Source organism: Nycticebus coucang, chromosome 17 (assembly GCF_027406575.1).
Source record: "Nycticebus coucang isolate mNycCou1 chromosome 17, mNycCou1.pri, whole genome shotgun sequence".
Lineage (NCBI taxonomy): Eukaryota > Metazoa > Chordata > Mammalia > Primates > Lorisidae > Nycticebus > Nycticebus coucang.
Genome location: NC_069796.1, coordinates 41,576,705 through 42,730,137, shown reverse-complemented (window position 1 = coordinate 42,730,137; position 1,153,433 = coordinate 41,576,705). Strand labels below are relative to the sequence as shown.

Below are 1,153,433 nucleotides of genomic sequence, written 5' to 3'. Positions count from 1 at the left end.
CGGCCTGCGCTCTCCGGGAGAGAGATCTATTTAAAGCGGTAGATGGACTGGGAAACAGTTAACCGTGACAGTGTGCTGGGAGATGCAGTAGAGAAACCAGCTAAGGACATGGGAGTTGGACTCTATCTGGAAGGTCAGGGTAAGGCTCAGGTTGGGCAAAAGAGAAAACTGGGGAAAAGTACCATTGACTGATCCACTAAGCCACAGCTGTCCTAAAAGAACACAGATGCCAGTGAGCATGAAAGATGACATTGTAAACACTTGGAAGGTTGTTTCAGAGAAGCTTTGAAAAAGTAGGAGGTACATCATTCTTTCTTTTCACCAAGTTTTAACTGCGGGGTCTCACGCAATCCTTGTTTTCAGAAATTTAACTTAGCTAAGAATGTTTGGGCTCCAAGCTTAGAATTTCCAGTTCCACTCTGCATATCTGTATTAGGCAAGATTTTTTTTTCTCTTTTGGCAAGTGACAAAAACCTACTCAAACAGCCTTAAGCAAAAGAGAAAATTGATTATCTCACTCAACTGGAAATCCAGGGGTGTTTCTAGTTTAAGGCCAATCTAGGGCTTCCAACTAGCCACCCACGCACTCATGCTCACTCCTCAAGTTTCAGCTCAGCTTGTCTTCCTGTTGGCTTTTTTTTAGACAGGCTTTCCAGTTTAGCAACCTTCTCTCAGCCCCCAGAAAGTCACTCTTTGCCAATAGTTCCTGCAAAACTTGCCATTCATTATATTTTCACCCACTGTAACCAGGGAAATGGAGTGTCTCATTGGTCATGCCTGGCCATCCATAGACTGGAAGCCACTGGGTAAGGTCAGTGATTCCCAAACTGAAAGAGCTGTGAGTTGGAAGGAGAGGTTCTGCAAAAGGATTATGGGCTCGGAAAGACTTCTGTCTGCTACAGTACTCTCTAAAGAAGTCAGGAAGAAGAAAGTAAGGCGATGGAAGGGAAACAAGGATCAAACTGCAAAACCAGTATTTTTACATCAGTCAATGCAAGGATGGATCTGCAGTCAGTCTTATCATGGATTGAACTCTCTTGAACTTAAAGCTACTTTATTTCTCATTTTCTTTACTCCCATACTTTTAATATATTCATATACATCTTGTCCTTAATTTTCACAGACAGTTTCATAGTCAGAAAAGAAAATTTCATAAAGAAGTTTCCACTGTGCCCCAAATAGGAGAAGCCATGTGTGATTTGGGCTCCTCAGTAAATCACCCTGCCCCTCCTGGGATATTTATGCCTAAGGGTAATCACAGTGGATTATTGAGGTGTTGAACATTAAAGACATTGACCTGAGGTCTCTCTCTCTTTCTCTGCCTTTAGACAAAGATGGATGTACACTGAGGCAAAGAATCTTCCTCCAAAGAGACTCAAAGATTCTGGGATGCATGGACTTTTAGGCCATTTGAAAGAGATGAAATATTTGTGATTTTTACTCAGCACACCTGTTCAAAGCTAGACACTATGGAAAACTTCAAAAGAGGAGCAGCACACCGTAACCTTTATTTCCACTTCATTATCATCGTTCTTTAAAGAGCTTCAGGTCCCTAGACAGGAGCCACTTAGGTGTCATCATGGCCACCTTCACCCTACTTGCACATTTGGTATGAATTTAAGATGCCCTCAAGTCTCAAAGTCTCATTTTTCACCCATTCAAGACTCCCTCCTTCATGATCCTAAACTTTAAGAGTTTAGATTTAATAATTGAAGAGGATAAGTACCTTTCCCACATGACTCCACAAAGAGAAGAATCTACAACCCACAGCCTCTGACCCATAGGATTAATAAGCAGAGTCATTCCTGGAAATCTCACTTGAATGTGTTTTGCCCTGTGTAAGTTTTGAAGCTACTTTCAGTTTGTAGAGTAAGATTTATTACAGCTACTCTATGGCCACAGGTGACCCTACCAGACTTACACATGTGAATTCAGGTAATTCTATGAGCACCATATTGAATAAGCCCTCTAAGAAGCTGTGCTCAAGACTGATTTCTCCTGAATTGCATCATTGCAGTTCTCAGTAAGGTGGCTGCAGAGAAAAGAGAAGCAGAACTCAAGCAACAGCCTACAGGAAAAAACCCTACAAGACCCCATTTCGAGAGGTTAGGAGTTGCCCAGAGAGCTTATCATGTGGTCAGGCGGCTGATGGGCTCTCAAGATGCAAGTCCATAATAAATAATGTTCTTTAATACACATGGTGCTTCCCACAGTTCTCCAGGCTCTAAATGGCTTAATGGTATCACCTGGTTACCAAATTTCCCAGGTGAAGAGAGGGGAGCACATAGTCTTGTTTGGGAAGACTGCAGCTGTGCAAATACAGTCTGCCTAAATGTTAATCCATTTGCCAGGTGAGATTTCCTTATTAAATAGCAAGGATTCCAAGTAGGGTGAATTAGTTTCAACACTAAAAAAATTCTCCCCTGGGAATTTGGATTCTGATATTGATAGGAAATAATGGAAAATCCTCTGTAAACCACCTGGCCCAAGATCGACAGCATCACGTTTAATTCTGGCCTATTCAGTGAAGGATCTCTTAATGATTCTGGCCCTGGATCACTTATTAAAAAACACTAGGTATTTATTCTGTTCCAACCGTGCTGAATGATAGGGAAACAAAGATGAATAAGAATCAACACCTGCCTTCAAGGAGCTTGACATCTAAGTGAAAAGCAGAAATGATTTTGGAATGTGCTGTTATGAAAGACAGAATGATATGCAAAAAGGGAAATGGGGATTGTATATGAAACCAGCACATTGTACCCCTTGATTGCACTAATGTACACAGCTATGATTTAACAATAATAAAATAAAATAAATGCCTGATTTTTTATCAGGAGGCATTCTTCAGGGAGGCTTCTCAGAAAAGGAGATACTTGAGCCTGGGGGTGGAGGAATAAGTAGAAAGGTGAGGGGGTGGGAATTCCTGGCATAGGACCAAAGGTGCTAAGATAGAAAAGAAAGATGAAATGGAGAACTCTGAGTAGTTTAGGAGAGCCAAGAAGAGGAAGCATGTGGCAGGCTTGATGGGAGTCAAATCACGCAGCATCTTTCAGATCTTCCAAAGGGTAGAGTCATCAGAGTCACCCGAGCTGGTCTTTCTCTGCAATAACTTACTTCTGGCTGCAGTATGGATGATGGAAAATCACATTATATTTATTTTCTATGTCAAAAATTAGTAATTTTTGTCTCTTCTTTTTTAGTCTATTCCAGAGATGGCAAATCTATGCTACGAAGCCGTCTTCCTACAGCTGTGACAGATGTCACTCATTGGCTTTAGCATCTTTCACACTGAATCCAGATGCAGAACAAGTCCCCTTCTTCAGCTGTACTGTTTAGACATTCACCACCATGTAACTGGAGTTGGCATTGAGTTGGATCGCGTTCTCCATCCCCTGCTACTTACATTGTGTGTGCCATTCTGGTCTCTGTCTTTCTAAAGCACTTGCCCTGTCCTCAGTGGAAGGCAATTTCACCAGAAGTGGAAGGCAAGAGGACTCCTCCTTCTCTCCCATTTTTCTCTGTGAGCTTTGTTGCTTCTGGTTCTTTACTTTCTCTGGCACCAGGGACTTGATGTTTCCTAAATCCAGGAGACATGTATGAAGCTCCCCAGTGAGTCTCTTAGAGACACCACGTGCTTGGCTTATGGTGAGGGGAAAGTGCCTTCCTCCCATCACAGATTGTACTTCCCAGGAAGCTGACTCTGAGACAGGGTTTATCATGGAGGATGAGTCTCGAGGAGCACCTATGGGATCAGCACCTGTGGAAGGAGAGCAATGGAAGTAGGTGGGTAGAACAGCTGTGGGACCAGTGAGAGCCTCGGCTCAACCGGCAGGGGGTGCCAGAGCTCCAGGAGCGCCCAGAGTGGTACCAGGACGGACACTCCTTTTTATACCCTCATGGGTTAGTCACTGGACATGGGCCACTCAGGAGGCAGGAGTGACCTTGCGTGAGGCTCTTCTCTGCAGCTGAGACAATATCAAAGAAATTTTCTCTGCCTGCCCCCGTCTCTCCAACCTCAGCTGCTTTCAGAAGTAGAGGAGAGTTATCAGAATGCAGGTGGATCTGGCTTTAGGACTGCTTAGCCTTCCTCACAGAAGGGCTTTAATTATAACTCTCATTAATTTATAATTTCTATTTTCAGGTTTTGAGGTCTCAGCTGCAACTAATACACAGAGTCTCATTTTACCACCCTGCTACATACAGTAAGTTGTTAAACTACCTATATTTCAATATCTGGGTGTTAAATATCATGACTTTATTTCTATGATACTCTAAGACTTGGCAATTATAAAATGGCACAAATTCCAATTTTCAGCAGTGACAGGACACACCCTAGCTTTGGGTTTGGAAATATGGTGACTGTATACAAAGGCTTAGCATAAAGCTGGGCACATAAGTGGTTCCTCTAGGCCTTTTGGTGCCGTCTCTGGCTACTTGCCTTAGAAACTGTCATTGAGTCTGACAAGGCTGAAGCTTCCTGAATAGTTTTAGGAAGAACTTCATCACAGGTATCTTTAGCTGTTTCCCTGTGCCAATTATAATTACCCCAATTTTTAGGAGAGTCTGCTACCACTCTGTGTTCTTGGTATAAGGGAGACTATTCCCTTTAGCATTTCCTGTTGACTTCCTCAGATATAGTCCTACCTAGCACATATGAGTACCACTGGGGTCAGAAAAGGCATAGTTCAAAATTGGGTTTATTTTGTGGTCCTGCTATCACCAAGCCAAAAGGAAAAGATGAGTGAATAAAAGAAACAGACCAGGAAGTTGGTAGACAACTCATCTTTATCAAGATCTGGATTTTAGGTCAAAAAATTATTTCAGGTTCAGGCTCTAAGATCTTTATCACATTAACTTCCTTATTATCTCTGCCTTGTTTTCATTATCAATAAAAGTGAAGAGATTGGATAAATTCTCATTTTATCCAAAAGATCCTCTAATTCTAGGTAGGGCATTTTTTTGAGGCATGGTCACCCTACATAGTACAGAGCACTGATGTTGACAGGCAGGTAAAGGGATAATGTCTAGTAACAAATATTGGGAAGGAATGTCTAATATGGTGGGAAAAAAAACCCAGAAAAGTAGAAGATCATAAAAAGGAAGAAGAGAGAGATTCTTAAGGAAAAATTAATTAACAGCGTCAAATATTCCTTCAAGTTCAAAAAAATATAAGGACCGAAAGAAGTGATATTCATTTAGTGACCAATAAGAAGGCTAAAGAGTGATTAGATATAAAAGGTAAAGAAAGAGGTAGAAGGAAATATCCCAAGGTATTAATTATCATTAGTACTTTTCAGGAGAAAAAGGGGGAATTGGAGAGGATGGTTACAAAAAACATTAACTTAAAAAAATTCATATATTATTTGATCTTGTATTACTTTTTCAATTAAAAAAAATCCAAATAAAAGAATGAATGAGGGGTGGAAAAGTAGAGACAACAATTATAAAGTTTATCTTCAAGAAGGTTGAAGATTTTATAGCCAAACAAAAGAAAAAAAACAAAACATGAACATCGACAGGCAATGTTTCACATTTGAGTCACATTTTACCCTTCCATTACCATAGCTCTTCTCCAAAAATCTTTTCACTAATAGAAAAGGAAGAGCAGGTTGCAAAAAGAAAATAGGACCCGAGCTATAACAAACTTCTCACCCGATTCTCAGAAATCACTCTGGAGGCTGTATTTGGCACTACTTAGATATTTCTCTCTACCAGTTTGTCATTTCAAGGATGGTTTTTGAAATTCTAATCTGATTTTGCATAATTGTGATAGCCCTGAAATATAGTATGAATGAGGAACACCCCCAAAGACCCTGTGACACGAGTGACCTGTCAGCATCTCTTTAGCCAATCATCTTAAACCCCCTATTCACCTCAAGAATAGCCTCTCAATGAGATGGCAGCTCTCACTGAGGCCTAAACAGGGGACTTCATCCCTAAGTCCAAGTGGGGAAGGAAGATGGAAAAATAAGCAGGGAGAAACTACTATCTTAAAGCCATGTTTTAGAAGGGTCTTTGGCATAGTTGTCACCAATTGGTATATTGTCAATCTCCTAGGACAACTTGAAAAAAACGTTTTGCTGTATGCATGTTTGGAAGGGGAAAAAAAAGAAAAACAAACAAAAAACCCTTTGAGATCAGGAATGAAGGAGAGTATTGTAAACTTGGCAACTGCTGGATCTTTTAAAAAAAAAGGGAGACAAAAAGAGTGGGGGAGGGGGGGCAGTGCTGGGAGGAAGTTCAATTACTTAATAGTAGACTTTTTTTCTTGGTCTTTCAGTGAAATGCTGGGAAGTCTTACCCTCTAAAACTCCATTCAGTGAAATATGAAGTAAAATGTTCTCTCTGGCTATAGCAGTTCATCCATCTGAGACACTTCTTTTCCATGAGAAACTTTCCTCTATCTATAACCAACCCACATACTTTGGCTGAAATTTCCAGTGTTCCAAGTGAGGCAGAGAGAGGTTTTTAAGGACACACACATTCAAACAATAATACAACAAACGAGAATCACTATAGTCAGGAAAAATAAAGAGTGGAGAATAAGTAGTGAGTAGCTATGAATAAGGCCATTCCTCTCAGCTATTATCCCATTGCCTGGGTCATATAAGAGAAATAGTTGTCAAGGAGGAGCTGCCTTAGCTTTCCCGACGGCTACCTCTCAATTCATACCTACCCCAGAACATCCTCCTTTCCTCCTGTCCCATAAGAAGGGGTGCTATCCCTCTGTTCAAAGCTTGCTGCTAGGTCCTCCAGGCATTTTATTCAAACTCCTTCAAAGACTTCTCCTTGTCTCTGCTTCCTCTATCTTCTTGTCTCTTTTCCCTCCTCTTCTACTCTCTTTGATGCTAAAATACTCAAGTTCTCTTCAACTCCTTTTTTTCCAGCCCAACCCTGGAGTGGTCCTACCCTGCCACACCGCCGAGCTTTCTCCCTATCCTCCTCCGCTTCATTACTGGGCTCTTTCTGGGGCATGTTCTCGCCTGTCCAGTACCCTTCTGCCATTCCATTATTGCTGACTTCTATCTCTAATGTCTGCTCAGGTCACCAGACATCCCCTGATTGTCAACTATGATGAGCAGTTTTCAGTTCTTATTAATATCTCCATGTCATTAGAGGCTAATCATAATTCTCTCTTTAAAGTCTTCCCTTCTTTGGATTCTGTACTATTAAAACCCTGCTTTGTCTCTTATCCCTCTGATGCTTGCTGGCTCCTTTGCAGACTTTTCTTTTTCCATCAGCATCATCCTGGCCCCTGTGCACCCTTTTCCCCTGTGCACCCTCTCTCTGAGTGGTCTCTTCACCCATTCTAAGGACTGGGCCTAGGTATTCCTACCCGATGGACATCTCCATTGGAATGTCTTACAGATGGTTCAGAGGTGGTATGTGCACACCCAACTCTGTTCTCTCCCCAATTGAACAGGCATGAGCTCCAGAACTGCTTTCCTGTCTCATTAAATGGCACCATTATTCCCCAAGTTGTCTTATCCAGGAACCTGGGAGGCATGCAGTGATCTCCTTTTCTGTTAGACAATTTCATCTGAGGACCTATACTCTGCGAAGTGCATGCATTCACAGCCCACAGCATCCTTGAGCCCTTCTCTCTCGCCTCCCTCTCTGGTAATGCTTTACTCTTAACAGATATTCCAGCTGCCTCTAACTCATAAGTAGCTTTCCTCTACCCACGCTGCCACCATTCCTCATATTTTTCCTGGACAATGACAGCAGTCTCCCTGCTTCTGGACTTGCTCCTCAGTAATTCATCATACTACACCCCATGTCATAGCTAACAGCCCTTTAAATTCTTTACCCTGACCAGACACCCATCCTAAACTTCTTCTACTCTCTTCCTCTATTCAACAAGATTTTGAAGTTGCCCCTGTTCTGTGGCTCTTGAAGAATCCTAGATTTTCTCTATACCAAGATTTTTGCCTCTTATTGGTCCTCAGAGCCCCTTCCTCCAGGACACCTCCCCCTGGTCCCTTGTGGGAGGTCAACCCAGGGCTGTGTCTCCCTGCTCACCTCTGTGTGGTGTTTGCCTTATTCTCATCATATGTACCGTCATAATCCAATTGTATCTTTGCTGCTAGAATGGAAGCTGAAAATATAATATTTAACTTGTTTTCTATAGTACGCTCTGAGTTTAAAATAGTGACATATTCATCAAAGTTGTTCAATTTGTTTAATAATGGATAAAGAAATGAATAAATGTACTAAAAAACCATTTGCTTGTGAACAATGGTTTTGGTCCAAATCATTCTGCAACTAAAATGAAATGTGGAAATATTTTCTCATTTTAAAGAAAAACTTACATCTAGCATTATCATATGTTCAAACAAACATGTCATAAGCCTTTCTTAATCTGCTACTAGACAGATGTCTACCACATTCTACCAGGGCCAGTGAGGTCTGAAATAGGTGTGAGCATCCTGCTTTATACTCATTTCTTTACTTTTCCTCTCTATCTAGAATATCTTCTCTTTCTGCCTAGAACCCAACTCCTACGTCATAGTGCTCAGAGAGTTCCAGCCAGCAGGGCCAGTGAGGGCAGAAATATAGCCTTAAGTCCTGGCCCTGGTGCAAGGCTGCAGAGAACCCAGCGAAGCCTTTTTATAATTTGTGTGATTGGGGCAGCACTGGTGGCTCAGTGACTAGGGCCCCAGCCCCATATGTGGCAGGTTCAAACCCGGCCCTCACCAAACTGCAACAAAAGTAGCCAGGTGTTGTGGCGGGCGCCTGTAGTCCCAGCTACTCGGGAGGCTGAGGCAAGAGAATCGCCTAAGCCCAAGAGCTGGAGGTTGCTGTAAGCTGTGACAGCACAGCACTCTACCAAGGGTGACAAAGTGACTCTGTGTCTACAAAAAAAAAAAAAAAGAAAGAAAGAAAGAAGAAAAAGAAAATGCAGCTGGGGGCCCAGAAATGGTAGGGGCCATGGGATAGGTTGGTGTTCATCCGTTTGCAGAGGAAGACTAGGTACTTTAACTTGTTTCTGTAAAAATTGCCAGAGATGTTGATGCCCTCGCAACGCACAACCACTACCTTCCGGCCCAGCAGTACCTGTTTGGCCACAGTGGCCACCAGGTGGTCCAAGAGATGGCCTCTGCCATCTAGCACCAGGGCCTGACCCTCCGCCGTCTTTGGCATCTGCCTGGGAAAGAAGGAAGCATTGGTGCAGGGTTTCTTATGCCTTGAAACAGGGGAGACAGAAGTGACCATATTTTCAGTCTTTAATTGTTTAAATGCATTTTCTAAATTTTGCTTCTTGAATGTTAATGTGCGTTGCATGGGGGGGAAATGGTGAATAGCAGATTTGTGAAATGCTAGATTAAACACAATTGAATAGGCTTCTTTGCAGCAGGATTTACTGAAGACTTTGTTATTCAAAAATAAATTATGAATACTTCCAACATACTCAGTCTTACTATGAAACCAATTTATAGCTTTCTTATGAAAGCTTTAACCCAATTATAGCCCAAGAAAAAGGGGAAAGGGGAAAGGGGAAAAGGAGGGGAGGGGAGGGGAGAGGATGGGTGGAGGGAGGGTAGTTGGTGGGACCACACCTACGGTGCATCTTACAAGGGTACATGTGAAATTTACTAGGTGTAGAATATAAATGTCTTAACACAATAACTAACAAAATGCCGTGAAGGCTATGTTAACCAGTTTGATGAAAACATTTCAAATTGTATATAAAACCAGCACATTGTACCCCATGATTGCCTTAATGTACATAGCTCTGATTTAATTTAAAAAAATTATAAATCTCTAAGAATAGAAGGGTTGTAACTGGCCATGTTTCCAAGCACATCTGGCCAAGAAAATTCCTTCAAAGTACAGTTGTGCAAGGGCTGATGTTCCACAGAACCCTCTCAAGAAAGCCTCGTTTGAGGCACAGCCATCCAGAGTCACCTCTGTGGCATTCCCTCACGCCCCTGGAGAACCAGCGTATCTGTCATAATATTTTCTTCATAATTATTTTGCATACCTTTCATAGTATGGAATCAACCCATATGACATCTTGAAGGTTTCATCTCACTGAAAGGTAGTAATTAATTTTATGTGATGGATAGCAACACTTAGTTTCAGCTACTCAGGCATGATAGAATTTAAAATCTACCTGGAACCAAGAGGATTATGAGCTAGGCACCAAATTTGGAGTTAAAATTTCATACCTGGTTTAGGTAGGACACTCGAGGGCCCTCATTCAGAAGTTCTGGAAGCCCGGACTTGAGACTGGTGTGGGGATGGAGCAGTCTTGGGGACTAGGCCTCACCCCGTGACATCTGACGCTGTCTCCATGTGGATAGTGTCAGAACTGAATTAAAGGACCACTAGCTGGGGTCTGCTGCTCTGCGTGTGAAACCCACACATACTTGGCCACAGAAGCCTTCTGTGTTGATGAGTGCTGTGACATGAGAGCCAAGGAAAAAACACAGATTCGAGTTTTTCCAAAGCAGTGTCTGGGATGGACAAATTTTTGTGTCACCTTGTGTAGGCGGTGGTACCCAACTTTTGATGAATCACCAGTCTAGATGTTGCTGTGAAGGTGAGTTTTTGCAGATGTTGTTGGGGGCCTGGGGTCTCAGTTCCCAAACCCAGTTGACCTGGTGTGCTTACTGGGCTGAGCTGGAAAGTTCAACTGAGGCACGGCAGTAATCTAAAGCAAAAGTGGAGAAGAAACTGAAAATAAAACTGGACCTGCACCGGCAGTATGGGCAGAGAGCGAAAGTAACCCACACAAGTTTCAGGGTAACGAAGAGAATGTTTAGAGCACTTCCAAAGAGACTTTGAAGCAGCTTCCTCTCAGGAAGGAGAAACGGTGAGAGAGACAGAGGCAAAGGCGGGTGTGGGGCTATAAATACTCTCTGTTCAAAATTGGCTGCAAGTCTTTCATTGGCTTCTGCACCTGCAGGCATTACTGTCCTTTCTACCAGTCATTGATGGTCTCTTTCTATTGGTCATTGGTTACCTAGGTTACATCATACCCACCCTCTTATGGACCCTCCAGACTTCCTGGTTCAGAAAGCCAGGTTTTCCCCCAACCTCAGTGAAGTCCCTTTCTTAGCGTTCCTTCTCAGATGTGATTAACGTTCATATCAGTAGACTTTGAGTAAAGCAGATTTCTCTCCATAGTGTAGTATGAAAAGGTCTAATCAGATGAAGGTCATAAGAGCTGAAGTCCCCAGTGGAAGAAAGAACTCTGCCTTCTGACTGCTTGGTTCCCAGCTCCAAAATGACCTCTTCCCTGGTCCTCCAGCCTGCTGAGCTGCCCTGCACATTTCAGACTTTCCAGTCCCCACAATCATGAGAACCAACTCTTTAAAATAAGTCTCTTGATTGACTGATAGATACATACATATATCCATACCTCCTCTTGATCCTTTTGGTTCTATTTCTCTAGAAAACCCCAAGAAATACAGTCATAGAATCAATCATTTTACCTACCTTGCCCCTCTAGCTTTCTGTTGCATCCATATTTTTCTTTATAACTCTGTTTTTACAAAGTAACATGCCAAATTCAAGCACTAAAAATCCTTTATATTTGGGAAAGGAGAACAATACATCTTACTTGACCAAATTAGTTCTTTGATTAGCCTTGCTCTTGTAGTTCAATGCCTCATGTTCATCTTGAACATTTTTAATAAGTAGATTTATATTAGAGACCAAGTGTTAAAATTGTTTAAACTCGAAAGGCCCAGTTTGCAATAAAATGAAACAGATTCTGGGGGATGTAACTGAGCTGCCAATGAAGATTAATTGAAACTCAAATGTTCTTTATTGTTCGTTAACTATGTCATTGTTATTCATCTAACCTTCTTGATTTTTCATGTTAAGTGATCATGCTCTTATTTCACCCCAGCCTCTCTGTTTAGTCAGGCAATTAATTAAGGAAGAGGATATTCTGCATTTATTAGCATTCTAATGGTCAGGTTGATTCCCTGTGGTCCAAACATCTACATGTGTTCAGTTTTTCAGCTCAGCTTTGTCCCCCTTTAAGTAATTACCATTTTTAATTGCATAGACTAGAAAGGGAAAACCATTCCCTTAAACCCTTGGTCCAGTCCACCTCATTAAACCTGCACTGAAGATGAGGTTCAAGTGTTGATACAAACACTACAAAGGAATCACATATGATTGTGGCTAGAAATTGGTTAGAAATCATCAGTGGCCAGGGATTCCTGCACTCTTGGTAGTTTCTGTTTTTGAGAGACCAAAGGTTTGTACCAGCAAATTTGTAGACGTATCCACTATCCTGAAGGTCATGCAAATCCCACCTCACACCTTTTTTTAAAAAAGCTTATAATCTGAAGCCATTATCAACATTCATTGGGTTGAATTGCATAAAATAGTAAAAATTAGGACATTTTCTCTGTCAAAAGACAAAATGACAACATATTCAGCTTAAAAATATAATTGGCTCTTATAGTAATTCATGGATTTAGGGAGCATCTCAACTAATGATTTAGAAAAGGTGCTCCACTGGGCATTGCAGAACAGTTGGTTTTTACAAGGTGAGAATAAAGAAACAGAATAATAACAATTTTAAAAAGTGGGTTTGTTAATATCAGGTTATTTCTGGTTACTTTCCTTGCGAAGGTTAATGCAGAAGGGACCTTCTCATGGTGCTGGCTCAGGTCCACTAGACATTCTTCTTCAATGGTTGCTATGAATCTCCTGTTTTTAAGAAAATGGTCTGTGTGGGGTTTTCCCTGCTTCTTTACAGTTTCAGTTTGCTTAGTGGCGCTTAGCAGAGGTGACCCCATTTTAGTTGGGTCTTTTGGGGCCTAGTGCAGCAGCTCAACCGAAAATAATGGTCCCCTATACATTTTATTGAATATGTCTCAACCAAAGACATATTGTTTATGTTTTAAAGACCCTTTCAGCATGGACTACAAGGCATTGTATTATATTTAATTAACCAGGGCAAATCAAAGAGAACTCTCTGGTTCCCTATGGGGGAAAGCCATTTTAATCAATTGACGTACAGTGGGTAGAAGGATGGTTAATTACTAGTAATGCAGCCTACTTTTCATTTAGTAAGAGGGCAGGACCAGCGACATAATTTGTGTGGATAGCAGACACACTTATCTCCTCTGCTTACAATAATATTCCCTTGTCTTATCAGTCTTCACTTAGAAAACACAAGCTCAAGACTAAATCATTAAGAAGGTCAAGGTAGTAACAGCAGAGCATTAAGCCAAGGGTGAGTCCTTCTGAGTGTGAGGCCCTGTGACTGCTCAGATCACATACCCATGATGCTGGCACTGAAAGGGGGTGAATTTCTTTACTCCCTTATCAGGTCAGACAATTCAGTTTGCAAACGCACCCTAGAAAAAGTGCTATGTACCTCACTGCTGAATATCACTACAGTTATGGGTACTTTGGACGTACTGCCCTGGGGAAGTTATGTACCAATGCCAGTGCCTAGTCCACCCTTCAAAGCAATTTTGAAACTTTTTCTAAATGGCCATCAGAGCTGTCATCATATGGGGTCTGACAATTAAGTTCACAAACTCATCCCGGAAAAAAGTGCTGTTCATATTCACCAACTTGGATTGCAATTCTGCCTCCAACTCAGGAGAAAAGAAAAGAAAACCTCAAACAGCCTCCCTTGTTTTCTTCTTACTCAGATTCAGGCTTCCTTTTGTTCCCCTCTCTCTTTTGAGCTATATCCAGCCCTTTAGCTGTACCCAACTTGCCCTTTATAAGGTTTTTCCTAAACAAAGATTTTTTTTTCTCACAAAGTTTACCATAGTACTATTTTATAGATGAAGAGACTGAATTTAACTATTTTGTTCAAGATTATATAGCTTGGAATCGGTGAAATTAGGACTCAAACCCACACTTTTCTGAATAGGGAGTTTAAGTACTTGGTTACCAGGATGTGCTTATTTTCTAATTTGAGGATATTCATTGAATACTCATTATATATGAGTCCCTGTGCTAAGAGCTTCATGTAATATGTAACCCTCACAACAACCTTGCTAGGTATTATTATTGCCACTTGACAATGAGCTGTCCAAGACACAGTGAGATTAAGTAACTTGCACATCTAATAATAGTAGATTTGGATCTGAAATCTAGTTTTCCTGGATGTGAGCTCCTATCAATTGCTAAGCCAGTGCAGCACTCTGGGGTGTTCATCCCTTATTTGGATTGAATGTATGTTAGGAGAGAAATAAGTTTAAAATATGGGATTTTAAATATATTTGAGAGTGCTTTAGTTTAACAAGTTTAGCTTATTTATTTGGTGATATTTGAAAATTACCTACACATTTATGTAGGTTAGTTATAAGGATAAGAAGAAAAAGATATAAAACCACTAGAGGAAGGAGAATGGTTCGATTTCTTTCTTTGGTTTCTGGAAATGCACAATAGGAAGTGAAACCCAAAACCCAAACCTTGTGTCACATGAACATTTTCACCTTGCATAAAATGCCTGTTGTGTCTCAAGGAACATAATTTGCTCAATAATCTAGTAAGATATGTGCATGTATTAAGATACACTTTAGATTTAGGATATCTTCTCAAAAGACCTCAGACTCATCTTTCTAAAAGAAGTGGATTAATACATATCACTCTTTTTTAGTTTGCAACTGTCTGTACTTCGGCTTGGCATCCTCACTACTCAGTCCTTCATTCAAGCACTCTTATAGGCTCAGGGAATATAGCTCAAATGAGGCATTTGCTCTTTTGGAATATATTTTCTATTGGTGACGACTTTTAAGTTGGAATCTACAAGAACAAACAAATAAAAAAGGTCACAGATCTAGGAAGAACTTTGCAGACAGCAAGTAACATGTACTTAGCACAGAAGAGGTAACACTCAAGAGTTTCTTTCTTCCTTTATGTAATTTTTCACCCACAGGTCTGGGACAGTCACTTAAGTCTTGATAGACACCTTTGAGGGAGTATCTACCTTCATCATTGTTCATATCCTCCCATTGCTGTCATTAGGTCTCTAAAGAGGCCTAATAGACTGAAGATTAAATTATGATAATAAAAATATGGTAATGAATGTTAAAAAGCGATCACAGAACTGGCTTTCCCTTCTCTTTCTATCTTTGTGTCAGTTTTCAAGAACCTTATAGATTAAGGGATTTTAAGTATATTTTCAAAGAATAGAAGCCTCATTTCACAAATACATATTTGAAATCAGCATGGCAGGTGAAACCAAATAGTAAGTAAGGTGTCAATTGCACAGATGTCTATCTTTCCACTTACCCCATCTCAATCTCACTCATTCCCTACTTGTCTCTTTTTAGCATTGTATAAATAAGGAGTAGTGATCTTGGAATCAAAAGATAAGATTGGATGGGTGAGAGAGTAAGGAGAGTTTTCACTGGAAAAATTGATTAGAGACCATTATAATGCATCTAATTATGCTTTGGGAGAAAAATGGCAAGATGTAATGATTCCATGCTCTTTTCCAGATAAAGTGGGTATTAGTAGAAGAGAGTAGAAAACAGAAGAGTTGGGGGTATGTATTCTCTTAGTTCCTTTTCTGCCTGAGCCACAGCACCTGTCCAAAAGAACTTCTCTTCCAGTTGGGGGGAGAGTCAGTGCAACTGGCAGTATCAAATGGATGAATCGCATTAGAATGCCCCAAACCAATGCCAACCTCAGGTCTGCCCACTGCCTGTGCAAATGCCTCCTGCTGCCGCAGGAATAGCTTTCTCCTCTCATCCACCTTCTGCATCTCACACCGTGCTTCGATTTGGCAAGATATCACCTGTAATCCTGCTTTTTCAAGGGATTTGGAAGAATTTATCACTTCCCAGAGCTTCCTCCATGCAATGCCGGGAGTACAGATGGGGAGGTTGAGCTGCCAATAAAGAATCCACATAATAAACACTCAATAAATTTTAAATCCACCTTGGAAAACTTCTCTAATCTCCTGGTACTTCAGTTTTCTCTTCCATAAAATGGGCAATAGTAGCAGGAAGTAGTACTCAACATTCAGATTAAATGATAAATACATATAAAATATAGTAGAACCTCCATAGTTGACCATCTCCCTACACTGACCACCTCCTTAAGTTGACCTAATTGTCATAGACCAGACTTATACCATGTGTACATATCAGTACAGTAAGCCTAGTTCCTAATGTTGACCACTTCAGTATGGGGGAACTAGTTTGTTACAGTCCCTTGGGTGGTTGAATTAATAGAGGTTCTACTGTATTTCTAAATGAGCTATAAGAAGTAGGTGTTCTTAATTTTTTGTGTGTGCGCCACTGACCCCTTTGGTTGTCTGGTGAAGCCTATCAATCTCTTTCTAGAAAAAAATAATGCTTTCAGGTGGGTGTGGTGTCTCATGCCTATGTAATCCTTGAACTTTGAGAGGCTGAGGTGGGTAGATTGCTTGAGCTCAGGAGTTCGAGACTAGCCTAAACAAAAGCAAGACCCCATCTCTCCTAAAAATAGAAAAACTAGTTGGGGGTTGTGGTGAGCACCTATAATCCCAGCTATTTGAGAGGCTGAGGAAGGAGGATTGACTGAACCCAGGAGTTTGAGGTTGCTGTGAGCTAGGGTGATGCCATGGGACTCCACGTAGGGCAACAGAGTGAAATTCTGTCTCTGAATAAAAAATAAATAAGAAAAAAGGCATAATGTTTGTAATATACTCTCAAATGGTTCAAGGAAATTTTAAAAGTATTAAATATATTTAAAAGACAGACAAACCATTTCAATATTAAAGATAATAAAGGGGATTCCAAGGAAATCAATTATATGTAAATATGTTTATCAAAATATATATATATATTTTTGTAGAGACAGAGTCTCACTTTATCGCCCTGGGTAGAGTGCCATGGCATCACAGCTCACAGCAACCTCCAACTCCTGGGCTTAGGCCATTCTCTTGCCTCAGCCTTCCGAGTAGCTGGGACTACAGGTGTCCGCCATAATGCCCAGCTATTTTTTTGTTGCAGTTTGGCCAGGGCCGTGTTTAAACCTGCCACCCTTGGTATGGGGGGCCAGCGCCCTACTCACTGAGCCACAGGTGCTGCCCTATCAAAGTATTTTTAATTGTGATATAGTAATGCAATACACATTCATTAAATAACAAAATCTAGCAGCAGGTTTAATGGCTATCATCATTTGGAAGTAATGTTTGGTATAAATGATATTCTAAACCATCTATGACAATTGAAATATGGGATAATAATGTCTGAATTTTGTTGATGACAAAAATCACAGGTTCTGTATTTACTACTGTGATTTCTTATCTACATCTATAATTAAACAGAATGCTAAATTTCAAAAAGGTGAAGGCAGAAATAGCATCAACTTTTTTCCATCTATATTCACCAGTCGAGACCTCAGAATTAGAGAAATCAATGCCCCAGTAGAAATGATGGGACTTCTTTATAGAGCTGAGCACGTGGGCCCTGGCCGCCACAGGAAGCATAGAACAATGCCCACTGACCTCTCCCTCTCTTTAGGGCCCCTGAGCCCAGTTGTCCTAAAAGGACAGGAAATCAGCCATCCTTCTTTTTCTACTTCTACCAATTTTCTAACCCCCAAAGAGTAGCTTCCCACAAGTCTTCACTTGAAGACTCTAAATGACCTAGCTACCACATGGCAAAAACTTCTGAGTTGCATGAACATGACACCAAAACATTTGGAAACACATGAGAACAACATGACCCAACAATAAACACTGAGGCGAAAGACTGAAACAATCAGAGCAGAATCGGATCCAAGGATTCCCAACATCTTAGTTGGGAATGTGGGATCTCCCATAACAAGGATGGTGGGATCTCACGGAGAAGAGTGCAGGCTGGAGCAGGGGACACATTTGGGTTCACAGTTCTGGCTCTGTCACTTGCTAACTCTGCCTCAAGACAGCTACATATATCTCTAAGCCTTGGGTTCCCCACCTGCAAAACAGAGCTAATTATAGTACCAACCACACAGGGTTACCATGAGGATTAAATGAACCGAGCATACAAAAAGATTGAGCACAGTGACTGACAAAGAGTAAATGTTCAGCTCACTCCTACATAAATCCTTCTTTTCTGTATGTTTTGTTTGTTTTATGTTACATGGGTAGAGCATCAGATAAAGCATATCACCTGCATAAACATGCTGCTAAAATTCAATCCTCTCTGTACTGAAGGGAATCAAACAATAGTTTCATGCTATCTCAAATGCCATGATATGAAAGGAGAGCCAGTGGGGTATCCCCTCTATAAAAGGTTTCTAACTAAAGTAATGGCCCTTTGCAAAACTTTAGTTGCTGAGCTGAGCTGACTCCATTTTTGCTCTGCATTGGACCCGTAAAATCCTGTCATAGCTGTCTGCTTTGCAAATAGAGCCTGGTACGCTGCCAGACTCCGAAATAAGATGCTCCGTAACTTTACCCAGCTGTTCACTTGAGTTAGCACATGTCAATACAAGCGAGGTCTATTATGGTTCAGTGATTTTCCATCACTTGTCAGTCAGCACAGCCTTCTCCTGGTTCCCCTCCCTTGCGGCTCCTAGACTTCTTAAAGAATTTCTTACCATTTTGTTCTGTTTCTGTTTCCCTGGTGCCTGTCTTCTCATTTTTCTTCTATATGTTTTATGAAAACTGGCAACAATCTGAACACTGGCCAGAAGATGAAAGGCACACGGACTTGGGAACAGAGGAATACACAAGGTCCCTCCCAAAAAACAGAGTCTCAAGCCTAAAACTTTAATCCCTGAGAAATTGTGGTTTACTTACCCAATATGAATTAAGCTAATAAATTTACCAGCTTCCCAGATAACCATTTGTAGGCCGAGACATAGTCCAAATTCCTAGATGAGGCAAGACAGTTTCCAAGTCATGCCACGGCCCCACTGAGTGGCTGGTCTCACGTAGTACCCAGAGCTTCCACCTGACATGCACGCTGAGGCTTAGAGCCCACTTTAAAATGACGTCAGTGATGGCTGGGGGAGGTAAGGGGTCACCGGATAGCACCCAAAAGTTGTCTAAGATGGAAAAAATTCAGGATACATAGGAAGCAAAATGGTCTGGAGGTTCTGACAAAGAACAATACACGTGTATAATTATGTAGGTTTCGATTCGATGTGTTTATTTCATCCCTTAATAATCTTAGGCAGTTTAAAATTATTTGAAACATTTTAGAGTGGAGAGAACTAAAGCTTGGTGAGGTTATGCTCTGTCCATAGTCACATGCTAAATATGAGAGCACCATCTGCATTTTTTTACTATTGCACCACTGAGAAAGTGAAAATCCTGTTTCACTGGGTAGTTGTGTAATTCTATTAAAGCACTCTCCCGGAGGGTCTATCTACAGCACTTTGTTTTTATGTGACAAGAGGCAATCATGGGAATTGGAAAGTTTTGGAACTCGTTATCACATGGCCACTTCCCAAACAGAGCCAGAGCAGACATCGCAAATTTGGATTTATTCTTGAGATATCTGTAGGTGCTCCAGGGAGCTATCACCTCTCAATTCAAACTGGCCCATACGGTATAAATCTTTTTGTTATTTCTAACTAATCCAGTGTTTTTTCTACCATATGCTACTCATACGTCCAAATATAAAGGAACAAAAATATTCCAAGAAAGGACTATTTGAAGCTCTGCATAAAATTTTCCTATCACTGTTCCAGAAACAAATGGTACTTAAGGTCAGAGATACAGTAAGGAGCTAACTAGCCCGTCTGTCTGTCAGCTCTGTGCTGATGCCATTACGATTATATAATCTAGACTATAAACTAGAGGGCCTTCTGTTCTCTTTTTCCATATGACTTTGACCTCTCTGCCTATGATTCTGTGGTAGGTCACTCTGAAAGTTTTGAGACAGACCATTAGGGCCCAATATTTCACTTCCGAGAAATACAGTGAACCAGCATCCTATCTGATTCTTGGCTTATTGGTGTTGCTGAGACAACTTCATTTGTTTTCACCTGCACACATTTTACATTTCTTGATTTTTGTGTATCTCAAAACTTTCATAATGATCCATGTATAAGGCACTCAGGGGATGTAGTAAATGGCTATTTACTGAGCACCTACTATATGCCAGGTAATCTTATAGGAGTTGAGGATGTAGCAGTGAGCAAGATGATATGGGTGTTTTCACTGAGCCTATATTCAGTGGCACAAGCCACTGAGATGTGCTACAGAAGAAATCAAATAGGGTAGAAGTGATAGATTGTGTCTTAAAGACCTCTCAGAGGAGATATTTGAATTGAGACCTGAATGGTAAGAAGGAATCATTATTTGGAGTCCTTAGAGCAAGGTGTGCCGGGCATGCAGGGGCACTGGGCAGCTTAGTGTGGTAGAAGGCAAGGAAGAAGCCTGCAGTGGCCAGAACAAGTGAAAGGGAGGACAGAGTAAGGTAAGCCAGAGAACAGGCAGGATCAGACGATTTTAGCCCCTCATAGACCACGGTAAGGTGGTCTTTTATTTTACATTTATTTCAAAGTCATGGGAGGGCTTTCAGGGGAAGAGGAACCTGCAGTGATGGACATATTTGGAAATTCAGTAGGGATAAAGTATAGTGGCTGCTCTTAAGAAGTTGATGAATTATACCACTAATTATAATACAGGGTAGTAGTTGAAGGATGAGTTGCAAATGCAGAATATAGTTTTGCATACGTTGTTCACCAGCCTCAGGGGGCGAGCTGGTAAACGGCACTCTTATCTGGCCACATTTACAGTCTAATACCAGGAGTTCAGCAGCAAAGCATAAAATCATTGGTGTCTTTGAACTCAAGGGGAAATATTTATCACTTTTATTTTCTTTTTGAAATGCAATTACTAACTTTCAGAGAATACAATAAAATCTTTTCAGTCCCCTCAGAAAGGGCTTGTGTGGTGCAAGTCCTGACATTTAATCTTTTAGTTCTTTGCTTTGTAGAATAAAGAAAGCAGAATCCCCTGAGCATTTTGTATTCAAGGCAACCCCTCTTCTCTTGTGTTTGCTGATGGCAACATTTGAAAAAGAATGTTTTAAAAAATTAAATCTAGTTAATGAAAAGTAAAGTCATTATTGCTGTAACATCCTATATCTGAGAGCTTCTCACATCCACAAGGAGCAGAGTTTCTGGGGTCAGGATGTCTGGGTTCTAACAGTTGCTCTGTAACCATGAGCAAATGTGTTTACTTTGTAGGGTTGCTGTGGTTACTCAAAGCCAAGGTGAGGGAACTGATTTAGACCATCCCTAAGATCCTCCACTTTTACTTCCAATGATCTTCCAATCCCTCTGCATTTGGGTTGATTTCAAAGTCCACCATGTTGGCAATGATCCTATGCATTGAGAAATGAAATAGAGGCAGATGAATTGGGAAAAGTTTAGATATCTAGGACTGTAATGGAGGAATTAAGTAATATTCTCAGCGGGTGACCCTCGCAAAGGGGAGGCAGACTGTTTGTACCAACTATTTGTGGTCTCCATGAATGTTGTCATTAACTTATTTTGTTTGATTGAGTACTGGGAGGCTTATAAAGGAATATGAGACTTGCTGCAGAGAACTCATGATCCATCTTACATAAGACATAAATAGATGAAAAGTTAAATAATACCCTGGAAAGTCAGTAATGTGATCTGCCACGAGGTGTTACATGATTAATTATTAAATAGAAAAAGTATGGAGCAAAATAAATGGAGAAAAAAACAGAGCTCATAACTGGTGAGAGATGAGTTCATTTATTTATTCAATTCACTCAATCACTTAACAAGTCTTTATGGCATGCTCACTTTGCCAAGAGCTCTGCTAGGTGCTGGGGAAGAGGTGGTGAGCCAGCACAGACGTGCTTTTGGATCCATAGGTCAATGATGGGTCTTTGGGAGGTACTTATTGCTGATAAAGTGTCAGATTTCTCTCCTCTCTCATACTTGACACCAGAAAGATGTCTATAGCTCAAACTATGAATTTAGGATATCAGAATTTCCTGTGATTTGTCTCAAGATTTGCTAGAATTAGAGAACTATCTATCCAATTATCAGTGACTCATTACCTTTCTTTTTGCTGGTGTTCCCTGCAAAAAGAGCATATCCACAATGCAATTTGAAAGCCTCTGAGGACAAAGAGCTCCTCACTTTCTGAGATGTCCATTTCCACTAACAGATGGCTATAGAACTTACACTTACTTTCTTAGTACCGTGACACTTCTCTCTGCCCGTTTCTTGCAGTCATCTGCCAATTGATAGAGAAATTTGTGGGCTCCTGCCCCAAAGGAGAACATGAAGACCTCCTCTGCTGGGAGAAAAGACACGTTTGATCTGAGTGCAAACAAAGAAATAATAGTATTTTATTTTATTTTTTATTATTATTTTTTTTGAAATAATAGTATTTTAAACAGGCATTTTAGAAATGTGGATTAAGCTACTTCATTCATGCAGGATTGTCTAGCAGATACTTCAAACTCCTATTTGTTGCTTCAGCAAAGGTTGCCCCCTAGTTCTTCCTGTAGCACACAGGGTGCATTGCAATTTAATAAAGAAAACATATACTTATACATAAGCCAAATTCCTAAGTCTAAAAGTTGATTTGAATTTCAGAAGCTATTTCCTGGGTGTTTATCTTAGACCCTGCTTTCATTAGCTTAATTGGGATGACTCTTCGAGTCAAGGAATGTGATTATTTGCGTAGTGGTTTCCTAGTTCTCAGTGATGTCTGGGGCCCAAAATTGTATCTAGAAACAAAGAAGATCATTTCTATATTCTCAGATGCTCATCATCTTTCCACTATTAGATTGACATATTATAATGACTTCTATTTATTAACTCAGTGTCTGTTATGGGGCAGGCATTCTGCTATGCACTAGGAATCTAGTGGTGAACCATCTTCATTGTTGCTTGGGGCAGACACATCGGCGGGCTCAGGGACACTACTGGCTCTCAGTTATTGTCATAACCGCAGCATCCAGGCTGCAGGCCCTGCTGCTCTTATCCTCAAGAGTTGGTCTCACTCTCTTCCTTTCTCAGCACTGGGTTGTTCTGCTCTCAGGGAGGTTTCCCTCAGGGGGGCCTGGTGATTACCAGCAGCTCCACATCTAATTCCTCCTCACATCAGTTCCAGAGGAGAGAACCACAATCCTCAAAAGTCCACAAAAGTTCTGTAATCAAATCCCATTAGCCTAGTTTGGGACACATGCCCATTTCTAGGCCAGGGAGGTAAAATATACTGATTGGCCAGTTCTGAGTCATGAGGTAGCCCTGGGGCAGGGGTAGTGGGTGAGGTGGAGTGAGAAGAAAGAAATATTTGGGAAGTGAATGCTTAGCAGTCAAAACCAGCCAGAAACCCTTTACTTAAACAGGGTTACAAAATTTTGAGCTAGAAGAGAGGCTCTTCCAGGTAGAAAGATAATGGAACACAGATTGCTATATTTAGCTGGTTGCAGCTGACCCAGGGGCAGAACTCAGGTTTTCTGACTTCTTGTCCAATTGACCCTTCACAAATGTCTTCTTTTTAAAAGTCAGTCACATAATTTGTGAGGCCAGTGTGAAATAAAAATGTAGGACCCCTTGTTAAAAATTATTAGGAATTTCAAGATGGTCATAGCAGGGCATTAAACCAAGGGCAAAGATCCCCTACAAAGCCAGCCATGGTCAGCCAACATCGTTTTCCTTGTGTGCATAGGCCAGTATTTGTCTGAGTATTGGAATGGAAAGAATTAGAAGACATTACCTTCACTGTCAGCCAGCTTTCAATGTAGTATAATGATGGAAGAGTTATACAGACTCTGACAACAATACAGTGGCTTTGCAGAAACACTTAGAGCTGGGGTCTCTTTTATGTTAACAGATTTCTACAAGAGTGAATGTTATCTTGGGCTAAATAAATATGGATATAAATTCTATGAAGGAACAGAGGTAGTGTTAACTCCACTCAGGGTTTTACCCAAGGCCTGCCACTAATATTGGATTAGTTTTTGGCTGCCATGTGCTTTGAAGACATTTTTAAAAGTTTGAAATTATGTCATTTGTGTATTGGGCCAGGGTTTTCTTTTTCTTTCTTTCTTTCTTTTTTTTTTTTTATTTATTTTTTTAATTGTTGGGGATTTATTGAGGGTACAATAAGCCAGGTTACACTGATTGCAATTGTTAGGTAAAGTCCCTCTTGCAATCAAGTGTGGCACACATCAAGGCCCCACCCCCCTCACCCTCCCGTCCCTCTTTCTGCTTTTCCTCCTTCCTCACCCTCGGTAGAGTGCCGTAGTGTCACAGCTCACAGCAACCTCCAGCTCTTGGGCTTAGGTGATTCTCTTGCCTCAGCAGCTGAGACTACAGGTGCCCACCATAACACCCAGCTACTTTTTTGTTGCAATTTGGCCAGGGCCAGGTTCAAACCCGCCACCCTCGGTATGGTATATGAGGCCGGTGTCCTACTCACTGAGCCACAGGCACCACCCAAGGGGCCAGAGTTTTCTTCCTGCTATTTGCCTACAAATCTTTTATGGTCTGAATTGTATCCCCTCTAAATTCCTCTGCTGAGGAGCTAATCCCCAATGTGACTTCATTTGGAGATAGAGCCTTTAAGGAGATAATTAAAGTTACATGGAATCCTAAAGGTGGGGTCCTAAGCCAATAGGATTGGTGTTTCCATAGAGGAGGAAAGGGACCCCAGGAATATGCACACACGGAAAAGGCCATGTGAGACACAGCAAGAAGGCAGCTACCTGCAAGCCCAGGAGAGAGACCTCCAGAAAAAACAACCCTTCCGGCACCTTAATGCTGGACTTTCAGTCTCCAGAGTTGTGAAAAAATAAATTTCTACCATTTAAGCCACCTAGTCTGTGGTATTTTGTTATGGTAGCCCAGCAGATTGACACAATACCCAGCAAACACCTATTTAATGAATAACAGGAATTACTTAGAGGAACGAGAGAACCCAGAGAAGTGAAGATTTAGAGTAGGTGTTAGAATGATCTGTGGCCAGGGTGTCTTCTGTACATTACCGGGGGGCGACCCAAGGCCCTACAGAAAAGTAGACAGTGGCGCAACATAAGAAATACTGTCAACAATGACATGATCACAGTTCCTCCAGGGAGAGCATTATCACAGAATAGATAGAATTCTGCTAGCATTTAAGATCAGCTCAGAGGGTGTCCAGCAGCAGTGAGGAAGGTAGCATGTGGAGACTGCTCAGGAAAAAACGCAGTGTGCAAGGCTGCTTTGGAAACAAAATGCAGGGCAAGATCGGCCTCACCAGGATGGTTACTGTGAGATTCTCTAGACTCACAGCTGTGTCCAACCTTTTCTTTTCTCTTCCAAACATTGAAAAAAGAAGAGTTGTCCTGAGCCACATGTTAAATACACAAACACTAGCAAAAGCTGATGAGCAACAACAACAACAAAAGGACGGTGCATAATTTTCGTGATATCCTTGACCACAGATAAGCAAGAAGTCCTCGCCTAAACCTCATGTACTCTGCAGGCCACAAGTTAGATACCTCTGCCCAATAAGCACCCTTTCTGAAATTTGGGAAGAAAAATGAAGATTGTATACTTCTTACCGGAACAGTAGGTAATCAAGCAATTTTCAAAGGAAATGATCAGAGCTACGACTAGACGATGCAAAATCATGGCTTAAGCTAATTATACATTTTTACAAAGCATATTTCTAGTGCTTGGCAGAATTTACCTTTTACGTTGCTTTACATTGGATACAGTTTTATTAGTAGTTAATAAAGAGAGTTCACTACGTTTCATCAGTGTAAATGTCCACAAACACACACATGCTATTGGGGCATTTCTCTGAGGGTCCTTCCCAAGTCTAAGCTGCTACGTTATCAGATCAAATACTATCGGTTCATCTGGTGCCGGTGAACAGAACAGAGGGTACAGTACAAAGGGAAAGTCAGTTTGTCTCTTTAGAATTTGCTGCCACCAATGATGAGATTAACATTATCATACTAACCACCATAGATGAGAAAGAAAAAAACTACAAGAACACGAAGCATAGCAAATCATTTCAAGTGAGGGCACGTCTTACCAACAATTCACTTGGATTAATTCCATCTTTGCTTGATCCGGAAAGTACAACTAACCTGCCTTTCTGCTTTGTTCTAACACTCTGCCAAAACCTCAAAGGTAACACCATCCAATAGATAGGTAATATGAACCGCATGGGACATTTTACTGTTTTAGTAGCCATATGAAGAAACAGATGCCATCAATTTTGGCCCTATAATTTAATTAGCCCAAGATACCCAAAATATTGTCATTTCAACATGTAATCAATATAAAAAATTTTCAATGTGGTATTTTACATTTTTTTAACTGAGCCTTTGGAAGCTGGTGAGTATTTTATACTTGTATCACTTCTCATTTTTGACCAGCAATTTTTATACTTACATCACTTCTCATTTTGAACTTACATCACTTAACATTTTATAGTCATTCTCTGACACAAGCCTATAAAGAAAAAAAATAAAGAAAAAACTGACCATGTATCCCAGCACAATGTAAAATGTGAATTGTACACATGGATTATGTTACACATATATTTCACATATTCTCTAAATATTAAAAAATACAAATCAAATAAGAAGAGATACAGATAAAATAAATACATTCTTAAATTTTTCATGTATGGGTTACTTCAAAAATTTTCTCACTAGGGTGGCGCCTGTGGTTCAAGGAGTAGGGCGCCGGTCCCATATGTGGAGGTGGTGGGTTCAAACCCAGCCGCGGCCAAAAACCACAACAAAAAAAAATTTTTTTCTCACTAACATAACTACAGTATAATTAGAAAACACAATGTGATAAAATGAGCATCATTATATTTGAAAATGTTGATTTCACGCTTGTATTACATGGAATCTAGCAATTCAAAGGCCTGTCACTAAGTTCAGTTTATTTTGATGCTTAGTTTTAATAGCTGTCAAAGCTAAAAAAAAAAAAAAAAAAACCTCCTAACGATAAATAGATCTAAATTAAAGAGAACATTATTATCTGCACTTGAAATCTTAATACCCATTTTTAAACCCATCCACCAATTATGCAAAAGCCTTTGTAATAATTCAGCAAGTAAATTTCCACTTCCCTGATGTCAGTAGTTCTTTCTGTTTCATTCTCATATTTTTTTTTTTTTTTTTTGTAGAGACAGAGTCTCACTGTACCGCCCTTGGGTAGAGTGCCGTGGCGTCACACGGCTCACAGCAACCTCCAACTCCTGGGCTTACGCGATTCTCTTGCCTCAGCCTCCCGAGCAGCTGGGACTACAGGCGCCCGCCACAACGCCCGGCTATTTTTTTGTTGCAGTTTGGCCGGGGCTGGGTTTGAACCCGCCACCCTCGGCATATGGGGCTGGCGCCCTACTCATTGAGCCACAGGTGCCGCCCTCATTCTCATATTTTTAACAAATGTATTCAAAGCCTGCTGAACTGTTTATTATGAAGATTTGCAAAGTGATTGGAAAATTCTGTGTCAGACAGACCCTAAGGGGCCCTTTCTCAACAAAGATCAGGTCTTTGCCTTTGTACAATCCCCTTCCCTTGAGTGTGGGCATCACATGTGACTTGCTTCCAACCAACAGAATATGGTAGAAATATGGGATTTTACTTTCACGATTATGTTTGGTTACATAAGACTCTGTCTTCACGTGATGGAATGAGAGACTTCTCAAGACCTGGAGGAAGTAAGCAGCCATGTAGAAAAGCTCAGATAGTCAGGAACTCTGGGCAACTCCAGGAACTGAGGGCAGCTTCTAGGACACGCAGGTGGCTTCTAGCCAGCAGCCAGACAAAAGCCTGGGCCCTCAGTCATACATTCACAAGGAAATGAATTCTGCCAACAACCTGCATGTATTTGGAAGCAGATTATTCCCAGTAGAGCCTCAGATGAAAATATAATCTAGCCAAGACCTTAATTGCAGCCTTATGAGACCCTATACAGTAGACACTCAATCATGCCAACACCTGTCCACATGAGATAATGTGTGTGTCATCTTAACATGCTAAATTTCTGCTTATAGCAATAGAAAACCAGTATATCCTGCTTCTAATTTTTTTAGTGTGCACATATGAAAGTTTTAATTGGTAGCATATAATGGTGTTTAGCTACAGAATCAGAAAACAACAGAAACATTTCCAAATAGCTATTCTTACAAATGCCCTATCTAAAGTAAGAATTTGTCTAAATAGATTCTTCTTCACATGCCATTAAAATATCAATTTTACGGGCAGCGCCTGTGGCTCAAAGGAGCAGGGCGCCAGCCCCATATGCTGGAGGTAGTGGGTTCAAACCCAGCCCCGGCCAAAAACTGCAAAAAAAAAAAAAAAATATATATATATATATATATATTTTTTTTTTTTTTTTACAATGAAAGGTTAGACTCAGTGTGCTTATATGCAAAATGTCCTCCAGGTAAACTTAAGCTAGTGTCATTTGTCACTACAGAAAAGATCAGAAAATTTTGTTTCTTTGTATTTTTGTAAAAGGAAAATGTATGTCTTTAAGTGTCACAACTCTTTTAGTGATCCTCTAAGTGGTTAAAAAGAAATGTTTGTCTCTTCATCTTATTACAAAATGATATACAGTTTCTACTATGTTTCCTTAAAGTCTTAATTTTTAAATCTTTAAAAATTTAATTTTTAAATCAATCATATCAATGTAGCCATTTGTACATTTGTGGTTTTGATTTTCTTTTTTTCGTCTATATTACCTTACCTATGAATAATGTAATGAATGAATTCCAAGTTTGGTGTTACCTATATAACATTACCCAAGAAACTTAAAAAAACTTCTAGTCAGAGTCAATCTTTAAGTGAATATACTTAAATATGTCCTCTAGAATATTGTTTTAATTATGTAAGTTACTCATTCTCAAAAATATATCTTCTTTGGTTACCTTTAATTTAATGAAATTTTTTATGTTGTTTATTTTTGGAAACTAATCTAGCTAATAGCATGCATTAAGATATGCTAGAAACAGCTGCCTTTTCATCTGGCCAGAGAAGAAAGCCCCTATCCTATATTATCTACCCTAAAAGTTATTTCTTCCAATCTTCATCAGTATATTCTATGTCTATTCCAAAAGTATTTTGGTTCAAAGAAATGTTTTCTATTAATAGCTTGTCCCATACTACTTTTATTGTATTATTTCAGTGGTATCTACTACATCAGGAAAACAAGTTTTGTCCCAATGGCATATGGATTTGTGTCTTTGACGATAAACTACATAAGAATAGGATTGTCAGCATGTAACAGTAAAACCCCAAGTCACGGGGCTTAAGTGAGGGGGAAGTTTATTTCTCTCTTAGATAAAAGAAGTTCATAAATAGCCCAGAGAGGTAGGTAGCTTGAGGTCTTCTGTCCTTGCTCCCTGCCAGTTCTAGCACACCTTCTCCAATTCCTATAGGGCTGCTCGAGGTCCTACCTACTTATTCAAATTCTAGCTGGGATAGGCAATCGCTGATATGTGGTGATCGCTGCCTCTTGCTATTCACATCCTTGTGCCATTCCTTCTCCTTGAGAGTAGGCTGGGCCTAGTGGCTTGCTTCTTCCTAAGGAATAGAATTCAGCAAACGTGATAACGTCACATCCATGATTTGGTTACAAAAGCTTGTGACTTTCACCTTGCTGGCACTCCCTCTCTTGTCTCCAGCTTGCTCTGAGCAAGCCGCCAGGTGAGACCTGCCCCAGGGAGAGTTTCAGGTGGCAATGAATTGAAGGTGGCCTCTAGCTAACAGCCAATGAGGACCAGAAGCCCATAGCCCAACAACCCACGTAGAACTGAATCCTGCTGACAACAATGTGAGTGAATTTGGGAATCAGATCTCTACTGAGTTTTGAGATGACTATATCCTAGTCAACATTTTGACTATAGCCTTCTCAGAGACTCAGAGGTAGGGAATTTAGATAAACCATGTTCAGATTACTGGCCAACAGAAATTTTGAAATAATATTGTTTTTTTAAGCCACTAAATTTTCAGGGTAATTTGTTATGAAACAATAGATAACAAATATATCTACCCTACATGGGCGAAAAGTATATTTTCTTCCCTTTTCAGGGGACTTTGTAGAGGTCCAAAAGCATTTATGACTCATTAAGTAGAATTTATTCACAAGGACATATACAAGTTCTGAAATTAACTTAAAGAACTCATCCTATAAAAAGTGCTATTACCTCATTGCTGAATATTACTATGATCACCTTCAAAGTACTCCCTTTGGGAAGTTATTCACTGATACCAGTATCTAGTCTACCCTTCAAAGCAATTCTGGAACTCTTTTTCTGAAATGGCCATCACAGTTGTCATCATATTACCCTTGTTGTCCTGAATGTCAAAAATGTCTTTCTTTCAATAGTTCCTTTATCTTCAGGTAAAGAGAAAAAGTCATCAGGGGCCAGATCAGGTGAGTAGGGAAGGTGTTCCAACGCATTTATTTGCTTTCTGCCTAATAACTTCCTCACAGACGGTGCCATGTGAACTAGTGCATTGTCATGATGCCAGAGCCATGAGTTGTTGGCAAAAAAGTTCAGATCATTTTCATCTAACTTTTTCATGCAGACTTTTCAGAACTTCCAAAGAATAAACTTAGTTAACTGTCTGGTTGGTACAGATTCATAATGAACAATCCCTTTGATACAAAAAAAAATGGTTAGTACCATTGTGTTGACTCAATTTGGACTGATAGAACATTTTTGGTCATGGAGAATTGGCTGACTTCCATTGTGCACTTTGATGCTTTTGTTCAGAGTTGTATTTGTACACCCATATTTCATCACAAGTGATAACCTGGCCCAAAACATCATCTTGCCTCTCCAGAAAGTCTTGGCAAACTTTAGCTCTCCTTTGTTTTTGTTCATCAGTGAACTCCTTTAGGACCATTTTTGCACGCACCCTACTCATGCCAAGATTTTCAGTTAAGATTTTCCAGTTTCTGTATCATTTCCAGTTTCTGTATCAATGTTTACTCGGTCCACTATGCTTCTCATGGTCAGCCAATGACTTTGATGCATAATTCAATGAATTTTTGCATTACTGATCACCCTGACTGCTCTTCATCAGTGATGCTTTCTCTCCCCTCAGAAAAACATTTAACCCATTTGTACACTGCCATTGTCTTCATGGCATTATCCCCATAAACTTGGATTAACAGGTCCCTTATTTCACTTCTAATCTTGCCAAATTAATAAGAAATTTAATGTATGATCATCACTCTAATTCAAACCCAAATATTCTCATGACAGCACACAAAAACATGCAACAACAATAATGTCACATATCAACATGAACACAGCTGTGAGACACTGATATACCAAGGTTATGAACCTTTACCAAGTTGTTTGTATAGTTCCACCAACATAAGTGCACATTGGCAAGTTTGCAAACTTGTCAGACCTTGTATATCTGCAAGAGAGGCTAGGGAATACTATTTTTTATCTAGACACCAATATTGCCTGCTAAGTATTGGGGTTTTGTTACTAAAAGGAAGACCAAAAAGGGAAAACACTTACTGGCATAAGCAATTACCAATCTCTGTCAAAGCCATTAACTAAGAATCTTCTGACCAAGAGGCCTCTAAACATTAAACTCAGGAAAATTTTATAAATTTTCAGATTTAGAAGGATATGGCTATGAACATTGTGAAAACATTATACTTTTTGTCTTTATATTTTTATGCATAATTTTAGTGGTCCTATTTGTCATAATAACCTGATACTATCTAAAGCTAATTTCTTTCTTTTTTTTTTTTTTTGGCCGGGGCTAGGTTTGAACCCGCCACCTCCGGCGTATGGGACCGGCGCCCTACTCCTTGAGCCACAGGCGCTGCCCTAAAGCTAATTTCTTAAGGCACAATTTAAGTATTTTCATTAGGGCCAAAATAATAGTTAATAATGTTGTTTATAAATTCATATGTGAAATTATCTTCTTGATTATTTTGAAAGGTAAGGGAAGTAATTTTATATTAGAACTGACTAGGTAATTATATTAATTTTTGTGGGCTGCCATTACAGATACCATAGATGTAGGCTTAAACAACAGAAATTCATTTCCTTATAGTTCTTCCAGCAGAAGTCTGAGGTCAGGGTAACATCATGGTCAGGTTCTGGTGAGGGCTCTTCTCCTGCAGACAGCTGCCTTCTCACTGTATCCTTATGTGGCCAAGAGAAGAGAGGTTGCTCCTTTCCACTTCTTTTAAGGGTGTGGTCCTCTTGGATTAGGGCCCACCCTTACAATTTTATTTAAATATAATTATCTCCTAAAGACCTTTACTCTACATACAGTTACATCATGGGTTAGGGCTTCAATAGATGAATTTTGAGGGAACATAATTTGGATTATAGCAATGATAATCGTTCTGAATTCATGATGTTGATAAAGAGTTTGTACCAGAAGTAAGAGAAGTAACAAATAGCCACTTTCTTGTTTGCTTGTGTTTTCATTAAGTACTGTCTTCAATTAATATTTTTTGAGGAGTCTGTTGAAGATATTCATCTTTACTGAAGATGAGCAAAAACTGAAATCTCTGCTGCTCAGTCCGCATCAGACCCTGCTTGCCCCATGTTATGAAGCACCTTCTCTTCTTTCATAACCTTCTCTTCTTTCATAACCTTCTCTTCTTTCATAAGTTGAGGTTCATGTAAGACTTCAAACCATGTCAATCTGTATAATAAAATTATCAAAGCTTAATATATTTTATTTATAAATAGATGGATAAATAAAATTTATTTAATATTTTCTTTGTGTACCTCAATGAAGTAGGAGCACTCCACTTTGGAGAACACAAGTAGGGCCTGGTTTCTACTAGAGAGTCTACGTGTTTTAAGAAGGTCTATAAGCCACCTGAGATTATGTAGAGATTTTGCATATGTGCCTAAGATAATAATTAATAGTACCTGTCACATGAGATTATTTTAACTTTTAGCTGAGAAAATATGTTTACAATACTTAGCCCAGTTCCTAACACGAATGCTAGATCAAAATGGGTAAACATATTCCTCAGTATCATTCAACAGGTACTGAGTAAGATAATTGGGCAATTTGACATTTTGCTAAAACTGAAATTAGAGTCATGATGGGGCCTGCTTCACTAATAATAATGTGTCCTGGGTGTGAAAAAACATAAGAAGTTTCTTTCCCTGTAGATGCCACTATCTGTATGAGTTAGGTTCCTCAAACTCTTCTTCATGCAATTAAAAAATATATTATTAGGCAACTATTTTGTTCTTGGCCTTTGCAAGTTGCTGATTAAAAATAGACAACAGAAAAAATATGGTCCTTGTTGTTCTGGACCCTTCTTTATCTTATTCTCACCAGTGTTAACAAATGAAGGGCTGACCTAGAGAAAGATTGGTATTTGTTTTAGAGTGGGTGGCCTTGAATGTCTTCTTTGGGGAGTGAGCATTTAAACTGAGACCTAAGAAAGGAAATGACTAAGTGATGCAAAAATTCAGGGACATTGGGGGCCAAGCCATGTGGTTGGAAAGAGCTTGAAATCATTTGAAATCATTATATAACATGGCTGTGGCATAGTAAATGAGAAAGAGAGTTTTGTAGGATGAGATTGGAAGGAGAAAGCTAGGAGTATATTATTCAGAGCCTTTGCACTTTATTTTATGTGTAGTTGGAAGCCATGGAGGTCTAATTTTTTTTTCAAAGATTCCTTTTGATGCTACATAGACGTTGTCTGAGACAGGGGCGTGAACAAAGTCATCCAAGTGAGACTTTGGTTTAAATCGGGGCAATGCCAATTGAGGTGGCAAGGCTGGCTGGATGGGTCTTATTCTTAGAGATGAAATTGATAAGACTTGCTGGTGGATTTGAAAGGGAAGAGAAGGAAAGCAAGAATCAAAGAGAATCATCAGAATTCTGCTTGAATAACAATGTGGATGTGATACAATTTTTGGATATGGAGAGTGAGGGTAGAAACAGAGTTTTATTTTTCTTAGATTAAGTTTGAGATATCCATGAGACACACAAGTAGACAAGAGTGGTAAAGTTTAAATGAATATATGACTGAACTTAGAGGAAAGGCTTGAATTAGAGATAAAAATTTGAAGGCCATTAGCCTAAACATGGTGTTGAAATCCATGGGAATCTATGACTGCCCAAAGCCCAGAGAGAGGGTAACAGAGAGAAGGAAACAGGACTGAGCCTTGAAGACCACAAGATACTGAGCTCCATCGAGGAAGTGAAGGAACCAGCAGCAGTTCTGAGCAAGACTAATTTATGAAGTAGAAGGCAAACCCAGAGATGAAGGCATAATGACAGCCGAAAGAGGAGAACATATCCAAAAGGAGAAAATGTTAAGGTGAATATTACTCAGGCTTCAGTTAGAATGAGGACATTGCTGGGGCTTAATAGAAGTCACCAGAGACCTTGAAAAGCACATAGCTTTAGTGGAGTAAATGGGAAGAAAATAAACAGGAGCAAAGTAAAGGTTAGAAAGTGGTGTCAGCTCATGTAAACAACTCTTTTGAGAAGTCTCATATAAAAGGGAACAGAATTAGAGCTGTATCTAGAATAGGGGGGAGGTCAAGGGGAAGTTTTGGTTATGTTATCTGTTAATTTTATGATGGGAGCTATTTAGAGCGAGTTTGTTCTCTGAGGCAAATGAACTAGTACAAAGGAAAGAGGGAGACTCATGGAAGGGAGGAGGGTGGAGCCCCAAGACAGAAGTTGGCTTTGAGAGGAAGAAGGCCTCAGGCCCCACCATGATTAGAAGGAAATAGGAGGGGAATTCCAGGCTGCTAGTGCAGACCAGTGAGTTCTTTTGTTGTGGAAAAATAAGAAAGTTTTCTCTTGTGGTGTCTAATGTCTAAGTGAGTTGTAAGGTAGTTTGTTGCATGACCGGAGACGCGAACGAACAGCAGCTTTGCCGTGGGTGTAAACTTGCTCCTGTAATTACTAAGTCAAGAAACAGACTACGTGCAGTTAGATGAGATGAAATGGCATGTAGCAAAAATCTTTATTCTAAGTTTTAGTTTTATACTTTTCCAGTCACGTACACACTTAATCTATTATCTATTAGTTTCATCATTATCTCATTTTACCTATCTGAAATTTAACTTGAAAGGAAATATTTTGTTATCATATTTATACAATCACCTTTGTAGTAAACCTCTTCTTCTAAATATTGACTAATTTCTGAGCAGGTATCTAAAGGAAGATCACAAAGAAGAAAGTAGCCATAGGGGAACAGAGTTAATAGAAGAATATCTTCAAGCATTCACTCAGTTTACTGAGTATGAAGTAATGACTGTGTCTTTCCCTCAGGGCAGAGCACCTATAGACCTCTGACAATATGTTGTTAACATATGTCAACCCTCTGGCCCATATCTCTGAAAAGGGCAGCATGCTTCATGGGGTGTACAGCTTCAGAGTAAAGGCCTAAGGAATTTTACAACTCCAAAAAAGCCTAACTCTGCGTGTAACCCAGTGGGGTCAAAGTCCCTTAAGCCTCTGGAAGAAAAGCAAGTCATTTTAAACTCACACTGAATTCACTTTGTGTGCTTGAGGTAGGATATGTTTATTTCTAAATATTATCCTATATAGTTCATCAGCAATAGAGGAATAAGTAGGAAGAGATGGGAGAAGGCAGAAGAAGTGTTCTCAGCAAATGGGAAACCAAACAGTAGAGTTATTGGAGTGCCTCAATGCATGATGGAGGCATACTGTGAATTGAAGGGAAAATATCTCGGCTTGTGAATTTATCTGGTAATATTCATCTGTGCAGCTGTAAGCCTGGAGAAGGCAGGTGATATTCATCTGGGTTGATATTTTTCCAGGAGAAGACAGAGAAGGGAATGATGGACAGTGGAAGTAAGTGGATTTGTAAGGGGGTTATTATAATGATGGATGATAGAATCAAGACTAAATAAGAAAGTAAATGAAGCCAGGAGGGGCTATTCTGGGGGTCAGGGGAGCAGGGTGAAGAGGAAAATATGCCCTAAAAAGTTCCTGAAATATGAAAGGACTTATCTTAACCAGACAACAAGCCATAAGCTTAGATGACAAAATGGTAGGTTTTCCTGTCCATGGTTTGAATTTTTCTTTTCTCCACCATGATTAGCTTGAACCTTTGTTATCATCTCACATAATCATATTGGCACTTGCTTAACAATTTGGCATTGGGTTTCTTTAGCCACTTGCAGGTAAAGCCTTCACTTTGTTATGTGAGCGATACCTTGGAAGGAAGACTTCTTTACTTTGCTTACAGAGAGCATTTAAACCAAGATTATCTCAAAGTCAGTCATTTTTCAGCTTTTCCACTTAATATTTAATGTGGAAAACCAACAGAACCAGAACCAGGTGGAGGAAAGCAGCCCTGTCTTATTTCTTTTACTCCACCTCATCCTTAACCTGTTTACATTCTCTGTTGGCAAATAAAGTGCTTGAGGAATTCCAATGAAAATGCACACCTGTGACTAGCACCCAAATTAAACCCTCCAAGGCCACATGGCTTGCTCCTAGCATAAATCATGCCTAACCATGCACATGCTATAAAGGTCAAAAATTTAGACTCTGCTTGTTTTGCAGGATAATCTAAAAATAAGATTTGGTAATCAACTGTTGTCTCAGAAATTTTGTTTTCACAACCCCCTAGAACTGAATTTGGACCTCATTTAAATGAGAGGCCCAAAGCTCACTGAAAAGCATAGATGTCAATTGAATCTGGTCCTTTTGAGTCACTTTAAGTCAAAAGGCCCACTCTTACACCATGCTGTGGTGTCACATGGAGATCAGGTTCAGATCCACATTGACCATGGTCTTTATCCCGCCCTGACCCAGCTTGCACTTTGCTCCCCACATGTCCTCACTTCACACTTCTCTCCTTTGCATGACATCTGATACTACCTACCTGGCTCCACCATTTTTTTCTTTACTTTTCTTTTTTTTTTTTTTTTTGTGAGCCCCCGAGTCTCCTTCTGGCTAAGTCGTACCCTCTCTGGTTTGGAGTGGCCTCTTAAACCATAGATGGAAGTGAAAGACCTTCAGAAATACTATAATCCCTTGACTTCAAATGTTCTTTGTCAATACTTTTATCCAGTTGCTGAAATGACAGGTAGACAGTCTTACATGACTACCAGAAGCCAACCGTCTAGGCCCATCTGGCCTATCACACAGAAAGACTATTAGAATTGATCATCATTATAGATGATACAAATAGACTGTTTACTGTATGATAGTCATACTTGTGACTAGCATCGTTGTGTGATTTAAGTAATTTGACCTCCAAAACAGCCCTAAGAGAGAGGTACTGTTCTACCCTCAATCATTTTGTTAATACAATATAGGGAAAGTTCTGACTCAACCTCCTCCTGCATCCCACATTTGGTCAGTGAGGACATGGAGTTTTTCGACAGCTCTCTATCCCATGATTATAATCATAGCACCTCCTGCAATGCTTCCATTCCTGGTTCTGACTAGTGGAGCAAGCACTAGACTCTGAGGTCAGAACAAGGAACTGGGAACCTATGACACAACACAGATAGCTAATGCACACCGAGAACTCTGTGTAAGCCAGGACCTGTGCTGGCATTTTACGTGCATCATCTCCTTTACTCCTCCTAAGAACAAAGTATTGTTCTTCCCATTTTTAAATGACTCAAGGGAGGTTCTAAGAGGTAAGTGACTCATCCAAAGTTACCCAGCCAGTAGGAGTTGGAGCTAGACGCTAATCTGAGTCAGCCCGGCTCTGATGCTATTGCTCTGATTTTATATTGCAAGGTTATGTATCAGGACTTCTTCCTCCTGAACTTGTACAAAAGCTCAGTTGTCTAAATGTCTACCTGGGATTCTGCTTCATCACATCTTCTAGTTGAGTCAAAGTTGAAGAATTGATTTAGAAATTATTTCACCAGCTCACAGCTCCCTTTCCTCTCCTAAATGTTGTCAATTCTGAGAAAAAGAGGAATAAGGTTTTTCACATGCCAAGTCATCCTTCTTTGGATTGCAAGTGGGGCCATTGTTTGGTCCCACTCATTGATTTGTGTGAACTTCTCTTCCCCTCCAAAGTGAGTTGTGTTTGGGAACTGAGATGACTGAAGCATACTCTGAACCTGTGTTGATAAAAGAAAAGGAAAACATCAATTAAGGTCTTCAGCCTCGGGTGGAAGGGCTTCCTGTGGAGTGAGTGGGCTCCCCGACGTCCAGTCTCCGTAGGTTGGCCTCCTCTGCCTGGAATTCACAGCTGTCAGAACCCACTCTTGTCAGTCTGTCTGGTTTCTTAACAGTCCAACAGGTTAATCTCCCCTTCTCTGCCTCCACTCATGTTGTTGCCTTTTTGTATTCATTCTGCCCACTAACCAAAATTCAGCTGCCAGTTTGTCTTGCCCCCAGCTCCCATGAATCCACCTTCTCAATAAGACTTTATCTGATTGGTGTAGTGTAGGATAATATTTAGAATTAAACATATCCTGCATTAGGCACACAAAGTGAATTCAGTGTGAGTTTAAAATGACTTGCTTTTCTTCCTACTAAGGGCACAAACTCTGGGCTTCACAAGGTCTGAGTTCAAATCTCAGAGGCTGTACTGACTTGTACCTTTGAGTAAATTCCTTACCTTCTTTGATCAGCAGTTTCTTCATGTGTAGTATTGTAAATAATCGACTACCTCGGGGGCTGTTACAAGAGTTCAATGAAATCATGCATGTAGAACACTAAGCTGAGGGTCTGGCATGTAGCAGGGGATTAGCACATGGTAGTTACCTTTCTGCTTTCCAACAGAGGCCGTTAATCTCTGCTGTTCTCTAAAAGAATGTGAGGGGTTCACAATACTCATTTTGTTACCAGACGGAGAGGGTCTGGTCACCTGTCACCGTCAGCCAACATGCAGAGAGGGGGATAGGTCCACCAAACTTTGTCAGAAGGCCAGCATTCTGGAGAATAGTGAGAGTAGCCTCTCCAAGATTGTTCTTATCTTCCATTTCCAACATTACAGTTTTATACATTTGAGTTCAAAGTGAAGACCATGCTAACCCTTATCTTACACAATAATTGGAAAACAACATTCTAATTCCAAAGTTAATTTCCTAAATCAAGCCACCTAAACTACTCAAGATGGGCATCTTTAGGGTGGGAACTAAAATTTCAAAACAGTAAGAATGGGAGACAGGAGGTGAAGGTCAGGCAGGACTAAACAGACCAGACCAGCTGTATCATGTCTGTCCTCACCTGACAGACTCCATCTTATTCTCACTATATGTGCTTTCAATTTGGGTATTTGCTGGTGAGAGTGGATAGTTTTATGGAAATAGTTTATGATAGCTTATCTCCAAGAGGGTCACCACCAATCCTTTCTTTCTTACATTCATGTGCCATTTCACTGCCTAGATGTTAAGTCCATTCCTTTCCCTAACTTTGAACCTGAGCTTCCTTAGTGACTGACTTGACCAAAATTACACCAAAATTTTTCAAAAGTGACCCTATCACTCCTAAGGGGAGGTCATAGGAAGCTTTGGAGCTTCTTCCCAGGTTTCTTGGAACACTTGCTTTTGGAGCAGGAGCTCTGTGAGAAGTCGGCCACCACGCAGGAAGTCCATCTATATCCTAAGATCACCATGATGTGAGAGGCCTGAGCCTCACGGAGAGACCTGGACAGTAAGTCAATCTGAGAAAATGCAATGAAAGATAGAAACCCCAATGATCACAGAGGCTCCATTCCGGTGAGTAAAGATGCCATCTGCGAGTAGTTCCTCTAGACCCAGGTGTCCTAAACTGATACTCTGCGGATCAGAAACAAACCGTCCAGCTAAACTCTTCCCAAATTTCTGACTCACAAAACCATTAGCAAATTAAAATGATTGTGTAAGCCACTATATGTGAGGGTAGCTTGTTATGCAGCAAGAGACTCCAGAGCATGATCTTAGCCTTTTCAGGTCAATGTGACAGAACATTGATAAGGCAGAGTCAGGATCACGCCTTCCTTGGAGTCTAACGGGGCAACAGCACAGGATTGGGTGCCCTCTGAGAATGTCCTAGTGTCTAGCTTTTCTCCTCTTCTTTAAGAATGACATGGGAGTTATCTTTTCCTGATATAGGACATTTCAATATATCGAGTAGTAGAATGTAAAATACAGGTTTAAAACTTGGCGATGCCACTTATCAGCTACGTGACCTTGGATGAACCACCTAACATTTCTGAGTTTCTGTTCCTTCGTTTGTGAAATAGGATGACAATACCCACCTCTCAGGGTTTTATAAAACTTAAATGAGATAATGGACATAAAGCACTCAAGCAGAAGTCTAGACCAGAGAATACACGCACATGTAGTCTGTCGGAACTGTGACTATTAACATACACATGCTCACCTGACAATTCACCGTATCTCTGTGGTTCCACAATGGAAAGACTGGAACGTAATACCAAATCCTTAGAAAAGCTACACTAACTTTCGCCAATTAATTTGTACCACAGCATCCAGGTAATATTTTCTTATGTGGACAATGTTGCCAGGGATGATGATTTTTCCAATCATAACAAGAATAGCCATGTCATTCAGACAGAGTTCAATTGCTGATGGGCTGAAATCAGCCTGTTCACTTTATCTGATGTCCAGGCTGCCATTTTAAGGGGAATATTTAAATAAGAAATTTCCACCTGTTAATCCTACTCTGTACTAGATTTAGATTAAGAGGATGTATTCCTGTGATTAGTCCATCAAAGTGTGAGCTAGTGTGTGAGGGGTACTTGGTCTATGGTCTTTTGCCCCTTCTTGGCTTGCTGTACCCAGTGAACTAGGCCGCCAGTTCCCGGGTGTTGCAGGGCGATTACACCTATATGCTGGCTGGTAGCCCCCATAAGACTAGGAAAGAAGAAACATGCTTTTCAAAGACTAGGGATCATTTATTAGAATATGGGGAATATAAGCCCCAGAGGTAGTATTCATTCATCATTTATTCATTCATTCTGCAAAGAGTTGCTGAGGTTCTGAAGATACAGCAGTGAACAAACTAAATTTTACACAAATACCACAAATAATTTGTAAGTGTATAAGACAGACATTTCACTCAAATAAGCTTTAAGTAAGTGCTAACAAGGAACTAACTAATTAAGTCTGAGGGTCGGGAGTACATTTCTAGGAAAAGGATATTTAAAGGACAGCCCCAGAGTAGAAATTAAGCAGAGGAAGGAGCTAAGAGGAGTAAGGAGTTCAGAAGCCACAGCATATGCAAAGCCCAAGACCTGCCTCTTAGCTGGGTCTAGGGTAAGAGTGCAAATGGAGGGCCCTGGTTCAAAGCTCACCTCCTTTTTATTTTTTCCCCTCACCAGCCTCCATCCTGGAGCATAAAGGGACTTCCACTTATGTGTGTAGACACCCAACCTAAATGCCCAAGGTTTTAACTCATCCCCCCAAAAAACAGCCACCGGAGATGTATACTCTGATGACATGATGTACCCTCAGCATAGCAAACCCTGGGAAGAGGCCTCTCACAGGCTCTAAAAGCGTGTCTCAGGTCCCCTAGATCTAGGTCTAACACGGATACAGGCATGGGCTCCAGCCAGGCACATCTTGCGCTGTAGACTCTGTGCCCCACTGTGGCCGTAAAACCAAAGAAAGATTAGAGTAGGTCCTTATAAGCAGGGCCCAATTGCCAGGCTTAAGGCAATAGGAGCCCCAGACCCAGCCATGGAGTTTTAGCTTGCAGACTCTACAACTTAGAGGTCTAGAGATGCATCAGTGAGCCCTCCTGGAACCGTATTCAAAATTGCATATGAATATACACATGTGTGTGTTTTTCTGTGAGATGGTTCAGTTTTCTTCAGCTTCATAAAGAAATCCATAGCACTCTGACTTTAAAGAAATCACTGGAGCGATTAGGGGGTTGAAATGGATGACTCCGTGATCTCTTCAAGCTCAGAGTCCATGGGCCCCATGCATGTTCCTTTGCATGAAACGGGCTCTCTGGCCTGGTCCTGTCTATAAAGAACTTGAGGAAAGAGGAGGATAAGGAAATATTTGAACATTGGTTGAACTTCGAATTGCGAGTTCTTCATATTTACAAATGACTTCTATTTCAGAGAAGACACATCCCCCCAATGGTAAATGTTTCCAACCTTCTTCCAAAGCACTAAATTTCTTAGCAGTTAAAAACAAACAAACAAGGGTGGCGCCTGTGGCTCAAGGAGTAGGGCGCTGGTCCCATATGCCGGAGGTGGTGGGTTCAAACCCAGCCCCGGCCAAAAAAAAAAAAAAAACAAACAAACAAACAAAAAAAAAAATACCCTGTCACAAATATTTTAATATATTTTCCAGCTTAGAAATAAGAAAACATTTTCAGAAACAGAAAGATTGCACAGTCAGGGGAGATGGAAGGGAACTTGTTGAAAAGGGATTGTGGAGTCTATGATCAAGATATCTATTCCACTTAAGAAAGAAAATAATTTATTTTTCTGATGAAGTAACTCTTAAAATACCTTTTTGAGTTCCTTTTGCTGATAGTAAACAATGTTTGAGTCCATATCTTCGTTCTTTTATGAACAGGGGCTGCTTTAAAGTTGTTCTCAGTTTTATCTAAAAGTGAAAGTTATTTTGTAAACTTAAGAAATTATGAGATCATTCCAAAGAGCTAAAATGGTTTGGAGGGTTTCCCCTTGGATTATCCTGCTAGGTGTAACACAGCGTGGCTCTATTTAAGGAAAGTTCTCTTTTTCTAGGTTCATATGTTACCAGAAAGAATGATGTCATTACACCTGATTGTAGCTTTTCCAGATACTCAAAGATTGTCATTATTTTTTTAATTTCTAATTCACATGAGCGTACAAATTTGCACTCTTGAGTCCAATAATGTTTATTGAGTGTTCTCATTTCCAGGGTTAAGTTCCAGTTGTAAAAGAGCCTCTCATACCATGGAATACTATTCAGCCATTAGAAAAGATGGAGACTTTACATCTTTTACATTGGATAGAGTTGAAATACATTCTTCTTAGTAAAGTATTGCAAGAATGGAAAAATAAATTCCAACGTACTCCATATGGAGGGAGGGCATGTGGTGGGCTCTCACCTAATATGCACATTGTGAGGGTGTATTACACGCTCCCTAGGTGAAGGGCTCTTTTACAAACAGTATCATTATTATAACAATTTTTTAGTCTGCCCACTAAAGAAGAAGGCTTTATGAAGAAGGCTCTCAGCACAGAGTTAATGTTTATTGAGTGTTTATTATGTGCCAGCCTTTTCCTAAGCCCTTTACACATGTTAACTCCCCATTTCACAAATGAGAAAAGCAAAACTCCAAGAAGTCTACTGATGTTAAAGGGTAGACTGGATATTTGAACCCCAGTCTGATTGACTCCAAAGCCATTGCTCTTAACCTCTGTGGGGATAAGGGAAGAAAGAGTCCCTCTTTGAGATAAAGCAGACTCCTGCATAGAATCATAAGCAAGCATCTATTCATACAGGGCCCACAGCGTATGGGGGCCCTCAAGAGACAGGAAATGGGATGATTAAAACCAGCTGGGGCTTATGCACGAGTTTCATGTGCAGCCTGCAAGGGGTGGCGGTGCGGCTCCATAGAAAGCAGAGTCTGCCTGACTGTACAACCTTGCTCCTCCTGCTCTGCCCTGCATTAAGTCTCCCTCAGGAAGTTTTCACATGGGGGAGGTTAGTGTCTTTTTCCTGCTCAAGGATTATCAGGAAGCAATGGCCACTTGTGTTGTCATGAACACTCCGTGATCTCTGGGTGGATCTACCTGGTGGAACATTAAAGCTAAACTGGAAAATACCAGGCTGTGAAAATCCTGTTATGGCAACACTTAACAACCTCTTACCCTAATAGTCTAAAGAAAAAGGCAGCTTGGGATGGCAGCCAATGATTACAATAATAACGGCGACTAACATTCGTTGAACTCTTACCTTGATGTCCTGTCTCTTAAGGCGCCTTCCGTGCATTCAGGCGGGGACTCTGATAAACAATCCCAGGAGGTGGCTACTGGACTCCCCATTTTACAGATGAGGAAATACAAGCTTAAGGAGGTCATTACATGGCTGCTGGCCCAAGGTCACATACTAGAGAGTAGCAGAGCTGAGATAGGAAGCCAAATCATTTTGATTTTCAGAGCCACACTCCTGAGTACAAATTGCATTATAACACTTATTTCCTGACTATTGTGAAAGAAGTCATTTGTCTTTCCAGATGAAATCACAAGTCAGAATTGCCACTTTGGAAATAGAAGCATGGGCCAGCAAGAGTCTGCTTCCCTAAATTTTACAAGTTTCCTTTTCGAATATTGTCAAAATATACAGGGAAAATAAATAAATCCCTGAAATCTATGTTGTTATTCACAGAGAATGGTGCTGAAGAAATCATTTAATGAGATTGGGAAAATTGTAGGTATTAAAATCGATCATTTGTTCCCTGGTTTTAGGTTTTATAACTACCAATGATGCTACCAGTCTTCGACACCACGATCCTGTAATCATCCCTTAAAGAAGAAAAGAAAGACACCATAACTGAAAAATCTCCCTCCCCCTCCCCCATAGCCTGCCATGTCTTCCCACTGGCATCCCTCCAATGTTATGAAAACATTGTTGCTCAAACTGGCTTAGCACAGTCTTGGCATAGTGGATGCCTGATACATTAGTTGTGGCGAGGCACAGAAATATGTTTTAATGTTTTCACACATACACTTTCCACTTAGTACAATTCAGTACTCACAACAGCCCTTCAAGGTAGTTATTACATGTGACTGCTTTTCCAGAGAAGCTAATTAATGCATTCAGGGTGATAGCTTAGTAAGTGGCAGATCTGAGTGAGTACAGAAACCTAGTCTGTGGGCCTTCAGCAATTGCACTGCTGCTGAATACAGTGAGTGCCAAGAAAAGGTATGCACATTTTAAGCAATGTTATCTGTTACTGTTTAAGGTTGAAGTGAAGGCACCATTACTGGTTGAGTGTACGTAGACATGCTATACATGTCTATTTTACCTGCCATTTGTATACTTTAGGGGAATGGTTGATTTTACTTTCAACAAGATGTCTTACAAGGTGTGTGCACTTTTTTGGTACCCCCAGTACATTCTGGGGTTTACTATGTATGTGTACTCACACACCTGAATGCATTTCATTATACTACTCTAGAATTCTCTGGCTCTTAGATAAGGACAATGAGGCTCAGAGAAGTCACCCAGGGATCGGCTCCTGACCCTAGATGGGTCTGTCTTTCAGCTCTGTGCAATGGAAAATTGTGCCCTTTGCTGCACGCAACTAATCAGGTTGTTTCCAGAAAACATAGAGGAAATTCAATCTGCCCAGTGGCACTTCACCCAAAGGGTGGTTGAACAAGAATGTTTTTTTCTGAAGTCCAGATGTTGATGTGACTTCCTGACTGAGGATAAACATGTTCATTCATTCCTCCTGAAAGTCCAGTGAGCACTAAGCTGGGTCTTCGTGGCTTCATCTCAGTTTGCTACATGGTAAAAATACCAACCATGTTCAACAGACCAAGGCAAGACACAACCAAAGGCAAACATATTTACTTGTGTTTTTGCAATACACAAACAAAAAAGCACTCAGAAAACTGCAGGCCTGACAGCATGCCATTAATCTTAACCTCCTTGAGACAGAACTCATAACATTTTATTGGGCGCTCCCAGACAGGAACCATGCCTGTTTGCTGACTTTTTTTAGGGTCTGGCACAGTGCTTACAACCAAATGCTATTTATTATCCTCACTCTTTTGTGCCTCTGTTGACATCAGAGTAATTATGATCATTCTTAGGGATAGGCTTCTATCATCTGGAGCTAACTCCACAGACACTTGACAAATATCACTATTGTAAAGATACTGTTTGCTGGAGTTCAGTAAAAACAATTTCTGAGACTTAAGGAAGGGACCAAATCTCCCCCTATTTTGACAATAAGACTAAATAAGATGCTGCAGGAGACATTGGAGAGGACAAGGACAAGGGGCTGGACTGGGTGCTCTTAAAATCTCTTAACTCCCAGAGCCTCTGCTTCCTTCCTATTTCACTTAAAATCTGTCCTCCATTCACTGTTCCCCATACTCACTTACTATGTTGTTGAAATGTACCATGAATTAATCATGCTTGAGATCTCTCCTTTAGAATCTCAGTTGAAAAGTGCCAGATATATATATCAAGTATTACAACTTTATGCAAGTGGAATTAAAGGAAATGTTTGTCTAACATTCTATAAGCCCAATGTGCTCAGTTCCTAAAAAGTACATTATTCAAAAACTAGTTTAATCCCCTGAAATCGGTAATATCTTATATATTGCTCTAAGCAGATAGTAAATATTTTCAGTCATATTTCCTAAGTATCCTCTCTTAAATCAGGTGAAATTTTCGTCTTTTTCATCTAGCTATTATAAATAAGTTCCCATTTACAAAGAGGTGGCCAACGTGTAGAGGATATTTTGTACATATTTTGTAAAATTTTTTTAATGACTATCTTATAAATAAAGGTACATGTAGCTACAATTTCCCATTTTCCTATGTGCAGCGACCTTATGGGTAACTTTTGGGACACCCTGTATTTTGTGACATGTGCCTAGGGAGCAGGCATTCCATTTCACTGGTCCCAGCCGGTATCTGCTCTATTAACAACCAACTCCACATTCATGTTCATGAGCAATTAACCAGAGCCTCACAGCGTCCACCTATTTTCTAGGAAAAAAGAAAGCACCAAGTACAACATTAAACATAGAGTAAACATTCAACAACTACTGTCAATTGCTTGCTTAATTGACTGGAAATTGCTTTCTGTCTTTCTGGGAGTGAGGGTGCCCATTAGCACAATGGGCCAGTGAATCACTAAACCTTCCTAATGCTGAATTCACTTTTTATAGTCTTACATGAGGATTTCCCTATTCGCTAGAGATACGCTTGGGAAAACATTATCTTACTTACTCAGTATTAAATTGTAGAGCCAGAATGATGGCTCATACCTATAATCTCAGCATTTTGGGAGGCTGAAGTGGGAGGATTGCTTGAAGTTAGGAAATCGAGACCAGCCTAGGCAACATAGGGAGACTTTGTCTCTACAAAATATTTAAAAGATGAGGCAGACATGGTAGCATGCCTGTAGTCCTAGCTGCTTTGGAGGCCAAGGCAGGAGGATCACTTGAGCCTAAGAGTTCAAGGCAGTAGTGATTCCCCACTCCATTCCTGGACAGCCTGGGCAACAGAGCAAGATCCTGTCTCAAATAAATAAGTAGATAGTAAATCCATAAGTAGCTTTGACACTTAGCAGCTATTTCTTTGTTTTCTGCAAGTGACCATAAAATAAATCAAGTGACCATAAAATAAATGAAGGACTTTATTACATCACAGGACATATGGCCAATTTTTATTTGAGTGGGCTTCAGCTGTCCCAACATATACCAGCACCTAGTCCCGTGCCCAGTGTTGAATGAATCACTTAGCGAATGAACCAACTGATGAGCCAGGCACCAGTTTTCATACTTTCCAACAAATCTTGGGGTTCAGCTTGGTTATTTGTAGTGGCGTCTTCATGAAGTATATGGTAGCTCTTCAGCGTCTACTACATTCGTTGACTTATTTTCCAGCTAAATGACTATGTCCTGACTCACCTAAATTTCCTCCCACCAAAGCAGACAGTATCTGTCATCTACGACCAATGCAGAGTTACCCTGACCATACCTCCAAACGAGGGGGGGAGAAGAGAGTCACAATCGATGAACTTTGCGAACTAAACGTTAGCCAGCTGAAATTATGACAGCGAGGGAGGAAGACTGAATTAATCATTTCTGGGAAAGGACTAATTAGTATTTAAAGTTAGGCTTTTCTCTGGGGTGATATAAAAACAAAAGACAAGAGTCTACAAAACTGGTGGTATAACTCTGTAGACTTTCAGTAAATATTAACATAGTGCTGTGCTTGTCTCTAAGAATGTAACAAAAATCTTCCCTTTCAAATTATGTGAAGTAGAAAATCCATGATAATGATGAAGCTTCTCCATGTGCTGACAAGACAGGCCTGCTGTTTGGATTTGGCTCAGGGGCATCATGTGGATCAGCCAGCTTGCCGTGTTTACCGTGAGGTTCCGAAGATCACAGGGATATTCCACCAGGAAGATTTGATCACTGTAAACATAACTAGGTACATCACAGAGACAGATATTCAGAAGAAGCTGTCTTATTAATCTTTGCAGGAAATTGGTTTCAAAGACCATGGTTGCCCATGTGTAATGAATTAGCTTTGCTGGGAAACTGTTTTTATTTTCAACAGCCAACACGGCTTCTTAATTGTTCTTGTCGTTAATTAGCTAAGGATGCAGCTTAACTGAGATCAAAATATTCAAGAGGCGAGGCAAATTTTAAAGAGGAAAATGCCTAATTAGCTTCCTCTAGCACGTGACTACATGTCTTCCTAGCCAATGAGGATAATATACAGAGCAAAAATCCTCTGTTCTCTCTTATTGCCCAATCCAATCAGAAAGAGGTCAGGAAATGTCCTTGGGTAATGAAATGATACTTACAGAGCTGCGGGATGTATACACGAAAGCACCGAGGTGGGAAAGTTTGTTTGACATGAAATGAGAAAGGATTCTTGAACGAGGGGCCCTCCTTCAGCAAACTGAAGTGGTAATGGAGCAAAATTCTCTCTAGATTCTGAAAGTTTCACTGAATACTCTTTCCCCTCTTTTCAATTAAGAGTTGATGACAATGATAAAAGTCGGTCATTAATACATTAAAGAAGTTTGCTTGGCAGGAGTCTGTGTGTATGTGCTAATTACTAAACCACTGTGCATATCACATTGGCCTGGAGGGAATGTCTGGTAACCACATCCTGGAGCTGGAAGAGCTCGGAAAGCCACTGATGACACCCCCTCCTCTGCGGTCCCCTGGATAGGGTTTCCAGAATTAGCCTCTTCCTTTCTCATATTTCTCACACACTTGGAAATCACAAGCAATCGTTAAAGCTATGACTATTAGTACAGATCTACCTTGTCAGGCTCTGGACAGGTTTGTTGGGCTTTTTTTTTAAGACAGTCTTAACTTTTTCCTTCCTCAGTACAGTGCCATGGCATCATGGCTCACAGCAACCTCAAACTCTTGCCTTAACACAGATGGGTCTCATTATTGCTCAGGCTGGTCTTGAACTCCCGAGCTCAAGCGATCTATCTACCTCCACTTCCAGAGTGTTAAGATTACAGGCATGAGCCTCTGAGCCTGGACTTTTTTGTCTGTTTTAAAGGAGATTGATGAAGAGTTGTGGTTTTAAACCAAATACACACCCCTGTGGACTACGGTCTCTACGTGCCTTCTGTCTGGACACACACCGTCCACTGGGTGGAGCACCCATTCAAATGGTTCACTCCTGGGGGCAGGGCTGTATCTGAGTCTCCAGCTCCCAGCCAAATGTGGAACATGAAATAAAATGTCTATAATTCTGCCAAACGGATATACATTTTATGAATAAATGAATGATAAAGTAATTTGGGGTTTTAAGTAAAAAATTCAAATCTCTCCTTTTTTTGATGATGAAACCTAGCAGGCAAGGCTACCATTTGGTGATCAAATGCCATGCTCCAGGCTCTGGAACATGCTAGAAGCTTCGCTTGCATCATCTCCAGGGTGGGCGTGGTAAACTCTTGGCTTAATTTGACCTGGAACTCCTTAGCTGCGAGACTATAAACCCCACAGTTCAGAAAGAACGGACAACAGGAGCTGAAGAAAGGGGAGCTGAAGTGTGAGTGAAGGGTGGTAACGGGCAATGGTGGAAATCCAACAGGGTTCTCGGACACCAGCACTCACTCCCCCATCCCCACCGCTGCAGCCACCTCCCCTGAGTCCCCACTGCTGCTCTCCCCTTGATAGATCCCCAGAGTTTAACGAACCCTAGGAAGCAAAATCGCCGATTCATATATGCTTGATTTCACTCATTTGTAAGTCAGTAAGATGCATTTTCTAATTCATTTGACACAAAACAAACCAACAAACAAATGCATTTAATGCTTACCATACGCCAGACATGGGACTAGAGATTCAATTGTAAACTCAGAAGGACCCGGTTTCTGTCTGTCTATGTTTCCGTCCTTACAGAGCTTCTGATGTATAGGAGAGATCACAAAGTTTATAAATTGTTTAGAAACAGTGAAACTACCACAGTAATCAAGATAATGAGGTATTGATGAAGGGGTAGGCCCTGGAGATCAATCGAACAGGATGGAGAGTCCAGAAAGAGTCCATACAAATATGGCAAATTGATTTTTTAAAATAAAGTTTATATTTTGTAATATGTAGTAACTGGAAATTTATAGAAAACTTGCAAGGATAATGCAGAGAGCTCCCATATACCTATACCTCATCCAGTTTCCCCTAATTTTAACACCTTACATTGCCATGATATTTGGGCACAACTAAGATATTAATATTGGTGCAATACTATTAACTCAACTCTCAACTTTATTTGGATTTTACTGGTTGTTCCACTAATGTCCTTTTTCTGTTCCTGGATCTAACCTAGCATACCACATTGCAAAAGTGGTATTTTTGACAAAGGTATGAAGGCAAATAACTGCGTGTGTGCATATACCCACACACAAATAGCCTTTTCAACAAGTGATGCTGGAACAATTGGGCATATACATTTAAAAGAATAAATTTTAACTGGAACCTCATACTTACGGGGGAAAAAACAATATGGGTCATAGATCTTAATGTAAAATGTAATGTTACAAAACTCTTAGAAGAAAACATAGGAGAAAATCTTGACTTGGAGGTAGGTAAAAAGATCTTAGAAATAAAACCAAAAGCATGATTGGTAAAAGAAAGCATTGATAAATTCAATATCTTCTAAATCAAAAATGTTTATTTGCAAAAGACACTGTTAAGAGAGTGAAAAAAGAGATAGACTGGGAGAAAATATTTGCCACTTACTTACCCCCAAATGGACTTATATCCAAAATATGTGAAGAAATCTCAAAATTTAAAAGACAACTAACTACCCAATTAAAAAGTAGACAAAACAGTTGGTCAGCCATGTCACCAAAGAAAATATAGGGATGGAAAATAATCACATAATAAAGAGATTTGACATCATTAGCCATTAAGGAAATGCAAATTAATGTGACTGCATGCCTATTAGGACGGCTGAAATTAATGACACTGAGGATACCAAGTGCTGGTAAGGATATAAACATAAACTCATAAGCAGTGTTGGGGGTGATGCAAGATAGATACAGCCACTCTGAAAAATGACTTGGCGTCTTATTACACAGTTAAAAATATATAACCCAGCAGTCCCAATCAGGGCTATTTATAACAGAGCAGGGATTGGAAAACTACGGCCAATAGGCCTAATCCAGCCCACTATCTGTTTTGGTAAATAAAATTTTATTGGGACACAGCCACGCTTGTCACACTTCTTCCTGTATGTATTACCTGTGGCTAATTCACACTAGTTGCAACAGAAACTATAGAGCCCCCCAAAGCTAAAATATTTACTATCTGGCCCTATACAAAAACATGTTGACTGTCCCATGCTCTAACTGAAACGAAAGATACATCCGCACGAAAAACCACACACAAATATTTTCATAGTAGCTTGATCATAATTGCCAAAAATTTAAAGCAACCCAAATGTCCTTAAACAGATATATGGCTAAACACATTGTGGTACATCTGTACAATAGAAGTATTTAAAAGAATGGTATTTAACAAAAACACACTATAAAGGCAGGCAAAAACTTGGGAGAATCTCAAAGGCATTATGCTGAGTGAAGAAAGATAGTTTTAGAAAGCCACATTTATGTTTTTCCATTATATGACTTATTTGGAAAGGCAAAGCTCTAGTAATGAAGAAGAGCCCTGTGGTCACATGGTTCACGTGTGACGGGAAGACATGATTACAAAGGGAAAGTGTGCGATGGTTTTAGGACTTGCCTGAATTGTTCTAACTGTAGTGGTGGCTTCATGAATCTGTACAGGTGTTAAAACGTAACAGTGCACCAAAAAAAAAAAAAAGTCAAGTTCACTGCATGTTAATTCAAAACATAAAAACATGTAAGGTGAAGCTACTTGTCCAAGGCCAACCAACTAGCTAGGAGTAGACATGAGATTTTAATCCAAGTCTGTGCTACTCCATTGCCACTTGGCCCCAAATCCTTGTTGTCTGTAAGAGTAAACAGGCTCAGAGGGGCTAAATTGCTTGACTTCTGTCATGTTCTGAAAAATTCACCATTGCTAAGTTGAAAATTGGATGACCTTTGTTCTCTCAAGCTTGGGTATCTACCAAACAGTACAACTGGGGCCAGAAACCCTTGCCAATTATCTAGTGACATGCAGTGTCCAGATGCCCCAGCATACGCCTTTCTGTGATTTGGGGCAGGGGATGGAGTGTGCACGCCAGTGGGCGCTGGTCCTGTACTGGTCGTGTGGTATCTCACATATGGAAAGCCTTTAGAGTTTTCGCAGCTCTCAGCTTCACTCGCCAACTAGAGAAATGGATCAGGCAAGAAGTGTTTATTTGCATTTTATAATCAAGCAAATGGAGGCTTAGCCAGATTAAATAGTTATCCCAGAGTTTCTGGGTAGTCCAGGACAGAGGAGTGGCTAGAATCTAAGAAGTCTGACTACTTGAATACACTTCTCTTTTCATTATGTCATCGTTTACACAGACTTTCTTTGGCCTTTGCTGAAACTGGTTCTGGTTGCAAATTGCTGAGCTGTGGCAGTGAAGGCCTTCACAATGCTCTTGTGCAGAATGTGGCTTACAGGGAAACCTCATCGACAGGTGGGTGCTTTCCTGAGTATCTCAATGCATCTGCCTGTTCTCTGACCTCTGCGGGGGCCCGAGGTCCTGGGCTTCCCCCATCAACTGAACTCAGAGCTTCATCATCTGAAACTGAGCTCATCTTCCCTCCCGTAAACACAGACCACAGAAAACAAACCCTTGATGCCCCCTCATTCTAGAAGACGAAAGTGGGGTCATCCAAATAACTGTCTCTGGCTTGCCAGGTGTATATTTTGACAAAAATCTTTTTTTCAAATTCCTCACTCTTAAGCAAATGTAGTCATCTCCTTAGGTCATGGGATTACTCACCTTTGATTTGCCTTTTTAGTTCCTCCTCCCTCCCAAATATGTCTTTGAAACAGGTTGACCTAGAATATTCAAGTCTTAAATTAGATAGCATGTATTCCTCATGTAGGGATAACAGCCATTTAAATGAAAACCTAGTCAAAATTATTTGCGGACAAACAAATTATTTTTAAAACATTTTTATCAATACATAATTGTGCACATTGATTTGGTCCAGGTGGTATTTTGATACAAGCATGGAGGGGGAATGATTACACCTGGGTAATCAGGACGCTCATCCCCTCAGACATTTATCATTTTTTTGTGATGGAAGCATTCCAAATCTTCTCTTCAAAATATACAATGAATTCTATCAAACTCTAGAATTTATCTTCCTATCTATTTATTTTTTTAAAAGCAGCAGACTGAAATGGCTTTTTACCCTGAGTAGTTAATATGGTGTCAGAGATGAAAGCTGAGTGTAATAAAGAGGCAAAATAGGAAGACTAATAAACAAGTTAAGGAGAATCTATTAATCCCCACTCCTTCCCCTCTCAACTCACCTTCCCTCCATTTCACATGAGCTAAATCGAGAAAGAGGTTCACAGACAGGAGATGTTCACAGAGATAAGGGAAATGGTACCTGGAGTGTAAACTGAGGTGTGCATTTGAGAAAGCAGCTTTGCTCCAAAGAGAGGTTGGCTCAGTCAAGTGATGTGTGCTTAGTGAGCCAGACTGTAATTCTATTAGTTTATTGCTGTCGTTGGAAGTGCTAAACGGCTGCAGCTTCCCCTGGGCAGGTGATTCAGCACCGCTCCATCAAGGGCCAGATAAGATGAACATTTCACTCCTATGTGACCAGGTTATTGTTGCTGAGCCGAAAAGAGCCACGATGCTGTGCAAATGCACCAATGTGGTTCTGTGTATCTCTTTATTGGGATATTTATTTTTTCACATGCATGTATCTTCCCACTTACCCTTCTTTCTGTCTTGACATATACTGTAGAGTTTCTGCAAGCTATTGCTTCATTATTTCTGACTCTTGTGACATTCATTCTTATTACTCGTCCTTAAGGACCTGTTTCCAGTCATTGCTGGAGGTGGAACCAGAGAAAAATAACACACACAAAATGATTTCTGGGTTTAATTTTAATGGCAACCACAGTCTCTTTCCCTAGTCAATTATTTTTCTTGGAAATAATTCCTGGGTGTCTAGTTTTGGGGAGAAACCATCGCCAAATAAACATAAAATCAAGTTTGTATGAACGTGATAGAGTGGCATTTAGTTCTATTAAATCTTGATACTATGAATTACAGCAATGAATAAGAAAAGGAATTCAAATTCACTGTTATAGGTTACAAGGAGGAAGAAATGTGATTTTGTGGACATAAAGTTTGTCAATGCACATATAAACAGCCACATGGGGCAGGCTATAGAGAAAATGAACACCCTTATCTGTGCTCATTCAATCAGTCAGCCAACATAAAGCACAATCTGATCAGGACGGTTCCACGTGGTTGGACATGATGGGAGCAGCTACAGATGGAGCCAGATCCTGAAAAATTAGCCAGTGCCACAAGATGTAAAATGCTGTTCTTCTCCCCAACAAGTGGTCTTTCGAGCCTCCATTAGCTACCAGACACTGAGACTTCAGCAGTGGGAAAGCAAAATTTCTGCCCTCCTGGGAATTACATTCTAACGGAAAACATATGTTAGAGAAAGAAACAGGATAATGACAGGTAGTGGTTACTGCTGTGAAGGAAATTAATAGGAAGATACAATCAAGAATTACCATGTGGGGGAAGGAGAATGTTGAACAAGTAGCTGTTTTAGGTGGGGTGAGGTCAGCAGGCCTCGCTAAGAGGGGACATCTTTACTGAGAGGAAGGAAGAGGAAGAGTCAGGCGTGAGAAGTGTGCAGGGAAGCGTGTTCCATCAGAAAGCAGGGCAAGCACACCAAAGGCTGGCCGTGTGGGAGGGAGGTGTGGGAGAGGGAGCAGGTAGAGGGAGTGCGAAGAGCCAAGGGGGCACGGGTGTGCAAGGAGATTGGGTCACATTGTGACAGACAGACCACGCTGAAACACTGGTTTCTCATAAGGGATGAGTTTTTTTGTTTGTTTGTTTGTTTTTTTGGTTTTTGGCCAGGGCTGGGTTTGAACCTGCCACCTCCGGCATATGGGACCGGCGCCCTACTCCTTGAACCACAGGCGCCGCCCAAGGGATGAGTTTTAAACGGGACCGCTGGCAGTTCATTCTGGCAGCTGAGAGGAGAGGGGATCACGAAGGAGATGAGGGGACAGAAAGCAGAGAAGAGAGAGAGAATGCTGCTAGGTCGTAGCAGATCAGATGGATCACAGTGGACAATTATTTGACATGGAAAACCAGGGGGCCTGCTTATTTATTGGAGGTGCAGGATGAGGACAAGCAAAGACATAAAGATGGCTCCTGGTTCTGCTGTGGGCATTTAGATTCCTTTCAGTTGAGGAAATGCAGAGGCCTTCCTGGAATAATTTGCATTTTATGGTGAACCCTACAACTTGTTCTTTACAGAAGGAAATTGGTCTGCAGGTGGTTATCATACAAATCTTGTAGGTCATAGTTTAATTGCGCAATCTTAGACTGACCCTGCCCCTCTCAGAGCTCCTGAATCACCTTGACTGAGCCCCAGGATCCCTTGGAGATAGTAGTTTTTCATTATTGCAGAAATAGCTATTCCCTGGGTGGAAGTGGGAGCATGGAACTGAGGAACTGAGCCAAACAAAACAAATGATGCAGTTTGGCCCTCCCTGTATTCTCCAAAGAATCTTCTCATTAGTGCTCTTTCTTTCTTTTTTTTTTTTTTTAACATAGCTTTCCTGGCATTTTCTTAGTTATTGTGTTAAGACATTTACATTCTACATTACTAAGTTTCACATGTACCCTTGTAAGATGCACTGCAGGTGTGCTCTTTCTATAGTCACATCTTTGCCCATTAAGGTCAGCACAACAAAAGTCCAATGCAGGGAAGGGGCGGCACAAAATACCACCACCAGAGGGCAGCATAGAACTTTGCGCACCTGGAACAGCCCCTGAGGTCTTGCCCCCATCCCACCCTAGGGAGTGCCCAGATACCTTCTCCCAGAGAATAGCAAAGTTGGGGCTTGCAATCACTGCTGCTGAAGCAAACCAGAAGAGGAAATGTTCCTCTGGGCCAAAGTACCGAGAAGTGTATTGCTGCCAACAAGGATAAACTTTAAATGCAACGGCAATTACACTCTCCAAATAATAAACAAAACATTGTGTTTTCTGTCTTCAGCTCTTATATATATTATGGACGGAATGCTATGTGCCTGGCACTAATACATGGTTATGTACCTACATTATCGCACTATGCCATATCCTGGCTTTAGTCCCTATTTTACAGATGAGGAAACTGTAAAGATTAGTGATAAGGGCAATTTTATCTGCTGCAAAAGTCTGTTTAACAATAAGACCACCACCACCACCACCCCCGAGGCTGCTACACATCTGCTTATTAATTTCTCAGCATTATGCTGGATGCTCTGGGGATAGAAAGGAAGTATTGTATGAAACTTGGCTTTTGCCTTTGAAGTGCATATACTCAGCGTGTAGAGAACAACTAAAATTGTGTATAATTTATAAAACTACAAACAATTGTGTATAATCCAAAGCTTAACAGCTTGGTAAATCTACATCTTCACTGTTCTCCAGTGTCAAATGTTTTTCCCCTCATATCACAGGACTGCTATAAACGGTCCCCTTCAAATTTAAAAGGATGAATGAGAGGCAGAGAAGGGTAGTCACACATTCATTCATTCACTGGCCTCCTCATTCATTCATTCATTTTTTTCTACAAATACTTAATGAGCATCTCTGATTTTGCAGACCCTGAATATCCCACAGAGACACATGTGGTGCCTGCCCTTGAGGAGATGATCATTTAATTTGAGGTGGTAAAAAGTAGCAGACAGTAGCCAATAAACAGATGCACAAATATGTCCAGCCACCATAAAAGGGTCCAATGGTTAGCTATTATCCTCAGTGACCCGGGCTCCTGGCTCCACAGTACTCACCCCTGCCTCTTGTGACCCCTCCTCCACTCCAGCCATCTAGAAACCCTGCCTCAAGTGCTCTTCTCTTCTGTGATCTTGACCTTTCCAAAGCCCCTCTGGGATGACAGTTTCACAAACACAGCCCCTCACGCTCCCTGGGTTACAGCCGGCTGTCCCTTTGCCCTCAGTCTGTAATCCCTCCTCTGAGTTCTCTTGCCCAGGCGGGACTCCTGGGCAGGTGACTTCAGCGACACCTTGTTCCTGCCCATGCCAGCGGTCCTGGGTTGACTTAGACCTCTGCTGTCTCCTCCCGCAGCACCACCCTGACCTCTGCCCACTCTTCCTCCCTGGCCACCCCTCAGAGCCCCTCCACAGACCTGCCGGGAGGGCTGGACTCTGCTTCCTGTTTCATTCTCCACGGGCCTTTTCTATTTCCCTCAAATCCCAAATGTACTAAGTGTACATTTTAATAAATGTACTAACAAATGCGAACATTCCCCAGATCCTCCGTCTTCCCCTGAGAATCTTTCTCCGTCTGCAGCCTTCTGTCTTTTGCCCCCCAGGCAGCATGGAGAGCCCCTGGGCTATGCAGGCATTCCGTGGGAAGGCCCGGGGCACAGGGGAAGACTCAGGCAGGCCCTCTGTTTACTCCCTCCTGCATCCTGCGCCTCCTGCCTCATTCCCAGCTGCGAACTGACCACCTGCTACTTTCCAGCATTACAACTGCATGGGGGACACTGCATAGCAGTCTTGGGCTGGGGTAGATGGAGCATAACGGGAGAAAGAGAGTGTCTTGGTATCAGGTGAAACTGAGCAGTGTGGAGTTGGGAGGTCATGTGAAAATTTTGAACTTATCCTAAAAAAAGAAGGAAACCAAGGAAAGATTCTGAGCACAAGACTGCTGGGATCTGACTTGCAGCTTTCCAAGGACCACTGTGGCTGCGTGTAGAACAGACTAGTGAGGCCGGAGCAGGGTGGGAGACGAGGGCTGAAAGCTGCTGCAGACCTGGGTGGGAGGTGGCAGCTCCCTCAGGGACCATGGAGCGGAGCTCCTGTCACTCCAGCAGCCCTGAGACTCTGCCCTCCCACACCACCCCCACCCTCTGATGTGATTCCTCACAAGTGCCCCAAGGTTCTGGCCCCACTCTTGCTCCCCTAATGTGTGTCACGCAGAGAGCCTTGTGTCCCACACTGTACGCTACGCTCTAGATGAAATGAGCCACTCTCGGTGTCCTGCACAGCCGGCTGGGCACATTCTGTCCTTCAGGCCTCTGCAGGCAATTCTCTCAACCTGAATACACCTCCTTTCTCTGGGTCTGTTCCCGAGTTCCACTCTTTTTATAGAGGCTACTCCAGCAACCACAGACAGAATGAATCCGGTCCTGGTAAATTCATGTTGTGTATGTCACCATTACAGTATGACCCGCATTTCAATCATCCCTGCTGTCCCCTCAGTGGTGAGTCTTATCAGAGAAGGAACATATTCTACTAGTATTTTTATTCTTTTCTTCAAACCCTTGCTCTCTTGCACAGTGAGATATCTTAGTGGGTAATAAATGCTGTTGTATTGAATCACAAAGCATCCAGTCCAATGTAACCCAATACAATCCAGTTCTGTCCAATCCAATTCAATACCTATGTATTAGTTATTTCTTTTATAGGTTGCAAGGTTAAAGTTAAACAGTTGTGTTATGGTACATACAGTAGGCACTTTATAAATGTTTATTCATTGACGTATTTAAAATTAAAGACACTCCTTGATAGTAGAAGTGTAAGTTGGCCTTGAACTCTTGGTTCCATCTTATAGAAACCAGTCAAATATGACATGTATAAGCTTGAATGTTACAATTATGTATAATTAAAGGGTCAAAAATGTAATAGGGACACTTAAGGAATTCCGGCACATGTCTAACAAGATAAATAGGTTTGGGTAGCTGATATAAAGGCATCAACATATCACATTACTTTTTGCAGGCTCAGCTTTATGTGGGGAAAAAAAAACAAAAACATGTTATTACTGAGGAAGGGGACCTGGGTAATGGTGATGGGACTTGAGCCATCACAAAGAACCTCCCTCCAAATATCTGCTCCACCAAAGGGAAGCCTCTCATGGAGGTCACGGCTAAAGACACCTTTGGCTTACCCAGACTACCTGAGGACATTATGTGTCACTCTAGGGGCTGTGTGAGATCTAAATCATTGGTATTGCACTCAGGTGCTGCCCATCTAGTCCACGCCCCCTTACCTATGTCCTTGTTAAGCTACACACACTGCCCACTTCTTATATCATGAAAATACCCTGTGAAAGGCACCATATTTTTTTATTGTGATAAAATGTGAATCACATAATATTTAATATTTACTATTTTAATAATTTTAAGTGTAAGCTCAGTGGCCTTAAGTATATTCACATTGTTGTGAGGCCATCACCATGAGCCATCTCCAGAACTTTTCGTTATCTCAGAGTGAAATTCTGTACCCAGACATATTTATATTCTTAATTACAAAATCACATCTCACAATGGTAGGAAATTCAAATGATCTCAAAATGCATGAACTAAAAAGTGTACGTTCTTCTATTGTCTGTTTCATACCCATGTTTTGCTATGACTAGTTTGTTGGGTATCCTTTATCTTTCTTATGGCGTGTATAAAACACACACATACACACAAATCCAGAGAAAGGTATTATTTTCTTCGCCTGTGGCTCAGTGAGTAGGGCGCCAGCCCCATATACCGAGGGTGGCGGGTTCAAACCCAGCCCCGGCCAAACGGCAACAACAAAAAAAAATAGCCGGGCATTGTGGCGGGCGCCTGTAGTCCCAGCTGCTCGGGAGGCTGAGGCAGGAGAATCGCTTAAGCCCAGGAGTTGGAGGTTGCTGTGAGCTGTGTGACTTCACGGCACTCTACCCGAGGGCGATACAGTGAGACTCTGTCTCTACAAAAAAAAAAAAAAAAAACTGGAATCATAGTATTTGTAGTGCTTTGCTTCTGTCATTTGAGCAGGTAGCATGAGCACTTCCCCACGTTCTAACATAGGCCGCTTTCCTTTCCTTTTATGGTCCTCTTACCATTCCATAGAATGCATGGACTGCAGTTTATTTAGTTATCACCCTAATGATAGACACTTAGCTTTGTTTCAACAAGTTTTTCTTTTTTTTTTTTTTGTAGAGACAGAGTCTCACTTTATGTCCCTCGGTAGAGTGCCGTGGCCTCACACAGCTCACAGCAACCTCCAACTCCCGGGCTTAAGCGACTCTCCTGCCTCAGCCTCCCGAGTAGCTGGGACTACAGGTCCCCGCCACAATGCCCGGCTAAGGTTTTTCTTTTCTTTTAGAAACAGTGCTACCATAAAAATCCTGGTACACTCAAGCAAGCATTCCTGTGGAACACATTTCTAAAGGTCAACTTCTAAATATAAATGTTTGCACATTCAGAAACATTGATGTGTACTATCACATTACTCTCTGCAAATGTTGTAACTGCTTGTTTCCCAGTAGTGTGCTGGGGCAAGAGGGCCTTCTGCTTGGTAGCCATGACCACCTCATGTCTTAGAGTAGATTTGCTTGAAGTCACTTCCTCTTTGATAAGACTCTAGATCAGTGGTTCTCAACCTTCCTAATGCTGTGACCCTTTAATACAGTTCTTCATGTTGTGGTGACCCCCCAACCATAAAATTATTTTCATTGCTACTCCATAACTATAATTTTACTACTGGTATGAATCATAATGTAAATATCTGATATGCAGGATGTATTTTCATTGTTACAAAGGGGTTGCGACCCACAGATTGAGAACCACTGCTCAAGGGAGAGCAGTCAGTTTATAGCTGATGGTGGCTTGACCTTGGTTGGGAAAATGAGAGATACAGACAAGCTCAAAAGTGGACTTTTCACTTCACTAAGCAGAACAGAGACAATACATATTAACACAGAGGTCATTACAAAAGTTTTCAGACACATGATATTCAAGAAATGTAACATCTGCATGGATGGGAACAAAATGAAGCCCTTCTGAAAACACTCATAAGCTGAGCAAGTTGAAACTTTCACAGGGAAATCAGAAAGGGGAGGCTGTCGGCTGTTTCTTGGAAGTGAAATAATGGACCACATAAAGTACTCTGTCTTAAAACTTTCATAGTGACCCACCAACGTGTTCCACTTGCTTGATTTCACTCTTTCTCACATTCGGCTCTTTATCCACATCAAAACTCCCGACTTTCAAGTTAACCTGAACAGCTGTGTCAATACACGTAAGTGAGGGAAGAGCTTGCCTTGGAGACACATCGCCTTCAACTTCTGTCAGTTCAGACATCCAGACACGCAGAGAGCCTGTAAGAAAGAGCAGCCTGGGGAGAAATGAGCATGAAACTCCTCAGCTATATTTCCTCCTTAGCATTAGTAAACCCCCATGAAGAGGCAAAGGAGACTGCTGCTAAGTTTTTGTTGTTGTTTGTTTGTTTTTTAACTGGTGATGAACTGGGATAGCACTGGTAGTGGTGGCTTTGGTATTTGTATAGCATAATCTTAGATTCATTTGAAAAGCATGTCCTTTGTTTTCTCACAAAAATCAGTTATTTCAATTAAGAAGAAAATTAATGAAATTCTTTTTTTTTTAATAGACAGTTTCATTCTGTCACCCTCAGTGGTGTACCATGGCCTCATTAAAGCTCACAGCAACCTCAAACTCTTGTGCTCAAGCAATCTTCTTGCCTCGGCTTCCCAAGTAGCTGGGACTACAGGTACCCGCCTGTAGGCTAGTATTTCTATTTTAGTAGAGACAGAATCTGGCTCTTGCTCAGGCTGGTTTCAAACCCCTAAGCTTAAAAGATCTACTTGCCTTGGCCTCCCAGAGTAGTAGTATTACAAGCCTGGCCAAAATTCATTTTTTTAAATAAAGGACTACAGTAAGTCCTACAAAAAAAAAAACAAATTCTCTATAATTATTTCATAGGTAATTCCTTCATTAGAAAGGCAAGCACACAAGGGTTCTCTAGAAAGTATCCAGCCATTGTTAATGCTATCTTTCATAGTATGTGTCTTGATATTTTCTGGACAATCCTCATACATACAAGCAGAAAACCAGACTGTTGAACTAGAGAGTTTCTAATCACTGGACTCTGAGAATAACTGTCAAATAGTAGAAAAACATTAGCCAATATTTTTCTGACATAGTATATTTTATGACAGATTTCCATAGCAGCACCACTTAAATGGCCTCTCATTTTTGAGCCAAGCCTATCTGAAATGATATGGTTTCCTTGGAACAGTTTTTCTATAAGCCCATGTTTTAAGGGCAAGATTATTTGATCTTACTCTCCTCATGACAAAGCCAAGGAAAGACACTTGAGAAAACCTGTCTGGAACTGGACAAAATCTAAAAGCTCAATGTATGAACTCTGGGGTGTGGGGTATTGCCACTGTGCCCCATTTTAAAACTGTACGTTAAGCTGGAAGCTTTTCAAACATGGGCAAGAATTTTTCTCAGATACCCACAGAGTACTTGCCAGCACATTGTATTAACTGTAGATTTTTAGGATACTATGCCCAACTCACAAGGACCCCTATAATTGTTCTTTTCAGCTTGAGTGGTGGATCACTGGCAGCATTTTATATGACTCCACGGGCCCTTCCCTACCATTAGCTAATCTGATTATCTTTCCTGGGAATTTGAGTTAGGGCTTAAAATATAATGATTGAGTCTGGGCTAGTCAATGGAAGAAATATGTCAGGGATTGGTCAATGCCCATCTTCTAACACCATAAATGTGGAGAAGCAGAGAAAGGAGATATGAAAGTAGAGAGAGAAGAATCGGGGAATAGATGCAGAGAAGCAATTAGGCACGAGAGATAGGAAGGCAGGTCTGTTTTATGATTTCTGGTTCAGATATTTCCTGAAGCCTGGCTGGATTCTTGCCAATGAGGTCCTCCTGGTACGCCCTATCCTTCTAAATGACCCCCCTCCCAAAAAAACCAAAAACTTATGCTTATGTTAGCTTGAGTAGAATTCTGTTACTCGCAACAAAAATTCTAACCAATGCACATGTTGAACTATATATTTAAGGAGATATCATCTAGGTATAGAGAGACAGGAAAAGAGGGGAAAAAAATTATCAATTACCCTCGATGTGTCAAGCAAGTTATCAAACACTTTGAAAATTATCTTATTACTCCTTAAAGTATCTTTAAAAATAGGTATTATTTCTCCCCATACATTCAGGTAAGAGATAAGAATTTCAGAGACTTTTACCTTGAGTTGACTGGCTAGCTGGGATTCATATTCAAATTTGGGCCATTAGGGCTAAGTTCTGGTCTCACTGAAATAAATAACAATCCCTTTGATACTTGTGTAATCTTAAGCAAATCACTTCATCCCATTTAGACCTTGAGAAAGATAATATTCTCTATGTTTCCTTCCAAATTTAGCAGTAAAGTATGACTTAAATGATTCATTTGGAACAGTGTTTCTCTACCAAGGTAGTTGGGGTGGATTGGTGGGTTCTATCCACCCCCTCCCGGATGCCATTTCAAATTACATCTATTCTTCTTTCCTGTGCTACCCTACCCCTAGATTCTGATAAGCTCTGGTGGACAGGAGGAGATTGTGGACCACAGACCTGGGGTTTGAACCTAGAGCTGTCTCCTCACTTTATTAGGCTGCTGCTCCCTCTTTTACTATGTCTATGGGAACATACAGAAGAGCAGTAATTATTTCAATTGATTTGCATTAATATTGACCACAAATGACGGCCTTATTTTAAGTGCTTCATATATTGTAGAATCAACTTGTCAATTTCTAACAAAAATCCTGCTGATATTTTTACTGGAATTGCGTATGACTTTATTGATCAGGTTGAGGATATTGCTATTCTAACCATATTGACACTGTGACCATGAACATAGTATACTCTTTTTTTTTTTTGAGACAGGGTCTCACTGTGTTGCCCTCAGTAGAGTGCGGTAGCATCACGGTTCACAGCAACCTCAAATTCTTGGGCTTAAGCGATTCTCTTGCCTCAGCCTCTCAAGTAGCTGGGACTATAGGAGGCTGCCACAGTGTCCTGGCTATTTTTTGTTGCAGTTGTCATAGTTGTTTTAGCTGTCCTGCCTGGGCTGGATTCGAACCTGCCAGCCTTGGTGTATGTGCCTGGCGCTATAATCATTGTACTATAGGTGCCGAGCCAATATATTCCATTTTTTAAAAGGACTTTTTACTTTCTCTCAACACTGCTTAGTAGTTTTCACTGTAGAATTTTTGTGTGTCATTTCTTAATTTATTTCTTGGTATTTAACATCCATTGATGCTATTGCAAAGCATATTATGTCAAGTTCACTTTCCAATTGTGTGTTCCAGTATAGAAAAATCTAATTTATTTTCATATATTAACTTTATTTCCTGTGACCATACTATAACATTAATTTGTTAATTAATAACAAAAGAGAGTTTTGGACATGAAAAATCCTGCTTTGAGGTCCAAGTGACAAGGTATACTTGTTAGGCAGAATAATACTCTCTCCTAGGCCAGACATGGTGGCTCACACCTGTAATCCTAGCACTCTGGGAGGACAAGGTGGGTGGCTTGCCTGAGCTCATAGCCTGAGCAAGAGCAAGACCCTGTCCCTAAAATTAGCCAGGGGTTGTGGCAGATGCCTTTAGTCCCAGCTACTTGGGGACTGAAGTAGGATTACTTGGGGACTACAAGAGGATTACTTGATTCCAGGAATTTGAGATTGCTGTGAGCTATGATGCCATGGCACTCTATCAAGGGCAATAAAGTGAGACTCTGTCTCAAAAGACAAAAGAAAAGAAAAGAATAATACTCTCTCCTAAGATGTCCATGTCCTTCAGAACCTGTGACTACGTTGGATTACATAGCAAAGAAGAATTAAAGTCACAGATGGAATTAAGATTGTTAATCAGCTAATCTTAAAATAGGTAGGTTATTGTAGATTATCTGGGTAGGCTTAATCTAATAAAAGGCCCTTAAAAGTGGAAGAGAGAAGAGGAGGGGGGAGGGGGGTGAAGGGAGGGTGATTGGTGGGATTACATCTATGGTGCATCTTACAAGGGTACATGTGAAACTTAGTAAATGTAGAACATAAATGTCTTAACACAATAACTAAGAAAATGCCAGGAAGGCTGCATTAACCAGTTTGATGAAAATGTGTCAAATTGCATATAAAACCAGTGCATGGTGCCCCATGATCGCATTAATGTACACAGCTATGATTTAATTAAAAAAACAAAAGTGGAAGAGGGAGTTAGAAAAAGAGTTAGACAGACACACGACAATGGAAAAAGATTAGAGATGTGACATAGCTGATGGGGGACAGAACCATGAGCAAATGAGTGTAAGCAGTATTGGAAGCTGGAACAGTTGGGGAGATGAATTTTCCCTTAGACCCTGCACATGAAACCGCAGCTTTGCTGACACAGTGGCTTTAGCCCATGAAAAGCCCTGTTGGTCTTTTGACATCTGGAACCAGAGAATGAACTGTGTTGGGTTAAGCCCTTGAATTTGCAGCGATCTGTTACAGCAGCTACTATAGGAAACTAAGACAGAATTAGGGGAAGGTTCAGCATGAAGGAGAAGGCGACTCACTCCTTGCCCCAGTTCCTCCATTCAAGAAGTGTGTGCCATGAATTACCCTGCAAACTGCCAGCTTTGGGAGCAGTATCAGACAGAAACAACAACTGTATTTTTGGCACCACCTGTGATGCAAAGCTGAGCCCTGCAGGAAAGTCTGGTAGCAGGTAACAGATACCAACAAATGAGAGCTGGATCCGCAGAAGAAACTCGGTGGATGTCACACAGTAACTGCAGTAGCAAGGGCTATGTAGCCACACAGGGAGGCACCACTTTGGAGGGTGACTTTTAGAGGGACCAAATTCCATTTGGGGAAAGTATGAGGCCAAAAGATGATGTTTAAAAATATGATTTTGTAAATGAGGTCAATGTGGGTTATATAAATAATAACAAATGAACACTAATACTTGTTAACTGCTGAAGTTTATGAATCGAATGCTTTTAAATATGTTCAGAGGACATTGAAGATTGCCCCTATAATGCATGTTTGTTTTTCAATACCGTCAGTGAGAGAAAAGAGGAAAGTTTGAGAGGTGGTGCTGGGAATTGCACACAGCCCTCAGACTGTGCTCTCTGCCCTCTCACTACGGAGTGAGCGTCTACAGAAGGTGTGTCACTGGCAGGTGCCACGGTTACAAATTGATGTCACATGTCCCAGTTGTGATTTAAGTATGCTTCTTTCTAGTTCCTTCTTATTTTGCCATCGGCTATAGTTTTAATAAGGAACAAGGCAAGCATAGATAAGGAAAATCAGTAAGAAGGATGCTATGACGTTTCAGTCAATAATGAGATTGGAGCTACAAAGACCAAATCATAGATACAAATGGATTTGCAAAAACGTTATCCATAGTAACACATAATAATACGACAATACCATGTGCCATATAACATTTGCCTCTGAAGTTAATTACAGCTATGCTTATGCTTCAGCACTATAATTAGTCATCTCATTTCTATTTCCTGTGGGGCAAAAGTCTAAAATAAAATAAAAAAGATCAAAATTAAATATATATATATAGAGAGAGAGAGAGAGAGATTTACTAATACGTTTTTTCCTTGCTGAATGACAATTTGGAGGTTAAAAAAATTCAATTTTATAACTTCTATTCCTATAAATTATTTTCATTATGCTCCAAAAGGAAATCCAAAAGCTATTTATCCTTCACCAATAGAAAAAATATGGATATACTTATGGGATTGACAATGTCTTCCTTCATTTGAATTTCTGAATTAAGCAAGCAGGTTTGAGATAGTTGACTTATACTGGCCTCAGCAAATGCCCTTTCCATTTTATGGTTTTGTTTTGTTTTGTTTTGTTTTGTTTTGTTTTGGTTTGTTTTGTTTTAGTCCAGTTAACATTTATTGACTGCTTTTGAGTGTGCCAGGCACTGTGGTAAGTGCCAAGAATATAGTAATGATTAAAACACAGCCCCTTTCCTCAGGAAGCCCGTCCTCTGCTAGAGGAGGCAAACCAGTGGGTCCAACCAAAATGCAAAACTGTGAGGGCATCAAGGAGGGAGTGGTTTATCTTGCTTAGAAAGAAACGAAAACTTCATAGAAGGGGTGACATTTGAAAGGGGGCTTGAAGGAAAAGGAGTTCAACTGTTACACATACTAAACAAAGAAAAAGCATAAAAATCTAAAAGAAAGTTCTGTTTGAATTCTGTGAACTGCCCATGCAATTGGCGCTGGGCCTTCTGGGGAACCTAAACGGGAGGCCTGTCGGCCAGATAGACAGCACAAGGCCCCTGTTGGCTTCCTCAGCCCAGGCCAAGAAGAGAGAAATCACGTGGAGATGGCCCCAGCAGTGCACATCACCAACACCTCTTGCAGAGTCTGTCCAGAGAGGGGAGAAAAAAAGACAAAACAAAACAAAATCAACAGAATGACAGCAGATTCTTTCTGCCACTGTCTGGCCTTCCTTTCTTTACCTGTAAACCAGGGAAAACGTAAGTGTTTTTGTGAAGATGAAAGGGACAAATGCTCATAAATCTCCCAGCACTTGCTCTGGAGGAACGGTAGCGTGATGATGGTGACGATGGTGAGGACAGGGATGGGCCGGCGCTCTGGGCTGCCTTAGGAAAGCCCAGCATCCCGAGAAGTGAGCGAGAACAACGTGACCTCGGCTAGCCGGCTCCGACGCAGGGGGACTTCGGGCTGTGTGCACTTCCCCTGCCGTTGTTCCTGTGGCTCAGGTGGCGCAGGCAGCTGCTCCAACTGCTGCTTCTGGTGCCCCGACAGCTGCAGTGAACCTGCCATGGTCCGTTCCACAAACCTCAGCAGCAAACCAACAGCCCTGACTAATCCCAGCAGCAGAATCTGCTTCCTGCCTGCTCCATCCTTCATTTCAGCTCTGTTGCTTCCTCCGCTTCCACCTTGATTCCTTTCCATTTTCTTTGACCTTTTGCTGCCTCTCTCCCTGCGTCCTCCCTCCCTCCTCCGTCCTCCCTGGCCTTGCTGTTTTCCTCTTTGCATTCCTGCTCCTCCCCCAGTCCTGGCTTCTGGTGTGGCAGAGTGTGCGAGGCCGGAAGGCTCAGAGGCTGGGGGAGCCACCTCGCCCTCCTGGGATGTGGTTTTCTCATCTGCAGAATTGGAGGAAGAATAATTTTGGAGTGTTCTTTCCACTCAACTCCAGGTCTGTTACCTTTTGTTACATTCGCCTTCTTGGCTGTTTTTCCCATGTCATCTGACTCCTCTCCCCACCTGCCTTTCTCACCTGCATCCCCGCCCCTGGCCACGGGTCCGAGCCACCATCACCTCTCACAGGTGCGCTGTAGCAGCCTCCTGCTGCCCTAGGTCTGCCTGCACCCATTCTAATCTCTGTCTACTGTGTGACCCACACAGAAGCCAAAGTGACCTTTTAAAAATAGAGACTCGGATTCCTCCAAACTCCTTCACAGTCATCATCCAGCATAGGACCCTGTTTATTTCTTCAGGGCTATCATTGTTGCCTGAAACTGGCTTTCTTGACTCATTCCCTGCCTTATGCCTCTGAGCTTGTCCATGCCCATCTCCCTCCCCGCAGTGCAGGCTGCAGGAGGGATGGACCCCGCTGTCTAGTTCCCTCTGTGCTCTCATCCTCTCATTGAATGGGCCACGGCCTGGCTTAAGCGTTCTCTCAACACATGCTGAGTAAGAGGACTGCCTCCGCCATAGACTCCATCTCTGCCCTTCTTGAGTCTGTGCTGTCCTAGCTACACAATTTCTTACTCGGAAAGATCTATGCCTGCCAGAAATTCTCCCCATCCTTTTCCGTGAATCCTGAGGCAGTTCCCCTCTCAGTCATCCAGGTCCCCTGTGAGAACAACGGCATCCCCATGGTAGGGTACAATGGCAACTGGAAAGCTAGTTCTTCTCTCACTTTAATTTCAGTCTGTGCTATTCAATGCCATAGGGAAAAAGAGCGTAACAACGTTTAGACTCTAATCCAGATGGCTGTCTTACAACTTCTTTTTTTTTTTATTAAATCATAGCTGTGTACATTAATATGATCATGGGGCACCATACACTTAGTTCATAGACCGTTTGACACATTTTCATCACACTGGTTAACATAGGTTTCCTGGCATTTTCTTAGTTATTGTGCTAAGACATTTACGTTCCACATTTACTAAGTTTCACATATACCCTTGTAAGATGCACCGCAGGTGTAATCCCACCAATCCCCTTCCTTCTACCCCTCCCACCCTTTCCCCCTTCCCCCTATTCTACAACTTCTTTAAGAAAACATATTAAACCCTTCAATTCTGTGCGTGGTTCTTTGGGAGGTGTTAGGAATGTTAGGAGTGACCAGTTTCCCTTCTTCTTTCCCTCCTTTCCTCTTTGTTTCTTTCTTTCTTTCCTTCTTCCTTCTTCCCTTCCTTTCCTCCTTCCTTCTTTCTTTTTCCTTTCTTTCTTCCTTCCTCCATCCCTTTCTCTCTTTTTTCCTCCTTCCTACTCTTCCTCCCTTCCTTCCTTCCTTCCTTTTTTTTTTCTTTTGAAATACTCTGTCACCCTGGCTAGGTCCAGTGGTATCATCATAGCTCACTACAGCCTCAAGCCCCTGGGCTCAACTGATTCTCCTGTCTCAGTTTCCTGAGTAGCTGGGACTACAGGAATGTGCCAAAATGCCCAGTTAATTTTTTCTGTTTTTGGAAATAGAAGTGACAAGGGTCTCACTCTTGCTCAGGCTGGTCTCAAACTCCTGACCTCAAACAATCCACCTGCCTGTGCCTCCCAGAGTGCTAGGATTATAGGAATGAGCCATCACACCAGTCTGCATGTTTCTTTAATATATCCACATTCTAGATGACAAAATGGGGGTTTAGAGAGAGTGCACAGCTGAACAGGCTCAAAGAGCCAGTGGGCATGGAGCCAGGATTTGAACGGAAGAAGGGCAATGCCAGAGCCAGGCACCTAGGCACTGTATTATTCCTTCACTCTTTAGAGTATCACTCTGCTTCATTTTTATCATAGCACTTCTAAATTTATATCTGATGTCTGGTTTCTTTATTTCTTAACGTTTTTGTGGCTGTTTGCTTCCATCACAACATAAGTTTCACCCAGGCAGGTACTAAGTCTATTCTTCTCATTTAACTTTACCCAGGGCATACAATAGTGCCTCATATATAATAGACATCTACTAAATATTTGCAAAAGGAATGAATTATTTGCATTTTAGAAGTTGAGATATAATAGAAGGCCTGATCAATCTGTGCATAAAACTCCAGCTTTGTTGATGAAACTTTCTCACAAGTCGCTCCAGTACTGGAATATCTTTGTCCTTTGAGAGTATATTTGATTTTTGCAATTACCCAAAATTGTCAAAGACTGCCTTTTTTTATCAAAAAGAACATATGGTCATAAAGCTTTATCACTGTTTTTCTTGCCCTGGAGTTAGATCTATTTGAAGGGATGCCTGACTTTCGATGCTTTGGGAACCCTCGGCACCCTGGAAGGCCCCTGGTCTCCATCTCAGAGTAATGTTTTTATGAGCACAAAATAAAATATATAGGATTGTAAAAGAATTAATTATATTGACTACAATGATGAAAACATAAAAAATTGTGGTGTAGTAATAGATTTGCTTCTTTGAGTGCATTAAATAACAAGCTCTAAAAATGTCAGCTAGATATCAACCGAGAAATGATATTTTATAGATATCTGTAAAAACTGAAATGTGATATGAAAATAATGGAATAAAAAAGGATTCAGGATTTCTACTGGTGACAAAATCATAGGCATTATGAATGCTTTTATAATTAAAGGAAGTGTATTAAATATCATAAAGAGATTAATAAAAATGAATATATATATTTTTTCTCATTCAGATTTACAGCAAGTCCCTGGATTGTGAATGAGATAGATTATGTAGCTTTGTTTGTAAGTTGAATTTGTATGTGAATTGGAGCAGGTACATTTACAAATTACTTCTCAATGATTTGCATTATGACAAAAAGTGTCATGTAGATGGGCATTTTGTCACAGACAGCCACATATGTGGGAATTAGAATCAGAACCTGAATACAAGCAGGCAGCAAGGGATTTCTGCTATACACAGGTTAACGGATTGAGAATTACAGTAGAAGACACAGTCCACCTGAGAAGTTGGAGGAAGCATGGAAATGTCGTCAGCTCTCTTAGCAGCCTAAGAGGTTTAGTGTTTTTCAGGACTTAACATGGAATAACCGAGGACAGGGAAGACATTTCCAGTTTGAGATCCCCTTCAGAGAAAGCTTAAAAGTCCCAGCTAAGCAGATCCATTGTGTTTTTGCATATCATGGCTCTCAGGAATAGAGGCTTGAGTTAATAATTAATGCCCTTGGCTCATGGCACAATGTCATCTTTGGTCCATGGACGACTCCTCAACTCTCATTGCCCTCACCTGCCGGGTCCTCCAGCAGTCGCAGTTGAGTGAAGATCGGGGCCAGCCTGATTTCGTCCCAGGGGCTGAGCGGGATGGCGAGTGTCCGTGGCTCGAACAGGGACACACGGAGCCGGGAGTCTGTCGAAGCAGGAACTTAACTTTATTGTAACATGCTGCAATTTTTATACACTTCGGCTAGGGGGCAAGAGGTGGGAGCAGAAGGAGGGGGTACGTAAAATGGGGTGACAGGCTTCAAGCCAATAAAATCTAACCCCATCACCTGCATCCAGGTAGAGGCCCTTTCAGGTCAGGTCTTGCCGAGTCACTCCTATGCGGAAGTGCGCAGATAGCACCAACTTGACTCAGGCTTAGGAAGTTCCTCTAGGCCTCCAGTAGGCCTTGCCCACGCGAGAAGGCCCAACACTCACCCATTCCCCTCTTCCCAACAGCACTCGCCAAATGTGTTTAGTATGTGGACTTGTCTTTATCTGCAAAGTGGGTGTAATGATGTTTTGTGCGTGTGTGTGAGTGTGTGTGTTAGATCTATATAAACCACACTGAGTTGTAGCTGATCCTATTTCTTCTTTCGTCACCACCAGGTTTTGTGGCCCCTCCAGGTTGTTACATGAACATCTAACCCACTCCTAACTGCTGCAGCCACGTCCATCCCATCGTATCTACCTGCCGTCTCAGGGAGGGACGGCCAAGTTGCCTTCACTGCTGCCACCACCAATGAGGTTGCCGTTCACATTCTTGCACACGGCCCCCTGTGGACCTGCGTGAGAATTTATGTGGTGTACAACCTGGAATGGAATTGCTGGGTTGAAAAATTACATGCACTTAGTTCGGCTGATTACTGCTAGATTATACCCCCCAGTGACTTCTCAGTCAGCACCACAAGAACACCTGAGACTTTCCCACCCTCTTATGTTTGTCAGCCCTTAAAAAAATCCTGCATCCTAATTTTTTTCCAGTCAAATGATACATAGCACTGATTTCCGTTTGCATTTGTCTATTTACAAATGATTCTGAGAATCTTTTCAGCGTCCTTGTCTACAGACTACTTGTTCATACCCAGTGTCCATTCCTCTGGGGGGGTCTGTCTTTTCCTTAATGGTATATAAGAATTACCAAAAAGTATTACTAACTCAAGCCTCTATTCTTGAGCGTCATAATAACCAAAACTAAAATAAATTTACTTCAAATTAAAATCTCTTTGTCAATTTTAGATATGACAAATACCTTTTTCAATTTTGTTATCTTCCTATTAACTTTACCCTTCCTTGAGCAGAAATCCTTGCTTGGAAAGTAATCATATTAATCTTTTTAAAAAGTTATAGTTGTGCTTTTGATGTTTTAGTCAATAAATCCTTTCCCACCCTACATAAAGAAGATACTATCCTACATTTTCTTCTATTACATTTTTAAATTTTACCTTTTACATTTAACTACATATGGAGTTCAACTCTATGTATCATGTTAGGAAGGGAAGCAGTTTTACTCTTGTCCAGAGGTGGTGGGAACTTTGGACTCAGATGCATTAAAGAAGCAGAAGACACAGGCTGGAAGAGAAGGAAGGAAAGAGACAAATTACCCGAGATCCACAGAGAAAGGTCAGAGAAGCAGAAGCCAGAGATTCCGCACGGCCTTCCCCGGGAGGGGTTCCTCCATCTGGGGTCTGTATGAAGTACTGACAGAGAAAGTGAGGTGTACTTCTCTCACAATTTAAGCCATTTGAAGGAGGAATTTCCCAGTAGTGCTGAAGTTCCGGTACATGTCTTTAAAAATATACCCTGCACCCAACCGAAGGGCTTTCCCAAGTGGGAGGGAGAGCTGGGTGAGTGGGAGGAAAGGAAGCCCCAGAGAGAGATGGGCCAGAACACACCCAAGCAAGGAGCTAAAAGGGATTGTGCTAACGCCGAGCCGGATGCCAGGAAAATCCAGGAATCATTTCCGGCTTTCCAAAATGAAAATCTACCCTTTTAGGAAGGGCAAGTGATTCCTGTCCAGCGTGTGAGTCTTGAGCATTTTCTCCTTCAATTAATTATCAACTGCCTGTGTTTAGACCAAGTGCTTATCAGACAAATTTTAAAAAGTCAAAGAAAAACCCATGCAAAATGATCTAGCCAAATTATAGGCAATTGTTCGATACTTCTGGGTTTGTGATATGTGTTTGTTACAACAAACCCAATGACATATCGTTTTAAATTTTCTTCTCTGCACGTGGACCCAGCGTCCAGCCTTTCATTATTCTGTGACTTTCCTATTGTTGAGGGTCCCCATCATAGCTGCAGGGAGGCTGTGAAAATGTCCTAAGACCACAACTTAAGGAGGATAAGCAAAAAAGAAAACTTCAGGGGAAAGGAAAAAAAGGAAAACTAAACAAAAATTTCCCTTTTCAAATCTATAAAAAAGTCTCTTAAAAGCTGGCATTTTCCTGACCAGCTAAAAGCAATGATTACACTGTGGGAGGAAAGAGCAGAAGGGAAATAAAAGGTCACACAGAGCATTTTTGTTATTGTTGTTTTTCTTTTTGTTTTTGCCCAGAATACTTTTTTTCATGCAAAAGAAAATTTAAATTGCTGTCTTCAATCTATCTGCTAGGCCCTGTCTTACAAGCTCCCCCCCCCAAAAAAAACATTCTCAATTGAAGGCATCTTTCAACTTCTTCACAAAACAGAGTTAAAGTATTCCCAACTTTAAAAACCTCAGCAAGGTGTGCTAAAGCATATGACTTACAAGTGAGAGTCACATATGAAGACATGTTTGTCAAACACCATAGACCCTCCGTGGTTGACCACCTTTTTAAGTTGACCCAGTTTTCATAAACTGGACATGCTCCACGTGTACTCAATGGACCTTCATTATTTTGACCACCCCGTATGTTGACCAGTTTCTTACAGCCCTTTAGGTGGTCAACTTTCAGGGGTTCTACTGGAGATTGTTCCTATATCACCATGCTGAATATCTCTGGGATTTGGAGGGTAAGTCCTGAGAGTCCTCTGACCCTTATATAATGTGAGATCTATGATGATTTAGTTGGACTCCCTGACCTTGGTTTCTTCCCTCATAAAACCAACAAAGTGATAGTGTCTACTGCAGAGCCTTATTAGAAGACTATAAGCCACAGACCTATTAAGTGACTAAAAAATACTGACAATACTTAAGTATTAAGAATGATGTGCAGCAGTTAATACATGCAGAGTTCTAAATTAGCTAGGCACACAGTTGAATCTCATGAGAGCTTTGATTTTGTTTTTGCTTGTATTTTAGTTGACAAGTTGTAATTGTACATATTTATGGGATACAGAGTGATATTTTGATGTATGTATGTACAGTGTATATTGATCAAATCAGGACAATTAGCATATCCATCACCTCACACCTTTATCCTTTTTTTGTGTTACAGACACTCAAAATCCTCTTTTCTTAGCTTTTTGAAAATATGTAATAAATTATTAGGGATCTTTGTGGTCTATAATTGACTTGAAAAACCTTCATCAGAGACAATGTATTGTAGATACAGATGTGCTGATATACATCCTAGATCAGAAAGACACAGCGCAGAGTGGCCAGCGGCACTTAGTCACTGGAGTCATATCCCAGAGGCGCTGCCGGAGGGTTTCAGCTCCCTTTATCTCTAGTGCACATCAGGTTTTGTTTATTAGCATAATGGATGATAGAAAGGCATTTTCATTAGTGAAATTAGTGTGTTCAAGATGTAGATTGGCTAAAAATATGTCTAGACAATGCCATCCTTGTATGACTGGGTATGAGAAACTTCAGGCCTCTGGAGTCTTTGTATCTGGTTGAATGTGCATGTGAGATCCTGGGGGCCGACAACCAAATCTTCCACCAGAAGACGGATGACCTTCTCCTCTGCCACACACATAGTTTGGGAGGCGGGAAACACCTTACCCACGCCTGGTACATTTTGGGTTTGCTCGTGTTTCCAGAATAGGATCCTCCTTCTCACTGAGAGCCTAGAGTACTGGCCAGAGCCTCAGCCCCTAGGAGATCCTTCACTGCTCAGTGCTAACAGAATACAGGAATCCTCACTGTGGTTTGCAGAGGTTTTTGTTTTTAGTCTCTTACTACTCCATTCAGCTTCAGAATTCTGCAAATTTCTTGAAGGGAAACCAGCTGTTTGCTGGAGACCCCTCAAAATCTCTGATTTTTCTCCATCCAGCCTCACACGAATGCCACAGCTCCTGGGTTCCTCTCTTCCAGCAGTGGCCCTCTGTTGGGCCAAGCCAGATGCCAAGCCCTGGCCACTCCTGAAATTACCAAGTGCAGCCAGGGGAAAGGCCGCTGCACACAGGTCAGCTCCCTGCAGCCCCAATGCCCTGTGAACGGGAGTTCCCCCGCAGCATAGTGATGTCACCTATAGGAAAATTCTGCTCTGCTTTTCAGAGATTTTTAACTTGGTTTCTAAGTCTCCCACCCCACACAGCTTCAGAAATTAGCAAATGTCTTCAAAGAGAAACTAGCTGTGTGTTGAGGCCGTTCAAATCACCAGTTTGGGCCGCCTAGCACAGTCTCTGCTGCTTTCTCCATTCCCCAGCAGGGGCCTTTTGCTGGAGCCAAGAAAGCCGCCTCAGCCTCTCGGCCACACCCAGAACTGGCAAGGGTCCCCTAGGAAAAAACTGCTGAACATCCTTCACTCACTCCTCTGGGACTTATTCATCTGGAATTTTAGCCCATTTAGTCCTCATTGTTTTTACAGCTTTCTGATGCCTTAAAACAGTTGTGTTTTGTGAATTTGATTAAGCTTTATTCACTGGTGCTCAACTGAGTGTTTTAAGCTGCCATAAACCACTCTGTTCTAAGCACATAGCCCTATCTGTACCTTTTGAAATCAGCCAGTGCTGGGCCCAGGCCTCTGATGGAGAGGACCCTGTTTGCATGATGCCAGCCATTGGGCCGACCATATCTTGCCCTGGAATATTATCAGCAAAACTGTCCCGCAAAGTCTGATAGTGAAAGGGCAGAATTTGGATTCAAGAAGAATAACAAACAGGTTTTAGACTGGTGCCGGCTTTTAAATAAATTCTGAATGGGCAGAAGATTTGGGCTTGAGAGTTACTTTCATTATAACCTGGTAGAAGAGTTGCACAGAAAGTGATCCCAAACTGTAAACTAACTCTAAACTTTTCAAAGTTATCAGTTATACAAAGAACCCGCAAATAGTGAATGACCAAGTTGGCTTAGGTCCATTCTCAACTTGGTCTTTATGTGGACCAATTTATATCTTTTTGCCCTCTTATCGCTCCTTAAGTAGTAAGCACTATAAATTAACAAATCAGCATTATTTCCATTTTTTTCTTTTTTGCCCTAAAAATAACTTCCTTTTCACTGATCAACTTAATTTAGTTGGCTCTTGAGGCCTACAAGCTTGTAAACACCTTTTTCCTGCCTGCTTCTCAGTCCCCTTGGTTGTTTTAAAAACCTCAATTCTGGGTCTTTTTCAGTCTTGGAGTCTTGATATTTTTTTACTTGAGTGTTTATTTTTCCATTTTTGATTTTACCAAAATTACTAATTTGGAGTTATTTTTTTAACTTATATTTTAAGAGACTGCTACTCCTCTCTATATTCATTTCTTTGTTTATTCAATACAGATCCACTAAACATTACAACATCAAGAGCTGTGTACTGTGTATAGTTACAGCTTGGTTTTATAGCTGGCACAAGACAATGATATTTGATTCCAGACACTTGAAGGTAATTGATGATTTGATTGTACAACTACCCTTTTATCCGAAACAGAGAGTCTGCAGCACTCCCTACCTGTACATCACTTTATCACAAATCCTTAGCATACTTTTCTTAATTTAATTAAATTATTTTTTTCTTAGCATATTGCACATATATATTATTGAACATTATAGTCAATTAATGAATATATTACATTAGTGTATCAACCAGTGAAAACTATATTAAATTCATCCAGGGAGAAAGCAAAAAATACAATTTGGAGTCTCTTCCATGTTCTTCTCTTGAATCTCGTCTAAAATTAGAAACTATATTATAGAATCAGAGATCTATTTGGTGCTTCAGGTCAAAAAAAAGCAAAAGGGATGCAGGAAAAATTTTTTATTCAACCTTTGCTTTCAAAAGAACAGGAAAGTGAGGATAGAAGTTTTATTAGAAGAGACGTGCCCACCTTTGAAAGGGAAAATAAACAAGGTTCACTTGAAGGTTTGCATTCAAATCAAGAATGATAGAAGGGTGAAAAGGCAAGACCATAGAAGTGTTGAAAGCCCATTTGGATGGAACAGGAGGGTAGGTTGAATTGACTTTCTACAAGAAAAGGTGATATTGAGGAATCCCGGATAGCGCCTTTTACTAACTTCTCCTCCAGACCCGAACGCATCACCTGTACCATGCAGTCTATACACTGAGGGAATTAACCCCTGGGCTGTAAGAGTGAAGAGAGAGAAAACGTGCGCACCTCCATGTTTATGAAGACCTTTCAGAGATCACCCCTGTGCTGAAGCAACCATTTATTTTGTTTGTGCCTTTTTTCCTTCCTTTGTTCTTCGTTTAAACAGGAAGAAAAGGAAGAAAGAAACGATTTCTGAAAACCTTTTCTCTCCTTGAAGTACTTGCTTCTTTCCTCATCTTCATTCTAGTCCCCAGGGAGAACTTTGCCCAAGTCAATATAACGATATCACGCATCAGGAGCATATTAATGTAATAGTGGCACACACAAGACCCAGAAGGGTATATGATATTGGTAAATTGGAGGATGGTTCCAAATTCCTTTGTGGATCATTTCAGAAGATGAAGTCTAAGGCCAAGTCCAGAATAGACTTTTGATGCCCCGTTTCCCCGAAAATAAGACATCCTCCGAAAATAAGACCTACTTACAGGAAAGATAAGGCGTCCCCTGAAAATAAGACCTAGCACATCTTTGGGAGCACACCTTAAAATAAGACACTGTCTTATTTTCGGGGAAACAGGGTAAATACAGCCAAATGAACAAATCGGTGAATGCACATAACCCACATTGAGCTGTGTGTATGGGAAAGCGGCGATTTTCCAACCAGCGTGCCGCAGCACGTTGGTGTGCTGTGGAGGATCTTAGGTGTGCCCTGAAAAGCTTAAAGATCATTCATTAAATTATTTTTGAAAGAAGTTCGAAACACTATATTTCTTTCTCTATTCTTTTCTTTGATCAATATAACTTAAGTACACGGTAGAAGTTTAACTGTAGATTCAGGGGTGCTGTGAGATAAAAAACATCTACACTGCTATAGAGAAAACAGTAGGTCTTTTCATTTGTTAAGAATTTTCTATTTAGTACCCTCTTTCCTCTTGGAGTGTGTTCACTAATGTTCTCGTAGCTTCTGACTACAAAGTAACGTGCTCATGCTATTTTCCAAGAGAAAGTGGAATTTATTAGATTGATCAAAAAGCAAGCAGTAAGAATACCAAAAAATATTCTTCTTTTCTGTTCACTGTTCTTATTTTCTTTGGCTATTCCATCTCCATATCCACTCCACATACACCATAGATCCACTTGCAAGAGTCTTCTGGAACATAGATGGAGAAAGGGATATAACCCAACAAAAGTTTGACCCTTTTTGACTTAGGCTGCTTCTGTCTTTCCCCTAGCTGTTATGCCAACAGCCCAGAAACTTCTCTCTGGCTTACTGTGTATTGATCTCTATATGTACACTTTCAGTGTTCAATTCCAGAACACTGAAATTCCTTTGCTCATGTGGATTAAGACAGCTATATCTATAAACTCTTCACTCTTTTGGGGCAGAGAGTCTTGGGTAGCCTTAAAATAAGGGTAAGAGATCATAGACCACAGAGAACAATTGTGGCTGACCCAACTTGCATAATATCACAGGCATGACGTTTGTCCCATCTGCACCCCAATTCACCCTCATGTGTTCTTACCATGGTTGCTTAATACTTACGTACTGTTCTTTTAAATCACCTCCCACTTTTCTCCAAAAATTATTTAAAAGGAAACTTTATATTATTCCTTTGTTTTTAAAAAAATATTCCATAAAAAAGAAATTTAAAAAAACCACAAATTCTAGCTAGAAAGTGGTCTGCCTCAAGTTCTGAGCTTGTGACCCACTTTTTAGTTAAAGACAGAGGTTATGAAGTATGAAGGATGAGACTCCAAACTGAGACTTTCTGTTTGAGAAAATCAGCACTGAGAAAGAATTTAAAAGAGAATCATTTCTGTTTTGTTGTTGTTGTTGTTGTTGTTGTTTTATTAAATCGTAGCTGTGTACATTAATGCAATCACACTGGTGCGTCTTACAAGAGAATCATTTCTGGCTCGGCACCTGTAGCACAGTGGTTACAGCACTAGCCACATGCACCAAGGCTGGCGGGTTCAAACCCAGCCCAGGCCAGCTAAACAAAAATGACAACTGCAACAAGAAAATAGCCAGGCATTGTGGCAGGTGCCTGTAGTCCCAGCTACTCGGGAGGCTGTGGCAAGAGAATCGCTTAAGCCCAAGAGTTTGAGATTGCTGTGAGCTATGATGCCAAGGCACTCTACCCAGGGTGAAAGAGTGAGACTCTGTCTCAAAAAGAGAGAGAGAGAGAATCATTTCTTCACCCTGTGAGTCATGGAGATTTAATGCTTTATGTGAAGACTATTGCATCAGTAACAAGGAAGAGTATGCCACAGGTGGGATGCTAAGGGCAACTCCATTTCTCTGGTTCTGGGGACCTGCAAACCCAGGAGGGCCCATGGAAATTACATTGGTGACATGATCAGCATATGCAGAGAGGGTACATACCTTTTGGGTGAAACTACTGGCACAAAGACATTTCACAAATACTGGTTACCTAGAAGCCCTACCCACAGTCTCTCTTATCCTTATAAGTTCCCCTCTGGGTCTCACCTTAGTATAAATAACAACCAGTTCTTACGGAGGACTCTGTGTGCCAACCAGTTCTGTGCATTATTTCATTCAGTCTTCATAATACTGTAATAATTTTATAATGAAGTAAACTTAATTTATAACTGAAGCGACTTGCCCCAAATCAACCCAGGGCAGGAATATCTTATGGTTTGGGGTTCCAAAACTAAGATATAATTAGAAATAAGGATATTATTTAGCTAGTTGAGTCAAACAGACAAAACAAACCTCGTTTACTTCAATTATCTGAATTCTGGCTCACCATTATTAAAGTTATACTCAGAAATTATACTCTTCTTTTTTCTAGGCACTGTTTTGTTTTTGTTTTTGGCTTGGGTTATCTGGCTTACTGCCTTGGTTCTCTCCTCTGTAACTACCACAGTATTGTTCATAGAGGGATTTCATAAGTACGGACTGAGAGAGGAAGAAAAGGAGTAGGAAGAGGGAGGGAAAGGAGGCAGGGAGTGGAGAGGGAGGAGGCTGCCCCTCTGTAAGCAGCCCCGCTGGACAGACGTGCCTGGCGGTGATGTCTCGCCACTTGCTGTTCCTTTTCCACATTTGACGCTCACTGTGCTTCTCCTCCCAGCCCTGAGGTGGAGTTTGCAGCCCTGTCCCCACCCTCCAAACCGTGACGCTCTAAAGAGCCAGGTTCCCAGAAGTACTCTACCCGTGAACACATAGCTTCAGATGCGGTTTTCCTCATTACTGGACACCTACCTAGGGCCACAGTTAGCCATGGCTTTAGGAATGAAACTAAATACACTCTTGATCTTGTCTAAATCCTGCAAGCCTTGTCTTTGCAAATGTGGAAATCCAGAAATGCCATTCCCAGCCTCTGTGGTCTATTAATAATACTCTTTCAGCTCCATAACGATTCAGTCACTCTAAATGATTTAAGAGACTTTGCTCCATTATTCAAATTTAACATTTCCCTAAACAAAAGTAACAAGGAATTTTTTGATCCCTCCAAAAATTTTACCTGAAATTACTGATTTGACTTTTATGCAGTAATGATTAGGTGAATGACTGCCTTCTTCATTTTATGTATTTAGGTGAACCTCTACCACATAGTTTTATATATATATGTGTGTGTGTGTGTATACACTGCGTGTATATAAATGTTGTGTGTGTGTGTGTACACTGTATGTATATATATATAGTGTGTACACTGTACATAAGCATGCGTGTATACAGTATATATATGTAATATGTGTGTACACTATATATATGTAGCGTGTACACTGTATGTACTTGTGTACATTGTAAATATGTGTGTACACTGTCTATATAGGTAGTGTGTGTGTACACTGTCTATATATGTAGTGTGTGTGTACACTGTCTATATATGTGTGTAGTGTGTGTACACAGTATATATATATATGTAGTGAGTGTGTGCACTATATATACGTGTGTGTGCACTGTATATATGTGTGTACACTGTGTATATATATGTGTACACTATATATGTGTGTATACACTGTAAATATGTGTGCACACTGTCTATATATGTAGTGTGTGTACACTGTATATGTAGTGAGTGTGTATACTATATATACATGTGTGTGTACACTGTATATATGTGTGTACACTGTGTATAGATATGTGTACATTATATATGTGTGTATACACTATAAATATGTGTGTACACTGTCTATATATGTAGTGTGTGTGTATACTGTATATATATATGTATGTAGTGTGTGTACACAGTATATATATATATGTAGTGAGTGTGTGTACTATATATACGTGTGTGTATGCACTGTATATATGTGTGTACACTGTGTATATATATGTGTACACTATATATATGTGTGTATACACTGTAAATATGTGTGTGTACACTGTCTATATATGTAGTGTGTGTACACTGTATATATATATGTAGTCAGTGTGTACACTATATATATGGAGTGTGTATACTGTATATACATATATGTGTGTGCACTGTATATATATGTGTGTACACTATATATATGTAGTGTGTACATGGTATAAACATGTGTATGTACATTGTCATAGTGTGTGTGTACACTATATATGTGTGTACACTGTATATATGTGTGTATGTACACTGTCTATATATGTAGTATGTGTGTATACTGCATATATATGTAGTGTGTGTGCACTGAATATATATTTAGTGTGTGTATACTGTATATATATATATGTAGTGAATGTGTATACTGCATATATATGTAGTGTGTGTGCACTGAATATATATTTAGTGTGTGTATACTGTATATATATATGTAGTGAATGTGTATACTGCATATATATGTAGTGTGTGTGCACTGAATATATATTTAGTGTGTGTATACTGTATAAATATGTATGTAGTGAATGTGTATACTGTGTATACATATGTGTGTGTACAGTATATATGCATGTGTATATATATATATGTATCTATAAAACTATGGAGATTTTTCTCCTATATCTGAATTTTTAAAATCTAGTACCTGATGAAATTCCAAATATTTGCAAATAAGAAAGTTTGGCCCCTAGTGCCCTTTTATATACTTTAAAAAATCTCATGTGTGGCTTAAGAAATATTGTGTCTGTGTGGTTCTCATATGTTTACAGGCATATTATCACAATGTGACCTTTATTTCTTTGTTCTAGAATTGTTTGAAGTTGCCCTTTGAACGACCACATAGCTCATGGGAATTACAACAGTTTTTTATTTTGTTTTGTTTTGTTGTACTTTATTTGCAAACTGAAGCACGAGCTACAAAAAGTCCTGGGCTTGCCAAATTTAGGATTTTCTCAACTCCTGTTGTCAATGTCAAGTAACCTCTACCGGTTCGCCAAGATGCTTAGTCCCACTGCCTGCAGGATAGTTATTACATGTGTGCAAAGTCATCAACACCCTGGGCAATCTACACTTGTAAGAAACAACAGCCCCTCACTTTCCCATCAGGAGTACTTGAAACTGAAGAGTGAAAAGCATATTCCTTCGGGACCTTGGACTATTTTATTGTACAAGACTAGGTAAATTTTTCACACGTGACTGCACGTGACTACCCTCCTGTACCCTTGACCATCTCCAGGGTTATCCTTCCCAGAGGGCAGCAATAGTCTCCTAGCTCGTCTCCCCACACTACCCCTGCCCACCTACATTCCAGGGTCTACACAGCAGCAAAAGTAACCTTTGGAAATCCAGATATAACCATGTCACTTCCCTAGTTTTGGAAAGAAAAGATAGTGATTTCTCAAAACCCTTGGCAGTAAAGCCAAAGACCTCAGCACAGCCCCTTTCAACCCAGCAGGATCCGGCACCCCACTGCCCTCTGTGTTCTGTGCTTCATCAGCTCTGCCCTGCTCAGGACCACTTCCCTGCTGTTTCTTACCTCCTGGGACACAGGAGCATTTGGCGAAGAGCACAGGGCCTGGGAATAATAGGGCTGGAATGAGGATCCACTCAGTTACTACATGGAAAGTGCTTAGAACGAGACTGGCCCTGGTCCTCAGGCAGTTTGTGAGGACCGAGCACTAGACATGCCCCAACCTCCCGCCCCCAGTGAGAACCTGGCACTGGAGATGCCCCAACCTCCCGCCCAGCACACTTGCCCTGAGATGGCTTCCACAACCCCAGGCCAAATCAGGACCACTTACTACATGTGCTATCAACTCCCCACCCTTCTTCCTGGGGTGTGTTACATGTCTGATTTCTGTCTCCCCTGCTAGACTGCAAACTCTGTGAGATTAGGAACCATGGATATCTCATTCCCCCATTTATTGTGTTCTGATCATAACGCAGTCTCTGTGATCTACTGGGTGATGGATGTATAGTCATCGGGGGCTACAGGAACGATGAAAGGGTAGATGGATAGACAGATATATATATCTGGGAAAGTGTTAGACTTGTTCAGATAAAGCCCTAAAAAGAATATTAGAGATCCTAGTACAACAGGGAAGCCGTGGAACCAGACAAATGCAGCATGGTAACATATCGCCAATTATTTACAAGAAGAGTTATCAGAGATTTATTTAACAGATACTCTTAACAGGAGGGAGCGCTCCAGCTGAACCTTGCAGGACAAGCAGGAGAACGATTTAGGTGAAATCTTGCAGCGTGAGGCTGGAGAACACCTGGTTCCAATTCCAGCCCCACCGCTCCCGAGCTGTCCACAGAGAGCACGCCACTTCACATCCCTCAGCTCCGTTTATCCTTTGGTAAAACTGGGCAATAATAATGCCCCTTGTCAGGGATTTTAGGAGGCTTAAGTGAATTTGGGGTACAAAGTGATCCACTCAGTACCTGGAGCATGGTAATAAAACTGCCACGCTGGGCCCAATCTTCAAATATTCAAGGAAGTGTGGGGATTACAAGTGAGTCACAGTCTTACAGAACAGGACACAAGTCAGCCATAACTTACAGGCACATGTTGCTCCCTCCTTCCACCCCCCTCTCCCGAATCCCTGTCCTCAGGGTCTCGGCTGGTATTTTCCCTGTTGACAAAACTAACTTCCTAATTACTTGAATTATTGTAATTTGAATTTTTTTCAAACACATATAATTCCCTAGAGACTACTAATTTTCTCTTAATAAAATAAAGTCCTAAAATAATCCAGTTGTACTCTTTCCCTGTGGGCCCTGCCCAGAAAGAATGTGGAATATGTACTTTTGAAATTACCTCATGTCCCCTTGATTTCCTCATTCACCAGCAGAAAATTTAATAATGGGCCCAACACAATTCACAGGGAGCTGAGAAAAATCTCCCATGCCCGTCCTCAGGGGAAGAGACAAGAGGCTGATTGCAGAGTGTAAATCTAATCGCTGCCTGGGGCTCTGAAGAAAAGAAGGTGCGAGCAGTTTGCACAGTTGGGTACTTAAGAACTGTACAATTGTGTTATCCGGCTGAGAAAGGACAGCCAGCCAGGTTTTCACTCTTGTGTTCAACATATGGGGGACTGCAAGGACCACACAGATGACAGATGACAGAATAATTTCGCCTTCTTCATGAAGCGAAGGGTGAACTTCTGCCTGGTGATGCTACAGATTGGGTGATCATGGCGGGCGGATGCAATTAGGTGTGAACCTGATAGCATCGGGGCGTGAGAGGCCCAACAGAGACTACCACAATATAGACAATCCTTAAATGTCACTAGCAATCTTCCTAAATCTGATGAGAATGTTCATATTTGTGAACACAGACTTCCCTCCACAAAATGTAGGTAATTTCAGATTCTTAGTGATTCTGTGCAGGAAAAACTAACATTCTTCATGAAACTGCTTTTCTCTCGCTAAGAACACTTTTTCAGTTCCTTTTCACTTTCTCTTTCCTTTATTCACTGGTACTAACAATTGACTTTCATTCAGGAGCGATTTTCTGCAAGAAAATAGAATTCTTGTTTATTGTTTCCCAAGAGCCATTGCTCGTGTGAGGAGGAAGGTAGTGTAAGGCCAGTGCTGAGAGGTGGATCTGGGTGGTGGGCGGGAGGTGAGGCGCACGCACCTGCAAAACAAACGGCATGCACGTCTGGAGAAGACAAGGAAATAAACCTTACTGCTGCCCACTCTGTGCCTGACCTGATGAGAGCTCATCTCACATGATACAGCTTCACTCCAGAGCCCAGACTCGTCATGGTCCACTAGCCATGTGAGCTGGGTTTGACCTCATGCCCATGTAAAGACATCAGAACAGGAAAACAGAGGCTTGGGAAGTTAACAAGGAGCCTCTCTTAGCAGTAAGCAGGACTTCTGTGGTGCTGTTCTGTAGACAAGAAAGTGTGAGTACATCCTGCTGTATGGAAGCAGGTCTCACCCAGGGGTCTGGAGCAGAATTACTCAGAACTTCCCAAAGGGAAGTGGCCCAAGTGCTGTTCCAGACCCATGGAGTCAGAATCCGCACCTTGTGTGGCCCAGGCCTCGGTACAGAGAAAGTGACTGTGACAAACCCGGTTTGGGGAACGCTCGTGATTTCATTCCGTACGCAGTTCCCACTGGTTGTGGGGCACACTTCGTTCATCTCATTTGATTTTGCTCCTTTGTAAAGGAGCTGCTCGGTGGATTCCTGTTTCAATAATGAGGAAGCAGAGGCGCAGAGGGGGCTAGGATCTTGCTGCGTGCTACGTAATTAGCAGGGGTGGGGCAGGTTCTGGCCCAGCTTTCTGATGCCTGAATCTTCCCACCACACTATTGTCCTCCTAACATTCGGGACACTTCAAAGGGGGCAAAGGCCTTTGGTGCCCAGAAGTTTCTACCATTTTCCAAAAATCTATTAAAAGTGGGAACCCATCTATGGATGTAATTAATACCTGGTATTTCCTCAGCGATTTTTAATTTAAGAGGATCATATATCTATTATGCTATTTAATCCTCATAACGACAGCCTAGGAGGTCAATGTTATTTTCCTCGTTTTACACATAGTAAGCTGAAGCAGGGAGGAAGCAGGGAACCTGCCTCAGATCCCGGCCAGTGAGCGATGGACCCTGGATTCAAACTCAGCTTCTCTGCCTCCAGAGTCCTCCCCGCCTTGCCAACGGGCCTACCAATGGTCCTCAGACCGCAGAGGAACAGCTGCTTTATTTTCTCTTTCTGGTGTTCCTTTGTGCTTCCTTCATCAAGAGCAAGTAGGCAAGAGCTTGACGCTGTAAGCCTGTGAGTCGGGACAATCTGATGCAATCATCTTTCTCCCAGTGTCCTCAAGGAACCATTCATAGGAGAGAGAGCTGCTGGGCTTTTTTGTTTTGTTTTAAACAATAATAGGTGTACAAGATTCTATCACTGTTTGAGGTTTCTAATCAGCCAAAACTGTCTCCGCTATAATATATGCTGACCTTCCAGACCGATGAACCTGCATAATTACTGACTTCTGCAAAAGTTCGTGTTTGCATATTACATTGGGGACATGGTTCTGACAACATCAGGAACAGCAAGTATGATAAATTCATTACAGGGCAGGCTAGCTGGGAGAATGGTACTTTCAATTGTACCGGGCAAATGGCAAACAAATGAGTTTATATCAAGGCTACAAGTAAATTTAGGTTTTCTGTACACATTCAGCTTCCAGATCAAACCAGAACAGCAATTTTTGTTTCTCTCTATCAATTAGAGGAGATAGTCTCTTAGGGGTCATATTTGGCATGTCTGCGACAGCAATTGTACCAACAAAAGCCAATGTACGTCACCCTTTTAAATGAGAGTGTATAGTCTTGGTTTTATTTGTGAGACCTGTCGTCAAACTAAAAATGTAAACATCAATCCACTGTTTCTTTTTGTATGTCATGGCAAACCAAATTGCCCTCCTACTTTTTGTCAGAATTATTCAATCTGTAAGTTGACCTCTACCTAATGTTTTATTGATTTTAGTTTGTGCATTTAAAAATATTTATTGAGCACCTACTATGTATAAAATATTGTGTTAACACTGGAGTTACAAGGTTGGCACCCGTAGCTCAGTGGTTACAGTGCCAGCCACATACATTTGGGCTGGCGGGTTTGAACCCCACCCAGGCCTGCCAAACAACAATGACAACTGCAACAAAAAAATAGTTGGGCATTGTGGCGGGTGCCTGTAGTCCCAGCTACTCGGGAGGCTGAGGTAGGAGAATCGCTTAAGCCCTAGAGTTTGAGGTTGCTGTGAGCTGTGATGTCACAGCACTCTTCTGAAGGCAATATAGTGGAACTCTATCTCAAAAAAACAAAAATCCACTGGAGTTACAGTTAAGAAGAACGTGATACCTCTGTCTTTGTAAAGCTTACTTTAATGAGAGAGAGAAATTAGACAAGTAAAATATTTCCTTAGATGTTCATAAAGGCCTCTCTGAAGAGGCGATAGCTGATCCTGCGCTTAAGGATAAAACATTCCTGGCTATGTGAGCGTCTAGGGAAGGGCACACAGTGGCCCCCAAGCAGGAGGCCCCTGTCTGAGGCACAGGAGGTTGAAAGAGCTGCAAGATGGTTAACACGGCTATGAGGGCAGTAGGGGTAGCTACTGTGAGAGAGAAGGGGAGTGGTGAGTTTGGAAAGGTAGACAGACCAAATCGTTTCAGGGATTGCATGTTTCAATAAAAGGTTAGGTCGGTAACAATGACATCCGTCCTCTAACACCACTCCTCTGCTGAGCCCATTAAGCTGTGCGCACTTCTTTCTTTCTCCACTTCCCCCGATTGTGCAGAGACTCTCTGTTGGGCTGTGGTGCCTCCTCATGTCTTCTCCCTGGAGGTGATCAGTGTTCTGTGGGGTCAAACATCAGAGTCCTGGTGTAGGAAGGCCTCAGGAATCCCTGGATGTTGAAAGAAAATCTGACTCTAGGGCGGCGCCTGTGGCTCAGTCTGTAAGGCGCCAGCCCCATATACCAAGGGTGATGGGTTCAAACCCAGCCCCGGCCAAACTGCAACCAAAAAACAGCCGGGCGTTGTGGCGGGCGCCTGTAGTCCCAGCTACTCGGGAGGCTGAGGCAGGAGAATCGCTTGGGCCCAGGAGTTGGAGGTTGCTGTGAGCTGTGTGAGGCCACAGCACTCTACCGAGGGCCATAAAGTGAGACTCTGTCTCTACAAAATAATAGATAAAAAAAAAAAAAGAAAATCTGACTGTATTCTCTCATTTTTTCTCTTGGGGGAAATGCTTACAGCAGTGTTTTCTCTCTATCAAACTCGATGGAGACACGACCCTTCCGTGTGAGTAATGTGACTGACAGGCAGATAGATATGACACAGCTTGCATACGTATTGTTTGAGGGGATGATACAGGGATGATGGCTCTTCTAACATGAGAAAATTTACACATAATTTATATTGGATTTGATAATATTGAATTATATGTAATCCTGTAGTTGAAGATGGTCAAAATCCGAGGAACTCTGGGACAGAGGTGAGCATTGGCTCTGACCCCCCAGCTGTTCTTCTGGCCAACTCTAGTCTTTCTTCAGATTCATGCTCAATCTGCAGTCACTCCTCAGAGAAATCCAACTGACAGCCAAGGGCTAGGTTAATTTCACATGTTCTCTTTCCTCCGATGTTACGGTTTGCCTTGGAAACATTTATCACACTTCCATTTATGGGAGTGCCTTTATTATTACCTTTCTCTTTAGGTAGAGGAGTCAAGACCGTGTCTTCACTCAACAATGTACTTACTTTGTGCAGTCTTGCTGATGGGGTACACGTGAGGTCCCTGTTCTTGTGGAGCTCATGTTCTAGTCAGGAAGCTGAACTTCCCCTTGAACTACATCCCTTCACCATTATTCTTTTCTTCCTGATCTCTTCCTTCCTTTCTCTTTTCCTTGCTTCCCTTCTTCTATAAATATTTATGGAATACCTGCTCTTCCCTCAGCACTTACTTAGCTTCTGGGGATGCAGTGAGGAGCAAGACCATCCACCAATCCATGGCTTAATTTATTAAAGTCTGATATCAATGACCTTCACTCTACCTTAAGATTCTAGAAAAGAACATAAAGTAAGCAGTGGGAAGAGAGAAAATAAAAATCAGAGCAGAAACTAGTGAAATAGAAAACAGACAAATCTGTGGAACTAAAAGTTGGTCTTGGAGATCAATGTAAAAAATTATTAAATTTCCTGCCAGAATTATCTGGAAATTGAACAGAAAATATTTAGCAACTCACTTTCTGAAAGCAACATTACAGTGATACCAAAACCAAAGGCATCACAATAAGAGAAAACCAGAAATGAACAAACCTTGAAAACACGGCTGCAAACATTCAAAACAAAATTTTAGCAATCAAATTCAAAATGTGTCAAAAAGAATAATGCCTTGTGACCAATGGGAGTTATCCTAGGATTAAAGGTTATGTTTAATGTTTGAAATTCAATGTAATTGACCATATTAACAAACTAAAAATGAAAAACCATTGGTAACAAATAATCAAAATTGAAAATTAAAAACAATACTATATACATCAAAATGTTAAATACTTAGGATAAATATGGCTAAATATATGTATGATGTGTACACTGAAAACCACAAAACAAGATTTATTGAAAGGAATTAAAAGAGACTTCACATCTTTTATGTTTACCTGAATGGAGCTGGAACCTATTCTCCTTAGTAAAGTATCTCAAGAATGGGAAAAAAAGTGTCTAATGTACTCAGTACTACTATGAAATATATAATCACCTACACATTCACATGAATGGCAAAACATAACTATAGTCCAGAAAGTAGAAGGGAAGAGGAGAGAGAGGGGAGGGGTGGAGGGAGGGTATTCCAGGGGACCTCACCTAATGTGCATGACGCAATGGTACATTTCAAAACTATTAAGAAATGAGTATAAGTGTGATGGATGTGTTACTTAGTTCAATGTAAGCATTTCACATTGTATATCAAAGCAGTACACTGAACCCCATAAATGCATCAATGTACAAAGTTATGATTTAATAAAAAATAATAATTAAAACAAACAAACAAACCAAAAAACAAATTGAGAGAGAGAAATGCTTCTCATGCATCAGAAGATTTAATATTGTTCAAAAGTCAGTTCTCCTTTAAATGAGTTGTGGACAATGGAATTGAAAAGAAATCCCAGCATGTCTTTTTATGGACACTGACTGGCTGAGTCTAAAATTTAAAGTTACAAGAAAAAGACCTCCAGAATAGCCAACACAACTTTGAAAAGAATAGTGTTAGAGGCTCGGCACCGGTAGCACAGTAGTTACGGCTCCAGCCACATACACCGAAATTGGCGGGTTCGAACCGGGCACAGGCCAGCTAACCAACAATGACAACAGCAATCACAACAAAACAATAGCTGGGCGTTGTGGCAAATGCCTGTGGTCCCCGCTTGGGAAGCTGAGGCAAGAGAATCACTTGAGCCCACGAGTTTGAGGTTGCTGTCAGCTGTAACGCCATGGCACTCTACTGAGGGTGACATAGTGAGACTCTGTCTAAAGAAAAAAAAAAAAAGCAGAAAAAGAAGAAGCAGTTCTGCTCTGGCTCAGCGCCTGTAGCTCAGCACCTAGGGTGCCAGCCACATACACCAGGGCTGGCAGGCTCAAACCTGACCGGGGCCTGCCAAACAACAATGACAACTACACCAAAAAAAAAAAAAAATTGCAGGTCCCTGTAGTCCCAGCTGCTTGGAAGGCTGAGGCAAAGAGAATCGCTTAAGCCCAGGAGTTTGAGGTTGCTGTGAGCTGTGATGCCACGGAGCTCTACCAAGAGTGACATAGGGAGACTCTGTCTCAAAAAAAAAACAATAGCATTGGAGTGGAGACTACCAGTTCTTGATATCCACATTTATTCTGAAAGTTTGGGAATCAAGATAGTGTGGTAACAGCATAAAGACAGATATATAGATCACTAGAATAGAGTCCAGAAATATACCTACATATATATGGACAATGGGTTTTAGGCAAAGGTGTAAATCCATACATCACACTATAAACAAAAATTAATTCAAAAGAGATCATTGACCCAAATTCAAACCAAACACTATAAAACTTTTAGAAGAAAACATAGGAGAAAATCTTTGTGACCTTGAGTTAGGCAAAGATTTCTCTCATAAGGTACAAAATCACATATGAAAGAAACACAATTAAAAAATTAAATTTGTCAAAATTTAGAATTATTTTCTCAAAAATCCTTGTTAAGAAAATGAAAAGACAAACCAAATACTGGGAGAAAATATTTGAAAATATATATCTGATAAAATATTTATGTCCAGCATAAATAAAGAGCTCTCAAAACTCTATGAGACAAACAACCCAATTTTGAAAACTGGCAAAATATTTGAACAGACATCTCACCAAAGAGGGTAAACAGATGGCAAATTGGGTGTTCAAAGATGCTCAAAATCATTAGTCATTAATGAAGTGCAATTTAAAACTAAAATGAGAAATGACTATAAACGTTTTAGAATGGCTAAAATTAAAAATCCTGACCCTAAGAAGCGCTGAGGAGGATGTGAAAGAACGGCACAGTCATCCTCTTCTGCTATGAAGGTAAAATGGTACAACCACTTCAAAAACCAGATTGTCAGTTTCTTAAAATGTTAGGCATGCACCTACCATCTGATTCAGCCATTTTGCTCCTGGCTATTTACCGAGGAAAAATGAAAGTGCATGTCCTTACAAAGACTTGAACATGAATATTCATGGTGGTAGCTTTATTTGCAATAGCCCCAACCTGGAAACAGCCCAAATGTTCATCAATAGGTAAATAGATAAATGAAGTATAACGTATTTGGATAACAGAATACAGCTTAGATACACCCAATAATGGAGATGAATGCCAAAATAAATATACTACGTGAAAGTAGACACCCCCCAAAGAAAGAGTACACACTGTATTATTTCGCTTATGTAAAAGCAAAAACGCACACCAGTCTGTTGTGACAGAAAGATCAGTGGCTGCCTGGGGATGGAACAGAGACGGGCGAGGAAAGAGGAGTCACAGTGGTTACAAAAAGCTTTTGGGGTACAGTATTTATTGTCTTGGTTATGGCAATGATTTTATAAGTGTATACATAAAGCACACTTCAGATTGTACACTTTTAACACATTAAGGTTGTTTTATGTCAGTTATACCTGAATAAAACTGTTAAAAAATATTCTGTTGCCTGACTGAGGCCTTCCCACAGTAAAAGGCAGATGATTTCAGGTTAGAAAGTGCTAGACCTCCCATTTGATCGTGCAATCCCATTACTGGGCATCTACCCAGAAGGAAAAAAATCCTTTTATCATAAGGACACTGTACTAGACTGTTTATTGCAGCTCAATTTACAATCGCCAAAATGTGGAAACAGCCTAAATGCCCACCAACCCAGGAATGGATTACCAAGCTGTGGTATATGTATACCATGGAATACTATTCAGCCATTAAAAAAAATGGAGACTTTACATCCTTCGTATTAACCTGGATGGACATGGAAGACATTATTCTTAGTAAAGCATCACAAGAATGGAGAAGCATGAATCCTATGTACTCAATTTTGATATGAGGACAATTAATGACAAGGTTATGGGGGGGGAAGCAGAAAGAGGGATGGAGGGAGGGGGTGGGGCCTTGGTGTGTGTCACACTTTATGGGGGCAAGACATGATTGCAAGAGGGACTTTACCTAACAAATGCAATCAGTGTAACCTGGCTTATTGTACCCTCAATGAATCCCCAACAATAAAAAAAAAAAAAAGAAAGTGCTAAAGGCATACTAGCACAGAGAGTTTAAACTTGATAGCACAAAGAGGTATTGAAAGAGAAACCAAAAAGGAGTAACTTTTGCCCTCCATCATTCAATGCTATGGAATGCCCTGTCCACGAACCCCTTTGAACCGCCTCAAAGGCCAGCAGCTTAAACACACATGCATTCCCTACTATGGGAGGCATTAAATTAGGAGAAATCGTGTAAGAATACAGAATATATTGACAGGTAGCTTTACTTAATAAATCTTGAGTCTGTAATTTTGCTTAATTTGGGAGCAACAATGATTATAGACCAACATTGAGGAACCCAAGATATCCTTCCAGGTTCCTACTGAGCCATCCTGAGTGATTATGGTTTCTTACAGTTTCTTTGTATCCTAAACTTCTGCAGATTTTAATAATCTTTTGATGTTCTGTCCTCTTCTACAAACCAGGGCAGACACAATGCCTGGTTTCAAAGTAAGATCTACAGTAAATGAGGAAATACGACTTTCTGAAAGGAGGTAAGAGTGAGATTCTGTTAGTGCTCTAACCAACTCATGAGAGCCAAATCTTCTCCTAGTGTTGCTGCCTTCACAGTGTCTGGAAGGTACCAGATCATGGTCTAGGCCTGCAGGCTTCCTTCCAGCTATAGGAAGCAGGTAGTCTCCCCAAGCAAAGAAAGCCAGCACTCTTTAGAAGCTGGCTTGAAAGCAGGAATCACAAGGTAGTGGACTAACACAGATCACCATGAGTGAGGAGATTGACTGAGACTGAATTCAGCACTAACAAATTTATTTGAGAAAAGGTATTCTGAATTGCTTGCCCTTAAACAAAAAGAAAATCTCAAAGGTCATTGTATTCATTTTCTCTTGCTACTGTAACAGTTGACTACGAACTTAAAACAGTATTACTTTATAGTTCTGGAGATCAAAAGTCAGATGGAGGTCTCACTGGTCTAAAACTGTGGACTAGTAGGGCTGTATCCTTTGCTGGAGGTTATAGAAACAAATCTGTTTCTTTGGCTGTCCAGCTTCCAAAGATGGCCTGCACTCTGGGGCTGTGGCCCTCTCTCCATCTTGGAAGCCAGCAATGGCAAGCCGAGTTCTCATATTGCCCTGTCATCTTCTCCTTTGTCACCCAATATCCCTTTGCCTCTTTCTTCTGCCTCCCCCTTCCTCTTTTAAGGACTGTTGTGATAACACTGAGCTCTCACAGATACTCCAGGATGACATCCCATCTTAAAATCCTTAACTTTATCAGGCAGACAAGTCTTTCTGCCATGTGAGCTAGTTACAGGTTCCTGGGAGGGTCATTATTCTGTCTCCCATAGTCACTGAGTCACTGGTGTAGGTAAATCTCTGTCTGCATGGGGTAGAGAACAGTCCCAGAATTCCATACAAGGGTTCCTAGGGCAGGAGGGAAAGCAAGCCTTTTTTGGTATCCTACAGAAAGGATAAGGCAAATGAGAGAGCAATCTGGGAGAGCAATCTTGAGAGGCGGGGCTCACATTTTAATTAGAAAATCATAAAGGCGATGGGTATGGAGTTTAGCAATGAGGAAGAGAAAGCCCAAAAGGCCACCTTGGGGTACACACTTTTCCAAGATCTTTCATCACAAATATAAACGTGGTGGCTGCTCCACAGGCCTGTAGTATAAAGGTTGTGAAAGCCAGGTTCATGCAATAGGAGGTTGTTTCCATGCTTCTAGACAAAGACAGCAGGTCAAGGGGCTGCCTTCCAGCTAATTTAGGAATGGACTCAGGCCAGCCTGTTCACACAGGTCTGTGCTGGAACTCACCCCCTCCCCAACTCGCCCCCTCCCTAACCCAAGGCAATGATGCAGGCACCTAGTTAACAGGCAGGCTTCAGGTCTTTGAGAACTCGTGTCCCCTTTGGACAGCACCTTGGGCTATCAGCATGGTAGGGGAAGGAGCTCTTTCTCCTGCTTCTCATTCCCTGTTTGATTTCCACTAGCCCCAGGCCCCAGGCCCCAGGTAGGGGGTTGTTTTCCAAATCTTTCAGATTCCAGGACACCACTGATTTCCAAGGTCATATACCTGATGAACAATGCTCCTCCTTCTATGCAGAGTTTGTAAGCTAAGCCAGACCTCTTCAGAGCCTGCTTACTGTGTTCTGTCTTCTGACTTCCTCAAAGGAACTGAAACATACCCTCCCTTCCAATTCCAGTGCCCAGAGAGCCAATGCCTGTAGAATGTGATAAGATCCAAAGATCTGGGCCACATGTTCAGCTTAGCTTGACCAAGTAACTATCATCCCACTTGTGGTTTCTCACGTGTTACTCTGTTCTTTTCCACACTCCTTCATTCTTTGAGACTCTTCGAAGAAGACAACTCTAAACATGCACATGCGCACACCCACACACACACTGCTGGCTCTCCCTCCCTACCAAGCAGCTATGAGAACTTGGATGAGGGGCAAATTACTCAACCTCTCTGTGATTCAGTTTCCCCACCTCTAATATGGAGGTACTGTGATACACATCTTATGGGATGGTCATGAGGAATTGAAGGAGTTTACACCTGAATGGCAACTCGCACAGTTCTTAGCACATAGTAAACACACAATAAATGTTTGATTTAAAAAAAAAAATATGTCAGGAACCCTTCCTTTTAGCCTCATTAACTCCTTTCTCTATCACTGTGCTGTAGTTTCTTTGAAGCCAGGACCTAGACCATGTCTATCTTTTATCACTAGCATTGGATCAGTGACTGCCACCAGGCATTTGATGAATGTTAAATAAATAAGTCACTAACTGAGAAGTGGAAGACATGCTGCATCTCAACTGGGAGATGTCTGTGCTGATGGCCATGTGGAAAGGCTCAGTGTAGCCTTTGTTGCTATATTAAAAAAGCAGATTGGCAGGAAATACATTGGATTAGGAATACTTATTCCTGACAGTTGATGTGATAGGTAACATTTCTTTTCTTCTTTCCACTTTTTATTTTTCCTATAATTAGGAGATGGATAGCGACAGTAGGGCCAATAGTGTGTGCCATGGACTGAGCCCTGCTGTAATCAGAGAGATTCAGGAATTATCCGATTTTGCCATATATAATTCACACTTTTTTGCCCAACTTTTTGATAGAAAAGTAAGGATGTGCATTAATCACCAGTGGTATGACACCAGCATGGGGGAGCCCAGGAGCCTTGCAAGGCCACCCTACTCTGATGCTGGGGCCCACCACGCACATGGAGTGCCAGTTCAGGAGGAACAAGGATCTGCTGGGAGCAGCCCCCATGGAGCACTGCAATCAGAGGAGCAGTGACAGAGGGTTGGTGAGGGAAGACAGCCTGTCAGGGCAAGAGCCAAGGCCTGGCCACATGGAGGGGATGGGGAGCCTCCTGCAGGCCCCAGTGACCCACTGGCTGACTGTGGGTCAAGCAGCCTTAGAAACTCCAACCCCACTGGCCATTTGTGTGGCCATCTCAGTTATGCTTCCAACATGGCAGGGAGGCAAGGGCTCCCAGGAGAGAGGGAAGGGCCAGTCTTCACAGAGCTGCAGCTATGGGAGGGCTCTGATATCTGCATGTTTATCAGGGAAGCCTTAGCCCTCCCTGGACATGTATCTCCAGGCCAAGAGTCAGCCACATTCTTGAGGGGTGTTTTCCAAAAAGTCTGGGGCAATAATGTGGATGCACATTATACACAGGAGTGCATTATATACAACAAACGTGGTATATTGGTGAAGACGATCCTAGCCGCATTAACAGATGAGCTTGGGAATTTCAGGCTATTAACATGGTATTTATTGCACATGCGTTTAGACGAGTGTGTTTGTATGCATCTCCGCAGTCATCCAGGGACCCCGCCCTGTGGAGGCTCTGCCATCAACTGTAACTTCCAGGCCACCTTGATGTCAGGCTAGTGGAGGAGGAAGAGCAGGCACGTGACGGTCACAGGAGAGGCAGTACACGGTGTGCGCCTCTCTCCTGCCACATTGGCCTGTCTGAACTCAGAAACACAGCCACACCCAGTGAGGAAGTTTGGGAAAATATTTCAGCTGTCTCTCCTGATAAAAAGGGAAATGGACTTGGTGAACAGGCAGGTGGTGAGTCAGCTTTCCTCCCCCGCATCCCTCCAGCGCAGGTGGCGAGTCGGTTTTCCACCCCCGCATCCCTCCAGCGCAGGTGGCGAGTCGGTTTTCCACCCCTGCATCCCTCCAGCACATGTGGTGAGTCGGCTTTCCTCTCCTGCATCCCTCCAATGCAATCTTGTTGAGTCAACAGCTATCCCCAACTGGTCTTTATTCCTCAAGTCTCTCCATGCTCAATCCACCTTCCACCCTGCTGCCAAAGCGACTTTTCTAAAATAAATATTTGGCATGTCATTTGCCTTGCTTAGCTCCCAATCACGTAGTACATAAAGTTCAAATCTCTCAAAGATCAATCTCTTGGTCCATAAACTCAAGTGCACAGATAATATCTCTGTCTATGAGTAAATTTAACTCAATTTGAGCTCCTACTGAGCTCCTACCCTGCCGGTGGTAGAAATGCAACTTACTTCAGAATTCACCCTTCCCTGTGGACCGGAGCAGGTAGGTCTGAGTTTTGAGGGATATCACACCATGCCAAGGGCTTGGGCAGGCCTGCGATTCTCAGTAGTTGTCTTAGAGGGATTATCTGAAGAAACCAAAGCACATCTTGCCCTTAGAACACTCCAGGAAACCACAGCTTGAGAATTTCATTCAAACCGTCAATGGAAGGAGGCAAACCAAGCCCAGCAGCACTAAAAAAAAACATTAAAACAAAATGACAAAACAAGAAAATGAGATGTCACTGTGGTTTCAAGGGTTGGGGAACCATTAAAAAAGAATTTATGGTAGAAGGTAAAATTTTTTGCAGACATATCTTTGTAAAGGAACTGAAGAACAACCTAAATAAGAGTCTGTTATTATAGCCAGTGTGCCAGTATACAGTGTGAAAACACGTGGCAGCATGTTTTAATTATTTTTATTGGTATATTTAAGCAATCCTAATGTCTATCTGAGCACCATATTTATGTAGTTCCAGAATACAACTTACACTTTAATTTTTTCTGGTAAGGAAAACAATTTTAATAAACAATGTGGGGATATTTCTGCTTTCCTGGATTATAGTAAAATGTATAAAGCAAAAGGATGTGTCCTGATGTAGAAATGATGAAATATTATATCTAGAAGGAGCTTTCATTTTATATGTGGGGAATCTTGGATCTACAGAAGCAATGGCCCACCCAAGATCACACGACTGAGTTACAAACTGGGGGCTGGGTCCAGTTGTAGCCAGTTCACCCAGTGATGACACCCTGAAGAGATTAGACTGTTCATCACTGCCTGATTCCAATATAATCTGTGCTTCCCTCATCCCCATCTTTCTGAGACATGGCTATTTAGCTATTTTTTCAGTATAGTTTAGAATCTCAGACCCTTGCAATACACTCCTTTCTTTGCCTAAGTTTAAAGAGTTGCTTTTATTTACCTACAATCAATCCAAACTAATAAAACATTCAGTTAGCAATCTCACTGATCACTTCTCTTAATTGATTTTTTTTTATTAGCCAAGTACTAACTAGTCCTAATAGCATGCTGATCCCTAACATCTAATATGTCTGACCCCCCTATCTCTGTGCACTCTCCTGGAGAGCAAATCCCAAATCTGTTAATGATGATTGTACAGATTACAGCACTGATGTGTCATAATCAAATATTAACTAGCCAAAGAAATTCAGAGGCAAAGATATCAGACTTGAAGTCTTGATAAAGATAAGCAAGTAAAAATTGCTATTGTATAGTAGGGTTGTGTGTGAGAGAAAGGTTTATCAGATAATGATACAAAATAATAAAACTCTTAGCTAGCAGTATTTTTTTAAAATCTGATTGCTTCTCAACAGATATTAAGGTCTTGCTGTTCTTCAAACAAATCAAAACTAGAAATCACAGAGTTCCTAATGGGTGGTGCCAATCAGTAGACCCCCCCAAAGCAAAGGCTTTTAGTTCTGTGCAAAAAAATAAATGAACATTTATGTGTGGTAGGTTAGAATATTTAAGGTATATATCATTTATTACTACGTATTGGTTTAAGTATTTTTTTTTTTAATTTTACTCGAATGATCAAATTCAATAGAAGGACTTCATAGAAAGACATCGAAAGGAAACTATTATATCTATTCATCTTTGAGTTCTCCATGGTACTAACCCACCTTGAATTGAAGGACATCCCCCACCCCAGATTCTTTGTGCTTCAAAATATAAGAGTTGCAAAATATCTGAAGGGTCATCCACTTTACATCTTTTCTTTCCAAATTGAAAATTGAGGCCCAGAGAGAGGGAATGATGGTGCTGAGTCACACAGCAGTTTCTGCTGGAGCAGGGACTGTCACCCAGATCTCCTTAAGATATGACCTCATCCTGCAATGCAGGGGTCCATTTACTTATTCCTCTGTACACATAGCTTTAATGCCAAAAAGTTATTATAATAAGGCAGTGTAAAATAATTTAAAAGACCATTTTAGGAATAGTATCCAGTCAAAAAATATGAAGCTCGTTATTGAGCAGGAAAGGAAATAGGCCTGAATTGCTCTGGAAATCCTGAATAAATCACAGTTACCCCTTTACCTGTGAGCCTTTTACCTGCCTGAACACTGATGGTGGACCCTCCCATCCCTGGTTTGCTTTCTCCCGTGTCTCAGAGATTTGTCACATCCCCAACTAACTTTACCTGATGCAACATTAGGAATGAAGCAAGAGACTACATTTCACAGCCAATGACAAAACCAGCAAAATCTTTTCTTTAATTATCCCAGAATAAAGATGTCTTCTTTGCCAAAGTGGATGGGAGCACAAATTTTTATGATCAAGTACATCAAAAAAACATGTTTTGGAGATCTACTTTTCACTGACTGATTTATTTTCTTCGTAGAATTGGCTGTGTTTGTTGGCAGAACCGGCAAGGTACAATGACAGTTTGTTGTTGAGAGCCCAAGGCAAACAGTGATTTAGTCACCTTGCCAGGCACCATGTTGGAATGGTGGGAGTCTCCAATCTCCCATCCCTTCTTCTGCATCTCCTCAGAGGATAGTTAACATATTTTGTTTTATTCCTTTCTCAAAAGAGGAACAGTGCTGCTCAAAACCAAAGACTTGGGTAGGCCAGTCTTCTGGAGTTGAGGTGCAAAGGTCTCTGTTTTCTTGCTGGGCTTTATTTCAGGAAGTCTCAAGTCATCTAGCTCAGACAAGGGTCAGGAAGTCAAATGCAGTAGGGCCAGGTAAGTAATACAGGTGGGGAGGTGGATGGAGCTGAGAGGGTCTGCATAAATGGGGGAGTCCTTGCCTCATTTATAGTACAGGGACAGCCAGGATGTAGCTCAAGCCCCAGGGAAGAACAAGAGCCCCATCAGCCAGGTCTCTTAACTTTTAAACAATCAAAATCCAATTATTTCATATATAACAGTCTTTTTTTTTAAATGAATGAAAAAAATTCATTTATTTATTTATTTATTTTATTATTTTATTTTTTTATTGTAAATCATAGCTATGTACATTTGTGCAATCAAGGGGTACAATGTGCTGGTTTCATATATAATCTGAAATATTCTCATCAAACTGTTCAATGTAGCCTTCATGGCATTTTCTTAGTTATTGTATGTAGACATTTGTATTCTGCATTCAGTAGATTTCGCCTGTACCCATTCTAAGATGCACTGTAGGTGTGGCCACACTCATTACCCTCCCTCCACCCTGACTTCCCCCCTCCTTTCCCCACCCTTGGCCCTTTCCCCATATTCTTGTGCTATAGTTTGGTTACAGCCTTCATATAAATGCTATAAATTAGCTTCATAGTAGGGCTGAGTACATCGGATACTTTTTCTTCCATTCTTGAGATACTTCGCTAAGAAGAATATGTTCTACCTCCATCCATGTAAGCATGAAAGAGGTGAAGTCTCCATCTTTCTTTAAGGCTGCATAATATTCCATGGTATACATGCACCACAATTTGCTAGTCCATTCGTGGGTCGATGGGCATTTGGGCTTCTTCCAGCAATTATGAATTGGGCTGCAATAAACATTCTGGTACAGATGTCTTTGTTATATTGTGATTTTTGGTCTTCTGGGTATAAACCTAGTAAAGGAATTATAGGATCGAATGGCAGGTCTATTTTTAGGTCTCTAAGTAGTCTCCAAAAATCCTTCCAAAAGGAACGTATTAGTGTGCATTCCCACCAGTAGTGTAGAAGTGTGCCTTTTTCTCCACATCCACACCAACATCTCTGGTTTTGGGATTTTGTTATGTGGGCTACCCTTACTGGGGTTAGGTGATATCTCAAAGTAGTTTTGATTTGCATTTCTCTGATGATTAAGGATGATGAGCTTTTTTTTCAACTGTTTGTAGATCGTGTGTCTGTCTTCTTTAGAGAAGTTTCTCTTCAAGTCCTTTGCCCACCCTGAGATGGGATCACTTGTTCTTTTCTTGCTAATACGTTTGAGTTTTCAGTGGATTCTGGTTATTAAAACTTTATTGAAGGTATAACTTGCAAATATTTTCTCCCATTCTGAGGGCTTGCTTTACTTACGATGTTCTTGGCTGTGCAGAAGTTTTTTAGTTTGATCAGGTCCCAGTAGTGTATTTTTGATACCACTTCAATTGCCTGGGGAGTCCTCCTCATAAAATATTCACCCAGGACAATTCCTTCAAAAGTTTTCCCTGCACTTTCTTCAAGTATTTTTATAGTTTCATGTCTTAAATCTTTTATCCAGTGAGAGTCTATCTTAGTTAATGGTGAAAGGTGTGGGTCCAGTTTCTTTTTTTTTTTTTTGTGGTTTTTGGCCAGGGCTGTGTTTGAACCCACCACCTCCAGCATATAGGACTGGTGCCCTATCCCTTTGAGCCACAGGCACTGCCCTAGGGTCCAGTTTCAGTCTTTTATAGACTGCCAGCCAGTTCACCTACTACCATTTGTTAAATAGGGAATCTTTTCCCACTGAATGTTTTTAATTGGCTTGTCAAAGATCAAATAATGGTAAGTAGCTGGATTGATCTCTTGGTTCTCTATTCTGTTTCAGATATCTACTTCTCTGTTTTTGTGCCAGTACCATGCTGTTTTGATCACTGTCGATTTATAGTACAGTCTCAAGTCTGATAGTGTGACTCACCCTGCTTTGTTTTTATTTCTGAGTAATGTTTTGGCTATTTGAGTTTTTTTCTGATTCCATATAAAATGAAGTATTGTTTTTTCAAGATCTTTAAAATATGACAATGGAGCATTGATAGGAATTGCATTAAAATTATATATTGTTTTGGGTAGTATAGACATTTTAACGATGTTGATTCTTCCCAGCCATGAGCATGGTATGTTTTTCCATTTGTTAACATCTTCAGCTATTTCTTTTCTTAAAGTTTCATAGTTCTCTTTATAGAGATCTATCACATCCTTTGTTAGATAAACTCCCAAATATTTCATATTCTTTGGCACTACTGTGAAAGGAATAGAGTCCTTGACTGTTTTTTCGGGTTGCCTATTGTTGGTATATATAAAGGCTACAGATTTATGGGTGTCAATTTTGTAGCCTGAGACATTGCTGTATTCCTTGATCACTCTAAAATTTTGTAGTAGAATCCCTAGTGTTTTCTAGATATACTATCATGTCATCTGCAAAGAGTGAAAGTTTGATCTCTTCTGACCCTATGTGGACACCCTTGATCGCCTTTTCTTCCCTATTTGCAATGTATAAAACTTCCATTACAATGTTAAAGAGCAATGGAGATAATGGGCAACCTTGCCTGGTTCCTGATCTAAGTGGAAATGATTTCAATTTAACTCCATTCAATACAATATTAGCTGTGGGTTTGCTGTAGATGGCTTCTATTAGTTTAAGAAATGTCCCTTCTATACCAATTTTCTTAAGTGTTCTGATCATGAAGGGATGCTGGATATTATCAAAAGCTTTTTTCTGCATCAATTGAGAGAATCATATGGTCTTTATTTTTTTAGTTTGTTTATGTGCTGTATTACATTTATAGATTTATGTATATTGAACCAGCCTTGAGAGCCTGGGATAAATCCCACTTGGTCACGGCGTATAATTTTTTTGATGTGTTGTTGGAGTCTGTTTGTTAGGATCTTATTGAATATTTTTGCTTCAATATTCATTAGTGGTATTGGTCTATAATTTTCTTTTCTTGTTGGATCTTTCCCTGGTTTAAGGATCAAGGTAATGTTTGCTTCATAGAATGTGTTGGGTAGTATTCCTTCTTTTTCTATATTTTGGAAGAGGTTTAGTAATATAGGTACTAGTTCTTCTTTAAAGGTTTGGTAGAATTCTGACATAAAGCCATCTGCTCCTGGGCTTTTCTTTTTATGGAGATTTTGTATAGTTGATGCTATTTCTGAACTTGATATAGGCCTGTTCAACATTTCCACTTCATTCTGGCTAAGTCTTGGTCTGTGGCGTACTTCCGAGTATTGGTCGATTTCTTTCAGATTTTCATATTTCTGAGAGTAAAGTTTCTTGTAGTATTCATTAAGGATTTTTTTGAATTTCTGAGGGGTCTGTTGTTATTTCATTTTTACCTTTACCATTTCTGACTGATGAAATTAAAGATTTTACTCTTTTTTTCCCGGGTAGGTTGGCCAAAGGTTTTTCTTTTTTATTGACCTTTTCAAAAAACCAACTTTTGGATTTATTGATCTGTTGTATAATTCTTTTGTTTTCAATTTCATTTAATTCTGCTCTGATTTTGGTTATTTCTTTTCTTCTGCTGAGTTTGGTGTTGGAATGTTCTTCCTTCTCCAGTTGCTTGATATGTCCCATTAAATTATTAACTTCCTCTCTTTCTGTTTTCTTGAGAAGGCTTGCAGTGCTATAAATTTCCCTCTTAGGACTGCTTTTACTGTATCCCAGAGGTTCTGATAATTCATGTCTTCATTGTTGTTTTGTTCCAAAAATTTGGTGATTTCCTTCTTAATCTCATCTATAACCCATCTGTCCTTCAGCATAAGGTTATTTAGCTTCCATGTTCTTGTATGGGTATGCAGATTTCTGTTGTTATTAAGTTCCACTTTCATTCCATGATGGTCTGAGAAGATGCAAGGGATAATTTCTATTTTTTAAATTTGAGGTTAGATTTGAGGCCGAGGATGTGGTCGATTTTGGATTATGTTCCATGTGCTGATGAGAAAAATGTGTATTCAGTTTTTTTGGGATGAAATGTTCTGTAGATGTCTGTTAAGTCCAGATGTTGAATGGTTAAGTTTAAATCTAAGATTTCTTTCCTTAGCTTCTTTTTGGGGGATCTATCCAGCACTGCTAAAAGAGTGTTAAAATCTCCAACTACTATGGAACTGGAGGAAATCAAGTTGCTCATGTCTGTTAGAGTTTCTCTTACAAATTGAGGTATGTTCTGGTTGGATGCATAAATATTAATAATTGAAATCTCATTGTATTGGGTATTACCTTTAACAAATATGAAGTGTCCATCCTTATCCTTCCTTATTTTCATTGGTTTAAAGCCTATTGCATCTGCAAATAGGATTGCAATGCCTGCTTTTTTCTGCTTTCCATTTGGCTAAAGTATAGAGGACCATCCCTTCACCTTGAGTCTATATTTGTCTTTTAATGTAAGATGTGATTCTTGTATGCAGCAGATATCTGGCTTGAGTTTCTGTATCCAGTCAGCCAACCTGTGCCTCTTTAGAGGACAGTTTAAACCATTCACATTAATTGAGAATATTGATAAGCCTTTTGAGAGTCTGGTGGACATTTTGAATCCTTTTGCGAATGTGGAAGTTGGAATTTGATTAAAATTTTCTTGGTAGGTTTATTTTTGTGGTGGAGGATTATGCTGGTCTTTATGGAGGATAGGTCTGAGAATATCCTGGAGAGCTGGTTTAGTTATGGCAGATTTCTTCAACATGTGAATGTCATTGAAGTATTTAATTTCTCCATCATAAATGAAACTCAGTTTAGCTAGGTACAGGATCCTGGATTGAAGGTTATTTTGTTTTATGAGATTAAAAGTTGATGCCTATCCTCTTCTAGCTTGAAAGGTTTAAGCAGAGAGATCTGTAGTTATTCTAATTTTCTTGCCCTTGTAGGTGATGGTTTTCTTTTGTCTGGCTGCTTTCAGAATTTTCTCCTTCATATTAACTTTAGTGAAATTGATTATGAGGTGTCTGGGAGATGTCTTATTCGGGCTGAGTCGTGCTGGAGTTCTGAAACTGTCTGCTATCTGAATTTCAGAATCTCTTGGCATGTCTGGAAAGTTCTCATTCATAATCTCATGGAGAAGAGACTCTGTGCCTTTTGGAGCCACTTCATCACTTTTGGGGATCCCTATAAGACGAATATTAGTTTACTTCGAATTATCCCAGAGCTCTCTGAGAGAGTGATCTGTTTTTTCCCTCCATTTCTCTTCCTCTCTGAGAGTTTGGGAGCACTCAAAAGCTTTGTCTTCAATGTCAGAAATCCTTTCTTCTGCTTGCTTCATTCTGTTACTGAGGGATTCTACTGTGTTTCTCAGATCTTTGAGGGCTGCAACTTCTTGTTTCAACATGTCAAAATATTTGTTCATTTGGTCTTTGAATTGTTGAATTCTTGAGACATCTTTTGGGTTACTGTTTGGAATTTTAATTTGATCTTATTTGCTATTCAGATTCTGGATTCGATTTCTGACATCTCAGCTATTTGTTTGTGCATGGGATTTTGTGCTGTGTCTGCTCCATTGATCCTTGGGGGGAGTTGATCTACTCTGATTATTCATATTGCCAGAGTATTTCCTTTGATTTCATCTCATGATTGTTTTTCAACATTGCCTCTGGCCGTCCTCAGAGTTGGAGTGTTGTCTCTCTGAGATTAGACCTGGGGGTATCACTCTATTGTTGCTGGATCTTTGTAGCTCTTCTGGGGCTGCCCCAACCTGGGAGTTCTGGTTGTGGAAGCAGCTCCGGAGTGTGACACACCCGGATCCAGCAACAGGGCGGGAGGTGGTGTACACGGTTCTGGGAGTGCCTGGCGCCCAGTGACTTTGGCACAGACAGCCCAAGGCTCCAGCAGTCTCTGGCCAGGAGAAGGGCTCCACGCAGAGGCAGGGTGGAGGCAGGGAGCATACTGGAGGGAGGACGCGGGGCTGTGCGGCTCCCCGAGTTCCTGGTCAGGGCATGGGGAGGCCTGGCAGGCAGGGTAGTGGTTCCCTGCGCAGCTCTTACCAGGGTCCGAGAGGGCGCAGCTCTTCCAGATGTCTGGGAGGCTGCCAATCACGGGTCCCAGCACATCTCGTCAAAAATGGACCCCAGCTGATATTCTCCCTGTATAACAGTCTTGATTCTAAAATTAGTTAAAAATTTAAACATGGTATAAACCAAATAAAATATATCTTTGGTCCAGCCACAGTCCCTGGGCCCACCATGGGTGAAACTCTGACTTCCCCAACACCCCCCGCACTACACACACACTGGCAAGTGTGCTCCAAACCAGCCAACCCCACATAGACATAATACAATTTTCGATAGGGCCTTGAGAATTGGAGGAAAAGGCAAAGCTTCTGCTTATTTTAGTGCTAGATCACTTGAACCTTCCCCAGGCTCAGCACAGAGAATCCTTCTTGATGTCCAGCCTCGCCTGATGAAGTTCAATATCAGGACTTGGGTCTGAAATCTCAGCATTATAGCATGTTTTTTCCAGAGCAATTTTGTTGTGGTTTTGTTCTGTATTAATCAATCTCCCTCGTTGTCCTCTGGGAAAGCTATACACAAGAATCCCATATCCTGGACACTTTCTTTCTTTCAATTACCTGCAGGTAGCCCTGTTATGCCCCACACCCCACACGCCACAATGCTTCCTGTGCATGTCTGAAGGTGAGGGGAGTGAGCAGAAGACATACCTGATGTCTCCGTGAACCCTAGCTGACTCTTATCTCCCACTTCATCGACTCTGCATATACACACCAAAAATTTTAGAAGACCCTGCTGTAGTTCACTGTTAAACCTGCATTAATCTTATTTAATGAAAACCTTCTATTTTGTTGCCACCTCTAATACTTCAGGGATCACAGTATTCCTGTAAGTAATTAGAATTCAGTAGGACTAATTATCCATTATGAGGTAATCAAAATACTTTACATAGTCTTTGGTTCCAAAGACTTCTTCAGGTAATTAAAGAATGTCACATTTTAGCAATTGGTCTTTCTTATTATCTTCATACTCAGTTAATAAGTTTTTAATTGAAAATCATCTTAATGAGTGAAACTACAGTGTGTTAACTGGACAAACCAAGTATCTGATAGTCATCATTAATAATATGAGAAGCCATCGGCTCTCTTATGCAATTTATTGAGCACTTATCATGTGTAATCTTACTTACTAATAAGAAACTAATGGGTTATTTCTTCAGGAAAGTACTCCATAAACCCATCATTAGAAAGAATCTTTGAGTAAGATCAACTACATTTTATATGTGAGCACAATCACACTTCCTGTTTTCTAGACCTTGCTGTGTGTGTGTGTGTTGGGGGGGGTTAGATGGAATCTTTTCTAGTGGTCTTTTATAGTCCTGGCCTCTAGTTCTTGGCTGTGAGTGCTTGCTCTGCCACTCACTTGCTGAGTGACCCTGGGCAAGTTCCTCTTTAAGTATCAATTTTGTCATCTGTTAAATTAGAATACTAGTATCACCAATCTCATTGTGATTGTAAGAATTAAATGGGATAATACATGAGCTTAGAATAATGCTTGTCATGTGGAAAACACCTGCCTCACTCCCAAGAAGTATTAGCTACCAATATTCCAGCACCAAAGTAAATGCCAGTTCCTTAAAAGGAGGCCTTGCCCACTGAGAAGGAGCCCTACCTACTGGCTGGTCCTAGCTCTGCAATTAGCTAACCCTGACCCTGAGCAAGTGGGTTTTACAAAGCCCTTGGTTTTGAATCTATAAAGGAGGAGATTGGATTGGCATTGTTGATTCTCAACAGCTGCTGATTTATAACCTCCCAGAGTGAGAGCGGAGTGTTCCTGGCAATTATGAAATGTTTATTTCTATCTATCTAGGTTAACTAACCTAAGCCTGAGGCTATGGGTTAAAATGAACAGATCTATCACATTGTCCAGGATGGAGTATTTTATAGCCAAGTACAGACAATATAACTTTTTTATTTTTGTATTTTTATAGAAGGAAACATTCCCTTAGGCAAGAAACACTGAGAGCTCTCTCTTTCTCTCTCTCTCTCTTTTAATTTCAGGGTACAAACAACCAGGTCTCAATATTTGAATTTGTTAGGTAGAGTCCCTCCTGTAGTTGTGTCCTGCACACAAAAGGTGTGCCATATACCCCTACATTGTGCCCGTTCACTGGGAGAATCCCAACTCCTACTCCCCCCTCCCCTCTCCTCCCCCTCCCCCCAACTTGAATTGGAATGAGTTTTTCTCTTTCTTCTCTTTCTCTTGAGTTGGTGTGAATTAGATCATCTACTGGCTTCATATTAGTATTGAGTACATTGAATATTTGCTTTTCCATTCTTGTATACTTTACTGAAAAGAATGTGTTTCAACTCCACTCATGTTAATATGAAAGATGTGAAGTCACCATCTTTTTATGGCTGAATAGTATTCCATGGTATAGATATACCACAATTTCTTAATCCCTTCCTGAATTGATGGAAGGTTAGGTTGTTTCCTCATCTTGGGGACTGTAAATTGAGCCGTAATAAACAAACTAGGGCATATGTCCTTATGAAGATTTTATGAAGACGTCTGTGGCAATTGCAACAACAAAATAATTAACAAATGGGACTTAATTAAACTGAAAAGCTTCTGTACAACAAAGGACACAATAATCAAAGCACATAGACAAACTTTGGAATGGGAAAAAATATTTGTATATTACAAATCTGACAAAGGCTCGATAACTAGGATCTATAGAGAACCCAAATTAATCATCAAAAAGGACCCAACAATCCCATCTATCACTGGGCAAGAGACATGAACAGAACCTTTTCTGAGGAAGACAGATGAGTGGCTAACAAACATATGAAAAAATATTCATGATCGCCTAGCCCAGCCTGTAGTGTGCATAAAGTTGCAGGTGCTGCTAGTAAAAAAAAAAAAAAAAAAAAAATACTCATCATCCCTAATCATTAGAGAAATGGAAATCAAAACCACCATGAGATATCACCTAACCCCAGTAAGATTAGCCCACATCACAAAATCCCAGAGTTGCTGATGCTGGCGTGGATATAGAGAGAGGGGAACACTTTTACACTGTTGTTGGGACTGCAGATTAATACAGCCTCTTTGGAAAGAAATATGGACAATCCTTAAAGTACTCAAATTAGTTCTCCCATTTGACCTGTAATCCCATTACTAGGCATCTACCTAGAAGAGGCCTCTCTCTTCCTGCTCCATTTCTCCTCCCTGAGAGTTGGAGGGAAGAGACTAGATAGCTCAGCATCCTTTCTGCAAGAGCAGCCTCATGCCTAGAACACAGCTGAGTGGCTTGCCCTGTAAGACCAACAGCTGCACCCCTCTGCTGTAGCTGGTAGGTGGGTTTAATTCACAGAGAAAACGTGGGAAGCTGCATATCCAAACTATGTTGCAACTCAGCTTCATCAGTACATGCTGAGATTTTGATCTTTAGTTATCTCATTTCTAGTGATTTATTTCTTAGTGAAGTCTAAATCCAGAGGTAGGGGTTGTGAGCTGATTTTTATTTGGCCCCCAGAGTTCCAGTAAATTTCTTAGGGTTGATTTGGACTGCTTAGAAGAAAAATGCTTGAACCCAGTATGACTTGTTTATCCTACGATACAATTTCCTGACCAAGCCAGACCACAAGGATCCAAAATTTCCAAGGACCTATAAACAGATTTTCCTGGTTAAAGGTGAGAGCCTTCAGACTCCAGCTTCCCAGCCGCCTCTTTCTGAGCCAAACCTCCTTGGTTGAGGGATTTTTTCCTTGGAATGTGACTGCCTCCATGGTTCCACCCTGCCTCAGCTAAAGGGTTCTCTGTTCCAGCTCTGAAATCCTGAGGAACTATCCATGTTGTTCTTATTTAAACATTCTAGGCCAGAAATAACTTGCAAGATGAAAGGGGTCTTATTTCAGCTCTACTTGTGCTGTTTGACATGGGTACAAGCATTTTCTATGTGCTTTTATTCAGCACTCCCGACACAGCACTAATCAGGAAAATGTTCTCTTCTTTCCAACTTCACATTAGCTGCTTGAACATCCTAAAGTATTCCAGCAGCTCAGGTGATTGCACACATCATTGCCAGGATAATTATGTTTTATGTCCTTCCATTCTTTTTGCTGGTTCTTGCAAGTGGGTCAAGATAGATTTGAAATTTTCTCATAAGGAACATATTAAGTTGTCTAGATAATAAAAATAAAATCAGCACTTGTTTCCCTATAAGGTAAATTAATACCAAGCTTCCCTTTGCATATAATATTTGTGTCTAAAACCAGTGTGATTCACTTTCCTGAGATGATGCACTGGGCTGTAGAATTTAAGCCCTTTCTAACCGCCCCACGGAGGCCTGTATCTGATACAGTAATGAACATACAGTGTAAGTTTGAGCTGCATTTGATAGCTCTGCCAGGCATCCATTGATTCCACAAATGGTTTCTTTTCCAGATTGTAAAAGGAGCTGATAAGCCATTTACTCTTATCTCTATAACTTCTCTTCCATATTGATCCACTCTTTTCACTCCTAGCCCTCACTGCAGCCCTAGCAAAGGCAGAATTTCCATTAGAACACTACAAAACCCTCCAAATAATTTCAGTGAGGTTTTAAAAAGTGCAATTCTTCTTACTATTCAAAACACTGTAAAAGTTGATCACACAAATTGTGTCATCCTTGTTGTCATACCCAACTAAAATAGAGTCAAAAAGCCAAGGGAGAAAAAAGGACTCCGGACACACAACGTTGCTCCAGAAATGTAATTCTCTGCAAGCCTGACTGCTGAAACTGCCTGCTGTAACCTGAAACAGGTTTACCTAATGGCTTCTGAATCGACCTGTTGCAACTCTAAGACTAGTTTTACCCACCACCCATTGCTCACCAATCAGAACTTGCCACCTCTTCAAAACTACTAGTGGCAATGAACTTTCCCAAAGAGCAATACCTAACATTTCTTCTTTTAAAATTTTTTTTAATTGTTTAATTTCAGATTAATATGAGGGCACAAATGGTTAGGTTACAATGTTTGCATTTGTTAGGTAAATTCCCTGTTATAGTTGCCATACACCTTTACATTGTTCCTATTAGTTGGGGGCACACCAATCTCCTTACCTCCTCCTCTCTCTCCTCCCTCTCCTCCCCCTAACTTGAATTAAATTAAGTTTTTCTTTTGTGTGGGTGTGTATTAGTTTGTTTACTGTCTTCATATTAGTGTTGAGTACATTGGATACTTTCTTTTCCATTCTTATGACACTTTACTAAAGAGAATGTTCTCCAATTCTAGGTTAATACAAAAGATGTAAAGTCTCCATCTTTTTATGGCTGAATAGTATTCCATGGTATACATGACCACAGTTTTTTAATCCATTCATGGGTTAATGGGCACTTGGGTTGTTTCCACATATTGGCAATTATAAATTGAGCTGTGACAAACATTTTAGTGCAAATGTCCTTAGGATAAAATGATTTTTGTTTCTTCTGGGTAGATGCCTAGTAATGGGTTTACAGGATCAAACAGAGGATCTATTTTGAATTCTTTGAGAATTCTTCATATTTCTTTTCAAAGAGACTGTATTTGTTTGCAATCCCACCAATAGTGTAAAAGTATTCCATTCTCTCCACAACTGCAACTTTGGAACTTTGTGATATGGGGTATTCTCATTGGAGTTAGGTGATATCTCAGGGTGATTTTGATTTGCATTTCACTGATGATCAGGGATGATGAACATTTTTCATGATTGTTACCCATTCATCTGTCTTCCTCAGAAAAGGTTCTGTTGATGTGTTTTGTCCAGTGGTAAGATGAGATTGTTTGCTCTTTTTTGAGTTCTCTGTAGATAATAATTATCAACCCTTTGTCAGATTTTTACCAAGCAAATATCTTTTCCCATTCTAAAGGTTGTCTATTTGCTTTAATTGTTGTATCCTTGGCTGTGCAAAAGCTTTTCAGCTTAATTAAGTCCAATTCATTTATTTTGGTTGTTGTTGCAATTACCAATAAAGTCTTCTTCATAAAAATCTTTCTCCAGGCCAACATCATCAAGAGTTTTTCCCATGCTTTCTTCTAGAATTTTTATCATTTCATGTCTTAGATTTAAATCTTGAGTCAATTTTTGTAAGTGGTGAAAGGTATATGTCAAGTTTAAGTCTTGGTTATCCAGTTCTCTCAGTACCGTTTATTGAATAGGGATCCTTTTGTTTGGTTTATTGAGGATCAGATGGTGATAAGAGGCTGGTTTCATCTCTAGGTTTTCTATTCTGCTCCAGATGTCTATGTCTCTATTTTTGTGCCAATATCATGCTGTTTTGTTCACTGTGGACTTGTAAGGTAACCTCAAGTCTGATAAAGTGATGTCTCTAGATTTGTTTTTATTATGAGGAATTGCCTTGGCTATACAGGTTTTTTTTTTTTTCTGGTTTGATATAAAATAAAGAGCTGTTTTTTCAAGATCATCAAAGTATAATGCTGATATATTAATCATCACCCTGATACCAAAACCAAGAAAGGACCCAACTAAAAAGGAGAGCAGAACTACTGACCAATTTCACTAATAAATATAAATCAAAAAAAATTCATTAAAATCCCAGCAAATAGAATACAGCTACACATTAAAAAAATCATATATCACAATCAAGTAGGCTTTATCAAAGGGACGCAAGGTTGGTTTAACATATGAAAATCTATGAATGTGATTCACCATATCAATAGAAGCAAAAACAAAGACCATATGATCCTCTAAATAGATGAAGAAAAAGCATTCAACAAAATTCAGCATCCTTTTCTAACAAGAACACTTAAGAAAATAGGCACAGATGGCACATTTCTTAAACTCATATAAGCCATCTAAGACAATCTCACAGCCAATATAATACTGAATGGAGTAAAACTGAAGACATTTCCACTTAGAACTGGAATCAGACAAGGAGGTCCACTATCACCACTACCATTCAACATAGTGCTGGAAGTTCTAGCCAATGCAATCAGGCAAAAGAAGGATATTAAGGACATCCAAATGGGGACAGAGGAGGTCAAACTCTCGCTCTCTGCCAATGATATAATCTCATACTTAGAAACCCCAAAGAGCCAACCAAAACACTCCTGGAAGTGATCAAGAAATGCAGTAACATCTCAGGGTATAAAATCAATGTCCACACATTGGTAGCCCTTGTATACACCATTAGCAAGGTCATAATACCCTTTATAGTAGCTTCAAAGAAAGTGAAATACCTGGGCTTATATCTATCAAAGGAAGTGAAGAATCTCTACAAAGAAAATTATGAAACCCTAAGAAAAGAAACAACAGAAGACATTAACAAATGGAAGAATACAGCATGCTCTTGTCTGGGAAGAACCAACATTATTAAAAAAAAAAAAAACTGTAAAAATGTCTATACTTCCCCCAAACAATCTATATTTCTCCTTTTTATAAAACTTCTAACCTTTTCTTTATTCTTCTGACACACTAAAGACCACCTGCTCTGTGTATGTGGCCTGAATTTCTATATTCCATATAGTTTAATATTGTATTAAACTATATTAATATATATTGGGGATATAGGAACTATAGAGATTCATCTTTACTTTTTTATTTGCTTTAGCAAGACTCAGGATCCAGCATTGGCTATTGCAAAGGAGCTTTATGAAATAGGGGAAGCCAGAGAAACAGGTGTCCACCTCTCATGTGGCTTAAAACAGGGAGATCACAATGTGCTTTTCAAGAATTACATTCTCTTGAGAATAAGCATACCAGCTAAAGTTGCTGATAAGCAAATAGGAATAGTGTCTGAGTACAGAAATACCTTGTTTGGGTTGTTTTCTATTTTGATTGATAGTATTCTAACAGGTAACTTTAAATATTAAAAAATAATAAATCACTGCATATGAATCACAGTTTTAAAATAGTTCTTCATCTGAACCTGGACTGGTACTGCCTTTTCTGGGTATTTCACATGTATACACAGTGAAATCTCTGCTTGTTATTTTCTGCCTCTTCTGTACGGTTGTCTGTCCTTATCTTGTTGACTCGGAAGTTCCTTATCTAGGCTGTTTGCTAATGCTTTTCTCTTTTTTATTTTTCAAACACGTATTGCATCTAGAAGCTCCTCTGTGCCTTGAAAAATAGTTAAGCATTGCAGAGTGACATATGCAGGCACTTTTTGGAACATGAAAGTTTAATCTAAAGAATGTATGGAATATTGATATTAAGATGTCTCTTGATCTGGGCATAGGAGTGCTCAGGAGGACCAATAGGTGATGGGGAAAAGAGTAGAAACCAGAGATTTGATTTTAAAAAATTCTTACATGTACAATTCTGTCATGATCTCAGGAGTTGTGCCTTAAGTGGAAAGGTTTTCTCAAAAAATGATCAGAAGTTTGACTCAAAGCATTTCTAAGCCATGCTCTAAGGGTTCCTGAAGCTTTGTAACAGGATACTGATCATTTGTTTCCAATATTGACAAGAGTAGCTTTCCAGACTAAGGGAAGGGAGGCCTGCATTGACCTACAACAATGATACGTTAAGGGACAACCCGCCTGAAAGTTGGGGCTTCCCCTAAACATTGTTGTCTTTGAAGTTGTTAGACTGATGGTCATCAGTGTTACTTTGTAAAAAGCGTGGTCCTAGCCCGGCCAAAAACAAACAAACAAACAAAAATAATAATTAAAAAAAAAAAAAAGTGTGGTCCTAGGCATTTTCTATGGTCTTTTTTTTTTTTCTTCGAAAGGAGGGATTATTCTACTCAAAATTGTAAGAAGGCAATTAAAAAACAATTAAATTTGAGGAATATTTATTAAGTAAACTGACAGAACCCACCCACACCTCCTAAATGGAGGAGGGGGGTTGGATTGGATTTTTTTCTCCTTCACAATGGTGGGAAGAAGGAATAGGAAACTTGCCATGAGGAACCATTTCATCACCATGGATGAAGGAATTAGGAACCATTTCATCACCATGGGTGATAAACTTACCAAGCAGCACTTTTGGGGAGGTCAATGATAAGTATGAACCTCTTAAGGAAAATGCTCAGAATGACAAGCATCTCCTGAAGGTGGTGGAGCTCTTTCAAGACAATAGACTATAGCAGAGAATGCACACACAGACCCTTGGGGTACAGGGAGCAAAACTGGGAAAAAGACATTGTGGGGGTGGCTCCTGGACCCACTTCCTTTTTCAAAACAGTGAAGAGATGGTCCAGAGATAAAGTGGTTTTTCCAGACCTGCCAGTCTTCCTAAATCTTTCTCCATTCACAACTACCCAGTTTCCCCGAAAATAAGACAGTGTCTTAATATTAAGGTGTGCTCCCAAAGATGCGCTAGGTCTTATTTTCAGGGGACGTCTTATCTTTCCTGTAAGTAGGTTTTATTTTCGGAGGATGTCTTATTTTTGGGGAAACAGGGTAGTTGGGAGAATCACTGACCTAATCATGGAAACTTGCACCAGCTAACCCTCCAAGTTACATGGGTTAGATGTCATGAGTATCCCCACCAGTTAGACTTAATATCAGACCTAAATCAATCTCACATTCATGTCAAGGATCAATAAACAACACAGAGTGTATAAAAAAAAAATAAAGGTAGATACATTCTTATCAAGAAATAAAGAGCATCCACCTGAAATGGAAATACTATAGTACTAAAACAGAAATAAAGTGCAGACGGCACCTGCTTTGTGGTCATAATAAAATTCAATGAAACAGTCTCTGAGTCAAAGAACAAGGAGTTGGTGAGCTTCGTATACTCAAAAATAAGTGGGTAGATAATGAAACAAGTGAGGAAACTCATTACTAGATAACTAAGATTTTAAATTACCTTCTAATCAATAAAGAGTAGAAACACTACTGTAGAAAATAGTTATGTAAAGGAAAAGGTTGAATCATTCTCCCGTATTTAAGACTGCCAAAAATAAGGGAGAAGCACACAAAATAAAAATGACAATTAGACACAAACGAAGAATGTCTCCTTGTCTGCATTTGCAGAATGAAACTTCATCATGTGGTAAGAAAATTTGTTAAAATGAAATCAGCATTTAGCCATATCACAGTCAAATATTTGAATTTAAAAAGTAAAGTTAATTTCCTGCAACTAATCAGGCAAAGAGGACAGGGTTTTACAGAGGGAGAAAGATTTCTTCACAAAAGAAAAATTAGCCTGTTGGCCTTAGAGGTCTTCTATATACACTAAAAGTTAAGTAATAAAAAATAAAATTTCAAAATAGCATATGTAAGACAAAATAATAAATAAAAATCATATTGTAAAAACCCACATCAGGCTTCTAAAGTCAGAAGTTTTCAAGACCAAAAATGAACCCAAGAATGAGAAAGTCTTTTAACAAAAAAGTTAATAATGAAAACTAATGCCATTTTAATATAAAATTGTTTATGTAATCATTTTATAAATGTTAACATAAAGTAGGATGAAAATTTGATAATTCTTGAAAAGGGAAAATATTTGATAATTAAAAAATAGTGTACAGTAATAAATTAGTAATTAATACAAAGTTTATGCTTTATCTAAAGCCCCAAAATACACAAAGAATTATAGGATGTTGAGGTAACTAGAGAAAACAGTGGACTTCTGAATTTTTGTAAGGAAACACAATAAATAAGGTCAATAACTACAACTTTTTAAAAATGTAGTGATAACAACTAGGGAAATGTAAACAAAATGTAGCCATTCAAGTTATTAGAAGAACAAATGTCAATGTGAATAATGCTTCTTGTCCAGCCTGACCACTGGCCAGTCACAAAGCCTAATAATGTTCCTGAGAGCATTAAGTTACACTTAATGGTTTAACAGATCCAGGAGAAGATACACAACAAATTAATAGCCATGCTGAATACATTCCACAGGAAATACTACTAAGCTATGGTGTGGACTAAGAAAAATCCTTTGATATTGATGAGCAAATAGCAAAATTATTCCTAGTGCTCTTTTCTGTATTGAGATTTAAGGCTTATAAGTTTACCTGGGTCGTACCAATACTTCCAAGTATTTATATTCTTTTTGAAAACTCTTCATAAGACTTTGAATTTTATATATTCAGAATTTATTAGCAAAACTTCTCTTTTTTGTAAAGGCCTAAAATTTTATTGAAGTCTTGAGAGTCATAATAATTACAGAAGAGGTAATAAATGAACACTCAAGTTAAATGAATTTTAATTAACACACTGTAGAGTAATTACAGACTCAACCTCCACACCCTTGGATTCACTATACTCGATGTATTTTGCTCATAAAGATGTTCTGAGATGTCCTCTTTTTTTGTTGTTGTTTTTGTTTTTGATCAGTGAGTAATCTTTAAAGACTGTCTCCCAACTAAGCAAGGTGAAATAGGAAGCAATTATTCAGATTTTGATATATATTACATTAATATATTTTTTCTGAAATAGATTTATGTGTAATATAAGGAGGAAACAATTGTATACACAGAGAAATTTTTTAAAAATCTAAAAAAGAAGGAGTAAAGAGGTAATTTTTGTATCACTGCTGAATTTATAACCTAGGTTGGTAGTTTCAAATAAGATAATGCAAAGATAGAGTTTAAAGACACGGAATTAAACCTGAGAAATTTCAAAATGGTATACCTCCTCTATGTTTCTTCTATTGGGGGGGACACAGTGACCTTAAATGCATTTGCCATCCAGACCCAAGGTAGAGAAACATAATGTTGAAACCAACAATCTACTTTTGATGCATAAAAGCGTAATCTTTCTCTCTATGTATATGGAGCACAAACTATTTCAGAAAGTTTAAAGAAATAGGAAACTGGAAAGATAAACACATGTTTTTAAATCTATTATTGGTTAATTTGCTTCAGTCTTCTTTTGTTAAAAAAGGAAATGTTGGTAGCATAACTAAAATAGCATAACTGAAAATTGTAAAAAATGTATTTACAGTAACTATAAAATATAGAATGGCTTTTAATCATGTTTTTCTACTTCAACAATGAGCATATCTTCAACCTAAGAATTTGTGGATTGTAATAATAATTTTGCCAACCTTAACACGCCAGCTATGCACAACTATTATCAGCCTTTTCTTCCTTATAATTTATAATTTTAAAGAATAGCAGCTGTCAGTAAACAGGAAACCTTATTCAGCTAATGAATAATAATCCTTCACATTATAATTATAATCATGCTAATTATTAACATATTTGCTAATTATTATTTCCTATTATGGACATTAACACTGTTTTACAAGCATCGTGATATCAAATTAGGGAGATTTTTTGTCTGTTGTATAAGCAGTGATGGGTATGAAGGAGTGAAGAATTAGCTCCGTGTCCAACTTCTGGTCCGCAGTAGAAGATAAACTCAGTTGAATGACTGGGATTCACGTTTATTGAGTGTCTACTATATGCCATGCAGGGCTAGATCCTTTATGTCATTATCACATCTAATCCCAGTCCCTGTAGTTGTGGGCATGACTATTCTCACTTTTTCAATAAGAAGCAAAGGTTTAGAGAAATTAACACACTTGCCTACGGCTTGGCTGTGCTAAAATTTGAATCCAGATTCATTCAACTGTAAATCCCAGCTAAGCTGTGCACTGACACCAGCTCCTACTCCACCTTTCAAAGCAATTTTGGAACTCTTTCTGGAAAGACCATAAGAGCTGTCATCAATGTGAGGTCTGAAAATGAAGGTGACGAGCTCATCCCAGAAAAAATGCTACCTCCCTCTTTACTGAATATCACTGTGGTCACCAGATGGCCAAGGGGAGCACATCAAAGGGGACTGTAGTGATACTGGGCAATGAGGGATGTAGCACTTTTGCTAGGATGAGTTTACAAAATTAATTGTCCAACCTCATATTTGGGTGCAGTTGAATTTTGGAGACTGAAGGGTAGACTCTCAAACAGGTCCTTGCCCTAATCCCCAGAATCTATGAATGTTAACTTGAATGGGAAAAGGGATTTGGCATGTGTGATTGCATTAAGGATTGGAAGATTATCCCGGATTATCCATGTGGGTTTAATGTAAATGCAACAGTCCTTAAAAGAAGAACATAGGAAGAGTTGGAGCCGGAGTAGGTGGTGTAATGACGCAGGCAGGCTGAAGCACGGCCCACTGAGGGTGGAGGGAGGGGCACCAGAAGCCAAGGAATAGGGGTGGCTACTAGAGGCTGAAAAAGGCCAGAAATACAGCTCCTCCCCTGGGAGTCTCCTGAAGGGACCACCCTGCAGACACCCTGACTTCAGCCCAGGGAAACTGGTTTGGATTTCAAACCTCTGAAACTGTGAGAGAATAAACTGGTATTGCTATGACCATTAAATGGAAAGGGCTCCCTGAGCATATTTTCTTCAGAATAATATTTAAAGAACAATGAAATTTCAAAGCAAGTCACAGCATTAACATGATGCACATAAAGCAGCAGAAATCCTGACCTCCCTGGTGCCACGGTGGCTCCAGGTAGTTTGCCTATTTGAATCCTTATGTGGACAGTAGGGCTGGTCTTTAACCCCCCCTCTCTCCTGACCTCCAGACCCACACTTCTGATTCCCTGCCAGGCTTCTCCCATTGGGTGTTCTACCACAGCCCAGGGTTAACAAACTGCATCCAATCTCAGCATCTTCCTAGACAAGTACATGATCAATATTCTGGGGTCTTTTCTGATCACGTGGGATCTGCTTGCAAAAGTCATGCCTTTATGCCCTGGTCCTCTTCATCTCCCTTCCGACTGCATACCATCACCCAAACCTAGAGTGCCATGTCACCTTTGGCAGCCCTGCCTGGGCTCTTCTCTTATTTAGTGAATCATCAAGCACTTTGCTGTCTGCTTTCTACTCTCCCTGCTCTGTTCAAGGTGAGCTCTTGGCAATCTATTGCAAAGTCACGGAATGATCTTGGATTTCAGTCTCTACTCCACATTTCCAGATAAGTATTTCCAAAGGAATGCCACTGTTTCAGTTTGTCTGCCATTGCAAGAAAAAAACCAAGTTCGCTCTCTTCCACTCTTATTTCTCCACTCTTCCCTTTCCCTCTATCCTTCCTCCACCTTCTAATCTAGGATACTTGCCACTGTCCAGATAATCCTATTTCTCTGTGTCCTCAATCTATATTTGTTCCCTGCCTCAAAAATTCATGCACGAGCCCCATGCCTGCATGCTGAAATATTTCCTATGTAAAATAAAGTTAGAAGATATGGTGATTTTAAAATGTGCCCACACATTCTTTAATATGTGCCTCTCCCAAAGAGGGAGTCTCTCTCTCCTTGCCTCTTCAGTGTAGGTTGGACTGAGACTTGCTTAGAATGAACAGAAAATGGTGGACGGGATGCTGTGTGACTAGGTCATCAGAAGCATAATGCCCCTCCCCATCCTCCTCTGGAGAAGCTATGCACCATGTTGTGAGATTATTCTAGAAAGCAATGCTAGGGAGAGGGCCATAGGCAAGGGTTCCTACCCTGTGAGTGGGCTGTCTTGGAAATGAATCCTACAGCCCCAGAAAGCATTCAGATGACCGTAGCCCCAGATGATACCATGACTCAATTTTATGAGAGACCTGAGCCAGAAGCATCTAACTAAGCCACTCTCAAAATCCTAACCCACAGAAACTGTGAAATAGTAAGTGTTCATTATTTAAAGCCACTAAATGTTGGGATAATTTGTTATGCAGTAATACATAATTAATATAATAGTCAATCTTTTTTTATTTCAATAAGAATTTCTCGAATGCATTCATTGTGCTGGATTTCTTGAATGCATTAGACCCAGGGATGCAAGGGTGAACTTATAAACCTTGTGTCTTCTCTTAGTTAATTATAGTATTTCAGGGGTAACACACATTGAATAAGTAATCACTTAAGTAATTATCTAATTGCCATTGTGATAAGGTCTATGAAATTAAAGACAGTTGAGCCATGATAGCATTAACTAATCTGCTCTAGCAGAATTGGGAAGACTTATGAGCGCTAAGGAACGAGGAGTCCCCGTGTGACTGTCCAGGGCTCTGAAGAGGTCTCTGGGCAGCAGTGTAGTCCAGTAGCTGGGACGGTTAACTCTAGATCCAGCTGCTTGGATTTGAATAGTCTCTGTCTCTTAGTAATTGCATGACCTCAGGCAACTTTCTTACCCCTCTGACTCTCAGTTTTCACAACTGAAAATGGCCATAAATGGATTAAATGAGCTACTAGGTGTGAGGTATCTAGAACACTGGATGTGCTCAAGAGAAATTAGCTGCTATGTTCTGAGTTTCTCTGACTGTTCCATTATTAGATTCTAAATCAATGGAGTCAGCCTATCACTCTTAATTCCTAGATGCATCTCTTTGTAAAGGAGAGTCAGGAGTCCTGTTTCATTAATCCCAAACTGTAGCCAACCACCTTCTCAGAATGTAATGTGAATGTAACACACCATGTTCACAGCTGGAACTGAAGGTTTTAGGGGATAGGAACTGCAGGACATCTAGGAAGTCCCTAGAGAAGCTCCTCTATGAACCACATGGGCTCAGAAACCAACCTACGCAAACACCACAGATTCTTTGCCAAAACTATACGGTTTGTATAGTTTTTCTTCTTATACGACTTAGGTTTCTAATTCAGCAGGAGCCTCCCATTCAGATCCAATTAAAGGCTCTTTTCTGTCATTGCTTTTCCTCTAAATGCTTTTTAAAAATGCTTGTCATGGAATAAAATGTAATAGGGCATAGAAGGGAAAGAAATCAGTTGCAAACACTTTGGCCTATACATATGAATTAACTTGTATTTTAAATCAATATACCCACGGAAGATTAAATTTCAGGATACTCTGGACATGTGGCCTGAGTCAGCACCATGCAAATAGCATCTCCTAACACACAAACCCAAAGTACCTGGAAAATACTCTGAACTAACAATTGGTGTGTGTGGCTGTAGCTACAAAAGTAAAACATACAGAAAACATTAGACGAGGATAAAACATTACGTTAGGCATATCGTGTTGTGCTGATTGAATGTTTGGTTTTAGTTGATCTTAAATTTCTTTTCTCTGTCTCCTCCCATCATGGTTTATGGCTACCCTGAAATTTAGACAAGTCTTCATCAGAAAAGCATTAAGATAACCAAGGAAAATAAAAACTCAGCTATGCTGCTAATTTGCTGATTTCCCCACACACACGTTGTTTGCTGGTTTCTCTTCCCATTACCTCATTTAGCACCAGATTTTGGGTTGAACAGAAAATCTTGTATTATATATTACCCAGAGTATGTGTTCTTAATGGGATGCAAAAACATCCTTTTTCTACTCAAAACAATTTCCAGATAAATTGCATGACCTGACTGCAGTGTATACAGCAGCCATTTCCAGGCACGTTTGGCACCAGAGAGAGTCCATAGTATTGACGCTGAGACCCTTAGATGCATTGAAATATTCACTGAAATGAGCCACACTGCGAAACTGACATGCAAAATTAACATACAGTAGAACCTTGATAGTCGACCACCTCCTTAAGTTGACCTCATTTTCATAGACCGACATGCACCACATGTACAAATCAGTACAACAGGCCTAGTTCCTTATGTTGACCACCTCCGTATGGGGACCAGTTTATTACAGTCACTTGGGTGTTCAACTTACAGACATTCTACTATATTTTGTTAGCTTGTTCATTTCAGGAGAGCCGAAATTCTTCATATGAAATTAAGAGATTTCCTTTGACCAGCCCTAAAAATATGAGGTAGAACTAAAGGTCATCAAGAGTCATTCTTTCCAAATTGCTTCAGCCAATCTGCTTAGGTTTACGTGTGTGGCCACACTCAGAAACAGTGAGAATAATCCTGAAAGTATGAAGCTGTTTCAATGGATCCTAATAAAGTATGCAGACAGTATCAGGGGTCAGATCCGAATTTATATAGGCAAAACTTTTACCCATGTTCCCTGAGCTAATCGTCACATATAGTGTGGATTTTAAACGTAGGTGTCCATGGTCCTATGGAGGTTGATGTTCTAGCAGAAAGTATGCTGCATTCAGACAAGATGTTATTTTGATCCTCTGAGTCATGAAATTTGTAATGGTTAAGACATTTCTCCCCAAGTAACAGAGATTCTAGTTGACTTAAATAAGAATGGGGGATTTATTTTAAGAACACAGGGTCGACTTGAAACTCAGGTAAAGATGAGGCCAGTCCTTGAAAGCGCTAGACCCAAGAAGGCAGGTAGCACTGTTTCTCTCCACCTCCTGCGAATGTGGCTCCAGCTTTTTTTTCTGGATTAATATGAGGGTATAATTAGGTTACACGGTGTGCATTTGTTAGGTAAAGCCCAAGTTGCAGTTGTGCCCTTCAACCAGGAGGTGTGCCATGCACCCTTACATCATACCTATTAGGTAAGAGCACCCCAATCCCACTCCCTGCTCCTATCTCCCGGCTCTCACCTTCCCTCTTCTCCCAACTTGAGTTTAACAGTGTTTTTCTCTCATGTAGGCATGTACTTACTCATCTACTAGTTTCACATTATTATTGAGTACATTGGATACTTGCTTTTCCATTCTTGTGATACTTTACTAAGGAGAATGTTCTTCAACTCCATCCAAGCAAATACAAAAAAATATAGTCTCCATCTTTTTATGGCTGAATAGTATTCCACAGTATACATATGCCACAGTTTATTAATCCATTTATGGGTTGATGGGCACTTGGGACAAAGTAATATAGCCTCTGTGGAAAAAAGTATGGAAAATACTCAAAAAGCTAAAAATAGATCATCCATTTGATCCCGCAACCCCATTAAAAGGTATCTACCCCAGCTTCCAGTGGAGGTTCCTTCAGGTTCTTGGTTATCTTCATGGAAAGGAATTTCAGGACACTTCACAGGGACTCTGGTGGTGGCTAAATGGAGCTGGAAGAGTAATCTGTAGTTAGGGAACATAAGAATTTACTGCCCAAATTTAAGTAGGATATTAAGTGTGCATTTAATATAATAATAGTTATGTTGAGAGGCGGAGCAAGATGGCGGCCGAGTAACAGCTTCCTTGCATCTGGGCACCGTGAATCTGGGGAGATAGGACTCCAGGCATCTCTGGCTGGTGGGATCTGCCTATCATCACTCCTATGAGGATACAGGGAGTCAGCGAGAGACTTCTGGACCCCAAGAGGAGGACTAAAACAGTGGAAAACTGGCAAGTGGTCGCGTGTGTTCAATCCATCTAAACCCGCCCACAACTTCCACAGGCACAAGAACTTAAAGAGCAAGAGGAAGTGAAAGGAAAATTAGGGCAAGGAAACAGATAAAAGAAATCACTCATGAGGAAGAATCAGCAGAAAACTCCAGGCAACATGAAGAACCAGTCTAGAACAACCCCACCAAGGGACCATGAGGTAGCTACTGCAGATGATTCCACCTGTAAAGAAATGTTAGGAATGACAGAAAGGGAATTTAGAATACACATGATGAAAACAATGAAAGAAATGATGGAAACAATGAAGGAAACTGCTAATAAAGTGGAAAATAACCAAAAAGAAATCCAAAAACAGAATCAAATAAGAGATGAACGATATGAAGAATATAAAAAGGATATAGCAGACCTGAAGGAACTGAAACAGTCAATTAGGGAACTTAAAGATGCAATGGAAAGTATCAGCAACAGGTTAGACCATGCAGAAGAAAGAATTTCAGAGGTAGAAGACAAAGTTCTTGAGATAACTCAGACAGTAAAAGAGGCAGAAAAGAAGAGAGAGAAAGCAGAACATTCACTGTCAGAATTATGGGACTTTATGAAGCATTCCAACATACGAGTTATAGGAATTCCAGAAGGGGAAGAAGAATGCCCCAGAGGAATGGAAGTCATACTAGAGAATATTATAAAAGAAAATTTCCCAAATATCACCAAAGATTCTGACGCACCGCTTTCAGAGGGCTATCGGACCCCAGGTCGCCTTAACTCTAACCGAGTTTCTCCAAGACACATTGTGATGAACCTGTCCAAAGTCAAGACAAAAGAAAAGATTCTGCAAGCTGCCAGGAGTAAGCGCCAGTTGACCTACAGGGGCAAATCCATCAGAGTGACTGCAGACTTCTCTAATGAAACTTTCCAAGCAAGAAGACAATGGTCATCTACCTTTAATCTACTTAAACAGAACAATTTTCAGCCCAGAATTCTGTACCCTGCTAAGCTAAGCTTAAAAATTGATGGAGAAATCGAATCATTTACGGATATACAAACATTGAGGAAATTCGCCACAACAAGACCAGCTCTACAGGAACTACTTCAACCTGTTCTGCACACTGACCACCACAATGGATCAGCAGCAAAGTAAGAACTCAGAAATCAAAGGACAGAACCTAAACACCACACTGATGCAAAAGATAAAACTAAGCAATGGACTCTCACAAAATAAGATGAATAGAATACTACCACACTTATCAATTATCTCAATAAATGTTAATGGCTTGAATTCCCCACTGAAGAGACATAGATTGGCTGACTGGATTAAAAAACACAAGCCATCCATTTGCTGTCTGCAAGAAACACACCTGGCTTCAAAAGACAAATTAAAGCTCCGAGTCAAGGGTTGGAAGACAATTTTTCAGGCAAATGGAATTCAGAAGAAAAGAGGAGTTGCAATCTTATTTTCAGATACATGTGGATTTAAAGCAACTAAAGTCAAAAAAGACAAAGATGGTCACTTTATATTGGTCAAGGGAAAACTACAACAAGAAGACATTTCAATTCTAAATATTTATGCACCCAATTTAAATGCTCCCAGATTCTTGAAGCAGACCTTACTCAGTCTGAGTAATATGATATCTGATAATACCATCATAACAGGGGACTTTAACACTCCTCTTACAGAGCTGGATAGATCCTCTAAACATAAATTAAACAAAGATATAAGAGATTTAAATGAGACCCTAGAACAACTATGCTTGATAGACGCATACAGAACACTCCACCCCAAAGATAAAGAATATACATTCTTCTCATCACCCCATGGAACATTCTCCAAAATTGATCATATCCTGGGACACAAAACAAATATCAACAGAATCAAAAGAATTGAAATTTTACCTTGTATCTTTTCAGACCATAAGGCACTAAAGGTGGAACTCAACTCTAACAAAAATGCTCGACCCCACCCAAAGGCATGGAAATTAAACAATCTTCTGTTGAATAACAGATGGGTGCAGGAAGAAATAAAACAGGAAATCATTAACTTCCTTGAGCATAACAACAATGAAGACACAAGCTACCAAAACCTGTGGGATACTGCAAAAGCAGTTTTGAGAGGAAAATTCATCACTTTAGATGCCTACATTCGAAAAACAGAAAGAGAGCACGTCAACAATCTCACAAGAGATCTTATGGAATTGGAAAAAGAAGAACAATCTAAGCCTAAACTCAGTAGAAGAAAAGAAATTTCCAAAATCAAATCAGAGATCAATGAAATTGAAAACAAAAGAATCATTCAGAAAATTAATGAAACAAGGAGTTGGTTTTTTGAAAAAATAAATAAAATAGATAAACCATTGGCCAGACTAACGAGAAATAGAAAAGTAAAATCTCTAGTAACCTCAATCAGAAACGATTAAAGGGGAAATAACAACTGATCCCACAGAGATACAAGAGATCATCTCTGAATACTACCAGAAATTCTATGCCCAGAAATTTGACAATGTGAAGGAAATGGATCAATATTTGGAATCACACCCTCTCCCTAGACTTAGCCAGGAAGAAATAGAGCTCCTGAACAGACCAATTTCAAGCACTGAGATCAAAGAAATAATAAAAAAGCTTCCAACCAAAAAATGCCCTGGTCCAGATGGCTTCACTCCAGAATTCTATCAAACCTTCAAGGAAGAGCTTATTCCTGTACTGCAGAAATTATTCCAAAAAACTGAGGAAGAAGGAATCTTCCCCAACACATTTTATGAAGCAAACATCACCCTGATACCAAAACCAGGAAAAGACCCAAACAAAAACGAGAATTTCAGACCAATCTCACTCATGAATATAGATGGAAAAATTCTCAACAAAATCCTAACCAATAGATTACAGCTTATCATCAAAAAAGTCATTCATCATGATCAAGTAGGCTTCATCCCAGGGATGCAAGGCTGGTTTAACATACGCAAGTCCATAAACGTTATCCACCATATTAACAGAGGCAAAAATAAAGATCACATGATCCTCTCAATAGATGCAGAAAAAGCATTTGATAAAATCCAGCATCCTTTTCTAATTAGAACACCGAAGAGTATAGGCGTAGGTGGCACATTTCTAAAACTGATTGAAGCTATCTATGACAAACCCACAGCCAATATTTTACTGAATGGAGTAAAACTGAAAGCTTTTCCTCTTAGAACTGGAACCAGACAAGGTTGTCCTCTGTCACCTTTACTGTTCAACATGGTGCTGGAAGTTCTAGCCAATACAATTAAGCAAGACAAGGAAATAAAGGGAATCCAAATGGGAGCAGAGGAGGTCAAACTCTCCCTCTTTGCTGACGACATGATCTTATACTTAGAGAACCCCAAAGACTCAACCACAAGACTCCTAGAAGTCATCAAAAAATACAGTAATGTTTCAGGATACAAAATCAATGTCCACAAGTCAGTAGCCTTTCTATACACCAATAACAGTCAAGATGAGAAGCTAATTAAGGACACAACTCCCTTCACCATAGTTTCAAAGTAAATGAAATACCTAAGAATATACCTAACGAAGGAAGTGAAGGACCTCTATAAAGAAAACTATGAAATCCTCAGAAAGGAAATAGCAGAGGATATTAACAAATGGAAGAACATACCATGCTCATGGATGGGAAGAATCAACATTGTTAAAATGTCTATACTTCCCAAAGCAATCTACCTATTCAATGCCATTCCTATCAAAGTACCTACATCGTACTTTCAAGATTTGGAAAAAAACATTCTGCGTTTTGTATGGAACCAGAAAAAACCCCGTATAGCTAAGGCAGTTCTTAGTAATAAAAATAAAGCTGGGGGCATCAGCATACCAGATTTCAGTCTGTACTACAAAGCCATAGTGGTCAAGACAGCATGGTACTGGCACAAAAACAGAGACATAGACACTTGGAATCGAATTGAAAACCAAGAAATGAAACTAACATCCTACAACCACCTAATCTTTGATAAACCAAACAAGAAATTACCTTGGGGGAAAGACTCCCTATTCAATAAATGGTGTTGGGAGAACTGGATGTCTACATGTAAAAGACTGAAACTGGACCCACACCTTTCCCCACTCACAAAAATTGATTCAAGATGGATAAAGGACTTAAATTTAAGGCATGAAACAATAAAAATCCTCAAAGAAAGCATAGGAAAAACACTGGAAGATATTGGCCTGGGGGAAGACTTCATGAAGAAGACTGCCATGGCAATTGCAACAACAACAAAAATAAACAAATGGGACTTCATTAAACTGAAAAGCTTCTGTACAGCTAAGGAGACAATAACCAAAGCAAAGAGACAACCTACACAATGGGAAAGGATATTTGCATATTTTCAATCAGACAAAAGCTTGATAACTAGGATCTATAGAGAACTCAAATTAATCCACATGAAAAAAGCCAACAATCCCATATATCAATGGGCAAGAGACATGAATAGAACTTTCTCTAAAGACGACAGACGAATGGCTAACAAACACATGAAAAAATGTTCATCATCTCTATATATTAGAGAAATGCAAATCAAAACAACCCTGAGATATCATCTAACCCCGGTGAGAATGGCCCACATCACAAAATCTCAAAACTGCAGATGCTGGCATGGATGTGGAGAGAAGGGAACACTTTTACACTGCTGGTGGGACTACAAACTAGTACAACCTTTCTGGAAGTATGGAGAAACCTCAAAGCACTCAAGCTAGACCTCCCATTTGATCCTGCAATCCCATTACTGGGCATCTACCCAGAAGGAAAAAAATCCTTTTATCATAAGGACACTTGTACTAGACTGTTTATTGCAGCTCAATTTACAATCGCCAAAATGTGGAAACAGCCTAAATGCCCACCAACCCAGGAATGGAATAATAAGCTGTGGTATATGTATACCATGGAATACTATTCAGCCATTAAAAAAAATGGAGACTTTACATCCTTCGTATTAACCTGGATGGAAGTGGAAGACATTATTCTTAGTAAAGCATCACAAGAGTGGAGAAGCATGAATCCTATGTACTCAATCTTGATATAAGGACAATTAATGATAATTAAGGTTATGGTGGGGGGAAGCAGAAAGAGGGATGGAGGGAGGGGGGTGGGACCTTAGTGTGTGTCACACTTTATGGGGGCAAGACATGATTGCAAGAGGGACTTTACCTAATAATTGCAATCAGTGTAACTGGCTTATTGTACCCTCAATGAATCCCCAACAATAAAAAGAAAAAAAAAAAAAAAAGATATCTACCCCAAAGCAGTGTCAGGCCTCCAACAGCAGCAGCTGAATTCAATATGCAGTTTTTCCAACATATGTAGAATGAGTTTCATTGCACCCCATCAGTGCACTAGCCCAAGAACCACCAGCCAATGTCTCCTCCTTAGAAGTTGAAAACCATCCTTATGGAGCCTTTCCTTGGAGCTCAGAGAGGACTGACTGATGAGTCTCCTCCTTTGAGGTCTGTCAGCTCTGCGCTCTCTCCTCTAAGCTTTTAAGTTTTAATCATTCTAGTCTCTTTCTTTTGGGCCTTCATCCCTAAGGGTGATAAATGCTTCCTGCAGTTGCAACCTTCCGTTTTTTTCTTTTTGTCATTTTGGTCGACAGCTTTAGACCCAGTTAACAATTTTTTATATCATTTTTTTTGTTTGTTTAAGTAACTGGTAGGTTTTCTGTCTCATTGGGCCCTGGCTGATAGAGGTATCTGTTACTGAACTACTTGATTTCTGCAGTCCTACCAGCTTTCAAGTTTTCTAAAACATCAATGTACTTTGATAAATCACAACTATTACATAATTATAATAAGATTCATTGAGCATAAATGGCAAATGCCTATGTCCTAAGCACCAGGATAAGAAGTTTAGGTCATCTCATTGAGTCCTCACAATCATGCAGTAAGGCATATGAGACGAGTATCCTGGTCTTACAGAGGAGGAAACTGAGGTTTGGGGAAATTGCACAGCCTATGTAAGTAAGTGATAGAGCACAACATTCAAGTGTGTTTACTGGGTGACCTCTGCCTTCTTTTGAACTGGCTCTCCTAGCACTTAAGCATGATGCAGAAATCATTCAAATTTCAAGGCCATTCCCTTCAGAGGGTAAGAGTAAGAGAGCAGGGTTTAATCTAGATTTACACATCTAATATAGTCACTAGTATAGAACAGTCACAGTAGATGTTGGTTGAGCCGAAGTTTGCAACTTGAAGGAACTGATTCAGAGGATTTGAAAGACAGAGTGAGTCATGAAGAGAAGTCCTAGAGCTATTTGAAACAGCCAATTGAAACGTGTTTCTAAGCAGATGCAGCAGGCCTTGGCATTTAAACAACACGATTGTGTGCCTGGGAAAGGAGAATTTGAAGCAGGATCCAAGTCAGTTTTCAGTAACTGGTGTCAACCCAAGAAGGATGGATCTAATTCCAGAGAGAAAAGTCACTCCACTGTGACCAGAAAGCTACAAGAGACAAGTTTTGAACTAAAACCTGGAAATGATACTTATTGGTCCACTTTTGCATGGTCATACAGGGAACCCAGCGCACCACTGTTATGGAGAAATAAACCCTAATTCCTAGAAAGTAATTGCAGTTAGCTAAACTATGGTGGCATTGACAGAAACCCTTTCAATTAGGGATCACCAAGAGGCTTCACCCAGTTAAGATGCAGCATTTCCTCTTGAGAAAAGTGTAACAATTTTTCTATAAATTGGACAGCTTTGTTATTACCACAATGGTTAGTTATATAGTTGGGAATTTAAACACTTTACATTCAAAACACCAGAATGACCTAAAGTATCAATTAATTTGTTCTGCTTTTCAGTGAAAACGTCCTATAATTCCAAGTGTACCAAAATGTTCATTGACTAAAGAAAGAAAAAGAATTCGTTCAAAAAATTTGAGAACCTTTCATATTGCAACAAAATTTTTACATTTCCTTTCTGAATGCACCCATTTGTTTGGGATTAATAAATGCTCAGGCACTCAGCTGCTCACATATTTTTTGCAGCTGTTTACTAAGAGACCCTGAGAATGTTTCAAAGTTCAAGTTGATGTCAAGCTATTAGAAGTTTCCAAATTCAACTTCTAGGCAGAAGGGGTCAGAGTCTGTCAAATCTGTTGTAATGGAATTTTTTGATCTTTCAATGCAAGAAATCCACTTTTTCTTTTGCTTTGTTTTACATCACAAATAGATCATATTTTATTGTCCATTAATCTATGACTCTTTAAGAAAAGTTGAATGGTCATGAAAGTATGAATTCTTCCATTTGCATTACAGTGAACATTTTTTTCCTGTGGAAATATAAAACTCACTAAACTTACAAAAATTAAGCCTGTGATAAAATACCCAGAATTTGCCCAGACTCAAGCAAACTGAAAATTTTAATGAATTTTTCTCAAGAGCCTAGGGCTCAGTTTTCTCATAGACATAGAATAATGAAATAAATAAAATAAACTACAATTTTGATGGTTGTCTCTCCAAATGCCGAGTGGTAAAGAAGCAGTCTCTAACTAAAGATTGGAAATCTGCATATTTGAAAATTGCAAATCAGAATATGAGAATTTAGAAACATCTGAGATCCAAACAGCTGGCAAAATTGACATTAGCCTACATATTACTTTCTTTTTAAGTAATAAAAAAAATGAGAATTTGGTTAAACATTATTGTAGAAAATCTTAAGCACTTTAGCTAATATTTAGACATTATTGGCTATTAAAATGCTTCTTGGACTTTTAGCTGGTTTCAAACAACATCTGTGATCCATATTCCTAAAGTCCGCAGAAACATAAAATCCACACATTATTTAGTTTCACAGCTGAACATTTTGACATTTGGCTATATTACATTAATGAGCTCAATTATTAAAATCATCTTAAACAGTTTTCTCAGAAAAAAGAATGCATCGTGTTAGCCAGCCCTTCGTTTTTCTGCCAACCATCTTAAACACTAGCCTGTTAGAAATTAACACAGGCCCTTCTAGATTTCAGCACCAAATTATCTGCAAACTTCCCTAAAATACCTATTTTACAATAACCATCAAGTATACCCGTTGATTAACACACACACACTTCAAAGGAACACTTTGCCAATTTTAACCAACTAAAGAAAAAAGCTAGAAATTACTAACAACAAATAAAAGATTTATTTTTTCCTTTTGTTCTTGCCCATAGCAACTAATGAGCTAGAGACATTTTGAAATATCAAAATCTCAAATTTTAAGTAATAAAAGGAAATGAGAATTTAGTTAAACATTATGGCAGAAAATTTTAAGAGCTTAATATTTTACATTGGTTAATTTCAGATTCCTGAAATTGCTCAAATTATTAAAATGGCCTTTAACAGTGTAATAAAGTGCATTAGAATACTGTTTGTATGTATATCTACAAAGTGAAGAATACCAGTATTAACAAGGGTGGGGGAGAAATGATCATTTGGTAGCCTTCTAATTCTAATAGCTTATGATTATTCAGTATTGTGCTATCATTGACAAATCGCAAATTTGTTCTGAAATTATCAACTAAAAGTATGGCACAATTAGGTAAACAAATTATTTCCCAGTAGGATTCTGGATCCCTAAACCACTTGTTATGTGAATAATCCCACATTGCCAGTTTCATAATTTGATGATCACTGAGTTTCTACTTTACAAAGATTCAATTTCCTGACTTAGGCCTGCCAGGGTCCTGCCCCGGGGGAAGGGTCCTTTTAGACCCAAGGAACTGGTGGCTATTGAATAAAGAAAATTAAAGTTAAAAGCAGTGATAGATAGAGACAAGACATGCAGAATAGAGTTTTCGAAGGTGGGAACATAAGGGACTACCACTAGCTTGTGGAGTTCCTGTGAGTGGCCCTAAGTGTTTGTTTCACTCAGCTTTTATTAAAGGCTGTTTTCTCATTTAGTCAAGAGGGTAAGCTGGGAAAGGGAATAAAAATGTTAGCCATTTCTCTGGGTAAGCATGTCAGTTCTTATTCTATCTATAATCATTAACTTTAAGGGTCTGCCATAGCCTTGAGAAATCTGAAACCTGAGCCTTGTGTTGGGGTTACCTCCCATCTGTGGTCACACACACAGATTCTTGGGGGAGATTAGAACCCTCTAGTTTCTCTGTGGAGCAGACACTATGGCATCAGGCACCTCTGAAGAATCAGTGGAAAAGAGGAATTTTCCACTCATCTCCACCCAGAGGTGTTTCCCTCTGTCATTAGGGTCCAAGTTCTCCTGCCCATATCTCAGGGCTCAAGCTGTTCTCTTGATCTCTGCCTCAGCCATAATACAAATCCCCTCAATAGGTATTTGTTTTGACTATTGACTGGACAGGGGTCGGCCTAGTTAATGTTCCTTCCCAGGCTTTGCACATACTTCTGTTAGGGCATTGTTCTTCAGAGTGTTTACAGAGCCAGGGAGGGTATTTGCAAGCTATATCCCTTACAGACCAGGCTTCTGGTAAAAGCAGAACTGCTCAGACAAGTAATTTAGCTGCTGGTTTAGAAGTAAACTAGCTAAACTGTTTTTATTCTACCGTGCTCAGCTTATTTCTCTGTTTTTCCCTTTTTCTGGAGGTGTTTTCCCTTGCCAATGGGGACTGAAGACCCCATTCTCCCTGCATCAGCCAAATTGTACATGGATGTATCCATTCCCCACCCTCCAACCCCTCACTACCCTCCACACACACACACATCTACACACACAAATTAAAAGCACAGACCTCTCACATGTGAGGGGTCTTTTCTTCAAGTTGGACACTCTCAGTGGCCCACTCAGAAGTTCATTGTGTGACTAAAATGAAAGAAAAAGAAAACTTAACATTGGCTGGGACCACCATGAGGGACGTATGGAAGGGGCTTCCACATGTGCTCTCATTTGACACATTCTCCAATAATCCTTTGAGATTGAAATTTTATAACATGCCAGTTTTATAAATAAACAAACCAAGACTCAGAGAAACTAAATGCTCATTAAGATTGATGGTAAGTGGGCTGGATCTTAGTCCAAGACAGATTAGGTATGTTTAAGAAAAATTTAATCTAATTCCTGGGCCAGTGATCTGCTGGGAAGATACAAAAATGTTCCCCAGACAGGAAGTGGGAAGTGGGTATTTTGTAATATCTAACAGAACCTGCAATTTAACAGGTATTTTAGTTATCATTTCTTTAATATTTATCCTTCCAGTTTCCTTATAATCTCCATGAGAAGATGTCATTTGTTTTGCCTGCTGCTTTTTTTCCAGTATGTAGCATGAAGAAGGTGTTCAGTAAATATTTTTTTTACTGGCTAATGTGCTCTGCCTCTCCTGCTAACTTTCTCAGAGACATCTTCCCAGCAGGTTGGCACAAAGGCAGAATAATCCTGGATACGCCCAACAAATCCCTATCAGTTTAATCCTGTGCCTAACCAGTGGTCCTCATTGTTTAGAAGCCAGTGATAGCTAATTGTTTTCAAAGTGTTTCCAAGTAGAATAATGATGTATTTAACAGTTATTGGACCCTTAATACATGCCAGGTACTTAAGTACTTTGCATGCCTCATCTTAATTCTTACCGTAGATGTTGTCACTTCCCTACTTTTATGGGTAAAGAAGAAGTGCTTTAGAGAAGTTAAGTTACTTTTCCTAAAAGGAAGAATTATGATGGAGGGAGGCAGAACCACAGAACAGCTGCTGTGGGGAAGCAGGACAGCCCAATAACACAGAGATTCAGATTTCTCAGACCCGCAGCCACACAACACTCTGGCTGCTTCTCCAGCCTGCACAGCCGTCTCGGGCATCCTTGGGGTGCAGCATGTGTGCTCCTGTGCCAGCCACTCACCACCCTTCATTCTGCCCTCCTTGAAAGTTCAGCAGCCTTAGAAGTTGATGCCTCAGCACTTGCTCTCTGAAGTAAGTCCTGATCCCACAGAGTGACATTCGGGAGTGCCTAAAGCTGTAGAATTCTCGAGACACTGCCACATGGGTCACACTTTCCCATTGGTCCCCACTGCTCAGGGCCCCTGCCCTGAGCTCCAGGCAGATGTGGAGACAGTAGCCTGTGAGTGCAGGACTCGAACCCGCGCTGTGAGGTCTATTCCCTTCACCATTGGATCTATCTCTATTTAGCACATGCACATAAAATTTTCTCTCCCAAACTCTCCCTTTCCCCATGAAATACATGTCTGGGAGGGCACATAGTGGAGACACTGACATTCCTGGTTTAGGCTCAGCAAGGGCTCTGCCATGCGCAGATCACTATTAACATAACAGAGGCCATCACTTTTGCATTATTTATCACCTTGTAACAAACTGCTCCAAATATAGTGGCTTAAAATATGCCTGCTTGCTTTATTATTGCTCGTGAGTCTGTGGGTTGACTGGCGCTAGGCTCTATGGCTTTTCTGTTATTCTTGCTTTGGTTCTCTTATGCATCTGTGATCAGACGGGAGCTGGGGCAGAACATTCAGGACAGCGTCGCACATTTCCTTCCCTCTCTCCTTCTCCCTTCACACTAACTTTCTACATATCCTCCAGTCTCTGCAGAAGTGTCCCTTCCTTCTAGAAGACATCCTTGACCCCCAGGGACCTTTATGCCCTGAACTTCTCCATAACCTTCATCACCCTTGCAGGGTGGGTTTATGACAAGAGTTCAATGAACATAATGACCACCTTGAAGCCATCTTTGACTGTTCAGTTGTCATGTCTCCTGAATCCCAAACATATTCCATTTTTGCTAGGTTCAATAAAACAGGTCTGCGCTGCATAGTATTCCATGGTATACATGTACCACAATTTGCTAGTCCATTTGTGGGTCGATGGGCACTTGGGCTTCTTCCATGACTTAGCAATTATGAATTGGGCTGCAATAAACATTCTGGTACAGATGTCTTTGTTATATTGTGACTTTTGGTCTTCTGGGTATAAACCTAGTAAAGGAATTATAGGATCGAATGGCAGGTCTATTTTTAGGTCTCTAAGCGTTCTCCAAACATCCTTCCAGAAGGAACGTATTAATGTGCATTCCCACCAGCAGTGTAGAAGTGTGCCCTTTCCTCCACATCCACGCCAACATTTCTGGTTTTGGGATTTTGTTATGTGGGCTACTCTTACTGGGGTTAGGTGATATCTCAGAGTAGTTTTGATTTGCATTTCTCTGATGATTAAGGATGATGAGCTTTTTTTCATGTGTTTGTAGATCTTGCGTCAGTCTTCTTTAGAGAAGTTTCTCTTCAAGTCCCTTGCCCACCCTACATGGATGGAGCTGGAACATATTCTTCTTAGCAAAGTATCTCAGGAATGGAAAAAAATGTATCCAATGTACTCAGCCCTACTATGAAGCTAAATTATAGCTTTCACATGAAGACTATAACCCAACTATAGCACAAGACTATGGGGAAAGGGCCAAGGAAGGGGAAGGGAGGGGGGAGGTTTTGGTGAAGGGAGGGTAATGGGTGGGGCCACATCTATGGTGCATCTTAGAACAGGTACAGGCGATTGCACTAATGTACACAGCTATGATTTAACAATAAAAAAAAGAAGAAAAAAACAGGTCTGTGCATACTAACTGAAACAGGAGATGAAGTACTATCTGAATTATCCCAACAATTACACAAAGCCCTCCATCCTTAATCACTTATAAATTTCAAGTGAAATTGGTTTGTGAATGTGACAGGTCTATCTGGACAATTCCTTCAATTAATGATCTGTTAATTTGATTATATGTCTAAATAGAAAAATAAAATCCCTTATCCTTCATAAATTCGGGTTTTTAAATATCTACTTGCCCCACCCATTAGTACACAGACTTTTAGCACAGCAAGAAAAGCTGTAGTCAAAACTATTTCTTTGTCAGCTGGTGGAAATGTTTTTCAATTCTTAAAAAAACAAAAAATAAAATTTCCTAGTTTGTTGGCTTTTGCAGTTTCAGGCTTTGCCTCCAGAAAAACACAGGAACTGTTTAATTTGATGTTTATTGAGACAAATGCTATCATCTGCCTTGAGAGAGCCAGCTCATAGGGAAGCTTGACTTGTAAAACAATTTTACTTGATGATCTGACCCGAACTATTGATTTTTGTGTCAAGAGTTTTATTCAGAAAAAGCATAAATTAAAGGATAAAGTCAAGCAAGGCAAAAATTATTTAAGCACAATAGAACCTGGGTTTGCAGAGTTTCTTTTGCTGGAGCCATTGAGATAAGCACATATCATCTTAATTTTAATCTGTGTTTACTTTGTCAGAGTCTTGTTTTGGGTCCTTACTCCTCTTAAAACTAAACTACGATTATCACTGGACATTTTTACTGGCTTATTCATTCCAGTTGGGATTTTCCTTAAACTCTGCCTGGGAAATCCAATTGCCAGTGCAAGTACACAGTGAACCATGAGCTCAGCTTCCACTAAAGGAACCATATTTGCTTATCAGTTTCTAATTTGTGAAATGCAGAGCTTAGAACTGGAGGTGCATGAATGATGGAATCTCTTACTACCTGATGCAGGGACTACCCGTGCTCACCTCCGTCCGCAGGTGTTGGTGTTTCAGTTTCACCATCTTCACTACTGTCCTTTCTTCATTGTCCACTCTTTCCCTCTCTGGGCTGCTTTCCCCTGCTTCTCCAGGGTGGCTCCAACCTTCTCCTCTATCATTTGAGAATAGAATAGTCTGGTGTTTTGTACTGGCTTTGCACAATACACATTTTTAGATTTCCGCTTTCAGTGCTCAGGTATATTGTAAACAGCATCAAATGTACTATTGTCCTTGCGTATACTTGATTTATATTGACAGGAATCATGGGAATTTGTCTGATTTAGACTCCCCTCTATTCCCAGCAGCTACAATGGCATCCGGGACATTATAGGCACTTCATGCATGTTGTTGCATGTAGAGATGTTTAGGATGCTAGCAAGCAGGACATGTGGAAGTTGTCGTTTTAAACAGCTTTGCAAATCTGTTACCAAATAATTTTTCTGTCATAGAAATGAGAGAAAACATTCCAGGGTCAAGTGTTTGTCTTCTGCTAGCTGAACAGATTGACCCCATAGGTTCTGTTGGCCTCATGAAACACTCCGTGTTAAACACTGGGCACCTTGTGCTACACTGAGAAGTCTAGATAAAAGGAATGGAAAGAGGATGGGTTTCAGTTTAGAATTCACTTTGAAAGGAAGGGTTGATAAAGCCTTACAATTGCTCCTTTGAGGATCCATTTCAATTCTCTCCAATCTAGTTCCATTTCTATCAAGATTGGCCAAAAACTTTAACAAGGGCAGGAAGTGATTTCTGGTTTCCAGAAGTGAACACTTGAGCCACAGCCAAAGCTATCACCTCAGATGAAAATAATATGCTTTACCACAAGAGAAGAGTTCCTGTCTCCTTTCACTCTATTATTTCAACCCGTGTTAGAAATAGGGGCCATGTGTGACAAGTTTATCTAGGATGTTAATGACTGCCATCCAGATTCTAAGTCGCAGGATGCAAACTAATGATCTGAAGACAAAATCTGGCCCACAGATGTATTTTATTTTATCCACACTGGTTTTTTATTGAATTAAAAATACAGAAGGTTGCCAATATAGAAAGCCAGAAGAACCACATAAAACCTTGGCTTTTCTCTTGAAAAATAAAAACAAAAGATATGGCAATACTAGGCCTACAATACCAAATTATAGCAAAAATTGTGTGGTCTTGAAGGACAAGTCACCACCGCCCACCGCTGCCTGTTTTCACGCTGATGCCACATGTGGTTTCAGTTGCTCTCCCTCACCGGCCTGCATCGCTCTCTTCCCAAGGCCTTTTGTCCCAGGCATTGACTCTCTTGGTCCAAAGCTTGCCTGCAGCTACTGTCCTAGGCTGTCCTACAGAGGGTGGCAAATCTTCTTGCTGAAATCTTCTTACCCCAGTTTTCTCTGAATACCTGAGTGCTTTGATTGAGACTCGGCCAATATTATTCTCTACCAACTGATTAATTTCATCAGTTCCTCTCAATTTCATTAGAACCTCTGCACACATATGGTCAGGGTAGAATCCGCAAAAAGACTACTTGACTGTTGGAATCAGTCTTCTCTGTGACTGTGGGTATGGGCATTTTCTAATGAACACAGCTGAGAGTCTCATAATAACATGTGATAACCCATTTAACTTGGGAAGACTCAATAGTCTCTTAGCAAAAGAAAAATGACCGAGCTTGTTAAGAGAAGATGATGACTAAGCTTTTGAATTTATGCCATCCCCATCTTTATTACAGCATACATTATATACTTACATATACATCTGTACACACACACTTAATCCTGCACACAACTATATTGTCTTCTTTGGGGCCATTTGGGAGGTGTTTTTGAAATTAATTTTAACTATACAATCATTACCTTTTTGCTTCATCTCCTTAATTCTTTATCTACTTAGATTACCTTTATTATAGCAGTATTTAAATAGTATAAACATAAAAATAAAGTTAATATGAAATATATTTATGTCCAAAACATAATTCCAATTAAATGCAAACAAAACAGCAAAAACAGAACAATTCAAATGACTAATACATTGATGTGCTTTGCCAAAATAAAAACATTAAGCAACGTAAGGACACTCACTATGGGATACAGGGTCTTTGGAGGAAATTATACTATGCAATTCTTCTATGAAGTTTTTGGGACAAGAAGCACTATAGAAGTCAGAATTTTTTATATTTAAAAAGGGGCAATATCCTGGGGAGCACCTGTGGCTCAAGGAGTAGGGCGCCAGCCCCATATCTGGAGATGGTGGGTTCAAACCCGGCCCCATCCAAAAACTGCAAAAAAAAAAGAGGGGGGCAATACCCAATAATCAAATGCGCTAATATTCCTACAGTGTAATATAATCTAAATATACGAATGCTCACAGTATTCACATACTATTTTTAATTAAAAATATAAATACCTCCGTGTCAATGCAGGTCACATTTTTCCCCTAATGAGTTTGTTCTAAACTTATAAAAAATTTTTGGTTTTCAAAGCTTTGGATTTTCAATTATAGATAAAGGTCTATGAGCTACACCTCAGTCATTTTCAGTATCTTCCTAAACAATCAAGTCTTAGGAAGAGAGGGGGAAGGAAGAGAAATGTAATAATAATAATTGGCTGATGTCCTGGATTTTATGTTTTTATTATTTACTACAACCCCACAAGATAAGTCTGATTATACTCACTTTTCAACAAAAATCCAAGGCTGGTAGTGATAAGAGAGACTACAAAGTGCTGTTGTGCTCTTTTGACCTCAATAAGAAAAAGGAATAAGGCTCAATTAATAACACTGTGCACCCCAAACAATCATAATAGATAGGCACGGTCAGGTTATGTGTGTTTGAGTAATGCTGGTATGGATCATATGTGACGTGCAAACATTCTAAATTTGGATCCAAATAATTCAGAATCAGGCAGATATTCAGTTTTATCCTACAAAGGAAAGAACTTTATAGGAAAGTCAGTAGTACAAACAAGACAGTTGTTATCTTGGTGGGAAGAACTACAAAATCTGCACAGGAAAAGACCTATAGATTTGGGAACATAAAAATAAAAGTGTTCCATGTGTCAAAATTCACCATCTTCACACATTGAGAGACTAACAACAAACCAGATAATTATTTGCCACACAAAAGTGAAATATCCTTAACACATAAGGAATACCTCTAAGTTAGCAAAAAAAAAAAAAAAAATACAAAGATGCTAATAAAAACATGGTGTCAAGACAGAATAGCCAGATTCAAAGCCAAGGGGTTAGTATATAAAAGCATTTTCAACCTCGCCAGTAAATATAAATTAAATAAACAAAACAATGCCACCTAACAGATTTCAAAAGATGAACATAATTGACATGCCCAGTGTTGGCAAAAATACAGAGAAGTAGCACATTAAAACACATTTGTTTGAAGTGTAAATTAATATAAAACTTCTATAATAAGATGGAGGATTATGCTATCTGAAAAGTAAAGACCTCTAAACCAGTAATCCCACTCTTATGAATATGTCATAAAGGTAGAATTAAACAAAGTATACAAAAAAAAAAGTTATATGGGCACTGCTGTAGCAGTAGTATAATAGTGAAAATTTGAAAATGACCCGTAAATCTAAACAAGGAGGGTTGGTTAAACATGTTCATTTCCTGGGAAGGAATATAATGCAGCCATTAAAAAAAAGCCATGAATAACAAGGAAGGATTTTTACATTTATTGCATTACAAGGGCAGTTTATGGACAATAAGGCATAGTGTGATTTCATTTCTGTGTTTATAGGAGTGCTGAAATCAGCAGGGCATGAGTAGGAAACATCTATTTTTTTCCCTCCCTTCAAACATGTTTGGTTTAATCTCACTTCTCTTAAAAAGGGTCTCAAGTTAGATTCCCCAGGAACGTGACTCAGACAGAGCCTAGTTACAAGATGTTTATTAGGCAGAGTCCTTGTGAGCAGCACCTGTCAAAGAGGGACAGAAGTAGGTTGGGCCACATGAGAAGATGGGCTGTGATGTGGGCCAGGTGATGCCTTGGCCAAACTTAAGGATATCTGGATTCAAAATGCTCTCATAGTGAACTGAAACTGCAGAGCCTCTGCACCCTCCCCCTCAATGCCTGCATCTTCCCCCGGGGGTGCGGCGAACTTAGGATGGCAGCTCTCTCCAGCCAAGGCCACCTCAGAGTCAAGAGATTTGCTCTTGGCTGAACTCCCAATGGCTGGATCTGGGCAGAGTTTCACTGCAACCATGTTTTGGTGTATCTCATTGTCTTTCGGGTGTGTTCAGGTTAAAAACATACCTCAATTTTAAATCTCACACCTTAAGTAACATTTCTGCCCTGTTCCTGCCCCCACCTCATGTTCAACCTAAGGCTGGGATCCCAGTGAGAGATGAACAAGATGAGTAATCCATTAACCCAAGGGTTCATCTAAGCTAATTCTTCTGCTCCCTCTGCTGTTCCCCCTACCTCCATGGACAGCCATGGCAGGGCTCCTTACAAGGTGACTGCAGCATGGCCGTTCTGCAGACATCCACATGACTCCATCTTGGCTCATGAATGGAAACTCTCCTCCTGCTGCAATTTTTTCTCTCTCTGAAGGAGACTTGGGGACTGTACCAGCAAGAGGCCCAAGTCTCTGTGTCTCCAGAACCTCAGGCTTTCTTTAGTTCTCCTGAGAATCTCCCATATTTCATCCAGGGAGCAGACCAGGACAAGTTTCTATGTTTTCTTCTACAAGGCAAGCTTCCCCGGTGGAAGTGAGGTGTCATCTTCTGCTTCTGGCAGGGACCTCATCCTCTCTCTGATCTCTGCCTTAGCTTTAAGGAGCGAGGACATGGCACGGTATTGCTTCCTCCTGTGATTTTCCTTATGTCAAATTATTCTCTCCTGGATGTAACCATTCACTACATACGGGATGGAGGTGGGTGCTGGGTGTCAATAGTGGACAGCCAGTCGGGCCCCTTTCAGCCAGATCTTCGGGATATTCCATCCCCCCTCTCTGGAATGTGTGGATGCTGGTCTTCTATTTGTCCTGAGCTTTGGAAAGCTCAACTGAAACTCTAAAACAACTCAAAGAGCCCCATTTAATAGCTGATTGCATGTGTAAAAGTATATACATGTACACACATTTCACATGGACAAACGTGATGGAAGGGATATTTGCCAAAATGCTGTTGTAGCTTGTGCCTAGCTGGTTGAATTTGGGAGGAATTTTCTTTGATCTCTAAACATACACTGTTCTTTTGGAAGGCACAAATGGAAAGGTAAAAGAAAGAGCCACAGACTTGGACTCCTGTGTCCTTGGATACCTGTGTCCTACTCCACCTTGGGCCAATCAACAAGTTCATACAGCCTCAGGAGAATTACTTAAGCTCAGGATCTCATCCATGAAATAATTTAATTAGATTAGAATAACCCATGACCTGCAGCCAGAAGGAAAACAAGGATGTTTATTCATAGCCACAAAAAGTTGCATAATAAATGTTGCACTTATGATAAGTCTGTTTCTTTAATAAGCAGATATATACCAAACAATGGCGGTATGCCAAATGCCGGGTTAAAACATGGATCCAGAGATAAATGAAGCCAAGACTCAAGAACCTCCCTGTCCAGTAGAAAAGACAGAGCTGCAAATGAAGCCATGAAGGTCAGCGTGACAGCAATGACACTGCATGTGGTAGGTGCAGACTAATTCCAAGAGTGGTGTGGAGGGAGGCAGGTTACGGGTCACTATCCTGCTCAGTGATGCTCATAGCTAAGTGGGTTTTGAAGGACGAGTAGGAATTCAGAAGATAGACAGCAGGATACTATTAAAATCACCCTAATATTTTGGGGACAAATTAAATAATACTCAGGTCAATTGAGGAGAAATCAATTCTCCTTTAATATTTTCCAACTTAATCATTTATAGTGTCTTCTGAAGCTCTGCCCAACTCAATCTCAATGCTTTTCTGCACCCATTGTGGAGTCTGAGCACACATGGGCTTTTTAGAATCTCTGTAGGGAAGAACACACAGTTCTCAAGGGCCATTTCAGTCCTGTTTGCATATTGAAAATGCTACGTGAGCCAGATTCTTGCCTATCCTTTAAGACATTCACAGGATTCTCTAAGACATACGACCCCTTCCTCCTCCTAACCCCTCAATGAGTTCCTGTCAGTGGAAACTTGAAACTAAAGAAACCTAATCTTTAAGGCTCTTCTAACTTGGAACTTTTCACTGATTGGCCTGCCTCCATCTGAGTAGATTAATTAGTTCTTTCAGCGGAACCACTGCATGTAGCTGGCACACATAGAGGGCTCTATATTGTGGTCCAGGTCCATGATGAGATAGGGACACATGTGGACACCACAGAAGAATTGATAATTAGCACACATTTAAATAAAGACTCTCTAAAGGTATGTTTAGCACTTATTCAGCAGAGATGCAGGAAACTACATGAAGACTGGGAAGAAAATAGGGACATTGGGGGCAGCCTTCAACCTCTTTGTTAACATTTCAAGTGATTTAACTGCCCCTGCCCTTGCCCTCTCCCTACTGCAAAAGTGAGGCTCTGCAGAGAAATGAGATCATGCTCCTTAGGCCACTTGGTGACCATCTAATGTGAATGCCCATGTCCCTTAGAAGTCTTACCCACTTCTTCCCCAAGTGTCACATTAAAATATCCATCCAACTATATCCTCCTGAATCCAAAGAAAGTCCCTGAGAGCATGGTGCCTTCATATAGTTATACATGCAGGGCCATTTGGGTGATCTGTTTAGTGAGCAGCACACAGTCATCTGGTCTATGCAGATCAACCCGAATGTCTCTCTGAATTCCGTGAAAAGGTTTCCCAAAAAGATAAAGAACCACACATTCACATTTCTTTTTTGAACCAAACCAGATTCATTCCCAAATCCCAGTAAATCCCTCCTAAATTGGGAATTGTGTAGCTGATGTGCTGCATGATTGATGTCTTTCAGGCTGGATATTTTGCTCAGTGCTAGTGGCACAAAAATGAGGACAAGGCGTACAGGGTCAAGAGATCAAACTTTCGCTCTTCACAGATGACATGATTGTCTATCTGGAAAACACCAGGATTCTACTACAAAACTCTTAGAAGTGATCAAGGAATACAGCAGCGTCTCAGGTTACAAAATCAACATCCATAAATGGGTAGCCTTTATATATACCAACAATAGTCAAGGTGAAAAAACAGTTAAGGACTCTATTCCATTTACAGTAATGCCAAAGAATATGAAATATTTGGGAGTGTATCTAACAAATGATGCGAAAGATCTCTATAAAGAGAACTATGAAACTCTAAGAAAAGAAATAGCTGAAAATGTTAACAAATGGAAAAACATACCATGCTCATGGCTGGGAAGAATCAACATTGTTAAAAGTCCATACTACCCAAAGCAATATATAATTTTAATGCAATCCCTATTAAAGCTCCACTGTCATACTTTAAAGATCTTGAAAAAATAATACTTCGTTTTATATGGAATCAGATAAAACCTTGAATAGCCAAGACATTACTCAGAAATAAAAACAAAGCAAGAGGAAGCACACTACCAGACCTGAGACTATAATATAAATCGGTAGTGATCAAAACAGCATGGTACTGGCACAAAAACAGAGAGGTAGATGTATGGAACAGAATAGAGAACCAAGAGATGAATCCAGCTACTTACCATTATTTGATCTTTGACAAGCCAATTAAAAACATTCAGTGGAGAAAAGATTCCCTATTTAACAAATGGTGCTGTGTGAACTGGCTGGCAACCTGTAGAAGACTGAAACTGGACCCACACCTTTCACCATTAACTAAGATAGACTTACTGGATTAAAGATTTAAACTTAAGACATGAAACTATAAAAATGCTTGAAGAAAGTGCAGGGAAAACTTTTGAAGAAATTGATCTGGGCGAGTATTTTATGAGGAGGCCCCCCCGGGAAATTGAAGCAGCTTCAAAAATATACTACTGGGACCTGATCAAACTAAAAAGCTTCTGCACAGCCGAGAACACAGTAAGTAAGCAAGCAAACAGCCCTCAGAATGGGAGAAGATATTTGCAGGGTATATCTCCGACAAAGGTTTAATAACCAGAATCCATTGAGAACTCAAACGTATAAGCAAGAAAAGAACAAGTGATCCCATCTCAGGCTGGGCAAGGGATTTGAAGAGAAACTTCTCTGAAGAAGACAGATGCACGGCCTACAGACATATAAAAAAATGCTCATCATCCTTAATCATCAGAGAAATGCAAATCAAAACTACTTTGAGATATCATCTAACTCCAGTAAGATTAGCCTATATCACAAAATCCCAAGACCAGAGATGTTGCCGTGGATGTTGAGAAAAGGGAACACTTCTACACTCCTAGTGGGAATGCAAATTAATACATTCCTTTTGGAAAGATGTTTGGAGAACACTTAGAGATCTAAAAATAGACCTGCCATTCAATACTATAATTTCTCTACTAGTTATATACCCAGAAGACCAAAAATCACATTATAACAAAGATATTTGTACCAGAATGTTTATTGCAGCCCAATTTATAATTACTAAGTCATGGAAGAAGCCCAAGTACCCATCGAGCCACGAATGGATTAATAAATTGTGATATATGTACACCATGGAATATTATGCAGCCTTGAAGAAAGATGGAGACTTTACCTCTTTCATGTTTACATGGATGGAGCTGGAACGTATTATTCTTAGTAAAGTATCCCAAGAATGGAGGAAAAATTATCCAATGTACTCAGCCCCACTATGAAACTAATTTATGGCTTTCACATGAAAGCTATAACCCAGTTATAACCTAAGAATAGGGGGAAGGGGGAAAGAGAGGGGAGGGAGGGGGGAGGTGAGCAGAGGGAGGGTGACTGATGGGATTACACATGTGGTGCATCTTACAAGGGTATATGTGAAACTTAGTAAATGTAGAATGTAAATATCTTAACACAATAACTAAGAAAATGCCAGGAAGGCTATGTTAACCAGTGTGATGAAAATGTGTCAAACAGTCTATAAAACCAGTGTATGGTGCCCCATGATTGCATTAATGTATACAACTATGATTTAATAATAATAATAATGAAAAGAAAATGCCAGGAAGGCTATGTTAACCAATGTGATGAAAATATGTCAAATGGTATATAAAACCAGTGTATGGTGCCCCATGATCACATTAATGTACACAGCTATGATTTAATAAAAAAAAGAAAAATAAATAAAAATAAAAGGGACAATTGTGAGGGTTAACAAATGAAACAATGTTTGTACATCTGTTAGCACAATGCCTGATGGAAAATGCTCAGCCTGTTAAGATTAGCCATTGTTATTCATTTAATAAATTAATTCTACCATTCAAAAAAAAATGAGGACAAGGTCCCAGATTCACACCCTAGATTTATCACTGGCTAGTTACAGTCAAATTGATTTGACCGAATACCCAATGCCCAAATGGCAGTAGCACTGTGGTCCTTCCCATGTTCACTTTAAGAAGAGCAGCATCAAGTGTGATTAGTTGAGTATCAGTCCTGCTCCAAGAGTGTGGTTTAGAGGGCTCAAAGGATTCTGAGAGCGTGAGGGGGGCTTCCCTTGGTGAAGCATCATTCGTAGCCTTCAGAGGGCTTGAAGAGTTTGTGTGGAATCTAGAATTTCATGTAAGTCTGTATTTCAGCATCGTACTTGGTGATCGTATGCTGTTCTCTCTACAGTTGGTGGTGTGGTTCCCCTCACCACGCTCACACCTGCCTGTGCAGCGGCCTGCACAATGTGAATGTGGTTTGAGATTTGTGCAGACTTCATCCAGGCCCTCAGCCTTGCCCCTCGTCTTTGATCTCAAAGCCAGCCAAGGAGGAAACCCATGGCTATTTCTAAGTGTAGCAGGAGGTGATCATTACAAAACAACGCTCAAAAAAGAAAGAAAAAGAGAAAAACAAACTTTCTTTAAAGAACCCAGGAATGGATTAACAAGCTGTGGTATATGTACACCATGGAATACTATTCAGCTATTAAAAAAAATGGAGACTTCACATCCTTCGTATTAACCTGGATGGAAGGGGAAGACATTATTCTCAGTAAAGCAAAATCACAAGAATGGAGAAGCATGAATCCTATGTACTCAATTTTGATATGAGGACAATTAATGACAATTAAGGTTATGGGGGGGCAGAAAGAGGGACGGAGGGAAGGGGGTGGGGCCTTGGTGTGTGTCACAATTTATGGGGGCAAGACATGATTGCAAGAGGGACTTTACCTAATAATTGCAATCAGTGTAACCTGGCTTATTGTACCCTCAATGAATCCCCAACAATAAAAATTAAAAAAAAAAAAAAGAACTTGGGGCTCAAATTGTCTCCATTTCAGAGATGTCCTAGGCCAGAGCAGTGTAAAGGAAGGAGGCGGGGGTGGGGGTGAGGGTGAAAACTCCCCTGGGTCACATTCTTTCACGTTTAGTGGAGAAGCTGAACTGTTTCTCAGGGTTCTGGAGAAGCTGGGTGGGAATGAGGCAGGGTAAGGAGCGGTTGGAGGAGGACAGAGGAAAAGATGCTTCTGGAAATGTAGATCAGGCCAGTCAGCAGAGAAGCTTCTGTGCACCCACCCATCTGAAGAAGTTCATTTTTCCCTGTAGGTAGTGGGAAAATATTGGAGGGTTTAATTAGAAGAGGGACACTTTTCTTTCTTTTTTAAACACAGCTGTTATTGTAAATACATACAATTTTTCCCCTTTCAATGTGACAATGTTTTATAAATTATTTTAGGTTAATACAAAAGCATTAAATGTAAACTTTAATGCTAGCCCACTAAGAAAACTTAATTCCTCAATTGCTTGGAAGTTCATATTCTTTTATCATATATGTTGAATCATCCATTTACTCCTCTCTGCCCTTCCAGACTATGATGTCTTTGGAGTCAAGAACTGAATCTTCTTTTTACTTAAGCTTTATCATCTAGGATAGAGCTTGAAATAAATAGAAACTAAACCAGACATCTTCCCACCAGTCTCTTCCCAGGGTTTTTAGAGGATTCTCTTTGGAATATTTCAACCTTGGAAGGAGGCCTTTCCTCTCTGCTCCTTTAAAGTAGTCTGTCACTGTGGGATCCTCAGCCCGGCATATATTCAAGCAACCAGTTAACAGGTTCAAATCAACTCAAGAAATAGTTTTGACTTCTAAGTATATGACACCCACTGAGCTGAGGACTAAGGTATAGAAAGAAGGCACTTCCTCTCCTCCTCCCACAGCACACAAACTGTGAGATGAGAATCTGTACATGTGATTGAACAGCAGGCTGAACGGGCCAGTGACTCGGTTTTGCCTTCTGAATATATTCATCCAACTTCACAAGGCAAAGACCTTTCTTTCATTTTCTTATGCCACGTGGGGCTAATGCGGAGAGAGTGTAATTGTGTGTGAAGCTGAAATCATGCTCCTTTCTCCTGAAAAACAGGAAGTTGTCCACGGCTCCTCACCTTCTGCTTCCTTTTTCCTCTGTGTAATTCACCAAGCTTGCTCCATCTGGGCTACCCCACTACCTCACAGGGGATCCAATCTGTGAGGACCAATCCTGACTCTCCCAGAGCCCCCGGAAGAGATCTACCAAGGGAAAAAAAAAAGACTCTCACGCTTAACATTTTTAATCTCAACTAAAGCTGACTCATTCCCAAACCCCAGTAAATTCTTTCCTAAAAGGGAAAGGTCACACAACTTTTCCCTATTTATAAATTTGTTACTTTTAAAAGTATTACAACTTACAGGATGTGAAGAGATGACCACTCTCTGTATAAAAAAAATCTGTCACAGGGATGAATGACATCCAAAGAAGGGCAGCACACAGATTAATTTTTGCGCCATCTGAGGAAAGGTGAAGTTAATAGAGGGAAGAGAATCTCAGACAGGGAAATTAAAGCCAATATGCTTCCCTTCTTGAGGCTGCACCCCCTGAGATCATTAATCACCTGCGAGAGAATTACGAAATGGGTTGTGAACGTCTCTTACTTCTCGCACAAAAAAGGAAGAACCACAGTGTGAATCTATTTTAAGGGCAGAAATTGGCTTGGAGAAAATTGCTGAGATGCTGGGAATGAAAGAAAACAGAAGGATGAAAACCTTCTCAGCAGTATTAAGTAGGAGGGTAACTACTTGCAATAACAATCCCGGAGTTGGCTAATGCAATCGCAATCTGAACCCAGGATAAAGCGAGGGATTCCTTTCCTCCCTCTCTCCCTTCCTCTCTCACCAGTGGGTAAACATGTATTATATGGCAGGTACAGTTCCAGGAATGGGTAACATAGAATGAGATCCGTAGTCAAAAGCGATATTAATTCCTAAAGAGTAAGAGGGGAGAACTGGAGGAAGGGAAGAAGTAAAAACTATTTGAAGAAAAAAATTCTCAATAAATGGATGGTCTAGAAAGTGATGCCTTAACAGGCCTAGATCTGGCTAAGGACTAGACAGGAATGAGGCAAAGGGAGAAATTCATTTGATGTGCCAGAGAGGAAGAGAGGAGGTGGGACAGAGCAATCAAGATGGTGAAATGCTACACTTCACAGTGGGACTCTTTACCCAAGTCACAAAATGTTCCGTGTAAATGTCTTGTGAAAACCATAAAGGAGCTGAGTTCTATGCACAGATATCAAGGAACATACCAGAAACAGCATGCGAAGGGCCGCAGAGACCAGAGAGGAACCACAGAGGAAGAGCAGGACGAGGCCTCGGGGACACATGGGAAAAGCTTTGCCTATCACAGGCCATGTAATTGGGGTGCAGGCTGAGTGTGGCCAGATATGCAAGAGCCAGAACTTCTAGGCTGCATTGGGATTTTACTTTCGATCAGTCATAGGGGTACATTGGAAACTCCATAAACCCATCATGTAAGGACAGAAGAAAGAAGTACACTTCAAAGCCCAACACGCCTGATGGTCGATCAATATGGAAAACGCTTTATATCATGTATAATCAGGGTCCTGGGATCCCCAGCGTCTTTAGACAGTCATTAAGGAAATCCATAAACTCCATGAAATATATGCAAATATTGTGCACATTTCAAAGTTATTACTCTGCATACTCCACTGCCTCCCAGCAACATGCACTTGGAACTTTAGTGAATACAGAGTCTGATTTTGTTGCCATTTCAAATACTGTTTGTTCCCAAAGATTAGAGAAGTGAAGTTAGGTTCTTCATTGGAATCAGATTCTACTAATAAATTCTGAGATTCCAAACATTCCCATTCCATCCGCTCATTCCATCTCAGGCAGTTTGGAGCACTGACTTCACAGCGATTCAGTCTCACTGCTTTGGGTAAGTGGCATAGTGGGTTGCATCTAGGTCTTGTTCTCCATTCCTCCATTATCCTGTCCCAAAGGAGAAGTGGGAGGCTCTCCAAGAAGCCAAGGATTTTTTTTTCCATGCTTCTGTTTGAAGCAGCTTCATCCAGGAGGTCAGTTGAATTGTTATTGCAATATCCATCAAATCATATTGCAGTTCAAGTCCTGCAGAGGAAGGCACCTCAGATCATGGCTTTACTGCTGGGAACACAGATCAGCAGAATGCATACAACACACCAGAAAGAACAGACAAAGTCACAGGGCACTTTTGAGGTTGCCCACTTGGTTCTCCCGAGAAAAGTAACATCACACCTTTCTGAAACCTCACAGGGTCATCTGCTTTCTTGTCTCTGATTGGTGTTCTTTCCATTTGCTGTGGAAATAGCCATAGATGAAATTCCTCAGGAAGAATGAAAAGAGCTTCAGCATTCAGAAATATGCCCTCCTTATGGATGGTCTGTGCTTGTGCCTAGCATGGTGTGGGTGCCCCCTGTGGAGAACAAACCCTGGAGACAACCTCAGGACCACTAACATAAAGGGAAGACCTATCTAGACCCCAGTTGGAATTCCATCATCAAACTGAGGATGAAGACATGTTGGCTGGAGTATTTCCTCAGCACCTGGTTGGACAGAGTTGATTAGAATGACATTTTGCTAATCATTGCTTGGAACACAGACACAGTTCAATAGTTTAGCATTTTTAAGGCAAGGAAAGAAGAGATAGAACAAAAGAATTATGAAAGAACCACTGCAAAGGGAGAATTGTTCTTTCTGCTTGAAGAGAGAGGATGACATAGCAAAGCTTCAAGACCCACAGAAGGGACACCTGAAGACATTTAAGAACTGGCTTAATGGCAACTTGATTGACCATTTGTCATGGACTTATAATCTACGCGACAGCTGAAGGAAAAGAAAGCTTTTCTAAATTGCCCTGTGGGAGTAGCTAGAACTATTAAAGAAACACAGCATCCTAAATGAACAGGACTCAGCAGCTAGCTCTATGGACTTCTCAAGCAGCATTAGTATTAGCTGGGGAGTTGTTAGAAATGCAGATTCTTGGGCCCCCCCGCAGACCTACTGAATCAGGTAGGGCAGGACCCAGCAATCTATTTTAACAATTTTTCCAGGAAATTCTAATGTATGCTACAGTTTGAGAATTCTGCTTTAAAGCACAATAGAAAAGTCTGTCAGATTCAGAGTCAGGCACTGACTGGGATCCTACCTTTGACACTAACTCATGGTTCAACTTTGGCCAAGGTTGCCCTTTGAGCCACAACTTCATTCTACTCTATAAGGATGATAATGGGAATAACAGGGTTTTGGAAAGGAAATAAACATGAAGTTCCTGTACCTGGTAACTGCTGACTCAGTAAATGAGAGCTTTCACTGGGATTGTTCAAGACAATGTGATTTAATCACTTCACATTACGGTTTTGGCAGCTGTTCCTGTTAAACTAGTCCCATATTTGTGCATAATTCCTTTCAAACTTCTGAAGAAGCTTACTTTCTCAGAGAAGGAAGCACCTTATCAGGATTACCTGGGTGTCAGTTTTAAAAACAGAAATTTCTTGTCTTCAAATCAAACCTACTGAGTCAGCGTCTTGTGAAGTGTGGTCTCCATGTCTACAAGTTGAAAAATTCTATATGGCACACCTCCAGGGTGAAGGGCTCAACTACAACTTGGGTTTTTACAAACATCAGTAATGTAACCTAATTGTTTATACCCACATAGTCATATGAAATTCTTTTTGAAAGTTCTCCCAAGTGATTCCTCAGAAGTCTAAAGTATTAGAGTAATTGATCAAAATGGGGATGACACTCGATGGGCCCTAGCTTAGTGATGGCAGCCACCCTCCTGCCAGGCAGATGCATTGTCTCAGCATCACCCCAGTCAGCAGAGCCAAGAAGTGGGACATTCTGTGAACTTTGTTCACCTGTTCAGCACCCTCACCAATGGTGGCTAATAGGCTGCTGGCTGGAGTCCTTTTAGCTGGCCAATCTGAAACTGAAGTGATTTTATTGATTGCTGAGGGGAAATATTTTGGGTGGTAGCAAAAGGGAACTGAATTAATGGAAGCCTGTTATTGTAGATGTTTGAAGTAGAAAATTCTAGAGTTTTTTTTCATGGAAGAGATAGGGTCTCTTTATGTAGTTCATACGCTGTCAGCATGGCATGCAGTTCAAAATCTTGATGTTTTCTGTCCTGTTACTCTCTAGTTCACCATAAGTGTGCCCAATTTGATAATGAGATAATTAAAGCAGAAAGAGATTCGGATCCAGACTCACAGCCAGGAAAGTGGAGAGATAATTTTGAACCTAGGAAGTATGACTGACGGCCACATCAGACTTCTAAAGCCTTGCTACTCCAAGAACAGTTTCTGGACTAGTACCTTTCCTGCACTTTCAAGAAATGCACAATCTCCCTGATTAGAGACGATGAGTGTTTCTTCATGTGTTTATTGACCATTATTCTATCTTCTTTCAGAAAACTTCTGTTCATAAAACTCCACTTTTTTATGAGGTTATTTGATTTTTTTTTTCTTGCTGATTTACTTGAGTTCTTTATAGACTCTGGCAAATCAAAACCACAATGAAGTGTTACCTAAAACCCCAAAACAACAGATGCTGGTGTGGATGTGCAGAGAAAGAAACTCATACACTCTTTGTGGGACTGCAAACTAGTACAACCTCTATGAAAGTCACATGGAGATACTTTAGGGAATTAAAAGTAGACCTACTATTTGATCCAGCAATCCCACTATTGGATATTTACCCAAAAGGCAGGGGGGAGTGCATTTTATCAAAGACACATGAACTTGAATGTTTATTGCAGCACAATTCACAATAATAAAGATGTGTATCAGCCAAGTGTCCATCAATACATGAGTGGATCAATAAAATGTGGTATAAGTATACAGTGGAGTACTACTCAGCCATAAAAAATGAATCTTTTGTAACAATCTGGATGGAACTGAAGACTATTTTACTAAGTGAAGTACTATGAGAATGGTAGAACAAATACCACATGCACTCACTAGATCAACCCCCATGTGCACATTTGGTAGTTAAACTCAATGGAAAGCAAGCAGGTGGGATGGGCCTGGAGGGGAGGGATAAATTCACACCTAATGGGTATCACGCACACTTTCCAGATGATGGGCACACTTATAACTTTGACTTAAACTGTACAAGTCATTCATGTAACCAAAACATTTGTACCCCATAATATTCTAAAAATTTTTTGAAAGATATGTATAATCTCAAACCCCACACCAGAACTATTTACCAGACTTTGCATTTTAACAGATGTTTATGAGCACACTGAAGTTTGAAAGGCACTGCTTCAAAGCACAAAGCATTTCTCCAAGTGTGTTTGTTCACTGTATCACTGGCACCAAAAACCTGTGGGTGCTCGTTAAACTGCATAGATTTCAGGCCTACCAGAAATCTCTGCAGCTGGGTTCAAAGACACAGATTATTAACAAGTTCCCCAGGTGATTGTTACATACACCTAATTTTTTTCTTTCTTTCTTTTTTTGGGGGGTGGGGTGGGGTGGAGGGAGACAGAGTCTCACTCTGTCTCCATGGGTAGAGTGCTATGGCATCAGTCTAGCTCATAGCAACCTCAAACTCCTGGGTTCAAGTGATTCTCCTGCCTCAGCATCCTGAGTTGTGGTGACTACAGACTCCCACCAAAGGCCTGGCTAATTTTTCTATTTTTGGTAGAGCTGGGTGTCGGTCTTGCTCAGGATTGTCTCCAACTCCTGAGGTCAAGCAGTCCACCCAGCTTGGCCTCCCAGAGTTCTGGGATTACAGGTATGAGCCACATATGCATAATTGGGACAATCACTGCTTTTGGTTCTCCTGCTGTGTCCTTGGCTTGGCAGTGAAGAGTTAAAATAAGAAGGCCAAGCTGGAGTAGGTGAGTGCTCCCCCTGTAATGAAAAGAATTTGGAGAATAACAGGGGCAAATGGGGGGGGGGCGAGGCCAAGGATAAACTTTATCTACCCTGACATTAATGTGCTTCAAACCCAGATTGTGCCGTGGGCTTTTTATTCAAAGTTTAATTTTGTTTTCATTTTTTCTTTTTTTAAAGGATGCCTTCGTGAAAACCTATACCATTTCTGTTGCTAACTCCAAGGCCAATGTTTGAGTTCTTTCTTTTACCTTGGAGTTGTTTACACAATAATTCCTCCTCCACAAACCAAATATGGGCACTGATGTCTCAACACATTTCAAAACACTCCAGAGGAAGGTACCATATTGAGAAAGGGACGGAGCGTGCCTGAAAGACTTATTTGGATGACTTTGATATTTGTATCCTTAAGACAACATAGAGAACAAGGCCAGTGATGCAAGTGAGCAAGTGCGTGTCTGAGTTCTATGATGGCACCATGAGAGTCCCCCTAAAGGGGAGGCAGCCTACAGAGGGAGCCAGCAGCCATGAGTTGTAGTCCTATTTCAGCTCTAGCTAGCGGCACTAGCTATTGGCATGACCCCAGGAGATTACTTAATTTCTTCAAGCCATGGTTTCCCCATTTGTTAAAGGAGCAGTCTCTTCAGGTACTGCAATCCCAGAAAACTAGAGGAACCTGTCAGGAAATGTATATGAGTGAAGTCAGCTGCCCGTTAGAAGGAAGAAGAATCTGCTGAGGGCATGGCCCCCTGAGGATAGGCAAGTGCAGGTCCTTTCACTGAAACAAAACACATCTTCAGCTGACTTTAACCCACGGTAGACTATCCCTAGGGGGCCTTCTAGTGCACAGCCATAACTTTTAATTTAGAGTTTGGAGCCATTGGAGATCAACATATCTATTCCCTACTGGTATTGGATAGAATCAGGAGGAGATTAGGGAAACCCAATAAAAAAGGCTGATGATCTCATTCCCATTATTTGAAGTGGGGGCAAGCAGCAAATTGCTGAGCGTCCCACGGACTAGCTGAGGACACAGTGCCAAAGAGGAACCTTCTTTTCTTTCCTAACTGTAACACACTATAAAAAGATTATTAATATATAAAGTTATTTTTATCAAACTTCCAAGGAGGCTGTGATGCAAAGGCATGACGGGGGGTTGAATCACTTTTTCTGTTTATTTTATCAATGGGGGGGTAATATTTTAAGTAAATGTAGATATGATGGGTGCCAATAAGAAAGCACATAGTCTGAGGTAACAACTCTAACCCTTTAAGGGCAAAATTCATTTATTCTCTGTTTCCTGGAGGACCTTCAATCACATGTTTGATTATAATTTAAAGTATTGGTTCTCAAAGGGGGGTCCTTGGGCCAATAGTATCAGCAATACCTGTGACCATATTCAAAATGCAAGTTCTAGGACTATACACCCCAACTCAACAGAATCAGAAACTCTGGGAATAAAATCCAGCAATGTTTGTTTCAATAAACCACCCAGATGATTCTGATGTTCTCTAAAGTTCGAGAATCACTGATTTCAGATTGCTAATTGGAACTCCTGGTGAGGCCATGGGTCCAAGCAGTGCTTCAGTATTTACAAGTATTAAACTAGTTCATTTCCAAATATAATAGGCCCCATAAACCGAAGACTTCAGTGATATAGATGCCGACGTCAGGGAGATACAGTGGACTGAAATCGTCATGGAATAGAATCCATACACATTCTACAGGTAAGTGAAGGATCATTCTGATTATTCATTCATTTTCAGTGCTCACTGATTATACATGTTTTATTCCATAGTACCAGGTTAAATGTTTATAAACTTCCTGTTTAGATGGTGATTTGATGTAACATGACTTAACTATATAATCCTTTATTGAACATCATCAGTCCATCATGGGGGGAAGGGAAACTGTGCCCTCCCAAATAAAAGGGACCTGTCACTTAATTTTTACCCTGAGCATAGCAGAGGAAATGATTTCAGGGGTTTCGTTGGCATGCAGGAATAATCCATCTCTGTAGCATTCTGGTTTTCTAATGCCTTATATTTCGGGATAATTATATATATTTTTTTGCTTGTTAATGCACAGTTGTTCTCTCGTGATCTTAAGAATATAGCCATTAGTCATCATTGTTCTCATATTGTACCTGAAAGAATTAACCATATCTCCAGAGCATCCACATCAGTGTTTCTCCCTGGGACAAGTAGAAATGCTTAGAATTAGAACACAGTGTGGGCTATTGCCTAGCAGTGATTGATTTGTGAGGGCTTGTGAATTGGTTGCTAGGCTTTCCAAGTGACATGCAATAGTAAGGTCCTTCAAGGGAAACTCAAAACACAGGGAATATTTTCTTCCCATTTGTTCCGGAGTGCTTTGTACTCAGCTCTTGAATTTGGGCTTTGTTGGTTCATTACATGAGTAAATGTTTAACATGTCTTCTGTTTGTTCTCCAAAAACCACATAAAACCAATTACTTTTTCTTTCTCCATATATACCCATGCAAATAGCTTTATTAATCAAATATAAGTCTATGTGTATATAAAGTGACCATTTAGAAAGTTAACACTGCAACAATTTTTCAGTGAATTGCTATAAATTGTCCTTGATTTTAACATTCTCAACAAAATGATCAAAGTTCATGAGCATTCATGGGATCTGCTGAGTCCCCTCTTGGTTTTTTAGCAGATTGGCCAAGCTATGAGAAGTAAGACTTGCTTAAAGCTGTTGATGTCCACCCTAGGCTCAATCTCTCTTTATTTTTCACGGAACACTAAGCACACACCCAGCTGGCCAGTGTGTGAGGCATTGCATTGAGTACCGGCAGTCCCTGCGGTGTGAACAAGATAGATTCTGTAGGTTTGTTCTGAAATTGAATTTTGATGTAAGTTAGAATAGGTATATTTACTTATTACTTGTAACAGCCTCTGTTCATAAGTGGGAACATCTGTACAAGAGTCGGATGTTCTTAACTCAGGCACAGCCTGAGTGAGGTTCTGGCAGTGACGAGGTTGAGCGTGCCCTGCCTCTCCCCATCGGTGGTACACTGGAGCCCACTAACTGGTCCCCAGCATTCAGTCCCTCTTCTTCCTGGGCTTACGTTTTGTAGCCTCCATTACTGCTGGGTGCAGCTGTGGCATGTGGCCGAGAGGATGATGAGTGCAAATGGTGTGTGTCATTCTGCTCTTCACTAGAACCCTCCCAGGTACCCATCTCCACATGAGCTTCATGCTGTCTAGGCTTCCCTGGTACACTGGGAAGAAAGACCCAGAAAGAGCATTGAAAGTGTTTGAGAGATGGGAAGGTAAACTATTAGATACAACCTTGTATAGGGGGAATGAAAGAAAACAAACTGTGTTTTTCACTTGCCTTGGTTATTTATTGTTAACAGTTACTAGTTTAACGTAAATGATGGGAGACTTCAAAAGAGATTCAGCTGGGTATAGTGGAAACCAACTTAACAAATTAAGAAGTGTGAGATTACATGGTCTCTAAGAAAGTGGTTAATTTCTTTAATTCATTTGTATTGACACAGAAGGAATAGGGTAGGGCGCGAAAGCCAATGCAAGTGTGGTTTGTCAATCAGACTCCACGTAAGGATAACGGCAATCACTCATGTCCACAGTGCTCAGCTCTTTTTCCTATGGTCTTCAAAATCTTTGACAAGGTTGGGTGAAGTGTATGCTTTAGTAAGGAGCATCATTCAGAAGTGCCTTGTCCCCAGATAGATTTTGGTCTTTTGGGTGTTGCTTTGAACAGTGATATATAAAGGCAGGTGAGGTAACAGCAGCCTGCCAAGGGTGGTTTATGATAAGAGGGCTCATTGTCCATGGAGAACTTAAACAGTAATGAAATCAGCCAAAAGTCAATCTGTTTTTTATTACCGTGTTCCAATAATTGTTCTAAACAATGCCAGTGACAAAATATTCCTTCCACCCAGCAATACCTGGCAGAAAGGGGTTTTCAGACAACCCTGTACCTTCACGCCTGCCCCAACCCAGCCAGATACACTACTGCACGCACTAAGTAACTATTAGGGACAGTTTTTCAGGGGCTTTCAGTGTAACAGGAGAGGTTCCATGCCAGGAAATACCACAGAATGTTTAAGGGTGCATTGCCCAGGAATGGGAATCAGAGGCCATTATTTCTGGCCTGAAAAATGGAACCAATGACTCTAGGAAGGCTTCCTGCAAGAGCTTGTTCTTGAGATTTTCCTGAGCAAGGTAATGTCACAGAGAAGAGGATGTGCTGGTTAAGGGGGAGAGCAAGCAGCAAGGCCTGTGGGATGGACCAAGAGTAGAGATGACTTCAGGTAGAGTCTAGTGGAATATGGCAACAGCACGGATGGGCATCGCTGGTCCAAGGCTCAGGTGGCCATATTCAGAATTTTCTTTTGTGTTTGAAAGGAAGTTATCAGGTCCCTATGAGTGTTCATTTCACATGGTCAAAGCTGTGGTTTTAGGAATACCACCAATCAGATGTGATAATTAGCACTATGGCTTAGGGCAAGGGGAAAAAATGGATATACCCTATTGTAATTCATATAGAACACAGGATCAGTGTCACAGTTGCAGGTTTGTAGGGAGTGACTGTGGAGCCCACATACACACTGTGTCTGGCCATCCACTTTGCATCTATGTGAAGCAATCTTAACTCTGCTAACTGACCTGCCTACAGCAGTTCTGCGCTCAGCGAGACTGGCATCAAGTGGGATTCCACATGCTAGATACCAAGCCTCAGACCGTCAGTCTGACCTCTGCCTTTACTGGCTTAGTATTCCACGAGGTCCTGGCTTTGCCATCTCTGTCACCATCATTGGACTTAATTGAAATGAAGTGTCATTGGACACTGATGCTTCTTTTGTGTGCTCACTTAAGCAGGGCAAAGCTCTTACAAAGAGCTATTTGAGAGGGGTGTGACTGCCAGGATCAGACAGACACAAGTGGAGGAAATGAGATGGGATTGAGAAAAATGACCAGTCAGCATCACTTTAAAGTATTCCACTTTAAATAATGGAAACTATGTTACTATGTAAAGCAACCTTCTTTGTCATGGCACAAATAATAATTATCAAACCTCAACAAGAACAGAGAAAAAGGTTACTCTGCTTCTCATCCTTGAACACTGATCACCATCAGTCCTCAGCGAGCTAAAATCCTACAGATAATACTATCAGGAATTGAGCCCTGGCATCATTATATGGCCAATTCCAAAATAGAAAATTTCAATAATGAAAGCATGGTTCCTTTGAATGTGGTCCTTCCCCTGCTGCAAATATATCTAGTAATTTTTTAGAGTCGGTGTAGAATGGCGTGAATACACACAGTCATCTAATCTGTTGTTACCTTCCTTCATCCTCTCTTTATTGGCCAGGAGTTAAGAGAAACTTACCCAGAAAAAGCTCTGTGCAAATTCCCATCCCTTTTTTGCCAACCAAATAGAGTCATGTATGTAGAAACCTTTTCTTTCATTTTTTTTTTTTCAGTCTGTCTTCCAAAAGTAGAAGCAGAGATGACGAACCACCCAGGGAGGACACTTAGGAAAGCGATGAGGGACAGCACTCATCACTGTTAGTAAGGGGAAGCGAGGGTCTAGAGGGCTCTGATAGGAGCCAGAATTGTGGCTCTATTGAAATCCCCCACTGGTTGGTCCAATCCCAAAATCCAAGGTTGAAGCTTTTTGCACCAAGAAACAACAAAGCTCTTACCACTCAAACTCCCCAGGCGGCCACACTTGTAAGCAGAATTTTAAACACACTTTTAGCAAGTTTCCAAAACCCTTATTTTTATTTTAAAAAAGTCCATTAAATTAAATCCTTTCAGAAAACCAGCATTTCTTTTAGCATTTCTGAATTTTTTAATGTGTCTCTCAGAGGCATAAACAATCAATGCAGCCATTAATATGGAGGCCTTTCTCTCTGGCAGTGGTGCAAATTGAAAACTAATCGTTTGAAAGACATTCTGACTATTCAGGTCAGGAGGAAAAATGAGTAATGTTCCTCATAGCCCAGCCAGAGGCTTTGTTTTGCTGTTAGTTTTAATTTAAGGGGAAAAAAAGTGGGAGGAGGAAAAAAGAACTGAAAATGTCAGTACTGATTTTTCCAAAGACACGTTGATAAACTTTCCCCAAATACAATATTTTTATTAGTTTTAACTATCTGTGGGCCCTTTTGATTTATTGTAGCCCATTTTCCTGTTGTTTTCTTTTGTATTACTATATGTGTGTATATACTTTTTTTTTTAAAGAAAGTTTTATTAATTTCCAGCCCTTGGGACTTATTCATGTAAGTGCTTTTTTTAATGTTTGACGCTATCTCACTACATTGACTAAATGGTGATTGTTAAGTTTGCTGGTTATCATTCAGATTTTCGGCCCCTCAGTAAATCAAGTTATAGTCAAGGAATTCTCTTGTACCGGGAGTAGTTGAAGAATGTTTTTTTACTTTCTCTAATAGAACTAAGGCCTTCCATCCCAACTCTGAGTGTCTCCTTTTGGGTAGTGGCCAATGGCCAAAAGAAAGGGGAAAAGGGGTCTTAATAACACTTTATAGGAAGTTAACTGTGTGAAATAAAGTCCACAAGCTAGAAATTGGAGACATATAAAACATTTACCCATTAATGTGTCATTGACTTGAAACCTTAGACTGCATTCACGAGCATCAATCAAATCACAGTATCCCCCGGTCTTTTGTACTACATATTCAGGAAATGCCTGGTAGAGTCATAACTTCCCTTTTTCAACAAAAAGTAGGGGAAAGGGAAAAGCATAGGAACTGCTACAATTTATAGTCCAGTGGCCCACTGAGGGCTCAGACCAACAATTGAGAAACATAGAAATTAATGTTGATTTCTAAGACATTATTCAGCCATCAAATCTTAAAATTATTATCACTTGTAAAATTGGCCTTTTGGTTTTTTTTGCAGTTTTTGTCCGGGGCTGGGTTTGAACCCGCCACCTCCAGCATATGGGGCCGGTTCCCTACTCTTCGAGCCACAGGTGCCACCCAAAATTGGCCTTTATTTTTTACGTTTGAAATATCTTCAGAGCATAGGATTTGTAGATATGTCTAAGAATTTGCTATGGCTCTTCATTCCCAGTTATCAGGAGAGTTTATTTCCTAGTCCCTCTTTAACATGTCACGGTCACCAGTGCAGAACTCTTGTTTACAGCTTGAGGTCAAGCCTTTGGTCTTGTTGACGTCTTTGAGACTGTCCATCACAGGTTAAGAAGCTGCCATGGTTAATCACAATTCTCCTAGTGTAACCTATTGAGGACATGTAAGTCTTTACAAAGTACATGTACCACCTGTTTGATGCTTCTGTTGCCTTAGAGTGGTAATTTTGTTACTTAGCCTCATTGATGATGAGGAAGACGCAGGTTCAGTGACTCACAGTGATGGAAGTGGTCTGCAGGAGTGACTGGCCCCCTTCAGTATCACTTTGGCTCACAGTGACTTCCATGTCTAGAACATGCAGCCAGCTTCCTAGACAGACTCCACCTCATATGGAGCACTGCCCACTCTCTTTGTTCACCTAGAATTCCTAGAAGATAGTTTATTAGCTTGGTTACCATTCAACACTGGGCACTACTGTTAGGTGGAGTTTATACTCAAAAATTTTAGAAGTACCTAACTTCCCTAAGTGTTCAGAATGAACATATAATTAATCATCCAAACCATGACATTTTTAAAATGGAAAGGATATAGTATTAATAATTATACTGGCACAGTAGTCTAGGACTTTGATGGGAAACCCAAAATATATTGTTCCCCTTTCTTACAACCTAAGTATGGTACTGCATGCTGTACTTCACTCCCCAAACCAATCAGCTGTCGCCAATAGCAGGCTGGTTCACTGGAAACTTACCAGTATTATGAATTTATGGAGGAAGGAGACTTTTGGGGAAATTCACTATCAAGGAGGAAACTCGGAAACCAGCCCTAAGATCACCCACATCCTATCAACTGTCAAGTCTTAAAAAAAAAAACAAAACTGTCAAGTCTTGCTGATCTCCTAAAGCTGTCTCTCATTCATTCAGATTTCTACATCCTGTTACCTTCACCTTGGTTGCTGCCACCATCATCCTTCCCCTCCTACATGTCTCCCCATTCCAGCTTTGCTCTCCTTCATTCAGTTCTCTAGATGGAAGATAGTGATTTTTCTGAAACCAAAGCCAGGCACTGATCACAGGGGATCCAGAATTGTGAATGAGCAAGTCAGGGTCACTCCAAGGTATTTGCTTTCCTGTAGCAGAGATAACTTCAGACTTTGGTGAGAGCCATGGAGGTGAGCAACAGACTGAATGATAGAGAGGCTGTTACTAACTTTAGGGTGCTAAGGGAAGCCTCTTCAGGAAGGTGACATTGCGTTAGATTTGAAGGATGAGAAAAGATGGTCATGCTTCGTGAGTCGGGGAAAGGGCATTGCAGGTGGTGGGCTTGAGAATACCAAGCACGCAAGGAAGGATGCAGTCAGGTGTTTGTAAGGAGCACACAGTGCTCGAGGGCAGAGTGGTTTGCAGCCAAGTCCAGGGGTAGGCAAGGGCCAGGCTACCTGGGGTCTTATAGACCAAGAAGTTTGGATTTTTATTCTAAGAGCAATGCAAAGCCAGCAAGAAGTATTAAGCAAAGGTGATGATGGAACCAGTTACCTTTTTTTTTTTTTTAACTGACTCCTGCTTGTACATAAAGAACAGATTCTGAGTAAAAGTGACACTGGTTAGAAGCCTAGAATTCTCATCTAGGCCAGAGGATGGGGGCTGTGAAAATGGAGTGAAGCTTTCTGAATTTATCATATTTGTGTCATTCATAATGGCTTAGATAACCCTCTACAATTAAAGTTGCATCATTCAAATATATCCCACCCTCCTTTTTTTTATTCCCTTGAATGTATAATTTCTGCCATGCTTCTGTTGATGTCAATTAGTATTCATTCAAAAGCATTATTCTTTGAGAAACAGATTGATTTGTGCTTTTTTGTAAACCTTTTTATGGTAGCCAACCATGAGGTATTTAATTTTAGAGAATGAGTATTGAAATTCCAGAAATGCCTAGGAATGTCTAGAAAATAGCTAGAAGATCTCTCGTAGTGATGGTGAAACGCAGCTCCTGACATTGATGTTAATGGAGTGTGTTTAAAATTACGATGAGTATTGGAACTCATGGCTCTCTTAACGTTTAATCTTCTCTAGTGGCACTTGTAGTGGCTTTCTGATTTCCAATACAATAAAGGATGTATTAAATTTTATTTTTTTACTTAATTTTTATTAAATCATAACTGTACACATTTATGGGGTACAATGTGATGATTTGATAAACAATGTGGAATGCTTAAATCAAACTAATTATCATAACCATCACCTCACTTACTTATTTTTAGGGTACAAAATTTATAATATACTCTTAGTTGTTTCGAAATGTACCTTTACATTGTGAACATTAGGTGAGATCCCACCAAAGACCCTCCCTCCACTCACCCTTCTCCATCCTCTCCCTCCTCTGCTCTTTCTTTCTAGACTGTCTTCGTATTTTATCATTTGTATAAATGTGTAAGTATTAATATCTTGTTTTCATAATAGTATTGAGTACATTGGATACTTTTTATTCCATTCTTTTTTTTATAATTTTATTTTTTTATTAAGTCTTTTGTACATAAATCACAAATACATTTATGCCCATTTCAGTGTGTTGATTATTTGTAAAAATTGGAGTGCTTAAATCATACTAATCAGCATAGCTTTCATCTCATTTACCCAATTATAGCATTAGGACATTTGTGTTCTACACATGATAGAACCAAGTTGTACTTGCAATGTGCTCCATAGTTGTGGTCCCCCTACTATCCCCTACTATCCCTCCCACCCCCTCCCCATCCCTCTTGAGATACTTTACTAAGAAGAATATGTTCCAGCTCTATCCAGGTAAACATAAAAGATATAAAGTCTCCCTCTTTTATGGCTGCATAATATTCCATGGTATACATATAGCACAATTTGTTTATCCATTCATGGGTATATGGGAATTTAGGCTGCTTCCACAACTTGGCTATTGTGAATTGGGCTGCAATAAACATTCTAGTGCAAATGTTTTTATTGTAAAATGATTTTTGTTCTTCTGGGTAGATACCTAGTAATAGAATCGCAGGATCAAACAGTAGGTCCACTTTTAGTTCCTTAAGAATTCTCCATACCTCTTTCCAAAAAGGTTTAGTTTGCAGTCCCACCAGCAGTGTAGAAATGTTCCTTTCTCTCCATACCAACACCTACAGTTTGGGGATTTGGGGATGTGGGCTAATCTTACTGGAGTTAGGTGATATCTCAAAGTGGTTTTGACCTCCATCTCTCTGATGACTAAAGATGATGAGCATATTTTTATGTGTTTGTGGGCCATGCATCTGTCTTCTTCAGAGAAGTTTCTGTTCAAGTCTTTTACCCACAAAAAAAAAATGGGGTTGTTTGTTCTTTTTTTCCCAATTAGTTTGAGTTCTCTGTGGATTCTAGTTATCAGACTTTTCTCAGAAGCATAACCTGCAAAAATCTTCTCTCATTCGGAAGGCTGTCTGTTTCTTTTACTTAAAGTTCCCTTTGCTGTGCAGAAGCTTTTTAGCTTGATCATATCCTAGTAATATGTTTTTGGTATTGCTTCAATTGCCAGGGGTTCACCCTCATAAAATATTTTCTCAGGCCAATATCTTCAAGTATTTTCCTTGCATTCTCTTATAATATTTGTATAGTTTCATGTCTTAAATTTAAATTTTTTATCCAGTGAGAATCAATTTTTGTTAGTGGTAAAAGGTGAGGATCCAGTTTCAGTCTTCTACAGGTCACTAGCCAGTTCACCCAGCACCATTTGTTAAACAGGGAGTCTTTTCCACAGTGTGTGTTTTTGTTAGGCTTATCACAGATCAAATGACGATATGTGCTTGGGTTCATCTCTTTGTTCTCTATTCTGTTTCATATATCTACATCTCTATTTTTGTGTCAGTTCCATGCAGTTTTGATCATGTATTGGCTATTTGAGGTTTTTTCTGATTTCATATATAATGAAGTAGTAATTTTTCAAGTTATGTGAAGTTTGACATTGATGCTTTGATGGGGATTGCATTAAATCTGTAGATTTCTTTGGGTAGCATGGACATTTTAACAATGTTAATTCTTCAAAGCCATGAGCATGGTAAGTTTTTCCATTTGTTAACATCTTCAGCTATTTCTTTTCTCAGGGTTTTGTACTTCTCATTATAGAGAGCTTTCATTTCCTTTGTTAGATAAATTCCTGGGTATTTCATCTTCTTTGGCAACACTGTAAAAGGGATAAGAGTCCTTGACTATGTTTTTTGTTTGACTACTGTTGGTATATATGAAAAGTTACTGATTTGTACGTGTTGATTCTGTATCCTGAGACCCTGCTATATTCCTTGATCACTTCTAAGAGCTTTATACCTGGGTATAAGGTATAAGATCGTGTCATCCACAAAGAGTGAGAGTTTGACCTCCTCTGACCCCATTTATCCCCTTCTCTTGCCTGATTGCAATGGCTAGGACTTTTGTTACTATTTTAAATAGCAGTGGAGACAGTGGGCATCCTTGTCTAGTTCCAGATCTGAGTGGAAATGTTTTAAATTTCACTCTGTTCAATATGATACTGGCTGTGGGGTTGCTGTAGATGGCCTCAGTTTAAGAAATGTCCCATCTAAGCCTATTTTATTAAGTATTCTAATAATGAAAGGATGCTAGATATTATCAAAAGCTTTTTATGCATCTATTGATAGAATCATATGGTCTTTTTTTTTTAATGTGGTGTATTACATTTATAGATTTATAAATGTCGAACCAACCTTATAACCCTGGGATAAAACCAACTTGATCATGGTGTATAATTTTTTTGATGTATCATTGAATTCTGTTTGCTAGAACCTTATTGACTATTTTTGCATCAATATTTATTGATGATATTGGTCTATAGTTTTCTTTCTTTGTTGGGTCCTTTCCTGGTTTAGGGATTAAGGTGATATTTGCTTCATAGAATGTGTTGGAAAGGATTCCTTTATTTTCTATGTTTTGGAAAAGGTTATGTAATATGGGTACTAGTTCTTCTTTGAAGGTTTGGTAGAATTCTGATGTGAAGCCCTCTGGTCCTGGATTTTTCTTTCTTGGGAGATTTTGTATAGTTGCTGCTATTTCAGTGCTTGATATGGGTCTATTCAAAATTTCTAATTCTTTCTGGTTGAGTCTAGGAGGATGGCATGCTTCAAGGTAATGGTCCTTTTCTTCCAGATTATCATATTTCTAAGAATAGAGGTTTTTGTAGTAATCATTGAGGATTTTGTGAATTTCTGTGGTATCTATTGTTGTTTCTCCTTTATTGTTTCTGATTGACGTTATTAAAGATTTTACTTTCCTGTTTCTGGTTAGGCTAGCCAAAGGTTTATCAATTTTGTTAATCTTTTCAAAGAACCAACTTTTTGTTTTGTTGATCTTCTGAATAATTCTTTTGTTTTTAATTTCATTTAGTTCTGCTCTAACTTTGGTTATTTCTTTTCTTCTGCTGGGTTTGGGGTTGGATTGTTCTTCCTTTTCCAGTTGCTTGAGATGTCCCATTAGGTTGTTGACTGCCTCTCATTATGTTTTCTTGACGTCCAATGCTATAAAACTCCCTCTTAGGACTGACTGCCTTTGCAGTATCCCACAGGTTTTGATAGTTTGTGTCTTCATTATCATTTTGTTCCAAAATTTTGATGATTTCATTTTTAATCTTGTTTTTGACCCAGCTATCACTCAGCCTAAGGTTATTTAGTTTCCATGACTGAGTATGAAGCTTTCTGTTGCTGTTGAATTTAATTTGTATTCCATGATGGTCCGAGAAGATATAAAGAACAATTTATTTTTATTTTTATTTCTTTTTAGAGACAGAGTCTTACTTTGTCACCCTCAGTAGAGTGCCATGGCATCACAGCTCACAGCAACCTCCAGCTCTTGGGCTTAGGCAATTCTCTTGCCTCCGCCTCCCAAGTAGCTGGAATTACAGGCACCCGCCACAATGCCCGGTTATTTTTTTGTTGCAGTTTGGCTGGGGCTGGGTTCAAACCTGCCACCCTTATTATATGGGGCCAGAACTCTACTCAGTCAGCCACAGGTGCTGCCCAAGGAATAATTTCTATTCTTTTAAATTTGTTGAGACTAGATTTATGTCCTAAGATATGATCAATTTGGGAAGATGATCCATGGGCTGATGAGAAGAATGTGTATTCAGTTTTATTAAGATGAAATGTTCTAAAGATGTCCATTAAGTCCATTTGTTCTAGGGTCAAATTTAAGTCTCTGATTTCTTTGTTTAGTTTCTTCTTGGAGGATCTATCCAGTACTACAAAGGGATGTTAAAATCTCCAACTATTATAGTGCAGGGAGATATTACATTGTTCGTATCTGTGAGGGGTTTCCTTATAAATTGAGAAGCATTTAGGTAGGGTGCATAAATGTTAATTATTAAAATCTCTTCATGTTGAGTGTTTCCCTTGTTCTTCCTTATCTTTGTTGGCTTAAATCCTATTGTATTTACAAATAAAATTGCAACCCCTGCCTTTATTCTGATTTCCATTTGCCTGAATTATAGATATCTGTCCCTTAACCCTGAGTCTTTTTTTATATTTTGAGGTAAGATAAGTCTCTTGCAGGCCTGACTTTTTGTATCCAGTAAGCCAACCATTCTGTGCCTTTTTACAGAACAATTTAAGCCGTTCACATTGAGAAAATTGATAAGCATGATAGTGTTTTGGCCATAATGTTTTTCAAAGGTCCAGTGGATATTATTAATTTTTCACCGTTGTGGAGGTTAGGTTTTGTTTAATAAATTCTGGGTGAGTTTACTTTGGTGATAGACCATTGTGCTGGTCATTATGGAAAATGGGTTTGAGTATTTCCTTGAGAGGTTGTTTAGTTGTGGTAAATTTCCTCAACATGTGTATGTCTGTAAAGTATTTGATTTCTCCATCACAAATAAAACTAAGTTTAGCTGGATACAGGATCCTGGGATGAAAGTTGTTTTAGGAGATTGAAGATCGAGGACCTCCTTTTCCAGCTTGAAAAGTTTCAGCTGAAGGATTTGCAGTCATTCTAATATTTCTCCCTTTTTCTTAAATATGGCTACTTGCAGAATTTTTCTCCTTCATATTAACTTTGGCAAAGTTAATTAAAATGTGTATAGAGATGCTTTATTTGGATTTAATCTTGATGGGATTCTAAAACTGTCTACTATCTGAATTTCTATATCTCTTGCAATGTTTGGAAATTCTCCTCCATAATATCTTGGAGTAGAGCATCTGTGCCTTTAGGACCATCATCTTCTCTTTCAGGAATTCCTATAGGTCACGTGTTTCATCTTTTGGAGTGGTCCCACAACTAAAAACAGTAACCTACATACCCATACAAAAACATGGAAGCTAAACAACCTTATGCTGAAGGATAGATGGGTTATATACAAGATTAAGAAGGAAATTACCAAATTTTTGGAACAAAACACCAATTAAGACACGAATTATCAGAACCTCCAGGATAAAGCAAAAGCAGTCCTAAGAGGGAAATTTAAAGCACTACAAGCCTTCCTCAAGAAAATGGAAAGAGGGGATGTTAATAACTTAATGGGACATCTCAAGCAACTGGAAAAGGAAGAACACTCCAAACCCAACCCCAGCAGAAGAAAAGAAATAACCACAATCAGAGCAGAATTAAATGAAATTGAAAACAAAAGAATTATATAACAGATCAATAAATCCAAAAGTTCATTTTTTGAAAAGATCAATAAAATAGGTAAAACTTTGGCCAACCCAACCAGGAAAAAAAGAGTAAAATCTCTAATTTCATCAATCAGAAATGGTAATGATGCAATAACAACAGACCCCTTAGAAATTCAAAAAATCCTTAACGAATACTACAAGAAACTCCACTCTCAGAAATATGAAAATCTGAAAGATATCAACCAATACCTGGAAGTACACCACCTACCAAGACTTAGCCAGAATGAAGTAGAAATGTTGAACAGGCCTATATCAAGTTCTGAAATAGCATCAACTATACAAAATCTCCCTAAAAAGAAAAGCCTAAGACCAGATGGCTTTACGTCAGAATTCTACCAAACCTTTAAAGAACTAGTACCTATATTACTAAACCTCTTCCAAAATACAGAAAAAGAAGGAGTATTTGTGTGTGTGTGTGTGTGTGTGGTTTTTCTATTTTTGGCCAGGGCTGGATTTGAACCCACCACCTCCAGCATATGGGACCCGTGCCCTACTCCTTGAGCCACAGGCACCGCCCAGAAAAAGAAGGAATATTATCCAACACATTCTATGAAGCAAACATCAACTTGATCCCCAAACCAGGGAAAGACCCAACAAGAAAAAAAAATTATAGACCAATATCACTAATAAATATTGAAGCAAAAATAATAAGATCCTAACAAACAGAATCCAACAACACATCAAAAAAATTATACACCATGACCAAGTAGGATTTATCCCAGGCTCTCAAGGCTGGTTCAATATACGTAAATCTATAAATGTAATTCAGCACATAAACAAACTAAAAAATAAAGATTATATGATTCTCTCAATTGTTGCAGAAAAAGCTTTTGATAATATCCAGCATGACCTTGATCATCATAACACTTAAGAAATTGGTATAGAAGGGACATTTCTTAAATGAATAGAGGCCATCTACAGCAAACCCACAGCCAATATCGTATTGAATGAAGTTAAATTGAAATCATTTCCACGGAGATCAGGAACCAAGCAAGGTTGCCCATTGTCTCCATTGCTCTTTAACATTGTAATGGAAGTTTTAGATATTGCAATTAGGGAGGAAACGGCGATCAAGGGTATCTGCATAGGTATCCGATCTGACCAGAAGAGATCAAACTTTCACTATTCACAGATGATATGAACGTGTATCTGGAAAACACTAGGGATTCTACTACAAAACTTTTAGAAGTGATCAAGGAATACACCAATGTCTCAGGCTATAAAATCAACACCCATAAATCTGTAGCCTTTATATATACCAAGAATAGCCAAGCCAAAAAAACAGTCAAGGGCTCTATTCCTTTCACAGTAGTGCCAAAGAAGATGAAATATACCTAAGAAAGGATGTGAAAGAACTCTACAAAGAGAACTATGAAACTTTAAGAAAATAAATAGCTAAAGATGTTAACAAATCGAAAAACATACCATGCTCATGGCTGGGAAGAATCAGCATTGTTAAAATGTCTATACTACCCAAAGCAATATATAATTTTAATGCAATTCCTATTAAAGCTCATTGTCATATTTCAAGCATTGTTAAAATGTCTATACTACCCAAAGCAATATATAATTTTAATGCAATTCCTATTAAAGCTCATTGACATATTTCAAAGATCTTGAAAAAATAATACTTGATTTTATATGGAATCAGAAAAAAACTCAAATAGCCAAAACATTGCTCAGCAATAAAAACACAGCAGGAGGAATCACACTACCAACCTGAGACTGTACTATAAATTGATAGTGATCAAAACAGCATGGTACTGGCACAAAAACAGAGAAGTAGATGCCTGGAACAGAATAGAGAACCAAGAGATGAATCCAGCTACTAAGTGTTATTTAATCTTTGACAAGCCAATTAAAAACATTCAGTGGGGAAAAGATTCCCTATTTAACAAATGGTGCTGGGTGAACTGGCTGGTGATCATTAAAAGACAGAAACTGGACCCACACCTTTCACCATTAACTAAGATAGACTCTCACTGGATAAAATATTTAAACTTAAGACATGAAACTATAAAAATAATTGAAGAAAGTGTAGGTAAAACTCTTGAAGGAATTGGCCTGGGTGAATATTTTATGAGGAGGACTCCCCAGGCAATTGAAGCAGTATCAAAAATACACTACTGGGATCTGATCAAACTAAAAAGCTTCTGCACAGCCAAGAACATAGTAATTAAAGCAAGCCGACAGCCTTTAGAATGGGAGAAAATATTTGCAGGTTATACCTCCGATAGAAGTCTAATAACCAGAATCCATAGAGAACTCAAAACTATTGGCAAGAAAAGAACACGTGATCCCATCTCAGGGTGGGTAAGGGACTTGGAGAGAAACTGCTCTAAAGAAGACAGATGCACGATCTACAAACACATGAAAAAAAGCTCATCGTCCTTAATCATCAGAGAAATGCAAATCAAAAGTACTTTGAGATATCACCTAACCCCAGTAAGAGTAGTCCACATAACAAAATCCCCAAACCAGAGATGTTGGTGTGGATGCAGAGAAAAGGGCACACTTCTACACTGCTGGTAGGAATGCACACTAATACGTTCCTTCTGGAAGGATATTTGGAGAATACTTAGAGATCTAAAAATAGACCTGCCATTTGATCCTATAATTCCTTCACTAGGTCTATACCCAGAAGACCAAAAATCACAATATAACACAGACATCTGTACCAGAATGTTTATTGCAGCCCAATTCATAATTGCAAAGTCATGGAAGAAGCCCAAATGCCCATCAACCCACGAATGGACTAGCAAATTGTGGTACATGTATACCATGGAATATTATTCAGCCTTAAAGAAAGATGGAGACTTTATCTCTTTCATGTTTACATGGATGGAGCTGGAACATATCCTTCTTAGCAAACTATCTCAGGAATGGAAGAAAAAGTATCCAATGTACTCAGCCCTACTATGAAGCTAAATTATAGCTTTCACATGAAGGCTATAACCCAACTATACCACAATACTATAGGGAAAGGGCCAAGGAAGGGGAAGGCAAGGGGGAGGTTAGGGTGCCGGGAGGGTAAAGGGTGGGGCCACAATACGGTGCATCTTAGAATTGGTACAGGTGAAACTTACTAAATGCAGAATACAAATGTCTACATACAATAACTAAGAAAATGTCATGATGGCTACGTTGAATAGTTTGATGAGAATATTTCAGATTGTATATGAAACCAGGACATTGTACCCCTTGATTGCACTAATATACACAGCTATGATTTAACAATAAAAAAAAATTAAAAAAATACGAAATCTCCAACTACTATGGAACTGGAGGAAATCAAGTTGCTCATGTCTTAGAGTTTCTCTTACAAATTGAGGTGCATTCTGGTTGGATGCATAAATATTAATAATTGAAATTTCATCATATTGAGTATTACCTTTAACAAATAGGAAGTGTCCATCCTTATCCTTCCTTATTTTGGTTGGTTTAAAGCTTATTGCATCTGCGAATAGGATTGCAATGCCTGCTTTTTTCTGCTTTCCATTTGGCTGGAGTATAGATGACCATCCTTTCACTTTGAGTCTATATTTGTCTTTTAAGGTAAGATGGCATTCTTGTACGCAGCAGATATCTGGCTTGAGTTTTTGTATCCAGTCAGCCAACCTGTGCCTCTTTAGAGGACATTTTAAACCATTCACATTAATTAAGCATATTGATAAGCCTTTCAAGAGTCCGGTGGACATTTTTAATCATTTTGCGACTGTGAAAGTTGGAATTTGATCAAAATTTTCTGGGTGGGTTTACTTTTGTGGTGGAGGATTATGCTGTCTTTATGGAAGATAGGTCTGAGAATATCCTAGAGAGCTGGCTTAGTTGTGGCAAATTTCTTCAACATGTGAATGTCATTAAAGTATTTAATTTCTCCATCATAAATGAAACTCAGTTTAGCTGGGTACAGGATCCTGGGTTGAAAGTTATTTTGTTTTAGGAGATTAAAAGTCGATGACCATCCTTTTCTAGCTTGAAAGGTTTCAGCAGAGAGATCTGTAGTTATTCTAATATTCTTGCCCTTGTAGGTGATGGTTTTCTTTCATCCGGCTGCTTTCAGAATTTTCTCCTTCATATTAACTTTAGTAAAATTGATTATGATGTGTCTGGGAGATGTCTTATTCAGGTTGAGTCGTGCTGGAGTTCTGAAACTGTCTGCTATCTGAATTTCAGAATCTCTTGGCATGTCTGGAAAGTTCTCCTTCATAATCTCATGGAGAAGAGACTCTGTGCCTTTTGAAGCCACTTCATCACTTTTGGGGATCCCTATAAGACGAATATTAGTTTTCTTCAGATTATCCCAGAGCTCTCTGAGAGAGTGATCTGTTTTCCCCTCCATTTCTCTTCCTCTCTGAGAGTTTGGTAGCGTTCGAATACTTTGTCTTCAATGTCAGAAATCCTTTCTTCTGCTTGCTCCATTCTGTTACTGAGGGATTCTCTGTGTTTCTCAGATCTTTGAGGGCTGCAACTTCTTGTCTCAATGTGTCAAAATCTTTGGTCATTTGGTCTTTGAATTTGTTGAATTCTTGAGACATCTTTTGGGTTACTGCTTGGAATTCTAATTCGATCTTATTTGCTATTCAGATTCTAAATTCGATTTCTGACATCTCAGCTATTTGTTTGTGCGTGGGATCTTGTGCTGTGTCTGTCCCATTGATCCTTGGGGGAGTTGATCTACTCTGATTATTCATATTGCCAGAGTATTTCCCTTGATTTCATCTCAGGATTGTTTTTCACCATTGCCTCTGGCCTTCCTCAGAGCTGGAGTGTTGTCTCTCCGAGATTAGACCAGGGGGGATCACTCTGTTGTTGCTGGATGTTTGTAGGGAGTGACTCTGTGTAGCTCTTCTGGGGCTGCCCCAGCCCGGGAGTTCTGGTTGTGGGAACAGCTACAGAGTGTGACACCCCCGGATCCAGCAACAGGGCAGGGGGTGGTGCACATGGTTCTGGGGATGCCTGGCACCCAGTGACTTTGCACAGAGGGCCCAAGGCTCTAGCAGTCTCTGGCCAGGAGACAGGTCCACGCAGAGTCAAGGTGGAGGCAGGGAAGGTGGAGGCAGGGAGGGTACAGGAGGGAGGACATGGGATCACGTGGCTCCCTGAGTTCCTGGTCAGGGAGTGGGGAGGCCTGGCAAGTGGTGTAGCGGGTCCCTGTGCAGCTCTTACCTGGGTCTTGGAGGGCGCAGCTCTTACCAGGGTTCTGGCGCAGCACTTCCAGTGGTCCAGAAGGGTGCTGATTGCGGGTCCTGGTGCAGCTCTTTCAGAGGTCTGTGAGGGTGCCGATCACGGGTCCCTGCGAAGGTCTTCTGGAGGTGGGAGGGTGCCAATCACGGGTCCTGGCACAGCTCTTCCTGCGAATTCATTAATTTCTTGAGAAAACTTTTGAATGACTCTGGATTTCAATTTCCATCTTTTCCTCCATTCTATTCATTTTATTTGCCATCCATATTCTGAATTCTATTTCTGACAATTCAGCCATTCGTCTATGAATGGCATCTTCTGATGTATCTCCCATCTCCCTGGTCATTCCTTGTGGGAGTTATCTACTCTGGTTATTCATGTTGCCAGAGTTCTTCAGCTGGTTCCACCCCATGATTATTTTTTGCAGTTTGGCTAGTAAAACTGGCAGGGTGAGATTGAATTGAGAGGCCCAGGAAGTGGAGTTAACCAGCTCTTTACCAATAAGCTGGGGCTGGTGATCGTGGCTTTACCCCTACAGCTTTACAAAGGTCCCTTTGATAGCTGCAGCCCGAGACTCTGAGGACCTGCTTGGTATGATAGCACTAGCTAGCTCTCTCTGTAATCAGCCAGCCTCTATCCAATCCTAATGAATTGTGGCATTAGGCTGAAATCTCAGCTGGGGAGAGATATAAGCAACTAAGCACCCTTCCCCCTCTAGCAACAGCTAGAAGAGAAGATTCAGTCCCTCTCACTACAAAGCAAGCACTGCTCAACCTTGGAGGGTCCCCAGCTATACAGCCAAGGTCAAGAGTTCTAATCTGATTGTGCCAGGCAGTATAATCATTGTTCAACATGGAGAGTTCAAAGAGTCTCCAGGGGCACAATAGTAGGGATCCACAGGCAGTTTCATCCCGAAAACCGAGGGGGAGGATTCTGGTTCCCTCTGGTGAGTGATGGGGTCAGGAAGGTGCACTCTGCCAAAGAGTCAATCCAGAGGTAGCAACACTTCCACCCCCTGACCCCACTCCCATGCACTGCTGCTGGCAACCCCTCTGGGCTACAGCCTGATTCCCTCCAGTGAGCAACAAAGTCAGGAGGGTATACCCAGCAGAGTCAGAGAGGAGACAGCATCTCCTCCCCCACCTCACACTGTCCTTCGCAACCTCGAGGAGCTGAAGCCTAGTTCCCTCCAGTGGGCAATGGGATCAGGGAACTGTACCTCCAAATCAAACCAGAGGCATCAGGGCTTCTGCCCACCTGTGCACAGAGGTGACTTTCTGTCTCCCAGGAAGTCAGCCCCTCACCCCTGCCACTCACTGCCACTGGCAACCTGAAAGGGCTGAATCCCAGTTCCCTTTGGTGGGAAACTGGCTCAGGAGAATGCCCAGCCAAAGTCTGACCCAGGGCATGAGCACCTCCACAGCAGAGTATGCCTCTCTCCTGCATGTCCCTCTTTCCTTGAGCCCCCTAACTTCTACTCGAGTCACAGTTTTCACACTGCTGTCCAATGGCCCACATTATGCCCGGGCTTCTCACGGAATTGCCAAACACTTGGGCTCTGCAGGTGTCAGGCCTACAGTCCACCAGGCAAGGGTGGATGGGTGGACTGGAAGTTCAGAGTTGCAGGGAAAATATTTGTTCAATTTTATGTCAGGCAGGATGATGCCTAGGCTCACTAGTGGGATCTCCTGGAGAAGGCAACTGAGTGTTTAGTGGCTCTCTCCCATGGGATAAAATAAGAGGTCCTTTGCTCCTTGCTCACTTGCAGAGACCACACAGCAAGTCACTCTCTTTGAGGAGGGGTCTCTTGTCCTCTTAGCAATGGGTTTTGTACCTGAAATTTGTTTTCTTAGAGTCAAAGCTTGCCTCTGCAGAGATGATGTGCAATGAGATTATCTATCTTCTTTCTTCACTCAGCTTCCCACCTTCAGCTTCATTGGGTCCATTCTGTCCATTATCACTCCCTCTGCCAGGAGCCTCTGTTGAAAGCTGCCTCTAGTCAGCCATCTTACTTCTGTCCCCTGATGTGTAAATTTTAGAGTAAAATGTCTAGTGTTCTAAAATGAAGGAACTGTGCTCTTCAGTATCTGGTGAAATGAGGTATAATTGTGTCAGATGGAAGGATGTGGGTATGGACAGAGATGTGGGTATAGACTTCTATTTTTGTTCATCCATCCAGGTATATACTCAAATATACAAACCCCTGACACAGGGATGGATGTGTATTGCCTTTAGAGACTGTGAAACAACATGGGCACCTGCTTGCCTTCCATTCTTTATATGCTTTGTATCTTTGATCTCTTTGAGGAGCAGCGGCAGTTAATACTTGGTTGATTGAACCCTAGTTTTGACCTGTTGAAGAATTGGGCATTTACTTGTTTGTATGGCAGCAAAAATACTTTTCTGAGCTGTCTAGATTTGTCACTGAGTGCCAGGAAGACACATGCAGTACAGATGTGTCTTGGCCCATTTCAGCATGTGGACTGTCAAAGTCTACCAGAGGAAATACCTTCTTGATTAAATTCTACAAGGCTGACATTTTTTTGCTGCTCAGCCGCTGAATGATTTCACATGTGTTTTTGCAGAGTCAGAATTCTTTAGTGATGTACAGGAGAGTTATTTTTTTGGAAGCATGAAGTTCTTTTGGCCACCAGGGAAGGGAAGTTATTTTAATTAGGTGAATAAGGGGCACTTTCAGTTAGAAAAAGAGATGTGTTACCTCTTGGTCATTTAAAATACACTTCTAGGTCAAATAAGCATGAGGAAAAGATTGCATCATCATTTAATGAATTTCAGATTTTTACAAGGGTTCTGTTCCCACCCCCATTTTCCTTCCTAATAACTCTAGAACAGAATTTTGAAAGATTTTAACTTTTATACCCAGAAGGCCCTTAGATTTTTGCCTTTTGGGGTGCATTATATTGACCTTACCTGCACATTATTTCTTTGCCCTGTGTTTTCATTAGACATGGCCCTGGGGGAGGCGGGGGGATTTTCAAAACAAACAAACAAAAATAGTCTTTTCCTAGACCCACCCAGAATGACATAATATTAAGTGTTTTCCATATTCAACAGTGATACTGTTTTGAGAACTCACAGCCGGTTTGAGTTTAGTTAAATCCAATGTTTTCTTTCTCTTTTGGTTCATAATTTCCCTGGGGCACACTATTTCTGTGCTTAGCTTGAAACATAGCACATTCTTCCAGTAGAGAATGCTATCTGGTATGTTTAAATCAATTACAGCCTCTGAATGAGAAGTTCCATTAGAGATAAAGATAATGTCACATTTTTATTAGCTATGGAAATCTTGAGTTGTTTTTTAAACTGAAGACAAGATTTAAAAAAATCTCTTGTATGGCCACTATATCTCATCTTTAGCTACATCATTTCATTTCCTCAGTAACATTGAGTTGCATATTTTTATCCCTCTGACAGTTGTTTGTGGCTCTGCTATAAATAGAGTGACCAACCCAACCAGGACTGAGGGTTCTTCTGGGACGTGGGACTTTCAGCGCTAAAACCAGGGACGTTTCTGGTAAATTGGGACAAGTTGGTCACTCTAGAAATCATCCTATTCGTGGCCTAAGATGAAATGGTCATTTCTCAGTATTTTGTGGGGTCCAGGAGGCCTCACTTGGGCTCCTTGTGTACTGATTGGTGGGACCTGGATGGGTTGAGATGTCTGGACCTCAGCAAAGTGGACTGGACCTCTCTCTCTAGACTTCTCACAGCATGGGGTCCTCAGGGTTACAAGAAGGCAAGAACAGAAGCTGCAGGGTCTCTTGCAACTGTGCTCAGAAGTTGTACAGTGTCACTTCCACTTCACTTAGTGGGTCAAGACAGAGGAGCAGCCTAACTCAAGGCATTGACAAACAGAGGTCACCTTTCAATGGTAGCAGCCAAAGATAATGGACATTTTTAATCACTCACAATCCCCATCATACAATTAGCATTCAGTGATTCAGAGAACTTAAATAACTTTCCCAAGACTGCATAGCTCCTAAGTGGAAGATCAAAGATTTGAACCTAGACCTATATGCCTAAAAAATCCGTAGTCTGAGTTACCATGTTCTGATGCTTCCAGAAAAGGTATAACTATATCATCCTAACATCCCATAACAACAGGGGCCAACTGGGCATGTTCCTGCCCTTCTGAGGTGAGATAGAAGAGACGAGGGTGGAGAAGGAAAAGACAGAGAAGTAATGATCTGTGACATCTGGATAGCCCCAAATCACAGGAATTTGTCCAATTTGTTCTGAGAATCTAATTCATACTTGCCCGATTCCGTAAGATATGTTTGGGCTCCTGCTGTCCTCCCACCCCTCCTGGAGAACTAGCTCACTTCCAGATGGAAATTCCTCAAAGGGATTTATGATGCTCCTGGTCCTGCTGCTTATCTCAAACTCTCAGGCTCTGCTCTCATTCTTTTGCTGCAAAGGCATTTGGATCACAGCTGAGAGAGTCTGAGAGACAATTGTGCTACGTCCATTGTTTTCAAAGTGGGGGAGTCCCTAAGATGCTTTCAGGGAGTGCGTGAGGTCAAAACTATTTTTATAATACTGAGGTATCATTTGTTTTTCCTGTTCTCATTCTCTGGAGTGCGAAGTAGAGTTTTACAGAAGCTACATGATGTGTGATATTGCCACAGATTGTAGCAGAAGCAGATATGAGAATTCCACTATTTTCTGTTGAGACAGACGTTAAAGAGATTTGAAAAAATACGTACTGTAAGCATACAAAAGATTTGTTATAATTTTAAATGAATGAATAATTTTAAAGTTCCTCAGTTCATTTCTATTATGTTAAATATCAATCAGTGAAATGCACAGAAATGAAAGTTCTTCGGCGTGCTCAAAAGTTTTAGAATTCTGAGAGCAAGAAGGGGGCAAGTGATTTTCCTCATCATTTTACCAGATGACAGTTTCTGAGCACTTATATTTTTCACACATTCCCATATTATTCTCACAGTAACTTTGTTGGGAAGGTGTCCCTTTAACCTCCAACCCCCAGAGGCATGGGCTGGGTGTATAAAATCATTATTATGTGGGGCAGAGACAAGATGGCTGACTGAAGCCAGCTTTCCACAGAGGCTCCCGTCCAGAAGGAGAGTTAAAGGACAGAAATTTAGCAAGTAACCTGGTGGATTAGAGCTGCACCAAGGGTGAAGGCTGAAGAACACACATCAACCCTGCTGAGGCGAGCTGTGACCCCAAGGATACAAACAAAATGTACAAAATCCATCACCAAGTGGACGGGAGTCCCCTCACCCATGAGAATGGCTAAGAGTGCCCACAAACAAATGAGCAGAGTTCAAAGATCCTCCCACTACACTCCACGGGTGAGACCCTCCAAAAACTGAAGATACCTCCCCTAATAGGGTGCCACAGTGTTCTCCTGCCAGTCATAAAACTGTATATATTCTCTACCTGCAATTCTGAGCTCCCAGCACTCCCTTCCACTCTCACCCTGAGGTCTGGAGGCCTGTCCCCCAGGAGTCAAGATTCTTGGGTGATTTCTCGAGGAGTGTGGACAGGGCATAGACTGCAGCTGGTCAGTGCTGATTCCGTGGCACAGGAGTGAGGAAAGGATGGTTGGCTGAGAGGGAACCACGCAGGAGCGGCGATGCCCCAAGGTGCAAAGCAGCAGCCATTTTTGGCAACAATAGGGCTGACTCCAAGATATTCCGAAGCCACACACCCTGTCTCCCTGGGAAACCAGAGGAGGCTGGGCATCTTCTCAGGTGGCAACCACCGCGGAACAGATCTGGGACTAAAACGCAGGCCCCGTGAGTAAAGGGTTTGCCTGAGGCAGCACCAGCCTGGGTGGAGAATGGGGACTAGAAAATGCAGGTGAAGAGCCAGAAATTCCCAGGGTGGGGCTGACCCAGAGGACCACTTTACTGAGCCTAAGAAGCACCCAGCCCTCAGGGGATCATCAGCCTATAGACAAAGGAAGGCAGAAAGCTAGAACTGACAGCTAACTGAATACAAACCTGCAGGAGCAAAGACAGGGCCTGAGGTACAGGTTCTGGGAACTCAAAACAGCTTCTCTTCTGCAGGGGAATTTAGCAGGGACAGAAACAAATTCCTGCAAAGTTGTTCTTTTCTGTCAGTAACATCAATCACGGGTGGGGCTGGAACTAAGTGAACACCCTCCAGCCTCAATCAAGCGCCCAAGGTTGTCAGACCTCACCTCTCCCTGCTAAATAGAGGCAGAGAGCAGCGACCTGGCTGAGCAGGTATAGATTTTCTTGTGATTCAGGCCGGTCAAACCCCTGGAGAATCTACTCACTGGAGGCAACTGGGTCACAGCCCTGCGGGGCTATCAGTGACTTGGTGTGACAGAGGTACAAGGTGGGGAAGGAGACATCAACCTTCTAAGACTGATCTATTTGCTGGGTGGGTCCTCCTGACTTCACGGAGCACCGGAGCAAGTCATATTTGAGTTGTCACCAGAACCCTGCAATCCAGTTGCCAGAGATATTTTAAACTCTCCCACCTGAGACAGGTGCTGACTGAGACAATTGATTTGGACCTTTTGAACTGAGCCAATCGCCTGAGGACTATTCAAGTGGTGTCCTGGGTGTGTAGTTGTAGGAAGGTTTGATTTTCCTTTTCCAATTGTTGCCTGTGGGGGTGTGGTGACTTAATTGCTGGTATTTGTCCACAGCTTAGACTTCAACCCAGAGTAACTGTTTCATTAGCGTCGAACAGAGACCAGCTGAAAATAAGACAGAACCACTAGCCCCACCACACCAAACAGGTCCCCAGTTTCTCAGGCCATAGCACTGTACGGGTCCTTGAAAAAGCTCCAGGGTTAAAATCAAATGGTGTAAAATAATCATGGGGCAGAATCAGCGGAAAAACTCTGGTAACATGAATAACCAGAATAGATCAATCCCCCCAAGGAAAGATATGGCAGATGTAACTGAAGATCCCATTCCTAAACAGCTGGCCGAGATGTCAGAAATCAAACTCAGAATTTGGATTGCAAACAAGATTAATAGAATGGACGAAAATTTGGAATTAGAAATTCGAGAAGCAATTCAAAAGTCGGAATTAGAAATTCGAGGAGAAATTCAAAAGTTGTCTCAAGAATTTAACGAATTTAAAGACAAAACCATCACAGATTTTGATGCACTGAAGCAAGAATTTGCAGCCCTCAAAGATCTGAAAAATACAGTAGATCCTTCAGTAACAGAGTGGAGCAAGCAGAAGAAAGGATTTCTGACATTGAAGACAAAGCTTTTGAATGCTCCCAAACACTAAGAGGAAGAAAAATGGAGAGCAAAAATAGATCATTCTCTCAGAGAGCTCTGGGATAATTCGAAGAAGGCTAATATCTGCCTCATTGGAATCCCTGAAAGTGATGAAGTGGCCTCGCAAGGCACAGAGGCCGTTCTCCAGGAAATTATGAAAGAGAATTTTCCAGACATGCCAGGAGATTCTGAAATTCAGATAGCAGACAGGTTCAGAACTCCAGCATGACTCAATCCCAATAAGACATACCCCAGGCATATCATAATTGACTTCACTAAAGTTAATATAAAGGAAAAATTCTGAAAGCAGCCAGATGTAAGAAATCCATTACCTACAAATGGAAGAATATTAGAATGACTGCAGATCTCTCTGCTGAAACTTTTCAAGCCAGAATAGGGTGGTCATTGACTATTAATCTCTTAAAGCAAAATAATTTTCAATCCCGGATCCTGTATCAAGCTAAACTGAGTTTCATTTATGATGGAGAAATTAAATACTTTAATGGCATTCATATGTTGAAGAAATTTGCCATAACTAAAGGGGCTCTTCAGGATATTCTCAGACCTATCCTCCATAATGACCAGCCCAATCCTCTACTACAAAAGTAAACTCACTCAGAAACTGTTGATCAAACTGCAACTTCCACAGTGGCAAAAGGATTAAAAATATCCACTGTACTTTTGAAAAACTCGATACCCCAAATTTTACCAGACTTATCAATATTCTCCATTAAAGTGAATGGCTTAAACTGTCCTCTAAAGAGGCACAGGTTAGCTGACTGGATACAAAAACTCAGGCCAGATATTTGCTACATACAAGAGTCATATCTTACCTAAAAAGATAAATATAGACTCAGAGTGAAAGGATGGTTGTCCATATTTCAGGTAAATGGTAATCAGAAAAAAGCAGGTGTTGCAATTGTATTTGCAGACACATTAGGTTTTAAAACAACAAAAGTAAGGAAGGATAAGAATGGTCATTTCATATTTGTTAAGGGTAATACTCAATATAATAAGATTTTAATTGTCGACATCTATGCCCCCAACCAGAATGCACCTCAATTTATAAGAGAAACTCTAACAGACATGAGCAAATTGATTTCCTCCAGCTCTATAATAGTCAGAGATTTTAACACTCCTTTTGCAGTGTTGGATCAATCCTCCAAAAAGAAGCTGAGCAAAGAAATTTTTTATTTAAAGCTAACCATCCAACATTTGGCTTTAGCAGACATCTACAGAACATTTCATCCCAACAAAACTGAATACACATACTTCTCATCAGCCCATGGAACTTACTCCAAAATCGATCACATCTTAGGTCACAAGTCTAACCTTAAGTAATTTTAAGTAAATTTAAAGGAATAGAAATTATTCCATGCATCTTCTCGGACCACCATGGAATAAAACTTGAGCTGAGTAACAACAGGAATCTGCATACTCGTACAAAAACATGGAAGTTAAATAACCTTATGCTGAATGATAGCTGGGTCAGAGATGAGATTAAGAAGGAAATTGCCAAATTTTTGGAACAAAACGACAATGAAGACACAAATTATCAGAACTTCTGTGATACCGCAAAGCCGGTCCTAAAAGGGAAATTTATAGCACTGCAAGCCTTCCTCAAAAGAACAGAAAGAGAGGAAGTTAACTTAATGGGACATCTCAAGCAACTGGAAAAGGAAGAACATTCCAACCCCAAACCCAGTAGAAGAAAAGAAATTACCAAAATTAGAGCAGAATTAAATGAAACTGAAAACAAAAGAATTATACAACAGATCAATAAATAAAAAAGTTGGTTTTTTGAAAAGGTCAATAAAATAGATAAACCTTTGGCTAACCTAACCAGGAAAAAAAGAGTAAAATTTCTAATCTCATCAATCAGAAACGACAAAGACGAAATAACAACAGACTCCTCAGCAATTCAAAAAAATCCTTAATGAATATTACAAGAAAATTTGTTCTCAGAAAGATGAAAATCTAAAGGAAATTGACCAATACTTGGAAGCATGTCACCTTCCAAGACTTAGCCAGAATCAAGTGGAAATGTTGAACAGGCCCATATCAAGTTCTGAAATAGCATCAACCATACAAAATCTCCCTAAAAAGAAAAGCCTGGGACCAGATGGCTTCACGTCAGAATTCTACCAAACCTTTGAAGAGGAACTAGTACCTATATTACTCAACCTATTCCAAAATGTAGAAAAAGAAGGAAGACTACCCAACACGTTCTAGGAAGCAAACATCACCCTGATCCCCAAATCAGGAAAAGACCCAACAAGAAAAGAAAATAATAGACCAATATCACTAATGAATATAGATGCAAAAATATTCAACAAGATCCTAACAAACTGAATCCAGCAACACATCAAACAAATTATACATCATGACCAAGTTGGTTTTATCCCAGGGTCTCAAGGCTGGTTCAATATATGTAAATCAATAAGTATAATTCAGCACATAAACAAATTAAAAAACAAAGACCATGTGATTCAGTTGATGCAGAAAAGACTTTTGATAATATCCAGCATCTCATGATCAGAACACTCAAGAAAATTGGTATAGAAGGGACATTTCTTAAACTAATAGAGGCCATCTACAGCAAACTCACAGCCGATATCATATTGAATGGAGTTAAATTGAAATCATTTCCACTCAGATCAGGAACCAGACAAGGCTGCCCATTGTCTCCACTACTCTTTAACATTGTAATGGAAGTTTTAGCCATCGCAATTAGGGAAGAAAAGGCGACCAAGGGTATCCATATAGGGTCAGAGGAGATCAAACTTTTGTTCTTTGCAGATGATACGACTGTATATCTGGAAAACACCAGGGATCCTACTACAAAACTCTTAGAAGTGATCAAGGAATACAACAGCATCTCAGGTTACAAAATCAACATTCATAAATTGGTAGCCTTTACAAAACAACAATAGTCAAGCTGAGAAAACATTCAAGGACTCCATTCTGTTCACAGTAGTGCCAAAGAAGATGAAATATTTGGGAGTTTATCTAACAAAGGACATGAAAGATCTCTATAAAGAGAACTATAAAACTCTAAGAAAAGAAATAGCTGAAAATGTTAACAAATGGAAAAACATACCATGCTCGTGGCTGGGAAGAATCAACATTGTTAAAATGTCCATACTACCCAAAGTAATATACAATTTTAATGCAATCCCTATTAAAGCTCCACTGTCATACTTTAAAGATCTTGAAAAAATAATACTTCATTTTATATCGAATCAGAAAAAACCTCGAATAGCCAAGACATTACTCAGAAATAAAAACAAAGCAGGAGGAAATCACGCAACCAGACCTCAGACTATATTATAAATCAATAGTGATCAAAACAGCATGGTACTGGCACAGAAACAAGAAGTAGATGTCTGGAATGGAATAGAGAACCAAGAGATGAATCCAGCTACTTACCATTATTTGATCTTTGACAAGCCAATTAAAAACATTCAGTGGGGAAAAGATTCCCTATTTAACAAATAGTGCTGGATGAACTGACTGGCAACCTGTAGAAGACTGAAACTGGACCCCACACCTTTCACCATTAACTAAGGTAGACTCTCACTGGATTAAAGATTTAAACTTAAGACATGAAACTATAAAAATACAAGAAGAGAGTGCAGGGAAAACCCTTGAAGAAATTGGTCTAGGCAAGTATTTTATGAGGAAGACCCCCCGGGCAATAGAAGCAGCTTCAAAAATACACTACTGGGCCTGATCAAACTAAAAAACTTCTGCACAGCCAAAAACACAGTAAAGCAAGCACACAGCCCTCAGAATGGGAGAAGATATTTGCAGGTTATGTCTCCGACAAAGGTTTATTAACCAGAATCCACAGAAAACTCAAACATGTAAGCAAGAAAAGAACAAGTGATCCCATTGCAGGCTGGACAAGGGACTTGAAGAGAAACTTTTCTGAAGAAGACAGATGCACGGCCTACAGACATATGAAAAAATGCTCATCAACTTTAATCATCAGAGAAATGCAAATCAAAACTACTTTGAGATATCATCTAACTCCAGTAAGATTAGCCTATATCACAAAATCCCAAGACCAGAGATGTTGGCATGGATGTGGAGAAAAGGGAACACTTCTACACTGCTGGTGAGAATGCAAATTAATACATTCCTTTTGGAAAGATGTTTGGAGAACCCTTAGAGATCTAAAAATAGATCTGCCATTCAATCCCTCTACTAAGTATATACCCAGAAGACTAAAAATCACATTATAACAAAGATATTTGTACCAGAATGTTTATTGCAGCCCAATTCATAATTGCTAAGACATGGAAAAAGCCCAAGTACCCATCGATCCACAAATGGATTAATAAATTGTGGTATATTTACACCATGGAATATTATGCAGCCTTAAAGAAAGATGGAGACTTTACCTCTTTCATATGTACATGGATGCAGCTGGAACATATTCTTCTTAGTAAAGTATCTCAAGAATGGAAGAAAAAGTATCCAATATACTCAGCCGTACTATGAAACTAATTTATGGCTTTCACATGAAAGCTATAACCCAGTTATAACCTAAGAATAGGGGGGAGAGGGAGAGGAAGGAGGGAGGAGGGTGGGCAGAGGGAGGGGGATTGGTGGGATTACACCTGCGGTGCATCTTAGAAGGGTACATGTGAAACTTAGTAAATGTAGGATGTAAATGTCTTAACACAATAACTAAGAAAATGCCAGGAAGGCTATGTTAACCAGTGTGATGAAAATGTGTCAAACGGTCTATAAAACCAGTGTATGGTGCCCCATGATTGCATTAATGTACACAGCTATGTTTAATAATAAAAAAATCATTATTATGATTTTAATAATAACCAGTTACACAGTTAGTATGTTGTGGAACTAGAATCTAGTCCTTCTGACTCAAGAGCTAAACTTTGAGAGATATATGACCTTGTGCTTTGCAATATAACAATCACTTTTCTAAACAGAAAGAGAATCAGAGGTCAAGAGGATGTGGATGAATTACTTGAGGAGACTCACTGAGCCAGAAACGGTGGCTTTCTGCAGGTCTGTCCCAGGAATAGTTCCCTAGTCATAGCAACTTACCTTTCAAGTTGCAGTTTGGTGAGAAAGAATTTTTTTCAAATTCAAGTGCTATTCTGAATCTATTGGGGTTTTGTTCTTCTTATAAAAAGCATTTCTAATCATTCTTTATGCAAACTCTACTGTGTATTCCAACAGGAAGAAACATTTGTTTGTCCAATTATCATGTTTTAAACTGCAGAAATAAAAGTTTATTGCCTTCTACAAATTTCCTAATTACTGTACAGATCAGCCTGTGTATTTTGTTTGTTTGGGTCTCATTTGCAATAGTAAAACAACAATTGCTTCCACTTAGCACTTATGTGTCAGGCCCTGATAGACTTACAGACTTTGTAACCACCATCTTTCTGCAACCTCAAAAGAACCGTTTACAGCAGGCACCATCGCCTTCCCTGCCTTGCAGATGAGATGAGCCTTGTAGAAGTAAAACTACTTGCCTGAGACTACTCAGAACTAGTGAGCGGGTGAGTCAGGGATTGATGTTAAGTCTGGGTCATTCTCAACCTTATGTTCTATTCATTTTACTCTGCCAGGCCTCTAAAAAGCTATGTCAATTTGTCTATGTTGGAAAGGAATTCTCCAAAACAGACTTGAAATATCTCAGGGAAATTAGAGAAGGGACACTATTTTATCTTAGGATATTTTAAGGAAAAACCAAGAAACATACCTAACCCAGATAATGAGAAAAACAAATTTCTTTAATTTTGTACTTCACCCTTCACGCATACCATCAATTCAAAGAATATAGAGAAAGGCGAAAGGTTGTTCATCTCTATCTGGTATTACCCAGGGAAATTTTTAAGGTGGCTAACAATGCCAATGGAATTTCAATTGCAGTATTTAATTGTTCCAGGCACATCTTCCTTCTGCCTAGAGGCACTGTCCTTCTTTCACTTTAAAATGTCATGATTGCATCATAGTGTCAAAGGTGATGGGAAAGCTGAACCTCCAAACGTGTCAACAACAGATGCGCAGAGTCCCCTGGAACACTGGAAAAAGAGAGTAGATAGGATTTCCCTTAGGGCTCCACTCCAGATGTGCTAGGAGCGGGTGAGGACAAAAGCTTCTCCTAACTGACACTGGGTGCTGAGCTAGCCAGGGGTTTTCATCAGGTGTTTGGGCTTTAACAACCTTGACAACAACTTTCTAACTTCTGATAAAGATATAGGTTACTAACTGCTTTTGTAAAAGCTTAAAGTCTTGGCCAACAAGGGCTCACCTCTAGTCCAGCCTCCCACCTAATTTGAATAGCATTTGTAAATTGTGTTTGGGCAGCGATGCAAAGGAATTCAATATACTGTTAGACGTATCTGACTGCAGCAGCTCATTGTTGCTTAGAAACCTAATGTCACAGGAACAAAACCATCAACGTTAGCCATTCTAAATCCACGCACTTAATTATCTCCACCCTAAGTTAGCTCCAGAAACAAAAACGAATAAATGCGTACAGATCTGGATAACAGAAACAGATGAAACAACTCTCGCCAGAAGGGGGAGAGTTGTGTGTGTGAACTTCTCCTCTGCAGCCTCCTGCCCTCTCTCTGATCCGCCCCAGGAAGGCAATTAATAACGACAGCTTTCTGGCTGTTGTTTTTAAAACAATGACACGTATGAGTATCTCTGTGGCCTTCTGTTATTTGAGCAATTTTATTGAACCCCATTATTCTTTGTAACTTTTATGAGACTTCAGTGCACACACTTGGCCTCTGTTTGCAGTTTTATCTGGCTCTCCCACGGAATTATGAGATCAGAGTTGGGTTCTTGTCTCTGTCACTTTAATGCCCTTGCTCCAAGTGCCTTGCAAATGGGAAATAAGTAAATAATATTCTAAATAGTAACAGCTGTGGGGTTCTTAACCACGTGCCAGCTAGTACGCCAAGGGCTTTTCCTGGCTCCCCTAAGAGGTACGTGCTATTAACATCTTCATTTTGCAAACTGAGGAGTATATTCTAAGGCCCGGTCTCTTGTCTGGTAAATAGCGGACCCTGTGCATTCACCATTGGCTATGCTGCTCCCAAATGCTTGCTAAGTATTTTGTAATTCATCTCTTCTCTGCTCTCCCTCTTTTTGTCCTTCCGTCTCTGTTTCCCAATGAATCTCAGCTGTCTGCCTGCCTTTTTTCCTTGAATTCACTTACCGGCTTAGAATAGCACAGGGGAATTGGGGGTTTTTGTTTTGTTTTTTTGTTATTGTTGTTCACCTCTGAAGTCTGCAGTCTCTTTCAGTTTGTCAGTTGATGTAGAATCATTATTTTACGCACAGCAACTCGTCTGAGCTCTAAAGTACATGCTCATTTCTTTACCGGCCTCCACATCCAAGCCCATAATACCCAGGGACATTTCAGCTCTCTCCATTTTTATTATGTCTGCTCTGCCAGGCCCAAGTCAAGACGTAGCAGCCTTGTTTATTCACCTTCCAGAATCCCTTCCCAGGTGGAAGGAGCCTGGGGGGAGCCAGGCTCTTTATTTTTTTTTTTTTGTTTGTTTTTTTAAGTTTTGTTTTGGTTTGGTTTTAGAGCCATGAGTCGCATTTTTCAAATTCTGTTTGCTAATTTCAAATCTACTTAAATTCTTAAGCGTTAGCAAAGCAAACATTGCTCAGACCCATGCAATGGCTTTTGGGAAGGAGTTCAGGAGCAGTCAGGGTGGTGGCACTGGAAGGCAGGCAGTGCGGGAGACACGGAGACTGTAACCTGTATGCTGCAGGTCAAGGAGAGCCTGGGGTTGGGCCAGTTGTTCTCAAAAATAAAAAGGAAACTTCCATCTGGATTCATGCTTGCTCTGCACTGCGCAGCGCCATGAGTGCAGGTGCCGTGAGTATAATTCACGGGGATCTCTAACCCTAGAAACCTCACTTGGGAAGAATGGAGGACAATCCTACTGACAGGGAGAGCCATGTATCTCCATCAGTTACTTAATATGCCCAACCTCGGCTCTCTAACCTGTAGAAAGGAAGCAGGGGAGCTCTAGCTCACAAATTTGCTGTGGGGATTAAATTTAATAACATGCAAAGCACTTAGCATGTTACCAGGTCCACAGCTCACAACAAAAGGTAGGGACTTTTTCTCCCACTAGCCTGCTCTACTATTTGCTTTTCCTAACATTAGAAAACTACTTCTCTGGGTTTAAGCATCTGTACTGTTACATCTGTACAGTTTTAAGATGGTCTTCCCAAGAATATTTTTAAAATATTCCTTTAACACACTGCACATTAATTTATCACCATTAGAAGAGTAAGTCTCCCCAGGAATAGGAAATAATAATAGTGACTATCATTTATCAAGCACATACTGTGTCCCAGGCAAGCAGCTAAACATTCCATGTTCAATATCTCATTAAATCCTCTCAACCACCCTATGAGGTGCTATTAAAAGGCTGAGTGACTTATCCAAGGTCACTGGACTGGACGTGAGAACTGAGAGTCTCGTCCAGGACTGTTTGGCACCATAGCCAATGCCCATGTTACTGTGCTCTGTGACTCCCAATGTGCTAGAATGGTACAGAATAGGTCCAGACACTGCAGAGATAGGCTGAGCCTCTTTAAAGTGCCAAAACAAAAAGCACAGGGTCCTTTGGTAGGAGCAAAATGTAAGGGCTCCAGCAATAGAATGGCAGTGGGAGATAAGGAAGAGCAGGTTGGGGACCTGCTTCCAAACTGCAATTCCTTAGATAGCCTTGCCTCGGCTTCCAACTCCGACCTACTGTTTCTCTGCTGCCTCTCTCTCTCCCTCTTCCTACACCTCTGCCCTTCTCCCTCCGTCTACCACATCCCTCTGGGTCTTTGCAAACACTGTCTGTCTGCCAATACTTTTTCAAATAGGGACTTGTGTGGCATTGATCCCCAACATCAGTCCTGATTCCTGTTAAATAGTAACTGATCTATTTATCTGAGTGGACAAATGGTTGATGAATGAGACTTGGGACTTTATCTTGTACAAATTCTAACCAGCTTCTCTATCCAAGATCTGCAATTTGTTATTCTTCTTCTTGTTGTGTCTTATGACTTCCTTAAAACACACTCATATGTTTTTGTTATTTGAGCATCTGTTCCAGCCTCGTCAGTTGGACAAAAGGAGGAAGCCAAAACAAGCTCCTTTCCTGCCTCCACCAGGGCAACTTGCAGAGGTAGTGAGAGCTGGGCTGCCTCAGCTTCTGTCTGCTGACCTCCTGCTGTCTTAATTTTTCTGAATTGGAGTCTGCACCTCACAAGAGGCATGCTGAGGCTCTTCAGGAATCAGGGAGACGAAGTGCTTTGAATTCCTTGGGAGAAGCAATTGCTCTATAAAGAGAAAGTCCAGCTAACTCTGGGTTCCAGAAGAATTGTAGAAGGTGACTCCACATCATCCCAAATGCATATTAGATGGTACAAAACAGACGTTTATTCCAGCACGTATCTGAACACAGAGAAATACAAAGAAAACACATTCCTCCTACCTAGATAACTTTTGCTAATAGGGGGAAGGGGGAAAGAGAGGGGAGGGAGAGAGGAGGTGGGTAGAGGGAAGGGGATTGGTGGGATTACACCAGCGGTGCATCTTACAAGGGTATTTGTGAAACTTGGTAAACGGTCTGTGAAGCTAGTGAATGATGCCCCATGATCATATCAATGTACACAGCTATGATTTAATAAAAAAAAAATTGCGTAAGGTTAGAAATTTTTCATTCTGATTTTTGACTAACACATTTTTGCAACTATATCATATAAGAGCATCTTTTGTTAGGAGAAATTACAATTAGTTTGATGATAATTGTTCATGAAAGGGCAGCGTAAGGTTAGGAGGGTGGAGAAGAAGGTCACTCACATCTGTACAGCACAGATGAATGTTGTATAAACCAGTTGTAGTTTTTCATAAGGATAGCTTATACATGTATTCGGCTGCCAAATGTGTGGTACTGATTCATTCTTTTTCCCAGAACTATGGTCATATAATATCTAGAATTAGTCAAAAGTCATGTATTAATTATCTTTGGCTGCATAGCAATATTGCCACAAATTTAGCAACTTAACACACTTTTACTGTCTCATGATTTTTGTGGATCAGGGATAGGAAAACTGAAGAAAAAAGAAGGAAAGTCAGTGCAAGAATACTTTGCCCAAGCTGTGCCTAGAATGGACGACTGGGGTTCAATTCTGCCGACCCTCCTGTGGAGCTTTGCAAAATGCATTTCCAAAAATGAGGAGAAACAGGCATCCACATCGTCTATTGCCTTGTTCAGTGGTGGCTCTGCAGGCATGAACTCACCAGCTGCCATAGAATTCTGAGTTGCACACAGTGGGTCCCCCAGATACCCTCTGCCAAAGCAATAAGGCAGCCTTGAGGCTTAGCTCAGTCCTCTGCCACCATCAAAGTATTGACCAGGGATGGCAGGGAGGGAAGGTTTCGTCAGAGATTAAACTAGGGAAGGATTTGATTCTAAGCTTACATGATTGTTGGCAGAATACAGTTGCCTTTTTTTTGTTTTAGAGAGGGTCTCACTCTGTCACCTGGACTAGTGTACAATGGCATTGTCACAGCTCATGGCAACCTCAGATTCCTAGGCACAAGTGACCCTCCTGCCTCAGCCTCCTGAGTAGCTGGGGCTTCAGGTGCCCATCACTCATGGCTAATGGTTCTATATTGGTTAGAGACAAGGTCTTGCTTTGGTTCAGACTAATCTTGAACTCCCGGCCTCAAGCAATCTTCTCACTTCAGCCTCCTACAGTGCTGGAATTGTAGGTCTGAGCCACCATGCTCAGCCAAGAATTCAGTTCTCTGTAAGCTGTCAGAACAAGGGCCTCAGGTTTTGCTGGATGTCAATTGGAGGCTTTGCTTCGCCCCTTGCCACATGGCCCTCTGTGTAGGCAGCTCATAGCATAGCAGCTTGCTGCTTCAAAATCTACAAGGGAGAAATTCCTTGCAAGATGGGCATTACTAGTATTATAATCATATACATTCTGCAACCTTTGCCTTATTCTATTGGTTAGAAGTAAGTCATGGGTCCTGTCCCCATTCCATGATAGAGCATTACCCCATGGCATGAACACAAGGTAGAGATGAGGGTCACACGGCCACCTTACAGTCTGTCTGCCATGGTGGCTGAGAGGAGGCAGAGATATTAAGTCAATGGCAGCAGTTCTTAGTGACCCACCTGAGCTAGCATACATTCAATTACATGAATTCAACTTTATGTAAACATCTTTGACTTCAAGAAAGCAGTCAAGTTTTCATAAACTTAACATATTCTTAATTTATCAAATACTCACATCTGCTCTTAACCAATTTTTTTTAATCTGAAAGACATATACATCCCCAGTGCTAATTAAGCTTTTAATTAAGCTTCTCTGCTCCCCATAAAATTGTTCCATGGCATTTTCCTTAACATGTCACTGTGTGGCTCTTTAGCATAGCTTTAATTAGGACATTAACAAATTACACAAATACCCTACTTAGGTCAAACCATTGTAACCCAAAAAATCCCCTAAAATCAATTTCCTGTGTCTGGTTTTCCCTTTCATTAGAACTGAGAGGAGCATAACGTACTTATTTGTAATGCCACTTGTTTGCAGGAGCATGTTTATTTTTTCCCTGTGACACTTAGTGAGGTTCATTTTACAGATGTCTGAGAGAATACTTCAGGACATCTTGAAGGGACAATGAGAGACTGTGGTTTAGCAACAAAGCCTCTCTCCGCACTGAGGCCGGTTAGGAGTGGCTGTGTTGTTGAAGCGTAAGACCCTCGGTTGGTTTTCAGAAGGCCTGTGCTCCTGGAGGGGAGAGCTGCATGTGTGGGCGGCTTCTGTGTCCTTTATGGCCCATTTTCCCAAGGCTGGTTGTGCATCATTTGTTTTTATTTGTGAGCGTGTTTTAGAAGCCTCAGAATGGTTATAGAGGCATTGCCGTTTCTGGCTGCAAAATGGTTACGAATGCCCGTGGAAATTGTGTTGAAGGCAAACAAAAATAAGTAAAAGTTCCTCTTCTGTGCCTTTCCTCTTCATCTGCACTTCCAGCCACTCCGTGCTGGGGCACCCAGTGGTGTGGGATCACACAGGGCCCAGGTTCCACACACACATCACAGCTCATTCTGAGGTATGACCAGTTCATCTCCTAAGAAGGGCTCCATAGACTTTTGGAAGAGAACTACAGCATTAAAAACTAAAGCTGGCATATTGATTTTGAAGGGCACAGTGAAGCTAATGGCCCTATAAAATTGCTGACACATAAGTTTTTTGTTTGTTTGTTTGTTTGTTTTTTCCCATCTGTCAGATGAGGTAACAACTCACTCTTATATCCAGTCCTGGGGAAACCAATGCTTCTATACCCAAAGCCAGGAGATGGGTAATCCACCCAAGCACCAGAAAAGCATTCTGTCTTAGGAAAATACAAATCATCACTCTCCTGGGTCCTATCAGTTAAGCACCCAAATTATTTTTTAATGTGCTTAATTTCCATTTCTAATACCGAATAGAGCCCAAAAGAGAAGTCTTGTTCTCTTGTTATTCAAAAGCTGTATTTTTTTTTTTTTTTTTTTGTAGAGACAGAGTCTCACTGTACCACCCTCGGGTAGAGTGCCGTGGCGTCACACGGCTCACAGCAACCTCTAACTCTTGGGCTTACGCGATTCTCTTGCCTCAGCCTCCTGAATAGCTGGGACTACAGGCGCGCGCCACAACGCCCGGCTATTTTTTTGTTGCAGTTTGGCCGGGGCTGGGTTTGAACCCACCACCCTTGGCATATGGGGCCGGCGCCCTACTCACTGAGCCACAGGCGCCGCCCCTCAAAAGCTGTATTTTTTATAATATGGAAAAAGCACTGATGGTATCTCCTCTAGTCAGTAGAGTGTATGTTGTTTGGTGCATATAGCATGGGAAAGCTATTATTAGTTGTGTTTCCATTCATATTTTTGTTGTCATTTATTGTCAATTAAATATCCGTTGAGTACAGTTAGCCCTACATATCCGTGGGTTCCACAGCATGGATCAAAAATGAAAATGAAAACAAAGTATGGTTGCTTCTATACTGAACACGTGAAGACTTTTTTCCTTTGCTATTATTCTCTAAACAATTCAGTATAGCAACTATTTGCATAGCATTTACACTGTGTTAGATATTATAAGTAATTTAGAGATGATTACAGGAGGATGTACGTAGGTTATGTGCAAATATCCATTTTATATCAGGGACTAGGGCATCTGTGGATTTTGGTATCCTTAGAATCTCCTGGAACCAATTTCCCAGGGATACAAAGGGATGACCATCTGAGGTATTGGAGCAGGCACCATGAAGAAACAGAAACAAACTTCTCAGAGAGCTTCCAGTCTGGACAAACTCGTGACATTGATCTTCTTAAATCCCCCAGTGGATCCCATTGCCCTTGAAATGAGATTAGTCTCTTAGCCAAAGCTCATGAGGTTCTAGAATGATCCAGCCACTACCTGCCTCTACATTAGATGCCTCAGTAATTCATTCCAGTGCTATAGTCCCATTTTGCAGGTGCAAAAATTGAGACCTGAAGAGAATGAGGAAGATTGCAGATAATTCCCTAGGTAATATAGGAAGATTCAAGGCCAGAGCTATTATCTCCTAAATCTTTGATCTTCTTTTTTTTCTCCTTATATTGGTTATAATACCATAACCAATTGATTCTTGAGGTAAAACATGATTTATCAAAAATAAATATTTTATGCAACCACAATTATAGAGCAGACTTATCTGGAAAACACTAGGTTCCAAATGAGATGAGCTAAGCCTTCTTCCTGGCTCTGCCAATAATTAGCTATATGATCTTGGACAAGTCTCTTTACCTCATTTCTTCTCTTACAAAGTAATGAAAATCGACGAGTAGTTTCTAAACAATGCTTCATACATCTACTCCAGATACTCAGGGGTTGCTGCAAGTTATGGGTCCATGCTTGGAAATTTGTAATGTGTATTAGCATGTTAAAGATACCATGTGATCCTGCATGGAGCAGCCCATTAGCCCAGCCCTTTCTAAATTTACTGGACTCTGGCATACTTAGTTATGTCTCACTGTTCATGTTCCCTAGAAAATAATTTGGGAAATAATTTTTCAAATTCTCTTTTGGCTCTAAAGTTTGATAGTTGGCATTTTCATTTATGAAATGTTCCATACCTTCTACCCATGTGTTCTCTTTCAATTGTGACTTTCCACCCCTCTTCAGGAACTGAACACAGCAGGCAACAAATAAATGCTATTGATTGATTTATTCAGCTCTTAAAGTTAATGTATTCCAAACGGTACTTATTTAATAAGTTTGGGGAAATTTAGTCTAACACAGAACAGTTCTGGGGTGGGAAGGATTGTGCTCTGGGAACTGGATGAAAACCACCAGCTCTCCCCAGAGGCAGCCAGAGAGATGCCTCATGACATTTTAGCACTATTTAGCTATCAGAGTTTCATTCAAATGCAAAAACACAAATTTTGTCTCTGGTTAACAGACTTAGGATCTAGACACTGTGAGTCTGGTCTATAGGAAATCAAAGCATTTGGTAGGAAGCGTCACTGGGCAGTCACTCTGATGTGACAGCCACTTTTTTCATCCTCCCTCTAGTAGTTTATGAGAGATGTTGGCTCTGCCAGTTTCTCCCCAGGAGAAAATCCTCCTTTTCTTCCTTCAAATGCCACGTGCTGTCTACTTCAGTAGTAAATCACCACACACCACCCTCATGGTTTGAAAGAGCTTATTCACAATGAAAGTGCTGAAGTTTCCCAGGATTTAACTTGAATGTGTGACATTTCTCATTTGTTTTGCCCAAGAAAACAAAGTAACTTTAACACTCAATAGAATAAGTACACACAAAATGGACTTTTAAAAGGGACAGTTGTTTTTAATAAGAGATCTTAAAATAGTATTGTTTTTCGTCTTTGGAAAGCATGTATGTCCAAGTAATTTAATATCATAATAAAACTTTTTACAATGTACCAAGAAGCATAACGATGCCTAACACATATATCCTTAAGATCTACCTGCACTTTTAAAATAAAAATTATTTCTTTTATCTTTGTGTTTAAAAAAAAATAACAAAGGTCCTGTATAGACTGTAGAATGAGAGGATATTTTTAATACTAACAGTTCATAACTAAGACCACCAAAAAAGATGTTTTTGTTTCTTCCAACTCTTCTTGTGACAATTGATTTTACAAATAAACTTAGGAAACAACGGCCTCTCCCTTGGGACATATTGTACAGTGTCAAGTGTACTGTGTCAGTAGGTGGTCAAAAGCTTCAGTATAGGATAATGATCAAGAGTAGAGAACTGATTTTGAGATAGAACCAGGATGTTCATAGTTCTGCCCTTTACTAACTATAAGCTTTTTTTTTTTAATCATTGAGCCTCAGTTTCCTTGTCTTTACATGGGAAGTATTAACTTTTCATAGGCTGTTTTAAAGATAAAACAAGATACAATTAATAAAACTCTTATGCCTGTCACATAACAAGCAGGTGATAATTATTATTTTATGGAGACATTATTAGTTCATTTGATGGAAGGACTAGAGGAACAGTCAGCCCAGAAGCGCCATTCTCAGTGATCCTTTTAGCCCCAACCCTCTATTTTTGGCTTCATCTGAAACAAGTCTGGGCCTCTTTTTCATGCATCATGAAATCCATATGAAAGCTCTTGGCCAGAAGTTTCTAGAAAACTTCATTGTGTTATCATTAACTTGAGTTGGTCACTGCCCCAGCTGGGTCACATGATCTTTCTTGAACATGTGACTAGCAAGGAAAATGCAAGTACCATCAGGACAATCAGGCCATGTCTACAGGTGGAGTCAGTTTTCCCAGCCGAGTGAGCTGTGTTGAAGAGAGACAGAGCATCTTCACGAAACCAGTCTTCTGCTAGGAAGGAGGAACCATGGTAAGATACTAGCTAGACACTACCAATGCCCATTCTTTTTTTTTTTTTTTTGCAGTTTTGGCCAGGGCCAGGCTTGAACCCACCACCTCTGATGTATGGGGCTGGCGCCCTACTCCTTGAGCCCCTCCCCCAATGACCATTCTTTTAGTGCTCCTCCAACTTCAATGTGCATGCAGATCATCTGGGGATCTTGTTAAGATGCAAATTCTGATTCACAGTTTCCAGAGTAGGGCCTAAGATTATGCATTTCTAACAGGTACTATACCCAGGTGCTGCTATCTGCTGTCCTTACTTTGAGTAACAAGATACAACACTAACAAATAGCACCCTAGAAAAATGCAAGATGGGTCCAACAACTTAACTGCAAGATGGCTAAGATCAGTGGTTAAAGAACTAAGGGAATGTAACTGATCAATGCAGAAATCAAACACATTGTCCCTTAGATTCCTAAGTGGCCTCTAAGTAGGCTCCATTTTAGTTGAAAGACCAAGTTAGCCATATCTTTTCCTAAATAAATTAGGTGAGATGGTGCCTACCAACCTACAGTCAATATTGTGAATTCTCAGTAATTCAATCCAACAAATATTTAGTTCACCCTAATGCCTATATCAGGTGTTGGGCTAGGCTTTGAAGTTAAAATGACAATCTACACCAAGAATTCAGCAAACTACTTCCTAAAGGATCAAATAATAATTATTTTAGGCTTTGCAGGCCAAGAGGCAAAATCAAAGCTATTTTGTGGTGACTTAACATCCACGTAAAATATTACCACTTAAAACCGTTCTTAGCTTGCCGATCGTACAAAAGCATGTGGCTTGGGCCACAGGCCATAGTTTGCACACCCCAGTGTATACATCTGTGGTCTCTATCCTCGTGGAGCTTACAGATTATCCAAAAGATGATAAGACACGTTGTCATTTTTTACAAACCCTCCCTCCCAACCCACCATCATGTAAATGAAACCAAGGCTGTCACTACAATTGTCCAGTTTGGGCTACTTATGCACCCTAATCTCGGAACCATTGGTCAAGAAATGTACACCGAACAGCAGCTATTGAAATGGTCTTCTGGTATTTAAGATCTTCGCACAGAAATATACAAGCACCAGATCAAAGATTCATAAGAGCTCAGGATGAAGGGAGCAAACCTTAACCCTGAAGTTGTCTTTTCAAATACTCATCTTTAAATGATCATCACAGACACATGGAGAAAAAGTTAAACAGCACCATGTGTGTATAATCAGGTCACCACACCTACACTCACATGAGCTCCTGCATGTATGAAGTGAACACCCACTTAGCCACAGATGTTTCCCAAAGGGCTCTGCAACTACACACTCAAGCTGTATTTCATACCTTGGAAACCACAACGTAAACTTCTCCCAGACTCTCAATTTCAGCTGGAAACAAAGCTGCTCCTTGACAAGTAAAGGTCCTAGAAAGTGGAAGGTAGTATGCTAGCACTTCCCAAAGGCCCAATTAACAGACATACACACTGAGTCACAGAAGAAGCAGTTTGCTCTGAGGACAAGGCTTAGCCATGTACTTGCCGGTAATTCTGTGACTTCTGCAGGGAACAACTTTAAGCCATGCACTGCCTCACCCTGTTGTATTTGCTTTCACAGCTTTATCCAGTAACCTTCAATTTTTTGGTAGCTGTTGGCCTTTTGTGTTTAAAATGTCATTTGAAATCTGCAAAAGAGTCATTTTGCTATCATTTTTTTACTTCAAAGGGAAAGCGATGGCTTGGCAGGACTGGTACTATGAGTCAGTTAGAAAGTTGCCTCTCCTTTTTGCAGTAATGAATAATCATTAAATCAAATTTAAAAAAATAATTTCCTGTCTCGAGAATGATATTCAAAATGTACAAGCAACTCTTGCTAATTCTAAATGACTGGTGGAAATCATATCTCATAGATCTTTATGGTTAAAAACAGGAAAAATAAATCCTAGAATCATGAACCCATTATCTGCTTGCTATTGTAAATGTCTTCTTTTTTTCTGATAGTCCACAGCCCTTAGGATCCATGAGTTAATAGTTGTGTGTAATTATTTCAGTGGGCCAACCAGCATTTATCTGTTTGTTATTCGTTCGTTGTATGCATTAGACTATACAGGCTCTTAAAGGGCTGGAGAAAGCAAAATAAATAGATAAGTCTGTCTTCAGTTCAATCATCAAACTTTTTTTAAAAATAAAGTCTAAGGTCTAAATAAAGACTAAATGTTCAAGCCCCCAAAACCTTCCACAGCACACCCCATAGCTGTCGCATCTTGAAAGTCCTATTTTCTAATTTTCTATAGCCCTTGGATACATGTGGGCTAAATAATGGACCAGTTGTAATTTTTTCTAACTGATTTTCACATGAAGTCTTACCGTCCCCCTAGAATGTACATTTTCTGAAGGTGGAAAATTTAGATTTCTGTAATGCTTGCATTTGCTAATATTGTGCTAAGTAAATAGTGGGCGTATCCATTTGCCTTATATCAAGGTGCATGTCCAGGTGGTGGAGTCGTATACAGTGGCTTTGGAATGAAATCCCAAATGTACAATGTGAGATTATCCTTGTGAGGATTGCGGGTGTGCACGTGATAGATGGGACATGCTCATTACATGCCAAGCACAAAGTAACTGCACCCCACCAAAAGATAAAAATCCTCTTAAAAACTGAGCTACAATCTGAGGGTGAGACAACTTGGAATAAGCAACACAGTCAAACCTGATACTAATCCTAGGAACAAGCCTAAGGACAGGCAGTTTTTCCTCATTATCAGAAAACCGGTCAGAGGATAGTATCGTGTGGTTTTAAGAATAAAAATTATGGAAAATTACTCACTTTTCAAAGGAACGAAGTATGTAGTTTCTGCAAACTGTTTGCTCCCTGGGTACAAAGTCTGATTCACAGACTACTTTCCAGGGACAGTGTCTAGCTTGAGCCAGCACCCAGGCAGGTCCATGAATTGCCACTCTCTGTGGATCATCCCCAGGAAGGATCACGTCTATGCCTGGACATATGGGGACAGAAATGGGGACACAGAAGCAGGTCACTGACTGGCCCCAGGTCCTGATTTCTAATTGGTAGAAGAGGCTTTGCCAGTGATGCTTTTGTCCCCACCCACCTCCCCAAACACTCACACCCCGCATGAGCTGCACAGAGCTTGGGGATGTTTTTCTGCTGTATTCTGCAAAGTTTTGTCAGCTAAGAAGTTTAGACCTATTGGGAGCCCAATAAAGTGCTTCTCACCAATTTCTGCAAGTCTCAAACACCGTCTTTGAGTGCATGAGGATCCTGCTGGTTCCTAGAGACAAAAAGCTGATGCAAAACCAGCTTCAACAGAGAGGTGAATTATTGGGTCCTATAAATGAAAACACCATGGTTTGGGAGGAGGTCTCAAGGGCTGAAGTCATTTCCCCATATCTTGTTTTTCTTCTCTCCCCTCTGCCTTTCACTGAGTCAGGCACACTGTGGTACTGGAAGCAGCAGGCCTACTTCCTTCCAGGGTGAAACACGACCCGAAAGAAGGAGCCAGAATGCCCAGCCTGACTGTCCCTGGCTGAATCCAGTAGATGCCTCTCCCTAATCCCACCACCAGGGCTAGCAGAAGGTGATCCCCAGGTGGGCTTAGCACCCGGCCAGGCGTGCACCCCAGTGAGCTGCTTACAGTGGGGTCAACTCTGTTGAAGTCCTTAAATGGAGAAGAGAAAGAGAGTTATACCCTAAAAGAAAAATAATGACGATGCAGTGTCTTAAAGAGCCCTGGGTTGCCAAGAAGCGCGGTATGGAGTACTGTTTGCTCAAACAGCCTAACCCCCAGCCATGAGGGTTTAGAAAGCACAGAAGCATCTGCAGGTTTCCCATGTCATTCTGTTCATAAGTCATTTGTTTCTTTATACCCATTTCCTCAAATTCCTGCCCGAGCATGGAGGTATCCACAAACTACAAGTAAGAGTTGTGTGGGTGAGCTGGACTTAGGGGGATGGGAAGGAGGATATTAGTGGTCAGTGTGGAGTCAAATTCTCACTTCAGTGCTTTGGAAGTCGTCCTCCACAACTTGAGTAGAAAACTTGCAGGAAAGTTTGGTTATTTAGGAGGGAGGGAGGGAGACAGGAGTCTGAATTTGTCACGCCCAGTACCATGCGATGAAAATACAGCGGCAGCAATTCTCAGATTTTCCATAATTTAGTGTTCTCTCCAAACTACACAAACAAGATGCCATGGCGTCACTATCCAGAAAACAGGTGCGGCATTGTTTTCTCAGTCATGAAGGCTGATGGTTTTGACCTCTGCCCCTGGCAGCCAAGAACACATATTTACAAGAGTCACCTTCTCTGGCAAAGGATTTCTGGTCCCATTGATTGTTTTCATAACTGCGACAGTTATATTAATACAGTTGACATTTATTGAGCTTACACATGGAGCTCAAGATGCCAAAGGCTTTATGTGTATTACATCATTTAAATCTTACAAGTCTATGAAGTAGGTATTATCTCCATTTTATAAGCAGACACGTGAGGCCCAGGGAAGTTAAGTAATTTGCCCAAGGTCATAGAACAATAAGTGATACAATCTGGTTTCCAAGCCACTTATATACATGACTATTCTATCTGGCAACACTTGCCCCTATTGTAACACATAACAATAGCTAGCAGTTATTGAACGCTTGCCATGTACCAAGTTTTATGCTAGCACTTCATTTTAGAGGCATTATCTCCTTTGTCACCCTAGCAGTATCCCCACTTTCCAAATAGGAATCTGAGACTTGCAAAAGCTCAGTTACTCACTCAAAGTCACACAGTTTTAGTTCAAAACCTGGCACTCAAGTTCTTGCTCTTAACTATGAGCCAAACTGCCTCTGCCTTTTAAACTTTATCTCACTGTGTTACAGTTACTTGTTTAGATGCCAGTTTTCCCCCATTAAACTGTGAGATCCTGGAAAGCCGGGATTGGGCAACACCTGGATCATAACAGGTGCTTAATAAATGTCATATTTATTTGTTTCCTCAGTGCTGAACAGCACTTAATATATAAATGGTGTTCTCATTATGGAGGAAGTGAATGAATGAAAGAATGAAGAATGGAAAGGACATGCCAGTGATGGCTACTGAGGTTAAAAAAAAAAAAATACCCTATCTCAACCCAAATGGAGATCATATAATCAAGGAGCTTGAACTCACAGTCTTGTGCTTTGCCAAAGTCAGTTTAATCCAGGTGACTTAATTTTGAAATTGATATGCCTTGGCCTTGGCCAGTCCTCCATAAATACAGTACTTTACTCACTTTCCTGCTACTGTCATAGCACCTCTTAAAAATGAAATCAAACAAAACAAAAACTCGGGCATTATATAAATTCCTCTGATGTGCAAGATTCAGTCCTCAAGACTGTTATTTCTGGTCTAGTCTTTGCTGAGTTCCATCTTCCTTGACCTTGAATGTTTCTTGCTACAAGAACTTCACAGATGTCACAGAAGATTCCATCAACACAGCAACTAATTCAGCCTCCTGAGAGGCTGCCTTTAAGACTTTAAGCTTCACCAGGGCCAGGGACTGTGTGGAATAGACATAAAACCAAGAAACAAACCTTTCCCCAAGGGTGGCGAGCCCCTTCCATAACAAAATAATAAACCCTGCTGCAGACAAATAAAGGAGTTTGTGGTTTCTTGCCAATTGGAAGGTGAAACATGCAAATAATTATAGATGTGCTTGGGAAGAACCTGTTTAGAAACTTGAGGTGAGCCCAATATGGTATCAAGTCACGACTTGCAAAGCTCAATTGAAACAGGTCTATGTTCAAATAAGTGAGGTTTCTTCGAGCTCAGGAGAGAGCTGTCAGGAAAAATGACTCACTAGAGAGGCCAAATATATTGTAAATGTTGCCTTGAGAGCATTTCTCCACATGTGGGAATGAATTACTCAACCTGTTGTAAGAGCGTTTGATGATATTTACATCCAGTCAAATGAACAACTATGTAAGCAACTAACCACTCACATGCCAATGAGCGGGTTTGCTCAGTTGCTATTTCTCTGCTGACCTCCGCCTTTCACATTTACTCTGAGTATCCTGGGACAGACATGGAATCATTTTACAAAGACCTCAGCCTGTGGCCTACACCCTGGGCGGCCCTGCTCACTGCCTTTTCTGCCTGTTCCCGGGGCTGGCAGAGTCCTGACTTTACTGGAGTGTTCATGCCCTGGCCCCATTCTCCTTACCAGACATTGGCATAAACACAGGCTAATCTAACCAAGGAGATATAAGCAAATGACAGCTACCGGCCATAAAGGATATTTCTTTCCTAATAAAACGAAACTGGGAAGAAATGTCCAGCCTACGCTGCCGTTGGACACCTTCCATCTTGTCTTCATTAACTCTTACAGCCCTGGCAACCATCTTGCTACCATGAGCTCTGACTTCTCCTGCACTGAGGGCCACGGAGCATAAATACAACAAGTACCTTCATGACACGGTCGTACCACTGAAATAATCTGTTGTGGATCGGGGGCCGGGTTCCTCCAACCCAGTTGACCTGGTTCCATTACTTGGCTGATCTAGAAAGTTCAACCGAGGCACATAAAACTGGAGCAGCACAGGCAGCATGGATAGAGAGCAAAAGTAACCTGCACACGTTTCAGTGTAACAGAGAAATGTTATTTAAAGACAAAGGGAAAATTTAGAGCACTTCCAAAGAGAGCTGGAAGTGAGTCCCTCTCAGGAAGGAGCAGAGATGGGAGACACAAAGCCCTGCAGGGTATAGATACCTTCTGCATTTGAAACTGGAGGCGAGCATTTCGGTCCCCCTCTCTGCGCCTCCAGGGAGTGTTGCCCTTCTATTGGTCATTGATGGTCTCTTTCTATTGGTCCCTGGTTACCTAGGTTACCTGATGCCCGCCTTCTCACACGCCCTCCAGACTTCCTGGTTGACAGGCCTAGTTTCCCTCCTGCCCCACTGACAGCCCCTTAGTGTCCTGTCTTATAATCAAACTTGTTTACAAACTTGTTGCTGTATAAGATACCTTATTGCTGTGATTAAGCAATCTTTGGCTGGGTAACTAACTTGCTCACCTGCTGAAGCTGAGTCTGATCTCTCTTTCAAGGTAAATGTTTATTTTTGTTAGTTTTCTTGTTCCATCCATCATGCGTAGTGTCTTTTGAGAAAAGGAAGCTACAATGAAGAACGTATCTGCATAAACCAAATGCAACATCCCCAAACCCACCAAGGACAAATGATCTAACTTAATGGTTGGTAAATCTGTTCTGTAAAGGGCCAGACAGTAAATATGTTCAGCTTTGTGGGCCATATGGTCTCTGTTACAACCACAAAACTCTGTCATTGGAGTGCAAAAGCAAAAATGCAGCAATACATAAATGTGTTCCAGTAAAACTTTATCTGCAAAATAGGCAGGAGGGCAGATTGAGCTTGCAGGCTGGAGTTTGCCAGCTCTGGTCTAGAGTTCCCAAAGGTGCTTCCTTTTCCTATGAAAAGCCTTCAGATGGTTTCCTTATATGACTTGGGCCCTCTTTAACTCCTGACTTTATCTTGTTCCACACTTCTTGCCAGCTACTCTGGCCTTCTTTTTGTTTGTCTACCAAATTCCTTTCCACTTCAGGGCCTTTGCAGTTGATGCTCTCCTTTCCCAGCCCTTGGCATGGCTGGCTTTTCCTCATCATCCAGGATTAAACACAAAGGTCTTCTTCCAGATGGTTTTCCTCAGTACTTCATCTAAGCACCCTGCTTGCTCTCAGTCACTTCCCTGTCCACTTGTCTTCTTTGTATTTGTCAGGATCTTTCTCTATGTCCCCACCATTAATTCCTGCATCCACTAGAAGCTCAGCTTTGTAAGAGCAAAGATCTTGACCCTCTTGGTCACAACAGTAGTCTCCCTGTCCAGAAATAAAGTCGATAGTAAAAATGTGTTGATTATTGAATGAACGAAACTCTTGTGGCCTATTGCTGGCTGAAGGAAATGTTTTCCAGAGATTTCAAATGTGTTCCATGATAAAAACATGATCTCTACAAGATACTTCATTCATGCGTTCCTTCAGAGAGAAATTTTATTTACCAATAGATAATATATTATCCTTAAACATGTAACTAGATGACCAGTATAAATGCTATTATTGGCTATTTGCCACTCTGAATATGGCAAGAAGTTAAAAAAGGGAGGGACCTTCTTATTTACTTACTCATTAATTCTCCTAGAAAAATTTAAAAAGGCCTGCTGTGTGCTCATGAGGAATTTCCTTTCCATGAAGAATCAAAGTAGGTAGCTCTGGCCCAGATGCAGGTCAAGTCTGAACCCACATCTGCTCAAAGCTAGAACTACATTTTCGGAGACAGGAAATGTCTGCCTTATTGAATAATACGAATAAAGGAAAGGAGATCCCAAGCTTAGATGAATCATTTGCTTTATAAAGTTCTCATGCATGGTGGTGCAGCCAGGAGTCGGACCATACTTTGAAGTATGGTAAAGGAGACCTTTACTCTGCTAATTCATAAGCTACTTAGAAAGCCCTAAATAGAGCTCTGAGAGAGAACTGAGCACAACTGGGGTGGAGGGAGGAGGGCTGGGGTGGGGTTGTGCATTTGTTTGGGGCTGTTTCCTATGGTGGGTTCATACTAGATTCTCCTAAGTTTGGGATCATCTTCTCCCTACTGCTCAGTACACAAGTCATCCCCACCCTTGACAACCGCCTGGGTCATTTGCTGGCTCTGGGTCACTTGCTGGGCCTATTTTAGACCAGGAAATCTGGTTAAAATACAATCTCTGGCACTTGAGTTAAGTTAAAAAGAAAAGACAAAGTCCTCTCATTAAAACCTATGACTTTCCCATGAAATTTCCTCCCAAATAACTCCCTTTACAAACCCCCAAGGAATACAATGAAATACAAAAAATGTTCTTTAAAAAGGGAAGAATCACACAGAATAAAACGAGAATGACACATTTCTCAATGCTTTTCGTTGATCGAAAAATTATTCTCTCACCGAAGGGTCATTCTCAAGTGTTTTTAAAGTCTGTTCTCTCAGCTTTCTGAGTGAAAGCAGTAAATGTGTTTCTTGCTCACAAAACAGAGATCCAGTCGATGACATTTACATGAACTTTGGTCATTTCAGCTGGCCACAGCTAAGTCTTCTCTGTTTATGTAACAGCCATTGTGAGCCACAGTGAGAAAAGCTGCCTTGTTAGCCCAAGCCCTAACTCCAGCACAGGGAGCAAACAAAAGTACCTACCAGCTAATTGGTTGAAAGAACGCAGGGTTCAGGTGGGGATTGCCTTCTACCAGGGTAGCTACTGCTAGCTCCTGCCAAGTATGACCACATAAGAATGTAAGCCCAGAACTGCCAGATCTTTCAGTTAAAAAAGAAAATATCCAGAAACCCAGATTACACTTCCAATTTTTAAACATTGGCACCATTAAAAAAAAAAAAAAAAAGAGTGAATCAAGCCAAATGTGTCCACTGGCCAGATTGAGCTTATGAGCTGCACATCTCAGGCCACAGTATAACAGTTGCACAAGTTCATATCACACAGCCAGTGATCTGGGATGTCCTCAGACAACAGAACTAATGTGCAGGTTTAGAGTCAGGTGAGCGTCCAAAGCAGTAGACACTACTACTTCCAAGCCTTCTTGACCATCACCAGGGAAGTTCTCTGCTTTGCTCATTTCCCAAGGTTTGTGGCACATAGAGTGAGAGAGCAATAAAAAAAAGTGGGGTTCACTATGTGAGATTTTCAGCCTATTTGCTATCATGGTTAGCACCCTGGGGTTGGGAAGGATAAACACCTGATTTTTGTCAATGAAGTTTTTTTTCCCCTCTGTATTGCAATAGTGAGGCTTCTTTGTCTAAATTTAGATTTAAGCTCAAATCTCTTGCATTTTTTTAAACTTAGATCCTAGCCAAACATGAGCTTCAAGCTGCTGTATATTTTGTTTTTCCAATTTTATTCTTGGGGCACTCCCAGAACCAGAGGCAAAATGTAAAATAAAAATGAAGACACAAGAATATCTATTGTTTGCATAGCACAAGCTTTCAGTTAGTTAGAAAAACGTGTTTTCTTTCATTAAATTTCCTTTAAAGAGTTATGGTTCAAGTTAAGAACATATGAGTTTTGTTAAACCAAAGACTTATATTTAAAATATTTTGGCTCATGTCATGAAACTAGAGGGTGTCCAAGTTCTTTGTTGGTAAGCTTCTTTCTCCAGCTTGTATCCCTCTGGCAATACCCTGTCTCAAGTTTCCTTTCTTTATGGAGAATGGGATTCCCTGAAGCAAAGACCCTTAAGAAAGTAGTATTTGCCATGGGAGGGCACTCTGTAGAGGCAGCAATTCCTGGAGGTGTGAATCAGGTCTGGATAGAGCACAGGGTCCTTTGTGTGCTGCCTTTGACCTTGATGTCCTTTCTCTAACCACCAGAGTTCCACGTGCCAGATCTGGGACTCTCTCAGATCTATTTGGTAATCCTTCAATGCTCAATGATTTACTATTGGTTAAAAGTTGCTTACAGGGACATAACCTTGCTTTTGTTGTGATTTACATATCACCTTCTAGACATATTTTGAGAGCTTCTATCATATATTCTCATTGTTAAAAATAAAGAAAACCATACAGTGGCAAACTGATTCCCAGATTTTAATCCACGATCACAGGTGACCACTGTGGATATTTGGCTTATGTCTTTAAGACATGTTTTTTCTCTTGCATCTCTGACAGCATCCCTTGTAAAACACACCACTCATTTAAGCCATGCTCCTCAAACTTAAGGAGACTTGTTCCTTCTTGTCATTTTGTCTTAAGTTAAATGTCACTACCTCAGATTAAACATCCTTGATCACCTTTTCTATAGTAATCCTTGTCCCCTCCCCCACTGTCACACCCCACTGGTCTGTTTTATTCTTAGGACTTACTACTATCTGAGATCATCTAGTATCTCCCCTTTTTTATATTTATATATTAACTACTCCACTGAAACATAAGCTCAGGGGTTTAAAAGACCCTGTCTTGGCCATTGCTTTGTCACAGAGCCCAGAGCAGTGCCTGTGTTCTCTTCTGAAACCCTGCTAAAATGATGGTACATTTTAAAAAGCTGTGAACTTGCAAAGATGAGAAGAAGGGAAGGGAAGAAAAGTGTAGTAGAGATGAGGGTTGGCACTAGAAAAACAGTGAATTTAGTGCTGATGTGTTCCTGTTTGGTATCTCTCTTCCAGTCCTACAGGGTCCTGGTAAATCCATCTCCCTACAGTCTACACCCCAACTTGGATAGTGCCCTTTTATATGAATGGTGCTGATCCTGGCTTAGTAAAGAGGTGAAAACATCAACTCCTTCCTTTAATCCCATATATTCAGAGATAATTGCTATTAACATTTCAACAAACTTCTAATCTTGTTTCTATACATTTTTTACATAAAGATTGCACTAATCTAAATAGATACTGAAGTCTCTGGCAAGCTAATAAACAGACTGTATGCTGTAGTTGCCTGGTAATTGCCTGTTTGACCCAGCAAAGTACATGCTTAACAGAAAAGTCAAGTCAATAATGTTCAAAGAAATACAGAGGCCAAATGGAAAACTGGTAAAGCTTCTGCTAATTTATATGTTTAATATTTCTTATCCTTTGTGTCTTATTACAAATGACATTTATGTGATTCAAAACAGGTTATTTCCCAGTAGCCCATCTCCTCTTGTTATATATTTTTCATCTGAATGTATTACTTCTCTTGGCTTGTGACACACAAGTTAGCAGCTGTGGAAATAATTATAATGTAATTGAAGATTGTGGCTTTAGGGGGGAAGTAGCCATCAGCCATAGACCTTCAGCCATGAAGTTCTAGTGTTCCTATAAATCTCATTAAGGTGAAAGGGGGGCAGTGTAGAGTAAGAGCTAAAACTGAACCCATAATATGAACTAGTTTAAGGCCTCTTTCATGCACATCTCTGAAACTACAGGCTGGACACCCCTAGGGAAACAGAATTAGGAGATGCAAAGAAAATCAGGGACGATTTTGGGAAATGGGCTAGTAAACCAGGTGAATTTCTGAGAACCAAACCCTGCCAGTTTAGAATAACATTTCTTTTACAACTTTGAGACTAGTAAGGATAAAATAAGTCACTTTTAAATTTTTATGCTGCTTGCTCAGTGAAGAGAAAAATGTTAATTTATGTGTTTTAAGAGAATGGCTCAGATTTAAAGCAATTCTTATGTGAATTCTCAGTTTCTTCTCAATAATGGGGTTTCCTGAAGTATTGCAGCTTTCCACACTCATCTTGAGTAGTAAAATGTCTTTTGCATCTGGGAATAATGGGAAAAGACCCAACTGGATGACTTTCCCCACACAAAACAACTTTAAATCTAGACATAACATAAAAATCAGGTGATAATGGAGAGTCAGCAGGAGAAGGCAGACTTGAGCAGGGAGTGGACAATTGGGATAGGCCATAGGGGAGACGTGGCCCATCTTCATAGCTTCTAGCTTGAGACTAAGCACAGTTGGTGCTAGGTAGTCAACCCAGCAGGGGTGCTTATGAATAAACTCACTCTGGACAGAGAAATCAAGACAAATGGACAACAGTGGGGAAATTGCCAAAAGGAAAGATCTAGAGAGAGTGTCCCCAAATGTTGTCTTTCAGTTATCTCAGGCTGGTAAATTGTGCATGCATGGTGAAGACTCCAGGCAAGAAATTCAAGACAAAAGAGTTCCCCTAAGATGATAGCTGCCACCCAAGAAACAGCTCAGAACTTAATTCCCCACATTAATTACCAGCTAAAATGAAAGAAACAACATTTGGCAGAGGAAAATAACAGGATTTAGGATCTCCACTGTTTAATAGTCACAATGTTTAGAATATATCCCCAAATTTCCCAACATTAACAAAACTGAGGAAATGAGACATGTTCTCAAGCAAAAAGAAAGCCCGTTGATTATGACCCCAGATTGAACCAGATGTTGAAATTAAAATACAAAGATTTTAATGTGATTGCTTTATCCTAAATAATGTACGTTATGAATGGAAAGATAGGAAATATCCTCAGAGAAGAAGAAACTATTTTAAAAAGAATCAAATGAAAAGTCTAGACCTGAAAAATACAATATGTGAAATAAAAAATTCACAAGATGGACTTAAGAGCTTAAGCTCTTACCCACCAATATATTTTATTTCATCAACTTCATATTAATGCCCACATACCAATAGCAGGGGTTGGGGGGAGTCAAAGCATTATGGTCTCCATACCACCGATTGGCCTGCAAACGTTGAAAGTAATTCTCCTAAAGTATTCCTTTAATTCTTTTTTTTTTTTTTTAACTTTTTGCTGGAGCGTTTAAAAAGAATTTCACACAAGTATGCAAACACACAATTTATCTATACTCATGCATAGGAATTCCTATACTTTAACATCAGGTTTTTCAAAAATAGTTCTTTTAGCTTTAAATTTGTGAAGTTGAAAGTCTATGAAACAAAAATATTTGGTGATCTGGAGAATAAATATCCATAAAAAGGGTTCTAGGGCCCAGAGTTTCTTCTCATTTTATTTGATTTGTGGTTCAAATTGCAATGAAGTTTATTTGCCTTGTTTAATTTGGATATATTTTCTTAGCCATAGAGGTAAACTATATTAGACCTGCATATTCTCCAAATATTTTCCATCCTCCACCCAGTACATTTCTCTTTGGTTTAGGAAATCAGTATGTTTACTTTCTTTATCCTCTAGCCAAGTATCTAAAAAGAAAAAATATTTTATTAATATAGTAACATATTAATATATTAAAAATGTGGAGATCATAGTTAATAATCACTTTTGGTAGGTCAGACATTATATAAATTGGTTCATGTATAATATTTCATCTTAGCCAAATAGCAGGCATTTTCCGCCTACTTTGCAGATGAAAGAACTGAGAATCAGAGATTCATTAACCAGCTGACAACTACACTGGTCATTACAGCCAGGATTTCAATCAGAATACGTTTGACTCTATAAAGCTTAAGCTCTTAACCACAAATATGCTTTATTTCATGTACTTAATATTCAAGGCCTTATACCAATGGGAGAGTGTGGATCAGAGCCCATTAGTTACTCTGCCTCCCACCCCCCCATTGTTATGCACCTGTTGAAAGTAATTCTTCCAAAGTTTACTTTACATTTTTCTTTTTACTGGAGCATTTAAAAATAATTGCACACATGTACGCTGAGTACATTCTCTGGCCCTCAAAACACAGTTGAGCACTGGTTATGGGAAGAAATAGCCTGTTCAATTTGAAAAGCTAGTAGTTATTTTAGAATACACAATGTTTATCAAAGCTGATCAGCACTGTAGATGTTACAGATTTAGAAGGAGGTCCTACAAATGTTAGAAAAAAATATTCTTCTTGCTGATGAAAGTTGCAGTTGTGAACAGCTACATCCTTTATTCATTAGGTAAGAAGAGCAGAGAAAACGTGCAGACACATCTTTCTTACAGGAGAAATATCATCACTAAGCTTGTGAGAATGTGAGGAACAGAAATTCAAAAAAAGGGGGAGACCATCATCTCCTGATGCTGAGGAAAGCCTAACTGGGAAGATACATTTTACAATGCAAAATGAAACAGAAAATCAACGAAGGATTGTATGGTTTGCAGCAAAAGAAATGAGGAAGGTGGAAGGAAAGAAACCATTTTCTACTGTGAGACATGTGAGAGAAGCCTGTGGACTTCATCCTGGAGATTGCTTCAAGAAGTATCACGCTCAAAAATATTATAAACATAAAGGCTTTAATTATTGAATTATTTTATATAACCTCACATCTGGAGAATGCTTCAAGAAGTATCACGCTCAAAAATATTATAAACATAAACACTTTAATTATTTATATAACCTAAAACAGATCACAAAATCATCAGGCGAGTTCATATTTAGGTTTTTCTCTTTTAAAACTTTACTGAATTACGAGTTATTCACCAACATTTTTCCTTCTCAAAATAAGCGCTGGTGAGTATGTGGCTGGCAGAAAAATTGGATGGGAAAGGGTTAATTACTCAAAAGAGGTGGCTTAGAGGTCAAGCTATGTAGGAGGCAGGAGGTTACATTATGTAGGCCTGTCCTGTCCCAGGAAAGCCACTTTTGCCCACACATTCAATGCCATTTACTACCCATCTCTTTGGGTGGCCTTTGAGCAATCTTTAAAGAATTTTGCCATAAATGATTTTGTATTTCTGGCAAAGAATAAATATATTTCTCCTATTTCATGCCTTAGTATTTTAAGCTAGAATATATAGAGGATTGGGGGGAGGGGACAGTCTATATAGCAATTGAGCCTACAACATGCTGAATACAAAGATTGTAAAAGAGAAATCTCTGACAATAGATGTTATACCTGAGCTGACTACCCATTTTGCTTAAAATGACTCAAGTGATTGTTTTAGGCAGGGGGAATGGAGTTGGTTGCAGATGAGAGGAGTTTATCATAATTTTCAATAAAATTCAACTGTTTTCATATTTTGCTATGACCCTTAAGTTATTCGGGTCACCAAATTAGAATTAATTACCACTGATTAAGAGAGAAAATAAATGAGAGCAATATGGGCTTGAAGTTTTTTATTCATAATCTATAGAAAAGGACTTACATGGTCTAAGACTACATGATGACTAGATGATTTCAAAGGTCACCCTCAATTCTCAGGTACTAGGATTCATCTGAGAGTTCCACAGGAAAGGGGGATACTGTTGATAAATGCATTTTATTTGGCCCTTTTTGTGCGCCAAGTATTCTACTTGAGGACTTTATATTTGTGATCTCATTTAATCTTCAACTCAAAGAAGCAAATGTTAGTATGCCCATTTTACAGAGGAGGAAGTTGAGCCTTCCCCAGGTCAGACAGCTAGTAAGTGGTAGAGCCAAGATGTAAACTCAGATCTGACCAACTCTAAAGCCTGTCCTCCTCCCCACTCTGGGTCCCCTTCTCTTTTAGAATATGTAGTCCTTATTGGCCACCTTAAATGATTTAGAGAACCCCAGCATTGCATTATAACCGGCTTGATGATGTCGTAAGAAAGGTTCGGAGGCATTTTGAAATTTTAATCAAAGGAAACATCATTTGATGCACTGATTGTCGAGGCTGTGAATGCCAAGTTTGTGAAACACACCATCTTTATGCAGGTTGCCCTCCAAGAGAGGGCAGTCTATGCTTCTAGATGGTCAGGAGCCTGAGAGTTTTTTAATCCCCATGATATCCAGCAAAGTGACAGGATCTGGAAGCTTCTCAAATATCAGAATGAAAATAAGCTAGCCGTAGAAGAGAATGCCTGATTGGTGGGTGATTAAATTAAAGTCCTATGAAATAGAACACCTTTTCCAGGCTTTCTGTCACAAAACTTAAGTTGAAAGTCTTGGCCCACTGTTGTCTTCTAGGCACAGAGGAAATCGCTTCTATTTGTGCCAATGGAAAATTATGTTTCTGTCTGAATAGTAGACAGATGGTGCTTTGTGCCAATGGTTCTCTTCTCTATAAAACTCAAATCTCTTTTTTTATATAAAAAAACAGCTTTTTTACAATCTGATATAAAAATCCACAGATTGTATAATCCATATAAAATTTTTAAAATATATATAATCTATACACAATATAGAAAAGAGAAAATAACACATCTCATTAGTAAAAGTCTCAGGCATAATGAGACTTTTTTAAAAAAGATACTATGTATTACTATGAGTATTGCCATTACTAATACTGGTAGTGTTAACATGATGCAGCAGCTACCATCCTGACAGATACCGCCCTGTTACCCTGGCCACTCAAAGACCACTCACTGCATTACCGTCAGGGATATTATTTTTCCCCCAAACGATGAAAACTTCTTGGTAAAGTCTCAAACACATCAAGTACAATCTTCTTTGATTTATATAGTAGTTTCATTCCTGGAAAATTCAGGCTATATTAAAACTACAAAATATTTTGAGATAGTGTCTAAAAGAGTTAGGTTTTGGGATGAGTTAGGGTGTCAGCTGAGATAGTTTTTTGTTGTATAAGTCCATCTTATCCAGCCTCCCTGGGCCCGAATCACAAAATGCCAATAACATCACCTTAATCCTTGGAATAGGCAGAAATGCTGCCACAAGTTTCCAAAGCCTCTCTGAGGAGGTGGTGTCACCCTCCTTGAAAATCACTGCTCCATGCAGCCAATGGAGTCTCTGAAAGGTTAACTCAATTTACATACCTGAATCTGAATTTTTAGATGTTAAATTTTCTGTAAACAAAGTACATTATTGAAAAAAAGACAGACTGGTTTTTGTGGCATGAACAAAGGTGTCTCTGATTCATTATAGATATGAATATTCTTGGATCACCCTAGGTGGTGACAAAACACAGACACTGTTCACTGGTGCAACTCAAGTAAGAAGAACACAGAGCTAACGTGCATGCGTGCAGAAGCTGGTAAACAAAGAGCAGGTGGACTGCAAATATGACAAAGACGCACGGGCACAGGCACAGGCATCTGTGTGTTCAGCTGACTCAAAGATTGGGCAAAAGTCTTGGCCGAATCACGGGTTGATGCAGTCAATTCAGGTAAAAGGTGAGCTGGGGAGAGGCTAATGTCAATAGTTGCTAGGAGGCTAAAGGTTTGTGAAGGAAACAAAGGATGTGAGTCAGGGTAGAGTGCAAATGGATAAATGCGCAAAAGGGTTAAGGATAGTAGTGTTGTCAACATCAGCCCAGGTGAAGGTGAGGGAGGCTCTGAGAGCTACCTGTAAATACTGCTTCTTGAGTAACATGCTCTGGGATCTGGACCTTGAACTAGTGGAACCACTGATGGATGGCAGAGAACCACATATCCCTCCCTATCCTGGAGGGAATAGGGAATTCACTTGGCGAATGGTTTATAACTTGCCTTCTGCACTGCTCCCAAGATACCTTCTGCTACCTTTACATCTCTGAAAAGCCAACTCGCTTTGGCTGTGTGAGTCAAACATCTGTGGACCATTTTGCATTGGTCACAGAAGCCTGTTCTTCTATCCCTTTGGGGAAAAGACTGGTGGGTGTGACTCCATACTGAAATTCTGGCAGGCTGATAAAGACCACCTTCTGAGTTCTCCATGCTGGAGACTTCCCTCAAGCTAACCATGTACAGCTTAGTCTTGCTGCAGTTTGCATGCCCACAGCAGATTCTCATCTTTAAGTAGGCTCTGCAAATGAGGCCCAGACAGACTCCAACGCCCATTCATCTAAAGTTCACTAGACAATGTGCCTGGTGTCATTTCAGCAACCTACTTGGCAGCCAATTTTTTTTTTAATGTCATAATTGACATGCTTTCAAATCCTATTATGAAACTCTTTATCCTTTATTCAGAGCTTGTTTTTTTCTTAATCTGTAACTTTTAGTTTGATGGAAAGAGATGTTGAAGAGAAATATTTGGAAAACTGTGTTCTACGGGCTAGTTGACATAGTGAGTCACAATCACTGAACATAGCCGTGGGAGCAGGAGTCTGCAGTTGTCTTCATTCTTCCCTGTCTTAGGTCTTTTAACCGTTGGGAGTCACTAGGTACTAGGGAAATCAACCCTACTGTAAGCAGGAAGAGGGTAGGACTAACTCCCAGGGAAGGTTGGAGATTTATTAGAAGTGCTAAAGGGGATGTTTCCACATCTTGAAAATTGTAAATTGAGCTGCGATCAACAATATAGTGCAAATGTCCTTAGTATAAAATAATTTTTTCCCCCCTCTGGGTAGATGCCTAGTAATAGGATCACATGATCAGATGGAAGGTCTATTTTGAGTTCTTTGAAGGTTCTCCATACTTCTTTTCAAAGAGGCTGTATTAGTTTGCAATCCTATCAACAGTGTGAAAGTGTCCCCTTCTCAGCAGGGACCTTACCTAACAAACCCAAACATTGTAACCTAATTGTTTGTACTCTCATATTAATCTAAAATTAACAAAAAAAAGAAGAGCTATAGGCAAGAGGCCCTGCCTTTGAGCCCCCTTCACTCTCATGACAGAAATCAAAGAGGTCCCTGGCTGTGTCCTGCTATGCATTTCAAAACCGTACATGGGTGCAGCCCACTGTTATTAGAAACAGTAACCAGCCAACAGCAGAGTGTTGTGCCCGCTGCCTCGCTATGGTTACACATAACTTCAGGGCTACAGCATGGTCCACTTCACACAGAGGAAGCCAACATACAGTCTATGGCACATACCCTACATCAAAATAGGGGTCTCAGAATTGGCTCTAAGAGTAACAGTTATATATTTTCACGAACATTCTCTTAGCTATTCTTAGTGTTGGGGAGTTCTCTCATATCAGCTTATCTATAAAAGCTACAAATGAAGAGACAGCTTGGCACCCAAATCCCCTCTAGATGTCACACACACATTCAATTTACTGGGAGAAATCATTGCAGGCTTCTGGGCACTTACCCCATGAGAACAAGAAAGTATTTATCTTCACAGCTATGGTCTAGCATCCAGTGTGGCACCTGGTACACAGTAGGACTGAATGGACATGGAAAACATAAAATCACTGAATGAATGGGCATCCCTGCCTCGCCCATCTCTCTATCTCCCTCATCCCATTCTACCCACCCCCATTTCTTTAGAAAAGATGGGACAAACATCAGAGTATAAAATCTTTCTGTCATGAAACAGAGAGGTTCAACAGAAGAGATAGAAGCAATGTCTGCCTTAGGAAAAAATGTCAACTTGAGAGTCAGAAACACTTAAATTTAACTTGTACCCTTTGATACTTGATAGTTGGATGATCCTGGACAAATTATTTAATATCTCTAAACCTATTTCCTCATCTAAAAAGTGGAGATAATATCTGTCTCTTAAGTTTATTATGAGGATTAGACGTGATGTATGTAAAGCACTTGATGCACTGCTTAGGATTTAATAATTCAGTAAATGTTAGCTGCTTATGTTCATTAGCACTATGCAAGAAGCAACCCAGCTAAGAGACCACAGTCAGAATGATACTTCTCTGAGGAAAATTGCTCTCTCACCCATCTCTGAAACAACTGGGATCTCTAGAATTATTCTTGGTACCAACATGACCATTGCTTGGCTTGGTTTCCATGGTTATATTACCTAACCTTTGGGGCTGGAGCTTCTTCTTCTTCTTCTTTTTTTTTTTTTTTTTTGATACAGATCTCACTGTGTCATCCTCAGTAGAGTGCTGTGGTGTCACAGCTCACAGCAACCTCAAACTGGAGCTTCTTTATTGTGAACAAAGATGGTTGCTCTATCCACACCCAATGGTAATCACACATAAAAATGACTAGTTTATGCTAATTGTCACGCTAGCTAATATTTTAGAATAGGTTAGAGATATGAAAGTCTAAGGGCACTGTGTAATGTACATTCAAAGGCATTTGTCCAAAATTCGCTGACTCACAGGCGTCAGTGAGTTGAAGGATTCATGACTCATAACAATTATGCCAACCATTCTAGCTGTGTATACGTGGGTAAACATGTTCTCTTTGGAAAGCTAATGGTGTCACGTGGCCTCCATTTTCATTCCATGGTGTTTTAAAAGAATTTTTTTAGGTTTAGATAATTGTAAACAAAACTTCAGGCCAGTAGACAGTCCTTTCACTCATACACAGTGAAGCAGTTTAGATATAAAGCAAAATCACAAGAATGAAAATGAAATAGAAAAGAAGGGAAAAGAAAATAGTGGCTACAATCACCTTCATGATTATGTTCTTAGAGCATGCCATGCTAAGCACTTTAAATATGTTATCTCAAATCCAGCCTGCAAGGAGATACCATTATCTCCAGGCAAGAAGAAATTTAGGCTTATAGAGGTTTAATAATTTGGCTAAGGTCACAGGGCAATGAGATGCAGAGTAGTGCCCCTTTTTCTAAATGTCTACTTTTCTTGTTTTGTTTCTTTAAGCACGGTTGAGTAGAATTAGCCATGCTAGATCCTCCCCTCATGCTGACACATTATGATGTAGAGAAACATGGAGAGCAGTTGCTGCCAGTCTCTTCTCCTAAAATTCAAGAATGACCTTGTGCCATGGACCTTCACAGTCTGAAGAGTCCCAAATGTTTACCTCCCTACCTGTAAGTCAGGGTAACTCTGCAGTGACAGGGCATTCTATTCCCCTTTACCATCAGTTGCTTAATCCCCGAGATGATGAGTTATGAAGCCTTTCGTCAATTAGCCTGCTGTTCAAGTTCCTTCACTGTCATTTATGAAGCATGTGCTATAAGTAAAGCACATTCACACTGGTCCTTTGGGGGACAGAAAAGTGAGAAAAAATGTTACTGCTCCCCTAGAGTAAGTGACTAACTACTCTAGTGGACTTGATATGAATAGGTAGATAGGGAGGTAGGCAAATAGGTATGTAGAGATGGGTGGATAAGGAGATGGTGACAAATATAAGAATAATGTGTTCTGTGAGCAAAGAAAGTGGGTGTCTAATTCTAGCTTAAGGCTGGTAATCTGAAGAGATACCTTAGAAGAGGTAGCATTTGATCTGGGCTTTGAAAGAAGGATGAGAGGTGAATCTTGGAGGAGTCAGGTTATCAGGCAGAGAAGACTGACTGTCAAACCCATACATGGCCATCTTGTCCCTCGTGTTTAATGAGCCCAGGACTCATACAAATTCCTTTCTATACAACAGCCTAAGGGAGCACCATCAATTCAACATAATTGATTAATATATGGAAGAAACCTTCTTGACCATTGTTGACTTGCCCCATTAAGTGGCTCTATTAAGCCGAGTTACTAGCAGAATGTCTATACCCAGGGACCCAAGTAGATGGCCATTTGGATTCACAGATTCACTTTATTCCAATTAAAATAAAGGCCACAACACTTATAAGTACCTATTTATAGAGATGTCCTTGGGACCTCTTATATCATTCCTTACTTCTCTCTTGTCTATACTTCTCATGATGCTTTACCTAACAGAGACATTAGTTGTTCACCTAATTTGTGCAAGGCTCATACAAAGATGCATAAGAGAAAGTTTCTGTTCTCAAGGAGTAGTCAACTTGTGGGAATAATAAGACCAATGTTTAGAAAATCATATAGTCCATATGATGGATTTTCTAAACTCGTGTAGTTTAGAACACTTACATAGTTCATATAATCAGGTACGTGGGCATTTTGAAATTTTTCACTCCTATCCACCACAAAGTAAATTGGCTTGGAAAAACAAAATCTTCCTCCAAAATGTAGTCTGGTTTCAGGAAAATATAATTCACACGAGAAGGTGATGATTTTTTTTATCCTTAAGCTTTCTCCACATTTTTCTATCTATATAATCCCACATTTAAATCAGAGTTTTGAGATGTATCCACAATTTCTGTTTGGTTTGGGCAGTATTTTATGCTAATAATCCCAACTGATCATCTTATCTGAATAATGAGCTTCTAATGAAGAAAAAACATGACAAGACAAAAATTCCTCTCAAATATTAGTGTTAGCAGCCTAATGGAATAAATGAGTTTTATATCTGACCCTGAACAGGTAGAAGAACAATACAGACCATGTATTTTCAAATAATTTAAATAAAAGATGAAATTGAAACATAAAGTCAATAACCAAATTAATCATCTTATTATAAAGAAAGTGTAGCCTTCGTTATTATAATAAAAAACATCAATGGAGTAGAAAATTGAGCAGTCTTCTTATATTAGGAAAAAAATTTGGTGCCTGGTTGCCAAGGAAGCTCTGCTCATATTAGCTTTTATTACATCCTCTGTAATGGATTAGAGCCTCTTAAGTCTCATTAGTACATTACTAATATAAATTTTTAAAAGCCATATTAAATAATATAAAATATTTCAGTATGGTTGAGGCTGAGTGTTTAAAAGATCAAATTTATGTTCTGCTGTTTTGAAAGTAAATCCATTTGGACTTTTGGGGGGAATCTTTCTTTATTTGTTTTGAAGATATTTGACAGTGAATGCAAAATAATGGAGAACTAGATCCAAAACTAAAGAGAAAATTGGAACATAAGGGATGTAAGTAAGTGTATACAATGGCTTTCCAGATAACTCACCTGACTAATCAAATCATGGGACCAGAAGTATGATCCTAGCTTCATCAAACTGGATTATAATTAAGGCTCTGATATGTAAAAATTATATTTTGAAATGGTTTTCTTTTTTTTATAATATCCTATCATCATAGTCACTTGCTATGATTTTAAGATGTTAGAGTGGTATAAATTAAAGATAATAGAAAAAGTAAAGAAAAAACCACAGCATGGAGCAAAAGAGCACTCAATAATAAGAATGTGTATGAGGGTAAACACATAGAGTACGCTTACTCAGGGCTTCCCTGCTAAGAGGGCATGGGCCTCCACAGCATTCCAGCCTCTTTTCTACCCTATAATTAATGTGTGTCTCATTTGTGGCATAAAACTAAAAATGTTCTGAGAGTTGAGTTACAGGCATTTCCGAGTATGGCAGAGGCAGCAGTATTGTGAAAATAGGAGAATGCTACCTCAATACCATCATTTTCCTCTCCACAAAATGCTGTAAGCAGAGTCACCTCCCCATTGGCAGGTATTAGAGAGTACGAAGGTGCCTTTGGGTAAAGGTGCTGTGTGTATGTATGTATGGTAGATGTGGAGTAGCACGTGTTACTGTCTCTTCTTTTAATTTGTTTCAGCCCTTGAATGTTTTATTATAATTAATGTGTTAATTTTCTGTACTCATGCCCAGGAGCACATTGCAATAGGCATAATTTCAAAAACTGGTGAAAGCCATTAAATAAATAATTAGTTTAAGGTGATAAAATACATTAATTTAAGTGATTGAGAACACCTAGTGCTAGCTCTGACTAAAACAATTCTTTAAGAAAAAAAAGTCACACTTTTAAAACTCCAGAGTGCCACTCTACTAGTCTAATATATAAGATTGGCACCAAGCCCCAAAGGTGGTAAGTGGCACTTTGATAGACCAAGACAAGACAAGACAGGGATTCCAGAGTAAAAGATGCCTCCCCACCCCCTCAACCCCCGGTAAATATGCTCCACCTCCAGTTGTCCAGGGTCTAAATTGGGGGTCTATTAGCAAGGACCCACAGAGCATTTCAGCGTCCACCATTTGTGTATACAGACAGAGATTAATTTTAACCAGGAGGATGATTTAGTACCTAAGGTTTTCAACAGGTTGGGATTTTAGATAGAGTTCATGTGGAGGGGAGAAGTGAAAGAATGACTTTTTGTTGGGAAGGGTAAATGTGTGCGTGAGTGAGTAATACCATAGTTATCATTCACTAGTACTAAAAGCTTGAGGGATTGGTTTCTCGTAGACGTGAGTCATATACAGAATGTTGAAGTGTGCATATCACTTATCGATCTATAACCAAGTGGGCCTAATTTTTACCAGCAACTAATTGTAGATAACTATCCCATTCATTTGATAAGCTTTGTCTATATACCTAAGTAGGTCTCCTACACATCTCTGCCCATATACTGAATTAGATAACAAGGGCCTTTTGTAATCTAGCTCCATCTTGGTCCTATTTTTTTTTTCTGTCCAGAAGTCTCATTTCATGAAAGAAGATTGGCAGTCACACACACACACACACGTCAAATAGAATAGACTATTACTTGTGAAAGTATGTATAAGTACATCATAAATGTTAATTGTTTTATGCATATCAAAATTGGTATATTAATCTAAAAGTACAAAAAATGTATCTCACTACTTAAGTCTTATGAATTGGTACTGTGAGATTTCAGTATTGGCTGATTGCATGTTTTTCATCTTCAGGTTCTGATGACTACAGTTACATGTCATTCATTTCAAGGGACAGAAATGGCCTTTTATCTTCTTCCACTGATCTGTTTTTCCTTTTTTTCTTTTCTGGATTGAACTTAAGATAGCAACCAGTTTATAAAAACAATTTTCTAGAATAGCCCTAATTGCCACAGAGAGGGTGGCATTATTCGTCATATGACTTTGGCCCCTGAGATTGTTTTCTTATCCATAAATTGGGATAGAAATGACCTCCCTGTTTTCTTTTCACAAATAATTTGAGATTCAGTCTTTTATTGGTCATAAATTTTTTTAACTATGCAGAGTGCTCTATGAACATAAGAATTAGAACCATCGCTAATCTTGTTTTGATGTCTTTCGTGTGTTCAAGGGTTTCAGTGAGTCTTAGCATGTCATATTTTCTAAATGGCTTTACTGCAATACAAAAAAAGCAGCAGGGCCAGGCATGGTGGCTCACATCTTTAATCCCAGCACGTTGGGAGTCTGAGGCAGGTGGATGGCTTGAGCTCAGGAATTTGAGAGCAGCCTGAGCAAAAGGAGACCCCAAAATCTTGTCCCTATTATAAATAGAAAAATTGGCAAGGCATCGTAGCAGGCCCTATAGTCCCAGCTACTCAGGAGGCTGAGGTAGGAGGATCTCTTGAGACCAAGCATATGAGGTTGCTGTGAGCCATGATGCCACGGCTCTCTAGCCTGGGCAACTGTGTGAGGCTCTATCTCAAAAAAACACCCACAGATATAAAGGTAACTAAATTAAATAAAACTTAGTTTCTGCTGGTCCGTGGAATAGAATTTACCTATATTGCATCTTCATGTGCTTGTTCTCTGTGTCTGGTCCCTTTTCCATTTGCTTCATGTCCCTTGGACTTAGGAATGAATGGAAGTAACAAAAAGAGGCCATAGTCAAGTTTTCTGTTTCTGGGGAGGGTAGCAGAAGGAACAAATCTCTCAAATCTCCAGTTCTGTGTTTCAATTTTGCTTACACATATCTGGGGGAAATTCACAGTCCTATTTACGTAAGGGCAAAGTTGATCAACTGAGCTTCTGGCCCTCCAGCAATAGGGGAAACCCCAGAGGAGAGGTACAACTAGACAGTGGTCAAGTCTGGCTGCTTTGTCTTAACCAGGAGGGCTTGTGTTTTTCCATGTTGTTGAGTATGGGGGTCATAAAATGCTTACCTTTGCTGCATACAGTAAGAGCAACTGGCCTGAACACAGGTTGAAGAATTGGAGTTTAAACTTTGCTGAGCTATTTCTAACAACACCTTCTTCCTAATGATGCCTTTCTTCATATGGCTTCCTAGAGTTCATAGATCTCTTCCCAGAGTCCACTTCAAAGGTAGTCCCAGACAGGAATGGGCAGCTGCTGTTACTGCAAAGCCTGCCCAGACCTGGCCATGTCAAGGTGAGATGTTTTTCTGGGAGATACTTGTCTCTGCTCAGGTTCTAAAAGTGGAAGGAAAAGTAACCATTTAAAGCAGAAACTTGAGCCCCTTCTTTTTCAGGCTAATGGAAGGCAGAATCCACCACAGGGAAGACAGCATTTTATTCAGGAAAATACCTTGCCAGGAGGGACTCTGTTACGTGTGCAATGTGAGCCACTGCCCACTTGCCAGGAGTCATAATTCCAAAAGAGAAACAAAAAAGAAGCAAAATCAGCAGCATCTCACAGGAGTGAAATTTGGGAATAAGGACCCTGGGAAAGAGGAAAGAGGAGATGAGGAAAAAAAGGCGGGAAAGTAACAGGAGACAGAGCCCTGGGAGAAGAGCTGGTGGAGAGGAGCCTCCAGGGGCAGGTGGTGGAAGAAGCACCAGCTGCAGGTTGCCCTCCGTCCTTCCATCACTCACGACAGCCGAGGGCAGTGGAAGGAACCGGGGCAGGTTTGAGGAAAGAAAGGATGGCTTTAACATGTTACCTTTCTACTCTCACAGAAATATAAAGTACTGTAGAAGCATCCTGAGCCAATCAGCCAGCCTTGCTTGGGAAGTCTGGGCTCATCTGAGAGAGAAAAGGGTGAGAGGGCACTTGCCTAACTTGGTCAGGAATGGCAGGCAGTGCATTCCTTGCAGGCGTCTTCAAACTTTTTAAACAGGGGGCCAGTTCATTGTCCCTCAGACCGCTGGAGGGCCGGACTATAGTTTAAAAAAAAAAAAAAACTATGAACAAATTCCTATGCACACTGCACATATCTTATTTTGAAGTAAAAAACAAAACGGGAACAATTACAATCACACTGCCTCATGTGGCCCATGGGCTGCAGTTTGAGGACCCCTGCCTTAGAGGATACAGCATGTGCAAAGGCCCAGAGGTCTGAAAGTCCCTGAGCAGCTTGGAGAAAAACCAAGTCATGGGGGTTCATAATTAGACTAATTTTTTTTCTTTACTGTTAAAAAATGAGTAACTAAAGAAGGAATTTGAGTAGGAGAAAGACATAAGCAGAATTGTGTCATAAAAAGAGAGCCCCTTTAGCTATTGTATTTATTCAACAAAATATTCACCAAGCTCTTATGTGCTAGGTGCCAGAGTTACAGTGATGAATGAACACACTATTTCTTATTCTCATGGCTCTTACAGCATGATTAGGAAATAGATGTTATGAAACAGTCACAAAAATTAAAGTTTAATTAGAAATAGTGGAAAATGCTTTACAAAGTGTGTTTTGACTGAGAATTAGAAGGAAGACCAGACTTTGGTTGGGAGTCGTGAAGGAGTCAGGTCAAGTAAGGCCACCCACCTGAAACCCAGCAAGTGAGAGCGTGCACTTGCCAGTTCCAGCTGGAGAGCCGCTGGGTGGCACTTTGGGAGCTGGAAGATCAGCAGCCATCAAGGAGGCTACTCCAAAGGTCCAGGCAGGTCCTTATTCCTCATCTACAATGCTGTTGGTCTCTAAAGCCACCGGCAGCTCTGACTTAATAAGCATCCACTAAGTGTTTGACATTGTGCTAGATGTGGACTAAAATGGAAATAGAAGATTATTATATAAGGTAGAGTCCTCATTAGAGTGACTGTCCAACCAATCAGGCATTTGGTGCAGGGTCAGAGAGTTTGGCTCCAGGTATGCATTGAGTTTTAGAGAACCTTGACAGAACTTTTATAGCATTTTCCCCTATTTCTTGTTGCAGTGATAGAATCATTCACCACTTCCCAGAGCCCAAATTCTGTTCAAGTTTCTTCTCTTGGATCACTTGCTCTTTGGGGTTCTCCAGTCACAAAGCAGATCGATGTAGGTAAATATAGATAGATATAGATATTTGAAGCTTACAATGTCTAATACAGAACACACACATACATATGCATATGTGTGTGTGTGTATTACATGTACATATATATAACTATCATCTTTACAATGGGGATAAAGGTGTTATTAACCAGCTGAAGGACTGCTATGTCGTTGGTAACTTGCACTAACTTACAGGGACAGTGCCCTTCACCTAAAAGGCATTCAGAAATATTTGTATGGGTAAATAAATGCACCAATGAACTCTGCTTCAAAGTGTTCAACTGAGAAACAGAGTCAGATGCCTGCCACAAACCCCAGAGCTGAAGTATCTGTGCAATCTGCTCGTGGGGCTGTCCTTAAGTGCCTTTGCTACTGTGCTAGATAAAAGACAGGATGTGTTCCCACTCTCCCTACCCACTCACAAGGATTGGCGCTCTGCCCACTCGCTTGCTCCGCCCATGCACTGATAAGCTTCAAAAAGCTTTTATTGCTGGTTTGGGGGCTTTTATATTCAGAAATGGGAGGAAATTGAGCAAACGAAGTGAAAAGATGTTTGAGGTAGGGTTGAAGGGAGAATGGTTTGGATCTATTTTTTTTTTTCCTTCTTTATATACTTCTAGTAATTCTCATACTTTTTCATAAATAGGACCACAGCATAAATTCTATTTCCATTGTTGGCATGTTATGTTTACTGAGCCCTTCAAAAAGAATTCTCTTTTATTTCAAAATATTATGGGAGTACAAATGTTTTGGGTTACATGAACTGCTCTTGTAACCAGTTCCCAGATCATGTTCCTTGTACCCATTAGGAAGTGTGTGAAGCCTTCCTCTCCTTCTGTATCCACACCAGCATCTGTTGTTTATGGACGTTTTAATAAAAGCCATTCTAACTGGGGTAAGGTGATGAACTCATTGTGGTTTTGATTTACATTTCCCTGATGATTAGTGACATTGTGCATTTTTTCATATATTTATTGGCCATTTATCTTCTTTTTAAAAGCTTCTGTTTGTGTCTTTTGTCCACAGTTTTAGAGGATTTTTTTTTCTTTTTCCTTGCTGATTTGCTTGAGCTCTTTGTAGATTCTGATTATTAGCCCTTTATTAGATGTACAGCTCGTGAATATTTTCTCCCATTCTATAGGTTGTCTATTTGCTCTGTTGCTCTCACCCATTTAGTTATTTCTCTTATTGCTGCAATTGCCATTGGTGTCATTTTCATAAATTCTTTGCCTAGGTTGATATCTAGAACAGTTTGTCATACATTTTCTTCTAAAATTCTTATGGTTTCATGTCTTGTATCTATCCTGCATTAATTTTTATGAGTGGTGGAAGAGATGGATTTTGTTTTATTCTTCTGAACGTGGTGATCCAATTTCCCCATCACCACATGTTGAATAGGGCTTCTTTTCCCTAATGCAGTGGTTCTCAATCTGTGGGTTGCGACCCACAGGAACTATATTAAAACAGTGCATCATTAGGAAGGTTGAGAACCACTGCCATAGTGTATATTATTATCTGTTTTGTCAAAGATCAGTTGGGCGCATGCAGATGGTATTTATGTGGATCCTCCATTCTGTTCCATTGGTCTATGTCTCTACTTTTGTGTCAATGCCATACTATTTGGGTTACTATAGCCTTGTAGTATAGTTTAAAGTTTGGTAATGTGATACCTCCAGATTTGTTCTTTTTGCTTAAGGTTGCTTTGGGTGTTCAGACTCTCTTCTGGTTCCAAATGAAGTACTGTATAGTTATTTTATCTAGACCTGTGAAATATAATATTGTTTTTGATAGGGATTGCCACTGAATGTATAAATCGCTTCAGGTAGTATGGACATTTTAACAGTGTTTGATTCTACTGATCCATGAGCATGATATGTTTTTTTCATTTGTTTGTGTCATCTGCCAATTTTTTCCTCTGTGTTTTATAGTTCTCTTGGTGGAGATCTTTCACCTCTTTGGTTAAGTATATTCCCAGGTATTCTATTTTCTTTGTAGCTATTATAAATGGTAGTAAGTCTTTGATTTGACTCTCAGCTTGACTATCTTTAGTGTATAGGAATGCTACTAATTTATGTACATTGATTTTCTAACCTGAGACTTTGCTGAATTACTTACCTCACATCCCCTGGAAGAATTTTTGGTCTGTTTCCTATTTTCCTTTTGGGAAAGCAAGTTATCAAAGAAGCTACAGTAGGCAGGGGAAGAGGACTGGGGAGAAAGGAGGAATTTTAAGCAATTCTAATACATGAATCCTCTTTCCAGTGTCCAAGAAAAGCAAGCAAAGGAGATGAGCTATAATGAAATTACATATTGGCTGCTGAACCCTTTGAATTACCAGGACACAGCTCAAAAACAGGTTTAGAAGGGGACTGCTCTGTTCCTCTAGGCCAGTAATTTCCAATCAGTGTGCCGGTATGCCATGAGAGGATTTTAGTGTGCCCCCCAAACTTTTAAAGATCATTAATTATTTTTGAAAGAAGTTCAAAGCACAGCAAGTATATATATATATATATAACTGGTTTTTAATCAATATAATTTAAGTGTGCCGAGGATATTTAATTATAGGTTCAAGTGTGCCATGAGATAAAAGAAGTTGAAAAACACTACTCTAGGCAGTGACCACTTTCTACTTAGTAAGGGCAGATTCTAATTTCAGAAGTGTAGACATAGGGACTGAGACAGATACAGGACTAGAGTCACGGGTGATGTTATCAGGGGGCACATTTAAGTTCAACATTGATGCAATAGATCTCATCCTGCCTAAATAACACCTAAGGCCCTCTCCTTCATTAAAATACCACTAATTTAGATATTCACTAAGTGTACATGGCGTGGCGATATGAACAACCATCATGAAAACCCAAGGTGGAGCCCTTGGCCCCACCTTGGATCTCAAGAACCCCAAGTAACCTGGATTTTCTTCAAGCTGGTTTCTCAGCAATTATGATGGAAAGAATGTACTTTTCAAAGTTCCAATTTTCCCCCTATATCCCAAAAAATGTAGTCTATCCTGTCAGTCTGCAAATAACACCAAATTCAGCTTCAAAGTTTATCTTCAATTTTTTTTTTCAGTTTAACATTTTATTATTTATTTACATATACATGTGTTGATTAGGTTTCCATTTTTTGCCTTCACAAAATTAAAAAGGCTTAAAATTTAATAACAATAGCAATGTTTAAGATAAGGACTAGAAACAAAAACCTCGTAAAGAATGAACGAACACGAATACATTCAGAAAAGAAATCAGACGATTGCTGTATTGAAATATTAAGCAATAATAATACAAAGAAAGTAACATTCACATTGTCAAATAAGAGTATGTCTATTATAGAATGCTTTGACTCTGAGATTCAGAGTCATCAGTTAACTTATTTTTTTAAGTCTCAAAAAATAGACAACTAATATTTATAAATAAAAGTAAAAGATAATTTCAAAAAACAGATCATGCCAAATCTTATAGACAATAGAAAAAGAAGAAATACTTCAAAATAATTCTATTTGATCTGGGTACACCTGATATTAAAATTAGAGAGAATATATTATTATAAAGGGGAAATTACAAACATATTTTACTTATAAATGAAGATGCAATATCCTAAACAACATATTAACAAGTTGAATTAAAAATTAATGCTTAAGTAACGCACTTTGGTCAAAATGAAATCCAATTTATGTGAGAATTAGTCACTATTTTCTTTCCTTTTTTTTTTTTTTTAAATACAGTAATAAACCAGATCTGAAATGCTTTGGCAAAGTAGTGACTCCAGTGCCTCCCCAAGTCAATGGACACAGCGAAGTTCATTATTAAAAAATAAAAAAGAAGAAAAAAGAAAAGAAATTAAATTTTCTTTTTTTAAAACAAAGACTTGTGAAATTCAAGTACAGTGCAAATAAAATTGGTTAGGGGAGTTGAAAATATTTGCAAAAGCCCTCATTATAATCCAGAGAGACAGAAGGTCTGTCTGCGACCACAAATTGAGCTTGTATTTCTCCAATACTTTGAGCCTGGAAGAAAAACATTAAAATGCAAGATTCGATTGGGAACATTCTGCTCTGATGCAGTTAATAACTAAAGTTAATCGAACACTTACTTCGTGTCCTGTGCTTTGCTTTCCAGGCACTGTCCCCTATAATTCTCACAGTGGCCCTCTAAAGAAGGTGCTGTAATTCTCCCCTCACAGATGAGCTTTGTTTTTTCTGGTATCTGGCCTTGGATCCCCAAGCATCCTTTGCTATCTCTGAAATGGGTATAGTGGGATATGACCTCCCGAAAGGCCTTCTGGTCAAGGAAGTTTGAGAGCTAAGGGTTGTTTTGAAGTCTTTTGATTTTTATACAGATACAACTTTCTCAAAAATTCAGTAGACTTTCCATAGATTTTTCTTACAGTCAGTCATAGGTGCCAGTAACCACATCTATAGTTCTCGTTTAGACACGGGTTTCAAAATTGCTTTATTTCTTTGTTGATTCCTTTCAACTTAATAGCCACACTCTAAATTTGATCTTTGCTCTAAGTCATTTGGATCACCTGTGTGTCTGGGCATTTGTTATTCATGGCCTTGTTATGTTACATTTCTCACAGTTTATGGTCTACATGCAGTGGGTGTTTCCGTAGGTCAAGGCCTCACATTTGGGGGCTCTGTTGCCTTTCATGTCTGCTGGCTCTCTCTTCCCCCTCGTCCCTACCCTTTCCCTTTCCTCTCTTACCCCTCTCCTTCTTCTCCTGCCCTCTCTCCCTCTGTCCCTCTCTCCATTTCCCTTTCCCTAATAGTACTTTGCTTAACTATAGCCAACAGTGGCCCAGACTACAATGTTCTATCTTCTAATACATTCTCCTACAGCTGCCATCTCAGTACTCCCGTGGGCACCCTAAGTTATCATAGGCAAGAGTTCTAACAACTTTCATCAATGTCTTCACTGCCTGCCACCTGCCTACTAAACCATAGACTTTAGAGTCTGTTCTGGAAGGACCCCACTTCTGGTATTGAGGGAAAGGAGAATATTGTACCCTAAAATACATTCCTTTGACATCTTTTGAAATGGTTGCCACAGTTCTAACAGATAGAAGTAACCCTGTAAAGCTGTCTTTTGTTGGGCGGGGAGGGAGATTTGCCTCTATAGAGAAAGAATCTGCATGGATGCTGTCAGGCGTTCCCTTGTCCAAGCCAGGAAAGATTATTTGAGAGTCTGACACCATTCAGGTCCCAAAAGAAACATTTACATCCGTTCTGTCTAAGGGCTTCTACCTCCGAAGTTCTGTCTACATGATAAGACCACTTTGCCTAGCCTAGCCCGTTACTTTCTCCCTTCCATAACCTGTTTTGCCACTGGAACCTACTTTTTGTCATGCTCTAAGCCTGCATTTTCCAGCAAACTCAAGATGCTGTATATTTCTGTGCCCCACTGGGGTTGGGTCTTCCTTCTGAATGGCCTTGTGTATACACATTAAATAAAATTTGAGCACTTGTTCTCCTAGTAATCAATTTGCCTGGTGTCAGTGATTTTTTAGCAAACCACTGGGGGCTGGGGGGTGGGGGCAAGGGCCTCCCTATAGTTGTATATTTGGGTTTGTCTTAAGCTAGTTTATGCTATAGAAACAAGGCACCCGACCTGATTCACATTTAAAAGTTTATTTTGTACTCAAAGTCCACCAAAGTTGTAATGACTCTGTATGATATCTCCCTTCCAAGCGGTGATTCAGGGATGCAGGCTGTTTCATCTTGTCAGTGTGCAACTGGAACACAGGGCTTGCAGGGTCACGTGGCAGAGGGAAAAGAGAAAGTAGACAGTAATAAACCAGGTCTGTGCTTTGGCAAAGTAGTGACACCAGTGCCTCCCCAAGTCAATGGACACAGCCAAGTTCATTATAACAACAGGTTTTCTATTACTAGGTACCAGTAAAGAGCACTTTGGGGATAGCTCCCAAAGTTGGTATGTCCCCAAATAAGAGGGCTGGGATGATCTTATAAGCATAGGGTAATGAGGTGTGAACAATCATCTGATTGGATCTTGCAGCGAGGTGATACCAGAAGGCATGATCTGATTGGATCCTGGATTCTGCCATGCAAATATCTGCTTCTTAGTTCCATCTACTTTCTTTGGACCAAGCACTTACCTTCTACCCATGGTTGCACACTGGGTTCATCTGAGCATGTTCGGGTTAAGTGACCTTCAACCTGGGGATCCATGACAACTGAAAAACAACTCATGACTTTGTTACATAAAAGTTGAGCAGATTGTTCCTGTGCAGTTACAACACACGTGTCACTTCTGCTCATAGCCCTGGGCCTTGCCTCACAGCACTTGCCTGTTAATAAACAGTAAATGTCTGGCACGCGTACCAACTCACACTCTCAGGGTAGAGTATGGAATCTTCATTATGACACATGTCCTGGTGTTTGAGAGTATTTGTTCTAGCATAGATCATGCTATTCATAATAAAAGAGAAGCTTAAATGTTTCAAGTTACCCAAGATCGCAACATTTAGTGGCAAGGCTGTTTGTACCTCCTACTTCAGATCAATTCCAAACCACTGAAATACAAAACCCCATAACAAGGCAAGACATGATCTTTATTTAAGATCACAGAAGGAGGAACCATGTTTTACTTTTCTTTTGCTAAGGCCCAGAGTCAAAAGAAAACAGAGTTAAAGTGATATGTTAACAAAACCAAAAGGACAGAGACAGAGGAGGGAGAAACATGTTCCCACAGAAGAGGAAACAACTCGGTCAAGTGTAAATTTGCTAATGCTTCACACCCATAAGCTTTAAACAAGTGAAACCTCTGATTAGATCTCCCTAGTCCTTAGCAGGACCAAATGACAGGGTTTGAAAGATCCGTGATGTACACAGATAGCCACACGGTAATTAGGAGGACTTGGCAGTGTACTTGGTGCTTCTACAGAGCTGGCATCAACTGTGAGCTCCATTCTCAAACAAAACCTCCTTCCATACCTCTGCAACAAATGTTCACATTCCCTGGGAGTAAAATATACTCTGTCAAGGTGAAGGAATCACCCTCAGAACTCAGAGAATTTGCTTGGAACTTGCAAATTTTATCCATGGATCATACCAAAAAAGAGCAAAATAAATGCAGATGAAGAAGAGGGCAATTCTTGCTTGCTAAGAAGACAGAAATAGCTTCAGCTAATTATATTAACCTAAAAAAGTAAGCGAACATTAATGAGAAATAAGAATCTCAACTCTGGAAATAGCCTTGCTCCTGTGCTATTGAAATCCTACACCCCTTAGTAGAATGAGCTCAGGTCAGGAGCTAAACTGCCAAAAAGAAATTCTAGAAATAGGGAATGCTTTAAGCATCTCGAGTCCAGCTAAGGATCTTGCAGTATTTTCCCAAACTTTTTGGGTTCAGTAAAATATGATTCCAATTTTACCTCAGGCCTTACTTTTGGAAAACCATATGTATTTTCGAACAAATTCAATTTAGGTGTTTCTTATTTTCTTACCCTTTAACTCATAAGATTGTTGTTGTTTTTTTTTTTTTTTTTTTTTTTTTTGCAGTAGTTTGTTTGGGAAGCAATCTGACTCTTTTGGAAAATCTTTGAAAGCTTTTATTTTGGGGATGATAAACAAAATTTTACCTGTTCTTAAGTCTATACATTCAAAGTGAGCTGGAAAATGACGGAAATTTTCTGAATGGGGGTTCTTAAAGTGTGGTCTCATGGCCAGCAGCAGCATCACTGGACACAGCACCCTCTCCTTCATCAGGGCTTCATAGTTGGTGCAATGCTGTTACCATCTTGAAATTCTTAATAGTTTGTTCTTTGTAAGTGAAGTTCAGCGGGACCCTGGGATATAGAGGGCACTCAGTGCAACACGAGTGAGTGTGAGCAGGGTCAGATGGAGCATGTGTACCGGAAGTTCTTGCTGCCTCACTCACAGATAGTGTTTATCAAGCCCCAAAAGCACAGAATTCCGGTGACCCCATATAGATGGAGTTCAGTGAGATTCAAAGCAGGTATAAGGTAAGCGTGTTACCTCTACAACAGAATAAACTGGGGTGAGAGGGAACCTGACAGTCCCCTGACAGTCCCGAGAGGTCACACTTTCCATTTGAACCAGAGTTTTCTTTCAATACAGAAAGAAATGGCGTTCTAAGAAACACGCAGCACCACAGGACCCTGGCACATCCTTTCAAACTTGTATGAGAGCCGGCTGCTGACACTGAGGGAAGGGAAGATAGGACCAGCCACGCTGCCCTGTCGTTTCAGCACTTCCTTACGCATCAGGTGGTGAGAGGTAGAGAAATTTGACAGGATGTGTGCACATCACAAAGTGAAATAAAAACAATTGGGTCAGTTTTGTGCAGCAATTATACTTTTCTGATAAGAACGGAACCCCTATATATGCACAGCTATAAAAGAGGAATTGTATCATTTTAGCAACTCCTTAGACACGTTAATTGCTCTTTAAAACTGGAATTGTATGATTACAGATGAATGGGGAAATTCTTGGTAATCACTTACTATTTTAATGTTTATTAGAACATTAAATAGCAAATAAACATGACTAGCTGAGAGAAACCATGGAAAATAGGAGACGGTTTTTAATTTCTAAGTATCTTATACTTTTTGCCTGCTTTTTGAATAAGGGATCCTTCATCTTCATTTTGCTCTGGATCCCACCAATTAGGTAGTCCTGCCTGGAGACTTGTCAGAAATTCACATTCTTGAGCCCAGGTTCATGTTTGAGAAGTGCTGGTCTGAAATATTCTGGCTGGCAAATTCCATGCCTGCATTCATCTTGGCATTTTAGGTTGGTCTGATCGCTTTATTTCTTTTATCTATTCTATGAAACCAATTCTCATAAGAGGTAGTAAGAAGCATCACTGCCTTGAGAGTCTCTAAATGCCATCACACGGTGCTCATGAGCCTGCCCTGCTGTGGATGCAGCCAGGCTGCTGAGGGCAGGATCCTCAACCTCTCTGATCCTCAGTGTTCTCAGCTGCAAAGTGGAGGCATTCAGGCCTGCCTCATAGCGTGTTTAGAGGAATTAAACGAGCTGATACATGTGAAACGTTTAACGCAGTGTCCGGCACACGGCAAACACACAAGGAAAGGGATGTGACGCTTCAATTATGGACAATCATTATTACCTGTGTTCCTAATCGGTGGCGCCATTAGCTGCATCCTAGACAAACCTCTGAGATGTCACCTTCACTTAACTTTTCTCTGGTTTCCTCCCTCTGCCTCAGGTTGAGGCATAAAACAAAAAGAATAGAACCTTTTTTTCTTTTTACTAATAGAGGGGACAGAATGAGAGGCGATAGGCTTTTTCATAGTCTTCCTTGAGCATTTAAGTAATTGTGCTTTGTAATGCTAACGTACACAAGAAAGTTCCTGTCCCCTCGGCTTGATCTTGAAAGAGAATTCATAACAGCTAAGAGCCAGGGCTTTGGGGTCAGACCCCTCTGTCTGCTGACTGCCCCTCACTGGCTAAAATGATCACAGGCCAGTCACAGTCCGGCTCTGGGTTTTGTTTCTTCAAATGCAAAAGTATTTACTTCACAGTGGGCAGAATCAAATGAAGTCAAGTTCTAGGTGCTCTGTACATGATACTGAGATGTTGGGCCCGGGCTGGTCTGAACTTCGGTTCATGACAATCATTGCATTGTTTTAGCAACAACAATGATTGTCATGAACCGAAGTTCAGACCAGCTCTGGCTCAACATCTTAGTATCATGTATTTCAACAAATAACTCCCCGACTCCCTTTCCTTGCTGCACAATTATAATCTCTCCTGCCCATCCCTAAGTACAAGCTCAGAAAACTCTGCCAAAGCACTCTGCAGCTTCCCAGAACATGAGGAAGCTTTGTTCTTAATGTTGTCTTCAGAACAAAGACGATATGACCCTGAGAATTCACAGAGAAATTGTGGGAACAACATCCTATTTATTTCTGTGTGTTTATTGCAATGGGAGAAAACACCTGTTTAACACCCAACTGAAAATTGGTCTATAAAAAGGCCATTGTTGAGTGCTGAATGTCCTCCTACTTTGGCTGAGATCTTTAGGAGAAAGAAGCACTCAGAGCAGAGAAGGACTATTAAAACTGGGATCCAACAGGCCTGCGGCTTCTTAGTGCCAACAGCAGCACGCAGGTCTGCAGGGAGCAAGGCTCTCAGACGGGCTCCTTGGAGGAACCACCTGCTGCCTCCTGCTCTGGTCTACCCTGACTCTGCAGTGGACCTTACTGAGGATAAATCTTGCCACCTTAAGTGAGTTGTGATTCACAGCAGCCCTTCTTAGACTCTAATGTGCATGTGAATCACCCAGGAATCTTCGTGAAGTTTGGATTCTGATTGTGTAGGACTGCTTGGGGTTGCAGAGTCTGCATTTCTAAAAAGATGTTGCCGAAGCCACCGCTGCATAGACCCCCATGAGCTTTGAGCAGGGAAGGTTTGCACCTTGAGCCCCACTGGGCATTTGCAGGGCCTACAGGTGAGGGCTCAGGGTTGGAGGTACACTGCACAGTATAAAAACTGCGGCTGAGTGCATGGTGGGTGGTTCCTGTGCCCAGCTGGGGGGAGAGCAGGGGACAGGGGTCCTGAGGGATAACCCAAAGTGTGACATCAGAGGTGCCAGCATGGGCTCATGAGCTGCAAGAACAGACTTGACTTCTGACCAGATTCCTATAAACTGGACACCAAAGCAGTTTCAGGCAGAGATCTCTGGCTCATATTTTGCCTGGAAAAACATTGCAGCAAAGGGCACACCCTGAAACTTCTCGCATGATTCCATTACTGCTCAGCACATTCTCCCGACACTCAGCACGTGTCCTCAGCCTGACTCCTTCTGCTCTTTTCAAGGCTAGATTTCGGGAATCCAACCACAGTGTTAGGAACAGTTGCTGTGGTGGGAATGATGGCTGTAGGAGCAGCAGCAATTAATGTTTGAGAACGTAAAATGCAAAAGACTCCATGCTAAGGGCCTCGGATGTGTCCCATTTAATCCTCACAACAACCCAACGAGGTGGTTATTATTATCACCATGTTACAGGCAAAGAAAATGGAAGAAGAGTTTTAAGGTTATACAGCTCCTTAGTGGCTGTCCCCACCCTTCCCCACCCCCTGTCCTCTTGGCTTTCCTGCTATCTGTGGTCAGTAGGGGAGTCCCCATGGGGGGGGGGGGCGGCGGGAAGTGTCCCTCAGCCCTTTTCTCTTTGACCATGAGCAGAAGAAGTTGTAGAGACGGTAGAAAACCTCATGGTTTTGGCAGCAACCACTATGCCACCTGAACTCATCACTAAATCTTCCCCATTTAAGGGGCAAAACCTAAAAATGCAAATACCTGCTGAACAATGAGTATACAGTTTCAGTTACACAAGGTGAAGTTCCAGAGATCTGCTATACAAGTAGCACCTCTAGTTAACAATACTATATTATGCACTTAAAAATCTGTTAAGAGAGTAGGTCTCAAGTATACTTACCACAAAAGGAGGGTGGAGGTGGTGCTAGAAGAAAATTTAGGAGGTGATGTGGTTAGTAAATGTTTACCCCCAGACGGTGGTGATTTGATAGGTATGTTTGTATCTATCAAATGCTGTACATTAAATATGTGCAGTTTTATATAACAATTATACCTCAACAAAGCTGTTAAAAATAAATTGAAAAACCATAGATAAATAAAAATAAATGAGAACTTTCATATGAATCCAATGGAAGAGGGTTTGATAGGAGGCCACCAGGTAAACTGTCTGAAATCTCATATCTGCTACTCAGTCACCCTGCTGGATTCTAAAGGCCAGAAAGATATTTCTGATATTTCAGATATTCAGGGATTCATCTCTAGCCTGTGAGCTCCTACGTGACTATATTTCAGCCTGGCATAGAGCCTGGATCGTGGGATATGCCCATCATATACTATTAATAGATTAATTAATCCATCTACTAGCCATGGCCCTCCCTCCACTGAGTAAAGCTAACGATTGTGTTTAGATTGGGAGGGAAACCAAATATCTTTCCCTAAACAGAGGAATACAGTTGGGGGTCATAGGAAAGAAATGTAATCAACTTATTCCACAAACATTGCCAGGCACTGCCCTCAGCACCTGGGTAACCATGACAAACAGGGAGATATTGTGGCTGGACAGCATGGGGCCTGTGATTTTCAACTGGAGGCAGTGAGACCTGGATTGGAATCCCATATTTATAAATTGCTACCCATGTGACTTCAGGAAAAGTTCTCAATGTCTCTTTTCCTCAGTTTCCTCATCTGTAAATGGAAACAATAGTAGGGCCTCCCTCACAGAGGTGTTGGAGATTCAATGAAATAGTGCATATAAATTGCTCAGCACATTGTCATGGTAAATGTCAGCTTCGTGACCGTGACATGGTTATCCCCGCCCAAAAAGTAGATGCTGACAATTTTTCTTATACAGGGTCTGATGATAAATACCGTATGCTTTGCAGACTGTGTATTGTTTCTATCACAGCAATTCAGCTCTGCCCTTGTCGCTCAAAAGTAACCACAGAGGGTATGGAACTGAATCTCTTACCATTTTAACATGTCATAAAATTTTATTCCCATTTTTTTTGTTTTCTTTTCCCCCCAACCATTTAAAAATGTAAAAACTATCCTTAATTCACAGACTATATAAAATAGGCAGCAGGCCAGATTTGGCCCGTGGGCTGCTGTTTGCTGACCCCTGGTCCAGAGGCGATATCAGAAAACATACAAGCTGTTACAATACAATCTGTTCAAAGTGCAGAGAAGGGAGGGATTTATTCTGCCAGGTAGTGAGAGAAAGAAGATTTAGAATGGCTCCATAAGGGTGGCACCTGTGGTTCAGTGAGTAGGGCGCCGTCCCCATATACTGAGGGTCGCGGGTTCGAACCCAGCCCCGGCCAAACTGCAACAACAACAACAACAACAACAACAACAACAAAAATAGCCAGGCGTTGTGGCAGGCACCTATAGTCCCAGCTACTCGGGAGGCTGAGGCAAGAGAATCGCCTAAGCCCAAGAGCTGGAGGTTGCTGTGAGCTGTGATGTCACAGCACTACCAAGGGCAACAGAGTGAGACTCTGTCTCTAAAAAAAACCCCAAAAACAACAAGAAAGAAAGAAAGAAAAAGAATGGCTCCATAAATAAGGCAACATTGGAAACATTTGAGCTGGGCTTTTAAGAGTGAGTAGGAGTTCACCAGTTGGGACTGGTAAGAAAACAACCATGAGAGAAAAAGAATGAGCAAAGGAGGGGAAAGGCTTTCAAGAAATGAACCTGAAAACCACAATCCTGTCATAAGTCTGTCTCGTCTGTCTGTGTGCGGTTTTTAGCCCCCTCTTGTAAGACCCCTCCCCATAGCTCTAACTTTGCAGATATTAGCCTCTGTAAAATTCTGTTTACGCTAGGGCTTCCCATCCCCTGCTTGAAATGCCATATAAAAACCTTGCACCCCTGCTTCAAGGGCGGTTAAGAGACTTTATGGCATGAGCCTGCTCTTGACTGGCCAGCCCCGTAAAGGATCCTTGCTTAATTTGAACTCAGTGTACTGGCGTTTCTGTATAATTGCACTTGCAGCAGGTACAACAAACCAAAGTTCATTGCCATACAGAAAACCAAATCACGTGGATGATAACAAGAAAGAATTCTTATCATGTGTTCGTTTTTATCAACCACTCATTTATTTATTTTCTGGGGCCATTGTTTGATTTGGGATATTACAAAGACCCTCAAAGTAGACATTAATTTGTGATCAATTATCATGTTTCCACACCCACCCCCAGCCACCATCACCTCTACCCAGGAGACCCCAACAATCTCCTGACGAGCTCCCTACAGTTCACTAAAGGAGCATCGGTCACAGAGAATACAGCCTTTCTTTTGGACAATTTTATCATTCAAGTCAAATAAAATGTGAACATTTTGAAATAATAAGGTCATTTCACTTCTCTTTATTTACTAAGTTAATTGATTGCCTTTCCCAGTGTTTATTGAAAAATGCATTTTTAATACTATTCTTTGTTATCTTTGGTAATCTCACCAATGACAAGTGGCCAAGTAGGCAAAATTAGCACTCTGAAGTTTCTTTTTAAATCCAGATATACAACAAATTAACTTAAGCAAGATGGAGATTATTTAGAATTTGTTTTAATCTCAGCTGCTTAGAACCCAAAAGTGTATTCTTTTAAATATTTTTAATGTAGACTCACTAGAGTTTGTCCAATGATTCCATATTGAAAAGCTTTAAAAATAGGTGGTCAATTTTTAAAATTGTATCAAACAACTTTTATTTTTCAGCCCTTTGACCATGAGAGGCTCAGGAAACTTCAGAAAATAAATTAGAATATATCTTCCAGGCACCTTGTAGGACAGTGAGCCTACAGACTGAGGCACCGTCTCTGCCCTCCAGGCTATGAGGGAAGACTTCACAGTGTATTGTAACTGGCCCTTGCACAAAAGGGATAAATTTCTTCCAAAGTCATTAGTAGAATTTTATGAGAAGCTCGTATTTTCAGCCAGAGCATTTCTTGTGTACTCTCCATTTTGTAATAATTTTGTCTAATGTCTGGGGAAAAATGAAAAACACAATACTGATGTATAAACAAGTGTCCTTATACATACAACCATGTAAAAATGCTGAAGGAGAGGAAGAGGTTGGGTGGGCTTGGGTGGGCCATTTCTGACCATTTCAGTGGTTGCCTGCCTCTGTTGCTTCTGAACCCATTCCAAGGCAATTAAGAGCATTAAAAAGCAATGCTTACCTTATTACGCCTGCAAGTGGAAACACTTTGCTGCTATCACCCATAACTGACTAGCTGAGATTAACAATCCAACACAAGTGAGTCTAGCAGGATGTTGTTGATCAATACTCCAAGGCAAGAGATAGGCAACTCAAAAAGAAGGTGGTCCACAGGCTGGAACCCCAAAAGTGGAAGAGTAAAGGAAGCTAGTGAATGACAAGATAGGTCATCTGTGCCTTCAAACACGTGGACTCCCAACACAGCTCCCACAGCTAGAATACCTTTGCCAACAGGCGGTCTTCACTGCTCTCCCTCCAGATTAAGCCATCATTACAGAGAACACGAGGATGATGGGAGTGGGGGAGCCGCGTTGTTTTGCTCTGTGGAACAGGTCCTGGTTTGTGCCTCTCACTGATAAGCCACTCAAGAATCGCCCTTCCCCTGGCAGAGGGACCACAATACAACAGTTAATTTCTCTGATTAAGTTTACTCGCCTGCAGATCAGTAAAGTAAGTATCCCATAAGGCAGTGTTTTCAACCTTGTTCATGTCACAGCACACTTGAACCTATATCTAAACTTCCATGGCACACTTAAATCATGTTGATCCCAAAAAAGAGCATACTTACTGTGCTTTGAACTTCTTTCAAGAATAATTTAAGTAATGGTCTTTAAAAATGTTTGCAGCACACCTAAGATCCTCTCACGGCACAGCACAGCAGTCGAAAATCACTACCATAAGAGAGGAAGAGAACATTCTCTTTTTATTTTTAATATTAGCTCTGAAAAGTTTTATTACCAACAACTTGGACAAGCAATACTAAATGAAAATAATAATCAAGTCCAAAGCAGACTCATTTGTCACAGAAACATATCTGATCCCAGGGCCTGGTCAGGAAGAATAATAATTTATAGGAAAGAAGGCCAAGAACCACCAAGATATTAAGAACATGTATTTTATATAAAGAAGCATTTCTATTCTCTTCATTCACTTGTATACTCAATAGAAACTGTTCAACAATCTGATGTTATTTTTGAGGATATTTTAGGAGAAAGGAACTTGTAATTTTTATTACAAGGTAAAGATACAGCTGCGCGGCTACTGCCCTGACCCAGTTCACCATCATCTCTACCCACACAACAGTAACAGCCTCCCCACTGCCCCTCCTTCCCCTTTAAACACTAGCTCTTGATTTCTCCCATGACTAAACTTCTTTTATATCTCTTGATAATAGTGTGTTGCTGAAATATAATGTGATTTACTCTACCTCCATTTCATAACAGAGATCCGTGAGCCCTCATATCTTCATCTATGCAAAGCCCATCGGGTGATATAAATAAAGGAGTGCCATGATGCCACTGGCGGTACACAAAATGATTTATGTAGAACACTCCTGCATGGTGATCAGAAGCTAGCAGAGGAACTGTCTTAGAATCATTCTGTTCCATCAGAGTGGAACCAGTCTCAGGCTGTAGGAACCAAAATTTCAATGTATGTATTTATATGTTTACCTTATTTATGGCAAATGATATTAGTTTTTCTTATATTACAGTAATATTTGGTTTCCTTTGGGGTGGATATGTTTAAAGAGAAATAGGTCAATTGTGAGCATGTTACATAAATGATTGTATAAGTGTAATAATTGTAAAAGTTTTGCAAGTTTGTACCAATGACTGATGGGGAAGAACAGGTCTGGGAGTCAGAGTCTACCACTTCATAACTGAGTTCACTTTAGGAAGTTGCTTAACCCCATTTTAAAACAGCAGCAGCATCCTTCAGAGCTTTCGTCTGTTTAAATGGGAGATCTATCAAGTGGAACATAGCAGATGCTTAATAAATGACCTTTGTAATGATAATAACTACCTTTATTACTATTAACTACTGTTAATGAAACGGTATGAATATGCCTTCCAGAAGCACAGCACTGAGCCTGTGGAGTAGACGCTCAGCAAGTACGGATTAACACTCCCATTTCAAGACAGCTTCCTTCACAGCAGACCTAGAAACAGAAGTGTGACTCATGGCTTGGTTTTAGCTGGTACCTGTCTAAGATGTAAATGGCATGTGGTGTATTTTAAAATGTGAGCTTAAAGACTATGCTTTGTGGTTGGTATGGTATATAGAATTTTATTTATTTTTTTTTTTGAGACAGAGTCTCACTTTGCCCCCCCTTGGTAGACTGTTGTGGTGTCACAGCTCACAGTGACCTCAAACTCTTGGGCTCAAGCGATTCTCTTGCCTCAGCCTTCCCAGTAGCTGGGACTACAGGCACCTGCCACAACGCCCGGCTGTTGTTAAAGATGGGATTTCTCTCTTGCTCAAGTTAATCTCGCACCCAGCCTGGCATATGGGATTTTAAATGAACAGTGAACAGCATCACCATATCAGCAACATCTAGGAGGAACAGACACCACAAAAACAAAAATGTCTGTAGACAGCAGCTTTCTATAATGCGGAGCACTCTATTTGTACTGTGACAAAATGGGTTAAATATTAACCATCTCTCAGCTTAGGCTTGTAAACACAAAGATTTAAACTATGTCTTAAAAGCATTTCTGAAGTCTTGTTCTAGACAGAATTTTATGTCATAACATTCAACCACACATCTTTCACTAACTGAAAATGCTTCTTAGGAAGAAAAATAAGATGAGCAACCTGAGATGATTAAGAAAATAGACATGGGGTCTTATGATCTATAGGGGCATGAGAAAATGGTGATATTTATCAACTCCCAACTCAAGCCCCCACAAGAACAAGAGGAGATGAATGGAGTCAGAAATGTGCTGGCTTGCCAAGAGTGGTGGCTCATGACTATAATCCTAGCACTTTAGGAGGCCAAGGCGAGTGTATCACTTCAGCTCATGAGTTCAAGACCAGCCAGAGCAAGAGTGAGACACTGTCTCTAAAAATAGCCGGGCGTTGTGGTGGGCACCTGTAGTCCCAGCTACTGGGGAGGCTGAGGCAAGAGAATCACTGGAGCCCAAGAATTTGAGGTTGCTGTGAGCTATGACATCACAGCACTCTACCAAGGACTGCAAAGTGAGACTCTGTCTAAAAAAAAAAAAAGACATGTTCTTGCTTAAAGGAAAACTAGTTAATCAAGAAGAAAATGAGAACTTAGCAAGCCAGATGCCGCTCTGAGGAAGAAGAGCACGAGAGAGAGAAAGAGAGGAGGGGGTGAAGCTTGCCTGAATACAGACATAACAAGTCTTTCTCTAAAAGTGATCAAAATTCTTCCTGTCTTATTTTATTTAGTCTCATGTCTGATTTGGGGAGGTAGGGAGAATGGGGCTGGATCATTTAAAGCAAATCTCAGACACTGCATTACCTACAATGACATAAATGCTTTAGTATGCATTTGTAAATGATAAAAAAAGATTGTACATAATACCATGCTATTTTTCAATCTTACAAGAATGAACAGGCATTCCTTAATACTATCTAATACCTCATTTCCCAACTTACTTCAAAGACGTCTCTACTGAAGGTTGGTCTACAACAGAATTAAAACATGCTCCTCTTGCATTTGACTATTTTTCCCTCCTAAGTTTGTTCTGTGGCAGCTCCCTTTTTGTACCACTGAATTGTTAGAGAAATTAAGTCATCTGTCCTATAGAATATTACACATTCTGTATTTGTCTAATTGCTTCATTATGATGTAATTTGACTCGTTCCTTTCCCATCAATTATATATTTATTATAAATGGTAGTTAGATCTATATTCTTGATTACATTCTAGTTCGCAGCTTTTAGGCAAGAAAGCTTCATAGATGGCACTGTATACTTTCTACTGTACTGTTTCCTGAGGCAGTAATGTCTGTCTGTTTTATTTTTAGGGTTTGATCGATTGGTTCATATGCTTTCCACCTGGTCCCTCTTTGATAAGCTTCCCCTATTAACTTTTCACATAGTTTTAGAATTGCCGATATTCATTACTGTATTAGAATTACAAAAGGGTGATTGCTTCAATCTAGCATTCCTTATTTGCTGGAAATCTTCTGTGAAGAACAACTTCTTCTTGCCAACCATTTGGTTTCCCTGAAATATAGTCTATACAAGTACTAAAAGATACAGTTTTCATTCTTTTCCTTTATCAGTTTTCAGAGCAATATGTTGATACCCTAGAAACAGTGGGGGTTTTGCTTTTGCATATCGTTATGTATTTGATGGATTTTGATTCATGGTAATCATCCTTTCTGGTATTCAAATTGTCCTCTTTTAGCAGAGGGAATCACTCATAGTTAGATCCTCTGTCTCTTGATCTTTATGGCTTCTTTGTTTTCTGGCCCAATAATATTTCCCAGGATTCGTTCATTCATTTCTCGCCCCAGACATGGAATCATGTCTACTTGTCTAAAAACTCCCATTCCTTATAGAGAGAAATAGATCTTAGAAACCACGATCAGGGTGCTAGGATAGCTTGTTCCTCCTGGATTATAATTGCTGCTAAGCCTTCTTGATAGACAAGGTAGGAAGAAACATTTTTACAGGGAAAAAAAAATCATGATTTCAGCTCATCGCCTGTGGCTCAAGCGGCTGAGGTGCCAGCCACATACACCTGAGCTGGAGGGTTCAAATCCAGCCCAGGCCGCCAAATAACAATGATGGCTGCAACCAAAAAATAGCCTGGCATTATGGTAGGTGCCTGTAGTCCCAGGGGAGGAGGAGGCAGGAGAATCACTTAAGCCCAGGAGTTTAAGGTTGCTGTGAGCTGTGACAGCACAGTACTCTATCCAGTGCAACAGCCTGAGGCTCTGTCTCAAAAAAAAAAATCATGATTTCATATTGATATTTCCAATTAACATTTAAAAGAAAAAGTTTGACATTTTATTTTTACTTCTTTGATTTTATACTTGTATCTTTTTTGCTGAAAATCTAAGTTCTTAACCACATTAATGTAATGACTTGCTTTATTTTACAATATGCCTTATAATAATTTCAAAATAAGATTACAATATTACTACTAGAAATAAGACTCCTGAATATAAAAATTGTGTCCTTTATTTTGTTTTATTTTTACTGAAAAGGAAATCATAGTAACATACATGGATGAATTTTAAAAGTTATTCATGTATACAAGCTAGCCACGTCACATTAATGTGAAGTATATCAGTTTTAAGGTCTGAGTGCTTGGGATACTACCCTGTTTCCCCGAAAATAAGACAGCGTCTTATTTTAAGGTGTGCTCCCAAAGATGCGCTAGGTCTTATCTTATCAGGGGACAGGGGACATCTTCTCTCTCCTGTAAGTAGGTCTTATTTTTGGAGGATGTCTTATTTTCGGGGAAATAGGGTAGTTTTTAGGACATTAGCAAAGTGTCTGAAGCTAGAATTTGATGACGCAACTAAGGTATCCTAACTGCTAGTACTCAGTCACTCACTGCTTTCTAGCCCCGTCTGACAACACTACAGCATGAGCTCCACCAGGGTAGGAGTCTTGTCTTTTATTCACCAACATATTGTGCAGCACCCAGTGTGGTGCTTGTGGAAGGTTTGCACATGTGCACACGTCAATCAATCATCCTACACATCTGAAGGAGTCACTGAAAGGGAAAATGTCTCCCTAGATGTGCTGAAATAGTCACAAGTGACAACTGAGTGACCACCTATCTCCTCAGATTCTCTAATGTTGTATTAATATATTTTTTCCAGAAAAGGATCACAACAAACGTTATTTATAAACCAAAACCAAGAGCTAAAAAGGCTCTTAGAAGCCTAATTCAATCCTTTCATTTCTCAAATAAGAAACTGATTTACCCAGAGATTCAGTACTTGACCCTGAATCACCCAGATAACTTCCTGCAGAACCAGAATTAGGACGTAGAGCCCCTCTTTTCAGGTCTAGAATGATTTCTACTTGGTTACAGTGTGGCAAACTATCTCAGCTATCCAGAAAATCCTCTCTGAGCTAGTACTGATAGGAGAGCAGATGGAAGCAAGACAGTTTAGTGTATTCCCTTTCAGAAGGTCTGGCTGCATTCTCTCTCATGGGGCTCGGACGAATGATAAATTCTACCTAATAGGGTCTTGTTCTAAAAGTGACCTAGCAAGTGGCCATAGACAGTTTTGTTCTTTCTAACTTCTGCTTCTATTAGAATGCAAAATCCAACAGTGCTAGAAACAGTAATAAATTATTGTTTTATCTACCAAAGAAAATCCAATGAACTAAAAAAAATCACTTGATCAATATCTGCAGACTTCATATGGAATTCAGTTTCTCATGTTATACTTAGATAAAAATTGAGGTTTGTTTATTAATCTTTATTCTTGATTACCAATTGTCATCTGATTTTATAGCATAATGGAAGGCTGACTGTTCTCCCTCTTCCTTCCCGAAGTCCACGTTGAAATATCTGATCATTATGAGGAGGCCATATTGGCATAATGGCTCCATAGAGAGGTTCTGTGCTCAAAACTCCTCTTCAATCATAAGATTTTGAACAGCATGATGACTGTATTTTGATACTGCCCCTATTTTGCATCTGAATTTTTATATTGTTTTGTTAGAATTCTAAGTGCAGAAAAAAATGCCAACATTTTAAACCACTTTTAAACCAACATTACAGAGTATTTACATGCTAATTAGATGGTAGTATTATTTGAATGATGGTGAAAGTGGCCATAGTATATAAAAAATATGGACTATACTGTAAAAATCGAATTCTGTCTGTAATACTTTACAGGCTTGCTTTTCTTTCCACTCCCTATAAAAATCTCAATATCTTAACCGTTTCTAGTTAGGTTCTACAGGTTCGTTCTTAAGCTGGATTTGTATATAAGCTGGAACAGACATATTTCCCTATTACCTGTAATAGCCTCTGCTCATAGTGAGAGTTGTCTATCAGTCCAATGTTTGTAACTCGGGGACTTACTGTAAAAGCCTCTATGCATAAGTGCAAATGGTACATAAGCCAGATGTTTGTAACTCACGAACTGCCTGTAAATCCTTTTGAAACGAGTCTTTAAATGCGAGCTTACCATGCCATGCTAAGGTATTTTAGGAAGTTTGGAGGTTGTTATATCCGTATAAGCAAGGGTTTAGACATTGTTATCAAGGCAGCCTTTTTCTAAAACAATGCAATCCTTGTTGAGAAATGCAGTGCAGCAAAGAAGGAAAAGCTCTTCTTGTTATCATAAAAGTAATAACTATATGTAGCCTCCCCCCCAAATCTCAATGTATAAATAAAGATGCAAAATGAACGGCAACCCTCAGATGCCCCATTTCTCAGAAATAACTATGGTAAACAACTGACATGTCCTTACAGACATGCTGTGTCTATATACACGTGTAGATATTTTTTATTTTTAAGATATAGAATGCTAATTTATTTTTGCTTTTTAAACTTTATAATATATCTTGGATATCATCCTATGTTAACACATCTAAAGGTGGTATGTCTATTTGTCTCCTACTGATGAATATTTAGGTTGTTTCTATTTGGGCTGGAATGTTGAAGTAAAATACAGGGTGTCCCAAAAATTGCTCCCAAAATCGCCATACATAGGGACAATGGGAAATTGTAGCTAAATATACCTTCATTTACAAAATATTCATTACAAAATTTTACCAAAAAATGTAAAAAGTATTTACAAAATATCCTCTATGTGTGTTGGCTATCTCTTTGTAAAACTGTTTTTTATATTACAGGATGTCCATAAAGTTCATGTGCAATTTACAATGTAAACCTATTTTAAATTGCACTCAAACTTTATGGACACTCTGTATAAACTGAAAGTTAATATTTTCCCATTCCCATTTTTCTTTATATTATTAGTGTTCATCTTCTTTAATTATAAAAGCTCTTTTCGGGCAGCGCCTATGGCTCAGTGAGTAGGGCGCCGGCCCCACATACGGAGGGTGCCGGGTTCAAACCCAGCCCCAGCCAGACTGCACAAAAAAATAGCCGGACGCTGTGGCAGGCGCCTGTAGTCCCAGCTGCTCAGGAGGCTGAGGCAAGAGAATAATGTAAGCCTAAGAGCTGGAGGTTGCTGTGAGCCGTGTGATACCACGGCACCCTACCGAGGGCAATAAAGTGAGATTCTGTCTCTACCAAAAAATAAATAAATAAATAAAAGCTCTTTTCATATTAGCTAACTTTAATTATGTGTGTTGAAAATATATTTCCCAGTTTCTAGATGTTTCCACTTCTAGAAGTTTCTACCATACAACATTTTTCAATTTTTATGGTTTTAAATTTATTATTTCTTTTCTGTCTGGCTTTTATCTTCAGTGTCTTGAGTAGAAAGAATTTCACTATTCTAGATTTTTTTTTCGAGTTCTTTATAAGCTTCACTCTAAATATATATGTATTTAGAAAGGAATGATTTGACCTCATTCTTTTTCAAATATTTAATTGTTTGTAAATCATTTATTTCATTAATTGTTTTCCTCGCTAGCTTGAAAAGTTTTCCTTTCTTATACACCCATATGAGTCTTGTTGGATATTTAAGTTTATTTCTTACAGTGTCCTATTTCTTATTTTGTCTATCTATTTTGGAACAAAACTGTATAATTGCTATAGTTTTAAATTTTAATCTTTGTAGGAAGTAGTCCACTCATCACAACTCTTATTTGCTTTTAATTTTCAGTTTAGCCTTTATAATTTATTTGTATTTTATCTTTTATTTCACTTAGTTTTTTTTTTTATATGGACTTTTTTTTTTTTTTTGAGACAGAGTCTAACTTTGTCACCCTTAGTAGAGTGCTATGGCATCACAGCTCACAGCAACCTCCAACTCTAGGGCTCAAGTGATTCTCTTGCCTCAGCCTCCCAAGTAGCTGGGACTACAGGCACCTGCCACAATGCCCAGCTATTTATAGAGACAGAGTCTCACTCTTGCTCAGGCTGGTCTTGAACCTGTGAGCTCAGGGCAATCCATCTGCCTCGGCCTCCCAGAGTGCTGGGATTACAGGTGGGAGCCACCATGTTCGGCCATATGGACGTTTTCTAAGCAGCTTTTCAAGTTCTGAAAAAGGGAAAGAAAGAGAGGGAGGGAATGGGGATAACCTTATCATGTGATTAAGATCATTTTATTTGATAGCTCAATTTAGGGTGAATTGATATCTATAAAGTATTAAATATTTCTACCCAAGCTATTTTCCACTTATTAAAGTTTTATTTTTAGATGTAAGGTTTTAAAGTTTTTTCTATGAATCCTACATATTTTTTGCTAAGCTTATTTCAGGTATTTTATATTTTTTATGATTTTTATAAGTGGGATATGTCTAATTGTTACATATTTATAGGACTGTTGTATTTGCAATTTTTATTGGATACTTAAGTCTGTTGCATGGATCATTGGCATCTGTAAAAAAAATGATCAAGCAGTTTTTCTCTTTTGATCTATTACTATGGTTAATTATATTACATGTAATAGATTTGCTGTTATTGAGCTATCCTTGCATTACTTGAATATATTTGACTGTATTAGCATGTATCATGCTATAAATATCCTGCTTAATTCTATTTGCTAATGTTTTAGATAAAAGTAATCCCCATTTTTCAAAACAAGTAAAAGCCATATCTGTTTTATTCACTTTATATCCAGCACATAATACCTAGTTCCATGCCTAAGGCAGAAAAATTCTCAATGGCTCTTTGTAAAAAATCAGGGTGGTTCCATGAGTCACTTAATTTGGTCTTCTCTTAACTCCTCTGATCTATTCTAGAAAGAGAATTTGTGACTAAGAGTAGTATAAAGGTCAAGGCCTTGGTCACATGAGGATGCATCGAGGTCTTTTGAAAAATTCTTCGTGCTTTCACATGGTCTTCTTGATTACTCATAAACTTTTTGGGTCCTTCCTCCCCTGTTTTGACTAGACATGTTTTTCTCCTTGAGCAATCTTCCAGACATCAGCCAAGACATCTGACATGAGCAAGCCTAAGTTTTCAGAACAAGATGTTTTGCATTACTATGAGGCATAGCGAGGGTGTCTGGTCTGAACCAAACCTATTTGGAGCTTAGTGAAGAGCTTGAGCCTGACCTGGCAGATGCCTGGAGTTGGCTCAGTGGCTACAGCTTAATTGGCACAGCTAAATTACCAGGCAGCCACCCAGGAGCCCCCCAACATGAATCATGTGGGCACCTTTCTTGCCCTCTCACTCTGAAGCCTCTTACAGGGTGAATGAGATCCCCGAGCATCTCCATTAACGTCTTCCAAAAGCTCAACATCTGAGTAAGTAGGCCAGTTCTCTAAAACCAAGGGTGAAAGAAAAATATGACCAAAGGTTACTTTGTGTCAAAAAAAGAAAAAGAAAGAAATACTGGGATGACAGATGTACAAATGAACGGTGACTAATTATATCCGCTCCACTCGCCCACTCTCTCAGTTTCTTGCACACAGTTGTGATTCCTTCCCCAGGTTTTCCCCATGGCCCCTGTCTTGAGGTTGCATCATTAGCTCAAAATCTGCAAAAACCTCCACATAGCTCTTCTTCCTCTTCCTAGTGTTTTCATGTGTATTTCTATCTAATTAGCCTCTTTGGGCTTTTCTTGTGGCAAGTTATATCTACTATTTGATTTTAGGCAATCCCTGTGGGGGGCCATGTCCTCGAATGTGTGATATGTCGTACTTCACTTACCCTGACTCTTCAGTTGAAAATTCTATTCCCAATTACATCTAATACATGGTTTGGTATTCCTGATTTAGTAAATAGGAGCACATTTATGGAAATCAGATCAAAACACTGGTTTATTGAGTTTCACATCAACTCCCTTTCCCCTAAAGAGGAAATTGATACTGCTGATTAAATGTACAGGCTATTTGATAGCCTAATACAATGCTAATTTCCTTCCTAGGTAAAAAACCATCTAAACTCTTGTGAAAGTACCTTTATAATCTAAAATATTCTGAAGTATAACTATATTAACATCAATTTAGGGACTGTGGCAGCTACGTCTTTCTCTGCATGGGCAGAGTTAAATGCATTATTGTTTATAAGAACAACTAAAACTATAGATGACCTTTTTGCAAGGAACATGTGATAAACTGGTGAATGTACAGCCATAGACAGTTATTCAGCCTAAAATTATATTTTTGGACAAGAATTATTTCTTGTGGACTCTTCTTGTGGATCATGTTAGGGAAAGATTCCCAGATTTTTGCTTCACCTTGTGGTGTAGAGACTTGGCATGGGACCACTTTGCTTGCTTCCTTCAACATCTTCAACTTAAGAGGGAACCACAACCCGCTGATGATCCTTCCTATTGAATCACTCCTGCTTCAAAGACGAACGCTTGCTATGCAGTGCCAGCTCTCACTTTTTCCACATTACATAATCCTCTTCTGTTACCCGACATTTCCATGCAGCCATTGTGTAAGTGGAACCAGGAGTGTGGTTTGCTTCATGCTTGGTGTTGATATTGATGGGCTACAGAATAGCAGGTCTATTGTTGCCTAGCAACAAGCTAGATGCCTCAGCCCCCTGACCTCAGTATGGATGCCACTTGCACAAATGCAGCTCCGTGATCGTGTGGATTGTTGCCTCATTCCTGATGATTCCCAGCCAGTTTGAATGACTTCAGCCCCTCTGATGAGGCTTCTGTTTAAATGCAATGCTTGTGATATTCCCCCCCCCCTTTTTAATCACAAAACAAGTTCCATACACTAATCCCAATGCCCTTATTTACTAACTCTGTTGTCACTGACTCTGGGACCAGGCAGCTTGATAGATGAAGAATGAAAATTGAGCCATTTGCTCATCATCCTGAATGGAGGCATTAAAATTTACTTGGTTCAATTTTTCTTTCTTTTGTTACTAGCTCTGATTTGCAATTTTCATCAAAGTTAAGTTTCTTTTTTTTTTTTTTTTTTTTTGTGGTTTTTGGCCGGGGCTGGGTTTGAACCCGCCTCCTTTGGCATATGGGACCGGCCCCCTACTCCTTGAGCCAAGTTTCAACAGCAAGAACAGTTATCTGGCATTCTACATGCCAGGCACTTGATACATACTATCCCTTTTCTTTTTCTTTTTTTTTTGTAGAGACAGAGTCTCATTTAACCGCCCTCAGTAGAGTGCCATGATGTCCCAGGACTCACAGCAACCTCCAGCTCTTGGGCTTCCGCGATTCTCCTGCCTCAGCCTCCCAAGCAGCTGGGACTACAGGCGCCTGCCACAACACCCAGCTATTTTTTTGTTGCAGTTCGGCTGGGGCTGGGTTTGAACCCACCACCCTCGGTATATGGGGCCAGCGCCCTACTCACTGAGCCACAGGCGCCACCCCATACTATCACTTTTCAATCATCACAACAACACTGTGGGGAAGATATCATTACCATTTTTACATAGGCAAGCTGAAGTTTAGTGAAATTTTGCTGTTGAGACAAGACTACCAACCTAGTTAAGTAAAGATGTAGTTCAACCCAGGTCTACCTGATTCCAAAGAACATGTACGTTATAATGATGCCACAATAGATTAAGATCCAATGCCAAAAATTCTATAATTATTCTTAAAAGCTCATCCCATTGCCCAAATTGAAAGTGTTGATGTTAACAGCTTTCAAAATTCTCAACTAGCAATGACAACTCGCAATCACAAAATATTGAAATATATCAGGTCTGGAATTAATCTACAAGCAGATAGGGGGTGGCTGGTAGGGTGTTGTTAGCCTCAAGACTCAATCTAAGAAAACTAATAGGAATTTAATTTATTTAACAATAGTTATTAGTACCATTTCCTGGGTGTTTATTGAGCACCCACCACATCAAAACTAGTGTCTGACCTGAGTACTTTGTTATTCATATTTAAGCTGAATTCACTGAGAGTTTACTTGGAGGAAACGGAGACTCAGAAAGCAGCTCTTCCTAAGTTACACTGTTAAACAAGAAAATCAAGATTTAAGTCCAAGATTGTCAAATTCCAAAGATTATCTTTGGATTGCTAGGGTGAGACTCTATCTCTAAAAAAAAAGGAAGAAAGAAAAGAAAACAAACTATTGCAAAATACTTTAACATCGTTCAAAGACAGAACATTGTTAACACTCTTACCGTGTAGATACAAGGTATCATGATAATCGTAACAATTATAATAACAATAATTGTAGGGGCTAAAATTCGCTGAGTGTCTGGACACCTGAGCACAGCTAAGCACTTTCCCAATTATCTCAATGGAGCCTTGAATCTACCCTGGACTATAAGTGCTAGTAATGTCCCCATTTTGTACCCAAGGAAAACCAAAATGGTGTGGGTTCATAGACAATGGAGTTGAGATTTGCATTTAAATCAATCTAACCCAAATCCCAGCTTTCAACCTTGATAATCACTGCCCCTGAGTGTCAGCAGATCCACAGGGAACCGCTCCCCCTGTGGAATTACGAGAGTATTTTTGGCTCTTTCTACTATTAAAAAGTCTCTGCTCTCTCATAAGAATAGTTTGTTCATGTGTATCCCCTTTGGTGCTCAGCACAGTATTGGAAAAGAGTCCCTCTTTGGGTAGGAAACACCCAGAGAGAAACAGTGCATACTGGTTTGAATTAACCAAGGAGGGAGAGAGATTCCCCTTGGGCAATACTATGACATTCACCCATAGAGATGAGAGAGACCAAGAGCCAAGGAGACTGGGAGTTAGACACTGTCCTGTCTACCCAACCCATCTACAAAACACAAACCAGCAGGCACTCCCCTGATCCAGTTCAGTAGTGCCAAATAAAACACCCAAACTGCACAGCACCAACTGAGCATGCTTGCAGCTCTTGCAAACCATTACAGCTTAAAGTGGAATGAAAATTATCCTGGGAACACTGGCTCTGTTACTGGGAAATCATTTGTGCTTGACTTGCTTGAAGGACACTTAAAGGTCCCAGAACGACATGACCAAGATTTATGTTCCCTATCTTTCTTTCTGTCCCTGCTAACTGGAGGTGAGAGAGTAGAGCAGAAAACAGCAACATTATATCCCAGCAGCCAGAAGATGCCCTTTGTTACTTTGGTTGGCTTGTGACTAGGTAACTGGATAGCCAAACTTATTAGGATTGTTTGAAACAAAACCAAAAATAGTTTCTGGGTGAGATCTAAGGAACTCCCTTGTTAAGTGTACAAGTTTCACTGCTTGGACTTGGTAACATCTGTTTTCTTGCTCAAGGAATATTCATGCTTATTGCTGAGTCCTCCTCACTGGTCAAGATCAGCACCTTCCATGGTTCTTAGGGGTTCCAGAGAGATGTTTAAAGCCTTTCTTTGGGGTCATGTGTGCAGAGGTTATGTGTCCAAAGCAGCTCTTCTGTCTATGTCTGCTGGGGACACCTGTTGTTTCAACACCTTTCTTCTGGTAAGAGAACCTGGTTTTCTTCTAGAAATCTACCACTCCATGCATTTCAGGTGGTATAGACTTATCCAACAGATGCCTGGATGGTGCACGAGAGACACACGTCTAACCAACCAGGCCCTCCAACCATCCGAATTCCAGAGGCAGTTCAGGGAAGGGCACTTGACCCAGCCTCGCCCCTTCTCTTGCTAGGTCTATGATATGGTCAGAGCCTCCATTTCCTCATCTATAAATTTGCAATGATACTATGTATGCTTAGAATGGAGCCTGGTATGTAGCAAACATTTTATATAATATGAGCTACGATTTGTGAATTGATGAGGACAATTCATTGCTCCATGCTATTAGAATCATTCTGATTTTTTCATTTAACAATTACCTGAAATGGCCTTTATAGCATCCCCTCCCTCTCAAACATAAATAGAAGCACTTCCTCATTTTTAAGCCAGCCACCTTTTCTACCCACTCACATCCCTGCCCAATTTGTTTTCATTCCTATTCTAACCCTTCTCACCCCCGGTTCTTCACATTGCCTGCTTGAGGGAACTAGAGAAAGTTTGCCTCCTGCTGGGCATGTGACGCTTACAACCACACTGCCCAGGGTGGTGACTTTCTGCCTTGTCATCCACCTCTGCTTTCAGGACAAACTACTCCATTTGCTTGTGGTTCTGAGTAAGGTTATGTATAAGGCCTCCTCCTTCCCCGGCTGAAACCCCACCTCTTTCTCATATTACCTTAATCCACTTCAGTTTCCTTCCCGGTTTTGTCTCTGACCATTCTCCAAATTCCACCCCTCTCTCCTTTTTTAATTTCAAGCAGGTCAGTAGCCCTTAGTATGTCCTTGCCTAAAAGCAGCTTACTGGGTGGAACAGACAGACGCTTTTCTAAGAACAGGAGCTCATCTTGCCTTGTCCAAGTTGAAGTGTTCTGAGGATGTGTTAGGTGTCCGGAGATGAGAAGCCATGGGCAGTCAGGGAAATCCCTTTGCAGATGAAACAAGAGAAAGGAGACCTGTCTTTGAGCCTGGAAGGGGGAAAGTCAGCCAGCCCCTGACAAGCCAAGTTCGGTGCTACTCACAGGTCCCACCCCCAAAGGATGGCAGGATTTGGAAGAGGAAACCCACCTTATACACTGAAAGATGTAAGACCTGGGGACAAGTTTCTCAGCTTTGAGTGGAGCACAAAAGCCAAGAAACTTCAGGGCTTTAAGAGAACTCAAGGCCTGGATAATGAGGACGTCAGCGGCAGCCATGATTAATTTGTGACCAGGTATGATTTGAACCCTCTGTGTTGCCCAGGGAGGAGAGGCCCCACCAGTGACTGAGGTCGGCCTTCCTGCTGTCCTGGCCGGTAGACTGGGCACTGAGAGTCTGACTTCAATCACAATAAAACATAGTACAGGGATGAGATCATCTTGTACCCTGAAGTATTCATTCAGATGGACCAGCAGCCACAGCTGGTCAAACACCAATATGCGGGAACATTTCAGTCAAGCACTGCAGCATAAAAGGGCCCGGTACCCCCAGTACATCTGTAAAGTCCAACATCTTCATCTGAGGCCACGGGACGAGCTGTCAATATGAATAGGGAAGCCAATAGCCAAAATACAGCCTTAAAAAAAATCACTTCCTTAACCCCAGGAAATACATCCCACATCATCCATCTGGAATTTCTGAAGCCAAACCCACCAATCAATGTCAAAACCAGAATGAGAGGAAACTTTTTGAAGAAGCAGCCTCCCATCCTCTCACGTCACAGGTGAAAAATGGCTGGCTTTGTTTTCTTTGCTTGTGAAGGGGGAAAAAAAAAAAATCAAGGCAGATCATGATGTTTAGTATCCTCAAGCATCCTTGTTTCCAGATTCCTTGATACTTCCCAAGTTGACCCATCAAACTGAGTTACGACCCCATTAAAACGTCACACTTAATATTTTTTGTCTAATCCCCTAATACTCCAATCCCTAGCTGTCAGCAGAGAGTAAGGAAAGTTCCCCATCCGAAGGATTTGGTCTGGGTTTGTTTTGGCCGGGGAAGGAAAGAAGAGAAGAGGAGAGACCCAGAATGAACACAAATGCTTGGCAATGGGGGATCACGAGCCTTGTTAATTCAGGCACTCTCTGCAGCAGCCCTTCAGGTAGCCAGCACAGCAGGCCCAGCAAAGTGCCATTTTTTTTTTGTTTTGTTTTGTTTCATTTATTTTTTTTATTAATATTAAATCATAGCCGTTTTGAAGGAGAGCAGTGACAGACTGAAGGAGCCCCACCCTCAGGCACTGAGCAAGGAAGAGGCATCTATTAACCATTCAGCCGAGGAGGCTCATTCCTGGGGAGAGGAGGAGCTCGACCCAGCAGAGCCTGCCCAAAGACAGTCATGGAATGCAAATATTTAGAGACTGTGTGGTTGTTTAGCTCCCATCAGAGCATTGAACACACAAGCTGCATCCCCGAACCAAGAGGAAGGAGTCCTGCCTCTGACATTCCCTGACACGCAGGGATAAAAGCAAAGAATGTGTCAGATGAGGGTCTTTTGGGCCCATTTTGTGTCTATAAACCTTGGTCAACAGGCATTGTTTTCTAGCTGCAGACACCTTCTTAATGGAGGCGAGTGAGTGGCTTTGGGCAAGAGGAGTTGTCTGGGTTCTGGTCACTCTCAGCGTGGCTTTCCTTTTCCGTGGCTTTTAAGGAGGAGCAAGAGAAGAAGGGAAAGATCAGAAATTTTCCACTTGGTATTCTGGCCTCCTATTCACTGCACAACTCTACAAGCACAGGACAGGCTTTGGCCCTCTGCATGTCCAGAAAAGGGCCTGGTATATGTGAGCTGGGTGTCCGCCAAAGCTCCACGCAGCAGGGGGCACAGGACAGGGTTAGTGTAGAGGCCAGATTGCAGCCTCTGTGGGAAAAGGCAGCTGCCCTCTTTAAGGCCACCTACTTTCCTCTGAGCACTGTGATTTTTTTTTTAAAGGAAATAAAGAATATTAAAACTCCAAATGATTAAGAATTTACTAAAGAACCAAATGAGATCAAGGTATAGCTAAAAGTGACAGCAATTAATAACACAGCTAGCCAATTCTCTGGAGTTACAAGGAGATTCTGGTTAAAGTGGAATGGGGAAGAAATTGGAAAATCAATCAGAAGCCTTGAGTAAAAATCTTGAACTTGTACCAATTTGCACCTCGGGCCAGGAGCTCGCCTCTTTGCTTTGCTCCTAAGTACAAAGGAGAGAAAATGAAAGCAGAGGAAATTACTACTGGAACACCTGACCACACCATGCTGGACAACATCACAAACTTGTGGCTAGAGGAACCGTGACCCTCCTCAAAGTGACAGGACTAAAATATTAAGTGTTGAAACTAAACGAAATCCATTCATGAGCTCACTAACAAGGTTCAGGGCGGGTAGGGTCATGCACGGAATTGTAATAAATGCTCTGGCAATGAGGCCTCTATACCCTGCCTTGCCTGTTCCCACCCGCCTAAGGTCTCTGACAGTGAGGCGCTCCCTTTAGCCTAATCAGTAACTCATTGTTCCTCCACTGAGGTCCCCTGGGCACTATGAACCATGTAACCATAAAATTCAAGAGGTTTAGATCATTGAGAAGCAGTGTCCAGGGCACAATGTGAGTGTGCCACACTGCTTTATTTAAAAAAAAAAAAAAAAAAAGTCTTAGAACTGACAACCAAGGGATTATCTGACTTTATGGAATGACTTAGATTTGACTAAAGCACAATTCAAAGCGTGGTCCTGGGACAACACCATCAGCATCACCTGGGAAATCGGTAGAAATGCAGATTACCAGGCTCTGCCCGAGATGCACTGACTCAGATACTCTGGGGATGGGCCCAGAAATCTCTGCTGTTAAGAACATGTCTGACAGGTGAACCTGATGCGGGCTGGAGTTTGAGAGCCAAGGGCTAAGAATTGAGGCTGATCACTTAAAGAATGTAAGGTAACTTCACGTCTCAGAAAGGGCAGCCTTCCCGGTAGGAGGTTGCCACAGCCGTGTTCCTGCCTCTGCCCTTTGAAATTGTCTTCAGAGACCAGGACAGAGTGAATCTTGTTTGTTTGTGTGTTTCCTTATGTGGATGGTTTTTTATATAAAGCCAAATCACACAGTTTGATGTCTCAATGACTTTTGTTGGATTTTCAAACTCAGATTCTGACTCGTGGGACAAAGGTTTCTGTATTCGGGGTGTTCAATAGAATGTTAATTGGGGTGATTGTGTGCAGGCCTATTTACTGTCACTTTGAGCTCCTGTTAGACCCTGTGTTTTCTTGGCGTTTGTTAATTATAGCACCGATCTGGAACAGTCTGAGAATGTGGCTCTTCTAGGTAGGAATGGGGCCCAATTATAAAATAACAAAGGATAACCTGATATACTCCAGTAGACACCAGGTTGTGGGTCAGAGGCCAGATGGCACCAAGAAAATAGATAAGCGAAGTTTCCGGGGCTGCACAGCTTGCACCATTAGGAGTCAAAGGGTGTATCTGACCATGCTGGGCCATGAAGCAGTTGCCTATTCTGACAGAGATAGAGCAGGGACGTGTTGGGAAAATATCACATCAAACTTATGGAGTTGTTTGGGACACAAGACATTACACAGGCTGATACAGCAGAATTCCTCTCCATTTTCCATTTATTATGGCTGTCAACACCCAGTTTCTCCAATTGGCCAGCACAGTGTTTCCCAGCGAGATATACCTTGTGCATAACTGAGGTTTTGGAAATCCTGAGAGATTGTAATGACCCAAAGCATCTCCATGTTGTGGGGGTCAGACAGTGACTGGAGTTAAATCCAACTCAGGGAGAGATGTTTGCACAAAGCTCCTGGAAAGCAGTAACTGGCATGTTTTTTAAAAACTCCCTCATGTGGTTGCCCCACATTCCATTTCAGGAGCAGACACAATATCAAGAAGGGTGATAATGACCAGAAACTTTGACTAATTTCTTTGCTAGTCTAATATTTCTTTACACCTTCACCAAAACTTTCAACAAGATAGACTGAAGCAGCAACTTCATCCAAATTTTATACATCTCATGAACCTAGCTCCCCTCAGGGGGATATTGGGAGTGAATGTTACTATCAATCAATTACTTGGAGAAATAGAACAACAAAAAAAGGGAACAAAGAGCTATTGTTCTAAAACCCTATCATATCACACCTCAGCAAGGATTAGTAAAGGTAGTGAATTCAAATTGGTTCAGCCCATCAGATAACTGTGTTGGTCAGAAAGTCATCTGGCTTAATTAACAGCAAACTGACATTACCTTAAATGCGTAAAGACCAACTTGTCTCACGTAAGAAGTCTACAGACAGCCAGGTGCTGCGCTGGCTCACGCCTATAATCACAGCACTCTGGGAGGTCAAGGCGAGTGCTTTGAACTCAGGAGTTCAAGACTAGCCTGAGCAATAGTGAGACCTGGTCTCTACTAAACATAGAAAAACTGAGGCAAGATGATCACTTGGGCCCAAGAGTTTGAGGTTGCTGTGAGCTATGACGCCATGGCGCTCTAGTTAGGGTGCTAGAGTGAGACTCACTCTCTCTCAAAAAAAAAAAAAAAAAGTCTACAAAGAAGTAGTTTGGGTTGGAAAGATGCCTTCAAGGCTCCAGGGTGTTTTCTCTTTTTAGTCTGCCATCCTTGGCTTGTCCCTTTTGGCTTCCGGTAGCAACAGAGCTCTACCTCCACCACTGTATTCATATGCTAAAGAAGAGAAAGGTTTGCTCTTCTAGCAAACCACTCTTTGTATGTCATTGGCAGAAATGTCCCTGCAAGGCCATATGTGGCTGTTAGGGAAACTAGAAAATTTTAGCTTTTGAAACCTCTGAAGGAAAGGAGGGTATTGGGTCAACTAATAGAGTTATATTTTTACAAACATCATAATAAATAGCAGACCTCTCAACTAATATGTCCTGATATGTTTCAGCAAACATTGTCAAGGGCCCACTCTTGTTACAGGTCTACATGATACCACATGATAGAGACTACAGTAACACCAAGTGTGTGAGCAGAGCTTTTTGTTTTTCTGGAGGGGTGAAGGTGGTCTTTACAGGCAAGGCCAGTGCCTCTCACACATAACCTGTGAAACACCTTGAGTTTTGTTAAAATGTAGATGCTAATTGGGGTAGGGCTGAGAGTCTGCATCTGTAAGAGGCTCTAAGGCAGTATTTTTCAACTTTTTTTTATCTCAGGGTACACTTGAACCTGTAGTTAAACTGCCACTTAAATTATGTTGATCAGAAAAAGAGTAAAAAAAAAGAATGTACTTCTTTTTGAAGTACAAAAAGAATGTACTTCATAATGTAAATTATGTTGATCAGAAAAAGAGTAAAAAAAAAGAATGTACTTACTGTACTTGGAACTTCTTTCAAAAATAGTTTAATTAATGATCTTTAAAATTTTTCACAGCACACCTAAGATCCTCTCATGGCATGCCAGTGCTCCGAGGCACACCGGCTGAAAATCACTGTGAGATCCTGGGCTCAGGAGCGTTCCCTGAATAGTAAGGGCTTAGTGGGAATTTAAACAGGGCCCAAAGCATGAGCAGGAATTTGCTTCGTGGAGAAAGGGAGGATGACACCTGAGGCTGAGGGAGCAGCATGACTGGGCCTTGGGATGATCGACCAATTGCGTGAACTCTGACCTACAAGAAACCATGTCAGAGGGATGTTGTGACTTTAGATGATTTGAGGAAACGAGAAGAACTGTCACTAAAGCATGACACCAGGGACAGCTGTCTGGGGAGAGCGCACTGCCATGACCCCACAGGTGGTTGGTTGGCAGCACAGTGCTAAATGAGCGGTGCCTGCCTGGGCACATTTAGAAACTAGCAAGGAGTCTGATCTTCCAGAGCACAGGGCAGGAGAGGAGGGGTGCTAGCAGATGCTCCTGGAAAGTTAGGTGGGTGTAGCCATGCTGAAGCCCACCTTACCCCATGGGCAATGGAGAACTATTGACATTCATGAATGAGGGAAGGACATAATCTCTCTCAGGCTGTAGGAGGACAACTTTGTGGATGGATATGGGAGAAGGGTAGTGGCTAAACTGGAGTTAGAGAGGCCAGGTAAGAGAAGATAAGAGCCTGAATGAAAGCAGCCGTGATAGGAAGGGAGCGAATGAGCAAGACTCAATAGTTATGAACCTTCTTAAAATGTAGGCTCACCTGGCAGAGGAATTGTAAGCTATACGGTAGCAAGAAAAAGAGAAGGTGAGAAGGACTCTAAGGTCAGGAGAACAGTTTTGATGAGGTTGGTGTGTTTATGGGTTTTTTTTAAAATTTACATTTGAAGTCCCTCCCTGGTTCACAGGCTCTCCACACCCATTGGCCTTCTTCTTGGGCCCTTCATAGATCTGTGACAACTGCCAGAGTCTGAAGCTATTGAGCTTGAATGCAAGAGTTCCAGCTTGGCTGAAAGGCTGGATAATAGCGCCTCTAAGTGACAGGGTGAATACAGGAGGGGATCAAGTCTGCAGGAAGAAGATAATTCAGGAAAGGGCTTTACCAATAAAGAAAAGAAAGTGGTTTGGCATTCATGGGTCGAGGACTAGCATGGACCTTGATTCATTTTTTCTGTGACCTTGAGCCAGTTCCCTTCCCCTTCCAGTAGCTATAAAGCAGAAGAAAACATCCACCACCCTGTGAAAAACTCCCCAAAGCCACGAGGCTCATAATATTGATCCTGGCCCAGGACACATTAATCAGTGTCATCTCTTCCTCTTTATAGGCAACTTTATGAGCCCTCGTTTCTCTGGCACCCAGCTTGCTAGACTGAGAAGGTATCTGCTGATAACCCATACTCCCACTGCTTCCCCCAGCAGGGCTGCCCTGCGAAATCAAAACAGATGGGGGAGAAAAGTCAAGTCTGGGTGGATTATGTTTCTCGGGGACCCACCATCCAATTCTCAGTATGCAAGAATTTTTAGAAACAGTCTAATGTTTATTTTCATGCACTAAAGACCTCTGGAAATACCATAGATAACCACAGCACCAATAACTATTTAATTTATTACATTTGCACATGCAGATGGAAAGAAACCAATCTTGGCCTAAAGACAACTATAAACAAATGTAAATTATAAATCAGACAGTCAAATTAGAAATTGAAGAAGAAACAACTCAAAATCCATCCGGTGTTTTTTCCATTTACATGTAGCATTAAGTTATCAAATCCTTTTATATTTTAGTTCTACTAATCTGATGTCCCTCTTCAGTAAATGAGTTTTTCTTTCTCCTCCTTATGCATTCAATTAAAAAATCAAACACTGGGGGTTGGCCCAGGGAATTTGCAAAGATCAAATAAGGCTCTGCAGTGGTTCTCAACCTTCCTAATGCTGCAATGTATTTTCATTGTTACAAAGAGGTCGTGACCCACAGGTTGGGAACCGCTGCCCTAGATAAATCACAGATTAATCCTATGCCTTGTGCAAAGTTTAGGTCTAAAACTTTTAATGGATGCATTCAGCCTACTAAATATCTCGAAGCCCTTTTTTTAAGAAAAGAAGTTTACTCTTTTTAATGAGGATATGTGAATAAACTACAGCTGAAGGTAGAAAGGCATGTCTTTTTGGCATGATCCTGCCTTTCAGTCCCTGTTTATCCATTCATTTAATCCATTCATTTCCTCAAGCTGAAACATTTGGATTTGATCAAATGCATATGTATAAGTAAGTACCCTGGAAGCCAACAGGTGATATTTTTCTTCCAAGTGGCACAGCTATAGTTTCCCTCCATCTGCAAATGAACAGTCCCTGTAGGTCTAGCTGAACTCATAGACCTCTATTTGAAATCAGAACGGTGAAACGAGTTTATATCCCACTTCTTGACACCCTAAACCTGGTCCACATTACTATCTGCTTTCACTCAGACAAATGCAAAAACTAATTTGTGTCCTTAGAGTCTCTCTTGCCCCCTCCATCTCATTCTCTATGCTATAAGCAAAGTGGTCTTTTGAAAGCACAATCTAATTACATTAACTCAGTGCTTACAACTTTCTGTGAGTCTTGGAGTAAATAACAGAACCTGTAACATGATCGGACACCCAACAAGATCTACCTACCCTACATCTCCACACTCGGCTTATCCCCTGCTTCTCTTTCCCATGCTGATTGCTCTCATAGCTCCATATAGCTCTCTGTGAAGCACTTATCACAAGCATAATTTTAGTTAAGATTATATACTCGATGACCCTCATTTGATAATAAACAACAAGAGAGTGGAGATTAGGTCTGCTTTGGCTCATAATTATATTCTTAATGGCTAGCTAAAGCCTTGCATACAAAAGGCATTCAATATACAGTAGAACCTCCAAAGATGACCACCTCCCCATTGACCATCTCCTTAAGTTGACCTAATTTTCACCACATATATGTATCAGTATACTAGGCCTAGTTCCTTATGTTGGCCACCTCAGTATGTGGACCAGTTTGTTACAGTCCCTTGGTGGTCAACTTACAGAGGTTCTACTGTGTACATAATCAGGTGAATGAAGGAATACGTGAATAAATGGTCAATTGTTTTCTCAATCACCAAGTCCTGTTTTTATTTATTTAAGACAGAGTCTCAAGCCATCACCCTGGGCAGAGTGCTGTGGCATCACTCTAGGGCTTAAGAGATACTCTTGTCTCAGCCTCCCAAGTAGCTGGGACTACAGACACCCGCCACACACCTGGCTATGTTTTGGTTGTAGTTGTCATTGTTATTTGGCGGGCCTGGGCTGGATTTGAACTTGCCAGCTCTGGTGTATGTGGCTGGTGCCCTAGCCATTTGAGCTATAGGCACTGAGCCCAGATACTGATTTTAATAGTCAGAAAACTTATTTGATGGATGAAAACTCTGTCAATTAGGTTCAACTCTACAATAAATACTGTAGTTAATATTCAATAAATGTTGAAGATAATAAATATTACCTTCTAAATATCAACTTGATGATAAGTTATCAAGGTGGTGTGTGAAAGAATTTGCATTTCTACCTTTCCAGAATAATGGAGAGAGAGCGGAAACACAGTAATGGTCTACTGTCTCAGAAATTCTCTGTGATTGTCTACTTTTACCAGATGTTAAATGAATCTTTGTCTCCCTAGGAAAATACTGGGTGTTTTGTTTGTAGAAATAATGAATTTTGTGGGGTTTTTTTTTAATTTGGTCAGTCATTTTACAAATGTAGGAAACATTTTCTTCTTGCTTCAATTTCATTTATGCATTGGCCCACCTTTCATAGCCCACTAGTCATGACTTAAACACTGGACCACAAAAAGGAATAAGATACACCCAATGTTCTTGAAAACATCTGAGCTCAGCAGAGAATGATTGACTCTTAAACAATACAAAGTAATAAAAATCATAATGGAAATGTGCACACATCCTAAATGAGGAAGACTTGGTATGGCAGGAGTGTCTAGAAATTTATTTTGAGGTTTTATGATCAATATATCCAAGAAGTTTATAATACTTGGCCATATGCTATGGATTCCAAGTGAAAAAGAATGTTCTTTCTTTTGTGTGTGTAGTTAACTCTTACTTATTTCCAGTCAAAATTTTCCCTGAACAAAATCTTATTTAACCATCGCTTCTGCATAACTTCCATTGCCCTGAATGGTTTTCTTCATCTCTGGCCCGTGACTCTTGGTTCCATATCTGTCCTTGTCAGTTTCCTTCACGTGATCTCCAAATAATCAACCTTGACTACACTAACAACTCTGCTTCCTGGATCATGGATGGAACCAATACAGGGAATCCTTAGAAGATCTATAATCCAGCCATCCCTTCAACCTAGGCATGATCCATTCATGTCTATCATTTAGAGAAGGAGACAGATGTGAACACAAACTATGACACCAGCAAAAGCAAAGAGCCTTGTGGTATGAGAGGCCATAGTGCATGTACTTGAGAGCATGTGTTCCAGGGCGGGAGGACTGGGTTCAAATCCTGATGCCATCTCATATTAGCTAGATGAAATGAAGGAAGTTACTCGGTTTCATCAGTAAATGAGAACAATATTCTATAACTCATACATCTATAGGAAGTGTTAAATGAAGGAGTTTATGTCATATGCTTAACATAGTGCCTGGCACACAGTGGACACACCATAAACAGTAGGCATAACAATGATAAACAAAGGAATTATAAAGACATTTTTAAAATGCTGCAGGAAACCCAATCACGCCTTGGATGACACTGCTTAAGAAGAGGTTCATGAAAAAAGAGACATTTGAGCTAAATCCTGAAAGGTAGAAAAAAGCCAGGAGCGAAATTGAGAAAAAGACATTTCAGAGAAAGGAGACATCATAAACTAAAAATCAATGGTAGATTTGAGGCTTAAGAGGCTACAGAAAAAAAAAAATGATAAGCTAGTTTGAATCAGGGGCTCGGCTACAAACAGAGAAGAAACTGAACAAAATCTTGGGGATTTTTTCTAGAATGAGTTTCAAACTGATGGCATAAACTAAAGTATTTTGCATGTAAAGTATATGTGATCAACAGCTTTGACAACACAATCCAGAGCTGTTATTAAAGGCTCATTCTTTTTGCAGACATTTATATGGAATGTGTGTGATATATTCGCGTTTCTCAGCCACTTCTGTTGTTGAAAACTCCTCTTACTCTTCTGTTAATCAAAGTGCACATTTTCAGGGTCAGACTACAAATTCAAAGATACAGGCCATGATTTTTCTCTTTACTGAGAGGCAACATTGTTCATCTGGGCTCTAGGGAAAGAAATTCTTCCAAACTCTTCCAAAAAAATATTTTTGGTCATTACGTTCAAATAGCGCATGCTCCCTAAAGCTTGCTTTCTTGTGTCAATATCCATCTCTGTCTCCCCACTCCCCCCCACTCTGGCCCTTATCTTTCTGTCAGTCCAAGCTTTTTCAGGATTGACACCCTCACTTGTGAGACTCTGAGCAATTCGGTATTTTGCTTCTCTTTGTTTTTAGCCTCACACATTCTATGAATCACCTAATACTTTCTACTGCGTTACTACCAAGCTGACATTTAAGAAACACAGTTTGCTATTTTATTTTTCTCTCCCATTATTCATCCAGCCCCTCCAAATGTATTTTTTTTTTTACACATGAACCCAGTACTAAAAATACACAACAGTTGGAGGTTCTGCCAAAATACTTAGTGAATGAGTAGTCCAACTCATCCATGACCAAAAGAAATATGGGGGTCCTTGAAAATGAATGAACCAATTTGTCTGAAACCTGACTTCGTAAAGACATTAGAAGTGTGTGGCTATCTGGGATACAAAGTCACTGAGTCCGTCTGACATTCAATGTAGGCCCCATGTCAGCCTTCAGCAATCAACATCCTTTCCCAAATATCATAGTTTAGCCAATGTTCTTACTCAAGCACAAACATGTTGCAACCTGTTTTCTTTTTTAAATGTCTAAATAGCTCTAATCTTTGTCTAAAGGTATCTTTTTTTTCTTGTCTACTTGTTTATTGCCTGTATCTTTTGTGTACAATGTAATTTCTTAAAGGCAGAAGGAACTTTTTTAGCTGTTTTCTAATGTGTTCCCAGCACTAAATCAGTGCCTTAGACTCTCAGATGTGTTGAGTCAGTTGTCCACCCCAAATTCTAATAAAGCCAAACTATTAACTTTCTTTTTTAACATATATTACTCCTAAGAATAAAATAATAATGATGGCTGTAATATATGAGTCCTTGCTACATGGCTAGAACTGCACTAGATACTAATAGAGACACTGCATTGTCCTGTGTGATCCCCACAGGTGCCCTGAGTGACCTATACTTGTATGTCCTTCCATAAGAGACTACTGAAGCTCAGAGAGGTTAGGTCACTCACCCAAGGTCACACAGCATGGAAGCAAATGTCTCGGGGCTTAAAGGTAGGGCTGTTTTACCAGCTTATCACACTGCTACTCCTTACCATTAGGCGCCACGTATCTTCTTCAAATTAATAGGGTTTTTATCGATTCTGGGTTGGAGCCCAAGAAGGGAGTAGTCAGTGCTGCCCCTTTTCTCATGGTTGCAGAGGATTAGGGATGATTATTCATGCTCCGGCTTCTTATCCCTTCTGGCTACTTCAGTCCACCACACCCTTTGGGAAGAGCAAACTAAAACTAACCCCTTTTCCAAAACTCATCAATCTTTTCCAGTTGTATTTCTAAGCAAATCTAGGGGGAAGGAGGGACTCAGGCCTCACAGTTAAGTTTCCTCCATCAAACCCGTCTAGGTGCTCCCCCAGCTCATAAAGGACTTCACAGTCCGCCTGAAGTGCGTAACCAACCACATCAAGAGTGGCAAACTCTCCATACAAAAGCAAACCAGAGCTCCTTGTATGCAATTTGACAGCCAGCTGGCTTTTTTTCTTCTGGATGCAATTCCAAGCGTCTGCCTGGGACGTTTGAAGAGCCCTGGCCCTGTTTATTCTCCCCTCTGCACCCAGTGAGCCTGCTGTTACAGCTACCATCCAGCTGGTCCTGCAACCGCTTCTTTCTTTACTTATGCCTTTCTTTAAAAAAAAAGGCGGGGGGAGGTCCTCTGAGGTCACACAGGTACTTTAAATGTGTCTGATCCCTTTAGATCGCCATTGTAAATGTCTTGCCTTTATAGGATGGAGTAAATTCTTAAGATTTTGGAGACTTTATAACTCACGGAATTTCCCCTTTGTGGATATTTTACTTTTTGGAAATACAAACTCCAAATCCGTACTCAAGATCCAGTAAATATAACTTCCACACAATACTTTCTGATTATCCAAAGCAGAATGAATGTCTCCCTAAAAGTTTACACAAACTCTACAATATCACTTACTGCACAGAATAAATAGCTATTTACCTGTTAGATTTCAAACACCTTGTGGTCAGCGATTACAAGCACGAATCTTTATACTCCCCACCAACCACCAGGCATTTAGTAGATTCTCCAGTGAGTGTCAAATGAATTTTGTGTGTACTCAGGTTCCAACTTTCTTCCTCTGTTGGAGCATTTCTAATGATAACTCACTACTTCAGGATCTAGCCTCTTTTATTGTTGACAGATATTATTATTATAAAGTCAAAGTTTTTCTTACATTGGGCTGAACCTTAAAGTGTCTCTGACTCTTTCACCTTTGAAAGTGGGCTCTTGGGGCCCACCCAGATGAAGCCGGCTCCTCTAAGTATCTAAAAGCAGGTAAACGCCCTCGCTGACTCCTCCCTCCCTCAGGCTAAATACTCCTCCCGCCTCTATCTATCAAGGGCCTTTATGTGACAGGTTATAAATCTCGGCCATCCTGGTTCCTCTTCCCAATTTTCTAATTACCAATATTCCTCCAAAAGAGGGTTACCGTCCCAGGTCCCTAGCATGGAAGCAACTCTGGGTACTATGTGAGTGTACTAAACCATTATACAAATAACTTTAATAACATTACATTTTTAGTATTTTTGTATCAGTTCTTTTTCTGGCCTTTTTTTAACTCTGAGAAAATAACATTTCTAATTAATCCTGCTATAATTAATTTCATAACCTTTCATTGAAGGAGTGAATGACTGCATAGCATCTGTCAACATTACAGCACCACATCCTGCCAGGTTTACTACTTTTTTTTTTTTTTTACCAATACATTTTAACTATACACTGCAGAAAGTAACTTCTTACTGTCATGCCATGATCCATTCGTGACTAGGGAGGGTGTAAGTCCAACCTTGGATAATTGGCCTTGCTCTTGACCAAGGTCTACAAATGCTCTGTTATCTTCATCACAGCCTTGTCTCACCTCCTTCCACAGCCTTCTGCTGGGTCCAGGGCTGGGGCCAAAAGAGAGGCCTATCTGATTCCTGCAGGAACAGGGCTTCCCAGAGCATCAGAAAGCATTTATCAGCCATTGGTGGTACCTGTGATGATTTCAAGTTACACAACTCTTTTTATGCTGTTGTGTTCATTTTATGGTTACTTTCTATTTATGGCAAATAATTCTTGTTTTCAATTTGCAGTAATAATTTACCTTTTGTTTCACACTTTTTAAACTAAGCTTTGTTGGTAATAGCCAAGAAGTGGAAATAATTCAAATGTTCATCCATACGTGAATGGATAAACCAACTGCGGACTATCTACACAATGGAAGATTACACACATATATTAATAAGTTAAATAGAGAAAAGAACTATCAATACATGCAATAATACGGATGAATTTCAGAATCATTATATGAGTTAAAGTAGGCAGGCAAAAAAAGTACATATATTTACAGAAAATTCTGGAAAATGCAAACCAATATATAGTGACAGAAAGGAAATCTATGGTTCCTTGGGGCGATGGGTGATGTGAGACGTGGATTAAAAAGGAGCATAACGAAATTTCAGGGAGTAATGTTTTTTACTTATTATCTTGATCATGGTAATGGTTTCATGGATTAAATGCATATCAAAACTGATCAAATTGAATAACTATATAGAGGTTATTTCAATATTTTAGTATTTACTCAAAGTTATTAGAAAAATGAGCCAGATCGTGTAGACCATTGGGAGCCATTGGCCCAAAGTTTCAATTAAATTGTAAGTATAAGAGGAAGCTATTAATGAGTTCCAAACAAAGGAAAGACATAATTTTGTTAAAATATTTGTGACAAATATACTTATAACATGTTTTGATAAAGTCTCTCAAAATCTCCCTAAATAGACACACATGCTCAGTTAATGCTTGCTTATACTAATTTCTAGCATGTTGGGCTGGTTAGAATATTCCCCACCCCACCCCCAATGTATAGGAAAGTCAGAGATGCACTATTTGTTTTAGTGCAAGCTGAGTAAGCACCAAGAGGAAAATTCAAACCAAACTTCCCTATTCCTGCAGTAGATTGAAGAAGAAATGTCACCAAAGGCGCAGAGCTCTTCCACTGGGGTGTTTCCCACATAAAGTTCACAGGATAGCATCTGTTCCTTCTAATAGTTCTTTGAAAAGAGCCAAAGAGTCCAGGAGGCTTGAAGAAGCAAACATATGTTCTATTCCTTCCATAAGAGGATAAGAAAGGAGCCAGGACAGAGTAGGAGGGGACGTTTGACTTTGACGGTGAGTGAGAATCACAAAAGATGAATCAGAGGTGAGATCACACCCCATGTGGTCCAGGCTTGGCAGGACCCCTGGAGAGCGCACAGCCTGCCTATGAGCCTCAACATCTATTTTCATAGGAGATAAAGCATGAAAAGAAGTCCTATAACATAGAAGGTAATAGAAATCTGGGATTTAAAAGCTACTCAAACCTCAAGACACTGTCTTAAAATTCATAGGCCTTGAATTTAACGATTCATGGCTGAGGATTAAGGAGAAAGGAGGGGAAAACTCTCATCAACCATAGCTTGTTTCTAAGGCACTTTGAAGTACTCAAGGAAGCACTTTTGAATTATCTTGAACCTATTAAGTTGTTCCTGACAGAACCTTTTTCTAACACCTCAAAGCTAGGAGATCGTTCTGGTCAAGGTAGAACTTTTATGCATTATTTTATCACTCACTTCATCAGGACACTGTGTAAACAACTTGACCAAACCAAATGTAATATGTTGTCAATGCTGGGAAATGCCTCTCACCTCCAGCTCTGACAGGAAGTCACAGCTGTTGATTTACCTAATAGAATGTCTTAAAAGTTCCTTTGACACACAGTGCTAGAAGTTAGGCTTTGTTCTCCTCTTTTTTGAAAGAGTGAGGCTTTTTTTCAAATGCTCACATTCAACATATGTTTACATAGTACCTACCGTGTGCTGGATCGGAAGCCCATCAGCAGGGTGTGCTTTTGGGGTGGGAGAGCCAGGCTGTGCATGCCTCGACAGAGCGTCTGCTTGTGGATGACAGGTGATTTTGATTAACCACAAAGCAAGTGAAATTGCATTTGCATCTGTGCCTGAATAATAGAAGTAAAAGAGGCACTTTTAAGAGAAGCCTTGCTTTAAGTAAAACACACATCAGGTGAAAGAGTAGACTGTTTGAGGACCTACTTCAAGCAAATGAAATAAAAAGTAAAGCATAGCTGCTTCTGACGTTTCCAGACCCAGAAATTGTGACCTATGCTAGTGCCACCTCCCTAAGATGGTAAGTTTCTAAAGAAGAAGGGAGATGATGGTGAAGTTAATCAGTCTGATTTAAGCATTCCACATTGTATATCAAATCAGCACATTGTACCCCCAAATTGTACACAGTTATGATTTAATTTAAAAAAAATTTTTAAAAGCCAAAAAAGTAACCAAAGGAAAGATAAACCTTTTTTTTTCATTTATTTTATTGGAGGGGAGAAGATGTGAAATAAAACCAAAACCTATACAGACAAACATTACTGAATTAAGCTAAGTAGAATTATACTGCTGGTCTAGGAAAAAAGTCTCTGTGGTACAAACATAAACCATAAACAAAGCATTTGCCACGTGAGGATTTAAGATACTGAGGGATGGGTAGGCTATCTACATGACAGAAAAAAAAATCAATCATTTCCTTGTATTCAAGTAGCTTTTACAAATCAATAAGAAATAGACTCAGAATTAAAATGAGCAATGAAAGTGGTAAAAATATAAATGACTAACGAACATAAAGAGATACTATCAGTCATCTTTAAAGAAATGAAAACTAAAAGCAAACTATCAATTTGGCCAAGAACATAAAATACAAAATCTCAATCCACAATGTTAACGAATGTGTTGAGATAGACACTCCACATAAATTGTTGGTGAAAAAGTAATTTGGCACTTATTTTGTGGAGGACAACACTTTGGAGGGTAGTTTAGACATACCTTTGGGTTAGTAATTTTGCCTCTGAGATATATGCCATGGGCATACCTTCAAAAGGGTGCCAATTGGTATGTACAAAGGATATCCGATTATAGTGTGGTTGCTGCAAAATTTTGCAAGCAAACTATCAATAAAAATTGATTTTAGAAAGTCTGATACATCTGCACCATGCATTACCATAAATCTGGTAAAAACAATGTAGTAGGTTAAATATACCAATAAAAGTAGCCCAGGATATAATGTTGAAAAAGAAAGTTGCAATGTTTCATCATATGCAAAACCAAAGTCAGATCTTTTTTTTTTCTAGCGTCATCTTCCATTGCTCTCCCTTCACTCACTCTGCTCAGCCACACTGGTTTCCCTGCTATTCTTCAAACATGCCAAGTATCTGCTGCTTGAAGACCTTTGAATTGGATCCTTCTCCCTGCCCAGAACATTTTTCTTCTTTGCTCCCTCCCTTACATTCTTCAAGCATTTGCTGAAATGTCATCCTTTTTGGAGGGGCCTTCCCTAACAACTTTATTGAAAATCCTGAGACTCTAACACTCTCCATTCCCCTTCTCTCCTTTCTAATTCTCCCTCGCACCCATCTCTTGCTAAAATGCTGTATAGACTATGTAGGTCGCTGAGAAGGCTACGTTATGGTCCATTATTACACTTCCAAGACACACAGTCAACAGCGTCCTTTCTGATTCACCCTGCAAGTTTCAACCTGCTTGGCTTATCAGTGGTGTTGGGAAAGCTTCATTTATTTACATCTGTGAGGATTTTGTGTTACTTAATTTTTGCATATCTCAAAACTTTTGTAATGACCCAAGTATTTATTTGCTACATTTTTGTCTTTCCCCACTGGAACCTGGATTCTGTGTAATAGCAGGGATCTATATGTATTATTTCCTCTTATAGCCCCAGTGCCTGGCACTTAGTAGGTGCTCAGCAAATACTTACGAATGAATTCAAGAGAATATATGTTTCTGCTTTTATGAAAACAAATATGGGCGCTGAAAATTTCTAGAGGGATGTATAAGGAACAGTAATTATTTCTGGGAAGAAGGGGTAGGAGGGAAGGATTTTATTTTATATCCTTTTTAATGTTTAAACTTTTTATTATGAGCCTGAATCATTTTCATTAATTATGATGAAAGACTAGTCAAAAATAAATAACTCCGGGGCTTTAACGGAAGCGCAGAAGGCCTTTCCTTTGGCTTGAACAGCAGCCCTGCAGATGGCCCTCCAGGGCCTTGGTTCAGAGCTATTGTGAGGCAGACAGGGTATTTGTGTCAAGATTTATGGTTCCTGATCCCAGACAAAACACTGAGGAAAGCTACTTTCAGGGACATTTCAAATTTGTACAAATGTATCTATTAAGGAGACCAAATAAAAACTTAGCCAGGGGTCCTCAAACTTTTTAAACAGAGGGCCAGTTCACTGTCCCTCAAACTGATGGAGGGCTGGACTATAGTTTAAAAAAAAAAACCTATGAACAAATTCCTATGCACACTGCACATATCTTATTTTGAAGTAAAAAAACAAAATGGGAACAAATACAATCACACCACCTCATGTGGCCCGCGGGCCATAGTTTGAGGACCCTTGGAGGCAAACTGCCGAAGTTTAAGCCTTGCCTCTCCACTTACGAGCTGTGCAGTTAATCTTGATCAATTATCTTGTTATGCCTCACTTTCCTCATCTGTAAAATAGGGGTAATAATACTTTCTAAAATTGCTGTGTGGATGGAATGAGTCAGCACTTTATAACACCTAGAGGATGTCGGGTGTCATCCCACAGTGAGTGTGCGTTAGCGTTGAGTACTATAGAGGACCCCAGCAGAGCTCTGTTCGTGTTGGTGTAAATTCACACGCATCAGCCTGTCTGGATTCTTTTGTATGATTACAACAATCTGACATAACTTTTATTTGCTCCCTTTTGTGCACATTAAATTGTTCTCAATGTTGACCCATGTGCAATTTCATTTTTTAACTGGTAGATAAGGACAGGCCTAAAGGCGAAAAATTAAAAATCTTCTTACATAAATTACTATGGACGTATCTTCTCCTTTTTACTTCAAAACACATACATTTAAGAGGAAAGCCAGGAAAGCAAAACTCCAACCTTAAATAATGACTGTGCTCGCATGGTACAGATGACTTGGGCAGTGTTCTGTGAACACGCCTATGTTTGTTCACTAAAAGACAGATAATAACACAGATTTCAAAAGGAACTGCAGGGCTTGCTCTGAACACGGGTGGCTGAGTCGATTTTAGAGCATAAAGCTTCAGTTCTATGATCTGCCCACTCAGAGTAATTTGAAGTCCTAGCCTAATTTCCCAGCTGCTATGCTAAAGGAAGTAACCAAAGACCAGACAGGTTCCTTCATTCCTCGTCCTCAGCAAACTGGCTTCCCCGAGAAGTGTTCTCTGGTTTTCTTCTATTAAATGTATTTTCTCTGCCTGCTCTCCCCCCCAACCCCCATGGGCAACATGCTGCTGACATATCTTTGATTCAGCCTTCTGCTCACTTCCCTACAAAAAGCAGCTACTTGATCCAAAGTAAAATAGAGATTATGGTCAAATCAATTGCAGTGACTTAAAAATCAAGCTCCCCCCACTCCCCAAAAAAATCTTTATTAGATTTTTTTGCTTTTTGCTTTGGCATTTTCACTGGGTGCTATCAGAAACACAATTCTACTGTTGGTTAGTCTTAGAGGGAACTGTTTTTTAATCCTACATTTGTCTCTATATCTCTGATGTTCTTTTCTTTTTTATGATAAGACTTGGCTTTTTATTATTTTTTTTATGCCTTCCACATAGAGACATTTCTACTGTGGTCCATGCCACGTGGAATAATTAAGCTTATCTGGTAGATCTATGCCCCATCTCTTTCCCACCCTCCCTAGCACATATACACAGCCAGGATGACCCCAATTAACCACACGAGTTGATTTACCTGTGACAGGCTCCTCCTACACCCCACTGTGTATCCATTTAAAAGCTGCACCAGAGAGGAAAGGAAAGGAAGGCTGTCTATCTGTGTAGTAAAAGCTGGTCAGAGGGACACAGTTGGTACCCAGTTTGAAAAGGTCTCTTGTTCCCAGAATTGTTCTTTGTTCCTCAGTGAAACTGTCAGAAGATCCCTTAAATGAAACAAAAGACTCTTGGACTTGTGGCCTTAAAAGGACTGAAGAGGGGCCATCACCTGCAGCTTGAGCATTTTTTGCAAACCAGGCGCACTCTAAACTCTTTACATGGATCATACATCTAGTCCTCACATTAGCCCTACGAGGTAGAGGTAGATGTCATTATTATTGCCTTTTTGCAGATGAGGAAAGGGGCTTAGAGACATTGAGTAACCTGCCCGAGGTCATGCAGCCAGTGAGCAGAGAAGCCTGCCTTCTTTACCACTAACTTACCGGCCTCCACCTCCCCTTCCCATCATTTTGGAGATGAGGAAGCTGAAGCCTTGGGAAAGTAAGTAACTTGTCCATGAGCAGAAAATAATCCATCCCTCTGTGGAGTCTTTCTGTGTCGACCACCATGTCACTGTGATCCCCCCTGTAATAAAACTGGCACTTGTGCTTCCACAGTTCCCTACACTCAGGTCCCCTGTGTGTCTTTAGTAGCTCTTACCTGTTCGTGCTTGGCCTCTCCCTGCTGGCCCTCCATGGTGGGGCTGGGTCTTACTGATGGTTCTGTTCCCAGTGTCTGCCATATACCTGGCACTTAATCCCACTGTTCTGTCTTCTGTGCCTTTGAATATATGGTACTTTTTAAGCTCTCTTGCATTTGGTTGAGACCAACTTGTGCTTAAAGCCAGGGAAATCACTAGCCTTAGAATGACTTAGATGCTAATCCTAAACTAAAGTTGGGCCATTCCATAGAGGCTGAAATTTAAGTTGTATACGTGGAAAGTCTCAGGAATGGTCGGTCTAGGGCTGACAAATGGTTTTCTTCTCTTCTATTAATTCCAACTGATTAATTGGTAATTACCAGGAATGCTGTGTTGAAGACTCTTCTGAGGAATATTCTGCAATCTCTGAGAAAGGGTGACAGGAGAGATGAGCCACGGGAGGTAGAAGAGCAGTACTCCCCATGCTCATTCACTTCCCTGGTTTCAGAGTAGTACACACTCAGTCCATTTGGTTACACTGGAGAATGAGTATCTTGAGTTTGTTCCAGTGTCCTACAGACTCGAGAATGTTTCACCCATAAATTCCATAATTATGAAATTATGCTTACATTGAACTGATTTGTTCCATCAGTTACATCCATCACAATTGTACTCTTTCCTTAATAGTTTTGAAAGGTACCACTGCATTTCAAATAGTTTCAATAGCCATTTCCTTAATAGTTTTGAAATGTACCCCTCAAAAAAATCTCTTACTGGTCTGAATTTGAATCAACCACTATAGTGATTGCTGAGTTTTAATAATATATATGTAAGATGTATATTAGCAGACTTTTATTTCCTATCTTTTAATAAATATTATACATGGACAGAGAATCCCCAGCAATATGATTGCTACACATTTGTTGTGAGTGTAAGCTTGCAGTAGTTTGAAATTGAGTGCGGTAAGGATCAGTGTATCTCCAAACCTTCGACATCACATATTCCTGTGTTTAAACACAATACCTAAAATTTCAAATGTGGCGTGGACGTGGAGAGAAGGGAACACTTCTGCACTGCTGGTGGAACTGCAAGCTAATATGACTTTTGGCAAAGAAGTTTGGTGAATACTCAAGGAACTAAAAGTAGACCTACTGTTCCATCCTGCAATTCCTCTGCTAGGTGTATACCTAGTAAATGATCAAAAATTATTTTACAACTAAGACATTTGCACCAGAATGTTTATTGCAGCCCAATTCACAATTGCCAAGACATGGAAACAGCCCAAGTGCCCACTGACCCATGAATGGATTAACAAATTGTGGTCCCACCCATTACCCTCCAGAATACAAATGCTACATACAATAACTAAGAAAATGCCATGAAGGCTACTTTGAACAGTTTGATGAGAATATTTCAGATATATGAAACCCGCACAATGTATCCCTTGATTGCGCTAATGTACACAGCTATGACTTAACAATAAAAATAAATAAATTAAAAATAATTGTGGTATATGTACATCATGGGATACTATGCAACCATAAAAAAAATGGAGACTTCATATCATTCATGTTTACCTGGATGGAGCTGGAACATATTCTCCTTAGTTAAGTATCTCAAGAATGAAAAAGTAACCAATGAACTCAATACTACTATGAAATCAATATATAATCACCTACAAATTCATACAAATCATAAAACATAACTATAGTCCAGAAAGTAGAAGGGAAGAGAAGAGAGAGGGAAGGTGGGGGGGAGGTAGGAGGAGGGAGGGCATTTGAGGGGACCTCATCTAATGTGTATGATGCAGTGGTACATTTAAAAACTATTAAGGAAGGAGTACAATTGTGATGGATGTAACTGATGGAACAAATCATTCACCATAAGCATTTCACATTGTACATCAAATCAGTACACTGAACCCCATAAATGTATCAATGTACATAGTTATGATTTAATAAAACCAAAAATATATAAAAAATAATAAAAATAATAACAGAGATTGCATAGATGAAAAACCACAACTTGAGTTATTTTAACTCTGTCATTTTCTATAAACACATGTATCTTTTATTCATATTTAAAAGATTTTGACTGCAGAGCCATTTGAAAGTTGCTGGAATTGATCTGAAATAAACAAAGACATGCTTTATTGCAATTTGGAAAATTTTTTCCAAAGTGGGATTTTTATGAATTTCTTCCAAGACTTCCTCTCAGATTTCAGACTTTTCCATTATACCTATTACTTTATGTGAAAGTTTTCAAAATTATTTTTAAATGTATTTTTAATCAACCATAGTGAAAAAAGATAGATGAGAAATCTTATTCATCTATTGCACATGAAGATGTAAAACAAATAATTTTGATGAAGTCATTGGCAAATGTGCATTAAGTCAAGGAAATAGAAATCTTAATGCTGCCATTCATTTCTGTGGCAGATCAATCAGTAGGTATGAGCTTTATTCCTTTAGTCCAAAAAATGCAGTGATATAATTAAAACACCTTAATCTATTTTCTGTGATGTATATTATAATATTATCTTTTTTATATTTTTAAGCCGACATGACATATACATGCAACCCAATAGCAGAAAATTGCTATCTTCTGCATTTCTCTTCCGGCCACTATTATTCATTTCATTTCATCATGACTTGATAGAGGAATTATTAGCCAGTTGTAAGAGTTTAGGGATATTTCAGGTCCACGCTTTCTGGAAAATGATGAGGTTAGAAAGGCAGGATTGCTGAGTGGGAAAGGATGCACTTTCTTTTACTTATGAGCTGGGGGCCTTAGACAAATTAGGTAATGTCCCTTGCCTTCAAACATAAAATCAAAACCAAGAGTAATAATAGTACCTGTTGTATTAGACCATTGTGAGAATTAAATGAGAATAGCCCTTAGAATGTTGTCTGAGCCACAAAAGCCACGTTTAAATAATAGTTATGTGACAACCTTGGAGTTGTTTCAGGGATGCTAGGCTATAAAAGGTAAAGGCATGAGTGGGTAGCAGGGATTTGGGTTCTAGTAGATTCAGCTACCCTCTTGGAAGTTTAGCCCTGAGTTAATAGACAAGGTATCAAGGGTTGAAGATGAGGGAAGTGGGCAGACTTTGTGGGTCTCATCATAGTTCTACACCAAGTTCTGGGCTAATCTAGACTGTCTCCCCCATGACCCATCCGTCACTATCATTTTCTACATAGTCCTTAACACTGTTTAACATTGCCTTGATCAATTATTAGTTTGTTGTCTTCTGCACCATCAGTCCCCTCTACTCTAAAATGTAAATTTTCTGAGAACAGCAGTCTTGATTGTCTTGTCCACCCGTATATTTGCAAAGCCCAGAAAGTGTCCCTGATTGAAACTCCATAAGTATTTGTTAAATTCATTGCTAAATTAATGCTATATAGCCTTGATGTCATTTAAAGGGGTGATTTGAGCTCGGTTTTTAGCAGAGCCAAAGAATCCAGGAGTGGGGGAAAGTCTGGTAATAGTGGAGAGCAAGAGTTATTAGGAGCCAAGGATCAAAAGCACAGGTGGAGCCATGAGAGTGGAAAGGACAGAGAAGAGTTCTTGCCCGGATATCAGTTTTCATCTAGAGCTGACTAACATCCCTCTCGCTTTCACTCCCAGAGCTGGGCTCTGATATTCCTGAGAGTAGGCACATGCTGCCATTAATCATCTTTGTAAAATAGCTCAGAGAATATTACATCCAGCAAGTAGCCATCCAACCTTGTCGTGGTCCTCACTGTCTTTCCTTTATGTGTTGGTCTGCTCTCTAAAATTAGGCAGACCTTACCTCACTCTTTCAGTAACCCTAAAGGATGCAGGAGTAGTTTATCTGAATCCTATTTAGAAAGTTCCACATACATGGAAAGACACCTTTGGCTGAGATAAAACAACTCATCTAAATGTAATCAATAAGTAAGTACTCAAATCTCCAGAAAATGTTTAACTAGAAAGAAATCTCCACCTATGGATAAGAAGTTATAGCTAGAGAAAGACTAGCAAAATGAGAAGACTTTCCCTAATGTCTAAGCTTTAGCATAAATAAATCACCATGACATATAGCATTGTGCTTAAAATAAAGACTGCACAGTTCACTCTGTATTTTAGTGCATGAACATAGTCATAAAACCTTTCTGGTGACATTTGTCCTTAATATAGTTATCTTTGGAAAGGATTCTCATTGGAACACTTGGCAAAGGTAAAACTCAGTCCTTTCTGACCATTGACACAAAAGAGCATGTAATTCTGGGGTCCATAACAAGTGCATGCTAAGCACTGAAGTAGGAACCACAAACGTTATCAGAAGATATTTCTATAGGCTTTTGTGATGGTAAAGAATATAAGTTGAATTTGCTTTTCACTGTAATTATTATTAATAGTGAAAATCAGATAATCTGAAAAGCAATAAAGTATCATGAGTGTATTCTCAGAAAAGTTAGTAAAATAGGATACCTGACTGAAATAAAAAGATCTCTAAAGACCTCCCAACCACACTAGGAGTGTTATTGAGTCATATCTAATATAGAGGAGCTACATTTCTCTTCTTTGCATTGTGATATTCTAGTTTTTAAATTCTACATTTGTATGGAACCAGAAAAGAGCCTAAACAGACAAACCAAACTTAAGCAAAAATGACAAATTCGGAGGCATCACGTTATCAGTATTTAAGCTATACTATAAGCCTATAATCACCAAAACAGCATGGTACTGACACAAGAACAGAGATATAGACTAGTGTGTTGGAACAGAAAACCCAGATATAAAACCATCCTTATATTCCCATCTGATCTTTGGCAAAGCAGACAACAACATATACTGGGGAAAAGAAGCCCTGTTCAATAAATGGTGCCAGGAAAATTGGATAGCTACATGTAGAAGATTGAAACAGAAACTGCACCTATGACCACTCATGAAAATTAATTCATGATGAATAACAGACTTAAACCTAAGGCATGAAACTATAATAATTCTAGAAGAAAATGTTGAAGAAACTCAGAGACATTGGCCTAGGAAAAGAGGATGACCCCAAAGGCAATCATAGCAACAAGAAAAATTAACAAATGGGTCCTGATTAAATTAATAAGCTTCTGCACAGCCAAGAAAACAATCAACAGATCAAATAGACAACCTACAGAATGGGAGAAAATTTCTGCGTGGTATACATCTGTTAAAGTGCTTATAACCAGAATCTATAAAGAACTCAAGCAAAACAGCAAGAAAAGATCAAACAACCCCATTAAACAAAGTGGAGAAAGGCATGAACAGAAGCTTTTCAAAAGAAAATAGATTAATGGCCAAGAAACATACAAAAGCATGTTCTAATCATCAGAGAAATGCGAATCAAAAGCACAATGACATATCACCTAACTCCAGTGAGAATGGCCTTTATCAAAAAGTAAGGAAGACTTATGCACTGTTAATGAGACTGTGAACTGGTGCAATCTCTGTGGAGAACTAAAAAATAGACCTACATTTGATCCAGCAATTCCACTATTGAGTACCCAAAGAACAAAAAGTCTTTCATCAAAAAGACATGAGCACACAAACGTTTATTACAGCACAATTCACAATCACAAAGACGCAGAATCAAGTTCCCATGAATGGATTAATAAAATTTGGTATATGGACACCATGGAGTACTACTCAGCCATAAAAAATAATGAACTGATGCCTTTTGGAACAACCTGGATGGAACTGGAGACCCTTCTTCTACATGAAGTAATGCAAGAAAGAAAAACAAACACTGCACGTACTCACTATTAAGTTGAAACTATTTGATCAACACCCATGTGCACATTTAGTAGTAAAACTCAATGGAAAGCAAGAAAGCAGAAAGGACAAAAGGGTAGGGATAAAATCACGTTAATTGGTACAATGCCCACTATTTGGGTGATGGACACACTTATAACTTTGACTCAAACTATGCAAAAGCAATTCATGTAACCGAAATATTTGTATCCCATAATATTCTGAAATAAAAATAAATTAAAAATTAAAATATTTTAAACCAGCATGACCATGATTAGGTCATATATAGAAACACAACAACAGAATACCACCACAATGCCTGGGTATTTTCTGGTTGTGGTTGTCATTGTTGTTTTAGCAGTCCCTGGCTGGGTTCAAACCCACCAGCTCCAATGTATGTGGCTGGTGCCTTAGCTGCTGAGCTATGGGCGCTGAGCCCCTAGTATATATGTTTTAAGTTAATTAATTTTTGAATTAATGCCACAGATCTTCAATTTCCTTTAAAGAGCTCATTCACCAGCACAAAGAAAGAATCAAGGAGTGGGGAAATCTTGATAATACCAAATAGCAAGAATTCCTTGGGAAGCCTTCCTCCCAATATTTACGCTCACTCATTCAACCAACATTCATCAAACTCCTACTGTGCACTGGGCGTTTTTTAAAGACACTGGACATAGAGGGGTGAATATCATACAGACTGCCTTCCTAGAGCTAAATTCTGGAAGGGATAGACAGATAATAGAATACTAACTAAATAAAAAGTGAAATCCAAGTGACAAGTGATACACAGAGAACTAAGCAGAGGCTGTGGTAGTGAGTGTCTTGTGGCCACTTTCAACAGGTTGTCATGAAAAGCCTCTCAGAGACAGTAGTATTTAAGCTGAGGCCCAGATATTAATGTAGAGCCAACGATGCATGCATCTGGACAAAGAGACTCCTAGGCAGACAGAATCCATACAAAGGTCCTAAAGAAGGAAAAGAGCTTGTGGTTTTCTAGGAATAGAAAGAAGGCTGGTGTGGTCAGTGCATGGTAGATAAAGTGGTATGAACCCAGTTACATAAGGCTTTTTTAAATTTCAGGATAGAGCATTTGGATACTGCTACTGTCTGTGTCTACCCAAAATTCCTGTGTTGAAACCTAATTCCCAATGTAATAGTGTTAAGAGGTGGGGCCTTCAGGAGGTGATTAGGTCAATGAGGGTAGAGCCCTGGCAAATGGGATTAGTGCCCTTGAGGCCTAAGGGAACTTGTTTTCCTCTTTCAGTATGTGAGGATGTAGCAAGAAGAAACCATCTATGAAACAGATAAGCCCTCACCAGAGGTTGAATCTGCTTCCACCTTAATTTCAGACTTCTCAGCCCCTAGAACTATTAACAATAAATTTCCTTTGTTTTAACATTACCTAATCTAAAATATTTTGTTAAAGTATCCCAAATACACTAAGACAAATGCTAAGGGTAATGGTTAGCTAATGCAAAGTTTTTTTACTATGATATGAATTTGTAAACTATTCTGGCACCTGCACAGATGATGGACCATGTGGAGGCAAAACAGAAGAAGTGGGACCAATTGGGAGGCGAGAGAGACTGCTTAAGATGAGGATTCAGGCAGTAGAGGTGGTGAGAAGTATTTAGGGAGCAGGAAGGGCCACAACACTGGTGAAAACTTTGACCAGATGTTTAATAGGCAAATACGAGTAAAAGATGATTTCCAGGTTTTTGACTTGAGCTCAGGTGGATGGTGATCCTGTTTACTGAATTAGAGAAGGTAAGAGGGCAGGTTGGGGAGGGACATCAAAAGTCCTGCTACGGACAGGTTTTGTTTGAGATACCTATTAGACATCCATATGAAGATGCCTAGGAAGCAGCTAGATTTTCAGATCTGGATAGAATTCAGGAGCAAGGTTAAAACGGGGAGATACAGATTTAGGAAACATCAGTGGTTGATATTTAAAGCAATGAAACTAGATAAGAAGATAGAGAAGAGAGAAAAGAAAAGGAGGAAAAGAAACCAAGGAGGTATTTGCATGATAAAAAGGAAACAAGGGGACTGTGGCATCATGAAAGTTTTTTTTGTTTGTTTTTGTTTTTTCTTTGCATTTTTTGGCCAGGGCTGGGTTTGAACCCACCACCTCCGGCATAGGGGGCCGGCACCCTACTCCATTGAGCCACAAGCGCCGCCCCATCATGGAAGTTTTTAAGATTAAGTTTTCAAGAAAGAAGGAATGGTCAGCCTTGGTCTACTATACCAAGAGATCCGGTAGAACACAGACAAAGAATTACCAAATATTTGGCAAGATCTCAGTCAGCAAAGACTTTGAAAAGAGCAGATTCATTGGAAAGGGATTAGGAAAAAATAATAGGTGATAAGATGGAAACATTTTTCTTAAATAACTCTTTTAAGGGGTTTTGGTATAAAGGGAATTTTAAAGGAATGGAGCTAGGCTGGGAATTAAATTCAAGTTCAAGAGAAAAGAAGATACAAAGACAGTAATAAAACCAGAGCCCCAGCACACCTCTGCTCAAGACAGCTTCAGCCAATTGTGGCCACAGAGAGAGTGTATCCCCATGTCTCTGATTTCAGATTTTTTCAAGAAAACCTAGAAGGGTGTATTTTTATTTAAAATCTCTCAATTTTTCCATGTTGACTCTATTTTGAAAAAATAATGGTGACAATCAAATAAATCCATCTGGAGGCCAGATGTTTTAACAAATGAAAACCCCTGGCCTAGTGATTAGAACTGGTTCGGAAGAAGGATTCCAGTCTTCCGCCCTCTGTAATATCAGTTTTTGTTCTAAGTAATATCCACCTCACAAACTTAATTTTCTATATTCTGTTACAAGAATGTTAACCACTTTTATTTTTTTTTACCAAGTTCTACCACCTCTCAATTGATTTGATGAGTTTTTAAATTATTTTCACAGATGGGGGTAAAAGTGCAGTTTTATTACATGGAGGCAATTCATGGTGGTGAAGTCTGTGCTGTCAGTGTAACCATCACCTAAATAGAGTATATTGTACCCATTATGTTAAGTTTTCACCCCTCACCCTCTCACCCTCCTGAGTCTCCTGGTCTATGATTCCACTTTCTGTGTCCATGTGTATACATTGGTTAGCTCTTACTTGTGAGAACATGCAACATTGCACTTTCTGTCTCCGAGTTGTTTCACTCAAGATAATGGTCTCCAGTTCCATCCATGTCACTGCAAAAGACATGCTTTCATTATTTTCTGTGGCTGAGAAATATTCCATGGTGTGTATATATTACCTTTTCTTTGTCGACTCATCTCTTGATGAACACAGTGGTTAATTCCGTACCCTCACTATTGTGAATAGGACTGCCATAAACACACAAGTGCAGGTATCTGTTTGATGTAATTATATCTTCCCCTTTGGGTAGATATCCAACAGTGGGATTGCTGGATCAAATGGTGATTCTCTGAGAAATCTCCATACTGTTTCCTATAGAGGTTGTACTGATATATGTTCCCGCCAAAAAAGCGTTACGTGTTCCTTTTTCTCTGCACCCTTGCCATACATCTGTCAGGTTTTGACTTTTTAATAATAGTCATTCTGACTGATGTAAGATAGTATCTCATTGTGGTTTCAATTTACATTTCTTTCACGTTTAGTAGTGTTGAGTATTTTTATAGGTCATTTGGCCATTTGAATGTCTTCTTTTGAAAAATATCTGGGCATGTTCTTTGCCCATATTTCAGTGGGGTTGTTTTGTTATTGTTGAGCTGTTTGAGTTCCTTGTAGATTCTGGATATTACTCCTTTTTTAGATGATAGTTTGCAGGTATTTTCTTCTGTTAAGTTGTTTGCTCATATCGTTGATCATTTCTTTTGCTGTGCAGCAGTTTTTATAAGTTTAATTAAGTTCCATTTGTCTATTTTTGGTTTTGTTCATTTGCTTCTGAAGTTTTAATCAGGAATTATTTGCCTAAGCTAATTTGCAGAAGAGTTTTTCCTAAGCTTTCTTCAAGAATTTTTAGTTTCAGGTTATACATTTAATTCTTTAATTCATCTTGAGTTAATTTTTGCATATGCTGAGAGATAGAGGTCCAGTTTCATTCTTTTGCTCATGACTCTTTAATTTTCTTAGCACCATTTATTGAAAATGATATCCTTTACCCAGTTAATTTTTCTGTTGACTTTGTCAAAGATTAGTTGGTTGTATGTATGTGGCTTTTTTTCTGGATACTCTATTCTGTTCCATTAATATGTGTGTCTATTTTTATACCATTACCATTACCATACTATTTTGATATGGTATACTATAGCTTTTTAGTACAATTTGAAGTCAGGTAATGTGATGCTTCCAGCTTTGTTCCTTTTACTTAGGATCACTTTGGCCTATTCAGGGTCTTTTTATGGTTCCATATAAATTTTATAATTTTTTTTTCTAATTCTGTGAAAAGTAACATTGGTATTTTAATAGAAATTGCATTGAATCTGTAGATTGCTTTGGACAGTATGGTCATTTTAATATTTATTCTTCCTATTTATGAGCATAGGATGTTTTCCAGTTTGTGTGAACTATGATTTCCTTCATTAATATTTTGTGGTTTTCCTTATAGACATCTTCACCTTCTTGGTTAAACGTATTCCTAGTTTTTTTTGTTTGTTTATTTGTTTTCGTAGCTGTTATAAATGGAATGCAATTCTTGATTTGATTCTCACCATGACTGTTATTGATATATAGAAATGCTACTTATTTTTATGTATTTATAATGTATCCTGAAACTTTACTAGATTTATCTATTAAATCTACAAGTTTGGGGCAGAGTCTTTGAAGTTTTGTTTTTTTTTTTTTAGGGATGTGATAATACCATTGGCAAATAGAGAAAATTATACTTCCTTTTTTCAAATTTAGATATCTTTTATTTCTTTCTCTTGCCTGATTGCTCTGTCTAGGACTTCCAGTTCTGTGCTGAATAGAAGTGGTGAGAGTATCCTTATCTTGTTCTAGTTCTTAAGGGAAATACTTTCAATTTTACAACATTCAATAGAAAGCTGGAAGTGGGTTTGTGATATATGGCTTCAATATTTTGGATAGTTTGTTGAGGATTTTTATCATAAAGAGATGTTTAATTTTATGATTTTCTTGAGATGATCATATGGTTTTCATTTTTAATTCTATTGTGTGGTGGATCGTAATTATTGATTTCCATATGTTGAACCATTTTTGAATCCCTGGAATAAAAGCCACTTGAGTATTAGTGTATTTTCCTTTTGATATGATACTGGATTTGGTCTGCTCATACTTTGTTGAGGATTTTTGCATCTGTGTTCCTCAGGGATATGGGTCTATAATTTCCTTTTTTGTTGTGTCCTTGCCGGGATTTGGTATCAGGGTGACACTGGTTTTATAAAATGAGTCAGGAGGGATTTCCTCCCCCTGGATTCTTTTGCAACAGTTTCCATAGTACTATGGCCAGTTCTTTGTATGTCTGGTAGAATTCAGCTGTGAATCCATGTGTTCCTGAGCACTTTTTTTCCTTGCAAGATATTTTATTACTAACTCAATCTCATTACTCATTATTAATCTGTTCAGAATTTCTGTTTCTTCCTTATTCAATTTTAGAAGGTTATATGTTTCCAGAAATTTATCCATTTCCTCTAGATTATCTAGTTTGTGAGCATAAACTCATTGATAATTATTTCTGATGACCTTTTGTGTTTCTGTAGTATCAGTTGTAATGTCTCATTTTTCATTTCTGATTCTGTTTAATCGAATATTCTCTCTTTTTTTTCCTGGTTAGCCTCGCCTACCAGTCTATCGATTTTTCTTTTATCTTTTCAAAGAACCAACTTTTGTTTTTGTCGGTCCTTTGTATTGCTTTTATGATCTCATTTTATTCTGTTCTGATCTTTGTTATTCCTTCTGCTAATTTTAGGTTTGGTTTGTTCTTGTTTTTCTAATTCCTCGAAGTATGATGTTAGGTTGTTAACTACTGGTCTATTTTTTTTAATGTAGGCATTTAATGTTATAAACTGCTTTCTTAGCACTGTTGTGTCTGTATACCAGAGGTTTTGGTATGTTGTGTCTCCTTTTTATTCACTTCAAAAATTATTTTATTTCTATTTTGTTGTGACTCAAAGGTAATTGTTTAATTTCCCTGTATTTTGTATAGTTTTGAGGGTGCCACTTGCAATTGATTTCTTCTTTTCTTCCACTATGATCTGAGAAGATACTTAATATGATTTAAGTTTTTTTAAATTTATTGAGATTTGTTTTGCAATCTAATATATAGTCTATCTTGGAAAATGTTCCAGGTACTGAAGAGAAGAATGTGTGTCCTGCAGTTGTTGGATAGAATGTTATGTAAATATCTTCTAGGTCCATTTTATCTAAAGTCCAATTTAACTTAAGTATTTTTTGTTTGTTTTTTTTTGACTCAACAATCTGTCTAGTTCTGTCAGTAGGGTGCTAAAGTCACCAACTATGATTGTATTATTTATCTCTCTTCTTAGGTCTCCTAACACTACATTTTTTTTTTTTTTTTATGAACCTGTGTCCTCCTGTATTGGGTATATACATATTTAGAATTGTTATAACTTCTTGTTGAATTGATACTTTTATCATTACATAATGACCTCTTTTGGCTACTTTTATTGTTGTTAGTTTTATCTGACATAAGTAAAGCAAATCCTGCTTGGTTTGGGTTTCCATTTGCATGGAAATTTTTTCATCCCCTTCCTTTTGGTACACAAGTGTCCTTATATTTTATATTTTATTTTTTTGCCCTGTTAGTGATTTTTATTTATTTTTTTAACAATGTGCTGGTTTTATATACAATTTGAAATATTTTCATCAAACAGGTTAACATAGCCTTTACGGCATTTTCTTAGTTATTGTTTTAAGACATTCGTATTCTACAATTAGTAAATTTCACATGTACACTTTTAAGATGCACTGTAGCTGTTGTCCTACCAATCACCCTCCCTCCACCCATCCTGTCTCCTCCTCTCCCCTCCCTATCTCCTTTCCCTATATTTTTGGGCTATAATTGGGTTATAACTTGGTTTCATAGTAGGGCTGAGTACATTGGATACTTTTTCTTCCATTCTTGAGATACTTTGCTAAGAAAAATATGTTCTAGCTCCATCCATGCAAGCATGAAAGAAGTAAAATCTCCATATTTTTTAAGGCTGCATAATATTCCATGGTGTACATATACCACAATTTATTAATCCATTCATGAGTCCATGGGCACTTGGGCTTTTTCCATGACTTAGCAATTAAGAATTGGGCTGCAATAAACACTCTGGTACAAATTCCTTTGTTATAATATGATTTTTGGTCTTCTGGATATATACCTAGTAGAGGTATTGTAGGATCAAATGGCAGATCTATTTTTAGATCTCTTAAGTGTTCTTCAAACATCTTTCCAAAAGGAATGTATTAGTTTGCCTTCCCACCAGCAGTGTAAAAGTGTTCCCTTTTCTCCACATCCACACCAACATCTCTGGTTTGGGGATTTTGTGATATGGGCTAATCTTACTGGAGTTAGATGATATCTCAAAGTAGTTTTAATTTGCATTTCTCTGATGATTTCTCAGATGATTCACCTATCTTCTTCAGAGAAGTTTCTCTTCAAGTCCCTTGCCCACCTTGAGATGGGATCACTTGTTTTTTTCTTGCTAATACACTTAAGTTCTCTGTAGATTCTGGTTATTAAACCGTTGTCGGAGACATAACCTGAAAATATCCTCTCCCATTTTGATGGCTATCTGCTTGCTTTACTTACTGTGTTATTGCAGTGCAGAAGCTTTTTAGTTGATGAGGTCATAATAATGTGTTTTTGGTGTTGCTTCAATTGCCCACGGGGACCTCCTTATAAAATATTTGCCCAGGCCGATTTCTTCACGTGTTTTCCCTGCACTTTCTTCTAGTATTTTTATAGTTTCATATACCAACAATAGTCATGCTGAAAAAACAGTCAAAGACTCTATTCCTTTCACAGTAGTGCCAAAGAAGATGAAATATTTGAGAGTTTACCTAACAAAGGATATGAAAGATCTCTATAAAGAAAACTATGAAACTCTAAGAAAAGAAACAGCTGAAGATGTTAACAAATGGAAAAACATACCATGCTAATGGCTGGGAAGAATCAACATTGTTAAAATGCCCATACTACCCAAAGCAAAATACAATTTTAATGCAATCCCTATTAAAGCTCCACTGTCATACTTTAAGATCTCGAAAAAATAATACTTCGTTTTATATGGAATCAGAAAAGAAAACCTCAAATAGCCAAGACATTACTCAGAAATAAAAACAAAGCAGGAGGAATCACTATCAGACCTCCCCAGATTATACTATAAATCAATAGTGATCAAAACAGCATGGTACTGGCACAAAAACCGAGAGGTAGATGTATGGAACAGCATAGAGAACCAAGAGATGACCCCAGTGATGAATAACTTACCGTTATTTGCTCTTTGAGAAGCCAATTAAAAACATTCAGTGGAGAAAAGATTCCCTATTTAACAAATGGTGCTGGGTGAACTGGCTGGTGACCTGTAGAAGACTGAAATTTAACCCACACCTTTTACAATTAACTAAGATAGACTCTCACTGGATTAAAGATTTAAACTTAAGACACAAGTATCTTCAATAGTGAGGTGAGGCCAGGAACAGTGGCTCACACCTGTAATCCTACCACTGTGAGAAGGACGAGGTGAGTGAATTGCTTAAGCTCAGGAGTTCAAGATTACCCTGACTATGTGTGAGACTCCATCTCTACTAAAAATAGAAAAACTAGCTAGGTATGTGGCAGGTGCCTATAGTCCCAGCTACTTGGGAAGCTGAGGCAAGAGGATCACACAAGCCCAGGAGCTTGAGGTTGCTGTGAGCTATGATGATGCCACAGCACTCTACCCAGAGCAAGAGAGTGAGATTCTGTCTCCAAAAAAAAAAGGTAAGGCAAGTTTCTTATAAACAGCATATATCACTCTTAGATGGAGCATTTAATCCATTTATCGTCACATTATTATAGATATGTGAAGTTTTATTCCTGCCATAATGTTATCTACTTGCTTTGTGGCCTCATTGATGTAATTATTTTGTAATACTTGTGAATTTTATACTTGCAAGTGTTTTTATGAAGGTAAAAATAAGCCTTTTGATTCCATGACTAGAACTCTTTTGAGCATTTCTTGTAGGGTGGTCTAATGGTGATGAATTCCCTTAGCACTTGTTTGCCTAGGAAAGACTTTTTCTTTCTCCTTCACTTATGAAGTATACTCTAGCTGGATACAAAATTTGTAGTTAACAGAATTTTTCTTTAAGAATTCTGAATATAGAACCCCAATCTCTTCTAGCTTATAAGGTTTCTGCTGAGAAGTGCATGGTTAGTCTGATGGGATTTTCTTTATAGGTAATTAGATGCTATTCTCTTGCTGATTTTAGGAGTTTTTTAATTCACATTGACTTTAGTCCAATGAGTATGTCTTAATGAAATCCTTCTTGCAGTGTGTTTTCCTGGGTTCTCTGAGCCTCTTGTACCTGGATATCTAAATCCTGAGTAAGACTAGGGAAGTTTTTAAACAAGACACATAAATTAAAGCACCATAAAAGAAATGATTGATTAATTGGATGACATTAAAATAAGAACTTCTCTTTATCAAAATGCTCCATAAAGAAAGCAAAAAAGCAAGCCATAGAATGGGAAAATATGTTTGCAAAATATGTTTGCAAAATATGTTTACCTATAGCTGACAAAGGACTTACATAAAAAATGTTATGTGGAACAATCTCAAATCAAAGAGAAAAGAACTAATAACCCAATTAAAAGGTAAAATGGATAAAATATTTAAATGACACTTCAGAAGAGAATATTTAAATTTACCAAAAACATATTAATAGGAGCTCAACATGATTATTCATCAGAGGAATCCAAATTAAAGCCACAATGAGACACTACTACAGCTCTACAAGAATGACTACATTTTAAAGGACTAATAATTCTAACTTGCTGGCAAGCATGAGGAGTAATTGAAATGCTTATGTACTGCTGAGAGGAATATAAATTGGTATAACCACTTTGAAAAACTGGCAGTTGTTTTTTTTTTTGTTGTTGTTGTTTTGGCCAGGGCTGGGTTTGAACCTACCGCCTCTGGCAAATGGGCCTGGTGCCCTACTCCTTTGAGCCACAGGTGCCACCCCAAACTGACAGTTTTTACTAATGTCAAACACATGCATAGCAATTTATCCATGACTCAGTAATTCCATTTCTAAGTATGTTCCCAACAGAAATTTGTACATGTGTGTACCAAAAGACATATTCAAGAATATTCATAGCAGCATTACTTTTAGGAACCCCCAAACTTGTGTCCATTAACAGAAAAATCAACAAATTGTAGTACATTCATATAACGAGATGTTGAATGGCAAGAGAATGAATAAACCCAAACTGGGTACAAGGATGTGGATGGATCTTTCAAGCATAATGTTCTTCAAAAGAATGGAATTCTGTACCATTCCATTTATATAAGTCCAAAATCTGACAAAATTAATCAACAGTGATAAAAGTCAGGATGGTGCTTGCCCTTTTAGGGGTAGTAACTGGGAGGGGACCTGAGGGTCTTTGGGGGTACTATACCTGGAAGATACTATTCCTTGATCTTGGTGGTGGTATTCACTTCATGAAAATTTATCCTATGGTACAGTTATGGTCTATGTAATTTAATGGATATTTGTTTCCATTTGGTAAATAAATTCCTTTTAAAAATACTCTCTGAGCACCTATGATGACCAGGCATGGTGCAGGTGTAGTGACGTGGCAATAAATGAGAGGACATGGCATCACCCCCATGAAACTGAGCTGAATGAGGGATTAAATGGGCTAGGTATTTTTGATTTGTGAAGAAATATGAGACCATCTTGTAGCTCATTCATTTGGGTGTAAGACATTATAACCTTCACTTTTTCTGCTTTACCACTTCCTCCTCACCCCTTCTCAAAGATCCAACAAGCCTTATTTACCCTGTCTAAAGCTCTATCTTCCTACATGTATCTCTCTCTATTAACTCTTTACATTGTAATTTTCCATTTACATGTCACTTCCACTCATCTGTGAACTTCTTGAGAACACATGCTATTAGCATCCCTTAATTCTTATGCCTAGCAAAGTGCTTAACCTATGGGAGATACTTTATAAACATTAGCTGGATCATTAACAATAAGTTAGGGTATACTTTAAAATAAGTAAAAGGATGTAACTGGAATGTTCCCAACACAAATGAATGTTAAATGCCTGAGGTAATGGATGCCCTAATTACCCTGATTTAATTAATTCGCATTGTATGTCTGCATCAAAATGTCACATGTACCCTGTAATGACATACAACTATTATGTACCCATAATAATTAAAAATTTGAAATATTAAATAGAAGGATAGATGGATACAAATGCATAATTTCTATGTAGGATCCTTACAGCCTTTCATTTTTCTTATATCTTAAAAATATATTTGAACAATAATCCTTCAATCAATTTCTGGTATATAAATTGATTGAAGAATGAAGATCATCAATCTGGTGACATGAAGTGCTCCTTTCTCATAGTTTCAACATGTTAATAGTTGTCCCAGTTTTACCAAGAGGCAGTCCAACTTATATAAATTGTTTAGCTATTAGCACATTCAGACCACTACATATATCTAAAGCAAGTACTTGATAGCCCTCATAATGTTCTTTTTATAACCAGTATTTTTTTGCCATAAGTTCCTCGATGTGAAATTTTATAGCAAATTATAAATCAATGACATGACAAAAAAAGAGTGAAGTAGTGACTTGGTAATTAAATATAGCATCTTCTGCAACCTAGCAATCCAGTCCCTTAAGTTTGTCAAAAGCATCGGTAGTCTTGGTTTTGATGCCTTTTGGAGTGTCTTCCCACAATAACTTTCCTTACCATCAGCCTGAATGGACCTCAGCTGTCAATAGCTACTACAAGACTCCATCTCACTAGCCACTGTTGATTGAGCTAATCAGAGACTGTCCTAAGAAAATTTGAAATTAGGATCAATGGGAAGATACTTCATGTCTCTACTTGACTAGATTTGTAATATTTGGATCTGGGAGACATGGCATGCCAGGATCTGCCATGAAGGCTGAGGAGCAGGAAAAAAAAGTAAGTTCGTAGAATAAGAATCAGACAGAAATATGGACTGAAACAGACAAGAGATAGAGGGTGTGCCCTGAGGTCACAATAGCTTTCCATTTCCAAATGTTTCTGAGGCCATTAGATCCCCCTGTTATTTTATTAAAAATGATTCCTTTATATGTAACTTGAGTTGATTTTCATTACTGACAACCAGGAACTCCTTAATGATATAGGTTCTCATTCTGCTGTCTTACAAAGAAGAATTAGTAGTTTCCGAATCTTCCATGAGGATAGTCTAGTTTTAACTAATTTGGACTTCTATATGTAAAAAGTAACCTATGATCATGGCATAAGTATGTAAAATGAAAGTAAAAATCTTCTACCATCAGTCCCTAAGTAACAGATGTATTTATGTTTTGTTTTACACAAATGTAATTATTTTATAAATGTCCTGCAGTTTGTTTTTTTATGCAGTAATACACCAAGGATATGTCCCCATGTCAGAAAGTATATATTTACTTTGTTATGTATGAAGTATGTATAATATTCCATTGTGTAGGAATACTATAATTTATTTAATAGATCCCACAGGACTTACATTGTTTTCAGTTTTTTAGGACCTTGATCAATGCTGCAATGTCTTGCCCATATGTCTTTGAGTGCTTTTGTAAGTCTATTTGTAGGAAAAATTGCTAAATTGTCATCACTGAGACTCATGATTTATGCATTTTAAATTCAATACAGTGTTTAATTGACTCTTTCCATGAATCTAACATTGAAGAAAGAGACATAATATCTCCCATAAGAGAAGCCAGAAAGGGTATGAAATGAGTCAGATAATACACAGAACAATGAAGTAGGAAAGCCAAAAGATGGTCAATGCTTCCTCATCTGATAGAACTAAAGCCGACGAGTTCTTAATGGACCATACTGAATCACCACGATGTAAATTTATATTCACCCACATCCTGCCTGGTAGAGTGAGATGTAACTAGCAAAGCCCAGTTCCTCTGTGGTCAAGAATTCACAAACTCAGGAGAATCTCAGAGATGGAATTCTTCAATTCTCTCCTCCCTCCCAGAAGTTCATCTGAACAAAGTGGAAAAATGACAAGGCTTTCTCTGCCACCCAGAGGTTTGTTGGGCACTTAGTGGTTTAGAGAGCAACATTTTGCTCGCTACAGAACTCTTGGGTGGCTATGACAATAATATCATCTTACAGATGATGAAGCTACAGACCGAAAGTGTTCAGTGACTTTCCCACAATAAAACCAGGAAGTTTTAAAATTTGAATCCTGGGCAGTGCTACTTAGCGGAAATCACCCCCAAATAAACCATTTATTTGTAGCTAGTACAAGTCATTTGTTCAGAAATAATTAGCTTTCCAATTGGGCATTTGGGGACCACGTACATGCTGCCAGGGTTTGAAGCTTCAAGGTTCCTCTCTCAGGTTATTGGGTCAAAACCCAGCACATGTTCGAAAAGAATCAACTCCACTTATAGAGATCTTAGGAAAGAGATGAGTAAATACTTCTGATAATTAGTCAAAGAGTCCTAAATTAGCAAAGTTTTCTGAGAAATTTTGACCTGTTAGGTAATCTGTAGCATTATAGAACTGGTTTTCTGCAACCGCTTACCGCCTGTCTCCACACACCCACCCACCCTACCCACCCCACCCACCCAGCAACAAAAGGTCATTCTTAAATGTCCATGCGGTTTGAGTTCTGTTGCCAAATCAGCAGCAGTAAATGTTGGCACACTCAGCTCCACTCTCTGTGTCGGGTTGCCTTGGGTCTCCATTGGGAAACACAGTTCCCTCAAGTGACAAGAGCTTTGCCTTATAATCATGGCTGTTAAAAATATCTTTGTACGTGCAAGAGGAACAACCATGGGAAGTGGTTTTTGGCATTTCCTGTGGCCATATGTGCATCTGTTACCCGCCAACTGATTTCTAGAATGAGATTACAGATAGCTTACAGTGACAATTTTTATGCCAAATACCTAATTAATAAAAACATATATATGACTCTACAGAAGTACAAGGGTAAAGCATGGTGAGGAACCAAAGAAACCAGCAGAATGATTCAGACTCTGAAACAAAATAAATCAGCGTAGATTCCACGCTCACATGTTCAAGACATCCTCCTCCCTTCCTTGCACTCATCTTCATGTGCATTTTTCCATCAGTGATCTGATTAAGAACTGTGGAGTGAAACACGATCACCACACTGATGGCACTCTGCTCCATCTCCGGTTCTTGACCTCTCCCCTGAACTTGAAACGTGTGCAGCCAGCTCCTCCTTAACATCCTCAAATGATTATCAAATAAGCTTCTTATGCTTAACATAGGCAAAATAGGACTTTGTAAGGTTCCCTCCCCGCCCGCCCCCCCCCAAACCTATTTCTTTCCTACTCTTCCCCAAATAAGTAAATGGTACCATCATTCAACTGGACCACCCAGAGGTTTATTGGGCACTTTGTCGTTTAAAGAACACATCTGGGAATCATTGCTGATCCCATTTTCTCCCTCACATTCGATCTATTAGCAGGTCAACCCACATCTCCATATCCACAGCTATTCTTCTGGTCCAAGCCACCTTCATCTCTCGCTTATGTGATCAAAATAAGCCTGCTTTTACTCATGATTCCTGGCAACCCATTGCCCCTTGCTAAAACCCACCATCTTCTATCTCACCCAGCATAAAGAAGTGCCTTGACAAGGCCTGTAGTGCCTGCCATACAGAATGTTTCCTAACATCTGACTTACCTCATCCCAATACACCAACATTCAATATGCCTTGTTTCTGTTCCTCAAATACATTGATACTAAGCTTATCACTGAAGGCAGCAGCCTCCAACCTTTTTGGGACCAGGGACAGGTTTCGTGGAAGACAGTTTTTTCATAGAATGAGATAGGGAGAGATGGCTTTGATATGAGTCTGCAAGCAATGGATTTATTATGGTCTCTGTGCAGTCAACCCCCTCTGCTAATGATGACCTGTATTGGCAGCTGCTCCCCAGCACCAGCATCACCACCTCAGCTCCACCTCAGATCATCAGGTATTCTATTCTCATGAGGAGCAGGCAGCCTAGACCCCTCGCACGCACAGCTTTCAGTAGGGTTCACACTCCTGTGAGAATCGAATGCCACTGCAGATCTGATGGTAAGTGGAGCTCAGGCAATGATGCCAGTGATGGGGAGTGGCTGTAAATATAGATGAAGCTTTGCTCACTCACCTGCCACTCACCTCCTTCTGTGCAACCTGGTTCCAAACAGATCCCAGACTGGTACTGGCCTGAGGCCCAGGGCTTCATGGTCTAAGGCAGCGGTTCTCAACCTGTGGGTCGCGACCCCTTTGTAACAAGGAAAATATATCGCAGCATTAGGATGTTGAGAACCACTGGTCTAAGGGCATTTGCCTCTTGCTCTTCCTGCCGTGCTCTCACCTAGATCTTCATGTAGCCGCCTCCTTGTCATTCAGGCCTCAGTTCAACCATCTCCTAGGCCTTCCCTGACCATCCAAACCTATATTATTCTTTCCACCCTTCGATCATTGTCACATACATCACATTACCAGGTATTATTTTCAACAAGTTTTCCATCACTACCTGAAATTCTTTTCCTCTTCTTAATTTTCAGTCTCTTCCGTTAGAACATAAAAACTCTTTTTGAAGATCAGGGGCCTTGTCTATCCAGCTCTTCACTGAATTCCTAAAGCCTGGCCCATGGTTTGTTGAATGAATTATTGACTAGCTTACTAGATATGAGCGAAGCCTGCATTCCTCCAAGACAGAAGCATCATTGTGTCTTTTATCTCTGCCTCATCTGGGGATTTCCTCTGAAGAAAGAAATGAAGAGTCCACCCAGGACTACCAGAGCATTAACTACTTCTAATACAATAAGTAGGGGCAGTTTTTTCCCAGGCTTGATCCTATTTGCTTCTTCATGTTCCCAGATATAAAGAAACAGAAATCCCATGACAGAGGCACCTTCTCATATTTTCTGCAGATGTTTATTGAGAGCCTACGACACACAGGGACTGTGGTAGGTGGTAAGAATTCAGTTGAGAATGAAGGTAGACACGGTTCTGCTCTTGTGGAACTCAGAGACTGATGGAGGATGTATATAGTTAATAAGTAGTGACACAAATAAATGTTTGATTATTTTGTGATGAGAGGATCAAACCGTAGAATGCTGTGACAAGGAGACCTGTGTGTTCTGGAAATTTGGTAAAGGGCTTCCTAAAAAATTGCCATGCTGAGTTGGCTCTGATGCCATCACAAGGCCAACCTTGGTCCTGTCCCGTTTCCCTTTCCCCTTTCTTCTCCAGCCATTCCCTTTACTAGAATGGAGGTAATTTTATCTACACAGGCAGCACAAGGCCAGGGAACCCACTGAATCTAACAGTTGGTCTTGCAGGAGTTGCCTGAGGTAGCCTAGGGGAAAGCAGGTGACCCGTTTGAGCCCAATTCCCTGTGATAGGCTTGCTTTGCTGTCATTCTAGCTGCCAGCTAAAATCAACAAATAGCCGAGAACGTGTGTCCGGTTCTTGTGTGTCAGGAACGATGCCTCCATGACCACTAGTTCTACTGTTTCACTCTCGTCCTCACTAGTTAGCCCTGACTTCCAACCTCACAGGTACCAGCCGGTGCCCTAAGCATTTACTCCCTCCAAGTCCTGCCACGCTTACCACTGTTGTGGTCACAGCAACCATGCATGCCTCTCGGCAGATGACATACACGGAGAATTTAAGTAACTTCCCGAAGGTCACCCAAGAAAGTGACAACCCAGATCAGCCTAATCTTAACCCCCACACTAGGCCTCTTCTCCTTGGTAGAAATCAACAACTAGAAACTTCTCTAGAGCAATCTTGTTTGCTTGTGATGTTAAACTAGTTATGCCTGTGGCTCTGTGATACTTGAGATAATTCATGATGGGAGGGGATGCCTCATGTATAGTCAAGGTTTTGTGTTGCTTGATATTACCGGATGTGAACCCTCCAGGGTAACATGTTCACTAATCACATTTTGTACTTTAAGGCACAGTGTACTTTGAAGATAAGACCTATTCCTTCTCAGAACATTTGTTTGAGTCAGAAACCATCACGATCACTTTGCAGATAAAGGCAACTGAGGCATGGGACTGACAACCCAATATGGCCCAGGTTTCATAAGTTACACCAGAGGATGATAAACTGCAGTTCCCATCTCTCACATCCCACGTGGGTTACCTAACATCTCTCAGCTTCAGCCTTTTTGTCTGCAGCATGAGGGACCTAGGCCGGGACTTCTCTAAGTACTTTCCTTTTCCCCAAATTCATATCAGTCAGTGTTGGCTGTAGTGGTCCCCAAATGTGCCTGCTCCACAAATGGGCTCTTTTCTTTTGGTGCCTCTTGTCTGTTTTCTTGTGGGGTCACCCTCCCACGCTGGCCCACGTTCAGCTTTCTGGCCAGGGGAGAGCAGGACCCACTGATTGACACTGTCCTGCATTCAAAGGAGGAGCAGTGGGTTCCCAAAGGAGAATCAAAGTGTCACTAACCTAAACAAGGAGCGCAGGTGCTCACCATGTAAGACAAGCCCCTCAGCTATGTGCACCACAAGGGGCTCCTCGGTGTGCCAGAGAACTTAAGCTTTCTGCACACCCAAATGCAAGAGGCCCCAGGCCCAGGTTCAGTAAGAGCAGAACCTTCTGGAAGACAGGAAGGTCATCCTAGGGGAACAGAGAATAAATGTGGAGTTGAGCAACTTTTACAAGGTCACTTGAGGCTCTGAGGAGGGAAAACAGGCCCCCTAGTTGTTATTCAACATTTTCTTCTGTCCCCTCTGCTCCTGAGCTCCAGGCTGCACCATGTAGCGATGTTCTCCCATCGCAAAAGGAGGTTTTGCTTTTGATTTAACTTTCCAAACAACAGTTATTAATAAGGAAGATCTCTAATATTTCCTCCTCCACTAAGAAATGAAGGAAGAAAGTCCTAACTAATGTAGAGCCATTTAGATGAACGAAAGGAAATATATAAAACAAATGTGGTATCAGTAATAAAGAACAAATGGGATTATGGAAGAAAATAGCAGTGATATCACTGCAGATGGGAGGTAGCAAAGGTGGCCTGAGGACTGCCTTGGGCCCTCCGGCATGTTTTATTCAGCTAATAGAACAGGAGGTTTTTAGTGCTGAATTATTTGCCAACATTCATATAAAAAGATTTCACATGTGAGCAATCGGCTAGAACCGAGGAGCAGGCATTCCCCTGGATGCCATAAGAATTCTTTGCCCACCCTGTCTCTCAGAGGTTTCTCTTCCTTTATATCACCTGCAAGCCCCCCCATAGCCCTCTAAATTTCGCTTTTTGTTTTTTTCTTTTTTTATTACAAATTAATATGAGGGTACATATTTTTAGATTACACTATGTCACTTGCAGGGTAAAGTTCCAGCTGTAAAAGAGCCCCTCACCCACACAGCGTTCGTTATACACCCTCACAATGTGCACAGTAGGCGAGATCCTGCCTCCTGCCCTCCCTCCTTCCGCCCCCTCCCACTTCCCTCTTTTCCCCTCTCTCCTCCCTCTACCCCCATACTAGACTAGATTTGTGCTTCATTGTTCATATGAGCATGTAATTGTTTATACATTGGTTTCATATTTGTATGGAGTACATTGGATACTTATTTTTCCATTCTTGCAATACTTTACTAAGAAGAATGCATTTCAACTCCATCCAGGTAACTGTAAAAGCTGTAAAGTCTCCATCTTTTTTCATGGCTGAATAGTATTCCATGGTCTACATAGACCACAGTTTGTTGATCCATTCAAGGATGATGGGCATTTAGGTTGCTTCCATGACTTGGCAACTATGAATTGAGCCGCATTAAACATGTAAATTTGGCAACCTCTGATCTGGGTAGTTCTCCAACAGCAGCAGCGGCAGCTTCTGCCAGGAGCTAATGCAGACATTTCCCTGAGCTTTCATGCCCACCCCCAAGACTGAGCTCTCCCAAAAAACATTGCAGGAACCAATGCTATTTATCTTGTGCTTTGTCAGCCCCAGCTTTGAGGAAGAGAATCCGAATCAATACCCAGACTAGTTGGTGAAAATGAGAATCATCCTGGGTGGGTTTACATTTCACTTAGGCTGCTGCTGTCAGAATCGGGAGTTTAACGTGAATGGCTGGAGGGAAGGTGAGTCAGTGACATTGGGATGGGATGAAGGAGCTACACGCCTGCAGAAGATCTGCCAAGCAGGGGACCCAGGAAGCTTCTAGAAACTGTCAAACCAAGAAGGGGCAACGTGGAAGAAAACGACCTGGTGAAAATGATGACTCTCACCCAGGAACCGGAGAATAATACAGAGAAACAACAAAGAATGTAGGTTCTGAAATATCCAGTCAAGTGAAGAGTTAGCTATTCATTGTTAGTGCACTTAACAATTTTAGACAATTAGTCAATAAATGTTAGGCCATAGAATTAATTTTATTTTTCATTAAATGAACTCTTCCTTTATCCATGTATTTATTCAACAAATATTTGTTGAATACCCCTAAGTGTCAGGCACTGTCCTAAGCATTGGAAAGGTTGAGTAGCAGAGACGAGAAGATATTTAGTCTTAACTTATTTCATTGAATTAATTTGTTTTAATTTATGGCTACAAATTGGACTAAGTCTTCCCTAAATCTCTTGTTATATATGATAATAAAATCCAGGGGTTGAGTCAGAGTAGCCTTTAACACAAATAATAGACTGATAGCATGGAAAGAAAAGGCACTCCATCATTAAAAAGCTTTTTAGCACTACTTCATATTGCTGGCTTATAAATTATATACATAACATATTTTGTACATTGCAAAATACACTAAGAAAAATGGACAATTTGGAAAGAATGACATTTTTAATTTACTTGTTATGTTTAAAAATACACATTCTGATCTTTCTCTGCCACCCCGCAATGAATTGCTTTGTGCTCTCTCTGGAGTGTGTTACTCCACAGAAGTAACCACTGGATTAGGCTGCCAGCTCCTAAAATTGTTGTGTGGCTCTATGTTGATCAGATGTTAGCATCCACAGGAATGTTAACCACCTTCACTGGCCTACTTGTGTGCTGAGGACTTCCCCAGGCTTCTGACCCACTGTCCTCACGGAGGACAGGCTGATCTTTCTAAAATGTAGACCTGCTTGTGGATACCACTGTTTGCAGCCCTTGAAAGGCTGTCTTTGCATATGACCATGAAGCACAGAGTTCTTCCGGTGTTCCCCAAGGCCTTCATGTGGCCTGTTCTGAGGCTGCACCCCTGCACCAGCCCACCCCCATGGCCTCTCTCCACTCCTCACCTCCCTCAGGGGCTCCCTCCATTCCTCTCTGGCCCAGAGGGTTCTTCCTGCATTCTTCACTTAGGTTATCATTTCTTCAGAGATGTTTCTCAGACCCTCCCATTCTAAATCCAGTTACCTGTTAATATTCTGTCATCTCATTTTTTAAAATGTTTCCTTTGTAGCACTTATTATAATTTAGAATCACAAAGTTACTTGTGTACTTTCTCTTACAATACCTGTCTCCCCAGTAGACTCTTACCCTGAAGAGAGGGTACTTGGGAGCTTTCTATTGCTGTGTCCCTGTAGCCCACCATGTGGATGGCATTTAGCATGTGCTTAATAAAGATTTATTAGTAAGAGCAAAGGAAACAGAGGAAAGATAAAATTGATACTTCTATGGCTATACAGGCACATATATACATATTTTCAGAGTATTAAGGAAGAAAGAAAAATTTCCTGGGAAACAGATGATGGCAAAAATGTTAGCAAGATTTCCTACGGATAACTACCGACGACAAGACAGACCTCTAAACAGGTCTGTAATTGCAGGAAAAGGAAAAATAATATATCAACTGAGCTAGGCCAACATTTAAAAAAAATGAAGTACTCAAAGGAACTAATTCCTGTGTTCTCATGTTCTTATCTTGTGATAAATACTTAGAAAGTGTTTATTTACTGCAAAGCTGAACCAATGAACAAATAATTTTTTTTAAATATAAAAGGTCAGAAAATAGGAACTATCAAGCCATGAACAGACATGAAGGAAACATAAATGCATATTCCTAAGTGAAAGAGGTGGACCTGAAAAGTCTACATCACGTGACTCCAAGTACGTGACATTCTGAAAAAGGCAAAATTATAAAGATGGTTAAAAGATCAGTGCTTGCAAGGGTTTGGGGAAGGAGAAATGAATAGATGGGCCATAGAGGATTCTCAGCGCAGTAAAACTGCCCTGTAATGGTGGATACATGGCAACATACATTTGTCCAGACTCGTAGAACATCCCACGCCAAGGATGAACCCTAACATAAACGATGGCCCCCAGGCAATAATGATATGTTAATGTAGGTTCATCAATCGTAACTAATGTACCTGGGGGGGAGGTTGATAATGGGGGCAGCTGTGCATGTTTGGGGGCAGTGGGATATGTAGGAACTCTGTACTTTCTATTCAATTTTGCTGTGAATCTAGAAGTACTCTGGAAAAATAAACTCTAAGTAAAAGAAAATATTGAATAGTAAAAGTAATGTTCAGTGATGATAAACGAGCTAAATAAAAATAGTAAAATAAAAGTGATACCACAAAATAGTAACACATGAGAAATATAATAGTATAATAGTTAATATTTATGGAACAGTTACTTTGTGCCAGGCACCATTTCAGAAACTTTATATCTATTAATTCATTTAATTCTCATAACCAACCTTAAGCAGGGTGTCCCAAAGGTCACCTCTAAAGTCTCCATACACAGTGAAAATGGGAAATTATACTTAAATGTACCTTTCTTTACAAAATAGTCATTACAAAAGTTTACAAAGAGGTGTCCAACATGTACAGAATATTTTCTAAGTGTTTTATAAAATTTTATTATTATCGCCATTTTGTGGACGAGGAAACTGAGGCACATTGAATTCGTAACAAGCCTGCTGTCTCACAGATAAGTGACAGACTCAGAATTCCAGCCCAAGGGAACGAGCTTCAGCCTGAGATCCAACCACTCTGCATGGTACCACCATGTTTGATAAAAATGAAAATATCAGCACATATTGTGACATCTGTTGTTTCAAACAGTAAATTCTTTCTCACACGTAATCCATAAGGAGATTCGTTTCCCAAATTTTGGCTTTTATGATATTGGCAAAAGGCTTTTAACCTTTGAGGCTAAAAGGATATCTTAAAAAGAGATGAATGTCCTAATTTTCAGAGGTGTGTGGACGAATACTCCCCAAACATTACAAATCTTCATAAAAGGGGATTCACTTACTCAGCAAATTTGTATTTTGTCTGCTGAGTATGAGGCCCTGGTAGGGCCTGGGGATTCAGCAGTGATCCAAAGAAGCATAGTTCCTACCCTCAGGAGGCTTACAACAGGGTAGAGAAGAGAGATGATAAACAACTTCTCATTAATAACCGTCAGGAGAGGGTTAAGGAAGAAAGGTGGAGGTGCTGTGAGCAAAGAAATAGGGACGCCTCCTGCCCTCCCCTGGGAGCAGCTCAGAGTACAGTCTGCAGACGTGGGGAACCTGAGGCCTCTGATGTCAAGATTCTTCTTTGTTAAGCACCAAAGGAAGAGAGTTAAACCTTCATACTTCTCTGCTGCACCCCTCCCTTTTATTTCTTCTTTTGAGACAGAGTCTCACTATGTGTTGCTCTTGGTAGAGTGACGTGGAGTCACAGCTCCCAGCAACCTCCAACTCTTGGGCTCAAGTGATTCTCTTGCCTCAGCCTCCCACGCAGCTGGGACTACAGGCACCTACCGTAACACCCAGCTATTTTCTGTTGCAGTTGTCATTGTTGTTTTAGCTGGCTCTGGCAGGGTTCGAACCTGCCACCCTTGGTGTATATGGCTGGCGCCGTAACCACTGTGCTACGGGCTCCCTTTTAAGAAAAGGACTTGTTCTGCTAAATTTGGCTTTAGTGAAAAGGCCCCACTTAAGGACCTACACAGCCATGTTTTGCCTTAAGGCTACAGGTTTCCCACTTAAAGTTTGCTTACTAGTCCTCAGCCTGTGTTTGCCCCACTGGCTAGAGAAGAGATTTCTTTTGATCAAATCCTGCCAGCCCACAACAGCTATGTGACCGTGAATGAGTTACAGCACCACCCAGTGCCTCTGTTTTCACATCCGTGACTGTGGAGAATATTACTTATAACCCATCTCATGAGTGTATCATGATGATTAAATGCGAAAATAATTGAGTAGTTCTTCAAGCTATACCTAAAGTCAACTCTAAATAAGTATTAGCCACTATCGTTATTAGAAGTAGTATAAAAATATTATCTCAAAACTAGAGATCTGAATCTAATAAAATTGAAAAGACATGAAAGAAGGTGTCTCAGGATGCGGGATTATTTTCAGCTCACAACTAAAATGAATTTTCATACCAAATCACTAAGGTATTTGCTGAATCCAGAAAGTCTCTCCTGAAAATGTTTCTGTATCTCTTTAGGTTTAGAATTAGAGGTTCAGAATTCTCAGAGTCAGAGGGGAAAAGAGTCAATTTTGGCTTTTCCCTGGAATTTAGTTGAGTGTAGCTGGTATCATAGACATTGTATTAACTCTAAAATATTTAGATTTTAATAATGTTATTTAATGTTATTTAATAATGTTATAGGAAGGATCATGGATTCCCCTCTGCCTTTCGCCATTTTTTTGATGTATTTTTATTAGGTGATGGTAAACCATAATTATAATCCTATCTCTTTATAAGCAAATTTAAATTATTTTTAACTTTAGCCCTAATTTAAAACAGAGCAAAACCATGTACAAACCTCTTCATTTTATTTCAGATTCCTCTTGCCTTGAATTTTACCTTTCACTGGCCAGGTTTCTGGAATTTCCAGTATCAGAAAATTAATTAGAGGTTCATAATTTCTATATAAAATAGAAAAAGTCACACCATGAAGTGAAACTTTTTGGGAGAGTCACCCCTCCTGCCAGTGTGGTTTCTGGGCAAGTTCCCAGGCCTGTCACAGGGTGGGGAAGATGAGGAAATACCCACCTAGGGCACTTGCAAGGAGATAAGGCTGGGAATGTATGGGGAGTTGGTCACCAGGCCTGAGCAAAAGGAGAGAAATATTTACACCTCTCATGAGTCATCCAGAAAAGTCTCCAACATGCTCAGGGGGCCTCCCGAACTTTAAAACTTGGAGTCAGTCCAGACATGAAATGTGGAAAGGCAGCCTGCGCAATGCTTTCATCACCACCTCTGCTTCGCTGCTCTTTCATCTTGGCTCAGAGATACAAGAAAGGTTTTTGTAACCTCTGCCTGTAATTGCCATACTAACAAAACTGTTTACATGGAAATTAGAAAGATTTTGGAATCAAAGAGCATGTGGACATTGTAATCAAGAAAATGTCTTTATAACCACAAGCCCGTATCCATATGATAATGATTCCATCTAGATGCTAATTCAAATTCCATTCATTCAGGCTCTGTTTAATCGTGTTCAATGTTGCTGACTGTTCAGAGAGCAATAGAATTAGACCTCCATTTATATGAGGCCATAGCCTTGGTCCTAGGAGTGATCAAGAAGATCAGTTACAGTGATTCTAGAAAATAGGAGTACACATTCATAAGGACATATGCATACAATAGGTACTTGTGGGATAACTTTACAAATTACTTTAGTTCCTGAAAAGGGACTGGAATCCTAACTAATACTCCTGAGCTCCCCACCTGGACAAATGTCTCCTTAGCAGCTGGGCTCATGCCATCCTTACCGAAGAAAAAGGGGCTGAACGCCACAAAAAGCAGATTTGGGATAAACTCTAGTCCCTAAACCCCAGAAACTAGAGTTTATCCTCCCAAGGTTCTTTTCCCTTTAAGCAAACCCTCTCCACCAAGGAAAAAAAAAAAAGATATGTTTATTTGTATTTTCAGTTAAGTTGACTATTTATCCACATTTCCTGCCGATGAGTCATTTATGCAGTTGACCGAAAAAAATAAATAAATTGAGAACCAAAGCACTGCAAAATTAAGGATCAAAGACGCAAAACTGACGCAAGCCTCACTTAGGTATGGGTTAAGAATTTAATCAGCAAACAGATCGGTCAGCACACCGGGAGAGTACTGTCAAAAAGGCGGAGTTTTGTTTTCTTTCTTTCTTTTTTTTTTTTCCTGAGGCTCAGCACAGCCAGATGGTCTGGAGCACCTCTGTTGGTTTTGTTCATCAGATACCTGTAAACAGAGCAAGCACTGATACTTGGTTAAGAGCACAAACCACACTTGCCTGGAGCTTGTGCGAGGAGAGATTGTGGGCAGGCTCCACCTGATGCCCGTGCAAAAGGTATATATGTTTGTCTCTGTAAATAAAGGGCCCAAGTTGAGCCCAAGACAATAGAAAAACCAAGCAAATGCCCATGTTTACAACATGCAGAGGTGGGGGAGGCAGCAGTCCTTAGCATGAGGCTGGTAGCTGTGTGTCTGGGGAAGGAGCCGGGTCTGCATTCCACTCACACACTCATCTGTTCTCCTCTACTCAAGGACTCATTTGGCTGCAAGGCTGGAAGAGGAGCATTATTTTCTTTTCTTCTTCTGGATACATTTTTAACCTACATTTAAAAAAATCAACCAGAGGGCTGGATAGCCACATACACATATGGCTTCACAAAAATATCTAGGAAGGTGGAACACATCAGCAGGGAGCTTGGAAATGGATACTAGTAACGTGTATTTAGTGAGCATGTGCTACGTACCACACATATAACCTGTGTTAATTAATTAACAACCTGATGGAAGAAGTACCATTACTCATCTCAATCTCACTTGTCAAAGAAAATGAAACATAACAGGCCAATGTCCACAGCAAATAAAGAGCAGCCATCTTGACTGCAAGCTCAAGTTTTCAGCCACTACTGTGCTGTCTTCCTTTGAAGAGGAATAGAGTGGAGGGAGACAAGATGGCGGACTGAAGCCAGCTTTCAACAGAGGCTCCCGTCCAGAAGGAGAGTTAAGGGACAGGAATTTAGTAGGTGTCCTGGTGGACTTGAGCCTCACCAAGAGAGAAGGTTGAAGAACGTACATCAACACCGCTGAGGCAAGCTGTGATCACAAGGATGCAAACAAAAGGTACAAAATCCACCACCAGGCGGACGGCAGTCCCCCTCCCCCATGAGACCAGCTCAAGAGCCCCACAATTGAACAAGCGGGCAGAAATTAAAGGCCCTCCCACTACACTCCAGGGAGAGACCTTCTAAAAACTGGACCTACCTCCCCTACTGGGGTGCCGTGGCGTTCTCCTGCCGGACATAGGGCTGAATAAAACTTTGGGAATCCTTTGCCGGCAACCCTGAATCCCCGGCGCTCCCCTCCCGCACACTGAGGTCTGGAGGCCTGTCCCCTAGGAATTCGGATCCTTGGGTGATTTCTCAAGGGGAGTGGACAGTCCCCGAGTTGCGACTGGTCAGCATTGACTCTGAGGCGCGCGAGTGAGGAGAGGGCACCGGGCTGAAGGGGAATCACGCCTTGGCGGCACTTCCCTGCGGTGCAGTGCACCAACCCTCCCCGGGCAACACGGGGCACAAGACTGAATAAGACTCTAGCTTCCCCGCTGAGAGCTGAGAGCCCCTACTCTCACTCGGGGTCTGAGGGTCTATCCCCCTGGAGTTCGGATCCTTGGGTGATTTCTCAAGGGGAGTGCACAGTGCCTGAGCTGCGTCAGGTCAGCGCTGACTCTGGGACACGTGAGCGAGGAGAGGGCACTCTGCTGAGGGGAAATCAAGCCTTGACGGCACTTCCCTGCGGTGCAGTGCAGGAGCCCTCCCCGGGCCGTAGTGTTGCGTAAAACTGAATGAAACTCTAGCTTCCCCCCGCCCCACTCCCAATCAGGGTCTGGGGGCCCATCCCCCAAGAGTTCTGATTATTGGGGGATCTCTTAAGGGGTGTGGACCCAGCACAAACTGCGGCCGCTCAGTGCTGACTCTGGGGCGCGGGACAGAGGAGAAAAGGGTCGCCTGAGTGCCCACACCAGAGCAGCAGTTCCCTGGAGGTAGATCAACAGCCGTTTTTTCTTTAACGGCAGAACGCTCACTTCTGGATATTCTGAGGCCACACCCCCTGTCTCCCTGGGCAACCAGAGGAGGCCACCAGTGAGCGGGGGATTTCCTGACATGGCTCACAAACCCGGGAAGTTTCCAGGGCGGGGCCAACCCAGAGAGGTGTTCGAACGCAAATCTCCAGCAGCAAAGACGTTTGAACTCAAAACAGCCCGTCTTCTGTAGGCGATTTCAACAGGAACAGAGACAGAACCCCGCAAAGTTGTCTGTTCTGTTCTGTTCTGTTCTGTTAGCAGCATCCATCAGGGACGGGGCTAAGCCTGAGTGAACACCTCCTTCCCATCACCTGCATCGAACACTCAAAGATGTCAGGCCCCATCTCCTCCTGCTAGATAGCGGCAGTCTGCGGGGGCCTGGCAGACTTCCTTGTGATTCAGGCAGGTGCAAACCCCTGGAGTGTCTGTTCACTGCAGGCAACTGGGTTGGCCATCTGCAGAGATACCAGTGACTGGGTCCGACGGAGGGGCAAAGTGGGGAAGGAGACGTCAACCTTCCTAGACTGCTCTGTTTGCTGGGTGGCTCCTCCTGACTCCATGCTGCACTGGGGTGAACCGTGTCAGAGGAGTCACCAGGCCCCTGTGATCCAGTTCCCAGAGACCTCTTGAACTCTCCCACCCGAGACAAGTGCCGATTGAGACAGCTGATTTGGACCATTTGAACCAGGCTAATAGACTGAGGACTTTTCAGGAGGTGCCCTGGGAGTGCGATTGTAGGAAGGTTTGATTCTCCTTTTCCAACTGGGGCCAGAGGTGGGCAGGCGGGGTGACTTAATTGCTGATTTTTCCACACAGCTGAGACTTCAAGCCAGAGTAGAAGTTGCAATAGGATCGAACAGAAACCAGCTGAAAGCAAGACAGAACCACTTTGCTTCACCACACCTGACAGGGCCCCAGTTTCTCAGGCCACAACACTGTACGGGCCCTCAATAAAACCCCAGGGGAAAAACCAAAGGGAGTAAAATAACCATGGGGCGGAATCAGCGGAAAAACTCTGGTAACATGAATAACCAGAATAGATCAACCCCCCCCAAGAAAAGATACGGCAGATGTGATTGAAGATCCCATTCATAAACAACTGGCTGAGATGTCAGAAATCGAATTCAGAATTTGGATTGCAGACAAGATTAATAAAATGGAATTAGGAATTCGAGGAGAAATTCAAAAATTGTCTCAAGAATTTAACGAATTTAAAGACAAAACCACCAAAGACTTAGACACACTGAAGCAAGAATTTACAGCCCTCAAAGACATGAAAAATACAGTAGAATCCCTCAGTAACAGAATGGAGCAAGCAGAAGAAAGGATTTCTGACATTGAAGATAAAGTCTTCGAACACTCCCAGTCTCTCAAAGAGGAAGAGAAATGGAGAGCAAAAACGGATCACTCACTCAGAGAACTCTCAGATAATTCGAAAAAAAGCAACATAAGATTATAGGAATTTCTGAGAATGATGAAGTCGCCTCCAAGGGCACAGAGGCCCTTCTGCATGAAATTATGAAAGAAAATTTTCCAGACATGCCTAGAGAATCTGAAATTCAGATAGCAGACAGCTTCAGAACCCCAGCATGATTCAACCCCAATAAGTCATCCCCCAGACATATCATAATTAGCTTCACTAAAGTTAACATGAAAGAGAAGATTCTCAAAGCAGCCCGGCGAAAGAAAACTATAACGTACAAAGGTAAGAATATTAGAATAACTGCAGATCTCTCTGCTGAAACTTTTCAAGCCAGAAGAGGCTGGTCATCAACTTTTAATCTCCTAAAGCAAAAAAACTTTCAACCCAGGATCTCGTATCCAGCTAAACTGAGTTTCATCTATGATGGAGAAATTAAATACTTCAATGACATTCATATGTTGAAAAAATTTGCCATAAATAAACCAGCTCTTCAGGATGTTCTCAGACCTATCCTCCACAATGACCAACCCAATCCTATACCACAAAAGTAAACTCACTCAGAAACTTCGGATCAAACTCCAACTTCCACACTGGCGAAAGGATTAAAAATGTCTACTGGACCTTTGAAAAACTCGATACCCAAAATTCCACCAGACTTATCAATACTCTCCATCAATGTAAATGGCTTAAACTGTCCTCTAAAGAGGCATAGGTTAGCTGACTGGATACAAAAACTCAAGCCAGATATTTGTTGCATACAAGAGTCACATCTCAACTTAAAAGACAAATACAGACTCAGGGTGAAAGGATGGTCATCCATATTTCAGGCAAATGGTAATCAGAAAAAAGCAGGTGTTGCAATTTTATTTGCAGATACAGTAGGCTTTAAACCATCAAAAGTAAGGAAGGACAAGAATGGTCACTTCATATTTGTTAAGGGTAATACTCAATATGATGAGATCTCAATTATTAATATCTATGCACCCAACCAGAATGCACCTCAATTTATAAGAGAAACTCTAACAGACATGAGCAACTTGATTTCCTCCAGCTCCATAATCGTCGGAGATTTCAACACTCCTTTGGCAGTGTTGGATCAATCCTCCAGAAAGAAGCTGAGCAAAGAAATCTTAGATTTAAACCTAACCATCCAATATTTAGATTTAGCAGACATCTACAGAACATTTCATCCCAACAAAACTGAATACACATACTTCTCATCAGCCCACGGAACTTACTCCAAAATTGACCACATTTTAGGTCACAAGTCTAACCTCAGTAAATTTAAAGGAATAGAAATTATTCCATGCATCTTCTCGGACCATCATGGAATAAAACTTGAATTGAGTAACAACAGGAATCTGCATACCCATACAAAAACATGGAAGTTAAATAACCTTATGCTGAATGATAGCTGGGTCAGAGATGAGATTAAGAAAGAAATCGCCAATTTTTTGGAACAAAACGACAATGAAGACACAAACTATCAGAACCTCTGGGACACTGCAAAGGCAGTTCTAAGAGGGAAATTTATAGCACTGCAAGCCTTCCTCAAGAGAACAGAAAGAGAGGAAGTTAACAACTTAATGGGACATCTCACACAACTGGAAAAGGAAGAACATTCCAACCCCAAACCCGGTAGAAGAAAAGAAATAACCAAAATTAGAGCAGAATTAAATGAAATTGAAAACAAAAGAATAATACAACAGATCAATAAATCAAAAAGCTGGTTTTTTGAAAAGGTCAATAAAATAGATAAACCTCTGGCCAATCTAATCAGGAAAAAAAGAGTAAAATCTCTAATATCATCAATCAGAAACAACAAAGATGAAATAACAACAGACTCATCAGAAATCCAAAAAATCCTTAATGAATATTACAAGAAACTTTATTCTCAGAAATATGAAAATCTGAAGGAAATAGACCAATACTTGGAAGCACGCCACCTTCCAAAACTTAACCAGAATCAAGTGGAAATGTTGAACAGACCCATATCAAGTTCAGAAATAGCATCAACTATACAAAACCTCCCTAAAAAGAAAAGCCCGGGACCAGATGGTTTCACGTCAGAATTCTACCAAACCTTTAAAGAGGAATTAGTACCTATATTACTCAACCTGTTCCAAAATGTAGAAAAAGAAGGAAGACTACCCAACATGTTCTATGAAGCAAACATCACCCTGATCCCCAAACCAGGAAAAGACCCAACAAGAAAAGAAAATTATAGACCAATATCACTAATGAATATAGATGCAAAAATATTCAACAAGATCCTAACAAACAGAATCCAGCAACACATCAAAGAAATTATACATCATGACCAAGTTGTTTTTATCCCAGGGTCTCAAGGCTGGTTCAATATACGTAAATCTATAAATGTAATTCAGCACATAAACAAATTAAAAAACAAAGACCATATGATTCTCTCAATTGATGCAGAAAAAGCTTTTGATAATATCCAGCATCCCTTCATGATCAGAACACTCAAGAAAATTGGTCTAGAAGGGACTTTTCTTAAACTGATAGAGGCTATTTACAGCAAACCCACAGCCAATATCATATTGAATGGAGTTAAATTGGAATCATTTCCACTCAGATCAGGAACCAGACAAGGCTGCCCATTGTCTCCATTGCTTTTCAACATTGTAATGGAAGTTTTAGCCGCCGCAATTAGGGAAGAGAAGGCGATCAAGGGTATCCATATAGGGTCAGAAGAGATCAAACTCTCGCTCTTCGCAGATGATATGATTGTGTATCTGGAAAACACTAGGGACTCTACTACAAAACTCCTAGAAGTGATCAAGGAATACAGCAGCGTCTCAGGTTACAAAATCAACATTCATAAATCGGTAGCCTTTATATACACCAACAACTGTCAAATTGAAAAAGCAGTTACGGACTCTATCCCATTCACAGTAGAGCCAAAGAAGATGAAATATTGGGAATTTACCTAACAAAAGACGTGAAAGATCTCTATAAAGAGAACTATGAAACTCTAAGAAAAGAAATAGCTGAAAATGTTAACAAATGGAAAAACATACCATGCTCATGGCTGGGAAGAATCAACATTATCAAAATGTCCATACTACCCAAAGCAATATATAATTTCAACGCACTCCCTATTAAAGCTCCACTGTCATATTTTAAAGATCTTGAAAAAACATTACTTCGTTTTATATGGAATCAGAAAAAACTTCGAATAGCCAAGACATTACTCAGAAATAAAAACAAAACAGGAGGAATCACACTACCAGACCTCAGACTTTACTACAAATCAATAGTGATCAAAACAGCATGGTATTGGCACAAAAATAGAGAAGTAGATGTCTGGAACAGAATAGAGAACCAAGAGATGAATCCAGCTACTTACCGCTATTTGATTTTTGACAAGCCAATTAAAAACATTCAGTGGGGAAAAGATTCCCTATTTAACAAATGGTGCTGGGTGAACTGGCTGGCAACCTGCAGAAGACTGAAATTGGACCCACACCTTTCACCATTAACTAAGATAGACTCTCATTGGATTAAAGATTTAAACTTAAAACATGAAACTATAAAAATACTAGAGGAGAATGCAGGGAAAACCCTTGAAGAAACTGGTCTGGGTGAGTATTTCATGAGGAGAACACCCTGGGCAATTGAAGCAGCTTCAAAAATACACTACTGGGACTTGATCAAACTAAAAAGCTTCTGCACAGCTAAGAACACAGTAAGCAGAGCAAGCAGACAGCCCTCAGAATGGGAGAAGATATTTGCAGGGTATATCTCTGACAAAGGTTTAATAACCATAATCCACAGAGAACTCAAACGCATCAGCAAGAAAAAAACAAGGGATCCCATTGCAGGCTGGGCAAGGGATTTGAAGAGAAACTTCTCTGAAGAAGACAGGCGCACGGCCTTCAGACATATGAAAAAATGCTCATCATCTTTAATCATCAGAGAAATGCAAATCAAAACTACTTTGAGATATCATCTAACTCCAATGAGACTAGCCTATATCACAAAATCTCAAGACCAGAGATGTTGGCGTGGATGCGGAGAAAAGGGAACACTTCTGCACTGCTGTTGGGAATGCAAATTAATACATTCCTTTTGGAAAGATATATGGAGAACACTCAGAGATCTAAAAATAGATCTGCCATTCAATCCTGTAATTCCTCTGCTGGGCATATACCCAGAAGACCAAAAATCAAAACATAACAAAGATATTTGTACCAGAATGTTTATTGCAGCCCAATTCATAATAGCTAAGTCATGGAAAAAGCCCAAGTGCCCATCGATCCATGAATGGATTAATAAATTGTGGTATATGTATACCATGGAATACTATGCAGCCTTAAAGAAAGATGGAGACTTTACGTCTTTCATGTTTACATGGATGGAGCTGGAACATATTCTTCTTAGTAAAGTATCCCAAGAATGGAAGAAAAAGTACCCAATGTACACAGCCCTACTATGAAACTAATTTGGGACTCTCACATGAAAGCTATAACCCAGCTACAACTTAACAATAGGGGGAAGTGGGAAGGGAGGGTGGGTAGAGGGAGGGGGATCGGTGGGATCACACCTGTGGTGCAGCTTACAGGGGTATTTGTGAAACTTGGTAAATGTAGAATGTAAATGTTTTGGCACAGTAACTGAGATAACGCCAGAAAGGCTATGTTAACCACTGTGATAAAAATGTGTCAAATGGTTTATGAAGCGAGTGTATGATGCCCCATGATCATATCAATGTATACAGTTATGATTTAATAAAAAAAAAAAAAGGAAGAGGAATAGAGTGTCTGCACCATATCCAGATGATTGTATTATCATATAAATCCTTCTAATTTTACAAAGAACCAATTCTCCAAATTTCCAGGGTCTTAATACCACCCTAAATCTGCAATTCATAGAGCACACCCTTGAATTATCATATAATATTTTCTTGATGATGAAGAAAGAAAACTTTGAACTGTTCATTCAGCCAATGGAAACACTGACAACCTCCATGTGTTGCCTAACCTAACAGACAAAGTTACGCAATCATTTTACAGCCCCAGTCCTTTCTCTGCTATTACAGCTCCCACCCTGCAAAGGACTGTCCCGATATAAAGCTCGGGAGGTTCTCTGGCACTCACACAGTTGTGTCTACCAAGCATGGGGCCGTGTTGATTGGATGTGTTGTCAGTGGTCTCAGGTATCCCAGGTGGTTTGTCTTCTGGGCAGAGAAGGGACATTCCTGCTTCATTCTCTTTCTTCTTTTACAAAAACTACTTTCCACTCCCCCTTATGACCCGCCCTTATGACCTCATTCTTCTCAGACCCGCGTGCTTCAACAAGTGCTACCCTGTTGAACTGAAGTGAAAATTTCAGTTTTCCCTGGTCAGGTTGGTCAACTTCACCAAGGCCAAAAAAATGGATCCACTTTAAAAGTCAGACTCTGCGTTTTCTTCCCTTCTTGGTGTCTGCTTGGGCCTCCCCTGTTCTCCCACTGTCTATAAGTGATGACTGATCTTGAAAGTGAGATAGTAGAATGACCCACATCAGCCTTTATTTTATAAAGCTCAACTTAGAGTATCTGGAATGGAATCAGTTAAATGTGAACTTCTTGTCTGCAATCCCACAACCCACTCTTTTTAATGTATACTCACTCAAAGTCATCCCTCCTCAGCAGAACATTTGTTGAATCACTCATGGGATCATCCTCTTCTATTCACTGAGACCCAATTTGCCCATCTAGAAAATAACAAAGTGGATCAAATCATTTCTGAGAATACTTTCAGTTCTAAGGTTCTTTGATTCTAATATAGGTTTCCATCCATTTATCTATCCACCCATTCATTCATTCATTGAAAAAATATATAAATAGAGTAACTGCTATGTGCCAGGTATCATTCTAAGCAGAGACATTAGGTAATAACCAGGATGAATAACATCCTTACCCCTTCACAGTTTGTAATCTTCTCTTTCCTCTCCTCCAAATAATTTGATGGTGAAAATATGTTGATAATAGAGTTAATCCAACAATGAGGCATAACAAAGCAAAACCTGAATCTAAATCCACTTACAATATACATACAACCATATATAAGTCTTGTGAGCATTCTACACCTTTCTTTATTCAGAAAAATAGAGACCAAAACCCACATCATGGAGTTGTCATAAAGAATAGAGATGTGTGCAAAGTGGTTAACATATGTTAAGTGTTCAGTCATGGTAGGTGATATCCTTATCATCAGTAATAAGAACTATTAATATACCAAATATGTTCCCCCTTAGGCCACTCTCCTTATTTAATTGATAATATTTTTGCTATAAAAGACATCTACATTAATTTAATCAGGATTTCCTTGCCCTACCATGCTTGCTGAAGCATGTGAAATTGCAATATGACGACCCAATGGGTTGTTCTCTTGCAGTGGTTTTCTATTGCTGCCTTAACAAATTAATACAAACTTAGTGGCTTAAAACAGCAAACATTTTTATTTTATCCTACAGTTCTGGAGGTCAGAAGTCTGCAGTGGGTCTCACTAGGCCTAAAGCAAGGTGTCAGCAGAGCTGCATTCTCTCTGGGGGCTCCAGGGCAGAATCTGTTATCTACCTTTTCCAGCTTCAAGAGGCCACTGGCATTCCTTGGCTCATGTCCCCTTCCTCTATCCTTATAGCCAGCTGTTCAGCATCTTCAAATCTCTAACTTTCACTCATCTTCTGTCTCCTCCACTTTGGAGAACTCTTGAACTTACATTGGGCCACCAGGGTGATCTATGTCGCGACCCCTGTGGCCCTAGTCTTGGTTGCCACACAAAGGAACCAGGCATAACACGGATTAGAAGTATAAGCTTGCGTGAGGTGGGGTAACCTTGATTACAGAGTAGCCCCAAGCAACCTCCGCAGTAGCCTTTTATTGAGAAGGTACATGAGAGGTGAGAGGCATATTAGACAAGGACTGCATGCTTAAGGATTGCCACGGGCTCAGGCTTTTTCTCCACAAGGAACACCTGCAAATGAGTTGCCTGACAGTCCGTTGCTAAGCAATAAAAATAAGTTTTATGGTTGGGGGTCACCACATGAGGAACGGTATTAAAGGGTCGCGGCATTAGGAAGGTTGAGAACCACTGGTTCCACCCACACATAATCCTTTCACACTCACAAACCCCACATTGCTTTCAGACTAAAGTTTGAGCATCTCATCCTGGCCTGAGAGGACCTGCCTTCACATCTGGCCACCTGGACAGGTTGTATGCAATACTTGTCACATACTACAATTATTGCATTTACATGGCTGGTATCCTGAAACTCCATTGTAAAGATATTAAAAAGCCAGGTTGTTAACATTAGACAATTTAAGTTCAAATCTCAGTTCTACAATTTATTTGGCAATGGTATTTAACCTCCTGAATCTCTATGTTCTATCTATGAAATGGGGGTAATGCCTTTCTCAAAGGGTGGCTATAAGGAACAAATGACTTTATGCATGTGAATCTCCAGCCCAGGAATTGTGTATTATAAGTATTTAATAAAATGGAAGCTACTCGGCAAACTTTTTCTGTAAAGAGCCAGAGAGTAAATATTTTAGCTTTTGTGGACTCTACAGTCTCTGTTGCAAGAATGTAACTCTGCCACTGTAGTGTGAAAGCAGCTAAAATAATAAACAAATGGACATATCCGTGTTCCAATAAAACTTTATTTACAGAAACAAGGAGAGGGCCAGATTTTGTCTATATGCCATTGTTTGACCTGCTATATAGAGGTGCCCTATTAATATCTGATGCCAGAGTAAATTAAACCATATAAATGTTAAATGTTCCAAACTCTTCCTTAACTCTGTACCTGGCTTTGAACTCAGAAAGGTAGAGTCCTTGACTTACCTTGGAGACCTTTTTAATATTGTATATTAACTCTTTGCTCTTCCTCCTGTTGAGAGGTGGAATCTAATCTCCCTTGATTTGAATCTGCATTGGCCTTAGTGGTTTGCTTTACCACTAAACAGTAGCAGAAGTGACATTTTGGGACTCCTGGGCCTAGATCACAAGAAGCCCAAACCTTATGGGCAGCCCCAGCTGAACCTCCAGCCAGCAGCCCATCATTCCCCATCCCAGCACATCCCCCTCAAGTGAGTGAGGAAGTGGACCCTCCAGCCCCAGATGCCTCAGATGATACCATCTAAAGTAGAGATGAACTAGCCAATAAAATCCTTCCCAATTTCCTGACACACATCATTGAGAACAGGATAAAATAATTTCTTTAAGCCCCAAGTGTTTAGATTATTGGTTACATAGCAAAAGATAAACAAGAATAACTAGGAATTTAACTCTTTTAGCACAGCAAATTCTGTCGGATTTGCTCACTAGTGTTTCTTTTTAGAAAAGTGCCCCCCAAATAGGAAGTAGTCAATAATATATTGCTGAATAAATAAATGAATATGGCATGGGTAAGCACATGAAAATGTCCTTCCTTTCATCCTATCCCTCTTTGCTTGGCCAACTTCCCACAAATTTCAAGGCTCAGCTCAAATGCCACTTTTCCCCAAAAGGCTTTATCTGACTACCCCACCTACCAAATTAAATCAAATTCTTCCATTCTTTGTCTTTTCCTTTAGTATGCTAATCCTATTACAATTCATACAATCATTATCTTAAGTGCTCTTGTAAGGTTGCTCTCCAGTCTAGAACACGAACTCCCTGAGGGCAGGGGTGGGGCCTGCCGTGTTCCCTGCTCTATCCTGGACCCAGCAGGTGCCCAACATCAATTAGGCAGTTGGTAAATAAAGTCGAATAAATGTCAGAGGCTGCACTATGCACACAACAAAGATTTCACCTAAAAAGTTCTATGGACTTGTACGGGCCTAGTCCAGATAGGAGCACGTGGCATCATGTGCAAGAAATACCAAAAAGTTGTAAAATCTCTTGCAGAGGCTTTTCTTCTTCATCGTTCTTTCCTGTTATTTTTCCTTTTTTTTTTCTTTTGTACTACCTGAAGGTCTCTGTTTTCCTCATGCCCTAAAAGTGCACAGAGTTCCAGGCTGCTGAGCACACTCATTCAGAGGCAGCTTCCAGTCATGAGGGAGACTTCACATCTGCAGACCAGAAGGGCCCATGCCCACCTCTGCTGATCCACAGGTTCAGCCTGGTCACCCAGCAGCCCTCTGTGTTGTGGAAAGGACCCAGTGGTTCTCCACATGGCTGCTGCCGGGAACAGGCTGAAGAAGGCAGCCTAGCAGGGCTGGACAGGGGCCCCAGTCTGGGAGCTGGGATAGGCCCGGTGTGCTGGTGAAGCACCGGAGAGGGCACGTAACAAGCCCACTTCTGGATAAAAAGGAAAAGAAGCACTTCATCTGTCCAGTTCCATTTCTCTTGTCATCTACTAATACCCAGCTTCTTCCCTCCACCCCAGGGAAAGCTGTATCACTGAGAGGGAGAAGCTAACTTGATCGCATCAGGCCAGAGGCCTTAACTCTGCCACTAACTGGCTTTCTCTTTGGGATAAGTCTTCTTCGCATCCCTGAGCCTCAGTTTCCTCACTGAGAAATGGCAATAATGCCTACCTGTGGATGCCATGGTAGGGATCCCAGATTCATAGACAACAACAATAATAAATAACAATGTGTGAGCATTTCCTGTGTGCCAGGCATTGTGCTATAAGCTCACGACTCACTTCTGAGGGACAGCCTCTTATTATGCCCATTTTCACAGATGAGGGAATGGAGGTGGCAGAGAGGTTGAGCTACTTGTGTGAGGTCACCTGGCTGGTCCTCTGAGACAGGATTCGTGTGGCCACGCATTACCTCAGAGGTTCAGACTCTGAAGTCCAACAGAGTAGATTCAAATCCAGTTCCTCAGCACACGGCCTTCCTTCGGGCCACCTTCCTAAGTTCCCTCCATACTGCGCCAACCTGGCCAAGAAGATCTGTGAATGATCTCGGAAGAAGAGTTCTGCTCCTCTTGATGGTGGCCCAGCCAGATGACTGGGGAGTAACATTCGAGAACTCAGTTCTCTGGGAAGACAGCCACATTCACAATCCCTTCATCACCCCTCCTTGACACGTGCAGCCCTGCTTTAAGTCAGCCTTTTCCTATGGGCCCCTCTGCCTCTACACCTCAGGTCAATCTTCCAGATACAAGAAGCTAAATACGCTTTTTAGACCTGCCCTTTTTTAATCTGCCCCTCTAGAGGAGAGCAAGAAGGTAAGTAGATCTTGCTATAACCCACACAACTGCTACCTTTTCCTGCCATGGCAGAATTGGGAGCGCTACAGAGAGAAAGTGAAATTGTCCCTAAGAATCAGACCACATGGTTAGTGTCTACCTGAGCCATCTCCCTAGTAAACAGTCTGAAATCCTGCTTCCCCTGGAATTACCCACTCTTTGACATTTGCTTTCAGTATTTACCAGATATTTTGAAGCCATGGATACACTGTAGCAAACAGAATCCCACTAGGACACCCCTGTAAGGGCCTTGTTCTACCTGAAAACCAAACTTCCCTTCGACCTAAAACACAGGGCATTTCCTAAGCCAGAAGAGAGGCCTTCCCCGAATTTAAAAAGGCAACTGAGTAGAAAAGCGCAAGACCAAATGATCATTTCAGAAGGATTCTGTTTTGAAAACAAACACAAAAATGTTTTTCTTCGATATGCTTACAATAATACAGGGATTACATGGCTGGCTGGCACAGTGCTAGGCGCTTCCTAAGTCACATTTAATGCTGACAGCAGACAATTGAATTACAGAATATTAATATTCTCCTCATCTGCATATAAGGAAAATAAGGCTGAAAGTGGTTGAGGAACTGGCCCATAGTCACAGAGCCAATGAGGGACAAAGACAGGACTCAGATCTGAGTGTGTCGGACCCCAAAGTCTAGATTTCCTGTCTGCCTCCCTGAAAACTAGATTGATGCTGTCTCTTGGACGGAGAAGTCCTGGGGTCTGCCCCCATGTTCCTGCTAAGAAATGGCTTCAAAGATTGAACAGAGGAGAAGCCAACCATTTAAGTTAATAGCAGGAAAATGCTGTGTCCATTTTCAGCTTTGTCACAAGAGGGGGGGCTTCAGGTAGAAAAGGGAACATGTCAAAGAATTGGGTTCATTGTCTGAATGATAACTAGTATAACTGGTTTGACTGATGTTGTCAAGGAGCTGTACCTGGGAGGAATCGGCCCCTTTTGGCAGCTGAAGCAACTAGTTAAAAACCCTAACTTTTCACACTTTCACTGTGGCACCACAAAGCAAGACGCTCAGCCTAGAGGTGTCACACACACACATAAGCACTGCTGTGTGGCTCCTTCACTCCCTAGAATCCTCAGTTTGACTTTTACAAATCAAGTTTGAGGCCTTCTCCCTTAAGGGAAAGTTCAGAAAGTCAAAGGGCATTTCTGTGCAGCTGAAATTTGCCTGCCATTCCCCACTTCCCTGGAGTTTATATTCCTGCCTTATGACCAAGGTAGCATTTCAGATACGGTAGGAATGGAAAATGTAGCTTTTATGTCTTTGCGAGTGTGATATTTGATTATAGAGTCAGTGTTAGGAAACACCCTAGCGAGAAAGCAACACATAAAATGTAAGTTAATGCCCCTTCGCCCACCCTATTCCCCACTCCCAACCTTATTCCCCTTCCCCAAAATAGCTGTTGTTAACAGTTGTTTGCATATCTTCAGCGCTTTTTACTATATTTTTAGAAAGATGGGTAGGAAGGCAGGGTAGATAGGTAAAGGTGGGTAGATAATATATATGTGTGTTGCATTTCATAAAATCATAATTGTTATCAGACTATATCAATGATTCTGCAATGTTCTTTTCCCTTTCCATTCAGTCTCTAGAGCTCTATGTTCTTTTTTAAACTGCTGTATAGCATTCCATAGTATACCATAATTTATTTAATAATTCCTTATAATTAGACATCTAGTTTATTTATAATTTTTCAAGGTTACAAACAATGTTGTAATGGATAAGCTTGTATATTCTTCAGGATATATCTGAGCAGATTCCTAGAAATAGAATTACAGAGTCCAAGGATGTATGTGTGTGTGTTATTGTTGGGGAATCATTGAGGGTACAATGAGCCAGGTTATACTACTTGCGTTTGCTGGGTGAAGTCCCTCTATTAAAGTGCCTCATCCCCAAGAGGTGTGTCACACACTGTGGCCCCACACCTCTCTCCCTCCTTCCCTCCTCTCCTCCATGTGTGTTTTTATATATATCTTTAATTTTTATAAAAAATCTGCCAATGATCCCCTCCCCAGAAAAGGGGGAGAAAAAAGATGATTTCCTCTCTAACCTACAAGCTGTAAAAGAAAATGTGGAAGTTGTGTAACATGAGCTCCTCAAACCAATGCATGAGATTATTTCTTTGCCACCAGAAATGTTATCCTTGGTATAAGAACTCCCTGAGAGCTGGTAAACGCTGGCACCTGGCTCTCTGGAGGCATGTGGTAAGCTGCCCCCATCCCATCTTAACTGGGAAGGTATCAACAGCCCCTGCCAGGGAGCTCCGACTGGGGGTCAGGCTCTCACAGCTCTGGATTCTTTGCGATGCTCAGTTTTCCCTACCGTAACTTACTTATTCCTGTTCAGGCGCCTCAACGAGGGCCCTCCTCTAGGGTAGGAAGCATGCCTTAGCCATCTTTGCTGTCCCAACACCTATCACAGTGTCTGACACCTGTCCCTGTTCTCCGGCCACTGTTTAAATGAAGGGTGGGAGGGTGGGAAGGAAGGCATGTCAGTTTCCTGACAAAGGCTGGATACAAACTTGGAAAAGCCTAGCATGAAGTGGACAGATTCAAGGTTACTAGTCTTGCCAGACCCTAGAAATCTGAGCGTCTGGAACCCGACAGAGAAAGTATTTTGTTTCTAAGACATTACCCAACCCCACAGCAAACATGGGTAACACTGCCCATCTCGAGTCTGAGAACTACAAAATAAAATACAGGACTTTTGAGACAGAAATGCCACATTTTGAGTTTTCCAAATACACTTCACCCTTTCCTTTTCCTGAAGCTGTCTTAGATACTACCAAAATTGTGTTTGGAAAAATGCGAGTCAGAGGTGTTTCTGGTTTATCTTGAGCCTTACCTCTTTCCCAGAATCTGTCCACTTACACCTCACAGGACTTCCTACCACCATACTTTCTTTCCCATTTAATTTTCCAGACATCCTGTGAGCTGCCTGCCCACTCCATCCTGCCTTAACTTGCTTTCCTACGCAGAAGAACCCCCTGAAGGGAGCCCTGTGCTCTTTATTGAAACAGCTGAGAAATGGCTTGTCTTTTCTCTGCCCACATGTAGCACTCAGAACTTACAGGATATGTTTTATCACTGAGTCGCAAGCTGACTCAGGCAATTTCCAGGAAGTATTCAAAATTTCCTAAATGCAGTCAAGTTCAAGGAACTGCCTATAACCACTCAGGCTGAACTCGCATAGACTACCTCTGAAGCCACCAGCAAGAATGATCTCAACATAAAAGATGATCTGTACACAAATGCCAGCATCGACACACAAGAGAAAAGGAAGAAAAAAAAAAAAAGGGAGAACAGAGAGGGAGGGAGGAGAAACAATCTTAAAACGAAGACACAGACATCATAGTCAAAGGACATGGAAAAAAATGGTATTTTTATTTTATTTGCATCAGCAACAATGATGGATTCCTGGCCGCTGCTGTCTCTGGAGGCTGCTCTCACACGCTGGCTTAAATATTCTGCATTCACACCAACTAGCTTTCTGGAACTCTTGTTTTTCTGTTGATGATCAAATATTTATTGCATCTACCAATTACTTTAATACTTCAGGCTTCTGAGATTTTTGTAATATATAAGCAACTTTGGACATGAGTTCATTTGTTAGTCCAGCTATATTTTATCATTTCTGGTCCAAACCTACCCCCTAATATCAACAGGGGCCTTTTCTTCTCGCAATACCACTACCGTTATTGTTTCTGAATTTAGAGCTTTGTGTTTAGAAACCCTCTCTAGTAACTGTACATATTTTAAAGCCAATTAGGAAATATAAGTATTTCCTTATCTAGCATTTTCTTTTCCTGTTTCCTGTCTCCTTTGCTGCGCACACAACTACTACCATCGCCCTGACCCAAGGAAGTCTCTCTAAACGCTGTTACTCGCTTTCAGGTTTTATATTATCATTATTGTTAACCACTTCATTTGTCAAACTAGTAACTTATTTAAACTTCCTCTAAACCAGAGGTGCTTAGCCACAGAGTTGAACAGCTGTTTATATGGATCAGCACTCTGGGTGGCAAGTTCCCAAAAGGCGACTCAGCCTGGGTTAAACAATCAACAGCTCCAGTGTTAGCTCCTGATACCAAAGTACGTAAGTAGACAGAACTCCACCTGGACACACACACACACACACACACACACACACACACACACTCTGCATTATATGGACTCCAGGCGTACTTCTCTTTGGCTCTAGGCTCCTTTGATCTGCGATTCTCATGGCTCTGCGGGTTTATCTCAAGCTGACTTCACTCATGACAGCACAACAGCAGCAGCAGTTCCAGGTTTCACATCCACATGCAGCACGTCTAGGGGAAAGAGCTTCTCTTTCCCGCCCCTCCACCCCCAACTGTCAAACCACCATCCTGGTTTTCCCTCCAAAGAAACACAGGTCACATGCCTTCCCTGAACCAAAAAAGATAGGATAACTGGCTTGTTTAAGTCAGTCAGAGGTCACTCCTCAAGCTCGGGACAGGTCATTATTACCCCGAAACACATGCCAACTGTTGCCTGGGGGAGGGGAGAAACAGAGCCAGAAAGCTCCGCAGCAACGTGCACAGAGGAGGGAAGGGAGGGGGTACAGCTCCTGAGCTCGGAATCGCTCATGCTCTGCAGAGAATCAGATCTGCCATAGTCAGAGTCCAGAGGTGTTCTTACTAATAATGTGAGTGAATTGAACATATGAAATATTATCTATCAGTCATGACTCAAAAGGTTGAGAGCCTCTGCTCTAAACCATAAGCTATCCAAGAGCAGAAATTGTGTGCTTCTTATCTACGCTGCTGTAGCCCATAGTAGGTGCGAACTGAACTTCTGCCCTCACCGCCCAGCTGTCTGCCCCTGTTCTTTCTCCTTCTGTTAATATCCTGATATTTGCCCTTCTCTTTCCTATACCTGCTTTCCATCTCCTCAAAAGTCTACCATAAGAAAAAGACAAGACTACACCTCACAGTCACTATGATCTTTTCTGAAGAATGTAATTTGGAAGAAAGACTATGTGCTTGAACATGTGATTAAGGGAAGTGACTTCCTTGAGAGAGTTGACTTGAGAATGATATTTCCTGTGTGAACAGCAAGAAAAGCACCCATTCCTGGACTTACACGCCATTTGCCTGTGGAGCAATGTGGGACAGAGCTGGGGTTGCACAAGGGCTTTGGAGCAACCGCATTTCATAAAATAAAGGCTTTATGCCATTTGTCATGTGGAGACTCTGGCCTGTGCGAGCAGGGTGTGCATTTCCTGTATGATTCCCTGAGAGATGATGGGTTAAACTGAGCTGCAGAAGCGCTTCGTCAGTCTCCCTTGGGACAGCCACTTATAAGAGATCTGTTTGTGTGGTCGGAGTATAATCTCCACAGATCAAGACTACTTCTGCTCCAAGGAAAATGGTTTAAAAAGAGCTGGATTATGATTTTAGAAAACATAAGCATTGACAAATGATGCTGCTCTCCCTTCTGCAACTGAAGACAAAACCACGCCTAACCGTAAGACACAAAATTTACGTACACGCAGAAATCGCAATATTGTCATTTGGCTTTACAGATGTCAAAATTCTGAATACCTTTCATTGAATTCTTTCTCTCTTCTCCCTTGCATCTCTCTCTTACTGTTTTGTAGGTGGGATTTTTAGTACATACCTATTCTATCTTAAGAATAATTCAGCCCTGGGTTTCGAAGACATTAAATAGCTACCTTTATCCAGCGAGCTATTCTAACCCGCGAGCGAATTTACCTGTCAAAAAAACAAACAGTAGAACGCTTTAGGGAAACTTGGTACTGGCAAAAGCAACGTGAGATCAAGTAAAGAATCTACTCCCCAGACGCTGAAAGCTCCAGCTGCTGGAGCAGAGGCACACGAGGAGAGAAGCACCTCTCTCTCGCCGGGAGGTGTATGGCGACTCAGTGCATTGCCCTAAGCTGATGGGCAGCACTCATATATCCCTGGCCCCCACCTGCGGCCTTCCTTCCTCTTGTGTTCTCTTGACCCAAACCCCTCTCAACCATTGAGGACACTGGAGCCATTCTGCCTCCCCCTCCCACATCATCAGAACTTTCCCCCTCCTCCCTGGATCATTCCCTTCAGCAAACAATCACGATGCAATTTCTTTTATCTTAAATATAATAATAATAATAATAAGCTCCCACTCCTTCCCACCCGTGGTTATACCCTCTTTCTCTGCTCCCCTTCTCAATACTCAAAACTACACTCAGAGACTCCATTTCCCAAACCCAGTCCAGCCAGCTTTCCCTGGAGATCTCCTGTGCCTGCAGGTCACTAAATGCCACGGTCAGTCCTCAGCTTCACGCTGGTTCTCCCCACGTTGCTCCCTCCTGGTTTCGCTCCTGCCGCCCGGCTGTCTTCCGCAGTCTCCCTTGCTTGCTCCTCCTCTGCACAGGTGAGCGCCCCAGGGACCCCATCATGCGGTACTCATTTTGCACTCACTCCCTGGGTGGTCTCATGGACCTCCTGGCTTTAACTTTATGTTAACAACCACATTATTCTATCTCCAGCTCAGACCACTCTCCTGAACCCCATATTCAGAACCTGGAGACTATGACAAATATCCATTTACCCACCATCCAGACTGAACAAATGTAAATAGTTTTCCATCTTGGACTCAGATCTTTTCATCTTTTAATAAAAACAAAAGTGTCCCAGACATGCCATAGTCCTGCCTGTGTCTGGACAGCACTTCCTCACAGGCGACCACAATGTCCGAGTGGTGTGAGTCCCTCTTCTCGGGGGTATTCCACATGTACAGACGTGACTAGCATGACATACTGGTGTTTCCCCTTACACAATGGCAGCCTACCTGTCATCCTGCAGCTCACCTTTTCTGCTCCACATTATGTTTTTGGTATTTATCCACATGGCTATAGGGAGATCTGAATTATTTGTTTTAACTGCTAAAAAGCATTCTGTTGAATGAATAAACTATAGTGTATTTGCCCACTTATGTGTAGATGAACATTTAGCATGGTTCTAAGTTTTTGCTTATTACAGAGACTGCTACAATGAGCTCCCTTGTACATGGATCATTATAGATACATGGAGATTTTTTCTAGAATATACATATGTGTGTATATATATAATACATGTATATATCATATACACTTTATATGTAATATATTTTATATCTGTATTAAATATATACCTAGGAGAGAATTGCTGCCCACAGGGGTGATGCACATCTGGGACGTTCCACGTCTCAGCATTGCCAATTACTCAGCACAGAGCTTAGATCAGTTTTCAGACTCACCAAGAGCACAGAAGAATTTCCCCACATCCTCATGCAGTTATCATCATACTTTTTCAAACATTTGCCTATATGATATGTCTGAAATTGTTCTTTCTATTATAATTTCCTGATTACTAGTCAGGTTGACCATCTTATCTTCACTGGGCAGTTCCCTCTCCTGGAAATTGCACATATATATCTATATGTGTGTATATATATACATATATATATATATATATCTTTTGTCCTTTTTAATAATTTAAAAATTATATATTTTAAAGTTCAACTTATTATAATTTTTCCAGAAATTGCCTGTTCAATGAGACGCACCTCCCACATACCAAAGAGAACAAATCCTAAGGACTGAATGTGATTCTTCCCCATATGAACACACCCGGGTAACCATGACCCAAATGAAGGCAGAGAACATATCTTGCCCCCAACTGGGCCTTCTGTGTCCCCTCAAAGTCAGTCCTCCCTCCCTAAAGATTATTAATCACCGGCTTCCAGTACCACTGATTTTGCCTCCTCTTGATGTAATATCCAATGCTCTCTTTTGGGTCTGATGCCTTTTGCTCAGTGTACGAGATTTGCCCCTGTTGTTGCGTGTAGCTGTGACTCATCTTTGCTCCATCACTATGCAATACTCCATGGTATGAATGTGCCACAGTTTACTTATCCATTCTCTCGGGGAAGCGTATTTGAGTTATTCCCAGTTTTTAGCTGTTACGGCCGTTCTTGTGCATGTTTTGGGTGGTTACAGGCTCTCGTTTCTTTTGGGTATCTACTCAGGAGACAGATATTTATTTTGAACTTTTGCAGCCATTCCTGAAGTGAGTAAACCAATAAACTCTACCATATATGCTCTTAACATAAGTTGATTCAAACTTGTGAGCTGCAAAAAAGGGGGTGCAAAAATAATCAAATAGTATGGGTGACTCTTGCACACTTCACGTGGTGAGCTCCCCGAGGGCAGGGCCAAGCAGGGCCCTGCCGTGATTGAGCCGTGGGTTCCAGCCCAGTTGCCCTCCTGCCCACCTTAAACCATCTCCCTCAGCAGATTTTCTGGAGCATTTGAAGGGGCTGTGGGATTGGTCTTCACTTCTGCAGGTCGTTACTCGCTGGTCACCTTCTCAAAGTGACTGTTCCTGGCATTGGAATTTGCAAACTTCTCCTTCTGCCCCAACCTGAGACTCTCTGTTACATTAATATTTTTGTCTTTAGCGCTTCTTCTCACCTTGAAATCTCTATTTATATATTTATTGTCTGTCTCCTTGTACTGGAATGTCACTTACATGAGAGCAGGGACGAGTCTATTCCCTGCTACATCCTAAAGGGCCCTCCCAGTGCCTGGCACATAGTAGGTGCTCAGCAAATGCTTGCTGAATGGGAGAGAAACTCCTCATTTGTATTCATTTTACTGGGTTTGATTTTTGAATGTGTCTTCTTTACAATTTAAAACATGCACTTGTTAAAAAAAAGAAAAAGGAAAAAGAGGAGTGAGGAGTGTTCCCTTTTTTTTTTTTTTAATTAGAAGTTATACCTTTTTCTGGTTCATTTGCAAAATTTATTGTATAACCCAGAAACAAATTCTTCTCTTTGTTATAAGAATTGTAAATATTTTTTCCCAATTGATTGCCCACTTATTACATTTCACTTAGGGTGTCTTTTTTAAAAATACAGAAACTGATTTAACATAGTCAAATGTATCAGTCTTTTCTTTCATGGTATGTGGTTTCTGGGTCTTGTTTGAGAAGACCTCCCTACCCTAGGAGGGTTCTTAGAGGGGACATAGAGCCCACTACAGAAAGTAGGCCGTGAGAAGGAGCCAGACCTATAGGGCTTTCCTACTCTACTCTGCTCAGAATTATCACCTTGTATAGCTGTTCACTCCTGCATAGGATTTGCATTAAAGAAAAAGTCTTTACTAAGAAAAACGTGTTCCACCTCCATCCAGGTTAATGCAAAAGATATAAAGTCTTCATCATTTTCAATGGCTGAATAGAATTCCAGGGTATGCATATACCCCAGCTTATCCATTCTTCTTAGTAAAGAATCACAAGAATGGAGAAGCAAGAATCCAACATACTCAATTCTAATATGAACTCAGTAGATGAGCTAATACAAGGGGTGAGGTAGGGGAATGAGGTAGTGAGGAGAGGGGAAGAGGGTATGCGATGGCGGTCACAGTGTATGGCACACCTCTTGGGGACAGGACACGAGTATAAGAGGGACTTTCTTTATCTAACAAATGCAATCTGTGTAACCTAATTCTTTGTACCCTCAATGAATCCCAAACAATAAAAAGAAAGAAAAAGTCTTGCTATTAAAGAAAAAAAAATACTTTGAATTTTTTTTATTAAATTTACTGTGAGGGTCCTGTCTACCAAGACAAAAAAAGAAACATGATGAATTACCTTAACTCATCAGAGAAAATAAAGAATAAACATAATGCATCACAAAGCTTTTGTTTGCCGGTATTAAAAAATGTCTGCCAGTCTGCTGGGAGAGGAAAACTGCTGGGTGCTAAGTCCCAGGCACATGGACACTCTATAAGGAGGGACACAGCAAGCTGTTACAGGTCAGAAGATTCAGAAAGATTCTCAAATGGCCTTGCTGGAACTAGGAGGAGACAAGGAGTTCATCTCAGGATACACCACCGTTTGGGGGCTCTATTGAAAGTATATGTAGGCTGGCTGGGTGTCTGCAGCTCAGTGGTTAGGGTGCCGGCCACATGCTCCAGGGCTGGTGGGTTCCAACCGGGCCTGGGCCTGGGGAAGGGGAAGGGGAGGGGGAGGGGGGAGGGGGAGGGGAAGGGGAAGGGAAGGGAGTGCACGCAGGCTGGCCAGGCCCCAAGTCACAGATCTCCCGTGAGCTGCGTCTAGGAGCTCTATTGGTGCCTCAGCATCAGCAGACTGAGGATCTGGCTGTGAGGCGAGTCCACCCTCCCCGGCCTTCCTCCCAGTTCTCAGCCTCTGCTCTCACCCTTCTCCTCTCTCTAGCACAGTGGGTCTCAACCTTCCTAATGCCCCGCCTTTAATACAGTTCCTCATGTTGTGGTGACCCCCAACCATAACATGATTTTAGCTGCTGTATTTGTACCAGGTGTATGTGATGGGGTTGGCACCATGATGTCACCACTCCAGGTATTCGTATATGGGCCGACCTGCCTGGAGACGGAGAGTGGAGCGGTATCTCGGTTCCTAAGACCATGGGAAATAGGTGTTTTCCCATGGTCTTAGGCGACCCCTGTGAAATGGTCGTTCCACCCCCAAAGGGGTTGCGACCCACAGACTGAGAAGCGCTGATGGCTGATGTAGCAGGAGTCAGAGCGCTCACAGTTCAGGGTGCTCCGATCCTTCCAGCTTTGAAGAATGCACATGTTCAGCGTCCCACAAAGGTGCAATAAACATACACAAATCGCTGCTGCCTTCCGCTGTAAAACCTGTCCCATCTACAGCCCCCCATCTGTGAATTTAGTGCCTTTCACAGTGTGTGGGTGTCTCACTCATTCTTCATCGCAATGATGGCTACATTGCCCAGATTAACTGAAATACTCTCTTTTGAAACACATATTATCTTCAGAGATATGTGTCTATTCCTAGCAAAAGTACAAAGGTAAAGAAAATATTTTACTTTATTATTAATGTGGCTTTTTCTTCAACTCTTCTGCCCCTCCCAACATATTTATTTTCTTTCCTTTTTTTCTCTTTTCTTTCTTTTTATTTTTTTTTTTTTGTTTGTTTTTCTCTCAGTTTGTATTATGGTTTCATTTTACATTCCCTCTGCTAGGAACCCAGGGTCATGCTTCAATTCATTTTTTATGTAATTTGCTTGAGTTTAAAATGATCTGTTTTCTTAAACAGGGTTAGCACACATGATGATATGTTTCCTGGCGCTCTGCCACTACCTTGTCACCCAGCAATCTGGATTTAAGGTTTGTTTCTTCAGGAATGTGAAGAACTGTTCTGAATAAAGATAAAGTGAAGAATTTAAAACTCTTCTCTCAAAGAAAGGCAAGCAGAGTGAGTTTTCTTCCCTGTACCATACAGAGGATGAGTAAAGTATTTCCTTTGGGCAGTAAGAATGTTAAAATTAACTGACATCCAGCCAGATATTTCTACCCCCACTCTGCAGTAGGTATCCATGGAGCTTCCACTACCAGTTAATCCATGCAAGTTTCCCCCGGAAAGAGCTCGCTCATTTCTCCCCAGTTGTGAACGATCTCTAGGCCCAGTTCTAAACACAGATCTGGTTGACACACACGCAGGCTCAAGGGTTCACTCGGAAATCCTTGCCTACTCCACCTCACACTCAGGCTCAAGCGTTCACTCGGGAATCCTTGACCAGTCCACCTCACACGCAGGCGCAAGCGTTCACTCGGGAATCCTTGACCAGTCCACCTCACACGCAGGCGCAAGCGTTCACTCGGGATCCTGGCCTACTCCACCTCACACGCAGGCGCAAGCGTTCACTCGGGATCCTTGCCTACTCCACCTCACACGCGGGCTCAAGCGTTCACTCGGGATCCTTGCCTACTCCACCTCACACGCAGGCGCAAGCGTTCACTCGGGAATCCTTGACCAGTCCACCTCACACGCAGGCGCAAGCGTTCACTCGGGATCCTTGCCTACTCCACCTCACACGCGGGCTCAAGCGTTCACTCGGGATCCTTGCCTACTCCACCTCACACGCGGGCTCAAGCGTTCACTCGGGATCCTTGCCTACTCCACCTCACACGCAGGCGCAAGCGTTCACTCGGGATCCTTGCCTACTCCACCTCACACGCGGGCTCAAGCATTCACTCGGGATCCTTGCCTACTCCACCTCACATGCGGGCTCAAGCGTTCACTCGGGAATCCTTGACCAGTCCACCTCACACGCAGGCGCAAGCGTTCACTCGGGATCCTTGCCTACTCCACCTCACACACGGGCTCAAGCGTTCACTCGGGATCCTTGCCTACTCCACCTCACACGCGGGCTCAAGCGTTCACTCGGGATCCTTGCCTACTCCACCTCACACGCAGGCGCAAGCGTTCACTCGGGATCCTTGCCTACTCCACCTCACACGCGGGCTCAAGCGTTCACTCGGGATCCTTGCCTACTCCACCTCACACGCGGGCTCAAGCGTTCACTCGGGATCCTTGCCTACTCCACCTCACACGCGGGCTCAAGCGTTCACTCGGGATCCTTGCCTACTCCACCTCACACGCGGGCTCAAGCGTTCACTCGGGATCCTTGCCTACTCCACCTCACACGCGGGCTCAAGCGTTCACTCGGGATCCTTGCCTACTCCACCTCATATGCCTGTCAGCACACAGAGAAACAGACTCACTGTCTGCTGTCATTGCTGGGTAGGCGGAGAACAGAATGCCACTCCCAGGGTTTAACTGGAGTGACATTAATGAAGGAATTGTGGACAAGGTAAATGGAGCTCATGAGGACTTTAGGGGCTACAGCCCTGAGCCAGTAGGAAAGCGGAGTGGCGTGTGTGAGAGCCCTGTGGGGGCTGGAGCGAAGAAGCGAGGCTGTGTGGCTGGGGCGGGTCTCGGACTGTGGCCAGATGGCAGCAGTAAGGCAGAGTGGGATGGGAACACTCTCCAGTCCTCTCTGTTCCTACCTCTCATGTCCTGCTTCCATTGGCCAGACCCAGCCAGGAAGCTGGAAGGCGAGGAAGCCCAGGTGAAGCCATCGGAGATCAGCCTCCGGAGGGGCAGGGAATTGTGTGGGGTGGATGGGTCAGGAAAGAGGGTGATGGAACACGGCCTGCACTTGTGAGCAGGTTTGACGTTTACTCAAGACTGTCATTTGAAAGACAATCTGATTCTGTCCATGAGACTTTGGATGTTGGCAGGGGTGGCAAACGGTTTACTTTACTGTGAAGAAACACTCGGGCTCCCGAGTGAGCTGGCCTTGCTCAGAGATGCGCGCTGAGACCAGTGCATGAGAATTCAACTGACCTGGTGGAGTTATAAAATCTTTAAGCTACAAAGGACCTTTGACAGAGCATCTAGTCAGCCACTGCTCTTTAAGGAATAGTGAAGCTGGTGACAAGTCTTCCTTCCTTCATTTATTCATTCACAAGAAGACGATGTTTATTCAATTGAATTAGGCACCAGGCACTGTTATGATGATGAGAATGCTGGAAACGAACAAACAAAATCCTGCTCTGGTGGAGCTTACATTCTAGTAGGGGAGAGAGGCAATAAACAGCGATAACAAAAATGTAGGGTCGGTCAGAGGGGCATACGTGCTATGGGAACAGAGGAAGGTGGGCTAATGAGCGGGAGAGCAGAGGAGGACAGGCTGGGCTGTCCTTACGTGGTACACGTGGAGCCCTCTCTGGCCCCATGTGAGCCAGACCTGAGGGAGATGAGGCTGAGCCAGTGGACGTCCAGGGCAAGGCCATTCCAGGCCAAAGGGATAGGAAGGGGAAGGCCCGGGAGGGAGCATCTTTGGTGCCCAGCTCAGGGGGAGAGGGTCGGGTGACAGGCGGGGGCTCAGTGGGCCCAGGCAGGAGGAGCCTTGCAGGCTTTGTGAAGTGGCGTTTCTCTCTCAGGGTGATAGGAAGCACTGGGGGCCCTGAGCAGAGCAGCAACAGATCTGACTTACATTTCAACAGACCACTGTGTGCAAGTGTGCTGATTGGGGCAAGGGCGGATGCAGGGAGGCTGGGGAGGAGAGGGAGGGCTGGGCCAGGCAGGGGCGAGGGAGGAGATGAGAAGGCAGCAGATCCTGGATGTGTTTCAACACGGAGGAGCAGGATCTGCTGAGGGAAGACAGGGAGGGAGATGAGACTGAGGAGTCAAGGCTGACTCCAAACCTTGGGCTTGAGGATCAGGAAAAGATGGAGCCGACATTACCAAGCTGAGAAAGAAGAAGGTTGAGTGGAGCAGGGGGATAAACAGGAATGAGTGAGGGACTTGTAGGGTTTTAAAGGCCGATTAACCGTCTATGCAAAAAAAAAACATACAAAAATACATAAAGTCAGCAATGTTCAGAGATCCACATAACGTGTGTGATGAAGCTCAGGAGAGGAGTGGACACCTGAGGCGCAAAGTTGGCAATGGTATTTAGAGTCATGAGAGAAAGAGGTCATCTACAGAGTTAGTGTAGCTATTAAAGAGAGTGAGACCCAGCACTGAGGCTGAAACCCCCTAATAATACAATTACTAACATTTACAAAATTTTAATATTATTTTTATAGCCAACATTTATTCAGCACTATGTGCCAGACACAGTCTTAAGCATTTTATACACATTTATCTTATTTACATTCTTATAAAAAAATCTGTGAGAAAGTTACTATTATCCCCATTTTGCAGATAACAAAACCGAGGCCCAGAGGAATTTACCAGACGGCTTGAGTCACACAGTTAGTGTGTGGTCAGGCTGGGAAGTGAGCCCAGACTATGTGACTTGAGGTGAAGCAGCAAGCCCAAGCTCACATGGCAAGTCTGTGGCAGACAATCGCTGATAAGCTTCTCTCTGTGCTATGCTGCCTCAACCTACCTTTTTGAAGTCACACAAGTACTTCCTAGCTCTATCTGTGACACACTGGCCTGTCTAGGAGAATTAACTACAACATTGGACATGCACTGGAAGGTGGCCAGCATCCACTCCAGAGGTTGTGTTTATATTGACCTCTCTTGGGGCATGGGGATCTCTGCCCCCGCCAAGGCCTTCTCCCGAAGATCAGCATGTTGCTGTGTGTCATGGCTAAGCAGGCAGCACAGATACCTGGCTTTGGCTTTCCATCACTACCCTTCAGAGATGTGGCACAACCATAATTGGAACCTTTCAAAGAGCTATTTGGGTAAACAGACTGTCAGTTCTCAGTTATAAATAAACTGCTATCAGCCATCTGAAAAAGACAAATGTACCAAAATGCACTGGGACGCACACCTCAGAATGCAAAGCTAGCCAAGACAGTTGCATAATCTATAATGTCCACCGCCTCCATCACCCAGATCACTCAGGAGCACAGTGTAAGGGGGACAAAGCAGGCTCTGTGCTCAGGAGGTCGGGGGATAGACCCTGTTTCCAATGTTCTTTAGTGGTGGCCTTGGACGAGGTCCCCATCATCCTCATTCATCAAGTGAGGAGAGAAGGGAATAATTCCTAGTTCACAGGGATGCCCTGCAACATAAACAGAACAGATGTGGACCCAACACAGGAATTGGGACATAATGGTGCCTGGTAAATGATATGATGACAGGAATGGGGATAGGCCTGGTGACAATGTCAATGGCGATGGTGGCAAATGTCATCATCCAGCTTTGGACACCTGCACTAGGCCCAGGACTCTGGAATACATATTAGAAGTTTGAGAGAGAATTGCTGCTTTCAAGATGAATGTTGAGTGAGATTAAATGAAAATGCTTTTAGAATTAACTACTCAACTGCTATTAACAACAATGAGAATATTTAACATTTATTCAGTGTTTGCCATGTGCTTGGCATGGCCACAAGGAGTTTATATATATTTCACTTAATCCTCACAATACCTCCTTTAAAGAACAAAGTATAATTAACTCTTTGTCAGATCAGAAACCCAGGGCTCAGAAAGGCTAAGCGTCTGATTCAGGATCATGTAGCTGGGAACAGTGAAAGCAGGGATTCGAGCCCAGGGCGGTCTAACTCGAGAGCACACACTCAGAATCACTGCGCCTTATGGCCTGTGTCCCAACAGATGCACAGTAGTTACCCTCAGAGGACCAGGCCAGGATGCTCTAAAACAGTGAAGACGTGGGGTTTGTGCTTATAGTTCCTATGAGAAATTCCCACAAATTAATAAAAGTGAGGCTGAGATACATATGAGGGTTTACTTAATCCAGAGATGGCAAACAAGTAAATCAAGGAGATATTTCACTGGCTGCTTAAAATCTAATATTTAAGATTAGGAAGTTTCACTTTAAAAATCTAGATTTCTTCCTGGCCTTCAAAAGTTCACTATCTGAAAAAACTGAATCAAATAACAGATGGATTTAATTAACAGGAGCCGCTGCTGCCCTGAGCTCAGGTGTGTGGTTTTGACTTTGCGCAGTTCCCAGAACTCCTTTTCTCTGCCCTTGTTTATACACCTGGCCTGACCCCTGCAGATCTTTGAAGAGTGACCTCCTGTGGAGGTGGCCAGACTCAGTTCAGGTTGCAGTTAGCAGAGCAGGGGCTTTGCCGGTAAATGCCAGCACCGAAGCAAGGGGGGAGAACCTGGACCTGTGTGGCCCGGCCATCTCCACACAGGGTCAGTCTGTGGCTGCATCAGTGGGTCTTGCTCTAATCAGCTCCCACCCTCCTGACCGCCCTTCACCTGTTCTCCCTCCTATCCTCTTCACTGCCCATTGGTCAGTAGTTCTTTTGTCTGCCTCTTACAATATTCTTATTCACCTCTTTTCCCCATTGTTTGTACTGTGGGCTTCCTGATAAAGGTGCTCATAAAGGTGCTTTTTTTAACCTTGTTTTTTTATTAGATCATAGCTGTGTACATTACTGCATTTATGGGGTACAATGTGCTGATTTTATATACCATTTGGAATGTTTACATCAAACTGCTTAACATAGCATTCACCTCACTGATTTAAATGTTGTTTTGACATTGATACTCTACTATTAATATATTTGACACATACCCTGGCAATATGCACAGTAGGTGAGGTCCCACCCCCTCCCCTCACCCTCCTCTTCTCTCCTCCTTTCTGGGCTATAATTGTGATATATCTTTCCCCTGAAAGTGTGGGTGATTATATATTGATTTCATAATAGTATTGAGTACATTGGGTATTTTTTTTTCCTATTCTGGAGATACTTTACTAAGAAGAATATGATCTAGCTCCATCCATGTAAACATAAAAGAGGTAAAGTCTCCATGTTTGTATGGCTGTATAATATTCCATGGTATACATATACCACAATATGTTAATCCATTCATGAGTCTTTGGGCACTTGGGCTGCTTCCGTGACTTGTTGATTATGAATTAGGCTGCAATAAATATTCTTGAGCAAATGTCTTTGTTGTAAAGTTTTTTTGTTTGTTTTATTTATTTATTTTTTTATTGTTGGGGATTCATTGAGGGTACAATAAGCCAGGTTACACTGATTGCATTTGTTAGGTAAAGTCCCTCTTGCAATCATGTCTACTGTGGAAAGTTAAAAACTTTACAACGAAAGGTGCCTTCGTTGTAAAGTTTTTAACTTTCCACAGTAGATCCCCAAGTTCATGAGAGACTAGCAGAATCCTAACAATCCTTCCAAATAAGAATGACCCATTTTAAGCCTTTTGCTGGGAAGTTTTGTGTTAGATGGGTGTACATAAAAATAGAGGGTAATAGCTTTTCTCTGTTGCACTTCACAATTTTCAAGGCAGAGCCACAGCTACTATCTAGTCTAGTCTGATCCTCAGAACAGCCCAGTGAAGTGGGCAGAGTACAGGAATTGTGTCTGTTTTTCAGAGGGAACTTCAGCTCAGAAACAAAATCCTCTTTCAAGAATCAGTGGTCAGTAGGCAAGAGAACGTGGGTTAGTGCCCAGCCTGACCTAGAATGAAGCACCACGGCCACAGGTCAGCTCCTGCCTAACCACGGCAGTTCACTGCCCTCCCGGAAGACCCAAACCCAAAACACAGGTGCCAAGGATCTACTCCTGAGACTGCCCTTCCTCCCTCCACAAATGGCTCCTGAGAACCCCTCTGTGCCAAGCACTGTGCTAACCCCTGGCCACACGGTAATGTCCTTGTGAATAATGCCAGGAGAAGGCAGCTCAAAACCAAGAGAATGGCACCTGGTACTTGCACAGCTTTTTAGGATTCTCAAAGCCATTTTGTAGCAACCCCATGTGCTGTGTGCACACCCATTTAACAGATGGAATTTAAGTTCTGTAAAGCAAAGCGACACACAGCTGAGAAGCCACAGAGCTAGGCAGGACTCCAAGTCTTAACACATTGGGTCCAGTGCTCTTTTCACAGTGCCTGGCACACAGTAGGTGCTCAAGAAATGCTTGCTGAACATAAATTAACTTCTCCTTGCCTCTTAAAATCACTAGAACCATCTAACTTAATATCTGTCTTTCAAGGACGGGAAAATAGGCCTCTGAGGAATATTTCAAAGCTATTGCTCAGTAAAAGCCAACAATGCCTGAAATTAATCACTATTATTTTCACTTGAAGTAACATAAGAAGCTAGAAAGATATAAAAACAAACACCTCTGCAGAGGCAGATAACTGCAGATAAAGCTTTTTTCTTAGGTTTGTTGACATTCTTCTTTGCCCAAGGACAATCTGTTAAGAAGGAAATATTTTTCTCTGTCTACTTTAAACCGAATTCCAGACCTGAAGTCCCATATTGGTTAGTAAGTAGCAAATTGCTTAACATTCTCAGGCTCCCTTTCCCCAGGTGAGTTTCCAAGTCTACCACGGCAAGTTCCAAAGAGTCTCCTCTTCAGTTTTTCTTCTGTTTTGCAATCAGGTGAAGGTAGAGAGGTGCGCGGGGAGCTGTTTGATAGGAAAATTTTGGCTTGACTGGCTTAAAATATCAGTGCAGAAACACGAGTGATTCAAGAGCCAGTTCTGTGGTTTGAGCCTTCCCTGTTAGAGGCCTGGCTGTCCACACCACTCACTGTAGAAATTCCAACAGGGCACCTGCCACCTGCCATGGCTCTAATCTTATCCACCCCTCCCTGCTGGGGACCATACCAGAGTCTGTTCTTTCTCTGGAAAGGGTGACCTGGATGCTGGCAGGGAAAAGAGCTGCTGTCTGACTCATCCAGTTCATAGCTGCCGCATTCCTTCTCCACCACTTGGCCCTCCTTGCCCATGCCCTGGCCAGCTACAGAACCAGTGCTCAGAATCAAGGGGCACATTGGGGTGGTGATGGGCATGACAGGCCAGAGCACATGGATCCCGTAAAACACAGTGTATGGGGCTGTAGGAGGGCAGAGCTCTCCCTGCTGCTGCTCAACGCTCTGACCCATTGTCTTTCCCACCCTGGTGTCCTCCTGTTTCTTTCAGTCTCCTGTTTAAATTAGCCAGTGTTTCTCCAAGTGTAACCTCTGGACCAGTAACATCAGCCTCTGCTGTGAATTTGTCAGCAATGCAAATTCTCAGGCCCCACCCCCAGACCCTCCCCCTCCCTGTCTCCCTCCCCTTCCCCTCTCTAGCCCTCTTCCTCTGTCTCTCAGGTGGGGCCCAGCAAAATGTGGCCAGCCCTCGGCATGAATCCGACGCAGACTCAAGTCTGAGAGCCACTGGTTTAAATACCTCCTTTCCTGTTCGGTCTCGTTGTTCTGGACCTCCTCACAGCTCTCTGTCTCCTCACCTTTGTATCAGTGGACAAAGATTTTGTGATCATGCTAACAGGTACAGAATCTTCAAACTATGATCTTTGAGATGAGGTCAGAAGAAATCCCAACCTCTGAAGATTCAGCTACAAGTAGCCAGTAAGGAAGGTGACGTGGAGGGAACATGGGGGACGGGGCTTGGGCTAGTTATTTTACCTTCTAGATATTGTCCATAATGTTTGGATACAAATATCAAGGTTACAGGGCTGTTATGAAAACGAAGTGAGATGGCCTGTGACGTGCCTGTGACATACAAGAGCCACTCAGGAGGTTTTTACATCTTCCTCTTCACCTCCTCTCAGTAAAATGACAATAAAAACATACACGCCTGCAGCTTGGTGCTCCTCCTGGCCTATCCCAAGGCTTGTCAAATCCTCTGTTAGTCTGTTACCTAAGCAAGATGACCAGCCTCTATCCTCAGAGTTAAAACATGACCAATACAAATGTTGGAACCTAACCCTTTTACTTTATCTAATGACAGCGAATAGTTTTAGAAGATGCTGGACATGTGCATTAAATTCAAAGAACAGAGATTGGGTGTTTATGACTTTGTTAACATTCATTCAAAACTATCTGACAGAAAGTGATAGATACTATAAAAGTGACAAAACCTGATGATTTTGCCATCTAAGAAGCAGGATGTTCAAAGCTTTTTCCATAATCCAGACAAAACATCCCTTAAAAGTATCCTATTCTTTTTGTGCTGAGTCTATATAATAATTTAACTTTTATGGGCCGTTTGCTGTGTGCCTGATTCTAAGCTGGTAAATGGTGTGTATGCATTAGTGCACTGAATCCTCAGAAGTAATTACTGTTAGCCCTCCCCCAATATAAAGATGGGAAAACTATGATTCTATGATTTAGAAGTGGAAGGCAAGTGACCTGAGATCATCTGGATTCTGAGGTGCTACTCCAGACGGTATACTCTGAACCACTAAACCTCCCATTGCTAATTCAGTTTTGCAGATAGCTCTATGCAGGAGTGAATCTCTTGGGTAGTAAAAACCAGTTTCTACCCTTTGGAAAGTTTTATGCCTCTGCTACACATCAGGCAATTGACATTCTGATTTATTTATCTTTCTCTTGTTAGTTTCCTTATGAGTCAGTGCCCGGGAGCTTGATAAACTCAGGGACAGCTGATTGAATGAAGCTTTATAAGCTGCAAAGGTGAGGTCTAGGTCCTGTCCTGAGATTACCTCACAAAGGAATTGCCTACCCAAATAGGCTTGCTGGAGGCAGCCAGCCAGTTGTCGTTTTTGATACCACTTTAAATGCAGTATAATTCAATCACAGCTCACATGATGTAGATAATTCAGAGAAAAAATTGGGATGATTATGTTAGAAGCAGAAAGAGTCTAGGAGCTTTAAGGACATATATAGTGGAGGTAAATGCAGCCAGAAATTCCAAGTTAACAGTGGCAAATAGGTTTCATTTTACGTGACAAATCTAATTAATTGTTGATATTGATAGCTTAGGGCCCTACACTGAGAAGGATTCTGAGACCACTTCTGGGACATATGGTAGAGAATGTCATGATTGATTAGCAATGTCTTCCATGATCCCAGAAGATGGCCATGGGGCCTATATGTCATGTATTTCCCATCCCATCTCTAAGTTCTAGAATCTCAGTTGATACTGATGATTATATTGAACAAAGTATCCAGTCACATTTGGATAGGAAATAACTTTTTTTTTTTTTGAGACAGAGTCTCACTATGTCCCCTGGGTAGAGTGCTGTGGCATCCCAGCTCACAGCAACCTCAAACTCTTGGGCTTAAAAAGATTCTCTTGCCTCAGCCTCCCAAGTAGCTGAGACTACAGGTGCCCACCACATCACCCGGCTATTTTTTGGTTGTAGTTATCAATGTTGTTTGGCAGGCCCAGGCCGGGTTTGAACCCACCAGCTCCAGCGTATGTGGCTAGCACCCTAGCCGCTGAGCTATAGGCACTGAGCCAGAAAATAACATGTTTTGAAAAATATTTACCAATTAAAATTTATATGAAATCATTGCACTGTGGGCAGATTCCTTGCTGGTACATGTGCAAACTTACAATTACTCTTTCAGTACATCTGCCCTCCCTTGAAGATTAGGTTCTACCTCAGCATGGTAAAAGGACAAAGAAAAAATTCTTTCAGTGTAAGAAATTTGGGGGTTCATTTGGAATCTGAATTTTCTTATAAAAAGAAGTAGGTGTTGCTTTGAGGACATGGATCTGTTTACATAAAATCACAAGTTAAACATTTTAAGGTAGTAAAAATCATAATTTGTTTTATTATAAATGCTGTAATAAGAGACATGTCTATTCCAGAGATTTGAAATGTAAATAATTTTTCTCCCAGCACTGCACTTGAACTGTTATTATTTGCAGATGATTTGATTGTATGTACAGAATTTTTAAATTTATATACAAACTATTAAAATTAATAACTGAATTAATTTAGTAAGATTAATGGATACAATGTCAATGTATAAAACCAATTATATTTTTGTATGTCAGTTACAATCATATAATTGAATTTTTTAAATAACATGTATAATAATATCAAACAAGCATAAAATAGGTAGGGGCAAAGCTAGTGAAAGATGTATATGTTAGACTTCTACACAGAAGACCACAAAGCATTACTTTAAAATTAGAGAAGAGCTAAATAAAAGAGGGGTTCTATCATGTTCATTGATTAAAAGACTTAATATTCTTCCAAGAAAAATTGGTCCATAGGTTCAATGTAGCCTAAATTGAAATCTCAAGAGGGGTGTGTGGGAGTGTGTATAAAAATTAGCAAGTTGTTAGTGAGGACAACCTCAAAGAAGGGGAAATCTGGAAGACTTGCACTACCAAATCTAAAGATTTATTATAAAGCTACAGTAATTAAGAAAATGCAATGATGATGTGAGAGCAGACAAACCGATGAATTAAAATCCAGAGAAGACCCCCACATACACGGTCACCAGATTTCTGACAATAACATGGTTACTCTACAACGTGGAACGTAGGCCTTTATAGCAAATGGAGCTCGGTCAATTGGATTCTTATATGAGAAAAAGAAAAGAAAAAAGAATCGTGACTCCCTACCTCACTATTTACAAAACTCAACTGCAGATGTGAAAAAGTAAACAATAACCTTTTAGAAAAAAGGAAATATAGGCATGTACCTTCAAGACATTGGGATAAGCAATGATTTCTTAAACAGGACCTTTAAAGTACCAACCACGTAACAAACAATGATATTAAACTCTATCAAAATTTAAAACTTCTCTTTAGCAAACAACAGTGTCAAGAGAATGAAAAAGTAAACTGTACAGTGGAAAAAGATATTTTCATACGTATATCTAATATAGGATTATGTATCATAATTGTTTTTTAAAAAACTCAGCTAAATCAGTAAGAAAAATACAGATGATTCAATAGAAAAATGGACAAAAAGACTTGAGAAGACAATTTATAAAAGAGGATGTGAAAATGACCAATAAAAGAACTCAGCATCTTACTCATCAGGCAAATGCAAATGAAAGCTACAAGGAGCTGCCACTCCGTACCCAGTATGAATGTCACCCTAACTTGTGACAAGGAACTTGTCGTCAGAAGTGCTGAGGCCACCATGGAGCAGGGTGGAACTCTTCTGTACTGCTCTCACAGAAACTGGTCCAATGTGAAAACCCCTGGGTATTATGTACTAAAACTAACACATGTGGACCCTGTGAGATAGCCAATTTCGCACTTAAATATATAGAACAACAGAAAGGGGCCTAGATAAACACCAAAACACATGCACAATAATGTTCCTAGCAGCATGACATGTGATAGCAAAAGTCTGGGAAAAACCCAAGTATTTATTAAAAATAAAATAGACAAATCTATTATGGAGTGTTCATACAATGCAACACTTAACAGCAAAGAGCAGAAATGAGCGTCTGCTCCGCACAACAACGTGGACAAATCTGACCAGCAGATGGTTGCGTACGAGAAGCCGAACACACAAAGCACACACTATTTCACGCCTACAATTCCGCCTGCAGAAACTCAGAAACAAACTAAGTCAAATGAGCAGTTCTCTTTGGATGGGGATCAAACCGAGCTGCTGGAAATGTTCTATGTCTTTATTTGGGTGGGGATTGGGGCAATGATTTCATTTAAAAAATTAATCTATAGGAAGAGAAGCCAGAACAGTGGCAATCATGAACGAGCAGGGGCTTGTGTGATGTTGGCGCTGGTTTCGTGGTGGCACTCACTCTGTACAATTCGTCGAGCTGCTCCCTCATTTATGGTTTCTGCCCTGTTCAGTGTAAATTTTTTTACTTCAAGAAAGCTTTTACCTAAAAAAAAAAAATAAAAGTAAGTATTGTATTTGAGGGAGAGCTGGCACTAAAAGCCCTAAATAATATGGACTGGCTGTCTTAATTGGTGATGAGAGGCCTCTATCGAGCATAATGTGCAGCAAGCACCGTGCTGGGCGCCTCGCGTGGATGCTCCTGGTCCCCACATGTCCCGTGGAGAGAAGCTCCTGGGAGGAGCCTCATTTCACAGCTGCAGATTCTGAGGCTCAGGATGCTGAGGGGCCTAGTGAGGAGCAGAGCAGGGGGTTCTGGCCCCAGTACTCTGTCAGGTAAAACACATTGGATTCAAATCATGTTTCTTATAAAAGAAAGAAAGAAAAAGACAGGGGTGTGTGTCCCTGGTGTCTGGCCATTTCTGCTGTCGACCCACCAGATTTACCCTCAGCCTCTTGGACCCAATAGAAGGAAGCCGTGAATGGGCTTGTCCTTCACACACCGTCAGCCTCCAGGACGGAGAGGCCGAGTTGTTTGATTGGATCTCAGGGAAATACTGTGGCTGGAACTCACTGGATTTCCTGTAACTGAAACCGAGTGATGGATGGCATTGAACAAGCATGGAAAGTAGGCCTTGCCGTGAGCGGTGTGTGTGAAGCCACCCTGCGCCCCACGAGGCTCGGGTAGACCTCCAGCCAGCCCCGCCACGTGTCTCTGGGACATAGCCCTCACCTCCTCTCCGAGTCCCCTGGAGACTGCTATCCTCTAAGGCCTCCCTAATGGAATATACCAATGTTTGGATCATTCTAGAGCCCTGCCTTTCTCTGAGAATGTGGGAGAGTTGCTTATCAGCTAGAAACAATTCCCTGGTCTGAGCTAGAAGGAAGGATGGGGTGTTTTGCTTGGAGAAGTTCTACAGACATGTCCAGAGACCTCAAGTTGGGTGATGGGTTTCTGTCATCTCTGTAAGCTATAAAGAACCGCAAGTAAACAACAGGCAATGGAGTTCCAGAACGCAGAGGAGGGTTCTAGCGTGTCTGCACATCACGGGCCTCTTTCTAGGCACACAGAGAAACAGGAGCCAGACTCAGCGATGGAGCCTTCCCCTCCCCTCTGAAAGGCCAGCGTGACATTTGAGCCTCCAGAGGAGACCCAGAGCTCCACCCTCAGTTGACCACCCAGCTGTGAAGGGTTCGGCTCCCTTTCTCCCCCTACATCCCAGAGGGACTCGTGAGTTTCTACTCTCCTGCCCAGAAGGCTGTGAGTGCCTAATGCAAGTGTTACTTGTATTTCTAGAAAAGTCACCAAGACTCAAAGATGCTCCTCAGAAATTTCCCACTGGGTTCCTCTGCATTTGTGCCGCATCGACCCATTCTCATCATTTATCTGCTCGTTCCTGCTTCATTACTTCATTCACTGGTTCGCTCTCTCATTCAACAAGTGTTCACTGTCGACCTACTATGCGGTCTGAATAGCAAACATTCTTCTCTTCTTTCCCAAGTCACACAGTTACATGTTCCCCATTCAATTTTTATACATAATTATACATCTAGGTAGCATTTTTGAGCACTTACTACGCACTGTGCCCTGTTCTAACTATTTTATATGTATTATCACATTAACAGTTACACACCAAAGGTTGGCGGTCAGGAACTGACCCCACTGACAACGTGTTTTCACATATTTGCTTGTCCATCTTAACCACACGTGCAAAAATGCTGACTCGGGGTCAGTTCTTGACCCTGACTTGGTATTTGACTGTTTTAATCCTCCCAATATTCCAAGAATATGTCTATTTTATAGGTGAGGAAACTGGAGGTAGAGAAGCTAAAAGTAATTCTCTCGGGTTCCATGGTTAACAAGCAGCACAACTGGGGTATAAGCCGGGCAGTCTTTTTCCATAGTCCATGCTTTTAACGATTTATTATGTCTAAAGACTAGAGGAATGAAAAAAAAATCTGCACGGCTATAACCAAATGACTGTCAAAGTTATATAATTATTTGGAAGGAGAGAGAGGGTAGAGTGACTAGTGATCTTCATTTTATTCTTTATTCTTGCTATATATTCAGTATCCGCCCCTTGTCCCCCTTCCTATTTTACTTTTTCCATCAGAAAAAGTCAATAAAGTTATAAAAGCATTGGAAGAGTAGGTGTGCATGAGAGAGCCGGTGGAAGGGTCAGTGTGAGCACTAGCTTGGTCCAGGTCAAGGTCTGATAGATAAAGACATCTTTCCCTGGGTAAGCCCCACGTGGAAAGGGGGAGCAGCTTCACCGCAGGATCCATTCAGCATCTCTTCCCAGCCTGTAAGCCTTTTTGTGACATTGCCTGGTATTTACAAATAGGAAGATTCTAAAGCAGGTAGGATTTTTAGTGACCATGCTGGCCGCGTGAGAACAATGTGTGCTCTGGGAACAAACATGTTGCATAATCACCAGCCCAGAGAAGGTTAATAGCACAAAAATACCTGCTTTGGAGCAAGGCTTGGTGTCAGCTCAGTCACCACGACAGGTTACCAATGGCCCACGCTGCAGATGCCTCCTTGCCCCAACCATTACCTCGCTGGGAAGTAAACAATTGCGTTATTTTTGTTTCAGTGACATTCTCTTATTCCCATGACAGTACCGTTTGTTTATTTACAGCAGTAAAGGATGAGTGCTGTTGTATTTTGCTCAAAGGGAAGAACATCTAATTAAACATTGATTTCGTGGTAGTTTTTGTGTCCTTTAGTTCATTTAATCTCCAAAGCAAATGTATGATATAAAACACAACCACCCCCATTTTATAGATGAGAAAACTGAAGCTCAGAGAGCAAATAGCAATTTTCCAGGGGATGGTTTGAAAATTAAAAGGAAACCAACATTTTAAAAATTATTTGAGGGTGGTGCCTGTGGCTCAAAGGAGTAGGGCACCGGCCCCATATGCCAGAGGTAGCGGGTTCAAACCCAGCCACGGCCAAAAACTGCCAAAAAAAAAAAAAATTATTTGAGTACAAAAGGAGAAAAAATGATACAGAACTAAATGCAGCTCAACCATGGCCGATGTTGAAAATGAAGGCCTAAGGAAGACACCCATTCTCTAAAGAGTTTATTTGCTTCTCATAAAGTAGACTTGATACCTTATTTGTTCACATAATATTTTCAAGCCAAAAGACTACCAACCAGAGATGGCAGTGTGGTTAGGGTATGTTTGGAAGATGACTTGTATTCTGAGTGTAATGGGAAGCCATCAGAAGGATTTCAGCAGAGACTAACTTAGTCTGATCTGTGTTTGAAGTTCACTCTGGGTACTGAGGGGGTAAAGAATTGAACGTCTGTCCTCCCCACCAGACAGTAGGCACTATTCTTACTAGCTGCTCATCCACTCGGACCTCTCTGTGCCCATTCAAATGTCAGCTCTGAGAGAGCAGGGACCTTACCTGTTTTGTTTTGTTTTTTTTCAACACAGTGTAAGTAGTGGCTAGAACAGTGTCTGGTCCAGATGAGGCCCCCAATAAATATTTGTTGGATGAATAAGTGAATGAATGGATAAAACAAATGAGTGATGATGGTACTTGTATAAATGAACTTAAAGTGTGGTGTAGTGAGTGAAAATAAAAAGCAGAGAATGCCATAAAAGTAGCTAGGAAGGGATTTTGATGGGAGATGGGGAGGGTGACAGACATTGTAGCTTAGAGGTAAAAGTAAAGAGAAGGGGGGGCGCTTTCTCTTTTATGTCATAAAATTAACGGTTTTGACATAAAATGAACGGGACTCGCTGATGTAGTAGATGTGGAGGCTGGAGGGACGCGTTGGATATAAAGGCGAGCTTCATTTCCTCAGTTCTCCTCATTGAACATCTGATTCAATTCAATTCAATTTAAGATGAGTGAGTGTTTTCCAAGTCAGATATTAGTTATCTGCACTGAAAAGCTGAACAATAGCAAGCATGATTTTCCAAATAGTGAGATTTTTCTCACTGAGAATAGGAAGATAAAAGAGGCTATTTTTAAAGCATCTATGGGAGTCAGTTCGTAGCAGTCTATGATGTTTTCTTCAACTATCAAGCCTTAATCTCCTGATATTTCTATAAGTTTCCATGGCTAGGTTTCCATGACACCACAACAGTTTCATCCACTCAGAAAAAATAACTGGTCAGGACAAAAAATAAAAAAGCTTTTTCCTGCACCTGAATGAATGTACTATTCTCCACCCACCAGCAGGCAAGTGTACACACACACACACACCATTTCTCCTAGCACAGAGTTAGGTACACAGATATTTACAACTATCAATTGACTCGCCTACTTGGGTTAAAACAGCTTTCGTATCTTACGGACATTCGTGGACTAATTGATTAATATTTGTAAAGAGCAATTTCCATGTTAAGTGTTCTTCTATTCTGAACTCTGAAAGAAGTTTTCTTGAGATTAGTTGCTAAAGGCAGGTACTATTGTTCCACGAATTACAAATAAAATTCCCTTCATCTTGTCCACAAAGACATGCTGTTGTTTCAATACCCTGCTTTGAAAAGTTATAGAAGAGGAGATTATTTTCATGTGTGTGTATGAAGCAGTTATTTTCCCTTTCCCTTCATCCTCCTTGTTCAGAATTTGTTTGCTAGCCAGCCCTCCCAAGCTTGGCCTGTGATGGGTTTTATTTGGGATTTCCATTTCTTTGACATGAATGTTTTGGCTGAGCTCACGAAGGGTTCTTTCACAAGGTTTGGAAAGTCTTTGGTCTCTACATCCAAGATGTGCCTTCCTGGGGTACAGTGGGCTATTGAATCCTTGCCACTGTGACTGGCAGATGACTGTCTCGGTCAACATGCTCAAGTCGTGAAGCTATCATGACTGAATAAACAATAGGTGGGCTCGATGGCAGCGGGCTTCCTCCTTTGATTGGAAGATGTTGGCTTTTCTTGGGTGGGTGCACATAATGATAAGCAACTCCAGCAAGGACGAATGAGAGGCTGTGGTACTACATATCCTCTCAGGCCAAATGCTTTCCCCAGGGCGGTATCCACAGGAGACACGTCTTAATCATCAGAATCCTTCAGAAATCAATGCACAGGGGAAACGGGCTCTCTTACACCAAAGATGTTATTCTGAGGGGGTCCCAGAAATGCCCACACTAATCGCCATTGTTCTCACTCACTTTGTAATGCATCCGATTTTCACTGATTTCCCCATTTGTCCCTGCTAAGTGAGATTCCAGTTGCCTTGTACACGGAATGAAAGCCTAGACCAGGCACTGAGCTCAGACAGCTTGATGAGTCCAGCTGGGAATGTCCTGATGTCTGCGGGGCGGTAATACACCTTGAAGTGTCTCAGTTTCATAAAGGAGCTCTATGATGACCAGACCACAAAAATAAATGTTTTATTTTTAAAAAATCTCTTTGGGGGCAGCGCCTGTGGCTCAATGAGTAGGGCACTGGCCCCATATACCGAGGGTGGCGGGTTCAAACCTAGCCCCGGCCAAACTGCAACAACAAAAAAATAGCCGGGCGTTGTGGCAGGCGCCTGTAGTCCCAGCTACTCGGGAGGCTGAGGCAAGAGAATCGCGTAAGCCCAAGAGCTGGAGGTTGATGTGAGCTGTGTGACGCCACGGCACTCTACCGAGGGCAGTAAAGTGAGACTGTCTCTACAAAAAAAAAAAAAAATAAATAAATAAATAAATCTCTTTGGAATCTGCTCTTCTGTGATTGTACACAGGATTCTGAACAAAAATATGTGACAATTTTATTAGACTGGTGTTTGAAATAATCCAAGTTCCCCCAATACGTTCCTTTTGGACGTATACTGTGTGTTAGGGAACGGAGCAGGGGAGTGTATGGGATTATTTTCATCATTCTTCAAAGTTGTCTCATTGTATGTATTTCTTGCCCATCTTCTAATCTCCTGTGTGTTCCAGGCCCTGCTTTTCTTAGTTCTATGCCGAATCACTTGACCCTGTCTATCCCTGGTCCACCCACCTGTCATTTTTTCAACTCCTTCACACTTTGTTGTCTTCTCTCCTACCCCAGAGCTTCATATGTATAATCTTCAGTGTTGGATAACTCAGACCACAATCCCCCCACCACACACACACACACACACTCACACACTGATCAATCACACACCTTCTTCTACCCAGTTCACTACCAATCATCCTTCAGATCTCAATTCAAGTACCACCTCTGCAGGAAAGGCCACGGACCCTCCCAGGTCAGGTCGGGTTCTTGCCTTACACACTTTCAAATAATATTCTTTTCCTTCAGAACACTTGACACATTGGTGTTTGTATAATCATCTGGGTGATTTTGTATTGATGGCATAATCCACCATAGCTTTTCTAACCCTTTAAGAACAGAGACTGGGTCTGTCTTTTTCATCCTGGTGTCCTCAGCCTTACACGTGGAGCCTGGCACATAGATGACTTGCAATGAATATTGGATGGATGGATGGATGCACCCATGAATTAATGAATGAACACGCCTGAGGGTGTGTGTCTTTCAGGAAATGGGAGTGTTACTCATGTAACTTGCAAAGGATATTTTTGGTTTTCTTTAATTCAATCTATTCCAACAAACAGAAAATAGAAATGGCAGTATTCTTCACATGAATCAACTTCCTTGCTAATTCTGCTTAAGGAATCAACATTCATTTAGCCACATAAACACCATGAATGATTCATGTGCCTCTGGTTAGCATTCAAGGAAAAATCTATTTATATGACTTATAAATATCATATAAATACTGTGTCTTGTTAATTATACATCTGCGTTCATTTCAACTTAATCACAGAAACAGCAATTACTCCTCTCTATGACCATTAACAACCTCCTAATGGGACATAGATCAATTACTCAGTAAACAAATGTTTAAATTCATTAGCAGTGACCAACTGAGTGTTACGTTACACACCACGGATGCTCGGCAGCCGTCATCTCCATTTCCCCTTCCCTCTCTACCTCCCCACACTGGAGCAGCCTGTGGAATTTGGGACCACTCCAGATAGAAAGGATGAAGAGTACAAATACATACACTGAAGCTTAAAAGAAATGATACGGGAAGGCTCCGCCACCCACTACTGACTGGTACAATACAGCTAGGAATGCATTTTTGATCATGTACCAGATAATTCAAATAGTTGCAGAATGGAGAAAGGTTGCTAAAAAGCACATGGGGAGTCAGGAGCTTAAAATAGTCAAGATTGCATACCAAGGCCAGATTTGAGTTCCAGCTACTAGTGGTTTATGCCCATCCAAAATATGGCTTAGGGAGAAATGGTCAAAGCATAATTCTGCTAGTAAAGATAAATTCATAATAGAAAAACCAAGGACTTTTAGAATTACCTTATAGTTTGGCTTCCAAGTATACAGTTAAGTCTTGCCTACTGGGTCCAACAACCCATGGAATCATGGGAAAATATGTTTTGTGGTTCATGAGCAATGACCTCTGATAGGAAACGCTCTCTGAGTTCTAAGGCAACAGGCATCAAATACTCATAAAACAGTCCTGCATTGTAGTTTGCTTTTTCTTTAAAATCGGTCAAACTGAGAATAACAAGACTTTGTAGCTTGAATTAATTTGCATAGACTCGCCATTATAGAAATCATTCTCCAAAAATTATTTGACATTTTTTTACTCCTTGGAGTATATACCCATATCTACATATAGATAAGTAGATATCTATATAAACATATAGATAGCTACATTAAATATTATAGATATTTAGAAATTAAAATGTAAAATCCCACATTTTCTTCTTTTCCCATTGCATGTTATGTCCTGTCCCACAGAGATAACCAGTGCTAATGATTTGATATCTTTACTTTTATTTTGATACACATAGGATCCTATCTCATAGACACCATTCGGCAACCTACTTTTACTTCAACATCCAGTGAGTCTATAAATGTTTTTAAAGCAATAACTTTTCACTTAAAAATGATAATTTATAGTATCACTTTAGCATATAACTGTTGAATGAGTTACTAATATTTTATTGTTAGGATATATGATAACTCTTTTAACAAGTCTTCTATTGGCTGGGCGCAGTGGCTCACACTTGTAACCCTAGCACTCTGGGAGGCCAAGGTGGGAGGATTGCGTGAGCTCATGGGTTTGAGACCAGCCCGACCTAGAAGGAGCTCAGCTCTAAAAATAGCTGGGCCTTATGGAGGGCACCTGTAGTCCCAGCTACTCAGGAAGCTGAGGGCCAAGAATTGCTTGAGCTCAGGAGTCTGAGGTCGCTGTGAGCTATAACAGCACAGCACTCTACTGTGGTGATCAAGTGAGACTCTGTTTCAAAAAAAGTCTTCTATTGACAGATGCTTAGCTTGTTTTCCAGTTTTTCAATATTATACTAATGGTGCTGTGGACAACCTTTCGCCTCCAGTTGTTATACAGTTTGACAGGCTGAGCTCTTCACCTATTTCAATTATTCTTATGTAAGAGGCAGGTATCTAAACTATCTTGAATTTCAAGTAGTTACATCAGTAAGGTTTTAGTATTAGAATATTTACATTTGTGTAAGAAACATTGAGGCAGAGCAGACATAAGCAAATTATTGAACGGTTTTGTCCACTCCTCCAAAGTGGCCCCTATGTTTCAGCCATGCCCTCTCTCAGAGGATGCACATGTCACCATATCCCTCCCACGTGCTCAGAAAAGCATCTTTAAGAGGACTGCATGACTGACCAGCCTTCAACCTTGACACAATCAAACAAACAAAACCATCTGCAATTTCAGCAAAAAAGACAGAAGGAACTTCTCAACTTGGTTGAAAACACAAGGAAAAAACAATGAACAAGGAAAAACAACTGCTTGTCACTGTGCAGTAGCTAGGCCTTCTAAATTTGGTGCCTCTTCCTTTTTGACAGTCATTGATAGGCTTCATCAAATCTCAATGTTTCAGCCAGACGTGGTGGCTCACGCCTGTAGTCCTACTTCTTGCCTAAGCCCAGAAGTTCGAGACCATCCTGAGCTGGAGTGAGCCAGAGCGAGACCCCATCTCTACCAAAAAAAAAAAAAAAATGCTAGGCACTGTGGTGGGCCCCTGTGGTCCCAGCTACTTGGGAGGCAAAGGGCAAGAGAATCGCTAAAGGAAAGGAAGAAATTAAAAAAAATTAAAAAAAAAATTTCAAACTAAGATGAGTGAAAGCCAGTGGAAATTGAAAGCAAAATTTAAAAAAAAAAAAAAAAAACTCAATGTTTCAACCCCAGAATGAGGCCAGATTTACTTTAATGTTAATATCTGTCATTACATATTTATGAACATAACACATGCAAGAGCCTTTCCTTTGTACATGGCACAATGACATATTGGGGCATGAATATAAATAAGGCACCCTCTGCACCCCTAGAGAATATCCATCTAGACCAGCAGTTTTAGCCTCTTTTGTAGCCATAGACCCATTTGAGAATCTGATGAAAACTGAAGAACCAGAAAAATATGCATGTGCGTTATGTACCCAAATCTTTATCTTAGCTAGTGCCCTAAACTTGGAAACCAGCTATTAATCCATGGATCTAGGCTAAGACTCCTTGGTCCACTGGAAGTACGAGATGAGCAAATGGAAAAATTAGAGATCATTTCGCTGAAAATGTAGTCCACCATATAGCACTTCTTGTTGTATTGAGTAGTTTCTTACAGCAACTACAGCAAAACTACTCCATTTGTGCCTGATGAGGCAGTATGCTCAGAGAGATGATAGGACTAGCTGAAGGTCACTGAGCTAGAGGTTGGCAGAACTCAGACTAGAATCCAGCTCTATGACTTGTGCTCCATTTTGCCAAATGGGGTAGATGACTAAGATCAAATGCCATTAACAGGGTTAAAAAGAAAATCCTAGCGTCCATAAATTAGAGATGAAAAGTTTGACCAGTCATCAGTCATATGGACATTTTTAAGTTTTTGAAGTCTCCCTAAGACCCTCCATGTATAAACTACACATTTGTTTATACAATTATTATATACATAATATATAAAGTTCCCTTTATTATATATTCTTTGAAGACAGGGACTATAGCAGGTACATTTCTATTTCCTTAATGCCTACCAAAGTGCCTGGCATATAGCAAGCATTCATTGTTGAGTGAGCAAAAGCTCATTATACAAAGGAAAAGATTCAAGGAATACACTGAATGTATTCCTCAGTTTGTGTTCAATCTTCAGGGATTATCTCCAGGCTGGGACATAAGAAGCGTTCATCAGTTCATTAACGTATTCTCACTGTTACACCTGGATTTTTGGTTCTCCCTCCACCCTCTTTTTTATTAACTGTGATATTTGATAAGTGAGATGAAGCTAGTTTAAACATTTGGAGTCTTTCATTTCACATAATAAGACAGTTTTCCATGGCACACGTCAAAATAGAAGAAACCTTAAGTAATTTAATTATTTAAATTAGTTATAAGCTTTGGATGTTTTTCTTTGGAAGCTTCTCGAAAAATAAAATAGAGAAAAGCCAAACTGTAACTTACCACCCAACCCAGGCCAAATGAAAACTTTGGAAAACAGTGTGGTTCCTAAGCAATAAACGAATAATTTAACCCCTCCAGGAAGGAGTAAGGGAATAAGTCTGTATTTCATATGACAGCACCAAAATCCTTGAGGGCAGAGTCTATTCCATTTTTTCTTTTTTTGAGATAGAGTCTTGCTATGGCACTCTACTAAGGGTGACATAGCATCACAGCTCACAGCAACCTCAAACTCTTGGGCTTAAGTGATTCTCTTGCCTCAGCCTCCCAAGTAGCTGGCATCCACCACAATGCCCAGCTATTTTTTTGTTGTAGTTGTCATTGTTGTTTAGCAGGCCCAGGCTGAATTCGAACCTGCCAGCCCTGGTATATGTGGCCGTCACCCTAGCCACTGAACTACAGGGACCAACCCATAGTCTATTCTTCATCCATTTTTGTAATCTAGAAAATTGTATGACATATAGTGGGCACTCAGTAAACTTTTATTAAATTTGATTTTTGAAAAATTTATAAACATCTGTAACATAGGTTGATATATGTGTACACATTGTATAAATATCCTATAAAGCTTATTTCATAGGGAAGGCCATGCCCCATATCTTTCCATTATATAAACCAAAAAAAACCATAGTACACATATGTATGTGACCACAACTAAGGTCATTTGTGTTATAGAATTCTATCTAGTATGTGCTTACTCTGGATGAAGCCACCCTGTATAGCTCCAGTCCTTTATAATACTGTTTCTGTGACATTTTCCTAAATGAACAGATAAAATTATCCACTATGGTGTATAGATTATAACTTACAGCTTATACTTTTAACCTCAAGCCAGGAGCGGAGGCAGACAGTACTCCACAGCTTCCGCCAGGCAGTTCATACACCACACAACCCAACTTCCCAGCCAGAGAGTGCTCCACTGTATCCTGCTGAGCTGAGTATGGTTCTACATTGGTCACTCTACATGAATGGCCTCATTCTGCTATTCATTTTAGCGATGGTGAACAATGCTGATCCACAGTAGCTGATGAAGACGGCAGGTGACCAGAACCTGATGGTTCACTGCTGAATTCTACAAAGCATTCAAATAAGAACTAATACCAATCTTAAATTATTCCAAAAAATCAAAGAGGAGGAGATACTCCCAAACTCATTCTATGAGGCCTGTATCACCCTGATACCAAAACTAGACAAAGATACAACACGAAAAGAAAACTGTAGGCCAATATCTCTGATGAAAATAGATATAAAAAATCCTCAACAAAATACCAGCAAACTGAATTCAGCAACACATTATTCATCACAAGGATGCCAGGATGATTCAACATATGCAAGTCAATCAATGTGATACATCATACCAACAGAACAAAGGACAAAAACTATATGATAATTTCAACTGATGCTGAAAAACCATTTAATAAAATTCAGCATCCCTTCATAATTAAAAAAAAAACTCTCAAAAAACTAGGTATAGAAGGAACTTACCTCAACATGATAAAATCCATATATGACAGACCCACAGCTAGTATCATAATAAATGGAGAAAAATTGAAAGCCTTTACCATATGATCTGAAATAAGACAAAGATGCCCATTTTCTCCATTGCTATTGAACACAGTAGTTCTAGCTAGAGTAATCAGGCAAGAGAAATAAATAAAGGGCATCCTGATTGGAAAGAAAGAAAAATTATTCCTGATGGCAGATAATATGATCTTATATCTAGAGAAACCTAAAGATTCCACCCCAAAACTATTAGAACTGATAAACAAATTTAGCAAAGTTTCAGGATACAAAATCAACAGAAGGAAATTAGTAGCATTTCTATGTGCCACCAGCAAACAATAAGAAAAAGAAACCAAGAAAGTAATCCCATTTGCAATAACTACAAGTAAAATAAAATACTCAGGAATAAACTTTACCAAAGAAGTGAAAGATTCTATAATGATAACTACAAAACATTGATGAAAGAAATTCAAGAAGACACAAAAAAATGGAAAGATATTCCACATTCATGGTTTGGAAGAATCAATATTGTTAAAATGTTCATACTACCCAAAGAAATATACAGATTCACTGCAATCCCCATCAAACTACCAATGACATTCTTCACAGAAATAGAAAAAATAATCCTAAAATTTAAATGGATCCACAAAAGACCCAGAATAGCCAAAGTCAACGTAAGCAAAAAGAACAAAACTAGAGGAATCACACCACCTGACTTCAAATTATACTAAGCTGTAGTAACCAAAACAGCATGGTATTGGTAATAGACACGTAGACCAAAAAGCAGAATAGAGAATCTGGAAACAAATCCACACATCTGTAGTGAACTTCAACAAAAGTGCCAAGAACATATAATGGGGAAAGGACAGTTTCTTCAATAAATGGTGCTGGGAAAACTGGTTATCCACGTGCAGGAAAATAAAATTAGACCCTTATGTCTTGCCATATACCAAAATCAATTCAAAATGGGTAAAAACTTTAAGAGCAGAAACTATGAAACTATTAGAAGAAATCATCATAGAAACACTTCAAGACATTGGTCTTGGCAAGGATTTCTTTTTTTTTTTTTTTGTAGAGGCAGAGTCTCACTTTATGGCCCTTGGTAGAGTGTTGTGGCCTCACACAGCTCACAGCAATCTCCAACTCCTGGGCTTAAGCGATTCTCTTGCCTCAGCCTCCCAAGTAGCTGGGACTACAGGCACCTGCCACAACGCCCGGCTATTTTTTGGTTGCAGTTTGGCCAGGGCCGGGTTTGAACCCACCACCCTCGGTATATGGGGCCGGCGTCTTACCGACTGAGCCACAGGCACCGCCCAGCAAGGATTTCTTGAGTAATACTCCAAAGCACAGGCAACCAAAGCAAATTGGACAAATTGGATCATATCAAGCTAAAAAGCTTCTATACAGCAAAAGAAGCAACATAGTAAAGAGACGACCTACAGAATGGGAGAAAATATTTGTAAGCTACCCATTGACCAGAGATTAATATATAAAATATGTAAAGAATAAATAAATAAAATATGTAAACAACTTAATGGGGGAAAACAATCCAATTTTTAAAAGGGCAAAGAAACGCAATGGAAATTTCTCAAAAGAAGATATCAGTGGCCAATAGGTATATGAAAAAGGTTCAACATCATTCATCATCAAAAAAAATGCAAATCCAAACTACAGTGAAATATCATCAACAGTCAATAACAAATCTTGATGAGAATGTGGAGAAAAGGGATCCTTTGTAAACTGTTGGTAGGAATGTAAATTAATGCAACCACTACGAAAAACAGTATGGAGATTCCTCAAAAAACTAAAAATACAACTACCATATGACTCAGAAATCCCACTACTGGGTATATATGCAAAATAGGAGCATTTAGTATATCAGAAAGACCGCTACAGATATGGAATCAACCTAAATGTCCATCAACAGAGAGTTTGTGGTGCATATTCACAAGGGAATGTAGTTTAGCCATAAAAAAGAATGAAATCCTATCATTTGCAACAACATGGATGGAACTGGAGAGCATTATGTTAAGTGAAATAAGCCAATAATAGAAAGACAAATCTCACATGTTCTCACTCACATGTGAGAGCTAAATATTAAGAAACGAATTGATCTCATGGAGACAAAGAGTAGAATGGTGGTTATCAGAGCCTGGTAGTGGGGAGGGGAGGTAAACTGCGGATGGTTAATGGGTACAAAAACCTAGTTAGATAGAATGAACACTATTTGATAGCACAACAAAGTAACTATAATGAATAATAAGTTAGGGTATACTTTTAAATAACTAAAAAAAATGGAATTAGAATGTTCTTTACACAAATTAATGTTAAATGCCTGAGGTGATGGATACCCCAATTGCCCTGATTTCATTAATTATGTTGTATGCCATATAAAACCATCACATGTACCTTGTAAAGATATACAGCTATTATGCACCTATAATAATTAAATATATATTTTTAAAGGGCAGGTGGTAGAGTTGAATTTGCAAGGAAGCAAAGGATTATACTAAAACACTAGTTTTAGCTAAAACATTTTAGCATGGCTCAGTGTGTGTTTAAAGAAATGGTTGAGAAATTGCTAAGTTCAGCAGGTAATTGGGAATTTATGGAAAAATAGCAGGAGTATAAGAAATGTCAGTGCAAACGGGGACAATGACCTACAGTTAGAGGCAACTAAGGCCCAGCGTGAATCAGCACTTGGAGAAATTACAGGAAGTGGAAGAGCAATTGTTAAAGCACAGTCCTAAGAACATACCTTAACAAGGCCTTATGAAGCTAATTCAGTTAAAATTCCCATTTTTAAGAATGTATGGCTTGCTTATAACATGAAATTCTTAATCTCCTACTACTTAGAAGCACCCAGTCATTTCAGGCACAACAAAGTAATCCAGTAGAAGATCTCCTCCTACCTTAAATTATCTCCACAACAAGAAAAGCTAAATTGGGGGCAATACTTGGAACCATTATAATACTTAACATATAATAATTTCACTGTCTCTAAGATTCCACCTCTGGGGAAGGAAGCCCCAGAGTTCTGAGGAAGGGGACCAGGACAACACCACATGTCTCCTCTTCATGTTCTCTGGACCCAAACACTAGCTGGACTGAAATGTGGTCACTCTCCACCAGCACCTAATTTAGCACACTGGCACTTAATAAATATTTCGCACTATCGAACGTGCTTGCAGGAAACAGCTTGGAAATGAGTTGCCTCATTTTTAAGCAGCTGTTCGAGAATTGCACATTTTGCAAAAACTAAATTGTCTTGTTAATAAAAATAAATGATTCCATGTGTTTCATTGTTTTGGTATCAGTTTCAAAGCCACATGCCCAGAAAATAGCTCCCTTAATAACAGCGAAAAACTCAATTTTTTAATTAAAATGGTGGTGAAATTCATCTATGTGTTCAACAAATATTTGAGCACCTATAATGTTCAATACTCTTGTAAGCACTAGGAATGCACCAGTGAAGGAGACCAACAAGCTTTAATGGTGTGATTACATTTACAAATAAACAAAGGACACATAACATGTGCTATGAAGGAAAAGAAAACAGAGAAAGGGGATAGAGGATGATAAGGGATACAGCTTTCCCAAAGATAGAAGACATCTTATAAGAGGTGACGTTTGAGCAAGAGACCAAAGCAGACTGAGAGTGCGAGGCACACGACTATCTAGAGAGGTAGATGGCAGGGTAAACACAAGATCCTGTGGTACAGCCATGCTTGTTGGACCACAGACAAGGCCCAATAGATCACATTTAGATGAATGAGCAGGAAAATGAGAGAAGATAAGATCTGAGAGGTAGCAGGAAGTCATGTTTTGCCAGGCTTTACAGGCCATGGGGAGAACTTTGGACATCATTCTAAGTGCAACGGAAATTACTGGAGGCTTTGAGGAAGGCATGATCAGGTGAAATTTAGGATGATGTAATACCAAACAACCTTATTAGATAATTTAAGTGCAATAAAATCCACCATTTTAAGCCTACAGTTGGATAAGTTTTGGTAAATGTATTCATTTATGCAGAGAACACTGCAGGATGCTTTTAATACTTTTACCACCTCAAAAGAGTTCTCAGACCCCTTTGTGTTCCATCTGTGCCCCTAGACAACCATATATGTTTTCGGTCCCTATAGTTTCACCTTTTCTAAAATTTAATATAAAAGGAATCATAATATTTAGTTGTTTTTACATAATTCTTTCCGCTAGGGTAATGTTTTCATCCATGTTGTGAATATACACAGCTCAGTTTTCTTTAGCTTAGGAACAGCATTGTGTTGTATGGTATACACATTTTGCCCATCCACTCTTCAGTGGATAGACACTTAGATGGTTTCCGCTATTTATATCATGACTGCTGCGAACACTGCGTACAAATCTTTGTGCAAACAAGTACTTTCACTTCTCTTCGGTAGATACTGAGGAGTGAAATCTCTGTGTTGCATCAAGCAAATCAGTAAGAAAAAAATCAAACCACCCTTAAAAAGTGGGTAAAAGACATGATCAGAAGCTTGCTTTTTTTTTTTTTTGCAGTTTTTGGCCAGGGTCGGGTTTGAACCGGCCACCTCCAGTATATGGAGGTGAGCCACAGGCATTGCCCATGATCAGAAGCTTTTTAAAAGAAGATAGAAAAATGGCCAATAAACGTAAGAAAATCCTCAACATCACTAATCATGACAGAAATGCAAATTACAAGCACAGTAAGATATGACCTTACCCCAGTCAGAATGGCCTTTATTAAAAAGTCCAAAAACAATAAATGCTAGTATGAATACAGAAAGAACAGAACACTTACAAACTGTTGGTGGGACTACAAATTAGTACAACCTTTATGGAAAAAAGTATGGAGATTCCTCAAAGAAGTAAAAGTCAACCTACCACTTAATCCAGCAATCCCAGTATTGGTATTTCCCTAAAAGAAAACAAGCCATTTTATCAAAAAGACACCTGCACTCAAATGTTTATCACTGCACAATTCACAAATTGAAAGATGTAGAATCAGTCCAAATGCCCCTCATTTCAGGAGTAGATTAACGAAATGTGGTTTGCTATGGAATACTACTCAGCCACGAAGAAGGATCACTTAAAGCCTTTTGCAACAATTCATATGAAACTGAAGACCATTATCCTAAGTTTAGCAACAAAAGAATGTTAAAGCAAAAACTGTGAGCACACGTGTGCACAGGGAGAAGTAAAACTCAACAGGAATCAACTGGGGGAAGAGGGAGGAAGGGAAAGATGAAAACCTACCTAACGGTGCAATGAACAACTATTTGGGTGACAGGCATACTTATAACCATGACTCAAGCATTATAAAAGCAATCCATGTAATCAAAAGTATTTGTACCCCCATAATACTTTGAAATAAATAAATAAAAACAAATTATTTTATTATCAATAGAGTAACAACTAAAAATATAAGGTAATGAGGAAAAATTCTACAAAAGATGTGTAAACCATTTTGTAGAATAATATAAAAATGATTTAAACAATGTTTATTAAGTACTGGCAGTGTGCCAGGTACCATGCTAGGTAGCAGAAATACAAAAGCCGATAACCTCATGTTCCTACTTCCTAGCACCAACAGGCTAATAACAGAGACTGGTGCCCAAGCAAATTGTTGCCACACGTGGGACAAGTGCAGTGCAGGTGTGTCCGGATACAATGTCAGAGATGACTCATGTTTGGGAAGGCACGCTAAGATGCTTGTGTTGACTCTTGAGTATTAGTAGGAATTTTCCAGAAGAGGGAGGAGGGAGAGGGAGTAAACAATGCTCACCAGGCAAAGGGACAGGAAGGGGATAGGAAAAGGAGTGAAACATTCAAAGAACCCTGCTCTCCACAACTATACCAACTCCACAGGGATGTGGTAAAAATGCCATCAATTGCCCCACCTCTGACCTCTTGGGCTGTCAACTCCATCCCATCCTGTCCTCTCCCTCCATCTCTGCTGAACTATTTTCTGGACTTGAAGGCCCAACTCAAATCACTTTCCCTGCTCTTCTACCCCAACACACCGCCATCTGTCTCTCCCCTCTGTTCTGAGAGCACCTTACACCTCTAATTTTAATGGAATGCCAACTGCATTCTTCTGTTTACCAAAAGCAATTCACATATTTCTACTAGTTTTGCAAACAAAATAACAACCTGATAACTGAGTGAGCATACAACAAATGTGTTTTATTTTTTTTATTTATTTTTTTATTGTTAAATCATAGCTGTGTACATTTGTGCAATCAAGGGGTACAATGTGCTGGTTTCATATACAATCTGAAATATTCTCATCAAACTCTTCAACGTAGTCTTCATGGCATTTTCTTAGTTATTGTCTGTAGACATTTGTATTCTGCATTTAGTAAGTTTCACCTGTACCCATTCTAAGATGCACCATAGGTGTGGCCCCATCCATTACTCTCCCTCCACCCTAACCTCCCACCTTCCTTCCCCTCCCTTGGCCCTTTCCCCATATTCTTGTGCTATAGTTGAGTTATAACCTTCATGTGAAATCTATAATTTAGCTTCATAGTAGGTCTGAGTACATTGGATACTTTTTCTTCCATTCTTGAGATGCTTTGCTAAGAAGAATATGTTCCAGCTCCATCCATGTAAGCACGAAAAAGGTAGCCTCCATCTTTCTTTAAGGCTGCCTAATATTCCATGGTATACATGTACCACAATTTGCTAGTCTATTCGTGGGTCAATGGGCATTTGGGCTTCTTTCATGACTTAGAAATTATGAATTGGGCTGCAATAAACATTCTGGTACAGATGTCTTTGTTATATTGTGATTTTTGGTCTTCTGGGTATATACCTAGTAAAGGAATTATAGGGTGGAATGGCAGGTCTATTTTTAGATCTCTAAGTATTCTCCAAAAGGAACGTATTAGTGTGCATTCCCACCAGCAGTGTAGAATTTCTCAACGCAACCACGCCAACATCTCTGGTTTGGGGATTTTGTTATGTGGGCTACTCTTACTGGGGTTAGGTGATATCTCAAAGTAGTCTTGATTTGCATTTCTCTGATGATTAGGATGACGAGCTTTTTTTCATGTGTCTGTAGATCGTGCATCTGTCTTCTTTAGAGAAGTTTCTCTTCAAGTCCCTTGCCCACCCTGAGATGGGATCACTTATTCTCTTCTTGCTAATACGTTTGAGTTCTCTGTGGATTCTGGTTATTAAACCTTTATTGGAGATACAACCTGCAAATATTTTCCCCCATTCTGAGGGCTGTCTGCTTGCTTTACTTACTATGTTCTTGGCTGTGCAGAAGCTTTTTAGTTTGATCAGGTCCCAGTAATGTATTTTTGATACTGCTTCAATTGCCTGGGGATCCTCCTCATAAAATATTCACCCAGGCCGATTCCTTCAAGAGTTTTCCCTGCACTTTCGTCAAGTATTTTTATAGTTTCATGTCTTAAGTTTAAATCTTTTATCCAGTGAGAGTCTGTCTTAGTTAATGGTGAAAGGTGTGGGTCCAGTTTCAGTCTTCTACAGGTTGCCAGCCAGTTCACCCAGCACCATTTGTTAAAAAGGGAATCTTTTCCCCACTGAATGTTTTTAATTGGCTTGTCAAAGATCAAATAACGGTAAGTAGCTAGATTCATCTCTTGGTTCTCTATTCTGTTCCAGATATCTACTTCTCTGTTTTTGTGCCAGTACCATGCTGTTTTGATCACTATTGATTTATAGTACAGTCTCAGGTCTGGTAGCGTGATTCCTCCTGCTGTGTTTTTATTGCTGAGTAATGTTTTGGCTATTCGAGGTTTTTTCTGATTCCATATAAAACGAAGTATTATTTTTTCAAGATCTTTAAAATATGACAATGGAGCTTTAATAGGAATTGCATTAAAATTATATATTGCTTTGGGTAGTATAGACATTTTAACAATGTTGATTCTTCCCAGCCATGAGCATGGTATGTTTTTCCATAACAAATGTGTTTTAAAGGGATTGTCATGTGAACAGTTCACTTGAAGGTCTTCTATAGAGCTGTTCCCTGCATCAGATTGTGATCCGAAGGAAATCTGCATTGTCGTCAATTTTGTTTTATTGCGTGACATCATGGTGATGGCCTTTGTCTAACCCACAGAGAGACTAGAGGATAATATCTGTAAACTTGGCCTCTCTATAAATTCTATCCTGTGTACTTCAAAACAATATGGATGCCCCACCCTCTCCCACCTCGCCCTCCTCTCTCATCAAAATTCCCGTGTAGAGAAGAAAACAAGTTATTGACAATAAGGCTGCATTTTACTGGTTAAAACACTAGTTTGAACATCAGCTTGGGTGCAACAAAGCAAGTTCACCTGGACATGCATGAAAATCAGTTCTGATATTTACTACAGCTGTACTCTTTCTACATCATAAAAATTTAATAATTTTGAACAATTCAGAGTAAGTAACACAGTTTCCCTCCCAGTTCAGAGGAAACATGGAGTTGTAGGAAGAGCACTGGACTTAGAGTTCCCAGGAAGATACTACTTTGAACTTGGGGGGAAATCTCCTAGATATTTAGAGCCTTGGTTTCTTTGTCTTCAAAGGTTAATAATGTCACTTACCCATTCTAGCTCTTCTGGCTCTCAGGAGGGGCACCCTGGCCAGTGGCTATACTAGCAGTTTGAGAAATGTAAAGATCTGTTCCAACACCATGTGTTATCACTGTTACTGAGAGTGACCAGCACAAGCTCATAAACATTTCCTTTCTCACCAGCTTGACTCTTTTGAAGCTGTTATCTTCTTGAGGAGAGTTAGCTCTTATGAGAAGTACCCACAAAGTTCATTGAGGACATCCATAAGTTTTAGACTGAGACTAATCTACAAGTGAAATCTATCATCTTTCTTTGCATCTTTCAACAACATCCAAAAGTCTACCTTTTAAAAGACAACCACTGCCTTAAATGAACATAATTGTATTTCTACACATGTTGGTCACATTATCTGGTAGCACTATTTTCAGGATAACAAATTGCCAAAATGCATCCTCTACAAATTTCCAAGGTTCAATGAAGTTGAAAGATTATACAGGAGCTCTTGGTTCCCTCTTTGCTTATAAATTACACGAATCCCTTCTCTACATTATGGCTCTTTTAGAATTTGTTTACCAAGTTTCCTGGTTTTTACCAATAACACCCCCTGGGGGGACATAAAGCAATCCCTCCTCATTTGACAGGTATCTGAAAAAGGTGGTGTTTTCACTGCCTGTTAAAAGTCTGCTCTTTGGAAATAGAATCACCCCCCATTGCTTACATTCTGCCATCATGTATTCAGACAGAAAAACACTAACCAGCCTTTTAAAATGAGGTTCAGGATCTGTGTTTACTGAGGTGAAGGAATTCATTATATGGTTAAATGGGAAAATAGCACATTACGAATCAGTAGTGAGGTTTGTTATCATTCGCATAATGGGAAATGTGAGCTTGTATTATCACACAGCTAAAAGCGCAGGTTTAGGCAAGTAGGGTCATGAGGAAGTGCCTAGACATTAGTGTCAGACTGACATGGGTTCAGATCCATTCTCTTCCTGGCCGTGTGACCTTTGACAGATAATTTTATCTTTGTCAGTCTTACCTCAGTAGATGTTGCCCAGGCTGGATTGAAGTGGTTGCAATTCTCCTGCCCCAGCATCCTTATTAGCTGAGACTACAAGCATACATCACCATGCCTACCTAATTGTTCTTCTTATATATTATGTAGAGAGGGAGCCTGCTAGCTCTATCTCAAACTCCTGGCCTCAAATGATACTTCTAGTCTCAAACTCCTGGCCTCAAATGATACTTCTAACGCAAACTCCTGGCCTCAAATGATACTTCTTCTTTTTATTATTATTATTAAATCATAGCTGTGTACATTAAAGCAATCATGGGGCACCATACACTGGTTTTATAGACCATTTGACACATTTTCATCACACTGGTTAACATAGACTTCCTGGCATTTTCTTAGTTATTGCATTAAAACATTTATATTCTACATTTACTAAGTTTCACATGTACCTCTGTAAGATGCACCACAGGTGTAATCCCACCAATCATCCTCCCTCCAGCCATCCTTCCCCCTCCCTCCTTCCCTCTCCCCCTTCCCCCTATTCTTAGGTTATAACTGGGTTATAGCTTTCATGTGAAAGCCATAAATTAGTTTCATAGTAGGGCTGAGTACATTGGATACTTTTTCTTCCATTCTTGAGATACTTTACTAAGAAGAATATGTTCCAGCTCCATCCATGTAAACATGAAAGAGGTAAAGTCTCCATCTTTCTTTAAGGCTGCATAGTATTCCATGGTGTACATATACCACAATTTATTAATCCATTCGTGGATCGATGGGCACTTGGGCTTTTTCTATGACTTAGCAATTATGAATTGGGCTGCAATAAACATTCTGGTACAAATATCTTTGTTATAATGTGATTTTTCGTCTTCTGGGTATATAGCTAGTAGAGGAATTATAGGCTTGAATGGCAGATCTATTTTAGATCTCTAAGTGTTCTGCAAACATCTTTCCAAATGAAATGTATTAATTTGCATTCCTACCAGCAGTGTAGAAGTGTTCCCTTTTCTCCACATCCATGCCAACATCTCTGGTCTTGGGATTTTGTGATATGGGCTAATCTTATTGGAGTTAGATGATATCTCGAAGTAGTTTTGATTTGCATTTCTCTGATGATTAAAGATGGTGAGCATTTTTTCATGTCTGTAGGCCGTGCGCCTGTCTTTTTTTTTTTTTTAATAGGAATTTTTTTTTTTTTTTTTTTTTTTTTTGTAGAGACAGAGTCTCACTGTACCGCCCTCGGGTAGAGTGCCAAGACATCACACGGCTCACAGTAATCTCTAACTCTTGGGCTTACGCGATTCTCTTGCCTCAGCCTCCCAAGCAGCTGGGACTATAGGCACCCGCCACAACACCCGGCTATTTTTTTGTTGCAGTTTGGCCAGGGCTGGGTTTGAACCCGCTACCCTCAGCATATGGGGCCGGAGCCCTACTCACTGAGCCACAGGGAAGTTTCTCTTCAACTCCCTTGCCCAGCCTGCAATGGGACCACTTGTTCTTTCTTGCTTATACGTTTGAGTTCTCTGTGGATTCTGGTTATTAAACCTTTGTCGGAGACATAACCTGCAAATATCTTCTCCCATTCTGAGGGCTGTCTGCTTGCTTTACTTACTGTGCTCTTGACTGTGCAGAAGCTTTTTAGTTTGATCAGGTCCCAGTAGTGTATTTTTGAAGCTGCTTCAATTGCCTGGGGGGTCCTCCTCACAAAATACTCACCCAGACCAATTTATTCGAGGGTTTTCCCTGCACTCTCTTCTAGTATTTTTATAGTTTCATGTCTTAAGTTTAAATCTTTAATCCAGTGAGAGTCCATCTTAGTTAATGGTGAAAGGTATGGGTCCAGTTTCAATCTTCTACCAGTTGCCAGCCAGTTCACCCAGCACCATTTGTTAAATAGGGACTCTTTTCCCAACTGAATGTTTTTAATTGGCATGTCAAAGATCAAATAATGGTAAGTAGCTGGATTCATCTCTTGGTTCTCTATTCTGTTCCAGACATCTACTTCTCTGTTTTTGTGCCAGTACCATACTGTTTTGATCACTATCTATAGTATAGTCTAAGGTCTGGTAGCATGATTCCTCCTGCTTTGTTTTTATTTCTGAGTAATGTCTTGGCTATTCGAGGTTTTTCTGATTCTATATAAAATGAAGTATTGTTTTTTCAAGATCTTTAAAATATAACAATGGAGCTTTAATAGGGATTGCATTAAAATTGTATATTGCTTTGGGTAGTATGGACATTTTAACAATGTTGATTCTTCCCAGCCATGAGCATGGTATGTTTTTCCATTTGTTAACATTTTCAGCTATTTCTTTTCTTAGAGTTTCATAGTTCTCTTTATAGAGATCTTTCACGTCCTTTGTTAGATAAACTCCCAAATATTTCACCTTCTTTGGCACTACTGTATATGAAATAGAGTCTTTAACTGTTTTTTCAGCTTGACTATTGTTATATATAAAGGCTACTGATTTATGAATGTTGACTTTGTAACCTGAGATGCTGCTGTATTCTTTGATCACTTCTAAGAGTTTTGTAGTAGAATCCCTGGTGTTTTCCAGATATACAATCATATCATCTGTGAAGAGCGAAAGTTTGATCTCTTCTGGCCCTATGTGGATATCCTTGGTCGCCTTTTCTTCCCTAATTGCAATGGATAAAACTTCCATTACAATGTTAAAGAGTAGTGGAGACAGTGGGTAGCCTTGTCTGGTTCCTGATCTGAGTGGAAATGATTTCAATTTAACTCCATTCAATATGATATTGGCTGTGGGTTTGCTGTAGATGGCCTCTATTAGTTTAAGAAATGTCCCTTCTATACCAATTTTCTTAAGTGTTCTGATCATGAAGGGATGCTGGATATTATCAAAAGCTTTTTCTGCATCAATTGAGAGAATCATATGGTCTTTGTTTTTTAATTTGTTTATGTGCTGAATTATACTTATAGATTTACGTATATTGAACCAGCCTTGAGACCGTGGGATAAAACCGACTTGATCATGATGTATAATTTGATGTGTTGCTGGATTCTGTTTGTTAGGATCTTGTTGAATATTTTTGCATCTATATTCATTAGTGATATCAGTCTATAATTTTCTTTTCTTGTTGGGTCCTTTCCTGGTTTGGGGATCAGGGTGATGTTTGCTTCCTAGAACGTGTTGGGTAGTCTTCCTTCTTTTTCTACATTTTGGAACAGGTTGATTAATATAGGTACTAGTTCCTCTTTAAATGTTTGGTAGAATTCTGACATGAAACCATCTGATCCCGGGCTTTTCTTTTTAGGGAGATTTTGTATGGTTGATGCTATTTCAGAACTTGATATTGGCCTGTTCAACATTTCCACTTGATTCTGGCTAAGTCTTGGAAGGTGACCTGCTTCCAAGTATTTGTCAATTTCCTTGAGATTTTCATATTTCTGAGAATAAAGTTTCTTGTAATATTCATTAAGGATTTTTTGAATTGCTGAGGTGTCTGTTGTTATTTCATCTTTGTCATTTCTGATTGATGAGCTTAGAGATTTTACTCTTTTTTCCTGGTTAGTTTAGCCAAAGGTTTATCTGTTTTATTGACATTTTCAGAAAACCAACTTTTTGATTTATTGATCTGTTGTATAATTGTTTTGTTTTCAATTTTGTTTAATTCTACTCTAATTTTGGTTATTTCTTTTCTTCTACTGGGTTTGGGGTTAGAATGTTCTTCCTTTTCCAGTTGCTTGAGATGTCCTATTAAGTTGTTAACTTCCTCTCTTTCCGTTCTCTTGAGGAAGGCTGGCAGTGCTATAAATTTCCCTCTTAGGACTGCCTTTGTGGTATCCCAGAGGTTCTGATAATTCGTGTCTTCATTGTTGTTTTTTTCCAAAAATATGGCAATTTCCTTCTCGATCTCATCTCTGACCCAGCTATCATTCGGCATAAGTTTATTTAACTTCCATGTTTTTGTATGAGTATGCAGATTCCTTTTGTTACTGAGTTCAACTTTTATTCCATAGTGGTCTGAGAAGATACAAGGAATAATTTCTATTCCTTTAAATTTACTGAGCTTAGACTTGTGACCTAAGATGTGATCGATTTTGGAGTATGTTCCATGGGCTGATGAGAAGTATGTGTATTTAGTTTTGTTGGGACGAAATGTTCTGTAGATGTCTGCTAAATCCAAATGTTGATGGTTAGGTTTAAATCTAAAATTTCTTTGCTCAGCTTCTTATTGGAGGATCTATCCAACACTGCTAAAGGAGTATTGAAATCTCTGACTATTATGGAGCTGGAGGTAATCAAGTTGCTCATGTCTGTTAGAGTTTCTCTTATAAATTGAAGTGCATTCTGGTTGGGTGCATAAATATTAATAATTGAATACTGTATTGAGTATTACCCTTAACAAACTTTCAACCCTGGATCCTGTATCCAGCTAAACTGAGTTTCTTTTATGATGGAGAAATTAAATACTTTAATGACATTCATATGTTGAAGAAATTTGCCATAACCAAACCAGCTCTTCAGGATATTCTCAGACCTATCCTCCATAATGACCAGCCCAATCCTCTACCACAAAAGTAAACTCACTCAGAAACTTTTGATCAAACTCCAACTTCCACAGTGGCAAAAGGATTAAAATATCACTGGACTTTCAAAAAACTCAATATCCAAAATTTTACCAGATTTATAAATATTCTCCATTAATGTGAACAGCTTAAACTGTCCTCTAAAGAGGCACAGGTTAGCTGACTGGTTACAAAAACTCAGGCCAGACATTTGCTGCATACAAGAGTCACATCTTACCTTAAATGATAAATATAGACTTAGGGTAAAAGGATGGTTTTCCATATTTCAGGCAAATGTAATTAGAAAAAAGGAGGTGTTGCAATTCTATTTGCAGACACAATAGGCTTTACACCAATACAAGTAAGGAAGGATAAGAATGGTCACTTCAAATGATACTTCTGCCTCAGCCTCCCAAAATGCTGGTATTACAGGCATGTGCCACGGTGCTGATCCCACTTTCTCCTTTAAGGAGAAATGATAATAGAATTTGCTTCCTGAGGTTGTTATGAGGATTAAATGGATAAAGTGTATTTAGTGTCATTCTGGGCCCTCAGTAAGTGATCTGTAAACTAGAGCCATTGTTATCGTGATATATAAGACAAGACAAAGTATTAATAACTATTACTGCTGCATACTGGTTTAAGAACCATTTTTATGTACTTCATTGGTCCTATCCTCACCTTAGTCAACCATTCTAATGTGTTAACATGCTTTTTTGCAAAATAGGTATTATTTTGTTACGGGTTTTTAATTATGTGAAACTATCACATATCTCATCCATCTCACTTTGTTCACTAGGCACTAGGTTTTGAGGATTCACAATTCGCACAGTATTGCTGTGTGTACATAGAATTTATTCCTTCCAAATGCTGTTTAGTACTCCAGAGTGTGCATCCTCAACTTTTTATCATCTGCTCCCTCAATAATTGGGCTCTCAGATGCTCCCAAGTCTCCACCACTACAAGTAACATCATAATAAATATAATCATGCAAACCCCCTTTGGGATCCTTACAAGATTTTCTTTGAAATAGGTATCTAGGGATGGAATTTCTGGGTTATAGATATGTGTATTCTTAATTGAATAAGTAGTGCCAGGGGCTTTCTAGAAAGGTTGCAGTGATGAATCAGCAAGTCCATCAGCAATGATGAGATCCTTCTATCCCCACTTATCCACCAACACTTGGCCTTACGCTGCATCTAATGAGACAACTCACTGTCAATAATATTTCTCAGATTCCTCGTGATTTGGGCACCATGTTTTTCTTCTTCTGTAATTGCCTGTCTGTATCCTTTGTCTATTTTTCCATTGCATTTGCTGCCTTTCTCTTGTTCATTTGAAGCAGCTGCTTGTGTTACTCATTGAACCCTTGTGTGTTTTAGGCATTGCTAATATTTTTTCCATATTGTCATCTGTGTTATAAATTTGGTCATGGTGTCTTCTTCTTTTGAAATTTTGTTTGAAAATATTTTCCCTGATCTTAGGTAACCAAGAAGTCCTCCTACATCATGCTCCATTAACTGTACAGTCTTACCTTTTCCTTTTATGCCTTTAATTCAAGTGGAGTTCACATTTGTATGTTACATAAGGCAAGTAAGCAATTTTCTCTCTGTTTAGTCAGCCAGTTTTCCCAATACAAGCTGCTGGTACTGACAGGTGATAACCTTCTTATTATACTTAACTTTCTGCTTAGACATATGGGTCTCTGTCTGAGCCCTCTGTTGTCTTTTATTAGTATGTTTATCCAAGGTTAGGTTCATTTTTTCTTTCTTTTCTTTTTTGCATCAATACATCCCTATTTTTATGACTGTGCCTTTGTTATATGTTTTAACATCTAATAGGACAAGCTCTCTCTTTCTGTTTTTTGTGCTTGATTTAGCACTTCACAAACTTATTATATTCCTCCAAATAAATTTTAGAGTTTTATCATGTTCATCAAAAATATTTAAGAAGAATTTTTGATGAGATTACATCAAATTTGTAGATTGAATGAGAGAATTTATGTCTCTCTAGTATAATATGATCTCATCCAAAAGCATGGGATTCTTTTATTATGTCCTTTATTAATATTTTTAGGTTTTCTGTGTCCTTTGTTGATTTTTTTTTTACTTATTCCTATATAGCTAATGGATTTCTTGGTACTAGGAATAATATATTATTTATCTTACTTTCTAGTTTGCTATTGCTAGTACTGAAAAAAAAGGATTACTCTTGCGTCAACAATTTTAGCTGGCTTGCTTACTGGTTCTAACACTTTGTCTTTGGAATCTGTTGGTTTTTCTAGATAAATGCAAATCTAGACAGCTTTCTCTCTTACTTTCCACATAAGTCAGCTCTCACTACATTATACTGTAATAACAAACAATTCCCCAAAGGCAGTGACTTACAACCACACACACACAAAAAAAAATTGTTTCTCTCTCATGTAACACTTGAATACATGTTGGCTTCAGGTTTGTGTTGTGTGTTTTCTTATTCTGGGATCCAAGCTATAGAGGCAGCCCTGATTAAGAACACACCATTCATGTGCAAAAGAAAAATGCAAGGAAGACATCACATCTACAGAGTGGCTGTTTGGCTATTTGGAGTTGGTTGGTTTGTTTGTTCTTTAGAGACCACTGTTGCCATGTTTCCCAGGCTAGATTCAAACTCCTGGTTCAAGAGAACTTCCACTTAGCTTTCTAAGTAACTAAAGCTATAGGTGCATGTCACCACACCAAGCTAATGGCTGCTACCTCCTGCTCAGAACTCACACACAGTCAAATCCATTCATATTCATTGGACAAAACAAAACCCAAGGTTAAGTCCTTTGACCAAAGGGTAAAAAGTGTTCTCTTCCCAAAAGACTCTGCAAATCACATGACAATGGGGAGGCAGGTGCAACCCTCTTGCCATGAAATTGGTAATAAATAACTGGAAATAGGAATATAATCTATACTCCTTCTAACCCTCAATCTTGTTTTTCCTTTAGCTTTAGCTAAGACCTCTAGTGGTAATAGTAAGCATCCTTGTCTTACTTTCCTCTCAGAAAAGTTTCTCCATCAAGTATAAATAACACTTACTGTATTAGCAAAAATAACTTTTATCAAGTTAAAGAAAATTTTCTACTCTTCCTATTTCCCTAAGAGTTTTTGACTATAAAGTTCAGTTGAACATTATGAAATACACATTTGGGTCTTGATTGATAGAATTTTTTCTCTCCATTAGTCTGTTAATACTTTAATATACATAAATGGGTTCTCTCTGTTAAGCTATCATTGTATGTCTGGGATAAACCCTATTCAATCTTGAGATATAATTTCTTACCCTTCAGTTCATTTAGCTAATATTTTACTTATAATTTTTGAACACATGTTAGTAAGTTAAAGTAGCCTATTATTTTCTCCAAAGTGTTAACCTCATCTAATTTTGGAATGAGGCTAGGCTTATTACATGTAAAATGATATTTGCAGATTTTGCCTTTTCTATTTTCCAAAACAGCTTGTATGACACTATTCCTTAAAAATTCAGTAGAACTTTCTAATAAATCCATCTGAGCCTGAAGTTCTTTGACAAAGGAAGTTCTTTATCATTTCAAATCATTTAAATCACATTGATAACATTCAAATTTTGCATTTCTTTTCTTTCTTTTTTTTTTTTTTTTTTTACACAGAGTCTTGCTCTGTCACCCTGGGTAGAGTGCCTATATTTCTTATATATACCAGTTTTTGCGTTTTATGTTTTTCTAGGAATCTTTGTATTTTAACTATGTCTTTAATAAATTGTGGTATATGTATACCACAGAATACTATGCAGCCTTAAAAAAGGTGGAGCCTTTACCTCTTTTATGTTTACATGGAGGGATCTGGAACATATTCTTCTAAGTAAAGAATCTCAAGAATGGAGGAAAAAGTATCCAATGTACTCAGTACTTCTATGAAACCTACTTATATTTACTCACACTTTCTTATGAAAGATAGAACACAACTATAGCCCAGGATGAAGGAGAGAAATGGAATGGGAAGGGAGGAGATGGGGGAGGTTTGACAGAGAGGGTAAAAGCTGGGACCACACCTATAGAGCAAATGACAAGGGTACAAGTCAAATCTGTCAAGTGTAGAACATAAATGTCTTAACGCAATAATCAAGTAAATGAGGTGAAAGCTATGTTGATTGGTCTAATCTAACCACTTCTGATTATATAAAAAAAAAAATCAACACATTGTACCCCACATATGCATAAACGTATTCATGATCTATGTGTATTTGACTTAATAAAAAAAAAACTTAGTATTGTATAACTGCTGGGGGTAAACATACCCATATGTGGCCCTGATGCTCTCTTTGCACTTTCAGTATTTTATGAAAAGTAATGATTAACAGGCAGTATCAAGCAGATAGAAATCTACCAAAATGTTAGAAACTATCTCCAAGAAAAGGATTAAGGGCAATTTCTATGTTCTATATTCTTTTCATTATAGCTTGAATGTTTTACACTAATAAAATATTGCCTTTTATACAACTTACGCTATTTCTCTTTTGTACTGAAGTTCATCTGTAAAATTTACCTCTTCCCAGAAGTTACTTTCACACACTGTCTCCCCAGTGAAGTGCAATATTTGGTGAATCCACAGGCAGGTCTGCATTCTTGGGTACTGAATTCGTCTATAAACAAGTAGAGCTTTTCAAGGGGGAAATCATTACCTGTGTACATGGCCCTGAAACTCTCTGTGCACTTCCAATATTTTATAACAAATAAAATTAACAGGCACTATCTGGCCTGCTGGGTTTTAGACCAATTTATTTTATATAAAAGGACATTTTAACATAGCCAGCTACGGGTACTTTTTTTCTATTCGCCATTGAACTCTTGGAACATGAGTCGTTTGTTCTGTTTGTCTTTTTGCCGCCTCTACTCTCTGCTCGAGTATGGGTTTTATTAAGCAGCGTGTATTTCACCTAAGGCCTTGAAAATGTACTTTTGAGATAAAGGCCTTTCTTGGTATTTTGTGGCGAGTGGGGCCTTATTTCTATTTGGTCTTTAATGTGCATTATGTGTGAGCCCCGCGGACTCGATGAAGCTGTTTTCTTTTTGAAAAGCTGTCAGACAACAAAAACTCAATCCAGTAATGAAACAGACACAGCCAAACTACTTCAGCTAGTTCACAGACATTTTAAAATAAAGTAAAGAGCACATATGGAGGGAGAGATTTTTACCACCTGCCCCTTTCTACTAAGTGTTTTCAGGTCTCCAGAGAAAAGTCTAATGTGTACATCAGGTTGTTGTGAGATTCAAATCAGTTAAGAAACACTGGCGCAGTCCCTGGCATAGGACAGGTACTCAGGAAGTACAAGGCATTGTTAGCTGTACACATATGGCTGTGGTTTTTATACACACTGCCCTGCACCATGCCTTCCCGCAGCCACCCGTGCTACCCCTGAGTGAAGTGCTGAGTACTAACTCTCTAGTGATGGGATAACATTCTACAATGGCCCGAGTGCCTCCCATTTACTAAGCCCTTCCTCTATTGGTGGCCTCCTGGCTGATTCCAGGCTTAGCCTACTGTGCAGAAGTGCTGCAACGACATTCTTGTGCCCCACAGAATTTCAGGGCAGCCAGTTCCACACTTCCCCATTTGCTCAGAAACTGCCCCTCCTCCCAGACTCCTCATCACACAGGGCTGTCCCCGCAGGCAGGCCACCTCACATCTCTGCTCCCTTCTTCAGTCCTTCCCCTGTCAGCCTGGCCAAGCTGGAGCAGACGCCCCTCCAAGGAGGACAAGCTGGCGGCTGAGACTCTGAAGCCAAAGCCTCTGAGACACGGTCAGACTGAAGCACGCTGTAGTCTGATTCCGGGTGTAGGAATTAAGACAAGACTGGTGGAAATGTGGCAGAAGCCATTCTGACTGCGCTGAGAAGACAAAAAACACCCAGGCAGTTTGTCTTGATGTTTCAATCTACAGCATCAAGAACAGCTCTGGCAGGGACACCAGGGAGCCACAGATTTGGCCTGTGTTAGGAAATAGCCACTAATAATGCTACCTCCTATTGGCAGAGTGACTTACGTGTTCTCAGAAGGTTCTCTTGGCTCCATTATATTGTTAATGGGCTTTTCTGTTAAGTGACACCCTGGCTCATAGACGCTGAGTTGTGATTTAGCTGTGCCATTCAGGTTAACTGAAATAGTAGATCCAGCCACCTTGCAGCTGAGAGTTTTGTGTTATAAAGGCGGTTTTAAATGCTCCCTTGAAGCTTGCATGAGCTTGTCCCATTCACACTGGATACGGGAACTGTTGTGCCTGACGCTGTTCAAATGTTATCTGACATTTAATCCTCCCCGAAGCCCAAGAATCATTATCCCTATTTTGTAGATGAGACCACCGAGACCCTAAGGGGTAGAGCGTATCGCCTGAGGCCACTTACCTAGTCAGGAGTAAAGCTGGGATTCAAGCCCAGGCACATGAATGCAAACTGCCCTGCTTTCCTTCCTGCCACCATCACACAACCAAAGCCCAACTGTTTTTGAAAATCTCGTCTTGAAACGCTCTAAGGAAAAAGCCACTTTCCCACAGTTCACTAAGATGTGTCTGTGTACTGATCACATTTAACATCCTATCAAACCAGAAGCTCCATTAGGCCTTTGCCTCCATCCCAGCTGTTGATTGTAAGTGTGATAAGGATGACGATGATAACAGCTCTCGTTTACTGAGTACTCAGTCTGTGCCGAGCCCTTGGCTTAGCTCTTTACATTCTTACACTGACCCTTTTCATTCTCACAAGAATCCCATTGAGGAGCTGAATGTGCACGGCTTGGACACAGCGCCCACATGAGATTGGGCCTCAGCCGTAGACTGTACCGCCCACACTCTGAACCCCAGCACTACAGTGCCTTAACAGTGGCATCTCAAACCTGTAGCTTCATCTAACATAGGCTCCTAGTAAAAGAAAAAAGGTATTGGAAATAGTCCACAAGCCTCCACCACACTAACAGCTGTTCTTAGATTTATGTATTTCATTCTGGGAGGCTTGGACCTATTTGGACACTTTAGTTAATCATTGCCTGTCACAGTTTATCCGCACTGTTCCTTGTCAGCAAGCATGTGCAGATGCCGGGACCCAGTTGCCTTCTGCTTTACATCACTTTTTTTATTATACGCCCATGATATTAACAGATGAGCTCTCTTGCTAGAAGAAGGCTGATTATATGAAGTTGAAGGTAATATAGATGCTTGACCTAAATTAACTAGATAATTGCCTCCATCTTCTCAGTAATTTATCATCTCAGGCTCCTGTGCAGTTTAGACAATTTAGACAGACATCATTTATGGCTAAGATGATGCTGTGTCCTCAAAAGAAATCAAGAAAGAGCAGAACTGAATTCTGTGCAAGGTCCACAAACTCTCCAAACCTAAATTTTTTTTATCTTTATCTGTGAATTGCCTGCCCCGACAGACCAGAGATGTCTGCCTGGTTAGCCAACTCCTCGCCTCGCTGTCAAGGTCATCACTGCATTGATGTGTGCTGCTGCGTGCCAGTCCCTTACACAGCCACACTGGCAGTGGCAGTGCATACCAGTGGCGTGGCATCTGCTTCAGTCTCCCTCTCTAGCCTTCGTGTGACTACTGACATTAAAAATCAACAAATACAGCTGACAGCTGCTGACAGAGCACTAGTGTTCCACAGAACCCAGTTGGGGGACTGTTACTTTATGTTATCCACATCTTCTTTAAAGGCAGAAGGTTAAGAATTCTTTGGATATTTTCAATTTAGTTTTAGTACCACAAGTAATATATATCGCTCAATTCCCCTTTTAAAAAATTAGAAAATTATGACCAGTATCCTCAACCCCAGACCCTTCCCTTTCTTCCAGAGGTAATGAGATTTTTCCACTCTTATTTATGTGTACACACAGCACACATGGCCAAAGTGACCCTATGTGACTTCCAAGGTTAGGTGATAAAAAACAATAGAGCTTCTGCCTAGCTCAGCCTCATCCCTGGGACCCATCTGTTACATTGTGAGAAACCAGGTCACAGGGGAGGCCCCACGTCTGTGTGCTGCCACTCAGCCGGCAGCCAGCATCAGCCCCCAGACGAGCAACTCTCGAAAGGTTCTAAGCCTGAGCCTTGGAGTTGTTCAGCTAAGCCCCAGACATTGTGAGACAGAGAAGAGCTGTCTCCACTTTTTACCCTGCCAGAATTCCTAACTCAGGGAATCCATGAGTGTAATAAATTGTTTTATCCCACTACATTCAGGGGTAATTCATTACGTAGCCACAGCAAGCAGAATGAGACTTCAGCTTAAATATCCTCAGGGAGATCTTCCCCCATCACCCCCTCTAAAGTTGCCACCTACTTGTCTCATCACCTTATTTAATTTTAGTTCTCTGCACAGCACTCTCTGATGGTTTCCTTATTTGTTTGTTTGGTTTTCTTATTCTGCCTTACTCTGCTTGAAAGTCAACCCCATAAGTACAAGAACCCCTGTCTGTCTTGTCCAACTCAAAGCCCTTGGCATCTGCAACAGTGTCTGATGCATAGTTGGTGACCAACAAATTCTTGCTGAACTAATGAATGAATGAAGTATTTCTAGGCAATTAGATTCTTCCATTAGAACTTGTTTTTGCCACTTACCATAAGAAACTTTTACTGAGAACTTACTGTATTCTTAAGGGCTCTGTTATAATTTCCTATTCTGTGGCTATGTATACTTCAAAGAGTAACAATGCAATACAAGTAAAAATAAATAATAACCAGGAAGTACATATGACATTTTTATTTATTTTTTATTTTTTATGATGATATTTTTAAAATTTGACTTGGAAATGACAAAGATAGGGAAAAATAAGATAAAGCAAAATAAAGTAACCTTTAGAACATTAAAAAGAGAAAAAAGAGCTTGCCAAGAGAAGTAATGATTTTCAACCACATACGAAACTGAATTCTACTGTTGTGATATGATTTGTAATTTCCTTAAAACAGTATAATCTTCCTTGTTTATTTACAGCAGTGGTTCTCAACCTTCCTAATGCCGCGGCCCTTTAATACAGTTCCTGTGGGTTGCGACCTACAGGTTGAGAACTGCTCATTTACAGAATACCACCATGTTGCTCAGAGAATGATTAGTTAATATGGTAAAAACCAGCTCTTTGAAATACGGCTCTTTATGTTTGGGTTAAACCAAAAACTTTTCCCTCTCCTCTTTGTTTACCACTCTTCGGGCCCAAAGGGGCTGGAATCAGTGACCAAACCAATGGAAGAAAGAGAGAACCCACAATATGTAAACAGAACTTGGGCTTTTTAAAAAGTCCAAACCCAATTGCTCTTTGAAATGGTTCATGAAGTTAGTCTGGTTAGTCAGCCACCTGGGAAGTTTCTTCTTGAGACAGTGAGTTTTAGCACATCTAAATATGTCGTGTTTCCTCCCTTGGATAAGCACCATTTACATTTTTGTTTGGAAAATCAAAACCATCCTTGCTGTTTTGTAAAATGTTGGAGCCAATTTAACAGTTCCGCTGGCCTTAGAGAAAGTGTCGGAATCTTAGAAAGGAGCAAGAACTAGAATATTATAAAGAGTTGCTTGGGTAAATACGCATTCCCATGACATCTTTGGGAAAATAAACACTCAACAGCCATGTACTTGCAACTTGCACGCGCCTGTTATAACTTACAGCTTACAGTGATGATTTCTTGTCACTAAAAAATGTTCTAAGTTCTTTGGCTAGAAAAAGCATAGGAAATGAGGCATGGCCTGTTTGAAGCTAACTATTCCTCTGGAATAATAATATAGTGCCTAACAAATTATGCTTTTCAGAGGCTGCTAGGATAAAGTGAGAGATGCCAAATCCTCTCCTCTTTCCAGCCATTCAACACTTAACCGTTACTCCATGCTCCTTCATTGCACCCACTAAAATACCTGAACTGAGATTATTTGCAAACACCCACACCTTTCCTTTCTGGTTTGGCACCTATTGGTAACTTTCATTTTAAATCTCAGTCTAGCTAAAATTTTTCATGGCCCTTCCCTCAGATCGGAGTTGAAAAAAGTAAATATACTGAAGACTATAATGTGAAATTGTGTAGCCCTTCGAGTCGGAAGACAGTCAGGGCACTGACCTGACCTGGTTAGCAAGAGTCATTAGACCAGGTCTTCATAAGACCAAAATTGTGGGTTCAAATCTGCATCAGGGTTACCTTTACTTACTTATGCAAGATTCCAGAGAATATTTCTTAGTCTTTGTTCCTATCCCTGGTGGGAAGGCAATTAAAGAAGGGCAATGTGAAAAATAATGGTGGAAAAATGGCAAATGCCCACTATAGAGATATTGGAAACTTGTGTTTCAACCTGCATTTAATATATTGGGTTAGGCTGTGTCCTCACTCCCCCTTGTGAATTGGATTCAAACAGCTGGTCCCTGGATGGGGGTTACCAACCAGCTGTGAGTTTCCTAACCCTGGAACTTGCCTTCCTACAAGGAGATGACTCAGCAGGAACGAAGCAGGCGTTAGAAATCTACTCAGAGACTATGTTTTCTGCCTATAAAATTCATCTAAATGCCTTTAGCCCAACTATCCCTGGCTATTTCTGCAGTCATAATTATTAGGAAAAAGTTTGTTTCGGAAACAGTCTGAAAATTATCCATACCCAATCAGTTGAATAACTGTGATCATTATCCTCCTCCTCATCATCATCATCAATTATCACCATCATCATCATGATCCTTAAAAGAGGATGGCAAAGGTCAACCTGGTTTTTAAAGAATGGATTCTACCAAGCTTAAACTTCTTGAGTTCCCCCTACGTTGAGTTCATACTGAAGAATCCACATTCTCTTTATTTCTTTTACCAAACTCCTTATCTTAGCTCAAGAAAATAAGCTTTCGGGAGCTTTTTTGGAACAACTTAAATGGCAAGTCGGAAATCAAATGGTTCTGACACAATAGTGATCTTGATGAGTTAACTGCCAATGAATGTGCCATATGGATGAAATTCCTCCTGGAGTGCATGTGGGTGTGTTTAAGGATAGCACATGTGGGGCAAAACACATTTCAAGCTTTTCAAAAACCCATACATTTGCAAAATCATTTGATGCATTTTTTTCTTTTTTTACTGATTCCAAATCTGGCCTCTTTCAAAAATAAAAAAGTTCCTGTTCTTTTTAAGGTGCCTCCCCCCTTCATTTCTGTAAGGGCACACTCCTTCCTATTCTCAGAGGGAAAAGATATCCAACTCCAGAAACCCAGGGCTTACACAGACAACCAGGTCCACCAGCAAAGCAGCAAACTGGAAGAGACACTTTAAATTCAGTTTCAGGGAATCGGCTGTTGTTGGGCTACTCTGCCAAACTCTAACAGCCCACCATTGTTTTAAGATATTTTGTAGCCACATTATTTTATTGATTCCCATGGAACTTAGGGTCAAGTCTTTTTTCATAAACCACTATCAAGTTTCCTCTTTCCAAAAATGTAACCCTTTCTTGGATTTTGAATTCAAATGCAGGTATAATACAGTTATTTTCATTTTGCTGGTTTTGATTCATCTGTTTAGCTTATTGTTTCCATCAAACACTCAGGAATTTATATCATCCAACAGGATTTGGGTCTAAAGACAGTGATTTTAAGGTTTAAGCTGTTATCAGTGGTGTCCCAAATAAGTTGTAGGAACCTTTCGAATAGTGCTGTAGCTTCTGCCACCACCCATCTGAGTTGGCATTTGAGATTAAATCTATTCATGCTGTCTGCTTTAGATATTCCTTTCTCTTCATTAGAATTATTCCCAAGTGGGCAGTCAGAATTACCATCTTTCGTGCCTAAATTTCTCTCTCAGAGTTTCTTCCCATAATAAGCCTGCCCAAGTCATTTGAAAGTTATCTTCCCAGACCCCAGGACACACATGTAAGTGCCCAGAATCCCCTGGCCTTAGTGGGGAGCCACTGTCTGCCACGTTTCCATTCTTTTCTGATCACTAATTACAGGGAAAACAGTAGTAAGTTCTTGAGGTTTCTTCTATATTCAGGCTGACAAAACTAAGCAAATCAAGAGGGAGGGAGGGAGGAAGGTGGGTGGAGGGAGGGTGATTGGTGGGACCACACCTACAGTGTATCTTACAAGGGTACCTGTGAAATTTACTAGGTGTAGAATATAAATGTCTAAACATAATAACTGAGAAAATGCAGTGAAGGCTGTGTTAACCAGTTTGATGAAAATATTTCAAATTGTATATAAAACCAGCACATTGTACCCCATGATGGCATTAATTTACACAACTACGATTTATCAAAGAAAAAAAGAATTTGTCAAACTATATAGAAAAAAGAAAGGAAAATGGAATAGTAACTGTAGCTGGTAATGATACCAGCCGGGGTGGAAAATATGGAAAATGCTTTCCTGATAACAGATATGTAGCCTAAAGGTGAGCAAATACTGCTGATTTTGTTTTATCTTCCAGCCACGAGTCTCATCCAACCATGTGTTAGCAATACCCATGAGATAGTTCTTGGTTTCTCGTGTTCAGTGCCAAGTTGATGTTGCTCATTACCGCTAAGCATCGATATACATACTCTCAATTTAGTGGGGGTAGAGGTTTTGGCTTCTTACTCCCATCCATCCTCCCAGTGCTGAGTGGGGTACTTAGCATATGTTAGATACTTAATAAGCATTTGATAAATGAAGAAATATGAAATTGAAACAATTAAGGATATCCTATTGTTTCCCCCTGAGAGTCCCCTAAGTTCTCTACCATAGTTCTTATGTAAAAACTATTTGAAAAAAAAAAAAAAAAATGAACAAGGTGCTATGTTCAGAATTTGGTGAATCATAAGAATTTACTCTGAAAGTAAAAATGGGAAATGCTGCTTTCTAACCTGTTTCCTCTCTCCCTCCACTGTTAATCTCACAGCATACACACGTGCGCACACAGGAATGATGGGGGTAGTTTGAAGAACATCTTTGAGTATTTTGTTCAATCACAAGAGTAGATTTGCCTGTAGAGCTATGCACACTGCTGCTGCAGCCAATACCTCCTGTGTCCAAGAATATATTTTGCTGAATGGCTGGTGTGGGGAGCCCTTCCAGTCAGCTCTGGAATCAAAGAAGAGCAAAGTAGAGCCCATAAAAACAAAACTACCAGATTTACCCTGCTGGCAGGGCACCCATCCAGCCACCTAGCCATTGACAATCTCATAGCCTTCTGCCATGCATCCAAAACAAACAAAATCATGCCTGATTTCAAAAGAAAGAAGAGGAAAAATCGAAATATTTTTATCCCATTTATCTTTCAAACAAAAGATAAAATGTAAGCTAGGATGTAATATGCAAAGCATGGGTTTAGTGAGATCATGTGGCAAAGTCACTTTGGGTACAAAGTGTACATTTTTGAGTGTACCTGGTGCTTTCAAATCAGGACATTATAATAACTGAAAATTATAGGGCAGTGATGGAGCCTCATGTTTAAGAGCACAGCCTTTGAAGTCATACAGACCTGAGTTTAAGCTCCTATTTGTCACTTTCTTTCTGCATACCTTGAACAAATGACTTAATCTCTTCATGCCTCAATATCCTCAGCTGCAAAGGGAGGAGGGGTAACTAACCTGGATGGAAGTGGAAGACATTATTCTTAGTAAAGCATCACAAGAATGGAGAAGCATGAATCCTATGTACTCAATTTTGATATGAGGACAATTAATGACAATTAAGGTTATGGGGGGGAGGAAAAGCAGAAAGAGGGACGGAGGGAGGGGGGTGGGGCCTTGGTGTGTGTCACACTTTATGGGGGCAAGACATGATTGCAAGAGGGACTTTGCCTAACAATTGCAATCAGTGTAACCTGCCTTATTGTACCCTCAATGAATCCCCAACAATTAAAAAAAAAAAAAAAGACTTGCTATTTCATAAAGTAGTGGTAAGATTTAAATGAGATGACTTATGTAAAGCACTCACAGAATGCCTGACACAGAAAAGCACTTAATAAATGTTTACTATTACAGCCATGATTCTCACATTAATTTGAGAGGAATTAATTTGACAGGAAGGTTGCTGGATTGCATAGAAATAGCGCAGAAGTGTCTCATCACCAAGAACATATCCTTTCTGAGGAATTTGCCAACCAGAAAGTCCAATAGCTAATTACAGTTCTTTGGGAAGGAAATGGAGACAAATACACCATCATAAGAAGCAGGATAAAGAATTTCTAATGAGGACTGAGACCTCGGCCTGAGGAAGGAAAGGCCTTCCTTTCCTATATCCAGTGTGCTGTGGGGAAAACCTTGGCCAGTGGTCCTAGGAAGGAACAGCCTCAAAAAGTATTCAGGGCTCCATCCAGAAGCCAACTTAGAGGCCTGAAAAGCTGAAGGACAGTCACAAGTTTGACCTTTGGTAGCCAACAAAGAGGTGGTCGGGGACAGAGATGATCTACTTGGGAACTGACTAGGACCCTTTTCAGGACACTTTATGAGGAAATGTCATAAGCAAGACCACGTAAAGGGGTCTCCAAGGTACATAGGATTGAGATCCTTCCGGTAGAAGTCCACACCTCACTCGAGATGCTCCATAGACCGAACTGGGCAGGCCCTGGCCTCGCGGAGCTTACGAGTGAGGGAGTGAGAAAACAAGGCATTGGGTGCACTGACAGGTCTGAGCCGAGCATTTGTGGAGCTCAAGAAAAAGACATTGAACTAAGTCTCCCCCAACGTCACCATCCATAGAGAACATTTTAATAAAATTTTGTAATGAATATTTTGTAAATAAAGGTACAGTTAGCTACAGTTTCCCATTTCCCCATAGATGGTGACTTTTATGGGCAGGGCTTTTGGGACACCCTGTACAATAGGATGTGAAGAACCAATAAGATTTGAAAAACAATGGGAGCCAGAGTGGGGAGAGAGGTCCAGGCAGAGGAAAGAGTATGGGCAAAGGGCCGCAGAAGACTGAGAGGGTGGCATGTCTGAGGGCACAAAGGTGGCAGCTGCAGCAGGAGTCAGGGAGCACGCTCAGTTCTATGATGGGCAGCCAGCCTGAACTTGCACTTGCTCTGCGCCAGGCCCTGTGACAGGCAGGCCCGTTAGGTATATTAATTAGCTCATGAAGTCTGCATAGCAATTCTAGGAGCTTGGGACATCGTTCACCTCATTCTACTAATGGGGAAAGTGAGAATCAGAGGGGTTAGAGTTCCCAATATTAGGTCCCTAGCCCAGGGTTTCCCATATTCTATGTGAGCTGGCATTTCTACCCAGGCCATCTGACTGAGGGCTCACACACTAACCTGCTGAAGGTCCCCAGAGCCACAGGATCCCACAACCACAGGCAGCTCACCCCGTGGGTTTCAACACCTTGGGACTGGAGAGTGCTTTTGTAGAGAGCTTTTTGCTTATGGTTTGCCTGAAGTTAAAGTGAAATAACCTTTCTAAAGGGAAACTCTCTGTGTTCCTGAGTGCTGGAAGGTTCGAAGGTGTGAGCACAGGTTTTGACTTCTACACAATTTTTACACAGGTTTTACTCCTACAGACTCCCAATTCTTACAAAGTACTGGGGCTGTTTTGAAATTCTTTGAGTAGAAAAGCTCCCTCGTCTGAGAAGACTGTTCCATCTGGACTTAGACAACATTTCTGAGTGTGCCCGAAGCTTGAATCCTACCAAAATACTAAAGATAGAAACTTTTTTCTTACCTCAGCTCGGAGCTTCTGTGTGGTGACCTAAGAATATATCACCTCTACATACAAATAGCTAGAATACTCAACACTGTCCAGGAATCTTAGTATCACCAACACAGTATCTTGCACATGGTAGGTAATCGGGGAAATATTGGAAATGAATGCATGTGTAGAGGCATAAATATATAAATGAAAGAAGTTCCTGTACTTAGTTGTTTATTGGCTTTCCTTTCAAGGAGGGGTATGACAGTGTAAGCAGAGACATCTCTGACTATGGTCAGAAGTCAAGTCGTGGAAATGATAGAATTTCTATGGCCTCAAGGAGGTGTCTATATACACATGCTCATGGCAGCATCATTCATCATTGCCAAGAGGAGGAAGCAACCCGTGTGCTCGTTGATGAATGGATAGATGAAATAATAAATTTTAAAAATTAAATATTTGAATGTGGTATATGATACAATGAAATATTATTCAACCTAAAAAAGGAAGGAAATTCTGACATATGATATAACATGAATGAACCCTGAGAACCTTATGCGAAGTGAAATAAGCCAATCTCAGCAGGGCGAATACTGCCTGATCCCACTCACACGGTACGTGGTACCTAGAGTTCACAGTTCATAGAGACAGAAAGCAGAACGGTGGTTGCCAGGGACTGGAGAAGAAATTAATGGGGTGTTATTGTTTAGGGAGTTCAGAGTTTCAGTTTTGCAAGATGAAAGAGAAGCATGGTAGTGATGGCTGCAGAGTAGTATGAATCTAATTCACTCTATTGAACTGCACATTTAAAAATGGTTAAGATAGGGGCGGCATCTGTGGCTCAAAGGAGTAGGGCACCGGCCCCATACACGGGAGGTGTCAGGTTCAAACCTGGCCCTGGCCAAAAGAACAAAAAAAAAAAAATGGTTAAGATAGTAGAGTTTATTTCATATTTTATCACAATTTTTTTAAATGTTTAAGGGAAGGTGGAAAAAAGAAATTTTCAGACAAAAACGTAATGTGAATTATTATAATAAGATAATATAATAGTGTATGATAATTATTATAAAATACTTTATATAACATATGATATACTATAATCACTATCATAGCTAACATCTACTTTATAGACTCTGTTACAAAGTAATGATAATATAACAATAATTGCTACTATTGCTGACAAATCCTGAACACTCACCATGTGCTAAACTGTTTTAACGATTTTATACTTTATATACTTATAACAATACTATGATAGCTATTATTATTTTCTCCTATCTATGGATTAGGAAAGTGAGGTACACAGATATTAATTCTCTAAAGGGATACGGGTAACAAATGAAGCTATGGTTATTCTAAAGGAATAGCTGAAGGGTAGTGCCTGACTTGACACCTTCTGGCTAATCAAGGATATTTGATGGAACTATTAGTCAGACCGAGGTCCCAGTTATTTACAACTCACACCAAAGTTCTACAGCTATATCTGATCTGATCAATAATCATAGTAACATCAATGGGCCCCCAGACACCAGGTACTAGAAAAAGTACTTTGGATTCTTTATCTTGTCTACTCTTTTCAACAACCACAGGAAGTAGGTGCTGCCCTTATCCCTACTTTATAGATGAGGGAACTTCAGCAAAAATGGTTAAGAAACATACCTAAGGCCATGTAACTAGCAGGTGGTGGAGCCAGGAGGAAAATCCAGGCAGTCTGACACTAAACTCTGTACATTGACCACAAAACCAGTATTTCTTAAATTGTGATCTGAGAACTAATTTCTGCTATTCATAATAATTATAATAAGAATTAACATTTATTCAGCACTCACCATATGCTGGCCTAAATGTTTCCAATGTGTTATCTTATGAGTGCCCGTAAAGGACCTTGTAAGGGAGACACTGTCGCTAGCCCATTTTACAGGGTAAGAAGCTTGCCCACGGTCTCCCCACCAGCAAGGTGTACAACCAAGATCCCAGTTCCGGTGGTCTAAATCCTAAGTTGCTCTTAAAGACTCCACCCTTGCTGCTCAGAGCAACAACCTCCAGGAGCATTTCTCAGGAGCTGGTTAGAAATTCAGACCCATGGGCCCTACTCCATGTGGAGAGAGAATCGCATTTCAGCAAGACGCTGGGCGATTAGTGTGTATGTTGAGATTTGACAGATGTGACGTTTCATTCCCTGCCTCCTACAGCAGACAGTCAGCCTTCACACTGGCGCAGGGTGGGCAAACAGACCACCATTAAGTGCTAAGCCTGGGGTGCTTCTGAAGCTGTTTCCTAGTCTTCAGCCTAGACTTACTGCATCTGGGTCTGCAGGGGAAATCTGCATTTAACAAGGTGACTTATATGCCTTCTAAAGTGCAAAAGCCACTGCTCTCCCAGGTCAGGCTCAGGGGAAGAATCAGACAAGAACACCAGCATCTTTCCTTGTTTTCTTTGGGCCAAAGAAGTAGACTACAGGAAACCCCTCCAGTAGACTGGCCAGCTGACAATCGATGCATTGATTTAGAACAGGGAACTTCAGAGAGCCACCTGACGCTACTTAATGTGATATGCAAGGCTGCAGGCACTCTCAATTGACCCTAGAGGCATTAACTGGTCCCCATGGAAACGGTTTCTTGCTTCTGAGCCTGCTTTGCCCATCTACTACACATGAAGGTCATCACCCCTGCACCCTTGGGACAGGTCTAACATGACAGCCCAGCCAGGACGTGAGCAGAAACTAACCTGCGTGAATACCAGCCAGAAGTCAATTGTTACCCAAGAGGTGCAGCGATGCCTGGCTCCTGAGGCATGTCACACACAAATCACTTAATTAGCAACTCAGATGCTGTCCCGTCACTGACAGCTGCTAGCCAGGCTCAAGAGAAGCGACTTGGGAAAGAAATACAGGCAATGTTCCCCCAAGATTTTGAATTTGAAGAGACCAAATCAAAAGAACCAAGAGAAAAGAAATGAGAATTTGCCTTTTGTCAAATAATACAGAGACCCATAACACGTAGTGAGTGCTTACTACATGCCAGGCAGTGAACACGGAATCAACATGGCATTCTCCCATCAATCCTGCAAAGCAAATAATTTAATTGTTCACCCATGGCACAGAAAGGCTGTAACTTTATAGGAAAATATAAGGAAGGGAGGGAAGAAGGAGGAATGGGGGGGAAGAGAAAGGAAGGGAAGGAGAGAGATGGATGGAAGGAAAGTGGGGTGGATGGCGGAATGTGGAAGATTGGAACAAAAGAAATTTCTCTGAAGATGAGGAATAATATGAATGAAACTGACTTTTTACCTTAATTGAGAGCAACTGAAATACTTAAGAGATTGATTTGTTTCATGTCCTGTGAATTCAGACAAAACTAAGTTGACTTAATTTTAACCAGCCCCAAATAAGACAGACAGACACACACACAGTGTTTGTTTTCCCAATTATGACTTCTTCGAAATGAATGGAAAATTGGGCAATCTGATTAACTGTAGCTTATAATAAAATAGCACTAAATGGCATTTTATAAGCCCTTTGTTTTCTCTTCTCCTTGGAAGAATGTTAAGCATTTAATGAAACTAATACTTTGGACTGGAGATCTCTCATAACCAAAAACCAGAGCCTCTCCCACACCAACAACTAAAAGTAACTCAAGTTCTTCGAGCCGGTGGAATGTGCCAGCCCCTTGGCTATGTGCCGTATGTACATTGCCCCAAGGAATTTTCTCAACAACCCTGCGATGAAGGTGTGATTAATGTGTCCATTTTACAGAAGTAACCGCAACTCAAAGAGGTTATGAAACTTGCTCCATGGTAAGTAGAGGACTTCAGAGTCACTGCTCTTCAGCACTGTGTTAAACAGTAAGCTATGGTGATAGTGGCACAAAAAATCTGTTTGTAAATCAATCAAACTGGTTGTTTGCTATTCTGGGGAAATATAAAGATGTAGTTTGGTTAATCGTTGTTAGTGGTTTTATAGACAGTGTTTCAGAAAGACATTATCCCTTACTTATCAGGGTGGTTTGAGCATCATACAGGATGCTGGGGAAATGCCTGTGACTCCAGAATGTTATTAGGGAGTCATTGTGCCCATGCAGTCATTCAACCTTCTCTCCAGTGCCACCATAGGAAGTGGATAGTGGCCACAGGGCTGGTACATTCATTCTTTGATAGATCTGAATTCACTGTCTCCCATGTACCAAACACTAGGAGGGCACGTCACATACTAGTGTGTTCTTTAATTCTCACCTGTGAGGTAGGTGCCATTATTATCCCCATTTTATAGATGAGATTCAGAGTGGTTAAGTATAGCTGGGATTCTTGCCAAATCTGTCTGTTGACTCTGGGGCCTGCTCTCTCAGGCAATACGCAATCACAAGGCAGGAAAAAAAAGACATGGCATCCACCCTGGAGAAGCCATCACAGCAACAGTGGAGATACACATTAAGCCACTAGTTAGTCAACTAATAATTTTATTACCATTAGGTGAAATCAAGGAGGAACTGCCCTGGAAGAATAAGAAATTGTCCCCAAGGAAGTGATGATTCAGGTGAGAGCTGAAATCAGTCAGAGTTAATCAGGAGAGGGGAGTAGAGGAAAAGAGAAAAGCATGTAAGATGGAGGGAAACAGCATGTGTGAAGGCCGTGCCATATGAAGACTGACACTGTGGAGGAGAAGAATGACAGATGTTGCAAGAATCTGCTCAAACAGTCATCTACTGTTCTCAACCCTTCCTTTGGACCTCTTGTGTCATTCTCTTTATGGAAGAAGGAACTGGCCTCAGGTTAAATCCACCCACTATCAAATTCCTTTCTGTGTGCCCAGTGTTACCAAACAGGCATTCAAACGCACCACTGAGAAATTAATGAAACAACTGGACAAATGCAGGAAAACTGATCCAAAGTCGAATGATGTCCTGAGGAAGAAGAAAAATCCACTAAGTCCATTTTTGTTATCACACAGACACATGTTTAATAGCTGATTGTTTTTAATATGTATCTATGATTTTAAAAAATTTATGAGCCAACAGAGAAAGAATTGTCTTTTCAAAAAATGATGCTAGAACATGGCTGTCCACATGCAGAAGAATGGGGTGGTACCTCCCTTACACCATGCACAAAATTAAAGCAAAATATGTTACAGATTTCAATTTAACAGCTAAAACCCTAAAACTCTTAGAAGAAAACCTAGGTACAAGCCTCTATAACATTGGATTAGGCAATGGTTTCCTACATGGCACCCAAAGAACAAGCAATTTAAAAAATAAGCAAATTAAACATCATCATAATTAAAGGCAGTTATACTTCAAAGGACACTATCAAGAAAGTGAAAAAAACCCTCAGAATGAGAGAAAATAGTTGCAAATTATATATATATATTATACACATACAGATATGACAAGGGACTTAGATTCAAAATATATAAAAAACTTTTATAGCTCAACAATTAAAAATATAAATAAATAAATAAGAGCCTAACTCAAAAATGGGCAAAGAATTTAAATAAATATTTCCCCAAGGAAGGTATTCAAATGACCAACAAGTATATGGAAAAATGATCAACATCATTAATCAATAGGAACATGAGAATCAAAACCGTAATGTGAGACCACTTCACACTCGTTAGGATAGCTATAATAAATAAATAAATAAATAAAGGGCAAATAATGACAAATGCTGGGCAAGCATGTGGAGATTAGCATTTTACACTGCCGGTGGGAATGTAAACGGGGGGAGCCACTCTGGAAAACAGTGTGGCAGTTTCTCAAAATGGTAAACATAGAGTTACTATTGGACCAGTAATTCTACTCCAGGGTATCTGCCTAAGAAAAATGAAAACATTTGTCTGCACAAAAACTTGTACATGAATGTTCCTAGCAGCATCACTCATAATACCCAAAGTGGAAACAATCTAAGTGTCATCAGCTGATGAACAGATAAACAAGATATGGTATGTCCATATAAAGGAATATTATTCATCAGTAAACAAAAAGAAGTACTGTTGTATCCTACGATAGCAGTGAGACTCAAAACCAGTCCCAAAAGACCACATTTAAAATGATTTCATGTATGTGAATTTTCCAAAATAGGCAAATCCCTAGAGATAGACAGTAGATCAGTGGTCTCCTGAGGATGAGGCAAGATAGAAGCAAAAGGAGTGGGGAGTGGCTGCTGATAGGTTTGGGGTTTCTTGGTTTCATGAAATTGTTCGGAAATTGACTGAGGTGAGTTTCACAATTCTACGAATTTATGTATGTGACTTATATCTCAGCAAAAATTTGTATGAACTAGAAGCTAGTGTCACAACTTTTGAATTTTCCAGAACTGCATTGTTTTTTGTTTCGGTTTGGTTTTCACTGTCCTGAGGAAAGGCTCTGATATTGTTTTTCCACACCTTCCCCCCCACACCACCACCCCATAAAAAGCACCACTCAAGTTACATACAGTGTACACAGAGATCAAGACAGCTCTTTTCAACTTTCTATGTCTACAAACCTGCCCAGGCATAATCATCTTCTTCCTAATGAGCCCTGAGGTCCTGTAGAATCCTGAATTATTTAAAGAAGGTTGAAATTTTTCTCCTCTACTGTATTTCCAAACTTTCCCTCCACCCAAGCCCCCAAAGAGTGTCTGTGAACAGAAATTTTGAAAGGTATTTTCTTAGTCGAAGCTAAGTAGAACAAAAAAACAGCAACCAAAAAACCAGCCCATTCCCTAAGAATTCCAAGTATGCCATTTTCCTTCTCTAGTCGCAGCAGCATCATTTAGGCAGGATTTGGCTGCGGAGTGAGGAATTTAGGTTACACAAAAGTCAATTTTTTAGGAGCAATTCTAAACAATGGGCTATTGAGCAAACACGTAAGTTTTCCGTCTGTGGACATCTTTTTGTTTTTTTTTAGTTTCTATAAAGATTTTTATCTGTGAACTACAAATTATGGTAGGCTTAGTCTTCCCATAAAGTAAGAAAACTAATGAGATTTCTTAAAAATCCCCCTCATTCCTATTACCTATCATATTTCATGGTTTCCCTTCAACTCTATCAGCCCTTGAAATATCTTCTCTGTTTTACTGTTGTTCATTTTGAGCTTAATAACCACCTCATTCCTTGCATCATCTCTCTGAAAATTTCGGGGAATAGCCGTGTAAGAGAGATGCACTCTTTGAATTTAGAACAGTACATTGTGTGTATACTTTTATATTATGTTTCATTTGTGCTGCTCCGATGGCATTGGCCAAACTCAGGGGCAAACTAAAATGACTGTAATGTTTTCCATTTGGAAAGAACAGCTTACTGAACAGGTACATAATAGCATTTATTTTCTTTACCATTAGGCATAGTTCAGGGTCTTTGCCCCCAAAACCAGTCCTGGGCATCAGCCTACCAAGTTTGAGCTATTTGTCTTGGCCAAGAAAATTATGTAACCTCAATGTTGTTAAAGTCTCTTCTTAACCCTGAAAAACTGATAAACTTATCAGAAAAGCTCTGTCCTTACCAAAGTTTTATAGTATTACTAGTTTTAGTAACAATTACAGCTGAGAGTGATAATAACAGCTAATATTCTTAAACTCTTCCCATGGACCAGCCACTGTTTCAAGGTAGATACAGACATAGATAATTAACTTATTTAACCCCCACAGTGACCCTGTGAGATGGGTGTTATTACTGTGCCTATTTTACAGATGAGGAAATTGAGACACAGAGAAATTAAAAAACTTGCACAAGATCATGAAACATGTAAATGACAGAAATGACATTTTAATCCAGGAATCTGCTTCCCTGTGCTATGTCTCCTGGTAGCAGGAGCTTAGTCCACCTCCTTGAGTGAACAAGTGGGTGATATAAAGACAGTCCATGACAGCAAAAATTCCATCTACTCATCTCCACCCATCCTTTCCAGGCACCTGCCCTCCAGGAAGCCTCCCAAGATCACTAGGATAGAAAGGACATTGTTCTGTTGTCCTCCTCCCTGCTCTTTTTCATTTCCTCCTAGACATGAAGAGACCTTCACAGAGACTGTGTTTATGGAGAGAAATGTGTGCTTGGAAAGCAAGCCAGTTCCCAGGAACCCAGACGTCCCTGTGCAAAGGCAGAAGGCAAATCTAGTCTTTGACTCATTATGACTGTATGAATAAAAGAACTTTCTGGCAAAACAGACATGGGTTTCAAAAATTCTGCAGGAAAAGGGATTGGGAACCAGAGTTCTGACACTGGGTTTTAATTTCATCTGCTATCAAGTGCTTGCTTGAGAACAAGATTACATGATTAAAATTGGACTTTATTAACTACTTCGAAATCTTCTCTTTGGTTCCTTGCTAATTAATCAGACAGATTAACCAGGCTACTCTTTCAGTTTCCAAACAAGAAGTCAATACTTTCAGGTCAAAAACGTATGGCACATCCAAACTTTTGAGCAGTAACAGCCGTTCTTTGTTCCCTGAGTATAGCCTCAGTCATTTGGAAGTGTCAGCAGACCTGTGACAGCGAGAGGTCCTAACATACTAGATGCACCAACGCTTAAAAAAAAAAAAAAAAAAAAAAGTGAAGAGGCGTTAAACTAAAGGTGACTGAGATCATGTGAGAGGAACAAAATCTCAGCAACCTTGCCTCACCTGCTGGAGGCAGGAAATCTCAACTAATCTTGGTTTTGAGCCATATACTCAAAAGGCCAAACATACAAATTTATCTACATTAGCTTGTTTAATCTTCCTACCTGTTAAATTATCTTATTTAACCTCATTAAAAAGAAGGAAAGTAGAGCCAAGATTTGAACCTAGGTCTTTTGTGCTGTAAAATCCTCCTTTTAACCATTACCACTCTTCTACTTTGATATACACCTATGCACAAAGACAGGACCTTTCCAACAAATACAATTCCAGGAAAAATTCAACTTACTTCAATAACCTCCTCAGTAGGATTTTATAAGCAGTGAAAAGCCAAAGAGACAAACATATCTCAAAAACCTAATTTTCCACCAGTCTTTTTTTTTTTTTTTTTTGGAGTAGGTATCATTTCTAGAACAATCCAATTAAATGTAATCTAAATAAAGGATAACACTTGTAGGCAATAACACATTTAAATAGAATAGATGATAAATTATTTTATATTCTTGTTGTATTGTTTTAACTCCTTTGCCCATGTTACACTTGAATAATATATTTGGGTTGTTGATGTTTAAAGTTGCGCAATACATCAGGTTTCAAAATCTTCTCAGCAGCACATTATTTCATTTGATACTTGTAACAACCTCCCGCAGTGAGCAGATGGGAGATTATTATTGTAAGTTTTTTTTGTTGTTGTTGTTGTTGTTGATTCATTGAGGGTACAATAAGCCAGGTTACACTGATTGCATTTGTTAGGTAACGTCCCTCTTGCAATCATGTCTTGCCCCCAGAAGGTGTGGCATGCACCAAGGCCCCACCCCCCTCCCTCCTTCCCTCTCTCTGCTTTTCCTCCCCCCCATAACCTTAATTGTCATTAATTGTCCTCATATCAAAATTGAGTACATAGGATTCATGCTTCTCCATTCTTGTGATGCTTTACTGAGAATAATGTCTTCCACTTCCATCCAGGTTAATATGAAGGATGTAAAGTCTCCATTTTCTTTTTTTTTTTTTTATTGTTGGGGATTCATTGAGGGTACAATAAGCCAGGTTATACTGATTGCAATTGTTAGGTAAAATCCCTCTTGCAATCATGTCTTGCCCCCATAAAGTGTGACACACACTAAGGCCCCACCCCCCTCCCTCCGTCCCTCTTTCTGCTTTTCCTCCCCACCCCCATAACCTTAATTGTCATTAATTGTCCTCATATCAAAATTGAGTACATAGGATTCATGCTTCTCCATTCTTGTGATGCTTTACTAAGAATAATGTCTTCCACTTCCATCCAGGTTAATACGAAGGATGTAAAGTCTCCTTTTTTTTTAATAGCTGAATAGTATTCCATGGTATACATATACCACAGCTTGTTAATCCATTCCTGGGTTGGTGGGCATTTAGGCTGTTTCCACATTTTGGTGATTGTAAATTGAGCTACAATAAACAGTCTAGAACAGAATGAAAACTGAGGCTCTGTATTCCCAGTGTAACATGACTGCTGAAGAGTTGAATGGGTTCTGGGACCCACCTCTGTTTGACTCACCTATCAGTCATTCCACACCATTCCTCACCCATTTTCACACAAGCATAACTTGACATATCCAAAACTTTGTAGAAGTAACAGCATTCTTTGTTCCCTAAATACAGCTGCCTCAGTCATTCAGAAGTGTCGGTAGACCTAGGACAGCACCAGTTCATATGCATAAATTGGGTTATCCCCTATCTCATACGGCTTTCAGAGACACGGAACCAGTCATTTTTGACAGGTGAATAATGAAAAGGTCCAGTATATCGGATGCCACAACATGATCTAAAAGAAAAACATTGTAAGCACAAGGACATTCATGGGATTCACAACAAAAGTTTAGAAAATAACTCATCAACAAGAAAACAGATTAGTAGAGGAGCATCCATACAATGAAATACTACACAACAGTGAAAATAAATGACCTCTAGCTAAATGCAAGAGCCTGAATGGATCATGTAAAGGTCGAAAGAAGAAAGCCAATCAGAAGGATAAATATAATGCTTATATAAATGATAAAAATATGCAAAACAATACTAGAAGTTTGCCCATATGTTTAGGGTAAATATTAAGAAATGTATGGAAATAGTAGTCACCAAATTCAAATTACTGGAACAGAAATATGATCAGAGTGCTAAGTAGGGACTTAAGCTTGTGTTGGTATGATGTTTATCTCTGGATCTGTAGTTGATAGGAGGGGGTTGTAATATGTTTCTTTACATGTTTGTGTTTGTCTCAAATATTTTACAATACCTTTCTTAAAAAGGGAATGGGCCAGATGAAGTGGCTCAACCTGTAATCCTAGCACTTTGGGAGGCCCAGGCAGGAGGATCACTTGAAGCTAGGAGTTTGAACCAGCCTGAGCAATGTGATGAGACCCTCTTTCTACAATGAATTTAAAAAGTAGCCAGGCAATGGTGTGGTCACCTGTAGTCCCAGCTATTCAGGAGGCTGAGGCAGGAGGATCGCTGGAGCCCAGGAGTTTGAGGTTGCAGTGAGGTATGATGCAACTGCACTGTGGTCTGGGTGACAGAGTGAGACCCTGTTGCAAAAAGAAAAAAAGAAAAGAAAATGTAGAAGGAAACCATTCATTCTGCACACATTGACTAAGAGCAAGGAATGTGCCAGGCTTTATGCTGAGGGCTGGGATATAGTAGTGAACAAGATAGACTCAGTTTATACCTGCCCCAAAGATCCTCTCATGTAACAAAGATGGAAGAATGTGTCCCTGTGAGGAAGCACAGGGAGTTGCAGAAATGTGTGATAAAGAGACCTAACATAGTTCAGTTGACCTAGGAAAACGTCCAAGAGAAAGTGAAGCTTATGGCCAAGTGCGGTGGCTCATGCCTGTAATCCCAGCACTCTGAGAGGCTGAGGAAGGAGGATTGCCTGAGTTCAGGAGGTCCAGACCACTCTGAGCAAGAGTGAGCCCCTGTCTCTACTAAAAATAGAAAAAAGAGCCAGGCCTTGTGGCTGACACCTGCAGTCCCAGCTACTCAGGAGGCTGAGGCAAGAGGATCACTTGAGCCCAGGAGTTTGAAGTTATTATGAGCTATGATGCTATGGCACTCTACCCAGGTGATTGAGTGATGAGATTCTGTCACAAAAAAAAAAAAAAAAGAAAGAAAGAAAGAAAAGGAAGTTTAAGCAGATACTGTAAAAGTTGTAGTTATCAGGAAAGGAGAGGACAGCTCAGATTGTTTCTATTCAGCATTTCCGTGTCCAAAACAACATGCTGGAGTAAGGAAGAAAGCGACTAGGCAAGGAGGCAGAGCCAGAAGGCACAGCCTCCCACTCCTGCCTGGACACTCTGCCTGGGCACAGCATCTCCCACTCCTGCCTGGACACTCTGACTCTGCTGTGCACTGCCTGGGCACAGCATCTCCCACTCCTGCCTAGACACTCTGACTCGGCTGTGCACTGCCTGGGCACAGCATCTCCCACTCCTGCCTGGACACTCTGACTCGGCTGTGCACTGCCTGGGCTCCTGCGCTCCTGCAGTGCTACACGCTGGCAGGTGCCAAGGAGCGGAGGGGAACAGTTGAAAACATTGCAGTGACTTCACACTCTTGCCAGATCCCCAACTGTTCCCACAGTCTCTCCTCATACAGAAGTGATTTCAGCAATTGAGGGCAGGAGGCACCGTGTGAGTCTGAGCCAACTCCAGCTTTCCCTTCTGTCCCTATGAAGGAATTATTCTGGCAGACTTCCACACTGCAGGTATCTTACCATTTGTCATAGGCAAGTTACACACAACTCAGTGATTAAATTACCAACAGAATTGCTATTTGAGTGAGGAAAAGTTCAAGGTTGTTTCTTGCTCCCTCGCTTCGGTTTAAATGAAATTGGATTAATTCGCTCTTAATCCCCTTGTTTAGATGAATGAAACCTACAAATTCTGTCGCATCTCAAACAGACAGTGTAAAATGCAGCATTTAAGCGCATTCATCAAGCACTAGGGCCCCTGTATCTAACCTTGGCCCCGTGTTTAGATTTATAAAGTGTGAGATCATTGTCAGTTTCATTTATCTCTGTTATTACATTTACTGAGCCTCCTTCAAATGACATTTTATCTTCTCGTCTAATTCAAATAAATGTCTTACTGATGGCTAGAATGTAAATGGTGAAATCCCACTGTTAACTCAATAATCGGGATAATCTCATTGTTTTGCTTTCCTAACAGAATCTTAAATTGACACTCATGGCTGGAATTCCACTCAGTTTCACCAAACTTTTCTTAAAACTGCTGCTCTTGAGCATTTTCTGTTTGTGTCAGTGTTTCTACATGGAAGGAACATACCTGTCCTCTTCTTTTGCATTTATCTTGGTCTGTTAATCTTACAAAAGCATAAAAGTGATCACTCGGATTTGACATATTTGTTTATCTCCATTACTTATGAGTAAATATGTTGGTGGTGGAGTGGCTAAAGGCACAGGTTTTAGAATATGTCCTAGGTTTGAACCCAAACTCTGTGACCCTATGGTGACTTAACCTTTGTTTTCTTATCTGTAAAATGACAGTAAAAATAGTTACCCTGTAAGGATGTTGTAGGAATCAATTGAGATTATTTTCAGTGTATTACCTGGGCTTAGTGGCCCATAGTACTAAAAGCCCATTCAGATTTTAGTCAAATAAAGTACTGTACTCTGTATTCAGCTTAACTAGAAATGTGGTTTTCTATTTCAAGATTTAAACCAACCTTCTGAATTGTAACTTATGAAAGAGATTTTCCTCTGTCTCATACCGTTCTGGGCTTAGAGTGTTTGCATCTAAATCATTAGTGTTTCCTGTATCACGTATACAAACTAGCTTTGAAATTCATTTCGTGTGATTTGGATTTATTTTCTTGCTAATTTTCCTAGCTGCCAAAAGTGGGCTTCTTGGTCTGGAGGAGCCTGTAGAGGGCCCTTCAGTGCTTGCTTCAGGTGAATATCCCAAAACAGAGCATTTGAATTCCCAGCCAGGGCTGCCTGGTAACCAAGAGCAACAGCCAGTGTGGTTAAAGGAAGCTCAGATAATAGATTGGGATTGTCATCCACCTGAAATAACGACGCTGCCACCCCAAGTCCCAGGCACTTTCATGCATTGGAATACTCTTCCTCTCCCTGGAACAACCTTCCCTATACATCTCCCTTCATAAAAGCAATAACTTCTTATCTATCAAGACTCACCTTATACGTCACCTTCTCCAAAAATCTTTCTCTGACCCCACAGACTGGGTGGGGATCTCTACTAGGTAGCCCCAAGTCATTTTCCAGTTATTTCTATCATGTGCAGCCAGTCCTTGTGCTGTGTCTTGAATGTAGCCCCCAAAGTTCGTGTGTTGGAAACTTACTCCCCTACACAACAGTGTTGGGAGGTGGGGCTTATGGGAGGTGATTAGGTCATGGTAATTATTACTGAAGTGGGTTAGTTCCAGTCAGAATGGGCTTGGTACAAAGTGAGTTCAGCCCCTTCTGGCTGCTCCCTCTCACCCCGTCTTGCTCCTCCACCTCCTGCACAGCCCCAAGGCCTCACCAGATGCTGCCACTATGCTATGGAACTTCCCACCCTCCACAACCCTGGGCCAAATAAATTTCTGTTCCTTATAAATCACCCAGTCTGTGCTATAATAGCATAAAACAGACAAAGGCAACTTGTTTTACACAGTTCTGTCATGCATGATCTTCAATTACCAAAATTTAGTTAAATACTGCTAGTCTTCCAACAACACAGCTCAAATTTCAGTGACCATAACATGTGGACTGTGAGTAATTACATAAACTGTGAGCTGCTCTTCGGTCCACAAATCACTTCTTACATGATAGATTCATATCATGACCAGCAACCAATCACAGCACTTCTTCTACAATCTGGTGGTGACTTGTCACTATGCATTTGTTATTCAGTATACGCGCACGTGCACACACACACACACACACACACAGAGATTAAAGTTAAGTGGTTGTATTGATTCTGTCTCCCAGTAACAAATGCATGTGAGAACGTACAAGTAGGGATTAAGAAAAAAGGGAATTAACCAAAACAGATGAAAATCTAATTAAGTTATAGATAAAGTAGCTGATGATGGAAAGTTGACACCTCTCCCCATTAGATATACTCTAGATACGTAGCCAGAAGAAATTAGTGAACGTGAAATTAGTGACATAAATAAGCAAAGTGGCCATGACAAAAGGATGAAGATGACACCAGCAAACCATTCCACACGAAAGGAACACTCGAAGAGATTTCACATTGACATAGAAAGAGAAAAGGAGAAAATGCTAGAAGCTGATCCAAACTTAGAAAGGGGTAGGACAATTTGCCAAGACATTGAAAACATATTTGCTCTGTCTTGTAAGTTATATGAAGAGACAAGAAGGCAAGGCCTATTCAGACTCCTCCTTGAGTCTGTTTTCTACCAATTGTCAAAGTTTCCAATGCTTTAAACCACCACGTACTAAATAAATAATCGTTTTGCTTATTGTTTATTGCCATATACATTCATAACCAATAGTAAGAGAGTTTTTGAAGTTAATAGAAGAATCATGATTTTTCCCATTGATTCTGGTGACCATTTTGCACTGTTTCAGCCTGCATGATAAAATGTATGGTCCTGCCCCACTGTGCAAAGTCAGGGCTGCCTGTATATTAAGCGTTAACTGTATGCCGAGTGCATTGCAACAAGTTACTAGACATATACACAAGGATATCATTTCAGATTTGGATGAATGAGTAAATGAATGAATGAACAAATTCTAAGTGGGCTTTACATATTTTAAAATCCTAGGAGTGAAATAGAGTTCTCCCTTCCTGGCAGGTGTTCTCCCTTCCTGCAGTCCCTCCTCCTTCTAGATCAGTGATTTTTCAACTGGTGTGCCGTGAGAAGATCTTAGGTGTGCCACGAAAATTTTTAAAGATCATTAATTAAATCATTTTCAAAACACATTCAAAGCACAGTAAGTCTATTCTTTTTTTATTCTTTTTTTGAATCAACATAATTGAAGTGTGCCACAGAAGTTTAACTATAGGATAAAAAGGTTGAAAAACACTGTTGTAGATGCTTGGCCCATTTCCCAAGGAGTAGACCTGCTCAGTGCTCAGATAACCCTAATACCACCTTGAAGGCAGGATCAACTCCCCCACCAGCAGTTCAGTGAGGCAAATCGCAGTTGACACCACCAGGCCCAGCCGGCCACAGCCACGACCACCACTATCTCAATCTGGAGTTGAATTTAGGATTGAGATGTTCCCAGACAATAGTTGTGGGGTATAGGCATACCTTAAATCAACGAACTTTATTAAGGTAAGTTTGACAATATAATCTTTGGCCAATAACTTTTACATCCTCTCCTCTCACATCTTTACAAGAACCATTAATAAATATCTGTATTTCATACTCATTTTTTTCACACTGAAGAATAGTAAAGTAGCTGAGATGTCACCACTGCAGTGACAGCCCTTCAAAGTTCACAAATGTAGTCTCAGGATCATTGACAATCTAACTCTTCTGGCATTTTCTACATACTGTCATCATTATGATCCTGTTGGAAATGCAACTGAAAAGAGACAATATAAAAGGGACAAGGTTCCCACAGCTTTGGGATGTCAGATGGGCCATCTCATTAAGACATTTCCAGGAAATACCACAAACCAAGTTATTTATGTTTTGTTTTGTTTTGTTTTGTTTTTCCTCCCAGGCTTCTTCTCCAAGGATGTTTTAAAAAATCAAATTAACCTCTTTCCAAAGACCTTTAATAATTCTTCATTCCGTGGGTCTATTGAAATTTTTTTACCAATATGTTGCCCGGGGATGGTTGGGCGTTCCATCCTCCCTCTATTGATTTGGTAAACATTGGCTGATCACCTACTCTGTTCCCAGCTCTGTATTTGGCACTGATATTGAAGTTGACAGTCAGACACATGCCCTTCTGGGCCTTACAGACTAATGACAGAAACAGGCAATAGACCAATGAATGAGCGTGGAGACCTGGATGACTCACGCCATGTGCCGTGAGGGAATAAACAGGATGAAGGGGGAGTTAGGGCCACAATCCCAGAAAACACAGTCCCAAAGGCCACTATCCCAAATGTTGAAATCCTGAACGATCAAAACCCCAAAAGTCTAAAATCCTAAAATCACAGCACTGAAAATGTAATTCCAGAGACAATAATTTTTAAAACTTTATAAAGGCATTTATGTGCATTTTTAAAGGTAGATTTATTTAAGAAACATAACTATATGATCGAACACTTTATAGGACACTTTACAGAGTACAAGAGGCAATAATGTATGTATTTTTGCAAGCATAAACACTCAAGACAGTCATGTTCACATAACACTATGAGCAGATGAACAGTATTTATAAACAGGTCAAAAAAGTGAAATGTATGAGTGCTTAGCACTATGGTTGGTAAACATGTGCACCCAACTTCACAATAATAACTGTGGTCCTCTGAGACAGTGTGGTACCGAGACACCTTCTCTTCCTCAACTTTCCCTCAAGCTGTGATGGACGACCTGTGCCTTTTGAGGAGATTAAGAACTGCAGCAGGTCACCACTGCATACACAGTCACCCAGAGACTGAGATCTCGAGAAATTTTACCTTTCACAAATGCAGACAGACAGAAGGGACATCTCTTCATTGACTGGAGAAGATTTAACGTGTTTACACTGAGCACCAGTGAAGCTGATGGTTTAACTCTTGGGGGCTGAAGACTCAGGCCCCAGGAGGTCGGTGGTGTAAATCCTACAGCCCAAAGTCTAGAAAGCCTGGAGTTCTGATGTCCATGGCAGCGGAGGAGAAGTCTATCCTCTCAGAGAAAGACCAGTTTACCTTCTGCCTTTGTTCTCTTGAACCCCTGGCCAATTCGATTTTGTCCTTTCAGGATCTCAACATCCGGGGTGATGGGATTCAGAATTGTGCCTTTGGGGATTATGATTGGTTCCAGAAAGGAGAGAGGATACCAGGAAAGAGCTTCCTCAGAAAAGAGAATCAGTGCAGAACGCTGAGGAGGGGAGACCTGCAATACAAGGAGTTGAGGGAAGAAATTTCCTCACAGAGAAAACATTCCAATGGACCTTGAGACAGGAAGAGCCTGGTGTGTGCAAGGGAACGTCGGGGAGGAAACTGGGGATTGTGTGCATGGTTAGACGTAATTGAAGCCCATTTAAGGCCAGAGTAACGGGTGTGACTCTCTGGAGCTGGCGTCCTGCGGCCCGCTCCATAGCCTGTCTGCTGGGGATGAAGGAGGGTCCGCTGAGGAGACTTGTACAAACAGCCTCGGCTTCGGCCCCATCTGGTTCCTATTTGCAGCAGGCCTGTCCTGACCTACAAGGTTCCCTCCAAGCCTGCGTCTTTAAAACTTGCTGACCTTGACTTGGGAATTGCACTAAGGTTCTTAGCTGCAGTCCAACCTTTCCCCAAGTGCCTTCTCTCTCTGCCGCCTAAGTCCAGCAGTTCTCTTCACTGCCCACAAGCAGGAGGCTGAGCGCTGCCTCGAAACACACCAGCAAAGGAGCCCTCCTGGGAGGAGCCTCCATTGCTGGAGGGGAGAAAGGCCCGGGGCCAGCTTTGCACGGGAGGGAACCTTGTTTGGAAGGGGCACAAGGAGTCATCACATCTATTTACTTGCCCTTGTTTCAGAATTTCAAAGGAAGCACTGCACTAAAGTTTTGAAACTCATTATAGCACATAATTAAGAAAGTCTGTGGTTTCAACTAAGCCAGGAAACCACTTACTACATGTCATCATATCATACAGAAAAACTGTAACTATATGTAAATAATTTTTAAATAATCCATTATAGGACTCACTTGGCTCTTTAGTCCAGCTATTCACAGGAACTTTATAATATTTCTATCTGTTGTTAACATGATTTGGGTGGAAAGGGGACAACAGATAAGCTAACATGTCCGGCAAGTTGCTTCTGTGTCTGAGCTTTAGTTTCTCTGTTAATCAGAAGATGGTAACTAACACCAGGGGCTCTTTGGGATGTTGAGTGGGCTAACTAACCAATGTATGTCAAGTACATGGCCCAGTGCCTGAGTCATAGTGAGGGCTCACGTGTAGTAACTATTATCATCATTTTATAAGGAAACACCATTTCTCTTTAAAAAACAAAGTTCTGTAACTCAGAAGTAACTAAATCTAACTCATGGTTTTTTTTTTACCACTAGGACAAACTCTTCCATCAATTAGGACCAACCAAGGATTTATTCTGTACACTAGGGGTGATTATTTTTGTGAAATTTTCTTATATTTCTTAGTTTTATAAATAATTTACAGATTATAGTTGAGTCCTTACTCCATGGACAATATCATTCAGTCCCAAAGTGGGAAAGTCCAAGAAGTTGCTGGCAAAAATAATTAGTCCATAGCAATAGTCTCAGCTTTAGTAGAACTAATAACATATGGTCTACACCGTATGGGCAAGAGACACTTTGGTACTTAATAATCTAGAAAATATTTACGATTTAGATATAAAGGACTAACCTTAAATATTATGACTATCATTTTTCTAAAAGATTTGTATTTTCTAGGCCTTAATGTATTTCTTGAATGCTGACTGGTTATATGATTACCTCATCTAACTTTTACCACCTCTTGGTGCCTCAGTTTCTTCCCTGGTTGCATGGGAACAATAGTCCCACTTACTTCAGGCAACTGTCATGAGGATTAAATAAAATGATGCACGTAAAGCACAAAGTTAGGAACAACCAACCTCCCCCTTCGCTTTAGGAACCCTGCCTCCCCCGTCTCTACTTAACCAGAAGGAATTTCCCCAGATGATCTGACCTGACAGTCTGTTGTTCATAGCCAAGCTCATGTTCTGTAACTAGCTCCACACTCCTGTTTTGGCTACCTCAAATGGAAGGTCAATTTTTCATACTCATTACAGCTTCCTTAATCAGTACCATTTGACTCTCTGTCTAAGAATTATACATATCCCCATGGTTCTGTTAACATCTAGGCTAAAGGATTTAGCAGACCTCCAGAGTCACATGTTTCTCTGTTCCCAGCTTTCCTCTTCATAGAAATGAAATCTTAAGGAAATCCGCCCAGCCAGCTTGTCCATCCTTAAAGAATGTGCATTGGAGGAAGAAAGATTGGGATCATATCTCTATATCTTTGTTATAGCCACACCACATAATTCGAGGGCTGCACGCTACAATCATATTGTCTCTCTCTTTCACTGTCTCATCTTCTACCACCCACCTGCCTGTCTTCCCATCTAATCCGTGAAATTCCCCTATGAAGAGGTGGTTAAAAGGTAGGGTCTTGAGCCACTCTTCCTGGGGGATAAATCCTGGCTCTACCACCTGCTTTGCTGTGTGACCCTGAGCAAAGGAAATAACCTCTCTGGGCCTCAGGAAACCTCTAGTTTCCTCATCTGTTGGGGGTGGATATTAATAGTACCTACATCATAAGGTTGTTTGAATCTAGCACTTAAATTATACCACGTAAGTAGCTAGTTCAATAAATTATTGTTTTACTTGATAAATGGTAAACTCTGGTTGTGAAAGGTTAAACAACTTGCCCGAGGTCACACAGGCTGTGAGCTGCAGAGCTGAGACTGAGTCAGAGTTGGTGCTCTAACCAGGGTGCTACCCCACCTCTTTTTAGCACATAATGTGTGTTTATTACTCAGCTGAGTATGGCCAGCCTGGTGGTATCCCCAAAAGAGACAAAAATGTCCTTTGAATCAACAGTTTGACTTCCAGGAACTTGACCTCATCTGGCCAAGTGTTTGAAGGCATAGATAGAAGGATGCTTTTTGCAACATGATTTGTAATGGTATAAGACCAGAAACAACAAAAATGTTGATCAACTAGGAGCTCTGTAAATAAGGCAGAGTGCGTGCATACAGTACATACAGCAACATCTATGTTGCTGTTAAACAAATGAAGAAGTGCTGTATGTGTTAATATAAAAGATCCCCAAGTCCTGAAGCTAGAAGGAAAATGAAGCATCAAAAGCATATGCATGTATACATCTGTGATCTCTGGAAGAACTGAAAGAAAATTAGTGGCCAGGTGCAGTGGCTCATGCCTGTAATCCTAGCACTCTGGGAGTCTGAGGCAGGTGAATTGCCTGAGCTTAGGAATTCAAGACCAGCCTGAGCAAGAGCAAGACCTTGATAAATTAGCCATTCTGTCAGGCACCTGTATTCTGAGCCACTCTGGAGGCTGAGGCAAGAGGATTGCTTGAGCCCCAGAGTTTGAGGTTGCTGGGAGCTATGATGATGTCATGGTACTCTACCAGGGAAACAGCAAGACTGTCTCGAAAGAAAGAAAAGAAAGGAGGGAAGGAAAGAAGGGAGGGAGAGAGAGAAAGGGAGAAAGGAAGGAAGGGGAAAGAGGGAGGGGGGAGAGAGAGGGAGAAAGAAAGGAGGGAAGGGAAGGGAAAAAGAAAATAGGAGGAAAAAGGAAAAGAGAAGAGAAGAAAAGAGAAAAGAAAAAAGTAAAGGAAAGAAAAGAAAATTAGCAGCAGTGGGCTCTGGAAAATACTAGGTATTGTGGATAGGACGGAGATTTGTGTTGATGGGTTTATCTTTTTTGGCTCTTTAAATTTTGGGCTGAGATACTTTCCAATTATAAATCCTAGAGTATAAAAATTCTGTTAGTTTTAACACCAACTAAACAAATGAATGTTTCTCTATGTATTCTGAGCACAAATTTTCATGAAAAATATAAAATTGATTTTTTAAATATTTGCAGGAAATAGACTGTGGGAAATATTCACTGACTAGAGGAAAAAGAACCAGGAATATTTTAGAAATTCCTCTACCAGAGCAGTAGTACAGGAAACAGTTTAGGGTGGTAACTTTGGAGTCAGACATGCTCAAGGTCAAATCTTGCATCTCCGCTAACCCACTGTGTGGTCTTTGAGTCTCAGTTTTCTTATCCAAAAAACGGGATAATATTTTCTATCTTGTAGCTTAAAGTGAAGCTCAAAGAGATAAAATACTCACCATAGAGTAAAGCCCATAGTAAGCATTCCATAAATAAACATAGCTATGTACACAGATAGGGAAGTGGGTGGGTAGGTAGACAGCAGATAGATAGATACTGCTAAAAGTTTCCAAGTCACCATTCTGCTTTTGCCATGTCCTGTCTTTCTTCCTTCAGCCCAGAGAACAATAGTCTTACATCTGTTGGCTACATAATATTGTAATAGCCGTGCAGGAAAGCTTTGCAGTCACACAGGCCTGAGTTAAAAAAGAAAAAAAAAAAAAAATAGCCAAATGGGGTGGAGCTCAAGGTTACAGTGAGCTATCGTTGTGCTATTGCACTTCACTTAGGGCAACAGAGTGAAAACCTGCCTCTAAAAGAAAGGATGCCCTGCAAATTATCTAGCATGTGGGATGTGGGTCCTCTGTAAACCTTTATTAATTCGTCACACATATATTTTTACAGGAAAGGCATCTACAAATACCATGATCTTTTTCCAAATTACTCAACTACCATTTTATCAAACAACTCCAGCTTCTATTAACTGTTCAGGCCCGAGCATATGCGTTTGTCTTTAAACTGCATTTGTCACCGCTGCTTCTCATTTCATCAGATGATACCATTGGCTTGCTCTTTCCCTCTCTGGCTTTTTCTCTCTCTCTTGTTCTCACTCACTCTCTTGCTCTCTGCGGCTCTCTATTGATAGTTACCCAACTCAAACTACTGAAGTGCCACTGTATCAGGGTCCACTAGGTTTAGGAACCCAACTCTGTTTCCAAAGGGAATGTTTATTGCAACTCAGTTCACCATTGCCAAGATGTGAAAGCAACCCAAGCACCATCAACCCAGGAATGGATTGACAAACTGGTATGTGTATATCTTTGTTTCAAGCCAAACTGTCCCAGGCATGATCTCTGCCAGGCCCAGCCTGGGACTAGAAGGGTGACAGTGGTAGTGCTGGGTAGCACTCACATAACTACACAAGAAATTGTTGCACTTTAGTCTCCCACCCCCGCTTGGATTTACCATGTGCAAAACAAATATCTGGATAGTCGGGCAAAAGTGTAGGTTTTTTTTTTTTTAATTAAAAAATTGTTGTTCTGCTTAAATTAACACGGTGCACTGTGCACTTCCCTCTGCATGTGCAGACATAGCCCTTTTTAAATCTGTATTAAAAAATAGAATTGGCAATGGCTTTTAGTCCTGCTTGAGCTTGCCAAAAAAAAAGATTGGAAATGAGCGTGCTTCTTCCTGCCTCTCTTGGCTATGCTCCCTATTAGAGGTTGGTGGAGATAGAATCCTTCTCTTCCTCAACTTTCCCTTGAGCTGTAAATCGTCTAAGGAGTAGGGCCCGGGAGAAGGGCCCCCACCTTTCACAACCAAGGAGGTGGGGACATAGAAATATCAGATTCTGGCAACAAAATTTTGAAGCTTCTGATCCAGTTCCCAAGCTGTTGTTTAATCCTTAATCATCTCTCTTGGCACAATTCCCATTGCTACTGCTTGCATAAAATTAGAAGGAGCTAATTGTATCAATCTGTATTTTCTATAAGGCCAAGCTTAATGCAAAACCCACAGGGAGTCCCTGTATGATCATTTTGACCTAATAGGCTATTTTATTTGCTTCCAAGAAGTCTCTGCTATCTTCCCCTTACATGCCAAAATTTTCTCAGTCCCAAGTGACAGTCAGCAACATGGAAGATATTTTAACATTTCCTGTAGAGAAACAAGATGTTAGTTGAATTCCATATCCCTGTCTGATGGCTTTCATTATCAATGGGGGTGGTTGCCATAAACGGGGTCTTTAAGAAGCTTACCTGAACTATTTTGTTTTTCCTAAAGAATACTCCAGTAACAACAAGAACAAAAAAGCATTACTCTTCAAATCTTCCATACCAAAAAATAAAAAGAAAATGTCAGATCCTTTCAGCTAGTTGTAATTGGAATTTGAGGGCTCTTGTAATCTAAAATGTGTCACTCAACTGTAGGCTTTCTCAAAGGAAGCAGCTCCCTGCACTCTTCAGGAAGGAAAGTACTAGATCCACCCAAGTTACTGCATAAACCAAGATGCCACAAGACTAAGCAATGTACATGCATTTACATTGACATGCAAATGTCAAGAAGGCAAAACTGTAGGTGCTGCGCCTTTATTTCCGGAGACCCTTATCCTAAAATCTTTCTCTCTCTGAGGCTTGAATGCTACTGTTCTTGAAAGGTGCCATTCCCAGTATCCCTAGGAGGAAAAATATAATCAGTCCCTAAAAACATGTAATCTACTTGTTTGTTAATCCTTCCGTGCCTTGGTATTCAACAATGTTTTCTTCTCCTTGTTTTCTTTTTATAGATATTACTGTAGAAAGACAGATACATCCACATAAGCATTACCCGGAAAAAAACATCTAATGTGCTGCCCCGCGATGAGGTATGTGGTGGCACACGATTCAAGGGAGGAAGGAAAGAGAATATTAGGTTGACTATGAAAGAGACAAAATGAGGGGATAGAAAAAAGAATAGAGTCCTAATCCATAGTGAGCCAGCGTGGGTCAGGTAAGGCAGCAGCGTCGTAATTTCTTTTTTGTTTTTTAATTTTTTATTTTTAATTATTATGGGTATATACCAGTTATATGTATTGAGAGGGTTCGTGAGATGTTTCGCATATAATGTACATTAATCAAATCAGGAGGCATTCATCACCTCAACTGTTTATCATTGCTTAATGTTAGGAACATTCCAATTCCACTCTTTCAGATATTTTAATACATACCCTAACTTATTATTGATTATAATAACTTTGTTATGCCACCAAACATTGTTCATTCTCACTCACTGTATTTTTATACCCATTAAACGTCCCCACGTTATTGTCCTCCAGCACTTTACCAGCCTCTGGTAACTATCACTCTACTCTCTGTTTCCAAGAGATCAATTGTTTTTAATATTTAGCTCCCACATATGAGTGAGACCATGTGAGATTTCTCTTTCTGTGCTTGGCTTAGTTCACTTAACATAATGCTCTCCAGTTCCATCCAGGTGGTTGCAAATGGAAAGATTCCACTTTTTAGGGCTATATAATATTGCATCGTGTATATGTACTATGATTTCTCTATCCGTTCATCCATTCAGTGTGCTACTATCTGTGGGACTGTCAAACAAGTCTTTTATTGTATATGCTCCTTTTATATCTATTTTTTGAGAGTTTGTATTATAAAGCAATGTTGAATTTTATCAAATCGTTTTTTAATACCAGTTGAAATGATCATCTAGTTTTTGGTCTTTGTTCTGCAGATATGATGTGTCACATGATTGATTCTGATATCCTGAACCATCCTTACATCCCTAGGACACACAGGCTTCAACAAGAGGCATTTTTTACTTTTATCTCTAATGACATACACATGCCAGCTCTATAAGATTAACAGGTTTCTAAAATAATACTGGGACTTTGAGTCTCATTCCATATCCATTGCAGTGATTTTCGTAAAAACCAGAGCCGGTTTCCAATTCTGAAAGCATTGCAGGCAGATAATGCGATTGGCTCAGCCCCAATCAGGTAATACCACACCCAAGCCAATCAGGTAGGACCAAGAATGCAAGCGTGGGTGCACAGGAGCCACTGGGGCCATGAAGAAAAGCTCCCAGAGGAAAGAAAAATCAAAGGCATTCTGTGACTTGTATGGCTTTGGGGAAAATATTTTGGCATCTATGAACCTCTGATTATAAGGAATGGTATACCTACTCACTGGATGGAGCACTGCTAATCCCTAAACTGCCAGTCAAAGCTGCTTGGCCATGGAACAGTAAGTTTAAGATGAGTTATCAGTGTTATGAGGCCAGCAAACATGCAAGCTTGATTTGGAAAAATAGCAATATGAATACACATGGAATATTATATAAAATGGGAACAGTAACAACCTTCCCCTATTTGATAAAAATCTGGTTTGGTAGCAACTTCTGTTTGAGGTACCTAACTAAAAGAGATATTGGCAAACTAAAACAGGATATGGTGGAATTTAATAATACCTCCATACAATATGGCATCATGTCAGTTAGAAAGGATTTTTTTTTTAAACTCTCTAATCCAAGGCTGGGCATAGTGGCTCACACATGCAATCCTAGCACTCTAGGAGGCCAAGGCAGGTACATTGCCTGAACTCACCAGTTTGAGACCAGTCTGAGCCAGAGCAAGACCCCATCTCTAAAAATAGCCAGGCATTGTTGCAGGTACCTGTACTCCCAGCTACTCGGGAGGCTGAGGCAAAAGAATCCCTTGAGTCCAAGAGTTTGAGGTTGCTATGAGCTGTGACACCATGGCACTCTACCAGGGCAACAAGGTGAGACTCTATCTCAAAAAAAAAAAAAAAGAAAGAAAGAAAGAAAGAAAAAGAAACCTCCAATCTAGAGGTCCAAAGGGTCAATTTTTATTTTTATTTTTTATTTTTTATTTTTTTTTTTTTTGGAGACAGAGTCTCACTCTGTCATCCTGGGTAGAGTGCCATGGCATCATAGCTCACAGCAACCTCAAACTCTTGGGCTTGAGTAATCCTCTTGCCTTAGCCTCCCAAGTAGCTGGGAATATAGGCACCTGCCACAATACCCAGTTAGTTTTTCTATTTTTACTAGAGATGGGGTTTCGCTCTTGCTCAGGCTGATCTCGAATTCCTGATTTCAAGCAATCCATATGCCTCAGCTTCCAGGAGTGCTACAGGTGTGAACCACTGTGCCTGGCCTATCCAGAGGGTTTTAAACAGTTGGAAATGTATTTATTTATTTTGACATAGCAAGAGGTCTAGAGGCAGGTATTTTCTGGGGGTTAGTGACCTAAAGATGTTAAGGCTGGCATCTCAGTGATGCTCTCGGCATTTTCTTATTCTCATGGTCTCAAAATTGCTGTCAGAGCTCCAGATATCTCATCTATGTTCAAAGCCGAAAAAAGGAGAGCAGGAGGGCTACTAGCTTGATCTGTCCATATTGTCAGGAAAACCAAAGGTTTCTCTGAACAAAAACTTAAAAAGAAGACTTGTGCTTATTATCTCATTTATTTGAACTGTGTCTCGTGGACAGTTGTGGCTGGAAATAGGAGTATTGGACAGAAGGTGACCAGGAAGAAACGGATCAGTAGTTGCTACATTTCAGCCAAACAGCATTGTCTACCATGGTTGCCCTTATTTCCTTTTCCTTTTTGGAAAAATAAAATTTCCTAAGGAGAGAGAAAATGATTGGTCTAGTTTAATCAGGCGTCCGCCCACTCCTGACTCCATTAATTATGGTTTAGATACAGACATGGCTGTGGATGTTTCATCGCTATAAAAAAAATGTTCAAAATGTATACCCAGACAACCACACAGCTAAAAAATAACATCACAAATCCAGCTGAAGCCTCCCGTATATTCCTACTCAGTTGCATTTCCTTACCCCAGAAGCAATTACGCGCTATCCTGAATTTGGCATGTACCACTCTCACGTATTTCTGTTCTGCATGGTTATTTTCATAACATTGCTGAAACAGTTTTACAATTTTGTGCAAATGGTATCATACTATAACTTATCTCTCTTCAACTAGCTTTTTAAAAATGTAATTATGATTTTAGAGAATTACTCATGTTTAGCAGTTCATTCAGTTTCACTACTAAGTGTCGCTTTCATGACTACAGCACAATTTGTTCATTCATTCTTTCATTAAGGGACAATTAAATTTTTACATTTCTTTTGCTATTAAAATAATAAAATAGTGCTGCAATGAACTTTATATACATGCCCTTATTCTGCATGTGTGAAATAATTTCTCTAAGGCATATATTTGGAGATGAAGTTGTTGGAGCAAATGTTCTACACTTTTTAACTTTATAAAATATTACCAAATGGAAGGGACATTTCTTAAACTGATAGAGACCATCTACAGCAAACCCACAGCCAATATCATATTGAATGGAGTTAAATTGGAATCATTTCCACTCAGATCAGGAACCAGACAAGGCTGCCCATTGTCTCCATTGCTTTTTAACATTGTAATGGAAGTTTTAGCCACTGCAATTAGGGAAGAAAAGGCGATCAAGGGTATCCATATAGGGTCAGAAGAGATCAAACTTTCACTCTTCGCGGATGATATGATAGTATATCTGGAAAACACTAGGGACTCTACTACAAAACTCTTAGAAGTGATCAAGGAATACAGCAGCGTCTCAGGTTACAAAATCAACATTCATAAATCGGTAGCCTTTATATACACCAACAACAGTCAAGTTGAAAAAACAGTTAAGGACTCTATCCCATTCACAGTAATGCCAAAGAAGATGAAATATTTGGGAATTTATCTAACAAAGGACGTGAAAGATCTCTATAAAGAGAACTATGAAACTCTAAGAAAAGAAATAGCTGAAAATATTAACAAATGAAAAAACATACCATGCTCATGGCTGGGAAGAATCAACATAGTTAAAATGTCTATACTACCCAAAGCAATATATAATTTCAATGCAATCCCTATTAAAGCTCCACTGTCATACTTTAAAGATCTGGAAAAAACAATACTTCGTTTTATATGGAATCAGAAAAAACCTCGAATAGCCAAGACATCACTCAGAAATAAAAACAAAGCAGGAGGAATTACGCTACCAGACCTCAGACTATACTACAAATCAATAGTGATCAAAACACAATGGTATTAGCACAAAACAGAGAGGTAGATGTCTGGAATAGAATGGAGAATCAAGAGATGAATCCAGCTACTTACCGTTACTTAATCTTTGACAAGCCAATTAAAAACATTCAGTGGGGAAAAGAGTCCCTATTTAACAAATGGTGCTGGGTGAACTGGCTGGCAACCTGTAAAAGACTGAAAGTGGACACACACCTTTCACCATTAACTAAGATAGACTCTCACTGGATCAAAGATTTAAACTTAAGACATGAAACTATAAAAATACTAGAGGAGAGTGCAGGGAAAACCCTTGAAGAAATTGAGACGGGTGAGTATTTTATGAGGAGGACCCCCCGGGCAATTGAAGCAGCTTCAAAAATACACTACTGGGACTTGATCAAATTAAAAGCTTCTGCACAGCCAAGAACACAGTAAGTAAAGCAAGCAAACAGCCCTCAGAATGGGAGAAGATATTTGCAGGTTATGTCTCCGACAAAGGTTTAATAACCAGAATCCACAGAGAGCTCAAACACATTAGCAAGAATAGAACAAGGGATCCCATCGCAGGCTGGGCAAGGGATTTGAAGAGAAACTTCTCTGAAGAAGACAGGCGTGCGGCCTTCAGACATATGAAAAAATGCTCATCATCTTTAATCATCAGAGAAATGCAAATCAAAACTACTTTGAGATACCATCTAACTCCAGTGAGACTAGCCTATATCACAAAATCCCAAGACCAGAGATGTTGGCATGGATGTGGAGAAAAGAGAACACTTTTGCACTGCTGGTGGGAATGCAAATTAATACATTCCTTTTGGAAAGAGATATGGAGAACACTTAGAGATCTAAAAATAGATCTGCCATTCAATCCTGTAATTTCTCTACTGGGCATATACCCAGAAGACCAAAAATCACATCATAACAAAGATATTTGTGCCAGAATGTTTATTGCAGCCCAATTCATAATTGCTAAGTCATGGAAGAAGCCCAGGTGCCCATCGATCCACGAATGGATTAATAAATTGTGGTATATGTACACCATGGAATATTATGCAGCCTTAAAGAAAGATGGAGACTTTACCTCTTTCATCTTTACATGGATGGAGCTGGAACATATTCTTCTTAGTAAAGTATCTCAAGAATGGAAGAAAAAGTACCCAATGTACTCAGCCCTACTATGAGACTAATTTAGGGTTTTCACATGAAAGCTATAACCCAGTTACAACCTAAGAATAGGGGGGAAGGGGGAAAGGGAGGGGAGGGAGGGGGGAGATGGGTGGAGGGAAGGGGCTTGGTGGGACTACACCAGCGGTGCATCTTACAAGGGTATATGTGAAACTTGGTAAACGGTCTGTGAAGCTAGTGAATGATGCCCCATGATCATATCAATGTACACAGCTATGATTTAATAAAAATATATATATATATAAATATATATATATTACCACATGGATCTCCCAACTGATTTATCAATTATCCACCATTGTGCATGATTATTGTCATTGCTCCAAATTCTTGTCAACTCTTGGTATTGTCAGACTTTACAGTTTTGCCAGTCTCGTAGATGGAAATGGTATGTCAGGGTCATTTTAATTTACATTTCTACAGTTACTATTGAGATTGAACACTATGTTAGATGTTTTTGCTCATTTGACTTTCATCTTCTATTAATTTCCTATGGATATCTTTTGCCCATTTTCTAATGGATTTTTTCTTTTCCTTATCATTCATATTTTTCTATGTCTGCTTGCCTCCAGTAGACCATGAGCATCTCTAGACAAGAATCATGGTCTCTACCATTCATTCAGTGACTATGAATGCCAGAAACCATAGAAGCATTAAAAAATGTAAGACAAAGGCCACAGAGAAGTTATGATGTCTTCAAAATCCTTTAAATATGTCTGACACATATGAACATTTGTTGAATGGATGAACATGAGACCTGAGAGCTGCCCTCTCTGGCCTTTATGTGGACAAGTCCTCAGATTTGTTCTGGGTACTTTAGAGGGCAAATTGAATGTAAGCAGGTAAAAGCTACATGGACAGACTTAGGCCCAAATGTAAGAAATATTTTCTCATTATCAGATGTGTTAAAAAAACAAAGTAGTGAGCACTCCGTTCCTGGGGGTATAAGTACAGCCCTACGACTACCTGACAAGCCTATTGTATAGGGAACAGAGCATTTAGTAAGGGATTAGACTGGTTAAGTCTTCATCTAGTCTCTGAAATTTTATAAAATGCAACATATCATTTTAGTTAACTTAAAAGCCCACTTTTAAAAAATATCTCCTAATTATGTATAAAATTCACATTTGTCCATCTGACGATTTTCATATTAAAAATGACTATAATTGCTCACCCAAATGCCATAAAGCTGACTCTTTCTTATGTCTGTGGTTAGTTCCATAAATTATTTACCTTATAACTCTTTCACCTTACATAACCCTTCCCATTATGACAAAATAGACTCAACCTTTTATTTCACAGAGCTGACCTAATGTGTTGCACCATAACACTTAAAAAAACAATGAAGAAATATTTGCTTCCTGCCCCAATACTACTCAGTAAGGAAACAAATTACCACTCTGCATCCAGCCTTTCCATTACGGCACAATTGCTGAAACCGTTTTAAATTTTGTGCACATAGTATCAAACTAGAACTTAGCTCTCTTCCATTACCACACATCCTTCTGAAAACTTAGAAGCTTAAAGCTTGGAGTTAGAATTTCTATCAGTTTAAAAACACATGCCTTCTCCTAGGGTCATAGATGCAAAAACAGAAAAACACCTGAAAATCCTTTACATTTACCTGAATCGTGCATCTAGGATTAGGCAGCAGTAGGGAATTGAAGGGCACCCCTCTTTTGTTTTCTGAATACCTATGTTGTTTGTTCAGCCTAGATTGCTATGTAGCTACTTATATAGTTAGTGACATTTGAGTGCCATTAGGAATGTGGCACTATGCTAAAGTCAGGATCTAGTAGTGTGTTGTGTAAAAGACAGAGTCTCTGCTTTCTGAGAACTTGCGTTCTCATGGGAAAGAGAGGTCACATGAGGGCGGCGCCTGTGGCTTAGTGGGTAGGGCACTGGCCTCATATACCGAGGGTGGCAGGTTCGATCGTGGCCCTGGTCAAACTACAACAAAAAAATAACCAGGGGCTGCGCCCGTGGCTCAGTGAGTAGGGCACCGGCCCCATATACCGAGGGTGGCAGGTTCAAGCCCGGCCCTGGCCAAACTGCAACAAAAAAAAATAGCCGGGCATTGTGGCGGGCGCCTGTAGTCCCAGCTACTCGGGAGACTGAGGCAAGAGAATCGCCTAAGCCCAGGAGTTAGAGGTTGCTATGAGCTGTGTGATGCCATGGCACTCTACCCAAGGCGACGAAATAAGACTCTGTCTCTAAAAAAAAATAAAAAAAATAACCAGGTGTTGTAGTGGGCGCCTGCAGTCCTGGCTACTCGGGAGGCTGAGGCAAGAGAATCGCCTAAGCCCAGGAGCTGGAGGTTGCTGTGAGCTGTGTGATGCCATGGCACTCTACCCAGGGCAATAAAGTGAGATTCTGTCTCTGGGGGAAAAAAAAAAAAAAAAACACCAAAATAAATAAATAAGTAAAGAGAGGTTACGTGAGAGAGAACTCAGGCAGTATGACACGGGAATGAAGGCCCAGGTCGGGCACGTGGTAGGCATCACAGAGTGCCGCTGTAATAAAGAGGGCCCAGGAGGACTCCCAGAGTTCTGGCTCATGGATGGTGAGCTCTTGGATGGATGGTGATACCATTTACAGAGAGGAGCAGCACTGGGAGTGGCAAGGTTGAAGCTGGGATTAGGGAGAAGGAGGGATGAGAAAGATCATGAAGTCATCTTGGGCATGCAGGGGTGAGGTGCCATGGAGGGTCAGGAGTTGAGTAGCAGAGCTGAGAACGCAGAGGAAATATCTTAAGATGGAGAATGGAGATACAAATGTGGGAGTCATTTACACGTAGAGTAATAAGCAGAGAGAGCCCAGGGCCAGCCTTGTAGAAATATCAATGCTTAATGTCTAGGTAGAGAAGGAGGTATATCTAGGTAGCCACAAAGAAAGTAGAAAAAAACGGGGGTATCACAGACGCTAAGGAGACCAGAGAGGTCAAGGGCAGGGTTGGATGCCACGAGAGGCCGAGCTGATGACGACACTGTTGGCTCTAATGCTTGGTAGCTGGAGAAAGCCTGGTGGAGGGACGGGACTTGCACAATCCCAGAGGAACAGGGTGGAGGTTGGAGAAAGGAGAAAGGCAGCGGACAGGGAACCCCACCACCAAAATCCAAACAGTGAGGTCGTGTGTCAGAGTAGAAATGTCCTGTGTACTAGCCTGCTGGACGGGGGCAATGCAGAGGAAGCCTGGGCTTGAAGGGCCTTGGATGTCAGCAAACAACTTGGATTTTCCTCTAACAAAACAGAGTCATCTGTAGTTTCTGAAACTACAAGGGACTGTGCCAATCTACAAGAGTCGCTCGGTAGCTATGAAAGATGTGATCCTTCCTAGTGACTGGGTTGGGAATACACTCCAGAAATACAATTCAAGCTGAGATTTAGCAGCAAAGGGCAAAAACACTCCTTAGAGTGGACAGATTAATTACCCCCAGATGGGAAACTATCTGAGGAAAGCACTATTTAGAGGTGTTACGATCATGGAATAGCCATCACCTCTCCAAGGTGAAGAGCAGAAAACCAGAGCCTTCAGGCAGAGTGGGGAAATGGTAACTACTTGGTTCCTATAATTTCTGACTTGGGAATTACAGATGAACAAGCTGTGCCAGGATCAAAAACTTGAGTTGATCATGGTCCCAAAGCAGAGCCTTCATCATTTCTGCCCCCGCAACCTGGGTTAATTTTCCTAGTAGGAGGTCTCTGCTTGCTCTGGTCGACTCCTGACCCTCTGCGCCTTGGGGCAGAGATTCACATCTCTGTGATCTAGAAACACTGTGGCCCTGAGCCTTCTTCCTCAAACCTGTCTTTAGCAGAGAAATGGAGGAGGGAAGTGAGGAAAAGAGCTTTGGGAACCCTTGCTGAACAGGGGCATGGGAGTACCGAGGAAGGAAGCAGAGCCAGTAGCAGAAAGAGGGGCAAAAGGAAGGAAAGGATGAGGGGTGAGGTCGAATTCTCCTTGCATGCCTCCCCTCCTTGCCCCTCACCCAAATGACAACAATGACAATATTACTTCTCCCTTCATTCATCCACCGAGACCTCTGTGTGCTCAGCACCGGCCCAGGCACTACCCCTGCCCTCACAGAACTTGCATCATAGCCAGAGAGACGGAGATTCAAGCAATCGCAGGCACTGGCATGCATTTGCCAGTCTGAGTGCAGTGAATGACGAGGTCAAGGAACAAAAACTATGGGACTCCATCTGGACCCGGAAGGCGACCTCCCTGATGAAGTATTGATGGAGAGAGGGCCCTAGGATGACTAAGAGTTTAAGAAGTCAGACAGGATTGGAAAGAGAGTCAGAGAGAGATAGGAAAGGTACAAAGGCCTCACAGAGACCAGCAGTGCTACAGACAAAGGAAAGCACTCGGGCAGCCAGGGCAGATGATGCTGGGGAGTGGGCTGGGGTGGTCCCTGGACACCGGAGCCCCCTTTGATAAGCATTTAGGTGGTTATCCCCAAAACAATAGGCATCCCAGGAGCATTTTTAAGCAAGTATCACGTGGTGAGATCAGATTCATATTTGGATCATCATCAGCAACAACACAAATAATATTGCTGCTAACATTGTCCAGGCAGCCCCTGGGCTATGAGCGAGGTGGGCTCTGTAGGTTTGCTTTGCACCGAATTTGTATGTACGCTGGAACAGGTATATTTGCCTACTAATCTATAATAGTGTCCAATAGTAAGTGCAAGTCACACGTCAGTTAGATGTTTGTTACATGCAGAGAGTTAGGAAAGCACTTCCCCAACCTCCCTTCCCTAGGGTTTGTCCGTGGCCCTGGCCCTGTACTTTTTCCGGGATCAAGAGATCACTTGGCTGCTACAGAAGGAGAAAGAGGCTGCAGGCAGGTGTTCCCTGGAAGAGTGGCCAAGAGAAAACTGCCCGGGAGCAGCTGGCACACACTAAGAAACATGAGAGTCAGATAAGGGCATCAGGGAACTGTGTGGAGGTTAATCCAGCCGATTTAACAGTGATATGCGGATGAGGGAAATGCCCACAATGCACTGTGTGGTGGGAAAGGCCAGGGGCAGAGCAGGGGAGACGGAATCCAGCGCCCTGGTTCTCCGTGCGCGTACACACTCGTGAGTTCACGTGAGTACATTGCAGGGAAGAGAACCCAGAACTCAAAACACAGAAACTGTCAACCGCAGTTAGCTCTACACAAGGGGACGATGGCAACATTTCCATTCTTCTTTCGTTTTCCAAATTTTTCTCTAATAAACCTGGGGTAGTCGCTGACTGGGAAAGAAGACAGCTTCAGTGGCCTTCCTAGAGCTCTTGCTGGTGCTGGTCTTGGTCCTCCTGGGGTTTGTATTCAAAATAGCCCGCTCAGCATCAGTTCATCTGGGATAACCTGAACATGCATAGGAAAACCCAGCCCCGACAGACCCGTTTTCTCTCAGACAACCCCTCTGTGCCTTCGGGTCTCAAACCACAGTACAGAGGTGCCGAGGCAGGAGCTTATTTAGCCATCCCTTTAATCAACCAGAAACTACTGAGGAGGTCCCTCACAACAGCTCTCAGTGTTATGACTCAGATAGGAAGGGAGAGAGGGATCACCACCCACAGAGGAGACTGGGCCACTGGAGTCCCCTAACCCTCGCCCAGTCTGACAAGGAAGCTGGTCGTTTTGCAAGGCTGGTCTTCTAATACATTTATATTGCCTTAGTCAGTTGGTCTTGAGGTCAGGACTGGCTTTCAAGGTTGGCCAAAGTTGAAAACCATAGAAAACGTTTATCTAATATATTCATTGGATATACGTCTGGAGATGTCCTGGCCCACACACTGCCACGGTACTTGGACTCTCCATGGAGAATCTAACTTAAAGCAATGCATGTGACACCAGAAGCATCTGAAATTGTTTCTTAATGGCTTTGTCAGAAATCTTCCAGTAGCAAATGAAACTGGCTTAAGCCTTGACTAACTGAAAAATGCAGAGCAGATCTGAGTCAGATAAGGGCATCTTATCTGGGTCTCATCCCGATCACAGAACAGCCACCTCCCCAAGAGGTTAGAATATATTAACTGGCCAGGTCTGGGTCAGGTACCCACTTCTGGAGCCTCCCCTAGGAAAGCTCAAATTGAGCATGGGATAGAGATGTTTCCGAAAAAGGGACTTGAAGAGATGTTACCATCAGATAAAGGGAGGGATGGTCCCCAGGCAGCAATAGCAGATAGCCACAAAACCAACGGTTTTGTTTAAGGTCTTTTCAAGGCATTGCTTCCACTGGGCCTTGGAAGGAACATGGTGTGGTAGGTGAGACACATGGCTCAGAAGGAAGAGACCTGGTTCTAGACTCATTAGTTCTCCTGCCTTGGGTCTGTCCTCAGGTCCGTTTTCCACAGTATTCCCATAGTGATCCAGCTAAAATGCAAAACTAACCATGTCTCAGCTTGGAATTCTTTTTTATTTTTCTTTTCTTCTCCCCCCTCCCCCTTTTATTAAGACAGACTCTCACTCTATTGCCCTGAGTAGAGTGCTATGGAGTCATCATAGCTCACAGCAACCTCAAACTCTTGGGGTCAAGCGATCCTCTTGCCTCAGCCTCCTGAGTAACTGGGACTACAGGCACCCGCCACAATGACTGGGTAGTTTTTACTATTTTTAGTAGATATGGGGGGCTCACTCTTGCTTACACTGGGCTTGAACTCCTGAGCTCAGGCAAAATCCAGAATATTAGGAGTATAGGCGTGAGCCACGGTGCATGGCCTAGCTTGAAATTCTTCATTGCACCCACCTACCTCTCCCCCACCCCCACTGCCTGTAGGATCAAATCCGGGGCCCCAAGGTAGCATGCAAGGCCCTCTCCCTGCTTTTCAGCCTCATGCCCCTGAGCACCCAGCTTGTGCACACACCAAGCTGAGGCTGCTCTTCAGGCCTTTCCTCCATCACTTTTTACCTTCTCATCTCCCAGCTTATCTTTTACAACTTGGCCTAGACAGCATGTCCAAGAAGACCTCTCCTTTGTCTCGCCCCACTCTCTCCCGGGTTATGACGTTGTGAGGACCATGACACTCCAAGCACACCTCGCTCTATCTCTGCACTTAACGTATCTTAATTACCTACTTGTAATTTCATTCCCACAGAATAATTATGATAAGAATCATGTCTTAATCATATGTGCAGCCCCAGGTGCTACCACACTCTGGCCCCAAGTAGATTCTTATTAAATGTTTATTGAACTGAGCATGTTAGGACTCAGATCGCCCACATATAAAATGAGACTATTGAAATTCCTCCCCATTCTGGAGGTCGTAGCTCAGACTAGCTCTTATCACTAGATTGGAACGTTAGGAAGGAATGAGACACAGAGAAGGTAAGTTTGGATCTGGAGGGCAGAAATTCACAACCAGGCCTAACAAGGGAGATACCCTTGGCCAAGTTGGACAGCCCATAAATTCTGCATACTTAAAATGGAGTACAGTCAGCATGTGTCCAAAAAAATGGTGAGAAATGTTTGCTCTCCCCTGGCATGCTCACCACACAAGCCACGTGAGCGCTCACAGACACAGTGTGCACGTGAGCCGGCCACAGAGTCCATACGCAATGATTATGTCAAGTTGAATGCCAAAAGCTGACTTTATCTGCCTCTCCACTGGCATTTATCTGGTACGGGAGAGTCATGGAAACATGCGTCTGTTTCTTTCTAACAGCCAGATTCTCACCCTGCCAGCAATTCAGCCTGAAAAACCTCTGAAAGGACTTCTGCTAACCACAAGTGAAGGGCAACAATTTGAAGAATAAAAACTAAGTTCCTTAAAACTGTGGTTTCCCAACCCCCAGGGCCACAGACAGGTCCCCGTCCATGGCCAGTAAGGGAACATGACCACACAGCAAGAAGTGAGTGAGGGATGGGGTCGCACAGCAGGAGGGAAGTGGTGAGGGAGAGAAGCTTCACACATGTCACATCACTCCTGTCAGGTCCCCCTCAGCGCCCCTTACCCCATGCTTCCCTCCTCAATGGAAAAATTGTCTTCCCTGAAACTGGTTGCTGGTGCCAAAAAGTTGTGGACTGCTGCCTTAAAATGACCATAGCATAATGGCAATGAAAGAGTCCTGCCAGGCTGTGACCCACTTGAATATTTGCAGGGAAGACTCGCTCATAGAAATGTTATCACTACTTGTTCAGATTCGTTTGCTATTCTTTCAACATCTGGTAGAGATTGAGTTAGAGGCAGATTGAATTTATGGTTAGTGGAAAACACATTCTGAAAGTAGAACAAAAATGTTCAGCATTTCATCGTTGTTAGGCAGAATGACTTTCCCAATAGCTTCTCCACGTTTCAAAAACTGTATGTTAGTTACTGGAGGAGGGAGGAATATAAACTAAATTTGTATGAAAATCACATATTTTAGGATGAAGTCCAATGAGGTGCTTTTGGTATACATTTGCAATAAAATAAAATTAATTTTGTTTGACGGATCTAGCATTGATTTCCAAACTTAAGGGAGTTTATTTTCGGCGTGTTACCTCATCATTCATGTTACTGGTTTTATTTTTTATAAACCCTTATGAGTTTGTGCCAAAAGATGTGTTTTGTGTCATGACAGAGGTTCTGGTACTACAAATGTACTTTGCTTCATTTAATTTATTTGTTTAATTTCTGCTTCAGAGATAGTCGTCTGTCTTTTCCCTTCTTTTAATTCAGACTTCCTGACAATTTTATGTAGAAAATTAAAGTAATAGTCTTTCTGAACCTGAATTGCTTTTGCCCAGGTCTTGTTTCAGAATAAATAGCGAAGAGAAATAATAGACTGGAAGACCTTGAATTTCATAGATTCTTTCTTTGCTGTCTGGCTTGAAGCCATAATATGAAATCATAGGTTTGGGGGGTTTTTTGTTTGTTTGTTTCGTTTTGTTTTTTTCCTTTCTCTCTCCTCTTCATCTCCCTCATTTAAAGAGTAATCACTTGATTTGGGTCCAGGGTTTGTATGACTTTTTTGTTGCCACTAAAAACACACCAGTGCAGAGGCTAGCGGTTGAATTATCTGCTTATAGTTTTTTTAAGCTTTCAAAATCATTCAGACCTAAAAAGCTTCCCCCTCCCCATAGTTCTGTGTGGTAATGTCAAATAGATCTTAGACTATTGGGCTCTTGAGGTTAAAAGGGACCCTCCAGGTTGTGAAGTCTACCTTCACCTCCACCCTTATCTTCAAAAATATATATATTAAAATTCTATTTATTCATTCCCATAGCTGACATTAGGCAGATGATATCTCGGTCTTCACTCTTGATACATAGAGGCAGTCTTAAAATTACTTGTATTTCTCACTAATGTTTCATCTTTAATGTCATTTGGTACCGTGACACAGATCCAAGGCATCTGTGTTAGGATTAGAATTTGGAAAAACAACATTTTAGATCTGGCATCATTTGCACCCAGCAATGTGATTGTTAATGCCCATTAGAGTCTGTGTGCCTCAGTTTCCACACGTATAAATTCAACTTCAAAGTCTTTTCCATCTTTAATATTTTAGAGATCTCCATTAAATACCTTCTCTAAAACCCAATGATTTGTTTATAATCCTTTCTTATATCCACTTAAAATTCTTCTTGAAAGAAAGTACAAGTTGTAGTAAAATAATTCTTTTCACTTAGATCACACACATTCCCTCTATAGTATCCCTGGGAAATATGTGCTAATATTTACTGGCTCTGTCCATTTCCCATTTGGAGATATTCCTACTTTGGGGAAGGTGGTTCCTGCAAAGAAACCAGTCTAGAAGTGGGTTTTCTGCAGTCCTACCTTCACTTGAGCCCCCTCCCCAGCAAATGTGCACAGAAGGAAGGGAGGGACTTGGTTGCCCAAAGTAAGAAGAGCATTTCCCAGCTCATTCCCTTAGCTGCCCCCTGGGGACCTCAGGTGAAATCTACACTGGAGCTGTCCGGTACAGTAGCTACTGTCCTTGTGTGGCTCAGAAGCACTTGCAAAGTGGCCAGTGAGAATTAAGATGTGTCACAAGTATAAAAATGCACACTGGATTTCAAAGACTTAGTATGAAAATATGATTGTAAAATAGCACAGTAGTTTTTATACTGATTATTGAAATGATAATATTTTGGATATATGTGGCTAAATAAAATATGTTATTAAAATGAATTTTGCTTTAAAATTTTAAAACTTTAGTTTTTTAATGTAGCTATTAGGCAATTTTAAATTTTAGATGCGGCTCACGTTGAAACAAGAAGCCACAGAAGTTTCTCCCACTGCTGGTGGGTCATGGCCACCTGCATCGTCCCATTGGCATAGCTGGACTCATGGAGTGAGAGGGCCGTGATCAGATGGAAAACTCTACCATGCACGAGGGGCCAGGCATGACGTCTGAGGCCCATTCTGGGCTTGACTCTAGATGGTCATGTTTCCTTCCACTAGGCAGAAAAGGGAGGCCCAATACCCCAAAAGGAGAAAAGTGTTTCTCCAAGCCAAGTTACATAATTCCTTTTTTTGTTTTTAAGTTTGACAAATTCACACTGATTTCAGCACCAGGAAAACTGCCAGTTTGGCAGTTCTATAGTGAATTTTCTCTCTGATCCAAGTACAAAGTTTCTGCACTGTGTAAGTCTTCCTTCCTGCCATAGTACTTCTGACCCGTTTGGAAAGGTGACAATCAAAGAACTTAAAACTGTAGCAGGGAGACTGCAATATCATGTTGGAGAAAGCCTGTACAAGTGAAAACCAAACAGAACCAAAACAGCTTGATGTTAATGCAAATAGAAAAAAATGTATGAATTTACTTTTGCAAACTTCCTCTTCTCTTAAGCGGAGGACTCTTGTTGACAGCAGATCACAAAACTCTCGAGTCTGACAGATGCTGTATGGTCCCCTTACTCCCTACTATCAGGTGACACTTCTTATACCTGCCCTATTCCTCCCTGGCAACCCTTCTTACTAATCTTCCTTGTACACTGCTGTAGCCACACTAAGCTGCTCAATTTCTCAAGAATATCCTGCTGTTCCCTGTGTCTAAAGTGCCTACCACTAATCCCCTTCCTCAACCTGGAAAAAATCTACACATCTTTCAAAACTCAGTGATTCTCTTTCTGAGACCTTGCCTACACATCGAGCCCTTGAATGGTCTTCTGTCTCCAAGCACCTGAAGCCTGCCCTGTGTATACATGTTTGCCTCCCTCTCCGACCCAGCATTTCATTCATGTTCCCACCAGTAGGGCCTGCATAGCTCCTGGCCCATCATAAGGCAGGTAGTAAGTGCTTATGGGAAGAATGAATGAATGAGTGCATGAGGGAATAAATATTTAGTTCCTATTGTTTTAGTGTAAAAGACTGTAATTGTTTTAATAGCCAAACTAAAATCTTTCATCTTGCAATGCTAAAATAGACTGTGTTCACATTTGAACTTGGAAGCTTCTGCATGAGAACTGTTTAACTCCAAAAGACATACAGAGATGACACGTCTCCACATTTAATTTATGCTTAACTCTATTTTATTAGCAAATGTTCAAAAGGAATGATAAAGAGGCAATCCAGTGGCATTTGATGATAGATGGGCCATCTTGGATACGTTATCAATCACTCCATAGGACACACACTTTGATTTTTTGGCCTAGGAGTTAGGATCGGCATGGATTCATCCATCTACATTCTGTTACTCAGACCCCTTATGATCAATAAAATGCATTTTGCAAAACATTTGGCAGGCAAGAAATATATGTCAGTAACCATGGAAAATCAGAGTGCTACAACTAGCCCAGGCTGAGACAGAGCCCATGACTTTTGCCTCCTTAAAAAGGCCAAAAAAAAAAAAAATCCATTATTTATTTATTTAATCTAAGGCAAATTATGATATGTGTCAGTAAAGGAAATTAAATAAAATTATTCTTCCATTTTTATACTTCCATGATAGACTATAAGCTTTGTAAGAGCAGCAATCTTGCCCCTTTTCATCGCCAAATGCTGATTACCACCATAAGGAAGTATGCCGTAAATATTTGTTGACCAACAAGATGAAAAAAATGACAATTGTGTGTGTGATAGAAAAAGAGGCATGTTATCAAATAACTCCCATAACTAGGGGGTGCTGAGAACAGCTCATAACAGGTGACATGTTCTCTCGTCTATAAAAGATGTTTGATGTGATGATGTTGTTAGACTATAGCTTTCTCCCTACGGCATTCTGACTGTAAAATTAGAGAGACATGCTTATGTCAAGAAGAAGCCAAAATGAATACCGGCAACAGTTTTCATTCCACAAGCACCAAAAATCAAACATGGAAAAACATGTTCCTGCAAAGCAACCACATTGGTGGATTCTTCAAAGAGACCATTAAGTAAGAAAGAAGATTCTGGGATGGACAGGGAGACAAGGAATGCTTGGGTGCTTTATGTGCGACTGGTCTCCTCTCTTCCCATTGAGTCAACAGAGTCCCAGAAAAGGTCCTGCCAAGTTTCTGGGTTTCCAAATTATTTGAACCCTTCAAAAGCTTGTTGAAACCAGAACTTGGAGGAAAAATGTTTCACAGAATGGAAAGTTCCAGCCTTAAGAGGACTTAGTGCCAGAATTATGACTGGTTAAAAATAGTGGATTTGCAAAGAGCAGTTGTTTCTGTCAAAATTAACATATCTTTGCTGAGACTACTCTAAAGTTAGCCTAGTATGGAAGAGACAAGTAGGAGGATAAACACCTTTAGTTAAGTATGAGTTTACAAACTAAAGATTTTTTTAAATTCACTAACGGAGCAAAGAAAGTTGGAGAACACTTTAGACGTTTTATCATCACCATCATCAAGGTGTATCTAGCACCCATATGAGACATCATGATACTGTAGTATAAAGGTTAAAAGCGTGGTCTGTTGTATGTTAGAGTCAAGCCAAGTCTTCCCTTATTAGAACTTTAGGTAGGTTATTTAACCTCTCTGAGAATGGGAATAATAATAATATCTACCAACCTAATAACAATTAAGGTCACGGTGGGGGAAGGGGAGAACAGAGAGAGAAAGAAGGAGGGAGCGGTGGGGAAAGGAAGAGCAGAGAGAGGGAAGGAGGGAGGCGGGTGGGGCCTTGGTGCGTGCCACACCTTCTGGGGGCAAGACACGATTGCAAGAGGGACTTTGCCTAACAAATGCAATGAGTGTAATCTGGTTTCTTGTACCCTCAATGAATCCCCAACAATAAAAAATAACAATAACAATAATATCTACCAACCTCATAGGGTGACAGGAGGGTTGGATAAGATAATGCACATAAAGTGACTAGCATATGGTAAACACTCAAAAACATACTTTTTATTATTGTCATCTTTATCATCACAAAAATTATTATGGTACGTGGTCATTTGGGGCCAAAAAAAAAAAATCACTCTTTTGAGCAAAGTAATAGAATAAACAAAGTTGTGAGTAGAGAGATGTCTTAGTCCATTTTTGTTGCTATAACGGAGTATCACAGACTGGGCAAGTAGTAAACAATAGAAGCTATTTGGCCCACAGTTCTGGAAGCTGGGAAGTGCGAGAGGGAGGCCTGGCATCTGTCGGTGGAAGGCAGAAGGGCAGGTGAAGGCCTGAGACGGAGAGAAAAATGAGGTTCAACCCCCAGGATAACTTACCCACTCCTGTATTAAAAGCATTAATCCATTCATGAGGGCAAAGCTCTTATGACCTAATCACCTCTTAAAGTCTTACTACCATAACAATGCATTTAAAATTTCAATATGAGGGAAGAGGGAGAGAGGCTGAGTAAGCCCCCACCTACGCAATACAATGTAGGGGCATATGGCATTCCTCGACTCAAATACAACTTGGACTTTCCCTAACAAACTCAAACAATGTAACCCAATAGTATGTACCCTTATATTAATCTGAAATGAAAAAATAAATAAATTTCAATATGAGTATTGGAGGAGACATTCAAATCAAAGCAAGGAGTATACTTTTATAAAAAATTAAGACATCAGTAACATTAATTTTAATTAAACAAGAAACACTACATTCAAACTAATTACAAGATGCCTCTACTCTAATGATTGACTTTGAAAAACTTCATCCTATCAGCGTCTTTGTCAAAACGTTTTAGCTTTGTGTCTCTAAACATATTGGACAGCCATAAACTATAATTCTTTTTAATATATTCTAAAATTTGGGATTTACTCTGTTTAACCAATGCACTTAGTTCACATAAATTAGTTTTGTAAGTATAAGAAGGAAGGAAGGAGGAAGGAGGGAGGAAAAAAGAAGGAAAGTCTTTCATAAATTTATTTGTAAAGAAGATGGTTACTAGAAAAACAGGTTTGCTCTAGAACAATCTTTGCTTGTAGAAGATGAACAAGGCTGCATTACTAAGCAAATGTGGCAAGGCTGCAATGCCCGATGGTCCTACCCTGCTCACTGAGCCCTTGTTCTCAGCAGTGTGCTCCTCAGAACCACAGCACAGGATGAGACAGCTTCAAATAAATCTTGAGCATCAAGACTGGATGGACTGCTCAGTTGTGAAACTGAACTGTCACTTTTATACTCAGTTTGGCCCAGATTAACCTTGTAAAGGAGGTTTTAAGGTTATAACACTGAAAAGTCCCCCAAGAGGCTCCTTTGAGGCAGTATCTGTCTTCCGGCTGAAGTTTATATTTTGTAGTTACCCTGTATGTCCTTGGTGGGAGGATCTAGGTTCTAGTACAATTCTTTTTAAATAGTTCAATTATTACAAATTATAATAGATTGGAGAGGCTAACTTTCAGAAAAATTCCAGAATATCAGATTGTGGACTTCCTACTTGGGCTTTAGTGAACTTTCTTTTTTGAAAGGGAGGAAGATGTCATAAATGGATCTTCAGCCCTGTTCTAGGCAGCCGGAAATCAAATTTCTGGAGTGGAGGCTAAGAGAAGGACTCTGTATACTAACAAATTCCCAGCTGATTTTTTTGTTTTTGTTTTTTATTTGTTTGTTTTGGTGTGGTTTCTTTGTTTTGGGGTTTTTTGTTTTGTTTTGTTTTTGAGACAAAGTCTTGCTCCTCTCATCCTGGCTGGAATACAGTGACATCATCAGCACTTCCTGCAGCCTCCAAATTCTAGGTTCAAGCAATCCTCCTGCCTCAGCCTCCTGAGCACCCTTTCTGATTCTAAAGCACAGTCAAGTTTAGGAGCCCTTGTTTAGATGCCCCTGAAAGACCCATGGCCCTGTCTTTTATGCACAATATGATGAATGTTAAGCAAAGGAAAGAGCTATAAATAGGAAGAGGGGAGGGTGGGGTAGAAAGATACCAGGCCTCCTGAGATGCATGTTCTGCACAGCTCAGCTCATTCCTCATGTTCCAGTTCAGACACTGTCTGTACACGTGGAAAAAGTCCAGCAGACATTTACTGAGCACCTACTAAGCATGCTAAATAAGCAGTGTTGGGCAGACAAGAAGGCACATGTTACTAACATGTCACACAGTGATGGGTTCACCTGGTGGGATATGTTGAACATTCTTAATCTCAAAGTCTGAAAAGACTCCAAAATCACTCCTCCAAAATCTGAAACTTTCCAAGCACAGACATGACTCTGCAAGTGGAAAATTCCACCCCTGACCTCGTATGACAGGTCAAAGTCAACACACAGGTGCACCACACACAGTTTATTTGGTGTCCCCAAGGGGGAAGAAAACCCCCCAGAGTCCCCTTCAGCTTTGCTGTGTCTTTGTGCACTCATAACAGAACAAGAAATCGTGTCAGTTTATAAGATCAAAAAGAGACTTCTAAGGCAAAAACCGTTGTGAAACATCCAGCAGAGAGAGTGTCCTCATCCCTGGAGGACCCACTTCCTGCTTCCTCAACTGCTTCTGATTTTTCTTCTCACCTAAAAAAATAAAATAAATTCCAGTGTATGGTGCCCTTTCTTTTCTTTTCTTCTTCTTTTTTTTTTTTTAATTTTTTTTTTTTATTGTTGGGGATTCATTGAGGGTACAATAAGCCAGGTTACACTGATTGCAATTGTTAGGTAAAGTCCCTCTTGCAATCATGTCTTGCCCCCATAAAGTGTGTCACACACCAAGGCCCCACCCCCCTCCCTCCTTCCCTCTTTCTGTTCCCCCCCCATAAACTTAATTGTCATTAATTGTCCTCATATCAAAATTGAGTACATAGGATTCATGCTTCTCCATTCTTGTGATGCTTTACTAAGAATAATGTCTTCCACTTCCATCCAGGTTAATACAAAGGATGTAAAGTCTCCATTTTTTTTAATGGCTGAATAGTATTCCATGGTATACATATACCACAGCTTGTTAATCCATTCCTGGGTTGGTGGGCATTTAGGCTGTTTCCACATTTTGGAGATTGTAAATTGAGCTGCAATAAACAGTCTAGTACAAGTGTCCTTATGATAAAAGGATTTCTTTCCTTCTGGGTAGATGCCCAGTAATGGGATTGCAGGATCAAATGGGAGGTCTAGCTTGAGTGCTTTGAGGTTTCTTCATACTTCCTTCCAGAAAGGTTGTACTAGTTTGCAGTCCCACCAGCAGTGTAAAAGTGTTCCCTTCTCTCCACATCCACGCCAGCATCTGCAGTTTTGAGATTTTGTGATGTGGGCCATTCTCACTGGGGTTAGATGATATCTCAGGGTTGTTTTGATTTGCATTTCTCTAATATATAGAGATGATGAACATTTTTTCATATGTTTGTTAGCCATTCATCTGTCGTCTTTAGAAAAAGTTCTATTCATGTCTCTTGCCCATTGATATATGGGATTGTTGGCTTTTTTCATGTGGATTAATTTGAGTTCTCTATAGATCCTAGTTATCAAGCTTTTGTCTGATTGAAAATATGCAAATATCCTTTCCCATTGTGTAGGTTGTCTCTTTGCTTTGGTTATTGTGTCCTTAGCTGTACAGAAGCTTTTCAGTTTAATGAAGTCCCACTTGTTTATTTTTGTTGTTGTTGCAATTGCCATGGCAGTCTTCTTCATGAAGTCTTTCCCCAGGCCAATATCTTCCAGTGTTTTTCCTATGCTTTCTTTGAGGATTTTTATTGTTTCATGCCTTAAATTTAAGTCCTTTATCCATCTTGAATCAATTTTTGTGAGTGGGGAAAGGTGTGGGTCCAGTTTCAGTCTTTTACATGTAGACATCCAGTTCTCCCAACACCATTTATTGAATAGGGAGTCTTTCCCCCAAGGTATGTTCTTGTTTGGTTTATCGAAGATTAGGTGGTTATAAGATGTTAGTTTCATTTCTTGGTTTTCAATTCGATTCCTAGTGTCTATGTCTCTGTTTTTGTGCCAGTACCATGCTGTCTTGACCACTATGGCTTTGTAGTACAGACTAAAATCTGGTATGCTGATGCCCCCAGCTTTATTTTTGTTACAGAGAACTGCCTTAGCTATACGGGGCTTTTTCCGGTTCCATACAAAATGCAGAATCATTTTTTCCAAATCTTGAAAGTACGATGTTGGTATTTTGATAGGAATGGCATTGAATAGGTAGATTGCTTTGGGAAGTATAGACATTTTAACAATGTTGATTCTTCCCATCCATGAGCATGGTGTGTTCTTCCATTTGTTAATATCCTCTGCTATTTCCTTTCTGAGGATTTCGTAGTTTTCTTTATAGAGGTCCTTCACCTCCTTCGTTAGGTATACTCCTAGGTATTTCATTTTCTTTGAAACTATGGTGAAGGGAGTTGTGTCCTTAATTAGCTTCTCATCTCGACTGTTATTGGTGTACACAAAGGCTACTGACTTGTGGACATTGATTTTATATCCTGAAACATTACTGTATTTTTTGATGACTTCTAGGAGTCTTGTGGTTGAGTCTTTGGGGTTCTCTAACTATAAGATCATGTCGTCAGCAAAGAGGGAGAGTTTGACCTCCTCTGCTCCCATTTGGATTCCCTTTATTTCCTTGTCTTGCCTAATTGTATTGGCTAGAACTTCCAGCACTACGTTGAATAGTAAAAGTGACAGAGGACAACCTTGTCTGGTTCCAGTTCTAAGAGGAAAAGCTTTCAGTTTTACTCCATTCAGTAAAATATTGGCTGTGGGTTTGTCATAGATAGCTTCAATCAGTTTTAGAAATGTGCCAGCTATGCCTATACTCTTCAGTATTCTAATTAGAAAAGGATGCTGGATTTTATCAAATGCTTTTTCTGCATCTATTGAGAGGATCATGTGATCTTTATTTTTGCCTCTGTTAATATGGTGGATAACGTTTATAGACTTGCGTATGTTAAACCAGCCTTGTATCCCTGGGATGAAGCCTACTTGATCATGATGAATGACTTTTTTGATGATAAGCTATAATCTATTGGCTAGGATTTTGTTGAGAATTTTTGCGTCTATATTCATGAGTGAGATTGGTCTGAAATTCTCCTTTTTGTTTGGGTCTTTTCCTGGTTTTGGTATCAGGGTGATGTTTGCTTCATAGAATGTGTTGGGGAAGATTCCTTCTTCCTCAATTTTTTGGAATAATTTCTGCAGTACAGGAATAAGCTCTTCCTTGAAGGTTTGATAGAATTCTGGAGTGAAGCCATCTGGACCAGGGCATTTTTTGGTTGGAAGATTTTTTATTGTTTCTTTGATCTCAGTGCTTGAAATTGGTCTGTTCAGGAGCTCTATTTCTTCCTGGCTGAGTCTAGGGAGAGGGTGTGATTCCAAATATTGATCCATTTCTTTCACATTGTCAAATTTCTGGGCATAGAGTTTCTGGTAGTATTCAGAGATGATCTCTTGTATCTCTGTGGCATCAGTTGTTATTTCCCCTTTATCATTTCTGATTGAGGTTACTAGAGATTTTACTTTTCTATTCCTCATTAGTCTGGCCAATGGTTTATCTATTTTATTTATTTTTTCAAAAAACCAACTCCTTGTTTCATTAATTTTCTGAATGATTCTTTTGTTTTCAATCTCATTGATCTCTGATTTGATTTTGGATATTTCTTTTCTTCTACTGAGTTTAGGCTGAGATTGTTCTTCTTTTTCCAATTCCATAAGATCTCTTGTGAGATTGTTGATGTGCTCTCTGTTTTTCGAATGTAGGCATCTAAAGCGATGAATTTTCCTCTCAAAACTGCTTTTGCAGTATCCCAGAGGTTTGGGTAGCTTGTGTCTTCATTGTTGTTATGCTCAAGGAAGTTAATGATTTCCTGTTTTATTTCTTCCTGCACCCATCTGTTATTCAACAGAAGATTGTTTAATTTCCATGCCTTTGGGTGGGGTCGAGCATTTTTGTTAGAGTTGAGTTCCACCTTTAGTGCCTTATGGTCTGAGAAGATACAAGGTAAAATTTCAATTCTTTTGATTCTGTTGATATTTGTTTTGTGTCCCAGGATATGATCAATTTTGGAGAATGTTCCATGGGGTGATGAGAAGAATGTATATTCTTTATCTTTGGGATGGAGTGTTCCATATGCGTCTATCAAGCACAGTTGTTCTAGGGTCTCATTTAAATCTCTTATATCCTTGTTTAATTTCTGTTTAGAGGATCTGTCCAGCTCTGTAAGAGGAGTGTTAAGGTCCCCTGTTATTATGGTATTATCAGATATCATATTGCTCAGACTGAGTAAGGTCTGTTTCAAGAATCTGGGAGCATTTAAATTGGGTGCATAAACATTTAGAATTGAAATGTCTTCTTGTTGTAGTTTTCCCTTGACCAATATAAAGTGACCATCTTTGTCTTTTTTGACTTTAGTTGCTTTAAATCCACGTGTATCTGAAAATAAGATTGCAACTCCTCTTTTCTTCTGAATTCCATTTGCCTGAAAAATTGTCTTCCAACCCTTGACTCGGAGCTTTAATTTGTCTTATGAAGCCAGGTGTGTTTCCTGCAGACAGCAAATGGATGGCTTGTGTTTTTTAATCCAGTCAACCAATCTATGTCTCTTCAGTGGGGAATTCAAGCCATTAACATTTATTGAGATAATTGATAAGTGTGGTAGTATTCTATTCATCTTATTTGGTGAGAGTCCATTGCTTAGTTTTATCTTTTGCATCAGTGTGGAGGTTAGGTTCTGTCCTTTAATTTCTGAGTTCTTACTTTGCTGCTGATCCATTGTGGTGGTCAGTGTGCAGAACAGGTTGAAGTATTTCCTGTAGAGCTGGTCTTGTTGTGGCGAATTTCCTCAATGTTTGTATATCCGTAAATGATTTGATTTCTCCGTCAATTTTGAAGCTTAGCTTAGCAGGGTACAGAATTCTGGGCTGAAAATTGTTCTGTTTAAGTAGATTAAAGGTAGATGACCATTGTCTTCTTGCTTGGAAAGTTTCATTAGAGAAGTCTGCGGTCACTCTGATGGATTTGCCCCTGTAGGTCAACTGGCGCTTACTCCTGGCAGCTTGCAGAATCTTTTCTTTGGTCTTGACTTTGGACAGGTTTATCACAATGTATCTTGGAGAAGCTCGGTTAGAGTTGAGGCGACCTGGGGTCCGATAGCCCTCTGAAAGCAGTGTGTCAGAATCTTTGGTGATATTTGGGAAATTTTCTTTTATAATATTCTCTAGTATGGCTTCCATTCCTCTGGGGCATTCTTCTTCCCCTTCTGGAATTTTTATAACTTGTATGTTGGAACGCTTCATAAAGTCCCATAATTCTGACAGTGAACGTTCTGCTTTCTCTCTCTTCTTTTCTGCCTCTTTTACTATCTGAGTTATCTCAAAAACTTTGTCTTCTACCTCTGAAATTCTTTCTTCTGCATGGTCTAACCTGTTGCTGATACTTTCCATTGCATCTTTAAGTTCCCTGATTGACTGTTTCATTTCCTTCAGCTCTGCTATATCCTTTTTATATTCTTCATATCGTTTATCTCTTATTTGATTCTGTTTTTGAATTTCCTTTTGGTTAATTTCCACTTTATTAGCAGTTTCCTTCATTGTTTCCATCATTTCTTTCATTGTTTTCAACATATGTATTCTAAATTCCCTTTCTGTCATTCCTAACATTTCTGTATAGGTGGAATCCTCTGCAGTAGCTACCTCATGGTCCCTTGGCGGGGTTGTTCTGGACTGGTTCTTCATGTTGCCTGGAGTTTTCTTCTGATTCTTCCTCATGGGTGATTTCTTTTATCTGTTTCCTTGCCCTAATTTTCCTTTCACTTCCTCTTGCTCTTTAAGTTCTCGTGCCTGTGGACTAAGGGTTACAGGACCAGAAGGGTGAGAAGGTTGAAGAGCAAAAAAGGGATGAAAGAATGGAGGACTGAGTGATAAAAAAAAAAAAAGAAAAATAGAGAAAGGAGAGGGGGTGGGTAAAAGGAATATTGACAAAAAGAAGAGAGGCACAGAAAGAGGGACACAGAGCAATATAGGTGTACAGTAAGGTACTTTGATACAACCTTAAAAAAAAAACCACCTTCTGGGGGTGCCCAGTTGGGTGGTTCTCTTGAGGTCAGCAGCTCTTTGCTAAACTGATCAGACACAGTACCAAACCTCACCTAGTAGAGAGGAAAGACAAAAATGCTATAAATCAAACCAAAACAAGCAAACAGAAAACTTTACGGGATAAAATTGGCTGGAAAAACCAAATAATAGCGGTAGAAACACTAACAAAAATGAAGTTCTAATTATTGAAATAGGCAGCAATGGGAAATTATAATTAAACTAGAAAAATTGAGAGAGAAAAAGGATCTGTATGGAAAAGGTTGAACTTAAAAAACAAAACAACAATCAACAACATCAAAATAAACAAAAAAAAACAACCAAACCAAAAAAAAAAAAAAACACAACCAAAAACAAAGCAGTATGTATATGTTATTGAATATTGTCTGGGCAACACGTGGTCTTCTGGGGTATGAGATGTTAATCACAGTTCTGATACGACTGGAGGCTGCTAGTTTCTCAAACCCCAGCAGGTAGACACCCTAAATCTCTCTTCAGCCCACTTAAAAGGCACTTTGCGCTTGATCACTTGCTGAGCAGAATCTTTCCCAGGGAAGTGCTTGTCGCTGGAATCACTGCTGAAGTGGCTATCCACTTACCCTGTGTGCCAAAACTGGTCTCCCTCTGCCCCCGAGGTTTAGGGCTGCAAGGCGGCTCAGACCCCGCCCTTAGGCTACTTGGTCGCTGGGTTACCAGCTCCCACCCAATTCTAGCTCTGCGACCCCGAGGGTGGAGCTTGCCGGAGCAGATCGCTCACAATGGCTGCCTGTGACCCAGAGCCAAACACTATTAGCTCCGTCTGGCTCAGCAGCTCAGACTGGGGCCCTAGACAAAGGCCAAAGTTCTCCGCACTGCCACTCAGGCTCTCCCCAAGGCAGTTCAGCTGAGTGCCAAGTCCAAAGACACCAAAACAGTTCACAGGTAAGGCCTTTCTGGTTTGCAGTCTCGCTGCTACTGAACTTACAGTTGCGGGCGGGTTTAGACGGGTTGAACACACGCGACCACTTGTCAGTTTTCCACTGTTTTAGTCCTCCTCTTGGGGTCCAGAAGTCTCTCGCTGACTCCCTGTATCCTCTCAGGGGTGATGATAGGCAGATCCCACCAGCCAGAGATGCCTGGAGTCCTATCTCCCCAGACTCACGGTGCCCAGATGCAAGGAAGCTGTTACTCAGCTGCCATCTTGCTCCGCCTTCCTTTTGTTTTTTTTTTTTTTGAGACAAGGTCTCCCTTTGTCACCCTTGGTAGAGTTCCGTAGCATCATAGCTCACAGCAACCTCAAATTCTTGGGCTCAAGTGATTCTTTTGCCTCAGCCTCCCAAGTAGCTGGGACTACAGGTGCCTGCCGCAACACCCGGCTATATTTTAGAGACAGGGTCTCACTCTTGCTCGGGCTGATCCTGAACTCATGAGCTCAAGAAATCCACCTGCCTCGGCCTCCCAGAGCACTAGGATTACAGGCATGAGACCCCACACCCAGCCTACCTTTTAATCAAAACACAGCCGCGCGCTGGAAGCTGGATGCCTGCTGTCTTTTGCTGTTGCTGTTTGCAGCTGACACAGGGATTCCAGTGGTTCTCCTGCACTGCCCAATTACCCTGAATGCATAATTTTTTCTACAGTATTAATGGTATGTTATATTTTTTACTTTTAAGTACTTACATGTGACTAAGTGTGAAAAAATGATTATTTATCTGTAGCATATAAATTCCAAGGCAGGAATCTTCAGTGGTAATGCCCTTCCTGGGCAACCATGCCCCCTCTGCAGGGTGACTGAGATAGTGACATCTTTGCTTGGCGATGCTTCAATGGACACAAACTTCGTTTCATAGACAAAATTATTAAAAATGTTGCTATAAAATTATCTCTGGCTCTTTGTATAAGGTGTATATGAAACATAAATGAATTTTATGTTCAGACTTAGATTCTATCCCCAAGATAGCTCATTATACAAATGCTCAAAAATCTGAAAAAAATTAAAATCCAAAACAGGTCTGGTCCCAAGCACTTCAGATAATGGATGCTCAACCTGTATTAACAAAGCACAGGGGGAATACGGGGAAAAAACATGAAGTCTGATGGACGAGAAGAAGGGCATTTCAAAAGAAAACTTACAAGTGGAACCACAGAAGCTACTTCACTACCCAGAAAAGAGAGGGGGAAATGTTCAAAGGCAGTGAAACTCTTCTAAGTTTTGGTGTCTTCAAGAAATGGTAAGTATCTCCTGGTGCCTCCCCATTCTCATGCACGTAAATTAGGAATGATCAGCTTTTTCTGCTGAGAGAGACTGGGAGCAACAACACCCCAGTAGCAATGACCATACCAAGTGTCCAGCACCATTTCTCCCATAAAGGGGACCAGGGCTTCTTGGAGAATGACTGGTTCTGGAGCAGGAACAAAGAAAACGTAACCTGAGCCTTCCAAAGGAACACACAAGGCAACTGAAAGAGCTCCTAACGGTCGAAGCTGGAACAATTTGAGGAACAAAATAAACAAAGTCATATTGAATTATAACCCAAAGTATAAAACAAATATCTACAAGTCCATACTGGTGTAAATAAACGATGGAATGAACAAACAAATGGGGAAAAGAGACAAATCTCTCAGGCAAAAGAGTTTCAGATAATTTATGTGGATGCTGTTGAGGCAGTGGAGCAGAACTCCTGTCTCTTCATGTGTGACCTCTGCGTAGTGACCTCCTTCCAAAGAGTATAGGGTATGTGGGAAGGAAGGCGGTGAGAAGCCTAATGATCCCTGCCTCCGTGAGGCCCCCAGACAGCACGTGCCCTTGGCATGATTTGATGAGAAAGGAACTTTTCTGGGGTCTTCCTCCCCAAAATGTATAACCCCAGGAAAATCACAAGAAAAACACTGGGGAAAATCCTAACTGGGGGACATCCCCCAATTACCTGGTCAGATCCTGAAAACTTGTAAAGGTCACAAAAATAAGAAAAGTCAAAAAAAAAACTGTCACAGCCAAGAGAAATCCAGCAGGGCATGACAACTAAATGTACTTTGGTTTCCCAGATGGGATCCTGGAACAAAAAACGGACTCCAGGTAAAAACTTAGGAAATACATGAAGTATGGACTTCTGCTAATCCTACTATATCAATCTTAGTTCATTAACGTGTCCAGATGGGCCATTCTAGTGTAAAATGTTAATAATGGGTCGGGGACATTGGGAATTCTGTACTGTCTTTAGACGTTTCTGTAAATCTAAATCTATTCTAAAATTAAAAGTTCATTTTAAAATGTATAGGAGTGCATAATATTCCATGGTATACATGTAGCACAATTTGCTAGTCCATTCGTGGGTCGATGGGCACTTAGGCTTCTTCCATGACTTAGCAATTATGAATTGGGCTGCAATAAACATTCTGGTACTGATGTCTTTGTTATATTGTGATTTTTGGTCTTCTGGAGACTTTACCTCTTTCATGTTTACATGGATGGAGCTGGAACATATTCTTCTTAGCAAAGTATCTCAGGAATGGAAGAAAAAGTATCCAATGTACTCAGCCCTACTATGAAGCTAAATTATAGCTTTCACATGAAGGCTATAACCCAACTATAGCACAAGACTATGGGGAAAGGGCCAAGGAAAGGGAAGGGAGGCGGGAGGTTTTGGTGGAGGGAGGGTAATGGGTGGGGCCACATCTATGGTTCATCTTAGAATGGGTACAGGTGAAACTTACTAAAGGCAGAATACAAATGTCTACACACAATAACTAAGAAAATGCCCTGAAGGCTACATTGAACAGTTTGATGAGAATATTTCAGATTGTATATGAAACCAGCACATTGTACCGCTTGATTGCACTAATGTACACAGCTATGATTTAACAATAAAAATTAATTAATAAAAATGTATTGGAGTGATCCCTTGCTGCTTTGTGTGGTTGTTATGAATATCAAATGACATATGTATATGAATGTACTGTCCTCTCCAGGAGGGATACGGGGATACATTTAAGATCCCCCATGAATGCCTGAAACCACACTTAGTACCAAACCTTATATATATATGCTTTTTTTCCTATAAATGCATAACTATGATAAAGTGTGTAAATCAAGCACAGTAGGAAATGAATGGCAATACTAATAATCAAATAGACAATTGTGACAATATACTGTAATAAAGGTTTGTGACTGTGGTCTCCCACTCTCTCTTTCTCAAAATATTGCGTCGTACTTACCTGTTTTCAGACCGTGGTTGACAATGAGTAACCAAAACCTCAGAAAGCAAAGCTGCAGGGAAGGGGGTACTATTGTACTTTCTGAACTACAAGGCACCCCACAGCTTTAAAAGCGTTTTTAAGTATTATTTTATTAAGTACAACTATTCTATTTTTAAATGTGTTATTAAATTATTCTTAAGTATTTAAAATAATTCTTGGTATGAGACTGAATGGAGACCGATTACATAGGCTGGAACCAGACTATTAAGAGGCCTGGAAGATGTGTTAAGGAGCTTGGATTTCATTCCAAAGAATGAGCCACTAAAGCTTTCTTAACACAAGAGGGGTGGGAGCCAATCTGAGTTTGAGGACTGGCAATGGGAGGAGGCTGGAATTGTGGAAATCACAGACGTCTGGGCAGAGCCGAGGGGGCACAGACAGGAGTAAAGCGACCAAGTCAGATGCACGGCTGGCAGGGGTTAGTCCCTGTGTCCCCCAGATGTTCTGAGGACTGTCCTAGTTTGATATCATTCTAATATTTTCAGTAAATGTGATTCATTAATTGGATAAGTAAGTATATGTGAATTTTTATTCCTTATTAATCATGCTCTTGCAAATGCATAAATCATGCAGAAATCTTTTGTCATCCTACATGTCTACTCGGAAAAGATTTTATCCTCATCATGGCGGCTTAGCACAAGGCAGTGGTTAGTTACTCGGCCTCAGTTTCCTCTGTGACATGGGCATCACGTTGTAGGTTGTCCTGAGAATAAATAAGAAAACCAATGGAAAAGCACACAGCTCCTTCCGGGCAGGTAGCAAGCATGTGGCAAGTGGGAGCTATTATAAAATGGTAGCAGGAGAAGCGACAGTGGGCCTCCGTGGCATTGCTGGGGAGAGTTACTAAACAGCCAAATAAAGTTGCTGCCACTACCCAGCCTGGAGCGCTCCGTGCACTCTCCCGTGGGGAAAGCAGCTGGATCGTTGCCATGAGCAGCCACCCTCAGCGTCTTTCCTTTTGAGGATCATGTGTAAAACCTGTTTTTGTTGTCTGTCCACTTCATCTTCATACACAGCAAGCACTCAACAACCATTAGCTATTCCGAATAGTGTTGCTGTCCCCTGCTTCTCCCAGGTGGCAGTCTCATGGCCCGGTTCTACTCAGCTCCAGCTACTCTGGAGGACAGCTGCCCATCTATTTGAAGTGCGCTCCTAGGATCCTCCAAAGTTCACTTCTGCGAAGAACAGTGTTTTTCACCCTTTTGTATCTTATGGCACACTTGAACCTATAGTTAAACTTGCAGAGCACACTTAAATGATGTTGATTTTTTTTAAAGGTGTTAAAAAAGAAAAGAATATAGTTACTGCGCTTTGAACTTCTTTCGAAAATAATTTAATGAATGGTCTTTAAAATCTTTTACACCACACCAAAATCCTCTCATGGCACACTGGTTGGAAATCACTCCCATAGACCCTAATTTTTAATCCCAAACATACTGTGCAGATTTCACTAAAGTCTATCCAGCTGTTGCCTGTGAGGTGATGACAGGCAAATTGGCAGAACCTTAATTTTGAGAGCTTAAGTTATGAAAGTTTTAGCTTTTCACTAAGCTGTTGGTAGCGAGAGGGCAGGACCCTGTTCCACCCAGCCCCACACAGGGTTGGCCTCTAGCTGGTCCTTGCTAAAAGCAGGTTGTGATAATGACTGTCAGGAGAAACGTCTGGAAGCACCACCTCTAGGAGTCGTTGGGCAGACAGGCACAGCATTCCCAAGGCAAACTTCCTGTCTCCACAGTTTTACCAGGGGTTAACTCTCTTTGTGAAGCCACCTCTATCAGTCCCATTTATCTTTAAAAGAGGTGAGGCTATTTTCTTCTCTTCTCCACAATTCCGGGAATCTATCTGTAGGTTTTATTTTAAAGGCAAGAACTATCTAATACTGAGTAATTTCACTGGCCTATATTTAGCAGCAAGAAAAATTTTTTTAGGTCATTGCAGGGAAGTTCTCAAAAACCATGTAAGTTGGGAAGAGATGGCAAAACCTGAATGTTACAAATTTTTGTCTTTCCAAAACAGAAGGATCCACCCTCAGAAACCAGGCCCGAGAGAGCAGACGGTCGGGACAGTTTCTTCATCAAGAAAATGGACATCATGATACTTAGCCCACAGTGAGGAATACACGCAGGAGTGAGCAGGAAAGCACACAGCTTGATGCTCCTGCATGGTTTGCTGTCCTCCAGCCCAGCACTGTCCATCTGTCAGCCACCTCCCCACCCATGACCTTCATTCCCGCTCTTCTGCTGGACAATTTCATGGCTTGTTCCTCATTCTTAGGCTCCTTCCTCTAACCTTCCAGTTCGCCCTTTGTTCACTCTTTATGAAACCTACACGCATTAGCCACCTCTACCAGTCCCATTTATTTTTAAAGGAAGCGAGGTTGGTAATCCATTAGCCACCTCTACCCTTCCTAAAGCCCAGCTCTGGGGTGTCACTTTCTCCCTTGAAATCTTTCTGGGTTTCCTTCAGCTTTGGACTGGCCAAGCCCCTCTACTGCTACACCGTATCCCACAGTTCCAGAGGTGGTGCCCCTAACTGCCTGGCCAGTGACTGGGGTTCCGCTGGTTCTTTGCTTATGCCATTCTCTCTGCTTGGATGTGGCTTCTGACCCTCACCAAGGCCTCTTGTCAATCTCCACCTATTACTGAGCCTGGACCAAATGGTTTCTCCTCAACCAAACCTTGCCTCGGCACTTCGCTCAGAAAAGAGGCCTTCTTCAACTTAAATCCTATGGTTCTCCCAATCATAAATTGCGAGTTCAACTTATGATTTATTAGAGAGACAATGTAACAGTGATTAAGAGTTAAGAGCACAGGTTCCAGAACCAGATTGCCTGGGGTTGAATCCAGGCTCTGCTATAATTTACCTCATAACAGGAGCAAGTTTCCTGTGTTTTTGTTTCCTGACCTACAAATTACAGACAATGCCACGTGGAAATGCACACTATGGGAAACTTACACGAGTCTTACTAAGTGAAAGAAGTCAACCTGAAAAGGCTAGATATTGTATGATTCCAACCACATGACTCTCTGGAAAAGGTAAAACTATGGAGTCAGTGGAAAGATTGGTGGTGGCCAGGGGCTGAGGTGTGGAGGGATGAATAAGGTAGAACACAGTATTTTTAGAGTAGTAAAAATCTTCTCTGTGATACTCTAATGAATACAAGTCCTTATACATTTGTCCAAACCCATGGAATGTATTACACCAGCAGTGAACCCACCACACTTGTAATGGTGTGTCAGTTGTAACAAATGCACCACTTTGGGGGGGTCATTGATCATGGGGGAGGCTGTGGGTGTGTGGGGATAGCAGGTGTATGGAAAATCTCTGCACCTTCCTCTTAATTTTGCTATGAACCTGAAACTGCTCTACAAAGTAAAGTTTTAAGAAATAAAATAAAATGTATAAGATGATAATTAAAAGCTACATCCACAAATTCTTTGATATGCTTTCCCTCAAAACATGGAAGTTCAATTCTGTTCTCCTTGCGTGTGGGCTATACGCACTCAACTTCTGACAAATAGAATATAACAGAAGTGACACTATGTGACTTTGTCCTCCCTCTTTCCCTTTGACAGTTCAGTCAGCTGCCATGTTTGAAAATACTCAAGCAACCCTGTGGGTGGGCCCAGATAGTGAAGAAGTGAGTCCTCCAATAGATAACGATTACAGACAGATAAAATAAGTTAACTCATGAAAAGTTGTTGAGTAAGTGCCTGGAACGTGATAAATAGTATTATACTGACAGCTGTTGTTGTTATGTTGTAACATTTTAAGCACACAGAGAAGTTGAGTGTACAAAGTATCAAGTATCCCCGCCTCTGACATACACCTTTATCAAATCAGAACATTAAGCAATATTTTTTTCATATTTTTTTTTTTTCTCACTTTATGGCCCTGAGTAGAGTGCCGTGGCCTCAGACAGCTCACAGCAACCTCCAACTCCTGGGCTTAAGAAGCAAAATACTACAGGTAGAGTTGGAGCCCCTGGGTACACTTCTCCTGTCCTCTTCAAAACAATCCAAATTTCATGTTAATTATTTTTTGTGTATGTTTTTATTTGGTATTCTAAAATTTTACTTAAGTGGTATAATACTGTACACAGCCCTTTTCAATTTCTGATTTTGGTCAACATTATGTTTTGAGATTTATCATTGTTGAAATATGGAACTTCAGTTAACTCAATTTCTTTACTGTGTTCTACTTGCAATATGAGAATATTTCTTAAAGTTATTCACTCCACTGTTGAGGGACATTTATATTGCTTCCAATGTTAGAGATAGAAGAAATCTCAGCGATCATCACCCAGAGAAGTAAGTGAAGCTAAAGAAGGGAAGTGATTTTGGCTAGAGACATAGAAAAGATAGTGGAGCCAGGACTTCCAAAGGGATTAGGGTGACCTGGAGTGGCCAATCGTTCTCCGCCCAGCATAATTCTCCACTTACTTTCTTCAGACTCATTTGAGGAATTCTTCACTGCTTCCATGAGATCCTGTCGGGAAGTTCAGTTATTGTTTACCCAACCAGCAAGAAACCCCATGACTCAGTTTTGTCAATCACAGCACAATATTGCTTAGTATGTGATGATTAGCTCAAGGAAGAAGATCACATGACCCAAGCTGAGCCAATCAGAATCCTGTGGTTTTGCTTAGCTAAAGAATAGAGGCCTGTGGTTTCCAGGAAATGCCTCTGGAGAGAAAGGAAGCCAACACACAAAGAGAAGCAGTGATGGACAGAGGTGGAAGAAAAGAGCAAGGAAGATATAGAGAGGCTCAGTAACATTGTCAGAGCTCCTGGATGCAGTACTCCTAAACTTCTCTCTTCTGAAAGCTGCCCTTCTCCTTTGTAGCCTAACCCAGTGTGACCTGCGTTCCTATGACTTTCAGAGTCCTGACTCTGTGTTTACCGTTCTCTCTCCTCTGCCATAACTGTACCTGCTACGTAAGGAATAAGCATTTAGTTGAGGATGATGATCTCAGTGAAACCATAGAAATACCACAAACCTTGAACTTAGGGAACATGAGATTAACTGTGGTCAAAGTTATAATGTGACATTTCCCTTTAGCCTGAGCTGTCATCCATGCAGTCAATAAACACAGGGCGGACATAAAGTTCATGTGTGATTTAAAATAGTTTAACAGGCTCGACACCTGTAGCTCAAGCCGCTAAGGTGCCAGCTACATACACCTGGGTTCAAATCCAGCCCAGGCCCTCCAAACAACAATGACAACTACAACCAAAAAATAGCCAGGCTTTGTGGCGGGTGCCTGTAATCCCTGCTACTTGGGAGGCTGAGGCAGAGAATCGCTTTAGCCCAGGAGTTGGAGGTTGCTGTGAGCTGTGATGCTACGGCACTCTACCCAGGGCGACAGCTTGAGGCTCTGTCTCAAAAAATAAATAAATAAATAAATAATAAAACAGTTTAACCTAGTCAATTGCACACGAACTTTATGTCCACCCTGTATTATATCCCGACTATGTGCCAGGTAGAAGATCTATGACAGAATAGTACCAAGTCCATAGAGGTAATGGAATACTTTTCTAGGTATTTTATATGAAGTGATACAATATTAATTGTAAATAGAATGCCATTAATAGTGCATATTTTAATATCTAGAAAAAAGGTGAAAGGCAATAGAGGAATTAAATGAAATATTAAAAAATATCTGATTGTCCCAAGAGGAAATATGAAAGAACAAATAAAGGAATAAAGAGAGATAAACAGAAAACAAAAAGACAATAGACTTAAACTCAACCTTATCAAAATTGCATTAAAAGTAAATAGGCTAAGCCTCCTGCAAAGAGGCAGAAATTTTCAGAACTGATACAAAAGCAACTCCTAGCTGCTTATTGTCTACAAGATCCATGCTTGAAATATAAAATAATGTTGAAAGTAAAAGTCCAGAAAAAAATGTACCATGCAAACTGTAAACCCAAGAAAACTAATGTGGCTATATTAATATCAAACAAAGATGACAACAAGGAGTAATAAAGAGAAGCATTTCATTATGATAAAAGGGTCATTACATCAGGGAAATGTGGCAATTTTGTGTATTAACCTAAAAACAAAAGTTCAAAACATGAAGCAAAAGCTTCACAATTACCCTTGGAGGTCTCAACCACCCTCTCTCAGTAATTGATAAAACAAGTATAAGAGCAGACAGTAATTGATAGAGGCAGTAATTATATAGGCTATCCAAACACTACCAATCACCTTGACCTAAATGATATTTATAGACCAGAGAAGACCACTGCAGAAATATATTATTTTCAAGTGCACTAGCAGCACTCACCAAAATACACTATATCCTAAGCTCCAAAATAAGTCTCAATAAATTTTATTTTATTTATGTATTTTATTATTTTTCACTTTTTTTTTTTTTTGAGACAGAGTCTCACTACATCACCCTTGGTAGAGTGCTGTGGTGTCACAACTCACAACGACCTCAAACTCCTGGGCTTAAGCGATTCTCTTACCTCAGGCTCCCAGGAGCTGGGACTGGAGGTGCCTGCCTCAATGCCCTGCTATTTATTGTTGCAATTGTTGTTTAGCTGGCCCAGGCTGGGTTCGAACCCACCAGCCTCAGTGTACATGGCTGGTGCTGTAACCACTGTGCTAGGGGTACCAAGCCAAGTCTCAGTAAATTTTTAAAGAGTGAAATCATTGAGAATATCCTCCGAGCGTAACAAAATTAAATTAGAACTCAATAGCAGTAAGATATCTAGAAAATCCCCAGGTATTTTAGAAATAAACAATGCATTTTTATTTTTATTTTTTTTATTGTTAAATCATAGCTGTGTACATTAGTGCAATCAAGGGGTACAATGTGCTGGTTTCATATACAATCTGAAATATTCTCATCAAACTGTTCAACGTAGCCTTCGCGGTATATTCTTAGTTATGTAGACATTTGTATTCTGCCTTTAGTAAGTTTCACCTGTACCCATTCTAAGATGCACCATAGGTGTGGCTCCATCCATTACCCTCCCTCCACCCTAACCTCCCCTATCCCTTCCCCTTCCTTGGCCCTTTCCTCATAGTCTTGTGCTGTAGTTGAGTTATAGCCTTCATGTGAAAGCTATAATTTAGCTTCATAGTAGAGCTGAATACATTGGATACTTTTTCTTCCATTCCTGAGATATTTTGCTAAGAAGAATATGTTCCAGCTCCATCCATGTAAACATGAAAGAGGAAAAGTCTCCATCTTTCTTTAAGGCTGCATAATATTCCATGGTATACATGTACCACAATTTGCTAGTCCATTTGTGGGTCAATGGGCACTTGGGCTTATCCCAAGACTTAGCAATTATGAATTGGGCTGCAATAAACATTCCGGTACAAATATCTTTGTTATAATGTGATTTTTGGTCTTCTGGGTATATACCTAGTAAAGGAATTATAGGATTGAATGGCAGGTCTATTTTTAGATCTCTAAGTATTCTCCAAACATCCTTCCAGAGGGAACGTATTAGTGTGCATTCTCACCAGCAGTATAGAAGTGTGCCCTTTTCTCCGCATCCACACCAACATCTCAGGTTTGGGGATTTTGTTATGTGGGCTACTCTTACTGGGGTTAGGTAATATCTCAAAGTAGTTTTGATTTGCATTTCTCTGATGATTAAGGATTATGAGCTTTTTTTCATGTGTTTGTAGATCATGCATCTGTCTTCTTTAGAGAAGTTTCTCTTTAAGTCCTTTGCCCACCCTGAGATAGGATCGCTTGTTCTCTTCTTGCTAATACGTTTGAGTTCTCTGTGGATTCTGGTTATTAAACCTTTATCAGAGGTATAACCTGCAAATATTTTCTCTTATTCTGAGGGCTGTCTGCTTGCTTTACTATGTTCTTGGCTGTGCAGAAGCGTTTTAGTTTGATCAGGTCCCAGTAGTGTATTTTTGATATTGCTTCAATTGCCTGGGGAGTCCTCCTCATAAAATATTCACCCAGGCTGATTCCTTCAAGAGTTTTCCCTGTACTTTCTTCAAGTATTTTTATAGTTTCATGTCTTAAGTTTAAATCTTTTATCCAGTGAAAGTCTATCTTAGTTAATGGTGAAAGGTGTGGGTCCAGTTTCAGTCTTTTACAGACTGTCAGCCAGTTCACACAGCACCATTTGTTAAATAGGGAATCTTTTCCCCACTGAATGTTTTTAATTGGCTTGTCAAAGATCAAATAGCGGTAAGTAGCTGGATTCATCTCTTGGTTCTTTATTCTGTTCCAGACATCTAGTTCTCTGTTTTTGTGCCAATACCATGTTGTTTGATCACTATTGATTTATAGTGCAGTTTCAGGTCTGGTATCGTGATTCCTCCTGCTTTGTTTTTATTGCTGAGTAATGTTTTGGCTATTCGAGGTTTTTTCTGATTCCATATAAAACGAAGTATTATTTTTTCAAGATCTTCAAAATATGACAATGGAGCTTTAACAGGAATTGCATTAAAATTATATGTTGCTTTGGGTAGTATAGACATTTTAACAATGTTGATTCTTCCCAGCCATGAGCATGGTATGTTTTTCCATTTGTTAACATTTTCAGCTATTTCTTTTCTTAAAGTTTCATAGTTCTCTTTGTAGATATCTTTCACGTCCTTTGTTAGGTATACTCCCAAATATTTTATCTTTTTTTGGCACTACAGTGAAAGGAATAGAGTCCTTGACTGTTTGTTCGGCTTGGTTATTGTTGGTAATATAAAGGCTACAGATTTATGGGTATTGATTTTGTAGCCTGAGACATAGCTGTATTCCTTGATCACTTCTGAAAGTTTTGTAATAGAATCCCTAGTGTTTTTCAGATATACTATCATGTCATCTGTGAAGAGTGAAAGTTTGATCTCTTCTGACCCTATGTGGATACCCTTGATTGCCTTTTCTTCCCTAATTGCAATGGCTAAAACTTCCATTACAATGTTAAAGAGCAATGGAGACAATGAGCAACCTTGCCTGGTTCCTGATCTAAGTGGAAATGATTTCGATTTAACTCCATTCAATACAATATTGGCTGTGGGTTTGCTGTAGATGGCCTCTATTAGTTTAAGAAATGTCCCTTCTATACCAATTTTCTTAAGTGTTCTGATCATGAAGCGATGCTGGATGTTATCAAAAGCTTTTTCTGCATCAATTGAGAGAAACATATGGTCTTTATTTTTTAGTTCACATGCTGAATTACATTTATAGATTTACATATATTGAACCAGCCTTGAGACCCTGGGATAAATCCCACTTGGTCATGGTGTATACTTTTTTTGATGTGTTGTTGGATTCTGTTTGTTAGGATCTTATTGAGTATTTTTGCATCAATATTCATTAGTGATATTGGTCTATAATTTTCTTTTCTTGTTGGGTCTTTCCCTGGTTTGGGGACCAAGGTAATGTTGCTTCATAGAATGTGTTGGGTAATATTCCTTCTTTTTCTATATTTTGTAAGAGGTTTAGTAATATAGGTACTAGTTCTTCTTTAAAGGTTTGGTAGAATCTGGCGTAAAGCCCTCTGGTCCTGGGCTTTTCTTTTTAGGGAGATTTTGTATAGTTGATGCTATTTCAGAACTTGATATAGGCCTGTTCAACATTTCCACTTAGTTCTGGCTAAGTCTTGGTAGGCGGTGTACTTCCAAGTATTGGTCAATTTCTATCAGATTTTCATATTTCTGAGAGTAAATTTTCTTGTAATATTTTTTAAGGATTTTTTGAATTTCTGAGGGATCTGTTGTTATTTCATCTTTACCATTGATGAAATTAGAGATTGATGAAATTAGAGATTTTACTCTTTTTTTCTTGGTTTAAGTTGGCCACAGGTTTATCTATTTTATTGACCTTTTCAAAAAACCAACTTTTGGATTTATCGATCTGTTGTATAATTCTTTTGTTTTCAATTTCATTTAATTCTGCTCTGATTTTGGTTATTTCTTTTCTTCTACTGGGTTTGGGGTTGGAATGTTCTTCCTTCTCCAGTTGCTTGAGATGTCCTCCGGAGTTATTAACTTCCTCTCTTTCCATTTTCTTGAGGAAGGCTTGCAGTGCTATAAATTTCCCTCTTAGGACTGCCTTTGCAGTATCCCAGAGGTTCTGATAATTTGTGTCTTCATTGTTGTTTTGTTCGAAAAATTTGGTGATTTCCTTCTTAATCTCGTCTATAACCCATCTTCAGCATAAGGTTATTTCCTTCTTAATCTCGTCTATAACCTTCAGCATAAGGTTATTTAGCTTCCATGTTCTTGTATGGGTATGCAGATTCCTGTTGTTATTGAGTTCAACTTTTATTCCATGATGCAAGGGATAATTTCTATTTTTTTAAATTTGCTGAGGTTAGATTTGTTAGGATGTGGTCAATTTTGGAGTATGTTCCATGGGCTGATGAGAAGAATGTGTATTCAGTTTTCTTGGGAAGAAATGTTCTGTAGATGTATGTTAAGTCCAGATGTTGAATGGTTAAGTTTAAGTCTAATATTTCTTTGCTTAGCTTCTTTTTGGAGGATCTATCCAGCACTGCTAAAGGGGTGTCAAAATCTTTAACTACTATGGAACTGGAGGAAATCAAGTTGCTCATGTTTGTTGGAGTTTCCCTCATAAATTGAGGTGCGTTCTGGTTGGGTGCATAAATATTAATCATTGAAATCTCATCATATTGAGTATTACCTTTAACAAACATGAAGTGTCCATCCTTACCCTTCCTTATTTTGGTTGTTTTAAAGCCTACTGCATCTGTGAATAGGATTGCAATGCCTGCTTTTTTCTGCTTTCCATTTGCCTGGAATATAGATGACCATCCCTTCACCTTGAGTCTATATTTGTCTTTTAATGTAAGATGAGATACTTGTATGCAGTAGATGTCTGGCTTGAGTTTTTGTATTCAGTCAGCCAACCTGTGCCTCTTTAGAGGACAATTTAAACTATTCACATTAATTGAGAATATTGATAAGCCTTTCGAGGGTCCAATGGAAATTTTTAATCCTTTTGTGACTGTGGAAGTTGGAGTTTGATCAAAATTTTCTGGGTTGGTTTACTTTTGTGGTGGAGGATTATGCTGGTCTTTATGGAGGATAGGTCTGAGAATATCCTGGAGAGCTGGTTTAGTTGTGGCAAATTTCTTCAACATGTGAATGTCATTAAAGTATTTAATTTCTCCATCATAGATGAAACTCAGTTTAGCTGGGTACAGGAGCCTGGGTTAAAGTTATTTTGTTTTAGGAGATTAAAAGTAAATGACCATCCTCTTCTAGCTTGAAAGGTTTCAGCAGAGAGATCTGCAGTTATTCTAATATTCTTCCCCTTGTAGGTAATGGTTTTCTTTTGTCTGGCAGCTTTCAGAATTTTCTCCTTCACATTAACTTTAGCGAAATTGATTATGATGTGTCTGGGGGATGTCTTATTCGAGTTGAGTCATGCTGGAGTTCTGAAACTGTCTGCTATCTGAATTTCAGAATCTCTTGGCATGTCTGGAAAGTTCTTCTTCATAATCTCATGGAGAAGAGACTCTGTGCCTTGTGAAACCACTTCATCACTTTTGGGGATCCGTATAAGACGAATACTGGTTTTCTTTGAATTATCACAGAACTCTCTGAGAGAGTGATCTGTTTTTGCCCTCCATTTCTCTTCCTCTTTGAGTGTTTGGAAGCATTTGAAAGCTTTGTCTTCAATGTCAGAAATCCTTTCTTCTAAAACTGAGGGATTCTACTGTGTGTCTCAGATCTTGGAGGGCTGCAACTTCTTGTCTCAATATGTCAAAATCTTTGATCATTTGGTTTTTTAATTCACTGAATTCTTGAGACATCTTTTGGGTTACTGCTTAGAATTCTAATTCAATCTTATTTGCTATCGAGATTCTGAATTCGATTTCTGACATCTCAGCTATTTGTGCATGGGATCTTGTGCTGCATCTGCCCCATTGTTCCTTGGGGGAGTTGATCTACTCTGATTATTCATATTGCCAGAGTATTTCATTGATTTTGCCTCATGATTGTTTTTCAGTGTTGCCTCTGGCCATCCTCAGAGTTGGGGAGCTCTCTCTCCAAGGTTAGACCCCAATGGGATCACTCTATTGTTGCTGGATCTTTGTAGGAAGTGACCCTGTGTAGCTCCTCTGGGGCTGCCCCATCCAAGGAGTTCTGGTTGTGGGAGCTCCGGAGTGTGACATACTCGGATCCAGCAACAGGGCTGGGAGTGGTGCACACGGTTCTGCAAGTGCCTGGCGCCCAGTGACTTTGGCACAGAGGGCCGAAGGCTCCCGCAGTCTCTGGCCAGGAGAAGGGCTCTGCGCAGAGGCAGGGAGGGCTTTCAGAGGGCACACCACTACCAGAGTCCCTGGCTAGACCACTGGGCCGATGTGGAGGCAGGGAGGGTACAGGAGGCAGGACTGCGGGGTTGCACGGCTCCCAGAGTTCCTGGTCAGGGTGTGCTGAGGCCCAGCAGATGCGGGTCGCGGGTTATGGGTCATGGCGCCACTGGTACGGAAGTCCAGGCAGGCGCGGGTCGCATGTCACGGTACAGATCTTCTGGAAGTCCTGTGGGAGCCGATGAGGTTGTGGCACTGACAATGCATTTTTAAATAACACATGGATGAAGGTAGAAATTGCAGGGAAACTAGAACACATTTCAAAATGAATGATAAAAAATATAGCATATCAAAATTTGTGGGATGCAGCTAAAGCAACATTAGAGAAAATATGAATTTAATTATTTATATTAGGAAACAAAATATGTATACAAATCAGTGATTTATGTTTTCACCTTAAGAAGCTACAAAGAGTATATTAATACCAAAGCAAATAAGCATAAGTGCAAAACTTAGTATAATGAAATGGAAAACAAACAAGGGGAAGTTTAACAAAACAAAAAGTTTATTCTTGAAAATATTAATAAAATTAATAAATCTCCAGTAAGACTAATTAAGGAAGAAAAGACACAAACACTAAATCCCAAAATAAAGAATAAAAGAAGATATGTGATTACAGATCCCACAGACATTAAATTGATAATAGGAAATATTATAAACAATTTTTATTCCAATAAAACTTGACATATGTTAATTGGAAAAATTCCTTGAAAAATACAACTTATAAAACTGAAATTATTGAAATACATAAAAATATTGAAAATATAAATATACCCTGTTATGAATTATTTTATCAGAATCAGGTATAATCAAAATATACCCTATCATAATTTAATTAAAGAAATTAAATTCATTGTCAACCTTACAGGAGAAACTTCAAGGCTAGGTAGTTTCATTGGTGATTGTATAAAATAATAAAGAAAAAATGCTGACACTAAACAAACTCTTTCAGAAAATAGAGTAGAGATTTCAACCCAGCTCATTTGTCAAGGCATAACCCCGGTACCAAAAGCTGGAAAAAAAATTACAAGAAAAGGAAACCAGACAGCAGGATGTTTGATGAACACAGATACAGAAATCCTAAAGAGCATCTTAGCAAATTAGAGAGTAAACAGATCCCTGAAAAGATGGTCAACATCATAAGCCATTAGGAAAATACAATAAAACCCATACCAGCATGGTGGGTCTCATCTATAATCTCAACACTTTGGAAGGCCAAGTCAGGAGGATTTCTTGAGGCCAAGTGTTTGAGACCAGCCTGGACAACACAACAAGTTCCCATCTCTCCAAACAATTTAAAATCTTGCCAAGTATGGAGACACATGTCTGTAGGCCCAGCTTTTGGGAGACTGAGGAAGGTAGACTGCTGAGTCCATGAGTTCAAAGCTGCAAAGAGCTATGATAGAGCCACTGCACTCCAGGATGGGCAACAGAGCAAGACTCCATGTCTAAAAAAAAAAATGTTAAAATAATAAAAAAGTTAAAATGGGGGCTCAGCGCCCATAGTTCAGTGGTTAGGGCGCTGGCCACATACACTAGGGCTGGTGGGTTGGAACCTGGCCTGGCCTTCTAAACAATGACAACTCCAACAACAACAACAAAAATAGCTGGGCATGGTGGCAGGTGCCTGTAGTCCCAGCTACTTGGGAGGCTGAGACAAGAGAATTGCTTAAGCCCAAGAGTTTGACATCGCTGTGAGCTGTGATGCCACAGCACTCTCCCCAGGGTGACATAGTCTTTGAGACAGACTCTGTCTCCAAAAAAAAAAAAAGTTAAAATGAAATATGGCCATCTGCTAGAATAATAAATGTTTTTAAACTGACAATCTCAAACATTGGCAAGATGTGGGTCAACTGGAACTCTCATACATTGCTAAAAGGAATGCAAACTGATACATCTATTTTGTAAAAGTCATTTTCTTATAATATTTCTTATAAAGTTATTGATAGACTTACTAAGTGTCCCAACAATACCACTCCAAAGTAATTTGCCAAGAGAAATTTGAAACATATGTGTGTCCATACAAAAGCCTGTATGGAAATGCTCATAGTAACATTCTGTGTTTGGATGGATTTGTTTGCTGGGAGGTGGGGCCCGGTGGGAAGTGTTCAGGTTGTGGAGGCAGATCCCTCATGACTGGCTTGGCGCTGTCATCCTGGGAAGGGATTAGTTCCCTGAAGAGTAGGTTGCTGTATGTGAAGCCCTTCAGGTTTTTCTCTCTTCACATGTGTTTGCTCCCCTTTGACCTTCTGCGTCTGATTGTGACACAGACAGAAGCCCTCGCCAGAGCACAACCATGCCCTTGAACTTCTCAGACTGCAGAAATGTGAGCTAAATAAACCTCTTTTCTTTACATATGAACTACCCAGTCTTAGAAATTCTTTTATAGCAACACAAAATGGACTGATACACATTATTCATCATCTTCACAACTGAAACAACCCAAATTTCCACCAGCAGGTGAATAGATAAGCAAATTATGGTACATCCATGTAATGAGATATTATTTTTATTGTATTAAATATTTATTTATTTGATTTTTATTGTTGGGGATTCATGGAGGGTACACAGAACCAGGTTACATTGACTGCTTTTGTTAGATAAGGACCCTCTTGCATTTGTGTCCCACCCCCAAAAGGTGAACCACACCCCCTGACCCCTCACCCCCTCCCTCCTTCCCTTCATATTATTGAAAAATAATAAAAAATTGACTACTGATAAGTGCAAAAATATGGATAAATCCTAAAAGTATTATGCTAGGTTAAAGAAGATATTATCTAATTTTAAGATATATTGGATAAGGAAAATCTATAGAAACACAAATCAAATTAGCACCTATCAGTTATCTGGGTTTGGGTGAAGGAGATTGTCTGAAGGAACATCAGAGAACTATTTCTTAATTGTAGTTATGGTCACACAACTGTTTGCTGTTATTCTAAAAATGTGCCTTAAAGGAGTAGATTTTACTATATATAATGTACCTCCATAAACATGAGTTACTATAATAGAAAAAAAAATTACCAAATTGAATCTTTTTTTGTGTGTGTGGTTTTTTGGCCGGGGCTGGGTTTGAACCCGCCACCTCTGGCATATGGGACCAGTGCCCTACTCCTTGAGCCACAGGCGCCGCCCCCAAATTGAATCTTATAAGATAGATTATATACCATGATCAAGTGTAGTATATTCTAGAAATTTAAAGTTGGCTTAAATTTGTAAATCAATAATGCGATTCACCATGTTAGTAACCTATACAAAGAAAAATCATATTATTTCAATAGATACAGACAAAGCATTTTCAAATTTCAGCACTTAATAAATACTCTATGCAAGTAAAGAAAAGAAGGAACTTCTTCACTCAATAAAGGGAATCTACAAAACCTGCAGTTAACGATGTGCAGTTTACCTGCAACTAACGATTCAGCCTGAGACTGGAGATTCTAGCCACTGCAACATAGTAACAAATAAATGAATAGATAAAAGACATAAAGACTTGAAACTTCAGTGAAACTATTCTTTTTCATAGATGATATAGTTGTTTATGTCGAAAACACTAAGGACTCTGTACGAAGTAAATTTCACAAGTGTGTAGTATAGAAGATAAATATATTTTTTAAAGTGATGTGGTTAAATGGACTAATACCTCCATGCAACAGAATATTACTCAGAGGAGAAAAGGAATGAACTATCAAGCCATGAAAAAACATGGATGAATCTTAAATGCATATCGCTGAGTGGCAGAAGTCAGGCTGACAAGATTACATGTAATTTATATGACATTCTGGGAAAGGTAAAACTAGGAAGTAAGCAAACAGATCAGTGATCATCAGAGACTCAGGGAGGGAAGAGGTTTGAACATGTGAAGCACAGGGATTCTTTAGGGAGGTGAAAATTTCCTTTACGACACTATAATGGTAGGTACATGGCACTGTATGTTTGTCAAAATCCGTAGAACTTCACAGCACAAAGAATGAATTTTAATATTAATATTTTGCTGTGTAAAATGTGCTCCCATGTATAATGCACATTCATGTTTTGGGTCCAGACTTTTAGGAAAGCACCCCTTGAGAAAGTGGCCAGCTCCTGGGTGGGAGAGACCCATCTGGGGAGGGCTAATGCTCCCCTGGTACGTGTACAGATCACATGCAGCCACGCAGTCTGTGAAAGATCCCCCTTTCCTCTTTCTGAGGACCCCTTCCCCCCCGCCGCATCTACTGCAACTGAGATGGCCACTTGCATGGCCTGGAGGGGGCCAGGCCGTGTGGGCTGGGAGGCACTTCTAAGGCCACTTGGCCCACAAGCAGCCAGGAGGGTCCCTGGGGCCTGTGAGACTCCCAGTCCCCCAACATGACAGAGCCTTTGGCCTCAGGCTTCACCCCACAGGGTCACAGCAGCCTCACCAGCCCCGCCACCACCCATTCCTCTCGAATGGCTAAGGGTGGCCCAGGCCACTCCAGCATGGTAGTTTCGGCAGACCGTCTGGGCTCCCCCACTCCTGAGACATACTACCTATGTATAAGGCACATCCTTACTTTTCCCTCCAAAATTTGAGCAAATAGCCTCTCCATTCCTCCGCATGGCAGCCCCTGCCATATCCTCTGCCAAGCCTGCCACCACTGCCTCTGAGCAGAAGATGGCTGTGTCTCCCATGTGTGCTGATCTTGCCAAGTCTGCCAGGGATATCTTCATCAAGCTTAATAAAATTTGATTTGAAAACCAAATCTGAGAAAGGAGTGAAATTTACAAGCTCAGGCTTAGCCAACACTGAGATCACCAAAGTGACAGGCAGTCTAAAAACCAAGTACAGGTGGACCGAGCAGGTAGAGTGAGCAAGTGGACCCAGCAGGTGGACCAAGTACAGGTGGACCCAACAGGTGGACCAAGTACAGGTGGACCCAGCAAGTGTACCGAGTACAGGTGGAGTGAATACAGGTGGACCAAGCACAGGTGGACCCAAAAGGTGGACCGAGTACAGGTGGACTGAGTACAGGTGGACCCAGCAGGTGGACCGAATACAGGTGGACCGAGTACAGGTGGACCCAGCAGGTGGGTCCAAAAGGTGGACCGAGGACAGGTGGACCGAATACAGGTGGACCAAGTACAGGTGGACCCAGCAGGTGGACCAAGTACAGGTGGACCCAGCAGGTGGGCCCAAAAGGTGGACCGAGTACAGGTGGACTGAGTACAGGTGGACCGAATACAGGTGGACCAAGTACAGGTAGACCCAGCAGGTGGACCGAATACAGGTGGACCGAGTACAGGTGGACCCAGCAGGTGGGTCCAAAAGGTGGACCGAGGACAGGTGGACCGAATACAGGTGGACCAAGTACAGGTGGACCCAGCAGGTGGACCAAGTACAGGTGGACCCAGCAGGTGGGCCCAAAAGGTGGACCGAGTACAGGTGGACTGAGTATAGGTGTACCCAGCAGGTGGACCGAATACAGGTGGACCAAGTACAGGTAGACCCAGCAGGTGGACCGAATACAGGTGGACCGAGTACAGGTGGACCCAGCAGGTGGGTCCAAAAGGTGGACCGAGGACAGGTGGACCGAATACAGGTGGACCAAGTACAGGTAGACCCAGCAGGTGGACCGAGTACAGGTGGACCCAAAAGGTGGACCGAGCAGGTGGACCAAGTACAGGTGGATCGAGTACAGGTGGACCCAGCAGGTGGACCGAGTACAGGGGGGCCGAGTATGGCCTGATGTTTACGGAGAAACATGACACCGACAACACGCTGGGCACCAAGATTACTGTGGAAGATCATCTTGCACATGGACTGAAGCTAAACTTTGATTCATCCTTCTCACCTACCACTGGTAGAAAAAAATGCTGAAATCAAGACAGGGTACAAGCAGGAGCACATCAACCTGGGCTGTGACAGGGCTTCACCATCACTGGACCCTCGACCAGGTGCTCTGGTGCTGGGTTATGGCTACCAAATGAATTTTGAGACTGCAAAGTCCCATGTGACCCAGAGGGACTTTGAAGTCGGCTACACGACTGATGAATACCAGCTTCATACTAATGTGAATGATGGGACAGAGTTTGATGACTCCCTTTACCAGAAGGTAAACAAGAAGTTGGAGACCACTGTAAATCTCTCCTGAATACCAGAAAACAGTAGCACTCATTTTGGAATAGCAGTCGAGTACCAGATCAACCCTGACACCTGCTTCTTACTAAAGTGAGCAACTCCAGCCTGATAGGTTTAGGATACAGATACCAAAAGTATCAAACTGATGCTGTCAGCTCTGCTGGAGGGCAAGAATGTCAATGCTGACAGCCAGTAGGACAGGAATTTCAAGCATAAATGAATACATTTATTTAGTTTTAGACTATTTTGAAGCATAGATACCTTCATAATTTAGTGTAATCTTTTAATGTTATATGTCTGGGATGCAACATATACATAATGTGCTCAGTATCACGTTAGAACTCCTGGTTAAAGAAGATTCAGCTTTAAGCTGTTACCCTTTCAGAGGTGCAGAGGAAACTCAATTGCAAAAAAGGTTTTTTCAGGTGTAGACTTGGGGATAACTTGGTGGATCCTCTAGAAAAGCCAGGTTTCTTTTTTATCTAGAAATGACTGGAAAGGGAAGCTGGTAATGCATAGGCCACTTTGTAAATTCAGGTTGAGTAAATGAATGAAACTGTGACTTCCTGAGAATTGAACCTTGGTTTCCTAACCCTAATGGATGAGAGGCCCATTGCTTGATGGTGTGTACAACTCAACTGAAGGGACATTTTTAGACAGATTTTTATGACCTATTTCCCACCTCAGTCCATTATCACCTCTTTTACACCAAAAGGTTTGCAGAGTGTGGTAGCCATTTCTTTTGTGCCATTTTGTGGTGGAGAGGGTGGATGTGGTGAAGCCAATATTTCAGGACTTAATTCCTTCTCCTGTTGTGGTTTTTCGCCCTTGCACCAGAGTATGAAATAGCTTCTAGGATCCCCAGCCATAAGCTGGGAAGTCTGTGTGATTGTGATCATGTGGCGGCAACACTCAGAATCTAAATTGGACTTCTGTTGTTTTCTACCACTCCATTTATTTTTTAGCAGTTTAATGGGTATATTTCACAGTCTCCCATTTTGTATCAAATTAGAGTCTCCTCTTCAAATGCTGTAATTAACAGTACTTAAAATAAGACACTTAAAATAAAACTCGAATAAAATATTGAAAAAATATTTAGGCAAAAAGTGCACATTTATACATAGCAAAATATGGTATATACAATTTTTTAAGGACCAGTTAGGAGGTTAGGGCAATCTCAGGGTGAAATGCAGAGTGTGATGAAAGACTAACTTTTAGAGTCACAAAGGTCACAAATGTATGAAGCAGCCTCACTGAGCGGGCATGGGGGAACATACCAGCCTATGTACCTGTGAATATGAGTGAAGGGTGTGAGACTAAAGGCAAAGGGAATGATATATAGGTACCATACTCTTTTGGTAAAGTCATTTCCCATAAGGGTTCAGGTTAACATACCTGAAACCACTAACATGTATATTTGAATTGGACAGTTAAGTAAAGGATGGTGGATCACTTGACACAGGCTTCTCACTATTAGAGGGGGAGGTTATAGACAAGTGAGAGGGGGGATACAATAATCCCTACAGCACTTAGTGGATTCCTGCTGGAGACCTCAGTGTGAAGGCATGTTCAGCTAATATACACAAGGATGTTGCACATAGAAGTATTCTAGGTCTGTGCATACCCTTGGGTTACTACACAGAAGCATATTTCCTTGTTCTGTCATCTGGGAGAGTCTGGAAGCCATGAAGCCAGCAGCGGTGAATATATTGACCAGAACTTTGTTTCTACATCATTCCCCCATAAAAGGAACCAGAGCTCCTTGGAGCAATGGCTGGTTCTAGGACTAGGGGAGAAAATAGTATCAGAAGGTAAGGAAGTGTTAAAAAAATAATAAACCAAACATTGATGGAGCATATAACAGGAGCATGGGAACCAACAGAAAGAGCTAAAACATCGATGAAGCATATCACAGGAGCATGGGAACCAACAGAAAGAGCTAAAACATCGATGAAGCATATCACAGGAGCATGGGAACCAACAGAAAGAGCTAAAACATCGATGGAGCATATCACAGGAGCATGGGAACCAACAGAAAGAGCTAAAACATCGATGGAGCATATCACAGGAGCATGGGAACCAACAGAAAGAGCTAAAATATTGATGGAGCATATCACAGGAGCATGGGAACCAACAGAAAGAGCTAAAACATCGATGGAGCATATCACAGGAGCATGGGAACCAACAGAAAGAGCTAAAATATTGATGGAGCATATCACGGGAGCATGGGAACCAACAGAAAGAGCTAAAATATTTATGGAGCATATCACAGGAGCATGGGAACCAACAGAAAGAGCTAAAATATTGATGGAGCATATCACAGGAGCATGGGAACCAACAGAAAGAGCTAAAACATCGATGGAGCATATCACAGGAGCATGGGAACCAACAGAAAGAGCTAAAATATTGATGGAGCATATCACGGGAGCATGGGAACCAACAGAAAGAGCTAAAACATCGATGGAGCATATCACGGGAGCACGGGAACCAACAGAAAGAGCTAAAACATCGATGGAGCATATCACGGGAGCACGGGAACCAACAGAAAGAGCTAAAACATCGAGGGAGCATATCACGGGAGCATGGGAACCAACAGAAAGAGCTAAAACATCGATGGAGCATATCACGGGAGCACGGGAACCAACAGAAAGAGCTAAAACATCGATGGAGCATATCACGGGAGCATGGGAACCAACAGAAAGAGCTAAAACATCGATGGAGCATATCACGGGAGCACGGGAACCAACAGAAAGAGCTAAAACATCGATGGAGCATATCACGGGAGCATGGGAACCAACAGAAAGAGCTAAAACATCGATGGAGCATATCACGGGAGCATGGGAACCAACAGAAAGAGCTAAAACATCGATGGAGCATATCACGGGAGCATGGGAACCAACAGAAAGAGCTAAAACATCGATGGAGCATATCACGGGAGCATGGGAACCAACAGAAAGAGCTAAAACATCGATGGAGCATATCACAGGAGCATGGGAACCAACAGAAAGAGCTAAAACATCGATGGAGCATATCACAGGAGCATGGGAACCAACAGAAAGAGCTAAAACATCGATGGAGCATATCACGGGAGCATGGGAACCAACAGAAAGAGCTAAAACATCGATGGAGCATATCACGGGAGCATGGGAACCAACAGAAAGAGCTAAAACATCGATGGAGCATATCACAGGAGCATGGGAACCAACAGAAAGAGCTAAAACATCGATGGAGCATATCACGGGAGCATGGGAACCAACAGAAAGAGCTAAAACATCGATGGAGCATATCACGGGAGCATGGGAACCAACAGAAAGAGCTAAAACATCGATGGAGCATATCACGGGAGCATGGGAACCAACAGAAAGAGCTAAAACATCGATGGAGCATATCACGGGAGCATGGGAACCAACAGAAAGAGCTAAAACATCGATGGAGCATATCACGGGAGCATGGGAACCAACAGAAAGAGCTAAAACATCGATGGAGCATATCACGGGAGCATGGGAACCAACAGAAAGAGCTAAAACATCGATGGAGCATATCACGGGAGCATGGGAACCAACAGAAAGAGCTAAAACATCGATGGAGCATATCACGGGAGCATGGGAACCAACAGAAAGAGCTAAAACATCGATGGAGCATATCACGGGAGCATGGGAACCAACAGAAAGAGCTAAAACATCGATGGAGCATATCACGGGAGCATGGGAACCAACAGAAAGAGCTAAAACATCGATGGAGCATATCACGGGAGCATGGGAACCAACAGAAAGAGCTAAAACATCGATGGAGCATATCACGGGAGCATGGGAACCAACAGAAAGAGCTAAAACATCGATGGAGCATATCACGGGAGCATGGGAACCAACAGAAAGAGCTAAAACATCGATGGAGCATATCACGGGAGCATGGGAACCAACAGAAAGAGCTAAAACATCGATGGAGCATATCACGGGAGCATGGGAACCAACAGAAAGAGCTAAAACATCGATGGAGCATATCACGGGAGCATGGGAACCAACAGAAAGAGCTAAAACATCGAGGGAGCATATCACGGGAGCATGGGAACCAACAGAAAGAGCTAAAACATCGATGGAGCATATCACGGGAGCATGGGAACCAACAGAAAGAGCTAAAACATCGATGGAGCATATCACGGGAGCATGGGAACCAACAGAAAGAGCTAAAACATCGATGGAGCATATCACGGGAGCATGGGAACCAACAGAAAGAGCTAAAACATCGAGGGAGCATATCACGGGAGCATGGGAACCAACAGAAAGAGCTAAAACATCGAGGGAGCATATCACGGGAGCATGGGAACCAACAGAAAGAGCTAAAACATCGAGGGAGCATATCACGGGAGCATGGGAACCAACAGAAAGAGCTAAAACATCGATGGAGCATATCACGGGAGCATGGGAACCAACAGAAAGAGCTAAAACACTGATGGAGCATATCACGGGAGCATGGGAACCAACAGAAAGAGCTAAAACATCGATGGAGCATATCACGGGAGCATGGGAACCAACAGAAAGAGCTAAAACATCGATGGAGCATATCACGGGAGCATGGGAACCAACAGAAAGAGCTAAAACATCGATGGAGCATATCACGGGAGCATGGGAACCAACAGAAAGAGCTAAAACATCGATGGAGCATATCACGGGAGCATGGGAACCAACAGAAAGAGCTAAAACATCGATGGAGCATATCACGGGAGCATGGGAACCAACAGAAAGAGCTAAAACATCGATGGAGCATATCACGGGAGCATGGGAACCAACAGAAAGAGCTAAAACATCGATGGAGCATATCACGGGAGCATGGGAACCAACAGAAAGAGCTAAAACATCGATGGAGCATATCACGGGAGCATGGGAACCAACAGAAAGAGCTAAAACATCGATGGAGCATATCACGGGAGCATGGGAACCAACAGAAAGAGCTAAAACATCGATGGAGCATATCACGGGAGCATGGGAACCAACAGAAAGAGCTAAAACATCGAGGGAGCATATCACGGGAGCATGGGAACCAACAGAAAGAGCTAAAACATCGATGGAGCTTATCACGGGAGCATGGGAACCAACAGAAAGAGCTAAAACATCGATGGAGCATATCACGGGAGCATGGGAACCAACAGAAAGAGCTAAAACATCGATGGAGCATATCACAGGAGCATGGGAACCAACAGAAAGAGCTAAAACATCGATGGAGCATATCACAGGAGCATGGGAACCAACAGAAAGAGCTAAAACATCGATGGAGCATATCACAGGAGCATGGGAACCAACAGAAAGAGCTAAAACATCGATGGAGCATATCAATGTTTGAAGCATATCAATGTTTGAAGCATATCAATGTTTGGAGCATATCAATGTTTGAAGCATATCAATGTTTGGAGCATATCACAGGAGAGCTCCCCATGGCCAAAGCCAGAACAACTGGAGCAACAAAGTGCTGTTGAGTTATAACCAAAAGTATAAAATAAACGCCCATCGGTTCATACAGATAGAAGAAAATGATAGAAGAAGTAAATGGGGGAGAATAGACAAGTTTCCTGGGCAGAGGAATTAGAACTCATCTGGATACTCATTCCTCAAGAAGGAGGAGAGTAACTCCTGCCCCTTCAATGAGGTGTGTGCACAGTGACTTCCTTCCTTCCTTCCTGAGTACAGCTAGAAAGAAGGAAAAAGAGGAACTTTACGAGGGAGGAACTTGATAAATACTCCTTTAGCCAGATGGTCAAGGTTAAGGCCAACAGTGATGAGTCATGTTGATGGCCCGACCATACGATACGATGAGGAGGGCAGTTCCTTCTGTGATCTTCCTTCCACCACCTACAATCCAGGTCCAAGTGGAGGGGATAATAACACCTATCTCATGACGGTTTTGGAGAGATTAAAGAATGTGGCTCCTCAGAAGGGCTAGCTTGGTCTCCCTTTCAAAACTGGCCTGGTTCTTTGCATCTTTGTTAATGAATGACGCCCTTCAAAACTCTAGCCCTCACTCACTGCCTTGTCCCAAATCCTGCTCTTGCTCCGCCTGCTCACCTCTCACTTAGATATCCTTCCACTGCTCTCCTGGTTTTCCCTGTGCTTCAATAGGATATCCACAGTCGTTTGCCAACACCTCAAATTAAGAGTGAGCTTTGCTCTTCACAGCCCTCAGAACGTGAGGTTGCCAGATGACACTCTAGAGGTACTTCTGTTTTATTATTTAATCTGTAAATAGCCGATACTATTTTTAAAAGGAATATGAAATGATAAGTTTCACCTTGCTCAAAATAAAAAGTAATAAAAGGTATTCAGTAGACTGTATCCTCCCAATCTCTCTTCCGCCTCCTCCCAAAAAGATGACTCTTGTTACTCCCTGTAGCCCGCTGAAAATACACACATTCTTATTTCTCTCTTTGTTACATAAAAGGAAGCTACCATAACACTGTTGTACACTTCACAGGTTTTTTTTTTTGGCCGGGGCTGGGTTCGAACCCACCACCTCGAGCAGATGGGGCTGGCACCCTACTCGTTGAGCCACAGGCACCGCCCCTTCTTAGGGTTTTTTTTGTTTTTTCAACAAACAGTACAATCTTGAACCTCTTTGCAAATAACTACTTAAAAATCAATCACAGAGTTTTCCACTAATTAATGCACTGTTGGTAATTTCCAAACTTCTGTTACAACAATGCTGTGATGGATGTCTTACGCAGATTATTCACTCATTCACCAGTAAAACTGTAGGATAAATGCTTACATTTGAAATTTGGGGGATAAAAAGTAAATGCATTGGTAATTGAAATTGGGAAACGGTCCTTCCTAAAAGTTTACCAATTTGTCCACATCAGTGAATGATAGTGTCTGTTTCCAAACAGCCTCACCCAGGCTTGTGCTTCTGCCAACATAGTCAGAAGGACATGGCATTTCAACATTGTTTCTCTTATAAAGAGTGAGGTTGACGATTGTATTATGTGTTTAGATGCCATTTGTTTTGCCGTCTTGGTGAATTGTCCGTTTTTGTCCCTTCTTGCCCGTTTTTCTATTACCTTGGTGGTCTCTGTCTTATCCTTTTGAAGGCATTGCTTATATATCAGAGAAGGAAACATTTTGTAGTATGAATAACAATTAAGTTTTCCCAGGTGTCATTTGATTTTGTCTCTACTTGTGAGGCTTCCGCCATGCAAAATTGTTTCGCTTGTTACAAAGTTTAATTTATTAATCTTTTGTTTTATGATTTCCAGACTTTGAGTCATAGTTAGAAAGTCCTTCATGTGGTTAAAAATAAAAAGTTGGCTGTCATACTATATAATAGATCACATTCCACAAAGATTGAAGATTTCAATGAAAAAACTGAAACCTTGGGAATATTAAAAGACAGATGCTTCTTGAATTGAGACTAATTTAACTGACACCTTTTTAATGCCTGGGAAAACGCTAGACACAGAAAGAGTTTGCTTGTCTCGGCAGAGGTCATTATCTTTTCGTTATCTCATTGGCTGAAATATTTATCAGTAAACTCAGCTAGGGGGAAATGTTTCTAACTCTGGACGTGGTCCAGACACCTTTTCTTTTTCTTTTTAAGGTGCTGCTTTAGTTTTTTTTCTGTTGTTTTGTTTCTTTAGGAGGTTTTGTTTTATATTTTCACAAGCCGTTGTCAGCCACAATTATTCAGAGACCCCAATAATTGCCTTTTCTTGTGTATCACTGAAGGACAAGACAAGAAATTAAATCATTCATGGATTCATCCAACAAATATATTAATTAAGCATCTGGTATATATAAGGCAGTCTGCTTAGGGCTAAGCAGACATGATGAAAAAGAAAAAAAAGCTAAGCAGACATGATGAAAAAAAAAAAAAGCTGACAAAATCAGTCCCCTCCTGAACTGATACTGTAGCAGGAAGACAGACCTTAAACACCTAATTGCACAGATTGTCAGTGATTAGACTGAAGTGCCAGGGGGAAGGTTTGGGGTGTTGTGAGAGCTTGTAACAGGGGCCCCTGACCTTCTCTGACAGGTCAGGGATGAATTCCCTGAGGGAGTGTCTTTTGAACTGAACTCTGAAGGATAAGCAGGAACTAACAAGGCAAAGAGCAAAGAGACATTTCCAGACCGAGGGAACAAACAACAAGAGCAATGGCTGAGGCCTGACAAGGGTGCAGGAACTGAGAGAAGAGTGAGGTCACGGGGTTGGAGGGAGACGATGCACAAAGTTAGATAGTGGTGTTACTGCCGAGATTCCCCAGCTCTGGTGACCACCAGCTAGGGGGGAGCAGGGAGATGGTGAGACTAGGCAGAGGGAGATGTGGGCTGTGGCGCAGTCACAGGAAGCCCCAGTCAACGCTGCAGGGAGCTCTGAACTGGGCACTTCAGGGTTGGTTGTTCCAAGTTGAGACAAGGGGGTAGGGCTTTGATATCCCCACAGGGAACATTACTGGACGTGGCTGCTTTCTGACAGCCAGGGCTGGGGGATGAGGGCTGTCAGGCAGCAGCACCCCGAACAGCTGGGAAAATAAGTCCTGCTGTCCCAGAGGGAAACCTGGCAGCACAGCACCCACTATAGAGTCAAAGCATGTGCTGGGCCTTTTAGGTCAGGGTGGGGAATTTGAACTTTATTCCTGTTGCAGGAGAAAGTCAAAGAGAATTTTTTATTTAATTTCAGATTGATATGAGGATGCAAATGTTTAGGTGACATTGCTTTTGTTTCTAAAGTAAAGTTCAAGTTGTAGTTGAGCCCTTCACCCAGGGGGTGTGCTGTATACCCTTACATGGTGCACATCAGGTGGGAACTTGCCACCAGAGGAGAATTTTAAGCGAGACAAATGATCTGATTGACCTTCCTTCATCATTATCCATATTCCCAGTGTTAACAGCGTAGCTAGTTTAAGTTCAAAAATAAATGTTTCTTGAATGATTTAATGAGAAGAACCTTTTATTCTGGGAAGACGTAGGCTTGAGGAAAAGACAGGAAGGAGGGACCTGACTTCCAAGGATGGGTTGGCATCACTGGAGCTGGGAAGATGCCACTGAGTTTCTGAGTGTAGTTAGGACCAAAGCCCCAGCAATGGCAGCTCCCTGGTGTCCCAGCATGTGTGGCACAGGACTGCAGAACAAAAATAAATTCTTGCTTACCCACACACGTCCCCAGAACAAATAGCGGAAAGAAGCACATACCCTGTGCCACGTAAGCGGAATTAGCTCTAAATGAAATGCTTCTCAAAGGCTCGGAAAGGAGTAGGTGCATTCAAGTTTATATTCACCTCATTTCATATTGAGTTTTGTTTACAGGAAATTGTTTTAATTTTCCATGCCCATCGGCTTGACATTTCCATCACTGGCTGCCTTAAAGCTTAGCTGCAGCATCTTCTCTGTGCTAAGTTATTTACGTAGAAAAAGGACCACCACCACCACCACCACCCCTTGATAATCTGTCTGTTGAGGCATAATAATTTGTTTTCAAAATATTGATTTTTTTTTTAAAGTATGGGATACTATACAAGGCTTTCCTATTTAGAAGTGAGAGAATTACTTTTTTACGAATATCAAGTTCAAGTAAATAAATAAGTAAAACATCTCCCTCCTCATCAATGACCCTATACATCTTGTTTTATGTGATTAATTTAGATATTTTGCTTGCTGGGCTGTCTGGGATTCCTATACTTTTTGGAAGAATGAAGTGCTTTTATTTAATGGGCATGGGGGCCAGATAACTCTTCGTTGTAGGCTCCCCTGGGCACAGAAGGGTGTTGAACAGCACCCTGGCCTCTACCCACTAGATAACAGTAGCACCCACCCAGCCCCAGATACAACCACTAAAAAATGTCTCCAGGCACTGATAAATGTCCCAGTGGAGCAAAGTCACCCCAGGTTGAGAACCACTGGTTAAGAAGGAGGGAGAGGCTGGAAGACAGAGACTATTTATCTTCAAGAAAGGCAGATCTGGGTGAGACAAGACCATCCTCAGCCTTGGTGGTCAGACATTTTTCTAATCACTAGACAGTTTTCACCATGGTGAAAACCTAGAACAGAAATGTCTTTCTGAAATCCCTGGAGGTTTAGCTCCCCATGCAGTGGAAAGAATGCTGTATGATGATGGGTCAGAAGCACAGTCTGCCCCTCATTGCCTCCTTGATTGTTGGGGAGCCCTGAGCACCGCATTTGTACAGTAGAGAGACAACATTGACCTGCTTATGCCAATAAATAGTTGGAAAAATGTACCCAACTTTGTTTTCCATAGTGACGGAGTTAGAGCAAGTAATATTTGTTGGCATGTTGCCTTTTACTAACAGAAAAGAACAGGGTTACGGGTCTGGTCTTTGAATTCTAACAGGTGGGAGTGCTAGGTAGTTACCTCCACTTGCCAGCTGTAGATAGATACAACTATGGTACATAACCTCTCTGAGTCTCTCTTTCCTCATCAGTAAAATGATAACACCTTCTGTATAGGGGCGATTGTGAAAAATAAAACAGATGTAAGGCACTAAGTACAGCGTCCAACATAGGGTAAGGATAAGTGTCCACAGATTGTCTATGTCATTGCTGTTATCGTTGCTAATAAATGCAGAAAATACCTCACGCTGTCAGGCTAATAGAGAGACATTTGTGAGCAGAGTTTCCTTTAGGATTCCTAAACCAGATCTTTGATGGGAACTCCTATTTCTATTTATTTGTGTTAAGCCTTAAGAATGACAGGCATGTTGAAAGATCAGTCCTTTAGCCAGGTTTTATAGGCAGACCAGTGTCTCATTCAAATCTAAACTCAAAGAGACTAGTGCAATGCTTGGCCAAAGTAGGGACATCCTTTCATGCGCTTGACAGGTGAAATTATTGAGCATGTACTACGTGGAAGAAATAGTTACAGGGTCTAAAAAAATCAATGATGAGCAAAACAGACACAATTGTGGCCCTCAGGGAATTTATAGTCCTCTTGCAAAGATTGCAAATGAAAAAAACTCAAGGGGAACAGGCAGAGGGCAGAAAAGCCTCACCACCTCATCACAATTTTTCCATTTATGATAGATAAATAGTTCTCAGCTTTAAGAAGAAAACCAACACCGCAAAAATGATAGTAAATGGCAGATGGCATGGTTTCAGTTTGGGGGAGACAGCAGGGAGAGGAGGGAAGTGGTAGGAAGTGGTAGGGAATGGTAGGAAGCTGCAAGAGACCTGGGCAAGGTACAGCCTGCTCCCTAGAAGACTGGCTTGCGGTAGCCAGATTCCCCAAGTCCCTGACCCGCAAGGCTCAGCCGGGTACATAACAGTGAGGTGATACTCACAGATTTGTGACACACAAGTAGATAATGACTGGCTGTGTCCTTTATAAAGAACCTTTAAAAAAATTCCTCCAAATTCTGGAGATGGGGGGACGCCCACCTTTTTCATTTAATTGGCTCCTGAAGATAGTCAGAAAAAGGAAATTCCCCTCTAGCTGATTTTAAGCATCTTGTTCCTACAGGAAGAGGCCAAAGGGATTAAGTATCACTCTGCCTGAATCAAACCATAATCCTTTCAGAGAGGTTGTTAGCAGGCTGGGGACGTCTTGACTTCCCAGGTGCCATCACTCCAGTCTTGACATTTTGTGCCATTACGGGAGGGCCACACGGGATGCTCCAAGAGATTAGGACCAGGCTGTACCCAAATTTCCTTTTCTTTTGCTTTTTTAGGCTGAAGAGTCTACAGAATTCTGGACCAGAGATGACATAAATGTAGTATTGTAGGGAAAGGCAAAAGGAGCTAAAGGGAAATCGAGAAAGAAGTTTCAGAAGAGTTTTGGGGATGCTGTGGCCTTAAAAATAAATACAAAATAACATTCCAAGATGTGCATGATTTACTTCTATGCAGGACAATAGCAGGAACACTTTTAATAAAAGATCTGCAACATTTTAAACATAAGAAAATATATCGTTTTGGGGTCTTTACCACACAGGTTTCAGAGGTGTCTGTTTTTCTCCGGGCACACTTAGAAAAGCAAGCATAAAGTGAATGCTATTTTAATAGCCTCGTGGTCCAGTATTAGCTACTGGACGCAGTTCCTTCTTTCCTACCCCACACTTACTTTCCACAGCATACCACTGCTTTTACATTAGACAGTCTACCCTGTAGGGAGAAAAATGGGTCTAAAATATAAAGCTAGCCCTTTTCTTTTACAGACATCCTGTAATTAGCTCAAGTTCTCACGTCACTTCACAGCAAGATCCTGCTGCACAAAAAACCAGAAAAGTTTTCTTTCCTTGGCATGTTTTTGCCAGATGTTTCCAGAAAAAAAAAAAAAAACAAGATGTAAAGGCAAAGTATTTTGTGTGTACTGGTGTACATGACTTCATCCTTAATGACTGCTTCACAACGCTCCCCCTCCTTAATTAAACTAAGACGTTCTGCCCCAGTTCCTTTGTGAAGAACATTTACCGTCTCTGCCTTCACAGTCTGTCAGCATTTCAGGCCATCTGTGGCTGCCCCGAGTGGCCTCAGGAGGAGTCAAACTTTTAGCTCTATTCACACTCTTTCTATATTTTCTGTACAACAAACCCAAAATAAACACTTTAACATTTTGATCAAAGAAAACTCAATCACTGCCAAATTAACATGTGAAACTCTCGCTCTATTGCCAATTAAGTTCACATTTTTGTCTGATTAAGGAATGGTTTTATGTCTCCGTGCTAGAAATATGATAAATCTGTGTCAATATTAGTGGTCAGGTTTTATCTATTTTCTTTGAGCTATCAGTTCATGCTTTTTGAAAGACTATTTTTATGTTTTTAAAAATATTTTCCTTCCGTACCTCCCCTGTCTCTGTAATTTTGTAATATCAATCCCGGAGATGGCCTTAGGGGATCTGATTCAGCTCCTTATTTGATGTTTGGCTAAATGGAGAGCAAGGGAGTTGCCCTAATCATACATCCTATTAAAGATCTATTTGACCACCATTTCATATGCTACACCTGCTAATAATGATCGGTACTGCTTTCTCATGTGAAAACCCGAAAGAAAATCACAGGGATAAAAACCCCATCGCAGTGACATATGCTGAAAATCATTGACGACAATGCCTATGTTTACTTCCATGAAGTTGCAAGTCAGTATTCTTTGTTTCAGCTATCCATACATTTGGAATATTAAATATTTGTATCTTATAAGTGAAGACCTTGGGCAAGTTACTCAATTTCTCTAAGCATCAGTTTTCTCATTTTAAAAATTGAAATAGTAACAGGGTTTTTAAGGTTGTAAGAAATGAGTAAATGAATTGCTGAGCATAAGGGTGCGTAGCATAATACTTGATGAACAGTAAGAGCCTGACGTGTTAGCACTTTTGTTATAATCCCAAGGCTTAGTGACTGCCTGGGTCAGAAACGTGGGGGAAAGAGGAACAAAAGAAGTGTCACAGATGAATTTGAGGTTTCAGATGGTTTCCATCAGGTTTTCCCGAGGTCCAAGTGACCTCCCCTAGCTCAACACGAACACATGACATTTCCTAACCACCTTTCCGTTAAGCCGGGACCAGGATGACACAAGTGAGGTGCTTAAGGTGAAAAATATAAGGAGCCCTTTTCAACGGGGCCCCATAAGTGCCAACCCTACACCTGCATGACCACAGGGGCAAGCGCCTCCTAAGATTTCATGTTTGGGGAAGGATATCCTTCATGCTGGAAGGACAAGAGATTAACAGGGAGAAATAGAAATCTGGGGTGTTTTCTTGGTTCACTGCTAGCTCATAGCTTTTGCTTTGCAGAAAATTTCTTATAACTTATAAACCAAGACATCTATTACTTAATCAACAAACACCTATTAAATACCAGAAATATGCCAAGACAAAAGGCCCTGGGCATATAGAGATCTCCTGTCCACCAAGCCTCTCAGGGAGAACATTCCTATGTACAACCACGTAGGTTCCGACTCAACCCACACAGGAGTAACCCCACAAGCTCAATAATCACATGAGACCATCCTCACCCTAGTCTCAACCCTGACCAGTGAGCCCAACTGCAAGTGTCATGGAAGGCCAGCTCTCAATCCTCTGTGCTCTCTTCCTCTGCCTTGCTGCTCCACAGTGGCAGTCAGTGTTCCATGGTTACAGGAGGCAGGGTCCCCTGCCTACCTACGTGCACACGAAACATGATCAAGAAATAAACTCGCACTCTCCGTCCAGCCGACCATTACCATGCCACCATCATAGACACCAGCCCTGTGCAGCCAATCAAGCTGGCCAGAGTCCCTCAGGTGCTAGGCAGGACTGGCCACAAGGACAGTGCACACAGGTGCATGTGGAATTTATGGGCGACCCAAGCAGCTCCATCACTCGCAGCATGAAAGACCCCATGCACGAGGGGGGTGTGCTCACCCTGTTAGAGTCAGAGTGAGAAGCTCAGTGACTACATTGAGCCACTAAGATTTGGAGAGTGTTGGCTCCCACAGCAAAACCTCGCCTGTTTATTATTATGATCACCACTATTATTACGGTTAGTGTTTTTATTAGCCTCATCCCAATCAAAATACTTCTGTGTACAGTACACAGCTATGATTTAATGAAAAAAAAGAAGTATAAAAAAATATATAAAAAAAACAAAATTAATCACTCCCTTGGATGGTCTCATGTGACTACTGAGCTTGTGGGGTTACTCCTGTGTGGGTTGAGTTGGAACCTACGTGGTTGTACATAGGAATGTTCTCCCTGAGAGGCTTGGTGGACAGGAGATCTCTATATGCCCAGGGCCTTTTGTCTTGGCATATTTCTGGTATTTAATAGGTGTTTGTTGATTAAGTAATAGATGTCTTGGTTTATAAGTTATAAGAAATTTTCTGCAAAGCAAAAGCTATGAGCTAGCAGTGAACCAAGAAAACACCCCAGATTTTCTATTTCTCCCTGTTAATCTCTTATCCTTCCAGCACTGGCATCAGCCAGGTTGTCAAGGTTACCTCTCATCATCATTGCAATAGTATTAGATCTTGACCCATATTGTATCAAAATTATACACAGACCTTGATGTGTGTTTGCCTCCCCTACTGTTCCGACTGTTGTCACTCTCCTCTGATCTGTTTCCCTTGTTCTGCCGTGATGTAAGTGTGTGAAGGATTTTACAGCGAGCTATCCACCAGCATGAGATATCATTCTGCATTGTACTGACTGCGTGGGGTTTTGAGAGACTTAGACTCAAACCTTGAATAAGTTGCAAAGTGTTTTCTTGGGAATTAAGTGAGACTCTACCTCTTCTTTCTAAAGTTTGTAGCTGCTATTTGCAGTTCTTGTCAGAGTTCTGATGAGTCCTCTTACTTTTTTAAACTTCCATCATCCTTGCCATCATTACCTTGGCAGTTTTCTTATTTTGTCCTGGTTAGATACCATATTTCGTCGTGTAAAATATGCTCCTGTGTATAATGCCCATCCATATTTGTGGACTAAATGTTTGGGAAAACATCCCTCAAGAAAGTGGCTAGCTCTCAGCCTAAAGAGACATGTCTTGGGGAGGGCTAATCTTCCCCTGGTAAAAGTGCAGAACACACTGCGTTTGCACAGCCACATGCTCTGTGAAGTCTGCCCCTTCTCTTTCTCCTGAGATCTCTCCCCTCCATACCACATCAAGGACTGTGGCCAAGATAGCCACGTGTGAGGCCTATGGGACAGGAACTTCTAAGACAGCTAAGCCCATAGGCAGCAGACAGGTCTCTGGAGCCTGTTCAGGGCTCCTGGTACCCTCCATGCGATTAGGCCTCAGGCTTTGGCCCTCTCCCTGCACAGCCATGCCCCCCCTCACCAGTCCCTTCACCACCCTCTGCCCTGATCACAGTACTCACTGGAGGCCACTCTGGCCTGCTCCTACCATATCCCGGATCCTCCTGGAACCCCATGCACCTGGTGGTCCCAGGCAGGAGGGTGGAGCGGTCTCAGAAGGCTCACTGGGCTTTAACTTCCTCATTCCCGAGCTATACTACCTATGAATAAAGTGTACCTTTATTTTTCCCTCAAAAATCTGGGCAAAAAAACAAGCATTATACACAGCAAAATACGGTACCCTGCTGAATGTTTAATGTGTATACTGTAACTTAAGGCTCACAACAATCTGAGGAAAGAGATGGTATTATTAGTCCTATTTTACAAATAAGAAAATTGAGTCTCAAGAGAATAAGGAACTTACCCAAATATACTCACTACCAAATATCAGAGCTAATATCAAGCCTAGGTTACGTTTGACTCCAATCCTTTGCTCTTAGTATACTATTATACTAAGTCGGAGGTAAAAGTGAAAGATACTTTCAAGGGGGCCCAATGTCTTGCAGTTTTAAAACAAATATTTGAATATGGACAATGAAGCTTAATGTTCTGAGCATTTTAGTGGGAATGGTGAATTCGCAAAAGAATAGCAGGTGACCAAGTCTAACAGAATCTGGCTCATATAAAATGTTACTCAGGAGAAAATATCTCCCAATTTCTTCAATATTTAGAGTTTTAAGAGAACTAAGATTGAGGAAGGGATGGATGTTATTTGGCAAAATTGTTTATTGGGAGTCACTATTTCTAAAGTCACTTTTAAGTTGTGAATGGTGAGATTACAAGTTAAAGAAGAGAAAATAGACACTAACATTATTCTTCAGACCAGTTTAACACATTACACTTTATTAAAGATAATAAATTTGTCTTTAACAAAATAAAAGACTCTTTCAAACTGAGTTTCTTTCATTGTCAAAGTTGAACATCTTTGTGTTTGTTGGACATTTTTATTTCCTTGTGTGTGAATTATCTATTCATAAATTTACCCATTTTCCATTGAAATGCACCTATATAATTTGCAGTAACTTTCTGCATATTGTGGAAATTAACGACATGGTTGTCATTATGTTGGAAATACTTTCCCATTTGTTGCATATGCTTTCTTTGATTATGGCATTTTCTGTCTAAAGATATTTCTAATTTTTATTCTTAAAAAGGTAGTTGGTCAGTGTCGGTGTGCATGGGCACACACTTGTGTGTGCTTTTTCTTAAAAGTAGTTTTGGGTGGTGCCTATGGCTCATTGAGTAGGGCACTGGCCCCATATACAAAGATGGCAGGTTCAAACCCAGCCCCGGCCAAACTGCAACAAAAAAATAGCCGGGTGTTTTGGCAAGTGCCTGTCATCCCAGCTACTTGGGAGGCTGAGGCAAGAGAATTCCCTAAGTCCAGGAGTTGGAGGTTGCTATGAGCTGTGATACCACAGCACTCTACCAAGGGCAATAAAGTGAGACCCTGTCTCTTAAAAAAGAATAATAAAAAAATATATATGGGGGAAAGGAAGCACAGAGAGAGGGAAGGTGGGGGGGGGCTTGGTGTGTAACCACATCTTTTTAGGGCAAGACACAATTGTAAAAGGGACTTTACCTAACAAATGCAATCAGTGTAACCTGGTTTCTTGTACCTTTAATGAATCCTCAACAATAAAAAAATATATATATGAAAAATATATTTATAGTGTATATATATATATACATTTTTTTTTTTTTTTTATAAAAAGTAGTTTTGATGCTTTCCATGACAGGAAAAGAGCTGGGATGTCAAAACCTAGTTTCACAAATCTATTTCATGCCAATACCAAGAAGGCAGGGAGCCACTGCATAATTTGTTAGGCAATTTGCAGAAGGCTTCCTGTTAGACTCTGGGCATCATTAAATAATAGCCATGTGCTGATTTGGCTATTTTCCATGCAAAGCTTAACAGCCATCCTATCAGTACTTACATCAGCTTGCAATGCCTGGCTGGTCATAATAGGTGTTAACACCCCCGCCCATAAAACTACTGCTACTTTATAGATTTGTTGAAATGTCAAGTGATTTGCTGCTGGAAGAAAGAGTGAAAAAAAAGTGAAGGAAGAAAGAGGGAAAGGAAAATTGAAGAAAAAATGAAAGAAAAAGAAATACAAATGAAGAAAAAAGGACACACAAAAAGATAAAGAAGTAGGTAAGAAAGTAATTGAATGAAAAGGGAAAGATAAGAAGAAAAGAAAAAGAATAGAAAGAAAAATGAAATAGAGAAGCAAAATATAAGTAAAGAAGGAAGGAGGGAAGAGAGGGAGGGAAAGGGAAGGAAGGAAGGAAGGGAGGGAGGGAGAGAGGGAGGGAAAGGGAAGGAAGGGAGGGAGGGAGAGAGGGAGGGAAAGGGAAGGAAGGGAGGGAGGGAGGGAGAGAGGGAGGGAAAGGGAAGGAAGGAAGGGAGGGAGGGAGGGAGGGAAAGGAAAGGAAGGAAGGGAGGGAGGGAGGGAGGGAAAGGGAAGGAAGGAAGGGAGGGAGGGAGAGAGGGAGGGAAAGGGAAGGAAGGAAGGGAGGGAGGGAGAGAGGGAGGGAAAGGGAAGGAAGGAAGGGAGGGAGGGAGAGAGGGAGGGAAAGGGAAGGAAGGAAGGGAGGGAGGGAGGGAGAGAGGGAGGGAAAGGGAAGGAAGGAAGGGAGGGAGGGAGGGAGGGAGGGAAAGGGAAGGAAGGAAGGGAGGGAGGGAGGGATGGAAAGGGAAGGAAGGAAGGGAGGGAGGGAGAGAGGGAGAGAAAGGGAAGGAAGGAAGGGAGGGAGGGAGGGAGGGAAAGGGAAGGAAGGAAGGGAGGGAGGGAGAGAGGGAGAGAAAGGGAAGGAAGGAAGGGAGGGAGGGAGGGAGGGAAAGGGAAGGAAGGAAGGGAGGGAGGGAGGGAGGGAAAGGGAAGGAAGGAAGGGAGGGAGGGAGAGAGGGAGAGAAAGGGAAGGAAGGAAGGGAGGGAGGGAGGGAGGGAAAGGGAAGGAAGGAAGGGAGGGAGGGAGGGAGGGGAAGGAAGGAAGGGAGGGAGGGAGGGAGGGAAAGGGAAGGAAGGAAGGGAGGGAGGGAGGGAGGGAAAGGGAAGGAAGGAAGGGAGGGAGGGAGGGAGGGAGAGAAAGGGAAGGAAGGAAGGGAGGGAGGGAGGGAGGGAAAGGGAAGGAAGGAAGGGAGGGAGGGAGAGAGGGAGAGAAAGGGAAGGAAGGAAGGGAGGGAGGGAGGGAAAGGGAAGGGAGGGAGGGAGGGAGGGAGAGAGGGAGGGAAAGGGAAGGAAGGAAGGGAGGGAGGGAGAGAGGGAGGGAAAGGGAAGGAAGGAAGGAAGGAAGGAGGGGAGGGAGGGAGGGAAAGGGAAGGAAGGAAGGGAGGGAGGGAGGGAGAGAGGGAGGGAAAGGGAAGGAAGGAAGGGAGGGAGGGAGGGAGGGAGGGAAAGGGAAGGAAGGAAGGGAGGGAGAGAGGGAGGGAAAGGGAAGGAAGGAAGGGAGGGAGGGAGAGAGGGAGGGAAAGGGAAGGAAGGGAGGGAGGGAGAGAGGGAGGGAAAGGGAAGGAAGGAAGGGAGGGAGGGAGGGAGGGAAAGGGAAGGAAGGAAGGGAGGGAGGGAGGGAAAGGGAAGGAAGGAAGGGAGGGAGGGAGAGAGGGAGGGAAAGGGAAGGAAGGAAGGAAGGGAGGGAGGGAGGGAGAGAGGGAGGGAAAGGGAAGGAAGGAAGGGAGGGAGAGAGGGAGGGAAAGGGAAGGAAGGAAGGGAGGGAGGGAGGGAGAGAGGGAGGGAAAGGGAAGGAAGGAAGGGAGGGAGGGAGAGAGGGAGGGAAAGGGAAGGAAGGAAGGGAGGGAGGGAGAGAGGGAGGGAAAGGGAAGGAAGGAAGGGAGGAAGGAAGGAAGGGAGGGAGGGAAAGGGAAGGAAGGGAGGGAGGGAGAGAGGGAGGGAAAGGGAAGGAAGGAAGGGAGGAAGGAAGGAAGGGAGGGAGGGAAAGGGAAGGAAGGGAGGGAGGGAGTGAGGGAGGGAGTGAGGGAGAAAGAAGGAAGGTAGGGGAGAAAAGGAGAAGGGAGGGAAAGAAGGAGGAGCGAGAACATCAAAATCAAGAATTCAGACTAAGTCCATTTCAACTAAGCAAAGAATCATAAATCTTAGGGATGGAGATGAATACAGATCTCCTTATATCTAAAGCTCTCGTTTTATAAAGAAAAACTCAAGCTCAGAAAGGATGAGTAACTTGCCCCAAGCCTATAAGAGGCTTCATTCGATGGGAACCAGATTCCAGCCAGATGTCCTAGCACAGCCTACCTGCTCTCATGCTTTCGCTGGAAACTTGCTATTGACTTAAATGGTTTGAGCTGATGGCAAGCAATAACCAACATAAATAAAATTTTAGCAAAGAAAAGACTTGTCAGACCAGAAAATCTTAACCTATGCAATTTTTCAAACTTTTACACATTGCCATTAACAGAATTTGACCTATAATATATAAACTTTAAAAAGACAAATGAGTTAGCCATTCCTTTCTCCTTAAATTTTTTTTAAAGTTTTATCTAACTTACAATAGAAATATGCACTTGAAAAGAAATTACTTAGGATAACTTAGGAAAAGGCTAAAAAGCCTTCAGAACGTTTTGTAGAATTGGACATGGTAGCTCACGCCTGTAATCCTAGTAATCCTAGCACTCTGGGAGGCTGAGGCCAGTAGACTGGCTGAGCTCATGAGTTTGAGACCAGCCAGAGCAAAAGTGAGATCCCCATCTCTGCTAAAAATAGAAAAACAGAGACAAGAGGATCGCATGAGCCCAAGTTAGAGGTTGCTGTGAGCTGTGACACCACGGTGCTCTACCCAGGGTGACAGCTTGAGACTCTGTCTCAAAATAAAGAAAGAAAGAAAGAATTTTAATTATTTTGCCATTGACACCTGAGGAACATGGCACATATTTTTCCATTCCTGTTTAGGGCCAGATAATCACAGATAAAGAGGACAGGAGGGTGCATGTAATCGCAGTTGACTTTTCATTTCAGTGCATGTGATTTCATGTAGAGATATGACTTTCCGAAGAAGAAAAGTGATGGTGAGTTGTTGAACATCAAAAGAAACTTATGGATGGCTATAAAAACCAAGTGTTCCCTTAAGCACAGGAAAGGTCCTCTTTTACACGGTTTGCATGTGGCCTCTCACTCTGGTGTGGAGGCGGGACTGAGAGCCCAGATCTGCTTTCAGCCCCATGTTTTGATATGATCCTGTAACACAGTAAAATGAAGTCCCTTTGCCCTAATTAGCTGGTTATTGCTCTAATTTTCTACTTGGCTTTAGCCATGAGGACACTACTTCATTCTATTAATTTATTTTGGATGGCACTCTGCTTTATTAGCTTAATTGTTTAGAATTAGTACCCATGAGGCCAGAGGTTTAGTTTCATTCATTCATTCAACAAATCATTATTGAGCTCCCTACACACTAGGCACTGGTTTAGGTGTTTGGCACACAGCATAAACAGCACAGATGAAAGCCCCTGCCCTCATAAAGTTTGTTCTCTGGAGAGGGTAGGAATAGACTATAAACACAATAAATTTAATAATATACAGAGGATGCAAAGAAATGTATACACATTTTGAGAATGCAAAGAAATGTATACATATTTTAAGAAAGGAAAAACTGTATTAACTTGGTAATACCCAAGCCACATTTGATTTCTGCAATTACAAAAGGTGCTCAAATGTGACTCATATTCATCTTTAGTTATCAGTACGTACTATTACAGTTTTAATTGTAATTAAAGTAGGGCCTTAATTTTAAGTCAAATGATCAGGAATCTGAGCAGGTTGGTCTCTCTGATGAGAGAAGGCTTAAGCAAAGACTCAGAGGAGATAAGGAGGGAGACCCAGGGTGGCAGGCCAAGGGACCCTGCCTCAGGAAAGGCACACACAGACATGTGGCCAAGCACGACGGGTGACAGAGAGACACACAGATCCCAGAGATCCTGATTTTGCAGAGGCTGGAAGGCCATTGTAAGGACTTTGGTTTTAACTGTGAATACAAGAAAAGACTTTTCTTTTTCAATGGGGATGTATTTTCACATGATGCAAACAGAATTTGACCTATAATGTACCATTGGCTGCTGGCCCCAGAAGAGCACATTCATTCAAGGATACAGTTGGAGCAGGGCCAGTGCTGCAAGAGGCTGTTCCTAACCTGGGAGGAGAGGATGATGACTTGGGTCAGGCTAGTAGTAGCAAAGTATAGATTTTGAATACCCAGGGTGGCCATAAAGTTCATGTGCAATTTTAAATGGTGTGCCATTTAAAATTGCACATGAACTTTATGGCCACTGTGTCTTGTGGCTACAAATAATAGGGTTTGCTAATGCATGGGATGTGAGGTATGCAAGAAAGAAAGGAGTCAGGATGATTCTAAGACTTTGGGGCAAATCAATTGGAAGGATAGAGTTGGAGTTGCCATAGCACTTCATAAGTGAAAGGGAGAAGGCCCAGGAGAAGCAGGGCCATTTGTGTGAGTGGAGACTAGGAGTTCCACTTGAATACCCTGGAGCTGCCTGCTGGAGACCCAGCTGGACGTGATGAGCAGGCAGCTGGATCTGAGAGTCTGGAGTTCAGACAAGATGTGCAGGTTACTGAGATAAATTTCAGTCGTTATTATAGAAATTCTATTTAAAGCCATTAGGTTAAGTGAGTCAACCAAGGTAAAGGAGTTTGCAGGAAAAAGAAGAGACCCACAACTGAGCCCTGGGGCACCCCAGTATTTCTGCATAGGAGAGAGGAGGAACCAGCAAAGGAGGAGAAGAAATGGCTAGTTCTGGGACAGAGAGAAAGAAAATATGTATATGTAATAACCAAATAATAAATCATGAAATGAGTTAGATAGTAAAGAAAGAAATGCAAGGTCATGGTCACTGGGCCGACAGAGCAGAGAGCATGATGGAGCAGACTAATCAACCCTCCTGGAACTATCAAACAAAGCGACCTTGAGGCACTGGGGTACTCCCCAAGTCGATCACACACAGACCCTAAGGTCATAGTTCACATTGATTTCTTTTGAGGCAAAGGATGCAAAATAGAGAGCAAAGTATTAAAATCTAAGAAGAAAACCTACGTTCAGTAGACGCTAATTTAGAGAGGAATTCAACTGTTTTAAAAAACTTTAAGGGGCGGCGCCTGTGGCCAACAGGGTAGGGCACCAGCCCCATATGCCGGAGGTGGTGGGTTCAAACCCAGCCCTGGCCAAAAACTGCAAAAAAAAAAAAAAACTTTAAGAAGGAAAAAAAAAAAAAAGACGGAGGACATCATTCTAAATGTATTATTCTGAAAAGACAGTGAGATGGGATAAAGAGTACCAGGATGGGGAGGCGCCTATGGCTCAAAGGAGTAGGGCGCCAGCCCCATATGCAGGAGGTGGCGGGTTCAAACCCAGCCCAGGCCAAGAAAAAACTGGAAAAAAAAAAAAGAGAGAGTGCCAGGATGATGAGCATGTTAAGTTTATCACTTTGAGACCAGATTTATTTATGTATGTGTATTCCATCCCCTTCCATGCAACAGCTTTTCAGAATATGTGATAGAAAAGGAGAAAAGAAACAATTGAAAGAATGAAAGTCAAAGAAAATATATTTCTTTAAATAAGAAAATAAAACCAGAGATAAAATGAATGCAACCCCAATCTCTAAAAAACAAAAAAAGGAAAGAAAAAGAAATGTAAGTGTAAAATTCTGTAGAGTCACGAGGGATTGTAAATTGTACTGTAAGCTTCCTACTAACCAAAACAAAGAAGGAAAATATGGTCACTCATAAAAAACTACAGTTTTGGCCCAGTTTGGTGGCTTACACCTGTAATCCTAGCATTTGGGGTGGGGGGGCTGAGGTGGAAGGATTGCCTGAGTGCAGGAGTTGGAGTCCAGCCTGAGCAATGAGCAAGACCAAGCTTCTGCAAAAAATAAAAATAAATGAAAAATTAGCCAGACACAGTGATGCATACCTACAGTCCCAGTTATTCAGAAGACTGAGGTAGGAGGGTCACTTGAGCCCACGCGTTGGAGTTACGATGGCACCACTGCACTCTAGCCCAGGCAACAGTGCTAGACCCTCTCTCAAAAGACAAAAAAATCAGTTTTGGGGAGGCTAACACTATAATTGAAAAAAACTGCGTTCTGTGGAGCTACATAATATGGATAAAGACCTTAGTGATATTCTTTCAACAAATACAGTAACAAGTTTTTACAGCCAATTGCTTACATTCTTAACAAATTTTAAATCTTTTCCACTTCTTAACCCATCACCACTTAATTCTGATAACTTTTCTGTACTAATTTTTTAGAACAACTGGGGCGGCGCCTGTGGCTCAAAGGAGTAAGGTGCCAGCCTCATATACTGGAGGTGGTGGGTTCAAACCTATTCCCAGCCAGAAACTGCAAAAAAAAAAAAAAAAAAAGGAACAATGGCAAAGGTACTATAAAATAATCCTCACTACTGTGGTAACAGTTGGACCTATTACTTTGTATGTACCAGCTATTAAAAAAATAAAAAGGGAACAAGGTCCTAGGTGTAATTTCCAGGGATATTTTATGTGAAACAGCATCTTTGCAACTTCTGCCATTTAGCCTGTCTCAAGCAAGCTTCCTGGGAAGAAATCCATTTGAAAGATTCTTTTGTAATCAGAATTCAGTGCAAGTGAATTCACCAGATGAAAACCTGAGTGGAACCAATAAAGTCAAGTTTATTGGTTCTGCTGTGAATATTCAAGCCTCTGCAGCTCAGATGTCCCAGCATGGAACAGCTCTGGAGGCCACCATCATTAATGTCAACTTGGCCACACAATGCAACTCTCACTTGTTCCACTATGACCCATATGTTTAACGCTGAGCTCATTTGCAATCTAAATGCATGTGTAGGATGGTAATCAGGCCATTGTACCAATTTAGCTTTGTGTTTTAGGGGAAACAAAAGGTATGTTAATATTTTATTCATCTTCAAGTCAGTTATAAATCATGCAGTCTTTATAGATGATGCTCCTCCGGCAAATGAGGAAGTGTCTGTTGTGAAAATTAATGTATAAAATCAAAAATGAATCTTCTTCGTTGGCACCTGCTTGGTGAGAGAGAATTATTATCAATGCCAAAATTGCCTTTGAACCCGAGTTTTCATTTCCTTCCACTGAGTTGTAACAGCTTCTGTGGGGGTTTGCTCCCACCCCCTTCAAAAGGTGCCTCTTCCTCTTCTCCCACTCCCCCCTGCCTTGGCCTGTGCAGACATTTGAGTAGAGGCAAGTCACTTTCACTTCTGCTGGGGAAGTTACAACATGCTTCTTTAAATGGCAGAGAGAAGAAAACTTAGATCTTCTGATTCCAAATCACTGAACCTTGAAGGGTCAATAATCTGTCAAGCCTAGGGAGACCGTAAAACGCCACATGTCTGAGACAAGCACTGGGGTGTAAGTGGGGGTAGGAATAGAAACAAGAGTCAGAAAGAGTCTAGGAGAAGGGGAAAAAAGGGATGTGGTGGAGACAGGGAAAAACTTGTTCACTGTGAACACAAGCCTCCAAATCCTTGCTGAGCATGATGAAGCGCCTGGCACCAGACCTCACTTGTTGGTTTTCATTAGGATCTGACTTGGGGGATATTTGCTGAATCAGGAGGGCTGAGCTAAACCAGGAAATTCACCAAAATTAGGAGAATGGCAGTATCAGTCAGGGTCTCTCTGAGAAAGTTAGACTCAAGAGACAGAGCCTCCACTGATGTGAAATTTTCTTCTTGTGAAACTCTCTGCTTTGTGGTCGGGGCTCACACCAGCGGGTAGCTGGTCCATCATACGCTGTGTAGTTAGCTGCTTTTGGAAAAAGGAATCCTCATCACATCTCAGTCAGACTGTGTTCTTCTTTGCTTAACATCAGAGCAGTTAGCAGAGAATAGGGACCAGCTTCCGTGCTGACTGCAGAGGCAGGTACCATTAATGTCCCACAGATACTAACTTGGATAATCACTCCTCAATGAATCCCTTCTCTGTGCAAGAATGGAGAGGAGCAAAGCACAGCTCCTACCCTCCTGGGGCTTTCATGATGCTTAATTATGAGAATGTTCACCTCTGTGGCTTCTTTCCTGGAGGAACAAAGAAGACTTTTCAGTGGCTGCTCCATTCAAGCCTTTGAGAAGGAAGGTAGGTTGCACTTTTTATTCCCATTCTACAGCTGGGCAAAGTGAGTTCTCATGAAGTTGTTACTTGCTGAAGGTCACCTAGAAGTCAGAGGATCAGGAAAAAAAGAATGGTCACAAGGCTGATGTTGTGTGCTGAAAGCCAAGTTAAAGCCAGTTAAAGCCAAAAAGGAATAAAACATTTTTGTGTGTGTTGGGGAGCGGGGGGGATATCTAAAAAGAAATGCATCACTCTGAGTCTCTGGGTTTCATTTGTTCAGCAAGTATGTGACAGGCACTATTGTAGGCGATAAGGACATAGAAATGAACAAAATGAAACTGACAGGGAGCTTCCATCCCCAGAGCAGAACCAAACAACACATTTTCGAAAAATACAAAATGTGCTAGGTGGCTCCATTGTGCAATGGAGAGTGTAGTGGACTTATAAAATATTTTTTGTGTTAGGTGGACAGTGCTGTAAAGAAAAGGAAAACATCCTGAAGGGACAGTGATTGTGTGGGGAGCTTCTCTGAAGAAGGGATGTTTGAACAGAGAACTGAAAAAAATAAAGGAGCAAGGGCGCCGCCTGTGGCTCAAAGGGGTAGTGCGCCGGCCCCATATGCTGGAGGTGGTGGGTTCAAACCCAGCCCTGGCCAAAAACTGCAAAAAATAAGTAAATAAATAAATAAATAAATAAAATAAAGGAGCAAGTCTCACATAGACCTGCAGGACCCCAGGGAGGTGAGCAGCAAGTAGAAAGACCCAGCGGTAGGAAGGCATATGGCAAGTTTGAGGCCCAGCAAGAAAAACAGTGTGGCTGGAGCAAGAGGACCAGGGGCAGAGACGCGGGCTGAGCCGCGAGGCAGGCGGGGCCAGGGTGCGGAGAACCAGGGGCAGAGACGCGGGCTGAGCCGCGAGGCAGGCGGGGCCAGGGTGCAGACTGAGCTTTGACTCCATGTGAGAAGAGAAGCAACCGAGAGTTTTACACAAAGGACTGCCAGGGCTGGGGGTTTAACAGTATTTCTCCAGTTGGGGTGTGAAAAATGGATTCTATGGAGGCTCAGGCATGGGAACAGAGGAGCAGCCAGGAAGTCCCCGCAGCCATCTCAAGGCAGAGGCGAAGCCTTGGGTAGTGTTGGAGATGGTCCAAAGTGGTCATCTTCAGCAATTATTTTGAATTTGAAGCCAACAGGATTTGCTAAAGCATTAGCTATGGGGAGTGAGAAAAAGAGAGGCTTCCAGATCAGATGATTTAACTGATCTTCAAGTCCATCACAGCTTAATATTATCTCAGGATAACTATCAGAGTCAAGGAAAACGCCGTCTTCTTGCACACTCTGCCATTATTTTCCTATACAGACGACATTCTGTATATAGTGCCAGCTCCACCAGTTACTGGCTCAGGCATTTGGACAAATGAGTTGCCATCTGTAATCCGTGGTGTCTTTGCTGTGAATTAGAGGTGATCATTTCTGCTCTGCCTGCCTGGGAATTTCTTAGTAACATCCTCAGCACCATCTGGGTTAACTTTATGAGTCAGCTGAGTTGCCTTTGGGGTATATCATTAACAGATTCCAGGAAGCTCCCCTGCCCAAGAGTCTCCCTCCAATGGCCTGTCATAGTGAAAGAATTTCACAATTAGCCTGATTCCTTTCCCTTAAGGCATTGTGAACACACACACACATACACACACACACACACACACACACATACCCTCCTTTAGAATAGAAAGTAAACTGAGCTGCTGTCGGTCATTTGTCCTTTTAGGTGAATTTATACATCAGATCGCTTTGCTGCTATTACAGCGAGTGTGAGTAGGAGGAAGGAAAGAATGAATAGGGGGCAGAGAATGCAATAGTCAGAGGGTTACTCAGTATGCCGTGGACAGATGGAAAGGATCCCTGGAGGAGGGGCCTCCACAGATAAACTATGGTGGAATGTCATCCAGATTGGCCTGAAGTCACGGTGATTTTCACACCTAATAAAAATCAAGCCTCCTAAGGGCAGCTCCTTGAAATAGTTATAACAAGTAGCCACAGAAGTCAAGTTGCTTAGAGGAAAACATTGAATGCATGGAGACATATATGCTTTGATAGCCCATTTGGCTCGCTTTGTTTAAACACACTCATCCCAGGCATATCATGTGTCGCCAATTGTGTGTGTCCCTGCTTTACTTCAGCCTTTTAAAGAGCCCCCTTTCCCCTAAATATGTCTGGAAATGCCTCTAGGTGCTGACAGGGGCCAGAAATAGTGGTGTTGGATGTGCCCACCATGACAGGAACCCATGGATCCTGGCTCTAATGCTTCACTGAAGACGCCCATCATCCCTATTGCCACTACATTCACCACCACCTGAGAATCCTGCAGGGCCAGTCCCAGAGAATTTGAATGCCTGCCAGCTGCCTAAGCTGAAAACCCTTGAGACTCCCACTCAGCAGAGTGAGATGAGGACCCTCGGTGCTACGCTCAGTTAGGCACTGCAGCACACATAGGTCCCGTCTAATGTGCTAGTGGCTAACGCGGGGTAGGGCTTCCCCAGCAGAGGCACGGTGAGCCACACCACCATGATCTGATCATGCCACGCGTGTTCTTCCCCACTGCCCACCCACGTTGAAACTCTCCTACGTCATCTTTGCAGCTACCACCACCATCTCGGGGAGAGTCATCTTTGTTCCCAAACCAGTACAACTGTGATTCAAAGCCAGGTGATTTAATGGCTATCATGACTGCTATAGTTCACTCAGCCAGAGGCCCCACTGCAAAGCTGTTTGAGCCCTACAATGTTCCTACTTTTAGAGAAGGTATCATTCTTCCAAATCATACCCACTGTATCTTTCTCCAAGGCTGCCAATGTGAGCACAGAGTAGTTGGGCCTGGAGAAGTTTTAGTATCAGCAGAGAGTCTACCTGTAACCACCACTCTCTGCTAACACCAATTTTTCTTACAGGACTAGCAATGCCAGTTTAGTTCTTCCATTGAGGCCCCTGTTCCTCTCTATATCTCGTTCTCTCTATAAACTGGCAGTACTCTGATTTCTCAGACATAAGTTCGCAGTACATGGGTGGGCAGGGTTTCAGTCTTTTCTCTAGGAATTCCTAAGTCCTGTTGCAAATCAGTAGATCTAAATGAATGCATTGGGGAAGGGTGTGACCCATCTGTGCTCCCCAGAAGTTCCTGAGTCACTGTTCCTGACCAGTCCTGGAATCCCAGTGTCCTAACCCATGTCTGAACTTTTCCCTCTTCTCCCCTGAAGGGGATCAAACAATATATCCTATGAAACCATAAGAGATCAAAACCTTCTCCTCTCTCCTCTCCAAATCTCTATACAAGCGATATGTGCACTTAACAGATGATAGAATTCAAGACATGTCTAGCTGGTACTGATAGTTGACTTGAAGTCCCTCAGTGGAATTCAAAATTACTTACAAAGTAGGGATGTGTTTTTAGTGGTTGCATGTGAAGCTCAACACTCCCAAATGGGAATTGGGGGGGTTGGGGGAGACCTTGCTGAGGAGGCAGGCTGTGGGTAGAGGGTACCTGTGTCTCTTCTTAAACTAGCACATGTCTCAGTCTGTTCAGGCTGCTGTAGCCAAAACACCATAGATTGGGTAGCATAAGCAACAAATATTTAAGTGTCACTGTTCTGGAGGCTGGGAAGTCCAAGATCAAGGTTCTGCCAGATTCAATATCTGGAAAAAGCTTGCTTCCTGGTTCATAGACAGCCATCTTCCCACTGTGTCCTCAAGTGACAAAAAGGGTGATGGAGCTCTTTGGAGACTCCTCATAAGACCAATAATCCCATTCACGAGGGCTCTGATGATCAAATTACCTACCAAAGAAAGGCTCTACCTTCTAAGGCTATTGTATTAGAGATTAAGATTTCAACATATATATTTGGAGAAGGTGGAACACAGACATTCAGTCTATAGCAGCAGTTCTCAACTTATGAGTTGTGACCCACAAGAACTGTGTTAAAGGGCCACGGCATTAGGAAGGTTGAGAACCACTGGTCTATAGCAACACATGCTTGAAACTTTTATCCTCATAAAAGTAATATATCTTCAATGCAGATAAAGTATAGAAAAATATGTAGGAGAAAATAATAACTCATCATCATTCCACTTCCCAGAGATATCCATGATCTTAATACATTACCTGTGAATTAAGTATGTGTATAAATTAATGAGCATAGAAAACATAATTTGATATAAAAGCATGACATTCACAAAGCTACAACAAAAAGTTATTATGTACGTGCATATGTGTATATATACACACACACATTTATTATTTTATTGTGAGCATTTTCCCAGATCATTAGAAAACCAGAATTTTTGAAGGCCAACATTCCATCTTATGTATGCAATGTAATGAATTAGTTTAAATATTATCCTACTAGTTCATATGAAGGTAGTTTCCAGTTTTGATTATTGCTAGGATATATTCCTAGAAGACTTTCTCAAGGGATATAGATAGATATTTTTTTCATTCAATGCCCACCAGGTTCTAGGTAACTTCAGCTTTTTGTTTATGGTAGAAGAAACCCAGAGGTTCTGTTCCTACTATTCTTCTGCGTTAGGAAGACTACGTAAGTTACCAAATAACTTAACCTCTTCACGACCTCGGCTTACTTATCTGGACCATGAGGGCACTCTCATCTGTTTTGTAAGCTGTAAACTACTACACAATGATGAGGTATTAGCCATGTGATGTGATTGGGTCACTAAAATGAATTAATTCATACTGTAGTGTCAGACTACTGGCTTTCAATGCTGGATGCATCACTCATTACTTCTTACTACATAACTTGGGCAGGTTACTTAACTTCCCTTTTCCCTTATTTCCTCATCTATAAAATAAATAACAAAAGTACTCACTTCATAAGTGAGGATTAGTTGGAAATGGAAAAAGCCCAAGTGCCCATCGATCCACGAATGGATTAATAAATTGTGGTATATGTACACCATGGAATATTATGCAGCCTTAAAGAAAGATGGAGACTTTACCTCTTTCATGTTTACATGGTTGGAGCTGGAACATATTCTTCCTAGTAAAGTATCTCAAGAATGGAAGAAAAAGTATCCAATGTACTCAGCCCTACTGTGAAACTAATTTATGGCTTTCATATGAAGGCTATAACCCAGTTATAACCTAAGAATATGGGGAAGTGGGGGGGGGGGAGAGGGGAGGATGGGCAGAGGGAGGGCCATTGGTGGGATTACACCTGCGGTGTGTCTTACAGGGGTACATGTGAAACTTACTACATGTAGAATATAAATGCCTTAACACAATAACTAAGAAAATGCCAGGAAGGCTATGTTAACCAGTGTGATGAAAATATGTCAAATGGTATATAAAACCAGCGTATGGTGCCCCATGATCGCATTAATGTACCCAGCTATGATTTAATTTAAAAAAAAAATAAGTGAGGATTAGATAAGATGGTGATACATGTGGACGGTATGTGTTTGTTATCATTATTATCCTTGTTACTTATTATCAAGCAATAAATTTAGAGTCAATGTGAAATGGTTCAGAAGTTCTGGACTTCTGGCTGAATGTTCTTAAAGCACTGGTGGAATGAGTATGTCTCTATCATATAGTTATAAGTCTAATCAAAATGCCAAATCAAATTAATAAAATCAGTGCTTTTCAAAATGTGTGTCCCTAAGCCATAAGTTCTGCAGAAGGTGCCCCAGAGGCCTTGGTGGGGAGTGGGGTAATAGTCACAATGGCAAAAGCAGTGAAGGATTTCAAGTCTCCCATGCACATAGTTTTGCTTTCATAGCAAAATTTGCTAAATGATGAGCACAATTATTTCTTCTTCTTGGAACCACAACTAGACCTCCTTTCCCAGGTCCCATGCAACCAAGTTTACCATGTGTAAGGGCCACGTGGTGTCTGCTGTATCTACCCAACCCTGCCATTGCAGCATGAAAGCAGCCTCAGGCAATAAACAACGGGTGTGCTGTATTCCAATAAAACTTTACAAACTTTGCTGTAGTTTGCCAATCTCTGAACTACAGTGAGCCAAGGGGGAGTTGTACAATTTGGCTGGGGAGGCAGAAGGAACCAAACAGGAAGGAGCTTGTGGACCCTAGCACCAAGTTTGGGTTTCATCGCAAGAGCAGGAGGGAAGCCTTGGAAAGGTTTCAGAGAGGGGCCTGACCTTCCCAGCCCCAGCAGATCAGCGTTTCAACCTCCTCTGCAGTGTGTCCTCTGCAGGAAGTTCCCAGCAAGCTCCGGACTGAGATGGCATCTTCAGGGAAAGACCCATGGGAGAAACTACAGGGCTTCACAGGTTGCATTGGTAACTTTGGGCAGGATCAGAAACCCAGATCTGTCAGCCGCCTCTCTTCTTGTCAATTTTTTTTTTTTTTTTGAGACAGAGTCTCACTTGGTCACCCTGGGTAGAGTGCTGTGGCATCACAGCTCACAGCAACCTCAAACTCTTGGGCTCAAGTGATCCTCTTGCCTCAGCCTCCTGAGTAGCTGGGACTACAAGTGCCCTCCACAACACCAGCTATGTTTTTTTTAAGAGATGGGGTCTCGCTCTTGCTCAGGCTGGTCTCAAACTTCCGAGCTCAGGCAATCCACCTGCCTTGGCCTCCTAGAGTGCTAGGATTACAGGCATGAGGCACCTCACCCCGCCCTTCCTATCAGATTTACATTAAATTCAAGCCATCAGCATATTCAGTCAAAAGTTAGTAGTCCCAAGTTAGTAATTTTAATTGAAAAACATAATTGCCACGTCAGCAGCCCATTCTAGCCTCAGAAACATACCTATGTTGGAGTAAAAATAGCAAAATGATCATAATGGTTTGCATTTATTAATCATAACATTGTGCCATGCACCACGTAAAGCATTTACATATGATGATCTCATGTAATCCTTACTACAAGTCCATCAGGTAGGAACTGTGGTTATATCTCCTTTATTGATAAAGTCGCAGGTTATGTGATATGCAAAGCTAGTGAGTGCTAGAAATGAGAGGTAAACCCCCATGGTGTGAACCAGAGTCTGGGCATGTCACCACTATAACATGGTGTCTCATAGAAGACGAAACATGTCCAGAAGGTCGCTAGTGCCCTTGATCCAGGGGGAAAGGAAAGCAGGTGAATCCAATGATTCCGTTATCAGGTGACCCTGGCCCGGAGCAGCCATCTCACCTACCAACAGTAGTAACGCCAGCAGGTCCTCTGCTCCTAGAGTCCTCTGGTTGCAACACTGTACCCACCTCCACCCCGGCCGTGGCTTTCCCACCAGCACAGGAATTCCTAAATCCTGTTATCTCCTGGATGGTGGGTGCTGAAAGAGGCATTGCTGAGTTGTGTTTTGCCAGCCCTCATTTTCCCTCTGCAACTTGCCTTCTTTGTTATTCTGCCCCCATTAAGATGACTTTTCACCTCTTTTATGTGAATTTCATAATTGAACTCTCAGGGCAATTCCCTCTTCCCCACTCCACTATCAGAGCCATCCCCCAAATGACTAAGCATCCCCACAAACTAAGGCCACAGGGCACTTCAAAATCTCTATTTACATCTTCTTCACTGTGAAAAGAAAGTTAGCTAAATCCAAACAGTCCGTAAGAACACAGCTTGTCACACAAAATAATGAAAATCCTAACTTCTCCCAGCGTGGACCAAGGTTCTTCCTCTTGAATTATAAAGGTTAGGCTGGCTAAGGTGTGTGGGGAGCTGAACATCTTTCCAACAGAGCTGAAATGAAGAAAAAGATCTGCTTCCATAAACAACACTAAAAGTTTGTATGACATATGAACTGTATTCTCATGAATCCATTCTTCTGGATCCATTCACCTGGGTTTATCCTAAGTAAAAGCACATTTAAGGAAAAGTGAGCAGATGCCGTTGGAGGACTTTTTGCCGTGAATCATGTTGGAGAGGCAAGGAGGCCATTTGGGAGGCTCCCAGGTCAACACCAGATACACAGCTGTTCAGGGTGCACCACAAGAATTTGCACAGATCTCAAAATGACTAATTTGTACCTATGAGACAGGACTTGACCCACTAATTATTGTACCGTAAAGTTTTAATGAAAATTGTTTCTTCTGAGTGATGCCTTGATTAGCAGATGAATTATCATGTGGGAGTTTAAAAATTAGTCAAAAGAGTCTTGACAGCCGAGTCCTCTAAACTTGACCTTCCTTTGGCCTCTGTCTACCCTTGATCATAATCTGAATAAACTTTAAGTTCTTGTCTAAGATGAAAAACATATGTGTTTTTACAAATCAAATATTAATGATATAACTTTTGTTTTATTATTTTAGCTGATTTGCATCAATGTATGAACATTACAAAAAATAGAAAACGTATGTTGGTTCATAATTTTTTTCATTTTTATTATTACTAATTGACAGGTAATTCACATAACATAAGCATTACCATTTTTAAAAGTACAAGTCAATAGCTTCCAGTCTATTCTTAATTTTGTACAGCTATGCCCACTATCTAATTTCAGAGTATCGCCCCAACAATAAACACCATATCTACTAGTAGTTACTCCCAAGTTGCTTCTCCCCAAATTCCCAGCAATCACTGATCCACTTCCTTAAAGAATTTGCCTATTCTGGACATTCCATATAAATGGAATCGTACAATATGTTGTTTTTTGTGTCAGGCTGATTGTACTTAACTGATGTATTAAAGGTTTTTCCATATTGTAGCATGCATCAATCAGTACTTCATCCCTTCTTATGACTGAATGACATTCTATTGTATGAATCTACTGTATTTTGATTATCCATTCATCAGTTGAAGAAATTTAGGTTGTTGCTACTTTTTGGCGGCTATGAATATGCTCTTATGAACATTCATGTACAAGTTTTTGTGTAGACATATGTTATTTCTCCTCTACAGATTCCTAGGAATTGAGTTGCTGGGTCATAGAGCAAATCTATGTTTAACTTTTTGCCGAAACTGCCAAACTGTTTTCCACAGTGACTAAAACATTTTATAAACCCATTAACAATGCGTGAGTTCCAGTTTCTCCACGTCCTCATCAAAACTTGTTATTTTCCTTTAAAACATACATAGTTGTACTGGTGGGCATGAAGTGATGTCTCAAGTGTTTTTGATTTGGATTTCTCTAATGAATAATAATATTAAGCCTCTTTTTTGTGCTTATTGGCCATTTGCATGTCTTTAGATAACTGCCTATTCGTCTGCCTGTAAAAAAAAAAAAAAAAAAAAAAAGTGTTGTTTTTTAACTGTTGAGTTTGAAAGTTCTTTTTATATCCTGAATCTAATCTTTACCAGATAAATGATTTGCAAATATTTCTACCAATTTGTGAGGTTTTTTAAAAGTTTCTTCATAATGTTCTTGCAGCAATAAAGAAAATTAATTTTGATAATCTTCACTTTATCAAAACAGTTTGACCACTTTTTCCTTGATTGTCTGTGCTTTTGGTACGATACCTTACACCTAATTGCCCAATCCAAGATCATGAAGATTTACCTTATGTTTTCTTCTAAGAGTTTTATACTTTCAGCTCTTACATTCGGGTCTTTAATTCATTTTGAGTTAAGTTTCTAAATATGCTTTTGCATTTGGCTATCCAGTTGCCCCAACGCCATTAGCTGAAAAGATTATTCCTTCTCCATTGATTAGTTGTGGAATCCTTGTCAAAATCAGTTAATCATACATAAATGGATTTCTAGACTCTCAGTTCTAGTCATTGATCTAAATTCCTGTCCTCATGCCAGTATCACACTGTCTTAATTACTGTTGCTTTGTAGTAAATCTATTTGTGGAGTACATGTGATAATTTGATGTAAGTATACAATGCCTAGTGATCAAATCAGGGTGATTGATCACCTCAAGCATTTATCATATCTTTGGGTTCAAAACATTGCAATTCTACTTTTAGTTATTTTTAAATATATAAATTATTATTAGCTATAGCCCTGTTATGCTACTAAACATGAGATCTCATTCCTTCTAACCGTATTTTTATATCCATTAACCATCCCCAATCTATCTCCTCCTCCCTGCAACCTTGCCCAGCCTTTCATAATCCTCATTCTATTTTATGTCCATGCGTTCAATTATTTTTTAGCCCCTGCATAGGAGTGAGCATTTGTGATATTTTTCTTTCCATGCTAGGCTTATTTCACTTAACATAATGTCCTCCAGATCCATCCAGGTGGTTGTAAATGACAGGATTTCATGGCTAAATAATGTTCAATTGTGGATATATACTCAATTTTCTTTATCCATTCATCCATTTATGCACACCTATGTAGATTCCATATCTTGGCTAATCTGAATAGTGCTACAATAAACATGAAAGCATAGATATCTCTTTCATATTAAGATTTCCTTTCTTTTGGATATATACCCAGCTGGATCATATGACAATTTTATTTTTTATTTTGATATTATTTTTTTGAAGTTCTATTTTTTGGAAATCCATATTCTTTTCCATAATGACCATACTCATTTTTTTTTTATTTTTTATTAAATCATAGCTGTGTACATTAATGCAATCATGGGGCACCATACACTGGTTTTATGACCATACTAATTTATATTCCCACCATATTATAAAAGAGTTCCTCTTTCTCCACATCCTCAAGAATATCTGCTTTTGCCTTTTTGATAAAAGCCATTTTAACTGAAAAGTAGTGATATCCCATTGTAGTTTTAATTTGCATTTCTCTGATAATTAGTGATGTTGAGTATTTTTCATGTAACTGTTGGCCATTTACATGTCCTCTGTTCAGAGGCTAGGAACTCTCAGATAAGGCACTGACAGATTCAGTGTCTGGTGAGGGCTCTTCCTTGTTTATAGAAGGACAACCTTCTTCTTACTGTCCCCTCACATGGAGGGAAGGGGCAAAGTTCTTTTAGAAGGGCACTAATCCCATTCATGATGACTCCCCCCTCATAGTCTAATCACTGCCCAAGGGTACCACTTCTTATAACCATCACCTTGAGGTTAGTATTTCAACATGAATTTGAGGAGGACACACACTTTTAGACCATAGCACCCCCATTTTACAGATAAGAACAACAGTGAAACACAGAGACTTACATAATTCTCCCAAGGTCATACAACTAGCAAGTAGTCTAGGCATGGTGGTACATGCCTATAATCCAAGTGCCTTAGGAGGGTGAGGCAAGAGGATTGCTTGAGTCCAGGAGTTTGAGGTTGCTGTGAGCTATGACTTCAAGGCCCTCTAGCCTGTGCAACAAAGCAAGACTCTGTCTCAAATAATAATAATAATAAATAGAAAAAGGAAAAACAAAAAAGGAAAAGAAAGAGAAAAAAATTTTTTAAGAAAGGAAAAGGAAAGGAAAGAAAGGGAAAGGAAAAAGAAAAGAAAAGAGAAAAGAAAATCAAAGAAAAGAAAAGGAAAAAAGAAGTGAGTGGGTTACATCCAGGGCAGGGGTTCTTGACCTCAGCACTATGACATTTTGGACTGGGTAATTCTTTGTTGTGGAAGATGTCCTATGCTTTGTAGAATGTTTAGCAGCATCCCTGGCCTTACTAAAAACCAATGAGATTCCCATCTTCCATGTGTGACATCCAAAAATGTCCCCAGGCATTGCCAAATACTATCCTGTGGGGCCAAAATCACCTCCCGTTGAAAACTACAGTCTAGGGAAAACCATTATAATTAATAGCACATCTATTATCTCCTCAGTATTGTACGAAATGTCACTTTACTTTTATCATAGTGCTTCACATACTTGGGTATTATCAAAAATATTTATAAACAAAATATATTTGATAGCAGGATATGAAAATGATTGTCCTTGGAAAACAGAAAGGGGAAAAGAGAACAAGTATAAGAAGTTGTTGGCAAAAATAAATTGTTAAAAATGTAGGTTGAGTAGCCCTTATTCAAAATGCTGAGACCAGAGTGTTGTGGATTTTAGATTTTTAAAGATTTTGGAATTTTTCAGAATACATACAGGTTGAGCATCCATAATCTGAAAATCCAAAATACAAAATGCTCCTATGGGCATTTTCTTTGAACATCATGGTGGCACTCAAAAAGTTTTAGAATTCTTGGCTCAGCGCCCATAGCACAGTGGCCTGGGCTACTAAACCCTGCCTCCTCCAGAAGTCCTCCCCAACCTCTGCCTTCACCTTCTGACCTCCTGTGCCTCCATCACACCCCGTGCTCACCTCCTGTGACCCATCGCACCCCGTGCTCACCTCCTGTGCCCCTGTCACACTGTGTGTTCATCTCCTACCCCCGCTGCACCCTGTGCTACCCTCCTATGCCCCCATCGCACCCCGTGCTCACCTCCTGTGACCCATCGCACCCCGTGCTCACCTCCTGTGCCCCATCACACTGTGTGTTCACCTCCTACCCCAGTTGCACCCTGTGCTCCCCTCCTATGCCCCCATCGCACCCCGTGCTCACCTCCTGTGACCCATCGCACCCCGTGCTCACCTCCTGTGCCCCATCACACTTTGTGTTCACCTCCTACCCCAGTTGCACCCTGTGCTCCCCTCCTATGCCCCCATCGCACCCTGTGCTCACCTCCTGTGCCCCCACACACTGTGTGTTCACCTCCTACCCCCGTTGCACCCTGTGCTCCCCTCCTATGCCCCCATCGCACCCTGTGCTCACCTCCTGTGCCCCCACACACTGTGTGTTCACCTCCTACCCCCGTCGCACCCCGTGCTCACCTCCTGTGCCCCCGTCGCACCCCGTGCTCACCTCCTACCCCCGCCGCACCCCGTGCTCACCTCCTGTGCCCCCGTCACACCCTGTGCTCACCTCCTACCCCCGTTGCACCCTGTGCTCACCTCCTATGCCCCCGTCACAGGAGGAGGCATTTACTCTATGTTTAGTTGCTTGCATAGAGGGATGAAGCAAGATGTCAAGTCTAGTAAAGGCTTTTAGAGGTAATGACAGAAACATAATTACATCAATGGAGGTTGTGGAAAGTGGGAAGTCAAGTGCAGGGACCTAAGCAGAGAAAGGCAAGCAGCCAAAAAGAGGAAAAGTAGCTTACCCAAGATTGTACAGTTGTGGGCGGGGCAGGAAAGGGGCATAAAGCCAAAACCGAAACTCAGTCCCAGCCCCAGTGCCTTGTCACTATGTTATAAAAACTTTGATCATGAGGTTATAGGGTTTTTGATGGCATTGATATAAATAAATAAATTTGTGGGTTGACACACGGACACATAACAAGCAATAAATTCATAAAAGGTAAATATTGACATCTGGTGATTACATATCACTGTGTTTAGTGTGTAGAGAGCTCAGCCAGGAGGTAGGAAAGCTTGCATGTCCATTTCAGTTTCTTGGCAAATCATTGAGACTCCAGACAAGAAATTCCATTTCTCTGTGCTTTTATTTCTTTTGGCTATAGCATTTTGCTGGTTGAAGAGCATGTGATAAACATCTATGCTTTTTAACATTTGTCTGTGTTTGAGCATGCTAAGCTGGATGTGAAAAATCTGTGCTTCTCTCAGGTTTCACAAGAATCAAATCCCACAGTGATATGTAACTTGTGTGGTTTATAGAATTATAGGACCCCAAAGCTGTGAGAGGCCTGATAAATCATGTAGTGGAAGTTTCCAGCTAGTGCCTGGATTTCTTTTACAGAATCCCTGGGCAGGTGCTCAACAAGCCTCACTTCACAATCTATGATGTAAGGAGGGAAGTAGCTCAGGTTGAAAGAATTTAGTGTGGTGTGTGTGTCCTTTCTGCTTGGGCTATGCCTGCTTGGCCATCTCACTTTCTGAAAGAGTAATGATAGCATTTCTTTTACCATCCATTTATTAAATGTCAAAGACTATGCTAAGTGCCTAGTTATTTTTCAGATAAGTAAACTGAGACGCAGAAGTTGAGCAACTTTCTAAAGACACATGTCTACAAAGAGGTAGAGTCTCAAGTCTGTTTCAGATTGAGCTGAAGCTATTAATAAGTAATTTATTTATTGAATCCAACTAATGATGTCCCTATCCACCCCCACTCCTATTCCCTGCTATAGATGGAGAGAAGTATATAGTTTATGTACTTAAAACAGGAGCGGGCTGGATATGGTAGCTCACACCTCTAATCCTATCATTTGGGGAGGCTGAGGCAGGACACTGAAACCAAGGAGTTTGAGGCTGCAGTGAGCTATGAATGTGTTCCTGCACTTTAGCCTGGGCAACAGACAGAGCAATACCCTACCTCACAAAAACGAAAAAACCCAGGAGCAATATTTGTATAAGAATTAGGAATTTAATTCCTCTAAGAGATTGGTTTTTCATATTAATGGAGCTTTTTTTTTTTTTTTGGTTATCAGGCTTCTGTTTCAAGAATACAAATGCTAAGGAGGTATTAAAATATTTCAGTACATCAGCCCACTGGATTATGTTTACAGATACTGTATATAAGTTAATATATTACCAAATTGACTATAAACAAAGCAATAAAATATAAGGCTTGATCAATTTGAAAGCAGAACAATAATTTAGGCTAGCCTAAAGAGAAACCAGACATTTCTCTTGGAGGATTACTTTCTTTTTCTTTTTTTAAAAAAAGATAGCCTAAAATAGAGAAGCAATTTCTATCTTAATAGAAAATGGAATCGTGGGCAGATATTAGGTGAATTAACTGAAGGCTGATATTCTTATTTTTTGTACATGCATTTTAAATAAAAGAGTTCAGGCATCTCATCTAGTTAATCATTAAGAGGAAACTCTAACCAAACTCGTGAGGCAGGTAAAGTTTATTTTTAGGCATTCAACTGGCTTCTCTTTCGGGCTTTCCCTTCTCTTTTAAGGTTACCCTAGATACCTAGTAACCGTAGCCTGCCTCTCTCTCCCAGAAGGAGTAGCACCCCCATGTTTTAGACCTTTACTTTTAATAACAAGATCTTTTCAGAGCCAAGTGTTAGAGAGAGTTAGCTCCAACTGGCTGAAGCAAAATAAAACAAGAAGAAGAACAGAAAAAAGAAGAATTTATTGAAGCATTAAAAGTCAAGGCTGGGGGAGTCATAACCTCAGCATCTAGACATTCAAATTATACACAGTAGAACATCTCTAAGTTGCCCACCCAAGGGATTGTAACAAACTGGTCAACATACAGACATAGTCAACATAAGGAACTAGGCCTACTGTACTGATAAGGTCATGTGGTGCATGTCCAGTCAATGAAAATTAGGTCAACTTAAGGAGGTGGTCAATGTAAGAAGATGGTCAACTAAGGAAGTTCTACTGTAATTGAGAATTTGTCTATCTCTAGATATCTTTGTTTTTTCTTATTTTTGTCAGCTTCATTCCATTGAATGTTCTCTGTGGTAGATTACAGCTGCTCCAAGCTTGCATCTTATCAGCTTAACTATCCCTGCTGGAAAGAAGGCAAGATTCTGAATTGTTTTAGAAAGCCTAGAATTAAGGCCTATTTGTGCCTGTCCTGTGCTCATCTCTGAGCAAATGTTTTGCAGCCAGACCTGGCCCATCAGAGTTGGGGATGGGATTAATACCACCACAAACACATGGACTGAAGTTAGGAAAAGGATAGTTTTCCAAAGGAAATTTTAGGCCCTAGTACCCTAGTACCATATATACAGAATAGATGCTTGGCAGGCAAAACAATACCTATCTACCATGTGGCCTTGACAGAGGTACCCTAATAAGGTGGAATTGGTCATTAAAAACACAATGGAAGAAAAAGTATCCAATGTACTCAGCCCACTATGAAGCTAAATTATAGCTTTCACATGAAGACTATAACCCAACTATAGCACAAGACTATGGGGAAAGGGCCAAGAAAGGGGAAGGGAGGGGGAGGTTTTGGTGGAGGGAGGGTAATGGGTGGGGCCACATCTATGGTGCATCTTAGAATGGGTACAGGCGATTGCACTAATGTACACAGCTATGATTTAACAATAAAGAAAGAAAAAAGAAAAATGTAAAAAAAAAATAAAAACATGATGGTATCCTTAGATGATCCCTTTCCCACGACTATTCCCAGTTGATATGTTCACCAGTCCTCTCGAATTGATTGATAATAAATTTAGCGTTCAGCAAAACTGTGTCAATAGCAGGACACAGGGATCTTCTGGCAGTAGCCTGTCTTGTGTAGCCATCTACGACTCTTGCTCAAAATGAATTTTTCTTGAATGCCTAAAAAAAAGATGAAAGTAGAAAAATAAGTTGGCAATGGACAAAACTGTTTTTAAATAAGCCAAGTAATATGGCAAATTTGAGTGCTTAATGATAGTTGTCAATCACATCTACCTGAGAAATTCCCATTCTGTACTACAGAAATACTTGTAAAATGTTGCAAAGATACAGATGCCAGGATATTCATGGCAGCATGGCTTGCAATAGTGAAAAATTGGAAACTACTTATATAGTCATCAATAAGGGAAAGGTTAAATAAGTTATAACTTGGTGAAACAACAGAATACTATGCTGCTATTACCAGAAAATACTGAAGGGAAAAGATGTCCAATAACCTTTCACTAAGAAAGTTGGAAAATACATGTAGTAAAATACCTTTTTTGTTTAAAAAAACCTGTGTGTGTGTATGCATGCACCCACCCATGCAAAGAAAAAAAGGCCTAAAAATATACAATGAACTATAACTAACTATATTCACCCTATAGTGCTTCAGAACACCAGAACCCATCCCCTCCTATACAGCTATAATTTTGTATCTATTAAATAACCTCTCCTCATTCTCCCTTCTCCCCACCCTCCTAAGCCTCTAATACCCACAATTCCATTTTACATCACATAATAAAGCTTTTTAAAAGGAAAAAGAAAATGGTGGGGTGGTATCTGGAAGTAACCTTTCAACCTTACAAAACAGTTACATCTTTGTAGTCAGTGAAATCCAAAAAAAGAAAAGAAAAGCTAGAAAGAAAAATAGTCAAATCTGAAAAATGGGATTGTATAGAGGAGGGGGGTTTCTACTTTATGCATTTCTCTCTCTTCTGTATGTTTGGGTTTTCATAATAAGAGTATATTTTTCCTGTACTTATTATTTTTAAGGTTTTTTTTTCTTTTTGAGACAGAGTCTCACTGTGTCGTCCTCGGCAGAGTGCTGTGGCGTCACAGCTCACAGCAACCTCAAACTCTTGGGCTCAAGCAATTCTCCTGCCTCAGCCTCCCAAGTATCTGGGACTACAGATGCTCGCAACAATGCCCAACTATTTTGTTGTTGTTTTATTGCAGTTGTCATTGTTGTTTAGCTGGCCCAGGCTGGGTTTGAATCCACCAGCCTTGGTGTATATGGCCGGCACCATAACCACTGTGCTACAGGCACCAAGCCTTAAGTTTTTTGTTTGTCTGTCTGTCTGTTTTTAAGACAGAACCAATATCCAAAGTTTTGTTTCAACAATAAAAAAAAATGTGAAAAAAATAATAAAAATAATAAAGTTTTGTTTCTTCCTTCTAATGCCATCTACACAAAGATAACTGTTTTTCTTAGACTGCCCCAATCTCCCTTCTGTAAAATCTTTCCCCATTTGTCAAAGCCACAACTCAAACCTTCACCCCTCACTGCTCTCCATCTTATCTATAGAGTGGGCCCTGTCAGGACCTTGTCAAGCATTATTTTCAGGAAGAAAGGCCAAGCTGTAAAGCAAATGTGGAATGAATTAATAAATCATCAAGCACAAAATAGCCATTCAATAATCTATTTTATTCCTCTCTTTTTCACAATTTATCCCCTCACTAATTCCAGAGTGAACTTAAACTGGGACATAATAAGTACAAATTTAGATAGATTGATTGATAGAGCTATCTCACAGGTGGAATAAAATTGAGTAATTAGAAGCTCATCACAAAAGGCTCTGTTGGTCTGGTGAACAGAAACACATGTGGTGAAATCACAGAGAGGTAAAATAGAAAATGAAAATCAGGACCAAGGAAAGAGGAATAAAAATATGCTGGACATCATTCAATAACTATTTGCTGATGGTAATTATAGGGATGGAAAACCCATGAGGCCTATGGAGCTAAAATTAATCAGCAAGTATTCAGAGTGCCTCCTGCTTCTATTACTGGTTCTGGCTTCCTGCCTGCCCAGTGCAGAGGCTGGAGACATTTGCGTGACATTCAGCTTGTCAAGAAAGAAGGAGCAAAATGAGCAGACAGAGGCTCCCAGCAGCCGTCTGTCTACACCCCATCATGTTTGCTGGAATCATGGTCAAGTGAGACAAATTTCTTCTGTGGAAGATGATAAAACTAGCTTAAAAGTTGTAAACACCACTTCATCACCTGGAAAGGGCCCAATTAAGTGAAGGTACTATTTCTGCAAAGCAATAGTCAATTCATTTGTGTACCATTTGAAATTTCAAAGTACAAACCCACATTCTATTTCTATTAAAGTCAGGAAGTGAAACCAATAAAACTTGTAACAACTATGCTTAATTTTCAGGGTTCTTTCCATTGCTGACAAACATTTTAAGCCATGTCTAATTCTCTCAAAATGAAAAATATGATCTTTATGTGTCACTGTTAACATTTTGATAAATAACTGTTGTCATAGATATCTGGTTTTATTTTCTACATGCCCAGAATGCCTTTTCTCCTGTCTTAATTGAAAAGCCCCAGTTATTTAGGGAAGCATCTCTCTTGTGCTTGTTCTGTCTTGCTTTCTTTCATTTGTACCCCATTTTTAGGTGTCAGTGATGGGCACTTGTCCTAGGCTTTGCCAATCAGAGGATGCATTCCTTACATCCCCTGGTCACACGTGGGTAGTTGGTGGTCCAGGGACAAGCATGTGTCCCAGCTAGACCAACAGATTCCCCCCATGAACAGCCCATAAAATTATGGAAAGAACTCTTTCCAGTGAATACTAAGCTGTAGGATGTTTTAAATCCAGGTGCCATAAGCCACCAGGTGGAGATAACCTTCCCAGTAATAAAATCAAAACAGAGATAGAATTCAAGCCCTTGCAGCATCATTTGAGCCCCTGAATCCAGTCACGCCTGAAATTAAACTTCCTCTGAACTTGTAAGGGAGCTAACTCTCTTTTTTGCTTTAATGGTTGGATTCAAGTACACCAAAAAATGTCCTATAGAATGCTAATGATAAGCTTCTATTAGAAGTATTATCTCTATCAGTCCTGTTCAACTCTAGGAAACCCTCCTTGACTATCATCTCCATATCCACACCCATCTCCCTCACTTAAACCCCAAATGACTTTTTTCTTATTTTTTGAGACAGGGTTTTACTTTGTCAACCTTGGTAGAGTGCAAGTGCCCTGACATCATAGCTCATAGCAACCTCAAACTCTCCGGCTTGAGAGTTCCTCTTGCCTCAGCCTCTCAAGTAGCTGGGACTCTAGATGCCCACCACAAGGTCCAGCTAATTTTTTCTACTTTTAGTAGAGACATGGTCCCACTCTTGCTCAGGCTTGTCTGGAACTCCTGAGTCAAGCAATCCACCCACCTCAGCCTCCGAGAGTATTAGAGTTACAGGCCTAAGCCACCATCTCAGGCTCCAGACGACTCCTTGATGCATACGTAGTGCCTTATGAATTGATCATATTTCTGTAATTCTGCGTTGTTTGATAATGATTTGTTCCTGATTCTGTCTCCATTTCCTACAGAGTGGGGATTAGATCTTAATCACTGTTATGTTCCTACAGCCTTACACTGGGGCCTAATATACATAATAATTGCTATTTTGTAGAAGGAATTATACTTTTTTGAAGGAATGAATGAATGGGAAAGAAAATTATTTAAGAAAGTCTCTTCCATTAATAGAGATTTCATGATTAATAGAAACCATTAATAAAACAGCTAATTATCAGAAGAGCAAAGTAAACCAAATTGATATATCCAAATGGAATCCTCCAACTCAGTTATTGGTAGAGTTGAGAATTTTTCCTTCCTCTGATCATTAGAGTTAAAATGAGTAGATGAAGGGGGAAAGGTTGTTCTTTTCTTTGCAAAGCATTTACTGTTTTTAAAATCACACAAAATGTAATAACTTCTCTGGCAAAATGTTAAAACCAAGGCAAACAACCTGTAAACTGGAGGATAGGTTTGGAGGTTATATTGGCAGAGGCAAGAGAAGCTAGGAAAACTGTCGTAGCCACAGCTGTGCTGACCACCGGTAGGCAATACAACAGCATTGCTCATGGCAGGGTCCTTCATGGGGCAGCAGAGGAAAAGTGGAAATGAGGTGGCCAGAAGTGTAGCACAGTGTGATCCAGAGTGAGTTTTACAATTAAAATGGCCAAATGCTGGGGCGGGGTGGGGGGGGGACTCCATTGTAAATTGGGATAGAATCAAGGCATAAGGGCAAACAAATAACCCCTCTATGTAAACAAAAATCAACACAATTTCTAGATGAGTAGGAAAATTTCCAAGGATGTGAGTTCTGGCTACACATTACAGGTTGGGCCCTCCCCTCCGCCCCTGCACTTTAAGGCTATCAGGTATTTAATTAAGAATAAGCCTAACTAGCTTCATGAGCTTCACTCCAGAACTGCCAATATCTCCATCCCTCCTGCTCCGCGCCTCTCCAGACCTCCTTTGTGAGGTGCTGCTTTCTACCCCTCACCCCATTCAACCACTGAGCCACTGCTTTCCTCCTCCTCCTCCTCCTCGTCTTCGTTTTTCTTGCAAATCAGATATTTGTATAAAGAAACAAAAATAGGGGTGGGGGAAGAAAGGATATTTTCAAAGGGTACTCACTTTTTAAGTGATGAAGACGTGCACTTGAGGATGGGTAAGCGGGAGTTCTCATGTGTGTTTTGAAATCGCAAATTAACGAGCGTGATGAACCGCTCTTGCTGTCACTGACTTTACCCCAAGTGGCACCGCCTGACTCTACTCGGAGTCCTTGGTGGGTTCCCCAACTTCCCCTGACCCCCACCCTTTCTCTTTCCCTTGACTTGGGACAGCCCTTGTGGACAAGCCAATCCCAGTGGGAAGGGAGGAGAAGCTGGAGGTACCCGTGAAGGTCACAGTGGGCGGAGCAAGGAAGATCACAAAGCCAGTAAGCCAGGTGGTCCCCTCTGCTCCGGGCCGGCTGTCTGCCCGGCGACCTGCGGCGGGCGGGCGACCCGAGGCGGCGATGGTGGCGTCGCAGCATCCTCTCTTGCCTGCATTTATCTGCCCTGTTTGAAGCCTTGTGACCCATCAGGACCCTAAGGCTGTCTGACCACATCATTGGGCTGCCCGCTGTGTTGGGGTTGGGAGATCCTAGTTGTCCTGTCCAGGATGGGCTGCTCCTGCTCCCCCTCCCGGGGGGCGCTGCCGGGGACCCGCCGCAGGCCTGGACCGCGAGGCGCTGCGCTGACCGGCCCGCAAGGCTGGACCTCAAGGCTGGTCTGCGGGCGGAGTCCGGGCTGCTGACCACACCCTGGCTGGGGGCCCCTTGAGGGTGCGGATCTGTGGAGGGGGCCCCCAGGGAAGGCGAACGCCCTGAATCTCACCGGCCCTTGCCGGCTGTCTGCCGCCTCCTCCCAGCTCTCGGCGACCCCCCACCTTCCACCTCGCTCTCCGCTTTCCCACCACTGAGCCTTCTCCGCACTCACCGGATTCAACCACTGAGGCTTCGTCGTCTTTGCCAGAAGCCCCTGAAAGTTTGTCTTCGAAGCATGGACCTGCTGATGACTGCTGTGCCTTTCTCTGGCCTCCAGCGACCTCCTGTATCCAACCAGAGTCCCCACTTGCCCTGCCGCTGCCCGGACGGGGCGTCATCCCCTTTCCTTGGACGGTGGGCCTGACCCTCGCCGGTCACCTTTCCTTGGATGGTGGGCCTGACCCTCGCCGGTCCCCTTTCCTTGGACGGTGGGCCTGCCCCCTCACCGTCCCCTTTCCTTGGACGGTGGGCCTGCCCCCTCGCCGGTCCCCTTTCCTTGGACGGTGGGCCTGCCCCCTCGCCATCCCCTTTCCTTGGACGGTGGGCCTGCCCCCTCGCCATCCCCTTGCTTTCTCTCTTAGCCCCTACAACCCATACTCTCCATCACAGGCAGAATGATCTTTGCAAATAATAAATTAGTTCATATGCATTAGTGTGCTGGTAAATTTTAACATCTGTTGGGGGTTTCAGGGGGAGGGGTGTCTATCGTAGATTTTACTGATATAAAGGATTTATGTAACACAAAATTTACAAAAGTAAGGGGTATTTGCGAAACTTGGTAAATGTAGAATGTAAATGTTTTGGCACAGTAACTGAGATAACGCCAGAAAGGCTATGTTAACCACTGTGATAAAAATGTGTCAAATGGTTTATGAAGCGAGTGTATGATGCCCCATGATCATATCAATGTATACGGTTATGATTTAATAAAAATATATATATGTATAAAAAATAATAATAAACCACAAAAAAAAATTTACAAAAAGTAATGACATATATGACACTTTTTAATAGTGAATTCCACTGGCCACATGGTTTTCACAGAATCATTTTTGCCAAACTTTTCTATCTATATAGCCAACCTGCAATTGCAATTCAATCATATTTGGCAAAATAAGACAACAAATAAATATTTGATTAATATCCAATTCAGTGAACAAGTCACTCATGCGACTGAAGTTCCAACATGAATGTTGGTTTATATAATTATGTTAATGTGTGAGGTCAAAGTTAAACAACAAAAATGCATGCTGGGACTAACCTCCTTGCTCAATAATGCGACCGACTTCTTTTGCTGAAGCAGAGGGTAGTTTTCAAACACTGGAAAAATATTTCCTCAGTTTTTCTTACTATTCACAAACTAACACACTTTAATTTTCATTATCAAAATTTCCTTTGTCATTTCAGTTTAGACAACCAACAAAATAAATCAAGTCATAATGTATAATATTTTTCTATTTTTATAGTATAAATACTCTGCCATGGTTGATTTTAAGCTGTCAAAATAACACTCCTAAATGCAGAGTTGGGAAAAGATATGCTATATCACAACATTATATAATATATACATTGTATAGAACAGATGGAAGTAACTTTTAAGAATATATAAGAGTAAAGTATCATGAAATAATTAGGAAGTGGAGTTTTCAGCACATTTCCTTTGTTGCTGAAATACTGTATTTAATTGCAAGTTTGTAAATCACTTAGCCTTTAATTATGACCATGATTAACAACCCATGGACAAAATTTTTGAAAATTTAGCAGTCCGCTTTTGCAAGCTGATGTAGCTGATTCTAGCACACTGAATTGTCACTCCCCTCCCTAAAATTCTAAACAGTCTGTTACAGTGATTATTTGGGAAATCAGTGAAGAGAGGCAATGATAATTTTCATTTTTGTTGTCGTGAACTAATGATGAAAAAATTCTATAAGCTCCTCTATGTTTTTAGAACAAAGTTTAGTGTTCAAAAACTCCTTTTGAACGCATCGTCCCTTCTGAGCCATACATAGGGGAGATAGGTGGAGTAGATATCATTATCCGTTCTTTACAGAGAGAAAAAAATAAGGCTGAGAAAAACTAAATGCCTGGCCAAGCTCATTCAAGCAGGAAAATGGCAGAACAGCGTTTCAAATGCATGTCTTACTGAAAATTCAACAAGAAACTAGAGAAAATTTAATTGGCTAACACTGACATAATTTTTAAAAATTATAACAAATGTCATTTGTAGCACTTTACAGTTTGATAGGAAGTCCATTCATATCTTGTTAAAGGATCCCTACCCCTACCCCAAAGATGTTTTGGTCTTACAAACTCCAGTATTTTTAAGTCAGTTTGAAACAAAACAAAGCAAAGCCCTGCATGGCCTACTGAATAAATAAGATGTAAGAATCAAAATGGAAATGTAGGTTTTTAAAAAGGAGCCAAGAGATTCCACCCAGAAATGGAGCAGATTGAAACACCCTCGACCAAGGGAACATGGGACAGAAAAGGAGATTAAATCAGAAAAAGGAAGAAAGCTGATGACATAATGGAGAGCCACAAATGCTGCAAATGAAAACAAAGGATGGAGCTCTTACAGTTATTCAGGGTGCTTGGTCTGGTGTCTCCAAACATTAAAAACCTTAGGATCTTGCTTATGACAACATTTACCTCATTTATCTGCTGATATGTAACTCATCTTTGAATCAGATATTGCTTAGCACAGAGAATATGGACCTAACCAGGACATCCACAGGGCATTTCATGCATATGAGCACAAATTGTGATATTTTAGGTTGCTTTTAATGAAATAATTGAAAGCATGAGAAACAACAGAACACCAGGGAGGCTAGTGACAATTTAGCATTTCCCAGTCTGAGTGGGAATGTTAATTCCAATTACAGAGAGAAATACCAAAGAATAAGAATTCATTATGATTAAGAACTTGCTGTACTGGTGTGAATTATTTGTAACAGGCATGTCTAGTGTAAAATACAAATATTGAAGCAGACAGAGATGGGTCGTTCAAAAGCTCAGCTGGTTACCTTGAACCTCTTACATTATAAAGTTAAACAAGAAGAGAAATATTTCCCAAAGTCAAGATAGTATTTTAACTAGCTGTGATAGGTGCAGGAAGTACTTTTTTAAAGTAGACTCTTCTAATCAGCACAAATTGTTTGTGTGGGCTTACTATAAATTAACATATTCAAGATAATACATACACACAATAAAAATGTATTTGATTCCAATTTTCATTTAGTATCATGGATATAACGTTTTCTTTTTTTCTCTTGTTTTTTTTTTTTTATTGAGACAGAGTCTCACTTTGTTGCCCTTGGTAGAGTGCGATGGCATCATAGCTCACAGCAACCTCTAACTTCTAGATGAAAGCAATCCTCCTGCCTCAGCCTCTCAAGTAACTGAGACTACAGGCACCCGCCACAATGCCTGGCTATTTTAGAGACTGGGTGTCACTCTAGCTCAGGCTAGTCTTGAACTCCTGAGCTCAGGAATTCTGCCTGCCTCAGACTCCCAGAGTGCTGGGATTATAGGTGTGAGCCACCGTGCCTAGTCTACATTAAAGTTTGGAGGGTAGAGAAAAAGAATAATTGGAAACTGGACTTATGACAAAGAATCATGGACTCCAGGAAAATAAGTCACTAGGAAGTGTCCTTGTGTAACAGGAAATACATGTGGTAAACAACCATAGAGCTGGGAATGAATGTGGTGTATGATGCAGTGTAACAGAATCTTTCTTGCCATGCACTATTCTGCACTTTTATCCCAGTTAATCCAAGTTCTCCAGTCTCCCTGGAAAACATACAGATTGATGCCCAGGAGGTGCTGAACTCTAAGTTGACCTCCTGTACTACACACAATTCTGCTCCTACCACTTGAGCCACCCACAGTTCCTTGAGCTTTCTTCCCCAGACATGTTTATGCCATTTGTTGCTTGTTATTGTAATTTTTAAATTTAATTAAATATGAAGTACAAAAAATAATTGTTTTATAAAATCTAAGGGGAAAGATGACTTGTAAACAATTGCAGTCAAGTAAGGTGAATGTATTAATAAGACGATTTTAAAAGACTAGGGTTGGGGGCAAAGAGGGAAGCATCATAAAAATTTACAAATCTGTATTCACATTCTTTTGTAAGTATACAATGAAAATTCCTAATTGGAAAATCTAAAATCTTCAATGCTCCAAAACCCCAAACTTCTTAAGCACTGACATAATATCGCAAGTGGAAAATTCCACAATTTAAGTACTTAGCAAAATCTTTTGTTTCACGCCCAAAGGTATTTAAAATACTGATGAAATTACCTTCAGGCTCTATGTAGAAGGAATACGTGGAACACAAATGAACTTCTGGTTTAGACCTGAGTTCCATTCCCAAGACATCTCAATATGTATGCAAATCCTACAAAATCAGAAAAATATCTAAGATCCAAAACCTTCTAGTTCTAAGCATTTCAGATGAGGGATGCCTTGAATTTCTTGCTCCATTTAAAATAAAACCCTAGGGAAAATGGTAATACTACAGATTAATAATAATTGCTAACAATGACTGAACACTTACTATGTTCCAAGAATTAGTCTAAGTATGTCACATATATCAAACTTGTTTCTTTTTCTTTTTTTTTTTTTTGTAGAGACAGAGTCTCACTTTACCGCCCATGGATAGAGTGCCATGATGTCACAGGACTCACAGCAACCTCTAGCTCTTGGGCTTCCGCGATTGTCCTGCCTCAGCCTCCCGAGCAGCTGGGACTACAGGCGCCTGCTATTTTTTGGGTGCAGTTCAGCCTGGGCTGGGTTTGAACGCACCACCCTCAGTATATGGGGCCAGGGCCCTACTCACTGAGCCACAGGTGCCACCCAAACTTGTTTTGTCTTTTCTTTTAGTTTGTCATAATCTAATTATTTTCAGTTATGAGTTTTTTATACTATTCATTGTAGGAACTTGTTTAACCTTTATAATAAGTTACTACCATTATTATTTCCATTTTACAGGTAATGGACACTGAGGGACAGAGAATTAGGGAGATCACCCAAAGTTACATTTCTCTTAGTGGTGGAGACTGTATTTGGCCTGGATAATCTGGCTTTTAACTGCTATGATATGCCAATGCACTATATGTATAATTTATTCATGTGCTAAAAAAGACATGGACTCACAAAAGGGTCAGTCAGACTGTCACCAGAAATCAATAAATAAATGTTTAATTATAGAGTTTAGGTTACAAAAAATGTAAAGTGTACAACTAATCTTTTTTACAATTTCCCTGCTTTAACTGACTTTTTAATTTAACTAAATATTGGACTGATTATATAATAGTGTAGATATTTGCTCCCTTCAAATCACATGTTGAAATTTGGTCCCCTGGGCCGCGCCTGTGGCTGAAAGGGGTAGGGCACTGGTCCCATATGCCAGAGGTGGCAGGTTCAAGCCCAGCCCCGACCGAAAACCACACATACACAAAAAAAAAAAAAGAAAAAAATTTGGTCCCCAATGTTAGAAGTGGGGCCTAGGGAGAGAGGTTTGGGTTATGTGAGCAGACCTCTCATAACGGCTCAGTGTCATCCTTGTGGTAATGAGTGGTTTTCACTTTATTAGTTTTCAAGAGAGCTGTTAGAAAAAGAGCCGGGCACCTCCTTCCCCTGCTTCCCCTCTCACCCTGTGATTTGCACAAGCTGGCTCCCCTTTGCCTTCCACCACTGAATGGAAGCAGCTTGAAGACCTTACCAGAATCATAAGCTGGCACCAGAATTCTTGTACAGCCTGCAGACCCGTGAGCTAAATACACACACTTCTTTTTTTTTTTTTTTTTTTTTGACAAGGTCACACTTCATTACCTAGGCTGGAACAATGGCATGGTCTTAGCTCAAACTAGGTTAGTTTGTAACCTCAAACTCTTGTCTTGTGATTCTCCCACCGTATCCTCCCAAGTAACTATGACTACATGTGTGTGCCATCATGGCTGGCTAATTTCACGATTTTTTTGTAAAGATGGGGCCTCAAACTCCTAGCCTCAAGTGATCCTCCTGCCTTGGCCTCCCAAAGCACTGGGATTACAGGTATGAGCCACTTCACCTGGCCAAATCTCTTTTCTTTATATTTACCCAATCTCAGGTATTCTTTTATAGCAGCATAAATAGTCTAATATACAGTTCAATTATATCAGGTAGGTGGCTTCATCTTCTTACAAGGGGGGCAGGTAAAAGGTGATAGTCTTAAATACATGTGGCAGACTAAAAGTTGGGACCTAGGTAATAGTGGAATATATATATATGTACTCGAATAATTAATCATGGCATGATTTAACTGATGTTTTGCAGGGGCAATCTGGCTGTTTAGCAGCTTGTATCATTTTAGAGAAAATGGAGATTATAAAAGAGATGAACAGATGGAGAAAACTCACTTGGTTAATTCCTTGCTATATAAGTGTTTTTAAAAAGGTGGATTGGTCACTATTCAAGCTCCAAGTTTTCTTGGCCTTAGGACACAGTCCCAAGATTATACCCATTTATTCAACAAACACCACTATGCACTACTGATACAGTGGTGAACAAACAAGCTTAGTACCTGCCTTCACAGAGCTTGTGTTCTAGTGGGGGAGACATAACTTTAAATAAATGCATACTCAAGTAATAAACTATCACTGTAATGTGCTACCCAAGTAACATACTTGTACAGGGTTCTATAGGAACATACAATAATGGATCTGATCTATTAATATTTTCTTAAAGGAGGGTAGAACTCAGATGTTGAAACCCAAGACAATAAAAATGAGGATCCTGAGTAGTATTAGCACACTTTTTATTAATTCATTTGGCCACCACAATGACTTAGTAAAAATATTGTATTTAGTCGACTCATTGACTCAACGTTATTACAACCCTGTAAATATCCGAGTGCCTACTACATAGTAGGCTTTGTTCCAGGAGGTACATAACTGCCATCAACAAGACAGATCAGATTCTTGCCTTGACAGAGTTTGAACACATCACCTTCATTCATTCCCCCCTCAGATGGCGATTCATCTTATTTCTTATCTTGTAATTATAACTTTCCAGAGTTACAGATTAGTAAATCTTACTAAAGACTTCAGACACTGGGCATAAAACACTTTTGGTAGTGCTTGCTGTACAATGGATGCTCAATAAATGTTAACTTTTGTTAGATCTGTGTTATTGTTACAATGAGAATCTCATGTCCTTTCTAGTACACTGGATATCACCTCTTGAATTAAATTCAATTCACCTTACCTCTTTCATGTTTACATGGATGGAGCTGGAACATATTCTTCTTAGTAAAGTATCTCAAGAATGGAAGAAAAAGTACCCAATGTACTCAGCCCTACTATGAAACTAATTTGGGGCTCTCACATGAAAGCTACAACCCAGTTACAACCTAACAATAGGGGGAAGTGGGAAAGGGGGACTGGGTAGAGGGAGGGGGATCGGTGGGATCACACCTGTGGTGCATCTTACAGGGGTATTTGCGAAACTTGGTAAATGTAGAATGTAAATGTTTTGGCACAGTAACTGAGATAATGCCGGAAAGGCTATGTTAACCATTGTGATAAAAATGTATCAAGTGGTCTATGAAGCGAGTGTATGATGCCCCATGATCATATCAATGTATACAGTTATGATTTAATAAAAAAAAAAGAAAAAAATAAATTCAATTCACCTATATTGAATTAAATTCCATAAGCATTTATTGTAAGTCTATCATGGGATTGAGATACTGCTTCATGGAAATTATGTGATCAATGAGGAAAACCTCTTTATTATTGTCTAATTTCATCCTCAATATTTAGGAGCTGTGTTAATTTACACAAGCATTAACCTCTGTAAACCTGTTTTTTCATATTGCAAAATCAAATAACATCTCATTCAACTGTTGGCTGTAAATGTCAAACGTAGGCCATAAATCATAACTATTCTTATTATTCTTAAAAAGAGACATGAGTTAATTAATTTACAGTTTATGGGAAAGACTAAAGAATGAGAACTCTTCTCTATCAAATTCAAAAATTAACAGACATATCACTAAAGAAAACATTTAGAAAAATTGCAATTTTTTTTTTTTTTTTGCAGTTTTGGGCCGGGCTGGGTTTGAACCCACCACCTCCGGTATGTGGGGCCAGTGCTCTACTCCTCTGAGCCACAGGCACCGCCAAGAAAATTGCATATTTTTTCTCAATTGTTTTCAATGACATTTTTAATTTTAAAACTATGAGTATTCCTCCATATTAAGATTTGCTGGATCTGCAGGAAAACATGGGTAGAGAATGTTAATGAGGACTCTTGCAAAATCATAAATTATCTAAAGCAAAGGATACCTATCAATCACTTAGAATTTGGGTGCGTATGAGAGTGAGAAATGAGGTGGATTCTTTTTTCAGAGCAGAATTTCAGCTGTCAAATAGGTTGATGATACAGGAAAAAGGTATCTACTAGATAACTGTAGGTATACCTACATATGTAAACAGAATTCTTAGTTCTTTTAAGCAGATGTACAAAGACAACTATTTGCATAATTATCTAACTCACTTCTAAAACATGTAACAAATTACGGCACGGTTGGGTCTTGATTTTTTTTCCCATGAAACTGCTCGTAGTTTAGGGATCGAATCCATGCGAGACATCTGATTCTAACGCTCGAGAATCAGAAGTCTGAAAAACTTGCAAGTAGACAAAGTAGCATCCCCAGAGTCTCATAGTGTCCACCATTGCAAGAGCTTTCTGGTTGACTCGCGCCAAGAGAGAGAAGTGGAGCCTCTCTTCTGGATCCAGAAGGGAGTTTTGTCAACAGGGAGGTGATCAGCGGCCTTCATAAAAATTCTTCTGGCCTAAGGTTCTACGTTGCTTAGGCTTTGGTACCTTTTTCCTTTGCCAAGATGGCGGCTCCAGAATTTCCCCGGAGGGGGCCGGCTTCCTTTCATATCTGACAATACCTAGGGTAGCGTTTATCCTTCAGACCCTAAAAGGGCAATTTAGGATACCCCGCGACCCAGAACCTCCGTCAAGATGGTGGCCGCCGGGCCGGCCTGGCGTCACCGTCCTCTACCAAGATGGCGGCGGAAGGCTTCCGGCACGCGTTTCCCCAATCGTCTGCTAGATGTCAGGGTGGAGGCGGCTACCGCCAGAGTGCGAGCGCCGCGGGAGGAGCCAGAGTGGCTGCCTCCGAGCCCCGGGGCAGGGACTGGGTGGAGCAGTGGCAGCCCCCGCCCCTGTCAGCAGCTGGCAAGAGCTGTCACCTGTGGGGGCGCAAAAGTTACCTCCCCAAACCCTAAAGCAACACCGCACAACCTTTCCCCGAGTCACAAAAATCATAATATGTGCCGCACAAGGTAGGAGGCTCCGTCCCGGGATCGCCCAAGCCTTCCGGACGCGGCGAGCTGGGGAAGGTGGCTGGGGCGGGGGCAACCGCGCGGTCACCCCTGTCCCCACGCTCCACTCCTCTCTTTGGGGATAGGCCACGTGTTTCCCTCGGACTGGGGGAGGCGCGAAACAAACAGCTGGAGAGAGTTTAACGCTGACATTTTAAAGCTGCGTGTGTTTTGTTTTATTTGGAGGGGCAGGGGTCCGGCGAACGCGATAGGGTGAGCGACGATTTGAGTCCAGGGTTGCAAATGTCAAGATTCGGGGAAGGGGCCTCTCCGGGAACTTGGACGTCCGCTTTGGTGGGGGTGGAAAGGGAGGTCAGGAGTTTGCGGTGAGGGGAGGACACTCTTCGCCAGCAACTTACTGTGTCTCCTGCAACTTGTTTTTAGGCCTGTCATCCCCTGCTTTCTTAATCATAATAAAAAAGTGCAAAGAAATCCAGCTCGCTGGAGGTTTTGCATTTGGCGTGCAACTTCCTTCGAGTGTGAGCGCGCTGGGAGGGAATGAAGGAGGGGTGGGGGTTAAACTTGGCAGGCGGCTCCTCCTTCTGCCGCCGCCGCCGCCGCCGCCTAGCAGACTCGAGGGAAGAGGGTGGGGGACGGTCGGAGCGCGGGGGAGGGTGGGTTCTGCTTTGCAACTTCTCTCCGGGTGCGAGAGCGCGGCGGCAACGGCTGCAGATCCGGCCGCCCAGACGATGCGGGGGTGGGGGACCTGCCAGCACGCGACTCCCCCCGGGCCCAGAGTACGTATGCGCTGACCCCTACCTCTACCCTCCCCTCCCTTAAGCTTCCCCAGAGGGCGTGTCTGGCCGACCAGCCCCCAACATCTGCCGAGACGCTGCGGCACCGTTTCCGTGCAACCCTGTAGTCCCTTTTGAAGTGACACACTTCACGCAACTCGGCCCTGGGGCGGCGGCGCGGACCACCCGGCAGCACTGCTGCGGGCAGCGCCCCTGCTGTCCTAGCCCGCGCGCTGTCACCCGCAGGGGTGCTGGCGGAGGTTACCGCCGAGGGATAGGGCGAGCTCCAGAGCGGGTCCTGAGCCGCGGAGCTGGGCGGGGGCGGGAAGCAGCCAGCTAGAAGAGAAACTAGAGAAACTCGGTCTCCCTCTCCAAAGCGCCCCAAAGAGACCAGGTCGGCGTCCGCCTCAGCCTCACTTTCTTTCTTCTGGGGTGGGGGGCGAGGAGAAGCCCCGCGTGCCTAGCGGGCGGCAATGCCTAGGGTCGCGGGCGTGCGGGCGCCGTCGGGACCCGGGTGGCGGGGCCCGAGCGGGGGGCCAGAGGGCGGGGACTGCGGGCGCCCCTGCAGTTGCCAAGCGTCGCCAACAGGTTGCACCGTTCCCCGCGGCCGCCGCGCGGCCCCTCGGGCGGGGAGCGGCCGGGGGTGGAGTGGGAGCGCGTGTGTGCGAGTGTGTGCGCGCCGTGGCGCCGCCTCCACCCGCCCCCCGCTCGGTCCCGCTCGCTCGCCCAGGCCGGGCTGCCCTTTCGCTGATCCGGGCTCCCTGCCCTCCGCCGCCGCCTCCTCCTCCATTTTGCGAGCTCGTGTCTGTGACTGGAGCCCGAGTCGAGTCACCGCCCGCCCGTCGGGGACGGATTCAGTGGGTGGAAGGAGACGCGGCAACCGGAGCGGCTGAAACGCTGGGACAGGGGACGCGCGCCTGGGAGCCCAGACCTGCGGACCGCGAAGGGAGCGGGGCGGAGGGCTGGCCTGTCAGTTGGGAAATGGGAGACTTTCTTAAATAGGGGCTCTCCCTTCCCCCCATGGAGAAGGGGGCGGCTGTTTACTTCCTTTTTTTAGAAAAAAATATTTCTCTCCTGCTCCTCCTGCTTTCACACGCTAAGTTGTTTATCTCGGCTGCGGTGGGAGCTGCGGACGGTGGCGGGTGAGCCGCGCCGCTGGCAGAGGTAAGAGGCAGGGGATCGCTCCCCCGAGGTGCCGTGGGCCCCGGAGGCCGAGTCGGGGGCCGCGGCGGGAGCCTGCAAACTTTTATTAGCCTCCGGGAGTGGGGGTTGGGGGTGGCGAGGGCCGGGTGACGGTGACGAAAGGGCAGAGCGCGGGTGACAGCACTGGCCTCTTCCTCTCCCTTCGCTGCCGTCCCCCAGCGGAGCCGAGGGGGAGGAACCTGAGCTCGGACTGCCCGGGGAGCCTTCCGAGCAACCCGGGGCGTTTCAAGCCCCTCGTTTCCAGGCGGGAACCCCGGTCTCTTCTTTTCTCCCCAAGTCACCCTTTTTCTCCCCCCGCCCTCGGGGTCCACCCTGACAACCATTTTTCTGGGGAACGCTAAGCCGTGTCTGAAGTCTCTGCGCCCGAAGGGTTCGCTCCGCCCTGGCGCGCCCGAGCGCGCTCGGGGCTGCTGTCGGGGCCGCCGCGCGCCGGGCTCCTGGCAGGCGTGTGGGGTGTGCGAGTGTGCGCACGCGAGGTGACAGCCTGCGACTCGGAGGCTTCGGCCGGGGCTGCGTTCTCTGGTAGAAGTGGGCGTGTCGGAGGGAGAACTCAACAGGTCTGGGCACATTTCTTCTGTAACCTCGCACTTTTTTTCTCCCCCCCCCCCAGGTTTTTTTTTTTTTTTTGTAGCGTTTGGCATCATTTCGAGCTTGACGTTAAGTCGCCCCTTTTAGAAAAAGACACTCCCTGACCATAAGAGTTCGGTGCTGCGATTTTTACCAAGTGCTAGTTTGACGTTGGAGGTTGCAGCCTTGTAATACTACTTAAGACCCCTTGGCATGGTGCATTGGGGCCCATTAGAGTGGCAGGGTTATTTGCTAAACTGGGGGATAATGTCGCCCGAGGGAGCGTTTCATTTTAGGAAGTATTGTTTTGGTTTCGGGTTTGAAGGCAGCTGTCAAAAAAGCGGTGTGGAAATTCATTAGTCTCCATTTGATACCCTGTGTTTAGAGATCGCTGTCAGATAAACAGTGGAGAGTGGGGAGATAAGCAGTTTACCCTCAAGATTCCAGTGATAGTTTCCCCACCCCTCTGTCCACCTTCATCACATTCACCTTTCGGTGCGGGCCAGTGCCATTTATGCTTTGTAGTGTTACCATATAGGAAGAGTTATTGGATGGCATTTGACTATAATATCCCAAATTTGCTTGTCAAAATCTTTGCCAGTCCCTTAAAACATCCCGATTTTTAACGATATACTAGCAACCTAATTCTCTTGAATTAGGATAGGTGAAGAGTTAAGAGTGGGCAGAGAATGATTCTGAGCATTTTACTGGATACTGTTTTACTTTGACTTATGTGAATGTAATTTTACAGTTCTGGGCTTTTCTATGTTTCAGTACTAGCGTATTTGGAAAGGAAAGAACTTATAGTAATAAATAAATAAATAAATAATAGTATTTTATATTGAGGATTTCAGCCAATTAAAAAAATAAATGCAGCTTAATCTAGATGTGAGTTATGCTAAGGATCAGTCAGCGATATTTAAGGTAAATTTAAATAAGCTCAAATTGAGGTGAGAAGTTACTACACAGTTAATTATTTTTTAAACTTAGATTTTAGTTGTCCTATATACAATGCGTCTCATGTCATATATCCAAAATTTGAAGGTAGGCACTGCCTACCTTTCCTGACTGGCATAGCAAAGTCAGGAATATGGGTTAAAAGTAAGAGCGTTTTCCCAGCCTGTTAGGAGATAAGCAGATCAGCATTGTTTATTTTTCAAATAAAATGTGCGTGGTTCACCAATAGGTTGTACTTAAAGGGCTGCCTGTGTGACTAGCTGGTAGGAGGGGAATTTGGAAGTAATTGGGAGTTCAGAATTCTAGTATAGTATTTATAAAATGTTATATGTATTGGTTCTTAGTAAAGCAAACAGCCTCGATTGAAAAGAGGTAGGAATTTTAATGGTCACACTCTTTAAAAAATTAAAAACTTTGACACAACTCGAACCTTTAGAATAATCAGATGTAATGAATTATAATGTCTGTAATTAACAAAGCTGTGGGTTCCGTGAGTGGCAGGATGAATAGCCCAGCTTAGTTGAGACCAATTTCATCCTCAGCTGTGCAAATGGACTACATTGTGCTTTTAAATGTGGCACGCTGAATGCGAGCAGAGGACGTGGCTTTTTATTCTGGAGGATAGAAACTACTCTTCTGATAACAAAGAATTTGATTTGGAATTAACTAAAAGGATTGTTTAACAGGCTGTTTCTTACTAATTGGATCACAGAGATAATGTGACTTTAGAGCTCACTATGTTTCCTCCCCCCTCCCCCTTTTTTTTGTAGCTGATATTAACTTATGGACTCCAAGGAATCATTAACTCCTCCCAGTAGAGAAGAAGTCCCCAGCAGTGTGCTCAGTCAGGAGAGGGGAAATGTGATGGATTTCTATAAAACCCTAAGGGGAGGAGCTACTGTGAAGGTTTCTGCATCCTCATCCTCACTGGCTGTTCCTTCGCAATCAGACTCCAAGCAGCAAAGACTTTTGGTTGATTTTCCAAAGGGCTCAGTAAGCAATGTCCAGCAGCCAGATCTGTCCAAAGCAGTTTCACTCTCAATGGGACTGTATATGGGAGAGCCAGAAACAAAAGTGATGGGAAATGACCTGGGATTTCCACAGCAGGGCCAAATCAGCCTTTCCTCTGGGGAAACAGACTTTCGGCTTCTGGAAGAAAGCATCGCAAACCTCAGTAGGTCGACCAGTGTTCCTGAGGACCCCAAGAGTTCAGCATCTGCTGCTGCTTCTGCCCCCACGGAGAAGGACTGTCAAAAAACTCTCTCTGATACAGCTTCAGAACAGCAAAGTCTGAAGGGCCAGACTGGTACCAATGGTGGCAATGTGAAGTTGTATGCCGCAGACCAAAGCACCTTGGACATTTTGCAGGATTTGGAGTTTTCTTCTGGATCCCCAGGTAAAGAGACGAATGAGAGTCCATGGAGATCAGACCTGTTAATAGATGAAAACTGTTTGCTTTCTCCTTTGGAGGGAGAAGATGATCCATTCCTTTTGGAAGGAAACTCGAATGAGGACTGTAAGCCTCTCATTTTACCAGACACTAAGCCTAAAATTAAGGATACTGGAGATCTGATCTTATCAAGCCCTAGCAGTGTACCAGTGCCCCAAGTGAAAACAGAAAAAGAAGATTTCATTGAACTCTGCACCCCTGGCGTAATTAAGCAGGAGAAATTAGGCCCAGTTTACTGTCAGGCAAACTTTTCTGGGGCAAACATAATTGGTAATAAGACGTCTGCCATTTCGGTTCATGGTGTGAGTACGTCTGGAGGACAGATGTACCACTATGACATGAATACAGCATCCCTTTCTCAACAGCAGGATCAGAAGCCTATTTTTAATGTCATTCCACCAATTCCTGTCAGTTCTGAAAATTGGAATAGGTGCCAAGGATCTGGAGATGACACCTTGACTCCCTTGGGGACTTTGAACTTCCCTGGTCGATCGGCTTTTTCTAACGGCTATTCAAGGTAAGATTAACACTTTTCTGTTTCTTAAAAATGATACATTTAAGATGGGCTAATAGGTATGAAACATTTTTTGTATGTGTTCTCCAAAGATGCATGTGCTTTTTTTATATGAGTAAGTCAAAGGGGTCTTTTGAACGTAGACATTGTAGACAATGTAATTTATACATAATCACTTCGGGTTTTTTCCTTAACTGGTGGCATTCAGTATCCCCTTAGCCAGTAGTGAAGATCTCATTTAAAAACTTTAAAATAATATTGCTCATGAACAGATACCTGAAGTATAAATTGTATACATATTTTTGTGTATTTTCATTTAGCTGTTTTAGGATATGCTCTTACATTATAATAAAAAATAGTTTTAATTACATAATTAGAAGTTGTACTGCTGTATTTGACATCTGTGAAGTGTTGGTTTGAGATTAAAGGGTTAAAAATCAGAAGGTCCGACAAGAAGCCTGTTCTTCAAACTGTACCTTCTGTGGAAGAATTTGAGTTCTGAGATGGCTACAGCAATGTGGTGAACAGTGCACCAGACCTTAGGATTAGACACAGGTCTAGCTCTCAGGGTTCCCAGTTGGAAGCAGATAAGTTGTGCCCTCTGATAAGTCTTTGTAAGAAAGAAATTAGTGGCAACATGGTGCAAAACAAAATTTTACTTTCAGATGTTCCTCTGAGTTCTAAAGTAGATCACTGATGGCCAAAATTATTAAGATTGAATTCTCAGTCGTCGTTTGGTTCCTCTCTTCTTTTTACTCAGTTGTTTGTTAAGTATACTGACATTTCTGTCTGACCTCATCAAGGTCCGTTAAAATGGACTACCAGAAAAAATTCTAAATTAGAATATCTCTGCTGGTAGAGGTTAAGTTCTTTACCTTACTCCCCCCATCCCCAATTCAGATAAGTACTAGACTATATATCCTTTTTAAGTGTGAGGAAAATAGAAAAATGTGGATTGTAGCGAGTGACAAGAGATTACTGTCACTAGTGGTGCTTTTTTTTTTTTTTTTGGAAAAAGAAAATCACACAGTGATTTACTTGTATGTAACCATTTCAGGTTTTTTCTTAAATGTTAGGGATATTTGTCATTGAGATTAAACTCTTTAAAATACTTTTTCTGTGAAAGGTATCCTACACCGAGGTATTTCTTTTTTTTTTCCTCTTTGCATAGAAACCTTTTCTTTTTAGGGAAAAAATTTAGATATGGATTTAGGCTATGTCCTATTCTTCTAAAAGGCTTAGTTATTATCAAAAGAAAAAAAACTCGGTTTTTGTCTTAATGCAAACTTCCTACTAATCCATTATTTAAATAATAATTATCTTAGAAGAACACAATTTTTTATTATTGTCTTTCTGAACTGAAGATTTAAAATGTTTTCAGTAAGGAGATTTGAGATGTTTCTTATTGCATAAGCTGTTGTGTTTTAATATTAAAAGACATGCTGTGTTTTAAATTTTTCAGTCTCAAATTTTTGGCAGTGGAATTCATGTGCTTGTTTTCTTAACAGTTAAGTATGGTCCATTTGATTAAGCTATCTAATAGGATACCTTTACATTCATTTATAAAACAAAACTGGTACAAAGAAAGATACTACGTTTTAGGAAACTCTTAGGGATTATTAATCCATTTTGTTCTGATAGACACCATATTATTGTTTTTATTTTCCTTACTATTAAAAAAAAGCATGGAACAAAACGTATTTTTCATTCACTGTGAACTGTCATTAAGCCCTGTAAAATCTAGGATACGGAGTCGTAGATAAACATAGTTACCCTAAATCATTAAAGATAATTTTAATACTTTAACTTTTGCACTCTCTTATGACAACATATGGCATGCCAACCTTATGGAGGTAGGTGAAGCGATGATATGGCTCTTAGTTCTTTAATGAAATTATTACTTTTATGCCAGTGTGATTTGAAATTATAATCAGTAGTCTGTGTCCTACCTAACTAAAAGGCCTAATACCTTATTACAGGGTCATTTGTTAATGTTTGAAATTTTTTTTACCTTAAGTCATTAACTTAACACTGGAAACTATGATTATCCTGAAGGAAGCTTCACCCACATAAATTGAAAGAATGTTTCTTTTTAAACCATCATTGAATTAGTGTATTTTATTCCAAACAACAGCCTTGATATTGCTAAAAATTGTTTGCTTTCTCTTCTCTGTATGATTCTAGCCAAACAGAAGCTGTGATCAGTGATCCTGAGTGATCAGCTAATAAATCAACACATTGAGACCACAACTTGATTGAATACTGACTTTCTGACTTTAGTTGTAAAATATTAAATGCCACTGATAAACTTAACTTGAATTCTTTTTAAATTAAAAACGTCCATAAATTAAAAAAATAGCATAAATTGTAATTTGACTTTTTAAAATGCAACCTGAAATTGCTTTTTATGAGAATGCTTAAAAAAAAAAAAAAAAAACCCACCTTATTCTCTGGCCAAAGGGGGCGAGGCGTTTCTTCAGATGTGTCAATATGCACCACAACCTAGAGTTGTCCTACTAAATTATAAAATTATGAATATTGTGATGGAGCATGGTAAAGCATTTTTTTTTTTAGGGTTTAAATTTATTGACAGTAAAACAATGGAAAACTTACTGATGCTCGAGTCCATTTTTAAGTACAATTAACTAGACGTTGCTTTTTTTAAATAACTGAAATTCAATAAGGTTAGCATAAACTTATAACATCAAAGAAGACATATTTTTGCATAATTTGATCTTCAACGTTGTTTTACTTTAGCATTTTCTTTAGCCGCAAAGAAATAGAGAAAAGGAAATGGTTTTAAGTGGAATTAGAGATTTTATTAGGATTATATAGAAATGTTAGCATTTAAAAAGTCTTTTTCCTAAAGGGTGGGATTACTGGGGAGAAAGTGACGCAGGATGAACTTGTCAGTTCAGTCTTAGGTGGAGTGTAGGGCTTGGATGATTGGTGCTTAAGGAAGCTACTGAAATTTATGTAGTTTTTAGTGTCTCTCATTAACCACATCTGTGTCTAATTTTTATAAAATTAATGAAATTGAAGACCTGTACAAACACAGAGTGAGGCAAATTCTGTCCCTTTCTTATTTTTCTGACTAACATGTTGAATGTGTTCTCAGAAAAAGGAAACATAAAAAATTTTTTATTTTTGTTTTGACAATGATTTAGCCCCTTTTTAATGGATACTTTCTTTCCATTCTACCTTTTATTTTTCCTTTCCTTCTAAAGGTTTTGGCAATGGATGTTTCCATGTCTTTAAAGCTTACTATTTATTATTTTCACTTAATTCAGTGATTTTTAAAGATTGAAGGAGATTTCCTTTGGGGTCTATATTTATTTACTTATTTTTAGCTTTATGGTCAGAATCTTTTTTAAAATAGCTATCCTTTGTTATGGCTATATGATCAGTACAGGAAAGTTTTAAAACACTGTGTATTCAGGTGTGTCCATGCAGTGTTGAATGACTAATACAGAAATGTGTGACTAGCATGTGGTCAGATTTTATTGAAATCACTTCTTATGATGTTTCTTTGGCTAGTCACCTTATATTTTTATAATTGGCAAGATAATTTAAATTTATAATGCTATTTTGGTTTTGTCTGTTACAGATATTTTAGTCTGACCACTTTCAATATATTATCGAATGCTTCTGCATTTTTATGAAAAGCTTATTCTGAAATATGTAATAACCTTGCATCAAATATAGGTTAAATGCAAATTGTATTAATGGTGAAATTGGTATGTGGGTAGCCATCACTTTAGGGACCTTTTGAGATTTTAGTGAAGGAGCGATTGGATCAAAAGAGTTTATTTTAGTTTGTGCCTAATGCAAAAGACAGAGTATTTGCATTAATTGATTAGTTATGTAAGTCTTAATCTACTCCGGCCTGCTGATGGTTGAAATAGCCCAATTATGTGAGGCAATCTTAATTTACATTAAGTTTAGAATCCGTCTGGGGTAGAGATCTTAAAACATGTATTTTTTTACTTTAAGGATTATACCTAATTGTAATCATCAGTGAGTTCTCATCATGTACTACATTTATCTGAACAAATTAAATAGGTGAAATAGGTTGTGCTGAATATAATGTTTACCCTTCTGGGGACATCCTGGTAACATTTCCATCAAGAGTAATTGTGTAATGTAGTATTTACAGGTATTTGCTAAATTAATGGGCACTTGCTTCCCTTATTTCTGAGTCATGGAAAACATATATATTGGTGAATCTTGTTGCATAAAGAGTTTCTAAGAAATATTTTGTTGAATTAAGCTATAAGTGAAAAAAAAAAATCAATTGCTTATTGACCTTGACAGAAGGGTTTTTAAATCTCATGCACTCTTCATGTCTATAGCTTCAGAAAGCCAAGTGCTCTCATTTTCTTCTGGTATATTCTACTTAGATTTTGTATTTTCCAAGTAAATAAAAATATTCTGATGGAGAACTTCCTCTTTAAAAAAGAAAAGATTCGTTGAGCATTTTTCTTCCCTTCCTATGATTATTTCTATGCTAAACGAGATTACAGTGTGACTTGTGATGATTTTGAAATTTGTACATATTAAGAAAGAAATATAATTGTATAGCATTTCAAAATTAGTTGCTGACAGTTTGCTTCACCCCCAAACACCTAATTTTGCCATGTTGCTTTCTTTATTCCTCAGTACCTCACAAATGTCTCTACATAGATGATTCCGGGCGGTGTCTGAATTAAGGGGCGAGGCAGGAAGGAGGAGAAGCAACAGAGTATGGAATGGTAGCGATTAACTTTTAGACATACTAACAACAGTCTGAAAATCAGCAGTTTGGATCAATTGTCATGAATTCAGAGGTTTAAGAAGAGGGAAGTTTAGGGCTGTGTATGTGTACGTCATATAAGGGACTGAACCACCAGGATTTCAATTTAATTTCTTTCATTTAAGGTAGAAATCTAAAACTCTGTGGTTATGGTATTACAATCCTAATTGTTGATGGAGTTATATCGGCTCTTGCTATTTCGTTGTTTTGTTTTTTTTTTTGAGACAGAGTCTCATGTCACCCTTGGTAGAATGCCATGACATCACAGCTCACAGCAACCTCAAAGTCTTGGGCTTAAGCGATTCTCTAGCCTCAGCCTCCTGACTAGCTGGGACCACAGGTGTCCGCCACAAGGCCCGGCTGTTTTTTAGATGCAGTCGTTATTTAGCAGGCCCAGGCCGGGCCAGCCTCAGTGTATGTGGCTGGTGCCCTATGGGCGCCACCTCTTGCTATGTTTTATTACCAGAAAAAGATGTAATTCACATTTTGCTTCCTTTTTGATTTTAGCTAAGGTGAAGTTCATGCTTGTCACATTTTTATTTAAAATAAAATAAAATTTTAAATAAAAATGGTTATTTAAAAATGGGACAAACCTGAACTTCATTTGAACTAAACATGAAGATAAACTTATGAACTTAAGAAATATGAACTTCTGTTTAATTAATGGAAATCTAATAATGTGAAGGTAGTTGAAGTGATGTCTTCTGATAGAACCCTTTCCTATTTCAGTGCACTTTACCTACCTTGTCAACTAACTGTGGTGAACAACTCTTTTTTTTTTGATAATGTGCTTCCATGGATTATGTATTTTTCTGCTGGAATATTAGGAAAATTAAATTCTTAATTGTATATCTGCAGAATAAATTATGGGGTTCTGCAAGTTCTAGATAGTGATTTAACTATTTATATTGCAATATAGTCCTTAATCCAACTATTTTGAATGAAAATGTGTCATCCCCTAATTTTATCTCTGGGCCAATTTAAATATTAATGACTTATGCTGACAGAGCTGCACACTTAACATACTTTTCTTAGAGTAAAAAGTAACCCTGAATGCTTTAAAATATTTTTTTCTTTTTAGCAAGTTTCAATAAAATTAATGGTGTCTATACTGCAAGTTTAGTGAAAGTACCTCTTATATTAAATATTTTTCATTTATACCAAAGGGCATCAAAAATATGTAAGGGGAGAAAAAGGTTCAATGGTATGATTAGTTTTAGATGGTTTACACAGTATCTTTGAATTTTTATTTTCGAAACTAATAACTTGAGAGTTGAGCTTAACTATGCAGCATTTAAGACATATAGTTTGTTGCTATGTGTTAACTTATTTTTATAACAAAATTAGCCTTTATTCTAGTTGATTTCATAATTGTCCATAATAATATTTTAGCCTTGGCTATTATGAAAGTATATTTGATAGCCAAATTTTGAAATCTGTTGTGAAATGACATACAGTTTAATACATGATTTATTATTTCATGATGATTGGAGCAATGCTATGACTTATGACCTTATGACTGTCACATGTTAAACAGTAAAGCTCTACCAGTTTGTTGTGGACACTGTTTTGCATTATGTTGTTGTTGGGGTTGTTTTAATGTTTTGTAATTATTGGGGCTCCCTTAATTTTAACATGGTTTGAATTGCATGATTTAGTGCTTTGTCTTTTGTCTTTTGTAACCCTCAGCTCCCTTTCAAACAATTTGATGTAATTATCTATAGTAGAAATAGTAGAAAAACACTAAATTATAATAATCCAACATGTGGGTTCTAATGCTGAGGGGAGATGATCTGTAATCTTGGATAATTAGGTATTTTGGAATAAAAAATATTTTCTTTGTATCGATGGCTGAATTGCTCTCAAAATGTGTGTATGTATTCCTGAAATTCTGCAAGCCTGTTAACCTATCAGTTTGATAAGTGAAATAGATTAGGGTAGAGAATGATACACTAAAGTTGGTTCTTTGACATTTTCTTTGTACATTATCAAAAGAAGACAAAGAATAAGCCCAGATTTAGTATTTTTATAAGATAAGGATTTAAAATAATGTAGTTGGTTATACATAAAAAAAGAAAGTGTTAACTATTGCTATTGTTAGAGACTGAGAGGTAGGGTTCTGAGAGCTTGATTTATGTGTTAAGTATAATGATTTTAGATGAGAGCATAAAAGGACTTGAAAGTTCATCTACTTCAGGATGAGAAGTTGAAACCCATAGAAAGTGTTTAGGGAGGGCGGCACCTGTGGCTCAGTCAGTAAGGCGCCGGCCCCAGATACCAAGGGTGGCGGGTTCAAACCCGGCCCTGGCCGAACTGCAAACAAAAAATAGCTGGGCATTGTGGCGGGCGCCTGGTAGTCCCAGCTACTCGGGAGGCTGAGGCAAGAGAATCGCTTAAGCCCAGGAGTTGGAGGTTGCTGTGAGCTGTGTGAGGCCACGGCACTCTACCGAGGGCCATAAAGTGAGACTCTGTCTCTACAAAAAAAAAAAAGAAAGTGTTTAGGGAAAGACTTCAGAATTAATTAGTGATGTAGCCAGGTTGAATATTCTGATTCTCAATTTACCTAAGCTTCCCAGCAGGCTTTTCTTTTTTTATTTTATTTTATTTTTATTTTATTTTATTTTTTTATTGTTGGGGATTCATTGAGGGTACAATAAGCATCATCTAGATTTCTTCTGGAGATATGAAACAAGTAGTCGATTGATAGAATGTAGACTAGTCAGATGTTTTATAAACATAAAAGTTACTTCGACACATTTCTATTTTTAAAGTGTCTATATTCTTCCCTATAAGTTTTGTTACGATTTTTTTCCTAATAATGATTGAGCACTCACTATGTGGTAGCATTGTACTAAGCACTTTGCCTGCATTCATCTCATTTAAATCTCTTTACTCTATGAAAGTTTTTATTCTAGTTTCTGTATTAGGTTTCTGATTCTGTCAACATCCATGTAGGACAGAAGGTAGATGTTATTTACCTTAATTTTACAGGTCGGAAAACTTGAGACATTTAAAAAGGAAAAGAGAAAAAATAGCCAGGAAACCTTAATGCTGATCTGAAGGGAAATATTTAATACTTGGTATTAGAAGTTCCTCATGGTTCTTTTTTTGAGACCATGGTCTTGCTCTATTGCCCAGGCTAGAGGGCAGTGACATCATCCTAGGTAACAGCAACCTCAACTCTTGGACTCAAGTGATCCTCCTGCCTCAGCCTCCCAAGCAGCTGGGACTACAGGGTGTGGCACCATGCCCTGCTAATTTTTCTGTGTTTTGTAGAGACAGGGTCTTGTTCTTGCTCAGGCTTCATGGTTCTTTAATAATGTTTATTTGTCAACACCGAACCTTTAAACCCTATATACAGGAGAAATAGTATCCAGCTTCTCTTTGTATTTGTGTACTGGTTGCTTTTTGTCAGTTTCTACTTCTCTAAAAAAGTGAGAGCATTTTTTCCTGACAGAATTAGTGCATGTGTGTTTACTTTGAAAATTAAAAAGCATTATAAAAATGCAAGGTGGAATTTTTTAAACTCAGCCAAGTACATTCAGCTCAAACCAGCATGACCCTCATTGACTAAGTATATTAGGACATACTTGGTGTTTCCTATTACCAAGCACTAAAAATCTCTTAGTGCCTACTGTGTGCAATCCTTGAAGGGCCACTGGTCTCATTTTCCTAAGGACTACTGTATTAAAAGTCTTTGAAAATGCCAAGATCATTATCTTTATTTTGATTTTTTTGTTTTTCAGTTTTGGCTTTTGGTAGCTCTTTCAACAAAGCTTTTCAATGGATTTTGTTACATATCAGATATACAATCTAATTTTAACAGCCGTATTTGTTAACTTCAACATTGTTATCTTTTTATTAATAAATGTAAATGCTGGAATATCCTTTCTCTGCTGTTTTTTTATTATGCAGTATCCTTATAAAATCTAATGTATAAAGATTCTTTGTCATTAAGAGACTTTTATTTGCCTCAAAAAGAGAATGAAATGATCAGCTTTAAATTGTTTTCACATACCTTCTATTAAGCAAAGATGTGTGGAAAAAGAGCTTTTGAGTATATCGAGTATCAAATTTTATACTAAGTGCATAAATTTGGGAAGATTATGAAACTTACTTAACTACACTCACTCACTTTTTTTTTTTTGTGATTTTTGGCCAGGGCTGGGTTTGAACCCGCCACCTCTGGCATATGGGACAGGCGCCCTACTCCTTGAGCCACAGGCGCCGCTCCCTCACTAACTTTTTTATTGATCACATAGTTATTGATCACATAGTTGAAAAAAACTTTAGTAAAATTAATTTGATGGATTAAACCCAAGTTATAAGTCTGTTTTGGTTTTTTTTTCTCTTTGTTTTTTTGAGATAGAGTCTCACTTTGTCACCCTTGGTAGAGTACTGTGGCATCACAGCTCACAGCAACCTCTAGCTCTTGGGCTTAGGTGATTCTCTTGTCTCAGCCTCCCGAGTAGCTCAGAGTACAGGTGCCTGCCACAACGCCTGGCTATTTTTTTGTTGTTGCTGCCATTTGGCTGGGGCCGGGTTTGTACCTGCCACCCTTGGTACATGGGGCCAGTGCCTTACTCACTGAGCCACAGGCACTGCCCTATAAGTCTGTTTTTTAGGTATAATAGAATCAAGTATAGAAATGAGTTAAATGGCAGTTTAAATTTGTAAACATACCAATGTAAAACATAGCTTGCTTAGACAAAAACTTTAAAAATTTTAATTAGAACATGTGAAATTAGTCATCTGGAATCCAACTGGGTTTATGAAGGACAAAATAAATTGTTGTTGTTGTTGTTTTAAAGAGAAACCTCAAATGGCTTTTGTATTTCTAAGCCTCCACCTTGGGAGGCTGTGTGTATTACTCCTCACGAGAAGCTGCCTTCAGAGCCACCTTGTAAGCCATAAAAGAAAATTGGATTCATTATTCCATAGAAATACCTAAAATGTTCTTGTTTTATAAGAAAATGTATTTATTGCTTAGCTTGATCACTTACCTTATTTGTGTGACTCCAAATGATTTGAGCATTTCCAGATATTTGGAAATTTAATCCTTTCTCAAATTATAACATTTTGTTTTCATTGGGGGTGTTCAAAAGAACTCACATAGGTATTTCTACAGAATTCTGTTATGCCTGGAATAAGTCATAGCTTTCAGGTGACTACTTCTAACTGGATGAGGCTTGGTGGTTAAATTCTAATTTGTGTTTTTGAGGCCCAGTGCAGTGGCTCCTGCCTGTAATCCTAGCACTCTGGGGGACCAAGGTGGGTGGATCACCTGAGCTCATCATGGGAGTTGGAGACCAGCCTGAGCCAGAGAAAGACCTCATCTCTAAAAATAGCTCAGCATTGTAGCAGGTGCCTGTAGTCCTAGCTACTCGGGAGGCTGCAGCAAGAGGATCACTTGAGCCCAGGAGTTTGAGGTTGCTGTGAGCTGTGATGCCATAGCACTCTATGGAGGGTGACAAAGTGAGACTCTGTCTCAAAAAAAAGAAAGAAAAAAATTTGTGTTTTCGTTAAGTTATTAAAGAACTTTAAGGCTAATGCCAGTAATCCTAGCACTTTGAAAAGGCTAACGTGGGAGGATCTCCTGAACTCAAGAGTTCAAGACCATGCTAGCAAGAGGGAGACCCTGTCTCTATTAGCAAGGTGAGGTGGCAGGTGCCTGTGGTCCCAGCTACTCAGGAGGTTGAGGCAGGAGGATTGCTTGAGCCCCAGGAGTTTGAGGCTGCAATTAGATATGATGACACCATGGCACTTTAGTGGGAGCAACAGAAGACCCTCTCTCCATATAAAAAAGGACTTTATGCTAACAGCTTATATGTGTTCTTTTCTTGAGATGGCACAGAAAAAATAGAGATTGCTCTCAATTCTAAGCCCGATTTTTTCCCATTAGTGTGTATTTTATGATTAAGTAAGGTGAGCCTCCTGCCTTGGCCTTTGACTTGTTTGACTTGAAGGACATTTGGTGATAGCAAATATAAAGTAATAAAGTAAATACAATGTGAATTCCTGTAACAATCTCCAAAACAGTTTAATTTCCCATTTCACTTCCTCAGTGTCAGGGAACAAAGTATCAGATAATCATGGCAAGAACAACTCAAGTATACTAAAATGATTTATACCCATAAAATCATTTAACAGAGAGCTACAGCTATAATATAAAATTCATATATTTTATTTTCTACTTTTAGTCCTCATGTCCTAAAAAGAAAATGTCTGCTTTTACTGACAGTACTTTTAAAAATTAAGTGAATTTTAGTTGTTAATACTATTTTCTAAATTTAGTCATGTTTACTATTTATAAAATGCAAGCATTAGAATGGATCCTGGCCTTTGAAATCATGAAGATATGTACAGTGGCATTAAAAATAAGATGTACTTTTTTTTTTTTTCTTTTTTGAGACAGTGTCTCCCTCAATTACTCTGGGTAGAATGCTATGATGTCATAGTTCATAGCATCCTCAAATTCTTGGGCTCCAGTGATCCTCTTGCCTCAGTCTCCTGAGTAGCTGGGACAATAGGTGCCTGCCACAACACATGGCTAGTTTTTCTATTTTTAATAGAGATGGGGTCCACTTCTGCTTGGGCTGGTCTTGAACTCCTAAACTCAAGCAGTCCTTTTGCTTCAGCTTCCCAGATTGCAGGCGTGAGCCACCGCACAGGCCCAGCACTGAAATTCTTAAGAGAAGATTTCTTTGTGAGAACTGCTTAAGAACTTTAGGTTTCTTGCAATTGTGCTAGAAACAAACTTTTTCTTGAATATTTATTATTTTTCCCCAAGAGATAAGTGTTTCATAGCTAAGAAGAGGGGGCAAAGAGTCGCCCTAGTGGGACAGATGTGCTTTTAATTGTCAGCTGGGTTTCCTTGTTTGTTTGTGTGTTTGTTTTTTACTGTGTTTTGTTAGCCTTCACTCTCCTAGTTTCTTTTTGTTAGCTGGGAAGCTAGTAGATTTTTCTATTAGGTAGCAACTAAAGATAGCAGGAAGCTTCTATCCTTAAATGCATATCATGGGCCAATGTTAGTGCAGTTTCTGGTGCTAAATTTTTAATGTAATCTATTAATAAAAAATGCTTTTAAAAGAAAGGAAGAATAGGTGAAGTAATCTCTAATTGAGTATATTAGAGATGGGGGGCCTTATAACTGATAATGTCATTTAACAGAGCTTTACAATGCTGTAGGGACACCACAAACAGGGTAAATCAGGAAGCCAGAGGGAAAAGTTAGAAACACGGGAAAAAGAGAAAATGAACATTCTGAATTTCCATTCTGGTGATTGGGTAAATTTGATTTTTGTATACCTGTGTTTCTGTATGGACACTGGGAAATACGTAAGCAGCTTACATGATTGTGTTTATGGGTGGAAGAGCTACGAAAACATGTTCTAGGAAAGGAATTCTTGAGATGGGTGGAGTGGGAGGTCAACTAGATGATCTCAAAGGTCCTTCCAGTTGCTTACAGCAATACGCATTTATCAAGCTAGGTTCTGGGCATGCAGAGGTGAAGATTATCCCCCACCCCACAGAGAAAGCAGTCTAGTGATCTTTGTACCCCATGTCTCCCTCTTCCCAACATGCATTCTGAAATGTGCACGTGAAGGATCTCAAGTTCATTCTCAGGAAAGCATCACTAAAACTTCCTAGAGGAAAGTGTGTGGATAAAGGGGAAATAAGAATTGATTCAGCTATTTGGAGTAAGAAAAGGGGTAGCAAGGAATCTGAGGCATAGGAAGAAAAAGATGGAAAGAATGAGTTGACTAGATGAGGATTGATTAGTTAGGGAGGAGCCAACTGGAGACCTTTAGTTACTGTGGCAGAAAGTAAATATGTACCTACTGTCCTTCAAGCATTGTATGATACCAGGAGAAAACACTTCACTGTAACCTCCAGTTATGTACCATAGGCATAAATAAGACTTTTTTTTCTTCTTGTGGCTTAAGAATATTGCCTTTCTAGGAGAAATGGTCTCTTTCTAGATATTCCAGTTAATGAGCCCACATCTGAGGACTTTTTGCCTGGAATGTTCTTTCCATAGACATCCATGTGGTTCTCTCTCTCTGTCTCTCTTAAACGTCAGCAGTATGTGAGAGCCTCTAACTACCCTACCTGAAGTCGTAGCCTCTTCCTCTTTCATCCAGGGTTCCCTTCCCCTAGACATCATAGACCTAACTGTTTATATCTTTGTCTGTCGCCTGCTACAGTGTAAGCTCCCTGAGAACAGTGATTCTGTCTGCTTTGCTTACTCCTATATCTTAGCACTAAAAATGTGTCTAGCACACAGTGAGACCTCAAAAAATATATGTGGAATACCCAAATAAATAAAAACTTGACATGCAGACCAAGAGGATGAAAGGAAAATGCCAGCGGATAGTGAATCACACTAAGAGGAATGATAGCTCCTGTTATCTTCCCCAAAGGGGAAGTCTGAGTGAAGACTAACAGGTCTTTATGGGAGACAGAGAGCAAGTTTACGTAAAGAAAATGTGTTTTCAATTGTTATCTCTAAATTTGCTCTAAGACAATGAAATAGATTTCCCTTTCACAGTTTTTTAGAACAATTCTGGGACATTTACCACTTAACAAATTAGGATAGGCAAAGCTTAGAAGTGAAGGGGTTGGAAGGTTTTGTTTGGTTGGTTGGTTAGTTTTTAAAATCTTGCTCAAGATAGCAACGTGTGGCAAATTCTCACTATAGAACCTGTCATTGCAGAAGCTTCCTTCTTTATGTTTTTCACTTACATAAGTATTGAGATTATTCCAGCAGCTGGGTCTAACCATGAGCATTCGTGTTGACTTACCAGAAAGTCAGACCAGAAATCTCTTTGTCAGATAGATGTGTGTGTAATTGCTGAATACTGTGAGAGAGGAGCGGTTGTCTTATTTTTCCCTCAATTTCTAAATTATCTTTCTTCAGCTTCTTTTATGTTTTAGATTTGACTTATTCTATGCATAACTGTGATAGCGGTTCAAAAGGTTAGTAGGATAAGTTTATTTCTTGTACTAAGAGTTTCAGGAGAATTCAACCTAAGATGGCAAAGACAGTCACAGAAAAGAGAAATTGCAAGGTAAGTCAGTATTTGCTAAAGCAAGAAAATCAGATGAGATCATTTAAGAATGAACAGCTCTAGTGTTTGGGGAAAAAAAGAAGGGAAAACCAAGGAGAGGGCTCTAGAAAGCATCCAGAGAGAGCAGCCACCAGATAATAAATAATAGCTGGAGAATTAGGAGCTGATAATCTTAAAGTGGGGTGGGGGAGAGTGGTTTGTATTGTCATGTCAACCAGGGTATTAGAAAGAGACCAGAGTATCATATACATATGACTGGCTGTTGGTGAGTCTGTTCCTTACAAGATAGAAACATCCTCAAACATCAAAGCCAAAGAAATCAGTGAACTTCTAAATGGAACAATGTAACTAGTGTGGATTAGTTTATCATTTAAAAAGAAAGAAACCCTAAATTTGAAATTTAGACTAAAATATTAAAGTAGATAATAAGAAACACACTTCTCAGACCACAGAGACCCTGAGACTGGGTTAAAACTAAAGTACAAAGGCTGGAAGCCGGCAGAGAATTGAGTTTCTGTTCCCTGAGAAGTCAGCACAACAGGAAAAAAACAGCCACACCCTAGTCCAAACTCTTACTATTCTTATCGGTAGTCTCCTAATTGTTTTCCTAGTTTTCCCTTCTCCCTTCTTAATCCGTTCTGCAGACTATTGCCGGATTAATCTTCCTAGCGTACTGATCACAGTCTGTGGTCCTTTTCCTCGTAGTGTAGTGGTCCCCATATTCTTTCTACCACAACTGATAGGCCAGATGAAGTGTGGTCGGTAGCCGCGTGAATTCTCCAGAACCTTGGAGGATTTGGGTTATAGGCAATTTCATACAGCTGTACCCTAGTATAGATTTTTTGTCCAGGAAAGCTTGTCTGAATTCAAGGAAGCATCATAGGCATAGTCTATGAAGTGGGATCTTTTATTGTTATTATTTTCTTTTTTTTTTTTTTTTTGCAAATGCCTCTTGAGAATATACAAAAATAACATGTGCCTTACTTAAAATTATACCCCAAAATGTTAATAAGCTTATTCCCATCACCTGTCCTGTCTTTCCTTTCCCTCCTTCCAGCCTGCCTCCCTCCCTCCCTGTATCCCCTGCTTTTCTCTGTAATCTACACAGCCTATGAGCCCTAGACACACATGAAGCTTTCTGGGTTGTTTGCTTTATATAAGGATGGGACCTTTTTCTTTCTCTTTCTCTCTCTCTCTTTTTTTTTTTCCAAGAGACTGAAGTCTTGCTCTGCCACCCAGGCTAGACTGCAGTGGCACAATTATAACCCACTGTCACCTCAAATTACTGGGCCCAAAAGATCTTCTCACCTTAGCCTCTCAAGTAGCTGGACTGGGTGCACTAGCAGAGACAGGGTTTTGCTGTGTTGCTCAGGCTGGTCTTGAACTCCTGTCCTCAAGAGATCTTCCTGCCTCAGCCTCCCCCAGTGCTGGGATTTATGGGTGTGATCTACTGGGGCTGCCCAAGAATGGGATCAACTTACACCTATTCCAGTGCAGCTTACCTAACAAGTAAACTCTACACATCCTTCCAGATCGACAGATAGGGATCCCATTCTTTTAAACAGTTGTACAAGATTCTGTTCAGGTTGTTTCATGATATTTGCCACTACAAACAAGACTCCAATTAACACCCTTTTCTACGTATCCATACTGATGGCAAGTACAGTTTCTAAGCATAGATTCCCCAAAGAGGAGTTGCTGAGTCCAGGACATGTGTATTTAAAATTTAAACAGATATTTCTAAATTAGTTTTCAAAGGTCACAGTCTTACCTTTCAGTGTTTATACTTTTCTTCTCAATAAAAATGTATACGTCATTATCACTAACAAATTCCTTGCCACAAGTCCCAAAATTGATCACAACATACCAGCATGCCACAGTCTGGAATTTAGGATCCTCCTCTCTGCTTTTAATGACATACAATGTTCTAGACCAGTTTAATGCCATTTATTTTATTTTATTTTAATTTTTTTTTTTTGAGATGGAGTCTCACTATGTCACCCTTGGTAGAATGCTGTGGCATCAAAGCTCACAGCAACTTCAAACTCTTGGGCTTAAGCAATTCTTTTGCTTTAGCCTCCCAAATAGCTGGGACTACAGGTGCCCACCACAACACCTAGCTATTTTGTTGTTGTTGTTATTGTTGTAGTTCTTGTTTAGCCAGCCCAGACTGAGTTCAAACCCGCCAGCCCCGGTGTATGTGGCCGGTGCTCTAGCCACTGAGCTATGGGCACCCAGCCAATGCCATTTATTTCATACATTTTCTTTTATGTTGCCGGTCCATAACAGCCTCTCCTTCATCTGGTAATATCGTCCGGTAATTGCTGACTGCACATAGTTCTTTACAGCTAACTCAGTCACTAGCACATAGTAGGTAGGTACCCAACAAATGTTTGTTGCACTAATACTGTTTTCTTTATATGTTTCTAATGTGACTCTTAAAGTGGACCCAGTCTCTTTAATGACAAGGAATGTTTTCACTATAAGCACCTAGCACTTAAGGTCCTCAATTTAGTTTGGCTATTTGAAGAAAGAACCACAGGGAAGAGAAAACAAATAGTATGACCTTGCCTTTAATACATAGATTTTAGTCATCTTAGGAGAAACTAGAACTTTAGGACTCTAATAAAAATAAGAACAGCACTCACTCTGAGCAGTTACTTTATACAAGGCACAAGTTCAAGCTACAAAGGATATGGCAGTGAACAAAGCCTGTGTTCTCTCTGCCCTTGTGGAGCTTATGGTCTAAGGATATTACATTTAAAATATTTGTAGGACACATTAAAAAAATTCTATCAAGGGTGGTGCCTGTAGCTCAAAGGGTTAGGACACCAGCCCCATATGCCAGAGGTGGCGGGTTCAAACCCAGCCCCGGCCAAAAACTGCAATAATAATAATAGTAATAATAATAATAATTCTATCAATTTTCAGGCTCTGTCCAATAGAGGCTGTGTAGTATTTATTCATTCATCGAACATTTCCTTATAGCCTACTCTACCAGGAGCTGAAGGGAAAACCCAAAGGCACACAGCCCTTTTCTGGGAGGTGGTGAACCACCAGGGACAACTGCTTGGCAGGAGATTTGTTTTCCAAACCAGCCTCACCATTTCTGTATCTGCATATAGAAACAAAAGAACAGCTACAGTGATTAATGTTAGCATATGCCCCAGAGGCACTCCGTTTTTAGGGAAAGGTGCCAGTCCTCAGAGATGTACCCAATACACGAACCACTGCAGAGGATGCTCCTGTCATTGTAATAGAATTTTTGAATTCCAACCACAGGTAGCCTTACACCCAGTTCTCACTTTTCATACCCAGAAGCTAAGGTCAAGTACTATAGGTATGATTAGGATTAGTACTGTAGGTAAGAATTAGGACTCCCCAGTCGGATTCCTTGGTTTAACAACTGTGTAACTATGAACAAATTCATAACTCTATAAACCCTCAGTTTCCTCACGTTAATAGTGGGCACAATGAAATGGTGCATGGAAACGGCATGGAGGGGTTTGGCACTAATAAAACACTCGTGAAATGTTAGCTGTTATTTTTAGTGGTATGGTTTAAGATTAGACAACTCCTTGATGCCAAAGATTCCTGCTTGAGAACTCTGTCCGTTGTGTAATACCACCCTATTCATAAGCCTTTTTCATTAATCGATAGTTCTCAAACTGGCTCCATTATGATCTTAACTTTCAAACTAAGTAATTATAGTTAGGTAATAGAGACTTTAACCCCTAGAGCCATTATCAGATTTATGTTTTGGCTGTAAGTTTAAACTGAAAAATGCATATATGATGGATGTTTTGTTAAAAGAAGTGCTTCCTGCTGGGTGTATGCCTGTAAATCTTAGTGCTTTGGGAGGCCAAGGCACAGGAGGCTTGTTTGAGTTCAGGAGCTGATGAGTTCAAAGACCGGCCTGAGCAAGAGTGAGGCCCTGTCTCTACCAAAAAAAAAAAAGAGAGAGAGAGAGAGAGAAAGGAAAAATTAGTGTGGGAGGTGGTACACACTCTAACTCAGGAACATTTGAAGATGCAGTGAGCTATAATGACACCATTGCACTCTACCTGGGGCAACACAGTGAGATTCCGTCTCACTAAAAAACTAGTGCTTCCTATCTGGTCCTCTTCCCCCACTGTAGCCGCCACATACCCCATATAAGTTCCTCTGTCAGAATTGCTCATTAATCACAAAACCACTTAGGAATCTGGGGTTAAGGTAAATTAGAATAACTGTCTGAAGAAGAATGAGCCTCTCATGTCTTGACAGATTCTTGGATTTGAGAAATAAGTTCATTGCTTCCGTTCTCTCATCTCCATGTATCTTCTTCTTAAAGAAAATACTAACTCTGTAAACGTCATAATACAGTACTAAGGTTCTGCCTCTTCAGAGGACTTCTTTACAAACTTTTCTTTTATGATTCAGTATGAATTAAATCCTACAATTAAAAAAACTTTGCTTTCTTGATATAGATTATTAAATTTAAAATTGTTCGTGTTCCTAAATGTGTTCACACTGAAGCATCTTGAAAATTCTTCTCTGGATCACACGTTGCAGCTTTATTTTGCAAATTTAAGTCAAATAAGGGTTTTTTTGAACGTTGCTTTTAGTATTAACAAGCTTTTCCATGTTGGGGCCCATCTTTTAGAAATTAACTTTTGTTTCATTTTCTCTGCTTGCTCAAAGTAGATTTGTTTGATAGTTGTATTAGTTAGCTTTTGCTCAATAACAAACCACCCCAACACTTAGTGGCTTTAGAATAACAGTCATTGATTATTTCTCAGGAGTCCACAGACAGCTAGGTGGTTCTGCTGATCTGGCCAGGCTCACTGAGCTCAGCTGGGCTCCTCCAGTTTATCTGCATCCAGCTGGCTGATTGGCTGTAGCAATCCAGGGTGCCCTCCAGGTCTCAGAAGGGCTGTCCTGAGCGCTTTCCCACAGTAGCAGCAGAGTTCCAGAAAAACTCTGGTGGAATCATGCATAGCTCTTAAGCTGTGAATACCTTTATTTCCATCACATTCTATTGGTCAAAGAAAGTCACAGACCCAGTCTGTCTTCAGAAGAGTGGAGAAGCAGGAAAATTACATGGTCAAGGGGTGTGACTATTGGGAGGATGGCTTTTACAGTTTGTCGCAGTCATTAGGTAGATTTGAATCAGGTAAATTCGAAAGTCTGAACCTTCAGATTGTGATACTGCAACTATTCACAAAACTGGCCTTCACATAAGGCAGAGTCGTTGTGATTTAAAGGAGAAAAGCTTAGATTTTAGACAGACTAACCGAGGTTCAAATTCCAGCTCTATTGCTTATTTCTGCAATCCTGCATGAGTTAATCTCCTTGTAGGTACTCAGTAATAGTCGATTAACCTAAACCTCAGATTCTTCATGTTTTAAGTATCTAAAAGGGCTACGTATCTGCTAAGTACTTTAAATTGCTTTTACTCTTGCGAACCTGTCTCCCACACTCTATTTAGGGTGTACGACTCAGTGGCTTCTTTGAATTACAAATAAGAGAAAGAAATGTGTTAGGGAATAGAAGAGAAATATTTGACTAATTATGGCCTCAAAATTAAGTGACCACTCACTAGGGTATTTTCCTGTAAGAAAAAAAAATGGCTGAGACTCGCTGTTACCATTCAAATCCAGAGGCCTCCTTCACGTAAGATTCCCTGTGATTCATCGAACAAAAGCTGTAACATTACACACAGTCCAAATCAAGGTTTTTGTTTTTTAAGAATTCTGCCCCACCCCTACCCCCAGACACACTGGGTGCCACACTTACCACTAGATTTGGGTATTATCACTCCTAGAAATCAAGTACATAGTATTATATAAGATAAGCAAAAGAGCAGTGTCATCCTACTCTAACAGCTGAGAGCTGACTGCTTTTTAAAAATTGAAAGGGCCACCTAGAAATAAAGTCACACAAATTTCTTTTCTTTGTGTTAACAACAGTTGTCGTGTTGGGTGGAGACTAAACACTTACAAGCTTTTATCCTCCTATAGGAAGAGAAAAGGTAAAATACATACAGGAAAACTAGATTAATTTAGCTCACACAAAGGACCGGAGGTCTCGGAGTCCAGACAGTCAGAGATGGGAACCGAAGTTTTTAGTTCCTCTCTTCGGCGAGGTACCAGGTAAGTGTTCTCAAAGATCTGGAAGCTGAGACTATGCCCCTGCACCACCTTGGGCATTAGCTATTTGTGTGAACGCAAACAAGTCTGTTGATTTTTCTACACCCTAGTTACCTTCCATGTTTAATGATTACATATTATTTTAAGAAAAGAAAGTACAGTTTGGGTGTAGTTTTTTGATTAATGATAAGATATTTTAGTGTAGACAAAATGTTTTGCATAGGAGCCCTTAGTTGTTTTTTTTCTTAAACTACTAGTCTTTATGATTTTAATCTTTGCTTTTTGATCAATATTTCCCAGTTTCATTCTTTACAAAGACTGCTTTTAACCATAAATCAAAGAAAATACCACTAAAACATTAAGTCCCTTAAATATATTTGGGATCCAAAGATATTTTTGCCAGTCAGGGCTAATTTCATGTCAAACATTTTTTACAAAATCCACACAAATAGACTACTGAAGAAAAGAGTCTTAATTTGGGAAGGACAATTAACTGGAAAGAAGAAAAAACTTGAAAGGCAAGTCGAGGGTCATAAAGAGAGGGCTGTAAACATGTTTCTCCTCACTGTTACCTGCTGATAGGGTGAGCCAATGAGTGTGTCCTGAGGACCTTGAACTTGGTTTGTGCTGCACTAGGTACTTAGGAAGAGGAAAGAGAAATCATGAGTTCTTCCTGCCCTTCAAGGAGCTTCCAGATGCAGATAGATACATGAAATCAATTAAGTAATTAACTGTAGCAGGTGCTGAAGCTATACCAGGGACGTCACAAATGGCAAAGGCTAATGTGGGTGAGAGGACAGTCCAGTGCGTCATCAGATGGTTCCTCCTCATGCAGATTTGCATTTCCTGTGGGCCACATTGGACATAGGATGCACAGTACCTTCATAAGCACTGTCCTGAGGCTAACCTGGGGCGAGTTGCAAAATTCCGCCTACTGAGTCATGGCCTTTTTGTTTTGGTACCCCCTTTTCTTCTGCCAAAGCAAGAGATGCAGTGTCCTCCATAAACCTGCGTTTTTTTAAGAGGACCATTAAAAAGCAGCAAATGAATTTGTGCTTCTTCAGGGAATAGTTACTGTTGGGTATTTCTATTTTTACAAAGGACACAACTCTAAGGAAGGAATGAAATCATAATGATGGAATTTCAGGCATTAGTGAAATGCTAGTGAGAGACACGTTGAGTTAAAAGAGGCTTTGCAGCGTGCCTGGACTCACAGCACCTGCTTCACGTACACAGGAAGCCAGGCCTGCTTGTGGCTCCACAGAGCAGTAGCTGCCTTGTTGTTTTGTCCCTTCCCCATCATTCATTCTGCCTCTCTAGGCCCCCACTGCACCTTGTCCTTACTCTGATATCCTGAAGTCACAAATATTGGATCTGTCAAGACTATTGCTTTAAGAAAAGTTGAAGTTTCTGTACACTGCCTCACCTCCCCACCTTCACCATCTCCTTAAGAGTTGGGGGGCAGAACCCAAGAATCTGAGTGTTTTTTGAAAGCCTTCTGAGAAAATGTGGATGATTACCCACATTTGGAACTACTGCTCTAAGGACAATAAAGATACCAGTAAATTCTATTGCCAAGGAGGCGAATATAGGACTTGAAACCCTGATAACATGAGAAGCAGCCCACAATGGTCAACCACCCCAGTTACAAATGAATAAAGCCAAAAGCCAGCCGGGCAGGTGGGTCTTCACACATGCCCACTGTATCTGGCTTGACTTGTCCTGAGATCTGTCATGAGGCTGGGGAACACAAGCACATAGGAGGTAGGGGAGAAGCAGAAGGGCAGGAGGGGTGTGGAAAGAACCCCGTGGAAGACGTGAAGGGGTTCCCGTATGTCCTAGCTCTGCTGGGGCATCTGGGCCCTCCTCTAACAACTCATCCGAGGTTTTTCCTGCGTTTGTGAGACAGAAGGGCTGTGTTCTAACCCCCTTCAATCATTTAATCCCATCAGTTTATTTCTCTCATTGCTCTTGTGGGTCAGTGTGACACCTTGTTTGGTTTCGTGTAATTATCCAAGTTTAACATTTTTTCTCCACACTTTTCAGCTTTTCTAATGGGTAATTTTTTTTTTAATTTTTCCTTAGAAAAATTGTATTTGGCACAGATCTAATATCAGAGAGCCCCCCCATCCCCACCCCCAGTTAAGTAACATTGAGGGTTTATGGAAGATAGTAGAGCATTATGCCTACTCTAGGGGGAAATAAGAAAAAGTTTTAATATACCAAACCCTGTCTCTTGTTTTGTATTCTCCCAAATATCCACCCGGATTCTCTTAAGAAGTTAACATAGTTATTTGGAAATAAGAATTTTTTCCTGGTTTTTAGAAAAGCACTGTACACTTTAACTGTTCCTCTTTTCATTCATCAATTTCACTAATAGTGCAGCTAGATCAAGGCCTCGGGGAATTAAATTCCTGACACATTGTCAAGTTGCATTGTGCTATTAGGACAGGTGTTAATAGTTTGCTTACTTTTGATATTTTTTATACTTTCTAGAAGCTAACAACTTGTAAATAAAACTTCATCATCTTTTATTTTTAAAAATGATGGCTCTTAAAAAGGTATCATGGCTGTATTTTCACATCAAAACAAATGTATTTCCTTCTTTCTAACAGCTAAATGGATACACTATAATATAATCAACCACACCCCTGTGAAGGGGATTTTGATGAATTCTTTTGTTGTCATTACAATGTTACAGTGCACATCTGTGTAGTACTGTGTGTGTGTGTGTTTGTGAGTTTATATACATGTGTTGTTCCCCTCACTATGTTATGTCTTTCTATAGGTTGAAATCTTAAAATGGAAAAGTTTTGAGATGGTTTTAAGTATCATCAGAAGCATTAAATCACAGCTTTCTTTCATTTTCCTTTAAAAGTTGTATGTCATCTGTATGACTACTGCCTTTCAATAATTTCTTCTGCATCAAATTCCTGAAATCTTCAACTTAAGAATAGGCGAGATGAATAGACTTTCTTCGCTAAAAGAGTAAGGCGGTGTGAAGGAGAAACTGTTTGCCAATGTCAGCCTGGCGTCTGGCTCTGGCATCTGCTTCTACTCCACCATCTCTTTACTGAGATTTGTGGTTTTCATCCCTTCGTGGTAACCATCCCGAGTTACACGATGGTGCCTCTACAAAATGGGTAGAATATGAAGGCCCACGTCACTAGGGGCAAAATAGCATAATGTGGATACTAAATAAAACAGGACTTGAGAATTCCAGTCTCATTTCCTAAATTCAGTGCTCTCCTTTTTGACTCACGGTGTTTTTAAGAAACCCTTGGTTTCATTTACTTCTCTGTAAAATATTCCCTGGGTTGATCTGAGACTGACATAAATTATTAACGATTTAGAAATATGGGAAAATTAAACAACATTGAATAGTAAACATCCTAAAAAAACAATGAATTAGGCAGCAACATAATACTTTATATATTAATAAAGTGGCAAAATAAAGACGGTTGAAGAATAGGAAAGAGTAACTGAACTCATGAATCTTGAAAACATGTTTTTTCTGTTTTACAATAGACAGTATTTTTCTTTCATTTTTTGAGTTATGTCATACCCACAGAAAAAAAGTCTCCATAACTTTTATGTGTGGTTTAGAGAATAACAAACACTTCTTTGTACCTACCACCCAACTTAAGGAACAGATTCATCCAAGTAAGCTGAAGGTTTTTTGTATAGAGATATGTTAAGCCTTTTCATGAATGTAGTACACACGTCTGTCTGTTCCCTGTCAATGAACACTTGGATTGAGTCCAGTTTGTTGGTATTTTGAACAAGGCTACTGTGAAAATATCTCCTGATACATATCTAGAAGAGCCTCCCCACCCCCCAGGAATTATACCTGGAAGTGGAAGAACTAGGTCATAAGGCAAACATCTACAATTTCTAGATGATGCCAGATTGTTTCCAGGCAGTGTTATAAATATTCTTTTTTGCTACATATCCTCACCAACCTGTGGTAGTGCAAGTATTTCACATTTGTGCTAATATAGTATATGCAAAATATTAACATTTAGTTTTCCATGGTACCATTTAAGTAGATTTTAGAAATTGATTTATAAATCAAGGCCTATTTGTTTTTTAGTTTTGAAACAGAGTCTCGCTTTGTCACCCTGGTAGACTGCAACCTCAAACTCTTGAGCTCAAGTGATTCTCTCGCCTCAGCCTCCCAAGTAGCTGGGACTACAGATTGCCCAGCTAGTTTTAGAGATGGGGTTTACTCGTGCTCAGGCTGGTCTGGAATTCTTGAACCTGGGCAATCTACCAGCCTGGGCCTCCCAGAGTTTTAGGATTACAGGCATGAGCCACCAAGCCCAACTTGTTTAGATTTTTGTGGTTGTTTTTTTTCCTAAATGCAGAAATTGAGATTAGAGTTTAGAATACACATTGGTTGCAAAGAATCTAAAAGGAAACTTTTTTGTTATTCTGGAGCTACTCTACCTCAGTGAATAAAACCAGTAAGTTAAATTATGCACATGTGGCTTAGAAATCAGAGCAGTAATGGTGCTGTTGAACAGAAACAGTTAGTAGATTCTGAATGATTGTATTAAACAAGGGACACTTGTTTGTGAGGACAATTGCACTTATTTTATATGTTAAAAGTTGGAGCAAGGGTGGTGCCTGTGTCTCAGTCCGTAAGGCGCCGGCCCCATATACAGAGGGTGGCGGGTTCATACCCGGCCCCGGCTGAACTGCAACCAAAAAATAGCTGGCGTTGTGGCAGGCGCCTGTAGTCCCAGCTACTCAGGAGGCTGAGGCAGGAGACTCCCTTAAGCCCAGGAGTTGGAGGTTGCTGTGAGCTGTGTGATGCCATGGCACGCTACCGAGGGCCATAAAGTGAGACTCTGTCTCTACAAAAAAAAAAAAAAAAGTTGGAGCAAGATTTAAGGATTCGTGTTAGATAAGCTGTGATAACACATAGGCAACCCCTACAAGAATTTCCAAATTTACTACAGAAGTTCTCCTTATGCATGATTTTACTTTCTGAGGTTTCAGTTACTTATAGTCAATCATGGTCTGAAAAAATTATTAAGTGGAAAACTCTAGAAATAAATCCGTAAGTTTTCAATTGCACGTAACACTGCATGGGATGTGAATCGTCCTTTTGTCCAGTGTTTCCACACCGTAGACACTACCTGCCCATTAGTGAGAGTAACCTCCTTAGGTATTAGAACAACTCAGGTGGTATCACAGTGCTTGTGTTCAAGTAATTTACTTAATAATGGCCCCAAAGTACAAGAGTAGTGATGTTGGCAATTTGGATATGCCAAAGAGAAGCTATGAAGTGCTTTCCATAAGTGAAAAGGTGAAAGTTCTAGACTTAATAAGGAAAAAAAATAAATTGTATGCCAAGATTGCTGAGATCTTGGATTAGAACAAATCAGTTCGTGAAATTGTGAAGAGCAAAAAAGAAATCTGTGCTAGTTTTGTTGTCATACCTCAGACTGCAAAAGTTATAGCCACAGTGTGTAGTAAGTGCTCAGTGAAGCCGGAAGCAGACTAAAAGGCGAGCGTTTGTTGTGTTTGGTAGTTACTGTGTGGTTTCCTCTGGGTGCTGGAATGTATCCCCTGAGTATAAGGGAGGAATACTGTAGTTAGCATTAAATGAGAACCGAGGAGCAGAGGCCGGGGAAAGGTTGTAGAAGATCAGTTTAGCAGTTTGAGTACAGGCAAACAATTATTTGGGAAAGAAGAGAAACATGATTACTGTTTTACCTTAGCAACAGTGGCGCAGACAACACTAGGTTCCTGTCTTGCAGAATTCTTCCCATTCAGAGAATGCTCACATTTGCAATCCCATTTAATAATAACTCCAGAAGAAAGGTATCCTCTACCACTGTTTTATCGATAAAGAGACAGAAGGTAGGAGAGGCGAACAGGGTGACCAATGACACCGATCTGGTAAGTGTCAGAGGTGAGGTGGGACCTCAGGGGTCTTGCTAAGCCCATGATCCCTGTGCTTTATCCTCAGGGCCACAGCTGCATTTTCTGCTGTCAGTCGGGTCTGTCAGCAAGCTTTGGTCCTCTGCCTTCTGAGCACTCTTTAGGTCTTAGTGGGGCCTGGAAAGAAGCAGCCAAATTCCTGCCTAGGAGCTTCCAGTCTCCTGGGGTATCAAAAAGACCGATAGCAAACAGGAAGAGACCAAAATGATTTCTAATGAAGTGCTAGACTGTGTAGTAAAAATATGTTTTTCATTATAATTCAAAAGCAAAAGCACTTTTTCAGAATGGAATAAAATTGTGGAAATTGAAAATTAAAGGAATTTTCAAAGTTCAGAGTTTTTTTAAAGATAAACACTTTTCATTCTGATAATTTGTTTAGTAACTTTAGGTTGCCACCTAATGTTATGGAAGATGTACATTTAATGACAAAAACCAAACATTTTATTTTTAAAGACCACTGTCTAACATAAAATAAAATTTTTCCTTTTCTTGTCTTTAGTCAATTAACAACTCATTTAGGCATCACAGTAAGCCTTAGAAAACACTTAGTTTCTTTTACTTATATATTTTTATTATAGTTCTCCATGCCTTGTAGAGGTACTTTTATTGGGCTGTGAGCTAAGTAATCTATAAAAATATAAAAGACAATTTTTAACAGCTTTTTCCAAAATCAACAGATCTTTAGTATGAGATTGCCTTCACTCTCAGGTAACTAAGCTTCCAATAACTTTTAGGTTCCTGATAACTTGCTTTTATACAGACCTAATTTCCCTTTCTACTGCTATTTATTGAAATCTTGAGAGAGAAAACTTCCAAGTGGGAATTTTTGTGTTTCTACCTGTGTTATGAAACTTTTCAGATAAGTAGGCATTTGCGTAGGGCAAGCACAAGCAGTAGGCTGAAGTCAGACCAGTACAGCCTCAGCCAAATGCCAGTCTTGCCAGAGCCTGGGAGGACAGTGTTTTGTTATACAGGGTGCACGTTAGACTGTGTCCTTACTATACTGACTGCATGTCCCCTGGCTCGCTTACATAGATGTGCAGTTTAAGAAGTCAGGTTGTCTTTCTGCCCTCTAGAAGAGATAATCTCAGAACGAATTTATCCTCTTGTTGCTAGTAAAGCTGGCTAAATATTAAGGACATGTTTATAATCAGTTAATTTGAGAAAGATGACGATGGTGCACGTTATTCTTCGGAGTTAACATTTTTCGGGTCCTAAACAAACAAAATGTCCATAGATTGCTTCTGCGTGTAGAACGTGCCTGGCATACCACCTTGTCCTTGGCTCTTGGCTGCTATTCCAAGGTGACATCAAGTCAGCTAAAGACAGCCATCTTACTACATGGATAGTGTCTCTCAAAATGTTTCTGAGCTTTTCAGGAATCTGATTTCTGAAGAGTTAACAGGAAAATATTTCAGGTGGGAGAAGTGGCAAAGGTATTAGAGGGATCATTATTATTATTATTAAGATCCATTGAGCTGCTATTGTATTGTAATATCTTGAAGAGCTAGACTCTAATCTGTTCTTCCACAGATTTCTAGCTTGGTTCATTTAAAACAAAAAATAAATTTAAAAAACTTACTAAAAACAAACAAAAAAATTGCTCCATTGAAATGCATTCTTTGTTAGGCAAGTAGTTATTTATTATAATATCTTTCACAAATTGCATTATTGTTTGATCTTCATAATCTGGTGAAGTTCTTGGAGCAAATATAAAATTACCCTTATTTTTTGGACGAGGAAACAGCTTCAGAGAGATTAAGTGACTTGGATGAGGCTAATGCAGCAGAGCCAGGATTTGAAACTGGGTCATGTCTTCCGATTCTGTGCCTTTCTCAACCGCTGGGCTTTCTGCTTCATGGAGTTATATAAGTGAACGTTACTTCTCATAGTTTTCAGAAGTACATCTTTTGCAAAGTAACGCATTTCTATCCACCTATATGGTTTTTAAACACCTTCCCCCATGAAGAACTCCCCTTGAAAACTTTATTAACACCTTTTGTATCACCTTTTATTCAAAGAAGAGTAAAAAATCTGGTGATTGGTTAGGTGCCAGTTCCAGGGAGAAGAGTAGAAAAGAAGCACAGGCACTGCTGGGTTCAGAAATGTCTCACATGCATTGTTGCATAGAGCCCCTACAGCAAGCGACACACGTGATCGTGTTCCACCAATCCAGCTGTGAAGTCCTGGCTCCAAAACTTCAAACCACCATCTCCTTCAGTGACTAGATGTGAAACATACAAGAGGAAAGAAAGGTCCACAAAAGAGATGTCTTTTAACAAGCCCTGAAACTCCAAGATAGCAGTCCCATTCCTGAGAAAGTCCTGTATCCATGGGAACTCCTTTTAGAAAAAGAAATGAATTTGCATTCCAAGATCTAGAAGACATCTTTAACATAGGCGACCTTCAAGTACACTTTAAATTTGAGACTGATACTTGAACACTCCCTGGTGTTCTGATCTAATATTGTCAAAATGAGCAAGCAGTTAGTACTCTGACAGGTTTGGAGCACTGTGTCACAGATGTCACAGAATGATATTTATATAATTATTTTTTTTTGCTTTAGACACAGGATTTCACTTTTTCGCCCAGGCTAGAGTGCAGTGGTACAACCATAGCAACCTTGAACTCCGGGGCTCAAGCGATCCCCCATTCAACCTCTCAAGTAGCTAGAACAGCAGGTGCGCCATTTCGTGCAGCTAAATTTTTAAATGTTTTGTGTATAGACAGGGTCTTACTGTGTTACCAGGCCAGTGTTGGAATCCTGACCTCAAGCAATCTTCCCACCTGGGCCTCTCAACATGCCAGGATTATAGGTGTGAGCAGCTGTGCCCAGCCTGCAATTTCTCATTATTGATTATTTTTTCCCTTTAAATAGATTAAACTTTACCTTAGGACAGACTTTCTTGACCTCAGGACTGCTGACATTTTGGTCTGGGTAATTCTTTGTTCTGAGGGCTGTTCTGTGCATGGTAGGTGGGTTAGCTCCCAAATCTTACTTTCTGACATTGTGGCTTTGCGTGCTCTGGACCTTTCATATGAATGGAATCGTGTACATGGCCTTTTGGGTTTAACTTCTTTTACTTGGCGTGTTTTCGGGGTTTATCCATAGGACAGCCTTTAACACTACTTCATTTCTCTTTGTGGTTGAGTAAGATTCTGTTATGTGGATATATCATATTTGTTTACCCACTGTCCAGCTGATAGATATTTAGGTTGTTGCTACCTTTTTACTATTATGAATAATGTTGTTCCGAATATTTACATGTAAGTTTTTATGTAGGAGTATGTTTTTGTTGTATAAATAATGTAGGACTATAATCACCAACTCATATGGTACCTCTATATTTAACTTTTTGAGGGACTACCAGAATCTTTTTCATAGTGGCTGTACCATTTTGCAGTCCCACCAGCAAGTGCAGGAGAGTTTCAATTTCTCCATCTACCATGGTTTGAATGCTCGTCCCCTCCAAAACCCATGTTGAAACTGAATCCCCAGTTTGGCAGTGTGGAGAGGTGATGCCTTTAAGAGGCGACTGGGTCTTGAGGTCTCTGACCTCATGAATGGATTAGTCCAGCAGTTCTCAACCTGTGGGTCGCCTGCATATCAGATATTTACATTACAATTCTTAACAGTAGCAAAATTACAGTCATGAAGTAGCAACGAAAATAATTTTATGGTTGGGGGTCACCACAACATGAGGAACTCTATTAAAGGGTCACGGCATTAGGAAGGTTGACAACCACTGGATTACTCCATTCATGAATTAGTGGGTTATCACAAGAATGGTACTGGTGGCTTTATAAGGAAAACAGAGACCTGCTCTAGCATGCTCAGCCCCCTCACCATGTGATGTCTTGTTCCGCCTGGGGACTGTGCAGGGAGTTTCCACCAGAGAGAAGGCTCTCACCAGGTGGCCCCCTTTGACCTTGGAATTCCCAGCCTCCAGAACTGTAAGAAATAATTTTTTTTCTTTATAAATTACCCAGTCTCAGATTTTCAGTTATAACAACAGAAAGCAGACTAAGATATCATTCTATAAGATGTGGGATTTTGTAGCTACATGGGAATTTGTAGCGAAATGTACCTTTATTTATAAAATATTCATTATAAAATTTTACGAAGAGGTGGCCAACAAGTAGAGAATGGTTTGCAAATAAAGGTACATTTAGCTACAATTTCCCATGTCCCTTACAAATGGTGACTTTTAGGGGCAAATTTTGTGCCACCCTGTACTTGGTATAGGTATCCCATTTTGGTTTTGATTTGCATTTCACAAGTGACTAATGATGTTGAGCATCTTTTCATGTGCTTCTTGGCCATTTGTATATCTTCTTTGGATAAATGTCTATTCACATCCTTTGCCCATATTTTAATTAGGTTTTCCTTTCATTGCTGAGTTGTTGGTAAGTTTTAAAAAACAAATTCTAGATATTAGATCCTTATCAAATACATGATTTGCAGACAGTTTCTCCCATTCAGAGTGTTGCCTTTTCACCTTCTTTATGGTGTCATTTGTTTCACAAGTTTCTAATTTTGACAAAGTTCAGCCTATCTATTTTTATTTTGATTGCTTATGTTTTTGGCATCATGTCTTTAAAAAATTGCCCAATCTAAGGTCATATCGATTTTTAGCCCTGTTTCCTTCTAAGAGTTTTGTAGTTTTAGCTCTTACATTAAAACTTTTAATCCATTTTGAATTAATTTTTGTATATAGAGGCAGGGTCTACCTTTATTCTTTGCATGATGATAACCTAGTTGTCCCAGTATCATTTGTTGAAAAGACTATGCTTTTCCCATAGATGGTCTTGGTACCTTGTTGAAATCAATTGACCATAAATGTGTGAGTTTATTTTTGGACTCAAAGTTCTATTCCATTGGCCTGTATGTCTGATCTTATGCCAGTACCATGCTGGTTTGATTACTATGTATTTGTACTAGTTTTAAAATTGGGAAATGTGACTCCTCCAACTATATTGTTTCTCAAAATTCTTTTGCCTATTCTGTGTTTCTTCTAAAACTGTATGACTGTCAGGATCAGCTTGTCCACTTTTGGGGGAAAAAGGGCAGTTGAAATTTTTATAGCTATTACCGTGAACCTGTAGATCAGTTGGAGAATACTGCTATGGTAAACATACTAAGTGATCTAACCCATGAACACAGATGTCATCCCATTTGCGTTAATATTTATTTCAACATATTTTGTAGTTTTCAGCATGTAAGTTTTGCACTTCTTTGGTTAAATTTATGCCTACGTATTTTGTCTTTTTGATGCTATTATAAATTTGTTTCCTTAATTTCATTTTCAGATTGCTTATTGGTGCTATATAGTAATGCAGTTAATTTTTATGTCTTGATTTTTGTATCCTGAAACCATGCTAAACTCATTTATTAGCTCTAATAGAGTTTTGTTTTATTTTTTGTTTGTTTTTTTTTTTTGGTTGATTTGTTAGGATTTTACATATAACAGTATGTCATTTGCAAATACAGATAGCTTTATTTCTTCCTTTTCAATATGAATACTTTTAACTTTTTCTTGCTTTATTGCCTTAACTAAAACCTGTAGTGCAATACTGAATAGATGTGAGAATGGCCATCCTATTAGTCATCTTTATCTTAGAAGAAAAGCTTTGAGTTTAAGTATATTGTTAGTTTTAGAGTTTTCATGAGTGCTCTTTATCAGATTGAGAAATTTTTCTTCTGATTCTTGTTTTTGTTGAATGGTTTTTATCAGAAAAGGTGTTAGATTTTTGTCAAATGCTTTTTCTGACTATTGAAACAATCATATGCATTTTTTACTTTTATTCTATTGTTGTTACGTTTTATCATATATATAAATATACACCCACTTTTTTTGTTGTTGTTTTTGAGACGAAATCTCACCCTGTCACCCTGGGTAGAGTGCCATGGATCACAGCTCACAACAATCTCAAACTCTTGGGCTCAGGTGACCCTCTTGCCTCAGCCTCCCAAGTAGCTGGGACTATAGGCACCTGCCACAATGCCCAACTAGTTTTTCTATTTTTAGCAGAGACAGGGTCTCACTCTTGCTTAGGCTGGTCTCAAACTCCTGAGCTCAAGCAATCTACCCACCTCAGCCTTCCAAAGTGCTAGAATTATAGGCGTGAGTCACTGTGCCTAGCTGGTTCATCATATTAATTGCTTTTCATATGTAGAACTAATCCTGTGTTCCAGGGTTTAATTCCACTTGGTCATGGTTTATAATCCTTTTTATATGCTTGTAGATTCAGTTTGCTAGTATTTTGTTGAAGACTTTTACATTCATATTCATAAAAGATACTGGTCTGTGATAACCATAATATCTGTCTGGCTTTGGTATCAGAGTAATACTTCCCTTATAGACGGAGTTAGAAAGTGCTTTCTATTTTTTGGAAGAGTTTGAGGAGGGTGATTGGTAATTATTTTTTGAACATTTGGTAGAATTCACATGAGGCCGTATGGAGTTTTCTTTGTTGGATTTTTTTTTAATCTTTTATTTATTATAGGTCCACTAATTTAATCTTTTTTTTATTATAGGTCCACTCAAATTTTCTGTGTCTCTGTAGGTCAATTTCAGTAATGTTTTTATTTCTAGGAATTTGTCATTTCATCTAGGTTATCTAACTGGTTAGCATATCATTGGATTCCTTTATAATCCATTTTTATTTCTGTAAGGTCAGTAGTTTACTTTCTTGTTTTTTTTTTTTTTTTGTTTGTTTGTTTTTGTAGAGACAGAGTCTCACTTTACCGCCTTCAGTAGAGTGCCATGACGTCACAGGACTCACAGCAACCTCCTAGCTCTTGGGCTTCCGCGATTCTCTTGCCTCAGCCTCCCGAGCAGCTGGGATTACAGGCGCCCGCCACAACGCCCGGCTATTTTTTGGTTGCAGTTCAGCCGGGTCTGGGTTTGAACCCACCACCCTTGGTATATGGGGCCAGCACCCTACTCACTGAGCCACAGGCACCACCCTTGTTTTTTTTTTGTTGTTGTTTGTTTGTTTTTTTATGAGACAGAGTCTGACTCTGTGGCTCTGGGTAGAGTGTCATGACATCATTTTAGCTCACAGGAACTTCAAACTCTTTGGCTTAAGTGATCCTTTTGCTTCAGCCGCCTGAGTAACTGGGACTGTAGGCACCCACGATAATGAGGTCTTGTTCTTATTCAGGCTGGTCTGGAATTCCCGAGCTCAAGTCATCCTAATGCCTCTGCCTCCCAGAGTGCTACAAGCGTGAGCCACCACATCTGGCCTTACTTTTTCATTTCCGATTCTAGTAATTTGTATTCTCTCTTTTCTTGGTCCATCTTGCTGAAATTTTGTCCATTTTTAATGAAGTGACTTTGGGTTTTGTTGATCTTCTCTATTGTTTTTCTGTTCTCTGTTTTATTTACACATGATGTGTTTTATTCATTCCTTTCTTGTGTTTGCTTTGCATTTAGTTTGTTCTTTTTCTTTTAGCCTTTTAGAATAGAAGATTAAGTTACTGGTTTGAATACTTAATGCTGTGTGGGTTTTTGTTTTGTTTTTTTCTTTTTTTATTATTAAATCATAGCTGCGTACATTAATGTGATCATGGGGCACCATACACTGATTTTATAGATCGTTTGACACATTTTGTGGTGCATCTTACAAGGGTACATGTGAAACTTAGTAAATGTAGACTATAAATGTCTTAACACAATAACTAAGAAAATGCCAGGAAGGCTGTGTTAACCAGTGTGATGAAAATGTGTTTTTTTCTTTTGAGACAGGGTCTCTCTTCATTGCTTAGGCTAGAGTTCAGTGGCATAGTCATAACTTACCATAACTCAGTGCAACCTCAAACTTCTGGGCTCAAGTGATCCTCCTAACTCAGCCTCCTGAGCAGTTGGGACTACGGACATGTGCCACCATGTCAGACATCTGGCTAATTTTTCTATTTTTTATGGAGACAGGGTCTCAAGGTTGCTTAGGCTGGTTTGGAACTCCTGGTCTCAAGCATTCCTTCCACCTTGGCCTCAAGTGCTAGGATTATAGGCATGAGCCACTCTGCCCTACCCTTAAAGCTTCTTTTTAAGGTGATCATTTATAACTGAAACTTCTCTCTCAGAAATTTATATGCTTGCATTGCCTCCCATAAGTTTTTGTATGTTATATTTTTCTTTTCTTTTTTTGTTTTAATTTCAGAGTTTTATGGAGATCCACATGTTTTGGTTACATGATTTGCTTTTGTACATTTTAAGTCAAAGTTGTAAGAGGTATTGTACTTTTATTTTCATTTGTCTCAAGAAATATTTGTGATTTTTTTTCTCTAACTCATTGTTTACTTAGGAATGTGTTGTTTAATTTCCTCAAATCTGTGAATTTTTAAATAAACCGTTACTAATTTCTAACTTAAGTAAATTGTGGTAAGAGAACATACTTTGTATGATTTCAGTCTTTTAAAATTTATTTGGCTTGTTTTATGGTCTGGTGTATTGTCTATCATGGAGAATGTTCCATATGCATTTGAGAAAAATGTATATTGGGTGGAATATTTGATATCTCTTAGGTCTAGTTGGTATATAGTTGTGTTCAATTTTTATATTTCCTTGCAGAATTTCTGTCTGGTTCTATCTGTTATTAAAAGTGGCATATTGAAGTCTCTAACTAATATTATTGAATGTTTATCTTTCTTCAATTCTATAACTTTGCTTCATATGTTTTGAGGCTCAATTGTGACTATTTGGGATATCTTTATCTATCATTTAATCGTACATCTATTTCTGCTTTTGATTATAAGATGAATCTCTGTAGAGATAGCACACAATTGGATCTACTACTCTGCCTTTCAATTAGAGAATTTAAACCATTGACATTTAATATAATTACTGATGAGAAAAGGTACTTCTGGTATTTTGCTATTAGGTTTTTTTTTTTTGAAGACAGAGTCTTACGCTGTCGCCCTGGGTAGAGTGCCATGGCATCACAGCTCACAGCAACCTCAAACTCTTGGGCTTAAACAATTCTCTTGCCTCAGCCTCCCAAGCAGCTAGGACTACAGGCACCTGCCACAGTGCCTGGCTATTTTTTGGTTGCAGTTGTCATTGTTGCTCAGCTGGCCCGGGCTGGGTTCGAACCTCCACCCTAGGTGTATGTGGCCCGCACCCTGCCGACTGAGCTACGGGCACTGCCCAATGCTGTTTGGTTTCTTTATGTCATTTCCTTTTTCTCAAATTCTTCCATGACTACCTTCTTTTGCATTATATATTTTCTAGTGTAACAATTTTAATTGCTTTGTCATTTCTTTTATTATATTTTTAAGTTATTTTCTGAGAGGTTGTCCTGGAGATTATATTAACATCTTTTTTTTTTTTTTTGTAGAGACAGAGTCTTATTTTACTGCCCTCGGTAGAGTGCCGTGGTGTCACACAGCTCACAGCAACCTCCAGCTCTTGGGCTTATGTGATTCTCTTGCCTCAGCCTCCCAAGCAGCTGGGACTACAGGCACCCACCACAACGCCTGGCTAATTTTTTTGTTGCAGTTCGCCCGGGACTGGGTTTGAACCCACCACCCTCGGTATATGGGGCTGGTGCCCTACTCACTGAGCCACAGGCGCCACCCTATATTAACATCTTAATTTAACAGTCTAATTTGCATTAATGTCAACTTAATTTCAATAGTGTACAAAAACTCTGCCTCATATATCTGTCTCTCCTCCACTTTATGCTCACAGTTTTCCTCTTTCTGCATTGTGTTCCTGCAATATAGATTTAAAAGTAATGCTTATATAGTTATCTTTTGAATCAGATGGGGGATCTACCCACAAAAGATGCACTTACACTGTCTTGTGTGTTTACTATTGTAGTTATTTTTTATAATGTTCTTTAATTTTCCTCAAGTATCATTACTGTCCAGTGGCCTTTCTGTTCAGCCTGAAAGGCTCCCTGTAGGATTTGTAGGGGGGAAAGGTCTGCTAGTGACAAACTCCCACAGTTTTGTTATGGGGAATGTTAATTTCTTCTTCATTTTTAAAGAATAAAGTTGCTGAGATATAGAATTCCAGGTTGACTTTTAATTCTTCCAGCACTTTGAATATGCATCATTCTGTCTTCTGGCCTTCATGGTTTTTGATGAGAAATTAGCTATTAATCTTATTAAAGATCACTTGTATGCCATATGTTGCTGCTTTCAAGAGAAAAACAGCAGTTTTGTTGCCTTTATTCTAGTTAGAGTTTGTTGGGCTTTGATGTTTTCATCAAATTTGGCAAGTTTATTTTTCCAAATATTTGGAAATTATATTTCTGTTTCTTTCTGTCCTCTACTTCTGTCACTTGGATTATGTGTACATTGGTATAGTTGATGCTGTCTCGCAAGTCTTTAAAACTGTGTTCGGCTTTTGGTTGTTTTGTTTTTTCATTCTTTCAGTTCCTCAGACTGCGTCATCAGTTCACAGAGTCTCTCTTTCTGGTGCTGACATCTGCTGAGCCTCTCTGGTGAATTTTTGATTTCAGTGATTATAATTGTCTACTCCAAAATTTGTACGGGGTTCACTTTTATCATTTCTATCTTTGTATTGATATTAGCAATTTAATAAACTCTTTTTATCTTTCCTTTAGTTCTTAAGACACAGATTCTTATACATCACTGAATGTATCTAAAATAGACGATTTTAAGTCTTTGTCTAGAAAACAGTGTCTTGGTTTCCTCAGGTACAGTTTCTGTTGGATTTCTCTTTTTCTCTGCGGATGGACTGTGCTTTCTTCTTTCTTTGTATACCTTATAATTTTTGTTGAAAACTGGACATTTTGAATATTACAGTGTAACACCTCTGAAAATCAGATTCTTTGTTGTTTATTAGTAATGTAGACAGTTGTTTGTTTAGTAACTCTTCTCAGCTAATTATGTAAAGTTTGCATTCTTTTTCCACTGTGGACATCCCAAAATCTCTGTTTCCTTAGCTTAGTGGTCAGCTAATGATTAACAAACAAACATTTCATTAAATGCCTAGAAGCAAAGTATCTTCTAGTTTTTGCCCAGGGGCTCTCTATGTGTTTTAGGACTACTCTCATCCAAGGAGTTTTCAACCTGACCTTAGCCTATGCATCCATCTTCTTCAGAGCCTCAGGGTTCATATAAGGGGAATGTTTTAGGGTCTGCTCAGGTCTTTCCTGAGCATGTCACAGGCAACTCATGTTCATGGCATTCCAGATTTCCAGGAATTTGTTGGACCTTTCCAAAACCGTTGGACTTTCCAGCTTTTCCTCCTGAGCTTGTAGGCTAGTCTTTTGTTGGCTACGACTGTTATCTGTCACCTCACACAGCAGCAAACTAATATATTAGCGTAAGTGTTTTCAGCAGCTACTCCTCCCACCCCACCCAGGCACCAAAGCACTTTAGCTCTAAGCCAGTTATGAATTAGGCAAAATAAAGACAATTTTTTTCAGGTAGTCCTTTATGGAACCACCAGATAGGTCAGAGCAAATTAATCTCACAATTCTTTGCAAGTGAAGCCCATTCTGCTGCCTCCTATATTATTTTCATGGCTGTTGGCTGAACTAGGGATCAAAGGCTGGGACTGGATAAATTAAAACACCACGAAGTTTGCTGTTCTTACCAAGAATCAAGTCTGCAAGTCTTTGATTAATGTTTAGAGTACCATAAAAAGTGAGTCTGACCGTTTTTGTCTTTTTTTCTTTGTCTTTATAGATAGGTAAAACTTGGATTTCCTAACTCCACCAATTTTGCTGACATTACTCTAATTGTTTTAAAAGCACTTTTTGTAAAATCCAAATGTTCTCAATTCTGAATAATTAAAAAAAAATACTGTTACTCTCCTTTGGTTTGGAAATGAATTCATGTTGGCCAAAATCCAATCAGAGCTCTTCCAAGCTGTTTTACCATTTGTCTTAACTTCGGAATCTGATGATTCCTATACATTGTGTCAACATTCAGGTGGTCCTCAACTGTCATAAATTCAACTTTGGACCAAAGGAGCTTTTTGTATAGTTGCAGTTGTTTGGAAATTGTATATTCATGCCCCTTTCACTAAACTGTTTTTTATGAGAAATCTGGAAATTTCTTGTATCAGCTGACAGTCATTTCATACTGATTGGAAGATAGTTCCTGCAAGAAACTGATGAAAAGAGTTAGATGGCTCTTAAGTTCAGAATTCTTTGCTAATAATTACACAGTAAAATCTTTCCATAATATTTCATGGTACCAGATATTAGATGATTATAATGGCTGAAGTATTCAAAATCAGAACTCTCATATTCATAACACGTGATCAAAATGACATTAAGTCTCTCCCTCTTCGGAATTAAATCTTTTACTTCTGTGGAATACTTGCCCTTTTTTGGTCTTTTAAACCCTTTCCCTGTTCTAATAGCTGCTTCCTCTCCTTAATTTTTTTTCTTTTTACTTTTAAAAATTTTTAATTATTATGGGTACATAATAGTTGTATTAATATTTGTGGGGTACATGTGATGTTTTGATAAAGGCATACAATGTATAATAATCAAGTCAGAGTAATTTGGGGGTACCCATTACCTGAAGCATTTATCATTTCTTTCTATAAGGAGCATTCCAGTAAACTTACTTTAAATTTTTTTTTTTTTTTGAGACAGAGTCTTGCTGTGTCACTTGGGCTTGAGTGCAGTGGCAAAATGCACCATAACTTACTGTGGACAGCAGTCACTTTGTTGTGCTGTCACTATTGTGCATTCTAACTATATTTTTGTACCCATTAACCACCCCTATTTTATCCCCTCCACTCCCCCCATTCTTCCTAGCCTCTGCTAACTATCATTCTACTCTCTATTTCATTGAGATCATTTTTTTAAATTTTTAACTCCCACATATGAGTGAGAACATGTGAAATTTGTCTTTTTGTGCTTCTTTCACTTAACATAATATTCTCCAGTTTCATCCATGTTGTTGTTATGTGACAGGATTTCAGTCTGTTTTACAGCTAAATAATTTGGAATACCTGCTTTCAATATAAAAGAGGTCCCTTTTACAGAGCCTTTCTTTCTTTTTTTTTTTTTTGAGACAGAGTCTCTCTATGTCACCCTCAGTAGAGTACTGTGGCATCACAGCTCACAGCAACCTCAAACTCTTGGGCTCAAGCGATTCTCTTGCCTCAAGCCTCCCAAGTAGCTGGGACTACAGGTGCCCTCCACAGTGCCTGGGTATTTTTTTGTTGCAGTTGTCATTGTTGTTTAGCAGGCCTGGGCGGGGTTCGAACCCGCCAGCCTCAGTGTATGTGGTCAGCGCCGTACCCACTGAGCTACAAGTGCCGAGCTAAGCCGAGTCTTCTTTTCTTTCTTATTTTCTCTTATGTCTGTCTACTGCTGATCTAATAGCTGTCTCACCGAATATGATTAAGAAAAACACATTTTTGGTGGGGAGTTCTCTATATACTGGTAGGTAGTAATGCCTATTGAAAAATGAAATTATCTAAGAAAGCCCCCTGAACAACTTGGGGAGGTAGAGAAGGAGAAACGCTCAAACAGGAGATGCCGGGCTTCCTGCTACTAAATACACATTGTTTCTGGAATGATTAATTGGCAAAATAAAGGAGATGTGATATATTGCTACTTTAAAAAAAATGCAAAACATTTGAGAAGATGAATAAAGGAGTAGAAAGAACAAAACTGTCAAATATACAAATGTTCTATTTATTTATTTATTTTTTGGCCAGGGCTGGGTTTGAACCCACGACCTCCTATGGGGCCGGTGCCCTACTCCTTTGAGCCACAGGCACCGCCCAAAATGTTCTATTTATTTGAGGTGGTAAATTGGAAGAGTTGCTGGCAAGAGAAGATGGCTACCCAAATTCTAACCTACTTATTGAACATAAGTTTCCTTTTCCATAGCACACAATTACCTAAAGGTCAAGACATCTTAACTTGGCTCTTTTCAGATGAAAGAATTATTCATTTGGTTTCATCAAGTATTTATTCGTTCGAGACAGTGCTAGGTTTTTTTGCTTATCTGTTAGCTATTAACCAAAATCAGAGCTAGTTTTAGTTCTGGAAGTCTAACATGTATTAGCAACGGCAAGCAAGCAACAGAGGAGATGATAGGAAACTGTAGGAATGGATTGTGAACTTCTGGTGGAACCATAACACCTAAAAATAGACAAATTACAATGAAATTTTGCAGATATGTATTTTTCAGAAGACAAACTATTAGCACAAAGTTTTCTTTTGTAGTGAATGTTAGAAATGCTATTTTGGGGGCAGCGCCTGTGGCTCAAAGGAGTAGAGTGCTGGCCCCATATGCTGGAGGTGGCGGGTTCAAACCCAGCCCCAGCCAAAAACTGCAAAAAAAAAAAAAAAGAAAGAAATGCTATTTTGAAGGTAGTGCTTTGCAAAACTAAAAAGAGAGAAAAAAGTGTCAGGGGGTGATTAAAAGGTAGAGAAAGAGCACAGTCTCCCCTATTTACAGTTCATACATTGGGCTTTAAATTGCCTTTTCTTTTTGAATTGTTTACTTATAGAATATAATATTTTTACTTACTGGATAAATGTATATCTTTTCATTTTCTCCAATTTCAGCTTTTTTATGCTGTGATGCTCAGTTTTGAATAGAATAAAATATATAGTTGTTTTGTTAAATTAACAAAGTGGTAGGCTGGGTATGGTGGCTCAACCTGAAGTCCCACACTGGAGGCTGGGGCAGGAGTATCACTTTGAGGTCAGGTGTTTGAGGCCAACTTGGGCAACATAGTGAGACCCTGTCTCCACATAAAGTTAAAAAATAAGCTGGGTGTAGTAGTGCACACCCGTGGTTTTAGCTGCTTTGGAGATTGAGGCAGGAGGGTCACCTGAGCCCAGTAGTTGTAGCTACATTGAGCTATGATTGTGCCATTGCACTCCAGCCTGAATAACAGGCTTTTTTTCTATTTTAAAGAAAAAAAAATTAATAAAGTGATGCTCATTCTTTTTGTCTTTTTCACTGGTTAAAATTGAAAAAGAAAGTGGAAGCTAGGAATTTAAGATATGGAACTAGTCCCATAATTATTATATTTTTCAACTTAAATTTGAACTTTCTTTGTGCATAATCTTATTTCAAGCTATTTATAGTGTGCAAACAAATGAACCTGCCTTCCTATAGCAAATACACTAGCAATCTATTACAAATATATACCTTCCAAACTATTTAATGAATAGTTAATGCTTTTTTAGCCCTTTGGATTTAGAAGTGACTGAGGAGGTGAGGGGAAGTTGACTCGGCATTATTTTGAATTCCTGTTTATAAACTATGTAATTAGCAAGGCTATGAATCTGGCACTTTTACAGGTATTATTAGCTGTTGAGACAAAGATAGAATTTGATGTGACTTATTCACCTTCTAACTGAAGTCTAATTTAAATCTCCCACTGTAGTGAGATCTTAGAAGTGAATAACATATGTGCTCCAACCCCCAGCTGGTCCCCACACTCTGTGTACCCATGTACTGATAGTATATTCCTTCTTGTCTGGGCTCTTAAAAAGAAAATTAACATTAAGTATGATGATCACTAGCACTAAGTATTTTCAGAAAAAAGTAAATGGTTAGGAAACAGTGGAGGATAATTTGCTAATTAAATTAATTTGATAAAATTTCCATGTTATTTTTTTTTCAAGAAATGGAAATTATGAGAAACACAGGAAGTAAAAAAAAAAAAAGTAGCAGAGGAAATGGGATGAAAAGACAGTAGGAATTGAAATTCCAAATTTGGGGGCACAACAGACTAAAAGTTAAGTGTGGGGGGAGGAGGTATGAACAGATTAATCTGAGGTGCTAAATAAATTACATTAAAATCTATAATCCTGTATGGTTAATACAGTGATTAGTTCTGCCTTTGGGGCTTGGGATTTAAGTGAAATTGCTGATACTGATACACGTATTTCTCACAGTTTGCTCAATAATCAGAGTTACTTTTCTTTTCTATTTTTTTTTTTTTTTTATTGTTGTTGTCGTTCTATAGCAGGCCCCGGCCGGGCTCAAACCCACCAGCCCCAGTGTATGTGGCTGGCGCCATAACCACTGAGCTACAGACACCAAACCCAGAGTTTATTTTCTATTTTCTACTTCTTTTGATATTCTATTTCTTACTCTTCTCAGACTTTATGCTAAATATTGCTTATTTAAAGCAATTTAAGTCTAACTGACTTAGGTTTAAATCCATTTCATGATAGACATTGTGGCCTTTAAAATTATATTTAAAAGGGTACATAAAAACATGAGAGCAAACTACTCATTCTATCCATACACTGTTACTGTAAGATTTTCTATTGGGGATGAAAATCTGACTTAAAAATGCTGAGGCTATGGAAAGTGAAATAGTTTGGAGCGATATTAAAAATAATACCTGTAAGGATTTAATAAAGCTTATAAACCCCTCTTTCTCTATGGGTCTGTCTTGGAAAGACACTCTGGCTGTGCCTGTAGGCATTCTCTCTCTGTGGCGTGATTGTTAGACAGGGAGTAAACAACTTACTGTAAATGGGCACCACGCCAGCTGGCTGCCAGCAGGATCAGGCTTGTGACTTGCAGTCAGAGCTAGGAAAATGCCTTTTAACTTGTTCATTTCCGCCTCTTTTAAACACACAAAAAGAGGCACCGCTGTACTGATTGATTAAGTACCTTATAAGGTCTTTTAAGGCTTACCAGATCTTTTAGAAATACACTAGAAGTTATTAGTGCTATTTCATTGGATTTGACTAACCTCTACCTTATCGTGAGAAATTTTATAAGCTAGTTTTAATAAAGGGAAGGGAAATTTCTCAAGTTGACTTATTCCTTATTTAATTTACTTGGAATCCTATTTGGGAGTTTCTATGACTTACTTTCAATGTACAGTATTTAATTTATTCACCAGAACTATTTATGGGGAAAATATGCATATTAAAAAAATAAAAGAATTTTTCCCCCTTCAGATATCTTGGAAAAAAGGAAAAGAGCTTACCAATGTCTTCAAAGACCTGTTACAGGCAAAGCAGTTGTCTGGAAGTAGTGAACCATTTATTCACCTAAATTCTCCGGGTCTGATCCTTGGGTGAAGGCATCGGCTGCAGAATTCTATACAATTGTTTTAATTGAAAAATTAGTGGAAATCTAATGGTCTTCGTGTACATTAAGTCACATTGTTTCTGCAACTTAGGAAATGTAAGTACTTAGTTTTTTTTTTTTTTTTTTTTTTTTTGGTTTTTTTGGCCGGGGCTGGGTTTGAACCCGCCACCTCCGGCATATGGGACCGGCGCCCTACTCCTTGAGCCACAGGCGCCGCCCCAAGTACTTAGTTTTTTATTAAGATTAGAGTAGTTTTATGAAATCAGATTACAAACGGGAAGGCTTCTAAAAGGTCTGCAGATTTTCTTTAAAATAATAGGAAATAAGATTATACATAAATGTTTACTTGTAAATTATATGAAGATGGGAATTTTGTCCACATTAAAACTTATTTTGACCGGGCGCGGTGGCTCACGCCTGTAATCCCAGCACTGTGGGAGGCTGAGGAGGGAGAATCGCTTGAGCTCAGGAGTTCGAGACTCGCCTGAGCGACAGTGAGACCCCGACTCGTGAAAAAAATGGAAAAACCCAGCCGGGCGCCGAGGCGAGCGCCTATAATCCCAGCGGCTTCCGGAGGCTGAGGCAGCGGGGTGCCCGCAGCCCGAGTCTGAGGTTGTGGTGAGCTACCACGCCCACTGCACTCTGCTCAGGGGCATAGGGTGGGACCCTGTCTCAAAAAAAAACTTATTTTGAAAGCTATAAAAATTAAAATCTAAGAAAAATACTCATTTATTTTTCAACAATAAAACATTGTATACTTATTTAAGGTAGTAGTTTACATTGTAGCCCTTTAACCTTTGAACACTTTAAAATCTTTTCCCTATCTAAAAGGAAGCCTTTGAGGGTATGATTTCACTACATGATACAAAATCAGAATTACTAATAGCAAATTAGCATGTTTTCTTTGACTGAAAAAGATATTTATTGGGTTGACATATTTTTCTATTCATAATATCACTTAAATCTGTTCTTCCAGTTAACTCAAAACTAAGATAGTGGCTAGCTGAAAATGGAAGGACATTTGACTTTAGGTAAGCCTTTTCAACCTGCGTTAAAGTATGAAAATAATTTTTTTAGAGTATACGTGTATTTTACTGAACCTTTTATTTCCACTGCTTAAATCAGTATTCTTAAGCTATCTTGGACCGTAAGCCAATTTGAGAATCTAATGAAAGTAATTGACCTTTTGCCCAACAACAATGGCATAAAAGACAGGTACTTACGATATTGTAATTTTTTTTTTTTTTTTTTGAGGCGGAATCTCAAGCTGTTGCCCTGGGTAGAGTTCTATGGTGTCATAGCTCACAGCAACCTCCAATTCTTGGGTTTAAGTAATCCTCTTGCCTCAGTTTTTCTATTTTAGTAGAGACAGAGTCTCACTTTTGCTCAGGCTGGTCTCAGACTCTTGAGCTAAAGCTATCCAGCAGCCTCGGCCTCCCAGAGTGCTAGGATTACAGGCGTGAGCCACTATGATCTAAGACCTGGCTACAGGTCATTCGTGAAACTCAAGTTGCTAAGTCCTCTGGTTCTACCTGCATTCAGAGGGAATAGAACCTAAAAAGTATAGATGTAAACATTTCTGTTGTTACCAATATTTAAGGAACTTAATGTGAATCTCCTTTCTTCTTGAAAACTAGAAAAGCAAATTAAAACTGGGTTAGCATTTGTCAATTTGTACAATGATGCTTTATTTATTTTAAATTACAGCAGTGGACTAAGAATTAGGATAGTTGATGATTTAAACAATACTAAGGAATTGGTCATTTTTTCTAAAAAGTATCTGTGGCAGTTTACCAAGTAAAAAATGTTGATCTTGGTTTGAACTAAACTAAACAATTAGCAATTACAGAGGCACCATGTAGAAATTCTTTTGGTTGTCTGCTGAAAGTACATAACATGTAAATGACGTGCTGTCACCTTTGGATGCAACAAAGACTATGATGAGTAAAAAGTGGATCCCATAGAGAATCACTACATGAGAACCATATGGGAAATTCTAGGCTATATACCAGACTTACCAAATCAGAATTTTGGGGAATGTGAAGCCCTCCAAATGCTTCTGAGAACCATTGATAGCGTAACAGGTGTGGCCACTATAGAAGTATTCTCTCATTTTCACATGTAGTCAAACCTCGTTTTCTTACACGTCTGTGTTTTTTACAAATCAAAGATCTGTGGGACCTTGGCTTTGAGCAAGTCTGTTGGCTCATTTTTCTGACAAGCATGAGCTCACTTCGTGTTCTTCACATCTTGGTATTTCTCCTAATATTTGTTAGAATAATCTGTGATCAGGGATCTTTGATGTTACTATTGTAATTGTTTTGACATACCACAAACTTTACCCATATACAATGGTGAACTTAATCAGTAAATGTGTGTGGTTCTTGTGCTCCACCAACTGACCATTCCCTGTCTCTCTTTCTCATAGGGCCTCCCTAATCTGTGAGACACAACAATATTGAAATTAGGCTAATTAATAACCCTAAATTGGCCTCTAAATGTTCAGGTGACACAAAGGGCCACACATCTCTCGGTTTAAATCAAAAGCTAGAAATGATTAAGCTTAGTGAGAAAGGCATGTTGAAAGCCCCGGTAGGCTGAACGCCAGGCCTCTTGTTCTAGTTAGCCAAGTCGTGAATGTAAAGGAAACGTTCTTAAAGGAAATTAAAAATACTACTCCAGCAAACATGTGAATGATAAGAAAATCAAACAGCCTTATTGTTGATATGGATATTAGTGGTCTAGATCGAAGATCAGACCAGCCACAACATTGCCTTACACCAAAGCTTAATCCAGAGCAAGGCCCTAACTCTCTTCAATTCTGTGGAGATTGAGAGAGATGAGGAAGCTGCAGAAGAAAAGTTGTAAGCTGGCAGAGCTTGGCTCCTGAGGTTTAAGGAAAGATACCATCTCCCTAACATAAAAGTGTGAAAGAGGAAAGCAGTTCTCATCTGCATACCCATTTTCTCCCCCAAACCCCTCTTTTCATTCTCTTCCTCTCCCTGAGTGTTCATCCTTTTCTGTTTAAGTTACCATTTTTCCACATGCAGTGAACTCTGATAATCTTCTAGATTTCTATCTCAGATCTAGTCTCTTCATCTCCAGTCCAACATTTCCAACTACCTACTGGGTATCCTTCTTGAATAAGTTACTGACCTCTCAAACACAACATGTCCAACAGGACTTACAATAAGGCCTTCTTCCTCTTGCTCCTGTATTTCCTGTCTCGGTAGATGCATTGGTACCCTGTCACTCCCACTCCCTAAAGCAAAGAAATTAAGGAAGACTGTATTACTATTCTTTTGCTTTGCAGTGGGTGGGGGAGAGAGCAGAGTCTCACTCTTTTGCCAGGCTAGAGTTGCTATGGCATCAGCCTAACTCATAGTAACCTCGTCCTGGGCTCAAGCGATCTTCCTGCCTCAGCTTCCCAAGCAGCTGGGACTAGAAGTGCCTGCCACAGGCCCGGCTAATTTTTTCTACTTTTAGTAGAGACAGGTTTTCCTTCTTGTTCAGGGTGGTCTTAACATCCTGAACCCAAGAATCCTCCTGCTGTGGCCTCCCAGAGTGCTATGATTTATAAGCATGAGCAACCATACCCAGCCAGTATTACTATTCCTTAAAAACCACCACAGAAAGACAGAATGATCATCTTTGAGCTTCTTTAATCTTTTCTTGGGGACTTGGAAGGCTAAGAAGAGAAAACCCTGTATACGAGGTCTCTTCTACCAACCCCCACCTCAGTTTTACCATACATTCTGGAACATTAGTTAGGGATTTGTATAAAATTTCACTGTGTTGGCATGCATGAAGAGCAAAGTAATTCGGAACTTTTCAACAACAGAAGGAACATTTGTGGGAAAAATATTTATAAAAATATAAGACCCATTCTCTTTCTATATTTATGTAAAATTTTAAAATTGAGCCCTTAGAGCTGCCTTTTTTTTTTGCGATTTTTGGTTGGGGCTGTGTTTGAATCTGCCACCTCTGGCATATGGGGCCAGCGCCCTACTCCTTTGAGCCACAGGTGCCACCCCCATAGAGCTTTTTTAAAAAGGAAAAGCAGTCAGTGTGCTGACAAAAATAAATGTATATAATAATCTTTGTTTGATGCAGGAGTGATTAAATGGATGGATGCATGATTATATGTACAGATAAATGGATGGATTTAATTAAGGGACAAGCTGTACGTAAGTCAAATTTTTCTTTTGGAGATAAGTTTACTATTTCCTTCAAAAGTTTAAAAGAAGAAATTAAATATTAAATATGTAAAGGCCAGGCACAGTGGCTCATACCTCTAATTCTAGCACTTGGGAGGCTGAGGCAGGTGGATCACTTGAGGCCGGGAGTTTCAGACCAGCCTGGGCAACATAAGGAGACCCCATCTTGACAAAAAAGTTCAAGTATTAGTGGAGCATGCTGGCATATGCCTGTAGTCACAGCTCCTCAGGAGGCTGAGGTAGGAGCATCACTGGAGCTCTGGAGTTTAAGGCTACAGTGAACTATGATCACACCACTGCAGGCTAGCCCCAGCAACAGGGTGAAACCCTGTCTCAAAAATAAGTGAAGATTAAATGTAAAAATCCCCCATAAATCAACCACCCCACTATTAGTATTTTGTAAACACTACTAATATTTTGGTCTGTATCTTCGTAGACATTTTTATTTTTCTTCATTCATAAGTACATAATGTACCTGCAAAAATGGAATCATTCTACCCATATGTTTTATTTAATTTTTTTTTATTTTAAAATATGCCCAAAGCTTTTTAATCTGATTTCTTCACTTAATATTTTGTGGAGACTCCTCATGGCAATACATCTTGATCTATATCAGGAGTCAGTAAGCTGTGGCCCACAGGCCAAACCCAGCCTCTCAAGAGCTATGAGCTAAGAATGGTTTTTACATTTTAAAGTGTTATAAAAACAAGTAAACAAAAAGGAATGTGTGACGCATGGCCTACAAAGCCTAAAATATTTACTGTCTGGCCCTTTACTGAAGAAGTTTGCTGATCTACAGCGTACTTTTTAATGGGAACTTAATATTTCATCATACAGATACACAGTTTTCACTATTCACACTAATTATGTTCTAAAATGTCTCAGTGGACACTGAATTTTAGCAAATACTGAACCATTCCTCCTAGGGGAAATACAGGGCCTCCGAAACAATTTCATCAACTCACTATCAATACATAACCTTGTTTTATGTGTGTTTCTATTTCAAGACACCTTGGGTGCCCATTGTTACCACTTCTGTTCAACATAGTACTGGAAGTCCTAGCCGGAGCAGTCAGGCAAGAAAAGAAAATAAACGGTATCCAGATTGGGAAAGAGGAGGTCAGACTATCTCTGTGTGCTGATGATATGATCTTATATCTAGAAATTCTAAAGACTCTACCAAATCCTAAAGACTCCTAGAATTGATAAATAAATTCAGCCAAGTCTCAAGTTAGCAAAATCAATGTACAAAATTTAAAGCATTTCCATATGCTAACAATAGTTGATCTGAGAATAGTCAAATTGAGGACTCAACACCATTTACAAATAGCTGCAAAGAAAATAAAATACCTGGGAGTATACCTAACCAAGGACATGAAAGCTCTCTATCAGGAGAACTACAAAGCTCTGATGAAAAAAGTCCACAGATGATACAAGCAAAACACCCCATACTCATGGATTGGTAGAATCAACATTGTTAAAATGTCCATACTGCCCAAAGTGACTTTACAGGTTCGAAGCAATCCCCATCAAAATACCAACATAATATGTATTTCACAGATCTAGAAAAAATAATTCTACACTTCATTTAGAACCAAGAAAAAGAGCCCGAATACAAAGTAATCTTAAGCAAAAAGAACAATTCTGAAGGCATCATATTACTTGACTTCAAATTATACTGCAAGGCTGTGGTAACCAAAACAGCATAGTACTGGTATAAAAGTAGAGACATAAACCAATGGAACAGAATAGAAAACCCAGAAATAAAAGCATCTACCTACAACCAACGGATCTTCAACAAAGTAGACAGCATACCCTGAGGAAAGAAAGTCCGATTCAATAAATGATGCCGGGAAACCCAGATAGCCACGTGCAGAAAAATGAAAGAAGACCCCTGTCTCTCACTATATAAAGAAACTAATTCAAGATGGATAAAAGACTTTTAGGCATGAAATTATAAAAAGTCTAGAAGAAAACACAGGAAAAACTGCTAGACCTCAGCCTTGGCAAAGAATTTATACGTAAGACCCCAAAAGCAAATATAGCAACAACAAAAATAAATAAATAGGACTTAATTAAATTAAAAACTTCTATACAATAAAGGAAATAATCAACAGAGTTAATAGCCCCCAGAACAGGGGAAAATAGTTGCAAACTATCCATCTGATAAAGAGCTAATATCCAGAATCTACGAAGTACTAAAACAAACAGCAAGAAGAAAACAACCCCATTAAAAAGTGGGCAAAAAACATGGACAGCAGCTTTTCAAAAGAATATAGACGAATAGCCAACAGATATATGAAAAAATGCTCAACGTCACTAATCGGGGAAATGCAAAAGTAAAGTCACAGGGAGATGTGACCATACCCGTGTCAGCATGGCCATTATTTAAAATTCAAAAAGCAGCAGATGCTGGTGTGGATGCAGAGAGGCAGGAATGTTTACACACGATTGGTGGGACTGCAAGTCAGTACAGTCTCTATAGAAAACAGTGTGGACGTTCTTCAAAGAAATAAATGCAGACTTACCGTTTGATCCAGAAGTCCCACTACTAGGTGTCTACCCAAAGAGAAAGAAGTCATTTTGTCAAATAGCCATCTGCATTTGAATGTTTCTTGTAGCATAATTCACAATTGCAAAGATGTGGAATCAACCTAAATGCCTGTCAGTTCAGGCGTGGATAAAGAAACTGTGGTATGCATGTACCATGGATACTACTCAGACTTAAAAAGGAATGAAATAGTGTCTTTGGCAGCAACTTGAATGGAACTGAACATTATCCTCAATAAAGTATCTCAGGAATGGAAACACAAACACCGCATTTGCTCACTAATAATTGGGAGCTAAATCATGGGCACACATGGGCAGAAACAGATGTAAAGGACATGGGAAACCAAGAAGGCGGGTGTGCTGGGAGGGGTAAAGGGGAAAACCTTTTATCTGTTGGGTACAATGAACACTTTTCTGGTGATGGGCACACTAAAAGCCCCAACATAAGCCTTTTACCTGATAGCCATATAACAAAACATTTGTACCCCCTTAATATTTTAGGGAGGAAAGACACCTGATTTTATGTACATCGTTGCTTCATTAGTGTTGAACTCATGGCCAACAGCACTATAAACTATACCTAATCAAAGCTTATGTGATAAGTGTCCTTTCTCCCTACAGTATATTACAGCCATCTTATGCTTGGAAATACTAGATAACATATCATCACTATTCATGGAAGTCGTTTTAAACACCAAAATCACCAGCCAGTGCTGCAGCTTATGCCTGTAGTCCCAGCGACTTGGGAGGTTGGAGTGAGAGCGTTGCTTATGGCCAGCACTTGGAGGCCAGCCTGGGCAAGACAGTGAGGCCATCTCTAAACAAAACAAAACAGAAAAACCCCAGCAAAATAACCAACAAGAAAGGACAAAACTGCAAAAAATATGTGGACTGAATTTACCATGAAAATGACACTTACTTACAGTGTGGGAGATGAGAAAAAAGGCCAAGAGTATAGCCTTGTTTGTCCTCAGTTGAGAATATGCATATCAATCAGAAAAACTCAAATTTTTCACCCTCTCTGTGCTTATCCATGAATGACCAAGAAAGCACTGCAAATATTGATTTGGGGATCACAAATAAATTATTACTGAATAGGTAAACTTGCAAATGTGGAATCCACAAATATTTAAAATCAACGGTACTAGTTTAATGAATTATTACGTGAATTTTTGAAAGTGGTATTACAGGACCTTATAACCTACCCTTATTTTTAGTCATTCACTGAGTATTGTAGTTTATGGTTTCAGCAGCATTTTCAGTAGTTTTACCTGAAGGCACATATGCTACCAGAAAGGTGAATTGATACTTTGAGGCAAAATCAGTAGGTAATCCACCAGCACACTGTGGGCTGGAATGATTAAGAAGCCTTCTTTGGATGCCCAGAGATTTGAGAATCCTGAAGAACTGTAGGAGGCAGGGTGAGTCTGTCACGCTAGCTGTATTTGGAGGGTATAGTCTTCAGACCAAAAAGACACTAACTGATCAACAGGAATTCAGCCAGCCTATCTGGGCGGCAGAGATTGGAAGCTGGCACTGGGTAGGTACCTAAGGGAGTGAGAGCTTATTTTGGAAAGGCAGATGGTGCAAAATATGAAAGCTGTATTTGCTAACTGAAGAAATTTGGACTTTATCCTCCACAAAACAAAGCTATGGGGTTTGGAGGGATTGCATAAAAGTTGTATTTTAGAAGAGCTATTTCATAGAGTTGTATCTTCCTGAAACTATCGGTCATTTCACACACGTAATATTTATTCCTTGGTGTTTGGTTTGGTCTAAATTTCTACAATGGGAATGTGATTACACATTTCTTGATTAGAGGGAAGGGGTGGTTTTTTCAGGCTGAAATTCTTGGGCAGCAAAAATGAACACCTGATTTAGCTGTTGGCAGTCTCCAGATCTATGTATAGTAAAATGGATTTCCCAAAAAGTTACTGTCTGTTCCCTTGGATGGATATCAGAAACAGCACGTGAGACATGTAAGTGGTGAATAAGGCCTTTAACTCTTTACCAGTGTGATAAAAATAATAACTCTAAAAATGATTAACGTGAGACTTGGGCCGAGAAGTAATGGCAGGGGCTTAAGCTATAAGTTTCAGGTCCCAGGTTGTTTTATTTGTTTGTTTGTTTTTTAATAGAAGAGGGAAATGCCACAACTAGGTTATAGATTATATCCTCTGTTGTAACAGATGAGAAGATTTTGAACTTTAGTCTCTACTTTTTACTTTGGTAAGATGATTCAAATAAACTATTAAAATCATAGCAAAAGATTTTTGTATATTTTTTGAGCATGTAGACATTTGGTATATTTTGTTTGAGTGTACATTTTGTTTACTCTGAGATTTAAACATTCAGGAAAAGAGAAAGAGGCAGGAGGAAATTTCTCATTAAGAAGAGTTTGCCCTCTCTGAGAAAGGATTTCCTGTTCACTGCTATTAAAGCCCATATTATAAATCATAAAACCACTGAGCCCTAAATACATAAGATTACCCTCTTATTCCTGCTTTGGTAATACCAGAAATCTGTTTCATTAGCCTTGTAACAGTCACTGTGTTTCTGCCAAGCAATCTTGAATTACAAAAGAATCTTACTTGATTTTCTGATTCTCCTGATTGTTTTCTGCTCCTGAAGAAAATATATCACTCCTAATCCTAAAATGAACAAATGCTTACGATACTTTTAGTTTTTTAAACAGCTAATGTGTAATAAGAAAGTATTGTTGTAACTTTGTGAGGTTTCTAGTTGTTTCCTTTAGGCTGCCATACTCTGTCCACATCTTTTAAGAATGTTTCATTTTAGCAACAACTGGGATCTGAACATTGTTTCCAAGGCTGCCTTTTCCTTACAATCCATAAATCATCCAAATTCGGGAATTTTAATTTGCTATTTTTTTAATTTTTACAGTAACACAAAAATTCAGTTTCCTATATATTTTTCAAGGCCTGCCACACCTTTGTCAAGTTAAAATGTCAATGATAGATGAAAAAACATAAACTTGGTTAACATTGAAATGACGCTGACTTTATTAAACAGCCGGATACAAACTTCGTCTTCTGTCTCGTCTCTTCTTTTCTTCTTGAGACACGCTGTGTGAATTGGAGATCTGAGGTCTGCTGATCTTCACTAACTTTTCAGTTACTTACTTTGATAACTTACATTTAGGATACAGCCTACGGCATGGGCTCCGTAATGGTGTGCTCTTGATTAAAGATACGATGTGGTATATTTAGCACAGTAGTTAAGAGTTTGGCAGTGGAGAGGTCTGCTTCATGTGGAATCCCAGTATACTAAGTCCTCACTTAACCTTGTGGATAGGTTCTTGAAAACTGTGACTGTAAACGTAACAACATCTAATAAAACCGGTTTCACGATAAGCTATTTGACAAAAGCAAACGCTAACATCCCATGTCATATTTCTGGTCACAAAAGCATTACTGAAGTTCTAAGTAAAGACCCAAAACTCTTGGAATATTAAACATTGGAATAAATATGATCTATGTGTACATTTAAGAAAGATTAATAAAAACAAGCTAATGACCCAGTTTTGGGTGAATCAGTGAGTGATAGCAGTCATAGTTGATGGTGAGTGGAATCGAGGAATAAATGTTTGCAAGACAAAAACTGTGAGGAGCGCCTCCTCCCACCATGTGGTTCAAAACCAACACCAAACAGGGTGGGCTTGCTGCGTGCTTTTCTATCACATTGTTTATTGCTGTGCACTTGTATGATTAGCACGGGTTCTATGAACTTTCACTTTACAGTAATTTGTCTTTAGCCACTCATTCCATTTCCAGTGTGCTGATTCCAGTTCAGGGTCATGGGTGTCCAGAGCCTGTCCTGGCAGCACAAGGCTCAAGGCGAGAACCAGCCTTGGACTGGAAGCCGTTCTGTTGCCAGGTACACTCACACCCATGCCCACACCCACTCAAGACTGGGACCATTTGGAAATGCCAATCACCCTAATGCCTGCAGCTTTGGGAGGAAAGTGGAATTCGTGAAGAAATCCCACATAGACTTGGGTAGAACAAGAAAGCTCCACGGGCAGTGGTCCTGGCCGGGATTGATTTTTTTTTCCAAATCAAAATTATGTGACTTTCTATGGGAAAGTTACCTTACCAGAGAAAATGGAGCCAGTCATAAAGCATAAGGTTTTTGTAAGGATGAGAATGAGCTGGTATTTAGTAACGTGATCTCTAGTGCATAGTATAAGTACATAGCGACGTGGGGGTTGGTTTCACGGGTGTGCTAACAGGACACATTGAAATAACATTTAAGAACTGACTTTACAATACGGTAAAGCAAATGTTTATACGATATGGGTGTGGAAGACTGTTGGGGGTCCACTTTCCTCTCTCATCTAATATGTCTTAGTCCTTTCATTTATTTATTTATTTTCTGTTTTTAATTTCAGGTTAATGTGAGAGTACAATTAGGTTACAGTGTTTGCATTTGTTAGGTAGAGTCCCTATTGTACTTATGTCCTGCACCAAAGGGGTGTGCCATGTACCCTGACATTGCACGCATTAAGTAGGAGCACACCAGTCCCCCCTTCGCCCCTTTCTCTCCTTCCCCTAACTTGAATTGAGTGTTTTTCTTGTGTGGACATGTATTAGATCGTCTCCTGGCTTCATATCAGAATTGAGTGCAGCAGACACCTGCTTCTCCATGCTTGTGATGCTTCACTAAGAAGAATGTGTTTCAGCTCCATCAGGTTAATGCAAAAGATGTAAACTCTCCATCTTTTTTGTATCTGAATAATAGTCCATGAGATACATACACCACATTTTATTAATCCATTCCTGGGTCGATGGGCATGTAGGTCGTTTCCACATCTTGGCAAGTGTAAATGGAGCTGTGATAAACAGTCTAGTGCAAATGTCCTTATAATAAAATGATTTTTTTCTTCTGGGTAGACGCCTACTAATGAGATTGCAGAATCAAATGGAAGCTCTAATTTGAGTTCTTTGAGGCTTCTCCATACTTCTTCCCAAAGAGGCCGTATTTGTTTGCAGTCCCACCCACAGTGTAAAGTGTTCTCTTCTCTCCATGTCTTAGTCCTTTTAAAGCTTAGACTCCCCAGACTAGTCTTAGGACACTATAATATTTAAATCCTAAGCTTTATATAGTATGTTAAATAACCTAAAGGTTGTTACATGTTACATAGCCTTATAAGAACATAAATAGTAAAATCCCACAATTTAGGAAAAAAGTTACCTTAAGATGACTCTGATTTATAAAAGTAAAATATCTTTTACTAATTGTCTTTTTACAGATTAAATACAAAAAATTGAGCGAGTGACATTTGTAGTGGAGCTCTCTCCAGTGTTGGTTTATGTAGCCTATGTAACCTGCTACGTTTGGAAGAGCATGGACTCTGTGGCTGGGGCGTCTGAGAGAGAATCTGTCCCCACTAATTGCTGGTTATTTGAAATTAGGCAGGTAACTCCTCTGACTTTGTCCATGTGGTAGGAATGATAGCAGTAGCCATCTCACACACAGTACTAGCTACTATCACTGCTGCTCGGTAAGATAGTGTTGTTATTAATCTTCCCTGGTTCTTTACCATAATGTTTCTCAGTTAGAGAATCTGGATGTTAGATCTGAAAAGATTGCCTGAGAAAACTATGAGGTTGATCATCCCGCCCCCTGCCAGATAAGTATCTTTATCCGTGAGTCACAGAAGAGAGAGGTGAAGTCCAGGGAAGCTAAATGAGGTGCTGATGGTCACCCAGGGAGCTGAGGTGGTGGTGGAAGGTCACCTGGAGCCCTGCTAGTTGCCTGTTGCTTGGCGGCAGGTCTGCTGTGCCGTAGAACACGTGCCATTCTAATCTGAAGATGCAGCGTGGCCATGGTGCTGTGACGGTTTCTGTCTTGTTGCTGTCCCTTCTGTGGATTACATCTTATATTTACACCTTACAAAATTTAACCTTTGACTTCCAGATCACTTATAACCATGGCTGGACAGAATTAGTGTTTTTTAAGTATTTTTGTTAGTTCTTTTGCTTTTGAGTTCCCCCAAAAGAGCTGTATTCTGCGTACTGGGAGACTTCTGCACATGCTGTCCTCTCTCCTTGACCTCCGTCTCTACTTACTTCCAATTCTTAGCAGCGATGCTAAACTTCCCTGATACCAGCCAGGCGTGTCCAACCTCCTGTGGTCCTCCACGGGCCACATGCTGATTATTTGAGGCCTGTTTTGCTTATCTGTGTTGTCAGATACTTAATTAGTATGTACGGACCTTTTATGTTTTGTTCATCAGCTTTTGTTAGTGTTTTGAGTATTTAATCTGTGGCTCAGGACAATTATTACTCTTCCAGTTTGTAGCAGAGAAGAAAAAAGTTTGGATACTCCTGAATTTAAAGGCCCTTCCATACTCTCTCATGGCCATATGACTCACAGTATACTTCAGCCGACCACTTTGTGACATGGCTTCTAGAAGGAGCTGTAGACGCTTCATGAAAACACAATTCATCTTACTCATTACGATTATGACTCTAAGCACGGTTCCTAGCTCCAGTTAAGAACTCGATTTTTTTCCTTGCGTACTTGCTCAGAACTTTCTGATTCCATTTTAAAACATTTCAGGGCGTCTCCTTCTTTGGGTCTTTGGTAACATTTTCTCCTATGGCCTTGAAGCCTTTTTATGACTTTTTTACTTCTCGTAAGAGTCATCAAATGCGTTTCCATAGTAAATTACATCAATGTGTCGTCCAGATGAAGAGCAACAGAACACAGTGAGGAAACTCTTCAGGGGGGTTGAGAATCTAGGTTCTGTAACAGTTCTCACAGAGCCACTGCCCTCGTTACCTTGGACATAGGACCCTCTGAGCCTCACTTTTCCTTCTCCGTAAAGGGGGAGTATTTTTTTCTTTCTTTTTTTTTTTTTTTTTTGTAGAGACAGAGTCTCACTTTATGGCCCTCAGTAGAGTGCCGTGGCATCACACAGCTCACAGCAACCTCCAACTCCTGGGCTTAGGCGATTCTCTTGCCTCAGTCCCCCAAGCAGCTGGGGCTATAGGCGCCCGCCACAGCACCCAGCTATTTTTTTTTTGGCCGGGGCTGAGTTTGAACCTGCCACCGTCGGTATATGGGGCTGGCGCTCTACCCACTGAGCCACAGGCGCCACCCAAAGTGGAAGTATTAATAGAACTTACTCTCGTAATGTTGCCAAGATGAAAATAACCAGGATAATTCCTGTAGATGATCTGGCACATGCCTGCCTCATACTGTGAGAGTGAGAATCAACCTACTTGCATCTGATTATAAAAAATTAACAGACTAAATGAGATAACCAAAAGGAAAGAAATTATTATTCTTGAAATATAATTTATTTGTTAAAAACATTTTTTGTGTGTGAAACACCTGCAAGGCACCTTTCTGTTATTCATACTGTTTTGACTGTTGAAGGGCTGAGAGACCAATTTGTCATTTTGAACATGACGTCAGTGGAGCAGCTTCTGACTCAACAATTGCATCATCCTGGACAAGCACCAAATGGCTGTGAGCCAGGACACGATTCGATGAAAGACGCTCATTCCTCCCACTTCCCTCTCCCTGTTTCCTTTCCTGTAAAAGTACTGATGTCAAGCCCATAGCACTAACATTTCAGTTCAATTCATAATAAAAATTGTGCACACTTGCATATATTATCTGTTGTAAATCAAATAATTCTATAATCTATTTCCATGTAAATTTTATAATCAGCCTGTTGATTCCTACTCACACATACAAAACCTACTGGGATTATGACTGATAGATATTGCATTGAATTTATACATCAGTTTGAGGATAAGTGACACAACTATATTTTCCTATTTATTTTATTTTGGATTTAAAAATAGTTTTTACTATGAAACAACCATATGCATTGTACAAATATCATACAATATCTCCTGCAACCCTGTCGTAGGATAGCCTATTATATAACTAGGCTGTACGGTACAGCTTTTGCATGTAGGCTACAAACCTATAGGGCATGTTACAGTACTAAATACTGTAGACAACTGTAACACAGTAGAAATATTTATATATCTAAACATAGAAATGTTACAGTGAAAATACCATATAAAACATTAAAAATGTTACATCTGTATAGGATACTTACCCTGAATGGAGGCTGTAGGATTGGAAGGTGCTGTGGGTAGTCAGTGAGTGAGTGGTGAGGGATGAGAAGGCCGCAGCATGACTATGCACTAATGTAGACTTTATATACACTGTACACTTGGCCTACGCTAAATTTATTATTAAAATTATTTCTTCAATAAGAAATTCACCTTAGTCTACTGTAACTTTTTTATGTTATGAACTTTTTAATTTGCTTTAAACTTTTGACTCTTAAGTAATAATGCTTAGCTTAAAACACACTTTTGTGCAACTGTACGAAGTATTTTTTCCTATCCTTATTCTAAAGCTTTTGTCTGTTTTTGAAGTTTATTTTTTAAATGTTTTCGCTAAAAACTGAGGCACATAGGCCTACGTAACATCAGAATCGTCGATCATCAATATCCTGTCTTCCACGGCCACATCGTGCCCCACTGGAAGATCTTCAGGGCAGTAAAGTCCGTCGTCTCCTGTGGTAACAGTGCCTTCTGCTGGATACTGCCTAAAGAATTTGCCTGAGGCTGTTTTATAGTTAAAATAAGTTCAAGGAATATATTCTAATGATAAAAAGTATCATCTGGTAAATACGTAAGCCAGTAACATAGTCATTTATCCTTATCAAGTATTATGTACTACACGTAGTTGTAGACATTATCCTTTTATGTTACTGGCAACATGTTAGATTTGTTAACATCAGCATCACCACAAACACGTGAATATTGTGTTGCAATACAAAGTGAGAACAGCTGCAGCATCACCAGGCAATAGGAATGTTTCAGCTCCATTGAAATTTTATGGGAGCATCATCGTAAATGCTGTCTATCACTGACTGAAATGTCGTATGCAGTGTCTGACTGTATATGCAATTTAATGAATGATTATGCACCTAGCATTGTACAACTACCAACCAGGGCAGGAAAAAGAATATAGTCAGCATCTTAGAGGCCTCCAACATGACCTTAGGAGATTACTAGTCCCATTTTGCTCCTTATCCCCAGAGGTAGCCATCCTTAAATAACAGAGTTTGTATGTTTTTGAATCTCATATGAATTTATAAGAAGAGAATATTATACATATTATTTTGAATCTTCTTTCATATTGTATAACTTATCCATATTGTAATATATAAGTAGTTTTTTCATTGCTATACAGAATTGTATCCTCGAATATAGGAAGATATATAAATGGTTATATATTCACTGCACTCTTAGGAACATTTGAGCAGTTTATAGTTTCGTTTTACTGTGGAAGATGCTTCGCCATTCCTATGCACTTTACTGCACATGCACAGCGATTGCTTCACAAGTCTTGATTCATTTAGGAGTCTCCGTCTAGTGGTGGAGTTGCCAATCATAGGATCTGCTTGTCTTCACCGTTACTGGGTAATGCCAAACTGTCTTCTGACGTGACTGGGCCCTGTAAACTTAGACACCCTGTATGGTCAAATGTTTTATTTTTGATGGGAGTGTAATGGCATTTCATGGTGGCTTTATTTGCATTTTTTTAATTACTAATGAAGCTGAATAACTTTTTGTTTATTTATTGGTCGTTTGGAGTTCCTCATCTGTAAAGTGTGTTTCTGTCCACTTTTCTAGTGAATTTCCTGTCCTGTTAGTTGAAACCCAAATTTGCCTAAATCTGTAAGTATTCTTCAAGCACAGGTGGCTGGGTGGTGCTCTTTCCCTCAGCTGTAGTCTGTCCTTTATCATTTTGTCAGCATGCTGGTTCTTTTAAGGAAGAAGGTTTTACCTGACATTTTAGTTTGGGGCAGAACGATTGGCACCCTTAGCCTGACCTGCAGTTTCTATAATGAGAAACCTATCAATGTTCTTAAACAGACTTTGAACTTGTCTTCCTAATGTTGACCTCCTACCTTTACCCCCAATTTTTGAGCCTTTTAGAAGTTGTGTCTAGGTTATTATAACTAGGTTGCTTGTTAGCTTTCCCTAAGGGTAACTTAACAGATCCCAGGAAATCAGCAATCCTTGTCTATCTATTTTCTCCCTTGTAACTGTTGTCAATATTATCCTTTCTCTTGTTACCATTATTCTAAGAGGTTTGTGGCTTTAAAAACAAATGACATTGCTCTTCGTTTTACAGGGTTCTGGTGGGAGCCAAAATAATAACATGTTAAATATACCATCTTTAACCAGAATGCCATTTGGCTGGTCACTTTATTTTCAAGCTCACATACACTTTAAGATAGTGTTATTGTTTTAAAAAGTATCATGTGAGCAACAGTAAGGGCTGTGGACTATGCCATCAGACTTGAAGTATTTTAAATTTTGATTTAAATTTAGGACTTTATAGATATGCCCTCAAAGGACTAAGTGTTGAAGTTCTTAGTATCTAAAACATTCTTACAAATCAAGAAAACCCACTTACAACCTAAGAATAGGGGGAAGGGGGAAAGGGAGGGGAGGGAGGAGGGAGGTGGGTAGAGGGAAGGGGATTGGTGGGATTACACCAGTGGTGCATCTTACAAGGGTATATGTGAAACTTGGTAAACGGTCTGTAAAGCTAGTGAACGATGCCCCATGATCATATCAATGTACATAGCTATGATTTAATAAAAAAATAAATAAATAAATAAATAAAATAAAATATAAAAAAAAAAAAAGAAAAGACAAATACCCCAGTAGAGAAGTAGGCATTGTTCATCACCAGCAGGTCACCAAATTTGTTTTCTTGTAGAAGAAAAGTGGGGAGAGATGCATATGGAAAGCCCTTAAACTATCCCTTGACGTTCCTTCCCTTTTTAGAAATTTAAAAAGAATCAGATGTTTGCAAAGGTGTATGCAGTAGTATTTATAACAGTGAAGAAACCAAGAATAACCAGTAATGGGGGAATAGTAAGTTACAGCTGAGTCCTTCACGACCGTTAAATAATCACGTAATAAAAGATTGTCTACTGAGGCAGTAATTTTTCTCAAAATGTTGAGTAAAAATAAATGAACAGTGCTTCACATATAAAAAACATGGTATAAAATAATCACCTATAGTGTTATCCCCAAAATAAATATATGAATTGTTTCTAATGAAGGCTTTTTATGGCAGTGTTTGGTGGTTTTCTCTGACAAAAGAATGGTGACTTTATTTTCTAATTTAAACTAACTAAATATTTATAACTTTTGTAATTTAAAAAGTTATCCTCCACTTTAGTTGCATTTGACAAATTATTTTTTATTGTATCTAATAAATGAATTTAAAACAATAGTCTTAGTGTAATATGGATTAGATATAAAGAAATGAACTGGGGAAAAGAGTAGTTTGGGCTTTATGGAGTAGGAATGAGTTTTCCTCAGCGTAGGGGTCATGGTTGCATTGAGTTTGTTCAGTTTTCCTTTCCCACCTGAGTGAAAAGTGGGGCAGGCCTGTGACTGGAATTGCCTTGGCCTGTACCCACTCTACTGGAAATGATACTAATTGTTGATACTAACAAGGAGAAACACATTTTCTCCCGTTCACAATGGGCTCCTCTGACCTGTGGCGTGAACCAGTCCTTTCGGCTGCCCACTGCAGGGCCAGCAAAGCCTGGACCCTTCAGATTCTCTGTTAACAAGGCTTCCCCAAGTCACTGTTTCTTTCTCATCCGTGTCAGGTTTGAGGTTCATGCTGCATTTCAGAAATCACAACAACCTATAAAAATATCATTTTATCCTCTCAGGGCTCTGCAAGAAAAAATCAAAATTTCAAACAGATATTTCTCAGAGACTATTTTTATCTTTTTGCCCCCATTTTGAGGGCAGGGATGGACGTAGACTTCCTCCCCAATCTGATGAGGGAAACTTTAACCATTTCTATTATAATTTTAAAAGATTTCCCTCATTCTTCTGTTCTCTATACTCTTAATTTTTATCACTCGGATGTGGTTCTTATAGAAAGTGATGGATAAGTTTAAAAAGAAAAACAAACAAACAAAAAACACCCAGAATGTCCAAACCGTCTTAAAATGATCCTGGTACAGCTAAGGTCATATGTTGACAGTCTACCTATCAGGTAACAGTGTGTGTTGTGACACATTGCTTTAATGTTCTGAACACTTGTCAGCTTTCAGTATTAAAGGTAACGTGGGAGAATCATTTATCAACAGTGAAACATTTTGTCTACGATTGCCAGCTATTTGTGCTACAGATTAAGGATTTATCCTTAAAATATCAACTTTGTGATTTATGTTTTGGCAGGTGATAGATGTTTTGTGTTCTATTTTAAACTATAGATGAAAATTTTATCACAGTCATTGTTTTAGTGGTTCCTCCCCCTCCAAATCTTCTGCCATTCTCTGTTGTATTTGTTTATTTTTAATTATGAAAGTTTTTGAAGTGATGTTTTTATTACTTTGGTAGTATTTATATTTTTACATTGGAAGCCAGGCACAGTGGTTCACCCCTGTAATCCCAGATACTCGGGAGGCTGAGGCAGGAGGATTGGTTGAGCCTAGGGGTTCAAGGTTACAGTGAGCTGTGACTGTACCACTGCATTCCAGCCTGGGCAGCAGACTGGAACCAGTTCCTAAAAATGAATGAATGAATGTTAAAGGGGGGATTTCACTTTCAAAGATTCCTTTCTCTTAGACTTTGAAGCTGCCATTAGATGGGCGTATCCAATCTGTGGTGGTGTTTCAGCAGGTTGTGTTTCCTGCAGGCAGACCTGTTTATGTAAGGATGAAGTTTACAGATGCTTTCTAATGGCTGACTTTCCTATTCTTTTTAAGAAGGGATTTGGTTTGGTTAAAAAACATTTTTGCAATACTTTTATGAAAATTCAAACTTTCACAGAACTTTACAAATAAATTTGAAAGAATACAGTACTAATTTTACTTTTAACTCTCTAAGTTATTTCAGGGAAAAATGAAAAGATGAAAAACAAGTAGAATTAGTATTACTTTGATTACAAATTCTTATCAATTTTAGGACTTCCAGATTGTACACTTCCCACTGAAACACTGGTTACCATTTATTCTTTCTCAAAAAAATGTTGCCGCATTTTTTACATTTTGAAAAGTATCCCTGAAACCTTAAAAGGAAAAGCACATCATCACCTGCTATAAAAGGTTTTTCCTATTACCATATGGTTTCTAAAATGTTAGCAGATACCATTTTAGAAGAAACACATGTACTGTTCTAGTGAGCACTCCACTGTGAACCACAGTAATCTGTACTTACTGGGGTTGTGAAAAAAACAAAACCAAAATTTATTTCTTTTCTATTGCTAAATTTGCAAAAGCGAAACTACACTATAATTTATGTTCCTATCACTCTGTTATGAATGAATTATTTGAAAAAAAAGTGTATGTGGACAAATATCAGAGTGCATCTACATTATGTATGCTTCCATCATATCTATTTTTAAATATAGGGCGTCCATAAAGCTCGTGTGCAATTTTAAATTTTAAGCTATTTTAAATTGCAGATTAGTGATGAGAATTGTAGAATATGTTGATTAAGCACCAAGCACATAAGAAGTGCCAAATAAAAGTTAGCTATTATTATAGAGTGGAGGTGTGTATAAATTATGGTACTTTAGTGCCCTTTAAATTGAATAACTAGAAATCTTTTGGCTTTATCAATCTGTGCAACATCAGGTGACATGCCAATTTACACCCATTTTATCTTCTACTTATAAAAGTGGTAGTATGGTTAATACCTCCCATTTAGTTAAGGCTGTATAATATCAAGTTCATTTTACTCAAATTAACTGTGAAGCGTTTTGCAAAACAGTACAAAAATACTATCATGTCAACCTGATACTTTAGTAGAACAGTATATTTCAGAAAAATTCATCTTACAGAATCCTAGGCTTTAATACATTAGTCAAACATATAATAATGTGCTTCAAAGCATCTCTAAGAGCAACAATAGTGTTATAAATACATAAAACACTCCTACTTTCATATTTTTGATGTATGGCCTCCATGTTCATTTAGTATTGTAATACCTAGCGTGACATCATTTTAATTTAGAATGCCAATATGCTAATTTAAATCAATATAAAAAGGATCTAAAGAAAAAACAGAAGTGACTTAGATACTTCTGTAACTTTAATTATAAATCATTTCTATTCAATTGGGATCCCAAGAATATTCAGGAAAAGGAAAAACAAATCAATTTTGATGTTTAACTTTACCTCAAAACTATCTACTCAATGACCTGTATAATCTTTAAAAATTCTATTAAGCTTAATGGATATCCCCCTGTGAGTCCCTACCAGGCGACAGTCGTAAGGGTGAGTCAGGCAGAGCTGAATTCAAATCCAGGAGTTCTTTATAATGTGACTTTGGGCAAATAGTTTAACTTCTGTATTCTCATTTTCAAAACAGACTTAGGATGATTTGAGATAATATATCTATGTAAATCAACTAACTGTGTAGGTATGGAATTACAAATCACTGATTTCCAATTTGATGATTATTGTGAAAGAGGCATTTGTTTCACTTGCTAACAATCTTTTTAGTCTTAAATATTTCATCCAACTGGCTGTATTACATATGTCCACTAAGTAACTTTTACATCATTCTAAAGACTACCTTCTTATTTCTTTCCTCCTCGATTTTCTAGGGACAAGTTTACCAGTGTATTCACTATTTAATAAATACAGTAGTCCTGCCCCCCCTTAACTGAAGGGGGGTATATTCCAAGACTCCCAGCAGATATCAGAAGACATGGACTGTGCCAAACCCTACGTACAGTACACTATGTTTTTTCCTAGGCATACCGATGATAAAGTTTAATTTATAAATTAGACACCATAACAAGTTAACAGTAACAGCTAATTAAAAAAAAAACCATTATAGCATTTTGCCAGTATGACTACTCTTGTGCTTTGGGGCCATTGTTAAGTAAAATAAGGGTTCCGTGAACACAGGCACTGCAGTGCCAGGACAGTCCATCTGACAGCAGAGATGGCTACCCAGTGACTGGAGGGTGGGGAGCAGCTACGGAATGGATACACTAGCAGCTAGACCCAGAGACGACTCATGTCCCTGGGCATGAGATTTCATTACGCTATTCAGAAAGGCGTACAATTCCAAACTTACGAGTTGTTTATTTCTGGAATTTTCCTTTTAATATTTTCAGACCACAGTTGACTTCAGGTAACTGAAATTGCAGAAAGCAAAACCACAGATAATTAAAATTATTTCTTTACATTGTTTCAGTGGATATTTAGGAACTGAAGTGTGAAGTGAGGAAGAACATCCTCAAAACACAAGGGCAGTTTATATGGCAAAGGAATCTCTCGTAGGCTGGCCTGACGGAGAAACCAGGGAGTTCTCACAGGGATGTCAGAACGGAAGGATGGGCCGGCACGGTGCCGCACGCCTGTAATCCTGGCACTCTGCGAATCCCAGGCGGGTGCATCCCTTGAGCTCAGAAGTTCAAGACCACCCTGCAAGAGCAAGATCCTGCCTTTAAAAAATAGAAAAAATCAGCTGACAAGCACTTATAGGCAGCAGAGGCAATCGGAGCGCCTGGCAAGCTAGCCTGGGGCAACAGAGACTCTGTATTAAAAAAAGAGAGAGAGAACTGAAGAATTAAGCCTTGGCCTTTGACTGAGGGAAGGAAGATTTTGTAGCCTTAACTCAGGTTGAGCTTGGTTCAAAGGTTTTTTCCTTCTGCACTAACATAAGTAGGAATTAGACACAACTGTTCTGCGCTTCCTCTTGTTTCGTCTGCAGGATTTAGGAACTCTGCTTATTGTGTGATATGAGCTATACCTAAGTTTGTAGAGCATTCGGAAATTTAGTAAAACACAGACCGTGACACATTTTTAAGGGAAATGTTTTTACCTATTTGACCCATATTTGGGCAAAATACAATCTTGATTTGTAGGTCGTGATGGAAAGCAGGCGCGGGGATTTGCTGCCTTTGGTTTTTTATGACTGAGACCTGAAACTGCACCCCGCAAAGCAGAAGGCGTTGTTCCTCAGTGTCAGCGGCCTGCTGCGCCTCAGTGTCTGGGTTCTGACACTCTGTCACAGGGGAGAAGGTCAAGGATTCGTTCTGAATGCTGTGTCAGAAGGACCTGGACTTGAATCCTGGCTTTTCTACTTGCTGGATCACGTTAGGCAAGTCAACTCTGAATGTTTCCTCATCTATAAGTATTAACAGTAGAACCATCTCATACGTCTGTGGAGGGGATTAAATGGGATAACACATGTAAAGAACGAACTTGAGTCACAGTGCCGTAGTGTAAGGTGGTACGTACGTTCTGGATGCAGTCTCATAAATATCCACCATGGCAGCTGCCGCAAAGTCTTTTGCAGCACAGATAAACATAGGAAGTACAAATAAGCTAGGTGAAAAATAGCATATATTGAACACTATACAAGATGCTGGTGATATGAAGAGGCCCAAGACATGGGCCCTACCGAAATTACTGTCAGATACATTATATGATAACCCAAAAGGTACCATAGGGCTCATGCCTGGGAGTCCCAGCACTTTGGGAGGCCAAGGCAAAAGGATCACTTGAGCTTAGGAATTAAAGGTTGCAGTGAGCTGTGATCACACCGCCGGACTCTAGCGCAAGTGACAGAGTGAGACCTTGTCTCAAAGAAACAAAAAAGATAACAGGATCATCCATATGAAGAGTTACTTCAGGACGTCTAGAGGCTGTCATGAGTCAGAATTGGCACAGTGGGCACTCCAGGTTAGGAGAACAGATCTTAACAAAAGCTCCCAGGAGAAATGTGGCAAATAGTAAACACTTAATCAGTATTTATAGAATACAGGATCCCTGAAGTGATGAGGAAACCAAATGGTTTGTGTAGGGGCCTGGGAAGACATGTGCTTGGAGAATGGAAGAGGAACAGAATTGTGGATCCCACTGAGCTCGTGTTATACGAGTGTCAATAGAGAGCCTCTGAGATGCTTTATCATGTTGGGAAAAGAGTTTTAGCCATAGGGGGATGGAGTGTGAAGAGAAAAAGCCAGAGTCCGGAGGATGACTTAGGATCAGCCATTGCGGTGGTAACAGCAGGAGGGGAGGGAGGCCAAGCATTGATGTGGCGGTGCTCAGCGTGGGCAGCGTTACAGGGAGGATGACTTAGGATCAGCCATTGCGGTGGTAACAGCAGGAGGAGAGGGAGGCCAAGCATTGACGTGGCGGTGCTCAGCGTGGGCAGTGTTACAAAGAGCGATGAATGAGGTGTGGGGAGAGGGGTTGGACTGGCAGAACCTCCGCAGTAAGTCAGGGTTACTGAACAGGGTAAGAGAAGTTCACATCTCTGTAAGAAAGAAATAAGGTATATTTAGAAATAAGTTACTGTCAAGGCTTGAGGTAGAAGCAAATGGTATTTCAAAGATGTGTGAGATACATTGTTGGAAGAACTCAGTCACTGGCCCATCGTCCTCCACATGTTCTGGCCTTCTTTGAAGACGTCACGTGTTTCGTATGTCCCAAACCAGACTATCCTCACCCTTTCTTTTTTTAATTGTTGGGGATTCATTGTTGGTACACAGACGTAGGTTAACATTAATTGCTTTTGTTAGACAAGGACCCTCTTGTATTTGTGTCCTGCCCCCAAAAGGTGAACCCTATCCCTTGACCCCCACGGGCAGCATCAGATAGAAACAAAATCAAGTCTTCATTCTAGAAACAACCATGTCATGAAAGAGTTGGTACTTTTCTGTTTTTGCCACTCACTCTTGGCCTCAGTATTCTATTTACCGGTCTGTTTACTATCTACCATTGCTCCTCCTTAAAACTCACGTCCTCCAACACAGGCCTGAGCAAATAAAACTGAGCACACACACCCTGAGAAGAGAGTGCCTGGGCTCTAAAGATTTGCTCTGTGTTTCTCCTCCTTGGACACATGGTGTGAAGAGTGAAAGATGACGCAGCTGTTAGGAGCTGAGTTACCAACCACGGCGACCAGACAGGATTTGCTCTTCTAGTGAGAAAGAAATACATTATTTCTTCCACAAAACAGGTTAGACTTTAAGAAGAATAGCTAAGGTGACCATATTCTCTCTTCATGTAAATAAATATATAAGGATCAGGGAAGCCCCTTACAGATCCTAGTGCCTTCCCCATTTCTCCATCACTAAGCCCACCTGGGAACATGTGGCCCATTTGGAGTTTATTGATTCAAGACTCATTTTACAGGCAAGGAAACCAAGCCCAAAGGCATTAAGAGGCAGGACATTAGTGTCTCAGAGGTCTGAGAAAGACAGCTCCTCCTTCACTTACCCTTTACTGAAAATTCTCTTGGTTCTGAGCTTTGTTGCTGTAACCCCTCCTTAAGATGAGTGGTATAAATGATAGTTGGGGGGCATGGTAGCTCGTGCTTGTTGTTCCAGCCACTGGAGAGGCTGAGGCCGGAGAATCCCTTGAGCCCAGGAGTTCGAGGTCAGCCTGACAGTGTGAGCAAGATCTTAACTCTTGGAGGGAGGAGAAAAAAAAAAAAAAGGCAGCAGCATAGTTTAAAGGAACCATCTGAATATGTACCTAAAGTTTAAACTAATAGAAACCTTGCAAAAGCAAAGAGAATAATCAGTCTTTTTCTTTTTTATTTTTAGCTTGCTAAATAAGATAAAATGCTTTCTGCTAAAACCATTTAATAGAATATTGTGAAAGCCTTCCTCTAAAGTATTTTTCTATTTGATTTGAAAACTATTCCATAGCTAATTATATTAAAAAAATCAGTAATCCTTTAGCTAATGCAGAGATAAATGGGCAGTCAAAAAATATGATCACCTGATATATGCAGCTGAGTATTTACCTTTTTCCTAATGAAGAAAGATAAGAAAAGTGCAAGTGACTTTAATGTGTAAAAACCGCCTTTTAGTGCTGGTGCTAGAAGGAAAATAAAAGCAAATTACCGACTCACACTAATCCTGCATTGGTAACTAGGCCTGTCTCATCCCTGGCCTCAGCTCTGTTTTAAATCTCTTGTTGGATTTGTCTTAAATCAAAGACTATTTAGGGCTGCCTCAGTAGAGCATTTGCTCCATTTTTAAAGATAGAAAGTTTTAAAATGTTTCTGGTCTTCGTTGAATTTTTTTCCTTCACTTTATGTCGCTTAAAACCTTATGGCGAGGGTGTCTCAGTCTTGGCACTACTGACATCTGGAGCTGGATGATTCTTTGTCTGGCCTTTGCGTTGTAGCCTGTTCACAGCATCCCTCGTTTCTTCTCATTAGATGCCAGTAGCATTTCCCTAGTTATAACAAAAGTGTCTCCAGACGTTGCCAAATGTCCCCTGGGAAGCAAAATTGCTCTCTATTGAGAACCACTGCCTTATGGTCTTGGGACAAAAATTGACAAGCCGATGAGGATATATTCCATTGTTGTTGTTAAAAACTAATCTGGTTGCACAGTTGTAATTTGAGGATTTTTCCCATATTAGCACTTGCTTTCTGAGCTGATAATATCCCTTTTTTCTCTCCAAATGAATTTCTTATATTACTTTGAAAAATTTTTTATTGAATTCACTTAAACTGAAGGCTATGTCGACCAGGCCACTTGGGATAGTCATAGCTTGTCATCTCTGTCCCTTTATTGGTTGGGGGGGGGGGCCTTCTAATTTAGCAAGCAATACTGTATTCTTTTGCCAAGTACATTACAATTTCTGCTTAGAAATAAGGAATTGCAATTGAGAGAAATTAAAAGGTCCCCAACCTACTCTATTGCAGACTTAGGTTATGAATTGTAGCCTGGGTGACTTAGAGACTTCACTCACTATTCTCTATGGCAATAGTTCTCACAATTTGTTCCATGGAGTCCTGGGGCCTCCAAGATCCTTTTAGAATAATTTTCGTGATAATATGTACTTTTCCATTTCATAGTGTTGACATTTGCGATGGTGGTGCAAAAGCAAACATGAGGAAAATTATTGGGTCTTGATGTATTAGTAATTGTATTCGCTGCCATACACTCATTATTAAAAGAAAGAGAAAGTCTGTTCCACTTAATATCCTTGAGGAAACAAAACTTACTAATTCTGTTCATTCTTGGCCCTTGAATAAACGTGTCCTTTTAAATCTGTGACAAAATGGGAAGTTGCATAAAGCACTCACACTGCCCGTGGCATTTGGTGGTTGTCTCAGAGAAAAGCACGTGTTTAAGATGAAGTTGAACTGAACTAGACACTTCTTTTAATGGAATACCCAGAAAGGTAAACTACAGTTTTTAGCCTTGGGTATTTGACAGATGCTTTCTCAAAAATTACTGAAGTTAATGTAGCACTTTAAGGAAGACAACTGAAAGTACTTGTTGCCAATCGATAAAATATAGGTTTTAAACAAAAATCAGAATTTTGGAGGATTGACATCTGCCACTGTGAGTTGATAGACATGACTCTTTTCTGTTACATAGTGAACTGTGTCAGCATTTGGAAGATCTGCAGACCTTGGGGAAGCAAGGTTTTCCAAATGACTAACAAGAACATTGCTCGGGTGAAAGACCCATTCAAAGTGCAAGATAGACAGTAGATTTTAATATAACAGAGTTATGTTATCCAAAGTTCACTAATACGGTTTCAGAATCTACCTTGCAACACTAAACTTTAAAAAATTAAATTGTTGGAAAGAGAATATAATAAATATCTGAACTTTAGCTTCTAGAGGGCTATTAACCTTCCCCTGGCTGACCAAGAAGGAAATAGCACTCCCATTTCCCTGGGATCCTCCAGGAAGGGGTGGAGGGGTGGGGTAGAAATACAGATAATCCCTCAGGATAGGGTAAAGACCTACTGCTTGACGGTCACCCAGTCTGTACCACTGCCTTATATAACTGAAATATGTGACCCACATAAAACCCTTAAAATGTCATTAATGAGAGAACAAACTCAAAGGGGTTAAGTCAGCTAGCCACGGTCACACACATATTAGAGCACTAGAGCGAGGTTTGAACCCAGAATTGTCTCTCTGCACGGCTGATTCTCTTCCTAGTAGTATTGTAACACACAGGCAGCAAGAAAGGATTCTACGAGTCCTTCCTACGGCAGAGTTTCAAGGTTTACTGTCAGTTCACGGGCGATGACTTCGGCATTGTCACAGTGCCTGGCATTCGGGCTCCGGGGAGTGTCTGCTGAATGAATGAATGAGTGTCATCTACCTACGCATTTTACGTTAACTTTCTTATGCCCATGACTGTTTTATGCATGATCCTTCTTTCTTTTTTTTTTTTTTTTTTTTTATTGTTGGGGATTCATTGAGGGTACAATAAACCAGGTTACACTGATTGCATTTGTTAGGTAAAGTCCCTCTTGCAATCATGTCTTGCCCCCAGAAGGTGTCATCAATTGCATTTTTTGTAAGAGAATTAAATAGAATTATCCAGCTTTGTGCATGTTTCTGCCTCTCTTAACGCCTATGTCAACTCAGTAAGTAGCCTTGGGGATGAGTCCATTTCCAGCACACTCGCCCTTCTCACTGGGAACCAACAGCACTTACCCGGAACAAGCATTTTGTCTTCATGAAAAGAAAGCACCCACGCTATAGACAGTTCATGATGGACGTTCTTAGCGTCTTCAGAATGTTTGGCACAGTTGCGGACATACGTTGAATAGTTGGTTACTGTTACTATGAAAGATAATGATGCCCTTAGAGCCAGACATTTTAGCTTTCCATTCAAAGGGGGCGAATGTGCATAGTATACTTTTGATTTCTTCTGCCATGTATCCTAAATAAAAGATGTCAATTCTCTATGGTTTTCCCTTGAGTTCTGACCATTTTGTTGTACCCTAGCCCTCTTTGCAGTATCATAGGGTCACATTTGCACCTGAATCCTACTCAGCATTCATCCATTTCTTCCAGTGGTGTTCGTTATAGGTCATTATAATCCTCATATTTGTGTGACAGAAACTGGTTTTCCATTGATAACTGTGCTCCACCTGGCTGCTTTCTGTGTACTCGGTTCCCCTCTGACGTAGCCCAGAATGACTGTGTGAAGGGCTGGCAAAGCCTGACTTGGGTTCCAGATTTTAAGCCATCAATCCATTTGTTCACTTAGTTTTTGTTTTCTCTTTTGTTAACTGTAGCTCACAGTTGAATGGCATAAACATGTTTTCCATATGTTTTAATTTATAAGTGAGAATTAGGGAATGTTGTCCTAAGTTTTAGACTTAATACTGCCTTCCACTTACATAATACTTACATAATGCTTATTCATAGAGTCTTCCGTTTTCCAGAAAGTTAAAAGAATGAACATATATCAAGTACCTGGTAGATACAGGAAGTGTATACTTCAGATTACACTTTCTGCGTTAATCTTACTTTCACAACACGTGCACACAGGTGATGTGCTTCCCAGTTTACTGATGTACAAACCGAGGTGCAAAGTGTATTACTAGACACCTAGCCAGAGTCACAGAAGCTGGTAAGTGGGGTCTGAACAGCTGGGATCTGAAACGTGTCAGTTTAACCACAGATAGGCTCCCTCATCAACCACCTGCCACTGCCTGCATGACCTCATGAAAGGTGGTGACGTCCTTGTCACAGGGTTGTTGAGAGCTAAAACTATAAGGTACTGCAAAGCACTATTTGAATTGTAAATACAGTGGGTATGTGTGTGTATATAAAATTGGTTGAGGAAACATTACAGAATGACCTTTCATGTCTTTGACAATGTTCTCATTTTCCATAAACTAAATATGCAAATGACTGGTTGGGCCCTCAATATAGATGTCAGGTGACAGTGATCAGCTGAGCAGGAACAGGAGCATCTTCAGAACAGAAGCCAAGGAAGTTTGCTTCCCCAACACCTTACCATTCTGTTCACTGTTCCTACTTTCTGCAAAACTCAGGCCCAAAGCTGCCTCTCCACCTTCGTGACAAGTTTCCATTCAGCAGTGGTGGCTTGTGCCAGACCCACAGCAGAGTCATTTCAGGTTGTTCTCTTTATTGTAGGCTTTCAATATGTAGTCGATCCACTTGCCCAAATCCAGGACAGAATCAATGCCTCATCATAGGGAAACATCTAGAAATTCTTCTTGACAGTGTTCAGAGAACAATGTGAAGCCCTGGGTCTTCTTCTCAGAATTGGGTGGTGGGAACACTGTGCTGCTGACTGAGCCTCTTGGCTAAGCAGATAGTCAGCGAGGCTCCGGGAGCTTTGGGTGGAGATAGAATTGAGGTGGAGGTGTTGGGGTTACTGGCTTGATTACTTAACATAGCATTTATTAAGTAAAGTTGTTATTCCACAATTATTGCCTTTTAACTTTCATTCCTAAACAGAACAACAACAAGAAGTTGTTACTTTATAATTTCTAAGCAGATTGATAACTAAAATAATACCTTAAGTTAGTTTGCTCTGTGAATTAGTTTAAACATATTTGTCGTTGAGATTTAGTATTGTTATTGGCTGAAATAATCAAAAGTAAATTGTAATAAAGAGAGACAAAAAGACAACTAAAACCCCAATTTAAGTTTATTCCTAAATGCCATCTCTTTTAGAAAATAAATTAAGGGTCCAAGGAGGGAATGGTATGGTTTTTTGTATAGGTGATAAACAACACTTTACTATGCAGAGTTCCCAAATGAACAGGTTGCTGCTATTCGTATTTTTGAAAGCCTGCTTAAGCACACTGAATGGGCTTTAATTATAAGCAAAATGCTAAAAATTCTTTTTAGCTACACAATACAGTTTTTGTTCTAAAGTTAGCGTGAAATTTCCTTAGGTGGCTCAGTGCCCATAGCACAGTGGTTATGGTGCCGGCCACCAGCCACATACACCGAGGCTGGCAGGTTTGAACCAAGCCCGGGCCTGCTAAACAACAATGACAACTGCAACAGAAAAAAGTAGCCTGGTGTTGTGACAGGTGCCTGTGGTCCCAGCAACTTGGGAGGCTGAGGCAAGAGAATCGCTTAAACCCAAGAGTTTGAGGTTGCCGTGAGCTGTGACGCCACTTCACTCTGCCGAGGGTGGCATAAGAAGACTCTGTCTCAAAAAAAAAAGAAAGAAAAAAAGAAATTTCCAACCATACAATGTTGGAAACCACAGTATCATTCAATATGAAATGAAATACTTAATTTAATTTTTCCTCTAGTATTAAAAGGATCGCTGTTCTATTAGTTTTTAAAATACATTTTTATGAGCAAATGTAGCAAAATGTCAAGAATTGGTGAATGTAGGTAAAAAGTATATATCCATTGTACAATTATTTTTATTTATTTTTTTATTTTTTTTGAGACAAATCTCATTATATTGCCCTTGGTAGAGTGCCATGGTGTCACAGCTCACAGCAACCTCAAACTCCTGGGCTTAAGCTATTCTCTTGCCTCAGACTCCCAAGTAGCTGGGTCTACAGGCACCTGCCACAATGCCCGACTATTTTTGTGTTGCAGTTGTTTAGCAGACCTGGGCCGAGTTCGAAACCACCACCCTCAGTGTATGTGGCTGGCGTGTAACCACAGTGGTTACCGGCTACAGGTGCTGAGCCCATTGTACAATTCTTTCAATTTTTCTGGTAGTTGAAAATTTTCACAACAAATATGTATATTTTACAGACTAGTAAACACTAGACATTCTTGTCTAGTATACTCTCGTGGTAAGTTTTCAAAATGAAAAAGTCAGAGAAATAGATTCATATTTTTCATCTTTGCCCTCAAGGTGTATTTTCTTTGAGTGGAGAGGGCAGAGTGGGCTTCACTGTTCTGTCCAGTGTTACTACAAGCCAGACAGGAAAATTACAGAAAGTGGTGTTTCTGGATTAGTCTTTTCTCAGTCATCAGAAATTGTGTTTTCAGCCAGGATGACATTGGGAATGAGAGAAATAGGACCAAATTCTAAGACTGTGGAACAATTTTGACTTTATAGTAGAAGACATGGGTATAATTGTAATGAGACTTGATTGGATTTGGAAAGATGCCTATATAAGATCTTAAAATTAAAAAAAAATGGATATCTTAACCCATTAAATGAGTAAGAGGCATCTTTCAGGGGTGATGGAAATAACCTATCCTATTTAATAAAGCTCGTAAATTATACACTTAGTAAATGTTATTGTACATAAGTGTACAATATAGGGTACTACAAAAATAAAGCCCATGCAACTAAAAACACTAATTGCCCTGTGAACCACATCCTCGCCATTCTATTTTGGGGACACTTCTAAAGAAATGACTTCACTCAGTTTTGCATAAAGGAAGAATAGGACAATATTTGAGTATGTGTAGATAGGATATTTGAGTGCTCGCTGGACCCGGAAGCCAGAGTTCAGTGTGCCCAGGCTCACTGTGGAGTGAGAAGCTGCAGTTCCTTTGTAGTCATGATCATTCAATCCTGACACTGTTTTTCTCCTTCTTTAGTCCTGGACTGAGACCAGACGTCAGCTCTCCCCCCTCGGGCTCGTCCGCAGCAGCAGGACCACCTCCAAAACTCTGCCTGGTGTGCTCTGACGAAGCTTCAGGGTGTCACTATGGAGTCTTGACTTGCGGAAGCTGTAAAGTATTCTTCAAAAGAGCAGTGGAAGGTAGTGTGTGTTTTGAAGAGTTTTATTTTTTCTCTGTTTGGTTCCCACTTCTCAGAGTGAATTGTTAAATTTCCATTACATGCAAAGCCCATTAGGCTAAATATCAAGGGTGAGGAGGAAGGTGGCTTCTGGGCCTCTAGTAGGAAGGAGGGTATTTTAAATACACACACACGTAGAGCTAGAATAAAATAGTAAAGTATAAATTGATGCAAGTGGGTTTGGTCAAGGAGCAGAAGGTAATAGTATAAGACACTGCTATCCCATAAAATGATGGTGCTGAGTTTGGGCAATAACATCCTGGTGATTGTATTAGAATTAGGAAATTTTTAACTCCCACACGTTAATTGGTTTCAAGCCATTAGCTCTACCAGTCCAGCAAAAATTTTGACTGACAGTGAGCAGTGTGTGGGGGGGGAAAGACATTCATTTCATTCATTATTTTTCTATTAAGCCAGGGCACCGTTCTAGGAGATATGAATACTATTAAGACCTGATCCCCACCCTCCTTCTACTAAGTGAAAGAGGTGTTAACAATTACAAGGCACGGAGATTATACTACAAAGGAGGGAGTGATAAACCCTGCTGGGGGAGGTCCAGGGAGAAGGTATTTTAGAGAAGGAGATTCCACTAATTAATACAACCCTTACCCTTGTTATGAATTCAGACTACTGCCAGGGCAGTGGCATTTTCTCCCTAAAGAAGAAGGAATTCATTCTATAGCGAATTATTATTGGAAGGGACTCTGAAATTTTCTGATAATACTAGTGAATCCTCTTGGAGAAAAAGTCATGTGTTTTAGTTATTTATAAAGCAGTTGGAAGACAGTGTGGCCTAAGCAAATTACCTAAAGCTCTGATTATATTAATTTTTGAAGAAATGTAATTATTCATTCACTGTATAAGAGTTATTGTTATTTGGCTAGAGTTGTGTTTGCATATCCTTGAGAGTTAGATGAGTCACTTTCTTTTGTTTGGATTACTTTTTAATACATTAGCAAACTGTAAAATTACTCATGTCAGCTCACATGGACCACAGGGCTGCCAGCTATGGCCAGAGTAGTAGCTGCCACCTAATGAGTCATAAGTAAAACCCACCCCTGCTTGGTGCAGTACCCCTAGCAAAGCGGATGTCATTTAACACAGACACAAAAGGACGAAGCCTCTTCTTGTCCTCACCTTGCTCTACTCAGCACTTTCTCAACTGCGTAAATATTTACATTCTGTACATTCCATGGTAATAGTAGAACAGTACACACGATCCCCCAGTTTATATCTGTCAACTTTACACACATTCATTATGCTCCTGGACTTAATTAACAGTGGGGTTATCTCCAGATAAACCCATCATACACTGAAAATACCTTAGGTTGAAAACACACTTCCAACTTACAGTAGGTTTATTGGGATATAGCACCATCGTTAGTCAAGGAGCATCTGTAATGTACATAAGATTAACAACTTGATTTTTGAAAGTGAAATTCAGAATAAGACAATGGAGGCTTAAAAATATGGGTATTAAAAAAATACTGCAGTAAGCTCTGCTTGCACCATTGCACTCCAGCCTGGACGACAGTGAGACCCTGCCCCTTAAAAAAACAAAGAAGAGCAGGAGTGGCTCAAGCTGCTAACCCCAGGGCTGTGGGAGGCCCATGTGGCCCATGTGGAATGATCACTTGAGGCCAGGAGTTCAAGACAAGTTTAGGCAACATAACAAGACCTTATCTCTACAAAAAAATTTTAAAAATTAGCTGGGCATGACAGCATGTACCTCTAGTCCTAGCTACTCAGAAGGCTAAGAGAAGAGGTACACTTGAGCACAGGAGTTCAAGGCTACAGTGGGTCATGATTGCACCACTGCACTGCAGCCTTGGTGGCAGAGTGAGACCGCTCTCAAAAAGTAAATAAATATAATTTAAAAATACTTTCCACTTTCCTCCATTATAACTAAAATTTATATTTAAAATAGGGTTACAAATTCAGATGCTTACATGGACCAACTCTGTGTCATTCTGGCCAAATATAATACATTTGGGCAAAGAAGGACAGTATTGCTATTAGAATGTGCACACGCCCTACCCCAAAGCCTCCCAATACAATTAAAACAGCAAACAAAAGCTCAGCTTACCTCCCATGTACAAGACCATTATCAGCCATGTGCCCTCTGTGCTTAATCTCTACTTTAAAATTAAATTCTTAATAGCCGGGCGTTGTGGCGGGCACCTGTAGTCCCAGCTACTCGGGAGGCTGAGGCAAGAGAATCGCTTAAGCCCAGGAGTTGGAGGTTGCTGTGAGCTGTGTGAGGCCACGGCACTCTACCCAGGGCCATAAAGTGAGACTCTGTCTCTACAAAAAAAAAAAAAAATTAAATTCTTGTTTTTTAGGTAAAATTTAATTGAATAGTAACTGTACTATTTCCAAGTGTTTACCATTTAAATATTTCAGTGAAATATGGTTAGACTGCATGATTAGGAAGAAAGGGGGTAAGTGTGGAATATGTGAAGTAAATCACTTTGCTTTGTTCCCTCCTTTATTTGGACTTTAATATTCTCCAAGGCTCTTTCCAGCTCTAGAATTCTGTAATCCTTTAATAACCCAACTCATAGCCTGTCTTCTGTGTTTCCTCTCCAGACACAACAGAAACACACTTTCAAGCCTAGATACATGTTTTGGAGCACTTTCTTAACCAACTGCACGAATCACACCAGCTGTATCTTTATCATACACTTAGCACTCCGTTGTGATCACCTGCTGGACACTGTGGGTTATGCCCCCAAATGGGCATAGTGTAGTAAATACCCAAACACTTAGCTGTTCTTAGGGTTTTACTTATTTATTGTCCCTGCGATCCAAATTAAGACTAAATTTTGTTTTCTTTTTAATTCAATATTCCAGGGTCACTTTTCTGCATGCAGAAGGGAATTCTGGGTAGTTCCGTTTCTTTCTATGTAAACTCTACACTCTTTCCCAGTGCCCCCAAGTCTCTTTTTATCATATTCCCTTTATCCAAAAGTACATATAGTCTTTGATGTCATGTCATAATGGAGATAAGTATCAGCTCACCCTTGATTTACCATGTGCCAAGTACTATACCATTTAATGAATGGCTCTGGGAGCTCCTAGATGCTATGATGATCTGTACTTGATGAGTAGGAAACTGAGACTCAGAGACATTTGGGAGCTGAGACTCGAAGGCTGCTGTCCACAAACAAGACCGGGACCTCAGTGCTACACTGACACCCACATCCTGTGCCCTCGGTCTTCTCCTACCCATGCAGACCAGACCCTGAGCTCAGTGCTCCACTGACGCCCACGCCCTGCGCCCTCAGTTTCCTTGTACCCACGCAGACCAGACCCCAGACCCCGACCTCAGTGCTCCAGTGACTCCCACACCCTGCGCCACTCAGTCTGCTCGTACCCAGGCATCAGTGCTCTAGTCACTGCTTATTGTTTTTCTTGGCTGACCTTTTTTTAAAACTTAAACTCACTTTTAGGAAAAACTTCACTGTTCCTACTATATTAGTAATCTGTTGCTGCACAATTAAGTCCCAAAGTTCGGGGCTTAAAGCAAGAAACATGTATCATGTCACACAGTTTCTGAGAGTCGGCAATCGGGAAGCAGCTGAGTCAGTGATCTGGGAGTGTATGTGACCAATGCACAACCAGTAAGGTCTTTTATAACCTCATTGCAGATGTGACACGCCATCACTTCTGTCCTGTTTTATTTGTCGTGCAGACCAATCCTGGTCTAGTACACAAAGGGACTACACAAGAGTGTGACTACGAGGAGGCAGAGACCACTGGGGGCTGCCGTGAACAGAAAACCTGAATCACTTCCCCCAAAGAGATTTTAACATGAAAAATAAATACTATGTAAACTAAACAATGTTAAGATTTTTCAACTAACCTAAAGGTTCTTTATCTGACAACTCTTTATTAATTAGGGATATACCAAGTGGTAGAAGGCATAGGAATTCCAAAATAAGACGTCTCACAATCATACCGCAATGACTCGGAGTAGTACATGACCATGTGTTGTGAAATAGTGAAGACAAATTAAAACTCCTCCTTTCATAGTTACGGAACAGATAGGTCTTGCCCCACTTCATGCTGATAACCACATAGGACTGATTTTCACTTATGAAGGTACAGTGCCTCTGATCAATAGCTTAGAATATTGATCTTGTACTCAATACACAGAGACAAAAAGAAATCAATATTAGCATAATATATACATTCTGCTATTTCAATTGTATATAAATAAAACATTGGAATTTTTGTCTATTGTTTCTTCCAACAACTACAAGGCAGTGATTTAGGAATATTCTTCTGAGGTAAAACTTCTTGGCAACTTGGTAACTGCTTCAGCAATGGATGCATCTGTTCTTTCTACTTTTGCTTTATAAAGGATAGAATTATTAGGTTAGTGCTTTCATTTCATATCCAAGTAAAGAAGCTAGGATACTCTCAGAACATAGAGAGAACTGGCGTGGAAGAGCAGCTCTGGAACAAAGCTAAATTACAGTCCATTAGTCCACTTGGTGGCCTGTGCTTCACAGACAAGGAATTGACCCTGATACAGTTAACCACCTGCCCAAAACTAGTATTTTAACAAGAGCATTGTTATTTATATTAGGAAGAAGTAAACGCAGCTTGTTTTCATCCAAGTCAAGTCCTAGGTTGTCTCAGGCATAAAGGACCTTTTCCTAGAAACCAGAACTGGTACATACATTCAACCTAGCAAATTGATAATTATGGTTTTCCTTTTTCTCTTTTCTTCGAATATGATTTATTCTAGACAAATATCCTGCAGAGTCTTGCAAAGACCATCCCCTCTAGTGTAAGGACGGACCCTTAGTTATCTCGTGTTATCTATGGAGACAGGCTGGTCCTGTGTAAGTGACTTCTTCCAATTTTTGCTGGGCCAGCAGATGCTTAGATAATTTTCTTCAACATTCAATAACTGAGTTAAAAGACTTCAAGAATGTGCCGCTGGGAGGTGGGGAGACTTTTAAATTTTCCTTAAAATTTTTTGCCGTGAAAGAACTCTAATTCTACTTCGTAAAACGTTGTTTAACTCTGGGTGCCGGAAGATTTTAGACAGTAACAGTTTTAAATTATTACTTGAGGTCAGAGGTGAACTCAAAGATCTTTATATTCTAAACACATGTAAAATCATCATCTCTCTAAGATCTATATATAGTAGTTTAGTTTGCCAGGTCTGCGATTCCCCTTGCCAGTTGCTGGTGACCTTACAATTCAAGATTACATGTTGCTGTATACCTCTCATTTCGTTTAAAGCCCCAAGGAGGTCACCTTTATTTGCATATGGGGGTGTAATGTTGAGTTAAAATCATTTTCTCTTTGGGATTCCCACACTGTTTTCAAACTAGTTTCCTCTTTCTTTAGCCCTGTTTAGCATTAGGTCAAAAGAAAGAAGAAACTGGTTTGAACTATTTATAAGGTCATAATAAAATAATGATTACAGATAATACAGATAATTCTTCTGCAGCTTTTAAAGAACCAATGAAGTCGGGCCACGCCTGTGGCTCAAGGAGTAGGGCACCGGTCCCATATGCCGGAGGTGGCGAGTTCAAACCCAGCCCCGGCCAAAAAAAAAAAAAAAGAACCAATGAAGTACAATTTATCAAAAAAGTAATTACCCTTAGTGGGTAGCGACTGGAGCTGGGAAGTTTGCAGGGTACTTTTCTGTGTCTTGGTCTGAGAGTTGATGACATAGAGGAGTGTGTGACTTATGAGAATTTACTAAGTGGTGCACTTATGTGTGGATACCACAGTAAAGTTGTTTCAATGAACTTTTTTCAATTTGTTGAACAGAAAAACAAGTATTTCTCTATTTGTTTTAGTTGACCTCTTAACTCCATCAAGTCAGGGTAGCCAAGAATGCCTCCCTCATCAATACCATGGTCCTTCTGAGAAAAAAACAGAGCCTCTGCATGGAAAATACCCCTTAAGAATGGGGAAATTTTAACAGTTGCATTTATTCCATATAGGACAGCACAACTATCTCTGTGCTGGAAGAAATGATTGCATCATTGATAAAATTCGAAGAAAAAACTGCCCAGCGTGCCGCTACAGAAAGTGTCTCCAAGCTGGGATGAACCTGGAAGGTAATGTAAATGCCTGAAGCAATAATTTGTCTCTGTGTCACATAAATATGTAGCATTTTACCTTTGAGGACATAAATAAGCAGTAATTTAGTCAATTCAGCATATATATTGCTTAACTAGCATACTTTTATAATACTGCCTAACAAAAATAGGAGTGTTTCCATGAAGATGTCCTATGGTGCTTATTTACCAGGCCTCCTCAGGCAGAGAACTCAGCACAGCCAGGCTGTGTACTAAGAAGGGGGTTATGTAACAGCGAGACTTGTGCAACATGAGGCAACTTTTTCTTTCTGATTCCTTTTTCCAGCCTCAGAACTATTGACTAGGGTTGAAATTGTTTCTGTACCTCATAAATTTGCATGTCAATCTTTCTGTCTTTTACCTTTTAAAAACACCTTTTACTTGGACATGTATGTTATTACAGATCTGCAAGGTGGGGGGGACTCAGAGAGGCGGCAGAGGGGTTTTGTTTATCAAGTGAAGAAGAAACCTAAAACTAGTTATGAGTTAGAGTTTCACATCCTTGCTCACATAACAAATCATATAATTAACATTGATCTCATCGTGTAAAAAATGTCCTCTGGAAAAACGTGTGGAATTCTGTTCTGGCTGAAATTGCATGGTGTTTGAGGGTGGTGATCTAATAATCCATGCTTCTCGTATTTGTTGTGATGGACTTTTATTCGGCAAGTGTGCACCAAAAAGCTAGTCACTGGATAGAAAAGGAGTAAAATAGTGACTGTGTTTAAGGACTATTCTGTCTAGTTAGGTTGCAAAGTCAATCACAGAATATCCTGGTACATCATAGAGGGGACAGAAGCACTGGAGCGGGCGGAAGGGAACCTCATTCTATCCTGCAAGTCAGGAAAGAAGTAACTTAAATTTTAAATCTAGGAGCTACTCAAAATTAAATAAAAAATAAGGACAGAGGCATGATCAGATTTGTGCTTTAGAAAGGCTAATCTTAGAGAAACTACTTAAATGAGTAGAGCAGTATTCCAGATGAGAGGTGGTGATATTGAGAAAGAATGGAAACCATGTGGTTCTCGTGATAGAGATACTAATTGTTGGTGCTGTCTGGCACACACGTGTGTGTGTGTGTGTGTGTGTCTCGTTACAGTAGATTTATGGGTGTGACTATAATTCTCCGGACCACACAAACAGCTGTATGTAAGTTTGACCAGGCTATTTAGACTTGATTACAGAGTGCTAATGTGTTAAACATTGATTTAAATAAAATGGTAGCTGTCTACTTTCTTTTAGGTGTTACAAAAGCTGGAGATTAATTACAAATTCACATAGAAATTTGCTTTCAGTGCCACGAGGGTGGGTTTTTTTTGTTATAAAAACAACATAACATTCCCCACTTTATGACATACCAAATGTCTGCCTGGATTATACCAAGTTTCATTTTGCTGCTCTCTAATCTCCTAAGTGTCTAATATATTTTGATCATTTAAATATATATTAAAACACATGAGGTTTTAGTGACTGTTTTATTTATTTTCTCCAGTACCCTCTCTTCCCTTTTTTTGAGACAGCGTCTCCCTCTGTCACCCTGGGCAGAATAGAGAGCCAGCATCCTAACTCTCTCTGCAACCTCAAACTCCTGGGCCCAAGTGATCCACCTGCTTTAGCCTCCCAATAGCTGGGACTGTAGGCACCAGCCATCACACTCATGTAATTTTTTCCTGTTTGGGGCAGAAACAGGCTATTTAGCCCCAATTTTCCTAGTTTTCTCTAATCCTCATGTTTTCACCTCAGCTGTTTTTTATATTTAGAATTTGAATATATTTAGGATTTGAATAAAGCTCAGAAGACAAACCCAAATAAAATTCTGTCACCTCTGTAATGTAGTATGGTTGCTTACCTAGTAACATTTTTAGGTGCGAGGTGCTTTCTCAAGTACAAGGTTTAAGATCTTTGGAGCTTTAAGCGTAGAATGCTTCTCTGGGCAATCCCCCCCATATCTAAAGTATAAGGGAATTCTTTAGTCAAAAGAAATAAGACATATAAACTATAAGTAATGATTGTGGTGGACTAGGTTACTAAGTTTGTCCTTTTTTCCTTCCTCCTGCACACAGTTTAATGACAATTGTCCTTTGCCCTTTCACTAGAAGATGACCAGGGCAGTGACTGACATCTAAGTTTCTCTCTGTTATCAAGTGTGTCATCACTGCCATTTCCAGTTGGGTCTTTTGTTGAAAGTTTGTCAGACTTTTTTATAAAATTTAAACATTTGATTTAATCTGAGATACCATTTCTTAAAATGTTGTATGAAAAATGCAGCCAAAAGTATGCTTTTATAAGCTGTCAGTCTAAGATACCAGAACAGTCCCCACTGTCAGCATCTATCGGGTGCCACCAGCAGGTGCCATGTGCTCTTCCACTCAGAGAGCTGAATTTGGGCCCAAAGGTATTTTTTCTTTTTTTTTTAGAGACAGTCTTACTTTGTTGCCCTCGGTAGAGTGCCATGGCGTCACAGCTCACAGCCAGCTCTTGGGCTTAGTCTATTCTCTTGCCTCAGCCTCCCCTGTAGCTAGACTACAGGCTTCCGCCACAATGCCCAGCTATTTTTTTTGTGGTCGCAGTTTGGCTGGGGCGGGGTTTGAACTGGCCACCCTCGGTATATGGGGCCGGCACCCTACCCACTGAGCTACAGGTGCCGCCCCCCCCCAAAGGTATTTTAAACACTTTTGAGCAGGTCCATGATTAACTTCATATTCACTTTTATAAACTATGGTAGAACAGAGTTCTAGTTTGTCATTTCCTGACGTACTAGATGTTGGGTGGCACTTGTCATGTAGTTGATAATCTAATTCTATTTGTAGACACATGGAAAGAAACGCTTAAGAAAAATCTTAAGTTCCTGGGGTGATGTGTGTGGTTTTAGCGTGAAAGCATCATTTTTGTTTTGGGTTCATCCCAACATAAATAAAACCTTTATTTGAAGGTATTTGTGTGTGCCATAAATATGGGGCAGACCATAATACTTAAGAATGATGTCGATGAGCCACGTGGTCACACCTGATCTTTAGAAATATTTCCTAGTCCATCAGAGCACTCCCCTCAGCCAAGCAATGTGATGATAGCCCCAGAACCTGCACAGGCCATCAATTAGCCGTCTCAGAGCCCAGGTCTCTTCATAACCTGTAACTGAGTACTGTGAATGGTGTATTTGGATACTGTTGCCCCATACCAAGTACATCTTGTTTATTGAAGGCAGTCTCCTTCACTTAAAGTACCTGGCATTTAAGAACAGATGTGTTTTTTTGTAATGGCGATCCTAAATGTTTTATGTTCATTTCATTTCAAAGTATACTATCATTATTCCAAAGCATAACTTTATTTTTAGTATAAACAATCAGATGGAACTTGTAGGCAAGTAGGCTTATGGCATTATCAGATTTCTTACCTAACGTTATTTAAACTAAATTTTAAACTAAATAAGATTTCTTTACCTCTATTAAAATTAAATGATTGCTTACCTAGATTAACCACTCCTTGCTGACGATAACTTTGAAAATTTATTGATGCTATTTCTTGGTCTAGCCGGTACTACATGACTAGGTTACTAGCACTTTTTAAGCTTTATTCTTAAGCATCAATTCTCTCAGTTAGGACTATAGCTTAATAGTAAGAAATTTAATCACAAACTGAGTTAGAGAAAATGATTTTGAAAGGTTCTCCAGTTTGTCACTCTGTGTTCTCTGCTCTTAGGTGGAGTGTAGAAACTTGCATTCTAGGTCATTTAAAGTTACGGTTAACTGAGGTCTTCACAGTTCCATTTCAGCGCTCGGATTTGGGGCATGCGAGTTCTCCTTTACATATCAACAAAGTACATCCCAGGATTTTGGATCTGGGTTTCAGTGAGATACTTTTAGTAATATGTTTCTTTACATATAGGAGCTCTTCCTTTTAAAAATCTTACTGTAGAGTTTTACTGTTTGTATTTAAAATACTCTAAAAATATATTCTACAAGTTGAGAGTCACGATAGTTCTTATATGATACTTCCAACACTGTTGTAAGCATTTTACATATTTAAGAGATTTAATTCTCACAATAACCCTATGAGGCAGGCCCTAATATTATCCTCATTTACAGAAGAGGAAACTAAGGCCCGGGGAGTAATTACATAGACACTCAGCCGCAAAACGGCAGAACCAGGATTTTAATCTAAATGTCCTGGTTTCTGATCTGCGCTCTTTACTACCTTATCATACGGTGCCTCCACGGGAGAGTAGTAAACTAAGTTAGAATAGGTCTGCTGTGATTCTGTTTGTTTGGAAATGGTAACTAAAAATTCTTAAATTTCTCAATACCCCATTCAGCACAGAACACAATGAGAATGGAACCATTCTATTCCATGTAAACGACAGGCTTTTTTCTCTTTCTAACATTGTAACATAGTTCTCACTACTGTGTCTGTCCTCCACAAAACATATATTATGCTGTTTTAGGGATGCAGGATCTAATAATTATTTTAAAAAGTGATTTGCATTTAGATTCCCCTGTCCCCGCAACATGGTTTGTAGCCCTAATAACTGAGGCAGGTGCATTTCATCTTTTAATATCCTGTCTTGGAAGTTCTGAGTACCTTCTCTGTAAAAGAATAATGTAATTCTTATTTAGTCACTGAAATAACTTCAGGAGTATGAATAAGCTTACTAAAAAGTATACATGTTGTAATTTGATCGGACTGTTCCATGCAAAGTCAGAGGTAAAAGATAACTTTATTTACTTTTATGTAATACTAAGATGGATGTTTTCAGTTTATAGAGTCATCAATGTAAATCTTTGTGAAAGATACATTTCCCACTCATAATTTGTATGAAGTAATGTAAAGTTTTTCTTTCATCTCCCAAATGTTTTTAGTTTCAAGCAGTATCTCTCATGTAAAGGTAAAAAGTGGCTTTTTCTGCGGTTAGCACTGATGCTGTTTTTAGCACGCAATCTGCTGTGTCATCTTCCCAAAGGCAGCTTTGTACAAGTGTACAAATAGTGTAGCTCTCTTCGCTATACATACGGCCACACGTTAGATCCTAAACCACGGTTTCTAATCTGTTCTTACAAGCTTCAATGCTGTCAACTAGATAGTAAGAGTAATTTGCCTGACATAACCAATGGAATTTTCACATTTAGAGTGAAAGTGAGACAGAAAATGATTTGTAGCAGTATCAATAGAAGTGATTTATTCAGATTTTTTTAACAGCGTTATAAGAAGGTTATTTTGTATAAGGTATAACTATAATGAAGAAGTTACTGGCTTATTTATAGAGAAAATTAATCTTGGAATAGATTTCTATGCACCTTGCTGTCAGAAAAAAAATGTTTTTTCTCCTCTTTCACGTCAGTATGTTTCCTCTGTCTTAACAGTTTCAGAAAGTAAAAATACCTCTTGAATAAACTGCATAGTCCAGCCCTTCACATTAAAATGCTTCCTATGCATTTTTTAATGCCTACAGCTCGAAAAACAAAGAAAAAAATAAAGGGAATTCAACAAGCTACAACAGGAGTCTCTCCAGAAACTTCTGAAAGTCCTGCTAACAAAACAGTAGTTCCTGCAACATTACAACTCACCCCGACCCTGGTGTCCCTGTTGGAGGTCATTGAACCCGAGGTGTTATATGCAGGATATGACAGCTCTGTTCCAGACTCAACTTGGAGGATCATGACCACGCTGAACATGTTAGGAGGGCGGCAAGTAATCGCAGCAGTGAAATGGGCAAAGGCAATACCAGGTGAGACGCCAAGGACGAGAGCTGCCGCACAGACCTGGGCGTGCTCTTGAACAGAGACACTTTTATTTGTTTCTCTCACTCATTTCTGGGGACTAAGAGGACAGTCAGGTGAATGTGGGCACATGGGGAGTCTATAATAAAACTTAGACACTGCTCCCTGCTTTTCGGACCATTACCCACAGCAGAGTAATTTCAGAGAGGATGATGCAATGTCAGAACTGGAGCCACGAGACTTACTCAGAACTCCTTTTACACTGAAGTCCGGGAGAAGAAAGTGTATGATGTATCTGATGCCATTAGTTTTCCTTCAGTATATTACTTTTAAAAAGCTGGTTGTTTATAACATTGGTAAATATCGGGTATCATCTAAATGTACTGGAGTAGAATGATTTTAACTCTTCTCTAATGAAATGCTATATGCTAAATGTAAATTTTTATTTAAAATTATTGTAAGAATTAAAATTTTCTTATTGGAACCTGGTGTGGCCAGCAGAAGTCAGTGTTCGTATCAACCTTGACTTTACCATCAAGGGAGGAAAGGGCAACTTTTTATTTAAATTTATTGGTTAACATACCAAACCAGGACTTTTTTCTTTCTTTTTTTTTATTAATATGTAATAGTTGTACATTTATGGGGTATATTTTGATACAAGCATATAATCTGTAATAATAAAAGCAGAATCATTGAGATATACACCATCAAACATTTATCATTCCTTTGAGTTGGGAACATTCCAAATCTTATCTTCTTATTTTGAATTATACAATAAATTATTGTTAGTAATAGTCACCCTATTGTGCTATCAAACACTAGAACTTATTCCATTTATCTAACTGTATTTTGGTACTCATTAACCAAGCCCTCTTCATCTCCTCCGCCTCTCCACCCTCGCTAGCCTCTGGTAACAACCCGACACTCTTCAGCTTTCTGTTGTACCGTTTAGTTCATGTTTACTTACATGGCAAAAGTGCCAGAAACTGGCTGCTAGTTTGACTGCTATTAAAAAAACCTAGGGCTTGGGTCCTGAGGTGTCAGCTGACAAAGGAATACTGTAGCTAATTAGTATTTCAGTTCCTTTCCCTGTTAGGGGTCCCCCCAAACAAGGCTAATTGATCTGATTGTTCTGGCAGTTCCCAAAGAGGTATTCTTCTTCCTGGTGGTCAGTGTGGCCTCACTCTTTCTCCTCCTAACTCTAGGTTTCAGGAACTTGCACCTAGATGACCAGATGACCCTCCTGCAGTACTCCTGGATGTTTCTCATGGCGTTCGCCCTGGGGTGGAGGTCATACCGACAGTCCAGCGCAAACATGCTCTGCTTCGCTCCTGATCTGATTATCAATGAGTAAGTTGTAGGCAAATTGTTTTCCCTGAGTTCATAGGTATCTTTAACCAGCTGCTGGTGGACTGCTATTGTTGTAATTCTGGGCAGAATCAATCCTACCAGTATCTAGGAACTGGGCAGACTTGAAATAGAGTTGTTTGCCCGTGTTGGGGGCAGGCCAGGTCTCATGCAGAGCCAACGTACATGTGGTATGATTACTGCCCCAGGACATGTTTAAGGATATTTTTTTAAATAGTGGGGTCAGTAAAGTTTGATGCAAGAAACAAGGAATCTTACTATGATATTGTTTAATTACGTAACCAAGTTTCAGAAAGGAAAAAGACCATGGTAAAAACTCACGTAGGTTCAGCAGGGACAGTGGTGGATGAGGACATCTGGGCCGAGCAGGTGGCAGGTGTGGACCGAGAAACAGGAATATCTCTTTGCGTGGCAGGACTCAATGTCTAAAGCTTAGGAAACACATGGGAACAAGTTTATTCTTTAACTGAGGGAGGACCGACTATGCATTGAGGTTTTACAAATTGGCTGTTGTCTTGTCCTCTAGGCCTAGGCCTCTGTGAGACATTTCAGGTGTCCATTCCCTCTGAACCTGACAGCAGTCCTCACTGGTGTTGGCTGATGTTTTTTTACTTGGCACAGTTCTGATCACATCACGTCTCTCTCCCCCACACGGATGTCTTCCGTATCATCTCACTGAACATCCTCTGCGTGGTTTCAGGGTTTCCAGAACCTGACTTCACCTTCCCTCCCGTTGTTCTCTTCACACATTTTTCTTCCCCACTAAGCCGATCTCTCCTTCAAACAGGCCAGCACACCATTCCCTAATGTTCATATCACCAGATACAACCTCTCTGTTGTGTGTCCATAGACCTTCTCACTTTCCACCTGGCCTTACTGCCTTTTTCCTTATGTATAAAGAGTATAAAATGGAGGGAGGAGAGTTATGTTTGTATATTAAAAAATAAAAAAGGTGGCAGTTTCCTTAATTGTGTGCAAATGAAGCTGTTGATAATGGTTCCAAAAAAATTAATGAAACCTTAAACCACATTAGTTGAATGATAGTCCCACTGTATTCTCCATGAGTAAATTCGTCATTAGTAGTTTTCAGAACTGGGGGCCATGTTAAAAGTCACAGTGGCACCTGAAATGTGTCCAGAGGAGCAAATAGTTAACACTTACTGATGAACATGGTGTGTTTGGAGAAAAAGAAAAGGAGCTTTGAGAGCAATGAGGCCAGCCTAAACAGAGATTCTGTGAAGATGTAGCAAACATGTTCTCTGTTGGGTGTGCCAGATACAAAAATACTGGGTAGGAATTACAGAAAAGCATCCATGTGAGCTGAGCGTTAAACAGGAGGGCCTGCCTTACGATGTAGTAAACTCCCACGCCGTTTTATTAGGGACTGGATACTAGTCCAAGGTATTTTTTTGTGTGTGTGTGTGGTTTTTGGCCGGGGCTGGACTTGAACCCGCCCACCTCTGGCATATGGGACCGGCGCCCTACTCCTTGAGCCACAGGCGCCACCCAGTCCAAGGTATTTTAAAAGTGCTTCTTAGGCAGTGTGCAGTAGCCACAGGTGGCAGAGTGACTCTAGAGCCAGGACACCTTTCCTTTAGTACTGATAGGTAATCCCAAGGCCTCATACCTGGCAGGGTGAGTAAGACCCATCTAAAGATCAGATTTCAGGTTTCCCCTCTACTAGGCTGTGCATTAAGAACTCGTCTGAAAGCCCTGCTGAACTGCTCAGTTAAACTCAGTGTTGTTTCCCCATTGTCAATACCTATTTCCAAGCTCTAGATTCGTTCAGTAGTAGTTGAATACTTACCAAGCACCAGGCACTATTTTAAGAGCTTGGTGTATAATAGTGAACAACATAGACAAGGCCTGTGCTAACATTCTGATAGGGGAACTCAAATAAATGACCAAAATTATTTCATAGAGCCATGATCTAATCCGGTGACTAAGACCAGTGCTGTGGAGTGGACATGCATATTGTTTTAGATTTTGTGACCACAAAAGGCCTTTTGAGTAGCTGAGGAGTAAATGGTTCAAAAGAACATGCTGTCTGAAAGGGCAAGGTGTTCCAGGAAAAAAGGGGCAAGTATGAAGAGTCAGAACAAGTTGGACGTATGTGAGGAGCTGAGGGCAGGCCCCCAGGATACGGTGAATTTAGAGAGGTGAACAGGGGCCAAGGTAAACAGAATCATGTAGGCTATTACATGGAATTTAGATTTCATTCTATGAACAAAAAGAAGCCAGAATGGATTCAAGAGGAAAACAAATACTCTTCATGCTCTTAGTGTGTATCTAGTACAGGACCACAGCAGAGAACAAGACAGACAGGGCCCCTGACCTTTAGCTGCTGACATGTTAGTAGATGGTTCCTGCCAGACTAGTATGTTTCAGATAGGAGTGATGGCTTCCTGGAAGAGGTGTCGTCTGCGCTGAGACCTGAAGGAGGACCAGGCTCCATAGTGAGAACAATACGAAGAAGCATGTGAAATAGACATACTATAATCAATTGCTTTGGGTTTCACCAAGGGCCCACATCTCAGCCTTCAGCTGGGACGCACTTGCACGTGCTTTGCCAGAGCGTACCTCCACGCAGACACGACTCTCAGAGGTCTGTCAGAGAAAGCAAGCCACCATGAGGACTGTCAAATTGCTCCATCACAATGGAACAAGATTAGGTTGTTTGAGCCTATTTTAATTAACTAGTAAATAAATTATGCTTCAATGAAACTCAAGACATTGTTAACACATTTCAGAATCCAACCATTTTTCTTAAAGGAAAAAATCACATTGGCAGTATTTACTGTTTATGGTCACTTCATAATAAGCAAATTGAAGTCATTTAATTGGAATTAAAACTATGAACAGATTTATATGAAACACCAACTTATGCTCATTTATGAAATTAATCTAATTTGGGGGTTTTGTTATCAGGGTACTCAAATTTAGATTTTAAACAGTCACAGCATAACCTGATCATGACATGGATATCCCTCACATAATATGAGAATTATAGAAATTTTTTCCTCAGCAGGTTTACATTAGTGTCATTTTCACCAGGAGTGTTTTAAAGATTTCAGCCGGTTGTTAAAGGATCATTTCTGACTCTGTGCTCAGCCCCTCTGGAGGATCCATGGCTTGTGGGAAATGAAGGGCATTCTCATTCCCATTCCTGGGTTCTTGTGTTGCTGTGCATGAGGTGGGCAGGCGCCTCTTCTTTTTTCCTAGCTCCCAGCTTTCCTTACTGCTCTGATACCTGTGATAGGCAGGTCTGGACAGTCAGAAAGTACACATTCAAGTTCTGACCCTCCCTGTGCCTGTGAAATAGCTTCTCACGGTTGTCTTTAGGTCAGAATATTGTGAAAAACACTTTTTTTTTTTTGTTATAGCCAACAACAATGAGTTTTTACTCTACGACACTGTAACTTTATCAAGCTTTTTAGTTATATGAAGAATATAACCATGGATAAGAGAACTAAATGAGAAAAGAATAACTCCTAGAAAATGAATGCTTTTGGGGGAAGGTGCTGCATTGTAACAGCAGATTTTAAATTGGAAGGGCCGGGCATGGTGGCCCACACCTATAATCCTGGCCCTCTGGGAGGCCTGTGGGAGAATGGCTGAAGGCCAGGAGTTCAAGACCAGCCTGGGCAACATGGCAAGACCTCATTTCTATATAAAATTTAAAAATTCTCCAGACCTTTAATAAATAAATAAATAGCCAGACCTGGTCCCTAGTGCCTATATTCCCAGGTACCAGAGAGACTGAGGATCACGTGAGTCCAGGACTTTGAAGTTGCCATGAGCTATGATGAGGCCACTGCACGCTAGCCAGGCAACAGAGTGAGACCCTGTCTCAGTAACTTAAGAGCCATGGGAGTTTATCCTTGACCATTGGTTAGAATCTTATGAAAAAAATGAACTAGACAGTAAGGCTTTTAGTTTCATTTCAAAAGTCAGGAAACTTTAGAGATCTATTTGAAAATTGTATAGGTGTGGTGGCTGTTGAAAATCATAATCAAGAATTTATTTGGCATCTTTAGTTAAAAGAATATTCATTCAAATACCTGTCAGGAGCAGATTTGGGGCATCAGAAGTCTAGAGTCAAGTTCTAGTTTTGGCCCTCTGTACAACGGTGAACAATGGTTGTCTTTAAGATGGAATGTTATGAAAAAATACATTTTTAAGTGGTTAGGATCCAAAACTGTATTGTCTAATTGACTATATTCAAATGATACATTTTGGTTTAAATGAACAACTGATATTAAATTCTGTAAGAATAAATTCTAAACACCTAAGTAAATAAAACAGTACATAGCATGTATGACAGGATATAATGCCTCCAGGATAAAATTGCATTATTCATTAGTCTCTTTAGATACTCTAGGTGCAGGAACAAGTTTGAGGAATGTTCTCTAGTCTGATCCTATGGGGAATTTGCATCACTGGAAGTAGTTACGTTTTCCTTTATGAGTTCATAGTTTTGCAAAATAATGCAAACAAAAAAGGACTTTTCTTGGAACTACCACTATTTCTTTCTAACTTAAACCCTGGTATTTGTCTTTCACAGGCAGAGAATGACTCTACCCTGCATGTATGACCAGTGTAAACACATGCTGTTTGTCTCCTCCGAGTTACAAAGGCTTCAGGTGTCTTACGAGGAGTATCTCTGCATGAAGACCCTACTGCTCCTCTCCTCAGGTTGGTAGAACACCATTTACTTCTACATACGCCAGAAGCATGAACTAGGAAAGTCTCAAAGCAACGGTTTATTCAGATACCTGGTCCTAATAATTATACCCAGTTTGTAATAATAGATGATTTTCACAAATAGAAAATCCTAGAAAGGAAGGGTCAGTGACACTAAGATCAGTAAGACAGATGGATGTACCAGGCTCAGAGGTGGAGGAGCCTCACGGCATCTCTGCTGCTCAGAATATGTCCACGTTCTTCTCCTTCCTTCCTTTGGTTATACCACTGTATAAAACATGGAGAAAGAAAGCCAACCACACTGGTTTCATTTCTCTGTTTGGTCAAAAATTTTAGTTATATAATGAATACTGCCATGTATGAGAAATTATGGGAGAAAAAGATAACATCCTAGAAAAGGGGTACTTAATTACTATGGAGGCATTGGCTAATGCAGCACGGGGGCTGGACTGTTAGATATACTCTGCTTTAAAAATAGCAGTTAAGAGTTTATGAAGCAATCTTGAAAGTTTAGGCGAAGCTGCTTGTACCTAAATGTTAATGACATTACTTTCAGATAGCAAAGACAAAGATGTTGGTCAGTTAAGGAGATGAATAGGGAAACTGGTCCATCCAGATGATGGGATATTATTCAGTGCTGAAAAGAAATGAGCTATCAAGCCATGTAAAGATGTGGAAGGACCGTAAATGTATGTTACCTGGTGAAAGAAACGAATCTGAAAAAGCTACATACTCTATGATTCCAACTACGTAACATTCTATAAAAGGTAAAGCTGTGGAGACAGTAAAAAGATTCATGGTTTCCAAGTGTTAGGAGAGAGGGAGAGAGAGGCGAATGGGTGGAACAGAGGAGATTTCTAGGGCAATGAAAATCCTCTGTGCGACACTGTAAATGTGTGATATGTGTTGTTATACATCTGTCCAAGGGCAATGAAAATGCTCTGCGTGTGTCGTTGTTCATCTGTCCAAACCCAGACAGTCTCCAGCGCCATGAACGAACCCTAGTGTGAACTACAGACTTTGGGAGATAATGATGTGTTATTGTTGGTTCATAAGTTTAACAAATGGGAGACTTTGATAATGGGAGGCTACTCATGTGTGGGGCAAGAGTTTCCATATGGAAACTCTGTGCTTTCTCCCAATTTTGCTATGAACTTAAAAGTAATTAAAAAAATGAAGTCTTAAGAAAAATAAAGCCTGTGAAACAGTTGGTATTATAAACTCTAAGCCATTCCATTAAAAATTATATCTTAAATTATCAAATTAATGTTTATGAAATACTGTGTCAATGGCTGAATACCTCTTTTATATATAAGTAAGTAAATTTTCAATTTTTTTAAAAAAGCTTTTTATCAGTAACTGGTTTCATAGTTGTCAAATAACTTAAGCTATGGATGTTGTACATTACTCTTATCTACTTAACCATTTCCAAAGCATATATCAGTCTTAATGCTTCTGTACTATTTTTGCTCTGCAAAAGTTAATTTAGTTTGGTGGACATATGGAGTACTAATAATATTTTAATCAAAGCAAAAGAACTCAATAACAAAATGTTAAATACATATAAAGATCATTGCTAGAGATTGGTTTACTATTACCTGTATCAATATACTTGTTAAGTAAGCTTGATATTATTTGAGTAAACCATTACATAAAGTTTTGATCTGAACTTTGATACCATCAAGTTATAGTTCAGTGCCTAAATACTAACAACCTTATTTGTAAAAAAAAAAAAAAAAAAGATATAAATGTTATACATACCTGGACTCACTGAGTTATATGTTATTTTTTTGATTGTAGATAAGAAAAAAATAACTAGTACATATCACAGGTTCTTTTTTATAAAAGAATAGAATCACAGGGATGGAAACATATACCTTAGGATGTAGACTTCTGGTAGACTACTGAAGTTGGCACCATAACCTCCCATTAGTGATGCTAGACTAAAAAAATTGTAACTAAATGAATGAAGGAACCCACAGAGGTGAGATTGATGCACTCCAAAACTAGCTTTCTCTTTGGCATTTTCAGAACCTGGTAAATCAGTAAATGGAAATATAAGTGAAGTTGAAAAAGCAACAAATGCATCTAAAAACAGACACATGTGAAGAGACACTTGAATGAAATTTGTGTCTGAAGAAATTAGCCAGAATACAGTTTTTTAACGTAAATATGTATGTTTGTGTGTATATACCACAAGAATAATTATGGAAACTGAAAATCACAAGAAAATTCCAAACTGAAACCAATGACTTTTCTCAATTCCATCAGAGAGTAGGATCAATCAGAGAATTGAGGTGACAGGGCAAACCACTACCACAAAATCTGGAGAAACAGATAAATACAGAGGAATACAGCCAAGAGCAGTTTGCTAGAAACAGAAGCCATTGGAGCTAAAACCTGATAAGAAGACTATGGTAATTTTAATGAATTATTGGAAGGCTGAGTAGAGGACAACTTGAGAGGTAAAATTTTCCTGCGACCCAATCTTGGGGAAATTCCCCACAATTTCTTTGATTTATTCCAGAAATTTTCTAATCTCCAGAAACTCCACCAATTTCCTCATTTTTCTGGTAGGGGAAACGTAAACTTGGAGAGTGTTCTTCACAACGAAGATCTGCCCTTCTGGGGAAACTGCTTCACCAGGCCTCTGTCTAACCTAGAAGTGAAGGAATAGAGGATTCCGGCCTCTTCTAGCTTCCCTGGGTCACAGTGGGGGAGAGGAGGCCAAGACACATTTCTGAAGGTTACAGCCCAGAGATTCAGGCTCACTAAACTGTCCGAGATTTAATTAAAGATTATAAAAACACATCACCTCCCCCAACACCTTCCCAGAAAGGCTCCAGTGTAACAGCAGTGGATTACAACTGAGACAGCTGAAAGACACAGGCTGCTTAAAGAGTTCTTAGGGAAACCCAAAGACAACAGAGGAGAAAAAAGAAAACGGAGGAAACTGAAGGCTGTTAAATACAGCCCAGCTCCTAGCCAGATTGACATGAAACCCCAGACTAAAAGCCCAATTACCTCAGTTCTGATACATCATGTCCAGCTTTCAAGAAAAATACCACAGTCTGAAGAGACAAAACAAGCATCAGAAGCAGTCCTCACAAATATTAGAATTATCAAATGGGAATTTAAAATAATCAATATGTTTAAAAAGGCTGTAATGGAAAAGGTAAACAGCATGCAAGAACAGATGGGTAACATAAGCAGAGAGGTGGAAACCCTAAAAAAGAGTGCTAAGGAATACTCTAAGGAAATGCTAGAAATTAAAAATACTGTGACGGAATGAAAGGCAATGTTGATGGCCTCATCAGTAGACTGGGCACAGCCAAAGACAGAATCGGTGAGCATGAAGATAGGCCCAAAATCGTGCAAAGAGGAAAAAAGAGTGAAAAATTGGAACCACGTCCAAGACGTCTGTGGACAGTTAGAAAAGGTGTAACATACAAGTAATACTAGGAGGAAAAAGAAAAAAAGAGAAACAGAATAAATGACTTAAATAGTGGTAATAATAGTTGAGAAGTTTCCATAATTAATAACATATAACAAAACATTGGTCAGGAATCTCAGAGAACATCAAGCAAGATAAATACAAAAAAAAGAAAAGAAAAAACCATACTTAAAAATCTTAATCTGTAGAAAACCAAAGATAGGGAGAAAATCCTGAAAGAAGCCAGAGGGAAAAACTAGGTGATAATCTAACTTACACCAGACTTCTCATTAGAAATCCCGTAAACAAAAACGAGTAAAATATTGTGTGTTGAAAAAGAAAAAAAAGACCTATGTAGAATAGTGTATCCAAAAAAATTATCCTTCGCAAATGTAGAAATAAAGATGTTCTCAAACAAAAACTGAAGGCATTTGTCAGCATTTGTCCTGCTTTGCATGTAACTGAAAGAATTCTTTAGAGGGAAGAAAAATGATATGGCCAAAACATGAATCTAAGTAAGAGAAGAGCATTAGAAAAGGAATAAATGAAGGGAAAATAAAATATTTTTCTTCTTAATCTAGTAGATAAATATTTAAAGTAACAGTAATTTCACATAAGCTCAAAGGAGAGTTTGATAAGAAGAGTTTAATATTTAAATTTTAAAGGTGGTAACATAGAAAAAGAATGTGCGAGGTCCCAAACCACAGAGGGAGGGGGAGAATGAGAGAAATAATCCCAAAGAATGAAGGATTTGAGAGGAGGGGAGAAGGCACAAACTAGGCGTGATAAGGTCCAGAGTTATAAATATATCAGTAATTTATATTAGTGATATATTTATATCAGTAAATGGAATGGATCTTCATTATATTCAATGAATATTCAAGGCTCCAAGCTAAATCGAAAGACTGATTAAAAAAATAATGCAACTTTATGCCATTTATAAGAGAGATGGCTAAATAAAGATGGTGCAAGGCTGACGTAAAAGGATCTACTGTGCGTAGTGTAACCCAAAAGGTAGCAAACTCTTTCTATAAAGGGCCAGAGGGTAGATATTTACAGCTTTGCTCTTCAGCTCGGCCTTGTATCATGATGATACTTGAATGGAAGAGGCATGGCAGTGTTCAAATTAAACTTGTACACATATGGGCTTTGGGTAGACTTTGGCCCACCACCCATCATTTGCTGGCCCCTACTTTAACCAGAATAAAACTGAAGCCCCCAAATTATTAGCAAACAAAATAGACTTTAAGGCAAAATACAGTTTTATTTGCATATAAGATACTCACTGTATAAGGCATTCTATTTACCAGGGGAAATTCTAGATTTAGAGTTTCCAACTACATAAAAAAAAAAAATCATAGAACTAAAGGAATTATTTAGATAAATTTTATAAATATAGTGATATTTTGCCATACCTTTTTCACAAATTAATAAATCATGCAGACATAAAAAAATAAATAAGAATATGGACATACACTTCAAAAGCGTGAGATCATTGGCACGTACGTTGAGTGTATGTTTAATGTGTAAAACTGCCATACTTTCCCACGATTGCTATAACATTGACCAGATCATCTTAAGACTTGAGATACGCTCTGTATCCTGAACCCTGGTAGTGTCAGTCTCTTTCTTTGTAGCTATTCTGATGATTAAAGATGTTAAGCAGCTCTTCCCAGGCTTGCCGGCCATCTGTCTTCCCTCGCTGGTGATAGTCCTCTTTGAATCTCTTGCCATTTTTTATTGAATGGCTTATCTTATTGAGATAGAAGATTTCTTCATATTGTCTAGATATTAGCCCTTATCAAATACATGTTCTGCAGGTGTTTTCCTTCAGTCATTGGATTGCAGTTACATTTTCTTATGTCTTTCAGAGAGCAAATGTTCATGATTTTGATGAAGGCCCATGTGTCCATTTTTTTCTTTTATGGGTTTGTGTACCAAGAAATGTTTGGTTAACCTAGTGTTAGAAAAGATTTCCTACTGTATGTTTTCTTCTAGAAATTTTGTACTTCCAGCCCATATGTTTAGGGTGTATGATCCATTTCAACTTCTTTTTTTTATGTGATGTGAGGTAAGGCATGAGGTTAAAATTTTCCAAATCCATATCCAGTTACTTCAGAACTGGACTGTCTTTTCCTTACTAAATTACTTGGCAATATATTTTGTATTTTGTGACTTAACATGCATTTCTCTAATGACTAATCAGACAATGTTTGATTTTCAAATTTGACCAGCTTTGCATTCTGGAATAAACCCTCCTTGCTCTTGGCAGGTTATCCTATTTATTTATAGCTGAATTCAAATGCCAAAGTTTTGCTAGGTATTTTTGCAAGCAAATCCATGAAGGATATGGTTCTATAGGCTTTGTGATAATTTGGTATTATTTCTTCCTTAAATGTCTAGTTATATTCGCCAGTGAAGCCATCTTGGTTTAGAGCCCTTTTTATAGTAAGAGTTTCAAGTACAAGTAATCAGATTTTTACTAGATATTTATTTTTCTTGAATGAACTTTTTTGATTTACATCTTTCAAGGAATTGACTATTTCATCCAAATGTTGAATGTATTGGCATAAAGTTACATATTTCCTTTTGGATCTCTAGTTCTCCCCTTTAATTCCTGACATTGGTACTTCATACGTTCTTGCTTTTTTCCCTTATCAGTCTGGCTAAAGGTTTTTCGATTTTACTGATATTTTCATAGAACCAGCTTTATATTTATTTTCTTTCTTGTACATGCATCTTCTTATTGATTTTTACTGTTTATAACCTTTCCAGTTTTCTTGTGTTTAATTTGCTTACTAGTTTAATTTTCTTGTTTGTTAAGATGGAAGCTTATATGATTGAAATCTTTCTTTTCTAATAAAAGCTTTTAATGCTATAAATTTCCTCCTACGGAAATTTCCTCCACTGTTTTTACTGCATCTCACACATTTAGGTATGTTGTGTTTTTATTTAATATAAAAAGATTTTAAAATTTCTCTTATGATGCCTGTAAGTAATCCATGGATAACTTCAAAGTATGTTGTTAAATTCCAAAACTTGGGGATTTTTTTTTTTTTTTTTTTTTTTGCTGTTGACTTCTATTTTAATTTCATTTTCGTCAAAACATTCTGTGTATGACTTAATCTTAAATTTATTTAGACTTGTTTTATGTCCTAGATTGTGGTATGTTTTGGTAAATGTCCTGTGTACACTTGAAAAGAATGCTGATCTTGGGTAGAATGCATTATAAATGTCGGTTAAGCCGAATTATATGATGGTGTTATGTAAGTCTTAACATTTCTTAAAGATCCTCTAGTTGTTTTGACAAGTAGTGAGAGAGGTGTTCAAATCTCCAACTGTAATTGTAGATTTTTCTGTTTAGTTTCATCAATTTTAATATCATGTATTTGGGGATATTTTCTTTTTTATTTCAAAGTATTAAGGAGGTATAAGTGGTTTTCTTACATGATTATCTCATATAATGCTTAAGTCTGAGATCATCGTGTATTTTCAAGCTGCTATTTAATGATGCAAACACATTTAAGATTATGTCTCCTTGATTAAGACAGTGACAATCAAATATATCTCCAAATATGGCCTAATGCAAAAATCTTACACCCTCACCCCATTTGAGAGCCCCTAATCTAGAGTAGCCTTTGTTCTAGGACTAATTTAGCCTTCCTTCTAAGATGCTGCTCCACTTAGATCTCCACTGAATGCCCTGTGTCAACAAGTTCTTTCCCTTTAACCCAACAAGATTTCTGGACTCTGGGTTCCCCTTTCCTATGTCAAAGTATGATCATTACAATAGAACCCCAATAGTTGACACCTCCCTGCATTGACCACTTCCTTAAGTTGACCTAATTTTCTTTTCTTTTTTTTCTTATTTCAGATTAGTATGAGGGTACAAATAATTAGATTACATTGTTTGCATTTGTTAGGTAAAGTCCCTGTTGTAGTTGTGTCCCTTACCTGGGAGGTGTGCCATGAACCCTTACATTGAGCCTGTTGGGTAAGAACACACGAATCCCTCTCCCTCCTCCTCCCTTCCCCCAACTTGAATTTAACTGAGTATTTCTCTTGTGTGGGCGTCTATTTATTCAGCTACTGGCTTGTGATACTTTACTAATGAGAATGTTCTCTAACTCCACCCAGATTACAGAAGAGGTAAAGCCTCCATCGTTTCATGGCTAAACAGTATTGCATGGTATACATATACCACGGTTTATTAATCTGTTAATGGGTTCATGGACATGTGGGTTGATTCCACCACATCTTGTTGATTATAAACTGAGCTGTGATAAACAATTTAGTGCAAGTGTCCTTATGATAAAATGATTTTTTTCCTCCTGGGTAGATACCTAGTAATGGAATTGCAGGATCAAATGGGAGGTCTAATTTGCGTTCTTTGAGATTTCTCCATACTTATTTCCAAAGCGGCTGTATTAATTTGCAATCCCACCAACAAGATAAAAGCGTTCCCTTCTCTCCACGACCATACCCGCATCTGCAGCTTTGGGACTTTGTGATGTGAGCTGTTCTCACTAGGGTTAGGTGATATCTCATGGTTGTTCTGATTTGCATTTCTGTGACAGTTAGGGACGATGAGCATTTGTTCATGTGTTTCTTGGCCATTTGTCTTCTGAGGAGAAAGTTCTGTTCATGTCTCTTGTCCAGTGATAGATGGGATTGTTTGTTCTTTTTTTGTTGATTAACTTGAGTTCTCTACACTTGACCTAATTTTCATGGACTGGACATGCACACATGTACGTATCAGTACAGCAGGCCTACTTCCTTATGCTGACCACCTCCATATGTTGACAAGTTTGTTAATAGTCCTTTTAGTGGTCAGCCTGCAGAGGTTCTATTGCATTTTCAAGCAAAACAAAAAAGCCTAGAGTTAAGACTTGGTGCTCCTGGACCAGGTACAGCTTGCTTGACTTGTTTCCCTTTTCACACCACTGCTTATTGTCCATCTATGATCTTAGTTATTCAGTTTTCTAGTTTTTATAGCAAGAGGGGAATACTTGGGTGTTATTACTCTGTATTGCCAGAAACAGATATAATTCTAGTGATTTTTTAACATTAAAAATTGAGAAAAAGTTTGTTAACCCAGAAACTTGAGTGGATGAAATTCTTTTAAATGTAGATATTATTAAATAGGGCTTCATCATAATTATTTGTAGAATTAGTACCAACCAGCAGGAAAAAAATTATAAATAAGCAATCACTATTTTAAAAGTTTACATTTTAAAATTAGATTATAAGATAGTAATGTAGAGTTAACCCATTGTTAACATAGTGTGTCCTTGTCATTCCTGGTTAAGTGATGTTTGCTTTTACCTTAATACTGACATCTTAGTATAGAATTAAAATATTTTTGTACACATTCATTGGTCAAATTCTAATCTCAACAGGAAAACAGGTTAGAAAGGTTGTATGCTCAAGTACACACGTGGCACGTGGGAAATACAATACGACTTCTTGCTCCTAAATCCATTGCTTTTCCTCTGTACCAGCATTTTCTAAAATGTCAGTAGCCTTTCAGTTTGGGAATATATTCCCCTCCTTAGTGCACAATAATGTCTCTGAGAGATTCTGATATTCAGAAGTATGCCTAACTTTGCATTAAACATTTAGCATTTCCCTTCCTTCCCCCCTTTTTTTTTTTTTGGAGACAGAGTCTCACTACGTCGCTCTCAGTAGAGGGCTGTAGCGTCACAACTCACAGCAACCCCAAACTCTTGGACTCAAGCGATCCTCTTGCCTCAGCCTCCCAAGTAGCTGGGACTATAAGTGCCCCCACTGATGCCTGGCTAGTTTTTCCATTTTTAGTAGAGATAAGGTCTCACTCTTGCTTAGGCTGGTATCAAACTTCTGAACTCAAGGCATGCAGCCTCTCAGAGTGCTAGGATTTACAGGCTAAGCCACCACACAGGATCTCATTTAGCTCTTCCTAAATAGTGACCACCAAATCCCGTTTCCTCCCCTAACTATTGTGAAACAGAACCAGTATTTCTAGCAGCACACTGAGAAATGTAGCACTCCACAAAAGTCATCGTCTCTGCGAGGCTGAGTAAAACCATAATTAACCCTCTGTTCATTGTTCTTACTAGTACCAAGTTTTGAAGAGCAATATTCCAAAAAATTGATTTTATACCAGAATCCATGAGCTATTTTCAACCCAGAATCCATGAGCTATTTTCAGTATTTCTAAGTACATCAGGAGAAGCAGATACTCCCTAATATCAGAGCAATAGCATAGCAAAGCAATAAACTGTATTTAAAATCACCTTTCTTTTCTTTTTTTTTTTTTATTCAATCATAGCTGTGTACATTAGTGCAATCATGGGGTACAATGAGCTGGTTTTATATACAATTTTGAAATGTTTTCATCAAACTGGTTAACATAGCCTTCACGGCACCCTCTTAGTTATTGCATTAAGACATTTATATTCTACATTTAGTAAATTTCACATATACCCTTGTAAGATGCACCGTAGGTGTGGTCCCACCAATTACCTTCCCTCCACCCATTCTCCCCTCTCCCCTTCCCCATGTTCTTGGGCTATAATTAGATTATAGCTTTCATAAAATTGGTTTCATAGTAGGGCTGGGTACATTGGATACTTTTTCTTCCATTCTTGAGATAATTTGCTAAGAAGAATATGTTCCAGCTCCATCCATGTAAACATGAAAGAGGTAAAGTCTCCATCTTTCTTTAAGGCTGCATAATATTCCATGGTAAAAATAACCTTTCTTTTTAAATTGAAATCATATCAACTCATATGTTAAGACATTAAAAATATGTTGCATGCTGATTTTAAAGTTCTTTATTTAAATTTTTTTATTAAATCATAAACACATAGATCATGTATACATTAATGCATTTATGGGGTACAATGTGCTGATTTCATATAGAATTAGGAGTGTTTACATCACACTGGTTAAGTACAAATGTCTTAACACAATAATAAAGTAAATGAGACGAGGTATATATGATTTTAAAGTTCTAATTAGCTGGTGACATCAGAGTCTAAGATGTACTAACTGGAGGAATAAACCCTATTGGTACAGCCTTGTATCTCAATATAGAACTAAACTCAAGTGCAAAATGACAGCCAAAGGTAACTAATCAATCATTGCACTATTTCATTTGGTCTTCAAAATAGCTTTGTGAACTAGGGAGGAAACACCACCAGCTCTGTTTTATAGATGCGAAAGGTTAAGTCCTCCAGTTCTCTGTTATCCCAGATTCTCTCTTGGCCCTAGTTTCATAATCCTTTGAAAATGCTTATAATTTAGAATATATTAAGAATATATAGACAGTGTAAGTCATAGCACGTGCTGTTAAGTGCCTATTTCTTGCCTGTATAAAAAGAAAGAAACTTTATAGCAAAAAACTTTAACGGACTCCATCTTAACCTTTTAGTTCCTAAGGAAGGTTTGAAGAGCCAAGAGCTTTTTGATGAAATTAGAATGACCTACATCAAAGAGCTAGGAAAAGCCATTGTCAAGCGGGAAGGAAACTCCAGTCAGAACTGGCAGCGGTTTTATCAACTGACAAAACTCTTGGACTCCATGCATGAAGTAAGTGTCAAACATAAGGAATTTTCTGGGACGTAAATTATGTTTTGGTTCCTGTAGGTAATGATATACCGATAGTGTTTTTTTTCCCCCCAGTTGGATGTGGGTGATAGTTACATTTTCCTAAGGCCAATCATGAAATGTCACTTCATCTACTGATGTGCATGTAGAAAAACCATGTCATTACAGAATTTCATAGCTACTATTTTTAAAAAGGTAGAATTCCTTGTTTACGTATGATTAATCCATTAAATTAGGATAATATGTCCATCTTCTATTAAGGAATTGCAGTTCATCATGAAATATTTATATAATTATGCATACAATTAAAGGGATTTAAAATGTCTTTTGTTCTTATTAACTAAGTTCCTTTTTCACCTGGGAAATTCCAGTAGAGATTGGGGTACTCTAGGTCAGATATTTAAAAGAAAAAAACAGAGGCCAGTAAACATGCGCTGTTCCCACTCATCAGTTCTGAAGCCTAATCATTACGTTATCTTCTCTTACAGGTGGTTGAAAATCTCCTTAGCTATTGCTTCCAAACATTTTTGGATAAGACCATGAGTATTGAATTCCCAGAGATGTTAGCTGAGATCATTACCAATCAGATACCAAAATATTCAAATGGAAATATCAAAAAACTTCTGTTTCATCAAAAGTGACTGCCTTAATAAGAAAGGTTGCCTTAAAGAAAGTTAAATTTATAGCTTTTATTGTACAAACTATCAATCTGTCCTATAGAGGTCTTGTTGTTTTATTTTTGTTGTTGTTGTTCGTTTTTGTCTGTTTTGGTTTAAATACGCACTACATGTGGTTTATAGAGGGCCAAGACTTGGCAACAGAAGCAGTTGAGTCATCACTTTTTGGTGATGGGGGAGTAGACAGTGAAATTCACGAGCTGGTCTGTCCCAGAAGACAGACACAGTAACATGGAGGTAATCTCCACTGGCGGAGAAGGATGGCACCCGGACCACCAGTGCCCAAAGTCCGTGTAATGAACTTTCTGCTTATACTTTTCACAGTTGGCTGGATAAAATTTTCTAGACTTTTTTGTTGGTGTATTTTCCCCTGTATAGTTAGGATAGCATTTTTGATTTATGCATGGAAACCTGAAAACGTTTACAAGTGTATATCAGAAAAGGGAAGTTGTGCCTTTTATAGCCATTACTGTCTGGTTTTAACAATTTCCTTTATATTCAGTGAACTACGCTTGCTCATTTTTTTCTTACATAATTTTTGTATTCAAGTTATTGTACAGCTGTTTAAGATGGGCAGCTAGTTCATAGCTTTCCTAAATAAACTCTAAACATTAATCTTCTGTGTGAAAATGGGTTGGTGCTTCTAACCTGATGGCACTGAGCTATCAGAAGACCACAAAAATTGACTCAAATCTCCAGTATTCTTGTCAAAAAGGCTCATACTTTGTATATATCTGCTTCAGTGGAGAATTATATAGGTTGTGCAAATTAACCGTCCTAACTGGTATAGAGCACCTAGTCCAGTGACCTGCTCCGGTAACCTGTGGATGATGGTTGCAAAAGACTAATTTAAAAATTAATAGGAACTACCAAGAGGCCCTGTTTGTACCTAATGCCCTATTTCTGCAATGGTTAGATGGCAAGAAAGTTGGTAAACTAATTGTCTTTCGGGACCTTTTGTAGTAGTTTGTATAACTTCTTAAAAGTTATGATTCCAGATAAGCTGTGACACAGCTGGGAGATTTGTAATCAGAGCAAGTAATTCCTCTCACTAAAATTTACCCCCAAACTAAATCTCTAAGATGACAGAAGTGACTAGACACCCATTTTCACATTCCCACCTGTCACCAATTGGTCAATCTTTCCTGGTGGTACAGGAAAGCTCAGCTACTGATTTTTGTGAGTTAGAACTATATGTCGGACATCCCTGTTTGTAAAACTACACATCCCTACATGTGCCATAGAGTTTAACACAAGTCTTGTGAATTTCTTCACTGTTAAGAATTATCATTTTAAAGAAAATAGAAGCTGTAGTAGCCCTTTCTGTGTGCACCTTACCAACTTTCTGTAAACTCAATATATTTAGTAAGCCACAAGAAATCTGATTTCTATTCGAGGTGGCCAAATTATTTGTGTAATAGAAAACTGAAAATCTAATATTAAAAATATGAAACTTCTAATATATTTTTATATTTAGTTATAGTTTCAGATATATATCATATTGGTATTCACTAATCTGGGAAGGGAAGGGCTACTGCAGCTTTACATGCAATTTATTAAAATGATTGTAAAATAGCTTGTATAGTGTAAAATAAGAATGATTTTTAGATGAGATTGTTTTATCGCGACATGTTATATATTTTTTGTAGGGGTCAAAGAAATGTTGATGGATAACCTATATGATTTATAGTTTGTGCAAGCATTCATACAGGCAGCAGTGGTTTCAGAAACCAAACATTTTATCTAGAGGAAGAGGGAGATGAAGACTGACCCTGGGTGCAGTGAAGGTTGCTGAGGCTCTGACCCAATCAGATCACAGAGGATGTAATCCTTTGCCTCCCGTCCTGACCACCTTCTGTGTTGACACAGGTTTGGTTTTCTAAAGTGTGTAAATGGGACAGAAAGGTAGTCCTGCATATTTATAGGCACCATCTAACAGCGGGATGACTTTCACACGTGGCCTATACAGACAAATGGAAACAGAGGCTTCAGAAGTTTGGCAATAACACACAGAGGTACCAGCAATATGTAAATAGCGCAGAAGCTCATAGGTTGTTGATAATACACTAATTCCTTTCTACCCTATGGCAAGAGTTCATTTCCCCCCCAAAATGAGGACATGTTTTATGTTTTCTTTGAATGCTTTTTGAATGTTCTTTGTTATTTTCAGTATTTTGGAGAAATTATTTAATAAAATACATAATCATTTGCTTTTTGAATGCTCTCTAAAAGGGAATGTAATATTTGGAGATGGTTTGTAACCCAGCTGGACGTGAAATTTATGGTGCCTAAGAAATATTGCTTGAATATTATCAATGACAGTGTTAAGTTTCCAAAAGGGCTTCTAAAAAGTAGATTATTGTGTATTTATAGAATGTCATATGTATACGATTAAAACCAGAAAGCACATCACACAGTCTTATTTTAGTCCCAAAAACGTTGGCATTCAAAAAACAGAGCTCAGTGGAAAAAGATATGTGCACTTTGTTGTCAATAGGAAGTCAACTGACTTTCATCAGATAATGATAGGAGGCTTTTTGTTAAATGGAAAAAGAAGCTGTGCCCTTTTAGAATATGTGGGGAAGAAGGAAGTTATCTTCATCATGTTTGAGTATAAGTATGGATTTTAGTGGAAAAGGATATGGTGCTTTTTGAGAGCACCATTATTTTCTATGTATGTGATATCTTGCCATACCAAACTGCTGAAGTTTATAGCAACTTCAGTGACAGTTGGTGACATGCCTAGGTGACTCAGCAAATCCTGAAGAGTATTTTTAATCAATGGTGGGGAAAAGTGACCCTTTCAGTGCTTTTAGTTATTCTTGTGGGATACTATACAAGCAAAATTGAGGACAACATAATACTTTGGGGGATATATACCCAAGAACCTGAAAGAGTACCTGCCTTCTCTTGAAAAAAAACAACAAAAAAAAATTGCCATTCCAAAATGGAAAACTAATATGATTAGTGAATATGGAATGCTTGATCATTAGCATAAGATGAGCTCTGGGCATGCGCTGTAAGGAAAGCCAGTCTCCCTTCCGAATTTGGAGTGGAGAGATAGGCGATTCCAATTTACTTAAGTCTTACCATTTTAGTTCCCTTTTAAATATTCTGAAACTATATCACCATGGAATGGACATTATCAGACTTTGATCTTTCAAAACTCTAAGAACCATGGCGGCCTTAGGTGAGATCTGATGGTTGGTCACCCCAACAACTATAGCTGTAGATGAGCGTGTTTCTCTATGTGCCTGGTTTCAGTATTGGAAGAGAAGATAGAAATATAAGGAGGATACTTTAAACCATTTTAAATGGAAGCATCATCATTTTCCAGTCTATTCGCAATCAACCTGATCCACCAATGATTAGTGACCAGGGAAAGGATTAGCTTCTCTCTAGAAAATGTCTGAAAGAAGGATTTTATTTTCTAATGAAAGGCTGTATGAAAATACCCTCCTCAAATAACTTGCTTAACTACATATAGATTCAAGTGTGTCAATATTCTATTTTGTATATTAAACAAATGCTCTATAATGGGGACAAATCTATATTATACTGTGTATGGCATTATTAAGAAGCTTTTTCATTATTTTTTATCACAGTAATTTTAAAATGTGTAAAAATTAAAACCAGTGACTCCTGTTTAAAAATAAAAGTTGTAGTTTTTTATTCATGCTGAATAATCTGTAGTAAAAAAAAAAAAAAAAATGTCTTTTTACCTACGCAGTGAAATGTCAGACTTGTGTGGAAATGTTTAACTTTTATTTTTCATTTAAATTTGCTGTTCTGGTCTTACCAAACCACACATTTGTACTGAATTGGCAGTAAATGTTAGTTAGCCATTTACAGCAATGCCAAATATGGAGAAACATCATAATAATAAAAAATCTGCTTTTTCATCATGTGACTCCAACATGGTTTTGTAGAACTCGTACAGTTCCAATTATCCACTTTCCCCACCTGCTTCTTCTACTGCGAATAGAGTTACCCGCGGGGAACCCTAAAACGATAAAGTGGACATTTAAATGTCAGTGGGGGCAATGTTTGCGTGCTAATGTGGTATAATTTCAAAATGAGCTTATTAACCTTGTGGCCAAAGACCCAGTCCCATCCGTGCTTCAAATGGTTGTGTGCCAGTTACTGCAAAGGGTGCGGAGGGAATGAGCAACTTACTCCTGAAGCTGCTTCAAATATAATAGTCTTTATCAGGAAAGGTGGCGTTTTATGTAAACAAATACTATCTGGTCAAAATTCTTAACTTATTTAAAAATTCCCTTCTTTTTCCATGAAAAAGGAGTAAACATTTAATAAGTATCAGGCCAGTACTGCACAATATAGACGATAGAGGCAGTAGGGGAGGGCGGCGGTAAGCCAGCTCCTCTCTACAATCCGTTCAATATATGCAGAACATACTGTGTTCAGGTGAGATCCATGAACTGGATGACCTAACAAACCAACTTCCCTACGAATACTCTTTTCCCACAGGGACCCCCATCACTGAGAAAAAAAGCATTTTACCAAATTTGGCTTCTCTATCATATGTGCAAGTGTTTGCTACGTGCCTAGTACAATAAATACCGAAGATACCACGTACAATTAAGAAAAATACCATTGGTACCCGCAGTAACTTGAGCATGTGCCGGGAAAAGTATGTAAGAAACCTCCTTTCCCAGTGTCTTGAGTTGAATGCAGAGACACCAGCTCAGTCTGCATCGGTACGTACACTGTTCTTACTGTACCATTCACCTCAAGTTTTGCTGTAACACCTTCATGCACAATGTTACGCCGGTTAATCTTCAGCCAATGAACGAATGAAATGAAAACGGGTGATGAGGAAGATATTAACTCCATTTTCTAGAAAAGAGGCTCAACTTAAGCAACTGATTCGTAGCTGCTAACACCCATTTTATTGAAGTTTGAATGGAAAGCCTCTATAATGAGGCCATTTATCTATGAGGTGTCAAAGAGCACCTTCGTGGCCCGTGAGCCTCTCAGGGAGCTAGTTATGTTTTTCTGCTTTCCATTAAAGCAGTGCTTTACTGTTTGTAAGGCAGCGTGTTTCAATAGGTAATCTCATTTCATCTTAGCAACCCTATGAAGTACTGCTGTAAAGGGGTGCCATTATTCTCATTGGATTTATATGAGGAAACTGTGGCTTCAAGAATTGGGTAACTTGTCTGTGGTTACGAAGCATGGAAATGGCTAAACAGGACTTTAAAAAGAACAATGCCAGGCATCTGACTCCAGAGTCCGTGCTCTTCACTACTGAGAAATTATTAATATGAAGCTCCTCAGTAGAACAAGTGAACCCGTATTGAGCATTAGGTGTCCTGCCTTTTGGTATGACCTCATTTAATCTAACCCTAATTTAATCTAATCTAAAGCCAGATCAGTTGTGATTTAGACATTTAATAGTGGTAGAGTGTCCACAGGAAATAAGTTCCAAGACCCTCAGTGTATGCCTAAAACTGCACAGTACTGAGCCCTGTTTCTTCCTGTACATACATACACACACGGATAAAATTTAGTTTATAAATTAGGCACAGAGGTTAATGATAACGAAAAATAAAATAGAAAAATTATAACAATATACTATAAAAGGTTATGTGAATATGGTCTCTCTCAAACTATCTTACTGTGCTGTGCTACAAGTAACTGAGGAAAATGAAACCACAGATTAAGGCACACTACTATAATTCCTTCTCTTAAAAACATGTCCTGCACCCTGGGTAGGCTGATGGGTAGGTTCTGTAATCAGGTGCCCACAGATTACAGAATGCCCTTCAGTTTGTCAGATGTACAAGGAGTGTATCTCATCAATGTTCAGGGAAAATCAGCAGCCTGCTAGGCCCGCCCTAGGGGTCCCAGAATGAATTAGGACGTATGCTGGTCCACCTGGAGCCTCTGCAACATGCGCGGCTGCCGAGAGGAGGCCCAACGCTGCTGAGCCAATGACCCGCGCAGGTGAGAGAACAGACGCCCTTCGGCACCTAGGGAGGTGCTTAGAAGAATCCCAGAACCTGGGGTGCAGGTGTTAGAAACGCAACTCGAAACCGCCTAAGCAATGAGAAAAAGGGAGAAAAAGAGGGAAAGAGGGAAGGGACCGGAGGAAGGAAGGAAGAAAAGTGCTGCCCCACATAACCGGAGAGGCAGGAGGCGAGGACCCAACCCGTAGCCTTCCACTCAAACGGCGACAGCGGCAGGAGGCGGGGCTTCTTCCCTAGAGACCCCAGAGCCTGTGCTCACCTCGCCTGGCCCTGAACTGGCCTGGACCTGCCCACCCCTCGACCAATCAGTGACAAGGGAGAGCAGCTTTCTCATCATTGGCTAAAAGGCTAACCTACAGTATCTGGAAGGAGCTGTCCCACAATGTTCACATGTTAATAGAGTTTCCCTCTCAGTAGTAGAATCTCTAGAGCTTCTAATCCCTTACAATTTCCTAATTTTTTCACAGTGGCGGGGAATTACTGATGTTCTTTTAAAACCGTAATAAAATAATCCATACTGGCTCTTATCCACTTAAGTAATACTAATTTTACTAATGCAGTCATTGTACAATGCTTTTTAGCAGCAGATCCTTTTTTCAAATTCCTATATGATATTCATAATACAAAATCAGGACTATTAGAGTAGTATTTTATTAGTATAGGTCAGGTTTAAATTTATATTTATGTTTCATAACTATAAAAACCTTAAATTATCAATTAAGGCTGATGATTTCTGTTCCATATCAACTTCAGGATCCAACTTATCAAAAATAATCCTGCTGTACACAGATTAAGTGCCTGCAAGTGGCAATCGTTTTTCTTCACTACTCTTCCTCTAAAATGGCTTAGAAGCGTAAAAGAGGGATACCTGAAAGTGATTTAAAAATTGATTTTAAAGAAAGATTAAAGATTGTCATAAAAATACCAAGAATTGAGCAAATCAGAATGAATGTATGAATATTTTACTGCTTACATCCCTTAGCACAAATATAAAAAGCAAAACCAAAGTATCCCAATTATAAACTGAAACTACAATAATAAAATTACTGCTGTTGCTAAACATTCGTTCGTTCTAGTCACTTTACTGAATATCATTGCAAGATAGCCTGTTAAGAGAATATATACTGATTAGCAAGATTTAATCTTGCCTGGAATTTAATAATCATTTAATTGGCTTGGCGCCTGTAGCTCAGTGGTTACCACACTAGCCACAGACACCAGAGCTGGTGGGTTCGAACCCAGCCCAGGCCTGCTAAACAACAATGACAACAACAACAACAACAACAAAAATAACCAGGCGTTATGGAGGGCGCCTATAGTCCCAGCTACTTGGGAGGTTGAGGCCAGAGATTCACTTAAGAGTTTGAGGTTCCTGTGAGCTGTGGTGCCATGGCACTCTACCAAGTATGCTAGGATACATGCTCATATTCAGGTATTAAAAATGAAATGTCTGATTTCTAAACAGAAGCTTAACTTATCTCAAGCAAGGAGTGGTACAATCAATCAAAGGATGCACGCCAACTGATACTGTCTTGCCATCTGAATAGTAGTAGTTTGTGTGCAGCAGCAGCAGAGAAGCTTGGAGAGTGAATGGTGACGAAGTCACAAAAGATGTTTCCACAGCTTGTTGAGAATTGAATATTTTTCCTTGCAAGAAGTGGTCCAAAGCCTGGAAGAAGTGGTAGTTTATGCAAAATGTGGTGAATAAGGTGGATGAACAGCGCTCACAAGTCCAGCTTCCATTCTTTAAGCAGCATTATTTGCACGGCTTGTGGTAGAGCATTGTCTTGCAAGAGGACTGGCCTGTCTCTATCAACCAATCTTGGCTGCTTCACCACAGCATCCTCATCATTTTGTCTGATTGGTTGCAGGAGACATCTACTGTAATTGATCAGGTTTCATGAAGCTAGAGAGGATAATAACAGCATTGAACCACCAAGCAGACACTGTTTGCTTTTTTGATGACTATTTGGTTTTGGACTGTGTTTTGGCACCTCATCTTTATTGTGTCCAACACTTGCAGTTGTCCAAAAGAATCCATTTTTCACCATTTGTAACAATGCTGTGTAGAAATGGTTCACCTTTAGGTCATGACAGAAAAGAAAGACAAGCTTCCAGATGATTTCTGATGCTCATTTAACTCTTGCACAACCCATCTACCCAGGTTCTTTACCTTGCCGATTTGTTTCAAACGGCGCAACCTTGCCAGAATAGTAACGTGAAACTGTGCTGCTAATTCTTGTGTAGGTTTAAGTGGGTTCGCTCCCACTACACCTTTCAGCTCATCATTGTCCACCTTGGTCTTAGGTCGCCCATGTGGCTCATTGTCAAGATTAAAATTACCTGATGGGAACTTCTCAAACCATCCACACACTGCGTGTTCCTTCCCAAACTTTTCATTGATATTTCAAGCTGTCTGAGCTGCATCGTTCCACAACAGAGCTCATCATCAAAAATAACACACATTTCTCACTTATCTATGACTTCACAAAAGTTGCCCTAAAAAAATGTGAAAGATAATCACAAGTCACAACATGCATGCGAAAGACTGAGGCTGTACCTCAGTAACAGTAACAATAAAATAAGAAGTGTCAAAGTGAAATGTCAGAGATACCAGCTGTTCAACTTAGTACTTACGGAAATCAGACATTTCATACTTAATGAGTTAATGCCATTTTAAATGGCATGCACTGCACCCAGACCTCAACTTTTTTAAAGGACCAGGAAAGAATTTCTAATATGTGCACATAACGATAATAGAATTTTAATCCAAGGATCACATGAAAATGAGTTAGCCCGATGGCAAAATTAATATGGTAGTGCTTTCTTATCAAAATTCAGTATATAATACATGAGAGCAGGCATATATTATCCACAATGGTAATCGTTTATACAATATATTGGAAAAAATAACAAAATTGCACACAAGGACTTGGAGTTACTATACCCCACAATTATTAAGATAAAATTATATTAAGATAAAAAGGTAAAATGGAGATTGCAGAGACAGATTCACAATAAGAAGATTTACATGGTTAATTACTATGAAGAGTGGCCACTGCAGGGCTGTGAGGAAAGGATGTTCCTTTAAACCACTTATTGGAACGATTGTGACGGTCAGTTTGTCTAGGCTGTCAGTCCCCAGGTCTTCAAGCACACGTTACTCTGGGTGGTGGTGTGATGATGTGATGTGACGAACACCCAAGGGTGTTCTGGCTTCTCTGCACCACAATGGAAGAATCAGAGTTGTCTTAGGCCACACGTTAAATACACAAACACTAACAAAAGCTGAGGAGCAGAAAGAAAGATGCGTGCATAATTTTCATGACACCTGCACCACAGATAAGCAAAAAGTCCTCCTCACAGAATCTGCGTGTGGCTCCCAGGCCGCAGGTTGGACACATCTGGCAGTGGACTTGCAGTAAAGAAAGGTACGTACCCTTGATAATCTTGGCCGGCCGGATTCAATCATTTAAAAGGCCCGAAGAGCAGAAATGCCACCTGTGGACCGCAGTGTCCGTGCGGACTGCAGCGTCTGCTCAGGCCTGAGAGTTCTAGCCTGCCGTGTCTGTTACAGACTTGTCCACAGGAAAAGCTTCACCCGTGAAATACTAGTTTGCAGCAAGAGGAGAATAGTTAAGTAAACCACAGTGCCTTCTTGATATAGGATCATGCAGCTATTAAAAATGTACTTACAAAGTACTTAACAAGATAGAAAACACTCGAGCTATAGTTTGAAATAAAACAAGCAGCAGAAACACAATGATCACAGCTGTTTCAAGAAGTAGGTATGATTTCCATCAAGTTTCACACCAGGCAGCATTAATCTGTGATGTTCTAAATCTTTCTCCTGAGTCACCAGTACCCTGACTGATCGCCCCATTTCTGTCCAGGCCCATCATTTTGTTTTGCTGAAATGTTACCTCAGACAAGAAGGAAGGGGTAGGATGGGAAGAAAGTCCTGTACTGTGTCAAGTACAGAAGAAAGTCCTGTACTGAGATCTACTTTCTGGTGGGCTATGTGGCCTTAGTCAACTGAGCAAGGGCCAGTATCTGAAAGACGTGGGTTCAAATCCCAGTCCTTCCTGTCTCTCACAGGCTTTGTGACCTTGAGCAAACCCCCCCGTGCCTTCATATACTCAGCTGTACAGTGGAGATCATCACAGCAACCTCTCAGATGCTGACGTGAGGTGACCACAGGTACAGAAGGTCAGATTACTCTTTACAGAGTTCCTTTCCCAAATTTTCACACTTACCAGGCCTGAGTGGCCCTCGCTGTGTCATTTACTTGTTCAGGGATCACGCTGGGCCTCAACTCCAGACATCCTGGGTCCCAGGCCAGTCCTAATGGTTTCAGTGGCTGTGAGTGACACTCAAATTCCAGGAATACATCCATTAAGTAATTATCACAGGCTGAGGCTGAAGAGCACAGTAAAAAAAATTTTAAATCCCCTCCATGGAACACTTACACTGTTGGTGGGACTGCAAACTAATACAGCCTCTTTAGAAGGCTGTAGAAGTATGGAGAAGCCTCAGATAACTCACATTAGATCTCCCATTTGATCCTGCAATCCCATTACTAGCCATCTACCCACAAGAAAAAAAGTCATTTTATCATAAGGACATTTGCTAAGTAGACTGATTATCACGGCTCAATTTACAATTGCCAAAATTTGGAAACAGCCTAAATGCTCACCAACCCAGGAATGGATTAACAAGCTGTGGTATATGTATACCATGGAATACAGTTCAGCCACTAAAAAAGATGGAGACTTTATATCTTTTGTATTAACCTGGATAGAAGTGGAAGACATTAATCTTAGTAAAGCATCACAAGAATGGAGACGCATGAATCCAATGTACTCAATTCTAATATGAAGCCAGTAGATGAGCTAATACACGCTCACACAAGCATCTACTACATGCTTAATTCAATTCAAGTTGGGGGGTGGGGGAATGAGAGAGAAGGTTGGGGGATGGGGAATGAGAGACAAAGGGAGGGGGTGGGTGAGCTCCCACCTAATGGGCACAATGTAAGGGACACCTCTTGGGACATGGGACACAACAACAATAGGGACTCTACCTAACAAATGCAAACATTGTAACCTAGTTGTCTGTACCCTCACATTAACCTGAAATGTTAAATACATAAATAAATAAAAATCCCCTCCATAGCTGCTGTTGTCCTGGCAGAGGCCAATAGGTCCCTCATTCAGCAGGTAAGATGCCTAAAGAACTATCAGTAGTTGGACCCCTCCCTCCCTCCCTCCTTCCCTCGCTTCCTTCCTTAGACAGGTGTTGCTCTGCCACCCAGGCTAGAGCGCAGTGGCCTTGCCATAGCTCACTCCAGCCTTGAACTCCTAGGCTCAAGCCATCCTCCTACCTTAGCCTCCTGAGTAGCTGGGACTGCACGTGCACAACGCCGCACTTGGCTAATTTTTCTTTTGCTCTGTAGAGATGGAGTCTCACTCCGTTACCCAGGTCAGTCTCCAAATCCCTGGTTCAAGCGATCCTCCCACCTTGGCCTCCCAAAGTGCTGAGATTACAGGCGTGAGCTGCCATGCCTGGCCTGCTTTCTTTTTTTAACAGTGAAGTAGAGGCAAGATATTCTAACTGCCCTCCCAGAGGGGAAGCGGGAGCGCTAAATCCTGTAGCAAACAAGACTTTAGTTGTTTTTAAAGAATCTTCTGAACTATTCCTGGGCAGGAAAGTCCCTATCTTGGGCTTCTTCAGTGGGAGGCACCGGCAACCCGCTTCAGAGGGAATGTTCTCCTGCTGGGTGAGGGTAGAGTGATCACTGGGAGGAATAATTTTTATCCTGCTGATCCCAACAGGATGACCCTGGGAAAAGTTCTTCACAGATGGGAACTTCTTTGGGTCACAGCTTAAATTTAACTACATCAATTAAATAATATATCAATTAGGAATACATCAATTAAATAATTACCTTGGAACACCCTCAGACAATCCCCCCAGACCCTACACCCTACACCCCACACCCTCGCGGCACCACGGAAGTCTCCTTCATAACCCTCATATCTTCATTTTTGTTCATTTAATTTATCTGTGCACGTTTTACAAATGCCCATCAGTCCTTTTATAGGAGCCGTCTCTGCCGCAGGACAGCAGTGTTAAGAGTGAGGGGCTGTGGTCTGCCTGAGCCGTAACCGCCCTGGGTGTTCACAAGTGTGTGCTGAATGATTGACACGCACGTCCCCGTGGCTGCAGAATCCAGGCTCTGCTGCGCCCGGCTGTAGGAACTTGAGTCGGCCACTTCACTTCCTTGTGTTGCCTTCAGAAGGACGTGACTTCTGGATTTCCTTACAATGCTACAGTGCTGTGATCCAGTGAGCACAGGGCTAGAGCAAGTTAACGTCCGCGAGTCAGGCTCCGCATGTCAGCAAAAACAAGAGGAGGGTTTCTGGTTTTCTAGCTGGCAAGTTATGTTAAAAAGATAAAATATGCCATGGGTTCCCAGGGGGCAGTTATGCTAAAAAGAAAATAAATCAACCGAGGGCTGACGTCACATGCCCTCACACCCTCAGCAGGCACGGAGCCCTCCTCCAGAAATCCTCAGGGGCTATTCCTGGCCAAAACTCGCTCCCCTAGGAAGGGTGCCAGGGAGAATCAGAATGGCTGGTGTATCCACCTTCAACTGGCCTTGGGTGGAAACATCTTCTCTTTGTTGGGGGCTCTGCCCTCTACTCTCCAAGTCCCCCCACTTGGCTCCCTGCTCACCACCAGCAAGTTCTGCTCTGAACCCTGGGCTCAAGTCTTAAAAAGGTTCTGGATGCGCGGCGCCTGTGGCTCAGTGAGTAGTGCGCTGGCCCCATATGCCGAGGGTGGCGGGTTCAAACCCAGCCCCGGCCAAACTGCAACCAAAAAATAGCTGGGCGTTGTGGCGGGCGCCTGTAGTCCCAGCTGCTCAGGAGGCTGAGGCAAGAGAATCGCATAAGCCCAAGAGTTGAGAGGTTGCTGTGAGCCGTGTGACGCCACGACACTCTACCCGAGGGCAGTACAGTGAGACTCTGTCTCTACAAAAAAAGAAAAGAAGATTCTGGAATTTGGGGCCCCAGCTCAAGTCCATGAGCTCAGAAGTGTAGATTTAGTTTTAAAGCAGACTCAGAGAAATATTGGGTGGCACAGATTCAGCCTGTTATTTCAAATTGGGGGTTCAAAAGCACCAGTCATAAAAAGATCCCCCTACTTCTTTCTCCCTTCCTCTCCCTAGACCTGTATTTTAATCTGAAATAAATCCCGGGTGTCAATTAGCTAATCTGACAAATACATCTCCTCTGCCCTTCCTCTGAGGGAAGTAAGAACAGTTTGTGTGGGTCTCAGAATCAACGTGCACTTACCTATGAACAAGCAATTCCACTTTGAAGAATTTATGTTACATCTATACTTCCACTTGAAGTGTGAAGTGATAAGTTGAAGGACATGCATCAAAACCTGGCTGTAATAACAAAAGATAAAGTGGAGCTTAAATGCCATGACTAGCAGTCTGTTTAAATAAATAATCACATTCTCCTGCGATGCAGTTGTGGTGCTGGGGAGTCTCTAGAAAGAACAAGGCAGGCAGCTCTCTACACACTCATAAAGAAAAATTTCCACAAATATTAAAATGAAAAACAAAAGCCACATGCACAACAGTGTTTGGGGTAGAATTTATATACAAGTTAGCATGTATTTAAATGCCTGTGGCCTATGGGTTACATGATGTCCCCCTAAAATTCACATGTTAAACTTTGAACCCCCAGTACCTTTATAGGGATCACTGAGTTAAAATGAGGTGCTCAGGCTGGACTCTACCCCGGTATGACCAATAACCTTAATAAAAAGGGGAAATTGGAACACACAGAGAGAACGGCTTATGGAGATGAAGGCAGAGATCAAGGTGATGGTTTTACATGGAAGGCCCCAAGTTTGCCAGCGCACCCCAGACACTAAGAAAAAAAAAATATATATATCCAATGTACTCAGTACTACTGTGAAACCAATTTATAATCACTCACACTTGCATATGAAAAATGAAACACAACTATAGCCTAGGATGAAGGAGGGAAGGGGAGGGAGAGGGGAAGGGAGGGGTGGGTCCATACAGGGAGGGTTAGTAGGGGAGCACACCTATGGAGCAGATTGCAAGTGTCAGTTGGATCTGTCAGGTATAGAACACAAATGTCTTAATGCTGTAATTGGGTAAATGAGGGGAAGGCTATGTTGATTAGTAGGATGTAAGCACTCCAATGTGTGCAAATAATCAACCCATCAACTCCCATAATAGCATAAATGTATTTATGATCTATGTACCAATGACTTAATTAAAAAAAAAAAGAAGAAGAAAAAGAAAAGAAAAAGGCACAGGCAGATCCTCACTCGCATCTTCAGAAGGAACCCACCTGGCGCGCAGCTGGGCCTCAGCCTTCCACCCGGCGCTGTGAGATAACGAGAATACATTTTCATTAAGCCCCCCAATTTGTGGCATTTTGCTCCAGCAGCCCTACAAAACAGATACCGTGTTTTCTATATTTGAAAATAGAAACACACATGTGCACAATATGTATTTTTGTGTATATTTTTATATCTCGGTCAATATAAGATAAGGAGCAAATACGCGCAGAAAGCCTGATGATGTTGGTCACCCCTGGTGGGGGGCGAGGGAGCTGACGGAGCAGAGAGAATTTTCACGAGTACTCTTGGAGCTGTGTTGGATTTTGCACCACATGTGGATGTTTTCTTCCTACTCCCCAAACTCCCAAATCAAATAATCAGATGTAGGAGAAAACAAAAGTGAGCCTCTGGAGACCGCTGTACACTCCTGGATATGTTTTGAATTTTGCACCCTGTGTATTATCTTCCTACTCCCCCCCATACTCCCACATCAAATAATTAGATATACAAGAAAATAAAAGTAGCCTTCTGAAAACAGACACATGTCCCCAGGCTAACGCTAGTACATCGGACTGCTTTAACATCTAGCCCCAAGTCTGACCAACTGTGAGAGATCGCTGCTGGAAGTGTCATCTTACCTCCGATGCCAAGGCCTCTGCTGGTCTCAGGGGAGGAAAGTCCCCCAGTCAATTAGAATGTCTGCGGGGTGCAGGGACGGGATGCGGGGGCAGCAGCCACAAGCATCTGTTAACCCTGGCTATCCCATTACTGGCTCAGGGTGGCTTTGGGGTGCAGAGAGTAGTGTGCAAGTGATACCCATCACTATCTAAGAGGGAGCTCTCCACCATCACAGAGCTCTGCTGGAGTCTATGGAGTCAGGCAGGAGGCTCCAAAATGTGATCCAATGACTCACTGTGCGTGAAAAAGTCCTTTTTCCTTTCTGGAGTAAATGGGCAGATGGATAGCCACTGTGTGAGTCATGAAGCCTGAGGCCCAAATGGCTGTGCAGATGGAGAAAAAATGAGATTCCGTGCAGGAGGCTCCTAACTCATCAGACCACGGGGGTCTGACCCCTCCGTGTGCTGCACCTGCCAGAATGCACGGATTCCAAGAGGCCGTCAAAGCCCCAATAGCAGAGCACAGAGACTTGGAGTGCTTGTGGCTACCACCAGGACCCTGGCCACCTTCCAAAGTAGAAATGATCAGAAACTTGGAACAAAACTCAATGCGGCAGAAATTAGAACGAAGGCTGGTAAGTGCCAGGGTCAGTGTAACCCTGCTTCTAAATATCATGTGCAAACATGACCGTGCGTGGGAACAGATCCCTCAGGTGTCAGCATTTTCTGCTGCTCACAGTACTTTTCTATTCCAGGGGTCATTTCTCTAAGGCAGGCATCCTCAAACTGCGGCCCGTGGGCCACATGAAGTGGTGTGAATTGTATTTGTTCCCGTTTTGTTTTTTACTTCAAAATAAGATATGTGCAATGTGCATAGGAATTTGTTAATAGTTTTTTTTTGTTTTTTTTTTTGACTATAGTCCAGCCCTCCAGTGGTCTGAGGGACACTGAACTGGCCCCCTGTTTAAAAAGTTTGAGGACGCCTGCTCTCAGGGATGATAGCTGAAGCCTTTTAACAAGATCAGCTCTCTCTCTATTCTGTAGGGAAGTAAATTTCTCCAGCCAGCAAATCAAAAATACAATTTTCTGTGGCAGACACACATCTCCTATGAGATCAGCTGAGAATGCAGAGATCAACAAGGCAGGCAAAGACAGAGTACAAGTTCAGCTGAAAGACGTTTGGGATAAGGGCAAATTGGGGGCATCAAACTCCACTTTTCATTGAATCAATCTTCTAGTACTTAGGCAGGATTATGAAGCTGTAGCCAGGGGCATTGTTCTAGGGTCCAGTGTGGCTCTGCCACACATACAGGCGTTATACAGACATTCAACTGTCCCTTCCTCAGGAACTACCATGTCCACTCCCGGGGGTACGGAAGTCACCAGGACAGAATCCCTGACCTTGAAAACCACATAGTGTCAATACACAAACTAATGACCACAAGATGGACTAACATTCCACCATAACAAAGGCACTGAAAACCCACCCTGGGAAGAAAGAAGACAGCATAGGGGGCTGCCTTTCTGGGAAAAGTGTCTTTTGAGCTAAGTTTGAAGGGTAAGTAGGAATCTCCCAGGTATGAAAGGAAGAGAAAAGACAGTCTGGAGGGAAGCCCTTGTTCAAAGGCCCACTGCCAAATGAACAAGGGAGCAGTGAGCCATTCACTGTGATGGAGGGAGGGGGGTTCCAGGCAGGATGGAGCTGGAGCAATGGGTTGGGCCTTGCAGGCCAACTCAAGAATCCACACTCTGAGTCACTGGGAGAGCAGACACAGCTTCATGGGGAGGGGGCGCGGGGAGTAATCGCATTTCCTGCCTTGGAGGTGACTTTTCTCCTAATAGGAAGAGTGCACCAAAGAGGGGAGAGTTGGTGGGAGGGAGACACGTAGAAGGCTCCTGCAGCAGACCTTTAGTCAATACGGGAGGGTCTGGGGAGGAAGCATCAGATTGGAGCCCTTTTGTATTTGCAATGGATAGGATCCCCTCACAGTATGGGAACAGATGTGCAAGAAGGACTTCCAGATTTTGAACTTGGATTATGACACTACTCAAGACAGGAAGAGGGAATGAAGTGTCATTTTGGACACGTTTTTTTGGTAAGGACGTGCCTGCAGGTCAGCTAACTGGAGACGTCCAACGGGCAGGCAGAATATGGGCGTGGAACTTGGGAGAGAGGACTCTAATGGAATATTTTTCTTATGACACATTCCTGTTAAGCCTCCATTCCTCGGGTTTGGCTGAGGACGCTGTGGACAGATCGGTGGGGGGAGTGCCACTCTGAGATCCTGGGTGTAGTCTTACAGTCCTAACAGCAAGGCAGCTTTCTCGGCCTGCCTCTGCGTGGGGACCAGAATTTGTGCAGACTCGAGCATGCCTGGCCAGGTCCAACCAAAAACATTTCCACAGCTCTGGGGCCTAGCTCCGAAATTCCATCTTCCGCCACGTGTTTTCCAGGTGGGCTTCTCATGCAGGATGAATTCCTGCAGAATCGCAGAAATCTCAGGAGTCCCAGGGGTCAGCCCCAAATGGGGACCTCAGGGTGGGAGAAAAGCCAGTTTCCTTCCCCAGAAGCCCAGTAGGAACTGGCACCCGGAGAAACCCAGCACTCAGAAGAATGTGTGGCCTGTATTGTCAGAGACAGGCTGGCCAGGGCAGGGAAAGGAGAGGAGAAGTTACAGCGTATCCTAATAGAATTGTTCTGACTCGAGATAATGTCAGGATAACATCCCAGTGAGACTACTTTACACCTGAAGATGTTTTGGGATGCACGCACGTACAGCTTTTGCCATCTGGGCTACCACCTTTACTGAACACCATCCCTATGAGTTTGGTTCCATATACTCGTCATTATCTCCACTTTGTGGATGAGGAACCTGTAGGCAGACAAGCAAATAGCCTGCCCCAAACTCCCTGTTGGACAAGTGGTATCCCTGGATTTTGGAAGCCGTCTGTCTGACTGCAGACGCTGCCCTCTTAACCACATAGCCACGGGCACCTCCAGAACGTCCATGTGATAGATTGATTCCCATGACACTTTGTACTTCTAAAAAAAAAAAAAAATACCAAGGTTATATTTTTCATTCACTTACATGGTCTCTGGACATCTGGAACACTTCTCAAATCTTTCTGTTTCATGAAATTGTCATTTTTGAAGTAAATAACGCAGTTATTTTGTAGAGCATCCCTCAGTTTGGTCTTTCTCGTGGTGAGAGGCAGATGATATACCTTTTCCAGGATTTTTTCAGTGCTTCATAAGAGGGATACACTGTCAATTAGTCCCATTAGCTGGGCGTGGTGGCAGGTGTTGTAGTCCCAGCTATTTGGGAGGCTGAGGCAGGAGGATTGCTTGAGCTCAAAAGTTTGAGCTTGCTGGGAGCTATGATGCCACAGCACTCTACCCAGGGTGACAGAGTGAGATTCTGTCTCAAAAAAAAAAAAACAAAAACTACTTCCATTAAAAGTTACTGTCTGCAAGGTCTCTCTGCTGAAGTTACTATTTTATCCACTGTGCTTCCTAAGAATCTTATGAGAAGATACTTTGAAACTATGTAAATATCTTATATGAATCATTCATTGATGATTCTTCATGACTCAAATACTATTATTATAGTTGCCAAATGGTGAAATTCTAATTCTGTCATTCCTTCTACAGTTAATAGTTGGCTTTAAGCTGTAAGGAAGAACATTTTTGTGTGCCTTATTTATTTCTATCATCATAGACTCATACATCCTTACTTTTTTCAGTTTGTTAAAATTTTTGCTATCTTTATTTTGATGCTTAATTATCATGGATGTTTCCCAGGTACACTGATTTCATTTTAATTCATTTCATTTCATTCTCAAAACCATTGTATGAATCTGGGGATCATTATTGTCTCCGTTTTGAAGACTGAGAAGCTGAAGCTCAGAGTGATTAAATTTTGCATTGTTTAATTGGTAGAGTCTCCAAACCTCCTCTTCCTTTTTTTTGAGACAGAGTCTCAAGCTGTCACCCTGGATAGAGTGCTGTGGCGTCACAGCTCACAGCAACCTCAAACTTTTGGGCTTAAGCGATTCTCTTGCTTCAGCCTCCCAAGTAGCTGGGACTACAGGCACTTGCCACAACGCCCAGCTATCTTTATTTTTTGGTTGTAGTTGTCATTGTTGTTTGGCAGGCCCTGGGCTGAATTCGAACCTGCCAGCTCTGGTGTTTGTGGCTGGTGCCCTCGCCGCTGAGCTATAGGTGCCGAACCTCCAAACTTCTTGTGTTAAATGTTTACCTCTGCACACACATTTTTTTCTTCTAATTCTCCTGATATTCCTGCTACATAGGAATTATCTCTACCTCTCATCCATTTTAAAATGAGAAAGGCTTTGTCAAAACGAGAATTCAAAGGCCCACTTGATATCCCCTGATTTTTTTTTTTTTTTTTTTTTGCAGTTTTTGGCTGGGGCTGGGTTTGAACCCACCACCTCCAGTATATGGGGCCGGCTCCCTACTCCTTTGAGCCACAGGCGCCGCCCTATCCCCTGATTTTTTTTCCAGCAGACTACATTGACCCTTCAAGATATTTTTTCTTTTAGCAGATCTGATGCTTAAGTGTCTAGTCTTTTTTTTTTTTTTTTTCCACTTATTTAATTCTATTCAGGATAGAGGAGGTAACAGGAGAAACTGTGCCTTTGCTCCTGACACCCTGTATTTGTGACAGTTTCTGCTTTGGCCAGAAGCTCCACTGACGCTCGTCAGCATCAAGTCAGGAATCTGCGGTGATTTAGATCATGCCAGGATCCCTGTGTGCTTGGAATAGTTTATGACAATTGAGTTAAATGAAAATTTAATCTCTTAAAGTGAGCGAGTTCATTTCAGTATTTAAAGAGAAAGTTTGGTGAGGACTTGTATCATTTAGTGACCCTCTAATTTGTTATCTATGTAAATATGGATTTTCCCATTAATATGCTGGTGTTTATCCTGGTACAGTGAAGCAACATCTCATTCACAAATCTGTGGGCCAAGAAAGGTTTGCTAATATTATAACTGTGTATAATGAACCAGAAAATCTTGATATTCATTTTCTTTAAAAAAGGAAGTGTATCAGGTGGCGCCTGTGGCTCAGTGAGTAGGGCGCCGGCCCCATATGCCGAGGGTGGCGGGTTCAAACCCAGCCCCGGCCAAACTGCAACCAAAAAATAGCCGGGCGTTGTGGCGGGCGCCTGTAGTCCCAGCTGCTCGGGAGGCTGAGGCAAGAAAATCGCTTAAGCCCAGGAGTTAGAGGTTGCTGTGAGCCGTGTGACGCCATGGCACTCTACCCGAGGGCGGTACAGTGAGACTCGGTCTCTACAAAAAAAAAAAAAAAGGAAGTGTATCTGTTAAAGCATCGATCATGTCTGGCTTTGACCCCAGGTGACCTCAAAATGTGTTTTAGGGACCACCAGCCTCATAGTCACCCCGTTAAACACAAAACTTGGCTGATCTGCAGGTGGTGAGTTACCTCACTTGATCGGTCATAGTTACAGACGGAACTCCTTGCTCTGCCCTTTCCCCTCCTCACTATGCACTTGACTAGTCTTACAACAAAACAAAACAAAAACACAGACCATGCAGCCTCACCCCACACCCACCAAATCAGGATCCTTCGCTTTAAGTGAAGCCCAGGGAAGCCCAGTGAAGCCAGCTGGAACGTGCTGGGTCCCTGACCGAGCCTGGCTCCTATGGCTCACAGTGCTGCCGCTGGCCTACTGTTTCCCAGTGCCATCCCTCGGGCCCCTTGACCTTCGCAGATTCTCCTGTCCACAAGGTACATCACCAAGGGAAGGAGTAATTCTGTAACCCCCAAGTGAGGTGGCCAGGCCTGGAGTGGGCCACAGTAGTTGCAGTGATGTTGGGGACTGAGCCCACGTGTCACTGTAAGAAACAGAGTGGCGGGGGGGATGCCTCACTGCCCAGGGATTCTGATGTGCAGGATCTGTACATAGTTCTTGGCAGCTCTGAACAAAACTTCAAGAACTTTCTTTGAAGCAGATGGGAAACCAAATTCCTTTTTCTAGGTTGAAACCAACACGAAAAACAAAAGCCAGCTCTGATTTACAAGGCCGAGTACTGCCTGAACTTGGGAAAGGTCATTGTATCCCTAAATCAAGATCACTGTGGAGTTACCGACTACTCCAAATGGGGTGTTTGCAGCTGCTCTCTAGTTCTTGACCCCACCTCACCCTCTGACCCCATCCCCACTTCAGTTGAAACCAGTCTAGGCTGTAAATGGAGCCAAATTCAATCCCCCGACCTGGCTCCCAGACTAGGTAGAGGGGTGCTGGTGAAGTGTTAATAACCGGCTCTGGGAGGGGGCTGATTTGTAGCATTTGGTGACTTCAGTGGTGTAAATCACCCCCACCATAGCTGATCTCAAGCTATCAGCAGTTTAACACCCAACTATCAAGATTCCTGGGTCTTTAACAGTCGGCTCTTGTAAGCTGGGATGAGCCAGCTCCAGCACACCAGAGATTTTTAGAATGAAATTCACCAGCTTTCGCTGGGGCTTGCACAGGGCTGGGCTGGGGAAGGGGCAGAACTCACTCTGCAGAGCTGCGTGCTTGGATTAGGCCTCTGGGGAAAGAACTCTCTGTCCTCCCCCCTCAACTTCCCAGCCTCTCTACCCCGGCATCTGAGAGCAGCAACACGGTGGAGGCTGGACAACGTCACAGACCTTGGGGCCCTCAAGTTTGCCATTAATAGAAACCGTCCCAGGTATTAGCAAAGGGAAGAACTTCAAGTGGGCAGAGGAGCGGAAAGCTGTCATTTCTACTTGGCTGTCCATGAAATGCAACTGCTGTGTGGGTTTTAAGAGCAATGGATAATGTTAACAACAAAAAGAAATTAAGTGTATCCCCTAACACTGGAAAGAGGGGTGATGGGATCCACATACACCCCCAAATCCTAGAGTGAAACTTCAGAGTGGGGATCAAGTGTCCGAAGCCCAGGCTGCCCGCTGGACTGCTGCATGACCTTGGGTCAGCCATTTGGCTGCCAGAACCTCTGGTTTTCCCATGGCCAGTTGGGATTCATCACGGTTCTAGAGAGGGCTCTTCTGGGTGAAAGGAACAGAAGCTCAAATTCACCTGAATACAACAAGGTGTTAATTATAAGGATATAGGAAAACAGGAAGTTGTTCAGGGCGGAGGCAGTTTTTCTCTCTTTCTCTGGTCCCACTTGGTCTTTTCTTTCTGCACCAATCTCGTGCCTCTGCAAACAGGCCTCCTTGTGCCTTGAAACTTGTGCCCAGCACAACATGACCACCAATGCTACTTGGACATCAAGAGATCTCACCTCACGTACCCATCTCTAAGGACAGCTTCTCTTGGAGGTCAAATTCACAGGAGCAACAAGTGGCTGGCCCACATCATGTGTGTAAGTCAGGCCACATGAGTTTCAGGACACTGGCATTTTGGCAACCTTTGGCTTGGGTATCTACTCATGTCTTGCTTTTGGCCTTGGCCAGGGACATGGGGAGAAATACGTGATATGTACAGTTGTCCTTTAACAAGTAGAATCCACAGAGCCTCCCAGGATTGGTAGGCTGAATGCACTCATGGTTGTGAAACTAATTAGCAAACATCCAGATATTGCCAACTCTTTGCAACACATTGAAGAAATTTATTTTATGATACTATATTATTGATTCTTAAGGACAGTGAACTTAATTAATGAATGTCCTTTTATTGAATCCAAACAACCTTATAAGGTAGCATTCTAATGCCCATTTTAAAGAAGAAAAAACGGATGCTCAGGGAAGACAGGTGACACCTCAGGTCCCACAGAACCATATCTGAGGTCAGATTTTCTGACTCCGAGTCCAGTGCTCTGTTGTCCTCACAAAGGATCAGACAACCAACCGGGACAGCAAACTGGGCAGAAATCACTCCCTAACTTATGTAGAGCTCAAGACTTCAGTTGTAAGTAAAAGACCCCAACTCAAATTATTTTGAACAAAATGAGAATTTAGTGGCTAATGTGATGGAAAAGCTTGTGGTCATCAGGTATGATGACATGGAAGGCCACTATTTTTGTCTCTCAGGCAGACTCCCTCCTACAGGGTACAAGACGGCCACCAGAAGAGACAGTCTCTCACCATTGCCAGTCTAAAAAATCCAGAAATTGATCCTCCTTGGACTTAATTACATCCTGGGCCCATTCCTGAATCAACCAATCTGTTTGGTTGGGTGGATTTGATGATGTCACAGGCCAGGCTAGAGTCGCATGTTCACCGTTACATCCAGGGTTGGTGCAGTCCACTCAAACCTATGAGAACTGAGAGAAAGAGAGGGGTGGCTCCCAAAGGAAAACAGGTGCTGTCCAGAAGAAAGGGTAATGGATGCCAAACAGGCAAAAACAGCAGATACCTCCAAGGAGTGGGAGAAGCAGAGGGCATTGAAGCCTGAGTTAATTTCAGGGAACAAGTGGGTGACAGCACCTAACACTCAGGTTTGGACATAGTAGGGACTCAACAAATAAATACCCAGTGAATGAATGAATAAAAGTTGGTCCAGACTGTGGTAGAACTACTGTGGTGCCTCTGGGACATGGGATGAACTCTGAAACATTGGAGAAAAGAGGCTGGAGTCATACTGAGAAGAACCTGGAAGGCTGAGGACCACAAATTCCCCTCCTCCCTCCCTCTTTCAGTTCCTCCCTTCTTTTTTCCCTCCTTCCTTTCTTTACCATATGGAACCTCTGAAGGTTTTTTGATCAGGAGTGCGCCATGGTCAAAATTTGGAGCAGAAAAAAATTCTTAAAAATGTTAAAGGAGGGGCAGCACCTGTGGCTCAAAGGGGTAGGGCGCCGGGCCCATATGCTGGAGGTGGCGGGTTCAAACCCAGCCCTGCCCAGAAACTACAAAAAAAAAAAAAAAAAAAGTTAAAGGAATGGGTGAACAAGCTGTGGTATATGTATGCCATGGAATACTATTCAGCCATTAAAAAGATGGAGACTTTACATCTTTTGTATTAACCTGGATGGAAGTAGAACACATTCTTCTTAGTAAAGCATCACAAGAATGGAGAAGCAAGAATCCCATGTACTTAATACTGATATGAGGACAATTAATGACCTAGTGCATGGTAGGGGTGGGGTGGGGAAAGGGGAGGGCTGAGAAAAGAAAGGAGGGAGGAGGGTGGGGGGTCATGGTGTGTGTCACGGTTTTTGGGGATGGGACAGAAATATAAGAGGGACTTTACCCAACAAATGTAATCAGTGTAATGTAGTTCTTTGTACCCTCAATGAACAATAAAAAAAGAAAGAAAGAAAACAAATGTTAAAGTGTTGTGCTTATGTGAAAGTATTACCTTTTGTGGGCCGGGAGTGCCCTCCTTGCCTGCAAAGGTTTTTCCAGTAAGATCTGGTGGTTGGTCCTTGAAACAAGAAAAACGTAGGCACTAACTGGCTTATTGTACCCTCAATGAATCCCCAACAATAAAAAAAAAAAAGAGAGAAATGGAAAAAAAAAAAAGAAGAAAAACGTAGGCACAACCGGAGGGAGAGCAGCAGCAGCAGCGCGTCTGAGTCTGGTTAGCTGGACCTCCCCTCCCAGGGCCTCCAACCAGGTTGCCCCTCCCACATCAAGGTGAAGGTCTGAACTGGGTGCCCTGGAGTTTCTCAGATGGCTGAACAGGTTTGGGTGCAGCCCCCAGGGTGTGTGAGCCCCTTTCTGGACTGAGGAACACGGCATGCCACCCAATTCCATATCGTGATTAGGCGTGATTTATTGCCATTTCTTATTACAGCTCACTGGGGGGAATGTCTCAACACCAACGCACCCCTGGGATAGGCCAAATCAAGTAACAACTTGAACGAAATAGAGCCGGAAAAGTATTTGCAGAGGCCTCTGAATGACACAATTCCTCCCTATTCTTAGGAGATCCAGTCATGGCTCCTCCTGGCCCAGAATGGAGAACAAATGTCAGAATTTTTAAAAATAAGCTTTGCTTGCTGGGTGAAGGGAAGCATCAAGGCTTTTCTTTGGGTGAACTCATTCCAGGATTGCTCAAACCAGGACAGTGTTTGTTCATTTTATATCGCAATGAATATTTCAGATCTTCTGCTTGCTATCTGAGGCTACTTTTCCTAAGAGGTACATTATTAAAATCTCAAAACTAGTCAACATAGAATATGCGTCCCTTGCGTTGGGCCTTCAAATAAAGACAATTGGCAGACAGAGCCCCTGCTGAGAAGCCATGTCAGGGTGGAGCAAACCGCACTTGCTATTCTTTCCTGACATTATGAATTCCTCTGCTGTGCCCCGTAGACTCTGCCCAGGACAAAGCCCTGGCACTGAGGGCTTGACGAGGCCCTGTGCCCATTCCCAAATCAATCAATCCTGTTGGCTGGGGGGATTTGATGATCTCATAGGCCAGCCAGGGCCACAAGCTCACTGTCAGATCAAGGGCTGATGCCGGCCCACCCAAACCCATGAAGCCCCAGGTTAGGGGAGGGATATATCCCAAAGAAAAACTGAGGTGCTGCTATTACAAGAAGGGGTACTGCATGCCAAGCAGACAGAACCAAGACATTCCTGTGGGGTGGGAGAAGTGAGGTGCATTCAGGGGCTGGAGCATCTGAGACCTTCTCCAGAGGTAGGACAGTTTGGGAGTCACGAGGAAGCTCTCCTGTCAGCCCCAGGAGTGTAATCGCTGCTCTGTTCCTTATTAGCTCTGCGATTTTGAGCAAGTTACCCAGTATAGTACTTGACTTCCTCATCTGCAAAACAGGGTAACAACTGTACCTCTTCACAGGGTTGATCTGAGGATTAAAAGAGAAGGCACATATAAAGTAGTCAGCACAGTGCCCGCAAAACAGAGGTGTCCCATAAATGGGGCATCCTTCATCACTGCCATCTCTGCCCCAGTCCAGCCCGGCTCTGGGAATGCCGGAGATCCGCGTGAAGGTCTCAGTCTATAAGCTGACCTTGGGTGACCCCCACTTCTCCTGTGCCCTACAAATCCTCACCCATCATCTGCTTACATTCTCATGCTTTCTCCTCCAGCTCTGACTGTTTCACATCTCATCAGGCTTAAGAGGGGGTTGAATCGCTATGTCAATGATCTATTTTTGAGCATTAGCTGATCATTTTGAGAAACGCTGGTTCTCCCACAAGAAGATGTGTGCTCCTGGGATTTCCTGGCAATCCCATAAGAGCCTCAAGCTCTGTCATCAGCAGCTGCATCAGGGTGGGGAAAAGGGACCGTTTTCAAATTGTTAAAAAGTTTTATATCACATCTTTCCAGCCAGCAAAATGGGCCAGACCTTCTGCAGGGGCGGCCTCCACGCCATGTCCCCACGGATGATGGGACTGGCCAAAACATGCAGCTGGCGTCCCTGGGGCTGCCCGAAGAACCAGGAGTATCCGCACACAGCTCAAGAAACAGGCAACTATTCACCCAAGATAAGTGAGCACAGGGCTCCAAGGAGGAAAGCAAGTTTTTAACCAAAATATATCCTGCTTTTATTCCTGCCACTGCAAAACTGAACCTGAACGTTCGCCAGAGACTGTGCTTTCTAAAGGGTTCACTGCTGAAAAGGGCAAAATGAGGTTGTTGACATCGGTTATGTGGAGGGAGGAGGCTGATGTGGGGGGTGGAAGAGCCAAAGCAAAAACAGAAGGAAAAACTTCCACCAGATTTAAAATTAATCAGGCGTGATGCGATTGTGCCTATGCATTTATGTAAAATCACGTGTACCTATCCATAAAGACGTGTCAAGAGAAGTTTGAAAAGGACATGTGAGCTCTAGAAAGCAGACAGACCTGTGTTGGAATTTTGGGTTCACCAGTTCCTGGCTTGTGTGTCCTCCCTCATCCCCAGTTTCCCGTCTTTTAAAAAATTTTTTTTAATTTTTTTTTTTTTTACATATACATGTGTTTATTAGGTTTCCTTTTTTTGCCTTCACAAAATTAAAAAGGCTTAAAATTTAATAACAATAGCAATGTTTAAGATAAGGACTAGAAACAAAAACCTCGTAAAGAACCAATGAACATAAATGCATTCAGAAAAAGAATCAGAACATAAACACATTTAGAAAAGGAATCAGTTTCCCATCTTTAAAATGGAGGTAATTATAGCACTTCCTATGTCTTGAGGATTCAGTGGCTGATAAGGGCAGTGTCAAGTAGCTAGTAAGAAAATAATAAATGTTAGCTAATTACGTCAGTCATTGAGTGAAAACGGAAGCCGAAAGCCTAAGATGGGGGTAGGGCGAGGGGGAATAGTTTTCAGTTCTGCAGAAAGCCCTATCTCCTCGTGTTCCAGTCATACTGAAATCACACCTAGCCGCCTACCAGTCTCCCTCTCTGCTCCTCTTTCTCCTCATTCCTTGGTCCTGTCCTTGTGGTCTTTCTACTGAAGATGTTTCTCCGTTTGTGGAAGCAGCAAAATCCTCCTTATCTTTCAAGGTCCATCTTGAATATCACCTCTTTAGTGACATTTTTTCTGCTTCCTACCTCCCAAGTAAAAAGAATCCTCTTCCTGGTGCCCCTACTTGCCGCCACACTGCTAGGATGGTGACGCCACGTGGCAGTGTTCCTGGTACACTTCTTGCCTATTGCAGGCTAAGTCTGAGTTCGAGGGCAGAGGTCATGTCTTACGCTTCCTTGTTTCAGCAGCTCCTGGCCCACAAGAGGTGGTCAGGAAGTGCATGCGGATGGAAAGACAAAAACGGAGGGCAACTGCTGTCAAAGGGTGAGGGCCTGATGTTCCCCACTGTAGGGAAAAACGGAGCGGAAATGGACTTGAGCTGCAGCATGGGAAACTTCAGTCAGACACCAAGAATTCCCGTTGTGAGAGTGTTAGATACCAGACCAAGTTCCCAAGGGACAGCGTGGAATTTTCTTGAAGGGTCTTTAAAAAGGGATACTTTTTATGTTTGGGGGTGATTCTGATGTGGTTTTTCTTGAAGACAGCCCCCCCAGCTTGGGCTGAGGTTTATAAAATAACCCGTAAGTGACTTAGATGACCATGAAGAGGCTTTTGGCTTGTGGTCAGCCAGTTATCCAGATGTTTTCTCATGCCCAGCACCACCAAGGAAGCTGGGAAAGAATGTGGCTGTGTGTGCCTGAGTGGAGGGTGTGAAGTCTTCCTCCAACCAGCCTGAATCTCAGTATGGGAGCAAATGGAGTTATTTTGCCAAAGGTCACAGAGTTAGCCTGTGCTGAAGTCTAGGGACACCTGATTTTTCTTTCCAGCATACTGCAGCGTAGAGCAGGAAGGAGGCACCAGGGTCTTGAAGAAGTGCTTCGCCCACTATTTCACCTGCTCAGCCCAGCCAGGGCCTACGAGGCACCTGCTGTGTGGGCGCCAGGTGGAGAGGAACAAGACCGGGTCTCTACCCTAACCACGCTGTTTATTAAGAGGAAGGCAGGCCTCCCACATTTTATGACAAATAATGACCTAATTGTCAGTAGAAAGTACATGAAGTAGCCAACGGGTGTGTGAGGAGAACAGGTGGGAGAAGGTGGCCATCCTTTACTGTCATGCCTTCATCGTATTCAGCTCTGGAGAGGAAAGCATGGCTACCCTGTTTCTTTCTCATAGACAAAGGTTCAGAAAAGGCAGGAAAACATCTAACAAGCTACCTTCCCAAATCCAACAAGGATGGCCAGCCCCTATGTCAGAACAAGTATGTTAACCTTTGGCAGGCCCTGGAGAGTAAGATGTGAGCTGGTACCTAAGAAAAGGGCCCCTGGATTCAGGTCTTCACTGATGTGCTGTTGGCACTGGGAAGACATATGAAGCTACCTGGGTTTCAGCTAATACAGGCTGCAGAGGCCTCCTGGGGCCCATTATAGAAGAGATTTGATAGATTCTGACAGGAGTTACCAAGTACTGTGGGATCTCGTGGGTCTCAGCTCTGATCATTTCAATTTAAAATTTTCCTGCATGGGTCCCCGCTGTCTGATGATACTGGGCACCGCAGGGTGGCATTCTGAAGGATGCGCCCCTGGGGTGGGCATGACCCGCCCATGTGGACGGTCGTTCCAAGCTCTCCCAGGCCAGCAGCCTCACCGTCCTTGAGCAGGTCTGTGTAGGTTACAGCCTCCCTGGGCCACGATGCAGGCCTGAGTCAGCAGCACTGATCAGACACAGCTTAGTTTCATGTTAGTAAAAGCAGAGCAGGCCAATGACATGGACGGGCTAGGGTAGGGGAGAAGTGTGGAATCCGAGTGGAGGGTGAGATAAAAATGGAAAAAAGAAGAAATGAGAGCTGTGATTTAATTCTCAAGAGAGTAAGCAAGCGTGTCTGGGGGTCTGAGAAAAATCATTCATCATACCCACCGTCTAATATTTACGTAATCTGAAGGGTCAATGAAATCCATTTCTAATCAGGGGGCTCGTACGAGTGATCATGCAGTCAGAACTAACGAGTGAAAAACATCGAACAAACCACAGGACGTGACAGTTGGAGCTCTGCTGAGTGGCTGCTAAGAGCAAATGCAAATGAAAATCTCTGACGTGAGGAAGACACGAAAGGTGAGGTGACTGGGAAGTCTGTTGATAGGACGGGAACACACACAGCGCCTCCTTCTCTCCGGCGTGGGACCGGAGACACGGGTGTGCTGCACTCAGCCTCGCCGAAGCACAGAGGGACCCCACACCTGTAGGGAGCTTTGGGTGCTGGGAGTGTTTTCCAGAGGCGGCTGTAAACTTGGTGAGGGCAGCAGGTGCTGTGAGTCTGTGCCATTCCCAGAGGTCGACAAGTGCCTTCAGCAGCAAGTGAGGCCAACACAGGCAGCTTGCGTGTGACCCGCACGTTTAAATAGCCACCCTTAGAACCAGGCACCCAGCGGGCTTTACTGCTACCTCCTCCTCCTCCCCCAGGGCAGGCGTCTGAGGTCAGCAGCCTCACCCACAGCCAGGAGCCCTGGCTCCTCCAGGCTCCCTATTTCTGAGCATACCCGTGAGCCATCTGTGCTCGCAGCAGAAACGGGGAGCACCCTGCAAACCCGGGCCCGGCTGCAACCCGGACAGCATGTGGAAGGGGCAGCTGACAATGAGAAGACTCAGTGACAGGTTGGCCTGGGACCACATGTCACGAGTCCTATACAACCGATTCCCAAGCCAGCTGGGCAGTCGGGTTGCCTGTGTCCTGGCTCTTTATTTTACACTGTCTTCATGAAGTTCCAGAAAACAGTTGATCAGAAATCAAATTTAGGGGTAAAACCATGTGCATTCTAGGAGACAAAGTCAGAAATGTTAAGTGAAATATGGCTCTTGGGGCTCATTGAATATGCCCAATTTGCCCATTCTCAAGTTTATTAGCATTTGACCCCCTTCCTAAACAGAAAGCAAAACTTCGCAGAGCTCATCCAAATCAGCACTGTGATTGTCACCCACAGACTTGTGACCTTTGTCCATGTGCTTTATAGTGAATCAAAACTACCAGAAACTCAAGAAAGAAATATACCACCAAATGGAAAAGTCATTTAATTCAAAAATCATATTTCCACTCATTCATGGGGATTGTCACAAACCAACTAAATATAAGAAAGCCAAGTTTCAGAGGCCACTCGACAGAAACTGTATTTTCTTTATAGATATATTTAGTGACACAAAAGCACATATTTTAAAAAGCCTGGACGTGGCAAAACTGTTTTCTAATTACAGGGAAGGAGTTCTATTCTAGTCACAGATTACTTTTTAATTAGGGAATTGGATTCTATGCACCAGTCAAGAGTCAATACTGAAGTTTAAAACAGTGCATTATTTATGATTTTTTAAAAGAAAACATTAAAGTGCCATTTTAGAAGTACTTTATTGATATATCACACAGCACTTTACAGTATACTCAAAGGTAGCCTAAATTATGAATTAAACATGCAAATATTTTCTTTTCCAAAGTATGGACAAAGTGTCTTTTAGAGTGCTTTTGAACACTAGCCTAGCATTACCTACTAAGCATTTATGGGTTGGATCTTTTTTTTCAACATGACTTTAAATAAGTTAACAGGGAATGTAGTTGCAAATAGTAACCATTGGTAACTATGAACACAGTTTTAAAATGGCACTTAATTTACATCTTTGATCATGTTGATGGCAATCAACAGCCTCTGTCCTCTAATTCTCAACCTCCAAATCCTGAAGGCTATAACTCCCATTGACCAACAGCTCATTTGGGTTTCTGTAAGAGTCTGTGTCTTTATGTAAATATGTGCTGTACACACACATTCATACATATCTACTTTGGAATCATCAGTGTATATTTTCAGATACAAGCTTGGTTCTGCCATCTGGATACAAGAAAGCTGCTTGAAAACGTCTGTTTAGATGACTGTGTAGAAATAGTTTATGTAGAATAGTGTAGAATGTCTTAGCCTCTCTAGGACTGCCCCAGGTAACTTTGACATTTTGGTTATTAATACTCTGGTTCTTATTGACCCCACTAAAGTGAATTTTGACATAACAGCACTTGCTACCATAGGTCTGGGGCTGTGCTGAGTCTTTGCTGTCTAAAGCACTCTACCTTGATGTTTTCCATTTGTTTTCATTTTGTAATGTCCTGCAAAACTTGATTAAAAATGTTAGTTGTGAATTTTTCCTGTGAGTTTTCTCCCTGTTAAGAATATTTATCCCTCTTAAAAAAAAAGAAAAATCCCAAGTTCCTCAATATGGTTGGTTCACCTTCCTTTTCTCTCTGGCCCTGTGTTCTTTACACCTAACACTTTTTCTCCCAGGCATACAGGCGCTTCAGCAAGGGCTGGCTCTGACTGACACGTGGATTCTCTACAGGGCCTTCCCCTCTACTTTGGGAAGCTCTTTAGTTAGACAAGTAATGCAGTCAGCAAAAGGCAAAAAGTTACTTATTACTAGTTGGAGGCTTGTCTCAGACACCCTGCAGGATTGTGCAAGGCTCACTGCTCTGCTGCTGCTGTCATTCTGACGTCACATTTACAGAGAAGGGGTGCAGCACCCAGCAGATGAGTGTGGCTGCCAAATACATTAAGCACGACCAGACGCATTTCTGAAACACCAGCATGGGGTGGGCGAGGGGACATCCTGCTGTCTTTAAAGGGATGTGGGGAGGGTTTCAAGGAAATTGATGGGTGTCAGGTTTGCCAGAGATGAGCGATAACTCCTCAGACAGAGCGCCTAGGACATTCCTTTTAAAGTCAGGCAGCTTAGAGGCTGTTTCCCCGTACTGGTCACCCAAGTTGACTTGGCTGCTCATAAAACATTCTATACCCGGGCAAACTCTGGGTGCCATCGTGGCCACTGCTGCACCTAAAAGTTCTGTTTATAAAACTCAGAGATCCAGACTTGCTTCTGGAAGCAGAAATGAGATGAAAGGTACGAATAGACAGTCGGGAATCCGTCTCTCTTTGGCTGCTTCTTCCTGTCTCTTTACCCTCCTCATTCACAGAAGCTTCGGGAACCTCTGCAGTCAAGACAGAACTTTCAGTGTGAATGGGGCTGCCAGTTTCAGGAGACACAAACTCGCTGATAGAAAGACTTCCCTTCACACCATGGGGATGGCACACACAACCCTGGAGTCTTGGGCGATCGCCTGAAACGACCCTGCCACCAGCAGGGCTCTGTCTGCGAATGGCAGTCTGTCAATACTTGATTGCTCATTTTCTCTTTCTCTTTGCTTCTCGGTCCAAAAAGCACTCAGCAAGAAGAGATGAACTGAAATGATGTTGAAAAGACGGTTTGTTCTGACATAAGAAAACACATATTGGCTGTAGAAACCCTAAAAACACTAAGCTACAAGCTGGCTCCAGTTCTAGGACGTGAAGGAAGGCTACACTGTACAGGGTCCACCCTCTGTGCTCACTTGGAGGCTCAGGAGAGATTGTCTGCAGTCTTGAGCAAGTCACAATTTTACTGCCATGGGGCAAGGATTTGAAACCAGTTATCTCTGCGTGGCATGGCATTCTATAGCTATGGAACTCAGAGAGTAACCCGAAGGACAGAAAAATCTTCATACTCCTAAAAGATTCAGGCTTTGGCTACCTGACCTCTGGGCCTTGCGAAGGAAACATGAGGCTTTCGGGAAAGCCCGGGGATCCTGGTCAATGGTCTTCCATTCTGATACCTACTTCATTCTAATTTTCCCTAAAGTTCCCTGTTAAAGCAGAGAGATGCAGCTGGGGGATTGGATAGTGGAGAGAATAAAGTCTATTTTTACTCTTTAAGTTCCTTCAGACTTGTTGGCTCATATTCAGAACAGTTTCTCCAGTTCTGTAGCTAAAGTGGGAGGAAGGGAGGTTGGCTGAGCAAAGGGAGGCAGAGCCGCCACCCGTCACAGGCCCAGCATGGCCACAGGGAAGCTGCAAAGGGGTCTATCTAAAAGATGCCATTGGTAGCAGCTCTGTTTCCCTCTGGCTTCTAAACAGGGCTAACTCGAGAGGGAGGGGCCCAGTGTTACGGGCACGCTTCAGTGAGGAACCTCCCAAAGCAAGGGTCTTGGCCTTCTGTTCCTCTCCATGAGCTCCAGGTGGGCTTTTGATGGGGCAGATGACAACTTCAAATGTTGAGTATGTTAAAGAAGCATGTTGGCTCTTTCTAATTGGGAAATTCCATGGTAGATGAACACACATGCCCATAGGCCCCTTTCCTAACTTGCTGCTCCCACGCGCAGAGGGACTAAGTCCACTCTATGAATACATGCCCTTTCTTATTAAGTTTTGAACAATAGCTCTTTGGAGTCCTATCCTGGTCTTGCCCATTCTTAATTCTTGTTCCCTGATTTGACAGTAACGTTTTGCTTGCTCCTCAGTGAATTCCTGGGTAACAGCTGTGAAATCCTCAGGCTGACAAGACGGAGCAGTGAATCGCAGTGACGAACCCCTGGTAACTTTAAAGCCATCTTTAAAGCTGTAATGGCACCATGTACATTCCTCTGGGATACTTTTTCTTATTTGGGGGTTTTAGGGACCCTGGAGGTAGAAGGGAAAGGAATAAACAAGTCTAGGAGCAGGGGCAGCAGCAGCACATCAAGAACTGAAGATTATAAAGAGCTGGAATTTTTGTTTTTGTTTTTTTAAGAACTTAGAGATGCACGCAAAGCTTGCAAACTAGCTTGGCCTCATTATAAAGCCTTAGAAGAGGTGAAGCAAAGAAGGAAGTGGCACAGTAATGGTCCCGCCTCCTGTCCTGTATCTTGGGGGTGCCAAGAAATACACCTGAGAAGAAAAACTAAAAATGTAACCCTGGCCCCACCTACCGAAATCCTGAGCTTCATCTTACTAAGTAAAAATTCTTTGAAAAACTCAACGCCTGATGATGCTCTTTCCAGCTCCAAACCCAAAGCCCAAAGAATGATGAAAAGCACGTGTGGGTAAAGACTGAGCACGGAGATGAACCAGCGGAAAGTGAGCACCTGGGAATGTCTCCGCCTCCTGCCAGGCCCCTCACTGCAGCCTCGCCTCCTCTCTCTCCCTTTGAAATCCGCCTGTTCAACAATCAAAGCAACTAGCTTAAAGAATATCAAATATAAAACTTTACCATATAGTATTTCAAATCACTCTATTTACAAGTTTATCTTTTCAAAAAAAATGTAAAAGGTACAGTAATGCAACACAATTCAAGTTTTTCGTTTCTTCTTTGAAGTTCCCCAGTGAGGAATTCCAGAAGCAGGAAACACTCTGGAGCTGCCATCTGAGGGGCTCCTGGGGAGCATGACAGGCTCTCAGTCTGTGCTTTAACCAGAGTCACCCTTGCAAGGACATTCCCTGTGGAAGACACTGATGGTGCTACTCTTTAAAGGACAGGTGGATATAAAGTCCAGGCAGAACTTCCCCATCCGCGGTAGCCTTCCACAACACACAGACCCTTTTGACCAGAAAATTCCCTTTCTCATTAGACACCCATCCCACCCTCCATGCCCCAACCTTCTAGTATCTTCCTGAATCACAACAGCTTAGGATGTTAGTCTCATGCCTCGAAAGACTGAGAATTCCCTTTTTCTGAGTGGCAGTGAACACAGATATCCTTCTAAACTATAGCCCGTAGGGGGTTAGCCCAGGAACTAATCCTTGAAAACCACCAGCATACCCAGCTCTAGTCAGTAGTCCCGCACAGTGCAAGGGGGCTGGGTCAGTGGTGAGTTAGAGGCAGGCAAGGGTAGGACAGGGCTGAGTGGACACAGGACATGGGGAACCTGTCAGACAAAGGGAAGGCAGCATCTTACCCGCTAGAAAGCAAACACTAGTTTCATGGAAGAACAGAAATATTAAGCCTATATGTAATTTAATCTCAGAGGTTACTAGAGTTTGCTCCAAATATATCCCGATGCTGTTGAAATTCATCAGAAAGGGAACAGTTCCCATCTGCTATCCTGTCTGCCCTAAGTAGACCACCCCAATTCCTTGATCTTCTGCTTCAGGTGGTTAAAAACCCACTTTAAAAAACTACCTAAGGTGGTGGGGGTGGAGGGGTGGGGAGAGAAAAATGTATCAGGCAAAGAATATTCTTTCTTTTTTTTTGGTTTGGTTTTAGAGTAGGTTGGGTTGCCATGGTTACTAGGTGACAGCAACCCTTGGTGGCAGAGAAGTTCCCAGCTGGGGAGGAGGAAATGTGGTGGGGGGGGAGGAGGTGTTCCCTTGCACGAGAGGCGGACTGGACTGAATTGCACTGATGATGGGCCAAGAGCTGCTTCAGAGGTGGTGAGAGATTGGATCTTACATAAGCAGTGCTGTAACCCCCTTCATCCTGTGTGCAAAGAGAGAGGCCCAGCTGCCTGCAGCACTGTGGGTCTCAGGTATTTAGAGGTGGGGTGGGGAGAGTGTCTAATGTAAACAAAAGCAAGGGACCCAGTTGGGTCTCGGTGCCGATTTTTTCATCCAGCCCTGGCAGACTTAGCTATGCAGTGTGCTTTCAGGGGCTTTACTTCCTCTTTCAGAAGGTTGGGGGTTTGGATGACTGTCGAAGCAAAAGGAGTGCTCCCTAGTTAGGGTACTCATGAGAGAAGGGCTCTGTGAGCCTTCTCTTGGTTACCACAATCAAATGGCTTCCCCGGCTGATTGACTTCTGTTTCTTGCAGTATTGCCAAGTGTCAGCTGAGATGATCACGGAGATAGGTGACACCCGACTTCACAGAAACATTCGCGTTCACAGGTAGCAACAGATTCAGTCACGCTGCATTTCTCAGTGGCAAAGAGAAATGGCCTACAACACTGGACTCAGCAGTTGTCATGGATACCATGTAAAGCTCAGCAGTTCTGCTGGGGCCCATGGTTAGAGGAACTCCACGTAGTTCTCCGGGATGAGGCCAGTCTTTCCATTCAGAGTGCCCTCCAACCAGCCAGGCTCCTGAGACGGACGAACTGTACAGGAAGGAGAGTCAATGAGATGACGTTACAGATAGGGCAGGAGGTGGCTGTGGGGTGTGTGTGTGTGTGTGTGTGTGTGTGTGTGTGTGTGTGAAGGAAGTTTGAAGAATTAACACAATCACTTGTTAAGTAACATAATTCTAGACTTTAAAAACAGAAGTTCTTAACCTTTTGTGGGGTATGAGCCTTCTGATAAAAGCTGTTCTGAATGTTTTGCCCCAACAGAAAGGGAAACAGATGTAGACATTCAAGATTTTACACACAATTTTAGGGCTTTCATGAACTTCTAAGGTTTTTGGTCAAAACTGTAAAGAAGGGAGAGTCATCAGTTGTCCATCCATCCAGCCCTCCACCTACCCACTCGGTTTCAACTAGGTACCAAGTACAATGCCCATGGAAGACGGCTACAACCTAGTTTTAAAGATATCTAGCTTCTAAGCATATATTTTACTTCCCTTCAAATCCTTACCCCCTGGTTCCAATTTCCTTGCCAATTCTCCCCGTGTGTGTACTTCTTGGTCATTTTACACCCTTTGAATGGCCCCTCTCTCTGCCTCACCCCCCTTTTACATCCTTTGAAAGGCCCCTCTCTCTGTCTCCCCCCACCCTCTCAGTCTGTTCCCTGCTCTCCAGAATTTCCTTTTCTCCTACAGACAGATCTGAAAACTGTCTTCTTCCTCTATCGCAACTTTCAAAATTTCTGCCACTCTGATTTTTCAATATCCAAAGACTTTTGTATCTACTTTTGTGAAATCACAATCCATTTCCCTAGAAACCACTGTGCTATTACAAAGCTTATATAAAAGCCAGCTGAATCTGCAGAGTAGTCAATAGCAGGAAGGAAGAGCAACGGAATCATGGGACTCAGAGGTGGGTGTGGTTCATGCTTATGAACCGCAGATCTACAGATCACTCTGGGGAGAGGCAGGGTGTTATTCTTAATGTATTAGGAAAACTCCGATTCTCCAAGATTGTTTAAAGAGAATGAATTTTCCCCTATTCCCTTCCTGGGCTAATTAAGTGACTTCCTGAACTTGTTTTAGAAAAGCATTTCCGTCCCAACATTACTAGATAGTTCTAGTTTCAGTTTGTAGGGAAAGATGTAAGAACAGAAACCAAAGGAAGCAAATGAGAGGCAGCAAAAGAACAGAGACTGAGGCTTACAGAACACCAGCGTCAACGTGTCTAGAGCTTGAATGCTTCCTTAGGAAAAGCCCAAGTCAGCCATCAGTTAGTGAGCCTCCATAGGATGTGGAGAATTTCACAGGCTTCAGGAATGAACCCAAAGGAGCAAGGATACTTTGGATCCATGACAACTCACACAAGGAAGAGTCTGGGGAGAATACATATATCTTTAAAAGCACCCTGAACTCTCCAATGACTGAAGCTTCCTGTACTACTGTTAATACCTACCTCTGTCCTCTGCCCATTCACCATATAGCTGAAGCTGCCAAGATCGCATCAGTTTCTGTGCCTGTAAAGTGGTGATGATAACATCTCTCCTTTCCAGGGATTCTTATGAGTATTAATGGAGCCAATGAGGATAAAGCACTCCAAACACTCCACAGGCACAAAGCGAATGCTCAGTCACTTCACAGGCCCTTGGGCTGCTCAGCAAGACTCCCTCCTAGTAAGCCTAGGTGAGGGCTAGTCTCAACAGTCACCTAAAGACTAGGAAGGCTTAAATGCTTAGAGTCAAAATAAATCAAACCCATTCCTCCAAATAAAAGACCTAGAAGGAATAAACCAACCAATCAAAATCACACCCCTCCCCCCCAAACCTTCCTGCATTATAGCAAAGCCCCCAGTGGAACTGTCACTCTACCTGAGGCATCCAGCCCATCTCCTCCAGACACTTCTCCCTTCCTGGCTGCTTGTTCAAACACAGCACAGTTACTGAGCTGGTAACAGAAATGGATTTGTAGACTGAGGGGAGAATCAGAGGAGACAAGTGTGGCCCTCTGAACCGGAGGACAAGAGGTATGTCACAGGGAGATAGGGGACAAAGCAGCCTTTGGGTCAGACTGCTGACTCCCTGGAGTCTTCAAGTCAGGTTCATTAAAGAACAGTAACAGGCCATGTGCTTGAGAATTGGCTGGATGCTTATTAAAATGGCGGATTCCTGGCCCCATGGCAAATCAATTAAAGCGAATCTCTGGGAGTGGGGCCCAGGAACCTGCATTTTAACTAGTTTACAGCAAGTTTGGAGCCTTGACTTTTGCCAAGGCCTCTTTAATAAAGGTAGTAATAAGAATTAAAATGTAAATTTTAATTTAGGGAGGAGGGAGACGGTACCAGATGGGCCCCTTCTTTCTGTTGCCTTATTTCTTATCCTCACACTTCAAGACTTGGCTGAAGCCCCACCTCCTTCTCAAATATTGTCACGGAATCCCTTCTAACTGCTCCCTCTCTCCTCCAGACTCCTAGAATGCTCACAGTACATCCCACATGTTAACGGGCCCTGTCAATATGCCATTCAATCATGTTAAGCTTTGCTTGTCTATCTAGTTTTTTAGTGCATTTGGTTTGTATCATATCCCTCCCTGGCTAGACGACATTTAGTAACTCCCTTCTGCCTAAAGAATTATAATGTGAACACTTAAAAAAATGCTAGAGAGCTGTTACATGCTCAGTTTTAGGCATACTGATTCATTCCATCCTCATGATCCTAGCTTATACTGGTATTATCCCAATTTTACAGATGAGAAAATTAAAGCTCAGAAAGGTAAATTAATTTGTGCAAGGTCATCATGGTAGAACCAGGATTTGAACCCAGTTGGTTGGCTCCAGAGACCAGGCCCTTTCCCATCATGCCTCTGCTCAGCCAGTGGGTGTGACCCTTGAGGATAAGCACAGTGCACACGCTAAGTGGGAGGCCTTCGGCTGGTATGGGCTCCAGCTGCATTTCCTTCTTCTAGCTTCAGAGTGAATATGGAATTGATTCCACTATCATCTTCATTTTACTGATGAAAAATGGGCTCAGAGAGGTTAAGCCTCTCACCCCAAAATCCACACCTGGTAAATGCACGAGGCGAATTGGAGCCCAGGACCGCCACTGCCATTGCTGGGCCTGATGTTCTGAGCATGGAAGATGCTAAGTGCTCTTGGGGCTGAGCTGCAGCAGGGTCCGAGGTGCTACATAAACACAGAAGGTGTGGCAGCAGGCTGCCGGGCGCTCTCCAGCCTGGCAAGCATGTAATAAATTTAAGCTGCTGTGGACATGGGCCTGCTTCCTGCCAACCCCTTTCTCTCAGCTATATCCTCATATACCCCACAAGCCCTGCACACACAACCCCAGCTCTCTCCTCTCTTTCACTCACTGTGGACAAGGAGCAAGGATTGGTGTGACTAAGGTATCTAATAGCTTTCTGGCCCGAGAAGAATCCGTACCAGGAAGATACTGACACTTGTGTAGTTACCATGCATTCATTCATTTAATAAATGCTTACTGGGTGCCTGCCATGCCCCAGACCTTGTGCTAGGTCCCTGCACATTGCTGACAAGATACTGCTCTTGAGGAGGGACATTCTATCAATATGCAAGTATGTAATTTAATGGAGTGAAAAGAGGAAAATGACAGACTGGGACAGGAATGTGAGCAAGTGGGAAGGAGCTCAAAAAGCTAAAACCTAAAGGATCCAAAGGGGCCAGCCAGACAGTGAGTGGGAAACACAAGGCAAAGGGCCTAAGATGGGGAAAAGGCTGATGAGACTTTAGAACAGTGGTCTGCAGGTGTTTCTTAAAGGACCTGTTAGCAAACGTGTCTGTCTACTCAACTCTGCAGCGCCACAGATAACATGCAGACAAAAAGGCATGGGTGGCTGTGTTCCAGGAAAGCTTTATTTACAAAAGCAGGTGGTGGGCTGGATTTGACCGGCAGGTCATAGTCTGCTGACCCTACTTGAGAACATAAAGAACTGTGGGGGCTGCAGTGTGTCATGTGTGTGTGAAAGGAGGTCAGAGGGGCCAGAGCTGGGCCACAGAAGGCCTTGTGAGTAATTCTCAGAGCAACAGAAGGCCACTGAAGGATTTTAAGCAGGGGAAAAAAATCCCCTGCTTAAATGATCAGATGTTTATTTTTCTAAGATCACTCTTGTTGCTATGTGAAGAACAGGTCATGGGGCAAGAAGTGGAAGTGACGAGACAAGGTAGGTGGCTGAGATGGGCAGGTGAGAGACACAGGTGGCCTGGACCTGACTATGGCAATGGGGACAGCTGGGAAGGCCGATGCCACCCCTAGAGGAGTTCTCCTGCAATTCCATTTCCTGGGAAGCTTGAGGGGTCCCTGGTGAGGATGTTTTCCATCAGCAAAGGAAACTCAGGACAGCCCTGCCTGGCATGGGTGCCACATCATGTGCCATGGGAATCAGTGGATCCAGTGCATCTCAGGTCTTGATAAAAGTATCCCCAGAAGCCAATTTGAGTGACTGCCATATGAATTTTCCAGGTAGCACTAATCATGTTGCTTCCATGACTAATGTTCCTGAGAACACAAGTTATTTCTCTTTCCAGTTACTGTCTGAGGGGCTCCTGGTGAAGTGGACAGTTTCCTAGTAGACTGGCGAGGGCTGCCACTGGAGTTATTTCCAAGTATTGCACATCCGTTCCCCACTGCACAAAGTCCATGAGCTGACTGAGCAGCAGCCACTCCAAAGGCCCAACACCAGTGCCTGGAATCCAAAGGCTCGGAGATTAATCATTACGAAACAACAGACTTTCCCCTCCAGGTGCCCCTCCCTCTTCCTCCTCCTCATTTGTTCTTCTTAATCCTGAAAAAAACACACACACCTGTGTGTTGGTCTCATGTACTAGTCTAACAGCTACAGATCATCCACGTTGAACAGCCCATACCTAGTATCTCTAGCAGTAAACTAACAAGACATAAAACAAGGAAAAATACCCCCTACCCAACATGGTAATAGTTTTTGTCCTATATTGCCTGATTTTCCCAATAGAAATGAAGCAATGTGGGCAATAGGGTATAGGTAAGCCTGTTCCTCTAAAAATAGGAACTCACAAAATATTATCAGCCCAACCAATCTAGACAGTGGATTAACATTTCATCAGATCTATCTTTGACAGCAGAGAAATCAACACTGGGAGGTATTTTCTTCAAGATTTAATTTGGCCTTTTGCACTTCAGGGAATTTGAAAGGTCACTGGCATTTCTGGTTAGAAACAAACCAGTTATCAATGAGCCCTCCAAAGACTGCAGAGACCCCCGGCAGGCTCTGTGAGGCCTCTGACTCCCTGGACTTCCCTCCTTCTCTCAGTAATCATCGTGTTAAGCTTCGTGCTGATTACTGAGCTGTGAGGGGCAGTCATGGAGCCCGCCCGCCAGAGCACCTGCCAGCAAGGCGAGACGCTGGGGCTTAAACATCACCTGGGCATCTTCGCTCATCTTTTGTTGTTGTTGTTGTTTAACTTTTTGAACTATTGATAGTTCAAAAAGAAGACTTACAAATAAAAGAAGGCAAGAATGTGAAATGGTATAATGGCTTTGTAAAAGTGTCTGACATTTCCTCAAATAGTTAAACAGACCCAACCCAATAAGCCCACCCTTAGGTACAGTGACAAGAGAGCTGAAAACGTGAGTCCTCACAAAAACTTACACATGAACGTTCACAGCAGCATTACTTGAACAGTCAAAAAGTGGAAATGATGGATATGTCCATCGAACTGATGCATGAGTTCAAATAAAATGTGGTTGTAGCCAGACACGGGAATATTATTTGGTCACAGAAAGGAATGAAGTTCTGCTACATCAGTGGTTCTCAACCTTCCTAATGCCACGACCCTTTAATACAGTTCCTCATGTTGTGGTGACCCCCAACCATAAAATTATTTTTGTTGCTACTTCATAACTGTAATTTTGCTACTGTTATGAATGGTAATGTAAATATCTGATACGCAGGGTGTATTGAGGCAACCCCTGTGAAAGGGTCATTCGACCCCCAAAGGGGTCGCAACCCACAGGTTGAGAACCACTGTGCTACAGGCTATGTCATGGATGAACCCTGAAAACATTATGCAAAAGAGAAAGAAGCCAGTTACTAAGGTCACACCCTGTATAACTCTATTTATATGAAGTGTCCAGAGCAGGCAGGTCTACAAAGACAAGGTGGAGCCGTGGACAGCCATGGGCCAGACGGAGGAGGCTTAGGGATAAATGAGCCATGACTGCTAAAGGCACGGGGCTTCTTTGTGGTGATGAAAATATTCTGGAATTAAATGGCAGTGATGGTTACACAACTCTAAATACACTAAAAACAAATAGGTAAATTGGCATTCTTGATAAAACTGTTAAAGAGAGAAGAAATGAGTATAGCATGCTCTTGGCTAGGGAGAAAGAAAAGAAACTCACCAGAAGGAGTCCCAGAAAAGACACACAAGCAGACATGTGCCTTTTGATAGTTCAAACCAATTCTGTCCCTGGATCAGGGGTCCTTAGTATTGTCAGAGCAAATAGGTAATAGGACCATGGTGGTCCCTTGCTCATGTGAGCAGTGAATTGGGACTTAAAGGACAGACCTTTGAGCCCTGCATTTACCTGTAAATGCAGGAATCTCTCAAAGCATGCTCATCTATAGGCAGAAGCCCCTCGCCGGCTGACAGAGCAGGGCACAGAAGCCTGTGCAATGCAGCCCATTCTACTTTGTCTGCTGTGAAAGCTGTGTCATGTTATGGCAGGGCTGGGACTCCCCCACCAAGGCCTATGCAAGAGACACTCCGCAGTGATGTGGCTCTGGGCAGCCTCCTGCAGACCTACTGCACCTGCAGTGTGCCGGGGCCTGAAAGCACCAGCTGCTGACAGGAGAGGAGACTGGGCTGGCTGTTTGTGAACTCCGGTCTGTAAAGGGCTCAGATGCAAGCTAATGGAGCGCAGGGTGAAGGACAGTGTTTTTGACTTTGAGGATCATAAAGAGGGTGCAGAGGCAGTGGGCCACCTGCAGTTCTGAGCTCACCCTCACTCCTGCTGGCCCAGAAGACCAAGGGTTAAGAGTAACCTGGAAGCCCCCCTAATGCTCTATGCCTCATTTCCCAGTCTGTCTACCCACCTCTATGTCGGACGCAGTTTTGAGCACATGGAGCATCAAGGGCTGTTCATAGTTGCAGTCAAGGGCTGGTCCCAGGAGCCTGGTTATGCTTTGGTTTAGAATGTGAGGCCTTTACAGACACAGCCAGACCAGGAAGTCAGGTGCAGAACCTACTTCCCAGCCGAAAGCTAGGCCTGGGCTATATTAGCAAAAAAGGGGAGACTGTCACTGTGAACGAGCAGAGTATCAGGGTTTTTCCTAAGACAGATGCAATCATGATGACGACACCAACTGTCTTTTCAATAATAACATACTGATGCTTAATATGAGTTGAGTGCTATTTTAAACACGTCATGGGTGTTACCTCCCAAAGCCACTGCCTGGTACGGGGCTGAGTCCTTTGCAGGCACATTCTTATTTGATGTTCATAACAATACAATGAGGAGCTGACTATACCTGCCTACTCTTCATAATGCCTCCCATTGTCCTGCTGCTGCTCTCTTATTTGGGGAATAGACATAGAAACACACACACACTCTTTATTGGTCTTTCCCACTCTATTGAGATTTTTCTTCAGTAGGAACTTTGAAAATGCCCATTATTTATTTATTTGGTCCCCCTCACCCCACTGCCCCACCCCAACATTTGCAAGGGGTTGAGAAACTCACCATTATCGAAGACTGTGCCTGCTGTGAACGAAAGTTCTGAGTCATGTTCAGCTTTGCAGGCATACAAGGCTTTTGCCTTCCGGAACGGTGTGCTGTGTGAAAATAGGAGTTTATTTAACATTTTTAAAAAACCCTCAGAAAGCCCCAGATATTTAGTTTCTCTTCTTCCCTTTCCCTGTAAGCCACCTAGACCTCTCTCATGGGAAGAGCCTGACAAGGCAGCCAGATGGCAAAACATGAGGTGGAAAAGTTGTAAAGGTCACAGGAGAAAAATGAGAAATATTCAGAGTAAAGCCATGAGCGCCAAGAAACCGCACGTCTTCTGGGGTCACGTTGTTACCTGGGAGTTACAGCAGCTGAGCAGTGGGAGGGCTGGTAGGGCCCCATTTTTGGAGCAGGAATACCTTGGGGGAAGGGCAGGAAGCAGAGGCAGGAAAGAACTTCCAAGCTGCTCTGGAAAATACTCCCAACAGACTCTGCTGAAAGTTGGCAATGCTCAGTGAATCAAAAAGGAGAAATTCTAGCAAAGCCGAGTTTCAGCTCCAGGCCATGGGCTGACATTAGCTGTCCCAGATGTTCCTTATTTCTCGCTAGGCTAGGTCTTGCTGGTGGGGCAGGATTCCAGAGCTGGAACTCTCCGACCCCCAGGGTAGGGCAGGGAACAGAAAAGTTGTGTGTGGGAGCAGTTACGCATGTGTGTGCACGAGCACGCGTGCGTCCCTGTATGCAGAGTGTGGGAGGAGGGAGAGGGGAGAGGGACACAACTCATTTTAATTTTCCAGCCTCATGTCCAGTGAGTACGGACAACCATTCCCACTGTGCCTCAGAACCACCTAGGGGGCATTTAAAAAATGCAGATGTCTGGGTTAATATCAGTGTGCAGATATTAACGCAGGCATTGGTATTTTTAAAGGAGCTCTCTAAGGGATTCCTATGTGTAACTGGGGTTGAGAACCATTGCTCTAGAGCCAAAGCTGGCAGTGCTTTTCTGTAAAGGGCCGGACAGTAAATATTCTGGGCTTTGTGGTCCATATGGTCTCTGTTATGCAGAGTGATCAGAGTAAACAATTATCCAGAATTTGTTGCTGGGTTACAGTTGCTGGTCTTTCTCCTTCAGCCCTCCTCCCAGGCCCTCAGGATGGGGACAGACTGGGAGGGAGAAGAGGAGGCGTACGTTCAAAAGGGGCCACACCTGTTCATCCCCCACCCCCCCCCAAAAAAATACTGGCTTAGACATACATATACTAACACATTATTTGTTGTTTAACTACAATTCAAATTTAACTGGGTATGCTGTATCTTTTTTATTTGCTAAACCTGGCAACCCTACCCAGGGTTTTAAAAGATAAAATATATCTTTTAAAAAGTTTGCCAGCCCAAAAAGTTCAGTGTCCCACAACTCCCTCTCAAACTGGGCTACAGTTTACCGTCACTCTCTCTAGTTTTCTAGTAGCCAAGAGATGACGGCCAGTTGGGAGAAAATTGGGGAAGTAGGAGAAAATGAGGTGGGACCGCTGGGAGTGAAGGAAAATTCAGAGCCTTTAGTATGCATCAGCTTCAGCTGGAAGACAGTGCTTCCTGTTCAATTATGATTAAAGAATAAAGTTCAGGACCAGGGGCACATTCTGTGATCTAACTTCTGTGACCAAGTCTGTGTGTTGACTAGCAAGAGCCAAAAACCCAATGTGCACTTCAGACATAAAAGTCTTCATTTATTTACTTACTTATTTATTGGAGGAGGTGGGGAACAGAAAGTAGGAGTGACCTGGCTGTGAAAAGTGCTAAAACAGCCCAAAACGCCATACTGACAGGCCCATGGAACTGGTTACAACATGGAAGGAGAATTCAGCCACATGGGCCAGGGTCTGAGAGGCATTATTGCCTCATGAGGACAGGCAGAGCATGTGGGTAAAGTGCAGAGACCAGGCAAGGGGGCACAAAAGCTCAGAGAAATAGCATCTGAGGCAAGGTTCCTCAGGCTGCATTTTCCTAGAGGTTACTTATTAACCTCATTAAATAAAGGTAATGGCACAAAACAGGGGCAACCAGGGAAACCAGCTGGGGTATTTGGCAGGTAGAAGGCAGAGGGAATGGTCTCAGGTGCCCAAGATTCTCACTCAAAGGCAGTAACTTTCCCCTAATGTTTGGTTTTTGAAATTGAATAATGAAATGACAATAAAATAGTACATTAAAAGTAAAACAAAGGTCAACACCTCAGGTTAACAGGTGACCAATAGTGTATGGGAGGGTCTTTCTCCTTGAGCTCCTCTTCCAGGCCCTCAGGATGGGCACAGACTAGGAGGGAGAAGAGGAGGGGTGCGTTCAAAAGGGGCGACACCTGTTCATCGCCCTCCCCCCCAAATACTGGCTTAGAAATACACATACTAACACATTATTTGTTGTTTAACTACAATTCAAATTTAACTGGGTATGCTGTATCTTTTTTATTTGCTAAACCTGGCAACCCCACCCAGGGTTTTAAAAGATAAAACTTATCTTTTAAAAAGTTTGCCAGCCCAACAAGTTCAGTGTCCCACAACTCCCTCTCAAAAGCCTTGAGCAGTTTATCTTAGGTAGAGTTCTTAAAAACCAGATCCTGTTGGCAGAGGCTTTGGCTTTAAAATTAAAAAATCCCCACCAAACAGCTTTGGTTCTTTGGCTCTCTTTTCTCCCTGTGCATTTAAACACTGGACACAGCCCATCCCAGCGCCCTTTAGGACCTCAGCTGGGCCTTTAAAAGCGCGAAGGAGTGTGGATCCTCAAGTTAGTTCACTTTCAGTTTTCACCTCTGAGCATGGCAGTAGGCCTAGAAAGCACTCAGAGGAGTTTACCTCACATGCCCTTGTAAGCCTTGCAAATGACAATCCACTCTCCAGTATAGGCATGACAGGGAGATGGGGCCGCTGAACTGGCAGGTGGCAGCGGCTTCATTTAGGAGCAATTTCCAGTGGCACCTGTGCAAATGCAAATACGGTTTTGGGGCTGGGGGCTTTTCTGGGAGAAGGAGGTGGATGAGTAAAAGGAAAGGGAAGCAGATGTTCCTCTAGCACCCTTTTCTGCAGCACTGCAAAAGGCATCTTTACTCCAGAGCCTGAACAAACAAGCTCTAAAAAATGGTTTCAAGAGAGGACAGGAAGCCATTTATAGAGGAGCCATCATGGAGAAGTTCATGGGATCATAAATTAGGTCTAATTAAGTATTTATTTTTAAAAGCTTTGCTCAGGAAAGAAAATCTGAGGCTTCATATTGTGGATCTGGGGAAGGCGCCCCGGACATGAATAATGGGTGTATGCCCCCACCTCTTGGCTATTTGCTGCAATAACAGGGGATCTGGGCCCTCCCTGTTTCTCTGATGGGCTAGCTACCCACAATGTCCCTATCTAACCTACCTTGGCACACACTCAGTTCAGTGATAGCCAGTCCCAAAACCTGCTCTGCCTTGCCTATTTCAAAATGGCAGCTTCCTAAAGGGTGTCCAAGTGGTGCAATCCTAATGATGGCCAAAGAGGGCGGTACTGAGTAAACACCACCCTAAGCACACCAGGTGAGCAGATTCTCTTGTCACTTACTGTCCTCTGCCAATCTGGAAGTCCTGTGGGAGGTGGAAAAGAGTATGTGAAACAAAAATAGGTTGGAAATAGCTTGGGAGATGAAAGATGCGGAGAGGTAGAAATACTTGACAAGCACCAGAGCCCTACAGCTCAGAAACACAAAAAATGTAATCCTTTCACCACAGACAGAGTGCATGTCAGTATTTTAGCTGAATGATTCTACTGTCCTCAGTCCCTTAACCCATTTTGTCCAAGGGGCTGATGTTCTGAATAATTTACTCTGTTCCAGTGAAAATGAAGGAGCCCCATTCTCCTTATGCTCCAGTCTCTCTAACAAGTAAGTGAGGCATTTTGGAAGGTGACTGTGTCTGGTTACTGCAGTTTACTCTAGTTCAGGTCCTCACAGGGCAACCAGTGATATAACCAGAATCATCCACACCATCTCTGGTGTCTTAGAAAGTTAATGTCTCCCAAAGTACCCAGAAGATGCCTAAGAAATAATTAGGAAATAACTTGAATGTTATCTCAGGAAAATCTTTCTTTTTTTTTTTTTTAAACTAAGGGGAAAAAAGAATATACTGAAAAGCTCTTTTTCAGAATGAATGCCCGCAATTCAGGGCAAAGCTAGGTAGAAAGCTGTATCAAATCTACAAGAGCAGGCCAGGCTCTGGGGCTGGGAGCTGCATGGAAACGTAAAAGTGGGGGGCTACCCACGTTCGGAGGAAGGGGTGCTGGAGGGAGAGACCCTGAATGCTGGATTGGCTCTCATTTAGTCATGTGACTGTGTCTAAGTCACCTCACTGTGCCTTAGTTTTCCTTTTCTATAATAGGGTTCAGGCCTTTTCTCTTCTCATTCTCACATGAGGGGAGAATGAAATGATGGTTGTGAAAGCCTCGGGGTGGGGAGGGGGAGGGGGAATAAAGTAATATATGCAACTGTGTACATAAATGGCATGGGGTTTTCTTTTTTGAAAAGTGAGACTCAGCTTTATAAATTATTTAAGCCTCTCTGCTGGATCCACCCCTTACAAGAAAAAGATGGATGAGAAAATACTGCCAAAGCCCAAAATGCTTATGATGCTTATAAATGGGCTCTATGTTTTAGTCATTTGAAAGCAGAGACTAAGTTCGAGAGATACCCATGCTCAGGACCGCATTGCAGGGGCATTCGGCAGGGTCTTTATTAAATTCTTCTCTTGGATTTAAAGAGTTTATTTTCTACAAAGAGCACAAGGGCAAAGAACTGTGGCACTTAAGTCTGGATGTCATGAAAGCAGGGAAAACTGCAGCATGGCCCTTGGGGAGAGGAACCACACTGAGCTGCTCGCCCTCAGAAAGAGGAGGAGCCCATTCCCATGGGAGCTCAGATGATTCCTGGGGTACAGGGAAGACAAGGAGGCACAAGCCAGAAGCATGTAAGAGAAATCACTTCATATCTCAAGATTTGACTCTGGGTCATGTTTCTCACCCAGTGGATCTGGTCTCAGAGACTAGGAGTCCCACTGCTCATGGCCAGTGGCTCAACCCCATCAATAAGCATTGCCTGATATTAAAAAATGAGAGAAGAAAAGGCCAGCACATGTCTCAACACCATTCCAGCTTATATCATCTCATACTAAAGCACAGAGAGCCAACAAAACTGAGAGCCATTGAAATAAGCATTTTAGAACGTGCCCTTTCTCCAAACGGCAGGCACCAGAGATTAATTCAGAAACAAGAGTTGGGGTTAAAAAAAAGTGTGGGAGATGCCATGCTGGTTCATGCAAATGGGCCCTTCTGGCTTTGATTGCTTAGAATGGAACCAAAGGAGAGCAGAGGCAGCCCCCAGTTGACCCTGAGCAGCTTTGGATAAACAGGAACAGATCGGTCATCATCCGAGATTTTACCTGGAGTCTTCACGAACTGCTTCTTCTGGCCTGTCAAAAAGCAAGTGCAGGTTTGGATGGCAGGGAACAAAGTTGACGAGGAGGCTGAACACTGCATGAAGAGAGGACCAAGCCAATGAGAGGACAATGGCAGCAACAGAAAACCCAACAAACCCTGCAACAGACCTGACGGGGGATGAGTCGCTGGGCGTGGATGAGGTGGGCACGGGGCTGGATGGCGCCGAGAACATGGGCCATGATGGCGAGAGGGGTGAAGTTGGGCTTGGATTCGGGGGGCTGCAAGACATAACAACCAGAAAACTCGTCAGCACACAGGGAAGCCACAGAGGGAGCACAGGAGGTCATGGGAGGCCAGATGACAGGGGACTGGAGCAGAGAAGAGGACACTGACTCCCAGCAATACGTTGTCAGTGCCGTGCCACATTCCTCCGGACCAAACCTCCTTGTCCAGGGAATGCCCGTCCTTAATCCCCTGGAGCAGAGACAGGCTATGCCCTGCAGCTGCTTTCCAGGTGACAGGAGATGCTTCGGCCATGTCCATTGGTTATTTGTCACCATTTGGCCATTGGTGACAAATCCTCTGAATCCACATATGTGAGTTCCTATACGGACACCCTATCACCAGCCTTGTTCTGAGGCAGAACTGGGCTCATGATGAGCCTTTGGTGTCCACTGGTGTGGGAGTGTTTTTAAAGTTATGTCTCAGCAGAAAAATAACCTTCTTTTTTTTTTTCTGGGCCATAAGGGTCATTCGGCCAGAAAACAATTTCCTGTTTGCACTTTTAACAAAATGGGATGCACACCAGTGGAAATCTGAAATACTACATTAGAAAAATGATAGCACAGGAAGGTGAGGATGGACTCATACCGCTCAGGAGCAGCGTGCGATTTCCAGCAGCATGTGGTTCCCTTGATGTTCATGGTCTAGGCCTGCCCTTTCTCCTTTCATAGATTTGGGGCATTTTAGTGCTCAAAGAAAAAGCCCCAAGGGAAGGCAATGGAGAAAAAAAATAAACTGGAACCTTCAATTTGTCCATTTTGTTCTTTGATGGGTGGCTAATCAAAGGTTTAGAAAGGAAAAGTAGAAATTAGTCACTAAAATACGGTCTGTGGATTTTAACCAGCCATGCTAGCCCTTTGACTTATTTTTAATAATTACACAAACACCTTAGCAACTCTATGAAATTACATTAAGTCTCAGATAGCAAACACGATGGCCGAGAGGAAATCATCCAGCCACAACACCACCTGCAGTCCCCCATCCTCAGCCGACAGCTGGACTGTTTGAACAAGCACTTTACGGAGATGAAGATGACAGAAACTCAGTTCAAGGGCTACAGCCTTTCTAAGCACACCAGGATTTAGCAAGAGCACGTAAAGGTTTTACTTAATGGGATATCTCTAGGGTTATATCAATTCAGATACGAGACTCAATAATGGCCTTAATTACATATTGTTGGAACATAAAAACCCATTGTGTGAGTTCATCAGAGAGCTTCCGATGAATATGATCAAACATTTATTAAATGCCATTATGTGTATTATATTCTAGAATATAAATTCTATTAGAGCAAAGATTTGTCTTTTTTGTTACCTGCTATATCTCTAATGTCTAAAATAGTGCCTATAGGTATTTAACAAATAATTAAGCAAATTAATGAATTTCATTTACCCTACCCAACAAGTCCACCAACAGGCACTATTATATTTCCATTTCAAAGATGTGGAAATTTGGGCTAAGTTGAGGCTTGCCTGGGGATCTCAGCCTGTAAGTGATGGGACTGAGGTTCAAATCCCATCCCTGACCCCAGGCCCAGGGCTCTTGCTACAGTGGACTACCCAAGGGTAGTAGGACTTGCTTTGTCCCTCTAGGCTGTGCCAAACTTCTTTAGACTCTTGCTATAGCATTACAGATCTTCTTAACCACTGATTTATGAGTTTCCTTTAGATGCCTACCATATTTGCATGGGAAAATGGGAATACAGCAGCAGACAGACTCAGTCTCAACAGTCTGTAAATTCCAACAAAATCCCCAATCCTGCCTCCACTGTTCTGTCTAGTAGATTCATACAGCAGATGGGATTCATATAAGAGAAGAAATAAAATTCCAAGAGTATATGTCTTTTAAAAAATTTCCTAATCCAAAAGAGATTAAGTCAAAGAGCACCTACTATATGATGAAGATAGAAAGTGGAATTTGCCAAGATCCCTGACTTCTAGAGCTTCAAATGTATTTGACAAGATGGCACATATTAAAAAACAACTTTAATATAGTATAGCAAGAGCCATCAGCTGACAGATAAGCAATTCTATTATTAGGGTTTTTCTTGAGATTCACTCTCACTCTGTCACCCTGTGTAGAGTGCTGTGGCATCTTCATGGCTCACAGCACCCTTAAAAATTCCTGGGTTCAAGAGATCCTCTTGCCTCCTAAGTAGTTAGGACTAAAGGCTATTTATTCTATTTTTTTTTTAGTAGAGGCAGAGTCTCACTCTTACTAGGGCTGGTCTTGAACTTCTGAGCTCAAGCAATCCAGCTACCTCAGCCTCCTAGAGTGCTGGGATTACAGGTGTGCGCCACTGCACCTGGCCTGCTATCACTAGCTTACTACCTGGTTCAGCCTGTTTCTGTTTCTAGCTCTGGGAAAAGCACTACCTCCTTTCCATTCTGCAGTCGTCAGTTTCTTCCACAGCAGTGGCTGGCAAGACAAGCCTGGCTTTTGTGGTCTGCTCACCACAACCCCACCATTTAGAGGCAAGGCCCAGGAACCACTTGAGAACTATGGCCAAGTCCAGGAACTCAAGCAGGTCAAGGGATGATCTGGGGATTCAAGAGAACAGCCCAAGCCCAGAAACAAGGACTAATCTGTTCCTTTGGTCAGTGGTTACCATGGGCAATTAAAGTCCCTACAGCTTTTTTTTTTTAATGACTTGTATAAGTAGAAAACACCTCTAGCTTCCTACTCCATCTGTACCAAGAATTATGCCTTTGGCTAAAGGCATAGGTAGGAACAGATTCTATGAATACATTGTGGGTTCTGAACATTTTTCACATGCTTAGCTATCTCAGTGGTTCTTAATACATGGCTGAAATTATCTGGGAGTGTGGCTGGAATGCAGGGTATTCTAAGTAGAACTTACTCTTTTGATTTGCATTTCTCTAATATATAGAGATGATGAACATTTTTTCATGTTTGTTAGCCATTCGTCTGTCTTCTTTAGAGAAGGTTCTATTCATGTCTCTTGCCCATTGATATATGGGATTGTTGGCTTTTTTCATGTGGATTAATTTGAGTTCTCTATAGATCCTAGTTATCAAGCTTTTGTCTGATTCAAAATATGCAAATATCCTTTCCCATTGTGTAGGTTGTCTCTTTGCTTTGGTTGTTGTCTCCTTAGCTGTACATGAATCCTATGTACTCAATTTTGATATGAGGACAATTAATGACAATTAAGGTTATTGGGGGGGGGAAGGAAAAGCAGAGAGAGGGAAGGAGGGAGGGGGCGTGGCCTTGGTGCATGCCACACCTTCTGGGGGCAAGACATGATTGCAAGAGGGACTTTACCTAACAAATGCAATCAGTGTAACCTGGCTTATTGTACCCTCAATGAATCCCCAACAATAAAAACAAACAAACAAACAAAAAAAAGAAAAAGAAAAAAAAATTAAAAAAAAGTATATAGTAAAGTGTAAGGTAAGATGCATAAAATGACAACTGTTCTTTGTCACTTTTTTTCCTATTGAAGGAAGGGTGGTGAAAGCACAAATCCATAAGACGGTCCCAGATGGTGATGAGAATTTATTTATCCTGTGGGTTATTGTCAGTTTTATTATTGAAAGATAGAATTGACTCACTTTTAAGCAAGCTGATTTCATGTTGTATTCTTCAGAATAAATATTTCATCAGATAATCAGCAGGTATATAGATGCAAGGATCAGAGCAACGAATACTTAAATATATGTAGTTCCTGAACAGAGCTTATTTTTTTGTGAAATGACTTTTATTAAGATCATATTCTTCTGTAAATATGCTCATGATTTAAGAGTTCTCTTGTAAAAAAGTGTGTGTACAACTTTAAGAATGACGGAGAGCCAGTCATTTTAGCTAATATAAACTATAACACTTGTATGCTTTGTATTCTCCTGGGCATTATTAAATAATAAATCTTGTGGAAAACATAATGAAAATAAAATATCAAAGCTGAAAAAAAAAAGAACTTACTCTTTAATACTCACGTCTACTGCCAATATCAACTGCAATTTTTAACAGCAGAATTTCATGCATTTGTTATGTTTTAGTCATGGCACTAACATGTATTTGCTATAAAATGACCACAGTTTAAAATTTATTACCAATATGTTTGAGTCAGTGTAAGAATAAAATGAATACTCCATAGTACTTCTGTGATTTTTTAAACTACTAAAGGAATTATGTCTTTTGTTTATTTGTACTTTAGAGTCATGTCAATAAAACCTCACTATCAATAATACTACTGCACATTTTTATGCAGTAGTGATGCCTATAGCAAGAGAAGGATTATAAACATATAAATGTCCTCCAAGAAATAGCATATACATATTTTAGTTACGATGCAAAACTATATGAGTATGTGTTTGCGTACTCGGAGAACACAGATACATAGGGATGATGATGGTAATAGCCCAGGACTCTGTATATTCTTAAATTCTCCTTTTACTACGGAAGTACCTGGCTGTAAATGGTTTAAAATTGACAACAGAAGACAAAAAAGTCTTGCCACCCTCCCTAAAAATAAACCCCAAACAGACAAATAAACAAGGTCAATTTCATTCTTGACTCTGAAATCTCTAGTATCAACTAAAGAGGCCAAGGGTAACAAATGATTGAGATTAAAACAGGAGAAAATAATTCCATAACTACAGTTTTAGCAGAGGACCCCTTAAGAACTGTCTAAAATTCTCAGAGTCCAGCTGGGGTGTTTGAGCTGAATGCCCCAGCACTGAAAACTATTCCTGGTGTCCTGCGAGGCCCCCATATCAATCAAGGCCCAGCTACTGCAACAACACAGCTTAGAGCATGGAGGGAACATTTGCTGTCTGGTTGGAATTCGACTGGAAGGCTTGCCTCTGCTTTAGTTTGTTGGCCCACGGTGTCCTCACAAGGAGTCAGACAGTCTCAGTCAGTCCCTTTGACATTGAATAGTAAAAGAATAACAGTTTAGGAAGATAAGGCTAAAAGGCTTGGCAGCAGGCTCGGTTGTGGCTGATAGTTCAAGTACAGTGTGTAGCAATATCATCGGCTTGACACCCTTCTGTGGTGACTCACTTGAAGGATGGAACGTCTAGTGTACCCGCCAGGACATGCCTGCTGCAGCATGGCAGGGCTGCCCAGCCAGAATCCCAACCTGACCATGTATGTGGCATCTCCACGCCACGGTAGTGGAGTTGCTATAAGATAAGAGGGTCTCTTCCTAGAGGAATCAGCTGGTCATTACAAAGAAAGCTAATCTTTTTAAATTCTGATAACCAAAATTACAGCCTTTGTAAAAAAAAAAAAAAAAAAAAGGCAAAATACCAAAAAGCAAGGAGAAAAGCAATAGAACCATTTATAATTTATACCACAGATAATCATGGTTAACACTTTGGCATATTCCTCCTCACTTGTTAGGGGAATAATACTACATACATAGTTAATAGACTGTTTGGTTCATTTAATATAACAAAGCATTTTCTGATGTCATTAAACAGCCTTTGATATCATATTTAAAAAATGACTCCAGGGTATCCTATTGTATGACACACCCGGATTATGTAGCCATTCTCTTATTGTGTACATTCAGATTATTATCCCCATTTAGGTATTATAAATAGCACTGCAACTCACATCCTTGTAAAGGATCATTGCCTGTGTCTCAATTGTTTCCTTGTCATTAATTCCTGAAGTAAAATTATTGGGTTAAATACTCAGGGTTTCTTTTAAGGGTCTTAATATAGCCTCCCAAATAGCTTTTTAGAAAGGTTCTAACCAAATTGCATTCCCCCCAGCACTGGGAATTCCTTCTCACTACGATACTATCAGCATTAAATATTATCATTTAAAAAAAAATTAGATGGGCGTTTTTTTCAGTTTACAAAGGTTACCTTGGACTCTTCTTGCTTAGCATTTCCAGTGATCTACACATGTACAGTTCCTTTCCTGAGTTGTGTTTCCACACAGAAGCAAATGTTTCATTTTTTGAACGGCATTCTGACAAGAAGGTTGCGTGCGGAAGGAGACAGGCAGGTGGCCAGAGAGTCAGACAACCCCAACCTGGAGACCCTGGGCCCCCAGTCAGACAGCAGAGGTGCTCCCAAAGACACAGGGAGAGTGGCAGACCTTTAGCTCAGACTAGGACTCTCAAAAATAGCACTGAGCAGGAGGGATGAGGTAGACAAGGAGGGGCCGAAGAGTTGTGTGCCAGCATCACATTGTGGGGAAGTCACAAAACTGGCATTTGCCAAGCAGGAGCCAGTGACCTGCAGCCTATGTTTGAGTCACGCGGTCAGGAGTGGGCTGGGCGTTGGCCCCCTGGCTGGTCCCCTCTCAGTGCCCCTTCCAGCCCAGTCTTGGAACTGGGGATGGTGTTATTAAATCAGGGGAGGGAGGTGCTTTTATTTCATTTTCCCGGCAATTCTGTTAAGTCCCATCTAATTAATACAAAATCAGTAAATTTTTTTCCCTTGGAAAATATCCCTTTTCATCTTAAGGGAAATCAAGGGAAATAGTGCCAAAAAGAATACTGGTAAACTAGCTACTAGGGAATCTCAGCAAATGACACAAAACCCAGTTTTTATCTGTTGAAAATTTGAAGACATATATTCCTTATGTGTGTCAACTCAAGCTTTTACCACACAGAAATCTTATGTATGTCCCAATCTCCTGACTTTTCAGTCTGTGCTTCATAACTTTACAAGTGGAAAAAGATCCACATACCTGTGAGCTTCCCTGCTCTGAGTCCTTTTTTATTACTAGTGTGCGTATGTATTTACTCATCTGATTGAATATTTATTTCTATTCAGAAAATAACAGTTCTGTTTCTTATTTTAATGAGACTAACTGGTAAAATCCCCTTGAGGTCTTAACAATTACATGCGATTGCTTTTTAAAATATTTCTTTTATTTTATTTTTGGAGACAGAGTCTCACTATGTCGCCCTCAGTAGAGTGCCATGGTGTCACAGCTCACAGCAACCTCAAACCCTTGGGCTTAAGCGATTCTCTTGCCTCAGCCTCCCAAATAACTGGGTCTATAGGAGCCCACCACAACACCTGGCTATTTTTAGAGACAGGGTCTTGCTCTTGCTCAGGCTGGTCTTGAACTCATGAGCTCAGGCGATCCATCCACCTTGGCCTCCTAAGTGCTGGGATTCCAGAGCCACCAATGCCCTTAAAATATTTTTTTAATAATTTGTTTCAAAAATAGTTAGACTAGATGATCGCATTAATGTACACAGCTACGATTTAAAATTAATTTAAAAAAAAAGAAAAAATAAACTAATCTATAGTGCAGTGGGTCTGCTTTCTAGTTTAAAAACAAAGTCTGAAGTTTTAAGTCAATTTTAAACTCAGATAGGTTGGGTAGGAATGGCAAGTAATGCCATGATTTGAATAAAATTAAATATCTTACAATAGGGTATACCTAGTTTACTTTAAGATTCTCCAAGTCAATAATTTGAAACTTCTCCCAGAGAATAATACAGAAATAAGAGGTAGAGGGGCAAACTGTGGATTGGAAATAAAGGCATCTGGGACAACAGTCCTAGTTCAATTGCTCACTGCACAGAAAAATTCCCTCCAGGGAAAGGACCAGAAAGGTTAAGGAAGCTAAATGCCTCTCTTGGGCGCCGCTGCTCACAACACTCACTGACCTTATATTCTTTACTGTTGACCTAAGTACAGCCCCTCAGTCTTTTTCAATACATTTCAGGTACATCAAAACTGGTTCCTAAAATGAAATGTATTTCTTCTCTTTCAAGTAAAAATTTTTGCAATTTATAAACTTATTTGTAAGAAAATGTTAAATCATTTTGGGGACCTTATAAAGTGTCTATGTGACAACATGTGCTATTTTAAAATATTTGAATGGTTGCTAAAAAATCCCAATACCACCTTAGAAAGCACAAAACTATCTTAAATCAACTGTAATATAATCATCTCTATATAATGAAGATATTGTATTTCCAAAAACAAATTCATGCGCTATAATGTAAAAGGAAAATAATAATGCTAACTGCATTCAATCTTTTACTGTTTTAAGGTATAACTTTGAGCTATTCTTCTAATCCTAGGCATGTTTAAACATGATTCTTAAATCTTCAAGCAAGCAACTATAATTGCCTCAGGGGATAGAGAATGGGGAACTGGGTACAAAGGGATGTGCTGGATATTCTCTTTTGTTTTATATTTGTTTCACTGTTTAAAATTTACCATGGCCTATCTTATTTTCTAATAAGAGTGAAAAGTTCTCTTCTATAAATTACAGTAGAATAATTGGTTATTTATATGGAAAAAAAGACACTTGATCCCCTACCTACACCACAAAACAAATGTCAAAGGCAAACAGTAAAGGTTTCAGAAGAGAATAATCCTAGGAACTTGGGGTTAGGATTTATCCAACAGGGCATAAAGTGTTCTAACAAGTCATCAAATGGCACACGTGATTACATTTAAATTAATAACTGATTTTTCAAAACACGTTAAAAGGCAGCCTACAACATACGAGTGAACAAAGGGCTCAGAACTAGACTGTATAAAGAACTCTCACTAACCACTGAGAAAAAGATGACCAAGTGGGAAATGGGCAAAAACTTGAACAGGGATGTTAAAAGAGAAAATTCAAAAGAAAAGGTGGCCAATCCTTCTGTAGTGCAGGAAATGCAGATTAAAACCACAATATGATGATATTGCACACCCACGGAATGACTAAATAACCAGCATCACAATGCTGAGAACACTGGTGTCTACCAGGACGTGGAACATCTATAACCCATATTGTGCTAGAGGAGGGATAAACATTGCTACAACCATTTTGGAAAATAGTTTAGTATTAGCAAAGGTGAAGATACCATTCTCTATCCAGCAGTTCCATTCCCAGACATACACCGTAGAGAGAGGTGAGTATGTGTGCACTAGAAGCCATGCATAAGAATGTACAGAGGCCAGCGGTGGTGGCTCATCCCTGTCATCCTAGCACTTGCCAGACCCTGTCTACAAAAAAAAAAGTTGGGGTCACTTGAGCCTAGAGGTTTTGAGGTTGCAGTGAGCTATGACTGTACCACTGTACTTTAGGCCAGAAAACAGATCTTGCCTCAAAAAACAAAACAAAACAAAACCCCTAAAATTTCAGCAAAAGTATAATTTTAGTAGATTAATACAACGGTGCATTCTACAGCAATGAAAATGAACTATAACAGCATAAATGACTCTTAAAAACTGTTGAGCAAAAGCAGCTAGACTCAAAACAATACAACAGTGTATGTATTTAGGGATACTACAGCTTATCCTCATTATTTCTAGATTCTTTATATGCAAATTCACCTATTTGCTAAAATTTATCTGCAACCTCAGAATCAACACTTGAAATGCTTTTGAGGTCATTTCAGGAACACACATAGAGCAATGAAAACCTGGAGTCACCCAATGTGTACAGTCCCAGAAAGGTCAAACAGGCACACCTCTGCCTTTTTGTTTCTGCTCTACACTGTGAACCAGTGTCTGAGGTCTACTTAGTGCCACATTTTTGTGCTCTTTGACAGTGACTTTGCCATTAAAACAGCTCCCAAGTATATGGCTGAAGCACTGTCTAGTGCTCCTAAGCACAAGAAGGCTGGAATATGACTTACAGAGAAAGTAATACTTGGGCAAGTTTGAGTTACAGTGTTGCTGTTCATGAGTTCAATGTCAATAAATCAATAATCATCTTAAATAAGATGTCTTTAAACAGAATGACATGTAAAACAAGGTTCTATATGCACCATTGATGAAAATGTCGGGACCAGAGGCTTATAGGAAACTCACCCTGTATTTCCCCTAGAAACGATGTTTCAGCATTCACTAATTCACTGTTGGCAGTGACTTTATAGGAGGTAGCTCTCGCAAATAACAAGGACTTATTCAGGAGATAAAAATACAAGTAAAAATAAGGAATTGGTTACCATAAACATCGATTAGTAGTTACTCCTTTGGGAAGAGGAGGAAGGACTGTGATCAAGAGATGTGGACATTAGCAAGGTTATACTTCCTAACCTGGGTGGTGCTAGCACAGGTGCCTGCTAAATAGTAATCTGTTAAGCTGTATACCTTTCATGTAATTTTTAATAATACACATGTATGTTCAAATCTATCTTACAACAGGCTTATGGATAGCAAGTATATTAACATATTAACAGATTTCTCTGGTGATGGTAATCAACTTAAAGGTGATCTGTGTATTTTTTCCCCTTTTAAATAGACTTTACTTTTCAGAATAGCTTCAGGTTCACAATTGAAGTTGTGAACGGGAAGTACAGAGAGCACTCCCATATATCCCCTGCTTCCACACATAGTTTTTGTGCTTTAAAAAAAATATTTTCTATTTTTCTTCAATATGTTTATAACAAAAAAATAAATGTTATTAGAAAAAAAAATAATTTCCCCAGCCATCCAAACTGCTACTTTTATGCCCTAGAAGGATGTTTAATAGAGGCAAAATGACAGCTCAGTTTTTTTTTTTTTTATTGTTGGGGATTCATTGAGGGTACAATAAGCCAGGTTACACTGATTGCAATTGTTAGGTAAAGTCCCTCTTGCAATCAAGTCTTGCCCCCATAAAGTTGTTACACCAATCCATGGTTTAGCTTGCATGATATAGTTGGCAGCTCCGAACTTACACTCTTCCTCTGCCTGCCTCGCTGAGAAATTATGTTGACTGTTGTACAGACTTTTTTAATTTTGGTAGAATTATTACAGTAAATCAGTGGTCTGTTCCTTTCACTTGGGCATGGGGAAGTCGAGAAGATCATCTCTGATGTTGCATCTTCAGTAAGTGGGGCAACATGTTAGCCACACCGGCTGAGAGGCATGGGCACACTTTTCCATAGGGTCTACTTACAGGGAATAGTTCCTGTTTGGACTGGGGAGGAAAAGGAGGAAAAAAGATTTAATAATAATCTAAATGTCCACTGCTGAGAACAAAGGAGTATCTAAAATTGGCAGTAGTGGTCCAAGATACTTTCAGTTTAACAGTAACCCTGGGAAGAGGGGGGTTCCTTGAATAAGAAGCCTAAAATATTTCACTATGTTTAGAACTTTGAGCAATAGAACAAGCACTTTGGCTAAGGACAATGCCAAGGACCATTAAACTCAACTCCTGCAAATGTATAAACTAGGATCCGGATACTGGGGAAGACATATGAGGCAAAAAGATAAGTAGAAATGAGCTTCAGTGAAAAGGCCACAGCTGTCTCTGACCCTCTTACTTTCCCCCCAAGTAAATAGTTGACTTCCCTCTAATTCTGGTGCTTCTTTAGTAATATAAACACATGGAAAACTGTTTCCGATCTAATTGCAACCTACCCAAACTTCTCCTCTGCTCCTTTTGTGTCTCCTGTGCCTGGCCCCGCTCCACCAGTGCTGCTCTTCACAGAACCCCACCTTCCCCTCTGCAGTGGCCGCCCGGCTGCCTTGAAGGAACGTCATCTCCCCAGGCTTCGCGGTGAGTTTCACCCCGTTCATTTGGTTCTGAGGAGCTTATTGACTCGGCTGGAAAAAAACTTTAAATGATTTTCCAGCAAAGTCACCCTTTCCACTGTAAAAAAAAAACATCTGTGAATAAAAACAAACTGAAGGAAAATGATTTTTATATTTCCCTCTAGTTCTTGTACTTCAAAACCAAACATCCACTGAGAAGTCAATGGAAACAGACACGACAAGAGGTCATTAATTTTTATCTCACAAAATTATAATGTTTATTTTTTTTATATCTAAGGTGGATACAAATTTACTCTGGATAATCTATGCAAACGTACAGTGTAAATAAGATTTTCAACATAAGTGCTTACCTTAAGTGACCTATTCTTGGTGATCAGCTCAAAATGCAAATTTGATTACATCCCTCCTCTGCTTAAACATTTCAAGGCTTTCCCCCATTGTTCACAGGATATTATAAGAATCTCTAGCCTGGTTTCTTTACTTTTTACCATTCCAGCCTATCCTGCTTCCATTGGGAATACATGTGCCTCCTAAACAAGTAGCTTAATAAATATTTGCCGAACGTTGTTGAATGAATAGCACTCTCCTACTCATAAATTCTCCGTTATCTACTGACTGCAGAATAAATTCTTACCCTAGTAGACTGGAATACAGTTACAGTTTATTTCAGAGCTTCCGTACTCCCCTTCTTCTGGTTCATTTGGAGACTTATTCCCTACCCCAAGTGACCAAAAGGGGTCTAGCATCCCACTGAGTTCACTGCGGGGGCAGGCATGTCATCCAGGCTGACCAGTCAGGATACCCTTTGCCCTTGGGCACAGTGGATGGCTCAAGGACGTGCATGTAACTAACTAATCACTCTTCATCTAGGAGGTCTTCTACAGTAGTTCCCCCATCTATGGATAACATTAAAGATGCCCAGTGGATACCTGGCACAGAGTAAAGTACTAAACCATATATTCTTTTTTCCTATATATATATCACTACAATAGAGTTTAATCTCTTTTTATGGTAGGCAGGAAGAAATTGAAAACACTTACTGCTAATAAAATAGAACAATTATAATAATACACTGTAATAAAAGTTATATGAATGGAGTTTCCCTCAAAATATTGTACTATAGATCTTAGCAATCTCGGGTACTACGATATTTTTTCTTATTGAGAATTTTCACCTTATGGCTTCTCTTTAGCATATTTGAATTACCAGCATTACCCTCTTATGCTTTGGGGCCATTATTGAGTAAAATAAGGGTTACTTGAACATAAGCATTGTGACTGCCTACCGTAACAGTCATTCTGATGACAGAGGAGGCTGCTAAGTGACTAAGGGCAGGTGGTAGCTACAATGTGGTTACCGTGGACAAAGGATGGTTAATGTCTCCAGGAGCAAGATTTCATTACGCTACTTAGAACAGCAGGCAATTTAAAACTTATGAATTGCTTCTTTCTGGAATTTCCTATTTAATATTTTCAAACTGCTTTTTTACCAGGGGTAACTGAAACTATAGGAAGCAAAACTGCAGCTAAGAGGGACTATTACCATATATATGAATGTTCTTTCTGAATCCAATCCCTAAATGTATTGGCTTAGAGTAACCAGAGATCTTTCTTCATTTTACATATGTTTGCAAATGATGGTAAAAAGTGAGAAAAGAAGGAACAAAAGCCAAGCAAAACAATAATTTGGGCTCTTGGATCCAATTGTGCTCAAGGCTAGGGCGACCAAAGACTTCCCAAAGTATGAGCTTATCATTTCCCACGTCCTGTCTTGGTGTCACATGACATCAACACACACATGCTCTCCCTGTTGCAGGCACGCACAGCTTCAGTTATACAGTGGTGTGGTGTGCAGCTACCAATGAGTTATCTTCCAAGTAGAATTGACACCATCAGATGTTACATGTGCTTGTAGTGACTTAGCAAGGCAGCAATTATCAGAATTTTTTTTTTTTTTTAATTTGGGACAGAGTCTCATTCTGTCAGCTTGGGTAGAGTGCCATGGCATCATAGCTCATAACAACCTCAAACTTCTGGGCTCAAGCAATCCTGCCTCAGCCTCCAGAGTAGCTGGGATTACAAATGCCCACCACAACACCCAGCTAGTTTTCTGTTTTGATGGGGTCTCACTTTTCCTCAGGCTGGTCTCAAACTCCTGAGTTCAAGCAATCTACCCACCTTGGCCTCCCAGAGTGCTAGGATAATAGGTGTGAGCCACCGCGCCCAGCCTATCAATAATATTTCAACCTACCACTGCAACATTAGGCGTTTAATGTTGTAAGTCAGGTAGGGCAGCATCTTGCACATCACCCACCACGCTTTACAATCAGCCTCCACCTCGGCAGCTGAAAATGGTGCTTTCCATTTTCCTGTCCATTAATTTTCATAATAAACGTAAATATAGCTCCTTACCTGTGATTTTATGAATGCCAGCATGGATCTATAACATCTTAAAAATAACAGAATCCCCCAAAAGAAAAATGACAGATGAAGGAAGATTATTCAATGAAAAGTGGACAGATGATCATGTTTTTGTCAAGGCAAATAGTAAGGCACTCTTAGTTTGTAGAGAATTTGCACAAATTTTCATAAACCTTTGAAAAGGCATTACATGCGAAAACAGGTGCCAAATTCGATGTGTATGAAGAATTGTATCATAAGGACAAATAGTAGAACTGAAAAAAAGTCTGTCTTCTCAGCAAAAATAAAAAAGTTACAACTTAGGTGGATTCCATTATAAAAGCTAGTTATGTGGCAGCATATTTAATAGCAAAAAAGTTAAAACCATTTACTGATAGTGAGTTTAGTAAGCAATGTATGGAAAGCCTGGTAGATACAATTTGCCCTCAAAAAATGAAAGGATATTTCTAAAATCAGTTTATCTTACCAGACTATATGTGGCCAGGTAAATTGAAAAAACTGGAAAATGTATCAGAAGACGTTTGGAGAATAAAGCTGGTAATTTTGAATTCTACGCTTTGGCGATGGATGACAGCCCTGATGCTACAGAAATGACTCAACTTGCTACTCTTAGCGGTATTGATGATGAATATCACTGAAGAAATGGCTTCTTTAGTGCCATTAAAAGACACAACTAAATCAAGAGATTTACACAATGTAGTAAAAAGTATGTTAAAGTGATTTTCTTTGTCCATTGTCAACGTATCTGGTACAGTTATTGATGGTGTCCAGGTGATGGTTTAGGGAAAGAGGACTTGTAAAATTAATAGAAGACGATACAATTGCTGCCCCAAACTCATGTTTTAATGAAGTACCACTGCATAGTGCCTCAAGAAAATTTATGTTATAAAGCTTTAAAAATGGATAATGTCACACAAATCATCATCATCGCCAATTCTGGAATTCCTTACAAGTATTGACACTACGGTGACATCATTTTTCATAAGTAAGTTGTCTAAGTTGAGTCAAGTGTTGAAAATATTTTATGATTTGTGACATGTTATCAAGTTGTTTATGGTATCAAAAACCAAATTTGTGCCAGAACTTAGTGATGAAGACAGGTTTACATATTTAGTTAGCATCTTTAGTGGATTTAACAACTCACTTAAATGAGTTAAACAACATATGTCTTCAAGGTGAAAATCGACTTATCAATACAATGTTTCAATCCATAAGAACATTCCAAATGAAACTGAAATTATGGCAAACTCAAACTAAGGCAGACAATTTTATGTATTTTCACACATTGGCTAAATATATAGTCCTGTGAACAACAAAAAAAATTTGCAGCCTTGCTTTTCGATTTGATAGAAGAATTTGAAAACTGGTGTCAAGATTTCTGGAAAAATAATATTTTGGTACATGTGCAGCTCCATTTTTAATCAACGTAAACATGTTACCTGTCAATTTTCAAAAACAGTCTGATAGTTAACTTAAAGAAAAATTTGATCATGTCTCTTTACTGGACTTTTTAGGTCTTATCTTCTCAGAGACAAATGTCCCTCACTCCACAATTACACCTTATTCAGGTCATTGCTTTTTCATAGTACATTTGTGAGGAACTATTTTCAAAAATGAGGCACATTAAGAGTAAAATTTCAATCAAAATATCTCGATGAATACCTTGAAAACTGAGAATTATAAATACTTCCATCAAACTAGATATTGACACGTTAGTTTCTCAAAGATAATGTCAAATATCCTACTAATATTATATTGCCCACTTTTATAATAAAAAATATTTCAAAAAACCCAAAGACATTTTATTACTTAAATATGTACTTTTTTTTTTTTTTTTTGAGAAAGAGAGTCTCCCTCTTTCACCCTGGGGTTGAGTGCCATGGCCTCACCACAGCTCACAGCAACCTCAAAATCTTGGGCGTAAGCAATCCTCTTGCCTCAGCCTCCCGAGTAGTTGAGACTACAATGCCTAACAGTCAATTCATGTTTGCTACTGAATTATATTCCATTCTATGGCTATCTGTCATCTTAATGAATAATAAGACTTCTGTTTAGATTTTGAATACACCTGATTTATCAATGATAATATCTGCCAATATATTTTCCTGTTCTGTGGTTTTTCTTTCCTTTTTTTGGGGGGGGGGTGATATCTTTTAAAGGGCAAAAGTTTTTAATTTTGATGAAATCCAATTAATTTTTTTCTTTTATGCATTGTACTTTTGGTATCCTAATAAATCTCTGCCTGAAGAATTTCCTATGTTTTCTTATTAAAAATTGTCTGGAAATGTATGTTACCTTCATTTTTGAAGAATCATTTTGCTGAAGACAGAATTTCTGTTGACAATTTTGCTTTTCCTTAAGCACTCTGAAAATCTGATGCACCTTCAGCCTCCCCTGACTCTCCTGACACGCTGCACCAGCTGCGCAGGCGAGCTGGAAGCATCTTTCAACATATGTTCTTGCTGTGTGCCTTAAACTCTCTTTAAGAACCACATGTTGAGAGACATGAAGAAATATAGTAGAACCTCCAGAGCTGACCAGCTCCCTATATTGACCACCTCAAGTTGACCTAATTTTCATAAACTGGATATGCAGCGCATGTATACATCAGTACAAATAAGCCCAGTTCCTTCTGTTGACCACCTCTGCATGGTGACCAGTTTGTTACAGGCCCTTGGGCGGTCAACTTACAGAGGTTCTACTATATATTTAAGATTGTTTATAAGCAAATTTCCTCAAAAAGCCTCAGAAGCTGTTCATTTGTGCCATCTGTTACAAGGGAAACTAGAAACCACCTGTCTCTTTCCTGAGCTCTGCTCTGACCAAGGAAGTTGTAATTACCTCTTTGGTGAAGGATTTGAATCATTACAGTAAATCCCTTATTCAGCACATATTGTATTAGGGAGGGATTCTGACCCCTTAAAAATCTTTTTTTTTTTCCCTTCTGCCCGTCAAAGACATAGTAAAGGCTTGGCTATTACAAACCTAGAAGAGGGCATTGTGCCTTTGTCTTGTTTGCTGCTGAACGGTAAATAGTTTACAAAACAGGTATTTACTGCCCATCTATTACATGCCAGGCACAATTGTAAGCACTAAGAACACAGCAGGAAATAAGCCAAGCAAAGCCTCTGTTCTCAGGCAGCTTATGTTCAAGTAACTTCAAAGTAGGGTATGAGACAGCACAGGCTGCTGCAGGCAGAAAGAAGTATCTCTGCTTCTATTTTCATGTTTTATATCTGACCCTTGTGAGATTTATATTTTATATGTTTTCTGATACTAAGGTAGGCAGGTACTTTATGAAGAAGTAAATAAAAACAAACTGATATTGAAGGTACATGTCTCACATATCTTTTTCAAACAAGATAATTTTAGATGGCACTGAAATCTATGCAAAAATTAAAATCAGGGCAGTATAAAAGCAAATGCCCAGGTAAGAAAGGTGGTGGGGTGATCTGGATTCTGTGGCTAAAGCGACATCTGAGCAGAGATCTCAAGGAGACTACTGAGGGCTCACTCTCTTAACAGCATCTTTTTATGTTCACCATTTAGGACTAAAACAAAGCCAATCCCTATTTCTTCCTAAGCTCCCTTGCAATCTCTTTACTTCACCATAGAGCCTGTTCCCGGAATACTGTGTGAACTTAATGGAAAGGGTCCTATTTTCAGAGAAAGAACTGTTGAAGTAAGATCAGTAATAAACATTGGCCTGGCTGTAGTAGAATTCCCAGTAGTACCTGATAACAGCAAAACAGACTTTTCTTGCAAGAAACTGCTTCTTGGTAGAGCTAAAAAGTCAATCTGTTTGGGGAAACAAACTCTTGCCTTTTCAGTGAAGTTTCTGTGTGCCCTAAAAAAAAGTATGTTGCTTGTTCCTTTTTGGAAAAAAATAATTACATAAGCCCCAAATAAACAGCATGGGGACTTCTTTTCCTGTGGGTGACCTGCCAGGTCTCCGGCTACTGGGAGGGCCCAGCAGATGGTTAGATAACACCGTTATCGCACCTCCTTTTTCTAGATCTCTTTCACTTTCACAACCTGGGGTATAACACTTCTGAAGTCCTTCTTACTTTTTGCCAGTATATTTAGGTTCACTTGCAAAAGTGTCCATGGTAATAAGGTTATAAGCTCACTCAATTCCCTTCAGACACCACTACCTGAAACATTGGTGAGGGTAAACATTCTACAGTGCCAGCCCCACACCCCACACAGCACGTATGTGTCACCCAGGGTTATCATGGCACAATGGTACTTTATATATACTTTAACTTTCTTGCCTTCTCCCAGGACACTATGGAAGGGAAAGGAGAATCTTCCCAGGGAAAGATTATTGCCAGTAATAACTTAGCAGATTACAAATTGAAAGAAAATAAAGTGTAGCTTTCCAAAATGCAAAGTCCTCACATTAGCAAGAAACCAAATGAATCCAGGAGGGTTGGGGCCTAAGAATCTACATTTTTAAAATGCTACCCTGAGTCTGGCCCTGACATCCTGAAGAACAAGCAGAGATGGGAACCACTGGTCATGGTCTCCACTTGCTCCAGGTCAGCTCTGGAAATGACCAGGAAATGTGAATACACCACATATTCTACTCATTAGCAAAACACCTCGGCGCTTATTTTGCTCCTGTGAAAACTTTGATTTGTTTGCATGGATTTTATTATTATTTTTGGCTCTGCAAATATGTATAAGCTTCTTATCCACTGAATTAATAAACTTTTAGAGCTAATCTGTGATTTGGTCAAAAGAACTGAAGGAATTCTGAAAAGAGAGCGATCAGTCTGGGTTGGTGTAGTTTGGAAAAGTGTCCTGTGAGTTGGGCTGCTCTCATTTTCCATTCCAGGGTTCAGAATTAAGGGGGCTGTGGCCTCCTTACAGCTGGAGAAGAAGGATCAGCATAAAGAGCAAAGTGGGTCTCTCTGAGACAAGACTTAGCAACACAAAGCTCCCTCCTAAAGTAACAGCTCCCGCTGGTAGAGAGAGTGCTCTTTATAGCATGTTAGGGCTGGGCTGGGCGCTTTCCCCTCTCAATGACTTGTTCTCATAATCCCACAAGGGTTGCCCTGATTTTGCAGAGGGGTAAGCTGAAGGTTGGAGAGGTTGAGTAATTTCCTAAGAGCCGGAAAGTGGAGGTACTAGGCCGGAACTGCAGAAGCTGGGCTCGTTGTAAATGCCTGTGCCCCCCACTCTCCTCTGGCCATTCCTGCACACGGCAGATGGCTCCTAACAAAGCCCCTAGTACACTCACTACACAAGCCTGGCAGACACAGGGACCGAGAAATGCACCACACAAAAAAAGCAGATTTCAAGGGAATTTGTGTGATTGGTCCTAGAACTTGTTGCAACAGGTAAAATCCCAGGTCCATGATCGCATAAATACACATTAAATAGAAATAAGATAAAATAGTTTGGAAGCTTCTCAAAACTTCATGGGTTGCCTGTTTTCAGAGAATACCTGTCATACTTGGTAAACAGATTTCTAAATGAAAACAGTATTCTTAAGAATAATGAGTTAGCAGTTCAGTGCAGGAGTCTGGGTCACATTGCCCTCAAACACTGGCTTGAACACTGGTTCTGCCACTTGTTAGCTGTGTCACCTTGGGAAACTTAGCTTCTGTGTCCCTCGTTTTTCTTACCTGCAAAACGGGGATCATTAATAATAGCAACAGCTCATAGGATTGGTGAGAATTAAAGGAGAGATCATACGTATAATGTATTTAGCGTATTAGAGCTTGGCACCGAGCAAATGTTTACTAAATGCTAACTATTATGATTAGGACATGGTTGGCTTGTCCTGAAAAATGGTTCTTCTATTTTAAAATTAAAAGTAGGCTTAAGGACTCAATATTTGTACCATTTGATCCAAACAGAAGTGAAAATGGAGAGAGAACTGCATCATCCCCTAACCCAATGGAAAGAGCAAAACAGTACTATGCCTCAAGTTCTAGGGCTTTTATGCAGGGATTATTTCCCCTCTTAGCACAGCCTTGTCGTTGTGTCTGCACAGCAAAGCTCCCCATGGAAAAAGTACAGAGGCAAGCTCATAGGTGCTCAGGTTGTGTTACCAGTGGCAAACAGACCCACAGGTATCAAGTTACCCGCTCCTAAAGCTCAGAATTTTCTGTTCAAGTAGAGGTGTCAATATTGAGTTCTGGCTCATTTATGAATCTTCATTAAGCTCTAGCCTCTTTTTTCAGGGAAGGCCAACTTGAGGGGTCTGTTTTTTCCATTGGTTTTCTCAAAGAAAAGCTGGTACTGTCACTGGAAAGCTTGATGCTACAGCACGTGGGAAGATGAGGAAGACAGTCACTACCCACCCACCCACACTCAATCTGGTGGCAACGGTGGAAGGAGTCAGAAACCCAGGGTGCTCCTGTAGACAGCTTCCTGTGAAGGCCCCCGTGGGGATGGAGGGTGGGAGGACAGAATCACAGGAGGGTACTTCCTTCTTGGGATTGGATCCATCCAAGGATGACTACATGCTTGAAGCGGCATCACACAAGTTTCATACACATGCTGTCAGTGACAGCCGTGCTCTCTCTTATGATATTGCGCAAGGTGAGTGACACTAATTACTGGGACAAGGTAGGCTGGACTGGACAGGTGCACACCAGACCTCTGTGAATGGCTGTACTTCTTGGGTAGCAGGTAGGGACTGCAATAGCTCCCCTCCCTTCCTTCCCTTCTAAGTCATAGCCTCTCAATATCTGTCTTCCCTTCTTCCCGTTTTCCCCTGTGCCAATAGACTGGTTCTTTAAATAGCATGGCTCCTTTAAGAAGCCAGGCTTAGGGAATTTTCAAGGAGAAACTTCCCCCAGTAGATGCAAGCCCTGGAAGGCAGGCAGAGCATGGCCAACAATCCCCTTCCTGTGCTCTTCAGCTTCCTGACTGCCTCACTCTCCTCCTTTGAAAACCAGGGAAAAGTTCCCCCAATTGGTGTTGTGTGAGGGCTGCAGGAATGAACGTATATAAAGAGGTAGGCACCATGTCTGACACATGGAAAATGCCCTTGACTTAACTGATGCTTACTGAATCTGATAAAATAGTAGAGGTTAAAAAAAAGCAATAAACACCCTCAGAGTCTGTGTAGCTATATTTGCTGTTCTAAAGCAAAACTATCCAGGAACGACTCCAGGGCTCTGCTTAATTCAAATATTCAAAGCCAGCTTACTTTCTTTCCTTTTCCATTGTTTTTGGTAAAATAAAAAACAAAATAAAACAAACAAAAAACAAAACAACAAAAAACTAAAAGGAGGGATGCCCCCATAATGTATTTTTAAAATGTAGAAATATTAAGTTGTTTAAAACACAGAAAGAGACTGTTTTTATTTCTGGCTATAAAAAAAAAAAATCCATGCTTGATGAAAAAACTAAGAACAATAATATATAAAAAAAACAAAACAATCAATACTCTTACCTGGAGATACCACAGTTAACAATGTTGGTGACTATTTTAGAAACTTTGCGTATAAAAGTAGCCATATATATATAAAAATATGTGTGTGTGTGTATAATGAATTTCATGCATTAAAATAGAACCATAATTTACATACTTTTTTATTCTACTTTTTTCAACAGTTTGTTATATTCCATATTCATAAACAGTTATCCACAATTTTTAATAGTTGCGTTATACTAACGGCTGTGTGATAATAACTAAAATGTCACCATTGTCGGACATTTAAATTATTCATTTCTTTTGTTATTTTAAATAAGGGATAAAAACTCATTCACCTTTGCAGAGATGTCTAATTCTTTCCTTATGTTATATACTAGATAGGCAATGGCTGAGTCAAAGGGTAAGCTCATCATAAAGCTTTTGACTTGTATTGTCAGAAAGGTCTTGCTCATTTGTAATCCCATCCACAGTGGTGCAATTTGGCTTCACACATGTTCCTTCTTCCTCCCACCTATCACTTTTGTAGTTGAAGGCACGTGAATTTTGTTGCTTCTACCCAATGAACCACTCAAGACCGCTAAGACAAAAATGGGGGCAGATCCAGTCAAAGTTCAAACTATCCCTCCAAAATAAATGAGAGCTCTGAGACACTTCTCCGAACCACTGCAGTGTCTCAGAACAAGGGAGGTGGTGAGAGACAGGAGAGTAGGTTTGTTTGGCCTCTTCTGCTGAATGGAGAATTATTGGCTTCCTCCAGGGCATCAGTCAGCAAGCTGAGTCTGAACACTACAGGCAGGGAATGAATGAGCTCGTATATAGTAGAGACACACATGTGCTAAACACACACAGACCCCCCACTGCACCTCCAGCTGCAACGACGAAGACACTCTCGCAAGTGAAATGTCTTTTTGTAAACCTCATAGAATTAAGAAGGAATGTTCCTTACTCATACTTTTTAAGGGGGAGAGAAAGGGTAAGCAGTAATAAATTAATGTGGATTAGAGGCCTGAATATTCGGAGTATTAGCTAGTTAAAAAGAAAGAGGCATTCTCTACCCGTCGTGGGTAGGAAGGGCAGCTGGCATCTCAGAGTTGGCAAATCCCTCTTGCAAGATCAATGTTGTCTCTGTATTTGATAGCCCGATCTGGTCCAAGGCTTATTTGTTGAAATAGATAATGCAATACTCAGACTGTTAGCATGTGTACACATACGCTACTTTCTCTTAACTCCTTTCCGTCCAGGAAACTTCCAGAATCTGAACACCATACTCCTTTATTTGAGAGTCAGAGTTTCTGACAAGGGGCAAAAGGAACTTCAAAGCATGGGGCTACCATGAGGTGAGGAAGGGAGAAGGAAGAATCAATTTTCAAAAAAGATAGTTATCCAAACTTTTACTGACACTTAAAAAAATGAAGTCCCTTCCCAAGTCCTTCCTTCCATCTTCTCCACCAGCATCTCTGCCTGCTGCTGATGACAACAGAGAAAGAAAGAGGCAGGGCCCGGTTCTGGAACTCTGGGGCTCAACTGGCTTCTGGAGACCTACACTGGACCCCCAGGCGTTGCTGGAGGAGTCTACCTCGGAATGTCTTTGCCCATGACTAGAAGGAAGGGTGGAATCTCAGGGGGAATGCAGCGGCTGCTTTCTGGGCAACTCAGAGTACGTGTGGGTAGGGAAGTGCTCAAGAAATGGGTTGCCTGGAGCCGACTCATTCTGCAAGCTGCTCCGGGGCAGATGATGGACTGTGGGTGAGTTTTGCAACTGCTCAGGATGGGGCAAACTCCTGGTAGTTAGTGCCAAAGCCAAAGGCTTTGCATTCATCCAGAGTAGTGGCTGAAGTGACTGACAGTAGCGACTGTTAACATTTACTCGCTATGGGGCAGGGTGGGGCACACTGCTCTCATTATCTCCTGACTGGACACAACAAGCAGAGCAGGTGTGCCCTTTGATGAGCCCCATTTTACAGGTGAGGAGGCCACAGAACACCTCCTAGGACATTTTACTCTGGATCTGTGCCAACTCACTGCCTGCCCCTCGCCTCTACAAATATTTGGCAAAGCACTGTGTTTACACATCTTTTGTGAGGTTATATTACCATCAAGAATAGCTCAAATTCTCCTACAGGTCTTATCTAGGAAAGGAAACTGGCTTTTTTAAGACCACTTTTAAATTGCATGAGGCATAAGGAGAATAACTCTAAAACCAAAGCAGCCAACCTGTTGCCCATGTGTTGGCTTCAGATACAGTCAGGCTTCTTACCAACTGGGCTTACCAACTTTCTAAAGAATCTGTGTTCTATAGGATCAGGAGGACTATAACTCAACAACAGCCATGGCCTTAAATATTAGTTTTCTGGATGTGATTTATGAAAACGACTATTTATATAGGGTCTGACGTTGAAAATGGAACAGGTGAACACAGAGTGACTATTTACGTAAGAACTGGCATGGCCAGGCCACCATACAGACAGAGCAAGAGAGCTGTCTTTATATCCAGGAAACTTGAAGACATTTTAGTTACGAGTTTATAAAACTTACTTGCTCTGTGAACCATTTTCTAGGCCGATTACTTAAGGTAGATGAGAAATAATCTTGTATATCTTCCATGTCAATGACAGGTTTTGGATAAGGGAGTTCTTTGCTTATCAACAAACCAAGTTGTGTTGTTTAACTAAAATGGATTCACTTAACAAACATTTAGGAAGCATCACAGCCAGGCCTTGTCCCGGGTGCTGGACAAGACAGGATGTTCCTTACCCTCGTGGGGCTCACAGGGTCTACAGGACAGACAGATAAAAAGCAGGTGAGTGAACAATCGGCAAGAACACTGCAGAGGGAAAGTGACAGGAAGGAAATGAAACGGGGTGATGTAGTAGGTAGTGATAGCAGGGGGGACAGAGGGTCAGGGCAAGCTGGAGCTGGGAAGGATTCTGAGGCAAGAATGGACTTGGTCTGTACAGGGAACAGAATGAAGACCGGAGCATACAGGCCAGGAGGAAGCCGGGTGAGGCGAGGTCGGAGAGGTTAGGTAAGGTAAGCAAGGGCCACTCACACAGGCCACGAGAAAGAGGGTAGATTTCATTCCCCGTGCAACTGGAAGGCGCTGGGGAGTTCTACACAAGTTCTTGAATCTGAGTCTTTGCTAAACATGTGAGGTATTCACAGAATTAAAAAATGAAACCCTGAAAATCTCATCTCCTGAGCAGGAGGCCAAAGTTCTTCTTTTTGCAAAATGGATTGTTCAAAAATATTTTTCTATGTTATTTTGTTTACTCATTCATGTAATAAACACATTTTTATCACTGTGTTCCAGCCACCGTGCTTGGCGCCGTGGAGATAGAACTGAGAATATGAGGCCAGCAAATACCCAGGCAATGACAACGCTGAGATAAATGTCCTATGGGGGGATAAATGCTTCCCCTATAGGCAAGAGTCATCTCACCTAGTCCAGGGACCATGGAGGAGGGAAGGAATCAGGGAAAGATTTCTGAAAGAAGTGATGTTTAACAACACAGTGTTCCCTGGAGATGAGAGGAAACGGGCCAGGCTGAATAAGTAAAATAAATCCACTAGGACCGAAGGAGAGAGTTTAAAGGAAAGCTGCAGTGTCAGGCAGGGGTGGACCACCTCTTAATAAATCACTCACAAAAAACACTGTGGAGTTTACAGTATCCATGGGGGCCATCAAAGACCTTCAAGTTTGCACATTAGAACGATCCCACATTGTAGTGTAGAGAATGAGCTAGAGGGGCCAGTCAAGGGTTAGGACGCCCAGACGGGCAAGGCCTGGGCTGGGGTGCTGGCAGTGGGGATGGAGACAGGCAGGCTGCTGGGGGAGAGGCAGAATCAGCAGGTCTTGATCACTGATGAGAAGCTGCTGGTGAGTAAAGGAAGCTGGCCAGGTTTCCAGCACCAGATGGAGAGTGGTGGATTTCACAGAAACTGGAAGCACAGGGTGAGGAATGGGTGGGTGCAGGGGAGGACGGGGAGCCATTCACCCGCAGCAGTCAGCTGGCGCTGGGGCTTGCAGCTGGACACATGGGTCTAAAGAACCGGTAGAAGATTCTGGATACAGACAGTCTTTGGCATGTTGCTGGTAAATGGAACTATACAAAGTGATGGGATCAAAGGGTTAAGAAGATAATTTAAAACCAGACCCTGAGAAATAGCAACTTTTAAGGGGACAGGAGCTTTTAGAGGAGACGGAGATGGAGAGATGTCAAGCAAACCAGGAGAGGGTGATGGCACCAGAGATGAGCAAAGCACAGGCTGCAGACAAAGGGGCTGCCGACCATGCCCAGGGCTGCCAGTGATCAAGGCAGACGAGGACTGAGGGTCCGCGAGGTTTGATAGGGAGGTCATACAGATCTCTGTGAGAGATTGAGGGCAGGGGGAGACCTGCGGGACGCCTATATTTACTCCTAAAAGTAGTGATGAAAGAAATTCAACACAGAACTTTCCCCCACAATAACCAATCAAGTGTGGATATACCAGACATTGGAAATAACTCCAGATATTTTTTTTTAAGTGGAAAATAAATGGGGCAAATTATCTCAGGGAAGAAGAAAAGGCCCAAGAAATCCTCCTAAGATTTCTCCTTCAAATACCTCCTGGAGTGGTTATCCATTAGCTAGGAGCTAAAAACTAATTTTCTCCCAGTGAGCCAAGCCCCGGGTGTAGGGAAGCTGATCCAGGGGTCATAGACTCCCACACAGCCTATGCCCTAGTGAGGGCAGCGTTCAGCCAATCACGGCCAGTAGACAGAACCCCACAGCCATGGAAAGCCATACCTCCCGGTGGTCCTGGCTGGCCCAAGAAGCTAACGCAGTAACTGTTCACACCTGGGATCCCATTGCTCTCTCTTCACTGCTTGTCCACCCAACAATATTAAGTGCCACCTTGATGCCAGGGAAGGTACTGGATGCTGAAGAGGAGGAAGACCCAGGCCCAGCTCAGTGGGGAAATCTGGTACATAAAGAGATGATAATCACGTTTGTAGTTAAGTGGGGTCAGAAGGGCAGTGCAGCAGCCTGGAGTCATCTCATGATTTCTAGGTCAGCCACTTACATGCTGTAAGGCCTTGTACAGGTTAGCTGCCTCATTCGAAAAATGAAGTCATTAGCAGCCACCCTCCTGGGGTAATTGTGGGAGAACACGGAGCCCTCAGCTCAGTGTCCAGCACCAAGGGAGCCCCGGACGAACGCAGCAGCAGCTGTTAAGTGCAATGACAGGAATCAGCACTGGCTATCGTGGTGGCGTCGGATAGCAGCACCTAATCTAGCCAGGGGTCAGGGGTCAGGGAAGGCTCATTGGAGGAGCTCTCAGTGGCGCCTAAAAGAAACCACAGGTGTGAGTGTGTGTGGGCAGGGGGAGCAAATGCCAGGTGGAGGGAATTGCAATTTCCCACTTTTCTGTTTCTCATAAACTTCTCAACCTTATACAATAAACATGATGCTGTTTTTTCTGGATGCTGATCCTACAGAAAGGGCACTGGACTTGGAATCCAAGGTCCAGGCTCAACAAAGGCTTACAGATTAAGACTGCACACAGACCTGACCAGGCCCCTCCAGCCCTCTTAGCCTCAGTTGTCTCTCATTCACCAAAAGTAGGAAAGAGCTGCTCTGCCCTCCTCACTTGTTCAATCCATATTTATCACATACCCAGAAAGAGCGCTATCAAGGGCCAGGGAGAAAACAGTGACAAGGAAACAGACATGGGCCTGAGGTACAGGACAGCTGAGGGCAGGAGTCAGAGAAGAAAACAGGCAGCTGTGATACAGTATGCCAAAACCAAATAAAACAGTCCATACGAAATGGCTCTGAAATGGAAACACTGTAAATATACTCTGTAGTAGTAGTATTCTCCTTGATGACAGTGCTAGCCAGATCACCTAGGTATTTTTCCCAACTTCTGGTCTGCTGATTGCACCTTGGTGCCAAGGCAGCTCTGGGTCAGAGTGTGTGAAATATGTGTGCACCTCTGCTACATATATGCCATCTCTGCCAGGTTCTCTGAGGTCTGGGGACCAACCATGATAGAGGCTCTTGGCACTGGATGAGGCTCACTGGAGGAGCACTGTGGCTAGAGATCGCATACAGTTCACAGATCCAGCCCTGTAGGCTTGTGATGGGACCTGCTGAACTGATTGCTTCTTTTGAGAAGGGCCAACACAAGCCAGGCACTGTTCTGAGAGGCCGAAGGTACAGCGACAAATAAGGTGGTCCCTGGTCCATAGATGATGAATTTAGAGAAACAGGCACTTGGGAAACGCATACCATGAGTTGTTACGATTCATGCTACATTGTGTATAGTGCGTGATCATATAATTTATCTCTGAAATCAGTACCGGGAAGGGAGGGTAGGCACAACTAAATTCAACTGAATTTATACCAGGGCAGCCGACTAACAGGCATATGGAGATATACAGTCCCTCGACAGATATAAAGGTCAAATGATTTGCCCAAAGTAACAATGGCTGAGTGCCAGAGCCAAAGCACATTGACACCGCAGCCTAATGAGGTGTCCCTCCCATCTTTGCTTTCCACGGAACTACTGGCTATCCTTTTCATGGCTCCTTGTAATATGTCACTTTCTTTGAATATTGGATCCTAAAGGCATTTGTGGATTCCAAGATTATGAGCTAAAAATGGCATAAGGATGAAAACCAGGCACCTGTGCTTTTTTTTTTTTTTCCTGGAACTTTTCATTATACTAGTGAAATCTAAGTTTCAATACCAAATCTGGACCTCTGCTTAATGAGCTGCTACTCAGGGTTATGTTAAACGCCCTGCTAAAGGAATTCGCTCTTCAGGCTCCAAATGGAAGGTCTTTCCAAGTGCTTTTTAACATTAACATTTAAAAGCTTTATCTAAGCTACCCTGGGGCAAAGCTAAATTAATTTCTCATTTTTAGACTGGCTCTTTATATTCAGTGTGAAAAGACTTCCCCTTCATTGTATATGAGCATGGAATGTTACTCCAGGAAGATGAACTGGAGGAGGGACAGAACACACTCTCGGAGATGAGTGCTCTGCTACAGTCTGCGAGTCACTACCCTGCCCAAGGGCTCACCTGCCAAGCCTGGAGGTTAATTTCCCATGTGAAACTTAACTTTCAAAGTGAAGTCCCACTGGATTAATTCCTACCATTTTGGAAGTGAGATGCAGCTTATAAATATGAAACCAGACTTGGCTGGTGAGTCACTTATCCATGGTCTACAGAGCAGCAGATGGCTCACTACACGGGTAACATGACTTTTCATTTTTCTTAAGGATGAAATGCTTGGCCAATCTCTGTCTTTGCAAAGATATTCATCTCATAAAGATGATTCTATTTTATTGTCACATGCCATATTTCTGATGAGGAACTTAAAAAATGAAGGGGAAAAGTCAATGTTAGTTAAAAAAAGACATTCCTCATGCCAGCTCTCTCTCTAACCTAAATGAGAATAAAATAAACCTCAGCCTGTTTTCATATATATATAAAACAACAATTTCTCTCATATACTCAACACCATAAAACTTCTGGACCAGGTGCTGAGGGCTAAAGGCATGGGATGTTGATTAAAATCCTATTGCATTTTGGTATCCAAGATTCTTCATAAGAAATATACCATTTTTTCCAACACTAAACATTTGATTAAAAATAAGTTTTTCTAAAACATTTCTGAAATACCTCACATATTTGCAAAAGAAGAAGTCATGCTAAGTTGAGGAAGGGCAGATCTCGCCATGTGGAGACAATATGAACCTGAAACCCATTTCACCTCACTGTCACCACAGTGACACAGCCTTGCATCTGCAGGCCTCCCTCACCTCACTGCTCACTGGTCTCAGGTCACCTTTCAGGATCCTGCCAATTGTTTTGGTCATTAACTGTTTATAAATCCTGCCAGCTGCAAGCATATCTGAATTTTTACTGGTTAAAATAATACCACCAATTAGTCACTTGCGAAGCACCAAAAAGTAAGTTAGCCCTTAGGTCAGCTAATCAACCTTTAGCAGGAGACAGAACTTTTGGGCTCCTTTTCCACAGGAAAGGAAAATCTTTAAAAGAGTTGAAGCAATAGATATATTCTGAACACACAGGTTTTCTCTGGATCTTTCCTGTAGCTCCACATCAAATGTGAAATGCAGTTAAATCGCAGATTTGCACTTAAGCTTGCTTATCTCTGATAATGGACTTGGACGCATATCAAAGAACCTGCCCATGTGTACTTATCAGTCCCCGACAGGTATGGGGCTTAGCAGTTCCATACAGGACTTTATTGCTCTCTTGTTGGGAAGATCGGATGTAGTGTATCAGCAAGTATTTGGATGAGGGCTCCAATTACTCATGATCCTACGTAATCCCATATTGCTACAGGGTTGCCTGGTTATAAACCACAGATTTAAAATACTTTTATGATGGATAATTCACAACTATGGGATAGAAGTACATATCTACAAATAAAATATATGAATACCATTTAACCTGTTGGAGGGATGGGGAGGTTTTATTTTCTCTTTAACTTTTACATTAACCTAATTGCTTGAAATGCTATCATAACAGCTGATAACATTTTCAAACAGTATAAAAGACTATCAGTATAAAAGGGCAGACAAGAAAAATAAGGCTTCCTTCCCACTGACTCCCTCTCCAGAAGTAACTGCTATTGTGAACTTCTCAAATTTTCTTTCAGAGATACTATATGAACACACAAGCTCGTGTTGATGTGTGATTTCACACCCTCCCCCCTTTAACAAATGGTTGTAAGTTATCCACATTGTTCTGAAAACTGCTTGTTCTCCCTAACAATATGTCCTGGAGATGGCTCCATTATTACGTGAAAAGCTATCCCCTTATTATTTTTTTAGCCTCTGTACAGCATTCTGTGGCAGAGATTGCAACTTCTTCTTCAACCAGATCTTTACCGACAAACAAGTAAGTTGTTCTATTATCTTTTGCTTTTGAATGAGAAAAAAATTTCAGATCTGGATAAAACAGAAGCAGCACTGAATGAATATTAACATTTTGTCCTACCTATGACCATCCTTCTTTTAAAAACAAACACACAAACAAACAACAATTTGATGTCTAAACAATGTGGGTGGCTTAGCGCCTGTGGCTCAAGGGGCTAAGGTGCCAGTCACATACACCTGAGCCAGTGGGGTTGAATCCAGCCCAGGCCCACCAAACAACAATAATGACTGCAACCAAAAAATAGCGGGGCCTTGTGGCAGGCACCTGTAGTCCCAGCTATTTGGGAGGCGGAGGCGGGAGAATCGCTTGAGCCCAGGAGTTTGAGGTTGCTGTGAGCTGTGATGCCACGGCTCTACCCAGGGTGACAGCTTGAGGTTCTGTCTCAAAAAGAAAAAACAATGTGGGAAGGCCTTCAGAAGAAGTGGATGTTAGCCATTCCACTGTTACACACAGGAAGATAAAACTTCTCTTTCTCTAAAATTGATGAGTTTTTGTGCTGCCCTGAAGCAGTAGCTGACTCCTGGGAAGAGAGGTGACACAAAACAAATTCCTTGTGTTGCACAGCCCAGCCTCAATGTCCAAGAAGCCTGCACCAAAGAAAAAGTTTCTGCAGGGCAAATCTTAGGTTTAAGGAAGCCTAGACTGGAGTCAAGGTCATCCCTCCTTCCACATAGCATGACTAACAACTCTTGATTCTCTGGGGGCTCAGATTTAGAACATATATAGTCTTTGGGTGATAAAATATCCCCCAACAGTAAGGTGGCAAAACGTCTTTACAGTTGGACTTCTTGGACTTTGGGAAAGTTACTTAACCTGTCTGTGGCTCAGTCTCCTACTTGTAAAACAGGGAAAATAATACCTACCTCAGAGAGTGATCTTGAAAGTTAAATAAAACAACGCATGGATAAATTGCCAAGCAAAGTGCCCGAATTTAGTAATGGCTCAAGAAGACAATGTTAAGTATTATTAAAACAATCCAAAACCACTTTTTATTTTTTTGAGAAGCATCTTGGTACCACCTAAAAATAAAATCTGTTGCAAGTTCTGGCCTGGGCTAGTCCTCCACTCTCCTGACTGTCATCTCCCCCTGGCCCCAGAACAGCTTGTCCTCCCCCAGCACGTAGGCATTTGTCTCCCTGTTTGTGCTGGTGCAGTCCCATTTGCCCACAATGTCCCCTGTCTTCCCATGGTAACTTTCACTCACTGCTGAAGAGGGAGAGTGAGGCTCAGTGACCTTCCTCTGCACCCCACTGCACCCCGAGGCTGCCTTTCTCGCGGCACATGACACTTCTATGAAGGGACTTGGGTGCAGCTCCTCCCAGGCACTGCCACGATGTTCCCAGCACCTGCCTGCACGCTGTGGGCACTTGGGAAGCGCTTGCCTAATCCAAACGAGTCCCAGGGAGACAAGGACTCTAGTCAGCCTAATTCCCTCAATGAAACATGATCTATCTAGCATCATCTTTCAATTAACAACACGGTATCTATACTTCAGGTATTTATATTCCTGTAAACCTCCATTCAGAATCACCTATCACGTAGCTCTTGTCAAAAGCAAGGTTCAGACAACTGGGATCCTCTAAGAGGGATCCTGCCCTCTATTTATCATCCTGTAACCAGGCAGGTCGCCAGAAAACATGCTTTCTCTAGGCTGTGCTACTCCCTGCTCTCAGTACTTCCACTGAATATTGTGTTCTACCTTTATTTTATTTGTTTGTATGTTTTTAAGACACAGTCTTATTTGGTTGCCTAGGCTAGAGTATAGTGGTATCATAGCTCACAGCAACCTCAAACTCTTGGGCTCAAGCAATTCTCTTGCCTCAGCCTAACTCTCCAGATTAGAGTTATGGAATGAGTTGCTGGGACTACAGATGCCCACCACAACACCCAGCTAATTTTTCTATTTTTAGTAGAGGGGAGGGAGTCTCACTCTTGCTCAGGCTGTTCTGGAACTCCTGACCTCAAGGATCCTCTTGCCTCGGCCTCCTAGAGTGCTAGGATTACAGGTGTAAGCCACCATGCCCAGCCTGTGCTCTACATTTAATCAGAACCAATAGGAGAAACAGCTGTGTGTAGACGCCCTCATGATTTCTGCATGAAACTGCAATGGAAGACACTGTCTATGGTGCCATTCAAAGTCGTTAATATAGGGACTCACATGACAAATTAATATCGTAATATGCAATTCCTGATGGATTTGTATGCTTTCATTGAACAGACAATTGAAATATACATCCTGTCATATTTTTTCCCCTTTTTTGTCACGACTACTAGCTGGCTCAGGTCAGTTCTATGATGAATTACTCTCTCTTCCTCTCTCAGCTTTTGTTCATTTGCTCTTTTTTTAAAATTCTCATTCTACTTAACTTTATATGTATTTTTAAAAAAGAATAATGAGCCTCATTATCCCTGGATTTGGTTAGGTTTATCAATAATGCTCAGAGAACAGTTGTCATCAGACACCTAGCACATGTCACCCAACTGGGCTCTAAATACATACATACACACACAGAACTTGTCACATTCAGTGGAGAAAAGATTCCCTATTTAACAAATGGTGCTGGGTGAACTGGCTGGCAACCTGCAGAAGACTGAAACTGGACCCACACCTTTCACCATTAACTAAGATAGACTCTCACTGGATTAAAGATTTAAACTTAAGACATGAAACTATAAAAATACTAGAAGAGAATGCAGGAAAAACCCTTGAAGAAATCGGTCTGGGCGAGTATTTTAGGAGGAGGATCCCCCAGGCAATTGAAGCAGCTCCAAAAATACACTACTGGGACCTGATCAAACTAAAAAGCTTCTGCACAGCCAAGAACACAGTAAGTAAAGCAAGCAAACAGCCCCCAGAATGGGAGAAGATATTTGCAGGTTATGTCTCCAACAAAGGTTTAATAACCAGAATCCATAGAGAACTCAAACGTATGAGAAAGAAAAGAACAAGTGATCCCATCGCAGGCTGGGCAAGGGACTTGAAGAGGAACTTCTCTGAAGAAGATAGGCACGTGGCCTACAAATGAAAAAATGCTCATCATCTTTAATCATCAGAGAAATGAAAATCAAAACTACTTTGAGATATCATCTAACTCCAGTAAGATTAGCCTATATCACAAAATCCTAAGACCAGAGATCTTGGTGTGGATGTGGAGAAAAGGGAGCACTTCTACACTACTGGTGGGAATGCAAATTAATACATTCCTTTTGGAAAGATGTTTGGAGAACACTTAAGAGATCTAAAAATAGATCTGCCATTCAATCCTATAATTCCTCTACTAGGCATATACCCGGAAGACAAAAAATCACATCATAACAAAGATTATTGTACCAGAATATTTATTGCAGCCCTATTCATAACTGCTAAGTCATGGAAAAAACCCAAGTGCCCATCGATCCATGAATGGATTAATAAATTGTGGTATATGTACACCATGGAATATTATGTAGCCTTAAAGAAAGATGGAGACTTTACCTCTTTCATGTTTACATGGATGGAGCTGGAACATAGTTTTCTTAGTAAAGTATCTCAAGAATGGTAGAAAAAGTATCCAATGTACTCAGCCCTACTATGAAACTAATTTATGGCTTTCACATGAAAGCTATAACCCAGTTACAACCTAAGAATAGGGGGAAGGGGGAAAAGGAGGGGAGGGTGGGGGGAGGTGGGCAGAGGGAGGGAGATTGGTGGGATTACACCTGCGGTGCATCTTACAAGGGTATATGTGAAACTTAGTAAATGTGGAATATAAATGTCTTAGCACAATAACTAAGAAAATGCCAGGAAGGCTATTTTAACCAGTGTGATGAAAATGTGTCAAACGGTCTATGAAACCAGTGTATGGTGCCCCATGATCGCATTAATGTACACAGCTATGATTTAATAATAAAAGAAAAGAACTTGTCAGCACACAAACACTCGAAATTAATGTCTGCACTTAGTGAAAGGGTACAAGTCTTAAAAATGCTGCACCTGTTTCAGCTGACAATACGGCACCATGTGAGGGTCAACCACCCAGATTTTGAGATGGATATGATGCCCTCACTGGAAAGCCATTATTTACTAAATGTATTAAACCAGTCCAGCCCCCCGGGGGCCAATTACACCTGGATTCCAAAAAAAATGAAAGCAAAGGAAAAAAATTGAAGAGGAAGTTCAATTCTCAAATCATAAACCTAAAATTGGAAATGCAATCAGTAGGTGCTGGGATTGTGCCTACACCAGAGATAAATGCTGGGCTTGCAAACACCCTGCTGCCACCTCTTCAATTTGGAGAAAGTGTAGTGACAACCAGATGGTCAACTTTTGAGGAAAGGTTTTCCGTTTTGTTTTTAACGGCAGAAATGAACAAATGTAAAAGGAAATCTCTCAAATATGAAAAAACATTGCTTACCTGAAATTAGAGAGTTACGGAATGCACAGGAGGATTAGTGCCTGACAGACTGGGAGTCTAATGAAAGAGTTAGCTTTCTACAGGTTGAAAGTTGGGAAGAAATGAGGTGTGCTACAAAACTCCATTGCCTTCCGCTCTTCTTGTGATGGGTGAACACAGCAACTACCTCCCAACAAAGGAAGGGCTGTCTCATCAGTATTATCTCTGAGTAGCCATCAAATCTCAGGATCTCAAATGTGGCTCTCGTGTGGAGCTAAAAACCACACCTAGGAATGAGGGACGAATCCTTAAAATGACGAAAACTTGCTGGCCAGGGGTGGGGAGCTGGAAGGTGGTTATATAGGCATCTGTTTAAATTCCAGCTCTACAATCTTGGGGAAATCACTTCATCCCGCTGAAACCCAGTCCCCCCTTCTGTAAAATGGGGATATTGATACAGTTTACTTCCTTGGGTCATAAGATTAGACAACGTATGTAAAGACCACAGATGGTATGGTCACAAACATTCATCCCATTCTTTTCCCTCGCTAGAATCCTCCACTTTCATCCTTTAGAGTCTCTGTCTTTTATTATAGCTCATTCTAACTATTTCCTGCCCTCCTCTCCCTCTTTTTTCCTCTTAAATTCTCGTCTGCTGTCCTCTTTTTTTTTCTTAAGATACTCATCACAGTTCCCACTCTCCCATTTTCTTATTAACTCCCCAAACTCCCCCAGCATCTGAACTTGAGTGATACCAAAGAATGGAGGGTTGGCAGGAGACAGAACAGGACTGGATTGCTTCGGTCTCCTTCCCGAAAGCCCGGCATTCAGGAGGAGACTGAAGCAGGACTGAAAGTCCTGTGATTACCCAACTACCACCCGCAGAAGCAACCGAGCCTAATGACTGGGATGGGGAAACCCTGGAGTCTGACTGCCTGGGTTCAAATCCTACCTCTGCCTTCAGGTAAGTTAGGTAACCTCTCTGTATTTATTTCCTTATGTGTAAACTAGGGATTATAACAGTACGTCAGGCACGATGATTAAATAAGTATATACACTAAAAGAGCCTGGCACACTGGTGCTTAATTAATGTAAATTATTACTGTCATCACCACTATTACATCCACCATCAACCTATCTCATAAAGACTGGATTTCAATCCTTGACAGCAAAATTCGTTCTCAGGGATGTGAACCAGACACTGGAGGATCAAACTAAGATGGAATTTTCCAGCAGCTCAATGTCATCCTGGCAGAAGAATCAGTTCTTATCCACACTTGTAGGTTTTGAACAACATCACCACAAGTTGGAGACTGCCACACAGCTCGTGAGCTGGCTGTTGGCTGCCCTGCCGTTTCTGCAAGGCCACCAGAAGATGCCCCCACCCCCACCCCCCTGGTAGCTTGTGTCTGGGGGGGCTCTCAGAGCTGCTGAGCCAGAAGATACACTGTTCTTATGCATCCACGGCTCTCTCAGAAGAGAAGGGGCCAGTCCTTTCCAGATTCTTTTTCCTTTGGTTAATCAAATTCTAAGATGAACTCCTTACAATCCTGGGATTAGAACTCACGGAGGCCAGCCTCGACAGATGTTTGTCGTATGTCCTCTAATGACTGTAATGGGCACCGATGATGACAGTCTTTTCTCAGAAGTTTGCTTTTCTTAAATGAATCAACTGTGTCCAGGGCTAAGATGACATGTTCTTCATTTAAAAAAACTACAAAACATATTATTTTGAAGGAACCATTCAGTAAAAGAGAAATACATCATGCAACAATCACTTAAACCCCAAAAGGGACATTTTCAGAGATTATCTAAGATAGGAAAAAAGCAGTACATATCTGCATCCTGGAGTGTAAAGTCACCAATACTTCACCAAGTCCATGTAAGAAAAGCCCAGTGCAGTGACTTTAGTGGCACTGGGCTGTCTTTCCCCTGAGGACCACCCCTTCTCCAGTCTCATGCTCTTCGTGCTCTGTGTGTCAAGAATGAACAGGGGATGCGGGTCTAGCCCAGCTGAGGAGAACGGCTGAGGGACGGGGATGTGATTCACTTTGACAAACAGGAATTAGGCCCAGCTTGTTGTTCAAAATGTTGAGGAAGAGAGGCTGTTTATTTTCTGCTAGATTTGGACCTTTTAAAGAAAATAAGGACAGCTGGTGGCAACAATGTCATAATTAAAAGGAAAGTGCTTATCTCAGAAGAGAGTCAACATACAGGAAAGCTGAGCTGAGACATGGCAAGAGCTTGGTCTGGATGGCAACACCTGACTCCCTAGACACAGCCAGGTCTCACCACAGATGTTCCTGGGCTCCTCAAGTACATTTGTAAACCAATGAGTTTTATTTTAGCCTAAGTTAGTTGGGCTAGATTTTTCTGTTACTTATAACCAAGAATCCTGATTGGTAAATTTGCTCAAGTTGACATATAGGGTTTTGTATATAACTGTCTGTGCATTTAAAAATATGTCACCTTAGGGAAGTTTAAACTAGTGCTAAGTTTCCAGAAGCATGTGGGAGGACAAGAATAGCCAGCTCTTATTAGTGCCCAGAAAGGCCCTGGACTGAGAGAAATGCAAACATTCCAAAAGCAAAGGCCCTGACAGTCACTTGAATAGCGCATGGTGCTTTGTGACAATGTGTCAAGACTAGATAGCTGAGTGACTAGGATGCAGTTTCCACAGTTCACTTACAATTTGAAAAAGAGAATGGATGTTACCCACCTGAATGAAAATAAATACACAGTTTAGCAGGGTTAGCACAGTAACTGAAGGCTAAACATAGTAACTCTAAGGAGTAAAAATAAGCAGGAATTTGCTGTAAGGCTATGTGATCACTATTTACACTCTCTCCTCACTAATCCACCATGAATCTGGCCTGTCCCAATTGTCTCTGAGCTGTTCTACCCTCTCGGAGCTCAGATCTAGTCTCTTAGAGACACAGACTGGCTCCAAGGTAAATAGCCTTTGCTGAAAGCTGAAGGTGTCAGAATTTGTCTGATGTGTTTGGTCTTGGGTTGTAACACAGACAGGAGGAATTCAGCTTATTTTCTAACACATTTTGTTGGTTCTTTAGAATACAAAACTCAAAGCAAAGAGGATGAAGCAGAATGTTGTAGGACCCCGTGTGACACTTAGAAATGAAAACAGGCCCCTTAAGGAAGAAAATGTGAGCTAAGAAAATAAAGAAAGAGTTCCAGATGGCAAAGTCTATTTGACTGTGAAGCAAAACTGTGATGAAAATAGGGAACACCTCAGGCAAATCAATTACATAAGATAAATTGACAGAAGATGTTCCATTGGGATCCTGCTAGAATGGAATTCTGATACGGGAAGACATTACTAGGCTTCCCCAGCTTTAGCACCTCCAGAAGGAAAAATCATACTGCCATAAGAAATAAAACAATTGTAATATTACAGATGAAAAGCGTATGTTCAAAGTTAACTATGAGCAGCTCCCCATATATGCCCCCTTTGTTCCTGCCTCTGAGGCTTTCTCCTCTGTTCCCCCTCTAACTCCAGCCTAACCTTCAAGATACAAATTGTGATACAATTGGATCACAAAGTCTAGGTCAAAATTATCTCTCCTGTCTGGGAATTCCAATAGCACTTTATCCTGCAGCACCAGATCATTCAATCTATTACTAAGGACACTATCCTTAACAATCACTAATCTAACTCATCTTTAATATAATGTGCAATGTGCTTCCATACTGCTGGCATTCATAAAAGCTGCTGAATGATTCAGAGAATAAAAAAGCTAAAGCTACAGTTACAGTCACAGAAAAGTGAAACCCCTTGAAGTAGAGTGAGAAAAGTGGGGCCCAGGAAGCCCTCTCTCCAGTGGTGCTCCCACTACCTCCTGTGTCTCCTTGCACATTGGAACGGTAGCAACTGGACTTTCCCCATGTGGTGAGGTACATCGCTGCTGACCATTATGGGAGGCAGGAAAGACTCTTAACCTAGTTCCAGTTAAAAAAAAAAAAAAAAACAGTAGAAAATAATTATGGTTGGTCCATCTTCTTCGTGTGCTTCCCTACCCCCATTTCCTCATATTATTACCATGCCGAGATCTTGAGGAATTGTGGTGCAAAGTCTATAACACTGAAGAACAAAGCTTTCCACCGAGCAACTCTGTGAACAAATCTAATTATTTAAGCATCCAGGCCTTATTATAACCAAGGTAAACCTTTCTAAGATACAGCACACATTTTTCTATCCTCAAAACCAGAATATATCAAATGTAACTTGCTTTATTGAGGAGTGAGGCTTATGAAAATCAATTATTGTCTTTGCTGTAATAGAGCTAGGACCAAAGGAGGTGCTGGGTGCTATGGGTGGCTTGCTCTTTCTCCAGACCCCGGCATTTTTGGTTTTTATGACTTTTAAGTTCTCCTTACCTTGCTTTATCAACTGTCAGGGGACAGTGTTATTCTGTAACTCACATGTGACTGGCTTCCAGAGGATGGTCTCCTTTCTCTCCTGTGCCTCCATGAAGCAGGACTCAATACCTTAGTATAACCCGCCAAAGCAGTGGTTCTCAACCTTCCTGATGCTGCAACCCTTTAATACAGTTCCTCATGTTGTGGTGACCCCCAACCATAAAACTACTTTCGTCTAGCAATGAAAATAATTTTATGGTTAGGGGTCACCACAACATGAGGAACTGTATTAAAGGGTCGCAGCATCAGGAAAGTTGAGAATCACTGCTCCAAAGACATCCTAAACCCTCAGCTACTGTCAGAAGAGCTACTCTGACCTTGATTATGGTAGGTAACTTTTATTGAACACTTTTTAGAAGCTAGGAGCCATGCCAAGTGCTCTACATGGAGGATTTATGTTATCCTCACGGCAACCCTATGAGGTAGATACTATTATTCCTATTGAACACATGAGGCTTACAGAGGTCAAGCCACTGTTTATTGTGAAACAACTAATAAAGATAGGATATGAACTCAACTAATAAATCTGTCCCCAGAGCCTGAGCTCTTACTGTGAAAGACCAGATAATGAGGAAGTGATTTTTGCAGGAAACTTCATGAAGGGACATGGAAGAGGATTCACACTGCACACCACGTACAGGAAACTCCATAAAACTTTCTATAGATATTTCTGCTCCTCCCCCACTGATAATACCCTTATTTCTCCTTCCTGTTCCCCATCCAGCTACATGTTCTCAAGCTACATGTTCCACTCAGCAAAACCAGAGCAGGGACCCTGGGGGTCCTGATTCTATCTCGGCTTTGCACAGACACACACCCCAGTTTCACACTATGGCATGAAGCCAGGCCAGCCCCACAGTGATGTGTAGGAAAACAATCTTGAAAGAATCATATCCTCTCCAGAGAAATGGGACCATCTTCACAAGTCATGGGTCAGCTGAATGGAGCAGAGATGGTGTTTTCTTTCTCTTATTTACTGCACATTCTTCTATTTCTACATGAATCTGGAATAAAGCCACGTGTAAGGCTATGGTAGCATACAAATGGGCCTCTGCTTGAAATCACATTGCTCTCCTGTTTGGGGGACCCAATGCACTGTTTACATATTCAGATTCTAGATGAGGGTCTTAGGTTTCCACAGAACATTTTCACATATAGAGACCTAATTCTTCCCGAGGTGTGCCAAGTCCAGTGGGTTACACAATGAACTTGCTTACAAGAGGTGAACCAAAAACGACGAGTAGGGTGAAAGGCTGGCTCTGACCGAGCTTCAACGGGAGCATTCAGGTTACGGCTAATAGAGCTCTCTATGCCCCGATTCAGGGCTGGCTGTATTCAAAATATCAACTCAGGTTTTACTAAGCCTTCCTTTGTGTCACTACTGGGATTGGTATACAATCAAAAAGAATAAACTTCAGGAGCTGACATTTCTGGAAGCGGAAGAAGAGTTTGGAAAAATCAGCCACGTATGCAAAGAAAAATACAGCAAGAAGACTTTCTTTCTTTGTAATGATGAACCAGGGTATTTGCTTGTGGGCATATGACCTAAATGATTCGTGCTGAAATTATAGGCAGAACTTAGTAACTGACTTATGAGGAAGAGAGGATTTAATCATATTGCCTGAAAATTTAATAGCAAAACTTTCCCTGACCCATGGTGAGGCATACAGTCTCTCTTGTTTTTTCCTGGCTATGCTGATTCAGGGTTTAAAGAACTACTAATTCTCAAAACTCTCTTTTCCCATATCAGGTTAGAAAATAATCCTTCAAGGTATGAATTAAATTTTATGTTAATGGGATATTTGATATAGGGCTTTATTAAATAAACTGTTAGGGATTTTTGCTATTACAAATATTAGTAAATTGCTAGTTGTTTGGGAGGGAAAAAAGTACAACTATGTCCTAATGAGAAAGTCTCTTCTGGTGGGGAGAGGCAACACATGAAAATGACCAAATCCCAGCTTTTCATTCCTTTTGATATCTTTGGGATGTGGCACCATCTTTTCTCTTCTTTTTTTATTTTTATTTTTTTGTAGAGACAGAGTCTTACTTTATGGCCCTTGGTAGAGTGCTGTGGCCTCACACAGCTCACAGCAACCTCCAACTCCTGGGCTTAAGTGATTCTCTTGCCTCAGCCTCCCGAGTAGCTGGGACTACAGGCACCCGCCACAATGCCCGGCTATTTTTTGGTTGCAGTTGAGCCGGGGCTGGGTTTGAACCCGCCACCCTCGGTATATGGGGCCGGCGCCTTACTGACTGAGCCACAGGTGCCGCTCCATCTTTTCTCTTCTAAGCTCAGTTCTTGATGATCAGCAGAGTCTTGAGAAGTAGGAAGTTGAACAGGAGAAAAAAAGTTGGGCCATAAAACTTTTAACTCCTCCTCCCCAGCTAACAGTCAGCAGGACTAAGGCAGACAAGGAAAGTATAAACTTCAAAACAGATCTAGAAGATAAACCAGTAAAGTTCCTGGAAACCCTGCCCACAGATGCAAAGAAACTTCATTCAACCATAAATATTTTTGAGTAAATGATCAGGCCACCCACTTGCAACTTAAAATCTGTCTCATGCTGGCAGCAATGCTCCCCCATGTATACACCTGACCTCCCTCATCGGGGCAGTAAGAGAGAGAGTATGTTTCAGTTGTCTTTTTCATAGTTCCTGGAATAGCGTCCTAAACAGTCAGTGTTCAATTCGGGTTTGTAAGCGCCTGGGAAGGGCCTGTCCGTCAGATCCAGCCAGTTCTGGGTGCTGATGTCACATCCTCCCATGTGAACTCAGGCTACAGCAGCAAATATTCATCTGGTGGTGCCATATTCCTCAGGGAAACAGAACCTGAAAATAAGTTTGCAGTCCACTGAGACTGAAGGGGTAGAGAGGAGGGCAGGAGTAACTAGTGGATGTTCGCTTGCTGATAATGAAGTGCGTGCCATCTCTGGGGACGCGGTAGGCTCACTGCTGTCTGGGATGACTATCTGGGCCGTGTCAGTCATGACTATGTGGACCTCGTCTTCACTGGATTAGCATGTTCAGGATTCCCATGACTCTGCTGCTTCTTCATTCCAGATTGCCTGCCAGTTTATTCTCACTGTGACAATTGAACATTGTAAGTATTGCCATGGGATGACTAAGGACATATTTCCTTTAATTCCACTTTCACACAGGGATCAAGAGAAGAATGGGAAAGAGGATGTGTATGTGTGTTAGGGGCTGTGGGCAGGCTGTCATTTTCTCCTCCAGAGGAAGCAAAGAGTCACACAAAGGTCCTAGCACGAGGTCTGTGCTACAAGGCACTGTGTATGGATGTACAGGAGTATGCAGGCTTCCCCTGAGACGGAGTGGAAGCCAACAAATGCGTCTGAAGATGAGAAGTCTCTCTCGTGCTTCAGCTTGGATTTGTTGATTTTCAGGCAGTGTTCTTCACGTCAAAGTGCTGGAGTTAGCGAGCTTTAATTATCTTTGTCAGTGAAGTCTGATAGAATGACAGACCTGTCAATTTCATTCTTTCATTTTATCCCTGGTGCTATCACCCTTAAATTCTTACCTGCAATGTTTCATCTATTTAATCTTTTAAGGTTATGAGTATAGTAGTGGACAAAATAGACCAAAGGGGTCTTCCCACTTTGCTTAAAACCTAGGATGATTTTTGTTTGATCTCACTGCTTTAGTCACTAAAAAACAAAACAAAAAAAACCTCTTTGGTTAGTGTAATCACAAACGGTATTGCTTCTACTCCTACAGTAGAAGCTGAAAAGAATTACAAAATTAGTGAAATGTCTTTTCTTATTAGCACAAAGCAGGTGATCTCACTGTCCTAAAGGCAGGGGCGATGACAAATACAGGTGATTTAAGCAGTGAGTCTGAGGTTACCAGGGCAACTGCTAATTATTATTGAGTAACGCTAGTGTATCTCCATAAAGGTCAGGAGTTAAGGTTTTTCCATTATATACTCTGTTATAAAATGGAACTTCTAAAGGAAATTGGGTAGATAGCAGATGGAGAATGACGAATGATGATCAGGGGAAAGTACTATATATAGCTCAACATAATTGAACTACTTAATTCAATTGTTGTTTGGGGGGTTGAGGGAAAAGTTCATGGGTAGATAGATATTCAGTGTTAAAATTGACTTTCTGATTTCTTACGTTAGGGCTTCCCAATTTTAATAAGAAACCTGAAATAGTCCAGATGCAGGGGTCTAAGAGAATCCACTTTACCCTAAAGAGAGCATGATTAACTCCAGAACAGATTTTCTTTGCTGGGCCAAGTGACCTGAGCCCAGAAAGAATAGCTCAGAAAGGAAGAGCACTAGGCCTTGATGCGACAGCCTTAATTTCATTTTCATTTAAAACACACTCAAGGAAATACCTCCTTGGTACAGGCCTTATTCTTTAGTCAAACAGCCTGTCACTCAGATTCCTAACTATCAAGGTTATAAATAATTTTAAAGGTTAAAAAAAATAAAGAATCCCGGGCGGCGCCTGTGGCTCAATCGGTAGGGCACCGGCCCCACATACCGAGGGTGGCGGGTTCAAACCCGGCCCCGGCTGAACTGCAACTAAAAAATAGCTGGGCGTTGTGACGGGCGCCTGTAGTCCCAGCTACTCGGGAGGCTGAGACAAGAGAATCGCTTAAGCCCAGGAGTTGGAGGTTGCTGTGAGCTGTGTGATGCCACAGCACTCTACAGAGGGCCATAAAGTGAGACTCTGTCTCTAAAAAAAAAAAAAAAAAAGATTTAAAAAAATAAATAAAGAATCCTGTCTTGCACAGATATGCTCCACAGTTTAAGAGAATGAATGAATGGTGATTTCAAAACTCAACAATCTATTTCTAATTGAGTTTTTGAAGCTCAACAATGCATGTATGTACATAGAAAAAATTCCAGCCCTGTAAAGGGTGGCACTGAAAAGTCTGTGTTCCTTCCACTACAGACCAGTGCCCCATCTGCCCCCTCGGAGCCACTTTCCTGTATATTCCCTGAAATACTGCAGATTTGGACTCACAGCTCCATGTGTCTATACCCTGGGATTCTCTCAGTAGCATCACACAATGTACACTAATGGTTTTCACATCTAGCTGCATATCATCACTCAGGAGGCTCCAGAAACATCCAAACTCAGACCCTTACACAGACGAGTTAACTCTGAGGCTCCAGGGAAGAGGCCTAGGTGTTGATATTTTTCACGTTAGGTCCCCCAGGTAACGCTAATGTGCAGCCTGGGCCGACAGCCACAGCCTCACACTTCATACCTTTCCCCCTTCATGTGTCCTTGAAGGTTGCTCTAGATCAGCACATACAGAATTGGGTTGTTCCTCTGCCGTACGGGATGGTGTTCTACTCCACCATTTACTTAGCAAGTCCTGTTCCGATGGCTATTCCTGCTACTCTTTGGCTTTTAAAAACTGCATTGGAATATACACTGCATGGGATAGCATTCATTTGCCTCTCCAGACACATTCTCTACCCTCCTGCTCTCTTCTATGAGAGCCAACCACTACAAACCTCATCAAGAGGGCTCTGCATCAAGAGGGCTCTGGCTCCCCGTTACATTCACCAATGGAGAACTCTGGCAAGAAACAAGCAGGAGGGAGGGGGAGGGTCAGGGCATGTATTCCATTTCTGAGAGGTCACCTCTACCTGGCCATGTCCTTAGACCAAAGGTCACTGCTCTTTTCAAGGCCCCAACTCCATCCAACTCCCCCCCCTTCCTGGGTTCTGGTACCACTTTTCACTCATGTCCCTTCAGCCCAAGAGTGGTGACTGGGCAAGAGCTACCAGCCCTGGCTCACTGTACCATCTCTCATGATTCCCTCATACCAACTCTTTTATAAGTAAAGCCTCCCCTAGTCATTAATACTTTGGTTGTGCTGTTGTTTCTTCTCCTAACACATCCTTAGATGAACATCTTTTTTTCTTTATGGACAATATCATCGTGGCTTTCTCTGAAGACGTGGCTTCTCTTGGGACAACCAGCATTAATAGGGTAATGCTTAAAGCAGCTATTTTATCGCCTTTCTGAACATTTTTGACAACATCCAGAGGAACAGCCCCATCACTGTGTGCCTTCAATCTGTAAAGAATATTGGAAGAAACTTGGAAGGAGTATCTTAGAATCGCTGCCTCCTTGTGAGCTGAAAACCATGGAAGAGAATCCAACAGAGCAAATGCAGTGAATGGCTAAGACCCAAATTTCAGAATAAATTTTTTTTCTAGAAATTGTTTTTCTTTTTGTCAGAATGACAAATTAACAGTGATAGCCTGGAGAAGAATTTCTGAGGCTAAATTGTTCCCTAGTAAAGACTCGAGACTGGAATTAGTTTCTAGTCTAATTAATATAGTTCCAATTGTCTCTACCAAATGGAGAGTTGATTGGGCAGGGGTCCTGATGAAGGCTGTGGAAGGTGAACACCCAGGCCTGCTGACTTTGTGTAAACAGCTCTATCCCTGTCTTGTAAGAGGACTGCTTCTATTGATTTCACCACACTTTATTATTTGTACTTAATTCAATTTGGGGTATTCCAATTCATGTGGAAAATTATTTTCTCATTAAAAAAAAATCAGGGTTGCTTTGTGTCACAGCAGAATCAAACAAACAGGACTAATAAAAATAAACCTTGAGTGTCCATCTACTCCACCACTGAAAGAAATCAACACTGGGGATGGGGAAAAGGGTTTAAGAGCAAATAATAATGAGGTAATAAAAAAATAATAGTAGTAGCAACTAATTTTTATTGACTGCTTACTCTGAACCAGGCCATTTTACTAAATGTCATGAAGGTATTATCTCATCTACCTTCACAACAACCTTAAAGGTACATACCATTATTATTATTATTATTACCTTTTCACAAAAGAAGTTTAGCTCAGAGAGGACAAATACCTTGACCAAGTACACAGTTAGGAAAGGGCAGAGCTGAGGCTCAACCCTGGAAGGTCCACAGTGAGGCCACATAGGTTTTTACCTACACCACATTCTAAAACTTACTGATACTTTACACGTGATATAAGCTATTTTAGCCTTCAGAGAGCTATTTATGGCCACAGGGTTATACGGAAATGAAATCTCTGTTTTCTGGAAGATCTCTGCCGTAACAACACCATCCGTTATGAGAAATAGTTTATCCTTTCAAACGTAGGGTTGTTAATTTAGAATATCATTTCCAAAATTGTGGAATCCTATTTTAAGAGGCTGAAATACTGCAGAAAGGGTGTTCTGTGATTGAATCAATTTAGGAGCTGCAGCATAACATATGCCCTTTGGGAGAGTCACAATGGACACATGTTACAAGTGTCAGAAGCCCTCTAGTCAAGAATTTGCTGAACTTTGTCCAACTCAGTTCTTGCCTCCCACGAGCCCTCTCCAGTACCAGCTTGGAAAATGCTGATTTAGAAGTCTCAAATCTTCTGTCCCTGTTGACACTGATCCATCACTTTCAGTATTACATGAAAACCTCCTGGGAGTGGTTTCTGTTACTACCAGTGTCTTGATCTTATCATGTCACACACATACTAGATGCTCAGTAAAAATACCTGATGAACCAATACACCACCCTCTATTGATGAACCAATACACCACCCTCTATTGATGTGTGACAACAGGCAAGCATTTGCAAAGCAGCTCTGAAAGTGCAGCACTGGGAAGCTAACTGGGTTCCTCTGAAAAGCAAACTCATCTCTCCTTAGCTGAGTAAACTGTGACTGATCTCAAAGGCCAGGGGCAGAGCTCTGTCAAGCCCCACCACTGTCATCACTGCACAAACAATCAGAGAGAAGTGCTGGTGTTGAGAACAGGCTGGGCCCAGGGAGCTTAATGAAGGTAAATCCTGACTCCACTCTGATGGAAGTCCATCAGCCTAATGCCCTATACACTGCACCATAGCTGTCAGACTTCAGCATGTATCTTCATCACCTTTCAGGGTCTCTGGGCCCCTCTCTCTTCCAGAGTCGTTGACCCAGTAGACTGGGATTGGGGTCCAAGGATTCTAACAAGCTCCCAGGTGATGCCAATGATGCTGGTCCCAGGAACACAAGGTTGGAGAACCATGCACTGAGCTAAGACTGCCCCGGACGACCAGTGAACAGAGATCAGATGAAGCCCACGGTAGATCCCAAATGGCTTCTGAGATCCCTAGTGCACAGAAGGGGTTGAAAACAAGATCCTAAGGCTTTTGTCTAGGAATTCTTTCCTCACTAAACATCTGCTTTCCAAATTGACTAAAAAAGGTTTAAAAGCAGTACTGTAACTCTAATGTAGTTTTATGAAGTTTAGTATCTGAATCTACCAATAAAATCCCCCAGATTATATACATACAGGGAAAAACAACCCTAAATCTAACCCTCAGTTAAAACAACAACAACCCTGATAAAACAAAACAAACAAAAACAAAATACCCCACTAGTTTAGATTTCTTCAAAGCCCCTTACAGGCATAATAGTGCTGAAAAGCCATGCAGTCTTAAAACTTATTTCTTTTCCTTTTATTTATTTATTTATTTTTATTATTAAATCATAGCTGTGTACATTAATGTGATCATGGGGCACCATACACTGGTTTTATAGACCATTTGACATATTTTCATCACAATGGTTAACATAGCCTTCCTGGCATTTTCTTAATTATTGTGTTAAGACATTTATACTCTACATTTACTAAGTTTCACGTGTACCTTTGTAGACTGCACCATAGGTGTAATCCCACCAATCACCCTCCCTCTGCCCATCCTTCCCCCTTCTTCCCCTCCCTCTCCCCCTTCCCCATATTAATAAGGTTAAACTTATTTCTTGTCCTAAAGATTCTACCAAAAAAATTTGAGATTTAAAATGCCCAACACCTACTCACACAGATAAAATACATTGCCATAAGGCATTCAAAGGCAGCTAAATTCAGAATGAAATTCATTCATTCATACTTTTAATTAAACCCCACAGCTTTAAGCAGATACTGTATGTCTGGGCAAATTCTGGGAATTATTTTAGATTATTTAGCAAAATTGATAAGTTGATAGAAAAAACTATAGATCCCTTATATGAGTTTAGCTCCTAAAGAGGAAAAGAAAAAAACAATGTGCATGTGGGAAAACATTCTTTCCATTTGTGATTTCTACTCTGCTAGAAGACAGGGATGTAGCGGGCATTCAGAGTGTCTGCTCCCGCCTCCTCCCATAGCCCCTGTGCTGACACGCTGCAGAGATCCAAGTGCACTGACAGATCCCTGGTGCCTGAGATAGAAATCCTGCTGGGTCCCGGGGTGTGATGGCAGGCTCAAGCAAATTTTATATTAAAAAAAAAAAATGAGAACCACTAATAACCAAACACATGCATCCAATAAAAATCAAATGGGTCACCAGGCAGGAGTCTCCACCCTCAATCAAGGGAAGCCCAGCTGGGTTCCTGACTGGCGAGTAAGATCTTAGATCCTGTCCAGGCAAAGGGAAAAGCTGACATGAAGCCACTCAGAAAAGAAAACAACCCAGGAAGCTGAGGTGACAGAGGGAGGATTGGGCACGTCCGTCCCAGGAACAAGAAACTAGTAAAGCTGGAATCTCAAGGCGTTGTGATGAGGAGGAGCCAGAAAAGGCAAATAATTCTTTTTTTTTTTTTTTTGACACAGAGTCTTACTCTGCTACCCTGGTAGAGTGCCATGGCATCATCACAGCTCAAAGCAATCTCAAACTCTTGGGCTCAAGAGATCCTCTTGGGACTACAGGCACCCACCACAACACCTTGCTAATTTTTCTACTTTTAGTAGAGATGGGGTCTCACTCTTGGTCAGGCTGGTCTTGAACTCCTGAGCTCAAGGGATCCTCCCACCTTAGCCTCCCAGAGTGATAGGACTACAGGTGTGAGCCACTGTGCCTGGCCCAAATGATTCCTCTTCAAAATGTTTATGCTTTTAGGTAATTTCCCAAGATGGGGAATGTCACCAAGGTTTTTAGGCACAAAAGTCAGAAGAGACCTTTTCTGTTTGGAGGTAGGTGAGAAACAGAACCTCAGTCTAACAGGAAAGATCCTTTTCCATGGAAAGCTGATCCCATCCTAGGGGAAAACTTCCTCTTTCAAATCCTCACATTCCAAAGAATGACAAATAAAGACAACTCTAGTAGAATTATAGCTGCAGTTTGGATGTAATTCTTTGTCATAAAATAGCACCGGGAGTGTCAAACTACCCCAATTGGAAAACTATCCCAATTTTAAAAAATGCCATTAATTATCACTTGTCTAATACAGATTATTCATTTTGTGATTCTTTGGTCTCAATACCTAACAGCTATGCATGTATCTCAGCAGGCACCCTCTGGGAATTTGGTGGTTTCCAAATTTTCCAGGAACAGGCATGCCTCCCCCAGCTGGTCTTGGTTTAAGGTGGGGCAGCACCTGCCTCTATAGTAAAAGTTCTTCCTCTTCATTGATACTCAACCACTGGAGTAAAACATAGCTCCAGTCTCAGATTCAAGGTAGGAAGTTGGTAGATGAAGGTGAGTGGTACAATCCGGGACACATCTCTGTAGGGCAAAATACTAGGTTTGAGGGAATAGAGAGAAAGGATCATCGTGAAGGCAGTCCTCCAAAATAAAGTTAACAATTACCATTCCTTGTACTAAAACATGTAAATGAGGTAACAGATGATCTCATTTAATCTTCATACCACCTTTCTGAAGAGGATATTGATCACCCTATTTTACAGATGAGAAAACTGAGGTAGATGCAACTTGCCTCCTCTCCCTCTAAATCACTATTTCCTTTGCTCTGCATTAGTTTTCTCCATAGGATTTCTCAACCTCTGATATTCTGTATAAGACACTGATTTAGCCCTGTCTCTACTAGAATAGAAAAGCAAGATTTTTTTTTTTAGTCATTGTATTTTCAACACTCAGAATAATGCCTGACTCACAGCAGTTCAATTGATATTTGTGCAATGAATTGTGACCAAATAAGCAGAAGATAAGTACAGTTTTAGAGACATCTCTCAAGGCCAGTTTTCCCCAAATTTAATCAGAGAGCAGCTGAATCAAACTCAGAAGGAGCCGAAAATGTTTCAGAGAAACAACTCTGCCTGGATGCAGGTCTTGTTTATCCTTTGAATTCCAGGGACTGTTCTCTGGCCACTAAGCCAGGAGAGGAAGGTTGACACTGGCAGAATTTGTGGGTGTTTGGCATGCACACATCTTTTAGGTCACTAGAAATAACTTGGAAATACATGTGTGTTAAGAGGGAAGGATAAAAAAAAAAAAAGAGTTTTATTTATAAGGCTACTGAGCAGTTAGTTATTTTTTAGGAGTGGGGGCCACTTAGGCAGAGAGAACTCCAAGGCTGGGCTCCCTCATGATGGTAATCATCCCGGCCTCCCGGCCTTCTTTCAATCTTAACAATTCCCCACCATCTGAAGCAGCATTCACCCAGTGTCTAATTTGGGGGAATTATTACAGTATGTTATGTCCCTGGTAGGACGTCCCCTAACTTCTTTCTCAGCATTTGTTTACTTCCTCCTTAAAAATCACTATCTCCCAGAAAGGAGTTGACATAAAGCCAACTCCATTGCTCATTGTGGAGGGAGAGTATGACTTTTACTTCTTCAGCCCTTCATAAGTACTCTTCTTCTTGGGGACGGGGGTGAGGGTGTGGGGGTCAGCCCCATTTCCTTCCCCAGACAGACTGGAGGTGGTGGGCATGTTCAGGGCAGAGGCCACGTCACTGCCACAACTAGAACCTGAAATTTCCTGCTTTCCATTCCAATGTTTGAGCCATCTTTCTTGTTTGCCTCATCCATTAGCCATAAATTTTGTTTCTCAATTTCTTAGAATCCTAGTTATGAGTCATTTTCTTTCAAAGAAAATTCGGGAAATTGGGAAGCTAGTTCCATGCCGCACTGTGCTACAGTGAGAACCTCCCACAGCTTTCTACCTTGCTGAGGCTGCTCAGCCCCACCCCAGGGCAGCTACCCATGACTCTGAAGGTCACAAACTCATACACCTTGTGTGTGTTAACTATGGTTGCATATTAAACCACCCTTAAACTCAGTGGCATAAAACCGCCATGATGTCATATGTAGCATAAATCTGTGGGTTAACTGGGTAGCATTACTGCTGGTCTTGTGTGGACTAACGCATGTGGCTACAGTCCACTGACTGGTGGCCCAGGCAGCGACTAAGATCTTGGGCTTCTCTCTCTAGTAGTTCTTCATCTTTAACGAGGTTAGACTGGGCTTCTTTATAAGGTATAAGAGTTCCAAGAGGATGAGAGAGGAAGCTTGTGAGGCCTTGTGGCCCAGGCTGGGAAGTCACATGATGTTATTTCTACCACTTCCTATTGGCCAAAGTAAGTCAATGGGGGGAGGCCTGCCTAGAGTTAAGGGCTCTAGGTCTTAATGGGAGGGCTGCAAGGATTCTGCGGCCATTTTAAATCTACCCCAGGCCTACACACAGAAGATACGAATGAGTAAGGTAGACCAGTGGTGAGATGACAGGGACTGAAGGGCATCACTTGTTACCAAGTAACACGTAGGTTTAGCAGAGCCAAGTCTTCTAGCTTTTCAAAAGTATCTGGAAATCTGGATTTTAAAAATACAGAGGGTGCCAAAAAAACATATATACATTTCAATAAAGGAAAAAACTGTATGAAAATTGTGACTCAAGATATATCAATAACAAAAGATGAATATAAGTCACCTTTGAGCACCTTTTATAATTGCAGAAGTCAAATGTGACTTGAGTATTACAATTTTTCATACAGTTTTTTCCTTTGCTAAAGCGTGTATACATTTTTTGGCACTCTATATATTAATAGACTATTTTTTGAGAAGTTTTAGGTTTACAGAAAAATCACACAAAATAACAGTTTTCATATACCTTCTATATCCCTACCCCTAAGTTTCCTCAATTATTAAACATTGTGCATTAGTGTGGTACGTTAGTTACAACTTATGAACCAATACTGATATATCATTATTAACTGAAGAGCAAAGTTTACACTGGGATTCATTCACTCTTTGTATTCCATGGGTGTTGACAAGTATATAATGTCTCCACCATTACAGTACCATACAGAATAGTCTCACTGTGACAAAAATGCCCTGTGTTCCATCTATTTATCCCTCTTCTTGGGCCACTGGAAAACACCAATCTTTTTACTGTCTCCATAATTTTGCATTTCTCAGAAAGCCATATAATTGGCATCATATTGTATTATAATCTTTTCAGACTGGTCTCTTTCACTTTCAGCAATATGCATTTAAGGTTTCTCCATATCTTTTCATGGCTGAAGAGTTCACAGTTCTCTTTTTTAATTGCCAGATAATAATCCACTGTCTGGATGTTTACCCATTCACACTTATTGGTAAGTATCTTGGTTGTGTCCAAGTCTTGGCAACTATGAAGAGAACTACTAAAAATTTGTGTGCAGGTTTTTGTGTGGACATAAATTTCAGTTCATTTGGGCAAATACCAAGGAACATAATCGCTGGACTGTATTACATTACTTCTGTAAGAAACCACCAACTATCTTCCAAAGTGGCTATTCCACTTTGCATTCCCATAAGCAATGAGAGTTCCTGTTGTTCCACATCAACATTTTGTCTGGTCAGTATTCTGTGATTTTGGCCATTCTAATAGTTGCGTGGTAGTATCTTGTTGGTGTAATTTGCATTTCCCTGATTAAATATTAGGTGGGGCACCATTTCATATGTTTGTTTGCCATCTTTGTGTTTTCTCTCCTGAGGATCTTTTGCCAATATTTTAATTGCGTGTTGTTTACTTACTATTGAATTTTAAGAGTTCTTTATATATTTTATATACTGGTCCTTTATCAGATATGTGTTTTGCAAATATTTTCTCCTAGTGTGTGGCTACTTTCTCATTTGTATAACAGTGTCTTTGGAGAGCAGAAGATTTTAATTTAAATGAAGTCCAACTTAACAAGTTTTCTTTTACAAATTAGGCTTCTAATGTTGTATCTAAAAAGTGATCCTCCACGGCCTCTAGGTTTTCTCTTATGTCATCTTTTAGAAGTTTTATAGTTCTGCATTTTACATTTAGCCCTATGTTCCATTTGGAGTTAATGTCTGTGGACGGTATAAGGTATATGTCTAGATTCATATTCTTGTATGTGATATCTTATTGTTTCAGCACAAAATCTGGATTTTATGTAAAGACTCCAGATTTTAAACGGTTGTTCTTTTTTTTTTCTCGTGGTAGTGGTAGGGGAGGAACTTCAACTCCCCCTCCCCTAACACATCTGCAGGTAAAACTTATCCATCCTGGATCATCTCTGCTTCCCTCATCCTCCTTACCTGGAATGCTCTTCATCAACCCATGTAAGTCTTTCCTAATGCCCATCTCATACTTTATCCACCTGCCTTTCCCAATATTCTGGCCTGGTGTGTGTGTTCACCAGACCTTTAGTTAATAACTGCTGAACTCTAAACATACTTAGGACCTATAAGTCTCATTTAGCATTGCCATACGCCCTTGTCTTTCCTCCTTAGGAGGTGGGGGAGACAGAAATCCTCTTTTTCTGGTTTACCCGAAGTAGCTTAGCATGACGGACCTAGGCACAAAATAGGTTCAGCCAGACTTGATGATAATTTCAGACTAACTGGACATTGTTCCTGGCTTACAGACTGTTCTTAGATCTTCAGGAGAGATGGCTACCTCAGGAGTCTAGGACCTGCCAAAGATTTAAACCCAGTAGCCTCACACTGGCATGGGTATAATGTTGGCATCTCTAATTTTGATGCCTAATTTAGCACTACACTCGCGTAAACGGGACAGTCACAATCTCCTTGGAGAATTAGGGAAGATTCACCAATGATACAGCAAAAAGCATTCTTGGAGTTACCACCGTATCATGAGGAACAAACATGTTTCTTTCATTATGATTTCTACATGGTCATAATGATCATTCTAGTCATTATGAAAAACAGTAGGAAAAAAGAGTGAAATAAAAAGAACAGATAGTTTCCTGGTAACTGGTTCCCTACCTTATGCCTAAGTGACAGTCAGATCGATGGTAATCCTCCCACCCCTGCTTTTGTTTCTTGTTTTCATCTCCATCATTAAATGTTCCCATTGAAGGATCTCTGCACACTTCAAACTGAACAATGATAGAGGGGACAAAAGGGTCCAAGAACTGAAGTTGAAACCCAAGTGGTCTCGGCTGGTTGTGACTTAGCCTGATCACTGTGGGGTGCCTGTGCCGACAGACTTCTCATGTTGATTAGCTCAGGGAAAGCACAGTGGCTTCCATTCACTGGGACAGCCTAATTTTCTGTCCTTGCTCCACCTAGGCAAATCTAGGTAGAAAACAGGAGGAGGAAGGAATCCAGGAATGTCACCTTATTGCCTTGGGTTTGAGAAATAATAGTGAGCCTGTCTGCAGAGATTATGGGAGCTTTGGGGTGGCTCTCGCTCAGGAACATGGCAGGTGCTGGCATCAGCGCAGGAATCAGTGCTGCTTCTACCTCAAGAACAGTCTTCTTTGACCTTAAGACTCACAGGTACTAGTCAGGACTTACATGGCTTACAGGGACAGAGTCTTGCTGGAAACACACCTACACTTGTACCTCCAATTCTTTCCTGGCATCACCCTCCCTTTCTTAGGAAAGCCCCCCAAATCTGCACCAGACAGAAAATACTCCCCCGGTTGGCGTGAAGTGAATAGAGCGATTCCCGGTATATTATAAAAAACCAAATCCCATCTAGGCATCTAAACACAAAAAAATCCTAAGCTTCCTCCATCAGAGCTTATTTAAAAGAATCTCCCTTTTCCACTGAGTCATTTAAGCAACTTTTCCCCCTTTCCCACTTAGCCATTTAAGCAACTTTTTGTACATACTGTACTCTACAGTGAGTCAGGGGCCCACAGCTATAAGCCACTGACAAATACAGATGAAAGACCACTAGTTGGTAGTGGTTGGCTAAAATCAGGAGAGGTTAAGCAACCTGGGGTAGAAATTCAACCTTACTCATGCTGAGCCATAAATAACTTCAGCCACTGCTAGATATAGAGATATAAACCAACTGGAAGGAAAAAAGAAAACAGCATCTCCTTAACGTCTAGGAAAGCAGGTACAGGAAGAGCCAGAGAAAGCAATACCTGGAGACAGGGAGGCTCTGTAGGCCAGCCCCGCCATGGAGAGCCAGAAGAGACTGACTGCCGTACACCGAACACAGTCAATTATTTTGAGTTCTTCAGGCACCAGTCTACTGCCAGGTGAACATACGCACTACCCACCCGACAACAGGCAAGTAATTAAACTTCCTGCATGTTGGTACTATTTAAAGCTGCCCACAACTAAAAAGAGACCCAATTTTCTCAGTTTCAGATTTCATCCTATACTGTGGATAAATTATAAGAACCTCTTAAATCCACTTTGAAATCATTTTCCTCCATTTTGCAGATTTATAATTATCTTTTTAAAATTCAATTCCTCTACTAGGTGTATATCCACGAGACCAAAAGTCACAATATAACAAAGACATCTGCACCAGATTGTTCATTGCAGCTCAATTCATAATAGCTAAGTCGTGGAAGCAGCCCAAGTGCCCATCAATTCATGAATGGATTAATAAATTGTGGTATATGTATACTATAGAATATTATGCAGCCTTAAAAAAGATAGAGACTTTACCTCTTTTACGTTTACGTGGATGGAGCTGGAGCACATCCTACTTAGTAAAGTATCTCAAGAATGGAAGAAAAAATATCCAATGTACTCAGTACTATTATGAAAACAATTTAAAATCACTCACACTTTCATATGAAGAATAGATCACAACTATGGCCCAAGATGAAGGAGGGAGGAGGGGGCATAGGAGCGGGGAGGTCAGATGGTGGGAGGGTGAGTGGTGGGATTACACCTATGGTCCACAATGCAAGGGTACATGTCGGATCTATTAGTATAGAGTATAAATGTCTTAACACAATAATTAAGTAAACAAGATGAGGTATATATTAACCAGTGTGATGTAAGCATTCCTAATTCTATGTGAAATCAGCACACTGTACCCCATAAATGCATTAATGTATACATTATCTATGTGTTTATGATTAAATTAAAATAAAAAAGTATTGCTAACAAGGGGGAAAAAATAATAATTTAGATGGAAATTCTTGCCCAGGCTGGTCTTGAACTCTTGGCCTCCAGCAATCGTCCTGCCTTGGCCTCCCAGGGTGCTGGGATTACAGGCATGAGCCATTGTGCCTGGCCAGACTTGTAAATTTCTTAAAAGAGCTTGAAGGGCACGGCGCCATCAAGCAACCACAGTGTGCAGAGGAGCAGGAAAAGGTTGCTGACATCTTGGTATCTCATCCTCATGCTGGTGTCTCACCAAGTGAACAACTGCCCTGAAGATAGTCTGTGGCTGAACCGCAAACTATTTTCACTAGAGAAAGGCAAAGTCAACTCTGTTTTTCCTGAGTCTTATATAACTCAGTCTGAGAGTCCAACTGTTCTGGTCATGGCCTCACATTCTTTCTGCAAAGGCTCTAGTTGACAAGATTTATGGGGTGGTCTGAAGAAGCATGCTAAGCAACGTGGTATGGAACCACAAGGGAGAACTTTTTGGTCCTAACAAAGTAGATCTAATTTCTGTGGGGATAAGACAGCCAGCCCCCAAAGTGACTGCCTTGGTGATGGTGCTCAGCACTCCCAAGTGAAGCAAAAAGCATCTTCTCTTTTTCAGTCTCTGGTAAGAGTTCAGGATCCTGCTAAGGTCTGATGACATGAAGACACAAAGGGCTCCTTAGACTTGTCCTTTTGGACATGAACATGGAAGTAGCACTGCGCATTCCTAACACAGTCAGGGGAAGGGACCGAGACAACATGAATGAGTGAAACACATGGCTCCTGATCTACAGAGCGACGAAAGTCCCTGAATGTTTATAAAAGTCAAAGAAATTGCTTTTCATGCCCAGCAGGCAGCACAGGCAATAGCTATCGCCAAAGCCATCTCAGCAGGGCAGTAAATCAAAGATCACCAAAGCTAAGAAGCAGTATGTTAAGACTAATGATTCTCAACCCCTCCTAAAGATGATAATGTTTAAAAAACCCAAAACAAACCAGCCAAGCTCCAAGTTTAGGGAGGAGGTTTAAATAATGTTCACAGGACAATGGCCCAAAGTCAGATGGAGCCAGAGAGCAAGTTCCAGGTGGAATAGCTCACCAAAGCCCTCGTGTGCTGGGCGACTGGACATCATACTTACAGTGAGTTGGGCCGAGCGGGTTTGACCACGTCCAGGTCTGGGTCACTGGAGTTCATGTTGGGCTGTAAGCTGCTGCTGGAATTAAGGACGCTGTTTGGATTTGATGAGACAGATTCCAAACTGGAATTGATGATGCTGTTCCTTTGTTCCTCTGGAGGTGGAAAGGGCACAAGCCACACATTAGTATTATTGCATTGTAATGGTCAGTTCCCACATGCATAAAAAAGTAAAATAATGAAATAGGACTGAGATCTCTGATCCCAAAGAAGCTTAAGAAAGGAAAAAGAAAGGGTAAGAATTAAAAGTGGGAAAGGAAGAGTCAATGAGGAATGGGTGACTTGAAATTTTAGAGCAATACCCCCTCCTTGTCATAAAGGTTCATATATCCCCTTTAATCTAAGTCAGAGTTTTTCCCAAGAGTGGTCCTACCACAGCACCCCATAAGTTGTGTCTTCTTTTGATTGGCAAGAATACAGAGCAACCTTTATAGACACCTTGCATTCAATCTGATTCCCTTGGCTTCTGTGACTCTCATCTTTTATTCTAAATCTCTTGCCTCTTGTATTGCCCTCAATGATTAGGCCATATCCTACCTCCAATTCCACAGCCCTTCACCTTAGATTATGTACTATTTGGCCATAAACTTCCTAAGGACTTGGCCAGTCTAAATTCCTAACACCCTCCCCAGATACATCCTTCTGTGTTGCCTCTATGTATTTTATGTTGAACCTCAAGTTAATTCTTTGATAAATAGACCTGTAATAGGCTTCAGAGTAGTCGGCATGTGAACAAAAATCTGAGTCCACAGTCCAAGCAGTCATGTTCATGCTTTGAGAATATTACCAAGCTAAGAGACAGAAACCTGAATTCTCTTCAAGACTCCACCCATGACTGGCTGTGTAGCCTCAGGAAATTTCTACTTGGTTGTGGATTCTTGGTTAAAGATTCTCTAAAATGGGGAGAATGAGAACTGGCTTCCACAGCTTGCAGAGCTGTCATGAGGATCAAGTGGGATCATGTGCAGGAATGTATTTTGTAAACTTTAGAATACTGCTCAAAGAAAAGAACTTTCTGTTTCTTCCCATCTTTAAAAACTTGGAACCATGCACTGAAAACCATTTTGGGGGATGGTTCAGCTAAATGGCACAGGCACTGCTGCTGTAGCAAAATGTTATAGACTTGAAATGTCATTCTTGTCCCCCTTTCTTTACAGGGATACCCTGCTGAAATAAACTGATGTTTTTGGATTACTTCACTTAAATATCATTATCTAGGTTGATCCTCACTAGATCTTTGTGAAATGAGCTAGAGTTATTCTATATCCTTAAGAGGACAGACTAGAATCACTGGCATGATAATTCAGAGGTCAACATTTGAATTCAGGTCTCTTTAGGCAATGAAGGAGGTGATGTCATAAGAATACTCTTCCCTTTGCACTGTAAAAATAAAGTATGCTTGTGAAATGATGTTAGAGGAAGCATCAGATTAAATATACACACATGCCCTCCAGCCCCCCCCACCCCCCAAATACCTTAGCAAATCCTTACTGCCTGGATAAAGTCCACAGGAAAGATAAAAACCCTGAGCTATTGAGAGATTCCTGAACATTAAGTAGACTTTGAAAAATGTAGATTATTAAATTGATGCCTGAGATTGAGAACTACTCATATTTTAAGAGCTTAAGTTTCAAAGCGAGATGACAACAAAGAAAGAGAAAGTGTAAGAGGCGCACTAAGCCAAGATGTAGGAGGACTAAAAGGGCCTGTGAATGGGAACCCGCAATCAGGAAGAAAAACAACACTACGATTACACAATTAGGCAATCATTGAGACAATGGATGTGCCACTTATCAGTATGAATCAGTGTAAGGAAAATTTTCCTTTTCACGAAGTACAAACATTTCGGCAAGATTGTGAGGAGCCCAAGACCAAGAAGGGGAGTAAAGATGATACTTTGGGCTTCAACCAGAGACATTTTCTGCTTCATATGGAAGGAGAGAAAAATAAGTTTTATTAATGCTAGGTTGAGAAGTTGGAAGCACCAAGTTTGCATGACATGATGCTCTGAATTCTTAGAAAATAGAAGAATTTAACTATAGCTCATATTTCTCCTGTGATTATTTACTTCTCCATGGAAGTGCTTATGATTCTACAAACTAAATGCTAAAAGTCTGTCAATCTTTCTAAAATGTCACCATCACCTTCATTTTCTCTCATATTCTCCATTAGGAAAGGGGATCAAACATTTATCATAAGGTTCATATAGTTCTGCAGACAAGATACCCAAATACACAAACAGAGAGGCAGACTATTTTTTAGTGTCCTTCATTGGGCCATATGACAAAGAAATCCATAAACTTGATACTCCCCAACTACAAAATAAGTTCCACTATCTTTACATTACAGATGTACAGATAACGAGACTGAGAATTTCTAGGTAGAATATCTAAGCTGCAATGTTGACCAGCTTTCCCGAGGGTAAACAGGAGGGTAAGGATTGTTCCAGAGCACAGAAAGGATGAAGAATAAAATTGACATTAAATCCAATTGTTTTAGTGGTTCTAATTCTAAAGGGTTTGGAATAAATTAAGAAAGGAAGAGAAAATGATTCAGTTACGTCACTTACAACAGGATTTTTTGGAGGGGGGAACGGGGGTCAGATAGGCAGAGAAGCATGAGACCAGGAAGCCCAGAAGACTTTTTTTCTTTCTCTTAAAATAATAATTGATCAAATCCTTCAAATAACAGAGCTGGACTTTGAGTCACTGATGATTCACTACAGCTCTGGTACCCTCATCAGAAGGTATGAGAAGGACTGATGGCAATTATGTTGCTGAAGGAAAAAAATTACAGACTAGTGGGCTTCAAAAGGAAAATAACAACCAGTTATGAGTCAAGTCAACAAGATCCTAGAGAACCGTCTATGAGACAAAAAGAGAAAGAATGCCCACCGCTCAGGAGTGAGTATTTCTAAGCTAGCTGCAGTTACTGAGAAGACCTGCCTTCTTCAAAGAGAGATTCTTATTTACCCACAGAAAACAAGAGCCCAGAAATGAGAAAACAACAAAATAAAATAAACCCCTCAACGATTGTAAACAGGCATCGGTCACACTTTCCTGAACACATGTTCTACCAGGAACGACAAAGTGGATGTGGACCTGAAACTTAAGGACGCAATTACCCTGGGGCAGGGACATGTCCAGCACCCATTACAGTGACTCGCGAGGTCAGGGTTAGCCAGACCTTCCTGGTGCCTCGCCTGTGGATCATTTACACAAAAGCTCTGTGAATGGTTCTGAGAGAAATGATAAACAGAAGGGGGAATGAGACACAATGAAAAATTTCATCTGCTGGAACAGAAAGAGGCAGTTATGTGTGACTGAGTTTCTCAGGTGCTTCAGACAGGAACCATTAATGTTCTTGAAACCAAAATACTGATGACAGTGGGCAGAGTTTTTATTTTCTGTACAAATCAGGAGTGGAAAAACATGAGCATGCACCCAAATCACTGCAACTAAAAGAGGAAAGCCGCAGCATAATTCTGGTGATATTGTACTTGTTCTGGGGGTTGCCATGGAAATCTGGGAGCTCAGCTACTTCACTTTCCATATTTACCAAAAGACTCCACTCGCTCTATTGGCATCGCCATTGCACATGAGAGGCAGGATCTCTGTTTATCATAGAACCCAGAGGCAAGGCCAAGAAGGCATACGCAGAGCCAAGCCAAATCCACACGTCTTGGCAGGCCCAGACATGTCTGGCCTCCTGAATACACAGAACTGCAGAGTAAATAGGAAATACAGCTCTTTAATCAAGGGTGGGGGTGGGGGGGGGCGTTGGGAATGGAGGTCTGTCGGAACGCAGGCTAACATCCCGACTTTCCATAATACCTTAGATGAGAGGGCAAAAAGAAGAGGGAAGAAGATTGTTCTTTAACAGCAGCTCCAGATGCCTCAAGGAGCCAAAAGGAGGGAGCTCTCTCCCCACATGATCAAACAGGAGAAAAGGGAGTTGCCAGACAGATGGAAGTTTTGCAAAGACGGGGAGCTTCACGCAGAAAAGGGGAAGGCAAAAGCAAAATACCCAGAGGCTTTCTCGTACTATGGTCAGGAGAGAGGTGTACTTTCTCCCGCCTGTGAAAGTTTTGCAATGAAGTCTGCAATGTATCATCTTGACAAGATAGGATGATAATAGCACAACAGCTTAATGAATTTTGCAATAAAAAATGATGAGTGCACAGCAATTTCTGAGTTTACCGTCTCTGGGAAACACCCAAGTACATGGGAAGCTTGGAATCAGATTTTCTGAAACATTTTTTAAAATTTTTTCCATGCAGCTGTTGCTACTGCAACAATAGTGTCATGCCAAGCCATCCCTAAATCTGAGGTGGTCTGATTTCATGCTGACCCAGTCTCAGTCACCTATGATGAAAATAATCTTAAAAACAGTTTGGGTCATATGTTTCAGCATATAGAAATGATTTGGACAATGATGGACTAAACAGTGAGTTGATCAGCAAAAAATATAGTCCCTCCGTTGTTTTGATCATAGTACATAGCACATGATATTAAAACTTTGGGCAGGTTGTCTTCAGCACAACCACCTCTGATTTTGGTCCTGTGTGGACTGACTGCCTTATTCTCTCCCCATGGCGTCCGTCCATAATAACTCTTTTCTTTGCAAAGGGAAAGAATGCCAATAAAACTGGATTTCTCGAGACAATGAGAGAATGGGGAAGTCATTATGGCTGGGCCAGGGTTGAATTGATTCACAGGAATGAGACATGGAGGCACAATGGGAAAGCCCAGCTTTAAAACAACACCATTTCAAAAACCACAAGGTAGGAATGAGCCTCTAATTAACGGTTGAATAGGGAGTTGAGTGATCCAAGTTAAATGGACACTCTGCTGCTTTCAACATAGCCCTCTTTTCTACCTGGGAACTTATTTTTGCTTGCCTGTTAACCTGTGGTTGCCCAGTATTGGAGACAGTCAACATCAGCCTATTCTCTTGCTCATTAGAAATAAGGAAACTACATATTTACTTATTTTTTTGCTATGACTCACTGCAAAATGGGTTTCAGATAGTTAAGGAATGTGTGATCAGGGAATTTTGTTTTTAATAACTTAAAAATAAGTCAATACATAATAAACATGCATTTTCTCTAATTTAGAAAGAACATAAAAGCATGTGCAGGCAAGTATCCTACATGGTCACCCTCCAGCTGTATTAATTTTGGTCTGTAAATGGCCAGTGGTTTTGCTACACTATAGAAACACGTACATCTATACACTTTTTTAGCAAAGCGGAATCCCATCATACTTAATGTTGGAGAATCTGCTGTGTTCATATAGGGATAAAGCCAAGGGTATGAGTCTATAACTTGCTTTTTCACTTGCTGATCTATTCCCCTGCTATTAGCTTTCCAGAGCATCATTTTTTTAATGGTCACATCATCACTGCAGTTTTCAGTCACACATACGAAGTAACTAACATAATTAAGCCCTGAGCCACATTATACCTTCTGCGGCCTATGTGACAATAGGGATCTATGTGGATAAACACATTGTCTGCCAAAGCAAACAGGTGTGTTCAGAGCCCAGGATCTGCATAGGCAACCCGAGAAAAGGCACATGCTTAAAGCCCTGACTGCTCAGAGAAAGACGTATGGAAGCCTTTGAATGGTATGAATTCCCAGTTATTTTTCAACAAGGACGATGCACATGAGAAATACATAAGCTGGATTCTCAACCTCTCAGTAGGCCTGCCTGGGACAGGGTCCAGGGTGAATTAACCACACAAAAAAAATTAATCAGAGCTATAATCCCAGCAGCTAGTTAACATGATCCATGTAAAACAAAGCCTAAGAACCCACTCCTGCCCTGCCTCCACTAACACCTCAGACACTAACACAGGGTGCCTTGGGTTGCTGCTGCATTTACTCTGGAGCATCAGACAGGCTTCCTCCAGGGGCCAAGGTGACTCTGCATTGCCTTCATGCGGGGCCTCCCTTTTGGAATTTGCAGGCTCAAAGTATGTGGGGGGGAGATATTTCCTTAGTCAGTGGTAAGGTAAAACTATAGCCTGATGACAGTCATCATAATTGTACTTAACATTTATTAGGTACTTACTATGTTCCAGACCCAGTGTTAAGTACTTTACATGTAATCATGGCAATTACGGTCCAAGGAAGCTATTATTAGTGATCAATTTTACAGATGAGAAGATGGAGGCTCACAAAAGGACAGCAAAGTACTCCAGGCCTCAGAGTGGTAGGTGATAGAAATGGCATTAAAACAACTTCGTTGGACTGCAGAGCCTCCACTTTCGACCTCCCTGCCATGCTGGCTCCAAGCCCCCGTGGGGAGTCAAAGAGATGTTCTGGTAATGACAGAAGACAAGCAGCCCTGACAGTCCCCACCTTACCAAGCCAGTGCTTCTCTAAATTGAGTCAGCATCGGCATCACTGGGGTGCTTTAAAAATACAGATGCCTGAGCTCCAGCCAAGACCTCCTGACTCTGAATGTACTGGGAGAAGATGAAGCATCTGTATTTTTAATAAGCTCCTTACAAGATTCTAATGTACACTCGAGTCTGAGTCACTGATCCAAGAAGTACCTTTCAACATCTTGGTAAAAATATTAAAAATCTGGGACAAAGTAAGTCATAGATGTCACTTGCAACCTCTTGGAAGAAATCTACAAGGTACAACGTGATGCTGATTCCCTCCAAGCCTCTGGCTCCACCTGCACAGGGGTCCAGAAGTACAGCTGTGTGTCAGTACCTTTCACCTAACGCACCGCTCCAGTCTCTGCTGGGTGATGTATCTGTGTGGAAACTTGGGGATTAGACAGTAATTTCCTTTGCTTCCATTCTTCTGGCAGCACAGCTAAAAACCTCACTCCATCTGTCGGGAGGTGATAAGAGGAGTGTGCCCTGGCCCTGTACATCAGCTACCCCTGGACATGTACCTCTCCACCTGCAGGAGCTGGACTGGGAGGGGAGGCGGTCGTGCAGGGGCAGCCTGCCAGTGCACAGATTGAGACACTGTTCAATATGGCTCAACTGCCCCCATGGCAGCCCTGGAAGCTGGCACAGATGGCTTTTATTGCTTCTGTAACTCAGTCTAACAAGGTTTTTACTTCTGTGGCTCAAGCACCGACAAAAGCATCCTTTTGGAGACAACCTGCAGTAGAGAAGGCAGACACCCGGGAACAGATCCTCCCTCTGCCGTTTGCTAGCAGTGCCGCTGCTCGTCCTCTCTGGGCTCAGTGCAGCTGCCTGTAAAATGCGGACAGTGAGAACCTACCCCACAGGATTATTACTGACTGTGGGAATGACGAGGAAGGAGCATGAGCTTAGCAGGCTGCTGACACATGAGCTCAGCTATACTTATTTTTACTGTTATTAAATGATGCTCAAATCTAGTTTGGCCTCAAAATTCTTTACCAAATGTACCCATTTATCCTTCTATCCCAGCCCCTCAGCTCTTCGCAGGCAGACCTCCCTCCCTCCAGCTTATTAAAGTTTAAACTCTAGGTTTGTAAGTAGAACTGAAAGCATTTTCCTTTGGAAATTAGGATGGGCTTGCCCAACAGTCAACCCAAAGAGAGCCACAGCTCCTTGGAGCTACCCCACTAGTTGAAACTGGTAAGCAGAATAATGACTGGTAGACAGCGTAGCTTTGACATAGAACGACTGGGTTCAAATCTACTTAGTTGCTGTGTGACTCTGAGTGTACATTATTCAATACACATTTTACTGCCTTCCAACTACTTTTACCCATGTCATAGAAGTTTAAAGATTAAACAAGATGTTGCTATGCGTAATTGCCCAGAATGAGGAACTACTTGATAAAGTTTATATGTAGTCATGTAGATTAAACACATATAAACAACCCCCACCTCCCAATTTTGTGAGAAAACGTCTTTCAAGTTCAGTGTGAGATCTTATCTTTCCACAGTCCTCTCAACAATTCTAGAGACAAGAGCTAACCCTGCCACTTAGAGAAAGATGCTTTCTGTTAGGCATCCCAGAACACCTTTCCCAGCATTTGGGCCAGACAAGGACCCTCATTTTCTTTAAGATCTTTCTTAAAATTCTCCCTTAAAGAAAATATTCCTTGACTAGCTTCACAATAGTCCCCTTGTCACTAAAATATTCAGTGGCTTCTGAATATTTGCCTGTATTGTTATGATGCTCCTGAAAGCCTGCATTTCTCCTCATTCCCTTTCCTCTTGTCCATGAAGTTTTAATCTCAGAGGCTACTTCAAGTTCATTCTTAGCCCCACTTCCACCACACAGTGCCTATGCCCCCAGGAGCCACATGCTGCCTTGTAACTGACCTGAGTCCCTGCCTGAGCACACAGCCTGAGAACCATCTAGCTCTTCATTCTGGGAAGACACCACTGTCATAGAACAGCTTTACCTTTAGGGAAAAGGAAAAAGGCATCCAGAGAAGACTCTGCTAATACTCACAGATAAAAGTGGAAGAGTCAGAGCAGGTGCCTGGGCACACAACTACGCTACCTACACAGAAAGAAAAACCCCTTCTCAAAAATAAGACACACACCTATGAGCATCATCTAATATATGCCAGATATTTCCATGAGTGTTGCAGCGCAGGAAAGAGTCACAACATGGTGGACTGAAAACTCCTCAAAAGGGGACTTTCCCAGCCACAGAGTGTCTGAAGGTGGAGGGTGGAACAGAGCTGAGAAATGAACACGCAGAGTTTGAAAAAGTTTGCTGAGACCTGGAGAGAAAGACACGGTATCCAGCCAGTATCAAGAGGCAAACAGGTGCATAGCTGATTTGAATTCTCAGGAGGTTTTTATTCAAGATTTTAGGGCATGTGTTTACAGAGTGAAGAAGTAAAGAATTAATACTCTTGTGACTCTAGTCATGCGAGTGGTCTTTTGATTATGGAAAAGGTCATTGTGGTGGAGGCAATCTTGGTGGAGGCACTAAATCACAGAACAGTTCTCAAGGGCAGAACTAAGTAGGTAACAAAGTTGCCTTAGGGATGGGAGAGAAGGGTAATTTTTAGTCATCTAAGTCTGCTGGTATCCCATCTCTGCTAAGCTGCTGAATTTTACTCAGATGTCCCCAGACTAGTTTTCTGTCTATGCAGGCGAACATTCTGACCTCCCCACCACCACCACCACCGGCCTGATGAACAGCGAGGGCTGAGGCCCGGGCCATTCCCAGTGAGCCCTCTGGACCGTCTGCCTGCATTATATTTCTACCCACACATAAGCCTGCAGTGCAGGTGCTAGGACAGAGGACTGAGCTGATGGAGTTCCCAAGGTGACCCTCAGGAGCTTCCTCTCCAGGAAGAAGGGGACAAATCACAATCTAAATGGGCTCCAACTTCTGTTCCTGGTAGGGACACTTCAGGGAGGCAGAGAAAAACACATGCTGACAATCAACAACTGGGATCTTTCAAAGGGAAGCAGCCAAGTGAGCTACTCAGGAGACTTCAGCCCAATAAGCGTCTCAAATGGGGGCTAAAGAGATAATATAACCCCTAAGTACCTCAATGAGGAGAAAAGAAAAATAACTGAACTTAGAAGAAATCAGGTCAGGCAGATAACAGAAATGAGTCTCTGAAAAACATTCCCAGGAGAAGCCTAAAAACAGAGGAGAGGTATTCGTGTGTGTCTGTGCGCACACATCTACACAGTACAATCCCGCTCCCAGGGTATGTGCCCTGGGGCAAGAGCTGAAGGTATGGATGGTCACATCAAACCTGGAGGCATCACAATCAACTGCAAGTGGACAGTGTGAGGCTGACAGATGAACAGGGGGCGTCCACAGTGATACAGACAGACAACTGACAACATCTGAACCTACTAGTCCAGTGGACAAAGGCAACTTGGATCTGTATGTTTAAGGATGAGGAATGAAGTCAGTCAAAATTCAAAGCCAGGTCTGCGGATTCCAAACTGCGGCACACATCCCAAAGGGACTACACAAAATATTCAGTAATACTAAGGTAGGATGTGGATGAACATTTTCAATCTTACATATTTATTTTAGTGTATTTCAGGGAATAACATAGTGACACCATCCAATTCACCTTTTTAGAGATTTTCTCTATCAGGATGAGGCGGGTAAAGGGGTAAGTTACTTTAAGATCAATACAAAGAAGAATATTAAGGCTGGGTGTGGTGGTGGCTCGTGCCTGCAATCCTAGCACTGAGAGAGGCTGAGGACAGAGGATTGCTTGAGCTCATGAGTTCAAGACCAGCCTGAGCAGGAGTGAGACTTTATGTCTACTAAAACCAGAAAAGTTAATGAGGCCTTGTAGTCTGAGCCTGTAGTCCCAGCTACTCAGAAGTCTGAGGCCAGAGAATCACTTTGAGCCCAGTGATTAAAGTTGCCATGAACAATGACGATGCCACTGCACCATTCCAGCCCAGGAGATAAAGCAGGACCCTGTCTCAAAACACAAAACTGTGTATTAAACAGATAGTGGCATGGGAGCTCTGAGACAGTGGCCAGATAATGAGGGAAGCTGTATGGACGTGACTGGAGTTTGGGAAACTCTGAGCCAGGTTTGTAAAGAGGCCTCAGATGGAAAAACATTACATGGAGTTACACATTTTTTCCCCCACAAATTACCTGCATAATCCTTACCTATTGTACACCAAAGATAAACTCAGTGAAGTACTTTGATAAAATAAAGCTTTGTCTTTGTCCACAGACCAGACCAGACATAGGGAAAGGTGAACTGCGTGTGCATTGCCAACTGCTCATTTAACTGTGATGGGGGCTGGATGACAACCTGGGTGGGGTGAATCCCAGGAGAACTTCCAGTTCTGGGCTCTGTCTTCCTCACAGCTTCTAGCCCTCCTCCACAGGTCCTCTGGTGCTTTCCAAAAGAAAAGGTGGTTTCCCAAACAAACTAATATACGCACACACACACAGACCTTTCAATTAACATGTGTATTCTTTATGTAAGGGGGGAAAGCTCTGCCCCTTTCAGATATCTGAGCACATCCACATGCTCTGGTCCTAACATTAAGAGGGAAGTTCTACTGTTTCCTGTCTTCTCATTTAGTATCCTCCGTCCACTGTCTGCAGACAGGCACACAATAGCGTGTCCTGCACCTCAGGCAGCTCTGCTGTCACACATCTTTAACTTTCATTCTTTGCCTCATGTGATAAAAAATTAATCTCAGGCAAAGATCTAGCTGATTTTTTCCTAATCTCCATCTTTGTTCTGACGTGTTCCCAGAGTATGCTTTGAGGCCTATTCCAAAGCTTCTCTGCTTCAGTCTAACCACAACCCCAGCACTATTTTAAGCTTGGGAGAATATACCAGTACTATCTGGCCTCTCCCAATCCGCACTGTACACTGCTTACTACAAAATATTAGGAGACTGTGGCTCTCCTCGAAACCCGAGAAACACATCACACTGTAGCCTAATGCCTTGTTCATTTGGCAGGTGTGAGTGAGGCCAGTCCTGTTCCAAGTGTTCCCTGGTACAAGTGGAGGGGCCCAGGCCATGGGCAGACCATGGTGAGAATGAACTCAGCTGAATATCTAAGAGGAACACAGGCTATTATGAGGGGGAAAGCCAATCCCAGCATAAGGTTAAAGCCCTGAAATCATCACTATCTACTGACCTAGAAATTCTTCTAGGAATTTACCTTAAAGAAATGAACACAAATAGGAGAGATTTAGTTACAATGATGTTGATAGTGTATATATATAAAAGCCAAACATCTCAAGCAACCTAAATGGTGCTAACCACACCATGGTGCAGCCATATTATGGTATCCTGTGACACTTCTAAGTGCTCTGATGTTTTAAGGATGGAGAAAGTTTGTTTTCAGGAGTTATGACAAAGAAAGCCATTTCTTTAGAAACATAAGAAGATTAAAAAAAAATTTTAGCAACAAAGAGAAAGAAAAATGCTTATCTAGATATGGAGTCTCCCCTTTTCTAGGCAAATCAGGTCATTATCTTTCTCTGTGCCTTTACTATACTTAGCAGAGGCTAGTAGCAATAATAATACAGTAGATTATAAATTGTAAATTGACCACCCAAAGGCCTGTAATAAATTGGTCAACATCTGTAGGTGGTCAACATAAGGAACTTCCACTGAGTAAATGGGTGCATGTCCAGTCTATGAAAATTAGGGCAACTTAAGGAGGTGGTCAATGTAGAGAGATGGTCAATTACAGAGACCACTTCCACTATGGAAGTCATTTAACATCTCAGGGCCCCAGTTTCCTCTTCTGGAAAATAACAATGATGCTTTCTGTTACACAGAGTTGACGTGAAGATGAAAGCACTTTATATAGTGTCAGGTGCAGAATAAATGCTCTGGAAACGCAGAGTGGTGATGGTGGCAGTGGTATTATTACCATTACAGTAGAACCTCCATAGTTGATCACCTGTCTATATCAATGACCTCCTTAAGCTGACCTAATGTCCACAGATTGGACATGCACCACACGTACTCAGTAACTAATCAAGGCAGTAGCAGCTCTTACTTACTGGCCTTTGCCACGTTTCAGTCCTGTGCCAGATGCCAAAATGCATAATTTCATTGAATTCTCACAACTTTCCTCTGAGGCGGGCACTATTATTCCTGTTTTGCAGATGAGGCTTGCCCACATTGTGGCTCTGGCACAAGAACCCACATTGGGCTGATTTCAGGCAGAGCGTGAGGCCTTGACTTCTCAGCTATGTGACTTTCTTATTACAGAGGCTGAAATAAGTAGCTGATCACAGCAAAGAGGTCAGAAATCCTGAGATAAAAACAGGTTTGATATAGCTGTGGTGGTAACACTCTCCTATCTGGGCCATGGAGGGTGTTGTTCTCTAATCCCTTAACTGATTTCAAATGCTTTTAGGTGTCTACTCTATGCTGGGCACAGTGAGAGGTGAAGGAAGAAGTTCGGTGCCACAGGCCTATGCTCTCACAGAGCCACAGTCGAGCAGGCTCGGGACTCACACTGAAATATATCTTATTACAGCTGGAGAGGAAAAGATGCTGGTTTGATGGGAGTCAAAGGGAGCTAATGAAGGGCTGCCTCAGCCCAGCTCTTGTGTAGCAGAAGGAAAGAGGCTCAGCTATTTCCCCACAGGAGATCTGGAAAGACAGGCCTCAGTGGCGGCCACTGCCTCTCATTCTCAGGAATATTACTTATTATCCTACAAGGGTTACTCAGCAAATGAACTTGGGAGGGCACAATGGGACAGTCTTCAATGTCATAAAAGGCCAGCAGCACACAGAGTCCGAGCAGTGGCAGATGGCACAGGATGTTCCTAGACGCCATGCAGCAGGGACTCACGTTTCTCTGTGGACTGCACAGCATGGAATAGCGTCAGGGGCCTCTCACTGCAGGACGGGGGCTTGGAATCGCTGCTCTTCTTCCGAGACAGGTGCAGCTGGGCATTGGTGAGAGGCATATCAGGTACGGTGTTAAATATCTGCAAACAGAATTTCACAGGTTACTCCCAACTGTGAACTGGGAGGAAAGACAGGCCTGAACCAGGGCAAATGAAAGGTTGGCAGTGCCTCGGAAGCAGCAAGATCTGAGAGGACCACGGGCATTCACTAAGACTTTTAGGAAGCAGCATAAAACATTCTCTTTAGAAGCTTACCGCAGAGTCTGATAATAATTCACTTCCATTTCTAACCTCTTCTGCTATAATTTCCACTAATCATCTTTTTGTTGTTCTTTCCAGGGGACATGGAAATCATCTGTACTCAGTATAAGACAGTGTTCGCCATACTTAAAAGTTTTTTAACTACTTTTCTCCGGAACCAATGAATCAACATTCCTTTATCTTTCTTCATTGGTTCTGTTTCCAAGTTGTTAACAACTGCTTCACAACTTCCTTACGCTATGGAACATGGACTTAAATAACATTCCAAAAGGGAAGCTTCCTTTTCAGTTCAGCAACTCTGTGTTACCTGTAATTCTGAGCCTTTTTTTTTCTTTTCTCAAAAGCAGGGAAAATGGTGCAGTTTTTCCCCTTTGACTATAAAATATATTTAAACTACAGACAATTTGGAAAATGTAGAAAAGTCTCGAGAAGAAAGCAATGAATAAGCATTATTTAGACATAACCACTGCATTTAGTTTTAATTTTCTTATGAGCTTTGTTTTTATTTTGGGGGGGTTGGGGGGCTGGGGAAAGCTTTTATTATTGTTTTAAGAGTCCATGGTAAAAAATGAGAAAAAAATGACGGACAAAAATCATGACAATTGTCATTTTTTTTTCTACAGATAAAAGTAGGGGGGAATTTAATAATTATGATGGTAACATGGACATGGTGCTTCCCATGATTACGGTAGACTCACACTCACTTCTCAGGAATCCTGAGCAACAGATCATGTCCTTAGCCTTTTATAATGAAGAACGGAGGGACAGAGAGGTTCAGCTGCCACAATTATAATGTGTGTTATACATGGCAATGCAGGTTGTTTTTTTCCCCAATTCCTTTTGAAATGCATACGTATCAATAGCACTCATTCATTCAACCAAAAAAGACCTTTTGAGCATCTACTTTGCACTAGGCACTCAGTGAAGCAAGTGTATTCCCTACAGTTAGAGAGTTTGCATTCTAGTACTTATCATTTCCTAAGTTCTTGTCACATCCGGCTCTGGGTTAAATGTTTTGTATGAATGATCTCATTTAATGTTAAAACTCCCTTTTCATAATTGAAATTTTATTCTCTATGCAATTTTGCATATATTGTGTTTATTAGGTTTCCATTTTTTGCCTTCACAAAATTAAAGAGGCTTAAAATTTAATAACAATAACAATGTTTAAGATAAGGACTAGAAACAAAAACCTCATAAAGAATGAACGAACATAAATACATTCAGAAAAGAAATTAGAGAATTGCTGCATCGAAATATTAAGCAATAATAATAATGCAAAGAAAGTAACATTCATATTGTTAAATCAGAGTATGTCTATTATAGAATGCTTTGACTCTCAGATTCAGTATGGAGTCATCAGTTAACTTCTTATTTTTTTTAAGTCTCAAAAAATAAACAACTAATATTTATAAATAAAAGATAATTTCAAAAAACAGATCATGCCAAATCTTACAGACAATAGAAAAAGAAGAAATACTTCAAAATCCTTCTACTTGATCGGAGTACACCTGATATTAAAATTGGAGAGAATATATTATTATAAAGGGGAAATTATAAACATATTTCACTTATAAATAAGGATGCAATATCCCAAACAACATATTAACAAGTTGAATCAAAAATTAATGTTTAAGTAATGTACTTTGGTCTTTTCTTGTCTTTTTTATTTTTTTTTTTCTTCTTTTCCTTTCCCTCACCCCTCCCTCCTTCTCTGTCTGGTCTCCTATACATGCAATTTTGTATCCTATACATTTCACATGTATCATAGCATTTTCCCATTCCCTAAAAAAATTTTTTCAAACACGATTCCTAATAGCTGCATAACACTCCCACTATATTGAGAAATAAACATTTATGGATACATTCATTATCATCTCTTACTGTTTAAAGTTAGCCTCCTTCTGAATTTTCTCTTTCCTAATCGTCTGGTATGTCTAGGGCCACCTTCACTTATGGACACAACCGGGCCCTTCTCATTGTCGTCTTTCCTTTTGTGTATGCATTTAAAGGCAGAACTCAAAAGCTGATATGTAGGAAGCAAAGTCATAAGAATTATAAGAATTTCAGCCCAAACAGCTGCTCTCCATGAGTTGGCAGGTCCTCGGGCTCCAATGATGCCAGCCAGCTGGTTAAGTCAGTCTCACTCCTAAACACAGCCTTCTGAAAACAGCATTATCATATTTCTGTAGGGGACCGAAAAATTTCAACAAGATAAACAGAATCACTACATATAGCTGAGTTCATCTGGGGCAAGGGAGTAAGAAGAGAAGGGGACTTAAAGGCAACAAAACACTCCCAGCTTCCAGAGCAGTTAGAACCCTTGAGAACACGTTTACCAGGGCTACACATCTCTGGTCTCCTTTTGAGTCTCCACAGCAGTAAGAAAAGAGAAAGGTTATGACTGTTACTGATAACAAGAACTGCAAGACCAAAACTCACATCATAACAAAGATATTTGCACCAGGATGTTTATTGCAGCCCAATTCAGAATTGCTAAATCATGGAAGAAGCTCAAGTGCCCATCGACCCACAAATGGATTAATAAATTGTGGTATATGTACACCATGGAATATTATGCAGCCTTAAAGAAAGAGGGAGACTTTACCTCTTTAATGTTTACATGGATGGAGCTGGAGCATATTCTTCTTAATAAAGTATCTCAAGAATGGAAGAAAAAGTATCCAATGTACTCAACCCACTATGAACCTAATTTATAGCTTTCATATGAAAGCTATAACCCAGTTATAACCTAAGAATAGGGGGAAGGGGGAGAGGGAGGGGAGGGAGGGGAGAGGATGGGCAGAGGGAGGGTGATTGGTGGGACCACATCTACATGTGAATCTTACTAAGTGTAGAATATAAATGTCTTAACACAATAACTAAGAAAATACCAGAAAGGCTATGTTAACCAGTGTGATGAAAATATGTCAAATTGTATATAAAACCAGTGTATGGCGCCCCATGATTGCATTAATGTACACAGCTATGATTTAATAATAAAAGAGAGAGAGAACAAAAACTGCAACCTCTGAGCAGCTTCCTCGCTCCTGTGCAGGGTGGCTCCCCGGTGACAACCTCACTATGTAGCACTATCAATTTTTTCTTTCCTTTAGAGACAGGGTCTCACTGTGCTGCCCATGCTATAGTGCAGTGGTGAACTGCAGCCTTCAACTCCTGGATTCAAGTGACCCTCCTGCCTCAGCCTCTGAAGTATTTAGGATTTTAAAATTACTTTGTAGGGCGGCGCCTGTGGCTCAAGGAGTAGGGCGCCAGTCCCATATGCCGGAGGTGGCGGGTTCAAACCCAGCCCCGGCCAAAAAAAAAAAAATAAAATTACTTTGTAGCGGGTCTCTCTATGTTGCCATGCTGGTCTTAGAAACATCTGGTCTTAAGCAATCCTCCCATCTCAGCCTCACAAAGCACTGAGATTACAGACATGAGCCACTGCACCCGGGCCTGCTGACATTTTCTAAATGGTGCTTATGTATGAGTGTTTGCACCTGCAAGGCACCTTACTGGGTGCTTTAAACGACTCTGCTCTAATCTGTAGGTCACCTCAGCATGGTAAGCTGGATGCCCATCTTACAATGAGAGAGTTCCTGCCCTGCCATACAGCTAAGCAGAGGGGAACCAGGAGTGAAGCGCCAGGGCTGCAGCAATCACTCATTCAGCTTGCCTTCCCCTGCCAATCTTCTTTACAAGAGCCAGTGCTCAAACCTACAGGGTGGATTTCAATGAATAATGGCATCTCCCTTCTTCCTCTAGCCTCAACTATGTGTCTTCAGCAATCCTTAGCGAAGAACACTAGGAAACGCTTCAGAGGTGGTGATGACCCTGGTTCTCATAGTCCCCTCAATGCCCTTTACCCCTGGCCTTCAAATTGTGTTTCTCTTTTTTTAAGGAGTTACTGAGAATGAGTTCTTTGCCCAACTACAATGGGAGCAAAGATAACATATATACATTTCAATCTCAACTGTCAACAAAAACACGAGCATTTATCTTTACCTAAGAACTGTAGTTAATGTTAGAGAAATAAAGAAGAGTAGCTTGCTGAGGGTGGACCATGGATTTAGACAGTTCCCTGAAAAATTGTTTCCAAAACAAGATTTGTATACAGCAGAGTAGGAAGAGACGAGACGATATCAGGGAGAATTTCTCTCTGCTCATCAGCGGTTTCCTCTGAAAGAAAAGTTACTCAAGCGTAACAGAATCAGCTCTAGGATGGAATTTTCACCATCAGTGAGAGCTAAAGTCCCAAAGGCCAGTTCTCTGGGTCTTATTGAGAGCCAGGCCCAGGCTTCTGAGGAGCTCTGATAGGGCTGTTCTCAGATCACATACAACCATGTGCACATGAGCACACTGCCAAGTGCAAAGAGCCAGACACGACCATCATTATCACCGTGCACGTTTTTCCAAAGTGCAAGAGTACCTTTGTAAACCAGACCAAGTCAGAGCAGATGACACAGACTTTCATCACGGAGCCTGGGAAATCACTCCCCACATTACTGTTCATTTAACTCTGCAACTTGAACACACGTAAGTTGTTTAAAGGCTGTTGATTGTCTGGCCACCTTCGAGCCAGGCCAACAGTTTGCCTCTGTGCTAAAAGCTTGAGTTGTATTCTGAGGAGAACTGGAATTATTCACAGATTAATTTTGTTGACTATTCCAATCCTATTTTATTTGGAAGAGATGATTTCAAAATAATCAAAGGAAGTTTTCTCCAGTCTGCTGCGAAGAATCAGTGCCCAAATGAGCCTGCTGAATGACGGAAGCATGAGCTCACGTAACCCACGAGCAAAGGATTTATGGAGCTCTCCCGTGTGGCTGGAATAATCTACTTGTTTTGCATAGACTTTCCAAATTAACACAAAATGGAGAAATTTATTCTGTGCCCCAAGTGCCCCCTTAATACTGTCCAAACTTACAAACTAATTCCAACTTGGTCAGGAATGCTTTAGAGATAAAAAGTTAGGAAGACTGTAAGCCTTCTGGAAGCTACTAGGGAATAAAACTGTATAATAAAAGTGTAATTCTGGGTAACCCTTCCAAGGATCCCCAATTTCAAGCTTCCCACAAGTGGAATTAGCAAACCCTTAAATACCAAGCTACTGTTTCCCCTGAAGCTATGAGGGACAGTGATCAGAGGTGGTTTGGCCTCTGCAGTCAGACAGACCCAGGTTGAGTCCTGGATCTGTTGCTCACTCAGTAGGCAACACCTACAGCAACATTGACCTCACCATCACAGATACTAACGAAATTGCCCTATCACCCCATAAAATACGGAAAAGGGATTTAAAGGCATCACATGGGTAGAAAGTAAACAGATTGTGGAGTTTAAATAGACTTGTGTTCAAATACTGGCTTTGCAATCTACTAGCTAAGTGCTCTTGGGCTTCTGAGTCTGTTTCCCTTATGCAAATGGAATCTAAAACCTACCTTGCAGAGCTACTGAAAAGGTAATGCACATAAAATGCTTAGCATAGCATCGTGGAAAGAGCAGGCAGGATATGGTGGTGGTATGATACTAAAAATAACCAAAACTTACTGAGTGACTCACATGCTATGTTATTTTCATGGATTATCTTCGTGAATACTCATAATAATCCTATAAGGGAGGTACTATTGTTTTTGCCATCTGTAGATGAGTAAATTGAGACTCACTGAGATTACCTGACTTTTCCAAGATCACATAGATAAGAAGCATGGCTGGACTGGGACACAGACAGCTTGACTCTCTGAATCTAACCACGTGTGGTCTCTATACCTATTATTAATTTGAAAGACAGAACACAAAATGGAAAGATCATAACTTGATGGATCTGATTTTAATCACTTACTGGCTCTGCTCACTTACCTCCAGCAAGTCGTGTAACTCTGAGTTTCAGATTTCCCTATCTGTAAAAGGTCCCAGGCTGTGGTGAGGACTGGGACCCCTAACACAGTTTAGCATTCTGTGTTTAGAACACATTACTGTATTTTTTTTTATTATTATTATTTTTATTGTTGGGGATTCATTGAGGGTACAATAAGCCAGGTTACACTGATTGCAATTGTTAGGTAAAGTCCCTCTTGCAGGGAGCCATACAAGGTATCAGAAGGGAAATCACTAGAGATTCAACAATGAATTATTTGCAGTCGGGACACGAGGATTTAATTTATCAGTGTAAATTTAATTACTGTTCTTTGCAGAACATTGGCCTTAACTGCTTAATGATGGAATTTACTGGGTTTTATTTTTCCTTTGAATTGTCCATAAAAGGCAAATTTCACTGGTCCCACTTCTGGCCAATCTTGACAACGTAGAACACTGATACTTGTGGAATTTGTTCTTAGCCATGTCACTTACCCATTTTTACACCTTTGTCAATGCTATCTGTCACATGCGCCTGCAATTTAGAAGGATTAGGAGTCTCCCTGTAATACGTGTGGTATACTCTTTATTATGTGCTGTGATTTTTATGGGAAGAAAATTAGGTCATGATGAAGAGATCCTTGTCCGTAACTGCAAAGTAGCACTGAGACAGTAAATCAACGGCAGAGGCCTAAGGATTACAATGCAAAACACAAAGGCTTACCCCAGAAAAGTCTCAGCATTTTCTTGAGACACAAAGGCATTTGGGTCCCAGGCAAAATGGGGTTGGCTTGTAATCTGAGAGAGGCCTACGGCTTCCAGGCATGGCTCATGAACTGGCCACTCTTTCTCCCAACAGACTGTGGGGCAGAGGACTACGCAGGGCAGGAAAAGCCATAAACTCAGCTTTGCATTGGAAAGCCAGGCTAGTCTTAGCAGGGCTCACTTACTGTAACAGATGAGATGCCAAATTCAGAGGCTGTCGCTGCAGAGAGGTTTTTTAAGGACAGTTGGAAGTCCTATGTCCTATTGATATCAGCATTTTGGCACAGGGAGGAACAATTTGGAAAGTAGTTTGAGGAGTTTTATTAAAGATCTCTCAAAAGGAACCAATTACATTTAGTAACTGAGAGCATATGTAAATATATATAGATGGCCTGAGTAATTTATGGGCTACTGTGATTTTCCATAACTCCGGAAAGATTCTATTTCCTGTTCTCTTTGCTGACAAAGATGAATAGATTAAAATACAACAACAAATTCCACCCTTATTTGGGCAACATTAAAGGAGCTTTACAATTTAAACACTTATTGGTTTATCTAGGATTTATTGAGAGAAATATATGTGTTCAGATTACAGCATTTTGACATTTTAGTAAAGAGTATCAAATACAGCCCTTGTCACTAAAAAAAAAGTCCTGTGACCAGAAGGATTTCAGCCCAGCACAAGTAAATCTAGCTTGTTTCTGAACCTAACAAGGACAAGAGAATCATAGCGAGTATATACAAGAACTAATGGAAGGAAAGGCAACAAAAAAATAAAGAAATAAAAATCAATGAATAAGCTACAAAAACCATGACCACAGAATAAGATTAGCTGCCCAGCAAGCAACAGTCCAGGGACTGTCTCAACATAGTAAAGCATCCAGGCACACCTTATTACTACTATTGTTATTCACAATTTTGCGTATCGACAGCTCTTTGAAGTATCAGTGAAACAACATACAACTGCCACACACCTGTCAATTGCCAAATAAACTGCATTTTATTAATTGATGTACATTTTGTACATAAGCCCAACACGGTGCCATGGATTTCAATGCCACCAACATCTTGATAAAAGCAGATCAGAGCAGTCTGATGGACCCAAAGCAACTCAAATCAAGCTAGCTACATTAAAAATCACTACCATTTTATTGGGAATGCCAGGGTGCTTAGGACTTGGTGTTTATAGCAGGTGTTAAGCAGGGTCATGCATGGTTGCCAGCTCCTCGTCTTAATAAAGTTAACATACATTAAAAAGGGGCACTGATCTTTTGGGATTTCTGAGAATTAACAGCTCAGGGATCAACACTCCCACCTCTTCCAGAGCTAACTGGTAGAGTGGGAAAGGAATCATTATAACTTACTTTGTCAAACATTAATAGGCATTAAAAGGTATGCTGCTGACAAAAATCACGTGGTATGTAGCATAGGAACACACATAAATCCTGCTTCATGTACAGAAACCCCTGAACGCCGCAGCTAAAAGAAACATCATGGTATGTTACAGGACAATCCTACTATTACATGCTAGAACTTAACATTAATGTAAACACGCACACATATACACACATTATTAGCCTGGAATTTCATATTTAACAAAAACTATGAAAAGTAGGCAGCTTATTTTCTTGATACGGCTGTTGTTCTTAGACATCTAAAAATTTTAAAGTCATTAGCAAGTAACCTTTAAAACAATAAATAAAAGGAAAGCCCTGTAAGAAAGGATTTCTCAGCTTTGGGCTATCTTGAACAATGATAGCATTCAATATTTTGTTTTATTAAAATTTTAACTAGAAGCATACAAATATTGGTTACTTTTACTATAACCTCAAGTATTTGCCTACTTGATGTTTTAAGACTTAGAGAGATAAGCTCTGAGTCTGAGAGGGGAGATTCTGTCCATATAGAAATGGTAATGTTACACAATTGAACTCTCCTTTCAAATAAGCATGGTAAGAGCCTAGATCTTTGCCCTCTGAACTTGACTACAGGTAAAAGGAGCCAGACTCTCAACCCAATTCTTTATAATTCAAGCAGAGTCCAGGGTGCAAAGTCACTGGTAGGAAATGATGCCTTGAGCTAGTATTTCCCCTTAGGAAGTCTAACAAGAAGAAACAAATAAAGGACATTAGACTCTACCCTACATGTGTAAGTAAAGGCTGCAGGTCAAAGGTGCCACTTTCTGAGCTGCAGGTTTACAATAGTATTTCGACTCTCCGGTTTTATTATTTATTTATTTATTTTGATAACAACAGATATAGGACAGTTTGTTTCAGCTGACAGAGATGTCTTTCTAAAGTGCTGACATTATCATCTAACCCCTTTATTTGAAAACCACCGAGAACTCCCAATTTTTATGAATAAATTCAAAACTTTAGCTTTCAAGACCCCTGAAAAATGGGCTAACTTAACTTTCCAGCATCATCTCCTAGCACTTGGTGACATACAAGCCAGAGTCTCCCACAGCATGTCATTTTAATGCCCACGACTTGATTAATGTTGCCCTCCAGGAAAGCTATCCCTGTCTCTTCTCCTTCTCTGCCTAGAGAACTTCTATTGATCTGCGAGAGGCCAGTGCCAGCAGAATTAAATTATTTACCATTTATCTTTGGTGATGCCATAACACTTTGTTCATTTTACTGGATATCATTTAGCACACTGTATTATGGTCAGTTATACCCTGAGAAAACAGGAATGCCTTGGGGGAGAAAAAGAACTTATTTATCTTCAGTCAGTAAAGGACCTACTTATCTTCAGATAACAAATGTTTACTGCATTGGATTAACTGCATAGAGATTAACTAGGGGAGGTTTTAATATCTTGGATTCTGAGAATGGTCCTAATTTCAGCCCAAGTTCCTCTCCTAATAAGCTGCTGCTTAAGCTCTCTGTACTTCAGGCTCATGATTCATAAAATGGACTTAAAAATATTGACCTTACAGGGTTGCTATGAAAATTGGATGAAATGATGGCTATAAAGATGCTTAGCACAGTATCTTGTGTACAATAAGCTGGAAGTAAAAGTTAGCTATTGTCGTCATCATTACTATTACTTCTGGACTATGTTCATTAAAAAGATTCATTAAGTTCAGCTGAGTAAAGAAACCAACATGTACTAACAACATGGAAAAAGGAAGCTTTCCATGAGCCCTCAACATAATTCCATATACTCTGGTTGTTTCCTCTCTCTCTGCCTCTTACTCCGGGATTTTTATTTCTTAGAACCGCTTCCCTCCACTGCTGTTGGGGGAGGTAGAGAAGAGAATTTCTGGATCATTGTGACAGGGTATGTGGTTAGTGAGCTTTATCTGGCCAAAGTAAAGGCTGGTAACAACAGAAAGGAGTCCATCTTCGTTATTAACCCTTGGGCCGAATGTGCAGTGTCAACCCTTAGAAGGCAAGTAAAGAGATAGACAAAGACAGAGGGAAAGACTCTATGCTTTAGCCCAGTGGTCCCCATCCTGTTTTGGCACCAGAGACCAGTTTCATGGAAGAGAATTTTCCCATTGACTGGGGGTAGGGAGATGATTTCAGGATGATTCAATAGCATTACATTTATTATGCACTTTATTTCTATTACTATTGCATCATAATATATAATGAAATAATTATATAACTCACCATAATGCAGATTCAGTGAGAGCCCTGAGCTTGTTCTCCTACAACTAAATGGTCCCTTCTGAGGGTGATGGGAGGTGGTGATTGATATCTGAAACATGTTGTTGCTATAAAGCCAGCCACCACATGCAGCTTAACTGTCACTTGCCACTCACTGACAGGGCCCTGAATGAGTTTGCAAGCAATTGATTTATTATGGTCTCTCTGCAGTCAAACCCCTCTGCTGATGATAACCTGTATTTGCAGCCCCTCCCCAGCAGTAGCATCACGTCAGCTCCACTTTAGATCATCAGGCGTTAGATTCTTATAAGGAGCCTGGAACCCAGGTCCCTCACGTGCACAGTTTACAGTAGGGTTCGCATTCCTGTGAGACTCTAATGCCAAGGCTGATCTGATAGAAGGTGGAGCTCAGGTGGCGATGCAAGCGATGGGGGGCAGCTCTAAGTACAGATGAAGCTTCCTGGCATGCCCGCCTCTCACCTCCTGCTGTGTGGCCCACTTCCTAACAAGCCATGGGCCGGTTCCCTGTCCATAGCCCGGTGGTTAGGGACCACAGTTTTAGCCCGTTAAAACACAGAGGTCTTTTAGCTTCTACTGAAAAAGAGGTATTTGACCACCTCAGAAACTGAATTTTCTGGCTAGTAAGCATGGCTGTCTCCAACTTTTTAATGTCAATCTTAAAGACAAAAATGTTTTTCCAGTTTTAGACATTTATGAGTTAGTTCTCCATACTGAGGGGCCTCCAGAGGTTATTTGAGTACTGAACCTGCCTCTGCCACCAAATGTTTGATGCCCCTGGTTGTTTAAAAAACAACAACACTGAAGAAAAACAGAATAATACTTTCCATAAAAAATACTGAGTTTGCTACCCATGTTCAGCACGAACCAGTAATAAGAAAGCAAAGTCTTCCCCAAAGGGAATCAAATGCAAACCAGCAGGTGTGGTAGCTCACCTCTGAGGATGACAGCTAATACCTCTCCCCTGCCTGTGTGCACACGCTCTTCCCCCCCACCCAGAGGAGGAGTCTCTCTCCCTACCCTAGAGTCTGGCTAGACTTCTGACTTGGGCCAACAGAACCTGGAGGAAATGACACTCTGTTCCAGGCTTAAGCCCAGACAGCCCTTGCCGCTTCTGTGTGTGTCCTCCTAGAAGTCTGGGCTAGATGACAGAATGATGTGGGATCACGTGGGGAAGGAGGAGAGGGGCGAGAGAAGCCGCGTGGGGGTGGATCAAGATGTTCTGGCCCACAGCTTGTACCAGAGTTCCAGATATATGGAGTGAGGCCATCTCAGAGCCTCCAGTCCTGGTTAAACCATCTCAGCTCATACCACAAGGGTCACACATGAGTCCTCCCCAAGTTTCTGACTCACAGAATTGTGAGCAATAATATCACTGCTATTTTAAGTCATTAGGTCTGGAGAGGATTTGTTATGTAGCCATAGAAAATTTAAACAGGCATCTTATGGTTCTATCTCTGTGGAGCAGCTCCAAGGGCTAGCTAAGGGCCACACCCTCTTTCCAGCAATATCTCTCTTTTAGTTCAATTTTTTATTTCAAAATATTAACGATGAGCACTATCTTCTATTTATTTCTAGCTCCTCCTCATCATTACTTTAATACCTTATATAAAGAGTTTCTAACCACATGAGAGAAGACTATGCCAGTAACTGGGGGTATATGCTTAAGCCCTGTGCTAGAGACTGTTTTAAGCAAGAGGGTGCATGCTGTCATATGAAAAGGATGAAAAGAAAACATTCTTTAAGTGGGGTTTCAGGATTTTGTCCAACTTCTGACACAAGAGATTAGACAGAAGAGTCGTCACTCCAAGACGCTGTGTGTGTTTCCAGAAAATTATAGCTAAGCCTAAGGAAATGCACATTAAATATTATTAACTAAGTCCTTAATATTATGGATTATAAAAAGAACAAATCTCTAGACAATGTTCTTCTGAAGACATAAGAATAACTTCTGACTAACTGAGCTTTAGCTGTCAAATCTGGAGGCCAGAGCACAGCCCTGGATGCTCAGGATTGCTGTAAAGTGACCACCAGAAGCTTCAGGAGAGACATGATGGCATCTCCTCACTTCATACAAGCCAGACCTGGAGCAACATTTAGAAAGGACTCAGGCTGCCTTATTCTGAGTTGATTTTACCTGATGAATATTAAGGACTATCTCCCTAGTATAACGGGCACACATGGGTCTTGCATATAACTCTGGCCCATCATGAACTCCAGATTAAAAAACTCTGTCTTGGCCATACACTAACTGCCTCAGGGCTGGAGACATACACAAGGATGCAACCTTTATCCTGGGGTGTTTTCACTCCCACTCTGCTCCTTTGTGGGCTCCCATACAAAACTACATCTTACTACACCTCATTCTCTTGCACAGACTAATAAAGAAGCACATCAAGTGAGGGGCTATAATACTCTACTTGTGTATAAATCACCCAATAAACAACAGAGTAACATAGCTTATAATCCACCAAATTAGGGTTACCCCTCAACATCCTGCCCAGATATTTATAGCCTCTGCCATACATTTCACATTTCATTTGTCTTTCTATATGTTGTGCCCAAGACAGGATGGCTGTTTGTTTATACAAGTTTCAGTATCGTTACTAGTAACATCAGATCCCTCTTTTTCCGACAAACTGTTTTTGAATATGTTTTCTGTCTTTGAAGGCTCAAGGATGACACAAAAAGTCATAGTTCAAAAACCATTAGATGAGAGGGTCTGTGAGTGGGGGGATCCCACCTCGGGTGTTCAGCACGCCCCCGGTGAAGGGCTCAACTACAACTCGAACTTTACCTTAGAAATGAAAACACTGTAACCTAAACATTTGTACCCTCATATCAATCTGAAATTAAAAAAAAAAAAAAGCAAAACACCCTTACACTTAACAAAAACAAACAAACAAGCAACAACAACCAAAAAAACCATTAGATGCAACCTGCCATAGCTAAAATTAGGTTCTGGAGGGACCTAAAACATAATTGTACTGCTTGTTCATTAGAGATTCATCTCAACATTTAAATTTTTATTTAAAAAAATGATTAAAATATAAAAAGTACTATTTGGGGAGAGGGGCCCACATGACATTCCAAGATGGACTTGAGCTCTATTCCCAGAGAACTCTACTGAGATTGACAAAAACAAAGCTTTACAGTTACTGGAGCTTACTATATGTCAGAACCTTGACTAAATCCTTTACATAAATCACCTCATTTAATCCTCACAAATAAATCAATGAAAGAAGTGTGGCAGATTGGTGTGTTGATCATCAAACTTGCTCCCCTTTCCTCTGAGCATACAATTGGTTGCTCTTCCTGACCTCCCTTGCAGTTAGATGTGGCCATGTGACTAGCTCTGGTCAATGAAATATGGAAAAAAATAAAATGAGCATCCTCCAGGCAAGGTCCAAAAATTTTTATCTGATCTTCCACGCTCTCTCACTTCCCCCCTCTGCTGAATATTTTCAGAGAATCTGCAGAGCAAAAGGCAGAGCTACAAGATGGAAGGAACCAGGGTCACTAACTTACCCTCAAGGAGGCCACGCTCAGATTATCCAAGCAAAGGATTAACATCTAGTGTCCTGATCATTGATATTGGGATGTTGTTACAGCAGTTAAACACTTTCATGAGCGTAGAGAGGTTCAGTAATCCAGATGCTCATGGTCACACAGCTGCTTAAGAAGTTTTGGATTTGAATCCTAGGGATTTGCCTTTAGAAAACATGTTATTAACTGCTATTATATCCTGCTTCCTTTCCACAAGTTCACTTTTATGACCTATAAGGTAAGATGTTCCTATATATGATTTCCAATATTTGAGGGAGGTGGGTTGATGGGTCTCTAAAGTTGGGGACAGAAAGAAGGTATTTTCCTCAAAAAAGTGATTTGATCTTTATAGCCTTTATTAACCATGTAAAAGAAGGACTATGTTGCTTAAACTCATTTTCAGGATACCTCTGTTACCTTGTGAAAATTTACATTCTCTGGAAAATTTAGATTCTCTGGTAGGTACGTAAGTCTCCATAACAAATGGCCCTAAACCTAGCAGCTTAAAACAACAAACATTTAGTATCTCTTCCAGTTTCTGTGGGCCAGGAATTTAGGAAGGGCCTGCTGGGGAGGTTCTGGCTCAGGGTCTCTTACGAGGCTGCACTCAAGATAGTGGCTGGGCTGTATCATCAAAGGCTTGATTAGGGCAGGAGGGTTCCCTTCCCAGGTTGCTTGCTTCACATGGCTGGCAAACTGGTCTGGTTGTTGGCAGGAAGCCTCAGTTCCTTCCCACAGAGCTGTGTGACTGCCTTCACAACAAGGACATTTACCTCCCCCGGAGTAGGCAGGTCTAGAAACCAAGGCAAAGGCTGCAAGGCCCTTTAGGACTCGTCTTAGAAGTCACACACCACTGGGTCATTGATATCCTGTTGGTCACCAGAGCTAGCCCTAGTCAGAGCTGGAAGGGACAACATGGGAAGGAGCACCAGGAGGAAGTGATCACTGGGAGGTAGTTTAGAGGCCAGCAGCCCATTCATCTGAAACCATGTACTGGGCACCTACCAAGACACTGGGGACTAAGCAGTGAACAGAAGAGACAAAAGTCCCTGCTTCTGTGACATGCACATGCTAGTGGAGGCCAGAAGGGCAGTGGCTCTTGTCAGTAAGTAAATCATATAGTATGCTTCATGCTGCATGAGGTGCTATGTGCTAAATAAAATTTATAGAAAGCTATCGGTTTGGACTGAGCTCCTGCCCTAATAGAACAGATCAAACCAAAATGGAGTCACTCAAGCTGACATTCCATGCCACCAAGTCAAAACTAAACATCTGGTCTTTCAAAAACTAAGAAGAGAAAGGTAACAGTCAAATCCCCAAACAGGCCAGTTTTAGCCAGCAAGCTAAGGAAGTCCCCTCTGTTTTAACCTTTACAAGAAAAGCAACTTCAAAACAACCAATCTTCTTTTTGTTCTCTGTTTCAAAAATGCTCTCATCAGTCCTTTTCTGTCTATAAAGCCAGCCAGCCTCCTCCATGCAGCTCACTGAAATGCTTGTTCTATTTTATAGAATGAGGTGCTACCTGATTCTAGAATCACAAATAAAAGCCAATTTAAGAACTTTAAACTAAACTTGTAACTTTGCCTTTAGACTTATGAAAAGAGACAAGACAGGGGAAAGGCAATGCTGGAGGTCATGGCTGCCATTTTTAATAGAGAGATGTTGGTAGGCTTCATGTAGACACTTGAAGGAAGAGAGGACATGTACTATGTGGTTTTAGAAAGGAACAGTGTTCTAGGCAATGGGAATAGCAACTGCAAAGGCCTTGTGGTAGGAGTGTGCCTGCCATGTATAAGAAACAGGAAGGCAGTCAAGCTGGTTATGGGAGAGATGTAGACGAGATGAGATCGAGTGAGTAACGGTGCGCGGGGAGTGGGGGCCTGGAGGACCTTATAAGTGCATATTCTCATTTCAGGGCTCTGACCTCTACTCTGACTGGGTGATTCTTAGCAGACAACTGAAATGATCTGATTTAGCATTTTAAAAATGTTGTTCCGGTGGCTAAAATCAGTATAGACAGGCCAAGGGCAGAGGAAAGGAAGTGAATCAGGAGACACTTGTAAAATAGGCAGCGGCTCAGGTTAGACTGCTACCAGTGCAGGTGGTAAGGAGTGGTCAGATTCAAGATTTATTTTGCCTGATTAATTCACCATCCTAGGCAAAGTTTTTATTTAGGAAGAACAGCATTTTTTTTTTTAAATTCCAGAGTTGTGGCTGCCAAATGGTGCCCCCAGAAACCCTACATGAGTTCTGAGAAACATCATAGGCATTTGCTACTAAGAGCAATGGAGCAGGGCAGGTGGACGCAGCTATGTCACCCACTCCACTCCCAGTTCCATAAGGGCAGCTATGTGTTAACATAGTTCATAATGTGGGTTAGGGTAAATCTTAAAAAAGCCCAGAAGCTCAGATGCCTTACAAGGAAAGACACACTATGCACACTGTGTGACCATTTATAGAACTGAAAGACAAACTACAAAAAAAAATTTACAACAAATGAAGAAAGTTTAATATCTCTAATATTAATAAAACACATAATTTCATAAGATTATTCTGTAAAAAATAGGTAAAGGGTGTTTCCAAAATGAGGCTCATATTAGTACCTCTTCCATTTAAGTGTCGTGAGAATAAAATAACAATATATATGAAGTGCTCAATACAGTTCCTGGAACAGAATTAATGCTCAATAAACATTGTCCACCACCATAACCACCACTGTGGTCACCACTGTTGCCATCTCTGCCACCACTCTGATGATACCACTACCACCATCAGCATCTTCATTACGCTGCAAGAGCCACCGGCATGCAAACCGTCACCTCTGGAAGTCAGCGCCGACACAGTTTCCCCCAAAGTAAGTTCTTCACTGTGAGTAACAATTAGACATTACCTTTTCATGGTTTTCTATCAGGATCTCAATGACAATGTTCTGAAATTTGATATCCATGATGGCTGCCACTGTTTCTTCCTGAGGCCGCAGCAGAGTGGGTCCAAACACGACACCAAGGTTGGCCACAGTCATCAAATTCTGCTTGTGGTTGTTAGCAACACTGGGAGGGAGGAAAAGAAAGGGCATAAATGAGAGAAACAGTGTACACAGAGACAGTCGATCTCCCTGTACCCTTCCTACCATCTAGAACTCCTCATCTGTCGGAGCCAGAACTTGGGATGTCGGCCTCAGATGCCATCAGTCAAAAGAGAGACTTTTTTACCTTTAATTTTTATCTACCAAAGTTTCAGAAATCTTCAGCATGCAAGCGATTTTGCTGTTTCAGGATGTGACACTCTCTATCATTTCCATTTTGCTCAAAACAATCAGCCAACTAAAGCAACTATCTGCCAAATTACGAACCTTTGCACATCTGAATCCCTGGGCTATGAGTCCAGGTTAACTGCTAATCCCTCTTAATTACAATTTATGTACTTGGCTGCTGCTTAAAACACTGCCATCATTAGCATTTTCTCTAGTGCAAATAAAAAAAAAAAAAAACTCTTGATAGCTTTAATACATGTGTAAACATAGGCACAAAATAGACCTAATTAAAATGGGCAGGTCAGGATATTTAAAACCAAGTCAGGAAATTCAGCACTTTAGACTCCAAGTACCAAAGGCCCATCGGATTAAACCTGCATCCCACATTAAGTAAAACACACGGCATAAACAGAAATTTAAATGCACTACTGTACATCCACGTATATGGCTGTGTTTATATTGACACTTATACTCGAAGTGTAACAAACACACAAGGTCGCAGTAGATGGGTCTGAGTAATTTGCTAAACATATATGCACAGTTTTGGATTAACTACTACTCAAAACATATCTGGACTCCATGCCCAGGCCACCATGACCTATTATAGATCTCTATTGTCCATTTGCTGGTCTCATGTATAAAAATACACAAATTATCTACTGACAACAAATTAAAAATTAATGCCTTTCAGTTTTGTTAAGAAAATATCAGGAGCTTTCCCCATAGAAGAAGGAAGCTATTCATTACTAACTTGAGACTAGAGAGAAATTGGATAGAGACTGACAGTTTGCACAGACCTACCCCCCTGGCATTCAGTGCTATTTATACTAGTATTTTTTCGTACAATTCTATAAATGCCTGCACTGTTTCCATTGTATACTTCTATTTTGTATGAAGAAAAGACTGCACTGCCTCAAAGGCTGGTTTTTAAACTGAGTCTTTATTGAAATATGAGATCAACCAATTTTATTAGCAGATGTGCACATGTCCATAATTTTTTAGGGTCAGGAGTTTGAGTTCCTCCTGTACAGAGGGCAGAGCACAGTCAGGTCTATGCAACTTTCACTGTAGAAAGTGAATTTGCTTTTTGATTGCTAAACAACACCTGCAGCAGGGAAAGTTGCCACTGATATCCTGGCCTGTTTCTGGTCCACAGCAGAGTATTTTATAAACGTTTTCTTAGTTCCTACTGAGTCTCCCGGTTTTACTCATAATTTGCCATTACTCAGAATTATATCATGGTTCAAGGCTGAAACAGTTAATGCAGACGGTCAAAATCTTGCCTGGCAAGAGGAAAGAGACTTTGGTTCTGTGCCTCAGTCAATCAGCAAGGAGGCATATTTACAAGCTGCTTTTAACATCACTACTTTCAACATCAGTTTCTGTGTGTGGGAAGGGAATTCTATGTCCTTATACTTCCCCTCCCAAATGAACTAAGTTAGTAGACTTACCTATCTTGTCACAAAAGTCCCTTGTGCAAGTGGATCAACAAGCTATTTATGTATAAAAGCACTTTTAAATTGTAGACCCATATAAAAACATATGGTTTGGATGGTGATCATTTTTCCCCATCATACTTCTCCATGATACAGCTCACTGAAGCAACAGCCTCTAACCAGGCTTCTTGACTCTAGAACCTCAAGGTTCAGCTCTCTCCTGCCTGCCACACCAGTTACTGTTTAAAACCTGGCTTCGATCGTGTTGTTCTCTGCTGAGAATGGCAACAGTCTTATCCCTCTCCTTGTAGTTGAGAGAGAACACAATTGCTGTGGCCCATGTGAAGTGTTCAATGATGCCTGTTTAATTGTTTTAATAATGATGTCAATAAAGTCTTGGTGAGCCCCACTGTTTTAAACACAAAATCTGAAAGCTTACAAAATCCAAAAGCTTCAAATCATCTTCTTCTGCCACCTCCCAGCCTTAAGTCTCAGGCCAGTGAGACTGGGTGTTCTTCATCTTAAACCAAAGGGGGAAGTTGGGTCATAAAATGTCTAAGTCATGAGACTGCTGTGTAGATTAAATGTGATAAGTCATGTAGTAATTGTTATAATTCCCTCTCTATCCCAATCCACTCTCATACCTCTCTGCCTTTATCGATGTCATTCCTCTGTCTGGAATGTTCTTACGCTTCTTTCTCTGCTTGGTAAGGAAGCTATTGATCCACAAGGCTCAGTTCGAATGGCCCCCTTCCTTTCTGAATCTTCTCCTAATCTCTCCCCGGTTCCCCACCCCTGATGAAGACATGTAGGCCTGCCCCTGTGTGTATCACGCTGTGTTGATGCGTCTGCCAGGACCCAAGGAGAGAACTACGGCATTTTACTTGGTGACGTCTGTGCTGAGCACTGTGGTTGGCACAGAGGTGGTAAAAGATGAGGGGAGTTTCTGAGTAGACACAAAAACAATTATTCCCAACCCTGGTACTTACCCATAAAACTTCAAATTATTATTGACAATTTGGGGGAATGTATCTCAACAATCCCAACCTCCCATTTCAAGGTCTTGAGCTGTGTTCCATTTGTTAGATTTAGTTAATGAGTAATAATTACTTTGATAGGCAGGCCCCAATGCCCAAGGGCATTTGGAGGAAAGGTAAAGTAATTCTGGATCAGCAACTCTGAATATAAACAAGCTTGAGGCTACCCAGCATAATTCATTTCCCTTTTAATGATCTATTTTATTTTAGAACTTAAAAAAAAAACACATTGATCTAAGTCTTAGAAAACTTTTGGGAGGGAAAAGCTATATCTTTCATTCTAACTAGAATTATCTTTTGGCACACTGAAGTAATAAATTAGATCTGTCATTTGATTATTACTGCTCACAACTTGGTACAGCTATGTTCATTACTCCAGGATAAATTATTAATGGCTTGAGATCTCCATGTATCCCAGAGAAAAAGGCCTAGACCTCAGCCTCTGCTGGCACCAACCATCCATTATAGCTTGATGAACTTACAGATGTGTGGAAAGCAGGCTGGCAGGGTGCTGTGATGCCAGTAAAGCAGGGACCACAGGACTCGCTCATTAGCGAGTCATAAAACACCGAGAACCTGCTTTCTGTTTTGGTAACTGAGCTGCCTGAACTACTCCTCACGCAGTTCAGAACATCATGTTGAGTCTTGACTGGAAATCCACACACAGAAGCTTCTTGTGAGCGGGCTGCACACGGCACTGAAGGAGTCATGCCTTTCAGAGTTCTATGTCTGGTACCTTCTGAGAGAACTGCCAATTCTATAGGCCTCCTTTGGGGGTTGCAGAGAAATAGTCCCACATGTGATTCACTTGGGAGGGACTCAGTTCCTGTGTGACCATGTGACCATTTGAGTCTGCTGCAGAGGCTGAGAAGCAGTGCATCTCGAGGGACAGGACAACTTCAGGGTGGCTCTCGAGGGTCGGGGGGATTTGTACCCCATGTTCTAGCAGCTGCCTCATGAACTGCAATTGATGAGGAAAGCGCACATTCTCATGCAAACAGCCTTGGGAAAGGGGAAATAGATGGTGTCTCAGGATACCCTTTGTGAGGTGGAAGGATGAACCTCCGATGAGGGTGGAGGTGGTGGTGGTAGAGGAGTGTTATGAGAGGAGGAGACGAGCCCACCCTTTTGAGCCCTGTAATGCAGAGATTTCCATGGTGTCATAGCGATCACATCTGTTCTCCTAGAGGTTAAATGAGAGCCAGAGCTCTGTAAGCGCTGAGAAGTACTTTTCTAATAACAGATGGGCCCTAAAGTACAACAATGCATGAGCCTATGGCAGCGTTTACAAATAGGTTTCCTCAGAAGACCTCAAGCGCTGCATGGAGGAACTTCAAAGCTGACTACTGGCTCGACCGAACACAAGGTAGCAAGAGATTAGCAGTGTCTGCCATGGACAGGATAGGTGAACAACAGCCTGTCACCATCTCTGCCAGCCTTTATTTGTTTGCTTCAGCTTCCAAGGTTAAATAAGAATGATAATTAGTGCTTGCAGGGTGTTTTAGACTTGACAAAAGCTCTACGACAACTTTTTACATTTATTTGACCTTTACAGTAAGTCTACAACAGTTATAGCTCTTATCTTTCTGACAGTGACCCCAGATAGGAAGTCTATTTTCCCATGCAATATTTTGTTGGTACACACACACACACATAGACGCGTGCGCAAAACGAATCAGAAACAGTAGCTTCAGTAACAGTTGATACATTCTGATGTTTTTTATGTTTTTAATCCATTAAGTGGATTTTATAAATCACTTAGTGCCATGAATTGCAAATTGAAAAACACCATTGTAGAGGTATAGATTTTGCAAATATACTCTCTCATCTACAGATATCAAAAATAAGGCAAAGGAAGACAGTAGTGTAGTAGTTGAGTCCGACGGGTATTACTGGCTGGATGACAGTGGACAAGTCACTGGCCTCTATACCTGTTTACTCACATGTAAAAGGGGAGCAAAAAAACCTAGCTCATGAAGTTGGAAGGCTGATTAAGTACGATTATGTAAGTCAATCTCTTGGCATGAAATAATGGCTTAATAAATGACAGCTGCTGTTGTCATGATGGTAGTCAAGGCAGTAGTGACGGTAGTGGTAACAGAAAGTGCCAAGTTAAAGCCACACTGTTAGTTGGTGGTTTCACTTGGTATCCTGTCCAGGAACCTGCTTCTGCCTGGGGCAAGATAGCTCATCTTCTCCACCTATAGTCAAGGACTATATTAGGCTACCTATCTGTGTTTCTTTTCCTTTCAATCTTAAAAAAAAAATTATGAAATACTTCAATGTATAAAAGAGTTCAAAACATGACAGTACTCACTTCCTATCACTTCCCCATAAGCACTTCTGGCACAACAGGCCAAGAGCCTCACATGAAACCAAAGCGAAGCCACCAAACTCACTCTGCCTTTGTGACACGAACAACCTCGTGCCCTTGGTCTGCCTAGTAAGTTCTCCTCTAACCATCCAAAACCTACCACTCCCACCACTGGGCACTCAACTGTGCTGGAGGCCACACCAAGCTCTCTCCTCTGCGAGATATTCCCACAGTTAACCCATGGGACATTTCTACACCAACTGCTCCCCTTTTTTTCACAAGTGCCTCTGGAGTAGAGGCTGCCTCATGACCTTGGTGTGCATCTTGGGAGCACACAGGCAGGGGCCCGAGGTTGTCAGTTCTGAATGTGGCTAAGTAGGCAACCACCTAAGCTACAGTAAAGATCACCCTCCTCTCTACTGCCCTCATAGGACCTCCAAGCTCTGGGGCTGAGAAGGATTGACTGGAAATGAAGCTGCTGGAATGACATTTTTTACTACAGTTCACCAGGTACATTTAGTTTCCAGGGTTGTTAATATGGTTTGTTTCACCAACTTCCAATACTTCCTTAGATATAATAGGGACTGGCAAGGGGAAGGCCCACGCCACTGGCCACGTTTCCCCCTCAGGCTGTGTGTGTGCTGCCTGGACCTGGGGAGGCCGGATCTGCCCAGATGGTGTTGTGGAGGCCTCTGTCAAGAAAACCCACCTACTGGACTGTCCCAAAGAGAGTGGGCACCAGACTGAGAGCATCAAATAATCTGTTCTGTGTATTGACTAGGGTCATACTCTCCATCACATTTAACATCTCTCTGGGAATGGTTATGTCAAGAGAAGCTGGACTCAACGCTTTGAGTAAGCACACCACATCACTTCACCTTCTAGAGAATGCTTTGAGGCAGCCAGGAATTACCACCACCGCCATTTCACAAATAAGGAAACGGAAGCACAGAGAAAGTCATTTGCCTGAGGTCACACAGCTAATGAGGGACAAAGCCAGGAGGGGAACTGAGTCTTCCCAGCTCAAACTCCTAACGAAGGCTCTCAGCTGCTCCCACAAGACTTGGGAGAAGTTCAGCCTGGATTAAAAGGGCAGTCTTTTTCCTTAGAACATTCAACCTAAAATGAATATACATAGCAGTTATGTGCTTAAGACTGGAGGGGGCCGGATTAGTGGTTGTAACAGGAGAAAAAGAGGCTGTTCTCTCACTCACTGCCCACATTTCTAAACTATAAGTAGGAAAACAAGAGAGAGAGGGAAAGCATTTATGCCCACAGGAGCAACACTGGACTATACATTGTTTTTTCCTCCTTGCAGTGAACAAGGGCTGCGCACTTGACAAAATTATGAGAATGATGAACCACCCCTCAACTATGACAGCATTCCATTTATAGCTCACTGCCACAGTCAGAGAGCTGCTTCCTAATAATGAAAGAGTGAACACCGTCAGATTGAGAAAGAAGAATAATTTGAAAGAAAAAAAAAAGAGAGAGAGAGAAAGCCAAAATGGTTTCCATAGCCCACAAGAGAGACAATTACGGTCTATGTGTCTCCACTGAGAGCGTCCTGCTTTCATCCCAGGATATTAAAGCTCTGTGAATAACCAGCAAAGTATCCGCTGCTTCTTGAAAGGCAGAGCTACATTTCAGATGGGAAAATCATGACTTCAGTCAACTTTAAGCCCCACTCGAGGAGGCCCCCCTGGTACTGAAAGTTCTTTAGAGAAAAGGAGAAGGGATTTGGGGAATTGCAAATGAGCTGAAGCACCTCTTTACATACAGCTTGGCAATCTAAATCAGAGGTGTCCTAAAATCTGAATGTGCGAGAAGCTCTATTTCTACCCTGGTCTCCTCTAATCCACCTTACTCCCTATTTAAAATCCACCAAAGGATTCTGCTTTTCATTTCAAGTTTAAAATCTTTGGCATATAGTATGGTAGTTTCTTTAAAAAATTAAACACAAAATTACCATAGAATCCAACAATTCTACTTTGGGTTATGTGCCCCAAAGAATTGGGAGTAAGGTCTTGAAGAGGTATTTTTATACCCATCTTTATTGCAGCATTATTCACCATAGTTAAAACCAAGGAGCAACCCAAGTGTCGCCTGATGAATAAATGGATAAGCAAAATGTATTATATAATGGAATATTATTCAGCCTTAAAAAGAAGTAAACTTTGACATATACTACATTGTGGATGAACCTTGAGGACATTATACAAAGTGAAACATGCCAGTCAGGAACAGACAAATACTGGGTGATTCTACTTCTATGGGGTACTTAGTTAAATTCATAGAGAAAGTAGAATTTGGTTCCTGGGAGCTGGGGGAAGGGGGCCTGGGGAGCTATTGTTTAATGGGTACAGAGTTTCAGTTTTATAAGATGAAAGGAGTTATGGAAATGGATGGTGGTGATGGTTGCACAGTAACATTGAACTGTGTGTTTAAAAATAGTCAAGATCGGGCGGCGCCTGTGGCTCAAGGAGTAGGGCGCCGGTCCCATATGCCAGAGGTGGTGGATTCAAACCTAGCCCCGGCCAAAATCCAAAAAAAAATATAAAAATAAAACAAATAGTCAAGATGACCTATAGAAGACTGAAACTGGACCCATACCTTTCACCATTAACTAAGATAGACTCTCACTGGATTAAAGATTTAAACTTAAGACATGAAACTATAAAAATACTAGAAGAGAATGCAGGGAAAAACCTTGAAGAAATCGGTCTCGATTTAAAATACATATATCGAGTATTTTATGACGAGGACCCCCCGGGCAATTGAAGCAGCTTCAAAAATACACTACTGGGATCTGATCAAACTAAAAAGCTTCTGCACAGCCAAGAACACAGTAAGTAAAGCAAGCACACAGTCCTCAGAATGGGAGAAGATATTTGCAGGTTATGTCTCCGACAAAGGTTTAATAACCAGAATCCACAGAGAACTCAAATGTATAAGCAAGAACAGAACAAGTGATCCCATCACAGGCTGGGCAAGGGACTTGAATAGAAACTTCTCTGAAGAAGACAGGCGCACGACCTACAGACAAATGAAAAAATGCTCATCATCTTTAATCATCAGAGAAATGCAAATCAAAACTACCCTGAGATACCATCTAACTCCAGTAAGATTAGCTCATATCACAAAATCCCAAGACCAGAGATGTTGGCGTGGATGTGGAGAAAAGGAAACACTTCTACACTGCTGGTGGGGATGCAAATTAATACATTCCTTTTGGAAAGATGTTTGGAGAACACTTAGAGATCTAAAAATAGATCTGTCATGCAATCCTCTACTAGGTATATACCCAGAAGACCAAAAATCACATTATAACAAAGATATTTGTGCCAGAATGTTTATTGCAGCCCAATTCATAATTGCTAAATCATGGAAAAAGCCCAAGTGCCCATCAATCCACGAATGGATTAATAAATTGTGATATATGTACACCATGGAATATTATGCAGCCTTAAAGAAAGAGGGAGACTTTACGTCTTTCATGTTTACATGGATGGAGCTGGAACATATTCTTCTTAGTAAAGTATCTCAAGAATGGAAGAAAAAGTATCCAACGTACTCAGCCCTACTATGAAACTAATTTATGGCTTTCATATGAAAGCTATAACCCAGTTATAACCTAAGAATATGGGGAAGGGGGAGAGGGAGGAGAGGAAGGAGAGGGAGGAGGGAGGATGGGCAGAGGGAGGGTAATTGGTGGGATTACACCTGCGGTGCATCTTACAAGGGTACATGTGAAACTTAGTAAATGTAGAATATAATTGTCTTAACATAATAATTAAGAAAATGCCAGGAAGGCTATATTAACCAGTGTGATGAAAATGTGTCAAACTGTTTATGAAACCAGTGTATGGTGCCCCATGATCACACTGATGTACACAGCTATGATTTAATATTAATAAAAAAATAAACAAAATTAATAAAATAAATAAAAATAGTCAAGATGGCAAATTTTACCTTGTGGCTATTTATAGAAATAAATAATGATTTACAAAAAAAAAAAAAAGAAAAGACTTCACATGGCCTGAAAGGACCTATGTGATCCAGCAGACTTCTCAAGGCCCTTCCCCACCATGTTTCCCTTTGCTCTTTGACCTCTGGGTGAAAAATCTCTTTAAGCCTTGTTCCGTCTTTCCTAATGTTGACACGGAAGCTGCCTGGAAGCTCTGTAGCCCCTTCTTATCTGGCTCTCTCCTACTTGCCACTCTCATTTCCTCTTTCTTAACACCCTACTCTAGGTCAGGTGTCTAACTTCCTAATTCCTCAATTTTCATTGCTACAACTTACAGAACTATAAGTGTGTCACCATCCATAGAATTGTCACTGTCTCCCCCACACGTCAGAAGTTCCAAGTGGATGTGACGGCATCAGTCTCCTACACTGTCACATCTCCAGTGCCTAGGGCAGAGTCTGCCCCTAACTGTGTGGGGGAAGTGCTTTGAGAGGCCACCTGCTTCTCAGTCCATCAAGGCTTAGCTGCATTAGATGCCTGGGTTACACTAGCGTATAACCTACTTCTGGGGGCAATGGTGGGGGGAGTGCCCATTGCTGCTCATTCTGAAGGCACAGAACACAGCAGGTGTCTCTCCTTGGCCACACTCATCTGGAAGAGACAAAGTCCATAACATTTACACAGGGTATAATAATTATCATTCTACGCGTCACCTAATGTACATTATACAACATAAGCTTACATTATTATGCCACTATCTTTCTAATACATTTATTGAAGCGCCTTCCATTTTCTGTTATCCACCTTTGAAATCCCTTTATTTCATGTCTTTTACTGACTGTCATCAATAATAAGAACAGCTAACATTAACTGATCACTTACTGTGAAACAGGCATAATCAATTATCTCACGTGATCTTTAAAGTAACCCTGAGGTAAATTCCATTCCTATCCTACATGATGAAGCTGAGCCTCAGGCAAATTCAAAAATTTCTCTGGAATCACAAATCTAATAAGTGATAGAGCTACAATTTGAAGTCCATCTGCAGTCTGAGTTCAGAGGAGAGAGAGATAGCTCACATATCCTGCCATTTGACTGCACTGCTTCTCTTTCTCTCTTTTTTTTTTTTTCTTCTTGAAAACAGGATTTTATCCTGTTAGCCCGGGCTAGATCATCATCATAGCTCACAGCAACCTCAGACTCCTGGGGCTCAAGAAACCCATCTGCTTCAGCCTCCCCAGTAGCTGGGACTACAGGTGCACACCACACCCAGCTAATTTTTCCTTTTTCTTTTTTATAGCGATGGAATCTGGCTATGTTGATCAGACTGATCTTGAACTCCTGGCCTCAAGTAATCTTCCTGTTTGGCCTTCCAAAGTGCTACAATGACAGGTGTGAGCCACCACGACCATTCATCTTCTCTTCTTTTCTACATGGTCTAACCATAGAGCAAAGGGAACCTGATTGTTTTTACAAGGAAGTTTTGAAAGCAAACAAGGATATTAGATGCACTATGTCCACTAACAGTATAAAATCTCTAGGCTTTTCTACCTTCTAGAATAGTCCAGGTTTTATTAATAAGAATTATACTTTTGCTGCAAGCTGGCTCGTTTTCCTAAATCAATTGCAGTCTTTTAGAGACTAAAAGCAGGCCGACCTGAATCTTATTCACACTCTACTTTCTACCTGGCATATGAATAATCGTATGCACAGAGAAGGCACATTCCTTACATCTAGGGATTAGCTGATTAGCTTTCACCTACATGATCCTAGTGGGTTTAGCCTTCAACTAGTAGCTGTATTAGTACAGTCCACAGAGCACAGATAAAAAAAGCAGCATTCACATATAAAATGGTCTATGCAGAAGGTGACCCAGGGAGCCCTTCTTCTTGGAAAATTACTTAAGTATTTCAGATTACATAACAATCCATTGCAAAGTCCAATATAATTAACGTTTGCAAAGCACTTTATAGTTTCTACAAATCAATTACATATATCAAATTATATAATAAATTATCACTGATTTATTGATTAGTTCTCAAGTCTAGAGAGAGATGCCAGAGGTAAACAGAAGAGGTGTAGAAGTTGCACATGTTGCATGCCAACCTGATGTTGCTAAGTGCTAGAAACGCATCCTTCAACCACTCGGCCTATCATTGTTAAGCTAACACTGGCCCCCACAAAAAACGTAGGCTGTGGAGATACTGCTTTAGGACTTTGTATCCAAGAAGGAAGTACAAGGAGACCCAGCACAGAGGCCAATAGTGTTTCATGTATTTTCAATTACCAAATATTTTTGAGTGCCCATTATGTGTCAGGGACTGCTTTAAGTGCTAGGGATATAGCAGTGAACAAAACAGACTCCTCCACCTCCAGTTTTCTGTCTCAGGGAAGCTTATATTCTTTTGGGGGCAGGACAAATAACAAACAAATAAAATATATGGTGCCCAGGTGAAACAGCAAGCAGGGAAAGGGGCGGGATATTTAGGAAATGACCGCTGCTTTAGACAGGTGTTCAGGGAGTCTCACTGAGTGGTGGCATGTAGTGACACCCTGAAGCAGGCCATGTGGGCACCTGGGAAGAGAGCTACAGGCAGAGGAAACACCTCCAGGTAGGAACTACGCATTGCATGCTGGCAACGCCTAACAAGAGCCAGTGTACCTGGAGCCAGGTGAGCAATGGGAAGACCATCAGGAGAGGTCAGAGAGGTAGTGGACCTGGGGGGAGGAAATCCTGGATGAAAAACAATTGGATGATTCTGCCATCAGAGGGGTAATATGCCGTTAGACTTCCTTCTCTACAGAGTCAGGAAGGTCTCTTACTACTAAGACTTAAATGGTCAAATGCCATGGGTCACTTAACTTTCAAAGAGATAAGAACTTCATAAACCAGCATAGAAGCCAGTTAAAGAATTTACGACACATACCAATCAGATTACAGCACTGTTGATATTTATTTGAGTAGTCAAAATGTGGCAGGCACAGTGCCTTTGTGCCTACACCTGTGTTAACGTGGTAGGTCTCTGCCATTGATCCCCATTTTTCCTTTGGTCATTGCGCTGAAGTCCTCCACTGGGACATCTGGTGGATGGGCAGAATGCTTAGCTAAGCTGAACTAGCGGCCTGAACTGCCTCTATGTGTGACTTACCTGTCAGTTAATGGTCATCCATGAACAGCACCCATATTAAACATTTATACAGTCCATTAAATTGAACCACTGTAACAATCTTTAATTACTTAAATAGCAGTCATCTAAAGCCAGATCCTTATTAGTAGTCCCATTTTATAGATCAGAGAACAGAGACAAAAGAAGCTAAATCAAAGGTGAAGGGATTGGCCCTTAGCCATGTGGCTCAGCTCCAACAGGAACAGTGGCTCTGAGACCCAGCCCTCTGAGCTCCTCACTTCCACGCGGGCAAAACTCATTTCTGCTTCTATGGAAATGATCATAATCCTTTTTGGAAAGATCAAGATTCCAAATCTACAGACAGGACTGTGGAAAGTGTTACAGAGACTGATTGAGAGAGAGAGAACGACACATACAAAGCCCCTGAATGATCCATCTCTTCCATGGAGATTTTTTAAAGGAGTGAAACAACTCCTATGACTGGCATATTTTTGAAAAGGAGTGTACTTTAACCCCCAAAAGGAAACAGACAGAAAATTACATTCTTTGCCATAAGTCTAAGACAAATTAAGAGGCTGAGGTTGAAAAAGCTGGCTTTATTTCAAGGGCCAATTTACCAAAATGACTGAAATTTATAAGCATACACATCTATTTTTGAATTAACTGTGATCTTCCATTAATAGAGGGAGAAAAACAGTAATTCGTAGTGTCCAGAAAAGTGTATGGCTCTTCATGTACAAGAGCTGAGACCCTATGGGAGTTCTGAACATCATTTTATACTAACAACAAGAGATAAGAAACACCCTGGATCTCTAATATCCATGACAAACTTTAACAGCACGTCAACATTCTATATGTTTATTCATCTGATGTTAATGAGTAGAATTCACTTCACAGTTGAAGGAATTTATAAAAAAAAAAAAAAAAAAAAATCTGACTGGATTCACCGTAATACTTCTTCCTGCCCCTAAAGCTCTGTGCTAACATCTCCTGGCTCCTGGATGCACTCAACTATTTTCTGCTTAATTTTCAATATAAGTTCAAGCCTAATGGAAAAAGTAGCTATTCTTATTTATTTATACATCTAAAAGCAATTGTGTTTATATGTATAGTGTTTATATATAGTTTACATATATACATATTAGAATGAGAAAAACAAACCCTTCTGTTATATTTATTGCCTTAATCACAAAAATAGATTCATCAGGGAATGATGCTAATACAGGCCTTATTTCAACACGTGCAAAACAGGACCTGATGTATCAGGCAGCACAAAACTGGGAACTTCATTGAATTCCATTACCACGAAAGCACCTTTTAAAATAAAGTACAGTCCCGACAACAGGAACTAGATCTCCAAGGTGGGAAAACCAACATATCATTAGGCAGACAAGAGCAGATAGTGTCTGGTAACAGGGACAGAAAATGATTCAAAGAGTGAAGTTGAGATTGGGTTCTTAGCAAGTGTCATTCACAAAGCCCAAACCCAGCCAGATACTTTTCAAAAGGGAAGTTTAATGACAAGGTTCTAAAATACTTTCAATTGTCTATGTATCAGAGTCTGGGACTTTAGTTATCTTGCTTTGCTGGCTCAACAGGGAAGGTGAGCCAAGAAGGCCAAGACGATGGCAGCAGAGATGGGAAATGAAATATAATATAGGCTGAAGCAGCACTTCAAGGACACAGTAACGCACAATTCCTGGGAGAAAAGTCATAATGAGTGACCTTCACAGATCTACCCAGAGAGCGTATAAACCCACAGAGATGAACCCACTTAATGAGTATCAGATCTTCAGCAAATCCATTCTCCTCATCCTGGTTTATATGGTTTGGCCTTGGCCTACCCCTCCAACCTCTCGTCATAACCCTGTGTCTTTACACAGTGCTCCAGCTACCTTAGCCTTCTGTCTGTTCCTAAACTCACCAACCGTGCTCGCTCCCAATACTGACTGAATACCTATGAGACGCTGTGCACCCTTCTAGGCACCGGGATACAGCAGTGACCCAGATGTGACAAAATCTCTGTTTTCAGTCCAACCAGGAAGGCAGATAACAGACAAAGATGTCATAAGTCAGACTGTGAAAGGGGCACAATGAAATAAAACAGAAGCATATGTATGACAAAACCTGGTGAGGATCAACTTAGGCCAGCCAGGAAGGCCTAAGAGAGGAGACGTGTGACCGATTTATCTAAGGGTGCCATAGGACCAGAGGACAAACCACCTCTGCAAACACTCAGGCAATGAGAAATTCTACCTTCAACCACAAACTAAGAATGCCTGGCTGAGACCTCTTTAAAATGAAACTCAGTGAATTATATTCCAAAGCAGTTCACTTCCTTTTCCACTGGGATTCTGAAGTCTGTGTCAATAGCTGCTGAATACAACAGGAAGCACTGGAATCTTTGCCACCATGTGGTGACCCCCACAATGCGGAGAACACCCTGTGGCTTCTGGCTGCTCCTCCTGCCCATCTCTGAGGCCTCAACCCATTTAGGAAGCAGCAGAGCCAGAGCCAAGCTCAGCCTTCTACACACAGGGCACCTTCCAGAAATCTACATACAAAGAGATATCAATAGGAGTGTGGTGTGGCTACCTACCAACCTTTGGTTGGTTTATGTAAAAATCTAAGCAATAGTTAAACAAGTGTGGGGGACAAAATAAACAACAAAAGGAGTAATCCTTGAAAAATATCCTTTGTGTTTGGAAAACTTGAGAAGAAGGAAGGTTCAGGGAGTCCTGTTACTCTCTGAATGTTTAGAATTCAGACAGTTCACTATAAAAATGACAAAAAATCCATTATCCTTGTGCTCATCAAAGACAGTCTTCTCTATGAATTGGCATTAAAAGATAAAAACTGCTGCTTAAAAACAAACAGCAAGTGGCTTCAAGGAGTGAGTTCATCAATTTTATATTTTACTGACTCATAAAACTCTAGTGCAGCTGAATGTTCTTTACACTTCTGAGCCATCAAATAGATGCCTGCAGCCATGCGCCCCGGTGGCCGGCAGAGCACAGGCAACATCTTCAGACATGCAGATAGATGATGGACATGTGCACCCTTAAAAATATACTCACCCCCACAAGAGTCACACACACACGCACACACACGTAAACCTATGAAATAAAATTCTTCTACTTTCCTTAAGACAGAATCATGTTAATATCATTAAACATTAGGTCAGCCTTAAGGTAGTGACTGTAAATAGCTTACCCTTTATTATTATTATTATTACTACTATTATTATTATTTGGTGCTATCACCACAGAAAAAAAAAAAAACAAGATGTATGCTTTACCTTTTATTTTCTTGTAAGTATTCACCATGAAATAATTTAAAAAGACAGTAAAGCACAAAGAAAACTCCCCCATAGTTCTACCATCCGGAAATAACTAACTTTTAGCCCGTGTTTCCAGGTAGATGTGTGATGCCCTCTGCTTTTCCTAGACACACGCACTTTTATTTTAATACAAACTTTTAATACAAACAATACACGTTACCTGTGCCTAGTTTTACAGCCTGTTGTTTTACTGCTTTACTATGAACGTTTCGAATACCACCCTTGGTCTCTTTCTCAACATATTTATGGTTACATAACATTTCATTGTGTGGATGTTACATAATTTAAGAAATCTACTATCGGATATTCAGATTGCTTCCTGTATTTTATTGCTTCCACTAACACTACAGTAAAACTCCATGTAAATACTTGTACACCTTTCTATAGAATAAATATATAGAAATAGAATTTTGGGATGAAAGGATATAAATATTTTTAACACATGTTACCAAATTGTGTCACCAGGGACACCTATGTCAATTTACATTCCCATCTAGAATATTTTAGTGTGCCTATTTGTCTGGGCCCTTTATTTTTTATTTTGGCGCCTTTATTAACATTAAACTAAGGCATTATTATTTGAAACCTTTTTTCTTAACTTTCATTTCTTTGATTGGTAATGATATTGAACTTTTTCCAAATGTCTGTTGATCCAGTGACTTTTTTTTAAGGGTCCAGACACACTGGTTAGTCTGCAGCAAAGCAGACTAAAAGGAACAGGTAAATAAGATGTACCAGGCAGATGGCACCTTGCTTCTAAATTTTTGAAAATAGAGTTCTATATCTACCAAAGTACTCCAGATTTAAAATCCATGTATTGCTCATGAAATTTAATGAGGAAGAAAAATACTACTGAGATCTCAGATCTCTCTCTGTGAAGCTGGGCAAGGGTGAATTTCCCCACCTCAGCTTTGGTACAGGAGTATGGTGGAATCTACACAACTACAGAAAAAGAAGGCCAGGAGAGAAATGATGCTAATTTCTCCCTCAACTGGCCCATAAGCTCCACGACGATAAGGATCACGTCTGCCTTGCTCATCAGTGTATGCCTGCTACCTGGCACTACAGGTGCTTAATAAATGTCTGCTAGGTGCATTTTAAGGCTAATGGCTAAGAGACTTGAACGGACATAAGCTTCAGAGTTTCAGCCCCAATGACTGCAATATATCCCACCAGACTCCAGTGAGCACTTGGGAGGCATTGTATAAACATCTGTGTCTGCCACCAAGACCCAAGAAGGTTTGTCATACCTCCCCCCACTAGCACTATTTCACAGGGACGCTGAGATGTTGTAAAGGACAACACAAGGAAGGGACGTAAAAAGAGTTCTGAAAACTGTCAAGTGCTGTACAGAGTAGGATGATGCTGAGGAAGAAGAGAACAGATTTAAATCGAAGCTTCAGAGAATCAGGACTGAGGACTGCAGCAGAGGCTATTAGTGAGAAGGCCTTGGTGACAAACCAAGCTTTCTGCACTGGTATTCCATGAGCTCCCCAATGAAAGAGTCTCTGTCTCCCTGGAGCCTGGGTGGGCAATGCAAGGTGGAACCAGGCCACGAAGTCTAGAATGCCAACTTTTAATTGTGTGGCCGGAGTAGGTCCAGCAGGAAGTCAGTGGTTAGTAAAACGAGGTGTTGTTGTTCTAGTTTTATTAGGATTAGCATTTTGAATTGGGAGAGAAAAAATAAATTCCCATGATCACTTGCTCTAGGAAGGGTAAAAAAAAAACACCTTTTCCCAGCATATGTGGGGGCCAACAACGAAGGGTTTGGCGAAGGTGAACCCTCTAAGTGACTGAGGTGAGTTGTCTAGGAAGATCTGCCAGGGGAGACTCACACTCTGGTAATTGCAAATGGAGCAGATGGGAGTTTATCAGGAGGGAGCCCCAAGCCTGAGATGCAGGAGGTGGAGGGGAGAGTGAGGGATGGAGCCTCCATGCAGGCTGGAGCAGGGTAGTCTCCTCATCTAGCCACTCACTAGGCAGGTTCTCTGGTAGTGCAGAGGGGGCCCCTCACCCATGGTTCTGCTGTCTCCCAGCTCTCCATGCTGCTCAGAGACAAAACCACTGCCAACCTATCTACCTACATATACCACAGCTCAGTGACAAAAACAACAGTAACCACGATAAGAAAACATGCTAGAGGCTCGCCGGGCTCCTGGTCATTATTCCATCCTCTCCAGACTCCAGTACTCCCAGAGCCACTCCACCATAGCCCCAGGGAAACTAGGATCTGTTGCCATGGTAGCAGCTTTTTTCCCCTCTTAGGAAAGGCACAATAAATGAAATAAAAGGTTTTTTTATTGTATAACCAACTCCCCTCCAGCTTCTCTTTCTGTCTTGTCTAGTTAAATTCTAGACAAAAACAGGCAGCAGAAATTGAAATTTGGACGTTCCTATTAAGTAATGGCAAAAAAATTAATAATCCAACTCCCGGACAGAGGGAGGTAGAAAACAATTGTTCAGGCAACAATGTGTGTGTTTGAGTTGGGAAAATTAAAAAAAAAAAAAGAAATATAAAGAAAAATAATTGAAGAAAGACATTCTCTGAGGACCATCAGATTTGGCAAACACCAAAGCACTGTCTGGCCAGACACTGAGGATAGGAGAGGGGAAAGTCAGTCACGATGATCGGTAATAAGAAAGAGTCCCCCCAAAGGGTTGAGAAAACAATCTGCTTGGGTTAATGGAAACCAAAGGAGGGAGTGAGGAAAGGACCACTCCTTGAGCAGCAGCAGAAGGGTGATGTATTAAGTCACAACCACACATATAGTAAGAGACCTGTTTGCACCCAGCACTGAAAGGGAAACAAAAAATGAGAAAGAGATTAGAGCACTTTTCTGTATTATCCTTATCGCTAGAAATGCATCCCTCCTGCAGGTTCAGTCTCATTCCCCCCAAGCTCAGTGTGACCATCCACAAATGAGGAGTCCTGGCATATGTCCCATTCTCAGGGCTACTTCTCAAGGGAGAGCGAGCTTCAGACCTCAGCGTTTAGAAAACGTTTAGTGTGTGTATCCAGCCACAGGGAGAAAGAAGCAGCGAAGAAGCAGCTTAGGGAAATCCAGTCCATACCCAAGTGCACACAGCTTATCTCCTGCCCACAAAGCCAGCGGAACACCCAAGGAGGCTGCTAAGCTGTGGCTTCTCTGGGACCTAGAACTGGAAGAAAGAAGGCTAATACCCCAAACTCTAACCACTGGGGGTGTGATGAAGCCTGAAATCAAAGGTGATAATGAGCATAAGAAACAAGGTCCAGCTGTGAACGCCACGCCTGATGAGTAACCATTTAAAACTGCTTTCACAACACACAAGCTCAAAGAGAAGAAAGTCTGCATCAGGCAGCTTGCTAGTGTTACCAGCGCTTATGGTGCCAAGGACAAGGCTAGTGTCTGGAAGTTCATTCCTTGCTTTCCCACACAATGTGGCCGTGGCTGTTTGGCTCTTATTTACTATTCAAGAGTTGTTCTTTATGGATTTTTGTCTATATAGGCAGCATTCTGCAGCTTCTCTACAATGTGTATTTCTATGGATTTACTTTTTTTTCTTTTTTAATTGTTTGGGATTCATTGAGGGTACAAAGAATTAGGTTACACTGATTGCATTTGTTAGGCTGAATTTACCTTTACTTCTCCTTTTGAAAGCGGTAGTGGCTACTGAGCCTGATGTTTCATATCTCTGTTTAGAAAATTGTCAGCCATTATCTCTTCAAATATGAGCACTTTGCATTTTCTCTGATCTCACTTTCTAGAATTCCCAGTGCCATATTTTGGAATATCTCATTCTTTCAAGTTTCTTCAATTATTTCCTAGTTTACTATTTCTCTAGACCAGGGGTCCTCAAACTAAGGCCTGCGGGCCATATGCAGCAGTGTCATTGTATTTGTTCCCGTTTTGTTTTTTTACTTCAAAATAAGATATGTGCAGTGTGCACAGGAATTTGTTCATAGTTTTTTTTTAAAACTATAGTCTGGCCCTCCAACGGTCTGAGGGACAGGGAACTGGCCCCCTGTTTAAAATGTTTGAGGACCCCTGCTCTAGACTGTATTCTGGCAATTTTCTGAAGTTATATTCCTGTTCACAAAGTTATTCATCAGCTGTGTGTAGTCTGATATTTATTTTATCAACTGAGTTCTTAATTTCAATAATATTTTTAATAGCTATAAATTCTATTTAGTTCTTTCAAATCTGCTTATTCTTTTGGTATTAATCCCATCTTCATGTTTTTATTTTTTATTAAGTCAGATCATGAATACATTTCTGCATATGTGGGGTACAATGTAGTTTTTGGCCGAGGCTGGGTTTGAACCCACCACCTCTGGTATATGGGGCCAGCGCCCTACTCCTTTGAGCCACACGCGCTGTCCTGTGTTATTTTTTAATACAATTTGACATGTTTACATCAAACTAATGTAGCTTTTGCCTCATTTACTTGATTATTGTGTTAAGACATTTATGTTCTACACTTGACAGATCTGACTAGTTCCCTTGCAATATGCTCCATAGGTGTGGTCCCTCCGTTTACCCTCCCTCTATCAGATCTCCTCCCTCCCCTCCCTTCCCACTCCATTTCTCTTCTTCATCCAATTATCTTATGATCTCAATGGAATCTTTCTATGTTTTATTTTTTGATATTCTTGGGTTTTGATATTCCTGCACATTATGACTTTGAATTTATCTGCAAAGGAGCTTTATGTATGGAAATCCTAGGCAACATATGTTGAGCACATACTCTTCAGTGAGTAGTCAATGGGTATTAGTGAGTAATATTGGCAAAATGAATGTGAATGTGGTTACTAATTTCCTTACAGATCCCAGGCTGATATAGAAAAATAAAATCCCCATTGTATCCTTGTGCTGAAAAGCAGATTTCTCACATAATCTACTCTTTCAATGATGGTGAAGCCTATCAAGGATACTCGATTCAGGTAGGGACTCTCAGTTCTAATTCCTTCTACCCACATGTAGGCCCCAGGTCTCATCCTCATTCCCACATGGTTTTCAAAACCAAGTTAACCAACACCAGCAACTTAACGGTCCTCTACCCATGTCCCCCTATCTGCCTGGGGCTGTTGCGTTGTCAGCTCTGGCCCTCACTCTCCAGGAATATGATTTTCTAGGGATATGTTATCTTTTTCTTGACTTACATTATTTATTACTATTGAAGCCTGACTCTGTGTGGATTTCAAATTGAGTTAAAATGTGATGTTTGTGGGCGGTGCCTGTGGCTCAGTGAGTAGGGCGCCGGCCCCATATGCTGAGGGTGGCGGGTTCAAACCCAGCCCCAGCCAAACTGCAACAAAAAAATAGCCGGGCGTTGTGGTGGGCGCCACAGCTGCTCAGGAGGCTGAGGCAGGAGAATCGCGTAAGCCCAAGAGTTAGAGGTTGCTGTGAGCCGTGTGACGCCACGGCACTCTACCTGAGAGCGGTACAGTGAGACTGTCTCTACAAAAAAAAAAAAAAAAAAAAGTGATGTTTGTAAATAAATGATTTTTGTCCAGTAGAGACATAAATGATTTCTGTTAAGTAGAAAAGACAATCTCAAAAGTTGAGGTTTTATTGCCCTGTAGAACATTAACCAGTTTTAAATCTAACTTAGTGTTCTTATTTCAGCATTCTTTCTTTCATTGGCTCTATAAACACATCTCGGCTATCCTCCTTATATTCCTACTGATAGTCTCACAATGACATGTGCTCATTTTATCCTTTTACAAAGTCACAGTTTAAAAATATTTTGGAAATTATGCTTTAACATTAAACATCGAGTGTCTATGAAGTTTAAGGCCATGTGTTAACTGCTTTACATATATTACCACGGATACTATTAAATTCAGTTCCCATGAGGGAGGAGTTATTATCCTAATTAGAAAGATAGGAAAACTGAAGCTTGGAGGAATTGGTAATTTATTAAAAGTTGTCATCTGACTAATAAGAAAATAGATCTGTGGTTCCAGTCTAATCTCATGTCTTTTTCTCTTCACAACAGAATGGGCTCAATATTGTTTTCCTATCAAGTTTACTCAATTGGTACTAATACTACAAGGAACTGTTTTTTCCCTTTTCTAGATAAAATGATCCAGTTAACCTAGATTAAAATCACCTGCTTTTGAGAGTAGACAACTCAATCTGTCGTTTCACATTGACCTTACTGTCAACTAAACTTACTACTGATTATGCCTATGAACTGGTTTCAAGTCAAACTTGAATTCACCATTAAGAGCAAAATAATTACAAAAACTATAACAATTTCATATAAAAAATTTTAAATAACCTATGTTATTGCTAAAATGACAGATTAGAAATTGGAAGCTTGAGAGAAACTGACTTTTTAAATACCATATTGGTTATGTTATCCAATGTAAACATCAAAATAATTCATTTTTAATAACCTCCATACCTTTACAACCTTTACAAAATATGTCCCACTGAATGTGATATTTCATTAAATACATTGGGGACATTTTGATCAGAAATCTTAGATGTCAGTAGGTGACATGGGACAATTTTCAAGTTAGTTTTGCTTTGATAGAATTTGTCAGATTCTCAGGAAGGTGCATGACTACTTCTATAGGTAAATTTGATTTAAGATAGCCACAGGGAATTTTCTAATTCATACTTTATGGTTAGATATGCTCCTCTTTCGTGGCTAAAAAGAGCCTACGAAAGGGTTTTGTTTTGGCTAGGATAGCAGTTCTCTCACTGTTGGTCCATAAAATCCTAGGAGGTCTCTAAGACCCTTGCAGAGGTTTCATGATATGCAAAACCAATGGTCAGCTAAACTGCTGATGCCTTAGTGTGAATCCAAGCTATACCGATAGTCACTGCCAAACCCTTGGTAAATCAGTAAAATTACGAGCTTTATTAAGGCTTAGGCTACACATTTTCATATCACAGTGAAGTAGGAAACATGCGTAGAGCACTTCTGCTGCTTACCAAAATGATTTGAGGGAAAGAACTTGTACACAAGTTTGAGCTGTAAGTTGAACTAACCTCTTTTTTCAATGAAAAACCATTTTAACTTCAAAAAGTAACAAACTATGGTTACTGAGACTTGGGTATTTGGCAGATATTTCCTCAGAAATGAACCAAGGATAAAAATCATGGTTTTGAGCCAAAAAATATAATTTTAGAAAACTTGGATCTGCACTGTGAACTTGACAGCTTCCTGATACTTAATGACTTTTTTAAAATGAGAGAAATGGTGACATTAACAATGTGGCTTTTTAATATTGTATGATGCATTGCATTCATATTGGGAGATTTGCATAGTAAACCAGTATTTCCCAAAAAAGCAATGTATGTTAAAAAATCATGCAGGAGTAAAAGTCCCATTCAAATGGCAAAGTAGGCCAACAGAGTTTAATGTAACCCACCTGTCAACAGTTCACTGATATTTTATTTTCCGCACTGCAATAAACCTTTAAGAAATTACCACTTGTTGAGTTCTGGCAAATTAATAAAAAAAAAAAAAGAATATCCACAATTATCTGAAAAGGCTATTACTAAAGTATTTCTTCTTTTTCCAACTATATATATATATGTGAAGCCTCATTTTCTTCATATCCTTTAATAACAACAAAGTGTATAACAACAGACTGAGTGAAGATATGATTGATCCAGTTATCTTCTGTTGAGTCAAACACTAAAGAGATTTACAAAAATGTGAAATGTCATTTAATGAATTCATATATAAATCTTCAAGAATAAAAATATTTTAGCTTTAATTTCTAGTGTTGCAAATACCAATGGATATCATTCACATAAACAAAGACTACTGAAGTTCCCAATAATTTTTAAGAATGTAAAGAAGAACCAAGAGCAAAAAGTCTTAGAATTGCTGAGTTAAGAATATAGCATCTCAGATGGGTTTTCCTTTGGGAGTGATGAAAAGGTTTGTTGTGTAACCTTACCAATATAAGAAATTCCTATTTTAAAATGGTTAATTTATGATGCGTGAATTTTACCTCAATTAAAAAAGAAAGAATGTAGAACCTTGTAACTCCAAGTCAAAAGTCCAGCTGATCTGACATAATCTCCTTTCACAGCATGGAGACATAGAGACATAGAGACATAGAGACACGAAACATCTATTGAGTTTTTTTCTATATAATATTACCTTGAGTTCTTTTTTGCATGACAAGAAATTTAAATAATCCAGTGGCTCTTTCTTTAAATAATGAAGACAATCACTGATTTTTTTTTTTTCAATTTGGTCAAAACCTCTAAGTTTTATGATTTTCATGGCATCTCAGAGCATAAGTTTAAGCATTCTGTGAACAACCAACACAACAACATCCACTTGTCTCTCCATCCTAGTGAATATGTAATACAACCCTCTATGGCCCAGGGGTCCTCAAACTTTTTAAACAGGGGGCCAGTTCACTGTCCCTCAGACTGCTGGAGGGCCGGACTATAGTTTAAAAAAAAAAAAAACTATGAACAAATTCCTATGCACACTGCACATATCTTATTTTGAAGTAAAAAAAAACAAAATGGGAACAAATACAATCACACCGCCTCCTAGGGCAGGCGGGCCGTAGTTTGAAGACCCCTGTGTCTATGCTGTACTGTGCAAATAGAATGAGCAAAGAGCCCTACTCAGAGGGCTTACAGTTTAGCAGAAAGGATTAACAGGAAAATGGCATAAATAAAAGAAAATATGCAGTTGTGAAATGTGCTCTATGAAGAAAAAGTATACAATGTAAGAAGCACATAAAATAGGAGACTGTGACTTAATTGAGGACTGGAGAAGGACTCTTTGAGGACCAGTAGCACCAGCTTCACCTGGGAGCTTATTAGAAACACCAGAACTCAGACCCTCTCCAGACTTACTGAAGAAGAATCTGCACTTTAACAAGCTTCCCAGGTGATCCATGTTTGAGAAGCACTCACTGTCCTAAAGAATGAGTGGAGGCTGACTGTGTGAAGGAGCAGCATTCTGGCTCTGGTGTAGGTAACAAACAAAGGTTGATGGTTAGACCGAGGAAGTCTGAAGAATTCAAAGAAGGCTACTCAGGCTGAAATGGAGAAGGTATGGGGAGCCCAGTGCCAGAGACATCAGGGGCTGGCATATACTAAATTTGGTCAAGAGTAAACAGAAAGAAGGAATTTTAGCTTCCTAAACTCTATCAGGAACACCTTTCTGGCACTACTACTTTCCAAACAAACAGTTGGATACTCATCCTTTTATAGTTGTTGAAGGGCACATTCCTTTAATTCCAATGGAAGAACCAAGTTCTTGTAACACAAGTGGTAACAGCTCTGGTTCACCACAGCGTGAAGCAACAGGGTAGGCTTTCCACACATTCATTTGAATGTGTGTAAGAGATCATATGAACTCATGTCTTGATGCCTCAGAGGGCCCTCGATACCAGGGAGGTCTGGACTCTAAAGATAGTGACTGGCACCCTGGATTCTGCACAAATCTTAAGGCACAATTTATTTGCCAATAATAAATGCAGGTCATAATGCCAAGAACCCTGGCAAACACTTTCTTGTTTAGTGCTTGGAAAACTTATTGGAACATGACCCAGCATGCTTGTGCAACTCAGCAGACTGCATTGCAGGAGTTGCACTGAATAGATGATATCAATAAATACGTGAGTTGTGTGAGAGACAGAGGGATCCAAAGCTCTAGTGTGGCTCCAGGCATTTGTGGGTATCTGAGCATGGGAAGAGCCAGTGTCATATCTAGCAACCTCCTCTGTATAGACTTCAATGAGTCCTATGGTTATAAGACGCCTTAGGGAGAAGGAAGAATCACGAAGTAGGCTGGACAAGAGAATCTAAACCAAAGCATCTCAGCAGCAGCCTAAAGTGCTAACAGGGCAGGAAACACCTTGTTTAATACAAGGAAGACTGGCTCAATCTCCAGATAATAAACCACAGGGCAGTAAGCAGTTTCAAGACTAAAATGTCTAAGGTGAAAGGAACCTAGCACTAGGATTTATAGCTCTTTGAAGTAATTTCTTGCTTTCTCATCACTTCAGGGACCCAGGTGTGTTGGCAAAAGTTGCTTGTAAATTAAAAATAAAGGTGGAGGCCCAAGTTTAAGTTTGGTTTTACTTCCTGTTCCCTGCCCCTAGTCTAAATTCTAGAAAAATGGCCAACACTGGTTTGTGTCATTTTTTAAAAATGCCAAACTGGACTGGCAGTTTCTTAGCTCTCTGAATGGCCATGTCCAGCTTTATGATTCTTCTCGTAGATACTCCCAGTGAGAAAAACATTCTTCCAACAAAGGTATGATCAGCGTTTACAGGTCACAGAAGCCCGTATTAGGAGCCACTGTCTGAAACCCCAAATGGCCAACGGAAGACCAGGATGAAAATAAGAGCTTTGTCTTGTTGCTTTGAGAAAATCCCTGATGAGCAACATCTCAGCCTTAGGAGGTTATAGTTTTCTTGCATAACAGGATCAAGACCAACCAAAATTATTTAAATGTTATAGGAAACCATTAAAAAAAAAGATGGCACAATCTGAGCAGCAAAGATGGTTTCCGATGAGTCTGAAATTCATAGCATTCCTTCGGTTAAGGAGGTTTGCTTGCTTCCTTGTGCCCACAGCCACTTCCGGGCTGGGAATCCTCAGCTAACTCCTGCCCCCCACTCAAATCCAACCCAAGCGGATAAACGCCTGGTTCAGCTGAACAACTGCTTGGTGTGCTCTGTATCTGCCTCCACTAGCCTCAAAGTCTGAGACAAGGAAAGCCTGAATAGGATCTGACTTTGTGTGTTGCCCATCTGGTTACAAAACTCTAATTACATGATATAAAAATCAGTCACCCCATGCAGTTATATTATCACCTAAGCCAATCATCACCGTGGGTCCTTCCTCTCTGTACACCAATGCCACTGCTTACTTTCACACTGGTCATTATCTGGAAGCTACTTCCCTCTTGTCCTCCTCTTCAGCCAACTAATTTCCCTAATCCTTCAGATTGCCCACCTCTCTGACCCCCAACTAGGGACCCTATACTTGGCCTGGGCTTATAATCACATGTGTAAGTGAGACCATCTGGTGAACATCTTTCCACTCTCTGCCACCAGAGGATGTTCTGTGAATGACTTGTAGTGGGCCAGGCTGAGTGGGACAAATGATGTGACAGACGCTGGGTCTGTTATCTCGAAGCTTGTCCTACAACAGAGAGGAAGAAAAGCAAGGGATCAAGGGTTTCAGAGGCTGTGAACATAGTATGCACAATGAATGAGGCAGAGGTACCAAATTCCACCTGTGCAGAGAACATTTCTGGTGGAGATGTTGGCATGAGCAAAGGCAGAGATTTGGGCACTGCAAGCAGTTGGTTATTCTCAGAGCAGTAGGTCTTTGGTGTGGAGTGGAGAAAGGGGAGCTGGAGAGGAAAAAGCATCCAGATTACAGGATGCCTTTGTATGCCACGCTGGAGAGGGCAGACTTTAGCTCTAAGTAGGGCAGGGAAAAGGGCAGGGCTCCCTTTTGGTTAAAAGCACACCTCCGTCCAAATCTGTGGAAAGCCAGGCTATAAACCTTCCCCTGCTCTCCTGCCAAGTTTCCCATCAGCACTCGATTCATTCTGTTCAAGGAAACAAAAAGGAGTGAGCGACTTTTCTTTGCATTCCCAGTTCCTTTCTATGGACCATCGCATATCAATCAGCACAGGCTGATGAGAATCCAGATCTCACCACTGGGCACAGACAGCCAAATCTGACTCATGCTCATTTTCTTTTTCTATTTTAATGGCATATGATAAAAAAACCTTATTTTTTAATTTTTAAAAGTGGGATTAAGTTTTAATGACAGGGAATACTGTGACCATGGTTATGATCTCAAATCTCCCTGAACATTAATTTATTCCCTATAGTCAGGTTATCAGAAGCAGAGACTTTTTCAGGTCAGGTTGTTAAGTTCCCATTCAATTATAGTTCTGACCATGCTTTGAGTGCATCTGGATGGGCTGGGCTGATGGCAGGATGAAAAAGTCAGAGGCATGGACGGCTACATTCTGCTAGCTACTTTCGATGAAGTGGAGATGGAAAGAATAAAAGTGTTGCATCTTACCTTGAAGAATGTTGTTTGCTCTAAAATCATGGCTTAATTTCATTGCATGTAATGATACAAAATGGGTCCTTTGTAAATAAAATATCTTACAACTTTCTCATGAGATGCTCCCAAGATATAAGCTGGGATAAAGATATATTGAATCTGAGTTTAAAAGTAAGAGAATCTAAAGGGGAGATTCTTCAACTAAAAAAAATTTCCTTTGCACCTACGATGTGGCCAGTAGACTCGATGCTTGGGATATTCAAACAAGATTTAACCTCTCACCTTGCAAGGAACATCAGAGTAGAGGAAAGGGGGGGAAGAAAGACAAACATGAATTTAGCTATGGCAAAACTGATCATTGGGACAGTTGCTGAGTGTAGTCGTGAGGCAGGAATGAAGTCAGAATTTCAGAAGCATTTCTAAATGGTAAACCAAAACAGCTTCCTGAGGAAGGTAGCTGATAGCTTGAGTACTCATAATTTAAGATAGATCACATCTAGGAAACAATGCCACCTATAATTAAGGGGAAAAAGACAAAAAAGAAAAAAATACTCTAGTTAGCTCGACCTTCCCCAAGGTATACACATGAACTGCCTTCAACTGCTGAACATACTCTGCTAAAATTCTTAGGCACTCTAACTTGCTGGTGTATGCTCAACAGTGCTGCCGTTTTATCTTGAGGAATACGATAGAATATTTAGCTATGAATATCCAAATAAAAGTAAGTAACATCAACTTTTCCTCCACATTTGTTAAACTCAAAAACTTTTGAACTTTTATAGAAAAATAAAAATCATTTAAACAACCATGGCAAAAACACTTCTCAGGCTTTGTGATTTGAAAAGAAATAATCTTTTTTTTTTTTTTTAATGAAATTCAAAGGAGAGGTCTGCCTACAGTGAGCTGTATCCCAACTCTCATCATCTTGATTTTAAGTCTATAATTATGCTTATAAGTAGCTAGAGTATAGTGAGAAAAAAAGAATCAGGACTCAGAAGCATGGGTACAAATCCTAAATTTGAAATTTAGTAGCAGTGTAACTTTGGGTAGATTATGTAACTCTTTCGATCTCAACGATTTCCTCTATAAATCAAAAATCCCAATATCTGCTTTTGGGGATTATTGCAATGATAGTAGATACTAGAAATCTAAAGCTCCAGACATATAGTAGGTCTTCAAACATGCAAAGTGATTTTATTATTCAATTCTTTATGTTCCTCATAAATTCTTGGGCACAAATTGTTATTCCTCATGACTCCTGAGCAAGGACAAATGGTGACAAGAACTTTTTTCTCTGGGTGGCAAGAGGAAACACAACTCCATATTCTTGCGACAGTCCAAAGAGGATATGCTGTTCATTCACCCTGAAAAGAATCTCTCCTAACACTTCAGGGCGACAAAATTATTGTCTTGGGGATTGGGGTAAGTGTCAAGGCTGAGGCAATCGGAGCATTATCACCAAGCTGAGAGCCAGCAACAGATACCAAACAGAAGTTATTCATAGCAAACGAAGACCAAAAATGCAAAGTAGGAAATGGAGGTATTGTGCAGAGTATCAAACATGCCCAGCAGAAGACCCAGAGAAAGAGTTAATGAGGAACAAGCTGATATTTTGGGGTTCAGAAACTGGACATGTGCTTAATATATGCATCAACTCAATATTCACATGACTTTGCGGTAAATCCTATCATTCTCCCCATTTTATAAATGAGGACACCTCTTTCCTCACCATCCTCAGCTGGCAGGGAATCCGCAGGGGGGCCCCCAGCTGGTGCTGTAATTGCATTTCAGCTCAGTTCTGTACAACTCCAGGGCTCCCACTCTTAAACACATCATTTCCAATCTCGTCGACGGAAAGCATGGGTCATTACCTTAAATAAACCAAGCAATTGGTTCCACAAACAGCAGGCCTCGTCTTTCAGACCTTGACTTGGGTTTGTTTTTTGAGGTGTGAGTCCCAGCGAGGGTGTGAGTCTCACCCAGGAGCACTGCTCTGATTGTGGGTGTTCCTTCTTGTCTTCACTGCTCTGCTCTGGGTGTTCCTTCTTGTCTTCACTGCTCTGCTCTGGGTGTTCCTTCTTGTCTTCACTGCTCTGCTCTGGGTGCTCCTTCTTGTCTTCACTGCTCTGCTCTGGGTGTTCCTTCTTGTCTTCACTGCTCTGCTCTGGGTGTTCCTTCTTGTCTTCACTGCTCTGCTCTGGGTGCTCCTTCTTGTCTTCACTGCTCTGCTCTGGGTGTTCCTTCTCGTCTTCACTGCTCTGCTCTGGGTGTTCCTTCTTGTCTTCACTGCTAGACCCTCCTCTCCCTGCCTCTAAACGCTGCAGTGCCACAGGGCTGTCCTGAGACCTCTCCTCCTGCACCCACAGACCTTCCCCCAGTGTTCTCTTCAGCCCCATGATTGATATAGAGGGGAAAGATGGTCTATGTTGAGAGCTCTTAAGCAGAACTCTTGACATCTTCATCCCTGACACCCATCTGTCCCACTGCACCAATAAAACAAAACAAGAACTCCCTTCTGCCCCACAGAAGGCCCCAGGAGTCATCCTTGATTCCTCTCCAGGCTGCTTCTAATCCCTTGGTTAATCATGTTGGCCCTATTTTCAAAAATATATCCCAAATGTGCCCACTTGTCAGCACGTCCACCACTTCACCTGAGCCCAGCCCAGCATCCCCCATCTATGCTACCGCATCAGCAGACCCCCACCCCAACACTACTTTGGTCTCCATTTGGCTCATTCTCCAGAGTAGCAAGATGATCCTGGGAACAGAAACACTACCACCATCACCACAGATCATGTCACTATCCACCTTGAATCCCCCAGACTCTCCATTTTATAATTAGAATGAACTTAAACTTCTTACTGTGGTCCCAAAACCCCTACCTGGTCTGGCCCCTGCTTAGCCCTCTAAACTCAGCTATACCACACTGACCTCCTTACTGTTCCTCCGACATTCTAAGCAAGTTCCTTTCTCAGGATCTTTGCACCTGCTGCTCCTTCTCGCTGGAAGGCTATTCCTCTCCCTCTTCTCGTGGATTTGCTCTCACACCACTCACGTAGTGGCTTAAATACTACCCTATGAGGTCTTTCCTGACTACATCTAACACACCTTCTTGCCCAACCCCAACACCGTAGCCATTTATGCTTCAAGTGCCTACTGCACTAAAATCATCTTTGTAATAGATTTAGCCTATGCTTTTATATCTTAATTTTTAATTCACCACCATATTCTCAGGTCATCAATACAGAGTAGGTGCTTAATGAATATATGTTAATATCTGCATCTTTCTTCAATTAAAATTTAAGCTCTAGGACAGTAGGGAACTTATTTGTCTTGGGCATTGCTATATACCTAGAATAGCACCTGGCATACAGTAGGCATCCCACTATCTGAAGAATGAATCAATGACTACCACTAGAATGGCCATCAACACTCATGTTCAAGTGGTTTAAAGTCCCCCATGATCCACAGGTAGGTCACACTCCTGAGGCTCCACATCAGATCCTCCCATCCAGACACCCTGGAGTTATGTGACTGCTGGCTCATCTTCCAAAAGGGGAGAAGACCATGCAAAGCAGTGTGAGCCTAGGCTACACCCATCAGGAGGATTCTGTACCTCATCTTTCATCTCTAGCTTCCCCCAGGCCCTGTAAACGTTGTGTCAAACAAGCTCACTTTTCTTAGGCACACTGCACCACTGGATCAGTTTCCACAAATACTACCATGCTTAGGCTATAGGGAAATGAGTCCAAAAGCAAAAGGGCACCATTGCAATGCAGCTTTCCCCTGAGGAGCCACTAAGACAATGTAAGTGCTTGTTTCAAGGACTCAACAAGGTATATATGTTTAAAAACATGTTCATTTAATCCAGTCTGACAGTGAGAAGGGTTTGTATGGGGCTGAGGATACCAGGCTGGCTGTCCTCTGTCTGGCAGACCCTGCAGGTGTTTTTGGTTAAATGCGATAATCAAATTAGCTGCACAGCACAGTTAACTCTGAAATGGCAAACCGAGCTTCCTGGGTGATCTCCCCATCTGCCCTTCTCCTACGCTAAGTGCAAAGACCAAAGAATCAGCCTGGTAGCAAAGGCCAGCAAACAAAGGTGCTTACAGACACACGGGGGAGGTAACAACAGAGAAGAGGAAAGATGAGAAGGTCTCTGTGCTGGCAGTCTCCAAAGAAGAAAGTGCTTACTTCACAGTACATCAAAACAGAAAAAAAAATTTTGCCACAGGCTTCCTCTGCCTAACTTGTTTTATTGTCCAATGCCAGAGAGCCTTTGTGCCCTCCCATCCCTCAACTATTTCCAAATTGACTTTGCCCAACAAAGCACAAGTTAAAGGAGGGAGGGAAAGGTCTTCTGTGAACTGGTTATGCAAACGCAAAGGAAAAGTTAAACTTGAGATGAGATGGCAATCCCAAGAACCTCTTCCATGGCCAATGTTATTCTTGCCCATTTCAGCTAAAAATTGCTCTGCACTTGCAGGGCATGGTCAGACGAGCAAGAGCGTGAATGGTGGATTGGTTTCTTGAAACAAAAGTGCCATGTGAGTTTAGTGGCTCTGCCACACCAACACCTGTTTCACCAGTCAGCCATTCGGAAAGTACTTAAGAACCCAGAGAGCTCAGATGCTAAGAAATCTCTAAAGTTGAGTTTCAAGTTCCTAAGCAAATTAAACCCACCTGTTCCTATTTTGCCACAGTCAAACAGAGCCAGCTTTTAGTTATGGATGTTAATGGAAGGGGGCAATTTTCAATTATCCATGCCAAGAGGCAACAGACACATTCCTGAAAGTTCTCTCTAAAAGAAAATTATATATCTAAAATATTTTTTCCCAGTGACAGCTATAAAATGCCAGGTACAGTCTGAGAAGGTGCACAAGAGACTGACCCAACCTCTTCCCTGGGACTGTCCATCAACGTCCACAGCTGAAGGAACAAGAGGAAGAACTCAAGCCCGGAAGCTGACAATGAACCCCCAAATGGGGACTGAAACCCAGCCAGGGCCACAGCTGGGGTGAGGCAGAAGAGACATTCAGGGCACAAAATATAAAGAGGCTCTCCCTTTGGGGATGGTTGTGGATGATTGCCTTCTCAAATTCTGTCTGTCTTGCCTAGGCTCAGTCCTGCTAACGCACCATCTTGGTGTCCTGACTGACTACGCCCGCAGCTAAACTGCATTTTTTATTCATTTACCATAACATTATGGTTGGGTAATACAGGGACCTAATCCTTGTTAAGATTTTTCTTTGCCTCTTCATTAACTTGCTAGCTTTCTTCCTTCTTCTCCACCTCCCTCCCTTCTTCCAGTACATTTACAGAGGTAGAAAAATATAGTAGTTTGTTGGTCTATTTCAATGGAGGTAAACATATGAGAGGGCAGGTGGACACTAACTGGCCTTTAGAGACAGGCAACAAAGGTAAGAGGCAATGGGTACTTAAGGATGTCCCTGGAAACCAGGGCTGGGAGTGATGTTCAGCCTGCATCCCACAAGACAGCCCAGGCACCAACAGCTAGAGCCCCATCCCCCTTTACTGAGAGGCTGCGGAGTAGGTGCTCCTGGGTGGTCTAGACGGTTACCAGACCCAGAGTTGGAAAGGTAGCCTCTCTTTGACCATACACTATTTACTTTTAAAAATTGCTCATGCCGGGTGGTGCCTTTGGCTCAAAGGAGTGGGGCACCGGCCCCATATGCTGAAGGTGGCAGGTTCAAACCCAGCCCTGGCCAAAAATTGCAAAAAAAAATTGCTCATCCCAGCCTGAAATTCCAGACCCATTCTCAAAAGAGATTTCTACAAAGATACTGGTAAGGCCTTATCATCTTTGCAAGCCAGGAAGGGTAGCACCTCACAGCCATGGTGACCTGTATAGGCCAGGAACCCTAGTGACCTACAGTGAGCCCTTCATGAGTTGTGTCTACTGCTGCTTGGCCTCTGGTAGGGCTGTTCCATGGAGGCTCTTGGGAGACGTTTAAAAGCCTTTGCATTTTTAAATAAGCAGGACCTGCCACAGCCCCAGTGAGGACAATGAGCAGGACCTGTGCTGGGGTGTCTGTATGTCAGATCCCTCTGGGTGGTTCCACATCAGCCTATCTGTAACCCTACGAAGACTTTCAACCCTTTGGTGTGCCTTGGTTTCTTCCCTGGTATTTGAGGTCTCCAGCCAAGTTGTTCCAGTTCTTCACCTGGAACACAATTCCCCCAATCTCCACTTTAATCCCTGGAGTCTAGCTGACCTGCTTCAATCATTTACAGTTCAGGTTAAGTGGTAATTATTGGCTCCCACATACTTGAAGCAAAACTACGTGGGACACAGTAAATGCCACCTTGTGTCCATATCTCGCTACTGATCCGAATGAAAAGTGTTCCAGGCATATAAACTGATTCACACTCATTAAGGAGAATTTGCAAAATCCAGATGCTACGCATATCCTTACAATTACTTTCCTAGGTAAGGATGCATCTTGCCAAAACTCGAACATGTACCAAAGGATGTTTGCAAAAATGTTCACTGTGGCATTCTTTATAGTGGTAAAAAAAAAAAGGTAGAAACAACACTGACTCCCTATCGACGGAGAAAGGGAAAAATAATGCATGGGATATTTACATAGCTTTTAAAGGAATGAACTAGGATTTATCTCAAGAAGATACAACTGAGTGAAAAACACAAGCTAAAAAATGTGAGTGTATACTCTCATACCATTTATGGAAATGGCAACACATAAATACCAGATGTTTGTATTTGCACACACAAAAATCACTTTCAAAGTATCAAAACATAGGTCAAAAAAATGTGCAGTAAAATTCATATTAATGATACCCACTGGTGGGCCAAGGAAATGGAACAGGGTGGGAAGGAGGATTTCAATGTTAACATTTGAGGGGAAGGAACAAATATGATAAATGTTAACTATCATATAAGTATATATCCATAGATTGTAAATATCTGCATATATGAAAAATTACATACAGCAAAACAAATACATATTCCAAATTTTTTTTTGTATATTTTGCTCTATTTTTTTTTTCCAAAATAAAAAGAAAGAAAGAGAAGAGTGTATGTTTTGGAAAATCAGGGATCTTTCACATTGTCTTGGAGAAATTTTAAAAGTTTGGTATATTATAGGAGTTGATAGAAGATGCAAGTTTAAAATAAAGCTAATAACTTTTAAGATGCACCTTTAATCAACATTATCCTTAGTAACAGTTCCCAGACTTTAATGTAGATAGAAATTAATTAATTAGCATAGATAGACATGGGAGCTGATTAAAAACAGAAATCCCTGTGCTCCCACATTATGATTCAGGAGATCTTGAATGGGGCCCAGTGACCTTTTTATACAAAAAACAAACATCATTAGTATAGTAATTAAGTCTTTGTTAAATGTACTAAGAATTTTTTTTAATTAAAGCAAATAAAAATTAAATTTTAACCAAAAAGTATATTCTCCTTTGCTTGTAAGTCAATAGCCAATAGTAATTCTTCAAAGAAAATTTTATATTTTGATGATCATAAACTAAAATCATTGTATACAACATTTACATAGCTCTGTAAAATGTGGACCCTATAATAGAGCAATAATTTTTATGTGCACTTGTAATGTTCAAGGCACACTTGTTAACATTATAACAATTCTTGGTCTAGGTAACAATTAACTTTAATGGAATAATTCTAGTGTTATAATTAAAAGTAACCAACACAGAAAAAGTGCAGCTTCAGGGTGTCCAGGCTTTGTAATCTGCTATCTAATGATAAACTACTATCTTTCTGCCTTCCCAAGCACAGTCAGGTTCCACTATGCTGCCTACGGTACCTAAGTCACACCTCGGCACCAGCACACACAACTGGGCAGTAGATGACCTAGAGATATGCCCACACCACCCTCCACATCAGTGGTTCTCAACCTTCCTAAGGCCATGAACCTTTAATACAGTCCAAAGGGGTTGCGACCCACAGTTGAGAACCGCTGCTCTAGGCTATGACTCCTCCTTCCTAACAGGTAAGGTATCATGCTCCTCTTTGGATACCTGTCTAGCACAGTGCATGTGATATGCCGTAGGCACTTGATAAAACAGTTGTTGAACAACTTAGCACAACTGAACAGGTCTTAGGTCCAAGACAGCCAATGAAAAGGGAGTTTCTAGCATAGGCGTTTCGCAGACATGTTCTCTAAAGGACTGCAGAGTAAATATTTAGTCTTTGTGGGCCATATGGTTTTTCTTGCAACTTCTGAACCTGCCATTGTAGCTCGAAGGTTGCCATGGATAATATATAACATAAATATGAGTGTGGCTCTATTCCAACAAGACTTTATGAACACTGAAATTTGAATTTCCTGTAATTTTCATGTGTCATGAAATATTACTCTTTTGATTTTTTTCTTCAATTATTTTAAAATGTAAAAAAGCGTTCTTAGTGTGTGGGTCATAAAAAATCAGCAGAATACCAGTCATACTGGCATAGACGGCGTAGAACAAAAAGGGGAGAGGGGTCTATGATGGATGAAAAGTCCAGGGACCCTCACAGTTACTGAAAGTAGGACAAAAAGAAAGAAGACAGAACAGAAACAATGCAGTTTTGCTGTTAACTTTCTTTTATTATAAACCACAGCTGTATACTAGTAGAGTTCACGTTTAATTAATGGCATGGTGAGTCAGAACAAATTCATGACGTTAAAAGTTATCAGTAATACGAGTTAAAATGGAAAAACCTTTGAGTTAAAAACGTAAAAACCTTTATCAAGTTAAAAAGTTCCAGTACCATCTCTACATGCTGAATCATAGCCCTTCTCTCTGCTGGCCACTTGGGTAGAGATGCAAACCAGCAGGGAGGCAGACAACCGAGAAGAAAGCGGACAGAAGGGACGGTGTCTCAGGTCACCAAGCACTGTCCTGCCTTGTCCTACCCACTTTTGCTACATGAAATCATAGATGTCTCTGAAGTTAAAAGGGGCTCAGAGTCACACAGCCTGCTCCTTTCATTAATACTCATTATAACTTTTTAAATAGTATACATGGTTATTTCATAAAAATTAAAAAATAAAGAAGCCAGGAGAAAAAGACCCAATTAAGATTCAGTGGCTCCTTTCTACACTGTTTTCCTTGAATGTAGTGAGTGTACTTTTTTTTTAATGTAAAAGTAATCCCTCTCATTTTGTAGATATTGAAGCTGAAGGTCTAATAAACTAGTTGCAGATCATGCATAAAATGATTTGTAAAAACCCAGGATTAGAACATCTTACCTTTTAGGCCAATGCTCTTCCCTATCACCCACTAACGGAGATAATTAGCCTCTTGGATAAGCCAGTGTCTTGTCCACAGAAACTGCTCAACCAATCAATACATGTTAGAATGAGTGATGCCATCTGGACAGTCCCATTTTTTTTATCTCAGTCCAGCTCTGTCCAAGCGAGCTTTATCAGAGATGCTCCTGATTATCAATAACACTGGAGAGCATAGTTTTCAATGGGCTGACAAATCCCAGAAAGTGCAAGCGTACAAAGACAACTCCTTTAAAAGTAACTAGCAAGGACTTAGGATTTCTGCAACTGAAAGTGCTTCGCTTTAGAACTTTGTCTTTTGGCTTTATTGGAAAATAAAGTGCTATTCTGCATCCTTTATGAATTAGTTTACAAAGAATTCATTTTTGCATTCCCTCCATCCCCTAAAGAGGAAAGGTAAGCATTAGAAGGAGCAAGAAGCATCAGATATTTGCCTTAAGTTTCAGTGGAGATGAGACTTAACCATAACAAAAACAATTTCTAATGTGCCTATTCCTATCAGGAATCACAACACACAAATGACAAGGAAGGATAATCTGCAAGTCTGCCAGTGTTCTTTCCTTCCTTAACAATCTGGCTAGGGCTGGGGAGAATGACTCTGTAGGACAGACAGCAGTTTGGAAAGGAAGCTCACTAGTCTGTTTAAGCAGCAGTTCTAGTAAGGAGGGCAGTTTAGTTTTTGAAGTAGCAAAATGGCAAGATTATCCTCTAGTACAGAGAACACAAAAACCTGACTAGCCGGGTAGACTGAGAGATGTCTCTGGCATAGCAACCCCCATTTGCCCAGTGACTGAAGGAAACAGGTTTAAATGTACCCAGTTCTGGGGGTCAGAGAACAAAGCTAGCATCTTGATTCACTCCATCATACATCACAGGAAGACAATTCCAAGTGCAAGGTCCTTCTGGAGGCATGCTGCAAAGAGAGGCTGGGCTTTCAGAAAGTGATAGCTCATGCAAAAACAGTCATACATCCTGGGGAACCAGGCTGTGTAACTGTGCATTAGAGAGATATCTGAATGTTGTATTTGCTGTTCTGTATTTATCATGATGATGGCCCCATCTTGCACATAACAATGCATAATGGGTCTATCCAGGCACTTATGTGATCCATTATAGCATTAAAATCTGTGCCAAAATCTGAAGTTTCTAATACAAAAGAAGAATTCTCTAAGGAAAAGAACAGTATTTTAATAAGCACAACTCTTATAGACACTGGATATTTTAACCTGTTCAGCATCTTTTGAGTAATGGCATCCAATTTTTCCTTGGAAATTTTCCAATTGGATGTCCTTTCTCCATTACATGTGGTCCTACCAAGAATGGCAGTTGAACCCAACTCTCTTCACTAGGAATGTTCATCTGCAGTAGAGTGATAAGGGGACAAAGGTGGTTGGAGCTGAGACACTACAAAGGTAGTGCTTGAAAAGGGCCACCCAGGAGTTCCCTGGACTCTTTCTACCTTTCTTTCGTTTGTTTATTCAGTAAATATTTATTGAGTGCCTCCTAAAATGTCCAAAGCACTGTTGTAGGTGTTAAGGATATAGTCATGCAGAGCAGATGGAAACTTCCAACTTCATGGAGTTTATATTTCAGTGAGAAGAATATAAGGGTAAGCCAAATACAATATAGACAGTGACATGAGCTATTTAAAAAAAATTAAGAAATGCTGGTGGGTGTGGAGTGCAGGGATGGGAGGTTGCAATCCTAAAGCAATGGAGGAGACCCTATTGGGGAGGAGGGAAGATGGAAGATCAGGTCTGTGGACTGAAGGACTGAGTCCTAGGGCACAGCAAATAGGACTGAGAGGGGCAGCTGGGTAGTGGGAGGACAAGCAGTAGAGTGTGGCGTCCTAGAATCAAGTGAAGAAAGCACATCAAGGAGGAAGGCATGAGAAACCGCGCTAATTCCTCTGGAATGATTAAGCAAGGGAAGCCTGAAACTGATTTAGCAACATGAGCTTCTGGGCAACACTGACATGTGGCGTTTCAGCAGCGTAGGGAGTGTAAAACCCTGAGTAGGGTTGAGAGGGAATGAATAAGAAAGGATTCGGGAAACACAAGTATAGACAAATACAGCAGAACCTCTATGAGATGACCACCTAAGGGACTGTAACACACTCATCAATACGGAGGTGGTCAACAGAAGGAACAAGGCCTACTGCACTGATACGTACATGTGGTGCATGTCCAGTCTATGAAAATTAGGTCATGTAGGGGCGTGGTCGACTATGGAGGTCCTACTGTATTTGAGTTTGTTTGTTTGTTTGTTTGTTTTTTAATGAAAAGCACAGAGAAATAGGATGGTATTTATAAGGGGACATAGGATTGAGAAAGGTTCTTTGTAAGGTACCTTTTTTTTTTTTTTAGTTCTAAAGGATTATAAACAGTATGAGAAAGATTCAGTAGACGGAAAAGTTAATGATACAGAAGGGAGAGGGAAAAACTATCAGAGCCAAGTCCTCATGGATGCAATGTGGTGTCCCTTGGTTCAGGGGCCTCAGTGAAGGGACGGCCTTTAGGTAGGAACACTGACTGATTCTCTGTCACAGTGGGAGGGATACGTAGAAACGTGGGCACAGGGGTAGATATGGTGTGGCAGACTGTGGAAGTTCTCTTCTGATCGCATCTATTTTCTCATTGGAATAGGAAGCAAGATCTGAAACAATCATCTAGAAGAAAAGAAGAAATGGCTTAGGGACATGCAGTAAGATGCCAGGCACCATACGGGCCCCTGAGATTGCTTTGCAATATGTGATGGTTCAATTCTATTGATATTTTCAATTACAAAATTAACCAGAAGCCTTCTATTAAATTTCCTTCTTCCATTTTTTTTTTTAAATTAGCCACAGTTGACATCTGTTACTTATAGACAAAAAACTAACACACCAACTCTTTGTTGAGGCCCAGGGTATCCCATTTTTTAAAATGAATATATGACTTTAATAATATAGTGATCTATTCTTCCCAATCCAATGATCCTCCAAGTACACAGGAAGACTTTCTTGCAATATACCAACAAGAGCAAACATTTTGGTTTCCTCTACCAACTATTGAATAGAACCAAGAAATAATAATTTATACTTAACATATCTAATTGGAAATACTAAGTAAATCACTAAACTGCTGGAGGAAAAGTCTTCCTAGACATGGGAGAAAGCCAAAAGAACTGATATTAAAAACCAAACAACCTGAACATTTCTTCAAATCTCTTTTATGAGTTCAACAGCAAAGTAAAAAAGTTATCTGGCAAGACAGAAAGAAGTTGAACACACACATAACTTTCCTTAGAGTATAGACTACCACAACAACACAGATTTCTGTAATTGAGAGAAAAATATCCATGTGAAGACTCAGGGGCAAACTAGGAGGTGCAGAGAACTGTTTTCCCAGTGGATGGTAATGTTTAATCTGGGAAGAGCATCTGAGGGGGCAAACTGAGTAAGACAGAAGGAAAGTCAGACTCTCCTACAAAGAGAAACAGTTCAAAGATCACAAAGATGAATGGAAATTTCCAGACCATGCAGACGAAGATGAGTCTTCATGATATAACGTGTCATCCCCCTCCAGGAAATTAAGAGTTATTAAACTGCAGCAAAGACAGCTGCTTCTGAGATGAAATCAGCCTTGTGACACCAAGAGGCAGGTGGGGAAGGGGGGCAGATGAGGGAGCTAACCTCCACGGAAATCAGTCCCACACCGCTTATTCCTTCTAACAGGTGCACCATTCTACAGGGCATTTGAATCAAGAGGCCTGACACTCACAGGGAAGTGTGAGGCTTGGGATAAGGTAGGATCTGAAACCAGATATGAACAGTTCTTTCTCCCAGCTGGCCCTGTGCTGGTTCAAATTTTGCTAGGAACGGTGAGATGCTCAGCCCTTTGGGCCAAATGCACACAAATCGCCAAGAAAACAAAAAATAAAACAAAAATAAACACATGCACACAGAAATCTCCCGAGTGGACAAGAGCTGTGTGTGCTATGTTTTCTGGCATGCAACCCCAAGAGATTTGCTTCCAATAACATAACTGTGAAGCAAGCCCCATCCGTCAGTGAGAACAACTTGATTAGGTTTCACTGCATCAACAATTGACCCATCTTCCGGCACATTAAGATACTGCTTCATAACCTTCTTTCTCCCATCCCCTGATTTCCCAAACAGACCGTAAAAAAAGTTAACTTTTGTGGAGGGTGTGCCACATTCCACTCTTGTAAGAACTTTATATGGATTAATAAATTTAGGCCTCACAACAACTTTAAGAGAGTAGACACTATTATTGTCCTACTTTAGCCTTTGTAAAAAGACACATAAAGTAGTCACGGGTTGCTTAATGATAAGGATGCACTGTTAGACAATTCTGTCATTATGTAGACACCACAGGGTGTGCTCACACACACCTAGATGGCAAAGCCTCCTGCACACCTAGGCTACATGGTAGAGCTGTTGCTTCTAGGATATAAACTGTCAACATGCTACGGTACTGAATGCTGTCGGCAACTGTAACACAATGGCAAGTATTCATGCACCTAAGCATATCTCAGCAATGAAAAGGTACACTCAGAATACTACATTATAATATTACAGGACCATAGTCATGTAGGTGGCCCATTATTGATCATAACATTGTTATGTGGTGCATAACTGTAAATAGAGGTGTATGCGAAACCACTTCACAGGGATTTGCAGAGGAATAAGCAGAGAAGCTAGCTACCACCTGGTTTAAGCACCAAAATTTGCTCAATCTCTTGGGACCATCTTCAAAGAGGCTATCTAATGACTGCTTCTTACCCTCAACTCCCATCTCCCCTCTGGAGGTTTCCACACCCCCTGCTTCCAAGCTCTACATGTGGACACCATTTTATGTCACACCTCCCTGGGTGAGGGAACGAGGCTACAAGCAGTCGGTCTGCACTTGCATCAAGCAAACTGGAGGCCACACAAACTGGCCATCGCAGAAGTGGCAGCCATCCAAACAGAAGAAGCCAAGAGAACCTGACAGGATATCACCTTCTGCAGATGAGGATCCTCAGGCATAAAGTAGTAATTCATACAAGGTTATAGAAGAGACGAGACCAAAATCAGGCAGTCTGGCTCTAGAAACTTCTCTCTTTTATTTTTATTTATTTATTTATTTATTTATTTATTTATTTATTTATTTTTATTGTTAAATCATAGCTGTGTACATTACTGCAATCAAGGGGTACAATGTGCTGGTTTCATATACAATCTGAAATATTCTCATCAAACTGTTCAACGTAGCCTTCATGGTATTTTCTTAGTTATTGTATGTAGACATTTGTATTCTGCCTTCAGTAAGTTTCGCCTGTACCCATTCTAAGATGCATCATAGGTGTGGCCCCACCCATTACCCTCCCTCCACCCAAACCTCACTCTTCCCTTCCCCTCCCCTGGCCCTTTCCCCATAGTCTTGTGCTATAGTTGGGTTATAGCCTTCACGTGAAAGCTATAATTTAGCTTCATAGTAGGGCTGAGTACATTGGATACTTTTTCTTCCATTCCTGAGATACTTTGCTAAGAAGAATATGTTCCAGCTCCATCCATGTAAACATGAAAGAGGTAAAGTCTCCATCTTTCTTTAAGGCTGCATAATATTCCATGGTATACATGTACCACAATTTGCTAGTCCACTCGTGGGTCGATGGGCACTTGGGCTTCTTCCATGACTTAGCAATTATAAATTTGGCTGCAATAAACATTCTGGTACAGATGTCTTTGTTTTATTGTGATTTTTGGTCTTCTGGGCATAAACCTAGTAAAGGAATTATACGATCGAATGGCAGGTCTATTTTTAGGTCTCTAAGTATGCTCCAAACATCCTTCCAGAAGGAACGTATTAGTGTGCATTCCCACCATCAGTGTAGAAGTGTGCCCTTTTCTCCACATCCACACCAACATCTCTGGTTTTGGGATTTTGTTATGTGGGCTACTCTTACTGGGGTTAGGTGATACCTCAAAGTAGTTTTGATTTGCATTTCTCTGATGATTAAGGATGATGAGCTATTTTTCATGTGTTTGTAGATCATGCGTCTGTCTTCTTTAGAGAAGTTTCTCTTCAAGTCCCTTGCCCACCCTGAGATGGGATCACTTGTTCTTTTCTTGCTAATACGTTTGAGTTCTCTGTGGATTCTGGTTATTAAACCTTTATTGGAGGTATAACCTGCAAATAATTTTCTCACATTCTAAGGGCTGTCTGCTTGCTTTACTTACTATGTTCTTGGCTGTGCAGAAGCTTTTTAGTTTGATCAGGTCTCATTAATGTATTTTTGATACTGCTTCAATTGCCTGGGGAGTCCTCCTCATAAAATATTCACCCAGGCCGATTCCTTCAAGAGTTTTCCCTGCACTTTCTTCAAGTATTTTTATAGTTTCATGTCTTAAGTTTAAATCTTTTATCCAGTGAGAGTTTACCTTAGTTAATGGTGAAAGGTGTGGGTCCAGTTTTAGTCTTTTACAGATCGCCAGCCAGTTCACCCAGCACCATTTGTTAAATAGGGAATCTTTCCCCCAATGAATGTTTTTAATTGGCTAGTCAAAAATCAAATAACAATAAGTAGCTGAATTCATCTCTTGGTTCTCTATTCTTTTCCAGACATCTACTACTCTGTTTTTGTGCCAGTACCATGCTGTTTTGATCAGTATTGATTTATAGTACAGTCTCAGGTCTGGTAGCGTGATTCCTCCTTCTTTGTTTTTATTGCTAAGTAATGTTTTGGCTATTCGAGGTTTTTTCTGATTCCATATAAAACGAAGTATTATTTTTTTCAAGATCTTTAAAATATGACAATGGAGCTTTAATAGGAATTGCATTAAAATTATATATTGCTTTGGATAGTATAGACATTTTAACAATGTTGATTCTTCCCAGCCATGAGCATGGTATGTTTTTCCATTTGTTAACATCTTCAGCTATTTCTATTCTTAAAGTTTCATAGTTCTCTTTGTAGAGATCTTTCACGTCGTTTGTTAGGTATTCTCCCAAATATTTCATCTTCTTTGGCACTACTGTGAAAGGAATAGAATCCTTGACTTTTTTCGGCTTGGTTATTATTGGTATATATAAAGGCTACAGATATATGTGTGTTGATTTTGTAGCCTGAGACACTGCTATATTCCTTGATCACTGCTATAAGTTTTGTAGTAGAATCCCTAGTGTTTTCTAGATATACGATCATATCATCTGCGAAGAGTGAAGTTTGATCTCTTCTGACCCTATGTGGATACCCTTGATCGCCTTTTTTTCCCTAATTGCAATATCTAAAACTTCCATTACAATATTACAGAGCAATGGAGACAATGAGCAACCTTGCCTGGTTCATGATCCAAGTGGAAATGATTTCAATTTAACTCCATTCAATACGATATTGGCTGTGGGTTTGCTGTAGATGGCCTCTTTTAGTTTAAGAAATGTCCCTTCTATGCCAATTTTCTTAAGTATTCTGATCATGAAGGGATGCTGGATATTACCAAAAGCTTTTTCTGCGTCAATTGAGATAATCGTATGGTCTTTATTTTTTAGTTTGTTTATGTGCTGAACTACATTTATAGATTTACGTATATTGAACCAGCCTTGAGACCCTGGGATAAATCCCACTTGATCATGGTGTAAACTTTTTTTGATGTGTTGTTGGATTCTGTTTGTTAGGATCTTATTGAGTATTTTAGCATCACTTTTCATTAGTGATATTGGTCTATAATTTTCTTTTCTTGTGGGGTCTTTCCCTGGTTTGGGGATCAAGGTGATGTTTGCTTCATAGAATGTGTTGGGCAATATTCCTTCTTTTTCTATATTTTGGAAGAGGTTTAGTAGTATAGGTACTAGTTCTTCTTTAAAGGTTTGGTAGAATTCTGACGTAAAGCCATCTGGTCCTGGGCTTTTCTTTTTAGGGAGATTTTGTATAGTTGATGCTATTTCAGAACTTGATAAAGGCCTGTTCAACATTTCCTCTTCATTCTAAGTCTTGGTTGGTGGCGTACTTCCAGGTATTGGTCGATTTCTTTCAGATTTTCATATTTCTGAGAGTAGAGTTTCTTATAGTATTCATTAAGGATTTTTTCAATTTCTGAGGGGTCTGTTGTTATTTCATGGTTACCATTTCTGATTGATTAAATTAGAGATTTCACTCTTTTTTTCCTGGTTGGGTTGGCCAAAGATTTATCTATTTTATTTATCTTTTCATAAAACCAACTTTTGGATTTATTGATCTGTTGTATAATTCTTTTGTTTACAATTTCATTTAATTCTGCTCTGCTTGTGGTTATTTCTTTTCTTCTGCTGGGTTTGGGGTTGGAGTGTTCTTCCTTCTCCAGTTGTTTGAGATGTCCTATTATTAACTTCCTCTCTTTGCATTTTCTTGAGGAAAGCTTGCAATGCTATAAATTTCCCTCTTAGAACTGCCTTTGCAGTATCCCAGAGGTTCTGATAATTCGTGTCTTCATTGTTGTTTTGTTCCAAAAATTTGGTGATTTCCTTCTTAATCTCGTCTATAACCCATCTATCCTTCAGCATAAGGTTGTTTAGCTTCCATGTTTTTGTATGGGTGTGCAGATTCCTGTTGTTATTGAGTTCGACTTTTATTCCATGATGGTCTGAGAAGATGCAAGGAATAATTTCTATTTTTTTAAATTTGCTGAGGTTAGATTATTGGCCTAGGATGTGGCTAATTTTGGAGTATGTTCCGTGGGCTGATGAGAAGAATGTGTATTCAGTTTTATTGGGATGAAATGTTCTGTAGTTGTCTGTTAAGTCCAGATGTTGAATGGTTAAGTTTAAATCTAAAATTTTTTTGCTTAGCTTCTTTTTTGAGGATCTATCCAGCACTGCTAAAGGGCTGTTAATATCTCCAACTACTATGGAACTGGAGGAAATCAAGTTGCTCATGTCTGTTAGAGTTTCTCTTATAAATTGAGGTGCATTCTGGTTGGGTGCATAAATATTCATATTTGAAATCTCATCATATTGAGTATTACCTTTAACAAATAGGAAGTGTCCATCCTTACCTTTTGGTTGGTTTAAAGCCTATTCCGTCTGCAAATAGGATTGCAACGCCTGCTTTTTTCTGCTTTCCATTTGCCTGGAGTATAGATGACCATCCCTTAACTTTGAGTCTGTATTTGTCTTTTAATTTAAGATGACATTCTCGTATGCAGCAGATATCTGGCTTAAGTTTTTTTATCCAGTCAGCCAACCTGTGCCTCTTTAGAGGACAATTTAAACCATTCACATTAATTGAGAATATTGATAAGCCTTTCGAGAGTCCGGTGGACATTTTTAATCCTTTTGTGACTGTGGAAATTGGAATTTGATCAAAATTTTCTTGGTGGGCTTACTTTTGTGGTGGAGGATTATGCTGGTCTTTATGGAGGACAGGTCTGAGAATATCCTGGAGAGCTGGTTTAGTTATGGCAAGTTTCTTCAACATGTGAATGTCATTAAAGTATTTAATTTCTCCATCATAAATGAAACTCAGTTTAGCTGGGTACAGGATCCTGGGTTGAAAGTTATTTTGTTTTAGGAGATTAAAAGTCGATGACCACCCTCTTCTAGCTTGAAAGGTTTCAGCAGAGAGATCTGCAGTTATTCTAATATTCTTCCCCTTGTAGGTGATGATTTTCTTTTGTCTGGCTGCTTTCAGAATTTTCTGCTTCATATTAACTTTAGTGAAATTGATTATGATGTATCTGGGGGACATCTTATTTGGGTTGAGTCGTGCTGGAGTTCTGAAACTGTCTGTTGTCTGAATTTCAGAATCTCTTGGCATGTCTGCAAAGTTCTCTTTCATAATCTAATGGAGAAGAGACTCTGTGCCTTGTGAAGCCATTTCGTCGCTTTCAGAGATCCCTGTAAGGCGAATATTGGTTTTCTTCAAATTATCCCAGAGCTCTCTGAGAGAGTAATCTGTTTTTGCCCTCCATTCCTCTTCCTCTTTGAGAGTTTGGGAGAGTTCGAAAGCTTTGTCTTCAATGTCAGAAATCCTTTCTTCTGCTTGCTCCATTCTGTTACTGAGGGATTCTACTGTGTTTCCCAGATCTTTGAGGGCTGCAACTTCTTGTCTCAATGTGTCAAAATCTTTGGTCATTTGGCCTTTGAATTCGTTCAATTCTTGAGATATCTTTAGGGTTACTGCTTGGAATTCTAATTCGATCTTATTTGCTTATCCAGATTCCGAATTCGATTTCTGACATCTCAGCTATTTGTTTCTGTATAGGATCTTGTGCTGTGTCTGCCCCATTGATCCTTGGAGGAGTTGATCTACTCTGATTATTCAAATTGCCAGAGTTTTTCTGTTGATTTCGCCTCATGATTGTTTTTCACTGTTGCCTCTGGCCGTCCTCTGAGTTGGGGAGGTGTCTCTCCAAGATTAGACCCCAGCGGGATCACTCTATTGTTGCTGGCTCTTTGTAGGGAGTGACCTTGTGTAGCTCCTCTGGGGCTGCCCTAGCCTGGGAGTTCTGGTCGTGGAAGCAGCTCCAGAGTGTGACACACCCGGATCCAGCAACTGGGCGGGGCGTGGTGCACACGGTTCTGGAGTGCCTGGCACCCAGTGACTTTGGCACAGTGGGCCCAAGGCTCCAGCGTCTCTGGCCAGGAGAAGGTCTCTGGGCAGAGGCAGGGAGGGCTCTGGAGGGCACGCGGCTACCAGAGTCCCTGGCCAGACTAGCAGGCCAGTGTGGAGGCAGGGAGGGTATAGGAGAGAGGACACGGGGTTGTGCGGCTCCCGCAGTTCCTGGTTATGGCATGCGGAGACCTGGCAGGCGCAGGGCGCCGGTTGGGGGTCGTGGTGCAGCTCTTACGGAGGTCCAGGCAGGCGCCAATAGTGGTCGTGGTGCAGTTCTTACGGAGGTCCAGGCTGCGCATCTCTTACTGAGCCCCAGATCCCAGCGGGCACCGATTGATATATTTTCTTTTATTACTTTGTATACATCTGGCAGCGGTGGCAGCTGCAGGCCCCGGGCTCGTCTGTGCGCGTCCCGAGCACCAGCTGCGGGGCTAGAACCTTCTCTCTTAACCACTGCACTCTCAGCCCTTACAGATAAACTCTGTATACCTAAAAGTCTGCTAGCTATCATGTTTGAACCACAATAGATCTGAAGAACAGGGGAAAAAACAGTCAAGGTAAGACTGGTTATCACAGATAACACTCACAATGTAAAACATGGAGGCTGTAGCAAGAGAGAACTCCAGTGCCCAGAGCAGTGAGTGGGTCAGCTAGTCACCACTGCTTAGCCAGGAGAGCTATTTAATAACTCTGCTTCCAGGGCCAGTGCATAGGAAATCTAGGCTCTGCTAGGAGTTGGCAAAGCCTAAGTCATGTTCATGTTTATTGTACTCCCTTGCTTTTACGATACAATATTCCCAAAATTTACACAGCCAGCAAATAAGAAAGGAAAAGACAGTGTCCTCCTGTCTTGGGAGGGAACTCTGAGGGTTCAGAAAAGGAAAAGGTGAATCAGAAAACAGGACAGTCTTTGAAAAAATAAATCCAAATAAAAGTGGAACAACTCAAAACAAAGAAGAGACCCAAATCAAAGGAGCTCTAAGAGCAATAACAGCTTGAAGTCAAGTATTTCCCCTTTTAGAATGGGTGTTACCTGTGACGTGAAAGATTTAGTTCCTTGAATTCAAAAATTTTGTTGATTTTTTTTTTTTAAAGCAAAAAATTTAAACTGAACTTATATCTTTTCTTTCTTAAACCCAAAGGCTGGAAAGCCATAGAACAGAGAAATTCTTGGGCTGAAAGTAAGTGAAGTCCGGCAGCAAGGCTAAATAAGGATTGAGCTCTGATTTCTTCTTCTGTATTTCGATTAATTTAAAGTGCTAAGTTGCCTGTTTGCTTTAAAATATGTGGTTGTCCTCTTTGCAGTGTCCCTTTAAACAGATTTTCCTTTGGCTCTGCCAAAAATAGCTGGAGAAGGTCCTTTGAGAATCCCGTTCTTAGTCTTAAAAAAATACACTCTCCTCCCTGCCCCCAAACACGTAAGTATAAATCGGCCTGGAAGCAATACTTCCCACTTGTTCTACGGTCCTTCAATCAATCAGAAATAATAAATCTTTCAGGAGGAAAAAAAGAGCTAGCCAGGGAAATAACTCTCGCAGCCCATCTCCACTTGCTCTTCATGTGATTCACCCAGTATCAAGCCCCTTTTTTGGCATAAGCTGTTGGGTAGGCCAGGGGTGGCAAATCCACATGCCTACCCCAAGGCCAGGCAGGCAAGATTGAGGACAGAAGTGGGCCAGGAGCAAGAGACAAGAAGACTGTCAGGACAAGCATATGCAGGGGGACAGAGCACAGCTTTCTCCTCAGCTCCAGACAATTGTCAGCATAGAGATATGAATTTTTAAAAGTGTGAGAAACCTGCTCAAAGTTGTAAAAGAGCAGGGTGTAGACATCACCACCAGATACACATGGGGGCTGCCCTGGTTATGGGTCCCGTTTGCAACTTCTGGGTGAGAAACGAGGATAAGGGAGACAGACCGCCCATGATACGGGCAGCTAAAGATTCAGGAGGAGTGAAAGGCACCCCCTAGCAAACTGTCCCCCTGGCAAGGTGCAATGTGACACACTAAAATACAGGAACAAGCAAAAGCTATGGAAGCTCAAGAAAGTGAGAGGGCAGGAGGTAGCCTTTGACAGGCAGAGTCTGGGGAGAGGCCATTCTAGACAGGAGAAAATGAACTGCAAAAAGATGGAGCAGGGAGGAGGATGGTTGAGAAGTGATCACAAGCTTCTTCAGACTTCTGCCCAACACATATCCATGAATTTTGGGTGCCAGGTGGTAGCTGCAGGATGACAGTCATGAGAGACACAAATGAGCTTGCAAATTCCAAAATGACCCAGTCTAGACAAGGCTTTGGAGGCCATTCCCAGGGTTTTATCTTAAAAGCAATGGGGAAGCTGCCTTTGAAGTTTTTGTAAGCAGGGGAATCACATGCTGAGATGCGCAGTTTTCAAAGTTCCCTGGCAGCAGAGCACACACTCTGTGGACTGGAGGGGAGCCAGAGCTCGACCAGCCAGAGCGACCGGGAGGAGGCCTCTGCATGCAGCCTGGGATAGGGGGCTGGTCACACAGACAGAGAAAAGCACATGAATTCAGGAGACAGAAAGAGGTTCCAATCCCCAGAACTACGAGTTCAGGGTGGGAGTCAGTGAGGGAAAAGCCAGACAGACCTGGAGAATGGGGTCAATGTGGCTCCGTGGGGGAATCAGGCCACACCATCAGTGGCTCAGCAGCCAAGCAACTCGGCCCTGGCAGCCTCAGGGTGTCCGGTGGTTACTAGAGTGAACAAAGGTTCAGGAGCCAGGGTGCACGGCTGAGGGAAGGCAGCCAGAGAAGCTTACGAGAGCTTTCCATCTTCGAAAGCCATCATCTCAAAAGCACTGTTTTCTTTAAATGTGCTTTGTAAAATTCCATAGCCATTTTGTTTGGACTAGTTAATGACAAAGAAATAACTAGCTCTTCTCACGTGTTTCACAGCTTACCACTATGCTACATCTTATCTTCTAGACTCGGGGTGGAGAAAGAAGAAATATCAGAGTATCTGTCAGATATACGTAATACCAAGTATCAATGTCCACTTCTTTATCTTTGGAACCCTCTAAAGAACTTCAAGGAATGCTACTTAACCACCAGGGCTCATCCTCCTCGGTACCAAGTGTTGGCAATAACTTTACTTATAACCACAGGCATTTGCCCATGAACCCAATTCACTGTTTCTAGTTCATTAAGAAAACATGTCCTTTTTGATTTGCAGGGATGCCTGGTAGTACTCAGACTCTAGTCACAGAAAAGAAAAAAAAAAAAAAGCTAAGCCCTACCTACTCAACTCTTGATAACTTCTGCCCGTGGAGAGTCTGCACAGTTTGATAAGGTCTCACTTGCATGCCAAGCATTTGCCCCACAATATTCCTCCATGATCCTTGCAATCTACAGAATTTTGTCTACTTTGGAAAGTCACAACATGTATCCGAAGATCAAATAAACATCAGACAATTGGGGGAATGAAAAGAACAATAAGGAATCAGCAAGAAGCAATGGTACAAAAGTCAACCTTATCCTCTTTATTACTCTCTCTTACCTTCTACTCCCCAAAAATCTTATAATTTATTGTACATATGTTCACACTGCATAAGCATCTCCCCTCCCAAATTGGCCTTTTTGTTCTGTAGTTCTTGACAGACTTAGCAGACCATGCAAAGATCATTCAACAGACTTAAAGCTCTCTGTTGAATGTTATTTACCAAGACTCCTTGAAGTAGACACCGTGGGCGGCCTACTCAAAACTCTGCTTTCCTTCTGACATCCAAGCCTCCCACAGGTGGCACAGATAAATCCTGTTTGGTGTAAAATAACTATGGTGGTACCCTTCCCCTTCCCAGTGACTATTTTGGACCAATGAGATATGATACAAAGTGTACTGGAGAATGTCTGGGAAAAGCATCATCATAGCTCTTAAAATGAGACTCAGAAAAAAATAATGCCTTTTCTGCCTCTGGATAATGTGCAAGGGCACAGTGTAACATCTGGTGGCCCTGAGAAGAGCTGGCCAACACAATGAGCCTGGTGGAGCAGGAACATGGAAACAGCCTGAGTCCCTCCTGAGTCGAGAAATTCACCAACTCTCTGCATTGATTTTGTGTAATGACACAACAGATCTCCTGGTTGTTTAAGCCATTTTGAATCGGATTTTCTGTTTCTTGCAGCCAAAAGCATCCTAAAAGATATAAAACCTCTTTGGAGAGGCAAGCCAGTGCTCTACCTCTCCAAAACACCCTTGTAACAAAGTGAATGGCTGCTCCAAAAAAGGAAAGAGACTAAGATTTATTTCTCAATAAGTGTTTTGGGAAAACCAGCTGTGAAAATGTATTTTTAATAGCTATTCTGGATGTATGCAGTCCTTTGAAATCCTCCCTCACAGCATAAACACTGTAATAAAGTTAGGATGAGCCACTATGAATGGTATGTGAGGGGATATACAACATACTTGGAGTCATCATAATATGTAAACATTATGAAACTACCATGAAATGAGTCTTTATTACTCATCTACTCTTATTTCCTTCTCCAATTATCAGATTGGGATTTTTTTTTTCTTGTCCCCACCCATGAAAACACAGAATCACATGATTCAAGGGAAACACAAAAACTGAGGCTCAAAAACGTAGATTAACTTGTGCAAGAATCCACAGCAAGCTGGGAATGATTGTCTTCATGATTAAAAATGCCTTATACATGATTTTAAAACAAATAAACAAAATCATTTGCTGAAAACTAAGTATACCATAAAGTCAAACTGTAAAGACTTAGAAAATCAAAACTAAATTTTTCTTTACTAATTTAATCGTGACAACATCCCCCTTTTGAATTCACTGCTTTGAGCTTCTCCTCCCTGTCTCTAATACCCTTCTAAATTCCCATTCATTTTCCTCTCAATATTCCTTTCTCCTAGAAAATCCTTGCATTAACCCATTCTCTAGGCCAGTAGTTCTTAAAAGACTTTTGACATAATAATTACACAGGAAAAATAAGAAATGTGTATGCCCGGGCAGAGGGCTTGATTCGGTAGACCCACACTGGGGCCCAGAACCGTCCATGTAAACAAGCACCCCAGGTGATCTGAAACCATGCTTTGAGGCACACAACTCCAGACTGACTGTGTATTGGATTCTAAGATCTAAGTAGAAAACATCTAATTATCATAGTATATTTAAGCTGGAACTACAAAAATATGTGCATGGTTTCCTATAATTTTTATGTTCCCTCTGAGGTCTGAAAGAAACCCAACATCTCTGATTTGAATGTACCCTAGTAATCATTTGCTTAGAGGTTTGGAGTTTTTATCCATTCCCTTCAAGATGTTTTTTTCCTCTTTGAATGCATTTTTATTTGGAATTAAATACAAAATACCCCAACTCTCTCACCAGAACTAAAGGAAAACAATTTAGGAAAATGTTTGAAAAGAATACTTTAAAAAATACACAATACAAAATGTCTTGCCTTTGAACCAGAATCCTGAGATGCATAAGGCAAACAGTAGGTAATGAGAGAAGTAAACACTGGGTTTCCAGCAGAATCAGCCCTGAAACCAAAACTTAGGAAGGAAGCTGACCATTAAGTAAGTGGCCCAGAGGAACAATAGCTCAGGCGATATCCTAGGGTAAGTCAAAACCTGAGAAAACTGGAATTAGACAAGCCTCTTGTCCCAAGTTAACTTTCCCTTACTGCTCGATTTTAAAATAAGGACAGTGCTGTAAATGAGAACAGAGTTTAAGTGGAATCTTAGAACTCCTCTGGGTGCCAAAGAATTTTTTTCAGACCTGAATAAATACTCTTTACAGGATTCAACAATGCTCATTTATACATACTTCAAGGATATTTTAATCTAGAGACTTGAGAGTCCAAGAACACAGAATGCTGAGAACTTGAGTATGAGTGTTCTAATACTAGCTCTGACCAGCTCCCTTTATGGCACGTATACTTGTCTCTACATAAACTTCCTAAGGATTAAATGAGACATGTCATAAAACCGAAGAAAATCATCCTCGAGTTTCAAAGACGAGACATTATGCTCCAGAAATGCTACGAAATAAATAACTCCAGCAACACAACTGGTTTAAGTTAGTTAGAAGGCAAAAGTCAAGGTCACAGCTGTAAGCTGCACTCTCTAGTTGTACTGCTCCTTAGGTTAGGAACAAGGATGGACTGAACACAACAGGATTGGGGTCAGAAAGGATGAGAAAAGGAGAAAGCCATCTATAGGCTCAACTGTTCGAGATCTACCTTAAGGGGTTTTTGTATGTTTCGTTTACTTAAAAAGCAAAACAACTTGTTAGGACTACTTAAAAAGTCCTAACAATCCTCAGGGCAATTTAAAAATGAAAAAAAAAAAATGTAATAATGGCTCTCTGGATCACTATTGACTCTTGGTCTCTCTCGAACAACTTAAGCTTTCCTTGAAAAGATCCACTGGGTTCAGCTGGTTCCCAACCCTTCTCTAGCTGCTCCCACCAGGTCTGAAAGGCCTCCATAAGCCCCAAAGGCCACAAAGCAGTCAGGAGCCTCCCCACGTACAGTTGGCTGGCATGTATACCTGGAGCCTCCCACGTTTGGGGGCTTGCCTTTGAGAGTGCAGAGTTTTACAACTAATGTCTAAACCAGCATTTTTGTTTAACAAATTCCTCACTCTTGGTTTTGTGGTACAGATACTGAACTGTCATCTCATAGCATCTGGAGTTACTTTGGAAAGCCCAGCTCCCGTTACTTCAAACACATTTCATCGGGCTTCTTTGACGTTTGGGGGGAGGGCGTTCTTTTCCTATATACTTGTTCTCCACCATGTTACTTAACTATTCCTGAGCATGCAATTCTGATATGACCAGGCAAAAAAAACAATTGGTCAATAAAGGAACAACCATGGCTCTGCCCAGCTGCTTCACATCAACACACAAAGCATTCTTATTTCTTAATGAAAATGAGGAAATTATGGAAATCTTTACCGTATATAAACATTCTCTCCCCCAAAGGTGATATTAAGCACTGAACAGAAATATGAAAACCAACCACCACAATTTCCTTCAGAAGAATATCAACTTATCCCAAAGAAATAACTTAATAGTACGAGCAAAGTGGAAGGAAGAGCTAAATCTATAACTTCAGTTCAGGAGAATGGACGACTTAATGATTTAGGTTAACTATTACACTCACATGCCTTTCTTGTGCTCCACTGTGCAATCAAGAACATACCATCAAAGTCAAGGAAAGGTTAGAACACACAAGTCGTGACTGAAACAGCAAGGAAGTCAGCAAAGCCATTCAAAAGGGTCAGGCAATAGTTAAATACACAAAAATCGAAAGCCATTCCAAGAGTATAAACACTCCTAGCAGGAAAATCAGACCCCTACTGAATGCTTTGATTATCTCAGAAGGCAAATGAACATTTGCCAAAAATAATCCCTTCTTCTTTACACTTCTTCAAAGGCTTTAATACATGTAACCTTGAAAATCAAGGACCCTGTAGATAAAGTGGGGGTCTATTATCCATATATGATATATGAAGAAACCAAGACTAGAAGCTTTAGGGGGGTTGTCCAGGGCTGATTAAATGCCTTGTTATGAACAGAGTCAGCTCTAGAATCCAGGCCTCCTTATTTTAAGCTGAGTTCCGTAAACTCACAACACACTCGTGTTTGCCCTTGATCGTCATGAGAACGTGTGACTCCATCTGGTGACCTGGTCACACGGGCACTTCCCTGGCCTCCTGTGCGGAGGCCATCTGGCAGTGCTGCTGTTCTCCATTGAGGTTAACATTTCACACATTTCTTTCCTAAGCCTCCAGCATCCCTGATGCAATAGTGGGAGCAGCACACATAAGGAGAACCGAGACAAGCTTTCCTGCTGCTAAGATAAAAAATTTCTGGGGTGAGAAAAGGGCCACAATTGGTCTTAAACCTACTTTGCCAAGTGGTTCATGAGCAGCTGTAACATCTGCCGATTTTTCTCTGGGAGCCGATGAATGAGGCTGTGGATTTCAGATATCCGAGATTCCTGGTTCTCCAGCTCTGTGAAGGGAGGGAGGCAATATTTTATCAGTGTCACAGCTGAACCACTTTACGAGATGAATAATCAAGAGAAATCCAAGACAAGGCACTAACAGACCAAGGATTTCGCAAAGATTTATGACCCTGTATTGCGTGCATACTGTCTGACTGGCATGACTAAAAGTCCTTTTAATGGTGCTTTCTGGAACAGGGTTCACCATAAAAACTACCATCAAAACATTCAAGCCAAGATGATAACGTGAAGAAATGCAACCAGTCGACTGCACACTCAGAACAGAATTAAGTTCAGGAGCAGCTGGCTCCCTCAAGAGATGACTCTGTTTCAAGGAAGGAAGGAACTTTATGCACTCGTAAAGTGATAAACAAATCGTACATGAACAACATTGCAAGGGTCTCAAGTATCAAAATAGCACCTTTAGACAGCATGAGGGAAATCAGAAGAAATGCCCATTATTCTCAAGTCACATATGACAACCAACCTGGCAGAAAGCAAGCAATGGCAGATAAAATAGTTAAATCTTTCTGCCAACCTGTACCCTAAATCTTACTACCTTCTCTTGGTTGAACTTGGGTAAATGGCTTTGTTTCTCTGGCAAATAGATTGATGGTACTCATCACACCTATTTATAGGACTGATGTGAGGTTTAATTAGAGAATGGTTGCTATGGGTTTGCAATTTCTCTGAGAAAAAAATCACATGAATACCTTCTTCACTCCTAGCTCGCTCGCTCTCTCTCATGTCTTTTTCCTCCCTGTTTTAAGAGAAAACTATGGGTAGGTAAAGCCACCAGAACATCAGGTGCTACGAAATTAGGCCAGTAGTAGCTATCTGGGTAAACAAACTATAAAGGCTGAAAGGAACCAGGGAGAGGCACAAGCCATCAACATGATAATACTGTGAAGACTCATGCCAGATTTAAATCTGATAGAGAATCTTTCTGTCCCCTTATGGAAGGCCTGCCCCACGTAGACAGATTCCAGGATACTAAGGGTAGCTTGCACCTAATCCCTACGTATTTTAATACCAGTAATATGACACTAGGGACCTGGATGATATAGCTGAAGAATAATCTGAAGCTGTAAATGGAAGACATGATGGAAAGAGGACTGTGAAGTTATATAAATGGTGTCATATTCAGGGAAACATTTCCAATGCTCAATTTAGGTAATGTGCAATGTCTGATTCATTCTGCAAAATGCTACTCAAAGGCTGTAAAAAAAACCCAAGAAGTTAGGACTCCAGTAATCAAAACTAGAAAGGCAAGCTTGCTTTTTTCTTCTGCTTCCCCCATCATCCCTCTCCTCCCGAAGAAAACATTTGTGAAGTTTCTCTCCTCTGCTGTAAATTCAACATGGTAGCAAGACCCTTAGCAATCCTCCTTTTTATTCTGTGTCAGAATCTCATGAGCATGTTATATGGCCAGTTTACATGTAGAATGTGAAGGGTTAGGTAATATTTATTTTGGGATACTGACTGTTCTTTGAAATAGCAAACTCTATTCTCTTTCCCTTAGCACTGAGACAAAAAAAGACTTACTTGCTGCTTTGATGAAACTTCTTTGAAACTGGTACATCATGAGTGGTCCTGGAAGCATTCTGGAATAAAAGAGTATAGGGTAGTCAGCTTAATAATAAAATAATTATATGGTCTCTAAATAGCAGCTTAGTGACTGCCAAACTACATTACATTTCTCAAAGACAAAGATCACAGAGGAACAACTGCAACTTGGTTTCCCTATTGAAAGAGTTCTGCCATATCACCAGACATTTTCATTCTCTCTCTTTTTTAAGGATATGGGCACAATCATGTTTCACAGTCACGACTAATAGAGTGCTAATGCAAAAGTCTAGCACAACCCAAGAGATTTCCTTTTCAGTCAGTGACTCACCCATCAACAAGAGCATTTTAAGATGTGTCTGAGAAACAGGCGACTCAGTACATGTCTGCAATTACCTGAGCTTAAACTCATCTTCCCGGCAGCATGCTGTCAGAGTCGGTTCATCTAGAAACACTTGGAGAGACTTTTGTAGGTGCGCTCATGGTGAACTCACTAAGGAGTGTTGTTCCAGAATGCCAGAGGGCTAGAACCCCCAACATTAAATATGATACAAGCAAATTTTAAACTGCTGGCATATGAATATGTTTTAACTACAAACTTGAGTTTTTCCTGATAGTTCAAATAACTTCGTAACAAACTGTACATTATTCTTGGCTGAGATTTTACTCTCGGTGGATCCCTTAATTAACCTCTTAGTAAACATTTACATTACATCTCACTCTTGCCTTCAATTCCCCAATAGCCAATAAAACTTGCATCATCAATTCCTTTTCTGTGTGTGGCCTTCCTCCTTTGCTTTCCAGCCAAGTTCATCTTCACCAAACCTGCACAAAGGCTTATGCAATTCCTGATCACAGGTCTCCTTTCTATTCAAGACTAGATATGACCCATCCATGTAAGAAAACTACAACATTCCTGTCCCTCAAGGCCAGCAGAAATTTCAGTCTATTGATGACACTGACATTCAGGCTGCAGGTCAATGACCTACCTCTTAATAACCAAATTGGAGGGGTAGAGAGGTAGCAGTAATACCATAAATATGAACACAAGGAAAATAGTCCCTATGGGAAGGTAATGTTTTCTAATCTAAATGAGAAGAATCAAAAAGGAATTTCATTCAACTCTCATTTTTAAGGAACAGTATCAGCAACTACTCTATATAATACACAAAATTAGCAAAGTACAGAGGGTATATACTCAGGTATTCTCAAAAAATGTGATACAGGATTCCTGGTTTTCTTAACAGATTATTTAGGGATGTCAGGGAAGATCAGATTTTAGGTTCTGTTTGAGGCTAATTATCATAGTGCTTTTTTCTTCAGGAGCAAAGTTTCCCAGATCATTCATGTCACCCTTGCACAATGACAACCCATCAATTACAGACGATTTACAATTGGTTTGACCAGCTGAGCTAAATGCACCCACACAGAAGCTGTTTCCACATCTCAAACACCCACCCAACACTCTCTGGAGGCTGAAAATAAAACTGCTTTCTTCCTGATTGCATGATAACTAGCTGGCACCTTGCCCTGCAAATGGAAAGTCCCTACCTTAGGTAGGTCTTCAGAGCACTAGTGATGGTCTTTATCTCCCAGTCAGCACAGATATCTATTTCTGTCTCAGAAGCTGTCTTGGGGTCTAAAAAGAAGAAAAAGATAATGCATAAGGCAGAGAATAAAAAGTAGCTAATAAACATACACACATAAAAGCATCCAACCTTCTCAGTAACCGGGGAAATACAAATTAAAACAAAAATGACACATATTTTTACGTATTAACTTCTGGAAAATGTTTAAAAATCCAAATATCTATTGCCAGTAAGAATGCAGTGAAACTGATCCTCTCATAAACTGCGGGAGGCAGTAAGATAAAGGCAATAGTTTTGAGAAGCAATTTGGCAATATGTATTAAGGGTCTTAAAAATGTTTATATCCCCTGAATCCGTAATCCCATTTCTCACAATCTAATCTCAGGAAATAAGATAAAACATGAGAAAAGTTACAGATTCCAGAAATGTTCAGCACATACTATTCTTTATAACATTAGAAAAAAACAAAACGAAGACAGCTTAAATGTCTGATAATAGAAGAAAGATTAAGTGAATTATAGCATGTCTACCTGATGGAATATCTGCTATTAATAACAATTACCATAAAGCAAAATGGAAAATGGTTATATTGAGTAAAAACAAAAAAACAAAAAATACCAAGATATAAAAGTTAGTGAGAAATTCATATGAACAGAAGCTGAAAGGAAATACTCTAAAATTAAAATAGTGGTTGGGTTAGAGTGGTGGAATTGTGGTTTTATATTTTCTATACGATGATTTTATTCCATTACTTTTATAATTTTTTAAAAACTGCCTGAAACTCAGATGTATATAATGAGAACCACATAATTATATTGGCTCCTCATAATTTCTTCTTTTAGCTGCTCTTGCATAGACTTTTAAACAAATGCATGTGTTTTACATGAGTGTGTGTTTAAAAGAATAGAGATCATTCTCACAGCCTCCCAGAGTAGCAAGAAGGAAGGTAAGAATAAGAGGCAGAGGTGGGGGAGTATGAACTGCTTAACAAAAGCCCATCTTCTCCCTGGTGTGGTGGGTCAGGTCACATGCAAACTGGAGGGAGGACAGTGGAGCCTTTCTGTCCCTTTAAGGGAGAATTCAGCTTCCTCATGTTGGCTGAAGACTGGTTCTGTGCCCACCAGCTCCCATTCCCTTTTCGTTCTGTGCAGGGCTTCATTTTCAGTTGAAGAGCTTCCCTTTTCCTGCTCCTTCCAGGGGTGGGGAATGAGATTGAGGAAAGGCTGATAAAAAGTATATCATCTCTGTGGACCTAGTAACCAGCTGAGGGATGGCCCAAGACCTAAACCAGCCTCATCTGAGTGAACTTCAGGACTTTTCCAGGAGACCGGAGAAATGACATTTCCTATTTGCTGGGCTTGCACCTGGGAGGTTCTGTGACTGCCAGCTGCCACCAGTTAGAACCTGAAAGTGAGTTCAACAAACCTTGGGAGATGGTGGGTCCTCAGCCCTGGCATTTGGCCATACCTTCTTACTCATGTGAGATATAAATTCCTTTTTTTCTTTTTAAGCCAGGTTAGGTCAGGTTTTCTGGCTGTTGGGTTTTTTTTTTCTTCTTTTTTTAAACAATGCAAAGAGATCTAAAGCATAGATAGATACACCAGGTAGAGAGACATCACTGAACTGTCTCTTTATGGACAGTCTCCAACAGGCATTCTGGGACATCAACTAAGAAAAAGATTCCTCTTGCCGGGCAGGCATATAGCCTGTCAGCTGGAAAAGGAGAATGAGTCATAGGTGGACACAGTACATTTTCTATTTACTGGGAAAGAACCCACTTTCATCCTCGTAGGAAGAGGCCACTTTCATCCTCGTAGGAACGGCTTAAGGACTTACGTAGGGGCATAAGCCCAGCTGGTACCTACGGCTCTGTGTATACTCCCTTGAGCATATATACCCTGGGAGACGAGAGAAGGAAGGATCCCAACTCCTAACCGTGTGGCTCCTCAAAGCAAAGCACCTGTGTGATGTTTGCAGGTGACCTTAGGCAATAATGAAGTTTTTCATATCACATGAAACAAATGAGAAAAAAATCTAAAGAGCATAATTTAATTTCTGGGGCCACAGAATGGTATAATCCATAGAGTTCTATCACAGTAAATTTCTGAAGAATTCACAAAATTTGACATCCCTAATACCCCAAAGTTCTACGGCTTTAATTCCCTGCTTTGAAATCTTTCATACCCTAAAGAAGTGTATGAATCAGAAAACTTTGCTTAGCATGACCTTTCTTCCTTCCTAACCCAACACCCATGGAGAGCTGCCACGCTGCCCAGCTCCTGGATGTGAGACAAACGTTACTGTACATTTTTCTGAGGAATAAACTAACTTCTACCCAAGAAGGGCGAACATGAAACTAAACAAGCAGCAGTTGGCAAGTCTGGGAGTTGTGAACTGTTCCATGAACCACATTTAGCAAACTAATGATTAGCTTCCACTTATTCAGGCTCTGTAACCATAGGAATATTGCGTAACATTATAGAGAAGAGAGTCAAATTACAGCCAGGCTAAAGGGCTTTTTATAGCACAGATGAGGCAAGGCTCATTTTAATTCATTTAATATCCCAACTAAATTGAATACAGCCTCCCAAGCTACCCCATTTTCAGCCAGGGCTGCCAATTTCCACACCTCCCTCCTGATGCTCCCTCACTTACAGAAGCTTCCTGGTGGCCTGAGGATATGTGGCACAGACATCACGTACAATGCTCTGTATCTCTCCACCGTGGCCCCTAACCACTGTGTGCTTAGTAAAATGGATCTAAATGAGAGGAGCAGCCCAGTATACAAAAAGGCACCATGTGGGGGAAGTGAGAAGAGCATAATCTCCTCAACCTACTGCCACATGAATGCAGAAAATTAGGAGGCACAGACTGGAAGCGATGGTTATAAAGGAAGGTGGTTTTACAAAGTCCAACTCAGTCGGTCCTAGGGACCGCAGAGTCTGCTATCATGTTGCCTACAAAGGTAGTGAAGGACATTTTGGAGGAAATGATTAGCAAAGTTACCAACCTACTCTTGAATTTCCTAATAATACATTATAATAGATGCAAATTAATTTTGTTCCTCTTTAACTGGTATTGTTAATATAGGCACATGTCAAAAAGAATCTAAAAAACAGACAAACATTCAAAGGTAAGCCTTTCCTATGGTAAAGGCAACTGCTAATGCCAGTTTTTTTTTTGTGTGTAGCCCATCTCTAACAGCCTGCAGATACACAGGCACACATATGAATACATATACCTTTCTAAAAACAAAAAGAAGAGCACATTATGTAAGTTATTCTGTGCATTACCACTTTCACTTAACAATACCTTGTTGTTGTTGTTTGAGACAGTTTCTCACTCTGTGGTCCTAGAGAGCTGCGGCATCATAGCTCACAGCAACCTCGTACTTTTGGGCTCAAACAATCCTCCTGCCTCAGCCTCCCCCAAGTAGCTGGGACTATAGGTGCCCACCATAACACCTGACTACTTTTTTCTATTTTCAGCAGAGACAGGGTCTCACTCTTGCTCAAACCCATGAGCTCAGGCGATGTACCTACCTCAGTTGCCCAGAGTGCTAGGATTACAGGCGTGAGTGAGCCACTATGCCCAGCCTCACTTAACAATATCCTAAGAAACTGTTCCATATCAGCACGTAAATATATGAGGTCTGACAATTAAGTTCACAAACTTATCCTAGAAGAAGTGATACCTACCTCATTGCTAAATATCATTATGGTCACCTTGGAAGTACTCCCTTTGGGAAGTTACACACCGAGCACCTGGTCTACCCTTCAAAGCATTTTTGAAATTCTTTTTTCTGGAATGAACAGAAATGACCAGAGCTGTCATCATACAAAGGTCTGACAATTAAGTTCATGAACTTACCAATGCACGCTTCCAGTGGCCCCACTGTACAAACCACTCAATAAGGTTTCATAACCTTGGTCTATCAGTACCTCACAGCTATGTTTGTGTCGACACGTGGCAGTGTCTTGCTGAGAGGCTTTCATTATTGTCGTTGAGTGTTTTTGTGTGCCATACAACTAAAACTAATGGTCATTCCAGAAAAAGAATTCCAAAATTGCTTTGAAGGATGGACTAGAAGCTGGCATCACTGCATGGTGTCTCAAGGGGAGTACTTCGAAGGTGACCATAGCAACACTCAGCAATGAAGTACGTAGTTCTTTTTCTAGAATGAGTTCACGAACTTAATTGTCATACCTCTATATCTATTTATTCTGTGTGTGTGTATATGTACCATAGTTAATTCAGTGTCCCTTATTAGAAATTAAAGTTGATTCTTGGGTTTTGCTATGATAAACAATATAAAACTACTGTTTCTTTGCACATATCTTACCTGTAAAAATAATTCCTGAAAGTGGAATTTCTGAGTCAAAGGGTATGTGCATATCCCTCAAAGATTTAAGGGGTCAGAGGGCTACCACCTATCACATTCTCCTGCCCTTGACAGAAACACAGAATCAAATGCTTTGATCTTAGCCCAGTGGATAGGTTAAAAAAAGTTTTCATTGTTTTAATGTCCTTTTTAATGAGGAGGAAAATTGTGAACCCTTTTATGTGTAAGCCAAGTTTATTGAAGTATGCTTACCATTTCTAAAATGTTGACTTCTATGATTTCTGACCGCCATATACAATCGTGTAACCACCACACAATCAAGATGTAGGTAATTTCCACCACTCCATTATATTCAATCCTCTCCTTCCAACCTCTAGCACCCAGCATCCACTTTCACATAACATAATACTTTTGAAATCCACCCATGTTGTTACATGTACCAGTACTTCAACCCTTTTATTACTGAGTAGTATTTAATGTTTTGGATATGCCATAATTTGTTTATCCATTCACTAGTTGATGGACATTTGGACTGTTTTCAATCTTGGCTGTTATGAAAAAAGCTGCTATAAACATTTGCATACAGGTCATTGTGTGGCCTACATTTTCATCTCTTATGTAAATAAATACCTAAGAGTAGGACAGGGTAAGAAGGCTTAGGAATGGGTTATATGGTAATTCATAAGTTAAATCCTAAAAACCTTAGTTACTTCCCATATCTGGTGCCTGAAAGTCTAGAATATCCATAGCCACTTCTGTTTTGAGATCCAAAAGCTCTTAATGGCTCAAATCCCTGTCTTAGGATAGCCTGTCTGACACATTCCAATAGGCAAAGGTGGAGGTGGCAGCATCAGAGAGGAAGGTGACCTTCTGTCTGTGGTCTCTCTTCTTTGGAAACTGGGAGTTGTGGTTATAGCAGCCACCTCCCTAGCTCTCGGGACCAATGCTTGGTACAAATAGTCTATTATCTCCTGGTCCTGGTGCCACTTGTCTGCTCTCCTTTACTGGAAGTAAAATTGGAAGTTTGTTCTCTGAATGGCTCCCCTGTTTCAAGCAAGCTGTAGTTTTTAAAGTTTGGGATTCTTTACAGTCATTACTATGCAAGTTTTTTAGGTCTTAGAAATCATCATGATGAATATTACTTTTGGATTTCTTCAGGAAGAAGTCTTTGACTACTTTTACTTATGCCTCTCTGAGAAAAAGTGTGGGAAATGAAGGACACAGAAAAAAGAAATGCAGACATTCAAGGTTCTGGAGTGAGGAGGAATAGTTTATGGCTGGAGCAGAACATGGGTGAGGCATGTTGCTGTAATTCTGTGCTTTAAAGTACTGCTATACAAGGTATATGTGTAACACCTTCCTTGTGTTCTCTGTTGTACTAGCTCTACTTTAAATATTAGGGGAAAGAAATGAAAAAGTTATAGGACATGATGAGAAAAATAATCATGCTAAATCTTCATTCCTTTATCATCATGGTAAAACAGTAATAAAACGAAAGAAGAAAGAAGTATACATTTGGAATAGCATAGAAAGTTGAGCTCCCAGTCAACATTCTCCTCAGAGGAAAACGCATTTGGGGGAATGACGTGATAGGTGGTAGCTCTCTGCCCACCGCAAAGCCTCCCTGGGGAGGAAGACACACCACTTCCCACTCCCCCTCCAGCACACGCACTGAGTGATCTGGTTTCTGAAGCAGCAAGAGTTGGCAATGAAATCAGACTGGGGGACAGAAGTGAAGAGGTGGCCCTTTATGGTACTGCCGGCAAATGAATTCAGAAGGAGGAAAAGTTCTAGAAGCTATATGAGAGTGACAAGGGAAGAGCCACAGCATGCTTCAGATTAAGCAAGAATAAACCACTTCTCCCAGGACCATGGCCACATAGCGGAACCAGGAGAAATCCATTCAGCCTTACACGTTCACACTAAATGAGAGATTTAGAAATGCCAGGAGTTGGCACAAATCATATACAACAGCCTGTCAATCATCATATAAGAGAATGATTCTAATAGGATTCAGGAAAATAGCAATAGAAAAAACAGAATCTGTCCATAGTACACTAAATAGCAAAGATTTATAAACCCATCTGTGTTGAGATTTGATTACACAGAAGATATAAGAGCTTATAAAATATTTGTTGGCATAAAATACAGAGACCAAAGCACTCAGAAAAATAATTTGAAAAACACTTGCTCAATACAAACAAAACTTAGAAAAATATAGATGCTGTGAAATAAGACATAAAAAGAAAACCACAAACAGACTGAAATAAAGAAGGTGATAGTTGACAAACAGAAATGAAAAGAGCTAAATAAGTTAGTGAAGACACTGAAGAATTCAAATACAATATTAAAATCTGTATTATAAATAGCAAAATAGTAATAGTCGGCCCAGCAGAAATTGAAGTGAGTGATATGAACATGGGGACAAGTTTGAGAATTTTTGCTACAATGCGAAGAATCAGGAGAAAAATCTTAGAAAGGTGAAAAATGAGGATACCTTTTTAAAAGAGAATTGCAGAAAGGATTTTATCTTTAGAAAAATATGTGCAACTCCTTCAATAGGCCCCGATATGCAAAAACAATGATTAACCGCTGATGTACAGATCTTGCAAAGAGGAGGAAGATTTCTCATTGCATGGCGATTGGCCAATAGGATAAGAATTGCAGAAAAGAGTTTCCATTTCACACAAATATATTTCAGATGGATTTTAAGGAAAACAAAAGGTTTTTGTAATCCTGGAATCTGGAAGGTCTTTAAAAGCATAAGCCAGTCTATCCATCCTTTTTTTCTAGACAGACTTTATACAAATGTAAGACATTGGGAAGACAACAAAAACAAAAGCACCATAACATTCAAGACATAATAATCCGGGAAAAAAATACTGATAACATAACCTTTATACTTCAAAATGTCTTATAATCAAAACACAAATTCAATAATTGAAAAATAGGCTAAGGACACAAACAGGCAATTCACAAAAGAAATATAAAACAGGAAGAAACATGTAAAAGTATCCAACCTCACCCAAAATTAAAGAAACATAAAATCAAATAAGAAGATCTATTTTTAAAATGTTCATAATTTATATACAAAAAAGTAATACACAGCATGGCAAGGATGTGGGGAAGAGGATACTCTTATCAGACTTTGCTGACAGCAGAGAGCATCAATTAAGAGCCTTGAAAACATCTACATATCTTGACCCAGCAAATCAATATCTTAAAATAAAACCTAAGGAAAAATTAAAGATGAACATAAAAATAAAAAATGAAGACAGCTAACATTTTTGTTAAGTATGTGGAGGGCTCTGGACTCAGCAACCCACTTGCTTCTTTTCATTTCATCCTCACATTATTACGGGGGCTGGGGACATTATGACAGCTGAGGAGACAGAAAACTAGACCAATTTAAATGATTTGTTTACAGTCAAATGGGGAAGCAGTGGAAATGCAATTTATCTGATTCCAAAATGTAACTCTTAACCTCTGTTGTCCTGTCCCAAGGGGATGTTCCTTTGAGGGCCTTCCGGAATGCTGAAGAACTGTAATCAGCCTACATTTCCAAGAACATGGGACCAATCAAAAAGTTACACATCTACACAGCATGTGACTAAGAAAATCACGCTGTAGAAGGACTTGAATTACAGGAGGAAACAGACACTCCACAGTGTTGCATGAGCACAGCCTGTAAAAGGCCTGCAACGTGAACCCAATTTTGTGAACACATTGCTATATTACGCTACATTAAAAAGGCAATGATATGATAAATAGATTTGATGTGATAAAATGGTCAGTAAAGGTTATCTCTGAATTGCGGAAATTTTGTTCTCTTCTACATTTTGTATTTCTCCAAATTTTCTATAATGATCATGCATAAATTTTAATTAGGGAAAAAAATTATTTAAAACATACAGATTGACACAGAGACCTGTTCTGAACAAGCTGTATGCTGGTATATACAGTTTATAGAAAAAAATTGGGCTAAAATTTGGAAAGCTTTATCTTCACTTGCTATTGGGGCTTAGAAATAGGGGTACCAGTACACACATACACATCTATTTCTAGGAATCTTCATGCCTTTATGAGCCCTTTTCTCTCTCTAAAGACTAATGACCTGTATTGCCAGGAGGAAGGGATCAAAGGTGGCTCTTGGTAGGACCCTAGTACAAAGGTCCACTGTACTCGCTGGGAGGAATCTCAGAAAGGTTTCTAGAGGAATCCTAATCAGTGCAAGGAAGATGTTCTCAAAACACTGGTTCTTATATTCCTCTTCTAACCTAAAGTCCCATAAGGTATTAAGAGTACAAAAACTAAATTCAAAGTGATCAAAACAAATCTCTGTTTTTACTTAATTCTAAGCCACCCTTTCAATAATCAAAATACACTTCCACTTTTGAGAGCTCAGAGAAAGAAACCCAATCTTACACAGTATCTAGGACATAACAGAGTACCCAATGGATATATAAAGAAGGAAGAGTGAATAAAAGGTTCACAGTTGGCCTGGCCATCTCAGGGAAGATTTTGGAGTTCAGGAATCATATTTATGTTTCGCTCTTGGCCAGAAAAGTGCAGGACCAGTATCAAGAACCGATGAAGATGAGAACAGAGAAGGAAGATGATTTCCTCAGTTGTGAGATTCAAACTTTAACTTCACTCATGGAGAATCCCAGATATTGTTCTCCACTTTCTATGAGCACTGTGGTCATCACTCAGCTCTGGGTAGATCGCTCACTGGGCTCCAGTCTACTTGTAATGTCTGTGACTCAGCTGCTGGTTATTACTTTTTCATGCCATTTCTCAGGTGTTCAATGCTACATATCTTTGAAGGCCACTGAGAAGTGATAAAAACAAGATTCTTTCATAACCACCCTTTTGCTTCACACAACTGAGCTAAAGTAGTTTTTTTAGATTTGCAAAGCAGTCTAAAATGTCATATTTCTTTTCATTTGTATCACCTTACATAATAATCTGTCATCTTTGAAATCTCTCTGCCCCTTCTAATTTCTCATACCCAGTTGGTTACAAAGTCCTGTTGATTTTCTCTATATAATCATTTTGAGCCTATCTTTTTTCCCCAACCACAGCTCAGCTGTTTGGTTCATCTCCCAATAGGGTAAGCCTTAGCTAATCTACTGCAACTGTCTCCTTCCATGTCTCCCCGTAATCAAACACATGCTCCACATTGCGGGCGGGGTTACCCTCCTACAGCTAGACTCTGGTCTTGTTACACTTGTGTCAGATATACTGCTTTTCATAATCTACCAGCAGCCATGATCTCAGGAAAGTACTCCTCCATCGTTCTATTAATAATCCTGATCCTTCTACCGGGTTCCATGGACTAACCTATCCCTACATCCCACTCTTTTGTCTCCCCCTCCACATGCCCAGAGACAGTCCCAGGATCCAGGCCTTCTGAATCCATCTGCTGTAGTCCATGTTATTGGCCTGAGATTAAAAATGAATCATGTGAAGAGCCCCTTACTGGCCAAATGAAGTCCCTGGAGCCTTCTGCCAACACTGTCAGGAAAGACCCTCTGTTCTCAGTGATCACAGGCTCTGAGGACTGCTGAGGCTGAACCTATCTGGGAAGCTCTCACGAAGAATAAAGCCAACACTAAGACGATCCAAAGTCACAGATAATTAGAAGCTAGAAAAAGGAAAGTAGAAAGGTTCCAATAAACATAAAGACGTCACTAGAGTCCCCAGACCTTGCCATGTTTCTGTCATCTTGGAATTACCAGTTACGCGAGCAAATAAATGCCTTTTTCCCCTGTAAACTATTATAAATTGTCTTCTTGACACTTTTGTGTGCAGAAGTGTAATGCATACAACTTCGCTACTTAGAACTTTTAACAGCTTCTTCCTTCCCACAGGGGGAAAAAAATACACCAAACTCATTAGCACAATAGTCAAGATACTCAGCAAAAGAAACCCCATCTCAGCTTTTCAGTTTTAACTTTCCTGTTCAGCCTTAGGTAGTTCTTTCAGAATTTTTTTCCCCCCAGAGACAGGGTCTCTTGCTCTATTGCCCCAGCTGGAGGGCATCATAGCTCACTACAACCTCAAACGTGTGGGCTGCAGTGATCCCCCTGCCTCAGCCTCCCAAGCAGCTGTGAGTACAGGTGTGCACTACCCTACCTGGCAAATTTCTCAATTTTTTTTGTAGAGACAGGGTCTCACTATGTTTCTCAGGCTGGGCTCTTCCAGATATTATTATAACCATAGAATCAATATCCTCTGTTACAGCCACCATGAACCCTGATTTCTGACCCCCATGCCACTGCTTATAATACTTGCTGAATCGGAATTATTCTTCTACTCTCCCCTTCACTATTAAATCTTCCATACTCAACTTATATTAAGCACTAGTATCATATTTTGCATTATAGCTTTCATACACATATATACATATATTCCACCCTGCTAGGACTCTTTGCAGAAAAGAACTGGCTTTTCCTAAAGTTTAATCTCTAGCGCCTGACAATCTGCTCCAGAAAGAATACACAGTCCACAAATGTAGCTGTGATCTGAAATAAAAATAAAACTAAGGATTGATAGCTATTAGACTCTTAATCTTCCTTCTGTTAGAATTTCTCAAAGATTAACCATGTCATTATACAACCCAGCAATTGCATGCTTGGGCATTTATACCAGAGGAACAAATGTATGTCTACGCAGAAACCTGTACAAATGTTTACAGCTGCTTTATTTGCAATAGCCTCAAACTGGAAACCACCCTGATGACATTCATTGGATGAACAGTTCGACAAAGTGGAGTATATCCATGCAATGGAACAATCCAGCAAAGTGGTTCTCAAACTCCCTAATGCGTCCAAATGCTGCAACCCTTTACAGTTCCTCATGTTGTGGTGACCCCCAACCATAAAATTATTTGTGTTGCTACTTCATAACTGTAATTTTGCTACTGTTAGGAATCGTAATGTAAGTATCTGATATGCAGGATGTATTTTCATTGTTATAAAGGGGTCGAGACCCACAGGTTGAGAACCGCTGGTCTAGCAATAAAAAAGAACAGACTATTGATATATGCAACAACTTTAAAAAATCTTGAGGGAATTATGCTGACTGAAAAACATAGCCAACAGGTTATATATTACATATTTCTGTTTATGTAATAGAGAACAGATTACTGATTGCCCAGGGTTAGAGATGGGGTGCAAGGTGAGGAGTGAAGCAGATGGTTAGGGCATCTCAAGGAGTCCCTGTGGTGATGGACGTGTTCTGCATCTTGATTGTACCAATGTCAACATTCTACTTATGACATTACCATATAGTTTTGCGAAATGCTAGCATTATAGCAAACTGAGTAAACGGCACATGGGATTTCTACGCATTATTTCTTACAACAGTGTGTGAATTCACAACTATCTCAAAACAGAATGTTTATAATTAAAAAGAAAAACTAACCAAAAAACAGGTACTCAGTGGTAGAGTACCTCATAAATAATCATAGTTTTAAACAACAGATCTCACTGTAACTAGTAATACAATAGGGTTTTGCCCACCAGAGGTGAGTGGCTCTCCCGAAAAAGAAGTAGAGAAGAGAGTCATTTTGGATATCATAAGAGAGGAAAATTCTTTACATGTGAAAGCCGTTTTCAGAAACTAGGATGGCATGAGATATTATAAATACTAACAAGAGAATGGTCCCTGCTCAGAACACCGAACTGGGACCCCAAGTGACAGTCTGTCTCTGCAAGTGCACAGCTGGGGCTTCCATGGAGATGAATAACAGCCACCGATCTGTGAAATCGGATCTGTTTGCCATTTAGATCCATGTGACTCACTGAGGCTGGCTGCATTCATATCTAAAAATACAGGAAATTTGCAGCCTAAGCAAACTTGGCTCGTGGGCTCATGAGTTTTTGATTCAAATATCACACATTTAGAGACAGTGGTTTTATATTTCTATTGGCCAGCAACAGAAAAGGTTCTGCTACTCAAGTGACAGGTACTAGGTTGAAATCTAGAAGCAAAGAGGATCAGAAGATTTATCTGCTTATATACATTTGAGGCACATGACACCTGCTCTGTAACAGGAACATGAGTCCGAGGTCCTCTGCACATTACAACGATGCCCTTCCTCGGGTAATGGGTGTGTCCCACTAAATACTTGCCCCAAACGGGGACAGAAGGAGTCGTGCACTACTACGGACAGAGTAGGGTGTGGTGGTCACATGAGTGACCAAGCTCCACTTGGACCAGCCGTGTGGAATCTAGAGAGGGTGTGGTGCCTTGGACCTGACCCCTTTTGTTTTCCCCAATCCTACTCAAAACCTTTCCCAATAGTGCCTGCAACCATGGCAACTGGCAATGGGGCAATTAATTTCAGGGTGACAGCTCTTGGACATCTGGGTCCTCCCCCAGAGTTGTCCATGCTCACAGACCTGGTCATTTGTTGGAGTGGGCCTCCACAAGGACCCACCAGGCACGGGCACACTGCACTCACCCATCAGGACACTCAGCAGTTTCTGCACTCTGGAGTTGACCCCCACGATTCGGTACAACCCTTGCTCATTGATCCCTGAGAAAAGAAACAGTGATGATTTAATTAGAGGCACATCAGAACACAAGTCAGGCCAACCCAGCCTAATGCACTTATTTTTTCATTTCCTCAGTCCTTCTACAAGCTGCTCTAATTAAAGTCCCCTGTCACTCAGCTCAGCTCTTAGTAAAGGAGTGGGATTTGGTGCAGCTGTCCAGGATTTCACGGATGTGCTGCACACTTCAGCCCTCGTGTTAGTTCAGCCATTAGAGGGGAAAGAAATTTTCCTCCCCTCTTGCCAGAGGCAGCATCTAAAGAATTTTTAAAGATGCAAAATATATATTAAAAATGTCATATTTAACCAACTTTTTAATTTAAAAAGCCAAAAATGACACGATTAAAAATTCATACAACGGAAAAGGACAAATACTTGACAATCCACCTTTATACATAGAAAGAAAATATTGAGGTATAAGGACATTTTCAATTTTAGGGAAAATTACCCAAGACTGAACAATTAGAAGATCCATTCCTTTCTTGTAATGTAAATATCCTTTATTTATAACAAACAAAAAAAGTAAGACCCCACCATTCAACACAAGGAACATGTGCAATTAGACTAAAAGAGATTTACTTTCAAACTTCTAAACAAAGAACTAAAAACTAACCTACGGCAGTACCTCTGTTCATTTACACACAGGGGCCACATCTCCACCACACGATTTACAAATGGGAATACTTAAGATGAAGTGATTTGAAATGAGTTTTCTTCTGTCGGTCTTAGGCCCATCATCTCTGACCCCTATCAAGTAATTGGGGTCTTGTAACCTATTTTATTTTTCTAATGTTCTCTAATCAGTAACCAAAGTAAGTTTCAGCTCATATCATCCCTTTCTCTTAAAACCCTCCAATGACTTCCCATTGCGTGTAGACCATAATAAAATGGCAATTATAGTGGCCTACAAACCCTGTACAATTGAGTACTTGTCCACCTATGAATACATCATCAACAACGTGCACTCTGCTCCAAACACCCTGGCCTTCCTCTTACTTTAAGGTTCTAAGCTCATGTCCCCACTTCACAGCGTTAGCTCCAGCTGGTTTCTCTCTCTGGACACTCTTCTCCCAGATCTATTCACCATTCAGGTTTCAGCTTCATGCAATCTCTTCAATCTAACGCATCTCATGACCAACATTACTGGTCATTCTCTTACCCCATTTTTTTTTTCTTTATAGCAGGTAATAATAGCTGAAGTTATATTTTTATTTGGTTCCTTTCTCTCTATAACTAGAATGGAAACTCTAAGGTCAATGATTCTGTCATTTTCACCATTACGTCCCCAGCCCTTTGATTAGAATATGGTATATAATAAATGGAACACTGAGTTATACTCCATAGGCAACCACTATAAAAATACTTTTTGCAGGGGCCAAAATACAATTTTCTGGAAGAAATTCAGTAAAAGAGGCTGATTCTGTAGATCTTCAACAAGATCTGTATAGACAAGGAACTAATTAATAAAAGTAAGAGGCCTGAAATATTTAAGATTTCATAGCTAAAAAACAACTGGTTAAAATTATGCATACCACCCTGCACGGTTCATGGACTAGGAAAGAGTTCCTGCTCTAAAACTAAGAGATGGGTCCCAAGTTACCCAACAGTAAACACTATTCAGTGACATGACAGCTTGAAGGGCTTGAAAGATCTGAGGTGCTAACTTCTTTTATCCTTGTGCTTTTCTGGAATTTAATATAATCCTAGCTCCTCCTAGACCAACGGTTCTCAACCTGTGGGTCGTGACTCCTTTGGGGTTAAACAACCCTTTCACAGGGGTCAATTCATAACAGTAGCAAAATTACACTTATGAAGTAGCAACAAAAATAATTTTATGGTTGGGGGTCACCACAACATGAGGAACTGTATTAAAGGGTTGCGGCATTAGGAAGGTTGAGAACCACTCTCCTAGACAATTATTAATGATCTCAAGAGTACGGGAAATCTGTTCATCTCTAGTCACCACGAATGTGTGTACACACAGCCATCACATTCGGGAGATATACACTTCCTATGACTGTTTATGCTAAAATGGCATCTAACTCACATTGTCCTCATTTCTTCTTTGTACTAAGTGAAAACTTTCTTAGAAGAAAAGACACAGCATTCCCAGCATCATTTCAGAGGAGGGAGGGGACAAGGAGGCCGAGGCTGAGTCACCAAGCCAACTTGTGACCCTCTTCTCTTCCCACTTATTGCATATGATTCCTAGTTCCATATCAGGAAAAGATGTCCTCCTGAGCTACGGGTTTGCATTAACCACAGACACTGTGAAGGGTCTGAAATGATCGGCTTTCCCTCTCGGTTTTGGATGCTAAAAACTGAAAGGCAAACAGGTGGCCCATGTCAGGCAAATGCGTGAGCCTCCTTGGGGAGAGGATTGTTTGCTCTGGACTGGTGCTGGGCTCCATTTTCATGCCTCTACCTGTTGTTGACCCTTTACCTCTTATTTCCCACTCACTTATTTTAAAATGAAAAACAAAACTCCTCTTGATAAATCACCTTAGTAATCTAAACTTTAAAAAAGTTTAGAAACTACAGTTAAGGCAAAGATGATGAGTCAAAGTAAGACAGTACATTATCAGAGGACAGCGCCACTGATAATGCCATGAGCAGTGGGGCTCCACCACCACCACTCCCAGCAGGGGTTCACTGGGCAGCTGCCTTGCAACTGGCAGTGTTCACTTAATATATATAAGTAAGGAAATGGTGGATGTCAAGAAATGTATGTGCACTACATTTTTAGTGATTCATAGCTTTTTACTACATGGGTGTACCACTGTTGATTTAACCAATTCTTGAGATGTTTGGTCAGTTTCTGATTTTGTACCTTAACAATACCACTGGGTAAACATCCTTTTGGCTCAGTCTGGCGTATATCCTTATTTCCTCAAGATCAATTATTCCCAGAAATCTTACCTACTTCTATTTTACCGACTTCTGGATATATTCTGTGTATTTTTATAAGCTGCCTTAACTCTCTGTTTAAAGGAGGTACAGCAGGGCCTTGGTGTGTGTCACACTTTATGGGGGCAAGACATGATTGCAAGAGGGACTTTACCTAACAATTGCAACCAGTATAACCTGGCTTATTGTACCCTCAATGAATCCCCAGCAATAAAAAAAAAAAAAAATAGTCATTAAGAGTGAAAAGATTAAAAAAAAAAGTTTCCACACATTAAAACAGCTACTTTGGAAAGAATACCTTTTAACTGGATACATAGGAGTAGAGGCTCAGGAGGTTATTAGGTGTTTTTCTGCTACCCCATAGTCTTTATAAAAATATTTATATTTCTCAACTAGTAAAAGTTATGGACCCTGCTGCTTTAAAATATAGAACTTATTTGAGAATCTGTTGAATACAGAAGATTCACATCTCAGATAATGGTTCAAATCAAATCCAGTGGAAAGATGGTTAACACCTTTTCTCAGGAGTTCAACAGACCAGTGTACTGAAAACTCCAAACTGCTGGAACACAGGGAGCTTCCTTGTAGCAGTCTCCAAGGGTGGGGTGGAGACCTTTAGAATGAACCAGTTTCCTTGATCTCAACATGCTGCACCTCTGGACCCAGGAAAGGTTGGTGGGTAAGAAGGGCATGACCCCTTCCCTCCACCTGGAAGGTCCCCAGGCCTGGCTCCCTAGGGCACCTGGGGTTCACCGACCCCAAAATGCCACCCCTGACTGAGAACTCAGGGTGTCTGTGAACTAAGACAAGAAAACAGTGACATCTTTATCTAACTGACATTAAACATTTCCTTCCATTATGAACATAGGCAACGAATCACAGTAGCATTATAACAGTACCTGCAACTTGGTCAGGATTCACAGACAATAATTTATTACGGTTATTACAGATACCTTGATATTACCACTTTTAAGTTATGTCAGTTTTCAAATCCCTATAACATTATTAAAGTGTTAACAAAGAAACACATAGATTACTACATCCCAACTAGGTTTTTTAGTATAGCACTTTAAAATTCGAATTTCAGTAACTGGTTTCTCTAATCCTATGTGTCTTATATATATATACATTTAAAACATTTTTCTGAATAGCCAAAGAAGTTGATGACACAAACCCAGCTGAGAACCCTTCTATAGACCAGCAGGACTTCTGGAAACACACCAACAATGGCACTTGGGGAGTTAATGAGTCACTTAAAGTTGGGAAACAGCAGGTAGCAAGTCTGACTCCTCACCAGATGCCTGACCTTCCATGAGAACAATGCCATCTGCTAAACCACTTTACCTCTGGTTTCCACAGCATGGATGCATTTCCTGATTATGCTGAAGCCAATGCTGTCCAACTGTGCAGCTGAAAGAACAAGAGAAGGACAGTCAAGTTGCTGGCCATGCAAATAGACCTCAGGACAGGGCTCAGCCAAGCCGGGATGAATCAATCTCATGCTGTAGCCAAATCCCTTTTAATTTTTCCCACTACCAGTACAGGAATGATTTAAATAATGATGATGATGATGATAATTGGCACTGAGTACGAACTTTCCATATGCCACATTATAGTTCTAACCTGCATGGATTATCTTACTTAGTTCACATAGTAACCTCAAGTTATAATAACATGCCACTTAGAATGACAGGCATCTTTAAATTGCTTTGCTATTAACAGGAGCTGTAGGACTAACTGCTTGTGGTCTCCTTCAAAATGTACAAATGAAGTGTTCTATAAATGCAAGTGCCTTGTGTAGATTATCTCATTTAATCCTAGCAAATTCTCCAGGATGACATTGTCATTAAACCTAAATTACAGGTGAGGAAACCGAGGCTTGGGAAAGCTAAATATCTTGACCAAAGATGCAGAGCTAATACATGGAGATTTATTCTGGGGTTCACACCACCAAATTGCCTTAAAGGTGACCCTGAGTTAAAGTGTAATTCTGTTAAGGTGAGTAGGAGAAAGGGAAAAGTGGAAAAAATGAAAGAAAAATGACCTAGAGAACAACATAACAGCCAAGAACAAAGCAGCCATCTGATAAACAGACAACTAGGCAGTGGGGCCATCTCCCCTTTCAGGAGATTAGCAGGTGGTGACGGAGGTCTCCATTCATTTCAAACACCTCTAATGTCATTCAGGAAATAAATGACCAACAGCAACAATTTTTCACAGCAGATAACTAGTTTCTAATGTGCCTAGAAATTCTCCAAACTTCATCCCTATGCTTTGGCTCCCCAGTGGTAAGATGTGTGTGGTACTCCTGGAGAATGGGTTCTTCTTTGACCGGCTTAGGACATTAGGCAAAGACATTCTACAACCTAACGTTCAGAGTGGAGAAGAAAGTGGTATATTACTAAACGTAGAATACAAATGTCTCACCACAATAACTAAGAGAATGCCATGAAGGCTACGTTAACCAGTTGGATGAAAATATTTTAAATTGTATCTAAAACCAGCACATTGTAACTCATGATTGCATTAATGTACACAGATATGATTTAATTTAAAAAAAAAAAAGAAAAAAAGTGGTATAAGTAGAAAGGTAGGTATGTATAAATAATTTATGATCATTCCAGGGCAAGTAATAAACTTATAATAAATAAGAACCGAGACGAATGTGAACTCATCTTGGATCCAATCTAAATGGCATATTTCTCCAATTCTTACTGGATGCGTGAATTCAGATCCAAGGAAGATAACAAAAAAAAAAAACATTTTAAACACTGAAAATTTCCAAACGCAAACTAAAAAGGAATACTAATTTCCCAAAACTTCTCTTCCCAAAGTAGCTTCTGTACTTATTGATACTCATAAACATGCTGAAACTCTGGGATAATAAGTAAAAAGACCAGGGAAGAGAGAGAAAACACCATAATGCCCAGCTAGTTTTTAGTAGAGACTGGTCTCACTTTGTTCAGGCTGTTCTGGAACTCCTGAGCTCAAGCGATCCACCTGCCTGGGCCTCCCATAGTGCTAGGATTATAGGTGTGAGCCAATGCGCCCGGCCAGAAAAACAATTTTCTTGCTGGAGATTGTCTGGTATACAAATAATTCTTCTTATTCCCTTAAAAGAGTAAGGAGTCTACTAACTCAATCCCTTATTATTCCAGTACAAACTAAGCATTCACTCTGCAAATTGTGATAGCTAGCTTTTTCACTGTAAGCCAAATCAAAATAATTCTGCTAAATGAAACTCAATGCATGCAATCAGCATTTTTCAAATTTACTAACAGCCTAATACACAGGCCAAATATTTGTTGGAATCTAGGGAAGGATTTTTTTTTTAAATAACAGTTTTATTGAGATATAATTCATATACAACAAAGGTTACCTATTGTACAACTCAGTACTTTCTAGTATATTTACAAAGCTAGGTATTAATCAACACTACTTATTTCCAGAACCCCTCCCTCAAAAAAAAAAACCCACACATTAGTAGTCCCTCTCCATTTCTTCTCTTCTCCCAGGCCTGGCAACCATTAATCTACTTTCTTTTTCTATGGATTTGCCTTTGCTGAACACTTCACGGTAATGGACTCATCTAATATGTGACCTTTTTTTGTTTGTCTCCTTTCATGTAATAGAATGTTCTCAAGGTTCATCCAAGTTGTAGCATCAATACTTTCTTTCCTTTTATGGCTAAATAATATTCTACCGTCCAGATATACAAAATATTATTTAGCCATTTATCAGGTGAGAGACATTTGAGTTGTTACTACTTTTTGGCTATTATGTATAATGCTACTATGAACATCTGTGTACAAGTCCTTGTGTGAACATACATTTTCATTTCTCTTGAGTATATACCCAGAAGTAGAATTGCTAGGTCACAGGATAACTCCCTATGCTTAACTTTCTGAGGAACTGCCAAACTGTTTTCCAAAACAGCTGCACCGTTTTATATTCCCACCAGCAACGTATGAGGGTTCCCATTTCCCCACACCCTTGCCAAGGTTTGTTATTGTCTTTTTTATTATAGCCATCCTAGTGGGTGTCAAGTGGTATCTCATTGTGGTTTTGATTTGCATTTCCCTAATGACTAATGGTGCTAGGCATCTTTTCATGTGCAGGGGAGGATTTTCATTCCTTTATACAGTAGTCAGAACAGAGCCTGCTGGAAAGTATTTGTCAGATAGGGAATTACTTTTGTGCTTAAGGAGGTTCCCAAAATGTTTATAACTGCAATTCAATAGTCAGTAGAAGCCTTTTAGTTCCTTTTTTTTTTTTTTTCTTTGACAGGTGCTTATGAGAATCTTTTCATAGGGAAGCTAGTCAAAGAAGTTTAGGAGAAAGAACCTTGCTTTGTACACTAGGACTCTTGTTCCCGAACTTGGATGTTTTAATAATTGGTCTGTGAACATGCTCTTATTGTAGGCACTGATGAACTTCTGTCCTAGACAAAGACTATTTCCTTACCCAATGAACATTGATAAAAGATTTAAAAAATTGGAAAGAACCTGGCAACTGACGGTGATGACCCCAGGAGTCAGAAGATAAAGCTGTCGGCTCAACCAGTGGAAGAATCAAAGACAGAGTTCAACATAACCTTGTAAAGCAGCGGTTCTCAACCTGAGTGGCAACCACTTTGTAACAATGAAAATACATCATGGCATTAGGAAGGTTGAGGACCATTGCTGTAAAGGCAAATCAGTTCTCAAACCTTTTTCTGTGGCACTGTAGGAAGTGAGATCCTTTTCTAGGTAAGTAATATTTAATGTAAAAGAATAAAGTAGGGTGGTGCCTGTGGCTGAAAGAGTAAGGTGCCAGTCCCATATGCCGGAGGTGGTGGGTTCAAACCCAGCCCCGGCCGAAAACCACAAAAAAAAAAAAAAAAAGAATAAAGTAGAACCGGAAAAAAATTAATGATATATAATTAATGTATATTATTATTAAAAATATATAGTTAATAAATTAATGATTATCATTATATATAGTTAATAAATATATATGCTATTTATATATGATATATGTCAATATATTATATATTAATATATAAAATATATAGTATAATTAATATATATTATAAATATATAACTAACGTTTTTCTGGCTCCTCTTTATTCTTTTCCATCAGGTATTAATTACCTAGAAAAAGATCTTACTTCCTACAGTGCCACAAAAAAGGTTTGAGATAACTTCAGAAAAAATTAAAATTCCACTAACCTACACTAGCTATAATCATTTCCTTTGGAAACTAGCAAAGCAAAACTCCTGCATTCAATCTCTGAATAATCTGTTTCTCCTGGTGTTTTCTCAGTGTAAAAGTTTCTCCAATTTGTTTTAAACTAGCAAACCCCTTTTCTTAAAATAAGTCTTACACAGATGTTACACATACAGATCCTACATATATATATATAATCAGTAAATGGTCATTGTCTAAGTTCAAATATATAAAGCTTTTACCTATTGTGAAGTCAAACATTAGGAATTTTCTATTAGCCTCTGATACATTCACCTTTCATGCGGTGGTAACTATTTACAGTTTTGTAAATAGATAAAACTCTGTTAAGAAATGGAATCTCGGGGCGGCACCTGTGGCTCAGTGGGTAGGGTGCCAGCCCCAAACCTGGCCCTGGCCAAATTGCAACAACAACAAAAAATAGCTGGGCATTGTGTGGCAGGTGCCTGTAGTCCCAGCTACTTCAGAGGCTGAGGCAAAAGAATCGCCTAAGCCCAGGAGTTGGGGGTTGCTGTGAGCTGTGACACCACAGCACTCTACCGAGGGCGATAAAGTGAGACTGTCTCTATAAAAAAGGAAAGAAATGGAATCCCTATCAAACAACAGTTCCCCTGAACAAGGAACTCATGAAATTCCATTTAGCAACCACTGATCTAAATCTCAAAACTGGAACTGGTGTAGGTTATCACGCTGTTCACTGCCTTGCAGTGTCCCACCTGTCCGTCTTCTCTTTTTCTGTCTCTCTCTCTTTCTCTCACACACATACACAGAATTTGATTCCCCTCCTCATCAACTTGACTTTCCCACTGACATCAGATTAGGTTACTGATAATTAATAACCATTTTATTATTTAACGTGGTCAGAATACCACTAAGGTGACAGGGACTACAGCGTGCACATGACCAGATCATTAGTTCTGATCTCTACCCAGTGGGTATATAATCTAAGTTAATTGAGATCTCTTAGCCTGAGAAGCCAATTCCCACTAAAAGGTTTAGAACACTATCACCATACCACATAGAGTTTGCTAATGACAGAAAAAGTCTGAGTGGCCCGCCAGATGGAGGCGGCTGTCTTTAATCCCCTCAAGCAGGTGATTCAGTTCTTTTACTGAGCCAAGGCTCAGAAAAGGTCAGGGATTTATTTGCAATTTCTGTATCCTTATAATCTCCAGAAATAATGTCTCATTAAATATCTACTAGGCTTGCATTATTCCCTTAATTTGACTTGCGATGAGTTGTTGCAGGACTGGCAGCTCCCAGGCCTGACATCCATCGTCCTGCAGTGAAGGCTTCAATCCCTTATCCTCCTCCTTCAGCCTCAGTTTCAGCTCTGCCCAAGTTTACCAGCCTCAGTTTCAGCTCTGCCCAAGTTTACACACAGCGCAGCCCAAGCACCTGTCTTACAATGAACATTGGCAGAGCTCACACCAAATATCCAAGTTGACTAAAATACCTTCCCCTGGCTCCTCTCATCTTTAAAAAACAATGAGCTGTGTAGCAGTGGGGCGTGAGAATTATAACAAAACTCTGAGCATCACCCTTGGTACCATCCCTCTTTCTCACTCCCATATCCAAAGTCTCACCAAGTCCCTCAGTCTCATCCCTAATGTCTCTCACTTTAGCATTGCTCTCTTCACCTTCACCATCATTATCCTGGTCTGGGCCTCCATCATCTGTTGCCAGGACATCTGCAGTAACCTCAAGCTGGTCTCCCCACACTTCCCCTTACTCTGTCCTATCTGTCCTACACATACATGGCAGTCCCGTGATCTTGACAAAATCAGACCACGTCACCTCCTGGGGGCACCTCACCAGAGGATATTCCAAATCCTCATCTTGCCCCAAAGCCCGGTGTGGCCTGGCCCTGCTCTCGGCACTCAAGCACACTAGCTTTCCCTCGGAGCACCCAGCTGACCATGCTTCCTTCCCAGTCTTCGCACACACTGGAGATTTTTACCTGGAAGTCCTTTGGCCCAAGTAACTCACACTTCCCCTCACATAGCACTTTATCAAAAAAGCTGCCCCAAGCTCTCCACCTAGGTCCGTTCCCCTCACGACACACCTGCATGCTGTACCACCAGCCTCTCTTCCCCGAGGGAATACAACAGCAGGTGTGCATTTACTTGTGTGATGATGTGAAAAATGCCCGTCTACAGAACTGGAATACACACTCACAATGGCACGGGCTGTGTGAGTCTTTACTTAGGTATTTTATGCTCAACTATGTCTCCATCCTCCACTATCTACTACAGTGTGGACACAAAGTGGAAGTGGGCGCGTACAATTTTTCATTCTGGATTCATGGATAGGTAAATTAGTGACTGAAGGCTAGAGAGAGTTGCTGAGGGGCAGTGTGTCAAAATAACCTTTTGAATTTAACTGATATGTAGTATAACCCCTATGAGCGTAGATGAGTTATTTAAGCTTCTGGTCCTCAGCTTTTCAGTTTTTGTGAGGATATAAAGGTTAAATAAAGAAATGAATGGCTTGATCTAACCACTTCCTTCCTTCCTGCATCAATACAAAGAGGTATCACCAACCAGCAGGACAGCCCAAACCTGAGTTCAGGAGACAGGAAGAGCACAAGCTGCACAAGCCGCAGCACAGAGCAGAGCAGGCCAGACCATTTCTCCTAATCATGTGATGCCAAGGGTTGCCCAGGCTCCCTGGCCTGTGGCCCCTGGGAAACAGTCTTGATGGCAGCAGCTCTCAGAAGTTTCCAGTAGAAGTTCTCAGAAGCCCAGGAGAGTTGGCCAATTGGTTCCCAATGATCCAGGTGCAATTTTCTACTTTGGGGATCACCCACAGTTGGTTTTTAGCCCCAGATCAGCATCCTGAGACCCCATACTCAATACTAATCTGCTGCCTACTAATCTGCCAGGTTCCCTGGACACTCGTAGAAATCCTCTGCTCGTCCATCAAGGCCTTTTATCACTGGGCCGTGTGTGGTGTGAACCCGGGTCTGCGAGGAGGCCGCTTCCGTACCATCCCAGCCAGGCCACCTAAATGGTCTGACAGGCCCAAGAGTCCAGTGAGGCCGCAGAAAACAAGAACATTCCTCCCAACACCTTTGTGCTACCCAACAGACCTGACACTTCAGGCTCAAGGGCCCCTTCTCTGAAAAACACTGACCTGCTGTTGCTCTATTGCAATTTTCAGTAGTCAGAAAAATCAGCCAACAAGTTGCCAAATCACCCAGTTTGAATAGAAGGGACCTTTCAATACCACAGGCCGACTGTACATTTATATAGTCTGTAAGAACAGTGCTCTGGAACATACCCCAAAGTTACCCCAAATGTGCATCCCTGCAACTCTAACCGTATCTTGAGGAGACAAACTCTTTTCCAAAGGAGAGGAGCTGATCTACTGAATTAGTCTCAACACATATTAGAAAGAGGATTACTGCTTTCCTAAAAGCTGGTATTCAACCTGTTTTCCCTAGTCTGAATTTTTCCCCTAAGAAACTTCCTCAGTTTTCTCTTGATTAAAAAAAGAAGAAGAAACTTTTAACTTTTGTGGGAGAAATGAAACTTGCTGGAAGTGCTGGGTGTTTACATAAAAACAGGAGGACTAAGAGGCACAGGAAGATGCTGTCCCGGTTTGAACTTGGACAGATAGGGGAGATTGTCTGCAGTTGCTGTGAGCAGGCTACTATTTCCAGGGGCAGCTCCAGGGGCTTCTTGTTCTCACTACAGAAATTGACTCAATTTTCCAATGTGATTTGCTCTTTAGAGTCTGGCTTGCCTTGGTCATTCTGAATGTAATCAATTTCATCACCATTAAAAGCCACGAAGAAAAACACCCACATTGAATTGAATAAAAATTCCACCTGAAGAATAGATTTCCAATTCACACACACACACACACACACACACACACTCCGAGGGAAGAGCAGGGGGGCTCACACCATTTCTCCTAATCATGTGATGCCAAGGGTTGCCCAGGCTCCCTGGCCTGTGGCCCCTGGGAAACAGTCTTGATGGCAGCAGCTCTCAGAAGTTTCCAGTAGAAGTTCTCAGAAGCCCAGGAGAGTTGGCCAATTGGTTCCCAATGATCCAGGTGCAATTTTCTACTTTGGGGATCACCCACAGTTGGTTTTTAGCCCCAGATCAGCATCCTGAGACCCCATACTCAATACTAATCTGCTGCCTACTATGCCCTAGGCTAGACAGACTAGACTATACTCTGCTCCCTGGCTGGTATGTACTTGAGGAACGAGAACTAACTTTAATATTAACTGAAGTCACACAGACAGAAGTGGTTAAGTGGTGGAAAGAGAATGATGAGCTTTAAAGAAGGACAGACCTGGATGAGAATCCTGTCTCTGCCACCTCTGGCTGGCTACAATCCCAGGGGCTTCATCTCTGTGAGCCTCGTTTTCCTCATTTGTATAGCAGGGATAACTCACCTCAGTGTCATCAGGGCCAAATGAAATGTACAGCAACTGTGACTTACTTGATACTCAACAAATGTTCATGACCCATTTGCTAATATTACTTAACATTACTACATCTTAATGTTTGGACTTCCCAGGTGATAAGATACTTTTTTATATTCAAGTTCATGTTATCCTTAAATAATCCTAAGGGGTAAATATTGCTATTCTTCATACTAATAACTTGCTGTGTTTTCCACACTAATGAGTATAATAAGGCATAATACATTATAGTTTATAAAATAAATTAATAAACTATAGCTTATTTGATTTTCCCACCATCTCTGCTAAGTTTTTCTGATGAGAAAAGCCAGGCTCATGATGTTAAGTCATAACCAGGATGATAACAGTAGCTCACTTACTGCACACAGACTGCATTGCTCTGGGCTATGCACTTAAAATGCATCATCTTCTTATCATCATCATCATCATCATCCCTATTTTGTAAAGAAGAAACCTAGGCTCAGTCAGGTTAAGAAACTTCTGTACGATTATACCATTGGTGAGTGGTAGAACCAAGATTTTAACTTGGCCAGACTCTGAAGTCCATTTTCCTCTACTCTCCACATCCTACTGAAGCTCACATGACAGACAGAGAGGGACGAGGTGATGGGGAGCAGGTCTTGGGGGCCCTTCCCTTCCTCTCTCTGCAGCAGTTCTCAGCTCATCAGAGCTGAGACAAGACACAGGGGCATACCTGCTGCCCGCAGACCCGGGCCCTCTCTCAGAGATGATGCTTCAGTGTGTGTGTGTATATATATGTATATATATTTGTATATATGTGTGTATATATGCAGAGCAATTATAACTATTATCCCCGAAGACAAGCAAAAATAACTATTGATTTAGTCAACTGCCAATATCTATACAAAATGTCTCATCAGGTAATAACTACTGCCAGTGCTATGTATTTTACTATGTAATGTGGACTTGTGCCACTGGTGGTATGTGAAATGATTGCAAGTGGTTCACAAACATTTCTAATAGTTGTGTACTTATTTTAATGAATATTAGAAATCTAGTGATTTATCACATATAGCATGATATATTTTCTTTTTCTTTTATTCTGTTCTTGAGACAGATTCTCACTCTGTTGCCCTAGGCTAGAGTGCTGTGGTGTCAGCCTATCCACAGTAACCTCAAACCCCTGGGTTCAAGTGACCCTCCTGCCTCAGCCTTCTGAGTAGCTGGGACTACTATGGCCCACCACAATGCTCAGCTGTATATTTCCTTTTTAAATAGAAGTTTAAAAACTGAATTGATTAAAAAAATAGTAAGTATACAATAATAAAGGTTATATATATGTGTGTGTGTGTATATATATATATATATATATATTTTTTTTTTTTTAAATCATAAAGGTGATACACAAAAACACATTGGGGCTAATGTCCTAACGTGTCTCAAATCGGTACTGCATTTGACCTGGCTGAAAGAACAAGATGGGCCAGTACTGTATTCTACTGGCAAGATAACCTGCTCCAATAACATCGTCCTTGATTCCCTGCCTTCTCTCACATCCCAAATCCAGTCTGTTTGCCAAGCCTGTCAGGAGTAACTTAAAAACACATCTAGAATACAACTACTCCTAATACTTTGATCAAAGCCACCATCCCTCTTTTTTTGCCTGGACTGCTGTAATAGTCTCCCAACTGATTCTACTTTTGCCCCCTACAGTTTATTTTCCACCAGTAGCCAGAATCACCTTTTGAAAACATACATCAGCTCATGTCGTTCATATTATCACAACTCTCCAGTGACCTCTCATGAGGAACACCACCTCATCTCCTGATCTCATGTGCTCTCACCCCAGCCTACCTGACATCTCTCCCCTGGCCTCCTCCATCTAGTCACAACTGACTTCTTAATATTCCTAGAACACAACTACTTTGTTCCCTCCACCTCAGGGCCTTTGCACCTGCTAGTCCTGCTGTTAGCAACATTCCCCTGCCATTCCTGACATGCTCCCCACCCTCCCTCTGTTCAAGTTTCTCCTCAAATGTCACCTCTGTTGAGAGGCCTTTCCCACTCCAATATCTAAAATAGCTACCTCTTCCCTTACCCTCTATCCCCAGGCTCCTATCTCTTCACAGTACTTAGTTCCACCTGAAATTATACCTTTGCCTACTTGCTTACTATTTGTTGTCCTCGTCTCTCAATAGAATACGGTCCATGAGAGCAGACACAATCTATCTTGTTCCTTTCTGTATTTGAATAAATATTTCCTGAGTCAAGGAACAAATGCAATCTGCATGTTCACCATCTGAGACACAGGGATCACAACAGGCAAAAAGTCCCCATACTCCATAAGCCTTGAGTGGTGAGCAGCTGGTTGAATATATTGATACCTTCTAGGGCAGCAGTCCCCAACCTTTTTGGCATTAGGGACTGGTTTCACAGAAGACAATATTTCCACAGGCGGGAGTGGGGGAGATTAGATTCTCATAAAGAGCTTGCAACCTGGACCCCTCACATGCACAGTTTTCAGTAGGATTCATGCTCCTATAAGAATCTAATGCCACCACTGATGTGACAGGAGGCGGAGCTCAGGCGGTGATGCCAGCGAAGGGGAACCGCTGTAAATATACCCGAAGCACTGGCACCAACCCGGTTCCTAACAAGCCATGGCCCAGGGATCAGAGGCCACAATTCTAGAGTTCAGGCTCCCTGCAGTGGAGAGCAAATAGGATTGGCAGGGATCTCATTCATCACCTAACTGCCCAGCAAGAATATCGCTCATCAGCATTTTCTTCACTGGCCTACCAGATACACAGACACCTATTTTCTTTTTCATAGTTTCTGGGGCAAACATACAGAAAAATAAGTTGCAAGAGATATACAGTAAAGAAAGAAAAACAGGGAGTAGAAAAAGAGACAAAATCCTTTCTTAGTCTGGAATAGACCCACCAGCTCTTAGCCAGAGCCAAGGAGGCTCTGAGATAGCTATGAAGCCTGTGCCAATCCTCGCCAAAAAGCAGGTAGCCAAAATGGCAGCATCTGGGTTATCGTACGGCACAGAGTGAGGACTATTCATTCCTTGGGAGGAAAGAAATGTATCCCTCTGGTTTTTTTTTTTAACAAAAAAAGTAAATTTAATGCAATAACAACAATAATCTGAAGATAAATAAATCCACAACAGACTTATCCCTCCGGGTTTTAGATCTGCAGTCTCCCAGTCCACCTTAAAATTCCAAATCAGGACACCAGTGAAAAAGCAAGGCTTAACTGCACACTGCAGTCACCAACCAGCTTAATCAGGACCATTTGTCTCTGACATGGGGATCTGGTCATCCTAAGAATGAATTATAGTCCAGTGGCCTCCATTTTTTTCTGCCTTGAGGCCTGTTTGGATTTGAACTGATTCATCAACCAAAAAAGACCCAGCTTTCTGAAGGTGGAAGGGCTGCAAACAAAGAACCAACTGCCTCTGCCCATCAAGATCCCTTTCCTACCTTTACTCATCATACTCCAAAATTGAAATGCCCAAGGAACAATTTAGACAGACAAACTTGGAGACAGCAAAGGGAAGAGAAAGAGATGGCATTTGGAATCAGAGGCCTAAGATTTGAGCCAGGTGTCACCATATACTGACTGTGTGAGACAGGCATACTTGGGCCTCAGTGATCCATTCTCCTCACCTGTGAGATGCAGGTGCTGTGAAAATCAAGTAAGGCAATGCCTGTGGGGGCATTCTGAGGAACTCCATAGAGACTGTACACTGTACAGGGCCACACTTTTATATAAATAGGCTCTGGGTTTTGATAATGATGGTGTTATTGTTAATATTAACAGTAGAGCACAACATTTAACATTTGCTGATAATACAAAGCACCCCTAAGTGAGGGATGTCCACCCTAATCTCATTTAATCTTCCCCCGCAAACAAGGATTTAGATACTAAACCCTCCCCTGTCTTACAGATTAAGAAATTGAGGCCTGGAGAAATTAATTTCCCAAAGTCACACACTCAGTAAGTCATTCTAGCCCACATGTGCACCACTCCAGAACTGACAGTCTTAATTACTACTCAGCAACCCCCCTACTGTGGATAATGGTACTGTATGCTAAATCCTACAAGCTGAATGTTAGATGCATGCTCTGACAACTTGGATCAGGGTAAGAAGGAATGACCTGGAGTGACCACAAGTTTGCACTCAGAATGAAGCCTCAGTTTTCACATGTATAAATGGGATCAATAATACTATCTATCTCACAGGATTCTTAGGAGAGTCAAATGGCATAATGTACGTTTTAATTACTTAACACGTTGCCCAGCACACAGTATGTAATGTTAATGTATAGTTAACATATTAACTATATTAACTGGAAGCCTGTACCTTGTGGCAGTGGGGAAAATATTTCAGTCTCTGTAGCAACAACCCTTTGCACAGGGCTTTAGGAGTTAAAGATGCAGCCAGGCACCTTCTCACTGTTACCTGGCTGAAGCCCAGATTGGGATGCCAAGGGGCGCTGGCACCTGCCATGGCTGCAGCCTGCTGTCAGTACAGAACCACGTCACTGAGAGAGAGGGGAATATTAGGCCATGGCAAAGTCATACACTGGCTGCATCTGTCAGTCTAAAGCTGGCTGAAAGAGAGGATGGGTTTTCCAAGGGTCTTTTAGGACAAGCAGAAAGGCCTCTGATTGTTCAGGCAAGTCTAAGGAGCACCACCACCGGTCATACCTTTGGGCGGCAGGGTTTTCACCAAACAAAATAGCTGGAAACCCAAACAACAAAGACTGCCAAGAAAACAAGCTGCTCCATCTCCTCTCTCTCTCTCCAGCCCCCTTCCCCCAGGTAGGGCTATTCTAGAGCTGGGGTGTTACTGCTCAACTAAATATAATTTGAGCTCAATACGGGCCACAGCAACTGTGTTGTACATGCAAGTCATAACGAAAAGCAGTGCAGAAAAAGTCAGCACCTAGAGCGAGCTAGAATTATACCATCTCCCCGGCCTGTGGCTCAGAAGATGAAAGTGGTGGCCACAGAAAGTGCATGGTACAGAAGGAAGGAGAAAGGGGACAGAGAAAGGGCCAAGGCGGGTTGGGTGGGGAGGTGGTTGAGAGAGCTGGAGGTGACACCAGTGAGGGAGGGAGGGAGAGCCTGTCCTCTCAGCCCTGACCTGGCAGGCAGGGATGGAAAGCTGGAGGGGACGCTGCACTCAGCTGACTGCCCCGTGGGCCAGTGCACAGGAGGCCAAGCTGCCGTGCCCATTAATGCCTCCCATCCTTCTCAGGTTTAAAAGGGGAAATGTTCTATTTATAAGCCACCGACCAGTACAGACCTGGCAGCCTCTGGATGGCTCTGATCCCAAAAGGATCCTGGTTACCAGTGGCTGCCTCCTCCTTCCTCTGAACTGTGGGTGTTCTAACAGCAAAAGGCCGAAGGTGACCAGAAGAAAAAAAAAATCCTCTTTTCTGCCTTTTGCTGCTTTCATAAAACTGTAACCTTTGGTAATGGCTGAAAGCTTTAGAAACCTTTTAAAAACAGTGGCCCACGCAACTCCATGAAGGCTTTCCCTTCGATCTTTAAGAATAAATCTCCTTTTCCGTTTTACAGATCAAGGGAAGCTGAGGCACAGAGATGAAGGGAATGTGTAATCAGAGGTGAGGAAATGGGCACACAGAGCAATGGTCATGATGTCCCTTCCCGTCACCTTTCCTGGTCCTCGATCTTGTCCTCATAAAACAAGACAAGCCTGAATAAAACATCATCAGGGAGTTTGATCTGAATGACAGCCTAAATCATGCTGAGTACATGTAACAGAAACAACATGTAAAGTGACTTTTGTTGTGGTGCCAAATCCCTGCGGGCAGGTAGTGGGCTATGGCAAAGGTCCAACCATGAGAAGCTAGAGGCACCAGATCGGGTGACCTGTGCTCCCCCAGCCCTTGTACAGAGGTACTGAAGGAACCACTGATGGTTTGTATTGAGGAGGCTCCCTGAGAAGGGGCAGGGATGCTGGAGGCTAAGGATGAAATTCCTTCCAGGCCCACATATAACAAAATGGCAGAAGACAGCAAACATTTCATGCCTATCAAGAAGGGGAAAAAAATGAACTTGACAATCAGGCAGACTCAGACTTGCACATGAACTCCACTACTTCTCAGCTATGCTTCCTGGACCTCTTTAAGCCTATGAGCTTACTTATTTGTAAACTTGGCTGTGTGAACAGCATTTCTGTCAATGGCAGCCATTCATGTAACATTTTCATGCTCTCTGCCAAACCTCTTGCCATCTTATATAGCCTAATTTTTAAAAACTTAACCTTGTATAAACCCAAGAAAGGGTTAACAAATTACAGTCCCTGGGCCAAATTCACCATTGCCTCTTTTGTAAATAAAGTTTTATTGAAAAACACCCATACCCATTCAATTCCATATTGTCTGTGGCTGCTTCCACACTATAATAGTGGAGTTGAATAGTCCCACAAAGCTGACAGTATTTACTATCTGGCCCTTTACTGAAAAAGTAAAGGTGTTAAGTAGTAACGTTATAAAAATCAGGGGGATACAAATATTTATGCCCCCTCCCATATACATTAAAATAAACATGTAAAGCTAAGTGGTCATTTTAAGTGTTTTTCTAGCACTACGTCAAATGTTCTTGTGTACCACCAGTAGTGTACCTACCCACCTAGGGAAGTGCAGTCACAAGCACCGAATGAACATGCATAAGGCACCAAGATTAAGAAATAACAGTCTCCATAGCAACAACAAGGGAGCAAGTCCGCTCCGTTTTCTGGCAATTCAGCGGGGTTTTCCTCTCCAGTGCATTTTTCCTTTGTCCGAGGCAGTAACAGACATGGGAGTAACAGATAGATGATGTACAGGATAATAACCAAGAGTAATTAGGTACTTACTATGTCAGATACTGCGCTGAACTCTAACCTTCACAAGGAATTTATGAGGTATCTATCTCACTGAATTATTATCCCTGTTTTACAGACAAGGAAAGGGAAACTTCAGGGAGACCCAGAACTTATCCAAGGTTTCGAAGCCAGTGGGCTAACTTACACCACTGACATAGTACCCTCCCTGGAAACACTTCTCTCCAATACACACAGCAGAACTCTACCCAAAGATTCTTTGATCTATATATAAAATTATGAATAAAGTAAGGCAATGTTATTCATAATAGCAAAGACTGGGAAAGGACATTAAAGTCCAATGACAGGAAATGGTCCAACCAATTAGGATATAATATTAAACAACCATTCCAAATATATTCAGAAACAATTTTCTTGACATGGAAAAAAGGCTTATAAATTTTTTAAAGCACAATGCAAATAAGCATATTCAATATAATGCCAATTAAGTCAAATTACGTGTTAACATTGACAGCATACCTATAAGACATCACGGGGGAAAAGGGCAAGAAGGAAATATTGACTACCTCTGAGAAGCAGTGTTACAGATGATTTCTTACTTGAATTTTTGAAAATCGTTTTGTTGTATTTCCTTAATATTCTACTTTGAGTTCATATTATGTTTTAACAAGAGAAGCTACATGTTTTTAAACCTGCTTAGGAGTGAGGTACAGAGATTCAGTGTCCAGACCCTACCAGTGACCAGAGCCTAACTCGTCTCTAAGAGAGCAGTCACTGCTCTTCCCACTCCTGCCAGTGTGATGACAGACTGGACAAGTGCAGTGAGCTCTTCAACGTTATTCAATACAGAAGATTCCTATGAAAGCACTACATTAAAACAAACTGGGAAGAATGACGGGATTTAGACTTGGAAGTAAACAGGAACTGTTATAGTTACTTCTGGGGAGGAGAGAAGATAGGAAGGTTCTGTTTTTTAAGCATTTCTAGCTTACAGGGAATCCTGTTCTGAGTCCACTCTCAAATCCCTGAGCTCTGAGCATTTTATCTGCACACTGGGTATATCTATAGACAGCATGAATGTGACACCCACCCATACAATGTAATTGGTTCATCCGGCTACTGTCACCCGTGGTCTGAACCTCCACAGCAATCATATACTTCTTAAGGGCAGAGATATTTGTTCTGGTTGTGAGCATTTGCACAGCTCAGGGCCACCCTACCTTAAGGACTCCCAGAGAGCTATTTACTGAAGGAAGAGCTACAGGAAGCCTAGACTCCTGCAGCTTCACCTAGCAAAAGGTTGAGGCAGGAGCCAATAGGAAAATGCTGCACAAGAGTAGAAGCAGGGAAGCAGGGTGAACTACTCACTGCCATCTCAACGAGGCAGATGGACAGTGTTGAGCAGGACCCTGATGTCAAAAGGCATGCCTGCAGCAACTCATATGATATATACAAAGGGTGCCCCCAAAAATGTATATGTATTTTAAGAAGGGGAAAAACTGTGTCAAGATTCTAACACTCAAGTCCCACTTCACTTCTACAATTACAAGTGCTCAAATGTGACATCTGTTCATCTTTTGTTATCAGTATATATTGAGCGTTATAATTTTAAGTTAATACCCACATTGAAAGAAGTGGCACTAAGAAGTCAAGATTAGGAGACTGCGTACTTTCTGCCTCAATCCATCAGGCTTCAGCTTTTAAACAGCTGGAGAACCAGTAGGAGGGAAGCATTCCTGTAAACAAGCTAATCTTTTTAGACTTAAGTAGGCAGTGACATTTGTTATTTAAAATGTCAGACTTGGAAAAGACCAATTCACACTAAGAAAGCCTGCCCTTCCCTTATTCTCTTGTACTGTACTGTTCTGTCCTCCCTAACAAGTTCAGGGCTTTCTAACCTTCCCTCAGGTGGGACTACAGGACAGTGGCAGCCCAGGGTGAGAACAGGCCACTTTCTAGCTTCTCTGCCTGCTTCTGCCTGGGCTCATTTCAAAAGAAAATAAACCAGTTCTCAGAGTCTTTGGAGAGCAAATCTGATAACTGTAGCCAAAGGTAAGGCCAGTCACAAGACATGTAGATTTAGGAGCTATGTATTAAGATGGCAAAGGGGGCCACAGAAAGTAGGAGACAGTCCTTGCATCGTGCAGTCATGATCTTTGTAATGATAAAGGGGGTGAATGACAGCTATCATTAATTAATTAATTAATTAATGACTAGAAGATTGACGCTGGCAGTGATCACTTCCACAGCAAAGCAGCAGCAGCTTAATCAGCAAGAAACCATTCCTTCTTCCTCCCTACTATTCGCATTCCCATTTCTCCCTTCCCTTCTCTAGTAGGTAAGAATTTGACCCACTAGAGACTTTGGTGTCACTGATGTATATTCCTGACATTCTAGGAGTGAGCCCAGGAAGTTTACTGTTTGCAGCAGGATCCATAGTGAGAAGTTTATAAGACTGACAAAAATTTCAGAATTTATATTTAGGGAGTAAATTTAGCCAGGATCACAGAAGACCTCTAGGCAGAAAACTAAAATTCTAAGAATATTGGTGGTCTGAATAAACAGAAAGACATTCAAAGACTTTTGAATTTATATTTAGGGAGTAAATTTAGCCAGGAACACAGAAGACCTCTAGGCAGAAAACTAAAATTCTAAGAATATTGGTGGTCTGAATAAACAGAAAGACATTCAAAGCTTTTGGAGATGATTTGTTATTGCAAAGCTGTCAATTTCCCTCCAAATTAATCTGTACAATTCAACGCACTCCCAAATTAAAATTTTATTTTTTGAAGAATTTTAAACTTATTATAGAATTTATAAAGAGGAATAAAGGCCCATAAATCAACCCTTAAAAGGGAGAGTGAAGAGATGAGGCTTAAACAACCAGTATTAAGACTTGCTTCAAAGTCATCATATTAAAAACAGAGAGGTATCAGCTCAAAAACAGTTAAATGAGCCAAAAAAAACAATGAAGGGGTCAGAGACAGAACTCAGATATGCAAACCTAATACACAAGAAAGCTGGCACACAAATCAATGGGGAAAGAACGGAGTTTGTGATATTGGTGAGAAAACTGACCCTTCACACGGATAAAAATAAAGCTGAATCTTCATGAAATATCACATACCATGTCAGCTGGATTAGAAACTTAAATGTGAGACACTCATAAAGTCAATGAAAGAACATGAGGTGCATCTCTTTGTGACATGGGTCAGAAAGTACTTCTCCAAAATACAACTTGAAAAATCATAAACCAGAAGGCAAAAAAAATTGTTCTGAATATGTCAAAAGTAGGGCTTTCTAGTCAAGACAGAACATCACAGATTAATAGACAGATGACGAGATTGGAATATGTATTTAAAATATCTAAAGTTAACAAGGGATTACTATCTAAAATACAGAAGGAACTTTACAAAACAAATAAGAAAAAGATGATAACCAAAATTAAAAATGGGCAATTAATGGAAGAGAAAATCCAGCAAACTAACAGGCATTTAAACAGATGCTCAAACTACTTAACTATTAGAGAAATGCACTTTAAAACAACAGTGAGATACCACTTTATACCTATTAGACTGGTGAAAAATTAGAAAGCTGAACAACAGCAAGAGTTGGCAGGAATTGAGAAATTCGCATGGAGGGCTGGCATGCACACCCTCTGACCAGGAGGACATGAACACAGATGATTGTTTACTGTGCTGTTGGCAAAGACGAGGAGTTGGAGGCAAGAGGAGATGGACTCCATCTCTACAAAAACAGACGCACAGGGTCGTACACCGTGAAGTACACTGTAGTCACAAGTCACAGTCTAGACAGACACAGAGTAACAGGGACAACTACCAGCATAATGCCGAGGGAACAAGTGAGAAGCTAAACAAGACACATACCATTTATATAACTGAAGAACATGAGTTGATAAAAGATACACATTTTCCAAGAATAGATTTTAAAAGTACACATTAAAATGATTCTCTATAGGAGAAGAAAGAAATAAGAGCAGAGAAAAGAATCAAAAGGGGATGAATGAATCAGTGGAACAAAACAAAATGAAAGGATAAAGGAAGGAATCAAGGGACCTGTGACGACAATGTGCCACAAACAGGGGAGAGTGATGAATTCAATCCTTTAAATCTGAGACTAGAGAAGAAAAGAAGAGAGGAAAAGGTTCTGCAAAGAAATGTGCATGTACTTATCAGCTGCCATCCCTCCCCTGGCAACTGGGTCACTTGGAAAATACCCGCAGCCTGCAGACATTATTTATGGTACTGTCTTATACTCCACAGGCATTGTATGCCCTGGGAGAAATTTCAAGATGGAAGGAACAAATTCAGAGTGTCCCCAGAGGAATTCCCTTTGGCTATTATCTGCTCCTTTAAAACATTCTGGCTCTGTGATAAAATGTTTGTATTCAAATTCCCACCAAAACACTTTCTAGAAAGGCAAATGCTAGACTTCTGGAATTGGGACATTGAAATTTGGTGAAAAGAGTAACATGCCACTCCTAAATTCACATCGGACTGACTTCTTACCTTTAAAAGACTTGAGATCGCGGGTAAACAGAAAAAGGGCTGCAGAGCAATCAACACCCTGGGCAACAGCGCCACCTGTGGCAGACGAGCCCTGCGGGCGTGGGTGAGTACCGGGTGCAGTGGCAAATTCCTGCAACCAACAGATACTGCCAGGGCAGCCTCAGAAAGGACTTGTGGGACATGCTCAGAATGTCAAAAAAGGTGAGGAAACACGAACACAGACCACTACTCTTGTTTTGCTAGCTTGGCAATTAGTGAATAATAATACCTTAAAAAAAGAATTCCTATCTAAACTCCTGAAAAAGTAGCCAGTATTTTTTAACTCAGCTTTTTCCTTCCTGCTTTCCAGATGAAAGGGCAAGCAGTTGAGGAATCACTAGACACCAGTGGCAAGCAGCTCTCCTCACTCTGTGGGACCTGAAGTAGAACTCTGTATTGCTCATTTCTTAAGGGAGGTAGAATATTTTTGCATTTAATAGTAATGCTTTGGAGTAAAACAGACCTTAGACTAAATTGTGTCCCCTGAACTCAATTTCCTCAGCTACAAAGTAGGTCAAAAGTACCTGTCTTGCAGGGTATTGCAAGCCCCAGATGAGCAAACATATGAAGAACTTCCCTAGTGTTTGACACATAGTAAGCAGTCACTTAATGCAACCTTTTAATAACTATTACTGGAAAATACAGAGGGGAGCAAAAAAATGTATACACATTTTAAGAGATGTTATCTATTATTACTTTCTGAAGGTAAACTGAAGGTGCCATTACTGGTAAGTATACCTAGCGTGTCTTACTTAAACACACATCCATTTTACCTACAATTTGTACTCTTTTTAGGAATACTTGATTTTACTTCCAATAAGATCTCTTAAAATGTGTATATGTTATTCTGGCACCCTCTCTATATGCTCATAGTAGTGACTTCAAACTACAAAAAAAACATTTAAAAGTAGGTCAATGTCTCTCAGTAATCTACCCTCTATCCTCATTAAGATTTTGATGATATTACAAAAAATTAATCTCCATACTTGTTTTCTATTAAGTATCTAGATGAATCAGATAACTTATTTTTTATGTGTGTGTGTGTGTGTGTATACATATAGTTCTAGCCTACTATTTTTAAAAATTCAATTAGCGATATACTGTGGGCACTATTTCTGCAAACATATTTAGATCTCCCTGTTCTTTTTGAAGGTAGTATACTATTCCATAGTTTATTTAACCAGCTTCCTTTCTGATATTTAGATTGTCACCAATTCTTTGCCATTATCACCATCAACAATGTTCCAAAGAATTTCTTTGTTGCACAAACATCTTTGCACTCCAATTATTTCTTTAGGTCAACTGTTGGGTCAAAGAATAGTAACGTTTTAAGGCTTTTAAAACATATTACCCAAATGCCTTATAGACATGGCAGAACCAGATGGCATGCCCTGTTAGAATATTTAAAAAGTTGCCCTTGGGCGGTGCCTGTGGCTCAAAGCAGTAGGGCGCTGGCCCCATATACCAGAGGTGGTGGGGTCAAACGCCGCCTGGCCAAAAACTGCAAAAAAAAAAAAAAAAGGTGCCCTTATTCAATTTTTGAGGGAAGAAACCACATTCCCCTCTCATAAAAGCCTCTCAACCTACTAATAGCAGCCATTCTATTACTTAACACTTTATATAAAATGCCTGGCTAAATTTGTATTTTAAGGAGAAGGAAAAGAGGAAAAATCTCTATCCTAAAAAGACTTTCACACACACACAAAAATAGCTATCCTTCTGTCCACATGGAAAAGCACTGGTCTACTGATTTTCCTAATGCTACCGAATTCACGATAGGGCTACTTTTGAATTTTTTTTCCAAATGGATTTTACAAAACAAATCTAAGGAAAGGGATTTCCTTTGCACTCTTAAAGCCACGTGGAAGGAATTTATCTTTTCTCCTATGCATCAGCCCAAACGGTACCAGTAACACTTTAATTTTAATCTCATCGCCTTTACAAGGTTACTGGTGCCCTTGGAAATCATGACTAACCAGACTACTCAGAGTCCGCAGAAGGGGAAAAGTACTGTATATCCGACAGAAGCTTTCATCAAAGTGGAATACCATTATAAAAAAGCCCATCTCTATTCTTTTCTCCCATAGACTCCAAAAAGAAAAGAGCTAACTAATAAAACACCTAACATAGTGTCTTTCCAGTCCTTTGAGCAAGACTGCAGGAGGCAAGGGCAGCTCCAGCTTTCTCAGGGGATAAAGCTCTTGGGAAGTTAGGCATTACTGTATAAGTGACTTTTACATGGTGACTGGAGATACAGTCTTAAGAAAACACAGGATTAAGTGAGATGATGGACACGAGAATGCTTGTAAAGTGTGAAAGTGTGCATTTAAATGCAAGCTGTCAGTACAGCCTTATGAGCCTTAACTCCCCTATGGAGTCCCTGTAGAAAGCCTTGCGTAGTCTGCACTCAGAAAATGGGGCCGACCCAACATGCCCACAGCACCTCCTGGTGGTTCATCCCTGGAGTAGCAACTACTTAAAGCCCACATCCAACCCTAGCTGTACAAAATGACCCAAGTGGCTGTCGCCCTGCTCCTTTGAGCCATAGGCACCACCATGCCTTGTTTTTCTTTAGAGAAGCCAAAAATACTTGAAATGGATAAGAGATTCTCATGTATTAAAAGTAATTGCATATTAGTCTTTATATCTGAATGCCTTACAAGTAAACACTCAACGTGTTCTTTCCTTTCTTTATAGCCTTCTGATCATTAGTATGTTTACATATTCTTTTAGAAAAAGGTTAAAATTAACATCAATATGGTATAATCATTTCAGTGTTAATATACAGATGTATAAACAGATTGATTTAAAAAGTGGCATATAAATTAACCATTCAAATAAAAAATTGTTATCTATTGAAGAATGAGAAGGAAAGCTAATTTTCTGTTAAATATATCAATTACTTCTATTGTCACATTTAGAGGGCTCATTTTAAAGAATGTAAAACAAGCAAAAAATTCCATTAAGCGATGTTGTTACATGAGCCATCATGTTTGTTAATTTTGATATCATAAGCCAAGTCTTTGCCTTTAGTTTATTACCATTGCACCAATCCATTTTGATTTAAAATTTTTTTAAGTAAATGCAACTTTAATTATTTTTAATTTTGTTTACTAAATTTTAATAAATTTTCATTTACTTAAATGTAATATTTTTAATGTTACCCCAATTTAGTAATAAACACATTAAAAAGTAAAAACAATGAAAATTTAAAAAAAAAAAAAAAAAAGAAGAAGAAAGAAAATGACCCAAGCATCATACTTACTCCCTTCAGTCTGACTGTCTTTGTTCGAGTTGTAGACCTGGAAAACAGAAATACAAATTTATTTGTGTGCAGTTTATAGCATGCTACACATTCATTGTAGAAAACCAGTACCTTCCCCCTTTTCCCTAGTTTGTGCCATAAGATGGTAATTTCTGGCCCCCAAGTATGTACCCCTGCAATAATTACTTCTTGACATTTACTATAGCTGTTCTTAAGTATGTGTGTACCAGAATCATCTGTGAAACTTTATTGCATAAAAAAATTCCATCTTTTAAACAAAGCAAATAAACTTACATGTGTATATAAACAAAAAGAAGAAAATGTTAAAAGTTACAAATCATTAGGCATTAACTGTGCACTAGACAATGTGCTAAGTGAAACACATGAGTTATCTCAAATAATTTACACAACAATTCTGTAGGAAAAGAGCTATTATCATTTTTCTTTGAGATTAAAGAGGTTAATGCCTCACAACTAGTTAGTGGCAAAGTCAAGATAAAGACACATTACAAACTATTGACTACTAATACTGGGGAATGCAAATACTTTTTACTTTTTTAATGTTATAGGGAGATATTTTACATTTACAATTAAAAAAACATGATATGACTTATATAAATTATAAAAAGGTAAAGTTCCCCAGGACAGAAAAGAAGAATGCCCCAGTATAAAACAGTCAATGTCATACTGCAAGGGTCAACAAGCTTTTTCTATAAAGGGTCAGACAGTAAATGGTTTATACTTTATGGGCTAAAAGACAAAAATCAAAGACATTACATAAGTACTTATATAATAAGAGGAAAAACAAATTGCTACTAATTTTTTTACAAAATTCAAAATATGATAATTGTGTATCATTTTTAAAAATATAAGTCTACCACAGTTAGTTTATATGGGATTCAATGTTAATATTCCCTATCATCAAATAAATTGCAAATGTTCATCTCCAAATACTATGAACTTGAACCACTGGCTTTGCAACAGCAGGCAGTGGGCTGGATTTGGTCTGTGAGCCATTGTTTGCCCATCCCTGATATGTCATCATTATTAAAGAAGAAGAAACCTCTGCCTTAGAAAAGAAAAAAATCCTTTGGCAGTTAAGTTTCTGTAGGTGTAGAAAGGCATGAAGCTGATCACCATATATTCTGGCTAGTGATGCTAATGGCTACTCCCACGTATTTAACCCCTACACAAACTAAAACAAGCATCTCTGAAAAGAGAGCCAAGAAACCCAAAAAGGGGTTTTCACCTGTGAAGAAATATGACTGAGAATGGCTGGGCAGGAGCAACGGGTCTCACTTGGCCCTTATACTATGTGTACTTGGTAAGTCTCTTACCCTCTCAGGTCCCTACTGCTTCATCTGTTAAGTGAAGGAATTGCTCAATCCTAGAATTATCAAATTCTAAATATAACAAATCACCCCATTGTATTTTTTTTTTTTTTTTGAGACAGAGTCTCACTTTGTTGCTCTCTGTTGTGGCATCACACCTCACAGTAACCTTAAACTCTTGGGCTGAAATGATTCTCTTGTCTCAACCTCCTGAGTAGCTGGGTGTACAGGCGCTCACCACAAAGCCCAGCTATTTTTAGAAATGGGGTCTCGCTCTGGCTCAGGCTGGTCGCAAACTCATGAGCTCACGTGATCCATCCACCTTGGCCTCCCAGAGTGCGAGGGGGTTCCCATTGTATTATGAAATGTCTAAAGAAGACTAAAGCTGCACAGCCACTTACTGAATGTTAGGACAGTGAGGGAAAAGGGAGTAGGTTTCTGCCTATAAAGAGGATTGTCTGATGAATGAAAAGATACCACAGCAAACACTTAAAAGTTCTAGTTATTAGGAGGCAAGGCATTTTGATTCTGGCCTGGGTTTCACTGTTAGTAACTTCATCTAGCTGAACTGTAATATCTTCATCCACAAAATCAGAGTGATGATAGCTATTCTCTCTACTTCTCCCAGGGCTGCTGTGAGCATCAAATGAGATTATAAAAAAGAAATATTCTGAGACAGCACAACACAAAAGCAAGTGCTTTGAGCTATACCACCAGGAAAAGAAATGTTTAACGTGCACGGAATTGGAGGGGAAGACAAAAGTCACCACGAAGTCTAGGTGGAGGCTGCCATGGAGGTTGTGCTGGTTTCTGTTCTCCCTCAGCAGCATCTCCATCATCTATTCATGTATAAATGAAGAACCTGGACTAGATTGTGGTTTTCAAATTGAGCGCCATAGAATCTATACAAACAAGAACTGCCAAAGGGGTTGGGAGAGAAGCTAAGACCCCAGGGGACTAAATGTCCCCTCCCTTTGCTTTCATTAGCTTTAGTTATGTGGCTGTCAAACAAGGGGATATTGGATTTGAAAAGTTTGAAGACCTGTTGAATGGGTAATTTCCAAAGCTATGTGTAACTTTTGTTAATTTGTATACTCATTCACACATTTAACACAGTTATTGAGTGTCTAAAATAATCAGGCAAGTTCTAGGTGCGGAGGACACAGATGAACTAGGCAACTATAATGTCTGCTCTCCTAGATCTTTCTCACTGGTGAAGAAAACAGAATAAGCAGATGGACAAATAAGATACTTCAAATATCAGTAAGTCCAATAGAGAAAATTTAAAAAGGTAGGGGTGGGTATTGGGAGCTAAGGTAGGAACAAGCTTCTTTGATGGTGACATTTGCAGGAGACCTCAATCATAAGAGAGGAACTTCTTGGTTCCTGGGGACCAGTGCCAAAAAAATACTTGAAATAATCAGCATGGGGAAAGACTTTATGAAGAAGACTTCAGTGGCAATTACAACAACAACAAAAATAAACAAATGAGACTTAATTCAATTGAATAGCTTCTGTACAGCTAAGGAGACAACAACCAAAGAAAATAGACAACCATCACAATCAGAAAAAATATTTGCATACTATGAAATGGACAAAAGCTTGATAACTAGGATCTACAGAGAACTCAATTTAATTAACATAAAAAAGCCAACAATCCCTTATATCAATGGGCAAGAGAGATGAATAGAACCTTCTCTCAAGAAGACAGATGAATGGTTAACAAACATATGAAAAAATGTTCATTGTCCCCAATTATAAGAGAAATGCAAATCAAAACCACCCTGAGATAACCCCAGTGAGAATGGCCCACATCACAAAGTCTCAAAGCTGCAGATGCTGGCATGGATGTGGAGACAAGGGAACACTTTTACACTGCTGGTAGAATACAGTCTTTTTGGAAGGAAGTATGAAGAATCCTCAAAGAACTCAAACTAGACCCCCCCATTTGATCCTGTAATCCCATTATTGGGCATCTATCCAGAAGAAAAGAAATCATTTTATCATAAGGACATTTGCACTAGACTGTTTACTACAGCTCAATTTACAATTGCCACGAATCCAGTAACGGATTAACAAGCTGTGGTATATGTATACTAAGGAATACTATTCAGCTATTAAAAAGAAGAAGACTTTACATCTTTTGTACTAACCTGGATGGAGTTGAAACACATTCTTCTTAGTAAAGCATCACAAGAAGGGACAAGCAAGAATCCAATGTACTCAATTCTGGTATGAGGATAATTGATACATGATGGGGGGTGGGGGTAGGGCGTAGAGAAGAAAGGGAAGGAGGGAGGGGGGTGGGGAGTCACAGTGTGTGACACACCTCTTAGAGGCAGGACACAATTATAAGAGGGACTTTACCTAACAAATGCAATCAAAGTAAACTGGTTCTCTATATACTCAATGAATCCTCAACAATAAAAAAAAAAAAAATTCAGATCCTTGAGATGGGAAAAAACAAGGCTTTTCCAAGGGAAGAGGACAGTGGTTGTCAATAAGTACAGGGCAGAGAAGGGCAGAAGATGAAGCCAGGATGAGGACAGCAAACAACCTTGTGGGACCTTGAGACCTGGGAGTGAACTGGACAGCCCTGTCATGGCTAGGACCAGACAATCCATGCTGACTGGCATTCATGAGCCTTGGGAAGTAGGATAAGAGAAAGCAGAGGAAAAGACTCTATTTTGGAAAGTTGTTTTTTTCCCCAGCTATCCTTGATCACTACATCTCTCCCATTAAAATCAAATATTCTATCCAAGAGAAACTTGCTTCTATTTATAAATGGCAAAACCCTAAAGAAATAGTAATATGTAGTAATAAATAAATTCTGAAGCTCCTTAATTATAAAGTGAGTTTAAACTAAATTACTTTCCTTCAAGGTTACCTGGGGCTCAGAAGACTCCTAGCTGGGACACCCAAGCATTCCCTAAATTGGAGAAGCATGACCAATAAGCCAGGACACCAGAAACATGTGCCTTCCTGATCCTCTGAGGGTGGGCCATTAATTTCTGCCTGGTTTGGGTAAAAGAGCCAAAGAGAGTGAGCTATGAAATAAGGCTAGTAATCCAGGCTCACCAGGACTATGTGAGCAAAGGGCCCAATGTGGAAGACGCAGGGTGGGGGAGCAGCCTCACCATTGAGACGCCAGGTGGTGGCACAGTGACAGCATGAAGCAGGAATGTCTTTGTTTAGCTGGCACTTACCAAGGGCACACATGACAACATCCCATCACTGTAATCACCATGTGAATTAGGCCCAGCAGTATTCACATTTTACAGATACTGAACCCAGAGAGTTAATAGTTTGAAACCTCAATTTGCATGTCCCTAGAGAATAAGGAGAGGATACACAGAGTCATCTGGATTCTCAGAATCTTTCTCGGGTAACCTTTATTACCATTATCCAAGCTATCCTGGGAAGTGGTGTACTAGTCTATCTTGCCTCCATGGGTATGCTGCAATCCCCTTTTGCCTTTCTAGGCAGTGGCAAATGCATGCAACTACCAAGCCACTCTGGTGGTTGGTTACCATGGTTCATTCATAAGTACTTTCTATAATAACAGAAGCAAAGGGCACCCAATTCACCCTTTATAAATGGTCAGTGTGCTCTGGGAAATCCTTCTATAGATCTCATAGATGCCCAGAAGCATCAGACTGAAATTCAAAGACAAGAACAATGTCCTGAAATGAAAGGTCTAAGGTCTTTAACCATGGCTTTACCTTATGATTAGCAGAGTATCTCACATTTGCAAACTTCCAGGTAAGCCTCTCAAGAGCATCTACCTTAACAGGATAGAACTCAACTTTTTAGGACCAACTCAAGGGGCCAAGGATCACTACACAAAGCCAGAACCGTGGCTCCTAGGAATACTGGAACAGTTAGCGCACCTTCTCAACAACTAGGCTTAAGCTAAAGTCTATAAGTCTTGCTCAAAGTACTCTAATACCCAGCCACATTAAAGTGTATTAGCCCTTTGGCTTTATATATATGGAGGTATGGTCTAGTTTCTGCTAAATATTATAATAATTAGATGGAGGTATGGTCTAGTTTCTGCTAAATATTATATGTGATGATTTGTTAAATGTCCGTGCCAGTGAGTATCTGTTCTCAAATATATGCTTCCAGAGAGGATAAATCACATGTGTTTGTCTTATCATGGTCCATGTGAAAGTCACTAAGGAATAATCATCAGAGATACGGCAACTTAATAGCTCTGACGATGACAAAAGCCCTGCTATGCATTGGACACCTCGCCAAGCATTCTATATGCATTATCTTGTTTAGTCCTCACGCCAGGCTAATGCCTATTATAGAGAAGAGAAAACTGAGGCAATAGAGAAGTTAGGACACTTGCCTAAGGTTAGACAGCTGGAAATGGGGAGAGTCCAGACAGGAACTCCTACAGTCTGTCTCCAGAGCCCAAGCACTTAACCACTAACCACATGATACATAAGACATCGTGATGATGATGATGGTGGTGGTGGTGATGATGATAAAGGTTGAGAGATATCGTGGGCAGTGAAGGCAATGAGTCACTGGAAGAAAGAATTTGCTCTGAGTCAGAGGGAACATGAAACCGGGAATGGTCTTCTGATCCCAGTCTTGGAGCATTCACCACTAACCCAGGCAACTAGCAGGCAACTAATGTAAAAGTAACACTCCATATTCTCTCTGAACCACAGGGTTTGATCCTAAAGATAAACACCGGGGCAGGGCAGTGGGTCTGCCATCAAGTCACAGGGCATTGCGAGTCTAAGGGTCCTTACACCCAGAAGCTACAATGACAGTGCAATTTAATAAATCAAGGGGAGGGTGAAGAAAACTTTTATACGCTTCCTCTGCACCAAGTTATGATTTTGCAATAAATTCTGTTCACTGCTGAGCCAATTCAATTTACATGTCCCTAGAGAATAAGGAGAGGATACACAGAGTCATCTGGATTCTCAGAATCTTTCTCGGGTAACCTTTATTACCATTATCCAAGCTATCCTGGGAAAGCAGAGAGAGGTTTTTTTTTTAAAAACACAGAAATGAAAGACATAACTAAAGCTATTTTAGATGAAACAATCTAACTTTTCCCTTTGACACACAGCTGCATTAGCACTTGGCCACACCACACATTGGATCAAAATCTGCACAAAATGAAGATGTCAGAGAAATAGGTTCCCAGCCAAATTTATTTAAAATGGATGCTGCCATCTAAACAGCACCATCTTTCTCTGAACTCACACACCAACTCGGATTCGACGAAGCTATTCTGGGTAGTCTGGGACATGCCAATGCCACCCATCTGGTTGTTCCTCTGATAAATGAAATGAACGTGGAGACACTGGACAGAGCTGCTGCCGACATCTTAAAGCACTGTGCAGGCTGGTTCTACGCCACCTGACATCATCTTGTCCCCTCTCTCTGTGTGACAACATGAAGTGCCACCATCACTAGCATTTGCTCTTTTGAACTATTTCCATCAGTGGTGACAGATTTGTAGTAATCCACCGCTTAGATCCAAGTCCAGCTTTGTTATTTATTGGTTCAACATATAAACCACTTATCATCCCTAAACCTCAGTCTTGTAAAGAGAGACACCAGCATTCTCTACTTCTTAGGGTTGTTGTGAGAATTAAATGAAAGAACAAATGTAAGACATTTAACACAGAACCTAAAATGTAAATTCTACGGACTGTACAGCACTCTAAAAAGATTAACTTTCATCATCAGCACTGTCATCCTTTTCTTCAAACTTGTTGTTTAAAAAATAAAACAAAAAGAATCTCTCCAGGTGATGGAAGGTTATCCCCTATGGCAGTGTTTTTCAACCTTTTTTATCTCACAGCAGACTTCAACCGAAGTTAAACTTCTGTGGCACACTTAAATTATGCAAAACAAAGAGTAAAACAAAGAATATACTTACTGCGCTTTGAAATTCTTTTGAAAGTGATTAATGACCTTTAAAATTTTTAATGGCACACTGAGATCTTCTCGTGGTACACCAAGGTGCCATGGCACACGGGTTGAAAATCACTGCCCTCTGGAGCTGTGCAGTGATTGGATGGGAATGTGCTTTGAAGAACAGGTGGGATTGATCTCATTAGCATTGTAATATAACCAAATGAAACCAATTAAGCATCTAAGGGAAAGGAAAGGAGACAAGCTAACTTCAATTTTTAGAGCAATGGTTCTCAACATTTTTTAAAAAACAGCAATCTAAAATAAAACTGACCACCCACCACCAACCACTTTTTCACTACCAATTATGTGTCAGGCACCATACTAGGCACTGACATGAATTATTTTATTTCATCCTCAAGTCCGTGGGGTACTACCACTGCCTCTAATTCATGTCATCATATAGATTAATTAACTCTGCAAGTCACAGAGCCAGGATTTGAACTAGGCAGAGCCTGTACCAGAGTCTATACTCAACCACAACTTCATACAACTTCTCCACCCAGTCCTGCTTTCCAGCAGAAAAACAGCTTGGTGATTAACAAAGCACTCAAAAGAAGCTAAGCAGTAATTAAAATGGTAACAATGCCATCATTATGTAAGAACAAAATTTCCACCCAATTTAAACATAACAGTAATTCTATAAACTTCCAATTAATATAAGTACAGCAGTAACAGGAAACCACAAGCAGCTTGAGACACTTTAGGATGCCCAAAAAACATCCTTCCTAAAAACCATGAGCACATACAGAGAGAAGGGGCCAGTGCTGCCAAGGACTGTGCGGCAGACGGATTTCTCAGCAGAGCAACACATTAAGAATACTCAGCAAACTCTAAACACAGGCTAAATTTGGGGGATTTTTAATAAAACCCCTGAGGAGTTACTAGTAAGACACCCTTGACTGTGGAATGCCACCCATAAAACCCAATAATCAACATGAGTTTTTGGATCAGGAGGAACTCCCTTTTCACCAACATGCCACAGGCCACACTGGGAAAAGCTTTGGGGCAGGAACTATTTGAATCCAAAGCATGTAGGATAAAAACAGCTTGAATAGCATGGAGTAAAGACAGATGCATCTCAACTCCAGGAGTTAGAGCTTAGGGGACAGGCACTGGTTCCTCCTCCTGCCATCAAAAATACGCCTCTCATCACCATGGTCGGAGCAATGAGACATGCTCAAAGGAATATAAATAAGGTGGCTGTTGTTACTTCTCTATTTCTGAGTGAGCAATTTTCTCCTTGTCTTTCCCTTTCCTTTGTGTCCAGTACTGCATTGCTGTCTGTCGGTGGGGGTGGGGGGCCTCTCTCAAAACTGAAACCGATAAATACACATTTGATAGCTCTGCCCAATGAATCATTCCTGAACCAATGTCAAGACCTTGCTCTTGCCCTGCAGAATTACATAGCAAGAGTTTAGTAACTGGTACACTCAAAAAGTCCGAACTCAAAGGATAGTTTTTGAGTAGAAGGAATAAGAGGAAAACCAAAAGAAATTTTTAATCCCTATGTCAAAGCTGATGAGGATGGTGCATCGAACAGAGAAAAGGTAAGCCAGGTCCAGATGACTGTGTCTTATTCCTTCCAACTATGGGCAAAATTCTCTATGAATGTTTACCTGACAAGGAAATGGAAAGATACAATTCAGGTCTTCCTATGAGAAAACAGAAAACAGATTTGTCTTATTTGGCTTACCTCAGGCTATTAAAATCTCTCACAGCCATTTATTTTTTACATTCTACCCCTGTGTGTGAGCTCTACATCCACTAGGTACCAATAAATGCTATGAATAGTTTCAGAGCCCACGGTGCCACTGGGAGTTCTCAAAGGAGAGCCTCGAAAAGAGTTCCTGTACTTGAGGGCACTAAGTACCTGCCCCTATGCAATCAGAAGCACCTTAGGACGCAGGCAGTCTTATGCAAAACCACCCAGCAAAAAGTGACCATATGGCCAAGCTCCTAAAGCCATTTGGATGAAGAGACTTCTGACAGCCCCAGAAGCCTTTTTCCCAGTGCATAAAAATTACTGTTTGCTGTATTACATGATTATGACAATAATGATGAACAGAAAAATAAACTTTCCTTTCTATCAGTTCAAGAATTGCTTGCTGCTCTGTACCTTATAAAGAATGTATTTCTTTGTATCCGGGGGTCCTCAAACTGCGGCCCGTGGGCAATGTGATTGTATTTGTTCCCGTTTTGTTTTTTTACTTCAAAATAAGATATGTGCAGTGTGCATAGGAATTTGTTCATGGTTATTTTTTTTTAAACTCTAGTCCGGCCCTCCAACAGTCTGAGGGACGGTGAACTGGCCCCCTATTTAAACAGTTTGAGGACGCCTATTCCCCTGTAAGTTGGGGGAAAACAAAATGCTCTAAACACCTGGCTACTACTGCTCAGCATTCATGTCCCTCTGTTTCATTTTCCTTGAGGAGCCACCCCCAAGCCTGTGTGGTGTGGGTAGGGCTGATCCAAATTCCATCTTCAGGTTTGGCCTTGTGGTCCAGGCTACGCATCCTACTGTGCGTGTGATTTGTCCCAGGCCCAAGGCAGCCAACAATGCTTGCTTTTAATATTCTTTATTACAACTGTTGGAAAGGAGCCCCTGTGTTGCCAAGAGGACAGGATACCTGCCTATAGCTTTGAGGCCAAATTTGCCACCACATAGACAAAGCCTTGAGTAGAAAAGGTCAAACAAAGGGAAGCAGAGCCATGGCATAAAGGGAGACTGGATTCTGATGGTATCGTTTGAGCTCTTTTTTTTTTTTTTTTTTTTTTTTGCAGTGTTTGGCTGGGGCTGAGTTTGAACCCGCCACCTCCGGCATATGGTGCCGGCGCCCTACTCCTTTGAGCCACAGGTACCGCCCCGAGCCCTTTTATCTTAATATATCTGAAGCTCATCCCTCCTCTTCCCATAGTGAACCAATAACATCCCTTCTATTTTTCAGCTGTGTGTCTGTTGCTTGTAGCCAAGAGTTGTAGCAAAAACAAACAAAAAAAAGTACCTGAGAGAGAAGTCTACTTAAGCTTTATAGGGGACTCTAGAATGAAGGAAAGAAATGTGCAACAGGCTCAGCGCCTACAGCTTAAGCGGCTAGGGCACCAGCCACATACAGGAGAGCTGGCAGGTTCGAAACCAGCCCAGGCCTGCCAAACAACAGTGACAACTGCAACAAAAACAAAAACAAGTCAGGCATTGTGGCAGGTGCCTGTAGTCCCAGCTACTTGGGAGGCTGAGGCAAGAGAATCACTTAAGCCCAAAAGTTTGAGGTTGCTGTGAGCTGTGATGCCTAGGCATGCTACCAGGGGTGACATGGTGAGACTCTGTCTCAAAAAAGAAAGGAAAGAAAAAAAGAAAAGAAGGAAGGAAGGAAGGGAGGGAGGGAAGGAAAAAGGAAAAGAAATGTGCGACAAAGTAGACTGGGGAAGAAGCTATTGACGCCATCCTTGCACTTCCTCTTCCTTCCACCTCACGTATCCAGTCAATTCCAGGTTGTATCAGGTCTGTCCCATATCTTGAACCTCTTCATCACTCCCATTTCTTTATCACCCTAGGCCAGAGGTTCTTTGCCTTCTCACTCGGACCTCAGCACTGGCCTTCTCTGGGCTCTCACTGGCTCCACTCACCCACTCTGCTCTCATCTTCTGTGCACGTGGCTCCTGCAAGACGTACTTTGGCTGGAGAAGAGAAGCCTTCAAGATACCACAATACCAATCTTCAAATACTCGAAGGGCAGTCATGGGGACCAAAGGGGATGACTTACTGCTCTGAGCAGAGGTGAGGGTCAGGTGGAATCCCAGGAAGGCAAATTTCATCTGGATATGAGCAGCTGACATAGTTAGGAGCTCTTTGGGGTCCACTAAGGCAACGAGGCTTGGGCCAGTGTCACTCTCTCACATAGGACTAGGCTCCCTTCCACCTACATGGCAGCCTGAGCATTCTTGGGCTGATCGATTTAGCTGCATTTGACGTTTAATCATTGTTAGCCTGTCCCTTTCACCTGTATAGGCCTTGGACAGATTCCAGAACAAGGGAAAATAGATTTGAATGAGGCAGAGTCGGGTGATGGATGGAGTGTGCTGTGGGCCTTGGAAACTTGGCATTAAGACCTGGTTCCACCACTTTGAGCTACGTGTCCTTGGATGATTACTCTATCTGAGTCTGTTTTCCCATTGTAAAGCAGAGCTAAATATTATACTTACTTTATGAGAGTAATGACAGTATTGGGAGAATTAAAATTCATTATCACAGTGCCTGAAGGTGCTCAAAACGTTATTTTCCTCTATCCTACCCCCCAAGATTTCCTAACTTACTTGATGGCCACAGACCTCCCCCTCACCTCTCCCTCCTTTGACCTCTCCCTGCTCTTGCAGTCTGTTTATAGAATTTGACATCTCCAAATATAATTTTTCATCCTTTATCATTTCTAATCTCCAACCAAATCAATCCCTTGGTGACATGGCTAGTCTTTTATGGGGAAAGGTGGTGGGGGACAGGGGAGGGTGCATCTGCCTGGCATCTAACATAGTGCTGGGCACATATTCAGTGTCCAAGAAATCACTTCTGATTAAAGGACAAGATTGTGCCTTCCTCTGTCTCGGTCAGATGCAGCCATAATGACCTTGATGAGCAAATTATCCTTACAGCAATGCTCTCACATTTGACTGTTACTGGTGCTTACTGCACGTTTCTGTGAGAAATCTCAAATTAAGCTGATACGATTTCAAGGAAAAAGATAAAACAGCTCCTTGGAGCATGTAGGTGGTAGGTTACACCCAGACATTCACAGAAGGGGTAGGCCATTTATTTTAACGTCTTTCTGGCCCTGGTCAATTAAGCAGGGTTATTAACACTGATTGGGTGCCCCCCCGCCCCCCAACTGGGACTTTGATTTGTGTGTTACATAAACACTGTTGCCATAGTTATAATTCAGGAAGCTTTGCTGTTTGACCTCAAGAAAAATTCAACCTCAAGTCAGGATAACACTGACTCTCTAGACCACAATAGACCATCAGAGGGTAGGATCTGCCAAATTTCTTCAAGCTTCGAGAAGGAACTACTATATTTTGGGCAACAAGCAAGCAACAAGAAGAGGAAACGCTGCGATGTTATGCAATTTCCTTGCATTTCATATTCAGAAATCCTAAAAAACCTCTATAAGCAACTTCCCCTAGCTTTCAACTGAAGATTAGAGTCACAGCCAATGTAAACAAAAACTCAATGCAAAGGAGGAAGAAAGAAATCTAAGTAATGTACAAGTCAGAAAAGTATTTCAGGAAATTTTTAAAGGCAGCAGAAAGGGCACAAGCTCACTTATCTCAAATGCATGACAGTCAAGTAGGTGGCATGCAAGCTGACTGTATGTAGGATGTGGCCAGGGCACAGTGTGAGGAGTCTTAAGGAGTAGGTAGGCTCTAAGGCTTCCTGGCTTCACACTGAGGCAACACCGAACAGTGAGTGTGAACTCGTCTGTCCTTCAGCACAACATTTTCACAGAGAGAGGAGGCACCAGCCCCCAGCCCCCAGAAAAAAACAATCATTAAACAGAGAAACGTCTTTATGTGTTCCTCTCCACCCCCACCCACTTGCCTTTGGAAGTAGTTACACAGCTCTGTTAGCAGAGGAGGGAACCTTGGGGTTTTTGTGCTTTGGAAAACTGCAAATGAGAAATTCCTCAGGACAGTATGCAGGACCCAAAAGTAGGAGCTCATGAGGCTCTTCTGCTGCCCGAGCAGGGCCCTGCCCCAGAGGAACCATGGCCAGAGGGTGAGTCACGGCACCATGCCACTCCTCCCCATTTCCAGTCCCTCCTTCCTCCACAGGGTTCAAAGCAAGGGGCATTTATAGTGTCTTCACTGTAACTTGAGGCTGGCTGAAGTCAGATGAACTCAAAGCTCTTTCATGATCTCATTTGCCCCCCACAATACTCCTTTGAGAGGCAGGAGGCAAATGTTATCCAATATAGACACTGGGAAAGGTGACTTCTTCCTCTACAACGGGTATCTGTGAGTTCAGAGTATTGCATTCATAGACCTGTGACTCAAAGGTGAGTTTCCTACCTCAAATCTAGAAATAAGCCTGATGCCAACCCATGTACATGCAGCAAGAGGTTCTGAGAATATTCACTCTTTTATTCTACTGCTCTGAGGTGGTGGCAAAAGGAATCCCTACCTCTGTGACTCCACAAGTAATCTCAGTTATTTTCAAACAACCTCCAAGGAGCAGAATGGGGTTTCTAAAATTCTTTCTGATTATATAGAAGTTAAAAGTTTTTAGACTGAGCCTTTCATTGTTTCCACACAGTGTGAAAAAGAGAGAGCTCATCGAGATTCCCCAGGATTTTCCCACAATGACTGGGGTAAGGGTAAGTTTGCGACCAACAAGCCCTTGGAAATGGACATCTGTTCTCTGGCCAGCCAGTCTACATGCACTCTTCCTTGGGCAGCTGTACTCCACTCTCCTTGTATAGCCCCATCACAGGCAGAATCCTTCTCTTACTTCAGGTGCAGACAGGGAGTGTGATGCAGGCCAACCAGCCAGAACCACACCTTCACTCCCAATCCTTGACATTATGAAAATTCTCAGAGATACAGAAAAGAAGAAAGAAGTGACAGTGAACACTCCCCTACCCAGCATTCCATTCTACAGTTCATATTTGCTATATTTGCCTTACCACATATCTAGCAACCCCTGTCATCCATCAATCTATTTTTTTTTTTTTTAAACAGAATCTCACTCGTTTGCCCTAGTTAGAGTGTCACAGCATCATAGCTCACAGCAATCTCAAACTCTTTGGCTCAAGAGATACTCTTACCTCAGCCTCCCAAGTAGCTGGGACTACAGGTACCCATCATAATGCCTGTCTAGATTTTTAAAGACAGGGTCTTTCTCTTGCTCAGGCTGGTCTTGAACCCCTGAGCTCAGGACCTGCCTGAGCCTTCTAGAGTGCTAGGATTACAGGTGTTGAGCCCCCACACTCGGCCCAATCCATCTTATTTTTTGATAAATTTTAAAATGACATCAGCCCTTACATGTACATTTCAGCATGCATATCATTTACTTAGGTTGAATATTTGTTTGCCTTTTTCAATTAAAATTCACATGTAATGAAATATACAACTCTTAAGTGTGCCAATCAAGAATTCTGACAATGTCACACACCCATGGAAGCTAAAGCTCTGTCAAGATGGAAACATTTCCACAGTTCTCTCAGAACTCTCCAACAGGCAACCACTGTTGGATTTTGTTTTGCACCTCCCATTAGTTTTGCATATTCTAGGTCAGGTATCCTCAAACTTTTTAAACAGGGGGCCAATTCACTGTCCCTCAGACCATTGGAGGGCCAGACTATAGTTTAAAAAAAAAAAAAAACTATGAGCAAATTCCTATGCACACTGCACATATCTTATTTTGAAGTAAAAAACAAAACGGGAACAAATACAATTCACACCGCTTCATGTGGCCCGTGGGCCGCAGTTTGAGGACACCTATTCTAGGTCATCATTCATATTTGAATCTGTTGATTCACACTATATATGTGTGTGTGTGTGCATACACACATATACATATACATATATATACACACTCCTTTTCAGCTACCTCATTTTGCTCCATCATAAAGTTTTTGAGATTCATTCAATGTTGTGGCAGGAATTTATTTTTTAATTTCCAATTAATATGAGGGTACAGACAATACATTTCCTTGTTTGCATTGTTAAGTATAGTCCAAGGTGTAGTTGTGGCCCTAACCAGGAGGTATGCCATATACCCCTACATTGTGCCGGTTAGGTACGAGCAAACCAATCTCACTCCTCCTCCCCTAACCCACTATTCAAGTTCGTGTTTTCTCTTTTATGGGTGTGTATTTATTCATCTACTGTTTTCTTATTAGTATTGAGTTCATTGGAGTCTTGCTTTTCCATTCTTGTGATACTTTACTAAGCAGAATGTTCTCCAATTCCATACAAGTTAATAATACAAAAGATGTGAAGTCTCTACCTCTTTATGGCTGAATAGTATTCCATGATATACACATACCTCAGTCTATTAATCAGCATGAATCAGTATTTCTGATCCTTTTCACTTCTGAGTAGTATTTTGTCGTTTGACTATTTCACAGTTTCATTTATGGCTTCTCCTGTTCATGGACACATGACTGTTCCCTATCTGTGGCTATCAGAAGTAAACTTGCTCCAAACACTTTTGTATAGGTCTTTTTTGAGGACATTATGTTGTCATTTCTCTTAGGTAAATATCTGGGATTGGAAGTGATGAATTATAGGGTAGAGTTTCTTATTTGTTTTGTTTGTCATTAAGCAATTCCAAGCCTTTTCCCACAGTGGTCGTACCTTTTTACACTGCCACCAATAATGTATGGAACTTTGAGTTGCTCCACATGTTCACAAATGCTTGTCAACTTTTAATTGTGTTGTCAATCTGTTAATTTTGGCTGTTCTGGTGGGTTTGCAGTAATATCTCATTATGGTTTTTATTTGCATTACCCTAATGATTAATGATGCTGAGCACTTTCTCATGTCTGTATTGGGCATTCTGAATCTTCTTTTGTGAGGAGCCTCTTCTTTTGCCTATCTTTTAATTAGGTTGTACTTTTTATTACTGAGTTTTACAAGCTCTCTATAAATTCTGAATATGTCCTTTATCAAGTGTGTACCATTTTCTTCTCCTATTCTACAGCTTTCAAGTTGGATTTCTTACTGGTGTTTTTTTGGTAAGTAGAAATTTTTAATTTAAATAAAGTCAGTTTTTAAATTTTTTTGTAGGCCTATTGCTTTTTGAGTCTTATTAAGAAACCTTTACCAAACCACACTGCAAAGATTTCATCCTGAGGCTTTATAGTTTCAGCTTTTATGTTTATCATCCATCTTGTGTTGATTCCCCTTGTTACCCTAGTTTGTAAACATAATTTATAGGTGCTTTTGTGTCATAGCCCAGATTTGAAATTCACCAGTTTAAAGCACAAATTTAGGAACAAGTAGCATTAACCTGTTTCACACTCTTTCTCCTTTCCCTTCTTCTCAGGAAGTTGTTATATTATGGAATCAATTCGTATAACCTTTGGGAGCCCTCACTGTATTAATAAACTGACATCTACTTCCCACCCACTCAGCTCACAAGAGAAGCAGTCAGTATGCTCAGCACCGTACAAGCAGATACTCTCCTCCAGGCTAATTTTCAGGGTACTGAGCTGACTACACGGCCACCTATAAGCTAGGATGTGAATGGGTAGGGAGGCCTGGGAGCTGACTAATACAGTGGTCTCAACCAATCACTGAACAAGCCTTTCCTTTCTCTAGACCTTAATTTCCTGTCTCTTGATCTAATGCATCAGAAGAGGGCCTAGGCCGCATGTGGTGGCCCATGCCTGTAATCCTAGTATTAAATACTTTGGAAAGCTGAGGCAGGAGGAATGCTAAGGCCAAAAGTTCAAGACCAAATGGCGCAACTTAGTGAAACCTCAATTCTACAAAAAATTTTTAAAAATTAGATGGGCATGGTGGCATGCACCTGTGATCCTAGTTACTCGGGAGGCTGAGGCACGAAGATTGCTTGAGTGCAGGAGTTTGAGGTTGCAGTGAACTATGATCACATCACTGTACTCTAGCCTGGATGAGACAGCAAGACTTTATCTTAAAAGAGAGAGGAAAAGAGGGAGAGAAAGAGAAGAGAGGCCTAAAACAGACCAGCTTTAAAATTTAAGATTCCCTCAATCGCTACAACTTTTAATATCACACCATCAAAAATGTACTCCTTTAGGCCCTGAAGGGCTCTGCATGCACTTTGAGAGTTTCTTACATTATGATGGTAACATCTCAAATCTTCTCAGCAACAGATAAATTGGGATTTGCTGACAAGTGGCTAGGAAAGAGGTCCTACCTATAAACCTTAGAGCAGGGGTCCTCAAACTGCGGCCCATGGGCCACATGAGGAGGTGTGTATTTGTTCCTGTTTATTTTATTTATTTATTTATTTTACTTCAAAATAAAATACGTGCAGTGTGCATAGGAATTTGTTCATAGTTTATTTTTTTATTTTTATTTTTATTTTTTTTTTTTGTAGAGACAGAGTCTCACTGTACCGCCCTTGGTAGAGTGCGTGGCGTCACACGGCTCACAGCAACCTCTAACTCTTGGGCTTACGCTATTCTCTTGCCTCAGCCTCCCGAGTAGCTGGGACTACAGGGGCCCGCCACAATGCCCGGCTATTTTTTTTTTGTTGCAGTTTGGCCGGGGCCGGGTTGCCACCCTCGGCATATGGGGCCGGCGCCCTACTCACTGAGCCACAGGCGCCGCCCCATAGTTTATTTTTTAAGCTATAGTCCGGGCCTCCAGCGGTCTGAGGGACAGTGAACTGGCCCCCTGTTTAAAAAGTTTGAGGATGCCTGCCTTAGAAGAAAGGGAGCACAGCCTGGAAAGAAAAGGGAGACTGGGTTGGAAGGCTGCTGATCAAAGACCAGCTCGGCTTACTGAACAATGTGGTTTAAAACCACCTGGAGGAAGGGGCCGTTGCTACATTCACATCAAAAGCTCAAAGTGCCTAACCCAAGCCTCTCTGGCTTCTTGTCTAGAGGAAGCCAAAACACACTGTACACAGAGCAACCAAGCTGCCACCACAGCCACAGCCACAGGCAACCGAGTAGATTCAGCACGCTGCGTCACTTCCCCAAGTGGAGTAAGAGTGGAGGTTGAGAGAGATAAGGACATGTTGCTCTTGTGACCTGAATTTGAGAGCATGACAAATAAACACAAATCCAAAAGCTGCTGTGAGTCCTTTCCTACAGCACTTGACATGGTTGACCGCCTGCATCCTTTAAACATCCACCTCTCCTGACCCCGACTACCTATCCCTGCCTGCTCCACACGCTTCTCTGCCTTGTGCTGATCTTTCTAAACTCAAAAGCAACACATATCAATAAGTATATATCATCATGAATATAAGTTCATATGAATATAAAATACATATAAGTAGGTACCCACGCATGTAGTCAATTCTTGTTTTTGCAGTCGTTATGTTTTAAGACATAGCTACAAACAATGAAATGGTGAAGGGGAAACACAGGGTTAGGTTCCTGCAAGCCTCTGGTTATAACATTTTCATCAGCCAGTCAATACATAACCTGGTTTTATGTGTTTTTGTTTAAAAACATCTTACTTGACATACGTCCATTTGTTTACATTGAGTTCATAACCAAATACATTATAATTCACGCCTGAACAAAGCTCACCTAACGTGTATTTTCAGGGGCTGTCAGAAGGCACATCAAGGCCTTCTGTTTGGGACATTAGACAGCACTTCCACAGTATACATGGGGGCTACTTTACACAGCAAAATCACCAAGAAAGCACAAAATGCAAAAACTGCAGCAGAAAGTAGACCATGAGAAGGACCTTTATTTACAGTAGGAGAGAGCTGAGACAAGAAGGCAAAGCCTTGCCTCAGGTAACACCAGCTGAGAACACATGTACTGGGTAACCGAAATTTTTCACCACTCTGCGCATGTCTGCAAATGATCATGAAAGTACCACAAGCATTGACTTGGGGTTATAAATAAATTTTAGCAAGTATGCAAATTCACAAATCCATGAATAATGAGTATTAACTGTATACATATGTAGATATATACATAATATACATATATGAAATATATAAAATATGTATTTATATATATATAATTTATTTTTAGAAAACAGCTACATTCATTCACTTATTGTTCATAGCCACCACAGTAGACTTGAGTAGTTCCAAGAGAACTCCTAGGATACACGTATGTCTAACTCTACTAGGTTTTAAATGGCTGTCCCACCTAACACTCCCAACAGCCGTACAGGATGAACATTCCATAGTCTACTCTAAAATTCTCAAAGCCCTTTCTTGGACCTCTTATCCCACTCTCTTTCTTTCTACACATAACACTTAAAAATTTCATCCATTCCCACAGCTGCAACAAATGCCTCTATGCACACAGTGTCTCACTTCCTTTTTTTTTTTTTATTTTTATTAAACCATAACTGTGTACATTAGTATGATCGTGGGGCACCATACACTTGGTTCATAGATCGTTTGACACATTTTCATCACATTAGTTAACATAGCTTTTGTAGCATTTTCTTAGTTATTTTGCTAAGACCTTTACATTCACTTCTTAACCTGCAACCCCAACCTCCCTCCAAGTTTCTTAGGAATAGATCTCCATTTCTAACCACTTGCTGGTCATTTTCACGTGGGAATTTCTCCGAACCTCAAAGCCAGCATCTATTCCTCCCATCATCACAAGAAAGGCTTCTTCACACAACGGGACTTGTGAACCAACAGCTAAATTAATACTTTTAGCTGGTTGACAGAAAGGCCATTTAAGCAGGGGGAAAAAATGCCCAAACCTATTTGCACATAGCAACTGCTACTTTCTTGCTGTGCCATCTCTCTGTGCCCCACTGCCCACTATTCAATGGACGGCAGACTGCCTAAACCAAGGCCTGAGGTAGCAGCCTCAGCACAGCTGGCACCAGGCCTGGCACATGGTAAATACTCAGTAGACAGCAGCTAATCACTACTCTGGTCAACCACATCATTTTTATCTCAATAACTCAGACCTCAGGTCTACAGGTGACAATAAGTAGATTCTGTTTCCAAAATGACTGTACTGCTCTTTCCTCTTCAGTTTCAAAGCTCCCATTTGGGAGTTCTGCCCCTCTTTCTTGGAATGCCTTCAAACTGGTTTAAGCTCCCTCCCTACCCTGTCCCAGTACATCCTTCCTGTGGTCACATCTCTGGAATCACTTCTATTCACAATCCCTTCTTTTTACATCATCCCTCACAGCATAATGTCCACGTTTCTATGGGAAACCTCTGACAAGCTCACCTCAACATTTCCTAACGTACTTTCCACTTTATCCTCTCAAACCTCATGACCAGCTACGCATACCCACTGGCTATTTCCTCACCTGTCTGTGCTTTCTAAGAATCCTTGTTCCTATTGATCTTGCCAAGAAAGCCCTTCTTCCTTCAACAAACTACTTACATGGGCCTCTGTGAGGTTGTTTTCAACTTGTCAGTCAAAACCATCTCTTCTACTATTTCAGTAGCACTGTGTTTGCCCCTCACCTTGATCACTTCCACTCTGAAATAAATGCAAGGCAATGGATTTATGCCAGCAGACCAGAGTGCCTTACATATAGCAGGCGTTTGATAAACATTACATGAATGACATGATGAGCCAAGGACATCTAAAGTGCCATCAACGGATATCCTAGAATCAGTATGCACTAACTTTAACATGTGCTAATTCAATCCCCCAAAGTGGTTATGCAATTAAAAATGAACTTAAGGCTCAGAGAAAGCTGGGAAGAGCAAATTGCCATCTGTCTACCAGCATTTTAAGCATTAAATCACTCACTTATAATTGTCCTCACACCTAGAAGGTTCAGCGATGGCATCAGAGCCAGGCACAGAACCCAAATCTCCTCACTCCTAGCAGTGTCAGCCATGAAAGGGGCGGAGAGGTCTTAAAGCATTGCAACTCATATGATTTCTGAAATGGCAGCTAACTTTCACATACTCCATGTGCTGGAAAAAACACTATTGTACTTCTTAGATCATCTTGGAGCATTCCAAATCAGCTGTGAAATAAATTATTCAATAGTTAGTACTGAGACAGCAATACTCACTTGGAGGAAAAAAGATTGATCTTCACCTTACATTATGCTTTGATGTCATAGCAAACCTCAATAAATGTTTATCTTAGAATGGGGATATATTCAAGTAAAGAAAGAACACATAAAGTAGCTCATATCCTTAATATATAAAGAGTTCTGACATTCAAGATAAAGGTAAATACACCCATAGAAAAAACCACGAGAAAAGATACTCTTTACAAAAGAAGGACAAGCATTTAATAAACATAGGGAATAGTCAAATTCAAAAGAAAACCAATTCATATTATAACAATAACATTTTTATCTTTTGAAAAAAAATAACAATTTTTTTAAAATTTGGTAACATAGATATAGGCTCAGGAAAAATGGATTTTCCCATATGCCACTCACAGAAATTTTAATTAGCACAGTCTTCATGACTTCAACATAGCCATGTGTTACTTAACAAAGGGGATATATTCTGAGAAATGTGTCATCAGGTGATTTTGTGGTCATTGTGCAAACATCGTAGAATGTTACAGAAACCCAGCTGGTAAAGCCTACTACACATCTAAGCTGTGTGGTACAGCTTACTGCTTCTAGGCTACGGAACTATACAGCGCACTACCACACTGGGTAGTATAGGCAAGTGAAACACAATGGTAAGTGTGTATCTAAATGCATATAAAAAAGTAAAGGTCCAATAAAAATGTGATATAAAAGATAAAAAAGGGCACACCTCTATAGGGCACTTACCATGACTGGAGTTTACAAGCCTGGAAGTTGCTCTGGGTGAGTGAGACAGTGAGGAGTGAATGTGAAGGCCGAGGACATCCCTGTACATTACTGGAGACTTACATTAGGATACACTAAATGTACTAAAAAATACTTTCCTTTCTTCAATCATAAATTAATATTAACCTACTGTAATTTTTACTTTACGAACTTCTTAATGTTTTTAAACTTTTTGACTCTTTTGTAATAACACTTAGCTTAAAACACACACTGTATAGCTATACAAAAATATTTTCCTCCTTTATATCCATATTCTATAAGCTTTTCCTATTTTTTAAATTTATTTTTTTACTTTTTAAGTTTTTTTCTTAAAAACTAAGACACAAACACACACATCAGCCTAGGCCTGCACAGGGCCAGGGCCCCTCAATATCACTGTTTTCCATCTCCACAGCCTGTCGCACTGGAAGGTCTTGGCAGGGACAAAAACACATGTGGAACTATCGTTTCCTATGTTAGCAAAGCCTTCTTTAGGAATATCTCCTCAAAGACTTGGTTGAGGTTGTTTCACAGTTAACTTTTTTTTTTTTTTTTTAAATTGTTGGGGATTCATTGAGGGTACAATAAGCCAGGTTGCACTGATTACATTTGTTAGGTAAAGTCCCTCTTGCAATCACGTCTTGCCCCCAGAAGGTGTGGCACGCACCAAGGCCCCGCCCCCCTTTCCCTCTCTCTGCTTTTCCTTCCCCCCCCATAACCTTAATTGTCGTTAATTGTCCTCATATCAAAACTGAGTATATTTAATAAAAAGAAGTACACCTTAAAATAACAATAGAAGTATAGCATACTATACTACGGTAAATATGGACACCAGTACCACAGTCATTTACTTTCATTATCAAGCGTTATATATTGCACATAATTACATACCCTAGACTCTTACATTACTGTCTGAACAATGGGTTTGTTTATACCAGCATCACCACAAACACATGATTAATACATTGCACTATGTTATGAGGTTACAACATCACTAGAATTTAGGAATTTTTCAGCTCCATTATAATATTATGGGAAGACTTTTGAATGTATGCTCTGTTGTCAGCTGAAACATCATTATGTTTCATGACTGTATATGTTTGCTAAGCAAACTACTTGTATGAATTCATACTATAGAAAGATCATGGATAGCATGACACTGATATGTTTCAGTGGATGCATAACCTTCTGTTTATTGGGGGTAAAATGTTACATATTTACACATTTCTCTGAAGCGAGTGCTCATAATTTTCTTAATATCTTCATAGGAATTTCTAACTCACCTAATTGCTGGTTGTGGAATATTTTAATATTTAGAAACAAGTGTGGCAGCTGCTGCTAGTTTCTATACAATGTCTATTTTTCCTTTCTCCCTTAAAAACAGACCCCTGATATGTGAGAGCAAAATTTCACCCAGGTGAAAACACCCATCCCTCTTAGATAGGAATGCGACAATTTCTGGCCAATGAGACAGAAGCAGCAATGAGCATGCTGGTGATTTCCAGGAAACTTTTGTTTCTCTGACACACACACCACTCCTTCCTCTCCTTCCTGCCTTCTTTCTTCCTGCCTGAACCTATAGATGTAAGATAAGGAGGTTCAATGGTCACCTTGCAACCCTGAGGTCATGAGGAATGCAAAGCCTACATGCTATGGATTGTTCTCATCCTAAGGAGAAGAAGAAACATGGAATAAACTTGGGTCCTTGAGGCTTCACAGAGCTGCTCTATTTGTCCCAGATGGCCCATCCTACATCTGAAAGTCTACACACTCCATTTCTTTTAAGCCACTGTTAGCTTAATTTTCCATTGTTAAAAGCAAAACTCATGGCTAAACTGACAGATAAAAGAAAATACAATCAATTAAATGACAGTCTAGTACAATACATGGGAAGTGATCCTTTTTTCTTTTGTTTATATACAAGGGGTCTTTTAAAAGTTCATGGAAAATGCATATTATGAAAAACCATGCATTGATTTCACTTTATTTTTATTTATTTATTTATTTTTTTTTTTTTTACAGCTTTTCGCTAGGGCCAGGTTTGAACCCACCCACCTCTGGTATATGGGGCCAGCACCCTACTCCTTGAGCCACAGGCACCACCCAGATTTCAAATTTTTTAATATCAAATTTAATTTATACTAACTTGTTATAACATGACTGAACAGAACCTAGTTTGAGGGACTAAAAGGGATAAGGCATCAGTTTGGAAAATCCCTTACCAAAACCACATATATTCTGTTAAAACTGAAACAAGAACAAGCATCATACTTGTGGTGAAGGTGGCTGAAAGAAAGATGAAATCACGGATGCTTTGAAAAAGGTTTATGGAGATAATGCCCAGTGAAATCAGCAGTTTACAAATGGATACTTTGACTTAAGAATGGAGAAGACAATGCAGCAGCAGACTATTCGTATCAATTTGTGAGAAAAACACTAATCTTGTTCATACCCTAATTGTAGAGAACCAAAAATTAACAGCATTAATAATAGTCAATGCTATAGGCATTTCAACTGGTTCGGTTTACACAATTCTGACTAAAATATTAAAGGTGAGCAAACTTTCCATTAACTGGGTACCTAAAACATTACACCAGATCAGCTAGAGACAACAGCAGACCTTTCAACGGGAATTGTAAACAAGTGGGATCAAGATCCTCAGGCCTCTCTTCAAAGAATTTAACAGGAGATGAACTATGTCCTCTCCAGCATAACCTGGACAACAAAGCACAATCAAAGCAATGGCTACTAAGAGGCGGAAGTGTCCAGTCAAAGCAAAAATGAATAGGTCAAAAGCAAAGGTCATGGCAATGGTTTTTAGGATGTTCAAGGCATTTTCTTGTTGACTTTCTGGAGGGCTTATTATGAGAGTGTTTAAAGAGAAAGTTAATCAAAGCTTTATAGAAAATGCCAAGGAAAGCTTTATCAGAGAGTCCTTCTCCACCACAACATTTTTGCTCATTCCTCTCATGAAACAAAGGCAATTTTGCATGAGTTTCAGTAGGAAATCATTAGGTATCCACCTTACACTCCTGATTTGGCTCCTTCTAACTTTTTCTTTCCTAATCTTAAAAAAATCTTTAAAATGCATCCATTTTTCTTCAGTTAATAATATTAAAAAGAACCTTATTGACATAATTAAATTCTCAGGACTCAGTTTTTTAGGAATGAATTAAATAACTAGTATCATTGCTTACAGAAGCATATGCAAATGCTTCATAAAGTTTATATTTTCATTTTTTAATTCTATTTTTCCATGAACTTTTTGAAGTCTTTTCACATGTGTATGCACACATAGAGTGGTAAGAAAGAGTTGAAAACACAAACACCAAAAATTAACCACTGAGTACGATGAGTAATTATCATTTTCCTCTTTATGCTCTTAGTTTTTTCCACATTATCCACAACAATCTTACTCTTTCAAATAAAATACATTTTATTTTTTCAATGTAAAAATGCATAAAAGTCTGCATTCTCTCTTTTCTACACCTCTCTACTTCCTGCAGACTTCAGGATTTTTCCTTTCTATTTCATAAGACCATTTTTAATACAATGTCTTAAAGTCTAATTCACCACGTGGCAGCAAGTAAAGACTCAGATATCAGGGACATATACCATTGCTTCCATTTCAATATACTCGAGGGGCAGACAGTCTGGTGACCGGTTCATACTCCACCCCAGCAGCCAACAACGGGTGACCCCTATGGTAGGCTGGGTAAGCACAAGAATCCCAGGCAGCTCTCAGGTCACCTCCTTAGGATGAGGCAGATCCTCAGGAAGTAGGGCTGTGTATTCCTCATTACCTCATGATCACAAGATGCCTACTGCACATCCTGGCCTCACATCTGTGGTTTGGGCAGGGAGAGGGAAGGCAAAACACAGGCAGACTAGGACCCAGAGATGATCATCTATGAGCCACATGCCTGGCTACCCTAGACAGGGGGGTCTCAAGGGCTCAACTCCCTTTCTGGTCCATCTTCCTCCTACTCCCAAAATGGCAGGTTCAACAAACCAAGCTTGTGATTTGGAGCTACTTTGGCTAACTGCAGCCACATGGTGTCTTGAAGTGAAGGAAAGCAGGCCATTTCAAAATCTCTCAAGAAGAAAGGAATACAATAAAAGGGTACTGGGATATTGGCCAAGTACTGGATACTAGCAAGGGCTGAGGTGGTTCACGCAGCTGCTGAGATCTTTCCCTTCCTTCTCAGATTCCTTCCTTCTGCTCGCCCACCAATTACACAGGGCTGCCAGCCTGCACAATGTGTAGTTCCTGTCCTGCCTGCCTACTCTTCCCTGTGTAGTAAAGTCCAAACTGTGGAGACAAAGTGCCCTGCCGCCACAAGACAACCCTGTCCTGCCCCAGAGTGAAGCCAGCAGCCACGTTTAGGGGATCACAGCCCTCGTCTCACTCTAGTTTAAGGATTTACACAGCTGAACAAAATGAGTGTTCTCATTAAAAAGTAGCCCATGTTTCACCAGCAGTGCAGGCATTCCCAAGTGCTCCAATGATGAGTTTGCCTGGGCCAGCAGCCAGCCATCTGGAGTGCTCCAGCAACTTATGTAACTTGCTGGGTTTTCCACCTTTGCCTTGGGGGATGGGGAAGTGTGTGAAAGGCAGGAAATGGGCTTAGATCAAGCTCTCCGTCCACTACATCTGAATAGCCTGCTAAACATCTGGTCAGAGGGCTTTTTTAGTCTTTCAAAAAAGCATAAGGTGAACCAGATCAGGCTAGCTTACCTGTAACAGCTGAGAAAAAGCAGCTTACGGACAAATGGATTGGAGAAAAGACTTCTAAGTGGACTAATGCAATGAAAGCCCACGGGAGGCCCTATTCAATGTCAACAAGCCACAGAGTAAAATGCAGGCAGATCCAAAACTGCAACAGAGGACAGGAAAATGGGAACCTTTCACTAGGCTTAACAGGCAGAGCATGGGCTGTGTGTGTGTGTGCTGCTGAATTAGTTCAGCTGTGGGCTATGTTGGGGCCATGGCCAAGTGAAGTACCTTTTCGCCACCCAGGGTCAAAGGCAACTCCTGCTTGGTTTTGGCCAGTAGTTCTGGAGAATTGAAGGGGTCAATAAGAAGGAAGAAGCATTAGTCCTTTTGAGTAGAAAATATACAAAAAGATCACTTGTCTGAAGATAATTCTGCCCTATGGAAAAGTAGCCAACCTATTGTTTATAAAAATAACAGCAAAGCCCAGCCTTCAAAGGACTTTCCAAATGTGAATTTGCACCCTAGCTGATGAAGCACACCATACGCATATGTGTGGGAAACCCAATCACGAGGTAGCTCATGGCCTCACCACGTCCGAACACAGGGAGGTGGGGAAGGTACGTGCACAACTAGAGAAAGACCGCTGGACATCTAGACTACAGCCTGTGCTTTCATGTTGTGTTATATGCTTTGCAAATGTAACAGACAGATGTTTTAGGACAGGCAGAACAGCAATAACACAGTGTACTTGGATCTAAGTTTGAGTGTTAGCTTAGAAACTTAACTGACATGTGACCTTCAGTGGTATTTCTCAGTCTTGATACCAAATGATAACAGTTACTTTACACCTCGAAAGAACAATTAGACATGTTAGTACATGAACACACCTAGAACAGTGTCTGTTATTTAGGAGACACTCAAACAATGCAGCTGCTACTTATCATAGTATTTGACTAGGTGTTGAGTTTCCTGAGTGCTGCAATCAGATCTCTTCGGTTCTAGCACAGAGCTCTATAAGAAGCATATGCTTAATAAAGACATGTTATTCACCTTACTTGAAGTGGAAGGGGAAAAGCTTAGGTCAAAGCTAGAATGAGAACTTCAGGAGTTGAGCCATCCCCCAAATCAGGGGTCCTCAAACTGTGGCCCGCGGGCCACATGAGGCGGTGTGATTGTATTTGTTCTCGTTTTGTTTTTTTACTTCAAAGTAAGATATGTGCAGTGTGCATAGGAATTTGTTCATAGTTTTGTTTTTTTTTTAACTACAGTCCAGCCCTCCAACAGTCTGAGGGATCGTGAATTGGCCCCCTGTTTAAAAAGTTTGAGGGCCTGCCCTAAATCATGATGATGATCTAGGCCCCATACAATAGCTGGCTGGTATAGATGTTGGCCAGGCAGATGGAGTAGGACGAAGGGGTTGCTCTCTCACTTGGTGCTAAAAATGACTGAACACTCACATGTTTATAACACCCCTACAAAAGGAGTCTCCCCTTCCTCCCTCACACCACCACCACCACAGCATGGTTGGCATTTACTGACCACTTACTGGGTATCAAGCTACACATCTATGTGACATGTATATCTCACTGAGTCCTCCCAACATACCAGGTGAGACAGGTACTTTTGTTATGCCCTTTTTATAGTCAAAGAAACAGGATTAGAAAATTAATTAACACCAACCTAGTGGGTAGCGAGGCTGAGACTTACGTTGACACTGTCAGGCAGGTACCAACACCTGTGATTTTCATCACTAAGCGGGTACGACTGCAGCCACACTCAGCCTCTCTATTTACATTCTCCTCTGAAGCTCATATTCACCTTCATAAAAAGGGCACATTTGCAATGAAAAAATAAAATGGTCAGAGACAGCACTGGCATTTCATAGAAGAGATCCAAATGGTCTCCCCATCGGTATTAATCAAGAAAACACAAATACAAGGTGTCTTAAATGTCACCATACTCAGGAAAATTAACAAACTCCTATTATTTTTTACATTTATATACCAATATATACTGAAATATTTTGTAAGTATTTCATAAAATATTGTAATGAATATTTTGTAAATGAAGGTACTGTTTCCTATTCTCCCAATATGTACATATGGCAACCTCTAGAACACGCATACATATGTGAGGAGACACGACGACACATGTGTATACCCAGAATGGCTACAATTGAACAAGTTGACAATTCCAAGCATTCACAAGGATGTAGAACAACTGCAACCCTTATGCCTTGCTGGTGGGAATGGGAATGGGAAATCCACTTTGCAAGACTATCTGGCAATATCTACTAAGGTAAACATCCATCTCCCCTACAATCCAACAATTCTACTTCTAGGAATATATATTCTAGAGAAATAAGTACTTATGGCCATCAAAACACACACAGGAGAATGTTTCTAGAGACTTTACCAATAATAGCTCAAATCAAAAACAACCCAATGTTCAATAAAAGAATGAATAAATAGTGATGTTCTCTACAAGGAAACACTTTATATAGCAAAAAGAATAAATAACTACAAAAAACAAGCATGAATGATAAATCTCACAGATAACATATTATACTGAATGAAAGAAGCCATACAAGAATAGGATATAGTGTGTGTTTCCACTCACAGGAAGCACAACAACAGAGAAACTAATCAATGATGACAGAAGTCAGAACAGTGGTTGCTTAAAGGGGCAGGAGAGGGAAGGAATTATTGACTGAATGCACTGGGGAGCCTTCTAGAGTTTTGGAAATGTTCTATATCATGATGTAGATGGTGGTTACATATGCATAAGTTTGGCTTGAAAGTGACAACAGACAAGGATCCACCCAGGTGACATTGTTCTCTGAAGATCTCATTCCAAAGCCCTCCCTTCCCTCCTGCACACCCATGGCAGTATCTGCAGAGTGCACTTCATATAGGATATCTTCTGGCAGTGGACTCATGGGGGGACGGGGTCAATTCCCAGTAATTCTCATACTAGTACCCTCTTTGTCCTGGAGCCAAACAATGCTGCCAGAATAGTGGCTGGAGGCTCTGCTTCTGGATTTTCCTTGACTGTGTGTAGAAGTTTAAAAACACAGTAGAACCCTGTAAGTCGACCACCCAAGAGACTATAACAAAGTGGCCAGCATATAAAGGTGGTCAACATAAGGAAGTAGGCTACTGCACTGACATGTATATGTGGTGCATGTCCAGTCTATGAAAATCGGGCCAACTAGAGATCGTCAATGGACGGAGGAGGTCAACTATGGAGGATCTTACTATGGTTTGAAAGCTGTCAGTCTGTCCCACTGTTTTCTTCTATAGGGCCTTGACAGTCTAGTCCTCAAGAAACACAGCTATGTTTGCCAAATCCTAAGTGAAACCCTGAGTCAAAAGGAACACAGCTGGTACCCTCTGGATGACCAGTGTCTGCAGCAGGGAGGAATCTACTTTCTGAGCAGACACACTCCAGCCGGACACAGAGTGAGCCAGACTGGAGCAAAACTCTGACACCAGCTGGGACATCAGGTTTCATTACAGAGAAAGGGCAAATAACACCTAGTTAAAACTGCCAAGGTAACTTGTTATTTATTAAGGGAGAAATATAAGGAAATATTAAAAAAACTTCTTTCTTACAAATTCACATCTTCTTTAAGCCAATATTTTACTTTTCATAAATAATGACCATGCTATTATCAAACCTAACAAAATTAATAATTATTGAATATCATCTATTAGGGAATCTATATTGAGATTTTCATAATTGCCTTAAAAATACATTTTTGTAATTGCTTTACTTAAATAAGGGCCCAACCCACGTCTACACACACTGCACTTGGTTATGCATCTTATCTGCTTCTGTTTTAGAAAGTCTCCCCTCCTTTTTCCTTTACCATGGCATTGCTTTATCAGAGGATATGAGTCCACAATACTCTAATTCCTTTTAAAAGTCTCATATAAATGTGTTAAAATATCAAGACTTGATGAAGCTGATTGGTGAGGCATGGTTGGTCATTACATCATTCACTATGCCTCTTTGTATTTCCCGCCATTTTTTTATAATGAAGAATTTCAACCTTCACAAAAAAGGCAAACTCCCTTCTCAACATAACAAAAGCTCCAGGATTAAGACAGTAATGGTAATAGCTATATTGGCTCGGAGTCCATAGCCCAGTGGTTAGGGTGCCGGCCACATACACTGCCCAGACCTGATAAAACAACAATAACAACTGCAACAAAAGAAATAACGAGGCATTGTGGAGGGCACCTCCAAGCTACTTGAGAGACTGAGGCAAGAGAATCGCTTGAGCCCAAGAGTGAAGGTTGCTGTGAGCTGTGCCACCACAGCTCTCTACCAAGGGCGACATAATGAGATTGTGCCTCAAAAAAAAAAGTTACAGAGTGTTCATTACACGGCTAGTGTTGTGCCAAATGATTTTGATAGATTATTTCATTTAATTATGAGAACTCTAGGAGATCAATGATAAAAATCATCCCCCATTTAACAGATAACAAGCTGGGGCACAAAATTATTCAAGTAGTCAGGGATGGGGCCTGAATTCAAACCAGGCTGTAGGAAACCAAACTGCTTTCTTGGCCATCATCAAACACACTACACTGGTATTTCAGCTTCCAGTCCTGAATTGCTTAGATCAACGTCAAGAGTGGCCACCTGCTAACCCCAGCTATGTTTCTTCTGGATACGGACACAAGAAGTACATAAACAGTGTGGCTTTCACCAAAGGGAACAGAACGGTTCTCAGACATTATCTTATACCTACTCATTGCAAGAGAGAAAAAGATAAAGAAAAAACAAATGTCAGGGAGGCACTGCTATTGAGGAAAGAGGACATCCTTTGGCCAGGATCTATCATTCATGATGGCCTGTGAGCCTCCTGGCATGCCCTGAATGAACCACCCCCACATACAACTAAAACCCAAGGAGGCAACATCCAGCCCCACCTCAACTAACGCAGAAAGAAAATTTAAAAGACTGAATATGCTCATTTATGGGAAAGTCTGCAATAATCCAGGAATGAAATGGAAAATACAATAGAACCTCTGCAAGTTGACCACCCACAGGACTATAACTGGTCCGCATAAGGAGGTGGCCAACGTAAACAACGAGGCCTACTGTACTGATCCACACGTGGACTGATATGTGCACATAGGTTCTATGAAAACCAGGTCAACTGAAGGACGTGATCACTACAGGGAGATGGCTAACTATGGAGGAACGACTGTACTTTCAAGGCAACAGAATCATTAAAAATAAGTCAAAAGTAGTCAAGAAGAACTGGGTCGCTTTCCTTTGGCTCTGAGAGTGACCTATCAAGCACCCCAACCGTGGGCTGACGCAACTTTTCAAGGCAGTGCGCCTGTTTCTTGGTGCTGGTAAACGTAGCCTGGAAGGAAGACAGCAGCAGCAGCGGCAAAAGAACAGAAAAACACAGATACCAGAGGCTGCTTAACTCTGCTGACGACTTACATCCTGGTGCATCTCTGACTCACCAACTTCCTCAGTGAATTTTTGTGGTCAAGGGAGGATACAGATCTGTCTTTGGGGAGGCAAAGTGTGAAATGTTTTTGCTTCCTCTCCCTACCACCTTCCATTTTCTCTCTTAACCAGGAGATGGCTGGTGACTTCTGGAGGCGGCTGCGTTAGAGAGAGCCAAGCGCACGAAGGCTGACTCCTACACACATGAAACTGCTGGGGTCAGCACAAAGACCTGAGGCAAATGGCCGAAGATCAGTGTCCCACAGGGAAAAAAACCACCTGGCTGATCCGTGGCAGCCCCAGGACCTCCAGGCCACTAGGTCCAACAAAAATTTTCCAAACTTCTATGCACTTTCTGTGCTTTTAAAGCTGATCAAGAAATCAAAACAGGATTCTTTCTTTGCCTGCTTTCTTTGCAAAGGGTGAATTGATGACTCTCTGTGTACCAATAAAACAAAGGGCTGCATATCTGTTGGAAGTCTGCTTTATTGGCTCGGCAATGCCACAAAACAAAGGACACAAATGTGAAACATAAGGAAGAACCCAGGGTGGAGGTATGACATTTACATAATTTTCTTTACCCATACCACCAACCCACCATGGCTCTTCTGAAACTTGTCTATATGACCTTGAACATGTGTTGATTTTGCCTCCCTAGAATCTATTCCCCTTTCTCTCTCCTGGTAACACTTCCCAGTTTTCCTCTAGGGCACCACCCCTTCCCTCATCTCTCTCTGTAGGGTTGGGTGGAGCTAACCCCAGAGCTAGCAGATGATTTAGGTCACAGAGATCACTTCAGAGATAAACACAGGACCTGGCCCAGACTAATGAAAAAGTTAGCCCCAGAACTTTTGCTAGAGCAATTAGGAAAGAGGCATGCCCTTCCATGCTAAGTGGGTAGAGTGCAGACCAGGAGCTGCTGGTTTATAGGGGCTAGTCTTTGACACAACGAGGCAACCTACCTGAGAAAAATACCAAAGGGAAGCTTGAGCCAGCAGTTTCAAAATCTAAAATCTCTCTAGTTCATACACTATTTAAGCTGGTATGCATGATTTTACGAGTTGAAATTCCACCTACAGGAAACCAGATGTCTCTACAAAACTGTCTTTCCAATATAGTTTAGTAAGGTCTCCATTTATATTTTTGGCATGTGAAAAAATATATTTTCCTAGCAGGGTATCTTATGAAGATTGCACTTTTCAATTTTTCATATTTATCTTATTTGGGTTTGCTTTTATTCCCTGAACTTATATTGAATGGATACATGTATTAGGTAGGGATGCTAAAAACCTCAGGGAGACCACGCAGAAATATAGTACTAATGAGTGGGCCAAATGTCCTGGCATCACAGAGAACTCACTCTTCGGCTATTTTCAGGTCTGCAAAAGGACCAAGCTGGAGATGGAGAGGCTGTGCCTTTCCTGGGTCGGTAACCCCGCCTGCAGGAGCAGCAGCGCTCTGCAGACGCTATCACGTCATTAGCGCTTCTTCACTTCATAAACGCACAGCTTCCCTGAAGGGGGTGCTTTGTAAATGGTTTCATATTCCTGTTTCAAAAGGATTTTTAAAGGAATAAAGTAGTATTATGGAACTATCACCATGGAATAAAAATCTTCAGCATCTTCATAGGCAAGAACCTCTCATGACATGAAACAGAATATGATGACATCGCTCACATCTTACTCGGCCGTTGGTTTCTGAAGCTAACATGTAAGGCAAAACCCAGAAAGAGTGAGAATTTCTCTAGAAAAGTCCTGAAGCCGTGCCTACAACAGAAGATACTTTGCTCTGTTTAAACTGCACTGTGCTCGCTGCCTGTTGGTGTCCCACAGATGGTTCTCCTCCATATGGTGGTTTCTTCAGCTGAGCACCACACAAAGCAGTTACTTGTGCTTACAGTAACGTACAGTTGAATTCATTTCCAATACATACATGTATGGGATACCTCCACCAATTTGATTATGCTTACTTTCCTTTTTTTTTTTAATTATGCTTTCAGGTGACCCATGACACCAAGACTGGAGCTACCTTTATCCTATACATTCCTTTATTAAGTAACTTAGGTATCTGGGGGAATGAAGAACACACACAACAATCTTACATGGCTGGAACAATGAAGTTTATGTACTACAGACCAGGAGACTATACTCTTAGGAGACATCTGAAGAACAAAGTCAAATCAAATTAAAACGACTTACTAAATAACTAATTGTGTGTAAGAAGCAGTGAGCATATTAAGGTCATCTAATCTGCTGGTTTTAAAATTGCCTGCCCAGAATCTATTCCCCTTTCTCTCTCCTGGTAACACTTCCCAGTTTTAGCAGAAAATATCTTTTTTTTTTTTTTTTTGTAGAGACAGAGTCTCACCTTATCGCCCTTGGTAGAGTGCCATGGCGTCACACAACTCACAGCAACCTCCAACTCCAAGGCCCAGGCGATTCTCCTGCCTCAGCCTTCCGAGTAGCTGGGACCACAGGCACCCGCCACAACGCCCGGCTATTTTTTTGTTGCAGTTTGGCCGGGGCCGGGTTTGAACCCACCACCCTCGGTATGTGGATCCGGCGCCCTACCCTCTGAGCCACAGGCGCCGCCCCAGAAAGTATCTTTTATCAAAACTAAGTAGACAAAGGTAAAATTGAAGCCCAGTACAACAAAACGACGAGCATGGCAGCTCCCAGAGAAGCTAAAAGAAAGCCTTCCTTTCACATCCCAGGGATTCCTGTAACATAAATTGAAAATCTTTAATTTAGAGGTGAATCTCTAGTCCCACCCCTTTTATTGTAAAGCTGCAGTCTCACAGATCTACAGAGGGCAAACTTTTCCAAAGTCATGCAGGTTCATAGGAAAGGTGGTGGACCAGACACTAAATTTCTTCTCAGTTTGCCATCATTTCCATGACAAAACTGCTTCCCCTCCACCAACAGCCCAGTACATAAGATGTGATAATGCTATATGCAAAGGGCTTTTCTTTTCTATATGTAAAGTGCTAAAGGAGATTCAAAATAATTGAAGTTGGATGTGCCCAGTCAGGCAAGACTTTGGGAAGAGGGGACTTTGGTGCTGAAGCTTACAGGAAAAAAAGCAAGGCAGGAATGGATTACTGGGAAAAGCCATTTTTCACTCTGCCGGTGATCTGAAAAGTGTGAGAATAGGGACCATATGTGGAGAAGGGTGGCGAGCGAAATGGAAAGGAAGGTCTTGAAAACGAATAGGCCTAGAGAAAGGGATGGACCAAAAAGGGGGAACATTAGTGATGCTAAATAGCTGAGGAAAAGCTATTTCCAAAAAGATGTATCACTTTGCTGAGGATAAGCTTGCCAAAGACTTTTAGCAGTACTAATGTGGAGACAAAGTGTGGATGGAAGGAAAAACCCAGGAGGCTCAGCTTCCTCACCCACAGATGATGACAGCCATTATAACCTCCAACATATTAAATGAGTTAATGTTTAGAAAAAATACTTTGTAAACATGCATTCAGTTTGTAAAGTGACTACCTTTAAAAACATTAAGCAATATTTGTATACAAATTCATCTTTTAACATGAAAAGCCCATGTAAAAGGGCTTTTATGTCTAATTTTCCAACATTTTCAAATGCTCGAGCTCCTGCGTAGGAGCTGGTTAGCATTATCCTGCCAAGCAAGGTTTAGATGTCCAGAGATGAGGATAACATGGGCAACTGGGGCTTCATCTCAGTCATGCTAACTAGGGAGGTCGAGACAAGTTCCACTAGCTATGTGGGTCAGAGATACTGAATTATCCAGATAGTCAAAAAAACCACCACTAAAGTACAGAGATAAGAGGGATGAATGGAGCAGGATAACAAGGGAATGACTGAAATTAGACAAGCAAGGAAGTACTAGATAGAAAAATTGAACGGAAAAGATCAAATAAAAAATAAGAAAATAAATGGACTCTAAAAACAGGCTGTAAAAATAGAGAAGGCAAAAGCTAAAAATGCTAAGGCTTTGCCTATTCTAAAATAATCTTCAAAAACCTAGGTGGAAAAGGGGAGGGAAGCGATCAGAAACCAGCAGCAAACACAGAAAGGCAGGGGAGATCAAGGATGCCACCCGGCATCCTGTGCCAGCCCCTCCCGCCCACCACCCCCAAACCGGCCCACAGGCTTTTTTTGGTTGTGTTGCTGACCTACTTTTGAGCATCCATGGAATAAATAACGATAGTTTCATAAAGCCTGGGAGGAGGGAGAGAAGACAAAGACAGGGTCCTGGGTCTCAAGCTATACCACAGACTTAGCTTCCCAGAAACACATTCATGGCTTTATTTTAATTTAGAACTTTAAAAGGACTTACTGCTTGAATTTTACTTTTATTTATAACCAATAGGTATTACTTTCACTAGTATTATTTTCTACATAAAAGTAATACATGTGCATGGGACATAATCAAACTGTACAGAAAAATAAAACATTCTAAGTTAAAGTCCTCTATCTCTCCCCCCAAAGGTGTCAAAATTTTCGAGTATCATCCCTAGAAATTATTTACATACTAAGAAGAGCATAAGCACAGACTTCACAAACACTCCTATATTTACTCAAAGGAGATCACATTACTCAAAAGGTTTAGATGTTACTGCTGCCTCAGTGCTTTCCCTCTCGGTATGATCAGACTCACATCATGTGAGAAAGTCCCGCAAGGTACTCCACTGGTATGGACATAACCACGATGAGATGAACTGGCCCCATCTGGGCAATGCCCTTTTGTCTGTCTGTCTGTCTATCCATCCTCAGTTTTTTCACCAGTGCTGCACAGAACGTCCTTATGTGTGTGTACCCTGGCATTCATTCTAACCCAGTTTCATCTGTCATAGTCTGTTTTTGTCCTGCAGTTAACTTTCAGTTAATTGGTCTAAATGGAGCAGTATTACTCTAAAATAGCCCCAAATCAATTCTTTTTTTTTTTTTGGCCACGGCTGGGTTTGAACCTGCCACCTCTGGCATATGGGACCAGCGCCCTACCCCTTTGAGCCATAGGGGCTGCCCCCCAAATCAATTCTTAATTACAAAAAAATTTAATAAAATATAGCATGAAATAAAAGGAAAATTTACTTAGAAAGCCTTATATCAATATATAGAAATGTTTATCCTTCTAAAACCATGGTAGAAAAAATTAAAATATTACATATCTCACTTACAAGTGCAATGCAACCAAAACAAAAAGGTAAAATATAAAGAGAGAATCAAATAGTGGTCAATCAGGGTTAGGGTGAGGGGTAGAAGTGGGGAGAAATAGGCCAAAGGATACAAAGCAAGAGATACAGAGGATGAACAGATCTAAAGACCCAACGTACAACACGAAGTCTACAGTTACTAACAGTGTCTTGGACTCGGTACTTTTGCTAAGGACTATAGCTGTTCTTAGAGGAAGGGACATGGATAACTTTACTGCAGTCAAGTTCCAGGTAATTGGAATCTTCTAAAACAGAGATGCTTTCCTTCCTCAGCAATGTCATTTTCTTCAAAATCATGCTGGTTTTCATTGATTTATTTTTAACCATGGTCCTATACCCATTCCTACTTCTGGTAGTAACACCTCGATTTCCTTCAAGGAACCACTCCTTGCAAATGTCAGTCTCAGTGGCGTCCCACTTTTCTTACCCAGTGTTCCAGATCTGGCCAGACAGTATATTCTGTCCTCCCTCTTGGTGACCACAACGATTAGCTCAGGGATAGCCATGTGATTCAACTCTAAGACTCTTACCAAACAAAGGGAGGGGGGTGGTCTTCTCACTGGGACTGCTGGCTTTATGGGTAATATTAGATTGGAGCCCCCAAAAGCAGATGGCTAGTGGGTCACACACAAATACGCAACCTTTAGATGAAGCAACAGATAAAAAAACAGAAAGAGGCAAAGTCTACCTCTGGAAATTCAGACACATGAGCCAAAAAATTCTTTTTTCTTAAGTTTCTGGCATTTGGAAGCAAAACACTAACAAAACTTTGCTCTTCATCATATGCCCGACCCTTGAAGGAGAGAAACTCGATTTTATTGTCTTTCCATGCTCACAATCTAACAGAAGACCCAGTTCAGAAACGCTCAACATACGCAGCACTGAATTCAGTGGGAATTTTCCTATAACCAACTCTCTATTCAACAAACGCTTTATATGCACCCTGTTCATCTGCTGAACGTTACTAACAGTATCTTTGAAATGTGTCTGATTGTGGGCTGTTTATACACACTGATGCTAAATAAAATGCTGCATTCTTTCCTTCTGCCTACCAAAAAGCAATCACTTCTTAATTCTTTATATATACCCCTAGCCTCAGGAAAAGGGCAAAGTGATGGTGTTTCAGTGATACTGCTTTAGAAACTTTGGTGGATTTTTGTTATTATTCTTGGCCGCCACCCCCTTCCTTCCTTTCCTCTCCTTGCTCTTCCCTTCCTCCACCCCCCACCACGTACTAGGTCATTAATTGTCCTCAGATCAAAATTGAGTACATAGGATTCATGCTTCTCCATTCTTGTGATGCTTTACTAAGAATAATGTCTTCCACTTCCATCCAGGTTAATACAAAGGATGTAAAGTCTCCATCTTTTTTTTTTTTTTTTGTAGAGACAGAGTCTCACTTTATGGCCCTTGGTAGGGTGCCGTGGCCTCACACAGCTCACAGCAACCTCCAACTCCTGGGCTTAAGCGATTCTGTTGCCTCAGCCTCCCGAGTAGCTGGGACTACAGGTGCCCGCCACAACGCCCGGCTATTTTTTGGGGGTTGCAGTTTGGCCGGGGCGGGTTTGAACCCGCCACCCTCTGTATATGGGGCCGGCGCCTTACCGACTGAGCCACAGGTGCCGCCCGTCTCCATCTTTTTTAATGGCTGAATAGTATTCCATGGTATACATATACTACAGCTTGTTAATCCATTCCTGGGTTGGTGGGCATTTAGGCTGTTTCCACATTTTGGCGATTGTAAATTGAGCTGCAATAAACAGTCTAGTGCAAGTGTCCTTGTGGTAAAAGGATTTTTTTTCCTTCTGGGTAGAGGCCCAGTAATGGGACTGCAGGATTAAATGGGAGGTCTAGCTTGAGTTCTTTGAGGGTTCTCCATACTTCCTTTCAAAAAGGTTGTATTACTTTGCAGACCCACGAGCAGTGTAAAAGTGTTCCCTTCTCTCTACATCCATGCTAGAATCTGCAGTTTTGAGATTTTGTGACGTGGGCTATTTTTGCTGGGGTTAGATGATATCTCAGGGTGGTTTTGATTTGCATTTCTCAAATAATTAGGGATGATGAACATTTTTTCATGTGTTTGTTAGCCATTCATCTGTCTTCTTTAGAGAAGTTTCTATTCATCTCTCTTGCCCATTGATACATGGGATTGTTGGCTTTTTTCATGTGAATTTATTTGAGTTCTCTGTAGATCCTAGTTATCAAGCTTTGGTTTGATTCAAAATATGCAAATATCCTTTCCCGTTGTATAGGTTGTCTATTTGCTTTGGTTGTTGTCTCCTTAGCTATACAGAAGCTTTTCAATTTAATTAATTCCCACTTGTTTATTTTTGTTGTTGCAAGTGCCATGGAAGTCTTTTTCATGAAGTCTCTCCTAAGGCCGATATCTTCAACTGTTTTTCCTATGATTTCTTTGAGGATTTTTATCGTTTCATACCTTAAATTTAGGTCTTTTATCCATCTTGAATCAATTTTTGTGTGTGGAGAAAGGTGCAGGTCTAATTTCAGTCTTTTGAATGTGGATATCCAGTTCTCCCAGCACCATTTATTGAATGGGGATTCTTTCCCCCAGGGTATGTTCTTGTTTGATTTATCAAAGATAAGGTGGCTGGTTTTCTATTCGATTCCAAATGTCTATGTCCCTATTTTTGTTTAGACCACTATGGACACCAGTTGTTTTTATACGTGTCTGTCCCATAGCACATATATATGTACAATACTCACCTACAGTTGTGATAACAGCATGTATACACTCTCAAATATTTTTTTAGTTATTGAGTGAGCAATTTTCCACATTCAATATTTATGGGTGTAATAGCAGTATACACACAGAGAGAGCTGTCATACCAAGAGTTTACCAATTTATTGCCCCACTGGTAAAAACATAGATTATTACCTTTTTAAAAGATAACTCATTAATGAATGATTGCCTTATACAGATGCTTTTTCTTCTTTTCAATTAGCAACGTGGAATAAATTTTTCTAGCAATGAGATTATCAGATCAAAAGCAATGAAAAAACTTAGAGCTTTTAATGGCCACGTCGCTTTTCTAAAGGGTTTTAACAATTAAATCCACATACAACCAACATTTTACTGTCCACACTCATGGAAGGAAGCAATGTTGAGGATAATCCAACTCATTTCTGTTTGCAATCAGGAGGCCAAATATTTGCATATACTTTTATAGAATATTTTATCTTCCTGATTATGTTTCACATGCCAACGGAAGGCATGTCGAAATCAGGTATGTGAAAGTACCCTGAGAAATTCAAAGCCCGATACCAATTTGGACCCCACTGGGGAGCAGGAGAAAATCAGTCATGAAATTCTAAACAGGCCAGAGCACTGAGAGCTGTCTGGATAGGTTGCATGCCCTCTCCTGTAGGAAGTCAAGAATACAATTAGAGCAGTTTTCCCACCTGTGACTGCACTCTGAGCTGAGGCCTCACAATGAGAAGGGAAGCATATATCAATCTTTGACTATCCCCTGTACTCTTTCTCTTCCACCATACCAACCTTGCTGAATAACTGTCACTCTCATGCTGCAAAGCAAACAGAACCAAACTGTTCAAAATGCAAGGAGGGGGTGGCACTTGTGGCTCAGTGAGTAGGGCGCCATCCCCATATACCAAGGGTGACAGGTTCAAACCCGGCCCTGGCCAAAGTGCAACAAAAAATAGCTGGGTGTTGTGGCAGGCGCCTGTAGTCCCAGCTACTCGGGAGGCTGAGGCAAGAGAATCGCCTAAGCCCAAGAGTTGGAGATTGCTGTGAGCTGTGATGCCATGGCACTCTACCAAGGGTGACAAAGTGAGACAAAAAAAAAAAAAAATGCAAGGAGGAAGGAGCAGGAGAGAGAAAATAAAAGGCTTATATTAGGTCTACTAAAGATTAAACTACAGATTTTTACATGCCCTTTAAATCACCATGCTCTTATTTACACTGGATGGCTTTCAAAAGCTCACCTCTGGGCGGCGCCTGTGGCTCAAGGGGTAGGGCGCTGGTCCCATATGCCAGAGGTGGCGGGTTCAAACCCAGCCCTGGCCAAAAACCAAAAAAAAAAAAAGCTCACCTCTACTCCTAGGATACATGAGGCCAACAAAAGTCACTAAGACTAGATTTTAGCCTTTATTCCCCAAGTATGGGGCCTATGCTACTGTGTAAGAGAATATTTCAGGAACCTGAATCAAGAATCAAATGCATTTGTTCAGGAATGGCAGGGTGTGTGTCACCACCTGAGAAAAATATTCCCTTCTTAGTCTCTTTTAGACTTTGTGAGTTCACCTAGAAGAAGCTTCCATTTAACATTTGCTTAATATCCTTTTTTTTTTTTTTTTAAGACAGGGTCTCACTCTGTTCTCCAGGCTAGAGTACAGTGACATCATCACAGCTCACCACAACCTCAAACTCCTGGGTTCAAACTCTCCTCTTGCCTTAGGTCCCCAAGTAGCTGGGAGACTACAGACAGGCATGTACCACCATGCCCGGCTAATTTTCCTATTTTTGGTAAAGGCAAGGGCTCCCTACATTGTGCAGGCTGGTCTCAAACTCCTGGCTCCAAGTGATTCTCCTGTCTCAGCCTCCCAAGGTGCTAGAATTTCAGGTGTGAGCCACATGCCTGACCCATCCCTCTTCTTTTTTTTTTTTTTTAATATAGAGAAAAGCAAAGGATATACTCTAAGGCTTTAGCAACCAAAGTATCAGTTATCTACTTGGAACCTAACGCAGTTGTCACTTCACTTATTTTAATAAATATTTTAGTATTCCCTTATACAGCAAGGAATACTGATTTATGTAGTAAGAAATGCATTTATTTTTTAAAAGAAAACTTTTTAAGTAAAGAAAGTGAATCCAATTATAGATAAGTATTGACTAAATAAAACAAATGTTGCTGGGATATGACCAAAACCAAGGAAGTTGTAGGAGAAAAACTGAAGTCTGGGAAACTGCATTAAGCCCATTTACCTTTCACACTTATCTTTTTTATGCCTTGATCTCCTCAACTGATCTATTACATCCTCCAAGATAAAGGCCTATATTCCAGTTGCCCAGTAGCCAGTATAGAAGAAGTCTAGCAATTTGGAATTCTGTCAATTAAAGCAAAACATTTAAAACTAGACACATTAAATCCATCAAACTATTATAATTTCAGCCTTGCCTTATCTTGACTTCTCATTGAGCCTTATGTCCATTTTAAAAAAATCATTAAAATTTAACTTTGCTTTATCTTGATTTTTGATGGCTATTTAATCATTAATGACTTGGAACACTTAGCTTTCAGTTTTTCCCTCTGTTAAGTATCTGATGATCTGTGAAAAATGTAAGTATTCTAATAAAGCAGGTGCCATAATCCCTTATAATGCATGAATATGTGGGATAATTTTGACATATAAGTTATTTTATCCATAATTTATCTGTTTGCAAGTAAGATATTCAGGTATTTAGAGTTGAGTATTCTCTGTAATTAAGTAAAATGCTGTGCCCACCCTCTGTTCTACCCCATTTCATCCGATTTGCCTGTTTGGGGGCTCATGTTATTTCTCTCACAGGCAAGAAGAAGCAAAGCTTTGCACATAAATAGCTTCACCAACTAGGATTTAAAACACAGTCACCATCATCCTTATTAGTCAAACAGAAGAAATTCTTTCAGATCTTCTGGCTGGCTGCCTATAAGCTAGAAAAAAAATTACAACTATAAAGATATCTAATATTTGGTCATCACATTTATTACTACACAATAATGCAGATGATCTAGAAAACTGGACAGATAGATATTGGCTTTGCTTATTCTTTCTGCTGTCTTTTATCATCAGTTAAAAGCCAAAAGCAACCCCACCCACTCAGAACCTTGTGAATTCTTGCTTACTCAAAACAACTGCTGGTGGAGAGCTAAACTGAGGTTAAAGATTGCAAAAAAAAAAAGGCAGTGGCCTGTGGCTCAAAGGAGTAGGGCACCAGCCCCATATGCCAGAGGTGGCGGGTTCAAACCCAGCCCCAGCCAAAAAAGATAAAACACCTGAAAGCACCAGTTTCAAATCTGTGAAGGTAAAGTTCATATGGAGATGTCCAAATGAAATAAGCCTCATTTAAATCTCAGTGGAGAATGAAATATCTGGTATAGTCAGTAGAAGATAAGCCCAGAGAAAGTTTTATTTAGGGAATAATCTCACCACTCCCATTTCTCCTGCTTTGCTTGAACCTTTGAAGTTTCTCATTAAATCAGTCTCAATAGTAGTCATACCAGTATCTCAGAGGGCCAATGATATTTTTAATTAAGTCAGGAATGCTGAGGGTTAGAAATATTCTTCAAAAATGTGTAATTTCTACCAGGAGACAGATCTATCATCGTTTTTGTCCAATAGATATTGAAAATAAAGAGAAATTTGAAAGAGAATTTGCAAGCAGAAAAAAAACATGAACAGAATAAGTAAAGTGAACTAAAAACACTTCAAATAGGATATTAGAGAACTATGATGTATTTAATCTTATTTAAGAAAGGCAGGAACTCTAGAAGTTGAGTATTTTCCATATAGACCAGCTCCTTGTGGGAGAGTAGCTGAAAATATCAAGGACTCAAAAAACTTTGTCTTATCTCTTACCATGATTCAGTACATGATCTTGGGGTGCTCATTACATCATTCTTATCTCAATTGATAAAGTGCTAATTCAGAGTACCAACAGGTCAAGTAACAAGCTATAATTTCCTAAAACTGAGAGTGCTACTCCCTGTTATGCCATAATTTCCCTTTAGACAAAGGAACATTTAATGCCTCTGGACATCTTTTTTTTAACTTCCAACAAACAGTGACTACTGTGTGCCAGTTCCTGATCTAGATGTGGGAGAGACAAAGGTGGGTTAGATAAGGTCAAATTCAAGGAGTACCATTCTAAAGGAGGAAGACAAATCATAAACAAGCAAAAATAACAGGGCTGTTCTGACGTAGGTGGTTTGGGAAGAGGTGAGGTGGTAAATCTATACAATATTTAGGGAAACCTCTCCAAGAAGGTGACATTTAGGCTGAGATCTGAAGAAGAAAAAGAGAGCTATGTAAAAAGGCATGTGAAAAACTGAAGACTGTCAAAATGGCATGTGCAAAGGTCCTGAGGTAGGAAGAAGCTTGGCATCCTGGGCACAGAAAGATGGCCAAAGAAGATGGCCTTTCTAACCACATCAGGGGTGGTTAGAACCCAGGTTTTATTCTTTGTAATGAGTAGCCACTGGAGTCCCATTAAAGTGGACTATTTTTCTCATTGAGTTAGATTAGCCTCTTTAGGTACAAAACTTTAAACCATGTTTTGATAGAACTTTCTTTCACTTTACAGTAGACCTTATTATCTACAGGTGATACATTCCAAAACCCCCATGGATGCCTGTAAGCCCCAGATAATACCAAGCCCTATGTATACTATGTTTTTTTTTTAATCTGATAACCTAGATGGCTATTAATTGACTAATGGTTGGACAGCACTGGACGAAGAGGTGATTCATATTCCAAGTGATTTCATCATGCTATTCAGAATGGCACACAATTTAAAACTTAGGAATTACTTCTGGAATTTTCCACGTAATTTCCATATAATGTTTTTGGACCACAGTTGACAGTGGATAACTGAAACTGCAGAAAGTAAAACTGAATAAGGGGGTACTGCTGGATTTCATACATGTTCTCTTCTTTTTTTGTGTGTGTGGTTTTTGGCCGGGGCTGGGTTTGAACCCGCCACCTCCGGCATATGGGACCAGCGCCCTACTCCTTGAGCCACAGGCGCCGCCCCACATGTTCTCTTCTTAAACTCAATGTATTAAACTCCATTTTTTGCCAACTTGGGCTCATTATTACTATTTGGTACTCTGTCATTATGAGAAGAGCAGGAGTGTGCAAACCAAGACTATTGTGCTGTTATATATATATATATGTAACATATATATGTGTATGTGTATATGTATGTGTGTATATGTATGTGTGTGTATGTGTATATGTATGTGTGTGTGTGTGTGTGTGTATATATATAATTTATTTGTTCTTCTGCTACCAATAATCACTTCTTTCTGTATCAGGTTCTCCCAGTTGCTTAATTTGGAGACAGCTTATAGCTATGGCCATTAGACATGGCTCTGCCTTTTTATGCAATCAAGTATATGGTTTTTGTGACAGTTATTGCTACCTCGAAGCCATTTCCATCACTGAGCCCTTGGAATACAAACATAGACCAACCCCACACTTGGTGCCTTTTCTCACCTTTATTTCTAGGTTCACATCAGTGTCACCAATGGTAGGGTTGGTCCAAAGTTTAGCCAGCAGATAAGCTGGATGTGGCCAGCAGAATTCTAAAAATGGATCCCCCCCTCAAATTCTCATTCCATAGTTATTCAATCAAACACTAATCTAGGTACTACTATGAAGAAGTTTTGCAGATATAAAGTCCCAAGTCAGTTGACCTCAAAATACAGAGATTAACCAGATGGGCCTAATCTAATTACATGGGAAGTTTTCACTGGTTTAAAAAAAAGGAATAAATTTGAAGTACAGGAGAATTTGGCATGCAGCTGTTAGACTGAACATGGAGGAGTCACATGATGAGCAGGGAGGAGTTGCCTCTAGAAGAGGTGACAGCCAGTAGGATTTGCCCACTCAAGTCCCTACAAACACGAGAAACTGAATTTTGCCAATCACAGGAATGAGTTTGGAAAAGGACCCCCAGGCCAGATGAAAGGATCGCTAACCAACACCTGAATTTCCAACCTGAGCAGAGAACCCAGAATCACCAGGCCAGATTTCTGAGCCTCAGGACTAGGAGCTAACAAATGGAGGTTGTTTAAACTACTCCATACGTGGTGATTTGTGACAACGATAGAAAACTAGCACACTGAGTGAAGTTCAGTGTCCAGTAAGTTTACCAAAGAATGATAAAATAAATGAATAAATGAGGTTTTACTGTATCATTCTTCAAAGGTCCATATAAAAGCATGGTGCAATGAAAAGAGCATAAAATTAGAACCCAGGAACCCTAGGTTCAAGCCTGGACTACAACATTATATTTATATGATTCAGGGAATTTGTTCTACTTCCCTGGGTCTTTTTTCTATAAAAGAGAAATGTTCATGTTCAAGATGATCATTAAGGTCTCTTCCAGCTCTGAAAGTCTGAGAGTTTAATCATTCCTCATTACATCAGAAAAATGAACTAAAAACAAACATGCACATTTTTCTTCATATATTTAATTTTCTGATGACACTTTTCTCCTACATATTAGCACATATATATCCCAAGGTCACGATATTTAAGAAAGATTGCTGAATGAAAAATCTGCTTATACTGTTTATTTTTTAAAATATTCAATATATGATTTGTGCATTTATTTTTAGCTCTGGTTAAACAGCATCTCAGAGAATTTTCAATCTTCTACTTAACTAAATATTTAGGTATTTTACAGAGATTATCTTTGAATAAAAGCTGAGTCAACATAATTCTAAAACTTGCTTTACACATTACATAGGTGCCAAATCAGGGGAAGGGGGCATCAGCATATCTAAACACAACTTAAAGCCCAAAATATTCCTTGACTAAAAACTGACCATATGGGCGGCACCTGTGGCTCAGTCGGTAAGGCGCCAGCCCCATATACCAAGGGTGGCGGGTTCAAACCCGGCCCCAGCCGAACTGCAACAACAAAAAAAAAAATAGCTGGGCATTATGGCTGGCGCCTGTAGTCCCAGCTGCTTGGGAGGCTGAGACAAGAGAATTGCTGAAGCCCAGGAGTTGGAGGTTGCTGTGAGCTGTGTGATGCCACGGCACTCTACCCAGGGCCATAAAGTGAAACTTTAATAAAATAAAATAACTGACCATATATCCTTGGGAGCCTCTGTTCAAATTTTCATATCTGTCCCCCTGAATTTTTTCCTACTAATTTTTATTTTAAGACAAACAGAGAGAAGGGCCCTTAAACACATTCTCTTCTGTTATTTCAAATGCATTCAAGTTATGTTAAAGTTGCAAGTCATTATTAACTGAAACATTATGAAATAGAAATCTCTCTAGGAAAAGCTATCTGCAGGCTATCTCAAAGGCTTTTGCCATAGTTCAAGTAACTTCCCAGATGGAGAACTGGAGCATGGGCAAAAGGCAATATATGAAAGTGGGAGGATTTGAAGGCAGCAAGAGAGAGAAAGAGGAAGAAAAAGATGTTTGCAGTGTTTTGATAGGCAGCAAGTTTCCTTCACAGTTCAATTGCTAAATTCCCTGTACTTAAGCTGAACTCTGAGTCGTGGCACAGAATGCTGGAGCGCTTTCTATAAAAAGCAGTGTGCATTACAATGCAAGAAGAGGCTTCCCAGCACAGGGCAGCAGAGAATAAAAACAGTGTGGCACAGAAATCTACATCAAACTAGATCTGAGACTTTCCACAGAGAGGAGGATCTATAAATCTATATCCCAAACAATACTGCCTTATACATGCTAATCATGCATAGGAAAAAGGGCCTTATCACCCTAGGATAATTGGTACAAAGGCAAAGCCACAAAGTCAATCCCCTTACTGGGAGAACCAACATTTTATGGTCAAACCATGGTCTAGGCTGGGTGCACAGGGGGCTGACATGAACTTCATTTTGAAAAACGACATAACAAATAATAGACTGCCATATATTCAAGTATGATTTTAAGTTATCTCAACTGTGCACAATCTTAAAAGATTAAATGTTGATGAGAGATACCATTTTTTATTACAAGATTTTATGATAATATGGTAAGATATTCTTTAAGTTTAACCCTAATAGCACCATCAAAGAGAAGGTCTTTCTTGCAAAAACAACGGATAGCCTCATCAATTTTCCCAAAGTCCATTCCTAATCCTTTTATCCAAATCGTTCTCCTTTCAAGTGCCTATCACGTCGTCATCTTGTGGGTTTACTGCTCTAACACTGCCAAATCCTTTGTCTCTGACTACACGGTTCAGGTCTCCAATACCACTTTCATGGATTTCATAAAATCCTGCATCTTTTGTATGATTTGCGATTTCTCTTTTTCCTGCTTTTTATTGTTAATCTGCCATTCTGAGACAGAACAAGACTCAGAGATTTCTTTCTTAAATGAAAGTGTTAAACAGGGATGACTGCTTGAGCTATGATTAATTTTATTAGTGGTCAGTCTTCAGTTAATGTTTTCCATTAATCATCACTTCTCTTCCCTGGGTATAACTCTGAGGTCTCAGATAACAAACTGAGAGATGAACAAGGACCCCTGCACCCTCAATAATGCTTAATACCATGCATGGCTTCCTTATATATTATAGTATGAGTTTAAGTATTCTCAACTAATCCACTGTCATCTTCAAAACTCCGAAGTAAAAGAAGCCCTCTAGAGATTGTTCTAAAGAAGTAACCCGGCTGGCTGGAGTCCACTCATTACTGCAGCCAAGATTCTGGCATTCAAAGTGAGGAAAGCCAAGTAAGCAGAAAGCTTCACAAGGATTCACTCTGAGTGTGCTCTAAGTTGCATAAGGACAGCACGCGATGCATCCCAGCCAAAGAGTCAGGTCACAAGGAGACTAACATCTGGAACTGGTCATTGTCTATTTCCATTTTCCCTATTAAAGGCCTAAAGAATCTCTTGGTGTTAATAATCTAAACAAGGCTCCTGATATAAAACATTATAAAATTTCTTCCTCAGCCATTCCTTGGAGAGCTTTCCCCAACAATGTCAAACAAGGACATGCTACTCTACAATGCTCGAGGCTGGAGATTTTTAATATGGACAGATTCAGAAGATCCATAAATTTCCATAAAGTTTTGCCAAATTAATTTTCTGGGTATGTTCATTTCTTAGGAGTCCATAGTATTCATTGGATTTGTAAAGGAGTCTCTAATAATACCCTTCCCACCAAAAAATTTTCCTGCCATATTATTTTCCTATCCAGTCCTGCAGGCCAACCACTAGGAATTTATATATACCATATTTCCTTGATTCTAAAATACCTTTTAGAAATCAGAACACATTTTATAATCCCTGTTTATGTTTACTTAGTTGTTTCCTCCCTGCTCCCCAAAAGTGATTATTAAATTAATGGCACACCTCTGAATTAATGACACTTAGGCAATACAGGAATTGGCCTTATGCCAAATTATCTCAGTAAAATATCTACATGTTCCTAAACAAACCAGAAACTTAAGACAGATACTTCAATGTCCCCATAAGGACACAGGACGAGGTCTAGTCAGCCAAACATCAAAACACCAGAAACACCTTGGTGTTGATGCCGTATCACCTACTGGACACTACAGTCAAATTCCACGCACTAACTTAGTGTGTACTGAGTGTTACCGTGTACCAGATAATGTCATAGCTGAGAATGTTATTAATCTAGGCAGGAGAAATACCAAGTTTCCAACAGGGGAGGGCACAGAGATGCTGGCAGGGAAGCTGATAATTCAAGACTAAGAAGGAAGCAGTGAGTTTTTTAGGGAGGAAAAAAAAAAAAACAGAGCTGTAGAGAAAACAAGTCCAACTGAATGACTCCAGAAGTATTGTGGTTGAGCAGGACGAGTAATTCATCAACTCATTAAAGACCATATCTATAAAACAGAAGAGAATAAACTTGGGAATTCTTAATGACAAGAACAAAGGGACTCAACCAGAAACCAAGGGGGGATATGTAGGCTCAGCCAGAACTCTGACCTCAGGAGCAAACACAGCAAGTGCAGTCCGGCATGCATTCTAAATTGGGTGAATATTGCAATACATACTCAGAAAAAAAAAAAAAATCCCATGCATGAGGCTAACATGCTTCTATTCACAGAAAGAATGAGATAAAAAGATAGTGATGATTGTCTAAAAGTCTTTCCCAAAATCCCCCAAAGTCTGGATGCCCTTTCCCCAGACATAGGCTGTGGATTAGAACAGGTAATGTTTATAAATCCCTTGCTAAAAGACTCTTTGCTTGGACAGCATACTTACTTGCCTTTTAACATCTACAAAAGAATGGAGGACACTTGTTCCTCAGTGGTCCAAAGGAGATAAGAGTTGTGATCAGATACCAACAGAGACCTAGGTCTGAAGAATGCAATTCTAGTCTTCATATACCCCACCCCAAAGGGACTTGGCAACCAAGATTCTGTGGAAAATCATCTCCAGTGCCAAACTAAGACATCTCTAAGCCCCAGCCCAGACAGATGGCTGAAGAAGCCTACCTTCAGCCAGGGGTAATACTCATCGCTGTCTCTTAAAGGAAACAAGAGACAGCAGCACTCTTTTGGTTGTTCTCTTGTCAACCGGCACTCCGTAAGTTCTACCTCACTAAAATAAAAACAAATGAAAGAACAATCTTGTCCATACAGGACAGGCTTCCTAATTTTGGCAAGTCCCAAAGACATGAAACAGAATAACACGGTGTTCTCCAGGGTCAAGACTTGAAGAATCAACCAACCAAGGAAGGAGATGGTGAAACAAGCAGGTGCTTGAAACAGATTGTTGAAAGATCCAAACCTGGGAGAAATGAGACTCAAACTAGGATAAGCTACATCTGCATACACTTGGTGCACAAAGAGATTTTTGCATGAAAGTTTAAAAACAAAAATTTGTCCAGTTTAAAACAACTAACTACTGTAGGGTATGAAGCTGGGAAAGGTGCAACAAGAGAAGGAAAAAGGGAACTGGAGCCAGCACAAGTTCAGGTGCCGGGTCTGCCTGTTACCTATCTCAGCACCTATCTACTGGCTGGTGTGCAGTTTACACTCAGTAAATCATCACCAAATTGAATTCCACAGGCTCGAATTTTTGAAGAGCAGCTGACATCAATAAATGAGAGTGGCAATGGGGATCCACAGAGGGAAATCCAGACCGGTGAGTAGTAGTCATTTCATCAATTTAAACCACAGCACAACTTTAATGCACTTGCCAGAGCAAGGTATTATAAGTTATATTCTCTCCATGATATTGTGGCTATTCATCTTAATGAAAACAAGTAAGTATAGTTGGGATGTTTAAAAAATACAGTAAAGTATCTCAAGAATGGAAGAAAAAGTATCCAAGGTACTCAGTTCTACTATGAAATCAATATATAGTCACCCACACTTCCATATGAAAGATGTAACACAACTACAGCCCAAGATAAAGGGGGAAAAGGAGGAGGAGCAGAAGGGTGGGGAGGGGATGAGAGAGGAGGGGGGATGAGAGAGGAGGGGGGATGATAGGTGGAGGGAGGGCAATTGATGGAAACACACCTATGGTGCATTTTGCAAGGGTACATGTCAAATCTATTGAGTGTAGAGTATAAATGTCTTAACACAATAATTAAGAAAGTGAGGTGAAGGCTATGTTAACCAGTTTGATGTAATCATTCCAAATTGTATATAAAACCAACACATTGTACCCTATAAATGCATTAATGTATACATCTGTGATTTTAAAAAAAAATAAATAAATAAAAATATAATTAAGAGCCAAATGCTGATGGAATGAGCATGGAACTGAGCCATGATCCATTTTTTTTTTTTAAATAACTTTTTACTTTTCTATCAACAGTCTCCCAACCCCCTACCGTACCACCCCCACCAAGGAATCAGGCTTTCCTCATTCGCTGCTATACTCCAAGGTCTACATGGAACCCTGAGGGTGAATGAAAAATTCACCTCCAGGCAAACACTAAATACTTGTGAGTACCTCTAACTTAGAGAACAGGAACACATCCAGAAGAGAAACCTCCAAAGTCAGAGGCATCGCTCGTAGCTAAATATGGCACCAAGGGCATCTGACACTGAGACCAGAAAACAGGAAAAGAGCTCGCTCTGGTAGGTTGAAACATCTGTGTCCTTAGCTCCAGAATCTGTGAGCATGACCTTATTTAGAAAAAAATTAAGTTGAGAGTCTTGAGATAAGATTACCTTGTACTACCTGAGTAGACCCTAAATCCACTGACCAATTTCCTTGTTAGAGACAGAAAAGAAAAACAGAAGAGGCCATGAGTAGACAGAGGCAGAGACTAGAACGACGGAGCCACAAGCCAAAGGATGTCTGCAGCCATTAGAAGATGGAAGGGGAAGGAAGCATTCTTCCCTGGAGCTTTCAGGGGGGACAATGGGCCTGACAACACCTTGATTTTGGAGTTCTGGCTTCCAGAAGAGAGATAACACATTTCCATTATTGTAAGCCACCCAGTGTGGTCACACATGCCAGACATGTGGCTGATGATATTCCTCTCACGGTCAGTCCAGTGTATGTAGAAATACCTTCTAAATGAAGAGCCACCATGGCACAGGCACTCTGAGGCAGGACCTTCAGTTACACTGAACAGCTAGATCTTGACTGACTGGTTAGTCAGAAGCTTTAGAATCACATCTCTGAGCTGAAAAGACCCTCAAAGACTGATGAGATCCAACAAATAGACACTCTTGCCACCCTGCCAGTACTTGAGCCCTAAAAGTTAGCTATATTGCCCAAAGTCTACAGCAGGCTCACAAGATTAGACCCCAGCCCAAATCCCAATGAGGTCCTCCTGCTGCCCCAACTCAGGCACAGATATGCTTGGGCCCAAATGAACAATGAATGTTAGTGTTTCCCCTTTTCTAATTTTACATTTACAGCCTTCCTCAAAGGGCTCTGAAAGACAATGACCATGTTAGGAAAAAGTCTTATTTGCACTTCACAAAGATCTACCATCCTAGAGAAATTACTCCACAAAAAATACCATATGGGTAACTTGGTCTGGGTGCAAGATGGGCTCTCCTAACAAACAGTATGCTTCTACCTTGCACTCCTAAAAAATTTTCTTCTCTTCATGTAACTCATGTGGTCTATACTTATTTGACAGCGAAGACACTCTGATCTAAATATGCCCCTACCAAAATTCAGCCTGAGATAAGTTTAACTAAAACAAGGGCAGACTCATAGACCTTCTTGTAACCTTGAAGTTGACCTTCTTAACAACTCAAATAAGATGTCACTGCCAGAAACATGGCATTTTGATAACAATAATGAATCAACAAAAAGTAAATGCAGGGGGGAAAGGATCACCTTAAGGACTTTTAGTTTGACCTGGGAATAGAAACCGAAAGGATTAGAGTTGTTCAGGAAAAACAATGCAACATCAATTCCACTTCTATTTTGTAAACAAAACTTTTTTATAAAACTCACAAAATGTTAAAAAAAGAAAAATCACACCACTCATCTAAGTTTAATTGTTAATTATAGCAGTCAAAAAAGGAAAGCATACACTCTAATCAAAATTAAGTAAATACCATCAGTATCCAACATTGAAACCCAACAGTGAGAATGACAATGTCCCTCGAATGCATGTGGTTTCCTCTCCCTCTGCCTCTAGTGCTCTGTCTACTGCCCCACACAATTCCCTTTACTCCTCTCTGTCTTACACACACTCCCCTACCCACACCTTAAATTCTGTTCTCCCTTTAACTCAGCTGTGAAGGACCTGAGGTTGTATTTTATATCTGGGCAGATAGTAGATAAATGCACTTGGCAGTCAAGCATTTCAAAGTCCTCGCAAACAGGCCGAGGAGACACAATATGCCATTACTTTGCTGGGTATTAAGAACAGAGAGCCCCCATGGAAAGATTTATTCTTATGAAACAACCAGGCCCACAGTCAACACTATGAGCAGTAGACAACAGAGCCCTTTGACAAACAAATAAGTGCTATGGACTTTTCTCCTTAGTATGTCCCCATACAAACCTGGCATGGGACTTCACAGACATTAGCGCCACACCCCTGCTCACAATGATCTGTAGATCCCAGAGTGAGAAACCTGGTTCACCAATTCAGGGCAACACATGCTCATTCCTGCTATCTTCCTTCCTCCCTTGCTGCCCCTCAGACTTGCCCTTTGTCTATATTTCCCCTGCTTGTACCAATCCTCCTTGGATTCCAATGAATGCATAAATGAAGCCAACAACATGGAGGTCATGAGAATGTTGACTGAAAAGTCTTGAACCCAAGTAAAAATTCTGACTGATACTTCACAAAAAAAATAGCCTGCATTCTGGGTAAAACCAACCTTAACCTCCAAAAATTGATTCTGATGGGATGATATTGGCCCTAATCAGAACAGAAGGAAAATACTCATTATCATTGGATTTTAGGGCTAAAGAGCTGGCAAAAATGAAGGCTTACTAGAACTGGTGAGAGAGAATGTCTTGGCTCCTAAGCATGCTCATACAGACAAATGTATTCATCACTTGCTCCGAGTCCTTTGCAACGAAGACTGGCTCAAGTATCTGACGAGATAATTCAACTCTGTCTGGAAATTAAACTACAAAGCCTTGCTTAATGCACAGTTACCAAATCATGTAATTTTCGCACTTGCTTAATGCACAGTTACCAAATCATGTAATTTTAACTAAATTGGCCTGACAATTTTTGGATCACATTTCCTCTAATTTTTAATCCTAAGATTTTTAAAAAATATTATTATTGTTGCTTTCTTGTTTTATATCCCCTTCAAAGCTCTGCTCCAAAAGAGAAAAAATATATATATATTTTTTTTTCAGGGTGTCCATAAAGTTTGTGTGCAATTTACAATATAAACCTATTTTAAATTATATATAAACTCTATGGACACCCTGTATATCATACTTAGGTTTTTCTGAATTATTATAGTTCAACTGACCTAAACTAGCCCAAAGGAAGTCAGCACAGAGTAAGGATATACTTTATTACTTTCTAGACAGTAATGTGATACAGGTACAGGCATGTATAAAATCTAAAAGTCTCTGGAACTCATTGTTAATTGGACAACTACCTTTATATTAAATGGATGTGAGACAATTCGTCTGTCTTTGAGGATCCCAAGTATTATTACTCTCCTCATTTTACAGATAAGTAAAAGGAATCTCAGAGAAGTTAGGTAACTTGCTCCAGGCTCTACGGTAGAATCAGGATTCGAAGTCAGTCTGGCTGACTCCAAAGCCCATGAATTTAACCTTTTTACTACTCCCAATGGCATGAACTAAAGCAACAGAATCCACCTGCACACAGAATGGAACTCATGTGTGGAATGATAATAAACAGCTACTGCCAACTTCTCTGCTGTTCCTCACCATTGAAGGGGTGTGTGCATATGTGTGTGCACACTTTTTTTTAGGGTATGTGTTTTTAACATTCTAAATAACAGGCTAAATGAAGGACTCACCTTAGGAAATGAAAGGCTAAGATTAACATTTATCTATCAACTATTAGCCTTTTCAGCACGCCCACAAGAAGGCTGGTGGTTACACTTGTGCTTTGACTACATGACAACCTGACTTCCAGGAGCTCCGAGCACCATTATGCATTTTTCATAAATTCAAAGAAATCCAGCAGATGACAAGAAATCAAAATATACACATAACATATACAGATAAGTACATGCCTATATTCTTATTACATATGTCTATGCAGCCATATGTATACACAAACACACATGCACACCCATCCTAATTTTACTGTTGGTGCTAGAGACAACTTAGAAACTTCTCAGCCAATTCCTGATCCCTGGGGTGAGACTGTCTGGTGCAGCCCACCGGTTTCTGCCATTTACAACAAGTAGTAAGGGATAGAGAGGGAAGCCTGAACAGCAGGGAAGTAAAGGCAGTACATTCAAAGTCTGCATCTCAAAAGGGAAATGTGCCCTCGGGCTCTCTTTTTTTTAATCCATTGTAAAATATCTAAAACTTTTCTTTCTTTATTTTTATTGTTACTTTTTTTTAAAAAGACAAGCGTCTTTTCTTGCCTGGGCTGGAGTGCAAGCGACTATTCATAGGCACAATGATAGCTCACTATGGCCTTCAACTCCAGGGCTATTCTCCTTCAGCCTCTGGAGTAGCTGGGGGTAAAGATGCATGCCACTATGCTCTGCTTAAAAAATATATATTTATTGAGCACAGATTCTCACCCAGTATGCTCAATGATTTCAGCCTAGGTGCTGGGGTATTAAGTGACAAACAAGAAAGTCAAGATTCTTGTCATCATGGATTTCTATTTATGGTGGCCCAATTGTGACCAGAACTCAAGACATTCAATAAATGAACTCTATCATAGACTAGATAACAGACCACCACTCGACTCACTGCCTTCAAGTTAGCTCAGTGAGTACTGAGGGCTTATTATGTCTCATAGCACTCCACTAAGCACCATACGAAAGTAATATTAAAGATGTACAGGACAGGATCGACCCTTGCCCTCAGTATGTTGACATTTTCCTTTTTTTTTTTTTTTTTTTTTTTTTAGAGACAGGGTCTCACTTTTATGGCCCTCGGTAGAGTGCCGTGGCCTCACACAGCTCACAGCAACCTCCAACTCCTGGGCTTAAGCAATTCTCTTGCCTCAGCCTCCCGAGTAGCTGGGACTACAGGCGCCCGCCACAACGTCCAGCTATTTTTTGGTTGCAGTTTGGCCAGGGCCAGATTTGAACCCGTCACCCTCGGTATATGGGGCTGGCGCCTTACCGACTGAGTCACAGGCACCGCCCTAGATGGCCACACAGAGGCATGAATTACGTGGAAAAACTGCCAAACCAGGATACTGTTATCCATCTACATGTCTGGCATAACCAGTAACTACTACTGGAGAAGATATTCGTCTCAACAAGGTAACTCCAAGAAGACAAACTTAGAAAGTACCCCTATATATTTCAATGCTAGGTACCATACCCACCACCTCTCTAAACAAACAAACAAAAAATCCACATCAATCTACCCCAAGAATGTTGATGATTTTCTTAGTCTTACTGATATAAGTAAGACTTATATAAGACTTATGGTAAAAACAAAACTAATTAGCAATGATTAATTTCAAGAGGACATATTTCTAACCTGAGAAATTTCAGCTCAGTTACTGGTTCCCCACACCCTTTTCTTTTTTTTTTTGCTTTTAAAAATAAAGAGGTAGAGAGTGAGGGAACCTCACTCTTCTGGGCATTGGGTCAAGACCACACAGTGTGTGGGAGTGATGACAGCTGGCAGGGCTGGGGGGGCTCTGCCGCGAGCACTGCCTTTGACTGTAACCACTAGACCACACGTCTGTACTGTTTTCCAAATAACCAAAAGGAAGATTTTTTTCAACCATACTAGAAAACAGCTTTGCTTTTCGGATGTGTTTACTTGTTCTGGTGTTTTCTTCCAAGGTCATGGGGCAGGATTTAGAGGAACACAACTGAGAAACACGTGGTAACGCTGATATTGCAGGCTCTCCTGACTTGACCGCACTTGAACCCAATTCAGCAAACCCAAAGATAATTTTTCAAAAGTGCTTATCTTGTTTCTCACCTCACCACAAAACAAACAACCTAATTCACAGACTTCCTAATACACAAAATGCCTCCAGGTCCTTCTGTCAGCATATGTTTTTAAATATCATCTTTGATTTGATCACTAACAAATATTACCACTCTCTGGGTTCTAGAGTATAAAAGAAAAACTGCAAAAATGGGCATAAAAGCCAAATCAATCATTCTTCAAATGAACAAAGTCAGTTTTTAAAGGTCTTTCTTCTATAAACTGCCTTTCTCACAGAGGGGGGAAAAAAGGTTGAAGCTCATCCAACCATAATCTCCACCCCCATGAATCACTGCCCAGTACGTGAGAGAGGGCCAACAGGAACGGGTGCTGCCGCTAGAGGGGGGAGGTCACTCCTCGGAATGTCTATTAACATCGTATTATGGCCTCGGATGCCTTTAAACCAACAACTACAATATAAGGCAGTAAACTGTACAAGGAAGAATAAATGACGTCAGTGGGCAGGTGGAAGACAAACACGTTCCAAACAAATAGATCTGTTACGAGGAAATCTCCACATCTGAGACTGAGTATATATATGTCAGAGAGCTTCGGAAGACAAAGAGGGAGAAAAACAAGTGGTTTGATGTGGAGAAACATGAATTATTCCTAGATGGAGGAAGAGAGTAGCAACAGTCCCCAAATACCCTCTCCAAGATGGGAACAGAGAGAGGATGTTGTCCTCATCAGCTGTTGGTAATGCTCCCATAAAAGGCCAAGCCTCAAACTGCTCCAGTCTAAATGAAACTAAGGAAATATGACAACTAAATGCAATGCGTGATCCTTCATTAGATCCTGGACCTAATCTGAGTAAAAATATATATTAGGGGAATAAATACAAAATTTGACATCTATAAAACAGATAACAGTGTATCAGTGTTGCTTTCCTGATTTGATCATTATACTGTGGTTATATAATACATTAACACTTAGAGTATCTAGGGAAAGGGTATTCTGGAATTCTTTCATAATATTCTCATTTTTGTAAGTCCGAAATTATTTTAAAACAAAAAGTTAAAAAAAATTCTTAAGTGAGCTAACGCAAACACACAGACACACACACACAAGCAATCTCTGCTAAATTCTTGACTCGCCAAAATGTCATCTTCCAGATGGAGAAAACAAAACAGGGATCTCTTAACGTGGCCTTAATTTTGAATCAATTAAGTAACTAACTGGGTACAGAAACGTTCAAAGTGCCAACCTTGCACATGCCAACTTCCTCAGAAGAGATTGGGCAGTAGTTAACCTAGGCCACAAAATGAAGGACAGAACTTACAGAAAGCACCAAACTGTGTGTAGGGTTAACAAAACACAGCCAGTAGAACACTGATTGCCCTTTAGAACAGACACAGAGTGGCAGGCATCGTCCACCTCTTCTTAGAGATGGAAGATGGGCAAAAAGGCCGAAAGCACAGACACGTCAGCCACACGGGGGCCCACATCCCTGTCAGAGAGTCTTGTGGGTGGAAAACTCTGCCAGTAATTAGAAAGGGCAGTGCCTGTGGTTCCCTGAGAAGGGATGGGGTATTTTCTATTTAAGAATTAGAATGGCCTTGGTAGTGCCTAGGGAATTCCAACAGGTTGTTGGCTGTTATCAGAGCAAAGAGGTGCAGAGGACCCACAGGTTCCCCTTCAGACCATGTACCTTCAAGAATAAGGAGAACAGCGGCTCAGGAGAGAGAGAAGGAACACACGTTTGGCCAGAAGGCCCTTTATTCATTACTCTAAACCAGTGGTTCTCAACTTTCCTAATGTCGTGGCCCTTTAATACAGTGACCCACAGGTTGAGAACTGCTGCTCTAAACCTAAGTGATGAGATTGGGCTGCTAGAAAATAAAAGACGCCAGTAAGAACAAAGTGGAAGGGTCATATCTGTTAAAAGAATACTAGAAAAAAATATACTTTGGGCTTAGGGAAACAGAATTGAGTAAAAACGTACGTGTAATCCCGAGGCTAGACATTCAAAACAGGAATAATACTACTACTTTATGTACCTTATATAGCATGAATCATGTGCCAGACACTGTTCTATAAGAAGTATTTCACATCCATTTTTGTATAAAAGAGGAAAAACATGAAAAGCCAATAAACATGGGAAAATATTTTCAGTCTCATTTAGTAATTTGAGAAATGCTAATAAAAACAAGATACACTTTTCCACTCTCAGACTGAAACACACACATATATATACAAATACAAAGAGTCATAATATGCACTGTTGGTAAAGATGTAAAGAAAAATGGGCACCCTCATAAGTGACCCATACCATCATGATTTTTATTTAATAACAAAATTAACACTTGCTGGCTGTGAAAAATTCAAATATTCAGAAATAAAGGTTCCAGCTCGACGGCTGTAGCACAGTGGTTACGGGGCCAGCCACATACACCAAGGGTGGCAGGTTTGAACCCAGTCCAGGCCAGCTAAACAATAACAACTGCAACAAAAAATAGCTGGGCATTGTGGCAGGCACTTAAGTGAGGCAAGAGAATCACTTAAGCCCAAAAGTTTGAGGTTGCTGTGAGCTGTGACGCCACGCACTCTACCCAATCTCTACACAGTGAGACTCTGTCTCAAAAGAAAAGAAAAGAAAAAGAAAATGTAGTGTTTCCATCAAATAGGAATGTGGACAACAAACCACAGTAGTGCATTAGCAGTACTACTACTACCCTGTTTCCCCGAAAATAAGGCCTACTTACAGGAAAGATAAGACGTCCCCTGAGAATAAGACCTAGCACATCTTTGGGAGCACACCTTAAAATAAGACACTGTCTTATTTTCGGGGAAACAGGGTGGTAGTAGTAGTGTTAGGAGTACTTCTGATTTGTCACTAATAGAAATCACAAATATTTCCATAAAACATTACTGTTTTACAGACAGCCTATCATTTATAGGAGTTATCACATTTTCCCTGTATATTATTATTTAATGAGGCAATAAAGAAGCATAGATTTATTATATTATAAATTTTTTTATTATAACTATATTTCTTTTATTTATTTATTTTTTGAGACAGTCTCACTTTGTCACCCTTAGTAGAGTGCCATCATGGCATCACAGCTCACAGCAACCTCAAACTCTTGGGCTTAAGCAATTCTCTTACCTCAGTCCCCCAAGTAGCTGGGACTACAGGCGCCCACCACAACACCGGCTATTTTTTTTCTTTTTGTTAGAGACGAGGTCTTGCTTCGGCTCAGGCTGGTCTTGAACCTGTGAGCTCAAGCAATCCACCCTCCTTGGCCTCCCAGAGTGATAGGATTACAGGCATGAGCCACTGTGCCTGGCTGATTATAACTATATTTCTATATAATTTTTTTCCTTTGTAAACCATGTACTCTACTGTATGTATTTAAAAAATTATCCTGAGAAAAGATCTAAAGGCTTTACCCGATTGCCAAATGAATCTATGGCACACCAAAAAATTAATGATCACTTGGCTAAATTATGGTACAAGTAGGTAGATGTATATCGAAATAAACTATAAAATCGAGGAATATAAATAACTTAAAAGCTACCCACATAGTCTCAGATAATGAAGACAACCCAGTCCCTAAGGAACAAGCTCAGTCATCCTCCACCCTTCTCTTTAGTGTTGACTCTAGTCATTTAACAATCAGTTGTTGAATGCTTATTCTGTGCCAGCCACTGTGCTAGGCACTGAGGGGAAGGTAAAAAAACAAAATGTCGGGCGGCGCCTGTGGCTCAGTGAGTAGGGCGCCAGCTCCATATACAGAGGGGGGTGGGTTCAAACCCAGCCCCGGCCAAACTGCCACATAAAAAAATAGCCGGGCGTTGTGGCAGGCGCCTGTAGTCCCAGCTACTTGGGAGGCTGAGGCAAGAGAAATGCCTTAACCCAGGAGTTGGAGGTTGCTGTGAGCTGTGATTTCATGGCACTCTACCGAGGGTGATAAAGTGAGACTCTGTCTCTGAAAAAAAAAAAAAAAAAGGTCTATTGATGTGGCCCATCCTGATATTGTTAATGCTCATCCAAGTAATTGCTGAACAATCTATAAATATTTGCTAAATGTTGAAAGAAGAATGTCTAAGACCTGAATAAGTGACACTACCATGTCATACACATGTAAATCATAAGGTTCAAGCAAAATTCTTCTGGTTATTAAAATTTCCATTTTTTAGAAAAATTTCACCAACTCTTTGCCATAAAACAATTTCACCCAACCTTCTCCTCCTTTCTCCAGCCTTGTAGCTCAGGTTGATTAGTTAAATATTCCCTGATTTTCATGAGAAATTGTTCTTCTGAACCATCTAGCCAAAGGGAACAAGAAATATCTGAGTATTGAGTCTAAGACTTGAGCAAATTGATATAATATACACCTATTGCAACTTCACCCACATAAAAATATTCACATGACATGAAGTTTGCAACTGGCCTCTTGACCCAATATGAGAAAAAGACATATAAGCCAAATAATATGGAAGTATATTACACAACTTCCCAGCAGTTTGGGCTGGGAGGTGAGGAAATGGAAAACAAACTGGTGATCTCATTTTGACACTCTTCACCCCTTCATACTAGATGATATTAAAAGAGAGCCCTTTCAGGAAGCACCTGTGGCTCAGTGAGTAGGGTGCCGACCCCATATACCGAGGGTGGTGGGTTCAAACCCGACCCCGGCCAAACTGCAACAAAAAATAGCCAGGCATTGTGGCGGGTGCCTGTGGTCACAGCTACTGGGGAGGTTGACGCAAGAGAATCGCCTAAGCCAGGAGCTGGAGGTTGCTGTGAGCTGTGATGGGACAGCACTCTACCAAGGGCAATAAAGTGAGACTCTGTCTCTACAAAAAAAAAAAAGAGAGAGAGAGAGAGAGAGCCCTTTCACAAAGTGGGACGAACTACCTTTCCAAATTATTGCTCTACTTAGGAGTTTAAGGCCTACATCATCACATACTAGAGCTTAGCAGGCTCACCCCATCTCTTCTTAACTATCCATACTCTTCAGATCACTTATTATACTAAAGTAAGAAAAAGGTAAGCATCAGCAGTAGACGGGTGGGCTGGAATTATAACTTGCCGGGCCTGGGCTACATCACAGCAAAGGAAGCTAAAGATTGCTTCATGTTATACCATGTATATTCTGAACATTCAGACTGACTGCTAAATGAAATCACATTTTCCATACTAGAGAATGCAGTCTTTGCCCTGCACTTGAGGGAACTGGGCAAGGTGACTGAAAATAAACTGTTCAAATGAACCAAGTAATGTAGAAACTGCCAGAAAGAGAAGCCAGATATCCCCATATCCACCTCCTTCTCCAGAAAGACAATAAGAACTAATTTTTAACTATCACTTCTCCAGGCATTTATACATGTGTTGATTCTTATAAAACAAACTTATGATGGAGCTGCTATTACTATCCCTACTTTGCAGGCGAGGAAACAAGCTCAAAGAGAGAGGGTAATTTTCGAGTGTTAGAGAATAAACAAGCAGCAGAGTAGGGACTTATATTCAGGCTGTGTGAGCTCACATTCTTTTTTTCTTTTTTTTTAGAGACAGAGTCTCACTTTATGGCCCTCGGTAGAGTGCTGTGGCATCACACAGCTCACAGCAACCTCCAGCTCCTGGGCTTAAGCGATTCTCTTTCCTCATCCTCCAGAGTAGCCAGGACTACAGGTGCCCACCATAAAGCCTGGCTATTTTTTTTGTTGTTGCAGTTTGGCCGGGGCCGGGTTTGAACCCGCCACCCTCAGTATATGGGTCCGGCGCCTTACCGACTGAGCCATGGGTGCCGCCATGACATTCTGCTTCTGATTCTGGGATCTCATCCTAACAGTAATCAAGGCTGCTTATTCCTTGAAATACTCTCAATAGCTCACTCTTTCAGACATCACATGCAGAGCATAAGAGAAAATACAATCACCTGTTTCTTCCATGATTTCTTGAAGGACTAGGGAATCAGAGCTTGGGCACACTACAGAAAGGGCAGTGATGACACATTTTAATTCAGTCCTAAAGTCCACAACGACTAAAATAGAAGGTAAGTAGAATGAAGCAACACTGTCTTTTACTGGAAGAGTGGTTTTTCCTTAGTTTGCCTTCTCTTTTCCCTTCTTCCACTGCAGTAGCCACAACAGAATAATGTGACTTGAAAGTGAGAATAGAGACCATTCAGACATGTCTTCCAAATAATTCACCAGTACGTGTGCTGAGGGCATATTTACTTTTATTAGAAACTGACAAAGGTACTTTGCAACGTGGCTGTGTCATTTTACATTCCCATCAGCAGTGTACATATATAAGGGATCCAATTTGTCCATATCCTCACCAGCATTTGGCATTTTCACTATTTTTAATTTTAAAATATCACTGATAGGTGTGTAGTGATAGCTCATTGTGGCTTTTATTTAGTTTATATTTCCCTAATAGCGAATCGTATTGAACATCTTTTCATGTGCGTTTTTGCCATTTGGGTATCCTTTTCGGCAAAATCTTTTGCCCGTTTTCTAATTGTTTCTAACTATTAAGTTTTTGTTGTTGTTTGTTTGCTTTTTGGCCGGGGCTAGGTTTGAACCCACCACCTCCGGCATATGTGACCGGCGCCCTACTCCTTGAGCCACAGGTGCCGCCCATAACTATTAAGTTTTGAAAGTTCTTTTTAGATCCTAAAAGTAAACCTCTTGTCACATAGAGTTTTTGTAAATATTTTCTACCATTTTGTAGATTGTCTTTTCATCTTCTTAATAGGCTCTTTTACACACAGAGCAAAAGTTTTTAATTTTGATAAAGAAAAATTTATCCACTTTTATTTTATGGGTTGTGCTTTTAATATTACATCTAAAAACTCTTCATCATCAGAGGTGGAGCAAGATGGCGGCCAAGTAACAGCTTCCCTGCAACTGGGCACTGTGAGTCTGGGGAGATAAGACTCCAGGCTTCTCTGGCTGGTGGGATCTGCCTATAATCATCCCTGTGAGAACACAGGGAGTCAGCAAGGGACTTCTGGACCCCAAGAGGAGGACAAAAACAGTGGAAAACTGGCAAGTGGTTGCGTGCGTTCGATGGACCTAATCCCGCTGGCAGCCATAAGTACAAGCAGCAGTGAGACTATAAACCGGAAAGGCCTTACCTGTGAACTGTTCTGGTGTTTTTGGACTTGGCACTCAGTTGAACTGCCTTGGGGAGAGCTTGAGCAGGAATGGGGAGAATTTTGGGCATTGTCTAGGGCCCCAGACTGAGCCGCTGAGCCGGATGGAGCTAATAGTGTTCGGCTGTGGGCCGCAGGGAGCCATTGTGAGAGAACTGACCCGGCAAGCTCCAGCCTCAGGGTCACAGAGCGAGGATCAGGCGGGAGCTATCAACCTAGTGACTGAGCAGCCTAAAGGCAGGGACTGAGTTGCCTTACAGCCTTAACCCTCAGGGGCAGAGTGAGACCGGTTTTGGCACACTGGAGCCTCAGGCTATTGCCCTGAGTAGAATGCCATGGCGTCACAGCTCAGAGCAACCTCAAACTCCTGGGATTGGTGCTGCCCGGACCTCCATAAGAGCTGCGCAGAGACCCCCGATGCACGACCCGCGCCTGCCGGGCCTCCGCATGCCCTGACCAGGAACTGTGGAAGTTGTGCAACCCTGCATCCTCCCTCCTGTACCCTCCCCGCCTCCACAACGGCCCGCTTATCTGCCAGGGATTCTGGTAGCCATGGCCCTCCAGAGTCCTCCCAGCCTCTGCATAGAGCCCTTCTACTGGCCAGAAACTGCTAGATCTTTGGGCTCTCTGTGCCAAAGTCAGTGGGCGCCATGCACTCCCAGAACTGTCTGCACCACCTCCCGACCTGTTGCTGAATTCAGGTATGTCACACTCTGGAGCTGCTTCCACAACCAGAACTCCCTGGCTGGGGCAGCCCTGCAGGAACTACACAGGGTCACTCCCAACAAAGAGCCAGCAACAATAGAGTGATCCCATGGGGATCTAACCTTGGAAAGACACCTCCCCAACTCTGAGGACAGCCAGAGGCAACGGTGAAAAACGATCATGAGGCGAAATCAACACAAAAACTCTGGCAATATGAATAATCAGAGTAGATCAACTCCCCCAAGGATCACTGGGGGCAGACACAGCACAACATCCCATGCACAAACAAATAGCTGAGATGTCAGAAATCAAATTCACAATCTGGATAGCAAATAAGATTGAATTAGAATTCCAAGGAGTAACCGAAAAGATATCTCAAGAATTCAAAGAATTCAAAGACCAAATGACCAAAGACTTTGACACATTGAGACAAGAAGTTACAAAGATCTGAAAAACACAGTAGAATCCCTCAGTAACAAAATGGAACAAGCAGAAGAAAGGATTTCTGACATTGAAGACAAAGCTTTTGAACGCTCCCAAACTCTCAAAGAAGAAGAGAAATGGAGGGAAAAAACAGATCACTCTATCAGAGAGCTCTGGGATAATTCGAAAAAAACCAATATTCGTCTTATAGGGATCTCTGAAAGCAATGAAGTGGCTTCACAAGGCATACAGTCTCTTCTCCATGAGATTATGAAGAACTTTCCAGAAATGCCAAGAGATTCTGAAATTCAGATAGCTGACAGTTTTAGAACTCCAGCATGACTCAAACCAAATAAGACATCCCCCAGACACATCATAATCAATTTCACTAAAGTTAATATGAAGGAGAAAATTCTGAAAGCAGCCAGACAAAACAAAATCATCACCTACAAGGGGAAGAATATTAGAATAACTGCAGATCTCTCTGCTGAAACCTTTCAAGCTAGAAGAGGATGGTCATCGACTTTTAATCTCCTAAAACAAAATAACTTTCAACCCAAGATCCTGTACCCAGCTAAACTGAGTTTCATTTATGATGGAGAAATTAAATACTTTAATGACATTCACATGTTGAAGAAATTTGCCATAACTAAACCAGCTCTCCAGGATATTCTCAGACCTATCCTCCAAAAAGACCAGCACAATCCTCCACCACAAAAGTAAACCCACCCAGAAAATTTTGATCATATTCCAACTTCCACAGTCACAAAAGGATTAAAAATGTCCACCGGACTCTCAAAAGGCTTATCAATATTCTAAATTAATGTGAATGGTTTAAATTGTCCTCTAAAGAGGCACAGGTAGGCTGACTGGATACAAAAACTCAAGCCGGATACCTGCTGCATACAAGAATGTCATCTTACATTAAAAGACAAATATAGACTCAAGGTGAAGGGATGGTCATCTATACTCCAGGCAAATGGAAAGCAGAAAAAAGCAGGCGTTAGAATCCTATTCGCAAACGCAATAGGCTTTAAACCAACCAAAATAAGGAAGGGTAAGGATGGACACTTCCTATTTGTTAAAGGTAATACTCAATATGATGAGATTTCAATTATCAATATTTATGCACCCAACCAGAACGCACTTCAATTTATAAGAGAAACTCTAATAGACATGAGCAACTTGATTTCCTTCAGATCCATAGTAGTTGGAGATTTTAACACCCCTTTAGCAGTGCTCCACAGATCCTCCAAAAAGAAGCTAAGCAAAGAAATTTTAGATTTAAACTTAACCATTCAACATCTGGACTTAACAGACAAACACAGAACATTTCATCCCAACAAAACCGAATACGCATTCTTCTCATCAGCCCACAGAACACACTCCAAAGTCGACCACATCCTAGGCCAATAATCTAACCTCACCAAATTTAAAAAAATAGAAATTATTCCTTGCATCTTCTCAGACCATCATGGAATAAAACTTCAACTCAATAACAACAGGAATCTATATACCCATACAAAAACATGGAAGCTAAACAACCTTATCCTGAAGGATAGATGGGTTATAGACAAGATTAAGAAGTAAATCACCAAATTTTTGGAACAAAACAGCAATGAAGACACGAATTATCAGAACCTCTGAGATACTGCAAAGGCAGTCCTAAGAGGGAAATTTATAGCACTACAAGCCTTCCTCAAGTAAACGGAAAGAGAGGAAGTTAATAACTTAATGGAACATCTGAAGCAACTGGAGAAGGAGGAACACTCCAACCCCAAACCCAGCGGAAGAAAAGAAATAACCACAATCAGAGCAGAATTAAATGAAATTGAAAACAAAAGAATTATACAACAGATAAATAAATCCAAAAGTTGGTTTTCTGAAAAGATCAATAAAATAGATTAACCTTTGGCCAACCTAACCAGGAAAAAAAGAGTAAAATCTCTAATTTCATCAATCAGAAATGGTAATGATGAAATAACAACAGACCCCTCAGAAATTCAAAAAATCCTTAATGAATACTACAAGAAACTCTACTCTCAGAAATATGAAAATCTGAAAGAAATCGACCAATACCTGGAAGTACGCCACCAAGACTTAGCCAGAATGATGTGGAAATGTTGAACAGGCCTATATCAAGTTCTGAAATAGCATCAACTATACTAAATCTCCCTAAAAAGAAAAGCCTAGGACCAGATGGCTTTATGTCAGAATTCTACCAAACCTTTAAAGAAGAACTAGTACATATGTTACTAAACCTCTTCCAAAATATAGAAAAAGAAGGAATATTACCCAACACATTCTACGAAGCAAACATCACCTTGATCCCCAAACCAGGGAAAGACCCAACAAGAAAAGAAAATTATAGACCAATATCACTAATGAATATTGATGCTAAAATACTCAATAAGATCCTAACAAACAGAATCCAACAACACATCAAAAAAGTTATACACCACGACCAAGTGGGATTTATCCCAGGGTCTCAAGGCTGGTTCAATATACGTAAATCTACAAATGTAATTCAGTACATAAACAAACTAAAAAAATAAGGACCATATGATTCTTTCAATTGATGCAGAAAAAGCTTTTGACAATATCCAGCATCCCTTCATGATCAGAACACTTAAGAAAATTGGTATAGAAGGGACATTTCTTAAACTAATAGAGGCCATCTACAGCAAACCCACAGAGAATATCGTATTGAATGGAGTTAAATTGAAATCATTTCCACTTAGATCATGAACCAGGCAAGGTTGCCCATTGTCTCCATTGCTCTTTAACATTGTAATGGAAGTTTTAGCCATTGCAATTAGGGAAGAAAAAGCGATCAAGGGTATCCACATAGGGTCAGAAGAGATCAAACTTTCACTATTCGCAGATGATATGATCATGTATCTGGAAAACACTAGGGATTCTACTATAAAACTTTTAGAAGCGATCAAGGAATACAGCAATGTCTCAGGCTACAAAATCAACACCCATAAATCTGTAGCCTTTATATATACCAACAATAACCAAGCCGAAAAAACAGTCAAGGACTCTATTCCTTTCACAGTAGTGCCAAAGAAGATGAAATATTTGGGAGTATACCTAACAAAGGATGTGAAAGATCTCTACAAAGAGAACTATGAACCTTTAAGAAAAGAAATAGCTGAAGATGTTAACAAATGGAAAAACATACCATGCTCATGGCTGGGAAGAATCAACATTGTTAAAATGTCTATACTACCCAAAGCAATATATAATTTTAACGCAATTCCTATTAAAGCTCTATTGTCATATTTTAAAGATCTTGAAAAAATACTACTTCTTTTTATATGGAATCAGAAAAAAAACCTCAAATAGCCAAAACATTACTCAGCAACACACAGCAGGAGGAATCACACTACCAGAACTGAGACTGTACTATAAATCAATTGTGATCAAAACACCATGGTACTGGCACAAAAACAGAGAACTAGATGTCTGGAACAGAATAGAGAACCAAGAGATGAATCCAGCTACTTACCGTTATCTGATCTTTGACAAGCCAATTAAAAACATTCAGTGGGGAAAAGATTCCCTATTTAACAAATGGTGCTGGGTGAACTGGCTGGCGATCTGTAAAAGACTGAAACTGGACCCACACCTTTCACCATTAACTAAGATAGACTCTCACTGGATAAAAGATTTAAACTTAAGACATGAAACTATAAAAATACTTGAAGAAAGTGCAGGGAAAACTCTTGAAGGAATCGGCCTGGGTGAATATTTTATGAGGAGGACTCCCCAGGCAATTGAAGCAGTATCAAAAATACATTACTGGGACCTGATCAAACTAAAAAGCTTCTGCACAGCCAAGAACACAGTGAGTAAAGCAAGCAGACAGCCCTCAGAATGGGAGAAAATATTTGCAGGTTATGCCTCCAATAAAGGTCTAATAACCAGAATCCACAGAGAACTCAAACGTATTAGCAAGAAAAGAACAAGTGATCCCATCTCAGGGTGGGCAAGGGATTTGAAGAGAAACTCCTCTAAAGACAGACGCACGATCTACAAACACATGAAAGAAAGCTATCATCCTTAATCATCAGAGAAATGCAAATCAAAATCACTCTGAGATATCACCTAACCCCAGTAATAGTAGCCCACATCACAAAATCCCAAAACCAGAGATGTTGGTGTGGATGTGGAGAAAAGGGCACACTTCTACACTGCTGGTGGGAATGCCCACTAATACATTCCTTCTGGAAGGATGTTTGAAGAATACTTAAGAGACTAAAAATAGACCTGCCATTCAATCCTATAATTCCTTTACTAGGTTTATACCCAGAAGACCAAAAATCACAATATAACAAAGACATCTGTACCAGAATGTTTATTGCAGCCCAATTCATAATTGTTAAGTCATGGAAGAAGCCCAAGTGCCCATCGAACCACGAATGGACTAGCAAATTGTGGTACATGTATACCATGGAATATTACACAGCCTTAAAGAAAGATGGAGACTTTACCTCCTTCTTGTTTACATGGATGGAGCTGGAACATATTCCTCTTAGCAAAGTATCTCAGGAATGGAAGAAAAAGCATCCAATGTACTCAGCCCACTATGAAGCTAAATTATGGCTTTCATATGAAGGCTATAACCCAACTATAGCACAAGACTACGAGGAAAGGGCCAAGGAAGGGGAAGAGGGGGGGAGGCTAAGGTGGAGGGAGGGTAATGGGTGGGGCCACACCTATGATGCATCTTAGAATGGGTACAGATGAAACTTACTAAAGGTAGTATACAAATGTCTACATACAATAACAAAGAAAATGCCATGAAGGCTACGTTGAACAGTTTGATGAGAATATTTCAGATTGTATATGAAAACAGCACATTGTACCCCTTGATTGCACTAATGTACACAGCTATGATTTAACAATTAAAAAATAAAAATAAATAAAAACTCTTCATCTTGCCTAGATCCTACACATTCTTCTAAAAGTTTTATAGTGCTACATTTTATATTAAATATATGATCCATGGTGATCTGAGGTTTAAGTCAAAGGTTATTTTTTTGCCTATCAACGTGTGTTGTTTTAAAATACATGAATTCTTAAAGAAAAAAAAATTCTTCCACTATTAAACTGCTTTCATACCTCTGTCAAAAATCAGTTGGGCACATTTGTTTAGGTCTAGTTCTGGATTCTTTATTCTAGTCCAGTGGTCCATGTGTCTATCCATCCAACAATACCATAGTCTTGATTACTGTCTCTCTAAAAAGTCTTTTGTTTTTGTTTTTTTTTTAAACAGAGTCTCACTATGTCGCCCTTAGTAGAGTGCTATACCATCACAGCTCACAGCAACCTCCAACTCTTGAGCTTAAGAGATTCTCTTGCCTCAGCCTCCCAAGTAGCTGGAACTACAGGTGTCCACCACAACACCCGGCTATTTTTTGGTTGTAGTTGTTATTGTTTGGCAGGCCCGGGTTTAGTTCTAATTTTCCAGCTCCGGTGTATGTGGCTGGTGCCCTAGCCACTGAGTTACAGGTGCCAAGCCTCTAAAGGACGTCTTAAAATAGAGTACAATAATTACTCCCAACTCATTCTTTTTAAAAAAAATTGTTTTAGTGGCTCAAAGGTGTAGGGCGCCGCCCCATAAACTGGAAGTAGCAGGTTCAAACCTGGCCCTGGCCAAAAACTGCAAAAAAAAAGTGTTTTAGTTATCTTAGTTTCTGTGCTTTTACATATAAATTTTAGAATAAGCGGGTCTATAGCTACAGAAAACCTTGCAGGGACTTTGACAGGTGTTGTGTTAAATAAATCTATAAATCAATCTGGGAACTGACATCATTACCCTGTGGAGTCTTCTAATCTATAAAGGATTCTCTACTCATTTAAATCTTCTTTGACTTCTTTCTTCAGCACTTGGTAATGTTCAGCATATGGGTCCCTCTATGTGTTTAACTAGATTTATGCTTAAGCATTTCATTTTGGGGGAGAGTGACTGTAAATGGTATTATGTTTTTAATTTTGGTCATCACATGTTTATGGCCAGTATAAAGACATATGATTGGTTTTATATGTATTTATCTTGCATCCTGTGACCTTGTGGAACTCATCTACTAATTCTAGGAGGGGTTTTAGGTTTTTGTGGCTCACTTGAGATTTTTCTACATAGACAATCATGTTACCTGAAAATGGGTGCAGTTTTATACCTTTCTCTGCAATAGGTATGGTTTTATATCATTTTATTGCCCGACAATTCTGGCCCTGACTTCTGGTCCTCTGTTAAGTTGTGAGAGCAAACACCCTTGTCTTATCCCCAGCGTTACGGGAAAGCATTCAGTCTTTCACCCTACATATGATATGAGTGGTAAACTTGGGGGTTTTTACCTTTGGCCAATTTAGATATATGCTATACTTTTAACTGTACGGAGGGACCTCTCCATTATGTCACAGCTAGGGATGGGGGACAGGATTGCAACTATGCCAATGCCAAAAAAGAAAGACACATGTCTCTTGAGGCAAGCATAAATTTAGTGCTCCAGTGGCACAACTGGTTAGCATGTGGAAAGCATAAATTTAATGGAATACGGATAGCAGATGTAAGGACAAACTGTGATGTTCTTTCCATCCAGTGTCTACCCACCTCCCTCATACAATAATGCTAATCTTCCCCCACCATTTATACAGCTCCAGTATAGTGGTCAATTTATCCAGCCCACCCTCTGGACCAACTATAGTAAAATTCAAATATGGGACCTTTTTGCAATTATTATGCAAAAGCTCTCTTTCTAATAGACTTATAAATCAGGGATCAACACACTATAACCCATGACCTAAATCTGGCCTGCTGTCTGTCCACAAAAGCAAATTATTATCTGGTTCATTACAGAAAAAGTTTGCTGATCTCTGTTCTTAATAATACAATGTAAGCCTAGAATAGTAAGGAAGTATCTCACTACTATTTGAAAAGAACATGTTAGAAAACGAAGTCAAGGCCAGGTACAGTGGCTCACGTCTGTAATCCCAGCATTCTGGGAGCCTGAGGCTGGTGGATCACCTGAGCTCAGGAGTTTGAGCCCAGCCTGAACAAGAGTAAAACTCCATCTCTAAAAATAGCAGGACATTGTGGTAAGAGGCTATAGTCCCAGCTACTCGGGAGGCTGAGGCAAGAGGATCACTTGAGCCCAAGAGTCTGAGGTTGCTATGGGCTATGACACTATGGCACTCTACTAAGAGTGACAAAGTAAGACTCGTCTTAAAAAAAAAAAAAAAAACAAAACACTGAAGCCTACAAGAAAGAAGAAACCAACTCTGGTATTAAAAAAGTTCCCAGATTCAGATGGGCTAGAAATTATTATGCTCTATTTTTCAGTCATATAACTTAACAAATCCAGCTTTTTAAGTTTGAATGGGGTTTCTTCCATTCAAACTAAAAGAATTAAAATTCAATACATAGATTAAAATCCATACAGTTCATTGTAGGAAACCAACTTAAAATTCTTTCTCTACTACATGTCCATCAATACTACATGCCAAAAAGACATTAAACATCTCTTTAGACCAGACTATGATTATATACTAAAGGACTGCATTAGGTTTTTGGTTTTTGGAACCTTTCCAACCAATCATCCTAAGTATTACTGAACAAGAAGAATGGAAACCAAAATTATCCTCTACTCCCTCCAAAAAATCCAACACTGAATAATCCATCACAGAACAAATTGAAAGAGAAGTATAAAAACAGAAGGTAAGGACCACATTAATTTCTCTGAAATGAAAAAAAAAAAAAAAAAAACTACTCTAGGACCAGCTAAAGAAAGAGCTAACTAGAGAAATCCAAAACACTCAAGGAAATAGGTTTAACTAATTAAGAAGATGGTAATTGGAGGCGGAGCAAGATGGCGGCCGAGTAACAACTTCCTTGCATCTGGACACCGTGAGTCTGGTGAGATAGGACTCCAGGCATCTCTGGCTGGTGGGATCTGCCTATCATCACTCCTATGAGGATTCAGGGAGTCAGCGAGAGACTTCTGGACCCCAAGAGGAGGACTAAAACAGTGGAAAAACGGCAAGTGCTCGCATGTGTTCAATCCGTCTAAACGCGCCCGCAACTGTAAGTTCAGCAGCAGCGAGACTGCAAACCAGAAAGGCCTTACCTGTGAACTGTTTTGGTGTCCTTGGACTTGGCACTGAGTTGAACTGCCTTGGGGAGGGCCTGAGCGGGAGCATGGAGAACTTTGGCCATTGTCTACGGCCCCAGTCTGAGCCGCTGAGCCAGACGGAGCTAAAAGTGCTTGGCGGTAGGTCACAGGGAGCCATTGTGAGTGATCTGCCCCAGCAAGCTCCGCCCTCAGGGTCGCAGAGCTAGAATGGGTGGGAGCTGGTAACCCAGCAACCAACTAGCCTAAGGGTGGGGGTCTGAGCCGCCTTGCAGCCCTAACCCTCAGGGGCAGAGTGAGACTGGTTTTGGCACACTGGGTAAGTGGATAGCCACTTCAGCAGTGATTCCAGCGACAAGCACTTTACTGGGAAAGCTTCTGCTCAGCAAGTTTACAAGTTCAAAGAGCATATTAAGTGCGCTGAAGAGAGATTTAGGGTGTCTACCTGCTGGGGTTTGAGAAATCAGCAGCCTCGAGTCGTATCAGAACTGTGATTAACATCTCATACCCCAGAAGACCACGTGTTGCCCAGACAATATTCAATAACATATACAAACTGCTTTGTTTTTGGTTGTGTGTTTTTTTCTTTTTTTTTTTGTTTGGTTTTTTTTTGTTTGTTTATTTTGATGTTGTTGATGTTCTTTTGTTTTTTAATTTCAATCTTTTCCATACAGATCCTTTTTCTTTCTCAACTTTTCTAGTTTAATTATAATTTCCCATTGCTGCCTTTTTTAATAACTAGAACTTCATTTTTGCTAGTGTTTCTACCGCTATCATTTCGTTTTTCACCCAATTTTATCCCCGTAAAGTTTTCTGTTTGCTTGATTTGGTTTGATTTATAGCATTTTTGTCTTTCCTCTCTACTTGGTGGAGGTGGGGCACTGTGTCTGATCAGGTTAGCAAACAGCTGCTGACCTCAAGGGAACCACCCAACTGGGCACCCCCAGAAGGTGGGTTTTTTTTAAGGTTGTGTCAAAGTACCCTACTGTACACCTATATTGCTCTGTCTCCCTCTTTCTGTGCCTCTCTTCTTTTTGTCAATATTCCTTATACCCACCCCCTCTCCTTTCTCTATTTTTCTTTTTTTTCTTATCACTCAGTCCTCCTTTCTTTCATCCCATTTTTGCTCTTCAACCTTCTCACCCTTCTGGTCCTGTAACCCTTAGTCCACAGGCACAAGAACTTAAAGAGCAAGAGGAAGTGAAAGGAAAATTAGGGCAAGGAAACAGATAAAAGAAATCACTCATGAGGAAGAATCAGCAGAAAACTCCAGGCAACATGAAGAACCAGCCTAGAACAACCCCGCCAAGGGACCATGAGGTAGCTACTGCAGATGATTCTACCTGTTAAGAAATGTTAGGAATGACAGAAAGGGAATTTAGAATACACATGTTGAAAACAATGAAAGAAATGATGGAAACAATGAAGGAAATTGCTAATAAAGTGGAAAATAACCAAAAGGAAATCCAAAAACAGAATCAAATAAGAGATGACAGATATGAAGAATATAAAAAGGATATAGCAGACCTGAAGGAACTGAAACAGTTAATTAGGGAACTGAAAGATGCAATGGAAAGTATCAGCAACAGGTTAGACCATGCAGAAGAAAGAATTTCAGAGGTAGAAGACAAAGTTCTTGAGATAACTCAGATAGTAAAAGAGGCAGAAAAGAAGAGAGAGAAAGCAGAACGTTCACTGTCAGAATTATGGGACTTTATGAAGCGTTCCAACATACGAGTTATAGGAATTCCAGAAGGGGAAGAAGAATGCCCCAGTGGAATGGAAGCCATACTAGAGAATATTGTAAAAGAAAATTTCCCAAATATCACCAAAGATTCTGACACACTGCTTTCAGAGGGCTATCGGACCCCAGGTCGCCTCAACTCTAACCGAGCTTCTCCAAGACACATTGTGATGAACCTGTCCAAAGTCAAGACAAAAGAAAAGATTCTGCAAGCTGCCAGGAGTAAGCGCCAGTTGACCTACAGGGGCAAATCCATCAGAGTGACCGCAGACTTCTCTAATGAAACTTTCCAAGCAAGAAGACAATGGTCATCTACCTTTAATCTACTTAAACAGAACAATTTCCAGCCCAGAATTCTGTACCCTGCTAAACTAAGCTTAAAAATTGACGGAGAAATCAAATCATTTACGGATATACAAACATTGAGGAAATTCGCCACAACAAGACCAGCTCTACAGGAAATACTTCAACCTGTTCTGCACACTGACCACCACAATGGATCAGCAGCAAAGTAAGAACTCAGAAATCAAAGGACAGAACCTAACCTCCACACTGATGCAAAAGATAAAACTAAGCAATGGACTCTCACCAAATAAGACGAATAGAATACTACCACACTTATCAATTATCTCAATAAATGTTAATGGCTTGAATTCCCCACTGAAGAGACACAGATTGGTTGACTGGATGAAAAAACACAAGCCATCCATTTGCTGTCTGCAAGAAACACACCTGGCTTCAAAAGACAAATTAAAGCTCCGAGTCAAGGGTTGGAAGACAATTTTTCAGGCAAATGGAATTCAGAAGAAAAGAGGAATTGCAATCTTATTTTCAGATACATGTGGATTTAAAGCAACTAAAGTCAAAAAAGACAAAGATGGTCACTTTATATTGGTCAAGGGAAAAATACAACAAGAAGACATTTCAATTCTAAATATTTATGCACCCAATTTAAATGCTCCCAGATTCTTGAAGCAGACCTTACTCAGTCTGAGCAATATGATATCTGATAAGACCATCATAACAGGGGACTTTAACACTCCTCTTACAGAGCTGGACAGATCCTCTAAACAGAAATTAAACAAAGATATAAGAGATTTAAATGAGACCCTAGAACAACTGTGCTTGATAGACGCATATAGAACACTCCACCCCAAAGATAAAGAATATACATTCTTCTCATCACCCCATGGAACATTCTCCAAAATTGATCATATCCTGGGACACAAAACAAATATCAACAGAATCAAAAGAATTGAAATTTTACCTTGTATTTTCTCAGACCATAAGGCACTAAAGGTGGAACTCAACTCTAACAAAAATGCTCGACCCCACCCAAAGGCATGGAAATTAAACAATCTTCTGTTGAATAACAGATGGGTGCAGGAAGAAATAAAACAGGAAATCATTAACTTCCTTGAGCATAACAACAATGAAGATACAAGCTACCAAAACCTGTGGGATACTGCAAAAGCAGTTTTGAGAGGAAAATTCATCACTTTAGATGCCTACATTCGAAAAACAGAAAGAGAGCACGTCAACAATCTCACAAGAGATCTTATGGAATTGGAAAAAGAAGAACAATCTAAGCCTAAACTCAGTAGAAGAAAAGAAATATCCAAAATCAGAGATCGATGAAATTGAAAACAAAAGAATCATTCAGAAAATTAATGAAACAAGGAGTTGGTTTTTTGAAAAAATAAATAAAATAGATAAACCACTGGCCAGACTAATTAGAAATAGAAAAGTAAAATCTCTAGTAACCTCAATCAGAAACGATAAAGGGGAAATAACAACAGATCCCACAGAGATACAAGAGATCATCTCTGAATACTACCAGAAACTATATGCCCAGAATTTTGACAATGTGAAGGAAATGGATCAATATTTGGAATCACACCCTCTCCCTAGACTTAGCCAGGAAGAAATAGACCTCCTGAACAGACCAATTTCAACTACTGAGATCAAAGAAACAATAAAAAAGCTTCCAATCAAAAAATGCCCTGGTCCAGATGGCTTCACTCCAGAATTCTATCAAACCTTCAAGGAAGAGCTTATTCCTGTACTGCAGAAATTATTCCAAAAAATTGAGGAAGAAGGAATCTTCCCCAACACATTCTATGAAGCGAACATCACCCTGATACCAAAACCAGGAAAAGACCCAAACAAAAAGGAGAATTTCAGACCAATCTCACTCATGAACATAGATGCAAAAATTCTCAACAAAATCCTAGCCAATAGATTACAGCTTATCATCAAAAAAGTCATTCATCATGATCAAGTAGGCTTCATCCCAGGGATGCAAGGCTGGTTTCACATACGCAAGTCCGTAAACATTATCCACCATATTAACAGAGGCAAAAATAAAGATCACATGATCCTCTCAATAGATGCAGAAAAAGCATTTGATAAAATCCAGCATCCTTTTCTAATTAGAATACTGAAGAGTATAGGCATAGGTGGCACATTTCTAAAACTGATTGAAGCTATCTATGACAAACCCACAGCCAATATTTTACTGAATGGAGTAAAACTCAAAGCTTTTCCTCTTAGAACTGGAACCAGACAAGGTTGTCCTCTGTCACTTTTACTATTCAACGTAGTGCTGGAAATTCTAGCCAATACAATTAGGCAAGACAAGGAAATAAAGGGAATCCAAATGGGAGCAGAGGAGGTCAAACTCTCCCTCTTTGCTGACGACATGATCTTATACTTAGAGAACCCCAAAGACTCAACCACAAGACTCCTAGAAGTCATCAAAAAATACAGTAATGTTTCAGGATATAAAATCAATGTCCACAAGTCAGTAGCCTTTGTGTACACCAATAACAGTCAAGATGAGAAGCTAATTCAGGACACAACTCTCTTCACCATAGTTTCAAAGAAAATGAAATACCTAGGAATATACCTAACGAAGGAGGTGAAGGACCTCTATAAAGAAAACTATGAAATCCTCAGAAAGGAAATAGCAGAGGATATTAATAAATGGAAGAACATACCATGCTCATGGATGGGAAGAATCAACATTGTTAAAATGTCTATACTTCCCAAAGCAATCTGCCTATTCAATGCCATTCCTATCAAAGTACCTACATCGTACTTTCAAGCTTTGGAAAAAATGATTCTGCGTTTTGTATGGAACCGGAAAAAACCCCGTATAGCTAAGGCAGTTCTTAGTAATAAAAATAAAGCTGGGGGCATCAGCATACCAGATTTTAGTCTGTACTACGAAGCCATAGTGGTCAAGACAGCATGGTACTGGCACAAAAACAGAGACATAGACACTTGGAATCCAATTGAAAACCAAGAAATGAAACTAACATCTTACAACCACCTAATTTTTGATAAACCAAACAAGAACATACCTTGGGGGAAAGACTCCCTATTCAATAAATGGTGTTGGGAGAACTGGATGTCTACATGTAAAAGACTGAAACTGGACCCACACCTTTCCCCACTCACAAAAATTGATTCAAGATGGATAAAGGACTTAAATTGAAGGCATGAAACAATAAAAATCCTCCAAGAAAGCATAGGAAAAACACTGGAAGATATTGGCCTGGGGGAAGACTTCATGAAGAAGACTGCCATGGCAATTGCAACAACAACAAAAATAAACAAATGGGACTTCATTAAACTGAAAAGCTTTTGTACGGCTAAGGAGACAATAACCAAAGCAAAGAGACAACCTACACAATGGGAAAGGATATTTGCATATTTTCAATCAGACAAAAGCTTGATAACTAGGATCTATAGAGAACTCAAATTAATCCACATGAAAAAAGCCAACAATCCCATATATCAATGGGCAAGAGACATGAATAGAACTTTCTCTAAAGACGACAGACGAATGGCTAACAAACACATGAAAAAATGTTCATCATCTCTATATATTAGAGAAATGCAAATCAAAACAACCCTGAGATATCATCTAACCCCAGCGAGAATGGCCCACATCACAAAATCTCGAAACTGCAGATGCTGGCGTGGATGTGGAGAGAAGGGAACACTTTTACACTGCTGGTGGGACTGCAAACTAGTACAACCTTTCTGGAAGGAAGTATGGAGAAACCTCAAAGCACTCAAGCTAGACCTCCCATTTGATCCTGCAATCCCATTGCTGGGCATCTACCCAGAAGGAAAAAAATCCTTTTATCATAAGGACACTTGTACTAGACTGTTTATTGCAGCTCAATTTACAATCGCCAAAATGTGGAAACAGCCTAAATGCCCACCAACCCAGGAATGGATTAACAAGCTGTGGTATATGTATACCATGGAATACTATTCAGCCATTAAAAATAATGGAGACTTTACATCCTTTGTATTAACATGGATGGAAGTGGAAGACATTATTCTTAGTAAAGCGTCACAAGAATGGAGAAGCATGAATCCCATGTACTCAATTTTGATATGAGGACAATTAATGACAATGAAGATTATGGGGGGGGAAGCAGAAAGAGGGATGGAGGGAGGGGGTTGGGGCCTTGGTGTATGTCACACTTTATGGGGGCAAGACATGATTGCAGGAGGGACTTTGCCTAACAATTGCAATCAGTGTAACTGGCTTATTGTACCCTCAATGAATCCCCAACAATAAAAAAAAAAAAAAGTGAAAAAAAAAAAAAAGATGGTAATTAAAACTGGAGCTGCTACTTGTCTACTAGGCCTGTATCTACAGTAATGTTCCCTAGAGACTCTGGGCAATGGGGGACAAAACTAAGCCTAGTATGATTGTCAGTTATGCACACATGAGTTGTCTTGTATTTATCTCTCTTTTCAGGAAACTAAAAAGCACACAGAGGTGTGGTTTTCAGAGCAAGCCATATATTCATATGAGGAAAAATTTTATATCATGTTTAGGAACAGAATTATTTTTGTTTAAACTTGTTTTAATGTGTACATTTTGGTGCAAGGAGATGTTTCTTTCAACATCATGCTTTCTATCTACAGAGGCTGTAAGTTAATCTACAGGAAAACTGAAGTGGTTAGTAAGAAAACCAGTTAAACACAGAGGACAAATATCAAGTGGTGTGGAGGAAAAGAAGGAGGCAGCTTAAAATGCAGTTGGCGAAACGATTCTAGACTCTAGCTTACTGGGGGAGAAACGGTAGTGGGTTTGTTTTTTTTTTTTTGTTAATCCATACCAAGAATAGTATGTCATGATAGGACTTTTCTTCCTCCCCTTTGAGTTGAAGAATCATTAAGAGTCAGTGAAAATATTGTAAAAATGAACTGAGTAAGAATTCTTAAAAGGCAATTTGATGTTTTCTTTCTACTAAAGATGAAAACCAAATACTTCTAGGGTTCAAATTCTAGTTTTGCTACCTACCCAGTATCCATTCTCCTCGTGGGTCCTGAGTGCCTATGTACAGCCCAGATTTCCCATACTCCTTTGCAGATAGACGTGGCCACATCATTATGTGTGGGCCAATCAATGGAAGTGATGAGGACATTAGCTGGGTCCTTCAAAATCCTTTCCCTGGACGTATTTATCTCCGTTTATCAAGCTGGAGCAATGGCAATGACTAGAACTCTCTTCCAGGCTCTGAGAGAGAAATAATACTTGCCTAACTAGTACAACCTTTTTGGAAGGAAGTATGGAGAAACCTCAAAGCACTCAAGCTAGACCTCCCATTTGATCCTGCAATCCCATTACTGGGCATCTACCCAGAAGGAAAAAAATCCTTTTATCATAAGGACACTTGTACTAGACTGTTTATTGCAGCTCAATTTACAATCACCAAAATGTGGAAACAGCCTAAATGCCCACCAACCCAGGAATGGATTAACAAGCTGTGGTATATGTATACCATGGAATACTATTCAGCCATTAAAAAAAATGGAGACTTCACATCCTTCGTATTAACCTGGATGGAAGTGGAAGACATTATTCTTAGTAAAGCATCACAAGAATGGAGAAGCATGAATCTTATGTACTCAATTTTGATATGAGGACAATTAATGACAATTAAGGTTATGGGGGGGGAAGCAGAAAGAGGGACGGAGGGAGGGGGGTGGGGCCTTGGTGTGTGTCACACTTTATGGGGGCAAGACATGATTGCAAGAGGGACTTTACCTAACAATTGCAATCAGTGTAACCTGGCTTATTGTACCCTCAATGAATCCCCAACAATAAAAAAAAAGAAATAATACTTGCCTATCTTACTTAAGCCACTGTACTTTGGAGTCTCTCTGTTGTAGCAACCTAATACAGTCACTATCTGTGCAACTAGGGGCAAAAATAATTCTCTAAACTTTAGTTCCCCTCATCTAAAAAATGGAATTGTAATACTTATTTAATTAAAAACTAGGAGAAATAGGGGCGGCGCCTGTGGCTCGTCGAAGGCGCCGGCCCCATATACCGAGGGTGGCGTGTTCAAACCCGGCCCCATATACCGAGGGTGGTGGGTTCAAACCCAGCCCCGGCCAAACTGCAACCAAAAAATAGCCGGGCGCCTGTAGTCCCAGCTACTCAGGAGGCTGAGGCAAGAGAATCGCTTAAGCCCAGGAGTTGGAGGTTGCTGTGAGCTGTGTGATGCCACGGCACTCTACCGAGGGCCATAAAGTGAGACTCTAAAAAAAAAAAATAACAATAGAAAAACTAGGAGAAATAAATGGCTTAAGAGATGTGGTAGCCCAATCCTGTGCCTAACATGCAAAAATGTGCTCAACAAATGGTAGATGACGCTAGCAGAGAACAACTACTTGGGAAGCTGCTTTCAAAGGCCTCTGACATCAAGTAGCAACTGTGCCCACAAACCCCTAAAGGTAGAAATGTATCTGGTTTTGAGAGAGTTTGTGTAAGTAACAATGTATTCAGAGAGCTATCTTATATTTTAGACCAGGAGAAGAATTTACATTAAACATGGCTTAATTATACTTTACCAAACTGTACCTACATCTTTTAAATAGTTTCTTAAATCTTGTTCTATGTCATGAAATGTTATGCAAACACTAGTTATTTGATGCTTAGTTGACTAAATTGAGTACCATATTTGTATAAAATACGGCCAAGAGTAGAAAGGTACATTAATCTATATTCCCAGATCACCATACCAAGGCAAGCTGAGAAAGACACAAACAAATGAGCTGGAATCATCTGCACTGGTCACCTGGATTGACACATAGTGTTCAATAGTCATGACCTTTTTCCTTGCATGCATTCCCTTCTTTGGATAGTGCCTTTGCAAGGGTCAATGATTGGCCCTCTGGCACTGTGGCTTCTTTTTATCTTTTATTGGTGGGACAAGGATAATTAGACTGTACTCTTAGGATTTCTCTAGCCTTGAAATCTTAGGATTTCTCTTTCTCTTGCTTAACATTGGAGTTGAGATCCTTGGCACCAAGAGGACTACTATGGCCCTAGTGACTTCCCCAGGGCTCTCACATGGGTTTTACACGTCACAAGATACAGAAACACCACAAGCTTATATCACCCAGTTGAGGCCAGCATCAATTCTGAAATGGCAGCAGGAGTCGCATCATCAGGCTGAACTCCTTCCATCTACCCTGATACTGTGCCACTGCTTATAATGGGATGTGAGTTACTATGGTGATGGGAGGCTGAACTACAGGATGTTGCATAATCTGTACACACTATAATAAGCATTTATCCCATTAAAATGGATTTGAGATAACGCTTTGCTCACTACTTTTCGGAAGTATCATGTGGTCAATAAACATTCAGTAAGGCCGCACGGACTCTGCTTCCTTTAGAAGACTGAGAAGCATTACACTCGAAGAACCCGCGCCCTGGGTCTGCAAGACCAAAGATCAGGAACCACATACACACAGAAGCAATGCCAACATCCACAAACATCAACCTAGAAATAAAAAACTACCTCTGGTACATCGGATTCAAGGATGCAAGGCTTCAGAACAGTAGTAAAAATCACCACGCTAAGGAAGCAAACAACTCAAGACCTTTGAAGCAGATTCTCGCTCTGCTTCCCTGAATTGTTACTTACAGGTTCCCGGCCATCCATGGCTTCCATCCAGAGTCTCCGGTCCTCTTCTGACAATGCCTGCATGGTAATAACCCCTGGCCTGTGGAGAAAGGAGGGATACAGATATGAACCCAGTGCCACATGCAGAAAGACTGACAAAAGTGAACCTTAAACAGTCCCTTAACAGAGCGAATGACTGCTGGGGTTAACATGACAAAGAGAGGCATAACTCTCGGCTTAGAGCCACCTACTAGACTCAGAAAGCAAAACCACCTACCTACCCAAACCCCTCTGAGCAAAACCACCTCCCTCCAAGATATTGTACAGGTAAGGGACAGAGAGGAGTAAAGTGATTCCTCCAGACATTGTTCCTTGAAATCTTATTCATTCCTATTACTCAAAATGCTTGACAAGAGTGTTTTAATCAAAGTAGAAATGCAATGAATATTTGTTAAAATGAATGGAATTATTGGACTTAAGATTAAAAGAAGGGGAAAAATCCAAGCTGGAAGCATCCTCATCTCCTAATATCTAGTCTAATGCTTCCAAGTTGCTTTTGACAAGGAGAAATTTTAGGAGGTAATCAGCTTTGTAGTTATGATTATGTTAAATGTGCATAGTATTTTTTAAAAACTGAATACTTAACTGTATCAGATACTGAGTGCATTACATCTGTTAGATTCTTTCCACCCATTGAAATCTGCTTCCTCTTTAGAGCACAAACCCTCCAGAAGGCATGAACCCAAAATCAAAGGGTGTTTGTTGAGTTCCCATTACACATGGCACTCCATGAGAAAAAGAACCCATGCCATAAAAATGACCTTGGGAGGCCGAGGTGGGTGACTTGCTTGAGCTCACAAGTTCGAGAACAGCCTAAGCAAAAGCGAGACCCCCATCTCTACTAAAATAAAAAAACCGAGGCAGGAGGATCGCTTGAGCCTAAGAGTTGGAGGTTGCTGTGAGCTATGACAACACAGCACTCTACCCAGGGCAACAGCTTGATACCCTGTCTCAAAAATAAAAAATAAATAAAACCAGTCTATGGTGCCCTATGATTGCATTAATGTACACAGTTATGATTTAATAATAAAAAAAGAAAGAAAGAAAACAGCTACGAAAGAGGAAAAAAAAAAAAAAGAAAGACCTTGGGAGAACGGGCCGAAAGCCCTCTTTGCTCATTAAAGCAGGAGTTCTTTACTTAGCGTCATCCACAGATGGATCCCAAACTGTACCCATACCACATTCTCCCCACGCCCAGATGTATGTGTACTTCTCTGTAAAAACAAGTCAGACTACCCACTGGATTCTCAAAGAGGACTGCAACCCTCAAAAAGTTAAGAATTGCTGATTAAAACCCTCATCTTTAAAGTTGGAGAAAGCCTGAAGAAGAGACCCAGTGAGCGAGAAGCACCGAAGTCCTACCACTGTCTGAGTCCCCGAGCACTGACCACCCCCCGAGAGCAGCAGACACACAGGCTGGGAAACACCCTGGGCAGCACAAGCCTGAGCTCCGCAAGCACCCAAGCCTGTTAATTCCGACACGCTACGATCTCTGTACCTGGCTTATTTCCACAGTTTCAATGGATATGTTAGACTTCATAGTCAACATATTTCAAAAATCATGCTTGCTTTCATTGATCATCCCTCAACATACTCTAAGAAAAAAGGTTGTCAGCCACGTGAGAGGGGTTGGAAATATGAAGGGCGTCAGGGTGGGGGATGAACGTGTGCCTGTGCGTGTGTACGCATGGAAGACAGTGAGAGATCAAGCCAGAGACAGTGGGGCACAGAGAGGAACAGAAGTGGGGGGTAGATGTGGGTGGGGTACTGAGCCCTCAGAGGGTGATCATTCCTGTAAAGGCCACACTGGGCACACAAAGATGACTCAGAAGATGGAGTAACTCCTCTCTCCATGAGCACCTGCCCAGACTCCCCCTCCTCTTCTCAGAAATTCTCATTCTCAGACCCAGTGCCCACTCCCCACCATCTGCCCATTCAGTCGCACTGGTGTCTACAGACCATGCTGAGAATTTTGGCTCCACAAAACTGACCCTGTGACCTAGGGGCATAGTGGATTGATTCTACACTTCCATATTTCAAAAACTCAAGCCCAAAGCTTTAGGCTTTGAAATAAACAATCTATGAAGCTACAGTCCACCAATGTAGAACTATCAAAGGCCCTGAACCTGGGCCTTTGAGTGTTCTTGTGGTGCTGTCCCTGCCTCGCCCCTTCAGAACCGGGCATTCCCTTAACATAACACAGCCCAATCTCACCCTCCTGAATCTGAACTTCTGGTAGGGCCTAGGAACTTGGATTCTAGCCAACTCCCCAGGTGATCCTATGCACGACTAAGTCTGAAGATACACCCACCCACCATCCCAGCTCTTTTCTTCCCTATTCCCCCATGTGTGAGAGCAAAGACACCCCCTCCATACAGTGAAGTCGAGCAGCCAACATGCCTGCAGCTCATCTCTTGCTAGGTGCTCCCCAGCAACAGTGAGTTGCAAGTGCTGCCTACCTAGCAAGGTCTTGGGGGGGCTTCACAAATGTCACATCAGCTTCATGTCACACAGTGTGAAATTTCCACCCAAAGCCACAGAGAGGAAGTTCAGACTAACTCAGAGGCTGTGAAGGGTGGGCCAAGTGGCCTCAGTAACCAGGAAAATCAACGGGATTTGTTTTCATTTCAAGAAGAAACATCAAGTTCTTTGACACAATGGTCTTGTTTCTTCTGGGGTAGGCAAGGGAAGAAAGGCAAGAGGAAGATGGTGGATAAAACGGATTTAACACCCCAAGTGCAGGTGGTTTTCTCTCGGCCTCCTGTGTGGATATCCGGATCACAGTACCGTTCCTTTCTAGGTATCCAGAAAACACTAATACTCATTTGACTCCAAGTTCCTTTTCCTTCATTATAATTAAAACCACTATTACAAAAATCTTTTGTATGTGAATTTCCTAGAACCAAGGTAAAAGGGTCAATTTTCTTTGTTTGGTAACCAAGCAATAGCTTCTTTCTGTATTTACTTTCCCTACGCTCCTAGTAACTACCATCTCTCAAAACAAAATAAAACAAGCAAAACCCTCAATGACCCTCCACTTTCTACATGAGTCCTTATAAGATAACATAATCTGAGATCTTCTCTTACAGGGTGCCAATTTAGTTCACGTATGAACAGCATGTGGTTTTTCACAGCAAAAAGGGTAAGGATGGAGGAAAGGAAAAGAGGAAGGGAAGAAAAAGTAGGAGAGAGATGTGAAATAAGAAAGGGAAAATATAAAACAATGAATGAAGAATGGAGTAAGTGATCAGAGCTAGTTCAGTGATCAAATACTTGTTCCACAAAGAATTATGAGCCTATTAGACACTATACTAAGAGAACTGCAATAATTATAACCCAGCACTGCTCCAGTCACTGTAATAAGCATTATATATAAATTAACTCATTTAATTTTCACAGCTAAGTCATAAAGTATTTTCTCATTATTCCCATTTAGCAGATTTGGCCTTAACCTCTAAGGCTCAGAGAGGTTAAGTACCTTGTCAACGATTACAAAGCTGAGTAAGTTACACAGCCAGGATATAAATACAAGAAGTCTAACTCTGAACCCTTGTGCATGACACCACGACAAATACGAAGCCACTATAGCCCTGAGAGAGTCCATGTTAACCACTGGTATCAAAATCGGCCCAGCCCTCTTACAAGTACCTTAACTCCTGCAAAGGATCAAATGAGACTGGAATGATAAGGGCTCTGTAAAACATAAAGTGCTTCATAAATATGAGGGCTCAGAATACCACTCCAGGAAAACAGCCAATCCACAGGCAAGAATCCAATAGTGTCCAATAAAACTACCGCAGTTCTCCACATTTTTGTCTACCCCAATACTCAAGAGACAGAAAATCAGTGATTTTTTTAAAAGAACACAAAAAGCATCACACATAAAGAAAAAATACTGATAAACTGAACTTCACCCAAAGAACTTGGCATTCATTAAAAAATACTGTTAAGAGAGTGAAAAGGCAAACCAGAGTAAGAGGAGATATTTGTAATACATACCTCCAACAAATACCTACAAATAAATAAGGGGGGGAGTATAAAATTCAATAAGAGATTTGAAAAGGCACTTCATAAAAACCAGAGTAAGAGGAGATATTTGTGATACATATCTCCAATAAATACCTACAAATAAATAAGGGGGGTAGTACCCAATTCAATAAGAGATTTGAAAAGGCACTTCATAAGAGTAGACATGCAAGTGGCCAAAAAGCATAAAAAATAAGGCCCACACTGATTACTCCTCAGGGAAATGTAATTAAAACCACAGTGAAGTAAAACATCCCCACACACACATCAGGAGGGCATTGAAAGGACCACCAAGACCAAGTATTGGCATGATCATAGAGCATTGGGAACTCTCATACATTGCCAGTGGGAGAAGAAACTGACAAAACTACTTTGGCTCTAATCTGCTAAAACTAAACATGCACCTGCCCTACGACTAGCGATTCTACCTCTCTACATATGTCTAATCAGGGGAAATGAGCATGCATGTCTAGCAAAAGGCACATTCAAGAATGCTTGCAAGCTTATCTGTAATAGCCCAAAATTGCAAAAATGATAAATAACCATCAATAAGAGAATAAATGACTGCATATCTAAACAACAGAACACCATACAACAATAAAAAAGAACCAACTCCTGCTACATGCAACAACATGGATGAAGGTCACAGACAGATGGAGAAAGAGGCCAGAAGGCTACACAGAAGGCTATGAGCTGCATGATTCCATTTATATGATGGTCACATGCTGGCAAAACTCCTCTATGGAGACACAAGTCAGAAGAGTAATTTTATTTAGGGGTAGGGACATGGGTAATGACCGGGAAGAAGCACAAGGGAACCTCCTGGAGTGATATAAAAATGTTGCATGGCATGATCTGGGTGGTTACTCAGGTGTACGTGTGTGTGAGAAGTCATTAAAACACAGACTTAAGATGTGTGCATTTTACTGTGATTATACCTCAATAAAAAACTGTTTTAAATACTCAAGAGATAAGACTTCTCATCAATAAGCTCAGCTCACCAGTTATCCTGACTCTAGCACCTCCCAGCTGTGTACCCATGGTGGACTAGCCATAGAACTGCCACACACTACTCTTATTGTCTGCATTTTGAAGAAAAGTAGCATAGAGCATTTCAATTACTTGTCCACTAGCATTATCAGGATTATACCTCAGGGCATGTTGTGGAGGTCAAATGAGAAGTACAGAGGCATTTCAAAGTGCCAGGCACACAAGAAATGCTGCAAATACTAGCTGTTATCACAGGGGCAGGTGGAGGTGGGGTGAAAGGGAACAGGATGCCAAGTACGGGGTGGGGTTAAATTTATGGCTGGAGATGACCAGGTGTATACAATTTCAAAAGGAAAAGGAACAACCCACAGGTGCTGCTGATACACATGACTCCACCCCCAACACATTCACACACAGCACTGAAAATCACGTCTCCAGCACAAAGCATGCTGGGCCCAGGGCTACAGGAACACACCTGCTCTGACATCATAGCCATTTCCTGTTTCCTCTTCAGTAAAGCATCAAGGTGGCTTACTACTCCCTTTTGAAATTAACATCTGATAACTTGGCTCACTAGTTATAAGAACAGAGAAGAGGTCCTTAGCAAATTCTAGAAAAATCTGCAAAGGAGCTCCCTCCACACACCAGATGAGAGAAGGAACAAACGACTTAATCCTTTGCAGAGCTCAATAATAAGATTCTACTTAACATACAGCACCTCCTTTTTCACTCTGAATACATCCTTGGTTAGCACTAAATCTGGATCTGCTTAAGAATCATGAAGAAGAATCTAGAATTTCCTTTAAGCTGGTACTCCACCTCTCACACTGCAGAACCCATGCAGAAAATAGCTCCATGTCTATCATAGGGCAAGATGCTACCCACCAGCATATGGCCTCCAACCCTGGCCCCCAAAGAAGAGCCCACAGAAAGCAATATGTATATGGTTGAGCAACAAGTCTAGGATCCCAGCACTGCTCCTGCTCACCACCTAGGAGCAAGCAGAATCACAACCAGCCCTGATTCCAGGGTTACTCGACAGCTCTCCTACTCTAATTCTATTCCTGAATCTGAGTCAACAATAGTGATCTCAGAGATTTGGCAATCTACCCACTTCCTATTGGACAAGGAAATGCTATTACTAACTCCACCCCACTGAAACACACACTCAGAAACTAACAGTACTATTCTCTCTAAATCAACCTCTGAAGATCTAGGGTTTACTCATTCATAAGACTATAAATCTTCTGTGGATAAGAGTTCATTCCCCAGCTTCCATACACACTACCGTCCATTTAAGGAACAAGATCAGAGTAAAAGAAGGACCCACAGAAACCACGTTCTCTTAGCCTGTGTTTGAAACCTGCCCTGCTGTTCTTATTTAGGAAGACAAAGGGAAACAATAAAGACCTGAAAACTGGGCTGCCATGCGCAGGTGAAAAGAGCTTTGCAAGCATCAGGGAGGGTACGTGGTCTTTGTTTCTAAAGAGCTACTAGGAAAAGTGATTCCTAATAGCTCCTAGAAAATGACAAGAGTTCAAGATTTAGTAGGTCTTAATTTACACAAAGACATGGTCAAAGCCATGTAGAATACTCTTGAAGAATGACATCCTTTCCATGTCTGTTTATGAGATTACAGCCTCAAAGGTAAGTAAGCAAAATGAGGGAAACTGGACAGGAAATTTATTACTTCCGTAAGGAATAGACGCTTGGCCTCATATTCTTTCAAACATGCAACCCTCTGTTTTTGTCTTTTTTCTGCACTTTTACTTTTGGACAGAGACATAAGAACAAAGAAGTATTTCTCCTCTATGGGAAAGACAACTGTGCAAGCACAAAGGAAAAGGTCAGCTGTCACTTGTCATCATGGAGGAGTGGGTTACCAGGGAATGGTGGGACTGTGGCAGAGTGAAGAGCACATATCCCACCTGAAGGAAGTATCTACCATTCAGCTCAAGCATAAACAATTCCAGATTTTTCCAACATTAAAATGCCTCCCGAAAGCATTCAACCCAATTCAGTACAAAATATACATGTCATTGGACCACCAGTTTGCAACTTCTGTGTCTTCTCTGCCTCTTCCTACTTGAGCTTCACCCGAGGTTATCATGGCATGTTCCAATGTTACCTCAAGCACCAGGACCCACCATGATGACGCCTGTATTCTCATCCATCCCCTGTCAAACTCTGCAGAATATCTCTAGTTCATCCAAAAAACAAGAACTTGGGCAACTTCCCTTTTTCTTCTAATACTCAAGGACCCAGCACCATCCCTGGAGGGCAACATGAATCTACTATTTGGAGACAAAAACTTTATGACTCTGTATTACTATGCGTGCACTGATACAATAAATCACTGAAGACATTGTGCATTAGAGATCTCTGCTCATGAGCAGAATTCATGATATGCCATAATAACCTTGGTGTGGTAAAGGTGAGAGAGACAGAGAAAGTAAAAGAAAAAACAGAAGTTACTGCAAACTGGCAGCCTCTAAACTAAACCTAAGATTTACTGAGTGTTTATTATGTGCCAACAACTACGCTAAGTTTACTTGTATCATCATTTATTCCTCACAATAACTATATGAAGTAGGTACTATCATTATGCCCTTTTTTAAAGGCAAAAAGACTGAGACTTGGGGAAATTGCACAATGTCATACTGCTGTAAGTGCCAAGTGGCAAAGCCTGAACTTAAACCCAGGTGTATCTGACTCTGAAGCAAAACTCGTACCTTAACCACAATGTTGCACTGCCCCCATGTGCACGCAACATATGTGCCCCGGGATCTGAAGAAGACCAGCTACTTAGTGGGAGAGAGGATAGGAAGGAAAGAGAAAGGAAGGAAGCCTGTCCCCCAACCCCTCTGAGTCTTTAGCAGTAGCTTGTAATCAATTATTTAGAAAGAATCTGATCCTAATTAATGAATGAATCATAAGCTATTAAAGCCTGCAGCACTGACCTCTTGAGAGGCAGGTCCTAAAATAATTAGGACCATAGCAATAACAATAGTCTAATGAGTAAATATTGCCAACCACATCAGAAAAGTTCTTACATTATTTTATGAGACACTGAAGTCATAAAACATCAGGAAGCCCAGACAAAGAAATTTTTAACATATTAAATCACATGGTTCTTAAATGTAACAGATACTGATTGAGTGGCCTATTACATGCCAGCCACAATGCCAGGTACCAGGGACCGCGAGGTAAGCAAACACTTCAACCTGCTGCACAGGGAGGAAGTGCTGTTACATGATGTGAGGGACAAAAAGGATGCAAATACTTGTTATTATTATTGATAAAAACTATGAAAATATAGCTTCTGGTTCATTTAGCTTTCTTTTTTTCATTTTACTATTCTATCTCACAGTGAATAAAAATTTACGTAAGTGTAATTCACTGGTCAAATTGTTTCTTCTTTCCAGATGTATGTAACAAAATTTGGGTTTATTTTTTTAAAAATTCATATTTAGAAATTGGGAAATAAACTGGTTAAACTCAATCAAAAAAACTCCCAATCTCACTCTGCAGACTGAAGAGTAGACACAAGGTTGCCTCTGCCTCGCCCCCCTCAAGTCCATTAACCACTACATCCCCTTCTTACTTAAACCAGAATGAAACAGCAAACAAGCATGCTCTCATTTAATTAAAAACGAAAAACAAACTCACTGACAAGTTCAAAGTACATGAATTCTAAAGATTCCAAGAACTTCTCAACTAGCTTATTTCACAGAACAGCCAAGAAGCAGTTCAGAAAGTCTGATATCGCCCCCAAGTCAAGCACTGAAGTCAGAGTGAACTGTTCAGTATAACACCCTGAGGAAGGAAAGGGCCATTTCCTGCCTGAAATGTCAATGGCATTGAGACCAGCACTCTAACCCAACCAGCAGGAAGGCAAAATCAAATATTATTTCAAACAAGGGGTGAGAAGGGGCGGGAGGGGAAATACGAAACCAGGAAAAATGGATTCATCTGTTGCAAAAGATAAAGGCACACTGAGAGGGAAAAGTGGGACTGCCAGGTTCTCAGCACACACTGGGACAGTGAAATCGGGTGATTTCCATCCGTTTTCTTCACCATCACAAATAAGCCATTCCTGAAGCAAAGAGCCTGGCACGTTAGTTTAAAAAGCCTGGTAAAAGGTAAGGTTTAAATAGAGGCCTGACTAAATGAGTATGTTTGCTTTTGTAGGAAAGTGGGTATGAACAATACATGGTGAAAGGATGGAAGGAATTTCTAAAGAAAAAAATGAGTCATTTAGAATATCCCCCATTTAAGGAGTAATGTTCACATGACGTTTCTTCTACAGAAAACACACACACACACACCCCTAATTGTCAATGTGTGAAGGATAGCTAATTTCCCACTGGACCTTCTAATAGTTACTGATACATACACAAAACTGCCATCTAGAGGTTGAATGCTGAAACAAAGTCTGTTACATAAGACGATACTTTTTGGAAAACAGAAAATCTCACAAACAATTTCACAAAAACACACAAACTAGTGCATGTATACAAACTACATACCAAGCCAGAAGCAATAGTATTATTTTAATTTAAAACTAACATGGTTTCCTTTTGAGACCACAAATTGGAAGAAGGGGCAAAAAACTATTTGTATCTTTTATAGGAAATATGTATCAACAATAAGTTATCACACACAGAGTTTGAAAATAGAATATTCACCCAGAAGGTCCTTTGCATATATACTCTTAATGCACTTGTATTTACTCTTAGCTCATGGATGACTTGAAAAGTCATGACACTACAGAAAAAGGACCACCATTAAGACAAAAGGGGCGGCCACCGTCATCATGTCTGACCAGGAGGCAAAACCTTCAACTGAAGACTTGGGGGATAAGAAGGAAGGAGAATACATTAAACTCAAAGTCATTGGACAGAATAGCAGTGAGATTCACTTCAAAGTGAAAATGACAACACATCTCAAGAAACTCAAAGACTCAAGGGAGTTCCAATGAATTCACTTAGGTTTCTCTTTGAAGGACAGAGAATTGCTGATAATCATACTCCAAAAGAATTGGGAATGAAGGAAGAAAATGTGATTGAAGTTTATCAGGAACAAATGGGGGGTCATTCAACAGTTTAGATATTCTTTTATTTGTTTCTTTTCCCTCAGTCCTTTTTTATTTTTAAAAAATAGTTCTTTTTTAATGTGGTATTCAAAACAATTGAAAACTGGCACCTCATCTCTTTAAAACATCTGGTAATTTGAATTCTAGTGCTCATTATTCATTATTGTTTGTTTTCATTGTTCTGATTATTGGTGATCAAGCCTCAGTCCCCTTCATATTGCCTACTCCTTTTAAAAAATTACATGTGTGCACAGAGAGGCCACCGTTTTCTGGACCGTGCATTTTCAGGCTTGTGGTGATAAATAAGATCAATCAATGCAAGAAGTATTCATAATGACTTTCCATTTGGCCCTGAAGTTCTAGCATGTGATTGCTTCACTCCTGGACTGTGACTTTCAGTGGGAGATAAAAGTTTTTCAGAGAACTGAACTGTAGAAAAATGACCTTTCCGGGCGGCGCCTGTGGCTCAGCGGGTAGGGCGCCGGTCCCATATGCCGGAGATGGCGGGTTCAAACCCAGCCCCGGCCAAAAAAAAAAAAAAATGACCTTTCCTTAATTTGAAGCTACTTTTTAAATCTGAGGGTTTGGACCAAAAGAAGAGGAATATCAAGTTGGAGTCAAGATTACAGATAAGGTGAGAATAATGACTAACTCCAAAGATGGCTTCGCTGAAGAGAAGGCATTTTAAGATTTTTTTAAAATCTGGTTGGAAGATCCCAGAAAAGTTCTAATTTTCAGTAGCAAATAATAAAGTTACTCATGCAGAAGTGCATACAACAGAACACTGCTCTTCTTGGTTTCATTTGTACTTTTTGGCCTGGGATATGGGTTTTAAATGGATATTGTCTGTACCAGCTTCATTAAAATAAACAATATTTGTAAAAATAAAAGACAAAAGGGGCATTCACAGAAGCATCCCCCAAAGCTAAAGCTCACCAGAAGAACGATGAAGTCCCAGGTATAGACCAAAAAAATGCAAAAGCACACCTTTTCAGATAGGGTTCCATCAGAGAGAGAAATATTATAGCATTCTATCTTCAAAACAATCCTGCAAGTTAGTTGTGATTAGGCCCATTTTACAGATGTGGTTACAACACTTCCCCAGAGTCACACACCGAGTGAAGAACAATTTCCAAATTCAACTCAGGGCAGCCTTCATCTTTCCCTGCATTATGCAGCCTGATCTACAAACATACTTGAAATGAAAGTGCTGACTGATCAGAGGGTTCTGGTAGACTTTTCGGATCTTCCATAAATCTTTCTAGCCTCCTGTATTCTGACTTTAACCAAGCTTCCATTTTCCTGGGGTGTTTGCCCCAGTTTGTACACAAATGCAGATTGTACATGTGGACCTGCCAAAGTTCTGGTTTAAATAGAAAGTCTAATCTCTTACACAATAGTTCACCAAGGTCCCAAAGGAAAGAACCATTTCATCTCAAAACTGAATCACCATAAAAAACAAAATCAATGCTGTATTAAAAGCTGCATAAAATTGTTTTTCTGCCTCTGGAAGCGAACTGCCTGAGATAGACATTTAGAACTGAACAGAGGTATATAAAATATACCTAATTAAACACCTAGCCAACCAATACAAAGGAAAGCTCATTACTGTGCAAATAAAGACAGGCACTTGGCAGATAGAAAGAGGATAGAACTGGTAGTGGGTGTAACATGCTAGGCTGGGATCAGCTCGGAGGAAAGATGTTAGTTACTCTTTACCTATTCATGAAAAGCTCACAAAAGAAAGAGGACTTTAAAATTAGTGTGAAAGAAAGTCAGATGAGGGTTTTTAAGAAAATCAGTCCAATAGACTCATCAACTTAATATGCCCATGGGTCAGATGAGTCTCCAGCAGGCAGTTATGCTCAAAAAATAAGTAAGGATGGGAGAAAGGGAGGGTAAGAGGAACAGGAAGCCTTCAGGGTATTATAGTCATGCCATTTTTCTCTGTAGGAATGGAGGAGGTTAAGTCCCCCTACTTGATATATTTTCCCACGTCCTTCGGACACTCCAGGTTTGCCAGAACACGCTCAACTAACTGGCATTTATACTTTCGTTGCTTGGCTGTGTATGTGCATGTATGTATATTCCAGACTCAAAGGCGAGCTTCATGAAGACCAGGACTATTGTTGTCTTGGCCCTAATACATCCCGAGCACCAAGTACCGTTTCCATCTCTGTGTCTAATCCGTCCTCGCTGCCCACTTCCAGAGAGCACCAATGCTACGAAAGGAACATTTAACACACACAACATTTTCAAATGTACGGACTCCTATTGGAGTCAGCTAATCCCAGAAAAAAAATAAAGCATTCTAAATGTTTCCTTTCCCCAAGTGTAAACACTGTTCTCCAAGAGATTACATTGATTCAGCAAATCAAGAGAAGTCTTTTGTTCCTATTATTTTCCACATGGTTTATTGGCCCCTCCTGCAAAACATTTGGGTTAAAATATCCATGTCACTTACATCTGTGAGAAATTTCTTAAAAATAAACAAATCCGGGGATGCTGGCAAAAGTCTACCAACAATGACTCTTTAGCTTAAACAAACATCTTCTCTACATGTGCTCATTAATTTCCATAAGATACTCCTGGTGGAGTTAATCATTCAGAGTGACTACACACAGATCTTAGCAAGTTTAATCAATTCACATACCAGTGCCCCTAAAGGCTGCTTTTAGACATCTCATTTCTTACCCAGAAATTTTACATTAAACTCCCACAGACTGGACACGCTTTTTAAAAAAATGATAAATATAGTCTTTATTCATTTAACCAATATAACATGTAAAACTTCAAACACTCAGTGCTATGGTAATACAGAAGCACCCAAAAATGCTTCCTTATTAAAGTAGAAAAAGGATGATTTAAAAAAAACAAAACAAAAAACTAATGACAGCTCAGGTTACAGTCATTAAAAAAGTAGCCAGAATAAGGAAAGTAATTTATGTGAATGGGCTACTCTGTGAAATGAGGTTCCTTGTCACTGGGGAGGTGTCCCCAGACATTTAAAGGCTGTCATGGGTATGGGTGATGCTTCATTGAGAGAGGCCCTGCCTAGTCCATACTGTGTCTGTTTCCTGGGACTATAGAAGCAAAGTACCACAAAGCAGATGGCTTACATGACAGGAATGTATTGTCTCATAGGTCTGAACTAGAGGCTAGAAGTTCACGATCAAGGTCCTGGCAAGGTTGGTCTTTTCTGAGGTCTGTGAGGGATCTGTTGCATGCCTCTCTTAGATTCTGGTGGATTGCTGGCCATCTCTGATGTTCCTTGACTCACAGATACATCACCCTGATCGATCTCTGCCTTCATCTTCACATTGTGTTCTCCCCATGCCCTAGTCCAGCTCAGTGTCCAAATTTCCCTTTTTTATAAGGACATATCAGTCATATTGAATTACGGCCCTCCCTAATAACCTCATTTTAACTTGATTACCTCCAGGAAGACCCTATCTCCAAATAAGGTCCTATTTTCAGATACTGGGGATTAGGACTTCAGCATATGAAATTGGTAGGGACACAATGTAATCCACAACAAATACCTTCAGAAAAAAATAATAAACATTCTCCTCTGGAGCATACTGTGGCAACACGCCCCCCCACCCCCAACTTCCAGAATCATAGCCATTTATTCAAAGTCATGTCATTCAAAATCAATCAGAAGACATTCAAAGAACCATCATGTTGAAATACGGCATGATACCTTGTTCTAAGTAAGTTTTCCATTCAGGATTAAAGAAATACAAAAAAATTTTACTAACTTTTAACTTTTCAATGTTGGAAACAATAAAACCCTTTCCAAGGAAAGCCAGATATAAAGAGCTAACATTGAGCTAAATGTTACAAAGAGCTAAACACTTGCTCAGAATAGTCCTTGGGTTGTCAATATTTCAGGTTTGAATTTCCTTCAAAACTAGTTCTGAACAAAAAGGGGGAAAGGGAAGGGACTAGAGAAAAGGCACCGGATAAGATGTGTCCTCAGAAATTACATGGAAGCCAATATGGAAGGGCGCAGGACACAGAGAGCAAAGGCTTTTGAGATATCTAAAAGAACTTAGATACAAGAATTAGAAGTCTATTTCTGGAAATGTATTCAGCATTAAAGAAGATCTTTGACATACAAAGTTCAAAAAATATAGATCTAAATTCCAATGCTCTGTATTAACAATTTGATTTCCAGCTCATTCATGGGTCAAAGAATTACAGCAGTTCTTTCTGTAGGACCTAAATGTCAGGAAGTAATTCCTTTTCACTGTGAGTTGAGTATTAATAAATTGCCAGCAACGTACTGGGATACAATGAAACCAATTAACTGATAAATGGCTTTGATTTCTGCTTTTATTTTTCCTATTCATGCTAGTCTCCTTGGATTTAAAAAAAAAAAAAAAAGAGTGTCCCCTTAAAAATAAAAGATGGAGCCAGGTACAGTTACATTTACCAGTAAATCTAGCTACTTAGGAGGCTAAAATGGAAGGGTTCCTTGAAACAGGAGTTCAAGTCCAGTTGGGGCAACACAGCAAGACCCCATCTCCATAAAAGTAAGTAAATGCCAAAACCAAAATGGCATTCATGGAACACCTACCAAGTGCCATGTGCCTGGGACTGTGCTCTTATTGGCACTGCCTCTTTTAAATTAGTCATGTGAGGACTTTCTAAAGGTCACAGAATAGAAGCTGTAAGAACAGAACCAAGTGTGCAGCTTCAGTTTATTGCACCATTAGTTTATGATGCCAAAGGCAAATGATCGAGTGAGAATGGACAGCACTTCTCAGACTTCAGAACCTGTTAAGGTGAACACTGCATGCTATCTCTGAAATGCAACCCCTGACAGCACTGGGCTTATCACTGCAAAACACTCCTGAGATATCCTGAGTTTAGAGGTAGCAAGGCATGCCAGAGTGGACAGACTCCTGCGAAATCCCAGCTTAACCCTGGGGAAGCGACCTCACCCCTCTAAACTGCAGATTCCTCAACAGGTGGGAGGAGGTAAGGGAACACCTACCTCCCCAGGTGGCGACAAGGATGCCATGAAATAATGGAAGAAAAGTGTTCAACTCACAGAAAATGCTCTTATACCACTTGTTTCCTTACCCCTCCTCCGTTTTAACACCCTTTACCTAAAATGGTAGAGAGTCTGTTGTGGTGGCGGTATCTGCTTTTGTCCTAGTGAAGTAATCTGCCTCACAGATTAGAAATCATTTTTCTACTAGCTTTATTTTCTCCACCATATGGGTAAGTATCAAGCACCTTAGTAAAGGAGCCTGCATTTTTCTTTTTGTTTTGTTTTACTAATTACTTGATGTAATGTTTCCAATAAGAAAAGTGTTTGTATGTGCACTGATGAAACTGCATTGTAAAATTTAACGCACCACGTATTAGTAAAAATGAAGGACAACTAGAAAGCTTGAAAGTGTGAATTTTGGGGTCTCAGTCCCACAAAGTTCAGACTGCATAGGTCTGGGGCAGAGACCAGGAATCTGTAGTTCTAACGGGGTTCTCACCATACAGTAAGATACATTGATGTAGTCAGCTCACAGTGTTGACCTCCTAGAAAATCAATTCCTGAAGGCCTTAGCTTTTGTTACAAAATATCATGAAATACCAGCATTAAGTAGAAAGGATAAAAGCATTTAACCTTATAAAAGCCAGGAACATCCCATATCGTAAGCCACATAAATCACACCTTAACATGTATTTGTATCTTGATCAAATAAAACAAATAGTTACTACAAAAATGTTAATATGTTCTACAGTTAACATATCCTGAAAGCACTGTGAATCCTTACATTGTTCAATACATGTAACCATCCTCTCTTTCACTTCCACACTTTCTAGGTCCTAACATGTATTTTGACCATCTGCCTCTCTGGCCCAGCAGGTGGAGCTGAGGAACCTATGGAAGGTACCACAGCAAGGCAATCGCCTCCTAGCTAAAGGACGTGGGGGAAAGAGGGTAGGAGTCTTCCAAAGAAAAGGCCTTTGGGCGGAGATCGCAGGAGTACCTCTGCCTAACATGTGGAAACACCTTTGCTTTCTCTCCTTAGTCCCCTTCTAGGTATATAAGGAAAACACAGAAAGACACGAGAGAAAAGAAAAGCACTGCCAAACTGTTCTAACCTTGGAGACCTAAACAGAGAGCCAAAAGATGTTTCCTGGGACGCCTCCTATGTATCAAGAGGAGCCTCATCAGAACAATGATAAAACCCTTCTGTGTCATACTACAGAACCAGGCACAGACACTTAGGAGGAAGCAACTCCAAGCCCATCTGGGGTGCCAATGTGGCACATTTGCTCTTTGCTTACAGTGTGGCATGGACAGCTTCGGTGGCATCAGGAAGGGAATGTTGGCAAGGTTGGGAATGATAGAGGTGCTACAGTGACTTTTAATTGCCTTTTTAGCATAATTTCACCACTTCTTGAAAAATGTCTGAAGAAGAAAATAATTCAACTTCAGAAAGCATCTCTGGACTTGTTTCCAGTCTGATAGACAGCTGCAACATGAAGCATGCCCTCTTCCAAACAGCCCTGCAAACAGTGGCCACCTCCCGGAACCACACGTGTGAGTGGCATCATAGCTGGCTCCACTTCCACAGAAACACATCTGAACCCCCTGGAAGGATGCCAATAATATGAATTCCCTTAAGTCACATGCAAAGAGCGATGTCTATGGGGCTTAAAGCACCCAGATGTAGGACTCATTTAAAACCAAGAATTACCAGTTTGGGCTTGGGAAGGCTCCGTGCAATTCCCTTTGCCACCCCACTCCACCTACCTCCCACGTTACCCTCTCTCTCACCTTCCCTGCTCCCATCCCACACACCATGACAGGCCAGGGCGCTTACTTTTCTTTGCAAATTATACTTACTTCTCTGTGTTTAGAAGAGAAATGAAATATCAGTTTGACAGTTTAGCAAGGCAAATTAATTAGCAATAAATAATAACAGCTAGTCCTTGAGGAGCACTTACTGCCTGCCGCTCTACCAAGCATTTCACATGCATGATCTCCCTGCGTCTTCACCACAACCCTAGGAACCAGGTACTCTCAGCACCTTCATTCTCCAGATGAGACCCTTATTAAGTAACCTGCTCAACATCACGTGGCTACTACAAGGCAAAGTCAAAATCTGACCCCAGGTTGTGTGGCTTGAAAGACAACGGTATAATCACTAAACTGCTGAAGAGATGCAGTGAGTTTCCCTGAACTTCTGGTTTAGACTAAAAGGGCGTCTTTTCTCCATGGGAGCTCCTGCCACCTCCAGAAGCAGGAGTGCAGAGTAGACACCTGTCACAAGAAGGCTGTCCACACACGATGCACACACCTCAGGTGGTACTCAGTCTCAGGACCCAGCAGAGCCAGGGAAAGCGGACCACACATAAGCTTCCCAGGGAGGTGGTCAGTACTGGCTTGATAAAATGGTGAGTTTTTCTTTTTTTTAAATAAAGGGGAAAGATTAAATGGCATTATATGAGTATCATGCTGAGATTTAAGATCTTGCTGCCAGCATCACCGATCTTGAACAGGCAGCTCAAATAAGCTTAACACATGGGTTTCAATGAAAGAATCAACCTGTTGCCAAGTAAAGTGTCTCAAAGAATTGGAACGTTGTCAAACTAGTTTAACACCATGAAATGGTACAACTTAATGAGAGATTCCATAAATCTTGAGGAATACAACACACAGCTCTCTCTCCAAAGACTGCAATTTTGCAAGTGGTTCAGTGTCTTTCCTGGGCACGCGCACACGCTGGTAGTGAAATGCTGTAATGAAGGCTAGAGTTTCTTTTTTATTATTATTATTAAAATAATAAAACTTGTTCCCCACCAATTTCTTTTGTGTAATTATATTAATTTTTTAAGTAAAAAACAAAAACTCAACTAGCTGATACAGTCATGCTAAACCATTTCCTTTAAACATCTGCGCAGTCCCCTGGAGTCCTTTGGAACATGGAAGCACCTGGCATCAGAGTGAGACACAGCCAAGCCAGTGACGATGCAGCGCTCAACCTAAAACACGGAGAGGCACGCGTATTGATTGCTGCAAATCAGCAATGCCCTGGATATCCTTGCAAATCAGCACACTGGATATAGCTGAAAAGAAGGAGGCGGAAGGAGAAAGAAAGGAAGGGAAGGCGAAAAAAGCAGAAAAGCCTTGACTGAAATTAAAAGCTAAGACAGACAAATTTAGCAATATTTGATGCTGAGAAAAGTGTGACAGCTACTCACCTGTCTACTGCTTCTACATCAAAGCAAAACCTCTTCTCAATGGAGTCTGTTTTCCGCCGTGTGCAGGATTTGAGGGTGACGGATTCATCTTCGCCCTAGTGGGAACACACGAACTATCAAGATGAGGACAGAACATGGGCTTGCTCTGCTCCTCTCCAGGACAACATGGCATGTCAACAGGAGCAATCATTCTCAAATCTGAGCATTCACGACCATGTGAGGTGGAAGACTGATCACAAACCTTCCTAGGCAGGAGCCTCATGCAGCTGAAATCTGTACTCTAGGAACCAAACACTGTCAGTACTGGGGCATCACAATGGTGCAGCGTCACTCCTTGGGAGATAAACTCTTATTGATATGTTTTAAACAAGCTTAATTTATAGGTCTGATAAGAGTTGAAGAAGACAGTCTCCTCCCAACTGAGCTTCTATGATCTTGGATTAGTCATCATTTCTCCAAGAAAATCTTCTTGAACTAGGTCAAACACCCCTGAGACATAGTCACATAGCACCATGTACCTCTCCTTCCCTCGTGGCACTGATCACAGCTAAAACTGTCTGTTGATATAGTTGATAATTAAAATAATGTCTCTCTCCCCATTCTCTCAGCCCCCTGACTGAAGAGACTGCGTATCTTTTTGCTTAGTCTCCTGTGTCCTGAGCAGGGAAGGATCCTACAACAGATTAAGCTCCTAGAACAGAGTAGGTGCTCGATGAATATGTTTCAGCAGCTTTACTGACACATAATTAATGTGTGATAAACTGTACATGTTGCAACTGTACAATTTATAAATTTTGACATCTGTATACACCATGAAAGCATCACCACTACCAAACCAACAGCAATTTCCACCACTGTCAAAAGCTTCCTGGTGTACATTGGTAATACATCCCAGTCCATCCCAGGCAACAGTGAATCTGCTTTCTGTCACTCACTATGGATTAATTTGCACATTCTCTAGTTTTATCTAATGGAACCACACAACACATGCTCTTTTCGTCTGGCTTCTTTCACTCAGCACAATTATTCTGTGATTTATCCATGTTGTTGGATATATCAGAGTTTATTTCTTTTTATTGCTGAGTAGTACTCTGTTGTGCAAATAGAGTGCAGCAATTTCATCTCAAGGTACTAACTTATTGCCTAGAAACATAGAATGTGTTAGCTCTGATTTCTTCTCTTTTTGTCACTTAGGAATTTGTTAGGGTTTCTGTTTCTCCTGCCTCTGGCAATCTTTTTGTTCTAAATTAGGGGAGAAATTAGCGAGCCTGCCTCTTTGTTGAAATAATAGGAAATGTGACTACGTAAGGTAAAATTTAACCACCCACTAATGTCACAATAGTGCACAAAACACAGACCTAGGAAGAGACTGTTTATATTTACAAGCTTTACCACTATTGTCTTTTACTGAATAGCTAAGATTAATTTCTCAGATTGAAAACCATTCTTTCTCCAGTTTGTAAAATGTATGTGTATAAACATCCAAATGTAAGGGATTCTGACCTGGATGGTGTCTAAGAACATTTCAGATTTAATGGCTATGGACCAGCTTCCACGACAAAAGCTTATGTGAGGTGTGGCAGAGAAATGGAAGGGAACAAGATCTACAGGGTGTCCCAAAGGTCACCACACATACAATACATAGAAAAGATGGGAAACTGTAGCTAAATGTACCTTTATTTACAAAATATTCATTACAAAATCTTACAAAATATTTCCCTACATGCTGATATATAAAGACAAAAATATTTAAAATATAAAGTATAATATATGAGTTTATATGGCAATCTTTGGGACATCCTGTAAAAGAGGATCATTAAACATAAGCAGGAATAAAGAGGAAAATAAGATCCTGTTTCAAGGATGAGCACACCATTTCAGAAAAAAATCTATAAAGGTGATCTGTTCAACTATGGATGATCTGAAACAGTCAGGGACGTGGATAATCATCATTTAAACAAATAAATGAAGAGTTATAACCATGAAAAGCACTATCAAAAAACAAACAAAAAAAGGCAGCAGGCTGTGCCACAATAGGCTAAATTCAGGGGATCTGACCAGGTCTAGAAGTTAAGAAAATAGTAAGGATACAGGCCCAGGGGCGGGGAGAAGAGTGGGTAGCAAGGGCTTGTGGTCAGAGTCTTAGAGGAACAGAAGGGGTGCTGGGCGCCCAGAGTGACAGGGAAGCAGGAGAAAGGCCTTGAGGGAGGGCCGGTTTCTGGTCTGCATCCTGAGAACAGCAGAAAACCAAAAATGGGAAGGGAAGGAACAGGATCTGCTAAGGCTGATCCAGACCTGTAGAGAGATGCTTCGTCTAGAAGGCAAGATGCAGGAAAATTCTTTCATCCCAAAGGGGGTCTTTTCTCCAAGAAGATACAGAAAATCTGCTCCGAACTCCACGCCTGAAGATAGGAGAACAGTAGATACTTTTCAAGAAAAATAATGCAAATGAAAGGGACAGTGAGGGGGCAGAAAGGGTGGATAAAAAACATATTAGGAAAAGAAAACACCCTATTGTCTATGTTAATAGAGATCTGAGTTATCTATGTTCTATCTATCCCCAGCTCCTAGGAGCTTTGTTCATATATGTATGCAAAGACATCACGGGATCCTCTGTACACATCGAAAAGATATCTAGAGATGGCTGCTCCTCATATTTCCTCCTATAATGCTGAGGAAGCAGAGTGATGTCATGGAAAGAATAACAGCTTCAGAATCAGGGAATTCAGATCCCAGAATCAGGCTTTGAGTACCAGCTGCACAGCTCATTAGTTACATGACCTTAAAAATCATTTTCTTTCTCTGAACCTCAATTTCCTCCTTTATAAAAGAAAAATGGGATCAAATGGGATAATAATGTAAATAAAAATAGTAAGAGGACACAGAAAAGCAAAAAACATAATATAAAAGTAAGGAATTATTAATTATTATAATATCAAGGTCCTACTTGAGCACTCATTATGTGTCAGGCTCCATCAAGAAGTTTGTATGTGCTAACTTATATAAACCTCTTAACAACCCAATGAGGTATTTACGATTATCTCAGTAAAGTCTCTTGAGTCCCAAACACCCAGCACAACGGTCTCCACCCTTCACTTTCAAGTCTGATAAAAAAGGAATAGAGAAAACACAAAAGAGTTAGGAAAGCACAAGATAAAAGGCCCCAAAACAGACTATGTGTGAGAAGAACTCAGTGAAGCAGATTTCTAGAAGTGAGAGTTGGAAGAGGACTAAGACTCCATCCAAGGAAAACAGGCCTAAGTCTGTTTCCGTTTCGTGAAAACTAGGGGACACCTATTAATCCAAGTTTTTAATATTCCTTCTGCCTGTAATTTCTGTTATGATATTTTAACATGTCTGTTTTCCTGAGATTATTTGTAAGTCAACTCCGCCCCCTGCCAAGAAACATTAAAAGGACTTTGTTATTGCTTTGATACAGGGAAGGAATACAGATGCTGATAAATATCTTTACTGGGGCTAGAGTAAAAGAAAGCCAGGAAGAGAAAGTGGAAGTAGAAGAGAGCCAGGGATGCCGCACGGCTGAGGAGCTAAGAGTAAAGACGACAGCTCCCAGCATCACTGACCCAGGCACCAGGATGTGTAGCTCACTACGAAAGTTTTGGGACAGACTGTGTTATGGTCCTTTATTTCACTTTCTGATTTATTCGTGCAACTTTCAACTTACTTGGCTTCTTGGCATTGCTGGGAGGACTTCATTTGTTTTAGTCCATGTGGATTTTATGCGTCTAGACTGTTATGTATCTCAATGCTTTTGTAATGACCCACAGAGCAAAGCCAGTGCTCTACCCTCTACACTAGAATACCCACGTACATGCGAACTCAACATGCCACATAAAAACAGGCCACGGAGAAAGAAGAACAGGGCAAATGCTCATGGAGGACTGATCTAAGAGCAGATTAGATACACCTGAAAAATTACTTACCCCAGAACCAACGAAATGACTTGGAATGTAGTATGGAGACTCAAAGAGATGAAAAATGTAATTAAAAAAAAAAAAAAAAAAAAAAACAACATTTAAACACCTCCAGAAACAGATAATGGCAATGAATGGGGAAGAGACAAAATTCAAAGTGAAAAGTGGCAAGTGTTATCACAAGAATGGAGAAGGATGAATCCTATGTACTCAATTTTGATATGAGGACAATTAATGACAATTAAGGTTATGGGGGGGGGAGGGAAGCAGAAAGAGGGACAGAGGGAGGGGGGTGGGGCCTTGGTGTGTGTCACACTTTATGGGGGCAAGACATGACTGCAAGAGGGACTTTACCTAACAATTGCAATCAGTGTAATCTGGCTTATTGTACCCTCAATGAATCCCCAACAATAAAAAAAAATAAATTAATTAAAAAAAAAAAAAAAAAGAGAAAAGAAAAGTGGCAAGTGTTTTCCAGAGTTACCAAAGAGGCCAAACCTCAACCCCAGGAAGGCCAATTATTCCCAAACAATAGATTAAAAAATAATTCAAATCTCAGTCTATCATAATGAAATGAAGACTATCAAAGGAAGAAAAGAAAGTTTTAAGAACAGCCAAAGAGAAAAGACAGATCCCGTCCATAGGAAGGCGCCTGGCCTGCTGTGTGAGTTCCCAGAGGAAACAGGCCAGAGGGAGAAGCACCAGCTCTGTGGAGGAGGAACTTCGAGTGCCCCAGGAGCTGCCCAACAGCAGTGACACGGGGAGCCCACTACAGCCTGTTGCCTCTTCCAACAATGGCCCGTGTGCCCTTTGTACAATGAGATTACTACTCCTCCTGCCAAGAAGCAAGTTATTCTCTCCCACTGAACCTTTGTGGACGTTTGTGACTTTAACCACAGATAGGGCAAAAGTAAGTTTATGTAACTTCTGAAATTAGGTCATCAAAAGGCAATCCAGTGTCTGCTTTCATTGTTAGCACTTTCTCGCCTAAAACCTTTAGGTGCCCTGAGGCCACTATGCTCTGAAGAAACCCAAACTTGTCCACATAAAGAGACCAGATGGACAGGCCCTGACTAGACAGAGAAAGAGGGAAAGAAGAAGGGAGGGAAAAGAGAGGGAAGAGAAAGAAGGAGGAGACCAGGAGAGAGGGAGAGGGCTACACCTAGCCAGCCTTGAGTTGTTTCAGTCCTTCACTATTCCAGCTATAGCCACCATCTGATTGGAACCTCAGGAGAAACCCCAAGTTTGGACCACCCATCCAAATGCACCCTGAATTCCTCACCTACAGCAACAGGGGGAAATACTACAATGACTGTTGTTGTTTTAAATGTTGCTAAGTTTGGGGGTGACTTGTTACAGAGCAATAGATAACAAGGACATCTAAAATGCCTGCTGGGAGTTCTCCCAGGTATCAAGAGGGAATGACATGAATCAGTTTCTCAGGATGAGGTCATCCAAAAACTTTCAGCATTTAAGAACAACTGACATACATACTTGATATCATATATATGTGAAATAAAGGGTCTTTCTTGATTACAGTTCCTAATATAAATGAGAGCTAAAAGTAATTGTCTTGTTTTAGTTATTCTTCGGTTATTCCAGTCCTCCTAGAGCCACTGTATAAAAATTAGGAAAATTATAATGTTAATATTGGAGGTGTTACTTTATACATGCATTATAATCATTAGATGTTAGCAAAGCAAACCAAGCATGAAATTCAAAAATTGAACTCACCCCCTTTCCTCCTGACTTTTGGTCAAATGGTACCATAGTGATTTGTTTGGAATCCCGCTGGTATGTACAGTAGTGCTTCACCCAAGAGGTTCCAAAGTGACCTGCAAGGTGATATTTCCTATGAAACAACTATACATGTCCACTGTATTCTGCACATCATTAACTGGAGAAACACACAAGTGATAACTCGCAATGCTCGTCTACCCTTAAACTGCTCTAGGGGTAATACATTCTTCACACCAGCTAGGCAGGAATAGACGGAAATCTGATCCCACAGCCTGGAAATGGAAGGAACCCCAGTCTTTCCCCCAGGGACCAAAGAAATCTGTTTCCCACTAATGTTACATCCACTGGGTCTTAAAATGTAAGGGAAGTAGAGCCTCCCTGGGGGAATTAATTCACGTTCCCATCATCAGTCTTCATTTGAAGTTTCCATTCTCTTCCCTGATAGCAAGAGGATTGAGGAAAGAATGCAGAAAAGGCTTCTCCAAGAGCATGTCCCCACTCCCATCTGGGGTGGGACATCACGCTTCCCACACAGCTGCTTTTTGACTCTGTGCACAGACATCAAGGGGACTCTGACCTACTTTAAAAACCCTAATTTTCACTTTCATGAAACTCAAGTAGGTCTAAACAGCAGGCAAGGAAACCTCACAGACACAAGAGATGCAAAATGGAAGGGACTATCAATGCCCAAATATGATCTAAGGAGTTACGTTCCTCAAAATTACCTTCAAGGAAGAGGGAGACTCCATATAGTCAAGCTCTAATGAAGGCTCTGATTTTACTCAGTGATGGCTGATTTTTTCTATTTTAAATTTAAAAAGTACTATTAGAGGAAAAAGGTATTACTAGCCCACAAGGATCTCAATCGATACTGACTAGGTTTAGATGCTTATAGAGATCACGTAGCAGAAATGCTTTAAACTTAAAAAAATGATAATAATTAGCAGATATTTGCTAATATTCATGGTGTGATATGGCTGCCAATTGCATGTGCTGCGTGTCATTCAGTAATGACAGCAAGCATCTCCATGAGGGCATCAAGGACAAATGAAAATACCAACCATCCTAATGGATTCTCATAACTTGGGGGAAAAACTCCAGTGACGGCACAACACAAACATTGCCAAAGTCTTGGACCACTTGAGCATTAAAATAAACAAGGACAAAAACAGAGTATAGCCTGTTAAATAACGTAGAACTCCCAAAATCCATACTGACAAAGGAAAGATAGATGGATGGACAGACGGATGGACAGGAAGGGTGGAAGGAAGGGCAGCAGGGATGACACTTCTGTACAGCACACTGAATGTCAGTTACTAAAGGTGAAGGGAGTAGCAGAGCTGAGAAATCACCATTTTGCAACCATCACAGTAAAGACCTGGTTGGCAAGGATTGTCCATGGACACTGTATCTATCTATGGGGGGAAGTGTGATAAGGAGAAGGATGTGTACATAATCTTAAGGCGGTACCCTACAGACTGCTAATCAGGGACGAGGGGAAAATCGTGATTATAAAGTGGAGAAACCAGACAATATCCTGACTAGGTGATCAAAATGAACATCACCACCCAGGGGTAAACGGACACCGTAACGGACACCGTATGCTCCAGGTGTGACCGTGGTGAAGAAAACAGCATTACTTACTTATGTAGGATTTGGCCAGGGATGCACACTCCAACCCTAATCATGAGGGAACATCAGACAAATCCACACTGAAGGTGATTTTATAAAGGAACTGGCTTATTTTGCTCAAAAACATCGACGTCATGAAAAACAAAAGCTGAGGAATTGTTCCAGATTAAAAGAGACAAAAGTCATGAAAACAAAATGCAACATGAGATTCTGTTTTGGAGAAAAACAAAATGCTTTATAAGGATATTACTAGGACAACTGGCAAAACTGGAATATGGACTATAGTTTAGAACGAACATTGTGTCAATGTTAAACTTCCTGGATGTGGTCACATAAAAGAATATCTGTATTCTTACAAAATATACACTGAAGGAGCATGGTGTGTGCAAGCTACTCTCAAATAATCCAGATAGTGTGTGCTTGTCTGTGATGTGCACACGCATGCCCCATAGAGAGAGAGAATGACATAATTATGGCAAAATGTTAAAAATTGGTGAATCTACTTTATGGGGGCAAGACATGATTGCAAGAGGGACTTTGCCTAACAATTGCAATCAGTGTAACCTGGCTTATTGTACCCTCAATGAATCCCCAACAATTGAAAAAAAAAAAAAAAAATTGGTGAATCTGGGTGGAGTTTGTATTCTCATTTTTTATACCATTCTTGCAACTTTTCTGTAAGTTTGAAATTTTTAAGTTACAAAAAAATTGAAATTAGAAAAAAGCTGTATTATAACATTATGCTCTACACTGTATTAGAGAACCAAAAAAGTGGTTTTCACAATAATAAACTGATTACTGTCAAAAGAGCACAGGAAGTGTTTGAATAAAACCATGTATAATGTAATGTGAGGGTACCAAAAAGCAAAAATGATTTCGGAGATATAAGTAAATAATGTGAATAAGTAAGTGGACACTAAACTATATTTTTCAGTCCTAAAAATCCAAATTTTCAAGTTGACCTGAAACCTTTCTGGGGGATCTTCTCATTGGGCAAAGAGGTGATCGCTCTGTATTCAGGTATATATGAAACACCCAAGTAAAGTCGCTTACATTTCTTTTACACTTCAATAAGCTCATTCCTTTCAGAAGAAGGGGCATAGAACTATGACCACAGCCAATCCTCCAACCCCACCATTGCCCCCATTGTCACTAGAGAAGTGTTTAAGCCCAAGCCAATTTTTGAGTAATTACTAAATAGAATAATCACTAAAACCAAGTGTTTCTATACTACCCTATCAGGAAGCTTTTAAGAGTGAAGACATTTGCCTAACACTAAATCAAAGGGAAGACATGATAGAACATAAAACTAGCAAAGTTGGGGAGGAGCAATGTGTCCTACCAAGAAAGCAGGGTGGGAGTCGAGAAGAACTACCCTTACAGCAAAAAAATCACTTTCTTTGATCCCTGCTACTGCATGCCCAAATTAAGTCCAGAAGTGTTACCCTAAGTAACACTGCCCCATCTCAAAGCCTTTGCCCAGGCCTAAAGCATGAATCTGTCATCACTAAAAACTCCATCTTAGCAGGTCCTGGCATTTCTTTTTTTGACATCTTAGGCAAGGCAAAGGGTCTTCTTCCTGACTCTGGGAATAAGCTTTTGTTTCTACTTTTAGTAAAATTCAAGTGCTGTAATGAAAGCAGTAGAGAAGAAAAGGGAACGACCCTTGATTGTCATTGGGCCTTCCTGAAACAAGTCTCAACTGAAAACTGAATCACCAAATATTAAATCTACCAGAGGAGATGATTGTTGATAGACAATAAAGTCTAACATGGAAGAAGTTTCCATGGCCTCTATGCTGGGGGCACAGTAAATCAAGCTACGCTGGGATTTAGGATCCTCAGAGCAGAGTAACACTAGGGAGAAAAGAGCAATCACAGAGCCTCGGGGAATTCCAGGTTCCCAAGGGAATTCCCAGTCATAAAGGACACACAGGTAGACAAGAGTCTGTGGATGTCATCTTTCCCTTTGGAGAAAGTGAACTATAAAATTACTCTCATCCACCCAAACGTGTACTTACGATCCCCAGGCACCGCTGGACATTCACACTACCTGCTGAGCAAAAAGCCTGAGTCCTTCCCCAGCTGTTGTTAGTCAAAGCACTTACGTTTCTCTTGAACGTAGAGGTATCCTTCCATGGTGTAGGGACTGATGGTCTTGTGCTCAAGGGGATTCTCCTTCATCTTTTTCATCAATGATTCCACTTCTGACCTGGTACCTTCAAAGCGATTTCTTGTCTAGGATGAAAGGAATTTTAGTCAAATTAAAGAAATGAAATCTCTAATAATTCAGAAGGTCATTCTAATAGAATCCCTAGATCTAAAACCAGGTAAGGATCATTCAATTCTAGGAATTGGCCACGTACTCACTTATAAACTTTGGTCTTAAAGTCCTGTACTGGAATGACTCTAAAACTCTCTTAGAGAAAATGCAAATGCCCAGGCCTCACTCTTAAAGGCCAATTTAGTCACACTGGACCCCCGAAATGAGCATTTTAAATAGGCACTCTGATTCGGATTGGTCCAGGGGGGTTTCCTCTAGCTGTATGGTATGCTGCTTACTGATGGCTCACAGATGAGGCCCTCCTTAAAAGAGAGCTGCTTCACTCAAGGTCACTCCTTTCCCAGGGCAGACTGCACCCAATGACCAGTGTAGGATAGGAGCAAAAAGTAAAGGGGTCAAAAGCCTGGCTCCTTTGCTTACATGCAGGACCTGGGCTGGAGCTGGACTAAAGGATAAGCCCAGCTCCAAAACCCCCATGGCCTAAGGGCTCTGCTGAATCTGCATCACAGCCCAACTTCTGCATCACAGCCCAACTTCTCCAGAGAATCAGGTACCTCCCTCCGCCAGGTGTTTTTGCAGCCCTTAGTAAAACTGCATGTAAATCTTCAATTCAGAGTTTGCTTTCTAAGGAGCTCAGCCTAAGGGGAGCCATGCTTAGCGAAATCTTGAAAAGATTTCCTATTCTTACTATTCTTTGAGATAATACAGAGAACCATGCAAGCTCCAGGCTTCTAGAAGCTATGCAATACAACCCCCATAGACACACTAGGGTTTATTTTCTACACAAGGTCACCTTGAGACAAAGACCATCTGAGGTTAACATGGGCCTATCACACAGTGAAGAAGGGGGCTCAAGTCCCATTAACCCCCTTGCTAACCAAAAGCCCTAAGCAGGAGTCTGTGTATCAAAAGGACCTGTGTTTAAAACTTGGAAATGAAGCCTGGAAGTGAACTGCACTGACTTGGATTTCCTGTTAGCCTTCCTAAGAGTTGGACAAGAGCACATCCTTTGAGCCAATGGCCAGCATGTGTCTCCTATCCTCACCCTCTGAACACACTCGCCAAAGCCTGTGACCTGGCAGCTGCATGCACATAAGGGAGGCTGGGCTGGGCTTTCCACTGCCAAAGGAAATCCTGACTCTGCTGCTACAGATTTGAAACATAATCAGCAGTAGCACTTCCGAGAACATAAATAGTACTTCAAAATAATGGAGAGGAGGAGGATGGTCTAACCCAGGGCCACCAAGCACGCTAGAAATGCCTGCCCCCACCTGCCCTGTGAACCCAAGCAAGACCTCACCCTCTTCACTTATACTCCAAACCACATAGGTGGCTTCTATGGCAACCAGGCCCTGATTTTGTGTTTTTTCTTTCCTTAACCAGAGAAAGGAAGGATGCCCCAAGCCCACTCACATTCTGTATGCTAATGGTCAACTGTGTCTTGAAGTCACCGAAATCCTTGGCCAGTTCATAACCATGGTGATAAAAAGTAAAGAGTCCTTGCAGGAAGGCCAGCAGCTGTAATGAAGGAAGAAAGGCAGGTGTCACATAAACAGGCTGAAATCAAGAATGATGTAGTGCATCTGAGTTCCCAGTGCTGACTGAAAGTCAAGAATAAATACTAACTGCTAACATTTAAGGAGCACCACTCACGTGCCAGGCACTGTGCTGTTCCACACCCCATTTCACTGCATACTCACAGCAACCTATGACCTAAGTACTACTGTTATCCTCATTTACCAAAGAGGAAGCAGATTCAGAGAGGTTAAGAAACTTGCCCCCAAACACAAAGTGATGGCCAGGATTTGAAACCAGGTCTGCTTGGCACCAAAACCCATGGCCTTACCCTATGAGGCTCATCACCTCCTAAAAGTATCACTCCTCTGGATGGTGCCTGTGGCTTATAGGAGTAGGGCGCCGGCCCCATATGCCGGAGGTGACGGGTTCAAACCCAGCCCCGGCCAAAAACTGAAAAACAAAAAGTATCATTCCTCTAAAACTAAAAGTCCAGGGCTCCAGCTCAGTTTCCTTCCAGTACATTTGTAACATCAGGTTGTCATCCAGAAGAGGAAGGGAGAAAAGGAAGCTACGTGTCCCAGACTGCAGTTTTAACAAAGTCGAACCAAAGAAAACCACTCCGATTAGAATTCAGCTACAGATTGCGTCTGTACTTCCCGTAAACTACCCACAGTAAACGCTACAGATTCCTTTATTAAAATAGTCCCATGTTCCCATATTTTTACTATGGTTTCCCCAAATTCTCACCTAAATCCTCTTAAGCTAAAAGATAAGCCCAATCGTTGTTTAGTCTTGTCTTTTGTGAATAATGAAAACATATGTTCACCACAGTTCTCACCACAGACCCTCATATACTGAAAAACTATTACTGTCCCCACCCTGAGCCCTGCCAGCCTTCCTTTCTCCAAGCTAAATAAAGAACGTTCCTGCAGTCTTTCCTCTCCGAGTTTCTATCCAAACCTCACTGTTGTCACTCTGTCCCAGCCCCTCCCCAGGTTCCACACACCTTCCCTCAATCTCAAACTTCCAACCTGAGAAAAGGACTACAACAAAAGCTGGGATGTGGCTTAGAAGGACCCGTGCAGCACCTCTCCCAAACCTGCCTCTCTCACACTCAAGGACTGTCTCTGCTCTAACTTCAACCTCTCAAGGCCAACTCACATTTTTTTAAGTGGCCCCTCTGACCTCCCTGCCTGCCCCTCCCACATGTTACCAAGACACCTTGGCTTTACTTCACATTGTGGTGTTCAGCTTTTCAGTCCCTAAGTGAACTTAGCTTTACTTATTAAACATAATCCCATCCCTCCCATCTCGCTTGTTTTCACCTAACTCTCCTTTCCTGACAGGCAGCCCTAACAAAGACAGGAAAGGAATCTCATCCCACCCCCACCTTGCTTGCTGCAGGAGTGGTGGTCACAAAAGTGTGTGCTGCTCCATCTGAGCTCAGAGGGGACACCAGCCTTTGGGCTAAGCCACATGCCCAGCCCTGTTTAATCGGAGAGCTCTGCACTGGAGGGTCAGATGAAACCCAGATTATGACAATAGGGTCCGTGGACTTTCCATTGCCACTGCCCCCAGCCCATCTACCACAGATGGGAGAGCGGGCACTGCGGAGTCCTCTGGCTATAAAACCTTCTAGTGGCACCATCTACAGATCCCTAGCATAAACCAGAGAGTGAGTAGTAAGTCACATACAGTCACAGAGACTGAACGCAAACTCTCTTCCTCAAAGATGACTAAAGCCTTTATACTCACTATTCTCTTGCCAAATGTAGTCCCAGTACTCGCAATGACAACTGTGCTTTCCCTGTCTTATCTCTGCCCCCCCCCACGAATGCTGTACCCCAGAACTTTTCCAAGGCACTAAGCCACCCCCCACCCCCATGCTTGAGAGTAACTCAGAAGATAAGCAGTTAATTCTCAGGTCATTCCTTCTGTTAACTCTGACTTATTCAATAGAGCCGCTCTTGCTCAGAGTAATTAAACATTTTCAAACAGCTCAGTGAGATGCCACTGGATCATGCAGACAAGTTCTCCAAGAGCAGGGGTTACTAACATTTATTTTGGCTTTTAATTCCTTAGGTGTCATGCTTTGATTGTCCATTTTCCTATGGGAAATGACTCCTCAGATACTGTTACTTTGGCCCGCTTCTTTTTCCTTCCTTCTCCCCTCACAATATCTTTTTACCCCACCCCACCCCCACATATCATATGAATCCTTTGTACCTAACAACAAGTGAGAAATGAACATCTGCCCCTCAGGGGGCAGGGTGAGGCCCACAGGACCCCAGAGATGGACGGATCTGTCTCCTTCAAAGAAAAACACAAGAAGGGGCAGCTTGCTATAGTCCCTCCACTGAGGAGTCAGCCATCCACTGAGCAGCCACAAATCAGTCTCACAAAGGAAAGACCTTCCCTGCCTCCGAGGTTTCTTCCTCATCATTGCTTCCCACAAGCAAAACTTATTCCTACTTCCTTTCTATTGTTTAAAAACTTCTATAAAGTGAAGAAGAACTATCTGAGGAATTCAAGTTGTCACCATTTATAGACCAGAAATACTTCAGGGGTTGAATTTTGCCTCACCACCACCACCAAAAAAAAAAAGAGATGTTGAAATCCTAACCCCCAGCACCTCAGAATGGAACTTTATATGGAAACAGGTTCTTTATAGGGGTAATCGAGTTAAATGAGGACACTGGGCGGGCCCGAGTGGTTTTATAAGGCCACCACGACCAGTGCACTTAGAAAAGGAGAAAATCTGGACACAGAGACAGATGAGGCACCCACAGCCATGTGAGGACAGAGGATTGTAGTGATGCATTATAGACCAGGAACGCCAAATACTGCCAGCAAAGGAAGGATCCTCTCCCTGCAGGTTTCAGAGTCCCTACAAAAACCTCAATTTCAGACTTCTCTCGTTTAAAACTGTGAAACATTAAATTTCTACTATTCTAAGACACTCGGTTAGTGGCACTTTGTGACAGTAGCCCTAAAAAACCAATACAGCTGCCAATAATCATTCACTCTGGCAACAAAGAGCAAGTCGGTCAGCAGCGTGATGAGACGCAGAGCTGGGTAAGCCACTTGCCTCCCTTTAACTCATCTGTGACAGGAGGAGAATCGTGGCACCTGTGCTATGTGGGGTAGTAGTGAAGATTGATGCAGAGCATTCATGTAACGGGGTAAGCAGTGCTGTGAGGAGCTGCTTGGCAAGACAGCTATCATCAGACTGGGGTGGTAGAGGACGCACTGCGGTCCAGGCCAGACAGGAGAAGGGGAGGCCCAGGGCAGGACGCAAAGACTAAAGGAAGACATGGGACAGAAGCAGTGAGAAAAGAGGGGAAAACGCAGCACCACGAGACACTCATGAGGTAGAACGCAGAGGATGCGGTGACTGAGGAGTGTGGGGAGTGAGTTCTCAGCAGCACTAGCTAACCCTCAATTATGGAAACTCAGGGAATGGAAGGAACCTGGCTTCACCTTCACAAAGTATGTCATTATCTGCAATCTACATCTCGAGAACATTTGGTACTGCAACAAGAAATAAATAAAGGCTTCCAGCACAAAATATACAGATGAGTTCAGATCCCAGAAGACTGATTTTCTTCCTTGGAAGAAAAACTTGGAACACTAAAACTTTGTTACTCTTGCTGAAGGTCAATAATATCCTGGTACTTATAGTTACTTTCTATGAAATGAACACAGATGGCCAACATGCGTGGAGGTTCCCTGAATGGCTAGAAGATTCCCTGACTACAACTCAAAATATGAAAACCCACATCTAGGTACCCCAGCAATTTAGTTCATTAGGTTTCTTGATGGTTTCCTTTCTACCTGTGAGCAATGAAATGCTGTTTCATAGCGACTAAGTGCCAGGCTCTTCCAGCTCTGCTATTTATTAATACTAGATATGACCCTGGATAAGTAAATGCACATAAACATATGTTTCCATTTCTTTATCTGAAAATAGGAACAAAAACAGTACTTGCCCATAGAGATGTTATAAGGATTGAATGACATAATGTAGGTAAAGCACCTAGCACAGCGTGACACAGCTTCAGCTAATACCATCAGTTGTTATCTCATGTTCTTCCTTCATATACTCTAGGCCAGTGGCTTAAACTGTAATGTGCAGCTGAATCATATGGAGGTCTTACTAAAATACAGATTACAAGCCCCCCCCCTTAAATGTCAGGTCTAGGGTAGAGCCTGAGAACTTACATTTCTAGTGCTTGTGAATCACTGACCTCATCAGCTGCATTTTTGCTGTATGAACATCTTTCCCCAATCCCCAGCTCCTGAAGCCACTGACCTACTAGAACCTGGTATATACAGAGACAACACCTTCTGCAGCAAAGTGAAGGCCAAACATCTGAATCGTCCATCTGGATTCTCAATCAACTCATTCAGTTTAACTTTAGGCAAATCCCTGTCATCTTCTCTTTGCCCTAGCATGGGACTGGAAATTTCTGTTCATTACCTCTCCAGATGCCTCACTGTATGAGCTGAAAACATCTGCACACTTCCATGATTATGGTCTTTAAATCCCTCTGGCACGTCTATGTCATCCGTCCTGTCCCACCTCTCACTGACCTGCCTGCTACACTGGCCGGCTCTCCACCACATACATCTCACCAGTGAGGTTGTGAGCACCTCAGACAAAGTATCTGGGTCTTTAGCCTCTTCTATGGCATTCAGTATTTATGACTATTTATGACATTCGTAACTATTTATGTTAAAACCGGTCGGCCCTATTAATATTGGCACTTGACTCATTTGTTCATAAATAGAAATGATTGCTAACTTTTCATTGGGTTTGAATCAGATTCTGTTCCAAGCACCTTACACAGATAAACTCAGTCAACCCTCACAGCATCTTTATGAGGTAGGTGGTAGTATTATCCTCATTTGCAGATAGGATAAATGAGGCTCAGAGAAATAACTTGCCTAGGAATACACAGCTAGGAAATGAGTAAGCAAGGATTTAAATCAAGGTTGTCTGGCTCTAGAACCCTTAACCATGATGCAACTGCCTCTTAAAGGGAAAACTCTAAGTCAAGAAATGCAATGGTAGATCCTTGTAGATTTCCTTTTTAAAAAGAGAAAAAGGGGGGAAGGAAGGAAGGACCAGAGAAAGGGAAAGGGAGCAGGGGGAGACGGAAGAAAAAACCTATCCCGAGCAGCAAAACCATCCAGCTGGGTCCAGCCTAGATTGGCTGAACCTCACGGATATGTGAAGACGACACATCTGTTGTTGTATAAGGTATTGCAGGTGTCACTGAGCAAAAGCTGTCAGAGGGGGCGGCGCCTGTGGCTCAGTGAGTAGGGCGCCAGCCCCATATACCAAGAGTGGCTGGTTCAAACCCAGCCCCGGGCCAAACTGCAACCAAAAAATAGCCAGGCATTGTGGCGGGCGCCTGTAGTCCCAGCTGCTCGGGAGGCTGAGGCAAGAGAATCGTGTGACAGGCAAGAGAGTCCTGTGACATCGTGGCACTCTACCAAGGGCGGTAAAGTGAGACTCTGTCTCTACAAAATAAAAAACCTGTCTCATGTAAAACTTGATTCATTAGGTACATCTACCAAGAGATCAAAAGTTGGCAACAAAAAACTCACTTCAAAAAAGTAGATGGGCCAATTAGAATAAAACTCATCCAAAGTAAGGAAATATAGAATAATATTGGTCAATATAAACATAAAAATCATTGGCATCACATTGTTCTCTTCCTTTAGAAATTCTGGTAAAATGTAATTGTGGTTTTAGACCAAGAATTTTAAATCATTATAACTAGGCTCAAACACATCTTTATAAATCAAAACAGGAACCATTACAATTAACATGTTTTTGCCACTGAGAAATAAGTTTGTTTCTTCCTGCAGCATAAAAATCTGTGCTTTGGGATTTGATGAACTTTTATAAAGCATTTTCCAATAACTAAGAAAATGCCAGGAAGGCTATATTAACCAGTGTGATGAAACTATGTCAAATGGTCTATAGAACCAGTGTATGGTGCCCCTCACCCCCCAAAAAAGCATTTTCCACATCCTCTCGTTGTGGAATATTCTCCCTGCAAGAAGCTGTTGAGATGCTTAAAGAAGTGGTAGTTGGTTGGCAAAAGGTCAGGGGAATATGGCAGATGAGGCAAACCTCATAGCCCAATTCTTTCAACTGTTGAAGCATTTGGTTGTGTGACATGTGGTCAGACGTTGCTGTGGAGAAGAATTGGGCCCTTTCTGTTGACCAATGCCAGTGGCAGCCGTTGCAGTTTTTGGTGCATCTTATCAATTTGCTTGAGCATATTTCTCAGATACGATGGTTTTACCAAGATTCAGAAACCTGCAGTGGATCAGACCGGCAGCAGACCAGTGACTATAACCTTTTTTTGGTGCAAGTCTGTCTTTGGGAAGTGTTGTGGAGATTCCCTCAGTCCCGACCCCTGAGCTGGTCATTGCCAGTTGTCATGTGAAATCCACTTTTCATCACAGATCACAATCGGACGGAGAAATGGTTCATAGTTGTTGCATAGATTAAGAGAAGACGACACTTGAAAATGACAATTGCTCTGATTTTCAGTCAGCTCATGAGGCACCCACTTACTGAGCTTTTTCACCTTTGCAATTTGCTTCAAATGCCAAACAACCATAGCATGGTCAACCTTGAGTTCTTCAGCAGCTTTTCATGTAGTTGTCAGAGGATCAGCTTCCATGATGGATCTCGTCACTGTCAACTTCTGACGGCAGCCACTATGCTCCTCATCTTCAAGGCTCTCTTCTCCTTTGCAGAGCTTCTTAAATCACCATTGCAATGCATATTCGTTAGCAGTTCCTGGGCCAAACGCATTGTTGATGTTGCAAGTTGTCTCTGCTGCTTCATGAACCATTTTGAACTCAAGAAAATCGCTCAGATTTGCCTTTTGCCTAACATAATTTCCATAGTCCAAAATAAATATAAATAAATGGCAAGTAGTAAGTCATTAGCAAAAAAACATCAAGTGAGAAATGCTCATTAAAATGATGTATAACATAACCACATTTATTTAAGAATGTATTCCAGGATCAAATGGCAAATTTCAACAACATAAAAACTACAATTACTTTTGCACAGAACTGATAAAAATAATGCTAATGGGCTTGGCGCCAGTAGCACAATGGTTACAGCACCAGCCACATGCACTGAGGCTGGCGGATTTGAACTCAGCCTGGGCCAGCTAAACAACAATGACAACTGCAACAAAAAAATAGCCAGGCATTGTAGCGGGCGCCTGTAGTCCCAGCTACTTGGGAAGCTGAGGCAAGAGAATCACTTAAGTCCAAGAGTTTGAGATTGCTGTGAGCTATGACACCACAGCACTCTACCTTAGGGTGACATAGTGAGACTCTGTCTCAAAAATAATAATAATAATAATAATGGCTAATTCCATGTGACAAAATTTGAATTTCTGCTCAGACCATGAGAAACAAGCCTTCAGGTAACCTTTGACTAAAAGGCTGGCTTTCACATTCTTGAGCCCCAAGCAGGACATATCAATCAATGAGCCTGCTTTTCCTGAAAGCTGCTCACATCTAACAAATCCTGCAGAAAGATGGGGATTTTTGACCGGAGACCTCGACTGAGACCACAGCTTGACAGGAAGTTGAGACTAAGGTTTCCAGCATTCATATAAAAAGGCTTAAGTAATTAAGGACTAAAGAAATTTGCTAAATGAGGTAGCTAGGAATGGAATCCCAAAAATATAGATCAGCATATTAAAAGATGTCGATATCAGATTCCAAAGCCAACTGGAATCTTGATGAAACTTCTAGCAAGTCTACATGCCTAAAAAGCACCCCACAAGTCCACAAATTAGAAACAAGCCACTGAATACTCTTTACTAAAAAGAGTAGTCTTTTTTCCTTCACTTTCTTATACTTTTATTTGTACTCATATTAAGAAAATTACCCTTTCTTAAATCCATGTAGATAAGAATCTTATTTGTGAAGAGGGAGGAGCAAGATGGCAGCTGAGTAACAGCTTCCTTGCAACTGGGCACAGTGAGACTGGAGAGAGAAAACTCCAGGCATCTCTGGCTGGTGGATTTGCCCAGAAACATCCCTTTGGGGACACAGGGAGTCAGCAAGAGACTCCTGGACCCCAAGAGGAGGACAAAAACAGTGGAGAGCTGGCAAGTGGTTGTGTGTGTTCGCTCAGTCTAATCCCAACAGCAGCTGCAAGTACAGCAGCAGTGAGATAGCAAACTGGAAAGGCCTTACCTGTGAGCTATTTTGTTTTTTTCTTTGGACTTAGCACTCAGTTGAACTACCTTGGGAGAACTTCGGCCTGAGTGCGGAGGACTTTAAGCATTGTCTAGGGCCCCAGATTGAGCCACTGAGCCAGACAGAACTAATAATGTTTGGCTGTGGGCAGCACGGAGCCATTGTGGGAGAACTGCCCTGGCAAGCTGTGCCCTCAGGGTCACAAAGCAAGGATCAGGTGGGAGACCTTGGGTGAGCAATCTAGTGACTGAGCAGCCTAAAGTCAGGGACTGAGATGCCTTGCAGCCTTGTCCCTCAGGGGCATAGGGTGAGACCAGTTTTGGCACACTGGGTAATTGGACCGCCACTTCAGAAGTGATCCTAGCAACAAGTGTTTTCCAAGGTTAACCTTAGCCAAGGTTATCAGTTTAAAGTGCCTTTTAAGGGGGCTGAGGAGAGATTTAGGCTCTCTACCCTGTGGGGTTTGAGAAATCAGCTGAGGCCTACAGTCTCCAGCTTATACAGCCGTATCAGCATTGTGATTAACATCTCACCCCAGAAGATCACCTGTTGCCCAGACAATATTCAGCAAGATATATATACTGCTTTGTTTTTGGTTTTTGGTTTTTGTTTTGTTTTTTTAATTTCAACATTTTCCTTCTAGATTTTTCTTTTTTTCTTTTCTTTTTTTGTGTTTTATTTTGTGTTTTTTTTTATTATTATTAAGTCATTTGTACATGAATACAGACCTCTTGTCTTTTCTTTCTTTTTTTTTTCTAATCTGTATGCCTTCTATTTCTGTTTGTTTAATTATTGCATGATTAGAACTTCTAGGCTGTCAAAACAAAAGTCAAATCATATTAGTAAAGTGAATTTTCAAGTTTATTATTGAATAAAAGAGTAAACACAAATTGTGATTCAAGCAACTTCAAAATTGAAATTAGTTAGAATCACAGAGGTAGACTGTTACAGATTGAATTATATTGCAAAAATGGGAGAGTTGTTTAAACTTTACAGTGATTGGTTATAAAATTGGGGATTTCCAGATAGCAGGCCATGGAATTGGATAGTAACAATTATTTTTACCATTTTTGGAGATGACTTAGTTTTATTTCTAATTATCAGAAGCACATATAAGAAATAGCCCAAGTTATGGTTAAGGTCTCTTTCTTGGTCTGTTGGGTAATTTTGAGACCTGGTCTTCATTTTATTTTACTTTGACGAGGCAAAAGTTGGACAGAAATAATAGTGAGAGTTGAAATCTTCACTTTGTTCATGACTTTAGAAACATTCACTTTTTTGCCATGAAGCCTAACATTAGCTGTTTGTTTTTGTTTTTTTTTTATTAAATCATAGCTGTGTACATTAATGCAATCATGGGGCACCATGCACTGGTTTTATATACAATTTGAAATATTTTCATCAAACTGGTTTTGTCTTTTCATTCTCCATTTTTCTAGTTTAAATATAATTTTCCATTGTTGCCTTCCTTAACTATTAGAACTTCATTTTTGCTAGTGTTTCTACCCCTATTATTTGTTTTTTTCCTCCCAATTTTATCCCATGAAGTTTTCTGTTTGCTTGTTTAGTTTGATTTATAGTATTTTTGTCTTTCCTCTCTACTTGGTTGAGATGGGGTACTGTGTCCAAACAGGCTAGCAAAGAGCTGCTTATTTCAAAGGAACCACCCAACCCAGCACCCCCAGAGGTTGGGGTTTTTTAAAGTTGGGTCAAAGTACCCTATTATACACCTATATTACTCCTGTCTCCCTCTTTCTGCGCCTCTCTTCTTTTTTGTCAATATTCCCTTTTACTCACCCCCTCTCCTTTCTCTCTTTTTTTTTTTTCTTTTTTCCCTTCATGCTCTTCAATCTTCTCATCCTTCTGGTCCTGTACCAAAGGGACTCATTGAAACCCTAGTCCAGAGGCACAGTAACTTAAACAGCAAGAGGAAGTAAAAGGAAAATTAGGGCAAGGAAACAGATAAAAGAAAATACTCATGAGAAACAATCAGCAGAAAAATGCTGGCAACATGAAAAACCAGTCCTGAGTAACACCCCCCTTCCCCAAGGGACCATGAGGTAGCTACTTCAGAGTACTGCACCTATAAAGAAATGTTAGAAATTACAGAAAGGGAATTTAGAATACATATGATGAAAACAATGATGGAAACAATCAAGGAAACTGCTGATAAAGTAGAAAATAACCAAAAGGAAATCCAAAAACAGAATCAAATAAGAGATGAACAATATGATGAATATAGAAAGGATATAGTAGAGCTAAAGGAACTGAAGCAGTCAATTAGGGAACTTAAAGATACAACAGAAAGTATCAACAACAAATTAGACCATGCAGAAGAAAGAATCTCGGAGGTAGAGGACAAAGCTCTTAAGATAACTCAGATAGTTAAAGAGGCAGAAAAGAAGAGAGAGAAAGCAGAATGTTCATAATTATGGAACTTTATAAAGCGTTCCAACATATGATTTATAGGAATACCAGAAGGGGAAGAAGAATGCCCCAGGGGAATGAAAGCCATACTAGAGAATATTATAAAAGAAAATTTCCCAAATATCACCAAAGATTCTGACACCCTCCTTTCAGATAGATATCAGACCCCAGGTTGCTTCAACCCTAATAGAGCTTCTCCAAGACATATTATGATGAACCTGTCCAAAGTCAAAACAAAAGAAAAGATTCTTCAAGCTGCCAGGAGTGAGCGCCAGTTGACCTACAGGGGCAAATCCATCAGGGTGACTGCAGACTTCTCTAATGAAACTTTCCAAGCAAGAAGACAACGGTCATCTACCTTTAATCTACTTAGAACAATTTCCAGCCCAGAATTCTACATCCTGCTAAGCTAAGCTTTAAAATTGACAGAGAAATCAAATCATTTACTGATATACAAACATTGAGGAAATTCACCACAATAAGACCAGCTCTACCAGAAATACTTCAACCTGTTCTACACACTAACCATCACAATGGATCAGCAGCAAAGTAAGAACTCAGACATTAAAGAACAGAACCTAACTTCCACAATGACGCAAAAGATAAAACTAAGCAATGGACCCTCACAAAATAAGATGAATAGAATACTACTACACTTATCAATTATCTCAATAAATGTTAATGGCTTGAATTCCCCACTGAAGAGGCATAGATTTGCTGACTGGATTAAAAAATACAAGCCATCCATTTGCTGTCTGCAGGAAACACACCTAGCTTCAAAAGATAAATTAAAACTCAGAGTTAAAGGTTGGAAGACAATTTTTCAGGCAAACGAAATTCAGAAAAAAAGGAATTGCCATCTTATTTTCAGATACATGTGGATTTAAAGCAACTAAAGTCAAAAAAGACAAAGATGGTCACTTTATGTTGGTCAAGGGAAAAATACAACAAGAAGACGTTTCAATTCTAAATATTTTTGCACCCAACTTAAATGCTCCCAGATTCTTGAAACAGACATTACTCAGTCTGAGCAATATGATATTCTATAAAACCATAATAACAGGGGACTTTAACACTACTCTTACAGCGCTGGACAGATCCTCTAAACAGAAATTAAACCAAGATATAAGGGACTTAAATGAGACCCTAGAACAACTGTGCTTGATAGACACATAGAATACTCCATCCCAAAGCTAAAGAATATACATTCTTCTCATCACCCCACAGAACATTCTCCAAAATTGATCATATCATAGGACACAAAACCAACCTCAATAGAATCAAAAGAATTGAAATTTTACCTTGTATCTTCTCAAGCCACAAGGCACCAAAGGTGGGACTCAACCCCAACAAAAACGTTCAACCCCATAGAAATTAAACAACATTCTGTTGAATGACAGTTGGGTGCAGGAAGAAATAAAAGAGGAAATCATTAACTTCCTTGAGCACAACAACAATGAAGATACAAGCTACCAAAACCTGTGGGATGCTGCAAAAGCAGTTCTGAGAGGAAAATTTATCACTTTAGATGCCTACATTCGAAAAACAGAAAGAGAGCATATCAACAAACTCACAAGTCATCTAATGGAATTGGAAAAAGAAAAGCAATCAAAGCCTAAACCCAGCAGAAGAAAAGAAATATCCAAAATTAAATCAAAGATCAATGAAATTGAAAACAAAAGAATCATTCAGAAAATTAATGAAACAAGGAGTTGGTTTCTTGGAAAAATAAATAAAATACATAAACTTTTGGCCAGACTAACTAGAAATAGAAAAGTAAAATCTCTAGTAACCTCAATCAGAAATGATAAAGGGGAAATAACAACTGATGCCACAGAGATACAAGAGATTATCTCTGAATACCTCCAGAAACTCTATGCCCAGAAATTTGACAATGTGAAGGAAATGGATCAATATTTGGAATCACACCCTCTCCCTAGACTTAACCAGGAAGAAACAGAGCTCCTGAACAGACCAATTTCAAGCACTGAGATTAAAGAAACAATAAAAAAGCTTCCAACAAAAAAATGCCCTGGTCTGGATGGCTTCACACCAGCATTCTATCAAACCTTCAAGGAAGAGCTTATTCCCATACTGCAGAAATTATTCCAAAAAATTGAGAAGGAAGGAATCTTCCCCAACACGTTCTACAAAGGAAACATCACCCTGATACCAAAACCAGGAAAAGACCCAACTAAAAAGGAGAATTTAATAAAAATAAATAAATAAATAAATAATCAGACCAATTTCACTCATGAATATAGATGCAAAAATTCTCAACAAAATCCTGGCCAATAGATTATAGCTTATCATCAAAAAAGTCATACATCATGATCAAATAGTTTTCATCCCAGGAATGCAAGGCTGGTTTAACATACACAAGTCCATAAACGTTATCCACCATATTAACAGAATCTAAAATAAAGACCATGTGATCCTCTCAATAGATGCAGAAAAAGCATTTGATAAAATCCAGCATCCTTTTCTAATTAGAACACTGAAGAGTATAGGCATAGGTGGCACATTTCTGAAACTGATTGAAGCTATCTATGACAAACCCACAGCTAATATTTTACTGAATGGAGTAAAACTGAAAGCTTTTCTTCTTAGAACTAGAACCAGACAAGGTTGTCCTCTGTCACCTTTACTATTCAACATAGTGCTGGAAGTTCTAGCCAATATAATTAGGCAAGACAAGGAAATAAAGGGAATCCAAATGGGAGCAGAGGGGGTCAAACTCTCCCTCTTTGCTGACAACATGATCTTATACTTAGAGAATCCCAAAGACTCAACCCCAAGACTCCTGGAAGTCATCAAAAAATACAGTAATGACTCAGGATATAAAATCAATGTCCACAAGTCAGTAGCATTTGTATACGCCAATAACAGTCAAGATGAGAGGCTAATTAAGTACACAACTACTTTCACCATAGTTTCAAAGAAAATGAAATACCTAGGAATACACCTCTATACCTTTATAGAGGTGAAGGACCTCAATAAAGATAATTATGAAATCCTCAGAAAGGAAATAGCAGAGGATATTAACAAATGGAAGAACATACCACACTCATGGCTGGGAAGATTCAACATTGTTAAAATGTCTATACTTCCCAAAGCAATCTACCTATTCATGCCATCCTTATTAAAATACCAACATTGTACTTTCAAGACTTGGAAAAAATGATTCTGCGTTTTGTATAGAACCAGAAAAAAATCTGTATAGCTAAGGCAGTTCTTAGTAATAAAAACAAAGCCAGGGCATCAGCATATCAGATTTTAGGCTGTACTACAAAGCCATCATGGTCAAGACAGCATGGTACTGTCTTGACATAGACATTTGGAACCAAATAGAAATAGAGACATAGACATTTGGAACCAAATATAAAACCAGGAAATGAAACTAACATCTTACAACCACCTAATCTTCAATAAACCAAAGAAGAACATACCTTGGAATGACTCCCTATTCAATAAATGGTGCTGGGAGAACAGGATATCCACATGTTAAAGACTGAAACTGGACCCATACCTCTCTCCACTCACAAAAATTGATTCAAGATGGATAAAGAACTTAAATTTAAGGCATAAAATGATAAAAATCCTCAACGAAAGCTTAGGAAAAACACTGGAAGATATCAGCCGGGGGAAAGACTTCATGAAGAAGACTGCTGTGGCAATTGCAACAACAACAAAAATAAACAAATGGGACTTCATGAAACTGAAAAGCTTCAGTACAGCTAAAGAGACAACAACCAAAGCAAATAGACAACCTACACAATGGGAAAGGATATTCACATATTTTGAATCAGACAAAAGCTCGATAAGTAGGATCTATAGAGAACTCAAATTAATCCACATAAAGCCAACAGAAGCATGAATCCTATGTACTCAATTTTGATATGAGGACAATTAATGACAATTAAGGTCATGGTGGGGAGAGCAGAGAGAGAAGAGAAGGAGGGAGAGGGGTGGGGCCTTGGTGTGTGCCACACCTTCTGGGGGCAAGACATGATTGCAAGAGGGACTTTACGTAACAAATGCAATCAGTGTAACCTGGCTTATTGTACCCTCAATGAATCCCCAACAATAAAAAAAAAAAAGCCAACAATCCCATATATCAATGGACAACAGACATGAATAGAACCTTCTCTAAAGAAGACAGACAAATGGCTAACATATGAAAAAATGTTCATCATCCTTAATTATTAGAGAAATGCAAATCAAAACCAACCTGAGATACCATCTAACCCCAGCAAGAATGGCCCACATCACAAAATCTCAAAACTACAGATGCTGGCATGGATGTGGAGAGCAGGGAACACTTTTACACTGCTGGTGAGACTGCAAACTAGTACAGCCTTTCTGGAAGGATGTATGGAGAACCCTCGAAGAACTCAAGCTAGAGCTCCCATTTGATCCTGCAATCCCACTACTGGGCATCCAGAAGGAAAAATATCCTTTTATCAGAATGACACTTGCACTAAACTGTTTATTGCAGCTCAATATATAATCGCCAAAATGTGGAAACAGCCTAAATGTCCACCAACCCAGGAATGGATTAACAAGCTGTAGTATATGTACACCATGGACTACTATTCAGCCATTTAAAAAAATGGAGAGTTTACAGCCTTCGTATTAGTGGAAGACATTATTCTTAGTAAAGCATCACAAGAATGGAGAAGCATGAATCCTATGTACTCAATTTGATATGAAGGCAATTAATGACAATTAAGGACACAGTGGGGGTGGGGGAAGGGGAGAGCAGAGAGAGAAAAAAGGAGGGAGGGGTGGGGGAAAGGAAGAACAGAGAGGGGGAAGGAGGGAGGGGTGGGGTCTTGGTGTATACCACACCTTTTGGGGGCAAGACACAATTGTAAGAGGGACTTTACCTAACAAATACAATCGGTGTAGCCTGGTTTCTTGCACCCTCAATGAATCCTCAACAATTTAAAAAAAAAAAATCTTATTTGTACAGAGACCCCAGGCTTGAGTCTAAATCAGAGGCTGCATTTTGGCTGCAAAATGCATGGTCTGCAAGAATTTTTACCTGAGGTCCATATGCTACTTTGGTGATTCCCTAAAGTATTTCTGCTGTGGATTCTCTACACTGGTGCCACACACAGCAGGGTGAAGCAGTACAACTCTGTGCTGGTGTGGCCTGAACCCAAAGCAGACCTTTTCTTTCCCATGCTGCAATCTCTTGTACCCACGGAGACACTGTGTCCAAGTCCCAATGCCATCATGGTGCTCAGTAGAATCTCAATGCTGCTCTGGTTATGACATACTCACAGTGAGAAGGCACTTTATACAGCACCTTTTAATACCTAAATAGGGTAAGGAGAGGCTTTGGACCTGGGGGACAAAAAGAGGAAAGTACTATGTATATTTTGCTATTTCCTTGGATTACTATTCCAACTGGAATATTTGAGGGAGGAAGGAAGGTGAGAGAGAGAAGTTAAGGCAGAATCACTATTTCCCGACAAGAAAAAAACTCCTCCCCTCTGCCCTCCCATTTTCCCTTCCTCCACCTGGAAACCATATAGCATAACACTGGGAGCTAGAGGAAGGAGCCGTTGCTCAGTGCTCTGTCTCCAGCACTGTGAGGTGTCCAGTGGCTGCTGGGAAGAATCCAGGGTAGCCAGATGACAGAGCAGAAGGCACAGAATCAGGGCTGTCAACAGCCTTCTCAACAACTTTGAGCACTCTGTAACGGACCAGGTAGGTGGAATAGAGGTAGGGACGAGAGTATGGGTACATCATTAAGCCCAAAACATCTACTTACAGGCTCCACAAACTCAAACATCTTTCTCTCTTGGACTTCCTGCACCTTGAAGACATATTCCAGGGATACTTCATAGAAATGCTGCCGGACCAGGTCCACTTGGCTGTCTGCCTACAAACAAGATGGAATTTAAGAGAAACATCAAGTCACTACCCCAGGAGAGCATTCAGTAAGCAGGCCGGAAAATAATCTCTGCAGATGATTTTCAAAAACAAATAGCATGACACAGAAAGAAGAACAATAACTATAGTAACCATTTCACTACGAATATCAAAACATACACTAGGTATTCACATTGTACACCTAAAATCCATATAATTTTTCAAAAGACAAAGACCCAAAAAGCCCTCAAAGAGAACTATAGGTTAAAAAAGGCAAAGAGATATCAGGAAATCAAACAACTAAACAGCAAAAAGTAGTCAGAGAATATCACAAGAATGGAAAAACAAGCATTGCATTCACTCAATACTAATACTCAATACCAAACTGAAACTAGTATATTAACAACTACCTGCTTATATGAAAGAAAAATTCAATTAAATTCAAGGGGAAAGGGGGAACCACACCTACGGTGCATCTCACAAGGGTACATGTGAAACTTAGTAAATGTAGAATACAAATGTCTTAACGCAATAACTAAGAAAATCCCATGAAGGCTATGTTAACCTGTTTGAGGAAAATATTTCAAATTGTATATAAAACCAGCACATTATACCCCATGATTGCATTAATGTGCACAGCTATGATTCAATTAAAAAAAAAAAAGAAAGAAAGAAAGAAAGGGGGGGAGGAGAAGAAGAGGGGTCAGCCAGTGTCCACCCACGGGGAACAATGCCCAGATATATGGCACATATCCTGAGTGAAGGAAACGCCTGCAACTCAGAATTTACCTTACAAATGCAAACAACATAACAAACAGGGTAATTGTGTGTACCCTCGTATTAATCTGAAATTTTAAAAAAGTAACAAGAGGATCTGAATAGACATGTCTCAAAAGAAGACATGTAAATGGACACAGGTATACAAAAAATGCTCAATATCAGGGAAATGCAAATCAAAACCACAATGAGGTATCATCTTAACCCTGTTAGAATGACTATTACAAAAAGTATAAAAATAACAAATGCCGGAAAAGATGTGGAGAAAAGAGAACTCTTACACAGTGTGAAGGAAATGTAAATTAGTGCAGCCATTAGGGAAAACAGTATGGAGAATGCTCGAAAAACTAAAAATAGAACTACCATATGATCCAGCAATCCTACTGCTGGGTATATATCCAAAACAAAGGAAATGAGAATATCAAAGGGCGACCTGTACCCATCTGTTTATTGCAGCACCATTCACAATAGCCAAGATATTAGGTATAAAATCAATGGACAAAAAGATAAAGAAAATGTAGTGTGTATATATATATATATATACACAATGAAATACTATTTGGTCATAAAAATGGAATGAAATCCTGTCACTTGTAGCAACATAGATGGAACTGGAGGTCATTATACTAAGTGAAATAAGCCAGGCACAGAAAGATAAATATCACATGTTCTCACTCATATGTGGGAGCTAAACTGTGCAAGTAGAGAATAGAATGACAGTTACCATAGGTTGGGAAGGGGGCAGCAGGCGGGTGAAGAGAGGTCAGTTAATAGGTACAAAAATACAGTTTTGGACAGAAGGAATAAGTTCCAGTGTTTGATAACACTGTAGGGTGACCACAGTTTAACAACAATATATTGACTATTTCAAAATAGCTAGAAGAGAAAATGCAAAATGTTTCTGACACAAAGAAATAATAAATGTTTGAGGTGATGGATATCCTAAATACACTGAGATTTTGATTATTATACATTATAGGCATGTATCCAAATATCACGTGTATTCCAATAATATGTACGATTATGTTATCAATTTTTTTAAAAAGTAAATGAGTGAGCCAAATGGACATGATGTTAGCCCAAATAGTTTCTGCCACAAGATTAAAACTAATCAGATCTTTGAAACAAACAGAAAAGAAATAATAATGATAACGGTTAGCTGAGCAATAGCTTTGTGCCAGGAACCACGCCTATAGCTACACCTACATTACCTTATTTAATCCTCAATAACTTCCTGTAAAGACGTTGTATTTATCTCTAACTTAATAGGAGGAAAATGAAGTCCACTAGCATTAAAGAACTTGACTAATATCACGCAGCTAGTACACGGCAGAGCTGGGATTTCAGTCCTGGTGAATCCGCCTCTCAGACCTTTGGATCATCCTTAAACCACCAGGCTCTACCACCTCCCAGGACCCTAGGGCACATTACTTTAAATAGGTTATCAGGGGAATCTCTCTCTTATCTCCCAATGTGTTTCCTTATCACTATGTAAAATTCTTATTTATTCCTTTCTTTTCTTGTGTATTGCCTACAGAATATAAGGTCCATGAGAACAAAGACCTTATTTAATTTTTCCACTTTTCTACCCCAGTGCCCAGAATGGCACCTGGTCTGTAGTAAGTGTTTAATAGATGCTTGTAAAATGAGTAAATTAATCTCTGTGTGGCCATCAGTCAGCACCAAAGGCATGTCCCTACAGTGACCCAACACCTAGAAGAAATCCATCTTCAAAGGAAAAAGAAAAAAAAGATCTTAGGTAAAATGATATGTTTCTCTTACAAATGCCTGCAAACTCTGGGTACAGAATTTATCACATCCTTAGACTCCCTGCAATAAAATCATAAGCCAGGATTCCATTCCACCTGGAAGACTACCCAAGACAGTTTCCTTGCCTATCACTTGAAAAGCTATAAATCTACTAGCTCGGCCAGACCCACCAACCTCTCTGTGCTTCTTGGAAAAAAGACATTCTTCTTGACTGTAAGTTCTCTAATGGTGGATCCTTCATTTCACTCTCCACAAAACACCCAGTGCCTTGGACAGACTTTCACAGAAGCATCCAATGAATATTTGTCAAACAAATTGTTTTTATGCAAGCTTTTTTTTGGCCATTGATTTTTAAAATCATCCACTAGATGGCAGTGTCATTCCATGTAAAGCCCTATGATTTCCACCTCCTGGGATTGAAAAATGGGCTTGAATTTAAAAGTATTCCATTCTGAGCCCCGAAATCAGGGAACAATTCTGTATAATCAAAGGTAGTAAATTTAATCAAAGATGTATCAGGTGTTTAATAATAATGTTCATAAAAGTTAATTTTTTAATAAATGTGAAGAAAATCTTTACTAAATAGCTGAAACACCGTGAGCAAATCGCTTGACCTCTGCAAGGAGCTCAGCCCCTTCAAATGCAATTCAAGGAGGTCCGACGGGATAATCTAAGGTCCCTCCTCTCTCCAATTCCATTTGTCTGACACAGGTGCTGAATAACAATGGCAGGCAGGCAACAGAGCCCCACCATCCCTCCTGAGACTAACAGGTAGAAGCCACCTGGGCTAAGGGAAAAGGGCCCCTTAGCCCAGTACCAGGGTTGACTAGCTCCTGGAAGGCAATTTAACATCTCCGAGCCTCAGTTCCCTCATGTGTAAAATAGACGGCCATTGTGAGGATTCAAGTAAAGTGCTTGACACTATGCCTAGGGCATAAATATGCATTCAGCATATGCCTGCTGCTATCACTGGTCTGCAGTGATCAGTGGCAAGAGCAGAGGTATAGTTACTGTTGCTGCTACCAGGTGTTATCCCGTTCAATTCAGTTCAAGTACAACTAAAAAGCAATGCTTAAGAATTGACCTAAACATCCCAGGACTTGCGAGAAAGACCTGCAGCCCAATCCTCATCCTCACAGGACTCAGAAATCTGAATCCCTCAAAGACAAGAACACAGAGAACTGAAACAAGATACATGAAAAAACCTCACTGAGATACATAACTGGCGAGGTCAAGAAGAGTGACACCCAGTTGGTAACCGGGAATGGCAGAACAATCCAGCACAGTGATGGTAATACTCCCTATTTGTATAATTACAGTTTGCCTTCTCATTCATGACACAGGCTGGACACATACTTTACGAATATTTTAGAAATAGGGAAAACAATGCTCAGAAAATCTAAGTAACTTGCCCCAGACAACACAGTAACTACATGGCAGAAGAGATCTTAAAGCAAAGTCCCCTCTTTGCCAGCCCACTGCTTGGTCTCAACACTGTGACACCTCAGAGGGAGATGGCATTAGGATGGCCCTAAAAAAACACTAGACTCATCCGAGACCAAGTCAGCAATATCTGGGACAGAGAAAATAGACCTAGAGGAGAATCATCCTCACTCTGGGGACTGCCATACAGGATCACTATGCTGTGGGCCTCCCACGATCAGCGGGTGCTAGAACAACCACACACCTGCTACCTGAATACCTGCACTAATGTACCTGGTCATCTAATCCATCATTTATAACTGCTTAGAAACTGCAGGACTGGGCATATCTAGCCACTGTGAGCTGTAGCCAAAAAGGTTTTCCTTAAATTGGGCACAGTGGCTCATACCTATAATCCTAGCACTCTGAGAGGCTGAGGCAGGTAGATTGCCTGAGCTCAGGAGTTCAACACCAGCCTGAGCCAGAGCCAGATTTCATCTCTGAAAAAATAGCCAGCATTGTGGCAGGCACTGGTAGTCCCAGCACTTGGGAGACTAAAGCAAGAGAATCCCTTAAGCCCAAGAGCTTGAGGTTGCTGTGAGCTGTAATGCCACAGCACTCTACCAAGGGTGACACAGTAAGACTCTGTCTCAAAAAATAAAATAAAATAAAAAAGACTTCTGGGCAGCAACTGTGGCTCAGCGGGTACGGCGCCGGCCTCATATACCAAGGATGGCGGGTTCAAACCCGGCCCCGGCCAAACTGCAACAATAAAAATAAAAAACAGCTGGGCATTGTGGCGGGTGCTTGTAGTCCCAGCTACTCAGGAGGCTGAGGCAAGAGAATCGCCTAGGCCCAGGAGTTGGAGGTTGCTGTGAGCTGTGTGATGCCACAGCACTCTACTGAGGGTGATAAAGTGAGACTCTGTCTCTACAAAAAATATATAGATAAATAAAAAGACAACTTTTAATTCCAAAAGATTGGAATTAAATATTCTAAACTTTTCTTAAAAAATAAATAAATAAAAAGACTTCCCTTAAATATAAATGTTTCCAAATCCTAAATGCCAACTGATGCTGTTAGAATGGTAACTAAGAAGTGAGGATATAAGGATAGATTTTAAATGGAGTTACATGGTCATCATGGACAATCCACATGTTTTGGGGTATCCTCTAACCCACATTGAGTTGGGTTAGCCTTTATATTGCTGGGGCTCAGAAATCAATACTCCAAATGAAGGCCTCAGAAGCAAAAATTTTTTCTCTGGCCTTCTCCTACCCTTAGGTCTTTAAGTCCTGTTCTGCCCCTGATACTAGTCATAGAAACTAGATTCACTTTTCCCCAAGGAGGGTCATAGAAAACAGAACCCCTTTTCCCAAAGCCAACCATAAAATGTGAAAATATTAGCCTAACTTTCCCTCTGCCTTTCTGTGTAAAATCTGGCCCATAAATCATTTGACCTACTTTGTTTGACCGTAGGTCTTAAGACTCCCCCCCCCCCACCTCTAGAGAGTCCTGTGTCATACTCAGAAGGAAGGAATACATGCGCAGAAAGGCCGAACAAGAATCTAGACAGGCCTAGCTGGGCTTCCCCACTCAGTCTATTAACATTAGATCACACCCTTTATATCCAATCATAGTTCTTCGCAGCTATCCATTCTTTGTTGAACTTAAACCTAAAAATAAACAGTTTCCCCTATATCTTGGGGGCCTTTACTCCTGTGTATACACATTAAATAAATTTGTATGCCTTTTCTCTACTTAATCTGCCTTTTCCAAGTTGGTTTTTCTGGCAAAGCTTCAGAGGAACTAGGGGAACTTTCACCTTGACCCTGACCATATATCCCTTGAAAATAAGTATTTATTTAGTTTTCTCAGTCACATTTGACAAGATTTGCCTAATAGTTCTGCTGTTGTAAGAATCACTTCCTCATGCTTTTGCTTCTTTTTCCCTACTCTGACACAAGATCTTCAAGAAAAAGTTAGTGTTTTCTACTTTATACAGTTCACACCAAGTAGTTAATTGCTATCTGTAGGCTATTCCAGAATGGATCTGCAAACCCCATTATCAACACTTGCTGTTGCTGTAGTTGTCATCGTTATTGAATCATCAGTCCTCATCACCACTCAAAGAATTAGATTAAATACTCATTTCAAAGCAGTGTTCTAAGAACACCACGTTCCTAACCCACAATGTATAACAAACCATGGTCGGACAGGGGAGACTAGATTCCACCATCTCCTGAGCTCCCTTCATCTTTCAACATTTGACCCTACCATCCACAGATAAACACTTACCTCAGAGAAATACTGGCATGGTATCTGCTCACAAAGACACAACATTTAAGAATGAGGGCTAGCTCAGAAGTCACAGCCTCTCTTTGGCACGTAGGTCATGAGAAAAGTCAAGCCCATTTAAATAAGATGACATTCGTGAAGCCAAACTGAAGGCTCCCTTAGGAAACTGCCCTGTCTTCCAGAAACAATCTCCCTTACCATGCAAGTCTTCATGAACTAAATAAAAATAGTCACAGCTCCATGGCTACAAAGGTATCTTGTCTTTCAAGGGGCTACTTTTTTAAAGACCCCATGCAAATCCAGAAAAACAAAGGGCAGGTGGAAGAATTTATTTTCTTGAAACAAGGTTACCAAAGTGCAGAACATATATGTGTCAGTAAAGCAAGAAAGAAAGCAAAGCAAAGGAAAATTGATATCAAACACTGTTTGAAATAATGAAAAAAACCAATATTAAGGAAGGATGACCAAAGCGTTTCAGATGCTAACATTTCAAATCACTGATAAGAGGCAGAAAGTCAAAGGGTAAAGTGACAAGAGTGCAGAATGAAGGCCAAGGGTGAGAGAAACAGGACGAGATGTCAGTTTGAAAAGAAGAAGCACAAGGAGGCAGTGGTGTTGGCCAGTAGTACCTTACGCCCTTGACCGACTGGACAGCCACAAAGGCAGGGCAGGATGGAAGGCCAGGAGGACACAAAGGCGACCCAGCATCAGGGGTCAGGTCAAGCTCCTGGCTTCCGGGGTCTCTTCTAACCCCAAGACTTTCTGGCGCAGAGCAACCAGCACATATCCAGAGCACCGTGTAAAAATCCAACACTTTACTCAGGATGCTAGTAAAGTTTCTTACCTCCTGCAGCTGAGATTCTTTCTTTTTGGAAGATAAATTCAAGTGTTTCTCTAAGATGCCACAATACTTCTCTGTCTCTTTGTCATACTTCTTTTTGGCTTCCTGGCAAAAAAGAGGAGAGGAGAAAAAGAATAAAATGTTGCAGGAATAAAAGCATCACCCACCTCTCAAGATCTTTCTGCCTATCTTCATAGGTCAGGGCACACAGCACAGCAGAGACCCAGTGCCTACTCTTCAGACATTGCCCACTAAACCACACAACCACCCTCGACAGCTTCCCGGGTTTCAGCATCTATCACCAGGTACTAGCACAATGCCAGAATAAGGCACATACCAGTATTTAGTAGTGCAAAGACAGGATTCCCTCTCTGAGATCTTCAATTGTGAAGTTTACTCAAAGTCAGAAGGGGGAGATCCCCTGTGAAGCTAATACCAAAGAAGGAAGAGCTACTTCACAGCTTGAATGAGACAAGTCTAGACCAAAGCTAGATCCAGCCTTCATAGTATTCAAAAGCACTTATTTATAGGCATGATATCATATATGAGTCTTTAAGCTGAAGAATAATTGAAAACAAAGATGTTATCTTTACAAATGTGTTCACTAGGGTATCATTTATATTAGCAAAACAAAATAGAAGCAGTAACAAGGATAGGGTTTGGGATAGTTAAAGTACAGATCCAATGAATGTAACTAGTCATATTATAAATTGCTCGTATTATAGAAAAGAGTGATAATAGCATTTTAGAGACTTAGTGCATCCTACATACGGGGTGTCTGCCTAGGGACAAAGATTAGAAGGGAATAGACTTAAACGAAAATACTAGAGTTAAAGGAACATGATAATGACTAATTTTTTCCCTCTTTTTATTAGGCTGTATTATTGCCTTCAAAGTGAAAAATAATTATAATACTACACATACTAATCCTTGCTTTCAAGTCATTGAGTCACTGAGGTCCTATTTTTATCCCTCATTAGACAGATAAGAAAACTTGGACAAAGGAAGTTAACTTGTAAAAAGTCACAGAGAGTGACAGAGCTGGGAGTTGAGCCCAGGAAAATTTGCTTCCCAAGCCCATTTTCTCCACCACTCTTGAGACATATTGACACAGGCGGTTACTTTCCTTCCACACCCCGTGGGAAGGCAGGCGAGGGGCTCGGCAAAGGCTGGCCCTGGGCTGACAGATGGTAGCAAATTTACTAAGTGGGTGCATCACTCCTGCTTTTGACTGGTGTGGAGTTCAAAGTGATGTCTTTCTACAACTCCAAGGCCTAGAAGAGGAGAAAAAACTTTCTGGCCAGATAAGGAAATTCAGATACATCTCTTTATTCATTTAACAAATTTACAAGAAGCAAACCACTCTCTGTGTTAAGGCCCCACTTCCAGCACTGCAAATACAAGACAATAGTGGTCCCTACACCCTATGGTAGGAATGTTCTGGTAGAAAGAGAAACACAATTAACTAGTAAACAAATAATCAGCATAATTATAGACTGCTGCAGATGCTACAAGGGAAATACACAAAGGTGGTCCCAGGGATTCTCTAGACAGGATGCTCAGGGAAGCTTCACTGGGTAAGGGAAACATGAGCTAGTAAGAGAAGAGGTGAGTGCAAATGCCTGGGGGCAGGACACTCAGAGCCAAGAGGCCATCACCTGGAGCCCTGACATGCTCTCACAACATCAGCATGCCATTTATCTTGGATGTGCCCATAGAATGGGCATAATAATTGCATACCCACTTCACTGACATGCATCCATTTCTACCTCTGAGTTTTGCTTAAAAGGATGCTCACATTCAAGAACTAAATATGGAGAAGCAAGTGGAAAGGAAAAAAAAAAAGGAGCCTGAGGAGACATTAATTGTTCCCTCAAATTTGAGAAGCAAGAGATGACTCAACTAATTCTTTTCCTTTAGGGAAACCAGTGACTTGGAGCTGGAGCTCCAAACCCTATTACTGCCCACATATCTCTTTCCACTAACCTTATCAGCAACCCCAAAGAGGAGAACCCTGGTGCTAGAACAGTCCAGCCAGCCAGAGGTGAGAAGAGGCCAGAGAACATGAGTCACCGGCACTCTGTGACTTTCAAAAAACTTTCACCTCCACATTCCACATTCAAGGGGGCAGCCAAAGTTAGAGAAACAAGTGCAGGGAAAGGGAAGCAGTTCTCTGTCCTGGGAAAACAGCAACAGACCTCCGTGGGAAAAACTACTGTGATTTAGATAACGTTCTTAAGACAGGAGGGTGGTGTTTCTCAGAGTTACTCAGACACAAGATGCTCTTCACCTTCCAGAGAGGCTGCTGCAGAGTGGCAAGTACTGAAGGGACAGAGTTAGGATCCTGGAATTTATTCTCTACTCAGTATGGACTGACTCTAAACAAATCACTGTCCCTCCCCAGGACTCAATTTCCCCATCTATAAATTGAGACTCACTAGATGAGGTGATTGCTCACAGTTCCACTTTCGGCTCAAAGATTATATAACAAAATAAGGAAAAAACACCCTCTTACTCATGGGCGGCGCCTGTGGCTCAGTGAGTAGGGCGCCGGCCCCATATGCCGAGGGTGGTGGGTTCAAACCCAGCCCCGGCCAAACTGCAACAAAAAAATAACCGGGCGTTGTGGCGGGCACCTGTAGTCCCAGCTGCTCGGGAGGCTGAGGCAAGAGAATCGCGTAAGCCCAAGAGTTAGAGGTTGCTGTGAGCTGTGTGACGCCACGGCACTCTACCCGAGGGCGGTACAGTGAGACTCTGTCTCTACCAAAAAAAAAAAAAAAATGCATCAAGGTTATTAGAATTAAATGAGATAAGCCACCTACAGGGCTTAACAGAGTGCCTGTCACGTGGAAAGTGATCGGTAAATGTCAGTGATGGTGATGATGGCAGTGGTGAGGCATCTCTTGAACCCACCTCCTTATTCAGGTCACCACTTGCTTTCCATGTCCCATGTGCTACGAAGGTAACCCTTCCAAGCACTACCAGAATGTGAAATTATACACTTATTTATATCTTTTTGTCTAATGTTGTTCTCCCCAAACGCACCATGAGCACAGCAACCACATTTGCCTTGTTCTCCACTACATCCCAGTCAGAATGCAGTGCTGGCACAGAGCAGGCTCTCAACTTTTTTCAGTGAATCAACTATGTGTGTGCATCTAATACACATGTTAATAGCTAATATCAAACGACTACATGCCAGACATGCTCATGGGTTCAAACAGCTGTACAGTGGACAGAGTGTTAAGCACTTTGTGTAAGTTCATTCATCTCTTCCTCATAATGACTCTAGGAAGTAAACTCTATTACCATCCCATCTTACAGATGTGTGGCCACCATGGAAAGGTTCAGTAACTTCCCCAAGTTTACATACAAACAGCACAAGTGAGATTGGCACTCTAACTCTAGACCCTTTATTTTTTTCACTCTGTTCCCCTGGGTAGAGTGCCATGTATCATCATAGCTAACAGCAACCTCAAATTCTTAGGCTCAAAAGATCCTCTTGCCTCCCAAGGAGCTGGGACTACAGGTGTACACCACCACAACCCACCTAATGTTTCTTTTATTTTTCTAGTAGGGACAGTGTCTTACTCTTGCTCAGGCTGGTCTCCAATTGCTGAGCTCAAGCAATCCTTCCACCTCTCGGCCTCCCTGAGTGCCCGGATTACAAGTGTGAGCCACCGCACCTGGCCTCCAAAACCAGTCTTGACCACTACTTTTCTCTTGTGTCTGTTCTACTTTCATTCCAGAGCCCAGCACTTCAGATGCACCTCTGATGCAGGAAAATCCAACTTCCCCAAACTCAGAAATCAAAACTTGGGGCCATGGATATATCTAGTTCCAGGGTTAAGCCCTGTTCCTTAGCACAAGAATATCCGAAAGTCCTCCTCCCTGGCAGCCTTCACACTGAGCACTCAGCAACAAGTTGTTATAGCAACCAAAACAGCCCCAGGGAGTGGAGGAGGAAGAGAATGTAATTTTAGCATCACACAGGCAGAGGTCAGGACCTCCACTGGACTCTACCAACGCCAGCTAGAGAACACTTGCTGGCTGTCAGGTATGCCTGCCACTGCTCATCTACTAGTGGGTTTGTTGTTTGTTTTCTCATAAATTTACCTAAGGCTGTGGTATAAATGTATGGCTATGGGGGGCAGAGGAGGGTGGACCAGAAACAAGACAAAAGGGAAGGGATGAGAAATCACCCAAATGTCATTTTTTAATGATAACGATTAACAGAAAGGTATTTAGTAACTGATGATTATTAACAACTGAATGTATGAATAAAAGAACAGAGTATGCCTGAGGGGAAGCATGCCAGGATGGCTGACTCTTGTATTTAATTTCTTTTATTCTCGTGCATCTTACTGTCTATTACACTTGTCCCCCAGGGAAATCACCTGCTCCTGTCGTTAAGGATCACTAGTATTATATTCACAGGGAGTCCACAGAGACTTTTCTTCTCCTTGAGGTAACTGTGGTACCCTCCAAACCACGGTAGGAGAAGAGGCCAGAGTGAGAGGCACCTGGGCTCAAAAGGAAAAGAAACTACTAAAAAGATAACTCAAGAAACAGCTGTGCTCTGCCTCTGCCTCAAAGCTCTTCACAACCCCCAGAAGTCACTGCCTGGTTTGTTCAGGAACAGGAAAGCTCAGGCGCCAAGGCTGCTAAGGGAAGGCCAGCTGGTGGGCCAGCACTAGGCACAGTCCACGTATGGCACATTTTCAGCCATCACAGGGCTAGTTCAAAGTCTGGGACAAAATCTTGATTGAACAAGACTTTATTCAAACTACAGATTTCTTAATCTCCAATGTGAAACCAAGCTCCCATTTCTTCACAAATGTCTAAACCAAATTAGTAGAAAAGTGCTGAAAACTGGGAGAAAAATCTTTGCCATGGTCCCTCCTTCAAACCATGGCCAACCATCCATCTGACAGACCCTGGCTAAACACCATCTTTTTCAGGCCCCAATCAGATCCATCTCCAGAAGGCAGAGGCATTTATGCCTGTGGCGGGGGCGGAGGGGGGGAGGGTGCCAGAGGTGGTGTTGGTGGGGAATGGAGGAGGGTTTGGAGGGTCAGGGATTACCTCACACTGCCAGAGAGTAAAATCCACAGTAAGAAGGTGGTGTTGCCCCAAACTCCCCGCAGGTGGAGCAAGGGACTGTGGCTGAATTGACTCACAGTTCCCAAAAAAACAGGAAGAAAATGTTGAAAATCCTTCTGCTGTCACTCCAATGAAAACATCTTCCCTGCAGATTGCCTCTAACCCTCTACAGACGGTCAAAACTGGGGCCAGGGTTTCCTAATGATTTATCAGAAGACAAGAGAACCCTGAAGAATCTACCTTTTAAAAACGAACAGGATTCCCTCTGCAGTCTTTCAGTAACACATGAGAACTAGCCAAGACTCGGCTATAATCCATCAAGGTCAGTGATAACACATAGTGATCTCTGGGTTGAGGTAGGCCTGCAGATGTGGTTATCTGACCTAAATATACATTTTTAACTATTTCCCAACAGGAAATATTATATAAAACTGGCTTATCAGCTTCTCTGGAAAAATTTAAAGATCTGGCGAATTTAAAAATAAAGGCCCATTTCCACACACCAGCAAAAATGAGCTAAAGCTAAGTACCAGCTGCTTCCCTTTAAAAAGAGTCTCCACACCCACAAAGCCTGATTTGTAACCCCTGTTTAGGCTATAAGTCGTGGACCTCCTCAATAAATACAACTCCACAAAAGACAAACACAAACATTATTGTCCAATGTAGTCAATTGTCCATGCACACAGGGACCTAATAGCACAAAGGAATAGTTTCTACCTCTGGATGATTCATGAAGTAGCACACAGCAATCAAGTAGCAAAATGCCCAAATGGCCACTCTGGGCTTGACCATTCAGATGGCTGTACTTCAGATACCTGCAAAGAACTCATGGGTTAGGCTCTCAGCTTCTCTGCCTAGAAAGATTTTCTGAAGAAGGTGAGCTTGATTTTTCTAACAACTTAGGTTTTCTAAAGAAAGCAATGTATCTTCCAGACCTCTCGTCCTAAAATCCTAGACCATGGTTTGCGAAATTCTCACCTTGGCAGCTCCAATTTGCTCCTTTCGAAACTTCTCCAAGGGAGTGATGAGCACCTCGCTGGCATTTTCAATCTGATGAATAAAAACAGAGAAGGGAAAAAAAATAAAACATAAAGGCAATGTCAGTAAAGAAGTGTAGCAGCTCCATCACAAGACGCCTCCTCAAGTCTCAGGATAAAATCTGATTAAGTGACATTGTACATGTCTACCGTTCACACTTGAACCGATAACGTGTCAAATCAAAATCTAAGGACCAGTTCAAAACATGATCTTCCTCCTGTGCGTGATTCGTATTGACTCTTTTAAAGGGAGGACCTCTACAACTGTAAGCAGCCGTCTGAAGACAGGGGGAACTGGCAACAGAGTAGGGGCTAAGTTTCAAGCTTCAAGTGACATCTTATAAATGTTCATTCACACAAGTTATAGGGAAAGTAGATCAATATTGAGTCTAGGTTAAAAACAAAAACACCTCTAGACATGTGGTAGCATGAAAACTGTTCCCCGTTTGCTGCTGCCCTACCAGAACTGAACTAGACCAAGAAATCTGTGCCTCCTGACCACAGTCTCAACTTCATCTCACAGGACTCAGCCCCTGAGTCCCGCACTCCAACCCACCAGCACCCCAATGCTTCTCCAATGCACCACACTCACCCCACCTCAGGCACTTTGCCCTTAATAAGTCCCTCAGACACTCTATTCCCAACTCTTTATAGTAATTAAGCTTTGTGCTTAAAGGCCATCTCTTTGGGGAGGCCCTCCCTGACCACCGATGCAATCTAAGATGCTTCCCCACCACAAATAGTTTTCTTCAGAACAAGTGTGGAAGCTGAAGAGCTGCAGTTCACTGCTACACACATTTATATAAACACACTCGCACACATACACAGTCGTGTAAATGCTCACTTCTCGACCACCATCCCCAAACACAGAAGAATGCTGAAACAAAAGGAGCACTCAAACATTTTTGAATGACTAAATGACTAAATGAATTATTTCCTGTTGGCTGCCAACTGTGTCACCACGGGCAAAACATTTAACCTCTCTGGGCTCTCATTTCGTCATCTGAAGAATGAGTGGGCTGAATTATTCCAGTTCTAAGATTCTACAGTTCTTTCTAAGACAGGGCAATATTTTACAATCGTTTCTCTTAAGTCATTCATTTACCCCTCTTTGCTCAACTAATTATTTCAGGAATCCCCTTGCAACAAAGCATTATCCTTCCTAAGTCACATGCACGTCCACTGCAATGAAGCCAACAGAGTAAATGCCAAAGCCACAGACAGACATGGTACAGAAGCAAATAGACAATGTAAGGGACAGAAAAAGTCAAATCTCCAAATGTATTCCCATTTGCCTTTCTCTCAATTTCGAAATCACTCATTTCAAAGGTGTGCATTTTAACACTGGAGTGTTGTGATGTTATTTAACTTGCTTGATTTTTACTGTGATTTGAGATTGCTTAATTGGTTCACTTGTTTAAGACTTGCACGCAAATCTCCTGCAAATCTCTGAAGCTCACAAAGGTGTACTGAGCCCCTGAATCAGTGGTCCTCAACCTTGGCTGCATTTTACAATCACCTGGGGAAGCTTTTTTTTTTTTTGAGACAAAGTCACACTCAGTTGCTCTGGGTTGAGTGCTGTGGCATCATTGTAGCTCACAACTACCTCAAACTCTTGGGCTCAAGCAATCCTCTTGCTACAGCTTCCTGAGTAGCTGGGACTACACGAGCCTGCCACGACATCTGAACATCTGGATAGTTTTTCTATTTTTGGTAGAGATGGGGTCTCACTCTTACTCAGGCTAGTCTTGAACTCCTGTGCTCAAGCAATCCACCTGCCTCAGCTTCCCAGAGTGCTCAGATTATAGGTGTGAACCACCGTGCTAAGCCACCTGGAAAGCTTTTAAAAAGCCCAATGTCCAGGCCACACTCCAAACCAATAAACTCAGTATCTCTGAACTTAGTCTCAGACATCAATATTTTCTAAACTCCCCAAGTTATTCCAGTTGGCATTCATTCCAGTTAGAATCCAGTCCTATGCAGGTGTTTAAAATACATACAAAAGCACTCAGGTGCTCCCCTGGAAATCAGGACACCCAAGTCCTTGTCCCAGTCCTATTACTACCTGCTGTCAACCCGTGATAAGACCTGTTTTCTTATCTGTCAAATGAGGACTGGCAGATAGTGAAGAATAAGGGCCTGCTTGATCTAAGATTCTATGACTATGGAACTTCCACTCAGTTCCAACACTGTGTTTAATGATGGGAACACAGAAGCCCAGGCTCTGCCCCTGGGGAACTCATATTTACTAAGGAGCACAGACAGGGAGAGTAACTGTCTGGACACAATATGGTCAATGCAGAATCAGAACATACAAAGAATGACCAGGGAGTCAGGGAAGGCTGTCCAAAGAAGGTGTAGCTTTGCTCAGTTGAAATGATAATGAAGCTGACACGGAGGTGGAAAAGGGGCTTGTGATGGCCAGATACTCAGATGCAGACAGTAGGAACTTGATTCACTGGCATTAATAATAAAATTGCAGAGGCAAGCTGAAAAGTATAATCCGGTCATTGTTCCCGTAACACAGGCCACAGCAATCTGCAGGGTATTCACAGTGATTTGCTCACCACACCCCCCGCCCCCAAGTACTAACTCGGCCAAGAATCAGACTCAAAAGAACCATTTCCCTTTCTCAGGCACTAGCACGTGCACAAACACACAAGCTCTCCCCTGCTCCCACCCAACATAACCCTGATGCTGCCGCCACCACCCTCCTGATTCTGGTTCAGACTCCAGCAGTGAGCAATCAGAAAAAACAGGGTCTCTCTGCAAGGCAGAAGGTGAGAGACTACTGCTCTGGAGTTTTAAAGAAATTACCACATTTGGAAGGTATAATGCCAACTTGAGTTTGAATCCAGACTGAACCACTTATTAACTACGCAATCCTGGACAAATTACTTAACATCTGTAAATAAACTTCAGTATCTTCATCTGAAAAATGGGGATAATACAGATACCACTTCACAGTCACCATGCGGGTTGAAACAGAAAACACATGTGAAGTACTTGGCTATGTGACGTGTTGGTAAACTCAGTGCTCAACTTGTCAACTGTTGTGGGGGAAGAGAAGAAAATGCTCACTGATAGAATCTTCCCTAGGCCTTTGGAACACTGCTGTCTGAAGATATGCCCTCCTAGGGGCAAAGGAGTGTGTAGCCAGGGGGGATTTCAAATCCAGCCTCAGTCCTGATAGCTTAAGGTTATGGGAGAAGATGCAAAGGAACTTCCTGTGGATGTGGAATCCCTCATCTTTTAATGCTAAACGATATCAGAATAAATCCTAGTGCAAAAGATACCTCTTGAAAACCTGGAGATCAGCATTTGATTCCTGAATTTGCACAGTGGCTCTCTTTGCATAGTTACCTACATTTACCAAGTATGTGTCTGCTGGATGCTAATGACACAACCAGCACCGCACGAGGTAATTCAGAGTCAAAAGTGAAGAAGAGGCCCCTGCCTTCAAGGGCTCTTGGACAGATTTAGTAAGGTAGGTAAAGTAGGGAGCAGGGAGGGGCACGCCTCTGTGACCCCTAAAGTGAAATAATTCAAAAGAGCCACCCTTCAGGGTGGTCGTGTGTATAGACCTTACATTGAATCTTTAGGAGAAAAAAACATCGTCCTAAAGTTATCCACCCGGGTAATCCTTTAACATTTACAAAAGTCTTCAAACTCTAAAAGGATGAGGCTTGCTAAGAGTCAAAGCACTCAAGTGGCAGAGTCTGGGCTAAAACCCAGTCCTTCTGACAAAAAGCCCTTGTGAACAGGCTGTCCCAGAGCAAGAGCAGCCCAGCCATACTCACCATCCGTATCCGTTCATCTTCAAGATTCCTGAGGACAGTGGCAAACTCCTGCAAAGACCTTGCTGGAAAAGAGAAAGGAGCAATGAAGCAGAAGGCAATGAGCCCTGGGAAGCCTTTCCAGCTCCAGCTGTTATATTATGGATTTAAATTACTTGGCACATACAGATGCCTAACATCAGTTGCTTCCCAAGGCTCCCCTTATCTTTTAATCATTAACCATTAAGGGTGACCCAGAAATGCAGGTTAATTCCACCTGACACTCTAGCTAGGGAAGTTTTTCTTTAAGGAAAAGACCTGCCAGTTCTTGAGAATACCCAGGACTGGTGAGATGCTGGCAGGCTCCCAGGCCCCAGACTGGAAGGGGTAAAGTTCCGCTTAGGAATTGAAGGATTTCCTGTCCAGGATTCGACCTCCTCAACCTTTGTCCTGGGGTTGCGTCAGAACCCAGCCTTTTCTTTGGCACTAGAAATAAACAAACAGTGCTGCTGGCATTGGAAGCCACATCTCTAGATTCTCGCTGGGTTCCTCCTCCTGAGCCCTCAAGTCACTCATTAACTGCATGCGGCTTGCAGCATGGGGATCAGATGTGGAAGCTTCTTGTCAGAATTATTCACAAAGGCAACAAGCATGAAGTGCAGTAGCCCCGAGGATAGCTGGGACCCTTGTGCAATGTTGGGGAAAGCATCCATGGGCTACAACAAGGATGATTTTCACCACTCTTAGCTGTCTCCCAATTGCCTGTGCTCATCCTCAGTTCCCGGGCTCCACTTGGCAACAGGAACTCAGTAAGAATTTGATGAGTTAATTAAGTCAATAAACTTTCTCAATTCTTTCTCATTAAGTAGAATCAACCAAGATGCCCTATGAAAGAAGACTCAGGGCAATGGCAAGGTCCTGGCAAAGAAAAGTGTCTTGACAGTGCAAATCCTCTGTACTGAGGGCTGCCTGCAGACAGAAACCGGTGACAGGGAAGAGTGAGCACAGCGTGGTGACAACTAGTAACCCATGTCAGACTCTTGTTAAGGAGACAAAGGGGGAAAGAGAAGACCATGGCGAACTGGACAGTGAGCTCCTCGCCTTATCTGAAGGCAGTGGCAACAACGCATCTGGGCCAACTATTGCCAGGCCAGAATATGGGGCCAGTAGATTGGATTCTTATTCAAATAAGCCAGAAAACTGGAATTATACATAAATTCAATTTACATGGTAATTCAAATAAATGAGAGCTGCACAAAACAGGGCTGCACTCTGATCTCAACCTATGACCTATCCTTTTGTAACCAATGATGCAATTTTCCCCTTATCTACCTGCTTGTAGTTTTGCACTAAGCTCTTAGTATGATTGGAGGAAAGAACACCACAAAACCAAGCCAGAAGAACAGGAAAAGAAGAGAGAGAAGATAGCTCTGCTGCAAAACTCCAGCCTTTCTCCTCTGGAGAGTTGAGTAAAGCAATCCCAGAAGTCGTGCAGGAGACTAGAGAGGCCCCAAACCCCAATCCTCACGTATCTCTGGGTAGAGTGCCGTGGCATCATAGCTCACAGCAACCTCCAACTCCTGGGCTCAAGCAATTCTCCTGCCTCCGCCTCCCAAGTAGCTGGGACTACAGGCACCTGTCACAACGCCCGGCTATTTTTTGGTTACAGCCGTCATTGTTGTTTGGTGGGCCCAGGCTGGATTCGAACCCGCCAGCTCAGGTGTATATAGCTGGCACCTTAGCTGCTTGAGCCACAGGTGCCGAGCTGGGCTTCTTTCTCTACTAACCTTAGAGACACCCTACCCCACGAAAAAGGCTCTGGGAGGACATTGAGAACCATAACCACCAAGGGAGGTTGTGATCTTCCACGCAGGGATGACTTACCTATGCACATCTCATCATCTGTCTCTGCATCTCCAATACACTGAAATTTAAATTCATTTAAGGAATCTGCAAACTTCCGCTTTGCTGAAGACAAATCTAACAAGAAAAAGAAAGCAAAAATCAGGATCACTAAAAGTAAACTGGCTTTCTAATTTGTTCCCCCTTTTGGTTACATGGCAGCAAGCGGATTTGTTACTATATCCATGTCAAAGCACAAAGGAATGTAAATTCAAAATAGTAAATACTTGTTTATAGCATAAAGCATCGATTTGCCCTAGACGTTAATATTTTTGTTATATTTGCTTTAACAATTCAAGTCCCATCTGTACCTCAAGACACATGAGTCCTGTCACCTCCATTTCACATGTGAGAATCCACTTGTCTGAAGAGGTCAGGGAGAAACCCTAGGTCAGAGCCAACATCAATACCCACAGCCTGCAGGTTCTCCATGTGGTCAGTGTAGCTGCCCCCAAATCCAACCCACAACACAGACTTTCATTAGGGATGGAGCTTGTGGAAAGCTGAAAGGAAGGGCTGGGAGCTGCCCCATCTCCACGGTACAGGAGAACCCAGCAAGCATTCTCTGAACCCTCCCTGCTCTCCTTCCGAGCAGAGGGGCCAAGCTGACAATGTCCCACCTGAACCATATTCCGGGGGGGGGCTATATCCAACACCACAAGGAGAACATCTAGCAACGTGCTGTATTGGGGTAAAAACACAGTCCACACAGTCCATGCATAGTACCCATAACAAAAACTTTCAGAGGCCTCTGTCAAATTAAAAAAAAAAAAAAAAGCTTTCATTTAAGACAGCAATAAAAGTCAACGATCCTTCCTGAGTCTTCAGCTTCTTTAAGGGCATAAAAACCACCAAGGTACCTTTAAGCAGACTGACAGATCTGGCTGCTTGGTACAAATGTGCTTAACTTAATTCCATGTGCAGCCTTCCTGCCGATTAGGCTAATCATTCAAATTACCCTCATACATGTTTCCCTCATTGAAGAGGAAATGGCATTATGTTCAAATTCCCCGAGGAGGGAAACAGGAGGCATAGCTGGGAGCAGGAACTGGCTTTAATAAGGCATAGGTGAGGGAAGGGGCATATTATGGCTTCACAGAGCAATATAACCTACTGGAGTGAAAGTACCCATGACCCCAGGACTTCTCTTTCTCAGCTTCCAGATTTGCCTTTTGAGGTTAGGGGTCACATTTTTCATCTTCTGATTTTGTTTGGTTTGTCTCCTCCCCACATACCTGGCAGTGCATCCTAGTCAATGTGTGCTGAATAAATTCACGTGGTGGGCATTGTATACAAATCCAAACCCTAAGGCTGACTGCAAGCCACGGCTGCGAGTGGAAGAGCCAGGCTCGTGCCACTGTGCTCAGGTCCAGGGCTCAGCTCCTGCTCTGGGACTGCCCTCCTGCAGGCGTAGATGACATGGTCATGAGCTACAGTGGCTTGTACAAAGTGCTCTGGGTGGAGAAGAACACAGGAGCCAGCCACCTCCAGTCACTCTCTGGTTCATGGAATGGTCCTTGCCAGAAAGTCTTAAGATGCTGGCAGAGGACTCAGACATCTATCAGAACTGGCCAACCCAGGCTGGGGCTACCGTTCAGAACACAAATCACTCCCTGGCAAGTCAAGAAAGAAACAGATGCATCCGAAAGTCAGAACACTGTGGGGAGGGAGGAAAAGGAGGCCACAGGGAGGCAAGAGAAAAAGGGCAGAGAATAATATTTGAGAGTGGAAGACAAAGCCCTCTAAGAACCCTGGTGTGTGCACTGAATTTGGGTGTGGTGTACGCATCCTTATTTCAGTTAGAATGTTCCCTTCATTAGAACTCAGTCAGGTCTGAACAAAGAGCAACAACAGGTGTGCTTCTCCACCACCCACCTGAAATCTTCCTGTACTTCCCCAGAAAGCAAGAAAGATTCAAGCTGGACAATCACCTCAACAAAGTGGAAAACAGGTAAAATGTAAGCCAGGTTGAGAAAGCTCCCAGTGAACACTGAAGAAGCCACACTGCCAGGGGAGCGGTCACTAAGGGTCAGGGAGTGGCTAGTAACACACAACAGGGCCTTTGTGGAGTGTCTGCACAGGAAGACCCATTTAACCAGGACACACCCGTTAGCTTATGGCCAGATGGGGACCGGAGTTCATTGTCCGAAGGCACTGATGGCACCCTGGCACCAAACAAACCTGAGAAGCAACATGGGCCTGGTGACACTGGGGAAGAAGCCAATTCCCTGTGGAGATTAGGTAATGATTGCTGGTGTGGAGTCCTTACTGGGCTGCAGGCCAGGGAGGACAGCTGGATGGAGAAGAACCCCAGTGACTGAACCTGAAAAGTAACTCACCTGAGGCTTAACAGAGGACTCTTTACAGTAAAGCTACAGTGGATCCCTGCTGTTTTGCCTGTTCAAAATCCATTCCCCCACCTTTGGGGCAGCATCTCAAACTTGTTTTGGAGAACATCCTTTCCCCACTTGTATTCTATGGGGTATGTGTTGCAGGCTGATCACCCCAATCCCAGTGGGCTCCAGGGTTCAAGTTTTAGCTCTAGCACTTATGGGATATGTAACTAACCCTGGGTTAGTCATGAAGTCTGGTTATCTCACCTGACAGAAGTCGTCAGCCTATGAGTTAGGGAGGAGAAGCCAGCGAGACGCACTGTATAAGCACTCTGCACATTGTGAGGTTCAGTTCTAGGCAAAAGTGGGCTATTCTTTCCTAATATATGAACCCTCCAGCAACAGGACTCAGAGAAGGTAGGCATGAATGCCGGGGTTTTGAGTCCAGAGAAGTTAAAGGACTAACATAAAAGCGCAAACCACTAAGGAGGGGATCTGTGATTTGACCCAGTACTGTGAACTGAGATCCCTGAAACATGTGGGAAGACTGTGCTGCCTCATTCCATTAAGATAAACCCTCTGTGTTACTTGGGAGAATGAGGAGCACATAAAAAGGGAACTTTCTACCCCAAAGCTATTGTTTCTTGCCTATTTCAACCCAATAGGATCAGTGGTGTCATACACAGACTATCGCCTTAGATATCCAGGTCCCCAAAGATTAATTTCAGGAGCTTTCCCTCTGATGCACACCAGAATCTCACACGTACATTCCAGTAAGACGAGAAGAAGAGGAGAGACTGGTCCTGGTGCTGTGCCAAGCTTCGCGGCACCCTGCTCATATAAGCCTGCTGGTGCGTGTACAGGCAGTGCAAGATACAGCAAGGAGCCAAGCAGAGTCAATAATATTTACTTTGCAGAAACATCTGTTGCTAGAAAAGCAGAACGCTGGCCAGTGTGGAGCGAAGTCATAACCGCCAGCACCTGGGGAGGCCAAGTATCCTCTTTCCAGAGTAGGTAGGCCAGGAGGGTAAAGGATATGGAAAAAGCCAGAAGCCTGGGCCTGGAGAGATACTCCCAAAGCCATCTGCCCATTCTGGGGCCAGGGGAAAGAGCCCTTTCTTTTGGGGGATGCCATGCTCTTCCTCAGCAGATACTAATCTGTACCGGGTTTAAGAGACTCTAACCAAAGTTATGATCCTCCTTTCACTGAAACAGAAGGTTTATCATATTTTTTTTTTTAATTAGAATCTACCTTCATTTTAAACAAATTGACCAGTAATACCACAAATCATTTCCTTTTTCTCTTTAGGGAAAATTTAACATACATGTACATACACAAACATGCACACATGTGTACACCCACATAATGAAGGTCCCAACCTGCCCCAACACAACCTTAGGACTACATTTATTTTCAGTGTATCTGTTGCCTTTGTGACCACAGTTACTGAATATTAACTACCCTTAAAAACGTCTGCTACCTCAGCCTCGCGGGACTTAGAAATTGATTACAGATAATAAGGACCATTGCTGAGGTAAACACTTGCAACCGGCTGCTTAAAGCAAAAGAAAACACAAAGTCCCAGGTCTGACTAATCTCTCCCTTCTCTGAATGCCAATTACACTTAATCCCTGTGCTTCACAACCTTGTATTTGGAATGATTGTAGAATTAATCAGTAATGGTTTCAGATCATAATGCACAAAGAGTGCCTATGGCAGGACTGGACACAGTGCCTCTCAGAACCCTCCATGCTGATCAGGAGGGGCAGAACAAGGTAAGCTGGCTTATGGGTGGAACATCCTACTGTCCCCAGAGAGGACCCATGACTGAGAGATGGGAGGTGGATACCAGCCCCTGAGAGACTGTGGGTTTAGTCCACACCCCCATCCCCAGGTAAAACTCAACACATTCAAAACCAAACTCTCTCTGCTCTCCTACCCTCTCCTGAGAGGGGCAGGAAAGGGCCCAGCACAATGATGAACACCGCCATTCACCCGCCACACAAGTCAACACCATGTGTCAGCCTTCTCCTAAGGCAGGCGCCTTCATGAGCCGTGTCCATTCCCAGGTCTGTCCACTCTGCCTCCTAAGCATCTCTGAATTCTGCCCGTGCCTCCTCATCACCATCAGCAACTCCTAAACCAAAGATCCCACCTGCCTGGATAACTGCAAATGCCTCCTCTCTCTACACCCCTTTTGTCCCTCACCCAATCATGTGAATCCCTACAATGAGCCTTGTGATGGCTTCCCAGAACTCCGAGGACAAAGACCAAAGTCCCTCCCAAGGCCTGAGAGGTCCTGCAAGGTTTGACCTCCCAGCTCCCTCTCTAGGCTCTAGCTGCTCTAGCCTGCCAGCTCTGGAGCAGACCCTACTCCTCCCTGCCATCATGTGACTACTCTGCCTGCAGGTGTCAGCTCAAAAGCTCCTTCCTCCAGAAAGCCTTCTCTACCCAGAAGTCAACTCTATTTTTCGCTCCTTGAGTACTATGCACCTTTTCTTGAGAGCAATTTTATATTTGTTCAGGTAATTCTTGAACTAATCCCCCCACCCACTGGTAAGTTCCATTAGGACCAGGATCGTGTCCCTTCACCCTCTGTCCCCAGAACTCAGCACATTGCTGCTTGACTAGCAGCAGGTGTTGCAGAAAGAACAGAGAAAGACAGGAAGCTGGAGACTCCACTGGTCCATTAGCCTTCATCAAAAGTGAATCTCCCGCCAGGCACAGTGACTCACGCCTGTAATCCTAGCACTCTGGGAGGCCAAGGCAGGTGAATTGCTTGAGCTCAGGAGTTCAAGACCAGCCTGGATAAGAGTGAGATCCCGTCTCTAACAATAGCTGAGCACTCTGGTGGGCACCTGTAGTCCCAGCTACTCAGGAGGCTGAGGCAAGAGGATCACTCAAGCTCAAGAGTTTGAGTTTGCTGTGAGCTATGATGCCATTGAACTCCACCCAGCAACAGGGTGACACTGTATCTCAAAAAAAAGGTGAATCTCCCAACTCCATGTTTGACATGTGAAAAAAAGAGCAGGTATGTTAGGAGAGACTCTCCAGCTTATATACCTCTGGTTGGAGCTTGGTATCCATAGGAATGTGTCTATGGTTAACAAGTAACCACCTCCCCTAATGTTGTCTATTGAGGAAGATTCCAAGAGGTGGAGGAAGAGCCACCACCAACAGGAGCATGAAGAAAAACCTCGATACCCTGGGATCTGGAGCAATGACCTACAAACAAGCCAGCCACTGGCCACACCATGTGTCCTCTTTTAGCCCCATCACAACCCCAAGCCTCAAGTTAAAACAGTATAAAGAAGAGTCCCCAGAGACCTCTTTCCACTCCCTGTCTCTGGGCAAACTGAGAATACATCCTATAGGAAATGGTACTTGGAGAAAGGCATTTCCCCCAAGCCTGTATGTGGCATTTTAAACTTAGTTCAATGTGCTTAACCTACTGTAGGGAAGTGATGTTCCCTTGTTAGGTGTCATGCCACATCCTGAACCCCTCTATTACACCAGCAATAAGAAACAGACTCTGTTCAAATCTTAATTCCCCATAACATTTGTCTCATTTCTACAACACGTGCTCTTACCTGTGGCCACTAGGTGGCAATCAACTACATAGAGGAGATGTGTTAAGACTCCAGGAGAAAGGACAGGGCCAGCTTTACCGCAGTACTGGGAACAGAGCCTGTCCCATGGGAGATGCACCCACCTGAGACAGGAAACAGCACCTGGGGAAGGGGTCCCGGCCTCCATGTGGGCAACCTGCTCTAATACATTCAGGGGCCTGTGTTCTCAGGTAGTATATTCAAGCAGAGGGGAAGGGGTAAGGAGATAAAATCATCGCCAACCCATCCTTCACATTTCTTTACATCTGGCTGGAAAACCCACTATGAGGCACATGATATGCCCATCAACTGTATCAGCCACAGCACATTATATAATTAGCATTCTGATTTTACATGTGCGTGCTTTTCTTAGGGCCATTTCCCTAAAACTGTATTTCCTAAATGAGGCCACAGCTAGCATCAACTCTGGAGGATTTGTTTTCCCAACCAGAGCACTAAGGCTAATGAAATTTTCAGAGACCTGATTTTTAAAATGAAATCAAGTAGAACAAAGAAGTGTTACCCTTTCCAAGATGAGGCTTCTAATTCTATTTACATGGAAACATCCTTCAAGAATAATATAAGAGACCTAAACCTACCTTAATCTACATCAAAGTAACTATGAATATACTATGCATTAATTTTTTGGCTAGTTACTATGGAGCATGTACCTACTAAGTATTTAAATCCTTCCATCCTGACAAGCACCTTGTCCAGTAGGTATGATTACTTCCATTTTGCAAATAGGAAAACTGAGGCTGAGAGGTTAAATATCTGCCCAAGGTCACAGAGCAAACGAGTGGTCACATAAGAAATCTGGGGCCAGGTCTGGTGGCCTGTAATCCTAGCACTCTGGGAGGCCAAGGTAGGAGGATTGCTTGATCTCAGGAGTTTGAGATCAGCCTGAACAAGAGTGAGACCCCATCTCTACTAGAAATAGAAAACCTATCCAGGCGTTGTGGCAGGCACCTGTAGTCCTACTCAGGTAACTCAGGAGGCTAAGGCAGAAGGATCGTGTGAACCCAGGAATTTGAATTTGCTGTGAGCTAGTGTGACATGTGGTACTTTAGCCTGAGGGCGGGGTGGGGGAGGGAGAAAAGAAAAGAAAAAAGAAATCTGGTCTCTCGGACTCCAAAACTCTTAACTACTATACTATATTGCCTAATTACTCAAATATTTGAGAATCTGGTATTGATGTACTCAAATCTAAAGACTGTGTGAATACATTCCATACCCCTAAAGGGAACAGAATTTAGAAGGGCCTAATCTGCGTATATGAATCTATAAATTAAGGTAGAATGTGCTAAGGCAATCAGAGAGTAGACAAAAATGGCTACAGTACACAAAAGTCTAAGTAGGATATTATTCCAGCAGGGAACATTGGAAGAGGCTTTACAGGGAAAAAAAAAAGAAGAAGAAGAACACGGAGTGGCATTTGGGCTGAGCCTTAAGGTTCAGTACTAAGGAGCTGGCCCAGAAATATGTGAACATGTAGAAAGTGAAGGAGGTTGGGAGGAAGGAAACAGGGTGCAAAGAGATGCAAAAGCAGAGGACCTGTTCAGAAAGAGCACAAAGTTCAGCTAGTGGACAGGAGGCGAGAATAGGAAGAAAGGTTAGAATCAAACCATGGAAAAACTTGACTGCTAATCCCTTAAAGAAATGGAAGCCCGCTGGGCACCACGGAGATGTGCACCACGGAGATGTGCACCTATAGTCCCAGGTCCTCCAGAGGCTGAGGTGGGAGGATCACTTGAGCCCAGGAGTCCAAATCCAGTTTGAGGGGACAACATAGTGAGAAAGAAAGAAAAGAGAGAGAAAGGAAAGAAGAGACTGTTATTCAGAGTAAGGAGACCAACTTAAATGCTGATTAAGCCTTTTACCAAGGAGCTGCCCAGAACTTTGTTTGAGGGTAACTAACTACTCTTTAACTCCTCTATGCAACCACAGTCAAGGGGCATTCTCCCTGCAGGATAACTAGATGACAGGTGACATTTCTCAACCTGGACATTTGTCACAGACTCCACTGGTTAGCCAGGAACTAATGAGTGTAAAGTAGGATTCAAAAATACTGCTTCCTATTGAAAACTCTAAGTTCAAGTCCTATTAGAAATGATTAGTAACATTATCATTAGTTATACATAACTATAAACAAATGATGTGTACAAATACATTTGTATTTCCCAAGTGCTACAGTAGCTTTAGATTTTCCTCCCAAGAACATTTAGAGTAAGTGTTTAAGTAATAGCACTTGGCCCTTTTTATTCCTGCAGAGCTAGGTTTTACTCTGTTGCCCAGGTTAGAGTGTTTGGCGTTATCATAGCTCGCTGCAACCTCAAACTCCTGGGCTCACAGGATCTTCCTGCCTCAGCCTCCTGAGAAACTGGGATTACAGGTGCACACCACTGCACTCAGCTAACTTTTTTCTTTTTTTTTTAGAGACAAGATCTCACTATGTTGCTCAGGATGGTCTCTAACCCCTAGTCTCGAGCAATCCTCCTGCTCCACCCTCCCAAAGTGTTGGGTATTACAGACATGAGCCACTGTGTCCAGCCAGCACTCGACTTTTTATAGATAAATTAATAACTGGCTTAATGATAGTACATATCAGGTACTTAGCAACTATTTGCTTAATCAATGACTGTTGTATCAAGTTATTTAGTCAGCACGAGAACTATGATGAAAACTCAAGCCCTAAGGAGCTCAGCCCCAGACTTGAACTGCTCAGCCCTGACACAAAGCAGAAAGACACAGAGGACTGAGGTGCTGCCGTATTTACAACACACATATTCACATGCTGCCCCAAGATATGATAAGGCAGCAGAAGGTCAGCTCAGGAAAAACTCCCTCAAGAGAACTGCCGTGACTGGCTTCCTTAAAACAAAGGAACCCATTCTGAGAGGGACTAATTAAGTGAGGGAGCAAAAAAAAAAAAAGAGGGTATTTCCAGGCAACTCAAGTGCATATATCAGACACACATAGCACAAATCAAGGACAGTTCAGAGGATGACGATTCTGAATTGCAGTGTATGGTCACTGCAAACATGGGTTCAAGTCCTGAGTCTCTTCCATTTGATCCCACAATCCCATTACTAAGGCATCTACCCAGAAGAAAAAAACTATTTTATCATAAGGACATTTGCACTGGATTGTTTATCACAGCTCAATTTACAATCACTACAAATGTGGAAACAACCTAAATGCCCATCAACCCAGGAAATGATTGATAAACTCTGGTATATGTATACCATGGAATACTATTCAGCCATAAAAAGATGGAGACTTTACATCTTTTGTATTAATCTGGATGGAGCTGGAACACATTCTTCCTAGTAAAGTATCACAAGAATGGAGAAGCAAGTATCCAATGTACTCAATACTAATATGAAACCGATATATGAACAACTACACACCCACACAAGGTAAAAGTATTCAAGACGAGGAGAAGAGGGAGGGCAATGGGTGTGCTCCCACTTAGTGGGCACGATGTAAGGGTGTACGGCACACCTCCTGGGTGCAGGACACAACTACAACAGGGGCTTTACCTAAAAAATGCACACACAGTAACCTAACGGTTTGTAACCTCATATTAATCTGAAATTTAAAAAAAAAAATCCTGGTCACTCACTTCCTATCTGTGTGACTTTGGGCAAATTACTCAACCTTTCTAAGCATCTATGAGGGTAACAGATACCTCTCAGGGTTATTGTGGGAGAGAATAAGGAGAAAAATATTACCAAACAGCAGAACAAAAGCTAGCCTTCAGATTCCAATCTGGCTTCCTTTCCACAAGCAGAGGCTGAGTGGAAGTTTACCAGCAGGTAGGAAAGAAGAGAATCAACAAAAGGAGATTCTTAATTAGCATAAGAATTAAGCAATTTTTGCTTTGTTGAGTTACCAAACTAATCAAATAACCCCATTCCAGTGAACTACCGAAAATACATTTGCGTCCCTAATGGTTTTCTTCAGATGTTTAGAAAACTCCTAATACATCCACAAATTTATAATTTCCTTTCACACACACCCCCCCCACAGATGAAACAGAAGGCAAAAGCCCTGGTGGGGTAAGTAACACTATTTTTGAAAATGAACTTAAGCAGTGGAGGTTTCTTTTTCAGATGCTTGTTGAACTCCAGTTGTGGCTTTTAAATGCACTGGGGAAAGAGTGCTATCCTTAACTCCTTTCTGTCAACTGCCTAGGGAGTTGTCAGCTGCCTATGGAACTGCTTTCCTCCTAGATGGAAAGATAACACAATAACTAAGAAAATGCTGTGAAGGCTATGTTAACCAGTATGATGAAAATATGTCAAATGGTCTATAAAACCAGTGTATGGTGCCCCACGATTGCATTAATGTACACAGCTATGATTTAATAAAAAAAAAGAAGAAGAAGAAGAAAGGTAAAAGAATGACTCTGCTAAGGTAGCATCCAGGAAGCAGGGACCGGACAAGGCTCGCAGGCCTGACGTGGTAGTTAGCCCTCAGGCTTCGCCCCTAAGGTAGGCCCAATTTTTAGAAGCGGGGAACATCAAGAGGAGACCACCGAATCAGACCAAAGGGTCTGAAGGAGAGTGGGTCGGACAAGGCTGGGAAGACCAGACTGGAAGAGGCCAGATGAGCAGAGGTAGAGGGTGGGCTGAGAGCAGGCCAGTGTTCCTCTCGCAACACCACAGCAGTACTGTTCGCTCAGCACCAAGCAGGAGAACACATGGGAGGTGGATCTTGGCTTGTACCTCGAAACTTCGATTTTGCTTCTAGAATGGCATCCCCTCTGCAGCAGACCTCCTCAAGCTTTAAGGGCACCCAGTCACCCAGGGATCTTGTCAAAATGCCCATTCTGAACCAGCAGGCCTGGAAGCCTGGGGGTCAGCATTTCTAAGAAAGTCCCAGGTGAAGCCAATGATGCTGGTCCAGATACCACACTCTCCAAGGTAAGGGTCTGGTCTCTCAATCAAGACCCCGAGAGCAAAGATCACACCTTCTTTATCCTTCCAGCACAATGCCTAGGATATTAAGGACCCCAATATACAGTATGCTGGAGAAATGAATTTCTTGATAGCACTTAAACTGTTGCACACAAAATAGAGTAAAACCTAGAATAGGAACCGTACACGGCCGCCTCCTTACACAGTCATCAACTAGACAGGTGAACCCAGGGGAAAGTTACTCAACACACTGGGCCCTAGAGACCTCATTTGAAAACTAGGGGCCTGTACCAGTTGATCTTTAAGCTCCCTTCTATTTCTAAGATTCCTTCCAAAATACCTTTTCTGGGCCTTTATTTGTTTCTAATGGGGAGGTTTATATACTGGACATTCCCACAGCAACGCACACCTCTATGCTATTCTCAGAGAGCAGTTTTCCAAAAGTCCAATTGAGAGAACACAGACTCTGTTAGTCTCAGAAATTACCACAGCAACTAATACCCCCAATGAAATGATGTCTTCACAATGATTAGCTTATGAGGGTGACGTGTACCATCTGAAAATTTATGGTTGTAAATGTACAGCAAAAGCCAGACCTTCTTGGAAGAGGTTTATAAGAAAGGTCTTGCCAATAAATTGAAGAAGGGACAAAGAGCCAGAAAAATCAAGTAGATGAGTAACTCAGGCAGGACTGCTCTATCTGTCCCAAGTTCACACGGGCAGGGCCTGAGCACCCAGATATGAATCCAGAATTTGATAACAGAGTTACAAAACCTGAATCAGAGTATGCCCACTCCTACCAGGGACTTATCAAGCAACTGCCATTCTGTCCTCTTTCCTTGATTTTATTACAAACAGAAAATGAACACTGCTACCTCAGAAAAGTTTGCAGAAAGATTTAACAAAATAGTTGTAAAGTTTTCAATGAAAAAGAAGAGAACTGCAAAATAGTAAATTACAGTTGATAATGAATTTCCAGCCACATGAATGTCTTCACACGTCATCACCAATGGAAATCTTTCTGTTCCAAAGTGCTTAGATTGGAGTTAGAATCGTGAATGAAAAAATCAGCATCTGTAAGTGCTACGCCTGTTGTCTCTACACCCTGCGCCTACCTCTTCAGGAGTCTGTACAATCACATTTGCACTGAACAAATTCTGGCAAGCAAGAACCTCGCTTAAAAAGCAAGAAAAGTGAAGACAAATCCTGTTACCTCATTCCTGTAAACCCTGAGCCTTTTCTAGCAAAGAACAAAAAGAAAAAGGAACAGATCAACCAATAACCCAGCCTAAGAATCATGGCTTAACTGGCATTCGACAGCTGTTAAGGTAAGTCACAGACAGCAGAACCTGGGGCTATATACACACAAAATCACTACATCTCAGGATGTTCTTATCAATAGGTAAGATGAATGTGAGGGCACTCAAGGGAAAAAAACAAGGCCTGGTGAGTAAATCGAGGTCTTCAACTAGCCAAAGAGCTAAGACAAGTGATTAGCAGAATCCCAGAGTTCAAAATCTCATCTCACCCACTTACATAGTCTCTGCATTCAGTTTCCACTTGTATGAAAAGGGACAAAAAGGAAACCTGCCCCCTCCCTCTGTCCCTGTGAGAAAGAAAAAAGATGGTGCAGGAAGCACTCAACAAACCAGAGATGACATTATTTATATTTATATAATAAAATAAATAAAAGGGCAGGCTGATTTACTTTTATGTAACGAGGAGAGGACAGTGAAGACACCCGCTACCTTCCACCCATCTTCACGCCCCCGCCACTTTGACCTCCTCTTGCCCCCGGTCGCACACAGTTCTGTGCAGCATTATCAGGATCTGCACTGAAGCAGCCTAATCCCTCGCACAGCTCAGACACCCTTGCCACTAATACCACAGGAAGCCGGGAGCGGCTCCTAGGACTAGAATGAACTCAATTAGAAAAGGAAAATCCACTCATCTCCCCCTGGATTAAATGAACGGTTCTTGAAGAAAGAAAAAAAAAAAGTATCTAAACATTCTGAATAGAGCCACACCTAATACCATTCCCAGAAATTAGTTTCACTTTCTTTTATATCCCATTTAATTAGTCACTTCCCTGTTGCACCTGAGGGGTACTCCAGGGATCAAGCAGGGAAGTCCCAGGGAGCAAACATTTGCCCTCCTCTTAGATTCCCAAGAAATCTCCACATACCCCTCCACCAGCTGCTCAACACTGTCTCCCCTCTAGTCCAAGTAAACTCATGCCCCAGCTAGTTGTCAAAGTACCCTTCACTACAGACCATCACCGAATTTGAGAGGCCAAAGATGAGTGTTTCATAGTACAACTCCACACCCATTGCAATAGACTATCCTAGGGCACCTGTCCCAGCCACCTGAATCAAAATCTCTGGGGCTGGTGCTCAGAAATCTGGGCTTCCAAGGCAGTTTTTAAGCATGCTGGAGTTTAAGAACTGATACTATCTAAACCTTCAGAACATCTACTAAGTACCAAGTACCAACAATGGAACCACTCCAGGTTACAAACGTGGAGCTCCACGGAGCAACCCAGACCTTCTAATTCCTGATGGTAAGTTTACAAATTTTCCCACAGAAGACAATTAATGCTCATGATAGAAAAACTATAGGTAACAACAGGGGTGGGAGGAGGAAACAGTAGACTTCAATTTAAAAATCACAAATTCTAAAGCCTGAGTATTTTTCAAAAAAACATTCTCAATCACGTCTCTGATTTTGAAGCCCACACAACTGACTAGGAACACAACTCTGCCTACGTCCTGGTTGGTAGAGACCCAGCTCATGGCACTTGGAGCTGGTGAACAACCCTGGTGCTGACTGCCCAGAAAGCCATCCGTAAACCAGGGCTTCCCACACAAGGGGCAGCTGCCTTCAGCACCTAGGGTGCCAAGTGCTGCTGGACGATAGGCCTGGGCTGAGGCTGCCAATACAGGCTCTGCTCAGCTCATCTTCTCTGAGCCTACACACAGTAAGCCTGACACACAAACTCAAGTGAATCCCAGATACAGCACACAGGGCAACTGAAAAATGGGAGGGCCTGAGATCCTGGCAGGGCAGTTTCATAGGCATGAAACCTGTACAGTTATACCAGGCTCCATACTCAGCTTGGTTTAATGCTCTGCTATAGCTGTCTTGAAATGTTTAGAGTTTTATCTTTGAACTCGTGTTTTGTAAGGTCCAGTGGGACAGTGGGGCAGACCCATGCACAGAGGAGATGTACACAACCTGGGTGTCACAAATGCCTCCTGGGGCTCCTTGTGGCCCATGTGCACATGTGCTTGTGATGGCTGTGAGCATGGAATGCCGGAGGACCCACAATGGATGGGAGCTCAGCGGGACTCAAAGTGAGTGCAAGGTAAGTGAGTTGTGTCTACAACTGAGTAGGTAGACAACTGACAGCCCCAAGGGACCCTGCCTTCCATCTCAACCAGAGCTTACCAGATACCAGAAGAAGACAGTGGCCTTCTAAGACATACAAACTTCCTGGGAACCCTAGTAGAGCCTTTCTTTCTCCTATTATTTCCCTGGATAAGCCAACTGCTAACACTGACCAAAATGACACAGGACAGTAACAACGCACAGTCCCTTTCCTTTCAGTCCTTCCTTATCAGTAAACTGAAAGTAGGGCATATTGAAAGAATGTGTGAACATCAAGAAGCAAAACAGTCATTCTGTGCAACATTTTCACTGTTCTTGGAAGAATGAAATAAATGTACATGAGCTACAAAATATGGATTGTATAACCTTGGTGATTCTGCATACAAGTCAGATGATCTTACATTTAAAATTGGAATTGACAATATAAAGATGAACAGAATCCATACTAAGAATTTAAATTTTAAATTTTTCTTTTTTAGAAGAACATTAAATAGCAAATTACAAACACCATGACGAGTCAAGAGAGAGAGAGCAGGAAAGAAAGAGGCTTTCTACTTTAATGCCTTTATAATAGTACTTACGTCTGCTTTTTGAACAAGGAGCCCCGGGAATTGCTCTTCCGCCCCACTTAACTCCTGTCTCCTCCAAATGGTACCTTGGAAAAGACCTGAGTCCAGACCACCACCTCCGGCCTGGAGTCCTAACTGTGCTCCCCACTTCCTCCCTGCTCCCCTCCAGACCATTTGTCCCTCAGCTGCCCAGAATGACCTGTTTGAAAGGCAGATCTGACTAATGCATGCCCACATAAAAGAAAAACTCAACTCAATTCAAGTACAGAGGAGAAGGGGCACAAGGCAGAGGGGAGGGAGGAGGGAGTTAGTAGGCTCCCACTTATGGGCACAATGTAAGGGTGTATGGCACACCTTTTGGGTGTGAGACACAACTACAAGAGGGACTCTACCTAACAAACCCAAACATAACCTAGTTGTTTGTACCCTCACACTAACCTGAAATTAAAGAATTTAAAAATTTAAAAATTTAAATCCTCAAAAAAAAAGTGCAGGGGGGCAGATCTGATCTTGTCACCAACCCTCCCATTACCCCCTGATAATAATCTTTCCCATTCCCCTTAAGATATATCTGACCAGGAAGTGATCAAGGAATACAGCAATGTCTCAGGCTACAAAATCAACACCCATAAATCTGTAGCCTTTATATATACCAACAATAACCAAGCCGAACAAACAGTCAAGGACTCTATTCCTTTCACAGTAGTGCCAAAGATGATGAAATATTTGGGAGTATACCTAACAAAGGACGTGAAAGATCTCTACAAAGAGAACTATGAAACTCTAAGAAAAGAAATAGCCAAAGATGTTAATAGATGGAAAAACATGCCATGCTCATGGCTGGGAAGAATCACCATTGTTAAAATGTTCATACTGCCCAAAGCAATATATAATTTTAATGCAATTCCTATTAAAGCTCTATTGTCATACTTCAAAGATCTTGAAAAAATAATACTTTGTTTTATATGGAATCAGAAAACAACTTCGAATAGCCAAAACATTACTGAGCAATAAAAACAAAGCAGGAGGAATCATGCTACCAGACCTGAGACTGTACTATAAATCCATAGTGATCAAAACAGCATGGTACTGGCACAAAAGCAGAGAAGTAGATGTCTGGAACAGAATAGAGAACCAAGAGATGAATCCAGCTACTTACCATTATTTGATCTTTGACAAGCCAATTAAAACCATTCAGTGGGGAAAAGATTCCCTATTTAACAAATGGTGCTGGGTAAACTGGCTGGCGACCTGTAGAAGATTGAAACTGGACCCACACCTTTCACCATCAACTAAGATAGACTCTCACTGGATAAAAGATGAAACTATAAAAATACTTGAAGAAAGTACAGGGAAAACTCTTGAAGGAATCGGCCTGGGTGAATATTTTATGAGGAGGACTCCCCAGGCAATTGAAGCAGTATCAAAAATACACTACTGGGACCTGATCAAACTAAAAAGCTTCTGCACAGCCAAGAACATAGTGAGTAAAGCAAGCAGACAGCCCTCAGAATGGGAGAAAATATTTGCAGGTTATACCTCCGATAAAGGTCTAATAACCAGAATCCACAGAGAACTCAAACGTATTAACAAGAAAAGAACATGTGACCCCATCTCAGGGTGGGCAAGGGACTTGAAGAGAAACTTCTCTAAAGACAGACGCACGATCTACAAACACATGAAAAAAAGCTCATCATCCTTAATCATCAGAAAAATGCAAATCAAAACTACTCTGAGATATCACCTAACCCCAGTAACAGTAGCCCACATAACAAAATCTCCAAACCAGAAATGTTGGCATGGATGTGGGGGAAAGGGCACACTTCTACACTGCTGGTGGGAATGCCCACTAATACATTCCTTCTGGAAGGATATTTGGAGAATACTTAGAGACCTAAAAATAGACCTGCCATTCGATCCTATAATTCCTTTACTAGGTTTATACCCAGAAGACCAAAAGTCACAATATAACAAAGACATCTGTACCAGAATGTTTTTTGCAGCCCAATTCATAATTGCTAAGTCATGGAAGAAGCCCAAGTGCCCATCGACCCACAAATGGACTAGCAAATTGTGGTACTTGTATACCATAAAATACTATGCAGCCTTAAAGAAAGATGGAGACTTTACCTCTTTCATGTTTACATGGATGGAGCTGGAACATATTCTTCTTAGCAAAGTATCTCAGGAATGGAAGAAAAAGTATCCAATGTACTCAGCCCTACTATGAAGCTAAATTATAGCTTTCACATGAAGACTATAACCCAACTATAGCACAAGACTATGGGGAAAGGGCCAAGGAAGGGGAAGGGAGGGGGGAGGCTTTGGTGGAGGAAGGGTAATGGGTGGGGCCACATCTATGGTGCATCTTAGAATGGGTACAGGCGATTGCACTAATGTACACAGCTATGATTTAACAATAAAAAAAAAGGAGAAAAAAAAGTTTAAATCTAAGATATAAAACAATAAAAACCCTAAAGGAAAGTGTGGGGGAAACTCTTAACAATATCAGCCTTAGGAAAGAATTCATGAAGAAGATCCAACGGCAACTGCAACAACAACAGAAATAAATAAACAAATGGGACCTGATCAAGCTAAAAAAAAAAAGCTTCTGCACAGCTAAAGACACAATCAAGGGCGGCGCCTGTGGCTCAGCGGGTAGGGCTCCGGTCCCATATGCCGGAGGTGGCGGGTTCAAACCCAGCCCCGGCCAAATTAAAAAAAAAAAAAAAAAAAAAAAAAGACACAATCAAAAAAGCAAATAGACAACCTTGAGGATGGGAGAAGATATTCTCACATTATGAATTGAACAAACGGCTAGTGACCAGAATATACAAAGAACTCAAGCAAATCAACAAGAAAAAGCAACAAGTGAATGGACAAGCAACGTGAACAGAACCTTTTCACAAGAAGACGCACAAATGATCAATAAACACATGAAAAAATGCGTATCATCCCTATTCATAAGAGAAATGAAAATCAAAACCACTTTGAGATATCATCAACCCCAGTGAGAATAGCCTACATCATGAAGTCCCAAAGCTGCAGATGCTGGTAGAGGTCCAGAAAGAGAGGTACACTGATTCACTGCGAATGGGATTGCAAACTAGTACAGCCTTTTTGGAAAGAAGTATGGAGAATCCTCAAAGACGTAAAAGTAGACTTCCCATTTGATCCTGCAATCTCCTTATTAGATATCTACTCAAGAGAAAAAAATCATTTTACCATAAGGACATTTGCACTCAAGTGTTTATAGCAGCTTAATTCATAATTGCAAAGACATGGAAGCAACCCAAGTGCCCATCAACCCATGAATGGACTCATAAACTGTGGTATATGTATACCATGAAATTGTATTTGGTCATAAAAAAGGTGGCGACTTTACATCTTTTGTACTTACCTGGATGGATTTGGAGAACATTCTCCTATGTAAAATACCTCAAGAATGGAAAAGCACGCACCCTATTTTCTCAGTACTAATCTGAAAATAATAAATCAACAACTATAAGCCCACACAAGAGAAAAACACAATTAAACTCAAGAAGGGGGGAGGGGGGATAGGAAGGGACTGGATAAGCTCACACCCAATGGAGCAATGTAGGGGTGTATGGTACACATCCTGGGTGAAGGACTCAACTACAACTCAGGCTTTGGACTTTACCTAATAAATGCAAATATATAACCCAAGTGTATGTACCCTCATATTGACTGAAATTTTAAAAAATAACCCACATGTCTATCAACTGATAAATGGATAAATAAAATGTAGTATATCCATATAGTAGACTGTTATTCAACAATAAAAGGATATGTGCTGCAAAAAAAAAAAAAAAAAAAAAAAAAAGATATATCTGACCAGGGCCTACAGTCTGCCTCATCAATACACCAGCTGCCTCACCCAGCCCTACGGGCCAACTTTCAGATACTCAAAGATGCCAGGATCCCTCCAGCCCTCTGCATGAACACACCCCACCCCCAGCCTCCTTACTGACCCTTAGCCCATCAGATCCCATTCATCTCTTCCTCAGGGAAGCAGCCTCCTCTCATCCTCTACCTACCCCCAAGGTCAGCTCTCCTCGCTCCCTCAACTCTCCCTTTCCATCCCCACAGGACACTTGTAATTTCCTTTCATTGTGGTGACTATTTAATGCACATATACCCAAAGACATTAAAAACCCCAGGCTGGCAGTAGCCATAACTGTTTGGTTCACAAAAAGATAGTTATCACAATTCTAGCACATCATAAGTCCCCAATGATGTTTTTAAATAAATATACGAATACATAATAAGAATTTAACTCTAAGAGTTCAGGCAAGAAAATGATAAGCCCTGCAATCCCCATTTTACAGAAAAGGGAAGTTGAGTTAACAGAAATGCAAATAGAGCAGTTGCCCCATTATTCAATCCTTCATAACGCACACAAAACGATCAGAACCCCATTTGCTCGGCTTAGTCTTGAAGCCATAAAACACGCATTTCCCACAAACTTTTCTTCCTAATCCAACAGGATGCCTATAATGTTTTCAAGGTACCACTGATGCTATTTTAAAACCACTCTGCCTCTAGGCAAATGATATGAGAAGAATTCCCATTTGCATATCCGACACCATATGTAGGCCAGAATTTTAAATATATAATCTTGCGACAAACTGTACCAATTAATATCAGGTAAATGACAGCCATCCTTTCTAACACATCAGATGTCACTTGAGGGACACACACACACACACTCTCTCTCTCACACCCCCACTGGGAGAGCATTTATTGATTTGGCTTTAGAAAATCACCTGCATCAGATCACCTCAGACTTAATAAATCAGAAATTCTGCTAATCAAATCTGGAAATCTGCCTTTTTAATAAATGATCCAGATGATTCCTACACATGGTAAGTTTAAGATCCACTGTTAAAGGAAGACGCTGCACATAATGTTTGAATACCAGAGAACTGGAGAAGCTAATAACAGGGAACCCGAGAAAGCAGAAAAACAAGAAAGAAAAGCGTTGTCCTGTAGACCCGGAAAGTCCCTGGCAACACACCTCCAAGAAAGCAGCAGGAAACTGTTCCCAGAGGAGAGAAGAACCATGGAAAAACCCAAGGCCATTGTTCACTGGGGTCATTAATTACTTCGGCTATTTACAATCTCATGGACACTTCCTCCTATCTCAAGGCGCTCCTGGGATACCCAGTAAGAAACCTTGACATGCTTCCCTCACTGCAGGAAGAACAGAGTGAACCTGAGCCAGGGACCTACAATGACCAGGCCCATCTCTCACATTTGCAGTTTTTCTGGGCATCTGGGAGAATCCAGAAGCCCTCACCAAAGATTAGAGTCCCAGTGGCTGCTGGGCCACTCTGCCCCAGCCAGGCTCACTGCCTCTGCCAACCCAGAAATGCTGAGGAATAAGAAGACTCAGAAGGACACCAGCACCTCCACCAACTTCAATATCCCCTTCTGTAGAAAGGTGAACAGTGTTCCCAAGACTGATGTTCACCTGCAACATCAGAATGTGACCTCACTTGGAAATGAGATCTTTACAGATGTAATGTGATGTCATACTAGATTGGGGTGGGCCCTAACTCCAATGCCTGGTTGAGATCTTTACATGTGTAATGTGACATCACACTAGATTGGGGTGGGCCCTAACTCCAATGCCTGGTCTTCTTATAAGAGAAGAAAACACCCAGACACACAGGAAAGAAGGCTTTGTGGAGATGGAGGCACAAATTGGAGTGATGCAGCCCCAAGTCAAGGAACACCTCGGATTGCCAGGAGCCACCCAAAGCCAAGAAGAGGTGGAGGCAGAGAATGAATGACTCTTCCCCAGAGCCTTCAAGGAGAACAAGGTCCGGCTGACACCTGGATTTCAGAATCTGGCCTCCAGAACTGTGAGAAGATAAATGTGTGTTGCTTTCAGCCAGTTTGTGTATAGCTGCCCAGAGGGGATTGGTTCCGGGACTCCCCTCAGATACTAAAACCCACAGATACTCAAGCCCCTTCTATAAAAGGCTGTAGTATTTGCATACAACCTATGTACATTCTCCCATATACCTTAAATCCTCTCTAGATTCATAATACCTAATACAATGTAAATGCTATGTAAATAGTTGTTATGCAGTATTGTTTAAGACACAATGGCAAGAAAAAATATATACATGTTCAATAAAGATGTAATTTTTTTCTAATATTTTTGATCTTCAGTTGGCTTAATCCATAGATGGCAGACCCCCAAATACAGAAAGTTGACTAATTTTTTATGACAGGCCAAGGGACCTAACACATCTCCTTTCTTAGGAAGTCTGAGCTTTAAAGTCATATTATGACCAAGACGTGGGGGTTCTGCCACAATAAATAAAGGAAACCCTGCCCTTCCAACACTATTGATGGCCTGCCCAGCCTTACTCAGAGCCATGCTCCCACTGCTCAGTTCGTGTTCTCCCAGATCAGAGCTCTCACACATCCTCCTTGGCCTGAAAGGTCTCTCCCTCCCCAGCTGAGACTGTGGACCAGCCAACTCCCCCACTCCCCAATACCACTGGCTGACAAGTGGCTCCCTCCAGCCACTCTCCCCCCAGCCACCCTCCACTGACCCAGGCTAGCCCCACTGTACACCTGTGGCACCTGAGTTACTCCTAATCAGTCTTTCCACCACTTGCTCAGCACGGACAGCCCTGAGAGGACAGAGTGCAGGGCAGTCCCATACACCTCCACAACCCAGCACTCGGCTCAGCTCAGCACACAGGAGCAAATGAACACTGACTTCACGGCATGCACAAATAGATGCCCCCTGTTCTTTATTACTTGGCCCCAAAATAAGGTCTATCTCCTGTGTGACTTCTCATAACTGTGATTATACTTCTGCTAAAGGAGTATACTATATTATAAAGATCACCTATTTATTCTGTTGTCATTCAAAAATCTATGTATCATGCACCTATATGCCTAAGTCACTAGAGAGACAAAGATAAGACAAAAGAAGACACAGCCCAAGTCTTCACAGCCTTACAAACAGGGGTAGTGTGGAGTGTAAGACAGACTTAGAGACCACTAATCAAAGGTAAAAAATAATATAACAATCTTGTTCATGAGCCTGTCTGCCCAGTTAAATTATGGTGGGTTCAAGGTTCCCAGGGTCTGGGACAGGGCCTGGTGCAATAATGAGTTGAGCACAGGGGCTCACACCTGCAATCCTAGCACTCTAGGAGGCTGAGGCAGGAAGATTGCTTGAGGTCAGGAGTTTGAGACCATCATGAACAAGAACAAGACCTATTTTTACTAAAAGTGAAAAAAATTCATTGGGCACAGTGGTATATTCCTGTAGTCCCAGTTACTCGGGAGGCTGAGGCAGGAGGATCACTGGAGCTTAGGAGTTTGAGGTTGCAGTGAGCTATGATGACATTACTATACTCTACTCAGGGTGATAGAGTAAAATAAGTAAGTAAAAAGTAATAATGTTAGATGGATGGAGAATGAATAAACTGAGGGTGGATGGATGAATGGCAGGAATAGTGTCTGGCACCTTCCAGGTAGCCAGAGATGGCTGGATGGTCAGAGGATGTGCGGATACAGGCCTGGCACATAACAAGCAGTAAAACAATGACCAGATCAAAGGATGGATATCTAAGGAGCAAAACACCTGGGATGAAATTTGCACAAAGCCCAACTTCAAAGTGCAAAAGATACCCAAGCCCTCTTAGGTGGTACCTCTGAAACCTCCACCTCATTTCATCCCAGACCAACCAGTTGCCTCCAGCATCGGAAACAGTAACTCTAATTGAATCTGGAATTGCCACCTCTTTTGTGAACATTCAGTAGAAAAACGGCTTCACCAACACATATATGCTCTAGCTTGTTTCCCTGCCCTCCCCTTTCTCTCTGTAATGGGAGATTTAGAAGCCTGTTCTGCCAGTCCTTCTCTGCCACGTAGAGTATTCACCGTCCTAAAATGTTGACTTTACTTTTGCCAAAATGTACACCGTGTACCACTGCCAGGTTGTGTCACTTTTAATTATTATTTTTGTGATTCTTCCTTTATCTACTGCCTTAAAGAGACTTTCCTCTGAGAGAACCAGAGCTGACTCTGAAAATTTCACTATCTTATGGGGGGGGTGGGGGGATGCCACAGCTGAAGGAGAATAAAAGGGATGAGAGGGTCCCCCTAACAGCATACCCAGCTAAAGCCCCCTTCTGTGGTAGCCTGAGCAGAGAAACTGTTTGCAACAAAACAAAACAAAAATGGAAGCCCCATCGAAACACAAAGCAGCTGGGTCTCAATGACAGAGGCGGTATCCTCACAAGCCTCACCTTTGGGTCTGGCTTGAGTTATGTCAGATTCCCTGCATTGCCAGGGTCTACTTAGTCTCCCATCAGTAATGACGTTAAAGTAATTCAGATCCTACGGAGCCTTTCCTCTCTTTGATTTCCCTCTGCTGAAGATAAGAACAGCTTAATCTCTGAGAACTCGGTTTCTTCTGCTTCCAAGTCAGGCCCAGTAGTGTCGTATATTTATTTTGGCAATAAGTTTATTCATTCACCCTTTAACTCTTCACCAACTACCTCCTATATTGTCAGGGACTGTGGGTGGCAAGGAGAATAAAACACTGAACAAAACCAGTCCTTGCATTTCCCAAACCTGCAGCCTAGTAGACACTCAAAAATTACACACTATACACCTTGCAAATTTCAGTGGCAAGAACGAAAATGCAGAGGCAGGCTAGAAAGGAATGGTGTGGAGGGGAGCAAACCATGAGGGATTGAGCCATGTCCAAGGCCATAGTGGAAGTGGCTTATCAGCTATAGAGAAATAAAACACTTATACACAATGAAAATTCCAGCACTGTGGTGGTGACTTCAAAGATGTATGTAGATGATGAAATTTACCAATTTATGCAATTAAACACATGCGTTTTTGTGTAACAATTAAGCTTTTTAAAAAATAATTTCTCTAATACTTTGCTACCTACTGTCATAATCTCCAGGACAATGAAGGTTTCTCTAGCCATAAACTAACAAAAATTACCTGGCTACACCATACCACCCTCCCATACTGTTGTTCTTAATCTGCTCACAGCTTCTTTTATTAGTTCAACAAGTATTTATTAAACATCTACTATGGACTAGGTGGACCAGGACTATCCATTGGTGTTCCCCCATTACACTACAATCAAAAACACACATAACCGTGAAACTAGTGTATGATGCCCCATGATCATATCAATGTACACAGCTATGATTTAATAAAAAAAAAAACCACATAACCCAAATCTCCTAGACCTTGTAATCTCCTGCAACTGCAGACCTAAGTAGAAAAGGTAAGTGCTGTCCACATACTAAGAAAGACTTGCAGCATTCTCCGAATACAGAGTTAAGCCTACCTCAAAGGATTTCCAACATCATGACAGACAACAGTTTATTGAAAGCTTACTATGCACAGGCCCCTAACTGCTTCAAAGGTATTCATTTAATTCTACCCAATCCCTTTGAGGTAGATATTAGTGTTTAAATCCATTTTATAAATGGGCAAATTGCCTGGAAGTGATAGAACCAAGATACATACCCAAGAGCCTGACTCTGAGATTCACAATTTAAAAAATCTAAGCTACGTCACCATAAGTTGTCCACCACCTGCCCCAGCCCCAGAAAGCCACTTTGTAGTCTACGTGATTCTTTTGGGCCAAACTATAAGACTCAGCAGACACCGTTCTCTGCTGAGCAAATTCTCTGGCCTCCCCCATCAGTACTCCCATCGCCTTTGGAGCTTCATAAAGGCAAGTTTCAGAAAGGAAGGAAGTCACAGGTTTCTAAGCAGCGGGCCTCTCTGAAAGGGAGAGATTGACTCTGACATCTCTGAAATCCATCTAAGGAAGAGCTGAGTGTCATGGTGTCTCAACAAGACAGGAAGAGACAATAACTAGGATCTCTGGCTGCAGACAGTGGCACATAGGGCTTCTGGATGGCAAACTTTCCTGTTTTGTTGGTCTTTTAGAAGACAAGTCAGTCGCAAACTTACTGGGTGAGATCATGGCTGTGTAATGATGACGAAAGTCCAGAGGCACACAGACCTCCTCCGGATCAAAGAGTTTTCCCACTGTCCCCATCCAGGATTCACAACTAAATCACATCAAGTCAATCCCACTGCTGGCAGTCCACATGCAGCAAGCAGCCAAAATGCATCACCATGAGGGAATGCATGCTAGACGGGGATAAAAACCCTGTGGTTACAAGCCATAGGCATCTGCATTAATAGCGGGACTACTATAATTAGTCATTTAGGGAAAAATAAAACAAATCTGCTCCAAGACAGCCTCCCGGAAGAAGTCAACTCTGAATTTCGTGAGTGCTACAAGGATGGTTTTAAGAATCCAGATCCTGCCATGTTGACTTTCTTTTCCAAGAATGCTGACCTCAGCCAGCAGCCACATTTGGTAAAGAGGAGTTCAACAATGCCTGTAAGGAGGACAAGTTCTACTTCCCAGAGGACAATGAGGTCCCCTCGACAATACCCACTAACAACTGTGAATATCTCACAATACTGCAAAGAACAACCGACTCCCACATAGACCTGCTGCTTCTAAACCACCTCCGGCTGCTCGGAGCCCCTAGCAGGTCAAGCCATCTCCCCATGCTTTTTCCTCTTCTGCTCACCTCACTCACAAGACCCTTTTCTAATTAATATTCCTCTGCACAGCATTACCTGCCTCTTCACAGAAAACCCAGAAGACCCTACAGCACCAGTGCCGATCATTGTTTTATCAAGTTCTGGAGGGAGAAAAACAGCAAACCCATCGCTAGAGGAAGTTTAAATTCTATCTTCTGGTCGAAGTGAATCCTCTTTCCAAGGTGAAGGAAGGGGGATGTGTCTATGTAGACTGGGCCCTGGAAATAAACAAAAGAGCCTGCTATGCCCTAGGCAAGTCTCCTAACTTTCCTGGACCTCAACATGACAAATGGTGAAATTAATAGGCAGAAATAAAGTCGGCCTGGCAGAGGTGTGATGGAAGCGTACAAAAACCACACGGCTGGGGAAGCACAACAATGACACGTCAGCACTTTACAGAAAAGGCGGGTGGGTGGCCACCTGGGGCCTCGGCATTAGAAGCTGTTCTACACAGCTGCCTGTAGGCACCAGTTCCATCAGTGACCCATAAAGGTCTTTTGCATGAGCCTGTGTGGGGCAAGCTACTATACTGCTCATAATAAAACTAAAAACAAATGCAATCAGTGTAACCTGGCTTAATGTACCCTCAATGAATCCCCAACAATAAAAAAAAAAAAACAGAATAGCAGAATGATGTTTTGCTGACGAGCTGGCGTGGTCTTAGCTAATGTCAAAAATGTGTTTTCTATGTGAATAAAAATAGAGAATCCACTCATCTGTAAAACAATTAAATTATTTCGTAATCAAATCCGCCCTGATTAATCTGTACTTCAAAGCATCTGTGTAACAGAGGTAATGCAGAGACCTTCTTGTGGCCTGGTTGACTCTGCATACCAAGTTCATCCACTGCTCTAACGCTAGACATTTATACTATAGCTAGAGACTGGCTATAATATGTTCTCCTGAAAGTTCTTCCAAATTCACTCAACATTCAGCTAATAACCATTCCTTACATACATAAGGCACAGCTCTGCACAATACAAAATCAAAAACACACATAACCTGATAAGAAGGGAAGAGGTAGCGGTAGAACTTAAAAGCATAAAGGCCAGGCATCACTTGGGGCTACATGCACCAGAGACAGCAAGGCCCAAAGGAGAGACACTGGAGGAAGCGGTGGAGAGGCAGGGATCAGCAGGGTTTTGAAGGGTAGAACCACGGCCCCCCACAGATGAAGGTAAGAAAGATCCAGACTTGAGGCTCTGCCTGACGGCCAGGTTAGAGGTGGGAGGGTCTGAACTGGCTGTGGCTCGCATAGTGAGAAGGGTATAGAAGAACACCAGTGGGGTCTGGATACTGACATGGAGGAAAGAAATCACATTCTATGGCTTCAGAGGTTGAGCCAGGGAGACTGAGATGGCATAAACAGGAAGGAGGCAGACTCAAGGAAAGAAGAGGAACATGCCAGGACTGAGGCACCAGCAAGACATGCAGATCAGAGGTGCCAGCAGGGCACAGGTGTCAGGACACAGAGAGCTGGAGGGCGGCCGGGCACAGGCCTGGGTGGGCGGCCGCAGAAGGCAGGGCCTGCAGAGAACAGATGACCATGAGCTTCTGGTCTGGGAGAAGAGTGTGCGGAAGTGAAGCCAAGGGAGAGCCACAGGACAGTGAAGGACAGTGAGAAACAGATGCAGCCTGGAGAACACATGCCAATGAAGGAAGAGAGACCTTAAGAAAGAGGAAGGCTCAAAAAAAGTCACACAGTGGATAATATTAATATTGCAAACAAGCACACCTTCTCAAGCACCATCCATGTTTTTAGAAGACAAGCCAAATACAAATGGGAAAGTTTTGGGAGAGGAGACAAAAGGTGTGCTTCACCTGCTCTGAAGTCTCGGGGATTTATCTGTATGAGAAACTGTCTTAACCCAAGGGTGAGGAAACAAGAGAGTCCACACCCACTTCACAATGAAAACCTACTCGAATTGCTTTAGCTAAGATGAAAATTACCCCGAGATGGTTTCGATCTTTTAAAACATATTTCAATTTTTGCAGACCTTCGCTCCTATCCCTTTGTACCTCTTTAAAGTGCTGTCTGTGATTCAGAGTATGGTAATAAAAATATTTCTTTTTAATCAGACTTAAGAGTATACTTTCAGGTATCATTTCTATAGTTTGTTAAAAATTAAACTTAAAAAAAAAAGAGTTGGAGATGGTATCACCATGGAACCAATAAACAGCATAGAAAAAACTTTCATTAAATTTTAGATCATTACCACCAGTTTAAAATCAATTGAGAGCAAAGGTAACTAATTGCTCCTGGGATCTCTAACATACCCACATTTGTCCTCTGACAGTCATTACCTAGTAAGGCCAAGAAACCAAGTAGGAGGGAAGCAGGGAACTGCCTGGTCCATAAATCAGAAGCCCACTGGTTAATTCCCACAAGCCACAGCTAGGCTTCAGACAGTGCACAAGCAGGTGGCTGTTTTAGGAACTTCCAGTCTTGCAGTCCGCTATAGGAAAATCTAATGTACAGAAACCGCACAAAGAATCATATATAGGGCTCGGCACCTGTAGCTCAGTTGTTAGGGCACCAGCCACATACACTGGGGCTGGCTGGTTCGAACCCAACCCGGGCCTGCCAAACAACAATGACAACTACAACTAAAAAAAAAAGAAAATTAGCTGGGCCTTGTGGCGGGCGCCTATAGCCCCAGAGGATCACTTAAGCCCAAGAATTTGAGGTTGCTGTTAGCTGTGATGCCACGGCATTCTACTGAGGGCAACATAATGAGACTCTGTCTCAAAAAAAAAAAAAATATGTGTGTGTGATATATATGTGTGTGTGTGTGTGTATACACACACACACAGCATTTGGGCACAGATGTTCAAAGCTAATGCAATTCTTTGCCTCTCAAAGGACTCATCTTCGGCAGGATTCTCTCACACTGTGCTCGCCATAGCAGCGTCCATGCCACCCACACAACTCATATCTGTACACAACTGTTCTCTGACACATATGTTAGATGAAGTGAAGAACATCTGTCCCTGGCAGAGGATCCAAGGCTTGAGAACCAGCTATGGTAAGAATCGGACCATGGAAAAATGAAGAAAAACCAGAAGAGAGTAAAAGGAGGGAAATGGGACTGGGAAAACCACACGGCCACATACACTATTTACTTCAAACAAGCTATTCAGTTCAAGATTCTGCGGTCTGAAATTCAAATGACCCCAGGGAGAGAGATAGCAACACATAATCTCCTATTACCATCAGCAATGCTGACCAAACAGCTCAGGGAGTTTCTGATTCATAGACCAGGTAAAACCACAACTAGTGTCTACAGTAACTTACACTTTAATAGTAGGTGGCCGAGAGAGCTGGCCTTATTAAAGTAGAAATATAGGAATCCCAGGTCACACTGTGGGCAGAAAACAACTTCTCCAACTGAAGTTCAAAATTCCTTTCTCCCAAGTCACCCCCTTCACCAACTACTGCATTACCACTTCCAGACAGGACCATTCCATTTGATTCACCAACGATGTGCGAAGTCCCCACCAGGAGGCAGGTCCTAGCCTAACTCAGGACCAACCCAGCCCAGCCCCCTACTCTCATGGGGCTTACACAGCCCTGTCCCTGCTCCAAATCAGAGGGCTGCTGAGCTCACACATGACCCAATTCTCACCCTATCCGAGTGTCTGCCTTTGCCGTTCCCTCCACCAACCACGTGGAGAAGCCCCGTCTCCAGCTGTCCAGATGGGCCGACCCCTCAGATGCCCTCTCCTCCAGGGAGCACTCCCCAGCCCACCCACCACAGCACGCAGGGGCTGCTCCTCTCCCTCCGTGCCACCTAAGGGCAGTTAAGACGTCACCATCCTCTGCTGTATTAGCTTTGTGATGGAGACTGAGACACGCTCCCCAAGACCCCTGTTACTTTTTAAATAAGGAGATAATAGTGTCTAATAATAAGAACAGGAAAAAATAGCCACATTTTATTAAGAGCTTACTATGTACCAGAGAAATGCTGTAAAATTTACAAACATCGTCTCACTTGACCCCCCAAATCCTGAGCGGTAGCTCTGCCATCCCCATTTCACAGATGAAAAAACAGAAGGTGAGAGAGGCTGAGGAATTTGCCCAGGGTGCACAGACAACAAGCAACAAGAGCTGAGATTCCCAGTCTGGCAACCCCACTCTGGGGCCTTCTGATTCACTCCTCACTGCTGCTGCCCCTTCTGCACTTTTACCTGCCTCACAAGGTTGTTCTGAGATAGTACATGACAAGTCCTTAGCACACTGGCTATTTCTGGATTTTACTGTCCCCAAGGTAACCTCCTTTAAGTATGTGCATACTTTAAACATACTAATCGAGAGTGAATGAATGAAGAAAATGAAAATAAAGAATGAAGGACATCTGCTAAACTACCAAAATAAGATGCAGAAGTGTCTTACAAGTAGTTACTCAACATGCTATACATAGATCCTCACAGGACAGCACAAAATGTAACTCATTTTCTCTCAAGTGTTGGGAGATACAGCCTTCCTCTGAGTTGTAAAGGGGAAGGAATGGGGGTGGTCACAGCAGAGGGAGCAGAAATGACACAGCACATCCCAGAAGCAGCAGGCCCAGTTCTGCAGCCCTCACTTAGACAAAATCCCCACTGAAGGGAAATCCCATGCAAATCCTCTTCACCAGGGAGGAGGAAAAGGTCAAAGACACTAATCCAGAATTTCAGGACCTGAAATTCTGGCCCGCCCATGCCACACCAAAGGACATCCCCCTGGGAACCAAAGGCAGCCACCACCCTCCCTCCCATGCTGTGCTGACTCTTCCTGCCTGGTACATGTACCCCAGCTCCCCACAGCACAAACATAACCCCAGCCGTGTAACCGTGGGCAGGTCCTGGGCCCAGCAGATAATACCAGAGCTGCCCTCACAACAGGTAATTGTGAGTCAACAGGTAATATACAAAACCAGTGTGATATGTGACAAGCACTCAACATGAGTCAGCAATAAATGTGGGTAGGCCATGGTGATGCAGAGAAACTGCGCAGGAACCTAGAGACTTAAACAGACCCAGACACCGCAGTACACAACCCTTGCACCCTTCCCTGGAACCAACGCGTGGCTTTCATACAAGGACAGCTTAGGTAGCCAGTTCCACTGTGGTGCATTACATTCACCTCTTTGACCAATCATAACAACCAAAAAATCAAAATGCACTGGTCTAGGCCTGCCGAGGTGGCTCGTACCTGTAATCCTAGCACTCTGGGAGGCCAAAACAGGTGGCTTGCTTGAGCTCAGGTATTCAAGACCAGCCTGAGCAACAGCAAGACCCCATCTCTACTAAAATAGAAAAAAAACTAGCCAGGAATAGTGGTGCATGCCTGTAGTCCCAGCTACTTGGGAGGCTGATGCAAGAGGATTGCTCAAGAATTTGAGGTTGCTATGAGCTATGACAATGCCACAGCACTCTACCCAGGGTGACAGAGTAAGACTCTGTCTCCAAAAATAATAATAATAATAAATTCCATTGGTCTTGGGGAAGGAGGAAAAGCATGTGGGAGAAATGGGAGTGGGGAGACAAAAGAAAGGAGAAAATGCAATGAGGGAAATGGAAAAAAGAAAAGGATGCAGCCTGACCAGCTACCCAGCAAACCAGGGGCTATGCCGGTGGTAAGTCCAGGCATGGGGGGAAGTAGAGGCAGATGAAAAGAGACCTGAAGGACAATCCTGCCCCTGACGCCGTCACAGTCAGTGCCCAACAACCAGAAGACAGGGCCACCAGCATACAAACAGCAGCCAGGCCTGACAGCTGCTGTAGTGAATTTTAGTATTCAGCAACTGATAGGTGTCTGAACAAAAACGGTACACACAGAAGCCTCTTCCTTTTCTAAAAATACACAAGTCTGCAGTTCAGCACCGAGAAGGCCATGTACAGTACATAACAAAGACAGTAACTGCGGATGTCTGGCCACCAAAAGGAAAAGCATTTCCTTTAACGACAGCCAAGGGTGAGAAATTAGCCTTCACCCCAGAGGCCCAACTGCATCCCAGGCAATAGCATGGCACACAAGAGCTCTGGGGTTTGAGACAGACTGGACCTGACTCCCACCTCTGATACGTTCTACTCTTACTTAACTTCTCTGAGTCTCAGTTTCCTCATCTCTAAAGTGGGAGTGATAACTGCCTACCAAGCAGAGTTCTTACCAGGATTAGAAACAATGGACGCAAACCACTTAGGGCAGCTCCTGGCCCAGAGGAGACAATCACTACACAGCTTGGTTATTCCTGACATCCCAGAGCTGCTGTTGCTCCCTTCCTATCATCCCCACCGCATCCCTAAAATAACCCAAAGAGAAAGACTGATTTTCCCGGCTCTCCTGGCAACCCTCCTGGCAAGCTCCCTCCCTCGAGAGCTGCAGCTCCTGAAGGACCTTCCTGGTGCTTGTTCTGGGCAGCAACGCAGAAGGCCAAGAACTCAAGAGGCAGCTTGTTAGAAACAGAAGGAAAAAGGAAGTGCAGTCTCCAGTCCGCAGGGAGGGCTCCTCACACACTATGCCTCAGCAGGCAGCCACGGCAGAGGAGGGATGGCTACCATCAACTAAAGGAGTTCTTATTCTGGAGTTCACAGGCTAAGAGTTCTAGAAGGTCCTGAACCCTCTGAAATTGAAGATGAATTCTGGGCGAACATGCATTTTCTTGAGAAAGAGTCCAGAATTTTCATCAAATTTTCAACGAAGTCCTTAACACTCCCCTCAGAAAAGAAGGCTTTAAAACCAACAACTCATTCAGAGAAAACAAAAATGTCTGAGAGAAAAAAAATATAAAATACTCCCTAATTTTTAGCTCACGTGTAATGATATTTGTCAGGTGACTGACTGTGTATTGTCTAGTCCCCACAAGGAGATGGCGATCAGCTCTAGAAGGGGAAAATGAGGTTCAGAGGAGCATGCCTCTTCCCAAGGTCTCGTAACTAGCAATGGCAGAGCCACAGCTCAGCCCCGAGAACGTCTGAAGCCAAAGCTTAGGCTCTTAATCACCACATTACAGTGTTCCAGTCTAAGCCCAAATCTTAAGGAAGGGTGAAAGGAAAGAAGGAGGCGGCGGGGTGGGGTTGATTAGAACCTGACTTACAGCTCAACACTCCTTCCACTACCTCTATCCTGCCCTGTGTCTTCACACAACTAGCCATCAGGAAAAGACAAATAGCCATGAGGAAGTGTAGCATACCATAAGCCTCAGCTTCCTCGCCAGAAAAATGGGATTATAAATCACTACTCCATAGGCCTGTTCCTGAGACTAAATGAGGCAAAACATGCAAAGCAAGCACTTGGGTTGGCCTGGCATGTAGTAAATGCTCAATAAACAGCAGGCATTACTGTAATCATTCCAGGCTGGCAGCTGTAATGTCCCAGCAGTCAAAGGTATCTTCCTTGTGTTGATGAACCCCACATTAATTGTTCCAATGAACCCATTTCCTTGTATCCCTGAACTCCACTCAAATGCTGGGGAGACAGGCCTCAATTTGGCTCCTGGGAATGATCACACTCTTCCCCCAGCTGCATGCTTGGGAAGCCAGGAGCAGCAGCCAAAAGACTTGGGTGCATGCCTGAGTTCCAAAGCCAGCTATCCAACATCATCCAAGGTACCAAGAGGTCTTGGAAACCTCCAGGGTGATTATAGGGGGTAGGGAATATTCATGACTAGCTTTTCCAGACATGGAAAGAAACGCAGAAAACAAGTATCAATTGTCAAAGGTAGGGTAAGTTCACCTCTGAGCCAGATATGCCAACGGACACAAAAGCCAGGGTTTTGGACCAAGCCTTGGGGAACAAGGATTTGGGGGACCTTTGAATCATAACCTCTCCCTAGCTACAAGAAAGCCATCTAATTGATGGCACTTTTCAAGGGGGATAATTTTCATGAGTTTGTCCCAATCTTCAGACCAGAATATGTCACCTCTAGTACAATCTATGAAGTGGCCACACATAAAACAATTATTAACAAACATCTGCCATTTATTAAATAATTATACTACGTACTAAGCCCTTTACAGATACTTTCTCACATAATCCTCAAAATAAAATGTTAAGGGAACTGCCAACCCTGTTTTACAAACGGAAAGGTTAAGTGGCCTAAGGACCTAGGCCTGGGAGCGGGGGAAGATTTCTGACTCTCACACTCCACTACTACGAGTCTTTAGATCAATTAACGGGTTCCACCCGGGGGATGTCTAAGCATGTTTTTCTCCTAATCCTTCTAGTAGAAAAATAGGAACATCCTAGTTAGGATAGGATAGAATAGTCTATCCTATTCCAAAAGATTTCTTGTGCTAGGTGCTAAACACAGGATAAACCACACTCACCTGAGGTTCAGCTATGCTTAAAGCACACAAGACAGGGGCATGAATTCACAAAGTACAGGCAAGCCAGATATTAAGGAAGGGGAGACAGAGAAAAGACCTTCTGTCCCATAGACTGACATACCCAAAACATACTACACTCCCTTCTTTCCAGGAACCATTTCAAGAAAAGATGTCTTCTCGAAGACAAAATTCTTTAAATATCAGTGGACTACCTATAGAGTAAGAGAATTTATAGAACAAGAACTATGAGAGAATGCAGGGGAAATATCACTTAAAAAAACAGCAAACACATAACACCCTGCAAGTGTTCTTCATTAGATTTCCCAAAGCAAGTCATGACTTTGGAACCACCCCATTAACACAAATCAAAATAATCTGAACCAAATGTTCCCATTTAAAGGCCCTTTCCCCCTTGAAGGCTTGTACAGGGGAAAATGCACTCTCATACACTAGGCACCTTGTTCCAGTGACTGCCATCAGACCTGGAGGTTTGCATGGCTCTTACCAAACTAACAAAAGTCTATCAACATCAAAACCAAGAGCAGAGATCACGAAAGAGTGGGGGAAAGGTAGACACAGTGAACGTGAGAAATTTTGCAACAAGACCTCCCTCTGAAAACACAACTTTCTCTATGGATTTTTGTTCCTAGAAGTCATCCTTCAACACGACTCAGGCACTACTCTACTTTCCTTGCCTCCACCCTTTCCCATCTCCTTTGCTCCAGCCAGAAGGATCTGTTGCTTAGCAACTACCCTACAACAAAAACAGGAGCCAGGATGAAGTCAGGCTTCTGTCATCTCCTGCTCCCTAGCACTCAGGGGACAAATTTTAAGCAAAGCCAAGAAATCTACAGTTTCCATCAGACGTAGGGCACAGCGGCCGAGGAGCTGTGCAGGTTTGTCCACACTCAGTGTCACTAAACACTCATCCTGGACCACTCCAGCTAAGGCAGAAAGTTCTTATTACAGACTGCAGCAACTATTGCATCCCCCAGCTCACATCCAGTCTCTGCTCAATAATGGTGTAAGCATCAGGGAAATGATGTGCTGGACTGGGCCTACCAAATCTCCCAATCTAGCTGTATGGCTCTGCACCGTGAGATGTGACACCTGTGGTCACCTCTCCAGAGTGTCCTTGATACCTCCTCTATGTTTAGTTCTTCCCCATCACCCAGGATTTCTTTCCTAGTAATTTTTATGACCTAACAGTTATTCTGTCTCATTGCTTTCTTTATTGTCGGTCTATATGAAGTTAGGGACCCTGATTACAGTTTTACCCTCAATCCCCAGAGACTGATACCAAAAAGGCACACAAAGTTATTGGGATAATCTTATGAAAGGAAATCACATGGAGTCCCTTATAAATGTAAGACAAATACCCTAATTTTAGTAACTTCTCTAAATAACCTACTATAGATTTTTATAAATTTAAAAACCTCTTCGTGTATCTTTTCAAACTTTCAGTTGAGAAAAATACATAAATTCTATTGAGTTTGCCACCTACTATGTGAGAGGAATACTTTTTTGTATGTTCCTACATTACTTCTTTTGAACTTTTCTTTGGAGGAAGAGGGGGAGAACTGGTGGAGTAGACACCTAAGGGGTGGTTAATCCAGCTGTTAATCCAGGCAGGGAGGGAGACCGAGCCACTTCTGAGCTAGTCTCTGTGGTCATGCATATCACTCCCACTATGTTCTTTTAGTTCAAGGGGAGGGAATATAGACCCCAGTGCTATCAACAAGGAACGTATGAACAAGTCCATGCTTATTCCCCAACAATTTCATCTCAGTTTATGAATAGAGTACACCCATGGGGACCTCGGACAGAGGAGCTAAGTGAAACTGCTCACGTGTCTTTTCTGTTGACCAACTAGGTTCAAATAACATCATGCCAACTACCACCTGCCATGGGCTTTCCCGACTTACCCAAGAACTTTAAAACTCTCTGAAATTCTTATGCATTTTCTTATTTACTGTCTGTTTATTCTGGCTGAATCAAAGTTTCATAAGAGTAGGAGCTTGTCTGCCTTATTCACAAATCAGTAGAACATTTTAGGTCCCATTAAACAATTGCCCAAAACAAAACACACACACACACACACACACACAAACACGTATATTGACTATGTACTTTATAAGGTTGTCTAAGCTTCTGGACAAAGACTAAGGATTAATTCCTTCCTAAAAGAAAAAAATATTTTTCCTCCATGATGAGGTACGGCTTTACCAGCCACTTTTCATCATATATTTACACAGTTCTGAGTAAACAAAGTTCAGGTTCCACCCCCAAACTGTTTAAGTTTAGCCTTTTAACATCTGCAAATTCATAAGTCACACTGACTATGAGGATAAAGGGACTCAATATAACTACCCAGGCCCTGAATGAGCAGATTTAGCAAAAAGTAGAGTCAACACATGTGGCAGATTATATTTTTCCAAAGATAGCCACATCAGTACGTCCCACCCCACATGTTCTTAGAACACATGAGACAGGAGTTATCAAGCACTGGGGTCTACATTCTCTCCCTGTGAACAAAAAGAACACAGTGGAAGTGATAAGCCTGACTCCAGAGACTAGCTCAGAAGAAGGTACGTCTCCCTCCCTCTCTCTCAAACAAAGGTGCCTAGCACAGGAAGCTCTTCCGAAGTCTCCAGGCTTTGAGCTCTTTGGACTTGAAGAAGCTGAGTCAAGCTCTTTGGTCAGTGTCATATCCTCCTTTACCATCCATTTCATTTACACAGAGACTAAAAGTGAGAACAAATTTTGAACAGATTTTTCTTACTAGCTTGTTCTCTGCCAGAAAAGCCTCACTGGAGAACTTTCTAGTTTTGAATAAGGCAGAATAGGAATTATTTACCTACATGAGGTCTCTCTTAGGTCTGTCTCAACAGATCTTTATCAAGCAAACCTGAAGGTGTTTTTAATGAGAAAGATCCACTAAGGTTCAATATTTATAGAAAAAGTATTTCATATAAACATGTCTACTGTCACCCCTGGAGTTCAACATGGAACACACGTAAGTGTCAGCTCGGTCACTTGGTAGCTGGGTGACCTTAGGCAAGTTATTCAACTTTTCTGTACATTACTTGGCTGTATCTATGAAAGAAACAATAACCGGGTGGCACCTGTGGCTCAGTGGATAGGGCGCCGGCCCCATATACCAAGGGTGGCGGGTTGGAGCCCGGCGGGTGCCTGTGGTCCCAGCTACTCGGGAGGCTGAGGCAAGAGAATAACCTAGGCCCAGGAGTTGGAGGTTGCTGTGAGCTGTGATGCCACAGCACTCTACGTAGGGCAATAAAGTGAGACTCTCTTAAAAAAGAAAAGAAATAATAACCTTCAAGGGATTGTTATAAAAATTAAATGGGGTTATTATAGTCAACACTAACAAAGTGTGTTATGTGCCAGGCACTCTTTAAGCACCTAAAGGTGCTCAGATGGTACCCACCACATAGTAAGCATTCCATAAGTGGTAACTGCATTAGCATCATGATTCTAACATCACTGAATTAACATTTGTTCTTGTAACTGAGGCTGTGATACCTCTGGGACAACTCTGTCAAGATCAACTCTTAGTTATACCATAACAGCAAAGAGACACAAACTCATAATCAACTCAAATAACTCACCTCAAACTTATAAGATCATTAGAATCATGTGAGGTGTTTGTTAAAATGCAGATCCCTGGTTATACACCTTCATAGATTTGATCTGTTAGTCTAGGATGGAGTCCAGTCATGTACTTTTTTTTAGCCACATATCACTGCCCAGATGATTCCAGGAAAACATTGCTAGATGTAAACATCTGGACCAAATCAATCACAATGCCACAGAAAGACCACAAGCTGAGAGCCAGAGGGTACTGGCTCTGCTTTGCCTCTATCTGGCTCTCCAGGTTTCAGTCTCTTTACTTCTCTGGGTGTCAGTTTCCTTGTCTATACAAAGTTTCAGACTAGATAACTCCAAAGGTGCCTCTTTTTCCAAAGTCAATACCATAATATGACTCCTGAACACAAGTCCTTCCGACCAGCTTGTTTTGGGCATTTGCGTAGCAAACAAAATAAGAGCTATAATTTACTAAGCCCCGACTATGTGCAACACGCCGTCCTGGATGCATATTAATTCACTTAATTATTTTTAACAGTCACAACCATCTGGAGGTATAGGGATTATGATACAAGATGAAAACACCAACTCAGAAAGGTACAACAACCTGCCTGAGGAGACACAGCAACGAATGGCAGAAGGTAGATTCTACCCCAGGTTTACCTGTCCCAACACCTATGTTCTTACTTGATTACGCCTTTGGCCATTTCACAACAAAATTCGTTTCCTCTGTATTTATTTCTTTCTATTCTATCAAATGTTAAGAACAATGAAAAGCTGGTTGCAAGTGATGAGAAGCAAAGAGGAAGAAAAGACAAAACCTATTTCCTTGTCAGGACATCATACAAACATTACTTATCAATCAAGATTGTACCCCAATTTTATACCTAAAAAACTCAGATTGCTGGTTCATTATTCCTCCAAGGAAAAATGAAAGCTTTGAATTACTAGTGTGAAGTTATGTACATTCACTCTGCTTCCACCTGAAATAATCTGAGGCACGAAAACGTTTTATATTGCTTAAGTTAGTCCTAAGAAAGGAAAGTCTGGATACAAATATATAAATGTTCTGCCAAGTCTTCCAAACCAAAACTTCTCATAAACCATGATGCCCAAAAGGAATGAGAAGAACTAGGAATCTAACCAATACTCAACTGATTTCACATTCAAAATGATCTTTCAGGCGGTGCCTGTGGCTCAGTGAGTAGGGTGCCAGGCTCATATACCGAGGGTGGCAGGTTTGAACCCAGCCCTGGCCAAACTGCAAAAAAAAAAAAAAAAAATAGCCAGGCATTGTGGCGGGTGCCTGTAGTCCAGCTACTCAGGAGACTGAGGCAAGCAAATCCCCTAAGCCCAATAGCTGGAGCACTCTACCGAGGGTGACAACATGAGACTCAGTTTCTTTAAAAAAAAAAAAAAAAAATGATCTTTCACTTCAGAGAAAAGATAAAACCACCCAACCCCTAAGTTGCTCAGTTTCACAAAGTAACAAAGGTCAAGAACGGGCCAAAAAGCACTGCAGGTACAAAGCTAAAATATAGGCCCTTATATCATTGCCAAGTTAAGCTCATATGAACCCTGAGAGCATGTCAGAATGACCCCGTGTCAGAATGATGCATTAGCATGGGAACTGCAAGGTAGGTGGTAAGGAGAAGCAGGGACGGGGACACAAGGCAGAGGCTGGTCAGTGGGAGAGGGGGAAAAACAGCATTTTGCCAAGATCTTTCTTCCCTTCCTTAATTTCTCTCAAGGGAAGAACAGAACTTTCCGACAGAGTATCCTCCACTAAACTCTGAGATACAATGGGAAAGTGTCTTTTCTCATGACGTCTACCCTTTTCTCATGACGTCTACCCTGCTCCTGCCAAGTAACTTAAAGGGAACCTAATCCCAGTCCTTCTCACCTCTAAATTTCATCTTGAGAACTCAGAGGAATAAACGTTAAAAGGATGGGGAGGAAGAGAATGAGCATGGATTTTAGACAAAAATTTTTGGTTTTCAAATTAGTTCTGTGAGAGATTTAAATAATATAAGTCACACAGAAAAAAAGCATAAGATTTGAAACCAGAAAAATCTGAACTCTGATGTCAGTACCACCTGAGCTACTTCCTAACTACCTGACCAAAGGCAAGTTACACAATCTTCCTTCAGGTCCACACCTGTAAAACGGGTACAATAATACCAACCTCACAGAACTGTTTTTTTGCTTTTTGCTGTTTTAAAAAGAAAAATAGACTTAAGTCACTTTATTTTTCTTATATAAAAATCCTATTTGGTGCCTGGATCCCGTGCAAGAAACTCTGATATGGGTATTTACTCTGGTAAGGAGACTTGGTGACCCCAGAGATCAGGGGTCAGATGGCTACAGGTCTTGGAGACAACATCAAAAGTGGCCTTGGCAAAGTTGCCCAGGGTGGCAGAGCAGCCCCTGGCTGAGGTGCGGCAGGCCTCAACACCAGCCAGCAGCAGCAGCTTCTTGGGCACAGGGGCTGAGATGACACCAGTTCCTCTAGGGGCAGAGAGAAGACGCACCAGCACAGAGCCACAGCAACCCACAGTCACCTTGCTGATCTTGTTCTCCCAGCTTTTCTGCATGGGGACAATGGAGAGCTTCACCAGGACGATGGTCCCTCCTTGCAGCACTTAACACCCAGACAGATGTGGCCATTGTCATCTCCACTGGCCTGCTTGTACATGGGCATAATCTTTAAAACCTCATCCTTGAGAGATACCTCCAGAAAAAGTCAATGATTTCAGACTCTTTGATGAGCAGGGAGAAGAGACAGCTCTCCTCTGGGGATTGATCTTCACCTCCTCAACCAGATGCCCAGCCAGGCATCTACTCCTGTCCTCAGCTGTCCCTCCTCAAGCGGCACAGCCTCCGCCCCGCCCTGACCACGCCCAACTCTTGCCCCAAATGCTGTTGCTGAAGCCTCCATGGCACCCATCCCGAGCCCTCCCATTCTACCAGTGTTATCCACCATTTGGTGTTTTCTCGGAGAGGAATCATAAAACTGTTTTAAAGAATAAAAGAACCTCAAGATTGCGCGGATGTGGTGAAGGGCAGACATGCAGATCCAGGTGAGGGAGCTCACAGTCTAGAAACAAAACCTCACATCTGTAGTCAAAAGATTCTCGAGAGTGTGAAGACATTTTGGGAGTTGGGGGAGGAGGAAAGGATGATCTTTTCAATAAATGGTGCTAGAACAACTGAATCCACATGAAAAAGGATGCATTTGGACCCCTACCTCAGATTGTTCACAAAAAATTAGCTGAAAATGGATCAAAGACCCACATATAATCTGAAACTCTGAGATTTAGAAGAAAACACAGGAGGAACTCTTTAAGAATTTGTAATGATTTCTTGAACTCAACATCAAAAGTTCAAATGACAAAAGAAAAAAGTAAGTAAATTGGACTTCACACAAAATACCAGATACTGGCATGGATGTGGAGAGAAGGAAACACTTCTACACTGCTTGTGGGATTGCAAAGTAATACAGCCCTTTTGGAGAGAAGTATGGAGAATCCTCAGAGATCTAAAAAGTAGATCTTCCTGGCTCGGCGCCTGTAGCACAGTGGTTACAGTGCCAGCCACATACACCAAAGGTGGAAGGTTCAAACCCGACCCGGGCCAGGTAAACAACTGCAACAACAACAACAAAAAAAAAATAGCCAGGCATTGTGGCAGGTGCCTGTAGTCCCAGTTACTTGGAAGGCTGAGGCAGGAGAATCTCTTAAGCCCAAAGGTTAGAGGTTACTATGAGCTGTGATGCCACAGCACTCTACTGAGGATGACATAGTGAGACTCTGTCTCAGAAAAAAAAAAAAAAAAAAAAAAAGTAGACCTTCCATTGATCCTGCAATCCCATTACTAGGTATCTACCCAGAACAAAAATCATTTTACTACAAAGACATTTGCACCAGAATGTTTATTGTGGCTCAATGCACAATTGCCCAGTCATGGAAGCAACCTAAGTGCCCATCAACCTATGAATAGATCAACAAACTGTGGTATATGTATACCATGGAATACTATTCAGCCATTTAAAAAGATGGAGACTTTATCTCTTACATTTACCTGGATGGAGTTGAAATACATTCTTCTTAGCAAAGTATTGCAAGAATGGAAAAATAGGCTTGGAGCCTGTAGCTCAGCAGCTAGGGTGCTGGCCACATACCCTGCAGCTGGTGGATTTGAACCGGGCCAGGCCCTGCCAAACAACAATGACAACTACAACAAAAAAATAGCCAGGCACTGGTAGTCCCAGCTTCTTGGTAGGCTGAGGCAAGAGAATCGCTTAAGCCCAAGAGTTTGAGGTTGCTGTGAGCTATAATGCCACAGCACTCTACTGAGGACAACATAGTGAGACTCTGTCTCAAAAAAAAAAAAAAAAAAAAAAAAGAAAGAAAGAAAAAGGAAAAATAAATATCCAATGTACTCCATACTAATATGAAATCAATATGTAAACAATTACATGCTCATAAGAACAATAAAACCCTAACGTAGTCTAATTTGAGGGTGGAGGGAAGTGGAACGGGGGAGGATGATTGGCAGGAGGGAGGGCATGAGGCCAGATCTCACCTGCTGTGCACATTGTGAGGGTGGATAACACGCCCCCTGTGTGAGGAGCTCTTTTACAAATGGAACTTTATCCTGGAAGTGAGAACAATGTAATCTAAAAATTCATATCCTCATATTAATTTGAAATAAAAAAATTGGAATTCAATCAAAAAAAAAAAAAAGAATAAAAGAACCATCATGTGTAAAATGCCTAACATGGTACCTGACCCAGAGATTTCCTAAATCTGGAAAGGAGGTAAGCAAAAAATGAACCATAAAGTCTTATTTATATTTGTAGTGTTCTAAACTTCTTTGAACTACTCTGTGAGGAGACTAACCCTGGGGCACCGTCCAATCTTCCAATCTTCACCCTTCCCAGTAACCCAGAGACAACTTCTGCGGAAACCACAGCCTTTGAGACATCTCAAAGCACCCAAAGATGCCAAAGAAAACCATGGCAATTACTTCAGACTGGGTGAAGAGTAGGCTCGTTATCATCTGAAGCCCCAAACAGAGAAATGAGAAAAGGTAAAATAATAACAGAGGTAAAGGCCATTGAGCGCCTGCCTTACAGGGTGGGTTGAACTCCGACATTAAAGAAATTTTTTTCTTTTTCCCAAAGAGTAAGTTGTAAATGATTTAGATGATACGTTCATCATGGGGGAAAACACTGTCAGGCTTTAAGGAAAACAGCTCCTCTCTTCAGAGGGGGAAGGATGAGCCATAGATTGAGAAGTCAAAACCCCAAAGAGATCATTAACCAAGCAAACCAGCAACTTGGCACAGGCCATTCAGAGCCCCTGCTGGGGTGCCTGGCTCTGGAATTAGGAGAAGAGGGCAGCAGGTCATGGAACAGGGTCATGTCCTGTCCTTGCTCTCCAACAATCCAGACACCATGTCACAAAGATTCCACTTCCGAGAAGCGAGAAAGAGCACCAAAGGCCTGGACTCAGATGGCCTGGGCATAACCTGGCTCTGCCATTTACTAGCTTGATGAATTATTTCAACTCTCTGTAACTGGATTTCCTGGCCTATAAAATGGGTACAATATAGAAAACCAATCTTAACAGGGTTTTATGAGGATTTGATTATATGAGGTACACAAATACAAGTTTAAATCACAGTAAGTACTCAATTAAATGAGAGCTACTGTTATCTACCTCTTGGTGTTTGGTGGCCAACCATTACTGAGCTTTAATCATGCACCATGTGCTAATTAGGAGTTACCTAATTTAGTGCCCCAAGCTCTGGGAGACAACATGTGTAAAAGCACTAAGCTCCACAGCCTCGTTGAATATAGAAAACGTTCAATAAAGGGGATCCACTCCCCTATTATCATTACCAAATCAAACCAAAACACCCTTTCACTCAGTTCTAAGAAGATACCTAGAAAAAAACAAATCAAAGAAAATGTGAAGCTTAATTACCCCATAGACATCTACCTAAGTAATACGTCTATTAGGTATTCTTGATAAGTCAGAGACTCTTCTTGTATCAAACAATCTTGATATTACCTTGAGTATTTCATCTTGATAGATTCTAGGACCCAGGAGTTAAATGAATGAGGTCTCCTGTATATTCCCTTATACTGAGAGTTTACAGTCAGAAGGGAAGAGATCTCTATATCATAAATCCTACCTCTGATTATACAATGCACTTTGAAGAACACCCATTTCAACCTCAGAAAAGTTTTCATATAGTTAAAGCATTAAAACTTTAAATCACTTCATGAGATAAGCAGAGGGTATTTCAAACAATTAAATGTTTTTAAAAAGAAAATGGTTTGGTAAAGATCAAACATGATTAAAAAAAAAACACTCCCTAAAAAAGCACTTCCATTTCTGATCTGATCCTCTTATCTCAGATGAAGACAATATATGCCCAACAGCCTCTGGCTACTTGGCTCTGTCAACTGACAGCCTTCACATGTGAACCAAATAAAACAAAGCCTTGATATTGTAAAGTTCTATGCTAACAATAATCTTGGTCTACACAGGAGAAGTAGCACTGTTGAGGGGTAGAGCCAACTATTTAATGGCCATGCACCATCAGTGTGCAGTCCTTGGACAGCTGACTTTGTGTGACTCCCATCCCTAGAAGTGAAACCAATTTCTCCTCTCCCTTGCATTGAATCTAGACTGGCCCTGTGAGTGGTTTTCACCAACAGAATGCAGTAGCAGTGAGACTGATTCTGAAGGCTAGGCCTCAAGAGGCCCAAGGCTTCCACCTTTGCTCTTTGGGACCACCCCCTGAAACTGCCATAGCACGAAAAAAGGCCAGAATGAAACAGCACATGAGACAGGCCTTGCTGTCCAAACCCCAGTGTAGCTGCATAACTGAACCCAGGAGAGGACAACAGAACCACCCAGCCAACATACTGAGTCACAAGAAACAAACACTATTGTCATCTTCAGTCTCAAAGGCTTAGGGTAATTTGTTTTACCATGATAGAAAGTGGACACAGGTGGATTAGCTGGGATTTATTTTATTTTTAAAATGAGTTTCCAGAAAAAAAAAAAAAAAAACTTTTCCTAAACTCGACAACAAAGTCTAGATTGGTGGAACTCAAGATGAGGAGTGTCCCTTAGGAGAGAAGGGATGGGATACAGAGTTAAGAATGGAGATTTCTGGGATGCTAATAACTTTTATTTCTCAGCCTGGATAGCTGATATAGTTTGGATGTTTGACCCCTCCAAATCTCATGCTGAAATCAATCCTCGGTGTTGGAGGTGGGGCCCAGTGGGAAGTGTTTGGGTCATGGAGCCAGATCCCTCTGAATGTCTTGGTGCCTTCCTCGTGGTAATCAGTGATTACTCCGCTCTATTAGTTCATAGGAGAGCTGGTTGTTTAAAGACTATGGCGCCTCCCGCCTTTCTCTCTTGCTCCCCCACTACATGTGACACATCTGCTCCCCTTCGACTTGTTCCTTGACTGGAAGTTCCCTGAAGCCCTCACAAGAAGCAGATGCTGGTGCCACACTTCTTACACTTTCTACAGAATCGTGAGTCAAATCAACCTCTTTTCTTTATGAATTACCTGGCCTCAGGTATTTCCTTAGTTTACAGCAATGCAAAACAGATCAACACCGTAGCAATTACATAAGTGTGAATCACCAAGTGATACTTTATTAAGCTGTGCACTTCCAAGCTATATACTTTTGGGGATACATGCTAAACCCATATTTTAAGTAATTTAAAATAAACCTTTCTTGGCAAAATCTCTTTGAGAAACAGGGGTATATGGCTAAAAAAAATAAATTATTATGCTCATAATTTTGAGTTCCCTACTCAAAATTTCCTCAGGAAAGCATACCTGTATAACACACACAGGTCCAGTTTTTTATACTGAACATGGAATGGTAAATGATTCTTCCTGGCCAAAAGCATGACTGTCCCACTTATGATCTAAGATGGCCCCAAAATCCCAGAAAACTTTCCAATGCTGTAGTCAAGATGTTTTTAAGTGCTGGATTAAAATTTTCATGGTGTTTCAGAAAGACTATGTAAATTATTTACAAAGTAAAAGGTTCTCAGAGCTTTCATGCTTCCGGGTACGTCTCCCTTGACAGATGACACAAATTCTGTATGGATAACGACCACTGCTCTTTCCATCTCACTGTCCCTGAGCCTCTGCCCCCAATGCCAAAGTCAGGTACCACCCTTATTCACCCAGAAAAAGGACTCAGTAAATTTCTGTGGTTGCTAGGACATCCTCAAAGCCCTTTGACTAATTCCTCTTCAAAGAGTCTATTTGAAGAAAATAATTTTAAATGGAAAAAAAAGATGTACAAAAATGCCCAAGTTCTTTAAAATTGCAAAAATACTTAAAAAAGAAACACTCTAAATGTTTAAAGTCAAGAGATAAGTAAATTTTTATAACTATAAAGTAGAAACAGTACATAGACATTTAAAATCACATCAGCTTTTTAAAAGAAATAATACATATATTATTTTTTTAAGTGATTAGAAGCTCTCTTTGTAGTGGGATTATGAATGCAACTTCATTCCAATGCATTACAATTTTCTGCACTTCTCATATTTTCTGTAAGGTACACATATTTTTTACTTTTTACTTTTGTAATCAGAAAGAAAAAAAAACAAAGTAAAAAGCTAGAAAAAAATGTATTGAACTGAAAATAATTAACACTATAATCTAGTTCTCTGTATTTTTTTATCGTTTACCTATTACTTACATTCAATGCCTAGAGTCATCACTTCAGTTGTATACATATCGTGAATGTTCAACCAGACTCAACTCTCACTGAATCCCCAGTTCTGATTCTCTTTCTTTCCCTGTAAGCTGTAAGCTATTCCTCATCTTGGTAAACTCAATGCCCAACAGTGTTTTGCTCTCACATTTTGACTACAAGCTACTGGATGTCAGGGTAAGGACAGAGGACTTAGCTAAACTGCTTGGCTCTAGGGGCAGTATGTCCCTAGATGTCCTGCATCTGGTACACAGAAGACCCAAAAATAAGTATCTGTTATGTGGATCAGTCAGCTTGGTCTGCCATAGTAAAATACCGTAGACTTGGTAGAACATTGTCTTCTCACAGTCTGGAGGTTAGAAGTCTGAGATCAGGGTGACAACAGGGTCAGGATCTGGTAAGGGCATCCTTCGTGGCTTGCAGATGGCTGCCTTCTCACTGTGTGCTCACATGACCCCTTCTTTGGGCATGTGTAAAAAGAGCAAGTGCTCTCTGGTGTCTCTTCTCACAAGGATACTAATCCGATCATGTCAGGGCCCCACCCTTAAAGGCCTCATTTAACTTTAATGAACCCCTCCCAAGCCTTCCCTATCTCCAAATAAAGTCCTATTAGGGTTTAGGGCTTCAACATACAAATTTGGACAAGGGGCACAATTCAGTCCATAGCCTTTATTAAATGGAAACTGACAACATTACACCATACCTGTGAACCACTAAGTAAACACCAAAAATAGACTATTACCTGTGACCATCAGAAAAGTAGCCTGAAAAATGTCATCCCTCACCTCCCGTGTCCACTGATGGAGTACACTGCAGTATATGTGTAGAGTTTAATTCATTGTGTCTTCATAATGGAATGGACAACAGGGAGCCAGGGAAGGATTTGGATATAGGTGTAATATGTCCAAACTTGTACTTTAGGAGGGTTGGTGAGGGAGCAGTAAGTCTGGGTCCAGAAGAAGAAACACAGGAGCCATTTCAGAAGCCAGTCAGCAGTTACGTGAACGTTAGGAGCAGGAACAGCTATGGTGTAAGGAGTAGGGAGAGAATGGAAAGAGCAGATGCAATGGGAATCACCAAAGTCTGATCCATGGGAAATTGCTACCAACTGGATAAGTGAGAGATGGAAAGAGGGGAAAAGCAGCAAAGATTGTTAAGATAAAGGGAGGAGGAGATAAGAGAACGGGTGTACCATCCAGAGAACCAGGGATGTACCAGCCGAAGACCCTGGGATGTGAGGAGGAGGATATGCCTTGCAGAAGGAAGGGGAGGTGGTTTGCATTTGAGACATGTTGGACCTGAGCTGCCCACAGACATCCAGGCAGGGATGACAGGCAGGCAGTGGGAAATGGACGCCTGGGACTCTAGGAAAGAAGTCACGCCCAAGGCAGGTATGTAATTATCATCCACAAAACTAAGTAAGTTAGCTGAGAAAACTGGGCACAGAAACTCAGAGACTAGAGAGACCACAAAGAGCAAAAGAAAGGAAATGAGGAGAGGCCAGAGGCGGGAGGAAAATCAGGATGACACAGTGCTACAAAAGCCAGAAAACTGTCCAAGACAGTGTTCAGAACCAACAGGAGGTACAGAAACAACAAAAGGCTGGGCCGGAACATTCAGACCTGGCTCCCACGTGATCAGTAGACCCCTCGAGAGAGCTGTCTGCACAGGGTGGTGGGGATAGCAAAGCAGGAAACCACAGAAAGCCAGAAAGAAAGAGACACAAACGGGCTGCAGACCTGTGCGTGTGCCCCGCGTGGTGGCAGGAACTTTATATGGATTATCATCGTTAATCTGCACAAACACCCCTACCAGCTAGGTGCTGTTGTATTTATATTCGGAGCATGTTCTGTAAAACTTAATAATAAAAGGAGCACATCTAGAAGGTCATATTTGCCTGTCTGAGAAAGCAAACCTCTCATACATATCTTGATGTAGCTATGGAGATTTGAGAGCTAGCATGTAGGTGGAATCAGATACCAAGAAAAATGATACAAAATGAGTTGAGGGAATATGGAGCAGACTGGCTGGGTGACTAATCACAATGACCAAAGTATTTATTATGGCAAACAGATGAAGCTGACTCCCAGTGGCTATATATTCTGTGTCCGTATCTGTCTCCCACAGGAACCGCTTGGGAGAAAACATACAAAATCATGCTGGTCTGTTCGATTAGCCTCAATGCCAACTGGTACTACCAGTTACATTTTTTAAAGGCTGATTTTTTTTTAATCTACCTGCATATTTATCTTAATTAAAGGGTCCACGTTCACCAGATCATTAAAAACTCAAGTCTTCTGAGCTCGTTACAATTATGGAAAAACAGACTGATGACTGTAACATACTCTCAGAAACATCCCCAACCTGTGAAAATTTAACACAAATGGAAAAACATCGGATTTTAGAATCATTCAGTTCCCCTCTGTGTCTTTTACCACAACTCACCATCACCACAAAATAATTTTTAAACATTGCCATAGTCACTCTCAATTGCACTAATTAAAGGATACCTTAAGCCAACTTACTTTTATCAACCAGATATTTAAACCATACTTGATAGTAATGAGCTATTTTATTAGAACTGTTCAAAAAATGCCAGCAATTTTGAGCTTGCAAGAAACCCTAATAATAGCAGCTCGTTTGGATTTACAAACCCATAAATCTGTGGATGCTGTCTGACATTTATTGAATATGAATAACATCCCATGTGCTGCGTTCCTGAGGCTTGGCCAACATTCTAGGGAAATGACTTAACTCACACTGATAGGCTTCGAAAGGCTCACCCTGGACCAATATTCCCTCACATCAATTCCCCCTTCTACTAGTCTCATCATGATGAAAACATCCACCATTTATCCCTCCTCAAGGTAATAGTGGTTTAAACTCTGAGCTTGAAATGTACCTCTGCCCCTTCCTACTGTACACAGTGGGAACAGTGGGTCATGCTCTGAATCAGCCCATCCCCTGCATGACAGGAATAAAACCTCAGCAGAGCTATGATTGGAAAGATTATGCCAATGTGGCAGGCAGGGAAGACAGCCAGGGGCACTGCCACAGGCCAGACACACCTGGGCACCCATTCTGGGGTAGAGACACTAGGGAAGTCCATCATTCATTTCTTTTAGCTTTTACACTCTGCCTAATTATCACATTTGATATTAACCATTAGCCTTGAAGTTTGTTTTTTAATCCGCTGTGGCGAACACCGAGCACAGAGACAGACACCAATTACAACTTGTCACACCTCCCTCTCTTGGGGTGATTTGAGTGCCCCCTGCTTTGCACATGAGTAGCTTGTGGAGGTTAATACGGGTGGGAGTTGTAACAACCATTCACACAGAACCATGCTTTCTTGCTGATTTAGGTGGAGAAAGGTGGCCCCACTCTTACCATGATTTACTGGGGAGGAAAAAAATGCCACTGAAAGCTGATGTTGATACCTATTCACGAAGGTTTCAAAGAAACCTGTAGGATCCATAAGAAGAGTGACCCATACCTCAACTGAGAGAGCTTTGAGAAAGTGGGCGTTATTAATGACCTGAGATAGCAGGTATGACCCAGAACATGCAGTCATCCTGGTCCAATCCTTTGCAGGAAGGAAGAAGATGATATACAGCTGTTCTGTCTCTTTCTCCCCTGAGTTTCAGCCTCAGAGATCTAGAAGACAGAAAGGTTGCAGGAAGCTCAAAGCTGTCTCTTCTTCCTATCAGTAGCTTTTCCCTGACTCAACACAAGGACTTACTAACCTATGTTGTAACACTGTGCCTTTCTTTTGAACACAGGTGGCCAACTTCTAATAACACACCAATCGTGAGGATCATGAAAACACAGAAACACCTAAGTAGGTAAAACAGCCATGCAGTCCTTCTAAGTTGGTTTGGAGAGAGGACAGAGTCAGGCTGGTAAAGGAAGGAAGGGGCCTGGCATTTGTCAGAATCATCTAGCACCCCAGTACAACTATTAGAGGAGGCAAAGGCCAGATTTGGGCAACTCCACGCATGGGCCATGTGGCAGCTCTCCCTGAATGTGTGTGGGGAGTTGTCAACACCTCAAAACACAGCGACAAACCCCCATACAATGAGTCCTTGAAAAACTAGACTCTCCCCAGTCTCAAAGCAACAGTCAATCCCCTGCACACGGCTGACGCCTAAGAAGGGCAAAACCTTAACTTATTGCAAACACACACAGGATTTTAATTACAACTAATTATCAGGAAAAAAAGAAAGCAAAGCTGTGTGAAGACAAAAGCCTTTGGGGAAAAGAATTTATACTTGTTAATTTCCTTCTCAGTATTTTTCCTCTTGATTTTCATTTTCCCAACATTTTAGAATTGACCAAGAAGGACCCTAATTTACTACCCACAAAGTCATTCTTAAAAGAAGAAAAAAGTAAAATAATTGTAACGATAATGACTCATTTTATGGGGAATAAGCTGTAAACTCACCAAGAAAAGACTATGACAAGAAAAAGTAAATGGGTAAAAGTAGAATAGTGCAGAGTGTAGGAATAATCCTTCAGCTAAAGTGCACGCAAAATTTTTTTCAAAAAAAAACGTGGAGATGTCAAAGACAGCAACACTTTCGAGCTTTAACAGACGCTGCGTCCCCGAGCATTGCTGATGTTCCATACACTCTGCCAGGGCTGCCCAGGGAGGTGCAGGCTGAAGACCCAGTGAAGAGACAGTTCTTGCCCGTGGAGGAACCTCACAAAGCCGAGCATCTATCCCCCTCAGAACACAGCATGTCAACTATTCTGGGATGAACCATCTACTAGTCCTACTTCAACCCTCAGAAGACCAAGAAAAGCCAAGGGTACGAAGACCAGGAAGAAGTGCTGAGAAGAACTACAGCACAGACTTCAACATTCCTGGACGCCAGGGCAGTCTTTAGTCAGTAACTGGCTGATGGTACTGAGCACTTAAATGTGCCAGGCACTGTGTGAGCCCTCCATCTATGTATTAATACCCCAGGAATCCTGAGAGGTAGGTCCTATGACCATCCACATGCGGAGATGAGAAACTATGTATTAATACCCGAGGAATCCTGAGAGGTAGGTCCTATGACCATCCACATGCGGAGATGAGAAACCTAATGCAGTTCCTAGATGTGGTCACCCGGAGAGTAAATAGCAGGGCCAGGAACAGACCACGTTAACTCAAGACCCCACACCACAGACCTCCATGATACATCTATCCTTCAGTTACTGGATACCTAGCTGATGAGTGAGGAGGTAAACCCTGAAACCCTGGTATTCCTGGCCCTAAAGCCCACGCTCTCAGCTCATACTGTTCACGGTTAGCTGACCACTATCACTGGTCATGCTGCCCCGACCTCCACCACCAAAACCATAAATTTGACCACCATTTATGATAAAGAGCATTGTTTATGGGAAGCTGGCTGTGCTGGGATAGGAAAACTTTGGCTTAGAGATGTTACAGTGACTCAGATCCCAAAGTTATATGCAGGCTGAGACAGGATGTGAGCCTGTACCCACTGGACTCCTGTGCCTAAGCTGTCACTCCTTTCTACAGAGGCCAGTGTTACAGCTCAGGACACAGGATCACACCGCAGCCATCCGCAGCGGCCACACCAGAGACAGCTGTCACAAAGTCAGGCACTCACTCTCATTCCTCAGGTCTCACGCAGCAACTTCCTGCTTTTCATCTGATAAAAAAATAGAATAAAAAAATATCCCCAGAAGCTTCAGTTTCCTCATTCACTGCAGATTAGAAACAGCCAACTTCAAAGATGTAAGAAGCACTTAGGGACAATCCCAATGACCACAGGTGAGATGACAACTGACAGAGAAACTGAAAAACTGAAAGTGCAGATTCAAAATTATGTTAATGAAGCACATGGCGACAGGCCTGTGTCATCAACAAAAAAGGTGGCGTTTGTTTGAGCTTCCTCTGTTTTTGAAAGCAGGGAAATGCCTAACATTTAAGCCAGGTTTTTATCAAGTATTTACATTTTTCATGTCTTGGCATTTAAATACTAACAGGTGGAGGCAGGGAGGCTTGGTGGAAACAGGCACGAAGAACAGACAGCAGACTGCTCTGGGCTTCTGTGTGGTGGGGACCCAGGGAATCACCACAGTTCATGGGCCTCAAGAATGCCCCTTTTCCTTCCACCACTAAAATTCTGTGAGAGAGAACTTGATGTGGTAACAAGCCATGTGCCTTGGAGAATGACAATTCTGGAAAGACTCTCAACTGCCCTAAGGACGACCCGCACCCAGTCTGCTCACCATGACAACCCTGCTGCCTGCCACGCAATAGACATTCAGTGAAGGGCTATCCAACAGATGAATGAAACTACACAACTTTGAAAAAAATTATTTCACTTTCTTTAGACTTTAATTTCCTACTCTTCAAAATGGGTACTGCAATTCCCATATGATGGAACTGTGGTGAGGATTCAATAGTGCCTCATCCATGGCCTGCATACCAGCTGAACTGAGCCCTGACAACTCAGCCTGCAGTTATCTGGAAATCCAACTGAGGAAGCAGCGCACATTCCCTGGCTGGGGACAGAGGAAGCATCAGTGCACCAGTCTGCTGAATATATGAAATGCACCTTGCACAAATCTCATACTTTCTTCCTCAAACATAATCCCCCAATTCCAACACTATCTCACTGGTCATTAACACCCTTGGAAACTAGAGAGATGTAATAATTTTATAAATTAAGCAAGGAAGTAACTAGCAAATCAGTAACAAGCTCAAGGTCTTCTGACTTTGCTTTCTCATCATCTCTCTGGGGACCTCTCTCTGTCCCTCGTGGCCACCTCCTGAGAGAGCATCCAGCTACCCTTTTCCTCCAGAACGACCCCTCCTACTCCACAATGGCAATGGTAGTAGTAGCAATAATAACAGCTATTATTACTAATATCAGGCATGGACTGTGCTAGATACTGCTGTAAGCACTTTAAAGCTAATTTAAATCCTTCCCACTATCCTATGAAGAAGATACTGTTCTTATCCTCAAAATCACACAGCCAGAGAACAGTATTCTTCACCTCTGCCTTCATGACTTAGCTGAGTCCGGTTTGAAGGAGAAGGGAAGAAGCTTCTTGTTCTTCTTATAGGAAGGTCAGAACACAGGCCTCACAGACAGGAGAATGGATGATTACTACCGTTTTCCCGAAAATAAGACAGTGTCTTATTTTAAGGTGGGCTCCCAAAGATGCGCTAGGTCTTATTTTCAGGGGACATCTTATCTTTCCTGTAAGTAGGTCTTATTTTCGGAGGATGTCTTATTTTCGGGGAAACAGGGTAATATAAATGACTGACAAGAGCTGAAGGCCTGTTTTTACCAGTTATCCCAGTAAGAGTTACCAGCCCACTTTCTTCTTTCTCTGCCTGAAGTAGCGGAAAGCAAGTGACCCTTGATAAACACTTAACATGTGCCACATTACCCCCATCCCTAAATAATAGTTCCTAAACATGTGGGCTGAAAGCCTAGCACCTCCTGTGTTACTCTTATGCCCAGTCCCGTTAATAAGGCCTCCAGGAAATCCTATTATAGTCAACGCATTGTGCTTGGATCTGTCATTCCTTATAAGATTTGATGTCTCACAGAGACACAGCTGGAGGGACCACTTTCAGTGGGTGTCTCGACAGTTAAGCACAGTGGCAGCCGGCAGTCTCACCTCCCACCTTTGCTGGCTGTGTAATCAGCCTCCTTTTAATCCTGCCGAGCTCCATGCTGCCTGGCACCAGAGGCCAGAAGCTGCACATGGGTAATAATTTAACAAATCACCTGTCTGGGTCTCTCGCTAGGACACCCACTCTGGAGCTTATACAGCTGCTGATTCTAGGGCTCCAGTCCCGCAAGATGTCAACAAGCATCAGGGCCTCGGGGTCCACACACTTCTAGCCCTGCCCTGCCAGAGAATCAATATGTTTGATGAAGACCTCCTACTCCATGCTTAACTCCCTGGGGGGTTTTAAATATTCCCAATTTGCCCAATGCAAGGCTAACAGAGCTTTGTTCAACAAGCAACGACACACACTCTCAGGACCCAACGATGCAGGAACGGCCCCAGTCACATGGAGAAAGGGAAGGTGAGCTGCCGCAAATGTACACCAAAAAACACATTAAAAGTTACACAGTATTCCACAAACAAAAAGATGTGCTGTGAAACTAACTGCGGGGTTTGTCTCAAGATGTACATGATTCATCCCCAGCCCTGGACCACAGAAAAACAACTGAAATGGTCCCCACACTATTTATAATACTCATGTGCTACTTTGTCATTTATCTGTAAACCAGTGAAAGGAAAGGTTACAAATAAGATGACCAGTTTTAAAAAGTGGAAACTGTGCCATAACCGGTCTTAGGAAAAGAACAAATCATTCTGCCCAAAGCAATGTAGAGGGAAGTAACCTCAGGAAAGACCACCTTTAAATAACCATCACAAGCTGTAAGTTGTCACAAGCAATTACTGCCATGAAATACCTGTAAACACGCACACCGTGACATTCATATTTCAGTAACGCAGCAGACAGCTGATACTTAAGTTAACCTAAAAAAAAGGTTTCAAAACAAACTCTCAGTCTATATCTTGAAAAGGGAAACATAATTTTTTTTCTTGCAATACTTGCCTGTGACACAGTGCTTTGAGATTAGTTTGCCACCAACACCAGATAACAGCAGGGTGACACAGTTTGTTCCAAAAACAAAGAGAGTGGTGTCTAAGGTCACAGAGTCCTTACAGTCAGGCTTTATGGTGGACAATGGGAAAACCAGGAACGCGCTCGGCCATGCATGGGTCTACTTCTACAGGAATAGGAAAAACACCCAGCAGGGCGAGGCACACGGAGGGCTGACCTCAACAGGCACCAGGGCAGCCAACGCTGTGCATCTGTGAGCCTTGGTCATTTTAAAGGAGCAGAGTAGAGGCCATGGCCTCTTGCCTCCCATTGCTTTCTGCAGCTCAGTGCCTTACCAGAGAATTGAACGCTTACATGTGCAGCAGCACAGTCTCCAAAGTCAGACAGCCAGAGTTCCAATCCCCGGCTCCATCTACACCTGCAGACTAAGCTGCGTTTTCCCAGCTGTAGAATGGGAATAGTTCTATCACCTGCTTCACCAGGTACTTGGGAGAATTGAACAACAAAATGTACTGAAAGTGCTACGTAGGTATAGTGCCCATCTCACGGACAGCACTCAATAAGTGATAGCACTATTATCAACATTCCAGTAAAGAAGGGCTCACTGGCAAAACCAGACACTTACTGATCCCTAGATGGTTAATGCACTCAGTCATTCAGCAAATATTTACTGACTGCTCCACATGTGCCAGCACAGTGCTAGAGGTTAGAGACACAACAGAATAACGTGGGGTTGAGCCTTCAATAACTCCAGTCTGCTGGGGAGATGTCCATGTAACTAAAATAGCATCCAAGGTTCCAGAGGAAGACCAAAACGCACACACAATAAAACAGTTCAAATGCCTTATTGTAATTCAAAATAGACTGTAATTGTGACATGAGTCAAATACATATATGCATATATATCAAACACACACACACACACACATATATATATATCAGGTACCATATGTTTGTTCCCTACACAGGAATTATACTGACATTCAACACTTCAGGGTTTGTGCCAACACACCCACAAAGAGTTAATATTCAACACTGGGCTGAAGTTCAGTATTAACTGGAGGACCTGCCAGATCAATATACAGCAAAATGAAGATAGCCTTCCCCTTCAGAGATGAACAGAGTCCAGCATGTATGTCACTAGAAAACAGACAATCACAAGATGATCTTGTATCATCAGCATGCTGCATTTATTAACTGTGAGTCTGAGTCATCAAGCTGCTCTCTGGGCAAATCTAAGACTAAATTGCCCTGTTGTTGACAATTCACCAAAAACTTAGTGTAGCAGAAAGATGAAGAGTGAGCCAAATCTAGGCAAAAGACAAGAAGAGGAAGAGACCAGGAGAGACTTCTCCAAGATAATCACGACAAGCTGAGAGTCCATACCATCATTTCCTTAAATTACTTCAATGAACTCTTTGAAGAAAAGCCCCATGGGGAATGGCATTTGTTTGACAGACCAACATTTTATCACCTCTAACTCTTTATTTCCCTCAAAAGTATCGATCAGAAGCTCATGTCAATTAACCCATGTAGGTCAAAAATCCCTTTATCTAGATCCAACTCAATTTATGATCAGCTGAGCACCATTAAATAAAAGAAAAAGATGAGAAATATCACACTTAGAGGTTGTGTATGTTCTTAAACAAGTCTGTAAAGAAATATGGCTTTTGTTTTTTTGGCCGGGGCCGGGTTTGAACCTACCACCTCCGGCATATGGGACCGGCGCCCTACTCCTTGAGCCACAGGCGCCACGCGAAATATGGCTTTTCTTAATAAAAATTGCTTCTAGCACTGAACTGGTGTGGGAAATTGACTCACTAGATGAGGCAGGTTACCCAGATCAAGTGCTGCTCAAATTTTAATGTGCATATAAATCACCAGGGCAGTAGTTGTTAAACCACTACTTCCAATTCTGTGGGTACCAGGTAGGGCCCAAGACCCTGCCCAGATGATGCTAATGCTGCTGGTCTGGAAATAACACCTTCAGAAGCAAGACCAGACCACCCAGCCATAGTTTGGTGACAAACATTCCCCTGTCAGTAAGGCATCTGTTCAGAGTCATAGACGGCTCTGAGAGCACAGTGAAGTCAAGGACTCCACCACCCACAAAAATGCACCTACAGGCATGGGCCATATACACAAAATTTCAAAACTCGACTATGGGCCATCCAAGGAACCTCACACCTCTGTGAGGCAGTCCATGGATACCAAGTGAAAAAACTCCACCTCAGGAAGCCTGCCAGTTACTGCTGCCAACACCAAACTAGCTGGGGGTGGAGGGGAGGGCTGCAACAACCTTTGACCACTTTGGTCCATGTGTGAGCAATTCACCCTCTCTTCCCTTGGTTCACAGTAACATAGTTAAGATGACTTAAAGACCACGGCTAGCAAATGAAAAATAAAAACAGAGTATCAGGAAGCTCGGTAATCTGGCTCCAAGATATAGTTTATTCACCTCCAGCTTGAATTCCCCCTGAAGTAATCCTCCTGCCTGGCATCCTGTCTGCCATAAGTAGAGCAGAAAGAAGCTGCTGAATCTCACCACTGCCTGGCACCGCCTTCCCAGGTAATTTGATTTCTAGGCTAGGCCTAGGGGCCAGAGGCTAGCTTCTCCTACCTAGGTACTCTTGAAATCTCAATTGCATCTTATGGATAAGGGAACTAAGAATAGACTCCACTCCGTAGTGTTCTGGGAAATAAGAATATGCATACACGATGTGCCTGGCACACTGCATTTGCTTTAAAAATGTTTCATTATTATAGCCTTTATGAACATGCAGATATCAAAATCCATTCGAGAGAAGAAGTTTCTTTTCCAAATGGAAAAACATAACAGCTGGTCTGCAAATCTAGGGTAAAGCCCAGCTCTGCCTGTCCACTGCTGCACAGCAGCACCTCTGCTGAGACCATGCTAGAGGCCAGTGCCGCTGCTCACAAGCACTTGTGACCTTCTCCAGCACTGAATTGACGACCCAAAGCCTTCCAGTAGAGGCTCCAGCTTGGTTTTTGATGTTGTTGCTGTTTTTTAAGCATTGTGGATTAAGAAAGCCAAGGCCAAACCCAAATACAAAATGGTTGTTCAGAGAAGAGGAGAGACCCACCTTACTAAGAAACCCTTTATGATTTGTGATATAAATGTATTCATCAGCCATAGGTCTGACTGAGATTAATTTATCTGGCAACCTTTTGTCCAAAGATCTCAAAAACTCCTGACAGGAAACTTTTACTCATTTACACAAGAACCCAAAGGAAGATGGGAGGGGCTGGACTTGGCCTCTTACCACTGGTGTCTCCTATACCTCTTTTAAGCAGTGTTCCTCAATGTGAGGTCCAAGAATCAACTGCTCTGGTCACCTAAATGCTCATGAAATCACATTCATGGATTCCCTTCCAACTGCTACATCAAAATTGCTAGGGAAGGAAACTATATGGTTTAATAAATAATACCCAGAAAGTTCCGACTAAGTTTTTAAACCAAGCAAAGACCCTACCACCCACCCCCATTCACAGAAGAAAGGCAGACGGGTAAATGCACACAAAACATTGCCTGCAATTTCAAGGACTTCTCCGGCCTCCTTGTCTTCCTATGGGCTCACGGGTAAGAACCCCTGGTCTATGCACCTCCAGTCAGTGTTTCCCAACTTTGGTCATTCAATCATACCACTTTCACTTTTTTAAAATCAAATCCATGCTATCTATATTTGTTAAATACCCTCCTGTTTACTTATATGTATTATGAAAGGAAATTTTATATGTAACAGCTATGAAATTATGGGTTTGATCCTTATAAGTTTTCCAAATAAACCATATAATTATCAATATTTTGTCACTGTACACCTAAACCATCTCCATATCACCTATCTGTGAGTACTGCCTCTCTTCAGGAAGGGGAACTATGTGGGAATTTCATGAGGCACTCATGGCCTGTGATGTGGGGGGAATTATCTATTCTGGCAAACTCCAGAAGACCTAATAGCTTCAGTTGCATGCGCCTGGCAGAGCTGGCTCTGAGAGAAGAACAGAAGGCCTTTCCTCTTGCCAGAAGGCCAGGACATATGTCACATGTGGGTGTGACTGGCTAGTTCCAATGCCTTTTTTGTGACCTGTTTATCCCCATCAATGTGGTAAGACATGCCCACCCACCCCTAGCCCATTCTCCCCACTACACAGACCAGAAGAGGACATCTGACCTAGTGGGGCTAATCTGCTTCTTTTCAGAGAAAATGTAATTAAGGCACAGAAGAGCTAATTAACTGATGCTGGATCTGGGAGCTGAGGAGCCCAATTTCAGAATTGGGCTGGTATACATACTGAGGCAGAAAGCTGGCCCAGAGAGAAAGCATCTACAACCCAGGTTCCTGGCCTCCCAATCCCTGGTTCCAGGCCAGGTGTACTGCCTGCCCTCAGGGTCCATGAGATATCCCAGCAGCCCAGCAATAAATTTCTCCTCTTGGTTTTAGTTGGTTTGAGCAGGCAGCTGCTCCTTGCAACCCAATCACCCCTAAGACTTGGTGTGCTGCACAGCTCTGCCTCCTGTATCCAGACGGAGCAGGAGGAAGACTAGGAGCCTGGGGAACAGCCCTTCCAAGACACACCCCATGAGCAGGTGGGGCTTGAACCTGATCACAGGGGCAGGGGAGAAGGATTCCAGTGAGGGTGCCCTCCACAGGACTCTGAATGAAGGCACTGCAGAAGGAGCTGTCAAGAGGATTCCTGTAGCACTTCCCTCCTGCTGATGATGGGGAAAGAACTGCCCTCCAAACCACGCTGCAGCCAATGCCACAGCCACAGTGCTGAACCAAATGAAGCAGATTCAGCACCAGCCACCACCACCGCAGCAGCCCCCACTGCCCAAGCAGGAAGAGGCTGGAGATGAGGAGGATGGAAGTCCCATCAGAACACCCAGCCTTCCAGATCCTCCCCACAGAAAGCCTGGGATCCCAGTCAGAAAGCCACAGAATAGGAGATGAATGGAATAAATGTAACCAGTAAAGAGCTCCTATCTAGAATTGATAAAGAACTCTTCCAGAAAAGCTACTATAAATATTGACAAAAGACCAGACAACTTATAAAAATGGAGATTTAAATGAACAAGAAACGTGAACAAGTATTCAATGTCATTAGTCATCAAATAAATGCAAGATAAAAAACACACAAAAACACACCACTTTGAAACTGGAGCTCTTGTGCGCTGTTGCTGGGATTGTACAATGGTGTAATCACTACAGAGAAGAGTATGGTGGGTCCTCAAAAAGTTAAAAATAGAACTATGAGATGACAGTCCCACTTCTATACAAAAAATTGGAAGCAGGATCTTGAAAAGATATTTGTATGCCCATGTGCATAGCAGCACTATTCACAGTAGCCAAGAGGTGGAAGCAATCCAAATGCCCATGGACAGAAGAACAGATGAACAAAACATGGTATATACATACAGTGGAATATTACTCAGCCTTACAAAAGGAGGAAATGCTTTTGCCTTTAAAAAAAAAAATTATTTACTTTTTAGAGGCAGGGTCTTATTCTGTTACCCAGGCTAGAGTGCAATGGTGTGATCATAGTTCATTGAAGCCTCAAACTACTACAACATGGATGAACCTTGAGGACATTATGCTAAGTAAAATAAAAGACAAGTATGGTGGGCCAGGTACAGTTGCTCATGCTTGTAATCCCAGAACTTCGGGAAGCTGAGGCAGGAAGACCTCTTGAGGCCAAGAATTCAAGACCAACCTGGACAACGTAGTGAGACCCCCATCTCCACAAAAATGTTTAAAAAATGTTTAAAAAATTAGCCAGGCGGAGTGGCACACCTGCAGTCCCCTCTACTACTCAGGAGCTGAGGTAGGAGGATTGCTTGAGCCCAGGAGTTTGAGGCTTCAGTGAACTATGATCACACCATTGCACTCTAGCCTGGGTAACAGAATAAGACCCTGCCTCTAAAAAGTAAATAATTTTTTTTTTAAAGGCAAAAGCAAAGGCCAGGCATGGTGGCTCATGCCTATAGTCGTAGCACTTTGGGAGGCCAAGGAAGGTAGATCGCCTAAGCTTCAGGAATTCAAGACCAGCCTGAGCAAGAGCGAGACCCCATCTCTAAAAATATCCAAGCACTAAGCTGGGCACCTGTAGTCCCAGCCACTTGGGAGGCTGAGGCAAGAGGATCGCATTAGCCCAAGAATTTGAGGTTGTTGTGAGCTATTACACCACAGCACTCTACTAAGGGCAACAAAGCAAGACTCTGTCTCAAAAAAAAAAAAAAAGGTTGCCAACCACAGCAAATAGTTATTTTGAACATGAACCAGGCTCTCCGCAATGATTACCTCATTCCCTCTTTGAGAGAGCCCCATGAAGGTGGTAATGTCATTTTCTCTATTTTATACACAAGGAAACTGAGATGGAGGAAAATTAAGTGAATTCCAAGGGGATATAGTTAATAAAGAAAGAATCCAGGGTCCAGAGTCTGAGCTCTTAACCATCCATCACACTACCCTGCTTTGCATGTATTAAAGGACAGCACAGAGACCCAAGGAGACCTACTGTCTGAGGAACAGCAGAAGGTACAGTCACCAGCGTATCCTCCCCCAGCACCAAAGAGCAGACCTGCCTCCTGTGCCAGTCCTTGACCTCCAGCTAGCAATGCCGCACCTACGGGCACAGCACCAAGAAATAAGGGTGCAGAGGGGAGAGGCTGGGAAAGACACTGTGCCACCCGGCTGAGGTGTGGCCTGACTGGCCACAACAAGGCCCTGTGGGGCCTGGCGTGGGCCAAGATCACAAACAGAGGGTGAAACTAGAGTGACTTTTTTGACAATAACTGGCACATGGTATTCTCCTTTAGGGTCTCACACAGGATAAAAGGGAAGATACACACACCCAGGCCTGGCAGAACTAAGGAAGCCTACCAAGACCCAGGCTGTCAGAACAGAGCCTTCATTACAACCCAGAGCCCATTCTGACACCCTACCATTCATATCTCATTTCTAAAACCTGAAGCCCAGAGCAGACAACTAACCTGCCAAAGTTCACGGATCAATTACAAATTCCAAATAGATACCAAGTCTTCTCAGAGAATTTTAAACAAGATACCTGAACTTTTCAATGTTAGTATGGCTGGTCTTCCTATTAAAACAATGCTGACGCACCTTCTTTACAGAAGGGGTGAACCATGCCATTCAGCAGGTACGGATGCAATAATCCTCAGGGCACGTTCCCGAGCAAGCACTGGCGCTGTGCTGATCTGTCTGCACTACCTCATGAGAGGTGGGTACTTACGAGGTGGCTGCCCTGGTTGGGATGTGACCTGTGGTCAGGGAGCAGGAGTAACAAAGAGAGCTGTCCAAAACAGAGGCTGGACCCAAGACCAATGCCATCCGTGGGTCACCAGAGGCCCTCTCAGCCTTCACCCTCTCCACAGCAGGGAGATCCATCTTACAAACCGAGGCTTGCAAGCACCATCCCTTCAGTGTCCCTTCCATTTCTCTATTCTTCACTTGGCTCCCCCTGTCCTCCTCTTATCTTCAAAGGGAGATAGTCTCCAAGTTTTACCCTTTGTCTCCACTGTTCCCAACAAGAGATCTGTGAAGGTGACACTCTGACACTTACTGCTCTCCCTTGCCACCTGCTGAGCCTCCTCACCTGAATAAGGCGCTGCTACCTCCACCTTGCCCCCTCCCCTCCCACCTGTCTCTGCCTGAGTGCCTTATTTCTGGCACAGGGAAGAAAACTAACATTTATTGAACTTCCCACACTTGCCAGGCCCCCTGGTGCTTTCCATGTCCCTTCATTTAAAAAAAAAAATCATCAAAGTGACAGGAGCCCAGGATACAAAGCCCTGTCATCCTCTGTCTCTTCCCAGAGTCTGGCTCCAGCTTATCAGTGACAAGCCCCATCCACACGATTCCCTCACTATGTGGCCCTCTTTCAGGCTTCTCCTTCAACCCTCTTCTTCCCACACTCTGAGTATCTCCTTCCTGGTCACCCTTCCCTGGCCTTGCCTCTGTGCAAACAGCAATGGACACCACCTTGTGGGACACAGTGCTGATCACACCACCCCTCTGCTCAAGATCTTCTACAGCCCCCCTTTTTTACTCCAAACCAACCACTGCCTTGCCTGGCACTGGATGCCTGCCACAATCTGGCTGTGACATACATTCCAACTTACTATCCACTGCTTTCTGCAAGCCTGCCAAACCACGAGTCCATTCCCTGAAGCTACGCTGCACTTTCCAAGACTTTGCTTACATAGTTCCATCTCACATGCCTTTTCCTCCCGTTTCTTCAGACCCAATTCCTCTTCCTCCGAGGCCTACTGCAATCATGGCATCTTCAACAAGATGCCTTTTTCTCCCCGGTTCTGCACCACAGAGAGTGACTTTGTCCTCCTGCAAACTCCAGCTTCATTCATGTAATCCTCCTATGGCACCATGTAATTGTGTTCTGTGAGACTAGATGATTTTTAGGGGCAGGGGCTGAAGAGGCTTTCTCTCTCCAGCCTCCACTGCACCTAATACATTTCTTTTTACTGAAATGAAATAGGTCAACATGTATTTATGAACTAGTGTCTAATATGAACCAAGATACTAGCAGGTACTCATCATATGATGATAAACAAAAAAAGACATGGTTCCTACCCTCACAGACTTCCTATTAATGATGAAACAAACTTTAATCAAACTTCAAATGAGTGTACAATTAGCAACAGCTCTGTGCTATAGAAGAATCAAGGTCCCATAGAAGCACGGAGGGGCGGCAAGAGTAGCCAGAGGAAGGGAGGCTGGAATGAACCCAAAAGATGAATAGTGAAGGGAAAGTTGCAAAAATGCTTCAGGGACAGCCTGTGCAAAGGCCCTGTGGGGGCTCTGTGCAGACAGCACAGTGTGTCCGGTCACTCCAAAGGAAGCAGGGGAAGGGAAAAGAAAGTGACGGGGACATCCCAATACATGTGTGAACAAGAACACAAGTCTCTCACTAATTAGCAAATGTTTTTTAACCAATAAAACTAACAAACCTTAGAACTATAACAAAACATCAAATATAATTTAAAAATACTTCTCTCCCATTTGAAAGAGAGTTCCTCCTTAGGTATAAGTGCTATTCTCTAGATTAAAGCAAGTTTTCCTAGACGGATACAGAAAAGCAGGCATAAAAACCACGTAATTGGCTCAGCACCCATAGCTCAGTGGGTAGGGCACCAGCCACATACACCGAGACTGGTGGGTCGGAGCCCAGCCCGGGCCTGCTAAACGACAACAACTAGGACAAAAAAATAGCTGGGCATTGTGGCAGGTACCTGTAGTCCCAGCTACTTGGGAGGCTGAGGCAAGAGAATCGCTTAAGCCCAAGAGTTTGAGGTTACTGTAAGCTGTGACACCACGGTACTCTACCGAGGGTCACATAGTGAGAATACCCTGTCTTAAATTTAAAAAATAAAAAAAATTTAAAAAAAATGTAATTCCATAAGTAATACAATGCTGTGTCATCCTTAAGTTAGATGATAAGAGCAGAGGGTGACAACTGGCCACAACTGCTGAGCACTGACCACAGGCGTTACACGCATTATCTGATCTCCACAACACCTGGTGTGGTATGTACTGAGATCATTCCCGTTTTGTAGATAGGGAGACTGAAGCTCAAGGAGTTTAAATAACTGGCCCAGTATCACACAAGCCACAAGCAATACAGCCAAGTTCTGAACCCAGGTCAGTGGAACCCTACAACCTGTGCCGTGATGCTCCGTACTCCACAGCCTCACAAACCAGCTAAAATGTCAGCACTTCCAGAATCTTAGATACTTATTTGCCTTACCTTGTAGCTCTGAGGATTTAAGCCTCTGAACACTGACAGTGCAAAAGAGATAAAAATCATCTGTGAAGGAATGCAGTGGAACTTTTGGTGTCAGCTCCCTTCCTGTTCCAGGTCTCCTCCAAACACTCCACTTCTTCCTCCAATTTTAATAAAGAGAAGTTTTTCAGTTCATTGCAATACTTAATATCCTGAGAGAACAGGAATTGGAAACTGATGAATCTCCTTAGGCTACACCCCAGCCAAAGTCAACAGATCCCAAACCCCTCTCGAAGGCAGTTGCTGTTTAGAGAACATCTAACCGGAAGGGTGGGGGTTGCAGATTACTGGAAAGCTCTCGCCTTGGTATTCCCAGCTCCTGACAGACTTCTGAGTCTTGTCTGAGGGACGATATCACACTTTCACTGCCAACAAATCCTTCCCCAAACCTGTTCTACTCCTCTCTCTCAAATCCTGACCATAAGTAGCCAGGACACAGAACAAATAAGCAAAGCTTACCTACTTGCGGATAAAGCTGTCTACCTGCTTCAGGCCTGCCCAGTCCTCCTGAGGATCAGCCTCTTGGTCTAGGCCAACAGCAAAATCTCATCAAAGTAGGCATAGAGGTCACAGAGCCCAAGCCCAAGCCCAAAGTCAGCGGGCCTCCAGTCTCTTAAATACACTCATATTACCAAGACCTAGGTGATATGAGCGTGTTTAAGATCTGCACTCCTGATCCCCTAAGTTCCTATGTTGAAGCCCTACTTCCCAGTACCTCGGAATGTGACTCTATTTGTAAATAGGGCCTTTAAGAGGCAATTAAGGTAAAATGAGGTCTTATGGGTGGGCCCTAACCCATTATGCCTGGTGACCTTATAAGAAAAGGAGATTAGGACACAGGCACACGCAGAGAAGAGACTATATGAAGATACTGGAAGAAGGCAGCCAGCTCCAAGCACCAGAAGAAAGAAACCACCCTGCTGACAACTTCATCTTGATTTCCAGCCTCCAGAATGGTGAGGAAGTAAAATTTCTGTTGCTTATACTACCCAGGCTGTGACACTTTGCTACGGCAGCCTCCTCAGACTAATACACACTCTATCCAGGTGGCTCCTGCCACCTGCTGAAGGGCACAACAGATTGCTTTCCCCTCAGAAGCAGTGAGCCATACGGCATGGCCACCGACCACAACATACGTATCAGACAGGCCACAGAGTGCCAAAGGCAATGGAGGCCTGCATGGCTTTCACCGTTCAGGGACTGGGGGCCCAGAATAAAACTTTATGTTTGTATTGTCAATTACACAAAGGTAATAAACAGAATGTTTTCTTTTCAGAAATGAGTAAGATTAAAATATAGTTCACAGGCCCAATATCAATACCTCTGCTTTAGACCAACCATGCTCCAGTGGGCTTTTCCTGTAAGACCTGTGTTAAACAGATACAGCAACTGCAGAATCAGGATGTTGTCCCAAACAATCCTCATACTACAGGAAGGGAGAGGAAATATTGGAAAGAAAAGGCAGGAGAGATGAGAGCCTTTCACAAAACATCCTTTCCAAAAAATGTCATCCAGAGATGAGCACATCAGCTCATCACAGTAGCTAGGTGATGAGTTCACAGGCTTATGTCAGGGGTGACCAGGAGGTTTTAGAGCCCTCTAATCAGGTAAGGAGTATGCAAGCCATGCAAGATTCCTAGAGGCTGAGGGGTTTTAAGAATTACTTAAAGGCTAAGAAATAAGGAGAGAATACTTCAGTTGGGCGCTGCTAAAGCAAAGTAGGGCGCTGCTGATCAGAATGGGCTCAAGGCCGGTACAATGCTGGGCACATAAGCATTGTAAGTAAAATGTCAGCACTTATGGGCAGCTCCTATGGCTCAGTGAGTAGGGCACCAGCCCCATATACCGAGGGTGGCAGGTTCAAACACAGCCCTGGCCAAATTGCAACATAAAAATAGCCGGGCGTCATGGCGGGTGCCTATAGTCCCAGTTACTCGGGAGGCTGAGGCAAGAGAATCAGCTAAGCCCAAGAGCTGGAGGTTGCTGTGAGCTATGACGCTGCGGCACTCTACCGAGGGCGACAAGATGAAACTCTGTCTCTAAAAAAAAAAGAAGAAAGAAGAAAAAAAAAGTTAGCACTTATTAAGCAACGGCTGTGAACCAGGCATTACACTAAAGCACCTTTAGTATACACTGAATCACTTAAACTTCACAATAACCATAGGAGGTAGGCCTATTGCGAATTGCGTTTAAGAGATAACAATTAGGCCAGAATACAAGCTCTACAAAGGCATGATTTTCTCCTCACTTTGTTCACTAGCACATCCTTGGAGGCTAGAAGAGTGGCTGGCACAGAGTGGCAGAGTAGGAATGCTATGTTTATCTGCTGAATGAAAGAGAAAAAGAGGCTACTTGTCAATGTCACATAGGAGCAGGCCAGGGCTGGAAGCCATAGGGCCAGGCTCCAGAGCCCACTCTTGCAGCCTCCACTCTATGCCTACTGTGTAGAGCAGCGGTTCTCAACCTGTGGGTCGTGACCGTATTAAAGGGTCGCAGCATTAGGAAGGTTGAGAACCACTGGTGTAGAGGAAGCTTACTGAAGAAACCAGAAAGAAATCACCTGGAGCCTGGACCACAACACATTTCACAGTGGCTGCAGCTTCTGCTCTTCAGCAATGTTACTCTGAGCCCCAAGCACCGAGCAGTTGTTCAGGGGACAGTACCTACAGATGACTGGGAAAAGGGGCAGCCTGGACAATGACCCAACACACAATAGCCACAGATGCTCCTTTCCCGCAGTCCTGGGACTCTCCCTGGGGCCTCACACACACCCAAAGTGTATTGTCCCCAGTAACTCACTTTAATGTGGGACAGGGAGATGGCGGGGAAAAGTACTAGAAAAGCACAGATTTATTCATCTGACTCTCCAGGAATATGTCGAAAAGAGTTGGTATAATCTACAACAGAACTTCCTAAATTGTGCTACGTAGACAGCTTTGCGGTATATGAAATCATCTTAGGTGGCACACAGGCACTAGAATTTACATAGTAATTTTTGTAGCTACTTTCCATTCTGAGAAAATTATACTGGTCCTTTGTTAAACAAGGAGTGTCCTTTCATTAAAGAACAAGTACTCCCACTTAAGGGAAAATATGAGGTAAACAATAGGTGTTACACAGATGTGACAAAAAATCATGATGGAAATGAGTAAAGCTTGGGAAATACTGGTTTCCTGGGACTTTCATAAGTTCTGTGTCAAATGTCCCCATCCCCACAGCTCACCCATCTACCCAGGTATGCCATAGCTTAAAAGGAAGACAGTTTGCAGAGATTAAGTTTTAAATTTTCTATCAAGATCTCTTAATAAATGACTACAAAAAAAGAGAAAAGGAGATTGGGGGAGAAAGGAAGAAGGGCAGACACAGACACAAAAGGCATGTTTATAAAGATATTATGAAGTTAACAACAGGGCTTGACCTGGGGCTAAAGTCCTGCCCTCTGCCTGGAGAGAGCCCTCACACAGAGCTCCCTTTGATAGCATCCTCAATTCCACACTCTTCTTTCTGTTATTGTTTTATGGCATAGTAGCTTGGTTCACCCCATCTAAAAATTGTACTGAAGTCTCTGGGACCTGTTCCAAAAACAACACACAATGAAGCCTTCTCTCTCTGATAAAGCCAGGAGCCCCTCCCTCTGTTTTCTGCCCCCTGCCCCTTCCAGACAGAAATAAAGTCCCATTTTGAGAAGAGTTCAGCCAGTTAAACGCTGCCTTCTCCTCACCTTCCCTATTGGGGATGATCAGGTTGCAGATCCACTGTGGGTCTGAGAGTGAGCTGTGCTCTAGGACAGAACCTATGGGTCTAGTCTGCCCCAGGGGAGAGATGAGTACCTTAACTCTCAAACTCAGGGCCTCTTATCCACAACTGTAGGAGGAAAGGCTGAAAGGGAGGCAGTGATACCACAATCTGCACCAAGCTGACGTAAGCTCCCTGAGAGCAGGAACTTATCTGGGTTCATGCTGCATTGCTGGGGCCTAACGCAATCAATGCCTGGTGCTTAGTAGATGCACAGTAAACTGGTATTGAATCAGTGGATGGAGGGAGTTAGTAAATGGATGGGCAGGTGGCTCCAGCAGGGCTGGGACCAGTAAGTGAAGAGCACGCACAACCTGATTTGTGCTTGAGAACCAGTAACTGCGTAACTTGACCCCGGCACCACCTGGTTCATATAATAGCATGGGGCAATAAACGGAAAGCCACCTTGACTCTCTAGGACACGCTCAGACACCACAACTTCTCTGTATTTATCTCTACCATCCTGAACAAGAAAGAGCAGAGCAATTCTGGAAGCAATGACTTGCACCAACTGACCTGACCCCTCCTGCTGGGAAAGTTCAAAGTCCTTCACATCCTGGCTTCTCTATTCTCTTTACTTTCTTTGCCTATGTGCATTTTCTAATCACTCTACAATGAATATATTATAGATTAGTCGGGCAATAAGAATGTCAAACAGAATGATAAAACACACAAAACCATTTTAAAAAGACACCAAAATCACATATTTTATAAAGTTCCATTTCAACATTTCTACATTATAAAATTTAACACTGCCATTTCATGCAATTGCACTCAACCAAGTTCTTTGAAAAGCAAGCTGTAAATTTCTGATAAAAGTCAAAGCTCATGACTTAAAATCAGAACAGCTGGCCACACAGGCACTTATCTTATAAAAGGGGTGGCCATCTGATGGGCAAGGTGACAAGAGTATTAGGAAAGTACAAGGATACAAGCTTAATGAGCAATGTGCCATATATGGACAAAACATATGTTCTGAGTTCATCTGTGCTAAGAAAAGCTGCCCAGCATCCCTCCTCCAGTGGCAGAAACTTCTAGAGCAGCTGATAGGGGATAGGGTATGCTCCACCTCAGTGACAGAAGAGGTTTCTTTCCTCACAAGGCTGGTTGGTCCACCTTGGAGCTCAATCCTGGTCCCAAACACATGGGCCATGCTCTAATCAGCTAGGTGGGGCCCTGGATTCTGCCCAGTCTCAGATCTCATAGTCAGGGTCCAGCCTGCTCCACAAAATGATAACAAGGAATGTGGCTGGACTGGCAATCAAAACACCAAATACCCAGATCTAATTCTGGCCAGACCCTGCACACCTCACTTAGCTATTTTACCTTGGTGACAACACATTACCAAAATGCAGCCACATCTCACAGGTTACTAAGGATTAAACTAAGGCAAATGTGAAATGGCACAAAAGAAAAAAAAAAAAAAACAGAGAAGAGGAAAAGGAAGAAAAGAGAAGTTGAGAAATTATTTAAATATCAGTAAGCAAGATTTTATACTAGTTTGATGAATGGGATTTCCCCACTTCAAACTATACTGAGTTTAACAAATAGAGATTCAGAGCATCAGTCAGAACAACGTTCCGCAAAAATACATTCTTAAACTTAAAAATAAAAGAAAAACAGACATAACCAACCAATCTCTCCTTTTCTACCCATCTTCCTCACTAGGCATGACACAGCATTTAAAACTAGCCTGTAATAAGTACATGAACATAGCCGGTAAAGAGTCCCCAGTTCCCAAGGGTAGGAAAGGGGGACACCCACAGCACATGGCCTGGCATAATCCTGTCCCACAGATGCCTGTGAGCAGGCTCAGGGGCCAGGGTTGCAGGCAGGTATGAACTTGAACATTCTGAGGATGTATCAACAAAAGGGGTGAGGAGGGCAGCCAGGGCAAAGACTTCCCAAGGCTGAATCAATAGAGCCGTGTGTAGACAGAGGGGCAGCAAAGAGACACCCGAATGGTGTGGGCTGCCCCACAGAGGCTTTGCTGAGCCTGGCCCACGGAATCCATCCCCAGCCGCCTGTTCACACACAAGACCTCCACAGCATAGCTGAACCCCCAGTGTGTGCCTCTGAGAATGAGATTTGGGGTAGAAACTGTTGAGCTGAGGGGCTGAGTTTAAAAAGAACAGGTTAGGTTTGAATCCTGGCTCAGCCCCTTGCTGGCAGTGAGCTCTGTGACTCTCATCCAGTGGCAAGTTAAGTAAGCAAGCTACTAAACACTCCTGATGCTAAGTTACTTCACACAAAAATGCAATCATCTGTACCTATCTAACAATTGTTGCTGGGGTTGAATTACATGGTGCCTGAGTGCACTTAGCACAGTGTTGGTTCAATGCATTTCACTGCTATTAATTTCATGTATACCATCATCACTATTGTCATTATTAATTGCAGAAAATAGCTATACGTACATCAGGATCATGTTACAGAAGAATTCCACTCCCTAGCCCCAAACTAGAGAAAAGACACTCCAGAGCAAGCCTGAGGGCTGTTTTCATGCTTAGGATCCAGTATTGCTATTCTATCCCAAAGCCCTCACCACCTTACCCTTTAAAGGCAGAGCCTTCAGCCTCAGCAGAATACCCAAAGAAAACAACTGCTTATTCTGAACAGAATCAACTGTTGGTCAGCCCCTAAAATGCATAAGAAATCCAACCTGAGCTTGGTTCTGGCTTCCGTGTACTACCAAAGAAACTGAAGAGAACATGTGCCCATCAACTGCAAATATTTACAAAGTCAGATGTCTACATCATGGGGATACATTCTTGGGATTTTCCTTTCTTGGTACCACTAATCTTTTCATTTTGGTCTTATCCAGGCATCACTCTAGATCCGACACTCCACAACATAAGAGAATGAGGAAGAAGGCAAAACACAGGGATCCCAAGCGATGCCTTCCCAAAACCTTCTCTTGGAACAGTGGTCCCCAGATTTGGGGGTTTCAACAACCAACTTAAACTAAAAACACACACTCTTGGTTGCCAATAATTTATTATGCCATGTACAACCATTTAAAAAAAGGATATCACCATCACTGAATTTAAAAAAGAAGAGTGTTGATTATTCCAAAATAGTAAGATAAGGCCAGGTGTGGTAGCTCACACCTGTAATCCTAGCACTCTGGGAGGCCAAGGCAGGTGGGATTGCTGGAGCTCAGATGTTCAAGACCAGCCTAAGCAAGAGTAAGACCCTGTCTCTAAAAATAGCCGGGCATTATGGCAGGTGCCTGTGGTTCCAGGTATTTGGGACTCTGAGGCAAGAGGATCGCTTGAGCCCAAGAATTTGAGGTTGCTGTGGCATGATGCCAAGAGCAGAGTCAGACTCTGTCTCAAAAAAAAGTAAGATAGACAAAGTCCCAGAATAAGACATGGATTTCTGCATGAAACAAATTTACCTTTATGGAAAAGTCATTATATTATATTGTCCATTTTCTTTTTAAAGAAAAATGTGGGACTGATTTTGCACATTGAGGAACTGATGTTCTAGAAGGGGGACACTGCTACTTTCCTATTAAAGACTATTGCCACCGAAAGATTATAAAATGACACTCCAATTCCTGTGTTCAAAAACAGCAATGGAAAGAGAAGCCTTTTGCCTACCCTGCCAAATATGCAAAGAAGCAACATTAGCCTTCTTAGATGAGAGGGCCATTAGGATTTTTCTAGCCAACTGCAGATCCCCTTCTAACTCTCCCAGTTTAAAATCCCTCTGGCTCACCTTTCTGGCTTCACCCCAGGTCACAGTTGCCTTGCTGGCTAGTCCAAACCTCAGTCCCACTTTTGAGGAGTCATGCAAACCCACTTTTCTCTCTTCTTCCACAAAAACATGCTCAACTTAAACATAAACTTACCCATGACTCAGCAATTTCACTCCTGGATACCTACCCAAGAAAAATGAAAACAAACACAAAAACTCTCAGAGAAGGTTCATAGTAGCAATATACCTAATAGTCAAAAAGTAAAAATGATCCAAATACACTAGAGAATAGAAAAACAAAATGTGGTACACATCCCAAAAGGGAATACTACAACATGATCAAAAGGAATGAACTAGTAATACATGCTATGATATGGATGAAGCTAAAATCCATGCTAAAAGAAAGAAGCCAGACACAAAAGACCACATATTGCATGACTCCATTTAAGTATGGAACGCCCAGAAATGGCCAACATGCAAAACTGCACATGAGCGGCTATCTGCTGGTGAGAGCAGGATTGTCTGCAAATAACCAAGAGGGGAACTTTTTATAATAAAAGGGGGGGGTTTTGTTTGTTTGATTGATTTTTTAGAGACAGAGTCTCACTTTAACACCCTCAGTAGAGTGCCGTTGCGTCACACAGCTCACAGCAACCTCCAGCTCCTGGCCTGAGGCGATTCTCCTGCCTCAGCCTCCTGAGCAGCTGGGACTACAGGTGCCTGCCACAACACCCGGCTATTTTTTTGTTGCAATTTGGCCGGAGCTGGGTTCGAACCCACCACCCTCGGTATGTGGGGCCGGCGCCCTACCCACTGAGCCACAGACCCCACCCAATAAAAGGTTTTTTTTAATCTATTCAGAACTATACTTAATAATAGGATTGGCAGAATTTAATAAGTCTCCATTCCCTGAGTGACCCTATGAGTGAGTGAGTGAATGAAAACTAGTTTCCCAGAAGCCTCTCTGGCAAGCCTTAACTAGGTCCACATATTTCTTTCATTCACCAGTCATCCCTAGCAAATGTTACGTAATGGTTACATAACAGTAAGTATGTGGGTACACACACACACACACACATATATATATAAAATATGGTCTAGTTCTCTGGATTAGGTCAAAGTATATAAATTGTAGGTGAAACTCGTTAAATAGTGACATCTTCACATGATTCAACCTATACATGTAATATCTGCTAAGGAGATAAGATAGAACAGCTACTTTTAGATCAGACTGACTTTATGTAACTACAGGCTACATTACATAGTCTAAGCTTCAGTTTCCTCGTGTGAAAAATGGGAATAATAAAATCTTGCTCAAAGGGCTGCTGTAAGAATCACAGAGAAAATAAACGGAAAGCACCTACCAGTCTCATACCAAATCCCAAAGGAGTATTCTGAAAATACATGCTGCTCCTACCTCTCTGTGAAACTAGACATCGCTGGTTATCAAGGACCAGGCCTTCTATTCCTCCATGTTGATGTGTTTTCTTTTCATGTGTCCCCTTGGCATGCAGACCTGGGATGCTCCCTGCTGCACTCCCCTGCAGATAAGGCTTCTTTCTCTTTGGCTTCCGACGCGTAAGGCCTCGTCCCTGGATGCCACCAGAGTCCCTGCCTGTGGACCAATGAGTTCTCCGAGCTGAACTGCTAACCACGCTGCAGGAGGATTCTTACGATTCCATTCCCAACACCTTCCTCACCGTAAGTTAGGCAACTCAACGAAGTACAGGGAAGTGTCATCAGAGAGATTTCCTTCTGGCTTATTTCTCAACAAAAATGTTTGGCTGCTATGCAACGAGTGCTTTAATAGATGATGGGACTATTCGTGAAAGGCCAGGTTTCTACTAGCAACAACAAAGGACAAGAGTGATGGGCAGATGCAAATAGGATCATATCCCCGCACCCTATTTGAGATTCCTCAGTTCATTTGAAATGATCAAAAAAGGTAGCCAAAAGTTTACAAACAAGAGAAACAATGGGATTTAATTTGCATCACCAGATTTCACAAATAAAAATATAAAACAGTCAGTTAAATTTAAGGTAAACAATGAATATATTGAATATAACTACACTGGTATATCCTGATATACCTAGAGTGAAAAGTCCCAACCACTTATCTGAGGTCCAAATTCAACTGGGTATCCTATATTTTATCTGGAAACCCTAGATTTAATCTGTACCTCAGATCACTAGTTTATTTCCCAAACACAAGACAATGCACTTTCAATTCAATTAACTGTTCTTTAACCACAAAAAAGTATGCAGGCCCGAAATATAAGATCTCTAGACTTTTGTGAGTCTGTGTACAAGGCTCGATAACACCGCACTCAAGTGCTTTATATGGGCTAGCAGCTCAGTGAATCCTGGAATTAACCCTATCCGGTAAGCCCAAGACCATTTTCCCTATTCTATAGGTAAGGAAATTAAGGCTCGAAAAAGGTAAAACCAAACTCAATTTTCGGCCTCCCAATTTGAACAAAAAAGTAATGTCTAGTGCCCTCTCATCAGGGTACCACACTTAGTCTACCGTCTACTTCAGTGTCCTTGAGCTACTCCGTAATCTCCAATGTCCTAGTATGGGCAATATCTCTCAATAAAGCTGTTAGAATTTCTTTTCCAAGGCCTACTTCTTCATCAATAAACTGAGAAACTTCAATCTACGTAATGCTCCAGAGCCACTTCAGCTGATGATTATAATTATAGTTAGTCCTCATTTAACATCGTTGATAGGTTCTTGGAAAATGCAACTTTAAAGGAAATGATATATAATGAAACCAACATATTTTTTGTTCATGAATGTTAAAATGAAACTATATTGAATGAAATGACGTTATTCAAGGACCTGCTGCACATTATGTCACTTAAATTTGCCGTTTGCAAGAACCTATGGATGGATGATGTTAAGTGAGGACTTACTGTACTTTCTCTCTCTCCCATCCCAGATCTCAGCAAATTCACTTCTCACAGACCTTTCCACTAAAATTAAGGACCAGAGAAACAAAAGGAGACCAAACTTTAAAAAAATTAAATCCTGCTAATTGGATACAGCTCTGTTAAAGGATGTTGGGGTCGGGGAGGAAAGCTAGAATCAAAACAAAATCTGAAAAATGTCAAATTCGGCACATCTGTTTATAGCCTTCATCACCAAGGGTAATAGAGCTGGGCTACAATCGACAAAACTGTAAAAAGAAAATTCTCTGGACATTGTTGTAAACAAATACCTCATTCATATAGAAAGTACCACAGAGTAGTTTTTCCCATCTCAACTCTCATAGCCCCTGGAGCTGCCAGGGATTTAAGAGGGAACAGATCCTCTCTGATGTTCTTCTTTCTGCCCAGTTTTTATCCGCTCTCCACGAGGTTATTGAATCTGACCTACATTCACTCTACTTTCACCAGACAGGAGGCAAGTGCTTATACGGATACTCAGACCAAAGACTGGCGTTAGAGATAGCACCAATGGCATGGATTTAAATTCATTTATTTAAAAATGCAATGTTTCCCTAAGGGATGTGGGCTTCTCTAACTACAAGAGTTTAAGACAACCATGATCATATTGATGTATACAGCTATGATTTAATAAAAAAAAAAAAAAAAAAAAAGAATTTAAGACAAGGCATTTTCATCCTTGTTCCTTGCAAGGAAAACAGTTGGGTACAGCAACAATCTTCAAACACAAGAGTAGTCAAAGGCAGGAGGATTCTTCATATTTGCCTTTGGAAGGCAATCCATCTCCTTGGTAACAGTTCTAAAAAGGAAAAAAAAAAACCTCTACTAAATCTTACACCTTAGCATAGCAGGCAGCCTAGAAAATAAGGCTATGATTCAGGCAAGGTACCCACTCCTTTTTCTCAAAAAGATGACTCAAGAACAGGAAATGGCACCTGCAATAAGCTGGTGGCTGAATCTTACAAAGAAACACTCACACTTCTGCCCAGAGCCCCATCTGTGACCCAAAGTTCCCCATCAGGGAGGCTCAGGAGCCATACAATGTGGAGGTTTGGGCACTTTCTTAGATTGGAACAAGAAATGAACTTGGCATCATTTCACTCTCTCTCTCTGCCACGGCCTCTGCTTTTTCCTCCCACCCTGATGCTAAGACCTTCCAGCTCAAACACAGATACGGAGCTCAAATCAGATGGGGGCACAGGAGAATACACTGCCACGTTCACAAGCCAAGTTACAGAAACTACCAAACTAATACCATAAGCAGGTCTGTCAACGAAGCACAGAATTAGACCAAAAAAAGAGCTTGGCCTTCTGGTAGCAGTTCAATGGAAGAAAGCGAGAGAAGAAAAAGAGAGACAGAGAAAACTGCAACGTGTCGCTGAAGAACAGAAGTGAATAAGCTACCATGTGTCTCTATAGACCATCTCTGTGCCTCAGCCGTTAGGCTAGGACGTGATCCTCTTTCAGCCACTCACTTAAATTGTGATCCTCTTTCAGCCACTCACTCTGTATTTCTTCTAGTCACTTATTTTGTCATGCCAGACAACGGGAAAGTAAGGATGGTTCCCTCAGAGCCTGCATTGGAGGATAACAAAATACTACCTTTAGATTTGTCCCAACGGGCCAACTTCTCCTATTTAATACTGTATGTCCCACTACATCAGGCTGTGAAGCCAATTACCCATTGTTATAGTCTGAATGTCCCCTCCATTTATTTGCCATTTTAACAGTGTAGACAGCAGTTCTCAACCCCCTTATAACAATGAAATCGCAGCATTAGAGAACCCATGGGTAAGAAGTGGGACCTTTAAGAGGTGATTAGGCCCTGAGGCCTCTGCCCTCATAAATGGATTAATGCTGTCATGATGGATTAATGTGGGAATGCGTTCATTATCACAGGCGTGGGTTCCTTGTAAAAAGATGAGTTTGGCCCCCTTTTGCCTCTCTTTCACCCTCTCTTTGCCCTTCTAACACAGGATGACACAACAAGAAGGCCCTCACCAGATGCTGGCCCTTCGATCTTAAGCCTTTCCAGACTCCAGAACCATGAGCCAATAAATTTCTGTTCATTTTAAATGACTCAGTCAATGGTATGCTGTTATAGCAGCACGAAACAAACAAAGACACATGCCATTCCCTATAGCTCAAGCAATAAATCCTGGTGAGGAACTCACAGGCACAGATACCCTCCGCCTCAAAGCTTTGCACCAGCAGGACGGCTGAAAGCAAACCACAGTTGTCACTCCTGATAGTATCCACTGCTCTAAGTGTGAACGCTTGTGGCATTACTTCACCCTACAGTGAGAGTAAACACAGGAAAGGTGACCAAATGAGTGAGGTCCGCTAGGTTTGATGCGGAACATGTTCAGGGTACACATATCTCTTCCAGGCACACTAGTTTAAGAAATAGTGTCTCCTACACAGGACTGTGCACATGCCCAGGAAGCTGCCAAATGGCTGCGAGGGCTTCAAGGATACACCTCAAATGCCAGAGCTGCAGGGCCTGGTGGTGAAGAGGCTTCAGGTTGCAGTCACACCTGGATCCTTTTCTCAGCTCTGCCACACATTCTCCTGTTCTGAACTAGTCAATTCCTTCCTTTGGGGTGTACTTTCTGCATTTATAAAATTATAAGGACAACAGAAAAAGAAGAAGCAAGGGGGAAAGAGGGAGGGACATAATGACTGTTCACCAAGTGCATACACATAAACAGCAGCCTCAGAACCCAGCTTTAGATGACACGGTAAGTCCCCAGAGGAAACTTTATTCTTCCTCTTCCTCCTACACACCATCAAGTGCCCTTTCACTATCACCACCCTTCCAGGCAGAGTCCTTTTTGAAAGTCAGATCTTGAGCAATCTACAACTTCCTAAAATGCTACACAATGCTCTACTTGAGAGCACAATCGGAGCATGATATCCAGCCACGTCCTGCTTCCCTGCCGCTAACCCCAGCAGTATACCAAAGGGTCCTGGCAATGACCAATCGATCACCAGACTGGGAACCAGGTGGCTCCCAGAGACAGTGGTACTTGAACTGAGCTTTAAAGGAGGAGTTGTTAGGTGCAGGGAGGTGCAGCAGTGCTGTATCAGGGGAACTGAGTGTGCAAGGCCCTGTGATGGGGGTGCTTGAGCAACAAAGGAGCAGGAAAGGGACCAAGCAGTTGGAAGATACCAAGCTGGTGCAAGAGAATGAGAGACTGGAGAGGCACGGGGCCACGCCATAATAGCAGAGTACTTCTTTTTTTTTTTTTTTTTTTTTGTAGAGACAGAGTCTCACCCCACGGCCCTCTGTAGAGTGCCGTGGCATCACACAGCTCACAGCAACCTCCAACTCCTGGGCTTAAGCGATTCTCTTGCCTCAGCCTCCCGAGCAGCTGGGACTACAGGCGCCCGCCACAACGCCCGGCTATTTTTTGGTTGCAGTTTGGCTGGGGCTGGGTTTGAACCCACCACCCTCAGTATATGGGGCCGGCGCCCTACCAACTGAGCCACAGGCGCCGCCCAGCAGAGTACTTCTAAGAGCAATGGAGGCCCCCGAAGGGTTTTTAGTAGTAAAGTGACAAACCTAATCAGATTTTCATTTTGAAAATACCTTTCTGGCTACAATAGTAGACACAGGTAATCAATGAGTCCAGGTGGTGAACACCAGTGACCACTAAGTGGGACAGCTGTCTGAAACATCAGAAAGTCTGGGGCAGAGAGGAAAGGAGGAAGGGCCAATGACGGAAACTTGGTCTAGCACATGCAACTCAGCAGTCTTGACATAGACTACAGCTTAAAAAAATGCAGACTCTCAAGCCCCACCTCCCTCCAACCTGCCTTCCCAACTTGGATGCACATTAAAATTTAAATGCACACTGCCGTCTGGATGCACATTAAAGTGGCTCACACCTGTAATCCCAGAACTTTGGGAGGCTGAGGCAGGAGGATCACTTGAGGCCAGAAGCTAGAGATCAATCTGAGCAACAAAACGGGACCCCTTTTCTACAAAAAAATTAAAGAGGTGGGGTGGTACACACCTGCAATCCCAGCTAGTTATTGAGGCTAAGACGCAAAGATCACTTGACCCCAGGAGTTTGAGGCTGCAGTGAGCTGATCATGCCACTGCATTCCAGCCCAAACAAAAAAGCAAAAACCCTGTCTTAAAAAAAAAAAAAGTTTGAAAAGCACTGCCCCAACACAGAGTAGGAAATAGTCTTTTGAGATCATCAGTCATACCACCAAAGTCTTTTATTTTCAAACCTGATTTTAAACAGAGTCTGTAATGAAGTTGCAAAACTCAAATTCCTGCCTTCAAATTTAAGTAGAATGGAATCACAGACAAGGCTGGCTGTGTGTGAGAGAACTCTCTTCCTATACCAGCCAGGAAGGGAAAATGAGCATCTACCTGCTCTTTGATCTTGCCAAGTCCACACAATACAAGCAACCACACAGGGTGCCCACAGACAGCTACCATACAAACAAGCATCCTTTGTCCATCCCCCAAAGCATCACTTATCTCCTAAGCCAGTGGTTCTCAACCTATGGGTCACAACCCACAGGAACTGTATTAAAGGGCCACGCCATTAGGAAGGTTGAGAACCACTGTCCTAAGCAGAGTCCAGGTCCCTACCAAAGCTTCCAGAAGCATCCATAAGTTAGTCACCTATGAGGGAAGCCTCTCGACACTCAACACCAGTGTTCACCTTGTTACCCACTTGTACAATGAAGAAAGCCATTTGAAACATTCATCAGTCTTGCAGATCACAATTCTTTCTAATTATAAAAACACTGTTGGCTCTATGACTGCTTTTCTGTGACACCTAAAATAAGTCCTTTAATCATTACGTGTCCCAGCTTTTTCCCATCTACAAAACAGGAACCCTTGCAATTTATCCCCCTGCCCACACCACCACCAAGGTTGCCACAGATTAGGGAAGTGGTGTTTGCAATGCTCTTTGAGGTATATCTGAACTAGCTAGTTCATAAAGCTTTGATTATGTCACTATGTGACATAAAAACTCACAGTAGCTTCCCAGTACACACTGCATACAGAAGATTCACTGTGGCACCGACACCTTCCACAGTTTAACATCAATAACCTTCACATCCTTACTGTACAGGTACTTTGGCTAAACCAGACTCATCACAGTTCCTTGACTCTATACTTTAGCTACTGAGCTTCCCAGTAGAAATGGAACCCGGCTGTCGATCCGTCCCTACCTCCGACCTGCCATGTGTTACAACCTAAAGAACCACTAGGCACTGGCCAAACAGAGAAGGATAGGAGATGTACCAGGTACACCAGCTAGGAGGAACACAAACAGTAAATGGACTGAAGCTGGGAAACCTATCATCCACTATTTATGAGAAACCAAAACTGAATCAGGAGGAGGAGAGCATAGGGCAAGGACACCTGGGCAGTGTAAGGCTAGAGGAGGAGCCAGCGGGAGGCAGAGTCCGCAGGGCTCAGAAAACCTGGTCAGGATGGCTGGACTTTATCCTAAACGTGCTAGTGGAAACGTTCTTGAAAGCAACCATATTGTAATGCTTGAGAACTGTTTCAGTAAAGGCAGAAGGCGCCTCCAAAGGCTTTTTCTAAAACTCTCTTTCAGTTTACTTTGCCCACCAATGAAATTCAAACTGTTTTTAGGAAATATCTGTGGGAACTTTAATAGCAGTACATCATCTCTTTTAACCAGAGATTATAATCACAGAACTATAGACCTAGTAGGAACTTTGGCAATCATGTACTCTAACCCCTTATTTTAAAGATAAGAGAACTACGGTCCTGAGACATTAAATGATTTGCTCAAAAACAGAGGCAATTTGTGGCACAGTCAATATTCAAACCCAAGCCGTATGTCTTCCTAGGCCAGAAAAAATAGTTTATAGTAAACATTCCAATATACAAATCAGAGCATTCATTCATTCATTCAACAAACATTTAGGTACCAGATGCCATACTAAGCACTGATAATACAGAAAAGAACAACAAAGACAAACTTCCTTGCCTTGTGGAGTTTTCATTCTAGTAGGGAGAGACAGACCAAAAATAATAATAACAAGCAAAAAAAACATAATAAATAAATTACGTTGTATATTAGAACAATATAAGTACTACAGAAAAAAGTTAGCAGAGAACTGGTATGTGGGAGGCTGTCAGGGCAGATCTTACTAGGAAAGCAACACTTAAGAAAGACTTAAGGGGGCGGCGCCTGTGGCTCAAGGAGTAGGGCGCTGGTCCCATATGCCAGAGGTGGCGGGTTCAAACCCAGCCCTGGCCAAAAACCACAAAAAAAAAAAAAAAGAAAGACTTAAGGAAGACAGGGCTTGCGGGATCTCAAGGGTTTGAGAGGTCATACGATTTCTACCCATTCTACCATAATTCACCAGTACAAAGCGGTAGGTATCTGCACAACTAAGGACACAACAATCAAAGCAAACAGAGCAACTTCAGAATGGGAAAAGAGATACACCTGATAACTAGGATCTATAGAGAACTCAGATTAATCAACAAAAAAAGATAGAACAATCCCATCTATCATCGGGCAAGAGACATGAATAGAACTTTCCCTGAGGAAGACAGATGAAAGGCCAACAAACATATGAAAAAATGCTCATTCTCCCCAATCATCAGAGAAATGCAAATCAAAACCACCCTGAGATACCACCTAACCCCTGTAAGATCAGCCCACATTACAAAATTCCAAAGTTGCAGATGCCGGCATGGATAGGGAGAGAAGGAAACACTTTTAAACTGTTGGTGGGACTATAAACTAATACAGGCTCTATGGAAAGAAGTATGGAGAATCCTCGAAGAACTCAAACTAGATCTCCAATTTGACCTCACAATCCCACGAGTAGGCTCTTACCTGGAAGAAAAAAATAATTTTATCATAAGGACATATGCACTTGATTGGTACAGCTCAATTCATAATCACCAAGACGTAGAAACAAATGCTCATCAACTCAGGAATGGATTAACAAACTGTGGTATATGCATACTATGGAATACTATTTGGCCATAAAAAAGATGGTGATTTCACATCTGTTGTATTAACCTGGATGGTGTTGAAACACATTCTTCTCAGTAAAGTATCACAAGAATGGAAAAGCAAATATCCACTGTACTCAATACTAATATGAAGCAGTAGATGATCTAATTCATGCCCACATGGGATGAAAACTCATTTCAATCCAAGTTGTTTAGAGGGGGAATAAAGGAAGGGGTGCTCCCACTGAATAGGCACAATGTAGGGGTGTATGGTACACCTTTGGGGTCCAAGATATAACCACAGAGGGACTCTACCTAACAAATTCAAAGTATTTAATTATTAACCTGAAATTTAAAAAATTTTAAATAAAAAAAGTATATAGATAAAATAAAATAATAAAAAGAAATAAAAATTAAAATAGAAATAAAAACAAAAGGGTTAGAAATAGGGTTGAGATTCTGGGGAGAAATTCTGCCCCTTTTCCAAACCTGCTGATGCCTGTCTACCAACTTCGACAAACAAAAATTCACCATTCTAACATTTTCTCTTTCAAAACAAGAAAAAAAATCTCCTTCTGGTTTTAGTAAGAGGCCTCGATAGGCTGATAAATTGGAATGTAATGAAAACGTGGATAAGGAGGGAATTTCAGTCTGGAAGCAAAGCAAGTACATATTCTGCATTTTGATAATGAACCAAGCCAATTTATTTTGGTTACTGCCAAATATGGATTAAAATGTGGGTCACTTCCTGAACATACCAGAAATGAAACTGAGATTGGCACCAAGTTCCCAAAACCTGATGAAAAGTTGCCCAGAATAGAGAAAAAGAGGGCATCAAAAGAGGAAGAACAATCATTACAAAGACTACTACAGCTTGGTCTCATCTTCCCCAGAGTAGGCTGTGCAGTGATTAACGGTCAACATCATAGTTCCCAAGATCTGATGTTTTCTGGGCAATCTTCTCAATCTTGCAAGGTGGTACTTTCATCAGTCTTACTACACAGATCAGAAATCTGAGGCTACTGAATCTCTGAGAGATTAAAATGCCCAAGTCACACAGACAGAACTAGAACCCATATCCATCTGCCTCTAAAAACCATCTGGGGCTAGACCAGCTTTGGCCCTCATCCTGTTTTGCATGACCTGTCAGTTACAAATGGTTTTTACAATATTAAATTTTTACAATTGTTACAATTAATATTTAATTTAATATTGTAAAAACCATTTGTAACTGACACAAACTGACTTTGTGTACCCTACCTGGTACACAAAGCCTTAAAGATTTACTATCTGGCCCTTTATAGAAAACATTTGCCAACGCTTATAGTCTAATCCATTATACTAGCCATCAGAAAATTCAAAACAAGTTCAACTGGATGTATTTTGTTTCCCAAACTGCAAATATCTTAAGGACAAACAGGCTCTGACAACTGAAGACCCAGCCAGGTTCTTTCATGCCGGCCAGGCTATAAGACAACCAGTCATTGGCTGGGGTGTCACAGAACTCTTGTTGCATGACTTAATAGTTCTCACATAGCATTTTCTTTTCATGTTTTACAATGTATCCCAGCAGGGGCAGTCCCAGCAAGGGCAGTCTCCCCTCTACCTCCTATCTACCTCCTCATCCTTATCCCCTGCTCCCCAGGCATTTGGCTCCCAAACACAATTGTTAGGCTGTTCGCAGTCTGCCCAATCCTGGTGGGATACTTCAGAACTATCTCATTTCTCTCCCTTCAAGTCTGAATTTCCAAGGTTACTTTATTAAATCACAGTTTGATAGCCCAAATTACCCCATTGTGGGTGCGAACCATGATACCTCCCGGAGGTAGAGCCCTTTCTCTTTCCTAGATGACCTTGCTCAATTTACTTAGGCCAGCATGGAGGAATTCTGTTATCTAGGCTGCTACCTGCCCCCAACTCCCGTTCTTCTGTATTTATAGAACCCTAATATTTCTCTGGGAAACCATCCCTCCCTAACTTTCAGACCATTTATTTCATATGCTGTCAACTCCACTCTGGGCTTGGGCCACCAACTACAGGGATTATCCCAAGGATGAGCACGCGATTCAACAAAGAGCAAATGAAAACCACGCTCAGGGCTTCCATTGAACGCTTGGCCACAAGTCACCTTGCCAATGTGAGGGAAGAGGCTGTCTGAGAATGGCAGCAGCCTGGAGGTAAGAGGAGCTGAGAGGTACAGAAACCAGAGTCAACAGAAGCCACAGGACAACCCAACCAGATCTGAAGTCAGAACATCTCTGGGCTTTCCAGATGCATATCACAACAAATTCCATTTTTGTTTAAGATATTTGTTATTGAGCCTTCTCTCCTTAACCATGGAAAGTGCCCCATGTGGTACAGCCAGAACAGAAGCACCACATCTCTAAATGGGCCTCATTAAAAACAAATGAGGGGACATGACAAGAACTGCCTTCCGTATCAGCAAAGCTCCTCATTTGTCCATGCTAGGACCAAAAGAAAGTCATTTCTCTTCTTCCCATCTCTTCCAGGAACATGGGTTCTCAAAGAGATGTCAGCACATTCCAATATAACACAAAGTTATGCAATTAGAGTTAGAAAGTGAGACTAAAATACTATGGCTCTAAATCAATATTTCAAATTAGTATATTTTATCTCTCCCATCTAAAACTATGGGGAGAGAAAACAGAAAAGAAAAGAAAAAAAAAGGCAAAGGGGATATAACAATCCATGGGCAAATTCTCCTGCTTCTGTTAGGTTCGGGGTTGCTTGGCAACTGGCCTTGGCCTGGTCACTGCAGTGGATAATCAGAGGAAGGAATGTCAGGCCTCCAGGTCATGCACCATGGCCTGTGTGTGCCCCACCACCTGAGGACAAAGCTGGCAGAATGCAGCCTATGGGGAACTTGATGTCTCAGGGGCTGCCCCAAGGGCTTCCATCTGAGGCCAAAGTTCCTCTAAACCTTTCTGCCTTCAATGAACACCAGCTACAGCTATTCCCCAAAAAAAGATTAAAAAGGCTTTCAAAAACAGTTTGATAGGAAAACAGGGGAAAGGTTCTGAATACGGAAAGAACTTTAATTTTATTATTTACTAAGCTACTAGAAATCAGTAGAATAAAAGGCACAATGCATGTCAGCAAAACACAGGACAGCCTGTATTTCAGGTCCAGGATTTTCTTGAATCCTCCAACACTGCATTCCACAGCTACCTCCAAGGGCGGTTGCTCTGAAAGTACAGCCACAGTGCTCTCTGTCTCTAGGTCATGGGCCAGTTTCCAACTGAGAAATCAATGGGGACAGAGATTTCTTCATTTGGCAACACATTTTTAGAGTAACCGTGGTACTAGATCCCTGCACAGTCAGTACCCTGGAGAAGGAGGAAAAGAATCTGGGTCAATAAGTCTCTAGTGCTTAGATGTCACCAAACAGGGCATCTGTGTGTGCAGAAATAGAGAGAGGTGATGTTGTTCCTCCTCTCCCTTCCCACTCCTAAATTAAATACCTAAGAATGGTGATGTTCCATAAAAAACAGAGACCAGAGCCAGATAAAGAGGGACTGAGACTGCCTCTTATGCTTAAATTATACTTAGCAAGACTTGAGTCCTAAAAACTAAGAGGCTACCAAAGTAGGAGAAATTATTTTTTAATATTTTTCACTGACCGTAGAAAAGGAAGTCTTTTATAATTGATTATGAAGTTTATGTAGTGTACCTTCCCATCTGTACTCCTGTAACTAAAATGATTTCTCAAAATTTAATACCACCTTTAAATGGGAGGGATAAGGAAGAGAATCTATATCCTAACAGTGAAAAATTCTCTTTTTAAAGCAGTTTATATACGTGAGCAAACAGCTTTGTCAATGTAAGAGTCACCTATAAGTCCATTTCTTCTAGGCATGAAGTTACGAAATAAATCAGTTCACAGAAGGTTACCTGACCCAGACAAGCAGACCTGGGCCTGCTGCATGATACTACTTATGATACAGATTTAAAAACATTAGATTTCTCTTCCCTTTCTCCTACCTGGTAAAAGTAGAGAGAGAAGAGACCTAAGAGAGGGAAAGAGTAAATACTGGCAAAGGAGTGGGAAGAAAGATGGAGGCTGGTAACAGCACTGCCCCTTTTAAACCCATTATTTCTTGGGCTACCCCAAATGCAGGGTATATTACCATCCAATCTGAGCAGTTACACATGATCTTTCCAAAACAGAACATGTAAAGCAAAGTAAAATCTGTTTGAACCCATGAACACCTAGAGCTTCTAGAATACATAGTTAAGTGGCTGAGACAGGCTCTTTGAAGGATTACTTGACATCATTCATTCATCCAACACACAGTGGGGAGGTTAGAATGTGAGAAGTACCACAGTGACTGTAAAATAGGGTCATGGAAGAAAGGGAAGAAGGAAGAGACAGGTACTAAAGACTTCAGCTCGGGTGGTCAGGGGAGGGCTCTTTGAAGGAACCTTGGACTGAGACCTGAAGGACAAGAAGAGCTGGCCACATGAAGATCGGTAGCAAAGGCATTCCAAAGGGACAGCAACATGGAGAGTGCTCAGTGTGTCAGAGGAATATGAGCCCCGCAAAGTGCAAGCACAGTGAGGAAGGAGAAGGGTCAGAGAGGCTGCTGGTAAGGTAGACAGAGGTGTCATCACACAAGACCACGTAAGCCATGTTCAGGAGTTAAATTGTATTCTGAATGACGTGCAGAGCCACTGGGAAATTCTGGATAAGAAAGACTTAACAAGGTTTACGTTTGTTAAAATATCAGTCTGCCTGCCATGTGGGAAATGGATTCTGTCTTCCCAAAGATCACTAAGATAGGTCATGATTCCAGTGAGTTAAGAATGGCCCTGCCAACAAAACCAGGAAGAGCAATACAAAAGGAAAAAATATGATCCGCAGAGTCTTTCCCTCAAGTGAGGGCTTAATATTTTCAACAACCATGGTCACCAGTGTAGGCCCAGAATGTCAGGTCATTCAGCTCCTCAAAGAAGTGTTCTTCTTCTACATAATCCATCACTGCCTCCACCCTCTACCGCCCATCATTCTCAGTGCTCTTTTATTTCTTCCATGGTCCTTCTCACTATCTGAAAGTATAATGGTAATCTGGTTACTTGCTTATTTTGTCTCCCCACCAAAATATAAGCTACACAAGGCTGGAATTTTATCTTGTTCAGAGTTATCCACTCAACACCTACAAAAATGTCTAGTACACAGCTGGAGTGCAATAAATTATTGTTCATTGGGTTAAGGAAAATATTCTGTCTGTCCCCAACTCTAGATTCCTGTCTAGGGCACTTACCTTCCTATGTGGGTTGTTATAACTGAAATGCCTTCAGAAATTCAGCAGACATAAGGAGACAGAAGAGTTCCCTGGTCTCAGATACACAAGCAGAAAGGAGTTCTCTTGTCCTGGATCCTATAATAACCCAGCCTAGATATGTATCAGCATGTCTTATGCTGTTGTTTTCTGCAGAATTGCCCAAGTTTCAAGTCTGCTGAGAGGCTGAGAGGCAGAAGCATATATTTGGGGTGGAGTGGGGGGAATAAAACTATTAGTGCTGGGAACAGGGATAATTCATGACCAAAGCATGGAGATCGGTTCTCCTCTTAACACCAACAATTATCCAAAAGGCAGCTTTTTGTTGAGTACTACAACAGATAATTTTTCTTTTTTTTTTTGTCTCACTTTATGGCCCTCGGTAGAGTGCCGTGGCCTCACACAGCTCACAGCAACCTCCAACTCCTGGGCTCAAGCGATTCTCTTGCCTCAGCCTCCCGAGTAGCTGGGACTACAGGCGCCCGCCACAATGCCCGGCTATTTTTTGGTTGCAGTTTGGCCGGGGCCGGGTTTGAACCCGCCACCCTCGGTATATGGGGCCGGTGCCCTACTGACTGAGCCACAGGCACCGCCCCAGATACTTTTTCTTGAGTACTACAACAGTCTAACTCAAGGGAGAACTCTTGAGTATCTGGATAATGAGATAGGGTTGAGATAAGAGGAACACTCATGAGATGTGTTGCTTTTATGATTTTTGATAAGTTAGCATCCCAAACAGTTCAGAAGAGGTTGCAAGATCTTGTGATTGGATTAAGTTCAGCATTAAGTTCAGCATTAAGTTCAATATAATAAAGGCTGGATTATGAGATCTAATCTAGAGATATTTAATAATTCCTAGTAAAAAGGTTTATCTATAGTGAAGAAGCCAGATATTAAGATGTAGAGAGAGCACAGGACAATTTTTTAAATCCTACACTATTACCATCTTACAAACGGTGGAAATAATTAGTCATTAGAATAGCAGATGATGCTATGACTTGCACCAGAGGCTTTGCACACACTACCCTCATTTAACTGTTACAATGCTCTCAAGTAAATACTAGTATCCCTGGTTAATAAATGAGAAAATAGATTTAAGGGGCTGGGCTAAGATTATATAGTCAGCAGTATAAAAATGGTTCCATGCAAAAGGGCTGGCATCAGACCAAAGTTCAAATCCTGATTCCAATACTTTTTAGTTGTATGAGTTACTTTATCTCTCTATCCTTCAGTTTCTTAGTCTATAAATGAGGAGAGCAATGCAATAAGACTGCTGAAAAGGTTCAATGGAATAAAGTTTGTAAAACACTTAACAAGAGCATCTGGTGCACGGTTAACACTTAAATGGTGGTAGATATTCTATTAGCGAGATCCCTCATTATATATGTGGAAGATTGCTTCCAGGACTCCCCACAGATACCAAGACCTGAGGACGCTCAAGTCTCATATATATAAAATGTCACAGTATTTGCACATACCCTATGCACATCTTCCCATATACTTTAAATCATCTTTACATTACTTACAATATTTAACACAACGTAAATGCTATGCAAATGGTTATTATACTGTATTTTTTAGAAACTAATGACAAGAAAAAAGTCTAACCATATACTTATCTTTTTCCCCCTGAATATTCCTAATCCATGGTTGACTGAATCACCAAATGCAGAATCCACAGATATGGAGAGCCAACTGTATTATTACTATAGTTCTAATAAATTGAACCGCATGCCTTCTGCATATGGAACTCTTCACTCTGTGGTACTCTGAAAAGATGTCTTCTCTCTGTCCCCAAGGTTCTGCTCAACTAGTAGCAAAAATAAAAAATAAAAACAAAAAATGAAGAGAAAGGGAGCAGCAAGCAGAGAGATGGGAGTTGGATCATAAAGGTATAGAAAGCTACAAGAGACAGCGGCCCCTTTGGCTCTGTGGGTAAGGCGCCGGCCCCATATACCAAGGGTGGCAGGTTCGAACCCGGTCCCAGCCAAACTGCAACAAAAAAATAGCTGGGCTTTCTAGAGGGCACCTGTAGTCCCAGCTACTCAGGAGACTGAGGCAAGAGAATTGCCTAAGCCCAGGAGTTGGAGGTTGCTGTGAGCTGTAACGCCACAGTACTCTACAGAGGGCAATAAAATAAGACTCTGTCTCTAAAAAAGGAGGAGCAGCCCATATAAACTTATCTTAAGGAGATAATGTTGGCATGTCCATAAGGACATTAATCATAAATCGGTTAATAATCATAAAAAGAAAAACAGATGCAAGTGTGCAAAAAGGTCATTAGTTGAGAGTCTTGACACAGCAAACCTGGAGTACTGTGTAGCCACTAACAGCTGTCTTAGAGAGCAGTTAATGATATGTAAAAAGGAGCATGAGCTACTGAGTAGAAAAGGTTAAAAAAACCAAAATGAGTATCTCTAATCAGCACTATTGGGTAATTGGCATTTTCTCCTTTCATCTGTAATTTCCAAATTTTCTCAAATGAACATGTATTACCTGTATAAACAGGGGAAAAATGCAAGTTTTTAGGTTGCTCAATTTTTTTTTAAAGGCTAACCTCTGTGAACACAAAGATTGAGGGGTAGATAGATGCCTAGGAGGAAGGCAGAAGGTGAGGGTTTGGCCTGCCATTTTGTTGGGGGGGGGGGTATTTCTGATTAATATGAGAGTACATACAATTAGGTTACATTGTTTGCATTTGTAAAGTCCAAGTTGTAAAGTCCTTCACCCAAGGAGTGTGCCATATACTTGTGCACTGTACCAATTAGGTGGGAACTTACTGAACCCCCTCCCCCTCTTCTTGAATTTAACTGTTTTTCTCCCACGTGGGCCTGTAGTTGTTCGTCTACTAGTTTCAACTTAGCATTGAGTACATGGGATGCTTGCTTTTCCATTCTTGAGAGGCTTTACTCAGAAGAATGTTCTCCAAATCCTTTCAGGTAAATATAAAAGATGCAAAGTCTCCACCTTTTTAATGGCTCAACAGTATTCCATGGCATACCACAGTTCATTAATCCCTTCATGGGTTGATAGGCATTTGGGTCGTTTCCACATCTTTGCAATTGTGAACTGAGCTATTATAATTGCACATTCTAGTGCAAAAGTCCTTATGGTAAATGATTTCTTTTTCTTCTGGGCAGACACCTAACCTGCTGTTTTGATGTTGACGGCTTTGTCAACTGTGGGCCTGGCAGCTAGAGGGAGGAAGATGTAAGCCATTTATCTTATCCAGGTCTCATTTACATATATCTGAAATACATTCTTCCTGGACACTCTAGATGGAGGACCTACAAGGATTCAGATCTCATACCCGGTTTCCTGAAACCCGGTTTCATTTATCTTATCCAGGTCTCATTTACATATATCTGAAATACATTCTTCCTGGACACTCTAGATGGAGGACCTACAAGGATTCAGATCTCATACCCGGTTTCCTGACCTATCCAAAATAGGTTTCTAGGGCTCTACCTGGTATTATAAATGCATAATTATTTCTGGAGCTGTTCAACTAACCCAAATAACATGCTCTCATTCCATGTCCCCAAATCTTCTTCTTGCGATATAAATCACTGACCCACTTTATTAAAGATCAATTTAATAGCACTCCCCCACCCCGATGATAAAAATGAGAAACTTAAGGCTTGTATCAGGTCCCATTAGAGAGATACAAAATAAGCACCTAAATGTTTCCAATCACAGCAGCTAACCAGTGAGTCAGACATTCTGTACCTACCCTGGTTCTGAGTATGTCCTTTCATCTCTGGACTCTTAACACAGGAAGTACAACAGGAAAGAGAGCCGTAAACAGCGTTGTTTACCTAGATGGGACCACTCAGAGCACATACTTCTTTCTGACTCTACTAGCAGACTTTTTAAGCTATCATGACAGAATTCCAGATGTCTGTTTCAGGTCATTCCCATTTACAAAACGCTTTGCTTTCCCCATAACTAACATATCAAGGATCAGTCACCTCATTGGCCCTTTGGCAACACAAGATAGGGATGGGGCAAGGGCAGATACAATAAAAAAAAGAAGGGGAAGAAAAAGAAGAGGGGAAGCAAATGAGAGGAAGAGAAAACACGCAGGTGGTGGAGAACATCTCTACGTTGAGGCTGGAATGTCCTAGAACAATACAGGACCTTAGTGAGGACAAAGGGCTTTCATGTTAAGACCTCAGATACCCCCAAACCATCACCATTTCAGCACATAAGAAATTTGCTTCTTTATCAATAGTTCCTAAAATGCTTAAAGATGAAATCCTCCAAGTACAAGTATTCAAATCATAATACTACATAAAAATTCTACCTCTGCAGAAAGAAAGGAATACTTCTATTTACTGGCCTTGGGGGTTCTTCCTCACCACTAGCAGGCAGGAAATTAATCTCTCTAAAGTGAAATGAACATCAAAGGAGAGACAGGACAAAAGAAGTTTGAGACCTGAGGCCCATAGGCACTCTCAGCAATCAAGTGTGAATTAGTCCTATTGCACTCGCAAATCTTTCAGAAGGTGAAAAGCAAGAACAGTGCCAGGTCCAAACACCTGGCATTGAAATCACAGCATTCCAGGAGTTGCAAATTGTTTGGATGAACCAAAGTAAAGGCTATGTGGCTTAACAAAATCAAGCAAATGTGAGAGCCCCATGCTTGGAGCCATGGGTTAAAAATCCCTAGGAAGTGTTGCCTAGGAATGGAGAGAGGCCAGGGATGGCAGATATTAGCTAAGAAGTATGGGATTTCTTTAGGGAAGGATGAAAATGTTCTAATATTAATTTTGGCAATGGATGCAAAAGGCTGTGAATATACTAAAAGCCACTAATTCTGTGGTATATGACTTATCTCTCAATAAAGTTTTTTTTTTTTTTTTTTTAATCCTAAAGGAAGAAGCTCCAAGGTCTCTGCCCATAATCACCTACCTACACTCTGGCCAATCAGGGGAGCTCAGTAATACTACTGATTGAGACGGCACATTAACAGATATGAGTCTCCTCCTCCATTTTGACATTTTATGAATTTTTCACTTAAGAGACCCATCAAAAAAAAATTCCCATCTTGTTTCTTAAAGACTCAGTTTGGGGGGTATAGACCCCAACATTCAGAACTAAGACTTGTGAAAATCAGCAAATTTTAAGTTACCATCAACTGGTGATCATCTTCACCCATGAATTCTGCACAACTTCAAGCACAAAACCCAAGCAAGCCGTGTCATGTGATGTCTTTCCACTGCAGCGTGCTAGGAAGCTATGTTGGCCAGGAGAGGTGGGGGAGATGACAAGCAAGTCAAAAGTCATATCCCAAAAGACACTGAGGCCAAAAGCTATCAGTTCCTCTCCAGTTTCCTATGCAATGGAGCAGAGCTTCCCTGCTGGAGAACCGATTACAAGCATGCTGGCTACCTAGAGAGGAAATAGCATTTCTTTCCAGAGAGAAAACCATCTTGCTGCTCTACGTCAAGCTGGCAACAAGGTAGCTTGCTGACCTTGCACAATGAGCGCAGGGCAGCTTCGGCTAGATGGCCAGGAGAAGGTAGCAAGGCCTGGCCAGCATACACAGATGCAGCAGGAGCAGCGGGCTCCAGAGATGAGGCCTGCAGGGCCAAAAATCCCATCCCGAGTGCCCACCTGGCCTCCAGCTCCCACACGGCCTTACTGTCCACAGCAGGCGTCCTACAGCTGATGATCTGCAGGATAAGCCACCCAGGGTAGAGTTTGTGTCAAACATCCCTATGCACTAGTCAGATACAAAAGCAAGAAACCCCTGTTTCGGGAAGAGCAGCCGACAGAATTTTTTAAATGCTAACAGCAGGGCAAAAGCAGCAGTAATGTCCTCATGGTGACAGCCCGTGGTGACACCCTGGGGTCTCACCAGCAGCACTGAGGTCTTTTCAGTCACATAGCCAGCAGGGTGAGAAGCAGCTGAGATCAAAACAAAGATAAACACCCATGAGGAGGGAGGAGCATTTGCCAGAAATGAGTTGCCTGAGGGCACCTCCCAGGCAGAAGGTGAAGATGAGCTCTTTCTGGGTTTAGGGCATCTCAGCTTCAGAGGCATCAGCCAGTCTCTCCCCAGATATCAACTGCCCTAGTCCTGCAACAGCTCGACCAGCTCATTCTGCTTCCCCAGCTCATTATGCTTCCCAAAAGTTTTAAAGAAAAAATGTGAAACATAATTACAGGCTCTGACCCCAAATAACTAACCCTGACAAAAGCACCCAAGACTGGCTGTGAGAAAACAGTTGCCCTGTGATTGCCCAGAAGCAAAAAGTTTCCTTTCAGGAGCTTCCCCCAACCCATCCACCCCCACCTTCTTCCTACCCCCATGCTACAAGGGGTCCCAGCTCACAGGCCAAGCTCATGCAACTTCCCAGGCACGGAGTCACACTGGCTGAGACATTCTGAACTGGCTAGAATTTTTACACTTCTGAACACCTCCCCCATTGTTCCTGGGCCTGCAGTAACACAGACACCCTCCAAATATCTGAGATATACCAATGCGAGGAAAGACAGCACAGATGTGCAAATAAGGGGGCAAGGGATTTGAGCGCTAGGTTTATGAAGAAGCTACTCAGACTCACAGGTGGTCGAAAGACTCTTGGCCCCAATACAAATCACCTGGCAGAAGTGGTATAAGGGGTTTGTAGGCAATTCGGATTTTCAGGCTTGCCCCAGAGCTAATGCATCAGAATCTCCCTGTGTGGAACCTGGGAATCTGCAATTAGGGAAATTCATACACATCTTGACTTTTAAGAAGTACAATCTTACAACTAGTCACAACAATACCAGCAGGTTTTGCTGTGACAAGTTGTAGGACACTTACCATGGGCCTGCTCACACCACCAAGCACAGTATCTACAATTATTTCATCTATTCCTCACAATAATATTACAAGGCAGATATTTATTATCCACTCTTGCAGTTATACTGCTATCTCCAGGTTCACTTCCAAAGGTCAAATCCAAAGGCCTCATCCAAGCCGGCCAGGATGAAACACCCAGACAGCAGTCTCTCCAGCCTTCTTCTACCCACCTGCTAATTGCTAATACTGTGCATGGTCTCGGCTTTCACTCCCTCCTTGCCCACAGTTCTTCACCTTTGCGACACATTAGAATCACCTGGGGACTTTTTTTAAATTCCCTATGCCTACATTACAACTCATGTTACATCAGAATCTTCTTGGGTGATTCCAATGGTCTACTAACACTGAAAACCACTGCCTCCCTCTCACCCCTATGGGTTCATTCACTCCCAAACCCTCAAATACCACCAGGAGAGACTCAAACGTATACTTAGCCCTCACCTCTCCCCAGAGCTCCAGACCTGTGCTTCCTACAGCCTCGTGGGTGTCTCCATCCCCCTGCCCTGCATTCCCCAGCACACACCAGGATCCTTCTGTGGTATGTAATTCACCCATCCCCTAAAACGTAAGAAAGAAACTTGGAGACCCCCGAACTCCTTCATCTCCTCTGTCCTCACTTCCTTCTCAGTCACCAAACACTGGTGACTATGTGCTTTCCTCTCCCTCCACACCAGCCCCTCTACTCTGAAAAATGCCCGGAACCCTGCATTCTACTCTACAACTCATACCTGTCATTTGAATACTTAGTGACTGCAGTGAGTAAAACAGATTTTCAGCAAAGTGTATTCCCTGGCAATGGCCACCTACCTGGGACACCTGTATCCTAGCCTGAGAAGCACATCCCTCCCCTCCCCTGCCCTCAGGCACGATGGGAAGATGGTGTCCACTCTCTCACACACTTCCAACTTGGCACAGTGTTAAGCAGAGAGTGAATCACATATCACTGCTGAAATAAAGGATTATTTTAAGCGATACAATGGCAAGCACTTTTCAATTTTATGATTATGATTTAATGATGAAAGATATTTTAGAAAAAATTGCTACCCACATCAAACCTGCAACTTTTGAAATAAAGTAGGCTTTTTCAAAGTAAATAAACAGTGGTAAAGGTGTGGTAAAAATAACAGAGGTAGCCTTTACTTGCTTCCTTAGGCGTCAAAAAGTCCTCACTTGCCTTTCCCAGAAGTCTCTGCTACTTCCCCAGAACCACCTGTAAACTGCTAGCAATCATCTCCCCGTGCTGGGGCTGCCTATGTTTCCCCTGCCTCCTCTCAAGACACTGAGCATCTAGGAGACAAGGACTATGGCTGCTCCATTCCAGAAACCCCACCAAAGTAGCCTCCTACACCAACAGGAGCCATCGCAGGCCCTATAACCCAGACCACAGAGGACAAGTGGCATGACCCCTTCCTCCACCAGGGAAGAGGGCTAAGTTCTACATGAAAAGCAGCCAGAAAGAGAAAACATCCTACTCCCTCACCAGTCCCAGGAATTCCAGCGCCCACAGGGAAGCCGCCAGCGCAGACCAGGTGTCCTCAATAAAGTCAAGGTCTCCAGTCACAGAAGGCAGGGGACTGCCCCCCTTTCATACCTGCCAAACCTCCTGAATAATGCACACACTGCACAAAGATGAGAGATAAGAACAGCACCATCACTGAGAGTGCAGACAAGTTCTCTGGGGTCTGACCTTCATGCGATTTCTAGGTACAGCTGTGTCTCGTTTTAGGGAATGATTTTTGCTGTGGCTTTTAATCCCAGAATTTAAAATGCACACAAAGTAGGAAGGAGAAAATGGAGAAAAGTCTGCATATTATTTTATTACAGACATTACTCTATAATAAACTCTCTCACATAGTTGAATTCCCTTCCTACTTACTCAAAAGTCATGATTTATAGGGTGGCGCCTGTGGCTCAAGGAGTAGGGCGCTGGTCCCATATGCCGGAGGTGGCGGGTTCAAACCCAGCCCCGGCCAAAAACCAAAAAAAAAAAAAAAGTCATGATTTATAAAACTCTGTTCACTCAGAACTTTTCTGAAACACTGCTATGAAATATTGATCAAAATGAAAACATGTATACACCCTTTGACCCAGCAATTCTACTTCTAGGAATTTGTCCTACAGATAAGACTCACTCATGTGTCCCATGCCAGAGCTGTCGAGATGTTCACAGCAGCACTGCTTACAAGGGTAAAATGTTGGAAATAACCTAAATGTCTATGATTAGGGGAGCATAAACTATATTACATACATACAATGGAATACCATGAAATGTAATACATTCCTTTTGGAAAGATGTTTGGAGAACACTTAGAGATCTAAAAATAGATCTGCCATTTAATCCTATAATTCCTCTACAAGGCATATACCCAGAAGACCAAAACTCACATCATAACAAAGATATTTGTACCAGAATGTTTATTGCAGCCCAATTCATAATTGCTAAGTCATGGAAAAAGCCCAAGTGCCCATCGATCCACGAATGGATTAATAAATTGTGGTATATGTATACCATGGAATATTATGCAGCCTTAAAGAAAGATGGAGACTAGGGCAGAGCCTGTGGCTCAAGGAGTAGGGCGCCAGCCCCATATGCTGGAGGTGGCGGGTTCAAACCCAGCCCTGGCCAGAACTGCTTAAAAAAAAAAAAAGAAAGATGGAGACTTTACCTCTTTCATGTTTACATGGATGGAGCTGGAACATATTCTTCTTAGTAAAAGTATCTCAAGAATGGAAGAAAAAGTATCCAATGTACTCAGCCCTACTATGAAACTAATGTATGGCTTTCACGTGAAAGCTATAACCCAGTTACCACCTAAGAATGGGGGAAGGGGAAAAGGAGGGGAGGAAGGGGGAAGGGGGGCAGAGGGAGGGTGACTGGTGGGATTACACCTGCGGTACATCTTACAAGGGTATATGTGAAACTCAGTAAATGTGGAATGTAAATGTCTTAACACAATAACTAAGAAAATGCCAGGAAGGCTATGTTAACCAGTGTGACGAAAATGTGTCAAACGGTCTATAAAACCAGTGTATGGTGCCCCATGATCACATTAATGTACACAGCTATAATTTAATAAAAAAAAAAAAAACAATGAGTCGGCTTTTTATACACCACTTATAGAATAAAATATATTAAAACAAGGTACAACACAGTGTATATGGCATACTACCATATACTGCGTGTATGTGTATTTATTGGCAAATAGATAAATTATATCTGAGAAATACCCAAGAAACTGATAAAAATGTCTCCAGTAGAAGAACTGGGGATTGGGAAGCAAGAGGAGTTGGAGAGATGCCCATATTCCTTTTTACCCCTTTGAATTCTGCACCATCCTAGGAATTATCTACTTCAATAACCTATATGATAAAAAAAAAAAAAAAAAGAAACTGTCTGGATATGGTGGCTCCTACCTACAGTCCTAGCACTCTAGGAGGCTAAGGCAGAAGGATTGCTTGAGCTCAGCACTTCAAGACCAGCCTGAGCAAGAGCAAGAACCCATCTCTACAAAAAACAGAAAAATCAGCCAAGCTTGGTGGCACATTCCTGCAGCCCCAGGTACCAAGGAAGCTGCAGCAGGAGGAACACTTGAACCCAGGCATTTGAGGCTGCTGTGAACTATGATGATGCCACTGTACTCCAGCAAGTGGGGAAACAGAGAGGGCTCTGTCAAAAAAAACAAACCCTTAGAAAAAAAGTATTTCCTGTTTAGTTATCCTTTAATTTAGATATAAGTTGAAGTAAAAATGACTTTTCTATTCTGTTTTACTTGGTAAATGAATAGTCATTGTCTACACCTGACCTGCAAGTGCAATAACGAGATTTGCGGTCAGAAATTTGCTACAGTTTGGGTCCTATCGGCTTGACAGTCTCCTTGGCATAGAAACAGCCAAGGTTCAACTCAGTCAGTCTGGAAATCTATCAAAAGTGTCGCAAAAGGAGCCAGTTCATATTTTCAGAGTGTTCAACTTTGCCTGGAGTAAACTTAAAAGCAGATCTGATAGCAAGATCAGATGAGCTCTGAAATCTACCTGTGGTGTCTTTTCAAACCATGAAAAATAGGGTTTATTTTGGCTTTCGCTGTGTGGTCGCAGCAGGAGTCAAAGCACAGCTACTGGCTTGGCCTGGAGAAGCCGGCTCGGCTCGTTAACAAGGTTTGCTCCAGAATTCCCAAACCCCTCAACCCTTTGTCTCTCTGGCAAAGAAAACACACATACACACCACCCTAACCCCAGGAATCTCCTCCTTCTAAATATAGCAGGAAACTGCCCAGCCTCCAAGCTCACCCGCTGCAGCCTTCTGTGCCTTCCGACCAAGGTGAAACGAGCCAGACATAAACACACGTGACAGCTCTGGCCCGCACGCCAAGCTGTTTTCCTTACTATTTCCTCTCTTCCTCCACTCTGCGTTTTGACAAAAATGCGTAAACTCCAGTGACTCTAATTTGTAAAAATTCCCTGACCATTAATGCTGTTGTTCTCACCCTAACGAATGTGATTTCCTTCTTGGTCCCTGAAGCTTGAGGTTGTAATAGACTGTTGGGCATAGGCAAAGCCCTATACCATCTCCTATTTGCCTGTAAGAACCTGCAGCTCAGAAAGGATATTGGGCACTTCTAAGGCTAACAAGGACATTTCCCATTAATTATAATCTTTCTCCTCTGCTCTCACCCTCTCTCTCACACACACATGATTTTTTTTTTCTATCCTCTGGTTCTTTTAGAACAGCGGTTCTCAACTTGTGGGTCGCGACCCACAGGAACTGTATTAAAGGGACGCGGTATTAGAAAGGTTCAAAACCACTGTTTTAGAATCATGGTCAGTGCCTAACAAAAAGGGTCTGTTATTTAAGCAAAAGGTTAAGCAAAATGGTGGCTCATGCCTGTGATGCTAGCTCTCTCTGGGAGGCCAAGGCAGGTGGATTGCTTGAGCTCAACAGTTCAAGACCAGCCTGAGCAAGGGCAAGACCCCTGTCTCTACTAAAAATAGTAAAACAAGCTGAGTGGGATGGTTCATGCCTGTAGTCCCAGCTGCTCTGGGGCTAAGGCAAAAGGATTGCTCAAGCTCAAGAGTCTGAGATTGCTGTGACCTATGACGCCATGGCACTCTACCCAGGGTGATGTTGTGAGACTCTGTCCTAAAAAAAAGGCTAAGCTTCAGAAACAAGGTAATACACTCAAAGGAGCACTAGACAAATATCAGCTGGCTACAGGCATGCAAAGGACCTAAACAATAGATGTCAAAGAGTTATAAAAACTGGAGTCAGCAACCATTCCACTTGGAGGAATCTATCTCACAGAGATGCTGGGATCTACACACAAAGGCAGATGTGAAAATGATCACTGCAGCACGTTTTCTAATAGTGAAAAACAGAGACAATCCAAATATCCTACAGTAGGAAACTGGGTAAATCAACTATGGCGTACCTACACAGTAGAACTCTCTGCAGTTACGAAACAGAATGCTCTGCAGACACATACTGACATGGAAGATCTCTAAGGAAGTATTAACCGGAAAAGCAAAACACACAAAAAAAATCATATAATATAATCCCATTCATGGAAAAAAATTCATAGGGAAAGAAACAAGAAAAAAGGACACCAAACTGTTGAAACTGGTTGTTAACGCAGGAAAGGGGGGGGCTTTAATTCTGAATGCTTCTATATGCTTTGATTCTTACGAGAACATATTCAGGAACTATGTCATATCTTTTTGTCTTTGCACTATAAGATTAGATCATTCATTCATACTGTTAATTTCCCCCAGAAATCTAATCCTCCCCAAGTCTTCTCTGTCTCAGAAAATAGTACCTTCAATTCACACAACTACTCAAAGTGTTTTAAGGCCAAAAACGCTTAAATCATTCTAGACTTCTCTCTTTTCTCTCATAGCCCATATGTTATGCAGTAAATCCTGTGGGCTCTACTTCCAAAAATACCCAGCATCCGACCACCATCTCTGATGTTGCCACCCTAGTCCAAGGTGCCATCAGGTCCTACCTCACTCAGATGACAGCTGACCTGGTGTCCTTACCTCTACTCTTGCCCCACTACATCTATTCTCCACACACATGCCCACATGATTTTTTTTTTTTTTTTTTTTTGTAGAGATAGAGTTTCACTTTATTGCCCTCAGTAGAGTGCCGTGGCGTCACACAGCTCACAGCAACCTCCAACTCCTGGGCTTAGACGATTCTCCTGCCTCAGCCTCCCGAGTAGCTGGGACTACAGGCACCCGCCACAATGCCCGGCTATTTTTTTTTTGTTGTTGCAGTTTGGCCGGGGCTGGGTTTGAACCCGCCACCCTCGGTATATGGGGCCGGCGCCCTGCTCACTAAGCCACAGGTGCCGCCCAACCCACATGATCTTTTTAAAACACAAGTAGGATAATGTCATAGCCGCTCTCAGTTGCCCATCAGATGTAGAATGAAAGTCTAAGTCCCTTCTAGAATTCCAGATCCCTATAACCTGGGCCTGGACTTTCTCCCTGTCCATTCACCATCACTCTGCTCCACAACTGGCCACCCTGCTGGCCCTCAAACACCATAACCAATCTTCCTTCTCATGACTTGTACACCTGTTACCTCCACCCAAAAGGCCCTTACTCTAATCCAGGGCTTTGGAGGACATGTTAAGGATTCCATATTTGTTGAACAAATGCCTTCCTTTGATGGCAAGAAATATATAATTTGAAACACACTGGGTTATAACCTGAAAAATTAAAACTAGGGTCAGTAAAAAATTAAATCTAGAAAGCCATTGGCTGGCTCAGCGCCTGTGGCTCAAGCGGCTAAGGCGCCAGCCACATACACCTGAGGTGGCGGGTTCGAATCCAGCCCAGACCTGCCAAACAACAATGACAGCTGCAACCAAAAAATAGCCAGGCGTTGTGGAGGGCGCCTGTGGTCCCAGCTACTTGGGAGGCGGAGACAAGAGACTCGCTTGAGCCCAGGAGTTGGAGGTTGCTGTGAGCTGTGAAGCCATGGCACTCTACCCAGGGCGACAGCTTGAGGCTCTGTCTCAAAAAAAAAGAAAGCCATTGGCTTTTAGCTTCATGTTGGCCTCTCTCCCTTGGCTGATTTTTAGAAATGCAATGGCCTTGACTGAGTAAAAAAGTTCCCTTCGTGAGTTATTTTCTCCACTAGCTCATTGGTGATAACAGTTCTTCCCTGGACAGTTCTTATTTTGCCAACTCAGGGGGTGTGGGGGTGGAATTATTAACTTACACTGGTCAGAATTAAGAAGTCCAGATTGTGATGTATGCCCAGAGCAATGCTGCCTGGCCTAACTAGAATGGAAAGCTGAACCACAACTTCAGAAGAACCACCTTCCTAAGTCCTGAAATTTTGAAACTGATCAGTTAAATACATCTGAGTTTTTGCACATGGAAGCAAAAAGTCCCCAAAAGTGGGCAAATGGAGAGAACATCTTAAATGCTGTTCACTTAATCAAAAGTTTTATAGGACAAAGTATAGAGGAAAAAAGATTGAATAGATACTAAAGTAAAGAATATGTACCAGTGGCCAATAAACACATGAAAAGATGCTGAATATCATTAGTCATTAGGGAAATACAAATGAAAACCACCATGAGATACCAGTTCACACCCACTAGGGTGGCTACAATCAAGAAGAGTGACAATCACAAGTGTTAGCAAGGATGCGGAGAAACGGGAATCTTCATACATTGCTGGTAGGGATGTGAAGTGGTGCTTCAGCTCTGGAAAACAGTTTGGCATATTTTTAAAAATTGAATATAAATTTCATTTAAACATAAGTTTGAATCAAAATTAAACATAAGTTTACCATACAACCTTGCAAAATTCTACTTCCAGGTAAGAAATGAAATTAGAAGTGAAAACAGATATCCACATAAAGACATACACGCAAATGTTCATAGCAGCATTATTCATAAGAGCCAAAAACTGGAAACCCAAATGTCCATCAGCTGGGAATGGATAACGACTTATGGTTTACAAAATGGAACATTCTTCAGCAAGAAAAAGGAACAAACTACTGATTCGTGCTACAACATGGATGAACCTCAAAGACATCAAGCTAAGTGAAAGCAGCCAGATGCAAAAGACCACACAGATAATTTCATTTGCTTAAATTTTCAAAAAAGACAAAGCTACAAAGACCAAAAAGTAGAGTAGTGGTTGTGTGGAGCTTGAGGCAAAAATGGAAAGTGTCTGAACATGGGCATAAAGGTGCTTTTTGGGGTGATATAAATGTTCTAAAATTGGATTAGGATGATAGTTGCCTAACTCTGCAACAACAAACCACTTGAGTATACCCACTGTAGTGTGCTCTTAAGACAGGTGAATTTTACAGCATGTAATTACTCAATTTTTTGCTTACAAAAAATACTGCCTCCAAAACATGCTGCCCTGAAACAAATGGCTACTTTGAAGAGAATAAATGTAAATATAATATTCTTATGAGAGTCATCCATGATAAACTGATAATGTCAGTTCCAAGTGTTAGTGATCATTCTGGTGGGGAGAGGGAAGAGATAAAGAGAAAAAAAAACCTATTTATGGTTTTAAAGGAGAAAGAATAGTCTTTCTTAACAATAGTTGTTTGATAATTAAAACTCAACCATAAGATATTTGGCCATAAAAGGAAATGAAATTCTAATACATGATATTAAGGTTCATCAATGAACCTTAAAAACATTATACTAAGTGGAATAAGCCAGATACAAATGACAAATATCCTATGATTCCAATTATATGAAGGAATTAGAAAAGGTAAATTCACAGAGATAGAGACTAGAACAGAGGTTACCAGGGGGAGGAGAAATGGGGAATTATAGTTTAATGGATACAGAGTTTCAGTGTGGGATAATCAACAAGTTCTAGAACTAGGTAGTAGTGATAGTTACCCAACATCGTGAATGTGCACATGACCACCGAACTGTGTACTCAAAAACGGTTAAATTAGTAAATTTTGTGTTACGTATATTTTACCATAATAAAAAACTCAATAATAAAAAAAAACAATTAAAATGTGCAAAAGAACAGACATGGCAAGTAAGCATATGAAAAATGGTAACATCATATGCCAGCAGGAAATTGCAATTTTTTTTTAAATGAGTCACCACCTATACACCTATAAAAATGACCAAAATCCAAAACAGTGATGACACCAAGTGCTGGTGGGAATGTGGAACAATAAGAACTCTCCTTCACTGTTAGTTGGAATGCAAAACGGTACGGTCACTTTGGAAAACAATGGAATATTACTCAGCAATAAAAAGAAATGAGCTACCAAGCCATGAAAAGACATGAAAAATCTTAAGTGCACAATGTTGAGTGAAAATAAAACCTATCTGAAAAGGCTATATATGTTGGATGCCAACTACATAACATTCTGGAAAAGGCAAAACTAGAGAGACAGTAAAAAGATTAGTGTTGCCAGGGGCTGGGGAGTGGGGAGCTGAACAGATGGAGCACAGAAAGGATTTTTAGGGCAGTGAGGCTATTCTGTATAATACTATAACAGTGGATATGCGTCATTATATACTTATTAAAACCCAAAGAACGTACAATGCAAAGAGCAAACTTTAATGTAAATTACAAACCTTTGTTAATACTATTTCAATATCAGCTCATCGACGGCAATAAATGTACCACGGTAATAAATGCACCACACTAACACAAGATATTAGAAATAAGGGAAACTGGAAGGAACAGCCATAAGGGGCTATGTGGGAATTTTCTACACTTTCCACTCAATTTCTCTGTAAACCTAAAACTGCTCTTTTAAACAAAAGTATATTAATATTGGGTGGCGCCTGTAGCTCAAGCGGCTAAGGCGCCAGCCACATACACCAGAGCTGATGGGTTCAAATCCAGCCCGGGGCCTGCCAAACAATAACTACAACCAAAAAATAGCCAGGTGTTGTGGCGGGCACCTGTAGTCCCAGCTACTCGGGAGGCTGAGGCAAGAGAATCGCTTAAGCCCAGGAGTTTAAGGTTGCTGTGAGCTGTGACGCCACAGCACTCTAGCTAGGGCTAAAGCTTGAGGCTCTGTCTCAAAAAAAAAAAAAAAAGTATATTTTAAAAGAGGAGGCATGGGACTTAAGCCACAGTAAATTTGGATGCAATTTATTCAATCCAACCAAGAAATGGAGTAAAGGGATTTTCTTATGTCAGTGTTGTATAAAAACTACAAAACCTTATTTGAATTTAACACCTTTGTCATTATTTATATTTGTATGAATGATACTTCAAAGATTAATTACCACTATCTACAAATAATTAGGAGATGCTTTTTTTCTTTATCCATAAGGTGCTAAAGCAAAGCAAAGGATCTGGGAAAAAGTTTTTGCTACCTACCTATACCCATTTGTTAGACTAGGATTTTCCAAGTAAATACTCTGAAATAAATAAGTTGGCATCAAACATCCTTTTGGAGTTTATGCCATTCAAGAAGGACTTGTCTATTGTAAAAAATCTATACTAAATCCTAAAGAAATACAAAAGGATGACAGGCTTTAAGCACATAACTCGATATTGATTTGTCTTTTACTATTATCTTAATGGGCCAAGAGGATGGACCATTTATTCAGCTTACTGAATCAGACCAAGAATAGGTTTTTGGCTTCTCTGTTCAATCATCTATTTCTCGATTAAAAGACAATCATTAATAATTACTCGGTGCTACTCCAAAAAGAAACTCCACTGCTTTACAAAGCCAAGAAAACACTCAGCCACCCTCAACTGCCCCTCTAGTCTACAGGGGTTCTTCAAAGGCTGGATGAAAAGAGTAATACAAATCTTCAGGGAAAAATACAAAATCCTAACTAGTCTTTGCTATCCAGAGTTCAGAGTCCAAAAAACAACTCTCGCTTAATCAAACACCTGCAGCATGTTTCACCTTTCCAGGATCTTAATCTACCAAGAATTTTCATCTTCACTGCCAGCATCTTTGCTGTAGGCCTGAAGGGTGATGTTCAGGAGAAGGCCCTGCAGTCTACGGCCAGTTTCAAAACTCGGTAGCACAACTTCCTGTGACCTTAAGCAGGTAACCCCAACTATAAAACGAAGAAAAAGAAGAACATTCATCTCACATGATGGTGGTAAGGACGAATGAGGCAATGTATGCACTTAGCAAAGGGCTTGGTAAGTGCTCAACAAATGAGATGCTGGTATTCTTATTCGACTGTCTACTTATTTCTATTAAAATTCCCTGTGGTTGCCTTGGGGATGTGATACAGGACAGAGATCTCAAGATTACTCATCACAAGAATGCAATGAAAAAGGCATATAGTCTCCAAAGTCTCATGAAAAGGGTGAGCTCAACTAGAGAAATATAAATGCATTCACTTCATTTTGTATAACAGAGTGTCACACAGCAGCATACTGACTGCAAAGTACAGTTTTATTCAATATGACATACCCTGCCCCAACTTGACTGAAAGGTCAGAGAGACGGGGCTAGATTCGTAGTTTTGTTTTGGTTGATTATCTCTTTTGCATCCACTAAAGCACCGTGAACTAGGATGAACCCAAACCCCTCTTCATGGGGGCACACTTGAGTTTCTCCAGGACCTAAGACACCACGCAGTCTTTGGGAGCTCACCTCCCCCAGTGATTTGAAGGAGAAAAGCTTATTGATTCAGTTTCCCCACCTGAAATTCAAAAGAAGAACTCTGTCTAAAGTTGGTTACCACCACCTAGGAGAAAACAATTAAAATTGCTCTTCTGATATCCAGAATAGGCAAATCTATAAAAACAAAAAACACATTCTTGGTTGATTAGGGTTGGGGAGCTGGAAGGAAATGAGGAATGACTGCTAATGAGAACAGAGTTTTTTTAGGGGGTGCTGAAAACGTGCTAACACTGACTGTGATGATGGCTGCACAACTCTGTGGATGTACTAAAAACGACTGAACTGGAAGTTTTAAACAGGTAAGCTGCATGATAATGCAAATTATATCTCAATAAAGTTGATATTTAAAGAACTACATTTCTGCCCCTCCTACCTTAGATTATCAACATAAGAGTACTCTGTCTCAGAAAGCAAAAGTCGGGGCGGCGCCTGTGGCTCAGTGAGTAGGGCGCCGCCCCCAAATGCTGAGGGTGGCGGGTTCAAACCCAGCCCCGGCCAAACTGCAACAAAAAAAAAAAATAGCCAGGCGTTGTGGCGGGCACATGTAGTCCCAGCTGCTCGGGAGGCTGAGGCAAGAGAATCGCATAAGCCCAAGAGTCGGAGGTTGCTGTGAGCGGTGTGACGCCACGGCACTCTACCCGAGGGCGGTACAGTGAGACTCTGTCTCTACAAAAAAAAAAAAAAAGTCAAGTTTATAGGCACATTACCCTAGCAACAAGTCCAGAAATCCACTGTCAAGATAGAAAGAAATACAGTTCCTAAAAACCCAAAAATACACCCCTCAAAACCAATGGCCTAATTCATTTTCATTTCTATGAAACCACATTCGGTTTGCCATTGAGTCCATGAAACCACATTTGGTTTGCCATTAAGTACGTGACACGGCCAGACATGCATTCTGCAAGCTTTTCCTGAAAGGCAGAAAGGGACAGCCAGCCACTGAGGTAAAATTAATCTAATCTAAAAGGTTGAAAATTTAAGCTGCCAGAATGTTATTAAGAACAGATGAGATGTCAGGAGGCTTACTTATTTTGTTCCCTTTTAACTTGTAAAGATTTTTTGGCATAACCACTACTTGATACCAATGCTGTTACCGAGATTCTGCCCACTAATGGCTAATACACACACAACTGGGTATGTTACCAACAACTGGTATAGAAAAGGTTTGGATCTAACTCCTGCACCCAAGCCAAAAAATGTCCTTCTGCTGAGTGACTTTTGCTCTGAGAATCATCAAATATTGACAACCCTAAATGCCAGAAGACAGTGATACCAGCTACTATGAATTGAGCAGTGCGAAGGATGTCCCAGGCTCCAAACAAGTGATTTCTCTACATGATCTATTTCAATCATTCCTCACAATAACCTTAGACGGTCAATGTGGCTACTCCCATTTTACAAAGGAACAACTCAAGCTTACTAACAACAAGCCCAGAGTCAAAACAACTCGTATATGATGGGGGTCAGAATTTGAACCCAGGAAATCCAAACACTCTTAATTCTATAAGCCTGAACTTCATCTCCAGCCTCTATCCATAGAAAGAAAATGTAAAGAAAGATTTAAACACACAGAATCCTCTTGATTGAGATGCTGATTAATAAAATCAGAGGAATGAGTGCTGGGCAAATAAGTCACCACACAAAAGACCAGGACAAATCAGCACTGGAAATGACTGAGTGGGAGTTGCCAAGGTTGTGTTCCACATCAAATGAGAACTTTCTCCAAAAGCAGGGATTTTTTTTTAAAGGAATGTCTCAAATTATTTTAGTGCTTATCCTCTATATGTCCACACCAGAGGTCTAGGCTCCAGTGAAAGGCTTCAAGGGGTTCATTTTTATGGTCCACAGCTTCTATGAGGTTCTCAAGTGCATCCAAGACACAAATGCTGACCTCAGCTGACCTAGACAACAGTGCTGTTTCAGGGTTAAGTGCAGTGGCTTTGGAATTTGATAGCTTGTGTTTAAATATACTTAACTGTGGGGTCACCTTGAGCAGGTTACTGCCCTCTCTGATCCTCAGTTTCTTCAGCAGAAGAAACAATAACAATGATCTAGCTAAACTCTGCCAATCCCTGGAGGCCAGTTTTATTGTTTATGATTAATACACAAAGGAAACCTAACCCCCAATTACTAGTCATAAAATATTAAATAAATATGATTTAAAATTAAGACAAACTTTTAGAGCTGTAAGAGACTACAGATCATCTAAACCAGTGTTACTTATATAATTATGTATTTAAGTTGTACTAGAAAAACACTGGCTTTCTATTAACAGTAGTAAGATAAAGACAATCTGAAGAAAAAATAATACACAATTACTAATACAGTAGTGTATGATGTAGCAAGCACCTTATAACAGACTGCCTGAAGTCTGGGAAACACTAACACCACTCTATTATTTTAAGAGGTCAAGTGTCCTTCTCCATTAGTATTAGAAGAACATAGTATTAGTAGTAAAGGTAGATGTAGAAAGACCACAATAGCTAGCTCCCTATCAGTCTTTCCCCCAAGTTACAGGGGGAATATAACCCTTCAACTCCATCACTGCAGTATTTCTTCCTAACCAAAGAATTCTTGCCCCCTGATCAAAATAGCAAGCAAATTGCCAGTCACTCAAATGCACCTTTCTCAGGTTCCAGGTGGTAGTCTAAATTCTAGCAGGCTTGATCTGAGGGGTTCCATTGGAACAAGTGAGACAGGGCAGAGTTAAGAGCCCTGTGTAGGCAGGAACTGCCATCTCCAGCTCAAACCAGGTGGCTTCAAAAGCTCTAACCCCGCTGCGAGAGCTATGTGACTATTGGGGTAGTGCTCCTTTCAAGACTGTTTTCTCATTTGCCAAATGAATGAAATTACATGAGATATCTGAGTGAAGCAAGCCTGGCATGGAGTACACCTCTGTAGCCACACGGCAGCAAAATATTAACTGCTACACCCTCAATGCCTGGTGCAATATGCAACAGACAGCAGGCACTTCAAATGTTTGATGAGTGAAGAAAAGAACCAATTAAAGCCTGTCCGAGGTTCACTCAAAATTCCCGGGCCAAATCTATAAACAGGCCCCTAATTTACTCCAAAACAGGGGTCATGTGTTCCCTGAGCCAAATATGGCCTCGGTCACTGACAAAGACAGTCTGTTCACATGCTTCAGGTAAGGCACTGCCTACTATAGAGAATCTGCCTCGGAGGAACAACACAACAGTCCTGTGTAAATTTCACCCCAAAAGACTGACAATTTTGGCTGCCTGGGCATTCCATTGTCTCTCTTTTCATTTTTAGAAGCAACAGGCTCACAAAATGACACTGCAAGCACCTGACTTCTGTAAGTCTTCTTTAAAGAAGCCTGGGGACAATTCTCACAGCTAGGACACTACTCTTGCTAAGGCAATCTTTCTTAGCTAAAATATATCATCTAATAAGAAATCCATCATAGAAACCGGAAAAAGAGTCAGAGACAATTCCGCGATCTGCCTTCATGTTGTTCCTGATTCTCAAAACTAAAAGATGAACTGAGCTATTTTTAAATGGGTAGGCTGAAAGGGTACCAAAAAATCCAAGGCTCCCATCCCTAGAGAACTCACTCTTATTGGGCCACAAGGAGAAATTCTCTGGCTCTACAAAAGTCAAGCAGAATGTAAATTTCATTTCTCGCCTGGTACCCAAAAGAGGAAAAAAGCAAAAATGGTTTTACAAAAGGTCTCAGAATCTTTAAAATGAGTTTAAACTTCCTCCTTTCTGAGGACTAAGAACATTCCTTCTCAGACCTTTGCGTTTTCAAGGATAATGGGAGAGGTAAAAAGGAGAGCGAGGGAGCAGGAGAGGGAGAAGGAGGGAGATGTTCATTCTATTTTTAAGCCCTCGCCCACAGTTTAGAGTAAAGGAACACTCTGATTCTGTACTCCCACCCCTATCACCTTCTGCTGAACACAAGATTCAGAACCTGCACACGTACACGGCACTGATTCTAGATTTGAGGGTTACTGGCTGCCAGTGCTGCAGGGAATCGCGAGCTAACCAACCATCCCACCCAGAGAAGCCAGTGGCTTAGACGAGGCTGGAACTGCAAACAGGGAGCGAAGTAGTCACAACCCGCCTTTTCCCCAGGGGAGGCTGCGTCCCCTAGTTAGGGCACGCTCCATGTCACGACTGGGCACTCGGGGGTGAGCAATTCTTCTCCTACGGGACCCGGAGTTGTGGATGTGATGAGGTTTCCTAGCAGGCTGCGACGCGCTGGGCACTCCAGTCTCACTCCTGGGACACCTGTGTGCCAGGCGCTCGGTCACCTCCCGGCCATCCCCTAAAGCAAACGGCTAGGCGACGGGGTGTTTTTCCTCATCTGATGGTTGTTGGCTCGCCCATGTTACGTATCCTTCCTGCCTCAGAAGAAGCATCAACACCCGTCAATCAGTGCCCGGAGGGCAGAAACACAGCCGGCGCGCGGGCTACCGGGGCTGAGCGCCGCCTCACGGCCCACCCGCCCCAGAGCCCCCCCAGAGCCGCGTCCCTGCCGGGCCCGGGACACTCACTCTTGAGCGCGGTGATGAGTGACTTCCCGTCCTTGATGAGTTCCTTGATGAATTTGTTGGTCTTGTCCAGTTCTGCTTCATGCGACTTGAGCGTCTCTCGGAAGTGAGGACTGTCGAGGCAGCAGTCGCTGAACTCGAGCGCCGGGAGCCCCATGGTGCCCGCGGCGCCCAGCCGGGGGACGCGCCTCCCCCGGAGCCCGGGCGGCCCGCCGCCCAGAGCTCGCACACAGCGGGACCCCGGCCGGCACCCCCGACGGCAGCCGGCTCCACAGGTGTGGCGCCGGCTAGCCCCTAGCGCGGTGTCCGCCGGCGCGCACGGCTCCCGAACCCAGCCGGGACCCGGCGGATGGGCAACTGCTCCGGCTGAGCGCAATGAGCGGCAGGCAAGCAGGCAGCGTAGTGGCGGACCAGCAGCGGCGCCGGGAAGAGAGCGAGCAGGCGAGCTAGTGCGGCCGCCGCCTCCCCGCCTCCTTCGCTGGCTCGCTCTCCAGCAGCCTCGAGCGCCCTCTCACAGCAGCCTCGGCGCCCCGCCGGCGTCCGGGCCGCTCGAACCTGCTAGCAATGACCTAATCCCCGCCAGACCAATCAGCACGCTCTCCCCAGACCGACCCGCCGGGCCTCCCGAGGATGCCCGGCCCTTCCGCGGTCTTGATCCAATCAGAGGTGTCTAGAGGTGGAGTCTGGGGTGGGGGCGGGATCCATACCACCGCCTAGGTCCGCATCGCAAGCTCCGCCTCCTCCCGCCGCCGGGTGCTGCAGACTCCCAACCCTACCGGTGAATGCTGCTGTTGCTAGGGCCCAGCCACCTTGCCCTCCTGCTGCGGTACGAATTTTAGCCGCGGATGGTGCGTCTGCTGGTCTATCTAGGGGGCAAAGGAGCCTAGATGTGCCGAGGATGAAAAATCTGGCAATTCGGGCTGCAGTTCACCACAGCCCACCCTCTACTACTGTTGGGCAACCGAGCTTAAATGCTGCCTGCCCCCAGGAGAACCCAAAGCTACCACACGCTCCTTCCAGTCAGGCAGAAAATGTTTGCATCTTAAAATTACCAGGTCTTCTTGCTTGCGGTCTTCCCGACCCCTACAGTCCGTCCCCCTCACGGCCACTCCTGCTCAAAACCCGCCCATGGCTGCCCCCAGCCAACACACTCACCACCTTACAAGAATTTCAGCCGCCTGTTACCTTCCTGTTCAGCATCTAGCACAATTTTATATAATTCCGTCCACTGCCTGTCTTCCTTTGCCACATGGTGAACCTCACGAAGGCAAAAATCTCTGCAATTTCCTTGTCTGCCGTTGCATTCCAACATGTAGAACAGTGGCTGGCATTTCATACCGGATATTGGGCACTTACCATGAACTACATCTGCTATGGTTATTGATAAATATTTGTGGAATAACTGAATGCCTTTCCCACGGACCTCTCCACCTGCCACGCCCAGTGCATTGCTTGTGGTCCCTCTATTTGACCACTGGACTCAGCTCTGGCAGCTCACTCACTGCACTTGTTAGGTTAGGTCCCCCAGAGTGTCTAGTGCTGAATTGTGTATTCCCAGACGGATAGCGGCTGTCCTTGAACAAATTGTTTCTATGTCTGGGAACTAGCAGCTTTCTCTCAGTTAAGAGGGAGGTAGGGGAGAGCTGTTGTTTATTTGTTTGGGTTTGTTTTTTTAAATAGGTCTATGCGCAGGCATAGCTTAGATGGCAGGTATACATGGATGAATAACAGAATGAATTTGACAATTGCCAGTCAGAGGGAGAAACAGAAAACACAAGCAGTAACAATGCTGTGTGTTAAGTTTGGATAGAAGCCCTGGGTGCTTAGGGTCATGGAGAAGGAGTTTTTAACTCACCTATGCTGAGAAAATAATGGATTTATTTATTAAATGCATAAATGAATGTGATCTTTTTGCTTATTGTATCCACAAATTTGGGTTCAATGGCAGGCCCAAATAGATAATTACAACCCTGAAAAAAGTTCTTTATTTGCCAAGGACAAGAAAGGTCTAGAATGGAAACTCCATGAAAGTAAATCTGTTTAATGCTTTATCTTGGGCACCTAAAGGTAAGTGCTGACACCAAAAGTTAATGTTTAAAACAACAGCAATCATTTTATTTTCTCTCATGATCTCTGTGGGTCAGGAATTTGGGAAGGACTTGATTGAGTGGTTCTGACTTGCAGTCCCTTATATGGTTGCAGTCAGATGGTGACAGGAGCTGGAGTATTGGGTGATTAGCAGGGCACCGCCCTCTCTTCAGTAGGCTCAAGGCTTCTCCCTGTCCTTCCTCTGTGTGGCCTAATTTAAGCTTCCTCACAGCATGGCAGCCTCAGAGCTCTATTGTGAACATACCAGCTCATAAGAGGGAAGCTGCATCACCTTTTATTTCCTAGCATTGGAAATCACACACTTTTACCACCTTCGCTGGGTACAAGCAAGTCATAAGCCCACCCAAATTCAAGTCGAGGGGAATAAAACCGCACCTCTACAATGGGAGATACTGTCGTAGCCATGCCTGAAAAATATAATCTGCACAGTGGGCCTAGCACATGGTAAAATATTCAATAAATATTAAATTAATGAAACAAAATGAGATCCTCAATTACTGGTTATATCCCATTGAGGAAAATAAACAAATGTGTATAAAATAACATGTATTCATAATCATAATAATATAATAGCTATCAAAAGCTCTTAGTTTGTGTCAGGTACTCTGCTAAATTACGCACATGCATTAATTAGTCTTCACACTATCAGATTGGTACAATGACAATCACCATTTTTTAAATGAGAAATGGAGACCAAGAGTTGTAAATTGAACCAGGTTACCTAGTTAAAAAGTCTGTGTGGCATGTACATATACACAACCATATGACCTAATACGCTCTTTCACATGTGGATAATGTATAATTTTTTTTTTTTTTGTGAGACAGAGTCTCACATTGTTGCTCTGAGTAGAGTGCCATGGAATCATAGTTCACAGCGACCTCAAACTCTTGGACTCAAATGATTCTCTTGTCTCAGCCTCCCAAGTAGCTGGGACTACAAGCATCTGCCACAATGCCCCATTATTTTTAAAGACGAGGTCTCACTCTGGCTCAGGCTGGTCTCAAACCCATGAACTCAGGCAATCCACTCACCTCGGCTTCCCAAGTGCTCGTATTACAGATGTGAGCCACTGTGAGGCCTGATAATGTAAAAATTTTTTGTAAATTTAATCCAGAATTTTCACAAAACATTTCCCACACTTTTAGAAATATTATCAGAAACAGAGAATCAAAATGCAGCTGTATTAAGTACAGAAAGTGGCATCTGGAAGTCACAGTTGTCCATCTCTTCCTAAAAAATAAACTCCATGAAGGTAGAGACTTTGTGTTATTCAGTGCCACAGCCCCAGCTTAGAGCAGCAACAAGTACTTCAAAGGTGCAAATAATAAGAAAAGAACACAATAAATAAGGAAAAAAACAGCAATTTGTTACAGCATAGTTTGTGGCCATGCATGGAAATAGAAGAGAACAATTAAGGCCCAGAAATCACTTTTGTACGAAATATAAAAATAATTTAGGTACCATTAATTGGCCTAAATTCTTTGGTTGGACATATGAATTCCTTAAAATTAGCCAAACAATTAGTCCAAATAGTTATGCTTTCAGTATAAATGTAGAGGGGGGTTTTTTGTCTGTTTTGAGACAGAGTCTCAGTCTGTCACCCTGGGTAAAGTGTCATGGTGTCATACCTCACAGTAACCTCAAACTCTCGGGCTCAAGAGATTCTCTTGCCTCAGTCTCCTGAGTAATTAGGACTACAGGCACCCCCCAATATGCTGACTAGTTGTCTTTTTGTTTTTTTTTTTTAATAGAGATGGGACTTCTTCTTGCTCAGGCTGATCTTGAACTCCTGAGCTCAAGCAATCCGCCTGCCTCTGCCTCCCATAGTGCCAGGATTGCAGGTGTGAGCCACGGTGCCCCACCATAAATGTAGTTTAAATCCATATTATTTCTGATATTGATTATCCAAATAACTTTACACCTGTCATACAATTATCTCCCATTTGTAGAAACTTTATGACTGCAAAGCACTCCCATATATGTTTTCTAGGAGCCTATATGATGAGAAGTGGGCATGGGCCACTCACTCATTGTTCTTGAACACAAGCTTGAGAACAGGTCTGGCCCACGATGAAGCGTTTGTGGGTCTTCATACACCTGAGCGGTCCACAAGTAGATCTAGCTTCAGTGATGCTTCTGGGATCTAGGCAAGGATATCTGCCCAAGGTTTCTCTCTCCATCCTTTGAAATGACCATGATCTGTGGTGGTTTCATTCTCAGTGGCTCTCTCAGCTTCTTCAAACTTAAATCCAGCAACATTAGCAATAAGATAGTTTTCTTTCTGAGAATTCTGGCTGAAATGAAAAGACCAAAGTCAAGGATAAAACAGCCCCGTTCCAAACACACAAAGCACTGGGTGGGGTCATTGCACAAAAGAGCAAGCACAGTGCAATGCTGCTAATAGGAAAAAGGGAATTACTGCTGAACAGGCAGAAGCTGTAACGTGCAGGAGACCTGACCTGTCCCCAACTCCCTCAAGATGAATGCTCCTTCTGCATTCTAGTTAGCACCTATTCATTCTTTTTATGGTTGATATCATGCTTTGCTTTACACATGACTTCCCCTTTGTATTGTTATTAGATAAGACATCAATTTTCCTATTTTAAAAATAATCATTTGGCATTGATGTAAATGTTCTATATCTCACTTATGGGGATGATTAATTATACAGGCATGACATTTGTCAAAACTCATGGGGGATTTTATTATATGTAAATTATACCTCAATAAATGTAGATTTTGAAAATGACAATGATGGTAATCTTGATATTTATTAAGCTTTTGCTGTGTAGTAGGATCTATGCTAAGGACTTTATTGCATGTTGTCATTTAACATTCATTACAGTTCTGGGATGTAGGAACTGATACTATCCCCATTTTACAGGTAAGGACACTAAGGCTTTGAGAAGTAAGGTGTCTAGAGTCACATAGTCACTGGTGGAGATACTCTTAGAATTCAAATCTGTCTTAAACAACTATCTCCACATAAAACGTCTATAAGAAATACATTTCATACTTTTAAAAAATAATAATAGTCAAACACCTAAAAGTTGAATGAGAACATAAAATGGAGATAATCATAGGACCTACCTACCTCATGGAACTATGTGAAGATTAAATGATAGAATACACATAAAATGCTTGTTTAGACCAGTGTCTGCAATGTAATGAGTGTCCAAAAGAAGTTAAAGAAGTTAGCAAATTAAATGGGATGAACTTGGTGGCTGGGTAACCCCATGCCAAAATAAATAAAGAAAAAAGCTTTTACACACCACCTCCCCCTGTCCCAAACACTATATGTAGAAAGACATTATCCACTGAGACTTGGGTTAAATTTTAATGTGGTATGTTGTTTCTTACTTCAGGCACAATATCTTTCTTCACTTAGCGTCTAGGTTACCATCTACTCACCACCTCTTAGGTTTCATTCTATATCATTGCTCTCTCCTCCATCATCGACTGATTCTTCCTCATTTTCTCAACCTCTGAACATTGGAATATCTGGGCTGGTCCTCAAATCTCTACCCACACACACCTTCTGGGTGACTCAACCTGCCCCACTTTGAATACTATGTATACATGAACAACTTCCCAATGTCCCTCCGAGCTTTGACCTCTCTCCTGAACTCCAGACAGTTATACACAATTGACTGCTCAACATTCCACTTCTATATCTAAATGGGCATCTCAGACTTCAAAAGAGATCAGAACTGAAATCTTGGTTTTTCACTCCAAACCTGGCAAATGCATCATTGTGGGTATTCAAGCCATAACCTTACAGCTGTCCTTTCCTCTCTTCACTAACAATTGACATCCAATCATCAACAAATCCTTTTGACTGAGTCTTCCATAGAGACCTCTTGTCTTACCACTTTTCCTCACCTTGGTCCAAGCCCCCACCATCTTTTACCTTGATTATTGCAACAGCCTCCTAACCGGTCTCTTGGTCTCTGCTCCTACCATCTGTGGTCAAGCTCCAGCAGTCAGAGTGCTCCTTTAGGAGACAGAAGATACCATATCACTCCACATCACTCTTCTGATCACAACCCTCCAGTGGTTTTCATCTCACGAGGGTGAAAACAAAAGCAGGATCTGACTCATAGACACTCTTCCCATGTCATCTCCTACCTTTTCCGACCTTTCTTCTGCAGCTCACTCTGCTCCGGCCACTCTGCCCTTCTTGGTACTCTTCAAACCAGGCATGCCTATGGATGCTCCCTCCTCAAGGCCTTTGCACTCGCTGTTTTCTCTGCATGTAATTCTTTGCCCACGGATAGCAACATGACATCCCTTTTCTTCCTTCAAGTTTCTATTCAAATATCGTCTTTCCAAAGACACTCCCCCTACCTGCTATCCAAAATCGCACACACCTCTGCCCCCTTACCGTCCTTTGTTTTTCTTCACCACTATTAGTAATGTGTATTTTTACATGATTCATTGTTATTTTCTTCACAATAGAATGAAATCTCTGAATGCAGAGTAAGGGGCTGGGAGTGTGGGTTTTTAGCCAGGGAAGCCCATTTTGTTCACTGCTGTATCCCCAGGGTACCCAACACATAATAAGTACCCAAAAAAAAGTGTTGACTGAATGAATGAGTAATACTGTTTTGGTGAAATATTCTGTAAATTTCAAGAGGAAAATATAAAGCAAATAACCACTTGCTAAATGCCATCTACAAAGCAAACACTGTGGTTATTAATCTCACAGTCAGAATACAGTACAAAGACTAGTTGACATTCCGTATGGATTTAAATTAATTTGAAAACATTCATTTGAGGCTCAGCGCCTGTAGGTCAGTGGTTAGGGTGCCAGCCACATACATCAGGGCTGGCAGGTTCAAACCTGGCCTGGGCCTGCCAAACAACAATGACAACTACAACAAAAAAATAGCTCGGGTGTTGTGGCAGGCACCTCTAGTCCCAGCTACTTGGGAGGCTGAGGCAAGAGAATCACTTAAGCCCAAGTGTTTGAAACTGCTGTGAGCTATGATGCCACAGCACTCTACTAAGGGTGACATAGTGAGACTCTGTTTCAAAAAAAAAAATTTAAAAAAGAAAATATTCACTTAAAAAATTTTCTGATCCATTGTAACAGACAAGTATGTATTTTAGAGTCTGTAGGATTTAGCCTGTGGTCTCTAGAGTTAATTCTTTGGGCTGGAAAATACAATTTAGATTACCTCCAAGTTTCTGCTGATAACCCTCTCTCTCAATTTAGAAAACAATCTCCTCTAGCTTTTAGTATTTTAGGGGCTTCCTTTCTCATACTGTGAGAGCTCCCAAGACTAAGAGGAAACATATGAGGTCTGGCAAGTAAGTTTGTGAACTCAACCTAGAAAAACTGCTACATACCTCGTTGCTGAATATCACCTTGGTCACCTTCAAAGTACTCCCCTTGGGAAGCTATGCACTGACACCAGCACCTAGTCCACCCTTCAAAACAATTTTGGAACTTTTTTTCTGGAAAAACCACCAAAGCTGTTGCCATTTGGCACACAAAAACATGCAACAACAGGCTCGGCGCCCATACACTAAGGGTGGTTAGTGTGGTTACAGCGCCAGCCACATACACTAAGGGTGGTGGGTTTGACCAAGCCAGCTAAACAACGACAACTGCAACAACAACAACAAAAAAAAAAATAGCCAGGCGTTGTGGCAGGTGCCTGTAGTCCCAGCTACTTGGGAGGCTGAAGCAAGAGAATTGCTTAAGCCTAAGTGTTTGAGGTTGCTGTGAGCTGTGACGCCATAGCACTCAACCAAGGGCAACATAGTGAGACTCCTCAAAAAAAAAAACAAACATGCAACAACAATAATGAATGCTACTCATCAAGATACCACCATACATCCACATGAACACAGCTGTGATACACCAACATACCAAGGTTATAAAACATTACTGAGTTTCATGATGGTGCCAACATAAGCACACAATAGTGAGTTCACAAAATTAATTATCAGACCTTATATGATGACAGCTCTGATGGTCATTCAAAAAAAGAGTTCCAAAATTGCTGGAAGGGTGGACTAGGCGCAGCTGGTGGTGCATGGTTTCCCAATGATATTCAGCAATGAGGGATGTAGCACTTTTTCTAAGATGAGTTCATAAACTCAATTGTCAGATCTCATAGACCTATAATTATAAGAGGAAGCACAAGCATGTGAGAAGAGAATAGATCTATAATTCTAACTATTCTTTCATTCAACAGACATTTATTGAAATCTCACTGTGTTTCATGCGCTGGACTAGGCACTGGGGAATCAAGGATGAACAAGACATGCCCACACCTTTAAGGAATGCACAAGGGAGTCTGGGTGACATCCAGAGAACCTGATCTTTGCAGTGCAATGATGGAGGGGTGCCCACTGTGCTCCTGCAGCCTCTAAAGGGCACCAGCACAACCTGAACAGGCTCCAACAGGCTTCCTAGAGGACTGGGCACCTCAGCTGAAGCTCATGTAATGTGCAGAAAGGAGGCTGCAAGGTGGATTGTATTCCAGACAGAGGGCAGAGCGTGCACAAAGCCATGGTGGCATGAATTCATGTGATGTGTGCAGTAAACCACATGCATCCATGGCTGGAGGTGCTAGAGGCAAGCCTGACAGGGGAAGGGGCAAAGGGCAGGATACAGGGAACTTAATGTGATAAGAAGCATGATCGTAGTTTAGTAAGTAGAGGACAGCCACTGAAGCAGGGGAATGTGACTGCCCATGAACGAGCTTGGAGGCAGGGAGACCAGTAGGAAAGCTGTGGCAGTGCCCAGTTGAAAGGTGATGCAGGTCTGAATTAGGGCAGGAGGTACAGAGACGGGGGACAGGGGATAGACTTAGAAACAGTCAAAATCTGTGGGACTTGATACTGTGGAGACCAGAGGAAGGAAGCAAGCATAACCCTGAGGTTTCCATCCTGAAGGGGATTGTCGATTATAAAAGTACAGGTAGAATCGTGCAGGAAGAGGAGTTCACTGTTAGGTGTGTTAGACTTGAAACACTAAGGGAAAAGCATTTCATTCATCCCTTCAAGAACTACCGATGAAGTAACTCTACTTGGACTTCCAAGTGTGAATTTGAAGGGAAAGGAATAGCCTTCAGAGAGCTAGTTGTCATTTGCACGTGGATAATCTGGAGTTAACCTACAAGGACGATAGCACAGGACCTGGCACAAAGGAGGCTCTCAGTGGGTACCTGTTGAGAAGAAAAAATAGTTACTCTGCAAGAGTCTCTAAAGAGAGAAAAGCTGGGAAGCAAAGATGAAACTCTGGAAAACACAAATGCTTCAGGGTGAAGTAAAGGAGGCAGAGGCTGAGTGGTTGGAAAGGTGGTGTCCTGGAAATAAGGTGAGAAGGCGGAGGAACCAAGAACACCACACAGTGCCAGGTGGTAGCACCAGGCTTCTGAAATCCTGAGCCTTCCCCCTGTTAACATTTCTTACTGAGTTATTACTAAATTGAAAGTTGGGTAGTTCTGTAGACAAATCTAGACAGAAATTATGGGCATTTCTTTTCTTTCTTTCTTTTTTTTTTTTTTAACAGCTTTGTTGTCTTATGATCTACGGTCTGTTTGGGCAATAGTTGCATTTCTAGTTATCAGATTTAATTACCAATTTAATACTATTGTGCTCTTCGGCTTTAAATAATTTTGGATACTTTTTTCTCATGATTTTTTGTTTGTTTGCTTTTTGAGACAGAGTCTCACCATGTTGCCCTCGGTAAAGTGCCATGGTGTCACAGCTCACAGCAACCTCAAACTCTAGGGCTTAAGCAATTCTGTTGCCTCAATCTCCCAAGTAGGCGGGACTACAGGCACCCGCCATAACGCTTGGCTATTTTTTTGCTGCAGTTGTCAGTGTTGTTTAGTAGGTCTGGGCTGGGTTCAAACCCACCAGCCCTGGTGTCTGTGGCCAGCACCCTAACCACTGAGTACGGGCAACAAGCCTATTTTCCATTCTTAACATTAACTCCCTCTAGCCAATTTAAATCAGAGGATACAATTTTATCAATTCAATGTCTAAGACGGGAATGTGACATTTACTAATGAGAGAGATTATGGCTTCTAGTCAATTCTATCAGAGTGTGATGATTACTGGTCATAAGGATCTATCTTTTGTTTGATTTGACTTGATTTTTTTTCCCTGCCCAGTACCCATACTCTATTCTGATGGAAACAGTATCCAAATTTTTCTTGGGGACTCATTTTGCCCCTATTCCTAGTCCAAATGATTCGGGTAAAGCTGACTCCACTGGGCTAAAAGGGGGAGGGTATGGAACCCAGAGTTGACTATGATTGGCTCAGGGACAGATATGTGGCCCAATCAGAGGCAATGAGGTAGAATTCTCAGATTGTTAGAACAACCAGGCCATAGCTGCTCTTTGCTGACCTTAAAACTGGATGGATAGACACCTGGAGTTGATGTAAGCCTATACAGCATGGGGGGAGACTATCTGAGATGAGAGATAGAGAGAGAGAGAGAGACCAAGTCCTGAAGATATTGTTGAGATCCTGCCGTTTGCCATTCCTGAAGCAAATATTGCTTCTCAATTATGTGAACCAATAAATCTCTTTTTAAGCATTGGTCAAATTTTGTTAGGTTACCTATTACCTGCAACCACAGAATCCAGATGGGAGACATCATTTCACCTCTGTTTTTTCTACCTTGTCCACTGACAGGGAGTCAACTGTCCAAAGTCATAGTTCTTTCCAGCTAGCCTATCATGCCCTCTATCCTATGCTCAGCATTTTCAGGTCAGCCCCTTGTTGCCTTCTGTATCAGCTTCACTGTCTACTATTAAACTCTGGGTTCTCTCTGTCCCAGGATTTGGTTCCTAACCTGACCTCACAGCCTACCCTATGGACCTCATGTTTCCCATGGACACTTCTTATTATATTCACCTGCAGAGGGATATTTCCACCCTGTCCATCTGTCTATTTTAGTAAGCAGAGGCAGGACTGGATGAAAGCCACTTCTGTCTCCAGTCTTGGAAAGCCCAATGCCAAATTGTCAGACTCTGGCTGTCACCCAGCACCACCAGAACACTCTGTTCAAACTCAAGCCTTCTGGTCCCAAATGTTGCACCTGCTGCAGCCTTTCCTCCCTCCCTCCTGATGACAGGTTTAGCCTGATGTTATTCTCAATTTTGTCTTCTCTTTTGTTGCCATGTCACCCGGGACCTTAGCTATTTCGCCTCCAGAGATCTTAGGGATTTCCGCAAAATCATAAATTAGTGGTCTAAAGCAATCTAGCTTCCAAGCACTATTTCACAACCACCGCAGCAACATTCTTCTTCCTCAAATAAGGTGATTTCCCTATTTCCTACCTCTGGAAAGACAAGACAAGTCATATGATCAGACAGGTAAACATCTATCTTCAGATTTATACAAAAGAAGAATTTTCCCTTCGGCTTTCCCTGAAACAAGGAAAACATCCCCTGGATGTGGGTGATGACTTGATCTCCTTCCTCTGCTTTTATTCTCTTTCTCTCATTCAATAAGTATAAATAACATTTATGTTCTTGTCAAGCCCTGGACAACTGAGTGGTAATCATTATTCATTCAACAAATATTTCCTTGAGCATCTTTGACGTACTAGACCCTGTGCTAGGCTTACAGAGGTGAATAAGGCAGACACTGTCCCCGCTTTGTTCAGATTCAACTCTAGTGAAGGTAGAGAAGGGGCAGCAAACAAACGAGCAAAACTCCCGGCAGTGAAAAGTGCTATCAAGAAGATACGAGGAGATAATAGTAACATGTTTCAGAGTAAGGGGGCTATTTTAAATACAGCAATCAGAGAAGGCTGTTCTAAGGAGAGAAACAGAGATGCAGAGAAGGTACAAACCATGTGAGATCCAGGAGATTATTCCAAAGGGCCAGGATATGCAAAGGCCCTGAGCCTGGAGCCAGCTGGAGTTAGGGTAGGGGTCAGTTAAATACATCCCAGGAAATAACACAGAGATGAATTCTGGCCTGTCTTTTGGGGGACAGGGGGACAGCTACAGCTGAGAATGATTTTTACTTTTTAAATGGCTGAAAAATAGAACAACATATTTCATGGTGTGAAAATTATGTAAAATTCAAGTTTCAGTGACCATGAAGAAAAGTTTTATCATAACGCAGCCATGCTCCTTCATTTACATATTTCCATGGTTGGTTTTCATGCCTCATTGGCAGGGTTGAGTAGTTGCAAGAGAGACTGTGTGGCCCAGAAAACCTAAAATATTTATTATTTGTCCCTTTGCAGAAAAATTTTACTGTGTTAGCAGAATAGGAAGAAATGACTTCCCAGCCTTGAGAGAACCTTGAATATCTTTGAATTATTTAGGATCCTTTTGCCTGTAGATGATGGGAAACCTGTGAACAATTGACTTAGTAATGTGAGGGATTAAAAACAGCCATAAGCTCTTTGATACTTTCTCCATCAAGAGATAGACTCTGTATTCTCACCCCTTGAATCTGAGCAGACCATGTGAGTATTTTGACCCAAAGGATGCAGTGGAAGTGATGCCATGGCAGTTCAGGCTCTGGTCTTAACAGACTGGCAGCTTCTACTTTCTGTCTCTTGGAATACACTCTCTGGGAGCCCTGCACTCCATGTAAGAAGTCTGACTACCTTGAGATAGCCATGGGGAAGAGTCTATGTGTATGTGCTCTGGTTGAAGGTCCCAGCTGAGCCTAGGCTTCCAGCCATCACTGCCAAGGTGTCAAATATGTGAGGGACACCATCTTGGACCCTAAAGACCAGTCCCTTAGCCAGTTGTATACCATTGAATGACCCCACTTGATAATACATGGAATAGAAGAATCACTTAGTAAAGCCCTTTTTGATTTCCTGGCCTACAAAATTGTGAAATATAATGAAAAAAATGTTCCATTTTGTGGTAACTCTTTCATAGCAATAGACTCCACTAGAAAAAAATAACACAGAGGTTTTATTATCTCACATAAGAAGCTCAGAGGTAAAGCCAGGACCATCCACAATGCTTTTCTGCAGGTTCCTGGGCTCTACTCTCTGCTTTGATTTAATTGGTTAAATTTAATTTGGTTTAATTGTCAATTGGTAGCAAGATTACTGCAGTAGTTCTAGGAGTCACATTTAAACTTGACAATGACCAGAGGAAAAAGAAAGATTGTTCTGAGGAGAGAGAAGATGTAAACTGGTCAAGATCTACCCTGGAATTGGGAATAGGGTCACCTGGCCTGAGTGACAGGGGAAGGGATGGACACCTGATCATAATTTGGGTTCTATTAGGAAGGAAGTACATGAATGGATATAGGGTCAACAATCCTCTGTGTCCTGAGCACCTTTCTTCCCACCATCACTCATTCATTTAGAATATTTTAGGTTGAACCATATGAATATGTTTATTTTATAAGTCAAAAGTAATCAAATAACCATAAAAATATTTATCAAACTTGATACTATAGTGGCAAGTATGGAGCTAGATGTTAGAACTATTGGAATTAAATAGTGCTAAGTTCAAAGAAGAGAAAGACCAGGACCAACTATATAATCTGAAGACTCCATTGAGAAATAAAAATGGAGGTCCCTGGATCAAAAAATATTGAGAATTTCAAGATAGTTACAGCAGAGCATTAAATAAAGCATGGAGTCCTTCTAAGGGTATAGTGATTGTATAGGTTGCATGTCCATAAAGCTGGCTATGGGAATGAGCAGGTGTCCACAAGAGAGAACAGCACCCCTGCTGTTCAGGTTGGGGTACAGTTAGAAAGTCTTATCTGAAGAGGTGGTACTTAACAAGGATCTGAAGAACAGATAGTTGTAGTGAGGTAAGGAGTGGAGGAATGTGGCTCCCTGAAAGATTAGCATTCTTCCTTCCCCTCCATGCTCCAAGTTGGTGAAGGGACAGGTTAGCTTATCTTCAACAGTTGTGATGAGACAAAAAGATTAAAAGATTACAGAACCCTTTCCTGCTGTACCAGCTCAGGCCTGTTTCCCAACCCTTTTTGTGTTCTAGATCTCAGCACTTGGGTAATCTACTCCTATCATCTGATCCTACCCCTTCAGTATTGCAGATGGTCAGGACTGCCCTTGAGAGAGTCCAACCTTGCACCTATCTCAATTCTCAATGTGCCTATGGCATATGCTTCCTAGGGCAACAGCCTAACCTACCTGATCCACCTGGCACAGGTTTGTCATAAACGGGGAAAGAGTTCTCCTTGTCCTTACGTTCCCTCAAGTCCCAAACCACAAAGACAGCTAACACAAATTGGACCTCAAAACATTTTATCACCAAACCCAAATCTTTCCCCTAAAATCACCTTATCCCATTTTTAGCTCTACAATGTTCCTCTTCTAGATCAGATCCTATGAAAATTAAGTGATGTAAGGCCCCCAAGTTGGTTATAAACAAAATCACATGAGAAGCTTATTAAAAACAGTGATACCCCAGCCTCATGCCAACACTAGTTCCTCTATATTTAACAAGTTGCAAAGGTGATTTTTATGCATTTTGGATCTCTGAACCACTGTATGACCAAGCATTTCATTGGTAGGAGTAAGAAAGTTACATTTCTGCCACTTGCTGTGGCTCCTGGGGCAAAAACTTTCTTTCAGTTCCTCCATTAAGTCGTGATGATTCCTCCATAGTATATCCACCCTAGAAGCTTGCTGCGGTATAAAACTCTTGACATCTTTCCATTATCTAGGCCCCCCCTTTTGGTGGCAGCACCCCCCATTCCTCAGGATCTTACTACCCCTCTTTTACTGTGGGAAGGCTTGATAGGACTGCCAATCAAAGTGCTCTGCTGGCCCCAGAAGACCTCTGGGTAAAAGACCCAAGTTTGGCCAACCATATTTTTTCTTCCAGAAAACTACATCATGAGAGAAGTGAGGCAGAAACTGCAAAGAAATGGAGTTTATTCATTTGATATGGGTGATCAAAAAAATCTGTTAATTTCTGTTTCCTAAGCTGTCCTGGTTCTTGGGCTGTTTTTGTCGTTTTTTAGGTTTTCCTTGGTATCTGTATGAAGTCCCATAGCCTTTTAATAAATTCTTTCTTTTGCTTATGTGAGCCAGAGTTGATTCTGTTGCTTGCCACCAAAGAATCTCAACTGATTCCTGGAATCAAGATCTTTGATAGAGTGTTCTATATGATAATGATGTCATAGCTTCCATTCTTATGAAGCTATTGTGAATGATTCTCTTGTAACTAAAGTACCATGCTATGGAAGGCCAAGAGTTTATTTTAATAATGACAGCTTTGTTCCAGTAATTCCAGACAGTGAAAATTTCTCAATAGAATAAGAGGTTATTCACTGTCCTGCCAAAATATCTTAAATAGAAATAGGCTTTGGGTAAATACATTTTCTCTAAACAAGGTTTATTATTCTGGACCTCAGGGAAGGAAAGGACCAAGAGAAAAAGGGGAAAAAGGAAAAGAGTTTGGGATCATTTCAAAGCAGCTCCCCTGCAGCTACATTTGCCCTTTGCACACAAATTTAAGAAAATATCAACTCTTTAAGTATTTCTTTTAAAGGCTGAATATGTCATCCAAATATGCATTTTTTAAAATGACTACTGCAGAGAAAATAGCTTTAGTGATTGAATCCATTTCTCTCGGCAGCCTCTATTTTATTTCTACCTCCATCCCTTTGTTCTGATTATTATTATTCCTTGTCTTTATTGACTGTGCTAACAGTCATTGAGCAATTCTTGTGAACTAGGCATGACACTAGATGTTTACATGCATTACTTAATCTCTACAATGACCCTTCGAAATCAATATTCTTATCCCCATTTTAAAGAGGGGGAAAACTGAAACTAAGTGAGGTTAAGTAATAGGGCTAAATGAGCAATATAATCACTTAACTTATTATCTGTGTGTCCCTGTCTGTCCCCAAGACTTCCTTAACCATGCCCGATTGCCTTAAATTCAAAGTACCTGCTTATTCCAAGGTATCACTTGAAATAATATTCAATATGGCATTGTATCTCAAATAAAATGATAACAGAACTTACTTCCCTTACCATGCTCTGTACCTCTGAGTAAACTACATGCTTCCTGAGGGCAGAAACTACGCTTTGGCTACCACAGTATTACCATCACATGTCTGGCACAGAGGAAAGTACTAAGGAAAAGTTTTATGGAATCAAAAACAAAAAAGTTTTATGGAATCAAAGAATATTCTATAGGGTCCTCAGACCTAGGTACTATGTTAGGGTTAGAAAAAAGCATCAAGAAATCTCTTTCTGGGAAATAGAAATTCCAGATTACCTCTAGTGAATCCAGCCAGCTTTGAAGTTTGGCCAAGCCTGTGTTGGATGATTTCAAACTTAGGATCCTGGACAGCTATTGCCTTTCCTGAAGAGCTGTTCCATCTTCTAGGCACAGTCATGCTTTGGTTTTAAGTTTATGAGAAGCAGAAATTTCCAAAAATTGGATAGGGGAAATAAAAGCTAAAATGCTGACTTACCAGCCATACTTTTCCCAGGACCACTTAGCTCTCAGAGAGCTCAAATCCAGATAGCACACTCTCCACTGAGGACTGGAAACAGTGCTACTTCACCACTTTCAGAACTGGTTGACATAAGGCCTACTACACATCCATAGGTGAGCTCTTTTTGTTCCTCAATTCCTCAAAGGGAAAATAGTCAAATAAGCATAACACAAACAGTAAAAATTTCCCCCAAATCTTTGGGGTTCCTTCAGTGGAGTCCGTCTCATTCCTTCCCTGCTATTTGGTTCAGAATTTGACCTTTGGATTCAGATAACCTGAGATTAGGCTTTGGCTTTGCCATGTATTAGCCTAGAGACTTTGGGCAGAAAATGGAAGCTCTCAAAGCCTTAGCAGCCTTGTCTCTGGCTGAGAAGATGGTAAAATGTGATAATGTGTACAATGTGCTTAGCCAGGTACATGTTAGGAAGGCAGTCCTGCCTTTGCACAGTTATTGTGATATCTCTCCTGGCTTCACGTACACATTTCATTCAAAATAGTCAATGGTTCTTGGTGTTTTAACTGGCAGGTCTGAGCTGAAGTCATCTTTCAACTAAGTAGATTACTTTCTCCACTTCCAAATCATAAGCAGAATTAATTTGGACTAAGGCAATGAGGTGATATAGACATATTGATGACATGTCTGTCCTGATCTTTCTTGGGAAAGTAACAGAGATTATTTTAACCATCTACTTCTCCCCACACTCCACAAAAATCAGCATTGCTTATTTGCACCTACCTTGACTATTTTAGTATACCAACTTCCTATGTCTATTTTAAGACTCAAATATAGGTATGGAACAAGTTTGATTTTGAACATAGTGAACAGATGAAACACACTAATTCTTAGCAGTTCTTAGAAAATATTCTTAGCAGGCATTTTAAAATTCTCATACAGTCTCATTTTCACGAGATCACTGGTCAATCTTCTATCATTTCAAGCCAGATCATTCCAAAGGCTCAAGACACTCATTAGATTACACTGATTGCAGGTAGATCCATTTGAATTAGAAAAATTCTAACATTGACAAGAGAACTCATTCCTAAAGTTAGGTGTGGCTACAGGATCTGGTTGAGCTATTAGAAGGTGGGCATCAGTTTATAAGAATCAGAACATGATTTTCTATGTCCCCTTTCTCCCTGGCAGGGATAGTTAGCATTGAATTGGATGTGCAGTATGAACAAAATAACTTTTTGCTGTTTTAAGCCACTGAGGTATTAGGGCTGTCAGTTTTTGCAGCATGGCCTAACCTAACCTAATTGATACAGCATAGGTATAAATGCAGTTGATGTGTATGAGAGACATACTGTTAGTGGTTTAATAGGATACAGAACAAAACTCTGGATTACAGTTGACATCAGAATAGCTTTCACAGGCTGGCCGAAAGATTCAAGAATCTATCTCCTTTATGTCATCATGAGAGAGAGAAACATATTCCTAATCTGTATTCCCAGGTGGAACTCTCCTCGTCTGTCAATATACTTACTCACTGACACTCTGAAGCAAGTCCAGAGTATGCTGTTTCTCCTTCAGCCTCAGGCACTTTCCAGGTGAGCTGAATAGCTGGGATGACCTCAAACTGAGAACTCTTTGTGGATGTGTCATCCTTTCCATGTACCCCTCACTCTTGGGAGTTTATTTTCTGTACTTCAAGTGTCCCCATCATCTATTCCCAAGCCAGCCTATCTGTGGAGGAATCAGTGATCTTCCAAATATTTTCTTCTCAGAGATGGAGTGAAAAATATTATTTTAATAAAAACACATGATATAAATCCCACTAGTAATAACAATAATGACCATTTGTTGAGAACTTACTCTTTGGCACTGTGACCTGCACTCTACACACATCACCTTATTTAATCTTCACAACAACTTGATTAGGTATTAGGGTTCTCCAGAGAAACAGAACATGTAGGATATATAGAGATATGTAGGAAAAGATTTATTATAGACTTCACTTATATGATTATGGAGGAGAAGTCCCATGGTATGATATATGAAAGCTAGTGATATAATTCAGTCAGAGTTCAAAAGCCTAAGAAACAGAGGAGCTGATGGTATAACTCCAAGACTGAGGCTGTAGGCCTGAGAAACTATGGGGTGAAGGGGCTGGTGTAAGTCCTGGAGTTCAAAAAACCCTAGAACCAGAAGAGCTAATGTTCAAGGGCAGGAGAAGATGGATGGTCTAGCTCTGGCAAGAGAGCAAATTGACCCTTCCACCACCCTTTTGTTCTATTCAAATTGGACGAGACCCACATACATTGGTGAGAGCTGGGTCTGCTTTATTCAGTCTACCAAATCAAGTGCTGATCTCTTCCAAAAACACCCTCTAGATACACTCAGAAGTAATGTTTTTCTAGCTATCTGGGCATCTCTTAGCCTAGTCAAGTTGACACTGAAGATTAACCATCATAGGTAGGAACATTTGTCTCCTTTTTTACAGATTAAAAACCCCAAAGATGAAAGTGATCAAGTAACTTGCCGAAGATCAACCAGCCTAGAAGTGAGAAAAATTATGCAAACTCAAAAGCTATTCTCTGTGAAGAGGCATACTTTACTACCCCTCCTGGACATAGTATTTTATATCTCAATCTCCACACCCAAGATAGAAACCTTGGAGTTTTTCTTGCCTTTGTTTTGTTGCCAGTGACCTGATTACATCATTTCTGGTGTGACACCCTTGCTGCTCCAGTATGTTCCCCAGGAGGACCAGGCCCCCAACACCTGCTAATTTCTTCCTGCCTTTGCACAGAAAAGCCTGGGAAACAAACCTAAGGAAAAAAAATAAAACAAAGTGATCCAAGGAGGAAAAAACCCATGAGAGAGAGAAAACTTATTTTCCTCTTTGATAACTCTGTACGACTGGCTAGCAACTGTGGTAGAGAAAAGTGATCTATGGGTTTGTTAGAGACTTTAGAGCCTGAGGCAGAAATAGACACTGTGAGACCAAGAAGGGGGCAGAACCAGAGGCTACAGTACAGCCAGGAAATAAAAGACAGGAAACAGGATTTCTTTTTTTCCAATGTCCAGAACAAAGCTGACGAGAAGTTTGGCAGGAAGAGGGACCACCATTTCATACTTCCAGTGGAAAAAGTATTAAGTGCTCAAAACTGAAGATATGTGGGAAGGGATGAGTCATGGAGAAATGGTGATATATAATATTCTCTTTCTGAGAGCAGTTATTTAATGTTCCTGCACAGCATTCTTTCATTATATGGCTGTAGTCCCTGCACCTCTCAATGGGAATCCAGGAAGGAGGCAGACGTCTCCTGTTGCTCATACGGAGTGCTACAAGTGAGAGGCTACACTCTCTCTCTCTTTCCCTCCTTTATAAACTGTTGCTCCTTCTTTCTGAAATGCCTCTCCCACTGTACTTAGCACAGGTGACTTTTCTTTATTTTCAGGTTTTAGCTTCCATGTTACTTCCTCAAAAGTGTTTTCCTTGATCCTTATATTGTGACAGAGTTGCTGGTTGCCTATTCAGTACCCATTCAGCTCTTTTTCTTACTAACACTATTCTGATCTTGCTGGTGGTAAAATTCCCGGCCTCCTTTGCAGTTGGGTGTGGTCATATAATACATCTCTGGCCAATGAATAGAGGTTGTTAGATTGTACTTCTGCAAAGTTTTCCTAAAAGGGAGGACAATTCGACAGGCAACCTAGCTCTGTTTGCACTTGGCCCTCCTTCCTTGTCTCTGGTAACCTTCTGGTAGGCATGAGGTCAAGAGCTATATTATAATATTGGCAGATTGGAAAATTACAAGGAACCGAAGGCCCTGATGACATTGAGGAGCTTCCATAACAACCCTGCTCTGCTCACCCCCAGATTTCTCATTCCCCAAGGAGAAGAAACAAATTTTATATCATTTAAGTTACTGTTCATTAGGTTTCTGTTACTCCCAGCTAAACACAATCTCCAATTAATAATCCTCACCCAAATAAATAAGAACTGTCTTGTTTTCTCTCTCAAGACATAATGTCTTCTTCCTTAATAGCATTTGTACTTTATAATTGTTTGAGTAATAGCTTAAAAGTTTTACAAGTCGGCTCAGCACCTGTGGCTCAAGCGGCTAAGGCGCCAGACACATACACCTGAGCTGGCGGGTTCGAATCCAGCCCAGGCCCGCCAAACAACAATGACAGCTGCAACCAAAAAAAATAGCTGGGCGTTGTGGTGGGCACCTGTGGTCCCAGCTACTTGGGAGACAGAAGCAGGAGAATCGCTTGAGCTCAGGAGTTGGAGGTTGCTGTGAGCTGTGATGCTACAGCACTCTACCCAGGGTGACAGCTTGAGGCTCTCTCTCTCTCAAAAAATAAAAAAAGTTTCACAAGTCTTTAAACAGGATAAAGTTGGGGACTTGGTCTCCTTTGGTCATTGCTATATATATTCTAAGCCCCTAGAAAGCAAAACAACTAGATTTTTGCAGTAACTAATTCCATTGGTGATAAGCCCACCAATCCCTTTAAAAAACAAAAAACAAACAAGTAGGAGTTTGAAAGGAACCACACTAATCTTGGGATCTCTGAAGAGACAAAATATTAATAGAAGATAAGTAGAGCATCCAGATCACCGAAGCAGAATGTAAACTTTCCCTTTTAACTCAAGTAGTTTTTGTTGTTTCATTCCCTGAACTGAGTTTCTGCATGAGACAAAAGTATAGCTTTTATATAGAGGATCCAATTAAATAAAAGCACAAATGATAAAATTGTGAGAATTTGGGAATTGTTAACCATGGTCACTAATATGGTAGGAATACTTGGTCAATAGCTCCTTCAAATGTTGCCTCCCAAAATACTTATTTGCATTTATAACCAATCTTTCTGCTTAATAAATCCCAGGCTTTAAGCATATTGACTTTCCTTCACTGGAAGATATTATCCAAATAAAATACTATCCAAGTAAAAAATGGGTCATATTTACTTGTTTGTATTGGAAAGAACCATTGTTATTGGAAACTATTTAGATTTAGTTCAAAAAAATATTTTCTGGAAAATATTTTTCAGTTACTTGTCAAAATGTGGTTGTACCTGTTTCCACTTATCATTTGATCAACTGGTGCAGACAACGTACAGTTGCACAAAGCATACATCACGCAAAGCTCAGCTGGTGAGGATAAAAATGACCACTGACCCCTGATTTGCAGACAGCACCTGACTTAGTTTGGACTGTCCCAGAAGCAGACCTGGAAACAAAGGTTTGTGTAGAAATAGTTCATTCAGGAGGTGTGAGGACACTGGTTGGCATTCCCACCAGTCATCAGTTGAGATTACTCTAGAGATATTAATTCCCTGGCAACCTATAGGGCAAGGAAGAGAAACTTCTATGGTTCCCAGAAAGGCCCTCAGCCACAGAGATGTAGACCTTGGCACTTGAAAGTGTCCAGAGCACAGTGAAGCAGTAAGGTCTGAAGTATACTGACAGACAGCCTCTACTATAGTCCCCTCCAAGGAAAGCCCAGATTTCCATGTCCTGTTTCATAGGTGACATGGGAGAAGTTTTTAGATGGTATATGGACATGCTTTTAAAATTTTAATAGTTATAAATTAAGTTTTAAAGTCCCCTTCCCCGGAGAGGGAGCGGAGGGAGAGGGGGAGGATGGGTGAAGGGAGGGTGATTGGTGGGATTACACCTGCGGTGCATCTTACAGGGGTACATGTGAAACTAAGTAAATGTAGAATATAATTGTCTCAACACAGTAACTAAGAAAATGCCAGGAAAGCTATGTTAACCCGTGTGATGAAAATGTGTCAAACTTTGCAAGAGGGACTTTACCTAACAATTGCAATCAGTGTAACTGGCTTATTGTACCCTCAATGAATCCCCAACAATAAAGAAAAATAAAAAAAAAACAAAAAAAAAGAATATTTTGTAAATAAAAAAAAAAAAAAGAAAATGTGTCAAACTGTTTATAAAACCAGTGTATGGTGCCCCATGATTACACTGATGTACAGGGCTATGATTTAATATTAATAAAAAAAAATAAAGTCCCCTTCCCCTTAATACATAAGGTGCTGGCTTCTAATTTGTAGTAATGATCTAATATAGATCATAAAGGAAATCCACTTTTTTTTTTTTTAAAAAGTGATCAATTGATTTAAAGCAGGCGTCCTCAAACTTTTTAAACAGGGGGCCAATTCACTGTCCCTCAGACCATTGGAGGGCCAGACTATAGTTTAAAAAAAAAACTATGAACAAATTCCTATGCACACTGCACATATCTTATTTTGAAGTAAAAAACAAAACAGGAACAAATACAATTCACACCGCTTCATGTGGCCTGCAGGCTGCAGTTTGAGGACGCCTGATTTAAAGCATACTGAAAAAAGTAATTAAACAGGTAGTACACCAATATGCAAAGTGATGGGGAAATGACTGAAGTTTGGCAAACACTAATGGATTATTTTTTAGGTAGAGAATCTGAAGCATAAAGCCAGGCCACTAAGTATCTATTAATAAATCTCTATTGTGTGCCCAGCACTCTTGTAGGTACCAAAAAGAACATTAAGAGTTAGAGAAGGCAGGAACCCCACATGGAGGTTTTTAACAGTAATACTACGTAGTAGCAGGAGTGTCTGGCATTTAGGGAGGTTTTGCTTACCATCTTCTTACTTGCCTTCCCTAAGAAGCTCTACCAGCCTGAAGCTTTACCAAGACCTATAAAGCAATGAAAGGGCTGTCTACGCAGAGAACCAAGGTCAGACTTTACTAGAGGATGATTTCATTAAGGTTTCAAGGATGGGAAAAGCAGCAGCAGAAACAAAGGGAGAAGGGTGCAAGTCACTCAGTGGTCACAGGTCAGAAACAAGGAAGGCACAGCCCTAAGTTCCTCACACACAGACCCATCTCCTACTCTACTCCAGCTATGGAACTGGACTCAACATCGGGACACAGGGAGGAATAGAAAGCAACCTGCTATTGACCGCTACTAAGCTGCCCCCTAAAGGTGCTGCCTCAAGAGCCTGTCTTGTGGAAGATGATGTAAAATTCAGATGGCAGCACTTGGATTTTCAACATTCTATACAGAAGTCACATCTTCTAGAACATCCTCATTCTATTGTGTGTGCATGTGTGTGATGACTGAATGTCATGAACAGCAGCCAGGCATGAAAAGAATACAAGTCATTAGGCTAGGACTGGCTCGGCAGCTACATCAAGCTCTGTCTTGGAGCAAAGGTGTACTGGGCAGGAGCCATTAGCGGGCTGCACTCAAGTGTCATGCAACGCCCAGGGACCATCCACACATGTTAGCACAAATCTGGACTGACAGCAGCATCACATTCAATCAAGGCCCACACTTACCCAAGAAGCAACAAATCTGGTGCAGAAAATGCCTGAATGGTTGACTAGAAAAACGAATAGGTTCTTAGGTGCATGAGAACTTAAATTTGTGTATTACTTGCTTCATGTAAGTGCTGAGAATGCAAGTGCAGTCTATGCTCACATGGTCCACATTCCTCTTTTCAAACTGGGTTAGCCAAGTCTGGAAGTTGCACAAGCACACATCATGCAAAACTCAGCTGGTGAGGATAAAAATGGGTGCAGTGGGTGAGCTGGTTAACAAGAGGGTACCTTCGAACCAGGCAGCTTGTTTCTCAGAGCAGGCTCAACCACTGGGAAATCTGCTCAGTCCCCAGAGCTTTTCTTCAGGTATCCATTTCCTAGGATTGTGATGAGAATTAAATGACACAAACTTGTAGCTTGGTGTGTAACTCATAGTGACTGCTTAAGAAATACATGATTTTAACTAAACATGACTAAATTTTGTGGCAACAATCTTTATTTAGTCTTTTAGTCTAAAAGTTGTTATTATTATTTAGTCTTTGAGTCTAAAAGTCCTTCCTTTTGTTGTAGAATGGCAAAAGGTAAAAAGAGGAATTGGCACAAAAAATGAAGACAGAATTGGACCAAATCCAATCCTTGTAAGAAGATAAAAGAAGAGAAAGGAGAGGTACATTAGCCAGGGTTCTCCTGAGAAATGGAACCAATAAGATACACATAGATACATTTATGTGTATCCTATTTATTTCCTGATTTGGCTCATGTGAGAAATTCCATGATATGTAGTACCTAAACTGGAGGGAAGCTGATGCCATAATTTAGTCTGAGACTGGAGACCTGAGAATCTGGTACAACTACCAGTCTAAGGCCAAAAGTCTGGGTTGAGATGTGGGGAAGGGCTGTAGGGAAGTGGAGGGTGCTGCTGATAAGACTATATTTTGATGGCCCAAGAACCAAGAGCTCTGATATCTGAAGACAGGAGATGATGGATGTCCTACCTCAAATGAAAGAAAATTAGCCTTTTCTCTGCCTTTTGTTCTCTCTGGGCCCTCAGAAGATTGAATGGTGCCCACCTACACTGGGGAAGGCAATCTGCTCTGCTCTGTCTACTGATTCAGATGCTTATCCCTTCCACAAATACTTTTGCAGACACATGATGAAATGTTTTACCAGCTATCTGGGCATCTTGTAGTTCAGGCAAGTTGACCCATAAAATTAACCATCATAAGCAGGAAGAACAAGAGATCTAACAGTAAGGTTCTGAAATTCCAAATAGGAAGGGAAGATGGGGAAAAATAAAGAACTCATCATAAAAATATACTTCTACTCATAAACGTACACTAAACACAAGAGAGAGCACAACATTTAAAATGACTTACTAGGAACTGTGTATGCTCTTTCCTAAATAAAAAGGGGAAAAAGAATACAATTAAAATGCCTACAAGAAGGGAGAAAGGAAGCTGTACTGCTTTTGATGGTATCTAGTAGCATGAATATCAAAATAACAACCCTGGCCAGGTACAGTGGCTCACCCGGTCAGTGGCTATAATCCTAGCACTTTGGGAGGCTGAGGTGGTAGAATCACTTGAGGTCAGGAGTTTGAGACCAATCCAAAGAAACAGTGAGATCCCATCTCTACAAAAAATAAAGCCAGGCATTGTGATACATGCCTGTAGTCCCAACTACTTGAGAGGGTGAGGCAGGAGGATCGCTTGAGCCAGGAGTTCCAGGCTGCAGTGAGCTATGATCATGCCACTGTATTACAGCCCAGGTAGCAGAGTCCCTGTCTCAACAAAAGAAAAGACTGATGGAATACTGTGGTGGGGTTGTGACATTTTCCCCGTTGTAGTACAGGTACCATGGTTTCCCCTATGCTACTGTGAAGAATCTCAAAGGTCTCCTGCTCCCACTTTTGGCCCTGCACAAACCAAAAGTTTCTCTATCCAGCAGCCAAAGTTACCTTTTAAAGATCAGGAAGGAGGAAGGTGGGAAGGGACAAAAATCTAGCCAATGGATACAATAAACTCTATTTGGGTGATGGGCATGATCACAGCATTACAAAAACAAGTTATGCAACCAAAAACATTTGTATCCCCTTAATACTTTGAAATTTCGTGCTCTGTCTCTTGTATTCATGTTTATGAGTAGAAGTGCATTGTTATGATGGGTTCTTTTTCCATCTTCAGACTGTGTTTCTGCTCTGCTTTGAATCCTCTCTAAAGACTTTCCAGTAGACTTGAAATAAAACCTAAATGACTTGCCACTGGTCTCCACCTATGTCTCTGGCCTCACCTTGCCCCATCGTCTTGCTCATGATCCCAGGAAAGGCCATGTTCATTCCCCCTGCAGGGCTGTTTCTTCTGCCTGGATGCTCCTGGCCAGACACTTGCAGGGCTGCCTTCCCAGCATCTGGGTCTCAAGTCAGACATCACCTCCTTCAAGGGACCTTCCTCAGCCATCCGGCCCAATGTTAACTCTCCCACCCCAATTCTCTATCCTAGGGCTTTCCTTTCTTTTCTTTTTTTTTTTTTTTTTTGGTAGAGACAGAGTCTCACTTTATGGTCCTCGGTAGAGTGCTGTGGCATCACACAGCTCACAGCAACCTCCAACTCCTGGAGCTAAGCAATTCTCTTGCCTCAGCCTCCCGAGTAGCTGGGACTATAGGCGCCCGCCACAACGCCCAGCTATTTTTTGGTTGCAGTTTGGCCGGGGCCGGGTTTGAACCCGCCACCCTCGGTATATGGGGCCGGCGCCTTACCGACTGAGCCACAGGCACCGCCCTCCTTTATTTTCTTTATAATACTTTAACACCAAGAAAAAGTGCCTTATATGTTTGTTTATGCACTTAAGCAACTGATTTTCCCCACTAGGAAGTGAGCCTCTTGGACAGATGGAACTTGTTTGCTGATGAACCTTGGGGACTAAAGTGGTACCTAGCACATTGAAGGGCATGCCTTTATAAATAAGTAAATAAATGTGGATTTCACTCTCTGACTACCCCCCTTCCTGCCTATGGCAGTTGGTGATTCAGAGCTAAAAGCAGAAGTTGTATGAAGCTAGCCTGTCTCTCTCTCTTTCATGAAGATTTCACTGAGTTGAGAAGCAGATGCTTGGGGGCAGGAGGGTAAGGGGCCTGACTTCTTGGGGAGAAGAGAAGTGGTATTTACCCCAGCAGAGGGAGATCTGCAGGTTGGTCAGCGATGGGCCCTGGAGACACACCCTTAGAGACCCCTGAGGTCATGTGAAATCTGGGATTTGAAAAATGAAGGATGGGGAGAGAGCCTCATGGTGGGCTCAGGAAGGCAGATTCTAGGTCTGGAACCTGGGTGTGAGAGTCCTGCACCCTGAAAAGCACAGAAGTTCAGGCTTGAACTGCTCACCCAAGCCTGGACAAGGTCCATGTGTCAGTCCTCTGAGCCAACTACTGAAGTTTCCCCAATGTCTGGGCACCTGAGAAACCTGCAAGATGGATGATCTAGAATAATAACTAAGACTGAGTTTCCTGAAAGCCTGATAACTTAGAGTTGGAATTCATTTGAAATTTTTTTTTTTTTAGGTAATGGGGGCATTTCAGATACATCTGAGTTTGAGAACTAGCATACATCTGCTACTACTTATAGGAGTTTTCATTGATATGAAACTCCTACTTACAGGAGTTTTCGTTGATATGACCTTAGAATGAAATGCTAGGTGTAGGCATTTCACACCTGTCCCCTTGAATCTCAAAACAATGCTGTGAGGGAGGTCCTGTTAGTCTATCATCTATCTTTCTATCCATCCATCTATCCATCCATCCATCCATCCATTTAATTCATCGTTCTACCTCCCTCCCTACCCACCTATCAGACTTAGAAGTTAAGGCCCAGCAATGCTGGTAACTGGCTCCAGGTCCATCCAGGTGGCAGGCACTGGTGAGGGCCTCCCACACTCTTCACCTCCAGCAGGTGGCTCCATGTTGGAGGCCAGTTCCTGAGGTCTGCACCCTTACTCTTCTCTCTTTGCCTGTAAGGTTTGTGAAGAACTCCTGGTCAAAAGCCAATCTTTCTCTAGCTTTTTTTTGCATCAGCTTTTTCCGGCAGCTGGAAACAAGCAAGGGTGGTGAAGAGAACAGAGGTCTGCCCTCTGGGAGGAACACGGTGTTCTATCCTGTAAAGCTGTAGGGCAAGGGAAGGAGATAAGGCTATCCTCCAAGATTTGAGGCTGGGATAGTTTTCACCCTGAAGAGGTTACAACACAAAAACCTTAAGGAGAGTAAGCTGACTCTGACTTTCCCCCACCCCTAGCACCTGCTGGAGGCACCAAAGGAGCAGAGACACTGCCTGATTTTATCCCTTTTCTTGGCCTTCCCATTGCGTGACATTGTTTTCATGCCTCAAAGACACAATGATCTCTTCCTAGAATAGCTACAGACAGGTAAAATGGCCAAATACCACAGAGGAAAGAATTTTATAATCAATTACTCCCTCCAGGTACAGAACAGCAATCTATTTTGCAATGGCTTACTTGCCTTCGGGGTCTTCCCATCTGCCTGCCTCCTTCTGTGGAGGAGAATGCACCCCCCCACCCCCTCACCCACTCACCCCCTGCTCCCAATGCATTCCTACTACCCAGGGTTATTCCTGGGATTGAGGAAAGGGCCAGGAAAATGAGGTCATATGGGAATATTTGCAATTTAATCATTTCATTCTTGAGAAGTGAGAACAGGAGTTTGGGGGGGGGGGTGAATATCATTTAAAAGAAAAGTCAAGAGAAGACTGTGTTCTAGATAAAGGCATGATTCCAAGGGAGGAAGTTCAGGCTACAGGGCCAGGGCAGGAACACAGCTGTGATCCCCGCAAAGCACAGTGTAAAGTCTCTGGCTGGGGACGTCATCCACAGGAACACATTTGGCTATTGAAAGCATCAGTGTCCCAGGTTTTTCAAGCCTGACCTGTAAATCCCAGATGAAACTCTTTAAAAATGTCCTGTCTGCCCCATCCTCTCTCTGCCCACCTCCCCACAATTCCATGCCCTGCCAGTTTTCATTCCCGAGACCAGCCCCACACCCAGGGCCAGTATGGGAAGGGGAAAGTTGGCTCAGGAGAGCTATTTGGCTGAGCTTCCAGGACAGAGGGGGCCTCAAATTCAGGCAAGTGGTGATTCGGGACATTTGCACATTCTCACTAGGGTCAGTTGGAAGGAAAGTTGGAGTTCCCAGTAACCAGGGCACTTGCAGACTGGAGGACCATGAAAAGGCTGCTCGGGAACTGGGGAGGAGCGGGTGTGTAGTTGACTAACAGCCCTGCTAGACCCGTGCATGCTGTTTGTGCTGGGCTATGCTTTGTAGAGCTGTGCCCAGCCAGTGTCTGAGAGCATACTCTGGTCCTAACGCAGGATCCCTTCAACTTGAAGACTCTCTTTTGGCCTGGCTGCAACTTTCCTAGAATGGCACAGCAGTCTGAGACTCCTGCATATTACCCAGTCCCCTCTCAGTTTCCTTAAACAGACAGCAGCTCTGCCGGACAGGCTGAAGACTCTTCCTGTCTGATCCTGCTTCCTTCTTTTTCAGCAAATAAATCTCTTACACTTTATCACATCTTGGCATCTGCTTCTCAGAGAACCCAAACTAGCATGCAAGTGACGGGAGAAAACAGGCAGGAAGATGGGGCTTGAGGACTGCTTCACCAAGGAGGCAAAAAAGACACCATCCTGAGTAGCTTGCGGGCCACAGACAGTACCTGGCACGATGTGTCAGCCTAACTGCTGAAGTTGCACTGCTGTGGCCTGAAGCATCCTGGTGGAAAGGAACAGCCTTGTAGGTGGAAGAATCAGGCATTTGAAAGGTCTTATGGGGAGGAGGGGAGACAGTGTCTGCAAGGACAGCAGAGTTACCTGGGTTTTGCTAAACTGTCTTGAAGCCCTCCAGAGAGAGGAGAAACTGAGGTTCTTTACCAAACAGTTAAACAGTTAACGGATAAGTGTGAGAAACAGAGGGCTTATTTGGTAGTTTGCAAAGAGGCCCTTATTTCCTACAGTGGAAGAGTTAGCATAGCTGAGGACCGGCTGCAGGACTTGACTGTTAGAGCTGCAGGGTTCCAAAGACACTCAAACATTCAACCTAGACTAGTCTGCTATACTAAGGCCAAATCCTGGTTGGAACACCTGGGCCCTTGCAAAGTGGGATGGGAATAGCTGGATGGATGCTGTGGGTATTATTAATATCCAAGGTTACAACCTCCCTCCTATTTCCCAAGAGGTGATTCTGAACCTCAGAGCTTACAGAGGTAGCAGACTTCTTCCTAGTAAGAGTTAGCATTTCCCCATACTGGCCAGTGGTGGAGAGGCCCTGACCCCACAAAGCAACAGGTTCCCCGGCCTCTCAGGAGCTGCCTTCACTTTCTAATGGCTAGAATTAAGTTCCAAGATGTGCTAAGCCTGATAAGGGAGAAGAGAGATTTGTTAAGAATTAGCTGGCATATATCAAAAAGAGCCAGGGAATGACCTCAGGGATTAGATAAGAGAGCTCTTGATCAAGGGACCAGAGTATAGGACTGAATAAGCAAAAAGTCATTGTCTTGAGAGGAGGGATTTAAACAGCCTATCAAGAACCCCAGGGGTTGGGAGCAAACTTGCTCCTAGGGTAGCTATGGTAAGTGGTCTCCAAGATGGCCCCTGGTGATTCCTGCCTCCTAACACTCACCCTTTGTTGAATCCCTTCCCACTGAGTGTGAGCTAGATTTATGGACTCTATTTTTTTTTTATTTTTTGAGACAGAGTTTCACTATGTCACCCTTGGTAGAGTGCTGTGGTGTCACAGCTCACAGTAACCTCAAACACTGAGGCTTAAGCAATTCTCTTGTCTCACCCTCCCAAACAGCTGGGACTATAGGAGCCTCCACAATACCCGGCTGTTGTTTTGTTGTAGTTGTTATTGTTGTTTGACAGGCTCTGGCTGGGATCAAACCCGCCAGCCCTGGTGTATATGGCCTGCACCCTAGCCGCTGAGCTACAGGCGCCAAGCCTGGACTCACTTTTAATAACTAGGATACTGCAGAAGTGATGGGATGTCACCTCTGTGATTAGATCGGAGTAAGTCTCAGGAGTGCTCTCTCTCTCTACCCAGCCGCCAGGTAAGAAAGTCCAGACTAGCTTGCTAGAAGCTACATGGAGAAGAGAGATCCCGTAGGCTGAAAGACCACGTGGAGAACTGAAGCATCCAGCTGACAGCCGGAACTTACTGCCAGCCATGTGAGTGAGCCTCCCTGGACACAGACCCTCCAGCCCCACTCAAGCCTTGGCTGACACCTTGACTGCAACCTTGTGAGCTAGAAAAATCATCCAGTTGTACCAACCCAACCTGCAGGAACTGTGAGACAATGTATATTTATTATTTTAAGCCACTAGGTTCTGGGGAACTTATTCCTCAGCAATTGACCAAAACTCTAATATTTCTTAGAAACCAGAGAAAGTGATGTTCTGTGCCACGCAAAGTGGAAATGCCTGACTGACCCTGAAAGATAGCAGAGGAAGGAATAAATCAGTAGGAGGAATTGAGAATGCTGAAATGGATACATTATGTGAGGTCAGAGAATCACATTCTGTGAGAGGGCCCAGAGGACACACAATTAACCAAGGCCACAAAGCGTTCCAGCTCCACTGAGAAGTTCAGTGCTGGCTCTCCTCTGCAGGCCAGAGAGGCGGTCACAGCACTGGGCTTGTAGGTATCCATGGGGGATGTCTCCCCATTCTCATGTAACAAAGGCCACGCACATTAACCATCAGAAGCCAGGTCTGGTGGCTTTTACCATGACAACTGGTGAGCTTGAAGGGGGAGGTAAGAAAGCTTGACCTTCAGGAAGTTGTGGAGATGAGCATGGTACTCCTAGGAGCAAAATAGATAGGAAGCCCACAGGGTGATGCTGAACATCTGCAACTGCCCTCTCCCAAGAGAGCACGAACAAGTTTTTTTGAGACAGCATCTCAAACTGTTGCCCTGAGTTGAGTGTCGTGCTGTCACAGCTCACAGCAACTTTCAACTCTTGGGCTCAAGCGATCCTCTTGCCTCAGTT

General features: G+C 41.1%; 2 protein-coding genes and 3 pseudogenes across 11 annotated transcripts; 4 read left to right on the top strand and 1 right to left on the bottom strand.

Annotated features, from left to right (window-relative positions):
• The first annotated feature begins 458,549 nt into the window (after positions 1–458,549).
• LOC128568526 (voltage-dependent anion-selective channel protein 1-like) lies at positions 458,550–460,209 on the top strand (annotated as a pseudogene).
• A 10,947-nt stretch (positions 460,210–471,156) lies between these two features.
• Positions 471,157–474,378, top strand: LOC128568525 (40S ribosomal protein S28-like; annotated as a pseudogene).
• Positions 474,379–516,455: 42,077 nt separating this feature from the next.
• NR3C1 (nuclear receptor subfamily 3 group C member 1) lies at positions 516,456–630,764 on the top strand. Of its 4 annotated transcripts, none has more exons than XM_053566165.1 (9): positions 516,456–516,512; positions 520,783–521,979; positions 597,064–597,230; positions 603,238–603,354; positions 608,822–609,097; positions 610,295–610,439; positions 615,022–615,152; positions 626,009–626,166; positions 626,673–630,764. In XM_053566165.1, the coding sequence occupies exons 2-9, from the start codon at positions 520,796–520,798 to the stop codon at positions 626,823–626,825; spliced, it is 2,331 nt and encodes a 776-aa protein (XP_053422140.1). In that variant the 5' UTR covers positions 516,456–516,512; positions 520,783–520,795; the 3' UTR covers positions 626,826–630,764. The 4 variants fall into 4 exon arrangements, with proteins under 4 accessions (XP_053422140.1, XP_053422139.1, XP_053422141.1 ...); XM_053566164.1 differs by lacking the exon at positions 516,456–516,512 and adding an exon at positions 517,121–517,288; XM_053566166.1 differs by lacking the exon at positions 516,456–516,512 and adding an exon at positions 517,656–518,449 and having other exon boundaries at positions 597,064–597,227.
• Positions 630,765–657,280: 26,516 nt separating this feature from the next.
• On the bottom strand, positions 657,281–1,122,093 carry ARHGAP26 (Rho GTPase activating protein 26). 7 transcript variants are annotated; one of them, XM_053566650.1, is made up of 24 exons: positions 1,121,555–1,122,091; positions 1,011,209–1,011,304; positions 1,009,349–1,009,410; positions 1,005,490–1,005,561; positions 999,412–999,513; positions 992,200–992,310; positions 975,636–975,740; positions 974,047–974,176; positions 970,302–970,402; positions 964,633–964,727; positions 946,260–946,338; positions 862,834–862,870; positions 839,852–839,917; positions 835,510–835,584; positions 822,660–822,747; positions 821,088–821,146; positions 819,445–819,550; positions 764,098–764,257; positions 747,087–747,225; positions 733,777–733,927; positions 676,457–676,567; positions 676,292–676,321; positions 670,855–670,946; positions 657,281–663,143 (listed from the first exon to the last, which is right to left on the bottom strand). In XM_053566650.1, exons 1-24 carry the CDS (start codon positions 1,121,706–1,121,708, stop codon positions 663,055–663,057), a joined length of 2,310 nt encoding a protein of 769 aa, XP_053422625.1. In that variant the 5' UTR covers positions 1,121,709–1,122,091; the 3' UTR covers positions 657,281–663,054. The 7 variants fall into 7 exon arrangements, 6 of the variants coding, with proteins under 6 accessions (XP_053422625.1, XP_053422624.1, XP_053422626.1 ...); XM_053566649.1 differs by having other exon boundaries at positions 676,292–676,567; positions 1,121,555–1,122,093; XM_053566651.1 differs by lacking the exon at positions 676,292–676,321 and having other exon boundaries at positions 1,121,555–1,122,090.
• Positions 956,125–956,423, top strand: LOC128568783 (small ubiquitin-related modifier 1-like; annotated as a pseudogene).
• Positions 1,122,094–1,153,433: the final 31,340 nt, after the last annotated feature.

What these genes read in the sequence shown, in the direction of transcription:
- ARHGAP26 (XM_053566649.1), bottom strand. Translation starts at nt 1,121,708, where the DNA reads ATGGGGCTCCCGGCGCTCGAGTTCAGCGACTGCTGCCTCGACAGTCCT. An exon ending in GATGTAGAAGCAGTAGACAG is followed by an intron (nt 946,339 to 964,632) that starts GTGAGTAGCTGT and finishes CTTTCTCCACAG; the next exon opens with GCCAGGGGTTATTACCATGC. An exon ending in CTCATGAACCACTTGGCAAA is followed by an intron (nt 764,258 to 819,444) that starts GTAGGTTTAAGA and finishes CCTCCCTCCCAG; the next exon opens with TGTTGCTAACAACCACAAGC.
- NR3C1 (XM_053566165.1), top strand. Translation starts at nt 520,796, where the DNA reads ATGGACTCCAAGGAATCATTAACTCCTCCCAGTAGAGAAGAAGTCCCC. An exon ending in CCTGATCTGATTATCAATGA is followed by an intron (nt 610,440 to 615,021) that starts GTAAGTTGTAGG and finishes TGTCTTTCACAG; the next exon opens with GCAGAGAATGACTCTACCCT. An exon ending in CCTACTGCTCCTCTCCTCAG is followed by an intron (nt 615,153 to 626,008) that starts GTTGGTAGAACA and finishes TTAACCTTTTAG; the next exon opens with TTCCTAAGGAAGGTTTGAAG.